General features: G+C 38.2%; 7 protein-coding genes, 1 long non-coding RNA gene and 1 pseudogene across 14 annotated transcripts in view; 2 read left to right on the top strand and 7 right to left on the bottom strand.

Annotated features, from left to right (window-relative positions):
• ACOT9 (acyl-CoA thioesterase 9) overlaps window positions 1–10,858 on the top strand; it is a 26,696-nt gene extending 15,838 nt beyond the window's left edge. For all 6 annotated transcript variants that reach the window (XM_014867878.3, XM_014867879.3, XM_070502215.1 and 3 more), the window contains 9 exons: window positions 106–209; window positions 4,538–4,611; window positions 8,148–8,215; window positions 8,734–8,845; window positions 9,008–9,098; window positions 9,273–9,358; window positions 9,782–9,869; window positions 10,019–10,169; window positions 10,560–10,858. In XM_014867878.3, the coding sequence (XP_014723364.1) occupies window positions 106–209; window positions 4,538–4,611; window positions 8,148–8,215; window positions 8,734–8,845; window positions 9,008–9,098; window positions 9,273–9,358; window positions 9,782–9,869; window positions 10,019–10,169; window positions 10,560–10,648 (863 nt within the window). In that variant the 3' untranslated portion in view covers window positions 10,649–10,858. The remainder of the gene's footprint in view (window positions 1–105; window positions 210–4,537; window positions 4,612–8,147; window positions 8,216–8,733; window positions 8,846–9,007; window positions 9,099–9,272; window positions 9,359–9,781; window positions 9,870–10,018; window positions 10,170–10,559) is intronic.
• Window positions 10,859–18,830: 7,972 nt separating this feature from the next.
• Window positions 18,831–36,659, bottom strand: PRDX4 (peroxiredoxin 4). Of its 2 annotated transcripts, none has more exons than XM_014867885.3 (7): window positions 36,208–36,659; window positions 32,887–33,004; window positions 29,861–29,977; window positions 27,267–27,389; window positions 24,045–24,175; window positions 22,992–23,026; window positions 18,831–18,943 (listed from the first exon to the last, which is right to left on the bottom strand). In XM_014867885.3, the coding sequence occupies exons 1-7, from the start codon at window positions 36,449–36,451 to the stop codon at window positions 18,893–18,895; spliced, it is 819 nt and encodes a 272-aa protein (XP_014723371.1). In that variant the 5' UTR covers window positions 36,452–36,659; the 3' UTR covers window positions 18,831–18,892. The 2 variants fall into 2 exon arrangements, with proteins under 2 accessions (XP_014723371.1, XP_070358281.1); XM_070502180.1 differs by lacking the exon at window positions 18,831–18,943 and adding an exon at window positions 21,586–21,741 and having other exon boundaries at window positions 36,208–36,594.
• Window positions 36,660–119,759: 83,100 nt separating this feature from the next.
• LOC123282388 (putative monooxygenase p33MONOX pseudogene) lies at window positions 119,760–123,674 on the bottom strand (annotated as a pseudogene).
• Window positions 123,675–289,211: 165,537 nt separating this feature from the next.
• PTCHD1 (patched domain containing 1) lies at window positions 289,212–344,441 on the bottom strand. The gene is made up of 3 exons (XM_014867866.3): window positions 343,954–344,441; window positions 305,984–306,644; window positions 289,212–294,515 (listed from the first exon to the last, which is right to left on the bottom strand). The coding sequence occupies exons 1-3, from the start codon at window positions 344,302–344,304 to the stop codon at window positions 292,861–292,863; spliced, it is 2,667 nt and encodes an 888-aa protein (XP_014723352.3). The 5' UTR covers window positions 344,305–344,441; the 3' UTR covers window positions 289,212–292,860.
• An 8,543-nt stretch (window positions 344,442–352,984) lies between these two features.
• On the top strand, window positions 352,985–1,132,029 carry LOC123282457 (uncharacterized). Its single transcript, XR_011499914.1, has 10 exons — window positions 352,985–353,071; window positions 375,486–375,615; window positions 536,677–536,824; window positions 646,212–646,313; window positions 848,271–848,399; window positions 969,133–969,205; window positions 991,497–991,679; window positions 1,122,072–1,122,175; window positions 1,124,770–1,124,900; window positions 1,131,921–1,132,029. It is a non-coding gene; the product is annotated as an uncharacterized lncRNA (long non-coding RNA).
• LOC123282527 (probable ATP-dependent RNA helicase DDX53) lies at window positions 582,600–584,555 on the bottom strand. The gene has a single exon (XM_070503176.1). The coding sequence runs from the start codon at window positions 584,553–584,555 to the stop codon at window positions 582,681–582,683; it is 1,875 nt and encodes a 624-aa protein (XP_070359277.1). The 3' UTR covers window positions 582,600–582,680.
• LOC106844913 (probable ATP-dependent RNA helicase DDX53) lies at window positions 612,956–614,911 on the bottom strand. Its single transcript, XM_014862642.3, has one exon. The coding sequence runs from the start codon at window positions 614,909–614,911 to the stop codon at window positions 613,037–613,039; it is 1,875 nt and encodes a 624-aa protein (XP_014718128.3). The 3' UTR covers window positions 612,956–613,036.
• LOC123282455 (probable ATP-dependent RNA helicase DDX53) lies at window positions 712,968–714,923 on the bottom strand. Its single transcript, XM_070503177.1, has one exon. It carries the CDS (start codon window positions 714,921–714,923, stop codon window positions 713,049–713,051), a length of 1,875 nt encoding a protein of 624 aa, XP_070359278.1. The 3' UTR covers window positions 712,968–713,048.
• On the bottom strand, window positions 743,319–745,274 carry LOC123282509 (probable ATP-dependent RNA helicase DDX53). Its single transcript, XM_070503182.1, has one exon. The coding sequence runs from the start codon at window positions 745,272–745,274 to the stop codon at window positions 743,400–743,402; it is 1,875 nt and encodes a 624-aa protein (XP_070359283.1). The 3' UTR covers window positions 743,319–743,399.
• Window positions 1,132,030–1,153,433: the final 21,404 nt, after the last annotated feature.

Below are 1,153,433 nucleotides of genomic sequence, written 5' to 3'. Positions count from 1 at the left end.
AAAAAACTGTAGTGGAATTTGCCAAAATTTCAAATGAAATTGTCCATTTACAGTACAGAAAATTTTGGCTATAGTTTGGACTCAGATTGATTTTCTGTTTTGCAGATTTGTGTAAGAAGAACTTAAGCCCAGAACAGGACATCAAGTTCAGTGGCCATGTGAGCTGGGTTGGGAAGACTTCCATGGAAGTGAAGATGCGAATGTTCCAGGTGCGTATGCCCCCAAAGATTGCCACTTGTTCCAATACAACCAGCTAGACTCAGTGAAAGAAAAGCTTATTTACCTGTCTTTCCATAGACAGGTATATAGCTCACCACTTCTAGAAAAACAATTGAAAGTTCATGTCATATAGATGATAGGTTGCTAATATCCTCCTCCTGGACAAAGACTGACATGTTATTTGGTGTTTATTACTTTCAAATCAACATACAGCTCCATGTTAAGGTGTTTATTTGTGGTTTGGCCCCCGAGAATTTCACGAAAGTCTGAGTTATGTTAAGCATGAATGGGATTGATCACTGTGTTAGTTTCCTGGGGCTGCTGTAACAAAGTCCCACAAATGAGGTGGCTTAAAACAACAGAAATTAATCGTCTCACAGTTTGGAGGCTAGAAGTCCAAAATCAGGGTCTGGGCAGGCCACGCTCCCTCTGCAAGCTGTGGGGGAGAATCCTTTCTGGCTTCTTTCTAGCTCCTGGTGGCTTGCTGGTGATCCTTGGTGCTCCTGGGCTTGCAGCTGCAGCACTTTGGTCTCTGGCCTCCAGGATCGAATGACATTGTCCCTTGTGTGTCTTTGTGTCTCTTCTCTTCTTCTAAGGACACCGATATATTGGATTAAGGGCCCACCCTGCTCTAGTATGACCTCATCTTAACTGATTATATCTGCACCAACTCTATTTCCAAATACATAAAGTCACGTTCAAAGATACTGAGGGTTAGGACCTCAGCATGCCTTTTTGAGCAACACAGTTCAAACCATAATAGTCACTTAGACTATTGCAGCAGTTAGGAACAGTCCCTCTAGTGAGCACAGCTCAGAATAGCTATTATAAAGAAATTGAAGAAATTGAAAAGAAAAGGTACCTCAAAGAAGATATTAGCACAGAAATCAAATAATTCAGGGTATGTCCAAGATTTCATTGTGAAAACTTATTTAAGAATAACTTATTCAGCTACGCCAGTGTATTTAGCAGGCCCGTTATTCAGATACATTTTTTCTGTTATGGAATTAGGAAGTTTCACCTTTTGGGAAAAGTCTGAAGCTTGTTCTGCAGTAAAAGTTATTTGTCAAAATAGTTAACTCCCATGTTGCTGTAACTGGCAGTAGTACTGGTTTTAAAACAAAACAGAAGAAAGTTGTTGGAGATGCTGCTATGGTTTGTCCACATTCTTTCTTAAGATTCGTGGTTGATTCCTAGCCTGTTGAGTGCCATGCACAGCAGATTTCTGGCATAGGACCTACTTTCTAGGGAATCTTGACAATTTGAATCTTGGACAAATAGGTTGAAAAAGAGATACAGAAATTTTTGGGAGGGGAAAGCCAATGAAAACCACTGTTAGACAAGTACACACTTTTGTTTTAAATTTGCATTTCTCATTGGCCATTTGGACTCATAACTCATGACTTGAGTGACCCTTCCTAGTCCAGAGAGGGAACTTGGCGATAAGTGCCCTGCCTCTGGTGTGGGCGCACACAAGTTCAAATCCCAGCTCTGCTGCTTATTAGCTGTGTGACTGTGGGTGAATTACTTACCTTCTCTGAGCCTCTGTTTTCTCAAGTGTAGCATGGAAACAGTAAGAATACCACGTTAAATGGGGTGGTAAGGGTGAAATGAAAAAAACAGCTCTGTCATATGAAGTACTGTGCCTGTCACACAGTAACCACTAGTCAAATGTTGGCACTATGTTAATTTATTCTCATTACTATTGAGATGGTCCCAAATCTCTCTTCTAGGCTTGACCTTCAGACTCACCTTTCTGAGTGCCTGTTGTAGCTCTCTGCCTGCATATGCGCTTGCTACCTCAAGTCCAGTGTGTTCCAAACTGAGGGCGTCAGCTTCCTTTCCAATCCTGAGCCTCCTCTGGTTTCGCCCAGCTCCAAACCTTTGTGATAGCTTTAATTTTTCCCTTTCCTGTGCAGCCTTTTGCCAAGTCCTGCAAATTCATCACCCACAGTAACTCACAAGGGTCCTTTCTTCCCCATCCCCTTGGCCTCTGTATTTCATTCACGTCCTCACTGCCTCTTGTATGAGTACCTTAGCTGCCTTTTATTTAGGCTGCCTACCTCTAGTCTGTTCTCTTTCGGTTAATTTTACACATTTTTACCAAATAGATCTTCCCAAAGCCGATCTTAAATCACATCACTCCCCTTCTCAAAACCCTTCAGTGACCATTATCTGTGGATCAAAGTCTAAACTCCTTTGACTAGTTAAGATCCAAAGTGCTCTGTAAACTAGCTCCAATCTACCTTTCCAACTATATTTCCTCCCATTACCATTTATATACCTTCCTAGAGCTCACCGCTGGGCACTTTGAGCATCCCAAGAGTAGGGAGTTGTTCATCTTTGCATTCCCGATGCTTGGCACTAGTTGATGTTCATTATAATAAACCATAATTTAAGCATTAAGTCAGTGGATGAGTATCATTGCTTATCCTTTTTCCTTTGCCTGAAATCCTTGTGCCCTGCCTCTGCATGTCCACATTCCACCTGTGCTTCTGGGTCAGTTCATGCTCGAATCCTTCCCTGACCCTCCCATCTCATAGTACCTGTTCCCTCCCCATGACTCCTTCCTCAGTACCTGTTCTCTGACCCTCTCTACTGGCACCTGATTTCTGTCCCACAGAGCTGCATATAAGCATGTCTTTTCTCCTCCACTAGACTATGTGCTTCTCAATAATAGGATCTGGGTGTGAGTCACCTAGCTTGCCCCCTGCCATCAACTCATTTAACTTAGCAGTTATTTATCGAGTACCTGTTCTGTGCTAGGTATACAGCAGTGAGCAACACAGAGAAAGCTCCATTCTCTGGAGTTTGCATTCTAGTAGTGCTCAATAATTACCTGCCTCAGTTCATTCATTGGCAGTCATTGATCGGGTATCTGCCAGCTTCCAGTCTTTGTGCTAAGTGCTAGGGATACAAATGTGAATAAAAATGGTATTTGTCCTTAGGGAGCTCACAGTGCAATAATAGGGAGGCAGCCATGTAAATAAATGATTATCCGATATTAAGTATTATGCAGTATTTCTCAACAGGGACACTATTGGCGCTGTATGTGGGAAGATTCTTTTTTCTGCAAGACTGTCCCATGCCCTTCAAGGCATTTAGCTCCCTAGTTACCCCTGCTCGTGTTAGGAGTGTCACCCAAGTCATAGGACAACCAAAACCATCCCTACACATTTCCAGATGCCCCCTACTGGGGTGGTAGCCACCACTCCTAGATTGAGAACCACTGTCGGGGGAGGACTTTGTTTCCATTTAGGTGGCCAACAAAGGAGGGAATGATGAGCTCCGCCTGGGGTGTAGCGGTGGGGCAGGGTGGGGAAGAGTGTCTTGAGGAATGGGCTGTGAGGAAGGTATCAGACAAAGGCATGGAGGGAGGTGTGCGACAGCATAGTATGTTCCAGGACCTCCAAGTCGTTAGCTGTGGCTAGGGAAAAAGGTGCAGGTCTGAGGGGAGTGTTTGGTGAACAACTAGAGAGGAATCTGGGCTCTGTTGTGGAGCACTTTATATACAGTGCCAACAGGCTTAGACCAGAAAATAGGAGAAAGTCGAGGGGGAAGGCGATATGGGGCCTGAGCAGGCAGTAGTGGTGGAGACTAGTGATGAGGTTTGTTGAGAAGGGGACTGAATATACCTTCGAGTTATGATAAGACTTTGATATGACTTTCCTGGAAGTACAGGCTTCGGGAGGATAAACACCTTAAAACCTCAAAGGCTTGTGCCTTGTAAATATATAGCTTAATCCACAGAATTATCACTGATTTTATCACTTCTTGGGAGCCCCTGTGGTTGACTAAGGAGACATAAACATGTGCTGGCAGTTGGCACAATAAAGTTCCCTGAAAATACTAATGTCAGTGAGAGCTACTGGAGGTCCACCTGGCTACATGGGCCATCATGAGGACAGGTAGGCCTGAAGAAAGCCAGAATTCTGCATATGCCGACAGTTAAATGATGATGCTGCAGAAGATCCCTTTGTGACCCTTGCCTTTGGGTCCCAGTCATGCACAGCTCTAAAGCCTATAGTTTGTGTCTGTCCTAGCATTTCTTGCACAGTGCACCATTTGGGTATTTGAGTATCTTTCTCCTCTGCTAGATCACAGGCTCCTTGGTCATGCTACCATTTCCACCCAGAGCCTAGTTCTGTGCCTGGCAACTCAGGGTGGGCAACTCAGCAGATGGTGGTTAATGAATGCCCTTCTCCTCTTTTTCTAATTTCAGCCTTTCTCAAAGCATGCAGGATATCTGTTAGCATTGAAGTCGGCCTTCCCATAAATGCATTTCTTACATTTGTGTTTTCTTTCCTTTGTTCTTTAGTTACATGGCAATGAATTTTGTCCTGTTTTGGATGCAACATTTGTAATGGTGGCTCGTGATTCTGAAAATAAAGGGTAATTGCTGTATTTTCCTAATTCCTTATTTTGAAAAATTTCAAAGATACGTAACACTGGAGAGAAGACTATAATGAATTTTCATATACCCATCCCCTAGACTTGAAATTTAACATTTTTGCCATATTTGCTTCATCGTTTTAAGTATATCATTTTCTTTATAATGTTTTAAAGCAAATCCCAGACATAATGACATTTCGTCTCTAAATACTTTATATAGGCATCTCTTTAAAAATGAGGATATTTTCTTAAATAACTACATTACCATTAGCATGCCTAACAAAAATAATAAGTTTTTAATAGATTCTAATAGTTCATTCAGTTTTCCCCAAATATCGTTTTAATGATTTGTTCAAATCAGGATCCAAACAAGGTCCACATATTACATTTGATTTTTATGTCTCTTAAGCCTGTTTTTTTTTTTTTTTAAGATTTTATTTTTCCTTTTTCTCCTCAAAGCCCCTGGGTACATAGTTGTATATTTTTAGTTGTGGGTCTTTCTAGTTGTGGCATGTGGGATGCTGTCTCAGCGTGGCTTGATGAGCGGTGCCATGTCCATGCCCAAGGATCCGAACTGGCAAAACCCTGGGCCATCGAAGCGGAGCACGTGAACTTAACCACTTGGCCCTGGGACGGCCCCACTTAAGCCTGTTTTTTTTTTGTTAATAGCTTTATTGATATATAATTCCCATACCATACAATTCACCCATTGAAAGTATACAATGTAATGGCTTTTAGTGTTTTCACAGAGTTGTGTGATCTCTTAAGGCTGTTTTAATCCAGAATAGCTGTGTGTCTCCACTGTCCCCTTATTGTTTCGTATCATTAACTCATTGAAAGACCAGGTAGGTTCTTCTATATATAATGTCCAACTTTCTGGATTTGTCTCATTGCATCCTCATGGTATTTTTTTTTTACTTAATTTCTCTATCCCTAGTATTTTCTGTCAGCTGAAGTTAGATCTAAAGCCTTGATTAGATTCAGGTTCAATATAATTGGCCGAGAGCACTTTGTAGATGATGCTGTCTATGTATCTCGTGTCTCATATTGCATCATATCGGGAGGTATAGATCGTCTCACTCATAGTGATGCTAAGATTGATGCTTGGCTTCAAGTAGTGACAGACTGACCTTCCCATTGTAAAGTTCAGTTTATCCTCTTATGATCAGCAATAATCTACAGGGTGTAGTACAGTGCAGGGTGTATCCAAAGTACACTTTGTCATCGTGCAAATAGCTGGTTCCCCATCAGTCTTTCTCTAGTGCTTTAATGTCCATTGCTGAACATTGCTCTCATCATTAGGAGGTGTAAAATGATTCTCAAATTCTGTCATTCCTTCTATATTTGTTAGCTAGAGTTCTGTAAAGAAGAGCTTTCCCTTACCAATTAGGGCAGTTTGGTTTATAGAGGAAAGGCAGGATTAATGTTTCATTCTTGCTCTTTATGTACACATTTTCAGAATAACAAGTTGGGTTACTATCTAGTGATGACATGGTTTTTCTACTTTTTTGGCTTTTTAAAAAAGTATCATTGTGAATTCATGGATTTTAATATAGTGCACGTATTTCAGTAAATTGCAGCTATGGTTATTCTTGATGCTCAGAGTTTCCCGTCTTTGGTCAGTGGGAGCTCTTTTAAGCTGGCTTCCGTAATAAGCTCTTCTGACATATTTCCCCTTTAGTCTTTAATACCTTCCTGCTCTCTGGAGCAACAAAATGTCTTGGGCACATCTTAGACATTTCTGCCCCAGGCCTTGAGTCAGCCATTTCTGCAAGGAGTCCTGGGGTTCCTTTTAGAGGGAACTTGTCTTCAGAGACCCAAATCTGGGCACTAGAGCTGTACATTGTTACTAGTTTGTCCTTGTTTCTAGGTGTTTTCAGTGGACAGAGCTAGCATGTATGTTATAAAGCAAACAGACAACCTTATGAATTTTACTGTCATTTTCAAGTCAGATTTAACTATACAGACTTTAACTTATTTGGCTTTATACTTTATCTTTTTTCTCTTAAATTAAATTCTTGGTTCCTAACAAGAGTTAGACCCAAGGCATTCAAACTGAGAAAAACTGTCTAACTGTGGAAGTGGGGTGGGAGGGAATGTTACAGGATTGCTGTTCGTACAGGACAGAGTCTAGAGGCCTATGGGAGGTCTAATTTGTATTAGAAATTTTAGTTATGGGGGCCAGCCTGTGGCCGAGTGGTTAAAGTTCCACATGCTCTGCTTTGGTGGCCCGGGTTTGCAGGTTCAGATCCTGGGCGTGGACCTACACCACTCATCAGCCATGCTGTGGAGGCATCCCACATACAAAATAGAGGAAGATTGGCACAGATGTTAGCTCAGGGCTAGTCTTCCTCAAGCAAAAAAAGAGGAAGATTGGCAATGGATGTTAGCTCAGTGTGAATCTTCCTCACCAAAAAAAAAAAAGAAATGAGTTAGAAGTCTACAATGAAAAATCTTTTCTGCTACATGGAAAGCTGACTTGGAAAACGAAGTTAAGATAAAAAAATACCTAGCTAACTCTGATCTGAGCAAAGAATATACCCATCTCCTCGAGCTCTTCCCACCAGCCCCAACTGACCTGCTGCTCCTAGTGGCTGGCCTAGGGCTCCTTTTCCAGCCCCGGGGGTGGGGGTGGGGAGCATTACTTGAAGTTTCTCTCCCAGCTGATGCATTTCAATTTTCTAAGCTGCCATTTCAGTTCTTTTGTTTCTATTGTTGTTTCATCAAACCTTTGGATTTTACCACAGTGAAGTACTATCCCTTTTATCTCAGTTTTTTATTTTGAAAAATTTGACACCTATAGAAAAGTAGAGTAACACAATGAACACCCATATACCTTTCATCTGAATTCACCAATTAACATTTTACCACCAGCCTTATTCTCTTACTACCTCTCTATAAATACACACATATACGTATTTTTTCCCTGAATCATTTGAAAGTGAGTTTGAGATTTCACTCCTAAACAGGTCAGCATGTATATCCTAAGAATAAGGTAATCCCCTACATAACCTCAATGCTTTTATTACAGCCAAGAAATTTAACAGTGATACAATTATATTATCTAATATACAATCCATATTCAAACTTTGCCAGTTCTTCCTAAAATATCCTTTATAGCCTTTTCCCCGAGTCAGGATCCAATTAAGGATCACGTATTGCATGCGGTGATCATGTTCCTTTAAAATAGTCCCCCTGCCATTTTCTGTCTTTTAAGACATGACATTTTTGAAGAGTCCAGGCCAATTGTCTTGTAGAATGTTCTACAACCTATTTTTGACTGTTTCCTCATTATTAGAATTAGATGAAACATTTTGGCAAGCAGCAGCATCCTTTTTATAATGTGAACTTTCTAGTGTACAGGTAAGTCTGTCACCAGAAGGCTCCCCTTATTCTTCCAGAGTTTGTGTGTGAAGCAGTCAGTAAGCATTACCCAAAACTAACAGCAAAGACTTTAAAACTAGTGGGTAATTGTTCATCTTCCATTTTTATAAGGTAAGGGCACATTGTAAACTGTATTCTTTTCTTCTCTTTAGGCCTGCATTTGTAAATCCGCTCATCCCTGAAAGCCCAGAGGAAGAAGAGCTCTTTAGACAAGGAGAATGTATATTAATTTGTTTATAATAAGATATGATTTAAAAAGCACATTAACTGTACTGCAGAGGAGATTTTTTAAGAGTATGTACGGACTCCTCATACCAGTCAAGTGTCTTGCTCATGCCAAGAATTTATTGAAATTAAAAATACCTTATTTTTTGTTGCAGAGTCCATACTCTGAACAATTTTATTGATCAGACAATAGTTATTAAGTGAAGTAATTGTTTTCTCATTTTTAATGAAATGGGAAGTGTTTCCTAATGAAATACCTGCTGGTCAGGGCTCTAGGTGGGGATGATTAGAAGTGGTCTCACACTGAGCCGATACAATTTCCAGCTGGAAGCAAAGAATCCCTGGACGTTTGCTGTGACCTTGGCAGCCTTCTCTGGGATATATGTACAATTTCCAGGGGGCTTTTAAAATCTGGAAATACTGCCTTTGTAGGGTCCAGGGCGGCCCAGGTCAGGAACCCAGTGCTATAGTGTGACCCTCCTGATCGTAGCTGCTTGTTGTCCTGTGTTCCAGTGAACAAGGGGAGAAGGGTTGCCTTCAGCTCCACGTCGTTACTGAAAATGGCTCCCAGTGCTGAGGAGAGGACGACCATACATGAGATGTTTCTTAGCACGCTGGATCCAAAGTAAGTTAGGATGGTAAGATTCCAGGTCCGGAAAGCATTTGAACCTTGGCCTTTTCCAGAGCCACACCTGCCTGAACATAGTGGAAGTTGTTTGTGAATGTTTTACTTGTCAGCAGCGACACCGCGACATTAACAGGGTTTACTGAATCTCCATTTGTGCAGGACTATAAGTTTTCGAAGTCGAATTTTGCCCCCTAATGCAATGTGGATGGAGAATTCAAAACTGAAGAGCTTGGAAATTTGCCACCCTCAGGTATCATAATTGAGTGAAAAATCTTCTCAATAGGATAACTTGCATTCATGGTCCTCACCTAAGGTTTGACGCACCTAAAACTCACCTGTGTTGTATGGCATTGTTAGTTCCTTTGTTCTGTATATGAGGGTGGCCATGAGCTGATATTTGTTAATATCTGTTTTATGTCCAAAGGAGAGGAACATTTTTAATCGGATCTTTGGCGGTTTCCTCATGAGGAAAGCATATGAACTTGGATGGGCGACTGCTTGTAACTTTGGGTGAGTTAGATTTAAGGTCGTCTTACCTTTTGAGAAGCAGTTTATACTGCCCCATCGGAATGAGACATTTTGGACCAGTCTGGCTGTGTCGTGGAATATGCTGTGGTTTTAAATAAATAGCACACTGATCCCAGCTGGGTTTGATCTTCATTGTGAAGGCTCTTGCTCTGACTTTCTAAGTTAGTACATTAAAGACCTCCTGAGAAAAGGAGGTGATGATATGCAGACCGGAAAAGATACAGTGATTTTGGCACTGGTGTGGTCACCGTGGCATCTCTTACTATTCCTCACTGGTATGATTATTCCTCCCTTCTCTAGGTTTATTATTTGATCATTTAAACTCTGCTTCAGCTGATTGTTAGGGAAAAAATAGACGTCATCTGAATTGTGCAGGTGACCCCACGTTCTGCCTCTCCCCAACAGTGGCTCCCGACCGTTTGTGGTAGCAGTGGATGATATCATGTTTCAGAAGCCTGTTGAGGTTGGATCACTGCTGTTTCTTTCTTCGCAGGTAGGTGTGCAGTGAGAGACGAAATACAATTTTTTATCATTTGGGCCTAGAAGAGAAGTTTTTATTTCTAAAGTCACTGTTTCTCTTATGACTACCTTTTTCCCCCTTCCTAATGCAGTCGACTGACTACTGTGTCTGTGATCTCTTAGGTGTGCTTTACTCAGGGCAATTACATTCAAGTCAGAGTACACAGTGAAGTGGCCTCTCTCCAGAATAAAGAGCATATGACCACCAATGTCTTTCATTTCACGTTCATGTCGGAAAAAGAAGTGCCCTTGGTTTGCCCCAGAACATATGGAGGTAAGCAGCAGCATCTGCTTGTCCCTAATGAAGGGAAGAACTTTTAAAGAACTTTTTCTCCTTTTAAATTGTTGTAGGAAGTACACCGATGTGGTTAGCTCGAGAGCATGTCTTTAGGAGATTGTGCTTTTGAGCTTCTGCAGCCCTGAGGGCCAGGATGCCTCATGGGCTGCAGGCAGCTGTTGCTGCTCTGCCCACCTGGCTGTTGTCTCAAGGTCTGGTGCCAGCGGCATGCAGCCACTGGTGGTCACAGAAAGCTCCAGCCGAAGGAAAGGGGCGGGACTTGAGGCCCACTCACGTGAGAACTTTGCGCACACCTTGGTCATGTGTTTGGATGACAGTCTCTAAGCTGCTGCGAGTTTCTCCATGGTTCTCTCTCTTGTGTTTCAGAGTCCATGTTGTATTTAGATGGGCAGCGGCATTTCAACTCCATGAGTTTACCGGTGAACTTGAGAAAGGACTTCCTTGTGGAGCCCTAGGAAAACCGCGCTTGTTGAAGACCAGCACTCCACAGTGACCTAGTCCTGATGAAGGCCTGACCAAGTGTTTCGGTTTTCGTGTTTATTCTCATCCTCCATAGAGAAGAATATATTCAGCTTTTAGGATGATCAGAAACGCAACACAAGAGAGTGGCCAGGTGGGTGGGGCAGAAGGAGAAAGTTATTAAATAATAAATACTTTTAAAATCATTTAAATTGTGAACCTACCTTGTTGCCTCCTGTCTGCCAAAGAATTTAGTGCAGAATGCTTTTTATCCGTTTGGAAAACTCAACATACGCAGTTTCCTGCCAAGGCATTTGGAGGGCGTTCTTTAAGCCTGACCTTCGCTGCACTTCCCCTGTGTTGTCTGAATCTCATCAGCCCTACGTGATTCCTTTGTATTTTGCCTCCCTCTACTTCCCGGCTTTTGTTGTCAGGGAGGGTAGATGAAAGGTTGGGGTGAAGGGATTCGACAAAAGATAGGGCATTTGGAGAGATCTGTGGGAAGCCTTAGATCGAAAGCCATACCAAGAGGGTGTTCGGAGATGATGTAGATGAGGACACACAGGACCACGGGTTCATTCTTTCATTCGCCGGAGAGCTCGTCAGCACACTTGCTAGGGGCTGGGCAGGGTATATCTGGTTAAAAACAACAACAGTGATAATAACAGCTGCTTACATCTGTGGAGCACTGGCCATGGGCTAGGAAGGCACTGTCCTAAGCACGTGACATCTATTAGCTTATTTATGTTTTCTACCAACATTGTGAGGTAAGTTCTGTAACCCCTTCATAGGTCACTCAGGAAACTGAAGCACAGAGAAGTTAAGTAACTTGCTCAAGATTCCACAGCAAGTACATGGTGGTGCTGGGATTTGGAACCAGGCAGTGTGGGGCCTAGGTACTCTTGACCAGTACACAGTACTGCTTTCTGGGAATATAGCAAGGGAGCCTATCCCCCATATCACGGTGTCGCCTCGGAACACAAAGGGAATTATTCCCAGGAGTCTGCAGCCAAGACACAGTTTCTTCCTTTATGCGACGGGAAGCTGATCAAGTTCAGAAGAGACCGAAACCAGGCTGCATAGAAGAGAAAAGTCATCTCTGCAAAGGTGCTCCAGGAAGGGAGCAGTCTTTAGTGTGGATTCTCCTTCAGCAGTCACAAACTAGGCTCTGCCTCAGAATTAGCTGAGTGCTTTTTAAAAAAAACCATATCAGTTTAATATTTATTGAAATCACAGTTAATATGGACAAGCACTTCTGGCATAAAGAGTTATGGGAACAAACACAGCTACTCTCGAGGCGTGCCATTTGCCTCGCAGAGTCCGGCCTGTGCTGCACTGTAGTAGCTCGCTCGCCTCAGTCTTTGTCCCCCCACGCTGTGCTTCCTTCCATCCCGAGCTTCTGGCCCTTCACGACAGCATTTTGCATATCTACCTATAACCCGGTGGGGTCCCTGAGGTGGTGAACGGCAAGGGATGGGCCCTGGGGAGTTGTCTGAATGTGTTAAGTAGAGTTCAGTTAACACCAGACCTACTGCATCCTGTTGTATAGATTATACATTGTCCACTTATTGCTGCACACTGAACCTTTTTCTAGAACTTTTCTTGCTATTACAAGCAGTGTTGCCGTAAATATCCTAAATAGCTAAAACATTTAACCCTTAAATTATTTTCTTAGGAAATTGTAGAGAAGTGTTATCTAGATCAAAATAGTATGCACATGTTGAAGGCTTTGAGTATGTATATCACATAACTCTCCAGAACAGTTGCACACATTCACTTACTCATCAGCAGTTTCTCTGAACTTTGCTAGATTTTATCCTTTTCTTTTTAAAACATCTTTGCCATTTTGATAGGTGAAAAACGACATTCATTAATTGCCATTCTTTGAATTCTACTGAGATTGAACTTAAAAAATTGGTTGTTGTCTTTTTGAATTACCTGGTCAAGTAATTTTGGATATTAGAATCTTAACTCAAAACCTGCTAACTACTGAGAAAGGTTTTTACATAATAGGAACTGGAGGTTTTAATTTTTAATACAGGACTTTAAGAAGATGAGATGGAGCAAACTATGGAGGATAGTAAGTTCTAGATAATTAGTGTTCTGTCCCTCTTTAAGGAATAGTGAACTTTTATCCAGTACCAGCACTGCTACGTGTCTAGCATGGAACTTCCTAAGGTGGGTTGGACGTGGTTTTGTATTGAATGGTCCATGCTTAGATATGCCAGTTTTACTTGAGGCATTAATTACCAAGTTTTTAGCTTTTGCTTAGGTATTTCTTCAATGGGCTGTCTTCAAGGAGAGTGTGTTCATTCATTGGTTTCTTTAGAAGAGTTCACGCTAGTATGCTTTGCACTGTGTCGTGTGCCCATGTGACGCTGTGGATTGTTTCTTGTGGTAAGCCAAATACTCTGTCTACATGTTCCTTTTGCTACCTGCATTCTCTATGATATGATCTGCTTTATCTCATCTCTTTGAAGAGAGCCAGGATCTTGATTCCCGAAGAACTGAAGTCCTCCCCTCCACCCCAGGGAGTTCATTTTATTTTTTTTTCAATAAGTTTGCGCAGAGAGAAAGATATTTTCTCTTTCTAAAGGCATATTTGGTTTTGTGGGATGGCGGGGCTCACCTGGGAAGTTCTGCTCCATGTGGCATTGGCTGGAGTCACTCAGGCAGCTGTGTTCAGCTGGGAGCTCAGCTGGGGTGGCTGGAGTGGGTGGGGGTTGGCCAGGCCTCTCTGATGGCTGGTTGGATTTCTTAAATGTTGGCTCGAGGGCTCCAAGAGCAGCTGGCTAGATTCCCAGGTCCCAATTATGTCATCCTCCTGCCTCTCAAAGCCATTTTTTTGGAGGGAATGGTCGGTGGTGTCATGGAAGTTGTCAAAGATGAGCAGGATGATTGAGAGGTCGCTGGTAAGAAAAAAGTTTCCAAAAGCGATGGTGCCTAGGGCTGGATGGCAAGGGGCTGAGTTATTCCAAGGGTCCAGCTCTCTTTCCTGGGTGAATTCCTCAGACACTAGTGCTAGTGAGATGCTCTTTCACAAACATTTTATCGACAAATAACATTGGTAAACACTGCATAGGACATCCCTCCTCTGGTATTTTATAATGCGTATCAGCATACAAAAGACTCTGAAAAATAGGGCCCATAAGAACACCTGTTTAACTTTATTGTATTAGCTTTTGTAAAACTTATTTGACCAGAGACCTTTTTTTGGGGTTCATAATACCTATGAACAATCGAACACACCAGGAGTTTTAGAACTTTTACAACACTAGGATCATACTCTATATTGTATTCTGTAACATGAACAGGCAGTATAGTATACTGTCCAAGGAGTAAATCGTTTTGCTATGAAGAATCAAATATTAGTATTATGTTTCTTAAAACCAAATTTAGGATGACATTTTAGATCAGACTGACCCTTCCAGCTTGCAAGGGCTGGCAGTCTTGCTTTGGAGTATAATTGCTTGCTGTCACGCTGATGTTTTATAAATTGTTAGCTTGTAACAAGGTGTTTAACTTTACAACAAATTCTGACTAATAATATTTTAGCATTGTGCCCCTTTACAGATGAGAAGAGAGAGGCGAAAGGAAGTGCAGCAGGAGGATGGTGAACGTTAGTTTATAAGATATTTGCCTCCATTTCCATACGGAGAATACAAGTTTGTGTTACCGATTTCTGTTTCTGGGCAAGAGCCTCAAGCTCACAATCGATGCTTTCACATGAAAACAACTGGGAGTAACTAGGGATTCTCCATTTGGTTATAGGACCCCACGCAACTTGTGTGTCAGTGAAGTGTGGCACAAACTCGGCAGAAAGTCAGTTACAAGATGTCATCATCACAAAATAGAACAATTTTTATATACAGCTAACACATATCAGATTCTTACTAGGTGTCAGGCACTGGGCTAATGACATCAAAATGTATTTTCTCATTTAACCTTACAATCACCCTTTGAGGTCAGTACCATTATTACCCACATTTTGCAAATGAGGAAAGTGAGGCTTAGAGAGGGAAAGTAACCTCCCAAAGCGCACCCTGTAACTGTAGATAGATGGAGTAGACCCGGACTAGGTCTAGAATCTTGGCCCTTTGCCACAATCCATACGTATTTTCTCAGCTGTTATGATAAAGTATTAACTAATGATTATATATATATATGTATCAGAATACAGTTGGGTCTCAACCATAAGACATGAAAATGGCTGAAATATGTTTGGCATTTGTTTTAATTCTCTCTTAGAATAAAACTTTTGCCACATTTGTGATTGACCCTCTAAATTGACTTGTGAATGTTTTCTACCCCTTGGCAATACAAAATTACTATAAAATAGGTAACAGGAAAGAGGAATTAAAAATAGAGATTTGGCAAGTTCAAAAAGGATTTAAGGGTTGGTTAATCACATTGCTTCTAGATGAAACTGTTGTGTCATGAGATTATTTTGATCTAAGGAGATCAATCTGAGGTGGATTTGGGGGGTCCTTTGGTCCAGCAGGTGGGTTTCTGGCAGGCAGTGTGATGTGGGAGAAGCAGTCCTGACCTGAATGTCCACACCTGTGAGGTCTTGCCTACGCCTGCAGCCAGCTGGTTCAGAGGGTAGGGTGGGGGGTTCATCTCTTAAGGTTCTGTTTCTTTCTCCATGAAAGCAGGGGCACTTTTCTCATTCCACAGTCCCCTGATTTAGGCCTATATTCCTTCACTTGATTCAGCTGTTCAGTTAGTGAAATGTTTTAATGAATATATGACATATCAATTTAAAAATCAAGTCTTATTTAAGATGTGAATGCTAAAAAAAAAAATGGAGCCTCAGAATAAAACAGGCCCTTCTGAAAACCATTCAGTAAGCCAAAGGCATTGAGAAATTAATACCACAGAGAAAAGATTATAGTAACCAAAGAAAGGGTAAGGGTATTTTGGTTTTTGTGTCACAGAAATTGTGCACCTTTAATAGAAGGAATAGTATGGCTAAAGCAAATGAACAAAACCATATGGAAGTAAAATGAGAATTACACATGACAAAGTTTTGATATACCAGGCATTTATTGTACCTGATTTTATCTATGTATTTATATCATATATATTTGTAAGAAAAGATTATATGTATATAAATATGTATTTACAACTATGACATGACCCATTAGTGGATCATGAAATTAAGTGGGGTTGTGGCCAACATTACAAAAATTAAAGGTCAGAATGCATCATGCATAGTAATGGTCAGTTGTGTTCAACTTGTTATGCATGTGCATGGCACACACACACATTTACATACGTCCTAGGTCACGATGTAAAACGTACTTCTAACTGGGTCATGGTCACTAATGGAAGGGGTACTCAGCAGAAGTTAAGATGCCTATTTGAGTTATACTTAGTTTTGAATTGGTCTGAATTTTTAAGTTGTTTTTCATCTTTTTTTCTCTAAATTGGATTTGTAAAAAAGAAAAAATGAAAACCCAAACCATTTGAGAGTTAGTTGTTGCTCTTTTAGTTTAGCCTGAAAGTGGGGTGGGCCTCAGGACATGGCAGGTCGCTGTGGAATTTCGGTGTGCCTGGCGCCATCTCGTGGTCTTTGTGTTACAGTGTTACAGTGCAGCCTACTCCCTTTAATAGACGTGATGGGAGCAGGGGATGATTCCTTGCATGAGATTCTGAGGACTAAAAAGTCCCTGAAAGAGCAGTCCACCTCAATCACTGAAAAGCTCAGAACACTGGCAAGGCTTAACTGGGAAATACTCAACAGACGATCGGAAACTTGAAGAGAAGCAGGGAGTTATAGATGTTATGTATATATTAGTGCATGGAAAAGACGTTGTGTGGTGGATTTCATAGAAATTTCGAGTCACCTCTTGACCTGTTATTTTGGATAAGCTCCTACTGCCATGTGACAGTCTGTCCTGCTGCACAGGCAGCTACTGAACTATACTGGTCCCCTCTTTTCCTTAATCTGTTGGCAGCCAGCTGTAGAGAAGGGTTTCTCAACCTCACCACTACTGACATCTTGGGCCAGATCATTCATTGTTGTGGGGGCTGTCCTGTGCACTGTAGGATGTTGATCTGCCCACTAGATGCCAGTAGCAGTCCCACAGCTGTGACAACCAAAACATCTCCAGACATTACAACGTCCCTTGAGGGCAAATGGTCCCCGATTGGGAAGCACTGCTGTAGATTATGGCAGGTCAGCGTGTTCCGGGAATAGGTCTCCCGTAGCTGCAGTCAGTCAGGCCCGGGGCCCGCCCTCTCCAGCGGGGCAGAGGGCTCTCCTTTATGAACACTCTTTTCCCAGTCTTCTGTAAATGGCCACATGAGATCACCCTTATAATTTTGGACCTGTGGACTTTCAGAAGTCAGCTATTTGGAAGGGAGAGTTTATAAAAGGCACTGAGAATGAGTACATTTAATGCTATTTTTTATTCATAGGCTATTTACATTACCCAGTTAATATGACAGTCATAAGTCAGGATGTATTTTCACTTATTCTTAGGTACCTAGAAATTACTATACTATCAGCACCTGCTTCAGTAATCAAATACTAAGCTCCTTGAGGGCAGAAATTTGTCTTTGGTTACTGATTTTGCTAAGTGTTTAGAGTATGTGATCAATAGTTGCGGAATGTTGAATGAAACATTGACTGGGTTTTTTGAATGGATCTAAAAATAGCTGTCCTCCTTGTAAACATACTTAAAATGAACGTCAGGCTAGAAAAGCTTCAAAGAATGGAAACTATATCAAAAAGATACAGGCTTATTCATGAGTGAAAAATCTGTACTTCTCAGATTGGAAAGAGAAAATCTGAGAATAGGATTCCAATTGTATTGGAAGTATTGACAAGATTATCAAAACCTATTTGAACATCAAAGTACTAGCAGTCTTCAACTTTACTAATAGGTTGGCCTCTAAAATTTCAACTGTAAGCTAGCACTTGGAGCCTATTTTGCTGTAGCAAAGGGATCTAAGTTGCAGTTGGATTCCTATGTCCATGTCCAAATGCCTGTTGCTAATCATGTGCCATTTATGACAGAACTCAGAGTTCCAGCCAAGAGGCCAGTAATAATGCCCCCAGTTCAAGTGACGGCTTCCCCCAGGGTTAGGGGCTTTTTGCAAGTGATGAGAGAGGATTAGCATGGAAGACAGAATGAGGCAAATTCTCGAGTACCACATCCCTTAACCACATGGCTCGTCTATAGATAATTACAATAAAGTCACTGCCATATTGGGGCGGTGAATGGGGTGAAGTAGCACTGGAGTTGAGCTTTATATATGGTCATTTGTGAAGAGCTAGCTACATACGTTTAGGGATTCAACTTCTGTTAAAATACATGTAAACATATAAGTTGTTACTTATAAATTTGGTACAAGTTGAAAACGTGAATTTAGAGAAAAAGGGAGGCAGTCCAAAGGGATTTTTCTTTTTAAAGATTGGCACCTGAGCTAACAACTGTTGCCAATCTTCCTTTATTTTCTGCTTTTTTTCCCTAAGTCCCCCCAGTACATAGTTGTATATTTTTTCAGTTGTGGGTCCTTCTAGTTGTGGCATGTGGGACGCCACCTCAGCGTGGCCTGACAAGGGGTGCCATGTCCGCGCCCAGGATCCAAACCAGCGAAACCTCGGGCTGCCCAAGCGGAGCACGCGAACTTAACCACTCGGCCACGGGGTCGGCCCCTCCAAAGGGCTTTATGTTGTACACAGCAGTGAGCTCTGGGGTCAGCTGTCCGTACCAGATACCATGGAAGGTGACTATGCTCACAGCTTATTCTCTCCTGCCACCCTCAAAGGCACAGAGAGGGGAGCCACAGTGGAGTGTTAGGAGCCCAGAAACTAGAATTAGCCTGTCTGGGTTCAGAGTCTGATTCTACCTTTGCTCGCCAGCTCTGTGACTTTGGGTAAGTAATTTATCTGAGCTTCAGTTAAATAAAGAACTCAAAGAGTTGCTGTGAGGATTAAATGGAACAATGCAGCTATGCTGCCTAACACAACGCGTGGCAGATGGCATGTGCTCCATAAATGTTAGTCACTGTTATCATTAGTTTGATTCAATCTGACATTTCTTATTTCAGAAAGACAGAGAATAATTGCCTATCTTTTGGCATCAGTGTCTAACTTGAACACTAAATATCTTTGGACCTTGACATGGATTTTTACATTCTCCAAGAAATTACTACTGTAACACAATATGGTAATAAAACGGTGAACTTTATTGAGAACTTTCAAGCATCATAACTTGAGGAAGTATTTCTCAGTTCAGTTTATCAAAATACTTCAGTTTTCCAGCTGGATCTGGGATTATCTGTTAAAAAAACCAAATTATTCATTTTAAAAGCTGATATACATCATTAGTAGTCTGACATTAGTTGCCTATCTCTTGAGTAAAGAAGATAAAGATCATTTTTGTGTACCAAATTATATCACATATATATATTTGAAAAACTGGATTTGTCCTACCTGCTAATCTCAGCTATCCCAAAAGGAAAATAATTTAATAAATTAACATCTGTACTCAAGCACCCCAAAATTTACTTACAGCTCTTCTCTTGGCCACCAGGCTTCTTCAGGTTTGATCTAATTAAATCGAACACGTTATGAGAGCATGGCTACAGATGTTAATCTATTTTTAAAATCATCTGCTGATGAAATGTTGGCATGCCACAAAAACCTGATAGAGGGGCAGTGTGTTCAAGCGGATTTTTTGGAGGTCCAGAATGCAACCCTTCTAATCTCAAACTGCAAAGTAAAAAACCCTCAGATACACCCTAAAGTATTACCTTCTGTAACTATTTAGTGAATGAACAAATACTCTGAAAGAAAAAATGCTCTCTCCTAGGGCATCACAGCCTTAAAAACCTACGAGATGTTTTTTGAAATTTCCAATATAATTTGACCTCCCATTAACTATGTTACTTCACAGTTATAGGTAAAGTACATCTATCCCTATATATATATTAAAAAACCTACTGTAATCAGCTTATGATAGTTCTGTATGTTTTCTTCAGAATTTTTCTTCAGCATAAAATAAATGTTACCTAATTTTTCAGGCATCACTTCAAGGAGTATTCTGTCTTTGCCAATTTATAATCTCTCTGCATTTAAATTCAATTTGCAAATACTATGGAATAAGTACTATGTGCCAATAGTGTGCTGGGCAGTGGGGATACAAGGATAACTGCCAAAGTCCCTGCCTGTGAGGCCGTACAAACACGTGGGGAGGATGTCCGTGTACATAACTGTTTTTGACGCAAATGAACAGTACGATCATGTATGACACAGACTGTGTGACTCAATGGAGGCCAAGATGGCATCAGGGAAGGCCTCAGAGTGGAGGTGGCATCTCAGTTGGTCTTGAAAGATGAGCAGAATTAGAGAAGGGGACAGGTATTCTAGGCTATAGAAAGAATAGGCACCTGAGCAAAGGCACAAAGGTATGAAAAAGCAGGGCTTATTTTGGGGAAAAATAAGTCGTGATTTGGTGGGAGCACAGCGGCGTGCATTAATCATGGGGAAGATGGCCCAGGAGAGGCTGGTGGGAACAAAGAATGCAAAGGCTTGAAGGCTGTGCCCAAGTATCTGGCCTTTGTCCTGTGAGTACTGGAGAGCTTCCAAAAGGTTCTGGTTTGGAGAATGGCATGCGGTGGAGAGGAGAGAAGCCGAGGGCAGGGAGGCCTGTGCAATACACAGGAGAGAACGGACGGAGACGGAGATGAAAACTTCATCTGTCTTCAAAGAAGCACGACTACAAAGCCTTTTCTGACCCGACATCTCCCCTCTCTAACTCCTCTTTCCTTCTCCCCTTCACAGCTGTATTTCTGGAACCAGTTGTTCATACTCCATCTCCTCCTCATCCTGCCCCGCCCTCCTCCTCAGAGCACTCCAGGCAAGCCCCTGCCCTCACTATGGTCACTAATGACTCCACATGGCTCAGTCAGTGCACTGCAGTCCACTTCTCCACGCCATGCGACACTGGCCTCCCTATCCCATCCCTCGTCGCTCCCTTTGTTCCCGCCGCACTGAAGCCCTTTCTGGTCCTCGAACATGCTAAGCTGGTTCTGGCCTCGGGGCCTCTGTCCTGCTCTTTCTTCACTGCTCTATGCATGACGGGCTCCCTCTCTTCACTCACGTTTCAACTCAAATGCCATCTTAGAAGTCTTTTCTGACCGCTTTATGCCCACCCCAGGCACTATCCCATCAACCTGTTTCTAAAAGCATTTGCCACAATCTAAAATTAGAATGAGAATGTGACTTTAAGGCCGGGACCTTGGCTATAGTGTTCACTAATAAATACCGCCTGGCTATCCTAATAGTTGCCATATATCAGGTGCTCAAGAAATGTCTGTTGAAAGAACACCCATAGAAACAGAGAGTAGAATGGTGGCTGCCAGGGGCTGAGGGTGGGGGAAATGGAGAGACGCTGGTCAAAGGGTACAAGCCTTCAGTTTTCAGATGAGTAAGTTCTGGGAATCTAATGTACAGCATGGTGACTGTGGTTAATAATGCTCTTTTGTATACTTGAAATTTGCTAGAAGAGTAGATGTTAAGCCTTCTCACCACACACACAAAAAGGTAACTATGTGAGGTGATGGATTCGTTAATCTGACTGTGGTAATCATTTCACAGTGTATACATATGTCAAATCATCACAGTGCACTCCTTAAATATATGCAATTCTGTTTGTCAATTATACCTCAATAAAGCTGGGAATAAAAAAAAGAATGCCCAAACACAGCATGTGATAGCGCATGTGCATTTTTATGGAGGGAGAATCCAAGGTTTTCATCAGACTCTCAAAGGGGTTTGTGGCCCCCCAAAAGTTAATCAAGTGGATATTCAACATGTTTTCTGAAATGTAAGCTACTCATCCTATAATACCCTTCGTAGTTAGCCTGTATTTCTTGGGAGCTCTTGCTGATCTCTTAGCACAGGCCTGTGACTGAGGGCGATGCTATTCATTAGTCACTGCTGGTCCTGCTCTGGCTCCAGGGGGAAGTGCCACCTACCTTGAAGACCTCTCCAGAAATGCTTTCTAAGGCTTCTCTCAGGTGATGCCTGCAGCTTCTGATTCATATTTCTATCTGTAAGCCTCACAATCAGTAACTGTAAACCAACATAATGACTAATTTATAATTTAAAGTACCTAGTGCTCAAAGTACCTTGAATGTCTAACTTCAAATCCCTTCTGAGGTCCATCAGATCCACGTAGAGGTGAGTAAGGTGGTATTTTAACATTAACTTTGACCCGCAAAGGCAAAGCTGTTTTGAAAATCCATCAAAAACTGGTTCAAAACCAGTGAAACGTTACTTTATCTGACCTGAGTGAGTGTAGAGAGTGAATTTCTACCTCTCATTGTCTATGGCTAATGGCACTTTTTTTTTGGTTTGCTAAGGAAGAAAGTCTTAGGAATCTATATTTTTCTTTTATTCTAAGATAATGATTTCTTCTTCTGACGCTTTAGTATTTTTCATTTCCTAACTACAGTTTGTGTAAAACTCTTGATTTTTAGAAGATAAACATGTTATTTAAAAAAGGTTCAAGCAAGTTTCCAAATTGTATTTTGGCCAGAGACTACTTTAAGGATTGTCTATAAGTTATACAGCCTCCATAAATGAAAGAATGTACCTGTTTCAATCTTTTCTTTCTTCAAATGACAGAGAGAATCATTAGCTTCAATGTTAATTAAGCCAGATTTTCTCAAAAGCTTTTTTTTTGTTGTTGAGGAAGACTGGCCTTGAGCTAACATCTGTCGCCAATCTTCCTCTTTTTGTTTTCTCCCCAAGGCCCCAGTACACAGTTGTATATCCTAGTTGTAGGTCGTTCTAGTGCTTTTATGTGGGAAGCTGCCACAGCATGGCTTGATGAGTGGTGTGTAGCTCCGTGCCCAGGATCTGAACTGGTGATCCCTGGGCCACCGAAGCAGAGTGTGCAAACTTAACCACTTGGCCACGGGGCCAGCGCCTCAAAAGCTTTTTACTATACACAGAAAGATTCTGCTTCTGACTGTTTTCTTTGCCTACAATATAGGAAGAAATTCCATAGATGATCGCTGAGACCTCTGAATTTATTCTACCAAGTCTCCACTGTTCCCACTCCCTTTTTTTATTGGTATATTTCTCTGGATACTTGGCTTTAAAATTCACAGCATTAAGCCCCATATTCTGCTTTCTCCAGTTTCAGCTACTCTCCCTACAGTCCAAAAAATGCCTGTATGCTTATGATTTCTGCCTATCAACAGTTACTTCATTTACAAAACGAAGACAGTTCTATTACAAGGAAAGATTATCCTAAGGTTAGTATTTTTTTTTTTGGCCCCAGCTATCCCCTTAACAGAAAAATCAATTTGACTTACTGTTTCACTACCAGGTTTCCAGCCAGCAGGGCAGACTGAAAGGAACAAAAATTAGCAAAAGACAGTTTAAAAACAGAGTTCAGTTCTCTTCAGCAACTCTTGGCTTTTCTTTTTCTAAATGAAACTGAAAATCGAGCCTATATTAATGAGAACACTTCTGGGCCACTGAACACTTGACTTCTGTTAGCATGTCTGCTCTCCCCAAGGAATTTTAGTCATGGAGCTGATCAGCAGGCAGCTAATCTATGTCCATTTTTGCCAGTTATATTTAGTTACATTTGCAATATAAGAAACCAAATCGAGCGTTCCTCTAATATAGTTGGAATGTTTGGGAATCTGGTGAACTGAAAGGTCTGGGGACAGCAAAAATTTGTCTGAATTTACGTAAACTTTCACTAAGCTAATCAGCTGTTTCCTATAGTATCTTGCACTGATACTATGGTTTGCTGTTTGTCAAAAGAGACTTTCAAATTATTTGGAAAATAGGACTCCCCCTTGATTTAGAATGCACCCTGACCCAGGCACTGAGTTACACTTTTGAAAGGAATATATAACATATGTTGTACTTTAGCAAAATCTGACCTTTTCCATTTAGCTACTGCAAAAACTTGGAATGAAAGGATGAACTGATACATTACTAGTGTGATACTGAATAACCTTGAGGAAAAAAGCTAAATCAAATAATGTAAACATGCAAATAAAACCTACATTATTAAATATTGCCAGATTGGCACATTTTAAGTTTACAGAAACATAATTTGAAAAATTGCAGTAGCAGAAACTTTTCACTTTGAGCTTATCCAAAAAGACTATGCAAATAATGAATATTTTTGCATCTTATTCAGTAAGTAGAATATATTAGTGATATTTTGTTAAAAGCACTTTAAATAATAATTTGACCTGCTAAATAGATCTGCTAATAATTTGAAAACAATCAATCAGAAGACTCTGGCACCATCCAAATTACTTTTAGGATAAGAAACCAAACTAATTATGCTGCTCTCTCTCAAACTAAAAAATCAAAAGGCTCTGCAGTTTGGAAAGAAAGGCTACCTTCTCCATGTTTGTCGGTGTACTGGAATGCTTGAACCAAACGTAGTGTCTCATCCACCGATCTCCCCACAGGAAGGTCATTCAGAGTAATCTGTCTTAGGATTCCTTTGTCATCAATAATGAAGAGACCTCTGTAAAACACAAGAGTAGTAGAGGTGAGGCTATTTCATCTCCGTTAAGACAAATATTAATGTGAATCCTTGTACCATTCACACCACACTACCTACCTACTTGACTGATACACACACATGCGTGCACACACCCCCATACCTACACATCTACTGTATAATTTGGGATTATCACTGTTAAATAATAGCTTTAAAAATTTGTTTTTGGCTATGAAATGTACTGTAGTATATACAGTTGAATCTTCACGTGTAGTTAAGTTTGGGATTTTATGGTACTGTAAATGAAATGATGAAACTACATAGCAAAGCTTTTTTCTGGGTGAAGGAGTGATCCATTTTTCTTATCACTGGCTGTTGAGAATTGTTTGTATTTCCTTTGTCAGTGGTAGAAAAAAGATGAAGTCACCAATGTAAGTGAAGCTACCTTTCCCTCTAAATCTCTGTATGTCTGATTCACTTCTATGGACTGAGGAATAATGAAGTAGTTTGACCTAAAAGATCTGCTATTGAGATAGAGGTGGCATTGCAAAGTTAAAGTAGACTACAGATGAACATTTCCAAAGGACTTTATTGTCTATTTATTTAAGTCAATATGGATTTCAACCCAATCCTTACTTTGGATTAGAAAAAGACCTCAGGTACTGGGGCTAATTGCTTTGTATACAAGTATTATAAATAATAATGAGATATATTTTTAGTAGAAATACATGGAATTTCACACCTGTTACATGAAATCTTGTTTCATAATTGTATTAAACATTACTAAAATGTTTCTGCTTATCTTAGAATACATTTTTTGAATGAGCAACTTGAGTCTGAATCAACTAGGGCTCACTCTCCTTGGACAAGGTCACCTTAGCCAAACTTGGGCAAAACTGTTAATTACTTCATCTGGGTGTTCTTTCATGCAGCTACTTTTACAGTTTGTCAGTGGCGATCAGATCTGCTTTGAAGTAAGCGAGCATGATCTGGAATTATGAGCTTGCCTCTATCACATATATCATAGCAACACACAGCCACAAAAAGAAATCTGCCTTTTCTTTGGTAGCAAGTTCTAGCTTCTGTTTTCTGTTTTGGTTTTGTGAACTGCTTCTTTGGTAGACTTTGAGACTAATACATTTGCCATAGTTGGTGTAATATAAGAAGAGACAGGTCATTCTTACAAAAAAATCAGAAATTAAAATGGCAACAGAAATCTCAGTATCAACCCCAGCAGCTAAAGGTAGGAGGGCAATGCTTTCAAATGTCTGCAGGAAAATGCCTTTCAATCTAGAATTCGATACTCAGCCAGATTATTAATCAAGCACGAGAGCAAGATAAAACATTTTCAGACAGGGAGGGCCTCAAGCATTTTACCTTCCAGTGACCTTTTATTAGAAAGCTGTGAGGATGTGCATCACCAAAACAAGGGATTAAACAGAGAAGGCAGGCATGGGAGCCAGAGAATTAGGCATCTAACAGAGGAGAAGTGAAGGCAAGTCCCAGGATTCTGGTGCGTAAAGTGCTAGGATAACAGCTACATAGTCAACTTAGAGAGTGGCTGGTCTGATCTGAAATAGGAAGATGGAAGATTCCAGAAAAGATAATTGACAGAGGAAAAATGCAGTACTTAGAAGGTTATAGTTCAGCTGGGGGGTTTAGAAAGAATTACTGATGGATATATAGAAAACTAAGGGAATGAAAAAAGTGTAGTTTGTTAGCTACAAGAAAATCAAAAAGTTTACCAGATAGGGAATGTAATTCTTAGCACACTACACTTAAGAGCTTAAAAGCAAACAATATTTATATAATATAAACATGAACTATTAACTTAATCCAAAATTGTGACATATTATACTGGGAGAATAAATTTGGGGATGGCATAAGAAAGATAAAGTCTTATTTACCATTATGAATAACGTCAAAATTGATAAATCCAGGCAAAGCATAAGACCTTCTTTAGAAATATGGAGATAAATAGTGAAAGCCGTAGCTAAAGAGTTGAAAGTAGCTTCCTCCAAGGAGGAGGGCTGGGGGCCGGGAGGGGACTGTTGCTTAAGACAATCTGACTTTTAAAACCTATGTGCATGTACTACTTTGATGAAAATAAAAAATAATTAAAAAAAAAAACTATTGGTTCAGATCACATAAAATAGCTAATATTAGATAATTTTACTTGGTTAATGTTCAAACAATTCCAAATTTTAAGATTGCCTTGATCTTTTTAGTGGCATATTTGTTCTTTGCGAATTAACTTAGTAGTAAACTCTATGGAAGTAGAAAACATTAAAGACTTGACAAGTACAAAAAAAAAGAGAAACTATTGGTAGTGTACATGATACAATATGGATGAACCTTGAAAATATCATGCTAAGTGAAAGAGGCTAGTCAGAAAAGAGCACATATTGTAGGATTCCATTTATATGAAATGTCCAGAATAGGCAACTATAAAAACAGAAAGTAGATGAGTGGTTACTTAGGGCCAGGGGAGGGGAATAGGGGGAAATGGGGAGTGACTGCTAATGGGTATGGTGTTTCTTTTTTTGAGTAATGAAACTTTTCTAAAATTGATTGTGGTGATGGTTGCATAACTCTGTGAATATACTAAAAATCACTGAATTGTATACTTTAAATGGGTGAGTCGTATGGTATGTGAATTATATCTCAATAAAGCTGATTATTCCCTTAATTTTTCCAACTCCAAAGACACAGGTTTGCTAAATACGATGACACTTGTATTTAGAAAAACCATTTCTGGAGTCAGTTTGGAAAAGAGAAGAAAGAAATGGACAAGGAGTTTGGGGACCTGGGTTCAAGTCTGGCTCTGCAATTAACTAATTATATAACTTTGCCTAAGTTCATGAACTCTATGAATCTGTTTAGGTGTAAAATGACAGAGTTGGTCAAAGACCTCTAAATAATCTTCCAGCTCTAACAGTCTGTGACACGCCCATAGTTTAAGTAAAGCACTCCCCAATTATTTCAAATAGTATCTATAACATTTTTGCAAATAGAGCAAATATTTCTTGATCAAACTTTCTATCTTCTAACTCCATTTCAAGGAGGATTACACATATATTTGGATTTGTCATAATGTAAAACTACTGAAAGGTACCTAAGAGTGTGGCCTGAGTCTTCCAGATATACGCCATAGTCCTTTGAGATCTGATGGGTCAAATCTGAAAGAAGTGGAATCCTTATTGGCCCAAGTCCTCCCTGTCTTCGAGGGGTATTAATCCTGTAACAAACAGAACATTTACCTTCAGAGTTAAGTGGCAGATATCAAAACAGCTTTTTCTCTGCACATGCACACAAAATGAATGAACACACAATGTGTGTAATGTGTAAATATAGAGATACACATCGTATTTTTAATGTATGGACATACTATATTTTACTAATCTCTAGTGATAGACATTTAAACTGTTTCCATTTTTTTTTGCTTTTATAAACACTGCTGGAAACATCTTTGCATTCTCAACTTTATGCACTTGTCTGATTAATTCCTAGAAGGGGAATTGATGGATCAAAGGATATGCCCTGTTATAAGCATAACCTTAGAATGGTGATCACAAGAAAAAGGCTTGAGAGATAGGCAGAATACAACTGGATGACATTTTAATGTTCTGAGAGACAAAGAAACGCAAAGTCCATTTGAAGCAGTGAAGGAAGTAAGTTATAATCTCAGACTCATCAGTCTTCATATTTAAGTATTCTGTAACTTGAAACCTGGGGATGTGGGCTGGGGCCCTAATGGGAGGGGACTGACAGCAGCTAAAAAACAGGGAAATACTGCTCCAGATGTCTGCAGATGTCTTTTGACATTCAAGTAGAAATCTCTGGTTAATATGAGACCTATCCAGCTGAGAATGTATCCCCAAAAATTCCTTGGGAAAGCAATCCCAAATTATTTGGGATGACATAACTTTTTCCTTAGTGGATTTGTATTTTAATCCTACAAAGATTTAGAATTACTTTAGAAATGATGAAGCAAATTAAACCCATAGTTTTAATATTTTTATATTAAGAAATAATCAGTATATGTATATTATTTATAATGTTTAAGAGAATTTGGCATATTAGAATAACAGATTCACTTTGTGATTCCATTCAAAATGTATAATTTGAAATTTTACTCAGTTTATAAATAGTAAAGAAACATTTTAAAAGGACTTAAGACACCCTATTTGTTTATTGTATTTGCAAGAATTACTTAAGTTTTTGGGAAGGTTTGTCTGAAAATTGAGATACTTAAAGGAAATCAAATATATTAAATATATAACTGCACTTTCAAATACTTAAAAGAACTAGTTACTTAAGTGAATGTAAATTAAGTTTAAATTGTAGCTCCTGAACCAATTAATTAATAATTGTAAATGGAGAAAAACTTGTTTTGAATTTGCTACTTTAGTGAATTGAATATTACGTTTGATGAAAATAGTAAGAATAAGAAGAAGTTTTCACATATTGAAGTCTATGGGGAAGCCATTCTGGATTAAAACTGATTCGGCCTAAAACTTGTTTTTCCCAGAGCAGCCTGACTTACGGCCCACCGAACATGCAGTAGACATCTGCTTTTCCCAAAGCAAGGAATGCACTTGTTAAAGATAGGGATGAGTGTCTCCCTTCCTCTGATGCCAATACCAGTACTTCTTGGAAGATAAGCTTTTCTTCCCAGAAAACCCAGGTCAAGTTGACCAGCTGTGTACATGCTAAACTGCAGCAAAACATCTCCTTGTGACTTTGAAAAAAAAATTGTATTCCTGTCATGCTTGATGTGTGTTCTTTGTTCTGCAGTGGTATATATCCACGTTATAAACCACGCTTCTCCAGAGTGCTTTCTTCCCTGATGGAGACTGCTCTTCTGGGCTTGTCCTCAACTTGGCTCAGATAAACATCACTTTATTGTTCTAATCTATAGATTGGCTATTGATTATTTGCCTTGACAAGTTTTAAAACCAAAATAATTCTGAACAATCTTTATTGTGCATAAAATTTTGTGCACAAAAACTCATAGCAACATGTACATTTCAAATTTAGAAACATGTTGCCTAACTGCTCTCCAGAAATGCTGAACCAACTGTGTGTGTGAGAGTGCCATTTCTTCTCACCTTTGTCAAGACTGGATGAAATTTTTCAATATTTGAAATCTTGGCCAATCAGACAGGGAAAAAATGGCATCTCATCATTTTAATTTGCAATTCTTTGCAATTAATTACATGGAACATCTTTTCATGTTTAATACTTTTTTTAAATTTTTAAATAAATTTTTATATAATTATATAAATTCTATATGATTTCAAAAATTAATTTAAAACATCATTGCTTCTTGAAAAGTAATTACAAAAGCTATTTTGAATTTGACTTAACACTAGACAATTGTGTAACACAGAAATGGTATTTTAAAGATTTTTTTCTCCAGATTATGGTTTCCCAATTTATCATAATAAAGTAACCATACAATTCAGTAGTTTTTTGCTATGGATATTACATCTTTTGCATTTAACTTTTTATTTTCAAATTTTGAAATGTTTAATGAAATCCTTAAGCATTTTTACCATAATTTCATTGAACCAGCAGCTCTCAGAAAAATCTATTCACGAATTATCTGATAAATAACTATATTCCTATCATGTTAAAGACTTGTCTGCCCATAATTTAACAGTAAATCCATTCTTTTCCCTACAAATGTAGGTGTAAGATACTGACCAGGCCAAATGGGTAAACTGTGAATCAACAGAGCATGCTACCACTTCAGTATTTATAGATCTGAATTCTTCAATTCTATCACCAAAGGCGATAATTTCAGTTGGACACACAAAAGTGCTGAAAGTTAAAAAACAAAAAATCAGTATTTTCAAAATACACATAGACCTGAAGTTCAAATGACTTAGTTTTTACGAACACCTTTAGTATATAAAAATGCACATTAAGAACAATTTTATATATGAAACTTCTCGAGATGGTGTAGTCTAAAAGACTGTCATTTGGTCAAATATCATTTAATTAAAAAAAACATACAGAGTTCCAAATTATATCTCAATAAACTTTATTTTTATAACTTAATGGATCAGTGGTCAACCAATGTTCCCTTCTTTCTTATGGCAGCACCTCCCCCTACTTTATTAGCTTTTATTCAGTAATACTTTATGTAATGCTTTACAGCTTCCAAAGGATCTATACAAACTTTACATCATTTCACTATTTTTTCTCACATTCCTATACCAACTCTACGAGCTAGATGCATCTTATCCCTATTTTGGAGATGAGAAAATGCTCTCCCACCCCCTCCCTTTCTTGATAAGTTCCTCTTCTACCTTGTCTCCCGGTCTTGTTGTCGGAAGGGCATGTTCAGAGAGTATTACCTTAGAGTGGTGTTTTTCAAACCATGGTAGGAACTCCTTAAGCCAATTCCTGAGTTCCAACCAACATTTTAAAGAAGTGAAATAGAAAATATGAGAATACATCATACATAATCAGGCTAAGTTATGAAACATATATATGTATATACAAGTGCATATATATATGTGTGTGTGTGGAGTGAAATTAAAACTATTTAACAGCCTTAACTCAAAGTTCTCTCAAGCTCTGGACGTTTCTGAAAGGTCCTAGATGGGAGAAGCAGCTTGGGGAGGGGGTTGGGAAAGTGGCTATTTCCCATACCATGGAAGTTTTTCAGTATTTTAACTAGTATGGCTGTACTGGTGCATACAGACTCAATGTTACCCTGTACGCATGTGTAAGTGCATTGGGTGGCAATGACAAATGTATTGCCTACTGTGTGTCATAGTCAAGAAAGTTAGAAAAATGTAGGCTTAGGGGACCAGTTCCTACCACAGCCCAACATAGGCTTCTCAAATATTTCAGTTGTTCAAGTGGATGACTGCCAAACAGAGGCATACAGTTCTAATCTAGATTACGTCCCTGGAAACCTGGGCTATGATATGTATTTTTAATATTTTCCAAAAAGGTATGAATGGTCAGCCCTTGCTTTCCTTCCTATTGTCCCGAGAAATGCTACCAAGGGACACATTTGCTCAATTTGTTACTAAGACAGAGAAAAAGTTCTGGCAGAAAAGTGAAGGGTTATGGCTGTGACTTTCTCCCTTGCAGACTGTGGCAAATGCCACAGAATCCTTTCCCTCTAACCAGGCCCAGTCTGGAATTACATGGAAACAATAGAAAGAAGCTATCTTAGCTCCCTGCCCCAGAAGACCATTGCTAACATCATGTTCTAATTAGATATGTCTTATTCATTATGGAGTTTTAAATAACACTGGCGAAACAGAGGATACTTGTCTGCCATGTTAGACTAATTTCAAAATTCAGGTTTATTGTTATACGTATTTAACATGTGTTAACTTTTTGGTTTTATAGCAATATGAATTTAGAAGGTCTATCATTTTTTATCTATTAAAATTTCTACTTCAGGTTTCTATTAGAAATTATTATATTACACATTTTAGGTGGTCAAGTCACAGTACAAGTTGATTAGAAAGAAGGAAGTTCTTACCAATTTAAAAGACTGTGTATTATGCAGATTCATGACTTGTTTTAGTCTCAATGTTCTAATTTTTATAAGAATTCTTCCTATTTGGATTAGAGTAGGGGTCAGCAAATTTCAGTCCACAGGCCAACTCTAGCCTATCTTATTTTTTGTAAATAAACTTTCAATAGAACACAACAATACCCATTTGTTTATGTATTGCCTATGGCTGTTTTGTGTTACAGTGGCAAAGTTAAGTAGCTGCAATAGAAATCACCATAAGCCTAAAAATATTTACCATCTGGCCCTGTACAGAAAAAGTTTGCTGACCCCTGGTCTAGAGACAACCTATAGAGATGAGCTTAAGTATATCCTCTCTGCAAGTTTAAGTTTTATTTACATAGTTCTAGATAAGACCTAATGGAAAAAGGATCTTAATATCCAGTGGCAAAGATAGAAAAATCTTCTACTTACTTTTTGTAACAAAAAAATATATTCAAATAGAAAAAGATAAAAGTTAGAATAACTCTCTTTTTGGTATCTTTTCACTTTCATGGAATTTGAAAAACACTCAAAATAAAATTAAATCCTCGACGTGACTAAAGCTGCAAGAGTATTTACTTTTGAGTCAACTTTTTGACTATCTACAAAAGCGTTGACTGTCACAGAGTTAAAGGAAGAGAAACCGCCCCCTAACTATAATTTATATTAATAAGCATTATTCCTTAAGCATATGCAATATTTTCAGGAAAACGTTGAAATTGCAGGAAAGCAACAGATGCAGCAAAGAATAGTAAAACCACAGTTAAATGGTATCACCAGAGCAAAGGTGATTAATTTTAATTATTTTTTAATAAACAATAATTATTAATTAAATTATTAATTTTCTAGTTAATAGAGATACAGTAAACAGATTTGTGGCATAAGTCTTGCTTTTAAATGGTTTCTAAAATATCATCAGTCCATTTTCTTGCCTTAGTAGATACAGCTTAATGAAAATAATTATAGCTTTTCTCTAATGATTACATTATGATAACAGTCATATAGATAGAAGTATAAAGTATTGGGGTCAATGGGTTATGATTCTGAAATATATGGTAGATGTTACCTTCTTGAAAAAAATTCTTCATCTCAGCTTGCCTTTTAAGAACCAAGAGCTAAATAAAATAATTTCTAACTATTGATGTTCTTGAATAATGATTGATAATGACTGAGGTTTTACTAGCTGCTATGTACATGTATTACTTACAAATCAAGTGGGTAGAAGAAAAAAACCAGGTATTTCCCACGATAATCAGTTAACTTGAGCTCCTTAAATTCTCCATTTATCACAGCTGTTCCTTCCCAATAAGGTGCTGGCTTGGAAACTAAGAAAGAAAAATATATGATGTTTTGTAACGCTGAGAAAGTTGGTGGGATGACGGAAGGGCATCTTTAGGAAATCACTAAAAATCTAGGCTTCTAATCCTCTGGACCTCTTTGGCAGTCTGGTGAAGCTTACAGACTTCTCAGAATAGCATTATTGAATGCATAAAATAAAATATATAGAGTTACAAAGAAAACCAGTTATATTGAAATACAATTATCAAAATACTAAAAAACAAACTGGTGCTATAATAATACATGTGTCCTTTTATTAACACTTTAAAATTGCAAGATCTAGCAGTGATCTAATAACTACCCAAGATAGTGATGAGTGTAAATTACATTTTAGGATATCTGCAACAATCATAATGTGGCATGAAAATTTCGGTGACAGGTACAAGGACTGCTGAAGCTACTGTGGTTTGTTGCTGGTGTTCATAATGGAAGGAAATGCTAAATTTCAGTTGGAGGTCAGTGAAAATAAAGCCTTTTTTTCCTATACATGCTCACAGACCCCCTATATCCCACCCCTGCACTAAACCCTACTGGATACTTCACTATAGCCCCTCCAAGTTAATCAACTTCCTACATTTCAAATCATTAGATTTTCTCTCTCACATGACAGTCTTCCAGGTGTACTAATTTAAACGCTTGTCCAGTTTCTCACATACACACGGAGGACCTGCTGCAGAGGAGGCTACACTCCCGAAGGAGGAAATTTGCAAATACATGAGGCCAGGAGTGTCAAATCCTAGACTATGGGATTATTTTCCTAGAGGGCTTTGAAATAGGAGACCCCCTTGCACAGGTTTCCAGTGACCTGATGGAAACTGAATAGTTCCTGCCACTCTCCTGTGAGGGCATGGTGTAATTCTAGCCAACACGCTTTGAAAATAATGTACCTTGAACTTCCTTAACACATTCAGATAGCACTTAAACTTACAGAACCATTACATACATTGAAGTCAATACTTGCTTTCAAGTTTGACTAGGGTTCCTAGAAAGTACGGCTTATAATAGCCAGCGCTTATTGTATTTTGAATAATAGCCAACAATTTTGGTCACTCTGCAAATAGAGACAAACTTAAGATGAATTTCTCTGTGAAGTTAATATTTAACATATTATCACTTATCTTGGGCCAACAGCCTACCTCATATAAATATCCTGATCTGATTAGGTAAAGGCCAGGAGGGAGAATTAAAGAGCAGAAGAGTACTGAGCTATATATGCTTTACATATATTATTTAAAACGCTACTCAAGTGTGGGATTATAATTGTAATGATCTGTTACAAGGATACTCCTTAATGATTTTAGCATATTGAGAAAAACAAATCTGAAAAAGAAATTGATTTTGGAAATTTTGGGTTCTTGATTTAAGAATTGCAATGTTAGTTCAAAGAAAAAGAAAGTCATCAATTTAGGGAGCAAAAAGAATGTAGTTACTTTGCTAAGATCTATAAATGGAATTCCCAAAGCAACCCCTTGTATCCATTAAAAAACAAAACTTGTCCTGAATATAAATCAGATAATTAACAAAGATTCTGGCAAATGCAGAGCAGTAGAAAGAATATTTAAATCCCTTCTCCCTATAACCCCCACCAATTTAACTACCGTTAACGTTTTTATGGCTTTCCTTCCAGTCTTTGTCAAACAGACGAATTTTGACCACGTTGCACCCCTTTTAAAAAGGAAACAGTAAATCATGAGCAGTTTTTCATGTTACTAAAATTATTTGTAAGTATGGACTTCACGGCTCCATAATATTCCATCTTATGAATAAAAGTCCTGGTATCTTTAATTCTAGATAAGCCTCCATGTGACACAGAAATGTAGCAAATAACTAAAATTTGAAAAAGTTGGCTGGTAAATGGAGATCTATTATTACCATGTTTTGCTTCCATGAGCGGACTTGGATGGGATTTGTTTCTTATGAGAAATATATGTAAAGCCAGTAAACAGTTAACTGGCTGACATATTTCAAAATATCTTCCCAGGCAAGTAAAACCAATGGGACTTGGAAATACTAGGTTTTTAAAAGTGCAAGACTGGCTTTTCAAAAACAAAAGTCCAAAAGTAGTTAACTTTCAGTAGGAAAGAACTGCAAATGTTAAAGGAGGCAAAATAGTTTTTCTCACTTATCACTCCCACTCCAACCTAAGTTATAACAACATCCCATTGAACGCTGGGGATTCATAATTGTGAAGCATTACTTTTTTCACTGAATATGGGCACATAACATGCTGTAACTGAACCACAAAAGCCAAATACACATCTACAGAATGCCAAATGATCCGTAGGAAAAGCAGTTACTCAAAAGCAAGCAAAGGACCGTCTTCACTTTAGCCCCTCCCTGGCCACTTCTTTTTGGCTAATCTTAACATCCAGATGGAGCAGGCCACAACTTTCTCAGTATCTACTTAGTCTGACGTGTCCTTCCTGAAAGTGGCCATTAGCTGTGTACACTGGAAGGAATGCAAATAATCAAAAACCAACTGCCAGGACACAAATTTGCCACCAGGTTTATCATCAAACCAAATGCATTACTTCCAACCTCCTTTTCCCCCGTTTCCTTACAAAGAGCCTCCAAAATACACCCTGTAACAAATTCTTCATTTCTGAGAAACACAAAGAATACCCATTAACTACCTATACAGATTTTGGGGAAGAGCTTTTAATAGTCGTCTTTACAAGATGAAAAAGAAAAAAAAGAACAATGAAACATTTGCCCTCCTGGGCTTTTTGTTTAACCACTTTTCTGTTTAGTCAAACTTTCTGTGAATCATTGTTCAACTTATCAATGCATTCTTCCCTGAACTAGGACTTGAAAACGGACGTGATGTGCTGCAGGCACTTTGTGATGTCTGAGGAAGTGTGTGAGTTTGCACAACATCCTGCGATGCCTGCACGCCGGGGAACAGGGCCACCCTCTTTCCCTCATCTGCGGCTTTTGGGGTAACCACCACTTCTTCCAAAATCTGATTAGTGGAAACCATCCCTTTCTTCACAGCTGGCACCCCCCTCGATCCCCCCAACCCCCAGGAGAGAGCCAGGACGGCTCAGGGACCAAAGGCAGCCCAAGGTGCCGCCCAAGCGAGGCTCCGGGCACCCACCGCAACCAGGGTACACGTGTCACCAGACCCTCCCTACCACCCACCTCCCTCTGCCACTGGTCACCCCCCCAGCCTTGGCGGGGCACCACCTACTCTTGGCTTTGCTGAGGTGCAAGGAGTGGTCAGCGACCGAAACCCGGGACGCCTCCCCTGGGTATACTTGTCCACCCGCGTAGAAGTGGCACTCCTCTTCGCGGGTTCGGGGCCTCTCCTCTGCCTCCCAGCCCCGCAGAGGCCCGGCCGGCAGCAGGAGCAGCAGGAGCGGCAGCAGCAGCAGCCTTCGACTCGAGCCAGGGGCCGGAATAAACGCGGCGGGCAGCGGCCGCGGCGCCTCCATGACCACGCGAGCGCAGCCGCACGTCCCTTGGCGCGAGTGCGACTTCTCCCGCCGGCAGGCAGCTAGCACCCCGCGCTCGACGCCCGCGTGAGCCGGGGCGCGGCCTCGCGAGACCTGCTCCGCCTCCCACTCCCCCCCTCCCGCCCCCAACCTTGTCCCCAGCTCCCCCGCTCAGCGCACCCCCGCCCCTCCCCGGCCTCGCCACGCGGGCGCCTGACCCGCCTGCACGCCCTCAGCCAGCGTTTGCGCCTGCGCCCTGGGGCGGGCCAGGGCCGGGAGTTTAGCCCAAGTCTGCCAAGGCCGCTTGGTGGCATCATCCGTGACTGGCGTCGCGTGCTCCGCCCTGTGCACTCTTTCAGACATCCTTCCACGCCCATCGCTTCCACAAAGCCTCACCACCTCACGCCACCCGACACCGCCGCCCACCCCCCGCCCCCTGTAAGTGAAACTATCCTATCTGCCCTTGACGAGCTTGCATTTTATACTTCTAACAGTTACTCCTTTTTTCCTTTAAGAGATCTGTATGAACAGTGCCGTGAGTCCCCCATCTAGTTGCAGCCCTTTTAAGTCCTGGGAAAACTTGGAGAAGAAGGGTCTAACCATTTACTCTCCTCCAGCAGGCAAGGACAAACAGGCAGTCTGGTGACTTAAGTCCGTCTCAGTGTCTTTTTTTTTTTTTAAATCAAGACTTGAAAAGTTCCCAGGAAACCAGACTTTATCCCAGCACGGTGTTGTTCTATCTTCTGACAATTACTCCATCACATTGCAGGAGCCATTGGCACCCTTTATGCCCTGCAGAGTCCCCTTCTATCTTCCTGTGAGCTCTTGTCATCTTTCTGAATCCCACAGATGCCATCCTAACAGTTTGTCTTTCCTCTGTTAAACTGTCGGCTCCCTGGGGTAGAAATCTATGTCACATTCATCTTTGTTTCCCAAGGCATCTGGCACATGGCATTTACTCTTGTAAGCACTTGATTTTGTAAATAACACCCAATATCCCCGACAGCCTGTCTTAGTTTCAAGTTGCTTTCACATGTTATATCCTTGCTCCCTGGGACAACCCTTTGAGGCAGATGGGAAACCTACCCTTTCCAAACTCATCCCTCACCCCAGTCCTGCCCGTTATAAGTTTTATTTTCTGTTTCCTAATCCCAGTTTCCTGTGGGAAAAGGAGGAAAAATAGGAAACCACTTCCCTTTTGTCAGGGCATGGGGGAGCATCTCCTTACCCATAACGTCTGGGAACTCTTCACTTTCCGAAGGCCCGCAGACAGGAGTCCTCTGACGAGGCTGCTCTCGCTGCTCCCATTCTTCTCCTTCCCTGGCCTCTTGTTCCACATGGAGGGGGAGTGGGGCCCGGGGAGTTCGGGACTGAGTCCCAGGCATTCGGCTTAGGCCTATGCCTCGAGGTCGGCTTCGGTGATCCATAGTGACCGTTGGACAAATAACCACCAAGCCTCAATGAATTCTAGGTCCTAAGGTGGGCCTCTAAGTTTGGGAACTGGGAGAAGAAGCTTGGGGAGAGCGTTATTTCCTGACACCTCTGCTCTGGGCTAAGCTGAGGTGCCCTACTTGGCATCAGGGGCTGCCCACCAAGTGGGCCCCAGTGAACTTCCTGCCCACTGGAGAGAGTGGCCAGGTAGGCCAACTCCCAGGCACAAACTCTGTGCCCCTCAGTTCCAGTAGAACCCCTTGGCAGCTGACATTCTGGGTGGCAGTTGCTCTGAATCCTCCTAGCCAATGATATTTCCTGAGTGCCTGCCTCCTGCAGGCACACATTGTGCTGTCATAGTGGCAGTCACAAAAAGCTTGAGGTGGGGGCCCTGCCCCCAAGGCACTGACCATCCAGCTGGAGTCAGCTGCCCATATAAATAATATAAAACCGTCAGGCACAGAGGGATGGTTCTACGTATAGGATGCACCTCAGAAACACCTGAGGCGCTTAAAAACATTCAAGTGTATGGACCAAGCCCTGGAAATAATGATTTAAGAGGTCCTCGGTGGGGTGGGGGGTCCCAAGCATCTGTGGTTTCACAAACAAGTGTGTCTCGTTAAGAACCACCACTGATGGAGGTTAAGAGTGCAGATTATGGAGTCAGCCGTTTCCATGTTCCAGTCTGAGCTCTGCCACCTATTGGACTTGTAGCCTTAGGAAATTAATTTAACCTCTCTGAGCCTGAGTTTCACATTAGTACCTTCCCCATGTTGTGAAACTGAAATGATACCAGTTTCATGATGCAAGTGTAAAACCTAACTTGGAGTGTGGGCCAGACTCAGGGGCTCACTTCTAATGCGCTTGACAGGAAGAATGCTTTGTGACCTCTGACGCTAGGTCACAGAAAGGATAGTTTCTGTCTTGCATTTTGATTACTCATTCTGGGGGAAGACTTTTTGTCCAAATTTTTTTCAAGATAAAATTCACAAAACGTATAACTTATCATTTTAAAATGTGTAATTCAGTGGTTGTTAGTATAGTGACAGTGTTGTGCTTTGTGCTCACCACTGTCTAATTCCAGAACATTTCCATCACCCCAAAAAGCTTCTGCCTATTAGCAGTTAATTCTTCCCTTCTCCCAGCTCCTGGCAATGACGAATCTACTTTCTCTCTCTATAGATTGGCCTATTCTGGATGTTTCACATAAATAAAATCATATAATCTGTGTCCTTTTATGTCTGGCTTCTTTCACCTAAGTATAATGTTTTTAAAGTTTTATCTGTGTTGTGGCATGTATGGGTACTTCATTCCTTTCTTATTTTTTTTTTTTTAAAGATTTTATTTTTTCCTTTTTCTCCCCAAAGCCCCCCGGTACATAGTTGTGTATTCTTCGTTGTGGGTTCCTCTAGTTGTAGCATGTGGGACGCTGCCTCAGCGTGGTCTGAGGAGCAGTGGCATGTCCGCGCCCAGGATTCGAACCGTCGAGACACTGGGCCGCCTGCAGCGGAGCGCACGGACTTAACCACTCGGCCACGGGGCCAGCCCCCATTCCTTTCTTATTGTGGTAAAATATACATAACAATACTTACCGTTTGAACCATTTTTAAGTGTATAGTTCAGTGGCATTAAGTACGTTGACATTGTTGTGCACTCATCACCACTATCCTTCTCCAGAATTTTTCATCTTCCCAAACTGAAACTGTACCCATTAAACAATAATTCCTCAACCTCCCCTCTGCCAGCCCTGTCTCTGAATTTAACTACTCTGGGTACCTCATTTGGAGAAATGTGTGGTCAAATTTCTTGCCCATTTTATAATGGGGTTGTTTTTCTTTCTGTTGTTGAGTTGTAAGTGTTCTTTGTATCTTCTGAATGCTAAACCCTTATCAGATATATGATTTGCAAGTAGTTTCTCCCATTCTGTGGGTTGTCTTTTCACTTTCTTGGTAGGGTCCTTTGATGGTTTTAGTTTTGGTGAAGTGCAATTTAGCTGTATTTTTTGTTTTCTTGTGCTTTTGGTGTCATATTTAAGAAGCCATTGCCTAATCCGAGGTCATAAAGATATATGCCTATGTTTCCTTCTAAGAGTTTTATAGTTATAGCTTTTGTGTTTAGGTATTTGATCTTTTTTGAGTTAATTTTTGTAGATAGAGGGAAGTAGGGGTCAGGAATACTTTTTGAGCACAGACTGTGTGCCACACATTGTCATTGGGAGGCAATAGTAACAAAGCAGATGTGTCCCTGCTGTTATCGAGCTAAAATTCCAATGGCACTCACAGACATTAGTCAATGGTCACATAAATGTCTAAATGTAAATTTGACCACGCACTGTTTCTGATCTGTAATGGGGGCCCAGAGAACGCAAGGGTTGTGGGGGAGAGGCATACCCTCGCGTCATTGGGAAAGTTGCAATATGCAGTATGGCTCTGTGGTATGGAGGAAATCCCTGTCTGACCCTGTGATGGGGACATTTGTAGGTTCCTTGAGGGACCTCAGAGTGCAGGCCCTGCCACACCCAGAGTCTTTCCTCTGAATAGCCACTTAGATTCCTTCAGTCTTTAGGCCTTTTGTGACCCACCCCTGTGTTGGGGTCCTTCTGTTCCCCTGTTCTCACTTGGGCTGATTTCCTTTTGTGACACTCTCATGCCACTGTCTTTTGTGGAGTCCACATTTGTGCCTGGAAGCACAGGGTTTTCCGCATTTGCTGGCAGTTCAATTTACATCTAAGGCTATCATTTTATTGTCTCTTCTGCCAGGGACAGTTCCAGCCCCAGCCTCTAGACTTTACTTGTGTGAGTCAGACACTAGTTTCTGTGATCTTCAACCTACAGGAGACACAAACTTTCTGAAACTTTTTGTGATTTGCTTGAGGTAGCAACACTTGTCTCTCCCTCATTCTAGGAGAAGTCATCCACCAATTCATAAGGGCACTCCAGCAGCCTCTAGAGAAGACTATGTGGGAAGAAACTGAGGCTTCCCATGAACCGCCAGTCACCTTGTGACTGCACCTCTTTGGAATCAGATCTTGGAGCTCCAATTGATTTGATGACTGCAGCCTCATCACGGCCTCATGCGATGCCCTGGACCAGAAACCCCTAGCTCAACAGTTCCCGAATTTCTGACCCACACAAACAGTGAGTTTGATAAGTGGTCATTATCGTTTGATTTTGCAGTACTTTTGAAATACAATTTGCGTACATAAGCTTCACCATTTTAGAGTGTACAGCCCAGTGGTTTTTTTTTTTTTTTTTTGTTAAAGATTTTATTTTTTTCCTCTTTCTCCCCAAAGCCCCCGGTACATAGTTGTATATTCTTCGTTGTGGGTCCTTCTAGTTGTGGTATGTGGGACGCTGCCTCAGCGTGGTTTGATGAGCAGTGCCATGTCCGCGCCCAGGATTCGAACCAACGAAACACTGGGCCGCCTGCAGCGGAGCGCGCGAACTTAACTACTCGGCCACGGGGCCAGCCCCAGCCCAGTGGTTTTTAGTATATTCATTGTTACACAACTGTTGCCACTATCATTCCAGAACATTTCTATCACCTCACGATGACACCCCACACCTCTTAGCAGTCCCTCTCAGTTCCCTCTACTCCCCATCACCTGATAACCACTCATCTACTATCTGACTCTGAGGATTTGCCTATTGTGGATATTTGCTGTAAATGGAATCATACACTATGTGGTCTTTTGTGACTGACTTCTTTCATGTATCATGATGTTTTCAAGGTTCATCCATGTTGCAGCGTGAGTCAATCATTCATTCCTTTTCATGTAAAGGCTTTACTTTTTTTAGAGCAGTTCTAGGTTTATAACAAAATTGAGAGGAAGGTACAGAGATTTCCCATATACCCCTTGCCCCAACGCATGCATTGCCTCTCCCATTATCAACGTCACTCACCAGAATGCTATATTTTTTACCAAGGATAAACCTACGTTGACATATCATAATCATCCAAAGTCGAATTTACCTCAGGTTCACTCTTTGTGTTATACATTCTATGGGTTTGGAAAAATGCATAATAACATATATCTATTGTTATAATATCATACAGAATATTTTTAATGCTCTAAAAATCCTCCATCCTCCTCCTTCATTCTTTTTTATGGGTGAATAATATTCCATTGTAAAGATATACTTCATTTTGTTTATGCATTCATCGGCTGATGGACATTTGGGTTGTTTCCACTTTTTGGCTATTATGAATAATAATGAATAATAACCTCTCCAGAGAGTCCCATAGCCAGTATTAACTCTTTTTTTAAAAAAAATTTTTTTTGAGGAAGATTAGCCCTGAGCTAACATCTGCTGCCAATCTTCCTCTTTTTTTTTTTAACTTTTTATTAAGATGATAGTAGTTTACAACCTTGTGAAATTTCAGTTGTACATTATTGTTAGTCATGTTGTAGGTGCACCACTTCACCCTTTGTGCCCTCCCCCCACACCCCCCCTTTCCCCTGGTAACCACCAATCAGTTCTCTTTGTCTCTATGTTTAACTTCCACCTATGAGTGGAGTCATACAGAGTTCGTCTTTCTCTATCTGGCTTATTTCACTTAACATAATACTCTCAAGGTCCATCCATGTTGTTGTGAATGGGACGATTTTATCCTTTTTTATGGCTGAGTAGTATTCCATTGTATGTATATGTATATATATATATATACCATATCTTCTTTACCCAATCATCAGTTGATGGGCATTTAGGTTGCTTCCATGTCTTGGCTATTGTAAATAATGCTGCAATGAACATAGGGGTGCATGGGACTTTTGGAATTGCTGATTTCAAGTTCTTTGGATAGATACCTGGTAGTGGGATGGCTGGGTCATAGGGTATTTCTATTTTTAATTTTTTGAGAAATCTCCATACTGTTTTCCACAGTGGCTGCACCAGTTTGCATTCCCACCAACAGTGTATGAGGGTTCCTTTTTCTCCACAACCTCTCCAACATTTGTCACTTTTTGTTTTGGATATTTTTGCCATTCTAACAGGTGTAAGGTAATATCTTAGTGTAGTTTTGATTTGCATTTCCCTGATGATTAGTGATGATGAGCATCTTTTCATGTGTCTGTTGGCCATCCATATATCTTCTCTGGAGAAATGTCTGTTCGTGTCCCCTGCCCATCTTTTGATCGGGTTGTTTGATTTTTTGTTGTTGAGCTGTGTGAGTTCTTTATATATTATGGAGATTAACCCTTTGTCAGATAAATAACTTTTAAATATTTTTTCCCAACTAATGGGTTGTTTTTTTGTTTCAATCCTGTTTTCCCTTGCCTTGAAGAAGTTCTTTAGTCTGATGAAGTCCCATTTGTTTATTCTTTCTATTGTTTCCCTTGTCTGAGGAGTTATGGTGTCCGAGAAGATTCTTTTGAAACTGATGTCAAAGAGTGTACTGCCTATATTCTCTTCTAGAAGACTTATTGTTTCAGGTCTCAGCTCTAGGTCTTTGATCCATTTTGAGTTTATTTTTGTGAATGGTGAAAAAGAATGGTCAATTTTCATTCCTTTACATGTGGCTGTCCAGTTTTCCCAGCAGCATTTGTTGAAAAGACTTTCTTTTCTCCATTGTAGGCCCTCAGCTCCTTTGTCGAAGATTAGCTGTCCATAGATGTATGGTTTTATTTCTGGGCTTTCAATTCTGTTCCATTGATCTATGCACCTGTTTTTGTACCAGTAGCATGCTGTTTTGATTACTGTAGCTTTGTAGTATGTTTTGAAGTCAGGGATTGTGATGCCTCCAGCTTTGTTCTTCTTTCTCAGGATTGCTTTAGCAATTCGGGGTCTTTTGTTGCCCCATATGAATTTTAGGATTCTTTGTTGAATTTCTGTAAAGAATGTTGTTGGGATTCTTATTGGGATAGCGTTGAATCTGTAGATTGCTTTAGGTAGAATGGAAATTTTAACTATGTTTATTTTTCCAATCCATGTGCATGGAATGTCTTTCCATCTCCTTATGTCGACATCAATTTCTTTCAGGAAAGTCTTGTAGTTTTCGTTGTATAGATCTTTCACTTCCTTGGTTAAATTTATCCCAAGGTATTTTATTCTTTTTGTTGCGATTATCTGCTGCCAGTCCTCCTCTTTTTTTTTGCTGAGGAAGGCTAGCCCTGAGCTAACATCCATGCCTGTCTTCCTCTACTTTATATGTGGGACGCCTACCACAGCATGGCTTGACAAGTGGTGCCATGTCCCCACCTGGCATCCAAACTGGCGAACCCCGGGCTGCCGAAGCGGAACATGCACACTTAACTGCTGTGCCACTAGGCCGGCCCCAAGTATTTTTTTTTTTTAATTTTTTTTGGATGTACATCATATTTCAAAATCTGGATACATTACATCATGTTCACCACTCAAACACTAATTATAGTGCATCCCCTCACATGTGACCCTAATCACCCCTTTTGCCCTCCCCCCTCCCCCTTCCCCAATGGTAACCACCAGTCCAATCTCCAATGCTATGTGTTTTTTTTTGTCATTTTTATCTTCTGCTTATGAGTGAGATCATATGGTATTTGACTTTCTCCCTCCAAGTATTAACTCTTAAATAACCAACCATCCTGTGGTCACTTCTAAGCAGTTGGAAGCTCAGTGTACTATAATAATCAAAACCCTATGCTCCCGAATACTGGGAAATTTCTGTCTACACCAAACTGGTGCCTTCATGGATTTTCTCATCTTGCCAGTGATGTATGTATATGTGTATATAGGATGGATATAGTACTTCTTTTTGCTTTTCCTTTCTTCATTTCCTCCCTCCACTTTTTTCTCTTCTTTTTTTTTTTTTTGAGGAAGATTAGCCCTGAGATAATATCCGCCACCAATCCTCCTCTTTTTACTGAGGAACATTGGCCCCGAGCTAACATCCGTGCCCATCTTCCTCTGTTTTTTATATGTGGAATGCCTGCCACAGCATGGATTGATGAGCAGTGCATATGTCCGTACCCAGGATCCGAACCAGCAAACCCTGGGCCACCAAAGCAGAGCGTGTGAACTTAACCACTATGCCACTGGGCCGACCTCCCTCCCTCCACTTTTTGACCACCACTCCTGATGTGGTCCCCAGGGAGAGAGGTGCGTGTGGAGAAGAGTACACCCTGGCATGGTCAGTAAAGTTGTAATGTGGTTTTGGGGCTGTGAACAGAGGAAATCTTGAGCTGACGCTCTCATGGGCACATTTTGAGCTTCCTGAAGGGACCTCAGACTGCTGGCCCCTGCCTCTTTGGGTGCCCTTCCTCTGACTGGCTACTAAACTTCCCCTCGGCCCCTAATCTCTTGTGACCCTCACTTCTGTTGGGTCATTGCTTCTCTGGATGTTCTACCTTGGTGCTTTCCTTTTAAGACAGCCCGAGTACTCTCGCTTTTACAGGGTTTGCGTGTCGTCTTGTGGAAATCACAGTTCTTTTCTTCACGTGAACTGCATGTGGTGGAAGTGCAGTTCGTGTTCAGTCCAGCCGTCTTATTGTATCTTCTGGTCAGGTGATCCCAGCCCTCGATTCCTGACTTCATTTGCTTGAGTCAGGCGTTAGTTCTGGTGAAGAAGACATGAGTCAAGCTCTTTTGCATTTGATTAAGGTCAGGAGGAAGTAATCTTCCTCCTGTCCTCATGAGGGTGGAGAAAAAGCTCACCATTGTTGCTTTCTCAAGGTCCACATATGACCTTGGAAAAGACAGACTCTTCCTCTGCAGGGCGTCTCCATGCCTAGCTTCTCTTCCTCCGTGAGTCAGATACTAGTGCCTGTCTCCATTTGTCTGAAGGGTCCAGGGGTGCACTCCCATCTGGACATTAAACTCCCCTAAATACCCAGGCTTTTGTGGCCCTCTCTTCTGTTGGGGTTTTCCATCTCTCCAGGTGCTCCTCGAGTGCTTTCTTTGTAAGACTATCGTAGTCCTTTCACTTTTGCCGAGTTCATATGTCAACCATGAAAACACAGTTGTTCTTCGGCAGGTGTTAGAAGTGCTGTCCGCCCTAAACCAGTCCTTTCTTGTACCTTGAGACCCAGTCAGTTCCTGCCCTAGGTTCTCAGCTTTATTTCTGTGAATCACACACCAGTCCCACTGTCTCTCTAACTCCAGGGGACATAGGTTAAGCTGTCTGAAGCTGTTTGTCATTTGCTTGAGGCAAGGGGGAAGTAATCTTTGTCCCTTCTCCATGAGGGTAAAGGAAATACCCATTATTGGCTTTTTTTCAGGGTCTACATGTAAACTTTGGAAAACACATTTCTTTCTTCTGCATCTGGAGGAAGTAAAGTGCTCTCGCATGTCAGCCCCCATCTGTCTTTACTGGCAGGGGCAGCTTGAGCTCCAGCTGTTCTTCCTACATGAGTCCAGGGAACATGAGTGAAGCTTTCTGAAATGTTGCACTTGGATCAGCCATGCCAACCCTGTCTCATGAGGCAGTTTTCTTATTCCCTCCAGGGTCTGTTGACACATGGAGGTTTCTGCCTTGCCCTCATGCGAGTCTAGAGCTGCAGAATAGAAGACAACCTAGCTACAGTCTAGAACTGGCTCCTCCACAAGGGAGTACCCTGCAACTTGCATAGAGGTCATTTGTCCCTTTTTGTTACCCTGTCGTCATTTTGGTACGTGGGACAAGGCTCACGGGGAGCTGGCACTTTTGCCTCCTTCTTCATTTTACTCTCTTTTTAAGTATTAAAGTGTCAAAATGTAAAAGTTTTTGTGTTTTTAGTGGAATAATAATTTGGGCTTTGGCCTTGCATGTCTCTGTGCATGAGATGACAAATTTGGACTGGAACGTGGAGCCAAAAAAGTTATGAAGCCCTTTTGTTAGACAAGAGGCCACTCTGGCCAGGTTTGTGTCTAAGCTAGATTCCCCAGCATCTGATAGTGCATCCTCTAATCTAAGTGGGCAAGAGGTTCAATAGGGTCCCCCCACTAGGAGATTGTGCATTCCATGTTAAAATGGATAAGGCATCAGGGATCTGTGGCACCTGGGTTGACCCTGTTTGAATCAGTGGATGACACAAGACTCTCCTTCTCTGGCAGCACAGCAAGGTTAGGTTAGGAGAGATTGAGGCTCCCCTGGATCAGTTGAGCAGTGAAGGCCAGGTTATGAGAGGTGTGACTTGCTGGGATCTGGTAGCACACCCTTGTCTACGTGGTGGGTGAGGGGGAACTTAAGGATCCTCTCACTGTCCAACCTCTTCCAGGCTGTGTGGGCCAGTTTAGGAGTAAGGTAGATTCTCTAGGATGCTATTGGGTATGCTGTGTGTTGAAACAGTTTGGATAGGCAGCTACAGGTAGGATTAAAATCACCTGTCCAGTTGGTGCCTAATTATTGTTAAGAACTTTTTTTTTGCTGAGGAAGATTGGCCCTGAGCTAACATCCTTTGCCAGTCTTCCTCTATTCTTTTGGCTTGAGGAAGATCAGCCCTGAGCTAACATCCGTGCTAATCTTCCTCTATTTTGTATGTGGGTTGCCACCACAGCATGGCTGATGGGTGGTGCAGGTCCCCTCCAAGGATCTGAACCTGTGATCCCAGGCTGCCGAAGTGGAGCATGCTGAACTTTAACCCCTGTACCACGGGGCCAGCCCCAAGAGTACCTTTATTGTGGCCCAGAGATTGGCTGAAAGTGTATGCATATTGGTGCTTACTACTGCCAATTTCTCCCTCTGCAGGTCTCCCTCCCCCTTATTTCCTGGGCTCTCAACTGAGGAGAGTAGATGAGCTCCAGGAAGCTGATGTTGTAGTGTCTGTGTAAAAATACCTGTGGTCTGTGTTTCTGCAAAAAGTGTCTGAATGCAGCTGATAGAACTTGCAGTGAAAAGATAAAAAGTTAAAAGTTATTTTGAGACTGCTGGGAAGATGGTGACATAGGAGGACTCTGAACTCTCCTCCTCCCATGGACACAACAAATTTACAACTACCCTTGGAACAATTTACCCTAGAGAGAGAACCGGAAACTGGATAAAAAGAACTCCCACAACAAGGGACAGTGCTGATTGAGGTGAAAGAGGCAGAAATTCCTTTCTGGAGAGAAAAAAGCCACCTTCTAGTTGCGGCACTTCATGGCCAGGAGCAATCTTAGGGTATGAAGCTTTCCCTGGAGGAGTGGGGGATCTGAGTGGGAGGGCTTTGCCGTAATAAGCAGCTTTTGAACTCAGCACAACTGAGATGAGTGTCATAATATCTGGCTTTGCTGGCTATTAACAACAACAGGGAATACCCCCAGAAAAGCTGTCTAACATAAGAGAAAGAAAACCCTGCTCTTAAAGGGCCCATGCACAAATTCACCCATGTCGCAAAGCAACACAAAATCACCAGAAAGTAAGGTGCACAGTCTTTTGGTGGAAAGAGACTCACTTGATAGGCTCTGGGCGCATCTTGGTGGAAGGAGGCAGCTGGGACCACCTCCCCAGGGACTGAGACATTAGTGGCAGCCATTATTGTGACCTAGTACAGATGTGCTGACACAGACACTCGTAGACACAGTTGGAGTTCTTCCCTGCCTTGTTAGCCCAGGGGTCTGCTCCACCCACTAGAGCACTGATTTAATCCAGCTCAGCCAGGGCAGACAGCCCACCCTAGGGACTGGCCCTACTTAACAGTGAGCCTTTGGGCAACTTATGGGCCCGCATAGGCAGATTGTGTGGGACCTTTGCAGCAGGGCGAGTGGGTCTGCCTCTGTGGGGCAGGGCATGTGTGAGAGGCAAGTCTTTGTTGGCAGAGTATGTGGGACCTCTGTAGTGGGGCAAGTGGGTCTGCTTCAGTAGGTGTGTAGTGCACGTGGGGCAGGACTGTATTGTTGGGGAACATGGGCCTGTGGGCAGTGGGGCTTTTCAGCTGCAGCAGACTTGTGCTTCTCAAACAGCCACATAGGGGATTGGCTCCACCTTCCAACGCCTGAAACAATTGTGTGCTGCTTCGCCTGAGACCAGCTCTACTTAGCTGCACTACTGAGAGAGCTGACAACAGCCTTGCAAGCTGGAGGCCTACAGCAATTGCAAGCCCTTGAGCCTGCCAACCAGCCACACTGGGGGCCTACACACTTAACAAAAAAGCTACAATAGGAATGTGCTATTAGACCTTGCAGCCAGCTGTGCTGGGGTTCCCCACACCCAACAACGTGACTGAAGGGACTGTAGTAGCCACATGCAGCTGAGCATTATGACCAGCCAGCCAGGGGGACAGCCTAGCCTCTCTAGGCACCTGTAGCAAGAGCAACCCTGCCACAACAGAAAGACACACATAGCCCACACAGGGGTCACTCCTGGAACATTTGGAACTGGTGACAAGAGGGAAGCACACTGCTGCACCTCATAAAGCATCTCTTATATAAGGCCACCTCTCCAAGATCAGGAGATGTAGCTGACCCACCTAACGCACAGATATAAGCTCAGACAAAGAGGCAAAATGAGGAGAAAAAGGAATATGTTCCAAATAAGGGGACAGGACAAATCCTTGGAAAAACAGCTAAATGAAACAGAGATAAACAATATACCTGGTAAAGAGTATAAACTAATAGTCATAAGGATGCTCAATGATCTTGGGAGAAGACTGGATGAACACAGTGGGAACTTCAACAAAGAAGTGGGAAATATAAAAAAGAACCAATCAGAAATGAAGAATACAATACTGGAAATGAAAAATTCACTACAGAAAATCAATATCAGAGTAGATGACACAGAAGAATGGATCAGCAATCTGGATGAAAGAGTAGAGGAAATCACCCAAGCTGATCAGAAAAAAGGAAAAAGAATTAAAAAGAATGAGGACAGTCTAAGGGACCTCTGGGACAATATCAGGCATACTAACATCCATATCATAGGTGTCTCAGAAGTAGAAGAGAGAGACAAAGGGACAGCAGAGAATCTATTCAAAGAAATCATAGCTGAAAACTTTCCTAACCTGAGGAAGGAAACAGACATCCAGGTACAGGAAGCACAGAGAGCACCAACCAAGATAAACCAAAAGAGGCCCACACCAAGACACATTATAATTAAAATGTCAAGAATTAAAGATAGAGCATCCTAACAGCTTCAAGAGAAAGGCAACAAGTGACATACAAAGGAAGCTCCGTAAGGCTATCAGTTGACTTCTCAGCAGAAACCTTACAAGCTAGAAGGGAGTGGCAAGATATATTTAAAGTGCTGAAAGGAAAAATCCTGTAGCCAAGAATAGTCTGCCTGGCAATGTTATCATTCAGAATGGAAGGAGAGATAAAGAGTTTCCCAGACAAGCAAACACTATAGGAGTTGATCACCAAGAAACTAGCCTTAGAAGAAATGCTAAAGGGACTTATTTAAGTGGAAAAGAAAAGACCACAAATAGGAATAAGAAAATTATCCAAAAAAAACCCCAAACAATAAAATCACTGGTAAAGGCAAATATACAGTAAAGGTAGCAGATCAGCCACCTATAAAGCTAATATGAAGGTCAAAAGATGAAAGTACTAAAATTATCTATTTCCATGGTAAGAGGGTAATGGATACACACACACACACAAAAGAGGTTAAATATGATATAAAAAATATAAAATGTGAGAGGAGGGAAGTAAAAGAGTAGAGCTTTTAGCAAAAGGTCAAACTTCAGAGACCATCTACTTAATATAGATTGTTGTATATGTAGGTTATTATATATGTACCTCATGGTAATTGTAAACCAGAAACCTATAATAAATTGGCTGATTGGATAAAAAACAAGACTTGATATGTGCTGCATACAAGAGACATTCTTCAGACCTAAAGACACCCACAAACTGAAAGTGAAGGGATGGAAAAAGATGCTCCATGAAAACAGCAATGAAAAGAAAGCTGGGGTCGCAATGCTTATATCAGACAAAATAGACTTTAAAATAAAAACTGCAACAAGAGACAAAGAAGAGCCCTACATAATGATAAAGGGAACAATCCAACAGGAGGATATAACACTTGTAAATATCTATGCACCCAACATAGGAGCGCCTAAATGTGTAAAGCAATTATTAACAGACATAAAAGGAGAAATAGACAGTAACACAATAATAGTAGGGGACTTTAACACTCCACTTACGCCAATGGATAGATCATCCAAACAGAAGATCAATAAGGAAACACTGGCCTTAAACAACACATTGGACCAGATGGACTTAGATATATAGAGAACATTCCATCCCTAAACTGCAGAATACACATTCTTTTCAAATGCACGTGGAACATTTTCCAGGATAGATCACATATTAGGCCACAAAACAAGTCTCAATAAATTTTAGAAGACTGAAATAATACCAAGTATCTTTTCTGACCACAATGGTATGAAACTAGAAATCAACTACAGGAAGAAAATTGGAAAAGCCACAAGTCTGTGGAGATTAAACAAAACACTACTGAACAATGATTGGGTCAATAAAGAAATCAAAGAAATAAAAAAATACCTGGAGATAAATGAAAATGAAAATACGACATGCCAAAATTTATGGGATACAGCAAAAGTGGTTCTAAGAAGGAAGTTTATAGCAATTCAGGCCTACCTCAACAAAGAAGAAAAATCTCAAATAAACAATCTAACAGTGCATCTAAAGGAACTGGGAAAAGAAGAACAAACAAAGCCCTAAATCAGTAGAAGGAAGGAAAAAATAAAAATTAGTGCAGAAATAAATGAAATAGAGAATAAAAAGACAATAGAAAAAATTAGTGAAACTAAGAGCTGGTACTTTGAAAAGATAAACAAAATCAACAAACCTTTAGCCAGACTCACCAAGAAAAAAAGAAAGAAGGCTCAAATAAAATCAGAAATGAAAGAGGAGAAATTACAACAGACATCTCAGAAATACAACAGGTTATAAGAGAATACTACGAAAAGCTATATACCAACAATTGGATAATCTAGAAGAAATGGACAAATTCTTAGAATCTTACAACTTTCCAAAAGTGAATCAAGAAGAAATAAAGCATATGAATAGACCAGTTACTAGCAAGGAGATCAAAACAGTAATAACAAACCTTCCAAAAAATCGAAGTCCAGGGAATTCTACTAAACATTCAAGGAAGACTTAATACCTGTCCTTCTCAAGCTCTTCCAAAAAATTGAAGTGGAGGGGAAGCTTCCTAACTCATTCTACGAGGCCAACCTTACCCTGATACCAAAACCAGACAAGGACAACACAAAAAAAGAAAATTACAGGCCAATATCACTGATGAACATCGATGCAAAAATCCTCAACAAAATGCTAGCAAATTGAGTACAACAATCCATTAAAAAGATCATACACCGTGATCAAGTGGGACTTAGTCCAGTTTTGCAAGGATGGTTCAACATCTGCAAATCAATCAACATGATACACCACAGTAACAAAACGCAGAATAAAAATCACATGATCATCTCAATAGATGCAGAGAAAGCATTTGGCAAGATACAGCATCCATTTATGATAAAAACTGAATGAAATGGGTATAGAAGGAAAATACCTCAACATAATAAAGGCCATATATGACAAACTCACAGCTAATATCATTCTCAATGGAGAAAAACTGAGAGCTATCTCTCTAAGAACAGGAACCAGACAAGGATGCCCACTGTCACTACTCTTATTTAACATAGTATTGGAAATCCTAGCCAGAGCAATCAGGCAAGAAAAAGAAATAAAATGGATCCAAAGTGGAAAGGAAGAAGGGAAACAGTCACTATTTGCAGATGACATGATTTTATATATAGAAAACCCTAAAGAATCCACCCAAAACCTTTTAGAAATAATAAATTAATATGGTGCAGGTGCAGGATATAAAATAAACACACCCAAATCAGTTGCATTTCTATACACTAACAACGAAGTAGCAGAAAGAGAAATTAAGAATATAATTCCATTTACAATTACAGCAAAAAGAGTAAAATACCTAGGAAGAGTTTAACAAAAGAGGTAAGAGAACTGTACACCGAAAACTAAAATATATATAATTATTTTTGAGGAAGATTAGCCCTGAGCTAACATCTGTCACCAATCCTGCTCTTTTGTTCTGAGGAAGATTGGCCCTGAGCTAACATCCATGCCCATCTTCCTCTATCTTATATGTGGGATGCCTGCCACAGCATGGCTTGATAAGTGATGCTTATGTCCACACCCAGGATCCGAACCCGTGAACCCCGGGCCGCCGAAGCAGAATGTGCAAACTTAACCGCTCTGGCACCGGGCTGGCCCTATAATACATTGTTGAAAGAAATTGAAGAAGACACAAAGAAATGGAAAGATAGTTTGTGCTCTTGGATTGGAAGAATTAACGTCTTTGAAATGTCCGTACTTCCTAAAGCAATCTCCAGATTCAATGCAATCCCTATAGAAGTTCCAATGACATTTTTCACAGAAGTAGAACAAAAAATCCTAGAATTTGTATAGAATGACAGAAGACCCCAAATAGCCAAAAGAATCCTGAGGGAAAAGAACAAAGCTGGAGGCATCACACTTCCTGATTTCAAAATATACTGAAAAGCTATAGTAATCAAAACAGCATGGTGCTGGCACAAAAATAGACACACAGATCGGTGGAACAGAATCAGAGCCCAGAAATAAACCCACACATCTATGGACAGCTACTTTTCGACAAGGGAGCCAAGAACATACAATGGAGAAAGGAAAGTCTCTTCAATAAATGGTGTTGGGAAAACTGGACAGCCACATGCCAAAGAATGAAAGTAGACCATTATCTTACACCATTCACAAAAATTAACTCAAAATAGATTAAAGACTTGAATGTAAGACCCAAAACCATGAAACCTGTAGAAGAAAACATAGGCAGTACGCTCTTCGACATCGATCTTAGCAGCATTTTTTCAAATATCATGTCTGACCAGCCAAGGGAAACAATAGAAAAGATAAACAAATGGGACTACATCAAACTAAAAAACTTCTGCACAGCAAAGGAAACCATCAACAAAACGAAAAAACAATGTAACAATTGGAAGAAGATATTTGCAAACCATATATCTGATAAAGGGTTAATATCCAAAATATGTAAAGAACTCATACATCTCAACAACGTAAGAACAAACAACCCAATTAAAAAAATGGGCAAAAGATCTGAACAGCCATTTTGCCAATAGAAGATACAGAGATGGCCAACAGGCACATGAAAAGATGTTCAGGGACAGCCCTGATGGTCTAGTGGTTAAAGATCTGTGCACTCCACTTCACTGGCCTGGGTTCAGTTCCCAGGCACAGAACCACACCGCTCATCTATTAGTGGCTGTGCCATGGCGGCGGCTCACATAAAAAAAAAAAAACAAGATTGACAACAGATGTTAGCTCAGGGTGAATCTTCCTCAGCAAAAAAAAGAAAAGATATTCAACATCACTAATTATTAGAGAAATGCAAATCAAAACTATAATGAGCTATCACCTCATGCCTGTCAGAATGGCTATAATTAACAAGACAAGAAATAACAGGTGTTGGAGAGGCTGTGGAGAAAAGGGAACTCTCATATACTGCTGGTGGGAATGCAAACTGGTGCAGTATTGTGAATGTTCATGCAGTATCAGACAAAAATTTCTCTCATGTTCTACACTTTCACTGTATTATGGTGTCTTGTGGGTTGGCAAGTTGAAGGTATTATTCCCTGTGGCCTTCCATGCCCACCAGAAGGGAGACTTACGATCCCCAACAACATTCAGGGGCTACCCGCCAATTACAATACTTGAAATGATGTGGGTGGTTTCACACACTGTATCCCATATGTGGCCAAAGAACTACCGCTGTCTTTCCCGAACTAGAGTATTCCATGTTCCTGAGAGAAGGGGTTGTTGCTGCTACAAAATGGCTACGAAAGGCGACCAATTTATCTTACAGTAAAAGAGGGAAAATTACATCGGGCTTTGCCCCACCTGCTTTTGGCGGATTGACTCCATGGGATTTTAAACTCGCTTTTCCTGGAGGCCGATAAGGTCACATTGCCCTTTTGGAAAAATACAGGCATGATCCTGCAGGTCGACTAGCCAAGTATGGAACAGGACCTAGGGGTAGTAGCAGACCTCATCAATAAAGAGTTTGGTGACAAATGGCAGTAGGTGATGCAGAAATGTACTGAGCTCCGTAAGTACAGTGAGTGGGAAAGAGTGACATTAAGGATGTGTTTGGGAAAATGCCCAATGGGAGTATATGCATTCAGGCTCCTGGTCCTGCCAGCTGTGCTGCAGGACAAGGAGTGAAGATCACCTGGTCATCTATGACCGAACCCATGTTCCAAGCCAGTCTGGCCACAGCTGCGTTGCTGATGACAGGAGGAGCATCAAGAGACCTAGACGCCCTTGCTGAGATCTGTGCTCTTCAGACTGATGTTGTCTAGCACATTCAGCACCAACTTTCCACCCAGCCCTTTCTCTTTTCAGTCAGTTTGGGCTTTAACTGTGGCATTTCCCCAGCAGGTAGCTCCCATTTCAACCAGATGTTTGATTATGAGTTTGGGGAAAGTGGGAGGAAGCCCAGATTCAGGACAGCAAAGAAAGTGCCTATGACACTGATAACTGCTTCCAAAATTTCTTTCCTCCTCCTTCCACCTCCACTTAGTGGGCTAATGTTAACAGACCTACTTTGATAAGGTTTTTGTCCAGTTAGCACAGTACCTCACCTTAGAATATAGAGTTCTAGGCATTTATCATTTTGGACTTTGGAGCGTCTGCCAAAATGCTTATATCAGAGGACCAGTTGCTTTCAAAATCCAGTTCGAGACAGACTTTCAGAGATGTGTCTGACCCATAGCTCCTTCCCTCACTGCACCCTTAATTGTAGACACTGGGGGTACATTTCCTTTTCTACTTTACATATTTCAAAAGTGGGAGGAAGCCAGTGTCCCTTCATTGCCATCATTCTATGAGATACCTGAGTGCGTGAAGACCCTGCCGCATATTGACTCCCTTCTGCTTTCTCTGCACTCAAAGCCTTCTGGTTGTTCTCAGAGAGAATTTTTGTATTGGATTATCTCCTTTTCAAATCGTTCCCTCAATGTTCAAGTGGAGTATTTGGACTAGTTAGTATTCTCTGAGAGCCTCTTTTTTTTTTTTTTTTTTTGAGGAAGATTAGCCCTGAGCTAACATCTGCCACCAATCCTCCTCTTTTTGCTAAGGAAGATTGGCCCTGAGCTAACATCTGTGCTCATCTTCCTCTACTTTATATGTGGGACACATGCCGCAGCATGGCCTGACAAGCGGTGCATAGGTCCACACCCAGGATCCGAACCGGCGAACCCAGGGCCGCTGAAGTGGAAGGTGCAAACTTAACCGCTGTGCCACTGGGCCGGCCCCTGAGAGCCTCTTTTATATTTTTTAAGGTCCCCTGAAAAGATTGATATTTGTTGGCTTTCGAATTCACTGTAGCTTCTGGTGTCTAGTCAATCCATGTGTGGTCCTGGAATTTTGCAAAAACCATTTCCCCCAATTTATGCTCCTCCTACCTTGTGCATCATGACATGTTAGGTGTCCAGTTGCCAGGTAAGAAGTGTGATCCCAAATTTGCAATGAAGTGGTGGTGGCATCTCGGACGGCCCTATCTCCATGTTGGGCCCTGGTGTCAGCTCCTGCATGGAGAGGGCATTCAAGGCCTCAGCTGCTTTTGACAAATTTACTTGATGGAATTTTTAACCTCTTAATTCCAGAGACTGCTAAAGCCAGAATGCATTTTTGGAAAAATATAGTTGATCCTGCTGGCTAAAATGGGACAAGTTGACAGTGCAAAGGGCGGGAGGAGAACCTGGATGTGCTCCATGGTCATTCAAGGGTGGATCTCATTTAGGAAACCACAACCACATGTATGGAAGATGAGTATGTGGAAATGGATTCCATTAGGATTTTTCTAGCCACTGCTGGAAAAGTATCTTTAAGTGATTTGGATCCAGTCATCATTGTGAGAACCGCTGCATTTTTTGTGGTTATCACTCAGCATAATGAATGAGAACATGGGGGACATGGGGAAGAAAAAGACAATGAATGAAAAGGGGAAAGACAGGAGAAAAGAGGGCTGAACTGGGAGAAATCCAGGAAGACAACGTGGGTGTAATGTGGGTGTAACCCAGTGTCCCTTCATCCCATCCTTCTCTGGATTGTCAGGTTGCATGCAGACCCTGCCACATATGTGAAGGCATTCAGCTCTTTTCTGGGCTAGTAGCCCCCTTTTTATTCCCAGAGGATCATCTCCAGTGTGAAATTCTCCTACCCATGTCAAGCAGAGGGAATTTATGCTAGGGGATTTTCTCAGGAGGCCTCTTTATTTTTCGTATTTTCAGTGTCTAATTAAAAAATACTAGAACAGTATGCTTGTTCATAGCTGAGAAGTCACCATGTATCATAATCTCCTGCCTTGGGTGATCAAACAGTCCAGAGCGGAGTGCCCTTCTGCAGTCCTCACTGTGATGGCCAGGCTCCAAAAGAGTGTATTCAGTTGGGAATTTGTTTACTCTGTCTGCAATTGTGTTATTGTTGAGCTTGCCCTCATGGCCTCAAAGAGAAAGTAACTTTCTTCTCTTTACGTATGAAAACTGGTTTGGGGAGCTGTTCTTCCTATGCATGGGAAGAAATCTCGGGAAGTTCTTATAGTTATATGATTACTCTTAAATAATCTATCCTGCTGTTACTTCCAAGGATAGAAACCCAGTCTAGAATAATAATCATAACCCCTAACTCCTGAACATTGAAAAATTTCTTTCTACTCCCATTTAGTGCCTGCTATTTATTGGCCCTGTGTCAATGGGAGAGGTGTGTAATCTCTCGGAGCCTCGGTTTCTTCTAGTGTAGGTGGGAGATACTTCATGACCCTCACTATGTGAAATGAGATGATAAATGTGAAGCCTTGGTACAGCTCCTGATACTAAATATCACAGTCTCCTTATAGGATTGGGGTCCTGGCCCAGGTCAGAGAACCACTGCATACTTTATAAACATAACTAGACAGAATGAGTGAAAATGGGAGAGAAGTAGTGAAAAATAGAGAAAAGGGGAGTTTGCGGGTGAAGTGGAGAAAAGAGGAGACGGAAGAGTACCCGGAAGTTGTGGTTGGGTAAAGTGGGGAAAAGCCCGTATCCCTCTTCTTATCCTTGTAGGAGTTGTCAGGGAGAGTGCAGAGCTTCCACATAAGTGACTACTTTCATTTGTCTCTTGGCCTGAGTCCTGCTGGTTGTTCTTAGAATTTGTGTATTGGAATATCTCCAGTGTGACGTTATCCCTACACTTTTAAGCTTGTGTGTTTAGACTTGTGGATTTTCTGAGGCAGCCTGTTTCATCTGTTTATATATTTAGGCTTCTTGAAAAGACTTGGTATTTGTTGACTATTGATTCCACTGCAGCTTCAGGCGCCTGGTCACACCAGGCCCTCCACTGTGGGGAGCCTTTCATTTTGTTGTTTACCAGTTTCTGCATTTGTACTATTTTCCTGTTGTAAAGAGACATGTTGGGGGTTTCAAGTGGTTTCTTTTGTCATTTCAAAGGCCCCTTGGAAAGTACTAGAAAAATATATTTGTGGAGAGCTCACAAGTCCCACTGTATCATCTTCCTCATTGTGGTATCAAGTACTGTAGCGTGGATGGCTTTATGGCTCTCTTGCCGTCCTCGCTAGGACTTCTGGGATGTCGTACAGCTTTGGAGCATCGTCACGTTGGAATTTGATCAATGTTTCTTCATTCTGGTTTCTGTTGATCTGATGTAAATAGGGTCTAAAAGAAAGCAATTTGATTCTTTTTCTTTTTCCTGTGGAAACTGTGTTGGGGACCTCTTCTTCTCATGTCTGGGAGGAAAACCTAGGATTGTCCCATAGCTTTTCTGGCTGCTCTTAAATAGCCAAACGTCCTGATGCCACTTCCATTTTATAAGAAATGTGTTCCAGTGTAGTAATCAAAACTCCAATTCCTGAATCTTGGGAAATATCTTCCAGTCCCAGCTGAGGCCTGCTTGAATATTGGAATCCTGCAAGTGATGTGTATGTATGACCTGTGAGGAGAAATAGACAATCAGTTTTTGCCTATCTTTTTTCCATCTGCTTCCCTGTTGAGCTCGTTCTCACCCTACTGCTGTAGTCCCCAGAGAAAGAAGGGCTTTGGGAGGAGAGCACACCCTGGCATGGTTGGCTAAGTAGAAATGTGGGTCTGGGGCTCTGCATTATGGAGGAAATCCTGAGCAGATGCTCTAATGGGGACATTTTCATTTTCCCTGGGGACTTCAGACTTCGTACTGCTGCCACATGCAGGGCCTTTCTTCTAACTGGTTACTTAGATTCCCCCCCAGTCCCTAGGCCTTTTGTGGCCTCCATCTCTGTTGGGCTTCTTCTGTACCTCCAGGCGGTTCTCTTGGTTGGCATTCCTTTTAAGTAATTCTCAGACGACTCTTTTTCTCAGGTCCACATGTTGACCCTGAAAATCAAAGATCTTTCTTATGTAAATGATGGCAAGGCTGTTCACTCACTGGGTGTACTCTTACTGTCCCTTCTCCAGGAGCACCTGTAATTTTGGCTTCTTAATTTTCATTATGTGGGTCAGATACTAGTTCCTGTGTTCCTCAACCTTCATGGTCATCAGTCAACCTTTCTGAAGCTCTTTGTCAATGTGAAGCTCTTTGTGCCAAGGGGGAAACAATCTTTGTCCCTCCCTTATGAGTGTGGAGAAAATGCCCGCTACACTGATAACTCTCTCTACGAATTCTCTTCTCCTTCCTCCACCTCAGCTCTTTTATATCTCTGTGGTAGGTGATGGGCTAATGCTAGCAGATCCTGTTTGTTTCCACTTCTTTTCAAGATGTCCTAGCCCCTCACTTTAGGTTTCGGCAGTTGACATTTATTGTTTGGCCTTTGGAGCCTCTATCAGTTTGATAAGGCTGCCATAACAAAGTACCACGAACTGGGGGGGTTAAACAACAGAAATTTGTTGTCTCACAGTTCTGGAGGCTAGAACTTCTCTCCTTGGCTTGTAGATGGTCATCTTCATGTTTACATGGCATTCTCCCTGTATATATATCTGTGTCCAGGTTCACTCTCCTTTATAAAGACACCAGTCATTCTGGAATAGGGCAACCCTAATGTCCTCATTTTAACTTGGTTACCTCTGTAAAGTCCCTATCTTTAAATAAGGTCACATTCTGAGATACTGGGTATTAGGACTTCACAGATGAATTTTTGGGAGGACACAATCCAACCCATAACAGAACTTCTGCCAGATGTGTTACCCGAGAAGGCATGTGTTCAGCCTTCATTGAATGAAAGTTTTCAGGAATGTGCCTTTCCTCTGACTTGGCGCTAGATGCACCCTAGCCCCTAGAATTTTGTGACCCAGCCCTCTGTGATGCCTCCTTGTTTCTTTCCAAGGGCTCCTCTTGCATCCTTTTATTTTAATACAGTCTCAGGCCACTCACCCCGTACCCTCCGCAGGTGGACATTGGAAAGCACAGTCCTTTCTCTTGCGTGTGGTGCAAGTGCAGCTCCCTCCCTAGTCAGTCTCCTGTTGTAGCTTCTGGCGGGGGCAGCTCTAGCCCAGCCCCAGGTTGTGGACTTCGCTTCTGTGGATCTAATACTAATGCCAGTGTTTTGCTAATTCCAGGGTACTTGAGACAAACTTTTTGAAACTCTTTGTCATTTGCTTGAAGCAAGAGGGAAATGCTCTCTGTCCTCTTTCTTATGGCTGGAGAAAAATCCTACCACTCTCTTTCTCAGCATTGACATGTCCACATGGAGAATACAAAACTTTCTTCTGCAGGAGGTGGAGGTGCAGGTCCAGCCCCCTTTCATACCTCCTGGCTGGCATGGCTCCAGCCATAGATTCTCTTAATATATGAGTCAGACACTAGTCTCTGTGTCTTTTAAAATCAGGGCCATGAGTGAAGCTTGCTAAAGCTATTGCACTTACATCATCCATCACATCCCTCGTCCCATAATCCATCAGGGATCTCCAGTCATGCAAAGCAGAGTTATACAGAGAAATACATGGTAAGTGATGGATGGCACCAGCTTTGTCCAGCAAAGAGAGTTATGACTTATGGGTATCCCAGGAGGAGAAAGTCCTGGTATTATCTATGTGTAGGGCATTGCATGGACATTTTGCACTGGTGACTTTGCACATATCAATCTAGGCCATGCAGGGAAAAGCTTGAACACTGCTCATTTGAGTGTTGGAGAATGCCGTGTGATCCCCCTAGAATATGAGAGGATGGGAGGCCTGTGAGGACTTCCTCTGAGAACATCTTCCACTTGCCTGTCTATCTCCTATGAAAGGTTGTCCTGAGGCAGTTTCACAGTCTGTGGTCCTTTGGGTTGAGGGGCTTTCTTCCACCTGTGCACCCCCAGATTAAAGCTGCAGAATAGAAAACACTACAGTGTTCACAAAACTGGCGTATATGAGCAGACTGCGTTGCTAAATTCTTTGGTGACAGGGGCCATGAGATCCTTCGCTTTTGTCCCTGAGACGCTACTGACTTGCTAAGGTCTGTGCTGTTTGGAATGTTGCTGACCTATGCCTTCAGAACCACATTTCTAACCAGATCTTCCCCTTTCAAAAACAAACAAGTCTGGGCTAAAGGTCAAGGGCCATCCTTCTCCAATAGCAACTGGAGACTTTATCCACTGGTCAAGGTGTGTTGGAGGCTTGACAACAATCATATTTTCCAAGTCTTTTCAGCTTGTATGGCCACTGGGGCACAAGACATTGTGTTGCCTTGAAGTGGGCAGCATTTCATGGACATAGTAAAAATTTTGTTTTGGATGTGGAAATAAGTCTCAGATTGGACTATGTGAGTTTATGGGTGGGCCCTTGAGACCCAATACATGCAATATGTTGTAAATGGTCCTGCTGAGTGTATTATGGGAAGAGTTATCTTAAGTATGTGTACTTCTCTTGATTGTAAGGGATGTTCCCAAAGGGGAAATGCCACAATTAAAACAGTGGTAGTGGGACGAGTGGACAGCTGGGAGCCCACCAGTCTTCCTCATCACAGCAATGAGGTATCAGTAAAGCACGGTAGGATGCTGGGTTGGAGGGGGAGTTAGTAAAAGAAGGTCCCTACAGTGATCATGGAACTGCTGGAGGAAGATATGCTTAAAGAAACTCCGCCACCCTACAATAGCCCTAGGTGGCCTATGAGAAAAGCGTGGCTCTTGATGCCTCAGCGTGCTGTTCTACAAGCTCACCCTGGCAGCGGTCCTCCTGACCCCTGAACTTCCAGATATCATGACAATCTAGGAGTCTCTTGTGCAGACTGAAGGGCTTTGTGTGCAGTTATAGATATGCTAATGCTTTCTTCAGATTCCACTCAATTCATGTGATCAGAGTCTATTTGCCTTCATAGGTTAGATTCCATGACATGTTAATGTGGTAACTTAATGAGATCTAAACTGTCCTATAATTTCTCACCAGCGCACAGGCCAAGACCTGGAGAAAACTGAAACCTCACCAGAGACTTCTCGGTAGTATTATGTGGATGATATTGTTCTGATTTGAAGGGCTGAGGACAATGTACCATTTGCCTTAGAGAGATGATGCAATTTCTGAGTAGTTGGCATTGGAAGATTACATCTGTCAAGCATCAGGGAACAGCCACCCAAGTAAAGAAATGGCACCCTTTGATGTGTTGTTTTCCCTTCATGGTACTTAATTGTTTACATTCATACACACACTGCCTTGCTGTTCTGCTGGAACATGAGAAGATAGAAAGCTTGTCATGAATTGCTCCAAGGCCATATCCTACTCTTCTCCCTATGCCTCATGAATAGATATCATGAGGCAAGTTCTCATCCTTTTGGGGTCTGTCGAGACAGGGAATTTCATTCCCTAATCACCCCCTTTCCCCAGTATAGAGCTGTAGTATAGACAACACTTAGCGTAGTCTAAAATTGGCTCCTCCACAAAGGAATATCCTGCAACTCGCATTGAGGACATCCAACCTCTTGTTTCCCTGATATCCTTTTTGGTGTGTGGCACAAGGTTCACAGGGATGTAGCACATCTGACTTATTCTTTTAAAAGTTGTCTTTGTGTGTATTAACGTGTCTCAGTGTAAAAGTAGTGGGTTTTTGTATCGTTACAGGAACAATCAAGTTTAGTCTTGTCCTTGGCTTTGCCTCATCTGTGTGCATTTTCTTGACAAATAGGTCACCCACTGAGGGGCTCAGCAAGTACGATGCCCTTTCCTTAGACAAGGGGCCCCTGTGGTCAGGTTAGTGACTCCTCAACAATGGCAATACAATAGTAGCACTCGCTTAGATAGTGTGTATGAGAGGCAACAGGGTCCTCCCAGTAGGGGATTGAACTTTCCAGCTTCAGATGTATAAGATGCCTGGGATCCAGTAGCCAACTGGATTGTGCATGCCTGGTTAGTGGATGAGATAACTCTTTCTCAGGCATGGTAACACAGCAAGGAGCAGCTTACGAGAAATAAGAAACCCTGAGATTTGTTAGTAGATCAGTCGTATATGTAGCTGGCCAGGCCTGAGGGGTCAGTTTCCTTCAGTGTTTGACCTGTTCCAGAGTATGTGGACCTGATTAGTGGTAAGGTGCATTTTCCAGATCTGATAGTATATGATGTTACCTGTTGAAAAACATCTTTTGGGTGGGCAGCGGGAGGTATGATTGAAACCACCTGAGATCCGTGATGTTCAGACATGTGTCGATCTAGAGCTTTCAACACCACCCTTTTAGCTAGATTTCACTTCTTTTGAGAATAAAGAGGCCTATGGTAGAGGTCAAGGTCCCTCCACTTCTAGTTGGAAATGGAGGCTTTGTGCACTGGTTGAAGTATGTTGGAGTCTTGATGGCACTCAGGTTGCCAAAAATAATACCTAGTGATTCCAGCACATGAGGCCAAGGAAGCCTGGAAAACGTGCCCAGAGCATCAGCTGCACAGTCAAGTAGAGAGGGCAATCTCTAGGTTCCATAGCTAGAAGTATCAGACCTGCCACCTGTAGATGAGGATACCAAAATGGAGTAATATACGTCAAGACTTCTAAAGTGGAGCTGGGAGGCCATTAAGGAAGTGAGCCTTATGCATATCCACAGTCAGGTGTGGACCGAACTTTTTTTTTCTTTCAAGAGAGGCACCTGAGCTAACAACTGTTGCCAATCTTCTTCTTCTCCTTTTAGTTTTTATTGCTTTTTCTCCCCAAATCCCCCCAGTACATAGTTGTATATTTTAGTTGTGGGTCCTTCCAATTGTGGCATGTGGGATGCCGCCTCAGTGTGGCCTCATGAGCGGTGCGATGTCCGCGCCCAGGATCCGAACTGGCGAAACCCTGGGCTGCTGAAGCGGAGTGTGCGAACTTAACCACTCAGCCACAGGCCGGTCCCTGGACCAAACTTTTGAACTTTTCCTGAGCACAGAAACCACATTATGGAACAATTTCTCTTCCAGAAATGGGCAAAGTGCTTAGGAAGAACTTAAGAATCAATCACCTACTGGCATGTCAGCTGGCTCCTTGCCAGAACTAATCATTAATTGTTCAAGACAACTTATGTAAGTTTCTGGTTTTGTGTTTATAAATCCCTGCCTCTTTTGTCCACTTTGGAGCATACTTGAGTTCCTACTTGAATCTATGCCTCATGAATTTCAATTCCCAGGACCCCAAACAAACTTCTTGCTTCTCTTGCAGTTCACTTCTTTTATTAATTGACACACCTTAACTTCCTCTCAGAGGTACCGCTGGGCATGGACTATATAGTAGATCTTTTTTCTGAGCGTGGCACTACCAACCCTGTTTGCACAGAAAATGGTGGAATTCTATGCAAGGACTGTTAGTTGGACTGTGTTTTATATGTGGATTCACTAACCACGTTGAATCAGATAATGGGGCTCCTTTATAGCAAAACTACTCAGTGGTAGACAGCTATCTGGGACATTCACTGGAGTATACATGCCCCATATCACCCCAGATAGAAAGTTACACTGAAAGATGGCACAGATTCTTAAAGAGGAAACTGAAAAGGATGCTTAGGTCAGAGTGGAGTAAACACTTAAGAAAGTCAGTGTTGAGCTCTAAATATTACATTTCCCCAGAAGGGTATCTCTCATTTAAATCCAATGTTTCACTCAGGTTGGAGTTGTGGAGGAGGTTCGGGCTGGGTGTAACAGATCCATATCATGTAGTTGTTTTCACTCTACTCTTTTCTTCCCGTGCCTACCTTTGGGCAACCAAGGTCATGGAATTTTCACGTTACAACAAGAAGCTGGGGTGTGGGAGACTCTGATCTGATGCTTATTATTTCACCTGGCCATGCTTGTTGGCTGTGGGCAGTTATGGATCATGAATATGATCCTGAATATGAGGTGACAATAATGTGTTCCTGGTAAGGCCAAAATGTCTGAGGGTGTGAGATGTTCTAGGGTGGTACAAGGTATAAGGAAGGAATTAGTGAGCCGTGTAAGGACGATCTGGGCACCTGTGTGGGTAAGACATCAGGAGGATTATAAAAAGGCAAAGGGATTACAGCGGGAGTGGTCGTACCAACATCCCACAGTTAGACATCTGTGAGTCCATTCTTAGGCCTTCTCCAATATGACTGATAATCCCTGCTTGTGGTTCCTTTTGTTCTCAACTATTACCTTTCAACAGCCCAATTATTTTAATGGATATGTAAACTTTATGCTGCTTGGGATATTTTAAGTTCAGTTCAAAGCCATTTGGGGGCGATGTCCATTGTAGAGTGCCAAAGTGGGTAGGATTCTGGTCCGGATGGCACCGGGGACATCTCTTGCTGTTTTTGTTAGAGATATTCCTTAGTGATAGGTGAAGGTAATGAAGTAGTAGAAAGACAAAGTGAAAAAATTTTCTATGTGAAGCTTGGTTCCGGTAGATGGTAGCAAAAGGTTACATTTTGTACCTTCATAGTGATTGTATTATTTATAAAATGCTTGCTTTTCTAAAGTTAGAAAAATAATTTTGAAAAAGTGAAAATTATGACTGAAATACTGCCGTCTTTGGAGAGGGTAAAACACAAATGAGTTTGAATCTTTAAAAGAAAGTGCAGATAAAACGTGTTTTCTCAATAAAGTAGTCTCTGTTCAAATGGCAAGAAAATGCCAGTCTCGGGCCTGGAAGGCTATTTTATTTGAGCAGTCAACAGTTTACACCTGTTGGGAGTGTGAGGCGCCCTTCCCTCTCAGTCATTCCAGTGCCTTCTTCCAGGGGGCTCCAATGCTCTGGCACTACTCCCAGAAAAGGGGGCCAACATGAATTTAGGCAGAAACATTGGTGATAAACTCTTTCACCCTAGGTCTTAAGTCCCGAGTGCGTTACTCTGCACACATCTTTGTGAAAAGGCTGCAGCAGGAAGCTCACATTGCTACCATGGGATGCGCAGCCACCAGAAGGGGTTAGCTGCCAGTGTAAATCAGCAGACTTTTTGACATACTTTGGATAGGATGGGGATTTGGTTGTGCAAGGGGCATGAGATCACCCCCAGATAAGGGCTCCCATGGAGCCAAGAGAGGCAGCTTGCAATGAACCTATTTCCTGATCTCTCCTTCCTCTAAGCTATACTGAGGTGCCCCTGTCAGCAGCAGGGACTGACCCAAAGTGGGTCCCAGTGAGCTTCCTGCCCATTGTCCAGGTTGGCCATCTCCCAGGCGCATTCATGCATCCCTCAGTCCCCTTGGAACCTCCAGAAAACTGACACTCTGAGTGGCAGTTGCTCAGAATCCTTCTAACCGCTAATCCTTCCAGAGTGCCTGCCTTCTGCAGGCAGATGTGCTGTCACAGTGGCAGTCACAAGGGAGCTGGAGGGGAGCTGGTTGGGGTCTTGCCCTCAAGGCACTCACCATCCAGCTGGAGTTAGCTGCCCGTGTAAATAATACAAAACCGTCAGGCAGAGAGGGATGGTTCTGAATCCAGGATGCATCTCAGAAACACCTGGGGAGCTTAAAACTATTCAAGTGCATGGACCGCAGTCTCCCTGGGGAGGAGCAGTGATTTAACAAATCCGTGGGGAGCACCCCAAGTGTCTGTGACTCCACAATGGATGTATCTGGTTAACAAGTACCACTAATGGAGTTTGAGCACAGGTTGTGGAGTCCTCTGTTTCTAGGTTCAAGTCTGAGTTCTGCCACCTATTGGTCTCATGGCCGTGGGAAATGTATTTAATCTTTCTGAGCCTCAGTTTTCTCATCTGTAGATAGGTGACAATACCTTCCCCTTGTTGTGAAGCTGAAAGCACAGGGTAAATGTGATGCCTTTCCTTGAATGTGGCCCAGTCTTAGGGACTCATTTCTTTTTTTTTTTTTTTTAAAGATTTTATTTTTTCCTTTTTCTCCCCAAAGCCCCCCGGTACATAGTTGTGTATTCTTCGTTGTGGGTTCTTGTAGTTGTGGCATGTGGGACGCCGCCTCAGCGTGGTCTGATGAGCAGTGCCATGTCCGCGCCCAGGATTCGAACTAACGAAACACTGGGCCGCCTGCAGCGGAGCGCGCGAACTTAACCACTCGGCCACGGGGCCAGCCCCGCCCAGTCTTAGGGACTCATTTCTAACAAAGATATGTGTATTGAAAGTAATGTTTGTGACTTCTGAGGCTAGGGCATAAAAAGAGGATAGCTTCTCTCTGTCGCTTTCTGGGATTACTCATTCTGGGAGATGTCATCCTCCAAGTTGTGAGGACACTCCAGTGACCTCTGGAGAGGCCCATGTGGGAAGAAACTGAGGCCTCCCGTGAGCTACCAGCACCACCTTGCCAGCCTCGTGATTGCACCACCTTGGAAGCAGATCTTCCAGCTCTTAGCGATTCTGGTGACTGCAGCCCCACTGACCTCTCAGCTGCAGCCTCATGCGATGCCCTGGAGCAGAACCACTCTGCTTAGCCGTTTCCGAATTTGAGACCCACACAAACTGTGAGTTTGATAATGTCTCTTATTATTTTATCTTACAGTTTTTATTGAGATATAGTTCAGTACATAAAATTCAACATTTTAGAGTGTACAATTCAGTATACAATACAGTATTATTAACTATAGTTCAGTGGTTTTTAGTATATTCACAATGTTGTGCAAACATTGCCACTATCTCATTCCAGAACATTTCTGTCACTCCAGAAATGATACCCAGTACCTTTTATCAGTCACTCTCAGTTCTCCGTTCTCTCTTCCCTTGAAAAGCACTAATCTACTTTATGACTTTATGGAGTTGCCTATTGTGGACATTTCCTATACATGGAATCTCACAATATGTGTTACATTGTGAATGGCTTCTTTCATACAGAGTAATGTTTTCAAGGTTCTTGCATGTTGCAGCATGTGTCAATTCTTCATTCCTTTTCATGGGTGAATAACATTCCATTGTGTAACCATTTTGTTTATGGATTGATCAGCTTATGGACATTTGGGTTGTTTCTACTTTTTGGCTATTATCAATAATGCTACTATGAACACTTGAGGATAAATTTTCGTGGGAACATGTTTTCAATTCTCTTGGGTATATACCAAGGACTGGAATTGTTGGGTCATATGGGAACTCTATGTGTGAATTTTTGAGGACCTGCCAAAATGTTTCCCACCACAACTGAACATTGCAGGCCAGTAATATAAGAGGATTCCAATTTTTCAAAATCCTTGCTAGCGCTTGTTATTGTCTGTTTTTGATTGTAGCCATCCTAGTGGATGTAGAGTAGTATCTCGTTGTGGTTTTGACTTGCATCTCCCTAATGAGCCAACGATATTGAACATCTTTTCATGTGAATTTTGGCCATTTGGGAGAAATGTCTATTCATATGTTTGCCTATTTTTTAATTGGATTGTTTCTCTTTTGATTGTAGAGTGTTGAGTTCTTTTTATATTCTGAATACTAATCTTTTTCAAATATATGATATGCAAGTATTTTTTCCCATTTTTGTAGATTTTTTTTCACTTTCTTGATACTGTCCTTTTACACAAAAAGCTTTTAATTTTGGTGATTTCCAATCAAACTACTTTTCCTCTGATTGCTTGTGCTGCTGGTGTCATACTTAAGAAACTGTTGAGTAACACAAGGTTGCAAAGATTTACAACTACTTTTCCTTCTAAGAGATTTATAGTTTGTAAATAGAAGAAGTTGATTATGTAAAAGGAGGGAAGCAAACCTGGTTGAGGTCCAGGGTTCTTCATAGGTAGATATACTTTAGGAAAATATACATATGGAAGATGAGAATGGGGAAACTGAGTCCATTAGGACTCTCCATGCCCAGGTACCCTTATGAAAGTCTCCTTGTAGGACTGAGGCTCTGACCTGAGTCAGAGAACTGCTGCATCTTTATAGATATCTCTCTGCATAATGAATTAGTAAAGGAGAGAAGTAGGGAAAGGTAAAGATAAAGGGGAACATGGCAGAGAAGGGGAGAAAGAGTGGATGGGAGAGAATAACAGGAAGCCATGGTGGAGTAAAGTGAGGTGAGTCAGTGTCCCTTTATCCCAGCCTTGTAGGAGTTATCAGGGTGCATGGAGAGCCCCCGCTTCCCCATATACAATTCTAAACTGGTGGCTTCATGAGTTTTGTCATCCTGCCAGTGATTTGTGTATATGCTTATATAGGATGGATATAGTACCTCATTTTGCCTTTCCTCTCTTAATGTCCCAGCCCACCACTCCAGATGTGGTCCCCAGGGAGAGAGGTGACTGTGGGAGAAGAGCATAGCTGCACGGTTGGAAAAGTTGTAATGAGGCTTTGGAACTCTGTGATACTGAGGAAATTCTGAGCTGACACTCTCATGGGCACATTTTGAGCTCCCTGAAGGGACTCAGACTTCAGGCTCCTGTCATATCCAGTGCCTTTCCTCTGACTGGCCAATAAACTCCTGCTCAGACCCTGGTCTCTTGTGACCCACACTTTTGTTGGGGTCATCTGCCTCTTTGGGGCACTCCATCTCCGTGCTTTACTTTTTAAACAGCCTGAGTACACTCACTCTCCCGGGGTTCTCTTGTTGACTATACAGACTTTTCTTCTGCATGTGGTGTAAGTGCAGTCCACTTTCATGCCATGCCTGTCATTGCATCTTCTGGCCGGACATTTTCAGCCCTAGATATTTGGCTTCATTTGCTTGAGTCAGACATTAGTTCCTGTGTCCTGCTAACTGCAGAAGATAAGAATCAAACTTTTTAAAGCTCTTTTTCACTTAATTAAGGTCAAAAGGAAGTAATCTTTGTCCTGTCTTCCCGAAGGTGGAGAAAATGCCCACCACTTTCCCTTTCTCAGGGTCCACATGTTGACTTTAGAAAACAGTCCTTTCTTCTATAGGGCAACTCTATCTCTAGCTTCTCCTCCTACGTGATACCCATACTAGTGTCTGTCTCCTTTTACCTGAAGGGTCCCTGGGTCCAGCTTCTGTCTGGGAATTAGACTTCCCCTAAACACCCAGGCTATTGTGGCCCTCTCTTCTGCTTAAGTTTTCTTTCTCTTAGGCACTCTTCTTGGGTGCTTTCCTTTTAAAACAAATTGTCCACTCACTTTGGCAGGGTCCATGTGTTGACCATGGAAAACACAGTTCTTTATTATTCAGGTAGTAGAAATACACTGTGTTCTGTGCTAGCCTTCATATTATACCTTCTCATCCAAGCAGTTCCTGCCCCCATGTTCTTGACTTTATTTGCATGAGCCACACACTAGTCCCACTGTCCCTCTAACTCCAGGGGACATGCGTCAAGCTGTCTGAAGCTGTTTGTCATTTGCTTGAGGCAAGGGGGACGTAATCTTTGTCCCTCCTTCATGAGGGTGGAGAAAATGCCCACCAGTCTCCCTTTCTCAGGGTCCACCTTGGAAAACACATTCCTTTCTTCTGTGCTGGTGAAGTGCAGTTCTCTCCCAAGCCAGTCTCCTTTTGTCCCTACTGGCAGGGGAAGCTTTGGCCCCAGATTTTCTTTCTACATGAGTCAGACATGAGGCCCTATGTTGCTCTAACTCCAGGGAACATGAATGAAGCTTTCTGAAACGTTGTACTTGGGTCACCCATTCCAACCCTCATCCTCATGATACAATTTTCTCATCTCCTCCTGGTCTACTGAGATGTGGGAATTTCTGCACTTCCAACCTTTGAGAATAGATCTGTAGAATAGAAAACCACCTAGCTATAGTCTAGAATTGTCTCCTCCACAAGGTGGTGTCCTACAACTTGCATTGAGGCGAATTGTCCCCTTTTGTTACCCTGTCATAATTTTGGTATGTGGGACAAGGATCATGGGGAGACAACACTTTTGCCTCATTCATTTTTTTCCCTGTCTGCATTAGTATTAAAATGTCAAAATGTAAAAGTGACTTTTTGTATTTTTAGTGGAATAATAATTTGGGCCTTTGTCTTGCATGTTTTTGTGCACAAGATGCCAGACTTGGCACCAAAGTATGGCTGAAAAAAGTTATGATGTCCTTTTATTGGACAAGAGGCCACACTGGACAGGTTACTGCCTAAGGCAGAGTCTACAGCATCTGGTAGCACATATTCTCACCTAACAGTGGGTGAGAGGAGGATAGGGTCTTCCCACTAAGGGACTGCCTGTTCCATGTTAAGATGGATGATGCACCTACGATCTGTGGCACCTGCGATCCTGCAGCTGGGTTAGTGGATAAGATAAAACTCTCTGATCTGGTCATACAGCAAGAGCAGTTAGGCGAGGTCAAGGTTCTCCAGATCTGGTAGAGTAGTGTGGGCCTTGTTATGAGAGGTATGATTCCCTGGGATCTGGTACTGCACTCTTGTCTATGTGGTGGGTGAGGAAGGCGCATAAGAGTCCTTCCACTGTCCAGCCTCTTTCAAGGTGTGTGGGCCAGTTTAGGAGTAAGGTAGACTCTCTGGGATCAAATAGTGTATGCTACATGTTGCGAAAAGTTTGGAGGGTTAGGTAGGAAGCAATAGGATTGGCATCACCTGTCCATTTGGAGCCTAGTTATTGATAAAAGTGCATTTGTTGAGGCCCACAGAATGGCCAAATGTATGTGCAGACCTGTGCTCACTAGTGCCAGTTGCCCCTCACCCTTTATTTCCTGGGCTCCCAGCCAAGGAGAGTAGATGGTCTCCTGGAAGCTGGTATTGTAGTGTCTATGTAAAATATCCGTGGTTTGTGTTTCTGAAAAATGGGTTGAATGCAGCTGAGAGAACTTCCAGTAAAAAGATAAAAACGTAAAAATGACTTTGTTATTTAGAGGCACGTGAGCTGACTCATTGTCTGCACTGTGTAATAATACATCATTGGTATTGAAATGTATTATATGTTTGAATTGTGAATGTTCATATGGTATCAGAAAAAAGTTTGTCTGATGACTAAAGTTTTCACTGTATTATGATGTCTTGTTGATTGGCAAGATGAAGGTATTATTCCCTATGGCCTTGCATGCCCACCAGCAAAGGAGTCTTATGATTCCCAATGAAATTTAGGGTCTGTCAGCCAATTACGACATTTGAAATAATGTAATTGGGCTCACGCTGAATCCTGTGTGCAAACAACCGCTGCTGTCTTTCACAAACTAAAGAATTCTACGTTCCTGAGGGAACAACTTGTTGCTCCTACAAAACTGCTGCAAACATGGCCGCTTTGTCTTAGAGCCTTGAAGAGGCAAGTACACGAGGCTTCCCCACCTGGTTTGCACAGATTGACTCCATGGGATTTTACAATACCTTTTCCCGGAGGCTGATAAGGTCACAATGCCCTCTTGGAAAAATATAGATGAGATCGGGCAGGTTGACCAGCCAAGTGTGGAACAGGGGAGCAGTAGCAGATCTCATTGATAAAGGGTTTTGTGACAAGGGGCAGTCAGTCATGCAGAAATGTACTAAGGTATATAAATAAAAAGTGGAAAAGAAGTAACATTAGGGATAGGTTTGTGTAAATGTCCAATGAGACTGACTGTATGTACTTGGCTCCTTGGCCAGCAGATGATGGAACCCTGCCAATTGTGCTGGAGGGCAAAGAGTGGAGATCACTTGGTCGTCTAATGACTGACCCCATGTTCAGGTCAATCTGGCCATGACATCCTTGCTAATGACAAGTGGAGGATCAACTAGAAAGCCTTGCTGAGATTGGTGCTATTCGGAAGGATGTTGATCTAATGCTTTCAACATCACTTTTCTACCCAGACCTTACTTCTTTCAACCAAAAAACGGTTCAGGGTAGAGGTCAAGGGCCCTCCATCTATTATAGCAAATGACAGCTCTATGCACTGGTTAAAGTATGTTGGAGAATTGACTGTACTTTGGTTGCCAAATCTTTCTGGCAGTTTTGGGCATTGGGGAACAAGTCACTGTGCTGTGTAGAAGCCCCTGAGGTCGTGGTCAAGGTTTGCACTTATGGGATTTGGAAATACTTCTCAGACTGAAGAATGGACTTATCTACATTTATAGGTGGGTCCTTTCTGGCCAATACACATGCAATGTGTTGTAACTGGTATGAGTGAGTGTATTGTGGGAAGAATTGGGTTAAAATATGTGTAATTCTTCTCTTGATTGCAAAGGATGTTCCCAATGGGGAAATGCCATGATTAGAATAGTGGCAGTGGGACAAGTGGACAACCAGGAGCCCACCAGGCTTCCTCAGACCAGCCATGAGGTATCAACAAAGCAGGGTAGGATACTGAGTTGTGAAGCTGGAGTCAGGTGAAGGGAGATCCTCCCTACACTGATCATGGAACTGTGGAGGCAGAGGTGCTTGAAGATGCTATACCACCCTAAAATAGCCCTGCATTGTCCATGAAAAAAAACAAAAAAAGTACTAGACACCTCACTGTGCCACACAGCAACCTCAGTGAGTCCTTACACCTGCACTTCCAGGTATAATAGTGGCCACAGAGTCCTGTGTGCAGACTGGGGAGCCTCGTTGGTGATGGTGGACATACTAATGCTTTCTTCAAATCCCAGGGCATCTGTGGGGTTAGAGCTTGTTTGCCTTTACTGGGCTCAGATTACAACATATGTTTAACGTGCTGCCCCAAGACAACCTAAAGCCTCCCTTGAGTTTTCACTGGGCTTGGATATAGAAAAGACTGAAACCTCAGCCAAGCTGTCTTGGTAATATTACGTAGGTGACATTATTCTGATCAGAAAGGCTAAGGAGAACATGCCATCTGTCTTAGGTAGGCAGTCCAATATCTGAGTAACCAGATCTGCAGGATTAACCTTATAAGAATCAGCGGCCAGCCTCCCAAGTATAGTTCTTGGAAACCATGTGGGCTGATGTCCAGAAACAATCTATGAGTCTGTTCAGTAAAAGCAAATGTCCTAAAAATCTCCAGAAAGCCACATTTTGTGTAGCTCACGATAAGCTTGTTCAGTACTGGATGTGCTTCATACCTCACATAGGGATCCTGCTCGGCCCATTACATAACACATCTTAAAGTGCATCTAATTTGACTAACAACCTGTCTTACAAACTCTCCAAAAGCTATGCAAACATGATCCCATTCGGGTGAGTACCCGTGTAGCACTTTTGAGGGAAGATGTCTTTGACTGACATTTATGCCAAGTAGAACCTGTGGCAAAAATATGTTGACACTAGGCTGGAACACCCTTTGGGATTTGCTTGTGGCCCTTGCCTGAAATTGCCACCCTATATACCCCATTTGAAAAACTGTTGCTAACCTGTTGTGGGTGCTCCTGACATTGAGAGAGTAAAAAAGAAAGAGAAAGTGTTGAGAAGTCAAAAAGTCAGTCAGGTACTCCCTCACTCTTGCCATAGCATGGCAACTGTTATGGGCAGTTGGACACCTATTGTGGGCAGTTATGGACAATTGTTATAACTGGGCCCCCCAAAAAGATCTAGTGATTCCAGCACAGGAGAGTAAGGAATCCTGGAAACGAGTGCAGGGTGCCAGCCGCATAGTTGAGTAGAGAGGGGATATCTGGGTCCCATACCAGAAGTACCAGTTTTGGTGCCCTAACCTTCTCTCAAGTGTACTCCTGGCCATCAATGGAGCAGATACCTTTTCAAAGAACAGCACTGACATGCTCAGCTCTATGAGCATTACTCAAGGACTCTTATTTGGACTTTTATATTTGTATTCACCAACCTCATCCAATCAGACAGTGATGCCACCTTCAGAGGGAAATGTATCCGGTGGTGGGCAGCTTCATGGGACTTTCAGTGGACCATTCATGCCCTATATTATTCACCAGCAGCAGGTGCCATTGAAAGGTTACATGGATTCTTAGAGAAGAGACAGTATAAGATAAGTGGACAACTGATGCTCAGGTCCCAGTGCAGTATATGCTTAAGAAAGCAAGTTTGGTCTCTAAATGTGGCATTTCCCAATCCAGTATATCTTATTTAAATAAAATGTTTAATTAGGACGTTGAGAAGGTGGTGGAGGAGGCCCACAGTCAGAACGGGGAAGAAAATGCTTATCACACTGGTGACTCCCTACAAAATTCCTTTCCTCCTTCTTCCACTCCAACTTTTTATATCACAGAGATGGACAATGGGCTAATATCTCCGTAAAAAGCTTGTTCAATAATTTGGCAAGATAGCTGAGCTCACACTTTGGAATATGGGTTATTTGACATTTATTGTTTCAGCTTTTGGAGCTTCTGGCTACTCTTATATTTTAGGTGCATTAACTTATCCACTTTGCTCAAAAATAGTGGAAAGTCAGTATTCTCTCATCCCATCAATTTATGAGTAGTCAGGGTGCATGTAGACCCTGCCACATATGTGACTGCCTTTTGCTCTCTCTGGAGGTAAGCCTCCTTTTTGTTTTCAGAGAGAATTTTATTTTGTATCTTCCTGAAAAATTATCCTTCAGCTTTCAGGAGGGGTATTTATAATATTCTCTGGAAACCTCTTTTGTATTTTCAATGGCCTCTTAAAAAGACTTGGCATTTGTTGGCTGTTGACTTTACTGCAGCTTCATGTATTGACTCAATCACAGCCACCAGTGTGTGTAGCCCTTTTTAGCAAAACTAGCTCCCCGTGTATGTACTCCTTCTGCCATTTGGTTTGTGACATATTTGGCCTCCAGGACACCAAGGTAGGAAGTTTGATCCCAACTTTGCATGTGGGGTGGTAGCAGTACCTTGGAGGGCCCCATCTTCATGTTGATCCCAGCCTGAGCTCCCATATGGACTGAGTGCTTAAGAGCTCAGCTGCTTTTGACAGTTTACTGTTTGGGATTTTTAACTCCCGTTTCTGGAGCCTGGTAATGTCACAGTGCCCTATTGGAAAAATACAGGTGAGATCCTGAAAGTCGAAATAGGACGAGTTAATTCTGAAAAGGAAGGGAAAAGATTCTGGATGTGTGCTCTGTTCATTGGTGGACAGATCTAATTTAGGAACCTGCTCGTATGGAATGAGTATGTGGAAGTGGATTCCATTAGGATTTTCCTTGCCTAGCTACCCCTGGGGAAATCTCCTTGAATTATTGGAGGCCTCTCCTCAGTTAGAGAATCACCACATTCTTTGTAGATATCACTCAGCATAATGAATGAGAACGTAGGAAACTTGGGGAGAAGTAGAGAAAGTGGGAAAAGGGGGAAGGGGAGTGAACTGGGAGAAATTAAGTAGTGCAATGTGGGGTATAATATGCATGTAACTCAGTATCCTTTCATCTTTCTTTGGGTTGTCAGGTTGCATGCAGACTCTGCCACTTAAATGACAGCTTTCAGCTATGTCTTCTTTAGTAGCCTTCTAGTTATTCTTGAAGAATTATCTCCTATCTAAACTTTTCCACCACCCTTCAAGCAGGGTTCTTTGTATTAGTAAGTTTTCTCAGGGGGCCTCTTTTTTTCTCATATTTTCAAACCACTTTTGCATTTCTTATCTCCCATCTGCTCCTCAGTTGCCCAATTTCTCATTCTCACTCCCTTGATACAATCTCCAGATAGAGAAGGGCTTGGGAAGAAGAGCAAATTAAAGATCTTTCTTCTGTAAATAGTGAAATTGCTTCTCACTCCAAGATGCACATTTACTGATCTTTCTTCAGGGGACATCCAGACCCAGCCTCTTGATTTTCCTTATGTGAGTCAGACACTAGTTCCTGTGTCCCTCAATCTCCATGGGCAACAGTTAACTTTTCTGCAGCTTTTGTCAATGGTTTGCAGCAAGGGAAAAAACAATATTTGTCCCTCCCTCGTGAGTGTGGATAAAATGATATATTAACAGCTCTCTGTAACAATTCTTTTCTCCTTCTTCCTCAACTCTTTTATATCTCTGTGTTGGGTAATGGGCTAGTGCTGGCAGAACCCATTTGAGTCCATTACGTTGCAAGCTAGCCAGCACCTCACTTTAGAATATGGGAGTATTTGACATTTATTGTCTTGGCCTTTGGAGCCTGTAATAGTGTGTAGGGCTGCCATAATAAAAAGTGCTACAAACTGGGTGACTTAAACAACAGAAATTTATTGTATCATTTGGAGGCTGGAAGTCAAAACCAAAGTGTTGGCAGAGTTCATTCCTTCTGAGGAATGTGAGGAAGGGGGTTTTCCAGAATTCAGAACTTTGTAGATGGCTGTCTTCATGTTCACATGGTATTTTCCCTGTATATGTGCCTATGTCCAAATTTCCTCTTCTTATAAGGACAACGGTCATTGGATTTGGGCCACCCTAATGGTCTCATTTTAACTTGATTATCTCTCTAATAACCCTACCACCAAATAAGATCATTTATTGAGGTACTGGGGCTTAGAACTTCAACATATGAATTTTGAGGGGAACACAATTTAACCCATGAGGGAGCCTCTGTCAAATGTCTTACCTGAAAGATCATGTGTTCAACATCCCATTCAATGAAGGCTATCAGGAATGTACTTTTCTTCTGACTGGGCACTAGATTCATGCTAGACCCATAAATTTTGTGATGCACCACTTTGTTGTGCTCTCTTTTTTCTTCCCAAGGGCTCCTCTTAAGTGCTTTCATATTTTTTTTGTGTGTGTGAGGAAGATTGGCCCTGAGCTGATGTCTATTGCCAATCTTCCTCTTTTTGCTTGAGGACAAGTGTTGCTGAGCCAACATCCATGTCACTCCTCCTCTATTTTATGTGGGATGCTGCCACAGCAGGGCTTGACGAGCAGTCCTGAGTCCACACCTGGGATCCAAACCTGTGAACCCTGGGCTGCCAAAGCAGAGCATGTGAACTTAACCACTACGCCACTGGGCCAGCCCCTTCAGTGCTTTCATTTTAATGCGATCTCAGGCCATTCACCATTGTAGAGTCCACATGTGGACATCATAATCATAAGCACAGCCCTTCCTTCTGCATGTGGTAGAAGTGCAGTTCACTGCCAAGCCAGCGTTCTTATCATTTCTGGTAGGTGCAGCTCTAGCCCCAGGTTCTTTACTTCATTGCATGAGCCAGATATTAATCCTTGTGTTTTTCACAAACTCCATAGGACATAAGACAAATTTTCTGAGGCTCTTTGTCATTTGCTTGAAGCAAGGGAGAAATAACTTTTTTTCTTCCCTCTTCAGGGTGGATAAGTTTATTGCATTCCCTTTCTCAGGGTCTATGTGCCCACAAAATTTACTTCTGCAGGAGGTGGAGGTGCAGGTCGCTCCCCAGCCAGATCCCAATACACAGCTGATTAATACACACACATGTTGTTGTAACTAATACTGCTGAGTGTATTGTGGGAAGAGCTGTGTTAAGTATGTGTAATTCTTCTCTTGATTGTAGGGGATGTTCCCAATGGGGAAATACCACAATAGAATAGTGGTAGTGGGACAGGTGGACAACGTGGAACCCATCAGCCTCCCCTAGCCAAGCCATGAGGTATCAGTGAAGCAGTGTAGGATTCTGATTTTAAGGATGTGTAAAAGGAGGTCTCTATATTGGTCAAGGAACTAAAGGAGATAGATAGGCTTAAAGAGACTATACCACTTACAGTAGCCCTAGGCAGCCAGTGAAAAAACTACGGGTTCTTGATGCCTCCTTGTGGATTACCACAAGCTCAGTGTGGCAGCAGTCTTCCTTGCCCCTGTAGTTCCAGATATCATAACATTCTAGGACTCCATTGGGCATAGCTAAGGGTCTTGTGTGCAGTGGTGGCATGCTAATGTTTTTTCCAAATCCCACTGAATCCGTGTGATTGGAGTCTATTTGCCTTCATGAGTTAGATTACATTATATGTTAACGTGGCAATGCATTGAGACTCACAATTTCTCACCAGTGGGTAAGTCAAGACCTAGAGAAGACTGAAATCTCACCTGCGGTGTCTGGTATCATTACATGGATGACATTATCTTGATTGGAAGGAACAAGAGCAGCAGATGGTCTTCTGTAGAGAGTTGGTGCAGTTTCTTGGTAATTGGCACTAGAAGATTAACCTGTCATATATTAAGAAACAGCCACCCAAGTAAGGAAATGATGCACTTTGTGGGTTTTTTTCCCTTCCTAGTACTTAATTGTTCATGTTCATACATTTGTGAAATAATGGTTTGTAGTCTATTAATGCCAGTCGAGGCACTCAAAAGTGTTCCTGAAATTAAGCCATTAATATAACATCCATTAGCAGCAGCTCAATCTCTTTGAGTATGTCAAGGTAATCTTACCATTTGTGCTTTTGTGTTTGGTGCTTGCCTGACACTGCCACTGGGTATACTCCATTTGAGAGACTATTGCTGGCTTGTTAGTAATGATGGACATAAAGAGAGCGACAAAGCAAGAGACAAGGGTTTTTACAACCTCACATCTCTATCAAGGGATTGGTAAGATGAGAATCTCGTGAAATGGTTATTGCCTAATGAGCCTCCATGTTTATGTGGAAGTGTTGTATCAGGGAAAGAAGTTAACTGGGCATTAATGCTGTCTCATAGCTACAGGAAAATGTGTCTAGTCACTTTCCAGGTATGGCTATCTTAGATACAGGGACTGGGGCATCAACTCGGGCTTCTTGGTGGCTTCGGTATGCCAAGTTTCTTGTGGATTCCTGGGTCTAGTTTATGGACTTAACAACTAGGTTAAAGTCTAGTGGGGGATGTGGACCAGTGTAGCTGCACAACACCAAAGAAGACCATTTACAATTGTGTCTGCAATGGAAATTCTGCTCCATTAGTGGAGGTTGGAGTAGGGTGCTTGTCCTGGAGAATAAGCCCCAAAATGAATCTTGCTACTTTTTTACTGACTCATGTGCAGCTGCTAATGTCCTGGAAGTGTGGGCTGGTGGCTGGCGGCTGAAAGACTAGGTGATCAATTTTTAACCTTCGTTAGAATGAACATTATCAGCAGAACGCTAAAGATGTATACCATCTGTTTGTGTGTTATATGAATGCCTGTGTATAAAGACCCTTTGAGGGAAATCCAGTGGAATCAACAAGCTCATCAGACATGTCCTTCCCAGGCTAGGACCACTGCCAACTGGAGAGTCTATGCAACAAGGCATGATAGTCCATCTACAATTTGGGACCTGTCCCAAAACAAGACCTAGAGATTCTATCACATGAGACCGTGGAATCCTGGAATTGTGCATAGTAATAGTGCCAGCTACACAGTCGAGTAGAGAGGATCTCTGAGTCCTGTAGCCAGAAATACTAAAGCTGGTATTCTACCCTCCTTTTAAGTGTACCATTGGTCATGGATGGCAGTAGATACCTTTTCTGAGTATGGTATTTCCACACCCGTTCTCAGAGCAGATTGGGGAATTTCTGTGATAGGTTTAGGCTTTACTTCATGTTTGAGTTCATTGACTATATCCAATCAGACAATGGTGCCTGGTTTATAGGAAGAAGTACCCAGCATTTTGAGATACATGGGATGTTTGCCGGGCCATTCATGCTCTGTAGAATAGCCAGGTAGCAGGTACCATTGAAGGGTGGCTTGAATTCTCATAGAAGAAACTGAAAAAGAGAAAGGGATGACTGCTGCTCAGTTCCCAGTGGAACCCATGCTTAAGAAAGTCAGTCTGAGTTTTCAATGTGGCAGTTCCCCAGAAGGGAACCTCTCATTATTGTGGAATGTTTAATTATGTCTTTCAGGAGTCGGGTAAGGAGGCCCAGAGTCATGATGGTATGAAATATGCCTACCATATTGACAACACTCATTGAAAATTGTTTCTTTCTTCCAACTAGGCTACTTTATATCTTGGTCATGGGAAAATGCCAGCACAACAAGTTTTGATCATTTCTTTGCAAGATGGCCTAGCACCTCACTTTAGAATGTGGTTATACTGGGCATTTAATCTTTTGTCCTTTGGATTCACTGCCACATCTCTTACAATAGAGGACGTGTTGCTTTCAACATCCTGTTCAATACAGACTTTTGGGGACGTACCTGACTCACATCTCCTTCACTTGATACACCATTAGTTATAGGCACTATGAGTGTATTTCCTTTTACATTTTACTTGTTTTAAGTAAAATGATAGTGCCTCTGTACTGCTATAACTCAGAGTAACCATGAAAGGGGAGGTTTATCTGCTCAGGACATGAGATGGCACTGCCATCTGATGTGATACCTCCTCTTTCTCTTGCTTAAGAGCAAGATATTTTAGATTCTGCTTGTTGTCCCAGTGGCCTTGGGAAAGACGTTAAATTTCTCTGTGCCTCAGTTGCTTCACCTTTATATGGGAGATATTTCAATACTTTCTCTATGTACGGAAGCTGAAATAAATGGTAAATATAAAATCTTAATAGAGTTTCTGAGGCTGCTCAGAATTTTAGATCTTATTAATCATGGAAATCAAATGTTAGATTCAGTAAAAAATTTAAGAGTTCAAAGCAAGGAATGTGAGGTAAGGCTCATCGATCTGGGATTCACAAATGTTTGTCCTCGATCTGTGTGTTGTTGGACCATTTGAACTCTGAAAGTGGCCTCTAGTTGAATATGACAAGTTTTGATAGTCTGTCATTTGTACATATAGTCAAGATTTGTTAGGAGAAAGATGGCAGAAGGGCAGATTCCAAACACGATTTTCATTTACATTTAGGGGAAAGAACAAGAGTGAGAGAGATGGGAATCTTCTTTCTAGTGTTCCTCATTGACCAGGCACGTGTGTTTTTCTATGATATTCTTAAAAAAATTAAGGTTGTGGGAGTTGGTATATGGCTTGTGGAGCAGGCCTTATCCATATGTAGATAGACTCTTAGGGGATGTGATTCTATGAACCCCTGGAGGTCCAACCATCTCAAATGTCTTTCTCCATTACCTGTTCCACAGTGGGAAATTCTGCCATTGACCCATTTATTCTTTGTATTGCATCTTCACCTTTTAATGTTCTATCCTGTTCACACTCATACAAATTAATCTACCAACACTTGATGTTATATTAACTATGTCATTTCCAGTGAGGTCAGAGTGGATGAGTGAGTCATCAGGGAACAGTTTCCTAAGAGGGTAATTTTGAGGCCCTGATGACCATGTGGTTGTCACTAGGTGAAGAAATCCCCTGGGTAGAGGGTGGAGTTAAGGATCAGTAATGAGCATCCCAGAGGTCCAGAAAACAACAATATGGAAGGTCTTGACACTGAAAGGGGTAAATGTGAACCCTAGGACCTGAGAGAGACCCAGAAAATATGTAATATGACTTATCCACCTTAATTTAGAGACCAGGAAATTCAGCTTAAGGAAGGGCACTGTGCTAGAAAGTGTCAGAGCCAGCCTCTAAGTATGGATCTTTTGTGTTCAGATCCTTTGTTCCTACCAGCTCATCCTATGTCTCTCAGCCTTCAAGGATATTAGACTATCTTCCCGAAGTACTTTGTCAATGGTTTTGTGGCAAGTGGAAAACAATCCTTGTCTCTCCCTCATGACAGTGGAGAAAATTCCCAGTGAGCTGACAATTCCCTCTAAAAATTCTTTTCTCCTTCCAACTAAACAATTTTATATACCTGGGTTGGATGATGGGCTAATTCATTTGGATCCATTTCTTTGCAAGGTGGCCTAACATTCAATTTAGGTAATGGGACTATTTGACTTTGATTTTTGTCTTGGCCTTTGGAGCATCTGCCAATGTTTTACCCAAGAGGGTGTGTGTTCAACATCTTGTTACATTGGGGAACACGATTCAGTCTGTAACAGTGTCCTAGCACTTCATTTTACATTATGAGAGTATTTGGCATGTATTATCTTGGCCTTTGGAGGCTTGGCCAATGTTTTTTACCTGAGAGAGTGTGTATTCAAGATCCTGTTCAATGCAAGCTTGCAGGAATGTGCCTTTCCTTGACTGGCCTCCTGACTCAACCTCAGTTCCTAGGCCTTTAGCAACTGACCCTTCTGTTTGTCTCCTTCTGTTCTTTCCACATACTCCTCTGGGTGCTTTCCTTTTAATACAATCTTACGCCACTCACAATCATAACATCCACTTGTGGACATTAGAAAACACAGTCCTTTCTTCTGCATGTAGCAGCTCACTCCCAAGCCACCCTTCTATGATACCTTTGGTAGTGGCTGCTCCAGCCCCAGGTTCTTGATTTTACTGTGTATCTCAGACACTATACCTTGTGTTTCAAAAACTCCACAAGATATTAGAAAAGCTTTCCAAAGCTCTTTGTTATATGCTGTCCCTCCCTCATGAGGGTGGAGAAAGACCCTATCACATTTCCTTTTTCAGGATCCACGTGGAGATCCTGACCATGGAGATCCACATGACCATGGAGAACAAACACCTCTCTTCTGCAGGACGTGGAAGTGCAGGTGCTCCCAAGCCAGCACTCTTATTGTTCCTTCTGGTAGAGGGAGCTCCAGCTCCAGCTTATTTCCTATGTGACTCAAACACTAGTCCCTTTGTACCTGTAACTCCAGGATTATGAATGAAGCTTACTGAAGCTGCTGCACTTATGTCATCCATCCCATCTGTCTTAGCCAGTGTGGGCTGCTATAACAAAATACCACAGAATGGGTGGCTTAGACAACAAACGTTTATTTCTCACAGTTCTGGAGGCTGAGAAGTCAAAAATCAAGGTTCTGGCAGATTTGGTTCCTGGTGAAGAACCTCTTCCTGGCTTGCAGATGGCTGCCTTCTTGCTGTGTCCATGCGTGATTGAGAGTGAGGTCTGCTGTCTCCTCCTCTTTTAGTAAGGGCGCAAATCCCATCATGAGGGCCCTGCCCTCATGACCTCATCTAAACCTAATTACCTTCCAAAGGCTCCATTTCCAAATACCATCACTTGGGGGTTAGGGCTTCAACATATGAATTTTGGTGGGAGTCGGAGGACTCAGTCAATCCATAACATTATTCCTCAACTTATAATCCATCCTGGGTCTCCAGTCATGCAAGTCTGAGTATTACAGAGAAACGTGTGATGGGTGAAGGACAGTCCAAGCTTCCTCCAAGAATGTAGAGATCTTATGACTTATGGGTGTTCCAGGTGGAGAAATTCTCTGGTGTTATCCATGTATAGGGCATTGGCTCTGCATTTTTGCCCTGGTGACTTTGTACATATCCCTCTAGGTCACGAAGCATGGCTCATCTGAATGTGGCAGATCACCTTGCCATGTCCCACTCACCTTCCTATCTCTTTTGAAGGTTGTCATGAGGCAAATTCTCATTCAGTCTACAGTCTTTTGAGATGCAGGACTTTTGGCCCACCCTTCACCCCTTAAAATAAATCTGCAGAATAGACAACAGTGCAGTGTCTGTGACATTGGTGTACTGTTGCAGATCATATTGCTAAGTTCTGTGGTGACTTGGAGACATGTAATTTTTCACCTTTGTCCTCGAGACCCCTGCTGAATTATGTAGGTGGTTGAGCTGGACATAAAGGGTGGAGAACCACGTAAATCTAAGAAAAACTTTCCCTTGTTATTGCCCACTCATCTGTGTCACCAGGAAATTGAAGCTGCTTCTGTATGACTGATGTCTATGACTACAGATGAAATACTCCCTTTTCTTCAAGGGTAGTCAATTATGCAGAGATATACTGAGCTCTGCTCCTATAGTGAGCAGGAAGGAAAGGACCTTAAGGATAGGTTTGGGCAAAAACCCAATGACACTATAGAGGTTTCTTCCAGGTAGTAGATGGGGGAGCTCTGCCACTTGTGCTGGAGGGAAAGGAGGGGCGATCCCCTGGTCACCTAACAACCAACCTACTGTTCCAAGCCAGTCTAACCACAAGCACCTGGGTGTTGACAGGAAGAGGACCAAGAAGACATAGAAAAGGTTGCTAGATTTGTCTTGTTTAGGCTGATGTTTATTTAACAAATTCAGCACCAACTTTCTACTAGATCTTTCTTCTTTCAAGAACAAACAGGTCTAGGTAGTGATTAAGACCCTAGACCTTCCCTAACTGGAACCAGAGGCTTTATCCACTGGTCAGAGTGTGTTTTGGACTCAGCTGAACTCATGTTTTGCGAACCTTTTCAGTCCTTATGTACACAGGGGCACAAGTCACTGTGGTGCCTTGAAGCTCCCATGGGCATTGTCAAAATATATTTTGAGGAAATAACTCCCAGATTGGACTATGGACTGATGTGAGTTTATGGATGAACCCATACAGACCAATGCAGATGCAAGATGTTGTAACTTTTACTGCTGAATGTATTGTGGGAAGATTTATGTTAAATATATGTGATTCTTCTCTTGATTGTAATGTATGTTCCCAACGGAGGAAATGCCACGATTAGAATGATGGTAGCGGGATGAGTGGACAACTGGGAGCCTACCAGGTTTCTGCAGATTAGCCGTGAGGTAACAGTAAAGCCTTGGGGGGAGGGTGGTGAAAGGAGGTCCCTACACTGATCAAGAAACTAATAGAGACAGAGGTACTTAAAGAGACTACACCACTCTACAATCATCCTGTGACCAATGAGAAAAATCAATGGTACGTCACTTCACAATGTGGATTACCACAAACTCAATTCAGCAGCAGTCCTCCTTGCCCCTGTAGTTCCAGTTATTATGATGGTCATGGAGCCCATTGTGCCAACTGAAGGGGCTAGTATGCAGTACTGGCCATTTTAATGCTTTTTTCAGATCACATTACAATCGGATGATCAGAGGCTATTTGCCTTTATGGAGCTCAGAATGTAGCATATATTCTCCAGTTTTCTGCAAGGTGCCCTGAGGTATTCCATGATTTTTCTCTGGCTGATTGGTTGAGACCTACGAAAGACTGAATTGTTACCAGAGGAGTCCTGGTACCATTAAATGATGACATTATTCTGATGGAAGGGCTAAGGGCAGTGTATTGTCTTTGTTATATAGACAGTCTAGTACCTGTGTAACTAGTGTTGGAAGTTTAACCCTGAGAAGAATCAGTGGCCAGCCCCTAGATATTGTTCTGGTGAACCATGTAGGCTGATGTCCAGGTAACACTCCCTATATTTGTTCAAGAAAAACTGATGGCCTAAAAACCTCCAGAAAACCAAATTTGGCAGAGCATATGATAAGCTGATCAGTAGTGGATGAATTTCATACCCCATATAGGAAGCCTGTTCAGCCCATTATAAAAGATTACTCGAAAGGTAGCCATTTTGAACTAGTGTGCTGTGAAAAGTCTCAAACAAGCTATGCAGACTACCTTTCTACTAGGGTGAATCACTCATGCAGTGTGTTATGAGCGAAAATGTCAGAGACTGACATTTATGTAGACTGGAATCTGTGGCAAAAAGATGTGGCCACTAGGCAATGGCATCTTTGAGGATTTGTTTGTGGTTCTTGCCTGACACTGTCACCTGATATACCACATTTGAAAAACTATTGTTGGCTTGTTAGTGGGTGCTGCTGGACATTGAGAGAGTAACAAAGCATGAGCAGGAGTTGTCGTGGTCTAACTTTCCTGTAGTGAAATGAGTTCCAAATAAGAACCTCAACAAAGTGAGTATTGCCCAAGAAATGTCCATTTTTAAGTGAGAATGGTATATCCAAAGAAGAAGTAAACCAGGCGTTAATGGTGCCTCAGAGGTTCAGGAAACAGTGTCCAGTCACTCTCCAAATGTGAATGACTGAGATGCAGAGATGGTGCCAGCCCCCCATTTTCTGGTGGCTTCTGTACACGCAGGTTCCTGAGGATCTCTGGATCTGGTACATGGACACATCCACTAAATTAAAGGCAGACAGATTGTAGTGGGCTGTGGAAGCTATACAACCCCAAAGAAAACTACTTGCCCTTGAGCATGGAAAAGGGCAATCTGCTCAGATGGCAGAGCTTGCCTGCACAGCCTGAAGGCTGTGGTGCTTGTCCTGGAAAACAGCCCCCAAAATGCACCTTGTCGTATTTGACTGACTCTTGGGCAGAAGTCCATGGGTTGACAGTGTGGACAGGTGCTTGGCAGCAGGATGACCGGATGATCAAGTCTCAGTCTCTGTGGTAGCAAACATTATCAGACAATTGTGCAAGATGCACACTTCCTGTTTGTGCCCTATGTGATGTGCATGAATCACTTTCAGAATGAAATTCATTGGGATTTGTTGATCAGATATGTCCTACCCAGATTAGCACCCTGGTCACCTGGATAGGGTATGCACTAGGGGACATATGCAAAAATGTAAAAGGGCCTTTAAAAATATTTTTAGTGTAATAATAAGTTTGACCTTTTCCTTGGCCTTGTGTGTCTCTGTGAGTGAGATGCCAAATTTGGCACTGATTGTTGGGCCAATAAAGTTATCATGCTCTTTTATTAGGCAAGAGGCCATGATGGTCAGGTTAATGGCTAAGATAGATTCCCCAGCATCTGGAATCACATCCTCTCACTTAAGTGGTGGCGAGAGGGACAATAGGGTCCTTGCACTAATAGATTGCTTGTTCCATGTTAGAATGGATAAGGCATCTGTGATGATCCTGTGGATGAGATGGGACTCTCCTGGCCTAATGGCACAGCAAGGGAAGGTTAGGAGAGACAAGGTTCCCCCAGATCTGGTAGAGCAGTGAAGGCCAGGTTATGAGAGATGTGGCTCCCAGGATCTGGTAGCACATTCCTTGTCTACATGGTGGGCGAGGTGTTATCATAAGGGTCCTCCCACTGTCCAACCTTTGCCAGGGTGTGTGGGCCAGGATAGGGCTAAGGGATTTCTCTGGGATCTCATTGTGGATGCTGCCTGTTTAAAGAGTTTGGAGGGTTAGGCAAGAAGGTGTAGGATTGGAATCACCTCTTCGATTGGTGCATAGTTGTTACAAGTACATTCGTTGCGGTGCAAGAATGGTTGAAAGTATGTGCAAACCCATGTTTACTCATGACAGTTGCCCCCCCCCCCCCCCGATTCCCCTACCCTACTTCCTGGGCTTCCATCCAAGGAGAGTAGATGGTCTCCTGTAAGCTGGTATGTTATATCTGTGTAAAAATGTCCATAGTCTGTGTTTCTGTAAAAAGTGCCTGAATGCAACTATAGAATTTCTAGTGAAAAGATAAAAAGATAAAAGTGATTTTGTCCTTGAGAAGCCTGCAAGCCAATTCATTGTATGCACCGTGTACTAATGTGTAATTGGAATGTTACATGTTGAACTGTGAATGTTCCTATGATATCATAGGACAGCTCTTCTGATGTTCAAAGTTTTCAATGTATAATGATGTCTTGTTAATTGGCAAATTACAAGTGCCATTTGCAATGGCCTTGGGTGCCCACCAGAAGGGAGACTTGCAATTCCCAACACATTTGAGGGCCTACCTGCCAGACACAGTGCTTGAAATTATTTAAATGTGTTCACACACAGAATTTCATGTATGGTCAAAAAACAACTGCTGTCCTTCACACACTCTAGTATTCTATATTCCTGAGAGAACAGTTGCTGCTCCTTCAAAACTGCTGCAAAAGTTGCCTATTTGTCTCTCAGTAAAAGAAGCCACACTACACAGGGAGTTTGCACCACCTTCTTTTGGCAGTTGACTCCACAGATTTAAAACTCCCTCCTTCTGGAGGATGGTGAGGTTACAATGCCTTTTTGGAAAAACCTAGACAAGACTCGGCATACCCAAGTATGACAGGACCCAGGGGTCAGTAGTAGACTTCATTGATAAAACATTTTACAACTAGGGGCAGTTGGTTATGTTGAAATGTACTAAGGTCCACTCCTACGATGAGGGAGAAAGAGGTGATGTTGGGGATGGGTTTGGACAAAGCCGAATGGGACTATAAAGACTTTCTTTTTGACCAGAAAATGAAGGAGCCCTGCCAGTTTTGCTGGAGGACAAGGAGCAGAGATCACTCCATTTTCTATGATTAACCTCATGCTGCAAGCCAGTCTGGCCATGACCACATTGCTCATTACAGTAGGAGGACCAGAAGGACCTAGACTTTCTTGCTGAGATCAGTGGTGTTTGGACTGATGTTCATCTAACTCATTTAGTGCCACCATTCTAACCAGACTTTTCTCCTTCAGTAACAAACAGGTCTAGGGCAAGGGTTGAGACCCTCCTTCTCTAACTGAAACTGGAGGCTTTATGCACTGGTCAAGGTGTGTTGGGAAGTTGATGGCACTTAAGGTTGTCAAACCTTTCAGCCCTTATGGACACTGGGCCACAAGTAACTGTGGTTCCTAGAATTCCCCAAGGAGCACAGTCAGAAATTTATTTTGGATGTAGAAATAAATCTCGGATTGGACTATGGACTGATGTGAGTTTATGAGTGTGCTCTTTTGGGCCAATTACACAAGATGTTGTAACTGTTATGGCTGAATGTGTTGTAGTAAGAGTTCTATTAAATATGTGTAACTCTTCTCTTGAATTGTAAGGGGTGTTCTAATGGGGAAATGCCATGATTCGAACAGTGGTAGTGGGACGAGTGGGCAACCATGAGACTATCAGTCTTCCCCAGCCTGGCCAAGAGGTATCAGTAAAACAGGGTAGAATACTGGGATACGGGGTGTGTGTGAAAGGAGATCCCTACACTGATCTAATGGAGGAAGACATGATTAAAGGGACCAGACCACCCTACAATAATCCTGTGTACAGTGATAAAAGCCAATGGTTTTTGACCCCTCACTGTGGATTACCATAAGCTTCGTGTAACAACAGTCCTGATGGTCATGGAGTCTGTTGTGCAGACTGAAGGGCCTGGTATACAGTGGTGGACATGCTCATGCTTTCTTCAGATCCCACTGTAATGAGATGATCAGAGCCTGTTGCCCTTCACGAGATTCAGAGGACAACCCACTCGTGCTGCTGCCCCATGAGGACCTGAAGCTTCTAATTTTTCCTCAGAGGACAGGCTGAGACCTAGGGAAGACTGAAACTTCTTCAGAGGTTCTGGTACCCATACACAGTGACAGTGCTCTTTAGTCTGATGAAGTCCCACTTGTTTAGTTTTTCTTTTGTTTCCTTTGCCTGAGTAGATATGGTATTTGAAAAGATCCTTCTAAAACCAGTGTCAAAGAGTGTACTGCTTATATTTTCTTCTAGGAGTTTTATGGTTTTAGGTGTTAACTTCAAGTCTTTGATCCATTATGAGTTTATTTTTGTGTGTGGTGAAGGATAATGGTCTACTTTCATTCTTTTGCATGTGGCTGTTCAGTTTTCCCAACACCATTTATTGAAGAGACTTTCTTTTCTCCATTGTACGTTGTTAGCTCCTTTGTCAAAGATTAGCTGTCTGTAGATGTGTGGTTTTATTTCTGGGCTTTCACTTCTGTTCCATTGATCTGTGTGTCTGTTTTTGTACCAGTACCATGCAGTTTTGATTACTATAGCTTTGTAGTATATTTTAAAGTCAGGGATTGTGATGCATCCAGCTTTGTTCTTTTTTCTCAGGATTGCTTTAGAAATTCGGGGTCTTTTGTTGCCCCATATGAATTTTAGGATTCTTTGTTCTATTTCTGTGAAGAATGTCATTGGGATTCTGATTGGGATAGCATTGAATCTGTAGATTGCTTTAGGTAGTATGGACATTTTAACTATATTTAGTCTTCCAATCCATGTGCATGGAATATCTTTCCATTTCTTTATTTTATTATTGATTTCTTTCAATAATGTCTTTTAATTTTCATTGTATAGCTCTTTCACCCCCTTGGCTAAATTTATTCCTAGATACTTTATTCTTTTTGTTGGGATTGTAATCTTTTTGAGGAAGATTAGCCCTGAGCTAACATCCACTGCCAATCCTCCTCTTTTTGCTGAGGATGACTGGCCATGAGCTAACATCCATTCCCGTCTTCCTCCACTTTATATGTGGGACGCCTACCACAGCATGGCTTCCAAAGCAGTGTCATGTCCACACCCGGGATCCAAACCGGCAAACCCCAGGATGCCGAAGCGGAAGTGTGAACTTAACTGCTGCGCCACGAGGTAGGCCCCACGGGAAGGTATTCTTGAGTTCTTTTTCTGTTAGTTCATTATTAGAGTGTAGAAATGCAACTGATTTTTGTAAGTTGATTTTGTACCCTGCAACTTTGCTGTAGTTGTTGATTATTTCTAATAGTTTTCCAATGGATTCTTTAGGGTTTTCTATATATAAAATTATGTTGTTTGCAAACAGTGAGAGTTTCACTTCTTCCTTGCCAATTTGGATACGTTTTATTTCTTTTTCTTGCCTAATTGCTCTGGCCAAAACCTTCAGTACTACGTTGAATAAGAGTGGCAAGAGTGGGCACCCTTGTGTGGTTCCTATTCTCGGAGGGATGGCTTTCAGTTTTTCCCTGTTGAGTATGATGTTGGCTGTGGGTTTCTCATATATGGCCTTTATCGTGTTGAGGTACTTTCCTTCTATATCCATTTGATTGAGAGTTTTTATCATAAATGGATGTTGGATCTTGTCAAATGCTTTCTCTGCATCAAGTGGTTTTTATTTCTCATTTTGTTAATGTGGGGTATCACATTGATTGGTTTGCGGATGTTGAACCATCCCTGCATCCATGGTATAAATCCCACTTGATCATGGTGTATGGTCCTTCTAACGTATTGCTGTATTCATTCAGTTTGCCAACATTTTGTTGAGGATTTTTGCATCTATGTTCATCAGCGATATTGACCTGTAATTTTCCCTCTTTGTGTTGTTCTTGTCTGGGTTTGGTATCAGGGTGATGTTGGCCTCGTAAGAGATGTTAGGAAGTGTTCCATCTTCTTCAATTTTTTGGAGTAGTTTGAGAAGGCTAGGTATTAAATCTTCTTTGAATGTTTGGTAGAATTCTCCAGAGAAGCCATCTGGTCCTAGACTTTTATTTTTGGGGAGGTTTTTTTTTTTTAAAGATTGATCCTGAGCTAACATCTGTTGCTGATCTTTTTTTTTCTTCTTCTTCTTCCCAAAGTTCCCCAGTACATAGTTGTATATTCTAGTTGTATGTCCTTCTAGTTCTGCTACGTGAGATGCTGCCTCAGCATGGCTTAATGAGTGGTGCTAGGTCTGCACCCAGGATCCGAATTGATGAAACCATGGACTGCTGAAGCAGAGCGTGCAAACTTAATCACTTGGCCATGGGGCTGGCCCCTGGGAGGTTTTTGATTACTGTTTCAGTCTACTTACTTGTGATTGGTCTATTCAGATTTTTTTTCTTCTTGATTCAATTTTGAGAGGTTGTATGATTCTAAGAATTTATCCATTTCTTCTAGATTGCCCAATTTGTTGGCATGGTTTTTCATAGTATTCTCTTATAATCCTTTGTATTTCTGTGGTATCCATTGTAAAATCTCCTCTTTTGTTTCTAATTTTACTTATTTGAGCCTTCTTTCTTAGTGAGTCTGGCTAAGGGTTTGTCAATTTTGTTTATCTTTTCAAAGAACCAGCTCTTAGTTTCATTGATCCTTTCTACTGTTATTTTGGTTTCAATTTCATATATTTCTGCTCTAATTTTTATTATTTCCCTCCTTCTGCTGACTTTGGGCTTTGTTTGTTCTTCTTTTTCAAGTCCTCTTAAGTGTAGTTTAAGATTGTTTATTTGAGATTTTTCTTGTTTGTTAAAGTGAGCTGTATTGCTATGAATTTCCTTCTTAAGACGGCTTTTACTGCATCCCATATGCATTGTTATGGTGCATTTTCATTTTCATTTGTCTCCAGATATTTTTTGATAACTCCTTTAATTTATTCAATGATCCATTGGTTGTCCAGTAGCATGTTGTTTAATCTCCACATATTTGTCACTTTCTCAGCTTTTTTCTTGTAGTTGATTTCTAGTTTCACAGCATTATGGTTGGAAAAGATGCTTGATTTTATTTCAATCTTCTTAAATTTATTAAGGCTTGCCTTGTTTCCCAACATATGGTCTACCTTTGAGAATGTTCCATCTGCACTTGAGAAGAATGTGTATTCTGTTGTTTTGGGGTGGAATGTTTGTTCTATATATATCTATTAAGTCCATCAGGTCTAGTTATTCATTTAATTCCACTATTTCCTTGATGACTTTCTGTCTGGATGATCTATCCATTGACGTAAGTGGGGTGTTAAGGTCCCCTACCATTATTGTGTTGCTGTTAATATTTCCTTTATGTCTGTTAATAGTTACTTTATGTACTTTCGTGCTCCTGTATTAGGTGCATATATATTTATAAGTGTTATGTCCTCTTAGTGGAGTGTCCCTTTTATCATTATATACTTCCCCTCTTTGTCTCTCATTGCCTTTTTTATCTTGAAGTCTACTTTGATATAAGTATGGCAACACCTGCTTTCTTTTGTCTTCCATTAGCTTGGAATATCATCTTCCATTTCTTCACTCTGAGCCTGTGTTTGTCTTTAGAGCTGAGATGTATTTCCTGGAGGCAGCATATTGTCAGGTCTTGTTTTTTAATCCATCCAGTCACTCTGTGTCTTTTGACTGGAGAATTAAATCTGTTTACATTTAGAGTCATTATTGATATATGAGGGCTTAATGCTGCCATTTTATCACTTGTTTTCCAGTTGTTCTGTATTTCCCTTGTTTCTGGTCCTGTGTATTTTGGACTGCCAATTCTGTTTTGTAGTTCTTTATGATGGTTTTCCCAGTTTTTTCTTTATTTATCATTTGTATCTCTGTTCTGATTTTTTGTTTAGTGGTTACCATGAGATTTGTATAAAAGATCTCATAGATGAGAGAGTCCATTTTCTGATAGCCTCTTATTTCCTTTGTCTGAGCAGGTTCCATCCCTTTCCTCTTCCCCATCAAGTTCTTGTTGTCACAATGTATTCTGTTTTGTGTTGTGAGTTTGTGGTTAAAATGAAGTGATTATAGTTCTTTTTGATGTTTTCCTTCCCCTTATCTTTAATGTTATAATTAAGCGTTTGCTAACCTGTTCTGATAGAGAGCTACAATTTTCTGGTTGTTGTCTGCCTATTTATCTCCTTGCTCAAGGCTTTGTAAACCCTTTCTTTTCTTTTCAGGTGTGAGGGCCTTCTTGATCATTTCTTGTAGGGGGGCCTTGTGGTGATGAACTCCCTCAGGTTTTGTTTATCTGGGAAAGTGTTTATTTCTCCATCATATCTGTAGGATATTTTCACTGTTTAGAGTATTCTTGGCTGAAAGTTTTTGTCTTTCAGAATTTTGAATATATCATTCCTCTCTCTCCTAGGCTGTAAGGTTTCTGCCGAGAAATCCACTGAAAGCCTGATAGGAGCTCCTTTGTAGGTTATTTTCTTCTGCCTTGCTGTCCTTAATAAAGCCAGTTTTACTAATTTATGCTTTGGAGAAGGTCTTTTTACATTGATGTAATTAGGAGTTCTGTTAGCTTCTTTTTTTTATAATTTTTATTTTTCTTTTTTCTCCCCAAAGCCCCCTGGTACATAGTTGTATATTTTTAGTTGTGGGTCCTTCTAGTTGTGGCATGTGGGATGCCACCTCAGCGTGGCTTGTCTGTTAGCTTCTTATACTTGTAGTTCCAGTTCCTTCCCCAGATTTGGGAGGTTCTCAGCTATTGTTTCTTTGAACAAGCTGATGAAGATGCCAACCTTCAGGCAGAGGTCTTTGGATGAGAGGATTTTCTCAGAGAGTGTCTTTTATTTTGCAATTTCAAAGGCTCCTTAAAAAATAATAGAAGTATATGTTTTTAGAAGCTGAGAAGTCACAATGTGTTTTACTCTCTTGTCTTGTACTATCAAATATTGCAAGTATGGATCTTTCTCTTGAAGTTCTCACCATGACTTCTGTGTTATCATAAAACTTTGGAGCATAGTCAAAGTCAAATTTGGTCACTGTTTCTTTGTTTGTGTTTCTGTTGAGTTGTTATCAGTTGGGTCAAAAAGAAAGTAACTTTATTCTTTTTCTCTGTGAAAATTGACCTGGGGACTTCTTCTCATGTCTGAGCAGAAAGCCCAGGGGATCCCATGGGTTTTCTGGTTACTCTTTTATAGCCAAATGTCCTGTTGCCACTTCCCTTTGGTAAGAAAACTATTCCAGTGTTTTAATCCAAACCCCAATTCTGAATGTTGGGAAATGTCTTCCAGTCTCGGCTGGGTCCTGCTTGAAAATTGGAATCCTACAAGTGGTGCATATGTGAATGTGAGAGTGAGAATAGGCAACCACTTTTTGCCTTTCTTTTCTCAATCTACTCCCTCTTTGACCAATTGATCATTCTTCTATATTCCTTCAAGTCAGCTATTTTGTAATTTGGGCATGAGCCATAGGATAATGCTAGCTGGACCAGTTATGGCCCATTTCTTTGCAAGACAGCCTAGCTTGAGGATCAGTTTAGAATGTGGTTGTACTGGGAATTTAATGATTTGCCTTTTAGAATCTCTGCCGTATCTCTTACATGAGGAGCATGTTGCTTCCAGCATCTTGTTCAATACCAACTGTTAGGAACATGTCTGATTCACTGTATCTTCAGTCAGTATACCCTTACTTATAGGCATTGTGGGTACAGTTCATAAACACTTTACATATTTCAAACATTCCTAATCTCAGGACACAGCCTTAAGGTTCCACCAAGCAGTAGTGCCTGTGTACTACTGTGGCCTCAGGGTTACTCTGAAAGATGAGGTTTACCTGCCCAAAAGGACATGAGGTGGCACCTCCATTGAGGTGAAACTTTCTTTTCCTCTTGCCCGAACAAACATATTTTGAGTTAATCATTTTTGGTTCCCATATGGGTTCTGTCACTTTTTGGCCCCCTGGCCTTGGGAGAGGCATTTAATCTCTCTGAGCTTCAATTTCTTCACCTTTACAATGGATATATTTCCTGACTCTCCTTGTGGGTTGAAGCTGAAATGAAATGATAACCATAAAATCCTAATACAGTTCCTGATATTCAGTATTATAGATTTTATTAGTCATAGAAATCAAATGTTAGATTCAGTGTAAAATGTAGGAGTTTAAAGCAAGGGTGGTGAGCTAAATTTCCTTAAGCTGAGAATCACAAATGATTGTCCTAGGCCTGTGTGTTAGGCCATTTGAACTTTGAAAGTAGCCTCTAGTCAAACGTGGACAAGTTTTGATTATTCAACATTTGTATTTGTATTTGTACCCAACATTATGGTAGGAGGGAAGGATATGAGAATTCAATAGAGAGCTGCAATAACAGACTCAACCAAGTAGAAGAAAGAATTAGTGAACTAGAAGACAGGTCATTTGAAATCATTAAGTCAGAAGAGGAAAAAAAAGAATGAAAAGGAGTGAAGAAAGCCCTCAGGAATTATGAGATACCATTAAAAGAAACAATCTATGCATTATTTGGAGTCCTGGGAGGAAAAGGGACAGAAAACTTATTTATATTTGAAGAAAGAGAAAGAGAGAGAGGACTCACTCCTGGAAATCATCTCTCTAGTGTTCCTCACTGGCCAGGTGCATATGTCTTCCTATGATTTTTTTTTTTTTTAAGATTGGCACCTGAGCTAACATCTGTTGCCAATCTTTTTTCTTTTCCCCTTCTTCTTCTCCCCAAAGCCCCAGTACATAGTTGTATATTCTAGTTGTAGGTCCTTCTGGTTGTGCTCTGTGATATTTTTAAATTATCCAGGTTGTGGGAGTTGCTATTTGGCTTGTGGAGCAGGCCTTATCTATATGTAGATAGTTACTTGGGGGATGTGATTCCATGAGCCCTTGAAAATCCATCCCTCTCCAAATGTCTCTCCATTGCCTGTTCCACTGTGGGCTGTTCTGCCATTGACCTATTTGTTCTAAAAGGTGTAGAGTCTTCACCTTTTAATGCTCCATCCTGGTCATACTCGTACAAATTAATCTATTAAAACAATTAACTACTAATTTCTGCAATACTTTCTAATGTATATTATGTACTGGGCACTGTTACTTGGGAGACAGCACGAACCAAAGAAACATGTAGTGGAAGTGCACTTCACTTTCAGGTTAGCCCTCTCATTGTGTATTCTTTCTGGGCATTTTCAGCTCTAGATTGTTGACTTCACTTGCATCAGTCAGACATTATTTCCTGTTTTCTGCCAACTGCAGAAGACTCAAGTAAAGTTCATGTCAACCTCGGAAAACACACTCATTACTTCCACAGGGCGGCTCCATCCCCAGCTTCTCTTCTCATGTGAACCAGATACTAGTGTCTGTCCCCTTTAACTGACGGGTCTGTGGGTCCAGCTGCTGACTAGACTCTAGACTCCTCCCTTCTGTTGGGGTTTTCTGTCTCTCTAGGTTTACTTTTTCAAGCTTTCCTTTTAACACAATCTTAGTTTATTGACTTTTGCAGGGTCCTATGTCAAGCATTGAAAAAACAGTCCTTTCTTCTGCAGGTGGTAGAAGTGTCATTTGCTCTAATCCTCTTGTTGTAACTTCTGATCTGAGTAGATTATGACTCAAGTTCTTGACTTCGCTTGCGTGAATTAGGTAGTAGTCCTAGTGCCCCTATAACTCAAAGAGACAGAATACAAGCATTCCAAAGCTATATGTTATTTGCTTGAGGCATGGGGGGAGAAATCACTGTCCCTCCCTCGTGATGGTGGAGAAAATGCCAACCAAACTCTCTTTCGCACAGTCCACATGTCCACCTTGGAAAACACATTCTATTCTGCAGCTGCTGAAAGTACCATTCTCTCCCCAGTCAGCTTCCTTTTGTACCTTCTGACAGAGGCAATATCCCTACTTTTCTAAATACATGAATGAGACACTAGGCCTGTGTCACTGTAATTCTGGGGAACATGAGTGAAGCTTTCTGAAGTGTTGAACTTGGGTCAGCCATTCCAACTCTCAGTTTTCATGAGGCGGTTTCCTCATCCCCTCCAGGGTCTGTTGAGACGTGGTAATTTCTTCCCTGCCCTCATTTGAGTATAGAGTTGCAGAATAGAAGGCCACTTACCTGCAGTCTGGAAGTAGCTTCTCCAGAACAGGATAGCCTACAACTTGCATTGACATCATTCATTCTCTTTTGTTATCCTGTTATTATTTTTTGGTTTATGTGACAAGGTTCACTCAGAGCTGGCACTTTTATGTCATTTACTTTTTGCTGTTTTTGTAAATATTAAAGTGCTAAATGTAAAAGAGTTTTGTTTTGTATTTTTACTGGAACAGTATTTTGGGCCCTGTCCTTGGCCATACATGTCTTTGTGCATGAGATGACAAATTTTGCCCCAAGTCTTTTAGTAGACAAGAGGCCACGCTGGCCAGGTTAGTGCCTAGGATAGATCACCATATCTGGTAATGTTCTTTCACTTAAGGTGCAAGTGAGAGGTGGATATAGGGACCCCCACCAAAGAATTTGTGTTGCATGTTAGGTTTGACAGAGCTTTGGATCTCTCATTCAGTGGATGAGATGAGACTCTCCCAATATTCTTGCCCACTATGGGCAGTTTAGGAGAGATCAAGTCCCACACAAGAACAGTGTGGGTTAGGTTGTGAAAAATATGGCTCCCTAGGATGTGGTAATTTACCGTTGTCTGCATGGTTGATGAAGGGGGAATATAAGAGTCCTATCACTGTTCAACCTCTTCCAGGGTATGTGGGCCAGGTTAGAGGTGAGATAGATTCTCTGGGATCTCATAGTATATGCTACCTATTGAAAAATTTTGGAGGGTTAGGTAACGAGGTAGTCACTTGTGCAACTGGTGCCTAATTGTTTTAAAAAGTATATTTTTGTGGCCAAAAATGGCTGAAAGTATGTGCATATCTGTGCTTACCGGTGCCAGTATCTTCACCTGCATGTTCCCCCTCATTATTTTCTGAGCTTCCACCCGGTGAGAATAGGTAGTCTCCTGGAAGCTCATCTTGTGGTGTTTGTGTAAAAATATCCATGGTCTGTGTTTCTGAAAAAGGCATCTGAATGCAACTGTAGAACTAACAGTGAAAAGATAAAGAGTTAAAAGTGATTTTGTCATTGAGAGGCCTGCAAATTAATTCATCTTATACACTGTGTAATAATGTGTACTTGGTATTTCAGTTTGACTAGCGAAGTACGAATCAGGACCTAGGGACAGTAGCAGACTTCGTAGATAAAGTGGTGACCAGCGGCATTTGGTTACATCGAAATGTACCTAGGTTTGCTCATACAGTGAGTGACATATAAGTGATATTAAGGATGTGTTTGGGCAAATACTGAATGAGACAATAGAGGCTTCCTCCTTGACTAGCAGTTGAGGGAGCCCTGCCAGTTTTGCTTGAGGGCAAGGAGTGGAGATCACCCAGTTGCCTAATTACCGTCTCCATGTCTAAGGCAGTCAGACCACAAGCACCCAGTAAAGACAGGAGGAGGACCTAGAAGACCTAGAAAATTTTGCTGAGATCTGTCTTCTTCTGACTGATGTTTATTTAACGCATTCAACACTACCTTTCTGCGCAGATCTTTTCTTCTTTCAAGAACAAACGGGTCTAAGGGAGAAGTCAAGACACACTAGACCTTCTCCAACTGGAACAGGAAGCTTTACCTGCTCGTCAAGGTGTATTGGGGACTTGATCACAGACAGGTTCCAAACTTTTTCAGTTGTTATGGACATGGGGGCAGATGTCGCTCTGCTGCCTTGATGCCCTCATGGGCATAGTAAAAAATTTACTTTGGATGTAGAAATAACACTCAAGTTAGGCTATAGACTGATGTGAGTTTATGGTAGAGCCCATATGGACTAATACACATAGAAATTGTTGTAACTGATTTTTTATTGGTAGATTGACTGAGACCTAAGAAAGACTGAACCTTCGCCAGAGGAGTCCTGTTATCATTTAATGATGGCATTATTCTGGTTGGAAGGACTAAGGACGGTGTATTTCCTGTATTAGGTAAGTGGTGGTCCAATATCTAAGTAATCAGTACAGGAATCAACATCCAGCCACTCATGTTTAGTTCTGGTGAAGCATGTCGGCTGATGACCAGATGACAATCTCCCAGCCTGTTCAGGAAAATCTGATGGCCTTAAAACCTCCAGAAAACCCAATTTGGCATAGCATATGATAGGCTTGATCAGTATTGGATGAACCTTACATGGGATTCCTGCTCAGCTCATTGCATAAGATTACTCAAAAGGCATCCACTTTGACCAACAACATGCTTAGAAACTATGCAACAGACTGTACAGAACACCTATCCACTGGGCCAGTCTGTACAGTGCATTTTGAGAGAATTTGTCACTGACACTTATACAGACCGTAACCTCTGACAAAAAGATATGACTCCTAGGCATTGGCACCTTTTGGGATTTGTTCATGGTGATTACTTGATATCGTTACCCAATCTATTCCATTTGAGAGAGTATTGCTGCCTGTTAGTGGATGCTGTTGGACATCGAGACTACAAAGGAAGAGCAGTGGTTATTGCACCCTGACTTCCCTATCATGGGATGGGTCCTAAATGAGAAGAATAAAGTGGATATTGCCCAAGTAACATCTATTTTAAAATGAAAATGGCATATCCAGAGAAGAAGTAAACTAGGAATTAATGGTATCCCAGAGGTACAAAAAAAGTGTCCAGCCACACTCTAGATGCAGTTGATTGAGATGCAGGGCTGTGCTAGCAACCTGTGTTCTGGCCGCTTAGTACACCTAGGTTCCTGAAGATGCCTTGGTCTAGTACATGGATGCATTTGCTTAGTTAGGTGCAGAACAGTTGTAGTTGTAGCAGAATCTGTAGAATACCAAAGAAAACTGCTTACATCTGTACATGTCCTACGTGATGGATGGACATACGGGCTGTGTGCTTGCCCTTGAAAATACCCGTCAAATGCATCTTTTTACGTTTTGATTGACTCCTGGCAAATTCCCATAGGCTGACAGTGTGGAAAGGTCCTGTCATCGTGATAACTGGTTTATCAAGTCTCAGTCTCTAAGGTGGCATATATAATTAGCTAATTGCACAAAACCCACACATCCTGTTTGTGGCTCATGTAGATGCGCATAGATAAAGATCCTTTGAGAATGAAATTCAAGGAATCAATAAGCTGATCAGACCTATCCTGCTCTGGTTAGGACCATGGTCACCTGGATAGACTATACAACATGTCATGGAAATCCATCTACAATTCAGGACCTGGCCCAAACACAGTACCTAGCGATTCTAGCACATGAGGCCAAGGAAGCCTGGAAATGTGCCCAGAGGGCCAGTTACACAGTTGAGTAGAGAGGAAATCTCCAGATTCCAAACAGAGAATTGCTAGATCTGGCTCATTCCCTCTATTCAAGGTTACTGCTGGGCATTGACTGCAGTTGATGCCCATTCTGAGTATGGCACTGCCAACTGCTGTGTGCACAGCAAATGGGGGAATCTATGCAAAGAGTTTTATTTGGAGTGTGTTTATATTTGGCTTCACCAACCTCATGCAATCAGACAACGGTGCCACCTTTGTAGTAAAATGTACCCAGCAATAGCCTGCATTGTGGGGTATTTGATGGGCCATTGACTCCCTGTGTTATGCCCAAGCAGCAGATGCTATTGAAAGATGACTAGGATTCTTAAAGAAAAAAAACTTAGAGGCCGGCCCAGTGGCACAGCGGTTAAGTGGGCACCTTCCGCTTCGGTGGCCCAGGGTTCGCCAGTTTGGATCCTGGGTGCGGACATGGCACCACTTGGCAAGCCATGCTGTGGTAGGCATCCCACATATAAAGTAGAGGAAGATGGGCATGGATGTTAGCTCAGGGCCAGTCTTCCTCAGCAAAAAGAGGAGGATTGGCGGCAGTTAGCTCAGGGCTAATTTTCCTCAAAAAAAAAAAATACCAAGCTAAAATACATAATTGTTATTAATAATAAAGATTATTAAAAAGAAACTTAAAGAGGAATGAATAACTGGTGCTAAACTCCCAGTGAAGCACACACTTAAGAAAGTCAGTTTGGGGTCTAAATATGGCATTTCCCCAGCAGGTACCTCCCATTTAAATTGAATGTTTAATAGTGAAGTTGGGGAGGGGAGAGAAGGCCCAGATTTAGTCTGGGAAGAAAATACATACCACACTAATAACTTCCTCTAAAGATTCTTTCCTCATTTTCCACCTCAATTTTCATATCTCTAAGTTTGAGATGGACTAGTGCCTGCTGACCCAGTTTTGCTCAGGTTTTTGGCAAGTATTACAGTACTATGCTACACGTTTATTATTTTCATCTTTGGAGCATCTGCTGATTTTCTTATATCCAGAAATGTATTGCTTCCAGCATCTAGTTTAAAGTATTGCTAATGCATTTCCTTATTGACTTTACATATTTCTGAAGTGGATGGAAATGAGTATCCCTTCATCTCATTATTCCATGAGATGTCAAAGTGCCTTCAGACCCTGTCACATATTGACTCTCTTCTGCTGCCTCTGGGCTTGAAGCCTTCTGGTTACTCTTAGACAGGATTTTATATTGGATTATTTGCAGTCTGAACTTACTCCCAACTGTCAAGTCGGGGTATATGGACTAGTGAGCATTCTCTGGGAGCCTCATTTGTGTTTTCAAAGGCCCCCTGAAAAGACTTTGTTGGGAGATATTTGTTGGCTGTTGATTTACAGCAGCTTCTGCTGTCTACTCAATCCAGGGTGATGGTATGTCTTTTCTTTCATTTTGGCAGATAGCAGATCCCTGCAGTTATCATCTGTCTGTCATTTGGGTCACAACATTTTGGGTCTCAAGGCACCATGCTAGGAAGCATGATCCAAAGTTTGCATGTAAAGTGGTAGCACCTCAGGGATCCTGTCTCCATGTTGACCTGGGTTGAGCTTCTCATGACCTGGGCAACCTGTATACTTGCTTCTTAGAAACATGTACTCTATTGTGTTTTTAGCCACCTCTCCTGGAGGCTGCTAAATTCACAATGCCCTTTTGGAAAAATACTGGTGAGACCCTGTAGGTCAATATAGGAAAAGTTGATTGTGAAGAGGGAGGGAAGAGATTCTGGAAGCTCTCCATAGCCATTCACAGGCAGATCTAATTTTGGGAATCAGATACATAGAAAATGAATATGTGGAAATGGGATTAGGATTCTCCCTGCCCAGCTCTCCTTAGAGAGTCTCCTTGAATGACTGGAGTCTTCCCTTCAGTCCAAGGGCCACTGCATTATTTATAGATATCACTCAGCATAATGAGTGAGAACAGGGGACACCTGGAGAAAACTAGACAAAAATGGAAAAAGGGGAAGGAAGGGAGAAAAGAGGATGAATTTCGAGATATCCAAGAAGACAAGGCACATGCAACGTGGGTATAACGTAGTATTCCTTCATCCCAACATCCTCTGAAGATAAACTTTATGAATCTGCTAGTATTTGCTGCTTGTTGAAAAATGTTTATAGGATTAGACAACAAGTGTTATGATTAAAATCTCCTAGGGGGCCAGCCGGGTGATATAGTGGTTAAGTTCACGTGCTCTGCTTTGGCAGCCTGGGGTTTGCGGGTTCAGATCCCAGGTGCAGACCTATACACCGCTCATTAAGCCATGATATGGCAGCGTCCCACATGCAGAATAGAGGAAGACTGGCACAGATGTTAGCTCAGGGCCAATTTTCCTCACCAAAGAAGGAAAAAACCTCCTGAGATCCCATCTATTTGGACTTTAGTTGATCTGAAGCTTTCAACACCACCTTCTAGCCAGACCTTTATTCTCTCAAGAAGAAAGTGGTCTATAATAAAGTCAATGCCCCTTTCTTTCTAATTGAAGCCAGAGGCTTCAGGCAGTGGTTAAAATGTGTAAAGGACTTGAGGGCACCCAGGTTGCCAAACCTTTTCAGCCCTTTTGGACACTTGGGCACAAGTCACTGTGCTTTGTCTCCAAGCACAGTCAAAATTTTACTTTGACGGGATTTAGAAATACTACTCACACTGGATAGTGAACTGATTTGTGTATGGTTGCATCCTTTTGGGTCAATACACACGCAAGATGTTGTAACTTATACTGCTGATTGTATTGTGGGAAGATTTGTGTTAAGTATGTGTAATTCTTCTGTTGATTGTAAGGGATTTTCCCAATAGGGAAATGCCACGATAGAACAGTGGTAGCGGGATGAATAGATAACTGGGAGCTCCTCAGGCTTCCTCAGCAAAGCCAAGAGGTATAAGTAAAGCAGAGTAGGATAGCAGGATGTGAGGTGTATGGTGAAAGGAAGCCCCTACACTGATCAAGGAACCAATGTAGGCAGAGGTGCTTCAAAGACTGTACCACCCTGCAACAGCCTTGAATGACCAGTGAAACAAGCCAGTGGTACAGGGCATCTCACTATGTTGTACCACAAGCACAGTGAGGCAACAGTCCTCCTTGTACCTGCCCTGCTCTTCCAGACATCATAACAATCAGAGAGTCCATTTTACAGACTGAAGGACCTGGTATGCGGTGGTGGGCCTGTTAGTGCTTTCTTCAGATTGTACTATAATCAGAGGATCAAGGCATATTTGCCCTCATGAAGCTCATATACATCTGCTGTGCTGCCCTGCATTGGCCTATACCTTCAAGTGATTTCTCACCAGTGTAGTCTGAGACCTTGCGAAGACTGAACCCTCACTAGAGGGGTCCTAGTACCCTTATATCATGACTGAAAGGACTAAGAGCAGTGTACTATCTGCCTTAGAGAGTTGGTCCATTATCTAGTAACCAGGGCCAGAGGTTTAAACCTGACATGTATCAGCAGCTGGCCACCAAGGTATGAATCTTGAAAACCATGTGGTTGATGCCCAGAGGACAGTCCCAGAGCTTTTTTCAAGAAAAGCTGATAGGCTTAAAATCTTTAGAATACCAAACGAAGCAGAGCATATGATAACCTCATTCAGTACTGAATTTACTTCCTACTTCACATGGGGCTCCTGCTCAACATATTACATAAGATTACTTGAAAGATATCAGTTTGACCAAAAATATGACTTAGAAATTCTCCAACAAGCTGTACTGACCACATTTCTTCAGACAAGTACCCGTGCAGCACCTTTTGAAAGAAAGTGTCAGTGACTGGTATTTATGCAGACTGGAACCAGTGGCAAAATGTTTCCACCAGGCAGTGGCACCCTTTGGAATTTGTTCATTGTATTTGCCTGACATGGCCACCCGATATTCTCCATTTGAGAGATTATTCCTGGCTAGGTTATAGGTGCTAGTGGATATCGAGAGAGTAACAGTACAAGAACAGGTGGTGTTATGTCCTAACTTCCCTATCATGGGATTAATCCTAAATGAAAACACTAATAAAGTGGGTGTTGCCCAAGTGACATTGACTTTTAAGTGCAAGTGGTATATCAAGGAAAGAAATAACCCCGGCATCAATGCTACCTCAGAGCTATAGGAAAATATGTCCTACAATCACTCTCCTGCTGTGGCTATCTGATGCAGTGACTGTTACATCACCTTAGGCTTCTTGGTGGCTTTGGTATGCCAAGTTACTTGTGGATGTCTGTATCTTGTTCAGGGACTTATCAACTAAGTTGAATGTCAGTGGGGTATGTGGGCCAGTGCAGTTGTGCAACTTACAAGAAAACTATTCACAACTGCATGGAAACAGAAATTTTTTTCAGAGTTGAATTTCAGCTGTGTTGCTTGCACTGGAGATCAAGTTCCAAATGTACCTTGTTACATTTTCACTGACTCAGTGGCAGACCGTCAGTGTCCTCCTGATAGTGTAGTCTGGAGACTTCTGGCCAAAGGACCAGATGATCTATGGTCTCTGTGAGGATGAACATTATCATCAAAATGCCCAAGATGCACACCTTCTTATCATATCCTATGTTGATGCCCATGAATAAGGATTCTTTTAGTATCAAAATCAGTGGAATAAAGCAGCTCATCAGATACACCCTATCTAGGTTAGGACCATGGCCACCTGGAGAGAATATGTAGCAGACATGGTAATCCATCTACAATTTGGGATCTAACCTCATGATTCCAGCACATGAAGCCAAGGAATCCTAGAAAAGATGTAGAGAATGCCTGCTGCATAGTTGAGTAGAGAGAGTATCTCCAGGGGATCTCATAGTAAGAAGTACTCAACCCCTTACCTCCTCTCAAGGGTACCACTGGGCATGGACTGCATTAGATCCCTTTTTTGAATATGGCCCTGCCAACTTGTGTGCACAGCAGGTGGGGATTTCTATATGAGGACTCTTAGACTTTGCTTCATGTTTGGATTCGCCTACTGCATTGAGTCAGGCAATGGTGATAGATTTATAGGAAGAAGTATCCAGTAGTATGCAGCTACCTGAGATGTTTGCTAGAACCTACATGCTCTGAATAATAGCCTGGTAGCATATACCATTGAAGGATGGCTTGGATTCTTACAGAAGAAACTGAAAGAGAGAACTAGATGACTGATGCTCATTGCCTAGTTGAGCATGTGTTTAAGAAAGTCAGTTTGGGTTCTAAGTATGGCAATCCACCAGAAGGGTTCCTTCCATTTAAATAAAGCATTTCATTATGTCTTTTTGGAGTCAGAATAGGAGGCCAAGACGAATAATGGAGGAGAACATGCCTACCACATTGGCAGCTCTCACTAAAATCCCTATATTCCTTCCAACTAAACTATTTAGTATGTTTGGGCTGGACCATGGGATAATGCCAGCAGAACTGGTTTTTGTCCATTTCTTTGCAAGATGGCCCAGTACCTCACTTGAGAATATGGTTATACTGGTTATTTAATATTTTGTCCTTTGGAGTCTCTGCCAAGTCTCTTAGATGAGGGAAATTGTTGCTTTCAACATCTTGTTTAATGCAGACTTTTAGGGTCATGTTTGATTCACAGCGTCTTCAGTCGGTACATCCTTAATTGAAGGCACTACAGGGGCCAGCCCTATGGCTGGGTGGTTAATTTCATGCGCTCTGCTTCGGTGGCTCGGAGTTTTGCTGGTTTGGGTCCTGGGTGCGGACATGGCTCTGCTCATTGGGTCACGCTGAGGCAGTGTCCCACATGCCACAACTAGAAGGACCCACAACTAAAAATATACAACTATGTACCGGGGGCCTTTGGGGAGAAAAAGGAAAAATAAAATCTTTAAAAAAAAAAAAAGCACTGCAGGTGCATCTCCTTACGCACTTTATATATTTCAAACACTCCTCTGTCCTAGGATACAACCGAATGGTTCCATCAAGTGGTAGTGCCTGTGTACTGCTGTGTCCTCAGGGTAACCGTGAAAGAGGAGGTTTACTTACCCAGAAGGAAATGGGGTGGTACCTCTATGTGGTGTGAAACCTCCTCTTCCTCTTGCTTAAGAGCATATGTTTTGGTGTAAACCATTTTAGGTTCCAATCTGAGCTCTGCCAGTTATTGGCCATATGGCCTTGGGAGAGGCATTTAATCTCTCTGAGCTGTAGATTCTTCACCTTTGCATGGGAGACGTTTCAATACCATCTCTATGTATTGGTGCTGAAATGTGATGATAATTGTAAAGCCTTAGTGTTGCTCCCGATGCTCAGCATTGTAGATCTTCTCATTAATCATAGAAATCAAATGTCAGATTCAGTAAAACATGTAGGCATTAAAAGCACAGACTGTGAGTTAAGGCTCTGTAAGCTGGGAATCACAGATGAGTTTCCTAGACCTCTGTGTTAGGTCATTTGAACTCTGAAAGTAGCATCTAGTCGAATATGAACATATTTTGATGGTCTATCATTTGTACATACAGTCAAGGTTGGATAGGGTGGAAGGGTGGGAGAAACATGGATTCCAAACATGATTTTCATTTACATTTGGGAGAAGGACCCAGACAGTGTTCATTTATTGGAAGCCTCTCTCCAGTATTCCTCACTGGCCAGACGTTTTTTTTTTTTTCTGTGATTCTTAATAAATCAAAATTTTGGGAGTTGGTATTTGGCTTGTGGAGCAGGCCTTATGCATATTTAGACAGTCACTTAGGATATATAATTCTGTGAGCCCTTGGAAATCCATCCATCTCCAAATGTCTTCTCCATTATCTGTTCTTTGTAGGGTATTGTGTCTTGACCCAATTATTGTCTGTATTGAATCCTCACCTTTGAATGCTCTGTCCTGGTAATACCCATACAGATTAACCTACCAAATCTTGACCTTATATTAACTTCTTAATTTCCAGAATACTTTTGAGTGCCTGTTAGGTACCAGGCAAGTTATTTTAGAGGCTGCACTAACCCAAGGGATATATTATGCCTTAAAGAACAAATTTTATCAATAATTTATGAGATGGTTGATTAATTATATGACTGTAAAGTGATAGGTGATATGTTTATATGAAGGAATAATACAGGCTGCTGCGAGGGCCCACAGCATCCAACACAAAATGCATTCTGGAGGGGGCTTTGGAGTGGCTAAATGAGATTCGGGAACACTTTCCTCAGGATGTTATGTTTGAGCACCTAATGATAAGGCAGAGCAAGGTGGAAGTTCTTGACATTGGTAAAGTAATGCGAACCCCAGGACCTTGAAAAAAATCCAGAAAGTTTGTAATATGATTGCCCATCTTAATTTAGAAATGTGGACTTTCAGTTTATGGAAGGACACCAAACTATGAAGTATCCTAGGCAGCCCATGAGTATGAGTCTTCTGGGTCCAGATCCTTTGGTACTACCAGCTGATACTGTGTCCTTCAACTTTGATGGCCGCCAGGCAACCTTTTCTGAAGCTCTTTGTGAATGGTTGTGGAAAGGAGGAGACAGTTCTTGTCTCTCCCCCATGAGTGTGGAGAAAAAACTCACCACACTGAAATCTCTCTCCAAGAATTCTTTTATTCTTTATCCAACTCATCTCTTTTACATCTCTGTGGTGGGTGATGGGTCAAAATTATTAGATGCTGTTTGGGTCCATTTTGTGTGAGGTAGTCTAGCACCTCACTTTAGAATGTGGCAATATTTGACATTTATTGCCATGGCCTTTGAAACTTGTATTAGTTTAATGGAGCTGCCCTAACAAAGTACCACTAACTGGGTGGTTTATACAGCAGAAGGTTTTTTGCTGACATTTTTGGAGATTAGATGTCTGAAATCAAGGTGTTGGCAGGGTTTATTCCTTCTAATGGCTGGGGGGGGATAGGATGTGTTCCAGGCTTCTCTCCTTGGCTTGTAGATTGCTGACTTCATGTTCTTATGACATTCCCCTTATAGACTATAGAGGAGTCATCTAGACCCCCTTCAGTCCCTAGGCTTTCTGTGGCCTCTGTATCTTTTGGTGTAACTCTTAGTGTCGTTCTGTACCTCCAGGCAATTCTCTTGGTTGGCATTCCCTCAAAGTAATTTACAGATTACTCTTTTACCTAGGTCCACATGTCAATTCTGGAAATCAAAGATCTTTCTTCTGTAAATGCTAGAATTGCTGTTTACTCCCAAGGTGAACTCTTCCTGGCCCTTGTCTGGTGGCACCTCCAGCTCCAGACTCTTGATTTTACTTGTGTGAGTCAGACGTTAGTTCCTGTGTCCCTTAACCTTCAGGGACATCATTCAACTCTTCTGAAGCTCTATGTCAATGGTTTGTGCCAAGGTGAAAGCAATCCTTGTCCCTCCTTCATGAGTGTGGAGTAAATGCTCACCATACTGACAACTCTCTCTAACAATTCTTTTCTTCTTCCAACTCAACTCTTTTATATTTCCATGTTGAATGAAGGGCTAATGCTGGCAAATCCTATTTGGGTCCAATTTCTTTGCAAGTTTACCTCACTTTAGAATATGGCAGTATTTGACATTTAGGGCCTTTTTTGGGAGCCAATGATAGTTTGATTGGGCTGCCATATCAAAGTACCACAAACTGAGTGGCTTAAAAAACAGAAATTATTCTCTCAGTTCTGGAGGTTAGAAGTCTGAAATCAAGGTGTTGGCAGGGTTTGTTTCTTCTGAGGGATGTGAGAGAAAGATCTGTTCCAGGCTTCTCTCCTTGGCTTGTAGACGGCTGTCTTCATGTTCACATAGTGTTCTCCCTGTATATGTGTCTTGTCCAACTTTTCCTCCTCTTCTAAGAACACCAGTCATATTGGAATATGGCCACCATAATGACCTCCTTTAACTTGGCTACCTGTTTAAATTCTCTGTTTCCAAATAAGTTCGTGTTTTAAGTACTGCATATTAGGACTTTAACATATGCAGTTTTAGGAAGACACAATTGAGTCCATAAAGAGCCTCTGTCAGATCTCTTAAATGAGAGGGCATGTGTTCAACCTCATAGTCAATGCAGGCTTGTGGGAATGTGCCTTTCCTCTGACTGGGCACTAGATGGACCATAGCCCATAGGAGTTTGTGACCCTGCCCTTTGTTGTGCTCTCTCTTTTCTTTCCAAGGGCTCCTCTTGGGTGCTTTAATTTTAATACAATATCAAGCCACTCAATATATTAGCCTTCACTCATAGGCATTGAAAAACACAGTCCTTTCTTTTGCATTTCGTGTAAGTGAGGTTCACTGCCAAGGCAGCACTTTTTTTGTAGCTTCTGGCAGGATAGCTCAAGACCCAGGTTCTTGCCTACACTTATATGAGTCTGATCCTAGTTCCTGTGTTTTGCAAACTCCAGGAGATATTAGACAAGCTTTCTGAAGCTCTTTGTCATTTGTCTGCAGCAAAGAAGTTCTCTTTGGCCATCCCTCTTCAGGATGGAGAAAATCATATCACACTCCCTTTATCAGAGTCCACATGTCCATATGGAGAACACAAACATTTCATCTTCAAAAGATGGAAGTGCAGGTTTCTTCTCACATAGCCGCCTTTTGTACATTCTAGCATGGGAAGCACCAGCCTCAGATTCTTTTCCTAGTCACGCTAGTGTCACTAGGAAAATCAGACACTAATGTCTATGTCCCTCTAATTCAGGGACATCAATGAAGCTCACTGAAGCTGTTAGACTTCCATTATCCGTCCCATAATTTATGGTCTGTTCCTGGTCATGCAATGAAGAGTTCTACAGAAAAACATATGGTGGGCGATGTACGGCAGCAACTTCCTCCATGATTGGGAGGATGTTTTGACATATGAGTTTCTCTAGAAGAGGAAGCCCTATGTTATCCAAGTGTAGGGCATTGGTTCTGCATTTTGCCCTGGTGACTTGCACATATCCATAGGGAGCATGCAGGGAAAAGCTTGAGCACAGTTCATCTGAGTGTGGCAAATTGCCTTCCTATCCTCCCAAAATGTCAACTAAACTATTTCATATCTTGGGTTAGGCTGTGGGATAATGCCAGCAGAACCAGTTTTGGTCCATTGTTTACAACATTGTCTACATATTACTTTAGAATATGGTTGTACTGGGCATTTATTATTTTACCCTTTGGAGTTTCTCCCATATCTCTTACATGAGGGATGTGTTGCTTTCAACATCCTATTCAATACAAACTTGTAGAGGCGTGTCTGACTCACAGCACATTCACTGGCTACACCCTTAATTGTAGACATGGTGGGTGTGTTATTGTACTCATCTTCATGAGTCAAAAAAAGGTAAGTTACTTCAACCTATCTGTGAAAATTTGTTTGGAGATTTGTTCTTCCCATGTCTGGGATGAAATCTCAGGGGTCCCATACTATCTGGTTAGTCTTAAATAACCAAAGATCATGTGGTCACTTCTAAGCAGTTATAAGCCTATCTAGTATAATAACCCAAAAACCAAACTCCTGAATATTGCTAGTTTTCTGCCTACTTCACAGTGGTGCCTGAATGAGGTTTATACTCCTGCAAATTTTCTGTGTACCTGTGCTTGTGGGGTGGACCCAGTCTACCTCTTTTTACCTCTCTTCTTTCTGTCTTCTCATTTGATTACTTAATCTTTCTCATTTCTCTAGATGTGGACCCTGAGAGAGGAGATAATGAGAGATCACATCCTCTTATGGTTGGGAAACTAGTAATTTGAGTTTGGGGCTCTGTCATGTGGAAGAAATCCTGAGCTATTGCTCTCATGGGGGCACATTCAGTTTCCTTCAAGGACCTCAGATTTCCAGCCCCTGCCACATGCAGTCTTTGTTCTACAGCCCACTAGTTTCCCTTTCAGCACCGTACTTTTTTGGCCCACCCTTACGTTGGTGTGTCCCTGTCCCACAAGGGACTCCTCTTGGGTGCCTTCCCTTTAATACTATCTCAGGCCACTCACCATTGTAACATTCACTAGTGGATATTGGAAAACACAGCCCTTTATTCTACGTGTGGTGGAAGTGCAGTTCATGCCATAGCCACTCTCTTATTGTACCTTCTGGCAGGGGTAGCTCCAGCCCCATGTTCTTGGTCTCACTTTTGTGTTAGACACTAACCCCTGTGTTTCACAAACACTCTGGATATAAGACAAACTTTCTGTGGCTCTTTGTCATTTGCTTGAGATAAAGGGGAAGTAGTTTTGTCCCTGTCTCATGGGAGTGGAGAAAAAACACACCATTCTTTCTTTTTGTGATTCCTCTTGTCCTCTAATGAGAGCACAGACTTTTCTTCTGAGAAAGTGGAAATGTGAGTCATTCCTTCTTCTGTCCCTTATTGTACCTTCTGGCAGAGGCAGCGCCTGTTACAGCTTTTTCCAACAGCAGTCAGGCAGTATTCTCTGTGTCTCTCTAACTCCAGGGTCATGAGTTAAGCTTACTGAAGCTGTTGCATGTGAGTCAGCTATCTATTCTTCATCCCATAATCCATCGTGGGTCTCCAGTTATGCAAGTCACAAAGTCGCAGTTATACAAGTCACAAAGTCACAGTTATACAGAGAAACATGTAGTTGGTGATGCACTGCACCAGCCTCCTCTAAGAATGGGGTCATCTTATTACTTATGGTTGTTTAGGAGGAGGAACTCCTTGGTGTTATACATGTGAAGGGTATTGGTTCTGCATTATTGCCGTGGTGTCCTTCCACGTCCATATAAGGTGCACAGGAAAAAGCTTGAGCACATCTCATCTGAGTGTGGCCTAATGTCTTTCAGTCCTCTCAGAACAGAAGATGCTGGCAGACTTGTGATGTGTTCCTTTGAGGCCATGTCCCACTCTCCTCTTTACATCTCTTGAAAGGTTGTCATGAGACCATTTCTCTTGCGCTCGATACGGTCTTTGAGATGTGGAACTTTCTGCAGTACCTCCTCTGGAAAGAGCTGTGGAGTAGAAAATATAGTAGTGTCCACAACATTGACCCCATTGCTAAATCCTTTGTTTATCAGGAGGCATGTGATCTTTCACCTTTTTCTCTGACATTTCTAGTGATTCACATAAAGGAGGTGAGCTCATAAATTTAGGTAAAGCATCCCATGTTTGCTTTCCATCCATTCGTGTTACCAGGAAGTTGAAGCTACTTCCCTCTGTTTGGTGGCTGTGGCCAGAGATAAAATACTGCCTGCATGAGGCCGGCCTGGTGGCATAGTGGTTAAATTCGTGTGCTCCACTTCAGTGGCAGGTTCGGATCCTGGGTGCAGACCCAACACCGCTCATCAAGCCACACTGTGGCAGCATTCTACATAAAATAGAGGAAGATTGGCACAGATGTTAACTCAGCAACAATTTTCCTCAAGCAAAAAGAGGACGATTGGCAAGAGATGTTAGCTCAGGGCCAATCTTCCTCACACACACACACACACACACAAAATGCTGCCTCCTGATTAAGGAGGTCCATTTGGTGACAGTGGACTTTGTGATCCTTTACCTTTGTCCTCGAGGCTTCTGCTAACTTGTTTTGGTGGATCACATTAGACATAAAGGGGGGAATCTCCATGATTCTCACAAAAGACTTTTGTTTTTGTTGAGCACCCATCTGTGTCACCAGGTAATTGAAACTGGTTTCCTCTGACCAGTATCCATAACCACAGTGAAAACTCTAGAGCTGATAAAGTAGAGTCAGTTACAAAGGGATATCCTGAGGTCTGCTCCTAAAGTGAGCAGGAAGAAAGGGCCATTAAAGATAGGTTTGGGCAAATGCCCAGTGAGTCTCTAGAGGCTTGACTTTTGAGCTAGCAGTTGAGGGATCCTTGCTGGCTGTGCTGGAGGGGATGTGTGGAGATCAACTGGTTGCCTGCTACCTACCCCATGTTCCAAGCCAGTCTGGCTGTGACCACCTTGCTGATGGCAAGAGGAGGACCAAGAAGACCTAGAACACCTTGCTGAGAAGTGGTGTTGGTACTGCCATTTATATTGCATTTCACACCATCTTTCTCTCAGACCTTTCTCCTTTTAAGAACAAGCAGTTCTATAGTAGCGAGCAAGTCTTTTCCTTCTCTAACTAGAACCATAAACCTCTATAAACTGGCTAACATGTGTTTGAGAATTGACAGCATCCAAAATTGTCAAACTTTGTTTAGCCCTCATGGACAAGGGAGCATAGGTTACCATGGTTCCCAGAAGCCTTAAGGGGCATGGTCAAAAATTTACTTTGGCTGTGAAAATAATCTCATATTGGACTATGGACTAATGTGAGTTTATGGGTGGGCCATTTCAAGCCAATATACATGCATGTTGTTGTAAGTCACGCCACTTAGTATATTGAGGAAGAAGTTGTGCTAGTGTGTGTAATTCTTCTCTTGATTGTAAGGGATGTTCCCAATGGGGAAATGCCACAATAGAATAGTGGTGATGGGATGAATGGACACTGGGAGCTCACCAGCCTTCTCCAGCCTAGTCATGAGGTAAAGGAGTGTAGGATACTAGATTCAGTTGGGGGAGGGAAGGGATGAAAGGAGCTTCCTACAGTGAATAAGGAACTAGTGGCAGTAGACAGGTTTAAAGAGACTATACTGATTAATGCTTTCTGGTTCTGCATTTAAGAAGCCTGAAAGTTGCCACTCTGTCCTAAAAACAAGTTAAAAGGTGAATGGACTGAAAAATCAACAACTCTTCTTTGATTCATAAGAGGGGAGAGGGCACCACTACCCCCTAAATTGGAGAGATAGACAGGCGATTATAGGGAGTCATGTCTTCCTGGAATGGAGAGATACAAATGGAAAATGCCATGAGAACCAGTGCTGTGGTAGGAAAACCTGAACTGTAGTTGGTGAATTGCTGGGGGCTCAGTGTGGGCAACTCTGAGAGTTAAAAACTCCGGGTGATTCAGTCATAGGAGAGCCACCAAAACAGTATGAGATTTACTTCTAGGAGCTTGACCAGCTTCCCACAGTAAAAAGTGGAGAAATATGACCTGCTGAGGGAGGGGAAAGGAATCATTCTGAAATACGCTTAAGCATTCTGTTCTTCTTAACAGGGCCTGCCCTCAGGAGAAACAGTTACCAGAGCCTAACTTGCTGGGTAATTATCAGAACCTAACTGACCGGTGTGAATGAAATACTCAACTCTGGTCAGCTCTAGCATTCTACATGGGAAAAAGGAAATGCCCAACTTCAGCCTACTCCAGCCATCCTGTCCCACCTAAGGGGAGGCAGAGGATCACTAAGAGTGAGACCTAATCATAGGACTCTAGAATACTTCCCCTTCCCCTGCACCTTGCCATCACGCTACTAAAGCCCTATTTACAGCAGTTCCTTTTACCTGGTACATCATGTCTGGCTATAGAAAAAATTATAAGGCATACTAAAAGAGAAAAATCACAATTTGAAGAGACAGAGCAAGAATCAGAGCTAGACATGGCAGGGATGTTGAAATATTCAGACCGGGAATTTAAAACAAATATGATTAACATGCTAAGAGCTTTAATGGATGAAGCAGACAGGATGCAAGAACAGATGGGAAATGTAAGCAGAGAGATGGAAATTTTAAGAAAGAACCACAAAGAAATATTAGCAATCAAAAAGACTGTAATAGAAATGAAAAATGCCTTTCATGAGCTTGCTAGTAGACTTTACACAACTGAGAGAAGAGTCTCTGAGCATGAATATATCAATAGAGCCTTTGAAAATGAAAAAACAGAGACCAAAGACTGATAAAACAGAACACAATATCCAAGGAGTGGAACAACTACAAAAGGTGTAACATATGCATAATGGGAATACCAGAAGGAGAAGAAAGGGAGAACAGAAGAAATACTTGAGACTATGTCACCCCAGTGCAGTCTTAGGTGGTCAGAAAAAAGCCAAAGGTATCTGACGCCTCACTCTAGATTGTCTGAAGCTCAATGTGGCAACAGTCCTCCTTGCCCCTGCAATTCCAGATATCATAGTGATCACAGAGTCCATTGCCCAGGTCTGGGTGATGGGCATGCTAATACTTTCTTCAGTTCTCACTGCATCCTTATGATCAGAGCCTGTTTTGAGTTCACGGGGCTCAGATTACAACACATGTTCAACCTGCTGCCTCTGGATGACCTTAAATTTCCCTTGATTTTTCACCATTGAATAGACTGGGACGTAGAAAAGAATGAAGCCTTACCTGTGTTACTACCATTACATGGATGACATTATTCTGATTGGAAAGGCTGAGGACAGCCTACCTTCTGCTTAGATAGTCAAATATCTGAATAGCCAGAGATTGAAGATTAACTGGATAAGAATCAATGGCCTGCCACCCAAGTATAGTTCTTAGGCATGTAGACTGATGCCTGGAAACCATTGGCGAGCCCATTCAAGGAAAACTGGTAGCCTAAAAACCAAAAAACCAAAGTCTTGCATAGCATATAATGATCTTGTTTACTATTGGATGCACTTCACTCCTCACTTATGGATCCTGCTCAGCCCAAAACATTAGATTATTTGAACACATCCACTTTGACTGGCAGTATACTTTAGGAACTCCTCAACAATCTGGACAGACCTCCACACCCATTCACATATCAGAGACTGAAATTTTTGCAGACTGGAACCTGTGGCAAAAGATGTGGCCACTGGGCAATGGCAGTCTTTGGGGGTTTGTTCTTGGCATTTGTATGGCACCACCACCTGATTTGAGGGAGTATTGCTCGCTTGTTAGTGGGTGTTGGTCAACATCTAAAGAGTAACATTGGTAGAGCATGTGTGGTTAAATCCCGACTTCCCTGTCATTGGATGGGTCCCAAATGAAAACACTAAGAATATGTGTTGTCCAAGAAATATCCATTTATAAGTGAAAGTGGTATATTCAGGAAACGAGTAATCTTGAAAATAAAAGTGTCTCAGAAGTATAGGAAAAAGCGTCCAGCCACACTTTCTGTGGGGCTCTTTAGAAAGCAGGGCCTAGGCCAGTTCCTCAGCTTTCCTGGTGCCATTGGTACCCACAGGTTCTTGAGGATGCTTGGGTTTCATTGTAGGATGCATCAGCTAAGTTAAAAGCAGTTTGGGTACAATGGGCTGCAGAGGCTGTGTGACATCATAGATAAATCCTTGCAGCTGTGTTTGGAAAAGGGCAATCTGCTTAATTGGTGTGATACAGGTGTGTTGCCTTTCCCGGAAAACAACCCCCAAAATGCACCTGCTACATTTTGACAGCTTCCCGGCCAGGTGTCCGTGGGCTGACAGTGTGAGCCAATTCCTGGCAGTGGGACAACTGTATGATCAAGTTGCTGTTTGTGGAGGCAAATATTATCATCTGGTTGCATAAGGTGCATGACTGCTGTTCTTGCTCCATGTAGATGCCCATGGATAAAGACCCTTTGAATATGAATTGAATACAATCAACAAGCTGATCAGATGTATCCTGCCAAGGTTAGCACCATGGTCACCCGGATAGAGTATGCAACAAGAACTGATAATCAATCTTTAATTTGGGCCCATACAGGTCTTAGTGATTCTAGCACATGAGGTCAAGGAAACCTGGAAATGTGCACAGAGTGCCAGCTACTCTGTCGAGTAGAGAGAGCATCATCAGGTTCCATATACAGACATGCCAGATCTGACACTGTACCTCCTCTCAAGATTGCAATGGACATGGATTGCAGTAGATCCCTTTTTTGAGTATGGTACTGCCAACCCCTGCCACACATCAAATGAATGAATCTACCCAAGAACTGTAGTGGGACTGTGTTTTATATTTGGATTTGCCAACCACATTCAATTGACAATAGTGCCACTTTATAGCAAAAAATACTCAGTAATTGGGAGCTTCATGGGACCTGTGATGGACAGTTCAATCCCCATGTTATCCCCAGAGAGAGGGGCCAATGACAAATGTCCTATATGCTTAAGGAAAAGACTTCAAGGGAACTGGACACTGATTCTCAGCTCCCAGAAGAGTACATGCTTAAGAAAGTCAGTTTGGGCTCTAAATGTGGCATTTCCCCAGCGGGTATATTCCATTTAAATTGAATGCTTAGTTTTGAGGTTGATGAAAGGGGGAGGAGGCCCAAATGTAGGATGGGGAAAGAATGTCCACAACATTGACAACTTTCTCCAAAATTTCTTGTCTCCTTCTTCCACCTCAACTCTTTTATACCACTGTGGTGGGTTGTGAGCAAATGTCAACAGATCCAGTTTGGGTCAGAGTTTTAGGAAGATAGTGCTGTACCTTACCTTAGACTATGGGGTTTTAGGCATTATTGTTTTGCCTTTGGAGATTCTGCCAAAACTTTTATATTCCAGGACATGTTGCTCCAGAGCATGTTGACGTCCAGTTCAAAACAGACTTTCAGAGACGTGTTTGACTCACAGCATCTTCTCTTACCATTGGTATGTGCTTAATTGTAGGTAGTGATGATGCATTTGCTTATTTACTTTACCTATTTCAAAGTTGAGGGGAAGCCAGTGTCCCTTCATACCATCATTCTATGAGATGTCAGACTGCATGAAGACTCCAAATGGAGTGCTAGAAATCAGGAGCTCATTTGCCTGTGAGTTGGATGTGGTAGCTCAGAAGACCATCTCGATATTTGACCCAGACTTGAACTCCCACATGGACTAGGCTGTCAGGGTCCCAGGTTTTTCTTTACAGATTTACTCGTTGGGTTTTTTCCTTGTAAGTGATAAGGATTTTTATTGTCAAAACATGTAAGAGATACAAGCGTAACACAAAGCACATATAAATTAATTATTTTTAGACTCTAGGGTCTTTCTATGGGAGGTCAGCTTCTTATGTAGACAATGTACTCTCCAAAACAAAAACAGTGGTATTTTAGAGAGTGTTTAAGACAATGACTGAACATGTACACAGTGAGGAGAAGTAAAAAGGCAGTTTCCCTATTTCTTCAATAAGGTATGTGTTGTATAATGGCGTGTGACTCATTGGGGGAAAATGTTTTCATACAGAAAAATATTAAATTAATTCCTTTACTCCTCACAAAAGGTTTCAGGCTTTGCACTGAATAAGGAAATCAAAATAGGGTGGCGCTAGTTTCTCATGAACCTCAAGACTATACTCTAACTATAATTACTATCTTCTTTACTTTAAAAAAGTTTAACATCCATTTATTTCTACCAAAGCAATAACTGAACTTTCTCTCTTATGCAGTTTGCAAACAAATTGGAGTAAAATAAGCTAAACCTAAAGTCCATGAAAGGATATTCAAGAATAGTGCCTGCTCTGTGTGACACATAAAAGAGAAGCATCCCCCTAGCAGCCATGGTACAAGAGGTACTACAGTGAGAAATGGCTGCAGTCCAAAGTGATCAATTAGGTCTACCCAAAGCAAGGAGACTCCAGTTTCAGCATACAAAGAGGGGTCCCTGCCAAGTCTGGATTTTAATCGCACCCAGATCCCAGACAAATCTTAAGTCTCCCTAAATGACAAAGGTGGACCACAGTACACTGTAGTATCAAGAAGGCCAAAAGTGTTTAAAGTAGTCAGTGAACACCTCTACTCCGTGATTTGTCAATGCTCACGTGGATGGTGGTAAAGGAATCAAGAAGCCTGGGTTTTGTAACTGCACAAATGTTATTAACCTAGTAAGCAAAGATCAAATTTATCTAAGATAAATGATACAAAAATAGGTGATGAGGTCCCCCATACATCGCTGCTGAGATAGTTTAATCTAAATTTAAGCAGTACGACATGGCTTCATCCACACATTAAAGATAAACTTTGCACTAATGTTTCTCAAAAACCTATTATGTCTCTAGCCCTAGCCTCAGTTTATGAGGTTTTTAAAGAGTATATCTTTCTAACGTCAGAGCCAAGGTTAAAGGAGGATGGGGAGTAAGAAACCCTCTATCCAGATTCCCTGGAATAGAAGATCTCTAGAACTCAGTGAGTATGAGCACATTCAAGTCACAGGATTTGAGGGTATGTGTTCATGGTGATTGTTTCTTTCCATCTATCCCTGGGATGACCATTTTGGGAAATGATTGCTAGGTCCTCAGCCATTCGAGTTTCCTAGATGTGAACCAGTTCCATTGGAGAGAGCTTTTGAGCTCCTCTATAGACCTGGGTAGCCAGACCTCTGGAATAACAATTCTGGAGTGATCTTGGTCCAAAGAACCTCCTTTTATTGGATGGATTTCTATCCTTTTCCCACTCTAGTATCCATGCTGAGATTGGGAAAGCAAGGCTGTGAAAGAACCAGAGGTTAACAAGCCTCTGGGTTTCTGCTTAGGGAAAGGGTGGGGGCTGCTCCGTGGTGTGGATAGGCTAGTGTGGGCTGCTTCTCTTCTTTTGTTATCTCTCCAATGTGTAGATTTAGTGTAGGGGGTGCTTTTGCCTCTTGAAGATACTTGGTCCCTTCAGTGATAAAGGTCTTGTGGGGTATGACGCCAGCACTTTTCAGCCTTGCCTGTTGCTCAAAATGCTGAATGCACTCCTGGATATGCTTTGTGATAAGAGAATTCATAATGATATGGATAGCTTTAGCCTTCACCACCAGGACCTTGCCCGTACTGTCAATGTCCGATGACAAGGTCAAGACAGGGGATGATATACTGGCCTCTCCTTCATGTACCAGGCACTTCTGGTTGGCTCAAGGCCACTGAAAGCCTGGGATCCAGCTGCTTTTTCTATATAGAATTCCAAAACTGAGTCCCTGCCACCACAATGAAATTATGTGACGATTATGTTGATAGACAGATGTTAATGAAGAACATCATCTAGCAGCTGCAAATTTGCAGAGCTTCCCAGGGATGGTCCATGCAGAAGTTCTGTTCCTCCAGCAGCAACTGCCTTTGGCTTGCATGCCATCACTTAAGAGGCTCCCAGGACCTACATTTCCTGAGATTCTGAGATGCAGTATTGGCTTCAGACCATGGAAAGTGGCGCTGTGCCGGATGTGATAATGAAGGCCTCGGGTACTGACCAGTGAGCACTGGTTGCTTGGCCCCATTGGTCCCATTGAAGACCTTCTTGATAAAGCCAGCCCCTCCATGGATTTTTTTTCATTTCCTCCTGGAGACTGCTAAGGTCACGATGCCCTTTTGGAAAAATGTAGGGGAAACTCTGCAGATTGAAGTATATGAAGGTGATAGTGAAAAGAGAGGGAGTAGAACTTGAATGTGCTCAGTGGTCATTTGAGGATAGATCTATTTTAGGAAAATATTCATGTGGAAAGTGAGTATGTAGAAGTAGCTTCCAATTGGACTCACCCTGCCCAGCCAACCCTAGAAAAATGTCCTTGCTGAATTGGGGTCTTGACCCAGTCAGTGAAACACTTTATTCTCTAGAGATGTCACTCAGCATTATGAGTGAAAACAGGGGAGATCTGGGGGAAAGTAGAGAAAATGAGAAAAGGGAAGAGAAGAGAGAAAAGGGGATTGAATTGGGAAAAATCAAAGAATGCAAGCAGGGAGAAATGTGGATAATTCTTTATCCCTCCATCCCATCTTACTCTAGTAGTCAGGGCAACTGACTCCACCAAGTATGTGACTGCTTCGGCTCTCTCTGGGTTAGTAGTGCCCTTGTTGTTCTCAGAGGTATTATTAATATAGACCATATCTACTGTGAACTTCTCCCCCACCCTTGAACATGGCTCTTTGGAATAGTTGATTTTCTCAGGGAGCTCTTTTCGTTCATATTTTCAAAGACCAATTAAAAATACTGATTGGTGCCAAGGTATTATTAAGAGTTCATTTCTTGAGGCTCATGAAATGATCAAGGTTGTGAAAACGCATGCCTACTGATTCAGTTGCTCCCACTGTGCCCCCTCTCTTGTATTCCCTGGGCTCCCAGTTGAAGAGAGTAGATGGTCTCCTGGAAGCTGGTGATGTACTGTCTATATAAAACTATCTGTGGTCTGTTTCTGTAAAAATTGTCTGAATGCATCTATAGAACTTGCAGTGTAAAGAAAAAATTCAAATTGATTTTGTCATTAGAAATGCCTTTGAGCGGATTCATTGTGTGCACTGTGTAATAATGTGTAATTGGTATTGAATATGTGAATGTTTATATGGTCATAGGCAAATTTCTCTAATGTCGAACATTTTCACTGATAATATTATCTTTTTGATTGGCAGTTGAGGGTGTCTTTCTCAATGGCTTTGTCAGCTCCCTGCAAGAGATACATATAATCCTTCCAGAAAACTCAGGCCCTACTTGCCAGTTATACTCTGTGAAATATTGTGAGTGGGTTCACACACTAGGTCTCTTCTGCTGTCACAGAATAATGACTGTCTGTCACTAACTAAAGACTTCTATTATCCCACAGCAATACTTGTTGCTCCTACCAAACAGCTCCAAAAGTTGTTACATTAGACTTACTGTGAAAGAAGCTAAACTGTGCAGGGCTTTGCCCTCTCGCTTGGACAGATTGACTACGTGGGATTTTTTTACCCCCTCCTCTGGAGGTACATGAGGTCATAAATATCATTTTTGCAAAATAGACACAAGACCACACAGGCTAAGTAGCCAAGTGTGGAACAGGACTCAGGAAGAGTTAACAGACCTGTAACTAAAGTGTTTGGTAACAAGAGGCCTTGTGATCTTTGAGCATTGTCCTAGAGTCTCCTGCTGAGTTGCATCAGTGGTCCAGTTAGAAATAAAAATATGATAACTTCTTATCTAAGAAAAATACTTTGTGATTGTTTCTCACCATGCTGTGTCATTGAGAAAGTGAAACTGCTTCCTTTCTACCAGTACGCCTGTGCACATATGAAATACTCTCTGCTGATCAAGAGCAGTCAGTTACACAGCAGTGTATGAGGTGGGCTCCTCCAAGAGCAGGCATGGAGGGACATTAAGGATGGGTTTTGGGAAAAAGCTTAAAGTGACTACAAGAGTATTCTCCTCGGCTGGCTAATGAGGTTGCCCTGACAGTTGTACTGGAGGGACATGGTGGAATTCCCTAGTCACCGTTTGACAGAATCCATGTTCCAAGTCAGTCTGGCCAGGACCACCTGGGTATTGACAGGAGGAAGACAAAGGGTACCTAGAAACCCTTGCTGAGATCTGTACTGTTTGGACTCTTGTCGATCTAAAGCCTCAATACCACCTTTCTACTCAGACCTTATATATTTCAAGTACATGAAGGTCTAGTTAGAGATGGACACCCTTCCTTCTCTAATCAGAGGTTTTATGCACTGCACAAAGTGTTTTGGGGACTTGGCACTGAAACTTGCCGAAGCTTTTCAGCTGTCTAGACATTGGACCATATGCCAATCTGCTGTTTTAGTTTCCATCGGCAGGATCAAATTTTTCCTTTAACTGGATGTGGAAGTTACTGTTACTTTGGAATAAGTACTGATGTGATTTTACAGGTGGATCTGTTCAACCAGTGCGATACAAAATGTTGTAACCATATTGCTGTGTATATTCTGGGAAGAGTTGTGTTAAGTGTGTCAAATTCTTCTCTTGATTGTACAGGATGCTTCCAATGAGGGAATGCCTTGATCAGAACAGTGGTAGTGGGACAAGTGGGCAACGTGGGTCCCACCAGGCTCCCCCAGTCCAACCAAGACATTTCAGTAAAGCAGTGTAGGATACTGGGATATTGGGGCAGGGAGTGAGGAATGGGGGCGAAAAGATGTTCCTACACTGATCAAGGAAGTAATGGTAACACAGGTGCTTAAAGAGACTATAGCACCCTACACTGGCCGCGTGTGATCCGTGCACAGCCGATAGTTTTGTCACCTCACTGTTTTGTACTGCAAGCTTAATGTGGCAGTAGTCTTCTTTGAACCTGAACTGCCAGATGTTATAACAATCATGGAGCCCTTGCACAGGCCGTAGGCTTCATTTGTGGTGGTGAACATGCTAATGCTTTCTTCAAATCCCACTGTATCCATGGGATCAGGAAACAGAAAAGATTGAAACCTTATCAGAGCTCTCTTGGTACCATTACATGGATTACTTTATTCTAATTGGAAAGTCCAAGGACCACGTACCCTCTGTCTTAGAGGCTCCAATATTTGCATGTCCAGAGCTTGAAGATTAACACTGACAAAAATCACTGGCAAGTCACCAAGGTAAAACTCTTAGAAACCATCTGGCCTGGTACCCGGACAACAATCCCTGGGCTTTTTAAAGAGAAAGTGATGTTTAAAAAATATCCAGAAACAAAATGTGGTAACATTATTATAACTTTGTCTAGTACTGGATGTACTTCATGCTTCACATGGGGATCCTGCTCAGCACATTACATAAGATTACTCGAAAAGCATCTACGTTGACCAAAAACATGCCTGAGAAATTCTCCAATAAGCTTGACAGACCACATTTCCACTCACCCAAATAACCTGTGCAGAGCATTTTGAGGGAAAGAGTCAGTGACTGATTTTTACGTAAAGTGGTGTCTGTGGCAAAAGGATCTGGCCAGGAGGCAATGGCATCCTGTGGAATTTTTTCCTGGTGGTTGTCTGAAATTGACACCTGTTGTATCCCATTTGAGAGACGAGTGCTGCCTTGTTAGTGCATGCGGGTGGACATGGATAAAGTAACTAAGCAAGAGAAGTTGTTATGACTTCTGTCTCTTATGAGAGTGGTTACAAATGAGAACACCATCAATATGGATATTGCTCAAGAAACACGCATTTTTAAGTGAAAATAGTATATCCATGAAAGAAGTAAATTAGGCATTAGTGGTTCCTAAGAGGTACTGGAATAGGTGTCCAGTCACCCTCTAGATGGGGCTGTATCAGATGCAGTGTCTGTGTCAGCTCATCCACTTTCTGGCAGGTTCAGTACACCCAGATTCCTGAGGATGCCTGCATGTGGTTCTTGGTCATTCCACTAAGTTAGAGGCAGATGTGGTGTAGTGGGCTGCAGAAGTCATATGGCTCCAAAGAATATTGCTTACAACGCTTCTTGGAAAAGCAGGAATGCTGCTCAATGAGTGGGGTCTGGGCTGTGGTGCTTGCCCTGGAAAACCCCCTCCTCTGCAAAATGCACGTTGCTAATTTTTGACTGAGTCCTGGGTGTGAGCCCATGTGCTGATGATGAGGACTGGTACCTGGCAGGGGGATGCCCAGATGGTCAAGTCTCAGACTCTGGTGGCAAACATGATCAGCCAATTGCACAAGATTCACACCTCCTTTTATTCCCCTTATGGTACACATAGATAAGGAATTTTTGAGGATGAAAATCAATTGAATCAACAAGCTCATCATACCTGTACACTCAGGTTAAGACCATGCCCACCTGGATAAACTATGCACAAGACATGGCAATCCGTTACAATTTAGGTCCTGTCCCCAAAACAATTCCTAGTGATTTTAGCACATGAGGCCAAGGAAGCCAGCTGCACAGTCGAATAGAGAGGGGCTCTCCAATTTCCATACACAGATGTGCTGGACCTGGCTCCCTACCTTCCTCTCAAGGTTACCACTGGGCATGGAGTGTGGCAGATCCTGAGTATTGCCCTGACAACCCCATGCACATCATATGGGGGAATCTATTCAAGGACTGTTAATTGGACTGTGTTTTTTAAAGTGAGATATAATTGACATATAACATTATATTAACTTCAGGTGTACAATGTAATGATTTGATACTTGTATATATTGTGAAGTGATCACCACAATAAATCTAGTTAACATCCATCACTATACATAGTTACACATTTTTTTCTTGTGATGACGACTTTTAAGATCTACTCTCTTAGCAACTTTCAAATATGCAATATAGTATCATTAACTGTAGTCACCATGTTTTTGATGTCACTTATATGTGAAATTAAAAAAACCCAAAAACAACAACAACAAAAAATCAAGCTCATACATAAAGAGAACGGATTGATGGTTGCCAGAGGTGGGAGATTGGGAGTGGGAGAACTGGGTGAAGGGGGTCAAAAGATACAAACTTACAGTCATAAAATAATTAAGTCATGGGAATGTAATGTACAGCACGGACTGTGTTTTTTATTCACATTTATCAGTGACACCCAAACAATGGTGCTGCCTTTATGGCAAAAACTACCCAGGAGTGGGGAACTCCATTGAACATTTGACGGACCATTCACACCCCATGTCATTTCCAGGTAGCAAGTGCCATTGAAAGATGGCTTGAATTCTTAAAGAGAAAACGTTAAGAGAAGTGGACAAGCCATGCTCATCTCCCAGTGGAACACACATTAAGAAAGTCAGTTTGGGCTCTGAATGTGGCATTTGTCTGGTAGTTACCTCCCATTTAAATACAAAGTGTAATTAGAAGGTTGAGTAGAAAAGGAGAAAGCACAGGTTACAGGCAGGTAGAAAATGCCTATCATTCTTTCAACTCTGTCGAAAATATCTTTCTTCTTCCACCTCAGTTTTCATATCCTTAGATAGTCACTGGGCTAATGCTAGCTGGACCAGTTTGCTCAAGATTTGGTAAGATGTTAAAGTCCTTAGTTTAGAATATAGGGCCCTTGGTATTTATCATTTTGGTCTTTGGAGCTTCTGCAAACACTTATGCTGAGGTTGTTTCTTTCAAAGTCTTTTGCAAGTCAGGCTTTCAGGGATGTGTCTGACCCAGAGCATCTTCTCTCACTGCATCCTTTATTGTAGGTGCTGTGACTGCATTTCCTTATCCATTTTAAATATTTCATATTGGAGGGAAGCAAGTATCCCTTTCTCCCATCATTCTACGAGTTGTCAGGGTTCATGCAAACCCTGCCATATATTGCCTCCCTTCTGCTCTCTCTTGGCTTAAAGCTCTCTGGTAGTTCTCAGAAGGAATTTTATATTGCATTATCATTTTTAGTGTGAATTTGTCCCTTAACATTCACACCTGGGTGCTTAGGCTTGTGAGTTTTCTGGTATATTTTCATATATTCATTGGCCCCTTAGAAAGATTTGGCATTTGTTGATTTTTGAATGGCCAGTTGCTCAGGCAGCTAGTCAATGCTAGCTTGCCAGTGTGGGCAGTCCTTCCTTTTGGCAAACAAAAGTTTCCAAATTTTTACTTAGTTTTCTTGTTTTGACATGACATTTTGCGGTTGCAGCTGCCCTGGGCTCAGCCCCAGGCCTGGCAGGAGCTCAAGTTTCTGTGTTCTGATGAGGCTGTGTCTGTCTACTCTGGCTCTTGCGCAGTAGTGCAGTTCGCTTTGCCAGCCATACTCCTCATTGTGCCTTTCTCAGGGCAGTTCCAGCCCCAGGTGTGGAATTTGTTTGTCTGAGTCAGACACTACCTCATGTGTTTCCCAGCTCCAGGGGAGATAAGACAAGCTTTCTGAAGTTGTTTGTCATTTCTTGGAGCAAAACTCAAGTAGTCTTCATGCCTCCCATATGGTAGTGGAGAGAATGCCCACTGCATTCCCTTTCTATGGATACACATGTGGATACACATGGAGAATGCGGCCTTTTTTTTTCCTTAGATGCTGGTGGTGGGGGGCAGTTTGCAACGAAGTGAGCAATACTGATCCTGAGCCAATGTCCTCATGGGCACATTTTAAGCTTCCTAAATGGGCCTCAGACTGTGGGCTGCTGCCCCATCCTGTGCCTTTCTTCTGACCTGCCACTAGAGTCTCCTTTAGCTCCTAAATTCTTTAGTCTCATCCTTCTGTGGTGATCATCTACCCCCCATGCTTCTCCTCTGTGCTTTCCTTTTTTTTTTTTTTTTTGAAGGTATGCTTTTGGTTTTTCTGCTGAGGAAAATGGGCCCTGAGCTAACATCTGTTGCCAATCTACCTCTTTTTTTTTCCTCCCCAAAGCCCCAGTACATAGTTGTATATCCTAGTTGTAGGTCATTCTAGTTCTTCTATGTGGGACGCTGCCACAGCATGGCTTGATGAACAGTACGTAGGTCCATGTTCAGGATCCGAAGTGGCAAACCTCAGGCCACTGAAGTGGAGTGCACAAACTTAACCACTTGACCATGGGGCTGGCCCCTGTGCTTTCTATTTAAGAAAATCTGAGTGCACTCACTTTCATTGGGTTCTCATGTCAGCCATGGAAAACATAGAACTTTCTTTGTATGCAATGAAAGTGCAGTTCACTTACCAGCCAGTCTGTTGATTGTGTCTTCTGTTGAGATATTTGTAGCTGGAGATTCTTAACTTCATTTGCATGAGTCAGACACTAGTTCCAGTGTCCCCCTAGTTCTACCAGACTTAGTTTAGTTTTGTGAAGTTCTTTGTTATTCGCCCTGGTCAAAGATACAGGAAGAAATAACCTTTGTCCCTCTCCCATGAAGTTCAAGAAAATGCCCACTTGGTCTCTTTAAGAGTCTTCACGTCAATCTTGGAAAAGACATCCTGTCTTCTGTAGCTGGTGGAAGTGCAGTTCTCTCCCAAGACAGCCTCCTTTTATTCCCACTGGCAGGGGCAGCTCCAACCTTAGCTTTTCTTTTACATGAATCAGACACTAGTCTCTGTGTCATTCTAAGTCCAGGGAATATGGATAAAGCTTTCTGAACTGTTAAACTTAAATAGCTGTTCCGGTCCTCACCCCTCATGAGACAGTTTTCTCATCTCTTCCAGAGTTTGTTAAGATGTGGGGATTTGTGCCCTGCCCTCACTTAAGTATAGATCTGCAGAATAAAAACCCACTTAGCTGCAGTCTAGAAGTGGCTCCTCTACAAAGGGATATCCTACAACTGGCATTGAGGTCATTTGCCCCCTTTGGTTACTCTGTCATCCTTTTTGGTGAGTGGGACAAAGATCATGGGGAGCTGGCCCTTTTGCCTCATTTTTCTTTTTGCTGTCCTTTAAGTATCAAAGTACCAAAATATAAAAGGATTTTTTTTTTAAGATTGGCACCTGAGCTGACAACTGTTTCCAATCATTTTTTTTCTTTTTCTCCCTGAATCCCCCCAGTACATAATTGTATATTTTAGTTGTGGGTCCTTCTAGTTGTGGGGTTTTTTTGTATTTTTATGTGTTAAATAAATTAGGCCTTTTCCTTGGCCTTGCAAGTATTCATGCTTGCAATGACAAATTTGGCACCGAACATGTGGCCAATAAAATTGTAATGCCCTCTTTTTTTAGACAAGAGACCACACTGGCCAGGTTAGTGCCTAATTAGATTCCCCAGCTTCTCTTAGCACATGCTGTCACTTAAGTGGTGGATGAGAGGGGTGACAGAGTCTTCTTGCTAAGGGACTGTGTATTCCATGTTAGAATGGATAAGGCATCTGGAAATCTGTGGCACCTGAGAGTACCCTGGCCAAGTTGTCAGATGAGATGATCCTGATCTGATCTCACAGCAAGGGTGGATTAGGAGGGATAAAGACTTCCTTGGATCAGTAGAGCAGTGTGGGCCAGGTTATGAGAGATACAGCTCTCCTAGATCTGGTAGCACACCCTTGTCTACAAGAGGGGTGGATGGGGGAGCATAAGGGTCCTCCCACTGTCCAACCTCTTCCAAGGTGTCTGGGCCGGGTTAGTAGTAAGATAGATTCTCTGGCATCCAGTAACGCATGCTGCTTGTTGAAAGAAGCTTGGAGGGTTAGGTAGCAAGAGGTAGGATTGAAATCACCTCTCTAATTGGTTTCTAGTTATTGATAAAAATTCTTCATACCATGGAATGGACAAAAGTATGAACAACCTGTGCTTACTGGACTCAGTTGCTCCCCCTGTGTTCCCTCCTCCTTTTTTTCTGAGTTTCCAATTGAAGTATATGTATTGTTGGAAGTTCGTGTTGTATGTCTGTGTGAAAATATCAATGGTCTGTGTTTCCAAAAAAATGTATCTGAATGTAGCTGAGAGAAGTTACAGTGAAAAGATAGAAAATTAAAAGTTATTTTGTCATTAAGATGCCTACAAACTATTTACTGTATGCATTCTGTAATAACGTGTAATTGGTATTAATATGTCTTTTTTTGAATTTTGAATGTTTATATGGTGTCAGAAAAAAATTCGTCTGGTGTCCGAAGTTTTCACTGTTAATGATGTCTTGTTAGTTGGCAAGTGGAAAGTGTCATTCTGTATGGCCTTGGATGCCCACTATAAGGGAGACTTACAATTCCTAACAAAACTGAGGGAAAGTGATTTCACATACAGAATCCTATGGGTAGTCAAAGAACAACTTCTGTCTTTTATGCACTCTAGTGTTCTATGTTCCTGAGAGAACAGTTGTATCTGCTACAAAACTACTGCAACAGTTGGCTCTCCATAAGAGGCAACACTACATGGGAATTTCCCCCTTCCAATTTTGTCAGATTGACTCCATGAATTTTAAACTCCTTCCTCCTGGAGGCTGATAAGGTCACAAAGGCCTTTTGCAAAAATACAGGTGAGACCCTGCAGGTTGGCTAAGTATGGAACAGGATCTGGGAGACAGTAGCCTACCTCATTGATAAAGTGTTTGGTGACAAGGGGTAGTTGGTTATGTCAAAATGTACTAAGGTCTGCTCCTAAAGTGAGTTGGAAAGAAGTGATATTAAGGATGGATTTGGACATAAGCCCAATGAGATTTTAGAGGTTTCCTCCTTGACTAGCAGATGAGGGAGCCCTGCCAGTTATCTGGAGGACGGGAAGTGATCACCTCATTCTCTATTACCAACCCCATGTTACAAGGCAGTTTGGCCATGACTGTATTACTCGTAATGGGAGGAGGATCAAAAGAACTTAGACCCTGTTCTGACACCTGTGTCGTTCTGACTGATATTTAACACATTCAGAACCACCTTTCTACCCAAATTTTTCTGTTTTCAAGAACAAACAGGTCTAAGTCAGGGTCATGGCCCCTACTTCTCTAACTTGAACTGGAGGTTTTATTCATCATCGAGGTGTTTTTGGGACTTGATGGCACTCGAAGTTGTCATACCTTTTAACCCTTATGGACAGTGGCACACCGGTCACTGTGCTGCCTAGAATCTTCCATGAGCTCAGTCAAAAATTTACTTTGGATGTGTAAATAAGTCTCAGGTTGGACTGTGGACTGATGTGAGTTTATGAGTGGGCTCTTTTGGGCCAATATATGCAAGATGTTGTAACTGATACTGCTGAATGTATTCTAGGAAGACTTGTGTTAAGTATGTGTAATTCTTCTTTTGAATTGTAAGGGATGTCCCCAGTGGGGAAATTCCACAATTAGAACAGTGGTCATGGGAGGAGTAGACAAACGGGAGCCACCAGGTTTTCTTAGTCCAGCCACGGGGTATAAGTAAAGCAGAGTAGGATACTGGGATGTGGGGAGTGGTGAAAGGAGGTCGCTATACTTATGAAAGAACTATTTGGAGACAAAGGTGATTAAAGAATCTAGACCGTTCTGCAGTCATCTTGTGTCTAGTGATGAAAGACAATAGTTCTTGACACCTCATTGTGGATTACTGTAAGCTCAGTGTGGCAGCAATCTTTCTTACCCTTGCATTTGTTGATATTGTGGTGGTCACAGAGTTCATTGCATAGACTGAAGGGCCTGATATGCAGTGGTAGACATGCTAGTGCTTTCTTCAGATGCCACTGCAAGCAGAAGATTATAGCTTATTTGCCTACATGAGGTTCAGAGGACAATACATGTTCACTCTGCAGCCCCATGACAACCTGAACCTTCTAATGATTTCTCATCAGTGGATAGGCTGAGACCTAGGGAAGAATGAAACCTCACCAGGGGTCTCAGTACGCTTACATGATAACATTGTTTTGATTGAAAGGACTAAGGGTAGAATACCATCTGCCTTAGGGAGATGGGCCAATAGCTGAGTAACTAGGGCTGGACTGTTAATCCTGACAAGTATCTTTGGCCAGCCACCAAGGTTAACTTCATGGACACCATGTAACTTGTGCCTGAAAACAATCCCCGCGTCTATTCATGAAAAACTAATGGCCTTAAAATCTCCAGGAAATCAAAAGGGGGCAGAACATATGATAACCTTATTCAGTATTAAAGACACTTCATATTTCACATGAGGATTTAGCCCAGCCCATTACAAAAATTTACCTGGCAAGCACTGGAGTTGACTAACAGCCTGCATTAGAAACTATCCATCAGGCTGTACAGACCACCTTTCCACTCAGGCCAGTCATCCATGCAGTGTATTTTTAAGGAAATTGTCGGTCACTGACATTTATGCAGAATGGAACCTGTGGCAAAAATATATGCCTACTAGGCAATGACACTCTTAGAGATTTTTTTCATGGTCCTTGCCTGAATCTGCCACATGATATACCCCATTTGAAAGACTGTTGCTGGTTTGTTAGTGGATGCCAGTGGACACTGGGAAAGTAACAAAACAAGAGCAAGGACTGTAACACTCTGGCTTCCATATCATAGCATTGGTTCCAAATGAGAACACCAACAAAGTGAGTATTGTACAAGAAACATACATTTTATGTGAAAGTGGTACATTTAGAGAAGAAACAAACTTGGCTTTAATGGTGTCTCAGAGGTTCAGAGAAAAGTCTCCAGTCACACTCCACATGTAGCTGTCTCAGATGCAGAGATTGTGGCAGCACCTCAGCCTCTGGAGGCTTCAATACACCCGGGTTCCTGAGGATGTTTGGGTTGGTTCATGGACTCATCAGCTAAGGTTAAGGCAGGTGGGTTGTAGTGGTGCAGAAGTTGTCTAACCCCAAAGAAACTGCTTGCACCTGTGGCATGGAAAGGGGAATTCCGCTCAATGGGTGGCTGTAGTGCTTGCCCTGAAAAAATATCCCCGCAAATGCACCTTTTTACATTTTGAATCACTCATGGGAAGTCACACATGAGTTTACAGTCTGGTCTGGTGCCTGTCAGTGTGCCGACTGGATCATCATGTCTCAGCCCATGTGGAGACAAAAATCATCAGCAGATTACCCAAGGTGCACATCTGTTTTTGTGCCCCATGTGGCGGTAAATGGGTAAGGACCCTTCTAAGATGGAAATCAATAGAATTATCAAGCTCATCAGACCCGAACTGCCAAAAGTTAGGACCTTGGTCATCCAGGTAGACCATTGCACAGGGCATGGTGATCCATCTTCAATCCAGAATCTGGCCCAAAAACAAGACATAGTAATTCCAGCACATGAGTCAAAAATAGCCTGTAAGTGTCCTAAGACTGCCAGCCACACACAGGTACAAGAGATCTCCATGTCTCATAGCCAGAAAAAACTAGACCTGATACTCTAACCTCTGATAAAGGATACCTCTGGCCATGGATGCAGTAGATATCTTTACAAAGAATGGCACTGACATCCTCATCTGCATTGCAAATGGAGACAATATGCAGAGACTCTTATTTAGACTGTGTTTTATACTTTTATTCCCCTACCACACCCAAGCAGACAATGTGTTACCTTCAGAGGAAAACAAACCCAGTAGTCAGCAGCCACATGGGACTTTCACTGGATCATTCATGCCCCATATCATACCCCAGCAGCAGATGCCATTGGAAGATTGCATGGATTCTCAGAGACGAGACTGAGTAAGATAAGTAGACAACCCATACTTGGCACCCGGTGGTGCACACAATTTAGAAAATAAATTTGGGCTCTAAATGTGACATTTCCCCAGCGAGTACCTCCTATTTAAATAGAATGTTTTTCTTTTTAACAGTGTATAAAGTATGGTCACTTTTTTTTTTTTGCCCTGAGGTAACATCTGTTGCCAATCTTCCTCCGTTTTTTCTTCCTTTCTCCCCATCAAAGCCCCAGTACATAGTTGTGTATAGTTGTAAGTCCTTCTAGTTCTTTTATGTGAGCCGCCACCACAGCATGGCTACCGACAGGTGAGTGATGTGGTTCCGCACCTGGGAACCAAACCCGGGCCGCTGAAGTGGAGCATGCTGAACCTTAACTGCTAGGCCATCAGGACTAGCTCTAAATAGAATGTTTAATTGCAAGGTTAGCAAAAGGAGAGGAGGCCCAGAGTCAGGATTGGGAAGAAAATGTCTACTACACTGACACCTTTCTCCAAAATGCCTCATCTTTCCAACTCAACTTTTTATATCCTAGCAGTGTACAATGGGCTAATGCCAGCTGAACCAGTTTTGGTTAGGTTTTTCGTAAGGTACCTTAGAACCTAAGTGTAGAATATGGGGTACTTTACATTTGTTGCTTTGGCCTTTGGAGTGTCTAGCAAAACTCTTATATTCGAGGACATGTTACTTGGATCATCCTATTCAAGGCAGGCAGGCTTTCAGAGATGTGTCAGACCCACAGCACCTTCACTCACTACACCCTTAATTGTAGATACTTGAGTGCATTTCCTCATCTAGTCTACTTACCTCAAAAGTGGGGGGAAGCCAGTGTCCCTTCATCCCCTCATTCTTTTATGGTCAAGGTGCATGCAGACCCTGCTGCATATGTGACCATTTCAGCTCTCTCTGGAGTAAAGACCTCCTTGTTGTTCTTGAAGAGAATTTCCTATTGGATCATCTCCAGTTCAGACCTATCCCCCAGTTGTCATGTGGGGGTATGTAGATTCCCTTGGTATTCTCTGAGAGACTCTTTTGCATTTTCAAAGACCCTTGAAAAGACTTAGTTATTTGTTAACTATTGACTTTATTCCAGCTTCAGGTATTAATTCAATCCTGGTACCAATGTATGTAACCCTTCAATTGAGGAAATACCAGTTCTCTGACTTTGTACTCCTGCCATTTGTATTGTGATATATCGGGTCTCCAAACACCAAAGTGGGAATTGTGAACCCAACTTTTGTGTAAGCTGGTGGGTGGCACCTCAGGGAGCTCCATCTCCTTGTTTTACCCAGCCCTCTCTCCCATGTGATATGGGCTATTAGCATCTCAGTTCCTTTTGGCAGATTTACTACATGTTATTTTTAACCCTCTTTTTCTGGAAACTGATAAGGTCACAGTGCCCATTTAGAAAAATATAGACAAGACCCTGCAGGTTGAAATAGGACAAGTTGATAGCAAAAGGGAGGAAGAAGTTCCTGCGTGTGCTCCGTGGTCATTCTTGGGCCCATCTAACTTAGGAAATAATGTATACGGGAGAAGAGTATGTGGAAATGGATTCCTTTAGGCTTCTTCTTTCTCAGCTACCCCTAGGAGAGTCTCTTCTAATGATTGGAGTCCCATTCTCAGTCAGAGAATCACTGATTTTTTTAATATACATCACTCTGCAAAATAAATGAGAACACAAGAGATGGGAAAAAAGTAGAGAAAAATAGAAACAGAGAAAGAAATGAGAAAAGGGGAGAGGTGAACTGGGAGTAATCCATGAATGCAAGGCTGGGTGCAATGTGGGTGTAACCCAGTGTCCCTTCATCTCATACTTCTCTGAGTTGCATGCAGGGTGCATGCAGACCCCAGCATGTGTGTGATTGCCTTCAGGTCTCTAGGTTAGTAGCCTTCTTGTTTTTGTGAGAGGATCATTTCCCATCCAAACTTAACCTCATCCTTCAAGCAGGGGACTTTGTACAAGTGGCTTTTCCCAAGGGGCTACTGTTTCATTTTTAAAGACAAATAAAAGAATACAAAACCTCGACCTTCTTTTTGTCTGGCAGATAAGGGAGCCCTGAAAATTTTGCTGGATTTCCAGGACAGATGTGTTTAGAGTAGAGCTCAGTGTCCTACTTCTAATAGGAATCAGAAGCTTTATGCACTGGTCAAGACTTGAAGGCACCCAAGATTGCCAAGACTTTCAGCTGTATAGAAAATGGGGCACAAGCCACTGTGCTGCATAGAAATCCCCATGTGCATGGTTGAGATTTTCCTTGGACTACATGTGGAAATAACTCTCACATTAGAATGAGGACTGATGTGAGTTTATGGGTGAGCCCTTTCAGGAAATGAGTTTCCTAGCTGTTCTTGGGTATAATTTTAAAAGTGAATCATCTCACTGCTGACCTGGATCCCAGCCTTCATGCAAGGGTCTTTGAACTAGGGAGTTTTCTCAGAGACTATCTTTTCTTTTGTAATTTTGAAGGTCCATTAAAAATAATATATGTTTTTGGGTAGCTGAGAAGTCACAGTGTGTCTTAATCTCCTGCCTTCTGTTATCAGATAGTGCAAGTATGCATGGCTCTTCTGCAGTCCTCAATATGACTTCTGTGTTGTCTTATAACTTTAGAACATGATAAGAATTTAATTTGATCACTGTTTCTTCATTTGAGGTCCTGCTGAGCTGATGTCAATGGGGTCAAAAAGAAATTAACTTTAGTTGTGTTCTTTTCCCCTATGAAAAATGACTTAGGGACATCTCCCTATGTCATGGAGGAAAGCCCAGGAGGGTCCCATAGTTTTTCTGGTTACTCTTATATAGCCAAGCGTTGTTGCCACTTCCATTTGATAAGAAGTCTATTCCAGTGTATTAATCCAAACCTCAATTCCTGAATCTTGGAAAATATCTTCCACTCCTAACTGGGTCCTGTTTGAAGACCGGAATCCTGCAAGTGATGTGTATATGTGAGTGTGGGGAGGTAATAGGCAAACACTTTTTGCCTTTCTGTTCTCAATCTACTCCCTAGTTGACCAATTGCTCATTCTTCTCACCCTGATATGTTCCCCAGAGAGAGAAGGGTATAGAGAGAAGAGCACACAATGACATGGTTGGCTAAATTGTAATGTGGATATGGGCTGTGAGATATGGAGGAAACCATGATGTGGTGCTCTCAGGAAACATTTTCATTATACTTCAGGGACCCCAGACTTCATGCGCCTGTCACATGCAATCCCTTTCCTCTGACTTGTCTCTTAGACTCCTCCTCAATCCCTAGGCCTGCTGTGACCTTCACTTCTGTTGTTGTCTTTCTTGTTTAGCAGGCAGTCCTCTTGGGTGGTCTCCCTATAAAGTAATTCTCAGGCTTCTCTTTTTCCCAGGACAACATGTTGACCCAAGGAATCAGTATCTTTCTTTGGAATTGCTGTTCACTCAGAAGGTACACACTTACTGTCCTTTCTCTGGGGGCAGCTCAAGCCCCAACCTCTTGATTTTACATGTGTGAGTCACACAGTAGTTCTTGTGTCCCTCAACCTTCACAAGTATCAGTCATCTTTTCTGAAGTTCTTTGTCAATGGTTTACAGCAGGGGAAAAACAATACTTGTCCCACCCTTATGAGTGTTTAGAAAATGCCCAGCATGCTGACAAAATTCTCTAAAAATTCTTTTTCTCTTTCTTCTATATCTCTGAGGTAGTTTAATGGAGTAATGCTGACAGACCTGTTTGGTGCCATTTGTTTGCCAGGTGACCGGCACCTCTCTTTAGAACATGGGTGCATTTCACATTAATTGTCCTAGCCTTTGGAGACTGTTAATTTGGTAGGCCTGCCATGAGAAAGTAACCAAAAATGGGTGGCTTAAACAATAAAAAATTATTGTCTCACACATTTGGGCCTAGAAGTAAATAATGAAATTGTTGGCAATGTTGGTTGCAAGGAAAGTGAAGGAAGATTGTGAGGGAAGGATCTGTTCCAGGTCTCTGTCCTTGGCTTGTAGACAGCCATCTACATGTTCTCATAGTGTTCTCCATGTATATATGTATCTGTGTGCACATTTCCTCTTCTTATAAGGACACCAGTCATATTAGTTTAGAGCCACGCTAATAATGCCATTTTAACTTGATTACCTCTGTAAGACCCTTTTTCAAAATAAGTACACATTCTGAGGAATTGAGTGCTAGGACTTCAACATATGCGTTTTTGGAGGGGAGCATGATTAAACCTATAACAGAGCTTCTGCCAAGTCTCTTACCTAACACAGCTTGTATTCAACATCCTATTCAATGCAGGCTTTCAGGAATGTACCTTTTCTGTGACTGGTCGATAGATGGACCCTGGCCCCTAGGATTTTGTGACCCACCCCACTGTCGTGCATCCCCCTTTCTTTCTCAGGGCTTCTCTTGAGTGATTTAATTTGGATACCACCTCAGACCACTTACCATCATAGTTTCCACATGTGGACTTTGTTGATCATAGCCTTTTCTTCTGCAAGTGGTGGAAGTGCAGTTCATTCCCAAGTCAGAATTTTATATGGGGACTCTAAGACCTTGCTTCGTGTTTGGATACTCCCACAATGGTGCTTGGTTTACAGGATGAAGTACACAGCTTGGGAAGCTACCTAGGGATGTTTGCTGGATCATTTATTCTCTGTGTAATAGCCAGATAGCAGCTACCATTGAAAGTTGGCTTGAAATCTTAAGGAATATCCTGGAAAAGTGGAATACGTTAGCCATGTTCAGCTCCCATAGAACACATGATTAAGAAAGTCAGTTCAGGTTTTAAATGTAGCAGTTCCCCAGAAGGTTACTTCTTTAAATAGAACATTTAATTATGTGCTTTGGGATTGGGGAGTGGCAGACTCTTGATGGTGGAGAGTATGCCTACCATATTGAACACTCTTACTAAAAAATTCTATATTCCTTCCAACTAAACTGTTTTATATCTTTGGGCTGGAACATGGGATAATACCAGCAGAACAAGTTATGGTCCATTTCTTTACAAGATGGTCTAGCTCCTCAATTTAGAATATGGTTGTACTGAGCATCTAATGATTTGCCCTTTGGATCTTTGCCATATCTCTCACATGAGGGGACATGACTTTCAATATCTTGTTCAATGCAGACTTTTTAGGGACGTGTCTGGATCACTGCATTTTCAGTCATTACATCCTTAATTGTAGGCACTGCTGGCAATTTTCTAATGCACTTTACAAATTTCAAACATTCCTCCATCCTTGTACGCAGCCTTATGGTTCCAGCAAGTATATTACTATGGTCTAAGAGTTACTCTGAAAGAAGAAGATTCCTTGGCCAGAAGGACATGGGGTGACATCTTCATCTGGTGTGATACCTCTTCCTCTTATTTAAGCACACAGGTTTCAATTCATTATTTTTGGTTCCAATCTGAGCTCTACCAATTATTGATTCTGTGGCCTTTGAGAGACATTTAATCTCTCTGAGCCTCAGATTCTTCCACCTTTATATGGGAGATATTTTATGACACTCCCTATGTATTGAAGCTGAAATGAGAAGCTAAGTATTAAACTTTATATCCTGAATCTCAGGATCGTAGGTCTTCTTATTAATCTTAGAAATCAAATGTTAGATTCAGTCAAAAATGTAGGAATTTAAAGCAAGGACAGTGAGTTAAGGCTCATCAAAGTGAGAATCACGAATGATTGTCTTAGACCTGTATGTTAGTCTATTTGAATTAACTATTTGAAAGTAGCCTCTAGTTGAATATGAAGGAATTTTGATTGTCCAAAATTTGTATGTGTATTCAAAGTTAGGTAGGAGGGAAGAATATGAGAAGGGCAGATTTTGAAAGGATTTTATTTATATTTTGGAGAAAGAAAAGAGAGAGAACATCACACATGGAAATTCTCTCTCTCTTATCCCTCATTGGCTAGGTGCATGCATCTGTCTACCATGTTTTTAAAATGTCTGGTTGTAGAATTAGTATTTGGCTCGTGGAGCAAACCTTATCTGATGTAGACAGTTGCTTAGGGGGTGTGATTCCATGAGCCCGTGTCAGTCCTTTCATCTCCAAATGTCTTTCTCTATTACCTGTTGTATTGTGCCATTGACCTATTTATTCTTTGTGTTGAATCTTCATCTGTTAATGCTCTGTCCTCGTCATCCTCATACAGATTTCTCTTTAAAAACATGATCTTATGTGAACTGCTAATTTCCAGAATACTTTTGAATACCTATTAGGTATCAGGCACTGTTATTTTAGAGGCAGGGCTAACCAAAGGGACATGTTTCTACCTTAAGGTGCTAAAACACTTGAAACATTATCAGTTGTTTAGGGTTTGATCAAATAACTTAAAATTGTACTGTGATACATTCTCTGTTTATTCTGATGGGAAAAAAGCACACAGAATGTTATGAGGGCTCATAGCATAGAACACAAGATTTATTCTGAAGTAAGATCAGAGTGAGTGAGTGAATGGTCAGGGTATACTTTCCTCAGGATGTTATGTTTGAGCACCTAAAGATAAAGTGGCACGTTGTAACTAGATTTAGAAATTTCCTGGGTAGAGTGGCAGGATTAAGAACCAGGACTGAGCATCTCATAGGTCCAGGAAACAACAATATGGGAGTTTGACACTGGAAGGGGTAATGTGAACCCCAGGACCTGGGAGACATTGAGAAAAATATGTGACTTTCTTGTCCATCTTAATTTAGAGATGAAGAAATTGAGTTTAGAGAATGGGTCTGAGCTGGAAAGCATCAGAGACAGGCTCCAAGTATGGGTCTTCTGAGGCCAGACTTGGGACTGTGTCCACCACACTGACAATTCCCTCTAAAAATTCTTTCTTCCTTCTTCCACCTCCACTTTTTTATATCTCTGTGGTGAGTGATGGTCTAATACTAGCACAACCCATTTGAGTTCATTTCTTTGCAAGTTGGCCTCGCACCTCACTTTAGAATATGAGAGTATTTGGCATTGATTGTCTTGGCCTTAGGAGCATTTGCCAAATCTCTTACCTGAGAGAGTGTGTGTTCCACATTCCATTCAATGCAGGCTTTCAGGGATGTGCCTTTCCTCTGACCGGCCACAAGATACACTCTAGCTGCTAGGATTGTGTGACCCGCACTTGTGTTGAGATCCTTTTTTCTTTTCCGTGTGCTCGTATTGGATGCTTTCCTTTTAACACAATCTCAGGCCACTCTTCCTCATAACATCCACATGAGGACATTGGAAAATGCTGTTCTTTCCTTGGCATGTGGCGGAAATGCAGTTCACTCCCAAACTTGCCTCTTATTGTACCTTCTAGCAGTGGCATCTTCAGCCCTAGGTTCTTGACTTCCCTTGTATGAGTCAGACACTAAACGCTGTGTTTTGCAAACTTCAGGAAATGTAAGACAGGCTTTCTGAAGCTTTTCATCATTTACTTGAAGAAAGAAAGAAGTAATCTCTGTCTTTCCCTAATCAGCTTGTAGAAAATCCCATTACATTCCCTTTCCCAGGGTCCACATGTTCACATGGAGAATACAAACCTTTCTTCTTCAGGAGGTGGTAGTGCAGGTTGCTCCCCAGTCAGCTTCCTTTTGTGCCTCCTGGAAGGAGTATTTCTGGACCCAGATTCTCTTCCTATATGAGTGAGATATTAGACTCTTTGTCCCTCTAACTGCAAAGTCATGAGTGAAGCTTATGAAGCTGTTGTACTTGCATCAGCCATCCCATCAATCATCTCTCGTCCTGGGTCTGCAGTCACGCAAGTCTGAGGTCTACAGAGAAACGTGTGTTGAGGGATGGACAGCAGCATCTCCTTCAAGAAGGGGGTGGTGTTATGACTTATGGGTGTCCCAAGAGGAATAATCTCTTGATATTTTTATGCATGTGTAGGGCATTGGCACTGTATTTATTCCATGGTCACCTTGCACATATCCATGTAGGCCATGCAGGGAAAAGCTTGAAGCACAGCTCATCTGAGTGTGGCTGAATGTCCTGTGGTCCTCCCAGAATGCAAGAGGGTGAGAGGCCTATGATAACTTCGTCTTGGGCCTTGTCCCATTCTTCTCTTTTCTCCTTTGAAAGGCTGTCGTAAGGCATTTCTTCAGGAGGTAGAAGTGCTGCACCTTGGACCTTCTAGAGGGACACGTAGAGTCTCAGGTTCTCTTGCTACATGAGTCAGAGACTAGACCTTGTGTCTCTGGAACTCCAGTGAATATTACTGTAGTCTTCTGAAGGTCTTTGTCAGTTGGTTGAAGCGAGAGTCAAGTAATCTTTGTCCCTCTCTCACGAAGGTGGAAAAACTCCTCACCACACTCCCATATTATGAATCCACATGTTCACCATGGAAAACAAACCCTTTTTTCTGCAGATGGTAGAATTGCAGTTCACTCCCAAGTGAGCACCTTTGAACATTCTACAGAGGCAGACTCAGACCCAACTTCTCTTTCTAAATAAGCCAGACAGTGGCACCCTTATCCTTCTTATTCTGGGGAACTTGAAATTCCAGGGGCTGAAATTCATGAAAAATTTTCCTGCCCCTTTCATTCGTAAGCATTCCCTTGGATGCTGCAAGTGTTCAAGTACGCTCCAGAGCTTTAAAATAGTTGCATCAGACAGTTCTTGTCAAGTCAGTGGTTATTTTGGTGGATGGACCTATTCTTAGTGCCTCGTAGTCCACCATCTTCCACGACCTCTCATAACATCTGTTTTATAAATATTATCTGATATTTCTGCTTGTTTGTGACAGATAATGGCTTTCTTTTTATTGTTATTCTTAGTTCTCATTTGAGCATCATAGCTCTGAATTGGGCCTTATCATCTCCTGTATCACAGATAAGGCAACCTCAGAAGTTATTTGTCCATGTTTATGAAGGCCATTCCAAGAAAGGTATCTTTTTTTGTGATTGTTTTTGATATTATCATCCCACAATATTTAGAGGTAAATGAAAGCTGGATGCTTTCTAGAAGATCTAAAGAGAGGACTTCTTTCCAGAACAGGTCTTAACTAACACTTTGTGGAGCTTCCTTTGGTAAGAGTAAAGAGAAAGTTCCTTTCTTCTCCTTCTCCTTACATTGAAAACTGGCTTGGAGATCTGTCCTTACCATGTTCGACAGGATATCTCTAGAAAGTGGCTATAGCTGTGTGGTTACTCTTCAATAACCAAACATACTATAGTCACTTGGCTTCATAGAAGCCAAGTGCAGTATAATAATTAAAATCCTACACTCCTGAATACTGGGAAATTTCTGCTTACTCCAAGCTGGTATCTGCTTGAGTTTTTCAATCTGGCAGATGATGTGTGTATATGAGATTGACAGTTTGCCTCTTTTTGCATTTTCTGCCTTCATCTACACATCGTCTTGATCAATATCCTTGATGTGGTCTCCAAGGAGAGAAGTAAGTGTGGAGAACAGCATACCCTCACATGATATGCAAAGTTGTAATGAGGCTTTGGGGCTCTGTGATATGGAGGAAATCCTGAGCTAATGCACTTATGGGCACATTATGAGCTTCTTAAAGGGACTTCAGATTGCTGGCTCCTGTTATATCCAGTGCCTTTCATCTGACTGACAACTGGACTCCCCCTCAGTCCCTAGTCTATTGTGACTGACACTGCTGTTGGGGTCATCTGCCTCTCTGGGTGCTCCCACTCCTACTCAGTGCTTTCCTTTTAAGAGGATCTGAATGCACTTTCATAGGGTTCTCATGTCAACCATGGAAAACACAGACCTTGCTTCTGCATGTGGTAGAAGTGCAGTTCACTTTCAAGTCAATCTTCTCATTGTTTATTCTGGCCAGGCATTTTCAATCTTAGATTCTTGACTTCATTTGCATGAGTCAGACATTACTTCCTGTGTCCCCTTAACTGCAGAAGATGTAAATCAAGCTCATGCCAACCTTGGAAAACACAGTTGTTGCTTCTGTAGGACAGCTCAATCCCCAGCTTCTCTTCCCACTTGAGGTGGACTTTTTTCTACGAAGAAAATCCAAAAGAATTGACCAAAAAAAATCTCCTGGAACTAATAAGAGATTATAGCAACATCAGAGGTCTGATACAACCTGATTTCAACACTTACTATAAAGCTACAGTAATCAAGACAGTTTGGTATTGCCAAAAGAATATGCAAATAGATTAGTGGAACCAACAGAGGACTCAGAAATAGACTCACAAAAATATAGTTAACTGATCTTTGAGAAAGGAGCAAAGGCAATATAATAGAGCAAAGATAGTCTTTTCAATAAATGGTGCTGGAACAACTGAACATCCACATGAAGAAAAGTGAATCTAGATATAGACGTTATACTCTTCGGAAAAGTCAACTCAAAATGGATCACAAACCTAAATGTAAAACTCCTAGAAGATAGCATAGAAGAAAACCTAAATGACCTTGGACAGGGTGATGACTTTTTAGATATAACACCAAAGGCATGCTCCATGAAAGAAATAATTGATAAACTGTATTTCAATAAAATTAAAAACTCCTGCTCTGTGAAAGACAATGTCAAGAGAATGAGAAGATAAGCCACAATGGGAAAAAATATTTGTAAAAGACGTATTGAATAAAGGACTATTATCCAAAATATACAAAAAAACTCTTAAAACAATGATAAGAAAATGAACAATCCTATAAAAAATGGGCAAAAGATCTGAACAGATACTTCACCAAGGAAGATATACAGATAGCAAGTAAGCATCGGAAAAGATGTTCAACGTCGTATGTCATCAGGGGACTGCAAATTAAAACAATGATGAGATAACACTGCACACTTATCAGAATGGCCAAAATCTGAAACACTGATAACACCAAATGCTGACAAGGATGTGGAGCAACAGTAATGGTCATTCATTGTTAGTGGGAATGCAAAAATGGTGCAGCCACTTTGGAAGACAGGTTGGTAATTTCTTACAAAACTAAACATACTCTTACCATACAATCTAGCAGTTGCACTTTTGGTGAAAACTTATGTCCAAAGAGAAACATGAACATGGTATTTGTAACAGCTTTATTCATAATTGCCAAAATTTGGAAGAAACCAACATGTCCTTCAGTATGTGAATGGATAAATAAATCTAGATAATGGAATATTCAGCACTAAAATGAAATGAGCTATCAAGCCATGTAAAGACCATGGGGGAAACTTAAATTCATATTACTAAGTAAAAGAAGTCAATCTGAAAAGGCTACATACTGTGTGATTCCAACTATATGACATTCTGGAAAAGGCAAAACTATGGAGATAGTAAAAAGATCAGTGGTTGCCAAGGTTTAGTGAGAAAGAAGGTATGAAAAGGCAGAGTACAGAGGATTTTTAGGGCAGTGAAACTATTCTTTCTGATACTAAAGTGTTTGACAAGTGTCGTTATACGTTTGCCAAAACTCATAGTATGTAAGGCATCAAGAATGAACCCTAATGTAAAATATTGACTTCGGGCTAAAACGATATGTCAGTGTAGGTTCATTGATTGTAACAAATGTACCACTCTGGTGGGAGATGTTGACAGTGGGGGAGGTTGTGCATGCGGGCACGGGAGGAGTATGGAAACTCTGTACTTTCCTCTCAGTTTTTCTGTTAACCTAAAACTTCTAAAAATAAAATTTAATAATTAAAAAAAAGAAAGAAAAACGATTGGCCTAAGAATCTTTAGAGAACCACGTTTTGCAAAGCATATGATAGGCTTGTTAAGTTTGGATGAACTTATACATATGTAGATCTTGCTCATCCCATTGCGTAAGATTACTCGAAAGGCATCCACATTGACCAAGAAGATGACTTTGAAACATCCCAACAAGCTCTGCAGACCACATTTCCACTCGGGCAAATCACCCTTGAAGCATGTTTGGAGTGAAATTGTCATTGACTGACATTTTTGCAAACTGGAACCAGTGTCAAAACAATGTATCCACTAGGCAGTGGCACCCTTTGAGATTTGTTTTGATGCTTGCCTGAAACCACCACCTGATCTACCTCATTTGAGAGATGATTTCTGGCTTGTTAGTGGCGTTAGTGGACATCAAGATAGTAACAAAACAAGAGCAGGTGTTGTAATTCACTGACTTCTTTATCATGGGATGGATCCAAAAAGAAAATATTAACAAAGTGGGCATTTTCCAAGAAAGACCAGGGAACAAATAAACCAGGCATTAATGGTGTTTCAGGGGTACAGGAAATTGTGTCCTGTTACCCCCCACATTGGCTGTCTGATACACAGGGACTGTGCCAGCATCTCTGGCAGCTTTATGACACCCAGGTTCATGAGGATGCCTGGGTCTGGTTCAGCTAAGTTAAAGGCAGATGTCTTGCAGTGGGCTGCAGAAGCTGTACAACTCCAGTAAGAACTGCATCTGTCGGGGCCGGCCTGGTGGCACAGTGGTTAAGAGCGCATGTTCCGCTTTGGCGTCCCAGGGTTCGCTGGTTTGGAACCCGGGTGCGGACATGGCACCGCTTGGCAGGCCATGCTGTGGCAGGCATCCCACGTGTAAAGTAGAGGAAGATGGGCACAGATGTTAGCTCAGGGCCAGTCTTCCTCAGCAAAAAGAGGAGGATTGGCAGCAGTTAGTTCGGGGCTAATCTTCCTAAAAAAAAAAAAACTGCATCTGTGCATGGAAAAGTGCATTCTGCTCAATAGGTGGAGATATGGGCTGTGCGTCTTGTCCTGGAAGAACGCCCCCTGCAATGCACCTTGTTACATTTGATTGACCCCTGGGCAGGGACCCTTTGGCTGACAGTATGGACTGGCTCCTGGTAAGGGGATGACTGGATGATCAAGTCTCAGCCTCCATGGAGACAAACATTATCAGCAGATTGCAAAAGACACACACCTCCTTTATGTGTCCCGTGCATATCAATGTACATACCCATGGATAAGGGTCATTTTTGGATGAAAATCAGTGAAATCAACAAACTCATCATACCCGCATTGCCCAGGTTAGGACCATGGTCACCTGGGTAGACTATGCATCAAGGCATGGTTGGCCATCTATAATTCGGTCCAAAAACAAGACCTATTGACTCCAGCATATCAGGCCAAGGAGCCTGGAAATGTGTGCAGAGTGCCAACTGCACAGTTAAGTAGAGAGGGGATCTCTGGTTCCTAAAGTCAAAAGCGCCAGACCTGGTGCTTTGCCCTCTTCTCAAGGTTACCGCTGGACATGCATTATAGGGGATCCCTTTTCTGAGTACGGCCTTGCCAAGCGTGTCTACATGGCAAATAGCAATATTTAAAGACTGCTGTTTGGACTGTGTTTTATATTTGAATTCACTGACCACATCAGTAGCATAATGGTGCTACCTTCACAGCCTAAAGCACCCTGCAGTGGGCAGATATCTGGGACATTTGCTGGACCATTCATTCTCCATATCATTGCCCAGCAATGGGTGCCATTAAATGATGGCATGAATTCATAAAGAAGAAACTGAAAAGGACAACTGGACAACTGGTGCTTAGCTCCCAATAGAGCACATGCTTAAGAAAGTCGTGTGGGCTTAAGAAAGTCAGTACTTGTGGCAATTCCCCAGAAGGTTATCTCCCATTTGAATAGAATGTTTGTGACTTTTGGGAATGTGTGCAAAGGCCCAGTCTCGTGAGGGTGGAGAAAATAACCTACCCTGTTGACAACTCGCACTAAAAATTCTGTCCTTCATTTAACTAACTTATTTTATATCACTGCAATAAGACGTGGTTGTACTGGACGCTTACTGTTTTGCCCTTTGGAGTGTCTGCCAGTTTTCTTATCTGATAGGACATGTTCCTTTCAATGTCCTGTTCAATGCAGCCTTTTAGGGATGTGCCTGACCCACAGCACCCTCATGCACTACATCTTTAATTGTAGGCACTGCGAATGCATTTCTTTCTTTATTTACATATTTCAAACACTCCCCCTGGTGTTTGGACACAGCTCTGTAGTCCCATCAAGTGGTAGTGACTGGTCACTGCTGTGGCCTCAGAGTTACCCTCAGAGAGGAGGTTTACTAACTCACGAGGATATGGGGGTAGCAATTATAGCTGATGTAAGACATCCTCCTCCTACATAAGAGCATAGGTTTTGGAGTGAGGCACCGTAGGTTCTAGTCTGAACTCTGTCACTTCTTGGACCTGTAGCCTTGGGAGAGGCATTTGGTCTCTCTGAGGCTAGATTTCTTAATTTTTACGCTGTAGATATTTCACGAGCCTCCCTGTATGGTGAAGCAGAAATGAGGTGATAAATAAAAAGCCTTAGTACAGCTCCTGATACTTAATATTGTAAACTTTTCATTCATTCTATCAATCAAATGTCAGATTGAGTGTAAAAGGTATGAGTCCAAAGGAAGGAGTATGAGTGCAGGTTCACCAAGCTGAAGGTCACAATGGATTGTCCTAGACTGGGTATTTGGACATTTGAACTTTGAATATAGCCCTTGGGGAAATAGGGACAAGCTTAATAGTTCCTCATTTGTACATGTAGTAAATGTTGTGTAGGGGAAGTGGAGATTTCAAACAGGGTTTTCATTTTAATTTATATTTTGGAGAAAGAGCAAGAGAACATCCTTTCTGAGAAGCCTTTAACCGAGTGTTCCTCACTAGCCATGTGCATGTTTTTCTTTGATAATATCGAAAAAAATCAAGGTGCAGGCTGGTATTTGGCTCACATATTTAGTATTTGGTATTTAGTCTTATGTAGATAGTTATTTACAGAATGTGATTTTCTGAGGTTCTGAAAGGCACATCTATCCATAGATGAGAAGTCACCATGTGTTATTATATCCTGCCTTGGGCTATTAAGTAGGCCAGAGTGGAGTGTTCTACAGTCTTCATTATGCCTGCCTGGCTGTCCAATTCCTTTGGGGCATATTCAGATGAGGATTTGTTCACCATGTCCACAATTCGATTATTGTTTAGCTTGCCTTCATCGGGGTAAAGATAAAGTAATTTTCTTCTTCTCTTTATGTGTGAAAACTGGCTGGGGGATCTATTTTTTCCATGTCCGGAAGAATCACGATAATGATGATCACAACTATGACGTGTTAACTTCCAATGTGTTCCTGGTGTGGCCAACATGTCTAGGGGTAGGAGATATTCTAGGTTGGTACAGGGTATAAGGAAGGAATTGGTGTGCCACATAAGCAAGACCTGGGAAAACTGCGTGGGTAAGATTGTAAATAGGCAAAGTGATTGCTGCAGGGAGTGGTTATACTGATATCTCCCAATTGGACAAATTTGTGAGTCCTTTCTCAGGCCTTCTCCTCTTCAATATAACTGATGGCCCTTCTACCCTATGAGTGCTTTTTCCAAAATTTTTTTTATTTTGGTAAAATACACAACCTAAAATTTATCATCTTAATCATTTTTAAGTGTACTATTCGGTGATGTTATGTACATTCACATTATTGTGCTACTGACACCACCATCCATCTGCAGGACACTTTCATCTTGTAAAACTGAAATTCTATATCCATTAAACAAGAACACTTCATTGCCCCTCCCCCTTGGCCCCGGGAAACCACCATTCTACTTTCTGTTTTTATGATTTTGATTACTCTAAGTACCTTATATAAATGGAATGAGTCTTTTTGTGACTGGCTTATTTCACTTAGCATAATGTCCTCAAGGTTCATCCATGTTGTAACATAAGTCAGAATTTCCTTACTTTTTAAGGCTGAATAGTATTCCATTTTATGTATCTACCACATTTTGCTTATCCATTCATTTGTCCATGGACACTTGGGTTGCTCCCACCTGTTGGCTATTGTGAATGATGCTGTTCTGAACATGGGTGGACAAATATCTCTTTAAGACCCTGCTTTCAATTCTTTTGGGTATATATAACCAGAAGTGGAATTACTGGATCTTATGGCAATTCTATTTTTAATTTTTTTGGGAAATGTCATGCTGTTTTCCACCGTACCATATTACATTCCCACCAACAGTGTACAAGGGTTCCAGTGCTCCACATCCTGGCCAACACTTCTTATTTTATGTTTTTTTTTTTTATAGTAACCATCTTAATGGTTGTGCGGTGGTATCTCACTGTATTTTTGATTTGCATTTCCCTAATTATTAGTGATGTTGAGTATCTTTCATGTGTTTTTTTTTGTCATTTGTATACCTTCTTTGGAGAAATGCCTATTGAAGTCATTTGTCCATTTTTTAATTGGATTTTTAAATTTTTTTGTTGTTGCATTTACCCTATTTTTTTATGCTCCCTTTTCTTTTTTCTTTTCTTTTCTTTTTTTTTGAGGAAGATTTGGCCTGATCTAACATCCATGCCCATCTTCCTCTACTTTATATGTGGGATGCCTGCCACAGCGTGGCTTGATAAGCAGTGCATAGGTCCGTGCCTGGGATCAGAACTGGTGAACCCCAGGTCACCAAAGTGGAGCACGTGAACTTAACTGCTACACCACTGGGCTGGCTCCTGACTGTTCCTTCTCTGACTTTTCTTTCTTTTCCAACCCTCTAAGTTTTGGTGTTCTCTAAGGATCTGTCTTTAAATTCCTCCTTGTCTCTGGTCCCTCCTTTGCCAAATCTCACCACGGTGAAGATGATGTCTCCATCCATCTTTCCTCTCTTGACCTCTCACTTTTGCTTCCAGCTCCCTGCTCTAAAATGTTGACTTGTTCATTTCTCTTTTATGTCAAATTTTGGGTAGGAACTCTAGGACTGGTTGTTGGGCTGCTATCTTTGTTACCGAAAGGTCAATCTCTGAACCCAATGCCAATCCAAATAATGAGAACAGAGTCTTGAGTGACAAGGAAAGGCTTTACTTTCTTTGCCAGGCAGAGGGAGCAAAGCAATGGGTAGTGCCTCGAGAATTGCTAGCTCTCCATTAAGAAATGGGTAGGGGATTTTATTTGGGGTTTTAGGTAGGGGAGGGGAGCCGTGGCCTTCTTGGTCAGTGTTTTCACATTGGCCTGTGTTTGGAGCTGCTCACAGCAGAGGAGACAAAGCTTTCTCAGATGAGTGTCCTTGGCTGTATCTCCATGGTGGAAAGTAGACTCTGGCATCAGGAAGCTGAGGAGTTGGGCCTGGGAAGCTTCGGTTTCTTGATATTCTGTAGACATTAGTTTCTCTGTAAAAGAACTTCAAGGCCCTGTGTTTAGCCACAACTTTAGTGGGTGCCCAGCTTGAGGCCATCTGACCTTTAACAATTTGTAATTTCTATTTGGTTGTAAAGCTCAGGAGTCAGAGATTAAAGAAACAAACATTTACATATGAGTGTAACTAAAGAAGCAGGGAACTGGGAACGTGTGCTTTTGATTTCAACCCCATATATGCTGGTTCACTCTAGGGGAACGGATATCATGACTGGCATTAATTAAGAGCCAGTAACATCTTGTTACTCTGCCATCTTAGAATGTTCCCTTCCTTCACATGGGCCAGGATTGCCCACCACCATGTCTAGCCCCTTGGAGGAGGGGCAAGGGGAAGGGGCCAAGATCTGTAGCAGGGGCCCTGGCTATTTGCTCAGGTAGTACTTCCAATTCTATCAAAGAAAGGAAGTATGAATGTTGACAAACAACTAGGCTTCTCTTGCTCAGGTAGCTTTATCATTCCTCATATAGAGGCTTAGTATTTGTTGAGTAGGAAGATCTAGCTACCAATCTTAACTAAGGATTGCCATTGTGTGGAGGAAGGCAGAAATCATAATGATGCCAGCCCCAGAAGAAGGAGCCCACAGACCTTGCCCCTTTGCATCTTCTGTGGGTTCTGAGTCACAAGAAGGACTCAACACTCAAGGCACTGATTGGAACAATGCTTTACTCACAGAAAGGAAAAGAGATACAGCAAGATCAGCATCTGTAGTGTGTGCCAATCTCCCATGGCCAGAGGGTCCCTCCTGGTAACTGGCACAGGATGATGGACTGCGTGCACCTATCTTGTGTTGCAGGCAAAGACCCTGTTCCCCTCCCGCTGGAGGAGGGGGAGGAGCACATATACTGGTGGGTCAGGCCAGGTGCCATATTATGCAAATACTTAAGCAATACAAAGAAGTTCATGATTTACCCAGAACAGGGGAGAATCCTTCAGGGGAAAGGTTTCTTCCTGGAAGAATCTGGGTCCAAGTGACAGCTCAGCATCCAGCTTTCATTTAGGGGAATGTTCCAGGGCCAGGGCACTTATTGAGCCATCCCTGGGTCCGTGGGAGGGAGCAATAGATCACACAATGATTACTTCCCCAATAGTATTCTAGCCAAATTTGAAATGGATTAGAGTAGACAATTATTGGAGTTGCTCCCTCTTGTATTTGCTGATATCATGTCCTCAGGACAGACAAGTCTGAAGGGGATAGGGCTCTGGTCAAGATGGCACTAAGAATGTCTCTTACCTAAAAATCGTGCCTTGAGAAACAATGATGGCAGCTGGAGGAGAAAATACTTTGAGGGAGGTAGATAGAATAGTTGCCCTCTGATGCAAGGGAAAAATTAGCCTTAATCTATGTTGTCCCAGCATACAGAGCTAAGACCAATAGATGAAAATCACAGGATAGAATATTTGAGCTCAATTTGAAGAAACACTTTGGAATCCCCTGGGCTGCCCAGCGGTGGAATGAGTTGCCTTGCAAAGTAGTTTGGCTGGGTTTACAGGCAGCCAGTTTCTTTTCACACTGATAGGTGCAAAGATGTCACTTCTGTGGTGGGGAGCTTTGAGCTAAATTTGTGGCCAGTACATAGGCATGATCAGCTGCTGAGTCACACTTAAAGAGTTAAGGTGAGTGCTCATTCCTCCTTTCACTTCACAGTCTTCTGAGCGTGGAAAGGTCTGGCAATAAAATGGTGTATCATGTAGGAAAGAAGCAAGCTGGGAATGAAGATACAATGTCAATTTGCATGAGAACCAAGTCTTCTGAGCATAAATTTAGGTGGAGTACAATTTGCCATCCTTGTCTCTGATCAGTTTATGGATGACTATCAAAAGAGTTTTTATTTTAAATGGGAAACAGTGCAATGATGTTTCTTCAGAAGACTTTCCCTCTCTTTCTATCTTGTCCCTTACACTTGATCTTTGTGTGTTAAGAATTTTGGATCATATATCAAGAAGTTTTACTTTTACCACCACGACTTCATGTAATCAAGAAGAATCAGATGAAGGTGATGACGTAGAATGACTATGTTAAAGCGAAAAATGTTTCTGTGCAAAACTTAGTAGTTCCACTAGATGGTAGCAAATGGTTACATTTTATACCTTTACAGTGACTTATTTGAAAAACGCTCACTTTCAAAAGTTAGAAAAACAATTCTGGAAAAGTAAAAATTATATCTGAAATACTGCTTTCTTTGGAGAGGGTGAAACATAGTTGTGTTCAAATCTATAAAAGAAGGTGCCAATAAAACTTCTTTTCCTAATAAAGTAGTCTCTGTTCAATTGGCAAGAAATGCCAGTTCCAGGCCTGGTTCCTGGTGATTTCTAACTTGTATTTGATAAAATCTTTCAGAAAGATGTGTCTTTCATTGACTACTTCTCCTGATGATATGCCATGGGTACACTTTAAAATGACTTTTTCCTGGATTTCCATGGTGGGCCATGAAATTGTGTTGAAACAAAATTTGAAATTACAAAGAACACTTAGAGGAGGTAAATTTGACAAGGGAATAACAGTATAAACATTTTAAGACAAGATTTTATCTGCTTTTGACCCATTTTTACAAACTCTTCATTAGTTTTTCCAAGAAGAATCTCATACAGGTGATATGCTATGGTGGTTCATAGTTATTAAAGATAACCTAATTAAAAATGAACACTTTAAAAGAAGGATAGGATTGAAGGAATTAACTGAGTGGTATTCCATAACATGTATGTACCACAATTTGTTTAACCATTCACCCTTTGAGAGGCATTTGGGCTGTTTCCAGTGTTCAGCTGTTACAAAGAAAGCTGCTATGAACGTTCTTGTGCAGGTTTTTACATGAACATAATTTTCATTCCTCTGGGATAAACACTCAGTTTTGCAATTACTGTCGTGTAGTAGTTACATGTTTAGTTTTAAAATAATCCATCAAAATTTTCCAGAGTAGCTGTATCATTTTACACTTCCACCAGCAACATATGAGTGATCCAGTTTTTCCACATGCTTCTCAGCGTTTGGTGCTGCCATTATTTTTTCACACTGAGTTTTTAGTGCTCTTTGTATATTACAGATACTAGTCCTTTGTCAGATATGTGGCTTTCAAATACTTTATCACAGTCTGCAGCTTGTCTTTTTGTCCTCTTAACAGGTTTTTCACAGAGGAAAAACTTTTGATTTTGATGCAGCCCATCTTACTAAATAAACTCTTTTCCTAGATTTCTTATCTGAGATTTAGCTTGTGGAGGAACTCATAATAAGACAATTATTATAGATCCATTGTAATATATTATAATTTGTAATGAGCATGTCCCATTCTGGACTAAAACAAAACTTTAATAAAAAGCACAATTTACCTACATTCTTGTCAGTAATAAAACTACTTGTTCACATCTTTCATTCCTGTCCTCTATCTCAATTAGATTAAAGCCTTTTTGAGGGTAAGGATTGTGTTCATTCATCCTGAATCCTCTTTGGAGCTGAGTACAGTGTCTTACACAGAACAGGTGTTCAACAAATATACTTTAACATTCCATCAAGACATCGTGGCAGGGTGTAAAGAGGTAGAGTTTGGAATCTTGAGTTCAAATTCTGACTCTGCCCCCTTGCCTGCAGTGAACAATGGGGCAAGTCATTCAATCTTGAGCTTCAATTCCCTTATCTCATATTTAGAACAATTATACCAACTTCATAGGCTTGTAGTGGGGTTCAAATGAGATCACGTATATAAGGCACCCAGTAGAGTGCTTGACATTTAGTAGACTGTGAATAAATGGTAACTATTGTAGTTATCAGGATTTCAGCTCCATAAATCCTTGAACAGGGGTTATAAGGACTCAGATTATAGCAGTTGAGTCTATGGATAGATACCACGTGATATGAACTGAACTGCATGAAGAGTTCTGATTATTTTAGACCATACATTCAAAAGAAAACATAATTTTATTGATGCATACCATCATCAAGTACAAAATTCTTCAGTCTGGTGATGACATCAAGACCATTTTTAAAATATGGTTTATGCAGTTAATAGGTGTTACAAGTTGAGAAATCTTTGAACCCGAACAAAACTGCAAATATTTATGCAAATATATTAATGCATAGAGGAAAAAATCAAATAATTAAAGTTTATTCTAAAATTTATATACTTTTATTACATGTTGCATTTATTCATATGCATAATATAATGTAGGAGCTAAATTAAATGTCTATGCTTAAATGAAAGGTAAATTTAATCAAGTACTGAGTATCAAATTAACATAGAAAATTACAAAGCAAAACAAATATTTTAAGTCAGTTAATGACTTAGCATTAGCTAAGAGATTTCATTTTACCTATGTTTCAATTAACAATATAACTATACTTGCAGTTCAGAAATTGATTCTCTTATGTTGTTATAGTTAGCAGTTTGTATCAAAGCAAGTTTCAGTTGTACATTCTTGTAAAATTTTAATTTTCAAAAGTTGCAAAATTTGATTTCATGGGTCTTTAGCAAATGCTTCTTGAATTTTATGATTGAGTGTAATTGATTTCATCAATTGGATATTGAATATAGTGATAATATAGCTATTAATGGGCATATATAAATGTTTACAAAATTTATAAATATATTTCATTGGTTTTGAGAAACCTTGTGGAGAAATATTCTGTTCAATGTAACTGTCCTAAATTTTACAAAGTTGACCTTGTGAAAGAGAGCAGAAACTAAAAACCTGAGTCAGATTTATGAAGAATTTTTTTAGAAACAGATTAATTTTATATACAGCTTGACTGTTTTTCTTCTGTAAGGCACCCGGAATATAGATTAGAATTTTTTTATTCAGAATTCACAGTACACTCTGATGAAGGTACAAGATGTGTAATTCAAATGTTAAAAAACATTTATGCGAAGTGGTTACAAATTTGAGATTTTTCTAGGAAAAATGAGAAAAAACAAGTAATTAAATAAAAAGACCCATATGAGCAGATGTTTTCTTTTCTTTTTTTTTTTTTTTGAGGAAGATTAGCCCTGAGCTAACTACTGCCAATTCTCCTCTTTTTGCTGAGGAAGACTGGCCCTGAGCTAACATCCATGCCCATCTTCCTCTACTCTTCGTCTACTTTATATGTGGGACGCCTACCACAGCATGGCTTGCCAAGCGATGCCATATCCACACACGGGATCCGAACCAGCGAACCGCGGGCCACCGAGAAGTGAAACGTGCACGCTTAACTGCTGCGCCACTGGGCCGGCCCCCAGATGTTTGCTTAAGGTGATGCTTCTCAAACTTTAGTATGCATATACATCATCTGTTAATCTTGATAAAAAATGAAGATTCTGATTCACTAGGTCTGAGGTGGGGCCCAAGATTTCTAACAAGCTCTTCCATATAATGCTGATCCTTCTGGTTCAGGAACCACATTTTGAGTAGTGAGAGACTGTTAAATTGGTGGATTTCCTCCAGAGTTCTTTGCCATGCAAGAACTCACAATGGACACTAGTTACTGTGGTTGTATTTCAGTACTTCATTTCAGCAAGATTATCTGTCAAAGCCCTTATGAGACTGCTGGCTTTGTATTTCAAACTCAGAATCAGGAAGGGAGCATAGAATGTCCCTGTTGTACATTTGGATAATTTCTCAGAGTGAAGGCTAGGTGTGGCTGTGAGCTGTTGACAAATTGGAAGCCACCACCACTCTCAGGCCATGACAATTAGGAATCAAGCCCAGCGTGAAATACTGTTGGGACAAAAGTACAGTGGCCTGGTAGCCTCTGCTGCTTCACAGTATATCACCCCTTTGCCGTGATGCAGCCAGTAAACCTTGGTCTAAACTGCATTCAGAGAGAAAAAGTGCTAAGGACTAGAGACATGAATTCTCAAGCTTTAGTGTGCATATGACTCACCTAAGGAGCTCGTTAAAGATGTAGATTCCTGGGCTGCATTTCAGGAAATTCTGATTCAGCTGATCTGGACTTTGGCCTGGAATCTGTAACAAGTTGCCTGGGTAGTTTGGGCCCAAGTGGTCAAAGGGGCACACTTTGAGAAACACTGAATTAGAGCTTTATAGTTAAAAAAAAAAAAAGAGATCTAATATCCAAGTAGCCATTCAGCCTTCTCTAGCTGGGCAGCAGAAAGTTATCTCCAGCTAAACTCCGTAATACCTGTAGGTTGTCTACTCCTATAGCTACAGCAGAGTTTCTCAAACCGTAATAAACATACAAATAATCTGAGTCTTGTTAAAATGCAGGTTCTGGTTCAATAGGTCTGGGGTGGAACCTGACTTTTCCAGTGATGCTGATGCTGCTGGTACAAGGAGCCCTTATGAGTAGCAACGAGCCACAGCTCTTGCCAGCCTCTGGTAATCACTCCCTTTCCTTTAGGCCTAGAAATAGAAATCACTCCATCTGTTGCCAGCCACAGGGTTATTCACCATTCCTATTGCTTCCTTCAACCTTACAACGCTATTTATAAATTATATTTTCATTTAACTCTATCCACTTGCCTTTTGAGTGTGCCATACAATGGGCCAAGATCATTTGGTTATCTGCAGAATCAACATACATGAAAGGCCAAGTGGCAGATATAAACTTGTGTTTTTCCAACTTTGGGTTAGAGGTTGGGTGGTATTAGTGATGATAATATTTATCAAAAAATAAATATTGACTATGAGACTGAGCATAAATGAAAAGTATTCCACTACTGTTTTGATCTTTACCAGCCCTAAATCATTTTTGCATCCAAGCAGAGTAATTCCCCCACTCCCTCAGGAAACAGACAAGTGTTACATCCTTGGACATTTGGGAAATCTCTCCCAGTGTCTTGGAGGCAACATTTTTTTAACCAGAAAAAAACATCCTGAAAACCAAGAGATTTTATACTCTTGGAAGGAACCCATTTGTTGGTATGCTGCTAAATGTTTACCAAACTGCTTAGAAGGTGGAAGGAAGAGGGGATCCCAAATTGTAGCAGTAACATAAATAGCCCCACCATGGCCAATTCAAACTACCAACAGATTAACCGGCTCACAAAATTTAACAAGCAGCCCTTGCAAGCCAGTGCAAGATGGCTCCAGTGCACCACTAAATGCAGTACTAAGCCACACCTCAAGCCACATGCCATTCCTAAAGAATACCTATCAGATCAGTGCACTTAGTTTTGAGTGAGGCAAAAGGCTCATATTTTGTCATAAAGTATATATTACCTTCCACAGTTGAGAAGTCAGAGAAAGTATGGAGTTTAGCTGGAGATAACTTCCTGCTGCCCAGCTAGAGAAGGCAGAATGGCCGCTTGGATATTAGATCTCTTTTTTTTAACTGTAAAGCTCTAATTCAGTGTTTCTCAAAGTGTGCCCCTTTGACCACTTGGGCCCAAACTACCCAGGCAACTTGTTACAGATTCCAGGCCAAAGTCCAGATCAGCTGAATCAGAATTTCCTGAAATGCAGCCCAGGAATCTACATCTTTAACGAGCTCCTTAGGTGAGTCATATGCACACTAAAGCTTGAGAATTCATGTCTCTAGTCCTTAGCACTTTTTCTCTCTGAATGCAGTTTAGACCAAGGTTTACTGGCTGCATCACGGCAAAGGGGTGATATACTGTGAAGCAGCAGAGGCTACCAGGCCACTGTACTTTTGTCCCAACAGTATTTCACGCTGGGCTTGATTCCTAATTGTCATGGCCTGAGAGTGGTGGTGGCTTCCAATTTGTCAACAGCTCACAGCCACACCTAGCCTTCACTCTGAGAAATTATCCAAATGTACAACAGGGACATTCTATGCTCCCTTCTTGGCCTTCAGTTGAGAAAAAGAGCCACTGCCAACTGTGGCCAGGCAGGGAAGAAGCTGGGGGAATAAATATCCAAACTTGTCCTTTGTCCCACCCTCCAGTCCCCTGCCCAAGCTTCTGATTGGCCAAACCCAACCAGAGGCTAGAGCATGAGGGAGTTAATTGATGCACTGCATGGGGATTAGTAAAGGGCACAGAGAAGGAAGGAATAAAATGGGGGGAGGGGAAACAGAGAATATTCAGCGTACTCAATTAAAATACCTGAAATGTAACTCTGTTATGGTACAGCACATACCATGAATTGTTAAAGCAACATTTTGTAAGGAGTGTATGAATCAGAGTAGGGAGAGGAGTTTTGGCTTGGCTCTAGGTACAAAGAAGCTCCTTACTTGGTTTTGCTCATTCTCAGCCCCCAAATATTTACTGACATTGCGCAGTAGAGTCCAATCAGGAAACTCATTTATGACACATCTAGAGGGTCTCTGTAACTTTGACTTTTAGGAAGAATACAAAAGAATGATGAGTACATTTGATTTAATAGGAACCATAAACATTTTAATACGTATTATTTAATTATATGCAACCACTATAAATTAAATGAAGTGAGTTCTGTCGTTACTTTCCAGTTCCCATCTCAAGGACAGATGAAAACCCTTTCTTAGGAGTGAGAGAATGGTCTCTTGTCTGCCAAGGTCTAGATTTCTCTTGCATGACCTGCTCTATTAGTTAGGATGTACCTTCTGCTGCCTATAACAGAAATCCAAATTAACAATGGCTTAAACAAGATAGGAATTTATTTTTCTTTTAGGTAGTAGTCCCTGGCTGGTATGACAACACTGCTCTGCATGGTTGTACAGGGATCCAGTCCCCTTCTATCTTGTTGCTCCTCTGTCCCTCTTCTGTACTTGTCTGTGCAGTTCAAGATGGCTGGCCATATTATTCATATTCCAGATAGCAGGATGGAAAAAGCCATAGGAGGGAAGGAATGAAAATGCGCTCCTCCTTTTAAGGGTCAGAACCCAAGTTTGCATACATAACATCTCTTTATACTCTGTTGGCCAGAACTTTATCACATGGCCCTGCATAGCAGCAAAAGAGGATTAGAAATTCAGCCTTTACAAGAAAAAGAAATAAAAGGGATCCACATTGGAAACGAAGAAGTGAAACTGTCACTCTTTGCAGACGACATGATTTTATATCTAGAAAACCCTAAAGAATCCACTAAAAAACTTTTAGAAATAATAAAGGAATACAGTCAAGTTGCGGGATACAAAATCAATGTACAAAAATCGGTTGCGTTTCTATACACTAACAATGAAGTAGCAGAAAGAGAAATTAAGAATACAATCCCATTTAAAATTGCAACAAAAAGAATAAAATACCTAGGAATAAACTTAACGAAAGAGGTGAAAGATCTGTATGCCGAAAACTATAAAACATTGTTGAAAGAAATTGAAGAAGACACAAAGAAATGGAAAGATATTCCGTGCTCTTGGCTTGGAAGAATTAACATTGTTAAAATGTCCATACTTCCTAAAGCAATCTGTAGATTCAACGCACTCCCTATCAAAGTTCCAACAACATTTTTTACAGAAATAGAACAAAGAATCCTAAAATTTATATGGAACAACAAAAGACCCCGAATAGCCAAAGGATTCCTGAGAAAAAAGAACAAAGCTGGAGGTATCACACTCCCCAATTTCAAATTATACTACAAAGCCATAGTAACCAAAACAGCATGGTACTGGCACAAAAACAGACACACAGATCAATGGAACAAAATTGAGAGCCCAGAAGTAAACCCACACGTTTATGGACAGCTAATATTCGACAAGGGAGCCAAGAGCATACGATGGAGAAAGGAGAGTCTCTTCAATAAATGGTGTTGGGAAAACTGGACAGCCACATGCAAAAGAATGAAAGTAGACCATTCCCTTACACCATGCACAAAAATCAACTTGAACGTAAGACCCAAAACCATGAGACTTCTAGAACAAAACATAGGCAGTACGCTCTATGACATTGGTCTGAGCAACATATTTTCAAGTCCCATGTCTGACCAGACAAGGGAAACAAAAGAAAAAATGAACAAATGGGACTACATCAAACTAAAAAGCTTCTGCACAGCAAAGGAAACCATCAACAAAATGAAAAGACAACCTAACAATTGGGAGAAGATATTTGCAAACCACATATCAGATAAGGGGTTGATATCCAAAATATACGAAGAACTCATACAGCTCAATAACAAAAAAACCAACAATCCAATTAGAAAATGGGCAAAAGATCTGAACAGAGATTTCTCCAAAGAAGATATACAGATGGCCAACAGGCATATGAAAAGATGCTCAACCTGATTAGCTATCAGGGAAATGCAAATCAAAACTACAATGAGGTATCACCTCACTCCAGTCAGAGTGGCTATAATTAACAAGACAGGAAACAACAAATGTTGGAGAGGGTGTGGAGACAAGGGAACCCTTGTTCACTGCTGGTGGCAGTGCAAACTGGTGCAGCCACTATGGAAAGCAGTATGGAGTATCCTCAGAAAATTAAGGATAGATCTACCATATGATCCAGCTATCCCACTGCTGGGTATTTATCCAAAGAACTTGAAAACACAAAGGCATAAAGATACTTGCACCCCTATGTTCATTGCGGCATTATACACAATAGCCAAGACTTGGAAGCAACCTAGGTGCCCATCAAGGGACGAATGGATAAAGAAGATGTGGTATTTATACACGATGGACTACTACTCAGCCATAAGAAATGACGAAATCTGGCCATTTGTGACAACGTGGATGGACCTTGAGGGTATTATACTGAGTGAAATAAGTCAGAGGGAGAAAGTCAAATACCATATGATCTCACTCATTAGTAGAAGATAAAAACGACAAAAAAACACAACACATAGCATTGGAGATTGGACTGGTGGTTACCATTGGGGAAGGGGGGAGGAGGGAGGGCAAAAGGGGTGATTAGGGTCAGTGAGGGGATGCACTATAATTAGTGTTTGGGTGGTGAACATGATGTAATGTATACAGAATTCAAAATATGATGTACATCCAAAAAAATAAAAATTAAAAAAAAATTCAGCCTTTAGTTAGGCGGCCATAATCAGCATAAAAATTTGATTACATCAAAGTGGATCCCAGACCTAAATGTAAAATGCAAAGCTGTAAAACTCTTAGAAGATAACATAGGAGAAAATCTGGATGACCTATGGTTTGATGATGACTTTTTAGAAACAACACCAAAGACACAGTCCAGGAAAGAAAGAATTGATAAGCTAGACTTAATTAAAATTACAAATTTCTGCTCTGTGGAAGACACTGTCCAGAGAAAAAAGGAGAATCCACAGACTGGGAAAAAATATTTCTAAAAGATGTTTATGAAGAAGGACTGCTATCCAAAATATACAAAGAACTCTTAAAACTCAACAATAGGAAAACAGCCTGATTTAAAAATTGGCCAAAGACCTGAACAGACACCCTCACCAGAGAAGATAGACAGATGGCAAGTAAGCATCTGAAAGGATGCTCCACATCATACGTCATTAGGGAACTGCAGATTAAAACAACAATGAGATAACATTGCACACCTATTAGAACGGCCAAAATTGGAAACACTGACAACACCAAATGCAGGCAAGGATGTGGAGCAATAGGAACTGTCATTCATTGCTAGCGGGAATGCAAAATGGTACAGCCACTTTGGACAACACTTTGGCAATTTCTTACAAAACTAAACATACTCTTACCATACAATCCAGCAGTTGTACTCCTTGGTATTTACCCAAAGCTGTTGAAAATTTATGTCCACACAAAAACATGCACATGGTATTTATAGCAGCTTTATTCATAATTGTCAAAATTTGGAAGGAACCAACATGCCCTTCAGTAGGTGAATGGATAAATAAACTGTGGTACATCCAGACAATAGAATATTATTCAGTGCTAAAATGAACTGAGCTATCAAGCCATGTAAAGACATGGGGGAAACGTAAATTCATATTACTAAGTGAAAGAAGCCAATCTGAAAAGGCTACATACTGTATGGTTCCAACTATATGAAATTCTGGGAAAGGCAAAACTATGGAGACAGTAAAAAGATCAGTGGTTGCCAGGGGTTAGTGGGGAGGGAGGGATGAATAGACAGCACAGAGGATTTTTAGGGCAGTGGCAATACTCTGTATGATGCTGTAATGTGTATACGTCATTATACGTTTATCCAAACCCATAGAATGTACAACACCAAGAGTGAACCATAATGCAAACCATGGACTTTGTGTGATAATGAGATATCAGTGTAGGTTCATCAGTTGTAACAAATGTACCACTCTGTGGAGATACTGATAATGGGGATAATGCATGTGTGGGGTCAGGGGGCATATAGGAACTCTCTGTACCTTCCCCTCAATTTTGTTGTGAACCTAAAACTGCTCTAAAAAATAAAATTTATTAAAAAAAGAAGATCTTGGGGGGAACAAGTCCACAGGTTAAGACAGGGTGATCTAAGAGGTCATCTAATTCGATTCCTTCATTTTGCAGTTGGGAAAAGTGAGACCCAGAGAGAGTGAATTACTTGCCTAATATCACACAACCAACTAACAGCAGATCCAGAATGACTTCTGACTCTGACTCAGGGATCCATTTTTGGGGGCATGAAAGATAAATGTGACTCCACAGTTGAGTAGAATCTCTATCTGGCAAGATCATACCCAACTTTCAAGGTCTGACACAACTCATTATCTTTCTGGGAGTCCTGAGCAGATTTCTGTGTGTTTCCATGGAGTCCTCATAGCCAACATTTTTGCATGGAGAATATGTGAATGAGCCAGCACAACGAGCCTGCTGCCATGCTCAGGTTCTGCAGATAGTAAGAAGCTAGCCAGAGCCTGGATGCTGGGTCTCTTGATTTCATTCCTTACTGTACCCCATTGCCCTCTTTCCAGAAAAGAGACCTTCCTCCTTCGCTTAAATTTGTAATGTGGAGCAAACACTCAAGGCCCAAGATTCTAGAATATGCATTGGCAACACTGCAGACATGTCATCTCACTGCAACCTTTTCTCATGCCATGACACACAGCTTTCTTCTCTATGCTTCTGAAACTTTGCCTATATCAGTCATGGCCACTACCAAAAAAAAATTGGATTACATAGAAGAAAGGGAGAGTGGTTGTTGGGGGGACAGCCAGCAGCCTCTCCCATTCCTGGGCTCCTGTGGCCTTCCTCTGGATCTTTTGCCATTGTTGCCACATAACCGTCAGCCTTGGGAAGTTACTTACTTGTATCAGGACCCTTGGTATTTGTGGAAAATACTCAGTCTTTGCCCCGAATTTAGATTTTAAACGTTGTAATCTTAGTATTGCTGAGGAAATTTAAAGTTTTGCTTCTTGCCAATATATTGTGCCTGTTGCTTTAACTTTTTAACTGTAAATTGTTTCTTGTTCTGTTTGTAGAATCTGCGGCTTTTGTCCGTTATTCACCTGAGCACCCTATTTTCTAGTTGCTCTGATCGTAAGCAACTGTGTTTATTTGGGACCAACTATTTTGTTCATTTGTATGAGGATGTTTTGGTTATTTCTTTGTTTATTCCTTCAGGAATATTTATTAAGTGTTTACTGTGCTCTGGGCAGGATGTGAACCATTGGATAGTGAACAAGACAGTCAGGCACAGTTTTTGCCCTCATGAAATTCATGGTCCAGTTGGGGATACAAAAATAAACTATATGCATGCATACATACATATATACACAAATACACATATATACATGTGTGAACACATGAATATATACACACATATATATATATTAGAAATGTTGATAATTGCTTTAAATGAAAAGAACAGATGGAGTCAGGTAAGATAATGGACGTAAATATAATCCGTTTGGGTAGAAAGATCACGGAAGTGTTCTTTGAAGAGGTGACACTTCAGCTGAGACCTAAAAGATAAGTATGGGTGAACGGGGGGAAGAGAGTGGAGAAGTAGGCCAGGCAGAGAGAATAGCATGCATTAAGGTTCTGAGGAGGGAAAGAGCTTAATAAAAATTAGGAAAACTGAAAATATGTCAGTTTTAATGGAACAAAGTGGAGAGCGGTGCAAGATCAGGTTAAAAATGTTGGCAGAGGCTTGAAATTCATGGAAGGCTGTGGGCGTCATTTTGGATTTTATCCTAAGTGCAATGGGAATTTGCAGAATTTTAAGTAGGAGAATAATATGATGTACCTTACATTAAAAAAATCCTTTGGCTGCCTTTTGGAAAGTGGAGAGCAGGAAGGCCAGAGTGAAAGCAAGAGGACCAGCTCAGAGGCTATCAAAATAGTCCAGGTTGTTGATGATGGTTGCTTGACCTAGGCTGGTAGAGATGTGTTTGAGTCATATTTTGGAGGTAGATTTAGTGGTATATGGCAATGGACTGAATATTTCAGATGAGGAAGAAGGAATCAAGAATATCTGTGAGGTTTCTAAGTTTATCAACGGGCTGAATAGTGGTGGCTTTTTCTGAGATGGGTGAGCGTGGAACAGGTTTTGCAGAAAGATCAAGAGAAACTTCTTGACTGAGTCTAGACTGAAAATAACCTTACCTAATGGGTTAAAATCTACTCCTAGACACAGCAGGTCAAGGGTTTACAGTTAATCATAGTTACTTTATTTTAAGATGCTATAAATTTTAAGATGTTGCATTGATTTAACATCAGCTTTTCATAAAGAAAGGAATGTGATCTTGTTAAATGTACACATGGATGTAACACACATCTTAAATGAACTGTTAAAATGTGGAAAATACATCTTAGATTTGAGGAAATTTAATATTTTAAGCCCATTGCTATGTAGGATACAATTGTAAATAAAGGATAATCATAAAGGACAGATCCAAATAAGAAGTTTATTTTTAATTTCTAAAATAGCTCCAGGAAATCCTTTCACAAGTCTCCAGAAATGTATATCCAATTGTCTATGGGATGTCTTTACTTGAATGTCTTATGAGTATCTCAAGATTCTATGTATTTGAAATGGAATTCACTCTTTTCTATTAATGCCAAGCCTGCTTCTTTTCCTAAGCTCCTATTTTGGTTAATGGCACCACCATCTTCTCAGTTTTTTTCTTTCATTCATTTATTCTTGCGTTCAACATATATTTATCAAGATCTGACTAGCAGCTGGGACTGTGTTCTTAAATCCCTTTTTATATCTCTTATCTTTCTGAGGGATTCAAGAGTTGTGGTAGTTTGGCCATGAGACTTGCTTTGGCCAATGGGACAGTAGTAATTGTGGTGCAAGGAGACTTAAACACTGCTTGCACAGTGGGGCTTGACCTTTCTTGTCTCTCTTGGGCACTGTGTGCTTACCACTGTGTGAAAAAGCTTAGACTAGCCTGCTGGATGATGAGAGTCGTGTGGCCAGGCTCTTCCTATTACCCCATCTGACATCAAGTCAACAGCCAGATGTGTGAATGAAGCCATTCTAGATCATCTAGCCCAGCCAAGCTGGCCCAGACCAGAACTACCAAGACAATTCACAGAAGTGTGAGAAATAATATATGTTTGTAGTTTTAAGCACTGAGTTGTGAGATGGTTTGTTATGCAGCAAAATATAACTGAGAAAAGAGTCATGGACTATTTCCTTAGTAACTCTGTAGGAGTGGGGTTGGTGAAGGAGTCTAGTTTCACATCTGTGTTCTGATGTTTATTATTTTGATATCTCAAGCAAGAAGAGCCCCATTCCAATATCCTATTATGTTAGATATTAGCTTCTCCAGTTTTACGGAAAAAAACCTGAGGCTCATAGAAGTTAAGTGGCTTGTCTAAGGACATACAACTATTAAGTTGGAGAGCTATGATATGAGCTCAGTTCTTTTTGAATTCATAGCCCTAGCTTTTTTCTGTAACTTCAAACTATATTCCTCAAATATTCTGGATTAATATTATTAAGGATGTAGCATGATTCCACATATTCTAAGATTTTTCCAAATAACTTATTTTTCTGCAAAACAAAACTCCCAAAAGCTGTATGTCATATTGTGCGTTTTATGTGGTTAAGAGACTCTTAGCTAGAATAGTACTTACATTTCAATTCCAAAGCACTGGATTTATAATGTGCGTTTAATTAAACAGATGTATATATTTACATGTTCTTATATAAATAAACATCCGTGCAGTGCATCATAAGTACTTGAGATGATTACATTTTCACTTAAGGAAGAGTCCCTTCATTCTGTCTCTACAACCTATTTATTCTCTTACACTTCCATTTCGTATTCATGCTCAGCCCTAAATGGGCTACTGCATTTCTCTTCATGGTTTCGTTTTTTCCTTTGTGCAGTAGCAATTACTACAAAGAATGACGTAGCTCCTGTGAGGTGCGCAAGCTCCTGCCTGGATATAAGTTGAGAACTTAAAACCATTAAAAAGTAGATTATATTTATTTACACTATATTTGTCATCGTTATAAAAACTTTAATTTTTAAAGCAATTCCTGAAGAACTTTACTTACAACAGGCAAAGCATATGCTTGAATATATAGATATGCTGATTTTTTCCATTTTGATTAAATATTATGTAAGTAAAAATGCTCTCAATTATGCACATAGAGAGTGTAAATTTTCAGCAGCCACAAACTTGGAGGTGGGGTGGGGACTGAAATTAGTCTCCATCTTGAACTCTCTTTATAGCAGAAAATGTAATCTACTTAGTTCCGGGTAAACTCAGTCTCTTCCAATTTCTTTTTTTTTTATTTTTTTATTTTTTTAAAGATTTTATTTTTTTTCCTTTTTCTCCCCAAAGCCCCCCCGGTACATAGTTGTGTATTCTTCGTTGTGGGTTCTTCTAGTTGTGGCATGTGGGACGCTGCCTCAGCGTGGTCTGATGAGCAGTGCCATGTCCGCGCCCAGGATTCGAACCAACGAAACACTGGGCCGCCTGCAGCGGAGCGCGCGAACTTAACCACTCGGCCACGGGGCCAGCCCCTCTTCCAATTTCTTTTTTATATATCATTTCAAATTAAAACTCTAACTAGGAGTTTTACATCATTCACTTTTCTCCATGAACTCCTAATTCTATTCTACTTCTATTATATTTTATTGTAATATAATTTATTTTATGTTTAGAAGTCTATCACTTTTCCGCAGAAATGTACATAAATGAATGTTTTTTTTTTAAAATCTATGTCCTTTATGGGGCTGAAAGTGTGAAAACACTTTCTTGTGAGTTAAATTTCTCTCACAGATATTTCCCTTAATAAATCCTTGCACATTTAATCCCATCTTGGCATCTGCTTCTGAGAACACCCGGACTAACACATCTGTCTTTCACTTATTGATTCATAGGAATCCTTTCTGTAGTCTAGATATGAGCCCTTTGTTTGTTATATGTATTACAAATGTCTTTTCCCAGTCTGAGGTTTTCCTTTTCACTCTTTTTTTTTTGAGGAAGATTGATCCTGAGCTAACATCTGTTACCAATCTTCCTTCCTCTTTTTTTTTTTTGCTTGAGGAAGATTGTCCCTGAGCTAACATCCATGCTAATCTTTCTCCTCTTTGCATGTGGGATGCCACCACAGCATGGCTTAACAAGTGGTGTGTAGGTCTGTCCCTGGGATCTGAACCTGCTAAACCCCAGGCTGCTGAAGCAGAATGTGCAAACCCAATCACTATGCCACCAGGCCAGCCCCACCTTTTTCTAGTGTCTTTTGATGAAAAGTTGTTGTTAGTTTTAATGCAATATAACATTAATGGTTATTGTTCTTTATGTCTGGTTTAAAAATATTATTACCTTATTCCTAGATCATGAAGATAATCTCCTAAGTTATCTTCTAGAACCTTTTAAAAAGTTTTTTTTATTTCATATTTAGATCCACTAGATTCCTGAATTTATTTTTATATATTATGTGAGATAGGAGTCAAGTTTCTTTTTTTTTTAAAGATTTTATTTTTTTCTTTTTCTCCCCAACGCCCCCTGGTACATAGTTGTGTATTTTTAGTTATGAGTCCTTCTAGTTGTGGCGTGTGGGATGCCACCTCAGCATGGGTCAATGAGTGGTGCCATGTCCACGCTCAACACTCGAACTGGTGAAACCCTGGGCCGCTGCAGCAGAGTGAGCAAACTTAACCACTCGGCCACGGGGCCAGCCCCAGGAGTCAAGTTTCTTATATTTTCCATGTATATATTAATTTGACTCAGCACCATTTATTGAAAATGCCACTCTTTCTCCTCTGCTCTGCAGTACCACATTTGTCATAAACCAAGTGTCTGTATACGTGTGGGAGTTTGTTTCTGGACTCTGAATTCTGCTCCATTGTTCTATTTGTCTGTCTTTGTGCCAGTACCATAATGTCTTAATTTCTATAGCTGTGGAGTAAGTTAATGTACGATGGAGTGAGTTCTCCATCTTGTTTTTCAAGAGTGTGTTGGTTGCTTGATTTCTATGTTACTAATTTCTGCCCTTAATTTTCCCTTAGCTCTACGTTTTTGTTTTAATTTGCTATTATTTTTCTAACTTCTTGAGACAGATGCTTAAATCATTGTTTTTCAGGTTTTCTTTCTGATACATGCATTTAACTCTATGAATTTCCCCTTAAGCATAGCTTTAGCTGGATCCATAAGTTTTGATACTTTCTTTGTTTGTTGAAATTATCATTTGGTTGAAAATACTTTCTGATTTTTGTCATGATTGTTTCTTTGAACCATAGGTCATTTAAGTACTGCTCAATTTCCAAATATATGAAAGATTTTCTAGCTATCTTTTTGTTATTTACTTCTAGTTTAATTCTATTGTGATCAGAGAGAATACATTGATATATGGGCAGCTTTTTAAATGCTCCAAGTGCTCTTGAGAAGGATGTGTACCCTGCAGTTTTGGGATTCAATGCTCCACATGTGTAAATAAGGGCAAGTTTGTTAGCCATGCTTTTCAAAGCTTCTCCTTACTGATTTTTTCGTCTGGTTTTTCTATGAGTTACTGAGAAAGGTGTGTGAAAATATTGCACTAGGATTGTGAATTTGTTTGTTTATCCTTTAGTGATGTCAAGTTTTGCTTTAAATATTTTTAGGGCTATGTTATGAGATGTATGACAATTTAGAATTGTTATATCTTCTTAGTAAACTGACTCATTTATGATGATGAAATATCTCTCTAACTCTATTAATGCTTCATCATTAGTCTATTTTTTCTAATATTAATATAGATATAGAGGCCTCTTCTGGTTAATATATGTATATCTTTTTATCCTTTTACTTTCAACCTTTCTGTATCCTTATATTTAAGGTGTGTCACTTGCAAGCAGCATATAGTTACTGTTTTTGCCTTTTAATTGTCTATTTACATTTGATGTAATGTATGATATATTTAGGCCTAAATCTGCTATCTTTCTCCTTTTTTTTTCTCCCCAAAGCCCCAGGAGATAGTTGTATATCTTACTTGTAAGTGCTTCCTGCTCTTCTATGTGTGATGCCACCCCAGCATGGCTTGATGAGTGGTGTGTAGGTCCACGCCCAGGATCTGAATTGGTGAACCCCAGGCCGCTGAAGTGGAGCTCACGAACTTAACCACTTGGCCATGGGGCCGCCCCTGCTACCTTTCTCTTTGCTTTTTAGTTTTCTCATACTTTTTTCCTCTTTCTTGCCTTCTTTTGAATCGACTTACTACGTTTTAGTCATTCAGTGTTCATTACTTGCTTTATACAATTTTAAAAACTATTATTTTAGTAGTTATTCTAGAAACAATAATATGCATTGTTGGCTTACTATTGTCTAATATAAATTAGTGCTTTTTTCTCTGTCTGAATAATACAATGACCATAGGATTCTTTAACTCAATTTATTCTTCTCCAAACTTACTATTTTAGTCACATATTTTTAATTCTATATATATTTTAAACCACACAATATATTTTAATAGTTGTTTTATATAATTATATTCTTTTAATATGTACCTACCTTTTTACCCATTTGTTTGATTTTCATTCCTTCTTATATCTTCTTCTACTTAAGAGCACTTTCTTTGTGCCTGAAGAACATGCTAGTGCACATCTGCTAGTGATTAATTGATTCTTCTAGTGTATGTCTGAAAATGTTTTTATTTTACCTTAATTTTTAGAAGTGGGATAAAATTCTATGTTAGGCTCAGCACTTTAAAATTTTAATTACATTGACATGGCTTCCATTGTTTTGTTCAGAAGTCAACTGTCAGTCTTATTGCTACTTCTGTGGAATGAATCTGTTTGTTACATCTAGCTATATTAGGATTTTCCTTTTTATCTATGGCTTTACCAAGTTTTCTGTGATGTGCCTAGGTGTTGTATTAGGATTCTTAAGAGAAACAGAACCAATAAGGTCTATCTATTTACATAGATACTGATATATAGATAGACACATATCTATAAATATCTATCTTATGTCTGTATCTATATCTATAGGTAGATATACATCTATATCTATATCTATCCATATATCTATAGATATATAACTTATACATCTATAACTTATATATCTGTAGATATATATCTTATCTCTATTTCTAGCTATCTTTCTATCTATCTAGATACATAGAGAGATATTCTCTTTCTCTCTCTCTCTCTCTCTCTCCAAGAGAGAGATTTTAAGGATTTGGCTTATGTATTGTAGGTACTGGCAAGTCCAAAATCTTCAGGACGGGCCAGCAGGCTGAGACCCAGGGAAAAGTTGATGTTGCAGCTTGAGTCTGAAGGCAGTCTGAAGGCAAAATGTCTTCTTCCTTGGAGTACCTCAGTCTTCTCTTAAGACTTTGAGCTGATTGGATGGATCCCACCCACATTATGGAGGGTAATCTGCTTCACTCAAAATCTACTGATTTAAATGTTAACTACATCTGAAAAATATCTTCACAGCAACATCCAGACTAATGTTTGACCAAAAACTGGGTACCATGGCCTAGCTAAGGTCAAAATTAACCATCACAGCTGATTTTCTTTGTATTTGTCTGCTAAGGATTATTAATGCTTCTGGAATCTGTGGCTTGATATCTTTCCTCAGTTTAGAGATTTCTCAGCTGTCATCTCTTCGAATAGTGCTACTCCTCCATTCTCTCTTTTATCTCCTTTGCTCACTATCCTAGTTTCCTTCTTTTTTTTCTTTAAGCTTTAGTGCATGGTTGTATATCCTAGTTGTTAGTTTCTAGTTCTCTCTGTGAGCCACTGCCACAGTATGGCAACTGACAGAAGGGTGGTGTGTTTACACGACCAGAAAATGATCCTGGGCTGTGGTGGTGAAAGCACTGAATCTTAACCACTAGACCACCAGGGCTGGCTCCTTAGTTTCCTTCTTTCCTTGGCTCTTCTCTTTCCACTCTCTCCCTCCCCTAAATTCTTCACCGAGTAGTATATCTTTACTTCCTTTAAAAAACAAAAAATATTTTTCCCAGCTTTTCTAATTGTTCTTGGCTAGAGGGTTAGGTTCAATTACCTAGTTCATCATTACTAATTCTCCTCTTCACCTGTGTCTAATATGCTGCTGTTTATCCTGTCCACTTATTCTATCCAATTATTACAATATTTTTAATTGTAGAAGTAATTTTTCAATACATTTTCTGGTTATTTTTGATAGTCTGTTATTCCTTAGACATTTCAGTAACATCTATTATTTTTTAAAATGTATTTCATATCTTTATGCTGTATTCTGTATCTGGTAACTCCAGTATTTATAGTCTTTATAAGCCTATTTTTTGCTGTTTCTTGTTTCTACTGATTCTTACCTGTAGTGGCTTATTTTCTTTTGTGTTTTGTAGTTTATTATTTTAAGCTCAGGTTCCATGAAATTTTATTTTTGGGAATAATTTGAGATTTACCTTTGGGGTTTATTTCTTTAAATAGATTCAGTGGTTGTTTCTGGGGGCAGGATGGGGAAACCAACCTGCTATTTAAAAGTAAATTATGGCTTGGGTTTTTTATGCTCAAATACTGGCTTATCAGAGAGGTTCTCTCTGATTTCCCAATCTCTATGTTTTTGCTTCTTACTTTTTTTTATAGCCCTTATTATTATCTGAGACTATGTTATTTATTTATTCTTTTATGTGCTTATTTATTTTCTCCTCTTAGATGAACTTACCTAAGTTTATTTGGTCATACACATTTTTAAGGTTCTCTTTGGTAGATAACAACAGTAGCTGCTGAGGAAGTTTTTAGTGGAAAATGGTTAGCTATTCATCTGCAGCCTTACTACCATGTCATAATGAAAGCAAGTCTCAAAACAAATCCTGCTACATGTACAGACCTTAGTTAAATAAGTATTCATTAGCAAGCAGGCACAAAGTAGTTAATTCAACCCATTCTTTAAGCTTTTTAAAGCTTCAGCCCTCTGTACTTTCAGATGTTTTGACCATTACCTTGCATGAAAGATTCTATTAGGGCAGACATAACGGTATCCTAGAGTTGGGATTTTATTACCTGTGGTTGCATCAGGCAATGAGAAATTCTCTGAATGAATAGCTGGACCTAGAAATGTTTAGAAATCAAGCCTTGGGTGCCATCTCTAACTGCAAATGCAATGGGCCTAATGGTTTCTAATACTCTGTTCATGTAAATGTTGGCAGTGACTCTAAAATATTTTTATGCAGTCCATATTTCTTGAATAGCTTTATCTTTATCACAGAAAGCTCACTTCAAACCCTTCATCATGTTAATTAAAAGGTCACTAATTTCACTAAAATCACTCCTTTTGACTTACAGTGTGCTAATTAACAAAGCATGGGGTGTTGGTCTTGATAGGATAAGAGAAGAACTTGTAGTAGCATCCTTTGGAGTATAGTCTGTGATATTATACTAACTGACCACTCCAGGAATATAGGATCTTAATTTAAGGCAACTGATTGTTTTTAGAATTGAAGTTTAACAAAACAATACACGTTTACAATCACACTGTTCCAAAATATTTTAAAGTACAGTACAGTCATTGTAGTATCTCCCTTGCTAGAATGAAAACTCCAGAAGGACAGAGTATTTGTCTTTCTTCTCACTGTATCCTCCTTACTTATAAAAGTGACTACAGAATAGATGTTCAATAAGTATTTATTAACGGAATGAATCTATAATAAGATATAATGAAAGTAAAACAAAGTGAAAAAGTAATTATCCTAAAAATAGCAATGAAATTACCTGTATTTGTGATGAAAATAAAACAAATCATTTAAATGCAGTGTGTCTTAAGTAAGTAGAGTATAATGATAGATGAAGAATGTAGTTTCACTTTGGGAGACTTTTAAGGTGCTTAAGTATAGAACCAACTTAACAAAGTAATAGAAGAAATAGTACATAATTAACGAGTAGTTTTACTACCACTACAATACAACTCACAGGAAGAAAGCTGCTGAAACTGCAAACATGCAGCCATAATAACAGTCTCTGCTAGTCTGGAGGTTCATTTTCACTATTGTTATTAAACTGTCATTGTATTTCATCGTTTAGTAGAAATTCTCCAAATTTACCAGAAACATTCTTTGGTTAAAAGAATCACTTAACAAAATTATCATCTACAGATCTAAAGTTGTACTGTCCAGTTCGGTAGCCACATATGGCTATTGAGTACTTGAAAGGTGTATACTCTGAATTTAGAAGTGCTATATACACTGATTTCAAAGACTTAGTATAAAAAAGAATGTAAAATATCTTAATAATTTTAAATATTTGATTTCATGTTTAAATGATAATATTTTGGATATATTTGATTTGAGAAATATATTATTAAAATTAATTTCACCTTTTTTTTTTTTTTTTTTACCTTTCAAAATGTGGCCACTGGAAAATTTAAAATTAGCTTTGTGGCTCACATTATATTTCTGCTGGACATCACTGGTCTAGATATTATTAGAGACATATACAGATTGGTGTTTATTTTAAAGACACAAAGTATGAGCCTGGTTCCTGGTTATCAGTAGGGGAGGAGATTCTGTACTTGATTCTGATACTCATTCTCACTTCTCGACTATGTCAGTCTAGAAATAGGTGTTAGCTACCAGAGTGTCAAAAATGGCAGTTCCTTATTTTGCTTTGGACACTAATGAGAATTTGGTCTCCCACTTATCAAGCTTGACATAGGATGAGGCAAAGCTCTGAGCAGATATGCTTTCAGTGTTTCTCCCATGGAGAGGGAATTTATTTACTCTTTGAGCTCCTTAAAAATTGGTATATTCCTATTCCTTAAAAATCTCAAACCTTTCCAGTTACTCTTTGCTTCTTTATACTCTTTTAATAAATAAAAACTGTAAAGTAAGTTTTATAAAAATGAAATAATTCACACTTCTACCATCCTGACTCGTTTGATTTTGAAATATTACTTTACACATGGATGACCTATCATTAAATAGTTATAGTTTTTAATGTACAAACATACTCATATTTTGTATTCTGCTATTGGAACTTAATATTCTATAATAAATGTTGCACCATTTTCCAACTGGTCATTATAATTATTATTTTTAAGATTGCATGATATTCCATTGTGTTGCCGAATCTTAATCAAAATTCCAACTTCAGGGTGTTTTCTCACCCAGGAAGTCTGGTTTAGCTTCTTTCTCTATTTATTAAGTAGGGAAAGGTGTAGGTACATAATCAATCGGGAATCATAAGTCTCTGGCTAAATGTGAATTAGCAACTATGGGTCATTAGCATCCCTCATGATTTATGTAATCAGTAGCTTACTGGTGCTTACTTATTGCAACAAAAGTTATTATTTGGGAAATCTTAATACAGTCTACAATTCAGAATAATGAAAACTTATTAAGCACTTTAATTAAACATATTAACCTAGTTAAAAGTGATCTTGCAACCCACAATATGTGAACGTGTTCAAAGGAGAGTTTTTTTGTATTTCAATCTTTCCCAAAATCTGAGTGGCTGTAACTGCATTTGTCTCTTATTTTCTTTTAATTGCTCTCTTCTGCTTTGTCAAATCTCTTTTGCCCACTTCGCTTGCTTTCTTATGATGAAACTGGCTCTGATCTCTCAGAGCATCACTTTTTGCATTCTTCTTTTCTTTGTCCTCTGCTCTTTTCTCTCTACTCATGAGCCATCAGTTTCTTTTGTCCTGCTCATGTCTGTGCCTTTGGCTGAGCACTTCATTCAGTGCGATGGCTCTTGCATTTCTTCTTTTATTCTCAGTGGGATAGGAAAATAGTTTTCTTTCAGGAAATCCATTTATTTGGAGTGAAAAGATGGATTTCCTGGTAACATTAACTGGAAGATCTTTCTTCCTCCTCTCTAACTCCTACCTCCAAACAAATCCTATAGTTTAAACTTTCTTCTGACTTCAGCTGTGAGGCTGAAATCATGGACTGCACCAAAAGCTATGGCTATTTCAACTGATCAGTGATCACTGAAGCTGAAATTTCAAGCACATCTTTTAAGCCTTTACTATCCTCTACACATGGGTTATGCTAACTCTGAGGGAGGAAAAGGAAAAAGGGAAGGCATTTCATGGTATTATTAATGATCCTGATGGAAAAGAGAACTCTATTCTTTATAAACAATTGATCCATTTCTTTTAAAGAAAAATATATAATATGGTATTAATGGTTTATAAACTCTTTGAAGCTAGAGGGAACTTATACATTTTGATTCCTTCTTGTACACTGGGCTTTCAAATATTTGTTGAATGGATGAATGAATGATAATGCTATTATCTTTTCCTATAGCATATATTTTCTTAAGTGTGAAATTAAAGAAGAATTGGTAAACCCTGTAATTCCTTCATTTTGCTTTTCTTAGTTTTATAATAGGAAACTTCAAACATACACAAAATAGAGAAATAGTATGATGAACTCCCATGTACCTACCTCCCAGCTTCAACAATTATCAGCTCATGTCCAAGTTTGTTCTATCTATATCCCTACCACCGCACTAGATTATTTTGAAGCAAATCCCAGCCATCATATTTCATCTTTTAATATTTCAGAGTGTAAATTTAAAGGTGAATATGCTTACCTTTTAAGACATAGTACCATTTATCACATCTAAAAAGTTAACAATGATTTCTTATTATGATATTTAGTCAGAGACCAAATTTTCCTGATTGTCATGTGGAGAGAGATATATATCCACATGTATATATGTATATATCGCCACATATATACATATCAGGAACCAAATAAGATCTACACATTAGAATTGGTTTATATATCTCTTTAGTAGTTTTAAATCTAGAGGTTTCTCCTCCCTCTTTTCTTTTCCTTGTAATTTATTTGTTGAAGAGACAACATCATTTATCCTGTAGAGTTTCTTACCATCTGGATTTTGCAGATGATATTCTCATGGTCTTTTTTCTTTTAACATGCTTTCTTGAATTTCCTGTAAATTGGCATTATATCTGATGGCTTGATCACATTCCATTCAAATTTTTTTTCAAGAATACTTCACAGGTGATGGTTTAAACCTCCATCAAGAGACACATCAAATCAGATTGTCTCTCTTTTTGTGATTTTTAGCTGATGTTGATGATTATTGCCTAGATCCATTAAGTCAGTAGGGGCTGCAGAATGATTATAGTCTAATTTTATTATTCCCTTTTCGTATAGATATAGATAGATCTAGCCACTAGGATGGTCATTGTGTCTAGGCATTTTTCTCTGGAAATACACACACACACACACACACACATATACAGTGTATATAATCTTTTTAAGGTAAATTAATACTACAAAATCAAGTTTAGGAATACATGAATTTTACTTATTCTTCTCTCTCCCCCATGCAAAATGCCCTGGTTCCCAATGACTCCAACATAATTAATCACTTACTTTTTCCTGCAAGATGGCCTCCAGATAATACCACCACCAGCTACTATCACCAGCAGAAATATGATTACTGAAAATATTATTTTTGTCTCTTTTTCAGGATAGGATATATACCACTAGGGATGTATAACTAAATTAACATGGTTTAAATTCACTTGAAATAATTCTTCTTCTCTTTGTGATTATGCTGCAAAATCAATACACCTGTTAATTTATCTCATTTTGCTCCTTATTTTCAGGGATTACATTATTATTGCAATTTTATTATTTTAATTTAATTATTTTTCTATTCCAATTATGTTGTATTCTTACATGGTTCCAAAATCAAACTTATAATACTAGGTATGGACATAGAAGTCCAACTTCTAACCCTTGTCTCCTCCACTTTATTCCCTCCCTTTCTATAGAGGTAGCTATTTAAAAAAAATGCTTGGTTGTATTTTTTTTAATTGAAGTATAGCTGACATACAATATTTTATTAGTTTCAGGTGTACAACGTAGTGATTTGACACTTATGAAATGATCACCACAACAAGTCTAGGAACCATGTACTTAGGAACCTACAAAGTTATTATATTATTGATTATATTCCCTATATTGTACATCACATCCCTGTGATTTATGTATTTTATAACTGGAAGTGTGTACCTCTTAATCCCTTTCACCTATTTTGCCCATCCCCATACCCCCCTCCCCTCTGGCGACTGCCAGTTTGTTCTTTGTATCTGTAAGTTTGTTTTGTTTGTTCATTTATTTTGTTTTTTTAGATTCCACATATGAGTGAAATCATAGGATATTTGTCTTTCTCTGTCTGACTTATCTCACTTAGCATAATACCCATCATTCCATCCACATTGTCACAAACGGCAAGATTTCATTCCTTTTTGTGGCTAAATAATATTCCATTGAATATATAGACCACATCTTCTTTATCCATTTATCTATCAATGGAGACTTAGGTTGCTTCCATATCTTGGCTATTGTAAATAATGCTGCAATGAACATGGTACATATAGCTTTTCAAATTAGTATTTTCGTTTTCTTCAGATAAATACCAAGAAGTGGAATTTCTGGATTGTATGGTAGTTCTGTTTTTTATTTTTTGAGGAAACTCCATACTGTTTTCCATAGTGGCTGTACCAGTTGACATTCCTACCAACAGCGTATGAGGGTTCGCTTTTCTTCACATCCTCGCCAACACTTGTTATTTGTTATCTTTTCGATAATAACCATTCTGACAGGTGTAAGGTGATATCTCATTGTGGTTTTGATTTGCATTTCCATGATGATAGTGATGTTGAGCATCTTTCCATGTGTCTGCTTGCCATCTGTATGTCTTCTTTGTAAAAATGTCTATTCAGGTCCTCTGCCAGTTTTTAATCGAATTGTTTGTTTTTTGCTATTGAGTTGTATGAGTTCTTTATATATTTTGGATATTAACCCCTGAACAGATATATCATTTGCAACTATCGTCTCCCGTTCTGTAGGTTGCCTTTTCATTTTGTTGATGGTTTCCTTTGTTGTGCAAAAGCTTTTTAGTTTCACATAGTCCCACTTACTTATTTTTGCTTTTGTTGCCTTTGCCTGAGGAGACAGGCCCCCAAAATATTGCTAAGACTAATGTCAAAGAGTTGCTGACTATGTCTTCTAGGAGTTTTATGGTTTCAAGTCTTACATTTAAGTCTTTAATCCATTTTGAGTTTATTTTTGTATATGGTGTAAGAAAGTGGTCTAGTTTCATTTTTTTGCATGTAGTTTTGCAGTTTTTCCAACACCATTTATTGAAGAGATTGTCTTTGCCCCATTGTATATTCTTACCTCTTTTGTTGTACATTAATTGACCATATTAGCATGGGTTTATTTCTGGGCTCTCTATTCTGTTCCATTGATCTATGTGTCTGTTTTTGTGCCAGTGCTGTACTGTTTTGATTATAGTAGCTTTGTGATATAGTTTGAAATCAGGGAACGTGATACTTCTGGCTTTGTTCTTCCTTCTCAAGATTGCTTTGGCTATTTGGGGTCTTTTGTGGCTCCATACACATTTTAGGACTATTTGGTCTAGTTCTGTGAAAAATGTCATTGGTGTTTTGATAGGGATTGCGCTGAATCTGTAGATGGCTTTGCGTAGTATGGACATTTTAGCAATATTAGTTAACAAATTCAACACAATTATACCTATTCTCTTTGATTTTTTACATTTCTGTGTGTTTCTGTAGGAAAGATGATTAAGATTAGACTCCCTTTTGTATAATCAAACAAACCCTTCAAATCAACACTTGATCCTTCCAAACTAAATTGTACTCAGAGCCTCAGTCTTCAAGGTATGTCTTATTTCATAATTGTTATTAAAGCTTGTGTTTTTAAATGTTTCCTCATTTTCTGCCCATAGCATCTGCTAGCTGGATGATGATCTGCACTACACCTTGGCATGAGTTGAGAAGAAAAGTTAAAGAATTGTAATAACGTTTCTGAAGTTTTGTGCTTTATTTCCAGTTGGTCTCAATCAAGGATAAAGATGGCAATATGATGGCTCCATGTGATGTGGTTGAATCTTGATGTTTTCCCAGGATTTCTTAGCTCTGTAATTGCTTTCAACAGTGGTTTTGGAGGAAGGGATTAGCTACAGCTCTCAGAAATAAAGGACTGTATAATTGAAAACTTATGAATTCCTTGTCCTTTACTTCTACCCAGAAATACAAAGGCCTAACATAAATAGGTTTATTTTTCTAAGAGAACATCTTTTATCATGACATTAATTTGAAGAGATAAATATAGGGTCAGAGGAATAGATTTTTTTTTAGTAACAATAGTACATTGAAAATGATTGCTCTAGCTGTTAAAATGTAATGGGAAGGGGGCAAAGTAACAATCAGCAAGTATTTTTTCCATTAAAAATTTTTACATTTGTAAAAATAGCACAGTATCCATATCATAAGTGTTAAATATGTTCATACTCTTTGGCCCAATAATTCCACTTCTAAAGAAACAAAGTATTTGTGTGCAAGGGTGTTCATCATAACTTTATTTAAAATAGTTAAAATTGGAAACAACCTGATTTTTCAACTAGGGATTACAGTTAAATGGAATTTATAGTTCATCCATACAACGTATTCAATAAATTTATTTTTTCAAGTAGCATTGAATGCTCATTTCAATGCCTGAGAAAATGCTTATGATAAAATGCTCAGTAAAGAAAGTAATACTAAACCACACATGTTATATATCTATGTGCATATATATGTGTATATGGATATATATATTCTGATCCCAATTTTGTTAAAAATATATTTGTGCTTTGAAATTAGACTTAAAAGAAGTGTTCCAAATATAAAGATAAACATTATAGAACTAAAAAATATAAATTTAATTAGATGATATAAAATTAAATATAAAAAGTACTAATAGTTTCTGTTGACTCTAAATGGATTGATACGTTGTCATAGGCACACCCTAGGGTACAGAAACCCTAATTTGAAGACTGAACCCTACTTTGATCAGTAGAATTGGAGGCCCAAGCTTAACTAGCATATATATATCAAGCATGAAGCAGATATTTTCTAATTGTTTTTCTTTCGTTTTTGCCATTTGCATGGAGTATCTTTTTCCGTCCTTTCACTTTCAGTTTGTGAGTATCTTTAGATCTGAAGTGTGTCTCTTGTATGCAGCATATATATATGGTTCTTGTTTTTTTATCCAATCAGCCACCCTATGCCTTGTTTTTTAATCAATTGGCCACCCTATGCCCTTTGATTGGAACATTTTGTCCATTGACATTTAAAGTAGCTATTGATAAATATGTATCATTATTTTGTTACTTTTTTTTCTGGGTGTTTTAGTAGTTCTTCTCTGTTCCTTTCTTCTTCTCTTGCTCTCTTCCCTTGTGGTTTGATGGCTTTCTTTATTAATATACTTGAGTTTTTTCCTCTTACTTATTTGTTTACTCATTATAGGCTTCTGGTTTGTGGTTACCATGAGGTTCCTATATAATATTCTATGTATATAGCAATCTATATTGAGTTGGTCTCTTTAGCTTGACCTCTTTCTAAAAGCTCTAGTCTTTTACTCCCTTCCTCCCACATTTTATGTTTTAGATATCATATATAATCTCTTATTTTGTGTGTGTCTATCAATTACCCTCTTATCGTTGAAATAGGTAATTTTAGAACTTTTGTCTTTTAATCCTCATATTATCTTCATAGGTGGTTGATCTGCTACCTTCACTATATTTTTGCCTTTACCAGTGATTTTATTGCCTTTTTTTTTTTTGATAATTTTCTTATCCCTATTTGTGGTCTTCTCTTTCCCACTTAAATAAGTCCCTTCAGCATTTCTTGTAGAACTGGTTTTTTGGTGATAAACTCCTTTAATTTTTGCTTGTCTTGGAAGCTCTTTATCTCTTCTTCCATTATGAATGATAAACTTGCTGGGTAGAGTATTCTTGGCTGTAGGTTTTTTCCTTTCAGCACTTTAAATATGTCATGCCACTCTCTTCTAGCCTGTAGCGTTTCCGCTGATAAGTCCGCTGATAGCCTTATGGGCTTTCCTTTGTATGTCACTTGTTGCCTTTCTCTCACAGCTTTTAGGATTCTCTCTTTGTCTTTAATTTTGGACATTTTAATTATAATGTGTCTTGGTGTGGGGTTCTTTGGGCTTATCTTGTTTGGTGCTCTCTGTGCTTCCTGTACTTGGATGTCTGTTTCCTTCCTTAGGTTAGGAAAGTTTTCAGCTATTATTTCTTCAAATAGATTCTCTGCCCCTTTGTCTCTCTCTTCTCCTTCTGGGACTCCTATAATACGAATATTAGTGTGCTTGATTTTGTCCCAGAGGTCCCTTAGACTGTTCTCATTTTGTCTAATTCTTTTTTTTTTAATCTGTTCAGCTTGGATGATTTCCTCTAGTCTTTCTTCCAGCTCGCTGATCCATTCTTCTGTATCCTCTACTCTGCTATCGAGTCCCTCTAGTGAATCTTTCATTTCCAGTATTGTCTTCTTCATTTCTGATTGGTTCCTTTTTATATTTTCCACTTCTTTGTTGACATTCTCACTGTGTTCATCCAGTCTTCTCCCAAGGTCAGTGAGCATCCTTATGAGTTTTTGCTTAACTCCTTGTCAGGTAGATTGCTTATTTCTGTTTCATTTAGATCTTTTTCTGGGGTTTTGTCCTGTTCCCTTGCTTGGAAAGTATTCCTTTGCCTCCTCATTATGCCTCTTTTCTCTGTGCTTATATCTATGTATTAGGTGAGTTACCTATGTCTCCTGATCTTGGAGAAGTGGCCTCATGTAAGAGACACCTTTTTGAGGTTCAGCAGTGTGCTTCCCTCTAGTCACCAGTCCAAATGATTCAGGAGTGACTCCTATGTAGGCTACTTGTGTCCTTCTGCTGTGGCAGGCTTGCTCTTACTGCAGGTATGCAGGAAGTCTAGTCTTTCCTTCCCTGGCCAGCTGTTTATAAATCGGGTTTGGGGAGCCCCAGGGCTGTTGGCTTCAAGGTCTAATAGCACCCTTCTGTTGCAGTTTTCCTGTTAATTGGGTAGGTACCCAGTGTAGCTGGTCGTTAGGCTCAGGGGCTTACAGTTGCTGTAGGCCTCAGGCCTGCAAGGCTGTTGTCAGCTCTCTTAGGATTGCAGCTGAGTGGGGCTGGCCCTAGACACAGGAGCACCAAATTGTTTCAGGCTTTGGTAGGTGGGGCTGATCCTCTTTGTGGCTGTTTGTGAAGCACAGGTCTTCTGCCACTGATAAGCCCCACCCCCTACCTGTCCACACACACCATCAACTCAGTCCTGGTCCGTGCACTTTCCAATCCCCTGGAGCATACCCAGTTGCCCCACTGCAGAGGCCCCCACCTCTCCACCAATGCCCCCCCCCCGACAGTTCACCTGGTCCTCACACGGGCCCTGCCCGTGTGACACATGAGGTGGACACACTCATCTGCCTGTAGAGGATCAAGGCAGCCAGTCTATACAGGCCGACAAGTAGCCTGAGGGCTTGCTGTTGGGTGGGGCGGGTTCCTAGGACAGGCTGCCTGCCCTGTATGAACTGGATTAAATCTGTGCTCTAGTGGGTGTGGCAAACCCCTGGGCTAACAGGCCAGGAGGAGAACTTCAATGGTGTCTGCTAGTGTCTGTGTCAGCACACCTGTACTAGGTCACAACAATGGACGCCACCAGTGTCTCAGTCTCTGGAGAGGTCTCACCTCTTACTGAGATGCACCCAGAGCCTACCAGGTGAGTCTCTTTTCACCAAAGGACTGTGCAGCCTTCTTTCTGTTGATTTTAGGTTGTTACCTGAGATGAGTGAATTTGTGCATGGGCCCTTTAAGAGCCGGGTTTTTTAGGTTTTCATTGGCTAGCTTTTCTGGGGGTATTCTCCGCTGCAGTTAACAGCCAGCGAAAACAGATAGTAGGAGACTTGTCAAAGTTGTTCTGAGTCTGAAGGATGCTTATAGCGGTAATGGGCCCCTGCTCAGGAGCCCACTCCTCCAGGGGGGCTGCATACCTTAGGGTGGCTCCTGGCCGGCTGACTGTGAAGCTCCACTACTCATGAAGGTGACTTTTTTTCTCTCCAGCAGGAATTTCTCCCTCTTCTTCCTCAGTCAGGACTGTCCCTTGTTGTGGGGGTTCTTTTTATCCAGTTTTCAGTTTTCTCTCCAGGGTAATTTTTTGAAAAATAGTTGTAACCTGGTTGTGTTCATGGGAGGAAGTGAGTTCAGGGTCTTCCTGTGCCGCCATCTTGATGAGATCCCTGTTTTTCTTTCTCGAATTGAATCTTTTTCAGGGAGAATTGAATACTTTGCTCCCCTTTTCTCATGGTATAGAAATTTTATATGGTCACAGTGACAGGGGAAAAACAATAAAGTATAATTATTCATAGTCTGTTCCCCTTCCTTGCCTTCTAGGTATAAAGGATACTTCTCTGGCCACATCTCACCATCATTCCTTTATTTTCCTTTTTTCCTTGAGTTCTTATATATTTTTTTCACTTTGTAGAGTCTATATATTATTATAAGTTGTCTGAAATCATTTTTGAAATGAGATAAGGTTTAAATAAAGAAAATTAAAATGTTCATTTCCCTTTCCATTTCCTCAGAAGTGTCCTTTATTCATAATTTTAAAAGAGCACACTAAAAATTTTTAAAAAGGAAAATATAAATATCAGTTGGGTCAAACTTAATAAATTACTTTTTATATTTGTGAAATGTGTTTTTAAGACCAGATTATTGCAGGTTGCAGAAGAGTACAACATAACATTTGAAAAATATTAGCAAATTTTCTGGATAGATTGTATTCTACAAGTCATGTGTAGGTAAACATGAATTTCTAGTCCCAGAGATATATTGGCTTAATTTGTTTCATATGGAATATTGAAGGTATTTGAAACAGAACCACTATAATTCAGTAGCCTAGAATGACAGAATAAGAAAGTATTTTGTAAGAAATAGTAATAATTGTACAAAAACTCAATGATTTAGAAAGGGAACTTGAAAAATGCAAAAATTGTGAAATGATTTGTTAAGTAGGGTGCAGTCATTGAAGTATGGCCCTAGTACTGTTCAGTCTTAAGCTGGGCAATTAATGCCCTGATTTTGCTAATCCCTGTGTCTGATGAAAAATAGGAAAGAGCAGTGGAGTAACTTCCTTAAAAGAACAAACAGCAAACACAGTTGAGAAGCTAAATTAAGATTATAGAGGCTTAATATTAAAACAGATTAGGGATTTGACAGTTACTTTTCTTTAACAAATATCTATTGAGTACCTATTATGTGCCACCCATTTTTCTAAGCTCACTGAGGACACAGCAGTGAACAAAACACACAAATTCTGTGCTCTCATGGAAGTTACATTCTAGTGGAGGAGACATTCAACAAACAAATTAGCAACTAGGTATTTAATATGCCATCAGGCTGTTGTAAGTGCCCTAAGCTAAATAAAACAAGTTTGAAAGGGTAGAGGTCAACAGGAGCTGCTATTTTAGATATGGCAGTTAGCAAAGAGGCGTCTGTGGAGGTTCCATTTTTTTTCATTGTTAGTATGTTCTTTCATTTCAATGCATAGAAAAACATTCAGCAAGTTGCATTTTCAAACATTAAAATCATGGTCATATTCAATGGATTTAATTTAAAATTTTGAATTGAACAGGAATATCGATATGTTAGAAATCTTTTTCTTTCCATACCTGTGTCTTGCTCTTTTCATCATCTCCTCTCTGGAATCTTCCAGCAGGCTGCTGAGTGCTCTCTCTGCTTCTCATCTTCCTCCTGCAAGCCATCCTGTATATCAGGAGATTATACCTGAGAGGAACCTTGATTGAAGGAAGGAAGGGAACCGTATGGGCACTCAGAGCCAGAGCATTATCTTGATGGCAGTGTGGTTTGACTGCCCAGAAAACTGCACATAGACTTTTGATTTTGTTACTTTCTTCAGTAAAACTCAAAAGTTCTCAAATTTTAAGAGGCTAAGAATTAATTTATGGGTAGTACACAATATACCATTTGTTATGGGCAATAAACTATAGTCATGTGCCGCATAATGACATTTGGGTCAATGACAGACTGCCTATACTACAGTGGTCCCACAAGATTAGTACCATATAGCCTAGATGTGTAGAGGGCTATACCATCTAGGTTTGTGTAAGTACACTCTATGATGTTTGCACAACAATGAAATCATCTAACACTGCATGTCTCAGAGCATATCCCCATTGTTAAGTGATGCATAACTGTACTTGTTATGAGTAATTTAAGTGATTTTCGAAAGTGATACTGTATGCAATATTTGCTTTACATAATGAGTTTAGTGACTAAATCCCAAGTAACCCTCCTCTGTAGGCCGTAAAAACATCATTGTGGCATGAAGAGTTGAAGATAGTAAGGTGGGGAAAAAGGAATGCTGAGACTTGAATATTTGATAATTGGGTGTAGGAAATTTAGCAAATACAGAGAAGAACAAGGCAGGAAAGCAATCAGCATTAACTTCACCACCCCAGAGATTATTATTATTAATATTTTGGTACGTATTCTCCTAGTCATTTATTTAATAAAAATAGAATAATTATGTGCGTATTTTTCTACAGCCTACTCGTTAATCTGTGTTGGGTTACAAATCTAGTGTGCTATCTCAGGTTTCTTTGGCCATTTCCTTCTTTTTACCCAATTGGTTAGTCTCTGTCACCCCTTCACGTTCAGGCTGAGAAGAAACACCACACTGTGGGGTGTGGGATCGGGCTTCTTGAGCAACTGCCCAGTGGCCATTTGGTTTGACTGGGGAATGTGGGAAATGGGAGTGGGAAACAGGAAATAGGAAGGACCTGGCTCGACAGATTTTTCCTCCTTCGTCTCTCCTTTGGAGTGCTCTGAAGAGCAAGTCCTCCTAGCAAAGGACTTCTAGAGAAGTCCTGTGTGCTGAGTGAACACATCTGTTGAGTGGCCTGCTGTGTCTCTTCATGGCACCTTGGCAGTAATCATGCTAAGTAATGCATCATATTGCCTGCTTTGCATCTTTCCTTACCTTGTTTCCCCTTTTTCCTCACCTTCACTGCCCTAGGTTTGCGTGTCTCAAATAAAGTTTAATATCTTAATCCTTGCCTCAGGTTCTAGTGACATAAGCTTAACTATATATTGTGCAGATTTTCTTATATCATTAAATAATTTTTGGCGTTTCATAAATTATTAAGTATTGCTATTTTAATAACAAAATAATTTATGATATATGGTGAAATGAACAGCTCTTAAGTTCAATGATTGTACAGTCAAATGTATAATACATGTGTGATCAACATCTCAATCAAATATAGAATATTTCTATTACTCAAGAAAGCTCCTTTTTGCCCTATCATTAAATATTATTCACTAATATCCTGGTTATAATTGTCCAGTGCTCCCTTGTTGAGAATTCAGTGCTGAAACTAGGGTTTTAGAATTTTAGTGGAAAGAACAATGAACTATGAATAGTGAGACATAGGTTCAACTCCAGTTGTCATCAAACATTAGCTAAGTGACCTTGGGAGAGTCATTAAATTGCTTTGGATCTGCTTCATTACATATCAAATGAAAGGGTCATATTAAATAACTCTTATCGTTCCTTCACTTTTAGCATTCCAAGCCTCAACTGTCCTTTGGAAAGCCTTTTTTCTTCCTTACCTCATGAGTATAGTAGTTGGATGCTTCTTAAAACGATCCCTTTGCTGCAGAGGTCAGCATCAAGAGCCTTATGTGGAGTCACGTTATGTGGAGACATTGACCTTGTGTTTTGTGTTCTGCCCAGAATTTAGGTGTCTGTTGGTGTGGCCTCCCTCAGGATGTTTGGGGGATTTCCTCACAGCTCACCTCGCTTGATATCTCAATGAAATGAGAGCAACACGTCATATAATCAATGAAAGTCTTCCTTGGGCCACAGCAAGGTTCAGTGCCACTTTGTCCCTTCTCGGTCTTCCCTTTCAGGTTGTGACCACTGAGGTGAGAGTTCACTTGGGGATGAAGTAGGTATTGAACGACTGTGTTTCCTTTTGATGAATAAGATAGAATAGAATCACCCAAGAATGGAAGAATGGTTTTTGTGCAGGGCTATTCTTACATAAAGATGTGTGCTTGTGTATTGCATAGAGGTGTTCAGAGCCAGAGCCAGAGGAGGTACCATGTGGTCTAGAGGTGACTCTGGTTTGTTGAAACTCTGTTTCTCAAGCACATTCATACATTCCTTGATGAGATTTTACACACACACACACAAACACACACACACTTACACTTCATTTTATTTATAGCTAAGTTATAAAAACAACTGTCTTGTTTTTCGCTCAGTATTTTTTAAATAAAATTACTAGGATGGAACAACTGGAACTTGGCAGCAGTTTCATATTTGCTTGGACCGTTTCATGTAAATTGATTGGAGTCTTGTTCATGTTCTCTCAAAGAATAAATTATTGGCTGGTTAAGTACATAGTTTAGGATTTAATCTGGAGAGGGCATTTCTCCTATAATTTGGTTTGGAATGATTCATACTAGTTGAAAATGTTTTAATAATGTTCATTTATGAATACCTAATTTGTCACTTTTTTGAGGGTTCCCAGAGAGTCGTAGGCACTCATGAGATTTATTATTAGCTGTTTCTTCTCTTCATGACTGGGATTCTAAACTATTTTTGAATTAAGGAAGAAACACCAGAATGAATAATCTCCAATAGTTTGATCTTTAGAAAATTATAATAACATTTACTTATGTAAACTTTCACAGGAGAACAGAACACAAAATGAGAACTTTCTAACATATACCATAAAAAATTCAGTTTCTCGATCGGTGGTTACCAGGGGAAAGAGGGGGTGGGGGCAGGGTACAAAGGGTGAAGTGGTGCACCTACAACATGACTAACAATAATGTACAACTGTAATTTCACAAGGTTGTTAACTATCATAATCTTAATTAAAAAAATTCAGTTTCTCATTAAGTTATATTAGTGTTATTTACACTTGGTTCATAAAAATTAATTGATGCCCTTAGGAAGAACACCTATGTTAACCCCTTTTGGGGTATCTATTTTTAGTTTATGAAATTTTCTTGATTTCTAGGTACTAATTGTTGTTTTCCTTATATGTTTTCTAGGTAGTTTTTTTAGTACATGGGTGAATTTTCCCTGTTTAGTTATACTTTAAAGTCCTAGTCCATTTGCAAGATAATGACCCAAATTAAATGGGAAGTATTTGACCACAACCCAGAGGAAACTAACCAGGCCACAACTCATAAGCCATGACCTTGACCTCTTTCCTACCTAGAGGATAAGAAATATTCTCTTTTTCCTTTATCACACAAAGGGATTAGAAAGGGAAAAGAGAGAAGTGCGTTGCTCTGATTGATTGTATTATTGTTCCCAAGTACTAACTCCCTTATTGACGAGACATTTATATGTCCTTGCTTGTTGCCCTTTGAGTTGTGCTACCTTGAAGGCAGAGTTTACAATACTACTACATTGACTTTGGGCTTTGACATGTGATGTAATTTAGCCAATGCAATGTGAGCGGACATGATGTGTGCCACATCTGAGCATCACAAACTTCCATCATCTCTCTGCCATTAAAATGGGTACGTCCCAAATAGGGGCTTCTCTTTCAGTCTGGACCCTGAATGAAAACACATATGGAATTGAAACAGCACATCTGCAGGTGCCAACACATGATATGAGCAAGAAATAAATGTTTCTTGTTTGGATCTTGAGATTTTTGAGATTGCCTGTTTTACAGCAAAGCTGACTATTATAGTTGTTTTCTCAAGGTGTGAGGAGGGACCCTGTGATATTCTAGGACAGGAAATAGAAGTCTTATATGCATATTTTGCTATGTGGCTTCAAAACTGCAAGGAACCTGAGAGATTATTTACATCATTGGCTTTCAAACTTTTTGACCACAACCCACAATAAAAAAATAAATTTTACGTTATAACCCAGTACACTCAAACATATATGTTCATATATGTGTGTCTAGACGTAGTATATATGGAAACACATATACATAAGACAAGTGTAAATAGCCATATTCATGGCAACAAGTTTCAAGAAATGATTCTTATTCTTATGTGTACTCTAATATTTTTCTATTTTTCTATTCTGGTTTATTTCTTTAAAATGATGCTTTTGACACACTGAATCAATTTCACAGTTCACTAATGGGTCTTAATCTGAAGCTCAAAAAAAATCCCACTGATTTGGAGAAGACCCTTCATTATAAAATGATGAAGAGCTGAAAGAGAGTACTAACTCAGAATCACACTGCCATTATTTGGAACTTGGCAAATATTTTTCTATTTCTAAAGTAAGAATGGAGGTCACTCATCTATCATCTATGAAATAAAGAGAATTAAAGCTTGTCACTGCTTTGCACATGGCAACGGATACATGGGCATTAAAATTAGCAGCTGACAAAATCAAGGTCAAAAGATATATCTGTAAAAAACCCCTGCAGAATTGCAGAGACTGGTAAGAACAAACCAAGGATGAAATCTTTTAAAATGTTAATATTAGGGTTAAATAAGTCTACATTCTATAGTCTTTTTATTGTTGTGTTTTATATATGTCCATGGGAACTTGTGTCTTAGTCGTGTTGTTCAAACCTTCCATATCCACTCTTATTTTTTAATCTACATGTTCTAATAATTACTGAGGCCCGTGTTAAAATCTCCCACTATATATGGTTTTGTGTATTTCTCCTTGTTGTTCTGTCAATTTTTGCTCTAAGTATTTTTATGCTATATTATTAGGTACAGGTTTAAAATGACTTTAGGGCTGGCCTGGTGGCGCAGCAGTTAAGTGTGCACATTCCACTTCGGTGGCCCGGGATTCGCCTGTTCGGATCCCGGGTGTGGACATGGCACCACTTGGCAAGCCATGCTGTGGTAGGTGTCCCATGTATAAAGTAGAGGAAGATGGGCATGGATGTTAGCCCAGGGCCAGTCTTCCTCAGCGAAAAGAGGAAGATTGGCAGCAGATGTTAGCACAGGGCTAATCTTCCTCAAAAAAAGAAAAAATGACTTTATCTTCCTGGTAAACTATACCTTTGATCTACATAAAGTGATTATTTTTATCTCTGGTCATACTTCTTGACTTACATTTTGAATTACATATTTTCTGATAGTACTATAGCTACTCCAGCTTTCTTTTGATTAGTATTTGCATAGTATAATTTTTCTATCCTTATACTTTAACATATCTCTATCTTTAGTTTTTAGATATTGTCTCTTTTGATTAAAATGTAGTTTTTTCATTAAAATATAGTTCTTTTTATTAAAATGTGATTTTTCTAAGAACCTTTGCATTTTAACTGGGGCATTGAATTGATTTAAAGGAATTAATAATAGGTTTGGTCTTAGTTAATCATCCTATTTTGTGCTTTGTATTTCTCTCTTTTATTGCCTTGTTTCAGATTGAGTACTTTTAAAATCATTCTAATTCTTTTCTTTCTACTAGTTTCAAAAGTTTTACACTTTTTTCTTTTAGTGGTGTCCCTAGAATTACAATATGCTTACTTAATTTATTAAGTCTAGAATTAATAGGTACCTTTATTTTTCTCCTGGACAGTATAGGCGTCTTAGAACACTTTTAATTTCATTATTTCCCTCCCCAGTTATAAATTATTCTTGGTTTATATCTTAATCAAATTTTAATCTCAAAGAATATTATTATTGTTTTTTAAAAGTAATACTTTTTTAGATTTACCCACATATCTACTTCTTTCTTGGCTCTCTATTCTTTGTTCCATCTTAATTGCTCCTTCTGGAATATTTATTTATTTTTTTCTGCCTGAAATACATCCTTTAGAATTTCTTTTATTGAGATTCTGTTGGAGGAAAATTCTCTCTATTTTTGTTTGTCTTAAAATATCTTCAATTTACAATCATTCTTAAGAATTATCAAAATAGAATTGGTGATTATTTCCTTTCAGCACACTGAAGATATCATTCTACCTCCCTCTGGTTTCCGTTGCTCTTGTTAAGAAGTCAGCTATCATTCATTTGAATGCAATCTGTTCTTTTTTTTTTTCCACTGGTTACTTTTGAGATCTTCTCCTTGTCTCAGGTGCTCTGCAGTTTCACTATGATGTGTCTATGGTAAAAGTCCTTTGATATATCCTGCTTGGGACTCATTGGGTTTCTTGATTCTGTGGATCTGTGTTTTTCATTAATTCTTGGTCATTAACTTTTCAAATTCCTATCCTTTCTTTTCTCTTCTGGAACTCTAATTAAAGACATGTTCAACCTTTTCACTCTGTACTCTGTATAGAGTCTCTTAAATGCTTTTATTAATTATATATATTTATATATTTTTAGAAGATTGGCACCTGAGCTAACATTTGTTTCCAATCTTTTTTCTTCTTCTTCTCCCCAAAGCCCCCCAGTACATAGTTGTATATTCTAGTTGTGAGTGCCTCTGGTTGTGCTATGTGGGACACCACCTCAGCACAGCCTGATGAGCGGTGCTAGGTCTATGCCCAGGATCTGAACCAGTGAGACCCTGGGCTGCCGAAGTGGAGCATGCGAATTTAACCACTTGGCCATGGGGCTGGCCCAAAATTTTATATATTTTTATATTTCTGTGCTGCATTCTGGATACTTTCTTCTGACCTATATTTTGGTTTACCAATTCTCTCTTTTTCTGTGTGTTAATTTGCTGTTAAACTTATCCATTGAGTTTTAAATTTTGAGTTATATTTGTTATTTCCATAAGTTCTTTGGTTATATTTTCAAATCTCCTTGGACATTTTTTATGGTTTGGTTTCCAGTAAAGATATTTTCAAGCTTGTCTTTTATTTCTTCATGCATAGTAAGAATAGTTATTTTAGGTCTGTGTCTTATATTCATTCCTACATTTGAAGTCTTTGAGGGTCTGTTTCTATTTTTTTCTGTGTAATGGTCATTGTTTCTGAAAAAGGTGTAGGGTTTCTTTGAAACCTAGGAATGATGTGCCTTCCTCCAAATAGAATTTGCATTTACATATGCTATATGCCTACCATCACTAATAGTGGTTCTCAAACTTGGCTTTATATAGAATCATCTGAGGAGCTTTTAAAAATTCTGATGCCCAAGCTGAACTATGGAGTATTTAAATCAGAATTTGTGGAAGTGGAACCCAGGCATCAGTAGTTTCAAAATCTAATTTGGTGATTTTAATGACCATCCAAGGCTGAGAACCGTAGATATAAAATAACATTCCTGCTTGAAATGTTTTTGGCCCACTCTAGAAGCACACCTCAAGGTAAGGATCCAAGTACAAGTAGTTTATCTGGAGGTGAGGGAAGCATTGGTTGGGGAGTGGGGAAGTGAGAGAGGAAAGAGAAGACAACCAAAAAAGCCACCACTGTGAGTGATTGACACTTAGTCTCATGAGAAAACTCTAGGAATCAGAGCCTCCTTCCTGAGGGGTGAGGGAGCTGGGAGATTTATACACCAACTCCCATTAGTCATTGGTTGGGGACTTCTAGGAGCAGGGTGAATCTGGCCTGCTGTGAGAGCAGCAAGGTGGGCTTTGGTGGCCTGAGAAAGCCCTCAGGCATAGGCACACAGATTCTGGAAGTTGGAAAATGGAGTGGCATGCAGCGAGTTGCTAAGGATTGAGGTAAGAGGATGTGCACTGGGCTGCACAGATGTTGAGGGAAAGCTCTTTCAGTAGTAAATGAAGGTACTCCTGCTATTTCAAAGATGGAACTGATGCACGGGAAAAGTAAACTGAAATAATCCTGACAACTTTGTTAAAGGTGTAGTAAGATAGAAAGACGTGGCAGAATGGTTAACTTTGGCCGTACAATTTTCTCATACTGGTCGGTAAACATATAGTGGATAGGAGATGGTACCTTCCTGTGGGAACACTAGATGGTGCTGTTCTCTTAAGTAGAAATCTACAGCTAGTTTTTTTTTTTTTTATGCTGGTCTATTATTACAGTTTAGCACACAATTTTAAAACAGTTGGGCTTCAATCAATCAAAAAATATTTACTGTACACCCATTAAGTGCCAGAGTTCGGCCTGAAATAGAAAGGAAAATAGTATTAGGAAGAGAAAGACAGCAAAGCACAAAACTGAGGCGGCAGCTTTCCAATTGAAATCAGCCTGGCCTTTTCCTTCATTTAGATCTTTAGAGAATTTATGTAGCATAAGAATTTTATTTTATTGTGAAGTAACTTTGTATTAATGGAACAATGTTTAGTATCAGTTTTTGACTATATTGTTTCTTGAATATTATATATTCAGTTACTGATTAACTTTATTTGCTTTATGACTTTATGATGAAATTAAAAACCGTGTTTTCTATAAAATACTATTTTAATATCTTTCTCAAATGAACCTTTCCCTATTAAATCCCACTAGCTTTAATTACTCTAAACTTCTCTTATTACCCCGAATAACTCTAGGGAATCCTTATAGCAGTGTTTCCTAAACTTTCATGTGCATAACAGGTACCTGGGGATCTGGTTAAAAATCAGTTTCTGATGGGGCTGGCCCCGTGGCTGAGTGGTTAAGTCCGTGTGCTCTGCTGCAGGTGGCCCAGTGTTTTGTCAGTTCAAATCCTGGGCGCGGACATGGCACTGCTCATCGAGCCACGCTGAGGCGGCGTCCCACATGCCGCAACTAGAAGGCCCACAACGAAGAATATACAACTATGTACCGGGGGGCTTTGGGGAGAAAAAGGAAAAAAATAAAAGCTTTAAAAAAAATCAGCTTCTGAGTCAGTGGTTGGGGGTATGGCCTGAGATTTTGTGTTTCTAATAATCTCCAAGATGATGCTGAGGCTGCTGCTTCACAGACCACATTCTGGAGTCAATTTTTTACTTGTAAATATTATAATTGAATGAATTTTGCCACAGTTAGAAACATGTTTTCATTTTAATTTCTTGTGGGAAGAGTTTTTTCTTCCTTTGTGACTCTCCTCCCTCTATCTTCAACCTCTTTTACCCCATCCCGACCATGTTCTTATAATTAACTGTACATTGCATACCGTAGTCACTCAATAGAGGTAGATGATGATTGGGAAAAAAACTGTTTCCTCCTAAAACATGGAGTCTTGGATAGTTTTCATTTGTCCTTCCAGAGCCATGCTCCTTTCATCTTTGCTTTCTGCCATGGGGTGCTGGCCTGGAGGGATCTCATCAAGGTGTTCCCTGTCCTCTGGCTTCCAGGTAGGTTCAGCCCATGGTGGCCCCAGCAGAAGGTCAGAGAGTGAGTGAGATCAGGTATTTATCTCCTGGCTCCCTCACTGCAAGGTTACCTTGGGCAGGCTGAGAACTTCTACTCGAGATCAGTGCCCTTCACACAACTCTCTCCTTTTGGATTCTGGAAACTGCTCCCTTCGCTCTTCCCTTTTGGCCTAGGGGTAGTAACTGCCTTTATATTATTATCCATGGGCTACTTGTGGTTCCTCTGCATCTTGCCCACACCTTTTAAAAGAGTTCCTTTTTAAATAAATCCTCCTCAAATTAACCTAATTTGAGTGTGCCAATCCATTGGGACCCTGACTGAAACACTTGGTTACCATTGATTTTGGAAATAGAAGTAGATAAAATTAGATTGAGCTGTAGGAAGAGATAAAATAACAGAACTTGAGCCAAACAGAAAAAGCTCAATTTTTCACAAATATCTAATTGCTTTACAATTTCAGGGACGTGTCAGTATTGCATGACATTGTCACTCTTTTGGGGCAATGACTGAAATTTGGCTTCGGTTTCCATTATCTCTGTGGTATTTTAAATGTTCGGACAAATTCTTCTGTTTCTCTGGTCAGTGTGGGTCAGGTCTAAGTTAGATGTAGCTGAGCAGGGGCTCCAAGCTTGTTAGAGATTTCCCTGGTCTCTATCCTCATTGCCCCAAAATGATGACAGACAACAGAAATGACAAAACTAACTTACTCTGAAAAACAACAGTGGTAATTGTCTCTCTTTGACTCATCCTTTTATCTGAACAGATTAGCTTTGCAGTTCTCTCATCTGAGTCCATTCAATATCTGTGCATATATATGTGAGTATAAAGGTACTCAATCCAAGTTTTTATTTAAAAAAAGAGCTTTCTTGTGGTCTGATTGCAGAAGATCTCACTTTGTGTGAAATGTACCCATCACCATACTTAATTTGCACCTATTAAAATGTCAAAGAATGATCCATCTCGAATTTGACCTGGAATATTCCAGGGTGATAAAGTTTTTAGTCCCTTTAAATGGAGCAGGGATTTTCTTGGCTGTATTGACTCCTTCTCCATTAGACTCTAACACTTGAGGCTGCAAATTCATTCTTCTTCTAAATAAATGGTCACGGTGTTTACCAGAATTTTATTACTATGGCAGAGACCTTATCATTGGGATTTTTTTTTTTTAATGGGGAAATTTCATGGCCTGTTTTCAAGGTTATTACTCAGAGCACCAGATATGTAACAAGGTTTTATTTTTGTTTTATAGTTATTGTCACAATAGATGCCAACATAGCAGTTTCAATTGCTCAAACAAGCATGGCTAACAGGAACTTTTTCATTTGAGACAATTAGGAAATCTAGTTGGAATGTTTAGAAAAACAAACAACCATTGATGGCTCACTAATTTATTTCTTCTCCATTTTAATCATTCATCCATTCACCATCTGGTAATTGAGAACAAGTGCTAAGTATATAGATAGGAACAATAAATAATCTGTTTCCTTACAGAGTTCATTTCTTAGATGAGTAACACCTATACACAAGTTAATTATAATTTATTTTAGCAATGATAAGGATATTAGGTACATGACATCAAGAAAGGAGGGCACAACTTGACTGTAGGAGGAGGGGTTGATTGGGAGAGCTTCATAGAGGAGTTGACATCTGAGTTGGGTTTTGAAGGTTGAATAGGAGATAAAGAGATGGCAAGTAGGTAGAAGCCAATTTGTAAAAGGTCCAATATCTCCTGCTAAGGAAATTGGTTTTTATCCCATAGACAATGAAAGCTGCTAGAGAATGTTACCTAGGGAAGAGATATGATCAAGTCTGCATTTTGCCAAGACCTTTTTGGCAGGAATGTAAGGGATGCATTGGAAGGGAGGAGTGGAGTTGTGTGTCTGTGAGGTTGGAGGTAGGGAAAGTAACTAGTTGCTACGGAAATTGCCCACACAAGAGCTAAAAACAGCCTGAACTAAGGCTATAGTAGTGAGAATGAAGAGAAAGAGGCAGATTCAAGAGATAATTAGGAGTTAGAATTGGCAAGACTTAATGTCTGAGAAATTACTGCTAAGATATGGAGTATACAAAAGAGAAGATGTTGGGAAAATGGAGGAGGAGAAAGGATGAGTTTACTTTTGGATTCTTTGAAGTTGTGGCACCCCTGACAGATAGCTAGACTACTAGATAACCCTGGAGCTCAAAAAATGAGTCTGGAGTAGAGACATATGTTTAAAAATCAGGGAATAGTTAAAACCAGAGGGGTAGATGGGATGTTTGAGGGGTTGAGTGCAGAGCAGAGCTCTCCAAACTTTTTCTGTCTCCATGTTTTTCTTATGCGCAACACTCTGTCTGATGTTGCTAACTACAGGATGATTTCCACCCGGATAGGGAGTGGGAGGGACGTGCCCCAAGCTCAGTTAAGAATCACTAGAAGATGGACTGAGAAGTTGCTTATAAATATAAGAAAAGAATGAGGAGAAGTGGAGTCCCAGAAAACCAAAGAAAGAGTTTTCAGGAAGCAAAACTCAATCACTTAATGGGATAGGTTGGTTTACATCGAAAAAAGAGAACATTTTTAATTTTTAAAACATGTGCAGTGATAAGCATACTTAAGCAGAGGTCTAATTTTAGCATGGAATGTGGACGACTCTGAAGTCAGAAATAATTGAGAAAGACCCCCAAGCATTTGAAACCGTTGTCAAAGACTGCTTTGCTAAAACCATATGTCTTTGAGAGGCTTATCTTCACTTCATTTTGAGCCATCTTTGCTATTTTTAACACCAGCAAGAAGTACTTTGAACATGTATTTAAAATTATTTTCTTTAGAATCTGTCTTATCATTGTTTCTTCTGTTCTGAAAAGTTTTTCTTTGGTAAAATCAGGGATGCAAAGCTTGCTTTTCTAGAAACGGAATGATGTACTCAAACTGCTGAGAGTGATATTAGAATTTAGGGTCCAAACATGGATATGATAGTAAAGTTCCTTCTATCTACGCTGTGACAAACATTTGGTGGATCCAATTTTACAAAAACTGCTGCATGAGCCTGTGAGTGCTACATCCAGGCTCCCCGCTGCTCCTAGTTTTGCTGCTGTTAATCAGACTTACTGCGTTCTCTAGCAATAGGGATGTCACGCTATGCTATACTTGAATCAGCAGCAAGAATAAAAGGACTTAGGTCATCTGTAAAGAGCTTCAGAAAAATGTTATAGGAGGGGCCGGCCTGGTGGCACAGTGGTTAAGTATGCACATTCCGCTTCTCGGTGGTCCGGGATTCACCTGTTCGGATCCCGGGTGTGGACATGGCACTGCTTGGCAAAGGCCATGCTGTGGCAGGCGTCCCACATATAAAGTAGAGGAAGATGGGCATGGATGTTAGCTCAGGGCCAGTCTTCCTCAGCGAAAAGAGGAGGATTGGCAGTAGTTAGCTCAGGGCTAATCTTCCTCAAAAAAACCAAATGTTACAGGAAACATGTGCTAGTGCATATATACCTATGTTTATGTCTGGTTCAGTCCCCTGAGGCCAGGCTGGGAAGGCGAGGTCCCTTCTCTTGGCTGCTTGTGCATGGGGACCCTGCCAAGTGGTCTGTTGCTGAGCTGTATGTCAAGGCTGAGTAAGAAGACTTGGTAGGGTCTAGGTATTGAAGCAGGAAAATTATGACTTCAGAAGTCAGTGGAATTGGATGGGAAGTGCCAAAAACAAGCTAAAAAAATATGGAAATACCTAAATTTTGGTAGTCATTGTTGAGATGAGACCCAAATGGAACTAATGCCTACCTCCTAGAAGTAGGCTGTGGCCTGATGGTTAAAAGCCATGTACATCCCATTAAGGAAGTTAGATTTTTATCCTGAAGGCAATGGGAAGCCATCTGCTATCTGAGATCTTTGGTTTAAATATGGCAAAGGATGTCCTAAGATTTCCATGCATTCCTTCTATGTGAATGGTTTTTATTCAGGTTTATTGAGGTGTAATTTACATAGACAAAACTTACTCTTTTCAGCGTGTAGTTTTATAAGTGTTGACAAACACATACAGTCGTGTAACGACCACCACAGTCAAGCTATAGAGTAGTTACATCACCCACGTAATTACCTTGTGGCCATTTGTAGCCAACCCTTCCCTCCTCCCCAGCCTCTGGCAACCACTAGTCTGTTTTCTGTCCCTATAGCTTTGCCGTTTTGGCACAGCCTCTATAAAAACAGTTGGGCAGTTTCTTCTAAAGTTAAATATACACTTACCATATGACTCAGCAATCCCACTCCTAAGTATTTACTCTCAAGAAATCAAAACTTAAGTTAACATAAAAACTTGTACCTGAATGTTTATAGTAGCATTATTCATAATTGCCCCAAATTGAAAACAACTCAAATGTCCTTCAAAAGGAGAATGGATAATGAAACTGGTACATCCATAAAATGGAATACTACTCAGCAACAAAAAGCAACTAACTACAGATGCAGGCAACAACATAAATGAATCTCATATGCATTATGCTAACTGAAAGAAGGCAGCCTTGAAAGGCTACATACTGTGTGATCCACTATGACTGTACCATTTTGCATTCCCACTAGCAATGTATGAGAGTTCCAGTTACTCTACATCCTCACTAGTGCTTGGTAGAGTTAATTTTCTTAATTTTAACCATTGTAATAGATTTGTAATGTTATCTCATTGTGCTTTAGATTTGCATTTTCAACTAATGATGTTGAACATCTTTGCATGTATTTTTTCACTATCCACATATCTTTTTTGGTAGAGTGTTGTCAAATCATTGACCTATTTCTTATTCAGTTGTATGTTTTTTATTGATGGGTTTTGAGAGTTCTTTATATATTCTGGAGACAAGTCCTTTATCAGATATGTTTTGCAAATATTTTCTTCTGTGGCTTGTTGGTTCTTACCTTAATGTCTTCAGCATAGTAGAAGTTTTTAATTTTGATAAAGTACAATTTATTAATTTTTTCTTTTACATGTCTTAATTTTGGTATTGTATATAAGAACTGTTTGCCTAACTCAAGGCCACAAAGATATTCTCCTATATTTTCTTCTAGAATATTTATAGCTTTAGGCTTTACATTTAGGTTTATGACCCATTATGAGCTAATTTTTGTATATGATGTGAAGTATGGACTAAAGGAGGTTTCTTTCTCTCTCTTTCTTTCATTCTTCCTTCCTTCCTTTCTTCCCTCCCTCCCTTCCTTCTCTTTCTTTCTCTTTCCTTCCCTCTCTCTCTCGATCTCTCTCTCTCTTTCTTTCTCTCTCTCTCTTTCTTTTTTTTTTTTTTTTGGAACATACAGATGTCCAAGTGTTCCAGCATAATTTGTCAAATACACTATTCTTTCTCTGTTGAGTTTCATTTGCACTTTTGTTGAAAATCAATTGACTATATATAGGTGAGTAAGTTTCTGGTCTCTGTTCTGTTCCATTTATCTGTGTGCCTGTTCTTTCACCAATAGCACACTGTGTTGATTACTTTATTTATAGTAAGTCAGTTAATCAAGTAGTGTGAGTCCTCCAATTTGGTTCTTTTTCAAAACTATTTTGGCTACTCTGATTCCTTTCCCTTTCCATAAATGTTTTAGAATCAACTCGCTGATTTCTATAAAAATCCTGCTGGGATTTTTTTGAGATTACATTTGTCTATAGATGAATTTAGGGAGAGTGGCTATCTTAACAATATTCAGTCTTCTAATCTATTAAAACTATATCTGATTTATATAACTCATTTTTACATCTGCCTTGATTTCTTCCATCAGTGTTTTGTAGATTTTACCATACATATCTTCACTTATTTTGTGAGATTTATACTGAAGTATTTTATGGTTTATTTGATGTTGTTGTAAATAGTATTTTTAAAACTTTATTTCAATTGTTCATTGCTGGAATATAGAAATACAATTGAGGGGCTGGCCCCATGGCCGAGTGGTTGGGTTCGTACACTCCACTTCAGTGGCCAGGGTTTCCCCAGTTCGAATCCTGGGCGCAGACACGGCACCACTCATCGGGCTATGCTGAGGCAGCATCCCACATGCCACAACTAGAAGGACCCACAAGTAAAAGTACACAACTATGTACCAGGGGGCTTTGGGGAGAAAAAGGAAAAGAATAAAATCTTTAAAAAAAGAAGAAATACAATTGAATTTTGTATGTTGACATCTTATACTGCAAGGTCACTTGCTAAGGTCACTTGTTAGTTCTAGCAACTTATTTGTAGATTCTTTGTGATTTTCTATATAGATAATAACGTCTTCTGTGAACCTATATGCCTTTCATTTCCTTTTTCTCTCCTGATTGCACTGGCTAGGAATTCCAGTATGGTGTTTATTAGAAGTAGTAAGACTTGCCTTATTCTTAATCTTAGGGGGAAGGCATTCAGTCTTTCACTGAGGAGTCTGGCTCCTGGCCAAAGAATCTGCATACAATTTATCAAGTCTGATCATAGGAAATTACAAAGGCTTTACCTGGCACACTTCACAGGGGAAATGCCCTCCCAACACCAGATTGCACTGTAGTCTCTGAAGGGAGTTGTGGTCAAGGACTCAGATCCCTCTGGTTGGCCATGTCCTTACACATATCTTCATTTTTAGCTCAGGCACCCTTTGGACAAGGCTTTCCTCAGGAGCCTCTGTGAAGGCCTCTTTTGGGGTTGGGTAAGGGGAAAACTTGAAGACGCCTTTCCCCACTCTGACTCAGTACTCAGTACTTTTTCACACATAGCCCTCCCCTTTCTTTCTCCCCCTGGCTCAAGTCCATAACGCTGCCAGAAGCTTTTCTTTGAGATCCCTCAACAGTGAGACTACCCTCTCTCACATCTGTGCTGATCTACCTGACCCTCAACTGGTGGGAAAAATAGAAGTGAGGGTGTGGGGGTGGGGGAAGTCAGTACTTTTTCCAGTTTTAGCCTTTTGCTTATACTATTGCACTAACTAGTTAAAAGCTTTATTGTTACTTTCACTTTGGGCTTTTTAAAAAATTGTCTTAGACACCTGGCAGCTCAGATCTCTCTAGCTTAGCTGAGCTCCTGCCATTTACCATTCAGTATGATAGTTGCAGGTTTTTTGTGGATGCCTTTTATCAGATTGAGGATGTTTCTATTCCTGCTTTGCTGAGTCTATCCCCCTACACCATGAATAGATGTTGAATTTTGTCAAATAATTTTTCTGCATCTGTTGAAGTGACCTTTATACATTTACTCATTCTCTGCATTAACATTGTTTTACACTTCTTGCTCTGTATCTAGTTTATTCTTTATAATGTGTAATTCCTGACACCAAATATTTTTAGTCATTTAAGAATCATATGAGACATAAAGAGGTAGGTTCTTTGGTTTATTCTAATGAACACTCTCCCAAGTCCAAAGGTTCCTTTATGGGAATGAGGAGGTGAATATTGTGAAAGCAGTTAAGAATTTTGAGTATTTGGATGTGGCTTCATTCTTTTCTTGAAATAACATTAATTTTTCTAAATATATAGTGAATACAGAGGTGCACATTCCTGTCCTCTTTTCTGTGTTTGCCCCTCTGGTGCTGGACTTGGGTGGAGAGACAGGAAAAAAAACCCAAATGTTTTCTTGTATGATTGCCCATGACAATTTGACTGTCTTCTTTATTGTGGTCACAACTGCTTTTCCTGCACATGTGCTGCAAAGCTTTTGGTAGTAGGAAGAGTGATAGTGCTTTCTGTGTGTCACCCCAGTAATCTGTCTCATTTGGAAGCCTAGCATGAACTGATGGTGTCCCTAACAGGCCTGCTCGAGGGGAGCTCAATTCTAAGAACTTTTCTTAGTCTTTGGTGGTGCCTTTGGAATTTCAACTAGATCGTCTGGCTGGCGACCTTATGCCTTTTTTCTCAGATACTCTTCTTTGGCTCATGTTGCTCCACTTCACAGAAAGCAAATAGACCCCATCTCTCTTCTCTCATTCATGTCCTCAGTTCTGGTGACATTGGTATGTTCCAATTTCTATACATCTTTTGAGACCTGAGAACTTCAAGCGAGCAGCCCTGGCCTACTTTCTACCTGGTCATACCATGACACCATCTTTCAGCACTTCAGATCCCCCTTATTTCAGAATCCACTAACTTGAAAAACAATTATTTTTCTCCCCCTCCCCACTTTAGTTTCAAGGACAGGAATATGTCAAGTCTCCCCTTCTATAAGGTGGAGGGAAGGCTAGCTTCTCTTTATAAATACCATATTCTCCTTAAAAGGCACATTTCCTTTTCCCTCACAGTCGTGCTTTTTATATCAGTTTAACTTCTCTGGTACCTAGAGGAAGACTAGAAATTTTACACCAAGGATAGGGCCTTTATTAAATTTGAACTTGGAGAAATAAGTAACTTTGCCTTTAACAGGGTTTTATCTTTGCTACAATCCTTGCAATATTTGTTAAACTTTGGGGTAAATAAAATATTTTAGTGATTACCTCATGCAATTTTATTGCACTTTCAATATTGTTTTCTATGAGTGTTAGGATACTTTTTGGTGCAAGGGACAGAATTTTAGAACTTCTAAAGCAACTCCAACTTGCTTCAGAAATTGGAACTTACTCAGAGAATACCTGTTAATTGATGGAATTCAAGGAAAGAATGATGGAATGATATGACAGAGATGGTCTTCCAGAAAAACTTGAATACTCTAAAGACTTTTCCCCCATCTCTCATCTCTCTTCTTTCTGCAGACCATCTTCATCTAAATGTGAAGAACCTGGGTGCAGATCATTCTACATTTGTAGATTTTCTTACAATTTCAGCTACTAGAAATGCATGATTCTCCATTACTAATCCAAAAATCCTGAGGAAGGGGCTCATTGGCCCAGTTTAGGTCAGGTGCCCTCTTCTGGATCAATCAAGTATGATAACATGGCTGCTTCTGCCACAGTGTAGATGGGATTGGAAAGAGCAGAACATGGAGAGGTGAGGAGAGCTAGACATTTAACCTTGTTGATGTCTACTCCATGATAGATATACATCCGTATTTTAACAACATTATGATCATCTATACATGCGTTTTTGTAATGTACTTTTAAAACTTTATATTGTAATGGTATATATACATAGTATTTGTTTCCTAGGACAACAATAACAAATTACAAACTGGTTGGCTCAAAGCAAAAGAAATTCATTCTCTCACAATTCTAGGGGCTAGAAATAAGAAATCAAGGTGTGAGCAGTGCTGCTTCCTTCTGGAAACTCTGAGTGAAAAACTGTCCCATGCTTCTTTCCTAGCTTCTAGTAGACACATCACGCCAGTCTCTACCTCTGTCTTCACATGGCATCCTCCTTATGTGTCTGTGTCCAAATTCCCCTAATCCAATATGACCTCATAATAACTTTATTATATCTGCAAAGATTATACTTCCAAATAAGGTCACATTCACAGGTTCTTGGTAGACATGAAGTTTTTGGGAAAACTATGCCTCTCTCTCTCTCTCTATATATATGCAGCCATTAAGAAGCATGCTATATATATCCAGTATATGTGTACAGCCATTTAAAAGGATATATATATATACACCCTTCTGAGGCATGCTTTTTAATGGCTGCATTTTTTTATCATATGGTTAATCTAAGTTATTCTAATTTTAGCCATCTAGGCTAGTATTAATGAGTTTCTATTTTAACTAAAACTGCAGTAGATATTCTTGTATGTAAATCTTTTTTGCATCTCCAAAATGTTCCTTGCAGCAAATTCCTAGGTGTGGAATTTGGGATTGGTTCCATCACTTTTAACCTAATCTTTTATAAGATACTTCTTGTAAAAGCACTTTGCCAAAGAAATTCCAGACAATTTCCTGTTCAAAGGCTAGAATTATAGGTAGTCATTTTTTGTCTTTGAATTTAAAAATTTTCAGAACCTAAAAGGGAAATAGCTATGCTGCAGTAAACAAACACACATACAAATATGTAAATACTCTTTTGCTTCTTTGACAAACACCTTCTAGCTGGCTCCCTGTAGGCCTCTTACATGGTTATGCTTAAAACTTATGCAAGGAAAAGTAGTCGAAATCACATTTCATCACACTACCCAAAACACCAGTCAGACACAAACAGTTCAACGAGGTATGTACTGTTTGCTCCTCCAGTATGAATCTCTTGTCAATGCAAAGAGAGAAGGCCTTTGTGAAATCTCTTTTTGATATATTGTCAAAATACAATTAGAGTGTCATAGTACAGTGAGTGTCCACCTTTGAGGTGTTTTGATGCTTATGGAGTAGCTACTCTTGGTTGCAGTGGAGTCATTGCTAAGGGCCAAGCTTTGTCATTTATTTGGAAGGGAAGTTCGTTGCTGTCGGAATTTCTCCTGTACAGCTTAGGAGAATTACATAGGAAATGCCTGTAACTTATTTCTGATGCAAAGCTGACTTTCGGCTTGGTTTGCATGTAACAGTCATCTTGGGTAAGCTAGTTTAGTTGCTTAAGTGTAATTTCTGTAAAAGGTGTAAGAAAAACTCACTAACTTTTACACTAATTTCTGGGCCTCTGGTGTGGATAAGGCTTTTTGGTGGTTCTGTTGTTTGGAACAAATGATTTCTTTAAAATCTAATGACTGAATTATGGGAAAGTCATAAAGTGGTATTACTGTTGCTCCCAGTGGCACTGTTTTCTGGTCAAGTCAAATGTCATGACCAACAGCTTTATAATTGCTTTTAAAGCGTTGCTTGCCGGGGCTGGAAAAAAATTACATTGGCTTCATGGAGTTTGCGTTGGGTTTATCCATATTGGTTTGAAATTTATAGACAAGCAGTGGCCTGAAGCAAATATAGTCAAGTATACCCTACAGACTGGTTTTGGTATCAAGGTCATTCTGGCCTTGTAAATCAAATTGGAAAGTTTCTTCCTTCTAGGTTTTCTGAAAGATTTTGTGTAAGATTGCTATAATTCTTTCTTAAATGTTTGATAGGACTCAGAGATGAAGCCAATCTTGCCTTTAGTTTTCATTCTAGGAAAGTTTATAATTTCTTTAAAAGATATAGGGCTATTCAGATTTTCAGTTTCTTTTGTTGGTTTTTATAAACTATAAATTTTGTTATTTTGTTTTTCAAAGAGTTTTGTTGATTTCATCTTTTTTGTCAAATTTATTGGCATAAAGTTGTTCAATTATTCCCTTATTGTCCTTTTAATACTTTTAGTATCTGTAGTGATGTCCTCACTTTCATTCCTGATGTTGGTAATTTATGTTTTCTCTGTTTTTTTCTCTATCAGCCCAGCTAGAGGTTTATCAATTTTGTTAATTGTTTAGAGAGGCACTGTTTAGCTTTTGTTTTTTTGTTTTCTATTTTATTGATTTCCTCTTTTATTTTAATTAGTTTTTGTCTTCAACTTACTTTGGATTTTGTTTGCTCATTTTAAATTCTACCTTCCTAATGTGGAGGCTTTCTTTTTTCCTAATATAAGCATTTTAAAGCTATAAGTTTCCTTCTAAATACTGCTTTTGATAAATCCTACAAATTTTGACTGTTGTGTTTTTATTATCATATAGTTAAAAATATTTTCTAATTTTTTAGTGGTTTCTTCTTTAACTCATGGCTTCTTTAGAAGATAAGTCTTAATTTCCAAATATTGGAGATTCTCTAATGTCTCTTTGTTATTGATTTTTAAATTAATTCTACTGTGGTCAGAAAATAAGTTCTGTTTGATTTCTATCTTTTGAAATATATTGAGACTTGCTTTATAGCACAGCATATCTTGGTGAACGTTTCCTGTACACTTGAAAAGAATTGTTTTTCTGCATTTGTTGGGTGCAGTGTTCTATAAATGTTCATTAGATCAAGTTGGTTGATAGTATTCAAATCTTCTATGCCTTTAGTTTGGTCAATTTTTGCTTCATACATTTTGAAGCTCTATTGTTAGGTGCATAGCAATTTAGAATTGTATCTTTTTAAAGAATGTTTTTATCATTGTGAAATGAACTTTTTTGTCTTTAGCAAAACTTGTCTTAAAATCTACTTTGTTTGACTTTAATAGAGCTTATTGTTTGTGTGGTATGTCTTTTCTTATCCCTTTAGTTTTATAGAGTTTGTGTCTTTATGTTTAAAGTTGTCTCTTATAGATACCATATAGTTGGATCTTGCTTTTAAAAAAAAGTCTAGTCTGACAACCTCTGTCCTTTAATTGAAGTGCTTAGTTCATTTTTATTTAATGCAATTTTTAGTATGGTTGGATTTAAGTTTAGCATCTTGATGTTTGTCTATTTGTCTCCACCATTCTTCCTTCCTTTGTTTCTCTTTTCCTATCTCCTCTAAGTTAATTGAAGCTTTTTAATTTTAATTTTTTATTTATTTATTTTTTTGGTGAGGAAGATTGGCTCCGAGTTAACATCTGTTGCCAATCTTCCTCTTTTTGCTGAGGAAGATTGTCCCTGAGCTAACATCTGTGCCAATCTTCCTCTATTTTGTATGTGGACACCACCACAGCATGGCTTGATGAGCGGTGTGTAGGTCCGTGCCTGGGATGCAAACCCACAAACCCAGGCCCACCAAAGTGAAGCGTGAGAACTTGACCACTACACCACTGGGCCAGCCCCACTGACTTTTATTTTTTAACATTCTATTCTACTCTATTAGCTTTTAAAACCTTACTTCTTTTTATTATTTTTTTAAGTGTGTCCTTTATGGATTTCAATATGCAACCTTAACTTATTGCAGTCTACCTTGGGTTAATATTATACCACTTCAGATATAGTAAGAAACTTACAATATAATTCCATTTATATCCATCCCATCCTTTGTGCTATTGTTGTCATATATTGTACTTCTACATATGCTAGAAACTCCACAATACACTTTAATATTTTTGCTATTAAAAACTAGTATAATTTTATCATACTAATATTAATATTAGTATAGTGGCTATACTAATATAAGATAAAATATACTTCATGACAAAAATTGTTACTACAGACAAAGAAAGACATTTTATAATGATAAAAGGCTTAATCCATGAGGAATATGTAACAATTATAAACAATTAATAATAAGACAGGATCTGTGTACCCTTTACCATTTCTCCCATCATTTACCTCTTCAAAACTATAGTAAAATATGAAAACCAGGAAACTGATATTGGTACCATGTATGTGTATAGTTCTATCACATGTGTAGATTTGTGTAAATACCACCACAATCAAGATACAGAACTATTGCATCAACACAAAGATCTTTCTCATCCTACCCCATTATAGTCATACCCACACCTCCTTGCCCTCCATGGTTTCTGATGTGAGATCTGCTGTCATTTAAGTTGCTTTTCTCTTAAGGATATTGTTTCCCTGTTGCTGCTTTCAATTTCTTTTCCTTGTCTTTAGTTTTCAGGAGTTAGATTATGATGTGTCTATGCGTGGATTTGATTGGGCTTTTCCTCTTTAGGATTAACTCAGATTCTTGAATCTGTAGGCTTATGTATTTTCCTAAACTTGGGAAATTTTCTTCCATTCTTTCTTTGAATAACTTTTCTGCCCCACCTTCTTTTTCTACTCCTTCTAAGACTCCAATGACCAAGATATTAGATCTTTTTAATAGTCCCGCTGCTCCCTGAGGCTCTGTTCATTTTTTTCTTTCAGTCTATTTTCTCTCTATTGTTCAGAAGCAGTAATTTCTATTGTTCATCTTCAAGTTTGCTAATTCTTTATTCTGTCATTTCTGTTCTGCTTTTGAACCCATCCAGTGAGTTTTTATCTTATAGATTGTTGTATTTTTTGGTTGTAAAATTTCTATTTGGCTCTTCCTCATGTAACTTCCATTTCTTTGCTGAGACTTTCTCTTTTGTCATTTGTTTCAAATGTGTTCGTAATTGCATTTTTATGATGGCTACTTTAAAATTCTTGTTATATAAGTCTAATGTCCCTGCCATTCAATGTTGGTGTCTGTCAATTGTCATATCATTCAAGTTGAGATTTTTCTTGTTCTTGATATGACAAGTAATTTTCCATTGTATCATGGGCATTTTAGATATTATTTGTGAGACTTTAGGTCTCACTTAAATCTGTGTTTTTGCAGGCCTCCTTTGACCCTGTGCAGGCGAGTGAACAGGCATGCCACCTCATTATTGCCAGGTGAAGGTAGAAATCCTGGTTCCCTACTTAGTCTCTTTTGACACCATGTGGGAGAGGGACACCTCATTACTTGTGGGCAGGCGTGAAAGTTCAAGCTTCCCATTAGGCACCCCCACCAACACTCCCCTTTCTGAGAGGGAGCAAGGTGTTTTGTTAATGCTCCCCACATGGGCAACCACTGACACCACATGGAGTGGGGTGAGGTTCATTATTATCCAGTGGGGATGAAAGTCCTAGCTCCCCACCCAGGCTTCTCTAACACTGCTCCAGTTGGGAAAAAGGGGCACCTTGTTACTGCCAGGCAAGCATCAAAGTCTAGGCTACCTATGAAGCCTTTGCTGATGGGGGTGGTGATGGGATGAGAGTTGTTTGTGATGTTTGGCTAGATTTGGGTGATTATTGTCTAAGAGCTTTCTGTCTTGCCAGGCTGCCTTTTTCCTTGTCCTTTGGCTAGAGAGTGTAGGCTTTTCTTGCAGCTTTTTTTGTCTGTGCCCATTGGCATTTCTGGGTTACTGGCTTCTCTAGCACCCAGTACAGGATATATTAAGTGAAAAGAAAACCCAGGGAACTTACTTCCAGGTTGTTTCTTGGGTCCTAAGGTCTCTGGCTAGTCTGTTTGCTTTTCACCACATTTCAGAGTCTTATGTTTGCTTTATACGTAATGTTCAGAGTGTTTAGCTATACTTAGTGGGAAGAATTGGGAAAAGTACATCTACTCTATCTTACCCTAGAACCAGAAAAGCAGCATTGGATTTTATATAGCTTTTAATTTGTCAAATCTGGTATGGATTAAATGTAATTGCACTGATGTTTTATTTATATTTATAAATGTATTTATACTGAGATAAAGCATCTTTCACTATGGAATTGATTGTATTCCCTTGTTTAAATTTCTATTCATATTCTTTACCTATTTTTCTATAAGATCATTCAACAAAAAACAAACAAAAAAAGCAATTTTTAAAAAGGTGGAATTAAGTGAAATGCTTTTTAAATAGCATTTTTCTAAATGGAAATTCTAAAAAACAAATTTCATTGTGCCAACAAAAAGATGAGTACAATTTCCAGTTCCAGCCAAGATGAAAAAAATGGGTGTAGAACTTATCCTCCCACTATAAACAATTATGAAACTGGACACAATATATGAAGCAACTGTTTTCACACACTGGACTACAAATCATCAAACATGGTTATGATACTTGAGAGAAGGAAGACACATGAGTTGAGCTCCCCATTCACTCTAGTTCCTATCTAGAGACACTTTCCAAACTATAGTATGGAAAAGTAGGAGCCTAAACAGAGAGCAAGTAGATAGAATAAACAGTGATTGGAGCTGAGGGCTGCTGAGGGGCCAGGAATTTGCGCAGCAAATTTTGGAGGGTGTTCCAGAAAATATATAGGTATCTCTTTGCATCTTTGGCAAAATACTAAGCTATGCATAACTCTATCAGTCTGACAAAAATAGCCACTGGAGGGCTGTGAGCTTAATGGAAATTCTGTAGCTGAGTAATGTTGGAGTTCAAGAAAGTAAGGAAAGAAGGAAGGGAGGTAAAAAGGAAGGAAGGAAGGAAACATACAAGGGGAAATGAAAAAAACAACCACTGACTTTTCATCAGAAACAATGCATACTAGCAGATAACTTTAAAGAGCTGAAAGAACGAAAGCTGTCAGCCTAAAATTCTATATACAAAAAAAATACCCTTCAAAAATGAAAGTGAAATAAAAACATTTTCAAGTAAACAAAATAATCACTACAAAATTCACCTGTGGGCAGTAAGCACCCACCTCATTCTGCTTTTACATATGACACTGTATGGTAATCACCTGGTATTATCTCCCCTATTAACCTGAAACCCTAAAGCAGGAACTTTGGCTTGTTCACAACTGCATCCTTTGCACCTAGAGCTATAACTAATGTTTATAGAAGTTATATAAAGACATTCTGGATAAATCATTGCTATCATAAATCTATAATTTATCTTAGAGTATGATTTAGTAGTGTATTTCCAGTATTCCAAACAGTGTAGCAACATATAATTTTGTGTGTAATGGCTTATAAAATATCCCTTGTCACATCAATGAGAAAAAAATCCATAAACTGATAAAACTAAAAAAAATCTTCACCTTTTTTATTGTGTAAATTAATGAAAAGAAGCCGTTTCCTATTATTTTAACAAATATTTTCCCCTGCTTGTTGATTATCATTTGATTTTCTTTGATCGTAATATTTTGTTGCCATGAAGATATTTTATAATTTCTTTGTCAGTTTTATCAGTGTTTTACTTTATGGATTCTGGATTTTGCATCTCTCTTAGGAAGCCCTTCCCCACCCAAAGATTAAAAGTAAATTCACTCAAGTTAAATAGAAATTTCTTCTAGATCTTTCATTATTTTATTTTCTGCATTTATACTTTAGTTTCATGAATAATTTATTTTGGTGTAAGGTGTGAGGTAGGAATTCAGCTTTATTTTTTTCCATATGTTTAGTTAGTTGTCCTAATGCAATTTATTAAAAGGAAACTTTCTACCACTGATTTGAAATCTCACTTTTATGGCAAACTAAATTACTGTAGTGAACTAATATTTAAACTGCTTAACCAAGCAAACCATTTTAAAGAATAAGCTTTCTAAATATTTTCTGGCACTTCTGGAGTCAACAAATCATATGCTGATTAAATATAATTCTCAACTATTTATTAAAAGCAAGTTTCCTGGTGCCTTTGTCAAGCAACAATTTATTGGTCTAATTCTATCTATTGTATTTTGAGAAAGATCTACAACTGGATATCTTTTAAAATATTCTAAAATTCAGGCCAGCTTTTATCTCATTACTTGGAATTAGTGGAATCTACCCATTACCTTTTAATTTATATTTCTTTATTGTTAGTTACAGTATTTTATCTGGCTACTGAAATAGTACAGTCTTGGATAAATTGAATCTCAGTCATTTTTGAGATACCAAACAATTCTGTCAGTCTTAATTTATTTTTATGTTTAAAGACTGACTACAGATATAATTAATTTAACTCTTTATAGTTTGAATTTTTATGTTTTTTCCTCTCTATTTAATGGTAGTTTTATTGGTACATTTAGTCAAACACATTTGGATCATTCCCTCATGTATATATCAAGGAATTCTTGTTACCTTATCCAGCATCTTCAGCCACAGACCTTTTATATTAAAGCAGTGGTTTTCAACCCTGACTGCACATCAGTTTATAATCCTGATGCCCAGACCACAGCGAAGACCAATTAAATCAGAATCTCTGGGGATGGGACTTCAGTCATTTTAAAAGTTCCCCAGGTGATTGCAATATGCAGCCAAGCTAGGGAACTACTGAGTGAAAGGCACTTGAAATCCTGAAACATCATGCAGAATTTCTCTATACAGAGGTTTTGAAATTCTGAAATTCTAAAATAGAGTATTTAAGGTTGATTATGGTTCAGTTTATAGTTACATTTTTCACTACACAATGCCTTTATTGATTTTTTTATTTTGTAAAATTGGTGTGGGTATTCCTCCTGTTTCCTTAACTCTGTCGTAAGCACCTTGAAGGTAAGTACATTTTTCAGTTTATTTGGGACTCCTCCTATACAATTAATAGTGGAAGTTACCAAAAGCTGTGAATATCACTGATTATCTTCAGCCAAAATCTTCATAGGGTTATATATACACAAATCCTGTAAGTACAGTCGTTCATTCAAAAAGTATTTATTTAGTACCTTTACTATACTTTGTTGGTTTCCAAATATATGTCTCTAGGTGTGACCTACCCTCTGAAATCCAGACAAATATATTCAATTGCCTATTCAAGCACGTTGGTGCTTGATTATATAATAGAATTCTCCAACTTAACATGTCCAAAAGAGAACTCAATTCCGCCCCCTCCAAACCCAGTCTTCACCGAATCATTCCCATTTCAGTAAAGGGCATTAATATTCATCCATTTGCCTTGGACAATTCTTTGACTCTTTTCCTAGTAACACAACCCCATCCAACCCATTTACAAGTTCGGTCTATTCTACCTTCCAAAGCAGACTACTTCTTAACCATCTCCACATATACCACCCTTGTCTACTAGGGGTTGCTAGCCTTTAGGCTTTTGTGGCATTTAGAAAAAGGACTCCTTTCAAGTGACTTTTTTATATCGAGATATAATTGACGTGTAACATTATATTGGCTTCAGGTGTACAACATAATAATTCGTTATTTGTATATATTGTGAAATGATTACCACAATAAGTCTAGTTAACATCCATCACCACACATAGTTACAAATTTTCTTTTTCTTGTCGTGAGAACTTTTAAGATCTTCTCTCTTAGCAACTTTCAAATGAAAATTTTTATATTAGCATATTATTGCTCAGTCTGAAGTGGCTGGTCCAGGGATTGTGGGTTGATCCCTCTGGTTGGCTTAGTCGACCCAGGACATGGCTCAGGAGTGAAGGAGGGAAAGGAGACAAGACTCTACTTGTTGTGTGCCTGTGAGAATGTGCATATGTTCTTTGCCAAGTGTGTGCAAGCCTTCATGCCTGGGTGGGTTTATGTAAGAGGACGCTCTGTCCCCTGTTGCTCCAGGACTCAGCCGGGAGACCTGGAATCTCCACACTTCCACACCTGCCTGCAGTTCTCATAAGAGTTTCTCTAGGTCCATTCTGTTAACAGTGTCTCCTTATAAATGACCTGATTGTGTCGTGTTCAAACTAACAAGTGAATCTGGTTGTCCTATTTGTCCAGACCTCACCTAGATTAGTTCAGTAGTCTCCTAACTAGTCTCCTTGCTGCTTCCTTTAATCCCGTACAGTCTAGCATCCAGAATGATCCCTTTAAAATACAATATATCACGTCACTTTCCCAGTCCAAAGTCTTCATTGGCTTTCCATCACACTTAGAATGAAATCTAAAGCGTCTATCAAGGCTTACATGATCTGGTCTAGCTATCTCTATGACCCATTGTCTACTACTTTTCCTCTTTATCACTCTGTTCTAGGTACTTTGGCTTCCTTGCAGCTCCTCAAACACATCAGCAATACTTTCAGCTCCAGGTCCTTGCACTTGCTGTTCCCTCTTCTTCAACTACTTTTCCTGCAGATACTCACATGGCCCACTCTCTCACTTCTTTCAAGTCTGTTCAAATGCCACAGTCTTTGAGAAGCCTAGCTTGACTATCCTGTATAAAATAGCAGTCTCCCTTCACCTAACCCAAATCTCTCTCTGTTCTCTCACCCTGCTTTTATTCTTTTTCGGCACTTGACATAGTATATATTTATTTGCTTATTTGTTGTTGCCCATTTCCCACCTTAGAATGTAAGCTCTAAAGGAAGGAGACTTTGCCTATCTTATTCACTGTTGCACTCCCAAGAGCTGGGACCATTTGCCTGGCACATAGTTGGCTCTTAATAAATATTTGTTGAATTAATAAATAAATGGCACTGTGTCATGTAATCTGAAGACCATAAAGTGAATAAGACATGGAATCATTGTGTGCTGGTATATGTTTAACAATTGGCTCTCCAGGGGGGAAAAGCCCTGATTCGTGGCACTTACTGATTTTCATGGTGTAAATACACTCACTATGGCCCATTTCAAGCTACCGACGTGACATCATTGAAAGCAGAGTTAGAAGGAGATGCACATTTGGTTCCTAAGAGCTGTACAAACTGGCTTCAGCACACTACTACATGGAATTTGGTGGGAGAGATAAGATATGTCCACAAATACTCATAAGACCTGATAAAATAAGTGTTAAAAGAAATGGGTAAAAGTTATGAAAATTTAAAGAAGGATATTATTTTTTTCTTGGATGTTTTAAGGTGTTTGCACATTGGTGGGTCAACATGGATCCTAGGGCTAGTCTTCAACTTGCTGAAGAGTTTCAGTTTTTCAGTTTACCCTGAACAAAGGGAGATTGCTATTTTATACAGAGTGGTCAAACTAGGGTTCTCTGAGAAAGTGGCATTTGAGCAGAGACCTGAAGGAAGTAAAGGAGCAAGCAAGGCAACTGCCTTCAAGAAGAGCATTCAAAGAAGTGAGAACAGGGCACTTGATTTTCAGGAATTATTAGTTGGGGTATTTTTGGCTATTAACACCTGAATACAATTCAAAATGGCATAAATAATAAGAAAAATGTGCTATTTCACTTTTTAAGAAGCCCAGTAGGTGCTCAGGGTTAGATAATTCAGTGGCTCAGCAATGTCATCAGGGACCCAGGTTTTCTATCTTCCTGCTCTTCCATCCTCAGCGTGCCAGCTTTTCCCTTCAAGCTTGCTCTCCTGATGGTATCAAGATGGCTGCCTCAATTCCTGGAATCATATGCAGACACAATAATATCTAATAGAAGAGAGACTCTTCACTTTTTCTTGCACTGTTTAAAGTCCAATTGCCCATAAAAGTAGAGAGAATGATATAAAGATTATCCATATCCATCACATAGATGTAATCATTGTTAACGTTTTGGCATATTTGCTTCATCTATTTTATGATGAATAACTTAAAATTACTGACATCATGAAATTTCTTTAGAATGCATCCCTGAAAAACAAGGATATTTCCCTAACTAATCACCACATTATTATCATATCTAAAATTTAATAATTATTCCTTTTTTTGTTGTTAGTACCTTTGAGTCAGTTTCGACTCCTGATGACCCAGTGTACAGCAGAGCAGAACCCTGCCTGGTCTTTTTGTGCCATCCTCTCGCCTTTTGGCACTGTATCAGAAAATGCTCTGCTGCTATTCATAGGGTTTTCATGGCCAATTTTTTCAGAAGTGGGTGGCAAACTCCTTCTTCCTAGTCTGTCTTAGTCTGGGAGTTCCACTGAAACCTGTCCACCACGGGTGGCCCTATTGGTATTTGAAATAGTGGTGGCACAGCTTTCAGAGTCACAGCAACACCAGCCACCACAGATGACAACTGACAGATGGGTGGTGTGGTTCCCTGACGTGGAAACGAACCTGGGCCTTGGTGGTGAGAGTGCTGAATCTTAACCACTAGACCAACAGGGCTGGCTAATTATTCCTTGATAGCATCTAATATTCCAGTCCATATTCAAATTTCACTATTTTCCGAAAATGTCTTTTATGGCAAGTTTGTTCAAACCAAAATCCAGTCAAGGATCATTCATTACATATTATTGTTATATCTCCTAAAATCTCTTTTAATCTTGATTGTAGAATATTAGCCCCTTCCTTTTTTCCCATCAAATTGAAATGTTGAAGGGCCCAGTCCTGTTGTCTGGTAGAATGACTCAGATTCAGACTTGATTGCTTCTTTGAAGTGTTTCTTTGTCCTCTATATTTCCTATAAACTGGATGTTAGATCTAAAGAGTTATATAGATTCAGGTTAAACATTTTTAGGGGAACTGCTTCATAGGTGATGTTGTTGCATTGTACTTATTGCATTGTATTAGGAGTCACGTAATGTCTGATTGCCTCATTCTTAGTGATGCTAAAATAAGGGGGATTTCAGCTTGATCTTTCCATTATAAAATAACATTTTATAATAACATTTTCCTTGCAACTAGTAAATAATTTGGGGTTTGGTACTTTGGCACTGGATGTAACTATCCAGTTCCCCAATGACATTTTTACCTAATGGCTTTAGCTTCCACTGAAGATAGTTGTCCGAATTAATTATTTCATTAGCGTTTATAAAATGGTATTTCTTAGCTGAAATTCTTAGGGGAAAAGGAGAATCAACTAGGAATATTTATAAGGTTACTCTGAAGTACTAGAAAGGCAAGATAAATGGTTGACTCTTAACTTTTAATTACCAATTTTCAAAGTAAGGTTTTGGTGTAATGGTGACAATTTTGTTTTGACTTTCTTTTTTAAAAGTATTATTTTGAACTCATGAATTTTTATATATTCAAAAGATTTCAATCAATTATAGTCTTTATTCTTTTGATGCTCAAGTTGTCCCAATTTTGGTCAGGGGGAGACCCTTCCTAGGGGCTAGTGCGTCCTTTTGATATGACTCCATTCATCTTTGAAAGATCCTTTGCCTTCTGACCAAACAAGACGTCCCAGGCTTACTTTGTACATTCTCTGCTGGAAACCTGAAATTAGTAGTTTCTTTGAGGAGCCCTAATCAGTGTGCTTCTCATTAAGAATGAGGAAACTTTTCCCGTCAGCTCCGTAGTATACTTCCCCTCTCATTTTATTGGTCAGAACTGCCTTACATGCCCGTTCCTAAAACACTCCCTGGTTAGAGGAATGGGTTTCCTATGTTTGATTTAGTGAAGCACATGACCATGTAGAGGAGAGTTTTAGAAGTTCTGTTAGAAGGGTAAAGGCAGGGCAGACAAAGTGGAATAAGTAGTTGCTAGCAAATCCAGTGTCTTCTATACTAATCAAAGTCATGAGTTGCCAGTTTATCAATTTACATTGAGAACTATCTCTGGTAAGATACTGGCTCACAGTAATTTATACCAGGGATGCTCATTCAGGAGGCAACATCACATGTTTTCTTGATAAGAAATAGAAATTGAATGGACTTAGGGAATATTTCCATCAAGTTTTGTAGCTGGTTGTTAAAGTATTTCTGTCTATACAACCATGACAGGTTAACAGAATCAGGGCATTCTCTTGCCAGAAATGTTTCTGATAAACACTGACATTTTACTGTCCAACACTTTGGAATAAGGCTGTCATGGATTGGAATGCCAACTCTTCTACCTACTAGCTGTTTATTACCTAATCTCTCAGAGCCCTCAGTTTCTGCATTTATAAAGTGGAAAGAGTAAAATGCATTTCATGGAGTAGTTTGAAGCTTAGTTGATATAAAGCACCTAGCCCAAATGCATGCATAGTATTCAATAAGTGTTAGTTTTCACCACAGCCCTCTTCCTTCCTCCCTTTTTGATTATCACAATTTCCTGTCTTTATATGCTTCCTCGGATCAGAGAAGTTGGTTTCCCAGACTATAGTTTATCTGTCAATAGTTATATTTTAGATTTGATTTTAGGGAAGAACCCAAGCCTCTTTATGAGATTTAGCAAATCATTCTCTCTTATCAGCAACCAATGTCTTTAGAAGTTATCTTTTAGATAAGTTATCTACTTGGAAGGCATCTACTCTTATTTCAGAAGGGCTATTTTCCAACCTTTCACCAAATTCAGGGCCACACCTGTTGGAGGCCTTCTTCCTTCTCTGTACTGATTACAAATGAGTCCCAGAAAGAGGTCTCTAACAGCTCAATGGATGATCAGGGATGACGAAAGAAGCAACATAGAACTCCCTCCACTTAATGCACTTGGTAATTGCCCTTCACAGCGTTAGACATTCATGGGAAAGTGAATGCACAATCATCCTTGATTATCTGAAGCTAGTTATCGTCTCCATCAACTTGGCCCCTATCACTTTTCTCTGCTCTCACCTGCTGATTGACCAGTTCACTGTTCATTAACAGTTTTTAGAAAGATGGGCAGAGATGGAAAAGGTTGTTGCATTTTAATCAGTCTACTTAGGTTAAAAAAAATCAGTTCACGTAAAATGGTTTCATCAGAGTAGAGGAGAGAGATGAGATTAAAAAGGAAAACTAAAATGGTGTTTTTTGGTGTATTATTTGTCTATTTGATATTATTTATGAGTCTCCAGCTCTAATGATAATGGCAAATCGAGAGCTGTCACTGCATCTGTTTAAAAATATTATCATATAGAATGATCCAAATTTTGCAAAATAATATGTATATATGTAAAAATACATACACATATATAAGAGTAGAAGAAAATACATCAAAATTTAATGGTGGATTTCTTTGGTGATGGAACTTTTATTTTCTCTTTTCATTGTTCAGTATTTTTCAAATTATCTACAATGAGCCTCTATTACTTTTATAACAAGAATAAAAGATACTATGATAATTTTATTAAAGTACACTTTGAAAGGTGAAGAACAAATGAGTGCAATGATTTCATATTTTCTAAGTGTATGTTAACTGCTACTTGAAGCTTTTATAAGATCAACCAGGCAGTGTTCCTTTAGGAAGCCCACCAAGTTCTGTGGAACAGACACAAGAAAAAATGCTGAAGGACCAGGGTAGATAACAATCTTTGATAATCTAGTATTGGGCTCACAAATGTTCCTTTAGATTTAACTTTTTGGTCAAGAAGCCTGAGGCCTTTGAACCCCAAGGGCTTCATTTTGTCTTCATACCAAATGTTTTAGGAAACAGACTTTGGGGACTTAAGTGTTCATGTCCTTCCCTGGCTCCTTGTTTGTCATTTAGAGTCCCAGACATTTGGAATTGTCTCTCTTCTCTGTCTTAGCCTATCTCCCCCTAGAAGCAGACTCTGAGGCAAGGATTCCAGTACAAGTAGTTAATTTGGAAGGTGATCCCAGGAAGCACTGTCAGGAGAGTGGGAGAAGTGAGTAAGAGAAGGGAAGGGTGTGTTGTCAAGTTAAGTTAGCACCATGGGTAATTGGAGCATAATTCCACTTGAAACACTGGGAACCAGTATAGAATATGTGCTTCAGAGCTATCTCATCCAGTCATTGGGTGAGGGCTACTCCTGCAGGCATCAATTCCCTGCCGTTTCCAGCCTGTTGAAGGTGGCAAAGCAGGCTCTGGTAGCCAGAGAAATCCCTCACGTGGAGAGCTGCAGATGTTGGCAGTCAGCAGGGGGCCAGGCATTCAGGACAATGGTAAGGCCTGAGGTGATACAGGCAGGCTCCGACACATCTGCCACACTTCCCCTTTCATAGGACATTGTAATGTCACAGTACTTGTCTACATGGGAATAAAAGCAATTGAGTGTTTCCTTGCTTGGAAATGAAGTCTGTGTTACAAAATGCAAAAGCATATTTGGTAACAAATACTAATAAAGGGTACACCATTGAGCAGGTCATTGCTGTGGCTAACTGAAGCTCAATCTTACTGGGGCTTTTGCGAGGTAATATAAAACATGCCTCAGAGTTATCCCACCCAAGGAACAAGGAAGGTGGAGGTTTTATCTTCCAATTCAATCATTACTGGCTGAGAAATGTTCCTGGGGTAACTCCTGGGCACTTCCTGCCTGCCCCTCACATAGGCTGAGAGAACGCCCTCAGGTGGAGAGCTGTAGGTGCTGCTGGTGGGAGGAATGGTGAGAGCAAGAGGCTATAGTGTCAGGGCACTGACTGCTATCTGCTACATCTACTATAGCCTTGTCAGCAGTTATGACTGTCGTCCCTGTGGCAGGGGGAGGAGGTGACCTCTTTGTCTGATTTGCAGTGGGCAGAAGGGCCTAAGACATGAGCTCTGGTGGTGCCCATGGCTGAGCTTCCCCCGGGAGAGTAGCAGAGAAGTCAAATGCAGAGCCCATGTGGGGTGCCCCTTAGAAACATCCAGACTTTGGGAAGGCATTAGAGAGGGACTGGAGAGCCATGACACTTTATTATGGTCTACTTTTGTGTCTAAAGGCTGTCGTGGCCTGGCAATCCAGGTTCCAATAGAATTTTAGTGCTGGAAGAGCATTAGGTATTCACTCTCCTGTACAGGGCCCTGCTTCTCCTTCTCTGTCCGCTGTGTGCGCTGTGAATTGCTTAGGTCCTTCTATTCTGTTGTTGGATGCTGGGCTGGGGCAGGGAGTCGGGATGGTGTAAGAGCTATTAAAGTCTCTTACATAGTAAAGCATCTGCAAGACAATCAGACATTTACATTGCCAAAATTTACTCCCTCTTAAACTTCTACTGTATGTGGTTATGTTAAAAACGTGCCTTTTTCCCAGACTCTCATATATTCTAGTCAGTATCTTTTTCATATGTTTGTTAATTGCTGCTGCACATTGGTTCATAAACCTGTTTGGTTCAGCCATCCAGGGAAATTTACTCATCACCACCGTCAGCTTCCATAGTGCGCTTGAATCTGAGGAACCAGGAAAAGCTGAACGTTATTGTGGAATACAGAGGCAGATGCTGGGCGGGGACTTTGATGCAAGCTCAGTAACTCCGGCCTAGCTTTTCTGTTCAGCTACACTATTGATGCAGGACACATTATTGCAACAAACTCAAAAACAATCCTGACTGAATTTCCTGCATATGTTTCAACTTATATTGTGTATAATATTTTATTAGGAAAACACAATCATTTCCTTTAATGAGATTTCAATGAGATTTTCTTATAGTTCAATATATGATTTTATTTTGTCTAGGGAAACAAATCTTTCCCCACACCTCCCTAGAAGAACACAGGTATCATTTTATAATGATAATTCTCCAAATATAGTATTTGATAAACTTTGCTGGGAACCTGTTTGTCTCATTAATTAATCACTTATTTGATTGATTTATTCATTCTATCAACAAAAATACATTGAACTCCTACTATGTGTCTTTCAATGTGCTCAATGCTGAAGTGACCAAAATAGACACAGGCCCCCGTGCTCCTGGAGAGGTTGGGTGGGAGGGCGGCTGCTACACCTGTGTCAAAAATGTAGCTATTTGCCTCCTCGAGAAATTTAAATGATAGAGAGGCAGCTGCTTGAGCTCTAAGCTCAGCTCTATTTTGTCAGTCCCTGCTCCACTCCCAGCTCCTTTCTCGTTTCCTGTTATCCCTCCGTCTGTCTCAAAGGGATTTTCTGGGCTGCCTCTTCCTTCAGATGGCTAGGTTCCCCTGGCGCTGGCTCTTGTCAAGCAGCCAGTTCTTGAAGGTTGTGGAGAGAATGTCACCTTGTTTTTTCCATAAACTCTCCTTATATATTTAGAACTCGAAGGTGATTTACGGCCATGATTCATACCTTGCAGCTTGGGCTTGAATGGCTGGATCCCAGGAGTACAGGAAAACAAGGAATGGGCTGAACCCCCCACATTCACACATCTAGTTGCCTTAAGCATTTGGGAATTATGCATTCAAGCAGCTCTCTTTTTCTCACATTTTACTTGGTGTGTGAGCAGGTGGGTGAAAGCCTGGTAGGTGTCATGGGCTAGAAAATGCTGTGAAGAATTCCTAACAGCTCCTGCCTGAACCTTCTATAGTGAAGCCGATTTGCATCTGAGCCTGTAGTTCTGCGGCTGCGAGCTAGGTTGAGTATGTGCTTATTTAATCGCCCTCTTTACACATGGTTCCTTTCTGCACTTTTGAATTTGGTCTGTTCCCTACAGAACAGACTTGACTATTTTTAAACTGGTTGGCATATTAAACACACTATGGTTTCCCCTTGAAATCTGTTGATTGGGTAAATTAATTTAGAAAAACTGTGGAGATAAACATTTAAGGGAGGATTATTAGGGAGAGGATAGGGCTTGATTCACTGTCTTTCCAGGCTGCTGTTAATGCAGATGAATTTCTTGTAGTCACATTCCTGAGTTTGTCTCTTTCAAGTCAAGTCAAGTTAAGTACAGATGTTGCAAAAGGGAGGATTTTTCCATTATTTGTTCAGAGGAGTGAGAGAAAAATGCATGTTCACAGCAAAGAAGAAATTGGCTTTAAGAATATATTAAGAATAAAATGGCCTGGAATGGTGGTAGGGAAAAGGAAAACATTCACAAGATAGGGAGAACATATACTCATAGTCGTCTAATTATTTTACTAGTCATTCATATTATTATCCCAGGTTGATTAACCATGACAAGAGATTTACCAGAGAATCCTTCAAAGTGCCCTACTTATGGGAGAACAAGGGTGACACATTTGTCAGTTAAAATGTTGCTCTAAGTATTAGTTTTTTCATGAGGATTTCTTTTCCAAGGAGGAGGTGTTTGAGACCAAGAACACAAATAAAATATATATGAAATGGTGCATTCTGCTATCACACTCCTGTATGGTTGGTATATCTGCTTCAAATTAAGGGTTTGATGTCATGGAAACAGCTTGTTCATTTAGAAAGCTGCTGACACTCTGTGGGAAGGCAAAGGACCAGTATGTGCGTGTGTGTATGTGTTTAACATTCCCTATCAACCCTCAGCAAAACAAATACCCATTCCTGCCAGAAAGCATGGAATTACATGGGAGGGTTAGACTTCTCTTTTAGTTTTGGCATCAGAGTTTTAGAACAGAGCATATGAATCATCTGGAGAATAATGTTAGAATGAAGATTCTGATTCAGTGGGTCTGGGGTAGGGACTGAAATCCTGCATTTCTAAGGAGCTCCCAGCTGATGCTGATGCTGGTTGTCTGGGGATCACACTTGGAAAACTGCTGGTCTAGAGTTGTTCTCAATTTCACTGAACGTTAGAATTGCCTTCCTCTTTGGCTAGTGTGAATTACTTAATTACTTAATGTTGGGTCAAAATTTTCAACAAGAATCATAGTTTTAAATTGCTGCTTTCCCTGATTTCTATGTCAATTTAAACTTTTATCTAGAGTTAAGATGTCTTAGCAAATAAAATAAGGTACTACATGCATGTTTAATACATTATTTTGAGTTGGACATTGTGGACTATCAAATTATACTGGAGTGTGGAGACCTGGAAGGAAAATAACTTGCAGTCTCTTACCTTTAACTAGAACCAAGAAGCCTTGTAGAAGATCAATCTGGTCAGAGCTGTGACTCTTTGGCAAATTGAGAATGCCCACTGTAGTGGGTTGAATAGTGTCCTCCAAAAATTCGAGTCCACTGAGAACTTCAGAATGTGACCTTTGTGGATATAACTAGTTAAGATGAGGTCATATTGGATTATGCTAGACCCTAAATCCAATGGCTGGTGTCCTTATAAGATGAAGAGTGAACGCACACAGACACAGAGGGAAAAAGGACATGTGACAATGGAGGTAGAGTTTGGAGTGGTGTAGCTACAATCCAAGGAACACCAAGGATTGCCAGGAGCCACTAGAAGGTAGGAATAGGCAAGAAAGAATTCTTCTCTAGAGCCTTTGTAGGGAGCATGGACCTGCTGACACCTTGATTTCAGCATCCTAGCCTTCAGAACTATGAAAGAATAAATTTCTGTTGTTTTAATCCATGAAGTTTGTGGTAATTTGTTACAGCAGCCCTAAGAAACTAATATACCAACCGTTTCATAGTGAGCTGTACTGAAACCTGGTTTTACCAGAGTTGGATAGAATGTGTTCTGCTTTACTTGAGCTGGACAAGCACTTTATTTCCTAAGGGAAGTATATGATTTCCATTCTATTGAGCCATAAATTTAAGCCGCTCAGTAAATTCAGGGATCATCTATTGTCTTGTGATTTTTGAATAGTCTGTGGTTAAGTACCTGGTTCCAATCACAGCTATGAAATAATAATGACATAGTGGTACATCTTTCACTCAGCTTTATTTAGCATCCTTAAGATATATTAGAGGAGCTCTATAGTAGTTGTGCTGCTGATTTCTGCATGATTCATCATAAGTGGTTACATGCTTATGGGGTCAGGGTCATGGGTTTGATTCTATGGTGAAACGGTTGACTTTGTTCTAGTTCTTAGCCATAGACTGCTCATTTAGCCCTGGCTAGTGTCCTTGCAAATGTTGATTGGAATTGGAATTGAGTGAAGATGTTTGGATCAAGTCCAACACTGTAACGAACAAAACATTTCAAGAGCACAGCCTACTAAAAGTGGATCAGTAAGTGTCAACTTCTCATGCAAAGGACAATATGAAGATGATGATGATATGAATGATATTTAATCTAATAGGTATATGTGGGTCAGCAGTTTCACTCTCCCTCAGCATTTGGTTCATAGTTTGGAAAATTGAATTGTGTCCCAGGTTTGATCCCAATCTGTGCTAGATTTGTAGGCACAATTGAGAAGTCTTCGAAATTTAAGTTAATTATTAATGCAGCTGCTTTGATTTTGAAGATGAAATTAATTACATGGATTTTTAAAGTTGCCTCAGATATAGCTTTGGGAGTTCCAAGGAGGCATTGAAAATATTATCCGTTAATTTCTCTTAAGTCTTATAATTTTATCTGACAGATTTGATCTAGGTTTTATAACAATTCTTAGTAAGGTATAAGCAACTTAACCTATAGGATGTTTATGTCAGTGCAAATTTGGTCTTATGATTTACATTCTAATAGAGGTTATGAAAAAAGATCTTGGGAATTATTTCCTTTATGGCAAGATGCTGTGCTCTCAAGAAAATAGTTTAGTAAAAAGCTTTTCTGGATGCAGTGCTACAACAGGCCCACTCTTTACAGTAAATATTAATTGGTAAAATGTCTTGGTAGAGGCAGGGGGCAAGGAGAGGAAACTCATGCTTTTCTAGGGTTTTAATAATGATTTTATTACCCTAAGATGAAATAAGGAAGTGGATTTGTCTTAAAACATTTGGGAATTGAGATAAAATTTTTAAAAATGCTCTATCATAATGCAGCATTTCGTAGTTTTTCAGAGGTTAAATAAACTGTGCAGTAGGTTTAGCGAGAGAGAGGGAAAGTTGGCAGAATACCAGCTGATTATATTAACAAGATCTCCATCACCCTGGCTGCCCAGTCTGTCTTATTTGGTGTCACTTCTTACATTTAGGGATGGGGCCTCCCTAAACATCTTTCCTATTTCTTATTTTCATTCCATCAGGAAAAATCCCAGGAAATTTTCAGAGAGAACCTGAAATACTATGCCTGATGACTTTTATTTGTCCTGTTTGTTTGCCCCTTTGGGTTATTAGAGAGAAGAAAGTTAGGACACTCATAGAGGAGCAATTTCAAGGCTCTACATATGCCTGATTAGGGAGAGGATTAAAACTAACATTTATCTGAGCACCTATCAAGTCCCAGGTGTGATGCAGGTAAATTCACATATCCCAGCAGCCCTCTGACATATGGATTATGATTCCAATTTTACTTTTAGGAAACTAAGCCTCAAAAAGATGATGTATTTGCCCAAGATGACACAGCAATTAAATGGGATTCAGGATAATCTGCCTCCAAAGCCCAAGTTCTCTTCACTGAGACATGTTACCTTTCAAAATGTAAAATGTAAATGTAAAGTATTGAGTTCCATCTCTGTGTTTGCCAGGTACTTTCACCTCCTAGGAGGTGATAGAGCATGGTGGTTAAAAGGGTAGGCTCTGGAGCCAAGTTGCCTGGATTCAAGCCTCATATCTGCTACTCGGTAGCTGCATGACCCTGGGCACGTTGCATGCCTTCTCTGTGCCTCCTTTCTTCATCTGTATATAGTGATATTGGCACCTACCCAACAGCAGGAATGAGCAACTAGAGCAATGCCTGACACACAGTGGGGACCAGGTTAGTATTTATCATTAAGCTTCATAACACTGTTTTACAGGTGAAGAACTGACTAACTTGCCCGGAATGGTACAGCTGGAATGGAGTAGCATAGCTGAAACCGGGTTTGAACCCAGTCTGATGATATGTCCAGGACTCTTTCTACTACATTTCAAGTGAAAATTATCAGGAGTCACCAAGAATTAGGAGAATTAGGGAGGACACAACATACTCTTCTGAGTCCCTGAAATGTTTGTGCTGGTCTCTGAGCACACACACACTCAAAATCAGAAAAAAATGCACAGGACAGCTGATCTCAGGGATATGTGAAATCCAGCATCCATAACCAGAGGGCTGTGATTTCCAGTTCCAGCTCAGGAAGCTGGTTATTAAGAAGGCCCTCACAGCTTACTCACTCAGTATTTTTCCCTAGAATCCTGACTCACTGCAGCCTGCATCGCCTCTCTCCCTGCCCAACACAAACCCCAGGATTGCTGTGGTGGCAGCAAGGATCTGATCACTGTGAACTGACCATGATTTGGGTCTGCTTACTGAGCTAAGGGTTGTCAAAGCTTTGGAGAAGACGGCCCTAGTACTGGCCACCAAGCCTCTTCTGACAGTTGGTTCAAATGTGAGTGCATGACTGGGGTGGGGGCAGGAGGCACTTTCCAAGCTTCTCAGCAGGAAAAACTAAGGATTAGGTTGTCACCTCCTACCACTACTACCCCTGTCTCCCCTGTGTTGTCTATCCTTGCTGGGCAAGGGTCATTTTTCCTTCACATGTAAAGGGATTACAATTCACCAAGCTCGTTTAACTCAAATCTCTCCAAATGTTTCTGATGGAATTTGATTTGAGGTCCCAGTCAGCCCCCAAATCTCTATTCCTCCTGCTTGCCATAGTGTCTTCCTCTCTTCTGTTTCACTAGAATTGATAATAATGGTGCCACAGAGAGATTTGCTCCAGCTAACCTTGTTTTCTTCTCATCCGTTGAGCACTCCTTGTACACAACCAGCCCCAGGACGTGACTCATGCTCTGCCTTCTCCATTCTGCCACTTAAAGTGTTAGGACACTCATAGAATAGCAATTTCAAGGATCTCCATATTCTTGCCTGGGGAGAGGATTGAAACTAACATTTTCTGAGCACCCATCAAGGGCTAGGTGAGGTGCTGGTAAATTCACATATCCCAGGAGCCTTCTGACATAGGCATTATGATTTGCATTCACATCCTCTTCCTCCTTTAAGGATTAGTTCAAACTCTACTTCCTCTGTAACTGGGCTGATCTCTTTGTCTGAGCTCCCTATTTGGCATCTATCATATAGCCCCTGTGGCAGACACTGTCAGCATGTCTATCATATAGCCCCTCAACACACGCTGCTGATTCCTGTAATCACAAATATTGGCTTCTCACTAGGAACACTTGCTGCTTCCTGCCTGCCTATGGGTTTTTTTTTTTTTTCTGGTGGGATTATTTGCAGTCATGTGTAGGGCAAGTGAATGCCCCAGAAACAGCCCTCAGCAAATGATAGACGAGAAGTTGGTGGAAAAATTCTGCAGCTTCCTCACCCTTTGGTAGGATAACTCTGAGACATGTTTTACAGTATGTCCCAGAGGTTCCCAGCAGGATTGAGCATCAGTTGCCCACAGCAGTAAACTGCTCAATAATGCACCATTTATTGGCTTCTTCCTTCCCTGGCTTGCTTTCTATCACCCTTACCAGAGCTTCCTGGGATCATCTCCAAAGTAAACTACTTGTACCTGAATCCTTGTCTCAGGGTCTGCTTCTGGAAGAATCCGCCCCTAACAGACCCTTTAGATTAATTTTTTAATGTGATTGTTTTGCACAATTTTGTTGCAAATTCTTTTGTGGAGTGGGGTGGGGAAGTGTTTCTTCTCTTGATTCAACAATATTTATGGAGCACTTAATGTGTATGAGACACTGTACTGGATTATACAGAGGATTAAAAGTTGACATAGTTCTTGACCTCCAGGAATTGCGATATGAAAATGGATTTCAAGATAGCAATCCCCAAATTTCTTTACAGTTTCTTTCTTTTGTTTTTTAATTGGTGCACTAACTGAAACAAAAGAAATGATGTTATGGTAACACTGAGATTCAGATATGTCACATATTGAATATTCAGTCTTAGCAGTATTAGGTGATCTTCTGAATTAAAAAAATACTTATAATTCTACACTACTAAAGCATTAAATGTCATTATCTCATGTTCTTTTCCAATCTTTGCCTATATTCATAACCCTATAAAAGATGGCAATCAAAGCATAAATACATTTTTGAATTCTGCTTTTAAATTATCACTGTGCTATGTATGTTTCCATTTTTTGACAATCTTTATAATTATTATGAATAACTTAGAGTACTGTACTAGGCTAATGTATCATAAATTAAAGAATAGTTTTCATACTGTATAACATTTAGATTATTTACAAAATTTTACTATTATATATAATACTTCAATGAAAATCTGCTGGCAGCTTTTTCCCATTGAAATATTTCCTTTTTTTTAAGTTCTCAGAAGCAGGATTACAAGCCCAAAAAAGAGGCTGAATATTTTTGTGCCTCTTCTTGTCTCTGATACTTCTGTTCTTTGCAGTACCTAGAGCAGAGAGAGATGTTTAAATCTTGGGGAAAGTGGAGAGATGAAAAGAAGATACTAGGTGTCCCTTAAAAAACTTTTTCCTATGACCCCAATAGCATCGATTAATGTAAGAGGCCAGTTAATGATTACATTGGCAATCACCAAGAGTCTGACCCTGAGGAACCAAGATACAGGACATCTGAGCAGGACCATGCTTTGGGCCTGGGAGCAAGGGTCCCAGTGCACCTCCTGGGGAGATGTGTGGAGTGCTCCAAGTAGCATGAAATAGACAGATGGGAATACCATCTGGCACGTTTTAACTAGGGCTATCCTTGGCTTCCTGGGCCTGGAGGACTTGCTCAAGCCATCCAGGAACTCTTAGCAACTGCTGTTTGACTAGAGCTGGGCTGTGATTTGAACATGTCATCATCTGCTCCAGTGGTCCCTGACTCACCTGGCATTGTCCTCACTGATGGTCAGAAGGAGAAATTCTGGGTGTTCCTTGCTGACTGGGCCACAGCTGGGGGCTGTTGTCTGCTTTAGAAAATCCCTGATAATTCCCAACTCTATGGTTTTAATTTAAACAATTCACAGGACAAATAAACAGTTAAAAAGAGTTTCTAGATACCTGTTTGATTAAGTAACTGATTAATTACTTCATTCATTATTAGTTAACAGACACTTATAAACATTTTTGAGGGGTCACCATGTGCTAGTTGTTGTTTCAGGTGCTAAGAATATAAAGATCAATAAGACTTGGTACCAGCCATTGGGAGAGTGGTCTGTGACACAGTACTATGCTGTAACTGTATTATTTTTTAGAATAAGAACAAGAAGTCAAAACACCAAATTCATGTTATAGTTTATAATTCTGTTATTTCCAAAAAAGATTTAAGGATCATAACCCAGGCCATGTCATGACTAGCCCTTCTATACATACTGTTTCTCCCATTTGAAAGCATCTTTTTAATAGCCCTAAACTCACAACCCCAACCTCACTCCAATTTGTAACCTCTTCCTTCAAAACCTGACTCAAAACTTACTTACTCTGAGATATTTTCTTAGTTACCTCCCATCTGATTCTGATTCCTACATATAGGATTCCTAGGTATTTATGGTGAGCTGTTAGATTATGCTGATCGTATTTAGATTTGGGGGTATATAATGTATGTATTTTGATGTAAGTTTTATTGAAATATAACATATATACACAAGAGGGAACATATTATAAGTGTATGGCTCAATTAATTGCACAAAGTAGACATACCCATGTAACGAGTACCCAGACCAAGAAATAGTGCCCCTCTTGACCCACCACATGCCCCTACACTTGGTTCCCTGTACCGCTAGACCTAGGGTCACAGCACACTCCAGCATGACTCCACTCATGGGTGAAGGTCTTTCCTTACCAAAATTACTCCATAAAGTCTGGAAGAGGTAACTTTTTCCTCAAATGAGCAGACACCTACACAGGCTGCAGAGATCATGAAGAATCAGGGAAATGTGACACCACCAAAGGAACATAGTAAGCTTCCAGTAACTGACCTCAAAGAAATGGAGATACACAAATTACCTGACAAAGAATTCAAAATAATTGTTCTACAGATGCTCAGAGATCTACAAGAGAATACAAATAAACAATTTAGTGAAATCAGGAAGACAATACAAGCACAAAATGAGAAGTTCAAAAGGAGATAGAAAACATAAAAAAGAACCACACAGAAATTTTGGAACTGAATAATACAATGACTGAACTAAATTCAACAGAGAGCTTAAACTGCAGACTCGACTGTGCAGAAGAATCAGTGACCTTGAAGATAGATCATTTGAAATAATCCAATCAGAGGAGCAAAAAGAAAAATAATGAAAAGGTATGAAGAAAGCCTATGGGACTTAAGCACACCATTAAGAAAAATAATTTATGCATCACTGGAATCTCAAAAGAAGAGAGGGAAGAAGGGGCAGGGGCAGAAAGTTTATTTAAAGAAATAATGACTGAGAACTTCCTAAATCTGGGGGGATATTTGGACATCCAAGTTCATGAAATTAATATATCACCCAAAAATTTCAGTCCAAAACAATTTTCTGCAAGACATGTTATAATACAACTGTCTAAAATCAAAGAAAAGAGAAAAATTTAAAGACAGTAAGAAAAAAAATTCTGTCATACAAAGGAACCCTTATAAAGAAATCAGTGGATTTCTCAGCAGAAACCTTCCAGGCCAGGAGAGAATGAGGTTATATATTCAAAGTGCTGAAAGAAAAAAACTGCCAACCAAGAATACTTGACCCAGTAAAGTTGTCCTTCAGAAATGAAGGTGAGATAAAGACTTGCCCAAACAAACAAAACTTGAGGGAGTCCATCACCACTAGACTTGCCTTACAAGAAGTGCTGAAAGGAGTTCTTCAAGCTGAAATGAAAGGATGCTAATTAATAACATGAAAACACAAAAATATACAACACACTGGTAAAGGTAAGTATATAGTCAAGTTCAGAATACTCCAATACTGTAATATGGTAGTGTGTTAACCACTTAACTCTAGAATAAAGGTTAAAGGACAAGAGTACCAAAAATAGCTGTAGCTGCAATAATTTCATAATGGGTGCACAATATAAAAACATGTAATTGTAACATCAAAAACATAAAATATAGGAAAGGGAGTAAAATGTAGAGTTTTTATATGCAATCAGAATTAAGTTGAAATAAGCTTAAAATAGACTTCTTTATCTATAAAATGTTTCAAGTAAGCCTCAGAGTAACCACAAAACAAAAACCTATAGTAGATACATGCAAGATAAAGAGAAGGGAATCAAAGTATACCATTACAAAAAATTATCATTTCACAAAGGAATACAGCAAGAGAGGAAGAAAGGAGCTACAAAACAGCCAGAACATAATTAACAATATGGCAATAGTAAGTTCTTACCTATCAATAGTTACTTTAAATGCAAATGGGTTAAATTTTACAATCAAAAGACATACAGTGGCTGAATGGATAAAAAAACAGAACTCAACTATATGCTACCTACAAGAGACTCACTTCAACTTCAAGAACACACATAGATTCAAAGTAAATTGATGGAAAAGGATATTCCATGCAAATGGAAACCAAAGGATAGCAGGAGTAGCTATACTTATATGACTCAAAAAAATAAACTTTAGGTAAAAAACTATAACAAGAGACAAAGAAGGTCATTATATAATTATAAAGGGCTGAGTTCATCAAGAGGATATAACAATTGTAGATATATATGCACCCAACATTGGGGCACCTAAATATATTAAGCAAATACTAACAGATCTGAAGGGAATAATGGATGACAAATACAATAATAGCAGGAGACATCAATACCCTACCTTCAACAATGAATATATCATCAGATGGAAAATCAATAAGATAATGTTGGACTTGAACTACACTATAGATCAAATAGACTTAACAGATATATACAGAGCATTCCACTCAACAGCAGCAGAATGAAGATTCTTCTCAAGTACACATACAGCATTCTCCAGGACAGATCATATGTTAGGTCATGAAATAACTCTTAACAACTTAAAAAAGGTTTAAATCATACCAAATATCTTTTCTGACCACAATGATATGAAACTAGAAATCAGCAACAGGAGGAAAAGTGGAAAATTCATAAATATGTGGAAATTAAATAACACGCTCTTTAACAACCCATGGATCAAGGAAGAAATCAAAAGGGAAATCAGAAAATACCTTGAAACAAAAGAAAATGGAAATACAACTTAAAACTTATGGGATGCAGCAAAAGCAGTGCTAGGAGGAATGATTATAGCATTGAGGGCCTACATTCAAAAAAGAGAAAGGTCTCTAATAAACAGCCTAACTTTACATCTTAAGGAATTAGAAAAAGAAGAACAAACTAAGACCAAAGTTAGCAGGATAAAGGAGATACCAAAGATCAGAGCAGAAATAAATGAAATAGAGAATTAAAAAAATAGAAAAGATCAATGAAACTAAGAGTTTTTGAAAAAGTAAAAAAATTGACAAACCTTTAGCTAGACTTAAAAAGGAAAAAAGAGACAGGACTCAAAATGAAAGAGGAGACATTACAACTGATACCACAGAAACACAAAAGATCCTAAGAGACTAAAATTATGCACCATATAATATATAATTGTATAGCAATTATACATCAACAAATTTGACAATCTATAAGATATGGATAAATTCCTAGAAACATACAACATACGAAGACTAAATCATGAAGAAATAGAAAATCTGAACAAACATATAACAAGTTAGAAGATTAAATCAGTAATAAAACCTTCCAACAAAGGAAAGCCCAGGACCTGATGGCTTCATGGGTGAATTCAACCAAATATTTAAAGAAGAATCAGTGCCATCTTTCTCAGACTCTTCCAAAAAATTGAAGAGGAGGAAACACTCCCAAACTCATTTTACCAGACCAACATTACCCTAATCCGAAGGCCAGATAAGGATACTACAAGAAAAGAAAACTATGGGCCAATATCCCTGATGAATATAGATGCAAAAAAAATTCTTAACAAGATACTAGCAAACCAAATTCAATAGCACAGTGAAAGGATCATATGCCACAATCAAGTGGGATTTATTCCTGTGATACAAGGGTGGCTCGACATACAAAAATCAATAAATGTGATACACCACACTAATAGAATGAAAGATAAAAATTGTATGATCATTTCAATAGATGCAGAAAAAGCATTTTAAAAATACCATATCTTTTCATGATAAAAATATTCAAACACTTGGGTATAAAAAGAACATACCTCAGCATAATAAAAGCCACATATAACAAACTCACAGTTAACATCATAGTCAGTGGTAAAAGGTTGAAAGCTTTCCCTTTAAGATGAGGAAAAAGACAAGGGTGCCCACTCTTATCAATCCTGTTCAATATAGTACTGGAAGTCCTAGCCAGAGAAATTAGGCAAGAAAAAGAAATAAAAGGCATCCAAATCAGAAAGGAAGAAGTAAATTTATCTCTTTTTTCTGATGACATGATCCTGTATGTAGAAAATCCTAAAGACTCCACCAAAAACAATTAGAACTAATAAATTCAGTAAAATTTAAGGATGTGAAATCAACATATAAAAATCAGTTTCTTTTCTATACACTAACAATGAACTATCTGAAAAAGAAATAAAACAATCCCATTTATAATATAATAAAAACAATAAAATACTTAGGAATAAATTTAACCACAGTAGTGAAAGATCGGTACACTGAAACTATAAGACCTTGAAAGAAATTGAAGAACATACAGATAAATGGAAAGATATCCCATGTTCGTGGATCAGAAGAGTTAATATTGTTAAAAATGTGTCCATACTACCCAAAGCCGTCTATAGATTCAATGCAATCTCTATCAAAATTCCAATGGCATTTTTCACAGAAATAGAAAAACTAATCCTAAACTTCATACAGAACTACAAGACTTCACATAAAGAAATCTTGAGAAAGAACAAAGCTGGAGGCATCACACTTTCTGGTTTCAAAGTATATTACAAAGCTATCATAACCAAAACAGTATGGTTCTGACATTAAGACCAGACACACAGACAAATGAAGCAGAGTTAAGAGCCCAGAAATAAACCCTTACATATAAAGTCAACTAATACTTAACAAGAGAGCTAAGAATACTCATTGGGGGAAAAGATAGTCTCTTCAATAAATGGTGCTGGGAAAACTGGATATTCACATGCAAAAGAATGAAATTGGACTCTTATACCATGCACAAAATTTAATCTGAAATTAAGGATTTAAAAGTAAGACCTGAATCCATAAAACTCCTAGAAGGAAACACAAGGAAAAACCCTCTTGACATTGGTCTTGGCAGTGATCTTTTGGATATTACACCAAAAGCACAAGCAACAAAAGCAAAAATCAACAAGTGGGACCACATCAAAGGAAAAGCTTCTGCATAGCAAACTGAATAATAAACAAAATGAAAAGGGAACCTATGGAATGGGAGAAAACATTTGCAAACCAAGTATCTGATAGGCGGTTAATATTCAAAATATACAAAGAACATTACAACTTAATAGCAAAAAAACAACCTGATTAAAAAATAGGCAGAGGGTCTGAATAGACTTTTTTTCCAAAGAAAACATACAGATGGCCAACAGGTACCTGAAAAGGTGTTCAGTATCCCTAGTCATCAGGAAATGCAAATCAAAACCAAAAGGAGATATCACCTCACATCTGTTACAATGGCTATTATCAAAAAGACAAGCAATAACAAGTGTTGGTGAGGATGTGGAGAAAAGGGAACCCTTTGTGCACTGTTGGTGGGAATGTAAATTGGTGCAGCCACTCTGGAAAACAGTATGGAGATTCTTCAAAAAATCAAAAACACAACTACCGTATGATCCAGCAATTCCACTTCTGGGTACTTATCCAAAGAAAATGAAAACACTAACTAGAAAAGATACACACACTCCCATGTTCACTGCAGCATTATTCACAATACCTAAGACATGGAAACAACCTAAATGTCCATTGAGGGATGAATGGATTAATAAAATGTGGTATATATGTATACAATGGAATATTTTTCAGCCATAGAAAAGAAGGCAATCCTGCCATTTGTGACAACATGGATGAACCTGGAGGGCTTTATGCTAAGTGAGATAAGCCAGATAGAAAAAGACAAATACTGTATAATCTCACTTATATGTGGAATCTAAAAACGTCAAACTCGTAGAAATAGTAGATTGATGGCTATGAGGGGGTAGGGGTGGGAGAAACAGGAAACATTGGTCAAAAGAGTTCAAACTTTTAGTTAGAAGGTGAATAAGTTCTGGGAATCTTATGTACAGCATGGTGACTATAGTTAACTATATGGTATCGTATACTTGAAGGTTGCTATGAGAGTAAATGTTAAATGTTTTCACCATAACAATAACAACAAAATGGTAATCATGTGAGGCGAAGGATATATTAACTAACCTTATTGTGGTAAACATTTCTCAATATATCCATGTATCAAATCATTACATTGTATACCTTAAACTTAGACAATGTTATATGTCAATTTTATCTCAGTAAAGCTGGGGAAAAAGTTTAAAAATACAGAGTACTTTTAATTTTTAAATTTAATTTTAAGGTTGATTTAATTTATGCCATTGTCTGTGTTTCAAGGTTGAAGTGATTGCTTATTTATGTCTGTGATTTTATATTCTTTAAAGAGGTAACAAAAAAGGTTTGTTTTGTGAGGACGGTTTCCAACCTGGGAAAATCTTACATGCTCATTTTATTGATTATGGAAAGAAGAGATTAGGATATTTCTTGATATTTTGACCCAAGGGAGCATCTTTTCATAGCACTAGGCGGTAAATGAAAACTATTAGGCACATTGAACTTGGTTAGAATGTTATGGGAGGATTTTTAGGTAGAACAAGTTAATCAGGGGCTAGAAAGGAGGGAGGAATTGAGAACATCACCATTTTCTTTGCTGAGCTTTGAGACCAAGTGCATTGGCTTCTTTTTTCCTTCTTTATCCTCCCACCATTCTGCTGGTCCTCTTAGGGCATTTTTGCCTTAACTTCAATGTGAGCATCTGTATCCACTATAGAGGAGGAAAAAAAACTTTCATCTACCCTCTTAGGATTGGTAAATGGGGTCTGTGAATTAAACTGACAAAAGACAGATTAACAGGACAAAAAACAGAATTTATTTATGCATGCAACATGTATACATGTGGGAGAACCCAGTGATGAGTAACTCAAAGGGGTGGTTATAATTTGGGGTTTATATACTGTCTTAACAGAGGGCAATAAATTGTGGAGAAGTAACCACTCAAAGGAAAGGGGATTTGGGCTCCTAAAGGTGGTAAATTGTGGCATGGCAACTAGGAAATGTATCATAGATAAGGGTTGTTTAGTAAGGTTTGTTATGTGGATAAGTCATTCTCCTCTTCCTGGTACAGGAGAGGGGAACACCTTTCCAAATGGAAATTTTTGTCACTTTTACAAAGGGAAATTTATGCCCTGCTTTTATGCAGAAAAGGAGAGGGCAGATAATTCCTCCTGTGTCTACTGTTTCTTAATTGTCTTCAGCTCAAAATAATCCTCATGCTAAAGTGTCATCTTTTGGGGTGGCATATTCTGTTCCCCTTCACCAGTATTTCTCTAATGTTTTCCTTCTTCACCTAAAGTTTTAATATGCACATGGAAGGGACTAGATGACATTGACATTGAAGGGGAAACAAATGTGGGAAAGTGTCCGGAGAATCACTATTATAGACCTATTCTGAAGTAACAGTTCTCTCAAGTCTCCTCTGATGTGAGTAGTCAATAAAAACATGTCTAGTTATGCGTGGTTTTATGTACCTTTCAGATAATTTTCAATTTTAAATAAAAAAATGTAGCTGTGGTCTCGTTTTTTAGCATCTTAGGAGCATTGTAGTTCTGAAGCTAAATATAGCATCTGGTGTAGTTTCTATCCCCTTTTCTCAAGTGTTTACCGGTATGGTCAGAGAAGAGAGAAACTCAGTCACAACACTGCTCAATAAGTTGTTTGGACTTGGATGGTAAATAAGTAGCAAATAGATGAAGCCTTTTAGACAATTGAAAACAACTGATTTAAGCCACTTAAACATGAACTTTCCCTACTTGTTAAATTAAAGGACTATCCAAATGGCAACATGGATTTTTTTAAACAATAATTTGAAATGTAATATGTTAAATTCAGGAGAATAGCTAAAATTTTTTGCATCACCAGTGACAATTCTGAAAGGGTTATCCTCCCTCCCCCATCTATTAATCCCAAGACAAACAAATAGTGTGCCCTGCTATTTATTCTGGGATGATATGGGTTTGTAGTTAAGAGTTGTAGACTCTCGATCCAGATTTTCTGGGTTCAAAAACCCACTCTGTAAATATCCTTTAACGGAAGAAAGTTTAGGGGTTTAGTGGAGTCTGCCATTTATAGAATCTTAGGGATTTGATCACTGAATATATCTCTTGCTGAATTCAAACAAAAACAAACAAAAAGTCGTGGTTTCAGGATGATTTATTTGGGTTCTACAGCCTGTGGGTCCTTAAGACTTTTGGGTATTTATTGGGCACAGCTATAACCACTGCTTGATTCTTCTTAATGACATGTATTGTATTTTATATAACAATAATGAGAAAATGCTCAGTTATTAGATGAGCAAGGCATTAGCTCTGCAGAACCACTTGGAACATGTTCTCCAACAGAAAGTTGTTACTACTGCAAGAAAGTGTGGGGTAAGCATGGTAGAAAGGTAAAAACTATAGCTATCATCATTTCTTATAGATATATCCAGGTAGAATGATAAGCTGGAGGAGACATTAGAGATCTAAGCCAGTGGGTTACAATCCTGACTGCACATTAGAATCATCTGAGGAGTGTTAAGACAGGTCCTTACTAAGATCTATCCCAGAGATATTTGACTCAGGTGGGGCCTGGGCATTGGAATTTTTAAAAAGCTCCTCAGGAATTCTAACGTGCAGCCAGAGTTGAAGACTACTAATACAAAACAACTATGACTTTTCTGAAATGTAGATGTTAAAATGGCTATGCAAGCTAATATGTGGAGGGGCTGGCTCTGGGGCTGGTGCTTTTTCTATTACACCATCCTTCCTGCTTCATTACCTTGGCAAATTCTATCCCTTCCTCTCCATCCTCATTCACAGTCCTACCTTTTGACTTGACAAAGCAAAGTCTTCTTCTGGCAGTGAAATGGTGTTTTTTGGCTCCAAGAGGTAAATTGCTTCTGAAGGACAAGCACTTTTCCTCCAAGGGGAGCATATTTTACTTACCCTACTTCACAGCACCATGGGGGTTCCATAGAGATGTTAAGCAGCAGGAATTCTTTGGAGGATAAAAAAGGCATTGTATTAAAAGGGCATGACAGCTCTTTGGAAATACAAAGAGAAAACAAGTTTAGGAGCCTCCTGAATCTTGTACATTTTGGTTTGGAAACGAGTTTTGAGTTCTTGTTTTTTTCTGGAACATATGACTTATTTCTACGATAAAAGTCTTTTGTAAAAGTCTACTTTGCAAGACTTGTAGGCCTCTGATGAGCTTTTAAAGAGTGGTATTACAGAGATATTTGTGAGACTGGTAAGGGTTATATGGGGAAGATGTAGAATTTTCTTTCTAACAAACTTTTTTTTTTCCTTTTTAAAAATAAACAATATTTCAAAAATATAGAAAAGAGTAGAGGAAAATGTAATGACTAACTGTGTACCTGCCTCTAGCTTTTTCAAATCTCAACAATATGACATAATAAATTATAATACAATATAACACAATATAATTCAGCATATAAAACCTTTTTACTATGAAAAATTTCAAAAATACTCTAAAGTAAAATATATAGTACGATGAATACTTACGTAGTCTTTATTCAGCTTTACCAATGATCAACATTTTTCCAATCTATTTTCCGTCTGTCCTCCATCACTTCCTTTTCTTATATTGCTAGAATGTTTTAAAGAAAATCATAGACATCAAGTAGTTTCAGTTGTAAATATTCTGGTATGCATCACTGAGAAGGTAGGTGTTTTTACATGACCACCATGCAATTATTATACCTGATAAAATTAGTGGAAATTTCTTGATATTGCCTAATACTCAGCCCATAATCAAAATTCCCCAATTGTCTCAAAAGTTTTTTTTTAACAGTTGTTTGGTATAGTAACTTTTTGTCATCAAAATTTTCAAACATAATCCAAAGTGGAGAGAACAGTATAATGTACCCAATATCCCATCACCCAACTTCAACAATCAGACAGATATAGGTTTTAACGAGCCAAAACATTATTGCACACGTCTTCTGCTCTATTTGGTGTGTTTCATTTCTGAGAATGTTTTAAATAATTTTGTTACATGTAGGTAATATATAGGGTAAACAGTATATGGTCGTGTTTGCATGCTTTGAGTCTTACTTGAGTATTATACCTGTTCTTTGATATGTCCTTTTCACTTGACATCATATGTTTTTAGACTTATTTTTTAATGCTCCTTCTATGGGTCAGCAGTTTTGGCTGGGCTCAGCTTTTTCTGCATCAACTGAGATGATCATGTATTTTTTTCCTCATTGTGTTAATGTGGTAGTTACATTGATCAATTTTTGTGTGTTGAATTATCCTTCTCTTCCAGGAATAAATCTCACTCAGTCATGGTTTATAATCCTTTAAAATACTGCCAAATTCAGCTTGCTAGTATTTTCTTGAGGAGTTTTGCATAAATGTTGATAAGTGATATTTGTCTGTAGTTTTATTTTCTTGTAGTGTCTTTGTCTGGCTTTAGTATCAGGGCAATGCTGGCCTCATAGAAGGAGTTGGGAAGTGTTCTCTTGTCTTCAATTTTTTTGACGAGTTTGAGAAGGATTGGTGTTAGTTCTTTAAAAATTTGGTGTAATTCTCCAGTGAAGTCATTGGGTCCAGGTCTTTGTTGACAGATTTTGGATTACTGATTCAAACTCCTTACTAGTTATAGGTTTATTCAGATTTTCTATTTGTTTGTGATTTGCTTTTGATAGATTTTGTACCTCTAGAAATTTGCCTATTTCATCTCGGTTATCTAGTTTGTTGGCATGAATTGTTCATAATAGTCTCTTATAATCCGTTTAATTCTGTAAGGTCAGTAGTAATGGCCCAAATTTCATTTTTTATTTTTATTTGTGTCTTCTCTCTTTTTCTCTATCAGTCTAACTAATGGTTTGTCATTTCTGTTGATCTCTTAAAAGAGCAAACTTTTGATTTCATTGAACTGCTATTTTAAAAATTTTCTATTTTGTTTGTCTCTGCTCTAATATTTATTATTTTCTTCCTTCTACTAGCTTTGGGTTTATTTTGCTCTTCTTTTTCTAGTTTCTCAAGATGTAAAGATAGGTTTTGATTTGAATTCTTTCTCCTTTTTTAATGTATGCATTTATAATTACACATTTCCCTGTATCCCATAAGTTTTGGTATATTGTGTTTTCATCTCAACTCATCTTTAAGTATTTTCTAAGTTCTATTGTAATTTCTTCTTTGACCCATTGGTTGTTTAAGAGTCTTGGGATGTGTGAATTTTCCATTTTCCTTCTGTTATTGATTTCTATATTCATTCCATTGTGGTCCGAGAAAAGACTTTGTATGATTTCAATCTTAAAATTTATTGAGACTTGTTTTGTGGCCTAACATATGATCTATGCCGGAGTACGTTCCATATCCACTTGAGAAAAGGTTTTTTCTGTTGATATTGGGTGAAATGTTATTTGTATGTCTGTTAGGTCTCATTAGTTTATAATGTTGTTCCACTATTTCCTTATTGATCTTCTATCTAGTTAGTCTATCCATTATTAAAAGCAGGATATTGAATTCTGCAACTATTATTGTAGAACTGTCTATTTCTCCCTTCAAATCTATCAGTGTTGCTTTATATATTTCAGGGCTCTGTGGTTTGGTGCATGTATGTTTATAATTTTTATATATTTTTGATGAATTGACCCTCTTATCAATATACAACATCTTTTGTCTCTTGTAACAGTTTTTTACTTAAAGACTTTTTGGTCTGATATTAGTATAGCCACCCCAGCTCTCTTTTGGTTACTATTTGCATGGAATATCTTTTTCCATCTTTTTACTTTCAATCTATTTGAGTCTTTGGATTGGAAGTGAGTCTCTTGGGTGCAGCATATAGTTTGACCATACTTTATAAATCCATCTGCCAGTCTATGCCTTTAAATTATAGAATTTAATCCAATTATATTTGAATAATTAATGGTAAAGAAGGAATTACTTCTGCCATTTTGTTATTTTTCTTCCTGTATTTCTTATACCTTTTTTATCCTTTATTTTCTCCATTACTGCCTTTGTTTGTGTTTAGTTGATTTTTGTAGTGAACCTTTTTGATTCCCTTCTCATTTCCTTTTGTGTATAGTTTTTAGATATTTTCTTAGTGGTTACCATGGATATTACATTTAATATCTTAAATTATAACAAACTAGTTTGAATTGATACTAACTTAACTTCAATAGCATACAGAAACTGCTCCTATACAGCTTCTTCTTCATCCCTTTATGTTGTTGTTATTGCAAACTATATCTTTATACATTGTGTGCTCAATAACATAAATTATAATTACTTTTTATGCATGTGTATTTTAAATCCTGTGCTAAATACCATGTGGAGTTACAAACAATAAAATACAATAATACTAGCTTTTATATTTGCCCGTATATTTACTTCTACTGGAAATCTTTATATCTATATACAACTTGCTGTTATATATCTTTATATCTATATACAAGTATATACAACTGAGTTACTGTCTAGTGTCCTTTCATTTCAGACTGAAGGATTCCCTTTGACATTTTTATAGGGCAGATCTAGTTGTGATGAACTCCTTCAGCTTTTGTCTATCTGGAAATGTCAAGGACAGTTTTGCCAGATATAGAATTGATGGTCAACAATTTTTTTCTTTCAGCACTTTAAATATGTCATCTTACTGCCTTCTGGCCTTCATAGTTCTGATGAGAAATTGGCTGTTAATCTTATTTAGGATCGCTTGTATGTGACTAGTTGCTTCTCTCTTGCTTCTTTCAAGATTCTTTGTCTTTGGTTTACCACAGTTTAATTACAGCGTGTCTCAGTGTTGGTCTTTTTGAGTTTATCCTACTTGAAGTTTGTTGAGTTTGTTACATGTACAGATTCATGCTTTCATCAAATTTGTCAAGTATTTAGCTATTATTTCTTCACATATGCTTTCTGTCCCCTTCTTTGTCTCTTCTCCTTCTGGAACTCCCATAATGCATTGGTGGGTCTGCTTAATGGTGTCCCACAGGTCACTTATGCTTTGTTCACTTTTCTTCATTCTTTTTTCTGTCTTTTCACCGGAACCAATAATTTCAATTGCCCTATCTTCAAGTTTGCTGGCTCTTTCTTCTACCTCTTCAGATTTGCTATGAATTTAGCGACTTTTTCATTTCATTTATTGTACTTTTCAGCACTAGAATTTCAGTTTGGCTTCTTTTTATAATCTCTCTTTGCTGATATTCTCACTTTGTTTATATATAATTTTCCTGATTTCCTTAATTCTTTTTCCATGTTTTTCTTTAGCTCTTTGAGCATATTTAAGACAGTTGTTTTAAAGTCTTTCTCTAGTGAGTCTGATGCCTGTGTTTCTTCAGGGGTGATTTCTGGAGATTTATTTTGTTCCTTTTGATGGGCCATACTTTGCTGTTTCTTTGTATGCCTTATGATTTTTTTTCCTGCAAAACCAGACATTTGAATATCATAATGTTGCAACTCTGGAAAATAGATTCTCCTCTTTCCTCACAGTTTGCTGGGGTTTTTTGTTGTTCTTGAAGGTTGTAGTAGTCCATTTGTTTAGTTACTTTCCAAAATTATTCTTGCAAGGACTGTTTTCCTTGGTGTGTATGTTCTCTGAAATCTCTGTTCCTCACCTTGAGTTCAGCTAGTGTGTTGACAGATATTTCTTGAATGCCAGAAGCTAAAAACAAATAAACAGGCAAACAAGCAAAACTAAAACAAAAAAACACAAATGAGAAACATCTCTCACAGCCTTTGCATATTGCCTTTGTTCTGGAGTTCTTCCACATTTAACCTGGCTTGTGCTGAGCCTAGGGATCAGCCCAAGGTGAAAGCTTAGAGTCTTCTCAGTTCTTTTCTGAGCATGCATCTTGCCCTGGGCATGTGCACAGCTTTCTAAACTCTACCATATACATGAGTGCTATTGAATGTCCTAATTTCCCAAAGAAATTCTCCCCAACTCTTTCTCCTGGGCCTTAGGCCCTCTATTGTGTGTTTCAACATCAGTCTTTTGCCCTAGGTGTCAATGGATTGTTAGCCAGACTTGTGATGTTTTTGAGCAATGCCCCTTGCTTTTCTGGCCTGAGTCTGAGTTAGGTGAAAGTGAGGTAAATACCTTGTATCAGTCCTTTAGATAGCCTCCAGACAGGTTAAGTACAGATATACAGAATAATTTGCAAATGACGTCAGCTTTGTTTTCTCTGGGACCAGGGACCAGAGTCCTACACTGAACATGGGCAAAGATTCCTGCCATGCCAAAGAGGGGTTGGGGCAAGGACAAGTAAAAACTCCACAAAGCTTTTCTGCTGTTTTGAAGTCACCTTTTTCTTGATTCAATTTCTGCTTGATTGCTATAAACTTTTGACTGTTCTCCAAAGTTCTGAGACAGTTGGTCTTTGTAGTTTCTGCTATATTTTTGGTTGTTTCTGTGAGGGGAATGAGAGCTTGGCCTTGCCTACTCTGCCATTTTTCTCCAAATTGTATCATGAAGTGTCTTTTAAGAGAAAATGACCACTCGCTACCCCTACAAGAGGGATATTCTTACACAGTTCAGGTGACTTCACCTCCTTGACCATAGTTGTCAAGGCCATGGAATGTGTACCTGATCCATAGGTTGGCTTGAAAATCTTTTGTTATGAATCAGATTACCTCTCTTGGGAATCTGAATGGAGAAAATGAGGCAAATAGCATCAGGAACTGAGGCTGAAAGTATGTATCTAGAAAGGTCTTATTATTTAGAATCAGCAGCCAGGGGGCCTCATGGCAGGCCAGATTTTGAGGAAGCAGATATTCAGAGAGCTAGAGAGAAAGCCATAAACAAGAGATCATGTGACCTTTGAGAGAGGGGATAAGAGCCAATCCCCAGATTTCCCTTGGGTCCTACTGTCTTTCCAGTTCCAGTGCCTATGTATCCTTACAACAAACATCAGTTCTCAAAGTTCCCTGTATGGTTTCCTCTTTTTCACAACCTGTGGAGCTGTTACAACCTGACACCATCCTCAGAGGCCTCCATAACTACTCAGGAAATGTGTGTGACCCACCTCCCTAACATGGCTTATATTTCTCTTACAAGGCCAACATTAATAATAAATAGGAAAACATCAGATCAAATGTCTCCAATGAAATCAACTCATGTGAAAAATAGTTCAAAACATTAGATTCATTCATCCTTAAAAAATAAGCAGTTGCCCTCTGTGGGATTTTTTGGGCCAGATTCAAAGCCAAGTTTGGATCATGTAAATTTCTATTTTCCTTACATTAGAATACCATAATGGAAAGGCTCTGTATGAAAAGAGGGTAGATACATCTCAGGCAAGCTTTCTCCACGAAGAGTTACAACTGTATTTACTCAAAGGAAGCATGTAGAAGCACATATGAAGGGAGACAAATGCCTTCTAATAGGGTAGCAGAGACAGAAGGCAAAATAGGCACTGTCAGACAATCATTCTGTGTTTGTTTTTTGAGTAGAAGAGAGAAATGTGCTTAGAGCAGCTGTATAATACTGAGGGTGAGTAATTATACTGTCTACAAAGCCTCTGCTATTGCTGTTATAAGAAGCTTCTAAAATGGATGAGACACCAGAACCAGTCTGCCTGCTTACATGCTGAGTCAAAAAAATGGGAAGTCCCTTGGGGAGATTTGAGCACTCAATTGGTTCTAGTGGAAGTGCTGCTGATTGAAAAGTGGCAGGTGGCAGGTGGCATGTTCTCACTGGGACAAATGCCTTTGAGTCCATTGGCAGGCACCTCGGGGGCCCATATTTGAATCAAGCTGAAGGGACACAAGGGGCGCTTTTCCTCTCGTCTTATTACCAGAAATACAAATTTAGGTAAATGACACGGAGTAGTATTTCTCAATCATTTTTTTTCCCAACCCATTTCCCTTTTTAAGAAGCATAAAAAGTTCATGCCTTTCATTAATATTATTTGAAATTTCTAAGTAAATTAAAATGTGATTTAAACTAAATTAACATAGTGAGACAAAGGACTACTTTATTTTCAAACTAAGGACTGATCCTTTTAAAGTCACTAAACAGGATAACAAAGTTACCAACTTTTAAGTTGAACTTGAAAATCAATTTATTAAATTATCAAGTTACTTAAGTTTCTCGAATGCTTTAAATATATGTATGTGTATCACATATATTTCACTTTATTTTATGCTCTTTTATCTCTCTCAATATATCTATATCTATATCTATTTCTATCAAGACAGAGTGATAAAAAAGCACAAAATAGTTGCTGTTAATGCATTTGTGAGACAAGACTTTCACATCTAAGTTATCAATCATTACAGGATTATGATTCTATATTGAATCATAGAGAAGATGATGGAAGTATCAGAAAAAAGGTATAAACAAGTACTATTGGGAGGAAACAATCACCATAAGTTGTTTATGCCAGAAAAGGCTTCTCAGAGGTGGGTTGGAGTTGTCCTGGACCTTGAAAAATGAGTAGAAATTAGATAGGGAGAGGAGAATGGGGTAGAGTTTTTCAGTCTTGTAGGATCTTTCAGAGAGTGCCTTGACTCTGATGACCCTATGTTGCATAGCTCCTCATCCCAGTGTTAAGCGTCCAAGACTTTATTGAGATTCTTGTAAAACTTTCTCTTCAATGTCAATTGGCAGTGTTGGGAACTCACAGGAGGATACATAGTTGTTTTGGGTAGGTCAAGACACAGCCAGTGACATATTTTTTAAAAAATGTGAAGAGGTAGACTGCAAAGTTGATGCATAGTGAGCATTGCTCCAAAGGGGAAACACTTCTCTGGGAAAAATGGTAATTATCCTGTGGTTGAACTTCGTTATAGTCTGGGTTAGACTCTGGGCAGCCATGTTGAATTCCTGTCTTGCTGTTACATCGGAAACCAATGTAATGTTCCTTCTAAGATGGCTTGTAGTGTGTTTGTCTCACTGAGCTATTGAGTCCTAAATGGGATGAATAGACATTTTTAAAAATCTCAGCTTTTTGTATATAATCACTGTCTAATATGCCAAGAAAAATCAACAAGCTGTCTCAATTCAGTAGCCAAAACTTGGTGAGAAGCAGACAGTTTTAAGGACTCTTTTAGATTGAGTTTTTATTGAGAAATAAAATAGAACAAGAAAAGAAAGAACTGTTACCAAGGCTAAGGCCCAGAATGCAGGACAAACTTCTTTTTATTGTGCCTGTCAGCCACTTTGCTCTCCACCCACCCTGCCCTGTTTTTATTTTCTTCCCCTGCCCTGCATTCAGAGCCATGTCTGGAGTGTTTTGAAAGCTCACCATGTGCCTGAAGCTCATTTTTCTGGAAATGGCACAGCACTGGCCACTTAATATTCTTTCTCTCCACTATTGTTCTCTTTTGAGCTGAGTCAAGTGTCCTACAAGTCTGTTTGGGATCCATTTCCACCTCCATTACTCTATAGATATATCAGTTAGCCTCTTTTCAGTTTAAGGGGTTCTAACCTTGAGGGAATAAAAAACCCTTCAGATCTTTCCTTTGTACTTTCATTTGACTTCAGCCTGATTTTGGCCACAAACTAAATCATTCAAACATCGTCAATGTTGGCCTAGTCTTTGCTCTCCTGCCTGTCCCACCTCTAGTCCCGGGACCCCACATTTTTCTCTGTCTATGCTAGTCCTTGCCTAGAACATTACAGATAAAAGCATCAAAAGATAACCAAGCCTTTCTACTTAGAATCCTTAAAACCTTTTCATGGCTCCTAAACAGCAGCAGGGTAAAATTTATACTTTTTGGCATGGCCAATTGGTCTTTAATATGTGACTCTAGCATATTTTTTACAATCCAGTGTGGTGGGTGATTGCTTACACAGGATATGTACTTCCATACCACCAGATCTTTGCTCACATCAAAAGCTCTGCCCTGAAAACCCTTTTCCTTACCTATTCCTACAGCCTTCAAGGTCCAACTCAATGTGTCACTTCCTCTATACATTCAGCTTATACTCCACCCCCAAATTAATTTCTTCTTAACAGTTGTTTCAGTCAAGATAGGCCAGGTTATACTGCAGTAACAAATGGCTTCCAAATCTCAGTGACTTAAGTTTATTTCTCATTTACATTACATGTCCCTCTCAAGTCAGCTGTGCTTCTCCTCTGAATCATCTTCGTTGTGGGGCCCAGACCTACAAAGCAGTCTTTATCTGGGATGTTGCTGGTCAATTGACATAGAGAAAAGAAAATATAGTGAAACCAAGCAATGGCTCTTAGCTCAGAAATGAAGCATGTCAATTCTACTCTTATTTCATTGGCCACAAGAAATCCTATGTCATTAGTCAATGGGATGAGGAAGTATAATACATGCCCAGAGAGGAGCAGCTGGTATTTGGAATATTAATTCAATAAACTCAACAATTCCCCACAACACTATGACCATGTCACTATTATGTTTGTTATGTAGTTTTATTGGTTATTTTTATTTAATTTTTAAATTTTTTATTGCAGTAACATTAGTTTTGCAGTAACACTAGTAACATTTATATAAATTATAAACACTAGTAACATTATATAAATTTCAGGTGTACGTCATTATATTTCTATTCCTGTGGAGATTACATTATGTTCACCATCCAAAGACTAATTACAATCCACCACCACACACATGTGCCTAATCACACCTTTCACCCTCCTTCCTTCCCTCCTCCCCTCTGGTAGCCACCAATCCAATCTCTGTCTCTACGTGATTGTTTCTTGTTGTTTTTGTCTTCTACTTATGAGTAAGATCCTACGGTATTTGACTTTTTCCCTCTGACTTATTTCACTTAGCATAATACCCACAAGATCCATCCGTGTTGACACAAATGGCCGGATTTCATAATTTCTTATGGCTGAGTAGTATTCCGTTGTGTATATACCACATCTTCTTTATCCATTCATCCCTTGATGGGCACCTAGGTTGCTTCCAAGTCTCGGCTATTGTGAATAAGTCTGTGATGAATAGGGGTGCATGTATCTTTGTACATTCGTGTTTTCATGTTCTTTGGATAAATACCCAGCGGTGGTATAGCTGGATCATATGGTAATTCTATTCTTAATTTTTTGAGGCATCTCCATACTGTTTTCCATAGATGTCGAACCAATTTGCACTCCTACCAGCGGTGTATGAGAGTTCCCTTCTCTCCACATCCTCTCCAACACTTGTTGTTTTCTGCCTTGTTAATTATAGCCATTCTGATGGGAGTGAGGTGATATCTCATTGTAGTTTTGATTTGCATTTCCCTGATAGTTAATGATGTTGAATATCTTTTCATGTGCTTGTTGGCGATCCATATATCTTCTTTGGAGAAATGTCTGTTTAGATCTTTAGCCCATTTTTTAATTGGGTTGTTAGTTTTTTGGTTGTTGAGATGTGAGTTCTTTGTATATTTTGGTATTAACTCCTTATCAGATATATGGTTTGCAAATATCTTATCCCAGTTGTTACATTGTCTTTGCATTTTGTTGATGGTTTCCTACGCTGTGCAGAAGCTTTTTAGTTTGATTTAGTCCCATTTATTTATTTTTTCTATTGTTTCCCTTGCCTGGTAAGACATGGTACTTGAAAATATGCTGCTAAGACGGAAGTTGAATTGCATACTGACTATGCTTTCTCCTAGAAGTTCAATAGTTTCAGATCTTACATTCTAATCTTTAATCCATTTTGAATTGATTTTTGTGTATGGTGTAAGATAATGGTCTGCTTTCATTCTTTTGCATGTGGCTGTCCAGTTTTCCCATCACCATTTATTGAAGAACCTTTCGTTTCTCCAGTGAATGTTCTTAGCTCTCTTCTCCAAAATTAGCTGTTCATAGATTTCTGGGCTCTTGATTCTATTCCATTGATTGATCTGTGTGTCTGTTTTTTTGCCAGTACCATGCTGTTTTGGTTACTATAGCTTTGTAGTATATTTTGAAATCAGGGAGTGTGATACCTCTAGCTTTGTTCTTTTTTCTTAAGATTCCTTTGGCTATTTGGGGTCTTTTGTTGTTCCATATAAATTTTAGGATTCTTTGCTCTATTTCTGTGAAAAATGTTGTTGGAACTTTGATAGAGATTGCACTGCATCTGCTGATTGCTTCAGGAAGTATGGACATTTTAACTATGTTAATTCTTCCAGTCCAACAGCATGGAATATCTTTACATTTCTTTGTGTCTTTTTCAGTTCCTTTCAACAATGTTTTATAGTTTTCAGTGTACAGATGTTTCACCTCTTTGGTTAAGTTCATTGCTAGATATTTTATTCTGTTTCTTGCAATTGTAAATAAGATTGTGTACTTAATTTCTGTTTCTGCTACTTCATTGTTAGTGTATAGAAATCCAACGGAATTTTGTATGTTGATGTAGTATCGGGCAACTTTATGTATTTATTATTTCTAAAAGTTTTTTGGTAGATTCTTTAGGATTTTCTCTATATAAATCATGTCATCTGCAAATAAGGACAGTTTCAAATATTCCTTTCCAATCTGGATTCCTTTTATTCCTTTTTCTTGCATGATTTCTCTGGCTAGGACTTGCAATACTATGTAAATATGAGTGGTGAAAGTGGGCATCCTTCTCTGGTTCGTATTCTTATAGGGATAGCTTTCAGTTTTTCGCCATTGAGAATGATATTAGCTTTGGATTAGTCATATATAGCCTTTATTATGTTGAGGTACTTTCCTTCTTTACCCATTTGATTCAGAGTTTTTATTGTAAATGGATGCTGTATCTAGTCAATTGCTTTCTCTGCATCTATTGAGATGATCAAGTGGTTTTTATTCTTCATTTTGTTAATGTTTTGTATCATGTTGATCAATTTGTGGATGCTGAATCATCCCTGCATCCCTGGAATAAAGCCCATTTGATCATGGCATATGATCTTTTTAATGTCTTGTTGTATTCAATTTGCTAGTGTTTTGTTGAGGATTTTTGCATTAATGTTCATCAGTGATATTGGCCTGTAATTTTCTTTTTTTGTGCTGTCCTTGTCTGGTTTTGGTATCAGGGTAATGATGGCTTTGTAGAATGAATTAGGAAGCTTCCTCTCCACTTTGATTTTTTGGAAGAGTTTGAGAAGGATAGGTATTAAGTCTTCTTTGAATGTTTGGTAGAATTCACCAGGGAAGTCATCTGGTCCTCGATTTTCATTTGGGAGGTTATTGATTACTGTTTCGATCTCCTTACTGATGACTGGTCTATTCAAATTTTCTATTTTTTCTTGATTCAGTTTTGGAAGGTTGTATGATTCTAGGAATTTATCTTTTTCTTCTAGATTATCCAATTTGTTGACATATAGTTTTTCTCAGTATTGTCTTATAATCTTTTGTATCTCTGAGGTGTCCATTGTAATGTCTCCTCTTTCATTTCTAATTTTAATTATTTGAGTCTTCTCTCTTTTTTCTTGGTGAGTCTAGCTAAAGGTTTGTTAATTTTGTTTGTCTTTTCAAAGAACCAGCTCTTGGTTTCAATGATTTTTTGAATTGTTTTTTTAGTGTCTATTTCATTTATTTCTGCTCTGATTTTTATGTTTTCCTTCCTTCTACTGATTTTGGGCTTTGTTTGTTCTTCTTTTTCCAGGTCCTTTCGATGCACTGTTAGATTGTTTATTTGAGATTTTTCTTGTTTGTTGAGGTAGGCCTGTCTTGCTATTTATGTCCCTCTTAGAATCTCTTTTGCTGTATCCCATAAATTTTGCCATGTTGTATTTTCATTTTCATTTCTCTCCAGGTGTTTTTTGATTTCCCCTTTCATTTCTGCATTGACCCAATCATTGTTCAGTAGCATTTTGTTTAATCTCCACAGATTTGTGGCTTTTCTAATTTTCTTCCTGTAGTTGATTTCTAGTTTCATACCATTGTGGTCAGAAAAATACTTGGTATTATTTCGATCTTCTTAAATTTATTGAGACTTGTTTTGTGGCCTAATATGTCATCTATCCTGGAGAATGTTCCATGGGCATTTGAAAAGAATGTGTATTCTGTGGTTTTGGGATGAAATGTTCTTTGTATCTACTAAGTCCATCTAGTTAAATGTGTTGTTAAAGGCCAACGTTTCCTTACTGAGCTTCTGTTTGTACGATCTATTCACGGGTGTAAGTGGAGTGTTAAGATCTCCTACTATTATTGTGGTACTGTCTATTTCTCCTTTTATATCTGTTAATAATTGCTTTATACATTTAGGTGCTTCTATGTTAGGTGCATAGATATTTACAAGTGTTATATCCTCTTGTTGGAGTGTTCCCTTTGTCATTATGTAGTGCCCTTCTTTGTCTCTTGTTACAGTTTTTGTTTTAACGTCTATTTTGTCTGATATAGGTATTGTTACTCCAGCTTTCTTTTCGTTGCTATTTGCATAGAGTATCTTTTTCCATCCCTTCACTTTCAATTTGTGAATGTCTAGGTCTGAAGTGTGTCTCCTGTGTGCAGCATATATATGTGGGTCTTTTTTTTTTTATCCAATCAGGCACTCTAACCTTTTGATGGGAGTTTAGTTCATTGACATTTAAAGTAGGTATTGATAAGTATGTACTTATTTCCATTTTGTTACTTTTTTTCTCAGTGTTTTATTAGTTCTTCTCTGTTCCTTTCTTCTTCTCTTGCTCTCTTCCCTTGTGGTTTGACGGCTTTCTTTACTATTATGTTTGGGTTCCTTTCTCTTAATTATTTGTGTATTAATTATATGTTTCTGGTTTGTGATTATCATGAGGTTCATATATAATAACGTATGCATACAGCAATCTATATGAAATTGATGGTCTCTTTATTTTGACCTCTTGTTAAAAGCTCTACTCTTTTTACTCCCCTCCTCCCACATTTTACATTTCTGATATCATATCTAACCTCTTTTCTGTGTGTGTGTATCCATTACCCTCTTATCATGGAAATAGGTAATTTTAGTACTTTTATCTTTTGACCTTCCTATTATCTTCATAGGTGGTCGATCTTCTACCTTTACTGTATTTTTGCCTTTACCAGTGATTTTATTGCTTTTTTTTTGATAATTTTCTTATTCTTATTTGTGGTCTTCTCTTTCCCACTTAAATAAGTCCCTTTAGCATTTCTTGTAAGTCTGGTTTCTTGGTGATAAACTCCTTTAATTTTTACTTGTCTGGGAAACTCTTTCTCTCTCCTTCAATTCTGAATAACCTTGCCCTGTACAGTATTCTTTGCTGTAGGTTTTTTCCTTTCAGCACTTTAAATATATCATGCCACTCCCTTCTAGCCTGTAAGGTTTCTGCTGAGAAGTCAACTGATAGCCTTATTGGGTTTCCTTTGTGTGTTACTTGTTGCTTTTCTCTTGTGGCTTTTAGGATTCTCTTTTTATCTTTAATTCTTGACATTGTATAATAATGTGTCTTGGGGTGGCCCTCTTTGGTTTCATCTTGTTTGGTACTCTCTGTACTTCCTGTACCTGGATGCCTGTTTCCTTCCTTAGGTTAGGAAAGTTTTCAGGTTTTATTTCTTCAGATAGGTTCTCTGCCCCTTTGTCTCTCTCTTCTCCTGAGACAGACACCTATAATACGAATGTTGGTGTGCTTGATGTTGTTCTCAAGGTCCCTAAGACTGTCCTTGTTCTTTTTAATTCTTTTTTCTTTTATCTTTTCAGCTTGGGTGATTTCCTATAGTCTTTCATCTAGCTCACTGATCTGTTCTTCTGTACCATCTACTCTGCTATTGAGTCCCTCGAGTGAATTTTTCATTTCTAGTATTGTATTCTTCATTTCTGATTGGTTCTTTTTTATATTTTCCAGTTCTTTGTTGACGTTTCACTGAGTTCATCCATTCTTCTCCCAAGACCAGTGAGCATCCTTATGACTTTTTGTTTGAACTCTTTGTCAGGTAGGTCGTTTATTTCTGTTTCATTTAGTTCTTTTTCTGGGATTTTGTCCTGTTACCTTACTTGGAATGTATTCTGTTGCCTCCTCACTTTGCCTCTTTGCCATTGCTTATATCTGTGTATCAGGTAGGTCGGCTATGTCTCCTGATCTTGGAGAAGTGGCATTATGTAAGAGTTGCCTTATGAGATCCAGGATTCTTCTTCCCTCTCGTCACCAGTTCCAAACATTCCAGGGGTGTCCCCTGTGTGAGCTACATTTTTCCTTCTGTTGTGGCAGGGTTGCTCTTGTTGCAAGTATCCAGGGAGCATAGGCTTTCTCTCTGGCTGGCTGGTTGTAATGCCCATCTGGTTACTGTGGACCCTTCAGTCCCTTTCTCGGGCATGAGAGCCCTAGCACAGTTGGCTGCAAGGTCTAGTAGCACATTCCTGTTACAGTTTTCCTGTTGAGTGAGTAGACCCACAGCATAGCTGGTTGCTAGGCTCAGGGGCTTATGATTGCTGTAGGCCTCTGGCCTGCAAGCCTCTTGTGAGCTCTCTCAGGATTGCAGCTGAGTGGAGCTGGTCCCAGGCATGGGAGCACCCAGTTGTTTCATGCTTTTGAAGGAGGGGCTGACCCCCTATGTGGCTGTTTGAGAAGCACAAGTCTTCTACAACTGACAAGCCTCACTGCTCACATGGCCGCACACACTGACAACACAGTCCTGTCCCGTCCACATGCCCCACACCCTGAAGTGGACCTAGTTACCCCACTGCCGAGACCCCACACACTCCACCCTCTTCTCACACATGCCCTGCCCTGAAGAGGCAGACCCACTCACCCAGCTGCAGAGGATCTAGTCACCCAGCTGATGTTGGCCCACAAGTTGCCCAGGGCCTTGCTGATGGGTGGGGACAGTCCCTAGGGTGGGCTGCCTGCCCTGGCTGAGCTGGATTAAATCAGTGCTCTCGTGAGTGGGGCAGACCCTTGGGCTAACGGGCCAGTGGGAGAACTCCAATGGCCTCTGCCAGTGTCTGCGTCAGCATGCCTATGCCTGTACTAGGTCACAATAATGGCTGCCTTCAATGTCTCAGTGTTTGGAGAGGTCTCACCTCGCTGAGATGCACCCACCCAGAGCCTGTCAGGTGAGTTCCTTTTCAAGAAAGGACTTTCCACCTTTCTTTCTGGTGATTTTAGGTTGCTTTCTAAAGTGGATGAATTTGTGCATGGGCATTTAAGAGCTGGCCTTTTTCTTCTTACATCCAATAGCTTTTCTGGGGCTATTAACTATTGTAATCAATAGCCAGTAAGGCCAGATATTATGACAGTTATCTCAGTTGTGCTCAGTCTAAAGGATACTTATAGCATTAACTTGCCCCCACTTAAATCCCCCACTCCTCCAGGAAAGGGTGCGTACCTTAGGATTGCTCCTGGTTGGCCGTGAATTGCTGCGGCTCATGAAGGTGGTATTTTTTCCTCTCCAGAAAGGAATTTCTGCATCTTCCACCTGAGTCAGGACTATCCCTTGTTGTGGGGGTTCTTTTTATCCAGTTTTCAGTTCTTTCTCAGGAGTAATTGGTCCAAGATTAGCTGTAAATTGGTCTTGTCTGTGGGAGGAGGTGAGTTCAGAGTTCGCCTATGCCACTATCTTGACTCAAGTCCAGTGTTATTGTTTATATATCTTGTCTCTCTGAAGTATGAATTTGTTAAGAGCAGGGAATGCATTTTATTCATGTATTTATTTCTACAGTTAATACTGTACCATCAAGGCACATAAGAACTGCTTAATAATTATTTGTTGACTAGCTGGAAAGATAAATGAATAAATAATTTTTGACTTGAATCCAGTTGGGACATTTGCAAAAAAAAAAAGCCCACAAAAAACTCCCAAACCTACTCTATTTAAAATTGCTCAGTGTCTTGGGGAAATATATTTTTGATGAGATATCCTATGTTTTCTTTTGGACCTTATGCCTCTGAATTATTTTCACAAAATATGAAATCTTTGGGAGCCAGTTGGCATCATCATTAGTCACTGGAAATCATCCATTTGACACCAGCAAAAACACAAGCATGCCACATTTCTTGCAAGGGCTCTAAGTTAGTAAAACACCCAGCAGTGAGAATACATCATTGTCCTTTCTGTTCAGAGATAACACAGATGATGCTCGACCCTTCTCCTGTTTGGATGTGGAGGAGCAGTCTCATACAAATGAACCTTGGAGTACTAAATCAAATTTGTTGATAGGACTGGGCTAGCCTCACATAAATGACTGTGTAAATGATGTTGCTACAAGTGACTCTGAAAAGCTTTTCCTGCTTCCAAATGATCTATCCTATAGTGTGTCAGGACCTCAAATTTCCCCATAAGAATGACTACCATGTTGGATTCAGTGTTTGGTGGTTCCACCTTGCTTTTTATCCTTTCTCTGTGTCCCTCCTTAGAGGCAGCTTGGTTCTTTTTTCCCATTCTCTAATGCAGGCATCTTACATTTTTATAATTTAATTTGGGTTGAGAAATGTAATTTATGCAACAAAAATCTGTAAAGTGTATACTGGGTTTAAGGCACTGGGCCTTCTCTTAATAAGTTCACAATCTAGAGGGAATGACAGACAAGTAAACCAAAAATATCATCCTAGGCTCCAGCCAGCTCACAAAAGGCTAAAATGATCTTCCTCACCTTCATGCTACATATCATACAGAGATACCTGGTGGTGTCTTAGTCTCAGATATTTATTGCCGAGCTACACAATATCCATTTATCCTTCAAAACTTAAATGTCATCTTCTCCTGACCACCCCCACCTTATAGATGGCCCATGTCTATGCATCCTAGGAATGCCTCTATAATAGCATTTAGATTTTTTTAGAATGTTAATTTCAAGTGGAAGAGTAAAGCAATGAGTATAGGTGGACAGAGGGCATTTCTGGTGGCGAGAAATGATAAAGACTATAACCTGAACATTTTGCAGTTAGAATTCAGTGTGACAGGAGGAAGTAGAAATAGTAGGATCTGTCTGCTTGCATGTGGTGGCGAGTCTGAAGGGAAGGAGGAAATAAAGGAGTCTAGGAAAACTAGCAGGTTTCTCACTTGGGTAAATAATTACATAGTAGTATCATCTACGCAGATGAAGCGAAGTACCAGGTTAAGGGGCTGAAGAGGAAGAGAGGTTTGGGTGGGAGATGAAAAGAGAAGTTTTAAAACATTGGATTTAAGGAGTTTATATGACACTTAAATGGTGATATGGTGATGTCTAGTAGGTAACTGAGTTAACAGGTTTGGAGTTCAGGAAACTTGTAGTCAATAAAAGGATTTGGTAACTACCAGTGCATACATACAGATTTCAATTAAATTCAGTGGAGGGAGAGAGAGAAATTGAAGGAAAGAGAAAGAGAGAGAGAGAGGTTATTAAAATTGTGATCTGAGAAGAGAAAACAAGAGGTCTGTGTCAGTCAAGGTTTTAGTTCCAAGTAATAGAAATTGAGACTGAACCCTGAGAGATTTAACTAGAATCTCCAGGACAGCAGGACGACAAAGTATGGAGTTTACACAGCTGGGATAAGTGCTCCAAATTATGCCAGATAACTGGCTTGTTGCAGATCCCATTGCTACTAGTAGTTTACCAACTTTACCAACCCTGAGCCACTTTTCACCAAGATGGATTTAGCAAGTTTCCTGCTTCATTCTGTTGTTAGTTTCTGTATCAGTCAGGGTTATGATAGGAAATAGATGGCACACTCAAAAGGGTCACCAAAGAGAATTTAAAGGAGAGACTATTCAAAGGAATAAGAAAGGATGGTGAAGCACACAGGAGCTGGCAACAGGGGGAAGACTTTACCACCCCTGCTAGGTCTGAAGGGTGCAGTTACAACAACCCAGCAAGACCTAGTACCATAGGAGAGAGGCTATGGCCTTACCTAGAGGAATACAGCCATTGCCAAATTGCAACTCAGCAAGGAAGAAGCGGGAGGAATAGATACGTCAACCTCACTCTCTTCTGACCCTCTGATCTGCCAGTGTCTCTCATTGGACAAACAAATGGGAAGGCAGCTAGATAAGGAAGCCCAGGGGATGTGGTGTCTAGAAGTCAGATTCTGGGGCACAGAGCAGGGTGGAGATGGGTGGAAAATGAATCCAGAGGGATAAATGAGAATATCCAGCACAGCTTCCAATTCAAATCGTGATTGGCAGAGTCTGTATTATGCGACCATGGCTTGGTTTCCAGGGAACCTGGGGAGGCAAACCATTGGCATTTTCAGAATGCATACAGGCTATGTTCAAATGATAGGGGAGGAAGTTCAGCCATAAATAATGACAACTGTCCCCTCAATGGTTAAGGATAGGGCCCTGGGAAAAACCAACATTCAAGATAGAGGCATGTAAAGAGTACACTTTGAAAGGCAACTAAAATGGTGTGACCAAGGAGGAAGAAAGGAAGACCAGAGTCAGATAAGCAGAATCACCAATGTGAGAGGCTCAGAGGGGTTGACTGAGACAAGAGCTGTTTCTGTGGGGTGATAGGTACGGAAACTATATCACTAAAAAGTGAATGAGAGGTGATGAGGTGCCGAAAATGAATGTATATTACTCTTTTTAGAAGCTTGGCACTTTTTGAAAAGGAGAGAGACAGAATGATCACTTGTTTGGGGATAATCATGAATTTGGATGAGGTTTTTTGTTTGTTTTGCTGAGGAAGATTCTCCCTGAGCTAACATCTGTTGCTAATCTTCCTCATTTTTCTTTTATGTGAGCTGCCACCACAGCATGGCCACTAACAGACGAGTGGTATAGGTCCATGCCTGGGATCCAAACCTGGGCCGCCGAAGCAGAGCACAGGGAACTTAACCTCTAGGCCACTGGGGCTGGCCCTTGAAAGGGGATTTAAAAAAAAATTATTTATTTATTTTAAAATTTTTTTATTGTGCTCTAAATAGTTTATAACATTGTGAAATTTCGGTTTTGTATTAATATTTGTCAAACACCATGTAAATGTGCCCCTGCACCCCTTGTGCCCACCATCCCCCCTTTTCCCCCTGGTAACCACTAAGTTGTTCTCTTTGTCTATAAGTTTGTTTATATTCCACATATGAGTGAAATCATATGGTGTTTGTCTTTCTCTGTCTGGCTTATTTCGCTTAACGTGATGCGCTCAAGGTCCATCCACGTGGTTGTGAATAGGATGGTTCTGTCTTTTTTTATTGGCTTAGTATTCCATTGTATATATATATACCACATCTTCTTTATCCAATCATCAGTCATTTGGCACTTGGGTTGCTTCCACTTCTTGGCTATTGTGAATAATGCTACAATGAACATAGGGGTGCATACGCCTCTTTGTATTGTTGATTTCAAGTTCTTTGGGTAAATACCCAGTAGTGGGATAGCTGGGTCATATGGTAATTCTACTTTTAGTTTTTTGAGAAATCTCTATACTGTTTTCCAAAGTGGCTGCACCAGTTTGCATTCCCACCAGCAGTGGATGTGGGTTCCTTTTTCTCCACAACCTCTCCAACATTTATTATTTTTTGTCTTGGTGATTATAGCCATTCTAATGGGCATAAGATGATATCTAAGTGTCATTTTGATTTACATCTCTCTGATGATTAGTGATGTGGAGCATCTTTTCATGTGCGTATTGGCTATCTGTATACCTTTGGAAAAATGTCTGTTCATATCCTCTGCCCACTTTTTGATTGGGTTGTTTATTTTTTTGTAGTTCAGTTGTGTGAGCTCTTTATTATTATTATAATATTATTTATTATGGAGATTAACCCCTTATCGGATATATGATTTGCAAATATTTTCTCCAGTTGGTGGGTTGTTTTTTCATTTTGATCTTGGTTTCCTTTGCCTTCCAGAAGCTCTTTAGTCTGATGAAGTCCCACTTGTTTGTTTTTTCTTTTGTTTCCCTCGTCTGAGTGGACATCGTATTTGTAAAGATCCTTTTAAGGCAGATGTCTTAAAAGTGTACTGCCTATATTTTCTTCCAGAAGTTTTATGGTTTCCAGTCTTACCTTCAAGTCTTTGATCCATTTTGAGCCTATTTTTTGTGTATGGAGAAAGATAATGATCTACTTTCATTTGCATGTGGCTGTCCAGTTTTCCCAGCACTATTTATTGAAGATGCTTTCCTTTCTCCATTGTATGTTCTTGGCTCTTTTGTTGAAGATTAGTTGTCCGTATATGTGTGGTTTTATTTCTGGGCTTTCAATTCTGTTCCATTGATCTGTGTGCCTGTTTTTGTACCAGTACCATGCTGTTTTGATTACTATAGCTTTGTAATATGTTTTGAAGTAGCGGATTGCAATGCCACCAGCTTTGTTCTTGTTTCTCAGGATTGCTTTGGCTATTTGTGGTCTTTTGTTGCTCCATATGAATTTTAAGATTCTTTGTTCTATTTCTGTGAAGAATGTCATGGGGATTCTGATTGGGATTGCATTGAATCTGTGGGTTGTTTTAGGTAGTATGGCCATTTTAACTATATTTATTCCTCCAATTCATGTCCATGGAATATCTTTCCATTTCTTTATGTCATTATCACTTTCTTTCAGTGATCTCTTATAGTTTTCCTTGTAGAGGTCTTTCACCTCCTTGGTTAAATTTATTCCTAGATATTTTATTCTTTTTGTTGCAATTGTAAACAAGGTTGTATTCTTGAGTTCTTGTTCTGTTAGTTCATTATTAGAGTATAGAAGTGCCACTGATTTTTGTACATTGACTTTGTATCCTGAAACTTTGCTGTAGTTGTCAATTATTACTAATAGTTTTCCAATGGATTCCTTAAGGTTTTGTCTACATAAAATCATGTCATCTACAAAGAGCAAGAGTTTCACTTCTTCAGTGTGTATTTGGATTCCTTTTATTTATTTTTCCTGCCTAATTGCTCTGGCCAAAACATCTAGTACTATGTTGAATAACAGTGGTAAGAGTGGGTACCCTTGTCTTGTTCCTGTTCTCTGTGGGATGGCTGTCAGTTTTTCCCCATTGGGTATGATGTTGCAAGTGGGTTTGTCGTATATGGCCTTTATTATGTTGAGGTATTTTCCTTCTATACCTATTTTATTGAGAGTTTTTATCATGAACAGATGTTGGATCTTGTCAAATGCTTACTCTGCATGTATGGAGATGATCATGTGGTTTTTGTTCTACCTTTTGTTAATATGGTGTATCACATTGACTGATTTGTAGATGTTGAACCATCCCTATGTGCCTGGTATGAATCCCACTGGATCATGGTGTATGATCTTTTTAATATATTGTTGTATTCAGTTTGCCAATGTTCTGTTGAGGATTTTTGCATCTATGTTCATCAGAGATATTGGACTGTAATTTTCCTTCTTTGTGTTGTCCTGGTCTGGTTTTGGGATCAGGGTGATGTTGGCCTCATAGAATGTGTTAGGAATATTTCTGTCTTCCTCAATTTTTTGGAATAGTTTGAGAAAAATAGGTAATAAATTGTCTTTGAATGTTTGGTAGAATTCTCATGAGAAGCTGTCTGGTCCTGGGCTTTTATTTTTGGGGAGGTTTTTGATTACTGTTTCAATTTCTTTACTTGTGATTGGTCTATTCAGAGTCTCCATTGAAAGAGGATTTTTTTTAAAGAAGAGGAAACTTGAGTCTTGCTTCTGTGTATGGAAAGAGCTTGTGAATAAAGAGATAGGGAAGATATATTATCCACCACCAAGAGAGAGCTCCTTTTACTCTTTCTCACCTGTCTATGCTTTATCTTTCTGTCTACCTACCTCTCTTTTTAATTTTATTAAATGGGATTATCCCAACTACACTATTCATGGTTCACATTTTTTCACTTTTTTTCATATAAATAAGTATATATTACTATCATAATTTTTTTCCCACTTATTGAGAAAAAGTTTTCAATTATAATTGTATGTATTTAAAGTGTACAATGTGATGATTCGACATACATATACATTGTGGAATGATTACCAAGATCAAAATAATTAACACATCCATCACCTCACACAGTTACTCTTTTTTTTCTTTTTTTGTCCTGAAAATGCTTAAGATCTACTCTCAGCAGCTTTCAAGTATACAATACTTTATTATTAACTATAGTCACAATGCTGTACATCAGATCTTCAGAATTTATTATTTTTATAACTGAACGTTTGTACCCTTTGACCTACATCTCCTCATTTTTCCCTCCCCTCAGTCCCTGGAAACCATCATTCTATTCTTTGTTACTATGAAGTCAACTTTTTAGAAAATGATTCTACATATGAGTGATACTATATAATATTTGCTTTTCTCTGTCTAGCCTATTGCACTTAGCATAATGCCTTCCAGGTGCATCCATGTTGTTGCAAATGGCAGAATTTCCTTCTTTTGTATGGCTGAATAAGATTCCATTGTATCATCATATAGCACATTTTCTTTATTCATTCATCTATCGAAGGACATTTAGATTGTTTCCATATCTTGGCTATTGTGAATAATGCTGCAATGAACATGGGAGTGCAGATATCTCTTTGAGGTCCTAACTTCATTTCCTTCAGATATGTACTCCAGAGTGGGATTACTGGATCCTATGGTAATTCTATTTTTAATTTTTTGAGGAACCTCCATACTTTTTTCCATAATGGCTGCACCAGTTTGCATTCTCACCAACAGTGAATAAGGGTTCCCTTTCCTCCACATCCTTGCCGATATTGGCCATTTGTATGTCTTCTTTAGAAAAATGTCTATTCAGATCCTTTGACCATTTAAAAATTGGATTATTTGCTTTTTTGTTGCTGAGTTGTATGAGTTCTTCATATATTTTGGATATTAAGCCATTATCAGATATATGGTTTGCAAATATTTTCTCTCATTCGATAGGCTGCCTTTTTAATTTATCATTGTTTCCTTTGCTGTGCAGAAGTTATTTAGTTTGATGTAGTCTTACTTGTTTATTTTGGCTTTTGTTGCCTGTGGTTTTGCTATTTTGTCCAAGAAATCATTGCCAAGACCAATGTCAAGGAGCTTTCCCCCTGTGTTTTCTTCTAGGAGTTTTACAGTTTTAGGTCTTACATTAAGTCTTTAATCCATTTTGGATTAATTTTTTGTGAATGGTGTAAGATAGAGGTCCAATGTAATCTTTTGCATGTAAATACCAAGTTTGCCCAACACCATTTATCGAAGGGACTATCCTTTTCCCATTATGTGTTCTTGGTATGCTTGTCAAAAATTAGTTGTCAAAAATTAGTCATATATGTGTGGGTTTATTTCTGGGCTCTCTATTCTGTTCCGCTGGTCTATATGCCTGTTTTTATGTTAGTACCATACTGTTTTGATTTCTATAGCTTTGTAATATAGTTTTAAATCAGGAAGCATGCTCTTCTACAAATAAGTATGACCATCAGCTCTGGGTAGATCTATAGCTTTTCTGATTGAGACTTTCATTGCTTCATTATGGCTGACCTAAACTTGGGGATGAGGTGGATGAGGCAGGAATAGGGTGGGTAAGGTAAGATTATTTAATAACAGTTTAACATCGTGTTGAAATCAAGAGATATGATAGTTCCTATCCAAAAGTAGGTGTATTTGGTAGATTAAAGATGCCTCCAAATTCTTAGAACCTTTTCCAATCGAGAGTTTGGTTCTGTGACCCTTGAATCGGGCAGTTTCTATGACTGATTGACCAATAAAATATGGTGGCAGTGACACTGTGTCAGTTTCCGTCCCAGGCTTTAAGCTCCTGGCGATTTCCACTTCCTGACTCTTGGAACACTCTCTCTGGTAACTCTGAACCACCATGTATGAAACCAACTACCCTGAGACCACCAGGCTGGACAGGCTGAATATGGGCTCTCTGGTTGAGAGTTGCAGCTGAACCCAGCCTTCCAGCCATCCCTGCCAAGGTGCCAGATATGTGAGTGAAGGTATTTTGGGCTCTCCAGATCAGCCCAATTGCCAATTGAATATCACTACGTGACCTGCGTTGACACCACATGGAGCAGAAGACTCATCCAGCTGAGCCCTGCTTGAATTTCTGCCTCACAAAATTCTGAGGCATTTACAAAAAAGTTACCATTTTACACAGCTGAATTTACAGGTAATTTGTTATACAGCAATAGATAACTAAAACTGTGGACTGAAAGAGTATATCTCAAACTTTTAAAGAGTGAAACTAATTTTTAAGTAAAATTTATTAACAATTTCAATATTGAAAAAACCTTCTTAATCTGTTAATTAAAAAATGCTTAATCCCCAAAGCTACTACAATTTCACAATTGCTTTAAAATGAATATGTAATTTATTAACCAAACAGCCTCTACATATATCTGAAAAAATAGTAGTACCTATATGTATGAGACATATGAAAGTGTTTAGATTTGTGAAGCCTCATACTTATTGCACAGAAACCCAAAGACCTATGGCCCATTGCTCTTAGAGACCAAACGAATTCTACTTGTCTTGGTAGATGTAAAAAATTGGATATGATTCAGAAGCTAGTAGAACCAGCCCATTGAAGCCCAATGATAAATTGATGATTTATCATTGAAAGATTTTTCTCTGTAGGCCTGAGTTCATAAACTGACTGCAAAAAGATTAGTATCTAGGCAATGGGTATAAAATATATATATTTATCTCACATACACATATATTGCATGTTGTTCAAAAATTAGTACTGTGATTATTTTCATCCTTTCATATTTCCAGGAGTTATTTTCAGAATACCCTAGTTGACCACTGAATATATTATAGGTACTTATAAATTCTCATAATATCATTTTACCTTTGACACTTGCTTTGATCAAATATTGCTTTAAAATATCTCATACTGGAGAATGAGAAGCCTTCTCTAGAAAAGTAAGTAAAGAAGAATACTAGTTTTTTTCCCTTTAAAGGTAGAATGTCTGATTTTAAGCTAGTTCAACATTGTAGTTGCATCCAATATCAGTGTAATTTCTTTTACATTACTTGGTATTATGTGTCTGGTATATTTTCAGAGCAGTTTGAAAAGCAATTGAGTAGACTGTGTAAGTGTTCTTTCCACTGAGCATTACCTGCTACAAATGGATTATATAATAAGACCATTTACCTCTGTGGAATTCAGTGTGTGATAGATAGATCTACTAAATTTGCTCCTGGCCTCCTATAACCCAAAGAATGTAAGCTTAAAACTAGGAAAAAAGCAATATCTGAGACTAAATCTGCTGATGTTGAACACTTACCTACAAGATGAATGTAGCTAAACACATGAACCTATCTGAAAATAAAAGGAAGATAGCTCATAAAATAGTATTGGGACTTTTGACTATTCACTTGGAAAGAAAAAGTTGGTTTCTTCCTCATACCATTAGCAAAAGTAAGTTCCAAAAGGATTAAATATTTAAATGTGAAAAATAACACCATATAATTATTATAGGAAAAATAGAAAAATCATTTTAAATTTTTGGAGGAGGTGAAGGATTTTCTTAGTTTGTCCCCAAAGTTTTACTACATTAAAGAAAAATTGGACCAGTCCAATCATATAGAAATTATGATAATAATAATAAAATCATTGGCATGACAAAACTAAAACAAATTTAAAAAAACACATAACAAGCAAAGATGCCACAGGCTTAGGAACATATTCTTATTATGAGAAGATATTTTACAAATTATCTCTCCTATTATCTAAGATAAACACTTAGAAAAATGTGCACAAGGTTTAATTAGACAATTTTCAAAAGGGAAAATTCATATAGAGGACAATAAACAAGAGAATATGCTTAATTTCACAATAATTAGAGAAGTACAAATTAAAATGATAATATGGTGGTATTTTTTTCAGTTATCATACTGTCAAAGATGAAAGAGATTGCTAACAGAATGGATGAAGATGTGAGGAAAGAGACAATCTCTTGCATTGTGGAGGTAGTCTAAATCAACTAGCCTTTCTAAAAGGCAAGATTGTATTAAAATATGTTTACCATTTTTGATCCAAGAATTCACTTCTAGGTAATTAGTTTGAAGAAATAATCATATAAGTATCCAAAGGGTGTTTTATTTCAGTGTTGTATATAATAACAAAACTGGTATGAACCCAAATGTCTACCCACACAATAGAAAAATAGGTGTTCATTGTAAAGAACAAGCTAAATGTCCATTGATAGATGAATGGATAAAGAAATCATTGAGCCAGCACTGATGGCCTAGAAGTTAAAGTTCATGGTGCTGTGTTTCAGTGGCCTGGGTTCGGTTCCTGGGTGTGGAACCACACCACACTTGTCTGTCAGGAGCCATGCCGTGGTGGTGGCTCACATAGAAGAACCAGAAGAACTTGCAACCATACACAACTATGTACTGGGGCTTTGGTAGGGGGAGGAAGGAAAAAGGAGGAAGATTGGTAACAGATGTTAGCTTAGGGCAAATCTTCCCCTATGAAAAAAAAGAAAGAAATCATGATATATTTACACAGTGGAATATTATTCTGCCTTAAAAAAGGAGATCTTGTCATTTGTGACAACATGGATGAACCTGTAGGACATTATGTTAATTAGATAAGCCAGATACAGATAAAAAAATACTGCATGATCTCACTATGTGGGATCTAAAAAAGGTCAAATACATAGAAGTAGACAGTAAGGTGGTTACCAGGGGTGAGGAGGTGTGAGAAATGGGGAGATGTTGGTCAACGGGTACGAAGTTGCAGTTATGTAAGATGAATAAGTCTAGACATCTAATGTATAGCATCATGACTATAATTAATAATACTGTGTTGAAGACTGGAGATTTGCTAAGAGAGAAGATTTCAGGTGCTGTCACCATATGTACAGAAAGGTAGCCATGTGAGGAGATGATATGTTAATTAGCTTCATTGAGGTAATCTTTTCACTATGTGTGTGTATGTGTATATATATATATATAGGAAATCATCTTGTTATATACCTTAAATATATACAATTTTTATTAAAAATAAAAGATTAAAAATTAAAGGACAAGCTATATTCATAGGCACTGACATGAGAATAATACCACCATCTACTAAGTACTTTTTAAAACGGCTGCAGTGTATTATGCATGGAATAAGCACATTTAGTTTACATGCATATAAAAGTTAGCATGACTAACACCAGATAGATAGCAGAGAGGTTTCTCTTGGAGGTGGATGAGACTTTGCTTTTATTTTTTAAATTTTTGTGTTTAATTTTCTTTACAGTGAATTTGTATTACTTTGAACTGTGAAAAGATACTGAGGGTTTGCATTTTGAACAAAACTGAAAATTAAGGGTAACTGTTTTCCATGAAGTACCAGAATTTTACACAGTCATCTTGGATCCCCTGGGCTTTGTTTTAATTACTGTAAATAACTAAGGTAGACAAGAAATCCTTGGCCTGAAGAGTCTTCACAGAGAAGAAAAATGGAGAGGATAAAAACCTGCCTGATTTTAGCCCTTTTGAAAGACACTCACAACTTTGTCCAGATCAGATTGGACTGTTGTACACACACCTTGACAGTGGCTTTTTTGGGGAGGGGGCATGATTAAATTCTTCCCTCCTCGCTCCCTCCTCACCCCCATTTTTTACTTCTTTTTTTGCTCTCTGTTAAACAGTAGCATTATAACAAACATAGGTACTTGAGACCTTCCTCTCAAGGACCTCTGGACAACACCTTGTTTTGCATATTCAAAGGATCAAAATAAACAAATAACCCACACCAAATTCAATTTAAGGCAGCTGTAATGATAGCAAGCCTCACCCAAAATATTGGTGGGCAAAGGCCTTTTTCAGGTTAGCATCGGCTGCAGAGAAGATCTGTGAATAGCTGCCATTAGAGAAAGGAGGTCACCAAAAGGTTGGCTTTGCCAAGTCCCTCTGTCTCCCTTCCCTTCTCCTTTCAATAAATAATCACAGTGCTGCTTTTTGCTTGGAGGTGTAAGGTCTATGCAGTGGTTCTGAATCAGGGATGCATATCAGAACTTTGGGAAGATTTTTAGAAATAAAGATGACTGGGAAGTACCTCTAAGAGGTCTGGCTGGGTTGCCAGAATCTATTTCATTTTATACGTTCCTTAGGTGATTCTCATGGTCAGCCAGCAGTGGCAACCATTGGAAGCCATAGCTCATTGTGTAAATCTGCAAAGCTTTGAAGACCTGGAGACTCAGTAGGGCCCTAGAGATGCCTTTCAGAACTCGTTTCTTTATAAATCATCTTATGAAAGTATGTTTTTGGTCTTCTCTCCAATAAGCAGTAAGCTCTTCCTTCTCTGAATGCTTATGATAATTATGATAATGTATATACTACATTACTCAAATGGTACCCTGATCTGGCATTATGCCACTAATTCATGTATTTAACGAATACTTAATTTAGCATCTACCACATTCTAGGCTCTATTACAGGGTTTGGTTAGTATTTACTGTTTCTGATTATGTTTTATATCTATCCCTGTAGGTACTGTGTTCATCTCAAACCATTATAACAAGGATTTTACATGTCTGTCTGCCCATCCCACTATTGCTGAGTTCAGGGATTGTGTCTTATTTATATTTGTGCTTCTAATGCTTAGCGCCATCCTTGGCATTTAGTTAGTGCTCAATGAATATTAGTTTATGTTATTATCCTTAAGAGAGTGGGGAGAACAGATGGTGTGTTCTAGGACTAACAGGTCAGTGATGACTATTCAGCATGGCTAGTACATAACAGGCATGGGAGAAGGTGGTAGGAGTTTGAATAGGCAAGCAAGGCCAGACCAGGAAGAGTCTTATATGCTGTGCTAAGAAGTTTTGATTTTATATACAGTGGTGAGTCTATGGTCTGAATGTTTGTGTTCCCCCAAAATGCATATGTTGAAACCCTAATGCTCAAGGTGGTGGTTTTAGGAGGTGGAGCCTGTGAGAGGAGATTTGGTCATGAGGGCAGAGCCCTCATGAAAGAGATTAGTTCTTTTATACAAGAGGCCCCAGAGAGATCCCTGGCCCCTTTCCACAACTTGAGGACACAGTGAGAAGTCAACAGTCTACAGACTGGAACAGGGCGTTCATCAGAAGCTAGCCACGCTGGCACTCTGATCTCGGACTTCCAACCTCCAGGACTGTGACAAATAAATTTCTGTTGTTTATAAGCCATCCATTCTATGGTATTTTGTTATAGCAAGCCGAACAGACTGACAGTGAGACCCTCAAAGTTTTATACACAGAAGAGGCACGATGGGAATGCAGCTGGGTGGAGGTTCAGAGAAGAGCCAGGAGTCAGCTATGGCTGATCAGTTAGGGTTTATTGTAATAATCTAGATGAGGTATGATACAGGCCCAAACATGGGCTGTGGTGGAGGAATAAGGAAGAGAGCATAAAACAATTCGTGAGGCATTTCCAGTGGTTTGCTGGAACTGGCTTGTACCAGTTTGTGAGAGCTGATTGTACACTTCTCTTCTCAACTCCACGATCAGTGACTTCACATTAGTAGCCTAGCATTGGCCGTTGTGGGAATATTTACACTATGGAAATTGGCAAACACTACAAATCAGGGCTTTTGTTTTTTTTCCTAGAAAGCCATTTTACCAACACATCACTGAATTTACCTCAGTTTAAAGGTCCTCTCACTGAGAAAGACTTATCTTATTGCCATGCCTGGATAGGGTGTATCCTCTGTGTGCTCTCATTGCATCCTGCTCCATCCGCATTATAATACTATAACATTCTGTATTTTAATAACCTGTTTCCTTATTTGCATATTATACTAGATTGTAAGCTTTGAGATGTCAGCAACATGTCTGTCAAGTTCACAACTGCACCCCATGCTTATCATATAAATAAGTGTTTGAAGATATTTAATGATTGTGTGAATGAATAATGTTTTATCCCAGTGGTTCATGTGGCAGATATGTTTCTACAGCAATTCCAGAAGTGGTGTATGTACATGGTTCACACTTTTTCTTCTTTAGGATAAATCGAATGAGTCAAAATTACAATGTAATTATCAAAAAAGCCATATACGTCCTCAGCTCTTGAAAGAGAACAGAAAGAATAGATCATTTCTCTGATCATAACATAAAATAAATATTTTAAGAAAATTTTCATTTTGTTTTAATTTTTCCTCCTTGCAGATATGAAGGCTGCAATTTTCTTTGCATTTTAAGTGTAGCCTGGGAAGAAAGAGACGTTTGAAGATCTAAGCCAGCATTTTATAATAGATAGGAAAGTACTCTTTCAGTATTTTGATTTGAAGAAGAAACAAAAGGTTTTAGGAAAAAACTGAGACTTTCTTTAACTTTTTTATGTTGTTGACATTACAGCTGTCAAAAGTAGATAACTTCCTGTCAAAATAGATATGTATACTTAGATGCACATATAAAACATATATAAAGCACAGTTATTAAAATAACATTTATGAAAAATTTATAACAGAGCAGTGTTCATTGTCTACTGCTGCATGACAAATGGCCCCAAAGCTTAGTGGCTTGAGTCACTGCGCTGTATTATTGGACCGAGTTGCTGTGGGTCAGAAATCTGGCAGCCTCTTAGCTGGGTGGTTCTGACTTAGGGTCTCTCTTGAGGTTGAAGTCAAGATGTTGGCCTGGGTTACAGTCATCTGAAGACTTTAAAGGTGCTGGAGGATGCGCTTCCAAGGTAGCTCTTCTGCATGCCTGGCAAGTGAGTGCTGGTTGTTGTTAGGAGACTTCTCCATTGGGCTGCTTGAGTGTCCTCATGACATGGCAGCCGACTTCCTCCAGACCGAGTGATATGAAAGAATGAGCAAAGAGGAAGCCACAATGCCTTTTATGACTTAGTCTCAGAAGTCATACACCTTTTGTTGCCATATTCTATTCTTTGGAAGCAAGTCACTAAATACAGCCTACACTCTAGAGAGAGAGGTGGTTATGCTCTGCTGTTTGACTGGAAAGGTGTCAAAGAATTTGTGGACATATTTTAAAATCACCATGATGGCAAAATGCTTATGTTGTAATTCTGAGTGAAAAAAGTCAAATTCAAAATTACTTAAGGAATATGATCAAAATTGGGTTAGAAAAATAGCATAAAAAGGTTAAAGAGAAGAAAATATGAATAGACCAATAACCACATGAATCAAAAATTTACGACTAAGAAGGAAAAATAATTGGAACACAGGACTTTAAAATATAAAGGGTTCTTACAAAAAAGTAAGGAAAAATTTTATAATGACTTAGAATGGCAGTCAGGGAAGGGGGAATGGACAGAATCCAGAGACAGAAGCAAGATGTCAAGACAGCAGATTAGACTATGGTAAGGAGATCCTGGAATGAAGACTGATTTTGCCCCAGCCAAAAGTCTATATGTACTTTCTTAAAGGCAAAGGCTAGTTTCAGGGCAAATCAAATTAGGTTCTACAGGAAAAAACAAGGTGAATTAATTAGTGTGGAGGAAGGACTGTGAGTGAGGCTGGAGGTGGGGCCAAATTGTGGTGTTAATGGTTTGTCATTAAACAAGATATATCCCTTAGGTGTTTGACCTGCCCTAACTATCCTATTTTTATTTCACATGTGTTCGTTGCATAATGTTTTCATGCTTTCTTCTGCCATATTGAATGTTGATTTTCTACTCCAACCACTTGGGACTATGGTAGTCAAGTCTCCAGCTTCCCGAAGCTAGACATTAGAGATGAGGGGATGCAAATATTGTAGGTGAAGGGAAAAGATAATTGCTCCGTGAGGACTCAAATGAAATTAGAGACCATGTTACTGAGGTGTAAATTGGGAACTGATGGCAAACAATGGAGTAAAATGACTTAGGGAAATTAGAAATCAGTGCTCCTTGACAGTCAAAGCACAGGTCCCAAACATAGACGGTGACACCTGATGTTCTTTCTGACAAATTGCTTTGCAGCTTTGAATATTGTGTGAGTCTGCTTCTGTCAAATCACACATAGAGTATAGCACATTCTTAAAGTATGCAGACTCATAGAAGTGGCCCCTTAGGAAAAGGGAAAAAGAGTCTCTAGAAAGACAAATTGAGTGATGTCTTTCCCAATAAGCTATTGTTTGCATTGAAAGGTAACTTTGCAGTGTAGAAACTGGCTACACCTCAATGGAATGGATGCAAATGTTTTTTTCTCAAGAGAGTTGGTAGTCTTAAAATATTTCCTCTTCAACTTGAAATCAGCAATTCCCAAAGTCCCATGCACCCCTATGTTCATTGCAGCATTATTTACAATAGCCAAGACATGGAAGCAACTTAAGTGCCCATCAACTGATAATTGGATAAAGAAGATATGGTATATATGTAAAATGGAATACTACTCAGCCATAAAAAAGGATAAAATCGTCCCATTCACAACAACATGGATGGACCTTGAGGGTATTATGTAAGTGAAATAAGCCAGATAGAGAAAGACAATCTCTGTATGGCTCCACTCATATGTGGAAGTTAAACATGTAGACAAAGAGAACAGATTAGTGGCTACCAGGGGAAAGCGGGGTGTGGGAGGTGGGCACAAAGGGCGAAAAGGTGCACCTACAACATGACTGACAAACAATAATGTACAACTGAAATTTCACAAGGTTGTAAACTGTCATAATCTTAATAAAAAGTAAAAAAAATGTTTGCTCTTCAGATGCTGCAGTAATGTATTCTAGTTCACTTTGTACCCTTCTGATGAAGCCAAGATGTCTCCCAAAATTGTCTTCCTTCTATAACCATGGTTCCTTACCTTCTCAGTATTCCTCCAAATGTGTTCTAATCCCTCCTCTGCCTTTGGGCTGTGCCTCATCCCACCATGTCCTTCAATTCTCTTACAATCTGGCCAAAAACTTACCTCTTCAAAAAGTCTTCCAAGATTAACCCCCTCTCTCTTCCATTACTGCCAAACTCTGAGTCCTCCTAAGTCCCAAGTCTTTAGTTGATGGTGTATTACTGATAACTGGTTGTTTTTTAACAATTCCAAAGCCATGCCCTTTCTACTGTCCAAAATGGCAATATAGTAGTAGTTGAGACCACGGGCCTAGATTCTAGCTGCTGAGGATCAAATCCCAGCTGTGCCATTCATTAACTGTGTGACTTTGGGCAAATTAAACTTCTCAGCATCTCAGTTTTCTCATCTGAAAAATGAGATCAACATTAGTGCCTATCTGATAGGGTTGTTGTGAGTAGTGGAAGATGATATATATCAAATGCTCAGAAAGCACTCAGTAAATGTCAATATTAGTAGTAAGAGAAGCTGCATCAGTAGGACTAGTACGTGTAGAGGAAAAGGCATGATTTTGTTGAAAGCTAGATCTGCTATTTAGTGGCATAGGCATGTTACCTAAGCTTTATAAGCATTAATTTCCTTATACTAAATGAGGAAAATAAGAAATATTCCAACTTATGGGCTGACCTGCTTATGGAATGAATGCAGGGCTGGTGCTTGGAGGTGCTGACAAACGTTTCTTTCCTTCCTCCTCAACTCGTCAACAAAAAAACCAAACTACTGCTTATTTTAATCAAGCTAATATCTTCTTTACTCATCACCTCCCCATCCCTGATAATCAGTTAATTTAGTGGAACTTTGGTAATGAAATAAATTAATCAACCTGTGTATTCAGCATCTTGGAGAGTGAACACAGCTGGTGGAATTTTTCACTCTGCAACCAACTGGATTCACATTACTTCTATTATTGTCTAGGTTTGTTTACTTCTTCCTAGGGACCATTCACATTCCCAGGTAATATTCTTGTATCCACAGAATTTCATGCCTTAAATTAAAGAATAGGTGCTTTTGAATTGGAGGCAGGAAAGTAGGTAGTCAAAATCACCAGACCCAAATGGTCAAATGTTCCCTGGGGCTATGGGATTAACCTAAATGGCTGATTCTTAAGCCTGATTTTAGTTTTGCCATTGTTTCCACATCCTCATTGGATATGGTCATTGTCTCTAGATGCATCCCTATAGCTCTGATGACAATGAAACCAAATATCGTGGTTGCTTTTTTTGTCCTTATTATACCCCATGGAAAAAAGGTAAGGAGTTTGGGACTTTGTCTTGCCACATAAGGTAGACCTCAGGTATGTGAAGAATTAGAGTCTGTGATCCATGGGCTAGCAGCATCAGCATCAACTGGCAGCTTATTAGAGATGCAGATTCTTGCACTGCACCCAGACCTACTGAAGAATCTCTGGAGTTGAGGCCCACCCATCTGTGTTTTAACAAATCCTCCAGGTGATTCTTGTGCCAAAGTTTGAGAAGCCCAACAATCCAGAATCTTGCCAAATCTGAGTAATGTAACAAAATGCTTTAAAAAAGAGGCAATCTCTATTTTTAGCCATGGAAACCTAAAATATGTCAGCTTAGTTTAAATTTGTATTGTTTAATTCTTGAAACTGTGAATGACTGATTCTTCACTTCAGATTTTATTACAATCCTGGAACTGTCTTTCAGTGACCTTGAAGGTTGTCATGGAATTCTAAAAACATTAAAACCCTCAAAAATAAATTTTAATATAGTTAAAAAAAATTAAGCCACTCTGGGGCAGAATATGGAGCCATTGGAAACTAAACAAACAAAGGGATGGCATAACTTTGTAAGTCTGAGAATCACTGTCCTCAATATTAGCCAGACATATTTTACAATTGTACCACTAACTGTACACATAAACGTGACTTGTGCTGTTGTTTTCTCTTTAAACCCATGCTCAATTGTAATCTGTATAATTATAATTCTTAATGTAAAAATGTTTCCTTATATACCAGAAATGATAAATAAGTCTGAATGGGACCAAATAAATCCACAGCATGCTGGACTTCCATGGTGCAGATCCTTTTTGAATTAGCTTTCAGTCCTTTGATGGAATATGTGATGTCAGGGCAGCCTGCCGTAATGCAGCCAAAACAAAAACAACCCACCAGCTGCCAAGCACACCTCTGTTGCAGAGGTGAGTAATTCAGGCAGACTTCAGCATTTAGTGAAGCCTGTTGTTTCCTATAAATTATGTAGTGCTATTAAATTTTGCTGATAGGAAATAACTATTCTGACAATGAGCCCCTCCATTTATCAAGCTTGAAAGGCAAGCAGCGATCTGGAGTGACACAGATAAGAGAACATAGGAAAAATCCCCTAAAAAGGTAATCTTTTATGGCCTTGTAACATGTTGGCCTCCTTATAGAGAGATACTATTGGTGATCCACTCACTGCTCTAGGCTAGGCCACTTCAGTAGGTTTTCCAGTGCTAGGTCATAGAGTTACAGGCATAAATTATGGCTTGGACATTCACTACCAGCTGGCTTAACTCCTTTCGGAGGAAAGTATTTGAGAAGCAGGGCCTGGTACATATTGTGGGCACTGGAGCAATGACAGTCAGGGGCAGAAACCACAAGAGGGTTAGCTTAATCTTCTTGCCACTGAAATACTCCTATGACTGGTTTTATAGCTTCTTGCTCCTCAGTCACATCATCTGTTGATGAAATAGGATACCTGTAGGTCCTCCAGTTTTTGCTTGAAAAATAAGTACAGGGATTACAATATCTAAAGTGAGGCCATGCCGGATGACAGAGCAGAGAAGCAGTAGGATGATGCCTACTCTATTGATTTGAGTGCCCTTGTTCTCCTCGCTGCTGAGAGGTGAAGCTTAAGGAGAAGGAAGAGGTAAGGATGGCAGGGAAGAGGAGAATAGATTATGGCCACAGATGAAAGTGATGGGTTCCCAGACAGTAGTGCATTTTGGGAGTTACTTCTCAAGGGTTCTCTCCTCTATCTTTGGTTATGGTATAGAACTGTCCTGTGTTCTTGAGTCTTCTGACAGCCATTGCACTGGGCAGCTCCTTTCTGTGTACTCATGTTCCCCAAATCACGGGCGTGTAGAATTGTCTGGTGTTCTGGATGTGTCAATCATAGTCCTGTGGTAGCCACAGCCCCTGCTGACACTGTCTAGCCTGGGGCCCACTATTGGCTAAAATCATTCAGCTCAAAAGAGTAGCTCATTTTGTTAAACAGGAAAGGAATATTTCTGAACTCAGGTCTGTATGTGCCATGACCTCACCTATTTCTTATCTTTCAAAACACCACACCAAGTCTGTGCTTCCTTGATGCTTATGGTATGAGGAGAGCAATGAGGAATGATGGAGTGTGGATAGTGGCTTCTCCTTATAGGGAAAGAGTGCTCCTTTGCGGTTTTCCTTATCTAGCCTAGTAACCATGGTATATTTCTGTGTAGCTTTTCCTCAACCTTGAGAGTTTTGGTTCCGTTACTCCAATTGCTTTTAAGGAAACTGACTCTACCCTTGGCACTAGGGGGAGATCTGTCACTTAGGCCTGAACTCCTCAGAGTAATCCCATCCCTTGGCCATGGATATTGGTTCAGTGATGGATTTGTGACACAGTACTAGGTATTCCTGGGCAAGAAGCTTCCAGGCTCTTTAGAGCTAGATTGACTCTTTCCCTATCTTGAAAACGATATAGCTCTGAGAGTCACTAGAGCTATCTTGAGACCAGAATGGGGAAACAGCCTGAGGATAAAGTTGATACGTGGAGGAAAGAACCTATGACTTCAATTTCATTGTTGAACTGCTGAATCAAACCTGCCCTGAAGCCTGCATGCCCTAACACTGGACTTTCAAATTACATAAACCTTTTATTGTTTAAGCTATTTTGAGTTGGCTTTTTGGTTACTTGCAACCTAATTCGTCCTAATAACACAGTGAATAGCAATGGGATTTGAGGAGTGTGGTTACATTAAGACAAATTTCCACCATGCTTCCAAATTAGCAGAGGAGACAACTTGGGAGTGGTGGAATTAAGAGGTGAGTGAAAGGCATTGCAGACATGAGTGAGTCTCTTGGATGCTAGTATTGATGTGCCTATCTTCTTTTTCTGTCTAGGTATGGGTTCCCCTGTAGGCTGAGTTTCTCCCATAGCTGCCTATTATTGAGCAGATACTCAATGTCTACCATATACAATTAAACGAAACCAATGCTATGCTACTGAGAGAGCATGTACACCTCCTCCATTCACTTCTTGGTTAATTTAGTAGTGTCACAAAGAGGTCATATTTCTACAGTCCATCAGATCCTGTCATTTGGGCTTTTTGGTGAAGAGTGGATCTTTGGGATTATGGGTGATGACCCTTTGCAGGACACTAAAAGCAGATAGTGCCATAGAGCAGAGGAAGGGCAGGCAGCACAAATTAAGCCTTCATTCTGGCTGCAGTTGCCTCCAAAATGCTTTGTCACTCCCTTGCTCTCTTTAATTCTTTTCTAAGCTGTATTGACCCCTGCATCTTTCAGTGTCACTTGTACTATATACTCATCATTCCTGAATGAGTGTGTGTCAGGGAACTTCCACTTTCTGTAAAACTAGTGAAGAACAAGTAACACACTGTTCACTCCTATAAGATGCTGACAGTACATACTTGCTTCCAGTAAGATGACTGAGATGTGTTTCTCTTGGAGAAGGGGGTCCTATGTTACCCTTCAGACCCTCTTGCCCTCACCATGGGTCCCATCACAATTCATGCCCACAACAATGTAGGGCTAACAGTTGGTCTGAGCAGACTTGTCGTGAAAAATAATCTGCTTAGTATCTGTTTCCAAAACAGATACTACAGTATGCCTCTAAGTTAATGCTGCAATGAATGTACTCTATTATGGAATCACCAGGTTAGAGGTAAGCAACAATTTTAAGACTTTTAATATATAGGGTATCCCAAAAATCCCTGTGTGGTTTGAAGTTTTAATAAATTTACTTCTATATAAGATAAGCCATTTACAAAATACAACAAAACATTTATACAAGATTAAATAAAATTGTTAATGATTCATTTGTTTAAACGTTTACTTTGATTTCTTATGTTATATTCACAGCTATATACAAATGTACCAAAATGATGGCAGACATGAAAGCTAACATTACTACAATTAAATCAGCTAGATCTGGAGTTTTCCAGCAGTGGCAAAAATTTAAAAATATCCTTTTCCATAAGATATCAAAATTTCTTTGATTTCAGAGAATTATTTCTCACTTTTCATCATCTGAAGCAACTTATTATCTTAGTCATGAATTAGAAGCTAATATGGACAGAAGAAATATTTAAATCCCATCCAATTTTCCACTGCATTTTTCCACCTGTCTCATAGATTCTGAATATCCTCTGTATTTTCTTCAGTGGGTGATTCTTGGGAAATTTAAGTGACTTTTGTGTAGGAGGTTGGAATGTATGATGGGTGAATGGATGCAAGGAGTTAAGAGGAATTGTTAATAGTGGAAGAAAATTATGATTTGTGTACAACAGCTGTTAATCAAGTTCATTCCTTACAGAGGACCACTTTGCCAGAGATGCTGTTTTTCACATGGACTAATTAAAATATAAAGTTTGTGATCAGATTAAGAAAGCATTTTTTTAACCTCCCTGTCAGTTGGGGGAAATAACGTTGCTCCATAGAACCTCTCTTTTGTAATGATATATGTTGTGATTCCTTTTAACCAAGGGGTTCTTTGAAATAGCAGTTTCCCTAGTTCATTAAGGAATTTGGCAGTCGTTAGCTGAAAGACTGATGGGCAGAACAATTTGAACCCAAGAGTAACTTAATTAATTTGAAATTAAGAAAAAACCTCCTGGAGTGATAATATAAATCAGTAGGCTTTCAAAAGAAAAAAATCAATTTAGGTATCTTTTAATAATATTATGTATTTTTAAAAAAGGTATACTTCCACCGTTGACAAGTTCTAGGATAGCTAGAAGTGACAGCTCCAAACAGCCAAACACCTGATGAGAAAAAATGCTGTAAAAAATACTGTGTTAAGGAAATGAAGTTTATTTAAATTACAGTTTAGGCACTCCACTTACCCCTTCCCCCTGCCATCTCACTTCCTTCTTGCCTATTCAGGTACTCTAATCCCGTGGTGATTCCTAAGTGACAGCCTGCCATCTTGAATCCTATCACTGTCCCTGGAGCTCAGTTCAGTTTTGAGATGAAGCTGAGGGTTTAGAAATGTTGCCTTGGGACTTAAGATGCTGGGAAATGTTAAAGCTGACACATTCTTGCTACCTGGAACCCAGAGTGAGTACTTGGGAAAAATATATCAGGCAGTATTTCTAATTGTTCAGCAGCCAGTTGTTTGTGTCTGATTATTTCTTCCACTAATAAGAAGTACCATCTGGCTGCTGTGGACAGAAGGATGGGAGAGACGTAGTAGAAAATGAAATATTTTGTAGATCACAATTTCTCCAAAGGAAAATCTGCCAGGGAATAGTAAAGAAATGCTTCTATTTGAATACCACTTAAGGAAATGTTGGAACTATATTGAAAAGTTCTTGTTATTCACATTGCTATTTTCTGCTACTAGGCTTCAGATGAGAGCAGAAAATTATACAAGGGAGTTTAAAATCATAGCCTTGATCAGAGCTAAGAGGCAGCTACTGTGAAGAGATGCGCTAGAAAGATAGAGAATTGTGAGCTTCTGGATGGTTCTTTTCTTTACAGGCCTTCCTTGAGATGCCTTGTGAATACTAGAACTTCCAGAGCAGCCATATACAAATAATTGGAACTTTGTACTCTTTTATCTTCTAATATTCCAATAGACATAATTAAGAACTTCTCTGTCATAAAACATAAAACTCCAATTTGCCACCACAATTCCACCACTCCAATTCACCACGGTGAAGAAGTGTGGGCAAAATTTACTGAGGTACAAACAAACCTGAAGAGTACATGAGAGGTGTCTTAGTAACTTTAAACTTATGTACGATCAGAGAAAGACAGGGAAAAGGGAATATTTGACTTTGAAAACAGACCTTTCTTTTCGAACACAGAAAAAACCAAGAACTTGGAACACAATTCAGCACAAACCCAGAGTAGAAGTTGTATAGTTATCAGGGAGTTTATAAAAATGTAGAATGTAATAGTTAAAGAAATACAGGTTTTAGGTGATATATATCACTTGGAAGGCAATGATTATTTTAAAATATGAAGGTTATTGTTAATGCCAATTAGTGGTATGCACCTGTTTATGAGCCATTGCTTGCAGAAAAGTGGTGGCTTCCTATAGCTCTGGTTGACAATGACCTCAGTTAGGATGTGATGGGGAGACACAGGGATCCCTAAACTCTGGGTGAGGAGGAAGCTAGATGTTGTGTGAACTGAACATGCCTCTCTGTTGAATTGCTTGTGCAACATTTCATTCATGGTTTGGGACAGACAAAATCTGCATTAACTACAGTATCCAGAAGAGGGTTGAGCACAGGGCTGTGGTTCACTAATCATTCATTAACTTAAGTACTCATGACTGTTCCAGGTTCTTCTGCTTTTGGATGTAAGTATAGTTTGATTTTACTTATAAATACATGGTGCAAATGTTAGTGAATAAGCGCTATTGGAATAGACACACAATGGAATAGACACATTATAGGTGCCACTGTGCAGGTGGGAGTAAAGGACTGCTAAAGTCTGACCCAGAGGCACTTCTGCCAGAGTCTTAATTCCAGACACAAAGGGTTTCAAAGGCTCTAAGGAAGACAATGAAGGGGAATCAGAGGATGCCAAGAGGTCAGCTTCCACTGAGTATCCCCATGATCCAAATCACTAGTGTCATCCACCCACACAGGTACTGAGGTAGTTACAGGCGTAACCTCTGACCTCAGGAACTGGATATGTTTTACTGGTTAGCCATTAGCCCTTCAAACCTCAAAAAGTGGCTGGGTTAGGTGGATAGCTACAGGCAATGGTGTGCTGGTGCTGGCTTATGCCAGCTTGTGAGAGACAACTGTTAAATTTTTAGGAATTTTGTGATCCAGTCATTAAACTGTGAGTAGCTTGAAATTGGTTGTGTCCCCGCTTCCCCAGAAAGCCAGTTGTTAAAGTTTATCAGCACGCCACTGGATATGAAGCCTCTTGTGTATACAAAATAAAGCTAGAATTGGAGCTCTTCTTGGTCCTAACACTAAAGACCTGGTTTTTCTGGAGTCATCTGGTTTCTTGATTCTGTTCATACCTCAGAATGTGCTAGCTTCCAGAGCACCTGATGAGTCATGATCTTTATCTGTGTTGACCATGCCTATAGCCTTAGTTCTTCTGTATCCTTAACTAGTTTTTAGTTTTCCCTTGGTGGTGTTACTCTGCTGGAGACCTTAACCAGACCTCAGTTTACCTGCCTTCAGTCCTGGCTTATGGCCCTGAGGCCCTAACATCCATGGTGTCTCAGAGAATTGAGATTCTGTTCATTATCTGTATATATCTTGAGGAATATTCCCCATTGTAGAAGACCCTGCCGGTACTCTGTCCGTATCCTTTGGCACTCACCTTTTAGTATATGCCAACAGCTTCTATAGAACACCTGCAGTTCTTTCCCTGAAGGCTCTTCTTCAGGTCACAGATGGGGCAGGCTGGAGGTGCTGGCAAGTTAATGCCCCATAGGGAGCCCTTATCCAATGTCTGATGGCAGTTGCAAGTTAAATACTCCAGCTTCCTCATTCCTCAGATGGAACAGCTCTGACGCATTTTCCACAACCACCTCCCAGAGGACTCCACTGGGATTGGGCCCAAGTTGCCCATAGAGGTAACCTGTTAATTAACACATCTCCTATTGTCTTCCTTCCCTTTTTGCCTCACTTTCACTCTCCCCTGCAGGTGCTCCTGGGATCACTTCCTGAATAAACCATTTGCACACACATCCTTGTCTCCAGATCTGATTCTGGGGAAGACCCAGCCTAAGACACTCATTACCCTCATTTTTATGCCAGTAACAGACTGGAAGGCACTTATGGACCACATTCTGAAAAATGCATGAGTTATAATACCTAAATAAGACAATTCTTGGTTGGGAGATCACATATTAATAAATGTTCAACTTAGCATCTGCTTTATTTTTAATGCTGTATGATGGACAAACATTTTGCAGTGGTGTTTGTTATTTTCCCTCTGCCATCAGCAAAGTAATGCAAAAGGGACACAAATATATTTTAGTCCTGTGCTTTATTTTTAATTCTGTATAAATAAATACAAAATGACAAAAAGGTGTATGTTTACTAAACATTGCATTTGATTGTATGACATTACACAGTGTGTCACAATATTTCAGCTTGTATTCATGTCCTTTAGCTGTTGGTGCATAATTCCATAACTCTTAGGATATGATTTGTCTGGAAGCTGTATCAGCCACCCTTTAGTGGAACCCCTGAGTGCTTACACTTGCAAAAGTTTGTTTGGGAAGCATTTCAGCCACGCTGGCTAAAATCTAGGGATATTTTTGGGAAACATCTAAAACAGTAAAAGAATAAAGGATGGAGAGGGTTTTCTTTTCACAGACATAAAAGGCATGCAGGGGTACAAATCTCAGAATACGGCAACTACAGTTATTTCAAGTTTAAGCATTGGACTCAGTATGTACAACTGTAAAAGTTATTCAGTAGTACTGATTCTTTCTAAAATTCACTTTTTGAACTCTGGAAGGTCAATGGCCAAGGCCTGTTAACAGCATTCAGTGCTAATTTCAGGGTTTTTTGGGTTATTTTTCTACAATACAAGGTCAATTGAAGTGAAAAATTAACTGGGCCCCTTTGCTAACAGCCTTACATTTCGTAATTCATATAAATGTAGACAAATATAACAGCCTGGGATCTTTTATTTGATGGCCCCCAGTTCATGGGTCTCAACATTCTTACAGATTCAACATCTGTATTCCTGTTCAAACTGTTGTGATGGGTATTTATTAAGCATTCTTTCAGGGCTCCCTCTCAGTGGATGTTTTTGAATTTGGTGACTTAAGTGCTATGACTCAAGGGAATGTTTGTTTTTTTAATATTATCGTGAATCAGTGATGCTTTCTGCAGAAATGAAGATTTTCATGTAGATGATGAAATGTCATCTCAATGTAATATCGTGGGGAAGATAACGTTTGCTCCCAAGAAGAAGGGCCTGGGTATCTTGAGCCATGCCTTGGTGATGAGAAATATTAGTTTTTCCACTCCCAACTCTTCGTTCTTGATTTTTTTTTAATCCCAAGAAATGACTTTTACATTTTATAAAGTAAAATCATTGCCAACCCCACCTCCCAGGTTTTGAATACAGACTGTCAGTACCCTCATCCCTATGTAGACTTACCCATTCAAGTATGAAGCACAAAAAGAATATGCTGCAGTGAGGTTTAAAACAGAAATCTCATGTGTAAGATCAAACATGAATTTTGTCCTGTTGTCCTATTGCTCTTTGCCAGCTGAAACATCATTCATCCCGTTTTGGATTCCAGCAAAAGCTAAATACTTCATGAGTTGCAAAACTCACCGACTTTGCTGAGGAGTGTGGTAAGAGAATCTAATTTAAGATCCAAAATCATCATCTACAATCCATTTTAAAGTGGAATTCTTTTAAAAGAAATCCCGTTTTTATCTTTTCTTATGGAAAAAAGGAACAGAAATGGAAAGTAAAATATTTCTCCCTATCAAAAATTGTCCATGTATGGAAGGTATCCAGGTTGCCTGATGACATCATTGGAGGAATATGGAGAGGGATTGTATTCATTCTTCTTCCATCCTTACAGTAGGTTTTAGCAGTGCCCTTTTATAGGCAGCAACTTGAGTGTTGGCCTATCTTCAACAGAGATTTGGACTCAGATGGAATCATTTACTAAATATCTCCATAAATCTGGAATGTGAACATATTATTTTGCCATTACGATGGAAACTTAACTAAGTATATGTTGAAATATTAAAATGAACTCATTCATTTTCTCTTTTCCCTTGGCCTTTATTTTCTGGGCTATTTAGGGAAATGTCGATGCTTGTGAGTAAAGCAAAGTGGGCAAAAATCCAAGGGATTAAATTTAGTTCCTGTGGATCTCTTCCTACCATAAAATATTTCCAAGTTAGTTAACTAAATTAATTGAACATGCAGTTATGAAATGCAATTCTCCAAGGAATTGGTAGTGAGGGCCTGGTGTGATAGGCTTACTTTTCTGACCTGGGGTTTTCATCTGCAATACAGGTTGGCTTCTGAAAAAGGAAGTCAGCCTAGCTTTTCTTCCGTTGCTTGACCTTTATTCCATTTGTTGGAAAGTTATCACTGATGAGAGACTGTCCACACAGAAATTATCCTGTGGATGCTTACACACACACTTACACATCCCCCCAAAACTCTAGACAGCTTTTTTCCTGTATGTGTGTGTGCGTGTGCATGCGGGTGTGTGTGTGAGAGAGAGAGAGAGAGAGAGAGAAAGAGATCTGATTTCAGTTTCCATGGAAATGGGCTAAATAAGGACTTTAACAGACAGGAGTATGAGTGTAACTTCTTTGCTATTCCCAGCTTCAGAACTATTGAGACAAAATCTGAAATCATCCCAATCTTTTATATTCCAAGATCAATATTGTAATTTGGTACCTGTGGCACAATTTTAGATTCAAACTTTCTTCATGACAGTGACAATCATGCATCTATTCAGATAGCCCTGTGAAATAAACTAAAACTGAAAACCCACTCACCACCTCCCAACAATTGATTTGATACCAAAATGCATAGACACTGCTTTGCTACTCCCCTCTCAGGCTTTTCTCCTCCCTCTCCATACAAGTGTTGATCTATAACTAATACACTCAGCATTTCCTCTCTCCTCAACCCTAAATGCTTGTGGAAGACCAGAATTCTACAGAAGAGAGAGGCCGAACATATTTTTCTTAGGCCTCTGTTGAATTCCTTTAAGCCTAGGCATATAGGTACGTAGGATGCTTCCCGCGACTGTTTTATTCCCCAGTTTGTGATCATATATTAAACTAAGGCCAGGACATGGATTTTTCTTTTCTTTCTCTAGAGACAGAGGTGTAACATTGTGACCATTAAGCCAAAGAAGGCACAACATGCAAGGTTTTATAAAAAGATATCTGTTGCTAAACAAACAAAAAACCCAAACTTCAATCTGTAAGACATCATCATATGAACTTTTTGGTTGCTCATCTGGAAAAGACAAAACAACAAAAAAGAACACATACTAATTGCTTTTAAAGAGCAGTGAAATGTAAGATGTAAAAAGAACAGAACAAAAAGTAAAACTGAAGATATTTTCCTGGCCCACTGCCATTTCACTCTTTGGTGTGTGTCTATCAGAGGATTAGAAACCTGTATGATAAAGTGACAGCAATAAATCTGAAATCTTCTTTACACTTGGAATTTGATATCAAGATTGAAAACAGGATGCTCTATTGGAAGATGGGATTTTAATATGAAAGGATAGTCAAATAAGGACTTGGTGTGTTTGGCATAAGCCATTTCACTGAGTGGCTTGGGGGCTTCTACAGTCTATAAATTCCATGTGCAAGCCTGAAATATTGCCCTCTGGTGAAAGGTGGTCAGATGGAGAGGAACTGTGTGATTGCCAATCATCAGTGGGATGGTTTTCCCTGCTGATTTTGTTTTTGTGTAGGTGTGGGATGACGTAAATACATATTTTAGGTGTCAGAGAAACTCAAGTGACACAAAATATGGGGAATCATTTTTTTCTGAAAGAGTTGTTTTTTTTTCATAACATTGATTTTTCTTAAACATCTTTAAAATGTCTTGACTTTAGGTAAAAAGTATAGTGTATTAATTCTCCTTGATAGACAAGTGTTTTAACTGTTTGTGGGAAATTTTTCTTGGCGAGTTTTCGATTAATTCTACCAAACAGGTGCTACTTGTCCTTGTCACGGATCAAAGTGGTGTGACCCACAGTTTGTCAAGCTCAGGGTGCAACTGTGGTATTTTCCCAGTAGGGTTTGATGCTCATCTGTCTCAAAACTGACCAAGCTGTACTAATTATGTGCTCTATGATTTGGATATTCTTTCTTAGTTTAAAAATAATTTATGACTCTCAGAATCACCTACTTGCCCAGTGTGAAGAAACCCAACTAAAATACTAGGAAACAACATAATGCTGGGGTCTCTTTTGGAGAAATAGATAAGATTTCTGAATGCTGCATTAGTGATTAATCTGATTGACAAGATGTGATGTTGTGATCAATTGCCAATCAACCTGTTAGATGCAACTTAAAAATTCATTGCGATTTAGCCCAAAACTTTACAAAATAATATGCAATTTCAGGAACTTCTTTCATTAGTGATGACAGTGAGAGAGGGACTACATTTTGCTATTTAAACTATTTTATGTCTTGGGTGAGGACCTTTCTCAACATCACTAAATATTTGGTATAGACTCTCTTTCCTCTTGTCACCCACTAAAATTGGACTGCTAAAGGAATATTTAGCTGTTATGACTATTTTGTCATTAATAATTATTGGTTGGAGTTATTTTCGATGTTGGAAAAAACTAAGTACATTGGCTATCTACACTTTTTACAGCTTTGAAACATTTGCACATTTAGATGAATGAGAGAAATTTGACCAAGGAATTATTAAACCCAAGCTGAAATTTTCCTTGTTTGGGCCTAGCATTCAATAACTCTGCTCACAGCTTCTAATCTGGAGTGTGAATACACAACCAGGGGTGGGTAGTTGAATTATGGAATCATAGACAATAGGAATAGAACCTGAATGTGTTCTCATCAAGTTACTAAGGAGCAATTATGAGTTGAGAATTCAAAAGAAAATGTGAATCCCTTTTACTTTATTCAAAAAAGTAGATTCAGGCTCCATATCTTTATCTTATAGAGATTCCTGGAAACTCCATTATTCTCAGCTCATATTTTCAGTCATTCTATACAAATTTGATTCATTTCACCTTCCCCAAAATTACTTTTTTCCTGCCACGGTATGTCTAAATTTTAGAAACTGTGGTAGGGCTCCTCTCCCCAATTCCTCATGTCTACTCCCCGTGCGCGTGCGTGTGTGTGTGTTAGCTGTAAGTTTCTGGCCTTGGATAGTTCTTTCTGTTACTTGTGTGTCTTCTCCCAAACTGATGTTTCCTATCACTAGGCTTCCCTGGATGGCAACTTCTTTCCTTGAGTTGGATGAAAGGCACTGGCCTTCCCATCAAACTAATGCTAGGGATAAGTGGAAAATGCCCACTTCTTAAGACTGGGAGTTGGCAAGATGGAATGACCTCTTGATATATCCTCCCTCCCTCCTCTTCACTCCTTTCCCCCTTGTCTGGATCACAAAGCAAAAATTCTAGATAAATTTCCACAAATCCAGACCTTGGGAGAGATCGCTGTGGTTTTGGGCCTCTGCTATTCTTACCTATGACTTAGAAAATTCCATCAAATGCAGTTTCCCACTATAAAACAGTTCGCAATTTGTAAATTCCAAGAAACATTCGTTTCCACAGGTTTCTTTCTTTTTTTTTAAGTATACTGTTTGGCTGGTCTCAGGTGTGCTCATGCACAGGAAACATATAGAAGGGGAAGATAATATTTTTTGGGGTTCTCTGCAGGTAGCTGAAGCCCTTGGCCTGCCAAATTGCACAGAACCACAGGGCTAGGCCTGCTAAGACATTTTAACGTGCCTCAAATGTGTCAGGTATATTGTAAACGGCAGTGTGCATGTGTATGTGCGCATGTGTTACATGTATGCGTGTATGTATGTGTACATGTTACAGGTATGTTGAGTATACGTGTGTGTGTGTGTATGTGTGTGAAGCAGAGCCAGTAGGTCATTACCAGTTTTGACCAGTCATCCATGTTCCAAGGAGGTATCATGGGATCTGCCTTGGTGATTCTGGTCAGGGGGCAAAGGCAGTTTTGGCAGAATGTTAATTTAAAGGATAAAGATCTGAAAGCCTGAGCCAAACGTGTTGAAGTTTCACCCTGGAAATTAAGTGCATTGTTTTGCCAAAGAGAATCAAATAGGTTTTCCCAAGGATGAGCCTGGAATGGGTAATGGAAATGGGCCGAGTCTTTGCCATTAATTAGGAATTAAACAAAGAACTTTGTAGATCTCAGTGAACAAAGTCTTCAGACTTCACATCAGATGCTACAAAGTGGGACTAATATTCCTCCATCTCAATAGAAGACTTCCCTTGTCATGGCTTGGCAGAGGGTTATGTAAATGACACTGTTTAGCTACCAGTGCCTCCTTTGTGCTTTAAGGAAGGCCAAGCAGTGATTCCCCCAGCTTTGTCCTTAGGACAACCCAGGTGCATTCCATTGTGCCTAAAGTTTATACCAGAAGAAGCACAACCAACAGGTACAAATAGAGTCATTTATTCTCCAACTTCCTCCATCAGTGTACACTATATCTAGCTTATGGCTAGGAGTCAAGAGAACTGGGTTTCTATTTGCATATCTGTGTCCAAGACACACCTGTCCTTAAATGTATCCATATGTCCATGGCCATGATTTCCTATTTTCCCCACTACAAATATTATCAAGATGAATGAGACACATTCTCTTCCTGTTGGTTGGAGAGTCAGCTACTGTAAGTATGTGCATGCATGCCTAGTGTAGACATCTCAGAATAGGAATCACCTGTGAGCACCTTGTCCAAGGATGTGGTATGCTGCTGCCATACAGCATATACCTACTTAATTTGGAAATAGGCTGCTCTGCGCCTGGTTCTTTAACAGGGCCCACTTCCATATGTTGGCTTTGCTGTCTGCCCCCTCTGTATGTGTATGTGTGTGGGGTGTGGTTACTGTATATATACTTTGCTACAACAGTGAGAATGTGGTAGCAACCTGATATACTTGATATTCTTTCTGCCAACAAGAGCACAGTGCAGAGGGGTCCTTTCCCCAGTCCTGCCCTGGAGAATGTGTTTAGCTGGTAAATTGGAACAATGAAGATATGTTTGCAGAATAAATAAACAAATGAATGAATGAAGAATAAATGAACAGAAGTAGTCACTTGGCTGGGCATGAAGAGACCGATATTTGTTTTTTTTTTTTTTTCTGAGGAAGATTCACCCTGAATTAACATCCATGCCAGTCTTCCTCTATTTTTTAGTATGTGGGCCACCAGCACAGCAGGGCTGCTAACAGAGCCATGCAGGTCTGTGCCCGGGAACTGAACCCGGGCCACCAAAGCAGAGCACGCTGAACTTAACCACTAGGGCACTGGGGCTGGCCCATGAAGAGACCAATATTTGGAAGCAGTTTTGGCTCCTTGGAGAAAAGATGGTTGAAAAATTCTTGATTGCCTATTAGCCAAAATGAGGACGCCAGGATCACACTCCAATGAGGTCTTTATTAATTTAGGACAGTGGTTCTTCACCCTTTTTGGGTCACAGACCTCTTTTGGAATCTGATGACAACTGTGAGCTCTCTCTTTAGGAAAATGCACATATTGAACACAGACACACATTTTTGCATATAATTTAATTTTAGGGAGTTCAGAGTCCCACCCTCCCACCAACTTATTCATGGCCCCTAGGTTAAGACCCCATAATTTAGATACATAGAATTTGGCAGTAAAGTGGCAGAATGGGGACAGGACTGAGGCTAGGAACTAGGAGACTTCAATCATAGTCCTGTATCTGCTTCTAACTAGCTGTGTGCATGTAATTTCACTTCTCCACGTTTCAGTTTTCTTATGTGAAAAATGAGGGAGTAAGCTTAATTCTATCCAAAGATTCATCTGGTGTCGACATTCTGGAAGGAGAAGAGGCTGGCACATTCCACAGGAACAGCATTCCTTCCCCCAAGGTTCCTTGGTGGGTTGCCTCCTTGGTACACATTGCTTTCCTTATACTTTGAAAAGAAGCCTTCTTTACCCACCAGGTGGGCTCCTCCAAACCCTTGCGGTGCTAATTTTAATCTAACTTAAAAATCTGCACAGAGGCCATAGCTCTCTGGTCACCTCACTTCCTCTTCCTTGCATGGCGCCCTCCTAGATATCAAAGAGGACTTCAAACAGATCACCTGGGCAGAAGGGGGCAGCTGAGAGGTGGGCTGGGGAGGACATCCTGACACTGCCTATTCAGGTGAATGGATTTTAGCTCATTCACTTTCCTCTTTGCTTTCTCTTGGACTGGCATGAAACAGAAATAAACAGTTGTAACCACCACAGGGAGGAACACTGCAATGTGCTGGCTGAAGCCATTCTCAGTTCTTTGCCAGAGAATCCAGTAGTACTAATTTAATATTTTCCTTCGTGTTGCAGCTTTACCATGCTTTTAAAAAATAGAAACTTTGTCTTCAAATACCTGGTACTTTTTATGTAGCACAAACTTAAAAGCAAATTACCCAAAAGGAATGTTCAAATGTCTTCAGACAAGCCAGGCACAGTAATTAAATATAAGTGCCCTCCCCACTCCCTGCCCCCATCCCCAAGTGCCTGTATCCCATTCTTTCAAGGGTTACAACCCAACTCCAACATCCTGGGCTTGTGCCCCCTTTACAATTGCCCCACTAAGTGGTGATACAGCCAAATTTTGAATGTCCTAAAATGACCAGGACAACTCATTGCATTTTTATATAGCCCTAATCCTGGGTCCAAATCTGCAAAAATCTACTTCTATGTGGCTTACATCCTGAGCCCTAGTGCTACTGTGTGGGATCAACACATTACAAATAATGCCTTGAGTTCCTTCTCTACACCACACCTTGCCATGAATGCTTTCCGAACATCACCTCACTTAATCCTTATGGTAAATCTGCAACGTCACTCAAATGTAGGCTCTCTGAGGGCATTTATTTTTTATCTGATTTGTTCACTGCTGTCCCCAGTCTCTAGAACAGTATCGGGGTGATATTAGGCACTCAGTAAGTATTTGCTGAATTTAAAGATAGTTGCTGTTATTATCCCCATTTTACAGATGAGAAAACAGAGATTCACAGAGGTCAAACACTACTACAAGCTGCAGGACTACTTTAATAGGATCTGAAGGAATAAAGCCATTATGAGGAGGATACCATTTGTGTTCAAGAGGCTTTGCCTCACGCCACACCCCCAAGGCGGCTGCCCAGCCCATCTGTTCTTGAGAGAGACACAGCCAAGCTCCACTGCTGGGGCTGGAGAAAAGTGGTACCATGGCCCCAGAATGCTGCTTAGAACAATTGGGTAGTGGTTAGTTAAAATAAAAGGGTTAACAAGGGCCTTGTTTAGAGCAGTATATTGCATAAATAACTATATCCATGGAAGATGGCATCTGATTATCTCACTTCTGACTAAAAATTGAGAGGGTAAAAATGGTAGGAAAGGCGGGAGCAAAACAAGCAAACACGAACAAACACACACCACAAACCAAAGCAAAGCAAAACAAAACCCAGAAACCCAAAACCCAACCAAAGCAAAACTATGAACTGGAACAATGGAGAGGGAGTTTCATGAGGGTTTGTCTTCTTTTTTCTGTGGAACAAATGTACTCCTTTTAGCCTGAGGAGCCTTCATGCTACTTGTTGGACCATTAGTTAAGGACTAAACAATAATGCCCTATTTCAAGTATCATTTCTTTCTTGCAAACCCTAAGTTTGTTGTGAATTTATGTATTCTGCTCAATGAGAGAATATCACCCTTACCCTGACTTTTCTTTTCTTTTTCTTATGAATGGCCAAGAAAGCCTAAGTAACACAGGATTTTTAGTTGATTAGGAGAAATATTTTTGATGAATGGAATATTTTCTTTGGTAAACAAATAACAAACACCAACTCAAAACCAACCAAATAAGTTTCTTTGGTAAAGTGAACATTAATGTCTTGGTTGGAATAATTGAATAATAAAACTTTTGCAAGTGTTTGCTCGGATCATTCCTTCCCTCTTTATAGCAATTGAAAAAGTAAAACTTCATGAAGTAAAGACTTAAATTTTATGGCGATGTAACTCTGAGTTACTTCTAAAGTGTCTGCTCCATGGTGGGGCTAAAACAATGCTGTCAGAGCAATAATCAACAATCAGTATTAACAAATAAATAATAATGATCTAACAATAAATAATAAGTAATCAATCTTGGCATGCAGAGTCCCCCAGTGAAAAAATTCATTCCACAGTCAGAATTCCGTAAGCTTTGATTTCAAGTGCTGAAAAGAAGTTGACAAGGTTGAAAATGCCCTTCATTTAAAAATACAATATCTCAAGGTATACAGAGACTCAATCAAGTTGGAAAACTACTATCTGTCATAAAACAAAGTTCCACAGTAAGTCATTCTGGTTGACCAAATTGAATGATTAAATTCTCAACAAAACCCACTTAATTGGTGTGTGTGTTGTATCAGTTTTGTGGAGTCACTTTAACCCAAGGTGCTCCACGTGGCCGACACGAAATCAATGGCTGATTTAGAACACACTGTTCAGAAAATGATTTAGCAACATATGATTTAAGAATAAAACCAATCCCCTCTTCAGCTGTATTTTATAAATAATAGCCTAGTTGCAGGCCCCTTGGAGAGAGAATTGATCGCAAATCTATTATGCGAACTTGCCCTTTTGCGAGGACTGTACTTGTCCTCAGATTAAAGCTCATTGTCTTCTAGTTGAGTGCATAACACGGTATGATCGCTTAGTGTGTCTGCAGGAGAGATTCAACAAGTGTGTAATGCACTAGCTACGATCCCCTGCACATGTATTTAGAACTGTGTGAACAACAGTACATGAAAGAGAAAGCACAGGTTTGCACTTGGTGTGGTTACATCTGAATCATTTGGGCATTTTTGCTGTTTAGAAAGACAAGGGCAAACCTAAATCCCAAACATTATCCAGACATTAAAAAAAAAAAGTCTGCCTTGTGGCCAATAAAATCCTACATTCCTTCCTTGGAAATGTACTTTGAAGGGAGTAATAGCCCTCTTATGAGAAAATCTAAAATTGGCCAGCCCTGTCTTAGGCATGCTAAAATGATGGAAACCCTCTAGTGGTGTGACCCTGGGTGAGTCTCTTTATTCTCCTAGGTCTCAGTTTCTTCCTCTGCGGAGGATGGGGAAGTTGCACAGTACATCCGCTAAGGTCCAGCAAGGTAAGGTGCTTTTGGGAGCTTACCACTATATATGTCTAAATAAGCTACATCTCTAAAAGGGAAACATATTGTAGACATTTGCCTCAAATGTGACCAGGTTTTAGCTTCATTTTTATAGACTTAAAGAAATGCAGGGGTCTGGGGTAACATACACAGCCTCTTCAGATCAAACCATTTCTGTTTAGATCTTGTAGATACTGCAGGTCAACAATAGGAACATCTAGGCTCGTTAATGTACAGAAGGGCCGTGCAGTGAAGTAGAGGGGCACCAACAAAGGGGTGGGGGGTGGACCAGGAAGATGAAAGTGCAGCCAGTTTAGCAGGAAAGTGACTGTCATCATTGGTAGATCTGCATTGGTGTTTACATCTTCCAGTCATTTCCATCTGTTTCCCTTGCAGCCCTTTATCTCCCTGCCTGCACTTTTATGAAGCTTCTCAGTTTCAGGACTTACACTCGCTAAAGAACTTTCTTTTCTCCCCTGTGTCTCTGAGCAGGCATGTCTCATAGCGAAGGCAGACTGGCACTACAAGTTGGAAGCTATGGCAAATAACCATTTCAGTGTTCATTTCTCCTTCCTTAGCTATGTGTGGGCAGATGTTTCTGGGCATCCATGCAAAAAACGCATGTAGGGCCAAACCATAAACAGCTGTACCAGCTGGCCATCTTTTTGTTAAAATGGAAACACTGTCTCTGGGTACAAGTAGACACCTGCTTTTCCTCCATCATGCCAGGTATTTGGGTTTGGCTCTGTGGTTTTTAGTACTCAGAGCCTCCTGCCAAAAAAGCTGTAACTAATAAAGCAGATCCATTTGATGACAAGCAACAAGATATTCCAAAATAGAATCGCCCCAACTCTGCAATGTTGGAGCTGTCATTGGTTTAAAGGTCTATTAACCAAACCACACAAATGTCATAAGTATATTGATGGGGGGATATGATAAATTCATTCTAGACAACAAGACTGCCTTACCTGGGTAAATTTAGGGGTGACTCAATTTCAGTCTGTGGGTGATGGCCACTCCACCATGTGTCTGCTTCAGAGGTTCTGGTTTGCTTTTGCTGGCCAGAACTTTCACAAGCATCTCCTTGGGGTGTTGGGGAGCTAGATGAGACGGCTAAGACCTCAAACCACATTCCCTGCCTGGAGCTACTGCTCTGCAGAAGTTCTGGAAGCCTTATTGTTTGAACAATGCTTAAAGCTATTTCTGCCTTGGCAGCTGACCTTTCAATCAGTAGGTTTTTGTCACAATACCAGCAACATCTGCAGTGTGAATAAAATAGGATTCTGCTTGCTAATAAGCTTTCTTCTTTTTGATCTTAGTTTAAGAGACTATAAGTCTCCTAGGGTGTGTGTGTGTGTGTGTAAATTCTCTCTGATAACAACCTTTTGTTTTAACGATTGAAAATATGCAATGCCCATATCCCCCCCTTGTCTTTACTTTTTTGGCAATGCCTGTTTCTTATCCTTAAGAAAGAACACCTTCAATTTGTTTCATTAACATAATCTCTTTGCTCTTGATAAGACCTAGGGTGAAAATATAACAAGCAGAAACTATCACACTGTTGTAATTTGGTCAACCACTCGGGTACTATCAATATCCACCATTTCTACACACTCAATTTCCTCCCGGTTTTCAGGATTTTTCTTCTCTTTCCGTTTTTTCTTAGAGGGTGGCAGGAAAGTCAGTATCACAGGTAAAATGGCAAAGCAGTGAAAGAAGGTGACAAATGCTATTAAAAACAAGCACCTGAACAGTGTACAGGTCAGATTTGAAGGCACAGCTGCGAGAGGAATCAGACCAACAATATAGCAGAGGTAACTCTGTAAAATAGCTACCCCGTGCACTTCCAGGGCATTTTTTACCCATTTAGTTCTTGTGAAATCCTTGCCCAGAACAAATGTGGATAACAGTGGAGCACAATTGTCAATTGTGTAGTTAATTCCATAAATTAAGCATAGCACAGAAATGCAGTCCAGTTCTACTTTCCATAATGTCATGAAACCTATAACTCCAAACTCCACGGACACAACCGTTAGAGTAAGCCAGACATTAATCAGAGAATCTGCCACCAGGAATGCCGAGAAGAAGAGCAGGAACAAAGCACTGATGCAGGAGTTGTGCAGGGGGGCTCCCAGAGAGGCGGCATATCGATCCATGTACACAAAGGATGGGTTGAAAACAATGAACTTCACCTTGGAGGTGACAGAAAGTCTCCTCAGGGTCTCCAGGAGATCATAGAGTTCTTCTCTGTTCGTTTCCATGGTCTTGGCCACCAAAAACATTCGGGAGGCCACTACATCGACCTCATCATTGTACTTTTTAGAGAAGATGATGTCCTCTTGAAAATGTGAAAATTGGGGGGCTTTCAGGAAGGAATTCCTCAACATGTCTGTGAAATTTTTCTTAGGCAAGCCAGTGGACACATTGAGTTTCCGAAGGTAATTTAAATAGCTCTCAAACCAGGATATCCGCACAAACCCCTTGGTGTATTCTAGCACATCCTCTTGGACACTAGTGTTCCAGTATTCTATGGACTCATATATGTAAAACCCAATCACTGGACTGTAGTTGCTAAAGTACTTTTGCTGGGCAGTAGTGTACTCAATGGTTTGCGTTGCAGTTGCTACAATGTTACTAAGGTCTGACCCTTCACTGACCTGCAGATAGCCCATTAAGGCAAAGGAAATATAAATAAGGTAAAAGAGAATTACAAAAGGCTTGACATAGGTGTTGGTTATCCAGTCACAGTAATAGCGTTTGAGGAAACATACCAATAGGTGACTCTCGTAAGTGTTCGCTTCCTCGCCCTCAGTTGTGTCCTCGCTGAATCTGGCTGTCAGGAGAAACCTGTACCATGCCGGCTTCTCCTGCAATGCCTCAGGCTTTGGGACTTTTCTACAGAAGATACTATGCTGGTAATTGTTTTCTATGTAGCCAGTGAATACCAGGCTGGAACCATAAAACGAGAGTACATAGAGGTAGTTGAAGAAGATTGCAATACAGGAATTGCAGCAGAAAATCCTGGCTGCCTCAATGTTCGTGAAAGGGCTGGCCCCTATGCCAAAGGTGACCAGGTACATGGCAGTGGTGAGAGAAAAGGAGAGCATGGAGTCTGCATAGACTGCTGCAGTTCTCTCTTTAACATGTTGGTCTTCTCTAGTTTTCCTCCAGGAGGATAACATTTCAAAAGTCCCATATAGTCCATGACCTGAGGGGGCAGAAAAAGACCAGATCAAAAGTTTAAAAGACTAGTCTCTTTAAAGAGAGAAACCAACTTGGTCATGGGGAACTACTGGGTTGAAGGAAATATAACCAGCCCTGGTGGTGACAGATGACAGGCCAGTGAGTTCTCCTGAGGGGAGAGAGACCTATGTTTCTGTGAACCATAAACGTTAGTGGACAGTGAAAGGGCAGAGAGAAGAGCTGAGATCTTCATGCTTCCCTCTGGCTTAAGAAAGCTGGGTGGACTTTTGCCTATAGAAAGCTGGGTAGACTTGTGCCTCTGTCTCTTGGGGATTTTATACATCGATAGTTTAGGGTCGTAGTATTGTTTGCAGCCTATTTGTTTCCCTTGGTTGTTGGAACAGTCCAGAGAAGATGCCTGGCAAGTCATCATTTTGCTTGTCATCCCCACAAGTCTGGCTAGAGGTCAGCACAGAGGAAGGCAGTGGGCAGAGGGTTCTGAGTTACTAACATCTCATCACCTCATTTAAGTTTGGCCAAGTGGAGGGCTTTAGGGAGAAAGAAGCACTGTATTTAATTTGAGCCTTGACAGGAACCTAAATCACAGCGTCCTTTTTTTTTCTTCCCCAAGTATCAGTGCAGGAAGCAATAAATCTGAGAAACAGAGGGAAGCAAAATAAGTAGGAACAAGTTTGAGTGAACAGGAAAGATGAAAGAAGGAACAAGATTCATATGAACTCTCCCTGCAATTGACAAAAATTAAAATTCAGGTTGAAGGTTTATGGCTTGCATTTTCTCTTCAGGGATCTGTCTGACCAATTTTGGTTGCTCACAGATGACGTATCAAGCAGGCGGTGACTCTTCTGGCTTCTCTGCACTGTTTGGCAATGGCCTCTGAGGGAGAGAGCCAGATCAGTAACCTCTTTCTTTAACTACTTAGTGCCTGCCTCCTTGGTTAGTATTCCAGTAACACTGGAATAGCAGAGGTACAATAAGTACCCATGTTTTGACTCTATTCTACCGCCTGAGACCAGATCTAGCTTGACTTCTCTCACCTCTCCTGGTTGGAGCCAGACACTTCCTCAATGGGCCTCTCTAGGTTTCCAGGCCACTGCAACATTGAAAAGCCCACCAGAATGACCCATTGTGGCTTTTGATAACCCCGTCTTGGCACGGGCATCAGCAGATCTAATTTTCTGCTTCTATGCCTTGGCATATTCAATCCCATTATTGAAGATAATAAAATCTTTACCCTGTGGTACAATAGTCTTGTTTTTAAAAAGGAATTTAAAATCTCCAGCCAAGCGTAATGCTGAGTGAAGTGAGTCACTGTTATCTTGTGTATACAATAACTGAGAGCACGTCTTCCCTCGTGCCCAGGCTGGTATTTATATCCTTACTGTGAAGTCTTGGCCTCAAACCCAAATGCCCATTTCATAGTTATGATATAGGCCTGTTTCCTCAGAGGGATTTGGCATCTATCTTAATTTACTAGGCACCGTTTTATAGCCACTTGTAGAGGTCAGGTCAAGACTGTCAATTTGATAACTAGCACTGTGGCCCCTATTAAACTGGAGGCACCTAAACTCCCCGGACATGAAGTAAAAAGTGCACTCGTTGATTGGCATACTGTTGTTAATCATGTTTTAGATAGTTAACATTTTAATGTCTAGTCTCAGAAAGGAAAACTACTTATGAAGTATGTTTCCACTGTGTTCTCAGGAAGGACCACCCAACCTTTGATTAAAAGCAACCAATTCCTTGACAATGAGGGTAAAAAGAGAATTAATACCTCCGAGGTATCAAACAATATCGACCATTTTATGCGGAGCCATGTCGACTAAGTTCTGGTGGGCGAAATACACTTTAGAGTTTCACTGAAAATGGCAAATGGAAGTTTTCACAGTATTTACTTGTCGGAAACAAACAAAAAAAGTTTTAAAACAAGGCTTTAGTACTGAGTCATTAAATATGGTAAGACAATAAGGGTGCATATAGCAGGATTAGAATTAGTCATATAGTAGAATTTAAATCTGTTTTGCAGTCCTTTTTTTTTTTAAATGGGTGTGATATTTTGTAATGACATTATCTGACCTTGACTCTTGTTGGAAAATACAATAGGAATCCATTTCTTACCTTGCTGTTGAATAATCTGAGAAGCTAACTGAGAAAAGTAATTTGAATTAACAGAGTTATTAGGTGAAGAGTGAGGCTTGAGGGTCCAGAAAGAAAATAATCAAACTCAAGGAAGGGTAGAAGTGGGCTGTTAACTTGTATTTTGGGTTCTGTTGCTGCATTTTAAATGCCTTGTCCTTCTATAGTTTGATCATTTTTATTGAGCCCTGACTTTTGCATGTGTTTTTGATTCTGGGGGAGCTCCAGAAAGAATTCTAATTTTATTCTTAGGGGATTTTGGAAATGATGCCTTTCCTTCATTCCTCTTGGTACACAAGTGTGCATGCAGACACTCAGGCCTGAAGCAGAGGCCCTCAGAAAGAATATGTTCTACCTGATCACTTGGCATTTGTTGCTAGTCATCATTGGCCTTGCCTCCCAAGGCCCCCACAACCATTCCTGATAGGCCAGATTCTTATTTCTCAAGCCACACCTCTCTAACAGATGCCTATATCTTAAACCCGAAACTGGAGATGTGCTGTGGCTTTGAAGAGCTCTTTGGATTTCAAGGACAACTACCTACGCCATTACTGGGCCTCTTTCCTGAAGCCCAGTCAATCAAAAGAGGGATGAATGCCAACATAGCTGTGGGTGCCTCCCAGGGATTAACAGCCTGGAGTGCCTAGCTGGCACTAGATCTGATTCACAGCTGGGTATTTATGTTGAAGAGGTTGGTCTGTTACCCTAAAAGAAAGCTGAACTGTGGGGCCCCTGTTTCCTGGCCTGGACTCAAGGGGAGACCTATTCCAAGAGCCTTAGGACATGAGGAATGCCCTTCCCCTGGGATGCCTGCTCTGCCCATAATTACAGCCTGGTTCCCTTTGGTTTTGGCTTTCAAGTGTATCCTTTTAAAGGCACCGCCCTCTGGGACAGTGGTCTCCTGAAGTAGCTTCCCTTAGGTCTGGGGAATGGGACAGAGAATAGAGATGGGGAGGCAGTAAAAAGGAAAAGATAGGTAGGTGGATTTCACAGAGGGAAACTGCTTCACACTTTTTCCTCCAGCCCTGGCCTTATCTTTTATAGCCACTTCAGAAACTGGGCCAATGGAAATCAAGGAAAGACAGGGAAAAAGGACTTAGGTAGGTTCTGTTCCTCTCCACTTTCCTCTTTCAGCAGGTGCCTCCCTTCTTTAACATCACCATCATCCATTGTTCTCTTAACTTTGGGGCTGGGGTCCAGCAAGCAGGACTCTGAGACCAAATCTTAGAGATGTAGGCAAACACATAGCGCATGTGGATTGAAGATACTTTTCAGAGGTATGGCTGTTGTTTCCCCCATGTTTAAAAGGTGCTTTGAAAGCAAGAGTATTGCTGTTTGCTTTGCACTCTAGTTTTTAAATTTTCTCTAGGATGTCAGAGCTCTATAAGCTTCTCTATTAAATCTGACCAAGGGGTCTATGTCATTGGCACAAAGCATCACTTCAGCAAGGGACCATTTTCCAGCTCCAATGTTCCGAGCCTGTTCTTGAGGACTCCCTGGTAACAGCACTCATGTGGGGAGCTACCTAAACATGAAGTTCCATACAGATTTAGCCCTTGGTGACCAGAGGCCCTGTGGTGGTAATGGGAGCTGGGGCTCATCATTGGAGGGGCAGGTCCACAGCCCAAGACCTGGAAATAAAAGACTGCATCATAGTGAGCATGTCAGGAACTGACCAATAGCCCAGGCCGTTCCCCCTCTTACAGTCACAGTATTTAAGGCTGAAGAATTGCCAAAGGGAACTGTTAAACACCACATACTGATGCTATCAAATTCTGAGGATAAAGAAGCTTTTAAAGTATTCACTTGTCTTTTAAAAGCACATTCAAGATGTTTGTTTCTATTTTGGTTCATTGCATGTCTGTATAGTTACATGCCTATCAGTATGTGTCAAGACACACACAGAGGTCCAAGTTCTAATTATTCATGAGTGAATGCTTTGAGGCAACGCGGGCTTTTAGCCAGGCCCTGGGATAGGGACGGTAGAGCTCTTCACCAATGTTCAGACATAATTTGTACCAGGAGTGCAATTTAAATTTTATTAACAGTAGACTTTGGGATTGTCATCTAGTAAAATCAAATACTAAAGGATTTAGGCTAATAATTTTTCATCTTTTCCAAAGAATTTTATATCTTTATGTGCAGTTAACTTTCAGGCTTTGGAGCCAATGAAGAGAAAAAGCAGTACAAATGATAAATAACACTAATAGTGGGAAAATCTCAACTGGCTAATCCTCCAGTCACTTAGGGTGAGTCTCAGGAACTCTTACAGATTAAATCTCACTCTCACGCAGACCCTTTTCTGGGGCCTGACCAAAGCCTCCAGGGTTGTTTATAATCCACTAACGCAGGAATCCACTAACGAATAGTTGAGAGTTAACCTAACTTTACCCAGTAGATATACTTCTGGAAAGTTGTTCACAAAGTGAATCATATTTTAAATGTATTTAATGGTTTTGCTCCCAGAGGCAGACTAGGTGATTTGTTTAATTTTTTTGTCAATGAATAATCACAAGCAAATTGATCTACTTTGTATAGTTTGATTTTGTAAGGCAAATTTTTCTTTAGGCCCAGATTCTTCCACCTTCCCCAGCACACACAGCCACAGCACAAAGGCTGATGCCTTTGGACGCTCCTCACATTTTAATCCTTTTCATACTAGCAGGATTTCCTCATCCTGAGTTCCTAAAAGTAAGGAAGAGCTGAGAAGACGGGGAGGTGAAATGGGATGGCTTGTTGATGGATGATCGTTCAGTTTCAATGCAAAAACATTTAACATCAGGAGACAATGAAGCCATTTATAGCATGCCTGGGCAGTGCCAAATTTCATATATGGAAATATAATCACTACATTCTTCTAGAAAATCCATAGAGCATAATGAATGCATAAGCAAAATCTGCTTAAAACATATTTTATTCTTAGACGAGCTTCACTAAGTAGCTCATGTTTATAAAATGCTTTCCTTACAATGACATTCACATAAATTCATGATTTTTGTTTTTTTTTGAGAAGAAATTTAAAGTGTATATATGTCTGGGTTGAGTAACATCTATTTTCAGGGAGAAGTTCATTAATTGGGTTACATTTACACTTTGGCAGTTATAAACATTTACTTTCTATGCTGAATTGTTTGGTTTATCACAGCCTGTTTTGTCTCACAGTTAAGAGTGAGAGGAAAGGTGTACTCTGCTTAAGTTAGATGGATGCTCACATCAGGGGAATACACACATCTTATTCTTTCTACCAGAGACCTGTCACATTCTGGTAATTCTAATCACAGCATTGGATTTTAATCTGAGAAATGATTTTTCCTTCACTAGAGAGCTGCAAATAAGAGTCCAAGAAATGAATTTGCTAATAGCTCTTCCTTGCTTAAAGATAAGGTCTTGAGATAATGAGTGTGTGTGCACTATATAAAATCAGTGTGTGCAAATGTGGCCCATAATATATGCTATGGACATTGTGTAAGATCTTTTCATATAGAAGACATATGTAATATATAAATATATGTATATATGACATATCCTATTCAACATATTTTTATATATTTACATATAAAATGTGTGTATACTATATAATATATAAATAAATACATAGTATTTATCAAACATTCAAACAATATACACTACATATGTTATAAACACATAAAACACATATATATGCACATGAACTTACTATATATCATATTAGATATGATAGATAATATAGCTAATGTGATATATATTATGCACCCAGATCACACACACACACACACACATAATGAATAGTAGGCTGATGTGAAATTAACTTTACTGGTGAGAAAGAGAAATGCTTGTGCTGCTACATCAGTCAATGCAGAGAAGGGGCTAGAATCCCTCTCTTAGGTTCCTACATTTTGGTTCTTGGCTGAAGTAGCCTAGGTGAAATGCAGGATTTCCTTGATAATGACTATGAATCTGCTTGCATTGTGAGCTCCTGTAGAACCATCTGGTCCAGACTGCCCGGCCCCAGCAGTGACTTTCTGAGGTGCTAGTCCAAATGCAACACCAAACTAGGTGTTTCTCCTCATGGTTTATTTTTACCAGCTCAGTGTCCTGATGTTGCCTCCTGCTGCCTGACCTTCATGAAATCTGCCATTCCCCCATTCCCTAGACTAGGTGGCTTGACCACCCAGAGGATACCCAGGAGACTTGCTTCAAAGAGGAAGCACCCTTGCATCCCTCTGCCTAACTGAGCTTTGCCTTCCTGGACCTGAGCCCCTAGTCCTATTCTTGTCTTCCTTTATGGTTAAGAATAGAATAATAAAACATGTCATGTTCCGTCTCCCCAAACCTACTTCTCCCCACCAACCCCTTACTGTAATATGATTGGTAGAGCATAAAAATAAAAGTATAAGAACTATCCATAAAACTAGATTATACAATCTCCTTGTAAATTAGTCCCACAATGACCATAGGCCATTACAAAAATGATATTCAGGAAAAAAAAAACCTTTGAAAATATCATATGGAATTAGTCTCTTACTTTAAATCAGATATAAACAAAAATGGGAACAAGACCCCTATAAACCAGTTTTTTCCCTAGAAACTACTAAATCTATTAGTGATTTATATCTAAGTAGAGTATTTCCACGGCACTCTAATATACTTCTACTCCATCATGTAGATTGTCATATTGTTGCAAATAATGGACTTCTACAATAATGTATTAGCTTGAACCATGAGAAATTACTGCTTTTATAGTTCAAAAATGGTGTGATATTGGTACCAATTTTGTAGGTCAAAAATGGTTGAATACTGGCAATTTCATATGGTTTGAACTTCATTATTGTCTGGCTGATTTTTCCTGCCATGTTTCTCATGAATTTAGAAATATACCAGAATACTCATCAGGAAAGCAAAAACTTTCATATTTGCTTAAGTTTAGAGCAAAAATAAATGAGTTCCAACTTCTCAGAACTAAATTTCTTGTACAAGGACTTTTACCCCTTTATAAGCCTAAACTCCATATACTGCATCATATTCCAGGTGGCATCAAATGAGAACAAATTCTTGGAGAACTGAACCGGATCTTTTAATTTCTATTAAATATAGATAATCTTAGAATATATATCTGAAAGAAGCCAAACATCCTTGCTATTATTCTCCTCCTAGCACTTAATCACATCCTTTCTCCCTTTCCTACTCTTGAATTTGAATGGCCTGGCTGGATAATTCAGAAGGAAGAGGGCACCCTGGATTGACATTTGACTTTCTCAAAATCCCAAACATTTCAAATGGCTTGAAGAATATTTTTTCATCTCATCCGATCTCTGAGGCTCTTGTATCTTGATAAGTGCAAAGCAACCCTTATAAATTAGATTACCACAGAAAAACTAATATCCAACCTATCTTTCGCCACACTTCAATTCTCCCTTTTTAGCTGGTCAGAATGTACATGAAGCAACAAATCTTCCAGATGAAGAAGGAAGAAAACTTTCCTTCTGTTCCCTTCTATATTCTCCAGCATTCCATTCCTTTCCTGATTTGTGTCTGATCAGCAAAGCTGTGGAAATATTAAGCCTGTAAAGAGAGCTTGCACGTACAAAACCTATGCCAATTTTTAAAATCATACCCAAATGTAGGAGAATGGTATAAATCCTCATTCTTGTAAAGGAAATTCCATAATGGATTAAAATGATGAGTGAGTATCATATATTTACAAGTGGCAGTTCAAGTACCTCAATATGTGATATCAATATAGTTTGAAAGGAAAGCGTATTACTTTATGCATAAGGGGTATGGATGAAATAAACTCTTTTCCAAATTATAGTAACTAAAAAATGTCAATGAGCATTTATAATACTGTAGACCTTTAAGGATTTCAGCTCTAAATAAACTGATCTGACTCATATGGACAGGGGTTTTGGCAGAAGTGGGTTTGTCTAATATGCATGACACTGATTAAAAACATTCTAAATCATGATGTATCTATGCTTACATCATTGCCAAAATGATTCATCTGTGTAGGATATATTCTTATTGCCAGAGATGTCACGTATCATCTTGGCTAGAAATACACAGTCACATCCCATTATGGTGAACTCTCAGAGTTTATCCAAATTCTTTCCTATTCTGGAATTTTGTCAGGTTAATACTGCTTGACACACGTGGTCTTAAAATTTTCCATTCTAAATCTACTGCCATTTTGGCATTTGGCTGGATCTGGCCTTATGTGACCGGCATCACACTGAGAATGTTTAGTTTGTTGAATTTTAAATCTATAATGTTTACCACATTATAGACCTATTGTCAGCCAAGGAAATGTCTGCATTAGAGACTTTTTCTAAGATACTTTTCCTTCTAAATGAGGTCATATATTTTAAAATTTTTATTTCATATTGTACTTATATAACATAGAAAATCAAGAAGTTTTGCTTAAATCTGCTTAGTTTAAGCATAGCCATTTTATATTATAGACAGGCAAATTTAAAAACTGGACAGTATATTGCCTCATAGTACAAAACCCTTAGCACTGCATTTCTTCTTGGTCATTTGAAATATTTATTGGCATTTTAGGATTGGTCATCAAAAAACCAGAATTAAACATTGGCCCTGAATGCAGCCTTTAGGAACGTGCTCTTGCTTATATTTCGTTTTATAATCGAACTCTGAGAATGAAGAGTTTATCTGAGAAATACAGAAGGGCAACCATCCTAAATCCAGGCACTGTTGGCTTTATGAGCATATTAAGCACCCATTACATGGTGCAAAGTATTTATTGCAAATGGGCCTTAGCTACTAAAATGCGTAGCTTCCTTTCATGTTGCGACTAAGTAATTTGAGATCTCTTTGGGCTGAAAATGTACAGAAAGGTTGCATACTGACTGTCAGCAGGGAAAACTGCCATCAAGTCAATGCATGTAACATTCCTCGCAAATTGCAAGCAAGGGAGTACTGGGCACCTGCAGCGCCTGGTCTCTTTCACCACAAACGCCAAGTTTTTCTGAATTGAACTCTGACGTCAAGATCAGTGGTACCTGGTCCCTGTGGAGTTGTGGCACTACTATTTCTGGATTTGTTTTTTAAAGACACTCCCCTGCTAACAGCATCTTTCCATCTCTAACGTCCTTCTCTGCACCAATACTATCTGGTATATTCCTTTCTGTATTGACTTTTACTTACAATATTTAAAACTTCTTTAAAAAGTACAAAAATCAGCTCTAAGAAATTTTAAATCTTGCAATTTATTTTACTTATTAAAATTAAATTAAAGAAGTTTTGAATATTTAATTTCATTTTACTTAGTGAATTGAGTTTTCAGTGAAATTAATTTTAAGAAGTTTTGAATATTACTATTTTATTTTACTTAACAATATATTTTAAGAAGCTCTAAATATAATAATTTTATTTTACTTAATACAATTAGTTTTTAGGGAGTTTTAAATGTTTTATCATACTTTGAGCTCACTGGTAACTACCCAGAGTGTCATAAAACCAGGAACGATAGTCCTTTTTCTAGCTCTGACATCTTTTTTTCCTCACCTTAAGAACCTTACGATCTCCCTTCAGTCCCCCACCCTTTTCTTATTCCTGTTTATCTTCCTCACACAAAAACAATCACAACAAAAAAAACCCACTGTATTTTTAAAATGAAAAGCTGAAAAAAAACCCCAAGCATGTGACTAATCATGAGCAAAACATCTTAATTTAAATCTTGACTCAAGCCTCTGTGGAAGCGTCTAATACCCAGTCCTTACTCACTCTTCAAGGAACCGCCCTGTATTCCACAACCGACCCACATCGTCTTGGGGTTATTTTAAAGAGGCAAGGCATGCTGCCTTATTAACAGAGTGAATTCAGGAAGAAGTGCAGCAGCCTCCTTCTCTGTTGTGTTCGGCAGTGATGAGTAAACTGATCTGGTAAATTTGCAGCTTGCTCACTCTCCGCACAGTGCCCCACTTTTTCACAAAAGCTACTAGTATATGTTTATTGCCTTGGTCTAAATTCCCACAGGCCGCAGAGCATCAGGGCGGCATGGAGTTCTGTGGCCTTGCAGCCCTGCCAGGCCTGCTTATCATTTAACCACAATGCAGCTGAGACTTCCCGAGTACATTCTTTTCTTTTCTACTCCCCCTAAACAGGGAATAAGGCATACTAATGAACTCAACCATAGTTATTTCTCAGTCAACGAAAAATGCCACTTCATTTGTCATGTCAGTATCTGATTCCAAATGACATTTTAATTTTGCTAAAGGAATTGATGAGAAGCTGCCACAGGAAAGGGGGAAAGCTAACTGTTTGAATCCTTGGCCAGCAAGAACCCTGCCATCAGGCTTGCTGGGCATGCCATCTTCAATAGCAGATGGACAGAGCAACTGAGGTTATATTGTGACTGCTATGGCTTTGTTTTGACCATTATTTCTATCAGGAAATTCCTGCAGCCCCCAAGAGAGAATATACTGGGATTCTCACACCACCATTTTTAAACATTCTCCTGAGTTCACAGCAAGGACAGGAAAAAAGTTACCTTCTTATTTATGTCACACTTTTTGCTTTCAAAGTTCTTGTACTAAATTTATCATGTCCTTTTGTGTGATGTTCACATCCACTCTATCCATAGGGTGAGGAAACTGAGGATAGCAGATATTATCAGTGCCCTACTCATGTGCCCTCCCATTCACCATTCTTGAGCTCACTGAAGGCTTCTTACTACAAATACTGGTAACCTGAGGGATTTCTCCAGCTACAGAAATGTGCTCGGTCTTCCCTGGGAAGTGCTTGGGAGTTAATGACTCTGAGGAGAGCCCTCAATGAAGCATACACAGGGTTTCTGGGTACACAGCCAAGCTTCCAGCTTCCTGGCCCTTCAAGGAGGACCTCTTTGAGGAGTGTTCTACAAGGTCTCTCAAAGATCCCTCGTGGGATTGAGCCTCAGGTGCCCACAGCAGTACCCTGCTCATTAACATCCCTGGAATTGTCTTCCTTCCCTGTCTCATGTCCTCACTCCCATACTGGGGCTTCCTGGGCTCACCTCCCACATAAACTACTTGTATCTAAATCCTTGTCTCAAAGTCTGCTTCTGGGAAAGCCCAACCTAAGACACTGGGCCACAGAGAAGATTAATATCTGCTGAATACCACACAGCTACTTAATGGAGAACCAGAGCTGGAACCCAGGACGTTGGACTTCTGGCATATTTACCAGATAAAGTTGCTTCTTGCTGACCACCAGCACTTTATAGAATTGGTCCCAGGACTTCTGGGCAAGAGGAAGACACTATAAACAAAACAAAGTTGTTAGATGACTACTCCTTGCTTTTTAGGAACCCGGTCACTACCGCCAGCAGGAGAAAACAGAAAAATGAAGGGTAGTAATTACCTAGCATGACGAAAGGGACTCCCAGGAAGGTGGAATTGTATTTTCCACCGGTAAGATTGATGATCCCGGCCGCAGTGAGAGTGGCCAGGCTTATGGTCACCAACCCGAGCAGGCCTAGCCAGGGTTTGCTGCGGACGCAGTCCTGCATAGAGCAGCAGAGGATAGCCATGGTGACCACCAGGATCAGGCTGGTGACCAGGTAACGTTCCGATACGCGGCTGGTCTTCTGGAAATCTTCCCTCAGCGAGGAGGACGTGTAAGGGTACATTTTGACTTTGCTGTTGGATTTCTGGAACAGTCGGACGGTGTCACAGAAGCTGGACTCCCACCTCTCGGCCACCATGTCATTGAGACTGTTGATTGACTGTAGGTAGTAGGTGAGCTGGACAGCCTCTGCAGACTTCACCCGGTCCTTGCTGTGCACAGTGACGCCTCCAAGCTGGTGCCCGTTGTACACTGCTCTCCCATCCTTTAAGTGAGTGATAGGGTATGTGATAGCAAAATTGGTCCGGTTGGTGGCCCGAGCATTCTTTAGCTCCTCCAGAACATGCACTATGTCATCCACGATGCAAGTCTTATCGTTATTCAGGATACATATGTGGGCGAACGTGTAATTAAAACCAGGCCTTGGAACCTGGATCCTGGTCACAGCGGCATGCAACTATGGGGAAAAAAAGGAAAGTCAGTGTTTATTACCAAAAATAAGACATTAATAAGTGACATTAGCTCTGTGGATTCAAATATCTCTATTTTTTTGGGGGGGGTCACTGATGCCATCTCTAAGCTAAAGCGTTCAAATGCAATGTTATAACCTTACATCAGAAATGGGTAGTAAGGATGCAAAACACACATTTAACTAGTGGTCCTCACAGTGTGGTCCCTGGAGCAGCAGCATCAGCACAATCTGGGAACTTGTCAGAAATGAAAATTCTCAGGCCCCACCTCAGACCTGGTAAATCCGAATCTCTGGGGTGGAGTCCAGGAATCTGAGTTTTCACAAGCCCGCCGGGGGATTCTAATACAGCTTAAGTTTGAGAAGCTCTGGGTTAAAGTATCAACATTATTTCCACATGTTGGGTTATTTGTAACTCATTTGGTCTATAAATGTCTGAAAATCTTATATACATCGACCATTCACTCTCCCTCCTGAAAGTGTAATGTAAAAAGTGAACTAAGGGGGCCGGCCCTGTGGCTGCGTGGTTAAGTTCACGCGCTCTGCCTCGGCAGCCCAGGGTTTCACAGGTTCGGATCCTGGGCGCAGGCATGGCACCGCTCATCAGGCCATGCTGAGGCGGCATCCCATATAGCACAACCAGAGGCACTCACAACTAGAATATACAACTACGTACTGGGGGGCTTTGGGAGAAGAAGAAGGAAAAAGAAAAAGATTGGCAACAGTCGTTAGCTCAGGTGCCAATCTTTAAAAAAAAAAAAAAGTGAACTAAGGTGCAATTCCAAGTGCAGAGGCCCTCCGCAGCCCTGTCCCTTGCTGCCGATTTGTAGGGCAGCTAAATGATTTCCATCCAATTCAATCATTCCGTGCTGTAAAAGACAAGAGGTTCACCTTGAGGGCCCTTGTATTCTCTGACTTTCCTCGTCTGCTTATATGGGATGTGAGCTGTAACTGCAAGAGCCTGGCTGGGAATCATGCTAAAGTAGCACAGTGCGATTTATTCCACACACCTCGCCTAAGTCAAAGTTGCCATGCCCAGGTTCTGTATGCCTGCAATCAAAGTGCACATGGGAACACAAGCACTCATTTAACAGCCCCGACTACATGCCAGGCACAGTTCTAGGCTCTTTATACAGATTCATCCATTTAATCCTTACAAGAAACTATGAAGTAAGTACAAGCACTAGCCTCATTTTACAGACAAGGAAACTGACACACAGAGAAGCCAAGTCACTTGCCCAAGGTCACACACATACGAGGAGAGAGAGCTGGACTATACCAGGCAGTCTGGCTCCAGAACCCATGCCTCTAGCCCCTCACCATAGGTTGGCAATGCCAGCAACTGAATGAAGGTTCTTGCTAGCAACTAATTCCTGAACTTGTGCTTTTACCGCCCCACCCCTAAAAAATCACAAGTGCTCAAGTTCAGATATATAGGAGTGTGTGTAATCTATAGTCTAAGGTGAGAAAAATAAGGCCTTCTCTCTGTGAAATATTGCTAGTCTGCAAAATGAGACCAATGGTAGACATGTAGTTGAGTGTTAAGTGAATGAGTGCATCTAGGACCGTGCCTAGCACTGAGTGGGCTTTCCCAAGAGCAGAGATAGCCATCATTGCATATCTGATGAATGAAGAAGAACACTTCATGCCTAAAGGGAATAAAGCTTAACATCCAGAGTTGCCATAGTGTGGCTGTGCCGTTATAACTCATAAACATCTGAGCGTCTCCATGACCCTGATATATTTTCTCTTAAATCTGCTCTAGATGGATTATTTGCTAAGACATTTTGCTGTGCATGTGCCAGGGTGAGTGGGATATTTATTATGCTTTTTGAAAATGTCTGAGGTGCACCAGCTGTCAGAGTCCTTTAGTTAGCTCAGAGCATGAGCTGTTAATCCTAATTCTCAGTACTCCCTCCCCTAAATCTCCTTATGGGCACCAACTCCAGGTTCAGGAAACACTTCATTGTATTACGTCCCGTTTAAATATTTTGAGTTCTTTCCTTCATACGCGCACGTGTGCACACACACACACACACACACACACACACACACACACACACTCTTGATTTCCCAGAGATACCTAGGAGACAATTTTCACAAAACTCTAACCATATGCTAAATTTTTGTTTTGATGCTTTGAGATTAATGATGAGCAAAATGCCTTCAGTGGTTTTAAACTGTGAGAATGTGTATTCATCCATTCTTTTCTAAGCATAGCCCAATGAATTTTGATTAAAAGAACTCTTAACTACAAAAAAAAAAAATCAAAAATATAAAAGGTTATTTTGGAGGAGAGAAGAACCAAGAGGAATTTAAAGACAAGACAGAGTTTTGATAAGAGTTAAAAGATACTTTGGGGAAAGATTCAGAATAGGCTAGAAAAGGAGTGGTATTGAAAGCATGCATATGTGTAATATTTAGTGCATTGTTTGTTCCCATGAACAGTCTAATAAATCTCCCTTAGAGTGATTACTAAATATGTCAAGAGAAAAAGATTGCCAAATAAGATGGTGTTAAGCCACAGGGCTGAACCCAATTATAGCAAGGGGATATTTTCCATCCATTCTCTAAGGCGACCCATGCCCTGCTGGGTGCGGAGTTGTAAACTACTTAATGATCTGCCAACTCTGCAGATCTACTGCAATGACCCCTGGGACCACAGACTAAAGAAAAGGACACTATGTTAACTCCTGTATCACCACATCATAGGAAGGAGGCTTGGAAAATGAGAATGTTACTGAAGTTTGAGAGGGAAGGTTTCTTAACTCTCAGTACCAGAGCTGCTGTGAGATGCAGCTGCTTTGAATTTCTGATGGAGAGGTGGGTAGATAGAACATGTGTTACTCTTGCCTCTGAGTGGCAGGGAAATGCTGAGTGACAAAGCAGCCAGAGAGGAGGTGGCTGAGGCCACCCACCTGGCAGGGAGAGTCTGTGGGATTCTACTGTGGGATAAGAGGTGAGAATACAATAAGAGACATGGGAAAGGAGAATCTGTGACTTCTGAAACTACTCAGTTCTGATCTTTGGTTCTTACAACTACACATCAAGTACACACACAATCTACTCTTGGCTGTCCACATAGCCATGGGCAGACACACTGCACATGTTACCTGGACATCTACCTGTATCAGGTTTTAGAAGGCACTAGTGTGCTTTCCTAAAGGAGCCCCAACCAGCACAGTAGAGACATGAGTAGGTCTCCTTAGATATATTCACAGCGAAAAAAGGAACCCAGAGTTCGAAGCTATGCTTTTTTGGGCTTTATACTTACTTTTAATTTCTGCAGTGAAAAAGAAAAGGTAAAAATGTTGACAACTTAATTTACAGTGATTTCATCTTTGCCTTTTTATTTTTAAAGGTATGCTTTTTGGTGAGGAAGATTGGCCCTGAGGTAACATGTGTTGCTAATCTTCCTCTTTTGTTTTCTCCCCAAAGCCCCAATACACAGCTGTATATCCTAGTTGTGAGTCATGCTAGTTCTTCTATGTGGGCTGCTGCCACAGCGTGGCTTGATGAGGGGTGTGTAGGTCCGCACCCAGGATCTGAACTGGCGAACCCTGGGCTGCCAAGAAGAGGATGTGAACTTAACCAATGGGCCATGGGGCCAGCCCCCTCACCTTTGCCTTTAAATTAATCCTTGCTCTTGGGGGCAGAATAGGGAAAGACAGACAGGAAGACATCAAAACATGGTCGTGAAATGGTGACCATGACACCTCAGTCCACAAAATGGACAGCCTCAATTCACACAAGCTTGTTACTGAGCTAAGCAAGTGACCCTCTTCTCAGAAAAGGAGGGGAAAATGACAAAGTAACAGTTCGGACCCTTCATGTAGTCTGAATCTGTCTTGTGAATCAACATATGATCCATGTTTCTATAAAAATGTATAGCTTTTGGATTATTCCCTCAACACACATTCAGTGAGTACTCATTAAATCTACTGTGTTGTCAATAATAGGATAATTTCCCCGAATTTAGGGTGCTCACACTCACACATGGAAAATCACACACATAAGAGATACAACATCGAAAAGAAAGGAAAGATCCTAACAGTAGACACCACCAAGAGCTCTGTACCAGTAAAGCCTAATCCAGTGGCAATCCCGATCACAACATTTTTTATTATTGTATTTGCTGCCAAAGAGGCCAGAACTGAATGTTAAATTGAGATTCATTCTAAGGCTCTGAACATATTGTTTAAATTGTTAGCTTCTTTGCTCTCCTCACCCCTCAGGTTAAGGATGATGATAGTAACAAGTCTGCTAAGTAATTTCTATGCAGTTTTAAAACTTTATTCAATATAAGACTCTATGGAAATGATTAAATCATTATTCCCATTTTATAGCTGGAGCAATTGAGGCCTAGAGAATGTCAGTAACTTACCTAAGATGACTCAGTAAGTAAAGGGCAGATGCAGGATTCTAAATCAGGCCTCACTCCAGAGTGGGACACTTAGCCCTAGACCAGCACGACTTTAGAACTTGAGTGAGGATGAAGAAGTGTCAGCCCACCTGGTTCAAACGACCGGCCATGGATATGACTGAGCTGTAGGGCGGCCACACTTGGGGATCTGGGTCCGTCAAGAGAGATCAGAAATAATCCAAACAGGCAAACCTCATCTTTAGACGGCAACATTACATGCCAATATTAACAGGTAATGAAGGGGATGGGTTTTGAGCTTACTGACTTTTCTTGTTCTCCATCCAGCCTCTGTAGTTGCCAAATAAAACTGTTCAAAGACAGGCTTACCAAGAAAAAAGGCCGTGGAGCACAATAGAATCCAGTGATACGAAGTTTTGGCTTCAAGTCTGGCTGCTTAGGTAGGAGTGTCAGAGACCCTAGGAATGTCACTCTACTTCTTGAGGTCTCAGATTTTTCAGTAAAAAAGGAGGTTTGTTTAGCTAATCTTTACAGACAGATCTTTTTGGTTCTAACACGACGTAATTCTAAGATGAGTGACATCCATAAACTATACAATCAGATCCTGGGTGAGAGAAAGTTAACTTAATAAATATCAATTTGAGATTTATTATGTCTGCTTGAAGTATGCTTTTCCAACACATTGAAGTTCTTTTTAGGTCAATGACATCTGATAGTAGATGAAATCCAGAAAGAAAACCAGAGAGTAGGGAAAATAGGTTTACAGAAAAAAAAAGGTTCCCTTCTCCGAGTGATTTCCCGTTCTCGGGAGGCACTGGCTCTTATAATCCCCTTCTGCCAGAGCCTGGGACAAAGCCAGTGTGTGCTGCCGGTCACGACAGGCCAGAGTCTAATTTCCTCTCTGCCTCTCCTTGGCACACTCAGATCTTCCTCAGAAGACAGCAGGGGCACCTTGTAGAGGAGAGTACAGAAGGGATCTGTGGGGAAGGAGGTGTCTGCTCCTGAGCAGTGATTAACATAGGAAAAATACCTGTGGGTTCAGAGGATCTTTTACAATACCTTTCAGTTCCTTTTGTATTTGTTTCTTGTTGAAAAGGGGGGGGAAGTAAGGCAGGAAGCCCACTCAGCCAGGCAGGGCAGTTAACACCTCAAGCTGTCCCCCAGCAATCTCACCTGTGAGGGGAGACTCAGAGGAAGTGGGGGCTCCCCAGATCCCCAGGGGGAGTCAGTGTGATGATATCACCTTTATGGGCTGTCTTCCCTTCCTTGTCTCACCTTCCCGCCCCCTCCTTCCACCACTCCCAAATAAGCTGCATACATTAAAACAATTTAAAAAGGGAGGTTGTGGGTTTGCCTTTCTGACCTACATCATTTGCCCCCAAATATTACCTTCAAGATGACACTAAATCAAAATCGCTTAAAAAATGCTTTCAAGGAATATCTGCTTTTCACCCCCAAATAAAATGTTTTCTTCACTGAATCCCTCCAAATTCCAGGTCTTGATCTGGGTCTATATTCTGCCACTGTAAATGGGTAGGAACTGACTGGCAAGGTATCCTCACCCAGGACACAAGCAAACACCTTGAAGTGGATGGATCTGGTCTCCGCAGTTCATCAATTACGCTAGCTCCCTCAGTGTTATGTTCTGTCTTTGCATGATCTCACTCTCACCCACTCTCTTTCCTCTTCTTTTAATAGAAATGCATTACATCAGAACACCAGAAGTCGCAAGTTGGGGATTGTTACCGTGATTCATTTGTAGTGCAGCCAAAAGCAAGTTAGTCATCCCTTAATAAGTGAACAGAAATATCATTCTGCCTTTGAAACATTACATGTTTGGAGGACACCAAATTTAAGCTGTGGAGATAGTCAAACAAGTGACTATCTATCCACACGCTTCATCTGTACATGTGTGCCTGGTGTCATGCTGACCTGCTCCAGTGACAAAAGACAAATGATTACCTGTGTCAGTACTGTAGTGCCAGTGCAGGTCTGGGAGAGTGGAATGTTTCTGTTTTTCTCCTTGCTTTACCAGGGGGTAAACACTCTCATTGCGGGTGTTGACACTAAAAAGCAGCCAAGACAGCCTCACATTGTAATTCCCTGAACAGGCTGTTTGTCTTTGCAGCCTTGGCTGAAAAAACAATGCAGCTTTGGATTTGAAGCAAATAAATATGAGATTTCTGAAACAAAAAATAGTAATGATGAAGGAAAAAGCAGCTACAACATCTCGTGGCAACTTTTGCCTGATTCCATGTTGGTCTGGAGAAGAAAGAATGTGGTGAGCCACAGGTCTAATACTTTCTTTTCCCCCATAATCTGGGAGAAAATTTCACTTGGTCTCGATTGCAAAAAAAAAAAAAAAAATTCCTTGATATCATGAAGACCCCTGGAAATCTGTAAAGTTAAACTTTCTGATTAGAATGGTTATTTTTTAATCCTGCTGTCCTCACTTGACTATCAAGGTTAAGCTTAAACTCTGGTTGAGCAAGTTTGTGGGTCATGAGATTTGCTGGGTAACTTTAAAAGGACAGGATGCTCTCAGAAATGGGAAAATGTTAGAACTGACTGGCTAAGAGGCAAAGAGAGGTCCCAAGAAGCCAAACGCCTGGGGAACAGGCAGCAGCCATTTTAAGACTTGGTCAGGAGACCACAAATAACTATGCAAGGGACAGAAAAGACAGGATGTCAAGGACATCCACGTCTGGAGAAGAACTGTGGACCTGAGTGGGAAGAGCACTGGATCAGGAGTCAGAAGACTTCAGTTTGAGTCCTGGTTCTGTGTCTTGCTGGTCACATGAGTTAGAGATTTAAAAATGCACTTTTGAAAACATATATCATGCCGCTTCCCTGCTCTAAATCCTCCAATGGTTCCCCATTGTGCCGAGAGCAAAACCCAAGTCCCAACTGTAGCCAACAAGGTGGTATATTACCCTTGCTGATCTCTCCAAACGCCTGTCTCAACAGGCCCCAGTCACGCTGCCCATCTTTTGATTTTGCCTAGGATGTATTTCTTCCAGATAGCCTCACTTGCTTCACTCTCCCGCTCAAGTGTAATCATTTTCCCTGATCCTACCCCAATTTAAAAGATGGCATCCCTTGCCATCACCATCATCTTTGCTTGTTTTAAATTTTCCATGGCACCAATTATGGCATGACATTAAGTTATCTGTTTCTTTTGTTTCTTTGTTCAGCTGCCCCCGCTAGAATATGAGTTGTGCCATGCTGCAGTGTTGGTCTGTTTGGTCTGCTTCTACATCTCCATTGTCTAGAACAGTTCCTGGAACACATACTCAACGGTTATGGATTAAACATATGAATATAATAATCTTGTGAGTGGATGGATTTTAGTCTGTCTCATGGACATGATGAGGGCCAAATGAAGTGATGGATGTGCATGCGTTTTGTAAACTCTAGGGCTACACAAATGTAGTTATTACACGGCAGGGCAGCATGGAATGGTATCTCGTCTGGTTAGTGTCTTACAGCTGTCTGGACATAACCCTAGAATTGATTCCTGATGCTCCTGGAGGCCCTGAGCTTTCCGGGGATTGGACAACATGTACTTTAGTGGGAAGGACATGGGTTAGGAGGTCAGAATTCCACAAGTTCAAATCCTGCCTCTGTTAAGTTCTAGCAATGGGAGTATAGCAGACACAGCTGGGCCATGCCCCTATCTCTTCACCACTTCAGTGCATGCCTGCCCTACTTCCAGCCTGATGTGGAAATACTGGGGCATTAACATACTATCTCAATCCCAAGCGGCCTGGACCAATGGCTAAAAATAGTTTGTGTATAAATAGCCCAGCTCCCATGTCCCCAAGGTGGGATGACTCTCCGGCATGTGTTCCTCACTGTTTCCCAGAGTTCCCTAGCAGGATTAGGCTCCATTTGCCCACAGAGTAACTGGCTTGACAATGTCCCTATAACTTACTGCCTCGCTTCCCTATCTCACATTGCCATCCCCTTACCAGTGCTTCCTGGGGTTGTCTTGCAAATATACTACTTGTATTGAGTCCTGGACTCTGGGTCAGCTTTTGGGGGAACCAAACTAAGAGAATGACTTAAGGCATTTAATTCCATTTCATTATCTGTAAAATGGGGTAAACCTGACCTCACAGGGTCATTATGAGGATAAAGTGTGATAACATATAAAGGGTGTCTGGCCTGGCATTTAGTATTGGGTTAAACCATATGAAATTGCCATTTCTACAGGTGAAAAAGTGTTTCACTATCGGCAATTTTATGTGGTTCACCTAACTGACCTTCAGTGAGGGTCTGTTCTTCCTTCCTCCTAGCCCCTCCTCCTGTCAGAACTGGAGCTCCCCTAGAGGGGTTTCAGACAATTTTATTCGGTTTCCAAGAGACAGTCTGGTGTTACCAGGACAGGCTTTTAAGAAAAAGACAACAGTTTTGTGCCAGGAAAAATCTCACATATCCACTCATTCCCTTTTCCACAAGCAAAAACAAAGCTGCAGATAATGTGGGTATGAGCCCTTGCATGCAACTGGAATTCACACTTAAGCATTTTCAGCTTAAGAAAAAAAATAAAATGCCATATAACTCACATCCCTGAAATATTTGAAACTGTAAATAATTAATAACAATGTTAAATCTACAAAATTATGAACAAGTGTCTCCATCAGATAAGCTCCTTGGCAATTTTTTTCCTTCAAAAGATTCACTAAGTTTCTAATGAGCACTGAGCTTGAGAACCATGAAAATTATGGCTGATGAAAGAAGAAACAAGAAAAAAGTTCCACCTAATGACATGGTAATGGCACTCCTGAATGATGGACCGTGAGCTTTACAAGAGCGAGTCCTTGATGTAATTCATAAAAGTGTGTCACCTGATAGTGCATTCTTTTTCCTGGAAATAATTTTTTCCGTTCTCAAGGTTCTCATACAAAGTTACTGACCTTAAAAATTACAGGAGTGTCTCAGCTGCTGCCTTCTTCTCCAGATCTGAAAAGAGGTCTTATAGAGCAAATGGTCAAGGCTATGATAGTTTCTGTGATTCAGCTTGCCAGGGCCTTGACCTTTCTGGGAGGTGTTAATATTGGTGGCATAGTGTGACGTGGAGAAGAAAGACTGCCTGGGCTCAGTTGTCAGATTTAGCACTTAGTAGCTGTATGATCCTGGACATTGAGATGTTACTTAACAGCTCTCTCTGTGCCTTGGTTTCCTCATCTGTAAAATGGGGACAATAATGGTACCTATCTCATTAGGATTGTTGGAGGATCAATGAAAATTTATTGTAAACTACTCAATATAGTCTCTGACACACAAGTGGTACCCAGTAAAGGTTTGTTAGCAAAAACAAAATGAACAAGCAAAAAAACCCATTTTTCTCTTGCCTTGTCCCCCTTAGCTTGTTTTTCTTTAACTGATAGAACCTCCTCAGTTCTTGAAAAATATATTTAATGAAATGTAAAGGTGACAGATTTTTGCTCACATCTTTACTGAGAGATGAATGAGTAAATGAGGTTAATAGCATGCGTCAATACACATATTTGAAGAAAGTAGCTGGATAGTACGTGTTTAAAAGTTGGTACTCCTAAATCAAGATTAAGCTCCCAGCCTGAAATCATCCCATCTTTTTCAGGTTAGCTGCCCCAGCAGATTACTGGGCACATCAGTAGGGAAGGGACCAGGCAGGGACCAGGCAGGGAACATGGTGGGGGTGAAACAAGGAAACTAAAAGATATTGAGTGCTTACATAGTGGTGGGCTTTGTACAAAGAATGCTGCTTCTGTTCTCTCATTCAATCCTCACAGCAACTCAGGGAGGTAGATGTTATATCACATTTACAGTTGAGGAAGCTGAGCCTCAAGGAGCTTAAACAACTTGCCCACGGTCACAAATTTAGTAAGTGGATCAGCCAAGATTTAAATTCTAGGCTCAGAAGACTGCCCCCTAATGGAAGTTCCTTTGGCAAAGTAGACTTTACCCCCTAATTTCTCTGCTTTGGCCATTTGGATATTGATAAACTTGTTATGGGGTGTTCTGCTTAAGCACAGTCAAGCCTCAGCATGAGATGGTTAGCAGCAGTTATGAGTTAAAATTGGTGATGATGTAGCAAAGTCAAGGGGTCAAACATAACAAAGCAGCCTAGAAGGAGCAGCAAGACTGACTGTACTGAACAGTGAGGCCCTATGACAGAGAACTCAGAGAGAAGCCATAACTCCGTTACCAATGATGAGCACATGCAACCAGTTGGAGACGAGGAAAACAGATGTGCGAAGAGACAAGACTGTCATCAGTCCAAATAACATCCTTTGCATCTTATATGTTTCTTATATGACTCTCCCCTCAATACACACAGAAGGAAAAAGAAAAAAAATACTTTATAGAACATATTAGTGAAAAGGGCTGGCAATTTGTGGATTTATTGCAAAACATCAGATTGAAGTTGTGGGTGCTAACGGATTTTGGGTATCACCCCTCCTCAAAGGCAGTTTAACACTAGAATATATCTGCTCCATGAGGACAAGGACTGTTTCACTCCATCCTGTATCCCTGGCACACAGAGGAAGCCCAACAAAGATGTGCTGACTGAACCTTCAGTGTTTGCTCCTTCTTGCCAATTTATATTTTCTCTGGTGACATTAAATGATACTTCATTTGTACCCAAAGGCTACTGTGCTACATGCATATCATTTCCATCTTAAATAAACAGATGACATTGGATTTAGTCCTGTTGCTTACACACTGCAGACAAATGGCTGATCTCATTAGACAAATGGATATGGTTAGACTATAATCCAAAAAATATAAGAGTAGAGAAACAATTTAGGTAGGAGATTGGGTACTGAAATAATTATGTGTTATGCTTAATTATAGAGTAGTTTGAATTTTTCTTGTGTATTTGTTTGTTGGATTTCTTTTTTTGGAGGGGAAAAGTTTTTTAAAATACAGAAAAGTTTAGAGACTAATATAAAAACTCCCATGTATCTATATCCAATGTCATGTCTATCTGAAGATTCTGCCCCTGCTGCTAATGCCCTCGGTGGGTAGGGTGACCATATAATTTATCATCCAAACTGGGACACTTTTGAGAGTGCAAGAGGGCACTATTAATTTCACAGGAACACCAGGCTTAAGTGGGACCATCACAAGCAACGCAGGATGTTCTCCATATCTATGCGTGTCTCAGAGGATGTGAGCACTGATGTGACTTCATCCATTTATGCCTCACAGTGGGCATGGGATGGCAATCCCTTGATTTGCAGACCCATCACTGCTGATGGAACCTGGACTATTGCAGGTGATGCTATCCTGTCATCACACAGGACTCGGGAAAGGAATCTGGAAAAACTCCCTCGATCTCTATTTCCAATCACACCTACCCTCCCACCATTACAACTTCCTTCCATGTTAAGGCTCTAATGTTTTGCAGGATTCAGCTCTCATGTAGCCCAGTTCTGTTCACTACTGCAGAGGTGGAGTGCATCCATAGTGCACTTAGAACATTCCATATACCTTCCCTGAGCACACTGGCCCTGCTGGAATTGACAGATGGCTTCCACTTGGTTGTCTCACTGACATGTGGCTTCTCCAAGCCAGGAGCAATGATTGCTTTCATGTCCAAAGATGTCTCTCTGGGTGATTCTGTCTTCCTTTAATGCTGACAGTGGCCCACAGACTTGGCTGATGAAATTTTTCAAGGCTCACAGATGTGAAGTCTGTGATGGGTGGCAGGTGGGAGGCCAGAGCATGTTTGCTTTGTTGGGAGTTAGAGGTCATGGAGAGAAAGTTTTCTGCATTTCATCACCAGTTATAGCAATGAACCATTTACTCATCATGTATTAAGTGTCTACACTATGTTGGACATTAATATAAACTCTGGGGAAATAAAGGACATTATGACATAGTTTTACCCTCAAGAAACTTAGAGTCTAGTGGAGGGACTTGAGGCAGATTCTCAGAATTGGTTAGCCCAGGCAAACCACAAAGTGAAGTAAAGTGTTACAGTTCTATGATAGGAGTAGCTAAAAGGTGTAATGGGGGTATAGGGAGTCTAGAGTGTTAGTGTGTGTGTATGCATGCACAACGTGTATGTGTAGCACTGGGGAGTGCAATGAAATACAAAGTTGGAGAGAAGACGAGGGCCAGATGAGGGAGTATCTTTCCATTCACCCATTCAATGAATATTTATTAGTAACTATTAGTAAACCTTATGTCAAGCCATGTGAACAAGACAAATACGGCTTTTCCCTCACAGGGCATTCAAACTATGGGAGATACAGACAAGCAACGAGGCAATTACAAAATCTGTGTGGAGTTCAAAATGGGAGAAGTACTGGATATTAATGGAGGGGCACCTACGTCAACTTTGCAGGCACCAGGGAAGACTTCTTGGAGGAAGTGACTTCTAAATTAGCACCTGAAGAATGAGGAGAAATAAACCATGGATAGAGGCTTGGCATAGGGGTATGGAACTGGTGTAGAGAGTATATCAGACAGAGGCTACAGCATGGGCAAAGTCTCAGTGGCACAAAATGGATGTTAGGGGAGATGGAAGTGATTCAAGCTGGTGGGAAAACTGAGAAGAAAGCTAAACAGGCAAGCAAGGTCCAAATCACAGGAGGCCTTGCCTGCTGAACTTGGAAGTCACACTTCATCCTGCGGGAACTGGGAGCCAATGAAGGGTTTTAAACAGGGGATGAGATGATCACAACTGTGCCTTAAGGAGATCACTCTGTCTGCAGTGCGCTAGCTGGATTGGGAAGGCTAGAGAGCGGAGGTAGTGAGATGGAATAAAGCACTAATGCAGTAAGTATTTCATTGGTGAAATGAAGGTCTGAAGCACGGTGGCCATACTGGCTTGAAGGAGGCAGAAGTTTGACATCTCTACCTTTTTACAGGTCTGGACAGCTTAGCCCAGGGAGTAAGCCAGGTAGCAGAATTTGATGACAACTTTTAAATCCCCAGTACTGATTAAGCATTTGAACTGCGTTCTCCAGGTGTAGGTCTTAATGTGTTGTCTATTAATTATAGATTTGCAGACGTGCAGATCTAGCCAAGTGTGGCCTTTCACTTTTCTGTATGTACACTTCTAAAGTGCAGTCATAGACCATAGAAGTACAGAAGTTCTTGTCCAATTGCTTTAAGTTCCTCTGCAGCAGATGTGGTTGGCATCCTGCTCATATCCTCTAGTCCTTCTCTTGAGAGCACACCTGCCTGACTTTGAATGCCAGCACCCACGCTTCTTTGTCAAAGAGCCCACTTTACCATCTGCTTGGCAGGCCAGAAGTACTGGGGAATTGACATCCCCTGGGAGCAGACCTTAACCACTGACAGATGGAAGTTGGCATATAAATACCCAGCTCCCTCCCCGTGAGTGGTTTTCCTCATGGGTGAGTGTGTTTTAAACTGGTTCCCAGAGCTTCTCCAGTGACTTGTGCTCCAGTTGCCCACAGCCATGGCTTGCTTGATCACATACCCTTTTAGGCTCCTTCTCCTTTCTGTATCACTGCCCTGCTCCCATTCTGGTTGCCCTTTACCTCCTAAATAAACTACCTTTACTTGATTTCTTGTTTCAAGGTCAGCTTCTGGGGGGACCTAAACGAAGATGTCTAATGATGCTCAAAGCCTCTGGAATTAGAGTTTTCTAGTGTCCTCAAAACACTAAACTATTCTAAAATCAATTCCCCAATTTCTTGCATATTCAAATATGGTTATGTCAAAATAAAACAAAACTCAACCCTTAGGGAGTAAAGTTGGGATCTTTTGAGCTTCTCTTCATACTCAATCTTTTGATGGTGGACACATTTTTTGATGATGCCAACTTGCATAGAGTAGGTATGCAACAAATATTTCTCAAGTGGCTCTGATAAGTTCATGAATGTAAATGGCTGGATGCTATAAACTGGACTTCTCCTTCATTTGGGGCATAGTCTAGTCTTTTCATTGAAGTTTAAAGCTAATCGCATGTTGGGTCCAGGGTATATTGATGACAAGAATGCACCATAACTCCTCAAGGAGGGCTTAGGTCTGCATCCTGCCAGGAGTGGAGATTGTGAGAAGACATGATCTCTCATCTTTCTTCTTGCTGATGATTAGGGAGCAGGCATTTCTTTGGCTTTTACTTTATTTGAAAAAACACTCAGACACAGTCAGCAGCTTCTTTGCATCCTTCTGGAACATCTCAGCAGGTAAGGTCTCAGGCTTCAGTGTTCTCTGTTGAGAACATTGCTGGAATATTGCCCAAGTTGGATGAGAGTCCCTATCTTTACATTTCTGGATTTCTGCTGTTATGGTGGTAGGTGTGTGGGAGAGACAGCTGATGTGTTCACTGGATTACTTCCCAGGCAGTGATGTGCCTGGGGAGTATGTGCTGGTGGAGGCAAATTCTTCATGCATCGGCACTGCTGCCAGTACAGGTGTTGAAAGTCTCCATGATGGCAGTGTGTCGGATGTCAGTAAAACTGAGCTGATTTGTCTGCCAAGATTCAGGCTGCCTTTCTCCTTACCAGTAATCACCATTGTTGATGCTCTGCACTGCTGGGGTGGTAGTCTAATTCTTCTGCCTTATAAACAAGGTCACTGAATAGAATGTGTATGTGTACACTCTTCATTATTGAAGTATAACATATATACAGTAAAGTGCACATATCTTAAGTGTACACCTCAATGGATTTTATATGTACATACCTATAAACATTGCTGGGATCACGATACAGAACATCAACAGTGCCCAAAAGGCCCCCTCATATCCATACCCAGTCAATACCCCCACAAGCCCCAGAGGAAAATTATTCTGACTTCTATCAACATTGATTAGCTTTGCTTCTTCTTGAGCTTCCAATAAATGGACACTTGCAGTATGTACTCTTTTATGGCTACCTTCTTTCACTCAACCCATAGCCTATGGGATTCATCCATGTTGTATTTATCAGTAGCTTGTTATTTTTATTTATTTTTGCTGTGTAGTATTTCACTGCATGAAGATGACACAATTTACTTTTTCATTCTCCTGCTGGTAGACCTTTTGAGTTGTTTCCAGTTTGGGGTTTTTATAAATAAAACTGCTATGGATGTTCTTGTACAAATCTTCAGGTGGACACGTACTCATTTCTCTCAGGTGTATACAGTGGCATGTTGGTAAAGTTTAACTACAAGTTTTATAACAAAAATATCTCTGATTTGTAACTGTTTGTAAATACCCTCACCGTGGCCATTTTCAAGCTACCAAGTGGATGTGTGTTACGAAGAGATGTGTCCAGTCAGCTTTCAGGAGCCAGTGGGAGCCAGCCTCAGCGTACCACTGGGTATATAGACCCAGGAGTGGAATTTTGGGATGAGAGAGTAGGCGTATATTTAGTGTAAGTTTTCCAAAGTGATTGTATGCTTTTACATTCCCACCAGCACTATATGAGAGTTCCAGTTGCTCCATATCCCCAGCAACACTTGGTATTATGTCTTTTAAATTTTTGCCATTCTAATGGGTGTGTACTTGCATCTCATTTTGATTTTAATGCGCATTTCCATGATAACTGAAGCTAAGCACCTTTGCACATGCTCGTTAGCCGTGTGGCTATTCTCTTTTCCAAAGTGCCTATTCAAGCCTTTTGCCCCTTTTGTTATTGTGTTGTTTTGTCTTTTCTTTACTGATTCATAGGAGAATATCTAAGTTCAAGACAAGTGAGACTGGCTGTAAAGACTGCAAGGAAGAAGAGCTCCAGAGGCAACCTGGCATGCTAGAAAGAGCCTGACATTGGAGTCATACAGACTTGTGTTCATATCCAACTAAGTTAGTGACTACTTGATAACCTTGAGCAAATCCCCCTTCTTGAGTCTCAGTTTCCTCATCATCAAAATGGGATTACTGTCTGGAAGTGATGTTGATTTCTGAATGAGACAATGTAGATAGAGTGCCTGGCAGGAGAGCACATCACAAGTTGTTAGTAAATGTTGGAACTTCTCCCCGTCTCAATCAGAAAGTGTAGCTGGTACCTTTGCCCATGAGTTTCTATTCCTGAGGCACGTGATGGTTTAATTTAATGCCTAGAAATCCCATGTTCTTCCTGGCTGTCTAGTGGTGTTCTCCTCATGGAACAATTGTCTGTCTCATGACGTGAGAATTTTATTCTTTGTGGGAAGCAGCATTTCTCTTTTTGTGGGAGGCATGATGGCAAGGTTTACTAAACATGATGTTTTGCAGTACCTTATTTGATGTGAGGCAGGAAGGATCTGGAGGGCACTGTTCTTGATTTGGGTGGAGAAGCTGCTGCAGATGAGCAGTAGTAAGAAACTAGGGCTGCTTCGTGAGCAGCCAAGTTGCAGTCCCCAGCCCTTGCTTCTAGGAGTTTGGACTTGTGAGGAGTGATGGGCTCAGGTCAGGCATCACCTCCTCCAGGAAGCCTGCTCTGGAAATGCAGGTGACATCCTCTCTGGTCCCCTGTCTGTGAACACATCTGTCTCATCACTTGCCATATTGTAAGGACATCTTCTTTCAGCTCTTTGAGTCTTATTCTTTGTTACAGCCGCACTCCTGGCACAGTGCAGGCACACAATACTCAAGACAGAAAAGTTCTCAGACAAGCCAACACACTCTTGTCCAATGGCCTTGCCATCACCAGCATGCATTAAACAGCTTCCACTTGCATGTCCTGAAACCTAGTTAAATACTGAGACGTGATCAAGCAAAAGTACTAGCTAGTTCTCAAAGACTCGGGTGGGGGGGGGGGGAGAAACAAACAAACAAAAAAGTAAACAAACAAACAAAAGGAACCAGAGCATGTAGGAAAAAATGATTGTTCCAATAAGTATATGTACTTTTATGTCTAAAAGTAAAGATGCTCTGGCAATTGAAACACAAAACAAAACAGCACGGCAACGCTTTTCCAGCCCAGCTCTCAAAGGAATACACAGGCAGATATTAACATATACAGTTCTAGAAAGAATAGGACATTGGAATTAGGAATGAAGAAATTTTAAAATTCTCAGTCTATCATTTCCTGTCTCCTCTTCCAAGCTGAAGTAGCTTTATCAGAATCAACATAAACCAGCCTGCAGATCTCAAACTGAGTTTGGGTTCATTTAAGACATGGACGAGCTTCGGTGTTACTCTGTTACCTTGTAAATAACATAGCTAGTAGAATGCTGAGACATAAAATAGAAGAACCTGGAACACGGAAATATCCCTGTAAATGCCACCTTAATGTTTTCTATCTCACATTTACCATTTGAATAATTGTTGAACTCTGTAATGTGCTTATTATATGCTATGAGGTGCTTATGCATTATTATAATGGATACTAGTGGGCTTGTAACTTCTCTGTTTTAAGTTAAAAAAGGGACAAAAATGTTCTTAAAGGGGAAAATTGAAATGCTTAAGAACAGCCCATTTTGAAATGGAAACATTTTTATGGTGCTTTCCATACAACTTTATAAAGCGAGATCCCATAGGCAGCAAGCAACTCTCAGTGAGGAAACCCCAGATTATTTTTATGAGGCAGACTAGTGGCTTTGGCAGGTCACTCTGTAAAAGATAATCTATTAGCCATTGGCCACTTCCCACTTGAGGCTCTGAGGGCATGGTTCACACTCCCAGAACACCTTCCGTGGAATCTGGGGGTTTATTAGCAGTGAGTGCTGACTTTGGAGGCTTTGCTGCGTCTGCTGCCCTGCTGACCCAGGAGAGCGGGACAGGGGCAACCACACTCCACACCCGTTGCAGCATTTGGATGGATTTCAAAAAACAGCCTCACAGGAGCAAAACCCAATCAACCCAAAATGAAAGATGGGAACAGTGTCTAGGCGGGTTAGGAGAAAGGTTGGAAGAGGCTTTCCAGAATATGCAGAGGGGCTAACATCAGTAAAAACAAGGAATTTCATCTTGTTGCCAAAGCATTTAGCCCAGCCTCCTGGAGATTCCTTTGTTTGTATAAATACTTCAAATTTTGGGGTTAACTGAAAGTTGTTGTTTTAAAAAGCTGAGGTTGTTTAGATGGCACAAACAATTGAACTCCGGTTTATTTTCATTTAAACATATATTTGTTTAGATAAGCCCTGGGAAGATAGCTAGGTTGCCAGGATTATGGATTTACACATTTTAACTCAAAGTTTTACAATTTTACTCGACATAAAACAAGTGGAAGAAGGGCTACCTCCTTAATTTATCCTGGCTGTCTCTTTGCTGCCTCCTCCTCATCCTCTGCTGGTTCCAGGCACTACTGGATTGAAAACCTGTGAGGTTTACCCTGCACTTGCCGCCTCCTCAGCCTGAGCCAGCTGCTCTCAAGCCTGCCCACTTGAACCACCTGTGGAACCCTACAAACTCAGATGCCTGGGCCCACTCTCATACTTTTACATCAGAATCTCTTACTGAAGGCTCAGGGATTTGTGTTTTACAAAAGCTTCCCGGGGACCTATATACACAGCCAAAGTTGACAATCCCTGAATCATTCATCAAATCCTTTTGATTTTGCCTCCCAAATCTCTCAAATCCATCCTCTCGTGCTCCGTTTCCATTGCTCCTGATTTGGTTCTAGCCCTTATAATCTATCTGGACAACAGAAACAGCCTCTTAACTCATACTTTTTGCTTTTAGTCAGTCCTCCAATGTGCCGCCAGATTTATTTTTCTAAAATACAAATCCAAACCTGTCATCTCTCTGCTTTCAATCCTCCAATGGCTCCCTTCCGAATGAATGATGGAGCCTGTTGATTTCTTAGATTATGATGGAGAACAGCTGCTCCTCATCCTAGGCAGGCTCTTAGCTTAAAATGTTTTCTTTTTAACTTTTTATTTTAAAATAATGGAAGACTACAAGAAGTTGTAAATATAGTTCAGAGTTCTCGTGTATCTGTCACCCAGCTTCCCTAATAATAACATCTTACATAACCATAATACATTATCAAAACCATGAAACTGACTTTGGTACAATGCTATTAACTGTAGGCCTTATTTGGATGTCACTAGTTTTTACACGCACTCTGTGTGTGTGTGTCTATGAATTTTATCACATGAGCTTAATACAGTTTTAAAAGTATCTCTTTTTCTATGTAGCAATGGTTCTCAACTCTGGTTGCACATTAGAATTTCCTGGGGGACTTTTAAAAAAGTACCCATGTCTGGCCCCACTCTAGACCATGCTTTAGTCCAGCATTTCTCAGACTTTAATGTGTACACAAATCAATTGGGGACCTTCTAAAAATACAGACTCTGATCTAGTAGGTCTGGGTAAAGCCTGGGATTCTCCAGTTCTAACAAGGTCCCAAGGGATGCTGCTGCTGCTGCTGCTGCTGCTGCCAGTCTGTGGACCACAACTGAAGTAGAGCACCCTGTTTTCAGACCAATGGAATGATATGGGCATGAGACCTAGGCATGGTAAGTTTGAATTCCTCCAGTGATTCTACCATGTAGCCAGGGTTGAGAACCACTGAGATATGTGACAGAATTCAAAGGCTGTGTCACCCTTGGAGGTCACACTGCACCGACTTCTATTTGAACCATTCTGGGTCATTTCAGTCTCCCCTGATGAGCCATTCATATGCCAAACAACTCCTGGAGTTAAGAAATCCTTCCTTCTATATAATCCACATTCTTGTTCTGAAATTTAAATATATCCATTGTGAACTCTCAACTTGCCTCTCACTCCCACTTCAATTTTTTCTCTATACTTTTGCCCATCTTGAGACAAAAGGGAAGGAGAGACTGTCTCTTAGCTTTCATACCCAAATTCTCGGAAAGAGATTGCTTCTAATTTACTAGTCTCTTTTCATTCCCTTGTCACTCGGCTTCCAAGCCCATAGGTATTAGACAAATGCTCCCTTTCTTTAGCACTTGACAAGACTCACTTTCAGCTACTGACCTTGTTTTCTATCTTGTAGAGAAAACCCCAAGCCATCAGATGAAAATTACCCTCAACTTGCTGCTACCATATCCACAAAAATACCCACATCTATCTGTTTCCATCCTCCCCTCCTGTGAAAATCAAGGCCATGACTCTCCCTCTCTCTAAGATCAACTCCTTCCAGTTCTGGCTTTCCTTTCCTTCTTCCTAGTATTGTTTATCCCCTCTCCTCCCATGTCCTTTAACTTTTTATACTAGTTCTTTCCCATAAGCTTTGAAATATGCTTATGTCTCTCCCGTATTAAAAAAAGGCCTGATTGACCCCATTTCCCTTCCAACTTCTGCCACATTTCCTCTTAAGGAGCTCTTTACATTTGCTGTCTCCAACTACACTTCAAAGAGTGATTCATGCTTGCTAACTTCATTTCTCACCTCCTACTCACTTCTCAAACCACTCCAGTCTAGACTCTATCCCAGCATTTAAGCCAAACTCAACAGTGACTTCTAAGCAGGTAAATCTGATGGCTACTTTTTGGTTCTCATTTTCGTAAACTCGCAGCAGATACACAGGTTAAGTCAATAATGTGGGGTCAAAGCAGTACTTTAAAAATATCTAAGATGATTAAGCATGTTGAGATTTTCATGGGAATCGAGTAGGCTCCATTAAGGCATGGGAATGGTTTCTTCACTGCTGCATCCTCTACTATGTGCCTGGCAAACAAAGGCATTCAATAAATATGTGTGGTTTGACTGAAACCCTCTTTCTCTCCCCTGAAGAATTCCATGACACAACTGTATCCTATCCTCCTACCCCTCAACCTGGCTTTCCAGTGTCCATCTAACTGACTCCTCTACCTTTGCTTACCTTGTAAATTTGATATTACTATTTGAAATTTGAGATTCTGTCCCTGGCACTTCTGATCTTGTCACATTCAAGTAAACTCTTCTTGGGCAATGAATTCTACCTCCATGGTTTGGCTTATCATCTTTATGTTGACCAATATCCAGTTCACATCAATACCTCACATCTCTTCCAAATTCCAGATCTGAATTTCCATCTGCCTCCTGAAGATTTGCAAATATATATTATGGCAATATCTCAACTGGTATATATCCAACAGCTGAATCTTTTCCTCCAAATTTGCTCTTCCACCTGTTTCCTCTTATGGTTAACAGCATCAGCCTCTTTCTACTTACCCAGGTGGGAAACTTCTAAGCCAGTATCACCATTTCCCCTTTGTTTACTCACAGATACAATCAACCTCCAGTCCTATTGATTCCATCTTCCTATTTGGGGGATAGTATTTTCAGTGTGTATTCAGAAGTACATTAGTTCCTTGGGATATTAATAGGGGTCACCAAAAAGGTAAGAAGTATTAGTGATCAAATAACTTGAGAAATGCTGAACTGGACAGAGTTAAATAGATTTCTTTACAGAGGAACTTTTTAAAGACTTTGATATGCTAACGTGCATTCAATACAAGGATCTGAAATGGGGATACCACATGCATTGTTTCCCAAAGTTATTTGGTCACAGAACCCAATTTTTTTTGCAGCATTAAAGTAAACTTTCCTAAAACACATTTTGGAAAATGGTGGTCTAATCTCTCCTTTTTTCTCCTTCTGCAGCTATCCTATTCAAAGCCTCTTGCTTACAGACTTACAGCAGTTCCCTGGGTGGAGGAGGGGATCTCCAGATTGCCAATGTCTTGCCTCTCCAACTTAACTTCTCTATACTTCTATAAGAGCTATCCTTATAAAAGTTGGATTATGACTCTCCTCAGAGTATTAGACATCCTGCCTCTTGCTTCTGTCGAAGTCATCTATATCCTTACTGATTTTCTACCTGTTTGTTCTTTCAATTACTGACAGAGGAATGGTGAAGTCTCCAACCATAGTAGTGGGTTTGTCTATTTAGTAGTATTAATAGTATTAGTAGTGGGTTTAATGCTCTGTTAAGGCATAACATGTTTAGGATTGTTATGTCTTCCTGGAGAGTTGACCCCTTTATCATTATGTAATGCCCGTCTTTATTCCTGATAATTTTCCTCGTTCTGAAGTCAGCCATATCTGAAATTACTATAGCTACTCCAGCTTTCTTTTGATTAGTATTAGCATGGTATATCTTTCTCTATCCCTTTGTTTTTAACCTGAGTCTTTATATTTAAGGTGAGTTTCTTGTAAACAACATAGAGTTGGGTTTTGTTTTTCCTTTATTTTATTTTTGTGAGGAAGATTCACCCTGAGCTAACATCCATTGCCAATCTTCCTCTTTTTTTTTTGCTTGAGGAAGATTAGCCCCAAGCCAACATCTGTGCCAGTCTTCCTCTATTTTGTATGTGGGATGCCTCCACAGCATGACTGATGAGTGGAGTAGGTCTGCACATGGGGTCTGAACCTGTGAACCTGAGTTGCCAAAGCAGAGCATGCAGAACCCTAACCACTTGGCAATGGGGCCAGACCCCAGTTTTTTTTTTTTTTCTTAATCTACTCCGACAGTCACTATCTTTTAACTGGTATATTTATACCATTCACATTCAAAGTAATTATTGATATAGTTGGATTAGTATCTACCCAGCTTGTAACTGTTCTCTATTTGTTGCATTTGTTCTTTGTTTCTTTTTCCTCCTCTTTTTCTGCCTTATCTGGTTTTAACTGAAAATTTTATGTTATTCCATCTTATCTCTTCCCTTGGTATATTAATTATACTTCTTTCAAAAAATTTTTTAGTTGTTTCCCTAGCACTTACAATATATATTTATACCTAATCTAAGTTCACCTACAAATAATACTGTAATGCTTCATGGGTAGTACAGTTATAATAGAGTACTCTCATTTCCTCCCTCCTGTCCCTGGTGACATGGCTGACATTCATTCCACATATCCATATGTTATTATCACTCAATACATTGTTACTATTATTGCTTTAAACAAACAGTTATCTTTTAGATCAATTTTAGTTTAAACAAACAGTTACCTTTTAGATCTTAATTGATTTTTAGATCAATTAAGAATAAGAAAACTAAAAAGATTTTATTTTACCTTAATTTATTCCTTTTCTAACACCCTTCTTTTCTTTATATATATCTGAGTTTTTGACCTATATAATTTTCTTTTGGCATGAAGAACATTTCTTGCAGGACAAGTCTGCAGGCAATGAATTCTCTCAGTTTTTGTTTGAGAAAGCTTTCATATCTCCTTCACTTCGAAGCATAATTTTGCTCGATACAGAATTTTAGGTTGGTGAGATTTTTCCCTTTTAACTCTTTAAACATTTTACTCTGTTCTCGTTCTGCTTGTGTGGTTTCTGATGAGAAGTCTGATGTAGTTCTTATCCCCAACCCCCTGGCTTCTTTCAAGATTTCCTCTTTGTCTCTGGTTTTCTGTAGTTTGAATATGATATGCTTAAGTTTTGTTTTATTGGTACTTATCCTCCTTGGTGTTCTCTGAGCTAGCTGAATCTGTAGTTTGGTGTCTATCATTAATTTTGGAAAGTTCTTGGCCATTATTACTACAAATATTTCTTCTGCTACATTCCCTCTTCTCCTTCTGGGATTCTAATTATGTGTATGTTACACCTTCTGATATTGTCTCACCATTCTCGAATGTTCTGGGGTGTTTTCACTTTTTTATCTTTTTGCATTTCAGTTTGTGAAGTTTCTGTTACCCTGTACTCAAGCTCACTGATTCTTTCCTGGGCTGTGTTGAGTCTACTGACCAGTCTATCAAAGCAATTCTTCATTTCTGCTACAGTTTTGATTTCTAGCATTTCCTTTTGGTTCATCCTGAGAGTTTCTATCTCTCTACTTACATTGTCTATCTGTTCCTGATGTTGTCTACTTTTTCCATTAAAGCCCGTAACATATTAATCATAATAATTTTAAATTTCCCATCTGATAATTCTAACAGCTGTGTCGTATCTGAGTATGGTTCTGATGCTTCCTTTGTCTCTTCAGACTATGTTTTTTTCTTTTGGCGTGTCTTGTAACTTTTTTCCCAAAGCTGGACATGTATCAGTTAATAGGAACTGAGGTAAACAGGCCTTTACAGTGAGGACTTATGTTACTCTAGGAGTTGGGATGTATTTAATGTTCGTTGTGGCTATAGTTACCAGAAGCTTCAGATTTCTCTATTGTCATTGTTTTTGTCTCTCCTCTTGACTTTGGGCTTCCCTAAGTACTCCTCCTCAGAGAGAGTCTGTGTCTTGCAGCTCTCTAAGCTGTAATCCACCATTATTATACTGAAGCCCTTGTTGATGTGGTAGTAGAGTATAGGGAAGGAAAATGCTATAAACTTTTCCAGTGAAATCTCAGTCTTTAAGTGGGCCTGTGCCTTTGGGTATTACCCTCAAATATTTCTCCAGTGGTATAGTTTTTCACTCCAGCCCCTTGCTGCTTTCCCTGGCTGCAACACTCCTAATCTATTTTCTTGAAGCCCTGACACCTGAGGACTCTTTCCCTCCCCTTAGGTGAGACAGAAAGTCTGATGGGGGCTTTGGTGGGGAGGAACCTAGGATAAAGTTTCAGAATTGTGTTCTGGCAAAGTCCTCTTTCCTGGAGAGTAGGGCCATGTTATGGAGAAGACTGAGTAGACTTCACAATGATTACTCTTCCACATTTCCCTGCCAGATCTTCACCTTGGGAATATGGTGAGGTTTCTGGAGGGGAAGCCCAAGAATTCTGAGCCCCCTGATCCCTCCCCCTACAAAGACAGTGACTGCAGCCCCCAGGAGTCTCTCGCTGTCATGCTACTCCACACTCAGCCTCCAGCAATTTGTCAAAATTACCATTTAAGTGTTTCTACCAGAGGCTTATGTTCCAGGTAAGCAGACTGGCTGTGTCTCTATGGATGTGCCTGCCTCTACAGATTTTGGGATGGCAGTTTGCCCTGTGACCTCAGTTCTCTGATGTATCCAAGTCACTGATTTTCAGTTTGTGTAGGTTTTTCTTGTTATAAGGATGAGAGTGACAATTTTCAAGCTCTTTACAGGTCGAAGCTGAAACTGAAAGTTCCCCCTTACTCTGTTACTGATTGAAATACTACTTCAAGGCCATCAGACACCAGGGGCCATGCCTTACTCATCTATTTCTGTATTTCATGGAGACAATCTGGTGCAGTTATTTTTTAAATGATGCTTTAGAAGCTAGACCTGTGGTGGAATCTTGATTCCACTGCTTATTAGTTAAGCTATCTGATGTATCAGTTATTTCATCTGTGAAAAGCAGCACTGTCGAATAGAGCTTTCTCTGAGGATGAAAATGTTCTCTATCTGTTCTGTTCATTTCAGGCATATGTGGCTATTGAGTACTTGAAAAGTGGCTAGTGCAACTGAGGAAATGAATTGCTAATTTTAATTAATTTAAATTTAAATCAAATAGCCACATGTGGCTAGTGGCTTCTGAATTGGACAATGCAGGTCTAGGGCTTTAGAGGCATAGACAAAGGATGGTCAGATATGCTATTTTGTATTCTCTTTGGGTCATTCAAAGTAAAGATATAGATGGATGCAATATTATTTAATCATCTGAAAGTATAAGGCCATGTCAGCAGAGCTTTTGGTTAGTACAAGGTAGTCATTGACTCTACAGGCACTTTTTACAAAAAGAGATGGATGCAAAATGTGTCAACTTGGTGACTAAGGTGTTTATTCTTCTCCCCTGGGAATCCTCAGGAGTTTGTCCTCTTGCCCCAGACAAACATGTGTGCACTCAGTGCAGATATTATGAGATTTCTGTGGCTTCAGGCATGTTACACTTTATGAAGTTTGCTCACACACATTATCTCCTTTTATCTTCCAACCCCATGATGATGATATTGCTGATCCCATTTTATGGGTGAGGAAATTGAGACCCCAGAGATCAAGTCACTTAACTTGATCAAGGACCCATTAATGATTCACAGCCTCAAATACAAAAATTTGGGGCTCTGAAACAACACTTATTCCACTATGACAAAACCAGTACTTACTGAACTTCACTACAGTTTCACTTCACCTCGCTCTAACAGCACTGACATCAGACAGTAGTTGAAACAGAACATTAGCTGCCAGGGCCCTCCCCATGAACACTTCACCTCTGGTAACCACAAAGCTAGGTCCTTGTCTCAGAAACGCAACATGTAGCTCCTATTTGTAGCCACTGTGCCTTCTGATTTGATGTAAAGTCTTTGGAAGTCTTTTGAAGAAAGGAAACTTTGGCAATCACGTAGTGATGGTAGCAATATCATCCACAGTGTATTTGTGTGTGAGTAGGGGGCTTATTTCTCTCCCCCCATCTCAGAGTGTCCTTTCTTCTATTCAGCCCCTTTTTCCTAAACTCTAGCACCTGGAGAAAGGCAGTGGAGCAGGCCCCTTTGTCCGATATGTTTGTCTTAAACTGCAAACTTGTAAGGTTCAGACTTATGTAGTACCCTTTGCACACTAGTTCTTACAGCGTCATTCAGAATTCACCACTGAACAAATAACTCTTGCACCCTGCTTGTATCTGTTGGCTAGGTTCTACAGAGAGAGAGACTGCATTTTTGGAATAAGTCCTGGCAACTAATTACTAAGATGCTTTACAGCAGTGGCTCTCAAATTGTGGTCCCTGAACCAGCAAGAAAAACATCACCTTGGGAACTTGTTAGAGATGCAAATTCTCAGGCCCAACCCCAGACATACAGAATTAGAAACTCTGGAGGTGAGACCCAAAAATCTGTGTTTGGACAAGCCCTCCAGGGGATATCCACTCAAGTTTGAGAACCACTGCCTTAGAGTATGGAGGCAATTAAATGGCATTGAGTAATTAGGACACATAAAAGTTCCTCAGGTCCACCGATCCACTGCTCTAGTCAGTGTGGACCTCAGACCAGCAGCAGCAGCAGCCCTGGGAGCTTGTTAGGAGTACGGAATTTCAGGCCTGCTGTCCCAGACCTACCAAACCAGAATACGCGTGTTAATAAAATTCCCGAGGAATCTGAAAGCACATTCAAATTTGAGAACTGCTAATTCTCACTTACACTGAGGTTAGTTTTGTTTAAAGAGTTTAGGCAAAGAGAACCATACAGGTAGAGGAATTTCCTTAGGTGCGTTTGATTTTGATCGTAAATCATTATAGATTTCTTTTATAACCCTATAAAAAGAAATTTTAGAAAGGGGAATGTGGGGCAATGCACTGACCTAAATGATTAAAACCCCCAGTCAGCAAAATTTTACATTTCACAGTTTCAAAGGGCTTTACAATTATCACTTTGCCTGGTTCTCCTGATCTCTGGCAATTCTGACGACACTCTTCCCTTTGAAGTGCTTGCAGATCTACTTATGTCTGCAAGATTTCCCAGGGAAACACTGTAGTCATGTAAATTAAGTGAGAGAGGAGAGTTGTCAACTCTTTTACCTAAATTGCCGGAGAATCCCTTTCTGACATGCCTGTGCTGTGAGGAGTAGTGAAGAAAACCTTGAAACTGGAGCCCACAGCCTTCTAAAGCTTTTAATGCTGAAGTCACTTTCCTGGGCAGGAAGTGAAGGCTTCCTTTGTGTGCAAAGCCCTGTCAAGCATGAGGATGAAGTTCTGAGCCCTGAGAAACCACCTTGATGAGCTGGAGTGCAATCTGCCCATCCCCACTGACAGCTCTCCCCGCCTAAGAACTTAGGAGCTGCATGCTCAGCAGTAGGATGAATCCAGTCGTCTGTAATGACTCAGAGTCATTAAAGACCAACAAATTGCCAATCTGAGTATTGAGAATGCAGATTGAGCACCCGTTATTGCCTGTTGGATCAAAGGAAAAAAAAAGTTACATGCATATTTACTCAAGAGGCAATAATGGCTCTGAAAGAACTGGCACACATGAAGAAATCACAGTCATTTTCAAAGCAAATAGCAATAATGATAACACACCTTACAGAAGGATGCATAGTGCCTTCACATACTTTATCTCATTGCATCTTTACCGTAAGTGGGTACAGGGGATGCTATGACACTCAGAGCACATGAAGAAACTGCTTCTCAGGGAGGTTAGGTGACTTATGCAAAGTCACATACTTAGGAGAACTGGGACTTGAGCTTGGCTTTCCTGACTCCAAATCCAGTGTTCTGTTCACAACAGCTAAGTTTGAGCCTTGCTACTGAAAGTGTGCTCCACTGACCAGCAGCATCAGCATCACCTGAGAGCTTGTTAGAACTTCAGAATTGTGGGTTCCAACCCAGGCTGAATCAGAATCTGTATTTTCACAAGATGCCCAGGTGATGTGTGGGCACATAAAAGAGTCTAAGAGCAGTCTTTACTCAGTATGACCACTTGCCTAGATACTATGTCAAAACAAGAACAAAAGCAAAAGGGAGCAATGCAGAGCTCAGAAAATTAAGGTACTGAGTATCACAAAGATTCTTTTGAGCACTTGTAATGATAGTTCTATAGCAGAGATGAATTTTTTCTTGAGACAATTAGAAGGAATTGACAAAGCCTTGGTAGCCACAAATTTGTGGAACCCATGGAAGAATGGGCAGAGGAATCTCACTTTCAATGCTGAGAAATTAGCAGTTCTAGTGTTTCTGTTAAACTCACCAGAGATACACTGATTTTGTACCGTATCATTTTTTTAAGTTCACCTCTTAGAACATGTCTTTCTGTTATCCTGGGCTCCCTCTGAAGAAGGGTGAGGCTAAGTAACATCAGAATGGTTATCTGTTGAACACTGATGCTACAGCTGGGAAAACCACTTGTCCTTGATGTAAAAAAAAAATGTGCTTCATGTTTACATTTGAGTATGGGTATTTTGAGACTACTTCATGCAAATAAAGATGTGTAGTAGAGAGCTGACTTCAAGGGTGCTCGTTGGGAACAACATGGGAATGGACCCCTGGAGACTGAGGTCAAACTTATGCCTTTCCAACTGTACTTGGACCAGAAGAGGTGGTCAGGTGTTTGGTTTTCTAAGAATTTCTCCTGATATAAAATAAATGTCAGCAGATCCTGAAGCAGAATGGATGCTTATTGCCTATCATCAAGTTTGGAACCAAGATTTGTCATGGATGAAGAATGAAGACAGATCTAAAAAAATCCCATGATCATGCTACCAGGCAAAATTATATTTGACTAAAACAAATCAATAGGGAAGGAAGAGCACATTTTCAATCCTACAAGCCATCAACTAGCAACACTTTATTAATCACCTGGTGCACACTCCACATTATGCTAGGTTCTAGGAGAGATTTGGGAGCATGAGACATTGTTCCTGCCCTTGAAGAGCTTATGATCTTGCTCATGAGAAACTATCATGTGACAATATAGCAAATTATAGAATAGTGTATAATTAAGCATCAAAGAATGTGGATATGACTGAAAGTCAGATAGATTTAATGGAGAGGGGGAGGCATGAATCTGGGAAGACCTCATAAAGTAGAAGTCATGTGATTATGACCTCAAAGTAAGGAGTTAGTGCATTTCTAGGGAGGAGAACAGCAAAAGTAGGATGTGTGAAGAAGCGGGCTATAAGATGGGGGCCTGCAGACTTCACTTGTATTCATAAAGGGAAGAGGGCTGGATACGGGCCACTCAAATGTGGGAATTTGACATATAAAACCACAAGTCCTGGTGGTGTCCAGGCCCTGAGTGAAATCATCTTTACCACTGTCCTGTGACAAAACTGAAAATGTCAGTTGCTTATCAAAATTGAGAATAACTAAACAGCTCTGCTGGATCATTCTTGCCTGTAAGCTTCATGGAGATGGGGTCATGGCCATCTTGTTGAGTGAAGGGATGGACATCCCCTAAGAACGTGGGCCCTAAACTCCCAGATGCTCTCAGGGTCCCACCCATATTCTCTCAGCTCATACTCATCTCTACATGCCGAGACCACTTACTGCAAACACCTGTAGCTCTCTGCCTGAGGCTTTTATAAAACAACAACAACAACAAAACCAATTCTGTGGGGCCGGCTCCGTGGCCGAGTGGTTAAGTTCGCGCGCTCCACTGCGGCGGCCCAGGGTTCGGATCCTGGATGCAGACATGGCACCGCTTGTCAGGCCACGTTGAGGCGGCGTCCCACGTGCCACAACTAGAAGGACGTGCAACTAAGATATACAACTGTGTACAGGGTGGGTTTGGGGAGATAAAAAAAGCAGAAAAAAAAAAGATTGGCAACAGTTGTTAGCCCAGGTGCCAATCTTTGAAAAAAAAATGAAGATTGGCAACAGTTGTTAGCCCAGGTGCCAATCTTTAAAAAAAAAAACCAATTCTGATTATAGGGCACATACCACATCTGGAATTGCCAGAGATTTATTTAATGCCCCCAGACGCAGCTGGATCAATTAACGATGGCTGGAGAGTTGGGGAATAAACATCTGGTTTCTTCTTCCACAGTTGGAATAACTTGGACACATGTTCTATAGTGTCTCCCAGAGTTCCCCAGTGAGACTGAGCCCCAGCTGCCCACAGTGGACACTTGCTTGAAAATACTCCCTCAACTGGCTTCTGCTACTCCCTATTTCATGTCCCCACTTCCTTACTTTCATAGGTGTTTTTGGATATCACCTCCCAAGGTAACTGCTTGCACTCAAATCCTCATCTCAACTGTACCTGGAGCCCACAAGTTAAACCTAAAGTGGAACACCTAACAATGGGGATCTTTCAAAATACCAGAAGCAGTATTCTCAAGGGGATTTCTTAGAGAGCAAGAAGATAAAAATAGCTTCCCTATTGCCTCATTGCCTCCTTTTGTTCAAAATATGAATTCTGAAGTTGAAGGCATGACATATTATTCAGGGCTTCCCATATGAAATAACAACTGGTGTTGATTTCCTTTTTTTTGGGTCTTTTAAAGGTTAGAGATTACTCACCTCCCCTGCTGGTCATTAAATCAGTCTGGCAGGATTCCTCAGAAGTTCTGTGGCCTTCCGGGCATGTGGCGGCAGCACAGGCAGTGCTGCAGACAGGCCTGCTTGCTGTGATGTGCTACTAAGCAGGTGACTTCAAAGGTCTGCTTCAAGCCTATCTCAAGTATCAGTTGGGGCTCACACTGAGCCCCAAAGTCAGATACCAGATGGTGCACCCCACAGTCAAAGTTGATCAGATCCCCAGCACCTTGCATCTCCCTAGCTCCTGTGCCAAGGGATGCTGCAGCCTCTCAGGCAGGAACAAATAACTTCTGTTAGCTTACTGCCCCTTCTCTTAATTATCATAAGGAGTTACCAGTTAAATGCTCAGTTGTTCTGTGAGGTTTATAAGTCTGGTGAATCCTGAGAGGTTCACTTTGTGTTAATTTAAAAAAATCACCCTTCTCTAACTTCAATATAGCATCTAGCAAGATACTTTGAGTCATTAAAAAGGTGAGCTTCCTCTCACACCACAGCTTTATATCTAAATTTCAGTTTAAATTAGTAGTTTACCCAAAGTTTGTCCTAAATGCTTATCTATACAAGGAGGTAAAAGATTGCTCCCAAAATCTAAATGAGACAAGTAGGGTGGGCATTTGAGGATACTATTCACACAAATGAAATGTGCTTAGAAGTGAGACAGCCCTAGAATGTTACTGTACTTGGATTATGTGGATGAACCTCGTATGAAATGAAAGGAGAATGTAAAGTGACCTCAATGTCTCCTTAATTTTCCCCTCGTGCAAAAATAAAGTGCAAAAGGCAATTGGCTGGCCCAGCACATGCATGAATGTTGCCCTTTCAGGCCTGGGCTAAATCTTTTCTAAGAGTATCTGCCACTTGGATAACTCACCAAAGGCACCGGACTGCCCAAGGCATCATAGCACCTGTCACCAGACAAAGCACCCTGAGATGCTAAGAGCATATTCCAGCATCAGTGTCTGCAGAGATGACCTTTAAGGTGCCTTCCAAACCCAAGGGTCTTTGATCCCCTGTTCCTTGCATGCAAGCTCTTTTGTCATTTTATGTTCAGAAAAGCAAAGCAGCTGGACTAGGCAACAAAACACTGCCTCCTGCCTCCTCGGCAGGTCACCACTCACAGTGGGGTCTTACACACTGTCAGGAGAAGCCAGGCCTGGTGGGTAACTGCTACAGATTGAGGGTCAGGCCTGCCGATCATGGGCACTCTGACAAGTCTCAAGGCCAGCGTCAATTCAGTAGCTTTGCCATTCAGGCAGTTAGACTGTATTCAGTTTCTTGGGTTCCTCTACAGCGCAATTTAGACCATCAAGGACAGAGCTATAGGAGGGGGTAAGGGTAACTGCATCTTGAGGAAGGTTACACTGGAAAATCTGCTCTCTGCGCATCTGCCCAAAAGAGCATCTCCTCAGAGGTCACCGTATTTGTCTCCAGTCAAAGTTCTATAAGATTTTGAGATGTGAAATTCTCTTTGACATTTTTTCACTTTACATTATCGATGCAGCTGAAAAAAAAATCCTAACAAAACAAAAGAAAGACACAAACGAACCCCTTCAAGCAGGATTTGGAGTCAGATAATTCTTTGCTGTGAGGGGCTGTCCTGTGCACGTCAGATAGCTAACAGCATCCATGACCTCCACCCACTAGATGCCAGTAGCAACTCATTCCCAGGTGTGACAATCAAAAATGTCTCTAATCATTGCCAAGTGTCCCCTGGGGGGCATAATCATCCTGGTTGAGAACCGCTGTCTTAGAGGTTATTTAACAGTATTAACTTCCTGAAATTACTCCAATAAAGGAGTTTTGGAATACAATATAGGAACTTCTTTATGTAAAGAATCAAAGAATAAATATTTTAGGCTTTGAGAGCCACATGCCATCTCTGCCTCGTATTCTTCTTTGTTTTTGTTTTTTTAATAATCTTTAAAAAATGTAAAAACTCCTTCTAAGCTTAAAAATAGGCCAGAATCTGCTGATCCTTAGACTGTAGAGAAAGAAATGATGGGATTCCTGTGCTCATTGAAAGTGCTGAGAAAAACCGGAATCTTGATCCAGCTACCAGGTCTTTGTGACCCTGAGCTAGCAGTTATGCTGCCCTTTGTGGAAGCTGAAATTAAATAATTCCAAGTTAGATTCGATTAATCTCATTTTGCAACTTAATTCTACTTAATGTATTATTTCAATATAAAAATTTAAATAAAAAGAAACTCAATATTTGAACAAAATGAGATTCCCCAGTAAGTGGAAGAATGTCTGCGTAGTGAGGATGTGTCCTTCGCTTGGTTTAGAATAAAATATCCTACGAGGTTCCTCTGAAGATGAGGATGCTGTGCGAAGGAAATGCCCCTACCCAGTTTCAAAACTGAAATATGTTTTGATATGACTACAAAGGTTATCGTGGAAGGAAGAATGATATCTTGGAAAAAGAGAAGCCTAAAAACTGCCTGTAAAGTTGTAAAAATAAAAATGTCATTTTGAAAATACATTTCAAAGTAGTTTCTATGGAATTTTCTTTACCTATCACACAAATGTCTGAGTAAACTAGGGCAGGTCTGTTGGACAAGTATTTACTGAGGGTTTACTATGTGCCAGAAATTTTCCCAGTAAAATATTCTATCTTTGTATATTGCTAGTAACAAATATCTTATGCTTTATTTTGGGCATGTAGAGTTTCTGTATGTGAATTTTCATTGACACTAGGCAGAATCATTGTCCTTAGAACAATGAGATGGGATGGGTATGAGATTTTGGTCAAATATATTTCATTTGAATAACAAAAATGTACATTTTAAATCATTCAAGTAGTTTATCATATGGGAGGTGGTAAATTATAGTGAAAAGAGCACTCGGCTGGGAGTCAAAAACTCTGGGTTACAGTCTTGGGTCTGTCTGTGTCTTTTTCCCGTGGACAAGTCAGTTAATTTCTAAGGAGCAGCCTTCCCATTTGTCAAATGGGATAACACCACTTTTCCTGCCTACCCTGAGGTGTCTACTGCATTTAAACATACTCTGTGTTTATAACTTATAAAGTGCTGTAAAGGTGATATCATTATTTTAAGGATTGGGCTAAACTGGTTCTTCATTCTACACAGATGATTCTGGAATAAATCAAGTATTGTTTGGGTCACAGCCCAGATCAATTATCAACAAGACCTTCTTATACTTCATTGTAGGTGGTCAAAAGGGAACATATCTATAAAAGCTCGTGAGACACTACTCTGAAATTTGCTCTGAGACAAACATCATGAATTTTCTGTTAAAATATAATACTGAGCTAAATTTAATCATCTAGTGAAATGAGGACTTTTGAAGATTAAAGAGGTTCAGAAATTAATGGTTGATCCCTTGCCAGCATCATCAGGCCCCACCCACTTTCGCCCAAAATTACATCTTTGCCCTGCAGCCTTCAGAGGAAACCATTGCCAGGCAGAGTCACCCCTCTCATAGTTTGGGGTCAAATTCTATGCTGCAGAGTCAGAGTATGGCAATCATGTCACTTGCACAAATTTGAGAAAGCTCCTCCAAAGCAGATCAGCTGGATTTTCAAACATGGATTATTTTTTCCATGATACTCTTGATTATATGTAAAAAAATCAACCTGGGTTTTCATTTTTTGTCATCATCCCTTTGCAGTCTATTTTTGATCAGAAAATAGCTGGACTAATATCCCAAGAAGAATCTCCTTCACTGAATAGGAACAACCCCAGAACACTGTGAGGAATAAACAACATAATCCTGCAAGTTCCTGCCTCCAGTTTTGTAGTGGGGCCTGAGAACACCTCCAACCCTGCTTATGCTTCCTCCACTTCACTTCCAATGCCATGCCATAAAACAGGCAGGGCTGGTTGGTGTTGTGTACAATGTTAACTGTCAGCGCTATCCTTGATGCCAGCAACAAAGGGGAAGAATTACACTAGTAAGGGCAGATCCAGTGACTCTTTCACTCCTAGCACCTTTTGTAAAGGACAAGTCTTCATTATGTCTTTAATGGAAAAAAAGAACAAAAAAGATAAATGCTCGTTCCCACACTTTACATTACTATGACTACTGAAGGTCCATTTTTCTGTCCCCCCAGCTCCATACCTACCAAATATAGGCGTTGGATGTAGAAAGAAAAAATGGATATTAAAATCAAAGGCAATTCTCTCAGTTTCATAAGTCTGGGTTTTTACAAGCTGTACGAATTCCTTTGACCAGAGAGCCATAAGCTAGAAATGAGTTCTGACTACTATTCCACTTGGTTTTGATTTTTCCCGGGCACCTAGAAATGAAAAAACATCCTATTTCTTAAAACAATTCACTGACCAGACTGCTGTCCTTTAAAGTTGTCCTTTAGACGTGGAGGCAAAGCCAGCCTCCCTCTCTCTTCAGTCCCAACTTTCTCTTATAATATGGTTTTCTGTCCTGAACAGATCAAAATCAAACAGGGGAGAAAAAAATCCAGTTGCAAAGAGATCTGATATGCCTGTTGATGTCTCATTAACCTTGAGAGTGAATGTAACTGGTGACTGCCCGTCACAGTGGCGTGACGGTTTGTTAGGGAAAAAAATTAAAAAGCCAGTGGAAACATCACCTCAAAAAAAAATACAAAGAGAAACATTATTTAGTGGATCACCTATCAAACGATGGGGCAGCTTTCCAACTGTCAGGACTGTCTAAATGATAGTTTCCTTAAGACTGTGATGAAACTACTACATGTTTTCTTGGCAAAGCATTTTGAGCGGTATTTATCTGTGTGTCAAAATATGTTCACTGAAGTATTGGGGAAAAAAACCACTTTGATGCTGGAAGTATAATCATGAGAAAAGCACACATATCGGGATTAATGTTACTAAGGTTCTGTGGTGGGTGAGTATGTGTGATGATGTGTGTGCCATTAAAAATATTATGAGCCACCCAATGTGGGAAGGTTCTAATTCCACTGAGTCCCTAGTCAGATTCCCTCATTACTAACTGCTGATTGATAACATGTCAACAAATACAGGGAGGGAAATAATACAGGAAAATTAGCTTGTCTCTAGGGATAAAGGGTCACCTGTAGAGGAAAAAAGAAGGAAAGAGTGCCTCAGGTTCACTGGCTGCCTCCCTTTGGGAGGAGTAGACTAGAACTCTAACTGGCCTCTAATCCCAGATCTGGACCAGAGACCCACACAAAACCAGCACCTTCCATCCCTCTGCCCCAGGGCTCCAGTTGGGACTGGTTCCTGTCTGCCCTCCCCAGAGGAGAACCTTAAGTAAACAAGCCCCATATTCCCCACCAGGGACTTGGATGGAACAATCTCACCTAGTTTTGCTTTTCTCTCCCAAGGTCTCCACTTTTCCATGTCTAGTCCTCACTCCTTTGCTTTCCTTAGGAACTTCTTGAAAGTTATCACCATTAACCTCACTTTTCACATCAAATTCCCACCTTGGGCTGACAGCACAACCTGTTTCTGCTTCTAAGAGTGTCACTCTCTAACCAGCTGCTTGGTTTCCTGTGCTCTTCTCAGGGCCACACAGCCTGGCTTCTGTCCTCACCCTTCTGGCTCTGCCCCTCACCCTCACGCCCAAATGCACCCAAATAAAGTGGATCAATCAAATCCCTCTTTCCCCAAAGAAGTTTTTGAATTTCGGAAGACAGGAGCTACTGTGAAAGATGAAGTAACTGCGAATCACAAACATTATTTCCTATCCTAGAAGACAGAGATGGCTACCTCGCTCCGGGGAAGAGGGCAGCAGGGCAGCCCCTGTCCTCGCCGCCTGACCACACTTCTTTCTGGGTGGGTGGGAGGCATTTTCTTCACCATCCCACCTCACATTCTTCTGCCCCCTTACAGCCCCTCTCAGCAGCCTTTCTCAAAACACTCCGGGGCCAGAGGAAGCGAGAAAAAAATGGGGACGGGGAAGGGGGGGGGTCTCTGAATCCGCCCCCAAGCATAGTATTTTGTTTCCAAGTATCAGGACTTTCTATAATGTCTTCTCTTGTTCTGCTCCTTCCTGTCCCAGTTACCCCAAAGCCTCCCCGCCCCCAGGACCACTGTAACCAAAACAAGCGCACAGACCACAGCACTGTGGCCGCCGCCGCCCCAACTGTTGCAGCAGCTACCGGGGTAGCGGCGACGGCGGGGAGGGTAGGGCCGGGCCCGGACCCGGACGCTCCCCGCCAAGAAGGCTAGGAGGCTCCTGGCGGCCTCCAAGGGGCGCGCAGTGCAGGGGAGCCCCTGCGGCAGCCGCCTGGGATGGGAGAGGTGGCGCTCTCAGCCCGGACCCCCGCGCAGAGGCAGCCCGCGCCCGCCCCCATCTCACCTTTAAGATCAGGTCGGTGTGATGCTGGTCCAGCATGTTGGCTTTCTGGAAAGAGGTGACGATGACCCGGCCGTAACGCCCAGGGGTCTGCAGGTCCGAGTAGAGCCGGTGCTTGGAGCGGTTGACCGGGAAGAGGCTGTTGACGAGGTTGCGCTCGATCTTGGCGAGGCTGTGCTGGGGCGCCAGCAGGTGCTCCACGCTCTCCTCGACCTGGTAGCGGCTGAAGCTGGCGCCGAGCAGGATGGAGATGAGCACCGGCGCCGAGGCAAAGAAGACAGGGTGACTGGCAATGAAGTGGCCGAGCCGGGAGAAACACGTCCTCAAGCCCCTGTGCAGAACCTGCCGCAGCATCCTAGAGCAGAGCGGGCGCGGGAGGAGGGCGAGGCGCACGCTCGGCGCGGGCTTGGGCTCGGGCGGCGGCGGCGGCGGCGGCGGCGGTGGTGGCGCCCGCGGCGGCGACGGCGGCGGCGGCGGCGGCGGCGGAGGCGAGACCCGGAGCTCTCCCGAAGCCGCGGCACCACCATCGGGGAGTTCCGCGCCGCGCCTCGGGAGGGTCCCCTCGGGCGGGAGACACGCCCTCCTGCCCGCAGCCGCGCCGGCCTGGAGAGCCCCCCAGCTTGGCGGCCTCCGCGCCGCCCCCACCCCGCCCTACCCCGTGCGCCCTCCCCACCCCCCGCCGCCTCCCCGCCCGAGGGGCTCCGCGCGGCGGGGCCGTGTCCCGGCTCAGCGCAGGAGGGGCCCGGGGCAGCCCCCGCGGCGCGTCATGACCCCACTCACCCGACCCCCAAGGCCAACGACGGGGTGGCGCGGGGAGCGGCGGCGGCGCTATCGCGGGGAGACTCTGCGCGCCAGCCTAAGAACACGAGGACGGAGAATTCCAGGCTACACCCAGTCCCCTCCCCTCCTCGCGCTCCCCTCCCCCGGCCCGGCCCGCCGCGCACGCCCTCCCCTCCCCTGTCCTCCTCTGGGGAGACCCAGAGATGAATAAAGAAATGGTCCCGATTTTCCAAACAAAAAGTAAAGAGTTCTCCCTGGGGGCGTCGGGCAGACCCGTTCAGAGCCGAGTCCCCCCAGAGGCGGAAAGGAGGACGCTGAAGACTGCGTGCGCCCTGGCTCTCGCCAGGCTCAGGTGGTGGCGCGCACTGGCTGGTGCGGAGAGGGGGTGGGGAGCGAAGACGCTCGAACGTGGAAATCACGCCTCCTCTCAAGTAAGAGCCATTTAAAACATCCCCAACACTGCAGCTTCCGCGGGACCACGGGGTCTGGGTGTGCGTCTGGGGCACATCCACCCAAAAGGCGTCTGTGAAGAATCTTTCTTCTCGCCCTCATTTACGGTCGCTCCAGAGTGGAGTGAGGTTCAGCAGTTCTGCTGCGTGCCCCTCAACCTCCCCACCCCGTCCTCCAGTAATAAAAGTGCTGATACTGATGGTTAGTAGGTGAAGCCGCGAGTCACCAGGGCTCTGGTGCTCCCAGACTTTCGGCTCTCCGCCCTGCCTCCTCCTCCTCCCTCTATCGTCACAGGCGGGTCTGGGGGACCTGGTGCAGCGAGGCTGAAGCGGGCGCCCCTGCGGGTGTAGAGTGTTTGTCAACAGCTGGTCAGGCAGTCAGTAGCTGTTACTTCCCTTCTCTCCTCCACTCCATCCTCTCCTCAAATGCGCAAGTGAGGGAGTGGGGGACACCTTATCTCACACCCGGAGAGATACTGGTCTCCCAGCGTGCCGAGCCGCAGGGGGCGCGGGGGAGCCCAGGGGGCGCCGACGGCTCGGTAAAGTTGGGCGTGTGCGTGTGCGCGCCAGCCGTAAGCTAGCAGGCAGCCACTGTGGTTCCCCTAGCACTCCCCCTCCAGAGAATTCCCCGAGAAGGCGGGCGCCGGCTTCGGGCCCGGGATAGATCTGCGGCGGCGGCGGGAACAGCCACGCACAGGTACAATTTAGCGCGTTTCATTGCGCGCTCCAAGCTTCGGGGTCGATCCATTGCAACGCCGACGGAGCCGAATCTCATAGTCTGGGCCACTGAGGTGCTCTGTCCGGCCAGGGGGCTGAGAACCGGGGCGCGGCGAGGGGTCCCCAGGCTTCGTGCTCCGAGAGCTCGGCCTTCCCACCACGCCTCCAGTCGGTCCTGCTTGGCCTCCTAGCGCCAAGGGTCAAGAGAGAGGCGGCGGTGACTGGAGGCGCGGTCCCAGGAGTGTGGCCCGCACTACTGAGCATGGACATGCATATTAATCAAAGCTAAAGGAAGACGGAATAGGCAAGGGAGGAAGAGGAAGAGGAAGAGGAGGGGGAGGAGGAAGAAAGAGGAAGAGAAGAGAGAGGAAGAGGAAGAGGAAGATGGGCGGGAGACCGCGACTCAGGGAGGTGTTTCCCTAACGTTCCCATCCCAGACTCCCCACTGCCAAGAGGCCCTCCACTTCTCAAAGTGAACTTGGGAACTTGCATGTTAGAAACAGGAAGTCGTGGGCTGGGAAATCCTCCTCTTTTGGTTTCTCTCCTCCCTTCCCCCACACCAGACCCTCCTTCTTATATTCTCTGAGCAAAGCCTGCAACTGCTGCGCTGCCCCCCCCCCCCCCCCCCCCGTCCCCCGCCCCAGGGGCGCATCCGCTCTGCTCTGCCTAGGTCTTTCTACCCATCCGTACTCTCGTCCACTTTCTGTGCTCACCCTCGATATTCTCCATACCGCTCTCTGTTTCCAAAGGCTCTCCCTGTTTCACCGGCAGCTTCTAGTCGACACCTCCTAGCCCCCCTAGTATTGCCATTCCCAGGGGGACATATTGGGAGGGGCTAGAAATTCCCTTGCAACACTCCACTTGTGCCCTTCCCCCAGTATCTTAATTTCTGCTCTCGGAGACGCTGCTGCTCTGCAGCGGTTTGCTGATTCACGATGATCGCGGAGGGAAAAGCCTCATTGACTTGTGCCCCTGCAAGCGGTGAGGCGAGCGCGAGTGGCTGCGAGGGCACACGCTTTGGGAAACCACCCACCACTGCGCAGCGGAGGTGCTAAATGGCAGGGTGGATGCCCTGCGTGGCTCTCAGCCGGAGCAGACAGAAAGACGGAAAGGGCCGAGGCGGGTGTGTGTGAGTGTGTGTGTGTGTGTGTGAGCGTGTGCGCGCGCGGTGGCAGTGGGAAATACTGCGAGCTCAGTTCTTTGCTGCTGAGCCGGCGGCAGCTGGTGGGTGGGCACCTCTCAGGAGGCCCAAAGTCAGTCCCTGAGCGAGGAGCCAACAGAGATGTTTCATGTGCCCTGATGACAGCGCAGCGAAAGAAGTAAGAGAAGGGTAACCAGCCGACAGGTCTCCTTGGGAACCTTTAACATTTTGGCGAAGCTCTTTTTATTATGAAGTCTTTGTCCCTCTGAATGGTTCCCTCCTCACCTTGGTTTGCTCTCATCCCTAGAATTTCCAGCCTTTTAATGTAATCCCTCAAGCAGGCTGAAGAGCAGGCTCCCCTCTCTCAGTGCCTGGGCTGAATCTTAGAGTGAGAGAAACCGAGCACTGCTCAGCTTGCCAGGGTGAGACTGTTGTCTTCCCACACGGAAAGGGCCTTTCCTTTGAGACCAAGGCATTTGCTTCTATTCCTCCCAACTCTATTCCTAATTGTCCTTATGTATATTTGTGGGAACTTCCACCCCAAAGCAGATAGCTTTGATTCAGAGGCACAACGGATCTGAGAGTGGATCTTCCTGCCACTTTTTATTGTGGGAAATCCAGTTAGTATTGTCTAAATTGAGTTGGAGCAAGAGGGAGAAAGAGAGAGACAGACAGACAGACAGAACGCAAAGCAGAGAGGGCATGGCTTCCTCCTGATTTGATTTTTCTTCTCTTTTGCTTCAGACGTTCAGGGGATCGTTGCCACCACCAAAAGGTTGGGTTTGCATGTTGGACAGTGACCTTGGGTACAGAGCTTCCATCAGTACATTCATAAATTATTCCTTTTTCTGATTAAAAATGAACACATATTAATTGTGGAAAATTTAGAAAATAAGAACAAGAAAAAGAAGGAAAGAAAAAGACACCTATATCCCTATACTCCCACGACCTTTCAAAGGTAACCTCTGTTGATAATTTATTGTACACATAGACAATATAATATACAGGTTAAGGCTGTTATTTCCATAGCCACTAAGTTAAATCCTTGCTCCACTACTTACTAACTATGAAACATTGGGTGAGTAACTCATTATGCCACACTTTTCTCTTTTGGAAAATGAGGATATTAATAGTGCTTGCCCCCATAGAGTTGCTGTGAGGGTTAAATAGGTTAAAAGATGTAGGGCACTTAAAACAGTGCCTGGAATATCCCCGACACCTAGTAAATGATATTTGTTACAATTCTAGTCTTTTCTGAATATGTGTGAAAAAGAAAATCAGTCCCTGCCATCCAGAAGCTGACTTGGTATTATCAGCTGGGATTTGGTGTTGCTACGAGCTTCCCTGGTACTCACAACTAAGTTTTTGTGTTCTCCTGTTGAACAAAAACCATTCTCCAAACACTAATATGGCAGATAAGGTCATTCTGTAACTGTGATGGATCCAGACAAGCTTAGGACCACTCCATAATCATGTTTGAACATAGGTAAACCAGATCCTTGTCCAAACCACCAAAATGACCAAACATGTCCCTGTCTTAGCTAATATGACGGACTATTGTAGTTTTTTTAAAAAAACAAATTACAGCTTCAGCTTTGGTCTAGTCTTCTCTCCCTCTAGGTGAAGATTTATTGACACCCAATCAGAACACTACCCCCGCTTTCTAAGAGCGTCCAATCCAGAGCAAGCCTCACTGCCTTAACCTTTCCCCCAAATCATTAACTCAAGCTTAAATCCTATGATAAGTCCTTTCTGACACCTTCTTACTGAGATGACCCTCAGTTCTCCATGGTGTATGTGCTCCTTCACTGCAGCAAAAAATAAACCCAGCTTGTTTAACTACTGGCATGTTAGTTTGGTAGTCTTTGGCAGGAGGGCTTTGGCAGTATATATAGCATGTTAATACACTTTCCTTGTCTAAAATTGAGGGTTGTAATAAACATTCTGTTTGGCGACCATTTTTTTCCATTAGATAGATCATGAGCATTTTCTCTTGTCAATTAATATTGTTATAAAACATTTTGATGGCTGCAAAGAATTCCATAATATGGCTGAAAGTGTATCTAACTTATACCATATTGTTGGACATTTAAGGTTTTAAAATTTTTACTATTATAAATAATACTGAGACAACCATCCTGTACATAAATCTCTTACTGCATCTCTGTTTTCTTAGGGTCTAATATCTACCACTACATTTTAAGTAGACTGTTCCTAACAGATGCCTTTCTAATTATTGTTAAATTGGAAGGGACAGGGGCATTCCTTCACAGGGATTAAATTTGTTGAAAAAAATAAATGACGTGGTCCCCTTTGGGGGGATTTCTATCATCTGTTACATTTGAAATCAGTCTCTTGTCTCAGTCTTGCTCAGAGATGCTGGAGAGATTGATCATGGTGTGGAGGGGGTGGGGACTTAAAAGAAAAGCTTATTTGGTTTGATAAGGTTAGAAACAAGGGTCTATTCTTGTCTAGCAAGTATGTCAAGCATTAGCTTTCAATAATCACACCATCATTTTCTGCCTGAGAAACAACAAAATATTTTCATGCATATATCTTAAATCTAAGCAGTTCCATGTCAACCATGAAATCACTATGCAGAGTAGGATCATGCAAAGGATATTTGGGCAGCTGAAATTTAGGGTGGCACTTAGTATAGTGTGTTTATTGTTACTTTATACTATCCTTATCTCAATAATGCTGATATATTTCTAAGTGGTGGGTGTTTCTGCCGCCATATAAGATCTAGGTAAGATTACTCACAGAGTTGAAACACATGCACGGAAGGGCCAAAGTATAACAAGGATTTTCCTTCCAGAGTAGGGAAGCTCCCCTGGCAAACATCAGTGTTACCTTGAGTTGGGGTGTATCTACAAAATATCTACTGGGACTCAGTCCTGTTTTGATCAAGAAGCTGTTTTATGCAGAGCAACACTGTACTCCCTGAAATTTTACCCAAAGGGAGACTTCTGAAGATAGTGTAAACTTGTGGGGGCTCAAAAAAGGCATAAATGATATCTGGTTGGTGTCTAGTCTTAGAATACCTTTAGCCTAGAGTTAGCATCTTGATGTTTTGAGCTTCTTTGCTATATAATGTTATAGATATCTACATGGTAACGATATGTAAATATTATGTATCAGTTTTTTGATAGCCTTTTGATCACTGGGCTGGACTGGTAGAAGTCCCCTTCTCTCTTCCTTGAAATGGTCTTAAACTTTTGAGCTTGGTCAAAGAACATGATCACTCCTTATTCTTGGAATTCCTGAGTAATGCCACTTTCTTGATATCAAACTAAGTGCAACTCAGGTTTTTCATTAAGTTAAACTAGTTTTCTTTCCAACGCATCTAAATAAGGAGAGTTTAGGTATATTATTCACTTTCAGCACCAGGGACAGATCCACTCAAACCTTGTTACTCTTCCCTCTTCTAGCCCCCATTGCTTCCAAGTTGGTTTTAGAGAAATTTTTAAGCTAAGAAGGTTCTTTAAACTAATATAATCCAGGGGGTTGATCATCTTTTTCTAAGCCAGACCAATTCAAATGGAAATAAGTTTAAATTGGTGGACCACTAAATCCAGTATGATCATATTTAAAATTCTGCCTTTGTGATGTGTTTGCATGGGGAGGAGAACATCTAAAGGGAAACATCATAACTGAGTCTAAAATATAATCTCTTGAATTTTAGGAGTAATTGTGCTGAAAACTTACAGGAATGATAGAAAATGGGGAAGAGAACATTTTTATGTTTTTTATATGCTAAGTTCAGCCCTAGGCACTTTCATGTATCTTAGCCTACGTAATTTGCAAAATCACTCTGTGGGCTATTAAGTATTGTCAAACCCATTTTAAAGAGAGGAAACTGAGGATTAAGGGGATTAACTATCTTGTTCAGGGTTACACTGTGATGAAAGTATAAATAGATTCCAGGCCTATCTGATATCAAAATCCATGTTTTTCTGTTCATTCTTCTTTTAAGCAGAAAATTACTTGATTCTTTTTCTAAAATGCCTTGGCCAGATATTATAATGTGTCAAAAACATCTTAATCAGATAACAGAATATGCCATGAATATTATAAACAATTTAATGCTGTTTCTGTATTTGCTATTCATTTAATAGTGTTGTGAAGTGGCAATATTGTGGCATATCCATTAATCAGTTATTCAGTGTTTGGATTCATTTCTGATGTTGGTATTCCTTAGAGGAGTTCTGTGGACCAACAAAAATATTGTTATGGAACCCAAAGTGTTTGCTGATCTAATCCAACCCACTCTTTTTGCAGATGGCAAAACTTCTGCAGTCCTTGTCTGTATTCTACCAAGAAAAATCCCTCAAAATGTTAAAATGGAAAACTGTCAAGTGGTTCCAAAATACATAACAGGAAAAGCAACCAAATAGACTTTGACCTTATGCCTGTTAAAATTCTTCCATTTTTTAGTGGTTCCCCAGTAGTCATTATTCTGCAAAGGGAAAGATTCTTTAATTCTCTTCCTTTACTTTACTGTGTAAAGTGAACAGAGACCATTATAATAACCAGATCCATTGTCTTATGTATGAACATAGGGGACATAAGAAAGCAGGGGGTTTCCTGATAGAACTCTTAGCTTCAGGGCAGTCTTTCTTTGATGTTTATATGTTTAATCCCTTTAAAAATTGTACTCCAGAGCGTAACCTAAGAACAAAGCACTTCATCCCTTCTGTTATTAGAACTGTGTACTTCTTGCTTTGACTTTTAAAAATGACAGAGCTACAAGGCATTCTGTTCCCCATGGCTGATCACTTCCTTCTAGTGAATGACATTATGTTGGTGAATTAATTAATAGTAAAATAAGATTTGCATATTCACAAATATTAGAATTGTAGGAAAGTTACATCAGGAGGCAGCTCTTAGGAGAGGTTAAGTGAGAGAAGAAAAAGAATTCAAAGATTCCTTTTTCAGACAAAGCACAGGACTTGGTGTTTCTAGGACTGCTTTGCTTCTACCTTCAGGCATCTTTTGAATGTTGTAAAGGGGATTATTCTAGATACGGAAAAGTCTACTCTACTGTGGGTTGAAAGGTTCAGCCTCAGGTGAATGCCATTACCTTCTGTAATGTGCCAAGCCACAGAAACTAAAGTAGTTTGGCTACTGGCCTAGCCATCAGCAAATATGGTCCCCTGTCTAGCTGTGTCTCATCGCTGTATTTCGGATTTCTGTCCCTAAAACCACAATAATAAAGATGCTGATGATATCTTCCTGGTAAGGATATTTTCAGATGTAAAACATAATAATGAATGTAAAGTGCTTTGAAACAACCACACACATTATTGGGCTTGATAGGTCCAAGGCACTTTACTAAATGTGGAACACGAAGACATGTAAAGATTTTGCCTTTGAGGTGTCCACAGTGCATTGGACTGAGGCCAACAAAGGAAACAACAAAATTGTGTAGCGTGACAAGAACATTGGTGCTATGGGGTCAGTGAGAAGGTTCTCCTAATCCAACCTGATAAGCAGAGGTGGGGTTTGGGAAAACTTTGAAGAGGATGTGTAGAGATACTGTCCGGTGCTCCATCCTTATCCTCTTGGCCAACTGTAGAAGTTCACTCTAGGTAATTCTTATATATGCTGATGGCTTCCTGCCTCTATTCTCTGACCATAGGGCAGGCTGGATGTGCCAGGGAGCTAACTCCTCTAGGAGTGACCCTCAATTAATGAGGGACAAGAAAAATAAATAATTACCCAAATTTCTTTGCCTCTCTGTGGGACAACTCTGTTTTACATAGCCTCTCAAAGAGTTCCCAGCAGAGCTGACCCCCAAGTCCCCTACAGCAGTAACCCATTCATGAACACACCCTTTATGGATTTTCTCTCTTCTCTATCTCCCTTCTCCACTCCCTCACTCTGCTTTCTGGGAATCCCATCCCAAATAAACCACTCGCACCCACTTCTGTGTTTCAGGATCTATCTTTGGAGGAACCCAACCGAAGATAGGCGATGACATCCAAGTGGAGTCCCAAAGGTTAGCAGTTAGTCAAGCGTGGTGAATTTAATGGTATGTAAATTATACCTCAGTAAAGCTGTTTGGAAAAAAAAAGAATTAACCAACCCACCATGGAAGGGAAGAATATTCCAGGCAGAGGGAATAACATTTGAAATTATAAGGATGGGATAGAGAGTTTAGCTTGTTTGGGGAACTACAAATAGTCGAGGATGGATAGGCAGTAGTTTGGAGAAGTAGACAGGAGCTGGATTAAAAAGGGATTTATAAACCTAAATAAAGAGCTGGGTATTTATTCTGAAGGTGACGGGGAGCCATTTCAGGGCTTTAAACAGGGGAGTTTATGGCGAGGTTTATGTTTTATAAGGTTACTCTGATGGCCACGTGGAAGATGGATAAAGGGAGGGCAAGAGCAGAGGCAGAGACCAGTTAGGAGGTCACGAAAATAATTAGGACAAGAAGAGATTAGGGCCTGAAGCAAGGTAGAGGCCAGTGGGATAGAGAGAAAGAGAATGATTGATATATTTTTAGGGAGATAAAATTGTCAGGACCTAGATAATTACAGAATGGAGCTAAGATACTGCATCATGGTTTCTAAAGACACAGTATCATTCCAAAGAGGTATGCTAAACCATATCTAACCCTAGAGATACTAGTTTATTTTTACCAAATTCCACTGGAGAGCAGAGCTTATTGTCAGGGCAAGGAAGAAGGAAAGGTGGACTGTGTTAAGCTCTAAGCTACAACAAATGGAAGTTGAATGTAATGGTTTGAACACGAGAGCTGGACAAGAGAAGTCAGTGGCCTAGAGGAGTCCACAAAGTGGAGGATAAAATCCATTAGGTCAATTCCATAATAGGGTGATTCATGTGGATTAATAAATGTCCTTGCTCCCCAGGGAATTGAGTTATATCTTAAGGCCAGTTGCTTAAATGAGACTTCATTTGGGGGAGAAGGAAAGGAGATAAATGAGGAGGAAGGGTGGGGGAGGAAAATGAGATGTATGGCTTTCGTGGGTGAGATTTCCCAGAAACCTTCCTCTTTGGTTCACCTCAGGTCTCTTCATCTTTATAATGCCCACCTGGGGATTTCCCTTCTGATGACCCTCTAGAACCCATCCTTGAAGGTGACCAAAGACCATCCCCTCTAAGCATAAGGCTCCCATTCCCTGGTGGCAGCTTATAGTACACACACACACACACACACACACACGCACCCTGCATGTGCATGCTTTCATTTACACAATTAGCAATCACAAGTAAAGAAAATAGGCACCAACATTTTACAGTATTAAACACTCATTCTTTCATTGACACCTGTGTGGGAGCACTGTAAATATGAGACCATTTTAGTGAAATATTTTTGGTCCTATTATGAATTATGCTACTATTAACATTCGTGTACAAGTTTTTGTATGGATATGTTTTCATTTATCTTGGGTACATACCTAGCAGTAGAATAGTCGGGTCATATGGTAAGTCTATCCTTAACATTTTGAGGAACTACTGAACCATTTTCCAAAGGGCCAAACCATTTTACATCCCCACTAACAATGATTTATTTTGCTTGCTTGTTTGTTTTAATAATTGTATATGCTGGTTTTTTCTTTACTTGTTTTTTTAAAAATTTTTTATTGAGTTAATGATAGGTTACAATCTTGTGAAATTTCAGTTGTACATTATTGACTGTCAGTCGTGTTGTAGGTGCACCCCTTTACCCTTTGTGCCCACCCCCACCCCTCCTTTCCCCTGGTAGCTACTAATCTCTTCTCTTTGTCTACATGTTTAAATTCCTTATATGAGTAGAGTCATACAGAGATTGTCCTTCTCTATCTGGCTTATTTCACTTAACATAATTCCCTCAAGGTCCATCCATGTTGCAAATGGGACGATTTTTATGGCTGAGTAGTTGTTTTTTTCTTTACTTATTATTAGATGTTTTACAAAACCTTTGCAATCTCTTTCTTGATTTGTCTCTCTTTTTGTGACTTTTTTTTTTTTTACATCTTAACATGTTACTTGAAAATCTCCATAATATCCTAATAAGAATTAGGATAGTGAGAGTGTCTAGAAAATATACTGGGTTTGACCAATGTATTGCTTAGATAGATTTGGGAAACTCATTGTTTGGAGATTCTGAATTTCAGATTGCAGTGTCCACATGTTGCCTTGAAGGTCCAAACCTTCCACAGGATCTCCAATTTGAGGGGATTCTTTTAAGCCATGGAACAGCAAAGATGGAATACGGAGACCACTGTGATGCTCTCTCATTTTACATTCAGAAGAGGAAAGAAAGGAGAGGAAGGACAAAAGGAGGTGAAAGACAGAGAGAGTTGTGAGAAGGCCATAAGGACATAATGTGCTGACTATTGTTTATAACTTTGATGGTAGCTGGAGAGCCAGTGCCTCAGGTACAATAGTGGGTCTGGTTTGGACTCACATGAAGCTTGTCCAGTGCACATATTCCCCATTTTCCAGTTCAATCTACTCTTCCCACTTTACTCCTTCCAGTTCCACCCTACATTTATTCATCCTGTCCCCATTATTCTGGCCACGGGGTGGTGAAGAAAATTAAGGAATGGGAAAAAGAGAAAAATAAGAATATATGTGTTCACAATCCTTCACCCACTTCTTCACCTCCCTATTTTTATTTCTTTCTTTTAATTTTTGTTATTTTTTTGGTGAGGAAGATTGACCCTGAGCTAACATCTGTTGCCAATCTTCCTCTTTTCGCTTGAGGAAGAGTGGCCCTGAGCTAACATCTGTGCCAATCTTCCTCTATTTTGTATGTAGGATGCTGCCACAGCATGGCTTGATGAGTGATGTGTAGGTCTGCACCTGGGATCTGAACCTGCGAACCCAGGCCGCCTAAGTGGAGAATGCTGAACTTAACCACTACTCCACCTGGCTGGCCCCTCATCTCCCTATTTATCATCAGTCCAGTAGGAATTTTGTTTAATTTGCCTCACTTGAAACAGTAACACTTTAGTTTCTATAAAACAGTTGCATCACCTAAGTAATGAATTCCCTTATAGAACAATAAAGGTGAAATAAGGTGGTGAAAAAAAATCCCACAGGAAAGACTAGTAACTAATGTTAAGTGATACTTTCTTAGTGAAAATTCCCTCCACTGTAATATTTCATTATTAATAGTCCTTGGGAATTTAAAGAAAAGAAATACCTTTTTATTTCTCTGGCTTGGTCTCTTGGTACTCATAAAGGAACCTAGGCTGTGCTTTATGATGCCAAAAACCACCGATCAATCCAGTCAATTTGATAATAGAACAACAATCAACCACATTATTTGGCATTTTGTAGACAAAACAGCTAATTGTTTGACTGAAATATTCACATGCAAATCAGTTATTTTGACATCATATGGGCACAGTCCAAGTCAATATTTAAATAGTAATTTAAAAATCATTAATTGGAACCATATTTGTTGATTATTTCATACATACAGGATTTTTTCTCATTTAACAGATGGCTTTGCATCAATTTCATCTTAAAAATTAGTAAACACAGATTTTTCTAACTGTGTAAAGGAAGTAAATACATAAGAAGGGGCCAGAGGCAGAAGGCAACTTAAAGATAACTCTGAAAATCAAGGCACCGGTAATTCTTTAGTAATGGTAAGATAATCTGTGGAGGAGATGGCACTTGGAAATTCAAACATTGGAGGCTGCAATTATTATTCTGGCAAATTGCTTTGCTAGGGCTGCCATAAAAAAATACAAAAAACTGGGTGGCTTGAATAATACAAATTTATTATCTCACAGTTCTGAAGGCTGAAAGTCTGAGATGAAGGTGTTGGCAGGGCTGGTTCCTTCTGAGAGCTGTGAGGAGAATCTGTTCCAGGCCTTTCTCCTAGCTTCTAGAGGTTTGTTGGCAACCTTTGGCATTCCTTAGTGTAGACTCATCATGTTCACTTGGTGTTCTCTCTGTGTGTGTATCTGTCTCCAAATTTCCCTTTTTTATAAGGACATCAGTTATATTGAATTAGGGGTCCACTCTACTCCAGTATCACCTCATCTTAACTAATTACATCTGCAATGACCCTATTTCCAAATAAGGTTCGGATGTTAAGGACTTCAATGTGTGAATTTGGAGGGAATACGATTCAGCCTATAACATCTGGTGAAAGATAATACCACCTCCACAGAGGTCCTGAAGTGTCTGTGAGCTCTGGCAAGAGTCATCTTTGATTGGATGTTTTTAGGTGAAGATAAAAGCAAAGTAGAAATCTGTTGTCAACTGGATGCTGTTTTCTCACTTAATGCTCTCTGATGCCTCCTTTCCACATTGGAGAGGACTGGGACTAAAAGTTACTTCAAGATTTGGGGTCCAAGAGAAACTTGAACTTGGGTGAATTGCTCACATTTTTTTGAGGGTGCTTTTGATCTCATCTAGGCTTAAAGATTATAATTCGAGAATATTCCTACTTTGAGCGTTTCATATATTTTCCAGTCTAGCTTGAAGTTTTGTGTCAGAAGACTCATGGATATTTTCTTTTTTTAACTTTTTATAAAATTACTCTCTCTCACAAGAGGTATTCTCCCCAAGAATTTTCATATTCTTAACCTAACAAATGCTCTTTCAGAATCTTCCCTTCTACTTTATTTGAAAATGTGCATCCTAGTTGGCCAGCTTACTAACTGCCAACACCGTGGCCATCTCCACTCCATCCTTACCCTCATGTGGCTTTCTATTTGGATTTGGGAAAATCAACTTGGCTACCATTTCCCATCTGGAAGAAATGAGACAGATGGAGGTCATCCCTTTAAATATCCTAAACACCTAAGTTAGAACTGTCATGTCTGAGTGGTCAGCCCTTGCTGTGAGTGATGGATTGTGCTTTGCAAGGCTGTCTCTTTCCTGAGAACATCACTAGCAATGCCCTGGTAGACTTTTTGTGAGTAATGTCACAGGATGTTTGTATCAGTGTCAAACTGGTCTTAGAAGGCATCTTGCTCTTGCCTGTGACAAACCCTCTTGTCTTGCTCTGCTTCATTTGAGAACTTCTTCAGAAGTGGCTCCTTTTAATTGTTGATGATTTTTGTTGCAAAGCTTTTAGAAAGAAAATAATAGAGGCTATGTATGCATGATGCAGGAAAAATTGGAGGGTGGAGTCAAACCTTCAGGAAATTTGGTGGAAAAAATCATCAGGACAAGTTTTTATTTGGCACCTCTTGGCTAAGTGTTGTATATGTTTATACATACATATTTCATTATTAGATATTTATATATGTGTATATAGAAAGTAATGTTCCTTAGTTGTCAGTTGGAAGTTATTGAAGTAAAACTTGGTTGTCTCTATACAAATCAATGACCAAAGATCTATTATCAGCCCACTGTGCATCACTAGGGGAGTGCAAGGAGGCAAAAACCCAGATTCCTGTTCTCAATGAGCTTGATGTCTTGGTGAGGAGAAAAATTCTTCATTTATTCAACAAAAATTTATTAAGCATATAATATGTGCCAGGTCCAATTTGCGAACTGATATGTGTTTTAACTAAACTATGACCCCATCTCAAGAAGGTTATAGTTTACAGGAGGATGTAGAGAAGTTGGCAGAAGTTGGCAAAATTGTAGTGAGGACTTTAATAGAGGAAAGCATAAAGCATTGCAAGAGTTGGTATTAGGGGTGTCTAATTCAGACTGAGAGGGTCAGGGAGGCTTCCTGGAGGTGGAAGGTAACTAAGATCAACTCATAACAGTGCTGTAAGTGTTCAGCACTAAATGAGCGGTGCAGGTGTAAGTAGCATTCAAAGATGGGGAAGGACACTTCATGCTGGGGTGATGAGGGGGGCCTTCATGGAGAAGGGGTTTTGAGAGAAACTGTGAAAATTGATGTCAAAAACTGCACATACCTGTCTACCCTGCTACTGTGCATTGTAAAAACTCTTTGTAAGGAGTTGGGGTGATAAGGCAAGCCCAGGATCTGGTATAGGTTGGACTTAGATATAATAACCAGAAGAGTTTGACATTGGGTCTGAACCCAGCTAGTTCCAAGGGTTGTCACCTGTGTCATCAGTACTTGTATAGGCTTAGGGGTTGCTAGGGAGGCTTGGGCCTCACAGCAGGTGAGTTTTGGGAATGGAGCAATGTGGTTAATTTGAGTTGATGGATAGATATTGGCAGGAGGAGGCTATTCTGGTGTATGAGTTAGGAATACTTTTGAATGCAAGTTACAAAATGCAACTAAGAGTGGCTTTAACAACAACAGAAAAAGACTGACTTTTCCTGCATAGTCCAAAACCCGGAGGTAGCCAGTGGGGCATTGGTTCAGTGGCTCAAGAATGTCAGAGATGGTATCTCTGCAATTCTCTTGGCTTTCTCTTCATGTTTGTTGCCTTATGGTGGAAATATGACTGTCAGAATTCTAGACGTAGGATATGCACTGCAGGAAAGAAAAAGGGGGGAAGTTACGTCTATTCATTTAATAACGAAAGTGGTATTTTCCCCAGAAGCACCCCAGCAGATTTCCCCTTATGTCTTTTTTTTTTTTAAAGATTTTTTTTTTTATTTTTTCCTTTTTCTCCCCAAAGCCCCCCCGGTACATAGTTGTGTATTCTTCGTTGTGGGTTCTTCTAGTTGTGGCATGTGGGACGCTGCCTCAGCGTGGTCTGATGAGCAGTGCCATGTCCGCGCCCAGGATTCGAACTAACGAAACACTGGGCCGCCTACAGCGGAGCGCGCGAACTTAACCACTCGGCCACGGGGCCAGCCCCTCCCCTTATGTCTTAATGGCCAGACCTGTAGCACATAGCCATTCCTAAAATCAAGAGAGGTTGGGAAAGAGACAGCCTTTCAGGAAGGGAGAAGAGAATTGGAAATAAGTATTGGGAGGACCAAGCAGGAACTAGGGGGTGTGTGTATGTGTATGTCTGTGTGTCTGTGTGCGTGTGCCATCTCTTACAAGCCACTCAGGGTTGCTATGGCTACCTGCAGCCTGAGCTGGGGTGAGGGACCACGTGCAGTACCAGTAGCGGCCTCGAGTGGGAACCAAAGAGAAGTCCACTCAACTGGGGCCCACATAGTGCTGATTTCATGAATCTTTGGGGTCATTCCTCTCCACCATCTTTGCTTATATACTTCTCCCCTAGATCTGTATCCTCCAGCTGCGTCTCAGATGGTGGCTTTATCTTTGATTCTGGCCCCCTTCATAGGCCCCCTTCTCTTCTCACTCTGCCCTCACCTGGAAAGAAGTCAGGAAGCCGACATTGGCAGGGCCTGAGGCTCCGGCCAGGCCTAGAAGCTGTGCCAACCATGGGCTCCCTCTGGGTAGGGTTCAGAGTTGCCAAGTCTCACATCCCAGTCAGACAGAGAGGAGAAAAATCACAAGGACTTGAGTGCCCAATGATTGGTGCCAGGCCAGTCAGTGTGAAGTCAGATTGGAGTCACCCTGGGATAAGAAATCTGTTCTCTGAAAACAAGTTTGATTCTGGACTTCTGCATTTTCTACATGGCTTCTGCCTTTCCCTTTAGTGTCTTGGTAAACTTTTCCAAAAACCCCACCCTTGTTATATCAGAACTAAAAGGAAAAAGAAATTGTCCACATCACACCAATGAGACCCTCTCCCTTACCTCTCAGACCGGGAATGGGAGAAGCCAACCTGTCCTAGCCTGAGATTCTGGTAAGAATAGGGTGGTTAGGGGCCGGTCCCGTGGCTAAGTGGTTAGGTTCACGCACTCCACTTCAGCAACCCAGGGTTTTGCCGGTTTGGATCCTGACCACAGAACTAACACCACTCATCAGGCCATGCTGAGGTGACGTCCACATAGCAAAACCAGAAGGATCTACAACTAGAATATACAACTGTGTACTGGGGGGCTATGGGGAGGAGAAGAAGGAGGAGGAGGAGGAGGAGGAGAGGGAGGAGGAGGAAGAAGAGGAAGGAGGAGGAGGAGGAGGGGGAGGAGGAGGAGAAAAGATTGGCAACAGATGTTAGCTCAGGTGCCAATCTTGAAAAAAGAATAAGGCGGTTAGTGAGGTAAATACCTTGGAGAGGGTAGCCAAGGACAAGGGTGATTTCTACTGTCCTCTCACAAGGGCATTCATTTAGAAGTGATTCTCAACCAAGCAAGGTTGCTTGTGAGATTGGGGAATCAGAATTTCTGGTGAAGTTGACATGTGATGGTTTAAAACAAAGAGACACTTTGCCCCATTGAGTGGTTTTTAATCACAGTGTTTAATTTATTTTGCATTTCAGAGAGTATTAAGGGGGGTGTGAATGTTTATTAAAAGGTAGCATGGCCCACAAAAGCTGAAAAGCACTGCTAGGGACAGTGACACAGGACAGAGTGGGGCGTCATGTGGAGACAAGTAAGATAAACCTTATTTAAATTGCAAAGTTGCCTAAGACAAAAACTTCGCTGAAGTATCATTGAGAAGATTTGGCCACTTTAATGCGGGACCTAAGGCGGGAGCTGGGCTTTGGAAGTCTGGTGAAGACTGTGAACTCACTCTCAGAAAATGTTCTCAAATGCATAAAATAAAATACATAGGATAACAAAGGAAATCAATTGTATTAAAATACAACTATCAAAATATTACAAAAAACATATTTGCGATAGAGTAATACATATGTTTCTTCATGAGTGTGTTAAATTACAGAATCTAGCAACAGGTCTAATAACTGCTGTAATTCTGAAGTAGTGAAGAGTATTAATAGTATTTTGAGATATCTGCAACAACTGAAATGTGACATGAAAACAACTGTGAATTTTATTGGTGGCAAAGTCACAGGCACTTCTGGTACTGCTCAGGATTCCTGCCTGTGTTGAGTTGGAGGAAATGCCAAATTTTGGTTAGAGATTGGAAACAAAAAGGTAAAATTTTCCCATCCAAGTTATGGACCCCCTGAATTCTACCCATAGACCTCATGAGGGACCACTGGTTTAGAACTTCCAGCTATAGAGAAGAGAAAAGAGGAGACTGCACAGGAGAGGTTAATGTTGCAATTAAGGAGGACAGGCAGCAGACCAAACACTAACCACAAGGGCAGCCCTGTCATTTGTCCCAGGCACTATCCATCCTTTCATGAATGGTCTAGGGTAGAGGCTGCACTCCATTGTTGGGTCTGTTTGGACTCTTAGATAACGCCAAGTCAGGAAATGGTGCTGTTGGATTTTACTGGCAGTGGACTTGGTTTTCTTGCAGGAGATGAATAGACTTGGAGTCTGGTCCAAGCCTGTGAGAGTTTCTGGTGATGGTTTGCTCCCAGCCTTCCTGTCCTGACTGGATCTGATGAGTGTTCACACGGTGTCAGCCAGTGTAATGTTTATTTGCCTCCTCCATGAATGTGCTAAATGCAAATGAAAAGCCATCATCAAATGCAAAGGGAAAGGTGCAAGAAAAAGATTTGGCTTTGGGTCGTCCCTCTTTCTGAATATGGCACCGGGAGTTTAATGGCTAGCACATATTGAGTCCTCAGTCAGAAGGTCGCTTCAAGACTCATGTTAATCATTATTCTCATTTTGCAAACAGAGAACGGGGACTGATGATGAGGTCAAGGCTGGTGAGCATGTCAAACAGAGTGCGATGAGTAGAATTTCTGACCAAAGAATCACAGTCCTTCTGGCCGTGGATGCAGTTAGTTATACTTTTAAAAGCATGCCCAACAGTAAGCAAGGAATTGTTGAATGTCTGGCACATGACCAGCAAGGTGGGGATGGGAGCCTCTTCAGCTCTGATGGTCAGGCAAGGCCTCTCTGAGGAGGTGGCTTTGGAGTCGAGAGCTAAATTAGGAGAAGCAGGCAGCCATGCAAGGATCTAAGTAAAAGCACTCCAGATAGAAGGAATGGCATGTTGGAATGCCCCCAGAGAGCAGCAAATGTTGAGGGACAGGGACAGGTGGAAGGCCAGTGTGAGTGAGAGGGAGCATTGTAGGAGATGGAGCTGGAGAGATAGGTGCTCCGAGACCTTGGAGGCCCTGGAGGTCACAGTGAGGAGGTGGGATTGTGGTCTGGTTAGAGTGGGAAACCTCTGGAGGGGTTTAAGCAGGGCAGCCTGCTTGATCAGCACTTTCTGACTTCCGTTTCCCACCATAGCTCTGGCTGCTGTGTGAGGATGGACTTTGCAAGAGTGTGAAGGAGGCGGACTCAGCCTCCTGGTAGGGGGCCGTGGTGGCTTGGACTAGGGTTGTAGCTGTGAAGATAGTGAGAAGTGGCCAGATTCTGGAGGTATTTTAGAGGCACAGAGAATAGGACTTCCCATGAATTAGAGAAGGGGCATGAGAGGAAGAGTGGCACCAGGGATGACTCCTCAGTAACATGGGGAGAAATTTCTGAGTGATAGAAGGCTACCTAGAGGTCTGCCAAAACTAGCAGCACTGACTCTGGGAAAAATGGTGAGTTATGTAAAGTTTGTCTTGTGTCCTCTGATAGTTCCCCCCTGTGACCCTTCTCAATGCCACCACCTTCTCAGTCTGTCATTTCTTTTTTGGCTTCTCAAGGGTTGCAACCATATACCTCTTTCTTAGAAAGCAGTATGAGGGTGGTAGGTAGAGGGTAGGGTTTAGAACCCAACAGGACTAGAGCTTGAATCCTGGTCCCACAATTTACCTGGTATGTGACCTGGGCAACTTGCTTCTCTGAATATCAGTTGTTTTTCGTCTATGAAATGGGATGAAAAGAGTCATCTCATAGAGTTTTTTGGATACTGAATAACACAATGAATGAAAAGTGCCCAGCCCAGAGCAGGCTCTCAGCAAACTCGTCCCTACTTCAATTTTAACTTACCTCTCTTGTATTCCATTTGGGCTACAAGATCTTGGTGACAGGCTGGCTAGCTGTTCACTGATAAACTAAATCGTGTTGAGCTGTTGCCCTGGTTCTCAAAGCTGGCCACACATAAAAGCAACTGGGAGCTTTAAAAAATACTCAGACCCACACTCCACTTCCTAGCGTTTCTGATTTGATTGGTCAGGGGTGTCAAAGGATCATTATTTTTAAAAGGACCCTAGGTATTTCTATGAGCCGCTAGGTTTGAGAACCCCTGTTAAATTAGTGGACAGTTTTAATTTAATTAAAGGCCATCAAGTAGGCACTAGCATTTCTAGAAAAATGATAGAGGTTGTAAAAATTTACCCCAAGCTGGAGTTTTCACTTGAGGAAGTGAGGGCTTTTCTATTAAAAGAAAAGAGTGCCTCAATAGCTAATATTTATTGCATACTTATGATGTGTCAATGTGTTAGACAATGTTCTAAATTCTCTCTCTCTCTCTCTTTCTCTCTCTATCTGACCTTAGCCACATTGCTCTTCTTCCTATTCCCTGAAAATCCCACCTTCCCTTCCCCCTCAGGGCCTTCATACATGCGATTTCCTCTAGTCTGCCCCCTTTACATCCCTTTGCCCTGAACTTCTGACTCTGATGTTGTTTAGATAAGCCTTCTGTAGGTATCTGCCTGTTTGCCTGCTTGTTGAATGTCTTCCACACTCTACTGTAAGTTCCACAAAGGCAGAGGCAGGTCTGTTTTGTTCACCATTGAATCCGTAGTGCCTAGCCCAGCATGATAACATTTGTTGAATGAGAGCAAATGGTGAACACTTCTTCCCTCAGTGTTAGACTCAAGCAGGAGTGGACTATGGGTGGAGACAGATTCCAGTGCCAGCCTTCCAGAGGACTCCAAATGACTGTCCTCTTCCAACCCGAGTCCTTGGTACTGAATCCAGTCAAGTGGTCACTCATGGCCTCAGTACACTTTTCTGTTATCTTGGTCAGTACCACGAAGGTTTTAAATAATTTTTAACCCCACCCAGAAAGGGTTGGAACCTTGGGCTCCTCTTTCTAAGAGGCTCCTCTGCTTCTATGTAAATTCCTGGCTGTGAATGTTTCTACGGGCTGAGGAACTGGGAGCATTTGTCCGGGCAGTATTACCAATGTCTGTCAGGGGGCTTGACTCAACTCCACTGACCCAGGCCCCAATTTAGTCTAGGGGTTCCATTATCAAAATGTGCCAAACGTGAGATTATATTAATAGTAATATATAGAAGTATGATTTTGGTGCCTGCCTGTACTTCTTATGGGGAATGAGTGGTGTATCTAGAAAACAAAACTCCAAGGTCATTTTTATTGCCACATTCCCAAATATGAGACCTTTCATTTTTCCAGTTTTTAGGGGCCATTCTTATCACTGAAAACATTTGCTGAGTGATCTTAGCATGAGATCTCTCATAAGCAGACCTTGAGATGAGATATGGATGCAAGTAGTTTATTTGGGAGTGATCCCAGGAAGCACTGGTTGGGGAGGGCAAAGTGAAACAGGGAAGGGAAGGAAGCCGATACAGACACAAGTTAATGGTAGTGTTACTGTTGTGGGTAACTGACACTACTGTGGGCCTCTGGGAAGTTGTGTGCAACATGCCTCAGTTTTTCCACCTAAGGGTTGAGGAAGCTGGGGTATGTATTCACCCACTACCGTCCTTCATTGGTTGACAACCACTGGGAGAGGTGTCAACTCTTGACCCATGCAGCCTGCCCCATGTGTGTGGACAGAGCATGCTTCTGTGGCTAGAGAGGGCTTTCAGGCAGGGAGACACAGGTGCTTGCTTTGAAAGCCCATAGGCATATAAAAGAATAATGAATAGCAAGAGGATATGGACAGGATGCCAACAGGTTCTGGTCTATCTGCTATACCAATGATCTCTGTGTGTGTGCCACATTGCTAGGAGTGGCAAAAAAAAGTTTGATATTTTTCTGGAGGCTTAAAGTTCAAATTGATGATAATTCAGGCAGATACATAGGACATATATAGTAAATGTTCAGGATGTATGCATATCTTCAGCAAATACAAACAAGTAAACAAATTAAGAAGAAATGTACCTTGAATGCAAATTGGTATGTTACACCACTATTCTCCTTCCTACTCTATAAACTTGCAGGATTTTGGGGGGCAGATTTAAGAAATATCAAAGACATTATGACACAGTTGTCAGAAAAATGTGCGTTATTACATTTATATACTTTACATACAACTTTCCGACAGTTAACATGGAAAATATGAATGGATTTAAACTGATAAGTTTATCAAAAGATATTTTCTCTGCCTGTTTGGTGCAAGTTTAAGAGCTGTTACACTGAATGAAGTTGCCCTATAAATTAGGGTTTATGATACCAGCCGTACTTGAAAGACTTATGATGAAGAAGAGCGAGAAGAATAGTGGTAAATAATGGAGAAAATATTGCTGTGCAGTGCTCTAGATGTGTGAAGGGGATGTGTGTTCTGTGTGTGGGAGGCTAAGTGGGGGTAAAGACTAGAATTTAAGATGAGCCAGCAGCTAGCATAAGAAATTGGTAAACCAAATAGAACCATTGAGAAACATTTATCTTATACTCCATTCTCTTTATATGATTTCATGTGTTTTCCCCCCACTAAAAGGTAAACTGAAGCAGGGGCTATTAACTCAAAAAATTATTTATCAGGGTAAGGCCTTATCCTGCCACAAAATGTCAACTGGAAGCATAAGAAAAAAACTATTTACTTTGGCTGGCTTGCATTCTGCTTTGGGTTTGACTGAAAACTGTTAGCATTTATTCCCAACTCCCCCCACTGCCTCTAAATCACTAAGCCAAAGACTGGCTTCATTTTCTTGAGGTCATATTAACTCTGGGCATGAGGGGCTCAGTGATGCTCAGAAAGGCAAGCTAAACGCTGCAGTCAACATCTGCTTGAGCTCAGTTTTAAATTGCTTACCTCAATTCATTGCATTAATAATTTTTCAAAGTGATCTTTTTTAAAAAGAAAGCTATTTATTTAGGGAATCATCTTCCTAAATTTCTTGAAGCATTTCTTGGTTAATATTTAATCAAAATATGACACAACCAAAACACTAGAGAAATAAAGATACCTTACAGAAATAACAATGTAATTATGGCATTCATGTGTAAAAGCCAATACTAAATAATTTCCAGTTTTCTAAATGATTCTTTTAGCTTGAATTCATTTCTGGGCTATGATCTATGTGGGGTTGGGAGGTGTTCGGTCTGGTTTAGAAAGTGCGGTTATTGATGGGGTTGTTAAATATCAAGGGTTGGGAACCTTTTCCTAACACTTGGGCTAAGGTTCTGTTTATTTTTCTCCTCTGTGGGGTTGACTGTGTCCTCATGCCAGAGTATTGGCACAATTATGCGTGTGGCTTCTAATTTCTGTGAGGGTTAGTACCTCGTATACCCCTCCCATGACTGGCAGGTGAGGGCAGCCTTTGAAAGGAATAGTGAGGGAGGTATGGCTGTAAGTGATCTAGTGTCATTACAAATCACCACTATTGACACATATGCAATAGGTGGATTTACCTATGGGGTTAATGGATAAAAGGACTCCTTGAAGACTCCCATAGATCTCTTCCATTGGGAGTACACAGCTTTAGACGTACAAAGCACGCGCTTGTAAGATGGTTCAGAAATCATATTACAGTTCAAGGAGGAAGAAAGGCATAAAGAATAATGATAGGAAATGGTGATATTATCAGAATCACCTCTACAGCTTCCAAAAATAATGTATTGATCCTTTCCCCAGTCCCTCACCAGCAATGGAAAAATCTATTTTCTTCCTTCATTGACAGTCGCTGCCTTGGTGAGAATATCAGTTAGGATTTAGTTTGAAAAAGAGAAACTACACTAGGGATTTAAATGGAAGAGATTTAATACAGGAATTGGTTACATAGGTGTTGGAAGGCTAGAGAGAAAAGGGGGAAGCCTAGAGAAGACAGAAGTGAATAGTTGTAGGAAGCAGTTACCACCTGGGCTGGCAAGACAAGAGGGAGAACTGGTGTTTTAGAACCCAGGAACTTGGAAAAGGAACTTATAGAGGCTGGTGCCTGGACCTCTGTGGGGCAGGTGCCGTGGGGCCAACAATGAGGTAATCCAGTGGGTACTCTGATGGCCTAGATGGCATGGTCCAGTGAGTGAGGGAGCACAGATCCTCCAGCCTTTGCTGGCACCTCCGAGGGCATGAGGTGAGGCTGCTGTTGGTGTGACACTGACAGAAACTGGGAAAGAAGTAGGAAGTCCCTTTTCCCCTCCTCCCATGTTCCAATTTCCTCTAGGAGATTCTCCATGTTCAGTCTTCCACTGGCAGAACTGGACAGCAAGCCAACTAGCAAGGGAGCTGGGGAAATGTGGCTTGCAGAGTCCCGGCTCCAGGTTTGCAAAGGTGGGCTTAGAGCCGAAAGGCAATAGGTAAAGGACAGTCACAGTGATCCTCTATCACCAACAGGAGTGGATCTGTACTTTCCATTACTTCCCTCTATCCTGACTGTGAACAACTCCCCAGCCTGGCCTGTCCTTTGCTTGGCCCCTCGGAAGGATGTTGCACAAAATGAAGATGAGAGGCCTTTGGTTTCTACTTCATGTCAGCAATATTTTCTCCACTCCTGTACTTATGGAGGACCTACTGAAGCCTTGCATGTTAAGTTGAGTGGATAAAATTATTTTGATTTGACTTTAAAATATATCATTAATTTGAACAAGATTCAAGAATATCGAGGCTTGAGAGAGACAAAGAATGAAAACGAACAAATCAGAAAAGTTCAACTCAAACAATAGATGAATGCATCTCCCTTATAATTCCTTGTAAAATACTTTGCTGGTTACAATCAAAACATTCTTATTCAGATTAGTTTGAGGGATTTAATAAGGTTTTAAAATTGTCTTGGTTTACTTTTAAATGAACCAGCAAGCTGTAAGTTTCCCTTTGATCCATGTATACAAATTGATCTTTGAGGCCGATGCAGGTGACAATGGAATTTTCCAACTGCTCGGCAATATATGCTTAATTATACATGGTATTGTTAGAGACACCCATTTTTCATGGAATTATGAAGGTTGCCTAACTTTGGCAAAGTCATTTAATGAGAGCAGCACTGAGATTGTGTCACTGATATTCTAAGTAACATCTCTCATCGTCAGTGATTGGGCTTTTAAATTTGTGATAAATAACTCCTTTTATGTCTAAGGGTATGTTCTTTATTAAAAACATTTTCTATTTGTCAATGAAAGTTTTTGATAAGATAAGCTGACTCAGTGGCTGATGTCATCATGTGCTTTCCACCAATTAGCATGCTTTACTTTAGGAAATATTTGGAGAAGGAAGGAAAGAAGTAGAGAAAAAGTTTATAAGGAGAAAGATAAATATTTGGGTTGGTTATTTGTTTAATCAATTATTTGTGAAGTGCTGGAGCTGATAACAAACTCTTTTCTTTGTCTCTGGAACTCACAGACATTGGTTTCATATCAAGGAAATTAAAACCAATGCCTAGAGAAAGGCACTCCATGCTCTACTTTCATATTTTTAGATTTATGTGCTGAGGTCCCTCAACCTATGATATTTTTGAAAATTTTACCCCTCTTTTCTTATCCCCTGTCCTGGGCACATATATTTCTTCAGTCTTCTCTTGCATCCCTAAAGATTGTCACTTATTTCCTGGGCTGGCAAGCATCATGCTTTCTTTTTTTTTCCTGTTAATCAAATTTTCTCAGAAAGATGGAAATAGTGGTGGCATATGGTTTTGGGTCAGGATATTCCTCCACCCGCTTTGAATTGTCTCAGTACCATAGATTTCCTTGTAGATTAATTAGGTGCTTCTGAAAACAGGATGAGGTCTTTGAGATCTACAGCTATGCTTATTTATAATACCTTATATTTGCATAATGTTTGAAAGTGCATTGTCTCCTATAAAGGCTCTTACCTTGTTATATTTTAATTGTATTGTTTACAGGTCTGTCTCTCTTAATAGAAAGTGAGCTTCTGGAGGGCCAGAAATATATGTTTCTCATCTGGTAGGCCCAGTGTCTGGCATTTAATTAGTGCTTTAGTAACCATTTGTTGAATATGGGGTAAATCTTGCACTAATTTTACTCACAGTATTATCATGAGGATTAGGTGAATTATTAGATGGAAAACACTTGCTCACTGAGCCTTGTACATAGATGGCCCTCAGTAAATGTTTTTGAATTAGTAACAACTTTGTCATGCAAACAGAATGCTTGTAAGGGGTGGAGCCCTGGAATACAGATCTTCAGCTTCTTAAAGTGAGAGTTTTTCCATCCTGCTTATGGACCTTCTCACAGGGACCCATAGCCAAAAGAGAGGAGAAGGGCTATTCCATTGGTTCTCTAAGTAAATTCAATTGCAGTAGTCCCCCCTTATCCTTGGAGGATACATTCCAAGACCCCCAGTGGATGCTTGAAACTGTGGATACTGAACCCTATATATACTATGTTTTTTCCTATACATACATATCTATGATAAAATGTAATTTATAAACTAGGCACAGTAAAAGATTAACAACAATAACCAGTCATAAAATAGATTATAACAATACACTGTAGTAAAAGTTACCATAGATCTTAACAACCTCAGTGTACGATCTTTTTCCTTTCCTTATTAAGTAGAGAACGTTCACCTTTTCACTTAAAGGAAGCACTTTATGGCTTCTCTTTGGCTTGTCTGAATTGCCAGCATGACTACTCTTGCACTTTGGGGCCATTGTTAAGTAAAATAAGGGTGACTTGAACACAAGCACTGAGATACCTTGACAGTCATTCTGATAATAAGATGGCTACTAAGTGACTAATGGGCTAGTGGTGTCTACAGTGTGGATCTGCGGGACAAAGGGGTGATTTGCATCCTGGGTGGAATGGAGAGGGATGGTGTGAGATTTCATTATGCTGCTCAGAATGGCAGGCAATTTAAAACTTATGAATTGTTTATTTCTGGAATTTTCCATTTATTATTTTCATACTGCAGTTGACCATGGGGTAACTGAAACTGCAGAAAGCAAAACTGTGGATAACGGGGGACTACAGTATTCACTTGAACAAATACATCACATGAGACCATCTTGATAATGCATGACAATGTGGGGGAGCAGTGGTGAAGAGTTCAAAATAATGGATAATTCCTCAAAGCACTTACTCCTCCTAGAAATGCAAAATATGATGGGGGTAGCAGATTTACTTTCACTATTATTATTTTTTTGCTGAGGAAGATTCACCATGAGCTAACATCTGTTGCTAATCTTCCTCTTTTTTTTTTTTTTTGTTGCCTGTGGAAGATTAGGTCTGAGCTAACATCCATGCCAGTCTTACTCCATTTTTTTGTATGTGGGTCACCACCACAGCATGGCTGACGGGTGGTATAGGTCCACACCCAGGATCTGAGCCCACAAACCCGGGCCACCAAAGCGGAGTGCACAAAACTTAACTACTACACCATGGGGCTGGCCCATCATTAAATTTTGGTTACAATTGTAGCAGGCTGCAGTGGAGTTCATGTGGCTGGATGTTTAATCATCAGTTTTTGTCTGTAAGCTCTGGAAAGCCAGCTTCTGTCGTGATCAGCACTGTTTCCTCAGTACCTTGCACAGTGCCAGGAATATGATAGGTGCTGTTGTAGACTGTGTTAGTGGGCCCAATTCTTCTCCTTCTGTATCCATGTGCTTTGCCAGCTGCCTCTGCAGCTCGTCCTATTAAACAGGCAGAATATATTTTCCTGCCTCTTGGCTTTGAGTTTGGCTATGTGACTTGCTTTGGCTGATGGAATATTAGCAGGCCAAAGGCTTGGAGGGCAGACAAAAAACTTGGAAAGCACTTGCAAATAAAGCTTATATTCTTGTACTTCTGCTGTAGCCATGAGAAGTACATGCCTGGGCTCGCTCTCCAGCTCCAGGAGGAGGATGAGAGACATATGAAGCAGAGCTGTACCACTACAGCCAAGACTGGCCCTGATCAGCCAATCCACAGCTGAGATCAGCAGAGTTGCCCAGTGGAGCCCGTCCTAAATCATCTGGCCCTCAACTAACACATAAATTTATCAGAATATAATGACTATTGTTTAAAGCCACTTAGTTTGGGGTAGTTTTTGTAGTATTTTTCGGGCAATGGCTAACTGATTCAGATGCTTAATGAAGATTTGTTGAAAGAATGAGTGCCTAAATGGTATTGCATGGCCAACTTTTCTAAGGTACCTATTTTTTTTTTTCTAGCGTCAGTCTTCAGAAGAAGCTATCAGGCAGTGAAACATGGGAGAAAGTACCCAGAGCTGTGAGATAGGAGACCCAGGTTTTAACAGTGGCTCTGCCATCCTTAAGTGGCTTCACTGAGGCAAATCTATAAAGTGAGGGTAATTGTGCTAAATACATCTCCTGGTAATTTCATAGGATGGGTGTGAAGATGAAAAGAGATGGTAGACTTTGAAAAAGCTGGACTTCCTCTACTAATATTATTACCAGGTTTTACCATAATGGCCAATATATCTGACTTTATCAGAGAATGAGATAGTTCACAAAAGAACATTTTTCAAAAAAATCTAAGTTTATTATTTAAATGCCGTTACATTTATTTTTACCTTTTTGTATTCTTCTGGAACATAGTATTTTGACAGAATCATTACTTCTTAATGACTCAGGATTGTAATTATGAGCAGCAATAGTTTTGTCACTTCCTCAACTCAATTGTAAAATAAGGAGGGGTCTAGGTGACCTCCAATGACCTCCAGTGACCTTTCTTGTTGTTTCCTTATTGTGCTGCCATGCAGCGATGTCTTTAGGGGCTATTGAAACATGGAGGACTCAGATGACCCATTCACTGAATGTCCATCCCTCACTCAACTGCTTTGCTTGAACACTTCTTCTGCCTGCTCTGTTGATCGCTGTTCCTTACCCCTGGTAGACTTTCTTTAGCTATCAGTGTGTTCTGTATCTAATCCACTGCTGTTTTTCACACACATGGTCATCTGGAGGGGACCAGTGGTATTGCTACATGTTTCTGATATTATTAATTTCATAGCTTTTAGGGGCTTCTGTGCTACACAGAAGTCCTTTAAACTAATTTTGTGGTTCCCTGGGTTACAACTGACTGAGGCTGCTGCAAGTTGGACTTCTGGGCAGGTGAGATTTTCCTGAATTGTTGGCCTCCTGTCCACAGCTGTGCTTCAGTATAGTCTTAAGCGTGTACCAAAATCACACATCTCCCTTCACATCATGTTGCTTTATATGCCTTGTAGGGGAAACACAGTCAACTTTTCAGACACCTAGTTTGTATCCCCTCTGCTTATTTCCTATTCTGCCTTCAGACGGAGAGCACCATTTTACATCCCACCTCATGAGAATAAACCTGGACATGTTGATCATGGTTGAGCCACTTCTGATGTATGGTCCAACAAAAGTTCCCTCGCATCGGTTATATCACATGGTGCAGCGGAAAGAATACAAATGTAGATTCAGATAGACATGGACTCATATGTTGACTTTGCCACTTGTTAACTATTCCATCCTTCCAGCTGTGCAATGAAAAATCTCTAAGTTGTAGTTTTCCCATCTATGAAATGAGGTTAGTCATAGTTCCTACTTTATTGTCCTGTTTTAAGGTTTAAACGAGGTATGTGTAAGGAAGTATATCACAGTGACTGGAAGATGTAAGAATTTAATAAATATCACCCATCTTATTTCCCAGACCTGATTGTGGAGCAAAGTATTAACACACAATTTTCTTTTAGCAAGTATCTTCCCAAGAGACTACAGAGGAGGGTTCATAGTCAAATTATATAGAACAATTAAAAGCCTCATTTCTTCCAAATAATTTGACTCAACTCAATGATATTTTCTAAGCACGTGCTACATGGATTACACATAGCCATTTATATGTTTATACTAGATAAAACATCAAGAGTGAAAACATTTAGATTTTGCTTTTTACAGGGCTGTATGTCCAAAGGTCAGCAATTCTCCTGGATGGGATGGTAGGAATTATCTGTACAAAATAGTTACATTTTTTTGATAAGGGACTGATATCTTTCCCTTGAAGATATCCCACAGATTAGGCAGCCAGAAATCAAGTTCAATGCTCCAAAATGTCAAATTGTCAGTTGACAAAGAAATCATTTCAGAATCATGGTGTGAAGTGCAAAGTAGGCTTTTTCCTGGAATTTTGACTAGAACTTACATTTGAGAGCAAAAGGTGCCAAGTCCTCTGCATTTTAAGTTTATAGAATTGCCAATCCATTGGAACAGTCACCTCCCTTCAGTGTCTGCCTGCTGAGAGGCACCATTTTAGCAGAACAGGCACGAATGCCCCTCCCTTATTTGCTTGCTTCCTCCTCCATTAAGTAAAATGTGGTTATAGGATATAAGGCCATCTTTGAGGGTGATTAGAGATTCATGGAGTGGCAACTACCCCTCCTCCCCTCCCCTCCCTATGGAGTATTCAACTTATCTACTCCTTCTACAAGATATAGGTGGCAGAACTGCCACAATGTCCTCACACCAAATCTGACAGTAAGATTATCTCCTGTACCAAGATTGCTGAGCCACCAATCCAGAAGACTGCCTGATAATCTGGGCTGATGATTCTGGGACACAGGGTAATGGCAGGGGTGAGAAGTCAGAACTGAGAGGCAGAGTGCCAGGTGCAGCCAGCATTCCCACTTTTTGGCATGACAAGAGTGTGGGAATTTCTTGTGCCTGAGTGGACACCATAGAAGGTGGCTAGAACGTAAACTTTCTTGTTTGTATCCCCCAAGAGGGCTTCCAGCTCAGTGAGGGAGTCCCATCAGCAAGTCACTATGGGGAGGATGCTGAGGAGGAGGGAGAAGGAGGTCAGCTTCACCTGGATCTTGCACTAGAGGGCAGTGTTCTGGGGAGGCCTCCCATGGGGTCCTCTGAAAAACCAATGTGCTCTCTCCCTTCAGAGAGCCAGAATTTTAAATTCCTGCCTCATAGAGGGAACCCAGGGCAGTCATGGTTATACAGGACAATAATAACAGCAATAGAAAAGGGATGGTTACCTCACCACCACCACATAAGGGAACTGCAATTATACTCAACAAAGCAGAGGGAAAGCATGAAAAATTCCTTCTCTTCTCCCTTCTTCTCACTGTCTCAACTCTGAGAGTCTGGATAGAGGAGAGGGCAGGGTGTGAGAGAGCAGCCCCCCTCACTTTGGTCTGATGCACATTCCAAGTCTCTGGAGCCACGAATCAGCCAGAGTGGGAGGAAGACTTTGAAGCAAATGTGAGATTGGAATTTTAAAATAAGTTTTAGACTGTCTCAGTATTAAATTAATATTGTGTAAATATTAAATTAAATATATAAATTATATGAAAATATAATATATTGTATATAAAATATAAATAATAAAATGAAATATCACAGTGATTCACTTTCTGACTTGCAACATTTATCCAGCATTTTATCAAATGTCTACCATCTTAGGTATTGAGCAAAAGTGTGAGAGATTCAAGAATGAATAAAACAGGTAAATGCAGACTACTTATAGCAGACTACTTATGCTGGCTATTTACAAAATTCTTTTTCCCTTTTCTTCTAGAGCACACAGCTTGATTACATTTCCCAGCCTCCCTTGCAGTTCAGTGTGGTCATGTGACTAGTTCTCACCAATGGAATGTGAGTGAAAGATACTTGTTACTTCCTCCTTTAGGCAACTCCATCGTGCTCTCTTTCTTTGTCAGCTGAATGCAGATAATTACAAGGCCCTGGGGATGTCAGAGCACAAGATAGAAGGAGGCTGAATCTCTGAATTGCCACATAGGGGAAGCCCTCAGCCACTCACTGACCAGGAAACACACTTTGGAATATTATGTGAGTAGAAAATAAACTTCTATTGTGTTTGAACTGTTATATATTTTGGGGACTATTTATTATGGTGGTTTATCCTACCCTAGTTCAAATGCCATTGCAATAAGAATTTTCTCTTTACTAATCAGAATTTGGGTTCTTTTCTGATTTGTGGATAACACTTGTTTTGATTCCCTTTTCTCTTTTCTGCCTTTCTTTTTGTCACTGGGAATAAAGTTACTGTGGGAGTAACTGTGGTGACATTATAACAGAAAATAATTGTATTTAAGTGAAATTATTAGAATCAGGTTCAGAACAGATCATTAATTCTTTTTTGCTATAGCCAAACTCTTTCTCAAAGCAAGAGAACAGTTATTCATAGCCAAAAATCTCCGTGATTAGGAACAGAGACCACTGTAGAACCTGGATCAACCTTGACATGGCTACCTAACCATGGGTCCTGGGCTTGAGGGCCAGCACCTCCCCCTGTTTTTTCCTTTGTGCTAAGAAAGCCCCAGCTGTGTAGTGTTCCTCTGGCCTCAGGAGAGGAAAACCTTGTGGAATAAGGTGGAAGAAAAGGGAGAAAAATTTACTTTGCCCAGGAAGGAAGTCTCTAGCAATTGAGAGATAACCCTAAGGAGCTTGAAGGAAGTTCATCTATGTTTAAAGAATTTCTCCCCGGCCTCCCTGACAATAGAATGAATGTATGCAAAGTAGATGAGAATTTTTGGGTTGGAGAATTGATAATTTTTTAAGATAGGAACTTTAAAATTGAATCAATAAATACTGATGTGCTCGTCTATATACAAATATATGTAAAGTTCATACATTTTGTTTATCATTGCTTTACCTATTATTTTAAAATTCACTGGATGATATTAGCATGACTCTACATAGAACTTTTCAAGAACTGAAGAATACGTGCTGGGAAAATTTGTACTATGCTAAAATATATTTCATGAGAGAAGTTCTCAAGAGGAAATTGCAAAAAGAAATTAGAATAACCAACGTCTTCAAGAGAAAGGAAATGCCGTAAATAGAGATACTATAAAGTCTTTTCCTCTTGACTCCCTAGTTACCAATGGCATTTCCCTCTTCTTTACTGTTCTGTCAGTGAATTATTTGAGGCTGAGGGCAGATGCCTGGATGATTTGTGAGGCCTACCTAATGCCACGGTGACAGGGATCAATGGTTTGCTCTAAGAAGTAGTAAAATGCATCATATCTATTGAACAAACGATATTTCTAAAGATATTTTGCTAAGCATAGGAGTAAAACTTGAGATTTACTGTCAGGAAAGAAACATTAGAAAGTTAATCCATCTGCCTCATGACACGATTGGCATTTCTCTCAATCAAACTTTATCTGTCAGCCCCATGGAAAGGAAACAGGTGCCTCAAAAAGATGTTCATTTCTAAACAGTCTTCTTTGGAGGAGGAAGAATTCTGCTCCATACAACACATTTTGCTGTATCACTCTTTTTCGATATGAAGTTGAGGACAAGAGACTACCAAGACCAGAATGAACCCAAACCAATCCTTATATGTAGTTATGTACCAAAAGCTAAGTGCTTTATGTTTAATTATTTATTTTTTACCTTTGCTCTACTTAAAAAATGAATTATATGCTCAGTGAAGAAAACTTGGAAAACCCAAATGAACACAAATCTGAAATCAATCACACCACCCAAAGATGACCGTCTCGTCTGTCTTCATTTAATATTTTTTCTATAATTCTGCTTTATTTAAAACATTCGCAGGCCATAGATTTCAAACCAGAGGCCAGACACCTGGAAACTTGATACTACTGGACTAGAGAGTGGGATGTATTAAAAATGATAAGAGAAACAAAGCATTTTTAAAAGGATACTATAGAAATGTGGTGAGTGTACATTAAAAAAATACTGTGAGTTAAATTTTTGTTGGAGATAATTGATACTTTTGCTCTTCTGGTGAAATACATCTATATTTTATAAGTAGAACATGTTACAATACATACTAGCTATTGTATATAATTAGTGAGTAGGACTGTGGTAATCCATGAAATATTAGGAAGTTGGGAAACTACAATTTTAGAAATGCCACACATGGAATACAGAAAGAAATGGATTATTTAGAGTTTTATCAACTACTACAACTTGATAATGGATGTGAAAGCTTTTTGTCAATTATAATGTGCATTGCAGATGCTATTATTATTACCATTAATTACTATTATTCTTAATAAATGGAGAGGAAGTCTATGTAGGAAAAACTGAAGTTACATAGAAAAATGTCTCGATTCTTAGGAAGATCTAATGGACTGAATATGCAGTGTTAACAAGAAATATTTGAAGTGTGATCATATAGAAGAGTGATTCAGTTTGATGCTATGAATCCTAAGGAGGTCAAGATAAAGAGTTGGACAGTTTCCTTAATTAAAAAAAATCACTTTAGAAAAATAAACATTAAATTAAATGATAACTAAAAAGCATCCTACCCTCATGAGAAAATTTCCCTTATATTTCAGAATAAGGTCAGCAAATTTACCTCACTTTGGATGTCCCTCTGGTAAAGCCTGGGCAGGGCTTTGGGACCATATCGAGTTGTTTCCCTTTTTGAAAAACATTTTGGTGTCTTCATGTTGAGCATTTCCCCCAAGTCAGCCTGTTAAAATATTTCTTTCGTGTTTTAGTTAGAAATATTTCCAGCACTTGAAAAGCAAATACGGTATGTTTATGTCATCTAAGAAGCCATTAGCTTTTGCTCGTCACCCATTTATGTTAAAACTACATAATTTGTAACAGCTCAAAATGGCTGAGATTGAAGAAAGTTGAATTGTTTTCTCTTTGAAAATTTACCATTATTATTGTTACTGGGTCTTTATTTTATTCCTCTGTGTAAATAAGGGTAGGATAAGTGTCATAACAAACCATTCAAAAAATCTCAGTGGCATACTACGAGAGTTTATTTCTCACTCAATGTCACATTCCAACTCAGGTAGGGGGTGTAGGTGACTCTGCTCCACTAAATCTTTCATGGATCCTGTCCCCTTCCATCGTGTGGTATAGATCACTTCTGCCCGTATTTCACTGGCCAGAACTCAATGACATGGCTATTCCTAATTGTAATCCAGCTGTGTGCCCAGGAGGAAAAGAAATGATGTTTTGTGATTGCATAGAAGTCTCTGTGTCACCTCAAGAAATTGGAATAATATGCAACAAAAAGTTTAAAATCTTCTAGATTGTTTCTTAAAATAGAAAGTTATCATTAAAATCAGAAGAAAGGTTATGAGCTACACATTTTGGCTTTGAGGCATCCCCAATATACGTCTGTGCATCTCAAGTTGGTTTTAGGGAGATTCTTGGAGTCTTCCACCCCTGAAAATTCTCAAAATGGATCTATGAATCTATATGCAAAAACTCATTTTCAAAATCAACCAATGAACCAGGGCAGGGGATGTTGTATAATGCCCAAGAGTGCCATTCTGTTCTTTGCTAATGATACAATTCTAAGAATTGAGTTTTATTTCTTGAAGCCTATTTAAGAGGGCTTATAGCAAACTGAGGGGTATTCAGGGAACAGTGACGAGGAGAGTGAGGGCATTTCAAACCACATCATTCATTCAATAGTATTGAAGTCTTACCGTGTCCCATTCACTGTGGTGCTGGAGATTTGGGGAGAACAAAAGAAGCAGTGTTTCTGCCTTCACGGAACTTAATAATGGTGATAATGAACAAGAAAACAAATGTATAAGCATATTAAATATAACTAGTTATAAATGCCTGAAAAAAATAGAGCCATGTGCTGAGGAGTGTCTGTTAGGGATTGGACTTCATTAGAGGGTAAGTCAGGTAAGGTCTTTCTGAGGAGGTAGGATATTTTAGTGGGGATCTGAAGGACGAAAAGGATCCAGCTATGTGGGGAAGAGCATTCCAGATAAAAACCCTAAGGTGGGAAGGACTTTCGTGTGTTCAAGTAACAAAAAGGCTAGTGTAGCTGGAGTGCCTGAGCAAGGGGGAGGAGTGGCAAAGAAGCAGTCCAAGAGATGGAGAGTGGTCAAATCATGGTGTTTGGATTTCACTTTCAGTGCGATGAGAAGCTACCAGAAGTTTTAAGTAGGAAAGTGACATGGCTAAGTTTACGTTATTAAGATGACATTCTGGCTGCTGTGTGGTGAGTGGAATGTAGAGATGCAAGGGGGGAACCAGAGAGACCAGTTATGGGCTGCTAACCACCAGGTGAAAGATGATGGAGCTTGTAGAAACTGGTAGCAGTAAGAAGGCAAAAGAAGTTGATGGATCATTTTTGAAGGTTGAATGCTCTAGGAGGGTGTTGTTAGAGAAAGAGGAATCCAGATTACTCCTAGGTTTTGGCTTGAACTACTAGGTGGAAATCTTTTTGGAATGTTGAGGGAGGATTCAAGTGTTGGATAGAGTTGATCCAGATGAACTTTAGGGTTCCTTAAAACTGAAGGGCCAGTGATTTGATGAAAGACAAAACAGGAGCTGGGTGGGGCATTGACCCAAGTGATGGGGGTGTGGTGATCTTGCTGCTGGAGGCTCTGTCCCATGAAGTTTTAACCACAGGCTCCCATAGGTATCATGGGTTCTGTAGCTACACAACTAATCTGTGGGAGGCTGCACTATCTGCTGTGTTAAAATAGAAAGCTGCCATTTTGCATACTGGAATGCTCCTTCCACCTTACCCTCCTTTCCTGAGTCATGTGGCTAATTGCCATTATTTTGCCTTGGTTAAAAAAGCTTAATCTCATTATGAGAAGTCACATTCTGGCTAAAATACATTTCCAGCTTTTCTTTTAGCTAGGGGTGGCCAATGAGATGTAGGCAAAACATGTTGGGTGGGACCTATGAGAAGACTCTCTAAGAGGGAGAGTTCTGCTTGGAACACAGGTGTGATGGTTGGAGATAAAGCAACTGTCTTGGCCTGAAGCAAGCTTGAGGATGGAAGCCATGAACCAGGAACTCAGGAGGGTGGAACAGAAAGGTGCAAGGAGCTCAAGTCCTTGATGTCAACATGGAGTCGTCCTATATCTCTGAACTGCCTATCCTCACACTTCTTTTATGCAAATGGAAAAGAAACTTCTATCTTGTTTAAACCACTTATATTTTAATCACTAGAATCCAAATACAATTCCTACTTAATACCCTTCTCCTCCCCGGTTGAAACTACTTTTTAAAACAGCATCTCCTAACTTTTGTGAGCTGCTCCATGACAAACAGATTCCTTGAGGAAATAAGCTTGGTAAATGCTGCGTGTTACATCCCCACTTAGGCCTTCTTTAACCACTCTATTTAAAAATACAACTTTCCAACCTATACTCCTCATCCTCATTTCTTGCTTCATTTTTCCTGCAAGCCACTTATCTAACATACCATTTTATTTGTTGCTTGTCTCCTGCACCTCTCCCCACAATTCAAAAATAATCTCTATGAGGATTTTTGTCTGTTTCCTTCACTGCGGTATCCACTGCTCTTCTGATTCCTCCCAAACTATTCGTTTGTGGAGAAATGAACAGAGAGACTGACAGTGACAGTCTCTTCTATTCCTCTTTTAGCCTATATTCTCTCTCTGTCTCTCATTTTCATACACACACACAAACATACACGCATTACACATTACAATGTACATTATTATAGGTTGGCTTCTATTCTCTTTGGCCCATGTCTTACTGGATTAAAACACACCTTAGAAATAAAGGCCAGAAACTAATTGGCAAGGAGGAGAAAAGACAAAGTTCCTGATATTCTCCTGTCTCTTGTTATGCTGGAGCTTTTTGTGTGATGTGAACTTGTTGGGAAATGGTCCCCATCTTCCTGCGCTAGGCACTAATGATGACCTTTGTGGATTGTCTCGGTAGAGGTCAAATGATAAGGGGAGAAAGGCTCTGTCTGGTGTTCGCTCTCTGAAGGGAGCTGGCCGCAAGTGGTGCTGAGATCTTGGGCTATCATGAATGGAGAAAGTTGCAAGGATCTTGCTGTTCATGCCACCTCCCCCCAACCCCATGTTAGCTGGCCTTGATATGTTTTCAGTACCCAGTTTCACTCTCTGTTGCTCTCTTGTCTCTGCATGGCACGCGTTAAACATCAAGAATTAAGGTTTGCTCAATAAAACAGGGGCATTACAGAGATCACAAATGACCCCAGCCAGGGCGCTACATCTTTGGCTCCAGGGAAAGGAAGACCTGCTTTCCTGGTCAGGGCATGGTGTGTTTGAGGGGTTGCAGAGCCCTGGGCAGTCAGGTCACTTCAGATCTGCCCCTGTTTGTTAGTGAGGCGAGATGGTTGGAAGGCAGGGCATGAATCTAGTCTGGAATGCCGAGGCTTTTCATTCTGATTCTGCAGTCTTTGCACCTCCTCAGGGGAAATCCATTGGCCTGCTCTTGCCAGTCTCCCTCCCATTCCTTCCTAGGACTCAATTTCTGCAGCTGTGAAAGGGAAATGAAAAGGTCTGAGATCTGCCTACTCCACAGTAGTTCATAGGAATGAATAAAACAAAAAACTCAAATTAACCTCTTTCAATGATGTATTGCTGCTCAACTCTGTTCTGAGATGTAGTGTCTCAAAACAAAGCAACTTATTTCTCTTGGTTTAACGTGAGTATAAAATGAGTTAATGTATGCATAGCCCTGAGCACAGTGCCAGGCATAGAGTTGGTACTCAATAATTGTTATGCCTGATAATGTGGAGGATGACCTTGCCCATGAGAATGCCCGGAGGTTATGTGCCATTTTGAAATTGCAGATTGCAGCAGCACAGGAGAACTTTGGAACTGGTTGGCACTAAGGTCATCCCTAAAGTGTGTGGAGTCCCTGACAAATATTTTGTTTGGGACCTCTATCTATGTAAGCAATTTAATGAAAAATGTATTACAAAAATTCATGGACCCATGTGAGGTATAGCATATTGTTGATGAAGATTTAGGATAGTGGGTTTAGATGCAATATTTACACATTTGTTTATTATCAAATCAATACACATGAAGATTCTTTGCCGTGTTCAGCTATCATCTCTTCTTGTTTAGGTCTAGGTACCATCTATTAGTGTTCTTTATTGTCAAATGCACCATTCCTGGATAATATCATCTTTCCACTCCCCGCCCCTTTACGAGAAAGAGATAGACTCACGGTACTATTATTCTTTGGAACCTGTTCTTATAGGAACAACACAGACTTCTTGCCATACACTTCTCTAGAACCCTTTTATTTAACGCTGGCTATTTCATTACCCCTGATACTGTGTCAGTCATCATGTGGCCATGAATACTGGCTTCCAAGAACTCTCTCAGAGGTTGTTTACCATGCTTAGTTGATGCTGGAAAGTCTTATTCAAAGTATGCAGGAATGATAAGTCCTGCATGTGTGAATGCAGTGTGACTGATAAGTCAATTTTCAGTCATGTTAAATTTACCTTTCATTTACACTGTAAATGCACAAAGACACATAGTCCAACCATGTGTTTGCTTTCTTGAACTCTTTAGGCCATAATCACTGCATTCCTAGAATGTAATATCTTTCAATGTTGATTAGCATCCTGAGCGTCAGTGGTAGGGGTGGAAAGGGTAAAGTATGCTGCTGCTACCTCTGTAAACCAGAGGTAGAAGAGGGATGGGTGAGTCAACATACGTACCCACATGTGTGGCTCAAGCCTCTTTCTGCTTTACCTGTAATTTTCCCTCTCCTTTTGAACAGACTTACTGGCTAGAAAAATGGAAATTCTGTACCAATCAGTCATAGCAATAACTCAGGATGTTACTAAAGTGTATTGAGGGGATTGGAGAGGGAGTAGTTTAAGGAACCTAAGTGAAAAGGAGTGTTTTTCTTAATAGCATTTGGCTGTATTAGCTATTTGAGAAGGTTTGTCCAGGGACTCTGGTGGTAGCTTCTTAGAAGTGGTCTCCATTGCTGAGGATGCAGGAAAAAATACTAGACCTCCTATTTGTATTTACTTTTGGTTAAAAAAGAAAAAGCAAGAAGAAACAAATTAAGCTTTTCTAGTATTTAGGGTTGCCACATAAAATGCAGGATGCCCCGTAAAATTCAAATTTCAGATAAACAACAATTCTTTAGCATAAGTATATCCCAATAGGGTATGCTTATACTAAAATAGTTTTGTTGTTTATCTGACATTCAGATTTAACTAGGCATCTGGTAATTTTATTTTCAAAATATGGCAACTCTACTAGTATTTAATATCCAGATGGACACAGATGCCCACACTCAGCTTGTGTTACTTGGTCACATCATGTATCTTAAGGGAAAAGAGTTGACAGTGGTCCCATGACTGATGTATGTGTTTTCAGGGAGTTGCCACTTACTAAAGTTTACATGTAGCTGGTTAAGGGTCTTAGAGATATTATGTGTTTTTTAAACATATTATTATTACAGATATTTAGTTATAAAGGTATTAAATTTTTTATGGCAGGTCTTGCCAAGGTTTAAAATTACCCTTACTTCTTCCATTTGGATCTATGTATCTTTGTGGGATTTCTTTCTCTCTCTCTCTCTCTTTTTTTAAGCTGTCATAGCTTTAAAATCAAAGTATCAAAATAAACTGAACTTAGCCCAAGACTTTTGAACTAAGCTAAATTAAAAAATAAATAAAAGAGCATGCTTGATCATATTGCTCTCAAAAATGTAATATTTTTCCAGCGAGAGCAAAAGTGACTTTTGTACCTTTAATAAATGAAACAAAATTAAGCATAATTTAAAAAAAGTTGCATTTTCATTTTTAATGCTTTTAAGATATCAATTTTGGGAGCGTGTTTTATAACATGATAATAGTGTAATAGAACATGTATGTACATCATAAATAAAAGTACACATATTTGGAGGTATGCAAAAAATTTTTGTGTGGGTAGGATCCTTGATCCTAATAGTTTGGAAACCCCTGGGTTAAATTAACATTTTAGAAAGGAGAGATGGTCTGGGTTTGTTTGAATGGAAGCAACCACTAGCCTTATGAATAATTGCTTGTTCTTAAGTCTCAACCAGTAACACTCTTGTGGTTGAACAAATTGCAAAATTTCACCAGATTTATACCTAGATGCCCAAATGAGAGAAATTTGGAAGCCTTTTAACATTTATGTAAAATCTCTGAAAGAGTAGCCACGCTGCTTGACAGAGTAGCTCAGATCCCTTTACTGCAGAGACCTGGAGGTTTACAAGACCTCATTCCTTAGTTCCTGGATGCCTTGGATTCATAGGGAGTTTGCCAAGTGCATTGTGTCTCTGTACACATAAAATGTTGCTCAAAGGATACAAACTTCCTTATAAGATGAGTAAGTTCTGGGGATCTAATGTATAGTGTGGTGACTATAGTTAACAATGCTGTATTGTATACTTGAAAGATACTGAGACACTAAATCTTAAATGTTCTCACCACACACAAAAAAGGGGACTACATGAGGTGATAGAGGTGTTAACTAACCTTTTTGTGGTAATTATTTCACAATATATATGTGTGTCACATCATCACGTTGCATATCTTACACTTACACAAAGTTGCATGTCAATTATATCTCAATAAAGCTGGAAAAAAAAGTGGGTGGGGAAGGGCAAATGTCAATAAGGGGTGAAAACCAAGTTATTTTCCAGAAAATCTCTCGTGGGGGTGTTAGCGTCCTGGTCTCCTGGGTTCTGCTTTGGTGTGGGAGGCTCTGAAGGACACAGCTCAACCTGGCAGCCGTGGAAACGTGGTCCCAGCTGCTGTATTCGTTGCTCTAGAGATCAGCAGTGGGCATCCATGGGAGGGTGACATGACTGACTCTGGCACCTGGGATGACAGGCGAGCACTCATCACAGCCAGATCCCCCACCATGCTGCAGGGCTGGAGCAGCAATGCCTTCACAACTGTGGCAAGAGAGGAGCCTCACAGCATGAGTGTCAGGAGGCTTGGCAGCCTCATGGGATGTCTGCAAACACCTTTCACTTTTGCAGTTTGGCAGTGCAGTGGTGCATGGAGACAGCATCCTAGGTTTGCTTGGGAAATATTGGCCTTGGAAGCAGACTTCTCGGGTTGGAATCTTGAGACCAAGGCTTAAAACAGTGTGAGAAGGGCCTAGGCATTTCCAGAAACCCTTCTCATTTGCTGGCCTACAGATGGTGGCTCTAAATCTGCTGTGCAGACAGGTTCGAAAAGAAGAAAGTATTTAGAGCACTAGTAGAGCCATTATTTGAATAGTATGAAACATAATGGTTTCTTTGGTAACCAAGCCGGGGAGACACCCACACAAAGTTAGAATGCATTGGGCTCATTTCTGTTCCCCACCCCACCCCCCAATCCAGCAAGATTAAAATAGTATAAAGAGAAAAATGAGATGCAGCAGCATTTCATGCAAGAAGGGATTTGTTCCCTATGAGAATATATTAATGACCTATGTTTTATCTTATGGACAACCAGATACAGCAGTTTTTAGCTATGAAACTCTATTTTCATGGTCACTCAGATTGTTTACTCTACTCTCTACCCGTACTTCAGTGCTTATATGTAGATAGGACACTGAGAAATATGAGACAGGGAAAAATGAGAAACATTTAACCCATTCTACACTGCACATATTCTTAGTGCTAACCAGGCAAAGGCAGCACATAAAAGGTAATGCAGATGAGTTTCAAAGGAAACCATTTGTCTTTTAAGAACAATTTCTCTTCAGCTGTATGAGTAATTTCTCTTCTAGCTGATAAAGTTCCAAATCCCTACTCTGGGTGAGGGTTTAAAAGTTCAAATAACAGGATTCACGTGCAAAGATTTGAAAGGGAGAGACTTTCTAGGTTCATAGCCCTGTCCAATAGAATTTTCTTTGATGAAGGAAATGTTCTATATCTGTACTATCCAGTGAGAAAGCCACTGGCCACGAAAGTCTATTTAAATTTTAATAAATTAAAATTAAATTAAATTTAAAATTCAGTTCCTCAGTTTAAATTAAATGGCAATATGTGGCTAGTGGCTACTGGATTAGAGAATGCTGTTAGAAGTTCAGAAAGAAAGGTTGGTTTTCATTACTGAAAAATCACCAAATGAAATTTTGTCCTTAATGTTTCACTTTACTATTTTTTTTCGGTATCAGCCTTGCTGGTCTGGAAGTCACCCCCATGAGCTACCAGAAGCAACGGTTTTCTTAACAGTTCTAATAATAATGTATCCAAAGGGCACCAAGCACTCCACAAACATCATCTCATTAATTCCTCCAAACTCCCAATGGGACAGGTAGGGAGTACAGATAATTATGTTTAATTTTATAAAAGAGGAAAACAAACACAAGTCTAAAATGTAAATTATTGGCAGGGAAGAGTCTTCTGGAATCCCACTGTTGCCTTCTTTTGCTTTGTTGTCCTTTATAGCAAGAACTTAGTGTGTTCTCACGTGAGGGGAAAACATTTCTCAAACATGTTAAGATTAAATGAAATAACCACCACATCCAGTTATGGATAGAATATTGTTTGATTAATATTAGGTTAAAACAGCTAAATATTTATTTCCTTCTCATTCCCATGGTAAGACTTTGGACTGCACTTTACTTCTGAGTAACCAAGATAATTAGAATATGCTGTTTGACTAGAGTAGCAAAGCATCCTCAACTTTTGTTTGCCTTCCTTCATGTCTCTTGCAGGGGTACAATATACTGTTATTTAGGGGGCCGGCCTGGTGGTGCAGCAGTTAAGTTTGCACGTTCCGCTTCTCGGCGGCCCGGGATTCGCTGGTTCGGATCCCGGGTGCGGACGTGGCACAGCTTGGCAAGCCATGCTGTGGCAGGCGTCCCACATATAAAGTAGAGGAAGATGGGCACGGATGTTAGCTCAGGGCCAGGCTTCCTCAGCAAAAAGAGGAGAACTGGCAGTAGTTAGCTCAGGGCTAATCTTCCTCAAAAAAAAAAAAAAATATATATATATGTATTTCTTTACACATGGTTCTTATGAGAGTGACCTGGAAGCATAGTGATGGGCTAACCAAAGGTTCATAGTAATTGAGGAGCTCCATGAAGCCCCTTTATTCATACCATGGATATTTGTGAAGCCCCTACTATAAGTCAATTAGTATGCTTGGGACTGTGTATACAAAGTTGGCAAAACCAGGCAAGATTTCAGCCATCATGTTTAAGGAGCTGACCGACATTAATAAAATAATCAAGATAATATATGTACTGTTGCACCTATAGCAGGTGTCATGGAAGAGGGCTACCTGAGCTTGTAATAGGGAGACTTGACGTAGTCAGGGAGACCAGGAATGGCTTGTCTCAAATGGTGGCCAAGAGCTGGAGGATGAGTAGGAATCAACTAGGTGAAGGGCGGGATGAAGAGAGCATTCTAGTTAGAAGGAGGAGCATGTGCAAAGGCTCTTGAGGTAACGTGGAGCATGGGAAGTATGAGGGACTCAGAGAAGTCTGTTGTTGGGGAAACACACAGAGAGAAAGTGAGTGGGGTGCAAGATAGGGTTGGAGAGGTTGGCAGAAGACCAGGCAGCACCTGCAGGCTACTTTAAAAAGCTATATTTTTACCTTACAAGCAATGGATGCCATTGAAGGGGTCTTGAGGTAGGGAAGGGCACAAGATAGAATTACATTTTCAAAATATCACATTGTTTGATCGTGGCAAGTGGAAAACAGTTTGGAAGGTGGTCATATCAGGAGGTGGTATGGAGCTGGTTTAGATTTGCAAAAACTATTCATTTTTTGCACCTGGACTTATTCTGAGTCTATTGGGTGATCTCAGAACTTGCACTTAACCATATTCTTCATATATTGCATGAAGTGTTTTGGCCTAATGGGATGCGCTTACTCTTCTGATAAAGCTAACAGCAGCGATGGTGGGTGGGGGAGTGGGGAGGTTCTGGCCTACAGTGTTGCAGGAATACCTTTACTGACTGATGATTTTAGCATCTTAGGGTCTTTTCTTTTTCCTTCTTTGTTGCTGGTTTTCTCCAGGAAAAGTAAACACCGTATTTCCTTTTTTACTTTGTTGTCTTGAATCCTTCAACATACACTGACTTGAAAGTACTACTTCAAATTCCTGTCCTAGCCTGTTTTTGTCTTACTGTGTTCCAGGCTTTTGAGAACACCTACAAATCTAATACAAGGGTTTCTGAGTTCATGCTTGAAAAATGATAATTTCAGATGATTTATATAATGAAAAAGGAAAAAGATCCTGAAGTTCTATTGTGCTTTTTTGTATGTCTATTATAGTACTTGTTTATTCTTATTTGCATTACAGTTGTTTACACACACACATTAAGCTCTTCCTACAGCCAGATCCACCTTGCCTTTCATCTCCTACTCATCCTGCAGATTTCATATCATCATCACTTCTTCAGGGAATCCTTCCCTGACCTCCCTAACTAGGACACTTTCCTATGTTATACACTTTTGTGGTGCTGTGACCACTTACACTAACTTCTCTGCTATTTGACCAGTGTCTGTCTGCTGGATAGGGAGGTTGCTGGAGGCTTGGACCTTGCCCTTGACTGTGGTCACCATTGGCTCCACTGCATCAGCACAGTGCCTGCCACAAAGGAAGTACTCACTCAGTGTACCTCAGAGTGAGTGGTGGCATCAAGTGCCACCACTTGGTGCCATTACTCAGAGGTACTCACTCATTTGCTAATGAATGAATAGCTACACTTACATGAATGTCCTTGAGATCAGGGAATTTATTTTTCATGGTTGACCTGCCTGTTTCTCCCAACACTTGAAGAATTGATGTAAGCTTCCAGCAGGCTCTTGGGTAACCAGGCCCTCATCTTACCTTGGCACATGATGATTCCAGTGGTGTCTGGCAGCTACTAAGGCCTCAGGTAGCTCCTGTGGCTCCAAGTGGTGTCCTTGGCACCAGGCTCCTGGTGGGCTCATGTGAACCCAGGCCCCTAACTCAGCCTGACACCTGCAGACTCCAGTGGCCCCAGGCAGCTCTTGTGGCCCCAGGCTTCCAGTGGATTTCTACAAACCAACGTTCCTAGCTAACCCTGGCACTGGCCAGCCACCATGGCCCTGATCAGCTCTCATGCCACCAGGCTTCTAGCATGTCCAAGAACCAGCTGGCTCCCATGGCCCTGGGCAGTTCCTGTGGCCCCAGGTTCCCAGTCAGCCCCCATAAACCCAGGATCAAGGTGAGCACCTGTGAACCCAGGCTCCCAGGCAAGCCTAGCACCAGGCCTACCCCACAGACCCACTCATTTGGCTGGCCCTGTGTACCCACGCACCAGGCCTGCCCACCTGCTGATCCAGGTATCAGACTTGCCCGCCCAAGGATTTCAACAGCAAGCCCACCCACTGATACTACCAGATGTCCCACCCAGAATCTCTGGACAGGCTGACTGGTAAAGAGCTTTGCCTACCAAGGCAGTCTGTAAAGATTAAAAGAGTTGTTTACTCCCTCAAATGTGCATACACCAATGCAAGGCCACAAGGATCATGAATAGTCAGGAAACTTGATGCCACCAAAGGAAACTAATAAAACTCCAAAACTCCTAAAGAAATGGAGATCTATGAACTGTCTGACAAAGAATTCAGAATTATCCTCTTAAAGAAATTCAGTAAACTACAGGAAAACACACATAGATAACCAAGTGAAATTAGGAAAACAATGCATAAGCAAAGTGAGAAGTTCAACAAAGAAATGGAAACCGTTAAAAATAATCAAACAGAAATTTGAGAATTGAAGAATACAGTGAATGAACTGAAGAATTCAACAGGGAGATTCACCATAAGACTTGACCAAGCAGAAGAAAGAATTAGTGAACTTGAAGACAGGTCATGTGAAATCATCCAGCAGACAAGCAAAAAGAAAAAAAAGAAAGAAAAAGAGTGAAGAAAGCCTATGTGAATTAAGGGACACTATTAAAAGAAACAATCTACATATTATTGGATTCCCAGAAGGAGACTAGAGGAAGAAAGGGCCAAAAAGCTTATTTAAAGAAGAATGACTGAGAACTTCTCAAATCTTGGGAGAGATTTGGACATCCAAGTTCGTGAAGCTAATATGTCACCCCAAAATTTCAACCCAAAATTATCTTCTCCAAGACACATTATAATCAAACTGTCTAAGTTCAGGCAAATCAAGAATTTTAAATGTAGCAAGAGAAAAAAAATAACTTCTCACATATAAGGGAACACCCGTAAGGCTATTAGTGGACTTTTTAGCAGAACCTTGCAGGCCAGGAGAGAATGGGATGATATATTCAAAGTGCTGAAAGAAAGAAACCACCTACCAAGAATAGTTCACCCTGCAAACTTGTCTTTCAGGAATGAAGAAGAGATAAAGACTTTCCCAAACAAACAAAAGCCTAAGGAGTTTATCACCATACAACTGCCTTACAACAAGTGCTCAAAGGACTTCTTCAAGCTGAAATGAAAGGACCCTAATTAGTAACATGAAAAAATATGAAAATATAAAACATGCTGGTAAAGGTAATTATATAGTCAAATTTAGAATACTCTAATAATTTAATATGGTGGTATGTTAACCACTTAGCTCTAGCATAAAGTTTTAAAGGACAAAAGTATTAAAATTAACTATAGCAATAATAATTTAATAGATATGTAATATAAAAATAGGTAAATTATGATATCAAAAACATAAAATATGGGATGTAGTAAAAGGGTGGAGTTTTTGTATGTGATCAAAGTTAAGTTTTTATCAGTTTAAAATAGACTATTATATCTATAAGAGTTTTTTGTTAAGACTTATAGTAACCACAAAGCAAAAAACCTACAGTAGATACATAAAAGATAAAGAGAAGCGAATTAAAGCATACCACTACAGAAAATCATCAATTCACAAAGAAAGGCACCAAGAGAGGAAGAAAGGAACAAGGGAACTACAAAAGAGACAGAAAACAATTAATAAGATGGCATTAGTAAATCTTTACCTATTAATAATTACTTTAAATGCAAATAGATAAAATTCTACAATCAAAAGAGACAGAGTGGCTGAATAGATTAAAAACAAATTCCAACTATATGCTGCCTTCAAGAGTCTCACTTCAGCTTTAAGGAAACACACAGGCTCAAAATGAAGGGATGGAAAAAGATATTCCATGCTAATGGAAAACAAAAGAAAGCAGGGGTAATTATACACCACATTAATAGAATAAAATATAAAAATTATATGATCATCTCAATAGATGAAGAAAAAGCATTTGAAAAAAGTCAACATCCTTTCGTGATATAATCTCTGAACAAATTGGGTATAGAAGGAACATACCTCAACATAATAAGAACCATATATGACAAGCCCACAACTAACATCATACACAGCAGCGAAAGGTTGGAAGCTTTTCCTCTAAGACATGAGTACTCACTCTCACTATTCCTATTCAATGTAGTACTAGAAATCCAAGCCAGAGCAATCAGGCAAGGAAAAGAAATAAAAAGCATCCAAACCAGAAAGAAAGAAGTAAAACTGTTGCTGATTGCAGATGATATGATCTTATATAGAAAACCCTAAAGGCTCCACAAAAAGAACTGTTAGAATTAATAAAAGAATTCAGTAAAGTTGCAGGATACAAAATCAACATAAAAAAGTCAGTTGCATTTCTATAGACTAACAATCAATGATCTGAAAAAGAAATAAAACAATCCCATTTACAATAGCAACACTGAAAATTACAAGATTTTGATGAAGTAAATTGAAGAAGACATAAATAAACAGAAAGACACTCTGTGTTCATGGATCAGAAGAATTAATATTGCTAATATGTCCATACTACCCAAAGCCATCTATAGAATTCCACTGACATTTTTTACAGAAATAAAAAAAAAATACTAAAATTTGTGTGGAACCACAAAAGACCCCAAATAGCCAAAGAAATCCTGAGAAAGAAGAACAAAGCTGGAGGCATCACACTTCCTAATTTCAAACTTTATTACACATCTATAGTACTGTGTGGTACTGGCATCAAAACATGCACATAGACCAGTGGAACAGAATAGAGAGGAAGAAATAAACCCACATGTATACGGTCAACAACTTTTTGACAGGGCGCCAAGAACACACAATGGGGAAAGGATATTCTCTTTAATAAATGGTGCTGGGAAAACTGGATGGTAACATGCTAAAGAATGAAGTTGGACCCCTATCTTATACCATACACCAAAATTAACGTAAAATGGATTAGAGACTTAGTGTAAACCCAAATCTGTAAAACTACTAGAAGAAAACATAGGAGAAAAACTCCTTGACATTGGTCTTGGCAACAATGTTTTGAATACAACACCAGAAGCACAAGAAATAAAAACAAAAATAAACTAGTGGGACTACATAAAACTAAAAAGTTTCTGCACAGCAAAAGAAACAATGAGCAAAATGAAAAGGTAGCCTACAGAATGGGAGGAAATATTTTCAAACTATCTATCTGATAAGAGGTTAACATCCAAATTGTATAAGGAACTCATACAACTCAATAACAAAACCCCAAACAATCTGATTAAAAAATTGGCAAAATATTTAAATAGACGTTTTTCCAAAGAAGACATACAGATTACCAATAGGTGCATGAAAACATGCTCAACATCACTAATCATCAGGGAAATGCCAATCAAAACCACAATGACATATCACCTCATACCTGTTAGAATGATTATCAAAGAGACAAGAGACAAGTGTTGGCAAAGCTGCAGAGAAAAGCAAACCCTTGTGCACTGTTGGTGGGAATGTAAATTGGTGCAGCCATGGAAAACAGTATGGCGTTTCCCCAAAAAGTCAAAAATAGAACTACCATATGATCCAGCAATCCCGCTTCTGGGTATATTTATCCAAAGGAAGTGAAATCACTATCTTGAAGATTTATCTGTACTCCCATGTTTATTTCAACATTGTTCACAACATTCAGGACATGGAAATAATCGAAGTGTTCATCAGTGGATGAATGGATAAAGAAAATGTGGTATATATTTACAGTGGAATATTAGCCATAAAAATGGAAATCCTGCCTTTTGGGACAATATGGCTGGACCTTGAGGACATTATGCTAAGTGAAATAAGTCAGATGGAAAGACAAATACTATATGTTCTCACTTATATGTGGAATCTAAAAAAGCTGAATTTATAAAAACAGAGAGTAGAGTGGTGGTTACTAGGGGCTCAGGGGTTGAGGAAATGGGGAGATATTGGTCAAAGGGTACAAACTTACAACTGTAAGATGAATAAGTTCTGAGGGTCTAATGTACAGGCTATGGTGGTTATTATTAACAATATTGTATTACTTATATACTTGAGAGTTGTTAAGAGAGGAGATCTTAAATGTTATAACCACAATAAAATAGTAATTATGTGAGGGCATGGAGGTGCTAACTCACTTTATTGTGGTAAACATTTCACAATATGTGTGTGTATCAAATCATCATGTTGTATACTTTAAACTACGTATGTTACATGTAAATAATATCTCAATAAATCTGGGAAAAACAGAATTGATGTAAACATGTATTATTGATTTCAGCCTTCCCACATGTAATTTTCAGCAGATGCCAATATTCAAGCGGATACAGCTTGACACTTACTATGAATATATTAAAAATAGTCTATTCAAAATGGGAACAAGGTACTAAACAACATAAAATATACAGGAGTATAGTGAAGTGGTTGAGAGTACAGACTCTAAAGCCAAACTATTAGGATTCAAATCACAGTTCTGGGGCTTACCAGCTACATGGCCCCGTGCAAGTTATTTATTTTTTTTTTTTATAAAGATTTTATTTTTTCCTTTTTCTCCCCAAAGCCCCCCGGTACATAGTTGTGTATTCTTCGTTGTGGGTCCTTCTAGTTGTGGCATGTGGGACGCTGCCTCAGCGTGGTCTGATGAGCAGTGCCATGTCCGCGCCCAGGATTCGAACCAACGAAACACTGGGCCGCCTGCTGCGGAGTGCGCGAACTTAACCACTCGGCCACGGGGCCAGCCCCCCCCCGTGCAAGTTATTTAACCTCTCTGTGCCTCACTTTCCTCATTTGTAAAATGGAGATAATGCTTCCTACCTCAAATAATGTTATGAGATGTAAATAGGTAAACTTATGTAAATCATTTACAGTGATGCCTTACATAAATGTTAGCTGTTATTATTTTGTGACTGTTATAAGGAAAAAGGACAGGCTATGCCATGTTCATTAGGCCCGTATAGCAAAAATCTCAAGTTTCTCCATGGCTTCTTTTTTGTAAGTTGAAAATGAGGAGCTTTACAATATTCTCAGTTTATACTTTTACTCAATAAATTGATTTTACTTTTTTCACTTCCCAATTTTAATATCTTGCAGATGGTAGTAGAATTATACTGTTTTCCCACTAAAGTTTACTGCAAATGCTGGAAGGCTAGTGAAAACTAAGGATATTGAGATGACCCTGAGAGTATCAAATTATTTGAGAAGCTTTAAAAAAAGGGTGTGGGAAGGCCCCAAGGCTGCTGAATTAGGATCCCCAGCGATAGTGAGTGGGTGTGTATGTGTGTGCGGGGGTGTGGAGTCTACTGGGTTGGGAGAAATAGGTTTAGGTGTATATATTTTAAACTTTGTACTGGAGGATAATATCTACACCAAAAGGCACATACACATCATAAGTGTACAGATTGAAGTTTCACCAGTGAATGCACCCAAGTAACCAACAGCCAGATCAAGAAACAGAAAACCAGCAGCCCAGATGCCCTTTCCAGTCACTAATCCCCCAACTCTAATCACTGGCCTCACTTCCAACACTGTCAGTTAGTTTTGCCTGTTTTTGTTGTTCATTTAGGTAAAATCATATGATATATGCTCCTTTGTATCTGGTTTCTATCTTTAATATTATTTATGTGAAATTCCTCCGTGTTGTTGTGTGTAGTTGTATGTCATTCATTCACATGCTGTATATTGTTCCATTGTGTGAAAATGTATTTCCCGTTCTATTTTTGATGGGCATTTGGGGGGCTTCCAGTTTGGGGCTACTATGTGCTGCTATGAGCATACTAATACATCACTTAGTGCACATATGTGTGTATTTCTGTTGGGCATATGCCTAAGAGTGGAATTGCTAGGTCATAAAGTATGTGGATGTTCAGCTTTAATTAATTTTATGTGTATTTTTTACGCTCTAGAGGTGATTCTAATTCTTGGCCAAGGCTGAGAACCGCTGATCTATAATATCTACCCAAAAGGAAGGTTTAAAGCCACACCATCAAAGCATGGATGAGCTCATTAAAGATGTAATATTAGGACGATGAACTACAAGGATCATCCAAACTGCCTCACAGATAATGCCAATATCTGTTGCTTCAAGAGTTAGCTTGCCTTTTCCGTCGGGGGTTGGGGTGGGTGGGTTAATGCTAGATCCTGGCTCTCTCATTTTCTTTTTTCCCTTGGTTCAACTCTGATTTCTCTCAGGTTCAGCAGAGTGGAATGCCAACCAAGAACTGGGACTGAGGGAAAGCATTGCCAAGTACTGTTAATTATTAATGAAATGAATTTGCATCAAACCAGAGGGGATTAAAGTGGCTTAAAATGAATAGCAAGTTCTTGATAAGGCTTTTCCTATTCTCAGGTGACAGGAATGATGCACTCGTGTTGGAGCACATTAATTTAATAGAAGCACTGCTTCCCCCAGTGCAGCTTGGAGCTGGATGTAAGCCCAGCCTAGGGACAGCGGGTTCCGAAGCAATTTCTGCTTATGTGGCTACGGTGAAATGAAGTGACGTGAGCACAACATGGCTGGCTTAAAAAAATGCTTTAAACATACCTTGAAGCAAAATGTTTTTTCACTACCCCACTGCAAGCTCTGGGGAGAGAAGAGGACCTTGCTACGGCATCAAACAGATCTTAGTTCAAATCTCAGCTCAGCTCTACTGGCTGTGTGACCTTGGGCAAGTTACCTAACTCCTCAGAGCCTTTGATTTCTTCATCTGTATAATTATACATACCATTTGGATAATTATATGTACCTCACAGGACTGTATGTAAAGTGCCTGGCTCACAATAGACACCCAGCAAATAGCACTTATCATTGCTTATGGTGCTATGAGAGCCACTGTTGAGACTATACCTGTGTGGTGGGAAAGAGCAATGAAGGAAAGGTGGTGCTCTAGAAGCTAGCCTTTGGACAGATGACAGGCCCATATTGAAAATGGAAATGTTTCCTTCTGCTACAGATTCGAAGAAGATCTTTGAGCCTGTGTAAAATATAAAGGGATGGGCTACTAGAATTTTCTGTTAGTTCATTATACACATAGGCACACAAATGTGCCAAGGAAGTATGGAAAGTTAAGTAAGCTTGAAGACTGGTAAGAATGTCAGAGTGGCTCAGCAGGGCATTCTGGACAGGTCAGTGTTATAACTAAGATATCCTTTGAGGGATACTGTCTCCACTCAAATGAAACTCACCTAGGTGGCTATGTTCTACTCCGTGTGTCTTCAGTCCTCCTTGGCCACAGCTGACTAGACTAGAGATGAGTGTGAAAACTGGGGCCCTTTAGTCTATCTTGCTCATCTTAAGATCTCGTTCAAGTGTTATCTGTTATAGAAAGCTTTCCCTAACAGTTTAGGCCATTAGAATAGAACTGACTTAGATGGGGTTGTGATATGATGGGAAGGAGTTAACAGGCAGAGGGATAGGCTGGTTATTCTATCCAAGCCCTAGACACCAATTGACATGGAAAGAACGACAGTAACAACAATGCAACATTTGTTGAATGCTTATTTTGTGCAAGGCATTAAACTTAACACTTCTCATGCATGATCTCTTTTGATAACCCATTAAGGAAGATACAATTATTTTCCCTATTTTAGAAACGAAGAAACTGAAGCTTCATTTAGTTCAGTGACTTTCCAAGCTGGAAGCAAGCTCAGATCTTGTTGTTTCTAATTCCATGCCTTTAAACCATCCCCTACACAGCTTCACCATTGGTGGACAAAAATGTCGGTGTTGTGGGGCTGGCCCCGTGGCCGAGTGGTTAAGTTCGCGCGCTCCGCTGCAGGCAGCCCAGTGTTTCGTCGGGTCGAATCCTGGGCGCGGACATGGCACTGCTCGTCAGACCACGCTGAGGTGGCGTCCCACATGCCACAACTAGAGGAACCCACAACGAAGAATACACAACTATGTACCGGGGGGCTTTGGGGAGAAAAAGGAAAAAATAAAATCTTTAAAAAAAAAAAAATGTCGGTGTCGCACAAAAGCTGAGAACTGCTCCGTTGCTCAGTAGAAACCATGTTCAGAGTGAGAGTGGTACAATTTTTGTATTCATTCCTTGTATTTGGTTATTTAGACTGAATTATTTCAAGTTGTGAAAAAGTCACTCTTGTTCAATTGATAGCAGGTCATTTGTTTCATGATTAAAAGGTCATTCTTTTACATTTAAACAAGATATAATTCAATGAAAGAAATTCCTGAAGCAGCATGGTTAGGCCCGGGACCATATAATAAACATTTGAAAAGCACTTGGTATTTTTTTAAGTGGACAGGTCATTAATTGATTAGTTCAATTACTCCTTTTGTGGTGGGTGAGTAATAGAATAATCTATGTTTTAGGGACAAGTTAAGGAGACCCTAGGAGGTTAATATGTACCCAGGTTGCCCACTGAAAGAGATAATGTAGCCTCGGGATTCAACATCACTAACTAGGCATTCAATCGGTTCCTTGGTACTGAAAGGAAGTAACCCCTGGAGTGGCTGCCTACATTACAAAACTGTTTCAATACTTGAACTATATGCTCTTTGGAGTTAGATTTACAGACAATCCTCTGCACTCCCATTCTATAATTTTAATGCTGGTAGAAGTCCATCAATTCATTCACTCAGTTAATATTTATTTTATAATTATGTGTAGACTTTGGGTTCTGTTCTGGAGACACAACCCTGGGCAAGACAGAGCTTACATTGGGAGGTATAGACAAGTTAACTGCAATTATGTGGGGCTGATGAGAGCTGTGATAAATGCACACACTGAAGAAGTAGAATACAGCGTGATGCATGAAGCTTATGTCTACTAAAAGAGAAGTTTTGCTGTCCCAGACTCCTTTCTACCAGTTACCAGAACCCTGTAGACTGATGGTTCTTAAACTTTGGCCAATATAAGAATCACCCGAATACAAAGGCCCAGGCCCTGCCTCGCTTCAACAAAACTCGGCCTCTGTGTTCTTCCTCAGCTCCCTAGGTGATTCTGACATGAGTCTAAGTTTGAGAACCACTGCTGTGGACCAACGCCACACTATTCCACTGGATGTAAGATGACATGTATGGCAGTTAAATTATTTTCTATGTTATCTTTCTGGAATGTTGAAAAGGACTTGCTACAGGATGTCTGATTTCAAGAGACTTTGGCTTGTTTGAAGCTGAATTACTCAAAGTGGGAAAACACAATTTTATATCTCTTTTCATGTTGGTTACCTTGCCCCTGACCTATATCTTTGGTTTTTTGTACTCATTTTCTTTGAAGTTGTTTTCCGAGCAGGAAACATTTTATTGAAAAGTGCTCTTATGAATTCAAGATGTGGGATTAAGTAGGAAAAACTAGCACCAGAACAGAGACAAATACATGATTGAAGATAATATCCCCTTGGAGGAGACTCCCCATTTCCTATTTCTTTGTTGCTTTTCCATTTCCATTGAATTGAGACAGGGTTCAAATCCAAGCTTTCTGTTCACGATTGTGTGACTTAGGGGAAGTTGCTTAACCTTTCTGTGCTTCAGTTTCTTCATCTGTAAAACGAAGGTGGTGATAATAATAGTACCTACCTCACAGGGTTGTCCTGATGATTAACTAAGTTAACACATGAAAGCACTTAGAACCTGACACCTAGTACGTGCTAAATAAATATTCCTACTGTTATTTTTTCCATCATACATTTTAAACGTCTCATTCCTCCTTGTGCACCTGTTGTTTCCTTTCTGGATTTTGTTGAGGCTAAAGACCAGTGGATTCTGTCAAGATTAATTTAAAGAGAATTGGAGCCTTATAAAGGACTAAAATCAAATTAAACTAGCCTCATGGTTACTGCCAATACTTCATATAACCATATAATCTTTAGAAACTGGGGATTAAAGTTAAGAAGCAGAACCTATTGTCAACCAAGGACAATGTGAACCTGTGCTTCTGAATGGGGAGCCAAAGACCACCTGTACTGATTCCCCAGCGCTTCCCCAGAGGAGAACAGCAATCTCTTAGGAGATGTGCTTTTCTATCATGGCCCATTTCCACCTCTCTTCCCCTTCCCAGAACATGGCAGAAGGACAAAGGTGAGAACCATGTGTAGACTGTGTGTTCAGCTGGGGTAAGGGACTGCTTCTGAAGTGGAACTTGAATTTCAATAAGATGTCTGTGTTCCCATTTTGCTTCACTGCAGGCAATATGCAAATTCTTCATCCAAATACTTGCTGCCAGTCTGACTCCTTCAGGGTCTCATTGTGGTCCCACAGACACAACCATGAGCACCTGCTTTCGGGCAGACCTCTAAACAGCCTCTGCTCCCTCCTTCCTAGATGCAGCCAGAGGGCCCAGGTCTCCTTCTCCTCAGCTTTCCTTATCTCTTCCCAGCTTCACTATGAAGCCCTCCCCTCCTGCTCTGCCATCCACTTTAATTCTTTGTTCTTGTTACAACCTCAAGTTTCCTCTTTAAAAAAATGTATATTCATTGCTACTCACTCTCTCCTAGGAAGGGTGATATATATACTTTGTTTCTGTACACAGAAATAAAACCACAACTATAAGGATTTTATGCATGGACAATTTGGGAAATAGGAAAGATTGGTGCACTATATAATTTTTTAGAAAATGTAGTTAACTTAGTTTTTTCATGTTCAGCCATTTCTACAGCAGGTGCATTTTGTGTCAGGTTCCTGTATTTTCATCTTTGTTCTCACACACCAATTCTTAAAGGAGCATTTCTTATGCTATAGTACTAAATTTAGTATGGTGGTCGCCCTTGTAGTGTACTAGTTTAATAGTAAATATTTTGAGAAATTTCCCATTTGCTGAATAAGAAAGATAAAATATGTCCATGGAATTCATGTTCCAATTTAGACATAGTTTTTAAAAATTTATTTTGAAATATAGATTCACAGAAAGTGGCAAATATAGTACATAGAGTCCTGTGTATCCTTCCACCAGCTTCCCCCAATGGTGACGCAACAGCTGTAGTATAATATCTAACCAGGAAATTGAAACTGGTACAGCACTGTTAACTGGACTACAGATCTTTGGTTTTCATCAGTTTTATATGCACTCATTTGTGCGTGTGTGTGTGTGTGTGTGTGTAGTTCTATTCAATTTTATTCCATATGTAGATTCATGGAACCATTATCACATCAAGATACAGAACTGTTCCATCACCACAAAGTAACTACCTTGTGCTACCCCTTTATATTTGCATGCCCTGGCGACTACTAATCTGCTCTCTATCACTATAGTTTTATCATGTTGAGAATATTATGTAAATGAAAGCATACAGTATGTAACCTTTTGAGAGCGATTTTTTCATTAAGTATAATGCTCTTTAGCTCCATCTAGGGTATTGCATGTGTCAATAGTTTGTACCTTTTTATTGCTGAGTAATATTCCATTGTATGCATGGACCAGAGTTTATTTAACCGTTATTTCATTCTCTCCTCTTTTTGAACTCACCTTTGTTAGGCTTTGAGGTGCTGATTTTCTGACATAGCTCCTACATCTAGGGAAGCCAATATATAATTCAGTGCATTGAGATGGGATTCTAGCATATGAGAGCTTACATATGAGAATATACATTCTAGTATATTTTCAGCTGTGGATAGAAATCATTTTAGTAGCATTTGGGTAGGTTTTATATATCTCTGAGCCATAGAGTGAACAGTATTTTCAATTATAACCAGTTATTCTAAAAACTTTACTTCCTATCATAGGTTCATCACTTTATATCTGCTTTTTTTTCCTCATGTACTCATATGCATATCCTATAGACATAGGATGATATCAATTTTTTAACATTGGATTCTTTGTCCAACATGATCATAATATTGTGAATAATTTAAATTTCTGTTATTACCAATGGAAATCATGTTCGTTATAGCAGTTTCCAATGATCAAAGAGAAGAAAATTTAAAAATCACCTGAAGATCTTGCCAATTAGGAAAATCTGCTATGTAATATTTTATTCTAAATCCCTCCAGGGATTTTGGAACAGTTAAACTTTCTATTCCTCAATATTAAACTGTCTACCCTCCACACCTTACTTGGTGTTAGTTGTATTTCTGGGAGCAGAGTTGGAGTGTCTGTACCCTGTGCTTGAGGGACTGAGATATGACCAAAGGAACCTGAGCCATATGCTCTCTCTGTTTTTATGGTCCAGACCTCTGTGTTGAGCAAATGCCCATCTTCTTTCTTAACTGGGGAGCTGATCGAGACTTTGCAGAAACCTCAATAATTCACTTTATATCCTTCCCCCACCCCTACTCTTCCCTGAGACTTGGGGCAGCACCAGCCCCAAGCCATCATCCTTTCCTAAGAACCCTCCCTGGCCTTGCTTGGCCTTGCAATGTAAGGGTGCCTCCCAAGCTGAAGGTGCCCATAGTTTTCATCCCACCATACTAATCCTACCAGTGGAAGGGATCCAGCAGCAGGAGAAAGAAAAAGGTACCTATGTCTTTCCTTTCATGGAAGCCTCTACTGCCAGAGCACTGGTCTGTTGGATCCTCAAGATCCAAGATCTGAGATCCTCAAGATCTTCCTCAATGCCTGCCCTTGAGGTTAGAAGGAAGGGAAGAAGACTGTGGCCTGCCTGCATTTCCTTCCCCTCAGCGATGTGCTAAAACACAGGTGAGTTGGCCTTGAGGTGATGCAGGCTCGATTCCTGGCCTGTGAGGTATATACCTGTCCCCTCTCTCCAGCATCTGGTGAGCTCCAGGAAGGAGAGTGTGCATTCACATCCTGTCACTGCTGTGTACTCAAATACCTTGCTCAGAGATGTGCGGCAATTATTGTGGGCTCACTGAGCCCTTCTTCTCCCACTCCAGAAAGCAGACTGAAATATAAGACTGACATTATTACAGAGATAGTCTTAAGTCGCCTCAAGTTTATAAAAACAGTGAAATTGATTGCCAACTTGTTGCTAATATTGGTTACAAATTGCTAGGGCCCATCCTCCAATTGATCCTCATGCCTCAGTGTGTCTCAGTTTTGTCATATCGTTGGGCTTGCCACCCCTTAAAACTGCACAATTTCTGCATTCCTGAGCTCTAATGTCCTAGTCTGTCACTTGAATTGTGGCCATCTTTTCCTTACTAATCTTGCCAGCCTCCTTTCTGGCCCTCTCTTTAATCCATTTACTGTATAACTGAGACAGGGTGGTCTTTCTGAAGGGCACAGGTGTTTCTGGTCCTCCCTGGCTCACCAGTATTACCAGGCTGACACCCTGGGCCACCGTGAGCTAGTCTCTGCCTACCACTTCACTAGCCTCATGTCCTCTCTCCCTAGCCATTCCGATCCTCCAGTATTTCCCAGGAGGCCTTTCCCACCTCCACATCTTCCCACACATCATTCCCTGTGTTAGGATGTTCTTTCAGTTTATTGTTCTTCAGAGTCAAACTATGCATTACTCCCTTTTAAAGAGAGTTCTTTGATGCTTTCTGGAGAAACTCTGTGCTTCCACAGTTGCTTGGGTGAACTGTAATGCTGGCTTGTTGGTTTTTTTTTTTTCCTGTATGAATGATTACTTTTCTGGTAAGATCATGTAACTTGGCTGTAAGGTTCTAGTGCCATCTACATACACAACTTAGATCAAAGTAAAGAAATTATATTCTCTCCATTTTAAATCTGTGTCTATGGGCTTGCTACTCAAAGTATCTGAGGATCAGCAGCATCAGCATATTAGGGGAACTTGTTAGAAATGCAGAGCCTCAGGCCCCACCTCAGACTTACTGAATTAGAATCCACATTTTTAACAATAGCCCCAGCTGATTTGTATGCACATTGGAAAGAACTGAGCTATGGTATAGCTCCTATAGGATGAACTGCTACCACCTGACTAAACGTGACTCACAATCTTAGCATGTTACTACTTTTTCCAACTTGCTTATCACCACTGATGCAATTACTGAAAACCTATGTTGGGTGAGGTTCCCACTGACAATATGAACAGTGATGAACAACCCACGAATCTGCGGGAACCCAGAAGCTCTCTGTGTATGTTTGAGATTCGTTGTTTCTTGGGATATTTCTTTGACGGAGTCTTTCCAACCATGTCAACATACCAAGGGAATATTTCTTTGGCATGCTTTTTGCTATGATCTTATGTGGGCTTGGGTGAGAGGCAGCCTGGGGGTCCAGGGTGGATAAGTACCACACCACACTCAACATTATATTCCGGGTGTTTAATGTAATGCTGGCCCATAGTAGATGACCATTCAAAAATCTCTCACCAGCATTTAACATGGGAAAAGTGTTGAAAGTAGATCAAGCTGGGTGAACTAACTCTACCCCAGGGTCTGTGTGGTAGGTGGGGCCAGCAGTAGTGGTCTGGATAGTGACAAGTGAATAGCGCTGTTGCAAGATGCTCATCTTTCTGGGAGCAGGACTCTAGCCAGTGACTCAGAGTCCAGAAGTCAGGTCCAGCCATTGTGGGAAGTGAGCTATTAAGACAGATAATGGAGTCAGGGCCTCAGTCAAGACTGCCTAGGTTCAGAATAGAGCTACAGCCCCAAAGGGAGGAAACTGGAATATCAACCTGGAGACCCAGGTGGAAAGGCTCTTATACATAAGCAGTGCAATAGAAAGAACATGGATTCTAGAATCCAACCTGGGTCTGGATCACAGGCCTGCCTTTTCCTAGCTGTGTGACTTTGAGTAACAACCTCAGATGGTCTTCCTAGTCAAATGAAACTGCACATAAAGGGTCTTATAGAGGGCTTTAAATAGTAGATGCTTGATTAAATGGTCGTTGTTATTTTGCTTGTCATAAGTAGAAGCAATCATATTCTTATGTGAGCACATGGACCTCAGGGCTGTTCCCGGTTCTTTGAATTCCCAAGGTTAGAGCAACAAAGCTAATTCTGACTCAATTGGTTGGAGGGTTGGGTAGCTAGTGTACTTCCTTGTTGGCCAGGATGTGGGTATAATGGAGTGTATGCACTCAAAGCACAGGTGCTTACAGTTAGGTATATTGGAGAAGGTGATGATAGTTCTTAATGCCAATTGGAAAGCACTGAAAAGTCACTGCCCCTGGTAGTCAGGAAGGTTGGGTTCTACACTTAGGCTGTTGTTGAGGTCTGTGGCTTTTGACAGGGTTTATTACTATAGGCCTCAATCTCTTCTTCTGTAAATAGAGGAGTTGAATTATATGTCCCTGCAGATAATTCAGATTCTTCAGTTGTTCTTCCTGTATAATAAGGAATTTAGTGGGAGTTCTGTGTGTTGCCAGATTAACTCAGGCTAATTTTCATGATTGTATGTGGCCTTTGTAAGTGTGGCTATTTAGAGACTTACATAAAAATTCAAGTGCAGCCCAATCTGTAACTTTAGATCTTTAGGCAATCAGTGAGGTGGTGCCATGGTGATGAGAGAAATGGACTGAGGCTAAAAGTCAGAGTTTAGTCTCATAAACTGCTCTTAAACTTCCTGAAATTCTGGAACAGTTCCTTCAGATTTCAGTAGCAACCAGACTGAAAGGGACTACTAGTCCCTTTTAGAACAGAAATCCTACAGGCGAAAGTTTAAATCTGAAAGCAGATCGAAGTGTTCAGTTTTTTTACAATCAATTCTTAGACGTATAACATTCTTTTTCATGAGCAAGGTCTTCGTGTATGGTATCTATTTTGCTAGTGAACTTGTCTTGCTTATGTGAGTAGCAGAACCCTATGCCAATGAAAGAGGACCAAATGTCACCCAAGGACCAGGTGGGGGCCTTTCAGTTCTCCTGGAGTCCTATGTGTTTTACTGTGGATGCTATAGACATGTGTTCGGTTGGTGCTGCTCATTCCTGAGGTTGTGCATAAGAATCATCTGGAGAGCCTGTTAAACTTAACTCCTGGGCCCCTCCTCAGATTCTGTGGCTCTGGGGTAGGGCCTGAGAATTTTTATTTCCAGTAAGCTCCCAGGTAATAGTGATTTTGGTCTGTGGCCCAAGCTTGAGTAGCACATTAATAGGCTGTTTCCAATATATCATTTTCTATAGTCTGATTATCCTCCAATTATAGTGGCGTCCTCTGTTTGCCAGTCAAAATTGGTCATCTCTTTTCTGTCACCTGCCTTCCTCCTAAGGAGGAAGTGTCCAAGGTGACTCTCCTGTCAGCCTGGAGTGATTTATCGTTTATTCTGAAGGCCCTGTGACTTGGATGCCTTTCTTGGTAGGCAATTTTGATCATGGAAAATAAAAAGGTTTCTCAGTGCCAAAACTTCTGAGTCTCTCCTTTTAACAATGTAGAGGTTGTGTGGAAGCATCAATAGACAACCCAATGACCAGATATTTGCTTGATTTGTTGCTGTCTTCTTGAATCTCTTTATTGGAACCCAAAGTAGAAAATAAAAACAAAAGTGACAAATGGACACCTTCAGTCTTTCAGACTTTTTTCTTCTAGCTGGCTTCTTCACCTTGCTGGACAGCCTGTCTGCCCCAGTGAGAGTTCACTGGTGGGGGTGGGAGTGAAGGCTATGGAATACTCCATGATGGAGCAAATGTTCTCCCTAAGTCTAAGCCATGAACCCTCAGGGCAGCCACCTTAGAGATTCCTAAAGTTTTATTTTGGGAAGATTCCTCACTGCCTCTTGGGCCTCTGACAAGTAGATTCCCAAAGCAAAACACCTGAATCCTAGACCCAGCACAGCTTTGTATAGCTGTGTGACCTTGGACTGATTTCTTCACCTTTCTGGACCTTTCTTTTTTCTCTGCACATTCTGAGTCTAATCCTGAGCCTGAGAGTTAGACTTCTTGTCCCAACCAGACAGGTGGGAGATGGGGTGCAGTGTGATCTGCTTACTGGCTGTATTGTAAATCTCAGGCTTAAAGTGTTGTCTATCCTCATTGTCATGCTCTGGGGCTGTTAAGGGCTAAGGGCCCCTTGTATGGGAGAAGCAGAAAGCCCGAGGCCCTGTCTGTATAGGACAGTGGGTTGCTAATTCTTATACTTACAGTGCAAGCAAGTTATACAAAGGAAGTGGGCCAGGAGGGGTGATAGGGAAGAGTGAGGACTGTGGTGAATGGAAGAACATGTGCCATATCTAAAGAAGACATCAGCTAAGATGACCCAGCTGACTGGAGCCATGTAAGAACACAGCCTAGATCTGCCAGATCTTCTGACTTTTCAGGAGAAGCCAGAAGTCTGGAGGATTCTTCCCTTTCCTCCTCATCCCCCAGTATGAGATAACAAATACTTTGAAAAGTTGACAAATGTTTTAAACACCTCTTCAGGTTGAATTTGGCTTTCAAGGACTCTATTTCAACTTCTACACTATGGCAAATTGAGCAAGGAATTAAAAATTCAGTTTATTGGCTATTGTTAATCATTTATCAATATGGATCTGTCTTGTTTCAGAAGTTTTTGATCCAATTCCCCAGCTTGGGTTTACTTATGTATTAAACAACAGATAATGATCCAACAACAGATTTTAATGTTCATTAAAATAGAACTCAGGGTTCTGTTCCAAGCTTGGTGCAGAAATGGATCTAGATACATATATTCTATATTGGATTCTACCCTTCTCTCCTCCTTTTTTCCTCCCCAAATTACATTAGAATGAAAGAATTCAACCCAAGGATACTAGTGACATATGGTATTAATACAACTTTATGACATTTCTAATTTAAGTGTAGGAAAATGAAGAATAAACACAACTGGTTGAAAAATAGTGAGTAAATCTAGTGAACTGCTATGATTCTAAACTTTAGAGGCTACTACTTTTCTCCAGAGATAATGTTGAATCATTATTCCAAAACACAGCAAAAGAAAAAGGTAAGGACAGACAAAATACAAACTTAAATAGGATGAAGGACGTATTAAAAAGCAAAGGTTGCCCTCTCTACCCCCATTCCATTGCCTGTGCTGCTCTGGGGCTATGTAGTCTGAAGGAGGAAGAAGACAGCCATGTAGATACACCAAATGTGAAAATACTTAAAAAATATGGAAGTCTCTAGAATACACAGCAGAAACATGTTAAAGTAAAATAACTCTTCATAAATTATTAGCTCAAGATTTGAAGACTTCCTTGCTTATTCTTAGGACTCTAACATCAAAACCCACAAATGTCAGCATAAATGGGTCATATTATAATGTTTTCTTAAATCAAGGGCTAATTAATATTTACTAGTTTTAACAATTCTAAATGTCTAGAGTTCTTAACTATTGGAATCCACTCTTATGGTCTGGATTGTCATTTTCTCTTTTGTGGGTGTGACACACTCAACCTGCAAAGTTTATAAAAGTTACTGAGAAATTAAATACCCATTAAAAAAGTGGGACTGAATACTTCAGACTACGAGAGTCTAGGACTCTAAGTTTAGAAGCACTTAAAGCTCTTCTCAGCCTGGCAGAACCACCACTCAGCTGGGGCCACCTGGATCTGTATGTTCTGATTGTCTTGATGCCATGTAACCTGAGTGTTAGGGGATCTACAGGATTGCCTATCTGATCCTGGAAGACTTCTGATGGCCTTGAGCCCGCGCTTTGTTATAGAATACTATGTAACTGCATCTGATAGCTATACCTTTCTCACAGGCATCTTGGGTCAACCAGAAGGCTTTTTTCAGCATTTACCATCTTCCTTAGACTTCTGAGCTACTGTATCCCTGCATTTTGGTATTGGGTTCCCCTTATTCCCAGATAATTCCAGACATTATCTAAGTAGCTGCTTATAGTTTCTGTAAGAAAGTTTGCTTTATCCTGTGCCAAGGCTTCCTATAATTGTCAGGATGCATGATTCTTGTTTTCAAATTATTTTGGTTCTAAGGACTTTTTAAACAAGTATTTCCTAACTAAAATAACCTGTTCCTTGTCATTCTAGAAGGTTCTATATCCTGTCCTTCAAACAAATCCACTTCCGTCTCCTTGTAGCTAGCTTGTCAGATACAATGAATTAGTTGGAGATTAAAACATGCCTGTTGCTTTGCTTCTCAAAACAAAAACAAAAAAAAACCCCAACAAACTGGCGTTTCTCCTATGACCAAGCAGAATTTTTGACTACTGTCATTCACTACTGCCAGTCTCGATCAACACTCTTAAGATGTTACCTCTCTGAACTCCATGCTGCTCCTGTTTACCTATAGCCCATCCTCCCAATGAACAGAGCCCAATATGAATGGGCCATCTGGTGATGTATTCTTGGAACTCTAGTATCTGAGCACATCGCATGGCTACTCAGTACTTCTCTGTATCCTACCTCTCACTATCTTGCTGGCCGTACTCTTACACTCTTGATTAAATGTCTACTTTCAACCCCATAGAGTGAGTCCAAAAATAAGTGTTACATAAAAGCTATATTTGAAATCCACAGAACTCTGTAGGCCACCAGAGGGTGAAGAACAGACATATGTCTCATGCTTGTGAACTCATGGTGGTCATCCCTCCTCTCAGCTATTCTGTGAGGACCAGGACCATCCTGCAGGCAGGGGTAAAGAGAAGTCAGTTATCTTATGCTCTCAGAATAACCATAAATTATTTTTTCCCTTAAAATTGGAAGAAGTCTTTGACGGGGAGATGTGGGGCTTATAAAAGTAGGCCTCCTGTTTATTCTCAGTACTAATGGGAATATAAATTATTCTAATGTATCTAGAAAGAAATTTGGCAATAGTCCTATGTAGTAATTGCTTTTATAGGAATTTATCATGAGGGAAATTATGTTAATGTGAATAAAGGTATCTGTACAAGCCTATTGATTTTATTAGTATATGTAATACTAAGAAGTGGGCAACAAACAAAATGGTTACTCTATAGTATGTATTATCCTATGGAGTATTAGGTTCTCATTAAGAATCATGTATTCTGAAAACATTTGGGGAAAATAATCATGCTATTGCAAAAAAGACATAAAAGTAAAGTATGATCCTAGCTTTGTAAAAATGTAGCATTTGTCATTTTTTTCTCATAGATCGTCATTGGGTAATAGGATTGCATGTTGCCTGTTTTCTTTGTTTTCTACTCTTCTTTTGTATTGCTTGTAGAATCAGAAAGTTATGAAAGAGTTATTTGAATGATCTGATCAGTTATTTGCCTGACGCTGTTACTGTCAGGGCAAATGAATGAATATAGCCTTGCATTGTTGCTGCTCCAGGGCCTACGAGAGCTGGTTCAGTTATGGTGTCTAAAATCTAGCATACATGGGTTTGACTTAGCCTGGTATTACCATGAAGGGAAGTTATCACAGAACAGTGGGAGTACAAATGGGAGGGGCATAAAAGAGTCCAGGGAGAGGGTATTAGTTCCAGAACTGTACTCAATATCTGAGGACTGCTTCCTTCATTTCTCTATGCTGTCAACCTTGTGCTTACCTGTGTTCTTGAATTCATCTTCCATGTGTCTAAGCACTTTTTTCCCTATACCAGGCTGGATCCTCTGTCTTGACAAGAATTACCTCTTGTGAAATGTCTAGGACTTAGTCCATCGTGAATGACTAGCTGTTGTATGCCAGTGGTTTGTGGTAGGGTCACAAGACTTTATCCATTATCGGATGAAGTTAGCAAGACCTGAATGATTTAATATCTCATCAAAGCCAGCTGTGGTGCATGATGGGGCTCCACACTCAGAGGATGATTGAAAATCTAAAGAGATAGTTAAGGAAGAAGCACCATTATATGACAAGCTAATTTTTAGAGATCACTCGCTAAGGTATTTAAATAGCCTATTTAATCTCACAATCCTGTAATTTGGTTTTATTAATATTCCCATATTACCAAGGGGATATGTAAATTTCATAGGGTTGCTAGGTAAAATACAGGACACTTGGTTATATTTGCATTTCAGATAAACAACAACTTTTCCATAAAAAATGTACCAAGTATGCTTTAGTATAAGTATACCTCAAATATTGCATGGCACATAGATATGTTGGCAAATTATTCGAGTGTTTATCTGAAATTCAAGTTTAACTGGCTATCTTATCTTCACTTTTTAAATCTGCCCTAAACTTTGGGCAACTTATTTTGCTTAAAAAGTGGCATATGCAGGACTTGAAGGTAGTTATGATAGAATCCAAATCTTTTTCTCTTAACCTTGTACACTGTTGCCCTTTTACTCCAGTTGTGTGGATTTGGCCAATGTGAGAGAGGCTAAAGCTTGGCATGTGAGTGTCCAGAGCTCAGAGCAGATACTGAATTTATGCCAGCAAGACTTCCCTGCATTTAATGAACTCCTAACTGACTCATTCAGGATTGTCTGTGGGCCTTGGAGGGGGTGTCCGCTGCTTGGCAGCTTGAACCTTATCATTTAGGTTTCTATACCCTCACCTTGTCATCTGTCTTCTCCAACTTTAACTGTATCGAGATACGATTTACATGCCATGAAATTCACCCATTTTAAGTGTACAGTTCAATGACTTTTAGTAAAATTGAGTTGTGTGATCATAACCACAGCCTCAGAAGCTGGAAAAAAGCCTTAAATAAATGACCCTGTTCAGAGTTGGTTATGAAAAACCAAGGTGGATAAAGTCATATAATGGCCTTATTGTCCTTCAAAGCTGGTTTTGTTGTAACCCATTGGATTAGGAATTGAAGAGGTTTAGACATGGCAGAGGGAGCTGAGACATCAGATCTGATGTTCTGCAGGCACACACAGTCATTTAGGAATTCCAGAGAAGAGGACATAGAACACGGACCCTAAGTTACCAAACTGCAGGAAAAATGGGTTGGAGAAAAAGTGGAAGCAACCCAAGTGGTGAATAAACAAAATGTGGTATATTCATACAATGGATTGTTATTCAGCAATAAAGAGGAAAAAACTACTGACACATACTGTTCATGGATGAACCTCAAAAACATTATTATAAGCAAAAGAAGGCAGGTACAAGAGGCCACATATCCTATGATTCCATTTATATGAAATGTCCAGAAAAGGTAAATCTATAGAGACAGAAAGTAGATTAGTGATTGCCTAGGGTTGGGGGTGGGTAGCGAATAAATCTAAGTGGGCAAGAGGGAATTTATTGAGGAGATGGAAATGTTCTAAAACTGAGTTGTGGTGATGGTCACTGATATCTCAACAAAGTTTTCCCACTGGGATAGAGTATCTCTTAAGAAATCAGGGACCAAAAGCTTGGCTGTTTAAGTGCAGGTTAGATCTGATTACAAGAAAATGCATCTAGTAGCTTTGTGGTAGTGAAATCTTGTAGCAAACTTTAAACTAAGGGGCCATTAAGTGAATCTTGGGAAGATTGTTGGTACAGTGATTTTTTCCCCTTTTTTTTGTTGCAGTAACTTAAAGAGCTGGACTTTGAGCGGCAGCAGATACCCAGGGCTGAGTGGCAGTAAGTGGGAGTCTTGGTTCAGCCACTGACTGGCTGTGTGGCTGCACAGGTCACTTAATCTCAGTAAAAAAAGCAATATAGGCTTTCTGTGAAGAGTAAATAATTTTACATGTGTGAAAGCACACTGCAAACTGTAAAACTTATTCAAGACTGAGTTATCTTAATATGGCCAACAGTGAGTTACCTTAATCTTACTGTTGTTAGAAACTTCTGATTTATTAAGAGAACTAAATCTGAATAAAAATATGAGCTGTTTCAACAACTAGAACTGTCATGTTCTAAAGAAAGTTAATCCTCTAACACTCATTTTTGTTTTGCTCAGGAAAGCAATTCACTTGATTTAAAGGCTTTGGCTAAATTTAAGTGACTGATTGTGTTAAGTCTTGCTGCTCTCTTAAAGGAAGTGTGAGACAAACACATCACACACAATAAAGCACTTAAAACTATTTGTTTTCTGAGATGGGTGTTTTCAGGACATGATTTCCTTGACATTTGGCAAGTCTTAATTCTCATGTTCAAGGAAATTGTTTTAAAGATAAGGATATGCTTGATGCAAATTAGAGGGATATTGGCCACAAAGCAAGGGATGAAGATTTGCAAAATGCAGTTTTCATAGAAATAATTTGTATTCATGTAATGACTAACTTTTATATTTTGAGACATTTATAGATAATATTCTTCTATGATTGACAGAGACAGAGGTGGAAACATTTTGTAATTTACTTTTTGATGAAAAATAGATCTTAGTTAAAACTTAGCATTCTATTCACTGCCTGCACCTAAGACTATTTCTTTTTTTCTTTTTTTTATTGTTCTTTTTTTCTCCCCAAAGCCCCCCAGTACATAGTTGTGGGTCCTTCTAGTTGTGGCATGTAGGATGCCACCTCAGCATGGCTTGATGAACAGTGCCATGTCCATGCCCAGGATTCGAACCGGTGAAGACCCGGGCCGCCAAAGTGGAGAGCGAGAACTTAACCACTCAGCCACAGGGCCAGCCCCAGGACTATTTCTTAGTTTGTGCTAGTTGATCAAATCATGCCTTCTCTTACCATGGAAATACTCAAACTGCTTTTTTTTAATTTATTTTTTTTATTGCAGTAACATCGGTTTATAACATTATATAACTTTCAGGTGTACATCATAATATAATTCGAATTCTGTGTAGACTGCATCATGTTCACCACCCAAAGACTAATTACAATCCATCCCCACACACATGTGCCTAATCACGCCTCTCCCCGTCCTCACTATCCCTTTCCCCTCTGGTAACCACCGATCCAATCTTTGTTGCTACGTATTTGTTTGTCCTTGTTTATGTCTTCTACTTATGAGTGAGATCATGTGGTATTTGACTTTCTCCCACTGACTTGTTTCACTTAGCATAATACCCTCAAGGTCCACCCATGTTGTCACAAATGGCCAGATTTCATCATTTCTTATGGCTGAGTAGTATTCCATTGTGTATATGTACCGTATCTTCTTTATCCATTTGTCTCTCGATGGACACCTAGGTGGCTTCCAAGTCTTGGCTATTGTGAATAATGCTGCAAGGAACATAGGGGTGCATGTATCTTTACACATTCATGTTTTCATGTTCTTTGGATAAATACCCAGCAGTGGAATATCTGGATCATATGGTAGTTCTATTCTTAATTTTTTGAGGAATCTCCATACTGTTTTCCAGAGTGGCTGCACCAGTTTGCACTCCCACCAACAAGGTATGAGAGTTCCCTTTTCTCCACATCCTCTCCAAAACTTGTTGTTTCCTGTCTTGTTAATTATAGCCATTCTGACTGGGGTGAGGTGATATCTCATTGTAGTTTTGATTTTCATTTAACTGATAGTGATGTTGAACATCTTTTCATGTGCATGTTGGCTGTCTGTATATCTTCTTTGGAGAAATGTCTATTCAGATCTTTTGCCCATTTTTTAATTTGCTTGTTAGTTTTTTTTTTGTTATTGAGCTGTATGAGTTCTTTGTATATTTTGGATATTAACCCCTTGTCTGATATATGGTTTACAAATATCTTCTTCCAATTGTTAAGCTGTCTTTTCGTTTTGTTGATGATTTCCTTTGCTGTGCAGAAGCTTTTTAGTTTGATGTAGTCCCATTTGTTTATTTTTTCTCTTTCCCTTGTTAGGTCACACATGGTACTTGAAAATATACTGCTAATACTAATGTCAAAGAGCATACTGCCTATGTTTTATTATGGAATTATCATGGTTTCAGGTCTTACATTCAAGTCTTTAATCCATTTTGAGTTAATTTTTGTGTATGGTGTAAGATAATGGTCCACTTTCATTCTTTTGCACGTGGCTGTCCAGTTTTCCCAACATCATTTATTGAAGAGACTTTCCTTTCTCCATTGTATATTCTTGGCTCCCTTGTCAAAAATTAGTTATCCATAGATGTGTGGGTTTATTTCTGGGCTCTTGATTCTGTTCCATTAATCTGTGTCTGTTTTTCTGGCAGTATCATGCTGTTTTGGTTACCATAACTTTGTTGTATTTTTTGAAATCAGGGATCCTGATGCCTCCAGCTTTGTTCTTTTTCCTCAGGATTGCTTTGGTTATTTGGGGTCTTTTATTGTTCCGTATAAATTTTAGGATTCTTTGTTCTATCTGTGAAAAATGTCGTTGGAACTTTGCTAGGGATTTCCTGGAATCTGTAGATTGCTTTAGGAAGTATGGACTTTGTAACTATGTTAGGTCTTCCAATCCAAGAACATGGAATATCTTTCCATTTCTTTGTGTTTTCTATTTCTTTCAACAATGTTTTATAGTTTTCAGTGTATAGGTCTTTCACCTCCTTGGTTAAGTTTAGTTCTAGGTATTTTGCTCTTTTTGTTGCAATTGTAAATGATATTGTATTCTTAATTTCTCTTTCTGCTAGTTAGTTGTTAGTGTATAGAAATGCAACGGATTTTTATATGTTGATTTTGTATCCTGCAACTTTATGGTATGTATTTATTATTTCTAAAAGTTTTTTGGTAGATTCTTTAGGATTTTCTATATATAAAATCATGTCATCTGCGAATAAGGACAGTTTCAAATCCTTCCTTTCCAGTCTGGATCCCTTTTATTTCTTTTTCTTGCCTGATTGCTCTGGCTAGGACTTCCAGTACTATGTAAATAAGAGTGGTGACAGTGGGCATCCTTGTCTGGTTCATATTCTTATAGGGATAGCTTTCAGTTTTTCTCCATTGAGAATGATATTAGCCGTGGGTTTGTCATATATGGCCTTTATTATGTTGAGGTACTTTCCTTCTTTACCCATTTGATTCAGAGTTTTTATCATAAACGAATGCTGTATCTTGAATGCTTTCTCTGCATTTATTGAGATGATCAAGTGGTTTTTATTCTTCATTATGTTAATGTGTTGTATCATGTTGATTTATTTGTGGATGCTGAATCATCCCTGAATTCCTGGAATAAATCCCATTTGATCATGGTGTATGATCTTTTTAATGTGGTGTTGTATTCAATTTGCTAGTATTTTGTTGAGGATTTTTGCATTGATGTTCATCAGTGATATTGGCCTGTAATTTTCTTTTTTTGTGTTGTCCTTGTCTGGTTTTGGTATCAGGGTAATTTTGGCTTCATAGAATGAGTTAGGAAACTTCCCCTCCTCTTCAATTTTTTGGAAGAGTTTGAGAAGGATAGGTACTAAGTCTTCTTTGAATGTTTGGTAGAATTCACCAGGGAAGCCATCTGGTCGTGGACTCCTATTTTTTGGGAGACTTTTGATTACTGTTTCAGTCTCCTTACTGGTGATTGGTCTACTCAAATTCTCTATTTCTTCTTGATTCAGTTTTAGAAGGGTGTATGCTTCTAAAAATTTATCCATTTCTTCTAGATTATCCAGTTTGTTGGTGTATAGCTTTTCATAGTATTCTTTTATAATCTTTTGTATTTCTGGGGTGTCTGTTGTAATTTCTTCTCTTTCATTTCTGATTTAATTTATTTGAGCCTTCTCTCTTTTTTTTCTTGGTGAGTGTAGCTAAAGGGTTGTCAATTTTGTTTATCTTTTCAAAGAACCAGCTTTTAGTTTCATTGATTTTTCTCTATTGTGTTTTTAATCCTATTTCATTTATTTCCACTCTGATTTCCTTTTACCGATTTTAGGCTTTGTTTTTCTTTTTCCAGTTCCTTTAGTTCCTCTGTTCAATTGTTTATTTGTTATTCTGCTTGATTGTTGAACTAGGCCAGTATTGCTATAAACTTCCTTCTTAGAACTCCTTTTGCTGTATCCCATAAATTTTGGCATGTTGTATTTTCCTTTTTATTTGTCTCCAGGTATTTTTTGATTGCTCCTTTGATTTCTTCATTGATCCAATCATTGTTCAGTAATATTTAGTTTAATCTCCACATATTTGTGGCTTTTCCGATTTTTTTTCTGTAGTTGATTTCTAGTTTCATGCCTTTGTGATCAGAAAAGACGCTTGGTATTAGTTCAGTCTTCCTAAATTTATTGATACTTGTTTTGTGGCCTAATATGTGATCAATCCTGGAGAATGTTCCATGTGCCTTTGAAAAGAATATGTACTCTGCTGTTTTTGAATGGAATTTTCTGTATATATCTACTAAGTCCCTCTGGTCGAATGTGTCATTTAGGGCCAATGTTTCCTTATTGATCTTCTGTTTGGATGATGTATGCATTGGTGTAAGTGGAGTGTTAAAGTCCCCTACTATTTTGTGTTAGTGTCTATTTCTCCTCTTCTGTCTGTTAATAATTGCTTTATATATTTAGGTGCTCCTATGTTGGGTGCATAGATATTTACAAGTGTTATATCCTCTTGTTGGATTGATCCCTTTATCATTATGTAGTGCCCTTCTTTGTCTCTTGTTACAGTTTTTGTTTAAAAGTCTATTTTGTTTGATACAAGGACTGCTACCTCTGCTTTCTTTTTATTGCCATTTGCATGGAGTATAATTTTCCATCTTTTCACTTTCAGTTTGTGAGTATCTTTAGGTCTGAAGTGTGTCTCTTGTATGCAGCATTTATATGGGCCTTGTTTTTTTTTATCCAATCAGCCACCCTATGTCTTTTGATTGGAGCATTTAGTCCATTGATGTTTAAAGTAGCTATTGATAAGTATGTACTTATTGCCATTTTGTTACTTTTTTCCAGGTGTTTAGATAATTCTTCTCTGTCTTTTTCTTCCCTGCTTGCTTCCCTTGTGGTTTGATGGCTTTCTTTAGTATTATGTTTAGGTTCCTTTCTCTTAATTTTTTTGTGTATTAATTATAGGTTTCTGGTTTGTGATTACCATGAGGTTCATATATAATAACCTATGTCTATGGCAATATATATATGTGTTTTTTTTTGAGGAAGATTAGCCCTGAGCTAACTGCTGCCAATCCTCCTCTTTTTGCTGAGGAAGGCTGGCCCTGAGCTAACATCCATGCCCATCTTCCTCTACTTTATATATGGGACGCCTACCACAGCATGGCGTGTCAAGTGGTGCCATGTCTGCACCCAGGATCCAAACTGGCAAACCCCGGGCCGCTGAAGCAGAATGTGTACACTTAACCACTGTGCCACCGGGCCAGCCCCTGTGGCAATATATATTAAATTGATGTTCTCTTTTGTTTGACCTCTTGCTAATTCTCTAATCTTTTACTCCCCTCCTTGCACAGTTTATGTTTTTGTTATCATATATAACCTATTTTTTGTGCATGTGTGTCTATTATCCTCTTATCATTGGAAATAGATAATTTTAGTACTTTTGTCTTTTGACTTTCATATTATCTTCATAGGTTGTTGATCTGATACATTTACTGTGTATATTTACCTCTATCAATAATTTAATCGCTTTTTTTGAAAATTTTCTTATTCCTATTTGTGATCTTCTCTTTCCCACTTAAATAAGTCCCTTTAGCACTTCTTGTAAGGCTGGTTTCTTGCTGAGAAGTCAGCTGATAGCCTTATGGCTTTCCTTTGTATGTAACTTCTTGCCTTTCTCTTGCAGCTTTTAGGATTCTCTCTTTTATCTTTAATTCTTGACATAATTATAATGTGTCTTGGTGTGGCCCTCTTTGGGTTTATCTTGTTTGGTGCTCTCTGTGCTTCCTCTTCTTGGATGTGTATTTTCTTCCTTAGGTTAGGGAAGTTTTCAGCTGTTATTTCTTTAAATATATTATCTGCCTCTTTGTTTCGTTCTTCTCCTTCTGGGACACCTATGATATGGATGTTAGTGCACTTGATATTGTCCCAGAGGTCCCTTAGACTGTCCTCATTCTTTTTTAATTATTTTTTCTTTTATCTGTTCAGTTGGGTGATTCCCTCTAGTCTTTCATCCAGCTCACTGATCCATTCTTCTGTATTATCTGCTCTGCTATTGAGTCCCTCAATTTTTCATTTCCAGTATTGTATTCTTCATTTTTGATTGGTCCTTTTTTATATTTTCCAATTCTTTTTTGAAGTTCTCACTGAGTTTGTCCAGTCTTCTTTCAAGATCGGTGAGCATCCTTTGACTTTTTGTTTGAAGTCTTTGTCAGGTAGAATTGTTTATTTCTGTTTCATTTAGTTCTTTTTCTGGGGTTTTATCCTGTCCCCTTACTTGCAATGTATTCTTTTGTCTCCTCATGTTCTTTCTTTCTGCTTATATGTGTGTATTATCTAGGTCAGCTGTGTCTCCTGATCTTGGAGAGGTGGGCTTTTGTAAGAGATGGCTTATGAGGCCCAGCAGTGTGCTTCCCTCTCATCACCAGTTCCAAATGTTCTAGGAGTGTCCCCTGTGTGGGTTACATGTGTCTTCCTGTTGTGGCAGGGTTGCTCTTGCTGCAGGTGCTGAGGGAGGGTAGGCTGTCCCTGTGGCCAGCTGGTTGTAATACTCAGTTGTGTGTGGCAGCTATGGATCCTTCAGTCAGTTTATCAGGCATGGCAAGCCCCAGCACAATCAGCTGCAAGGTCTAATAGCACATTCCGCTTGCAGTTTTTCTGTTAAGTGATTGGGCCCCCAGCATGGCAGGTTGCTAGACTCAGGGGCTTACAATTGCCGTAGCCCTCTTGCCTGAAAGGCTGTTGTCAGCTCTCCCAGTATTGCAGCTGAGTGGGACCAGCCGCAGGCATGGGAGTACCCAATTGTTTCAGGCTTTGGAAGGTTCAGCAATCCCCTATGTGGCTTTTTGAGAAGCACAAGTCTGCTGCAGCTGACAAGCCCCACTTCCCACAAGGCCACACACCACATAAACACATTCCTGCCCTATGTGTGCATCCTGACCCACTGAAGTGTACCCAGTCACCCCCTGTAGAAGCTCCACATGCTCCTCCAATGCAGGCTCACCCCTTGTCCATGTCCTGCCCCACAGAGGCAGACCCACTAACCTGGCTGCTGAGCTTCCAGGCACCCTGCCTATGTGGGCCCATACTTGCCCAAGGGCTTGCTGTTGGGTGGAGCCAATCCCTAGGGTGGGCTGCTTTCTCTGGGCTAGCTGGATTAAATCAGTGCTCTAATGGATGGGGCAGACCCAGGGCTAACAGTCCAGGGGAAGAATTCCAATGGTGTCGGCCAATGTCCGTGTCAGCACGTCTCTACTAGGTCACAATAATGGCTGCTGCCAATGTCTCAGTCCATGGGAAGGTCTCACCTCTCACTGAGATGCACCCAAAGCCTATCAAGTGAGTCTTTTTTTTTTGCCAAAGAACCATGCATCTTTCTTTCTGGTGATTTTAGGTTGTTTTCTGAAATGAGTGAGTTTGTATTGGGGCCCTTTAAGCTCTGGCTTTTTTCTCCCTTATGTCTGATAGCTTTTCTGGGGGTATTCCCTGTTGTAGTTAATAGCTAGCAAAGCCAGATATTATGATACTTGTCTTGATTGTGCTGAGTCCAAAAGTTACTTATTGTTGTAACACTCCTCTGCTCAGATCCTCCACTCTTCTGGGGAAGGCTTCATACCTAAAGATTGCTCCTGGCTGGCTGTGAAGCACCAGACTCACAAGGATGGCTTTTTTTCTCTCCAGAAAGGAATTTCTGCCTCTTCCACCTCAACCAGCACTGTCCCTTGTTGTAGGGTCTTTTTATCCAGTTTTCAGTTCTCTCTCAGGGGTAATTGTTCCAAGAGTAGTTGTAAATTTGTTGTGTCTGTAGGAGGAGGTGAGTTCAGAGTCCACCTACACTGCCATCTTGCCACCGTCCTCAAAGCTAGATATTTAAAAAAAATGATATAGGCAATTCTCAGGCAAGAATGAGCTAGAAAATTAGAATAAAACAATATTTTGAATGAAAAAATGCATAACCACAGCAACAGAAATGTAAATTACTTAGAGAAATTTCTCAGTGAACTTAAACCTAGACAATATGGATTTCCTAGAAATATACACTTTTGTGTATATATATACACATGTATACACATACACAATTAATAATCTTGACCCAAGAAGTAGCAAGCTTGAGTAAAGTAAGTAGAACACTAAAACTGTGATTTAAAATACATATCTCCTTCCTTAAAATGACTTGAAGACCAGAGTCTACGAGTAAAGTATTAACAAAGGAACAGATAACCTGTTTCTTCTATAAGATTTGCTATAGAATGTATTTATAGGGAAATTCATAAAACTCATGTTATATGGCTATAGCTAAAGCCAAATAGGGTCAACCAAATGCTACAGGTCAATCTCACTTATGAACATAGATATGACAACCCAAATGAAAAACTGGATAAATAGAAAAGCTGTAAAATCATGTGGGAATTTATTCCAGGAGTACAAGAATGTTCAAACACTATAAAAGCTATTGGTGGCTTTCACTACATTAGCAAATTAAAAGAAAACAGGTATATTCATCTATCCCAATCAATGACAGAAAAAGGATAAAAATTTAAAAAAACCCATTCATGATAAAATCTCATGGCAGCTAAAAACAAAGATTTGGCAAACATCATAATTTATGCTAACAATTAAGAAGTATTGCCATTGAGGTTGGGTCTGGGACATGATGAAGATGTCTCAATTTCTTCTACTTGACATTGTCCTGGAGGTCCTCGCAATTTAGTACATCAGGGAAAAGAAATAAGTATAAGGACTTAAAAGGTAAAGAAAAGTAGCCCAAATTACATTATTTGCAGACTGTTTATAGAAAATCCAAGAGAATAAACCCACGCTATAAAACTAATAAGAGTTCAGGCATGTTTCTTGAGATAAGATTGGTATAAAAAATTAATAATGTGTCCATACTCCAGCAGCAACAAATTAAATTAAAAAAAAGATCTTTTTCATTATGGCAACAAAACTACAAACATGGTAAATGTACAAACCTGGTAAAAGTACAAACCTGGTAACAAAACATAGAGAAGATTTTTAAGGAATAAATTAAACTTTATTGAAGGATATAAAAATCTAAATAATGCAGATACAAACTACATTATTCAATTAGAACACAATATTGTTAAAGATGTCAATTCTCCACAAATTAACTATGAATTCATTGTAATAGCAAAAATCCCACTGAGATTTTTAATAGAACTCACCAAAGATTCTGAAATCCTTATAGAATAGTAAATGAACATAAAAGGTTTTTGTAAAAGGAACTTACTAAACATTAGGACATATTATGCAGTTGTAGTAATTAGCATAGCATGCTCTTGGTGCAGGAAGAGACAAATAGATCAGGATCATAATAGAGAACATAGAAAGAAGTGGAAAACTGTTCTATGAGCGAGGTGACATTAAAAATCAATGAGGTGGGGCTGGCCCAGTGCTGCAGTGGTCAATTTCGCATGTTCCGCTTCTCCGCAGCCTGGGGTTCGCCGGTTCGGATCCCGGGTGCAGACATGGCACTGCTTGGCAAGCCATGCTGTGGTAGGCGTCCCAAGTATAAAGTAGAGGAAGATGGGCATGGATGTTAGCTCAGGGCTAATCTTCCTCAAAAAAAAAATCAATGAGGAAATGATGGGTCATTCAATAAATCATGTTGGGAAAATGACTTTCATATGAAAAAAGATAGATTGTTTCCTCAGACTGTTCACAAAATATAATTCCAGATGAATTAAGTGTTTTAGTTAAAGAAACTTTAAAATATTCACAAGAAATTGTAGAATAATCTTTATGACCAAGGAGAATGGAAGACTTTTAAAAGTACAAATCACTAAAAGCACAAAGCATAGAAGGAAAAGAATACATTTGATTACATCAATGTAGAGACTTTTGCAAGTCAAAGGACACCATTACACACAAAATTGAGAGAGGCAACAGGTGGGGAAAAGATATTTTTAACTTATGTAACAAAGGGTTAGTATCCAAAATGCCTAAAGAACCCCTATATTTTAATAAAAAAGGAGAAACATGTAATATAAACATGAGCAAAGAGTGTGCACAGGGAATTCAGAGACGAAATTCAAATATTTAATATAATTTGTGAAAAGTTCATCTTCACTATTAACTAGCAAACTGTCATTTCTTCATTCATCAGAAGGACCACACTTTTAAGTCTGAACATACTGAGAATATGAGGAAAAGGTTCCTCTCATGTATGCTGCTGGTGAGAGTGTGAATTGGTAGAGCCACTTGGGAAAGGCTTTTGCCAACGTGAGTTACAAGTGTAAATTCCTGTACGCTAATGACCTAGAAGTTCCACCTGGAGGTGCATGCTCTATACACTCACACCGTGGGCAAGGAGGGAACAAGGATGTTCATCTCAGGCCTATTCATGCGAATAAAATATAAGGAACTTTGTAAATATCTGTTGAGGGAAATATAAATAAAACCTGATCTCTTTACAAAATGGAATTACAAATTGCAATTAAAGAGTAAAGAAGTAGATCTCTCTATACAATCAATATGGTCAGATGCCCCAAAGACAAGCTTTACAATGAACTTATGGTAATGGTTGCTCAGTGAAAGGGGAGATGATGCATGTGACTGAGGCTGGAGAGCCAAGGGGATTTTGTTGCTATTTGTGTGTATGTGGTTTTGTTTTTAAAGATTGGCCCTGAGCTAACATCTGTTGCCAATCTTTTTTTTTCTTCTCCCAAAGCCCTCAGTACACAGTTGTATATTCTAGTTGTAGCTCTTTCTAATTCTCCTATGTGGGACACCACCTCAGCACGGCTTGATGAGCAGTGCTAGGTCTGTGCCCAGGACCTGAACCGGCAAAACCCTGGGCTGCCGAAGCAATGCGCATGAACTTAACCACTCTGCCATGGGGCCAGCCCCTGTGTGTGTTTTTTAAAGAGGGTATGTATGCATATATTTTGGCATGGTGAAAATACATATGCACATGGAAAAAGAGAATGCAAAATTAAAACTGGATTGAATTTGCAAACTGCTTTTCCTTAGATTGTGTCATCTGAGCTCTACATTGCCTTGAGAAATAGGCGTTAATTATTTCTATGTTCCCAATGAGAACATGGAAGCTTAGGGTGCCACATGATATGGTTGGGAGGCAGCAGTTCAGAGAAGACTCCAGGCTCCCCGCAACCCAGGATCCATTCCGCTGAAGTTGAGTCATTATTGCCAGCTGTGGAGTTGGGTTTCATCTATACTCCCACCTGGTTTCCATGACAATTGGGTACCTGGGTTGGGCTGTGCTTACAGCTGGGAACCAAGTTGAGTGGCTAACATAAAGACTAAACTTCCAACACCCTTTTTTCATCCAACCAGTTTCAGCAGACAAAACAGTTGGCAACAAACAGTGGTCGATAAAAGAAACATGTCTGGTTTCTCTTTATACCTTATTTTGCAGATTTCAAAATGTTGGGGAAAAAGTGTGGTAATAATAACCAACATTGGTGAGAGTTGGCACAACATAATAGTGGTATCATTTTTAAGAAGCAATTACAATAGCTTTGAGGAGAAAGCAGGGAAATCGGAGAAAAGCCGAAGCTTATATTTCTAGGTGGCAAAAGAACCTTAGGAAAAGAGAAGCTGGCTAGCTGGTTACCATGATCAACTCTTACCTTATGTACTTCTTACTCATGTTTGAGCCTGATCACCCTCAGTAGGAAGTGTGTGTAAGTTCTTATCAGTAAAGGAAATACCTCTAGGTAGATTCTGCACTTATTAAAGTGTATGCCATTTCAGGCAAAATTGTATATATGAAAAAACTTTAAAAAATGTTATAATGCATTTAAACTAAGAATAATTTTGACTACTAAGAAGTTTTCTATAATTGTACATTGAACAAAGACCTTTGAACTGAAAGAAGGGAAGAATTAAGTGAATTTAGAGTCTGATAATGTTTCAATGGACTATACACCTGCATATAATATATGCTAACTTCTCTGTGAATAAGGGACATATTTTCACTCAAGGGTTTTCCACATTCTATTAACATATCAGAATTTTTAGACCAAAGAAAATATTTTAAGAGAAAATAAATATTTGTATGTGAGCTTATTATAAGTGTCCTTGCTATAGATTTTTCATTTATAACACTTGGTAGAGACAAGTGGTCAGAAAATAAATTTGAAATGAAAGAATAATTCACCAGCTATGAGTTCACTTGAATGTATTTCAATTTAAATGACCATTTATGATACATGGAACAAGTGATATATAATCTGTAGCATGAGCCAAGACTTGCCAATGAATAATACATGGCATCTTATAAATTTAAAAGAAGTGTATTTAATAAAAATAATATAAAATTTATATTAGAGTAGAGATAAGTACTGTATTAGTATCCTGCACAAAGTGATTAAAAAACATGCCATCTCATGAATAAAGTGATGGAGAGTGAGAGAAAAATTCTAAGACATAACCTGGAATGATAATTTGTTCAAAAACATCAGAAACATTCCAATTTTTCATTTATTTGTTTTAATTATTCACAAACGGGAGATTTTGAGATACATAATACATGTGGATTATCTGAGAGGGGAAGTTAGTTTTTGCTGAGTAACTCATTTGTTATAATGTATTAATTAATTCAACTAACTCTTTTGAGTGGCAACTCTGTTCCTGGAGTGGAATTGGAGGGCAGAGGTGAACAGTCCCAGAAGGAGCTTAAACCTAGCAGGGAAATTTTTATAGATACGATTGGTTGTAATTCAATATGATAAACACAAATCCCATGACTTCTCGACTTAAAAAGCAAAACAAACAAGTGAATGCCAACTTTGAAGCATCCGTTTTACTTCAAGCCCTAATTCCTCAGTCTGGCATTCCAGACCCTTCACATGTATCTACTTCTTCAGAGTTTCTCTTCCAACACCCCACTCTTTCTCCCATGGCCCCTCCCTCTCTTTTTGCCTCCCTCTCAACAAGCAAACTATTCTTTAGCTACAGTAATCCTCTCATCATGCCCTGAACTTTCTCTTTCGTATATGTATGACTTTGCACACATCTCTTCTCTCCACCCAATTCCCACTTTCAATTTCAGTGAATGCGTACAGTTTTTTTAAGACTCAACTCAAACACCACCTCCTCTGAAGCCTTCCCTGACTTATCTTGATTACAGCAATAATCTCCTTGAATTGCAATTTTTTGTTTGCTTGTCTGCCACTTCCACTAGGCTGTGAATCCAGGAGGGCAGAAACCATATTCATTTTCTATTACTGTCTAACACAGTGTTTGGCATGCAGTAAGAGTTTACCAAATGCTTGTTGAATGAATAAATGAGTGCAATAATGGAGTATACAGAGGAGTTAGGATAAATTCTGTGAAGCTTTTTGCCCAAGAGCGTGCAGCAGGTGCCTACACTCCCTAGAAGTTCTTTCTTAGCTGAATATTAAGACAATGGATTTGGCGTCAATCTGTGGCAATATGTGTCAAAAACTGAAGGGTCTGAGATTTTCCCCTGATTGCAAGCTAACAAGTGAGCCTGCCACAGTTTTGTGGATGCTGAAATAAATATCAGGCTCCTTAGCCAGAGACAAAGGACTTCATTACTTATGATACGGTTGTCAGCATGAGCTTTCTGTTTGCATCAGTTCCTCCAAGTCCCATGGAGGTGACACAGAAGTGGCCCTGGGCGGATGTTGTACACACAGTGGGTCTGCAAACCAGGTTAGGAGCTCTGAACATATGAAACACTATCTTTTAAAGGGGACTGTTAGCAAACTTGCCTAACCTTTGCCCCAGAAGGAGATATTACCTTCATTATCCTGGAGATCAAACACATCCGCCCTCTGCTCTGGAGGGAGACACTTTATCTTCCAAGGCTGTTTGCTATATATGTCCAGGGCTAGGGCGAGACAAAGGAGGTGCCTAAGGCATAACATTTAAGGGGGTACTCACTCTCAGGTGCTGACCCTGCGCTTGCACAACCCTGAGAGTGCATGTCTCTTTCAACTTGGAACCCTAGGTGTCACGTTTGCTTCATTCTAGTCCTGGCTCTGTGATAGATAAACATCCTTGAAAAGCTAGTCTGGGAGAAAAGCTGTCAATGCCTTTGCTTAGAGGACATGCTGGAATGTTAGATACTCATGGAGAATTGTTTCCTGGCTGTGAGTAATTCCCTAGTTATAAACACATGATACTTAAATGTCTGTCACCTCTGCACCTGTTAACAGGGACTCTGATGCTAATACCTTGGAAATGACTGAGAAAATCCTAGTTTTCAAAGATATTTTAGGTTCCCAGACGACCCAGCCATTCCACTCCTAGATATTTACCTAAGAGAAGTGAAAGTATATGTCCATATGAAGACTTGTATGTGAATGTTCATAGCAACTTTATTTGCTGCTGGTAAAAACTAGTGAAAACTCAAACGTTCTTCAACAGGTGAATGGATAAGAAAAATATGGTATGTCCATATAATATAATACTATTAAGCAACATAAAGGAATGGGCTATAGATGCATTAAAAAACATAGTGAATCAATATCAAAATGACTGTGCTGATTAAAAGAAGCCAAAAAAAAATCTTCATCCATCCATACTGTATGATTCCATTTATGTAAAAATATAGGAAATGCAAACTAACTTATAGTGGCAGAAAGCAGATCAGTAGATTACAAAGAGACAGGAAACTTTTAGAAGTGATGGAAATGTTCATTGTCTTGGTGATTTCATGAGTATATACACATCAGAATTTATCAAATTGTACACTTTAAATTTTGGCAGGTTATTGTATGTCAACCATACCTCAATAATGCTGTTTTAAAAATGATATTTTAGGTTCAGAAGTGGAGGAAGAATAGATGTTTGACTTGCTCCCGGGCTCAGAGGAGAGCATTTTACCTGCTACCTGATGACTTCTTCCACATTATCTGAACTTTCTCAACTTGTGTCTGGAGTGAAATTCTTCAGAACTGAAAGATCATTTTACATGAACAAAAAAGGCAGGGGCACGGGGGACCCATAAGGGGCTCTGAGTGAGTCATAGCTGGTGTGAATCAGCACAGTCAGATTGCTTTTCTCCTAATTTGTAACTGAGATCCCTGTTTGAAAAAACAGGCCCTATGGGATAGGGGTGGGGGCTGTAGATCACTTTGGCAGTATGGAGCATTCAGGACAGAGAAGTCTGAATTGAAGCTTGGGGTGACAGGAAAACGCTAGCGTTCTAAAATGTCTAGAGAGGGAGATGGAGATGTGTTAAGGCAGCTCATCAAAATAAGTTTCTCCATGACATATTATGGGTATTATGAGTACCTAATAATTATTTAATTGGTGGATGAATGGACAAATGGATGAATATTGCCTAGGGCTGGCCTAGGGTAAAGGAAAGATGAGGAGATGCCCTTATCTTTGCATCTCTAGATAAGTAGGCTGGTTGGATTTTCTTTGGAAAATCTATTCTAACTTCCAGACAACTCACTAAACAAAAATTACTTGGACACTAGCTTATTTGTAAACTAGAGACTATATCCTACTCATAATAATCAATAAATGTGTATTGTGCTGTGTTCTAAGACCTGTACCTTTTTGAACCATGGGGATCCATCCATAAGAAATGCTCCCTCTTAGGTGTTAAACAGTCACCTATGCAATGCCGAGAACACAAAAGCTAAGCTGGGTTCCTGCTAGAAGATCAAGCCTCAACTGGGTTTCAAAAAAGGGAAGAGTTCACTGTGGATTGAACTTCATGGAAGAAGTTGGGGATATGAGCTTGGTGTTGAAGGATGGATTGTAATTGGATTGGCAAATGGAAAGTGAGAGGGCATTCCAAGAACAAAGACATGTGAGGAGAGCAATCTGCTTGAGCTGAGGGAGCATATTTGCAAAGGGTGGGTAGGGGGATGGAGACCAAGTTAGTAAGGATATGGAATGCCAGAGAGAAGAGTTTAGATTTTATCCAATAGACAATTGGGAGCCTCTATAGGATGCATTCGTTCTGAAGTAACGCAAAAGTGACTTTCACAAATAAAGGTTTACTTTACTTATGTAATATGATGCCCAATTTTGCCCTCAGAGCACCAGTTCTGAGCATGTTCTCTTACTTGCCACCTGATAGTCATAAGATGGCTGCTATAGATCCAGGCATCGTTTCTACACTCATGTTGGGAAGAAGGGGATAATGGTGATTGCTGCCAGCTTTCCTCTCATACCTGTCCCTTTCTAAAGGGATCAAAAGCCTTTATAAAAGGCTTTGTCAGACTTTTTGTTTTCTTTCATTGGACAGAACTGGGCCACATGCCTACCCTACGGGCAAAGGAAGCTGGGAAAGGAAGTATTGAGCTTTGCAGCCTCTCTAAGGGAGATGCCAAGGTAGAAGGGGGTTGGTAACGGTTGCTGAGTTAGTTAATATACACGAAATACAGAGCCATTGTGGTTCTTGAGCAGGAGAATGGCGTGTTGAAAGCATATATCCTAGCCAAGATTGTTCTCAGAAAAGTCTTAGAGAAAAGGAGCGTTGAGATGATTTAGATTATTGTTTAGAAAATATTTACCCTCTTCTCCCTGCCACATGGGCATATAATTCTCCACCTCACTGATGTTGGCTTTGGTCACATGATTGTCTTTGACCAGTGGAATGTGGGTGGAAATGACAGTACACTAGTTCTGAGCCTCAGCCTTAAGAAGCTTATCTTTATTATGCTTCTGCCATGGCCCTGAGAACAACATGCCTCGCTGCTAGCCCACTGGTCATAGTACAATAAGAGATACATGGAGCAGAGTCATCCTGGTCAACCCACAGACCCGCAGATTGAAGTAGAGCTACCCCAGCTGACCTATAGACCTATGAGAATAAAGATAAATGGTCATATTCCGTTCTACTGAGACTTTGTGGTCTTTTGGTACACTGATACAGTGATGGATACAATAGTCCTTACATTAAAGTGATCTCCCTAAGGTATTTGGTGGTTGTTCAAAATTCAAAATAATACTGACATAAGGCATTATACTGCACTGGCATATAAGTGACAATTGATACAGTTTTCCCTGGTAAGAAGGTAGACTAAATATCATTATCTCCATTTTACAGGCTAGAAAATAGAATATCAGAGAGGTAAAATGATCTCCTTAAGCTCATTTGGCCAGTATTTGGAAGGCCACCGCTCTTTTTTGCTCAAAGTCCATCTTTTTTCTTCTATACCAATTACTTTGGTCCCATGGATACAAAGGTGTCTGTTTTGGTTCATAATAGTATTTTCAGGTCCTAGCCTGGGACCACCATGCCTGGAATGTTGTAGACATTTAATTAATATGTTGAATAAATAAATTTATGAAGGAATGAATAAGCACTCAAATGTATCTGTAGTTAGAGGGTAAAAGCTTTCCTGATCTTTTTAAGTATAAAATAAGCAGGTACTTCCATTGTCATACCCTTCCCAGTTTTACTCTGCCAATCAAAATCCATTCCATTTCATGAGAGTTAAACTCAGCAAGCTGATTCTCACCCAAGCCCTTACCACAATTTTAGGGAAGCAAAGAAATTATGTTTGTCAGGATATTAGGTGAAGACACAGAGTCTTATTAGCATAGAGAGAATGCCATATATGGTCATTGTACTATCCTTTACAGTTTATATCATGCACGTTATTATAGCATCCAGGCAGATAGGAACAATGGGATGCTCAGTAGTTGGGCCTTGGAGATCTGCTAAATTATGTACATCGCCTGTTTATATACCAGGCAATAGTGAGATGTAAAAGGGAGTGAAAACAGGTAATGTTGGGGCAGACAAAAGGAGGGAAAAAAGACAGAGTAAAAACCCTCTTCTCTGAGGCAAGATCTCAATAATAGAGCAGATACCATTCAAAACATTTTTCTTCAGTTCTGCCACTTTACTTCTAACTAAAGTAAATCACTTTAAATCATTAAAATAAATGCTAATTAAAATAAATATTAATTACTATTAAGTGTTTTCTTCCATTTTGCTTTAATTCTAATTAAAATAAATCAGCAAAATTTGCTGTGTAACTGATATCTTCCTAGTGTGCTGAAAGCCCCACCAGGTATGGGCAAGGAGGATGAAACAAACTTGGTCAGGATGTATCTCTGGGGTAATACTGTAATGAAGTGTAGGGGGCGAGTGGTGTTGGGATCTCTGAATATAGTCAAAGGGGCTTCAGTAGCTTCCCATTATTCTTGGGTAAAGACTAAACTTTTGGCATGGTTCTCAAGGTCTTTCACAATCTGATCTTAATTTTTCTAGCCTAATTTCTTCTCTCACACTATACACTAACATTCTAACAACAAACCTTGAAATACTTTTTTTTGAAACAAAGTTATTTAATGACTTTAGTTAATTCACCTTGACATAAGAAAATCTCCCATATTGTAGATGGAATTAATTTTCCAAACGCTTCACTCCCTCCTTGTAACAGAATTGTAAATCTGTGCACTTAGTTTGTGGTACCTCCCACTAGAGGAAACAGCGTTTATTTTCCACACCATTGATGTAAGGCTTGGCAGTGTGTCTTGCTTTGGACAATGGAATGTCGGTTGATGAACGGGCAAAAGGTTTAAGTGTGCTCAGATTGTTTGGCTTGGTCTCTTGTGTTTCTGCCGTCCACCGTGAGAAGAATATCTTACAAGTGGCTTCTGGCCCCAGAATGTTGAAGATACGTGTTACATACATGAAAATTACATGAAGCCTGGAGTCTAGCCTAGCTCAGCCGAGGCTGGTGAAGAAATGCAGCCTACCCATAAACCCATGGACAAGAAGAATACATTTTGTTATTGTAAGCTACTGAATTTGAGGTTTGTTTATGATATGTAATTCTAAACCATTGGAATTTTGCTTAATAATATAGGTGGCAGGTCCAAGTTTGCCTAAATATAATAATAAAATTATTATGTAGGCCTTTTTATACTAAAAATTCTCAGTGAACACGTTGAGTATCTCCTACATGTCTGGTACTTTATTAAATCTAACATCAAGCAATGTGGACACAGAAAATGGGTTTTAGAGAAAAATATTAAACATTCTGAAATGCAATGAAATATTTTTCCCACTTGATTATTAACCCCCAAATACCTTATTTTTAACTGTGATTTTTATACATGGACCCTGATCAAAGATTTACCTTTTAGAAATCAGCTTGAACACTAATTTGATGCCCAATGAATTTGGGCACGAGCTGATCTCAGCTTATGGATAACTCATCTTGAGTTACATGACTTTCAGTTTCTTCCCAGCTACTTTTGAAGTTGTTTCTCCTTGGCTCAAAGCAAGAGGGAGAAGCAGGGTCTTTTCCAAAGGAAACAGTTGAGATCAGAAGGCTTGCCACCGAGTGCTGTCTTGATCATGGTTTATATGCTTCAACAATTTGCTTATCTGCTCTGAACTTGATGTCCCTTTCTATCAAATGGAGACATTAATAAATTTCATTGGTAGAGTAGTTGTGAAGATCAAATGCAATAATGTATGTGAAAGCACACTATAAAGTTCTTGAAAATTATAAAAGTACTATATTTCTGGCCCAACCATTCTTTCTAGGAGGAAGAAAGAAAAAAAAGATTTAACTGGTGCCTTGTCTTAAAGAGCTTTATGTATCTGGGGCTGTTTCTTCCAACTACACAAAACTGTTTTTTATCTTACCTTTCCATTTTGTTTTGATATTTTATCCTTCCCTGCCCTGATACTTAATTGCAAGAAGATGAGCTTGCTCCATTCTTCTCCCTTTCCATGATGGGAATTGTTATCTCCTGTTACTTATTCAATCTGTCTTTTGTTAGCTTTATCAGTCTCCAGATGGAGCGGGTTTATAGCTAGTTCAACAGCATTGACAGAATCTGGTATTTTAATTATCAAATCAAACCAAAACCAGTTTAATCACAGGTAATGCGTTAGAAAAATACTGGTTTTTGAAGTCTATCAGTCCTACAGTTCCGTCTTGGCTGCTTCACTTACGACATCCTAAGCCTTTCTGAGCCTCAGTTTCCTCACTTGTAAAATAGCGATAATTCCTACTTCGTGGGGTTATTTGAAGGCTTAAATGAGATCCATAAGTTGACTACTCTACATTTTGAACTTCAAGCAGAGAAATCCCATAAACACTACAAATTATAGTCTCCAGTCTGCAAAATATGGCCTCTTAATTTTTCCTTGACTTAAATTTGTTTATGATCCAAAGTATGTTTTGGGAATATTTTTGAAAAGGTCATAATTGGTTTCTTTTCAGTAGTCAGCTTTGAATTTACTCCCTACAAAGTGAAGAAGCAAAAAAGTCAGGTGGTAATGATAAATGCACTTACCTGGCCTTCTAATACAATCAACCCATAAATCTGAGGAACTCATTTAAGAAAATGCACTGTATTTGAGTACAAGTCCCCTCTCCTTAGCCAGTGGAAGTTTCCTTGGCCTTTCTTCTCCAGAACAAAAAATAAAATAAAATTTATTCACCCAAGAAAAAAAAATTGAGTTAAAAGTCTGTCTGATTAGATCTCTCAGTATAACATAACATCCTTGAAGTCATACTTTCAGTGGAAAGAACACACCTCTTTTTGTTTTCTTTACTAACATAAACCTTTTTCCAAATTAAAGCAATATCTTAATTTGAGAGAGCAAAACCTATATCAAAAGTATATTTTGTTGTTCAAGTAGTTACAAAAAGGCTAATAAGTCTATCATTATAAATCTCAGATTTCATATGAATTGAAGGAAACATAAAAAGCACCCCTTCTTCTATTTATTTTTAATTTTTGTAGTATTGCAGTAACATTGGATTATAACATTATATAACTTCCAGATGTACATCATAATGTATTTCGAATTCTGTGTAGATTACATCATGTTCACACCCCAAAGACTAATTATAATCCATCAACACACGTGTGCCTAATCGCCCCTTTCATCTTTCCCCCTCCCCTCTTCTCCTCTAGTAACCACCAATCCAATCTCTCTTGCTATTTGTTTGTTTGTCATTTTTATCTTCTACTTATGAGTGAGATCATATGGCATTTGACTTTCTCCTTCTGACTTATTTCACTTATCATAATGCCCTCAAGGTACATCCATCTTGTCACAGATGGCCGGATTTCATCATTTCTTACAGCTGAGTAGTATTCCATTGTGTATATGTACCACATTTTCTTTATCCATTCATCCCTTGATGGGCACCTAGGTTGCTTCCAAGTCTTGGCTATTGTGAATAAGGCTGCGATGAACATAGGGGTGCCTGTGTCTTTATGTATTAGTGTTTTCATGTTCTTTGGATAAATACCCAGCAGTGGAATAGCTGGATCATATGGTAGTTCTATTCTTAATTTTCTGAGGAATATCCATACTGTTTTCCATGGGGGCCGCACCAGTTTGCACTCCCACCAGCAGTGTACGAGAGTTCCCTTCTCTCCACATCCTCTCCAACACTTGCTGTTTCCTGTCTTGTTAATTATAGCCATTCTGACTGGGGTGAGGTGATATCTCATTGTAGTTTTGATTTGCCTTTCCCTGATAGTTAATGATGTTGAACATATTTTCATGTGCCTGTTTGCCACCCATATATCTTCTTTGGAGAAATCTCTGTTCAGATCTTTTGCCCATTTTTTAATTGGGTTGCTGGTTTTTTTGTTGTTGAGCTGTATGAGTTCTTTGTATATTTTGGATATTAACCCCTTATCCGATATATGGTTTGCAAATATCTTCTCCCAATTATTAGGCAGTCTTTTCATTTTGTTGTTGGTTTCCTTTGCTGTGCAGAAGCTTTTTAGTTTGATGTAGTCCCATTTGTTTATTTTTTTGGTTTCCCTTGTTAGGTCAGACACAATACTTGAAAATATGCTGCTAAGACCGATGTCAAAAAGCTTTCTGCCTATGTTTTCTTCTAGAAGTTTCATGGTTTCAGGTCTTATATTCAAGTCTTTAATCCATTTTGAGTTGATTTCTGTACATGGTGTAAGGGAATGGTCTACTTTCATTCTTTTACATGGGGCTGTCCAGTTTCCCCAACACCATTTATTGAACAGACTCTCCTTTCTCCATTGTATGCTCTTGGCTCTCTTGTTGAAAATTAGCTATCCATGGTTGTGTGGGTTTATTTCTGGGCTCTCGATTCTGTTCCATTGATCTGTGTGTCTGTTTCTGTGCCGGTACCATGCTGTTTTGGTTACTGTGGCTTTGCAGTATATTTTGAAATCAGGGAGTATGATGCCTCCAGCTTTGTTCTTTTTCCTCAGGATTGCTTTGGCTATTCGGGGTCTTTTGTTGTTCCATATAAATTTTAGGATTCTTTGTTCTACTTTGAAAAACGTTGTAACTTTGATGGGGATTGCATTGAATCTGTAGATTACTTTAGGAAGTATGGACATTTTAACTATGTTGATTCTTCCAATCCAAGTGCATGGAACATCTTTCCATTTCTTTGTGTCTTCTTCAATTTCTTTTAAGGATATTTTATAGTTTTTGGTGTACAGATCTTTAGCCTCTTTGGTTAAGTTTTTTCCTAGGTATTTTATTCTTTTAGTTGGAATTTTAAATGGGATTGTATTCTTAATTTCTCTTTCTGCTACTTCGTTGTTAGTGTATAGAAATGCAACTGATTTGGGTGTGTTTATTTTGTATCCTGCGACTTGACTGTATTCATTTATTATATCTAAAAGTTTCTTAGTGGATTCTTTGGGGTTTTCTCTATATAAAATCATGTCATCTGCAAAAGTGACAGTTTCACTTCTTCTTTTCTAATTTGTATCCCTTTTATTTCTTTTTCTTGCCTGGTTGGTCTGGCTAGGACTTCCAACACTATGTTAAATAAGAGTGGTGAAAGTGGGCATCCTTGTCTGGTTCCTGTTCTTAGAGGGATAGCTCTCAGTTTTTCTCCATTGAGAACAATATTAGCTGTGGTTTTGTCAAATATGGCCTTTATTATGTTGAGGTATTTTTCTTCTATACCCATATTATTTTATTTTTTTTCATAAATGAATGCTATATCTTGTCAAATGCTTTCTCTGCATCTATTGAGATGATCATGTGATTTTTATTCTTCATTTTGTTAATGTGGTGTATCATGTTGATTGATTTGCAGATGTTGAACCATCCCTGCATCTCTGGAATAAATCCAACTGGATCATGATGACCTTAATGTATTGTATTTTATTTGTTAGTATTTTGTTGAGGATTTTTGTATCGATGTTCATCAGTGATATTGGCTTGTAATTTTCTCTTTTCTGTGTTGTCCTTGTCTGGTTTTGGTATCAGGATAATGTTGACTTCGTAGAATGAGTTAGGAAGCCTCCCCTCCTCTTCAATTTTTTGGAGCAGTTTGAGAAGTATAGGTATTAAGTCTTCTTTGAATGTTTGGTAGAATTCACCAGGGAAGCCATCTGGTCCTGGACTATTATATTTTGGGAGTTTTTGATTACTGTTTCGATCTCCTTACTGGTGATTGCTCTATTCAAATTCTCTACTTCTTGATCCAGTTTTGGAAGGTTGTATGATTCTAAGAATTTATCCATTTCTTCTAGATTATCCAATTTGTTGGTGTATAGCTTTTCATAGTGTTCTCTTATAATCTTTTGTATTTCTGAAGTGTCTGTTGTATTCCTTCTCTTTCATTTCTGATTTTGTTTATTTGGGCCTTCTCTCTTTTTTTCTTGGTGAGTGTAGATAAAGGTCTGTCAATTTTGTTTATCTTTTCAAAGAACTAGCTCTTGGTTTTATTAATTTTTTTCTATTTTTTTTAGTCTCTATTTCATTTATTTCTGCTCTCATTTTTATTATTTCCTTCCTTCTGCTGATTTGGAGCTTTGTTTGTTCTTCCTTTTTCAGATCCTTAGGTGCACTGTTGTTTATTTGGGATTTTTCTTGTTTGTTGAGGTAGGCCTGAATTGCTATAAACTTCCTTCTTTTCCTCTTAGAACTGCTTTTGCTGTATCCCACAGATTTTGGCATGTCGTATTTTCATTTTCATTTGTCTCCAGGTATTCTTTTATTCCTCCTTTGATTTCTTCATTGACCCAATTGTTGTTCAGTAGCATGTTGTTTAATCTCCACATTTTTGTGGCTTTTCTGATTTTCTTCCTGTGGTTGATTTCTAGTTTCATACCTTTGTGGTCATGAAAGATGCTTGGTATTATTTCAATCTTCTTAAATTTATTGAGACTTGTTTGGTGGCCTAATATGTGATCAGTCCTGGAGAATGTTCCATGTGCATTTGATAAGAATCTGTATTCTTCGGTTTTTGGATGGAATGTTCTATATATAGCTACCAAGTCCATCTGATCTAATGTGTCATTTAAGGCTATGTTTCCTTAGTGATCTTCTGTTTGGATGATCTATCCATTGATGTAAGTGGAGTGTTAAAGTCCTCTACTGTTATTCTGTTACTGTCTATATCTCCTTTTAAGTCTGTTAATTGCTTTATATATTTAGGTGCTCCTATGTTGGGTGCATAGAATTTACAAGTATTATGTCTTCTTGTCAGATTGTTCCCTTTATCATTATGTAGTGCCCTTCTTTGTCTCTTATTACAGTTTTTGTTCTAACGTCTATTTTTTCTGATATAAGTATTGCTACTCCTGCTTTGTTTTCTTTGCCATTTGCTGGAGTGTCTTTTTCCCTCCTTTCACTTTCAGTTTGTGAGTGTCATTAGGTCTGAATTGTGTCTCTTGTATACAGCATATATATGGGTCTTGTCTTTTGTTTCCAATCCGCCACCCTATGCCTTTTGATTGGAGCATTTAGTCCATTGACATTTAAAGTCGGTATTGACAAAAATGTATTTATTGCCATTTTGTTACTTTTTTCTTTCTGAGTGTTTTAGTAATTCTCCTTTGTTCCTTTCTTCTTCTCTTGCTCTCTTCCCTTGTGGTTTGGTGGCTTTCTTTAGTAATATGTTGATTTCTTTCCTCTTATTTGTTTGCTTATTATAAGTTTCTGGTTTGTGATTAAAATGAGGTTCCTATATAATTGTCTCTTTAGCTTGACCTCTTTCTAAAATCTCTACTCTTTTGGGGTTGGCCCTGTGGCCGAGTGGTTAAGTTCACATGCTCCGCTGCAGGTGGTCCAGTGTTTCGTTGGTTCGAATCCTGGGCGCGGACATGGCACTGCTCATCAAACTACGCTGAGGCAGCGTCCCACATGCCACAACTGGAAGGACCCACAACTAAGAATCTACAACTATGTACCGGGGAGCTTTGGGGAGAAAAAGGAAAAAATAAAATCTTTAAAAAAAAAACTCTACTCTTTTACTCCCATCCTCCCACACTTTATGTTTTTAAAATCATATCTAATCTCTTGTCTTTTGTGTGTCTATCCATTACCCTCTTATCATTGAAATAGGTAATTTTAGTACTTTTGTCTTTTAACTTACATAGTATCTTCATAGGTGGGTAATTTGCTACCTTACTATAGTTTTGCCTTTACCAAGTGATTTTATTGCCTGGTTTTTGTTGGGTTTGTTTTGATAACTTTCTTATCCCTATTTGTCATCTTCTCCTTCCCACTTAAATAAGCCCCTTCAGCATTTCTTGTAGAACTGGTTTCTTGGTGATAAACTCCTTTAATTTTTGCTTGTCTGGGAACCTCTTTATTTCTCCTTTCATATTGAATGATAACCTTGCTGGATAGAGTATTCTTGGCTTTAGGTATTTTCCTTTCAGCACTTTAAACATGTCATGCCACTCTCTTCTAGCCTGTAGGGTTTTGGCTGAGAAGTCCGCCGATAGCCCCATGGGCTTTCCTTTGTATGTCACTTGTTGCCTTTCTCTTGCTGTTTTTAGGATTCTCTTTTTATCTTTAATTTTGGACATTTTATTTATAATGTGTCTCAGTGTGGGCCTATTTGTGATCATCTTCTTTGGTGCTCTCTGTGCTTCCTGTACTTGGATGTCTGGTTCCTTCCTTAGGTTAGGAAAGTTTTCAGCTATTATTTCTTCAAGTAGATTCTCTGCTCCTTTGTTTTGCTCTTCTCCTTCTGGGACACCTATAATACGAATGTTAGTGCATTTGATATTGTCCCAGAGTTCCCTTAGACTGTTCTCATTCTAACACTTCTTTCTTTTTTCTGTTCAACTTGGATGATTCCCTCTAGTCTTTCTTCCAGCTTGCTGATCCATTCTTCTGTATCATCTACTCTGCTATTGAGTCCCTCTAGTGAATTTTTCATTTCCAGTATTGTATTCCTCATTTCTGATTGGTTCCTTTTTATATTTTCCAATTCTTTGTTGACATTCTCAGTGTGTTCATTCAGTCGTCTCCCAAGATCAGTGAGCATCCTTATGAGTTTTTGCTTGAACTCTTTGTCAGGTAGATTGCTCTTTTCTGTTTCATTTAGTTCTTTTTATGGGGTTTTGTCTTGTTTCCTTGCTTGGAATGTGTTCCTTTACCTCCTCATTATGCCTCTTTCTCTGTACTTATGTCTATGTATTAGGTGAGTCAGCTATGTCTCCTGATCTTGGAGAAGTGGCCTTATGTAAGAGATGCCTTTTGAGGTGCAGCAGTGTGCTTCCCTCTTGTCACCAGTCCAAATGATCCAGGAGTGACTCCTGTGTGCGCTGTGTTCTTCTGCTGTGGCAGGGTTACTCCTACTGCAGATACCCAAGGTGTCTAGTCTTTTCCTCCCTGGCAGGCTGTTTGCAAATTGGGTTCAGGGAGCCCCAACACAGGTGGCTACAATTTCTAATAGCACACTACTGATGCAGTTTTCCTAATAATTGGGTGGGTACCCGGTGTAGCTGGTAGCTAGGCTCAGGGGCTTATGATTGCTGTAGTGCTCAGCCTGTAAGGCTGTTGTCAACTCTTTTAGGATTGCAGCTGAGTGGGGCTCGCCCCAGGCATGGGAGCACCCAATTGTTTCAGGCTTTGGTAGGGGGGCGATCCTCTTTGTGGCTGTTTGTGAAGCACAGGTCTTCTGCCAGTGATAAGCCCCACCACATGTGGTCCACACACTGTCAACACAGCCCTGGTCCATGCACACTTCCTGACCCCTTGGAGTGTACCTGGTCATACCACTGTAGAGGCCCCCACCTCTACACCAACATCCCCCACAGTTCACCTGGTCCTCACACAGGCCCTGCCCCACAGAGGCAGACACACTCACCTGCCTGTAGAGGATCAAGGCACCTAGTCTATGCACACTGACAAGTAGCCTGAGGGCTTGCTGTTGGGTGGGGCTGGTGCCTAGGGCGGGCTGCCTGCCCCAGCTGAACTGGATTAAATCTGTGCTCTAGTGGGTGTGGCCAACCCCCCTGGTTTTAAGGCCAGGGCAAGAACTTCACTGGCGTCTGCCAGCGTCTGTGTCAGCATGCCTGTACTAGGTCACAACAATAGCCCCCACCAGTGTCTCAGTCTCTGGTGAGGTCTCACCTCTCACCGAGAAGCACCCAGAGCCTACCAGGTGAGTCTCTTTCCACTGACGGACTGTGCAGCTTTCTTTTTGGAGATTTTAGGTTGCTCTTTGAGATGGGTGAATTTGTGCATGGGCCCTTTAAGACCTGGGTTTTTTCAGCTTTCATCTGATAGCTTTTCTGGGGGTATTCCCTGCTGCACTTAAGAGCCAGAGAAGCCAAATAGTGGGACCCTTGTCTCAGTTGTCCTGAGTCTGAAGGGTGCTTATAGTGGTAATAGGCCCCCACTAATGTCCCCACTTCTCCAGGGAGGGCTGCATACCTTAGAGTGGTTCTCCCCTGGCCGGCTGTGAAGGTCCGCTGGTCGCGAAGGTGGCTTTTTTCTCTCCAGAAGGAGTTTTTGCCTGTTCTGCCTCAGTCAGGACTGTCCCTTGTTGTGAGGGTTCTTTTTATCCAGTTGTCAGTTTTATCTCCAGGGTAATTTTTCCAAAAATAGTTGTAACCTGGTTGTGATTGTGGGAGAAGGTGAGTTCAAAGTCTGCCTATGCCACTATCTTGAGATAGTCCCCCTCCCCTTTTAAACAACTAAGGGACCATGCTTAGCACAGTTTGTGGAATCTTACAGATGCTCAACAGATATTTCAGGCCTATGTAATGGTAGCAATTATTCATACTAAGACTTTTGTACTAATTCACTTACATCCATAGTTCTAAATTCTAAAATTTGAGATTTTAGAGCCTATTTATTAATAGAGGCCCAGGGACAACATGGATGGGTTGGTTTGACTTGATTTCTGAGACCAGACCCTCTTAATGTATCATTATAAAGTTAACTTTCCACTAGCCACCTGATTTTGTTGTATACTCTTTAAAAAGGCCCCTGCCCTCCTCTTCACCTTAGAGCCTCCCCAACTCCACTCCTCAGGTGGATTTGGTTGTTCCTTCCCCAATGTCCCCATAGAACTTCTACACTCTGCACTATGGCACCCCAGTGCTATATTGTAAGTACTTAGTTACACCTTTCTCTCTCTCAGTAGTCAAGCACCTCCTCCAGGACAGCTGCAGGCTTTGTTCACCAGTGTTTCCACAGCACTTAACACATGGCAGGCACAGAGTAGGCATTCAATATTTGAATTGAGATTGTTGAATGAATGGATGGAAGAGTGAGTGAATCTCAAGGGGTTTGAAGCTTCATTGCTTTTCATTAGATTCCTCTGATTTCCTCACGTCCTCTGAACTATCTTGCTGGCATCTAGAACCCATTAAAAACTGGGGAAGAAGGAAAAGATTCAAGGAGCAAGAGTCAGCTATCTTCCTACACCTCACAATGTTAGAAAAGGCCTTGTAAACCCAACAGTTATCTTTTTCCTCTACTACCCACTCAAGGAATGTGTGAGACAGTGCAGTTCCAACTGCTGAGGAGAGACACTGGTGATTTCTGCCATGCCATGGGGGCCACGTATGAGTTGGGCAAAGATCAGAATACAAAACTAGAAATCCTTCAGATGTAGGATTAGAAATAGAATAGTGATTCAGAGATTGTTCACACCACTGTTCCCTGCTTGCTGCAGTCAATCAAGAATCCATTTTATGTTATTTCAACATGATGTTACTTGGTTTACTCAGCTGCATACCTAACAGTTTTTGATTAAACACATGATCTTGGATTCAGAGAGTGTTGTCTCATTCACTTCGTACACAGATCTCCCCTTTGCAAATAACCCTCTAAGCACCTCCCTACGGAAGCACTTCTCATTTGAAAGAAAATGTAACCCAGCTTTATAAGAAAAGAAACATTTCCATTCTAATTGCTTGTATTGTCCATTTTTCAGTTATGATTCTCTTTGTAGAGTGCAGTTTCCAGAAGGTGAACGCAGTGCTCTTCTACATACGTTTTCAAAGTGGTTTTTTTTTTGGTTTCAATGACAATTTGTTGGTTATTTTTATAGTAAGCTAGGGAGTGTGGTGTTGACTGTAGCTGTTACCCTCTGTTCTTTCAGTTGGCAACACAGATTCACCAGGGATCACCTACCCTGTTTACCCTCAAGCCCACAGTTGGAGAAAACTGCTTTTATGGTTACAGCTATTCAACTGCAATTAAGAGGGCACCTGAGAATTGCAAACTCTTTAGTCCATTAATTGGTGCAGTGTTAGTGACTACGAATAAAGGTTTCCAATATCGTTTTAATTACTTAAATTCAATTTATCCTCCAACAGGATTGGCTGGATTCTTTCCAAGATTTTGTAGTTCTAGAATCCCAATGACTTTACCTTGGAGAATGTCCTGGGTTATATTTTGGTGGCTAACAGCATCTATTATGTTCAAAAGTTTTCATTTACTGCCTTTATTTTAGGATCGTTCTACGTTACATTTTTTTCTGTGGACCTTTGATACCTATTTACAAGATTATGTGTTAGAAAGCATTAATGGGGATGGAATGAAAGTCTTTGATTAACAGGGTATGTACTAGTGTCAGTTATCTATCACTACAGTAATGCTGCATAACAAGCATCCTCAGTGACATACAACAATATACACTTATTTAGTTGATCCAGTTAGGGCTCACTCCTGTGTCTGTAGTCAGCTGCCAGTTGACCAAGGCAGCTTTCTTGATATTGGTTGGACTTGCTCAGATATCTTTCAGTATGCTAGCTGTCAGCTGATCTAAGATGGCCTTGGCTGGGAAGACAGGAGCACATCAGCTCTGTTCCATGTGTCTGATTCTCCAACAGACTAGTCCAAGAATGTTCTCATAGCAGTGGCAAAGGATAGGAGCAAGCAAGCCTACTCACACAATCACTTCTCAAGCCTCTGCTTCCATCATGTTTGCTAACATCTGACTGGCCAAAGCAAGTCAAAGAGATTAGGAGTGGGTGGGCACTGCAAAATTATAGGCAGAGAACACAGAAATAGATTGAGAACTGGAGCCAATTCCTGCATTCAGTCTACCACAGAATCTTCCATTCTCATCCTGTATGAAGCCTGTTTCTACTTTCCGTAGATCATGCATGCCTTCCACCTTGCTTTCCCCTCACAGATTTAAATAGCTTGCCCCCTTTTGTGAGCATGGGCTCGTTTTCCTTGTTTCCTTCACCCAATTTCCTATCTCTGTTTTCCTTTTCCTAGCTTCCTTTCTCTTCAGTCTTTACCTTGTTTTCCTTACCCCAGCCCCTCTCCCCTTCCTACAGAGAAATTAAAAACAAATCTAAAATTCTTGTGCACATAGATGATTGTTTGAAAGGAGTACTTTTCTTTTGGTCCCTGGAGAACTCGTTGCTGATTATTAACTCCTTAGAGAAAGAAATGCTGAAACCTCTGTTTCTCCAGAAACTTAGCAGTGTGGGTGGTTCTGCTGTGGGCAGGAGGAGATAGTCAGACTTAAGTTGTCCTGAAAGGAAAACAAAAACTAAAACCTCCATGAACTGAACACAAAAGCAAAACCTGAATAGATTTCCCAACATTCTTTTGAAGTTTTCTCCCAAATTTACCAACTGGAAATTTGAACTGGGCTTTTCTTTTTAATTAAGGGTTTAGAATAGACGTAGATGCAGGTGGTATTTTGGTTGGTAGTATGTGGTGATAATCATTGTTGCCATAGCGACCCAGAAAGTGTTCAACAGAATATCACTTCATGTTGCAACTTCAAATAAAGACTATAAAAGTTCTATGCTTCTCATATAGATTTAATTTAAAGGAAAAAGAGTCTGCTATATTCAGGCTGGAATCTGTTTCTTAATCTGTCCCTGAAAATATGGCTCAGTGTTCAAAACAGGTCAATTCAGGGGTAAGTAAATTTCCCTAATAGATTTAAACTGAGTTCAGCTAGCTCCTTCCACAGGCTTGGCTTACATTACACTAATTGGATAACAACTTAGCAAAGTGAGATATATTAAGGTGATTTATTACAGTAAACATTTAATGATGCTTCAGGCTTCTGACTGGTTTCAGAGAAAGGAGCCTTGCCTATATATAAAGCTCGTACAATATGCCAATCTTTGATTCAGAAAAAAAATCTGTAAAAGCTTCACACACGCTAACATGTATTTCAAGAAGGCTCAAAGGCATTTTCTCAAATTCTGCTTCCATTAATCTGCCCTGGAACAGTCTAGTCTGGGTTCTATGTGGTTAATTCAGTGTGAAATGGCAATTCCACTTCTCAAAATGTATTATGTTTAAGACAGTGGAGGGTTTGATGTGATTCCCCAGCCTTCTGACCCAAGCCTACTTTTCTGGATATTACTTTTCTGGATATTAGATTTCTTTTCTACCTTGTTGTCTGTTTCAGTGGATCATTTCCCTATCAATTAGACCCTTTGAGCCTAAATTTCCTCATCTGCAAAAGTGAGGCTGTAATACTCACCTCCCAGTGTTGTGGTGAGAAATGAAGATCAGTGTAGATGAAAGTAATCAATAAGTTCTTAAATGCCATGCAGATCTGAGGTCTTATCATAAACAGGAATGTTCTGATAAGCATTGGGAAAACTCAGATTTCCCCCAACGAACTTTGGTCAATGGTATGAATCATTGGTGAGGGCTGCATTATTGAACAACAAAGATAAAGAGTGAGATCTGATTTGTTTTCCATTTTCATGGCATGGACTTTGAGGCCTCCACAGGTAGATGTAGTCTCTAACAAGATTTAATTTTCACGTTTTCTAAGTTAGCTCAAAACTCCAGGGACAGGAAGAAATGAACTTGCTTAACTAAGAATCTGAGGTTGCGTCAAGGGCTTTTATCTTTTTTTTTTAATTAAAATTTTTTAATTGAAGTATAATTGATATACATTATATTAGTTTCAGGTATATGACATAATGATCTGATATTTGTATATATTGTGAAATGATCACTACAAAAAGTCTAGTTAAATCCACCATCATACATAGTTACAATTTTTTTCTTGCGAGAACTTTTAAAATCTACTCTTAGCATCTTTCAAATATACAATACAATATTAGTAACTATAGTCACTATGCTGTACCTTAGATCCCCAAGATTTATTTTATAATTGGAAGTTTGTACCTTTTGACTACCTTCACTCAGTTCTCCCGCCCCCATCCCCTGCCCTGGCAACCACCAATCTGTTCTCTGTATCTATGAGTTTGTTTTTTGTTATTTTCTTTTTTGTTAGATTCCACATATAAGTGAGATCATACAGTATTTGTCTTTATCTGTTTGACTTCATTTAGCAAAATGCCCTCAAGTTCCATCCAGGTTGTTGCAAATGGCAAGACTTCCTTTTTTACGGCTGAATAACATTCCACTGTATATATATACCACATTTTCTTTATGTGTTCATCCATTCATGGACATTTAGGTTGTTTCTATATCTTGGGTATTGTATATAATGCTGTTTGTTTACATATAATTATTGTATCTAATGTTTGTTTCCTTTGGGTAAATACTCAGAAGTGGAATTGCTGGATCATATGGTTGTTCTATTTTCAATCTTTTGAGGAAACTCCATACTGTTTTCCATAGTGGCTGCACCAATTTACATGCCCACCAACAGTATGCAAGGGTTTATTCTTCACAGCCTCACCAACATTTGTCACTTGTCTTTTTGATGATAGCCATTCTAATAGGTGTGAAGCGATGTCTCATTGTGGTTTTGATTTGCATTTCCCTTATGGTTAGTGATGTTGAGCATCTTTTCATGTACCTGTCGGCCATCTGTATGTCTTCTTTGGAAAAATGTCTTTTCAGATTCTCTGCCCATTTAATTGGATTGTTTGCTTTTTTGCTACTGAGTTGTATGAATTCTTCCTGTTTTTGGATATTAACCCCTTATCAGATATATGATTTGCAAATATTTTCTCCTGCTCAGTAGGTTGCCTTTTCATTTTGTTAATGGTTTCTTTTTCTGTGCAGAAGCTCTTTAGTTTGATGTAGTTCCACTTGTTTGTTTTTGCTTTCAGTGTCCGATCCAAAAAATCATCACCAAGACTAATGTCAAGGAGCTTACTATTTATGTTTTCTTCAAGGAATTTTATGGTTTCGGGTCTTATATGTAAGTGTCTAATCCATTTTGAGTTAATTTTTGTATGGTGTAACATAGTGGTCCAGTTTAATTCTTTTGCATGTGGTTGTCCAGTTTTCCCAACTCTGTTTATTGAAGAGACTGTCCTTTCCCCATTGTATATTCTTGGCTCCTTTGTCATAAATGAATTGAGTATATATCTCTGAGTTTATTACTGGGCTCTCTGTTCTGTTCCATTGATCTACGTGTCTGTTTTTATGCCAATAATGTTTTTGATTAATATACTTTGATTACTGTTTTGATTAATAGCTTTGTAATATAGTTTGAAATCAGGAAGCATGATGCCTCCTACTCTGTTCTTTCTCAAGATTTCTTTATCTATTCGGGGTCATTTGTGGTTCCATACAAACTTTAGGATTGTTTGTTCTATTTCTGTGAAAACTGCCATTGGAATTTTGATAGGGATTGCATTGAATCTGTAAATGGCTTTGGGTAGTTTGATATTTTAACAATGTTAATTCTTCCGATATGTGAGCACAGGATATCTTTCTGTTTTTTTGTATCTTCAATTTTTTTCATCAATGTCTTATAGTTTTCAGTAATAGGTCTTTCACCTCGTTGTTAAATGTATTCCTGGATATTTTATTCCTTTTGATGCAATTGTAAATGGGATTGTTTTCTTAATTTCTTTCTCTGATGCATTTCTATACACTAATAATGATGTAACAGATTTTTGTATATTCATTTGGTAACTTGTGACTTCACTGAATTTGTCTTAGTTCTAACAGTTTTTTGGTGGAGTATTTAGGGTTTTTTATATATAGTATCATGTCATCTGCAAATAGTGACTGTTTTATTTCTTTCTTTCCAATGTGGATGCCTTTTTGAGGGGTTTTAAAATGAGGGACTGGATAGTGTTTCCACTATCCTTTTGAGATTATAACATCTTTTCAGTTTGCTTAATTTCTCACACTAACTTTGAAAAGGGGCTGCATGGCATATAGTTATTTACCTTGAAATTAAAGTGAGCTCAAAGTAATTTTGATTTGAGAGGTTCTTAGAATTTGTCACATCCCTCCAGAGCTCAAAGCATCACCAAAACAGGAATTGAGCTTATTTGTCTGGAGATGGGAATAGGACTCACTGGTTAGTGACCAGCGGGGTTTGGAGTGATTGGCTGTATCTACCAATGGATGACGGGGATGCTTGTGTGCCACTTCCTGGTCTCTGTTCAAGTGGAACAAACAGAGCTGATCCAACTGATGAACAAATGGTTATATTACTTCCTGTTGAAAGGATTTCAGTTCCTAGGTGTCTGGTAGAAAAATATCTTCATCATTTGACCTGGCTTTATTTACAATTACATTATTATTATTATTATTAGTAGTAGTATGTTAAATCAAAAAATAACTCCTTGTGTAATTGCAAATTAGATTAATGAACAGGTTATAGAAAAGGATGCATTTTTGCTTCTATTTTGATGTCAGGGTGATCTAGCATAGCTTGAGAGATTTCAAAAGGCATCTGCACCCTGTATGTGTACTTTATATAATGTTCAAAGTAGGTAATACAGAGCTGTATTCAATATGGTAGCCACTAGCAACATGTGGATATTTAAATTTAAAATCACTTAAAATAAAAAATGCACTTCCTTAGTCACACTAGCCATATTTGAAGTGCTCAGTACTCAGCTGTGGCCAATGGCTACGGGGTTGAATAGGGCAGAATCAAAACATTTCTGCCATCACAGATAGTTCTATTGGATAGTGCTTGTATAGAGAAAGATAGAAATATTTTTCCCCATTAAACAAGATGTGAGTATCCTAGGAAAAATGTCAAGAGCCTTTAATATTTTATGTCCTTAGAGAGAAACATAAAATATTCTATTTACTTGCTTTAAAATTAGGAATATGAGTCATAAAACTTTATTGAATAGCTACAACAAATTGTAAAACCTGAAAATAATTTATTAGTGTGCAGAGGGAGAGAAATCGGGGACAGTAAGAGAGGGACAGAAGCAAACTCAGTCATCTAGGTACCCACACACGGACGCACTGGGACAGATAGGGAAGGAGAAGGATCTATAAACATCGAGGCTCTGAAACAAAAGGGATAAGAAAGGTGAAGGACGGGGAGGGGAGGAGAAGCAGAGGAATCAGAGGAAAAGACCCAGATTTCATCCACTCTGAGGTGAGTGTTCCCTGGAAGTCACAGATCAGAGCTCAGTGTTGCTGACGATTTGCACCATTTTATCTTCTGCCCTATGACTTACTTGTTGATGGTTCCCTGTGCCCAGCATTTGAAATACTCTCAATGGGCTCCTTGAAATGAGTGTTTTCAACCTGGACTGTAGAGTCCTAGAGTGAAGGTTCTTAGCCTGTGGTTCCCAGGGCAGCAGCAGCAGCAGCAGCAGCAGCAGCAGCAGCAGCAATGAGAACTTGTTAGAGATGCAAATTCTCAGGCCCCACTCACCCACTCAGTGAATCAGAAACTCTGGGGGTGTGTCTCTGTCCTCTCTTTCATCTTCATGCTCAAGTGTGAGAACGACTGTTGCAGAGTTACAGATGAGAATGGGAGGGTCTATAAACTCCTTGAATTTTTCCCCCGAGGGAGGTTTCCTAGCTTTCCGCAAGTTCTCAAATCTGTGATCCTGCTACCCCCTAGAAGCTAAAAACATCCCCTTATGTTCTACATTATGATGAGCAGATCCTTGTGGCAGAGTAAAGTTTATTCTTTTGTGCTCTGCACTTTAGCCACAGCAAACAGGTAATGACCTGAGAGGTCAGATGAAATCAAGCTGAGAACCAGCTCAAGTTCAGGTCTGACTGATTTCTCTCCTTTTTAAGGAATTTAACCTGACTTCTACTCTCTAAAAACTGACTTTAGAGACTAGTGATAAAGAGGTTTTAGAGTCTTAGGCTGCCTGTCTTAGGGATTAGAATAGGGCAGACTTCAAAGAAGGAAAGATCTTCCTTTGCCTCCATACCTTACCTCAAGGACGCACAGAGGCATTCGAAGGATCTAAATGAGAAATCCAAACTTCTCCACCTGGCATATTGTATTACTTGCCTTGGGTGGATGGGGGTTTTCTAGGTGTACTTAGTTAACATCTATTAAGCAAGGCCATTTATTAAGTACTGCACCCTATGGGACCTGAATACACGGTAATTGATGACAGCAGAGGCGGTGTCCTTACCAGTTGGTGCAGTTTCAGGGTGGCCTGGTGTTCTATTGACTCCATGGTGGTCTGAAGCCTGTGGAGATTTTGTGCTTGAGGATGTAATGCCTAATAGTGATTTCTCGGTTTTCAATTTAGAGAGTGATTGGATACACTGGTGGTTTAAGCAACTGTTGTAATGGTGACTTATCCAGTTCAACATTAATCCCAGCCCTGTGGGACTTCACATCTTCAAAGGAGTACTTAATCAGTATATATGGGATTAGAACCGGCTAAATGTAAGGACTGGGTTCTGCATATGACCAAGTATAGAGAGTTATTACCAAGCAGAAGAAATGATGTCATTTTCTTATTTTAGCAATTTGTCTAGCATTGTAATAGCTAACACACATCTAGAACTATTCTAATAGATAATATTTATTGATTATTCAGTGTGTCAAGCATTGTGCTCAGTACTATACAAATTTTTTTAAAATAAATCCTCACACCAACCCCCTAAATTAGATACATTGTTGTTCTTAGTTTATTGATGATGACATTGAGTTTAGAGAAGTTCAGTAACTTTACCTCTGTCACATAGTGTATTTGTCAGTATAGGCCAAAAGCTGTAACAAACAACCTCAATATGTCCATGGTCTTAAAGTTTATTTCTTGCTCACATCTAGTCCCATGCAGGTTAGCGGGGTGAGAGGAATGAGAGAAATGGAGTTCTGTTCCTTGCAGCTATTCAGGGTTCCTTCCCTCTTGTGTCCCCACCTTTCTCTGGGTCTTGGAAGGCTTTCATGGGCAGGGCCTGGAATGGCACACATCACTGCTATTCCAGAACTCAGTCACAGGACCACATGGGTCTACAATGGAGGCTGAGAATTGTATTCCAGATCTGGGACTCAGAAAGAAGAGAGCAAGGATACTGTTGAGCACTGGTAGCTTGTAAACAGCAGAGCAGGGGCCCGAACCCACAGTTATCTAACTTGAAAGCCTTCTTCATTATGGAGGCAAAACTAACATTTTGCCCTGCCTCCCTTATTTATATTTACACATGTCCACCATGTTTCACAGTTAGGGGGGAAAAGCACTTTGTACCCTGCAATAAACCAAAAATAATAAGATTACCTGTCTAGTTCTGATACCCTCAGCGAATGACATCTTGCACATTTCCTATAAGGCTGGACTCAAGTGGTCAAAAAAACTTTGGTCCTGATTTTAGGAATGCTGGTTTCTGAAGAAATGGCACAGCCTTTGTGGATTTGATAATCACATGAGAAAGTTGCTGTTTTTCTACCATGAACAGACCAATGACAGTCTTACTTTTTGTTGTGTCAAACACACACACACACACACACACACACACACACTTTCAAAACATTCCTTCTGAAGTCTGACTCCCTTGTATTTTATTGCAAGTAAATTTCTTTTATTTGCTAAATGCTTTTGTCTTTCAGCTTTTGTTGATATCACACTAGTTCACACTTTCAAATTTATTTCTTCTCTTGACAAATTTTCCAAGTATTTCACTTCATGCAATAGTTGTGTTTCTAAAAAGTTCAGCATAAAACAAATTATTTTCAGGTTGAATCAGTTTATAATACAGTGGAGGAGCTTGCTGTTTAAAGAAAAGCTCTTCATATTTTCCTTTGCTGAGTAAATGGCACCAGCACTTTAATCAACTGAATAGTTCCTACATAAATTGTAAATTATTAACAGCAAGGATTTCAAATTCAAATGCCTTCATGGATCTTGTGCTTAGTATGTGAAGTAGCTACATGTAAGGCAATATGGAGTGGTAGGGACTATGGGTAACTGGAAAATACATGCCCCACCTAAAGGTGTACTAAGTCAAAATTATTAAAATCACTGTTCCAGTTAGGAGAAAATGTGCATGTTGGCTGAATGGAGCCAATACACTTACATGTAATGTCGTGGGATGTAATTTTCATCCATTTTCTAAGGCCAAAATAAATATTCCATAAGACATAATAACCTGAACTATCAATAGAATGACCAAATTACTGTTTAAAAAAACTTCTAGATAGGAATTTGCCACCCTTTAATAATCAATATGTACCTTATAGTGACTACCTGTATTTCTTTCTTTAAAATGTGTCCCCTTTACCCAACACTTAACTTTTATGAAACAAATATTTAAAGCATTTGAAACATGGGGTCTGGAACAAGACCCATCATCCTAATCCTTACACTTTCTCAGGAACTAATCCATTCTTGTAATACTTCCTGCAAGTTGGGTGGAGTGGTCAGCCTCCTGTGGTGAGAGCATAGTTGAACCACGTGTAAATGGCAATATTCAAACACTTTTTTTCCCACTCATAAAACCAGCAATTTCATGTGGTTCATGTAATGAAGATTCTAGTATTCACAGAAAGCTTTGAAAATATGTATTCTTCTTTCTGCCCAGAAGTTACTGGCTTAAAATTCATTAGCCTAAATTTAAGAAATACAAACAGATCTACAAGTTAGAAAGAAAGGACGTATTGCTATTCTCATCTTTAACTCTGAAATTTTGTCATTTGCATAAATAACATGATTGTAGTTGAGAACCAGGTCACTGAAGCCTGGGTACACAGCATGAAGTAATTGATATGGCAAATGTTGTTTCCTCTATCCCAATGGTAGAGGCCAGATAGCCTTACTTTGCCTTTAAATGGGAAACTTTACAAACACCTTTATCATTTTGCCACAGGGTTATGAAAACTTGCCTCCTAGTGGCAGAACATTCTTCGAGACTTAGAAGGTACAAACTACTTTCCGTTAGATAAGTCCACCACCACATCAATCAATTTCTAGTTAATGGAGAGGTGGAGATAATGGTGTCACACAACCTAATCAGAGTGGTGGATCATATACGGTGCAGAGAATGGAAAATTAAAAAAAAAAAATTCCAGAGTTGATAAGCTCTGCTAAATTCTTCGGAGTTCAGCAAATGGGAAAAACAAAATATTACTAATTGGAATAAGTCAAATAGCTTTAACAGTACCCACCGTAAAACATGTGTGATTCTGAGTTCTGGAGAACACATAAACCCCACTTGGGGGAACTGGCTGCCGTCACTGAGCTATGTTGAAAAGACATAAATTTGAGTAGGTAGCGACACAGGCTCCTGTTCTAGAAAAAATTAAAGCAGAGTGCACATACGCATACGCCATGACTTCAGAGGTCTAAGTGGATATCAATCAGGTCTACTTGACCTTTTGGTGAAACCAGTAGGGAGATCAGACCAGTGACCCCTGGAGTTCTAAATCTGGTGTATCCTGGAAGCTCAGATTTTGAGAAAGAGCTGTTAGTATGTTGCTGGTCTTGGGTCCCTATGAGAAGGAACATAGGGGTATACCATAACGTTTCAGTTAGATATTTCCATTCTGGGTTAGGCAATGCAGGACTGTCCTCACACAAGGTTAACCAGGCCCAGATGGCTTACATGACCAAGAGGAAATGATATACACAGGAATTGGCTAAGTCTGTCTCCATAGAGGTTTGTGCCTTCCAGAAAAGTGCCAGATAATATGTAAATGGAGAGCATTGGAGCCTCCCATGTCTTACTCCCCCAGCCCCAAATGACATTGGCTCTGATATAGCAAAAGCAAGTATAGTTTACTGATGAGGCAGCGAGTATCTTCAGCATGTTTTTGAAAGGCAGTGGCTGCTTAATAATTTGATGCCCCCAGACAGATGGGAAGACAAGAAAACCAGATCAGTGGACAGTAATCCTGTTCTGTGAAGGAACCGGTTAAGAGGAAATCATAACACTGTGACCTACAGATATCTGGGCTGTCACAATGGGTTTGATAGAATGACTGGAACCTGAAAAACCCAGGGACGAATTATTAGGAGAAACTCTTACTGGGGCAAGGACTATGCTGAACCATGAATAGCTAACTGGCATGCTAAACTTATAATACAGCAGGTTACTGTACTCGAAACTAAGGCCATCACTTTGGCTCACAGGAATGCTTATGTGTTCTTCCTTACCTGACAGGTCATCAACAATCAGGATAAGAGGATGTTTCATGGTTTGGCTCTGGGTTCAGCATCACGTGGTTCTAATACTGAAAAATTAATAGGTGCATGACTGGAAGGTGTCCTGCATGCCAATAGACCTGACCCAATGTAAAGCATCAGTATGACGATATATTGACTTGAGAAGGACAGGATTGGCAGGTAAATCACACAAGTACTGTGTGGCTATCAGTGGAATCTAACCACAGTAGACATCTTTTCCATCTGAGAGGCTCCAGCTCATGCAACTGTGGAAGCTGTAAATCCCAAATCAACTATGCTCCTATTCTCTTTGCATTCCCTTTGTCCAACAATAATCTATGTGCTTCTCTCTGCCTTTCTCTGTGCTCCAGGGAGGCTGAGCTCTTTGAACTGTACCACCCACCCTTCCTTGCTGGCTGGCTCCTGCCAAAGAGAGGCCCCCACAGGAGATTGAGAAGTGGGAGAGGAAAGTGGTCTGGCCTAGCTCACTTGCTTATTTGAAATCTGAAGAGTGTACTTGCATTTACAGGCCTTATGCTTAGGGAAATTGTTCACTGTTAAGAAAGGTTCAAACAGTATTGCTCCAAATGCTTTTTTCCTAATGGCATCCATGGCATACTGTGATATTACCACAGTAACACTCATATGTGAAATGCATTCAGAAACCCTGTGGCTTTTCATATCTACAATGGCACACACATACCATCCCTCAGGGTTTTAATATTTGCCTGGGCATAGTTAACAAGTGTCAAGACTGATGGTGCATGGCTTACAGCTAAGACAATTTTAGCATTCATTCATTAATTCAACAAGGATTTATGGAGGTACTTCTATGAGCAAAACACCGCACTGAGCACTGGTGGTGGGGGAGGAAATGGATACATCCTGCCCTCACAGAAATGATAATCCATTAAGAAAGAGAATAGGGGATTGGGCATGGGAAGAGGACGCAGTCCACAAACACTACAGTACATCCAGCATTCTATGTGTCCTATGATTAGGATAAAAATAAAAAATTCAGAAAGTTTAAAGGACAGTGGGAGTTAAAAAGAGAGAGAGAAATAACCAAATCTGAGGGAGCAGGAAGAAAAGATAGTTAGGAAGTTACATTTTATCTGGGTCTTGAAAGGGAGGTAGGAGTCTAAAAAGGTGTAAACTGGTGTGGAGATAAGTATGGACAGGTGCAGTTAGGAAGGGCAAAGGGAAGCAGTATGTCTGCTATGACCAAAAGTTAAGAACTTTAATTTGCTTTTGAAATTCAAATCAACTACAAAAATGTGTGCAGACACAAAATCATCTCAACGATGTAAGCATATCTAGACAAAGACTAGAAGAAAAGAGGCCAAAATGTTAACAGTAGCTATTTTTTATGCTGGGAGGATTTTGAGTGTGTATATTGTATTCTTTTTGCTTTCTGATCTAGTTTGAACTTCAGTTTGATATGACTATTAAGTGGAATAATGACAATAGACAGGAGCACTTAGGGAAGAGTTTAAATTCAACTTTGATAAATTGTGTCTGACTTTCCAATTTTTTCCTGTTAAAATTGGAGATATATCATTGTTGACATTGTTTTTTTAAAGAGTTACCTAAGATGGCATTGTACTAAGGCTATATTGAGTCTCCTATTGAGGAAGTACTCATATGAGTTTCTAAAACATTGCTTTCTGATGACTCTTGGATGGTATTTTGCACACTTCTTGTGAACCTCCCCCATCCTCTATAGTCCATCTTTTCTCCAGCCATAGCTGTGGCAACCAGCTTTCAGCACATGTAACCCTACAGCAAGTGGTCTTGGCTGCCTGGAGCTTGCTGCTTGGCACTTGTCTGCATTGCACTCAAATCTGTAAAGCTAGGAAGTACAAGGGAGTTAATCCCTGAGGCAGCCCTTGACAAGTAGAGCATGGGAGCCAGTGGGTAAATTCTCCTCTCTTCCCTTTCCCAGGCAGACAATTCTGAAATGTGGTCTACTCGGCTTCAGTGGATCCTAGTGGGATTAAGCTCAGTTGCACACTCCAGTGACCAGCTGGATAACTCACCCTTGCAGTGGCTCTTTTTCCTTCCCTATTTCACTCTTCTCAGTTCCCTTTTCCTGCTGCCTGGGATCAGGTCTGCAAACAAACTACCTTGTCTCAGATTCTGCTTTCTGGGGGGACTTGGGAAGGGACACTCAGGCTAAGACAAATATTGTGCTACCCTTCCCATCGACCATATTTCAAGCTTGGCTGAATTTACTTTGTAACATGGCATTTTGATCGTGAAATCTATTGTTCCACTAACACAAAGGTTTTTTTAGGGATATTAGGAGTGACAAAGGAAGCTGAAGCCAAAGCAAGCGAGTCTATGTGACTAATAACACCCAAAGGGATAATCTAGTTTAGAGATAAGTGAGTTCCAAACTTGTTTGCAACCTGAAATCACCTGAAGAGCTTCAAAAATTACGGATGCTTGTATTCTCTAGAGATTGTGATTTAATTGGTTTGGGGTGTGACCTGAGTGTTGAAATTTTAAAACATTGCCTAGGTGATTCTATGGGCAGATAGATATGGGAACCACTGGTCTAGATCAGGGATTGGCTTGGGGGCCAAACTATGGCTTGGGGGCCAAATCTTACCCATTGCCCACCTGTTTTTGTATAGCCTATGAACCAAGAATGGTTTTTACAATTCTAAATGGTTGAAAAAGAATCCAAAGAATACTTTTTCATGACAGCTCTCCATAATCAGTGGCCCTACAGGACTACAGCTCCTGGGGAAAGGGATAGTATATTGACTGAATTGTATGGTGACTATATTTGACTATGTATGAGCATGTCAGGTCAGACTTTCAGTGTTGAAAAGATTAGTAAGAACAACTCACCCACATGTACTTGCTTCACATCCGTGCTTTCTCTTAGCAAAAACAAAAACATAATTGAATATCATAAGAACAATAGCTTTTGCAAAACTAAAGGAGAAGGAATTTTACAGTGTGTTTCTTTTTAGGTAGTCTTGTGTGGACATGTGTAGCTTAGTTTCAGCAGAGTTGGAAAGCACAATTCTCTATGAAAAAACCTTTAACGTTGATTTTTCTAGCTTCTCTCAGTAGTGGTAGAGGTGGGAGGGAGAGTACATGAGTAGTCTTTAGAAAGTTAAATTTATGGTGGCTTATATTTGTTGTTTCTTCTCATTCGTATGAATGAATTACAGGAAGAGGCACACAATGTGTTTGCCCTTGAATTGTACAGGGAATGAAGTCACCCAAGCTGGATGACAGAGGCTAACGACAATGTTATCAGTAATGAAATAAACTGAAGTCTACTCAATCAGTAGTGTGGACTGAGTGGATTGCATAATTACTTAAAAGCCACTGGAGATCATTGTACACTAGTAGACCGGTTCAGAACGTCTTCTTTATTCCATGGCACCCTTCTGTCTATTTATATCTCTGCTTATAAGAAATCTGGATTTAAAGGTACAATCGAGCCGCAATCAATGATAATTATCTATTTTGTTTTTAATCCATACCTATGGGGCTAATAAGATGTAATATGTGCTTGTGCTGGTGTATGCAAACACTGAAATGAAAATTGGCTTAAGGATTTGGTCACAGAAGCAATGTTAAAGGAAAGAGCCAAAATAGAAGTCTTCCCATTGTATAACTATGCACACAGCACTCCTTCTCTCAGATGTTTTATTATTTTAATTCCTGAGTTCTCAGAGGCCTTACAAATACATATTGAATCTAAGTTGAGTGACCAATTTATGTGCAATTTATGTGCAATAAAATGAGCACATGACATTTGTCTATAAGTGAATGGCAATAGTTGATACAATAAAACTTGTAAGTTCAAATATGGTGTCTAAAGACCTAATTAAATGTGATCGATGAATTTCATGAACAAATTTATTCCCTCAGAGGAGCCATGCTATCTGACTTTGATACAACAGTCTGCTTGGGAAAGCTGCCTTGACTTTAGAGAATAGTTTTTGGCTAAATGTAATCTAGTGTTAAATTTTAAATTTCTTTTTCTTTTTGGAAAAAGATGGGTGTTTCAAAGCGGCAAAAATAAAATGAGTAAGATGTGTTATATATGCAATAGAATACTATTCAACCATAAAAGAGACAAAATTGTGCCGTTTGCAGCTACATGGATGGACCTTGAGGGTATTATGCTAAGCCAAATAAATCAGACAGAGAAAGACAAATACTGTATGATTTCATTCATATGTGGAAGATAAACAAACAAACACACAGAATAAGGAGAACGGATTGGTGATTACCAGAGGGAAAGGGGTTGGGGGAGGGCGAAAAGGGTAAAGGGGCACATATGGTTGGTGATGGATGGAAACTAGACTATTGGTGGTGAACACTGTGCAGTCTATACAGAAGCTGATATATAATAATGTACACCCGAAATTTAAACAATGTTATAAGCCAATATGACCTCAATAAAATAATTTTTAAAATTTTTATTTAACTTTAATGAATTTAAACTTAAAAACTGAGGCAGTGGAAAATTCTTTTATGTTGATTACATCTACTTTAGATGTAGTGGGTTAAATAAAAATATCAAAATTTCATGTTTCTTTTTCCCTTTTTAATGTGGCTATTAGAAAATTTAAAAGTACATATGTCTCTGAATATACTAAAAAACATTGGATTGTATACTTTAAATAAGTGAATTGTATGGTATGCGAATCACATGTAAATGAAGCTGTTTTTTAAAAAGTAAAAAAAAAGAAAAACACTCCATTCCTCCTGAGTTGTGAAATGGTTTCCCCAGTTCACTCATAGCATTCTGAATGACAAGGAGCCGGTACTATAAGGAAATAGCCCCCTCCTTGTTAAAACAATCCAAGACTCTAAGGTTTAGCTCTGGAAAGTGAATCTCCCTGGTATGGGTGCGGTGAGGCAGAAGGGATGGCTAATTCAGTGGCCTGATTTGTTCACCTGAATTTCACCTTCCTCGTGGGTTCCTTGGTTTGGCTTCCTGTTCACACTATCACAGTGATGCTAGGTGTGCCTAGTGCTTCTCTCTTCAACTCTCTGGCCCAAGCAGAGATTGGCTGGAATTTGCCTGCTAATTTTATGCTATAGAACAGCAGGGACATCCCACAGATACAAGAATGTGAATAGTCTGACTTACAGAAGGCTCTGATCCTGTCACAGCCAACCTTCTCTTGCAGGCTTTCAGACACCATGCCATCTCACATAGGGCCCAGGGACCCAACCCCCTGCCCTTTTAGTCCCTTGGCTCTTTGTCCTTCCACCTCTGTACCATGTTCCTTCCATTACTGAGGATGGGTCCCAGTTACCGACAATAGTGGATACTGTGGTACTTAAGACAGATCCTCCCTTCAGGGTTGAGGTCCTCCTCACCCAGCTGGTGGGGGTGTTGGTTGCTGATGGTTCTCATCTTACTTCCTCTGTAGGCATCATCCTTGGCTGAAGGGCTCTGCCTCACTCAAGGTTGTGTTTTTTCCCTAGGGGTAGCCTTCATCCAATGATTTAGAGGCTGATGTAGAGGTACAAGGGTGTTATCCCCTTACCTTGATTCTAGATAATTCTGAAGGGCCATTTCAGCTCCACTGTGCCCCTGTGGGATTGGCTGAAGCCTCTGTTGCAACAGCATCACAGCTCAACTTCTCCCTCTGCCCAGTCTGGCTTCCTTGACACTCTCACTGGTGGTGTTTCTGAGAGCACTTTCCAGTGAAAGTTCTACAGAAATCTCTGTCTCAGAGTCTGTTCCCAGGGGAACAAAACCTAAGACACATACACACATGTCTTTTCTCCAAATAATGGATGGTACTCATCCTTCAGATGGGAACCAGCTCATAATTTCCTTATTTTATAGATTGGGAAACTGGAACTTAGATTGCCAAGGTCTTGGAACTAGTAAACAGCAAAACCAGATGTCTCAAACCAAATTCCATGTTCTCATTTACCATGACATATTGCTTGCATACTTTTATCAAAAACTTGTGTTTTTTTTCACACATACAGAGAGTAATAAAATAGACACATGCATACCCACCAGCCAGATTTGATGGATGCTATTGTTTTGTCATCCTTGTTTCAAATCTTTTTTAGAGAAATAAAACGTTAAGGATACACCTAAATCCTTCTCCCCCAACCTTTTCCCTTCCATCCTTTCCTGATTTTTTACAAAAAGGAATCTGAGTCAAATAACGAGTGCGTATATATAAATAAATTTAAATGATATTCTTACTGATAAAGACTTTATTGCCGAGTTGTCCCACTGGCTAGAAGCAAAAAAATATAGCCATATTCTAAATTTGAATAAATGCATCTCCCTTAATAAATCTTGTATATTCACAACTCAAGAGTATTTTGTCCAATGCTTCTCCTTTACTCTCAAGTTTCATAACTATGTTTATTTTGAGGTAAATTAATCCCATATGTTTCTAATTAATATATACTTTACTACTCATCGGAATGTTGTTTTGTATAGGCAATTGATGTCTAAAAGAGCTTTTTCAGCTTTTATCCTTAAGTTGAAGGAGTTTGTCAGCAGGAAATAAAATTGAACACTAAATACTTTATTTGAATCGTAAGCTTAGGTATTACAGAGTTCCAACTCATTCTCAAACTGGGAAAACATATTCTCGTACTCCTTGCTCATTCAAGTCTTCCTCTTCCCTTGTTCTTCATTTTTTTCCTTCTTCGCCATTATACTAAGAATTTGAATGTAGGGTCTAGCTCAGGGCTGTTAGTGGCTTTAGGCTAAGGTAGCCTGATATTGCCTTTAACTGCAATAATACTATAATCACCATAGTCATGAAGAATTTCAGGATGAAAGCTCATTTATCCTAAGAAGGGGAGGTGGGGTTTGATGGTATCAAGCACAAAATGAATTAGCATTTGTCTGTTATGTCCCACATGACCATGTCAAGAACTGCCAGAGAGTCAAGGGGCTGTACAAACTAGACTGTGTGCTGGGATAGCATCAGCAGGAATGATGTCATGGAATAATGCCTCCTGCCCACCACCCTGAAGTAGTGATGTTATCTGTCTACCCAGGGCTGGGACAATTGAGCCAAAGATAGCAATAGGACATTGATCATGGAGGATCTTATGGAAGGGACTTCCACAAATTAGAGAGTGGAAGAAATGCTTTAGTGATGTATAGAAGTATAGTTTCAAATTATTGCCTGCTGACACATCTCTAGCAAGAGTAACACTAACCAGACTAGCAATTAAGGGTTTGAATGTTATAATGTGTGATTTAATGGTAGCCTGGACATGTGACTCAAGGGACAATATTTGATTGAGATGGTGGGATTGGGATTGGGTGGTGATGGAGGTGCTAGAAATGAATAGCCCTAGATTCGATTATTCATTTAACAAATACTATGATACCTACCATGGGCCAGGCAATTATGAGGCCCTGATCACATGGAGCTTAAAGATGATAAAGCAATTATTATATAGTGAGGTGAATGCAGGCTGCTGTGGGAATCCATGGGAGGGGTACTTAATCTAGCCTTCAGTTTCGGGTCAAGTTTTCCCAGAGGATGTACCTTGTAGGCAGTCTCAAAGGATGAGCAGGAGTGATCTAGGAGAAGGAGATAGGAATAGGAGTGGGGAAGAGTATTCCAAGGAAGTAGTGAAGCAATGGTAAAGCCTGGAGGTGAGAGAGAACATGGCCCATTTGGAAGTACAGTAGTACATTTCAAGTACAGTAGTTTACTGTTGTACTCAGATGAAACTTATTTTAAAAAGAATATAAATAAAATAAAGATAAGCCAAACACCAGGAGTTGGGAGCAAAAAATTAATTTAGATTTATCAGTAATTTATAGAAACCATAAACAAAATCCCTTGCTATAATTATGAACACACAATTAAAGCATCACGTAACAATTACAGGCATACCCAACAGAATGTGTCCTGGTTACTATTTTCCTGGTAGAACACTTCCAGCTTTTTATTACCTAACTTCTCAAGCCAGTATTTTTTCAGCAATGTTTCCTATGGTAATATTTCTATCTTGTCCCCCAAACCCAATACAACATTATTAACAAAAGGATGTGCAGGAAAAATATTGTGCTGCATTCCAAATTCATCTGGCATGGTGGTGCTCAACCTTGGCTGCACACTGAAATTATTTAATATGTATACTTGGGACCCCACCTAGAGATTTGGAATCATTTGGTCTGGGGTGTGGCCTGGAAATCAGGATTCTGACGAGTTCCCCAGGTGATTCTAATGTGCAGCCAAAGTTGGGTACCCAAAAATTGGTAGAATATCAGAATCATGTGTAGAAGTTTGGAAACATGCACTGAAATGTCAAGAAATGAACTGTGCTTGCTTTGTGTTGCTTGTGCTAAGAGGAATATCAGTGTTATTGCAAAGAAGCTCTGTGTTAACTGTATTATTGGTGATCATAAAACAAGGATCTCAGCATTGTGCATCCTAACTATAGTGTGTGTATGCATTTTGGTGTGTTTCAAATGTGCTTTAAGAAATCGGTTGGGGGTTTTAGGTTGAAATGTAACCTGTTACATATTTTCCCATTTAAAATAATGAGAAACCCTTTATGGATAATAGGAAACTCACGAATGGATTGCTGATGTTAAGAGGTAGCTGCTCATATTCCTTTAAGGTCAGAAATGTTCCATTTGATTTCTTGGCCTGTTCTATCTTGTCACTGGAGGTAGTTGAGGTGTGTAGGGTATTCTTTAACTCCAGAGAAGTGATGAGACTTGACAGTGCACCTGCCCAACGGAGAGCATGGTTGCATACCATGCTCGGGCTATGCCGTGAACACGGCAAGTGCTGGTGGCAGTAGGCCTGAGCCACTCATAAAATGAAGAATGTCACCCAGAGCAGCTCTGATTTTCAAAGTGCAGAGGACTTCTAGGAGCCATCCGGGGTAGGGTAGTGAGATAGTATGACTCTGTCTGCTCCCACATTTGTTCGTAAGGTGACTCTCTGAGAGGTGAGATGGGGCAGGGAGGAAGCCAGTAAGAAGTGCACTAATGAGCAAGATACTGCCCAAGTTTCCCATTGCTGTGGGAGGCCTCTGAGAAACTCTGTGGAACACACCTCAGAATTGTCCTACTGAGGGGTGAGGAAGATGGGTATATGCCCATCACCTCCCGTCCCTCACTGGTGGAGGGTGGCTCCTCGGGCATTAGTCGCGCAGCATCTCTGGCCTGCCCCATGCATGGACCAAACATGTCACTAAAGGTGGAAAATCCTGCCCAGCAGAGAAATTCAGGAAGCTGCTACCTGTATGGGAACCATCTGAGGGACCTGCAGGGAGGCTGAGGAGAATGGGTGCTATCAGCGTCTGCTCTGCTCTACTCCCCCACTGTAATCACAGGGGCCTGCTTTACATATTTTATACTTTGGTCTCTTGTGTACATTTTTTTAAACACGTGTTCCAAGCCTTTAAAAAAATTTGGAAAACCACTTTTCCCTCAGGACTTTTGAATCTGGAAAATTGGCAGGAAGTTGGCAAACTATGGCAGAGGCTAAATTTATTTTCTCAGGCCACCATTAGTTGGAAATATACTTATTTTTGAAAGAAATGAATCAGCTTGATTTTAGTTGGTTTGAAAATTTACAATAATCATGATTAATTTCCAAGTGTTAAATGTTTAGTATAATGCCTAGACTTTTTCTATCACAGATGTTGTCAATAAATATAATTAGTGACTAATAGTTCATATTTTGATTCCTCTATTATACTAAATGATCATGACATGACTGATTATGGTAAAATTGTCAGATCAATGACTTATAAAACTGTACATGGAAATGATTAACTGAGATGCCCTTCTAGATTTGGTTTGATTATCACGAAGCATGAGGATCAACAGAAATTTGGTTCAGAAAGTTTTCAAAGGGTTTCTGCTTGGAGATAAAATTGGGAAGATTTGTGGTGTCTAAATTGTCCAAGTGTTTTTTCAATTCCTTTCATCTTCCCCTACCTTTTTCCCCTTACCTCATTAATAATTTTAAGAAAGGTTTTGCAATTGACATTAAATAATGGACTTCAGTTAGATCTCACCATGGCTGAAGAGAGGAGAAAGGCTAAGAAAAATGTGATGAACTCTTAATAGCTGGATTTCTCAACTTTTTCACGTGTTGCCTTCTAACTTACTTTCAAATGTTTGTTTGGAGTTGCCACTTGGAATCTGGAACAGAATAGCAAGGACAGATAATGCCTAAAATCATCAGCTATGGTAAGAAAACTCTGCACAAGTGTCCTCTCACTTTTACATGAATGGTCACCACCACATGGTTCAAAACAAGAGCACATATGTTAAAGGAGCCTATAATGGACAATATATTCATTACATGCTCAAATTGCCAAATTGCCTCCTCTTATCTGCCACTGTTCTCCACCAAAAAGGCCAAGAATAAAAAGATAAAAGAGACAAATTAGAAGATTGACTTCTTTTTCTGTTACAAGGGAAAGATTTCATTACTAATGGTCATTTTTTTCACAAATGTTAAAGAATCTGACACAGAAAGAGATTGAATCAAGTACTTAGAGACAGAGATGCCCTGAATACAATAAATTATGGTTGTTTGGATAATTTATTTTATTTTTAAATTTTTTTGTGTGAGGAAGATTGGCCCTGAGCTAACATCTCTTGCCAATCTTCTTCCTTTTGCTTGAGGAAGATTGTTGCTGAGCTAACATCTATGCCAATCTTCCTCTATTTTATGTGGGATGCTGTCACAGCGTGGCTTGATGAGTGGTGCCAGGTCTGACCCCAGGATCTGAACCTACAAACCCCGGGCCAGCCCCTGGATAATTTTTTTTTTTTTTGCCAATAGTTTGTATGAACAGTTGACTGGATGATTGCAAAGTTTTCCATTTTGGTTAAGAAAATTGAGATAACTAGATCAACTAAGTCATTACCTCATGACCTAGGATGTCTTTGAGGAGAGACTGGCTACAATGTTTGTCCTGTATCTAGAGGTATATGGTCAGTGTATTTATTAATATTTAAGAAATCAACCAAGTTTTATTTAAAGCATCGTTATCGTGATTTACTTTGAAATTTTTGGCTTTCTTTCATAGATTAGTAAGTGAAGGTGATTTATATTGTGATCATGTTGGCCTTTCCTTGCAGCTTAGTCTTAATGTCCACCTATTGATCTAGGAATGAAATCATCATGGTCCTGGAGCATCAACACAAGAGCAATTTGAGGGAAAATATTTTTTTAGCTTACTTTGGTTAAGATCCCTTTCATGGATCCTTTATATAAGTACTTTCTGTTGGGCCAATTTAAATGTGAAAGGCAAAGTCTTTTTTAAAGGAAGGCTAAAGAACACAAGAATAAAAGAATAGCATGATGAAATCAAATACTAAAACTATCTGCAAGTCTACTACTTGTCTAGTAGTAAAAATGTTTTAGTTTATTTTGAGTTGTTGATGCTTTAAATGGCCAGCTGGAGTCTTAAGCAAGTGCATTTGCAGGGCTGGGCTTCCAGGTGAGATATCTTTGAGGTGGGGTGGGAGTGGGTGGGGACACTGAATATTCCTAGTCTGAGAGCCAACAGCTGAAAGTTCTTAGGGGACTAGGCTTGAATCAAGTTCAGGCAGGTCCACCTGAGTTCTCCACCATGCGGCCACTGCAAGCTCAGAGTTAGCCCCTTGTCACTAGGCTTCAACAGAGGGATTTTCCTTCCATTGCCACTTTGTGTTTTTTCCAGCTCTGAGTGGGCTAGTCAGTAGTGATCAGGCCTTTGATCTCCTCATGGCTGTGCTAGTGGGGAACAGAGCACTGGATACAACCAGAATGTTTTCAGAATCACATGGCCCTTCCTGCACCTATTCCCCCCATGGGAAATGGCTGTGGGATGGATGAGGAGGAGGCTAGAAATTAAGCACTCTCACCTTGATGGCTGCTGACAGATAGGGTTGCCCAGTAAAATACAGGATGCCTAGTTTAAATTTAAATTTCAGATAAACAGCAAATAATTGTTCCTAATATTACATGGGGTGTACCTATGCTAAAAAGTATTTATTATTTTAAATTCAAATCTAACCAGGCATCCTTTATTTTTCTTTGCGTAAACTGGCAACCCTTTGCTGAAACGATCTCTGTAGGGGCTTATGGTCAACAAAGAGAATCACTGTGAGCCTGCAGTAGCCAACAGCTGGCCTAGGACTAGAGAGCCCTACTGAAGCAGAAGGAGCAATGGCAATCATAGCTACCACCATAGTGGATGACGTTTCTGGGCCTTGCTCCTTTCCTGGTTCTATATAAGCCTCAGTGGATCCCAAAATTGACCGTGTGGATAGGGATTCAGAACTAGATTTAATTTGATTTAGAAAAGTAAGGGAATGTGGCATGCTTGCACATATGTGTCATGGAGCAAATTCTCACTGACTCTATTTCTTACTAGATAAAATAGGAACAATAAACATTACCTGCTTCTTAGGTTTGTCTCAAGAACTAAATAAGATAATGTAGTTGGAACCATTAGCCCAATGCCTGTCCCTCAATCCTTATTAAGGGCTCAAATATATCTATCATCATCATCACCAGAATGAAGGAAAGCTAAAGAAATTTCAGAAAATCCTTAGAGCTATCCCTAGAATAGCTACTTTAAAACACAATTGCTGTATTGCTCCTGAGCAGTTTCCTTCCATAGCTTAGGTCTTTTCTGAATCTCAATTCTTGGCCCTTTTAATCTTTGCCCTGTGCCTTGATAGATTAGAAATTTGCATACTTTGCTGAAAGAGTAATGTAACTTTGGCTCCATGTTAGACAAATGTAAGCCCCTCTAGTAGTTCCTTTCAAAATATGGTGGTATCTGCCAAGAACTTGAAAGGAAAACAAGTTTCTGTATAACGGTCTTCTAAGTATTATCCTGAAACAAAATTTTCCCTATTGGCTGTGGGAGAAGTCAGGTGAATACAGTTGAGGGTTGAATTATTGTTACGATTAACCATAGGAAGTTTGCTTTATGATCGTGTCTCAAAGATTGATTTGTAATACAATTTAAAGTGTTGAGAGTGATAATCACAAATAAATCTTCATGTTTTAAGACAATGAAAATATACCATCTAAATACTGCTTTGGGAAAAATTTCTTAATTTTTAACCAACTTCTTCAGTTTCTCCATTTTCTCCATGCTGAAAATTTTATCCTTGCTAACATAAACAGGAAAAAACTGAAGTTTTTAAAAACTTTTTATTTTGAGATAGGTTTAGATTTACAGAGAGTTGGAAACTTACTGAAGATAGTACAGTGGGTTCCCATGTACCATTCACTGTGAAGTTGTATTTATCTTTTAGCTATTCCTATTTCTGGAATTTCCCTGGGTGCTGATCACAATAAATTAGGCACATTCGTGTCAAAGAGACTTCTTTAGAAGAAAACTCTCAAGAATGCCAACAAACATATTTCCTACAAAGCAATGGAACTCGAACCTTTTCCTCTTTTCTTTCCAACAAATTAAGGACAGAATTGGAAGAAAATGCAACAGTGTTTACCTTTTTTTTTTTTTTAGGAAGATTAGTCCTGAGCTAACATCTGCTGGCTGCCAATCCTCCTCTTTTTGCTGAGGAAGACTGGCCCTGAGCTAACATGTGTGCCCATCTTCCTCTACTTTATATGTGGGATGCCTACCACAGCATGGCTTGCCAAGTGGTGCCATGTCCACACCCGGGATCTGAACTGGCGAACCCTGGGCCACCCAAGTGGAACATGCACATTTAACAGCTGCACCACCGGGCCAGCCCCAGTGGTGTTTACTTTTGAACCTGACCAAAATCCAAGTGGCGCCCTTTGCCAATAAAGAACAAGAGAAAACCTTCAGTGTATTGGCAATGTAGAATGGACCATTACGCATTAAGAATCTGAATTTTCTGCTTAATACACTTAAATATATTTAATGGGGAGTGACTTTTTAAAAACAAAGCAGATTGGTAATTATCAACTGACAGGTTAGCAAAAGAACTGATAAAATTTGCTGAACTGCCTCTTAATCTTGTACCCCATCCTGTGGGTAAGCCTAGAGTCTGGATCATAATCACCAAGCAGCATTTCTTTAGCTCCAGTCCCCTCCCCATGAAAATGGAATTTACCTCTCAGATTCAGCCCAAATAATCCTGAAAGGGTTCAGGTTGCCTTATGGGTGTGCCAAGTGTGAATCCATTGACTTTTCTGTTCCATCTGCTATTTTCTTCCTCTCTCATTTATGTTGACCGCTGAAAATGTCAAAAGGTATTGCTGACAAGGCTCACTGAAGGCTCTGCATCTTCTGGTGCCCCACAAAGAGGTCACACCCTCCTGGTTCTGGCTGATGTCTGCCTCAGGGTGGCCATGATGGTTGTCAAGGTGCTGTCATCTGTACTAAGGGCATTAGCCCCTGTTGCTGCTTAGATTAATGGCATCAGAACAGTCGGCAGCCTTCCTTGCAGTTCTTTTAGTATTTCCCTCTTTATAAACAATTTTCACTGTAACATGAGATGTGAGTATAGGGGCACAAGGCCAGGGAGGATAATTTGAATTGATAAACAGTACTCAAATCTCTTTTCCTATTGTTTTGGAACCCCTTAGTTCCTCTTAAAACATACTCCTGGTTGTATTTCCCCCAAAGTTCCCTGTGTCCAAACTCAAGTTAAACTGGGCCATAGTTTCCAAGAAGCAATTTTATTGTCTAATTATCTATTATAGTTTCTCTGAATATATATTTTTACCTATAGAGTAAGGGTCTCAAACTCAAATGACTATAGGGACAACTTACCTAATTTAAATGAGTGAAATGGAGACAGTGGCAAATTGGAGACAACATGTCCTATCTAAATGGTCCAGTTACTTTTCAGCTCCAGTTGATGGCTGCCAAGCATGATTGCTGGGGAAATCTTGCAGGATATTCTGATTTTTTTTCAAAAGTTTGTTAAATCTTCTGATTTTCGAATGCCATCACTAATTCAACATTTTAAATGAGCACAGCACAAATCAAACAAAGCTTATTTATTTGCTGCACTGGGCCCACTAAGTCTCTTGTTTGCCTGCTTTAGTGCCTAAGTGTTTCATGTCAGCGAGAGTGAGACGAGGATGATATCATATTTAGACAAATGTTTAGGTCATCAGCATCATTAACTCCTTAAGCTCACCTAATGCAAAGGGCATTACAATGACAAAACAAACAAGCTTATGATCTTTATTAGAGAATAATAACAATTTTAAAGAACTTTGTCAGATACTTTAAATATAGAATTGTTAGTTTTTACAGTAATCCAGCCATATTTATATTTTTATCCCCAGTTTATTATAGAGAAGGAAATTGAAGCTCAGAGAATTGCCCAAGTGCAAACCACACACATCTAGGAAGTTACAGAGCTGGAATTAGAACCAGAGACCACTCTCTTTCCACCATGTTGCACTGCCCATGACACTAGAACTCAATCTAGTGCATGTTAAGTATAGATTAAGAAAGAACTTCTCTTTTCAGTAATGACAAGTTACAAGAATTTAATATTATCTTGAAGGGAGGTATATATGTGTCAGGAAAAGTCTCCCACCACAAACACTATGAGAATATTTTACCTTGAAGACTTCTTCATTCCTACAGAGGCCTTTATCTTCTTGGACTCTTCTTCCACTCCCCCTCCTCCTTTTAGTTTTTGGTACTTAGTATTCAATTCTATTAATTACTTTTAAGGGAATCCTACTCCCGCTTGCTTAAACTAACATGTCACTCTTGCATTCTTTCTGGAAGAATTTAAAAGTGACTTTGATACTTGGTCACAGTATAATCTAATGGGATCGAAGGACTTTTGAGATACTTGAAGAATACTTGAAGAATTTACTGTACATCTTATTTTACCATTAAAAAGGGAGAAAGATTCTAAAGAAGAATGCATTTTTATTTATCTTCAAATTATGATGAAGAAGCAATATAAAAAGGTAGATCTTTGTTAAGAATTCTCACTTTAATTGAAATGTTACAGTTTGAACTCTTGAAAAAAGTTTGAATTTCTTTCAAGTTATTTATGGAAAAAATCTAGGTGTTCGGGATTTTGAAGACACATTTCTCTCTCTCTGCTCCTCTCAAGTGCAAATGACCTTTCATTTCCATTAAACAAAGGGGAAAGGGTGAGTTATGGACTCACCAACAGGACAAAGCAAGTGGGTAGGTTGACTTCCCAGCTGCCTTCCAGCTCTGTATTTCTCTGACACAAATTTTCTCTTTCAGAATCTTTCCTGCATGCTTTTCCCTTTTGAATTTCACAAATGTTGGATTTAGCAAATCTTATTTTCTTAAGCTGTTTCCTAAAATATTCCTTGTAGAACTTTATGTGGGGCTTATTGTTGAACAAATCATAAAATTCTTAGAACCTTCTGTAAAGGTGACCTGAGACAGTATATGGTTATAAAAAAAAAAAAAAAAAAGATTTGAAAACTCTTTGTAAGGAAGGGGTAAAGACGATGAGAACTTCAGGGGACCAGAATTTTAGAGAATTGTAGATTTTGTTCATTTTTAGGCATACCAGAGCACCCTGTGCTTTTTGTAGTATTCGATATTTCACATTGCAATTCTTGATGTTACTCAAAGTGAGGTTCATGGACCAGCAGCATTGGCATATCCCCTGGTAGCTTCCTAGAAATGCCGTCTCAGGCTCTACCCTAGACCTCCTGAATCAGAATCCAGATTTTAACATGATCCCCAGGTGCCTCCTGTACACATTAAATTTTGAGGACCCCTGCTCTTTCCATCTCATCCAAATGTCCTTTTCATTCTTGCATTTCCAGCACTGAACACAGAGCCTAGTGGATAGTTGAAACTTTGTACGTATTTATAGGCTGAATTTGTTCTCAGTGCTTAGAGATCTGGTCTAAAGTCCTCATTTAGAAATGTTAGGAAGCCCAGGAGGGATAGCTAACTAAATGTACAATTTCCTCTGCTCAAGGGATCCTCAACCTTTACCGCACATTGGAAGCATCTGGGAAGATTTTAAAACAATACTGATACCTGGCTACTACCAACCTATAGAAATTTTTATCAGTATAGGGTGTGACCTGGGCATTAGAAGTTAAAAATTTCCCCAGGTGACTCTAATGTGCAGCCAAGGATGAGAACTGTTGTTCTAGAAATAGTCTTCCAAAAAGCTTTTTGAATAATTGAATTACTAGGTTCCAAGATAAGCAAAACATTGAAACTAATTATGAGTATAAGCTTGAGTCTCTATCATTAGTACCTAATGAGCCAAAACATGGTGGTATTGGGACTGAGTTTGTGTACCCAGACAATTTTGAAATATTTGGTATGTGTAGTAAGCAAATATGTCCTATATTTTTTTCCTAACGTAATCATATAGGGTCACAGTAGAGGTTAGGTTTGATCAAGACACAGGTTTGATCAAGAGAGTGAAGAGTGACGCTGATGAGACTTGGGAGAAACTGTAACTTTAAAAAGCTTCCTAGCTGAAAATTATTAAAAGCATTTTTATGTTTCATCCAACTGATTTTGTTATTTTGCTCTGTTGGAAGAGAGATCAGTGCACAGTTTATCAATTTTAAAGCTATTACTCATGAATAGAACAGTTCTAAACAGTACCCTTACTTTAAAGAAGAGTACTGTACCTGCCGGGCATATTTCATATCTCTTACTGCCTTTTGGAGCTCTCCTTTTTTAGACAACCAAGAGTCCTCTGGTCTATGTTAGAAAACAATTCTGTTGATCAATCTCTCTCCTCTTTCCCCCTTGGCCCATCCATCTTGATGAGTATAACCTCTCACTCAGATGCAGGCTTTCAGTGGGGAGAATTACATCATTTCAGATGATGTCAGTGTTAGCATGTGGTTAATTTGGTTGAACTGACCTTATGAGCATATTAGAGATATGCTTGATCAAGTTGAAGTACATTTCCATGTTGTCCTCTTACTCATCCTTAGCTCCTTAGGGGATTTTAAGCAAGCCTGAGATCTGTACTCAGTGGCTAAAATTCCTGCAAAGCACTTCATGCTTCCCTCAGCATGTCAAAGCTCATGAGAGTTAGAGATGATGTTGAGGAGACTATTCAAGAGTGAAGATGTGATGACAGTGAGAGGTCGGGGTCTCAGAGCTGATGGCATCATTGTATAGATGAAGCATTTGCTTAGAGGTTCACCAAATAGTGATGTCATATCCTGACATACTATCTTGTGGATGAAGATTTCTTCTGCTCTTCTTTGAATACTGTATTAAGGCAAAAGAAAGGTGGCTATGACCAACAGACCAAAACACAGTGGCAGGACATTCCTGTTCTACCTCATGATTCAGGGACCTTCCATGGCATTGCTCTTCCATCCCTTAAAATGTAGTCCTCATCTGCATGGTTGAAATTGGGTTCTGGAATATCCATGTTACTGCTTGTAGGAAGGAGAAAAGAACTTATGAGAACTTGTCGTGTAGCTACACTTATCTACAAGAGAGGGAGGCTGGGAAATGTGGACTTTATTGTAGCAGTCGTGTGTGTGTGTGTGTGAGATTAGCAGCGTAGAACATTGCTCCAAGTTATGCCACCCAAGAAACAAGAGAGGAGGGGTATTTATACACCAACTCCTGACAGAAATTGTTTGAAAGCTGTTCCTGGTGGGTTGCTAATTGTTCGGTACTTCTGACTTGCTTTCTGCATGTGGAAAGAGTGGGCTTTGGAGACCAGGAAAAGCCTTCAGGCAAAGAAATGTAGATGTTGGCAGTTGCAAGTTTGCTTTCAGGAACTGGTAAAGGTGGGGGATATGGATGGGACACTGACAACAGCTGGTACAGCACTTTTCTGCCCAAGTTGTTGGCATACCATTGCTTTCACAACTTCACCTTGATCCACTACCAGTCATTCATGCACCAGAACTTAAATATTAAACACTAAAGAAACACATATATATTCTGCCCTTAAACAACCTAGAGACATAAAAACTCTTGGTTTTAAAATGCACATGACCAATTGTATAACCATAATTATAATTTATAAAATTTGGATCTGGATTCACATGGTTTATATAACTTAAATGAGGATGGGTGCAAAATAATTTGGGGTGAGTGGTTGAGTGCTTGACAGATTTAATTATGAGTTATTTAGAAGGAATTTTCAAAGGATTGAGTGGTAGAAACTATCTTAGATTTGTTTTAACATTTGTTGGTTCTTTTTCTTTAACTTCGTTAAAGTAACTAATTGCTGACTCATGTAACTTCGGCTCATAATGTAGTTCGGTAAAGCTAAAACCGTTTTAAGCTTAGAAATACATATAAACAATTTTTGGTATGACTAATTGATCCTTAAATTCTTTATAAGAATCAGAGGTAATAGCAATACGTGCTCAGTTCCATGATATATATGGGCTAGTTTGAAATCTAAAATTTGCCTTTGTAAGTTCACATGAGAATTGCTCTCTTTTTAACTGCTCCTGTGTAAATGCAGCCATAAAAAGTCATTGCATGGAGGCAGAAAAAAGGATTGAAATGCAAGATGTTACTGTTTGAACTTACATTCTGAAAGAAGAGAAACATAAATCAATTATTAAATTCTGAGGTCAACGTGGGGGTGTTTTTTCGTTTTGGAGAATTGGAGGAAATGAACATTCCTAGCATGATTCCTTATCCATAAATAACTAAAAGAAGTTAGAAGGTTTATGCATTTTTTCCACTTGCGTTCAAATTAAGAGTTCTGCCGACAACCTGGTTGGAAAAAAAAAAAGCTCTTTGAAAAGTGAATTTAATTCTAGTTTCAAATAGATTGACGTGCAAACCCAGCTTATTCATAGATTTCTGAAATGTGCTCAACAGAACCTTTAAATAGAGCTCTTATAATATGAAGGAATTTTGCCAGAGTGATACAAAGCACACTTTAGACTGAGATGACCTTAATACTCCCAAGTTACAGTATGATTCTACTGGGTTTTGGAAGAGCCTTGTAGAAGGAGATGCTGGAAGCTGGCTTGGGACCCTCACCCAGTCTCCCGACACAGATTCTGCTAATATTTTTAAGGTTCAAAAATCTCCACTCCACCATTATCCCCCTTTCCTATCAGCCCTTCAGAGAAGAAGCAGTTATTGTGAGAAGGTTTAGGAGTTGGAGATGACTAATTCTGAAACTTTACATTAGCTGATAAAGACCTTCTAATTTTGTGAAGTTAAAATGCTATGATTCTGACTTTGCCCTTAGTCAGCCTAATTCCCAGGCAAAGACTCTGATCTCTCAGGAAATTTGGTGAGTCCCAAATAACTGTTTCTGAGAACCAGAGACAACCAGGATTGTTAGCCAATTGCTTTTTTTTTTTTTTTTTTTAAGATTGGCACCTTAGCTAACATCTGTTGCCAAGCTTCCTTTTTCCTTCTCCCCAAAGCCCCCCAGTACATAGTTGTATATTCTAGTTGTGAGTGCCTCTGGTTGTGAAACGCCACCTCAGCATGGACTGATGAGCGGTGCCATGTCTGCGCCCAGGATCCAAACCGGCGAAACCCTGGGCTGCTGAATCGGAACACGCAAACTCAACCACTTGGCCATGGGGCTGGCCCCTAGCCTATTATTTTTTTAAAACTGTGATAGAATAAACTTAATATAAAAATAAGCATTTTAACTACTCTAAAGTATACAATTCAGTGGCATTTAGTACGTTCATAATGTTGTGCAATCATCACCCCTATCTGGTACCAATACACTTTCGTCACCCCAAAGCGTGACCCTGTACCTATTAATTAGTCACTCCCAATTGCCCCTCCCCCTAGCCCTTAGCAAATACTAATCTGCTGTCTGTATGGATTTATCTATTCTGGACATTTCATACAACTGAAATTGTGCAATATGTAACATTTTGTGTTTGCCTCTGTCACTTAGCATAATGTTTTTGAGGTTCATCCGTGTTGTGGCATATGTCAATACTTCATCCCTTTTTATGGCTGAATAATATCCTACTGTATGTATATATCACGTTTTGTTTATCCATGGATGAACGTTTGAGTTGTTTCCACCTTTTAGCTGTTATGAATAGTGCTGCTATGAACGTTCATGTAGAAGCATTTATGTGAGTACCTGTTTTTAATTTTTTGGGGTATATACCTAGAAGTGGAGTTACTGGGTTGTAATTCTATGTTTAACTTTTTGGGGAATCAAGCCTATGGCTTTTAACTCAGAGAGCAGTGATACAATAACATTATTAATGATGCCTTACCTGGCAGCACCTTAACGTGTTCATAATTATTCTCTCCTGGCATGGAAATATTAAATTTAAATAAGGGAAGCCTAAGTCACACAATGCAAACATTCACTTTAGTTCTTATACATGTGACAACATAACAGTAAGAAAGATGAAACAACCTTGATTTTGAGAATTGTTCCAATGTGTACCAGAAATTACATTTGCCTGCTAACAACATAGGCTTGAAATAACAGGTTTTTATCCTTAAATGCAAGCCTTCTCAACCTTGGAATTATTGACATTGTGGGCTAGATGAGTCTTTGTTGTGGGGGCTGTCCTGTGCACTCTAGAATATTTAGTCTCATCCTTGAACTCTACCTATTAGATGCCAGTAATACCACCCCCCAGTTGTGGCAATCCAAAAATTGCTAAATGTTAGCAGACATTGCTAAATGTCCCCTTGGGGACAATGTAAATGAAGTCTAGGGCTTCTTTGGTGGCTCCACAATGTCACTGATACCAGTTTTTTCACTCTGCCATCCTTAATGTGCAGCTCTCATCCTCAAGGTCACCTCATAGTAGAAAGATGGCTGCTGCAGCTCCATCCATATGTTCCAGGCAAAAAAAAGGAGGAGCTGAGTCAGGCCCCTGTAAAGAGATTACTCAACAGCCCTGCTGAAAGACTTGTGTCTACATCTCTTTGGCCTCTTTTATCTGCAATGGAAGCTTGGACAAATATTTTATTGCTGGGCCTATTTCCACACTCAACAAAATAATTGTTCTGTTACCAAAGAAAAGGGGAAGAAAGTGTATTGCATAGTCAACTCACAGTCTCAATCACAAAATAGCCGATTCACTGCTGATCATTGAGACCATAGGAGAAGATCTCATCTTGATGAAGAGTGGTGGCTTCTCCGAGGACAATTGATGTTCACAGTGTCTATCCCCCTGGAAAGAGGTTTATGCTAGGACAGGAAAGGAGGTGGGTTATTGTTTGGGTATATAAAGGGTCTTAAATTGGCCTAGGCTCTAAGGCATAAAGAAGACAGGTGGAATTTCAGTGCTGTAAATCCAGTTCCCTTGGACATAATGAGATAGATCCACGTTGGTCAACCGTCTGTCTCCATTTGTCACTAAAGGCATAGGTAGCAGTAGCAGTAGCAGCAATATGCCCATAGGGATTTGGCAAGACAGAAATTTTGGAGCCTCCAGTCTCAAGTGGCTGCATCTGAACTTTAGTCCCATCAACAGTATCCCCAAACTTGAGGCTAGAATGGGAACTGGTAGCAGTCACCAACATAGTAGCTAGCTGTATGAGGCAGAGTGGTGTTCTCACAAAGATCATCAGAAGCCAAAGTAGCCAAATGGCAACAGGATAAGGAGACCATAGCAGAAGTAAAGGGAGGGCTCATTCTGAAGTATAATGTGTTCCGGGAATACAAAGGTTGCAGGGATATTTGAGGCAAAGTCACAAGAAATAGGTCTGTGGCAAGTAGGGATTATAAGACTTAGAGTATAAAAAAGATATATTTTTGTTGCCACTGGTAAGGCTTGTGTTGTGGGTTGAATTGTGAATTGAATTGCAAAAGATACGTTGAAGTCCCAAACCATGATACCTATGAATGTGACCTTAAGAAATATGGTCTTTGCAAATTTAATCAAGATGAGGTCATACTCAATTAGAGTGGGCCCTGATTCAATATGATTTGTGTCTTTATAAGAAGAGCAAACAGAGACACGGAGACACAGGGGAGAATGCCATGTGAAGACAGTGGCAGAGATTGGAATGGTTAATTTATAAGCCAAGGAATACTGAGGATTGCTGGCAACCACCAGAAGCTAGGAGAGAGGCGTGGAAAAGACCTCCCCCCCCCCAGAGCCTCCAGCAGCGACCTACATTGCCAACACCTTGTTTTCAGACTTCTAGGTTCCAGGACTGTGAGAGAGTAAATTTCTGTTGTTTTAAGCCACCCAGTTTGTGGTACTTGTTGCAGGAGCCTTAGGAAACTAATATATCTGGGACATATGTCTGACACACATACATAAAAACTTGCATTTACTCAGAATCTGTCTAGTCACATTTGTCTTTTATATATTGTTTAATGCGAATTATTGTGGTGGGTAGTACAGATCCCATCTCATTAGCTTGTCCTTAAAATACCCTAAACTATTTCAGTTGTGGAGGCTCCTAACAAATGCTTTTTTGATGATAACATTTATTGAATAAGCTCCTACCTCTGGAATTTTCCATGAGATGATGCACATGAAAGCACTTTATCAATGATAAAATGCCATACAATTGTTAGGTATGATTGTGTTGTCAGTATAGTTTTATAATTGTGTACCTGAAAAATAACTGGTCGGAGGAATGTCAACAAATGTAATTAGATTTTTAGCCTGTGTGATTCCAGGGGCAAAGCAAATAATTGTGAGAAATGAACATCTAAGTGAGTCCTCTCAAGAAACAGCCCTTACAACTGCATCTTGTTATAAAATAAAATAGTCAGAAAAGCATCTGGAACAGGAAAATGCCAAACAGAGCACACTGGAGCTTTGCTCTTCTATGATGTTGAAAGAGTCAAAGGTTGGCATTCTGCGTGCTTGATAGGTTATTTCAGAGCCACCTTAGGCTACCAGCAATGCATGACCTGCCCTTGTCTGTAATGGAGAAGCACCAAGAAGATGCTGCTCCTACTTCTCCCAGAAAGTCTGGTAACTAAAAACATGTTAAGGCAAAAGACTCATAATCTAAGCCTTGAGTGAATGTTCTCCTTAACTGTGTTGTAAAATAAAATGGAAGAAAGTGAAGGGTAAGCTCTTAGTTCCCAAACTTAGGCTCAGACATATTTATGCCCTGAGCTATAAAGACCATAGCAGCAACAGCTCTAATAATATGGTCTAATGAGTTGGAAAAATGATGGCTTGATGGTTGCATTGCTGAACCCTACGGCTGACAGCCCAGCACAGCCCTAGCCAGTGGAGTATTCCAGAAAGATCTATAAAACGGGCAGAACACAGTCATGATGGAAGAGCTTCTTTAATGACAAAAAAAATTGAGTGATGTTTTATTTTCCATGGTTTAGTTACTTCCTAGGGGCTGCCTAAATCCATCTTAACCTTTCTGGAGCCCTTTCAAAAATTCAAAAGGGCCCCTGCGAATCAATTAGCAAATTGTCTAAGGGGTAGACCATATATGTTGTTCCTATTTTTTTTATATTAATGATACAAACATTGTGTACCTGTTACAAGTTATACTTTTACATACGTTAAAGGGTTTTACATACATTATTTCAATTAACACTCAAACTTTGTATGCTATGGTAAGTTTTTTGTGCAGCTTTGAGATATAATTGACAAAAATATGTATTTAAGGTGTACAATGTGATGATTCGATATATGTATACATTTTGAAATGATTACCACAGCCAAGCTAATTAACACATTCAACACCTCACATAGTTACCATTTAAATTTTTTTGTGTGGTGAGAGCCCTTAAGATCTACTCTCTAGCAAAATCCAAGTGTACAGTATAGTACTATTAACTGTAGTCACCATGCTGTACATTAGAGCCTCAGAACTTGTTCATCTTATAACTGCAAGTTTGTACCCTTTGACCAATATCTCCCCATTTCCCTTACCTCCCATTTATATTTTATTGATGAGAAAAATCAAGGCATAAATATTGAGAGTACAGCCATCTCCTTTACAGCATCTGTCCTCTGCTTGATTACTTTTAGAGAGTTCACCAACTCACTGGGCAGCATTTGTGAACAGCTCTGATTAACCATTAGGAAAGTCTTCCTTATGTCGTTTAGAAATGGGCTATCCTATAACCAATGGCTTCTTATACTCCCTGTCATGTGATAGTCCTTCAAATGTTTGGAGTCTTCTCTCATGCCTATCCTATTCTTTTCTGTATTAAATGTTATTTGGTGCTTCAGCTATTCCTCACGTAAAATGATTTTCTGACCTCTTACCATCCTGACCCACTCACCTCTGAGTGAGCTCTAACTGTGATCAGATCCCTTCTCAAAATGTAGTTCCGGTAATATTCTATAAATCTCCACATTGGAATGATTCTCTCCTTTGTTCTGGATGCTAGATACTTATCAATGCAAGCTAATTTTGAAAGTTAGTTGTTTTAGAAATTGTCACTCTTTTAAGTAATATGGTGCTTGTGTTACAGTCAACTTGAGACCTTTGTGTATTTTGTATATGGGTTTCCATGTTAGGTCTACTGAAATTGTGTGATGTATTTTTTATTCTAAGTTTTATTCTACAATGTCAGTTTCAGCCCTGGTATCCTGCTTAATTGGCATCTTTATATTTCTAATATCAAAAAACTGTTCTCCTCCTCAGCTGTAGATAATCTTAAGCGTTTTCTTTATCTTTATAATAGATACTTATGAGAATTAAACAGAATGAGACTAAGAGTGATGTGGTCCAGATCTAGGAACCTCCCTGCAGGGTGACAACAACTCATTAATCTAGAATCTTACTATAAAACAGAGATTCATTTCTATCTAATATGTTATTACGTAGTATATAATTTTCTATTTTATTTAAAAGAATTTTATTCCAATCCAGAAAATATTTATTGACTAGAACAGGGGTTGGCAAACTACTGCCAATTCTAGCTTTTTGAAAATAAAGTGGGATTGGAACACAGCCATGTTCATTTGTTTACATATTGTCTGTAGCTGCTTTTGCAGGTTACAATGTCAGAGTTGAGTAGTATGGCTCACAAAGCCTAAAATATTTACTATTTGGCCCTTTACAGAAAAAGTTTGACCTCAGGAATAGAAGGACTCCTGCAAGTATCTTTCTTCCTACATAACCAATTTTCCGATCATCCTCAATAGAGTGCTATAGTATCTTCCATCTTAAACAAAACAAAACAAAACAAAGCACCTATCTTGATGCCTTCCCGTCTAGCTATAACCCCTCCCCATTTTTCTCTTCCACTTTGCCAAAAAAAAAAAAAGAGCTGAGTTTTCTCCAATTTCTATCTTTTGTTTCTCTCTTCATTCTCACTTGAACACATTCCAATGTGGCATTCATCCGTAACCGCTCCTCTTAAACAACTTTGTTCAAGTTCCCTGAGTGACTTTCCCATCACCAGCCTGAGAATTAAACATTCTCAGTTCTCATCTTACTTGACCTATCATCTCTGTTCAGATGCAGTTGAGTTTCTCTTTCTTAAATCACTTTCTCCCCTTGGCCTTCAGGACATGGCTCTCTCTCACTTGCCTTTGTGTTCTTTTCATCTTCCTACTTTTAAACATTGAAGTGCCCTAGGGCTCCATTGTTAGATCTCTTCTTTTCTCCATCTTCACTCACTGCTTGGGTGCTCTTATCACATTTCATGGTTTTAAAGACCATCTCTATATATGATGACTTCTAAATTATATCTTTAGATTGCATCTCTAGCCTGAACTTCAGTGCCAACCAGACATCCCCACTTGGATGACTGGTAAGCATGTGAGACTTAGTAGGTTATAAAGAAAAGTCTTGATTTTCCTTATGCAAACCAGCTCCTCTTAGTCATTTTAGTAAATGTCAATCCGACGTGTTCATTCTTCACATCAAGGATATAGGATTGATTCCTGCCTTTCATACTCCATATCAATCCATCAGCAAGTCCAACCAGTTCTACTTTCAAAATATACCCCCAAATTAGACTATTTCTCATCTTCTCTACTGCTGCTGCACTGATCTAAACTACTCATCTCATATTTGAATTATGTCAGTGTCTCAACTAGTTTATCTGTTTCTACCCTTAACCCATAATCTTTTCTAAACATGATAGTCAAGTTGATAATATTAAGATGTAAGTCAGGTCATGTTTGTTCTTTGCTCAGAACCCTCCAATAGCTTTCCCTCTTATTCAGAATAAATTCTCAAATCCTCCTGTAGCCTACAAGTCCCTACCTGAACTGCCCCTTTCCTTTCTGATGACATCTCTAACACTCTTCATCTTGCTCATTCTTCTGCATTCACACTGCCCTCCTTGATGGTTTGCAAACACAGTAAACATGTTCAGCAGTTGCCTATGTTGTTCTCTCTGTCTGAAACCCTTTATTCCCAGATATTCAGATGGCTTCTATCCTTGCCTCGTTCAGATCTGTGCTCAAAACTCACCTTAGTAGGAGGGCTTTCTAGAGCACTCTTCCATAATTCTCTATTCTCTTAGCCTGTTTTATTTCCATAGCATGTATTACTACCTGACATATCATAAGACAAACATAAACAAAAATTATTCTGCAGTATACATATTAATACCAGATGAAGAGTTTGAAACAACAAGCCTTATTAAGTGAAGATCATTACATAAATATAAAATGTTAAAATCACCAGCAATATGTTACATATGTTACAAGGCTTAATATATGCAATTAACAACATGGCATCGATGTGGCAAAAGTGGATAGAAATGCAATGAAAATTTCACAAATTGACAAATATAACTCTCAATAATAGATCAAAGATTGTTAACAATGGAGAATTAATATCACAATAAGCAGTCTTGATCTAGTAGACATAAATAAAATCCTGCACTCAACAACTGCAGAATCTGGGCCTGCAGAGTGCAGTTCAAAGTATAACCATCTACTAATCCACAAAGCAAGCCTGACTACAATGCCGTTGTTAAGGATTAATAAAAAGATAACTTAAAAAAAACCTTTCTTATATTTCAAAGATTTAAATACCGTTCTAAGAAATGAATGGTTTAAAAAAGAAAATACTTAGAAATTAAGTATAATGAAATTGAATACATCAAAATGTGGGATGCAGCTGAAGAGATATTGAGGAGGAAATTTATAGCCTTAAATGCTTATATTAGGGAAAAAAAGGCTGAGAATCAATGAGCTAAGCATCTAAAGACAATAGAAGATTGTTAAAAAAAATCTTACAGAAAGTAGAATGAAGAATGTAATATATGGATAATTGCATAATTTAATGAAACAGAAAACGACAACACATTAGGGATAAACAAAAGCCCAGAGTCAGTTCTTTGAAAAAAATCGTAATAGATATATAAACTTCAACCAAGATTGACAAGAAATAAACAAGAGAAAAATACAAATCCATCATGAATGAAAAAAAAGACATAGTTACTGACAATATTGTGATTAAATAAAAGTATACTTGAACTACTTTGTCAATAAATTTGTATATTAAACAAATGAACAACTTAAAGTTACAAAAACTGCAGGAGAAATAGAAACCTGAGTGGACTTGTCAATATATTAAAGAAACTTATTTATTTTTATTATTTTTGGGGGGTTACATTTTTAAAACAAGAATTTTTTATTGAGGTCGCATTGGTTTATAACATTATGTAAATTTCAGGTGTACATCATTATATTTCAACTTCTGTATAGACTTCATCGTGTTCATCACCAGAAGTCTAGTTTCCGTTTGTCACTGTACACATGTGTGCCCCTTTACCCTTTTTGCCCTGCCCCACCCACTTCCCCTCTGGTAACCACCGATCTGTTCTCTGTATCTGTGTGTGTGTTTATCTTCCACATATGAGTGAAGTCTTCAGGTAATTGTCTTTCTCTGTCTGACTTATTTCACTTAGTGTAATGCCCTCAAGGTCCATCCATGTTGTCACAAATGACAAGATTTCATCTTTTTAAAAAATTTAAACAGTAGATAGAAATAGGCATCCTTAGACTGATTTTGCAAGTGCAAATCCTTTCTTGAAAGGAAATTCTGATGGCTCTTTTTGATTCCATATGCACAGAGATGATAAACACCGAAAGTTGTGTCTCTTAAGATGTAGAAAATGTCCAGTTTTGAATTGAAGATGGAGTGGGAATATAGGCTATTTTTCTCCTGGTATTGGCCTCAATGATTCTGCACAATTTTTGTCATATTTCCTTCTATCATATGATCCTCAAGCTTTTTGGAAGGTGAAACAAAAATATGTAAAGTTTCATTTTTGTATTGTTCGTTAATACACCTTCTAAAAGGACTCTGTATGGGTGTGTGTGCATGCATGCACTTCTGTGTGGAACAAATGTTTTTAACATACTAAAATGAGTCGCTATCCATTATCTAATTTTATATCTTATTCTCTTTCTGGGGAAAAAAATCCAGTTATACTACAAAGTACTGAGTTTTAAAATAGAGCAGAAAACTTGACAATTGGAAAGGAAGACCTGCTGTTGTTTGTTTGAAGTAACTTCTCATCTCTACACATAAAAGGAGCAAAATAAAGTGACTGGAAATTTACATGTAATTCTTACCTAAACATTCTATAGAAAAATTGAATATAAAAGAATTAGGATTGTACCCTAATAATAATAATCCCATAAAACCTGGAATGAAAAATGATGGAATTGTAACCTAGAAAATCCAAGAGCTATATTCCATTTCATTATATATTTAAATTTTTCAGGTCAATATTCACAGCTATTGGATGTTGTTAAGGAGCAAGCACTGAGACCCATCCCTTCTCCTCTTGTGTTCTGTTGGCGAGAATAGACATAATGGCATCCAACTGCTGATGTGTGTTGGCGAATGTAGTTTGAACCTGAAGTGTAATGGTCACTCCTACTTCCACCCTGAATCTGGACTTGCCTATGAAGAGATCTGGATATGTAGGACAGTTTTAGAAGCCACTGGGAGGGGCCACAGGCCTGCTCCACGCACCGTAACCAGCAGGACAGTGAGTGACAATGGTGGACCCCCTTCCTTACACACAAACACAGAAGGGTCTGTTGTAAGGAGTTAGGGAGAAGATGAGGAGGAGGACTTGTTCCATTTGAGAGGAAGTTGGTGGGAATAAGAGCACAGACCAGCCGCCTTTAACCTTCTTATTCCCATTGCCAGAAAATTTTACCAATCAGGTTAGCTATGCTTGTTCTCTTGGAAAGGAATAAATAAGGGATAAAAAGAGGGGTGGAAGTTTCCTTTGTAGGGACTTTCCAAAAATGTAAAATTCTTGGCAGACGTTCTTTTCTGAACAAAATATGGGATTCTTTCTATGCCAGTCTTTCTCCTGTGCATTAATTAGCATTTGCTGTGTAACAAACCACCCCAAAACTTAGGAGCTTAAAACAATAGCCATTTATTTAGTTCATGATTTTGTGGGTCAGCAAGTTGAGCTGGTGTCAACTGAGTTTTCTCATGTGTCTATGGTTAGCTGTTGGGTCAGCTGGGTGCTTGCTGGCTGTCCAGGATGACCTCAGCTGGGACAGCTTGTCTCTGTTCCATGAGGTCTCTCATCCCCCGTCAGGATAGCCTAGGCTTGCTCAAATGGTGGCTGCTTTCAGGAGAGCAAGGCCCAGGCTCAGAACTGGCACACTGTCACTTCTGCCACATTCTGTTTGCCAAATCAAGTCACAGGGGCAGCCCAGATTCAAAGGATAGGGAAATAGACAACACCACTGGATGAGAGGAGCTTCCAAATCGCATTGCAAAGAGTGTGAATAGAGTAAAGGGCAGAGATTTGGAGCCATTTCTATGAGGGATCTACCACACCCAAATAGCAGTGCAGCATGCTACTACCTTGAAACTACTTATATATTTATTCAATTAATAAGTAGTTGATTCAATTATTATTCAACTAAATAAGTATTTATTGAGTGATCACTGTATGTTTAGGACTATGTTAGGAGCTACAAATAATCCCAAAAAGCACATATAAAATGGTCTTTGCCCTTGTAGATGACATTTTTAACACCAGTGTAAAATGGAACCATTTTATTTCTGAATCAACTGTAAACAAATCTGAAAATTGGTGTCAATCTTCTGGAGGTCGCAAAGGTGTATAATTTCTATCAGATTGTCTATCCTTCACTTTGGGTCATATCCTGTCAGGTAAAGCACAAGGGATTCTAAATAAACTTTATCCTATGATATGAGGAAAACATACCATTAAAAACTGTAGAAAATTCAGTAGCCTTTGGAGATTCCCAAATGTTCCATTAAGCCATCGAAAGAGCAATAGTATAATGGCAAAAGACAAAACCATACCCTAGTGGTGAATTACTATTTTTCCAGTGTATGTAGTATTTGTTAGCTATAAACAATAGAAGAAACAAGAAAATTCATTCATTCTCATTGTGTTAGATATTTTGGAACAGAAGAGGAAACCGTAACTCAATTATTTCAAGCATTTTAAATTCAGCCTACCTTGGAAGTAGGGCAACCCTTTCATTGTGTAAGTGAAACCACTTTATCTCACCACTTATTTTTAATGACAGTAAAATATTGTGTGGGATCATAAATCTTTCTTGAGAGTGTTGTAGACTATGCCTCAAGCATTCATAAAAGGCGTAACCTTTTTCTTTTGGGGCAAATAAACACATTTAATAGAAAAATTAAAGGAACCCACTATCAGACTTTTTATGAAAAATATGAATATGTAACATCTTAAAAGGCCAAGATGAAACCAAATATTTCAAGATGGCAGAAAGTCTGTGGTGTTCTGTAAACAGCATGATTTGGAGTTAGAAGACCTCAATTCTTATCTTGATTCAATCAATAACTTACTGTATGGGCTTTAGGTAAACCATATTGTCTCTCTAAGTACCATTTGAATCCATCTGTATAGTGGTGGTTATAACTCCACCCTGACCTTCTCACTGGAAAATTGTGAAGCTCAAACAAACAATTGCAGAAGGACTTTGAATGCACGTATATGGCCTGATTACGGATGAGTTTTCCAGGTAAATTTTTCTTCCAAATAGAAACTTACAATGGAGCTAAAGTTTCAGTTTGATTAAAAGGAAGTCAAGCTAAAATTTTAAGTAATATAAATTATAAAAAATACATAATTTATATTTTTTGTAGTGAAGTTTAAAAAGAATTGACTATCGTTGCCTTGCAAAACTGTATTCTTTAAAACATTATTTATTTGAGAGCAAAAAATAAGCAATTTTTATTCTACCAGTGGATCATTAAGCCATCCCCTTCTCGGAACTTGAGTTTGGGATGATTTGTAAGTAGGTCATGAGTTTTTTGTCCTCCAGCAATATACCTTCTTGAAGAGGAAAGGAAAAAAGAGCTTCCCTTTTTATTTATTCTGCATTTTCAATATCGTACTCCAAACTTCTTGCAAGACATTTTCATGTGGACACCAGCTGAAAAAACAAGAATTTATTATCTTCTCTCTGAGAATGAATTCTTCTCTAAATTATCAATTTTTGAAAATGTTAACAACATTCTAGGACTCAAGGCTCAAAAGCTTAGGCACACTTTTGATTCCTCCTTTCCCTCAAGCCTCACCAAGTCCTATTGTGCCATCTCTCTTCTTTGTCTCGCCAAGATTAGGTCCTGTTTATTTTTCAAAAATACTGTTAGATCTATTTCTCCACATCTCAAAAACCTCCGTGCCTCTGGAAGAGTTAGCACATATCTAGCACAGAACAATGTCTCCCTCATTAGCCCATGTCAGATTATTGCCAATTGGTCATGAAGATAATTGTTATCGATACTGAGTTATTACTTGAGAATCTCTCTCAAACTAGTTGAAAGGTAGCCCTCCCTAGCAATTGGTATTTACATGAAAAATACTTGTTTGTCATACTGGTTCTGCATGACAAATTTCACCAACCTTGGGCTGTGTAATTAAGTTATAACCTACATTTTCAGAATTAACTGCACTGCTTCTTAATAAAAATATTCTACTCCAGTGAGACTCATCTATTTAATATATTTACTTTCCTGATTCTACACTCTACTCACACACTCCCTCGCTCCCCTGTCCCTTCTTCCATGCACCAAAACTTGACCAGCTGCATCTTATCCTTTTTATAAAACTCTTTTGGGGATTTCTTCCTAATCTCATTCCTATGGTCCTTACCAGTGGGAGTGTTGTACACGTGTACTGCTTTGATCTCTTAACTTTTCATATGCCTATCTTATTTTCTTAAGTAGAATGTAAGTAGTCACCATAGGCTAACTCTAATAACAACTCCAAAACCTCTGAGGCTAAACTCAGTAAAGATGAATTTCAAGTCATAGTCCAGCAAAGGAAGAGAGAAGAGGTTCTTACTAAATAAATTTCCTATGCATTTAGTGATTTGGAAGGTATAGTTTGATTATACTATTGAATAACATTAAAGAATTGTTCTGGTTTCAAGATTTACATTAAAATTCAAAAGATGTATATACTTACTACGAATACATTTTTAAAATTATGTAAGTATAAATAATTGGAAAAAGAAGACTTTCCTCCATCCCTAGTCCTGATCCTCAGATGTGGCCATTAACAGTTTGATCTGTATGCCTTTAGAATTTTTTCAATAATTATACAAATGTGTATATAGTTTTATATTTAGAGAGGTTTATTTTTAATGGGGTCACATACACACTTCAGTTTGCTTTTCTCATTGTAGCTGTCCAATCTATACATTGTCGGTATTACATGTAGAACAACTTAATTGTTTTAAAAGCTACATAGTAGTCCATCATACAACTATGTTTTAATTGATTTACTCTATATCCTATTGATGGGAATTTGAAACAAAGGACTGACTTTTTAAATTAATGGTGTTAGGACAATATGCTACCAATTTGGAAAAACATAAAGTTATATACTCAGCTCATGCCATGGCCACAATAAATCCCAGATAGATTGAAGATTTAAATATTAATTAAAAAAATAAAAGTACTAGGAAATGACTCAAGGGAATCTTTCCATTAATTTATGGGAGGTGAAGACTTTTACAGTAGTTATCTAAAACACTGAAGTTTAAAGAAAAAGAATGAACAGGTTAACAGATTTAATTTTGTAAAAGTTAAAATATTCTGAGTTAAGAGAGTCCCGCATAAGTTTTATGAAAAGATATATAATCTGGAAGAGTGGATTTAGGGTTTTGGATGGCAGACAATTTATGGAACATCTAGAGGAAACACACATAAGTGCTCAATGGCATTCTCAGCATATAGTGCTTGTGAATACTTGCAACAACTTGTGTTGGTAGCTCACATACCTTGAGTTGGCCTTTAACCTCATGACCAACTCTAGACATAAGCTAGTTGCTCACATATCATGATTTGTGAGGTCCCCAGAGACCAATATAGCATACCCCAAACTCTCTCCTTATTTTCAAGCCTAAAAGTTTTAAATGTACCTATAATATTGGGGAAGACAAGTTTTCACAAAAGTGTTCTCAGTTGTTAATACTTGGATATGGCTTGGTTACTGAGAGTAGCTAGTGAAGATCTAGATTCTGAGAGAATGGGACGTAGGAGTAAGTTTTGAAGGGAGACTGAGGAAAATAAATGACCAGAGGTGCATTCCAGAGAAAGTAGGCCTGAATGGGGCATTAGAGTTGAGGGCTCTGGGAAGCTTTACAGGGCATGTTTTGGGAAAGTAAGCTAAAATGCTGAAGTAAACACTAGGAAAAGATCCCAAAACAAAACTCACTTCATAATTATTCCTGAGGTGGATATTACTTTTCTTGATAACTGGGCAGTTGCATTTTTGTTAAAAAATAGTTGAAATGGATAAAATTCAAATTCATATTCTCTTGAATATAAAATTAAATGTCTTGTTTGAGCAAAACTTGAGAAATTGAAAAAGTAGTTGTGGACGGGTACTTTATTATATAGAATGTCTGATGGAGCATTATTTCTAGGTATTAAAAAGTGCTTTTCATCTTAAATGCCTGCATGCTTACAAGCCGAGTACCAAATTAGTCCCTTTCAGGCATTTGGTAATATATATGATAAAGAATATTTTCAATGTTTGTTCTAAGGATTTATCCCAAGCATGATTAATGTCTTGGAATTATCTGTAACTAATTATGCTACTTAGCAATTTGAATGTCCCATCGGTGTGAAATCATTGGAACTGTAATAGCATGGCACACATCAGAATGCCCTGATTTATTATCTGTCACTGATAAGTTTAGATTCACACCATCTGGGATGATTAGCGATTATTTACTGTCCCAGGAGGAAGCTGGTGAGAATGTCCTTTGTGTGGAAATAGATTACATTGGAGATTCACAAGGCTGGCTCCCTGGCTACCCCTATGAATATGAGTATATTTTCCTCGCAGCTTGACAGAACTTTATTTATAAAGGTGTAAGCAAACATTCTTTCTTCTGCCTTAGGGAGGAATCGTTTTTAGCCTCAGAGCAATTTACATGCTTGCCTTTCAGCTTGGACTTGACAGAGCAGTGATTTATAACTCCTCCCTTGCTTCTTTCTCCATGGTGCAATTTCAGGTAAGACTTGAGGAAGGTGGAAAGGACTTCCACTTTACAGTTTTAGGAGAATGGGCATATGGTATGGAATCCGATGTTTTGACAGGTTTTGGTACCACTGGATTTCTTTAAAAATAAAACCTCTGACAGTTAGGTATTTGGGAATTCATCTGTATTGTAAAAGTGGCAGGCGTCCAACATTTGCCTTTTTTTTTTTTTTAAAGACTGCCACCTGAGCTAACATCTGTTGCCAATCTTCCTTTTTTCCTTTTTCTCCCCAAAGTCCCCCAGTACATAGTTGTATAGTCTGGTTGTAGGTCCTTCTGGCTCTGCTATGTGGGACGCCACCTCAGCATGATTTGATGAGTGATACTAGGTCCACACCCAGGATCCAAACCAGTACAACCCTGCGCTGCTGAAGTGGAGCGCGTGAACCTAACCACTGGGCCATGAGGCCAGCCCCCAACATTTGCCTTTAAGGCATGTTTTTTGTGGTGGTTGTATTTTAAATGGAAATAAGGTTTCTTTTCACAAATCCTGGCATTTTCCACAAGGCACTTCCTCCTAAACCTTGTTTGTCCAAAGAACATAATTTGATTCGTCTCATGACTCTGAAAATACTTCTTTTGGTTTTCTGCATTAATGCTAAAGGATTGTATCAAGTTAGGGATTTTAATAGAAAGACAAATGTTATATGTTCAGCTAATTATCTAAATCTTTTTGACACCCCCCTCACTTCTTAAAGAACAGGTGCCATTTTCTTTGCAAATTCCCATAACCTTATGGTGCTTACAGTGTTCTGTTTGATACCAAGTAGCATTCTCTGGAGGGGTCATAGAAATGTAAAAAATTGTTTGCTTTTTGTTCATTTGTTTGTTTTGACAAGCAGTGTCTCAGGATCCTTCTTGAGTCCTATTTCATTTATTATTTCTTATATTAATAGTTTACCCAAGACTTAGAGGATGATTAATTTTATATCTTTATCTTTAAAGCTCTCCCTTTGAAATATCTTGAGTGTTTAAAATCCTACTAAGTCAGCACATCCTTCTTTACATCCAACTCCCAAGCCCTCTTGTTCTAAATTAGATTTTCTTACTCCAATATTTTTGTCACAATTATTTTGATGGTGGTAGTTAGGGAATAGAGAAACAACCTGCACTGTAGCAGTCAATGTTTTATGTCTCTACAAGATAAACCTTTAAAGCAAAAAAGGTAAATTTTAAGTAACTGAGATTTTCTTCTTGGATGTTTTCCTCTAACTCTGAAATCATGTGGAGTGAGACCCTTGTCTGTAGACACTTATTTAGGGCTTTCAGATGCAGAAAGCAAATATATTAAACCCAAAGTTTTCTCTTGTGATGTTATCAGTCAACTTTGTTCACAAACTCAATTCCGTGTTTGAGTCAGTGTGTCTTATCTGAGCATGTCTGCAAAGTAATGCAAATAGTGAATGAAAACTGAAAGCAAACATGAGAAATCATAACTAAAGGGTTACTGACTCTGTATTCCTTTTACTGTTAAACATTGCTTAAGACCAATATGGCCTTGTCGTTGGCCTAAAGATGGGATTGATACCTGGCCATATGTATGCATATCCTATTTGTTGTTGAGTCCCTTCATTTAAAAGATAAAGAGGACCTGTTTGGGGGTTCGCACTTTTCTGTTGACCTTTGAGAGTGCAAGCATCTGTTTCTTAAACTGATGGAAGATAATGTTCCTACCTGCAACAGGCAACCAGACAAATACAATCTACTGCAATGGATTGGGAGAAATCATTATTGGGCCAGGTGGCAGATTGGGTGACCAGAACCTTACCATAAACTCACATGGGCAATGTTAGTCAAAGAGTTGACTACCGGAGTGGAAACTATATTATCAGAGGTAATTGCCTCCAGAAGGTTCTAAATGTAGGGACTCCAAATGTAGGCTTCTATCTAGAGGTCTTGGGAGTGAATTGTATTATTTTAATAGCGAGCATTTATATAAAGTTAAAAAAAAACTTAAAGTATGAAATATAGATATATATTGAGACATTGCTTGTCTTTTCCCAACTAGTTCATATTGACTGGAGAGTGTCATCTACTCAGAAATCCTGTCTTACAATCAATTTAAATAGCTTAATAATTAAAGTCCATTGAATGTGGGCCAAGATAGAATCCTATACATTTATTATATTATTAGTAATTTATTATACTATATGTTTTGGCTTCAAAATATTATTTAATACAACCATTGTAAATGTTCTTTTACTATAAAGGTAAGGCTGTACATATATAATGAAGTAAAAAGGTATAGGGTAGAGATTGCAAAATGCAGTTGTGTTAAGGTTGCTCCCACTCAGAATCTAACTTCCTTTAGGAAGGGATTAATGTATAGCTTTGTGAGCAAAAATAATTCTATTTTTCCCTGTTACAGCATTAACAATATTAGGTAAATAAAAATATTTGATATTAGATAGAAATGCTATATTTAATTTTACATTCTTATTTGGAACAACTTTCAAGTTCATTTCTGTTTTATTAAGATCTTGAAGGCATAAGAGCCAAACTGGGCAAGTAGGCTGTCAGATATGATTGGAGAGACACCTTTATAAGAATCATGCTAGAAAGCATTAGTCGTGATCCAGCCAATTCACATTATGGATTCTAAGAATGAAAGCACTTTATATACTCAATAATTAGTTTTTTAAAATGGATTGTTTTTCTTAGATGGATGAATAATTACATATTCAAATTATTGAAAAATGAAGGTGACATTTTTGTAGAACATTTCCCCAGTTTATAGACAATCTTAATGGTGAAAAATAATGCAATCTATGGAAAGAAAAGTGTCAGGATAGGAGAGCCAGGAATATTTCAACCTAGATTTCGTTAGTTGCACAGTAATGCCTTGGACAGTCACGTGTCTTTTCTCTGTCTAGCTTTTACTTATAACAAGTGACAGATGGTGTAGATGCTTGTGATTTTTTTTTAAAAATGCGTGCTCAGAGCGCAGTGACTGTGGAATCCATACAGCACAACATTTTGTCTACGGCTCCACATCATTTGGGCTGCATCAGCAGCAAGTCAAAAAATCCAACTCCACCAGATGTATACAGCGAAGAAACGTACTGGCTTACACTTGGAGAAATGCAGTCATGACGTTTCAGGGGCGCTTCACCCAGTGGCTTTAGCTCCATTTCCCTGTGATTCTCTTCGCTCTGCTTGCTTCTGAGTGTTGGCTTCTTCCTGTGACTGGAAATTGCATTTGTGCACGGCAGCATGTACAAGGAAAAGAAGGAAGAGTTCCTCTGTAAGCCCTCCCAGACAAATGAAGAATGACCGACCTGGTACAACAGGCCCCACAAAACCTCTCATTGGAAACCTCATTGGCCCTCAATAAGTCATGTGCCCATTTCTCAACCAATCACTTGCTAGGAGGAAGAATAGATTACTTTTAGTCCACTTGGGCCTATCTTGAGACCTGGGGATAGAGTTGGCTTTCCCAAAGGCACACAGGCTGTAAAGGGGAAAGGGACCAAATTGAGGTGGTATTTGGAGGGTAGAATAGGGAATAGATGCTGAGTAGGAAAGCAACACTGTACATGACGAGCTTTAATGATATCCTTTCTTTTGCTGCCTTCTTACTAAAACAACTATATGTACCCACTTTTTAAGTGTCCTATATTCTAGGTCCAACTCACTAATCTCCCAAATTTCAAAGGTAGTTCTCTGTGTCCCATCTTCACAGGATATTGCTCTTAGTTAAGAGCTGAAAAAAATCATATGAGTTAAGGACAAGATATGATAAAAATGACAATATCCTCAAGGAATATTTGTATTTTTATGTAGATGGTAGTTAGGCACTTAATGTTTGTTTAATCCAAGCTACAACTCTTATGCTGGCCAGGAGAAGGAAGAAATTATAATTATATGATAAGACAAACCTCCTGGGGCTCCTCAAATCTACGCCGCACAGACAGATGAATACATACCATCAAAGTTGGAGAAAATTAACATTGTAAGACAAATTGCCAGATGTGTGCCCTAAGGACTGTTGAAACGTGATAATCACTGGGGGAAATGGGATGGGGTTAATAAACTCGATGAGTTTACACTTTAGAATTTGGATGTGTGTATGATACATACACATAACAATATCTACATGCATCTATCTAAATCAATAATAGCATATGTTATTCTAAATATTCTAAGTGCCTTCTCTGTGATCAGGAAATGCAGAAAACCTCCCCATGTTTTGAATACTTTGAAGTTATGCTAATTCTCAAGCTTCCTAGATAATTCTCAAAGTTATAAAAATGGATTCTATAACACATTCAGTGAATTAGATGAGTTGCTCTTTCTTTGTAATGCTAACAGTAAATTGTAAAATTTATGAGGCTGCCTCTAGAATAACAACATTGGTAGAGGAAGTAACTTGATTTTAGAGGATAAAAGCCTCTAAAAACAACCAGCTGAAAATACTAAGAAGAATGATCATCCCTTTCCTGAAATGAAGTTTTATCTTCACTCCAACACTGTAAATAAAAACTTCCATTCTTCAGATGAGGAGATGGAGGCCAGAAGTCATTTGATTTTGTTTATTCTTGGTCACAGAGCTTGTATGTGGTAGAGCTAAATCTTATTTTCCTCTTTGCACTTTACCACAGCTGGCATGCCAAATTGATGAGAATGCTGTAGAGGATCAGCTTCATAAGTAGAATAAATGATCCTGCAGTTGTACGATTTGAAGGCCCCCAAAGTATTTCTTTTCCTATGTTTTTGGCAGCTCTAGACATTCCACCATTAGTTCATTTCATTGTTTTTAAGGATGGTCTCTCCTAGCATTCCCAGTGCAAAGGCAAACTCTGGGGCATACTCAGTATCTTTCTAACGCATGAGTTTTGTTCCCTCAGAGAGGGAGGAGTCTAGCCTAGAGTATAGGAATCCTGAGTAGGAAGAGAGTAGAGAGGAAAGTCAGAGCTGTGTCTTAAATATGAATTTTGCTGGAAATTAGCTTTCTTCTCTAATTGCTTTAATGTTATTTGTGGGAGGCAGCAAGACATATGGTGGCCTGGAGTCAGATTCCTTGAATTTAAGTTTGGACTATCCCACTTTCTAGCTGAGTGGCAACTGGTTGGTTAAATTCTTTTTCTCTACTGTGTAAAATGTGAATAACAGTACTTGTCTTATGTCCTCGAAGGGTTCATGAAATGACTATGTGGGATAAAATAAGTGAATATGTTTTGAACGCTACAAAGTGTTGCACAAAATGTAGTTGTCAGTACATTATAAAACATAAGTTTTGTGGGTGCTAATCTAGGATTTTAAATGCTTTTCAAGAATAAAATCTTAAGTGTGGAGAAAACCACAATTAGTTCTATTGATTTACCACAACTATAGATGTGTATATTCTAAGTATATGTAGAAGATAAAAATTGTAATTTTGTGCTCATCTTTCCATTGTTTTTTGTCCTTCACAAGAACCTGGAATCCTCATTTTTATTGCTGTCAGTGTTGCATCCATCAATCCAAAGGGTTTTCCTACTAGTGAGCTTTTAGTATTCCATAGCCACTCTTTTTTAAAAAAAAAATTCTTTTCATTGCAGTAATGTTGGTTTATAAAATTATATAAATTTTAGGTGTACATCATTATATTTGTTTCTGTGTAGATTACATCATGTTCACCACCCAAAGACTAATTACAATCCATCACCATACACATGCGCCTAATCACTGCTTTCGCCCTCCTCTCTACCCCCCTCCCTTCGGGTAACCACCACTCCAATTTCTATCTCTATGTGATTGTTTGTTGTTGTTTTTTTTCTTCTATTTATGAATGAGATCATATAGTATGTGACTTTCTCCGTCTGACTTATTTTGCTTAGCATAATACACTCAAGGTCGGCCCATGTTGTCACAAATGGCCAGATTTCATCGTTTTTGATGGCTGAGTAGTATTCCGTTATGTGTATATTTATCACATCTTCTTTATCCATTGGTCCTCTGATGGGTATCTGGGGTGCTTCCAAGTCTTGGCTATTGTGAGTAATGCTGCAATGAACATAGGGGTGCATGTATCTTTATGCATTCATGTTTTCATCTTCTTTGGGTAAATACCCAGCAGTGGAATAGCTGGATCGTATGGTAGTTCTATTCTTAATTTTTTGAGGAATCTCCATACTGTTTTCCATAGTGGCTGCACCAGTTTGCACTCCCACCAGCAGTGTATGAGGATTCCCTTCTCTCCACATCCTCTTTAACACTTGTTTCCTGTCCTGTTAATTATAGCCAATCTGACAGGAGTGAGGTGATATCTCATTGTAGTTTTGATTTGCATTTAACTGACAGTGATATTGAACATCTTTACATGTGCCTGTTAGCCATCTATATATCTTCTTTGGAGAAATGTCTATTCAGATATTTTGCTCATCTTTTAATTGGATTGTCAGTTTTTTTGTTGTTGAGATGTATGAGTTCTTTGTATATTTTGGATATTAACCCTTCATCAGACCCATGGTTTGCAAATATCTTCTCACAATTGTTAGGTTGTCTTTTCATTTCCTTGATAGTTTCTTTTGCTGTGCAGAAGCTTTTTAGTTTGATGTAGTCCCATTTGTTTATTTTTTCTATTGTTTCCCTTGCTCAGTCAGACATGGTAGTTGAAAATATGCTGCTAGAACTGATGCCGAAGAACATACTGCCTGTGTTTTCTTCTGGAAGTGCCATGGTTTCAGGTCTTATAGTCAAGTCTTTAATCCATTTTGAGTTAATTTTTGTGTATGGTGTAAGATAATTGTCTACTTTCATTCTTTTGGATGTGCCGTCTGGTTTTCCCAATACCGTTTATTGAAGATACTTTCCTTTTTCCATGTATGTTCTTGGCTCCCTTGTTGAAAATTAGCTGTCCATAGATGTGTGGGTTTGTTTCTGGGCTCTCAGTTCTGTTCTGTTCATCTGTGTGTCTGTTTCTGTGCCAGTACCATGCTGTTGTGATTACTACAGCTTTGTAGTATATTTTGAAATCAGGGAGTGTGCTACCTCCAGCTTTATTCTTTTTTCTCAGGATAATTTTGGCTATTTGGGGTCTTTAGTTGCATGTACATTTTAGGATGCTTTGTTCTAGTTCTGTGAAAAATGTTGTTGGAACTTTGATAGGCATCGCGTTGAATCTGTAGATTGCTTTAGGAACTGTGGACATTTTAAGGATGTTAATAATTCCAACCCAAGAGCATGGAATACCCTTCCATTTCTTTGTGTCTTCTTCAATTTCTTTCAACAATGTTTTATAGTTTTCAGTGTACAGCCGTTTCACCTCTTTGGTTAAGTTTATTCCTATGTATTTTATTCTTTTTGTTGCAATTGAAAATGAGATTGTATACTTAATTTCTCTTTCTGCTACTTTGCTGATAGTGTATAGAAATGCAACTGATTGTTGTCTGTTGATTTTGTATCCTGCAACTTTACTGTATTCATTTATTATTTCTAGAAATGTTTTGGTGGATTCTTTAGGGTTTTCTACATGTAAAATCACGTCATCTGCAAATAGTGACAGTTTCATTTCTTCCTTTCCAATTTGGATCCCTTTTATTTCTTTTTCTTGCCTGCTTGGTCTAGCTAGGACTTCCAATACTATGTTAAATAAGAGTGGTGAAAGTGGGCATCCTTGTCTGGTTCCTGTTCCTAGAGGGATAGCAGTCAGTTTTTCTCCATTGACAATGATATTAGTTGTGAATTTGTCATATATGGCCTTTATTATGTTGAGGTACTTTCCTTCTATATCCATTTGATTCAGAGTTTTTATCATAAATGGATGCTATATCTTGTCAAATGCTTTCTCTGTATCTATTGAGATCATGTAATTTTTATTCTTCATTTTGTTAGTGTGGTGTATCGTGTTGATTGATTTGTGGATGTTGAACCATACCTGCATCCCTGGAATACATCCCATTTGATCATGGTGTATGATCTTTTCACTGTATTGTTGTATTCAGTTTGCTAGTATTTTGTTGAGGATTTTTGCATCTATGTTCATCAGTGATATTGGCTTGTAATTTTCTCTTTTTTGTATTGTCCTTGTCTGCTTTTGGTATCAGGATAATGTTGTCTTCATAGAATGGGTTACGAAGCTTCCCCTCCTCTTCAAGTTTTTGGAAGAGTTTGAGAAGGATAGGTGTTAAGTCTTCTCTGAATGTTTGGTAGAATTCACCAGCGAAGCTGTCTGGTCTCAGACTCTTATTTTTGGGGAGGTTTTTGATTACTGTTTTGATCTCCTTACTGGTGATTGGTCTATTCAAATTTTCTGTTTCTTCTTGATTCAGTTTTGGAAGGTTGTATGATTCTAAGAATTTATCCATTTCTTCTATGTTATCCAATTAGTTGGCTTATAGCTTGTCATAGTATTCTCTTATAATCTTTTGTATTTCTGAGGTGTCCATTGTAATTTATTCTCTTTGACTTCTGATTTTATTTATTTGAGACTTCTCTCTTTTTTTCTTGGTGAGTCTAGCTAAAGGTTTGTCAATTTTATTTGTCTTTTCAAGAACTGGCTCTTTGTTTCATTGATTTTTTTTTCTAGTCTCTCTTTCATTTATTTCTGCTCTGATTTTTATGTTTTCCTTACTTCTACTGATTTTGGGCTTTGTTTGTTCTTCTTTCTCCAGTTCCTTTAGGTGCACTGTTAGATTGTTAATTTGAGATTTTTTTGTTTGTTGAAGTAGCCCTGTATTGCTATAAACTTCCTTCTTAGATCAGCTTTTGCTGTATCCCATAAATTTTGGCATGCCATATTTTTGTTTTCATTTGTCTCCAGGTATTTCTTGATTTCTCCTTTGATTTCTTCATTGACTCAGTTGTTGTTCAGTAGCATTTTGTTTTATTTGCACATATTTGTGGCTTTTCCAATTTCCTTCTTGTTTGATTTCTGGTTTCATACCATTGTGGTGAGAAAAGATTCTTCGTATTATTTCAATCTGCTTAAATTTATTGAGACTTGTATTATGGCCTAATATGTGATCTATCCTGGAGAATGCTCCATATGCATTTGAAACGAATGTGTATTCTGTGGTTTTTGGATGGAATATTCTGTATATATCTACTAAATCCATCTGGTTTAATGTGTCATTTAAGGGCATTGTTTCCGGATTGATCTTCTGTTTGGATGATGCATCCACTGGTGTAAGTGGAGTGTTAAAGTCCCCTACTATTACTGTGATACTGTCTGTTTCTCTTCTTATGTCTGTTAATAATTGTTTTATATATTTAGGTGCTACTATGTTGGGTGCATAGATATTTACAAGTGTTATGTCCTCTTGTTGGGTTCTTCTCTTAGTCATTATGTAGTGCCCTTGTTTCTTGTTACAGTTTTTGTTTTAAAGTCTATTTTGTCTGATATAAGTATTCCTCCCCCAGCTTTCTTCTCATTGCTATTTGCATGGAGTATCATTTTCCATCCCTTCATTTTCAGTTTGCAAGTGTCTTTAGGTCTGAAGTATGTCTCTTGTATGCAGCATATATATGGGTCTTTTTTTTATCCAATTGCCCACCCTATGACTTTTGACTGGAGCATTTAGTCCATTGGCCTTTAAAGTAGCTACTGATAAGAATGTACTTATTGCCATTTTGTTATTTTTTTTCCAGGTGTTTTAGTAGTTCTTCTGTGTTGCTTTCTTCTTCTCTTGCTCTCTTCCTTTGTGGTTTGATGGCTTTCTTTAGTATTATATTTTCTTTCTCTTCATTTTTTTGTATGTTTCTTAGAGGGTTTTGGTTTGCGATTACCATGAGGTTCATATATAATAACCTGTGTATATGGCAATGTATATTAAGTTGATGGTCTCTTTAGTTTGACCTCTTGCTAAAAGCTCTATTCTTTTACTCCCCTCCTCCCACATTTTATGTTTTAGATATCATATCTCATCTATTTTTTGTGTGTGTATCTGTTACCCTCTTATCATGGAAATAGATAACTTTAATATTTTTGTCTTTTGTCCTTCATATTATTTTCATAGGTGGTTGATGTTCTACCTTTACTGTATATTTGCCTTTACCAGTGATTTTATTGCTTTTTGTTGATAATTTTCTTATTCCTATTTGTGATCTTCTCTTTCCCACTTAAATAAGTCCCTTTAGCATTTCTTGTAGGACTGGTTTCTTGGTAATAAATTCTTTTAGTTTTTGCTTGTCTGGGAAACTCTTCATCTCTCCTTCCATTCTGAATGATAAACTTGCAAGGTAGAGTATTCTTGGCTGTAGCTTTTTTCCTTTCAGCACTTTAAATATATCATGCCACTCCCTTCTAGCCTGTAGGATTTCTGCTGAGAAGTCAACTGATAGACTTCTGGCATTTACTTTGTGTCACTTGTTGTCTTTCTTTGTTCCCTATGCAGCTTTTAGGATTCTCTCTTTATCTTCTTTCTTGACATTTTCATTATAATGTGTCTTGGTGTGGGCCTCTTTGGATTTGTCTTGTTTGGTGCTCTCTGTGCTTCCCATACCTGGACGTCTGTTTCCTTCCTTAGGTTAGGAAAATTTTCAGCTATTATTTCTTCAAATGGATTGTCTTCCCCTTTGTCTCATTCTTCTCTTTCTGGGACACCTATAATATGGATGTTAGTGCACCTGATATTGTCCCAGAGATCTCTTAGACTGTCCTCATTCTTTTGAATTCTTTTTTCTGTTCAACTTGGGTGATTTCCTCTAGTCTTTCATCCAGCTCACTGATCCATTCTTCTGTATCCTCTGCTGTTGAGTCCCTCTAGTGAATTTTTCATTTCCAGTATTGTATTCTTCATTTCTGATTGGTTCTTTTTTATATTTTCCAGTTCTTTGCTGGTGTCTTACTGAGTTCATCCATTGTTCTCCCAAGTTCAGTGAGGATCCTTATGACTTTTTGTTTGATGTCTTTATCAGGTAGAATTGTTTATTTCTGTTTTGTTTAGTTCTTTTGCTGGGATTTTGTCCTGTTCCCTTATTTGGAACATATTCCTTTTTCTCCTCATTTTGCCTTTTCACTTTGCTTTTATGTATGTGTTATGTAGGTCAGCTATGTCTCCCTATCTTGGAGAGGTGGCCTTATATAAGAGATGGCTTATGAGGCCCAGCAATGTGCTTCCTCCTCATCACCAGTTCCAAATGTTCTAGCAGTGTTCCCTGTGTAGGCTACATGTGTCCTTCTCTTGTGGCAGGGTTGCTATTGCTGCAGGTGCTGAGGGAGTCTAGGCTGTTCCTCTGGCTGACTGATTGTAATGCTCAACTGCATATGGCTGCTATGGACCCTTCAGTCATTTTATTGTGTGTGGTGAGCCCCAGAAGTTGGCTACAAGGTCTAAATGCGCATTCCTGTTGCAGTTTTTCTGTTAAGTGAGTATGCCCCCAGCGTGGCTGGTTGCTAGACTCAGGGACTTACATTTGCTGTAGGCATCTTGACTGAAAGGCTGTTGTCAGCTCTCTCAGGATTGCAGCTGAGTGGGGCCGGACCCAGGCATGGGAGCACCCAATATTTTTAGGCCTGGAGGGTGCATTATCCCCTGTGTGGCTGTTTGAGAAGCACAAGTCTGCTGCAGCTGACAGGTTCCACTGTCCATATGGCCACACACCCTGTCAGCACAGTCCACCTGTGTGCACATACCCTGGCCCACTGAGGTGGACCTAGTCACCAGGCTTCTGAGGTTCCAGGCACCCTGCCTATGAGGGACCACAAGGCTTGCAGTTGAGTGAGGCCAGCCCCTAGGGCAGGCTGCCTGCCTTGGCTGAGCCTAATTATATCAGTGCTCTTGTAGGTGGGCAGACCCTAGCCTGACAGGCCAGGGGAAGAACTCCAATGTCGTCTGCCAGCATCTGTGTCAGCATTCCTCTACTAGGTCACAATAATGGCTGCTGCCAATGTCTTAGTCCATGGAGAGGTCTCACCTTTCACCAAGATGCACCCAGAGCCTATCAGGTGAGTCTCTTTTCACCAAAGGACTGTGCACCTTTCTTTCTGGTAATTTTAGGTTGCTTTCCAAAATGGGTGAATTTGTACATGGGCCCTTTCAGAGCAGGATTTTTTCTCCCTTATGTCTGATAGCTTTTCTGGGTGTATTTCCCCATTCAGCAAAGCCAGATATTATGATACTTGTCTTGGTTGTGCTGAGTCCAAAAGCTGCTTATAGCAGCAATGCTCCCATGCTCAGATCCTCTTCTCCTCCAGGGAAGGCTTCATACCTTAGGATTGCTCCCAGCTGTCAGTGAAGCACCAGGACTCTTGAATGTGGCATTTTTTTCTCTCCAGAAAGGAATTTCTGCCTCTTCCACCTTGGTCAGCACTGTCCCCTGTTTTTCGTTTTTTGTTTTTTTTAAAGATTTTATTTTTTCCTTTTTCTCCCCAAAGCCCCTCTGGTACGTAGTTGTATATTCTTCATTGTGGGTCCTTCTAGTTGTGGTATGTGGGACGCTGCCTCAGCATGGTTTGATGAGCAGTGCTATGTCCATGCCCAGGATTCGAACCAATGAAACACTGGGCAGCCTGCAGTGGAGCGCGCGAACTTAACCACTCTGCCACGGGGCCAGCCCCAGCACTGTCCCCTGTTATGGGGGTTCTTTTTATCTAGTTTTCAGTTCTCTCTCAGGGGTAATTGTTCCGAGAGTAGTTGTAAATTTGTTGTGTCTGTGAGAGGAGGTGAGTTCAGAGTCTGCCTACACAACCATCTTGACACCTTCTCTCCATAGCCACCCTTGATAGCTAAAGCTAATGTAATCTGAGTCTCTGATTATAAACCATCACCAACACCTCAACCATCTTGGTAATGGAGGTAGAAATTTTCCACTGCTCCATCTACATTTGCTCCTCTGAGATACATTACATGGAAGTACCAAGATTACAGTTTGCTCTATAGTGTTATTAGTCTCTGAATTAGGCTAATTCATTATTGTTCTCTAGTCTTAGCATTTTCCATAAATGCTGAGCTGAAATTTATTGGGTCTTGGACTGTTGTAGGATCACTCTCTTTTTTTTAATTAAAATGAAGTTTAGAAGGAAATAGAATGGCTAGCATTGCTTCCCTTGGCTTAATAATAAATATTTTCTATGATATTAGAGTATTCTCCAATACTCTAAAGTATTCTGTATGATATACAAAGATAGTTACCCTGAAGCCCTGTCAGTTTGGCATGCCTTTACTTATTTTCATACAAAGAAAAAGTATTATAAAAATTTTAGAAAATAGAGAATAATTGCCCATAATTCCCCCCTCTAACACTGTAACTTATATTTTTATATTTGTATACATCCTTTCAGTTTTTATCTGAATATATAAATGCCTTTAAAATAATTGTAATCATAGTGTATGTTCAATTTTTGTTGTTGCTGTTGCTTTGCATGATAAGCATTTTTCTGCATTGGATATATACTTTTCTTTTTATTGCTTACATAAAATGACCACCTTATGTGTGAGTAGACCAGTTTTTAATTTGTTTTTCTCTTTTATAAGTAACACTGTGTTGAGAAATGTGTACTTTTGAGCATTTTCCCAGCCCAGCAGGATTTATTTGGATTTATATCATTGAAACAGTCCTATCCAATTTTTTTATGATCAAAGACATGTAATTTCAAGATGGCTGACTCATTTCAGGGTGCAGTTTTGAAACAGAATGAAATTTATCCTCATTTCAAGGGATTAATTCCATGACATTTGCCACGATAGTGTCTGTTCTAACAACTAATCAGCCTTAGATTTTTTAATGAAGGATTATTGGTCATACTGAGAACCAAAGAGACTTACGGAGATCAACTTCGAGTTTCATGAAGAGTCTTGGCTTTGGCTTTAAACAAATCCCTTATCCAGATATGACCCTTATTCTTATCTCTACATCTCACTTATATAGGAAGGGCTATATTTTGTTACTCTCTCCTTCTACAGATTTGTCACTCTCTCCTTCTACAGATTACCTATGTTTACAATTTTCCTGTCATTGCCAATCTTCTCTAGTTGCTCACATAAGAAGCCTGGAAGGAAGAACTCCTGTCTATAAGCAAGTTCTGTAAGTTCAGCTGTGTAGTAGTTTCATTTCTGAACACCTTCAAAGAGACACAATGTCAAGATTGTTGAAAGATAAATGTTATTAAAATTCTCAGAAGCCCATGTGATGATATATAGACTTTGGATTCTTACTGTGCATTAATAACACGGTCTTGGTTACATTTCAAATATCTCATTTATTTGATAGTTCAGGGCTTCTCAGGCAACCAAGAGACAAATATCCTTCCCTAATACATGACAATAACTTTAAAAACAGATTGGAATCAGTTCGTTGCTTTACATTTGCCTTTTGTCCATGGTTGGTGTGCTGAAGCAGGAGCCTTGAATGTGCGGTACAGATTTCAATTGTTAATGGCAGGAAGTAGAGCACACAATATATCTGTGACTAATATAGAGAGTGAGGGGTGGGAAGATGGGAGTTCCAAGGTGTGTTGAATTGGTCAACACTGATAGGGCTGATGTTACTAGAAAGTTGAGAAAGTGGTGGCCCATATGAGGTTATAGTTGACAGACAGGTCATTGAATGGTTACACGGAAAATCCTGGGCTATTGATATTATATGGAAGAGTATGCAGTCCATATGTCTGTCTAATGAGGAGATAACTCAGCATACTTAGGAGAGAGGGAGATAGATGCACACACACACACACACACAGAGAGAAGAGAGAGAAAGAGGGAGAGAGATTGGTTAGTGCAGTCTTGCAAACAGAGGAAAATAGGCCAACCGCAGGTAAGTAGTGGCAGGCATTTTATTTGTTATGTTAGAATGAACAAACCTGCATAGAAATCAGAGTAGACTTAGAACAATTAAAAAAGCAAATAATAAGATTAAATGACCTGGTAAAATAAAATGTTATACCTGGGCAGCATAAGTCGCACACTTATGGAAAAGGATAATGATAATTTAGACAAGGCAAGGAGAAGAGAGATCCAGAATGTATAAGCAAACAAAATAAAATAAATATCTATTACATAATGATTCTAACCATCTCTCAATGGGGAAAAACTGAAGTATATAGCACATCTCTTCTGTGTGTCCTTTCTGGTATGCTGCATACAACATAGGGTGGGTGGCTGTCTTTCTTGTGTGAAGCTCTGTATGCCAAAGATCTAACAGTATGTGTGATACACAGGAAGGGTTCAAAATGTTTGAATGAATGAATAAGTGAAACAAGATCTTGAAGGAAGACTGGGAGTTTTCCAGACAGAACAAGGGGACAAAAGGTATTTGAGGAAGAAATGTCAACATGAGCAAAGTATAGAGGCAGGACCCGGCACAGACTGTTAAATGGACTGCAAGGGGGTTGATGTGATTGTAGAAAAAAGGTGTATGACATGGAACGGATCCATCGTGGAGTGGCATAGAAAGAAATGAAGCGAGATGATAAAACAACCTGAACTCCACGTTTAGAAGCTTAGTTCTTATCCTGTGGATCAAAGGGAAAGTAATGTCATAAACCTATGTTTTAGAAAGATTACCATGGTAATGCTTGGAGGATATGTTGAAGGTACCTGTTGCTTCTGTCATAATTTTCATTAAGACCAGTTTTGATTATTGAACTGGACTGGCTTGTGGTGAAAGGAACTCTGAAAGAGGATATCTTCCTTCTTTGCCCACGCTGCCTTCATTAATTGAACGTTGATGGCAGCCGTGGTTAAATTTGGGACTCCTTTGAGCCAAGTGGCATTTAGGAGAAAAATCTATTTTTCCAGCCCAGATCATTCTGCTAAGTTCTAGAACCTTTTATCCAACTGTTTAGTATATATATCTTCACTTGGTTGTTTAACAAGCATATCAAATGTAACATGTCTAAAATGGAATTGAGCACCTTCCTTTCCCAAACAGGTACTACTTTTAGATTCTCTATCTTAGTAAATGCCACTCACACCACCAAGTTGCCTGATGCCCAAGTGTTGGTGTCCTTGTTGAATTCTTCTTATCACCTCTTCCCCCTACTCCAGGAATAATAAATCCCAAATATTCCTAAACATCCATTGAATATACATCCTCTTTCACTGTAGCCCTTTGGATAGCTTAATTTTTTACTTCAATATTAGTGATTATTTAATATCTGTCTTTCTGTGTATGTGTTAGCCTCCATGAAGAAAGGAACCATATCTGTTTTGTCAACTACAGTATCCCTAGCACCTAGTGTGATGACTGGAATATAGAAACTTTTATGAAAATATTTATCGACTAATGATTGGCCTGCCTTTCTCTAAATCCACTTACACTTTTTGAATCTAACTATTCAAACAAAACTAGCAGTCTGAGAAGCTCCGAAGCTATCCTGGATCTTAGAAGCTCAAACTAAGGATGCCTTGAATTATTTACCTTCAGTGGTAGTAGGCCTTGGGATGCCTTCTGATCTCTAGGTTCCTGGACGGACCCTTAACTGCATCCCTGTCAGGATGGGATATTCTCAACCTAGCTTGTATGGCAAGGCCTATAAGTAGGAGCTCCATAGGAGCATCATACACATTTAGTGGCTGGCTGATAAGCAATTTGACTGCTTACAACATCACAATATCCTGTCATTTTTTTATTCTACATTTGGTTTAATTCAGAATTGTCTAGTTTAAATTATAGGACTGTAATTTCCTTCTTTTCTTTCCATTTCTTCTGTTTTTTCCTTTGTTTTTCTTGATCAAAGGATTTAAAGCTCCACTAATTTTGGATGAAAGATAATGAAAACTTTTTGCCCCATTCCTTTTTCACTTTACCATAGTCAAAGTAAGACAGAAACATCTTTCATCAATGAGATTAAATATTTGTATTTTGGATCAAATATCACTGAGGTTTATAATTAAAACGTTATCCCAAACCACCATATGGACCTTGTTTATTCTTTGACCCTATCAGGGCTTCTGTTTTATTTCCAATCTATCAGTCTCCTCATACAACTTAGATTCCATGGCGCATCATTTCCGTAACTCTGTTCTATTACCATATGGAACTTCCTTGTCTTCCTTTGTTTTTGTTGCTCCTATCTGGAAAAAAATCCATTTCTGGATGAACTTGATTCTTTCACTTGTTTCTCTATAAATTAATAACTTCTCTTAAAAGGTCCTTCACACTGCTTGGCACTTCCACTCAGTTTCTCTGATCAGCTCACTCCCTCATCCTCCCTAAAAACCATTCCAGTAGTTAGCCACTCTCCACAAGCTTTGGCCTGCCACATGTCCCTCCTACCCTATTCTCAACCCATATCTTGCCTTATACTTTAGAGAAAAATTATGTTATCAGACTAGAACTTTCTTATATTTTCAGTTCAAAATGTGGCCACTGGTATTTGTTCTTACACACTTCTCTTCCCTCCTGGATTCATGGAGAAGGTGTTCTCCTTATTTGAGGTTAAGACCTCCACTTGTTTTTAGGATCCCACTAAGATCCCAAATTTTCAGGAGATTTACAATCTCTTATATTTATCCCTTTCTTGCATATTTGATTTGTTTTTCTTTCTGTCAGTTGAATACATTCCATTGACGTTTAAACTAATTCAGGTCCATCATGTGTAATAAAGCAAAGCACCTTACTTGACTACTCAGCCACTTCATGCTCTCTCTCCAACTAAGAGTTGTTTATACCATCTTTCTCCATTGTTCACCACCAACCTATTCCCTAGCCCACTTTAATCTGGCATTGAGTCTTATCAGTAAAGTAAGATACTTCTCCATAAGGTCAACAATATCACTATTTATGATGGACTTTTCTTAGTTATCATCTGAACTTACCTCTCAGCAATCATTTGGCAAAATTGACCATTTTCTCCCTGTTGAAACAGCCATGCTTTGGTTTTCAGGTTTCAATTTAACACATCCTATTTGTTTTGTTTCTTTCATCTCTATCTCTCTGGCTGCTTCCTCTCTGTCTCATTTGCCAGCTCATCTTAACTGGCCAGTAAATGTTGAAGTTTTTCAAGATTCAGTCATCGCCTGTCTTTTCTCATTCCATATGCTTACTATATAGTAGTTCTCAACCCTAGATGATTATTAAAATCATGTAGAGGTGTTTTTTCCAGTTTTATGGAGATATAATTGACATATAACATTGTATAAGTTTAAGGTGTACAACATGATGATTTGATATATGTATATATTGTGAAATAATTGCCATAATTTTAATTAAAATACATCTCTTCACATAGTTACAAAATATTTTTCCTTGTGATGAGAACTTTTTAGGTTTACTCTTAGCAACTTTCAAATATGGAAACAGTACTGTTAAGTATAGTAGTCATGTTGTACCTTACGTCCCTAGTACTTATAACTGGAAGTTTGTACCTTTTGACCACCTTCACCCAGTTCCCCCACCCCCAAATGGCACCTGCTGCCTCTGGCAACCCCAAATCTGCCCTCTGTTTCTATGGGCTCAGTTTCTTTAGATTCCACATATAAGTGAGATCATGCAGTATGTCTTTCTTTGTCTGACTTATTTAATTTAGCATAATGCCCTCAAGGTCCATCCAATTTTCTCAAAAGGCAGGAATTTCTTCTTTTTTATGGCTAAACTGATACATATATATATATATATATCACATTTTTTATTTATCCATTCATTCGTCAAGGGACACTTAGGTTGCTTCTGTGTTGTCTTGGCTATCGTAAATAATGCTGCAATCAACATGGGGGTGAAGATAACTCTTCAGGATAGTGATTTTGCTTCCTTCGGATTTATATACCCTAAAATTTCTGGATCATATGGTAATTCTATTTTTAATTTTTGAGGAACTTCCATACTATTTTCCATACTGGCCGTACCAATTTACGTTCCCACCAAGAATGCCTAAGAGTTCCCTATTCTCCACAGCCTGGCCAGCATTTGTTGTCACTTGTCTTTTTGATAACAGCCATTCTAACAGGTGTGAGGGAGTATCTCATTGTGGTTTTGATTTGCATTTTACTAATAATTAGTGATGTTAGCAACCATTTCATGTACCTGTTGGCCATTTGAATATTATCTTTGGGAAGATGTCTGTTCAGATCCTTTGCCCATTTGGTTTTTTTTTAAAGATGTTTTTTTCCTTTTTCTCCCCAAAGCCCCCCAGTACATAGTTGTATATTCTTCGTTGTGGGTCCTTCTAGTTGTGGCATGTGGGACGCTGCCTCAGCGTGGTTTGATGAGCAGTGCCATGTCTGCGCCCAGGATTCGAACCAACAAAACACTGGGCCGCCTGCAGTGGAGCACGCGAACTTAACCATTCGGCCACGGGGCCAGCCCCTGCCCATTTGTTTTTATTAGAATTGTCTTTTTGCTGTTGAGTTATATGAGTTCTTTATATAATATGGATATTAACCCTTATCAGATATGTGGTTTGCAAATATTTTCTCCTATTCTGTAGGTTGCTTTTTCATTTTATTGACTGTTTCTTTTGCTGTGCAAAAGCTTTTTAGTTTGATGTAGTCTCACTTATTTATTTTTGATCTTGTTGCTTCTGCTTTAGGTGTCATATACAGAAAATTATTGCCAATATCCATGTCAAGGAGCTTTTCCTCTATGTTTTCTTCCAGGAATTTTATGGTTTCAGGTCTTATATTTAAGTCTTTAATCCATTTCCAGTTAATTTTTGTGAGTGGTATGAAATAGAGGTCTAGTTCCATTCTTTTGCATGTGACTATCCAATTTTCCCAGCACCATTTATTAAAGAGACTGTGTTTTCTTCATTGAGTACTCGACAACTTGTCAAATATTAGTTGACAATATATGCATGGGTTTATTTCTGGGCTCTCGATTCTGTTCAGTTGTCTTTGTTTCTGTTTTTATGCCAGTACCATACTGTTTTGATTACTATCGCTTTGCAATATAGTTTGAAATCAGGAAGTGTGATGCCTCCAGCTTTGTTCTTTTTTCTCAATTTTGCTTTGTCTATTTGGAGTCTTTTGAGGTCTCATACAAATTTCAGGATTGTTTTTCCTATTTGTGTAAAAAAATGCCATTGGACTCTTCATAGGGATTGCATTGAATCTATAGATGGCTATGGGTTGTATGGACATTTTAATAATATTAATTCTAATTCATGAACATGGAATACCTTTCTATTTATTTCTGTCTTCTTCAATTTCTTTCATCAATGTCTAATAGTTGTCAGTGTAGAGATATTTCATCCTCTTGGTTAAATTTATTCCTAAGTATTTTATTGTTTTTTTGCGTGTGTGAGAAAGATTGGCCTTGAGCTAACATCTCTTGCCAATTATCCTCTTTTTGGTTGAGGAAGATTGGTCCTGAGCTAACATTTGTTGCCAATCTTCCTCTTCTTGCTTGAGGAAGATTGTCACTGAGCCAACGTCTCTGTCAGTCTTCCTCTTCTTTATGTGGGATGCTGTCACAGCGTGACTTGACGATTGTTGCTAGGTCTGTGCCCAGGATCTGAACCTGTGAACTCTGGGCTGCTGAAGCAGAGGGTGCAAACTTAACCACTATGCCACCTGGCTGGCCCCAGTATTTTATTGTTTTTGATGCTGTTGTAAATGGAATTTTCTTTTTCTTTTCAGATAATTCATTGTTAATATATAGAAATTCTATTGATTTTTGTATGTTGATCTATGTCCTGCAATTTTACTGAGTTTGTTGATGAGATCTAACAGTTTTTTCGTGGAGTCTTTAGGATTTTCTATATATAAAATCATGTCATTTGCAAATAGAGACAATTTTAATTCTTCCTTTCAAATTCTGATGCCTTCTAATTTTTTTCTTGCCTAATTGCTCTGGCTAGGACTTCCAGTACTATTTTGAATAGGAGTGGTGAGAATGGGCACCCTTGTGTTGTTTCTGATCTTAGAGGAAAAGCTTTCAACCTTTCACCATTGCGTATGATGTTAGCTGTGGGCTTGTCATACATGGCCTTTATTATGTTAAGGTACATTCCTTCTATACCTAATTTGTTGACAGTTTTTATCATGAATGGGTGTTGAATTTTGTTAAATTCTGTTTCTGCATCTATTGAGATGATCATATGATTTTTATTTTTTATTCTATTAATGTGATGGATCACGTTGCTTGATTTGCATATGTTGGACTATCCTTGTGTCCCAGGGATGCATCCCACATGATCGTGGAATATCATCCTTGTAATGTGCTTCTGAATTTGGTTTGCTGGTGTCTTGCTGAAAATATTTGCATCTATATTCATCAAGGATATTGGCCTGTAATTTGTTTTTTGTGTGTCATCACTACCTTGCTTTGGTATCAGGGAAATGCAGGCCTCGTAAAATAAGTTTGGGAGTGTTCCCTCCTCTTGAGCTTTTTGGAATAGTTTGAGAGGAATTGGCCTTAATTCTTCTTTAAAAATTTGGTAAGCATCACCAATGAAGTCTTCTGGTCCTGGGCTTTTCTTTGTTGGGAGGTTTTTGATTACAGATTCAATCTCCTTACTTGTTATTGGTCTGTTCATATTTTCTATTTCTTATTCAATCTTGGTAGGTTGTATGTTACTAGGAATCTATACGTTTCTTCTAGGTTGTCCAGTTTGTTGGTATAACTGTTTATAGTAGTCTCTTATGATGCTTTGTATTTCTGTGGTATCAGTTGTAATGTCTCCTTTTTCATTTATAATTTTATTGATTTGGGTCCTCTTTTTTTTCCTTAGTTTGTCTAGCTAAAGCTTTGTCAATTTTGTTTATCTTTTCAAAGAACCAACTCTTACTTTTGTTAATCTTTTCTATTGTTTTTCTGTTCTCCATTTCATTTATTTCTGCTCTAATCTGTATTCATATAGAGGTGTGTAAATGTAATAGTCCTACCACAAACAAATCAGAATCTCTGGGCCCAGGCATTAACTTTTGGAAAAACAACTCCTCAGGTGATTCTAATACTCAGCCAGGGTTAAGCACTGGTCTGTGTGGTCTCACCCCATTCGTGGCTTTTCTTTTTTTTTTTACTGTCTGAAAGGAAGATGACATGTAAATATTTCTCTAGCCCAGATCACTTCTCAATGCTCCCCATTATGTGTGTTCAACTGCCTACTCAATTTCCCTTCTAGAATGTCTCAAAGAAACCTCAAACTCATATATCTGATTCTCTTCCTTTGTCTTCTGTTATAGTTAATAGACTCATCACGCATCCCCTAGATAAGCCAAAAGCGTAGGAATCATCCTTAATATCTGTCTCTTTTCTTTCTATATCTATTCCACCACTAAGTCTTGTCAGTTTCACCTCTTAAATCTCTTGAATCCATTACGTCTCCCTATCTTCATAACCCATATCCTAGTCTACAGTATCATCTGGTTACAAGCAGACTACTGCAATAGCTTTTAACTAGCTTTCTCATTTCTAGTCTCATCTCTTCTAATTCTTTACTGCATTGTAGCAACTAAGCAAGTGTTTTAAAATGCACATATAATTCCCCCCCAACTCAATAGATTTAAAACTTTTCCATAAATGTGTATCACTTATTAGCATAAAACAAAATCGCCATATCATGGTTGTATCAGTTTAGGATTCTGTTTTGTTTTGTTTTGTTTTTAGGAAGATTAGCCCTGAGCTAACATCTGCTGCTAATCTTCCTCTTTTTGCTGAGGAAGACTGGCCCTGAGCTAACATCTGTGCCCATCTTTCTCCACTTTATATGTGGGACGCCTGCCACAGCATGGCTTGACGAGTGGTGCGTAGGTCTGCACCTGGTGTCTGAACTGGTGAGCCCTGGGGTGTGGAAGTGGAACGTGTGAACTTAACTGCTACACCACCAGGCTGGCCCCAGTTTAGGATTCTTTAGTTGCAAACAACAGAACTTGACTTGGGTTAACTTAAGCAAATGGAAATTTATTAAGTAAATATTGTATGCTCTCAGAATTGATGGAAAGATGAGATAACTTGAAAACAGAAAAGAAGGAAAGCTACTCTGTGTGCATTGGGGCGGGGAGGGGTGAGAGGCTAAGAAATGGAAACAGCAGACATTTTTTCATATTAGGAGCAGTCTGCTCTGGATATAGCTTCTTAATTAGTTCAGTAATGAATGTATTGTAAAGTCCAGGACACTTTTGAAAATGAAAGGGAATGTTAATTTTAATTATGCCAGGAAAAGTGACATAACCAGGATTGTCTCAGACAAACCAGAATCTCCAGTCAACCTAACAAATGATTACAACTTTAGCTGACATCTTGACTTGAACCATATGAGAGACCCTGAGTCAAAACCATCTAGCTAAGCCACTCCTGAATGCCTTATCCAGAGAAACTGAGAGATTATAAATGTTTATTTTTGTTACTAGGTTTTGAGGTAATTTGTTACGTAGCAATAAGCACCTAATAATAAAATATTTTTAAATTTATGTGATAAAAAAATTTCTTTCCCGCTAGGATGCTGCCTCCCTGAGGGCACAAACTGTGTTCCTTTTGTTATTTCATATCCAGAATTTTTGTGAATGAATCAATGAATGACTGAATCACTGTAATTTGATTGTGTCTTGAGAGCCACTATGCTGGAATTACTAACTGGTTCTCATAGACTTAAACAGAGCCTTTCAGAAAGTCATGGGGCTATGGGTGTTTGGAAAATAAAATGTGATAATTGTGGAAAGAAAAAACCCGGCTTTTTACCTGCTTAATTATCTAGTTAGATCCAGACTTTATTTTAGGGAAGGACATTATATATTCAATGACTGAATAAATGAATCAATCACACAGAGGCTGTCATTTTTAAACTATAAAGGTTTTGGAAAGGAAAACACTGTCACAAACAGGAAGTGTGTTGTGAATAATGCAATTTAAAATAATCTCAGGCAAAGAGCTGGTCCCAGTTAAACTAGACAGTAAACTTCCACTTGCAAAGTTATTTCCTATGAATGACTTTTGCAGCTTTGGCTCCTTGATCTTCACGCAAAATTAACCTAACTGTCATCAAAATTTCATGGTCTATAAACTAAGCCACTTCAGCTTTGTGTCACCCATATGACACATTGAAGTGTGACAGAGAGGAGAGACAAAACCGTGGCAGAAATGAGAAAATGGTGGTGGGAGAATTATGACATAAATGATAAACAATGTGTGTAAAGATATAAACAAGACATTTGGAAATTGGCATACAGTCTATTGCAAAGACTTTTTATCCCCCCACTGTGGGAGCAGTGGTGAGTAGAAGCAAGGAGAAAAAGACTTTATGAGGTTACTTATTCAAGACAGGTAAGCCTACTAGGGAATAGAACCACTGCGTTGGTTAGATACTGGCTATATTGCTTAGGAAAATGTAGCATCAAAGTAGATTTATCATAACAAAAGAGGTAAAGCTCTGAATTAGACAAGACCACTGAATATATTAAGGAGATTTGTCTGGCTTATTTCCATTTGTTTCTCATAACTCAGCAAACCAAATTTCAAAATGCAATGAACCCTTGGATAGCATGTTGTAATTTAGTCAAACATTATTAAAAGGATTGATTTTATATGCTATCATATCCTATGGATTTGTCATCTTGTATGATGCTAATTTTGAATGACTGTTTCCTAAGGTAAATCTGATTACCTGTGTCATTTTGTACCTTGCAGAAAAATTCAGCATTCAACTCCTCAAAAGGCCTTTTCAAACTTTACAATTTATGCTATTAGTGTTACATGGCATTTGTTTATGAACAGGCATTACTTATGAGCCAATGTCCTACTTAAAAAAAAAGCAAACTAGCTTGTGTCTCTGTTTAAAAATAAAAAGATATTCAGGACCACAATAAACTCACAACTTCAAAACCTGATAGTTTATTCTCTTCATGCTGATCATGCTGAGAGCTGCAAACTGAAACCACCATGCATTAACTGACAAACTTATGGGTTGTAAAATAAATTGCTGCTTTAAAATCATTGCATTTCAGAAAAACACATTTTAAATGTAATATAGTCCACAAATGAAACTGTAACAAACTATATTTTTATATGTTCTTTTAGTTAATAAAGTCAATCATGAGTAATTTATTTTTTTCTGGGAAGAATTAAGACAATATTTCTCCATAAAAAGGCTACCGACTACCTGACTTGCGTGAATATTCAGTGTGGAATTCTTCTGCTGTAACAAATTATGACTATTATAGTCATTCTTTCCATCAGTGCCCAACATTCTAGTGTGAGTTGTAGAAATGTGCCTGCACAAATTTCATTCCCTGGCTTCTTACCTTATTAAATGTTAAAACTAATTAGTGCTAGTCTCAGAGACAGAAGTGATGTTTTCCCTAGGTTCTCTTACCTCCAAGGATACTTTATTAGGTTTCCCCAAGACCTTGTTTTGCCTTACTATATCTTAACAATCTTTGTACTTTGGATAACTTAAACTCTGAATTTGAACATCATTTACTTTTTATCTCTGAGGAGAGCATTGTGGATGATTTCTAACTAAAAAGATGAGGAAAAGAGGAGAGTAGGTAGGTGGAGAAGAGTGTTGACTAAAACACACTCCCACATAGCCTAAGCTAACCTGAAATGCTATTGGAGCACAGAGGAAGAACATTTGGCTCAGCCTGGAAAGAGCAGGTGGCTCCAAAGAAAGCTTTGCAAAGTAAGATTGGATAGGAGGACAAGAAAAGGTGAGGAGACTGTCAAATGAGTTCAGGTTAGATGAATTGGCCAAATGAAAAATAGTTTTGGTTTCTAGAGCATTTTGAATTTTGGAATTGTGAACTAGGGATTGTGGATCTATGATATCTTTACTTTATAGATAAGAAAACTAAAGCCTGAGAATTTTATGTAACTATCTGGAGAGAAGCTCTCCTATCTTCTTACAAAGGGGATACATACATGGTTCAGCCAGTGGTTATGGAGGACTGGGAAAAGTTAAGAATGTTATTGACCCATCAAAGCTTACCATAAAAAATAACCTACTTTGGCCAATTGCTTCAGTCTCCCTTCTGGTGATTTTTTTTTTTTTTTTGAGGAAGATTAGCTCTGAGCTATCATCTGCCGCCAATCCTCCTCCTTTTGCTGAGGAAGACTGGCCCTGAGCTAACATCCGTGCCCATCTTCCTCTACTTTACATGTGGGACACCTTCCACAGCATGGCTTGACAAGGGGTGTGTAGGTCCACATCCAGATCCAAACCCTGGGCTGCTGAGGTGGAACATGCAAACTTAACCACTGCGCCACTGGGCCAGCCCCATGGTGATTTTATTTTAATGAGGTGTACTGAATTGTGATTAAGAGTATAGGTTCTGGAGCTGGACTGCTTAGATTTGAATCTCTGTTCCACCACTTACTAGCTCTGTGACCTTGAGGAAATTACTTCATCTATCAGTTCCTAGGGTTCTGTAAAAAGTAGGTAACATTGGCACCATAGTGTTGTTGGAAGGGTTAAATGGGTGAGTACATTGAAGTACTTGAAAGAGTGTCTGACTCGTAGTTAAGTACTTATCAAAGTTAATACATATTTATTCATTTTATTATCAGTGGAATTCCCCCTCTAATTACAACTACCAACCAGGAGAAAAATACGTGTTTCTGGATTTCACTTTGCCTGCTTCTTGATGCGTGTTTTCTTGAGGAGATCCTAATGTATACATTACATTTTTAAATTCAAGTGAAGGCTAAAGAATGAAGGTAAGATTATTCAAACTGGAAAAACAAATTTTTGGAAACTGGGATTTTTATTTGAGGAGATCTTTAAAAATGTATTTCTCCTTTGTGCATTATACCAACTCAAATTATTTCGCTATTTTGAGGGAAACTATTGAATATTAATCTCTTAAATGGAGACAACCCAAAGTGCAAGGTCACTCACAAAAAGTTAAGTTGTGATTGCGAATAGAAGTTGGATCTCTTGGACCGCTCTCTGCTTGTGTTCAATTGGGATCTTCACAAATGTTCAAATATCAGCATTTAGTAGCATTGGGTTACAGTGGCATTTTTTAAAAGAATTTCATTAATATGGCTAACTTAAATCTATGTTTTTTTCTCCCCTTCCCCTTCAGAATCCTAGGAAGTAAAAACCAATAAACAAATGTTACTGTCAGTAACCTTAAGAAAGATGTTAAATGCAAATTGCTCGATTTTTCCCAGGTTCTGAGTGGGAGAGAATAAGGGATACAGGGGAGTTTTTCTTTTCCAGGCTCAATAGGCTATCTTCTGGGGGTTGGAAATTAAAGTAGCCTTTTGTTAAATCTGTAAAGGATTCTGGTGTGGAAACCTAGGGCCATGGTTGACTTTTTAATATTTCTTTCACCCCAAAGGGCTAATATTGTCATAGCATTTTAGTTCAGCCTTAGCTCTCTGTCTCTTGTGACAGTATCTCAAGTTTTACAGCTGTGAATACGTTATTAAATGAGAATGCCAAGCAAAGAGACAGACACACCAGTCAACCAACACTGAACTCAGACGTCAAAGTTATATCAAGGAAATGAAATAAAGTCTGACTATTGCTCAGCATTCTACCATCGGACCTGTGGTTGTTTTATTATTGTATTAAATCCAGTTCAATCCCTGAGACGTGAGAGATTAAAATATTTTAATAAATAGGAATAATTGAATGGTTAAAATATCTTATTTTTTCTCTTAGAAATGCAATTATTTTGTAAAATATTTATCTGCCCAATTTGAAATCTAAATGTAAATTTGACAACTTAACTAGTTAATGAATTATTTTTTCCCCCATGCTCCTCTCTCATTATCTTGTAGGCAGCCATTTTAATGTCTTTTCATTGTAAAATGTGTATTTCTGCTTTACAAACATCTATTTTAATTTACTTCAAAGATTATTTTAAAAATCTTGTTCATTTCTTTCTTTCCTAAGCATCTATGTTTGACTCTTTCTGTTGTTAAAATATATTTTTTTCAAATACTCATATTTTAGTCCTAATTAAAGTGACATCTATGTGATATGTTAATTGAAGTCTTCTGAGAAACCTCTCTGCTTGAAAATATTTCTCATTGATTCCCAATCATTGACTATATTCCAAAACATTTTGAAAGATTAATAAACTGAGTTACAGAAACATCTATAACTTGGCCAAAGTATAACTCTAAGTTTCTAGAAGGTTTTTGACTGAAATCTTACCTAGTACAACTGGTCTTGCTATGCCTTTGAAGATTATTGTTAAATCAGATGTAAAGGATAGAGTTAATTATACTCCTTAGTTCAAGGCGCACCATTGGTCAATGCAGTGTCCTGTCTTGTTTTCTTGATCTCTTCATTTTCCTTCTTTTTTTCCCCCAGTTCCTACTCCCAATCTTCTCTCCTGCACATAGGCAAACATTTAATTGATTGAGGTCTCCTTGAATGTGGGCAGGCTTTCGTGAATGTTTTGGCCAAAAGAACATGGCAAAAGTAACACCATGTGTCTTTTGAGGCCGGATTATAAAAGGAGATTCAGCATCCACCTTTCTTGCTGGAACACTTGCCCTGGAGCCCTAAGCTACTGTGTATGAGATCTGACTTCCCTGAGGCCACTATGCTGTCAGGAATCTCAATCTAGGCCATGTGATAGACTACAAAGAGAAGGCTACATGAAGAGGGAGGTGTCTGGTCATTCCCTAGTTTCTCCAGCTCCGGACACCTTCTGATCGTGGGCTAGAACCTCCCACCCAAGCCCCTCCTGAATCTCTGTCCCACAGAGACAGTGATATGAAATAATAAAATGATTGTTGCTGTTTTAAGCAACTAAGTTTTGTGGTAATTTGTTATACAGCAATTGTAGCAGGAATACCAGTTTTCTAATTTTTGTTAATCTGATGTAAATAAAGTGTTCGTTTCTCTAATTACTAGTGATCGTAAGCATCTCTTAATATGCTTGATTTAATTGCTTTCTTCTTGAGTTAATTACCTGTTCATTTCCTTCACCCATTTTTCTTTTGGGTCCCTGTTTGGTAGGTGTTCCTTTTATGTCCCAGGTATTAGTCCTTGTCAACTTTAGACATTTCAAATTACTTCTCCTGTTCTGCCGTCTATCTGTTAACTTTATTATTGAACAGAATCCTTCATTTTAATATAATATTCATAAGTATTTTATGTTATAAATTGTGGTTTTTGGATTTTGTTTAAATCCTTGCCAATCCTAAGGTTATGAGGCTATTTTCCTACATTATCATTTATTATTTTATAGTTTACTTTTCATATTTAGATCTTTAGTCCTCTGTGTCCAACTTTTATAAGGAGTTATATAGGAATTCAGTTTAATTTTCTTCAAAAAGGGTTTTCCAACATCGTATACTAACTGGTTCATACTTTGTTCTTTGATTTTTGTATGTTGCCACCTTATTATATATTAGGGACATGGGTCTATTATGACTCTCTCTTAGGCTTTATTGCTCTATTTGTTCGTTCTTGCATTAAGACCATTTTGCCTTTTTTATTATGACTTTCTAGTATGTTTTAATAACTGATAGAGCAATTCCTTAGTTTTTAATCATTTTTTTTCAAAATTGACTTAGCTATTTATAGACTTTTAGACTTCTATGAACATTTTAGAAGAGATTTATCAAGTTCATGAGAATAAATCCAGTTGGAATTTTGATTAGAATTGATCTGAATATAGATCAATTTGGGGAAAATTGACATCTTTATATTCAATCATCCCTTCAAGAGCCTGGAATTCTCTTTGTTTATTCAGATTTTCTTTTATGTTCTTTCACTGAATTTAAAAAATTTTCTCTATAGCAGTTCTGTGTATTTTTGGTGAAGTTAATTCTTAGAAATTTTATAAAATTTCATGCTCTTGTTAATGGTATCTTGTGTTTGATTACAATTTCTAGTTGAGTGTTGCTGATATAGAAAAATTCTATTGATATTATATCCTGTTGCCTTGCTGAACTTTCTTAGGAGTTCTGAGTTTGTCTGTGATTTGGTTAGATTTTTTTTATGAGGTTGATCATTTCGTCAACAAATAATGATGTTTTTAAATAGTCCCTTTATAAGAAGGTGGGCCAAATTAATTTCACATTTTTAAACTCCATGAATTTCAAATACATTTTAAGAACAATGTTCAGTATTACAGGGCTTAATGATATTTGGACAGTAGTTTTCCTGAATAAAAACTATTACATGAAGAAGGAAATATTTCTCACCTATTTTTCAGGAAGATGAGATAAATTTCACTATTCTAAGGTTTTCTTTAATTGTAGACCATGGAAATGTAAAATAGCCTTTGGGACTTCCACAGCATTTTAATTTCAGAAAATGCTAATTGAACACTACTATGTGTAAGAGGACACAAAAATGAAAAAAGACAAAATTCCCTGCTATAAAGTTGTTTCTGGAGTGGAGGGAGGGGTTGGAGAAATAAGCAATCAAACACTTATTTAACATATTGTGAATAATGCCATAGGGTGTTACCTGATGGGGAAGAGAGAGTGCCGAACTGTCAAATACTCTATTTGAGTATAATTTTGAGGGTATATTTATAAAATGTTGAGGTTTTTGTAATCCTTATTCTTTATCATATTTTCCTTTGGTTTGACCATGAAGGTGATAGGGAATCGGGTAATAAATCTCCCTAATTACTTTTTTGTTAATTTTCTAGATGACATTTATTAAAATTCTAAACAGCCCTTTCATGACTACAAACATACTATTGATTAATAACCTCTCATTAGGGACAGAGGAACCTTGGCTAAAGTTCATCTGGAGTTTTGAAGATTCTGCCAAGCAGTTCAGATAGTTAAAGTTTGCTGATTCTTAAATTCCAGATTGGAGCCGACACAGAAGTTAGAAACCAAAAATAGCCAACCAAATGCTTGTGATTGAATTAGGTGTGAACGAAAGATTCATTTAATCCAAATTTTCTCTGCGTTATTATATCAAGTGTGCTGTGATGGGAGGTTGTTACTCTCAAGAATTATGCACATAGAGAAGGTGAAATAAATTGGCAGAATCTAAGTTACATCTGACAATATAGGTTGAAATCCTATACAAATAGACAATAGTGTTGGAAAGGGCATTCTCCGAGTGCAAACTACAGCCAAAATAAATAGGTCTGAAGAGTAGTTGTCTTTAAAGTGCACCCCAAAGAGTGCACCAGATGATCCATTGAGTCTGTTCAACTCTATACCTTTTTAAAATAAAAGAAAGAAAACTTTACTGATATTAAATCTAAGGATTGACCTTGACGCCCTTACCTGTTCTAATTGCTGAATGATCACCTTACATCCCTTATGTGAATTTCCTTTGTGGAAGTGGGAGCATTCCACAGTGTGGAGAGCTTGGCATTGACCTCCTCATTCGTTCCTTCTCTCAATATATTGTTAGGTATTATGCTTATGCACCTTGAATTTTAGTAATGATAGTTTATTGCTTAAAACCTTGTAAGTATTTCACATAAAAACTCTCATCCGCATGTTTTATGTCAACTTGGAAATATCTTCAAAAATCTTTCAATGACTTTTTATTCACTTATTCAGCCAGTCAACAAATGTTTATTTACCTTCCAATATTTACCTTCCAATTAGTTGGCAGTAACAACTCATTTACACTGAAGAAGATATAAATATATAAGCCAAAAATTTAATGAAATTCTTTGCATAATTGGAGGATGAGATTTAAAAATGGTAATTATGGTTTAATAAGCACAGCCAATAATATAATTCTTCCATTTGGAGCTATATATCTTTGTGAGATGAATTTTCTGCTATGACCGTCATTAAAACTAAATATCTGAAACAACTGGCTTAAAATTGAATCAGAAAATATTAACCCAAGATGTTAAATATTGCTCTCACTAAAATAATGGTAGTGATAATTTTAGTGAAAAAGTGAATAATTAGGGCCGTCCCCGTGGCCTAGTGGTTAAGTTCGAGTGCTCCGCTTCTGCAGCCCAGGGTATTGCTAGTTTGGATCCTGGGCACAGACGTGGCACCACTCATCAAGCCATGCTGAGGCGGCGTCCCACATAGCACAACGAGAAGGACCTACAACTAGAATATACAACTATGTACTGGGAAGCTCTGGGGAGAAGAAGAAAGACAAAGAAAAGAAGATTGGCAACAGATGTTAGCTCAGGTGCCAATCTTAAAATAAAAAAAGTGAATAATGCTATCAAAAATTAATACGAAATTTACCTTAAGATGTTTATCACATTTATTATAATTTATTGTATTGCCTAAATTTTATAATGTACATGTGTTTGTATGCTATTATACACATAGAATTTAGAAATAAACACATGGACATATATTTGGAATGCATGCTAATCTTTTACTGATTTTATTAGAATATAAGCTCTATGAGTAAAAGGATTTTTTTCTGTCTTGTTCATTGATGTATCTCAAGGATCAAGACCAAGGAATGGCGAACTACTACCCACAGGCCAAATTTGGCCTGCCTCCTGTTTTCGTAAATGATGTTTTATTGGAACACAGCCATACTCCTTCACTTGCATTTTGTCCGTGGCTTCTTTCACATTATAACGTGGAAGTTGAGTAGGTGTGACAGGGACCATATGGCCTACAAAGCTGGCCACTTACTATTTGGCCCTTTATAGAAAAATTTGGCTGACCCCTGGTCTAGATGCATGCCAAACATATACTAGGTTCTCAATAAATGTCTGTTCGATGAGTGAATGGATAAATCTTATGTATGATTACAAAAAAGTTGGAGATTATAGTTTAAGAGCATAGATCCAGTGGCTTCTACAATTCAGGGTCAGCTTGTGAGATTTTTGAGGCTCATTGATTATGTTTGAATTTGGCATAAATGTGAGAAGGCAGTGTCTAAATCTAATGCCTCTGCCCTTTTTCTGGTTATGTTATAGAGGAATAGTTCTGAATTCCTATTTTGACTTTCTAAGGAGGTAGCAAAGAACTTGCATTCTACTTCTCTGGAATATTACTTTTCTTTGAAGAAGTGGGGAGTGTTAGGAGAGTGATTCATTCAAACTTCTCTAGAGGCAAATGTGATGGTCAAACTATTTAAAAACTGTGAAGTTTGAGCACTGACCAATCTAAATAGAAATCTACAGTAAATGACCCTGTATCTTTACCACATGTACTACTGTATACCATGACTTTCATCACTCTGTAGAAGTATTGTGTGGCATAGTTAGAGGAGCTGGTGTCTTAAAGGGGAGCTCCACTGGGTATTATAGGACCTTGGATTTGAGAGAGCAAGAGCTTTCATTCATTCCTGTCTTTCATTCAGTGGAAACATCCAGACCATATCTATAGAAAATGGCTCTACAGACCTGGTTTGAGTTTCTTTCGTGACAGAGAACTCATTAATTCGCAACAAAGCCCATTCTACCATTGGAAGCTCTGGTTTTCAGGATTTTCTCCCTTGGATTGAACCAAAATCATAATTATAATATAGTTGCATTTTCTTTGTTTAAAATTCCAAACTAGTGGCATATGATAGATAGTGCTTTTTCTTTTTTTCTTGAGATAGTTTTAGTTATTTCTGTTCTGATTTTGACTTTTAAAAAGAAATAGCATAGTTACTCTCATTATATTCCAAATTGTGGTATAAAATACAAATTTGAATATACCAAATTATAGGGTTTTCAACTAAATAGCCAGAAATTGGAGCCATTGTGATAAAAGCAAAATACGTAATCCTTTCCCTTCCATCTTTCAATAGAATTAAAGTTTTCTCATGTACCTTAGGTATCCTAACTTGATACTTTGAAGATTATTTGATATTATAGTTGCAACATTGGGATATACAACATGAGTAGAAGGTAGATTAGAAGATCTATATTAGTTTTGGCCCCACCCTTTAATTTCCTGGAAAGGAAGGTGAAAATCATTAACATAATTAACCTCTGCTGAACTCAAACAGAGAGAAGCCCAGGGATTGGGCAGTGAGAGTGAGTATGAGGATGATTTGACCATAAACCTGCTGGCCAAAGAGTAAAGAGGCCTGAGAGCTACCCACAGGAGGGCAGTTGGAGCAGTTACCCCCTTTGTAAGTTAGCTTTGAAAAATACTGAGTGTGGGTTATTTTTACTTTCTCATGTGTATTACCTGTATTTTTTAACTTGTATTTTCTGAACATTATCCAACAAGCATAAAATATTTACACAATCAGAAAAAATGCTGTTTTCATTTAAGACAACAAGGACTTAAAGAACCCCCACAACCGTACCAACCCTAAAACAAAATGAAAATAATACCTAAAGACATACAGATATAAAAGGATGCCTCAATGTTACCAAATAAAAATAACCGCTTCTGGGACTGGCCCCGTGGCTGAGTGGCTAAGTTTGCATGCTCTACTTCCGTGGCCTGGGGTTAGCTGGTTCAGATCCTTGGTGCAGACCCATACACTGCTTATCAAGCTGTTCTGTGATGGCATCCAACATAGAAGAACTAGAATGACTTACACCTAGGATATAAAACTATGTACTGAGGCTTTGGGGAGAAAAAAGAAAGGAAGATTGGCAACAGATGTTAGCTCAGGGCCAATCTTCTTCACCAAAAAATTTAAAAAAATTTTAAAAACCTCTTCTATTACCCTACTCTTCTTTATAAGAGCATAGTAATGAATAAATAGATGGGAAAATATTGAATTGTCTCAAAGCTACTTTTGTTAGGAGGAAAAAGGATTTTGGATGAAGTGAGGATGGAAGGAACCCATTTAACCTAGAAACACTTTTTTTCTTTGGAAGTGCAGAGAAAAAATGTTTTCATACACTTGGAAGACTATCAGCTATAGCTAATAACTTTGAGTTTTGCATAATTGATTTTTGGTATGGTAATGTTTCCCATTTTGAAATATTGAATCAGGTTTACCTTAGGTGTAGAAATGACCAATGAACCTCTGAAGTTGTCAAACCCTCCTTGCCACTAGATGTACTAAGCTTAAATCTAACCAGACAGACATCCTACATCCTACTAGAGATTTTTTAGGGAATACTGGCTATTTTATTTTTTCTAACAGCTCTCCACGTCATTGGAAGTGCTTATTCAACCAGGCTTTTCTTTGTAGATTTTAAAATTTTTATAACTTATTTAATCTTTCTGCATGCTTGCATGGAGTTTGCATGTCACAATAGCACCTTCAGATTGGGGGAGGTGAGCTGAGATTGAAGTTCAGCAGGATCACCACATAGTAATTGACATGGTAGAACCGATGACTTCTAGATAGTGCTGGAGCATCAGTCACTAGGTCCAAGAGGTGTAGTGAATGCTTGTTTGATCAGAGCTAGCAATGATATTTGGGAGGTTAGATTAAAGAAGACGGGGCATGGCATTAATGTGGGAAACTTTTGTCTTCAGTAGGGCATCTAAGCTGAGCATTGTTTTTCACAAAAGTGTGGATCACGTGGAACTGAATCCAAGGGAGGAAAAAAAGATGACTTTAGGTAGATTCTAAGCAGGATATGACATAGCATTGAATTACATATGAGACAGTCTCTTTACTATTTTCTTTCAGTCTATCTAATTATCTCAAGGAGAAAGTCTTGGTTTGATGCTAGTGAGTCTTTATAGCCTGTCCTGTACTTGCTAGCTTCCATATTTAGCAAAAAGAAAGCAGGCTTCAAACTAAGAGCCTTCCTTCAGCAGGCGAAGAATCCAGCTGGCTTTTAATCTTCTTGTAAGGTTAGTTTCTATACGTCACAAGTGCTAGTGAATTTCCATTTATTTGTTTAATTTTACTTTATATTAAAGTATAACATACATATATATAAATGATAAATATGTATTTTTCTCAAAGGGAACACACTTTTGTAACTAGCAACCAAATCTAGAAATGGAGCATTACCTGGATTCCAGACATCCCCCTTTTAGTCACTACTTCCCTCTACCCCAAGGTTACTACCATCCTAGCTTCTAACAGCATGTTGCATTTTGCCTATTTTTGAAACTTATATAAAATAGAATCATATAGTAGGTGCTCTTTTGTGTCTAGCTTATTTTGTTCAATATGATGTTTATAAAATTCATCCACATTGATTCATGTATGACTTGTGGATGTTCTGAGTATTCACTTCATGGCTTTATTCATTTTATTCTGAAGCACCCCTGTCCCTCCTCTAGCTCCATGCAGGGAAAAACCAGATTGAATGAATCAACTGACAGCCGGAAGCCAGAGCGTTCATAATACTTCAGGAAACCTTTACACAGGGACTTGAGGGTGGGGGGGGGGGGTGAGATTAAAGAAGAGGGACTCCAGGCTACCTTCTTTAGATGGGCTCTCTGTGGACTGATGGCTGAGTCCATGGGAAAAGTGAAAACTGGTTTTTACTATCATCTCCAGTTGTATGTATGATTGTGGAGTACAATTTTATTTCTGATGATAGTCTGTGCCTCCTTCCTACCCTTTGTTCCAAATATTATGGACATGAGTAAAGGGAAATACATATATTTCACATTCATTGATGAGGGAGGGAAGGGAGGAAAGAAACGTGAGTAAAGAGGGAACGAAAATGGAGAGAGGTGGGAAGGGCTTCTTCTTGCCATGGATTACCTCTTGGGGCCTCAGCCAAGAGCTGCTTCTAGCACTTAGACATTGCACTGATCTCTCTGAGTTTCCAGAGATATTGCTTAGTGCTCCCTTGTGAGTTCTATACAGTATCCATGCCTTTGTCTTCTTTAATTCTCCTGGAGATAGGTTCCTAGGAGTTTAGCACTTTATTAGTCTTGAAGGAGGATGGTGTCACTTTCTTGCAAACCATTTCATGTGGTACTGTCATTTTCTCCTTCTTTTAATTCTGTTTGCCTCATTACTCTTTTTTCCACCTTCTCTCAGGACCAGAAAACCTCAACCACATTTCTAAAAGAATCCCATTTCAAATTACTCTGAACTGCATTATAATTAAATAAAAAGAAGTAAAACAGATCTATTCAACTAGATCCTTCTCTGTGCTCCAACCCTTTCCCCATTGTTCAACAGGAAAATGTCTGATACTGGTTATTTACATTGTGACAGAAAAGAATTATCCTAAAAAGTAAACTCTTGGGGTTCCATGTCAATTTTGAACTCTTAGTTCTCATTATCCTGCTTATATTTTAGCCCTTGTCTCCTGTAAAGGGGTTCCAAATCTTAGAATATGAAGGGACATTTGGAGGGGCAAAATGACATTTACTTTACCTATTCAAAATATATTGAGGACCTATTATATACCAGGGCCTGTGCTGAATGATAGAAAATATATTATTCCTGACTTTATATTACAATTAAGACTAACTTTGAGGGTAAACCTGGATAGGGAGAAAATTAGGTCAAGAGTTTTAATATTTGGTTCTTTCCTTTGCCTATTGTTTTCTGCTTCAACCAGATAAAAGCTCTAGGAGGTCTCCTCCTCAGCTGTAGTGGCTGGTTGCCAATGCCCTGGGGACTGCAGGTCCGGAAATTGCAGGCTTCTTACAGCAGGAATTTTATTCTTGTTGAGAACAATGTAGTAGGGAGATGGTGACACTGAGTAGGAGACTGGGTTATAAGACCTGAAGGTCCCTTCAAGTTTAGGATGTAGTGATACAATTGTCCAAGGGGGACAGGTAGCTAATCTATTACATGCTGTGGTAAGGTTGTATAGCACTTTATCACTTATACATAACTCCCACTAACATTTGATTCTCATAGTAAACCTAGGAGAAGCACACAAAATGATCTCCCTTTACAGTTGAGGAGAGACAGGCCTACCATGTGCTCGTTAACTGTAGGTCATAAGATCATAACCACCTTTAATAACTCCCAGATGCTATTTCCTGTTACTCTGCTGCCATGGTCTAGTAAGAAATTTAAATAAACTAAGTCTCATGACAGTCCTATATGTTGAAATTCTAGAGAAAGCCAGAAAAACAATAGTAATAGTTTAAAAAGTTTCTATGGCTTCTGGATATAAAGTAAGCCCCCTCTCCTATAGGAGAATTCTTTGCACCTCAAAGGTCTCAGGAACAGTTGTGGAATCACATGCATCTGAAAGAGATTTTACTACTGATTTCTTCTCATAAAACACTGCAGTATCCAGGAACCAATAGGGAGCAAGTAGAATTCATCAATTCAATAGATTGACAAAGGATTCATTTTGTATATCTCATACTGTCTGGGAGAGTCAGTGCTCAATTAGTAATTCTTGAAATTAACTGTAGAAGTACTGTTTTTATAACTGTTTTAAACAGGTAAGTTGACCAGACTTCACTTAGTGAAGTCACTTCTCTCAAACTCTACCTCTAAGTAGATTTGGGTGAAATCCATCAAAAATTTCAAAAGTTACATCTAATTGATCATTGTTTTGTTTTAAAATGTAAGAGTGAGCCAGAAACCAATTTTAAGGTATATTTTATTAAGCAAATATATTATATTTAAGAAAAATGCCAGCTGGGTCTTAGTCATGGATGATGAAGTAGACAAATGCCAAAGGATGACTGATGGAGTTAAAACAGATCTTATTTCAGTAAATAAACGTCATCAAAAGAAATCCAATTAGGTTAGAGATATCCACTAAAATAGCTGCAGTAGCATATTTTACAAAGAAAGTCACAATGACAGATTTAAGTGTTTGATAGAGTTAGTGTTTTATACCTTTGAAACTGATGTTCTTGCAGTTAACCTCTGGTAAGTAACAATAGGACTGTGTTCATAATGCTACAGAGAACTTGAGAGAAGTAGAGATTTATTCTTTTCATGTGCTAATTCCTTTAGCAGGTCTTTATTTGAATGTGCTGCAGTGGATTTAATGTGATGGGTAACATTTTTAGGGCATAATGATTTTGAAATTGCCTTTTAATTTTATTTTAGTAGTGAGAATTATGATTATTTTTTGGATCAGATTCTGAATTTTATCTTTACAGATTAATTTTTAGTAATCTACTCTACTTAAAAAGATAAATATATATATTGAGTGAAAATTCCTTAAGAAAATACAGTATGTTTCCACGTCCATACCCTTCTGTTAGCAACATTAATTCCAAACTCTACATCGGACAGAAATCTAGATGAATCACTATTTGCTTTTTTTTTTTTATCTGTAATTTGTTGAAAATGTGCCTAGTTTTTACTGCTCAGCTGAGAATACTCTGATGAAAAGCAAAACATTGAAGCCTATAATTAGCTATTTATATTTTTCTCCTCCTTTGCAGTAATGTCATTTAAGTTTTCTCCTAATTTGAAAATGGCAAAAGTACCCAGAATAATGGGTAGGACTTGGAATATAGAGTTAAGAACAGTGAAAATAATTGAGGTACAATCATTCAGGACTGTTATGTATTCGTATTTATTATCTCTTACATAAGAATTGTGAGGAACACAATGCCTTCTTGTCTCCTCTTTTGGAGACACTGTGGCCTCTATATTTAAGAGACCAAATAGTTACTTGACTGAATGAGTAGGTAGTAGAGTATAGTGGATATGCCATGGGTTTTGAGTAGGCAGTTTAAGTTCACATTCACTTACTGCCATTTACTAGTTGAATGACCTTGGATACTGTCTTAGTTTGGGGCTCCTCCCAAATGAGACCCTGAGACAAGAGTTTGAGTATGTTCTAGTTATCTATTGTTGAATAACAAACTGCTCCAAAACTTAGTGTCTTAAAACAATGGCAGCATTTATTTTGCTCACAAGTCTGTAATTTAGGCATGGCTCAATGGGAACATCTCTCTGCTCTACTTGGCCTCTAGCTGGGGGCTAGAATCATTTAAATCCTCACTCATATGTCTTATATTGATGTTGGCTGCTAGTTGGAAACTTAGCTGGGACTATTGACTGGAGCATCTACATATGACCTTTCAATGTTGCTGCTTGACTTCCTCATAGCATGGTGGCTGGGTTCCAAGAGGGAGCCTTTCAAAAAGGCCAGGTAGAAGCTGTACCACCTATTATGACCTAACCGCAGCAGTTGCATTGTTGTCTCTTTTGCCATAATCACAGGCCCTCCTAGATTCAAAGGGAAGGGACATGTGTTTCACCTCTTGATGGAAGATTGTTAATGTCACATTGTAAGAAAAGTATGTAGGATGGGATAGATCAGTGTATCTCTCTTTGGAAAATATGCTCTGCTACAAGGTATAAGTAGTTTATTTGGGGAGATGGTCCCAGGAAGTCCTGCAAGGTATGGGGAAGTGAGACAGGAAGAAGAAAAGCCACTGAAGGGTGCATTAGTGAGCAGGTTGCCACTGTGAGTGACTGGGGATCAACCTAACCCAGAACCTTTTAAAGTCTGTGTAGGACACACACTGGAATTGTTTCACTGAAGAGTAGGAAGGTGCAGTATTTATCCACTGACTCCTGTCCCTCGTTGGTTAAAGGTTGCTGTTGAGGTGTTAACTTCTCGGCTCTTCAAGCCTGCCTTTTAAAGTGTTGAGCCTACGCTTGTAGCCAGAAAAATTCCTTGGACTGAGTGACACAGCTGCTTGCTGTAGGAAGCTATTGACGTATACAGGAGCTATCCACAAAGCTGTAAGTGACGTCTGAGGTGGGCCCAAGGGTGATGGATGAGATATCAACAGTGTTAGCTACTGAAACACTTCCTAGTCCCCTGTAAAAAAGTATCTCATTGCAGGGTTTATTTTGTGACGTGTCATGAAATTGATATACAATCAATTTTTGCCATTCCTACTCATATTTTCCCATATTTAACCTCACAGTTAATATGAATATGATCTGATAACATCATAGTTATCAGAGGGGCTAGTTTTGGTCTATAGTGGGGCTTCTTTATAGTCATAAAATTATAAACTTGTTAAAAACTGTTTTTCCCTTTTCTGTGAATAATATAAATCTTTTGCAGTTATGAGGAATAAATCTCTAGCTAGAACTTGGCTGGAGTTGGGCATATTGAAAGAACAGTAAATGTAAGATAGGGCCATGCTCTTTGGTTACCACTTGAGGATATCCACGTGATTTGGTATAAGTCATTTACCCTGTTGGAGCTTCTGGTTCCTCATCTGGAAAATGGATGAAATGATGCCTAATTCACAGGGATATTGCGAGCAAATCAAATAGAATGACATTGCCCAGATCGGGCAACATGAAAATACACACTCAGTACATGTCAGATGTGTAAATGACGGCATAATTTATCCAGTAAGTAGCATTTATAAAATGTTTGTGGTTTGTTGTATTTGTGTTCAGTTTACTGGTTAGTGTGCTTGATTTTCAGATTTCAATAGGCCAGATTCATCTTTAAGGTATATGACATCTTAGAGGTAAAAGTTTTAAGTAAAGAGATTTGGCCATTAATAACAGATCTAAATGCTTAGTGACTTAACATTTTGATAGAGTGTCTGATGGCTTTAACAGTAGAAGCAGGCCTGAAAGAATGATCCTTACTCTTTTGCTACCATTGTTAATTGCTTTGCATGCCCGTGTGTGGGGGAGGTGTATGTGCGTGTGCGCATGTGTGGGGTATGTGCTATTGTGTATTGGAAAGAGGTAGGGAGGATGAGATAAGATGATCAGGCAGATGAAGGAAAAAATTTTTAGAGATAGAATAGGGGTGATATTTGTGCTTAGAGGATGTAGAAGGTCAGGACTTATATAAAATTCTCCATCCATAATTGAAAAAGGTCATGGTGGTTTAGGCACGAGAGAGGCAAGTAGGCTCATTAGCCCTGAGGCAATACCCACAGCTCCTACCCAGAGAGATATGGACACGTTTTCATTTTGAAAAGTTTAGCACAGTGTAGATGTGGTTAATATTAACATAGCTGCACCAATTTAAATGTGCTTTGGTGTAATTTAAACCACCCACACAGTTTTCCTTTGAAAACACAAACATGTGACGCTCTCAAAATTCTCACCCACGCTTGCTGCTTGTGCTTTGGACTCTTGCAAACTCGTTTTGCAACCTATGAATAAATTGTCCTGAACTCTTGAACCTTTGAATGCCCTTAACTTTTAAGGCAAGAGCATACTATTTATTAAATATAATTTTTCACTTTTACTTTTGTTATTTAAAGAGACCCCAAATTTAAATAAGGTGGTTTTTAAAAGGCAGGTTCCCGTTTTCTTTATTTTCTCATTTTTCCTTGTGACATAGCATTTTATACTATTATAGGGATTCCCTTTCCATGACCCAGGTATGTCGTGGGGAATGGGAGACAGTGTCTCTTTTTTCACAATTTTGTGGGTCAGGAAATCAGGCAGGGCTCACCTGGATTATTCTTCTGCTCCACATGTTGTTGTTTGAGGTCACTCAGTGTTATTCAGCTGGTAGCTAGTCTGGTCTGGAGGGTTCAAGGCAACTTCACACACAACTAGCACCTTAGCAGAGATGTCTGGAAATATGGGCTCAGCTGGGTCATTCTCCCTTTCCATTCTCTGTGCATCTCCACATTGTCTCTCCATCACAGTAGTCAAAGTTCTTCCATGGTGTCTCAGGGCACCAAACGATGGAGGTGGAAGCTGCCAGGCTTCTTAAAGACTAGGCCAAGAACTAGCACAGTGTTACTTCTACCACTTTTGTTATTCATGAAAACAGGTAGAGGCCTGCCCAGATTTAAAGGTTGGGAAAATAGATCCCATCTCTTAATGGGAGAAATGTAAAACAATTTTCATCCATCTTTAATCCACCACAGTTGAAGATACAAAAACTCACTTACAGAATCTTTGTCCTTCTTAATCTTGTGTGTAGTAGAAGTCTCAAAAGAAAAATCCCAAAAAGATTTATAATTATAGAAGTGAATCATATCATGCCTTAGAAAACACAATCTAAGGTCAACATATTAGATCTTAAATCCTGGTTCTGCCACATTGTAGCTGTGGGACTTTCAGCAAGTTGCATAATCTTTTCATGGCCAAATTTCTTTATTTGGAAAATGAACAATGTTGTAGAGTTGAGAGGACTGCATGGAGGAACACACATAAAGAATTTAGGAATCATACTTGGAACAGGATGAATGTTCTGGGAAGGAAGGGGTTCACGACTGGTCTGCAGTTCATTTCTGTCTTGTTACTGGAGGAACATTCACAGGAAAGCAAGAAGGCAAATGACCCAGCTTGATCTCCTTATAAACATGCTGATAAATGATCTCTTGAATAGACTAGTGGTGTTTGCGAGAAGTCACGTCTATGGACTGCTTTTGGCAGGGTGTCTCTGGTTTAGGATTGCTTGTGATGAACACATCTAGGGTCCATGGATTTATGGGGCATGGCTCTCTGGAAAATGTCATGTAAGCTATGTAACCACATGGCTGTAAATGGAGATGTTTCATAACCTAAAATACTCTCTGCTGTATGAGGTGACCGTACACTTGATTTGGAGAGCTCATCTTTGAACACAGGTCAGAGAGTGCATGTCTAATGTGGGAAGAAAGGGGCTGAGAAGTCTGTACTTGATATCCTGAACCTTTCCCTGCTTCACCTATGCCTCTGAGTGCCTGTATCCTTGAAATTATTAGTAAAGTATGTTACTGGGTAATATCTCTGACTCATATGAGTCTGATTTGGTAATCTGATCCTTTGTATTAACTCATGCTCAATAAATGTTAAGTAAAACAATTATTAAGATGACATACAATTTTAATTTTTGGTTGTTCCCTGTGGAAAAATGAGGGAGAGAAGTGGAGCAGTCTTAAATATTTTTCTACCTTTACTAATTTTATTTTAGTTAAGTTACTGGAGGCCTCACAAGACTCTATTTACTTGAGGACAGAATATGTTATTCTTTTGTGGATATCTATAGTGTTACAGACTACATATTTGTTGTATTGCTAATGTGCTTTAGTTTGATCTTGAGCTGGTTGGCATATTTCCAATGATTCGAAAGACTAGTTGTGGTATTAAGGAATTAATTTCTATGAATTTTCTCAATCATATTACTGTCAAAATTCTGAAGTAAAGCCTTTAATTTAGAATATGTATAAGTAAGTATGGTTCCTCTGTTTTCTATGTTGTTGATAATTCCAAATGGTTTCTAATCCAAATAAAAGTTCTTTTTGGTTTTGGAATTTGCATTCACATTTGCATATAGGTATGCCAGAGTTCCAAAGCCCTCCACTTGTCAAGCAGAAACATGCTGATTAAATGCATCCCAGGAGGAAATCTCCACCTGCTCTAGATATGCAGTGTACAGAGTGCTTTTATTCAATTATAAAACAATCATGTGGGAGTCAAGGAACCCACCTAGGTTCCCTGTCCCATCTCTCTCCTTTCTTGCTGATGATCTTGAATTGCTGGTGCTAAGGGCCTCTGCAGCAGATGTATGAGATGTCTCTACTTTGTCTATGACCTTAATTTTTATTTGAAAGAAGAGGTAATTATGTAAGAAGGGAGTCTAAATTCCTTTCTAGAAGGGCACCACTGGACAAGTGACCGCAACTTAGCATGAGTGAAATTGACACAGTGGCAGTGCTATAAGGTAGTACTTTGTTGGAGAATATGATTTCACAAAGCAAAGATTCACTAGGGATAAATAAAGGTAAAAAATAATATTGTCACAAAGAACTTGAAAATAGAAAGTATCTTGGATATACTGCACTGCAGAGACACATGTAAGAAATAATAATAATATCTTAAAAAAGGCATCTGAGAGATTTACCTCATTTGACCCACCAAATGACACCAAGAGATAGGCTGGACAAAAAGTGTTGCTGAGTTTTTAAAATGAGAAACCAAGGCTTAGAGATTGATACACCCCAGGTCACATGGTAGTGAGTGACAGAACTGAGGTTCTCTGTACCCTTAAACCACATCTGTCTCAAATAAAAGTCACCAGATAAATATACTGAACAACTGAGTGAACTCGTTTGAACCAACTTTTACTGAACATGTACAAGGCAGAGTGCTAGATGCTTTTGGGGATAAAAAGATTGAGATATTCTTTCTGTCTTTAAAGATCTTGTAAGTTTAGAGAGAAAAAAGTGGCATTCATTCAAATAACTTCAATCAAAGGCAGAATGGTGAGGTATTATGCAAGTGACTTGATTTATCCAATTTTTAAATAATATAAATTAGAAACCCTATGTATGTAACGATATCCCTTTGGTTATAGGAAAAAAATGGAATAATTTGTACTCTACTCACACAGATGCCAGCTCATCACAATAAGAATGATGCTCTTAGGTCTGAAAATGAGTGGGACTATGGCTTAGTTCGCTAGTGCATTTAAACTAATTCTAGTCCAGTATGATGAATAGCTTCCCATTGAAATCTGGCATAAATATTTAGAGAAGAAATTGGACTAGTTGCTACTAGATATTGTTATCACTGTATGAAGACCGGGTGCTTGAACTAAGTGTGGCTTTGAAATGCAAGTTTCTCCTTATTATGTAAATTGGGACTCAGTTCTCAGCTGTTTTCCCTGAGTACACACAAAGCTCTACTGCAAGGTCCAGCGAGTGTTCATAGTCTTCTCCAGCTGTCTTGGCAACATTAATTCCTATAGAAGCCAATAGAATGTGTTTTGGCTTTGCCCAGAATATTAAAAAAAAGAGAGAGAGAGAAACAAAACTATGCTTGTGGATGTTAATTAAGATAATGGGACAGGGAGTTTGATGTGAAATAGTCTTGGACATAATGATGTTATATCTTATTTGACCCAAGTTTAGCATTATAAAATAGGACCTTATTAATGAATTTTAAACTTTAATATATAATAAAGTCTGGGTAATATATTATCATTACAATGAGAGTGAAAATGGAAGCTTGAGGGGTTGTAGTCCAGGGCAGGTATGCTGGTTTCACCAGTATTTCCTGTCATTCTCCTTGCCACCTTAGTTCTTGGCTTCCATCTGCAAAAGACGGCTGCTGCAACTTCGGTCTTCACAGCCATGTTCCAGACAGCTGGAAGAAAGAAAGATATGTGATACCTTGAATCAGTCCCTTTAAACATTTCCTAGAAGCCTCACCTAGAGAGTTGAGCTTCTATTGCATTGGCTACCACTATAGTAGGCCTATAATTGGCTTCCTCACTCCTTCCTTTTCCCTTCCCTTCATCTCTCCATACTTCCTCTCTTTCTTCCTCCTATGATGCTGCCATCTATAATACAAGGGTTGTTATGAGGAAGAGGAGTGAATGGGCAGTAGGCAACTGACACTCTCTACTACAGATAGACTTTTATTTAATTATAGCTTCTTCTAAGCATTAGTGGATAAAAAGCTTACAAATGATAAGAGATGATTTCTATAAAGTCTTTGTATTGACTCTTATGCCATTGAAGATGTGTCTGTGCTCACCATACATCCAGGGGTGGGAATGATTAGTAACCTTGCTTTTTCTTTTTAAAATTTTTCTTTTTTCCTACCAGTGTGGTCATATTTTATTATTACTATGCTTCAGGGACTTTTTTTTTTCTCCTGTCCTATGACTGGTGTCACCCAGAACATGAATTCCTTGGTTTTATATAGTTCTTTGTTGTTCACAAAATGTATTCCCATTTATTGTCTAAGTTTTCCTCTCAACAACCCTGCTCTCTTGGAGCTAGCAGGGCAAAAGATAGCATCCCAATTTTACAGCTGAGGAAACTGAATCTCAGAGAGTTTTGGTGATCTGTTCATGGGCATCCAGGTAAGAAGTAGCAGACCTGAAATTTGAAACAAATTCTTCCATCTTTAAGACCATCCCTCTTTCTGTGACACCAAGTTATTTCATTGTCAGTCAGAAGTTGACTGTCCCAAGAGGACAGGGACTGAAAGATTATAAAGCACTACTACTAGTCATGGAAAAAAGGAATTAATAGAAAATCATCTTCCCCAAACTCACCTTCAATATATGTATGATACACTTTGCATCTGTTTCCTAGAAGTTTCTGGAGCACACTTGTATGTTTTCCTGGAATATGAAATAGTGTTTATGAAGGGAATCTTCCTCTTCATCATAGTGCAAATTGGGTTGTCACCTTCTTTCCAGGCATGAGATAGAATATGGCTATAAATATGGTTGTCTGTTTTAATGAAACAGTAGTATGATTAGGGACACTGGATCTATTAAAGTTAAGCAAGGCATACCGTTTGAATCACATGGCTCTTTTCAACCTACCTTACATGGTAGGGTAGTTAGAGGATGAGAGAGTAAAGTATTGAGAGGTTTCGAATAGGGGATTACCATTTGAACAGCAGCAAGTTACAGTGCTGGTATTTGATGGAATGAAAATAATGCCATTTGATGATGCCTTTTCAGGCATATGGATGCAAATAATGTAGTGGTCAGGCATTCTGTTAGATCACATAATCACATTTGAGTCCAAACTACCTCTGTGAAGTTAATCAACTTTCAGGAGTGCAGAAACGCATGATCCCAAAGACTTACCATTCACCTCATAGACTATGTGAATGCTATACCCTATATTTGTGTAGTTTAGAGCTTATACAACTGTATGTAGTGACCCTGTATACTCACATTCTACAAGTCCTGTGAAATCCTTGATAACTTTGGAAATTGAAGATTCATACATTGCTGTAATTCCAATGATTAGCTATGCTTTTTCATAAGAAACATTGCAACAAAAATTAGTGTCCAGAATTAGAATGATTTTATTTCTTTTTTTCCTTCAATTCCTATGTACAAAATACTTTGTTGGTGCCATCAAGTTTATTCTCACTCCTAGCGACCCTGTGTGTAGCAGAGAAGAACCTTGCCCTGTCTTTTTCCGCCATCCTCTCACCTTCTGGTGCTACATCAGACAATGCTCAACTGTTATTCATAGGGTTTTCATGGCCAATTTTTTCAAAAGCCAAATCCTTCTTCCTAGTCTGTCTTAATCTGGAAGCTCTGCTGAAACCTGTCCACCATAGGTGACCCTGCTGGTATTTGAAATACCAATGGCATAGCTTTCAGCATCACAGCAACATGCAGCCACCACAGTATGACAACCAACAGATGGGTGGTGTGGTTCCCTAACCAGGAAACGAACCCAGGCCACGGTGGTGAGAACACTGAATCTTAACCACTAGATCACCAGGGCTGGCTATACCAAATACTAGGAATAGAAGAAAAAAATCACAAAGAGATCTATACTAATTTGAAGTCTTCTTGTTTATCCTCATGTTTTTGCAGACAAGAATTAAAAATGTAAACCATTTAAGTATTGGCTGGATGGTCAGGCGAGGTGCACTGAAAAGTAGGTAACAACATATTCACCACATTCACATGACTCTCTTTGAATTCATGAGTATTAAGGAAGTTATGCATAGAGTCAAAAGGAGTTGTGTGATACACAACCAACAACCAAATGCTTTTTATGATTTATCTTCAATATGTTCATATATATTTTTCATCAGCAATAGTCCAGTGATCTCATTCAAGATAAAAATATATTCATTTTTATAACTTCCAAGTACCTAGCATAATGCCTCCTAAGAATAAGCATTCAAATTATTGTTTTTATTTTTATTTAAGCAATAAATAAAGATAAAAATCCACATACCAGAATTCTCTAGGCCATGACACATTGCCAAAAATTCACCAAACTAAATGGTATATTAACACCCCCTCTCATATTATTTTTTTATGTCACTTGAGTATTTTACTGATATTACTTGAATGTTTTAGAATAGCTTGATTGTGTGAATTCTTGAAAAAATATATAATTCCATTTGGAAATTTTATGTGCAATAACATTCTTTTAATTGTCCATCCATCACTTCACTGAATAAATTATAAAACATCTGAATCAAGAAGGATTTTAATCCATAACGTTCATTATACTATTAAGTGATCTAGAAATGAGGACCTTGGTTATCATTTTTCTCTCTTAATGGCTTCATTGAATTATTTTTCTTAAGGCACAAAAGACCCCTTTATTCTTTAGATAGCATGCCCTAAAATCAGAAATTCCTTTTGTTTGTTCTATAAATATAACCAAGAATAAAATATGAATTGAACAAGAAGGCACCTCTGCAGTTCTGGGATCTAAGGCAGGAGGGGAAGGTTGAGTGGAACAAACATGCTGCTCATGGTTTTGATAGGTTACAGGAAGCCTACAAGTTATCCTATAGATTTCCTTTTCTCTTCTCCCAAACTCTTTCCCATTGTTTTGCAGGAGTGAGATGATTGCTCCTTGCTGTTTGCTATGCACTCTGTGGATTCCACGCTGAGATCACTACAGTTGGAGAAGGATGGCCTCTATCAAAGCAAGTCAGAGAAACTCCCAGGAGAGAAGCCAAGGTGTCATTTCCTGGGACCAAATGGTCAGTACTTCCTTTATTTACTCTTCCCCAGCAGGCTGCTCTGCAGGTCACCTGGCAAGTGCACTTTTCCTCCTTTGATTCAGTCTAAATGTACTCACAACTGACACTCTGAAAATGGCATGCCACACATAATTGCCTGTGTCAGTTGCCAATCGATTTTGTGGATGACTAGTCAGCTTCTTTGATTAGGGTGCAGAGTAAATGTGACCAAGGTTACTGGTTGATTTCTCCTTTGTGGTTACATATTGGATCACCATCAGGCCTGAGTTGTCAGACCCAAGTACAAGTGCCAGTAGAAGCTACAATACAGTACATTAGGAAAGCAGCATATCTGAGGTGTTCTGACCAGTGGGCAGAACATTGTCATAAAAAATACAGAAAGAGATAAAGTCAAGCAAGATATGGGTTTTTAGCTGATTTGCTGAATTTTACCCCAAGAATAGCCAAAGTCAGTGGAGTGGGAGCTAGTAGGACAGCCTCCTAGAGGTCCTGGGATATTAATATGATTATCAAAACGGGGATGAAGGCAGATGTCTAGTTATCAGAAATGAGATATTAATATGGGGAGTGAGACAAGAAACAGAATAACACAAAGAAATCTCTAGTTGGTATTTTCAGAGTGATGAGAAGATGTTGACTATGACACAAGAGCAGAAAAATACAGAAAAGAAAAGAAAATTAAAGAACAAGAAAGAGCTTTTGGGGATTAAACACGTGAATGCTAGTGTGTAATTTTAAATAGAAGTTTTAGAACATGAAGTCAAGGAGAACTCTCAGAATAGAAAATATGTAGAAAATATGAGAGAAAAGATAAGCAGCAGAAAGGATTCATCTGGGAGAACTAACATCTGGCTAATAGGAGTTCTAGAAAGATAGTGGAAAATAAAGGGGAGAAATAATCAAAAACATATTAGAAGTATATTTTCCTAAAGCTGAAAAATGTTTATCATATTGAAGGAATCCAATGGATATGGATTAGAAAAAGACAAAGATAGACATGTTATAAAATGTTAGGATACAGCTTATAAAGGAAGATCATAAAAGCTTTGAGGATGGGGACAGGAGTTTACCTGAAAAGAGTACAGAATCAGATTTGTATCAGATTTCTCTTTAGCAGTCTGGAAGACAAGAGACGGTGCAGAGAGAATTAAAAGGGGAAAACATTTTAAACTTAGAATGATATACGCAGCCAAGGTGACTAAAATTAATACTACTCAAATTGGAAGGAGGGTAGAGTGAAATAAATTTTAAGAACCACCAGAAAAAATAAAAATTAAATCTATTACAAATAGTGTGCTTCTGGAGAGTGGGACTGATGTATGTGTGTGGCAGAGTAGGAGGGATTTTTGTTTTTTATAATAAATTCTTCAGATTATTTTACTTTTTACCATGTACTTGTGTTACTTTCCCCAAATTAAAAAGGCATAAACAAAATTCAAAGTCCTTTGCCACGGAAAGGGGACTGCAGCTTTAAGATAACATGCATGATGAACACACAATTTTTATTATGAATCCTTCCATTAAGAAAACATTGGCCGAAATAGCTGCCTGTTTTAGAAAAATATCTTAAGAATTACAGTGCAGAACTAGCTGTTTATATCAGCAAGAACAGTCCTCTCCCCACTTCTTACAAGCCTATCTGCTTAGCAATATAGGAAACCAGGAGTCAAAGAGAGGTACTTTCTTTTCTTCCTATAATAAGTGGGCTCAAGACTTAGTATAATTTTGAGAACTCATAAAATGTGCAAATACAGGTGAAAAATTTTCTAATATAGAGTACCAGTACTTAAAAGGAAGCCACAAAACAATGAATTAGCTTTTTTCATATGCCAAATTAAGGGAAGCCCTCACCATAAGATCGAATTGTACATACCCTGAAATACGGAGTATATTGGTCAGTAACTAGTGTGGCTTCAGAGCAAGTAAGTGACTCTCAAATCTAATTTCCTTCTGTGACAAAGAGATGGGCTTGGTAAATGAAAGAGAGGTGAAAACAGTAATTTCAATTAAGAAGGAAAGCTCATAGATATTAGGGAAACACTGTGAATATTAGATAACTATGAACTGGTACCCATTTTCTTGAAGAGTGTAATTCACATAGGGGCTTATTAATGAACTACTATCCCTTAGAGGAATCTCGAAGTGGGATCCTTTAATTGTAAGTTTGGGGTAAGTTGTTTGATATCCTCATCTCTTATTTGTGATGGCGTAGAGGATGTTTCTTAAAAGGGCAACAGAAAATAAGCTGTGTGGGAGGGTGAGAGTGAGAAGAAACCTTTGACAAAGTCTCTGGTAACTTTGTACATTGGCCAGTTCTGTCCCCAACTAGTTCTGACCAGTTTGACTCTGTTGGGTTATTTACATATTAAATGGATGACTGTAATAATGGTTGAGTTGGCACATGCAGGCACAAATATCAGAATTTAAAGTGAACCTGGTACAATGAAGAAGTATTTGTATGAAAAGATGACCAGGGAAGGAATAAAATAGGCCTAAAGAGACAGCAGGGAACTTCCCTCTAGATATATAAGGAAATCCAGCGATGATATCTGGGTTCTAACAAGTAACAAGCTGATCACAAGTATTAGGAGATATTCTTCAATTAAAGTGTGCCTAGTTGAGTGCTATGCAATTAATTACTTATAAAACATAAAGGATGGGGAGAACATGGATAGGGTTCATATTAAAACAAAGTTAAGACCTATGAGGAGAGGAAGAAAGTGAAATTCTTTGGAATAAAGGAGACAACACCTGAGGAGGATTTAATAATGATCTTCAGGAATATGATGGAATCTTCCATGGAACATGGGCCTTCTTTTCTACTGAAGGAGAAACAGTAGGAAATAGTTAAGATTTAGGAAGAAGCTCTGCTATTATAACTAACATAGAATGGACAGCAGTGGAGCCTCTTCTGACGTTAAACAATATGACAGACATCATTCCCACAATAACCCAATTAATTCAGAATTGCCTGAGAATAAATTGGTAATTTTCAGTTTGTGATTGTATTAGAGTTCTCCAGAGGATGAAATAAGTATATATATATATGTATATGAAGGCTGGCAAGTCCCAAGATGTGCAGTTGGCAAGCTGGAGATGCAGAAGAGTCGATTATGTAGCTCAGTCCTAATGCTGGCAGACTTGAGGCCCAGAAAGACATGTTTCACTTCAAGTCTGAAGGCAGGACAGAATCACTGTTCCAGCTCCAGGCAGTCAGGCAGGAGGAATTCCCTCTTAGCCTTTTTGTTGCATTTAGGTCTTCAATTGATGGGATGAGGCCCACCCCCATTAGTGATATTTCCTGGTTGCTCAGATGCAAAATTAAGACGGGGCAAGTATTGGGAATAGCAATTGATATTTCTATTATGGAATATTGGAAATAATTGAATTAACATACACACAATAATGCTCCATAAAAATATTTTATGAAATGTAAAGCTTCAGACAAATGTTAGTGGATATAATGATGTTAGAAAACTAGATCAAATTATCTTCTGGCTCAGCCCAAGGATTTTGAAGTCATTTACAGAAACAGATTAATATAAAGGGAAAGTCAATAAAAACATTAAAAATGAGCACAGAGTGATAGAGAATGATATAAAAATCAATCATAACATTAAATATGAACAAGAAAGGTCAACAGCTTTATTAAAATACCGAATCAAAACAAGACATATAAAACTAATAGGTATTTACAGACAGAAAAATAATTGGACCATCTAAAGTCTATTCTATTAATGCAGAATGAGACTAGGAGTTGTTATTTTGATATTAGAGGAAGCAAATTTTACAAGCAAATTGATTATTACAAAAAAGATAAACTAAGCAACCCAAACTCAAATAATAAATTCATGTATAATGACAAACATCTAAAAAACAAAACAAAATAAAAAACCTGGCTCTTATATGGACAGAATTCTGATTGTCATCAGAGTTCAATCCTGCTCACATTTCCCTTTCCTGTTTGATTTTTCTATTTTTCAGCCACTGTCCTGTCACTTAACAATATACTCACAAATCCACCTCTGTGTGGTGGTACTCCTTCTATCTAGTCCTGGACCTCAGGAACCCTCGCCAACAATTGGTTTCTATGTTTACTATCAGAACAGGACAAACTAAGAAAATAAAGACCCAAACTAGAAATTACATTATTCAACAATGCAAAAAAGAATAAAACTGTCTTAGTGGATAGAAAAGTATATTTTATTTTTGTCTACTTAACATTTTTAATGGAAAATAGTCACATAGGTGGACACAAAGATGCTGAGATAATCTACCACATTTTAAGATAAGTAAAAGTGTTTTAAGTTGTAAAATAGGTCACCCACATAGAAATAGAGTATTCTGTAAATAATTTCTGGATCAGGAAGGAAATCTAGTATAATAATGGCAATAGAAAATGAAAATGAAACATCAAAATTAATATGTTTCAGCCAAAACAATAAGTAGAGGTAAATTCCTTTCTCTCAATATTCATATTAATAAAAATATAAGAAATACAAAAAACATGAATTTAGACTAAAATGAAAAAAAGAATAAAAAGTAAGAAAAGGGAAAAATTACAGTGAAATAAATAAAAGATGAATAAACTATGAAAAGATTGACAACCAGTAGATAATTTATGACCAAAATTGACAAAATTTATGTGTCACTGGCTCAATTAAAAATATAAATTAATAAAATCACAAAAAACATAAAAATAGTATAATGCCATAGAAAGTAATTGAAGAATTCGTCAAAGATCTACCCCAAAAGTAGCCACTAGATCCATATAGTTTGCATATAAGTTCAACCAAATCATTAAGAAATAATTTCCATATTATTGAAACTATTTCGACATATGTCAATAAGATAAAGACAATGATAATACAGTTCACTGAGGTATGAAGTAAAACAAAAGAGCAGAAAGTCTGGGAGCGGGAGATGATGAGTTCAGTCTTTAATATACTGAGCTTGAAAAGCCTGATGGACCTCCTGTTGAGTGGTGTCTAGTGGGATATTGGCTATTTATTTACTCATTTATATATCAACTTTTTTGAAAGCCTCTTCATGTCAGGCACTGAATACAAAATGGTCTGTATTAATAAAGGAGACAAAGAATTGCCAGATAGAAACAGTCCTAAAAATGATGTTATGTTATACAGGTCTGTAGCTTGTTGTAGTGAGTAGTGGGGAAAACTTGCAGAGTGGTATTGCAGCTGTAAGTATTCATCTGACTTTAGAAATCATCTTGACGTCTATTGATCATTAGTCTGATATATAGCGCCTAAAGAAGCTGTTGCACATGAATCTGATCTAAACACCTAAATTAGCCAATCTGTTGAGGGGAACAGGGGACATTACAGCTGCTCTGTTTGTCCTCACTTTAGTAGATCTCTGGCTGTTGGCTAAGGGACCTAGGATGGGGTCCAACCCTGGTAAGAGATGATCATGATTGCCAAGAAAATTGCAAAAATTCCTGTTGTCTTAGTTGGGAGTCTTCCAAAACAGACCCAGAGACAAGACTACATGTTTATTTGGGAGGTGATCCAGAGAAGTATGGTAAGAGACTGAGGAAATGAGAGAGGGAAAGGAGGAAAGTCAGTAAAATGGAAAGCCTGTGGTCAATTGGGCTCAGACTCTGGCGTGGGGTGCTACCCTTGGAGACCCGGGGTGGGGGGGACTGGAGGAGGGGCTTAGAATTGATGGTTCCACTAAGGAGGGAGGAAGCTCGGGTATTTATCCAGCAACTCTCATCCCTCATTGGTTACGGTTGATCATGTGGTATTGAAACTGGAGACCAACTTGCTTTAACTATACTCAGTTGTCTGTTTGCAAAAGTAGTTAGATAATGCATTACAAAGCCCAACCTATAGATAACATCTCTGAGGCTTGGGTCACCATGGTAACAGGTGGAGTGCTTGAGTTTTTCAGGAACTGAGAGTCCATCCCTTGTCCAGTTCAGGCCAGCTGAGACCACCAACTGATCAACTGAGCCTGTGCAAATGCTTGACAAGTGGCCTTTTTGACCTCAAGGAGCTAAAAACTCCACCCTCAGGTCATGACAACTCTGCCATTTTGTGATCAAGCATCCAATGAAGAGGCATGAAGCTTGACTACACTTGCACAGATCATCAATTACCTCACTTCTCCTCTCCTCCAATCATTTATTCCCGCACTTCAGACCACCCCACCCCCTTATCCCATAAATACCCCTGAGTTCCCACTTTCTGGATGGCAGATCTGAGATAGATTCTCCTACCTCCTTGCTTGGCTGCCTTGTGATTACAACTGTCTCTCTAATGCAATCTCGTCATGTTGGTGATTGGCCTTCTGGGCGATGGGAAAAATGAAACTCATTTGTTTACAGTATTAACTATGCCACACTTTTGTGCTGCTCCAGGTGCAGGCCCAGCGGGCTCCTATAAGCAAAGAATGCCTACAGGCAGAGAGACAGGAAGCAGTTTGTATAGGAACTCACTGTAGAAGATCTCCAGGGAAGGCCCTGGGGCTATAGGTTGGGCACTGACAGCTTTTGCAAGGGCTGTAAAATATCTCCAGTCCTGGGTAAGGCTCCTGTTCCCTTTAGGAGGAGATTCTGGAAAGAAAAGTCATGCCAGAATCTCTGATATGTGAATGGTGAAGACGGTGGTGGTGGTGGGACCGAGTTTCGAAGAAAGCTGCAGTTTGGTGAGTGTGTGGGCCACAAGCATTCATCTTAGGCACACCTCATATCAGACTCATGTCAGCAAGACAGATTTCGTTCTCCGACTTTCAAAGGCTTGAGTCTCCTGACTCAGTGGACTATAATTGAATGAAAACCAGAAACATAATTGCTTTGACTTTGTGTTTTTAGTGCCTAGTCAGTGCCTGACACATTCTTAGACACTTAATATGTGTTTGTTGAACAAAATAGGCTATCATCATCGTGCTTAGGAACAAGATGGGGCCGTATTTGCTGAGAGGGATTAGGAAAAACCCAGGATGACACATTTTACTTATGACTACGTACAAGACTAAATTTTCAATCAATAAGATGCATGTATGACAGAAATCTTACCCAGCACTATATGATTTACCAATGGTTAGCAAAAGATACGTGAAAGGAACTTCAGCAAACAGCATGTTCATACCTGGGATGCCCAAATCCATGAGCTGCAGCTTCCTAATCCTTTTTCCATGTCAGTATACATTTGTGGTGGGAATGAGGACTACCTTTGAGCAGTAAAAGTTAGTCCAGGAAATCAACTTAGTTTTGAGGTGTCTCATTTTTAGATCTTGCTAACCATATAGCCAAAAGGCCTAGGTAACCAACTTCCATTCTCCAGTTAGCTCATGTGTCCATAGACTGCAGAGTTATTTACAATAAACAACTCACAGATCAGGTATACCTTGGGAAAAGGACTCCTTAGATAAGTCCTGGAAGAGTTTAGTTTATCTTCTAGTGTGTAAATTGCATAGGTATATTTATAAAGAGATCTGGTTGAGATCAAAATGGATTCAGGTATCCACCAAAGAGGAAGGAATCAAGTTACAGCCCTTTTGTCAATTCTTCTCTTCCCTACCATGGATCCAGAATTCTTCAATACAGTTTTAGCATACAGAATATGTTATTACCTTAGAATAATTTTCCATTTGGACTAAGTGGTCATCATCCCACTGAAAATTAAGCTTGACGAGAGCAAGGACTTTATCTGCTTTGTTCACCAGTGCATCTCTACTAGTGCTGACAACAGATCTCAACAAAAGTTTGTTGAATGAATACATGAATGAACTCAGGCATTCTTTACACTAAGAGGTAAAATCACATTAGCTCAGTTGATGTCAAGAAGTCATAGAAGAAAATATCTATCATTAATTTAAACTAAAAATCAAATATCCACAGATTATATTTAAAACTAAATGATATAGAAAATAATGGAGTTATCCCTTTAAAAAGAGAACTTTCGGATTGCCAGTTGAAACAGCCCTCATTAGACATAGTATTAGAGATGTTAGCAATAGCTCCTTGTAAAGAAAAGAAAAATTAAAGGTACACCTATAAAAGGGATAACAAACTACTTTTTAAAAGAAGCCAATTGGATTGCCCTAGGGTATTAATCAAATAAATTATGAGGAAGTAAACTGGTGTAGGAAAGTTGCAGGCTAAAAAGTAAATTCACAAATACTCATTTCACAATGATATATTAATGAAAGACAGCCTGAAGATACAATGAATAAATAATTTATTCACAATAACTTTAAAATGATTTGGTATTAATATAATTCAGGACACATGGAATTTATTACAGAATGTGATAAAAGACTATGGGAGAATGAAGAAAGATGTACAAATCAGGTGATATATCTTAACTATAGTAGAGATGGCAGATTTTCTAAGCTGTTTTATAGACTTAATATAATCTAATTAATACCTTTGTAGGATAATTCATAAATTTTGAAAGAAATAGTAATGATTTTCATCTGGAAGAATACATGGCTACTAATAGTAATAAACATTAAAAAAAATAAAAATATAATGATGGCAGATTGTCCCCATCAGATTTAACAAATGTATTCAAACTTCAAAATGTGTTCTAAGTAGACAGATATAGGAACTGACTAGTAGATATAAAATCATTGAATGACAGAGTGGAATAGAGCTTCCTGAAAAATATTCAAATCACTATGTTTATTAGGATGGTGTAGCGGAAAGATTCTGAATCAGGACAGGCATCATGGTTCTTGTCATGGCTCTGTCATGCATTGATGATGTAACTTTGGGCATTTTATCTAATCTTTCTGAATTATTTGGGTTTCTTCATTTGCAAAATGGGGTATTTCTGACCTATGTCTCACAAAGAGCTGTTGATATTGTAGGAGATTGTGACATGCTTAATAAACCATATATAAACCATATTTATATACATCTACAACTTATAAGAGATATATATGTGAGAAGCTAGAAGTAACTGAATTGTGGGAGAAGGAACACACATTTAACATATCTTATTGGGAGAACTGGAAGGCAATATGGATACTCATTAATGTAAATTCAAGCCAAACCTCAAACTATCCACTGCAGTAAATCTGAGTTGGAATAAAGAGTTAATATAAAAGAACATAAAAAGGTAGAAAATGCCATATCATATTTTCATGCTATTCAGGGAGGACATACATTTCTGATTATCGAAGAAATGGAGATTTTGATATGGATCAATGTAAATGTATAAAATCAAATACATTTTGCCATTCAAAATGTAATACAGCAAACACAAAGGGGAGAAGCAGAACAGGGTGGGAGAAGCTCAATGTGTGTCCAACATAACTGCTAAATTCTCTTACTACTCTAATATATATAAACATTCCTAAAATTCTCCCCCCTACCAATAAATGGATATGAAGAGCCAATTTACATATGCGGAAATCATCCTATGAAACAAAATGCTCAGCTTTAGTGGTAGTTAGAATGCAAATTTAAACATTTCAGGAACATCATATACACATTAAACTTAAACTATCAAAAGAAAAATGCTGATATAACCAGTGTTAGCGCAGCGTTGAAAAAAATATTGCATTTAAATGGTAGTAAGATGAACATTTCTTAACATTTTAATTTCTTTGGGATCAGCATGCTTCTTATGATAGATGGCATCATAACATCAACTCACCATTGAATTGGCAGGTTTTTCACTTTCTAAGAATACAGAAAACAATAGTGTGCCTTATAACTGATGGTGTCTCAGATTAAATACAGTGGGCATTGCTACGTGTACTTCACATTGATTTTACCTTGTGGGGAACAGCTTGGCAATCTGTTACAAGAGTCATAACCCTTTGAACTGGTATATGTACTTTTAGGACCATATTCAGATGAAAAACCTCAAATTAAAAAATTAAAAATTGTATACTAGTTGGATAAAAACACCCACTGATTTGGGGATGACAAAATCTATGGTACATTAACACAAGGAATGATGCACAAAGATTAAAATGACAAACATATAGATAATGTTGATCCATGGACATGTATTTCTTAATCATTCAAACTAAAAGAGAATATCAAAAATTATATAAACATCAGTTAAAAATAGTAAAAGTAATTTATATGTATAACATGAGAAGAAACTTTGAAATTGTAAAAATAAAATGTAATGTTCATTTTAAAGTTCATAAAACTTTTTTCTGTTAAGTCAATTGAGTTCATAAAAATACATTTGTACCAGATAGCTCTAGGGAAGCAATGCTGTTTCTTTTAATATATCTATGAAGCTATTTAAATGTGCTTTTTTCAATCTGGAAAAAAGCAGTACTTAAATTTTTCTGTTATTTCTCTGGAGGCCAATTATTCAATTTAGAAACTCTAATATAGAAACAAATCTCAAAACTTAAAACGCGTTGCAAAAATGCTATGTTCTGGTGATAAAACTTAAGCGTATATTTTCCTTTCCTTCAGATTTGGAAGAAATCTGAAAATTGCTTTGATTAAATAGTTAAAGTTGAGTATTTTTTTTCTTCCCAGTATAGCTAGGGCTGAAAACCCTGTTTAAGTATCTCCAAACTCTACTTTTGGATTTGAGGCAAATGGCAGAATACCATTTTTTTTTGACAGTTTTTGTACCATGATAACTTCAGAGCCCTAATGGATTCTCCAGAATCATCCCTGGTAATCATTTCTGTGTCTGAAGTACCATGTGTCAAAGGTAATTTGGCTTGAGCAACTCTCACAAATTCTAGTAACAAACACATTGATTACTAAGATAGTATTATTTCTTTAGAAGCCTATTATTGAACTGGGCCTATGATCTACAGATAGTCCATAATAAGATGAATTATTCACCTACATTAGGTGCATAGTTCTCAGAGGTTATATTTTAAAATAATAGTGTGATTAGAACAAGAGAATTCTAATAGATGAAATTATGTTTTAGCCAACAATGCTGATTTGCTTCTAAGGCATATATATATGGACTCCTCAGAGAGACAACCTGGGACTTAGTATAGGTTAAAATGCATGTAAGTTTGGCTATCTAATGGAATTGGTTCTCTTTGAATTTAACAATGTGCTAACAGGGTAGCTATGTTAGTGCCGGAGTTGGACCACCCTGAAGGATGTTTTTGTGTTTACTTGGTGTCTTGCACTGCTTTGATCAGTGGGGAGGGGAACGCTTATGGCTGGCTTCAAATATTTGTCATTCATCTATCCATTCGTTCATCCATCTGTACCTTCCAATAGCATTTACTGGGCCTCTGCTCTTTCTAGGCACTAAGCTCAATGCTGGGGATAAATATAAATATGAAGAAGAGATGGTCCTTGCCATTGAGGAACTCACAATCTTGAATGTGGACAAACAGATGGGAGAAGCAAACAGAGGATGTCAGTGTAGTACAGCAGGAAGTGTTGATTGAGGCGAGAACCAGGTGTAGAGGATACAGAGAGGAGGGAGCAAATACCAATGGTCTCTAACAGGATCCCCTTGTATAAACGCAAGGACAACATCATTTTCTGTAGAGATCTACTATCCTGATTTTTCTACCACTTTGGTATCATGGGATCTCATTCTCTTCTTGAAATACTGTCTTCATTTTTCTCTGTCTACCTAGACCCCTAGTTCAAAGTCCAGTTTGGATTATATCTCCTCGTGAAGCTTCCTGTGTGTCTGAAGCTCATCCTATTTTGTTGCCCCTGTCAGATAGGGTAGGAACTCTCCCAGATTTGTGTTGGTGTTTCTTACACTGAATACTTACCTGACAAATACTAATATTTATTGATTATTCAAGTCATGTTGGGCACAGATATCCATTTCTACTGGAAATGAAGAACTTTCTTTCCATATTGTATGTATCAGATATTGTATGTGGGTTGTGAATACGGTCACTATATTTTCTCATTCGAAAACATAGTAATACTATTTGACACAGTCTGTCATTGAGTCAGAATATGAAAAATTCAGTCTGCTTTATAAAATTTAGTTTTTGCCTAGAGTTCACTCTCAAGAATTTTGTAGCTCTCATCTTTTCTCAGTAAATTGATTCAACAGCTGGAGGCAATGGTTTGCACGTCACTTCTGATGAAATATTTTCTAGTTCCCAATTGCTTAATGAATATTTTGTGGAATGAGTGAATGAGAGTTTTTATCCCACATGAAAGGAAGTAATGAAAAGATTGTAAGGAATATGTATATGTATATTTGCTTTCCAGTAAATCTGTTATCTTAGTAGTATACATTCATTTCGGGAAGTTAATACAGTATTCATTCTCTCCTGGGAGCATGGACATACTGGAATGTCTGATGTGGAGAGGGACAAATGACCCACACTCTGTCTCCTTCATTGGTGCAGAATTCCATTTACTCCTTGGATGCCAGCACAAGAAAAGCTTTCTCTCACTCTGGCATTGCCTAACAATGTAAGTCTCATGCAATTTTAATCTTGGGAAGACTGTGACTCTGACGACTCTGTAATGAGAGGTGCCTCTGCCTTTGATCCCCTGCAAATAATGATGACAACTGTAGTGTATTAGTTAAGGTGATGCCAGCTGCTAGAAGAGAAACCTCCAACTTTCAGTCCCTTAACACAATAAAAATGTATTTCTAATTCACAGTGCTACTCATTAGCAGGCAGTTTAACTCTTTGTGATGATTTGGATGCTTGGACTCCTTCCATATTGTGGTTCCACCATATTCTGTTCTTAGCTTCCAAGGCCACACAGGGAAGGGGACAGGGCATGGAGGATCATGTTTGGGGTGACTTTTATGGCCAAGCCTGGAAGTGGCATGTGTATCTCCTCGTATTTTATTGGATAAAAATTATTTGGCTGCACCCACCTGTAAGGACAGGTAGGAAATACAGTCTAGCTGGATATCTAGGAAGAAGAAATGGATGGTCAACTAGCAGTTTCTTTTAGACATGGAGGCACATTTTTCCAATTCAAGACCAGGGTAAATTATAAACACTTCAGTTTTGCAAAGAGAAACTAAATTTAGATCTGGAATTCTGACTCAACTGGATTACTCCCTCATACTGAAAAACTGCATGTTTGCACGGCAAGAGTTAAAGTTTGTCACCTGCTGGAAAGTAGCATGAGAGGCAATCAGAACTATTTTGAAAGTCAGGCTTCCTGGAAATAGAGATTGGTTAAAAGATGCTGTAGGATTTCCCTATCTCATAAGAGTGCCTGAGAAGCAGTTCTCCCCAGCTTGGATCAAAAGGGTAGTCTTCTGTGAATCAATATTGGTCAGAGCCTCTTTTATACAGCGGTTGCTTTTAGCTTATTGCCTCACTATCTTTGAATTATCTCATTGCCCTCTGAGACCCTTTTAAATTTTGACATATTGTGGTTAAGTTTTTTTTAATTGACTATTATCAGTTTTGTTTCTGTTTATTGTCTTGTAAACATGGTTGCTTAGTTCTGTGCATTATGTATATGGAAAAAAATGAACACAGCATACCTTAGGGATGAAAAAAGAAACCACTACTAGGTTTTTTAAAGGCCCTAAAGTAAATACAAACACATTTTAAAGTTGGATGATGTTAAATGAGGGGGAAATTGCTTTATAGGCCATTGACCAGGGCTTTCCAATTTGATTAATACTCACATTATTATTGTAGAACAATCATTACATATAGGCCTGATATAATGGAATTTCACTTTCTAGAAGAATGACCATGTAATTCTAGTGTTCAACACAAAGTTTTATGAAACCTAGATCATTGTGTAATGCCAGATGTCAAAGCCTTTTGGTGCATTTTTGCTTTCAGTGTCTGGAACTTGTTTCACCTTCTCAGCACATACATCAAAATGATTCTTCTATGACATAAAACAAAGTCAAAGTAGAAGCTACACAGGAGTTGCAGTATCTTTTTTAACAAAACACAACAAATTAAAGTTTTTAATTAACTGATTGCAACATCCCCACCTAGGTTCCTAAACTGTGAGGAAAATGTAAATAGCAAGAAATGGCATATATAGAAAATCTATCTATCATCTGTCTATCTATCTATCATCTATCTATCCATCTATCGTCTATCATCTATCTATCAAAAGAGAGAGAGCGTGTGAGCGAGCAAACAAACACATCTAAGACTAGTCATGGCTTCATTTTTTCTTCCAATTGCCTGAAAAGAAGTAACCATTTCTTCAGAAACAGACACAGAGAAAGAATGGGACATACTGTGACCCTATTTTCCTTACTGAGAATATTTACTCAGAGTAAGCAAGACGTTTCAGAAAATCTCCTGCTCAAAAATATCCAAAGCTCTTTGATGGGAAGATCTGGGAGGCTTAAGCAAGATAGTTAATCACATCTTCTCCAACTCAAGTAAATCTGTGAATTTAGATTTCCTAAATCATGTTATCTGTAGGAATTCTGATGATATGTTGACTTGGTTCTTTTACATTAGGAAGGCACATAGCTTTATGGAAAGCCCCAGGTAGGAGTGAGGAAAACACAGTAAAGAGTGAGGATAAAAGGAGAAATACAAAGCATAGAATATCTGAAAAATATTTTACTGCCTCTCCTGATAATTTCCTTTCCTGGTAGGTGGGGAAGACATGGAGGAGCTTCTATGTTGGGTTTGTTTTTAACTAGCAGCCAAGAGATAGATGCTGGTATGTAGGGAATGGGAAATTTGAGGGAATGGAATTGAACATAGTGTCTGAAGTTCATCAACATGGTTAGACAAGGAAAGACGATTTCCAAAACGCAAAGAAAAAACACGTATAACTCATACAGAAACTTTAAAGGGGAATATGGATAGAAGGCATTGGGAAACTTTGAAAACTGAATTTCCAATTTCATGATTGTGAATAATTCCTCATGGAGGAAAAAGAGGAGGGGACATTTTCAGAAGCTAATATGGATACCCTTGAATTTTGCCTGAGTGTACTTTAAGAAACTGTGTTCATTAATACATTTTTATTTTAAAACAATCCCAAACTTTCAGAAAAGTTGCAAGTTCAGTACAAAGAACCTTCTTTCTAGAACCCTTTGAGAGTAAATTGCCAACGTGATGTTTCATCCTTCCTGAATACTTTAATGTATGTTTCCTAAAAACAAAGGCATTCTTATACATATGTACTATACAACCATCAAAATGATAACACTATTAGCACTGACAAGTTACTACCATCTAATCCTCAGACCCCATTCAAGTTTCACCAATTGTCCTGATGATATCTTTATAGTAAAAAGATCCAGTTCAGAACTGTGCACTGCATTTAATTGCCATGTGTCTATCTTTAGTCTAATTAGCTCAGATTTAAAAGGGGACATTTTCTAAAAGGTAAAAGAAAGAATACATGACCAAGGACAAATTTATGAGTGATATAATCCCAAAAGGATAGTGTCAGTGAAGATAAAATCCAGAAATGCAAGTACCAATATGATTTTTAAAGATTTTATTTTTTAGAGAAGAAGTAACAGAGATGTTCCCTATACCCTCTATTCCCACACATGCATATACTCTACCATTATCAATTCACCACCCACCAGGGTGATACATTTTTTACCTAAGGATGAAACTACAGTGACACATCATAATCACCCTGAGTCTATAGTTTACCTAACAGTTCACTCTTGGTGGGTTTGGACAAATGTATAATGACATATATCCATCATTACAATATTATGCAGAGTATTTTTACTGCCCTAAAAGTCCTCTGTGCTCTGCCTATTCATCTCTATTACCTCTATCCCTGGCAACCACTGATCTTTTTATTGTCTTCATAGTTTTGCCTTTTCTAGAATGTCATATGATTGGAATCATACACTGTGTAGTCTTCTCAGATTAGCTTCTTTCACTTAGTAATATGCATTTAAACTTTCTCCGTGTCTTTTCATGGCTTGACAGCTCATTTATTTTTAGTGCTGAATAATATTCCATTGTCTGGATATACCACAGTTTATCCATTCACCTACTGAAGAACATCTTGCTTACTTCTAAGTTTTGGCAATTATGAATAAAACTGCTATAAACATCTGGGTGCAGGTTTTTGTGTGGACATAAGTTTTCAACTCTTTTGTGTAAATACCAAAGGGCACTATTGCTGGATTGTATGTTAAGAGTACGTTTAGTTTTATAAGAACTGTCTTCCAAAGTGTCTGTACCATTTTGCATTCCAATCTTCCTGTTGTTGCCGAGGAAGACTGGCCCTGAGCTAACATCCGTGCCGATCTTCCTCTACTTTATATGTGGGAAGCCTGCCACGGCATGGCTTGCCAAGCGGTGCATAGGTCTGCACCAGGGATCCGAACCAGCAAACCCTGGGCTGCCGAAGCAGAACGTGCAAACTTTGCTGTGCCACTGGGCCAGCCCTTATTGTTGAGTTTTAAGTGTTCTTTTTTGTATTGTACAAACAGTCTTTTATTAGATGTCTTTTGCAAATATTTCTTCCAGTCTGTGACTTTTCTTCTTCTCTTACTGTTGTCTTTTGCAGAGTAGAAATTTTTAATTTTAATGAAGTCCATGCTTATCAGTTACTTCTTTCACGTGTTGTGCCTTTGGTATTGTATTTAAAAAGTCATTGCCATACCCAACATCATCTAGGTCTTCTTCTATGTTATCTCTAGATGTTTTACAGTTTTGCATTTTACATTTAGGTATGTGATCCATTTTGAGTTAATTTTTGTCAAATGTGTAAGGCCTAGATTCATTTTTTGGCATGTGGATGTCCAGTTATTCCATACTATTTGTTGAAGAGACTATCTTTGCTCCATTGTATCGTCTCTGTTCCTTTGTCAAAGATAAGTTGAATATATTTATTTGGGTCTATTTCTAGACTCTCTGTTCTGTTCCATTGACCTATTTGTCTGGAAAACATTTTTAATTATCTTCTGTTCAACATGAACAAAGAACGACTTCATGAAGGTGATGTAATGATAACCCATAATAGGGAGAAAAGAGAGCCATATACCTTTGCAAATTGGAAAGGGTAACAAAAGCTCCATTGAGGGCAAATTGAAACCTCAGACAGAAGAGAATTGCAAATATTTCCTGATTTCAAATGAATTCAATTTTGTCCAGATGAATTACCTCTGGGAAACTGTCAGAATCTGCATATGCATGTGTAGCATCACTGTTTATGTATGTTGAATAATTGTGGAAAACAGCAGAAAAGTCAAATGAAAGCATTTCTTGAATAAACATCTACCTGGAGGGAATTTCTAGTGGAATGCTTCAGGGTTCTTTCCACAGTACTGAACAGTTCAACGTGCTTGTCAAGTGTTTGTTGCAGAATATGCTTGTTAAACTATTGTTGATTCTGAGATAAAAGATATACTGACTGATAAAATGAAGACATAAAACTATTTTGACCAGATGGAATGATGAGTCAAAATTAACAAGATAAATATAATAGGAGACAGATTCAACTGATTTTTCACAAAGCTACAAAGATTACAAGCAAGTGGTGAAAGCTAGAATGATCTATGTAGTAATGGATTAGATTTGGAGACATCAGTATGAACTCACATTTAGCTTAATATAGATAGAGATTAATTTGAAATTTCTATAGATATATGTACATATACAGATTACTATACATGCATAGTATTTTCTTTCTCTATTAGCTGAGCAAGCCTAAAAGCTATAACACTCTGATAGAATGAGCACATCCAGTGCCCAGTTCTTGGTTTCAAAGATCATTTTCCAATAAAAGAGGCCATGGCTCCTTGAAGAAGTGGCTGATTCTAAGGCTGGGACAAGGAATATATGAGACGAGCCTGGAGTATCTTATTGTGCCAGAAAGTGAAGAAGTGCTTAAAAATACCAAAAAAATAGCAAACAAATGAAAACAACAGCAGCAACGAAGGGGTATGTTGCATGGACACAGGGGCCAACTGAAAGAGCTACCAATGGCCAAAGCTGAAACAATTAAAGCAACAAAATAAATAACATAATGTTGGATTATAAGCCAATGTATGTATAAAATAAATATTCATGAGTCCAAACTGTATAAATAAATGATTGAATGAATAAATAAATGAAGAAGAGACAAATCTTTTGTGCAGAAGAATTCCAAACTTTTATGTAGATAATCCCCTGTTAAGGAGGTGGAGTTTAAATTGGCACTTCTTTTTTTTTTTTTTAAAGATTTTATTTTTTCCTTTTTCTCCCCAAAGCCCCCTGGTACATAGTTGTGTATTCTTCGTTGTGGGTTCTTCTAGTTGTGGCATGTGGGACGCTGCCTCAGCGTGGTCTGACGAGCAGTGCCATGTCCGCGCCCAGGATTCGAACCAACGAAACACTGGGCCGCCTGCAGCAGAGCGCGCGAACTTAACCACTCGGCCACGGGGCCAGCCCCTAAATTGGCACTTCTTAAGTGTGGGTTGCGCATTGTGACTTCCTTCAAAGAGGACTGTATGGAAAGTGGGGAAAAGAGTAACTTTCCAGTGGAGAAACCTGATAAACGTTACCTCAGTCAGGTAATCAAGTTTAACATCACCAGTCATAAGTCATATTGAAAACATGGACTTCTGATATGCTTGGATGAGAATAACACTTTACCTCTGTGGTCTTCCTCCCCAAAACCCACTATTCAAGTTTAATCATGAATAAAACATCAGATGAGTAAAACATCAGATTCCCAATTGAGGGAATCCTACAAAAGACTTGAATTGTACTCTTCAAAGCTTTCAAAATGATCAAAAACAGGGAAATTCTGAGAAACTAACAATCTAGAGGAGCCTAAGGAGACTGAAGACTAAATGTAATGTGTTCTCTTGGATGGAATCCTGGAACAGAAAAAAAGGATATTAGGGAAAAAGTAAAGAAATTTGAATAAAGTATGGACCATAGTTAATATTCATGTATCAATGTTGTTTCATTAATTGTGACAAAAGTACCATACTAATGTAAGATGCTAATAGGAGAACCTAAATATGGCGTACATGGGATCTCTCTGTATTATCTTTGCAACTTTTCTTTACATCTAAAACCATTCTAAAATAAAGTTTAACTAAAAATTTAATAGAGATTAATACTAAACCTGTGTACTTGGGTTAATACCCTAATTCAAATGTCATCCTTTCTCACTGGTCTATTACAGAGGTCTTCTATTCAGTCTTCCTGTTCCCACTCTTGTCTCCTCTGCACAGAGTTGCCAGAGAGTTTTTTTCTAAATGTAAATCAGATCACATCATTCTTCCCCAAACTCTACGGTGGCTTTCCATAATACCTGGCATAAAAATCCAAAGCCCTTACCATGGTATACAAAGCCCTATGTGGTCTGGTTGCTCATTTCCTGCCTCTCTCTCCCACCACCCTTCCCCTTATTCTCTCTCTGATGGCCACAGTGGCCTCTTGTTCCTCAATATTCCAATTGTGTGGCATAACATATGCAATTCTTTTGCCTAGATGGCTCTCTCTCTGATATTTACATAGCCATTTCTTTATATATGTCAGATGTTTGTTCAAATATCATTTCCTAAGAGAGGTCTTCCCTGACACCTCGATTTATTGTGGCCTCTTACTCATCCCTTTTTAACTATTTACCCTGCTTCATTTTTAATAGTACTTATTACTGATCATTATAATATTTATGCATTTATTTATTGGTTTATTGTGACTTTTTCTCTTTTAGTACAGTTTTATTTAAAAATAATCTAAAACCTTCAACAAATTACATGTTTATAATGGTAGGTCTTTGGCTTGTATTATTCATTCTATACCTCCATTGTCTACAACAGTCTGCGCAATAAGTTAGTGAATGAATAGATTAAAAATCTGGCTGTTTTAATTAAGTGCAAGTTCTACATGAGCCAATAGTGAGGCATCAGACATGCTAACACACATTAGATCCCATTAATGGGAATACAGTTCCTTAAATAAAGGAAAGAGAGAATAGACTCATTTTGCTGTTGTCTTATCAACCTCTTTCTGGAGCTATTTGTTAAATCCTGATTATCACATTTGTACACACATGGTCGTGTACAAATTGAATTTGTGCAAATAAGTGCAATCAATTATAATATGTTTAGAAACCATCAATTGAATATTAAGAGAATTGGGTATGATTATCAGGAAGATAATCTTCCTGGTTGTCTTTCCTGGATCTTAGAGGAAAAATTTTTCATTAGGAAAAGTAAATACTGAACCAGTTGCCTCTTATGTTTCTAAGTCTAAAATTATGTGATTCTAGGGGATTGTAGCTTTTGTGTGGATGATAACATAAACTGCTAAGTAGAATAATCCTAAAACCCTACTTAGAAAATGCCACATTTTCCTACTGCTGGGAGTAGAATGCTTGACCAGTATTTTCTCTGTGTGGCATTCTGACAGCTTCAGGTGCATGAGTATTTCAGCAGAGAAGAGATTAGATTAACTATTGTTAAAATTCTTTACAAGGAAGTGGAGGAGGTCCAAGACTTGATTTACAATCTGGTCTCCTTGGCATAAGAAGAATGAAAGACAGAAAAAAAGAAGGAAGGCCTTAAAAATACTCTATTCATGCTCCAATTAGAGCTACAATCTCCCCTTCAAATGGAAAAGATAACTGAAAAAGACAATGACCACTAGACTCCTGAATAAGTGTCCAGTCCCTTCAACCTCCACTCTTATACAAGATATTCCCTTGGTATAGTAAAGAAATACTAAGCATTTACAGAGTTGTGTTGTTTTGTTTTGTTTTGTTTTGTTTGGTGAGAAAGATTATTGGCCTTGAGCTAACTTATGTTGCCAATCTTCCTCTTCTTTTTTTTTCTCCCCAAAGCCCTGGTACATAGTTGTATTATCCTACTTGTAAGTCCTTCTAATTCTTCTATGTGGGATGCTGCCACAGCATGGCTTGCTGAGCGGTGCGTAGGTCCATGCCCAGGATCCAAGTCGGTGAACCCCGGGCTGCCGAAGTGGAGCACACAAACTTAACCACTACACCACCAGGCCAGCCCCTACAGAGTTATCTTTAAAAGAAGTTTTGGGTAGTGAGGGAGGGAAATAAGACATATGGCTGAAAACCTCTATGGTTAAAGAAATTTAGGAGTGAAAAATGTGTGTTTGGTGCTCTTTTCCTTTATAATGAGCAGTCTCTCGGCAGGAAACAGGTGACATATCCCAAGGTGTAACCAAGAAAGTTTGTGTGTGTGTGTGTGTGTGTGTGTGTGTGTGTGTGTGTTTTTAATGAAATGACTATTTACAGAGGGGTAAGCAGGGTTATGGGAAGCAACAAGGGATGGTCAAGCACTCAATGTTGGTAACAGCAAGAAGCTATTGCCACCCCTAGGCTTGAAAAGGAAAAAGGAGGAAGTTGTTATTAGAACCAAGCGAGAACGGTGACTATGCCTGTGGGCCTCCCTGACAGGGTGTGTGGTCACAGGTAGATGCGTTCAGCCAGTACTGAACTGCAGCCAAGCAGATAGGAAGCAGGGGAATAAACACTCTAAACTCTTCTGTTCTGTGATCTCCTGCTGGTGCTTGCCACTGGCCAATCTTACCTGGCAGCCAGAGGGCAAGGAGGCCTGGTTGATATAATCCATAAAGGTCAGCATCCTGGGACACAAAGCAGTGTGAAGAAGGGCAGAGAATGGTTTTAGAGGGACAAGTGGGAAAGAACCAGCACTCTGTTTATCTCCCTGAAAATGACTTCCGTGGAATTCAAAAGCAAATCAGCACTTTGTAGACAGGTTCGGGTTCTAACCATTATATTGTGTTGCCATCTCCTAGAGTGCTGTTCTTATTTGCATAAATACAATTATCTCACCAATTCTAGGTCTTTGTTTCAGCCTGGGAAAAAGGGAAAGAGAGACAAGGCACATGGTTTTGATTTTAATGGAATGATCAGGATGTTGTACACATCATTTCTGTTCAAAGTCTATTGCCATGAAATTATTCACATTCATTCATTTAACACATATTTATCGAATGCTTATTGCATGTCAGGCACTCTAGGCACTTGAGATATCAGGGAACAAAATAAAAATCCCTGTCTTTGTGGAGTGTACATTCTCACAGGGAGAGATAGAAAATAAATAATAATAAATTAGTAAATTATAAACTATTCAAGGAGGTGATAAGTGCTATAGAAAGAATTAAAATTAGAATAGTGGGAATGTTTGGAGGAAGAAGGATTACAATTTCAAATAAGGTAGTCAGGCCTTGTTGAGATAATGACTTTTGAGCAAAGCCTTGATGGAGGTGACAGTTATACATGCAGATATCTGGGAGATGGGCATTCAGGCAGGGGGAATAGCTATTGTACAGGACACAAGTGCATGCTATCAGCACACTTAAAGAACAGAAAGGAGGTATGCATGACTGGAGTGCAATGAGTGCAAAGAAGATTAGGACAGAGGTAAGATGGGCCCAGATCAAATAGGGTTTTGTAGGGAATTGCAAGCATTTTGTCTCTTACACTGCATGAAATGGAAGCCATTACAAGTTTTGAGCAGGAGGGTGAATGATCTGACATTTTAAAAAGATGGTTTGCTGCTCTGTTGAGAATAGACTGTAGGGCACAAGGGTAGCAGCAGAAGGTCATGTTAGGCTATTGCAGTAATCCAGGGGAGAGATGACGGTAGCTAGAACAATATCTCTTTGGGCCTCATGTCTCTTTTCAAAACTGCAGTGGCTTTCCATTTCACTCAGAGTAAAAGGCGAGGTATGGTAAATATGTGGGTATAGAACAATATGGTATAAAACCATAATACTGTTAATTTATGGGCTTAAAACCAAGTAGAATTATAATATTGGAAAATATTAGCAAGATTTTGGGGGAGTGTGATTGGAGTTGGAGCTTTTTAGAATCTTTGCATTGTTCAGGAGGAAGGTAAAGATATTGTAATAAGCATTTCACAATGTATATGTATATCAAATCACCACATTGTACACCTTAAATATATACAATTTTTGTCAATTATACCTTAAACCTGGAAAAAATTTTTAGCAGGATATTGATTAACTTCAGACTTTGGAAGATTTAGTATCTTTGCTATATTATCTAGAGTGACCACTGAATGAATGACAGACTCTATTTTTCCAAAAAGTAGAAAGGAAAAAAATTAAGAAAAAAGTATCATAATCAATTTCTAAGAAAAAAAGGCAAAGGACACAGGGAAGAATTAGAAAAGCAGAAAAACTATTAATGACAACATAAAATTATGAAATCCAAATGTGTCTATATACATGTATCACAATTTCTGTAAATGAACTAATGTTCCAGTTAAAAGACACAGTGTAAGACTGAATTGTTAGAAAATCATCTAGCTAAATTATAAGAATCATATCTAACTCAAAAAAATACAGAATCTTGAAAGTAACAGGGGAAAAACATATATGAGGCAAATACCAACCACAAGAAAACTGATACAGCTCTATGAATATTGGCCAAAATAGGTTTTACGGTAAAATGTATTACTAAATATGAATCAGTTCACTACATACTAATTAGAACATTGAGCACGGCAGGAAAATATAGCTTATTCTTACTTCTATGCTGCTAATAGCATAGCTTCAAATATATAAAGCAATATGTCAAGAAATAACATTCTTTTAATAGTTTATCAATTAAGCAAAAAAAAAATTATACTCTAAACTGAAGAATGTATTTTGCTTTCTTAAAAAATATATGTAAATTGGCCTCATATTAGACTATTAAAAATATATCACCAAATATAAATGAATTGATATCTTGTAGACCACATTATTTTATCTGTGCAATTGCGCTGCAAAAAATATTTTTATATTTAAAAATACCTCTAAATTGCTCATGCATCAAAGAATAAGGCATAATGGACATAAAATAAAACCACATGATAATTATAATGCTATATATCAAAATTTGTGTTATGCAGCAAAAACAATAGTTAAAGGGATATTTATAACTTGAGTGTGTATATAACTGAGAAAAAATGAAATAAATAATTTAAGCCTGTAGCTTAAGATGTTAGAAGAACAGGCTAAGGTCAAAGAATGAAGGAAGAAAATAAATATAACAGCAGAATTAAGTAGGAAAAAAGATAAAGTAGCCAAAAGCCATGTATTGTGTTTTTGAAAAGAATATCAAAATTTAAAAAGCTTTAGGGGCTGGCCCGGTGGTGTAGTGTTAAGTTTGCATGCTCCTTGGTGGCCCAGGGTTTGCGGGTTCAGATCCTGGGCGCTGACATACGCACTGCTTATCAAGCCATGCTGTGGAAGGCATCCCACATATAAAGTAGAGGAAGATGGGCACGGATGTTGGCTCAGGGCCAATCTTCCTCAGCACAAAAGAGGAGGATTGGTGGTGGATGTTAGCTTAGGGCTAATCTTCCTCCAAAAAGAAAAATTTATAAACGTCTGGCAAGACTGATGAAGAAAGATAAAGAGGGGACAAATGAGCAATAAATCAGAGACATAACTATAAATGCCAGCAAGTTTGAAAACTTATGTGAAATGGACAAATTGCTAGAAAAATATTACCAGAACTAAGTCAGGAAACACAGCAATGGCCCTGTAACCAATAAAAAAAGTTGAATCATTAGATGTAAAAACTCTCTCTGCAAAGATAACACCAGGCCCAGATGATCTACCAAACACTGCAGGAAATGATAAATATAACCTGGCTTACTCGTACCAAATAAGGACTGTATAAGAAAGGAAAATTACATGGCAACCTCATTCATGAATATGGATATGAAAACCATATACAAGTTATTAGTAAATGAAACCAGCAATGCACAATATTCATAATATGTCTTGACTAAGTTGGGTTATTTTAGGAATGCAAGGTTGTTTCAACAGTGGAAACATCTAATAATGTAATTCACCACATTAACACAAAAGATGAGAAAACAATCATCTTGGCAGATGCAGAAAATAGATTTAATAATATTCAACAATTATGATAAAACCTCTTAGCAAAATAGATATCAAAGGGAATTTCCTAACCTGATACAGGTTACTACTAAATAGCAAGGGCTTGCTTAGTTATGATATGTTGTCCAGACATGACAACCCACTCTCACTCAACATTGTAACAGGGGTCCTAGGCAGTCCATTTGACATAGCTAAGGCAAAAGAAAGTATAAGGGATTATAATTGAAGAAGCACAATTGCCATTCTCAGACAATGTGATTTTTCTACATAAAAAGAACATAAAAGAACCTACAGACACACTTTTGAAATAAACAAGGATATTTAGCAGGGTGACAACTGCATTTAAATATACTGCAACAAACAGAAAATAAAATAATACAAAAGAAGTTTTAAGTTTGCAAACTTAGTGAAGGAGCATAGGTGGCTAGCTCCCTCGCCCAAGCTCAGCCCTATAGAAACCACAGAAAAAGAAGCAAGCATGGATTAAAGTGACTAAGATAAAAATCTGTGGGCAATTCTTGGGGAGACCGAAGGCTGTTGGTTTAGTGGTGGTAGGCTGGAGCCAGGGTAAGCAGATGCCGTGGTGGAACAATATTTTGGGGGGAAACCTTTTTTTTTATTATTTTTAAAAATTTTTTTTAATTTTTATTTTTTTCGGATGTACATCGTATTTCAAATTCTGTATACATTACATCATGTTCACCACCCGAACACTAATTATAGTCCATCCCCTCACATGTGACCCTAATCACCCCTTTTGCCCTCCCCCCTCCGGGGGGAAAGCTTTTAAGTTCACTTCTTGCCTCTCTTCAACATTGCCTGGAGAGGACTGTTACTTGTTCCATCTCCCCTGAGACAAAAATCAGCAATGATTGGTCAGGCTTGGCCTTTGTATGGAAGTATTATAGTAGCACCATAGCACTGCTGGGAGATGAGGAACTGATGAAGATATTTGCAACCCTCCCAGCATCTCTTGAGGAACTCCTCCCCTGTTCCCTTGCCAACCCACAGGACTACCGCACTACTTCTTCCAAGTGTTTATAGGAGAATCTTGGAGCCTAGCAGAGAGGTGGCAATGGTGGTAGGCAGAGGAAGGGTGGGGGTGAGTGAAATAACTTGCCTGTCCCTTGGAATCTTTCCTTATGGAATTACTGTTGGATACATGTTGGACCTTCTAATTATAGTCTCCCTGTCTTTTAACCTCTAATATTGCCTATTTTTTTAATCTCTATATTGCTTTGTGCCTTGTTTTTCTATTTTCTCTTTTTAATCCTCTTTTAAAATTCTGTTGACCCCTCCTTTGATTAATTTCAGTCACCATTTTTACTTCTGGAAGTTCTAATTCTTTTTAAAATGTGCCTTTTTATCATATTTTTCCTATGGCTTTTTATATTTTATGACTTATTTTAAATACACCTTTAAATTTTCTTTCTGTTTGCTAGTCTATTATCTCAAGTTATTGGGTTTTAATTTCTCTGTTGTATTTTATTGCTAACTCTCACTGATGGTGATTGTTTCCTATTGTGTTTTGACTTTGGATTATAAACTAATATTTAGTGGGACTTTGTCTTGCCCCCAACCCCACCCTGAGAATCCTGTAATGCCTGGGTAACAGAAGCATTCCTCTAATGTAGTTTTACCTTTGCTTTTGCCAGGAGCCCTGGGATATCGCTATTCTAGGACCAATGTCTATTGTTAATCTCTCAGTTTGAGGGTTTCTAGCCTGTGCGGGTTGTGAAAATTTGAACATAATCTTCATGAGATGCAGAGCTCAGGCAGAGGGAGCTTCCTCCTTAACCTTCTGTACTGGTGGGAAGATCTTTTCTTGCAGATCCTTTTACTGAAGGTGCAGTTCTTCCAAGTTTCTGGATTTCTATGAGTTTCAGTTCCATATTACTCTTCATAAAGGCTAAGATTTTACTTCCTTTTTTCTATACGGACATTAAAATCCAATCCTCTTAACTACTGGGGCTAACAATCACCGCTGCTTGTATTTTAGATACACAATAAATATTTATCAGATGATGAGTGTATTACGGTTGATACAGGAAATGTAGTTTGAGAAAAATATGTCTCTTGGGTCTCTCAACCATATGTTAAATGTTAGTTTCTCACTCATTAGACATAGGATTATGCCTGCAGTGCATTTCTTTCTGGGAGTGAGGTGTCTTGGGACAACATCTTTAATTGTATACCCAGAGTTTGAGCACCACACAGGCATGCTAAATATAATACTCACTGTGAGCTCACTAAGCAGGAGAATAGTTTATTTTCTTGATAAATTCAGATATTCTAAAGCTCTTATCTAAGAGGAAAACTTGTTTGAGTGATTAGAAAATTATGTAGTTGAATTATTCCAAAATAATTTACATAGAATAAAAAATAAAGTGAATTGTATGTGTGTATCTAAGGAATGCAGCCCAAATTTGACATATTACTTTCTCTATATATATCTTAAGATAAATACATATTTTAAGATACTATATAAATATCTTAAGATTTTCAATGTCTAACTGATAAAGAAACATAGTTATAAAATTTCAATAACAGCTGGAATTTTTATTTAAGGTCATTTTTCAGATAAAATCTATGCATTTAATAGTACTACTCCTACTAAAAACTCACATTCTATAGAATTTTATTTTTTATTAAGGTGACATTGATTTATAACATTGTATACATTTCAGGTGTGCATCATTATATTTTGCCTTCTGTATAGACTACATCATGTTCCCCATCGAGAGCCTAATTGCCATCTGTCGCCGTACATACGTGCCCCTTTAGCCCTTTCACTCTACCCTTCCCCCGGCCCCCTCTGGTTACCACCAATCAGTTCTCTGTGTCTATGTAGTTGTTTGTTTATCTTCCATGTATGAGTGAAATCATATGGTATTTTTCTTTCTCCATCTGGCTTATTTCACTTTGCGTAATACTCTCAAGTTCCATCCATGTTGTCGCAAATGGCAAGATTTCATCTTTTTATGGCTGAGTTGTATTCCATTATGTATATATATACCACATCTTCTTTATCCATTCATTGATGGGCACTTAGGTTGTTTCCACGTCTTAGCTATTGTGAATAATGCTGCAATGAACATAGGGATTCACATACCTTTTTGAATTAGTATTTTTGTGTTCTTTGGATAAATACCCAGAAGCGGAATAGCTGGGGCATATGGTAGTTCTATTTTTTTTTTTGGTAGTTCTATTTTTAATTTTTGAGGGAATCTCCATACTGTTTTCCATAGTGACTGCACCAGTTTACATTCCCACCAGCAGTGTATCAGAGTTCACTTTTCTCCACATCCTCTCTAACACTTGTTATTTCTTGTCTTTTTAATAATAGACACTCTGACAGACATAAGGTGATATCTCATTGTGGTTTTGATTTGCATTTCCCTAATAATTAGTGGTGTTGAACATCTTTTCATGTGCTTGTTGGCAATCTGGAGTTCTTGTTTGGAAAAATGTTTGTTTAGATCTTCTGCCCATTTTTTAATCAGATTGTTCCTTTTTTTGTTATTCAGTTGTGTGAGTTCTTTATGTATTTTGGATATTAATGCTTTATCAAATATATTTTTTGCAAATATCTTCTCCCAGTTGGTAGGTTTTCTTCTCATTTTGTTGATGGTTTTCTTTACCATGCAGAAGCTTTCTATTTTTTAATATTTTTTATTGCAGTAACATCGGATTATAACATTATATAGCTTTCAGATATACATCGTAATATATTTCTAATTCTGTGTAGATTACATCATCTTCACCACCCAAAAACTAATTACAGTCCATCACCATACATGTGAACCTAATACCCCCATTTGCCCTCACCCCTCTGCCCTTCCCCTATGGTAACCACCGATCCAATCTCTGTTGCTATGTGTTTGTTTGTCATTGTTTTTATCTTCTACTTATGAGTGAGATCATACGGTATTTGACTTTCTCCCTCTGACTTATTTCACTCAGCATGATCCCCTCAAGGTCCATCCATGTTGTCACAAATGGCCGGATTTCATCATTTCTTATGGCTGAGTAGTATTCCATTATGTATATATACCACATCTTCTTTATCCATTCATCCCTTGATGGGCACCTAGGTTGCTTCCAAGTCTTGGCTATTGTCAATAATGCTGCAATGAACAAAGGGGTGCATGTATCTTTATGCATTTGTGTTTTTCAGTTCTTTGGATAAATATCCAGCAGTGGAATAGCTGGATCATATGGTAGATCTATTCTTAATTTTCTGAGGATACTCCATACTGCTTTCCATAGTGGCTGCACCAGTTTGCATTCCCGCCAGCAGTGTACAAGGGTTCCCTTCTCTCCACATCCTCTCCAACATTTGTTGTTTCCTTTCTTGTTAATTATAGCCATTCAGATTGGAGTGAGGTGATACCTCATTGTAGTTTTGATTTGCATTTCCCTGATAGCTAATGATGTTGAACATCTTTTCATATGCCTCTTGGCCATCTGTATATCTTGTTTGGAGAAATTTCTGTTCAGATCTTTTGCCCATTTTTTAATTGGGTTGTTGGGTTTTTTTGTTGTTGAGATGTATGAGTTGTTTGTATATTTTGGATATTAACCCCTTATCTGATATATGGTTTACAAATATTTTCTCCCAATTGTTAGGTTGTCTTTTTGTTTTGTTGATGGTTTCCTTTGCTGTGCAGAAGGTTTTTAGTTTGATGTATTCCCATTTGTTCATTTTTTCTTTTGTTCCCCTTGCCCGGTCAGACATGGTACTTGAAAATATGCTGCTAAGACTGATGTCAAAGAGTGTACTGCTTATGTTTTCTTCTAGAAGTTTCATGGTTTCGGGTCTTACATTCAAGTCTTTAATCCAGTTTGAGTTGATTTTTGTGCATGGTGTGAGATAATGATCTATTCTTTTGCACGTGGCTGTCCAGTTTTCCCAACACCATTTATTGAAGAGACTCTCCTTTCTCCATTGTATGCTCTTGGCTCTCCTGTCGAATATAAGCTGTCCATAAATGTGTGAGTTTATTTCTGGGCTCTTGATTCTGTTCCATTGATCTGTGTGTCTGTTTCTGTGCCAGTACCATGCTGTTATGGTTACTGTGGCTTTGTAGTATATTTTGAAATCAGGGAGTGTGATGGCTCCAGCTTTGTTCTTTTTTCTCAGGAATCCTTTGGCTATTCGGGGTCTTCTGTTGTTTCATATAAACTTTAGGATTCTTTGTTCTATTTCTGTGGAAAATGTTGTTGGAACTTTGATAGGGATTGCATTGAATCTATAGATTGCTTTAGGAAGTATGGCCATTTTAACTGTGTTAATTCTTCCAATCCAAGAGCACAGAATATCTTTCCATTTCTTTGTGTCTTCTTCGATTTCTTTCAACAGTGTTTTATAGTTTTCAGTGTACAGATCTTTCACCTCTTTGGTCAAGTTTATTCCTAGGTATTTTATTCTTTTTGTTGCAATCATAAATGGGATTGTATTCTTAATTTCTCTTTCTGCTACTTTGGTGTTAGTGTATAGAAATGCAACCGATTTTTGTATGTTGATTTTGTATCCTGGGACTTGACTGTATTCATTTATTATTTCTAAAGTTTCTTAGGGGATTCTTTAGGGTTTTCTAGATATAAAATCATGTTGTCTGTACAGAGTGACAGTTTGAGTTCTTTTCTAATGTGGATCCCTATTATTTCTTTTTCTTGCCTGATTGCTCTGGCCAGGACTTCCAATACTATGATAACTAAGAGTGGTGAAAGTGAGCATCCTTCTCTGGTTCCTGTTCTTGGAGGGATAGCTTTCAGTTTTTCTCCATTGAGAAGGATATTTTCTGTGGGTTTGTCATATATGGTCTTTATTATGTTGAGGTATTTTCCTTCTATACCCATTTTATTTAGAGTTTTTATTATAAATGGATGCTGTGTCTTGTCAAATGCTTTCTCTGCATCTATTGAGATGATCCTGTGATTTTTATTCTTCATTTTGTTAATGTGGTGTATCACGTTGATAGATTTGTGGATTTTGAATCATCCCTGCATCCCTGGAATGAAACCCACTTGGTCGTGATGTGTGATCTTTTTAATGTATTGTTGTGTTCAATTTGCTAGTATTTTGTTGAGGATTTTTGCATCGATGTTCATCAGTGATATTGGCCTGTAATTTTCTTTTTTTGTGTTGTCCTTGTCTGGTTTTGATATCAGGATAATGTTGGCTTTGTAGAATGAGTTAGGAAGCCTCCGCTCTTCTTCAATTTTTTGGAAGAGTTTGAAGAGGGTAGGTAATAAGTCTTCTTTGATGTTTGGTAGAATTCACCAGGGAAGCCATCTGGTCCTAGACTTTTATTTTTCGGGAGGTTTTGATTACTGTTTCGATTTCCTTACTGGTGATTGATCTATTCAAATTCTTGGTGGCTTCTTGGTCCAGTTTTGGAAAGTTGTATGTTTCTAATTATTCATCCATTTCTATTTCTTCTTGATTATCCAATTTGTTGGCATATAGCTTTTCATAGTATTATCTTGTGTATTTCTGAGGTGTCCGTTGTAATTTCTCCTCTTTCATTTCTGATTTTATTTATTTAAGCCTTTTATCTTTTTTTCTTGATGAGTTTAGCTAAGGGTTTGTCAATTTTGTTTATCTTTTCAAAGAACCAGTTCTTGGTTTCATTAATTTTTTCTACTGTTTTTCAGTCTCTGTTTCATTTATTTCTGCTGTCATTTTTACTATTTCCTTCCTTCTGCTGATTTCGGGCTTTGTTCTTCTTTGTCCAGTTCCTTTAGTTGCACTTTTAGATTGTTTATTAGGGATTTTTCTTCTTTGTTGAGGTAGGCCTGAAGTACTATAAACTTCCCTCTTAGAACCGCTTTTGCTGTATCCCATAGATTTTGGCAGGTCGTATTTTTGTTTTCATCTGTCTCCAGGAATTTTTTGATTTCTCCACTGACCCAGTTGTTGTTCAGTAGCATTTTACTTCATCTCCACATTTCTGTGGCTTTTCTGATTTTCTTGCTATAGTCGATCTCTAGTTTCATATCTCTGTGGTCAGAAAAGATACATAGTATTATTTCGATCTTAAATTTATTGAGACTTTTTTGGTGTCCTAATATGTGATCAATACTGGAGAATGTTCCATGTGCATTTGAAAAGAATGTGTATTCTGCGGTTTTTGGATGGAATGTCCTATGTATATCCACCAAGTCCATCTAGTCAAATGTGTTGTTTAAGGCCAATGTTTCCTTTTAGATCTTCTGTTTGGATGATCTATCCATTGATGTAAGTAGAATGTAAAATCCCCTACTATTATCGTGTTACTATTTCTCCTTTCATGCCTGTTAATAATTGCTTTATATATTTAGGTGCTCCTATGTTGGGTTCATAGATATTTACAAATGTTATATCTTCTTGTTGGATTGTTCTCTTGATCATTATGTAGTGCCTTTCTTTGTCTCTTGTTACAGTTTTTGTTTTAAAGTCTATTTTGTGTGATACAAGTATTGCTACCCTCCCTTTCTTTCCTTTGGCATTTGCATGGAATATCTTTTTCCATCCTTTCACTTTCAGTTTGTGAGTGTCTTTAGGTCTGAAGTGTGTCTCTTGTATGCAGCATATATGTGGGTCTTCTTTTTTTATCCAATTGACCACCCTATGCCTTTTGATTGGAGCATTTAATCCATTGACATTTAAAGTAGCTATTGATAAATATGTATTTATTGCCATTTTGTTACCTTTTTTTTTCTGGGTGTTTTAGTAGTTCTTTCTCTGTTCCTTTCTTTTTCTCTTGCTCTCTTCCCTTGTGATTTGATGGCTTTCTTTAGTGATATGTTTGATTTCTTTTGTGTTATTTGCTTACTTATTATAGGTTTCTGATTTGTGATTACCATGAGGATCCTATATAATATTCTCTGTATATGACAGTCTATATTGAGTTGATAGACTCTTTAGCTTGACCTCTTTCTAAAATCTCTACTTTTTTACTCCCCTTCTCCCACATTTTATCTTTTTGAAATCATATCTAATCTCTTGTTGTGTGTGTCTATCCATTGCCCTCTTATCATTGAAATGGGTAATTTTAGTACTTTTGTCTTTTAACCTTCATGTTGTCTCTACGGGTGGTTGATCTTCTACCTTTACTATATTTTTACCTTCACCGGTGATTTTATTGCCTGGCTTTTTGCGGGGGGCCATTGATAATTTTTTTATCCCTTTTTGTGGTCCTTGCTTTCCCATTTAAATAAGTCTCTTTAGCATTTCTTGTAGAACTTGTTTCTTGGTGATAAACTCCTTTAATTTTTTCTTGTCTGGGAAGCTCTTTATCTCTCCTTCCATTCTGAATGACAACCTTGATGGATAGAGTATTCTTGTCTGTAAGTTTTTCCCTTGTAGCACCTTAAATATGTCATGGCACTCTCTTCTTGCCTGTAGGGTTTCAGCTGAGAGGTCCCCTGATAGCCTTATGGGGTTTCCTTTGTATGTCACTTGTGGCCTTTCTCTTGTTGCTTTTAGGATTCTCTCTTTATCTTTAATTTTGGATATTTTAATTATAATGTGTCTTGGTGTGGGCCTCTTTGGGCTTATCTTGTTTGGAGCTCTCTGTGTGTCCTGTATTTGGATGCCTGTTTCCTTCTTTAGTTTAGGAAAATTTTCAGCTATTATTTGTTCAAATATATTTTCTGCCCCTTTGTCTCTCTCTTCTCCTTCTGGGACACCTATAATATGAATATTAGTGTTCTTGATATTGTCCTGGAGTTCTCTTAGATTGTTCTGATTCTGTCTAATTCTTTCTTATTTTTTATGTTCAGCTTGGGTGATTTCCTCTAGTGTTTCATCTAGCTTACTGATCCGTTCTTCATCATCCACTCTGCTATTGAGTCCCTCTAGTGAATTTTTCATTTCCAGTATTGTATTCTTCATTTCTGATTGATTCTTTTTTATATTTTCCAGTTCTTTGTTGATGAACTCACTGTATTCATCCAGTCTTCTCCCAATATTTGTGAGCATCATTATGAGTTTTTGCTTGAACTCTTTGTTGGGTGGGTTGCTTATTTCTGTTTCATTTAGTCCTTTTTCTGGGGTTTTGTCCTGTTCCCTTGTTTGGAATGTATTCCTTCGTCTTCTCACTATGCCTCTTTCTCTGTGCTTATATCTATGTATTTGGTGAGTCAGCTATGTCTCCTGATCTTGGAGAAGTGGCCTTATGTAAGAGATGCCTTTTGAGGTCCAGCAGTGTGCTTTCCTCTCGTCACCAGTGCAAATGATCTAGGAGTCACCCTTTTGTGGGCTACTTGTGTGTTTCTGCTGTGGCAGGGTTGCTCTTAGTGCAGGTCCCCAGGGAGTCTAATCTTTCTTTCCCAGGCTAGCTGATTGTAAATCTGGTTTGGGGAGCCTCAGCACTGTTGGCAACAAGGTCTAACAGCACACTCCTATTGCACTTTTCCTGTTAATTGGGTAGGTATCCAGTGTAGCTTGCTGCTAGGCTCAGGGGCTTACAGTTGCTATAGGTCTTAGGCCTACAAGGCTGTTGTCAGTTCTCTTAGGCTGGCCCTAGGCACAGGAGCACTCAATTTTTTCAGGCTTTGAAGGTGGGGTTGATCCTGTTTATAGCTATTTGTGAAGCACAGGCCTTCTGATGCTGATAAGCCTCACCCCCCATAGGACCACACACACTGTCAACAGAGTCCTGGTCTGTGCATGCTTCCAAACCCCCTGGAACATACCCCTATGCCCCACTGCAGAGGCCATCACCTCTCCACCAATGCCCCCCACAGTTCACCTAGTCCTTACACAGGTCCTGCCCCACAGAGTTGGACACACTTACCTGCCTGTAGAGGATCAAGGCACTCAGTCAATGCTTGCCCACAAGTAGCCTGAGGGCTTGCTCTTGGGTGGGGCCAGTCCCTAGGGCGGGCTGCCTGCCCTGGCTGAACTAGATTAAATCTGTACTCTAGTGGGGTGTGACAGAACCCTGGGCTAACAGGCCAGGGGAAGAACTTCAATTGTCACCTGGACTAGGTGACAACAATGGCCATCACCAATGTCTCAGTCTCCGGAGAGGTCTCCCCTCTCATCGAGATGCACCCAGAGCATACCAGGTGAGTCTCTTTTCACCAAAGGACTGTCCGCCTTCTCTCTGGTGATTTTAGGTTGCTGAGAAGACTGAGTTTGTGCGTGGTCTGTTTAAGACCCAGGTCTTTTTGGCTTTTGTCCAATAGCTTTTCTGTGGATATTCCCCACTGTGGTTAATAGCCAGGAAAGCCAAATAGTAAGACTCTCCTCTCAGCTGTGCTAAGTCTAAAGGATGCTTATAGCAGTATTGGCGCCTTGCTCAGGACCTCACTTCTTCAGAGAGGGCTGCGTACATTAGGGTGCCTCCTGCTTGGCCGGCTGAGAAACTCTGCTGCTCTTGAAGGTGGCTTTTTATCTCTCCAGAAGGAATTTCAGCCTCTTCTGCCTTAGGCAGGACTGTCGGTTGTTGTGGGGGTTCTTTTTATCCAGTTTTAAGTTTTCTATCCAGGGAAATTTTTCCAAAAATACTTGTAACCTGGTTGTCTTCGTGCGAGGAGATGAGTTCAGAGTCTGCCTATGCCACCATCTTGACGAGATCTCAAGGGAAACAATTTAATACATTAGCCTGTAAGGACCCTTTTCTTTGAAATTTACCTTATCTCAAATAGAGGGATGGGGTCCTAGAAGCTGTGTTTTTCTTAGAGGGCCCTATTACCATCAGCCCTCCCACTCATAACACTTGATTGGACCATGAGTGGACACCTGATCGAAATTAGACCTATCAGATCTTCTCTTACAGAGGTATAAACTTAAAGACGAGAGAGGCTAGCTCAACCCAGCCTGATGTCATGAGCATATGTAATGTAAACCAGAGAGCTGTGGAATCAGCCATCTTCCACCATGTGCATGGAGAAACAGCAAATGGCAGTCTGTGGAGGGAGAAGAATGGAGCGGATGTGCACAGAGAAACAGGTGAAGAACATGCGTGTTCCACAGGTAGAGAGACCCAACGAGGGTCTTCTTTACGGAAACACCTCCCAAAACGAAGCCACCATGTTTTTGGAATTCTTTTTGTAATACATTAACATTTATAATTTGTGGGAGTGACAATTAGGTTGAATTGGCCTGAGTGTTAACATCGTCTCCCCATACCATCCTCTCCTGTTTTAAAAAACTGTTGAGGATGATGTTAATGTTTCTTTTATCCTGGGTGCTTTATATGCATATCATTTAATCTTTCAGAAGCAGAAATTAAAATCTCCATCCATCTTTTACAGCTGATAAAACCAAGACTTAGGGCTTTTATATGACTTGCCTAAATTCACGGAACTGATTCATACAGGTCTTTGTCACTCCTAAGACTTCACCGTTAACCATTACGTTATACTTGAAGCTGGGGCAGCAACCAGTATCTTCTAAGAACGGGGAGAGATCTTTGCTCCTTATCTACAGGAACAGTTAAGTTCAGCCTACTCTGCGTATTCTGTACCATATTCTGAGCTCTGAAAGACAGAGTGTGGTCTGGAGGAAGTACTGGTCAGGCAAGCTGTGTGTTCTCAGGAAAACTAAACACACACACACACACACATGTGTACTGTGGAAGGGGAGCATAAGGAGGAGACTGTTTCCCAGAAGTAGAAGATGCTTATTCCCTTTAGTTAACATCATTTTACATTCTCTTATCCGTGAGGTAGTAAAGTTAAAATGGAATGTCATATGGTGCTTCCTGGGACAGCACTATGAAAGAGTGTGTGTGTGTTGTAGGAAAGACCTACAAACAGACCAAACCCAGAAATACCTGGTAAGACATGTGACAGGGCCACATTTATTGATTCCAGAGAAAATTAAAACATTTATGTAAAATAGCACATGGGTCCCCACAGGACACAAGCCTAAAAGCAATTAGTTCAGGCTTCAAAGGGATTTTGCTGACTATGAGAGATGAGATGCAATTGAAATTTTAATTAGGACCCCCAAACACATCAGTGTACTTACTGCCGAAAGTTTACAACAAATCACAAGCTTAGGATGATTAGACGGATGTTAGTAAAGCTTGGGTAAACATCACTGCAGACATTTGACCCTATAGGAAGGTCTAGAAGTAAACAAGTTTGCAGTGGGAGAAAGGACCTGAAGGGCAACATGGCGTGTGTTGGGAAAGCAATAAGAGGCTCTCAATATTGTTTATGTGCTAGGAGAGGTAGTGATATCAAAGATTATAGTAGTTTTCTGAGCTTGAATGGCATTGAACAGCTTTAGCAGGATTTCGGAAGTGAAATGGAGAAGTCATCATAAAGAGAAGGGACCAGCCCTTCCATCTTTCCTCTTATTTATAGGTTTGGATCCAATCAATACATCCAGCAATCCTCAATTACCATGATTTTTATTAAGAAGAGTGCCTGGGCTACAGGAAGGCAGCGGGGCAGAGAAAAATGTTTTGGTGACTTTTTGAGTATTCTTTTTAGAAACTACTTCGTCTTGCTTTTTTAAAAATTGAATTTCGAAGCTCAGGCGGAAAAACAAAGATGGCCCATCAATTCCTCTCTCTTTATTCCCCTTCTGTGTAAAAAGATTTCTTTTAATTCCTCATGTTCAAGAGAAGATTCCCATTGCTCTTGGCTATGTATGTCCATTGGGTAGAATCATTCACTCTAGGCCCCTCTATGTTGTTAGTTGCAAGAAACTCTCTGGTCGGCTACATTGCAAATCTGTCAGAGGCAGTGATGTACTCCAGGTGCAGCCATGTGTGCAAGCTGTTAAAGCTACTCGTTCAGATGACCTTGATATTGGGTCTCTCCATGACTACTGCTCACGTTTTCTACTCTGCCGGTTTCTCACTTCTTCCTCTAATTGCTGCCGATTGCTCAAAAGCTGGGCTTGTTTGATATGCTTCTAAGATTTTATAAAATCACGGCAATCCCCTATAGAATCCTGTGTTTTTAGTGTCCCTATTAAATAAAACTTCGGGGGAGAGTTTAATGTGCTTATTCTAGTCAACTCTCATCCCAGTAAAGTACACCTCATTGGAGCCTCTTCTCAATAATGGAAAATTCAGTGCCTCCACACAAGATACTGGAGGGCTATTTTTACAATTTATCAGCTAGGATGATTAGTGCTGCTGGTAGTACAGTACTGAACTACTAATGACTTAAACAATAAGGACATTTATTATTTCAGATAATGCAAGGTTCAGAGATGGAGGATTCCTGGGTGTATTTGTGAGGTCCAATATTTATTGGACGTAGCACCTATGAATGATAAAGAGGAAAAAGATCAGGAGTAGTCAGGGAAATCCTTCTGACCACAGCTCATGTCTGATTCCTGTGAAAGGAGAAGGGAAAGGAAGGTTTGGGTCGGAAGAGCCTAAGACTCTGGTGAGCCTCTGAGAAACGCACAAGCAACCTAAGAGGGAGCTCCTCTGAAAACACGGCCCAGAGAGGAGTCCCCTGTTGGGCAGATGTGACTGGGCCCCAGTGCCCCACTGCGCTCGGTTATTCGCTAGAACTTCCAGGAAGAGCTTGGCCTCATCTCACTGCTGCCATGGATTGTTTGAGCTGGGGGCTGTCAGCCTAGTGCACTCCTTGCAACTGATCAGCAAGCTCGTTCTTGAACAGAGGTCTGAGTGGCACACCTCCATAGCTGCCACATAGGGTTTAATTCAGCAGCGCGGTTGTGCCGTCCAGGATCCAGGTGCCTTCCAAATCTATATTCAGTGATATGTAACATGTTGGTAGTATTCTTCAGATTCGTTTCCTCACTGCCTGAAAAGGACTGTCACAGCCTCATGTCTTCACACAACTGTGTACAAAAGCAGGACGGAGAGCTTGTCCTCACATGCCTCTGTCCTTAAAGGAGGAAGATCTTTCCTTAAAGTTGCCAATCAGACTTTCCTGTGAGTCCCATAGGCCAGGTTTGAGTCACATGCCTGTGCTTTAGCTCCAAGGGAAGCTAGGAAAGTGAATTTCTGGGTTTTTCAACCTAATAATGGGAAGTGGGTTGTGCCAGCCCATAGGAAGGGGCATAGGAGGGAGGCGGTGCGAGTGGCTGTTCTGTAGGTAAACCAACAATGCCTGCCACCCTAAATATTGCTAAGGTCGCACTTCATAATCTTGTTCCCAGAAAATCCAACGTTAGAGGTGATAAGCTGGTTACCGGATGTATGACTTGTCACAGTGGCAGGTTCTTTTGCTTATCTCGCACTCCTCACATGTTCCCATCCCTTCCCCCAGCCAGGAACATAAGGCATCGTTGCATTCTTACTTCATGTCATTTCATACTTTTCTTTTATTGTTGTTTTGTTTCACAGTTTCCTAAATTCCTGGGTGAACAGATATGCCACCATTCTGTTTAGACTGATGTTTTAGAAGGACTCCTGGAAAGTCTGGTTGCATTAATTGCTGGCTGTAGTTCTGACATTTTAAACTTTCAGTTTATCATGCAGGTTTCTCCGGTGCTAGAAGGCTACAGAGACACTTCAGGCCCGCGGAGAAGAGTAGGGACAACATTGCCTAGTGTGAAAATACCTGTACAGGGTTCTTTGTTGGTGCAAACTGAGCTGCCCATATGCTTTCCCTAATAATGTCTTTCTCTCCTCTTCTTTGTTTCTATACACAAATGCCCCTTCCTGTGGGTGCCATGGCACAAACAGCAAATCATTATCATCATCTCCTCCTCCTCCTCCTCTTGCTCATTTATTTTATGGCATTAGAAAACTATTTCTTCACGTGGAGAGAATTGATAATATAATCTGTGTTATTATTTATGTCTTTCTCTTTTTAGTTTTTCTCACAATTATTTGCTTCATCCTAAAAAGAAGATAATGCCAAAGTTTGCAAGTAAAACCAAAAAGAACCCACAAATTTTATTTTTGCATAAAAGTATAATTATGTGATATTCTCCTGTTTGTTTTCTTGAAAAAGGAGATGAGATGTTCAAGTTTTACTCTTGATCATATATAAGCCATCTCTTGTTCTAGACAGAGTAAGGTGTTATTGGCATCGAGTTGGCTGCAACACCTGTTCACCCTGTGTACAGCAGCACTGAAGTCTGCCTGGTCCTTTCCCACTGCTATTATTAGACAATGCTGCAATGCTATTCGCAGTGCTTTCATGGCCAGTCTTTTCAGAAGTGGGTGGCCAGGACCCTCTTCCTAGTCTGTCTTAGTCCAGAAGCTCCACTGAAACCTGTCCACCATGGTGACCCTGCTGGTATTTGAGATACTGGTGCTATAGCTTTCAGCATCACAGCAACACCCAGCTGCCGCAGTTTGACAACCAGGAGGCCTGAGGATGGGGTTGATGGCCATGGAATGGACAGATCAAGAAGTTCAGTTAGAGTCAAGTTTTTGCTTTTGTCCGAGTGACCTTGCACAAACAAACATGCATGAGTATATTTACACGTAGTTATAGTTAGTGTTTTTAAGTAAAACTGGAATCTCTCTCTTCAACAGTATTTCTTTTAACAATGTCACCTTATCATTTTTGACTTCTTATTTTGATGTGTAAGAGTCACAATACACTGATATGAATCCATGTAATTATAAAAATGGAAAACAGGACTGGTGCTCCCAGTGGTCACATGTAAAAGGACAACAGGTCCCTAAGTTGGAAGCCAAGCCCCATTCTGTCCTTTCTTTTTATTTACAGTTTTATTGATGGACAAAGAATTGCACATATTTAACATGGAAAATTTGATGAATTTGGTCATCAGCAAACATCCTTGATACCATCACCACAATCAGATAATAGACAGATCCAACACCTCCAAGAGTTTTCTGGTTTTCCTTAAGTTTTTTTGTGTGTGTATATGTGGTAAGAACACTTAACGTCATTCTTATTATTAAACAGAAGGTGAGTTATGGACCAACAGATGTTACCAAACCAAGCAAGGAATCGAAATAGAAATGTTTACTTTTGCTGCATGATAGTAGAATAATGTGCTTATTTTTGTTCATTCGCTCATTCATTTGCTGAGATATTTACTGTGTTCCACTTGTGTTGTTTTTAGCACTTAAGATGCAGTCGTGGAAAAGAGACCAGTTTCTTATCAATGAGGTTTACATTTTAATGGGGAAATAGAAGAAATGCTTTTGTTTTGAAAACCTTCAGCTGCAATGACTTTTGAATTAATTTCTTCAGGCATTTAATTATTCATTAAGTTACTTTTGAAGCAATTATTCAAAAATCATGTTCAACATAGTATTTACCATAATAAAAGTGATGTTATTTGGAGAAATTTTTAGAAAACAAAATAAAGTTTAAAACCACCTATAATTACATAATATGGAAGACTATGGCAGTCAGTAATGTGTGTCTATGTCCTCCATTTTTCTCTATATTTAGATTTATGGACCAATGTAATTTTCTGAAAACAAAGGAATTGATTTCATAAATTACTTTCCCTCATTCTGTTAAATATTCTCTAAGAATATGACTTCCCCTATTCATAATCTGGAATAAATATGCTGCAATTTATTTAAGTAGTATTCTATCATTAGACTTTGAGGGTATTTTTCTCAAATTTATTTAAGTAACACTACGATAAATAGCCTGTATACACATCTTGGTATGTGTCTATGACTATCTTCTTAGGGTAAATGTCTAGAAGTGACTTGATTGTGTGAAAGTCTATTAAACATATACAGATTTTATACATCATCTCAACTACCCCTCCAAAGAATGTAATTTTACCACATTATAATTTATCAATGTTTATTTCCCTGCATCCTTACTAGTATTAGATATTTTCAGGTTTTCCCTCTAATCACAGCCCAATTGTCTACAGAAAAAAAAATATGTCATTGGTTTAACTTTCAATCCTTTGATGATAAGCAAGTTAAGCACTTGTTCACATTTATTGTTCACTGTTGTATTGGTTAATTGCCTTTTACATTTCTGCCCATATATCTATTTTGTGATTCAACTCGTATTTTTTCTTTGTGAAAATCTCTGTATATTAAGCATAATTAACTATAATTTTGTTATATATTTTAAATTACTTTTCTGGTGTTTCCTTTACCTTTTATGGTATTTTGGAGATTCCATTTTTACGTTGTTAAACCTATTAATGTTTACCTTTAATTTTCTCTGGCTGCTTGTGTGGTTAAAATCGTTTTCCACTTTGATATCAGAAATTATTTTTGTATCTGAGCTTCAAGTTCTTCTATTTTTTATAAAAAGAAAGAATCGAGTGTGGATTTTTTTAAATAGTAGGAGTTTTGTGGTTGATCAGTTCTCCTGGTGTGTATGTATATGCATGCATGTATTATGTATTTTTTTATTTCTAAAATTTGTTTTGGAATAGACCTTCTTCAATGATTTAAAAATTCTACTTTTATTGCATACTAGATTTTTATGTAAATTTAGCTCTGGACAGTTCTCTCACGGTTTGTGTATTGTACAGGATAAAACTGTTTTAGCTGTTATATTTTCATAATGTATTTACATATTTGATAATGCAGTGACTCAATTAATTTGAATTTTTTCAAATCGTCTCTGCAGGAATGCAGACTATTGTAGTACTAATGTCAACAATATTGGTAGATAGGAGCTAGAGAAGATGTGAAATGGAGGAGAGCGGATAGGATCTTAGGGAAGATGGGGCACTTTGGCTGAACTCGGAATAATGAATGTGGTTTGACCTAGCAGAGAGGAGAAAGGGTGTTCCAAAGCAGGAAAACAGTGTGAGGAACAGCATCCAGAACTGTGAACAAGCATCATATCATGGGCAATGGGAGAGCAGAGTGGAAGGGATCTAATACTTATTGAGTACCTACTGAATGTGAATGACGACGCTAAGCATTTTATAGGACTAGCTCTGAGATCAGCTGAATCCTTAACCTGTAATATTTTGTGTCAATGCATGTTCAGTGCCCTGCTTTCACTCAGTTCCAATTTTGGATGTAGAACTCAATATTTCTTAGAGTTTCTAAAAAACAATTCACTTACAGAAACTTTGTTGGTCAATGTAAATCACAGTTTCTTGACCTCAATACTATAGATATTTGGGGCTGAAAAATCTGTCGTGGTAGGGTGCTGACTTGTGCATTATAGGATCTTTATCCCTGACCTCTATCCACTAGATGCTGGGAGCCATTGTGCTGCCTAGGTGGGACAACCACAGATGTCTCCAGACACTGCCAGATGTCCCCTAGGGGGCAAAATTAACTCTGAGTGAGAGTCATGGATATAGATTATACTAAAGACAGGAAATTCTGTGTGGAGGGTTTTATGCTGAAGGGTGTAGAAGAAATAAGTATCCTCTGTTTTCCTCGCCGAACTCCCTTCCTGGTTTCTCTGCATTAGTGTTTGGGGCTGGGGAAGTTTTTCTTAATGTATTGTAAGGTTGCTCAACTATGGCACTACTGACATTTGTGCCCCAAAATTCTTTGGTAGTTGTCCCGTGCATGGTGAGTTATTTAGCAGAACTACTAGCCTCTCTTCCCAGGAGATGGCAAAACCCCTCCTCCGAGTTGTGACAACCAAATCTGTCTCCAGACACTGGCAAAACTGGCCCTGGTGGAGAACCCCTGATGCAGACTATACCAAGGATAGGAAGGTTGGAGAGTTTTATTCTGCACAACCCACCAGATATAATTTAGAAATCCTCTACTTTTTCCTCTGATGTCCTTTCATGGTAACTGTGTAGTTGGATTAGTTTTGTTTTGTTCTCTCAGATTCTCCATCTCAGCACTATTGATGTTTTGGGTCAAATAATTCTTTGCTCTGGAGGCTGTCCTGTAGATCGTAGGGTATTTAGCACCATCTCTGGCCTCTACCCACTAGGTGCCAGTAGCACCTTGCCCGTCCCCTGTCCCCAGGAGAAGAAACAACCACTACTGTCTCCACATATTGTTAATCGTCTTCTGGAAGGGAGGGGCAAAACAGCCCCTGCTTGAGGAACACTGTTCCATCTCTACTTACCTTTCCCCACAAAGTGACTCTTTCTTTTCAGCCTTTTCTGTAAGAGGAAAGGTACACGTCTCTCATTTTCTTACCCTTAGACATTGAGTGATAATTTTTGTTGTTCTTAGTACTTGACCATGATTGAGGAACCTCACTCTGTATCTCAAGCGGCTTAATCGTTACACTTTTCTCTAACGAATATAGCATTGCCCCTAAGGGGAATTCTGGCAAATAACATATACACCAACTTGCTAAACATTCATCATTTCTCCTCCAAGTGAACAGGAACAGGCCATTTGAGCTTCTGTCACAGGTTCTACTATAGACTGCTTTTGCAGCAGAGTAAATTTGCACATCTCTCTTTTTCACTAAATGTGAACATGTGGGCAACCTCAACACAAGCACATTGTCTTACTCATAGTAACTGTATTGAAATGAAAAGAATGTAAGTATTGGAGTGTGGCACATGTGAGTTACAATATCTGTTAATGCCTCTTCAACCAGAGTTAGTGACCTTTGGCAAGTGAGTTGCCTGACCTCGTTTCATCCTCTGCAAAATATGGGTAAAATTGCTATCTGAGTTGGTTTCTTGTAAAGATTATAAGATAAAGCACCTGGTGTCTATGTGAGACAATAAAAAATGTTAACCATTGTTTTGAATTTATCAAGAGAGATCGAGTCCTATGTAAAGAGCTTTGAAAGCCAAACTTTAAGCCTCTGACACCTAGAGTGTTTACCTCTTTGTTTCACTAAATTTCTGACTCATTTGTTGGGGTCCTGGCTGAAGCATTCTTAGAAAACATGGTTGCAGTAATCTTTTAGTTTTGCCAGAAATTTTAAGGCTTGACTAATTCCAATGTTCTCATAAACACTGAATCTTAAAATTTAACATCATTGTGAGGATTTGTTTTTGCAATGGAAGAAGAGGCGTGTTGCTTCTAAATAAAACATGAGAGAGAGAAGGATAAATTGGGAGTATACTAGAATTGGTTCCTATGGCAAAGGTGTCACTTGATTGAGTTTTTAGTGGTTTTCCCAGTACATATTTTTGTTTCATGTTTTCTTTATTTTTGAGGAAGATTAGCCCTGAGCTAACTGCTGCCAATCCTCCTCTTTTGCTGAGGAAGACTGGCCCTGAGCTAACATACGTGCCCATCTTCTCTCCTTTGCATGTGGCACAGTTACCACAGCATGGTTTGTCAAGCGGTGCCATGTCCGCACCCTGAATCTGAACCAGCGGACCCCGGGCCACTGAAGTGGAACGTGCACACGTAACCGCTGCGCCACCGGGCTGGGTCTTTTGTTCCATGTTAATTTTCCCCCTTATGTACATGCAGTTTTGACATTTTCAAGACAAATTTGAAAATAAAATATGACGAAAAGAGAATAAAGACAACTTGAGAGTGACGTACAAAAATCAATGAGGCTGCAGAATGCGCTATTCTGGTCATTAAAAAGGGTTTCATTGTTCACTTCCTTATAGGAGGAGGTGATTTTTTCCTGGATTAGAAAATAAAGTGTTAACGTAAGGCTGGGGTGCGCAAATTTGGCTATAATATCGCAGAATTTAGAGGTTAAGGGGGCTCCAAAATTACATACTCTAACTATCCCAATTTATTAGTGAAGGAAGTGAGGCCTACAGAAGGCAAGTCACCTCCCCAGAATTTTTAACCAATGGTTGATGACAGAGTTTGCATGAGTATCTGACTCACAGTGAGTCAGACACACTGCTCTGTTACTTCCATCTCTCTCGACAAACAGAATTATGGAAGCTTCTAGCAGATTTCACATTAATCTCCTAGTGAATTAGAAAAACTAGGGAACGATGATTGTTGCGGCACCCACCGCAAGGGGGGAACAGAATATTTGGGCAGGCATCAGCCTGATGAATGCTAAGTTCCCATGGAGTACAACCATTTTAAAGACAGAAAAGCACCATCGCCGTCCTCTACCAAGTCTTGTAGGGAAGACACAGATGGACATGGCAGGCTAGAAAAGAAGCTAGACTTCAACCAACACACAAGACTTAGTTTTTTCCCAAAAAGTCTCTCACTCTCTCATTTTCAAAACACTTTTGATTTTATTAAGGAACACACAATGTTGATGGATTTGAGCATTGGTCACACGCGTTGTCACTGCCAGAATGTTTGCAATGCTTCCTTATGTGTCTTGAATGCTGCTTCTTTAACATAAGTTGACTCTTCCAGGAGCGCGGTCCAACTTTTCAAGGTAGACATCAGTAAAACTGCTTGGCTTTTCCTTGAGGGTTTCTGGCTCCATTGCCTGAGTCCTTTTTTCCTTTCTGCAACTTGCATTGCTCTGCCATTTTCAGAAGATCTTCTGGGACACTTTGATTAGCTCTTTCCAGAATTTTAATCAATTCAGTGGCAATCTTCCAGTCAGCTTGAGTCATAAGGGTGACAGAGACTCCAGTCTTGCCTGCTCTTCCAGTACGCCCTACTCTATGCACGTATTCCTCAAGATTCTTTGGGAAATCGTAGTTGTATACGTGTGTGACATCCCTGACATCGAGGCCTCGGGCTGCTAAATCGGTAGCAATCAATATCTTCACTCTTCCACTTCGGAAGTCGTCTAACGCCTGCTCGCGGTCAAACTGCTCTCTGCTGCCGTGCAGGGATTGTACCGGGACGCCCTGGATGCTCAGATCGCTTGATAAGTCATCTGCAACCAGCTTTCTGCTGACAAATATGATAGCTTTGTCTTCGGGTGACAGGTTCCGTAGGAATTCTTGGATAAGAGTTCGTTTTTCTTCCTCTGTGGTGACAATGATGTCTTGCTTCACTGTATTGACAGCAACGAGATCTAGGGTACCGACATAAACAATCATAGGCTCTTTCAAATAAGATCTTGCAAGTCGGCGAATGGTGTGTGGCCACGTTGCACTTGTCATAACAGTCTGCCGGTCTGGGCGCACATCTAATAGAATCTTCGTGATCTGGCCTTCAAAGCCCAGATCCAACATTTTATCCGCTTCGTCTAACACCAAGTAAGTGATGCTTCGTAGGTTGACACACTTGTTCATCTGCAGATCATTCAGTCGTCCAGGAGTTGCAATAATGATGTCGACGCCTTTGGTAATGTGCTGAATTTGCTCTTTTCTGTTTCCACCGCCGTATACACAAACGCTTTTGAGACCTTTGTAGGAATACTTAGAACATTCTGCCTCGACCTGAAGAGCTAGCTCTCGCGTGGGGGTGAGGACGAGCATGCCAGGCCCATTTCTTTCTTCTCTAGATATGGGCTGAGAATCAAGGTGAATAAAGCCGGGTATCAAATAAGACAAGGTCTTGCCTGTCCCGGTTTGGGCAACTCCTATCAGATCCATTCCTTGTAGCACAATCGGCCATGCCTGTGACTGAATGGGCGTTGGCCTTTGGAAACCTGCTTTCTTAATGCTTTTCAGGACCTCGGGATAGTGCTCAAAGGCATCCTCAAATTTACAGGTCGGGTTGGGGATGGGACGTTTTTCGCCATCTTTCAGGTCCTCACACGTTATGTTGAAATTTTCCTGTCTCCAAGCGTCTACTTGCACTTGAGACAGCGAGCTTGTTGCTGTGGATTCTACGTAGAAGTTTTTCTTGATTGGTGGTAAATCCGCCCATTTTCTTTTTGCCCACGCCGCCCCTTCTGCCTTAACGTGATCCCAGTCTATCAGCGGCCGCACTTGTCTAACAACGGGGCGTGTGCGTAAGTCTCTCCCAGCAGAGGACTGGGAGGCAGCATTATCTACACTGGCTACCGAACTGTACCTTCCTTCTTGTTTTCGCACGAGGGTTTGTATAAGTGCTTTCGCTTTTCCCTTCATGGCTTCGCTGCCAAAAATCTTGACCTCGGCTTCAGAGTCACCTTTTACGATCTGTATTTTGGTGCTCGTCATACTCTGGATGTCTTTTATCTTTGACCCTCCGCGACCAATCACAGCGCCAACCATACTGTTCTTTATTCTGAAGCACAGGGGTGGTTCCCGGGAGCCAAAGGCCCTCGGCTCCCAGTACCTGGAGAGGCCGCTGCCGCCCGTGCCGCCCCTGCCATCCCGGCTGGCCCTGACATCTCGAGGCTCTGCCCTCCTCCACTCGGGGGCCCAGGCCATTGCTCTGCAATGGCGAGGCTGGCGAGGGGCCTCTGCCTACCTAGACTTCGGAGGAGACGTCCCCCGAGGCCTCTTTCTCTTCAGCCTCCAGAGCAGCGACTAAACCACCAGTAGGTACTTCCGTGGCTGTTACCTGGGCAATTGTTGTTTGACGTGGCGTGAGGGAGGGGCTTTGGTGGTCTGGCCAATCACAGCCGCTGGGACTTGGGTGAGGTAGGCAAGCTCTTCTGACGCAAACCTTAAAGGGACAGGACACACACACTCTCAGGGGCAGGCGGACCCTTGAGGCACTTAGAGGCCCTCGAGAGTGAGGGTCTCCTCGCCTTTCGTGTCCTAGTGCCTCAGTCGCTCGCCTCATGCTAGTTCTGGCTCAGCGTGGGAGCTGACTTGAAGCAGGCCTTCAGCTTATCCACATAGTCTTTTTTATAAGCCAGTTATTTCCCTAGGTGGAAGAAAACAGTGGATGTTTAAAGGTCAACCTATTTGTGTGTTTGCTTATTTAGGTAGATTGCATTTGAGTAACAGCAATACTTGGTCTAGATAAAGTCGTCACTTCCCTGTCCTCCACTCCAACTTAAGTTATACCATCAGAAGTCCCTTAGGTGCACGCTTAAGGGCGGCATTTTGCCTGCGATTCTTCCGCTCAGCTCCAGCGTTCGTTCAGAGAGTTTCTAGATATTATTGCAGGGATGCTGTTTAGAAGAGAGGCAGCGTGGAGTCTAAGGTACCTTAGGGGGTGTTTTCAATAGTTTCCTACTTTTCTCAGTGCCTCATAATTTTTTTTCCTTCCCGGTGGTTTCATAGCTTCAGATGTCTTTGCACTGGAGGACTATGTAGAAGTCGTCTATCGGGTGCAATGTAGAAGACACCCTAGCAGCAACCTGGGCGGGTGGACTTCTAGCCTCTAGGTAAAGAGTCCCAGAGGCAAGGAGCTCCCTTCGTTTCAGGCATATCCGTTCCCTTATGAGGCAGTTTAATGGTTACAAAGATGGTGTGCAGCTAAAATGTGCCACCTCTTGCTTCCTTAGATACTTCCTCTGACTTCTGAAATTACACAGAACAGGTTTGATTCTCCTTGTATCTTTCTGTACTTCAGGGCCACTGTCAAGTCTCCTTGGGATTTCTGTTCATCCGGATAAAAAATGCTAGTTTCTGTAACGTTTCTCGATGTGACATGGTCTCCAGGATCCCTACCGATCCCGCTGTTGTTCATTGCAAATGGTCCATTGAAGACTTTTTTTTCTTACTTTTTTTTTTTTTTTTTGCTGAGGAAGTTTAGCCCTGAGCTTACATCTGTGCCAGTCTTCCTCCACTTTATATGTGGGTTATGACCACAGCATGACTGTGGAGTGGTGTACGTCCACACCCGGGCTCCAAACCCGTGAACCTAGACTGCCGAAGTGGAACGCACCGAATTGAACCGCTGTGGCACGGGGCAGCCCCCTTTGAGGACATTTTATGATATGATGCGTCGAGCTAAACAAAGAAATCCCCACCAATGGTCTTACCTTTACTAGTAGGTCCTCTTCACTAAACGAGACAGCTGTACCTATGAACTCTTAAGAAACAATGCTGCTTACAGGAACATGAGGGGCATTTAAGTCCATTTTTCCTCTACCCGTACTTAAAATGGTTGCTTTTTGCTTTTTTTCTTTTTGTCTGCTTAACTAAAAATAGGCTCTATATTTATCGTTTTGTATTCATCCTGTTAGTTTTGGTTTTTTAATGCTGATTCTCTCATTCATGCTATTATTCTCTAGTTTCAAGTCTTCTGGCAACTAAACGTTCATGGCATCTTTCTCTCTCCAGCCAAAGTTGCTGATTTGAACATGGTCAGATATCAGGTAGAAGACTTTGACACATTGGGAAAAACGTTCTCTCTGCCAGTACTTTTCCTGAAAGATGCTTTCTGAAAAAAAAAAACAAAGGTTGCTGGCGAAATATGTGTGGGAAAGATAGAACCCTATAGCCCTTCTGTGAGAGTCACAGTGCACCTTAGGTATCTCAGCAGCTCTTGTAGTCATAGGAATTGAGAAACTCCAGTGGGCATTTTTGAGCCACAACTTGCCATAGTAATTTGCCGATGGAACCTCTTCTCAGTATTTTAACTAAACTTTACATTTGGGATCATTTGAGATTTACAAAAAACTTGCATAGATTGTACAAGGGGTTCTCATAAACTCCTCATCCAGTTTCAGGTTCCTCCAATTAGATCATTTCACCCTACCATGGTACATTTGTCAAATAGGAAAGATCAATATTGGTGTGATAATATCAACCAAACGCCAGACTTTATGCCACCAGTTGTACCTTAATGTACTTTTCTGTTCCAGGATCCAGTTCAGGACACCACAGTGCATTTAGGTGTCATGTATGTTTGGTGACAGTTTCTCAGCCTTTGCTTACTTTTCATAACCTTGCCAGCTTAAGGAGTCATGCTCTGACATTTTGAGGAATGTCCTTCGAATTGGGTATGCCTGGTGTAATTTCTCACAATTAGACTTGGCTTATGAATTTTTGGAAAAACATCAGAGAGGTGAAGTGCCCTTCCTGCCACATCATCTTGGCTGGTAGCTGAGGTAACATGACCTGTCAGTGGTAATGTTAACCTTGGTCACTTGGTTAAGTGGTGTTAGCTGGGTTTTCCCCACTCTGCAATTATTATTTCTCCTTTTCCTTACTCTGTTCTTTGGAAGCAAGTCAATAAGTGCAGCTGACCCTCAAAGACCCACCTCCTTTTTAAAAGCAATTCTTAATAGCGTTTTGTACAACTAGTAAGGTTCTTTGTAACACAATTTGGAGAACACTGCTCTGGGCAAATTTAGATTGTCTGATGCACTTTTCTTTTCACCGCGTTGTTCAGCTGAATGTATTCCTATCAAATCACGTTACAACGCCTCCATGCTTCTCCAGGAATCATACGTGGAGTTTTTTTAAAGCATTTCTCATATCTTCTAAACAACTATTAAAAAGGAAAATTTGTTTTGTCAAGTGTGCCTTTTAATTATTGAAGTGTATGCCATGTTTCTGTGTCTCTGTCTTTATGCCTTCTTTTTCATGTTGAAGAATGCTACATGTTACAGAACCACAGACCCGTAGAGTTGTTGGCTCCATCAGAGGTCATCTTGTTCTTCTCCTTCATTACAGAGAGGATGAACTTGAGGCCCTAAAATCATTCTGGACTTGACCTGGAGTACTCAGCAAGTCCCTGAGAGTATCAAGTGAGAAAAATTTCTTGACTTGCAGACAGGGGCTCTTATTCCTCTGCTGTGAAGTGACTTGTTTCTGCTCCTCATGTTTTATGTGGGTGATATGGGAAAACAGAAGAAGCCGTGAGAAGGAAGTGGAGAGAAGTCATGGAGTAGGGAGAAAGGTGGTTGTAAAGTCTGAGTACAAGAGCAGGGCACTTTAATGTGGAACTCATTGTAGTGAATGACTGGCTTAGAAGACTTTTATGGGTATTGCAGGTTCTAAGAGAGTTTGAGTCTTCAGGGTCATTCGTTACCATCTATGATTGGTCTTTTCACTTGGAGAGATTGACTGTCACCTAAATTAAGGGCCACCAGTGTGACATCCTTTGCTTCAAATATCTTTGCCACAGGCTTATCTCGTATGTCTGAAATGTTCCCATTAGATATTTATCCCCGTGGGTTATGACTTGGTACCTTATTAACTTGCTTTTGAAAAAAAAACACAAAAGCGTGAACTTCTCAATTAGATGCATTCTAGTGGTTGTTAAAGGGGAGGCGGAGGCAAAGGAGGAAGGGTTTGAGTTTCTGGTAAAGCATGTCTGAAGGTAAGAAGAAAGGTAATGAAAGGGAAGACAGTACGTTTAAGACACTCTTCACCCTTTTGCTTAGTGTGGTCCCTTACCTTATACTTAACCTTATAGGCAACAGTAGGAGAGTGAAACATTACAGGCACTGAATTGAGCTAATTTCCAATCACTCTAATTTTCACAAAATTTTCCTGTGGATAAGTTAAGATTGATAGCCTAACGCATTCTTACAGGTGGGAAACAATCTTTAGAAACAATCTTGGTAGTATTTTATTTAGTAAACTTCCTTTGATGATCTAAGCCAAACTAGACTTGTGGAGTTCCAGTTAGCATTGGTGATTATAAGAATCATAGTTGATTTTACATCTGTGGAGCACTTTGCATCTTATAAATTCCTGTAGAAATGGTCTAATTGGTTGATTCTGTCGGGCCATTACTCTGTCTACAGATGCAACATATTATGGCAACCCTGCCGTCGTTCTTGTACATGTTGGAGTGTTTACTTTCTGCACAGAGCCATACTCAATACTGTAATCTACGGAGGCGGCAGCAGTATGGGGTAGTGGGCAAGAACACTGGAACCTTAAGAACTGGGTCCAACTCTCAATTCTACCACTTACTAGCTGTGAGATTTTGAGCAAGTCCCAAGCTTCTTATCCCTTCTCTCTGCTACCTGTAGAATGACATACTAATACCTATCTCATACGCCTGGAGACACACACATGGTTACACTACTTGGTTCATAGTAGGAACTCTCCAAACCTCAATTATCCATGTTATAGAAGCATTAGGTGTATAGAGACAATTATGCCCCTTCCCAAATGCCGGTCCAAGAGTTTCCCTGATAGTTTCCTCTGGTCCATATCAAAATGAAAAGTACTAAGGTAAATAAGGTTTCTTCCATAAATCTAAATGCATTCCATTTAACCTTTTCAATTCTAACGTTGTGCCCATTTTTCGTTGTAAAATATCCTTTTAAAATTAAAAGGAGGATGAGAAATGATTTTCAAAGGTCTTTGCAAGATACAAAAAAGTAAAACTAATGCCAGTAGCCAGGTTTAATTTTGAAAGGTTACTGGTGTGTGAAAACCAATGAATTAGAAGCACTCATCTAGCACATTAGGAAAGAAACAATTCAGAGTGCTATTGGGTATTAATCATGATGGCAGGCAAGAAGGGCTTGAGAGGGTCTCAGAGGCTGGAGAGTTGGGGAAGAGACCTATAAGGGATCTAGGTCTGATCTTTTACCAGGACGTATAAAATCAGAGACAGGAGGATGTTAAAGTTTCAGGGGAAGAAACCAATGTGGCCTTGGGGAGGACATTAGGGCAGCCTGGAGGACTAGGACAGAAGATTCAAGTTACGGAGAAAAGAGAAATCGTTTGGAGAAAAATAGAGTGGTGCGGCGAAGAGGAAAAGAAACTTACAGGAACCGTGAAGACAACCAAAGAAGTTTGAAGTTAATATGGTAAGAAGAGAGAGTGAACCTGGAGTGAAGGTGTCATATGACACTGTAAGTATTAATTAGGGAAGCAAGTCCATATGGGGAAAGTAGGATGCAGTGAAATGAAGTAAAGAATGGGGCTGTGTATGTGGTATTTTAAGTACATTGGAGGGAAAGACTTGAACAGAGTGGTGCAGTGGGAATTCAGAGAAAGGAAGAGCTAGAAAGCTCGCAACTAACGTGTTTTAGTCCTACTATATGCCAAACATTTTAAATGCATTATCTTGTTAAATCATCATTGCAGCCCCATAGCAGGTGTATTGTCCTTTTTGCTGTGAAAACACCGAAACTCAGTGAGGTTACATAATTCATCTAAGTCCATGCAAAGTTATGGTGAACAGTTTAGCTAAATTTAAACACAGGTCTGACTTCTTTAAAGGCCTTTTCCACTCCACTCCTATTTGTACAGGAAAACATGCTTGATTTGGTGGCTGATTCTAGAGATGGGATGAAAGGAGTACTTAATCCAAGATGACTCAAACTTATAGGTTGGAAATTCTTTGGAGCAAAGAATCTTGGAGCCATATGACAGGACAGTTGGAGAGGAAGTAATTTGTAAGCCAAGAAGAGGAGTTTGGTTTGACACATGTCCAGTTTGTGGCGTCGTGCGGACATGCAAGTGGAAATGCTAAGGAGGAGTGGAGATTTGGGACTGTACTTCAGATGAGAAGGCAGGAGGAGAGAGATGAGAATAATCAGCATAGAAGTTATATTTGAAACTGAGAGAATGAATATTCTTCCCGAGATGTAGAGAGTACCAAGAAAACGTTTAAGGATATCGTAAAGAATCAGAGAATTCATATAATTAGATAACGAGAAGAGGACAGGGAGTCAAGTGAGGAAAGAAGAAAAATTCAAGAGGATCAGAAGAGAACAGTATAATAAGAAAGAAGGCAAGAGAACATGTCAGGAAGGCTTGATAAACAATTTAAAATACTTCATAAAGGACAGGAGGTAAATAGACTACTGAATTTGGGAGAAAGAAATTGTCAATGACTTTCGAGAAGACCCTTTTTGTGGAGTGATGGAGAAACACATGTTGCTGGGAAGCAATGGGGATGAGAGACAACTGGACCACTGGGGAACTTTGGAGTGATGGGGAGAGAACTTTACATGTTGCCCCGAAGGCTGAAAGGCACTGTCTTAATTTCTAAAGAAAGCTGCTAGGAAACCAAGATGTCAGGGGCAAGTTACTGGGATTGTTCTGTGAAGGATCCATTGGATTTCAGGAAAAGTGCTTAACATCAGTATTGGAAGGAAACGCACTTTAATAGTCTTTCAAAGTACCTGGGAGGATAGGATGAGGGAGAGACTTACAGGGAAACAAAAACTTCTCGTTAACAGTTTCAGAAAAGGAAATTCTTTCTAAAAGGAGGGAGAGGAAGTACTAGGATTTCTTTCAAGGAGATTACAGTGCTCCTTTTCACCACCCATTAAACCTTTCTCCATCAAATTTAGTGTATTCTCCACAGGGCAGGGGGATGCATTATTTTGGTATATGAAGAAGTGAGGCTATCGACATAAGTAATTCTCCTTTCGGTGTAAGGAGTAAAAGAAATTGTAAGCTGTCACAAATGGCCAGATTTCATCATTTCTTATGGCTGAGTAGTAGTCCATCGTGCATAAATACCACATGTTCTTTATCCATTCGTCTCTTGATGGGCACCTAGGTTGCTTCCAAGTCTTGGCTATTGTGTATAATGCCGCAATGAACGTAGGGGTGCAAGTATCTTTATGCCTTTAAGAAATGATGAAATCCGGCCATTTGTGACAACATGGATGGACCTTGAGGGTATTATGCTGAGTGAAATAAGTCAGAGGGAGAAAGTCAAATACCGTATGATCTCACTCATAAGTAGAAGATAAAACCAACAACAAACAAACCCATAGCATTGGGGATTGGATTGGTGGTTACCATAGGGGAAGTGGGGGAGGAGGGAGGGCAAAAGGGGTGACTAAGCTCGCATGTGAGGTGGTGGACTATATTTAGTTTTCGGGTGGTGAACATGATGTAATCTACACAGAATTCGAAGTATATTATGATGTACATCCGAAAATAAACAAATAAAAAAAAAAGAAATTGTAAGCTGATTGGCACCTGCAATATGCTCATGGGGAGAAATTCTTACCAACAATTTTCTATGGAAATGTTATCCTATTGGCATTCATTTTTAAAGTAATAATAACTTGGAATTATCCTTTGGGTCCCTTTTGAGGCATTTGAAGGGCTTTCCAGGACTACAGCCCTGTGTCGCTTAACCGAGGGGCAATGTTCTGAGAAATGTGTTGTTAGGTGATTTTGCCATTGTAGGAACATCACAGAGTGTACTTAAAACAAGCACAAGAGAAACTCATGCAATTAAGTGATGCAGTAACCACAAGATGTAAGAGGCTGCTGCCACTGTAACACGGCATAGTGCTTTTTTATACATAGAAAGAGTACACTCCAAAATAACGATAAAAAGTATAGTATAGTAAATCCATAAGCCAGTAACATAGTTGTTCCTTATCATTATCAGGTATTCTGTACTGAACATAATTGTAGGTGCTATACTTTTATGTGACTGTCAGTGCAGTAGATTTGTTTACACCAGCATCCCACAAACACGTGAGTAATGTGTTGCCCTACGTCTTTACATTGGCTACGACATCACTAGGCAATAGAAATATTTCAGCTCCCTTGTAATCTTATGGGACCACCATTGTATATGCGGTCCGTCATTGACCAAGACGTTATTATGCAGCCCATGACTGTCCTTCCCTTCTGAGAGCTATGGTGTAGGTAAGGGGAAAGAAGGACGGTGTTATCTACGTTATTTGCGTTATATGCAGAAGCCAAACAACAATCCTTAGAATCGTGGGATTTTAGAGGTGGAAAGGACCGACTCGGGAGTGCATGTCTTCTAACCCTCTCATTTGCAAGTGAGAAAGTTAACATCTACAGCAGCTCTGTCCACTAGAAATATAATGTGAGTCACAGATCCAATTTGAAAGTTTCTAGTGGCCACGTTAAGAAAAAGTAAAAGGGGAGACCTCTGATTCTGGACAAGATGGTGTAGGCACATTTTCCCTATTCTTCTTGCTTATTTTATTTAATATGTAAAATGAACAAGAAGAATCTGACATCTGGAGACAGAAGGCAGACCAGCTGAGGACTTTGGAACTTGGGGACTGAGAAAATGGTGAGTTCCCTGGGTTTTCTTTTTGCCTCCCTTATGTCTTGGATTGGGTGCTGTAGAAGCCTGCAGCCCGGAAACACCCACAGGCACAGCAAAAAGCATGTCCCAAGAAAAACCTGTTCTTTTGAGCCAAAGGAGCAGGAAAGGAGCAGCCGAGCAAGAAGGAAATCTTTTTGATGATAACTGCCTGCTCACAGATCACAGAAAAAAGCCAAAGCCAAGAACATAGTGCACCTCCCCTGGCTGCATCAGCAGAGGCCAAGCGTGGATTTCCTAGATTTCCATCTCCATCCATTGGTAATGAGACACCTCTACTTCTCCCAATGGGGGGTGTCTGAGAAGCCCAGTCTCCAAGACTATATTTTCAGCACTGCCTAGAAGTAATTGGATGCCCTGTCCACATCACTACCGCCATCATGTCAGTGGAAACCACATGGGGAGCCTGGATTTGCACCCTCACCTAGCAGTACTGAGACATACCTTGCTTTCTCCAGTGTATGTGAAGTCTGAATGGGGAGCCTGAGCTTCCACACCTGCCTGGCAGTAATGAGGCTGGGCCCGACTTCCCGCAGCAGCATGCTATCAGTGGAGGCCTGCTAAAACGGAAGATTTAAATAATATCCAAAGTCTCCTAATACGCAAAACATCTGAGATAGAAGTGAGTATCACTCATCTAGAACGAGGAAAATCTCAAGCCAAATGAGAAAAAGACATTAATAGATGCTCCCATTGAGAAGACACAGACAGTGGAATTATCTGAAAAGGGTTTAAAGGCAACCATCAGAAAAAAGCTTTAGTGAGCCGTTATGAACATACTTGAAACAAGCAAGAAAAAAATAGTCTTAGGAAGAAGTAGAAGATAGAAAGAAGAACTAAATAGAAATTTTAGAACTGAAAAATCTAATGACTTCCCTACGTGGACTCAGTCAAGACTGGAGATGAGAGAGGAATGAAGCAGTGAACTTGATGAGAGAACATGAGAAATTACCTGATCTTAACAACAGAGAGAAAACAGACTGAAAAGACAGTTATCAGAGCCTCAGGGATCTGTGGACAATAATAAAAGCTGTAATAGTCATGTCATTGGAGTTCCAGAAGAGGAGAAAGAATATGGGTATATGGGACAACTAGAGCTGCTAACTGGATGTGTAACACGACAAATACATATGAGTTTTGTTTGTAAGGAAAACAATTTAATACTTTGGCCTCTAAGGACCCTCTCCTTTGAAATCTACCTTCTCTCAAATAGAGGGACGGGGTCCTAGCAGCCGTGTTTTTCTTAGAGGGCCCTATTACCATCAGCCCTCCCCCTCATAACACTTGATTGGAGCGTGAGTGGACACCTGGTCGAAATTAGACCTATCAGATCTTCTCTTACAGAGGTATAAACTTAAAGACGAGAGAGGCTAGCTCAACCCAGCCTGATGTCATGAGCATATGTAATGTAAACCAGAGAGCTGTGGAATCAGCCATCTTCCACCACGTGCATGGAGAAACAGCAAATGGCAGTCTGTGGAGGGAGAAGAATGGAGCGGACGTGCACAGAGAAACAGAGGTGAAGAACATGCGTGTTCCACAGGTAGAGAGACCCAACGAGGGTCTTCTTTATGGAAACACCTCCCAAAACGAAGCCACCATGTTTTTGGAATTCTTTTTGTAATACATTAACATTTATAATTTGTGGGAGTGACAATTAGGTTGAATTGGCCTGAGTGTTAACATCGTCTCCCCATACCATCCTCTCCTGTTTTAAAAAACTGTTGAGGATGATGTTAATGTCTCTTTTATCCTGGGTGCTTTATATGCATATCATTTAATCTTTCAGAAGCAGAAATTAAAATCTCCATCCATCTTTTACAGCTGATAAAACCAAGACTTAGGGCTTTTATATGACTTGCCTAAATTCACGGAACTGATTCATACAGGTCTTTGTCACTCCTAAGACTTCACCGTTAACCATTACGTTATACTTGAAGCTGGGGCAGCAACCAGTATCTTCTAAGAACAGGGAGAGATCTTTGCTCCTTATCTACAGGAACAGTTAAGTTCAGCCTACTCTGCGTATTCTGTACCATATTCTGAGCTCTGAAAGACAGAGTGTGGTCTGGAGGAGGTAGTGGTCAGGCAGGCTGTGTGTTCTCAGAAAAATTAGACACACACACGTGTTTGAACTGTGGAAGGGGAGCGTAAGGAGGAGACTATTTCCCAGAAGCAGAAGATGCTTACTCCCTTTAGTTAACATGATTTTACGCTCTTTTATCCATGAGATAGTAAAGTTAAAATGGAATGTCATACGGTTTCCTGAGAAATTACTATAAGAGAGGGTGTGTGTTGTAGGAAAGACCTACAAACAGAATAAAGCCAGAAATGCCTGGGAAGAGATGTGACAGGGCCACATTTATTGATTCCAGAGAAAATTAAAACATTTATGTAAAATAGCACATGGGTCCTCACAGGACACAAGCCTAAAAGCAATTAGTTCAGGCTTCAAAGGGATTTTGCTGACTATGAGAGATGAGTTCCAATTGAGATTGTAGTCAGGACCTGCCCCAAACTCATCAGAATACTTATTGCCGAAAGTTTACAACAAATCGCAAGCTTTGGATGATTAGACGGATGTTAGTAAAGCTTGGGTAAACATCACTGCAGACATTTGACCCTATAGGAAGGTCTAGAAGAAAACAAGTTTGCAGTGGGAGAAGGGACCTGAAGGGCAACGTGTGCGTGTGTTGGGAAAGCAATAAGAGGCTCTCACTATCGTTTATGTGCTAGGAGAGGAAGTGATGTCAAAGATTATGGTAGTTTTGTGAGCTTGAATGGCATTGAACAGCTTCAGCAGGATTTCAGAAGTGAAATGGAGGAGTCAGCATAAAGAGAAAGGACCAGTGCTTCCATCTTTCCTCTTAATTATGGGTTTGGATCCAATCAATACATCCAGCAATCCTCAATTACCATTTTTTTTATTAAGAGAAGAGTGCCTGGGCTACAGGAAGGCAGGGGGAGAGAGAAAAATGTTTTGCTGACTTTTTGGGTATTCTTTTTAGAAAATACTTGCTATTTGCTTCTTTTTAAATGGAATTTTGAAGCTCAGGTGGAAAAACAAAGATGACCCATCACTTCCTCTCTCCTTATTCCCCTTCTGTGTAAAAAGATTTCTTTTAAAATTCCTCATGTTCCAGAGAAGATTCCCATTGCTCTTGGCTATGTATGTCCATTGGGTAGAATCATTCACTCTAGGCCCCTCTATGTTGTTAGTTGCAAGAAACTCTCTGGTCGGCTACATTGCAAATCTGTCAGAGGCAGTGATGTACTCCAGGTGCAGCCATGTGTGCAAGCTGTTAAAGCTACTCGTTCAGATGACCTTGATATTGGGTCTCTCCATGACTACTGCTCACGTTTTCTACTCTGCCGGTTTCTCACTTCTTCCTCTAATTGCTGCCGATTGTTCAAAAGCTGGGCTTGTTTGATATGCTTCTAAGTTTTTATAAAATCACAGCAATCCCCTATAGAATCCTGTGTTTTTAGTGTCCCTATTAAATAAAACTTCGGGGGAGAGTTTAATGTGCTTATTCTAGTCAACTCTCATCCCAGCAAAGTAGACCTCATCGGGGCCTCTTCTCAATAATGGAAAATTCAGTGCCTCCACACAAGATACTGGAGGGCTATTTTTACAATTTATCAGCTAGGATGATTAGTGCTGCTGGTAGTACAGTACTGAACTACTAATGACTTAAACAATAAGGACATTTATTATTTCAGATAATGCAAGGTTCAGAGATGGAGGATTCCTGGGTGTATTTGTGAGGTCCAATATTTATTGGACGTAGCACCTATGAACCATAAAGAGGAAAAAGATCAGGAGTAGTCAGGGAAATCCTTCTGACCACAGCTCATGTCTGATTCCTGTGAAAGGAGAAGGGAAGGAAGGTTTGGGTCGGAAGAGCCTAAGACTCTGGTGAGCCTCTGAGAAACGCACAAGCAACCTAAGAGGGAGCTCCTCTGAAAACACGGCCCAGAGAGGAGTCCCCTGTTGGGCAGATGTGACTGGGCCCCAGTGCCCCACTGCGCTCGGTTATTCGCTAGAACTTCCAGGAAGAGCTTGGCCTCATCTCACTGCTGCCATGGATTGTTTGAGCTGGGGGCTGTCAGCCTAGTGCACTCCTTGCAACTGATCAGCAAGCTCGTTCTTGAACAGAGGTCTGAGTGGCACACCTCCATAGCTGCCACATAGGGTTTAATTCAGCAGCACGGTTGTGCCGTCCAGGATCCAGGTGCTTTCCAAATCTATATTCAGTGATATGTATCATGTTGGTAGTATTCTTCAGATTCGTTTCCTCACTGCCTGAAAAGGACTGTCACAGCCTCATGTCTTCACACAACTGTGTACAAAAGCAGGACGGAGAGCTTGTCCTCACATGCCTCTGTCCTTAAAGGAGGAAGATCTTTCCTTAAAGTTGCCAATCAGACTTTCCTGTGAGTCCCATAGGCCAGGTTTGAGTCACATGCCTGTGCTTTAGCTCCAAGGGAAGCTAGGAAAGTGAATTTCTGGGTTTTTCAACCTAATAATGGGAAGTGGGTTGTGCCAGCCCATAGGAAGGGGCATAGGAGGGAGGCGGTGCGAGTGGCTGTTCTGTAGGTAAACCAACAATGCCTGCCACCCTAAATATTGCTAAGGTCGCACTTCATAATCTTGTTCCCAGAAAATCCAACGTTAGAGGTGATAAGCTGGTTACCGGATGTATGACTTGTCACAGTGGCAGGTTCTTTTGCTTATCTCGCACTCCTCACATGTTCCCATCCCTTCCCCCAGCCAGGAACATAAGGCATCGTTGCATTCTTACTTCATGTCATTTCATACTTTTCTTTTATTGTTGTTTTGTTTCACAGTTTCCTAAATTCCTGGGTGAACAGATATGCCACCATTCTGTTTAGACTGATGTTTTAGAAGGACTCCTGGAAAGTCTGGTTGCATTAATTGCTGGCTGTAGTTCTGACATTTTAAACTTTCAGTTTATCATGCAGGTTTCTCCGGTGCTAGAAGGCTACAGAGACACTTCAGGCCCGCGGAGAAGAGTAGGGACAACATTGCCTAGTGTGAAAATACCTGTACAGGGTTCTTTGTTGGTGCAAACTGAGCTGCCCATATGCTTTCCCTAATAATGTCTTTCTCTCCTCTTCTTTGTTTCTATACACTCTACTCAGCTTCTTTGTTGAATCCTTACTTTTCAGCACAGAGCTTGTCAGCTGTACTACTTACCTGTAGAACCGCTTACTGTTTGAAGTTGGGAAAGCTTCTTGACCTCTGTCATATTTGTTCTCTGATCTGTAAAATGAGATAGAAATGGCCCTTCGTTTGGGTGCCATGGAACAAACAGCAAATCATTGCCAACATCTCATCTTCTTACTCATTTATCTTATGACATTAGAAAACTATTTCTTCACGTGGAGAGAATTGATAATATAATCTGTGTAATTATTTATGTCTTTCTCTTTTTTAGTTTTTCATGCAATTATTTGCTTCATCCTAAAAAGAAAATAATTCCAAAGTTTGCAAGTAAAACCAAAAAGAACCCACAAATTTTATTTTTCTATGAAAGTAGACTTCTGTGAGATTCTGCTGTTTGTTTTCTTGAAAAAGGAGATGAGATGTTCAAGTTTTCCTCTTGATAATATATATGACATCTCTTGTTTCTAGACATAAAGTGTTGTTTGTTACAAAAGTAAGTTGTGATTGCCATCGTGTCTTCTCCAACACCTACTCACCCTGTGTGCAGCAGCACTGAACTCTGCCTGGTCCTTTCCCGCTGCTAATGTTAGACAATGCTGCAGTGCTATTCGCAGTGCTCTCGTGGCCAATCTTTTCAGAAGTGGGTGGCCAAGACCCTCTTCCTAGTCTGTCTTAGTCAAGAGGCTCCACTGAAACCTGTCCACCATGGTGACCCTGCTGGTATTTGAGATAGCGGTGCTATAGCTTTCAGCATCACAGCAACACCCAGCTGCCGCAGTTTGACAACCAGGAGGCCTGAGGATGGGGTTGATGGCCATGGAATGGCCAGATCAAGAAGTGGAGTTAATGAGTCAATTTTTTTGCTTTTGTCTGAGTGACCTTGCACAAAGAAACACGCATGAGTATATTTACACATAGTTATAGTTAGTGTTTTTAAGTAAAACTGGAATCTCACTCTTCAACAGTATTTCTTTTAACAATGTCATCTAATTATTTTTGACTTCTTATTTTGCTATGTTAGAGTCAGAAAACACTGACTGTGAAATCCATGTCATCATAAAAATGAAAAACAGGACTGGTGTTCCCAGTGGTCACTTCTGAAAGGACAACAGGTCCCTAAGTTGGAAACCAAGCCCCATTCTTTTTATTTACAGTTTTATTAATGCACAAAGAATTGCATATATTTAATGTGCAAAATTTGATGAATTTGGACATAGGTAAACACCCGTGATACCATCACCACTATCAGATAATAGGCAGATCCAACACCTCCCAGAGTTTTCTCGTTTTCCTTTGGTTTTTCTTTTTGTCTGTCTGTGTCATAGGAACACTTAACATCATTCTGATTATTAAACAGAAGGTGAGTTATGGGCCAACAGATGTTACCAAAGAAAACAAGGAACCGAAATAGAAAGGTTGAGTTTTGCTGCATGAGAATAAAATAATGCACTTATTTTTGTTCATAAATTCGTTTGCTCAGATATTTACTGTGCTATTACTCTATTCCACTGGTGTTGTTTTTAGCACTTAAGATGCAGTGGTGGAAAAGAGACCAGTTTCTTATCCATGAGGTTTACCTTTTAGTGCAGAAATAGAAGAGAAGCTTTTGTTTTGAAAACCTTCAACTACAATGACTCTTGAATTAATTTCTTCAGTCATTTAATTATTCATTAAGTTACTTTGAAGCAGTTATTCAAAAATCGTGTTCCACGTCATATTTACCATAATAAAGATGATATTACTTGAAGAAATTTTTTGGGCACAAAATAAAGATTAAAGCCACATATAACTTCATAATGTAGAAGACTATGGCGATCAGTAATGTGTGTCTATGTCCTCTGTTTTTTTCTGTATTTAGATTTATGGACCACTGTAATTTTCTGAAAACAAAGGAATTGATTTTATAAATTACTTTCCCTCATTCTCTTAAATATCCTTTAAGAAGATGATTTCTACTATTCCAAGTCAGGAATAAATATGTGGCAATTTATTTAACTAGTGCTCCATCATTCTATCATTTATTTAACTAGTATTTTATCATTGTATCATTAATTAGTAGTATATCTAGCAGGTTTTTTCCTCAAATTTAATTATTTATGTAAAAGTATGAGAAATAGCGTTGTATACACTTCTTGGTATGTGTTTATGACTATCTCCTTAAGGTAAATGTCTACAAGTGATATGACTGGGCTAAAGTCTATTAAACATATACAGATTTCATACATCATCTCAACTAAACCTCCAAGAAATATAATCTTACCAAATTATAATTTATCAATGTTTATTTCCCTGCATCCTTCCTAGTGTTAGGTATTTTCATGTCTCCTTCTAATCACGGCCCAATTGTCTAGAGAAGAAAGTATGTCATTGGTTTATTTCATTCCTTTGATGATAAAGAAGTTAAGCACTTTTTCGCATTTATTGTTCACTTTTGTCTTGGTAATTGCCTTTTACATTTCTGCCCATATGTCTACTTTGATATTCACCTGGTATGTTTTCTTTGTGAAACTCTGTAGTTAAACATAAATAACGGTAATTGTGTTGTATATTTTAAATTATTTTTCTGGTGTTTCCTTTGCCTTTTATGGTATTTTGGACATTCCATTTTTACAGTGTTAAACCTATTAACATTTACCTTTAATTTTCTGCGGCTACTTGTGTGGTCAAAATCTTTTTCCAATTTATGTCAGAAACTATTTTCCTATCTGAGCTTCAATTTGTTTTATTTATTTATTTTTTTATTAAGGTTATGAAAGTTAACATCCTTGTGAAATTATAGTTGTACATCATTATTAGTCATGTTGTAGGTACACCACTTCACCCCTAGTGCCCTCCCCCACCCCTCTTTCCCCTGGTAACCACCGATCAGTTCTCTTTGTCCATATGTTAACTACCCCCTATGAGTGGAGTCATACAGAGTTGATCTTTCTCTGTCTGGCTTATTTCACTCAACATAATACCCTCAAGGTCTATCCATGTTGTTGTGAATGGGACGACTTTGTCCTTTTTTATGGCTGAGTAGTATTCCATTGTATATATACACCACCTCTTCTTTATCCAATCATCAGTTGCTGGGCACTTAGGTTGGTTCCATGACTTGGCTATTGTGAATAATGCTGCGATGAACATAGGGGTGCATGGAACTTTTGGAATTGGTGATTTCAGGTTCTTAGGATAGATACCCAGTAGTGGGATGGCTGGGTCAGAAGGTATTTCTATTCTTAACTTTTTGAGGAATCTCCATACTGTTTTCCATAGTGGCTGCACCAGTTTTCATTCCCACCAAGAGTGTATGAGGGTTCCCTTTTCTCCACAGCCTCTCTAACATTTGTCACCCTTGGTTTTGGATATTTTTGCCATTCTAACAGGTGTAAGGTGATATCTTAGTGTAGTTTTGATTTGCATTTCCCTGATGATTAGTGATGATGAGCATCTTTTCATGTGTCTATTGGCCATCCGTATACCTTCTTTGGAGAAATGTCTGTTCATGTCCCCTGCCCATTTTGTAATTGGGTTGTTTGATTTTTTTATTGTTGAGTTGTGTGAGTTCTTTGTATATTATGGAGATTAACCCTTTGTCGGATAAATAACTTGTGAATATTTTTTCCCATTTAGTGGGCTGTTTTTTTGTTTCAATCCTGTTTTCCCTTGCCTTGAAGAAGTTCTTTAGTCTGATGAAGTCCCATTTGTTTATTCTTTCTATTGTTTCCCTCATGTGAGGGGTTATGGTGTCCGAAAAGATTCTTTTGAAGCTGATGTCAAAGAGTGTACTGCCAATATTCTCTTCTAGAAGACTTATTGTTTCAGGCCTAATCTTTAGGTCTTTGATCCATTTTGAGTTTATTTTAGTAAATGGTGAAAAAGAATGGTTGGTTTTCATTCTTTTACATGTGGCTGTTCAGTTTTCCCAGCACCATTTGTTGAAGAGACTTTCTTTCCTCCATTGTAGGCCCTCAGCTCCTTTGTCAAAGATTAGCTGTCCATAGAGGTGTGGTTTTATTTCTGGGCTTTCAATTCTGTTCCACTGATGTGTGTATCTGTTTTTGTACCAGTACCATGCTGTTTTGATTGCTGTAGCTTTGTAGTATGTTTTGAAGTCAGGGATTGTGATGCCTCCAGCTTTGTTCTTCTTTCTCAGGATTGCTTTAGCAATTTGGGGTCTTTTGTTGCCCCATATGAATTTTAGGATTCTTTGTTCAATTTCTGTAAAGAATGACATTGGAATTCTGATTGGGATAGCGTTGAATCTGTAGATTGCTTTAGGTAGTATGGACATTTTAACTATGTTTATTCTTCCAATCCATGTGCATGGAATGTCTTTCCATCTCTTTATGTCGTCCTCGATTTCTTTCAAGAACGTCTTGTAGTTTTCATTGTATAGATCTTTCACTTCCTTGGTTAAATTTATCCCAAGGTATTTTATTCTTTTTGTTGCAATCGTGAATGGGATTGAGTTCTTGAGATCTTTTTCTGTTAGTTCATTGTTAGCATATAGAAATGCTACTGATTTATGTATGTTGACCTTATACCCTGCAACTTTGCTGTAGTTGTTGATTGTTTCTAATAGTTTTTCTATGGATTTTTTGGGGTCTTCTATATATAAGATCATGTCGTCTGCAAACAGTGAGAGTTTTACTTCTTCGTTGCCTATTTGGACTCCTTTTATTTCTTTTTCCTGCCGAATTGCTCTGGCCAAAACCTCCAGTACTATGTTGAATAGGAGTGGTGAAGGTGGGCACCCTTGTCTTGTTCCTGTTCTGAGAGGAATGGGTTTCAGTTTTTGTCTGTTGAGCATGATGTTGGCTGTGGGTTTGTGATATATGGCCTTTATTATGTTGAGGTACTTTCCTTCCATACCTATTTTATTGAGGGTTTTTATCATAAATGGATGTTGGATCTTGTTGAATGCTTTCTGTGCATCTATTGAGATGATCATGTGGTTTTTCTTTCTCATTTTCTTTTTTTTTTTTTTAAGATTTTATTTTTTTCCTTTTTCTCCCCAAAGCCCCCTAGTACATAGTTGTATATTCTTCGTTGTGGGTCCTTCTAGTTGTGGCATGTGGGACGCTGCCTCAGCGTGGTTTGATGAGCAGTGCCATGTCCGCGCCCAGGATTCGAACCAACGAAACACTGGGCCGCCTGCAGCGGAGCGCGCGAACTTAACCACTCGGCCACGGGGCCAGCCGTCTTTCTCATTTTCTTAATGTAGTGAATCACGTTGATTGACTTGCGGATATTGAACCATCCCTGTGCCCCTGGTATAAATCCCACTTGATCATGGTGTATAGTCTTTTTGATATATTGCTGTATTCAGTTTGCCAAAATTTTGTTGAGGATTTTTGCCTCTATGTTCATCAGTGATATTGGCCTGTAGTTTTCCTTCTTTGTGTTGTCCTTGTCAGGTTTGGGGATCAGGGTGATGTTGGCTTCATAGAATGTATTAGGGAGTGCTCCATCTTCCTCTATTTTCTGGAATCGTTTGAGAAGGATAGGTATTGAATCTTCTTTGAATGTTTGGTAGAATTCTCCAGAGAAGCCGTCTGGTCCTGGACTCTTATTTTTGGGGAGGTTTTTGATTACTGTTTCTATTTCTTTACTTGTGATTGGTCTATTCAGATCCTCTATTTCTTCCTGATTCAGTTTGGGAAGGTTGTATGAGTCTAGGAATTTATCCATTTCTTCTAGGTTGTTCAATTTGTTGGCATATAGTTTTTCATAGTATTCTCTTATGATCCTTTGTATTTCTTCGGTATCTGTTGTGATTTCTCCTCTCTCGTTTCTAATTTTATTTATTTGAGATTTCTCTCTTTTTTTTAGTGAGTCTGGCTAAGGGTTGTTGATTTTGTTAATTTTTTCGAAGAACCAACTCTTTGTTTCATTCTTTCGGCTGTCTTTTTTTCTTTCAATATCATTTATTCCTGCTCTAATTTTTATTATTTCCCTCCTTCTACTGAATTTGGGCTTTGTTTGTTCTTCTTTTTCTAATTCCATTAGGTGTCGTTGGAGGTTGTTTATGTAAGATTTTTCTTGCTTATCGAGGTGAGCCTGTATTGCAATGAATTTCCCTCTTAGGACTGCCTTTGCTGCATCCCAAATCATTTGGTGCGGTGTGTTTTCATTTTCATTTGTCTCCAGATAATATTTGATTTCTTCAATAATCCATTGTTTGTTCAGTAGCATGTTGTTTAGCCTCCACATTTTTGGCCCTTTCCCAGCTTCATTCTTGTAGTTGATTTCTAGTTTCATAGCATTATGGTCAGAAAAGATGCTTGATATTATTTCAACCCTCTTGAACTTATTGATGCTTGCTTTGTTTCCCAAGATATGGTCTATCCTTGAGAATGTTCCATGCGTGCTTGAGAAGAATGTGTAACCTGGTGTTTTTGGATGAAGTGTCCTATATATATCTATTAGGTCCATCTGATCTAATTTTTCATTTAATTCTATAATTTCCTTGTTGATTTTCTGTCTGGATGATCTGTCCATTGGTGTTAATGGGGTGTTGAGGTCCCCTATCATTGTATTGCTGTTGATGTCTCCTTTTAGTTTTGTTAATAGTTTCTTTATGAATTTTGGTGCTCCTGTGTTAGGTGTGTATATATTTATAAGTGTTATGTCATCTTGGTGGAGCGTCCCTTTTATCATTATATACTGCCCCTCTTTGTCTTTCTTTATCTGTTTTGCTTTGAAGTCTACTTTGTCTGATATAAGTATGGCAACACCTGCTTTCTTTTGTTCATTATTAGCTTGGAGTATTGTCTTCCATCCCTTCACTTTGAGTCTGTGTTTGTCTTTGGGGCTGAGGTGTGTTTCCTGGAGGCAGCATATTGTTGGGTCTTGTTCTTTGATCCATCCTGCCACTCTGTGCCTTTTGATTGGAGAGTTCAATCCATTCACATTCAAAGTGATTATTGAAATGTGGGGGCCTACTGTTGCCATTTTATCACTTGTTTTCTGGTTCTTTTACATTTTGTCCTGATGGAGAGCTGTTACTTTGTGTTATTGTCCTTCTGCTTGTCTCCTTGGTTCTGGATTTTGTAACCCGTTTCCTTTTTTTGATTTTTCAGGAATGAGGTTCTTCCTGAGCATTTCTCGAAGAGGAGGTTTTGTGGCGATGAACTCCCTTAACTTTTGTTTATCAGGGAAAGTTTTTATTTCTCCATCGTATTTGAAGGATATTTTCACTGGGTAGAGTATTCTTGGCTGCAGGTTTTTGTCCTTCAGAGTTTTGACTATTTTATTCCAATCTCTTCTAGCCTGTAAGGTCTCTCCTGAGAAATCTGCTGATAGCCTTATGGGGGTTCCTTTGTAAGTTATTTTCTTCTGCCTGGCTGCCCTTAGTATTTTCTCTTTGTCGTTGACTTTTGCTAGTTTCACTACTATATGCCTTGGGGTTGGTCTTCTTGTGTTAATAAAGTTTGGAGATCTATTGGCTTCTGTTGCATGAAGTTCCATCTCTCTTCCCAAGTTTGGAAAGTTCTCAGCTATTATTTCTTTGAACAGGCCTTCTGCCCCCTTCTCCTTCTCTTCTCCCTCTGGTATACCTATGATCCTTATGTTGCATCTCCTAATTGAGTCGGATAATTCTTGGAGAGTTTCTTCATTTCTTTTTAGTCTTAGTTCTCTCTCCTCCTCTGTCTGCAGCATTTCTATATTCCTATCCTCCAAATTGCTAATTCAGTCCTCCATATTATCGACCCTACTGTTCAGAGAGTCCAGATTTATCTTAATCTCCTCCATTGTGTTCTTCGTCTCCAGTATTTCTAATTGGTTCTTCTTTATAGTGTCAAGCTCTTTTGTGACATAGCTCCTGAACTCATTGAGTTGTCTATCTGAATTCTCTTTTAACTCATTGAGTTTTTTAATAATGGCAGTTTTGAAGTGATCATCATTTAGGTGATAGATGTCACTGTCTTTGGGATTGTTTTCTGGGTGCTTAGCATTTTCCTTCTGTTCTGGAGATTTAATATATATTTTTTCTTACTGCTTGATCGCGTGGATTTGTGCCTCTGCATAGAGATAGAGTTTAGTCGCTGCTTCTACTTGTTGCAACTGGTGTGGGGGGTGCAGCTGTTTAGACTGCACCAATCAGGAACCCTGTCAGCTGTTACTGACTGGACCTGGACCCCTCCTCGTAGTCACAGTGGTCCTGTGAGGTCGTCGGTTGTGGGGGCAATCGCAAGGGGGCCTCAGGCTGCTAGGGCCTACTGTAGCAGCCCACTTAGACGCGCTCCCTCCTTGTGGTCTGCAGCGGTGTTGTGGGCTTTCCAAGCAGCCAGGAGCAGGATCAGCTATAATTGCCGCTTTGTCCCTAACAGATCCCACAAGATCACACTTGTCCACTATAGGTCCCAGCAGAGCTATGGGTATCTTCTGCAGTCTGTCGTTAGCTCACCTAGCTGTGCTACTTTTGCCCCAGGGCCTTCCACCTTGCGATTGCCAGTCGGGACCTTTCCACTAGTGCTGTGCAGAGGCTTTCACTGAGGCTGCTGTAGGAACCTGGAGTTCCCCCCTTGGCTATGTAGCTGTTTCACCGGAGCTCCACTCTGCCCCACTCCCCTCTGATGGGTTCTCTGGGAGCCCTTGCCTCATCTGGGACACGGCCAGAGTCCGTGGGCCTGGCAGTGGCCTGTAAGCTGCTGCTTTGTGGGGAATTCTGCTCTAGGGAGCTTCCTGGTGTTCCAAATGCTGGGCGGGGCCTCCCTGCCAATGGCGAGCAGCGGCCCTCCCTGCTGAGGGGTTGCAGGACCCTGGAGCGTCCCCCAGGCCACCGAGCCAGGTGTTGGAGCTCTATCCAGTCCCCAAGCACGTCCACGGGAAGTCCGGACAACCCCTGTGCCAGAGACCGTGGGCCCAGCAGCAGCTGGCAGTGTGGTGCAGTGCCAGGGGATCCACCCGCTGGGAGCTTCCCTTTGTTCTGGATTCTGGGCGGCACTTCCCAGCTAATGGCAAGCAGAGGCTTTCCCTACTGGGGAGGTGCGGGACCCCGGAGCCTCCCCCCAGGCTGCAGAGCCGGGTGCTGGAGCTCCAACCGTGTCCCCAAGCACGTCTACAGGAAGTCTGGGCGCCCCCTGCACCGACCTGTGCACCGGCGACCATGGGCCCAGCAGCAGCTTGCGGTCTGGTGCCGTGCTGGGGAGTCCACCCACGGGGAGCTTCCCTTTGTTCTGGATTCTGGGCGGGGCCTCCCTGCTAATGGTGAACGGAGGCCTTCCCTGCTGGTGGGTGCAGGACCCTGGTGATTTCCCCTGGGCTTAGGTGTAATCGTGGGGGTCTTGAGTAGGGCTGTTGTCACCTGTTTCCACTGTCGCTCAGCTGGTGAGTGCACACTCCTGCCCTTGGTGTGTGGTGATGCTATGGGGGAGTCTGCTGGAAGAGAGCCTCCTGCAGGAACTAGGCTGTCTGGGGGTCGGGGGTCAGGGGTCGGAGAGTTTTCACCTATTTCCACCTCCTCCTGGGGGGAAGTCCGTCTGCCTTCTGATGTATAGTAGCACGAGACTCTTAGGCGTCTTGAGATGCTGTCTGGATATCCTTTGTTAATCGGTGAATGTCTAGTTAGTTGTAGATTCAAGGGGGGAGAGACAAAGAAGACCACTCATTCTGCCATCTTGGTCCCGCCTATTAGCACACTCTTATTGCAATTGTCCTCTTAATTGGGTTGGTACCCAGTGTAGCTGGTTGCTAGGCTCAGGGGCGTACAGTTGTGGTAGGCCTGAGGCCAACAAGGCTGATGTCAGTTCTCTTAGGAGTGCAGCTGAGTAGGGCTAGCCCTTGGCATGGAGGCACTCAGTTGTTTCAGGCTTTGGAAGGTGGGGCTGATCCTTTTTATGGCTATTTGTGAAACACAAGTCTTCTGCCGCTGATAAGCCTCACCCCCCTCTGGACCACATACACTGTCAGCACAGTCCTGGTCCGTGCACACTTCTCAACCCCCTGGAGCGTACCCCACCACCACACTGCAGAGGCCCCCACCTCTGCCCCAATGCCCCCCACAGTTCACCTGGTCCTCACACAAGCCCTGCCCCACAGAGGCAGACACCTTTGCCTGCCTGTAGAGGATCAAGGCACTCAGTCTATGCAGGCTGAAAAGTAGTCTGAGGGCTTGCTGTTAGGTGGGGCCAGTCCCTAGGAGGGGTTGCCTGCCCTGGCTGAACTGGATTAAATCTGTGCTCTAGTGGGTGTGGCAGACCCCTGGGCTAACAGCCCAGGGGACGCACCTCACTGGCCCCCACCTGTGTCCATATCAGCACGCCTGGACCAGCTCAGAACAATGGCCCCCACCAATGTCTCAGTCTCTGGAGAGGACCCTCCTCTCATGAGTCCCGTTTTACCAAAGGACAGTCAGCCTTCTCTCTGGTGATTTTAGGTTGCTGCAATGAGTGAGTTTGTGCGTGGGCCCTTTAAGACCCAGATCTTTTCGGCTTTTGGCTGATAGCTTTTCTGGGGTGATCTCGCTGCAGTTAATAGTCAGCAAAGCCAGACAGTAAGACCCCCCCCCTCAGTTGGGCTGAGTCTGAAGGATGGTTATAGTAGTATTGCCCCTGCTCCGGACCTCACTCCTCCAGGGAGCACTGCGTACCTTAGGTTGGCTCCCGCCTGGCCAGCTGAGAAGCTCCGCTGCTCCCAAAGGTGGCTTTTTTCCTCTCTGGCCGGAGTTACTGCCTCTTCTGCTTTCGTCAGGACTGTCCCTTGTTGTGGGGGTTCTTTTTATCCAGTTTTCAGTTTTCAATCCAGGGTGATTCCTCGTAAAATTGTAACCTGGTTGTGTTTGTGGGAGGAGGCGAGTTCAACGTCTGCTCACAGCGCCATCTTGACGAGAACTCAATTTCTTTTATTTTTTATAAAATGAATCTAGTGTGGACTTTTTTAACAGTAGGAGTTTTATGGTTGATGATTGTCCTGGTGCACATGTATATGCATGTATGTATTATGTATATGTTAATTTTTAAAATTTCTTTTGGAATAGACTTTCCTTTCTTCATGGATTTAAAAATTCCACTTTTATCATGTACTAGGTATTTATGCAGATTTAGCTCTGGACAGTTCTCTCGTGGTTTGTCAATCATACAGGATAAAGCTGTTTTGTTAGATATTTGTAATGTATTTACATATTTGATAGTGCATTGACTCAATTAATTTGAATTTTTCCAAATTGCCTCTGCAGGAATGCAGACTATTGTAGTACAAATGTCAACGTGATTGGTAGATAGGAGCTAGAGAAGATGTGAAATGGAGGAGAGTGGATAGGATCTTAGGGAAGATGTCGCACTTTGGCTGAACTTGGAATGATGAATCTGGTTTGATGTAGCAGAGACGAGAAAGGGTGTTCTAAAGGGGGGAAACAGTGTGAGGAACAGCATCCAGAAATGTGAACAAGCGTTATATCATGGGCGATGGGAGAGCAGAGTGGAAGGGATCTACTATTTACTGAGTACCTACTGAATGTGAATCACCATGCTAAGCAATTTATAGGAATAGCTCTGAGGTCAGCTGAATCCTCAAACTTTGTAATATTTTGTGTCAATGCATGTTCAGTGTCCTTTCAGTCAGTTCCAGTTTGGATGCAGAACTCAGTATTTCTTTGAGTTTCTAAAGAACAATTCATTTACAAAAACTTTGTTGGTCAATGTAAACCATAGTTTTTTTACCTCAACACCATAGATATTTTGGGCTGTAGGGTGCTGACTTGTACATTATAGGATCGTTATCACTGACCTGTATGCACTGGATGCCAGGAGGCATTCTGCTGCCAGGGGGGACAACCACAGATGTCTGCAGACATTACCAAATGTCCCCTAGGTGGCGAAATCAACTCTGAGTGAGAGTCATGGATATAGATTATACTAAAGACAGGAAATTCTGTGTGGAGGGTTTTATGCTGAATGGTGCACAAGAAGTAAGTGTCCTCTGTTTTCTTCACCAGACTCCCTTCATGGTTTCTCTGCAGTAGTGTTCAGAGCGGGGATAGTTTTTCTTAATCTATCGTAAGGTTCCTCAACTATGGCAGTACTAACATTTGCGCCACATAACGGTTTCTTTTGGTAGTTGTCCTGTGCATGGTGGGATATTTAGCAGAACCACTGGCCTCTAACCAGGAGATAGCAAAACCATCCTCCGAGTTGTGACAACCAAATCTGTCTCGAGACACTGGCAAAATTGGCCCTGGTGGAGAACCCCTGATGCAGACTATACCAAGGATAGGAAGGTTGGAGAGTTTTATTCTGCACAACCCACCAGATATAATTTAGAAATCCTCTATTTTTTCCTCTGATGTCCTTTCGGGGTAACTATGCAGTTGGATTTGTTTTGTCTACACTCTCTCAGAGATTCTCCATCTCAGCGCTGTTGATGTTTTGGGTCAAATATTTCTTTGCTGTGGGGTTAACCTGTAGATCGTGGGGTATTTAGCACCATTTCTGGCCTCTACCCACTAGGTGCCAGTAGCACGTTGCCCGTCCCCTGCCCCCAGGAGAAGAAGAAACAACCACTACTGTCTCCACATCTTGTGAATGGTCTCCTGGAGGGGAGGGGCAAAACCGTCCCTGGTTGGGGACCACTGTTCTATCTCTACTTACCTTTCCCCATAAAGTGACTCTTTCTTTTCAGCCTTTTCTGTAAGAGGAAAGGTACACGTCTCTCCTTTTCTTATCCTTAGACATTGAGTGATAATTTTTGTTGTTCTTAGTACTTGACCATGATTGAGGAACCTCACTCTGTATCTCAAGCGGCTTAATCGTTACACTTTTCTCTAACGAATATAGCATTGCCCCTAAGGGGAATTCTGGCAAATAACATATACACCAACTTGCTAAACATTCATCATTTCTCCTCCAAGTGAACAGGAACAGGCCATTTGAGCTTCTGTCACAGGTTCTACTATAGACTGCTTTTGCAGCAGAGTAAATTTGCACATCTCTCTTTTTCACTAAATGTGAACATGTGGGCAACCTCAACACAAGCACATTGTCTTACTCATAGTAACTGTATTGAAATGAAAAGAATGTAAGTATTGGAGTGTGGCACATGTGAGTTACAATATCTGTTAATGCCTCTTCAACCAGAGTTAGTGACCTTTGGCAAGTGAGTTGCCTGACCTCGTTTCATCCTCTGCAAAATATGGGTAAAATTGCTATCTGAGTTGGTTTCTTGTAAAGATTATAAGATAAAGCACCTGGTGTCTATGTGAGACAATAAAAAATGTTAACCATTGTTATGAATTTATCAAGAGAGATCGAGTCCTATGTAAAGAGCTTTGAAAGCCAAACTTTAAGCCTCTGACACCTAGAGTGTTTACCTCTTTGTTTCACTAAATTTCTGACTCATTTGTTGGGGTCCTGGCTGAAGCATTCTTAGAAAACATGGTTGCAGTAATCTTTTAGTTTTGCCAGAAATTTTAAGGCTTGACTAATTCCAATGTTCTCATAAACACTGAATCTTAAAATTTAACATCATTGTGAGGATTTGTTTTTGCAATGGAAGAAGAGGCGTGTTGCTTCTAAATAAAACATGAGAGAGAGAAGGATAAATTGGGAGTATACTAGAATTGGTTCCTATGGCAAAGGTGTCACTTGATTGAGTTTTTAGTGGTTTTCCCAGTACATATTTTTGTTTCATGTTTTCTTTATTTTTGAGGAAGATTAGCCCTGAGCTAACTGCTGCCAATCCTCCTCTTTTGCTGAGGAAGACTGGCCCTGAGCTAACATACGTGCCCATCTTCTCTCCTTTGCATGTGGCACAGTTACCACAGCATGGTTTGTCAAGCGGTGCCATGTCCGCACCCTGAATCTGAACCAGCGGACCCTGGGCCACTGAAGTGGAACGTGCACACGTAACCGCTGCGCCACCGGGCTGGGTCTTTTGTTCCATGTTAATTTTCCCCCTTGTGTACATGCAGTTTTGACATTTTCAAGACAAATTTGAAAATAAAATATGACGAAAAGAGAATAAAGACAACTTGAGAGTGACGTACAAAAATCAATGAGGCTGCAGAATGCGCTATTCTGGTCATTAAAAAGGGTTTCATTGTTCACTTCCTTATAGGAGGAGGTGATTTTTTCCTGGATTAGAAAATAAAGTGTTAACGTAAGGCTGGGGTGCGCAAATTTGGCTATAATATCGCAGAATTTAGAGGTTAAGGGGGCTCCAAAATTACATACTCTAACTATCCCAATTTATTAGTGAAGGAAGTGAGGCCTACAGAAGGCAAGTCACCTCCCCAGAATTTTTAACCAATGGTTGATGACAGAGTTTGCATGAGTATCTGACTCACAGTGAGTCAGACACACTGCTCTGTTACTTCCATCTCTCTCGACAAACAGAATTATGGAAGCTTCTAGCAGATTTCACATTAATCTCCTAGTGAATTAGAAAAACTAGGGAACGATGATTGTTGCGGCACCCACCGCAAGGGGGGAACAGAATATTTGGGCAGGCATCAGCCTGATGAATGCTAAGTTCCCATGGAGTACAACCATTTTAAAGACAGAAAAGCACCATCGCCGTCCTCTACCAAGTCTTGTAGGGAAGACACAGATGGACATGGCAGGCTAGAAAAGAAGCTAGACTTCAACCAACACACAAGACTTAGTTTTTTCCCAAAAAGTCTCTCACTCTCTCATTTTCAAAACACTTTTGATTTTATTAAGGAACACACAATGTTGATGGATTTGAGCATTGGTCACACGCGTTGTCACTGCCAGAATGTTTGCAATGCTTCCTTATGTGTCTTGAATGCTGCTTCTTTAACATAAGTTGACTCTTCCAGGAGCGCGGTCCAACTTTTCAAGGTAGACATCAGTAAAACTGCTTGGCTTTTCCTTGAGGGTTTCTGGCTCCATTGCCTGAGTCCTTTTTTCCTTTCTGCAACTTGCATTGCTCTGCCATTTTCAGAAGATCTTCTGGGACACTTTGATTAGCTCTTTCCAGAATTTTAATCAATTCAGTGGCAATCTTCCAGTCAGCTTGAGTCATAAGGGTGACAGAGACTCCAGTCTTGCCTGCTCTTCCAGTACGCCCTACTCTATGCACGTATTCCTCAAGATTCTTTGGGAAATCGTAGTTGTATACGTGTGTGACATCCCTGACATCGAGGCCTCGGGCTGCTAAATCGGTAGCAATCAATATCTTCACTCTTCCACTTCGGAAGTCGTCTAACGCCTGCTCGCGGTCAAACTGCTCTCTGCTGCCGTGCAGGGATTGTACCGGGACGCCCTGGATGCTCAGATCGCTTGATAAGTCATCTGCAACCAGCTTTCTGCTGACAAATATGATAGCTTTGTCTTCGGGTGACAGGTTCCGTAGGAATTCTTGGATAAGAGTTCGTTTTTCTTCCTCTGTGGTGACAATGATGTCTTGCTTCACTGTATTGACAGCAACGAGATCTAGGGTACCGACATAAACAATCATAGGCTCTTTCAAATAAGATCTTGCAAGTCGGCGAATGGTGTGTGGCCACGTTGCACTTGTCATAACAGTCTGCCGGTCTGGGCGCACATCTAATAGAATCTTCGTGATCTGGCCTTCAAAGCCCAGATCCAACATTTTATCCGCTTCGTCTAACACCAAGTAAGTGATGCTTCGTAGGTTGACACACTTGTTCATCTGCAGATCATTCAGTCGTCCAGGAGTTGCAATAATGATGTCGACGCCTTTGGTAATGTGCTGAATTTGCTCTTTTCTGTTTCCACCGCCGTATACACAAACGCTTTTGAGACCTTTGTAGGAATACTTAGAACATTCTGCCTCGACCTGAAGAGCTAGCTCTCGCGTGGGGGTGAGGACGAGCATGCCAGGCCCATTTCTTTCTTCTCTAGATATGGGCTGAGAATCAAGGTGAATAAAGCCGGGTATCAAATAAGACAAGGTCTTGCCTGTCCCGGTTTGGGCAACTCCTATCAGATCCATTCCTTGTAGCACAATCGGCCATGCCTGTGACTGAATGGGCGTTGGCCTTTGGAAACCTGCTTTCTTAATGCTTTTCAGGACCTCGGGATAGTGCTCAAAGGCATCCTCAAATTTACAGGTCGGGTTGGGGATGGGACGTTTTTCGCCATCTTTCAGGTCCTCACACGTTATGTTGAAATTTTCCTGTCTCCAAGCGTCTACTTGCACTTGAGACAGCGAGCTTGTTGCTGTGGATTCTACGTAGAAGTTTTTCTTGATTGGTGGTAAATCCGCCCATTTTCTTTTTGCCCACGCCGCCCCTTCTGCCTTAACGTGATCCCAGTCTATCAGCGGCCGCACTTGTCTAACAACGGGGCGTGTGCGTAAGTCTCTCCCAGCAGAGGACTGGGAGGCAGCATTATCTACACTGGCTACCGAACTGTACCTTCCTTCTTGTTTTCGCACGAGGGTTTGTATAAGTGCTTTCGCTTTTCCCTTCATGGCTTCGCTGCCAAAAATCTTGACCTCGGCTTCAGAGTCACCTTTTACGATCTGTATTTTGGTGCTCGTCATACTCTGGATGTCTTTTATCTTTGACCCTCCGCGACCAATCACAGCGCCAACCATACTGTTCTTTATTCTGAAGCACAGGGGTGGTTCCCGGGAGCCAAAGGCCCTCGGCTCCCAGTACCTGGAGAGGCCGCTGCCGCCCGTGCCGCCCCTGCCATCCCGGCTGGCCCTGACATCTCGAGGCTCTGCCCTCCTCCACTCGGGGGCCCAGGCCATTGCTCTGCAATGGCGAGGCTGGCGAGGGGCCTCTGCCTACCTAGACTTCGGAGGAGACGTCCCCCGAGGCCTCTTTCTCTTCAGCCTCCAGAGCAGCGACTAAACCACCAGTAGGTACTTCCGTGGCTGTTACCTGGGCAATTGTTGTTTGACGTGGCGTGAGGGAGGGGCTTTGGTGGTCTGGCCAATCACAGCCGCTGGGACTTGGGTGAGGTAGGCAAGCTCTTCTGACGCAAACCTTAAAGGGACAGGACACACACACTCTCAGGGGCAGGCGGACCCTTGAGGCACTTAGAGGCCCTCGAGAGTGAGGGTCTCCTCGCCTTTCGTGTCCTAGTGCCTCAGTCGCTCGCCTCATGCTAGTTCTGGCTCAGCGTGGGAGCTGACTTGAAGCAGGCCTTCAGCTTATCCACATAGTCTTTTTTATAAGCCAGTTATTTCCCTAGGTGGAAGAAAACAGTGGATGTTTAAAGGTCAACCTATTTGTGTGTTTGCTTATTTAGGTAGATTGCATTTGAGTAACAGCAATACTTGGTCTAGATAAAGTCGTCACTTCCCTGTCCTCCACTCCAACTTAAGTTATACCATCAGAAGTCCCTTAGGTGCACGCTTAAGGGCGGCATTTTGCCTGCGATTCTTCCGCTCAGCTCCAGCGTTCGTTCAGAGAGTTTCTAGATATTATTGCAGGGATGCTGTTTAGAAGAGAGGCAGCGTGGAGTCTAAGGTACCTTAGGGGGTGTTTTCAATAGTTTCCTACTTTTCTCAGTGCCTCATAATTTTTTTTCCTTCCCGGTGGTTTCATAGCTTCAGATGTCTTTGCACTGGAGGACTATGTAGAAGTCGTCTATCGGGTGCAATGTAGAAGACACCCTAGCAGCAACCTGGGCGGGTGGACTTCTAGCCTCTAGGTAAAGAGTCCCAGAGGCAAGGAGCTCCCTTCGTTTCAGGCATATCCGTTCCCTTATGAGGCAGTTTAATGGTTACAAAGATGGTGTGCAGCTAAAATGTGCCACCTCTTGCTTCCTTAGATACTTCCTCTGACTTCTGAAATTACACAGAACAGGTTTGATTCTCCTTGTATCTTTCTGTACTTCAGGGCCACTGTCAAGTCTCCTTGGGATTTCTGTTCATCCGGATAAAAAATGCTAGTTTCTGTAACGTTTCTCGATGTGACATGGTCTCCAGGATCCCTACCGATCCCGCTGTTGTTCATTGCAAATGGTCCATTGAAGACTTTTTTTTCTTACTTTTTTTTTTTTTTTTTGCTGAGGAAGTTTAGCCCTGAGCTTACATCTGTGCCAGTCTTCCTCCACTTTATATGTGGGTTATGACCACAGCATGACTGTGGAGTGGTGTACGTCCACACCCGGGCTCCAAACCCGTGAACCTAGACTGCCGAAGTGGAACGCACCGAATTGAACCGCTGTGGCACGGGGCAGCCCCCTTTGAGGACATTTTATGATATGATGCGTCGAGCTAAACAAAGAAATCCCCACCAATGGTCTTACCTTTACTAGTAGGTCCTCTTCACTAAACGAGACAGCTGTACCTATGAACTCTTAAGAAACAATGCTGCTTACAGGAACATGAGGGGCATTTAAGTCCATTTTTCCTCTACCCGTACTTAAAATGGTTGCTTTTTGCTTTTTTTCTTTTTGTCTGCTTAACTAAAAATAGGCTCTATATTTATCGTTTTGTATTCATCCTGTTAGTTTTGGTTTTTTAATGCTGATTCTCTCATTCATGCTATTATTCTCTAGTTTCAAGTCTTCTGGCAACTAAACGTTCATGGCATCTTTCTCTCTCCAGCCAAAGTTGCTGATTTGAACATGGTCAGATATCAGGTAGAAGACTTTGACACATTGGGAAAAACGTTCTCTCTGCCAGTACTTTTCCTGAAAGATGCTTTCTGAAAAAAAAAAACAAAGGTTGCTGGCGAAATATGTGTGGGAAAGATAGAACCCTATAGCCCTTCTGTGAGAGTCACAGTGCACCTTAGGTATCTCAGCAGCTCTTGTAGTCATAGGAATTGAGAAACTCCAGTGGGCATTTTTGAGCCACAACTTGCCATAGTAATTTGCCGATGGAACCTCTTCTCAGTATTTTAACTAAACTTTACATTTGGGATCATTTGAGATTTACAAAAAACTTGCATAGATTGTACAAGGGGTTCTCATAAACTCCTCATCCAGTTTCAGGTTCCTCCAATTAGATCATTTCACCCTACCATGGTACATTTGTCAAATAGGAAAGATCAATATTGGTGTGATAATATCAACCAAACGCCAGACTTTATGCCACCAGTTGTACCTTAATGTACTTTTCTGTTCCAGGATCCAGTTCAGGACACCACAGTGCATTTAGGTGTCATGTATGTTTGGTGACAGTTTCTCAGCCTTTGCTTACTTTTCATAACCTTGCCAGCTTAAGGAGTCATGCTCTGACATTTTGAGGAATGTCCTTCGAATTGGGTATGCCTGGTGTAATTTCTCACAATTAGACTTGGCTTATGAATTTTTGGAAAAACATCAGAGAGGTGAAGTGCCCTTCCTGCCACATCATCTTGGCTGGTAGCTGAGGTAACATGACCTGTCAGTGGTAATGTTAACCTTGGTCACTTGGTTAAGTGGTGTTAGCTGGGTTTTCCCCACTCTGCAATTATTATTTCTCCTTTTCCTTACTCTGTTCTTTGGAAGCAAGTCAATAAGTGCAGCTGACCCTCAAAGACCCACCTCCTTTTTAAAAGCAATTCTTAATAGCGTTTTGTACAACTAGTAAGGTTCTTTGTAACACAATTTGGAGAACACTGCTCTGGGCAAATTTAGATTGTCTGATGCACTTTTCTTTTCACCGCGTTGTTCAGCTGAATGTATTCCTATCAAATCACGTTACAACGCCTCCATGCTTCTCCAGGAATCATACGTGGAGTTTTTTTAAAGCATTTCTCATATCTTCTAAACAACTATTAAAAAGGAAAATTTGTTTTGTCAAGTGTGCCTTTTAATTATTGAAGTGTATGCCATGTTTCTGTGTCTCTGTCTTTATGCCTTCTTTTTCATGTTGAAGAATGCTACATGTTACAGAACCACAGACCCGTAGAGTTGTTGGCTCCATCAGAGGTCATCTTGTTCTTCTCCTTCATTACAGAGAGGATGAACTTGAGGCCCTAAAATCATTCTGGACTTGACCTGGAGTACTCAGCAAGTCCCTGAGAGTATCAAGTGAGAAAAATTTCTTGACTTGCAGACAGGGGCTCTTATTCCTCTGCTGTGAAGTGACTTGTTTCTGCTCCTCATGTTTTATGTGGGTGATATGGGAAAACAGAAGAAGCCGTGAGAAGGAAGTGGAGAGAAGTCATGGAGTAGGGAGAAAGGTGGTTGTAAAGTCTGAGTACAAGAGCAGGGCACTTTAATGTGGAACTCATTGTAGTGAATGACTGGCTTAGAAGACTTTTATGGGTATTGCAGGTTCTAAGAGAGTTTGAGTCTTCAGGGTCATTCGTTACCATCTATGATTGGTCTTTTCACTTGGAGAGATTGACTGTCACCTAAATTAAGGGCCACCAGTGTGACATCCTTTGCTTCAAATATCTTTGCCACAGGCTTATCTCGTATGTCTGAAATGTTCCCATTAGATATTTATCCCCGTGGGTTATGACTTGGTACCTTATTAACTTGCTTTTGAAAAAAAAAACACAAAAGCGTGAACTTCTCAATTAGATGCATTCTAGTGGTTGTTAAAGGGGAGGCGGAGGCAAAGGAGGAAGGGTTTGAGTTTCTGGTAAAGCATGTCTGAAGGTAAGAAGAAAGGTAATGAAAGGGAAGACAGTACGTTTAAGACACTCTTCACCCTTTTGCTTAGTGTGGTCCCTTACCTTATACTTAACCTTATAGGCAACAGTAGGAGAGTGAAACATTACAGGCACTGAATTGAGCTAATTTCCAATCACTCTAATTTTCACAAAATTTTCCTGTGGATAAGTTAAGATTGATAGCCTAACGCATTCTTACAGGTGGGAAACAATCTTTAGAAACAATCTTGGTAGTATTTTATTTAGTAAACTTCCTTTGATGATCTAAGCCAAACTAGACTTGTGGAGTTCCAGTTAGCATTGGTGATTATAAGAATCATAGTTGATTTTACATCTGTGGAGCACTTTGCATCTTATAAATTCCTGTAGAAATGGTCTAATTGGTTGATTCTGTCGGGCCATTACTCTGTCTACAGATGCAACATATTATGGCAACCCTGCCGTCGTTCTTGTACATGTTGGAGTGTTTACTTTCTGCACAGAGCCATACTCAATACTGTAATCTACGGAGGCGGCAGCAGTATGGGGTAGTGGGCAAGAACACTGGAACCTTAAGAACTGGGTCCAACTCTCAATTCTACCACTTACTAGCTGTGAGATTTTGAGCAAGTCCCAAGCTTCTTATCCCTTCTCTCTGCTACCTGTAGAATGACATACTAATACCTATCTCATACGCCTGGAGACACACACATGGTTACACTACTTGGTTCATAGTAGGAACTCTCCAAACCTCAATTATCCACGTTATAGAAGCATTAGGTGTATAGAGACAATTATGCCCCTTCCCAAATGCCGGTCCAAGAGTTTCCCTGATAGTTTCCTCTGGTCCATATCAAAATGAAAAGTACTAAGGTAAATAAGGTTTCTTCCATAAATCTAAATGCATTCCATTTAACCTTTTCAATTCTAACGTTGTGCCCATTTTTCGTTGTAAAATATCCTTTTAAAATTAAAAGGAGGATGAGAAATGATTTTCAAAGGTCTTTGCAAGATACAAAAAAGTAAAACTAATGCCAGTAGCCAGGTTTAATTTTGAAAGGTTAGTGGTGTGTGAAAACCAATGAATTAGAAGCGCTCATCTAGCACATTAGGAAAGAAACAATTCAGAGTGCTATTGGGTATTAATCATGATGGCAGGCAAGAAGGGCTTGAGAGGGTCTCAGAGGCTGGAGAGTTGGGGAAGAGACCTATAAGGGATCTAGGTCTGATCTTTTACCAGGACGTATAAAATCAGAGACAGGAGGATGTTAAAGTTTCAGGGGAAGAAACCAATGTGGCCTTGGGGAGGACATTAGGGCAGCCTGGAGGACTAGGACAGAAGATTCAAGTTACGGAGAAAAGAGAAAATCGTTTGGAGAAAAATAGAGTGGTGCGGCGAAGAGGAAAAGAAACTTACAGGAACCGTGAAGACAACCAAAGAAGTTTGAAGTTAATATGGTAAGAAGAGAGAGTGAACCTGGAGTGAAGGTGTCATATGACACTGTAAGTATTAATTAGGGAAGCAAGTCCATATGGGGAAAGTAGGATGCAGTGAAATGAAGTAAAGAATGGGGCTGTGTATGTGGTATTTTAAGTACATTGGAGGGAAAGACTTGAACAGAGTGGTGCAGTGGGAATTCAGAGAAAGGAAGAGCTAGAAAGCTCGCAACTAACGTGTTTTAGTCCTACTATATGCCAAACATTTTAAATGCATTATCTTGTTAAATCATCATTGCTGCCCCATAGCAGGTGTATTGTCCTTTTTGCTGTGAAAACACTGAAACTCAGTGAGGTTACATAATTCATCTAAGTCCATGCAAAGTTATGGTGAACAGTTTAGCTAAATTTAAACACAGGTCTGACTTCTTTAAAGGCCTTTTCCACTCCACTCCTATTTGTACAGGAAAACATGCTTGATTTGGTGGCTGATTCTAGAGATGGGATGAAAGGAGTACTTAATCCAAGATGACTCAAACTTATAGGTTGGAAATTCTTTGGAGCAAAGAATCTTGGAGCCATATGACAGGACAGTTGGAGAGGAAGTAATTTGTAAGCCAAGAAGAGGAGTTTGGTTTGACACATGTCCAGTTTGTGGCGTCGTGCGGACATGCAAGTGGAAATGCTAAGGAGGAGTGGAGATTTGGGACTGTACTTCAGATGAGAAGGCAGGAGGAGAGAGATGAGAATAATCAGCATAGAAGTTATATTTGAAACTGAGAGAATGAATATTCTTCCCGAGATGTAGAGAGTACCAAGAAAACGTTTAAGGATATCGTAAAGAATCAGAGAATTCATATAATTAGATAACGAGAAGAGGACAGGGAGTCAAGTGAGGAAAGAAGAAAAATTCAAGAGGATCAGAAGAGAACAGTATAATAAGAAAGAAGGCAAGAGAACATGTCAGGAAGGCTTGATAAACAATTTAAAATACTTCATAAAGGACAGGAGGTAAATAGACTACTGAATTTGGGAGAAAGAAATTGTCAATGACTTTCGAGAAGACCCTTTTTGTGGAGTGATGGAGAAACACATGTTGCTGGGAAGCAATGGGGATGAGAGACAACTGGACCACTGGGGAACTTTGGAGTGATGGGGAGAGAACTTTACATGTTGCCCCGAAGGCTGAAAGGCACTGTCTTAATTTCTAAAGAAAGCTGCTAGGAAACCAAGATGTCAGGGGCAAGTTATTGGGATTCTTCTGTGAAGGATCCTTTGGATGTCAGGAAGATTGCTTAACATCAGTTTTTGAAGGAAATGCACTTTATTTGTTTATTTATTTGGTTTTGATTATAACATTATATAGCTTTCGGATGTACATCATAATATATTTCACATTCTGTGTAGATTATGTCATGTTCACCACCCCAAAACTAATTATAGTCCATCCCTTCACATTTGAACCTAATCACCCCTTTTGCCCTCCCCCTCTTCCCCTGTGGTAAACACCAATCCAGTCTCCATTGCTATGTGTTTGTTTGTGGTTGTTTTTATCTTCTACTTATGAGTGAGATCATACAGTATTTGACTTACTCCCTTTGCCTTACATCACTTAGCATAATACCCTCAAGGTACATCCATATTGTCACAAATGGCCAGATTTTATCATTTCTTATGGCTCAGTAGTATTCCATTATGTGTATGTACCACATCTTGTTTATCCTTTCATCCCTTGCTGGGCACCTAGGTTGCTTCCAAGTCTTGGCTTTGGTGAATAAGCTGAACATCTTTTCATATGCCTGTTGCCCATCTGTATATGTTCTTTGGAGAAATCTCTGTTCAGATCTATTGCCCATTTTTTAATTGGGTTTTTGGTTTTCTTGTTGTTGAGATGTATGAGTTCTTCGTATATTTTGGATATTAACCCCTTATCTGATATATGGTTTGCAAATATCTCTCCCAATTGTTAGGTTGTCTTTTCGTTTTGTTGATGGTTTCCTTTGCTGTGCAGAAGGTTTTTAGTTTGATGTAGTCCCGTTTGTTCATTTTTTCTTTTGTTTCCTTTGCCTGGTCAAACATGGGACTTGAAAATATGCTGCTAAGACCGATGTCAAAAAGCGTACTACCTATGTTTTCTTCTAAAAATTTCTTGGTTTCGGGTCTTACATTCATGTCTTTAATCCATTTTGAGTTGATTTTTGTGTATGGTGTGAGATAATGATCTACTTTCATTCTTTTGCCTGAGATGGCCCACTTTTCCCAACACCATTTATTGAAGAGACTCTCCTTTCTCCATTGTATGCTCTTTACTCTCTTGTCGAATATTAGCTGTCCATAAATGTGTGGGTTTATTTCTGGGCTCTCTATTCTGTTCCATTGATCTGTGTATCTGTTTTTGTGCCAGTGCCATGCTGTTTTGGTTACTGTGGCTTTGTAGTATATTTTGAAATCAGGGAGTGTGATGGCTCCAGCTTTGTTCTTTTTTCTCAGGAATCCTTTGGCTATTCGGGGTCTTCTGTTGTTTCATACAAATTTTAGGATTCTTTGTTCTACTTCTGTGAGAAATGTTGTTGGAACTTTGATATAGATTCCATTGAATCTATAGATTGCTTTAGGAAGTATGGTCATTTTAACTGTGTTAATTCTTCCAATCCAAGAGCACGGAATATCTTTCCATTTCTATGTGTCTTCGATTTCTTTCAACAGTGTTTTATAGTTTTCAGTGTACAGATCTTTCACCTCTTTGGTCAAGTTTATTCCTAGGTATTTTATTCTTTTTGTTGCAATCATAAATGGGATTGTATTCTTAATTTCTCTTTCTGCTACTTTGGTGTTAGTGTATAGAAATGCAACCGATTTTTGTATGTTGATTTTGTATCCTGGGACTTGACTGTATTCATTTATTATTTCTAAAAGTTTCTTAGGGAATTCTTTAGGGTTTTCTAGATATAAAATCATGTTGTCTGCACAGAGTGACAGTTTCACTTCTTTTCCAATATGGATCCCTTTTATTTCTTTTTCTTGCCTGATTGCTCTGGCCAGGACTTCCAATACTATGATAGATAAGAGTGGTGAAAGTGAGCATCCTTGTCTTGTTCCTGTTCTTAGAGGGATAGCTTTCAGTTTTTCTCCATTGAGAAGGATATTTTCTGTGGGTTTGTCATATATGGTCTTTATTATGTTGAGATATTTTCCTTCTATACCCATTTTATTTAGAGTTTTTATTATAAATGGATGCTGTGTCTTGTCAAATGCTTTCTCTGCATCTATTGAGATGATCCTGTGATTTTTATTCTTCATTTTGTTAATGTGGTGTATCACGTTGATAGATTTGCGGATATTGAACCATCCCTGCATCCCTTGAATGAAACCCACTTGGTCGTGATGTATGATCTTTTTAATGTATTGTTGTATTCGATTTGCTAGTATTTTGTTGAGGACTTTTGCATTGATGTTCATCAGTGTTTCTTTTTTGTGTGTTGTCCTTGTCTGGTTTTGATATCAGGATAATGTTGGCTTTGTAGAATGAGTTAGGAAGCCTCCGCTCTTCTTCACTTATTTGGAAGAGTTTGAGGAGGACAGCTATTAAGTCTTCTTTGAACGTTTGGTAGAATTCACCAGGGAAGCCATCTGGTCCTGGACCTTTATTTTTTGGGAAGTTTTTGATTACTCTTTCAATCTCCTTACTGGTGTAAGGAGGTTGGTCTATTCAAATTCTAGACTTCTTCTTTGTCCAGTTTTGGAAGGTTATATGTTTCTATGAATTTATCCATTTCTTCTAGATTATCCAATTTGTTGGCGTATAGTTTTTCATAGTATTATTATCTTTTGTTTTTCTGTGGTATCCATTGTGATTTCTCCTCTTTCATTGTTAATTCTATTTATTTGAGCCTTCTCTCTTCTTTTCTTGGTGCGTCTAGCTAAGGGTTTGTCAATTTTGTTTATCTTTTCAAAGAACCAGCTCTTGGTTTAATTAATTTGTTGTATTGTTTTTTAGTCTCTATTTCATTTATTTTTGCTCTCATTTTTACTATTTCCTTCCTTTTGGTGATTTCAGGCTTGCTTTGTTCTTCTTTTTTCAGTACCTTTAGATGCACTGTTAGATTGTTAGATTCTTTGTGACTTTTCTTCTTCGTTGAGGTAGGCCTGAATTGATATAAACTTCCCTCTTATCCTTTTGTTGCGATTGTAAATGGGACTGTGTTCTTGATTTCTCTCTCTGCTAGTTCACTGTTAGTGTATAGAAATGTAACTGATTTTTGTATGTTGATTTTGTACCCTGCAACTTTACTGTATTAGTTAATTATTTCTAATACCTTTTTAGTGGATTCTTTAGGGTTTTCTATATAGAGTATCATGTCATCTGCAAAGAGTGACAATTTTACTTCTTCCCTTCCAATTTGGATCCTTCTTCTTTTCCTTGCCTAATTGCTTTGGCTAGGACTTCCAATACTATGTTGAATAAGAGTGGCAAGAGTGGGCATCCTTGTCTTGTTCCTCTTCTTAGAAGAATAGCTTTCAGTTTTTCACCACTGAGTATGGTGTTAGCTGTGGATTTGTCATATATGGCCTTTATTATGTTGAGGTATTTTTCTTCTATACCCATTTTATTTAGAGTTTTTATCATAAATGGATGGTGAATCTTGTCAAATGCTTTCTCTGCATCTATTGAGGTGATCATGTGATTTTTATTCATTTTGTTAATGTGGTGTATCATATTGATTGATTTGTGGGTGTTGAACCATTGGTATCCCTGGAATAAATTCCACTTAACCATGGTGTACAAGCCTCTTAATGTATCATTTTATTCAATTTGCTAATATTTTGTTCAGATTTTTGCATCTAGGTTCAATGGCAATATTGGCTTGTCATTTTCTTTTTTTTTGTCATCCTTGTTTGCTTTTGGTATCAGGTTAATGTCAGCCTCATAAAATGAATTAGGAAGTATTATCTCCTCTTCAAATTTTTGGAAAGGTTTAAGAAGGATAGGTATTAGATTTTCTTTGAATATTTGGTAGAGTTCCCTGCAGAAGCCATCTGGTCCTGTACTTTTGCTTTTTGGGAGGTTTTTGCTTAGTGTTTCAATCTCCTTTCAGGTGATTGGGTTTATTCAGATTCTCTATTTCTTCATTCAGTTTTGGAAGGTTTATGATTCTAGAAATTTATCCATTTCTTCTAGGTTATCCAATTTGTTGACGTATATTTTTTCTTAGAATTCTCTTATAATCCTTTTTATTTCTGTGATATCTGTTGTAATTTCTATTCTTTCATTTCTGATTTTATTTATTTGATTCTCCTCTACTTTTTTCTTGGTGAGTCTAGCTAAAGTTTTAATTTTGTTTATCTTTTCCAAGAACCAGTTCTTAGTTTCATTGATCTTTTCTATTGTCTTTTTAGTATCTATTTCATTTATTTCTGCTCTGAGTTTTATAATTTCCTTCCTTATACTGATTTTGGTCTTCATTTGTTCTTTTTCTAGTTTCTTTAGGTATACTATTTGATTGATTGTTTGAGATTTTTCTTATTTCCTGAGGTGGGCCTGTATTGTTACAAACGCCCTCTTAGTACCACTTTTGCTACATCTTACAGATTTTGGTATGTTGTGTTTTCATTTTCATTTATCTCCAGGTATTTTTTGATTTCTCCTTTGATTTCTTCATTGGTGCAATACTTGTTAAGTAGCATGTTGTTTAGTCTCCACATATTTGTGACTTTTTTCAGCTTTCTTCTTGTAGTTGATTTCTACTTTCATACAATTATGGTCAGAAAAGATGCTTGATATGATTTCAGTCTTCTTAAATTTGTTGAGACTTGTTTTATTTCCCTGTATCTGGTCTATCTTTGAGAATGTTCCATGTGCACTTGAGAAGAATGTGCATTCTGCTGCTTTTGGATGGAATGTTCTATATATCTATTAAGTTCATCTGCTCTGTTGTTTCATTTAAGGTTGATATTTTCTTATTGACTTTCTTTCTTGATGTTCTATCCATTGATATAGGTGGGATATTAGATTCCCCTACTATTATTGTGTTGCTGTCAATTTCTCCCTTTTGGTCTGTTAATAATTGCTTTATATACTTTGGTGGTCCTATGTTAAGTGCATATGTATTAATAAATGTTATGTATTCTTGGTGAATTGTCTCCTTTATTATTATAAAATGTCCATCTTTGTCTCTTGTTATCTCTTTTGGCTTGAGGTCTGTTTTTTCTAAGTATGGCTATACCTGCTTTGCTTGGAGTATCATCTTCCACTCCTTCACTTTGAGCTTGTATTTGTCTTTAGAGCTGAATTGGGTCTTCTTGACGCACCGTATTGTTGTGTCTTGTTTTTTAATATTTATTCTTATTAAATATTGTATATGTGTTATTTTTAAATGATGTTTCTCTAGTCCAACATTCCATATTATGTTAGAATTAAATTAGCTTTACTACATTTTAATGATCAAAAATATGGAACTATGTTCAATCTAAGCACTTCTTTTCTTTTTGGCTATGTTTTCTTAACGTTTGTTTTTGTGAACTGATATCTTTATACTATTTATAAACACAATTTTAAGTCACCTAAAACCAGAACATGGAGCATGAAACATTGTGTTGCAGTTTTACCAAGTTTAGGACTACACATAAAAAAAGCTTATATCCAAGTAAAATTACATTTATTTGTAAAATTTATGTACTTTTTAAGTTTTTAAAAAAAATTTTAGAATTCGACTTCATTGCAAATAACACTGAGATAAAACACACAGGAATATCACAGTCTTCATTATTTATAAGGTAGTTATGTCTCTAGGAGAGCAAACATGCTAAAATCATGTAGCTTGAGACTGTGGTGTCAAAGATTAAATAATGCCTGGATTGCTGCCAATATGTTGATTTATCACATTTATATCCTCCTTTCTGTTTATCTCTCAGATAAGTATGTATTAGGTCAGTAAGCAGGCTTTGTTATGGTTGTGATTCTGAATCATATCAGGAAAGCTGTCCTGAATTGGTTGGGATTAACCAAACAATGTTGTAGTAAGAATATTACTACGTAACCACCATGGACATAGATACCTGTGTTTCATTAGTGTGTATGGAAGTGACAAGGCTCTGGAAACCAGAAGGAATATGTAAAATTGCTTCTGTGTGTCTCGTTAGGGGTATAGGGAAAGGGAGTATCCTCATTGCCTGGGAATCAGTTATTTAGTGGTTCAGTGATGTAATGACGTCAATACTTTGTGTGTTTGCAATGTCTGATTCAGAATGGCTTGTTGATGTAGTCATTTTAGTACTTCCTATGTCTTCATCGGATTTGCTCATAGATCTCTGAGATAAGTGAGGTGAGAGCTCTAAATTATGCCACCAGCGAGATTTGATTGTATATCTCTGGGATAAGTGAGGCGAGAGCTCTAAATTATGCACCAGTCCTAATGGCAGCAGTTTACTTTGATCCTCAATGGGAAATAATTTTTTGGGGGCGTGGTTCCACTCAGAATTTTCAGTAAATCAATGTAGACTTTACTCTGCTTTCCAGATTAGGCCAACACGTTTTATTTTTCCATTAAAAAAATAGAAAATGACTGCCTTAATGGGCTAAAGTTTGCTCCTCTGTGAACCAAGGATTTTATATTGGATGTTGGTGGGTTCTTAGATAAAAGAACAATGTGTGCATTCTCTACTCTTTCCTGATATTGTGAATGTAAAAATGAGCACAAGTGAGCAATCACTTTCACAGTATGCATATTTGTTCCCTACTAAAGAACAAGTATAAACTAAGACCTAGTGACCAATTAGTAATTCTTTATTAGGATCCTGGGTCCATTTCTTATTTTTTTACTAAATCAAACCATTCATTCTCATAAGTAAAGAATGATGCTTTTGAAGTACTTAAGTCTTGCATTTCAGGGAAGGGGTCCAGAATTATCTAGCTTTTTCAAGCACTAGTGCCTATAAATACGATTTATTTAACTCAATTTAGGTCATTGACTTATGATAGCTTGAAAGTTTCATACATTCCAGTATTTGTAACTTCTGTAGATTATCTATCATCTCATAGTGTCTATCTTTCAATGCAAATTTGAAACTTTTAATAGAAATAAACTAGACAAATTAGAAAGTAGTTGAAGGTAAAAAAATCAGACAAATTTTAGGTAATTGTATAGAATAAGAACTAGAGGTCACTGTGCTTCTTGTTTGCAACAGGCTGCCTTTAGGGTAATGTACTTTTTATAAAATTCCACACAAAGTAGACATTTCCCCTTATTAAAATACACTATACTTTGAAAGAGGCATCCAACAAATTCAATATATTTTTAAAAATCTAACTGCTGACTCATTTTCTTTTAAAACTTTAAGCCTTTTGACTTAGAAAACATTCCACTTAAAGGAAATTTCATCTCTGCTATAGCTGTTTCAGAACAGTTTCATGTAGGTAGGAAACATAAATTTGAACTGCAATAAACATATGGCCTTTAGCAAGCAATTGGCTTTTCAACCTTAACCATAGCAGTCTATTCCATACATGGCATTATATTTATTAACATAATTTAAGGGTGTTCTGGGTTGTCATTTACACAGATTAAAGTTCCCATCTAACGTACATATAACTAAATGCACATTTACCTACATAATAGCTATTGGTCACTGTTTTTGTGGTGGTCTTTCAGCCAAAAAATAGGGCTGCAGCTCTTACAAGAATACATATATACATACTACTTCAGAAATCATTGGGCTGGTGTCAAGACTCCCCCTCACTGAGCAGTGTGGGGCTCTTCAGGCTCAGCTCTCAGTAAGCCTCACTGATTGGTTGGCATTATCCCAAGAACCAGCAGCAGCCCACTCTTCTCCCAATCAGCTTCTTCAGATTTGAAGAAATTGATAGTTTGTTTTCAGAGAGGAAAGTGTTTTAACTTGAAATTTTGCAATCAAAACTGTTCCTAACATTGAGCAAAAACAGCATTTTCAGAGTGAGCATAGTCGTTTGAATCGAGGACTACAGCCTATAACCTTTTTCAGCTGGACTAAATTAAATATGTAACATCCCCAGGAGCAATTTTTGGGAACAGCACTCAGCTTTACCTTGACTACTGAATCATTAAAACACATGTGGAAACATTCCATACTACTTTGATCTGACCCTTGGCAGTAAATGGTAACCTCCTTGCAACTTATATTGAAGTCTATGTCTCAAAAATAATTTACTCCCACCTGGTCTGTCTTTGGGGATTTTCTCATGTGTTCAAAAACATTGACATGTGTCCCTGGCTTTATACAAGATCCATATTTTCTTCTTTTGAGTCTGCTGCTGCCAATTTCTCACTCTTTTATCTGCACAAAATCTAAGTGCTAGTAACTTGAAAACTTGAGTTCTATGGATTTAAAGAGGGGAATATAATCTGTTTTCCCTTTAATTAGTGAACTTTTAAATATCCCCCTTTGTTTCTTAAATGAGCAGAGAATAAAAGTGGTACAGTTTTCATTAGTCCCGGCTTGAAGGAAAACCAATTGCTGATATTCTTTTCTTTCTAGAAATCTTCCTTATTGCTTAGAGACTAGTGTAAAATCCCATATTTGATAAGTATTTGTAAACATAAACTCCTCAAAATGAACAAAACATTCACGTAAAAACTAGACTATCAGATCAATGTAATGCTGTAAATGTTTTACATCTGAATTTTAGCAGAGCCTTTGATAAAGTCTCTGATGATATCTATTTTATTTAGATGGTGAAATATGACCTATCACCAAAGACAGTGAAATGTATTGGACCTCTTGGTATCATTGAACAATCTCTTGTTCTCTGTCTAGGTTACTGAGAGTTTGATCCTCTAAGAATCTCTTGTCTCCTCTCTCAACTCCTCCTTGTTCTTCTTTTTGCTAGACTCTTATTGCCCTAAATTATTACAAATAAACAATAGAAGTATTAAAAATAAAAATAAAAAGCGATATTATTGAACTGTTGGATGGCTCAGGAGAAGAGAAGCAGGCTCATGCACAGAGAAGAAAAACATGGAATGTGAAGATAAAAGTGTAAAAGGCATGTAGGACATGATGGAAACTTCTAACAGATATAATTGGAGTCAGAAAAGTTATGTTTTATGTATTTTTAAAAACATTAATATATAATGTATAATTAAAATATATAATTAAAAATTTATCTTATTTGATATGTCATTTATATTTTTATATTTAAAATTTAATTTGTGTAAGAAATATCATTTATTATATAATTTATTCTTCCCTCAAAGTATCAAATGCCATCTTTATCATATATAAAATATTACATATTTTGGTATTTCTGAGCTTTCTCTTTCCTCGATCCAGGTGTATAATCCAGCAATGGCTAGATTTTTAATTAATGTGGTTTTATGTTATAATGATTGATAGGACAGATCCATCCTTATTCTTCAGCATGAAGAGATTCTTGACTTGTAGTGTGCATTTATTGTTTGAACTGATCTTTAAAGTCATTTAATCAATACAAAAATAATTTGTTGGGGTTTTTATTATAATTGCATTAACTTTAGAGGTTAATTTGAGGAAAATTGTAATTTTGAAACTGTGAATATTCCTGTAGAGGAACATGGTATAACTTTGTGTTTATTTATTAATTTATTAAATTTCTATTTATTCAGTATTCATTTGTATTCCTAAGTATTATCATTCCTTTCATATACATTTTACATTTCTGTTGTCTCTTTGTATTGTATGTATTTTATTGCTAGGTAGAATTTAATGTTATTTTTATAGTATTTTCTAACTGCTTATTTCTGGTATAAGGGAGAGATTTTTTAAAAATAATTTATAACTTATCCTACTGAACCAATTATTTGTTTTAATTGTTTTCACATGACTCTTTTTGGACTATCTAGGAATATAAGCATATCATTTCCAATTAATTACTGTTTTGTCTCTTTGCAATATTTAAATCTCTTGGTGCTTTTACTTATCATGTGGTATTTTCTAGAACTTCTGAGACAATGTTGACTAAAAATGATAATTGTTAATCCTGTATTCTTCATAAATTCTCTCATTCACTTATTCAAAAGATTTATTAATTTCCTACTATATTATTGCCTATAAAGTCAATGCAATTCCAATAAAAATTCCAACAATTTTTTAATATTGACTAAAGGACTTTAAAGGTCATTTCAAATAATAAATGCAAAAGGCCATCAGAGACTTTCACTGATTAAAACACACAAAATCTTTGCATTCATGCACATCTCACTTTAAAAGAAACTTACATTCTAGCAGAGGGAGACAGTCAACAAGTAAATAAACAATAAACACAGTTTTACATATTACTAAGTAATAAGGTTATGAAGAAAATATAATTGAGTAATGCAATAGAGAGTGACTGTGGGCTGGGGTTGCTATTTTATAATTGGAAAGGACCTTTTGGAGAAGGTGGCATTGAGATGAGATTTATAAGAGGAAAATGCAATCTTATGAAAATCTTGTGGAACAGCATTAATGGAATGAGATCAATAAGTGAAAGGATTCTGAGATAGAACAGGCAGGTCATGTTAAAGGGCGAAGAAGGTTAGTTTGGCTGAAATGTGGTTGGTAGGTGTAAAAACAGGTAGACTTTGGGGTCAAAGAGGTAGAGTGCAGGTGCTTAGTGCTCTTATAACTACAAAAGGAAGTGACTGGAGAATTTTAAGCAAGTGAAAGATACAATTTGAGCTTTAAGCATACTCTGGCTGCTGGGTGGAATGGACAATAGGGGATCAAGAGTGGAAACAGGGAGACTAATTTCAAGTTTTTGTAATTATCCCAGTGAGAAGAGTTGGTTGCTTGCACCAGGTTGTAAGCAATGCTTATATGAAAAAATGGTCAAAGAACCAGCTCTTAGTTTCACTGATCCTTTCTACTGTTTTTAAGAATCTATTTCATTTATTTCTGCTCCAATTTTTATTATTTCCCTCCTTCTGCTGACTTTGGGCTCTGTTCTTCTTTTTCTAGTTCTTTTAGGAGTAGTTTAAGATTACTTATTTGAGATTTTTCTTGTTTGTGATGGTGGGGCCTGCATTGCTATGAATTTCCCTCTTAGAACTGCTTTTGTTGCATCCCATAAGAGTTGGTATGCTGTATTTTCATTTTCATTTGTCTCCAGGTATTTTTTGATTTCTCTTTTGATTTCTTCATTGATCCAATGGTTGTTCAGTAGCATGTTGTTTAGTCTCCACATACTTTTGAGTTTCCCACCTTTTTTCTTGTAGTTGATTTCTGGTTTCATAGCATTGTGGTCAGAAAAGATGCTTGATATCTTTTCAATCTTCAATTTATTGAGGTCTGCCTTGTTTCCCAACATATGGTCTACCTTTGAGAATGTTCCAAGTGCACTTGAGAAGAATGTGTATTCTGTTTTTGGATGGAATACTCTCTATATATCTATTAAGTCCATCTGATCAAGTGTGTCATTTAAATCCACCATTTCCTTCTTGACTTTCTGTCTGAATGATCTTCCCATTGATGTAAGTGGGGCAGTGAGGTCCCCTACTATTATTGTATTGCTATGAATTTCTCCCTTTAGGTCTGTTAATAGTTTTTTTATATAATTTGGTGCTCCTGTGTTAGTTGCATATATATTCATAACTGTTAGGTCCTCTTGGCAGAAAGTCCCTTTTCTCATGATAGACTGCCCCTCTTTGCCTCTCATTGTCTTTTTTATCTTGAAGTTGGCTTTATCTGTTATAAGTATAGGAACACCTGCATTCTTTTGTTTGCCATATGCTTGGAGTATCTTCCATTCCTTCACTCTAAGCCTGTGTTTGTCTTTAGAACTGAGATGTGTTTCCTGGAGGCAGCATATTGTTGGGTCTTGTTTTTTAATCCTTCTAGCCACTCTGTATCTTGTGATTAGAGAATTCAATCCATTTACATTTAGAGTGATTATTGATATATGAGAGCTTAACACTGCCATTTCATCTCTTATTTTCCAGATGTTCTGTTTCCAGTTTTCCTCTTCCTTTGTATTTCTGACTGCCATTTCATCTTGGAGGATTCCTTTAGAGGTTTCCTCAGTTTTCTTTTTTTTTTTATGAATCGTGGTTCTGCTTTGATTTTTTGTTTAGCGGTTACCTTGAGGTTTGTGTAAAAGATCTTGTAGATGAGATATTCCATTTTCTGATAGTGTCTCATCTCCATTAGCCTAAAGAAATTCCATCCTTTTCCCCTTCCACTTCTGAGTTATTGTTGTTACAAATTATTCTTTTTTGTGTTGTGAGTTTGTAACTAAGTTAGTGTTTATACTTAATTTTGATACTTCCCTTTATCTTTTAAGTTATAATTAAATATTTGCTTCCCTGTTCTGAAAGAGAGCTGCAGTTATAAACCAATGCAACCACAATAAAATAAATTTGAAAAGAAGAAACTTGCCCTGGGTCCCAAAGCAAGAAAAAAACCCTACTCTCTTAGTAACTTTCAAATATATAATATTGTTAACTATAATCGCCTTGCTTTACATTAGATCCCTAGAAACTTATTAGTCTTATAATTGAAAGTTTGTACCCTTTGATCAACATTTCCCTTAACCATGGTAACCACCATTCTACTCTCTGTTTCTATGAGACTGACTATTTTATATACCACATATAAGTGATATTATATAGTATTTGTCTTTCCCTGTCTGACTTATTACACTTAACATAATAGTCTCAAAGTCCATCCATGTTATTGCAAATGGCAGGATTTCCTACTTTCTCATGGCTAAATAATATCCCACTGTAAATAGATACCACATTTTCTTTATCCATTCATCTGTTGATGGAAACTTAGGTTGTTTCCAGTCTTGGCTATTGTGAATAATGCTGCAATGAATGTGAGAGTGCAGATATATCCCTGAAATCCTGTCTTCATTTCCTTTAGATATATACCAAGAAGTGGAATTGCTGGATCATATGGTAGTTCTGTTTTTAATTTCTTGAGGAATCTGTATATTGTTTTTACATACAGGTTGTACCAATTTACATTCCCACTAACAGTACACAAAATTTCCATTTTCTCCACATCCTTAACCAACAGTTGTTATCTCTTGTCTTTTTTGATGATAGCCATTCTAACAGGTGTGAGGTAATATTTCCTTATGGTTTTGATTTGCATTTTCCTGATTAATGATGTTGAGCATCTTTTCATGTACCTGTTTATCATTTTTATATCAGCTTTGAAAAAATGTCTATTCAGCTCCTCTGCCCATTTTTAAGTTGGAGTTTTTTTTCTATTGATCTGTATGAATTCCTTATATATTTTTGATATTAATTCCTTATCAAATATATGATTTGAAAATATTTTCTCCCATTCCATAAGTTGATTTTTCATTTTGTTGATGGTTTCTTTTGCTGTGCAGAATCTTTTCAGTTTGATGTGGTTCTACTTGTTGATTTTTGCTTTTGTTGCTTGTGCTTTTGCTGTCGTATCCCAAAAAATCATTGCCAAGATTGATGTCAGGGAGCTTTTACCATATGTTTTCTTCTAGGAATTTTGTGGTTCAAGATCTTATGTTTAAGTCTTTAATCCATCTTGAATTACTTCTTGTGATTTCTGTAAGATAGGGGCCCAATTTCATTCTTCTGCATGTGGTTATCCAGTTTTCCCACCACCATTTATTGAAGAGACTTTCATTTCCCCATTGTTATTCTTTGCTCCCTTTTCAAATATTAGTTGACTGTATATGCAAGAGTCTATTTATAGGTTTTTAATTCTGTTCCATTGGTCTATGTGTCTATTTCTATGCCAGTATCATGCTGTTTTGATTACTAATGTCTTTGTAGTATGGTTTGAAATTAGGAAGTGTGATGTCTCCAGCTTTCTTCTTTTTCAAGATTGCTTTGGCTATTTGGGATCTTTTTGTGGTTCCATACGAATGTTAGGATTCTTTTTTCTATTTTTGTGAAAAATGTCGTTGGAATTTTGATACTGATTGAATTGAATTTACAGATGGATTTGGGTGTTATGGACAATTTAACAATACTAATTCTTCCAATCCATGAACACTTGATATCTTTCCATTTGTTTATGTCTTCTTCAATTTCTTTCATTAAAACCTTATAGTTTTTATTGTACAAATTTTTCACATCCTTAGTTAAATTTATTCCTAATTTTTTAATGCTATTGTGAATGAGATTGTTTTCTTTATTTCTCTTCAGATGTTTTGTTGCTGTATATAGAAATGTTTCATTTTTGATGAGCATTGCTAGGTGTTATTGCCATTGCAATAACAAAAAACAAACAAAATTGCAAGGCCAATTTTACATTAGCCATATTACTAGTTCTACAAATTGTAGAATCTTGTGCTTTTTGTCTTTGTTTTACTAAATTGTGAGTTTATCATGGGAATTAGCTTTTACCCCTGAAAATTATGCTAGCTGATGGACTTTTGATGTTTGAAGATTACGAAGGGAACACTAATATTTATTTTGTGCTTATTGTTTGTTGGGCATTGTTCTAGATGCTTTCATATCTGAGGGCTAATTCAATTCTCATATCAACATTGAGACTAAGTGTTATTATCCACATTTATATGTTAGGAAACTGACGTTAATAGACTGACTTGCTTTGGTTCCTGCTGGCAACAAATTGCAGTCTGGAGTGCAAACCAAGCCTTCTGATTCCAAGTCCAGGTGATTTTGTTTGAAGTTGCAAATGTATCACATCATTAACATTTATCTATTGTTCATAAAATTAAAATATGAACATATCTTTGCTCTTGGAAAATATGCTTAAAGATATTGTTCATAATTTTTCTTGGTTCCGTTTATATTATGGCCTTGTTAGTAAAGCCATTCAAACTGGATACCAGTAGTATATTCATCCCTTTAAAAAATCTATCATAAAATGATGCTTGCCTAATTTGTCTTCATGTGTGGAAAGGATTCTCATAACTCTTGCCTAGGATGAAATTCCCCTAGGTGGGGTTAGGTGTGGTAGGTGACAGGACAGATTTATGACCTCAGTGTTCAAGAAAAAGGGCAACTGATGTTTGTGTCCCAGGTAAAGGATGTCTGGAAATTCAGAGGATGTCTTGAATATAACACACTGGCTATTCAACAGAGTTTAATAAATGTGAATAAATGCCTAAAGTAATTTATGGGCTAGAACCTGGAGATAACCCATGAGCATCATACTTGGAAGGAAAGGTCTTGTATGGAGCACCTGCTGTTATATCCAGAGCAGAAAAGGAAATTTTATAAGTATCAAACTTTTAAAGATAAAGATTGTGTAACCCTCATGTCCTTCACTCCTTGCTTGACGGGAAGTTCACTAAATTTAATGCTCAAATTACAGTAACTATATTAGGCCAGTATATTTGCAAAGAGGTAAGTGGGTACCAGATCATGGACAATCTCAAGGTGATAGACTAAGTAATTAGAATTTTGTTCTGAAGTTGATGGACAACCACTGTATTATTTCAGTGAAGAAACTGTATGGTAATTTGTATTTTAAAAATTGTTTTGTGTTATTTTGGAGGATAAATTGAAGCAGGAAGACCCAGAAATCAATAAGACCAATGAAAAAAGTATTGCAGTAATCTTTTGGAAAGGATACAGATTTGACCTATGGCATTAGCAGAAGGTCATAAAGATAGTCAATAGGGGATAATAGAGAGGACTCTAGATCTCTGATTTAGATAGTTTAGTAGCACTAGTGACTATTTAAAAGGATTGAAGAAAGAAGGCAGTGAATATGGATGCCCACCCCAAAATAAGCTAGGAGTGCATTAAAAAAGCTTTCATTATGGTGATCCAAGCTCTAAAGAAGAGAGACAAGTGTTTGTTAAATTTTAATGTGCATATATAATAACTGGAGATCTTGATACTGTGTATTGTAACCCAGTTGGCCTTCATTTGTAACATTTTCTCAAGAGATACTGATGCTACTGGTCCTCAGAACCCACTTTGAGCAGCAAGACTCTAGCCATCTACTGCACTCTAAATAAATGCTTAATATTTTTTTCACTTTCTCTGCTTCTCTTATATTTGTTTGGTATCATATCTCGGCTTTTCTCTTCTTTGTGTCCCTTTGATCAGCATCTGACCTTAAATGACAATTGATGGCTTCACAATGGAATTCAACTTTTCAATATTGTCCTCCTTCTGAAGTTATAGATTTGGGAATCATTGCACATATATTGCAGCAGATTCTGTAGGTGTCCTGCCCATGTGTCTTTGGGCCTTAACATTGTAGTACAGACTTCCAATTGTATTTTTATACCTAAAGATTTCTCCTAGTATCCAGAGCCTGCTCTACTCATGTATCCATGTTCCTAGCAAGCTAGAAAAGCCAAACCAGCAGCTTTCGACCAATGACTGATGGGCATTGGTGTATAAATATATAATCTTCCTCACCCTTTATTGGCTACTTTTCTTTCTCTATATTACTTTTCTATTGCTCTATTGATGTTTCCCAGGATCACCTCCCAAATACAGTGTTTCTGTGGAGAATCAAAAGACATAGTTGGTAGTTAAAACTGAGTGCATACGTGAAATCATTGCGAGAGTGTGTGGAGTAAAAGAGAACATGTCTAAGGATGGAGGCATGGGAAATATGATGTATAGCTATGTGTAAAATAAAATAAATTCAGGAAAGCAGCAGCCAGAATGGTAGAATGGAAACCAGATTAATCCTACTTTGTAACCCAGTTCTTTCTTCCGAGCTCCAGACTTATGTATCCAGCCACTTTTGGGCAACTTGAACGTGAAGGTTTCTGTGAAGAAACCCAAGGATCATCCTTGACTTCTTCCTCTTCATTACTACTCATAACCAATGAACCACTAAAAACTACTGCTTCTAGATCCCAAATAGCTGTTAAATGCAGTTATCCACTTCTCTTTATTCTTTACTGCCACCACCCTAGTTGAAACCACCATCAAAACCCTCCAAACTTTTCCCTCTCCCTCCTATTTTGACCCATTTAATCAGTTCTCCAAAAGGCAGTCACACTGATCATATGTCCCTCTTCTGAAAGCAGTTCAAAGCTCTTCATTCCTCTCCAAATGAATCCCAAACTCCATAGCATGACAAAAGTGCTCAGACCTGCATTCTCTTCTCTCCTTTCTTTGTTCTGAGATTCTAAGCTCTAGCTATTGCAAGCTACTGAAAGTTACCCAAACTCTCTATTCTTTCTTGCTTCTGGGCTTATGTACATACTTCTCCCTTTTTCTGGAATTCCCTTTCCCCAAATCCCTTCCCTAGATGACTTGACTAATTCTCCAAGATTTAGTTTGAATGATGCCTCCTATAGGAATCTTTCTTAACTTCTAAAGTCTGGAACTGGAGCCCCCCGTTAATGCAATATTTTCTTAGTGTTTTATAACATTACCACTCTGCATTATAAATATCTGGTAAGTATTCTTTTTTGCTACTAGATTCTAAACTCTCGAGCTTAGAGATGTAAAAAAATTATTGTATTCCCACTGCCAGGCATAAAGTATTTTGAATAAATAAAAAAAGTGACTCAGTAGTTTTAAATGCTAGAGTGAGTATTCAAGCAAGATAAGACTAAAAATATCTGAACATAGTTTCTGCAACTAGGAAATTATCAATGTCTTCAGCAAGAATAGCTATATTTCAATGTGGTAGAGTATTTGTGATGCTTTGGAGGTCAGTTTTGAACTGTGAATTAAAATAACACAACACGGAATTTTGGAAAAATCGTTAGGCATAGGGGAGATGTTTAAGAACTACTCCATGTATTTATTTTGGCCCAATTAATGTTCAGTTTGAGGTGGATGATAACGTTATGCTTTTTTCACATTAAAAAAGCACAGATCCTGCCAAGATAGTTTACTTTGCAAACTTGTATTGTTATCCTTTAGCAGATGATCAAAACTAGGAATAACTTAAACTAGGCAATTCTTCTCCTTTGAGCACCGCTAGTAATGTGACTGAGGGATATGTGTTCATGTGTACAGAGTGTGAGAGCTCTCAGGCAGTGTCACAGCATCACTGAAAAAATAGCAAGTTTTTGCTTGAGGGGCCATTAGTTGATTTGAACTTTTGAAAATGTTTCATGTGGGGAGGGAGCAGCTCCAGCCCACTTCTTTTGGAAACATGGCACACTGCCTTTGGAAATTTACCCATCTTGTTTGTAGAGGTTTCCTAGCTTCTTGATACATAAGATTGAGAAAAGGCCCCTAGAGTATGAATTATTATTGGTGTAAAGTGTCAAAAATGTGCTCTATTTCAAGTATGCCTGAGGTATACTTCTTACAAATTTTACAGACACTGTTACATTTTATTCATGAAGTGCCTCCTACCAAATGCTTGGAGCATAGCACATGAATGATAAAAATGTTGGGAATGTAATGAAGAGTTGTAAATTATATAAAGGAAGGAAACAATGTCTTTTAAACAGTTCTCAATCTACATGTCTGTCCTTACTTTTAAAGGATAGAACTAAAATGAATCAGAAACAAAAATGCTCATTGAACAATTGTATCTGTCATTTGGATAATCTTGTCAATGAGTTTTGTAGAGAACAACTTCTGCTCTAGAGTCAGTTTAAGTAGAAATTTATTTCTTGGGGCCTGATTACATCAGAGTGAGACAAAATTACAAATATAATCAAAGTAATAATACATTTTAAAGCCAATTATAAAGCCTTTTGAATAGAGATCAAATTACAGATCACTGGGAATTTAACTATATGCCATATATAATGCTTATGTAATATATGCATTATATGTAATATAATGCTAAGATTTGTAGAGTCTCTGTCTCCTTGGTGTCTGCGATATCTCTTTACAAGTGAAAAACAATTTATCAATTCATCTATTTTCATTCATTCAACAAGTATTAATTGTGGCCTGCTGTGGTGCTAGGCACTGCTCTAGCTATAAAGGTTATGGAAAACAAAACAAAGTCACTGCCCTCAAGGAATTTATATTTGAGGCAAAAGATATAAATAAATGAATATAGTATATAATATAATGGTAGGTAGTGATAAGTACTATGAAGAAAAATAAAACCAGGTAAGAAGATAGAGAGTAACATGGGAGAGGTGTGGGTATTGTGTGGATAAAGTGGCCAAGGAATCCCTTTATTCCCAAATAAGTCCAAACATCTGTCAAACGGAGGAAATCTATTTAGAGGAAACCAGAAATTACTATTTTGGTGGGATTTCATGTTTGGCAGCATATTTAAACTTAGTAGGTCTTTTTTCTTTTTTTCCAGCTTTTTAAGGTATGGTTGACAAATAAAAATTCTATATATTTAAGGTGTACAACGTAATGTTTGATATATGTATACATTGTAAAATAATTACCAGCGTCAAGCTGATTAATATATCCATCACCTCGCATAGTTACCGTTTTGTGTGTGTGGTGAGATCACTTGAGATCTACTCTCTTAGCAAATGTCAAGTATACAATACGTTATTACTAACTATAGTCACTGTACTGTACATTAGATGCCCAGAATTTATGCATCGTATAAGTGAAAATTTGTACTCTTTGATCAATATCTCCCTTTCCCTCCCAACTCTCAGCCTCTGGTAACCACCATTCTATTCTCTAATTACTATTAGTTCAGCTTTTTCTTTAGATTCCACATATCAGTGAGATCATGTGATATTTGTCTTTGTCTGTTTGGCTTATTTCACTTAGCATACTGTCCCCCATTTTCATCCTTTTTGTCACAACTGGCAGGACTTACGTCATTTTTCAGGCTGAACAATATTCCATTGAGATATATATATACATATAGATAATAGATATATGGAGAGATTGAGATATATGTTATTTCCTTTGTCAATTCATCTGTCAATGGACACAAGTTATTTTCATATCATTACTGTGAGTAATGATGCAATGAACATGGGAGTGCAGATATCTCTTCAAGACACTGATTTTATTTCCTTTGGATATATACCCAGAAGTGGGGTTGCTGGATCATATGGTAGTTCTATTTTTAATTTTTTGTGAAACCTTCATATTGTTTTCCATACAGGCTGTACCAGTTTATATTCCCACTGATGATGCACAAAGCTTCCGTTTTCTCCACATCCTTGCCAACACAACCCTTTTTGATGATAGCCATTCTAATAGTGTGAGGTGGTATCTCATTGTGGTTTTGATTTGCATTTCCCTGATGATTAATGATGTGGAGCATTTTTTCATGTACCTGTTGGCCATTCGTATGTCATCTTTGGAAAAATGTCTATTCAAGTCCTTTGCCCATTTTTTAAGTTGGGTTATTTTTTTTTTTTTGCTATTGATTTATATGAGTTCTTTTTATATTAATTCCTTATTAGATAGATGTTTTACAAATATTTTCTTCCATTCCATAGTTGGCCTTTTCATTTTGTTGTTGGTTTCTTTTGCTGTAAAGAAGTTTTTTAGTTTGATGTAGTACCACTTGTTGATTTTTGCTTTTGTTGCTTGTGCTTTTCATGTCGCATTCAAAAAGTAATTTCCAATACCAATGTCAAGGAGATTATCCCTATGTTTTCTTCTAGGAGTTTTAGAGTTTTGGGTCTTACATGTAGGTGTTCAATCCATTTTTAGTTTTTTGTGTGTGTATGGTGTAAGATAATGGTCCTGTTTCATTCTTTTGCATGTAAATGTCCAGTTTTCCCAACATCATTTGTTGAAGAGACTATCCTTTCCCTATTGTGTATTCTTGGTACCTTTGCCAAAAATTGGTTTACCATATTTGCATGGGTTTATTTCTGGGCTCTCTATTCTGTACCATTGGTCTATGAATCTGTCTTTATGCCCCTACCATACTGTTTTGATTACTGTACCTTTGTAATATAGTTTGAAAGCAGGAAATGTGATGCCTCCAGCTTTGTTCTTCCACTCAGGATTACTTTGGCTATTTGAGGTCTTTTGTGACTCCACACAAATTTTAAGATTGTTTTTTCTATTTCTGTGAAAAATGCCATTGGAATTTAGATAGGAATTGCATTGAATCTGTAGATCACTTTGGGTAGAATAAATATATTTATTCTTCCAATTCATGAACACAGTATGTCTTTCCATTTATTTGTGTCTTTATAATTTTCTTTTATCACTATTTTATAATTTTTAATATACAGATCTTTCACCTCTTTAGTTAAGTTTATTCCTAAGTATTTTACTGTTTCTGTTGCTATTGTAGATGGACATATTTTCTTAATGTCTTTTTTGAATAGTTCACTGTTAGTGTATAGAAATACAACTGATTTTTGTATGTTAATATTGTATCCTACAACTTAACTAAACTTGTTTATTCTAAGAGTTTTTTGGTGGAATCTTTAGGATTTTCTATATATAAGACCATGTCATCTGCAAACAGAGATAATTTTACTTCTGCCTTTCTGATTTTGGATGCTTTTAACTCTTTTCTTGCCTAATAGCTCTGGCTGGACTTCTAATACTATGTTGAATAAAAGTGGTGAGAGTGGGAACACTTGTGTTGTTCCTGATCTTAGAGAAAAAGCTTTCAGTTTTTCACCATCGATTATGATGTTAGTTGTGGGCTTGTCATATATGATCTTTATTATATTGAACTACATTCTTTTTTGTGTATTTGAGGAAGATTGGCCCTGGGCTAACATCTGTTCCCAATCTTCCTCTGTTTGCTTGAGGAAGATTCTCCCTGAGCTAATATCTGTGCCAATCTTCTTCTATTTTATATGTGGGTCGCCACCACAGCATGACTTGATGAGTGGTGTGTAGGTCCGTACCTAGGGTCTGAACCTGCAAACTCTGGGCCGCTGAAGCAGAGTGCACGAACTTAACCACTACACCACTGGACCAGCCCTGAACTACATTCTTTTTTAACCAAATATGTTGAGAATTTTTATCATGAAAAGATGTTGAATTTTGTCAAATGCTTTTTCTGCATCTACTGAGATAATCATATGATTTTTATCCTTCACTTTGTTTCTGTGGTGTATTACATTGTTTGATTTTGCACACATTGAACAATTCTTGCATCCCAGGGATAAATCCCACTTGATCATGGTGTATGATCCTTTAATGTACTGTTGAATTTGGTTTGCTAGTGTTTTGTTGAGGCTTTTTGCATCTATGTTCATCAGAGATATTGGCCTGTAATTTTCTTTTCTTACAGTGTCCTTGTCTGGCTTTGGTATCAGGGTAATCCTGGCCTCATAAAATGAGTTTGGAAGGGTTCCCTCCTCTTCAATTTTTTGAAAGAGTTTGAGAAGGGTTGATATTAATTCTTCTTTAAATATTTGGTAGAATCCTTTAGTTAAGCCATCTGGGCCTGGACCTTTCTTTGTTGGGAGATTTTTGATTACTGTTTACATCTCCTCACTCATTCTGTTTCTTTTTTAAGAAAACCAGATTGGAAGTGAACCACAAACACTGGAAATAATGCATTGAAATTGAAAATAAATGAGGGACAAGATCAACTGATCTTATATTTCCAACACACAAATAGAATCCATTAGCTAAAAGTTATAAATATTTTATGTTATGAAATATTTTAGAATAGTGACTAAAAGAATGGGCTTTGCTCAAAGATATTTGGAGTCACATACTAGACCTACAACTTCCTAGTGGGGCAAATTTCTTCACTTTGCCATGTCTCAGTTTCATTATCTATAAAATAAGTATTATAGTAATAGTGACTATTTTGCAGGCTGGTTTTCAGCTTTAAATGTGCATCAGAAAGCCTGATATTACTCTTTTTATTGAAAAAGTTAGGAATTTATAATGATGTTTTACCACTTCGGTTCTCCTATTCATTTTCCATAACCTAAGTAGTCACAGGACGTAAATACTTTTCAAGATACTATGCAAATGAATTATATGTAAATCTTCATGTTTTCTTAGTATACGTTTCATTTTGCATCCACTCACTGAACACAATATGCAGCCTTCATCCACTTCTTTTTTCCTAGTTAGGAGAATGTTGAAATAGGTAAGATAAATTTTTTCTGTCATAGATTTTAAAAGCCAATAAAGTGGAGGAGAAAAATTACATTGTTGTTGTGTTGTGTTGTATTGTTGGCATGTTGAAGCAACAGAACTTAATTAAAAGCACTAAAGTACAGTGTTCAAATTGTCCTGGGAAAATGTCATTATTAGAACCTAGTCATCAGAGTCTTGAAAAAGAATGTCAGTCTTAGAAAACAAGATTTATAATTTTCATCTATTATATGGCAAGGAGTTTCACTTATTTCAAAATTCCAATATTTCAATAGGGGTGATACCTATTTTCAAAGAGAGTTTCAATCATGATAATATAAGCACGGTATAGGGATTAATTAATATGACAAATTGGAGAAACTTTCAAAGATGCATCTAGGTTCTTTATTCATGTTTTAGTAAACAAAATAACAGGAAGAATTGTTTACTCTAATGCTAACAGACTTTATTTAATCATGTTTTGTAAAACGATAAGAATAACAAATATTTTTCTTTGTAGGTAAATATATTAAAAACTAATAATGAAAAGAAAGATAAAAATTATATATTGTAATTTGTCAGATGTCATACCTCAAAAATGACAGGAACTCATTCTTCATAGTATTTAACCTTTAAGTTTTGAAAATGATTTTTATATTTTTAATTTATTTAAAAATTTTCATTAAGGTTTTGAATGCAGAAAGAAATATTTCCACATGTTAATTCAGCACAAATTATTACAGAAAAATGTAGTAATCTTTTAGCTGTATTTTTGGATATTTGTCTCCATTTCTCTAAAAAACATGTTATTTTTACTTGGTTTCCCAGACTTGAATATTGATTAACATCCCAGAAAGGAAAGTAAAGATTTAGTTTTCTTTTCTCCCCTTCTATATATATTCAGACTTCTTGTCACTCTATCCTCCCAATGTAGTTATATCATAGTGTAAGTTAGTGAAATCTTCAGTGTTTACTTTAGCATAATTATGTAAACATTATTCGTAACTGAACTACATAATGTGATTCCTTCTTTTTTCTGTTTCTTGCAAAATATTTTTCCCTGAAGCTAATAATTGCCTTGTAGCATGCTTACTTATTTTTTCATGTACTTGTCACTAATTGAGCTTCTTTCCCAAAGTATCTAAATCTGCCCTTAATGTATTCAAACACATCAAGTACTTGTTAAGTTCCAAATTGGACTGCTTACTTTCCATGCTTAGTGCATGTGAGTCATTCTGGGATACCTTTGTCCCTGAGATCCCTGTTTCTCGCATTCTATTTCCTACTCTATTCTGATTTGCACTCTTCATTTTTTTTTTGGTTTTAAAATTTTATTTATTTATTATTTTTTTTGAAGATGATGATTAGCCCTGAGCTAACATCCACTGCCAATCCTCCTTTTTTTGCTGAGGGATTGGCCCTGAGCTAACATCTGTGCCCATTTTCCTCTACTTTATATGTGAGTCGCCCACCACAGCATGGCTTGATAAGTGGTGCACAAGTCCACACCCAGGATCCAAATGGGCGAACCCTGAGCCCCCAAAGTGGAGCTGGCAAACTTAACTGCTACTCCACCAGGCCAGACCCTGCACTCTTCATTTTGAAACAATGCATATTTCAGTAGCTAAGTGAGAAAGGGATGCTAGGAGATAAAATTTCAAGATCTTGCATACCTGAAAAAGTTTTTATTTAATTGATAGCTTGGCTGAGTATAGAATTATAGGTTGGATATCATGTTCCCCAGAAAAGTTTGAAGGCATTGCTTCTTTGCCTTCTAGCTTCTTGTGTTACTGTTAAAAAGCCAGAAATAATCTGATTTCTGATCCTTTGTATGTGACCTGGTTATTTCTCTCCCCTCTAGAAGCTGGTGTATTTTCACTTTGTCCCAGTGTTCTTAAATTCTATGGTAATGTTCCTTTGGTGAGGGCCTGCTTTAATCTATTGTGCTGGGTAGTTGGTGAATCCTTTCAATCTGTAACTCCATCTGGAAAGTTCTCCTGAATTTTATTTTTTGATGATTTTCTCTCCTTTATTTTCTCTCTCCTCTCTTCCTGGAACTCTATTGCTGTTAGTCATGTTGAATGTGGGAACTCTTGGTTTGATCCTCTACTTTTCTTATTGTTTTCTCTCATTTTTCATTTCTGTCTTTTGCTTTACATTTGGGAAATTTTTTCTCAATTTTATCTTCAAAATTTTTAATCTAACTTTTAATTTCATATTCATTCCCCAGAGATGACCCATCCATTCTCCTGCCTGGAGCATCAAATCTCCTGTCTGGTTGCTGACATTCTGGAGCTGATGGTGGGGAGAAGATTAGTGGTCTCAACATTCAGTAAGTGAATGTTCCTTTAATTCCCCTATTTCTTGTGTGCTACCTATACCTCCCACTGTGCCTGGTGTTCTTTTTGCAGCCCCACAAGTTCTATCTCCACCCTTCTCTACCGTGTTCTGTGCTTAGGAGTCTGACCTCTAAGGACGTTATCAATCAGGATTGGGTTTGGCCGGTGGGAGGGAAGTGAATATATTCTTGTATTAAAAAGAACAGGTGGCTCTTCTGTACAACCACTGGTGTTCCTGGTTTCTAGGTAATGGATCTCTCCCCTCCCCTCTCCCTTTCAGCCCTGCTGCTTGTAGCCATCTCCTGCTCTTGCTAGCCCTAGGTACTTCCCCATAACATGGATGTTAGTTTCCCTTTGTTGAATCAAACAACACAGAAATACTTAGAGTCATGCATAAAGTAAAAATGCAGATATATGCTGCATTAAAATAATGATATATATGAATGTAGAACTTGTAAAGTATTTGTTAGCAGACATTGGGGATTATTATTCATAAAGAAGGATTTATTTCTTTATGTAAATTCATCACAAAAAATAACTTAAGTCCATTTAAAATAAGATTTCTCTCATTGAAATTTAGTTTATGCACAACTTTATGCAGTATATCAACTGATTAAGGCAAGGAGGAAACTGAGATCAAAGAGGATTAGGACAATGGGAAAATTAAATGGAAAATCTTCAAATTGAGTATGAGGGTCGACAGATTTTGAATACTGCCGTGGAAGAGTCTGTGCTATCTAATGACTGTAGTTCTATCACTTTGGTTTAAAAATTACACTCTTGAATTCTTAGCCAAAATAAGTGATTTTAGTTGCATGGAGAATGGATTAATGAGAATGTGGTTTTATAACTCTAGGGCATGGCTAAAATCTAATATGGTGAGCACTGGAAAAAGCACAGCTTCTTTTATTTTTAAGGCTCTTGAGTTTGTCATTACTGATTAAGGGCTGTCTGGATTGGCTCTCCTGGTCAGTCAAATTATCCCAAGAGCTATCTCATTACTAGGAAATACTCACAAGAGATGAGAATCTGTTTTATTTTATGCATTATGGGCTTTTCAGCTTTGCTTTTGGGTGGGGCTATTGGACTCTACAGTACATCACTAGCAGACGATGCCTTCAGTAACATATCTCAGAAGCCCCATGTGAATTGAGTCATAGAAAAAGTAATTTTTAAAGGAAAAAGTGTAGCTTAAACATAATTTATCTTGTCTGCCAAGGACATTATCATTTCTTAATCATTTGCGTGAGCCACATGTGTATAGTGATTAAGTTCAGACTAACTAAAAGGTTCAATCTGTTTCAAGCCAGTTAGTTAAAGTAACTATTCTCTTAAGTAAAAGGTCTTAATAGGTAGGAAACTCTCCATAACTACTAGTATAGGAGGAAAGACAGTGGCAGTTTATCTTGGAAACTTCATTGTGGTAAATTTTCTTATTCACAATGTCTACTAGAATCTTGTTACCCAAGATGTGGTCTGCACACTAGCAGCTTGGACATCACATGAGAAATTGTTAGAAATGCAGACTCTCAGGACCCGTCCCAGACCTACTGAATCGGAATCTGTGTGTGAACAAAACCCTCAGAGGATTCCTATGCATGTTAAAATTTGAGAAGCATGAGACTAAAGCATAGTTTGATGATCATTGAAACTGCTGATACACTCTCAACTGGCTCAGGAGGATCATATTTTCCAATGGTAGCAGTGCCTTCAAAAGAGGCATCCCATACATAGCACAGAATATTTATTTTGCATTTAATCCAAGGATTACATGGTGAATTTTCAACTAAAATGTTAAGGAAGATGCACTAAGAAGGGATTATATGATATCATGGTAGGTGTTACAATTTTGAAAATGTATAATTAAGGTTTTTATAGGAACAGCTTTCTAAATGAGAGAAATTCCTCCCTCTCTGATCTTCCCTCACATCAATGTTCTATTTGTAATACTGAATTTCTTCTTTAAGTAAGGCTCAAGCTCTTCCCTTCTCTAGAAGGCACAGGACATCACTTTTAGGGGCTGACAGATTCCAATACACCACTTCTTCTTTCACATATCTCTAACATGAAGTGTTTGGAATAATTAATCTAATTTACATTGCACTTACAAACAACTGATAACACCCCCTAAACATTCTGTAGAAAGGTTAATTGGGGATTTTTGGAAAGAATAGTTTTTTGTTACTTTGTTTCTCCTTTATTTGAAATCCCCGAACACCTAAAATATGCTAGAGTAATGTAGCTCTGTAAGGGGCAAAGTCCCCTCTATAGCCTGGGCCTCCTATACTTCCTTGTTTGCTTCAATAAACATGTACTGGTTATCTACCGTGTACCATGAATGAGAATAGAAAGACTAACTCTCTACCCTAGAGTTACTCACAATATCATGGGGAAGAAGGTCAAGGACACCATAGCAATGTCATATTATAAATGCTATAATAGTGTTGGCAACACATGATGGAAAATAGAGAAAGAAGGGGCTAATTCAGTCTTGGGAATCAGAGACTGATTCATAAAAGAGGTGACTGCTTTTGGCATCTTTTTAGTGTATGATTTATGATACAAATATGCACAAATGTTGGCTTGTGCTTTCAGAGAAGGTGGTTGAATGAGTCTAAGTAGAGCCAAGCCTAATACTGGCAGGTTTGATTAGACTGAACCCTGTCCAAAATATAACTTGATGGACAGAATTAGAATGAAATGACCTCTACTAACATAGTAAAACAAAAGTAAATGGTCTCCTGAATGAATCTGAATGATTAGCATTAAAATATTCACCCTGCGCCATGAAAAGTTGTAGTATTTGCTGCAGTGGAGATAGCGAGGAATTAGTGGGTTAATCATAATGATAACAGCTAACATCTGCAGTTTACAAAGTGCCTTCATAGTCATTATCTCACTTAATTTTCACAACAACCCCATGAGGTAGGTATTGTTTGCATTTCCTAGCTGAAAAAACTTAACCAAAGTGGTGGAACCTCGGTAAGAAACCAGGTCTTTATGACTCCAAGATTAATATCCTTTCTTCTTTAAATGGAACTTTGAAACCTCAATAGAAGTCACTCTTCATTCTAGATATTATAAAGAAACCTCTCCCCTGACCAGGCGGAGATTCATTGGCAAGGTTTTCTGAAAGGCTGGCATTGAAAATTGGGCTTTTCCTCTAAAACAAACTGCTATTTCCCCTGCCAAACCAGCACAATATGGTGATTAAAAGTGGGGGACAAAGGCAGGCTGGAATTGAAAATTACTCCCAAAGTTTTAACTTGAGCATGGGTGAAAGGTGGAGCCTTTAAGGGAGAAGAAGAATACACATAGGATTGGGTTTGGGGTGCAGACAAAGCCGCAATACTGTGAAATTTGGAATTTGGGCCAATTTAGGTAGTGTCTGTCATCAGTAAATTATTGGGCATAGCACCAGCCGTCTTAACTAAGTTGCTCTCCTGGAGCTGAAAGTCTTGGGTTATGGTTGAGCACTGTCCATCCCAGCTGGAGGAAGACCTGACCAGTAGTGCCTGGAACATAAACACAGTTGGAGGGACTGGCAAGGGTTGAGGAAGATGTCAGCTTTTCAGCCAATACTCTAATCAATGCAAGGTGTTTGACAGGCAAATCAGAAAACCAAGGCAGAGACCCAGTCAAATGGCCTGGGCTAACCTGGCAAAGTCAGATACAAATCTTCAGGTCAATGCCATGTAGGAATCCTATTTTTTAGGCAGGATCCAGGGCAAAGTATGTGTTCCAAGTGGAAAGTTCCTTTCAGATATGTCAGACTTATGATAAAATGATTTGCTTTAAATGCTTTTGATGTTAGGCAAGAGTTTTTAAAACACTCTGGTGTTATTTAGGACTGGCTCAATAATCATCAGGTCTAAGTCTACCGGTTTGGGCAAGGCTGGGGAAAGTGTAATCTGTTCCATCTGATGTGAATGGATTATAACACGTGTTAAAACAAATATAATTTATATCATATATTGGCTCACTAGAAATATAGCCCAGACGCAAAAATCAAATTCATCAGATTTAATATAAAATTCTGTGATGGTATTTATGCTAGACAGCATAATGATCCCTTAAAGATGTCCATGGTCATAATCTCCAGAATCTGTGAGTATATTACCTTAGATGGCAAAAGGGACTTTAAAGATGTGATTAAGGTTAAGGACCTTGGGATAAGAAGACTATCCTGGATGATCCAGGTAAGCCTAATATAATCACAGGCGTCCTTAAAATCAGAGAATCTTCCTTGACTATAGTCAGAGAGAAAGATGTCAGCAGGAGAAGGACTCAATGACCCATTGCTAGTTCTGAGATGTAGGGATCTGTGTTTAAGGAACTGAATTCTGTCAAGAACCTTGATGAGCTAGGAGACAAGATCTTCCAGAAAGGAACACAACTTGCCAGTGCCTTCGTTTTAGCCTGATGAGAATTGTGTTGGACTTCTGACCCAGAGAACATTAAGATAATAAATTTGTGTTGTTTTAAGCCATTGTATTTGTGCTAATTTGTAATGGCAGCAATAAAAAACTAATAGTCTTGCTGTATGATTTGGGGATTTGTAGATTTTAAAACCCTCATAAGCCAGAATTTTTATTTGTTTTGTTCACTGATATATATATATATAACAGTGCCTGGTAAATAGTAGGCACTCAGTAAACATTAGTTAAATTCATTTATTTAGTGGTTATTTCAACAAATACTTATTGAGTGGCCTATAGATACATGGCTCTGTACTAGATGTTGCATCAGGATGTAAAGACATAGAAAATATTTTTTCGTAAAATCTGAGTCAAGAAGTTTGGATCAGTCTTGGGTAATAACATGGGTCAGAAAACTATAGGCTGCAGGCCAAATCTGGCCCACTGTCTATTTTTGTAAATAAACTTTTATTGGAACACAGCCCACGCTCATTAGTATACATATTGTCTATGGCTGCTTTTGTGCTACAACTGTAGAGTTGAGTAGTTGCAAGAAGGACCATATGACCCGCAAAACCAAAAATGTTTTCTATCTGGCCTTTTATAGAAAAGGCCATGAGTTAGAACCCTGTCTTTCCAACTTGCTGTGTCCTTTTGGCAAAGTATATAACCTCTTCAAGATTCTCTTTCCTCTTCTGTAAAATTGAGATTGTAGTACTTTTCTCGTAAGGTGGTTGTGAGACTTAAATGTTGAGTGAGAAGTAAGTGATGGCTTCCAGTGCTCAGTATAACAGGAAGAATTCAATAATTGGTGGTGGTTATGATTTTTTGATTGATCCTTACTACTGCTTCTTCTGCTGGTATCACCATCACTACCACAATCAAGTTGAAGAAGAAAGGTGCTCTGGAAAAGGATATATGCCACAGTAACTAATTAAAAGTCAGACCCACGTTACTACTTGGAATTTATTATGGTTCAGTATCTACTAATTAGCTGATAACTTTGCAGCTGGTTTTATCTGTCATTCCATTCTGATGAACAGTAGGGTAGTGCTTTACTTTCTCAGTCTGAGCTAATTTTTAATTTCTCATTAGTCTTTAAGACACTTTATAAATGTTGTTATATCATTTTACATGAGTTTTTCATCAAATTTACTGCTGACCCTTGAAGTTTCTGTGTGTGGGTTTGTGCCTAGACTTGTGTTGTTAAGTGTAGTAGATTGTATTTTCAAAGATGGCCTCGACTATATCTCCCATATCATAAACTCTTTTGCAGTATGATCTTGCCACTCTCCCTTCAAAAGGTAGAGCCTGTTTTCCCTTCCTTTGAGTCTGATCTGTCCCTGTGACCTGTTTGGAATCAAGTGATACTGTGTAACATCCAAGGATGACCCTTAAGAGATCTACAGCTTCCTCATTCACTTTTTGGAGTGGTCCTTCTTAGAACTCTTATGCTATGTTGTGAAGAAGCTTAAGTAGCTATGTGGAGAATCCTATCTGGAGTAGAACTAAATGCTCCAGCTGAAAACTCTGGCTCAGCAACCTTCTGGCAGCCAGCCATGTGAGTGTAAGCATTTTGAACTTTCCAGATATCCTTCTGTCTCAGCCAACATCGTGTGAAGCAGAAGAAATGCCTGGTCAATTCACAGACTCATGGAAGATAATAAATTGTTTTTGTAAGCCGCTAAATGTTGGGATGCTGGCTACATACCAATAGACAACTAAAATACTAAGTTCATGTGACAGTTTTTTCTTCAGGATCTCTAACTGCCCATGGTTTTGTAATTTCAGATGAGGACTAGCAATACAGGTATTATGTCACCATTTGGAATGATCTTTGAAAGTTTCAAGATCTCTTTGAAGAGAAGTAAAGACTGAAGAGAGGTGAGGAGCAATAAGCAGGTTGCCAATACTGGAAGAGACATCATTTAGAAAATAGTCTGAATAAAAGTAAAATTTCATTCTCCTGATGTTAAAGTCTCCATAATTTAACAGTGTACTGCCTTTCAGCTTGGCATCCTCACAACTCACCTTTTGCTTTCTTACTACCATTCCTTCGCCTTGTGGTTTCCTCTGCTTAAAATGCCTTTCTCCTCTTGAATTACTTGATAAATATCCATTATTGTTGGAAGGCCAGCTCAATTGCTACTTTCCCTGGAAAGACATCACTGATTCTCTCAGCCAAAAATTCTGTATATGCCTGAATAGGAGATAATATCAAAATTAGTGGATAGAATAAAAAATGTTGGCTAACTCGAATAAATAAACTGTAGTGATGTAAATTGGTCGAATGTCTAGTGATAATATCAAATGTATTAATGGAGTTACATAGGCATATTTAAAATCACATTACATAAAATATCAATTATTTTAGAAATAGTCCTTTGTTTTAGTCTCGCATTTTTGAAACAATTTCTTTAAATTCGGCACCTACATCTTCAGCATCATTGTCTTCATGATCACTGAAGTCATTCCTATTGGTCCTCTAACATAGTTTTCCAGGAGATACCATCTTCTTTTCCAACTACATTCAAGACATCCCACTTCCTGTGATGTTGCTACTGGAGACATAACCCAAGCTGCAAAAATTCATTTCTATGTAATTAGAACAGTGTTTTATTTCTTTATTTTCTATTCTTTCCTTTAGGCGTATATTAGTGATTTCCACAAATTAATCATGTATCATCATTTGCACATGTAAGGTCACATGCCCCTGGAATAATTACTGAATCTAGGTAAAATGTATTTGCCTCTTTAAGAAACCATTTTAGCTGAAATTCATTGGCATTTATCTAAAATTGGTATTTTCAACCGTGGCTTCACCCTAGAATCACCAGAAAAACATTAAAAACTACAAGCAGGGCACCCTGGTGGACCCTTCCCCAATATTATAATTTATCTGGGATGTGACTCCAGAATTTTAGTTTTTGAAATGTCCCCAAATGATTCTAATATGTAACCATAGTTGAGAACTACTGATGTAAAACAACATTGGTAGATCAGTGATTCTCAAAATGAGGTCCTCAGACCAGCAGCAACAGCATCACTTGGGTATTTGTTAGAAATGAAAATTCTTGGGCTCCATCCCAGACCTACTGAATCAGAAACTCTAGGGGAGAGACTCAGCCATCTGGGCTTTAATAAGCCCTCCAGGTGATTCTGATGTACGCTAAAATTGGAAGCCCATTGATTTAGGCTAATGTCTTTCTCTAATAGTAATTTGTTCAAATTAAATCAATTGATAGAACAATAAGTAGTATGACAAATTTGTAAGGAATCTAATATAAGAGAGAGGTAATTTGGGGAAAACATGGCTTGCCTCATATGCAAGTATATATATGCAAATATAGTAACCTCTTCTATAGTACTTGAACTCCTATTGTGCTTTAACTATACATCTTTTAAGGTTGGCCAAATCATTCTTCTTTGAGTGATGGCCATCTCTGTGTATCTTCAAAGGGCAAGCAAGTGCTCTCTGCCCAGAGGTACTCACTAACTCTAGGGCCGTATGAATAGATGCATATACCATACAGGTATTTTGGCCCTAAAATCCCATATCTTTCATTTTTAAAAATAGAAGTTAGGATGGTGCCATTCATCAAGACATCTTAAGGCCCAAGTAGAGGCAAGTGAGATCCCCTAAGCACAAACCTTCTTTTTAGTGGTAATTTTAGAATTCAACCGCACATGGCTTCTTCAGTTGTACAGGTAAAAATACCATGTTTTAATGTTACCTCAAGGCCTTAATTTAGGAATGGTAAACCTTTGGTTTCCACGCTGGAGAAGGAAGCAGTAATAACTTTAAAATGCCCTTGAGTTTCCCTCTGCTCATTTATCTCCCAGATCTATACTTCATGCTTTCTTTCAGTGATATCCTTTTTCTTCTAATAATTGACATCAGAGATTAATAAATTCTTGAAATTGTAGAAAAAAATGAAAATTTGTCTCTTTGAGAACAGGGGCAAATAATTTTTTTAAGAGAAAGGAATGAAAAGATGCAGTTATTGTTTTAAAGCCAGCAGCAGATTGTGCTGGAAATAAAGGAGAATGTGTGTGATACTTTATGGAATTGAAAGTTTTGTCTTTGCTGTCCTTGCACACGTAGAGAGCCTATTCATTTGTCCTTTCAACACCACTAGCATTTTTATAAACATGAAAAACACAACTGAAAGGCCTCAAACCCTTAATTGCTGTTGAAACAAGCTATAGGAAAAATACAAAACCGATGATGTATACGCTGAACATCCATTGCTCTATAACATTATTGGAAGAGAATAAACACCTTGAGATGGCATGGATTTTGATCAAGTCTTTCTTTGGGGAGTGCATGCAGGAGAAATCCCATGAGTTTGCATGAAATGTGAATTGGATTTCTTGGAAAGGATAACAGGAATCTAGAAGGTAGTTCTCTGCTATGTATCACATAACAGACTTGCTTGCTCAACACCACCCCAATCTGCTTCTAGTTGCCTTCCAGTGCCCCAAAGATTAGAATGTTAAAGACTACATTACCTAGATTCCCTTGAAGCTGGTGTTTGTCACCTTATCTAGCTTCTGCCAAAGGGATATATGCACACTAGAGATCAGGAAGGCAGAAGCAAGCACCATATGGCATGGCCCAACAGTTCTCTTGACAGGCATGGTCATGAAATCATTTAGTTTTTCTCAGGTGTGAGTAGAGAGGTTGCAGTGTCCAGTCCTAGCTTGATTGGCATCAAGTAGAGGGAAGTGGCAAAAACAACATCTGAGGTTTTTCCTGGGACACTCCAGTGATGTGATTGGAATTCCTCTTGGCTGCATGGTGCTAGCTTTTTGTATCATCCCAAGTGATTTGCTTGATTCCTTCCCAAACTACTTAAAACCTCTGGCTTCTACGTAGGTTAGAAGGAAAATTTAGCACTCAGGACAACTTTGAGATTCTAAGAAGGGAAGGGACATTGTGAATATGAATATAAATATTTTGAAAAGAATAGAGTGCGTTTTCCATATGCTTCTCTACATCACCCTAAACTCCCACACACCCTTATCCTTCTGCACTTCTCTATATATCCATTGCCAGTGCTTGTGTCTTGTGTCCACATGATATTTGGAGTCCCATAAGCTGAGCTGGCATCCGGCCTCCACCTCTTATCGCCTATGTGACCTTTGGCATTCCTCTCCGAGCCCACATTGTAAAACATACCTTCCCTATTTGTATCTACATACTATCATGCTGTTTCTATTAAATGAATCTGTTACAATAGATAGAAATCTTAATATATTTGAGTTGCCCTACTTTGCGTCAAAACAAAGCTAACTCAACTATGTCACACATGTGCATGTGTACACACATACACACACCTGACTACGTCAGGTTCTTTGGTTCTCTGGTGTAAATCATGTTTGGAATCTGCACCTCACAAGCACTTGTAAGTAGGGCTGACCCCAGTCCCTTTATGATCTCCTTTGGTCATTTCAGGAGGGGCCAGTGTCACTTAGAGCGTTTATGTTTACCATATAAGCTGTTAAAAAGGGGCCTATGAAGGAATGCTGAGAACACCAGTGGAAAAGAAGACCAAGGAATCTGATGGAGCCAGGAAATTTGTTTGTGTGTGTGTATGAGTGTATGTTTATGTCTGTGTAAGCACGTATATGTGAGAAATGGTTGAGTCTGTTTTGATTTGATAGCATATCCAGGAAACTCAAATAAATTAATATTCTCATTTGTTTTAACCGATTCCTTGTATATTAATTATATATGAGTATGAATGGGAGAAGTGTGGTGTTCTACATCAAAAAAGGAGAAGAAACATCTTTTTAATAAAAGGATAATTGTTTATTCCAAAAATGTTTTCAAAAAGGAAAAGAAAGGTTTTATCTTATAGCCAGTGATTTTTAAAGCAGAGTTGACACGTAACTGAGAAGGGAGAGGGATCCACAATGTACTGCTGGAGAGGCAGCCATCTACAGAAACTATTGTGACTACAAAGAAAGATCTCTCATTAATCTAGATTTTTGAAAAGCATTGCCAAAAGAAAGATGGATTACAAAAGAAACTGTAATCAGAATTACTCAATTCTTATGTTAGATTTTTTTATTTTGTGGAGAATGTTACTAAAAGCATAGCAAATAGAATGAAAATGGTCGAGAGAAGTAAATAAAAAGATATCTAAGAAATAAGGCATGGCTAGCTGCTTTAAATGAATCTGTCCTCAGAACTAGATGAATTACCTACAAGGATACAGGAAAATGTGTTTGCATGTGATAAAAAAAACAAAACATTTTTAAGAATTTTAGGGAAAAAATGTCTAAAACTCTCCAGTCACAGAATACATATGCTACCAATGACTACAGTACTAATTCTTGCTTGTCGAAATTAGAAAATAGATTGTTACTTGATTGCAATTGAGCAGTTAGCAACGAAAACAATGATTACTAGGAGATAGCATAGGTTCGCTAAGAATAAGTCATGCCAAAATGATCTTGTTTCACATTTTAGTTTGAATTGTAGATGGAAAATAAGAGAAAATTCCATAGACATAATGCATTTTAATTCAATTAATATATTTCACAAAAATATTTTATGGAATCTATGTAGAGAAAGAAATGGAAAAATGTAGGCTAGATGATATTCAGTCTAATGGATTTACGGTTTGCCAAACAATTTCAGCTCCTTCCCCCACCTCATGTATAGTCTTTCTTTCAAAACAAATAAAATGTATAATATTTCTGCCCTTGGTCTTGTCCTACTCAACATTTTAATGTTATGTATAATGACATAGAAGGCATACTTATCAAATTTGCAGATGACATAAAGCTTGGAGCAATAGCTAATACACTGAGTAACTGAATCTTAATTCAAAACAATCTTGACAGGCTGGAACTCTGGCCAAAGCTAACAAGATGAAATTTAATAGTTATAAATGTTAAGTCCTGTATTTAGGTTAAAAAAAATGAACTGTACAAATGCTGGATGAGAAGAAATTTGGCTTAGAAGCCATTTCTACAAGAAAAAAGTACCAGTTCTTTTTTCTGCCTATAAACTCACTATGAGCCTCCAACTTCCATTGGTAGAAGCTTGTTCATTGAAAAAATATTTGTTACATCCTCATTATGTGCCAACTACATTCATTATCTTATTTAATTCTTATAGCATCTCTCCAAGGCAGTTATATTTATCCATACATTACAGATAAGAGGACTAATGAATTTGTCCATCTATATGCTGCTATTAAATGCTAGAACTGCAATTCAAATTTAAGTCTCCTATCTCTAGATTCAGTATTCGAGTATAGCTTTGCTATTCAATGTATGGCCCATGATCAGCAGCTTGTTAAAAATGTAGAATCTCAGGTTTCACCCCAGACCTACTGAATCAGAATTTACATTTTAACTAGATCCTGAGGGGACATGTCTGCACAGTAAATTTTGAGAAAGACTGCACTGCATTACACCTGCCTCAGGTTACTGTTTTAGAGACAAGATGGTAACATCATTTTGGGAGACTGGTTGGTTGACCAGTGGCTTAAGCAGGCTGCATGGGATGGCATCATTTTTTTAATCCTGTATGTCAGTAACCGTGTCTGCACTGGTTTAATAACACCTGAAAACTTTTACTTATTTCTGTATGCCAAATTTTAAGTGGAGTATTAATAAACTGGCAGATCCAAAAGACATAATTAAATGATGAGAGATGTTGAAAACAGGTCCTAAGAAGAATGGAAGAAATCATGAATGTATAACTTTGAGAGAAGTCTCAAATAAGGTAGGATAAATTTCTTCAAGTATTTGAGGATGTCACTAGGAAAAAGGACTCTTAAAATTTGATTAATCTTTTCCATCTTTTTTCTCATTTATCAAACACTTATTGAACACCTACTTGTGTATGTCATTGAAATGTACATATCATTAAAATACTAAGTAGGATAAGACCAAGGGCAAATATATTCTACCTTTTACTTGTTTTGAGAGGAAAGACTATGCTTGGGATTGGGTAAGGAATTAAGTATTAAGATTACTGTTATGAATAAGAAAGACAAGGTGGATGTTCTAAAGGAGGTAACAACCCCGTAGTTATACAGTTCATTACGTGTACAGGTAATACATATAAATAAACACATGTAAATACTATTTCTGAAAATGCTAAATGCTTTCCAGGTAATAGAGAGACATGGAGGGAGCTAGTTTATTTTGAAGGGTCAGGTGGTCAGGAAAGGCATCTCTGAGGAAATGATGTTTGAGATAAATCTGAGCAAGGTTGGCATGGTTTAAGTCAGTCCTAAATGGGGCAACACGAAGATGAAAGGGCCAGATGTCCCAGGTAGATTTGGATTCATGGGCTTTGGAGGACCTTCCTACCAATGACAACATCTAGCAATGAAACGGATAGTGAAACCCCTGTCACATAATACGTTCCATTGGAGGTTAGATGACTTATCAGAGAAGATTCGCAGAATTCACAAGTAAGAGATTGGAGGGGGATGTTCTCCAAGTCTTGTCCATCCTAAAAATCGGCCATGATTGACTATTATTTTATAGGTTTCTAGAAAAATAGTTTTGTTCCTTATCATTATAGCTCTTTCTGTAAAGGAAAACAAAATTGCTATTCAAAAATGCCTATATTATTAATGTCTTTCCCTCTCCCCCATATCTTCCTTTCTCCTCTCTTATTCCCCATTTCCCCTTACCCCTTTTCATAATTGCATGCACAAATCAATCTCATGGGAAATTATGGCTATAATTAAAACACTACATTAGCTTAATTACAAATAAATAGCCCCTCTGCAGTTATCTCAAGATTGAATGTATGTGATGATGGCTAGAGTACCTTATTTCTCCTCTGTGCCACTCCTAGCTATGGTGGCAGACTGAAACAGTAACTGATTGGTTACCATGGTTTCCAATGGAGTCAATGTAGCATGTAATTATTGCATACAGCTATCATTACTAAGTTCTGTATGCCATTTTGATATAATTCAATAAATAATTTGAGTCATAACTCTAGAAGGAGGGTACAACTGCTTATAGGGTAACATTTTAAGGAAAATTACATAAAATATTTTTTTTCCATACAGCTTGCCTATCAGGGGCACTGATGAGTAAAATTTGGTAGTTGGTTCTAATCGCTTTTATCTTATCACAAGAAAAATTGATAAAAAGAGGTTCAGGTCTGCCTTGACAGGCAAAGTAATGTTGATTCAGGTACTAAATGAAGCAAAACCGTTCATTTGGTTTTTAGCATGGTATTTAGTGAATCTTATTTCCTTGGGTTTGTACATCTTTAACAATGAAATAATAACGTATGCTTTCTGAAACATAGAGAAGAGAGAGAGACTTTTAAACCAATCTACCATCTCCTCCCTCCCTACAGATTCTGGAGCAAGTTTCCCCAATTTGTCATGGAGTGCTAACTAATTAAGGAGTTGTCACTTTCCTGGCCTTCTCTCAGTGCTGTGCACACTACAGGATATAAATGTGGATGTGAGGGTAATCCTTCATTATATATTCAAGGGAACTGCCAAGTGTTTCCATTTGTATTGTTATCATTTGAAGATAAATCATTTCAATTTATTTTAATAAAAGGCAAGCAGACATATATCTGTGTTAAGCTTCTTCATGCCATTGATAACCCCCACTTTTAATCGATTTTCCTAATCACTTGCTTTCTGTATTACTGTGTGAGAAAGCCAAATTCTTAACTAAGTCACAAATTGGTACCAGTACATGGAAACAGAAAGACTGATGCAAAATTGTTCTTAATCTTTTTATGAACTATATATCCTTCTGTTACTTTTTAAAATTCATCAGGAATAATCTGGAATACTTATAGGAATCTACTCATTGACCTCCCTATCTCATATATTCTTTTCCTTGTTTTTCTCAAACATATGCATGGCTTGCATGATACCAAATGCTCTTTATTACTCAAGATGAGGTGGAGTGGGTACAGACAAGTACAAGAAAAGGGTATTATACACAGTTCCTTCTCTCAAGAAGTGTATGGTCTACCCAAGGGAGATGAGAAGCACACACAATATAGGCAACATAGTAGTAAGAATGCAGACACTGTAGTATATCTGAACTGGGTTTAACACCTTCTCCTAATTTACCTGCTGTGCTAATTCGCCAGTCTGGGCCTTTGTTATCTTATACGTCAAATGGGGATACTCAAAGCTGGCTAAGAGGGTGCATGCAAGGATACAATCTGATAAAATATGTAAAGTTTGTAAATACTGTTCTTGGCGTATAGAATATGGTATTCAATAGAAATCAAACCAAAAATAATGATGAAGATTACATATTTTACATAACTGCATGATACTGAGCATCATGCAGTTGGGTAGGAGAAGAGATTGGAGTGATTGGGGAAGACTTCATGGATGAAGTAGGATTTAAATTTAGACTTGAAGGGATAGGTATGCTTTAAAGGTGTGGAAGCGAGGGGAGTGTTTCAAGGAAATGTTTCACTGTTTCAGCCAGATATGTAGGTAGCTTTATAATTGATTTTTTCCTATCAATTTGACCTTCTTTAAGCTTCAATTATGTTATCTTTGAACTGTATTTAATTTTTTTTTTAAAGATTGGCACCTGACCTAAGAACTGTGGCCAATCTTTTTTTTTTCTTTTTCTCCCCAAATCCCCCCAGTACATAGTTGTATGTTTTAGTTGTGGGTCCTTCTAGTTGTGGCATGTGGGACGCCGCCTCAGCGTGGCCTGATAAGTGGGGCCACGTCCGCACCCAGGATCTGAACCTGCGAAACCCTGGGCCGCCAAAGTGGAGCACGTGAACTTAACCACTCGGCTATAGGGCCAGCCCCTGAACTGTGTTTAATTTTTAAACTGCGTTTGCATTTTCGCAGGATCATGTTAAGATTTTGTTTGTTATGTTGCTTTCTTGTTATTTTAAGAATTAGTGGACATATTCTCTATTTCCCACCAACTATCGAATGAAAATAACCTATGGCACTACTCACAAGACTGCCAAGACAGCAATACACAAAGAGTCAAATGTAAGCAAAATTTGGAAAGTGGAAGTCTTTTCCAGCAGTTTTTTTTTTTGGCCCACTCTGCTCCTATGTTCCCCCTTTCCCCACTCCATATGGTTATTCCTTTTATCTGGTAGCTTCATATTGTTCCTTGCCTGTGCTCTCTCATCCTAAAAAAGCAATTTGGTAAATGAATATCACTGAGCCTAAATGATGATTGGCCATAAATGTAGTACCACTAAGGGATTATTGGCATTTTCAGAGTCAGGTCAGAAAGGGAAAGCAAACCCTTCATGGTAGGCCCCTTTTAGGTGTTAACTCAGTACTCCTTAAAGTGTAGTGCATTGTTGAAAATAAATCCCAGCTTTGAATAAGGCAGCTAAAGTAGACATCTATACTTAAAGTGGGAGCAGTTGTTAGGCCAAATAAGAATGGATATCTAAGGCAGTATGCTCTTAAGGAGATGAGTATGCAGTTTAATGGACTCTTCCTTTGGGAATAGACCATCATGAATTTCATGTTCATTTGAGGCAGCTATGCCTTCAGAGTTATGGAAGTGTCTCTTTCCCTGATCCTCTCCCCATTGTATCTACTGAGACATGCTCTGAACAGGAGTGTGTTGCAAGTGAATGGTGCTGAGGCAGATCAATGTTTAAGAGATCTAGTTTGGGGGTCTACAGTAGACACTGTGATGTACTTCCCAGATCTCTCTTCAATGAAAGATTTGTTCTCTCAGTTGCTAGGAGAGCTGCCAGCAAATAGCCTTCAATTTTCAGCCCCTTCAGGGACTGCCACAGTTGTGGAGGGCATCTAAAATCACACCCCTTCCTGAGGTGGCTTACATCCATTGACTGATGTGGGAGTACAAAGGCATGGTCATCTCGGTCTACCTCAGGACCACTTTGTGGGGCCATTCTAGCTCCAGAGCTCAATGCGAGCTTGGCTGAGGATGCCATTAGGTCTGGATTGTAGCTTGACCTCTTTCTCTGCCCACTCCTGGTTCCTTCCCTTCCTTTCCTTCCACAAGTGTTGGTGTCAATGGCACTCCTTAATAAACATCCTGCATGCTAAACTTCATCTCAAGAGGGTTATTACTAGGAAACCCAACTAAACAAGATCTTTTCCTTTAGGTTGACTCAGTTTCTCAACTAGTGTAATGTGGGACACTGGTATGCAATAAGTGAGGTTAAGTTATATTGAGATATTCATTCTCTCAACATTCAGCATGAATGGGCTTGTCCTAGAGCAAATGGAAGCCCAGCTGGTCATCTAGAGTTGCCAGATGCCTTGACCACTTATCCCAGGCACTATGCAAACAGTTGTATTTTCTATATGAGCCATGCCATTTAAAGGTTGGGTGAAGGCACTGTGTTTTCAGGAATCCTTCAAGGACACTCTGTTATTCTGAGGAGGTACAGTCAGTTTTTGCTATTAGACATTATCCGCTCAAGGTTGATACTTTTATCAGTTAAACAGTTGGAAAATGAAAAGAAGAGCCTAAAATTCTGAGAGACTGAGGCATATGACTATTAATTTTGTTTGGGGAATAAAAGAAAATGGAAGCTTTTATTAAACTCGGAGAACTGTCCAGTTACGGGGATTTTACATATTTTTTTTCTGCTTTTTCTCTGCAAATCCCCCCAGTACATAGTTGTATATTTTAGCTGTGGGTCCTTCTAGTTGTGGCATGTGGGATGCCACCTCAGCATGGCCTTTTGAGCAGTACCATGTCCACGCCCAGGATCCTCACCTGTGAAACCCTGGGCTGCTGAAGTGAAGTGCACGAACCTAACCACTCGGCCATGGGGCTGGTCCCATACAGATTCTTTACAAGTAAATCAAAATAGGTGAAGCTCTCTTTTAGACCATGCTCTGCTATTACTTTCTCTTTTTCTCTACCATCCACTCAGATTTCTTCATCTCTAAGAGCTGCACATAGCGTATTTTTTCATAACATATTATATTAATTTCACAGCTACATTTTAAATAGTGGCACAGCTGCAGTTGTCATTGAACAGTGTACAAGATAACCTTGGAGTAGTAACTGTAGTTTATTCTTACAGTGGTTTGAGTTTAATTGTATGTGGGCTTTGCCTTAATTTATAAAAGGCATTTGTACAATCCTCATTAATAACTGTAATTCCAGAAGTTAAAAGTTGTAATAAGAGTTTACATTTTGATAACATTGTTCATACTAGTACCTGAAGTACTTTGCAAAAAAGGAATTCTAAAGGAAAAACCTGCCATTATTTGGGTTTTAAATATTTGTAGGCTTTGTATAGAAGGAATTATTCCAAAGTCACTTGGGGATAGAAAAGGGTTTCTCTGTTTGCTTTAGCTTCCAACAACATTGCCTCCATAGCAGTGTTGACAGGGGAGGGATAATCTTGCATACATTTGAACTATAGTTGAAGTTGTTGCAATATTATATTTTAAGTTATCTACCAGTGGTGTACTGGAGCTGGTTTCCACCACCTTGAGGGAGCAGATTGTGGCACATCTATTCCCGACGATATGTCCAGTTACATCATGTTGGTAGCTTGAAATTAGCTATGGTAGGAGTATTTACACCACTGCAAAAGTGCGAAAGCAGGGCTTTCCCTCACTCTATCCCAAGGAAGCCAATTTTTGAACATTTACCAGCATACCATTGCCATCTACTCATATCTTTCACAGTATAAATTATAGTCTTATATAGAAAATTTTTAAAAGACAGTGTAGCAAACTCAAAGGAATGGGCAATTACATCCTTCTTAAAGTTCGGATGCATCGAGAATCTGGAACTTGATGAAGGCTGGATGAACTCACGAGTTTTGGGTAACTTTGGAAAAGTAACTCCCCTGCATCTTATCCTATGCCTCAGATCCAACATCTTCCAACATTAGTGCCTCTTCGTAGGTGTCTTCTATGGCCAAGTTTATACTCACTCTGAGAAAGAAAAAAGAGTTCTTTCCTCAGGAGGTCGAGGTGACTTCTCTTTGCTTTTGAGTTTGAAGGCATCGTACCTGAAGTAAACAAGAATGACTTGGGAGATATATGATTAAGCTTACCTGAATTTTGGCACAAATCATTTACTTAGCTTTAAGGATATTGGTTTAGAGTGGAGTTAAAGGATGATGAAGGGGTATCCAGCATTTGAGAGGTGGGGAGAGACCATGATCTAGCCACTCAGAAAGGTGACTAGAAATCTGGAAATTCTGCCTCTAGTCTATGAATCCACTCTCTTTCCCTCCTCATTAATCTGAACACATTAAACACTTCAGGTAACATAGCCACAGTTTTAACATAAAACATGAAACTTTCCATGTATTGATACTTTGACTATTACACTCAGGAGGTTCATAGTCAGTGTATGCCCTCCATATTGCTCCTCACCGAGCCCTCAATAGTTATTTACCTTAATAGATATAATTACCTCCATATATATAGCCCCAAATTATTATTAAAAGATTATAAATTTAGCAGTGCATTTGATTGTAATATCTAAGTATTATACTATACAAAACAAATGAAAGCTTGGAGTGATAGAAACTAAATAAGATAATGATACACATAGAAGACCGTGAAACCATGGCTAAAGGGGGAAAAAATCAAAGAAAATTCATCTCCCGAAGGCTAATTAAATAAATGGAAAAAGTAGTTATTTGTCCAATAAAGGGTCAAAAGTAAACAGAAACCAGACAAGGAAAATGAAATAAGCTTATGCCATCAACTTGAAAAGTGGCAGAAAAACAAAATTTTTGTCTTCTAGGGGAGCAGAAAATAATATTTAGTGAAGCAGGATTCAATAAAATCCTGGGGAATTCCACTTAATACTGCTCAATTTGGAGGAAAACATAGTAAGGGAATAAATAAGCAACACTGGGAAAAATCAAGAAAAAAAATCTTTGTGACTACATGCTCTTGCAGTCTTCTTGCCTTTGACTGTAAGTTTTGTCTGCCAAGAAACAGTGCATAGTTTAGAAAACAATCTGAGTGGACTATATTTACTTACTGAGTGAAATATATTTCGTACTCTTTTTGTTTGAATATTCTTTGGAGTGAATTCCCCTTGACATGATTCACACCTTATTTGAGATTCTTTATATGCACCCTATGTTCATTACAACATTATTTGCAATAGGCAAGACTTGAAAACAGCATAAGTGACCATCAAGGGATGAATGGATAAAGATGTAATATATATACACAATGGACTACTACTCAACTATAAAAAAAAGTATCAGACACTGCCAAATGTCCCCCAGAGGTGGTGGAGATAGGTGAGCACTCTCTAGCCCCCAGGCAGCCCAGTACACATGTGTCACTGCTCTCCTGACTGGAGCCCCCATGGCACTGCTGCAGCCCTGAGGGTGGGAGTGTGCCTTGGTGCAACTGCAGAAACAGGTGATGGCAATCCTGAGCCCTGATGTGATCACTTCCTTGTCCAGTGGGAGAGTCCACAGGGCCACACCGGCCACAGGGAGAGGCTCAGGCTTGGACCTAGTGGAGAGGCCCTGCCCATCAAGCACAAAGGCTGTTATGACCCAGAAACAGATGGCAGCAGAGCTGTGAGCCTGGGTGAATGAGCTCCTGGTGCCTCAAATGCCTATAGTACTACTTCAGCCCCAAAGGGGAGAGCATGACTTGGTGGGACTGGGGGAGCAGGCATCAGCAGCCCTGAGCCCCCATGTGATCACTCACTTATCTGGTAGTAGAGTCCACAGTCCCACCACAGTCTCAGGGAGTAGTTCTGGCTCGGACCCAGTGGGGAAACCCTGCCCACCAAGCACAATGGATGGTGTACAGGGTGGCCTGGGCAAATGAGCTCCCAGCTGCCATGAATTCTCAGACTGCTGCAGCCCCAAAGGAGGGAGTGCCCCATGGTGGGGACTGTGGAAGCAGGTGGCAGCAGCCCTGAGCTCCCACATGATTGCTTTCCCATTTTGTGGGAGATCCCACAGGGCCACTGCAATCCCAAGGAGTGGGCCAAACTTGGAAAGGCACAGCTGAGAGGGATTGTGGTGGGCTCAGATTACACAGCTCTGCCCTCTCTAGTGGTGACAGGTGGAACATGCGACCAGATACTATCATGATGCAATGGCACAAATCCACTCCATCAAATGGCATGAAGAAATATATTAATTCTCCAGGGCAGAAGGAAAAAGACAAACACCCAGAAATCAATCCTGAAGGCACAGAAATCTACAATCTAAATGACAGAGAATTGAAAACAGCCATCATAAAAAACCTCAACAAGTTAAAAGATAATTCAGAAAGACAGTTCAATGAAATCAGGAAGAAAATGAATGAACAGAGGGAATTCTTCACAAAAGAGATCGAAGTTATAAAGAAAAACCAATCAGAAATGTTGGAGATGAAACACACTATGGATGAGATAAAGAAAAATCTGGAGCCCTTAAATAACAGAGCTGACATTATGCAGGATAGAATTAACAAACTGGAGGACAGGAATACAGAAATACTTTAGGTAGAGGAGGAGTGAGAACTAAGACTAAAAAGAAATGAACAAATTCTCCGAGAAACGTCTGACTCAATTAGAAAATGCAACATAAGGGTTATAGGTATTCTAGAGGGAGAAGAGAGGAAGAAAGGAGCAGAGAGCTTGTTCAAAGAAATAATAACTCAGAATTTCCCAAACCCGGAGAAGGAGCTGGAATTACATGTAAATGAAGCCAATAGAACTCTTAATTACATCAATGTAAAAGGACCTTCTCCAAGGCATATATTAGTAATGGTGCTAAAAGTCAATGACAAAGAAAAAATATCAAGGGCATAAAGGCGGCAGAAAATAACCTGCAAAGGAACCCCTATGAGGCTTTTAGCATATTTCTCAGCAGAAATCTCATGGACTAGGAAAGAGTGGAATGATACATTCAAAATTCTGAAAGACAAAAACTTTCAGCCAAGAATGCTATATCCAACAAAAATAACCTTCATATATGGTAGAGAAATAAAAACTTCCCCAGATAAACAAAAGCTGAGGGAGTTCATAACTACAGACGCTCCCTACAAGATTTGATCAAGAAAGCCCTCATACCTGAAAAAAAAGAAAGTGGTTACAAAGCCTTGAGCAAGGAGATAAATAGGCAGGCAAAATCAGAAAATTGCAATTATCTATCAGAACAGATTAGCAAACACTTAATTATAACTTTAAGGATAAAGAAGAGGAAAGCATCAAAAACAAATATAACCACTTCATTTCAACCACAAATTCACAGCACATAACAGAGTAAGTTGTGACAACAACAACTTAGGAGGGGGGAAGGAAAGGGATGAAACCTACTTAGACTAACGGAATAAGAGGCTATCAGAGAATGGACTACCTCATCTACGAGATCTTTTATACAAACTTCATGATAATCACTAAACGAAAAATCAGAACAGGGACCCAACTAATAAATAAAGAGAAAACTGAGAAAACCATCACAGAGAGCTACCAAACTGAACTGGCAGTACAAAATAAATGGGATGAAAAACAAGGGAAATACAAAACAACTGGAAAACAAGCAATAAACTGGCAACATTAAGGGGACAGCCCAGTAGCATAGCAGTTGGGTTCATGTGTTCTGCTTTAGAGGCACAAGGTCCACTGGTTCAGATCCCAGGTGCAGACCTACGCACTGCTTATTGAGCCATGCTGTGGTGGTTGTCCCACATGTAAAGTGGAGGAAGATGGGCACAGATGTTAGCTCAGGGCCAATCGTCTTCAGCAAGAAAAGGATGTTATCTCAGGGCTAATCTTCAGCAAAAAAAAAAGACAAAAAATGCAGCATCAAGCCCTCCTATGTCAATGGTAACTCTAAATGTAAATGGATTGAATTGCCCAATCAAGAGACAAAGAATGGCTGGATGTATTAAAAAATAAGACCCCAAATTATGCTCCCAACAGAAAACATATCTCAGCTCTAAAGAAAAACACAGGATCACAGTGAAGGGTTGGAAGATGATATTCTAGGCTAATGACAAAAAAAAGAAAGCAAGTGTTGCCATAATTACTTCAGACAAAATAGACTTTAAGATAGAAAAGACAATGAGAGACAAAGGGGGCAGTATATAATGATAAAAGGGACACTCCACCAAGGGGACATAACACTTTTATATGCACCTAACACTGGAGCTCCAAAGTACATAAAGCAGCTATTAATTGGAGACGTTAACGGCAGCCCAATAATAATAAGGGACCTTAATACCCCACTTCCATCTATGGATAGATCAACCAGACAGAAAATCAACAAGGAAATAGTGGAAATAAACAAAAACCTAGACTGGATGGACTTAATAGATATATAGAACACTCCATCCAAAAACAGCAGAATACACATTCTTCTCAAGTGCACATGGAACATTCTCAAAGATAGACCATATTTTGGGAAACAAAGCATCGATAAATTTAAGAAGATTGAAATCATATCAAGCATCTTTTCCAGCCACGATGCTATGAAAGTAGAAATCAACCACAAGAAAAAAGCTGGGAAAGTGACAAACATGTGAAGACTAAACAACAAGCTACTGAACAACCAATGGATCATTGAAGAAATTAAAGGAGAAATCAAAAAATATCTGGAGACAAGTGAAAATGAAAATACACCATGCCAACTCATATGGGATGCAGCAAAAGTGGTCCTAAAAGGGAAATTGATAGCAATATACGCCCACGTTAACAAACAAGAAAAATCTCAAATAAGCAATCTTCAACTACACTTAACAGAACTGGAAAAAGAAGAGCAAACAAGGCCCAAAGTCAGCAGAAGGAGGGAAATAATAAAAGAGCAGAAATAAATGAAATTGAAACAAAAAAAAAGCCAATAGAAAGGATCAATGAAACTAAGAGCTGATTCTTTAAGATAAGCGAAATTGATAAACCCTTAGCCAGACTCACAAAGAAAAAAAGAGAGAAGGCTCAAATAAATAAAATTAGAAATGAAAGAGGAAAAAGTACAACAAATACCAGAGAAAGGCAAAGCACTTTAAGAGAATACCATAAAAAACTATATGCCAACAAATTGGACAATCTAGAAGAAATGGATAAATTCTTAGACTCATACAGTCTCCCAAAACTGAACCAAGAGGAAATAGAGAATCTGAATAGATCAATTACAAGTAAACAGAGTGAAACAGTGATCAGAATCCTCCTCCAAAATAAAAGCCCAGGACCTGATGGCTTCTCTGGAGAATTCTATGAAACATACAAAGAAGATATAACATCTATCCTTCTCAAACTATTCCACAAAATTGAAGAAGATGGAACTTCCTAACACATTTTATGAGGCCAACATCACCCTGATCCCAAAGCCAGACAAGGACAACACAAAGAAGGAGAACTACAGGCCAATATTGCTTAGGAATACAGATGCAAATATCCTCAACAAAATATGGGCAAACTGAATACAGCAATACGTGAAAAGGATCATACACCATGATCAAGTGGGATTTATACCAGGGCCACAGGGATCGTTCAACATCCGCAAATCAATCAATGTGGCACAGCACGTTAGCAAAATGAAGAATAAACACCATATGATCATCTCAAGACATGCTGAGAAAGCATTTGACAAGATCCAACATTCATTTATGATAAAAACTCTCAACAAATCGGTGGAAGGAAATTACCTCAACATGATAAAGGCCATATATGACAAACCTGCAGCCAACATCAGACTCAATGGGGAAAAACTGAAAGCCATCCCTTTGAGAACAGGAACAAGACAAGGGTGCCCACTCTCACCACTCTTCTTCAACATTGTGCTGGAAATTTTGGCCAGAGCAAATAGGTAAGGGAAATAAATAAAAGGTATCCAAATTGGCAAGGAGGAACTGAACTCTCACTGTTTGCAGATAGTATGATTTTATTTATAGAAAACTCTAAAGAATCCATCAGAAAAATATTGGAAATAATAAAAAACTACAGCAAAGTTGTAGGGTACAAAATCAACTTACAAAATTGAGTTGCATTTATATACTCTATTAATGAAGTAACAGTAAGAGAACTCAAGAATACAATCCGACCTGCAATTGCAGCAAAAATCATAAAATATCTAGGAATAAATTTAACGAAGGACATGAAAGACCTATACAGTGAAAACCATAAGACATTATTGAAAGAAATCGAAGAAGACATAAAGAAATAGAAAAAATATTCCATGCACATGCATTGGAAGAATAAACATAGTTAAAGCATCCATACTACCTAAAGCAACCTACAGATTCAACGCAATCCCAGTCAGAATCCCAATGACGTTCTTCACAGAAACACAACAAGGAGTCCTAAAATTCATATGGGGCTACAAAACACCATGAATAGCCAAAGCAATCCTGAGAAAAAAGAATAAAGCTGGAGGCATCACAATTCCTGACTTCAAAATATACCACAAATCTAGACTAATCAAAACTGAATTATAGTGGTACAAAAAGAGACACACAGGTCAATGGAACAGAATTGAAGGCCCAGAAATGAAACCACACATCTGTAGACAGCTAATCTTTGACAAAGGAGCTAAGAAAATACAATGGAGAAAGGAAAGTCTCTTTAATAAATGGTGTTGGGAAAACTGGACAGCTACATAGAAAAGGATGAAGGTAGACCATTATCTTTCACCATACACAAAACTTAACTCAAAATGGATTAAAGACTTGAAAGTAAGACCTGAAACCATTAAATTCCTGGAGTACAATTTAGGCAGTACACTCTTTGACATTGGTGTTAGAACATCTTTTCGAATACCGTGTCTACTTGGGCAAGGGAAACAAAAGAAAAAATAAATAAATGGGACTTCATCAAACTAAAGAGCTTCTACAAAGTAAAAGTAACCATGAACAAAATGAAAGGACAACCCACCAACTGGGAGAAAATATTTGCAAATCATATATCTGACAAGGGGTTGGTCTCCAAAATATATAAAGAACTCATACAACTCAACAACAACAAAAAACAAACAACTTGATCAAAAAGTGGGCAGAATATATGAACAGACATTTTTCCAAAGAAGATATACAGATTGTCAACAGGCACGTGAAAAGATGTTTAACATCACTAGTCATCAGGGAAATGCAAATCAAAACTATGATGAGATATCACCTTGCACGTGTCAGAATGGCTATGATTAACAAGACAAAAAAATAAATGTTGGAGAGGATATCGAGAAAAGAGAACCTTCATACACTACTGGTGGACATGCAAATTGGTGAAGCCACTAAGGAAAACAGTATGGAGACTTCTCAAAAAGTTAAAAATTGAAATACCATACGACCTGGCTATTCCACTACTGGATATTTATCCAAAGAACTTGAAATCAACAATTCAAAGGGACTTATGCACTCCTTAGTTCATTGCAGCATTATTCACAATAGCCAAGATATGGAAGCAACCCCAGTGCCCATCGACTGAGGAATGGAGGAAGAAGATGTGGTATATATATACAATGGACTACTACTCAACCATAAAAAAGACAAAATTGTCCCATTTCCAACAACATGGATAGAACTTGATGGCATTATGTTAAGTGAGAAAAACCAGACAGAGAAAGATAAATACCACATGATTTCACTCATATGTAGAAGATAAACAAATACATGGACAAAGAGAACAGTTTAGTGATTACCAGAGTGAAAGGAGGTTGGGGGGTGGGCATAAGGGGTAAAGGGGCACATATATATGGTGACTGACAAATAATAATGTGCAGCTGATATTTCACAATATTATAAACCATTATGACATCAATAAAAATGTAATTATGCTCATCAAAAAAAGTAGCTTGTATATATGTGAATCCATTGTTAAAGTAGTTTTGGCTCTTTTTTATCTATATCTTTCAATCAATATCATCTACTTACTATTTATTTCTCTTTATGTCTGTTTATATGCACAGGGAGATGCTTATAAAATGATAGCACTTGATATCTGGTTGATGACATTTTAGTTTAATTGCTTCTTTTAAGTATTGATTATTGAAATGATAGCAAAGCATATAAGTTTTGGTAAAAAAAATAAAGCCATTACTCTAAAAATAATATATGCTTCATTTATGTAATTCATTTATTTATAACAAAGCATTGTCATAAAGTCTTAAAAATATATACATAGCCTTTACTACGTTCTACTTCATGCAATTCAACTGAATGGAATAATTTAAAAATGTGTTAAAAGATCGTAACACTGAAAACTTCAAAGTAGCTCAAATGTCCTGTAGTAGAAAGTCAGGTTAATAAATTATATCATAGCTATTCAATGGAATTATAGTCGTCTATTGATAATAATATTGTGGATACATATTTATTACATGGAAAGGTATTAATGTTATGTTAAATGAAAAAAGTAAGTTTTTAAATGTTCCTACTATATTATTCCTAGTTTATCTAAAGTATTGTATAGGTATAGAAAAAGACTGGAACTATACACAGCAAGATTTTTATCTTCAGGTGATAGGTAATAGGTAGCTTTTATTTAATTCTTCTCAATATCTCTATTTTCTATATTGGAAACTTTATTATAATAATATTACATATTTATTGTTTGTAATACAAAATATTATGAAAGATACTTTAATCCCAAAGTGAAGATGCTATCATAGTTATCTAGGCCCTCCAGGTACCCTTGACTCCCAGTATTACAACATTACCCTAAAATTTCCTCCTACCCTCCTTTGCTTAACATTGCATGATGGAAATGGACATTAGAAAAGAGAAGAATTTATAGTAATGAATGTTGTTAATTTCAGTTTTGTACCAAAAAACTGTATGGCAACCCAATATAACAGAACAGACCCTGAAAATAGCTCCTCAGGAAGAACAGCAACATGAGAGTCCCAAGGAAGAGAAAGTGGGCAAAAATATTTCAATACCTACATTACAACTATGGAAGAGGGATTAGGACAGGACTAACTAGGAGAAGAAGGATGGGTTTGAGGGCGAGGAACGTGTGTAGGGCAATGATATGTAATGAGTTTTCTGCTTCTCTGCCTTACATATGGGTGTGCCAATGCATGAATAGAACCATTATGCATAACTTTACAAAGAATGCGATAAAGCAGTCAGCTCCAACAGCCATGAAATCCTACACATATCAGCGATGCTTCATAGGCTTTCTGGAGCATCTTTTTCTGAAACCATTTATCTTAAGACACTTATTTTACAAATGAATCTTATTTTTCCTTATTCATATAATGAATACACATACATACACATAAATGTATAATCATATGCATACAATCATATGTACATAATGAATCCATTGACACTTATAAACTATCACTCTTCAACTTAATTTTTATAACTGATTATTACAAAGCATGTTCTTAAATTAGTATTTATGAACCTTATATTTATATAACTAAAAAGAAAACTGAAGACATGGGAACTGACAAACCTGAGTTCTATACTTAAAATTGCCACTATTATTCATGAAGTATTGAATGTACTCATCAAAATAAAAAAAATGGCTTAGTTACTTTCAACTTCAAGATGAAAAAACTTGTCTAGGGAAAGTAAATGACATACTTGGGGTCACATAGACGACAACAGAATTAACTCTAGAACTCAAATATTCTGATTTGTGGTCAAGTGTTTGGATCACCAAATATGTAGCCTCTTTAACACAAGCAAAGTACCAAAACATTTTTCTTTATTCTGTATCTTAATTCATTATTGGTCACCTTTGCCCTCATCTTGCAAGAAAGTCATTACAAACATTACAGTCAGTTATACAATGAAACCTTGTGTTTTTCTGCAAAGGTAGTACCTCCCTGGACACTGTGCCTTTATAACTGTTTCTTGATGAGAATACATCAGAAGGGAGACTAGAAAGGGCACCTGCAATTCAATGTCAAGGGTATGGACAGTAGAGTTTGACCTAGCAGAAAGCCCGTGATCAACCTTCTAAGACACTCTGAATAGTGAAACTATGGAAATAAAAGCCTTTAAATTCAATGGAAAAATTATCATATGACCAAGGAAATACTTATTTTCTATTAATCTCTCTATGATTTACATAATGATCCAATTATATTAGTTACCTTGGACAGAGAACATAAGAACATAACACCAAGGAGCAGCCTGAAATTATAGTTACAGGTGTTTCTGTACTGTTCTCCATATCCCACTTACCCATTGACATTAGATAATTCTGGTTATTTGTAGCTTGCTGTTAATCTTATGTTGTAATGTTTCTGATTTGAAATAAAGGAAAATAATAGAATGGTAACCCTAACCAGCCAACCATGACCTGTGTTTTGGGTATTGACTTTTGGGGTAAAGTGTGCCTTCTTTATTTACTCCCTGTTTTTTCTCTCTGTGCAACCGAGGAAAAAATAGCTTCATAAAAGACAGTATCCTTTAAGAATTAGTCTAACAACCTTCTGTGTGAATTTTTTTTAGCTTTGTAATAGCCTATACATCTATTAAATTTCTTTGGCTGATAGTGGCAGCATTTTAAAAAGTACTTCAGTTGCCCTCCTCCTTCCTTGTTACAGCTGAAGACTGAAGAAACTTGAGCCATAACGCAAAATGGCTGTCATACACAGGTCACATGATAGGGAGCCCAAATCCAGCTACTAACTAATTGGAATGTCTGTCTAAACCCGAAAACAGGCAGATTTCTGCCAAAGTGTGTCTCTAAGTTTGTGATGATGTGAACATGTTTCTGAATACAGAAAAGTATCTGTTACTAAGGGACAAATGAATTTTTATCTCTTCAAATCATTTCTTTTTTTAGAGTTTACTGGGATTGTTTTTCTCGTTAGCTGAAATGTTATGGTTATTACACTTCTAAATACAAATTACTTTGTATTTTAAATTATCACTTTTTTCAGTAGGAGTTAGGGCAGATGGAGTTACAGTTTACTATAGTTGAATATTTCTGTAATAAATATAAAATGTTTTTTCATGTGTAGCTACAACTATACATCTGAATTAAATATGACTCAATAAGATATGACATCTGTTTCCTTAAAGAAAGATGAAAAATTATTAATTGCTACTTAAGAATAAACCAGTAGCTTTAGGATTTGAAAAACTAATAATCCAAATTAATAATTTATTCAGTCAATCATTCATCAAACTGTGTATTAAGCACCTACTGTATGTCAAGCTGGAGATATAGTAGTGAAAAAGACAAAATCCATGATCTCAGTCTTTCTTGTTTAGTTCATGAAGATCAAATCCCAAACAAAGAGCCAAAGACTATAAAATGTCTGGAGAGTTTTTTGAGTAAACAGCTCAACTCTGTGTCTCCCACCAAATACAGCTATAAATCCCAACAGACTGTATGGAGCAGTTATTTGAGGGCTCTGACATGTAATTAGTAGCAGGCTGAAGGGGGAAAGAAGATCAAAATTAAAAGTAGCACTGAGCTGGCAGTTAGTTTACTACTTTTTCTTCCTTGACTATCCACCAGCATGGAGACAATACAGCCCAAAACCCAGAATCAGGCTTGGGGTGAAGAGGGAGAGTTCTAGGAGAAGGACTCTATTTTTAGCTCTAGAAGCAGAAGAGGGGTCTTCCCATGCTCAGAGTCAGGAAACCTCTCACTTCTTTTCTTTTGTCCATTCCCTCATGCCTCAGCCCAAGCAATCTCATGGCAGCAGCTGAGGTAGACGTGACAGTAACAACAACAGGGACACAGTAAACATTGAGAGTGGGGAATCTTTCTCTCTGATGGAAAAAGCTGAGATCCCAACAAAGTGGGGCAAACTACTAATGAAATTTTTCTTTCTCTTTACTCCCGTCACTTGTTCCTAAACACACCACAGGGTGGCAGGAAATGTGTGGGAAAGTAAGATAGATAAAGCCTCAGCTTTCTGGCTAAAGGACCACAAAGAGGAGCCTCAGAGAACCAGAAAATCCTGGGAAGATCATAGAGAGGGAGGGAGGAATTTGAAAAAACAACCTCTTCATACTCTTTATGAACTCCCAAACTCATCCATGGCTCTGCGAGCATGGATCTAACCCATCCAGCATACCATAGACTTTGAGAAGGGAACAACAGGATAGACTACTCCCTATGTCCCAGACTGGCCACTGGGTGGTGCATATGAGGGGCAGATCTAAACCGCACTGAAAAGGCTTTGAAATTGGAACTGACATTGAAACTACAACCCCTAGAAGGCTGGCCAGAACTTGTAGCTTGAACCCAACTGGGTCAAATACCCACTAAATAACATCAAAATTCTCCATATGATTTAAACGTGATCCCAAGTCCCATAACATGATATTCAAAATGTCTAGGATATAATCCAAAATTACTGAGTATCCAAAGAACCAGGAGAATCTTACTTGCATGGGAAAATAGAATCAACAGACACCAACATTGAGATTATACAGTTGTTAGAATTTTGTGACAAAGACTTTAAAGCAACTGTTATAAAACAGCTTCAATAAGTAGGGATGAACACTCTTGAAAAAAATTGAAAGATAAAAAGTGCCAGCAAAGAAATAGAAAATAGAAAGAAGAGCAAATAGAAATTTTAGAATTGAAATATAAAATAACTGGAAGAGTTTAATAGCAGGATGAAGATGAGAGAGGAAAGAATCAGTGAATTTGTAGGTAGATCAGTAAAAGTTATCCAATTTGAGCAGTTGAGTAAACAAAGATGAAAAAAATGAACAGAGCCTTGGGGACCTGTGAGATAATAATAAAGACGTCTTTGTGTCATTGGAAACCCAGAGAGAGGAGTAAGAGTGACATACAGAAAAATATTTGGGGAAACAATGGCCAGAAACTTCCCAGATTTGGTGAAAGACATGAACCTATGAGAGATTCAGATTTAAAGAAATTCGACAAACCCAAAAAAAGTTAAAGCCAAAGAAATCCAAACCCAGATACATCATAATCAAACTGCTGAAAGCTAAAGTCAAAGAAAGAATCTTGAAAGCAACCAGAGAAAACATTACATTATTTATTGGGGAAAATGATTCAATTGAGAACTAATTTCTCATCAGAAACCATGAGTGGCAGAAGGAATTAGCAAATTTTTAGAGTGATAAAAGAACTGTTCAACCCAGAATACCATATCTAGCAAAAATAATTCTTCAGCAATAAAGGTGAAATAAAGACAATCTCAAAGAAAAACTAGGAGAACTTGTTGCCACCAGACCTGCTGTGAAATAATTTCTAAAAGAAGTTGTTCGGAAAGGAGGGACATGACACCAGAAGGAAACTTGGAACATCAGGAATGAAAAGAAACATAAATGGTAAATATAGTAGACTAATCTTCTCCTGTTGAGTTGTTTAAAATGTGTTTGATGGTTGAAAACAAAAATTATAATGTTACCTGATGGGTTTTCAATGTTTCTCAGTGTTATACATAAGACAATTACAGCATAAAGGGAGAGGGCAAAGGGACTTATATGGTGGAAAGACTTTTTCATATCACTTGAAGTGGTAAAATATTGATTCTATGTAGACGATAAAATAGTTCAGTATGTATATTATAATTCCTAGAGCAACCACTCAAAAAAAACTGCACAAGGAGATATAGTTTTAAAAAAGGAAAATAGAAAAATCTAATGCTAAAAAAATGTTCAAATAACCCAAAAGAAGGCAGAAAAGAGAGAACAGAGGAATGAAAAGTGAAGGGAAAAACTGAAAACAAACTGCATTTATAATTGGAAACCTCAATATTCTTCTCTCAGTAATTGATAGAACTCGTAGGCAGGACATCAACAAAGATATAGAATGTGCAATGTCATCAATAAACCGGGTATAATTGACATTTATAGAATACTCCCACCAATCAACAGTAGAATACACATTCTTCTGAAATGCCCATGGAACATTTGTCAAGATAGACTGTATCATGGGGCATAAAACAAAACTTAACAAATTTAAGAAGATTGAAATCATAAAAAGTACATTAGTATGTTCTCAGACAATAAAAGAATTAGAAATAAATAACAGAAAGATAACAGAAAAATCTCTGATCACTGGCAATTTAAAAAACACACCCCTGCATAATCCATGAGTCAAAGAAGTCTCAAGAGAAATTAGAAAATATTTTGGACTGAACATGAATAAAAATACAACCTATCCAGTTTGTGGGAATCAACTAAAGCAATGCTTAGAGGAACTTTACAGCATTAGATGCTTATATTATGAAAGAGGAAAAGTCTAAAATCAGTAACCTAAGCACTTTTATATTATGAAACTAGACAAGGAAAAACAAAGTAAACCCAAAGTAACCAGAAGGAAGGAAATAATAATGTTAAGTGGAAGGATCAATAAAATTAAAAACAATACAGAAGTGATATTGTAAAAAGGTCAATAAAATTGATAAAACTAGTAAGACTTGCTAAGAGAAAAAGAAAGACACATATTACAAGTACCAGGAATGGAAGAGGAGATCTCACTACTACATGGCATACATTAAGGGTAATATACACTATGATCAAGTGGGAGTTATTCTGTGTATGCAAAGATGGTTCAACATCCACAAATCAATAAGTGTGATAGACTGTTACCAAAATGGAGGATAAAAGTCATATGATCATCTCAGCAGATGCATAAAAAGTGTTTGACAAAATTTAACATCCTTTCCTAATAAAAACTCTCAACAAACTGGATACAGAGGGAACATACTTCAACATAACAAAGGCCTTATGTGACAAGCCCACAGCTAACATCATAGTCAATGGAGAAAAGCTGAAAGCATTTCCTTTAAGATCAGGGACGAGAATGCCCACTCTCATCACTTTTATTCAATATAGTACTCGAAGTCCTAGCCATACGCATTAGGCAAGAAAATGAAATAAAAGTTTTCCAAATTGGAAAGGAAGAAGTAAAATTGTCTTTATTTGCTGATGAAAACACTAAAGAAAATGAAAAGAAAATAAAGATGAAAACCCGAAAGACTCCACTAAAAAACCGTTAGGACTAGTAAACAAATTCAGTAAAGTTTCAAAATACACAATGAATATACGAACATCAGTTGCATTTCTACATACCAGCAATGAACTATGAAAAAGAGAAATTAAGAAACAACCCCATTTACAATATCATCAAAAGGAATGAAATACTTAGGAATAAATTTAACCAAGGATGTGATCAAAAGATCTGTACACTAAAAACTGTGAGACATTTATCAAAGAAATTGAAGAAGAGACAAATAAATGGAAAGATAATCCATGTGCATGGATTGGAAGAATTATTATTGTTAAAATGTCCATACTACCCAAAGCCATCCATAGGTTCAGTGCAATCTCTATCAAGATTCCAATAGCATGCTTTAGAGAAATAGAAAAAAAAATCTTAAAATTCATATGGAACCACAAAAGACCTCGAATGGCCAAAGCAATCTTGAGAAAGACAAACTAAGCTGGAGGCATCACACTTCTTGATTTCAAACTATATTAAAAAGTTATAGTGATCAAAACAGTATAGTAGTGGCAGAAAAATAGACATATAGATCAATGGAAAAGAATTGAGAGCCAAGAAAACTATGCATATATAGTCAATTAGTTTACAACAAAGGAGTCAAGAATATACAATGGGGAAAAGATAGCCTCTTCAATAAATGGTGTTGGGAAACCTGATGTCCACGTGAAAATAATGAAACTGGGCCCCTATCTTACACTATACACCAAAATCAAGTCAAAACGGGTTGAAGACTTGAACGTAAGACCTGAAACCATAAAATTAGTAGTAGAAAAATAGGAAGTAAGCTCCTTGACGTTGGTCTTGGTAGTGATGTTTTGGATTTGGGCACCAAAAGTACAAGCAGCAAAAGCAAGAATAAACGGGTGGGCCTATATCAAACCAGAAAGCTTCTGCACAGCAGTGGAAACCATCAACAAAATGAAAAGGTAACCTATGGAATGGGAAAAATATTTGCAAACCACATATCTGATAAGGGATTAATATCCAAAATGTAAATTGAGCTCATATATCTCAATACCAAAAACCCAAGTAACCCAATTTTAAAAATAGGCAAAGGAACTGAATAGACAGTTTTCCAAAGAAGACAACAAATGGACAACAGATTCATGAAAGGTGCTCAGCATCACTAATCTTCAGGGAAATGCAAATCAAAACCACAATGAGATATCACCTTCACCTGTTAGGATGCCTATCATCAAAAAGACAAGAGACAACAAATGCTGGTAAGGACGTGGAGAAAAGGGAACCTTTGTACACTGTTGGTTGGAATGTAAATTGATACAGCCACTATGGAAAAAAGTATGGATGTTCCTCAAGAAATTAAAAATAGAACTGCCATATGATCCAGCAGTCCCACTTCTGGGTATATATCCATAGGAAATGAAATCATTACGCTAAGTGAAATAAGCCAGATAGAAAAAGACAAATACTGCATGATATCAATTATATGTGGAATCTTTAAAAAAAGGAAAAAGTCAAACTCATTGAAACACAGAGTAGAAAGTGGTTGCCAGAGGCTGGGGGAAGTAGAGAGAGATTGGTAAAAGGGTACAAACCTACAGTTAAAAGATGAATAAGGTGTGAGGATCTAATGTATAACATGGTGGCTGTAATTGATAATACTGTTTTGTGTAATTGAATTTTGCTAAGAGAGTAGAACTTAAATCTTCTCACCAAAGGGGAAAAAAGAGGTAAATATGTGAGGTGATGGATGTGTTAACGCAATTATTGGAATCCTTTCCTTTCACAACATATATGTATATAAAATTATCATGCTGTACACTTTAAATATCTTCCAATTTTATTTGCCAATTATACCTCAATAAAGCTGAAAACAAACAAATGAAAAGGTAATGAGAGAATACTATGAACAATTCTCCAAACATAATTTCAACAATTTAAATGAAATGGAGAATTCTTCAAAACTCACAAACTATCAACATTTGCTGAAGGTGAAATAGCAAATGAATAATCCTATAACTATTAAAGAGATTGAAGTCATAGCTGAATTCTTCAAAAAAGGAAATCTACAGGCCAAGATTATTTCAGTGGCAAACTCTACCAAACAGTTAAGAAAAAATAGCACCAATTCTACACAATGTCATCCAGAAAATTGAAGAGGAGGGAACACTTCCAAACTCATTTATAAGACCAGCAATACCCTGATATCAAAACCATCAAAGGAAGCACACACACAAAACTACAGACCAATATCCCTCATGACCAGAGACTTAAAAATCCTCGAAAAAATATTAGCCAAAAAAATCTACCAACATATAAAAATATAATACACTGCAATCAAGTGGGATATGTTTCAAGAATGTAAGGCTGTTTTTTTTTTAAAGATTTTATTTTTCCTTTTTCTCCCCAAAGCCCCCCAGTACATAGTTGTGTATTTTTTTTTTCAGTTGTGAGTCCTTCTAGCTGTGGCATGCGGGATGCCACCTCACCATGGCTTGATGAGCAGTGCCATGTCCGCACCCAGGATCTGAACCAGTGAAACCCTGGGCCGCGGAAGCGGAGCACACAAACTTAACCACTCGGCCACGGGGCTGGCCCCACAAGGCTGTTTTGATATTTGAAAATGAATCAATGAGTTCCATCATATTAACAACCTAAATTTAAAAACTCATGTGATTATATCAATTGACGTAAAAACGCATTTGACAAAATTGAATACCCATAATGAGAAAACTGTCAGCGAATTAGAAGAAAATGTCCTCAATCTGGTAAAGGGGAGCTACAAAACACCCACAACTAACATTACTTCCTGACGAAAGACTGACCACTTTCCCCCCTAAAATTAGGAGCAAGACAAAGATGCCCGTTCTCACCACTACTATACAGTGTTGTGCTGGAAGCCCTGTATAATGGAATAAGGAAAGAAAAAGAAATTTAGAAAAATGTAAGTTGAAAGGGAAGAAATACAACTGTCTCTGTTCCCAAACAACATGATTACTTATGGAGAATATCCCAATATCTACAAAAACTTCCTAGAACTAACAAATGAGTTTAATAAGGTCACAGGGTGCTAGGTAAAAACACAAAAATCAATTACATTTCTATGTACTAGCAGTGAATAAAGGGGAACTGAAGTTTAAAAATAATTTTAATAGCTCTGAAAAATAAAATGCATAAGTACAAATCTAACAAAACATGTAAAGGAAATGTATGCTGAAACCTATGAAATGCTGGTCAACAAAATCAAAGAAGAGCTAAATAACTGGAGAGACATACTGTGTTCATAGATTGGAAGACTCAACATAGTAAAGATTTCATTTTTCCCATGTTGATCTATATATTTAACACAATTCCAATCAAAATATCAGCAGGATTTTTTGGTATATATATTGGTTGTCTATTCATGTGTACCAAATTACCTCAAAAGGTAGTGCCCTAAAGCAATGCACATTTATTATCCCACAATTTGTTTGAGTCAGGAATCTGGACATGGATTATCTGCCACCTCTTTTATAGGCCTCTCAGAGGGTGCAATTGAAGTGAGGTATAGACTGGGCTGTTATGTTAGGTTCTTTTAAAATTATTTTATTGAGATCATATTGGTTTATAACATTGTGTAATTTCAGGTGTACATTATTATATATCAGTTTCTGTATAGACTACATTGTGCTCACCACCAACAGTCTAGTTTTTATCTGTCACCACACATATGTGCCTCTTTACCCCTTTTGCCCACCCCCTGACCCCCTTCCCCTCTGGTAACCATTAATTTGTTCTCTTTGTCCATGTGTTTGTCTTCCACATATGCGTGAAATCAAATGGTGTTTGTCTTTGTCTGACTTATTTCACTTATCATAATACCCTCAAGGTCCATCCATGTTATTGCAAATGGTACGATTTTGTCTTTCTTATGTCTGAGTAGTAGTAAATTGTGTGTGTGTATATATATATGTAGATATATATATACATATAGATATATATATATATACCACATCTTCTTTATCCATTCATTAGCTGATGGGCACTTGGGGTGCTTCCACATTTTGGCTATTGTGAATAATGCTTCAATGAACATAGGAGTGAAAAGTCTCTTTGAATTGTTAATTTCATGTTCTCCAGATAAGTACTCAGTAGTGGGATAGGTGGATTGTACGGTATGTCTATTTTTAATTTTTTGAGAAATCTTTTTACTGTTTTCCATAGTGGCTGTAGCAGTTTGCATTCCCACCAGCAGTGTATGAGGCTTTCCTTTTCTCCACATCCTCTCCAACACTTATTATTTCTTGCCTTGTTAATAATAGCCATTCTGATGGATGAGAGGTGATATCCCATTGTAGTTTTGATTTGCATTTCCCTAATAACTAGTTATGTTGAACATCATTTCATGTGCCTATTGGACATTTGTATATGTATATCTTCTTTGTAAAATGTCTGTTCATATCCTCTGCCCATTTTTTGATCGGGTTGGTTTTTTGTTGTTGAGTTCTATGAATTATTTATATGTTTTGGAGATTATCCCCTTGTTGGATATATGATTTGCAAATATTTTCTCCCAGTTGGTGGGTTGTGTTCCGTTTTGTTCATGGTTTCCTTTGCCTTGCAGAAGCTTCTTAGTCTGATGTAGTCCCATTTTTTTTATTTTTTCTTTTGTTTCCCTTGCCTGAGTAGATGTCTTCAAAAAGATGCCATGGAGCCAGCCTGGTGGCACAGTGGTTAAGTTCACACGTTCCGCTTCTCAGTGGCCCAGGGTTCACTGGTTCAGATCCCGGGTGCAGACATGGGACCACTTGGCATGCCATGCTGTGGTAGGCGTCCCACATATAAAGTAGAGGAGGATGGGCATGGATGTTAGCTCAGGGCCAGGCTTCCTCAGCAAAAAAGAGGAGGACTGGTAGTAGTTAGCTCAGGGCTAATCTTCCTCAAAAAAAAAAAAAAAAGACGCCATGTCTGATGAGAAAGACCAATGTCAAAGAGTGTACTACCTATATTTTCTTCTAGGAGTTTTATGGTTTCAGGTCTTACTTTCAGGACTTTAATCTATTTTGAGTTAATTTTTGTGTATGGTATATGAGAATGGTCTACTTTCATTCTTTTGCATGTGGCTGTCCAGTTTTCCCAACACCATTTATTGAAGAGATTTCCCTTTCTCCATTGTATGTTCTTAGCTCCTTTGTTGAAGATTAGCTGTCTGTAGATGTGTGGTTTATTTCTGGGCTTTCAATTCCATTCCATTGATCTGAGTGTGTTTCTTGACAGTACCATGCTGTTTTGATTACTACAGCTTTGTAGTATATATTTTTTTTTATCTTTTATTATCTCTTTTTTTTTTTATTAATGTTATGATGGATTACAAGCTTGTGAAATTTCAGTTGTACATTTTTGTTAGTCATGTTGTGGGTACACCACTTCCCCCTCCGTACCCTCCCCCCACCCCCCCTTTTCCCTGGTAACCACTGATCAGATCTCCTTCTCAATATACTAATTTCCACCTATGAGTGGAGTCATATAGAGTTCGTCTTTCTCTGACTGACTTATTTCGCTTAACATAATGCCCTCGAGGTCCATCCACGTTGTTGTGAATGGGCCAATTTCGTCTTTTTTTATGGCTGAGTAGTATTCCATTGTGTATATATACCACATCTTCTTTATCCAATCATCAGTTTCTGGGCATGTAGGCTGGTTCCACGTCTTGGCTATTGTAAATAATGCTGCGATGAACATAGGGGTGCAACGGACTCTTGAGATATCTGATATCAGGTTCTTAGGATAGATACCCAGTAATGGGATGGCTGGGTCATAGGGTATTTCTATTTTTAACTTTTTGAGAAATCTCCATACTGTTTTCCATAGTGGCTGTACCAGTTTGCATTCCCACCAACAGTGTATGAGGGTTCCTCTTTCTCCACAACCTCTCCAACATTTGTCGTTCTTGGTTTTGGATGTTTTTGCCAATCTAACGGGGGTAAGGTGATATCTTAGTGTAGTTTTGATTTGCATTTCCCTGATGATTAGCGATGATGAACATCTTTTCATGTGTCTATTGGCCATATTCATATCTTCTTTTGAGAAATGTCTGTTCATGTCCTCTGCCCATTTTTTGATCGGGTTGTTTGTTTTTTTGTTGTTAAGCAGTGTGAGTTCTTTGTATATTATGGAGATTAACCCTTTGTCGGATAAGTGGCTTGTAAATATTTTTTCCCAATTAGTGAGCTGTTTTTTTGTTTCAATTCTGTTTTCCCTTGCCTTGAAGAAGCTCTTTAGTCTGATGAAGTCCCATTTGTTTATTCTTTCTATTGTTTCCCTCAACTGAGGAGTTACAGTGTCCGAAAAGATTCTTTTGAAACTGATGTCAAAGAGTGTACTGCCTATATTCTCTTCCAAAAGACTTATTGTCTCAGGCCTAATCTTTAGGTCTTTGATCCATTTTGAGTTTATTTTGGTGTGTGGTGAAAAAGAATGGTCGATTTTCAATCTTTTGCATGTGGCTGTCCAGTTTTCCCAGCACCATTTGTTGAAGAGACTTTCTTTTCTCCATTGTAGGCCCTCTGCTCCTTTGTCGAAGATTAGCTGTCCATAGATGTGTGGTTTTATCTCTGGGCTTTCAATTCTGTTCCATTGATCTGTGGACCTGTTTTTGTACCAGTACCATGCTGTTTTGATCACTGTAGCTTTGTAGTATGTTTTGAAATCGGGGATTGTGATTCCGCCGGCTTTGTTTTTCTTGCTCAGGATTGCTTTAGCAATTCGCGGTCTTTTGTTCCCCCATATGAATTTTAGGATTGTTTGTTCAATTTCTGTGAAGAATGTTCTTGGGATTCTGATTGGGATAGCATTGAATCTGTATATTGCTTTAGGTAGTATGGACATTTTAACTATGTTTATTCTTCCAATCCATGTGCAAGGAATGTTTTTCCATCTCTTTATGTCATCGCCTATTTCTTTCAAGAAAGTCTTGTAGTTTTCATTGTATAGATCCTTCACTTCCTTGGTTAAGTTTATCCCAAGGTATTTTATTCTTTTCGTTGCGATTGTGAATGGGATAGAGTTCTTGAGTTCTTTTTCTGTTAGTTTATTGTTAGTGTATAGAAATGCTACTGATTTATGCACGTTAATTTTATACCCTGCTACTTTGCTGTAGTTGTTGATTATTTCTAATAGTTTTTCTGTGGATTCTTTGGGGTTTTCTATGTATAAGATCATGTCGTCTGCAAACAACGCGAGTTTTACTTCTTCGTTACCTATTTGGATTCCTTTTATTTTTTTTTCCTGCCGAATTGCTCTGGCCAGCACCTCCAGTACTATGTTGAATAGGAGTGGTGAAAGTGGGCACCCTTGTCTTGTTCCTGTCCTCAGAGGGATGGCTTTCAGCTTTTGTCCATTGAGTATGATGTTGGCTGTGGGTCTATCATATATGGCCTTTATTATGTTGAGGTACTTTCCTTCTATACCCATTTTACTGAGGGTTTTTATCATAAATGGGTGTTGGATCTTGTCGAATGCTTTCTCTGCGTCTATTGAGATGATCATGTGGTTTTTGTTTTTCATTTTGTTGATGTAGTGTATCACGTTGATTGACTTGCGGATGTTGAACCATCCCTGTGTCCCTGGTATAAATCCCACTTGATCATGGTGTATAATCTTTTTGATGTATTGCTGTAACCGGTTTGCCAAAATTTTGTTGAGGATTTTTGCATCTATGTTCATCAGTGATATCGGCCTGTAGTTCTCCTTCTTTGTGTTGTCCTTGTCAGGTTTGGGGATCAGAGTGATGTTGGCTTCATAGAATGTGTTAGGGAGTTCTCCATCTTTCTCAATTTTCTGGAACAGTTTGAGGAGAATAGGTATTAAGTCTTCTTTGAATGTTTGGTAGAATTCTCCAGAGAAGCCGTCTGGTCCTGGACTCTTGTTTTTGGGGAGGTTTTTGATTACCGTTTCTATTTCCTTACTTGTGATTGGTCTATTCAGATTCTCCATTTCTTCCTGATTCAGTTTGGGGAGATTGTAGGAGTCTAGGAATTTGTCCATTTCTTCCAAGTTGTTCAATTTGTTGGCATATAGTTTTTCATAGTATTCTCTTATGATCTCTTGTATTTCATTGGTATCTGTTGTGATTTCTCCTCTGTCATTCCTGATTTTATTAATTTGCGCTTTCTCTCTTCTTTTCTTGGTGAGTCTGGCTAGGGGTTTGTCAATTTTGTTAATTCTTTCGAAGAACCAAGTCTTTGTTTCATTGATCCTTTCTATTGTCTTTTTTGTTTCAATATCATTTATTTCTGCTCTTATTTTTATTATTTCCCTCCTTCTACTGACTCTGGGCTTTGTTTGTTCTTCTTTTTCTAGTTCCGTTAGGTGTCGTTTGAGGTTGCTTACGTGAGCTTTTTCTTGTTTAGTGAGGTGAGCCTGTATTGCGATGAATTTCCCTCTTAGGACTGCTTTTTCTGCATCCCAAATGATTTGGTATGTCGTGTTCTGATTTTCATTTGTCTCCAGATAATATTTGATTTCTTCTTTGATTTCTTCAATGATCCATTGTTTGTTGAGAAGCGTGTTGTTTAGTCTCCACATTTTTGCACCTTTCTCTGCTTTTTTCTTGTAGTTGATTTCTAGTTTAATAGCGTTATGATCAGAAAAGATGCTTGATATTATTTCAACTCTCTTGTATGTATTGATGTTTGCTTTGGTTCCCAAAATATGGTCAATCCTTGAGAATGTTCCATGTGCACTTGAGAAGAATGTGTAACCTGCTGTTTTTGGATGAAGTGTTCTATATATATCTATTAAGTCCATCTGGTCTAATTTTTCATTTAATTCTATTATTTCCTTGTTGATTTTCTGTCTGGATGTTCTGTCCATTGGTGTTAATGGTGTGTTGAGGTCCCCTACTATTATTGTATTGTTGTTGATGTCTTCTTTTAGTTCTATTAAGAGTTGCTTTACAAATTTTGGTGCTCCTGTGTTGGGTGCGTATATATTTATAAGTGTTATGTCTTCTTGGTGGAGAGTCGCTTTTATCATTATATAGTGTCCCTCTTTATCTTTCTTTATCTGTTTTGCTTTGAAATCTACCTTGTCTGATATTAGTATAGCGACACCTGCTTTCTTTTGTTCATTATTAGCTTGGAGTATTGTTCTCCATCCCTTCACTCTGAGTCTGTGTTTGTCTTTGGGGCTGAGGTGTGTTTCCTGGAGGCAGCATATTGTTGGGTCTTGTTCTTTGATCCATCCTGCCACTCTGTGTCTTTTGATTGGGGAGTTCAATCCATTTACATTTAGAGTGATTATTGAGACGTGGGGGCCTACCACTCCCATTTTGTGTCTTGTTTTCCGGTTTTCTTCAGTTTCCTTTGTTTCTCGTCCCATGGTTTAATCTGTTCTGATGTAGAGCTGCTACTCTCTGTTGTTGTCCTTGTACTTATCTCCTCTGCTCTTGGTTTTGTAGCCCCTTTCCTTTTTTGGATTTTTCAGGAATGAGGGTTTTCCTGAGGATTTCCTGAAGAGGAGGTTTTGTGGCAATGAACTCCCTTAATTTTTGTTTATCTGGGAAAGTTTTTATTTCTCCATCGTATTTGAAGGATATTTTCGCTGGGTAGAGAATTCTCGGCTGTAGATTTTTGTCCTTCAGATTTTTGAATATATCATTCCACTCTCTTCTAGCCTGTAAAGTTTCTGCTGAGAAATCTGCTGATAGCCTGATGGGGGTTCCTTTGTAGGTTAGTTTCTTTTGCCTGGCTGTCCTTAATATTTTCTCCTTGTCGTTGACTTTTGCTAGCTTCACTACTATATGCCGTGGAGTTGGTCTTCTTGCATTGATAAAGTTTGGAGATCTATTGGCTTCTGTCACCTGAAGATCCATCTCCCTCACCAGATTTGGGAAGTTCTCAGCCATTATTTCTTTGAATAGGTTTTCTGCCCCTTTCTCCTTCTCTTCTCCCTCTGGCATACCTATAATCCTTACGTTGCATCTCCTAATTGTGTCTGATAATTCTCGGAGAGTTTCTTCATTTCTTTTAAGTCTTGCTTCTCTCTCCTCCTCTGCCTGCAACAATTCTATATTGCCATCTTCCAAATTGCTAATTCTTTCCTCCATATTATCGGCCCTACTGTTCAGAGCATCTAGATTTTTCTTAATCTCCTCTATTGTGTTCTTCATTTCCAATATTTCTGTTTGGTTCTTCTTTATCGTATCAAACTCTTTTGTGACATAGCTCCTGAACTCGTTGAGTTGTCGGTCAGAATTCTCTCTTAACTCATTGAGAATCTTAATGATGGCTGTTTTGAAGTCATCGTCATTTAGGTTATATATCTCATTTTCTTTGGGATTGTTTTCTGTGTATTTGTTGCTTTCTTTCTGTTCTGGAGATTTAATGTATTTTTTCATATTGCTTGATGTTGTTGATTTGTGCCTCCGCATGGAGATAGAGTTTAGTTGCTCCTTTCACTTGTTTCAGCTGCTGCGGTGGGAGGAGCAGCTGTTTATATTTCACCAACCAGGAACCCTGTCCGTAGTTGCTAACTGGGCCTGGGCCCCTCTTCGTAGCCACAGTGGCCCTTTGGGTTCCCTCCTCTGCCGTGGGGGCCGTCACAGGGGGGCTTCAGGCTGCAGGTGCCTACTGTTGCAGCCCACCTAGATGTGCTCTCTCCTTGGGGTCTGCAACGGTGTTATGGGCTTTTCCAGCGGCCAGGGGTGGGATCACTTATATTTGTCGCTCCATTGCTGTCGGCACCCACCAAATCTCACTTGTCCTCTATGGGTCGCAGGAGAGCTATTGGCATCTTCTACAGTCTGTGGTTAGTACACCTAGCTATGCTGCTTTTGCCCTGGGGTCTTCCAGCCTTGTGGCTGGCGGCTGGGTGCCTTCTACTGGTGCTGTGCAGAGGCTTTCCCTAAGGCTGCTGTGAGCCTGTAGGGTTTCCCCCTAGGCTATTAAGCTGGGTCTCTGGAACTCTCTCCAGCCCCAGTCCTCTCTGAGATCTCCGGCAATCCCTAGCCTCACGGGGTGGGCAACGGCAGCTGGGGGTCGCCCCGCCCTCTGGGATTCTCTCCGGGCCTCTCCCGGAGCCGTGAATGCTCAGCGTGGCCCCTCTGCTAACGGCAGACAGAGAGTTTTGTCTGCTGCCCGGGCGGAGCTCCGGCGCTTCCCCTCCGGGTTGCAGAACCGGCCTTTGAAAGTTCCCCCCGCCCCGGTCCTCTCCGAGATCTCTGGCAATCCCTAGCCCCACGGGGCGGGCAATGGCAGCTGGGGGTCGCCCCGCCCTCTGGGATTCTCTCCGGGCCTCTCCCGGAGCCATGAATGCTCAGCGTGGCCCCTCTGCTAACGGCAGACAGAGAGTTTTGTCTGCTGCCCCGGCGGAGGTCCGGCGCTTCCCCTCCGGGTCGCAAAACCGGCCTTTGAAAGTTCCCCCAGCCCCGGTCCTCTCCGAGATCTCTGGCAATCCCTAGCCCCATGGGGCGGGCAACGGCAGCTGGGGGTCGCCCCGCCCTCAGGGCTTCTCTCCAGGCCTCTCCCGGAGCCGTGAATGCTCAGTGTGGCCCCTCTGCTAATGGCAGACAGAGAGTTTTGTCTGCTGCCCGGGCGGAGCTCCGGCACTTCCCCTCCGGGTCGCAGAACCGGCCTTTGAAAATTCCCCCGGCCCCGGTCCTCTCCGAGATCTCCGGCAATCCCTAGTCCCACGGGGCGGGCAATGGCAGCTGGGAGATCTCTGTGCCCTCCGTGTCTCTCTCTGGGACCCTCCGGGCGCCCCGAGCACCAGGCTGGGTCTCCCCGCGGGCTCAGGTGTGCAACTCCAAAGTTTCCCTCTGCGTTTAGGAGTAATTGCAGGGGGTTTAGATAGGGTTCTGGTCACCTGTTTCCACCGTCGCTCCTCTGTTGTGTTCTCGCTCCTGCCCTAGATGTGTGTGGATCCTCTGGGGGCGTCCGTTGGAAGAAAGCCGCTTGCGGGTACTAGGCTGCCCGTCGGGGTCGGAGAGTTTTCACCTATTTCCACATCCTCCCGGAGGAAAGTCCATCCGCCTTCCGATGTATAGTCGCGTGGGTGTCTCAGACGTCCTGAGATGCTGTCTGGATATCCTTTGTCAAGCGATAAGTGTCCAAATAATTGTAGACTCGAAGGGCGAGAGACAAAGAGGACTACTCACGGCGCCATCTTGGCTCTTCTCTTTGTAGTATATTTTGAAGTCAGGAATTGTGATGCCTCCAGCTTTCTTCTTTTTTCTCAAGATTGCTTTGGCTTTTTTGAGGTCTTTTGTTGTTCATATAAATTTCAGGATTCTTTGTTCTATTTCTGTCAAGGATGTCATTGGGATTCTGATTGGGATTGCATTGAATCTGTAGTTTGTTTTAGGTAATATGGACATTTTAACTATGTTTATTCTTCCAATCCATGAGCGTGGACTGTCTTTCCGTTTCTTTGTGTCTTCTTTGATTTCTTTCAATAATGTCTTATAGTTTTCAGTGTATAGGTCTTTCACCTCATTGGTTAAGTTTATTCCTAAATATTTTATTCTTTCTGTTGTGATTGTAAATGTGATTGTAATCTTGACTTCTCTTTCTGTTCATTTGTTATTAGTGCATAGAAATGCAACTGAATTTTGTAAGTTGATTTTGTACCTTACAACTTTACTGTAGTTGTTAACTATCTTTCATAGTTTTCTGGAGGATTCTTTAGGGTTTTCTATATATAGAATCATGTCATCTGCAAACAGTGAGAGTTTCACATCTTCCTTTCCAGTCTGGATACCTTTTATTTCTTTTGCTTGCCTAATTGCTCTAGACAAAACCACCAGTACTATGTTGAATAAGAGTGGTGAGACTGGGCACCCTTGTCTTGTTTCTGTTCTCAGAGGGATGGCTTTCAGTTTTTCCCCATTGAGTATGATGTTGGCTGTGGGTTTGTCATATATGGCCTTTATCATGTTGAGGTAATTTCCTTCATGTTAATTTTGCTTGGTGAAGGATACACTTACCAGCTCACCTGATTGTTAGCAGGATTCCCTTCTTTGTAGGCCATTGAACTAAGGGCTTCAGTTTCTTTGTGGTTGTTGCCTGGAGGCCATCCTCTGTTATTTACCATTTGGGCCTCTCCAACGTAATAATTTGTTTCCTCAAAGATAGTGATGGAGGGAGAGAGAGAGGGCTAAGGAGGATAAACGAATCACAGAAGGGTGATAGAAACTGTTGAATGGCAGGTTGGCAAGGAAAGGCTTCACTGAGAGGGTGGTTTTAGAGTCAAGTCCTGAGGGAGGAGAGGAAATGAATCAAGTGTATGCCTGCAGGAAGAGATTTCCAGGCAGAGGGAATAGCAAGTGCAGAGGTCTTCAGTAGAAACGTGTCTGGAAGTTTAAGGTAGAGCAAGGAAACTAGTATTATGGGAGCAGAGTAAGCAACAGAGAGGGAGGTAGGAGATGAGTAAAGAGGGGTAACAGGTGGCAGGGGAAGATTTGTTGGATGAATGTGTCAAGTATCTATAGAAAAACTTTCATCATCTTCTACAGTACATTTTAATATTTTAAAATATTTTGAACAGCAAATTCTTTTCTGTGTCTAACTTGATCCATTTGTTTGCAATTTATACTGTTATTTCAGCTTGGTCCATGTTTCAAATGGCATCACTATTTCTTAGTTGCTTATCATCATTTTTAGCAATTAAAGTTAGTTATTAAATTGTTCCTTCATTTGTCAATTTTGTTTCTCTGTAAAGATCTTATTTTGCAACTCTGTTTCTATTGTTGTCATTCTTGTTTCTGAACTTTTTGATGATTCCCCACTCCCTCTTCTGTTGTGCAGTTCTGGACAGGACTCGAAATTTTGTTGGGAACCTGACCTGAGGTTGTACATAATGACCAAAGTATTCTATTTCAACTTTGAAGAACACAAAATTAAAGCACGTATATTTTCAGTTATGAACGAAAGCCTGAACTCTTCTAAGAAAAGGGATATTTTACCAGTTTTAGAGACAGTTATTTTTTAACTGATACTCAGCTCTTGAACCTGCTACCTGGGGTGAAAACAGTGCACTGATTCTCTAATATGAACTTTTCAGGGAGAGAATATTAGTTTTTTTTCTCTGCTCTCCTTGCAGATTTAATGCTGAATATTTATGATTTTTTTAATACCTAGAACTCCCTAAACATAGCTGAAGGAAAATAAACATGATAAGAGATGATCCAAATTGCAAATCTTTTTCAGATATTTCAGAAAAAAACCCAGTTTTAGTATATGAATAATGATGTGCAATATAGAAACCATTTATTTCACTAACTACTGAAACAACATGTGGCAAGAAGATAAAGTTCTACTTTCCTATCTTTTGTAGCTGGAGCAAAGTCTTGAATGAACTGATGTCTTTTATTGCCAAGGAAGAGGGAGACCTTATTCTTGGCAGTGGTAGGTACTAAACCAAGAAATTAAGGATCACTATACTGAAGGGGAGGGGAGATCCTTACAGATCCATTTAGTGCCTTTGTCTCCCTCTCTTCAGATTGTCCCATGCTGAGTATATGCCAGACAGATAAAAGCCTATCTTATTCTAAAGGCCTATTTTTTTTCCCTAGGAAGAATTTCTCTATGGAAGGGGCATTGCCCTTGGATCAGTAAATAAGCACACCATGGTGGCTGCTTTAGACAGAACATTTTCTCTTTGGGAATTCTATCAGATAAACTTTTCAGATTGGTTTTCATTAAATACCAAAAGAAAAGACAAGTTTGTACATACAATTTCCTGTTAATATCATATATGTACACACTATAATATATATAGCATATACATTGTATCTAGCATTGATTGATTTTATACACACAAAAATATATGCACACATACACCAAGAGAAAGAAAGAGATTGATTGATTTCAAGGAATTGGCTCACACAGTTCCGGACACTTGTTGAATCTAAAAAAAAAAAAAAAAAAATCAATCCAATGGGGTAGACCAGCAGGCTGGAGACCAAGGGAAGAGTTGCAGTTGAGTCCAAAAGAAGTATGTTGGCAGAATTTCTTCTTGTTTAATGGAGATTCAGTCTTTGTTTTATTAAGGCCTTCAACTCACTGGATGAGGCCCACTCACATTATGGAGAGTAATTTGTTTTTTTGCAAAGCCCGTTGATTTAACTGTCAATCTTACCCAAACACTACTTTCACATAAACATCCAGAATAATGTTTGACCAAATATTTGAGCACTGTGGCCCACCCAAGTTGACAAAATTAACCATCACAAGTTTATTGATAATTTTGCTTAAATTGTTCTTTAATATTACTTATGTTCTTGCAAAAGCTGTTAGATTGACTTATTCCTTTTGTTAGGTTATTAAATAAATCATTTCTCAGGAGATTAAAATTTTTTAAAATGAGTAGTTATATATTGGTTAAAAAATATTGAAAATATAATATAAAAGGTGAACTAAAGTTAGGGCATGAAATATAATTCTTCAGAAAAGTTCAGATTAAAATGCAATGTGGAAATATTTGTGATTTATGCAGTGCATTTGATGTTCAAATGTTATGGATTCTAACCGTAAATGATGACATGAAACTATTTCTAGCTACTGTTACGGCCACTATAGCACTATATGTGATGATGGAAACTCAAGGGAGATCTCTCACTTAGAAATTTATTAGAATTTACCAGTTACTTCTGAGGAGTTTTTTTTTTTTTGTAGAGCCCAGGACTGAAGTGGACCCATGTGTGGCACCTGATGACATTTTTCCATAGAAGACTTAAGAAAACCATCCTGGAGTTATTCCATAGTTAGATTCTCATCTCCTGGTGACATTTCATCATAAAAGTATCTCAGAATTGGGACCAGGCATGGTCAGTGGCCCTCAAGAGGGTGAAGTTCGCTGGTAATAGCTGCATATAAATAGTCAATTATTATAGAAGGGATGGTTCAAATGGATTCTTCCCAGGGGGAATAAGCTTTGAGATGAGAAAAGAACAATGCCTGGATATTCTTTGTGTAAGAAATTGAGAAGTGGCTCTCAAAGCAATATCAAACTGGCCTCTAGAGACCTTACTGCTTGCTGTAAATTGCCTAAAATTTAGAAGGTTAATGTCTGTGTCACATTTTGGGTGCCCTCCTTCATGTAATGAATAGTTAATAGTTGTGTTAGTAAAGAAGGCAGGCATGTTGTAAATTGTGGGGAAAGTTATACTAATCTTCCCCCTTATGTCAGGTTTGTATTTATTAATTCATTTACTATGTGTGCAAAGCATTTATTAAGATAAAAGTTATGGAGGTTGTATATCTTTTACCAGTCCTATGCATTTAAGGGAATCATATGAATGTTAATCATCTAGAAATGGAAATAAAGCAACTGGTCCTATAGAGCAGTAGTTCTTGAAATTCAGAATCACTTGGGGGTTTGTTCAGACACAGATAGCTGGGACCTACAAACAGCATTTCTAATTCATTAGGTTTGTGGTAGGGGCTGAAATTTGAAATTTTAAAAAGTTTCCAGGTGATTCTGATGCTGCAGGTCCTGGGAGTATGCTTTGAGAACCAAGGCTAAGGGTTTTACACTTCAGCATTGTGAGCTATTGACCTTGAAGAAACTGCAACAAAGACAAATAGTAAATTCCCTCATTCCTAACAAGATCTTATTTGATAGGGGAAAAAGCTATTTAGGTTATTAATGCAAGGTGGCAAATTATTATGCAAACCATGCTTAGATAGGTCTTCAAATTTTCAACTTGAAAGTTGGGACTTGAACCCTCCATGTCGGCAATAATGATGCTGTGAAAAACACATGATTGTGCTAAATGCTTTCTACCCAAGTCATTTGACATTTCTTTATCCACAAGTGGTAACTGTTATAAATATATATACATATATATATCATATATATATACACATATGTATAGATTATATATATATAAGAAAATATATACATATACATTTTAATAACATTTAAAGCTTCGGTTGCCTTCAGCCTAGGACCTTGCTACTAAAGTGTGGTCCTCAGATCACCAACATCAGCATCACCTGAGAAACAATCCTGGGCCCTTCCCCAAATCTACTAAACTCAAATCTGCATTTTAACAAGATCTCTAGGTTATTCATTTTCACATCAAAGTTTGGGAAGATCTGTGCTAGGAATAATTTCTTAACAGATCAAACTAGTGATTTCAATACAGAAGCAGAAACTTTTTGAAAAACAAAATGGGAAGCAACTGTAGACTGGCAGACAGGCTGGGGGAATCAGACCTAATAAGGTGTTACAGCTAGGAGGCAGGGAAGCGTGAGCTTCCCACTCTGACTTTGGTCATGCTGAGTTTTTCTATTTGTGTAAAAGAAACCCATTAATTAAATAGCCTTAGATTCTAAACAACAGGGACAAAAATCAATTAGAACACCTTGGAGAGTGAGACAGTGTTGGGAAAATTCATTATCAGATAACCAGCATATCTTAAGAGGGAAAGTTAGGTATGACCTCTCTATGTCACCAAGTAACAACGCTCAAAAAATGATCATGAGAAAACTACTGCTTTTACCTTAGCCATTTGACACTTTTAATCCACAGATAGAAACTGTCCTAAATAGGCCTTGATTTCTTTGAGCCAAAGAAAAATGCACAAACTGGCCAGTGCAAATGAGGTAAACAAGGTCAACACTATTGTTCCATCACTTGTTTTTGCCACTATTTCTTATCTTTTGGCAGGTTCTGGGTTAAACATGGATTGTTCAATAATAGTAAATAGAAATAACACCATTTGCTGCATCTGAAATTTCAGTTCAGAGTATCTTATTTTTAGGAGTCCTGGGAAATTATCAGAATGGCTTTATAAAGTTGCAATGCAACAAAGAAAGCCTCCTATTCTCTCTCTCCTTCTCCTCCTATACTCCTATAGTCCTTTCTTCATCCTGTAGTTGGAGGGATCCTTTTAAACCATGTTATAATGCATCATTCCTCTGCTCAAAACCCTCCAGGGACATTCCATCACACTTAGAATAAAATTCAGAATCCTCATTGTGAACTCCAAGGTTATTATTATGTGTCTCTTTACCTCTTCTATCACTCTTTCTCTTGCTATTTCCTTCCCCCACACTGTCCTTGTTCTCCTTGATTGACAAGCATGCTAGACCCTCAAGGTCTTTGCACATATTTGCTTCACATGGCTCCCTTCCTCAATTCTTTTAGATTTCTGCTCCAATTGCCTCCATGATGGAACTTCTTTGGCCACCCTATCCAAAGCTATTTTGTAATCCTTTTAAACCTTGTTAGTTTTAGTCATCCTGACATTGTAGTAAATAATACACTTTTTCCTTGTTGTCTCTCTCTCTCCCACTAGACAAGCCTTGGTCTGTTTTGCATCTCATTCTAATTCTGTACCTGGTACATAGAAAAGGTTCAATAAATATTTATTGAGTGAGTTATATAATCCAGTCAACTCATCATTCTGTTTAAGTATCTATATGATTTCTTTTTTGACACATCATAGCTCAGTGAAGATATTTGCATAGTAGTGAAGTCTTGTTTTCCCTTCTGCTTGAGGATAGGAGCCACAGGAAGAAAACTATTTATTTATTGAATGTTGCTCTGTACATTTACTATCTCGTTATTTCTATTCACAACAATCTTGTAAAGAAGGCATTATTGTCCTCATTTTATAAATGAGTAAATGGAGACTTCAAGAGTTTAAATGGTTTATCCAAATACATAGAGCAAAAAAAATGATGGTATTCTGTAGAGTAACTGACACTGTAAAGAAATTGAAACATAAGGCACAGATGGCAAGAAGATACTAGCAACCTTTATAATCGAAAAAGAATTAATATGCAGAATCAATAGAGAACACTTAGAAATCAACTAGAAAAAGATAGATAGCTCTATAGAAAATGGAGCAAGGTTATGAACAGGCAATTTACAAAAGAAGAGTTCTAAATGGCTGATAAACAGATGATGTTTCACCTGACTAGTAATCAGGAAAATGCAAATTAAAACAAGATACCAAGTGACATCAGCAACATGGTGGAGTGAGCTGTTCCCTTTCTCTCTCCCCCTTTGAGCTACAACTAAATGAGCATTCATTGATCAATGGAGGATACCCACACAGTACAACAGGACACCTGAGAGACCCACACAGCTATACAACTGATGGTGAATGGAGTAACCCTTGGGAGGTGGTGGAGATAGGTGAGCACTCTCTGGCCCCACAGCAGCCCTGTGCATGCATGCAACTGCTCTCCCGGCTGGAGTGCCCATGGCACCACTGTGATCCTGAGGGTGGGAGTGTGCTTTGGAGGAATAAGTGAGGGAAACCCTGAGCCCCCATGTGATCACTTTCCCTTCTGGTGGGAGGGCCCACAGTGCCTCTGCAGTTCCAAGGAGTGACCCAGGCTTGGACCCAGTGGGGAGGCTCCACCCACCAAGCACAATGGCCAGTGCAACATAGGAAGAGGCAGCAGTGGATCTATGTGCCCAGGAAAGTGAATTCCCAGCTGTGGAGAACACCCACAGTACTGCTGTGGCCCCAAAGGTGGGAGCACACCTTGATGGGACTGTGGGAGCAGCTGGAAGCAGCCCTGAGCCCCTGAATGATCACATTCCCATTTGGTGGGAGAGCTCACAGTGCTGCTGTGGTCCCAAGGAATGCCCCAGGCTTGGGAAAGCACAGTGGCCAGGGATCATGGCATTCTCAGAATACACAGCTCCTGCTCCCCACCCAAGTGTTGGCAGATGGAATCTGCAACCACATACTATCACTATGCGAAGGCAAAAATCCACCCCATCAAGTAGTATGAGGAGGAGCAGACCAGAAGGAAAAAGACAAAGACCCAGAAATCAGTTCTAAAGACACAGAAATTTACAATCAAAATGACAGAGAATTCAAAACAACCATGATTAAAAAACTCAATGAGTTACAAGAAAACTCAGGAAGACAGTTCAATGAAATGAGGAAGAAAATTAATGAAGAGAGAGAATTCTTCACAAAAGAGATTGAAATTATAAAGAAAAACCAATCAGAAATGTTGGAAATGAAAAACACAATGGATGAGATAAAGAAAAATCTGGAGCCCTTAAATAACAGAACTAACATTATACAGGATAGAATTAACAAGCTAGAGGTTAGGAATATAGAAATGCTTTAGGTGGAGGAGGAGCAAGAACTGAGACTAAAAAGAAATGAAGAAATTTTCTGAGAAATATCCAACTCAATTAGGAAATGCAACATAAGGATTATAGGACCAGAGGGAGAAGAGGAGTAGAAAGGTACATAGAACTTGTTCAAAGAAATAATAGCTGAGAACTTCCCAAACCTGGGGAAGGAGCTGGAATTACAAGAAAAGAAGCTAATAGAACTCCTAATTACAACAATGTAAAAAGACCTTCTCCAAGGCATATATTAGTAAAGCTGTCAGGAGACAATAACAAAGAAAAAATATTAAGGGCAGCAAGGCAGAAGAAAATAACCTACAAAGGAATATGTGTCAGGCTTTCAGCAGATTTCTGAGCAAAAGCCTTACAGGCTAGGAGAGAGTGGAATGATATACTCAAAATTCTGAAAGACAAAAATTTTCAGCCAAGAATAGTATACCCAGTGAAACTATCCTTCAGATATGATGGAGAAGTAAAACTTTCCCAGGTAAACAAAAGCTGAGAGAATTCATTGCCACAAGACCCTGCCTACAAGAAATGATCAAGAAGGCCCTCAAACCAGAAAAAAAGAAAGGGTTTACAAAGGCTTGACCAAAGAGAGGAATAGGCACACAAAATCAGAAAATTGAAATTCTCAATCAGAACAGGTTAGCAAATATTTAATTATACCACTAAAGATAAAAGGAAGAAAAACACCAAGAAAAAAATATAATCATGTTAACCACAAACTCAGAACACGTAACAGAGTAAGTTGTGACAACAACAACGTAGAAGGATGAGAAAAAAGGAATGAAACCTGCTTAGATTTAGGAAATAAGAGGCTATCAGAGAGTGGACTATCTCATCTATGAGATCTTTTATACAAACCTCATGGTAAGCACAAAACAAAAAATCAGAACAGAGACACAAATGATGAATAAAGTGAAAACTGAGAAAACCATCATAGAGAGCTATGAAATTGAATTGACAGTCTGAAATACACAGGATGAGAAACAAGGAAAATATAGAAAAACCAGAAAACAAGTGATAAAATGGCATTGCCATTTTATAAGTATGGTGTTGCCATACTTATATCGGGCAAAGTACTCAAGATAAAAAAGACAATGAGAGACAAAGAAGGGCAGTATATAATGATAAAAGGGACACTCCACCAAGAAGACATAACACTTATAAATATATATGCACCTAACACTGGAGCACCAAAGTACATAAAGCAGCTATTAATTGACCTAAAAGGAGACATTAACGGCAGCACAATAATAATAAGGGACCTTAATACCCCACTTCCATCTATGGATAGATCAACCAGACAGAAAATCAACAAGGAAATAGTGGAAATAAACAAAAACCTAGACTGGATGGACTTAATAGATATATAGAACACTCCATCCAAAAACAGCAGAATACACATTCTTCTCAAGTGCACATGGAACATTCTCAAAGATAGACCATATTTTGGGAAACAAGGCAAGCATCAATAAATTTAAGAAGATTGAAATCATATCAAGCATCTTTTCCAACCACGATGCTATGAAACTAGAAATCAACCACAAGAAAAAAGCTGGGAAAGTGACAAACATGTGAAGACTAAACAACAAGCTACTGAACAACCAATGGATCATTGAAGAAATTAAAGGAGAAATCAAAAAATATCTGGAGACAAGTGAAAATGAAAATACACCATGCCAACTCATATGGGATGCAGCAAAAGTGGTCCTAAAAGGGAAATTGATAGCAATATACGCCCACGTTAACAAACAAGAAAAATCTCAAATAAGCAATCTTCAACTACACTTAACAGAACTGGAAAAAGAAGAGCAAACAAAGCCCAAAGTCAGCAGAAGGAGGGAAATAATAAAAGAGCAGAAATAAATGAAATTGAAACAAAAAAAAAGCCAATAGAAAGGATCAATGAAACTAAGAGCTGATTCTTTAAGATAAGCGAAATTGATAAACCCTTAGCCAGACTCACAAAGAAAAAAAGAGAGAAGGCTCAAATAAATAAAATTAGAAATGAAAGAGGAAAAAGTACAACAAATACCAGAGAAAGGCAAAGCACTTTAAGAGAATACCATAAAAAACTATATGCCAACAAATTGGACAATCTAGAAGAAATGGATAAATTCTTAGACTCATACAGTCTCCCAAAACTGAACCAAGAGGAAATAGAGAATCTGAATAGACCAATTACAAGTAAACAGAGTGAAACAGTAATCAGAAACCTCCTCCAAAATAAAAGCCCAGGACCTGATGGCTTCTCTGGAGATTCTATGAAACATACAAAGACGATATAATACCTATGCTTCTCAAACTATTCCACAAAATTGAAGAAGATGGAACACTTCCTAACACATTTTATGAGGCCAACATCACCCTGATCCCAAAGCCAGACAAGGACAACACAAAGAAGGAAAACTACAGGCCAATCCTGCTGAGGAACATATGTGCAAATATCCTCAACAAAATATGGGCAAACCGAATACAGCAGTACGTGAAAAGGATCATACACCATGATCAGGTGGGATTTATACCAGGGCCACAGGGATCGTTCAACATCCGCAAATCAATAAACATGGTACACCAAATCAACAAATTGAGGGATAAAAACCACATGATCATCTCAGTAGGTGCAGAGAATGGGTTTGACAAGATCCAACAGCCATTTATGATAAAACCTCTTAACAAAATGGAGATAGAAGGAAATTACCTCAACATGATAAAGGCAATATATGACAAACCCACAGCGAACATCAGACTCAATGGGGAAAAACTGAAAGCCATCCCTCTGAGATCAGGAACAAGGCAAGGGTCCCAGTCTCACCACTCTTATTCAACATAGTACTGGTGGTTTTGGCCAGAGCAATTAGGCAAGAAAAAGAAATAAAAGGTATCCAAATTGGCAAGGAAGAAGTGAAACTCCCACTGTTTGCAGACAACATGATTTTCTATGTAGAAATCCATGAAGAATTCATTGGAAAACTATTAGAAGTAATCAATAACTACGGCAAAGTTGCAGGGTACAAAATGAACTTACAAAAATTAGCTACATTTCTATACTCTATTAACAAAGTAACAGAAAGAGAACTCAAGAATGCAATCCCATTTACAATCACAACGAAAAGAATAAAAAATCTAGGAATAAATTTACCCAAGGAGGTGAAAGACCTATACACTGAAAACTATAAGATATTATTGAAAGAAATCGATGATGACATAAAGAAATGGAAAGCTATCCCATGTACTTGGTTTGAAGAATAAACATAGTTAAAATGGCCATACTACCTAAAGCAATCTACAGATTCCCAATCAGAATCCCAATGCCATTCTTCACAGAAATAGAACAAAGAATCCTAAAATTCATATGGGGCAACAAAAGACCCTGAAAGCCAAAGCAATCTTGAGAAACAAAGGGGAAAGCTGGAGGGGAGGCATCACAATTCCTGCCTTCAAAATATACTACAAAGCTATAGTAATCAAACCAGCATAGTACTGGTACAAAAACAGACACACACATCAATGGAACAGAATTGAAAGCCCAGAAATAAAACCACACATCTATGGACATCTAATGTTCTACTAAGGAGCCAAGAATATACAATGGAGACAGGAAAGTCTTCAATAAATGGTGATGGGAAAACTGGACAGCCACATGCAAAAGAATGAACGTAGACCATTATTGTACACCATACACAAAAATTAAGTAAAAATGAATTAAAGACTTGAAGGTAAGACCTGAAACCATAAAACTCCTAGAAGAAAATTTAGGCAGTCTAGTCTTGAACATTGCTGTTAGAACGATCTTTTTGAATACCGTGTCTACTCGGGCAAGGGAAACAAAAGAAAAAAGAAACAAATCGGACTTCATCAGACTAAAGAGCTTCTGCAAGGCATAGGAAACCAGGAACAAAACGAAAAGACAACCCACCAACTGGGAGAAAATATTTGCAAATCATATATCTGACAAGGAGTTGATCTCCAAACTCTGTTAAGAACTCATACAACTACAAAACAAAAAAAACAAACAGCCTGATCAAAACATGGGCAGAGGATATGAACATTTTTCCAAAGAAGATATACGGATGGCCAACAGGCACATGAACAGATGTTCAACATCACTAATCATCAGGGAAATACAAATCAAAACTGCAATGAGCTATCACCTTACACCTGTTAGAATGGCTATAATTAACAAGACCAAAAACAACAAATGTTGGAGAGGATGTGGAGAAAAGGGAACCCTGATACACTGCTAGTGGGAATGCAAACTGCAGCAGCCACTATGGAATACAGTATGGAGATTTCTCAAAAAATTAAAAATTTTTAATTTTTTCAAATTGGTTATTTCACTACTGGGTATTTATCTAAAGAACTTGAAATCAACAATCCAAAGAGACTTATGCACCCCTATGTTCATCGCAGCATTATTCACAATAGCCAAGAAGTGGAAGCAACCCAAGTGCCCATCAACTGATGAATGGAGAAAGAACATGTGGTGTATATATATATATACAATGGAATACTACTTAGCCCTAAAAAGACAAAATTGTCCCATTTGCAACAACGTGGATGGACCTTGAGGGTATTATGTTAAGTGAAATAAGCCAGATAGAGAAAGACAAATACCATATGATTTCACTCATATGTGAAAGATAAACAAATACCTGGACAAAGAGAACAGACTAGTAGTTGCTGAGGGGAAGGGGTTTGGGGTGTGAGCATAAGGGGTAAAGGGGCATATAATAATGGTGACCTACAAATAATAATGTACAACTGAAATTTCTCAGTGTTGTAAACTATTATGCGTTCAATAAAATAAAAACAACAACAACAAAAGAAAACAAAAAGCCAGATACCATTTCACACTCATCAGACCAGTGAAAGTTAGAAAGTTGAACACTATCCATCATATGGGACCAGAAATACACATATTAAACTACCAGCAGGAGTGGAAATTGGTTTAACCACTTTGAAGAGCTATTTGGTAATATCTAGTAAACAAGAAGCTGTGCATACTTTATGACCCAGAGATTGCTCTTCTAGGTATGTATCCAGGGATGATATTCAAAATATTTAATAACTACTGTCAGAGGCACCAACCAATCAGAATAAACATGCTGCAAATAACTGGCATGGTCAAGTTGGTGTACTTCATTTGAATATCAGTCCTGTATATGCCTTAGAGAGATTCCTACTCACAGACACAAAGAGACATGTATAGGAATATCCACTATAGCATTTTTTGTAGTAGAAAAAATAAAACCCACAAGCATGCGAATAACCTATCTGTCTATCCCTAGAGTAATGAATAAATTATCACATAGTCATAGAGTGGCATGCTATTCAGCAATTTAAATGAATGAACCAGATCTAAATAAATCAGCTTTGCAAAATTTCACTATATAATGAGAAAAACATTCAAAATAATTCATATGGCATGACACCATTTATGTAACATTTAAAGCATAAAAAATACTATATATAGTTAATGGGCACATGTATAAGTAGTAAACGTAAAGTATACATGGGAAGGATACACACCAACTTCAAGAGAGTAGTTATCTCTGGAGTGCAAGGAAAGTAAATAGAATAAGGTAGGAGAATTTTCATACTCTATAATTTTTAATTTCTTAACAAATATGACAATATATTAACATTTGCTAAATTTAGGTGTGGATGTCTATTATTTTTTAAAATTTTATGCATGTTTCATTATTCTAAGAAAAGAAAGATAAGTAATATGATGGAGCTTGTGCTGGACCTAGATCTGTTTGCCTTCAAAGCCAGAAAGCTTTTCATTACCTAAGTTCCAGAAGAGACCCTAGCACTCCTCATAGATGCAGCTTTCTCTTACCAATACTGTCAGGAACATGATTAAGCACCACTGTCACAATAGTTATTTGTTTAGTGATCATATCCCTCGCCCTTGTATCCAAGGAGTACAGGTGGTCAAATGGTGGGATTGCTGGCAAAATAATGAATGCTTTCTTTGCACACAACAGAGTCAGACAAGTTAGGGCACAGGTGCTAGATTAGGATGTGTATACTTGTCAGAGACTCCATATTTCAGAAGTTTTGTCATCACTCTAAATGTGGGGCTTTGTGTGCACACATTTACTCAGTCTGATGCTGCTAAGTAAGGTAATAGGACGGAGGACTTCTGGCTGTCTTGTGAAGTCCAGCTACTTGTAGTGTCCTTGCTTGTGCTAGATTTTGCATACGAGCACAAGCATTTCATTTAGGTCTGGGATTTCTCCCCCAGCTCATGGCTGAGAGCTCAGGAGTCACCATGGTTTGCCATGAAAGCCTACAGAGTTAGCTTTCTGAAGAAACAATGGGCCTTTACTCTAGTGATGCAGATCATTTGCGCTGGCAATCTAAGCATGTAAAACCAGTGGTCTGGGCCATTTCTTCTTCTCTGTATGCAAAATTATGGTTGAGTTATGAGCCTCTGTGATTTAGAGTTGGATTGGCAGGACATCTACAGACCTTTCAGGGTGGGAGAAATGGGGAGATGTTGGTCAAAGGGTACAAACTTCCAGTTGTAAGATAAATAAGTTCTGAAGATCTAATGTATAGCATGGTGGTTATAGTTAATATCAATGTATTATATAATTGAAAGTTTCTAAAAGAATAAATCTTAAATGTTCTCACCACAAAAAACAAATGGTAATTATGTAGCATGATGGAAGTATTAGATATTGCTATAATGGTAATAGTTTTGCAATGTATAAGTGTATCAAATAAACATATTGTACACCTTAAACTTACACAATGTTATATGTCAATTATATCACAATAAACCTGAGAAATAAACCTTTCAACTCCTAGCCATACCATAATAACTGGCATACTTGAATATCTCAAAAAGCTTATGTAGGTGCTATATGATAGCAAAGAAAATACTTAGCAAGAAAAATTCCATAAAACCTTTCCCCTGAACCAGCCAATTTTTCCTTTGAAATATCAGTCCCTCAATAGTTTAGTCCACATTTAACTACCTTCTTTTCAAGGTTTTCTAATTGAAGTATAATTGACATACAATATTATATTAGTTTCAAGTGTACAACACAATGATTCAACATTTATATACATTACGAAAAGATCACCACATTAAGTCTAGTTATTGTCTGTCACACTACAAACAATACGATATTGACTATATTCCCCATGCTGTACATTACATTCCCATGACTTATTTATTTCATAACTGGAAGTTTGTACCTCCTGAACCCCTTCACCCATTTCACCAGCCCCCCTCCCCTCTGGCAGCCACCAGTCTGTTCTCTGCATCTATGAGTCTAGTTTTGTTTTGTCTGTGTTTATTTTGTCTTTTAGATTCCACATATAAGTGAAATCATAGGGCATTTATCTTTCTCTGTTTAACTTATTTCACTTAGCATAACACCTTCAAGGTTCATCCCTGTTGGCAAGATCTCATTCTTTTTATGGCTGAGTAATATTCCACTGTGGGTGTATCTTCTTTATCCATTCATTTATTCATGGAGTTCGAGTGATACATTGTACAATCTTAAGGTTTACCTTTTCTGGTGCATCCAATGCAGTATTCTAAGATATTTTCTGAAGCAGCTAATGTGATTAATATTTATTTGGTTTTCTACGTGGACTACCTAAACTTCAGCTTAGCAAACTGATCTATAGAGATAACATATCAATAATGAATGAGATATGATAATGAATTAGAACAGTAGTAGATAAGAAAAAAATCAATGTTGCATTTGAGTTACCCTAAATCAATTCCTTTATGGTTTAGAGTGATGTGAATGTAGTGCCAAGAAAGAGCTTTGTCTTAAAAACACAAGTGTAATGCTCAAAATATATTTTTAGTGCTAATATGTAAATATCTAATTATCGTAACAATTAGAACTAAATAAGCTTCATGTAAAAGTGTTTTTACGGCAGATATATTTAAGTAATTATTCAAAGTCCTGTTTAACATTATTTTTACTATAACAAAAGTGATATTATTTGAAGAAATTTTTAGAAAATAAAGATTCAAACGACCTATAATTCTATAATGTAGAAAACCATGGTGATCGGCAATGTGTGTCTATCTCCTCTGTTTTTTTCTGTATTTAGATTTATGGACCAATGTAATTTCCTGAAAACAAAGGAATTGATTTTATAAATTACTTTCCCTCATACTCTTAAATATTCTTTAAGAACATGATTTCTACTATTCCAAATCAGGAATAAATATGCTGCAATTTATTTAACTAGTATTCTATCATTGTATCTAGGCTTTTTTTCTCAAATTTAATTTTTTAAGTAACACTATGATAAATAGCATTATATACACATTTTGGTATGTGTCTATGACTATCTCCTTACAGTAATGTCTAGAGGTGATATCACCGGGACAAAGTCTGTTAAACATATACAAATTTTAGGGCCAGTCCAGTGGCACAGCAGTTAAGTTCCCACTTTCCACTTCTCGGCGGCCTGGGGTTCGCTGGTTTGGATCCTGGGTGTGGACATGGCACTGCTTGGCAAAAAGCCATGCTGTGGTAGGCATCCCACGTATAAAGTAGAGGAAGATGGGCACAGATGTTAGCTCAGGGCCGGTCTTCCTCAGCAAGAAGAGGAGGATTAGCAGTAGTTAGCTCAGGGCTAATCTGCCTCAAGAAAAAATAAATATAAATTGTATATGTCATCTCAACTATCCGTCCAAGAAATATAATTTTACCAAATTATAATTATCAATGTTTATTTCCATGCATCCTTACTACTATTAGGTATTTTCAGGTTTTCCTTCTAATCATAGCCCAAATGTCTAGAGAAAACAATATGTCATTGGATTAATTTTCATTCCTTTGATGATAAAGAAGTTAAGCACTTTTTCACATTTATTGTTCCCTTTTGTATTGGTTAATTGCCTTGTACATTTCTGCCCATATGTCTATTTTTGGATTTACCTGGTATATTTTCTTTGTGAAACTCTCTGTATATTAAACATGAATAACTATAATTGTGTTATGTATTTTAAATTATTTTTCTGGTGTTTCCTTTGCCTTTACCGTATTTTGGACATTCCATTTTTACATTGTTAAACCTATTAACGTTTATCTTTAATTTTCTATGGCTGCTTGTATGGTTAAAATCTTTTTCCACTTTGATATCAGAAACTATTTTCCTATCTGAGCATCAATTTCTTTTATTTTTTATAAAAAGAAAGAATCTATTGTGGATTTTTTTCAATAGTAGGAGTTTTATGGTTGATGATTGTCCTGGTGCATATGTATATATATGTATGTATTATGTATTTTTTTTTTTATTTCTAAGATTTGTTTTGGAATAGACTTTCCTTTCTTCATGGATTTAAAAATTCCACTTTTATTACATTCTCGATTTTTATGCAGATTTAGTTCTGGACAGTTCTCTCATGGTTTGTCAAGCATACAGGATAAACTGTTTTAGCTGTGGCTGGCCCGTGGTGGAGTGGTTAAATTCGGGCTCTCTGCTTTGGCACCTGGGGGTTCTGCCTGTGCGGATCCTGGGCTTGGATATGGCACTGCTCGTGAAGCCATGCTGAGGCGAGTCCCACAGAGCAAAATAAGAAGCCCTCAAAACTAGAACATACAACCATGTACTGGTGGGCTGTGGGAAGAAGAAGAAGGGGGGAAAAAGAAGAATGGCAACAGTTGTTAGCTCAGTTACCAATCTTTGGGAAAAAAAAAACTGTTGTAGCTGTTGTATTTTTATAATATATTTACATATTTGATAGTGCAATGACTCAATTAATTTGAATTTCAGCAAATTATCTCTGCAGGAATGCAAACTAGTGTAGTACAAATGTCAACATTATTAGCAGATAAGAGCTAGAGAAGATGTGAAATGGAGGAGAGCAGATAGGATCTTAGGGAAGATGTCACACTTTGGCTAAACTTGGAATGATGAATCTGGTTTGACGTAGCAGAGAGGAGAAAGGGTGTTCCAAAGCGGGGAAACAGTGTGAGTAAAAGCATCCAGAATTGTGAACAAGCATTATATCATGGGCGATGGGAGAGGAGAGTGGAAGAGATCTAATACTTATTGAGTACCTACTGAATGTGAATGACGACGCTAAGCATTTTATAGGAATAGCTCTGAGATCAGCTGAATCCTTAACCTGTAATATTTTGTGTCAATGCATGTTCAGTGCTCTGCTTTCACTCAGTTCCAATTTGGATGCAGAACTCAATATTTCTTTGAGTTTCTAAAAAACAATTCACTTCCAAAAACTTTGTTGGTCAATGTAAACCATAGTTTCTTGACCTCAATACTATAGATATTTTGGGCTGAAAAATCTGTCGTGGTAGGGTACTACTGATTTGTGAATTATAGAATCTTTATCCCTGACTTCTATTACTAGATGCCGGGAGCCATTGTGCTGCCTTGGTGGGACAACCACAGATGTCTCCTGACACTGCCAAATGTCTCCTAGGCGACAAAATTAACTCTGAGTGAGAGTCATGGATATAGATTATACTAAAGACAGGAAATTCTGTGTGGAGGGTTTTATGCTGAAGGGTGTAGAAGAAATAAGTATCCTCTGTTTTCCTCGCCGAACTCCCTTCCTGGTTTCTCTGCATTAGTGTTTGGGGCTGGGGAAGTTTTTCTTAATGTATTGTAAGGTTGCTCAACTATGGCACTACTGACATTTGTGCCCCAAAATTCTTTGGTAGTTGTCCCGTGCATGGTGAGTTATTTAGCAGAACTACTAGCCTCTCTTCCCAGGAGATGGCAAAACCCCTCCTCCGAGTTGTGACAACCAAATCTGTCTCCAGACACTGGCAAAACTGGCCCTGGTGGAGAACCCCTGATGCAGACTATACCAAGGATAGGAAGGTTGGAGAGTTTTATTCTGCACAACCCACCAGATATAATTTAGAAATCCTCTACTTTTTCCTCTGATGTCCTTTCATGGTAACTGTGTAGTTGGATTAGTTTTGTTTTGTTCTCTCAGATTCTCCATCTCAGCACTATTGATGTTTTGGGTCAAATAATTCTTTGCTCTGGAGGCTGTCCTGTAGATCGTAGGGTATTTAGCACCATCTCTGGCCTCTACCCACTAGGTGCCAGTAGCACCTTGCCCGTCCCCTGTCCCCAGGAGAAGAAACAACCACTACTGTCTCCACATATTGTTAATCGTCTTCTGGAAGGGAGGGGCAAAACAGCCCCTGCTTGAGGAACACTGTTCCATCTCTACTTACCTTTCCCCACAAAGTGACTCTTTCTTTTCAGCCTTTTCTGTAAGAGGAAAGGTACACGTCTCTCATTTTCTTACCCTTAGACATTGAGTGATAATTTTTGTTGTTCTTAGTACTTGACCATGATTGAGGAACCTCACTCTGTATCTCAAGCGGCTTAATCGTTACACTTTTCTCTAACGAATATAGCATTGCCCCTAAGGGGAATTCTGGCAAATAACATATACACCAACTTGCTAAACATTCATCATTTCTCCTCCAAGTGAACAGGAACAGGCCATTTGAGCTTCTGTCACAGGTTCTACTATAGACTGCTTTTGCAGCAGAGTAAATTTGCACATCTCTCTTTTTCACTAAATGTGAACATGTGGGCAACCTCAACACAAGCACATTGTCTTACTCATAGTAACTGTATTGAAATGAAAAGAATGTAAGTATTGGAGTGTGGCACATGTGAGTTACAATATCTGTTAATGCCTCTTCAACCAGAGTTAGTGACCTTTGGCAAGTGAGTTGCCTGACCTCGTTTCATCCTCTGCAAAATATGGGTAAAATTGCTATCTGAGTTGGTTTCTTGTAAAGATTATAAGATAAAGCACCTGGTGTCTATGTGAGACAATAAAAAATGTTAACCATTGTTATGAATTTATCAAGAGAGATCGAGTCCTATGTAAAGAGCTTTGAAAGCCAAACTTTAAGCCTCTGACACCTAGAGTGTTTACCTCTTTGTTTCACTAAATTTCTGACTCATTTGTTGGGGTCCTGGCTGAAGCATTCTTAGAAAACATGGTTGCAGTAATCTTTTAGTTTTGCCAGAAATTTTAAGGCTTGACTAATTCCAATGTTCTCATAAACACTGAATCTTAAAATTTAACATCATTGTGAGGATTTGTTTTTGCAATGGAAGAAGAGGCGTGTTGCTTCTAAATAAAACATGAGAGAGAGAAGGATAAATTGGGAGTATACTAGAATTGGTTCCTATGGCAAAGGTGTCACTTGATTGAGTTTTTAGTGGTTTTCCCAGTACATATTTTTGTTTCATGTTTTCTTTATTTTTGAGGAAGATTAGCCCTGAGCTAACTGCTGCCAATCCTCCTCTTTTGCTGAGGAAGACTGGCCCTGAGCTAACATACGTGCCCATCTTCTCTCCTTTGCATGTGGCACAGTTACCACAGCATGGTTTGTCAAGCGGTGCCATGTCCGCACCCTGAATCTGAACCAGCGGACCCCGGGCCACTGAAGTGGAACGTGCACACGTAACCGCTGCGCCACCGGGCTGGGTCTTTTGTTCCATGTTAATTTTCCCCCTTATGTACATGCAGTTTTGACATTTTCAAGACAAATTTGAAAATAAAATATGACGAAAAGAGAATAAAGACAACTTGAGAGTGACGTACAAAAATCAATGAGGCTGCAGAATGCGCTATTCTGGTCATTAAAAAGGGTTTCATTGTTCACTTCCTTATAGGAGGAGGTGATTTTTTCCTGGATTAGAAAATAAAGTGTTAACGTAAGGCTGGGGTGCGCAAATTTGGCTATAATATCGCAGAATTTAGAGGTTAAGGGGGCTCCAAAATTACATACTCTAACTATCCCAATTTATTAGTGAAGGAAGTGAGGCCTACAGAAGGCAAGTCACCTCCCCAGAATTTTTAACCAATGGTTGATGACAGAGTTTGCATGAGTATCTGACTCACAGTGAGTCAGACACACTGCTCTGTTACTTCCATCTCTCTCGACAAACAGAATTATGGAAGCTTCTAGCAGATTTCACATTAATCTCCTAGTGAATTAGAAAAACTAGGGAACGATGATTGTTGCGGCACCCACCGCAAGGGGGGAACAGAATATTTGGGCAGGCATCAGCCTGATGAATGCTAAGTTCCCATGGAGTACAACCATTTTAAAGACAGAAAAGCACCATCGCCGTCCTCTACCAAGTCTTGTAGGGAAGACACAGATGGACATGGCAGGCTAGAAAAGAAGCTAGACTTCAACCAACACACAAGACTTAGTTTTTTCCCAAAAAGTCTCTCACTCTCTCATTTTCAAAACACTTTTGATTTTATTAAGGAACACACAATGTTGATGGATTTGAGCATTGGTCACACGCGTTGTCACTGCCAGAATGTTTGCAATGCTTCCTTATGTGTCTTGAATGCTGCTTCTTTAACATAAGTTGACTCTTCCAGGAGCGCGGTCCAACTTTTCAAGGTAGACATCAGTAAAACTGCTTGGCTTTTCCTTGAGGGTTTCTGGCTCCATTGCCTGAGTCCTTTTTTCCTTTCTGCAACTTGCATTGCTCTGCCATTTTCAGAAGATCTTCTGGGACACTTTGATTAGCTCTTTCCAGAATTTTAATCAATTCAGTGGCAATCTTCCAGTCAGCTTGAGTCATAAGGGTGACAGAGACTCCAGTCTTGCCTGCTCTTCCAGTACGCCCTACTCTATGCACGTATTCCTCAAGATTCTTTGGGAAATCGTAGTTGTATACGTGTGTGACATCCCTGACATCGAGGCCTCGGGCTGCTAAATCGGTAGCAATCAATATCTTCACTCTTCCACTTCGGAAGTCGTCTAACGCCTGCTCGCGGTCAAACTGCTCTCTGCTGCCGTGCAGGGATTGTACCGGGACGCCCTGGATGCTCAGATCGCTTGATAAGTCATCTGCAACCAGCTTTCTGCTGACAAATATGATAGCTTTGTCTTCGGGTGACAGGTTCCGTAGGAATTCTTGGATAAGAGTTCGTTTTTCTTCCTCTGTGGTGACAATGATGTCTTGCTTCACTGTATTGACAGCAACGAGATCTAGGGTACCGACATAAACAATCATAGGCTCTTTCAAATAAGATCTTGCAAGTCGGCGAATGGTGTGTGGCCACGTTGCACTTGTCATAACAGTCTGCCGGTCTGGGCGCACATCTAATAGAATCTTCGTGATCTGGCCTTCAAAGCCCAGATCCAACATTTTATCCGCTTCGTCTAACACCAAGTAAGTGATGCTTCGTAGGTTGACACACTTGTTCATCTGCAGATCATTCAGTCGTCCAGGAGTTGCAATAATGATGTCGACGCCTTTGGTAATGTGCTGAATTTGCTCTTTTCTGTTTCCACCGCCGTATACACAAACGCTTTTGAGACCTTTGTAGGAATACTTAGAACATTCTGCCTCGACCTGAAGAGCTAGCTCTCGCGTGGGGGTGAGGACGAGCATGCCAGGCCCATTTCTTTCTTCTCTAGATATGGGCTGAGAATCAAGGTGAATAAAGCCGGGTATCAAATAAGACAAGGTCTTGCCTGTCCCGGTTTGGGCAACTCCTATCAGATCCATTCCTTGTAGCACAATCGGCCATGCCTGTGACTGAATGGGCGTTGGCCTTTGGAAACCTGCTTTCTTAATGCTTTTCAGGACCTCGGGATAGTGCTCAAAGGCATCCTCAAATTTACAGGTCGGGTTGGGGATGGGACGTTTTTCGCCATCTTTCAGGTCCTCACACGTTATGTTGAAATTTTCCTGTCTCCAAGCGTCTACTTGCACTTGAGACAGCGAGCTTGTTGCTGTGGATTCTACGTAGAAGTTTTTCTTGATTGGTGGTAAATCCGCCCATTTTCTTTTTGCCCACGCCGCCCCTTCTGCCTTAACGTGATCCCAGTCTATCAGCGGCCGCACTTGTCTAACAACGGGGCGTGTGCGTAAGTCTCTCCCAGCAGAGGACTGGGAGGCAGCATTATCTACACTGGCTACCGAACTGTACCTTCCTTCTTGTTTTCGCACGAGGGTTTGTATAAGTGCTTTCGCTTTTCCCTTCATGGCTTCGCTGCCAAAAATCTTGACCTCGGCTTCAGAGTCACCTTTTACGATCTGTATTTTGGTGCTCGTCATACTCTGGATGTCTTTTATCTTTGACCCTCCGCGACCAATCACAGCGCCAACCATACTGTTCTTTATTCTGAAGCACAGGGGTGGTTCCCGGGAGCCAAAGGCCCTCGGCTCCCAGTACCTGGAGAGGCCGCTGCCGCCCGTGCCGCCCCTGCCATCCCGGCTGGCCCTGACATCTCGAGGCTCTGCCCTCCTCCACTCGGGGGCCCAGGCCATTGCTCTGCAATGGCGAGGCTGGCGAGGGGCCTCTGCCTACCTAGACTTCGGAGGAGACGTCCCCCGAGGCCTCTTTCTCTTCAGCCTCCAGAGCAGCGACTAAACCACCAGTAGGTACTTCCGTGGCTGTTACCTGGGCAATTGTTGTTTGACGTGGCGTGAGGGAGGGGCTTTGGTGGTCTGGCCAATCACAGCCGCTGGGACTTGGGTGAGGTAGGCAAGCTCTTCTGACGCAAACCTTAAAGGGACAGGACACACACACTCTCAGGGGCAGGCGGACCCTTGAGGCACTTAGAGGCCCTCGAGAGTGAGGGTCTCCTCGCCTTTCGTGTCCTAGTGCCTCAGTCGCTCGCCTCATGCTAGTTCTGGCTCAGCGTGGGAGCTGACTTGAAGCAGGCCTTCAGCTTATCCACATAGTCTTTTTTATAAGCCAGTTATTTCCCTAGGTGGAAGAAAACAGTGGATGTTTAAAGGTCAACCTATTTGTGTGTTTGCTTATTTAGGTAGATTGCATTTGAGTAACAGCAATACTTGGTCTAGATAAAGTCGTCACTTCCCTGTCCTCCACTCCAACTTAAGTTATACCATCAGAAGTCCCTTAGGTGCACGCTTAAGGGCGGCATTTTGCCTGCGATTCTTCCGCTCAGCTCCAGCGTTCGTTCAGAGAGTTTCTAGATATTATTGCAGGGATGCTGTTTAGAAGAGAGGCAGCGTGGAGTCTAAGGTACCTTAGGGGGTGTTTTCAATAGTTTCCTACTTTTCTCAGTGCCTCATAATTTTTTTTCCTTCCCGGTGGTTTCATAGCTTCAGATGTCTTTGCACTGGAGGACTATGTAGAAGTCGTCTATCGGGTGCAATGTAGAAGACACCCTAGCAGCAACCTGGGCGGGTGGACTTCTAGCCTCTAGGTAAAGAGTCCCAGAGGCAAGGAGCTCCCTTCGTTTCAGGCATATCCGTTCCCTTATGAGGCAGTTTAATGGTTACAAAGATGGTGTGCAGCTAAAATGTGCCACCTCTTGCTTCCTTAGATACTTCCTCTGACTTCTGAAATTACACAGAACAGGTTTGATTCTCCTTGTATCTTTCTGTACTTCAGGGCCACTGTCAAGTCTCCTTGGGATTTCTGTTCATCCGGATAAAAAATGCTAGTTTCTGTAACGTTTCTCGATGTGACATGGTCTCCAGGATCCCTACCGATCCCGCTGTTGTTCATTGCAAATGGTCCATTGAAGACTTTTTTTTCTTACTTTTTTTTTTTTTTTTTGCTGAGGAAGTTTAGCCCTGAGCTTACATCTGTGCCAGTCTTCCTCCACTTTATATGTGGGTTATGACCACAGCATGACTGTGGAGTGGTGTACGTCCACACCCGGGCTCCAAACCCGTGAACCTAGACTGCCGAAGTGGAACGCACCGAATTGAACCGCTGTGGCACGGGGCAGCCCCCTTTGAGGACATTTTATGATATGATGCGTCGAGCTAAACAAAGAAATCCCCACCAATGGTCTTACCTTTACTAGTAGGTCCTCTTCACTAAACGAGACAGCTGTACCTATGAACTCTTAAGAAACAATGCTGCTTACAGGAACATGAGGGGCATTTAAGTCCATTTTTCCTCTACCCGTACTTAAAATGGTTGCTTTTTGCTTTTTTTCTTTTTGTCTGCTTAACTAAAAATAGGCTCTATATTTATCGTTTTGTATTCATCCTGTTAGTTTTGGTTTTTTAATGCTGATTCTCTCATTCATGCTATTATTCTCTAGTTTCAAGTCTTCTGGCAACTAAACGTTCATGGCATCTTTCTCTCTCCAGCCAAAGTTGCTGATTTGAACATGGTCAGATATCAGGTAGAAGACTTTGACACATTGGGAAAAACGTTCTCTCTGCCAGTACTTTTCCTGAAAGATGCTTTCTGAAAAAAAAAAACAAAGGTTGCTGGCGAAATATGTGTGGGAAAGATAGAACCCTATAGCCCTTCTGTGAGAGTCACAGTGCACCTTAGGTATCTCAGCAGCTCTTGTAGTCATAGGAATTGAGAAACTCCAGTGGGCATTTTTGAGCCACAACTTGCCATAGTAATTTGCCGATGGAACCTCTTCTCAGTATTTTAACTAAACTTTACATTTGGGATCATTTGAGATTTACAAAAAACTTGCATAGATTGTACAAGGGGTTCTCATAAACTCCTCATCCAGTTTCAGGTTCCTCCAATTAGATCATTTCACCCTACCATGGTACATTTGTCAAATAGGAAAGATCAATATTGGTGTGATAATATCAACCAAACGCCAGACTTTATGCCACCAGTTGTACCTTAATGTACTTTTCTGTTCCAGGATCCAGTTCAGGACACCACAGTGCATTTAGGTGTCATGTATGTTTGGTGACAGTTTCTCAGCCTTTGCTTACTTTTCATAACCTTGCCAGCTTAAGGAGTCATGCTCTGACATTTTGAGGAATGTCCTTCGAATTGGGTATGCCTGGTGTAATTTCTCACAATTAGACTTGGCTTATGAATTTTTGGAAAAACATCAGAGAGGTGAAGTGCCCTTCCTGCCACATCATCTTGGCTGGTAGCTGAGGTAACATGACCTGTCAGTGGTAATGTTAACCTTGGTCACTTGGTTAAGTGGTGTTAGCTGGGTTTTCCCCACTCTGCAATTATTATTTCTCCTTTTCCTTACTCTGTTCTTTGGAAGCAAGTCAATAAGTGCAGCTGACCCTCAAAGACCCACCTCCTTTTTAAAAGCAATTCTTAATAGCGTTTTGTACAACTAGTAAGGTTCTTTGTAACACAATTTGGAGAACACTGCTCTGGGCAAATTTAGATTGTCTGATGCACTTTTCTTTTCACCGCGTTGTTCAGCTGAATGTATTCCTATCAAATCACGTTACAACGCCTCCATGCTTCTCCAGGAATCATACGTGGAGTTTTTTTAAAGCATTTCTCATATCTTCTAAACAACTATTAAAAAGGAAAATTTGTTTTGTCAAGTGTGCCTTTTAATTATTGAAGTGTATGCCATGTTTCTGTGTCTCTGTCTTTATGCCTTCTTTTTCATGTTGAAGAATGCTACATGTTACAGAACCACAGACCCGTAGAGTTGTTGGCTCCATCAGAGGTCATCTTGTTCTTCTCCTTCATTACAGAGAGGATGAACTTGAGGCCCTAAAATCATTCTGGACTTGACCTGGAGTACTCAGCAAGTCCCTGAGAGTATCAAGTGAGAAAAATTTCTTGACTTGCAGACAGGGGCTCTTATTCCTCTGCTGTGAAGTGACTTGTTTCTGCTCCTCATGTTTTATGTGGGTGATATGGGAAAACAGAAGAAGCCGTGAGAAGGAAGTGGAGAGAAGTCATGGAGTAGGGAGAAAGGTGGTTGTAAAGTCTGAGTACAAGAGCAGGGCACTTTAATGTGGAACTCATTGTAGTGAATGACTGGCTTAGAAGACTTTTATGGGTATTGCAGGTTCTAAGAGAGTTTGAGTCTTCAGGGTCATTCGTTACCATCTATGATTGGTCTTTTCACTTGGAGAGATTGACTGTCACCTAAATTAAGGGCCACCAGTGTGACATCCTTTGCTTCAAATATCTTTGCCACAGGCTTATCTCGTATGTCTGAAATGTTCCCATTAGATATTTATCCCCGTGGGTTATGACTTGGTACCTTATTAACTTGCTTTTGAAAAAAAAAACACAAAAGCGTGAACTTCTCAATTAGATGCATTCTAGTGGTTGTTAAAGGGGAGGCGGAGGCAAAGGAGGAAGGGTTTGAGTTTCTGGTAAAGCATGTCTGAAGGTAAGAAGAAAGGTAATGAAAGGGAAGACAGTACGTTTAAGACACTCTTCACCCTTTTGCTTAGTGTGGTCCCTTACCTTATACTTAACCTTATAGGCAACAGTAGGAGAGTGAAACATTACAGGCACTGAATTGAGCTAATTTCCAATCACTCTAATTTTCACAAAATTTTCCTGTGGATAAGTTAAGATTGATAGCCTAACGCATTCTTACAGGTGGGAAACAATCTTTAGAAACAATCTTGGTAGTATTTTATTTAGTAAACTTCCTTTGATGATCTAAGCCAAACTAGACTTGTGGAGTTCCAGTTAGCATTGGTGATTATAAGAATCATAGTTGATTTTACATCTGTGGAGCACTTTGCATCTTATAAATTCCTGTAGAAATGGTCTAATTGGTTGATTCTGTCGGGCCATTACTCTGTCTACAGATGCAACATATTATGGCAACCCTGCCGTCGTTCTTGTACATGTTGGAGTGTTTACTTTCTGCACAGAGCCATACTCAATACTGTAATCTACGGAGGCGGCAGCAGTATGGGGTAGTGGGCAAGAACACTGGAACCTTAAGAACTGGGTCCAACTCTCAATTCTACCACTTACTAGCTGTGAGATTTTGAGCAAGTCCCAAGCTTCTTATCCCTTCTCTCTGCTACCTGTAGAATGACATACTAATACCTATCTCATACGCCTGGAGACACACACATGGTTACACTACTTGGTTCATAGTAGGAACTCTCCAAACCTCAATTATCCACGTTATAGAAGCATTAGGTGTATAGAGACAATTATGCCCCTTCCCAAATGCCGGTCCAAGAGTTTCCCTGATAGTTTCCTCTGGTCCATATCAAAATGAAAAGTACTAAGGTAAATAAGGTTTCTTCCATAAATCTAAATGCATTCCATTTAACCTTTTCAATTCTAACGTTGTGCCCATTTTTCGTTGTAAAATATCCTTTTAAAATTAAAAGGAGGATGAGAAATGATTTTCAAAGGTCTTTGCAAGATACAAAAAAGTAAAACTAATGCCAGTAGCCAGGTTTAATTTTGAAAGGTTACTGGTGTGTGAAAACCAATGAATTAGAAGCGCTCATCTAGCACATTAGGAAAGAAACAATTCAGAGTGCTATTGGGTATTAATCATGATGGCAGGCAAGAAGGGCTTGAGAGGGTCTCAGAGGCTGGAGAGTTGGGGAAGAGACCTATAAGGGATCTAGGTCTGATCTTTTACCAGGACGTATAAAATCAGAGACAGGAGGATGTTAAAGTTTCAGGGGAAGAAACCAATGTGGCCTTGGGGAGGACATTAGGGCAGCCTGGAGGACTAGGACAGAAGATTCAAGTTACGGAGAAAAGAGAAATCGTTTGGAGAAAAATAGAGTGGTGCGGCGAAGAGGAAAAGAAACTTACAGGAACCGTGAAGACAACCAAAGAAGTTTGAAGTTAATATGGTAAGAAGAGAGAGTGAACCTGGAGTGAAGGTGTCATATGACACTGTAAGTATTAATTAGGGAAGCAAGTCCATATGGGGAAAGTAGGATGCAGTGAAATGAAGTAAAGAATGGGGCTGTGTATGTGGTATTTTAAGTACATTGGAGGGAAAGACTTGAACAGAGTGGTGCAGTGGGAATTCAGAGAAAGGAAGAGCTAGAAAGCTCGCAACTAACGTGTTTTAGTCCTACTATATGCCAAACATTTTAAATGCATTATCTTGTTAAATCATCATTGCAGCCCCATAGCAGGTGTATTGTCCTTTTTGCTGTGAAAACACTGAAACTCAGTGAGGTTACATAATTCATCTAAGTCCATGCAAAGTTATGGTGAACAGTTTAGCTAAATTTAAACACAGGTCTGACTTCTTTAAAGGCCTTTTCCACTCCACTCCTATTTGTACAGGAAAACATGCTTGATTTGGTGGCTGATTCTAGAGATGGGATGAAAGGAGTACTTAATCCAAGATGACTCAAACTTATAGGTTGGAAATTCTTTGGAGCAAAGAATCTTGGAGCCATATGACAGGACAGTTGGAGAGGAAGTAATTTGTAAGCCAAGAAGAGGAGTTTGGTTTGACACATGTCCAGTTTGTGGCGTCGTGCGGACATGCAAGTGGAAATGCTAAGGAGGAGTGGAGATTTGGGACTGTACTTCAGATGAGAAGGCAGGAGGAGAGAGATGAGAATAATCAGCATAGAAGTTATATTTGAAACTGAGAGAATGAATATTCTTCCCGAGATGTAGAGAGTACCAAGAAAACGTTTAAGGATATCGTAAAGAATCAGAGAATTCATATAATTAGATAACGAGAAGAGGACAGGGAGTCAAGTGAGGAAAGAAGAAAAATTCAAGAGGATCAGAAGAGAACAGTATAATAAGAAAGAAGGCAAGAGAACATGTCAGGAAGGCTTGATAAACAATTTAAAATACTTCATAAAGGACAGGAGGTAAATAGACTACTGAATTTGGGAGAAAGAAATTGTCAATGACTTTCGAGAAGACCCTTTTTGTGGAGTGATGGAGAAACACATGTTGCTGGGAAGCAATGGGGATGAGAGACAACTGGACCACTGGGGAACTTTGGAGTGATGGGGAGAGAACTTTACATGTTGCCCCGAAGGCTGAAAGGCACTGTCTTAATTTCTAAAGAAAGCTGCTAGGAAACCAAGATGTCAGGGGCAAGTTACTGGGATTGTTCTGTGAAGGATCCATTGGATTTCAGGAAAAGTGCTTAACATCAGTATTGGAAGGAAACGCACTTTAATAGTCTTTCAAAGTACCTGGGAGGATAGGATGAGGGAGAGACTTACAGGGAAACAAAAACTTCTCGTTAACAGTTTCAGAAAAGGAAATTCTTTCTAAAAGGAGGGAGAGGAAGTACTAGGATTTCTTTCAAGGAGATTACAGTGCTCCTTTTCACCACCCATTAAACCTTTCTCCATCAAATTTAGTGTATTCTCCACAGGGCAGGGGGATGCATTATTTTGGTATATGAAGAAGTGAGGCTATCGACATAAGTAATTCTCCTTTCGGTGTAAGGAGTAAAAGAAATTGTAAGCTGTCACAAATGGCCGGATTTCATCATTTCTTATGGCTGAGTAGTAGTCCATCGTGCATAAATACCACATGTTCTTTATCCATTCGTCTCTTGATGGGCACCTAGGTTGCTTCCAAGTCTTGGCTATTGTGTATAATGCCGCAATGAACGTAGGGGTGCAAGTATCTTTATGCCTTTAAGAAATGATGAAATCCGGCCATTTGTGACAACATGGATGGACCTTGAGGGTATTATGCTGAGTGAAATAAGTCAGAGGGAGAAAGTCAAATACCGTATGATCTCACTCATAAGTAGAAGATAAAACCAACAACAAACAAACCCATAGCATTGGGGATTGGATTGGTGGTTACCATAGGGGAAGTGGGGGAGGAGGGAGGGCAAAAGGGGTGACTAAGCTCGCATGTGAGGTGATGGACTATATTTAGTTTTCGGGTGGTGAACATGATGTAATCTACACAGAATTCGAAGTATATTATGATGTACATCCGAAAATAAACAAATAAAAAAAAAAGAAATTGTAAGCTGATTGGCACCTGCAATATGCTCATGGGGAGAAATTCTTACCAACAATTTTCTATGGAAATGTTATCCTATTGGCATTCATTTTTAAAGTAATAATAACTTGGAATTATCCTTTGGGTCCCTTTTGAGGCATTTGAAGGGCTTTCCAGGACTACAGCCCTGTGTCGCTTAACCGAGGGGCAATGTTCTGAGAAATGTGTTGTTAGGTGATTTTGCCATTGTAGGAACATCACAGAGTGTACTTAAAACAAGCACAAGAGAAACTCATGCAATTAAGCGATGCAGTAACCACAAGATGTAAGAGGCTGCTGCCACTGTAACACGGCATAGTGCTTTTTTATACATAGAGTACACTCCAAAATAACGATAAAAAGTATAGTATAGTAAATCCATAAGCCAGTAACATAGTTGTTCCTTATCATTATCAGGTATTCTGTACTGAACATAATTGTAGGTGCTATACTTTTATGTGACTGTCAGTGCAGTAGATTTGTTTACACCAGCATCCCACAAACACGTGAGTAATGTGTTGCCCTACGTCTTTACATTGGCTACGACATCACTAGGCAATAGAAATATTTCAGCTCCCTTGTAATCTTATGGGACCACCATTGTATATGCGGTCCGTCATTGACCAAGACGTTATTATGCAGCCCATGACTGTCCTTCCCTTCTGAGAGCTATGGTGTAGGTAAGGGGAAAGAAGGACGGTGTTATCTACGTTATTTGCGTTATATGCAGAAGCCAAACAACAATCCTTAGAATCGTGGGATTTTAGAGGTGGAAAGGACCGACTCGGGAGTGCATGTCTTCTAACCCTCTCATTTGCAAGTGAGAAAGTTAACATCTACAGCAGCTCTGTCCACTAGAAATATAATGTGAGTCACAGATCCAATTTGAAAGTTTCTAGTGGCCACGTTAAGAAAAAGTAAAAGGGGAGACCTCTGATTCTGGACAAGATGGTGTAGGCACATTTTCCCTATTCTTCTTGCTTATTTTATTTAATATGTAAAATGAACAAGAAGAATCTGACATCTGGAGACAGAAGGCAGACCAGCTGAGGACTTTGGAACTTGGGGACTGAGAAAATGGTGAGTTCCCTGGGTTTTCTTTTTGCCTCCCTTATGTCTTGGATTGGGTGCTGTAGAAGCCTGCAGCCCGGAAACACCCACAGGCACAGCAAAAAGCATGTCCCAAGAAAAACCTGTTCTTTTGAGCCAAAGGAGCAGGAAAGGAGCAGCCGAGCAAGAAGGAAATCTTTTTGATGATAACTGCCTGCTCACAGATCACAGAAAAAAGCCAAAGCCAAGAACATAGTGCACCTCCCCTGGCTGCATCAGCAGAGGCCAAGCGTGGATTTCCTAGATTTCCATCTCCATCCATTGGTAATGAGACACCTCTACTTCTCCCAATGGGGGGTGTCTGAGAAGCCCAGTCTCCAAGACTATATTTTCAGCACTGCCTAGAAGTAATTGGATGCCCTGTCCACATCACTACCGCCATCATGTCAGTGGAAACCACATGGGGAGCCTGGATTTGCACCCTCACCTAGCAGTACTGAGACATACCTTGCTTTCTCCAGTGTATGTGAAGTCTGAATGGGGAGCCTGAGCTTCCACACCTGCCTGGCAGTAATGAGGCTGGGCCCGACTTCCCGCAGCAGCATGCTATCAGTGGAGGCCTGCTAAAACGGAAGATTTAAATAATATCCAAAGTCTCCTAATACGCAAAACATCTGAGATAGAAGTGAGTATCACTCATCTAGAACGAGGAAAATCTCAAGCCAAATGAGAAAAAGACATTAATAGATGCTCCCATTGAGAAGACACAGACAGTGGAATTATCTGAAAAGGGTTTAAAGGCAACCATCAGAAAAAAGCTTTAGTGAGCCGTTATGAACATACTTGAAACAAGCAAGAAAAAAATAGTCTTAGGAAGAAGTAGAAGATAGAAAGAAGAACTAAATAGAAATTTTAGAACTGAAAAATCTAATGACTTCCCTACGTGGACTCAGTCAAGACTGGAGATGAGAGAGGAATGAAGCAGTGAACTTGATGAGAGAACATGAGAAATTACCTGATCTTAACAACAGAGAGAAAACAGACTGAAAAGACAGTTATCAGAGCCTCAGGGATCTGTGGACAATAATAAAAGCTGTAATAGTCATGTCATTGGAGTTCCAGAAGAGGAGAAAGAATATGGGTATATGGGACAACTAGAGCTGCTAACTGGATGTGTAACACGACAAATACATATGAGTTTTGTTTGTAAGGAAAACAATTTAATACTTTGGCCTCTAAGGACCCTCTCCTTTGAAATCTACCTTCTCTCAAATAGAGGGACGGGGTCCTAGCAGCCGTGTTTTTCTTAGAGGGCCCTATTACCATCAGCCCTCCCCCTCATAACACTTGATTGGAGCGTGAGTGGACACCTGGTCGAAATTAGACCTATCAGATCTTCTCTTACAGAGGTATAAACTTAAAGACGAGAGAGGCTAGCTCAACCCAGCCTGATGTCATGAGCATATGTAATGTAAACCAGAGAGCTGTGGAATCAGCCATCTTCCACCACGTGCATGGAGAAACAGCAAATGGCAGTCTGTGGAGGGAGAAGAATGGAGCGGACGTGCACAGAGAAACAGAGGTGAAGAACATGCGTGTTCCACAGGTAGAGAGACCCAACGAGGGTCTTCTTTATGGAAACACCTCCCAAAACGAAGCCACCATGTTTTTGGAATTCTTTTTGTAATACATTAACATTTATAATTTGTGGGAGTGACAATTAGGTTGAATTGGCCTGAGTGTTAACATCGTCTCCCCATACCATCCTCTCCTGTTTTAAAAAACTGTTGAGGATGATGTTAATGTCTCTTTTATCCTGGGTGCTTTATATGCATATCATTTAATCTTTCAGAAGCAGAAATTAAAATCTCCATCCATCTTTTACAGCTGATAAAACCAAGACTTAGGGCTTTTATATGACTTGCCTAAATTCACGGAACTGATTCATACAGGTCTTTGTCACTCCTAAGACTTCACCGTTAACCATTACGTTATACTTGAAGCTGGGGCAGCAACCAGTATCTTCTAAGAATGGGGAGAGATCTTTGCTCCTTATCTACAGGAACAGTTAAGTTCAGCCTACTCTGCGTATTCTGTACCATATTCTGAGCTCTGAAAGACAGAGTGTGGTCTGGAGGAGGTAGTGGTCAGGCAGGCTGTGTGTTCTCAGAAAAATTAGACACACACACGTGTTTGAACTGTGGAAGGGGAGCGTAAGGAGGAGACTATTTCCCAGAAGCAGAAGATGCTTACTCCCTTTAGTTAACATGATTTTACGCTCTTTTATCCATGAGATAGTAAAGTTAAAATGGAATGTCATACGGTTTCCTGAGAAATTACTAGAAGAGAGGGTGTGTGTTGTAGGAAAGACCTACAAACAGAATAAAGCCAGAAATGCCTGGGAAGAGATGTGACAGGGCCACATTTATTGATTCCAGAGAAAATTAAAACATTTATGTAAAATAGCACATGGGTCCTCACAGGACACAAGCCTAAAAGCAATTAGTTCAGGCTTCAAAGGGATTTTGCTGACTATGAGAGATGAGTTCCAATTGAGATTGTAGTCAGGACCTGCCCCAAACTCATCAGAATACTTATTGCCGAAAGTTTACAACAAATCGCAAGCTTTGGATGATTAGACGGATGTTAGTAAAGCTTGGGTAAACATCACTGCAGACATTTGACCCTATAGGAAGGTCTAGAAGAAAACAAGTTTGCAGTGGGAGAAGGGACCTGAAGGGCAACGTGTGCGTGTGTTGGGAAAGCAATAAGAGGCTCTCACTATCGTTTATGTGCTAGGAGAGGAAGTGATGTCAAAGATTATGGTAGTTTTGTGAGCTTGAATGGCATTGAACAGCTTCAGCAGGATTTCAGAAGTGAAATGGAGGAGTCAGCATAAAGAGAAAGGACCAGTGCTTCCATCTTTCCTCTTAATTATGGGTTTGGATCCAATCAATACATCCAGCAATCCTCAATTACCATTTTTTTTTATTAAGAGAAGAGTGCCTGGGCTACAGGAAGGCAGGGGGAGAGAGAAAAATGTTTTGCTGACTTTTTGGGTATTCTTTTTAGAAAATACTTGCTATTTGCTTCTTTTTAAATGGAATTTTGAAGCTCAGGTGGAAAAACAAAGATGACCCATCACTTCCTCTCTCCTTATTCCCCTTCTGTGTAAAAAGATTTCTTTTAAAATTCCTCATGTTCCAGAGAAGATTCCCATTGCTCTTGGCTATGTATGTCCATTGGGTAGAATCATTCACTCTAGGCCCCTCTATGTTGTTAGTTGCAAGAAACTCTCTGGTCGGCTACATTGCAAATCTGTCAGAGGCAGTGATGTACTCCAGGTGCAGCCATGTGTGCAAGCTGTTAAAGCTACTCGTTCAGATGACCTTGATATTGGGTCTCTCCATGACTACTGCTCACGTTTTCTACTCTGCCGGTTTCTCACTTCTTCCTCTAATTGCTGCCGATTGTTCAAAAGCTGGGCTTGTTTGATATGCTTCTAAGTTTTTATAAAATCACAGCAATCCCCTATAGAATCCTGTGTTTTTAGTGTCCCTATTAAATAAAACTTCGGGGGAGAGTTTAATGTGCTTATTCTAGTCAACTCTCATCCCAGCAAAGTAGACCTCATTGGGGCCTCTTCTCAATAATGGAAAATTCAGTGCCTCCACACAAGATACTGGAGGGCTATTTTTACAATTTATCAGCTAGGATGATTAGTGCTGCTGGTAGTACAGTACTGAACTACTAATGACTTAAACAATAAGGACATTTATTATTTCAGATAATGCAAGGTTCAGAGATGGAGGATTCCTGGGTGTATTTGTGAGGTCCAATATTTATTGGACGTAGCACCTATGAACCATAAAGAGGAAAAAGATCAGGAGTAGTCAGGGAAATCCTTCTGACCACAGCTCATGTCTGATTCCTGTGAAAGGAGAAGGGAAGGAAGGTTTGGGTCGGAAGAGCCTAAGACTCTGGTGAGCCTCTGAGAAACGCACAAGCAACCTAAGAGGGAGCTCCTCTGAAAACACGGCCCAGAGAGGAGTCCCCTGTTGGGCAGATGTGACTGGGCCCCAGTGCCCCACTGCGCTCGGTTATTCGCTAGAACTTCCAGGAAGAGCTTGGCCTCATCTCACTGCTGCCATGGATTGTTTGAGCTGGGGGCTGTCAGCCTAGTGCACTCCTTGCAACTGATCAGCAAGCTCGTTCTTGAACAGAGGTCTGAGTGGCACACCTCCATAGCTGCCACATAGGGTTTAATTCAGCAGCACGGTTGTGCCGTCCAGGATCCAGGTGCTTTCCAAATCTATATTCAGTGATATGTATCATGTTGGTAGTATTCTTCAGATTCGTTTCCTCACTGCCTGAAAAGGACTGTCACAGCCTCATGTCTTCACACAACTGTGTACAAAAGCAGGACGGAGAGCTTGTCCTCACATGCCTCTGTCCTTAAAGGAGGAAGATCTTTCCTTAAAGTTGCCAATCAGACTTTCCTGTGAGTCCCATAGGCCAGGTTTGAGTCACATGCCTGTGCTTTAGCTCCAAGGGAAGCTAGGAAAGTGAATTTCTGGGTTTTTCAACCTAATAATGGGAAGTGGGTTGTGCCAGCCCATAGGAAGGGGCATAGGAGGGAGGCGGTGCGAGTGGCTGTTCTGTAGGTAAACCAACAATGCCTGCCACCCTAAATATTGCTAAGGTCGCACTTCATAATCTTGTTCCCAGAAAATCCAACGTTAGAGGTGATAAGCTGGTTACCGGATGTATGACTTGTCACAGTGGCAGGTTCTTTTGCTTATCTCGCACTCCTCACATGTTCCCATCCCTTCCCCCAGCCAGGAACATAAGGCATCGTTGCATTCTTACTTCATGTCATTTCATACTTTTCTTTTATTGTTGTTTTGTTTCACAGTTTCCTAAATTCCTGGGTGAACAGATATGCCACCATTCTGTTTAGACTGATGTTTTAGAAGGACTCCTGGAAAGTCTGGTTGCATTAATTGCTGGCTGTAGTTCTGACATTTTAAACTTTCAGTTTATCATGCAGGTTTCTCCGGTGCTAGAAGGCTACAGAGACACTTCAGGCCCGCGGAGAAGAGTAGGGACAACATTGCCTAGTGTGAAAATACCTGTACAGGGTTCTTTGTTGGTGCAAACTGAGCTGCCCATATGCTTTCCCTAATAATGTCTTTCTCTCCTCTTCTTTGTTTCTATACACTCTACTCAGCTTCTTTGTTGAATCCTTACTTTTCAGCACAGAGCTTGTCAGCTGTACTACTTACCTGTAGAACCGCTTACTGTTTGAAGTTGGGAAAGCTTCTTGACCTCTGTCATATTTGTTCTCTGATCTGTAAAATGAGATAGAAATGGCCCTTCGTTTGGGTGCCATGGAACAAACAGCAAATCATTGCCAACATCTCATCTTCTTACTCATTTATCTTATGACATTAGAAAACTATTTCTTCACGTGGAGAGAATTGATAATATAATCTGTGTAATTATTTATGTCTTTCTCTTTTTTAGTTTTTCATGCAATTATTTGCTTCATCCTAAAAAGAAAATAATTCCAAAGTTTGCAAGTAAAACCAAAAAGAACCCACAAATTTTATTTTTCTATGAAAGTAGACTTCTGTGAGATTCTGCTGTTTGTTTTCTTGAAAAAGGAGATGAGATGTTCAAGTTTTCCTCTTGATAATATATATGACATCTCTTGTTTCTAGACATAAAGTGTTGTTTGTTACAAAAGTAAGTTGTGATTGCCATCGTGTCTTCTCCAACACCTACTCACCCTGTGTGCAGCAGCACTGAACTCTGCCTGGTCCTTTCCCGCTGCTAATGTTAGACAATGCTGCAGTGCTATTCGCAGTGCTCTCGTGGCCAATCTTTTCAGAAGTGGGTGGCCAAGACCCTCTTCCTAGTCTGTCTTAGTCAAGAGGCTCCACTGAAACCTGTCCACCATGGTGACCCTGCTGGTATTTGAGATAGCGGTGCTATAGCTTTCAGCATCACAGCAACACCCAGCTGCCGCAGTTTGACAACCAGGAGGCCTGAGGATGGGGTTGATGGCCATGGAATGGCCAGATCAAGAAGTGGAGTTAATGAGTCAATTTTTTTGCTTTTGTCTGAGTGACCTTGCACAAAGAAACACGCATGAGTATATTTACACATAGTTATAGTTAGTGTTTTTAAGTAAAACTGGAATCTCACTCTTCGACAGTATTTCTTTTAACAATGTCATCTAATTATTTTTGACTTCTTATTTTGCTATGTTAGAGTCAGAAAACACTGACTGTGAAATCCATGTCATCATAAAAATGAAAACAGGACTGGTGTTCCCAGTGGTCACTTCTGAAAGGACAACAGGTCCCTAAGTTGGAAACCAAGCCCCATTCTTTTTATTTACAGTTTTATTAATGCACAAAGAATTGCATATATTTAATGTGCAAAATTTGATGAATTTGGACATAGGTAAACACCCGTGATACCATCACCACTATCAGATAATAGGCAGATCCAACACCTCCCAGAGTTTTCTCGTTTTCCTTTGGTTTTTCTTTTTGTCTGTCTGTGTCATAGGAACACTTAACATCATTCTGATTATTAAACAGAAGGTGAGTTATGGGCCAACAGATGTTACCAAAGAAAACAAGGAACCGAAATAGAAAGGTTGAGTTTTGCTGCATGAGAATAAAATAATGCACTTATTTTTGTTCATAAATTCGTTTGCTCAGATATTTACTGTGCTATTACTCTATTCCACTGGTGTTGTTTTTAGCACTTAAGATGCAGTGGTGCAAAAGAGACCAGTTTCTTATCCATGAGGTTTACCTTTTAGTGCAGAAATAGAAGAGAAGCTTTTGTTTTGAAAACCTTCAACTACAATGACTCTTGAATTAATTTCTTCAGTCATTTAATTATTCATTAAGTTACTTTGAAGCAGTTATTCAAAAATCGTGTTCCACGTCATATTTACCATAATAAAGATGATATTACTTGAAGAAATTTTTTGGGCACAAAATAAAGATTAAAGCCACATATAACTTCATAATGTAGAAGACTATGGCGATCAGTAATGTGTGTCTATGTCCTCTGTTTTTTTCTGTATTTAGATTTATGGACCACTGTAATTTTCTGAAAACAAAGGAATTGATTTTATAAATTACTTTCCCTCATTCTCTTAAATATCCTTTAAGAAGATGATTTCTACTATTCCAAGTCAGGAATAAATATGTGGCAATTTATTTAACTAGTGCTCCATCATTCTATCATTTATTTAACTAGTATTTTATCATTGTATCATTAATTAGTAGTATATCTAGCAGGTTTTTTCCTCAAATTTAATTATTTATGTAAAAGTATGAGAAATAGCGTTGTATACACTTCTTGGTATGTGTTTATGACTATCTCCTTAAGGTAAATGTCTACAAGTGATATGACTGGGCTAAAGTCTATTAAACATATACAGATTTCATACATCATCTCAACTAAACCTCCAAGAAATATAATCTTACCAAATTATAATTTATCAATGTTTATTTCCCTGCATCCTTCCTAGTGTTAGGTATTTTCATGTCTCCTTCTAATCACGGCCCAATTGTCTAGAGAAGAAAGTATGTCATTGGTTTATTTCATTCCTTTGATGATAAAGAAGTTAAGCACTTTTTCGCATTTATTGTTCACTTTTGTCTTGGTAATTGCCTTTTACATTTCTGCCCATATGTCTACTTTGATATTCACCTGGTATGTTTTCTTTGTGAAACTCTGTAGTTAAACATAAATAACGGTAATTGTGTTGTATATTTTAAATTATTTTTCTGGTGTTTCCTTTGCCTTTTATGGTATTTTGGACATTCCATTTTTACAGTGTTAAACCTATTAACATTTACCTTTAATTTTCTGCGGCTACTTGTGTGGTCAAAATCTTTTTCCAATTTATGTCAGAAACTATTTTCCTATCTGAGCTTCAATTTGTTTTATTTATTTATTTTTTTATTAAGGTTATGAAAGTTAACATCCTTGTGAAATTATAGTTGTACATCATTATTAGTCATGTTGTAGGTACACCACTTCACCCCTAGTGCCCTCCCCCACCCCTCTTTCCCCTGGTAACCACCGATCAGTTCTCTTTGTCCATATGTTAACTACCCCCTATGAGTGGAGTCATACAGAGTTGATCTTTCTCTGTCTGGCTTATTTCACTCAACATAATACCCTCAAGGTCTATCCATGTTGTTGTGAATGGGACGACTTTGTCCTTTTTTATGGCTGAGTAGTATTCCATTGTATATATACACCACCTCTTCTTTATCCAATCATCAGTTGCTGGGCACTTAGGTTGGTTCCATGACTTGGCTATTGTGAATAATGCTGCGATGAACATAGGGGTGCATGGAACTTTTGGAATTGGTGATTTCAGGTTCTTAGGATAGATACCCAGTAGTGGGATGGCTGGGTCAGAAGGTATTTCTATTCTTAACTTTTTGAGGAATCTCCATACTGTTTTCCATAGTGGCTGCACCAGTTTTCATTCCCACCAAGAGTGTATGAGGGTTCCCTTTTCTCCACAGCCTCTCTAACATTTGTTACCCTTGGTTTTGGATATTTTTGCCATTCTAACAGGTGTAAGGTGATATCTTAGTGTAGTTTTGATTTGCATTTCCCTGATGATTAGTGATGATGAGCATCTTTTCATGTGTCTATTGGCCATCCGTATACCTTCTTTGGAGAAATGTCTGTTCATGTCCCCTGCCCATTTTGTAATTGGGTTGTTTGATTTTTTTATTGTTGAGTTGTGTGAGTTCTTTGTATATTATGGAGATTAACCCTTTGTCGGATAAATAACTTGTGAATATTTTTTCCCATTTAGTGGGCTGTTTTTTTGTTTCAATCCTGTTTTCCCTTGCCTTGAAGAAGTTCTTTAGTCTGATGAAGTCCCATTTGTTTATTCTTTCTATTGTTTCCCTCATGTGAGGGGTTATGGTGTCCGAAAAGATTCTTTTGAAGCTGATGTCAAAGAGTGTACTGCCAATATTCTCTTCTAGAAGACTTATTGTTTCAGGCCTAATCTTTAGGTCTTTGATCCATTTTGAGTTTATTTTAGTAAATGGTGAAAAAGAATGGTTGGTTTTCATTCTTTTACATGTGGCTGTTCAGTTTTCCCAGCACCATTTGTTGAAGAGACTTTCTTTCCTCCATTGTAGGCCCTCAGCTCCTGTGTCAAAGATTAGCTGTCCATAGAGGTGTGGTTTTATTTCTGGGCTTTCAATTCTGTTCCACTGATGTGTGTATCTGTTTTTGTACCAGTACCATGCTGTTTTGATTGCTGTAGCTTTGTAGTATGTTTTGAAGTCAGGGATTGTGATGCCTCCAGCTTTGTTCTTCTTTCTCAGGATTGCTTTAGCAATTTGGGGTCTTTTGTTGCCCCATATGAATTTTAGGATTCTTTGTTCAATTTCTGTAAAGAATGACATTGGAATTCTGATTGGGATAGCGTTGAATCTGTAGATTGCTTTAGGTAGTATGGACATTTTAACTATGTTTATTCTTCCAATCCATGTGCATGGAATGTCTTTCCATCTCTTTATGTCGTCCTCGATTTCTTTCAAGAACGTCTTGTAGTTTTCATTGTATAGATCTTTCACTTCCTTGGTTAAATTTATCCCAAGGTATTTTATTCTTTTTGTTGCAATCGTGAATGGGATTGAGTTCTTGAGATCTTTTTCTGTTAGTTCATTGTTAGCATATAGAAATGCTACTGATTTATGTATGTTGACCTTATACCCTGCAACTTTGCTGTAGTTGTTGATTGTTTCTAATAGTTTTTCTATGGATTTTTTGGGGTCTTCTATATATAAGATCATGTCGTCTGCAAACAGTGAGAGTTTTACTTCTTCGTTGCCTATTTGGACTCCTTTTATTTCTTTTTCCTGCCGAATTGCTCTGGCCAAAACCTCCAGTACTATGTTGAATAGGAGTGGTGAAGGTGGGCACCCTTGTCTTGTTCCTGTTCTGAGAGGAATGGGTTTCAGTTTTTGTCTGTTGAGCATGATGTTGGCTGTGGGTTTGTGATATATGGCCTTTATTATGTTGAGGTACTTTCCTTCCATACCTATTTTATTGAGGGTTTTTATCATAAATGGATGTTGGATCTTGTTGAATGCTTTCTCTGCATCTATTGAGATGATCATGTGGTTTTTCTTTCTCATTTTCTTTTTTTTTTTTTTTAAGATTTTATTTTTTTCCTTTTTCTCCCCAAAGCCCCCTAGTACATAGTTGTATATTCTTCGTTGTGGGTCCTTCTAGTTGTGGCATGTGGGACGCTGCCTCAGCGTGGTTTGATGAGCAGTGCCATGTCCGCGCCCAGGATTCGAACCAACGAAACACTGGGCCGCCTGCAGCGGAGCGCGCAAACTTAACCACTCGGCCACGGGGCCAGCCGTCTTTCTCATTTTCTTAATGTAGTGAATCACGTTGATTGACTTGCGGATATTGAACCATCCCTGTGCCCCTGGTATAAATCCCACTTGATCATGGTGTATAGTCTTTTTGATATATTGCTGTATTCAGTTTGCCAAAATTTTGTTGAGGATTTTTGCCTCTATGTTCATCAGTGATATTGGCCTGTAGTTTTCCTTCTTTGTGTTGTCCTTGTCAGGTTTGGGGATCAGGGTGATGTTGGCTTCATAGAATGTATTAGGGAGTGCTCCATCTTCCTCTATTTTCTGGAATCGTTTGAGAAGGATAGGTATTGAATCTTCTTTGAATGTTTGGTAGAATTCTCCAGAGAAGCCGTCTGGTCCTGGACTCTTATTTTTGGGGAGGTTTTTGATTACTGTTTCTATTTCTTTACTTGTGATTGGTCTATTCAGATCCTCTATTTCTTCCTGATTCAGTTTGGGAAGGTTGTATGAGTCTAGGAATTTATCCATTTCTTCTAGGTTGTTCAATTTGTTGGCATATAGTTTTTCATAGTATTCTCTTATGATCCTTTGTATTTCTTCGGTATCTGTTGTGATTTCTCCTCTCTCGTTTCTAATTTTATTTATTTGAGATTTCTCTCTTTTTTTTAGTGAGTCTGGCTAAGGGTTGTTGATTTTGTTAATTTTTTCGAAGAACCAACTCTTTGTTTCATTCTTTCGGCTGTCTTTTTTTCTTTCAATATCATTTATTCCTGCTCTAATTTTTATTATTTCCCTCCTTCTACTGAATTTGGGCTTTGTTTGTTCTTCTTTTTCTAATTCCATTAGGTGTCGTTGGAGGTTGTTTATGTAAGATTTTTCTTGCTTATCGAGGTGAGCCTGTATTGCAATGAATTTCCCTCTTAGGACTGCCTTTGCTGCATCCCAAATCATTTGGTGCGGTGTGTTTTCATTTTCATTTGTCTCCAGATAATATTTGATTTCTTCAATAATCCATTGTTTGTTCAGTAGCATGTTGTTTAGCCTCCACATTTTTGGCCCTTTCCCAGCTTCATTCTTGTAGTTGATTTCTAGTTTCATAGCATTATGGTCAGAAAAGATGCTTGATATTATTTCAACCCTCTTGAACTTATTGATGCTTGCTTTGTTTCCCAAGATATGGTCTATCCTTGAGAATGTTCCATGCGTGCTTGAGAAGAATGTGTAACCTGGTGTTTTTGGATGAAGTGTCCTATATATATCTATTAGGTCCATCTGATCTAATTTTTCATTTAATTCTATAATTTCCTTGTTGATTTTCTGTCTGGATGATCTGTCCATTGGTGTTAATGGGGTGTTGAGGTCCCCTACTATCATTGTATTGCTGTTGATGTCTCCTTTTAGTTTTGTTAATAGTTTCTTTATGAATTTTGGTGCTCCTGTGTTAGGTGTGTATATATTTATAAGTGTTATGTCATCTTGGTGGAGCGTCCCTTTTATCATTATATACTGCCCCTCTTTGTCTTTCTTTATCTGTTTTGCTTTGAAGTCTACTTTGTCTGATATAAGTATGGCAACACCTGCTTTCTTTTGTTCATTATTAGCTTGGAGTATTGTCTTCCATCCCTTCACTTTGAGTCTGTGTTTGTCTTTGGGGCTGAGGTGTGTTTCCTGGAGGCAGCATATTGTTGGGTCTTGTTCTTTGATCCATCCTGCCACTCTGTGCCTTTTGATTGGAGAGTTCAATCCATTCACATTCAAAGTGATTATTGAAATGTGGGGGCCTACTGTTGCCATTTTATCACTTGTTTTCTGGTTCTTTTACATTTTGTCCTGATGGAGAGCTGTTACTTTGTGTTATTGTCCTTCTGCTTGTCTCCTTGGTTCTGGATTTTGTAACCCGTTTCCTTTTTTTGATTTTTCAGGAATGAGGTTCTTCCTGAGCATTTCTCGAAGAGGAGGTTTTGTGGCGATGAACTCCCTTAACTTTTGTTTATCAGGGAAAGTTTTTATTTCTCCATCGTATTTGAAGGATATTTTCACTGGGTAGAGTATTCTTGGCTGCAGGTTTTTGTCCTTCAGAGTTTTGACTATTTTATTCCAATCTCTTCTAGCCTGTAAGGTCTCTCCTGAGAAATCTGCTGATAGCCTTATGGGGGTTCCTTTGTAAGTTATTTTCTTCTGCCTGGCTGCCCTTAGTATTTTCTCTTTGTCGTTGACTTTTGCTAGTTTCACTACTATATGCCTTGGGGTTGGTCTTCTTGTGTTAATAAAGTTTGGAGATCTATTGGCTTCTGTTGCATGAAGTTCCATCTCTCTTCCCAAGTTTGGAAAGTTCTCAGCTATTATTTCTTTGAACAGGCCTTCTGCCCCCTTCTCCTTCTCTTCTCCCTCTGGTATACCTATGATCCTTATGTTGCATCTCCTAATTGAGTCGGATAATTCTTGGAGAGTTTCTTCATTTCTTTTTAGTCTTAGTTCTCTCTCCTCCTCTGTCTGCAGCATTTCTATATTCCTATCCTCCAAATTGCTAATTCAGTCCTCCATATTATCGACCCTACTGTTCAGAGAGTCCAGATTTATCTTAATCTCCTCCATTGTGTTCTTCGTCTCCAGTATTTCTAATTGGTTCTTCTTTATAGTGTCAAGCTCTTTTGTGACATAGCTCCTGAACTCATTGAGTTGTCTATCTGAATTCTCTTTTAACTCATTGAGTTTTTTAATAATGGCAGTTTTGAAGTGATCATCATTTAGGTGATAGATGTCACTGTCTTTGGGATTGTTTTCTGGGTGCTTAGCATTTTCCTTCTGTTCTGGAGATTTAATATATATTTTTTCTTACTGCTTGATCGCGTGGATTTGTGCCTCTGCATAGAGATAGAGTTTAGTCGCTGCTTCTACTTGTTGCAACTGGTGTGGGGGGTGCAGCTGTTTAGACTGCACCAATCAGGAACCCTGTCAGCTGTTACTGACTGGACCTGGACCCCTCCTCGTAGTCACAGTGGTCCTGTGAGGTCGTCGGTTGTGGGGGCAATCGCAAGGGGGCCTCAGGCTGCTAGGGCCTACTGTAGCAGCCCACTTAGACGCGCTCCCTCCTTGTGGTCTGCAGCGGTGTTGTGGGCTTTCCAAGCAGCCAGGAGCAGGATCAGCTATAATTGCCGCTTTGTCCCTAACAGATCCCACAAGATCACACTTGTCCACTATAGGTCCCAGCAGAGCTATGGGTATCTTCTGCAGTCTGTCGTTAGCTCACCTAGCTGTGCTACTTTTGCCCCAGGGCCTTCCACCTTGCGATTGCCAGTCGGGACCTTTCCACTAGTGCTGTGCAGAGGCTTTCACTGAGGCTGCTGTAGGAACCTGGAGTTCCCCCCTTGGCTATGTAGCTGTTTCACCGGAGCTCCACTCTGCCCCACTCCCCTCTGATGGGTTCTCTGGGAGCCCTTGCCTCATCTGGGACACGGCCAGAGTCCGTGGGCCTGGCAGTGGCCTGTAAGCTGCTGCTTTGTGGGGAATTCTGCTCTAGGGAGCTTCCTGGTGTTCCAAATGCTGGGCGGGGCCTCCCTGCCAATGGCGAGCAGCGGCCCTCCCTGCTGAGGGGTTGCAGGACCCTGGAGCGTCCCCCAGGCCACCGAGCCAGGTGTTGGAGCTCTATCCAGTCCCCAAGCACGTCCACGGGAAGTCCGGACAACCCCTGTGCCAGAGACCGTGGGCCCAGCAGCAGCTGGCAGTGTGGTGCAGTGCCAGGGGATCCACCCGCTGGGAGCTTCCCTTTGTTCTGGATTCTGGGCGGCACTTCCCAGCTAATGGCAAGCAGAGGCTTTCCCTACTGGGGAGGTGCGGGACCCCGGAGCCTCCCCCCAGGCTGCAGAGCCGGGTGCTGGAGCTCCAACCGTGTCCCCAAGCACGTCTACAGGAAGTCTGGGCGCCCCCTGCACCGACCTGTGCACCGGCGACCATGGGCCCAGCAGCAGCTTGCGGTCTGGTGCCGTGCTGGGGAGTCCACCCACGGGGAGCTTCCCTTTGTTCTGGATTCTGGGCGGGGCCTCCCTGCTAATGGTGAACGGAGGCCTTCCCTGCTGGTGGGTGCAGGACCCTGGTGATTTCCCCTGGGCTTAGGTGTAATCGTGGGGGTCTTGAGTAGGGCTGTTGTCACCTGTTTCCACTGTCGCTCAGCTGGTGAGTGCACACTCCTGCCCTTGGTGTGTGGTGATGCTATGGGGGAGTCTGCTGGAAGAGAGCCTCCTGCAGGAACTAGGCTGTCTGGGGGTCGGGGGTCAGGGGTCGGAGAGTTTTCACCTATTTCCACCTCCTCCTGGGGGGAAGTCCGTCTGCCTTCTGATGTATAGTAGCACGAGACTCTTAGGCGTCTTGAGATGCTGTCTGGATATCCTTTGTTAATCGGTGAATGTCTAGTTAGTTGTAGATTCAAGGGGGGAGAGACAAAGAAGACCACTCATTCTGCCATCTTGGTCCCGCCTATTAGCACACTCTTATTGCAATTGTCCTCTTAATTGGGTTGGTACCCAGTGTAGCTGGTTGCTAGGCTCAGGGGCGTACAGTTGTGGTAGGCCTGAGGCCAACAAGGCTGATGTCAGTTCTCTTAGGAGTGCAGCTGAGTAGGGCTAGCCCTTGGCATGGAGGCACTCAGTTGTTTCAGGCTTTGGAAGGTGGGGCTGATCCTTTTTATGGCTATTTGTGAAACACAAGTCTTCTGCCGCTGATAAGCCTCACCCCCCTCTGGACCACATACACTGTCAGCACAGTCCTGGTCCGTGCACACTTCTCAACCCCCTGGAGCGTACCCCACCACCACACTGCAGAGGCCCCCACCTCTGCCCCAATGCCCCCCACAGTTCACCTGGTCCTCACACAAGCCCTGCCCCACAGAGGCAGACACCTTTGCCTGCCTGTAGAGGATCAAGGCACTCAGTCTATGCAGGCTGAAAAGTAGTCTGAGGGCTTGCTGTTAGGTGGGGCCAGTCCCTAGGAGGGGTTGCCTGCCCTGGCTGAACTGGATTAAATCTGTGCTCTAGTGGGTGTGGCAGACCCCTGGGCTAACAGCCCAGGGGACGCACCTCACTGGCCCCCACCTGTGTCCATATCAGCACGCCTGGACCAGCTCAGAACAATGGCCCCCACCAATGTCTCAGTCTCTGGAGAGGACCCTCCTCTCATGAGTCCCGTTTTACCAAAGGACAGTCAGCCTTCTCTCTGGTGATTTTAGGTTGCTGCAATGAGTGAGTTTGTGCGTGGGCCCTTTAAGACCCAGATCTTTTCGGCTTTTGGCTGATAGCTTTTCTGGGGTGATCTCGCTGCAGTTAATAGTCAGCAAAGCCAGACAGTAAGACCCCCCCCTCAGTTGGGCTGAGTCTGAAGGATGGTTATAGTAGTATTGCCCCTGCTCCGGACCTCACTCCTCCAGGGAGCACTGCGTACCTTAGGTTGGCTCCCGCCTGGCCAGCTGAGAAGCTCCGCTGCTCCCAAAGGTGGCTTTTTTCCTCTCTGGCCGGAGTTACTGCCTCTTCTGCTTTCGTCAGGACTGTCCCTTGTTGTGGGGGTTCTTTTTATCCAGTTTTCAGTTTTCAATCCAGGGTGATTCCTCGTAAAATTGTAACCTGGTTGTGTTTGTGGGAGGAGGCGAGTTCAACGTCTGCTCACAGCGCCATCTTGACGAGAACTCAATTTCTTTTATTTTTTATAAAATGAATCTAGTGTGGACTTTTTTAACAGTGGGAGTTTTATGGTTGATGATTGTCCTGGTGCACATGTATATGCATGTATGTATTATGTATATGTTAATTTTTAAAATTTCTTTTGGAATAGACTTTCTTCACGGATTTAAAAATTCCACTTTTATCGTGTACTAGGTATTTATGCAGATTTAGCTCTGGACAGTTCTCTCGTGGTTTGTCAATCATACAGGATAAAGCTGTTTTGTTAGATATTTGTAATGTATTTACATATTTGATAGTGCATTGACTCAATTAATTTGAATTTTTCCAAATTGCCTCTGCAGGAATGCAGACTATTGTAGTACAAATGTCAACGTGATTGGTAGATAGGAGCTAGAGAAGATGTGAAATGGAGGAGAGTGGATAGGATCTTAGGGAAGATGTCGCACTTTGGCTGAACTTGGAATGATGAATCTGGTTTGATGTAGCAGAGACGAGAAAGGGTGTTCTAAAGGGGGGAAACAGTGTGAGGAACAGCATCCAGAAATGTGAACAAGCGTTATATCATGGGCGATGGGAGAGCAGAGTGGAAGGGATCTACTATTTACTGAGTACCTACTGAATGTGAATCACCATGCTAAGCAATTTATAGGAATAGCTCTGAGGTCAGCTGAATCCTCAAACTTTGTAATATTTTGTGTCAATGCATGTTCAGTGTCCTTTCAGTCAGTTCCAGTTTGGATGCAGAACTCAGTATTTCTTTGAGTTTCTAAAGAACAATTCATTTACAAAAACTTTGTTGGTCAATGTAAACCATAGTTTTTTTACCTCAACACCATAGATATTTTGGGCTGTAGGGTGCTGACTTGTACATTATAGGATCGTTATCACTGACCTGTATGCACTGGATGCCAGGAGGCATTCTGCTGCCAGGGGGGACAACCACAGATGTCTGCAGACATTACCAAATGTCCCCTAGGTGGCGAAATCAACTCTGAGTGAGAGTCATGGATATAGATTATACTAAAGACAGGAAATTCTGTGTGGAGGGTTTTATGCTGAATGGTGCACAAGAAGTAAGTGTCCTCTGTTTTCTTCACCAGACTCCCTTCATGGTTTCTCTGCAGTAGTGTTCAGAGCGGGGATAGTTTTTCTTAATCTATCGTAAGGTTCCTCAACTATGGCAGTACTAACATTTGCGCCACATAACGGTTTCTTTTGGTAGTTGTCCTGTGCATGGTGGGATATTTAGCAGAACCACTGGCCTCTAACCAGGAGATAGCAAAACCATCCTCCGAGTTGTGACAACCAAATCTGTCTCGAGACACTGGCAAAATTGGCCCTGGTGGAGAACCCCTGATGCAGACTATACCAAGGATAGGAAGGTTGGAGAGTTTTATTCTGCACAACCCACCAGATATAATTTAGAAATCCTCTATTTTTTCCTCTGATGTCCTTTCGGGGTAACTATGCAGTTGGATTTGTTTTGTCTACACTCTCTCAGAGATTCTCCATCTCAGCGCTGTTGATGTTTTGGGTCAAATATTTCTTTGCTGTGGGGTTAACCTGTAGATCGTGGGGTATTTAGCACCATTTCTGGCCTCTACCCACTAGGTGCCAGTAGCACGTTGCCCGTCCCCTGCCCCCAGGAGAAGAAGAAACAACCACTACTGTCTCCACATCTTGTGAATGGTCTCCTGGAGGGGAGGGGCAAAACCGTCCCTGGTTGGGGACCACTGTTCTATCTCTACTTACCTTTCCCCATAAAGTGACTCTTTCTTTTCAGCCTTTTCTGTAAGAGGAAAGGTACACGTCTCTCCTTTTCTTATCCTTAGACATTGAGTGATAATTTTTGTTGTTCTTAGTACTTGACCATGATTGAGGAACCTCACTCTGTATCTCAAGCGGCTTAATCGTTACACTTTTCTCTAACGAATATAGCATTGCCCCTAAGGGGAATTCTGGCAAATAACATATACACCAACTTGCTAAACATTCATCATTTCTCCTCCAAGTGAACAGGAACAGGCCATTTGAGCTTCTGTCACAGGTTCTACTATAGACTGCTTTTGCAGCAGAGTAAATTTGCACATCTCTCTTTTTCACTAAATGTGAACATGTGGGCAACCTCAACACAAGCACATTGTCTTACTCATAGTAACTGTATTGAAATGAAAAGAATGTAAGTATTGGAGTGTGGCACATGTGAGTTACAATATCTGTTAATGCCTCTTCAACCAGAGTTAGTGACCTTTGGCAAGTGAGTTGCCTGACCTCGTTTCATCCTCTGCAAAATATGGGTAAAATTGCTATCTGAGTTGGTTTCTTGTAAAGATTATAAGATAAAGCACCTGGTGTCTATGTGAGACAATAAAAAATGTTAACCATTGTTATGAATTTATCAAGAGAGATCGAGTCCTATGTAAAGAGCTTTGAAAGCCAAACTTTAAGCCTCTGACACCTAGAGTGTTTACCTCTTTGTTTCACTAAATTTCTGACTCATTTGTTGGGGTCCTGGCTGAAGCATTCTTAGAAAACATGGTTGCAGTAATCTTTTAGTTTTGCCAGAAATTTTAAGGCTTGACTAATTCCAATGTTCTCATAAACACTGAATCTTAAAATTTAACATCATTGTGAGGATTTGTTTTTGCAATGGAAGAAGAGGCGTGTTGCTTCTAAATAAAACATGAGAGAGAGAAGGATAAATTGGGAGTATACTAGAATTGGTTCCTATGGCAAAGGTGTCACTTGATTGAGTTTTTAGTGGTTTTCCCAGTACATATTTTTGTTTCATGTTTTCTTTATTTTTGAGGAAGATTAGCCCTGAGCTAACTGCTGCCAATCCTCCTCTTTTGCTGAGGAAGACTGGCCCTGAGCTAACATACGTGCCCATCTTCTCTCCTTTGCATGTGGCACAGTTACCACAGCATGGTTTGTCAAGCGGTGCCATGTCCGCACCCTGAATCTGAACCAGCGGACCCCGGGCCACTGAAGTGGAACGCGCACACGTAACCGCTGCGCCACCGGGCTGGGTCTTTTGTTCCATGTTAATTTTCCCCCTTGTGTACATGCAGTTTTGACATTTTCAAGACAAATTTGAAAATAAAATATGACGAAAAGAGAATAAAGACAACTTGAGAGTGACGTACAAAAATCAATGAGGCTGCAGAATGCGCTATTCTGGTCATTAAAAAGGGTTTCATTGTTCACTTCCTTATAGGAGGAGGTGATTTTTTCCTGGATTAGAAAATAAAGTGTTAACGTAAGGCTGGGGTGCGCAAATTTGGCTATAATATCGCAGAATTTAGAGGTTAAGGGGGCTCCAAAATTACATACTCTAACTATCCCAATTTATTAGTGAAGGAAGTGAGGCCTACAGAAGGCAAGTCACCTCCCCAGAATTTTTAACCAATGGTTGATGACAGAGTTTGCATGAGTATCTGACTCACAGTGAGTCAGACACACTGCTCTGTTACTTCCATCTCTCTCGACAAACAGAATTATGGAAGCTTCTAGCAGATTTCACATTAATCTCCTAGTGAATTAGAAAAACTAGGGAACGATGATTGTTGCGGCACCCACCGCAAGGGGGGAACAGAATATTTGGGCAGGCATCAGCCTGATGAATGCTAAGTTCCCATGGAGTACAACCATTTTAAAGACAGAAAAGCACCATCGCCGTCCTCTACCAAGTCTTGTAGGGAAGACACAGATGGACATGGCAGGCTAGAAAAGAAGCTAGACTTCAACCAACACACAAGACTTAGTTTTTTCCCAAAAAGTCTCTCACTCTCTCATTTTCAAAACACTTTTGATTTTATTAAGGAACACACAATGTTGATGGATTTGAGCATTGGTCACACGCGTTGTCACTGCCAGAATGTTTGCAATGCTTCCTTATGTGTCTTGAATGCTGCTTCTTTAACATAAGTTGACTCTTCCAGGAGCGCGGTCCAACTTTTCAAGGTAGACATCAGTAAAACTGCTTGGCTTTTCCTTGAGGGTTTCTGGCTCCATTGCCTGAGTCCTTTTTTCCTTTCTGCAACTTGCATTGCTCTGCCATTTTCAGAAGATCTTCTGGGACACTTTGATTAGCTCTTTCCAGAATTTTAATCAATTCAGTGGCAATCTTCCAGTCAGCTTGAGTCATAAGGGTGACAGAGACTCCAGTCTTGCCTGCTCTTCCAGTACGCCCTACTCTATGCACGTATTCCTCAAGATTCTTTGGGAAATCGTAGTTGTATACGTGTGTGACATCCCTGACATCGAGGCCTCGGGCTGCTAAATCGGTAGCAATCAATATCTTCACTCTTCCACTTCGGAAGTCGTCTAACGCCTGCTCGCGGTCAAACTGCTCTCTGCTGCCGTGCAGGGATTGTACCGGGACGCCCTGGATGCTCAGATCGCTTGATAAGTCATCTGCAACCAGCTTTCTGCTGACAAATATGATAGCTTTGTCTTCGGGTGACAGGTTCCGTAGGAATTCTTGGATAAGAGTTCGTTTTTCTTCCTCTGTGGTGACAATGATGTCTTGCTTCACTGTATTGACAGCAACGAGATCTAGGGTACCGACATAAACAATCATAGGCTCTTTCAAATAAGATCTTGCAAGTCGGCGAATGGTGTGTGGCCACGTTGCACTTGTCATAACAGTCTGCCGGTCTGGGCGCACATCTAATAGAATCTTCGTGATCTGGCCTTCAAAGCCCAGATCCAACATTTTATCCGCTTCGTCTAACACCAAGTAAGTGATGCTTCGTAGGTTGACACACTTGTTCATCTGCAGATCATTCAGTCGTCCAGGAGTTGCAATAATGATGTCGACGCCTTTGGTAATGTGCTGAATTTGCTCTTTTCTGTTTCCACCGCCGTATACACAAACGCTTTTGAGACCTTTGTAGGAATACTTAGAACATTCTGCCTCGACCTGAAGAGCTAGCTCTCGCGTGGGGGTGAGGACGAGCATGCCAGGCCCATTTCTTTCTTCTCTAGATATGGGCTGAGAATCAAGGTGAATAAAGCCGGGTATCAAATAAGACAAGGTCTTGCCTGTCCCGGTTTGGGCAACTCCTATCAGATCCATTCCTTGTAGCACAATCGGCCATGCCTGTGACTGAATGGGCGTTGGCCTTTGGAAACCTGCTTTCTTAATGCTTTTCAGGACCTCGGGATAGTGCTCAAAGGCATCCTCAAATTTACAGGTCGGGTTGGGGATGGGACGTTTTTCGCCATCTTTCAGGTCCTCACACGTTATGTTGAAATTTTCCTGTCTCCAAGCGTCTACTTGCACTTGAGACAGCGAGCTTGTTGCTGTGGATTCTACGTAGAAGTTTTTCTTGATTGGTGGTAAATCCGCCCATTTTCTTTTTGCCCACGCCGCCCCTTCTGCCTTAACGTGATCCCAGTCTATCAGCGGCCGCACTTGTCTAACAACGGGGCGTGTGCGTAAGTCTCTCCCAGCAGAGGACTGGGAGGCAGCATTATCTACACTGGCTACCGAACTGTACCTTCCTTCTTGTTTTCGCACGAGGGTTTGTATAAGTGCTTTCGCTTTTCCCTTCATGGCTTCGCTGCCAAAAATCTTGACCTCGGCTTCAGAGTCACCTTTTACGATCTGTATTTTGGTGCTCGTCATACTCTGGATGTCTTTTATCTTTGACCCTCCGCGACCAATCACAGCGCCAACCATACTGTTCTTTATTCTGAAGCACAGGGGTGGTTCCCGGGAGCCAAAGGCCCTCGGCTCCCAGTACCTGGAGAGGCCGCTGCTGCCCGTGCCGCCCCTGCCATCCCGGCTGGCCCTGACATCTCGAGGCTCTGCCCTCCTCCACTCGGGGGCCCAGGCCATTGCTCTGCAATGGCGAGGCTGGCGAGGGGCCTCTGCCTACCTAGACTTCGGAGGAGACGTCCCCCGAGGCCTCTTTCTCTTCAGCCTCCAGAGCAGCGACTAAACCACCAGTAGGTACTTCCGTGGCTGTTACCTGGGCAATTGTTGTTTGACGTGGCGTGAGGGAGGGGCTTTGGTGGTCTGGCCAATCACAGCCGCTGGGACTTGGGTGAGGTAGGCAAGCTCTTCTGACGCAAACCTTAAAGGGACAGGACACACACACTCTCAGGGGCAGGCGGACCCTTTAGGCACTTAGAGGCCCTCGAGAGTGAGGGTCTCCTCGCCTTTCGTGTCCTAGTGCCTCAGTCGCTCGCCTCATGCTAGTTCTGGCTCAGCGTGGGAGCTGACTTGAAGCAGGCCTTCAGCTTATCCACATAGTCTTTTTTATAAGCCAGTTATTTCCCTAGGTGGAAGAAAACAGTGGATGTTTAAAGGTCAACCTATTTGTGTGTTTGCTTATTTAGGTAGATTGCATTTGAGTAACAGCAATACTTGGTCTAGATAAAGTCGTCACTTCCCTGTCCTCCACTCCAACTTAAGTTATACCATCAGAAGTCCCTTAGGTGCACGCTTAAGGGCGGCATTTTGCCTGCGATTCTTCCGCTCAGCTCCAACGTTCGTTCAGAGAGTTTCTAGATATTATTGCAGGGATGCTGTTTAGAAGAGAGGCAGCGTGGAGTCTAAGGTACCTTAGGGGGTGTTTTCAATAGTTTCCTACTTTTCTCAGTGCCTCATAATTTTTTTTCCTTCCCGGTGGTTTCATAGCTTCAGATGTCTTTGCACTGGAGGACTATGTAGAAGTCGTTTATCGGGTGCAATGTAGAAGACACCCTAGCAGCAACCTGGGCGGGTGGACTTCTAGCCTCTAGGTAAAGAGTCCCAGAGGCAAGGAGCTCCCTTCGTTTCAGGCATATCCGTTCCCTTATGAGGCAGTTTAATGGTTACAAAGATGGTGTGCAGCTAAAATGTGCCACCTCTTGCTTCCTTAGATACTTCCTCTGACTTCTGAAATTACACAGAACAGGTTTTAATCTCCTTGTATTCTTCTATACTTATGGGCCACTGTCAAGTCTCCCTAAGGTTTATGTTCATCAGACCTTAATACTCTTGTACAATATGTGGGAGGATAGGATGAGGGAGAGACACAAGGAAACAAGAACCACTCATTAACAGTTTCAGAAAAGGAGAGTCTTTCTAAAAGTAGGGAGAGGGAGTACTGGGATTTCTTTCAAGGAGATTACAGTCCTATTTTTAGCCACCCATTAAACCTTTCTCCATCAAATTTATTGTATTCTCCACAGAGTGGGGGGATGCATTATTTAGGTATATGAAGAAGTGAGACTGTTAAGGTAATTACTTCTGCTTTTGGCACAAAGAGTAAAAAACTTGTAAGCTGCTTAGCACCTGCAATAGGCTCCTGTGGAGAAATTCTTAGCAACAATTTCCTATGGAAATTTTCACATGTTGGCATTTATTGTTAAAATAATAATAACGTTTAATTATTCCTTGGTTGTATTTTGAGGCATTCGAAGGGCTTTGCAGGACTACAGTAATGTGTCACTTAACAGCAGGGCTGTGTTCTCAGAAGTGTAGTGTTAGATGATTTTGTCATTGTGTGAACATCATAGACCGTGCTTAAAACAAGCACAAGAGAAAATCATGCAATTAAGCGATGCAGTAAACACAAGATGTAAAATGCTGCAGCTATTGTAACATGGCATAGTGCTTTTCTATAACTAGAAAGAGTACACTCCAAAATAACGATAAAAAGTATAGTATAATAAATCCATAAGCCAGTAACATAGTTGTTCCTTATCATTGTCAAGTATTCTGTACTGAACATAATTGTATGTGCTATACTTTTATGTGACTGGCAGCGCAGTAGATTTGTTTACACCAGCATCCCACAAACACGTGAGTAATGTGTTGCCCTACGTCTTTACATTGGCTACGACATCACTAGGCAATAGAAATATTTCAGCTCCATTGTAATCTTATGGGACCACCATTGTATATGCGGTCCATCATTGACCAAGACGTTATTATGCAGCCCATGACTGTCCTTCCCTTCTGAGAGCTATGGTGTAGGTAAGGGGAAAGAAGGACGGTGTTATCTACATTATTTGCGTTATATGCAGAAGCCAAACAACAATCCTTAGAATCGTGGGATTTTAGAGGTGGAAAGGACCGACTCGGGAGTGCATGTCTTCTAACCCTCTCATTTGCAAGTGAGAAAGTTAACATCTACAGCAGCTCTGTCCAATGGAAACATAATGTGTGTCACAGATGCTATTTGAAACTTTCTCGTGGCCACATTAAAAAAAAAGTGAAAGGGGAGACTTCTGATTCTGGACAAGATGGTGTAAGGACATTTTTCCCTATTCTTCTTATTTTATTTTATATATAATCATAGAAGAAGAATCTGAAATCTAGAGAGAGAAGGCAGACCTGCTAAGGACTTTAAAATTTGAAGGATGACAAAATGGTGAGTTCCCTGGGTTTTCTTTTTGTCTCTCTTATATCCTGGATTGGGTGCTGTAGAAGCCCACAACCAAGAAACACCCACAGGCACAGCAAAAAAGGAAAAAAAAAAGTAAAAGAAAACCTTGTTCTTTTAAGTCAAAGGAGAAAGACAGGAGCAGCCTAGCAAGAAAGAAATATTTTTGCTTATAACTGCCTGTTCACACATTACGGAAAAAACAAAAACAAAAATGAAAACATAGTGCACCTCCCCTGGCTCCATCAGCAAAGGACAAGCGTGGAGCCTAGATTTCCATCTTCATCCTTTGGTAATGAGATACCCCTACTTCTCCTCAATGGGGAGTGTCTGAGGAGACCAGTCTCCAAGACTATATTTTCAGCACTGCCTAGAAGTAGTGAGATGCCCTGTCCACATCACTACCACCATCATGTCAGTGGAAACCACATGGGGAGCCTGGATTTTCACCCTCACCTAGCAGTAGTGAGACATACCTTGCTTTCTCCAGTGTATATGAAGTCTGAATGGGGAGCCTGAGCTTCCACACCTGCCTGGCAGTGATGAGGCTTGGCCTGACTTCCTGCAGCAACATGTTGTCAGTGGATGCCTGCTAAAACAGAAGATTTAAATAATATCAAAGTCTCCTAATTGTAAAGCATCCAAGGTAGAAGTTAATATCACTCATCATATCAAGTACCCGGCAAATTTCACCTTAAATGAGGAAAAAAAACATTAATAGATGCGCCCGTTGAGAAGAAACAGACATTAGAATTATCTGGAAAATGTTTAAAGGCGACCCTCAGAAAAAAGCTTCAATGAGCAATTATGAACATACTTGTAACAAGTAAGTAAAAAGTCTTAGCTGGAAGTAGAAGATAGAAAAGGGAAACAAATCAAAGTTTTAGAACTGAAAAATTTAAGCTCCCTGCTCAATAAAAACTGGAGATGAGAGAAGAATGGAAACAGTGAACTTGAAGATAGAAGATTAGAAATTATCCAAGCTTAACAGAAAACAGACTGAAAAAAAAATAACAGATCCTCAGAGACCTGTTGATAACAATAAAAGTTCTAATATTCATGTCATTGGAGTTCCAGAAGAGGAGAAAGAATATGGGCATGAACAAATACTCAACAGGATAAAGACTGACAAATTTTCGGTTTCATCCAACATATAAACCTACAGATTCAAGAAAATTAGTAAACCCCAAACACAATAAACACAAGAAAATCTATGCCAAGATGTACCATAATCAAACTTCTGTAATCTACAGTCAATGCAAAACTCTTCAAAACAGATAGGAGAAATGACACATTACCTATAAGGCAGCACCAGTTCAAATGGTAGCAGATTCATCATGACAAACCATGGATGCCACAAGGAAGTATCGTAATATTTTTCAAATGGTGAAAGAAAAGAATGATTAATCCAAAGTTCCATATCCAGAGAAAAGACCTTCAGAAATGAATATAAGATCAAGTTATTCTCAAATGAAGGAAAACTAAGAGAATTTCTTGCCAGTGGACCTATCCTAAGATAATGGCTAAAGCACATTCTCTAAATGGAAAAGGGAATGGTAAAAGAAGGAACTTTGGAATATCAGGAAGGAGGAAAGAAAGCAACAAGCAAGAATATGGGTAAGTATAATAAAGTATCTTTCTTTTCTTGAGTTGTCTAAATTATGTTTGACTATTGAAGCAAAATCATAACAATGGCTGATATGGTTTTAAATGTGTGTAGAGGAAGTAGTTGAAACTATTATAATTGTGGAGGATAAAAGGATATAAAAGGAGGTAAGGTTTCTATGCTTCGTCAAACTGTAAAATAAAGATACCAGTAGACTGTGATAAGTTATGGATATATAATGCAATACATGGAGCAACCACTAAAAAGCCATACAAATACATACAGTTAAAAGGACTACAGGTAAATTAAAATGGAATTCTAAAAAATTTTCAAATAACCCACAGGAAATATACACATGAAAACATGCTCAAAATTATTTATCCTCAGGGTAATGGAAATCAAGTCCACAATGAGATACCACTTCACACCAACTAGGTTGGCTATAATAAAAAAGAGGGACAATAACAAGTGTTGGTGAGAATGGGAAGGAGAAATTTGAACCCTCATATATTGTCAGTAGGAATGTAAAATAGTGCAGTCACTTTGGAAAATATTTTGGCAGCTTTTCAAAATGTTAAACATAAAGTTACCATGAAAATAAATAAGTAAATAAAGTTGCTATATGACCCAGCAATTCTGCTCTTAGTTATCTACCAAGAGAAACAAAAACATGTTCATACAAAACCTTGTACATAGATGTAAATAGCAGCATTATTCATAGTAGTTAAAAAGTGCAGATAACCCAAATATCCATCAACTGATGAATGGACAAACAAAATATGTTATAGTCATACAATGGAATACTATTCATCAATAAAAAGTAATGAGGTATTGGTAAATGCTACAGTGAAATCATTATGTGAAGTGAAAGAATCCAGCCACAAAAGACCACTTATTTTATTATTCCATGTATATAAAATGTCCAGAATAAGCAAATATATAGAAAGAAAATAGATTAGTGGTTTCCTAGGGCTGAGGATGGTGTGGGAGGTGAGGTGGACATGGGAGTGAAGTGGGAGGGGTAATGGGTAGTGACTGCTAGAGAATTTCTTTATGGGTGATGAAATGTTCTAAAATTAAATTGTGGTGATTGTTTCAAAACTCTGTGAATATACTAAAACCCATTGAATTGTTCACTTTAAATGCATGAATTGCCTGATGTGTGAATTATATCTCAATAAATTGTTAAAATAAATAATATATGGAACTATATGAATCTCTGGTTTCTAAGCACTTTGTCCTCTTCTTATATGTTACTTAATTTCATCATCTAATTTTCCCCTGGAAAAGCAAAACAGTTTATAAGTGAGAAAACTGGTGCACAGAGAATTTATTTTTCCAAGGTCACACAGCTAACTCCTGAGCTCCATGAAGAAACTCAAACAGATTTCTTGACTACACACAAGGGCAATTAACAATAGGCTGGGGAAACATGGGGAAGGCAAGAAAAAGAAACCATTTCCAATAAACATATTCAGTTGTGATAATCTGGGATAAAAAAGGCAATCTGGTGTGACAGAAGTTTTTATTGCCTTCCTCAGGGGCTTCAGAACTGCTTGTAGTTGATAAAAGCATTCAAACTAAGGATTTGGGGCAAGGGCTTATGCTCAATTCTTGACAGTGTGCATTACTACTGAGAGAGATAGCATGTGACTTAAGTCTTTAGTAAGAATCACTGTAGGGGAAGAGAAACACAAATGACAATGTTAACAACTGCCAAAGCTTCTCTTTGGGAGTTTATTGATATTCCTAAATGATAGGAGTAGAAAATTGATGGAAGAAAAGGCAACAGCCTTTAAGGGTGAATTAATTTGGCATCTTGTTTTTCTCAGTCTCATTATAGCACTTGACAGGAAAATAGATGCACTTGATGGCGTTTACTCTTTTCAACATAGCCACTACTTCAGAAACATTATCACTTTTGATTTTTCAATTTTTGCAGAAATGATGTTTGATATAGTTTTGTTCTCATTATGGACTCTGTCTCAATTTGCTGAGAAAGATTGCAACCCCAGTGAAGTATGGCAGAAATTAATTAATGTGTCTGGCTATTTAAAGATCATTCAGGGAGAACATCAAGTGGTATTTCCTATACCATCTGACTTTGATCTGAATGTTCTCTTCTTGGAATGACACAGATTTTGCGGATGGAAATCATGAGTTAAAACCTGGAAATTTTTGAGGCTTGCATATCCTAGCTCAGACAGGCTGGGGTCCTCAAGGATGGGCCAACGGGGAGGGGAAGCAACTGAAAGAAAGGGGAATAGAGGTGAGGGAAACTAGCTTGGCTGTTGAGGATGACGCCAAAAGACAGCTAGCCTTTCTAGTATGCAATGTCCAAAAGCCTGTTTATCATAGACCAGGTCCAGTTATATGGTGGATAAAGACCTTCTAATCCTGTAGCTGTAATTCACACAGCTGGCAGTACAAGATGTCTGGTATGAGAGGGTACTGTGGTTCCAGGCAACTTGCCAGGCAGAGAGGCTTTGGGATTATCCAACTCTCAGGAAAAAGTAATTGGTAAGGTGTCAGGACCTCACCCAAGAAGGCTATTGTTCAGGGGGGGATTTTGTTGCTAGTGGAACATTGGAGTTTTGGGCAGAAGGAAGCAGGATGAAAACATGTTGTGTAGACTGTTTCAGCATGGAGTGAGACTCTATGTGAGGCAGAGCCCATGTGGTACACTTGATACTATGTCAATGACAGCAAGGCCGACTCCAGCCCCATGGGAAGGTGGACCAAGGTTACTGATATAATTCATGCCATGATCAGGCCTCGTGGAGGAGCCAGCTTTTGGTGAGTCCAGTTAGGAGTGTCTGGGAAAGAGAGGGGCTGACATTCACTCACAGATGGGGCCAGCAATCATCATTGTTACGTAACCAGATACATGAAATAAGATGCAGTAGAGTGTAGTGAACATGAGCAGAGAGGGTATAATATAGATTGAAATTTGAGTTTTTCAGCTCTTCTACTTACTGTTTGTATGACATTGAGTAAGTTACTTCACTGCTCTGTGCCTCAGTTTCCTCTGTTGCAAAATGGGGTTAAAATTATATTTATCTCCTAGGGTGGCTGTTTGGGTAAAATGAGACAATTCACACCAAGTACAAATAGTAATGTGTCAATAAATGTCAGTTCTTCTTACTGCTGCTGTTATTAAATTAGTCCTTCCAACTCTGGTCAGTGATTTTATCACTCAGGCTTTGATCTAGCTAGAAAGATGGAATGTGTTCAATTAAATTACTTCAGCATGGTGCAGTATGACATAATGGCTTTGCCACTCAATATGGTCTGTAAACCAACAGCATCACCTGGAAACTTGTTAAAAAGGAAGAATCTTGGGCTCCATTCCAGTCTCCTGAATCAGGATCTGCATTTTAATAAGGTCCATCAGATAATTTCTATGCACGTTAAGATTTGAGAAGACCTGTATAATGGATTAACTTAAGATTTTTATCTTGCTTTTGTCAATTATTGGCTGTATAAACTTGTTCAAGTTACTTCTTTGAGTATATTTAGCCATCTGTAAAAATAAAATAACACATGTTATGATTGTGAAGAGTTTATGAAATAACACGTTAGTGTGCTTAACAGTATTTAAGTAATTTTCAGGACTTCAGATGTGGTTGGCTATTGCTAGGCCTTTGGCTTTATTTCTCCCTCACCATGATCCTAAAACAGATAGCAATAGAGTTTTAGTGAACTAAACTAAACAATTCCTACTTTTTCCAGCCTTATTGAGGTATAATTGACAAAATTGTGTATAATTAAGGTATGCAATATGATGCTTGATATACATATATATAGTGAAATGATTACCACAATCAAGTTAGTTAACACATCTATCACCTCACATAGTTAATATATATCCCAAATTAATTATAAATAGGAGTCAGCAAACTTTTTCTGTAAGGGCTAGATAGTGATTACTTTTGGCATTGTGGGCCACCTTGTCTCTGTTGAGACTACTCTGCCCTTTTAGTGAAAAAGGAGCTATAGACCATATATAAATGAGTGGGCAAGGCTGTGTTCCAAAAAAATGGACAAAATAGGTGGCATGGTGTATCAGATTATAAGGAAACAAAAAAATTTGAGGCAAACCTTAAAGTTAATTCTAAGCCCTTTCCTTAAGGTCCCTGGGGACCTAGGATGGAAGCAGAGATGATCATAGCATTGGCTGTCTCTTGGAGCTGAGAAGTGTGGGATGAGGAGGAGGATACATCTTTTGGGTAAGGTAAGTATTGCTTCTCAGTTATCACCAAGGTTGTGCTTGGGAGTGGCTTTATTTCTGGGGCAATGTCTCCTCATTCAATGTTTGCTAGTGCCTAGAGCCTTCTGCTGTCCACTCTGTTAAAAACTTACCAGAGAGTCACATCGTGTTCCCCAGAACAATTTTTAAACAACATGGATCATATGTGGATGATTTTTCCTTGGCAACACACTGCAGATCCCAGTGGCTCCAAGTATGAGTCTTTGGTTTAAAGGTGAGCTTAGCAAGGGAGTGTATTGTCGTAAACTGTGTGTTCCTAGTTGGCAGGCTTGCTGCGCCTCTAGCTTTGAGCAGGGAAGGACGGGGGCATAAGCAGAGACCTGAGGGCCCTAGAAGGATTGATTCAGCTGTAGAATCAGTGTCTTAGGCTTCAGTAAATTTATATTAAGAGTTGGACTTCCATTGTATTCAGAGGATTCAGGCAGTAGGTGGGATCTGGGCATCAGGAATCTCTGGGTTGCCATTTCTTTTTCCAGGAGAGTCGATTGAGATTGAGGTAGAGCCTGAGCAAGTGGAAAAACCAGGCGCCAGATCTCCAGGAAAGCTGGCAAGGGATTTTTGGGTCCCAAGCCAAGGTGGAGCAAAACCAGTACTGGAGATGAAGCCAAGGAATAGGGAATGGGTACGCCGGTGGGAGGTAGGGCACAGCCACAGCTCCAGGAGGCTCCTGGTACCCATCAGTCATGTTTGCATTGCAGACAGGTTGTAAGGCTTCTGTCTACCCTGGGGCACAAAAGTATCCAGTAGAGACTGGCTGGCATAAAGTCCCAGATTTGTATACGTAATTTTGAGTTTTTGTTTGTCACTAGATGCTACAAGTTATTTTACATATTTTAAATCTCAAAATGTTGCCTACTCATTCAAGGATTGCTGAGAATGTTGTGTTGGGTGAGAAAAAGGCAAATTCACATGTGAGGGCTCAGTGGGCTTTTGTAGCTGTCTGACTGTCCAGAGGGTTTCTGAAAACCTTTCATTGTAAAGGCTGGGTACTCTTGGGATTGTTTATCAGTCAGAGTCATGTGAGGAGGCAGAAACTTCATCAGTTATTTTAACAGTAAAAATCTGTGCCTAGGTGTAAAGAATTGTTAACGAGGTGTCACATTGTTAACTAAGACACTAATCAGGGAAAAGGAAAACTCTAAGGAATCAGAGAAGGAGAAACTACAGGAAACAGCATCAAACTCCGGGGCAAAGGAAACAAAAAGAAGAGGCTGGAATTCTTAAAACTTCTTCTTAAAACTTAGCAACTCAGAGGAGAGTCTCCATGGAGTTAAGCCCAGATATCTGAGGATGGCTGGTTCTGGTATTTCTGAGGAGAGAGTAATGAAGCTGGTGCTACAAAGCTTGGAAAAACTGGAAACTACTTTCAGCTGCTGTCCCAGGCTGGCATGGCCACCACAGTGAAGAAGTGTTGATGGAGAAATCCTAACAGGAAGCAGACAGGAGGGAGCAGGTCCCTCCTCCTTCCTCTCCAGCCCTACAGCCCCCTCTAGAGCCTAATAGGGCTCCAGCCAACAAAGCAGAAATGTGGATTGCAGAGGCCCAGCCCTCACACCACAAACCAGCCCAGGGAAGTGTGTGTGGGGGGGGAGGGCAGTTAGGAGCTGAGAGAGAATGAATTAGTAACCCACAATGCTTGTCTGCTCTTCTGGGACAAGCTTTGTGGGTTTGCTGGGCCTGTCTGTCCACTGAGATGAGAAATGACTCCAGAGAACCTTCCCAATTTCTCTATCATACTCCCTGCCAGCACCCATACAGGGATCCACAGAGAATCCAAGGGGTGGGTGCTCAGTAAGCACTGTGGATTAAGTGACTGACAAGATAAAATTAGGGCTCTAGAATACTCTGATCCTGGAGATGGAAGTGAATACCACAAGGCATTTTTTTATCATTATCTTTTTCTAGAAAAATAAAATTCATGCTACTTTAGCCCATACTTCATTGGGCATGAAATGACTAAATGGCAAACTTAGTGTAGACCAAGCAGATATTTGATTTTGTGACAAGAAAATCAGAGGCAATGATTTCTGCTGGGGAGTTCTTTAGAATAACACACATACTAGAACGTGTTCTATTTCTTCCAGAAATTCAGGGCAGTCAGAGTGAGAACTTCATTTCATACACTACTGCTCAGAGAGACAAACCATTCTGAGATAACAGGGAGATTATTAGCAGCTCATATTGGTGTTGTTTCTATCTCTGCATTTAAGGTGTGTTTGTGGTGGGGGCCTGGTGAGGGGTGAGTGTATGTGTGTGTGTATATATATGTGTGTGGTTGATGGTAAGGATGGGTGAGTGTATGTGTGTGTATTAGCACGTGTGTGTGTGTGTTTAGAGGTGGTATAGAGTGGTGATTGTCTATGTCTGTGTGCATGTTGGGCTGGTGGTGAGGAAGGGTCAATGTATGTGTGGGTATGAGTCATGGTTGTAGTTGATAAAGAAAGGATTTGTATGTGAAAGAGTGAGTTTCACAAGGATAGGAGTGTGGAAGGGCGAGTTATGTGTGTAGATGAGGGGGTGGATCTGTGGTGGTGGGGAAAGGGGTGTGTGTGTAAGTATGTATGTATTGGTTGTGTGGCGTGGTTGATTGTGAGGAGGGGTATGTGTGAGAGTATGTCTATGTGTGTAAACGTTTGATGAGGATGTGTTAGTGTATGTGAGCACGTATATGTGTTTGTTCGTAGGGGTTGCTGTGGGGGGTAAGTGTGTATTAGAATGTGTGTGTGTGTCTATGTGTGTTGGAGTTATGGTGGGAAGAGGTGAGTTCTTCTGCATGTGTGTGTGTTAGTGCAGTGAGGGGAGGAATGAGTATATGTGCATGTGAGCATATCTGTGTGTGTGTTTGTGTGTAGGGGTAGTGGTGGATTAAGGTACATTTGGCATTTGTCTATGTGTGTGTTGTGTGTGTGTGTGTAGGAGATTGAGGAGGGTAGATTATATGTGTGGAGATAAGGGGCTGGAGAAGGGTGAGTGTGTGTGTGTGTATAAATCATAAAATACAGGCAAAATGATAGGTAAATCATATTTTTAAAGTATTAGAAAATAATATCTATTTTTTAAAATTACATATGTTTTTAACTAGCCTGGTTCCACTTTTTCTAAGGACTGTGGATGAGGACAGTAAAGTTTCTAGGTAAAAGGTAGAACTTTACATAATTCCCTAAGTATAGTGTCAATAAAATGATTCTGTCACTAATGTCAAGTTGGAATTCCTCAGGGTTGACAAACAAAATCGAGTAATTTGTGTGTGTGTGTTACAGTTAGGGCCTTAGCTCTCTGGAAAGAAAAATCTTCTCCACTACACCCTGAGAATAAAAAAACAATAATTAGAATATTTTCATAGTCCATTGCAGGAGGCACTTGTCTACAGTCCACTGGAGGTGATTAAAGGGCCCTGGAGGTTTGGTCCCTCCCTGGGTCCCACCTTTACTGTTTTATCAGGACTATGCCTTTGGCAGGTAGAACTTGTGTTGGAAACATCCTTGGCAATTCCTCCAAAATCCCTGACTGATTTTGGTTTAATATGGCTGCCTATTTATCTCATATAGTGGCTAATATCGTGCAGCACTTTTTTTTTTTTTTGAGGAAGATTAGCCCTTAGCTAACATCCACGGCCAATCTTCTTTTTGCTGAGGAAAATTGGCCCTGAGCTAAAATCTGTACCCATCTTCCTCCATTTTGTATGTGGGATGCCTGCTGCAGCATAGCTTGATAAGCAGTGCATATCTCCTTGCCCGGGATCGGAACCTGTGAACCTGGGGCTGCTGAAGCAGAGCATGCGAACTTAACCCCTACACCACTGGCTGGCCCCATCATGGAGCATTTTAAATGATGAAGTGCTACCAGTTGGCCATTCTAACAGCATCAAATGTTATCTTTATGTAATGAACATCTTAATTTTTTTCAATGCTTTTTTCTCCTCCAAATCAAGAGCTTTTCTTTGACAGTTAATAACCTCTTTGAATTTGTCCAAGGCTACATTCTGAGTTATTGCAAGAGCATTATGTTAATTTCCCTAGGTATAATTAAGTAGACAGTTGAACTTTCTTTTATTTTGCCTTTAAAAAATTATTTGTTAGACAAACACATTCATAACAGTTCTACCAGTTTTTAGAGAATTTTAGTCAAATCTATTATTTTTATTTTCCTTTTGTTTGTGGATTTTTAAAAATAGATTGAAAAAGGAAATCTTTTTGTTGCCTAATGGATATTTTAGGAAACATGAAGTGAGTTTAGGCATAAAAGACATGGTAATCATTTTATTATTCAGATTTTGAAACATGAATTTGGAAAAGGCAAGTCAAGAATACTTAATAGAGGGGCTGGCCCCGTGGCCGAGTGGTTAAGTTCGCGCACTCCGCAGCAGGCGGCCCAGTGTTTCGTTGGTTCGAATCCTGGGCGCGGACATGGCACTGCTCATCAGACCACGCTGAGGCAGCGTCCCACATGCCACAACTAGAAGGACCCACAACGAAGAATACACAACTATGTACCGGGGGGCTTTGGGGAGAAAAAGGAAAAAATAAAATCTTTAAAAAAAAAAAAAAAAAAAAGAATACTTAATAGAGGAGACATCAAGATATAAGTTATAAGTATCTGAAGCAAGAACTGTTTACAGTTAAAGCTAAATAAACAACAATAACTATTAGGAACTTCAAAACAATGAACCTTTTAAACTATGATTTAAAAGTATGTCCAAAAGCACTGAGAATTAACAGAATGATTAACAGGATAATTTGGTGACATATAGGAACCTCTACAAATCTGAGCATAAAATATATTTGTCATTTTATATAACAAGGCCCAAATTCTGATTTTACTTCTTTTGTACATTACTTATGCAACACTTTGTAGGAGATATTTATTAATACACATATAAATGCATTTATATGTACAAAGTTATATAATTGTATAAATAGTAAATGATTTAAAACTTTTAGATAAACTAGCTTAAGAAAATTAACTTTTAAATAACTAACAAAATAATTAACATATTAGTATATTAAATAAAACTATTATATTTATTTACAGTCTAATGAACTGTAACAATTTAAAGAACCCAAATTATATCCACTATCTTGTGTGCATACTTATATTTCTCTGAAATTATTGTACCTCATGTAATTAACCATTTTATATTACTCATTATCTTTAATCTAAGTACCAGCTTTTCTTTTCTCCAGACATAAGTGAAAACAATAGGATAGAAAATAACCAAAAAACATTTAAGTATTTTTTCCATAAGTACCTATTTTGAGAAGGTAAAAATGAACATATATTGTATTACTTCCAAAGATATTTGTATAGTTTGTTAATCTATTGACATTTTAGGGAATAATGGTTAATTAATATTATATTTAGTAACCCATGTTTTGTATTTTCTTTCTTTTTTGTTTTTTTAAGAAACTGTACAGAAATTCAAAGATTTATTTATTAATTAACTTAGGTCTAAGGTAAACTTAGTTGAGGAACTAAAAATTACAGTTTAACACGTTAAACCTTTTTGTTTTTTATTGCATTATAAGAATTTCGTAGAATTAAATCTTTTATAAACAGCTATTATTATAACTTTATTTAATTGAAAGAAATTCTATATATGTGGCTTTTAATTTTAAACAAGTTAGGGAAAGAGTGGAAACTTATTTAACTCATAAAACCAATGTAGAAAATTTAAGAAATTTAAATGAAGAGAAATGTAACTCTGTTCTGGAACAAACTAAATTATTGTGCTAACTTTATTTTCATATTGTAAACTAATTTTTAAGTATCTGAATTATGTCCAGATTCTTTTATCTTGAAACAAAAAGTTTTCCTTATTATCTTATAGTTACATGAACAAGGGCTATTAAGTAAATTTACTTTTCAGTCCATAAAAAGAAACACTTTTTAAACAATTTTTTCTTTTAGACAATTTTGACTGTTTATTTAGACTAGATATTCCTAGAGTGTATGCATAATAACTGAATGAATTTTATGATCAGTGAATCTTTAAAGTTTCTCGAGAGGGAAACATGGGAAATAAAACAAAAATAATGAAAGCGAGTCATCTTCAGACAAATATGCAGTGATCACTGTAAAAACTAATTAGGTTCTCTCTGCAAGGAAAGGGAAGAAAGTTTAAACATGTAAAAAGAATTTTTGAAATATACACAAAAATAGAGTGACATATAGCTGGTTTTGACATGATATAGGCAAACAAAACAATCTTTTAGACAAATAAGAACAATCTCTTCATGGCGTTCCTTTGATTTTTCCTTTAAAGTAACTCTCAAATGAATAATCTTGTTTATATCAAAGGCTCCCAAAAGTGACCACTGCAGTTCCTAATTGTCCTTGATAAACTTGTGCCAGTTAGAGAGCTAAGTGTACAACTTAGTGTTGTAGTAAGAAAATATGAAGGAAGAAATTATTTAGCCTGGAAGAGCTGTAGGGTTGTATTCAGAATACTCCATGAAAACTGAAATAGTCCCTGGGAACTTGGGTGACTTCTTTATCCCCAGGGCTTGGCCAAAGGCCAATTGTCCCCAATCAGAGCCTGGACAAACCTTTTAATTCCAGACAGGTGAAAGTGAACCAAGCAATTCTTGGCAACATAAAGATAACACTGAAGAAGTCTTTATAAGGTTTTGAAAAGGTGACTCAGGGCAAAACTTTTTCAGAGGACACTGGTCTGAGGACAGCTTCTGAAGTCCTCAGCCACCACCACTGGCTCAAAGGTGGACTTTTGGACCTGTGTCCATTCCCTGTATATACCTTTTATCTTTTAGACAAACAGTGCTTAAGAAATCAGACAAGCAGAAAGATCATAAGAGCAGGTGTTAGAAGACTAGAAAATAATTTCACCAAGGAACAATACAAATCTGACCACACAATAAAAAAAAGAAATCCCAAGGGAACTTAGGCAAGAAAAATTAATCCCATGCTGAAGGGCTTCAATGAAATTTCAGAGCATGATTCCGCTTGAACTTACATCCCAGTCAAGTGCAGATGGCACCTTGAATAAGTAAGACACAAGGAGTCTGACATGTGCACCCAACTACTGAGTAGAATATTCCAAGGTAGTGACTTCTTCAGCTGAATCTTGATGAATCTCCATTTCTGTCAATGTCATACAGCCATACACTACCAGGAACACACCTGTAGTTGAACAAGTTGGGTTTACTTCTCTTTGCAGTGAAGGAGAATGCACACCATGGGAACTGTGGGCCATTTTACCACATTACAAACTAGCCCAGGGAAGTGTGTGTGGGGGGGCAGTTAGGAGCTGAGAGAGAATGAATTAGTAACCCACAATGCTTGTCTGCTCTTCTGGGACAAGCTTTGTGGGTTTGCTGGGCCTGTCTGTCCACTGAGATGAGAAATGACTCCAGAGAACCTTCCCAATTTCTCTATCATACTCCCTGCCAGCACCCATACAGGGATCCACAGAGAATCCAAGGGGTGGGTGCTCAGTAAGCACTGTGGATTAAGTGACAAGATGAAATTAGGGCTCTAGAATACTCTGATCCTGGAGATGAGAATGAATGCAAGGACAGAATTTTCTACCTTTATCTTTTTTTCTAGAAAAATAAAATTCATGTTACTTTAGCCCACACGTGATCTGGTAGGAAATGACTACATGGCGAATCTCAGTGTAGCCAGAGCAAATGTTTGATTTTGTGACGAGAAAATCAGAGACGATTTCTGCTGGGGAGTTCTTTAGAATAACACACGTGTTAGAATGCGTTCTATCTCTCAGAAATTCAGGGCAGTCAGAGTGAGAACTTCATTTCATACACTACTGCTCAGAGAGAGAAACTATTCTGAGATAACTGGGAGATTATTAGCAGCCCATATTGGTGTTGTTTCTATCTCTGCATCTAAAATGTGTTTGTGGTGGGATGAGTGTGTGTGTGTGTGTGTGTGTGTGTGTGTGTGTATGTGTGGGGGTGATGCTGGGGATGGGTGAGTGTATGTGTGTGTGTTAGAGATTATTTGCCCATTTATACAGGTAATACATTGAAAGAGAGAAGACCTGCTTATAGCATAGAACTGAGTTGGAGCTAATTGGGAATGGCAAGAGCTAGTGAATGTTAGACCATTTATGACAGTCTGAGAATTTTGTGGAGTTGTTTAATTACCCCTGCTACAAAGACTAGACCTGTCCAAATTGCTATGTAAATAAGCAGAAGACAGAAGTAGAGTACTGACTCATAGAGCCAAGCACTAAGAGGAATAGGACTAAGATAGTACTGGCTAAGGTTTTCACCTTTCCTTTTTGAGGAATAATTAGAGGTGATGCAAGATTTACTATGTGTATTATTTATTATTAGCATGTATGTGGTTATATCAACTGTTTTATAAATCAGACATTGCTAGTTGCACAGTCCATTATTCTTAACCTCGTCCTTTGCCTTTCAACACATCTAGTTTACCCATTGAGAAGTGAACCTACATGTTTCGATCCCAGACTCTCTGTGTAGAATAAATACAAATCTATTTTTTTGCCTACTCCACTGTAATTGCAGCTCTTCCTAATGTACACTGACTTCCTAGTTTCTAGTTGGCTCTGCGTCATGATTTTTCTGACCACTCTGACTATCACTTCTGGCTTTATTACTTGACTGACCCTTTTCAGACGCAGCCCTCTTTGATTGTTCCCTATGACCTGTGACAAAAGGCAAGAAGTACACGCTCATCCCAGTGGATCCCTGCACCAACTGAGGTCAGCTGAGTGGCATCAGGCATCTCTTAAATCATCCCTCTGTAATCTCAACATAAATGCAAGGAAGAGTAGCTCCATGCCTTGTTCTGGCACCAGTGACAGTGGTAGTTAAGTCCTAATGCCCTGAATGATTAACCAAGTAATAGTTGCCTCCTACAGAACAGTATCTAAATTATGTATATTCAATATTGATCTGCCACATATCACACTACAGTGCATCAGTGATATGTATGGTTACAGGCAAAGTTGGGGGAGAAGCAAAAGCCTCTAATTCTTTAGGTATTAGGGAATTCCTATTCTCCTTGTGTTCCTGTGTTCTGCTAAAGCTTTGGGGCATTTTTTTCAGGACCACATGAAAAGACTCTTGCTGGACTTGTTAAGAGCACAAATGATTTCAGAAATGGAAAATACAATTTCCAAGGGAAGCAGCAATACAAAGGCCAGTGTAATAATTGCAAGTTTGGTCTGCAATGTGAAGTGTCCTTCCCGGAATGAGAAACAAAAGTTACACACCATCAATTGGTTGGCCAGACTGTTAGGATTGCCTGAAAAGGTTAGGAATTACTGGTTTAGATCATGTCGATGGGAAAAAATGGAAAGTATAGAAGGGTGGACAGATTAGAGACAGTAAACATGTTTTATTTGATGACACGGTGTTATGAAGAAAAACTTTTGGACAGAAATAGGAGGAGTAAGCTGTCCAGAAAGTATGATTTTTCTCTGCATATTTGCCTGCTTCTTGACAATGTTAGCTGATAGGTAGCAATGGGAACTAAGGCAGAGTGGATTTCTGAAGTTTTCTGGGTGAGCAGAGAACTCCTTTATGAATCATCATGACAGGCTACTTGAAGTCTTGAGATCAAGACTGCTAAGGTTTATGAGATGATGTGAATCCATGTTGGGAAAAAAGTGCTTATCACTCAAGGATCAGGGGACCAAATTAGATTTTCCTCTCTTTATGGAGGGACATAGGTAAAATTATGAAAATTTTGTAATTTTTAGTTACTCTGTACACCCCAGGTAGGACAAGGTTAAGCCTTACTTATTTGTTTTATGCAGAGGCAGCATGGCTTGCCCCTCAAATTTCAGGGTGAATTGTTTCAATGACTCTTTCCCTAAAAAACATTATATTTACTGTGTGCTTAGGCTTGTGCTAGAGAAAGTCATGATCTTTGTCCAAGAAGAACTTTCTCCCTATAAACTGTGGGGCTATAGCTGTATTTTACATTTTGATGGGACACCCGTGAAGCTGAGTACATTGCTCAAGACCTTTGCAATTCTTAATTCATGTTTTCCTTACTGGATGAAACATTTGAGGATCATATGTACCCATTACTTTGACTTTATGGACTAAACACATTTGGCTTAGAAGTGAGCAGAAGTTGCCTGGAAATACATCTAGATACTGGATCACAGTATCAAAAATAGTCAGGAATCTGCTGATTTCATCTTGGTGCCCACATTGGTCAATTGGTTGTGGCTGTCTACAGGGTCTAATTGAAAAGGATTAATGATTAGGACTCTGACTGATTTGTAGTGTGTGTTGCATGTTGATGAGGGGAGGCAGCACACTGACACCATGTATTTGCCATCTCTGTCCTGGTGGAAAGCATCTAACGGAACAGTTTGATAAAAGCTCAGCTGCTGAAAGGTTGTGTTAGATTAACTTGATAAGCCTCCTTCCAACTACCCTACTGTGTTATTCTCTGGATATTATGGGGCATGAAGGAATCATCAATATTGTGAACATGAAAATTTATGTACTATTTATTGAACAATCCTACTTAGTGCTGTGATGGCCCAATAATTTTTAACCTTGTTGCAAAGGAGATAATTGAAAGTTAATAACCAAAATATTTTAAAGGAACCAAGAAATGTGTTGCTCTAGGAATTAGTTTGCACATGACAGTGAGATGTCAAACTACAAAATACCTCATGGGGATTTGATGTTTTCAAAGCTTTGTTTTCATTGAGACCCATAATTCATTGAAATTTTTTTTTTAACATATTACATGATGAATACTGTCTGATATTGTGACCTGTATAACATAATCTTATACATTTATGAGCATGCAAAGCAGTATCTAGCAAAAGGGATAGCAGAAGTTTTTTTCTCCTAGGCTTACCTCAGTAATGATCCTTCTTCATGGAATTTCTTTCATTAATTGGAATGCATATCCTGATGAAATTAGGCCACTGTCCAGTTTTGTCTTTCCTTGAGAAGGAAGAATTCTTTTCTTGTTGAAGGAAAGACATTGATCCTGTTAATGTTTGTATTTCAAAAGTGTCTTGTGTGTCAGAAAATCTTCTAGTATAGGAAATAGAAGGATGTTAAAAGTCCTTTTTTAAAACCCTCATGAGAACAAAATTTGGCACAGTAAACTTTATTGTTCCTTCCTGCATTTATGTACTGAGAAGTAACTCTGATCTTGGAGTACTGGTAAATATGTGTAAAACCAGAAGTCCTCTGGAAATGAGACAGTAAAGAGTCCCAGCTGAAATCTTCATGGCAGAAGGAAGCAGGGCCTGAAGGCAGTGTCTTTTTTGTTTGTTTGTTTGTTTTGAAGATTTTATTTTTTTCCATTTTCTCCCCAAAGCCCCGCCAGTACATAGTTGTATATTCTTCGTTGTGGGTCCTTCTAGTTGTGGCATATGGGACGCCGCCTCAGCGTGGCTTGATGAGCAGTGCCATGTCCGCACCCAGGACTCGAACCAATGAAACACTGGGCCGCCTGCAGCGGAGCGCTGGAACTCAATCACTCAGCCATGGGGCCAGCCCCTGAAGGCAGTGTTTTCTTGAACTCAGGGACATTTTCGTGATGAAGGGGATTAGATAGTAAGTTATGGCAAATGTGTACTTATTCTGACGTATTGGAAGTATGTAGTAGTCTGCATAATTCTGAACAATAAATTATTTTGGAGAAAAAAGCCTTTTAAAAAAGCAGTTTTGTGGGGCTGGCCCAGTGGCATAGCAGTTAAGTTTGGCCGTTTTCTTCAGCAACACGGGGTTCACTGGTTTGGATGGTGGGTGCGGACCTAGCACCACTCATCAGGCCATGCTGTAGCAGGTGTCCCACATATAAAATCGAGGAAGATGGGCACAGATGTTAGCTCAGGGCTAATCTTCCTCACCAAAAAATAAAAAGTTTTGTTATTTTCAGGTACTATAAATGTCCATAAAGTAGGAGTGTTTTGGGGTCTCCTTAAGGAATAGCTAATTGGAATTTACTTAAGAACATTTGAACATGTGCAACTAACATGGCTCAGATTGAATAACTCAGTGCTTTTTGTATACCCTTATGGACCTTTTTGTCAGAGGCAGGGTTGAAAGTATAATGGTATGTTTATCACGTTAAGGTTGGTGGACGGGTAATCCACTTCCTCACTGCTCGGCTGGCATACCTCTGAGGTGCATTCTGCAGTCTCCCAGAGTTCTCTAAGGGGATTTTGCTTGGGTTGCCCACAGAGGAAATGTGATTGATAATAATGCTTAATTTCCTCATTGCATTACCAAGGTTTCCTGGGATCACCTCCTACAATACCACTCATACTTGCATCTTTGTCACAGACTCTGCTTCTATGGGAACCCAAACAAAAGACACATTTCAACAACAACAAAATACATTGCATGAGACTGAGGGGGAGATCAGTGAATATAGCTTAGGATGAAAAACCTGGGGTTTTATTTTACTATAAACCTAATATGAGTCAACGTGATGTGGGAGAGGAAATTATTCCCATCTCAGATTCCCCAAATGGAAAACTAATGTCCTGATCAAGCAAGGGTTTATACCCATTATCCTTCAAGCTGTATGTGTGAGTAAGACCAGGGCCTTCGCTGTAAGAAAAACATCACTGAATGAGATTAAAAGATATGGACACTATGTCACCTGAGGAAGCATTAAAGGAATTAGAGACACTGAACCTGTAAAAGGAAAGAAAATGTAGGTGAGACATCAGAGCTGTCCTCAAATTGTAAAAGAAGAGGAAGTGGGCTTATTTTGAATTGTTCAGTCAAAGAAGAACTGACTGGGGCATTCAGAGAAGGGAATTTAACACTCATAGTATAGTTGGAATGAGACAAACGTGACTTAGAATCTCACATAGATAATTTGCTATGTAGACTTTCTAAGCCTGTGTTTTCTCATTAGGATAAAAAGGATAATAACACTACCTGCTGGGGCTGAACATAAAGAATACAGAACCTTATCCCCCTTCCCAAATTTTATAACAACTGAAGATTGTAAACAAAGGCCTTGGTAGCCTTGTGAAGGAAAAATTATGACAATCAAGTGTTTAAATAGAGCCTAAATCTCTGAGTGTATGGCATATCAGATTCCTTTAGTTTAGAGAATCCATTTCTGGCTCAAGATTCCTTTATCTTAAGAAGCTAGGTGTACTGAAAGCATTTATATATTCACATTAGGAAATGCAATCATTTCATGCCATCTTTATTCCCTCTGTGGCCAGGTGGATGCTGCTCCATCTTCCCTTCAGAGTTAAGGCTCTCTGTGGGCCTTACCAGATCATTTTGACTTAGACTCTGGAGAAGAGAACAATGGGAACATTTTTAGTACCATTCCTTCCCAGTTTTCCCATCTCAGGTAATAGCACCTCCATTCACTGTTTCCTCCATTCAGAAGGCTCTTCTTGAAGATAGCTCCATGAATGAAGTGGAGGCAATAGTGAGTGCAAAGCCCCTGAGTCAACAGTGTACTGACTGGTTACAAGAGAATGACAGTGTGACTGGAGTGAAGTGAGCTACAAGGGAGAGAGGTGGGACGTGGAGTGGGGAGGTAGTTGGAGATCAGAGAAAAAGTGAGGTCCGCAGTGAAGCCTTCCCAACTCTTCTCTAAAGCACTATCCCCAACCTCTATCACGTATTAACTTCCTCACCCCTTGTACTTTTCTTCTCAGCACTTAGCAATATCCGGTATGTTCTATGTTTATTATTTGCTTGGCTGTTTCTTCACATCTGAATGTAAGCTCCTGAGGGTATATACTTTGACTCTTTATCTTTTATGTGTTCCCTAAACTCAGAAGAGTAGCAGGCTATGGTAAGCAATCAACAAATATTTGTAAAGCCTGAAATGCATGTTGATCCTGAAGGTCTATCAGGGTTTTGAGATACTAAGCTTTTGCTGCGTTACAAACCCATCCCAAATCTGCCAGGCAGTTCATCTGGTCTGGGTGAGGCTCAGCATGTCTCTTGGGCCTTGGTCATGTGTCTGCCATATTTGGCAATCTGCTGGCAGTTTGGAGATGGGGCACTGGGTTCAGCATTGCTCTTTATCCTGCAGTCTTCTGCTTCTGTTAAGTTTCTATCCCATTGGCCAAGACTCCAAGAACCAGCCTAAGTTCTAGTGATTTAGAACTGGATTCTGCCTCTTGATAGGTGAACTTACAAAGACACCTTGATCACAAGAGTGTAGTGACGAGGAAGGGAAGATTTGTGGCCACTTTTGCAATCTACCGCAGGTCTTTGTTTTTCCTTGTCTGATTGCCTTGTCTCTCTTTTATTGAGCAACAAACCTATTTCTACAGCAACCAGTGAACTGTCTTCTCCATCTTAATATTATCTAGTACAAACTTTTTATGCTATTTTCTGGAAGTTCATTTCTTTCCATAAAACTGCTGAGAATCACCAATTGTTCTGATACTGTTTTGCCCAGCCTTTTTCATAGATTAATTTTGAAACATGTAAGATATTTTAAATTTAGATAACTGTCACTTATAGGTGACTCTGGCATGTGTTTTCTTCATAATTTTCATGGTTGGAATGCACTATGCTATTTCTGTCTGCTGCAGAAACATTTGACAATTGTGGCATTTTTAAGCCAACATCTGGTGTACATGCTATACAGTTTAGTCACTCTGTTTTTCTTTTCAATAGGTTTTCCCTTGCCATTTGGAGAGTCTTTTTCATTCCACTATTGGCCTATTCTTTTTTTCTATGGTACAGAGCATCTTGTGCCACATTTATAGAAGCATTTTTCCTAACTACATACTAAAACACACACACTAGAACTACTGAAACACACACAGAAGCAAACTTTTTTTGTAGTAGATGTCCTTTATGTGCCTCATCATTTCATGCAACTTGCCAGCAGCCACGTTTATTGGTCTGAGGGTTCTCTCTGGCCTCCAGAGTCTTATTTGCCTACCTGTAGCAGGTAATAAAAAGTGGCATGAGATTACTCACTCCTACCCCTAGCCCTCAACCAATGACTGAAAAGAGTAGTGTATAAATATCTCACCTCCTTCACCCCTGGGCGATAATTCTGAGTTGCCCATCCTACACTCTCTTCCCGATTTTTCCAGAGGGCTGAAGCTCCAATTTCTTACAGGGTAAACCTACTCATTCATGTGCTCTTTATTAGCTGCCTTTCCTTCTCCACTCATATTTGTTCCCCTCCCGAATAAACTACTTGCCCTCAAATCTTTATCTCAGAATCTGCTTCCAGGGGAGCCCAAACTGAAACATACGCACATATCTTTCTAATTTTTACGGCAATGTTTCCTTAGTCATAAATATTCCTTTACTTTTACATTACAATTTCTTTCTGGTACTCCCGGGAAACCAAATCATAGAAAAGCCAGATTCTGGTAGATAAATTGCTGCTTCTCTGATACTTCCTGTCTTGCCTCCAAGTATGTGAGTAGGAGGGAGGTGGAGGGTAGGTGTGAGTGTGTATATGTTTGTCTGTGTGTGTTTAAGGGGATAAGAATAGATGAATATACAAGTGTGTGTTTACGCATGTCGTGTCAATAGTATAGTGAGGGGAAATGGTGGGAAGCCATATTTTAAAAGGATTTAAAATTTAAATGTTATATATTGTATTTACTGTTACTGTTAACAATTTCAGGAGTAGAAGGGTGATGTGACTGCTTTTAATGCTTTTAACTTGCTTAATGCTAAGGACTATTATTAGTGAAAAGGAAAGCACAGTAACAAGAGATCTTGTTTATATTATTAACTTATAAGTTGAAGCGTCTGTAAACAGGGTTGGGGCTTTCCCCTATAATATCTCTAAGTTTCGTCAGTGCAGCTAGGTAAGGACAGAGAAAATCTCTTTCTTCTCTGTGCGTTCCTGTAGGGAAATAGGATCATGCCCTAAAGTCTGCTCAGACAGGTGTTTTTGGAGTACGTGTATGTGCAGGGGACTGGGATGGGATTGTGGGGGGGGCAACAGAGGACACGTATGCACCACAAAACAAGATCATCTCGCATTCATGTTCAGAAGCTTGTTTCATTCCCCACTACTCTCCTCAGCCCCCAGATCTGGTGGTGGTTTACTTTGTGTATTGCTGTTTTCCCCTAGTGTCTTGGGAAGGATGAGTTGCTTTCATCTTCTTAGAGACACCTACGGAGGACTTGAAGACATATGGAATAGGGAAGTATTAGCAGACTATGATCATACCGATCATTGCAAACACTAGATTATAATCACCTCAAACTGAATAATCAATAATAATTATATAAATTATCTTTTTGACGGTTGTATTTAGAGTTGTCAGTATCAATATCAGGGTTTTAGTCAATGCATGCTACCTATTTTTAAATAGTAAAAATAAAAGGTTATAATTTAAGAATAAGACAAAAGATCAATGGAAGAGAAGCCTAGAGTATATTCTTGTCTGATGATTCGGATCATGGTCCTGGGAGGTACCCAAGCTGTTCACTTAAACTTTAGATGAAGTTTCTGTTTTTACATCATTCTTTTTAATGAACAATGGTGACATCTGATTTTTTGGTGAGCCAGAAATGGGAAACTAAGATGGGGCAATTGGGGTGGAAGAAATTGTATAATGTTAGGAGAATTCTGCGAGCAGTAAATCCTGCCAAGGCCTTACCAGCAGGCCTCAAGGCCGTGCAGCCAGCTGGTCCAGAGAAGCCTGTATTGGATTTATAGTGCTGTGGATCAGCAGTGAAAATTTCAAAATAATAACATGGCATTTGTCTGCCAGCAGCTGCCAAAACTTTATAGATTCCATCTAATCTCTGTCATTTCAACTAGAAGGTGACTGGGGAGGAAGTGGCAGAAATGATCTCAACATGAATTGTGAGCTTTGCACTTGTTCTTGCCAATGAGTTATGCTGTTCATACATATATTGTGGCCTAAATTCAAAACCTGTCCAATGTCAATATTGAATGTTTGGTTGAAATCACTAATATTAGAAGATCTATCAAAAATGGAAAACTCAGCACCTCTGGTTATTATCACTTCAAATACATGAATGACAACCCTGCATTCAAATTCATGAGAAAATGATTTTTGTTTCTTCTAGAGATTTATCTCTTTATAGAGACACATCTGCAGCAGCTACCTGCTTTACCCTTCCTGTAGTCAACTGCATTAATTTCTCATGTACTAGAAGGTCTCCATATTTTAATATCCTGAGGGCACTTTCTGTCTAGTTGGAAAGAAATAACCTGGAAATTAAGCTCAATGTCTACATCAGTGGAGCTTTGCTGTGAGGCTTCTTGGGGCTTTAGTAGTATGTGGGTTTGTGGAAGGAAAGAGAAAACAGAGACCTTGTGGGCCTAGGCCCGGGGAGCTGATAGTTCCTAAGGGGCATGTCCCCAAGGGAGTTAACGTCATCATCCCTATCCATAGCGCCTAAAAAGCACTCAGCATAGTAGGAGTTAGCAGCTTAAAGCACTGATGGGGGGCTTCAGCAGAACTGGATCCCAAACTTGATTACTCCCCTTATAAGCTGTCACCTTATGTTCTTTAAGCCTTATTTCCTCTTCTGTAAAATGGGGATAATAAAAGTACTTTCCTCGTAGGGTGAGGATTAAATGAGATAGTGTATAATCCAGTACCAGGAACAGTTACTATCATTCTTATTCTTGCCTATGCTGATATCCTGATATGTCTAGTCTCTTAGTTGGGGCACAGGAGCAGGGCACACAGGCAGTGTTTGGTATTTAGAGTCATCCAAGTGTGGGACAAGATGAGTAATCAGGATAGGATCCAGGAACCTTGCAAGAGGTTGTGGGGGATGTAGAGGGAGACATGTGGCAAGATAATCTATCTGTCTAGGGAAGAAGAATGTACTTAGATGTAAAGGAATTAGAGTTCTGGTCAAGTGGGCTGAGGGTTAGAGAAGTGCTCAATACCAATAAGGTAGTACAGTGAAAACTCAGTCCTACAAGATGAACAAACATAGCAAGAGTGAGGACAAGATATTGGGTACCCAGGAGTCACCTCATGCATGTCTGCTATGGAGTCTACAACAAGTCTAACTTCAGCTCCAAATGGTGAGAATGATGTTCCTGCCACAGATGGAGTCTGTTTGGGACCTTGTGAGTAGTCTCCAGGAGAAAAACATTAAAGAAGACTGGTGAGGACAAAGGCCTAAGTTCTGCTCACTCCTACACTCTCATCGATGTTGCTGTTATTTAACTTTACTCAAGTTCTTTCCTTGAACACTGAGACTTTCCAGCCTTTTCCTATGCCTGAGCTGGATTTCTGCTTCCCAAACCTTTGGTTTGATTTGGCAACAATGGGTATTCTAATTCCTCATTTTCCATGTTGTATCTCTATTTTATGACCATTACACTGTGAGCTCCTTGAGGGCAGGAAAACATCTTTCTGATCTGTGACTCTTGAGCCTATTCTCTGTGCCAGACATCACAGAGGTTCATCAAATATGTTTGGGGTGAAGGAATGACTAGTCTCCCGGGCCCACCCAACAAATCTTGACCCTCTTCTTCCTTGTGTCTTAATATGGCTATCTGTATAGCTATAAATGGCCATATGAAGAGGCAGTATTGGTGAAGCTATGTTACAAACAAAAATGAATCCAAAGTTAAAGTAAAATATAAATAACAAAGCCTTATGCATCATGTCTTGGCAAGCCTCTGAGAAAATTTTCTGGTAGCCTTTGTAATTTATTCAGTGGTGACTAATTTTAGCTTATTAGGAAGGTGAAATAATTTAACTTTTTTTTTTAACAAACTCTTCTTGACAATCTCTAAATACCCCATGTACTAAATGGTTTTTTTCCATTATCTAACTGCCTGAAGAGGCAAAAGCCAACAGAAGTTAGTCCCCTCACCTTTTGTGCTCTAGAGGACTCCTTCGTTCTTACTCTTGTTTTCTCCTGGATGTGTCAAGCCCTTACTAAAAAAGAGATCACAAAGTGTCTAGAATGCCTTTTGGAAACTCCAGAGAATATAGGAAATGCTCTTGTTTCGGAACCTACAAGTTTTCTTCTACATTTCTTTATTCAATTCTGACGTTAAATATAGAAATGATCTCAATGTGAAGTTAGTTAACCAGTATGCTTGAGAATCCTTAATAAACTGGTGTGGCAGATGCTATCAGTGCCTCGACCATATTTTCCCCAGCCTTCTGCATGCCAAAGGACTCTCACACAAACAGTTGTATCTCCTGCTTGAGGACTTTCTCTGGTTATAGGAGTAGGCTTTACCAGTGATAGGAGCAGACCAATAGTGCCAGGAGTTAATACTCCTGGGAGCAGTCATCCACCAATGATGAATAGGAAGTTGATCAATGCATATCCAAGTTGTCGCCTAGAAGTCCCTAACAGTTCCTTCTTGAACCCAGCTGCCCACAGTGCACATCATAGTTGCTTATTTCCCTTCCCCGCCTTATTTCCCCCTCACCTCCCAGGGCTTCTGGGGCTCACCTCCCTAATAAACTATTTATATTCAAATCATTGACCAAGACTAAGACATGGACAGTCAATATAATTTCCTGCTGGATATTAAGAGGTATCCATAGAGGTAGAACCAGTATTCCCAGGTCTCAGTATTCTGGTAGAACCCATATGCATAGTAATTGGCTGATAAACTGGGGCAGGATACAGAGGGCCAGTAGGTCCCCAACACTAGCCCACATTTCTACAATTTAAATGAATGCATTCTTCTCGGAGGTTATGTCTTTTATAAAATGATAATCATAGTAGATGTGATTTTTCTTTCTTTTTAAAAAATTTACTCAGTGAATGATAGGTTGGCAACTATGTAAAATACTTGGTAACCAGCATTTTTCCTTTTTAGAATCGAATCTGTCTGTAAAAATCCCGAAATCTTGGAACACAGTTGTCATTGAAGATGCAAGGACATAGAAAATGTATAAATATTTCCATGCTTGCTGGCTACATATTTGTGAGGAACTCCATTAAACCTTTTTGGGTGAAGCAAGGGTGTCACTGACCTCAGAGGCTTCTTCTAAGGTCTAACAATCTTTGACTTCTGTGGCTGTAGGGCCTCTCAGACTATAAAACTGCAAATACTCTCTTTAGTGGCCTCTCATTTCTCTTTTTCACATCTTTATGCTTGTCTGAGGCCTGCCCTAAACCCCATTCTGCTGTTTTTCCTGATAAACATATCCATTCTGCGGCCATGAAGTATCTCTTTCATCCTTTAATCTGTCATATTGGGGGGAGGGAGTACTTATTTTATGTGGAATAACTGTGGCATTTTCAAATTATGTATCAGAGTCATTTGGTAGAGACTGGCTAAGTTGGTTAAGAGCTGGGTGGGACATGGGGGCCCAAGGAGAGCCAGTGCTTGCTCAGAAATTGGTTCCAGAAGAGAAGGTGACTTGACGCAGAGAAAATCTGAGCAGAGTCTTACTGCTCTGGGAGACAAGAAGGAGGCAAACTATGTGGATGCAGGAAACTAGAGGTCTGAGGTTTGACCACTTTCCCTCAAATAGTAAATTGAACTTCAGCAATCTAAAGAGAAGAGACAAAAGAAACATATCTATAGGTTTGTAAGTAAAAAGTGCCCTGGTTGTCTACCAGAGCACTAAACCATTGCCTCTGACATGGGAGAAGGAAGATGCTAGCTATGACCTGCTTGCTCTCCTAGAATGGAAGAAAAAGGAATGTCCACATGGAGACCTGATCTCAGGTTATTGGCCCAAAGACGGTAGAAAAAGGAGAGCTTGTGTCAGTGTTAGTAGAGACGGGGCACAGGATGGTGGCTTAAAGGTCAGCTTTGAGTTGGTGCAGGTGTCAGATCCTTGAAGTGTTTCACCTTTTATTCTTTTTTGTTGTTGATGTTTCTATGAGTCCTTCAAAGTTTTGCACTTTCATCTTTTTCTAAACTATTTTTAAAGTAATACATTTTAATTATTAAAAATTTGGTAAATATGGATAAGCAAGAACAAGTAAATCACCAATAATTTCTATGATCTTTTAATTAATTATTTTTCCTTTTTGATATTTGCATATGCTTTTGCGGGTTTTATAACAGTGGCATCATAAAAAATACGTTTATAGATATATATTACATATATATAATATATATACTGATTTGTTTCTCTTAATTTTATGTTGTGAGTACTTTCCTAAATCATTAGTTTTCAAAAACATAATTTTTCTAATGACAAAATATTACTTCACTCAGCCAATTTCTGTTATATGTCTGGCATTTTGCAAGATCCTGAGGTTACAGATGTAAGCAGGACAGAGCCAATTCCAGCTTTCTTGATGATTGTGACATTAGGATGCAATCTCATAAATGTTATTGGAATTAGAGGTTGTTCCCAACGATGTCTAATTGGCCATGCCTTCATGCTTGAAGTAAGCATAGTTTGTATTTTATAATTTTTTATAAACACTAGTGGGTACAGAGAGTTACATCAGAGATGTTCTCAGTTTTCTGCTGGCCTGTACTGTTTAAACTCCTGTGTAAACTGAAATAACCCAGAGAGAGGCCATGCTGACTTCCTGATGACAACAACAGGCAGAAAAGACCCAGCACAGAGAAATAACTGAGGTCCTCTCTAAACTCATCTTAAAATTGTGATGGAAATACCATTCCTCCTTCCAGGATTATTGTTTAAATATAAGGGCCCTTTTGACCCAAGCCTTCCTCAGTTCATAAAGTGGCATATGGGTTTGGAGCGAGGAGTCCTTACATATGCCCTTTATGTCTCTGTGGTTGTGTAGATAAATTTATTAAAATTTATTGGATTGATTACATTTTTTCTAAAGTAGCAAAGGGCTTCTCAGAAAAGTCCCCAAACAGCATTATCAGCACACCAGAAGTCTCCATCCTGCCCACTTTCAGTCACTGATCCCCCTACCCAAATAACTACTATCTTACTTTTAACAGCATAGATAGATTTTATCTTTTTTAATCTTTACAGAGTTTGTTCTCTTTTGTTTCTGGATTGTTTTGCCCAGTATCATGTTTGTGAGATTCATCCACATTTTTAAGTGCAGTTCTGTTTTTTTTTCATCCTCGTTGCTGTGTATATTCCATTGTAATGAATACACCACATTTTTTTCCATTCTACTGTTGAACATTTAGGTTTTTTCTAGTTTTGAGTTTCTTAAGAATAATGCTGCAATAAAAATACATGTAGAATTCCTTTGATATGCAATATGCCTGCTTTTCTGTTGAGTATATACTAGGAACAGAATTATTGAGTCGTAAGGAATGCACATGTTAAGCTTTGTTAAATACTGACTGTTTTTCAAAGTTATTGTACCAACTTACACACCTACCAGCGGTTCTAGTTGCTCTATGTCCTTGCCAATGCTTTATATTGAGCATATAGCTTTTGTTTTTGTTTTTTAGTCGCAATGCTTACAGGAAATAATCAAGATTCAAAATTTTGGGCAGTATGTTCAGAGAGCTTTTAATCATCTTTTAATAATAATGTTTAATCAGAGAACATAAAACTAGATACTTCATTAATATTCCATTCTTATTAAAGATACAAAGACATTATTTCAAAAGTTAATAGTGTTTATATGAGTTTGTCTTTTTTTCTCTCCTTTGAACAGAATTCAGGCACAAATATTAGTTTTCCCCAATACTCACTTCGCAAATAGCTAATAGTAACAAACAGCTGCGATTCCTTTTTACTATTTAGAAAATGGTTCACCTAAGCTCTGCTAAGAAAGTGCAGTGACCAAAGAGAGTTGAGAAATAAACTGTAACATCTCTATCGTTTATCTGCTGCAATGATAAACTTGTGACAGAAAATCACCAATTGTATTATTAGGCTAGGTTCTGAAACTACTTTTATTTTTCTGCTACAATATCTTTTTCTTTCTGACTCGAGTTCTTGAAAAGATTTAAATGACCTGTGTCTAGACCTAGCTAGAAATCCCTACCTAGGAGCTGGTTAGAAATGCGGAATCTGTGCTCTAGCCAGCACTGAATCCAAATCTGCATTTTAACAAGATCCCCAGGGGATTCGTGAGCATAGCAGTCTGAGAAGCAAGGTTAGGACTCCATTTACTACCCTGGGAAAAAAACACCCAAAGACTCAGTTCTCATAGGTCTTCACTTAAAACAGATGCAAGTGTCAGTGAAACCTTTTCTGCAAAGGGCCAGATCCCAAATATTTGAGTCTTTGCGGGCCACATGCTCTGTGCCCAAACCATTCAACTCTGTAGAGTGAAAGCAGCCACGGACAATATGTAAACAAATGGGTGGGCTGTGTTCCAATAAAACTTTATTTACAGACAAAATTTGAATTTCATGTATTTTTCAAGTTTATGAAATATTATTCTTCTTTTGATTCTTTCAGTGATTTAACCATGCAAAAATCATTCTTAGCTCATGAGATGTACAGAAACAGACAGTGTGCTGGATTTGGCATGCCTGCCATAGCTCACTGACTCTTGCTCTAGGGTTTGAATTGCTGATAAGCCCTGTGAGGGCAGAGACCCTGTCTTGGTTTCACTGTTGTTTCTCTAACGCTGGCACTGAGCCTATATTCAAAAATATTTGTGGAATGAAATACTATCGCCATTTTAAAATTATGCAGCATGGCAGAAATCCCAAGTTGAAGTTTTGAGAGCTTTTTCTTTTATTCAGTATGTAGCTATCACATGCCTACTATGTGTTCTGCATTGTGCAAAACAAGATAATGTTTACTGGACCTGATGCCAGCTACTCAGGAGAAAAACTCATTAACTTGTCATTCATCTTATACCACAAATGTCCTACATTCCGGACACTGGGTATTAGTATAGTAAATGCATGTGTCTATGAATAGCCACAGTTATTATCTGTCAGGCATTCTGATGAGAAAATCAGGAGCATAACTGAACAATGAAAAGGGAGATATATTTTTCCCCTTTCCCATGGGCAACCATGGAAGAGCTAACATTTCTTTAGATAACGCACATAAAATATGCATAAATGCAGAATTACAAACAAGTCAAATCTCAGTCTGCAACATGAATTAATATAGTGCATGCTGATAACACTTGAGTTTTCTTTTATAATTCTCATTCTTAAAGTAAATAATCATCAAATAAAAACTTTATATATTCACAAAAGAAGAAAGAAGAAAATAAATAACCAGTAAAGTTATCACCAAGGTGACCAGACTTGACATTTAATTGCATCTTCCCTCTCTTCAGTATCTCTCTCTACACTTAGGACACAGCGAAACTGCAAACTTTGGAGCCCAATCTAATGGCGTTATATCCTCTTTTTGTTATTTAATAAGCGCGTGACTTGGATAATTACCTTAATATCTCTATGCCGCAGTATTCTCATCAGCAAAAGTAATAATATTCCATTGTGTGTGTTTCTATACATATATACACACATTTTCTTTCTCTATTTATCCATCAACAGACATTTAGATTGTTTGCATGTCTTAGCTCTTATAAATAATGCTGCAATGAACATGGGAGGATAAATATTTCTTCGACGTAGTGATTTCACTTCCTTTGGAATTATACACAGAAGTGTATTGCTGGATAATAAGGTAGTTCTATTTTTAATTTTTTGAAGAACCTCAATGGTGTTTTCCATAGTGGCTATACCAATCTACATTTCCACCAACAGTGCACGGGGGTTCCCTTTTCTCCACATCCTTGCAAACACTGTCATCTCTCGTCTTTTTGATAAGTCATTCTAACAGGTGGAGGTGATGTCTTATTGTGGCTTTGATTTGCATTTCCCTCATGATTAGTGATGTTGAGCACCTTATATATTTTGGATATTAACTCATTATCAGATATACGGTTTGTAAATATTTTCTTCCATTCTGTAGGTTGCCTTTTCATTCTGTTGATTGAGTCTTTTGCTGTGCAGAAGCAGCTTTGTAGTTTGATGCAGTCCCACTTGATGATTTTTGCTTTTGATGCTTGTGGTTTTTGTGTCATATCCAAAAAATTCATTACCAAGACCAGTGTCAAGGGGCTTTTTCCTTGTGTTTTTTTCAAGAAGTTTTGTGTTTTTTTTTAATTTTTATTTTTTTCGGATGTGCATCATATTTCGACTTCTGTATACATTACATCATGTTCACCACCTGAACACTAATTATAGTCCATCCCCTCACATGTGAGCCTAATCACTCCTTTTGCCCTCCCCCTCCCCTCTTCCCCAAAGGTAACCACCAGTCCAATCTCCAATGCTACGTGGTTTTTTTTGTCGTTTTTATCTTCTACTTATGAGTGAGATCATATGGTATTTGACTTTCTCCTTCTGACTTATTTCACTAAGCATAATGCCCTCAAGCTCCATCCATGTTGTCACAAATGGTCAGATTTCGTCATTTCTTATGGCTGAGTAGTAGTCCATTGTGTATAAATACCATATCTTCTTTATCCATTCATCCCTTGATGGGCACCTAGGTTGCTTCCATGTCTTGGCTATTGTGTATAATGCCGCAATGAATATGGGGGTGCAAGTATCTTTATGCCTTTGTGTTTTCAAGTTCTTTGGATAAATACCCAGCAGGGGAATAGCTGGATCATATGGTAGACCTATTCTTAATTTTCTGAGGATACTCCATACTGCTTTCCATAGTGGCTGCACCAGTTTGCACTCCCACCAGCAGTGAACAAGGTTTCCCTTCTCTCCACACCCTCTCCAACATTTCTCGTTTCCAGTCTTGTTGATTATAGCCATTCTGACTGGAGTGAGGTGATACCTCATTGTAGTTTTGATTTGCATTTCCCTGATAGCTAATGATGTTGAGCGTCTTTTCATATGCCTGTTGGCCATCTGTATATCTTCTTTGGGGAAATCTCTGTTCAGATCTTTTGCCCATTTTCTAATTGGATTGTTGGTTATTTTGTTGTTGAGCTGTATGAGTTCTTTGTATATTTTGGATATTAACCTCTTATCTGATATATGGTTTGCAAATATCTTCTCCCAGTTGTTAGGTTGTCTTTTTGTTTTGTTGATGGTTTCCTTTGCTGTGCAGAGGCTTTTCAGTTTGATGTAGTCCCATTTGTTCATTTTTTCTTTTGTTTCCCTTGTCTGGTCAGACATGGGACTTGAAAATATGCTGCTCAGACCGATGTCATAGAGCATACTGCCTATGTTTTCTTCTAGAAGTCTCATAGTTTCAGGTCTTACATTCGTCTTTAATCCATTTTGAGTTGATTTTTGTGCATGGTGTAAGGGAATGGTCTACTTTCATTCTTTTGCATGTAGCTGTCCAGTTTTCCCAACACCATTTATTGAAGAGATTCTCCTTTCTCCATCATATGCTCTTGGCTCCCTTGTCGAATATTAGCTGTCCATAAACGTGTGGGTTTACTTCTGGGCTCTCAATTTTGTTCCATTGATCTGTGTGTCTGTTTTTGTGCCAGTACCATGCTGTTTTGGTTACTATGGCTTTGTAGTATAATTTGAAATCGGGGAGTGTGATACCTCCAGCTTTGTTCTTTTTTCTCAGGAATCCTTTGGCTATTCGGGGTCTTTTGTTGTTCCATATAAATTTTAGGATTCTTTCTTCTACTTCTGTGAATAATGTTGTTGGAACTTTGATAGGGATTGCGTTGAATCTACAGATTGCTTTAGGAAGTATGGACATTTTAACCATGTTAATTCTTCCAATCCAAGAGCACGGAATATCTTTCCATTTCTTTGTGTCTTCTTCGATTTCTTTCAACAATGTTTTATAGTTTTCGGTGTACAGATCTTTCACCTCTTTGGAGTTTTGTGGTTTTAAGTCTTAGATGTAAGTCTTTAATCCATTTTGTGTTAATTTTTCACAAACATTGTAACATAAGGGTCCAGTTTCATTCTTTTGCACATGACTATTCCGTTTTCACAACCCCATTTTCTTGAACAGAATATCTTTTCCCTTTAACTATCCTTTTCTCCCTTGTCAAATATTAGTTGACCGTATATGCATGGCTTCATTTCTGGGCTCTCGATTCTGTTCCATTAGTCTTTGTGTTTGCTTTTAAGTCAGCACCGTACTGTTTTGATTACTATAGCTTTATAATACAGCTTAAAATCAGGAAATATTATGCCTCTCACTTTGTTCTTTCTCAGGATTGCTTTTGCTATTTTGGGTCTTTTATAGCTCCGTGAGAATTTTAGGATTTTGTTTCTATTTCTGCAAAAATGATTGGAATCTTGGTGGAGATTGCATTGAATCTATAGATGGGTTTGCATACTATGGACATTTTAACAATATTAATTCTCCTGATGCATGAACATGGGATACCTTTCCATTTATTTCTGTTTTCTTCATTTTCTTTCCTCAGTGTCTTATAGTTTTCAGTGTACAGATATTTCACTTCCTTGGTTAGAGTACTTATAAATATTGTTTTTGATGCTATTGTAAGTGAAATTGTTTTATTTATTTCATTTTCAAATAGTTTGCTGTTAATGTATAGAAATGTAACAGATTTTTGTATATTGATTTCGTATCCTGAAACTTTACTGAATTTGCTTATTGGTTCTCACAGTTTTTTGTCAAGTTACTGGGGTTTTCTATTTGTAAAATATGTCATCTGCAAACAGAGGAAATTTAACTTCTTCCTTTCTGACTTAGGTACTTTTTGTTTGTTTTTCTTGCCTGATTGCTCTGTCTAGGACTTCCAGTACTATGCTGAATAGGAATAGTGAGAGTGGGCACCCTCATTTTGTTCTATTTTTAGAGGAAATTCTTTCAACCTTTCACCAGTGAGTATGACATTAGCTGTGAGCTTCTCATATATTGCCTTTATTATGTTGAGGTATATTTCTTCTAAGCCTGTTTAATTGAGAGTTTTTTTCATGAAGGGATGTTGAATTTTGTCAAATGGTTTTTCTACATCTATCAAGATGATCATATGATTTTTATCTTCCATTCTTTTAATGTGGTGTATTACATTTATTGATTTGCATATGTTGAACCATCTGTGTCGTGGATGAATTCCTCTTCAATTTGGTGTATGATCCTTTTAATGTGCTTTTAAATTCAGTTTACTAATATTCTGTTGAGAATTTTTGCATCTATATTTATCAGGGATATTGGCCTGTAGTTTTCTTTTCTTGTAGTGTCCTTATGTGCCTTTGGTATCAGTGTAGTGTTGGCTTTGTAAAATAAGTTGAGGAGTGTTCGCTCCTCTTCAATTTTTTGCAAGAGTTTAAATATTTGGTGGGATTCACCTGTGAAACCATTTGTTCCTGTGGGTTTTTTTCTTGGGAGGTTTTTGACTACTGATTCAATCTCCTTACTCATTATTTCTCTGTTCAGATTATGTATTTCTTCATGATTCAGTATTGGTAGCTTGTATGTTTTAGGAATTTATACATTTCTTCTAGGGTTTTCAGTTTTTTGGTGTAAAATTTTTCATAGTAGTCTCTTATGATCCTTTGTACTTCTGTAGTATCAGTTGTAATGTCTCCTCTTTTGTCTATAATTTTATTTATTTAAGTCTTCTCTCTTTTTTTCTTGGTTAGTCTAGCTAAAAGTTTGTCAATTTTGTTTATCTTTTCAAAGAACCAACTCTTAGTTTCATTAATTTATTTATTGTTTTCCAATTCTGTATTTTATTTATTTCTCCTCTAATCATTATAATTTCTTTCATTCTGCTAACTTTGGGCTTAGTTTGTTTCTTTTATTCTAGTTCCTTTAGATGTAACATTAGGTTCTTTATGTCAGATCTTTGTTTTTTCTTAATGTATGTATTTATAGCTATAAACTATGTTGCTTTCACTGCATCTCATAAGTTTTGGTATGTTGTATTTACATTTTTGTTTGTCTTAAGATTTTTTTTTATTTTTTTCTTTGTCCCATTGGTTCTTCAGGTTGAGTTAATTTCCACATATTTATGAATTTCCCAGTTTCCCTCTTGTTATTGATTTCTAGTTTGATGCCATCATGGTAAGAAAAGATACTTGATATAATTTCTATCTTTTTGAATTTGTTGTGACTAGATTTGTAACCTAACATATGATCTATCCTAGAAAATGTTCTGTGTGCTTAAGAAGAATGTGTATACTCCACCTGTTGGATAAAGTGTTTTGTGTATGTCTATTAGGCCCATTTTGTATACAGTGTTGTTCAAATCCACCGTTTCCCTTACCGATTCTCTGGATGATCTATCAATTGTTGAGAGTAGGGTATTAAAGTCTTCAACTATTATCATATTGCCATTTATTTCTCCTTTTAGTTCTGTTAGTCTTTCCTTTATATATGTGTAAACATATATATTTATGTATTTTCACTAAGTTTTGAACATGTATCCCTTTTTCACTGCTCATTCTCCTTTTATTAAAAAAATACTACATTCTCATTTATTTTAGGATCTATTGTAAAATGAATTCTTCCATTATATTGATCCTTATATTGATTCATGTTCTTTTTCTCGAAAAGTATTTTCACAATGCCTATTATAAGCTGGACACACTGCTTTGGTTGTTGCAATTTTATGTTAAACACATAAGGCAAGTTCTCTCTCTTTGAAATCATTCTTTTACCAAAAAAATATTTACTTAATAGGATATTCTTCCTTTTGAGTTTCATTTTGTTAATAATAAAATCTATATTGTAATTACTTAAGTTTATAAATTAATTTAAAGTAACTGACTTATTTTCATGATTCACCCTTTACAAGTGGATCATCATATGTATCTCCATTTATGCAAATAGTCTTCTGGCTCTCCAGAGTACATATACCCAAGATTTTCTGAGGTATTTATGTATTTTGTTTCTGTTATCATATAGCTATTCTGTTTTGATAAGTATAACACTTTATATTTTCTATGTCTGTTCTTCATTTTGTAACTTTTCTAAATGTTGACTGATGTCAAGAATTTTCCAGTGGATTATTTTGAATTTTATAAGGAAATTTTTGTCTCTTCTAAATGAGATAATTGTTATTACAGTTTCCTATTTTACTGCACTGTCCAGCACTTCCAGATCAACGACAAAAGTAAGAATATGATTAAAAGAGACACTTTTATTTAGGAATTAATGGAATGGTTTTTGTGTTCATTGATAATTAGTTTAATGTCTTTCTTTTAACCAATGTGAGGCCACATTCTTCTCATTTTTGTTTAACCAGAAATATCTCAGAAATAGACTTTGAATTCTATTATGTACCTCTTTGACATATATAGTTTTTCTCTATTGACTTTTGATGTGATATATATTTAATATGTGTCTTAAGTCATAGTGCAGTCTAGTGAAAACTCTATTTTTCATATTATATAAGATTTGAGGTTATTATTGAAAATTTTGCTAATGCTTGATGTAGAATTTTTGTGACGACTTTTGTAAGTGGGATTGGGCTCTAATTTTCTGTTTTGTGTTTCCCTTTTGGGGGTTAAGTATGAGAGTTATTTAACTTCACAAAATGAACTGGGTAGCTCTCTACTTTTTTCTCTCACTTGGAATAGTTTATATATCCTGGGAATTATCTATTTTTTTAAAATATTTTAAAGAATAGATAAAATTGTAAGATGGTCTATGTTACAATCAAGGGGATGTAAGAATTGAGGAAATAATATATTGTTTTGTTCTCATTTATAGATGAGAAGCCTGAGGCAGAGAGATATTAAATAACTCGTAACTAGTGGTTGGTAGAATAAAGATCTGAAGTCAGGTCGTCTGGCTCTAGAATTTTGGCTCACATACAGTGCCCCAGACTGCTGTAAGCTTTCCACAGACTCCTTACCAATATCCCTTACTATTAGCTTCTCATGCTGACTGGATTCTGGCACATTTGGCTGCTCTAAGCTCTATTATTTAGATTAGTATGCCTTCTTGGACTTTCTATACCTCATATCATTGATACCTGCATGCTGCACTCATTTGCTTTGCTACTTCAGACTCTTGAAGTCCAGGCTCAAGCCTTAGGCCTGTCCTACTCCCGCTCCCTGCAGCTAGCCTTTCTCCATCAGCTTATCACTCAGCCTTATCTTGGTCTTCTATGTATGACTTCTGCTTCCCCTGTGTAATTCACTTGTCCCAATGTTCTAGACACTGATAGTGAAACCAAGAAGGAGATGTAACAATGGAGCTTCCTAGAAAAGTGCCTCCAAAGGGACTCTAACTAACACACAAATCTGTTAGTAACATATGAATATAGAATACAGAGCTAGATTCAAGTGTTCACAAATTTGTCTGCTTACATGCAAGCACAATAGTGCTATGGTTTTATAACTAGCTGTTTGATGTAAACTCTCTCCACAAATCCTTAAATATTATTAAAATATTAAACTAATAATTTCCCTGGGGGTAGGGGCTGGGTGCACAGACCTTGTCTTATATTTTCTAGCTTCCCTTGCACTTACCATAGGTTCATATGTGTAGTGGGTGCTCAGTATGTTTTCAACTGGATTTATTACCTTATAATGCATTTAGGTCCAAGAAATTACATTATATCCCCCTTGCATTTATTTTTTGGCATTGCTGAGGTGTCATTTCCTGCCTAGGTTGAAAGCTTTCCTATAAACAGAACACTTGCTTTATGATCTGAGCCTGTTCTGTGCAATAAGAGGAAGACAGTTTTCTCAGTGTGGCCTCAAGGGCAACTCTGGATAAGGATGATGACTCATCCTCTCAGGGTCTTCCTGCCTAAATGCTGCAAATAAGTATATTCTGCAGAGGATGCAGAGTACTGTGGTGTGGATAAGAGAAAGCCCAGCCCTGTTGGATAAGAGGCTCTGCAGTCACAAAGCTGTCAGCTGCAGCGGAGAAACCCCTTGGAAAGGGAGAATCAGAGGATTAAGTAGTGCCCCTGGATGTTTTGCCACTTTAAAACAGTGCAAGCTTATTTGCTTAAAATCCTGAGAATTTGCTTAATTGCAGAGCCTGGAAGGTAACATTGAAATGCAGAGATAATAAGAAAATGTCAGGGCTAGAAAGCTAAGGATCTAACATATCAACAGTGCTGAAACAAAATTGGTGTTTGGCTATATTTATGCAAATAGCTTAGTTTCTGATAATGCTTGTAATTATACAACAATTATTGGAAAATACAAGAAAACAGTTAGTTTTGTCTCTCAACCTAGAAGGTAAACTCCTTATTGAACGTTTTCTCCAGGGATGAGAACATAAGGGATAATAGGTCATGAAAACTATATCCCTTCAAAACCCTCTATTGGCTTGCTAGTATTTGTCATGCCAGGGATGTGGGTGGGATGGGGGATGGGTTTGATGGCTGGAGAAGAGCCTGAAGGAACCCACAATAAATTGGAGAGCAACTTTGTAAGCACAGGGTGACATAAGAACACATAAGAGACCCTTACTTGGGGGGAGGGGATGACAGGGAAAAGGAAAGAGGTGGATACTGGGCTGTGTTTGTAAGGATGGGCTAGAGTTTTCTGGGTGAGGAAAGATGGAATTAAATTGATTATTCCAGATAAAATGAGTAGCATCTGCAAAGGAACAAAGTGTGAGACACTATGTTACCTTGGGATAATTATACATGAAATTGTTCAGTATAGCTGCTGCTTAAAGGGAAAAGTGAGGAATGGAAGGCTGAAGTGGAGAAAAGGCAGATCATGAATGACCATATGTGTTAGATTGGGTTCATCCAGAAACGGACCCTGAGATAAGGATTTGAGGGCCAGTGGATCATTCGAGAGGTGATTCCAGGAAGCACTAGTAGAGGAGGGAGAATTTAGAACAGGTTAGTGCTGTGGACAACTGGGGCTCATTCCATTGGGGACCTCTAAAGAGACTGTGCATTTCTGAGCTGTCCTATCTGAGGAATGGGAGCTGGGATATATATCCAGCCATCTCTCATCTATTATTGGGTGAGGGCTGTTTCCAGGAGAGTTAACTCCTTGGCTCTTTGGGCTTTCTCCTAAGGATGAAAAAAAAGCCCTCAGGAAGAGATTTGTAGGTGCATGTGGTAACAAGCTGTTGGCATGTACAAGAAAGGGGAGTGTCAAGGGGATAAGAATGAGACACTATGGCATCTCCTTTAGGCTGTGCATGCCATGCTAAGGATTTAGGATTTTAACCTAAGAAAAATGAGGAGTTACTGTATTTTAATCTGGGGAATGGTGACATGAAGAGATTTGCATTTTAGAAAAGTTTTTTTCTGGTATCAATAATAAGAATAGATTAGAGTGGCTCAAGAACAGTAGTAGAAATGGACAATTAGGATGCTTTGCAGAAATTTAGAGGAGAAGTCACAAGGAGTGAATGTTTAACAACTGGCTCCCCCCCCAAAAAGATCCCTGATTCATAGAGTTTGCTGATTCCCATGGTGTAAATACTCCCACCATAGCTAATTTCAAAGTACCAGTGTGATGTCACTGATTGCTGAGTTGGGAGGAGATATGCACAGTTGGCTCTCACTCCAGCACATCACTAGCATGACCTGAAGTAGAGGTGATGATATGAAGAATAAGGAAAGTATCTGAAGAATAATTGAGTAGACTACTAACTGATAGAGAGGATAAAATGTAATGAGGCAAAAAGAATGACACAGAATTTTGCCTTTTGTAACTAATTAGGTGATGGTGCCCTTCACTGAGATAGGGAATTTAGGATAATGATAATATTGATGATACTAGTAGCAGTAGCAAATAGAATGCTTAGTATGTGCCAGAGACTACTTTAAGCCCTCTACACATATTAATTTATTTAATCGTCATAATAATCTTATGGGGAGGTTATCATTATTACTCCTATTTTGTAGATGAGGAAATGGAATTGCAGAGAAGTTAATTCATTCACCCAAGCTCATTAAGTGGCTGATTTGGAATTTCAAACCCAAACAACTTGGCACAGAGTCCACACTCATGTTAACATGCTAGCAGCTTAAGTAAAAGGAAGTGATTTTAAGTTTTGACACAATGAGGTAAATGTCTACAGGAGATGCAGCTGGAGAATTTTACTAGGGAGTTGGCCATGTGGGTCTGAAGCATAGGGATGGATTTGGGATGAAGATAGTGTATTTGTGGATCTTTAGTGTACAAGTAGTTAAAAACCAGGGGAGAGGATGAGATGACTCAAAGTAAATGCATTTAATGAGATGATAAGGAATCTTTGGGGCAGGGCTTATAGAAAAGAACCCTTATGGATTTGATGAGGAAAAGAGTCCTGCAAAAGAGAAGGCAAAGTGCAATCAGAGGCATAAAAGAAAACAAGGAAGAGGAGTTTTTAAAAATATTCACATCTGAATCCCATCTCCGTAAATTGTGATTCATATATCTAAGTGGGCCGTGGGCATCAGGAACTTTAAAAGTCCCCCAAGGTAACTATAATATGCAACTAGGGTTAGGACAACTGGGCTAGCGGGAGACAGAGAGTCAGAGAGAGGTGATCATTGATGGGAGGAGGTCCTTGAGGAACACTGCAAAGGAGTTTTCAAATAGGGATGACGAAATTAAATGTTTGTCCCTAAGGCTGGGGTGCCGAATTCAGGCTGATTGAACTTTTATTAAGTTCATGGTTTACAGAGACCTTGAGAGGGCTCCCTGCTAGGAAGTGGCTAACTGTTCATAATCACATAGCTGGAAAATTGTGGAGGGTTAAAGAGAAGTGCAGGGGGTAGGGAGAGAAACCTGTCATTTCGCCTCCCAAACTTCTTGGGTCCTGGGTCCTGTTTTAGCCCTCTTGTGGGGCCTATTCACTGTTGTTTGTTTTTCTGAATGTTGGGCCTATGGCTTTCCTTGACATTCGCAATCTTCCCAATTGACCATCCTTGCCTGGCTGCTTAGAAACCAGTCCATGTGACTGTTCTGACCATCATCATTTCTTTTTCTCCAAACTCCAAGCACCTAAATGGGTTTGATCCTTGGATGTGCCAAGTTACTTCTATCTCGGTATATTTCTTTTATATTTTAATACACATTTTATTTTAGAATGATTTTAGATTTACCAAAAAGTTGTGACATAGTACAGAGTTACCATATACCTTACATTCAATTTCCTCTATTATTAACATCTTACATTTGTATGACATATTTTATGACATCATTGATTAATGAACCAATATTGGTACATTATTATTAATTAAAGTCCGTACATTTTCCTCAGTTTTTCCTTAATGTCCTTTTTCTATTCCAGGATACTACATTACATTTAGTCATCTTGTTTCCTTAGGTTCCCCTTAGCTGTGACAGTTTCTTAGACTTTCCTTGTTTTTAATGACCTTGACAGTTTTGAGGAGTACTGCTCAGGAATTTTGTAGAATGTCTCTCAACTGGAATTTGTGCAATGTTTTTCTTATGATTAGATTGTGGTGATGGGTTTTTGGGAGAAAAATCACAGAGATAAAATGACATTCTCATCATATCAAGGATGCATGCTATTGACATGACTTACTACTGATGATGTTGACTTTAATCACCTGGCTGAGGTAGTACTTGCCAGGTTTCTCCACTATAGAGTTACTCTTTTTCTAGTTTTAATACAGTCATGTGCTGCATAACAATGTTTTGGTCAACAATGGACCACATACAGATGGTTTTCCCATAAGATTAGTACCATATAGCCTGGGTGTGCAGCAGGCCATACCATTTACCTTTGTATAAGTACACTCTATGATGTTCGCACAATAACAAAATAGCCTAAAAGGCATTTCTCAGAACATATCCCTGTCATTAAGCAATGCATGACTGTACTGTACTATCTGGAGGAAAGTCACTGTAGGTGATTTCTTTCTTTGCTTTTCTTTTATTTCTTCTTCTTTTACTTTTGTATTTGGAAATTTTCAAACATGTAAAAAGTATTCAGAATAATATAGTGAATCCTCACATAGCACAAAACTTCAGCACTTGTCACCTCATGCTCATTCTTGTCTTATATATTTGGGTGGTCTCAAATGTTAGCATGCACGAGAATCATTTGGAGGCCTTGTTAAAACACAGATTTCTGGACTTCACTTTAGAGTTTCAACAGTAAGTCTGGATTGGTGTCCAGAGAATTTGCATCTCTAACAAGTTCCCAGATGATGTGGATGCTGCTGGTTCAGGGACCATACTTTGAGACCACTGACCTATTACCTCCCCCTACATTAGCTCTGTCACCTCCACTTCATTATTTTGAAGTAAATCTCAGGTATCATACTATTTTATCTTTAAATAGTCAATGTGTGTCCTTAAATATAAGGACTTTTGAAAACTTAATTACAATACCATTTTCTCATCAAAAATATTAATAATTCTAATATCAGGTATCCAGTTAGTGGTCGGATTTGCCATCAAATCCAAATAAGCTCTACACATCATATATGTTTGATATGCCTCTAAATTATTTTTTAAATCTACTGTAGGAGTTGACAAACTATGATCCATAGCCTGTTTTTTTAAAATAATGTTTTATTGGCACAAGCCTTACTTATTCATTTACAGTTGTTTATGGCTATTTTCCAACTACAACAGTGGAGTTGGGTGGTTGCATCAGAGGCTATATGGGCCTGCAAAGTAAAAAATAGTTACTATTTGTTTCTTTATAGAAAAAGTTTGCTGACCCCTTTTCCCTATTCTCTTCTTTCTCCTTTTTTTTTTCTTTGAATATATTTGTTGAAGAAACCAGATCATTTTTCATACATACAGAGTTCCTCATATTCTGGGTTTTGCTGATTGCATCTCCCCCAATTGTTATTTATCATGTTCCTCTGTCCCCTGTATTTCTTGTAAACTGATACACACAGACTGAAAGGTTTAAACAGATTTAGGTCAGATATTTTGGCAAGAGTTGCTCAGTGAGTTCAGGTGTTATCAGTCAGATCCATCCATTGTCAAGTTCATAATCAGGTTTTCTTTCACCTAATGATCTTAGTAGCTATTAATCACCATTATCTAGATTCATTATTTCATTAGACGTTACAAAATGGTTATGTGGTGATTTTATCATTCCTTTTATTAGCTGGAATGCTTTTGTAAATGAGAACTTTTCCTCATTAATTATTTGGTTACTTTGATGTATAGTTTTGTGAAAGAAAAGCAGGATAAATGCTTGATTTTTGTCCATTTAGTTGACACTTTCAAAATAATGAATAGGATCACTAACACCTCCAAAGATAACCATTGAGGTTTTTTTTTTTTTTTTAACATCATATGAATGTCTGGATCGTTTTTAACAACTTTGTTGAAATTTAATTTACATATCATATAATTAACTCCTTTTAAATGTACAAGTCAGTGGCTTTTAGTATATTTGAAGATTGTGCCAACATCACCACAATCTAATTTTAGAACATTTCCATCATTTCAAAAAGAAACCTTATGAATATATGGATGTTTTAGAATGTATCTGATGTGTCTCAATCCATTTTAGTATTATTCTTCTGAGGCTCTAATTGTCCCATTTTTGTCAGTGGGAGCCCTTTTGAGATTGATTCATATACCAGGTTATTATGAAAATAAAATGAGAGAATAAGTTTCAAGTTTGTGATACTCAGGGGATGTTACGTTGCTATGTTAGTAGTTATCAACATTGGATGCATATTAGAATCACCTAAAAAACCTTAAGATCTCTTGATGTGCAGTCTATTCCCTATACTAATTACAGCAGAATCTCTGCAGGTGATACCCAAGCATCAGAACTTTCTAAACCACTTAGGTGTATTCCAATGCAGCCAAGTTGGGAACCCAGCACTTTGAAGATGTGGATTAATTTTTTCCTTCCTCTCTCCCCGTTTCCCTACAGTCTGCCCAGCTTTGTCTCTCTCAGGCCTCTGCTCTCATCTCAGACAACTATAGCACTTTTCTGCCCAGTCACTCAAGCTAGCTACCTTAGTCATTTGACTCTTTTTTACCTACTGCTCTTTAAATCCAAAGGAGTTTTTGGAGAGAAATGGCTGGCTCAGATCTGTCTTATATAAAGATACTTCTGTCAACAATATGAAAGAGATATTGTTGAAGCAAGCAAAACTACTCAGTGTTTAAGTGCTTCCTCAGGAACTCCTCATAGCAGCAAACTTCACATTTCTTAGCATGATATTCTAGGTTACCCATGATCCAGTCTCACTCTCTGTTACCAGCCTCATCCCATACTCTAAATCCCTGTAACCTACAGTATTGTCATATTAATATACATTTTTTCTAATACCTTGCCACGGAAAGGGTAGACCACCATGGACTTGTAGCATTGGAATCCCCTGCGAGCTTGTTAGTAAAGCAGGATCTCAGGCCCCACCCACAGGCCCAACTGAATTCCAATATAGGTTTTAACAAGATTCTCCAGTTGATTCACAGGTACATTGATGTGTGACCACTTTGCTCTCTTTCTAGCCTTTTCCACTCCTACATATGCCTTAGTCTCTCTATGCATGTCAATACTTCCCCTTTTTCTTTTGATTCATTCTTCAAGCTTTAGTACAAATGTTTTTGTCCTGAATTCTTTACTGATTTCCCATCTCTGAATATAAAGGCTCTCTCCTTCACAGCTTTGATGCTGTGTTTGTCATGCCACTCTCATAAAACCCTAATTTCATTTTCTTTATGTGGCTCAGGTACATGAGAAACTACTACATTCAAAGCTCTTGAGTGCAATATCCATGCCTCATTCATTTCCGTATCCACCCAGTGCTTTACTTTGTAGATATTAGAATTTCTATTTTAAAAACAAAAAGTAGAGTGCATAACTGAATAAGCCTGGTTAGAGGATGCCAGCCATCTGCCTTCCCCTGTCCCTTTTAGCAGAAGTCACTGATATCTTCAACTGGCAAATTCAGCCTTATTTATTTTCATATCCAGTCTTGAACAAGGCAAGTAACTTACATTAATATCATACCCACCATGTATTGATGTCTGGAATTACTGTTGATGTGAACTCAGTACCACACGTGCCTGGTGTGAGCTCTAAGCACTACATGCCCGCCAATATGCTTCCTTTTCACTATTCCCACCCCTTCCTAATCTCACTGTATGTGCCCAGCGTGTAAAATTAAGTTCATCTCTATGCTTGGTTTGAAATTTCATTCTTCTTCTGTTGTCTGGTTTAACCCACTGCCAGACTTAGTTTGCCCTAACTGGATATAGATGTTAGCTATGATCACCAACATAGATCTTTTGGACAATGCAATTGACACTGCTAGTCAATGCTGTCCACCAACACACACCTAGACACACACATGCACATACAACATGGCTAGATTGTTTCCTCTAAACCCAGTCCTCCAATTGTCCTGCTTTTTTTCCCTGTGGCTTGTGGTTGAGCTTGTTTAGAGAAATGCAATCCCTGAGACTCTAACTTGGAGTTCAGGGACATGGGGACTACAGATTGGCCAATTGTGGCTTGCCCAGGTCCTGGGAGAGTCGATCGATTTTGGCAGAAAGGAGAGAGTAGTATTTTTATTAAGAGCCTTAGGGGTATGCTGAGGTAGTTGTACAGCGTGGCATTGTGCTGGTATTTCTACCTATGCCTACTACAATGCTATGGCTTCTTTTGCCTACTTAGAGTATACATCAATTTATATCTCATTAATTTTTCCAACTATGTTCTATAGACGCACAAGTATTAACACTATCAGTATATCTCCTACTTGAGTGTTCTCCTTTATCTCTGAATTATCCGAAACCAAAGGGGCTTACCTAGCTTATAGGAGTAGTGACTCAGTCCTGTTCTACATGTTAGAGGGAGAGAGAAATTATATCTCCACTACTGCTACTGCTTTTTACTGTCATATGATGTTGTATGAAGCATTCTCTTATGACACCCTGTGAGTGTTTGTTCCCCTGGGGTAATGTGTCTGCTGGTCCAGGCTCCTACATGGTTTACAGTGGTGTTCTAGACGTGTTCTCCAAATCAACAGCTCTCTTGGTTCATACTCACATGCTTATCTCTTATCTCTAAGTATCACCACTACTAGGTGTCTGGGTCTGAAGGAGCTTCCAGCATAAGCCATGTGCTAATGTGGTTTTTGTTAACTACTGATTTATGGGTCTAGCTATGCCTATGTTCTTGGACTAGATTTACTCTATGTTTCTCCATTCATGTATGTAATAAATTCTAGTCCCTGAATTTTTCCTATGACCATCTCCCAATGCCAGTTGATGTCCTTGACTCATCGGTTTTGGTCCCTATTTTACTATAATACTCAATGTTGGGATATCATCACATGTCCATATTTCTGGATTCATGTGAAAAAATGTTTTAGGAATGGGTTGTGGGCTTGCATGTTTATTAGATTACTGTAAACAGCTAAAATACTGATAAACTAAGTATAAGCTGGCCAATCATTTGAGTGTGTCATGAAGGAAGTGTTATAATCAGACGAGATCGGGCGCATTCAGGGTGGTATGGCCGTAGATGGAAGTGTTATAATCAATCCAATTCTGTGCATCTGGGTTCTAAATAAATGAAAGTGCTTTGCAATTTTACTCAGACAACTATTTTTCCCCCTCATAATTCAAGTGATATCCAACAGAAAAGTAGGTCACAGTTTTATCTTAGAAAATTTTATATTCATCTTAGAATACATTAACTTCATTAGTGACAATCTGAATTTCAGCAATCCCTCTCCCCTTTGGGGGATGAGAATCAAACCATAGGCTCTCTGGGGTATGGGGAGAAGAAAATTTTTCCTTGAAAGCCATACTTGCAAAACAAAGGGAATCAAATACCTGCCTAGCCATATGTAACTTTGGGTGGAGATTACTTGAAATTCCATTAGAGAATTAGTCTGTTCAATATTTAGCTAAACATTTATGAAGTATTATAAATGATCTTTAAGGGTAGCATCTTCTGATAGCTGGTCCCAGGAGACTCTTTTGAATATTTGTAGTAGAGAAGAATGTCACCTCTCTATTGAGACATGCAAGTGGCATACGTATTACATGCACATCTCTAAGTGAGGCTCCAGATGAGTTCCTTGTTGTTATAATTTTTAAATTTGATGATTGACTTCAGACTGAAATTCTTCCACATAGAGTAGTTGGTGTTACTGCATCTCATCTAAACCTCATCTAATTTGAGCTACTCTATTTGTTGAAAAATTCAATCTCACACCCATGACCCAATTCTCTGGGGGAACAGCACATTCTTCCCAATGTTGCCCTCCTTACATGTGATTGGCTATGGAAATGAGTAAGCACTGGCTACCACTTGGTCATTCTCTACTTGATTTCTTCATGGTAGAAGAAGGAACAGCAAGAACATACCTATTGTTAGGATATTTATATATTCAAGGAGTGTAGCTACATTTGCCCCCATTTAAGTATTTCCTCTGAAGAGCACAATAATACATACTCACTATAAACATTCAGAAAAGCAGAAGAGTTTAAAGAAGCAGAAAAAAAGGTCTTGCATATAATCCTAACAGCCAGCGGTAATAATTTATCATTTTTGGCATATCTTCTTTTGGTCTTATTCTATGTATTGCTTTATGTAGATATGTAGCAAAAGTTGTAGTTTGAGCCTAAGTCACATCCATTTCTTGGGGTCAGGCAGGTGTGATAAGCTTGTGGGTGGCACACTAGAAATCAATTTGCATGATAGACAGAAGAAACTTCTTTAAGAGAAACTTTAAGGAATCTGGCAAATAAGCAAATGAAAAGATGCTCAAAATAATTAATCACTAGAGAAATGCAAATTAAGAATTACAGTGAGATATCATAACGTACTCATTAGATTGGCCAAAATTACAAAGTCTACCATAGGCAAGGATGTGGAGCAACTGGAACTCTTATATACTGCTGTGTAAATGCAGAATGGTACAACCATTTTGGAAAGCACTTTGGTGGTATCTGAAAAAGTTAAAATATACCTACAAAGTGACCCAGCCATTTCACTCCTGGGTATTTACTGAAGTGAAATGAAGGCATATAACACAAAAACACTAGTACATGAATTTTCACAGCAGCGTTCGATATAATTGCCCCAAATTGGAAACAACCAAAATGTCCATCAACAGGTGAATAGATAAACAAACTGTGTGTCTTAGTCTGTTTGGGCTGCTATAACACGATACCACAGACTGGGTGGCTTATAAACAATAGAAAATTATTTCTCCCTATACTGGAGGCTGGAAGGCCAAGATCAGGGTGCCAGCATGGTCGGGTGAGGGCCCTCTTCTGGGTCTCAGACTTCTTGTTGTTTCTTCACATGGTGGAAGGGGCTAGGGAGCTCTCTCAGGCTTCTTTTACAAGAGTATTAATCCTTATGAGGGCTTAATATGAGGGCTTATGAGGGCTCTGCCTTCATGACCTGATCACTTCCTAAATGCTCTACCTTCTAATACCATCGTCTTGGGCATTAGGTTTTCAACATATGAATTTTGGGGAGACACTAGCATTTACTCTATAGCACTGTGGTATCTCCATACAATGGAATACACACAACTTGAATGAATCTCCTAATACTTATACTGATTGACAAAATCCAGAAGAAAATAAGAGTAAATAGTGTATGATGTCATTTATATAAAAATCTAGAAAATGCAAGCTAATCTTTGATGAAAATACATAGATTAGTGGTGCTTAGAGATAGGGATTGTAGAGGGGCAGGATGGAAAGATTACAAAGGGATGTAAAGAAACTTTTGAAGATGATGGATATGTTCAATATATTCCTTTGTAGCTACAGTTTCATAAGTATATACATACACCAAAATTTGTCCAGTTGTACACTTTAAATATGTGCAGTTTATTGTATGTCAGCTACAGCTCACAGAAGCTGTAAAGACCTATTCTTCCCTGGATGAGACTGAATATATCAGTCATGGCTCATTGGTTGTAAATCACAGAAAGTGACTTGGTCTAAATGAAATTAAAGGGAATTCATTGAAATGATAAGGGGAACTTACAGAACTGTTAGGAAGGCTGAAAGAGCCAGACCTGGAATGGAGCAATACATAAGACAACTTCAGAGGCCCAGGAAGCAGATAGGAGAGGAATACCTCGTGCCTGGCACCATCTGGTTAGGGTGCTTCTTCTGCTCAATGAATAGACTCCACCATTTTCAGGCTCAGGTAATGGGATAATGGACTTCTACCATTATTATTCTGTTCAAGAGTAAGATTCCAGGGAGAGAGTCTTCTCTTTGGCTAGGGGAAAGAGGCTGTGGCTGATTTTTTTAAGGAAATCAAAGCGTTATTAGGAAAGGAGAAGGGATGCTGCATAGCATTAAAAATCAAAAGCCCACCATTCAAAAACATTTGCATTGTGTTCTAGTTACTATTCTTTTTTTGTGGGATTAATATTAATTTATTAATAACTGAACAGAACTATAGAAACAATGTTTGTAAAATGGAAATAAGTTAATATAGTAGTTTTTCGCTGTATTATTAATATATACTCATTATAGACCACTTGGATAATACTAGAAAACTAGAAGGAAAAAACCAAATCATTCATAGCTTCACTACCAAGAAGTAATCACTCTTAAAATTCATTAATTTTTTTACGTAGATCATTAAAATTTTTTGACGTAGATCAATAAAAACATTTTTCTATTTTAAATTAATCTTCACAAACAATTATACAGAAAAATAATTGGATATAAAATTCCAGTTGTGTCCTTTGAATTCAGTGCTTCCCACACTTCAGCTATTGGGAACACCACTGTCACACCATCCATTTTTGCAGTATGGGATATTTAAAGTTGACTGATTCAATGTCAACTCACTTTTTTTAAACTAAGAATTCATTTTTTTAGAGCAATTTTAGGTTCACAGCAAAATTAAGGGAAGGTAGAGAGAGATTTCTTGTACATCTGCTGCCACCACACATGTGTAGTCTATCCCATTATAAACATCCTCCAACAGACTGGTACATTTGTTAAAATTGACAAACTTACATTGACTATCGTAATCACCCAAAGTACATAGTTTACATTAGGTTCACTCTTGGTGTTATACATTCTATGGGTTTGGACAAATGTATATCTGGGTAGTAGTAAATTGACGCACAACAAATCACTCCTAAACCTAATAGCTTAATGCAACAACAAATCATTTTATTATCTGTCACGTTGGTCAGGAATTTAGAAAGAGATTGGTTGGGTGGTCCTGGCTCTGGTCTCCCATGTATTTGCCAGTCGCATGGAGCTGGAACAGTAGTGGCTGGAGCAATTCGTGGCTTCCCAGGAATCTCTCTCTTCATGTAGTCTCAGGTTCCTCTATGTGGTCTCTATTCCAGGGCTAGTCTGGGCTTCCTTTTGCATGTCAGCCTCATGATGATTGAAGTTTTCAAGAGAGAATATTCCAGTTGACAAGTCAGAAGTTTCATTACCTTATGTGACCTACACACCGTCACTGCCACCTTGTTCTAATGGTTAGAAGCAAGTCACAAGCCCACACAGATTCAAGGAGATGAGACAGATAACCCATCTTTCAATGGGAATAGCACCATGATCACAATGCAAAAAGGCAAGTGGGATGGGAGATATTATGGTCATCTTTGGAATATATAGACTGCTACACTTTCTCTCCATAGTTAGGAAATTTCAACTCTTCTGGGCTCAAAAATGTATAAGTCGGCATACTGAATTTAAAACCTCTTGTGGGAGGGTGTTTTTAAAAATGAAATCAGTCTGTCTTCTGCTTTCATGGAGGAAACATATCTTCCTATATAATTCTTTTTTTTCCATAAAGATTGGCACCTGAGCTAACATCTGCTGCCAATCTTCTTTTTTTTATTTCTTCTTCTTTTCCCCAAAGCCCCCCAGTAGATAGTTGTATATTCCAATTGTAGGTCCCCCTGGTTGTGCTATTTGGGACGCCACCTCAGCATGGCTTGATGAGCAGTACGGGGTCTGCTCCCAGGATCTGAACCGGCACAACCCTGCACCTCCAAAATGGAGTGCACGAACTTAACCACTCAGCCATAGGGCTGGCCCCTATAATTCTTAAAAATCTCTGAAAGCTGGGCTCCAGATTTTCTCTGGGAAATGCCTCGAGAGGAGATTTTACTGTGAAGAAAAGAGCACTAGAATGATATTCATAAGCTCTGGGGTTATACTCTATCCTTGCCACTACCTTTGGCTGCTGAATCTCAGTTTAACTCTCTGTAAAATGGAAATACTATTTCTCCTATGCACCCTATAGCTTTATGTTGAGGAGCAAATGAAGTTGTTAGTATGAGAACACGGTAAGTGATAAAATGCCACATAAAAATAAGATATTTTTGTTGTTTTCCTAAAGAATTTTAATGTTTTACTGTCCTTAGGGTTGAGAAAGCTCTTCCTAATATCAGACTTAAATGTATTCATTTGCCACGGCTCTCTGTAACCAACCAACTTGAAATTGGTTGTGCTTATTTCCCTCTGGTGAAATGGTGACAGTCATGTGCAGAGGTTTAGATATGTTACTGCTGTCGTTTTCACAGTATTGCCACCATATAATTTGATTTGTATTCTGTGCATCACATAAGCCTTTTGCTCAACTAGCAAAGTTCTGAGCTTCTAGCTTCTAGCATTATTACTCAAGAATCCCTAAATCATTTTCCTGATCATTGCATTCCTACCACTTAATATGGTTATCTGTTTTGGTTCATTGTCTCCAGACTTACTATTTTACATTTGTCTACATTAAACTGCATTCTCAGTTTATTGGTCCAGTCACCATGAGGTGCCAATCCATCTGAATCATGCCGTTGTATTTTTTCCTATGTGCTGTATATGTACCATATAAAGCTAATAAAAATCTATGTACCTTAGAGGAGGATATGAATATTTGATTGGTTATACTTCAGGGTCAGACTAACAACTCAAAACGGGTCAACCCAATGTTCAAGATAGCAGGCCACTGAACAGAGCTTCCAGGAGGGAAGGAAGCTGATATTTTCCAAGGGAAAGCTTTGATAAAATCTGGTTCACTCAATAAACTTGTACAATATTCACTGGTGGCCTAAGGCCCATGATTTTAGAACTCTCATTTTATCTTTGTTTAAATACCCATGTTATAGTCCTCTTTAGAAATACTTTCCTAAAAGGAATATGATCCAGTCAAAAGTAGACTCCTATGTCAGAAAACCAATTAGCTTGGAAAGAAAGTTGCTTAAAAATTAGATAAACACGTTTAATGAAAATTAAGTTCTAATAACCTCTAGTTTCATTCATGAAAAACATGCTTGGGGCCTACTATGTGTCAGGAAGTTAGCTGGAGTAAAATGTAAACTACAGAGATCCTCTTTCAAGAAGTTATAGATTAGTGAAGAAAAAACTTGATGACAAATCATTACAGTTCCATTCTATGTGAAATGGTGAAACGTCTTTAGATGTTTCTGTAGAGAGCTGCAGCTGCACAACACAGGGAATGACTAATTCTGCCTGGGAAGTTTAGGAAAGGTTGAAAAGAACATGAACTGGGTTTAAGAGACAGTAAAGTATTGAGCCATTTTCTTGTTTGCCTTGAGATGTTGTGGAGTATGGAAGAATCACATATGCACAGAGAAGATACAGTCTGTTACTTCTCTGGTCCTTCCTCGCCTGCCACAGCTTCTGGAAGCAATAAGAACACCTATAGAACTCCTTGGGAATTAGAGAGATGATCAGGGGTGCTATCTAGTGCTTACTAAGGATAGTGAGACATTCGTATTGAAGGATCTGATAGAAGAAATCTGCAGGAGAACTTGAGGTGACAGTTCTAAAGAGCAATGTATTAGTTAAGTAGGCAAAAGCAGCCAGTCACTGTGTTCTTTAAAAGATGCATAGGCTTGCAAGAGGCATTTGTGTGTGCGTGCATGTGTGTAGGGAATCAGAAAAACATCATCTCTGGACAGAGGATTAAGAAAATTTTAATAAAATATTAATGCTATAGTTTATTCATTTATTTTGATAAAATCTTAATATTATTGAATGGAAGAGAATATTGCGACTTCTGGAGGGTTCCTTTAGCAAATCCAAGTGACAGCATTAGTCAGTTTTCTTCAACTGATGATTAATGGCAAAGGAAGTGCTAAATCAACAAAAACGTCCCTTTCACGAAGGAGCTGGTCATGACATGGGAGACAGTCAGTCATAAACAAAAGGAAGAATAAGCGATCAATCTGAGCTCACTGGTAATTTATCTCTCCCTTCACTTTGAATGGCTATAGCATTTATTGTATGTTCTGCCTAATTTAGCACTTAATAACATGGTTTCTCATTGTCCTTTAATTGTTTGATAAATGAAAATCCTGTTTCCCCAACCAGACTGTATTCTCCCTAAGGGCAGGAACTTTGATCTTCTCTTATCTCCTCTCTCATCTACCAGTGCCCAACAGAGGGATTAGTAGGCAGCTATTAGATGTCCCCTGAATACATACTTGTCGATGGTCTAAGAGACTGTGCAATCAGGCTCAGTTATTTTACTTTTTTCAGCCCCAGTTTACTTTTCTGGAAAAATGACAATGTTAAACCTGGTGATTTCCAAGGCCTTTTCCAGCCCTGAGCATCTTTAATTAAGATTTAAATCTGCTTGTATTTTACTACATGGAGTAAACCTACCATTAACGTCCATAATCAGATATTAATATGGCACGCATATCTGACATTTTTCTTAATTGTGAAGCCAGCACATTACCTATTTCATACAGTTATCCATAAAATTATTTCAACGGATATGCAATATGCACATAATGTTTGCCAGGTATTTTAGGAGATGCTGCCAAGTTACGGGTGAGCAGTGTAAACATAGTTTTCACCCTCCCAAAGCCTACATATAATTAACAAGGGATAAAGGAAGACAGATAGCCGTAGATAAAAGCCACAAAGTGAGGTGAAAGCTATGCTGGGCTGGAGGACCCAGTTATGGGGGCACATATCTGAGCACCCAGCTCTTGTCTCTTGGGCTTCTGAAAGTCTTACTTATTAGTGATATTTGGTCTGAGATAACTTGAAGGATTAGGATGAGTCAATCAGTTGAAGCGGGGGAGCAGAAGGACAACATGTGAGAAGTTCCTGAAGTAAGAGAAAGCATGAATACTGAAAGAATTTCAGTTAGGTCTGGAGTGAGATTTTAAAGGAGAGAGGAGGTGAGATGAGATACAGAGATAGGCCATAAGTCAGGCCTTTAAAAAACATTAGAACTTCTATTAAGGAGTGTGGAAGCCATTGGAGGGTAAGAGGGATAACTATCAGATTCGTAATTCAAGGAAAAAACCAAAACAAAACACCTCAACAGTCCTTTCATGTTTTATGTTACAGCCTTTGAAATCCAATACACATTTTCCAACATAATCTAAGATCATTTGTATCTGAGTTAAACATAAAATGATGAGTTTTACTTTGTTATAGTTGGCAGATGCTCTTAACCAATTCCGACACATCTCAGTGTTTTTCAACAGAGATGGACCGTAGCTGTTTTAAGTAGCATCAATGCAAATTGAAGAAAGTTAGTGCCACTAATTATTTTCGTAATTAACTTGATGATATCCTCAATAATGTGTTTTCTTTTAAAACAGTTGCTGATCAGTAAAATTCTTCAGTGTTGTGTTAATATGAAAGACCATCCACGTTCACGGTGGAAAGGGCACAGACTTTGGATTTGGAGGCATACTGGCATATTAACTCCTTAATTGCTGACAGTGAGGGCTTGAGTAATTCATGTGACCTTGCTAAGTTTCAGTCTCCCTTCTGCAAAACAGACAATAAATCAGGGTTTTTGTAAGGATTAAAATGACTTTTTGTAACATATCTAGCAAGTGATCTCACACACAGTATGAGCTCAATAAATATTAGTTCCTTTTCTCCTCCTCAAAGGCTCTTTTCTCTTCAGTGAAAAATGGAAACAATTTGTGATTTCTCTTTATTTTAGATGAAAAACTTAGTAAGAACTTCCACATGACAAACATCATGCTTGCTAGGAATTAGGGAAGGGAGTATGAATTAGCACCTGCCATGAAACTCAGCCTAGTAGGATAGAAAGATGTATCACAAAAATTAAGAGAAGCTTTTTCTTCTCCACTCTCTAACCTTCCCTCCGAGGACTCAATTTGGAGGAAGATTTTGATCATGTCCCGGAATAATCAAACAAGCAGGAGATTTGAAAGGAGCTATAGATATGCCCCATGAGAATGTTTTTATAGTTACATTGTACCTTTTATTCAGGTCAAGTTAATAGAAGACAGTTCAATACACATAAAGTTACCTCTGCCAATTCCACATAAAACACTTTAGGAGAAGTGTGTAATTCTGTATGAAAAAGTAAATAAGTATAAATAACACTAGGTAGAAACTGAAAAACACGGATCAACAAATGTTTATTGAGAATCGACTATTTTAGTAATAATAACATTATGAGTAGTATTTGTATTTTGGAAACAAACACTTAAACAGCCTATTCAAGTTTGATCCACATTGTAAGAGTAATATTTGCATTTTAGGAACAAATATGTAAACAGCCTAATATTTACTGAATGTTTCATATATGCCTGGCTCTGTGCTCAGCTCTTTATTTGCACTAGTTCATTTAATCCATACATCCGTCCTAGGAAGTGACTGTTGTGATCATTTCCATTTTGTATATGAGGAACCCGAGCCACTGAGAGGTAAAGTAACTTGTCCAAAGACGCTCAGCTAATAAATATAGTAGCTGGAAATGTAACCCAGGCAATTTGGTCCCAGAACCCATACTCATTACCTCTATGCTATACTGCCTCTGTGTGTGATACCAGATGCCATGTGCAGCTCAGCATGCCAGATGCTATCTGCCAAGTATTCCATACACTAGGAAAACAGAGAGGATAATATATCAACCATGACCTCCAAGAACACGTAATAGAATTGAGAGACAAACCCACTGAAAGGCAATTATGGTGCTACCTAATAATTACTAATATAGTGTTTATTTCCCCAGGTCCCAGAGGTGAGGGGTTGGAAATAGTCAGGATAGAAGGTATAAACAAAGCAATGCACTCAAGTAATGTGCTCTTTATTATCTAAGGCAGATTGCAAAATGGCAGCCTCAGTTTTGTTTGATCTTCAAAGGTTTTTCAAATTGAATTAGTTGCCAGCATCTAAAAAGCAGATATTTCATAAAATTCCAGATTGTGGTTTCTGATGAAAAACTAGAATATCTGGTAATACTGGGCCCATAGTACACCATGACAAAACTCAACTTGAGTTGAGCAGCTAGAACCTGCTTTAAATAGGGTATATGCTCCTCTACTAGCTATGGGACTCAGCAGACATGCTTCACTCATTCATGTGGCCTCTTGGTCCTTGTAGGTACACAGTTTGCAATCTGCTTTTTCTAAGGGTGCAAGATTCCCCAGAGGTTCACAATTTATTAGAGTATGTGGTACCTCGATTGATACCTAAATAATCAAAGTTTCTTTGTCCCGATCACTCAGAGTCACAGACAGACTTGCAATTGAGCTGATGAAGCTTAAGCTTTAGGGTTCATCTCTTGTGTGACCCCTGAGACTCTGGGAGAGGTTCTAGCAATGTGTTCACCTGATCATGTTTTTGAAAAATTTTGAAAAACTCAGATGTTTTAACTGCCATTAGTTAATGCTGTCTTTTTACATTCTGAGTTCCTTTCTTACACATTGCCTTGTGTCAGGGGTGTTGGAGTGGCTGTGGGCATTCAAAATAAATACTCTCTTCTAAATAAATATTCATTTTGCACCCATTTAAGCATTTTTTTTTTCTTAAAGAGGACCCCTACATTGTATAAGCTTCAATCTCCCTCTGCTCAGGATGTTTCATTCTTGCCTCCAAAGGCAGTGGTGTTCCGGAGTCAGCTTGTAAGAGCCGATATTACATTATCAGGAATTTTGTCAGCAGGTTGTAAACACAGCCAATAAGAATAAAATTATATAAACTTATATTATAAAAATAAATACTAAAAACTCATCAATTCCTAATTATTTTACTACATTTTACTGTCATTTATGCTCTTGAGGTTATTTATGTCTATCTTATCTGTGTGGTAGAAATATTATATAATGGGGTGACTGTACATCCCTTCCCAACTCTGTATTCAGTGACATCATGTTGACAACTTGAAATTGGCCATGTTAAGAATATTTACACCATAAAAATTGGCAAACTACAAATCAAGGCTTTTTTTTCTGAAGAGTCAATTTTTACATGTTTACCAGCACACCACTCTCCAATGGTTGGCTGCATATTGTTATGGAGACTGCAGTGTTGCTGGCACCATCTTCCCTAGGGCAAGCAGCCTGAGTTACAAGGACACAGATCAAGCTATTGACATGGCTTGTGGATGCTTCATTATGCATTTGGGTGCTTTAAAAATTGTTTTTATTTTCCCTTGTCATAGGTAAAGGGAGAAATCCGAAGACCTGCTCTTGTTCAAAGATCTTCTGTTTCTGAATAGAGGTATATTCTAAGTACAGTGGGAGCATAGGAGAAGGTCTGCCTAACTCAGCCTAAGAGGGAGGTCATGTTATTTAGGGAAATACTCTGAAAACCAGGGTAAACTCCTGGAATTTCTGAATAAGATAAAAAAAAAAAAACTTCTGCAATGCAAAACAGAAACTAATAAAATAAATAAGGTTGACAACAAGTGGTGGATGACAGCTTACTTTTATTGAGCTTTAAAGCAGTAGGTATTTTGCTATGCATGTTACACATATTTGATCTCATTTGATCCTAAGAATAAATAACCCTCTGACGTTGATACCATTCTCATTTTACAGAAGGAATCCAACACTTAGAGAGATTAAGCAACTGGCCAAGATCACTAGCTAGTAAAATGTTAAAACTAGGATTGAAACCTTGGTTAGTCTGACTGTGGCACTCTAGCCAGCTCTTAAATATGATACTATGCAGCCTGTGTGGTAAGTATAGTGGAGATGACATGTGAGAATTTTTCAAACAAATAGAATAGTTTGTGGCATAGAATATAAGCTCAGATGCAATTAGTTATCATATGTTTAAACTCTTGTAGAAATTTGCATGATATCAAGTTGAGTTATGCAGACTTGAACACTTAATACTCTTGTGATCCCTCCTTGCCTCAGTTTTGTCTTTACTAATGCCTTTTAACATTATCGTGAGGAATAAGTTATACAATAAAGTGCCTTGCATAGATTCTGTGACGTTGTAAAGGTATAACAGTACAACTAACAAGTATTGAAGGTTTTCTAGATGTCAGGCACTATTCTAATCACTTTCTGTATATTACTTAATTTAATCCTATCAGGCAGGTATTATTACCTCCATTTTATAGGTGAGAAAACTGAGGAATAGAAAGAGTAAATAAGATGACCAGGGATATAACACTTAGTAAGGGATAGAGCTGAGACTCATTCTCTGGCTCTTAACCACTGTGCTTACAGTAAACATTTATTATTTTATTATTATTATAAATAATGATACCTAAATTGGGGGTTAGAAGACTTTTCATCCAACAATCAGTTATTAAGCATTTACTAGGTGTCAGCACACTTGGGTTCATAAATATGAAAAGAATATTTTTACTGCCCTCAGGCTGATAGGCTAGTGAGAAATTAGACTTGCAATTCAGCACTTACAATACTGTGATATGCATTATAAAAGATGAGAAAACAGCTTACACTGTTTGGAGACCTTCAATATCATCTTCACAAGAGATGATATGAGCTAATATTAAGAAAGAACAGGTTCCTGTTTGATAGAAAAGTGAGAGAAAAGGTATTAAAGGAAGAATATATGACAAGAAGAGACAAAGAGGTATTCATTTATCTCTTCAACAAATATTTGTGGAGCTGCTACTATACACCTGGCAAATCCTGAGTGTCAAGGATACAGTGGTAAACAAGATAGAAACTTTCCCTAAGGTCATTTAGCAGGAAATAGAATATTCAAGGAAGGACATGTAATCAAAGATGATTAAGTCATGGGGCATTTGAAGGGGTGATGTTAGGAGGTGATGCTAGAAAGGTAGACAAGATCCAGGTTAGGAAGTGCAGAGGGGTAGAAAGACCCCTTGACTCTGGGTACAATCTGGATCTCCCCTCCCACTCGTTTGCTGCCCAGAAGCTCAAGACTTATATTTATGAGAAATGAGGGTTCCTTTCTGCAGAGTGGCTGCTACTTTTGTAGGCTGGTATGATGCCTTTCATTGCTCCCCGTTTGTGTTCGTACCTTTCTTTCCATATTTCTTTATTGTCCTGAAACTTCAGGAAAATAATTGAGTAGCAAGTGGGTAGGTGTAATTAATACATCCTTGGAAATATAGACTGCATGGGCAAAGCTAAATCTGAAATGGGGGCCCCATCATGACAGTATATGATAAAAATTATAATTTATTGATATTATTAATTCGTTATTAGTATTCATTGCTTCTCCTTAAAGATACAAGGGAGTGAGAACAGTGGGGAAAATAGAGATTGTGTTTCAGTAAGCACAGAAGCACTGGAAGACCACAAGATGAAGGACTATGAGTATCACCCACTTGCTGTTCCAGCTATAGATATAAGGGAGAAGTTTGACCAGCACCCAAGTGGACAGATTATATGGCCAATGAAAAGTCACATATTTTCTAGATGGCAAATACTTAAATAAATTGGAAAAATAAATAAAATAGGTGGGACTTATGGAACAGACTGCCAAAATAATTGAGAGACAATATCCTCCTGAAAACTTAAAGGAAGAGAGGACCTCTGAAAACCATTTATTACAGGAATGAGGATATTATGGAGAAAATATCTGAAGGCTTTTAAACTATTAGTTTTCAAACTCTGTTCTATGGAATTCTATGATTTTTAGGCATTTAGCTTTTCAGCAAAGATAACTTAAACATGAAGATGAAATTACATGTATAGCATGTTTCAAAGAAAGTTATGGCATCAAATATAAGAGAGAAATTCAGATTATTGGTGAAAGCTCATTAACATTTGTGATATTGCTATTGTCGCTGAGAAAAATATGGATAAGATGAGCAATCTGATAGGTAGAAATAGAACCAATGTCTAGTAAGAAGACCCAGAGAAGAACACTCACAAAATGTACTTGAATTAGTTTGAATGCTGAGATTATGTGAAATTTTTGCAATTTAACTAAAAGTATGATTGTTATGGATCACTCTAAGCCTGTTTTTTTTTTGTTAGCTATATAGTCTCTACAAGAAATGTTACTATTTTGTAAAATATTTGCTATATACTCAATATAACAAAAAATTTAAGATGTTTCATGTGTTTTTAACCACCACCAAATAAGGTGGAATATGTTTAGTGATTATCTGTACTGCTAATGGAAAAACAATGGCAAGAAAAATAGTAGGAAGAGTGGCTCTTATAAAAGTAGTTTAAAAAAGGTCAGATATTCAAGGTATGTTGTGAAGACAAATACTAAGATGTCAGCATCTTTCAAAATAGTATTGGTTAGTGTCATAAATATCATCATTTTATTTCAGTTCATGCTCACTCTGTCTCTCCCTCTCTCTCTCTCTCTTTCCCCCTCTGTATTTTTCAAATCAGAAATAGGTTTATTCTCTGAGTGCATAATAATACATGCTTATTGTTAAAAAAAAATCAAGAAAATAGAGAAAAATAAGGAAGAAAACCAGACTATTGCCCAAACCTCTCATAATGTTTTGGTAATTATAATTCCAGACATTTTCTAAGTATGTATACCCAAACACTGAAAAGCACATTACGTTATTATAGGCCTTTTCACATTATGATGCCAATATATAGGATTAAATTATAATTTTCAATGACCTCAAAATATTCCGTTGACTAGCTTTATCATAATTTAATCAATCTTCTATTGATGATTATGTAGTTTTTTCCATTTATATATCATAAAAATCAGTTGCCACAAATATTCTTGTGTGCACAACCTTTAGCAATTATTTTATTATTCTTTAGGATAAATTACTAAGTGAAATTACCAGCTAAAAGGGTATTTACAAGATTTGTTTTTTGCGTGTCTGAGGTAGGTTGGCCCTGAGCTAACATCTGTGCCCATCTTCCTCCACTCTATATATGGGAGGCCTGCCACAGCATGGCTTGATAAGCAGTGCATAGGCCCTCGCCTGGTATCCGAACCTGCAAACCCCGGCCCGCCGAAGCAGAGTGCACAGACTTAAGCACTACGCCACTGGGCCGGCCCCAGGGAATTCTTATTTGAGTAATTATTTCAATATTTAATTGAATATATACATGATCATTTTAAGAGAAGAAAAATAAAAGCAACAAATTAACAAAAATCCAAATACTCAGGGGAAAAATGTTTAACACTTGAGGAGCTTCATTCCCAATCCCTAATATCTTTCTATCTATATAGATTAAATAGGTAGATGGATATATAGAGAGAGGTGGAAATAAGGGAAGGAGAGAAGAAGGATGGATGGATGGATGGATGGATATCTGGGAATATCTGGGAACCAGAAAGCAGATGGGAGTAAGTCAAAAGATGAAATAAGCACAGATGATAACAAGCTATAAGGAACTTGAAAGGATTAGCAGACAAGCCCTGAATTTGGCATCAGCAAAGTAGAGGGCAGAAGTAAAAAGTAGGTATGAAAATTGGGGAGTTAATTGAAGAACAACTGAAGCTTCTTTACCTACCCATCCTCCCCAACACACACATACACCCACACGCACACGCACACACACACACACACACACACACATATGCATGCAATGAAGGACAAGTCACCTCAGTAGCATATATGATTTGTTTAGGGGTTAGTGGGTTGAACACATTCTTTGGGGCAAGGGTTAAGTGTTCGATGTAATGAAAGGTGGTTGCTGGAAAAGGGAGTTAGAATTCAAATGTTGGAAAGCTTGTCTAATGAAATAGAACAAAATGTTTGGGGCTTCCAGTATGCATGTTGCTGAGCCTGAGTTAAGTCCTTCTCAACTCTAGCACATGGAGATTTCTAAGACTGACACTGGCTTCTCTTTCTAATACTTTAAAATAAAGGTAGACAGTTTATATGTCCTATCCAGACACACACAGAGCTCCAAGTCAGTAGTACCAGTAAGGGTTCATAACATTTATAATATTATAAATTGTAAATTTCTTCAACACAAAATGCCTTATTTTATGTGTTTTGCTTTGGATGCTGTTTGTGTAAAAATAAAGTTGAAAACTATTTTTAATTCTTATTTTTTAGTTAATTTTAATTACTTCAAAATTATTCCTTATTTCCTTCTATTTATTAGTCATGGTGAACTTAAATTTTTTACATTTTCCTCTTCTGCCTTTGGACAAGACTTTTAACATGCTTCACTTTCCCTACTTGTTTACGTCTTCTTGTTCTTTGTTAAAAGCATTTTCAGTGATGGATTATTGTTATAATATATGTTTACATTAAAGATATTTTCTTTCTGGAGTTATATTTGACTTTCAAGTTCCCCCAATTTATAACTCTCTTGTAAACAGTTATTTATACATTTCTATATAAACTGATTTTTTCATTTTCAAGTGCTTTATTCCATGTTCTCCTCATTCTTGAACTTTAATTTTTTTAATTAATTTTCAGTAAGCTGGAAAAATATCAAAATATTTTCTTCAGAAATGGCATGAAATACTCCATGTTGCCTGCCCTCAAATACCTGCAAGTGTCTTTCTGACGCCCTTACCCATAAGTCAACATTTAGTTGGCTCTAAAATTTGAAATCATAATTTTTTCCCCATAAAACTTCCTGGAAATTGCTTCTTTGTCTTTTGCTGTTTGGTGTGGCAGATATGTCTGAGGCAAGCCTGATATTTTTCATTATATGTAACCATTTTTAAACATATTTGTAAGATATTTAAAAATATCTCATGTATAATAATAGAAATGTAAATGAATATACTAAAATAATATTATTGATAAGTATATAATAGTTAAGCTGATGGCCCTCTTGGCTTTGAAAACTGACCTTTTCTGCTATTTTACCACCTTTCAGAGGGAGCAGGATTCTTGATAATTGCCTTCCATGATAGCACATATTGGTTTCATCCACTAATAACAATTTTAAAATAGACTTCATCAAGTCTGTTCTTTTCTTTCTTATATAGCATATATAGTGTGGCAATGCTATATATGGAATGGTTCATGAGGTCATTGTAACACCTTGACTTGCTGAAGAGCAAAACATTTTTCTTTGGTTCAGATTCTATTTAAATTCCCTCTGTGTCTGACTGAACAACATTCAGGAAGGGAATCACTCTAAAATGTACTTTACCAGCCTAAACGTTTTTAATGGACAGTTCTCTGGTGTCTATGTAGTACCTTGTATGCCAGAACATCTAAAGAGGGTAATCAAAAATCACTGCTTTAATTACTACTCCCAACTCCTTTAAAATGATGAGCTTGTCTTTGTTGTAAAAAGAGAGAATGTGTGTGAAAGTGCTGAGTAAACAGAGACAGTTGTTGAGGTAGTGGGACGTAGATGGGCTTTGATAGCAGAAGGTTTGGATTTGTAACCAAAGTTTGGAAAATAGGTACTTGTAAGCTGATAACTTGGTCATTTCTTCTTAAAATAGGGACAGTGAGAATACCTACTTGATAAAGTTTTTATGATAATTAGAATATATATGAAGTACCTAGCACAGTGTCTGGCACAAAATAGATTTTTGATAAAAGTTAGTTCCCTCTCATAAAGAGACAGACATCCTATGAACTGCTATTGTGCTATAAAGATGAGTAAATAGATGGAGAAGAAAAGCATTTCCCATTGGAACTGATATCCATCAGGCATTCCTCCTACAAAAGCTATGATTACTAGCGGAGGAAAACAATTTGTGCTACCCTGGAAGACAATTATCAAAAGATCTGCTCTCTAAGAAAGGTAGTGAAATAGCAGAAAAGGCCAGTGGTGTCAGCCAGAAGGGTTGTCAGCTTAGCCAGGAGCTTCCATCTGAGTAGTGACAATGTTCTGAACTCCAGACCCTTATTGATGTGCACTCCATCTGCTTAATAGCCAAACTGGGCTCAGTGAAGCTCTAAACCCTGACAGAAAGTGGCTACAAGATTTCTGGGTGTCAGGTAGTAGCCAGGTAGGAGGGAGAGCACCTTTGACCTATGGGATGTGGGAGCAGAGAGAGTGATTGCTTGATGATACTGCAGTCTAGGTGGATTTCTAAATGCAAAGAAGGATGGACAGATAGATCAAGGTCTTTCTCCTCATCCCTTTCTAGTAGCTTGGACTGGGAAGAAAACTTGTCAACAGTTAGATGACTATATGAATTTATACTCTCAGTCCAAGCTGCAAATTGCTTATTGATGGTCTCATGTCTCGTACCAAGCAGCATTTCCAAAGGGTTTATGAAATTGTCTGAGATATGAAAAAAAGACTTCTTAGCTCTAAAATATGAAAAGAAAAATTCTCATTTTGCTAGAGTTCTCAAGTATGCAGCATGATTGCTGAGATGTCATGGCCTATTATAAATTAAATCAATTATGCAAAGAAATAATTTCACAACTTAAATTTCAAAAAACCTTTATTATATAGAAAAATGTTTATATTAACTGTGAGATACGAGTACGGTCTAATACATTTGGTATGTTGTTGGATGGAAACTCTAAATTAAGATGGTTTAGAGCCTACCTAGATTTTAAAATTACTGTGTTACTGAGTGATTTCTATGTCCTTTGTAATTGAAGACTCTAAAAGCTTAAAATGTTTTACTGTTTCTTCATCAAAAAATTCTACAATCCAGAAGACTGAATATTATGGAGTTGACTTGTCTCTGTAAGTGAGTGTATTAAGGAAAATTTGAGTATATTCCCTAAGCCCTCAGGTCCCATGTTCAGCGACATTTGCAGCACCTAAAAATAGTCCACATTTCCTGAAATATGAAAGGCTACAAATAATTAAGTCCTTGAAATGAAATAATCACAAAGGAGTCATCTGTTAACATGGCCACCGGAGTCTTTCATTATAGGAATAAGCCTAACTTGGCAGTAATTTAGGCTCTTAAGCTTGACATTTGCTTAATTTATCATCCTGTTTGTGATCACATTAATTTGATGGGAGCCTGACATCTTGTCCAGGTTTTTAGAATATTTATGATGATCCATGCTTTATAAGTTGAAAAATTCCACTAATTATATTGCAGAATCCATCTATTTGTGTCTATTTTGTCTTGGCATCAAAGAAAATGTTCAGCAGAGTTTGCTCAGCTGTTCCATTACTGATCTCATGTTTCTGAGTCTCAATATTTAATCCAATTGTCATAATTCAGCTCTCACTATAAATCACTGCTGTCAGGACTCCCTTTGAAAGCTCCTTGTGGATACTGTTACTCATCCTCACTTCCTGTCCTTTTCTATTCCTCTTAGATCACTGGCTAAACCTTGATCAGGAAAACAGAAGCTACTCTAGATATTTCCATCAGGAAGAGGTTTAATATTGGGAATTAGAGGCTCACACAACCATTGAAGCCTGGGGTAACAAAAGTCAGGAGGGTGGATTTCAGGAAATGTGCCGTCTGTTGATGCCCATGATCCTAGATGCAGTTGCCAGAGAAAAATAATGCTCTCTCTGTCTTGTGCCATCCAAATCTCTTGTAAATGCCTTTCGTTGGCAGGTTCTGCTAGCAATGGAGTCTGTGATGTGTAATTTCCAGACTTTATGCCCCCGTCATTCAGGGGAAAATAATAGAGGAGTAGGAATGGTTCCTAAAATCAAAAAACAATATCTGGTTCACACGTGTATCAATAATGTTTTTTCCCAATCATTCAAAATATATTTGGGAAGTAACTAAATAAGCCCATGTTTATCAAACTGGACAGCATCAGAAATATGGTGATTTTCATAATCTGTTCTTCTTTTGTTAATCTTTCAGTCCTACAAATACATTAAGCAAATTTACATTGTATTCTATATCTAATAAAACCCAAATCTCCCATCTTAGTGGGTCTGATTTTGTACTTTGTTGTTTCTCTTAGTTCTTATTTATGGTTTACCTATCTTACTCATGTATTTAGTAATTTCCTTTTATTGTGAGCTCATGTTTCTTGGAACTTTGGTACCAATGTTTATAGTGCATTGTTCCAGTGAGAATTTGTTTTTCCTTCTGCCAGGAACCCAAGGACACTATCATACCAGGATCATATAATCTAATTTGTCATCTTGAATATTTTGGGCCATACAGATAGTGTGAATTTAGACCCCAAACCCACTTGAGTACAGACAAGTAGTTAAGCATTTGGGAGTTTTGTTTATCCCCCATGTTCTATGCAAAGTAATGGCTAAGACAGACTCATATCCCTACCATTTTTTACTAGTTTACCCACTGAAGGTGTGCCCCTTAAGGAATCGTACCTATATGTGGGATCTTTGATCTGAAACCCCCGTCCTTCTTGGATCCCAGACTTTGTTTATTTCCTGTTCCCACACACGTGGCCATTAAAACTCAGGCTTTAAGTCACTATCCAAGAGAGCTTGCTATGTTGGACTTGGGGTCTGTGTTTTCAGTAGTTGATTTTTTTCTTTTATGCTTTTAATATAGATTTTATTCTATTACTGGATACTTTTTTAAAACAATATTTACTTGTTGTTTAGCTCTATTTTCATTTCATTAAGACTCAAGCTTCACATACGTGAACAAATATCCCTTTGTCTGAGAGGCCTTTCCTGACTCCATAATGTAAAATAAGATGTCCTCTCCCAATTCTGTTTCTTTTACATGTTAATTAAGTTTATCATACTTATGTAAACCATTATTATGCTGTTTGCATTTTTATTCCTTTGATTATAGTTAGTTCTATTAGTGTAGGGACCCTTTCTGCCTTGTTTACCCTGGTAGTGATAGTACCCATCCCCGTGGTGACTTCATCATAGATGCTCAGATGCTGTAGAATCCCTTCTACCTTTTCTACGTGCCTATCCCCCAGCTACTCTATGCTTTGCTTCTAATACCTGCACAGTGTGTGAACCCTTTGGCTACTGGAGCTGCTTTATTTATTTACACAGTGAGCTAGAACAGCCTGGGAGTTTACATAACCACTATAGGTGGGCTTTAGCCAAAGACTGTGAGAGTGCTGGAAGTGCAACTTACATTTCAGGCTGAAGCTTGGAGCTTGCTTGAATTCTTTCCTTTCCATCTCTGGCTTTTACCACTCCCTTACTGGTCTTTTCTGGGAGCTCTTCCTTAAAAAATCACTTGCATAGGAATCCTCGTTTCAGGGTCTGGCAACCTAAGACTGCTCAATAAATTGTTATTAAATAAATAAATAAATATCTCTCTACCATCAAACTCTTCTTGTCAGACAGTTGTGCTGGCTCATATTTTATCTCTTGTTTTAAAAACCATTCTTTCTTGGATTTTATTACAGTCACAAAATAATTCATTATATAGTATGCTTAATAGCAAATATTTTTCTGCTTCTCAAGTGTTAAGCTCTAGTATAGGATATTCTTATATCCTATGCTGTGGGGTTTTGTTAGCTTGTTTACCTGTCATTGAATGAGGAACAGTCAAGCCATACCACTAGTTGCCAGTTAAAGGGGTTGACCAATTATTGCTGGTTGCCTTCATGGTCACCTGGTTGCCATTCAAATCCACCTTTCTGGTCTAAATTGGAAGGCATTTGTATTGTTTAAAGCTTCTACCTGAATTTCTCAGTGCTAACAGTTATTGTTTCATGTCGGTAGTAAAGTTAGAAAAGACCTCTGCTGCCTGGGTAGTGTTGTATGAGGCGTATGTAGGTAGGAAGAGATAAATTGATTTCTTGATAATTTCATGAAATCTATGCTTCACCATTTACTTCATATCAGACACTTTTCTCTCCCTGAAGAGAAAACAATTTTGACTCATTATCACAATTTAGTGTTCAAGTTATTGTAAATGCATTGTCCTGCTCTAGGTTTTCCTCTATTCCAATCACGCATCCTCAATGCTTGCAGAATTATCTTCTTTAAGTAAAATTCTATTCCTCCCTTTAAAACTTTTGTTAGATCTGGATTTCTTTATAGGAAAAATTCCATATTTCCTGTCCTAGTTTACAAGGCTCTTTTATTTATTTATTTGTTTGTTTTCTCCCCAAAGCCCCAGTACATAGCTGTATATCCTAGTTGTAAGTCATTCTAGTTCTGTGTGGGATGCCACCACAGCATGGCTTGATGAGTGGTGTGTAGGTCCGTGCCCAGGATCTGAACCAGCAAACCTGGGCTGCCGAAGCAGAGCACATGAACTTAACCACTTGGCTACAGGGCCGGTCCCTACAAGGTTCTTTTAAAATCACTTCCCAAGCCCCTTCTTTAGCCCCATCTTCTCCCTCTCTAACATTAATTCTAAACTCTGCTTCGATTAAACTTTGAACTTTCTCCAATTATGCTTTGCTCTTTTGACTCCATTACCTTATACATACTGTTCCCTCTACCTGGAAAGTGATTCCCTAGCTTTGTTACATGGAATAATTCTCATCATAGTCCAAGTTTAAGGTCAATGCCAATTCGATAACATTATGCCTAACCTGTACTTTCTACCCACATCACACAGTTCACTCCCTTCGACTAAGCCCCATAGCACTCTCTGCCCATACCACTTGTGGAAGCTATGCCTTTTGCTTAGGTTCTCCTTTAGGACTGAATGACTTGTTCCCCCTAGCTGTGGAGAATGCTGCCACTGACAACCTTCAGCTGTCAGCATTCTTTGGAAATTTCCTGAGTCTGCAAAGAGCTCTCTCACCCAAACTCTTGCTCGCTTCTTAGGGCCAGACTGCATCTCATGACTTGTTGATACTGGGGTTATAAAGAACTGACCTCTTATCCCAACTTAGGACAACTCTGAATGGCCATCTCATCTTCAGAGCATCCCATGGAGTCAGCTGAGGACATTGTTGAGACTACATGGTAGACTAGCCTTTCCCTGTGTCAAATCTCTCTCCCTTCCCTTCCTCCACAGGTGCTGATCCACAGAGCACTCCCTAATACTCCTGCATAATTAAGCTTCTAACAGTCTGCATTCCATGGAAACTATTCTGCATACCACTGTTATGGTTTATCGAATTTAATTTTCGTTTTTCCCCATTGCTTTCTCCACTTAACTGTGAACTTCTTTAGGATGGTACCATGATGCCCATTTTTTATTTCCTAAACATTTAGCATGGGCCCTGACACACAGTAGATGATTAATAAATATTTCCTAAATGAATGGATAGAAGGATATTCCTTTATTTTGACTAGTTGGACAAGAAAATAAAGTTTGTCTATTTTTCTCCTTATTTTTATGAGCTTATATGCTATCATTAACTTGCAAAATTTTCTTATGCCCCAAATTCTATAGCAGTGTCTACAATATATCGCAATGATTCTGCTTTCCCCTTAAATATAATTAACTGAATAACATTGAATTTATCCATCCAAGATGAAAATAAATGGTTCGCATAGGAATAAAACTTAAAAATTCATATAAACAAGAAAGTCCATTTTTTTCCCTCCAGGATAAAATCTGCAAGTGATTAAGTGATTTCTTTCTGAAGTTAGGCTTATATTTATACAAAAGCTATTTGTTTGTATAAACTAATGATACAGATGATTTGAATTACTGAGAAAGGCTTACTCTTTCTGTATGTTACACATTTCCATTAAAACTTTTTGAAGGGCTACACTGAGGTTTATTCAACACTTGAAAGGACCTCTACATTTACATATACTCAGTATATATGAGAATACATGCATTCTTCTCTAGCAATGGAGATATATTTTACAAAGGTAATGTTATCAAATGGTATCAAATTAGAACTCAGGTGGCACAATTTGATCATTTCTTTTCTCTTAGTTCCCATTTCCTTTTCTGAAAAATAAGCATGATCACAGAGGCTTAGTCACTTACTCTATGCCAGAGTTCTCACCTCAGCACTATTGACATTTTGGACTGGACAATTCTTTTTTGGTGGGATAGGCAACTGTCCTGTCTATTGTAGGATGTTCGCCAGCATTCCTGGCCTCTATCCACTAGATGCCAGTAGCATTCCCAGAGTTGTGACAACCAAAAATGTCTCCAGACATTGCTAAGTGTCCCCTGGGGGATGAATTGTCCCCAGTTGAGAACCACTACTCTTTGATCAAGGTGATCTGTCTTTCACCCTCAAGTCAATTGGAGCTATTCTCTTTAAAGTCATCAGTAAAATTTCAGTTGTCATATTAATGACACTTTCTTGGGCCTTTCTATCTTAATGCCTCTGATTTATCCCAGAGGATATTTCTAAAAAGTTTCTATTTGTGATGATCACCTAGGGGATTGTGATTCTAAAAGATAAATTTGAGTTAGCCTGTGAATTGGAAACTTTCTCATAGAATAATGCTATGTTTTTCTCCCCTTGGGGGAAGTAGCAAGGGTAACGTTATATTTGGTGTTTAAAATGTATTTTGGATGTAAAATGTACCCTAGATCAGAAATAACTCTGTACACATCAGAACAGTTTGTCTATAGAAATGTTTTCTCTCTCTCTTTGTAAGTAAGTTAAACACTGTCTTCCTGACAAAGACAATATAGGTGATCCAAAAATTATTAGAAGCCTATATTAGTTTTCTAACACTGCTGTAACAAATTACCACAAAATTATTGACTTTAAACAACACAAATTTATTATCTTACAGTCTGGACATCAGAAGTCTAAAATCAGTCTCACTGAGCTGAATACAAGGTGTTAGCAAGGCTCGTTCCTTCTGGAGGAGCTAGGGGAGAATCCAGTTCCTTGCCTTTTGCAGCTTTTAGAGGCTGCATGCATTCCTTGACTCATGGCTCCTTTCTTGCAATGGCATCACTCCAACCTGCACTTCCATCATCATATCTTCTCTATCACTCTAACTCTACTACCTCCCAGTCTTGAAGGACACTTGTGGTTACACTGGACTCACCTAGGAAATCTAGGATACTCTCCTATCTCAAGATGAATAACTTAGCCACATCTGGAAAGTTCCTTTTTCTAGGTAAAGTAACATATTCATAGGTTGCAGGGAGTAAGACATGGACATCTTTGGGGGACCATTATACACCATTCCTCTGACTGGTCCTCATATACCAAGTGGAGAGAGACCCTCTTCTGATGAATCAGCTTTGGGAAGTATGGACTGTTTATAAACAAATCTGCTTTTGATGGATAAGAATGGTCATAAAAAGGATGGAGTGAAGAGCAAGCTGCCCCAGTCAGAGAGTGGGGTTACTGCAGTGAATATCTTGCTTGAAATGATGTTTTGAGTCTTAACTTAAACCCCAATATTTCCCCCCTAAAACAAGCCAAGGAACCAATATACTGGGGTCTTGGCACAGAAAAATCTTGGTTCAAAATGGGTCAATAATATAAAATCTGTCACTATACACATTTGTCAAACTTTGTGATCAGAAGAGGGAGAATAGGACAGGGACCATTGGGACCACTTCTGTGATATTTTTGGTTATCTTTTCAATCAAGCATAAAATCTCTCCATATCCCATGCACTCTCAGAGGACTTGGTAACTACCTTGGTTTACTCTATGAAATCTATTGTATGTCTGTATGTCTCTACATCTCCAAGCATGGATTATATGTATGTATGTGTGAGACTGTGTGTGTGTGTCTGTATATTCCACTAGCTCCTTCGATTCATAGGTCCTTAACATTCATCCCATGACAAACTAACTCTAAACTTACCTGTTTCACCTTTCAACCAGCCTAAAAACTACTACTTTCAGAAAAAAGAAAAGAAGGAAGATTGACAACAGTTGCTAGCTCAGGTGCCAATCTTTAAGAAAAGAAAAAAGCACAACTAGAGACACTCACAACTAGAATATACAACTATGTACTGGGTGGGGCTTTTGGGAGAAGAAGAAGAAAAAAAAACCTACTACTTTTAGCTCATTTTTATAACCGATTAATCTCTATGAACTACATATTTTAAGATTTTATTTTTTTCCTTTTTCTTCCCAAAGACCCCCAGTACATAGTTGTATATTCTTCGTTGTGGGTCCTTCTAGTTGTAGCATGTGGGATGCTGCCTCAGCTTGGTTTGATGAGCAGTGCCATGTCCGCACCCAGGATTCGAACCAACGAAACACTGGGCCGCCTGCAGTGGAGTGCGCGAACTCAACCACTCGGCCACGGGGCCAGCCCCTATGAATACATATTTTAATTATAATTTATCAAGCATCTTTTCAGGTCTTTACAGTCTTCTCATCACTTTTGACTCACTTATCACAGTTATCTACAATATCTTTTACCTAAAATCTCATCTCTCTCTTCTCCTACATACTGTTTTACTGGATTAACACATTTACGTCACTCTATTTCATCCACCACTATCATTCCCTCATGGAATGAAATCCAAATTTCAAAGCCTCAAATTTGAAACTCTCTAAAATTTAATTACAACTCTGTTTTGCAATGGCTACCTTTCATTACATCAAATACAAGTTCTTGCTTCAGTGGGTGTGTTCTATGACTACCTATTATATAAATCATTTACGCTACTGAGGTAATTTAAAGGGTCAGATCATTAAGTCAGACTCTATAGAACTACAGATTTTACCTTGTACCTAACTTTACTAATAATTCGAAGGACATAGGCAATCGCTAGATACAGGTGAAGCATGGGGAAGCCTGAGACTGACAATGCAACTCCCAGGTTCTTCTTTTCTATATTAGTATGTGCCCTGGATCAGATTTTACATATAAATTGCCTAAGTAATACATGTGAAATATCAGTTACACAAAGGAAGTTCTTTCAGTCATAAACATCTCCATTACATGCTGTTATCATTACATAACTAATACTGACATTTTCCAATATGCTATGCCTCATGTATTAAAAAAAATTCAGATTTGTTTTCTATAACCAACTTAGAGAGACTAGGTGTATTCTGATAAAAGCACTCCACAGGGGGCCGGCCCCGTGGCCCAGTGGTTAAGTTCATGCGCTCCGCTTTGGCGGCCCAGGGTTTCACCGATTTGGATCCTGGGTACAGACATGGCACTGCTCATCAGGTCACATTGAGGCTGCATCCCACATGCCACAACTAGAAGGACCCACAACGAAAATATACAATTATGTACTGGGGGATTTGGGGAGAAAAAGCAAAAAAAAAAAAGGGACTCCCTATTATTGCCCCAATGGTAAATACCATCATGAATTCTGACTAGATTACCATGTTGCAAGGAGATTTTATATAGATCCTTCTTTCTTTTTCCTTTCTCTCCCAAAGGTGCCCTGAGACCAGCTCCTCACCAGCTCTTTCTCATCTACCATCTCTAAAACTTACTCCTTCTGTCTACAAAGTCCATCTGCCAATTCTTCTACCTAGAAAACCCCAACTTCAGTCCTAGTTGTTCTATGATGGCTCCAATTTATTATAGCTCCTGGCAATTTTTTTGAACTCTGAATTACTATTGCATTTATCTTCATCCTGTCATTTAGCATTTATACTCGAAACATTATAAAATTGGTTAATTTAATCATCAGAAATTCCTGTAACTATGCTATTTTCATCCTCATCATACAAAATCATTAAGACATTGGAAGTCCAAGCAACTTGCTTAAGGTCACAAATGTAGAGGAGCTGGTATTCGAGCCTGGGTCTAAGTTACACTTACCGTTAAATTTCCTTTAGGGCAAAAATACAAAATGGGTGAAATTTGTCTCTGAAGCCCACTCCTGTACCTTGCCATCAGTCCTACTAATAACTTTAAACGTGTTAACTGATAAGTACTTGAAATATGGCTTCAGCCAGGGATGTTAACATTTAAAACTTGAGTATTAAAAAAGACCATCCTTTAGTTTTCCACAGTTGGACAACAGAATTGAAACACGCAGTATAATATTCAGACTATGTCTTCCTTCTTCACTCTTCTCCTACCCCCTCCCCTCTCTCCTCACATGAAATGGTGCACAAAAGGAGTCTTACTCTAATACTTTGGTTTTTCAAAGCCTCGTTTAAAATGTTTTTCCTATAGTTAAATTATAAAACACTAACACCATGCTGAATGATTGGAATTCTTCATTCATTCCTAATTTTTTTTATGCACTGCTCAATTCTGTAGAGGCTGGAGACTAAAGACTACTTTTCTCAGACTCCCTTGCAGCTAGGATTCTAAATATGAATTATCTACCTTCAACTAGATTCACTCATAGGAGATTTAGAATGCAGACTTGAAGCAGAGGCCAAATTCCTGGTGCTATTTCTGTTGGCCCACAGAAGTTGTGAGGACAAGAGAGTGTTTGGAGAAAGCTGTGGCAATCAGAATCAGGGTTTCAGAATGAAGTAACCAACTTTTTGGGTCTCCAGAGGCAGTTGTCCAGAGGCTGCCTCCGAATCCTTGGATCATATCTATGACAGCATGTTTTAAACCCAAGAGTTGCAGTGATGGCCTCTGATTCCTGCTCCTCCAGGGCTTCCAATGATTTCATAACACCTAAGTCCCTGATTTACGTCTTTTCTTTCTTAACATATCTAGAATGATTTGTGTTTCCTGCTAGGAATCCTGACTTATACAAACACAAAGTTTTTTTCCCTGTTGTCCCTGAAGTTTAGAGGGTATATCTTACACCAGTGAATTATTTACACTGAATAACTGCAACCACCTAGTTATGGATTGTTAGTATTGTCAAAGATAGTATTAGAGTCCTTCTTTAAATTATGAGCTAAAAATGTGCTGTTGCTATGTAGTTTTCAGTGCTAAAGCTTGTTCTAAGAAGAGATTCCTTTGATGTTTTTATCTTCATTCCTTCTTTTGACATCATTTTTTGCCAACATTAAACTGAGTTGAGTGAGGAATCAGGCTTGCGCGTCAAAGAACAGAAGTCAGATGATTGTCTTGGAGTCTACAGTTAAGCTTCTAACCACTGGTGTGCCCTTAGACCAGTCAGTTTCTCATTCTGAGGCTGTTTTCATATCTGAAAAATGAGGACACTGATAATCTCTGAGCATGAGGCCCAGAATCCTACATAAATCCTAATAATGTGGTCACTGGTTAAGCTGGCATGTGAATCCCGAACACCTCTGAGAATTTGCACTGATTGATTTTCAGTCAGTTTCATGTGGCTACAGATACTTGGATAAGATATTGTTTCCATCTGACCTTCTAAGACACTGGAGCTGACTTCCACTCCTCCATGATTTGAATATAAGACAGATCAAAGTTTGCTTCACAGCCTCTACTAATGAAACCCATAAAAGCCACATTTGAATAGAGTTTGCTTGTAATTAGAATACCAATTGTGGTCCCAAATGTCAGCATTATTCTGAAGCTCCACTATGTTTACAAAGAGGAAGTCACCTGGTAATTAAATTTCATTATTGGCAAAACCATTGCTTTTGCCAAGATTGTCTGGATAGATGTATTTTAACTTGCCTTAGAACAAGAATGATCAGTTTGGAGTCAGGTATTAAAGAAACTTGCCTTACAACTGAAATTGTCAGTCTGGAGTCGGCTCTTGAATAGGCTGAATAATACATTGGTTAAGAACATGAACTCTGAAATCAGGCTGCTTGAGTTGGAACCTTAGTACCACAATTTATTAACTGTGTGACCTTGGGCCAGTTACTTAACCTCTCTGTGATTCAGTTTGTTCACCTATAAAATAAGGATAAAGTTGGTACCCATCTCATAGGGTAATTTTGAGGATTTATTAAATGAATGTTGTGAAAAATTTAGAAAATGCTTAGCACACGGTAAATGTGAAGTGTTTTATTAAGACTTCACTGTCATAACACTGTTTTGTTAAAAGACATTCGCCTTCTATTTTTCTGTGCCACAGACTTTCCAGCGGCTAAATTTGAGCCCTCTACAGTCCACTTTTATTCAAACTTTTCATGAGCTTGTGAAAGTGTTTTCAGCTAGTAATCCTTCTCTGGTTAATGAATTCTATGCATTTGTTCCCCATGTGTAAATATTTATTTCCTCTTGGCCAATTGCTAGGTCAGTTGTGTTAATTCTTTGTAAAATATCTGCTAAGTTGAAGGTGATACTTTTTCTAGTATTTTTTAATTCAATACTCAATGGAACATTTAAATAATTTCATAAATGTATACTTTACTTACAAAAGAATCCTATGTGTCAATCTCCTTTTCATTTCAGATTCCAGCTCAGTTGAACAAATTAATCCTCCAGTAATCTGCAGGCTTCCTCTCCCTGAACTTGGAATAGTGCAGTTCAAATTGAGAAGACATTAGGCAGTTCCTCTAAATACCTGGTGGGAGGGCAAAGAGAAGGCTCACAATGGTCCTCAGAAATCCAGAGATGTTCAAGTGACTGGAAAGCAACCGACCCTAGGCATTCTCAATACCTTGGTGACACTTTCGGAATCTAATCCCTTTGATCTCCAATTAAGAGGTTGGAGGTTTATCTACCTATCTACTTGGGTCTCTCAGGTTTCTAGCCCATGGGAAGGACAAAGCCCACTATCCTGGCTTATTGATCAGGGCCTGATTTTCTGCCTTTACAAAACTAGGTTTATTTCTCAGAACTGAGTCCTTGGCTCCACATCTTCCTATCTTATCTCAGATAAATCTCCCTACATGCAGCCCCACTTCCCAAGATATGCTACTAATGTATCTAAATTCATGCCATGGGCCCATGCTCCCAGATTATACCACCTGTTCAATTTTAGCATGTGTCTGAGATTATACTATATTCTGAGTCCAGTGAGTTATGTTGAATGTTGTGTCTTATATTTTGCTTTAGACTTACATTTCGGTTAAGACTTGTTTATATTCTGGTTCAGATCATAATTATGCATTACTTTGGAGCTACATTTTTGTCAAGGATTTCCCTGCATGCCAAATAACTTATTCCCTCCAGTTTGATACTTCATCCATGCCAGCATGCTACGTGCCTCCTGAAGTATCCTGGAGCCCACCTGTAAAAGTTTCACAGACACCATATTCTTAGTGCCTCCATGGAGCCCTTACTTTGTAGACATGTGTCTGACTTGGACAAAACTTAACATTCAGGGGATCTGATTCCATAAAGCTTAGCTCAGTGGCCTCTGAAGAATTGGATCAACTGAATGTTAGTACAATTCCTGTTTGTTTACACCTATATAAGCCAAACTTTTCTATTGGAATGACTGGAATGCAAACAGAAATAAATTCCTCACAGAATTTTATATATAGCATCTTGTCCTGTTTTCAAAGGATCACATTAAAGCTTAGTCATTACAGTAATCTGGACATTTGAATCATTTTGTCTATTAAACTGAATTATTATTAATATTTGATATTGTCTAAGCACTTTATAATGATTTCTTGGAATAGTTATTCTCGCAATGATCCTATGATATAGAGTATTACTGTCATATCATCTTCCCTCTGTTTTCTTTTGGGAGAAGTAAAAAGCAGGCAGTTTATAACTTGTCAAATGTTACCAAGTGAGTCAGTGGCAAAATGGGATTTTAAATCCCAGTGTCTATATCTCTGATCGCTATTATTTCTATTCCACCCAGATAACTGTACTATTTCCCTATTCATTGTTTAGTCTGTCATTTCTTAGTTCAACAAAATCCAATTAAATTGTTCAGTGTTTTATCTCCCTTCTCCATACTAATTATTTCTTTTTTGTTTACATAACTTTATCATGAGCATTAGGTGAAAACTTGCCTAATAGCTGAAGAATGTATTAAATTATTTCTTTATACCTTTCTAACTCTTTCACCCTTCGATTTTACCTAGTAAAACTAGATTTGTGAATATGTAGTATGTGATGGCCATGAGCCAAATGATCAAGTCTTATTCTCCACAATTATATCTATATGTATTTAACTTTGCAAATATTAAGTCAGTTTTATGATAGTGTGGTTTGTCTATAAAGTTGTTGAAGCCAGAGATCATGACTTCTAATCAGGAAGGGAGTATGATACGAGTGGTAAAAGACCTTTGGAATAAATTTCTGTCTCTGTTCCACACCAGCTCTGTGACTTTGGGCAGTAGTTTACCTTATTCATCCTGTATTCCTCTTCTATAAAATAGAGGTTATATTTACCTCATAGACTACTATGATGATAAACTAAAGGAACATATGTTGAAAGTACTCCCCTACCAAATAGGCAGTTAACAAACATCAATCTCCATCAGTCTCATCTTCAAATTGCTTGTATAGACTCAGACTATCAGTATGGGTGGCCAACAAATTTTGTTCATTGGCAAAATATTTGCATAATCAGCAAGAAAAAACTTTTACAAAGTCTTTTTTTAACAAAATAATTTCCCTGCAGCAAATACTTACAGTTATTGAACAAGTATGTCTGTTTTTATTTTTAGGGCTCAAATAATCATTTCAGTGAATTGGTCACTTGCAGAGGTTGAATGTCCCCTTTTTTACAAGAGGCAAATGTGCACAAAAGCTACTAGTTATCAAGAAGAGATATTTCAAAAATGTTTTTAGAGGGAATTGTGAAAAAAAGATGTCATTTTCTAATGTATCAGTTATGACCTAGCTCCTTAAACAGAAACCACACTACCACACTAGGTATTCAGCAGAAGGAATTTAATGTAGGCAAATGGGTATAGAGGTGTTAGGGGGCTAAAAGAGCAAAAAGAAAACAGGTAGCCCAAAGATAATAACTGCAAGAAGTATCTACCACCTCCAAGTCTGAGAATATAAAAGGGAAGAGGTTGGGGTAATCAGAAACCTGGAGCTAGGAGGAGGGCACTGACTGAGCTGGTACTCAGACTTGGGTTAACACTCAGTTGTTTCTTGTAATCTAGGATCCCAGAGGGAGGGACTGTACATAGCTGGAACTCAGATCTCTGAGGGAGTGGGAACACCTGGCTACTTTTGGCAGCTTTGAATAGGCACAGTGAGGCTGGTTCTAGGAGCGCCAAAAAGAAGTTAAACTGAAGGGAACTCTGATGCTGGGACGTGAAACAAAAACAGTCTTTACTACTGCTTTCCAATCCCTCTCTAGTCTCTTCTATTAGTTGAATCTAACAGGAAGTTAACTGGCAAAGGAGTCTGGAAACTATAGTTTTCAGAGTTATGGTCATACTATTGCAGAATACAAAAGGATATATTTGTAGCTGAAAGACAAAAGAGATAAATGACTGGTAGACATAACTAAAAAAAATAACAGTAACCACAAAAATTCCTTTGGGTTTCATATAACATTTCTGAAGTCCATCCAAACCCATCACTATATCATGATTAAGTTGCATTCCTTATATGAATTGAGGCTTTTAATAGTGACAGCAAGTGGTTTGTTATGTAATTCTTAAACTGAACCACATCTATTTCTAGTGGTCACTTTCTCTTTCCCATCCTGAAGTATGCTGCAGTATTACTTTGCACCTGAATGAGCAGATTGGTTTTTCTTTGTGAGGTATGTGTTTCATAAAGCCCAGTAAAAAGTAGAACAGCTGCAAATGGGTGTCTTGAAACTCCCAGAGAGATTGTTGAACAAGCAAGCCTCTGTGTGAGCAGAAAAGTTCTCAGATTACTGGGAGTCTCATTTATTTACTGAATCAGAATGATGTTGAGGCATTTAAACACTTCCTGTGAGAACTGCGTAATAGGATCTTATGCTGTTTACCTGATGTCTATTCCATGGAATAATCTAGTGTTCTGTTGGACAGCTAGACTGCATGGGGTGTAAAATTATTTCCAGTACACGAACCTGACCAGTAATACCTGCAATGATTTGCTTATTCCAGGGATTGTATATTTGGATTTCAATAAAAATTAAACCTGAAAGGTTTTAGTATACTTGAAAAGCTTCTACTTTTCTATGCTGGCAAACACAGATTGAAACTAAATAAAGAAACTTTAGAAAAAGGAACCTGACCTGAGGTAACTTAAAGTGGTTGGCCATTATCAATTAGTTGATAGTTTAGTAACCATGCATATATTTGGGGAAATTCCTGGAGAGTTAATCTTCATGTTATTTCTGTATGAGAAAGCCAAGATTCTTTATCACTTTGTCTTGATGAAAAAGAGGATAATATAAGAGCTGGATAATTGTACACTTAAGTAGATTTGCTGGTGTTTGGAATGGCTATCTTCAAAGCACATTAGATAATGGGCTATGTCAATATTTGTGTGATGGGAGCAGATTTAGGCATCCCACAGTATTCCTACCTTCTCTTCTAGTCTGTTAAATATAAAAATACTCAAAGGGGGTCATAAAAGATACGATGATCAATTATCAGATGTTAAAAATGTGGAATGAATAGCTAACATTGGATGTAAAACCAGTGTCTAAAATAATCTTGATAGTTTTAAATAATGAGAGCTAATCAAGATGAATTTTAGTGGGATAAAAACAAAGGAAAAATATAAAATGTGGATGATATGATTTAACAATGGAACGTCTGCAAAAGAAGTGGCTACAAGAAGAAAATTATTTAATGATGGAACGTGTCTGCCAATAAAGTCTATTCTGCTTAGGCGACATTGTGCTGATGTCCAAATCAAGGGAGAAAAGAGTCCTACAACTATTCACATGTGAGGTAGCAGGTGAGAGGTAGTTCTCTCTTTCTGGTGACCATTCATACTCCAGTCAATCCATGTATAACCGATTTTTACTGTACCTCCCAAAGGTACCATTCTGAGATATCTTGATGTCCATAGCTAAGTATCTAACCATTGGTCAGAACTAATGACTCAGGAACGCATTTGTTGATCTCATTTTACTTTCCTTCCATCAAACTCCTTGTTCATGGGTTTTAGGGGAAACTACAGAATGTTTCAGAAGCCTGCCAGGCAATGAGTTCCACTCTCTTTTATGACATCCCTAAGAGTTTTGTAAAATGTCTCATGTTCCATATTTATGAGAGTGTAAGCACTGGAGTCACATCTGGATTTCTTTCCCCCATCAACAATAACAACAGCAGAATGACTATCATTTTCTGAGTATTGAGTATGTGCCAAGTACACACAATAACTCATTATAAAGATGAGTAAACTAAGGCTTAGAGACATGAGCAATATGCCTAAGCTTACCTAGCTAGTCAATAGTGAAGCCAGAGCTTAAATTCAGGCCTTCTCACTCCATAGGTGCAGCTCTGCTTATAGTTTGGAAAGAGCTATGCACTGGGTATAGGGGGGTTAGGTCCTAGGACAGGTCTGCCTTACCTAATATTGTGATTAAACACTTAGCTTTTCTGGGCCTCCACTTTCTCATCTGTAAATTGGATTGGCTAGATGGAATGGTCAAGAAGGTCTCTTGCGGATCCAATCCTCTAAATCTGCAGTTCTTTGAGAATTTGGATCTCTCTCCTCTAACTTAGTGAAGTGAAGAATCAACTAGAACCTGTTTCTGAAAATAATTATTTCTAGGAGAAAATTTCAGTGTTAATCTCCGCAGTTTTAAAGGCAAGAAGTAATAGGAACAGATGGAATCAATTCCCTGATATGATTTTGAGGAAAGATACCAAACATTAAATGTGTAAATTAGAGTTATTTCTCTTTTGGGTGGATCTCAAAATTATTCTAAGAGATTTGGTCTTTTAATCGTACGGATATGTCAGAGGATGTCAAACGGGATTGTGTATACTTTCTCAGAATTTTGGTTAAAGCTCAAAAATTGAGAAAAAATACCTTATATGTGCCCATGCATTCTATGGAGAGCTGTTCTCTAAAAAAATGTCCGAAAACTAATATTTGGTGTGAAAAGTCAGTGAATGGAAGGGGGCATGAGAGGAGCTTTTGTGGGGCTGCTAGTGTTTGGGGGTACTGGTTATAAGAGTATGTTAATTGCAAAAATTCAATGAACTGTACATTCATGAGTTGAGTTTCTCTGTGTTTATGTTGTATGTCAACAAAATTTTTACCAAAAACTGTATCAGAAAGGTTCAGCTGCTAACAACTTCAATCACCTTCGGGATACATAAGAGAAAATTAACTACTTGAAAATGTTACTAAATAAAATCATTAAGGTAGAGAGTTATCAATCAAATTCATCCTCTATATCCTGTATATATTTTTATTGTACCAATCAGGAGACTAAAAATTACACCAAAATAACTTCAGTCTAGAGTTTTTGTAAGGGAAACCCAATTGAAAAGTGAAATGGCAAAACTAATTTGCACTAGTGTATTCTAGACCCTGAACATCCCCTCCCTAAAGAATCTGCATTCTAAAACAAGACCATTAGGACAAGCAATGCATAAAAACAGAAATAAATCCTTAAATGATGGAATATGAGGCACCAGGAAGGGAATACATCGTAATATATTTCTAATTCTGTGTCGATTACATCGTGTTCACCACTCAAAAACTAATTATAGTCCATCCCCTCACATATGAGCCTAATCACCCCTTTTGCCCTCCCCCTCTGGTAACCACCAATCCAATCTCTGTTGCGGTGTGTTTGTTTGTCATTGTTTTTATCTTCTACTTACGAGTGAGATCAAATGGTATTTGACTTTCTCCCTCTGACTTATTTCACTCAGCATAATACCCTCAAGTTCCATCCATGTTGTCACAAATGGCCAGATTTCATGATTTCTTATGGCTGAATAGTATTCCATCATGTATAAATACCACATCTTCTTTATCCATTCGTCCCTTGTTGGGCACCTAGGTTGCTTGCAAGTCTTGGCTATTGTGTATAATGCTGTAATGAACGTAGGGGTGCAAGTATCTTTATGCCTTTGCGTTTTCGAGTTCTTTGGATAAATATTCAGCAATGGGATAGCTGGATCATATGGTAGACCTATTCTTAATTTTCTGAGGATACTCCATACTGCTTTCCATAGTGGCTGCACCAGTTTGCACTCCCACCAGCAGTGAACAAGGGTTCCCTTCTCTTCACATCCTCTCCAACATTTGTTGTTTCCTTTCTTGTTGATTATAGCCATTCTGGCCGGAGTGAGGTGTAGTTTTGATTTGCATTTCCCTGATAGCTAATGATGTTGAACATCTTTTCATATGCCTGTTGGCCATCCATATATCTTCTTTGGAGAAATCTCTGTTCAGATCCTTTGCCCATTTTTTAATTGGATTGTTGGTTTTTTTTGTGTATAAGGTTTTTTCAAAGGATTCTATTCTCAAGAAAGCTCATAGAGGTTAAATCTCTATATTAAATTATTTTCTCTAATCTTCTCCAACTTCAACTCCCTCCAAATTCATACCCTCATTCCTATCACCCTAGCAAATCCACATTATAGCTGTGCTTGTATCCCTGCTGCCTATTAAGAGAAAAGAAAGAGTGAAACTGTAAATATGACCTTCCTCCACAAAATAGAGGACATACAGATGTCCTCTTCTTCTTCTTCTTCTTTCTTTTTTGCTGAGGAAGATTTGCCCTGAGCTAACATCCATGCCAATATTCCTCTGTTTTTTAGTATTTGGGCCGCCAACACAGCATGGCTGCTAACAGAGCCATGTAGGTCTGAGCCTGGGAACCAAACCGAGGCCACCAAAGTATAGAACACTCAACTTAACCACTAGCTCACTGGGGCTGGCAGTAGATGTCCTCTTAAAAGCATAGTATCAACAGATAAGGTGAACACCCACATTTTGAGGAAATTTGAAGGAGATAAAGAATTCCAGCTAAGTTTTAAAATCTTAATCACAAAAGGAGATAACAAAGTGTTTCAAGATAAAAAGGGATGCAGCCCATTGTTATGATTGCAAGACAGTTTCTGCTTTATACTACTACACTCTAGGAACCAAAAGATTAGACCAAAGTGGATTTGAAACAGCTACTGATAGGAGTTGAATGACCAGTAAAGTAATTTCCTCTATAAACCTCTTCAAAGATAAGAATACTAATGTAGAAACGTAGGAGCAAATAGTAAGAACCATATTGTAGCAACTATTCTCAAGACACAAAGATTTAGAACACTGGTTCTCAAAGTATGGCCCTGGACCCAGCAGCATCAGCATCACCTGGGAATTTCTTAGATATGCAAATTCTGATACTCTTCATCAGACCTAATGAATCAAAAACTCCAGGGATGGAGCTCAGCAATCTATGTTTAATCTGTGTTAGTCACCCTTCCTTGTAATTCTGATAGATGCTTAAATTTGAGAAGCACTAGTTTAGAGACAACTTAGAAATGAATTTACACATATGAACAAACATTGGATAATTGTCTAGATTCAAGAATCCACAGGAATAAAAGAGGCATACAACAAAACCTATGCACTTCAGGGTCATGAAACTTGGTTAAGAAACAACATAATTTACAGATATTTTTAAAATCTAACATGACAATAAAGAAGAGGGCATGGAGTAATCAGGTTTAGCTTAACTGCCAGTTTAATGGAATTGAATATTTCTTATGCAATTCTAGAGGAAGGAAAGATCACTTACTCCTGGTGAGATTAAAGAAGATTGCTAGGAGAAAGTGATGGTTAGGATTTTTAGGGTTTTGAATGGAAGTCTGAAAGTTAGAGAGAAAGTGAGTATACGGGCATTCAAGACTTGGAGAAACTGCAAATAGCATTTCAATGACTGAAGAGATTGATTAACTGGAATAGAGGGTTCATGTTCATTGAAGACATATGGAATGGGCTTTGGTCTTGTCCTTAGAGTTTTTCTTTCGAATTTACTGGTATCTTTCTAGTATTGTGATGCCTTGAATAATTTTATTTAAATATTTCCTCCAATATTTCTACTTGTTTTAAGTGAGAGGGTGGTCTGAGTAACCTGAGCTATCATTACTGGAAATGAATATTGAATAACTTAATAATGCACACACCGTTTTTAGATGCCAGCCATATCTAAGTAACTGTACTAGATTCTGTAGATGCAAAGTTGAACTAAATGCAGTTTATAGTCTGCTAGAAAAGACAGTAGAATGTGATGTGTTATACTTTGGGTATGTAGGGTTTACTGATTCCATACTGTTTGAGATATAACAATTGTGTGTGCCCCATGCTGGATTTCCACTGCAAAACAAAAGATGTGAGGCAACTATTTAGATTACAAAGTCATGAGAATATATCTGGAAAAGAATTGATATGATCTTTAAAATCGTATCATCCGTACCATATGATCCAGCAATTGCACTCCATGATATTTGCCCAAAAAAGTTGAAAACCTATGTCCACACAAAAACTTACATACAGACATTTATAGCAGCTTTATTCATATTTGCCAAAACTTGCAAGCAACTAAGATGTTCTTTAACAGGTGAGTGGGTAAATAAACTGTGGAACATCCAGACAATGGAATATTATTCAGCACTAATAAGAAATGAGCTGTCAAGCCATGAAAAGACATGGAGGAAACTTAAATGCATATTACTAAGTGAAAGAAGCCAATCTGAAAAATCTACATGCTGCATGGTTCCAACTATATGACATTCTGGAACAGGCAAAACTATGGAGACAGTAAAAAGATCAATGGCCTGTCAGGAGTTTGGGGTGGGGGAGCATGAATAGGCAGAACATAGAGGGCTGTGACACTATCCTGTAGGGTACCATAATGATGAATTACACATGTGTCCAAACCCATAGAATGTCCAACACCAGGAGTGAACTGTAATGTAAACTATGGACTGTGGGCGATAATGGTGTGTCAATGTAGATTCCATTGATTGTAACAAATGTGCCACTCTGGTGGGGGATGATGATAATGGGGAAGGCTGTGCATGTGTGGAGGCAGGGGGCATTTGGGAACTTCCTTTACCTTCCTCTGTTTTGCTGTAACCTAAAACTTCTCTAAAAATAAGGTATTTAAATATGAAAAATAAAATCTTGTTCCTGTAACATCTGACATGTTCTGGCTACCTCTTTGGTCTCCTCTCATACTGCTCACCTCTGATGTTCTGCCATCCAGCTCCTAGGCTTCTTTCATCCCTCCAGAAGGTGTTGGTTCCTTTTGCAGGAGAGCCTTCACACTTGCTGCCCCTTCAGATTGGAGTACTCTCCCCATCTCTCCCCGCTTCCTGCTCATTCATCACCTTTCATCTCTAGAATCACTTCTTCAGGGAAACTTCCTTGATGCCCTAATCAGTTAAGGTTCCTTTGTTGGACCCTCTGGTAGAATCTTGCCTCTCCTTTAGCATACCAATCTGGGTTTATAATTATATACAACCTGTAGTTACTTGATTAATGTCAGCTTCCTGCATTAGACTGTAAATTTCTTGAAAGCAAGGATGGTTTATTAACACTTTACATAGTGCCTGGTACATAGGAAGATATCAATGAATGAAATGTTAAGCGAAAAAAAACATATCATTTCTTCACTTAGCATTTTCAATGAGGTTTGGCTGATGAATGTATTACGGTAGGCCAGTGGTCCTCACCCCTGGCTGCACATTAGAATTACCTGGATAACTTTAATAACTACTGACATCTGGATCCCATCCTTAGAGATTCTGATTTGAATGGGGTAGGGCAATTCTAAGGTGCAACCAAGGTTGAGAGCCACTGATCAGGTTCCAGTCTGAAACAGCAAATCATAAGCCTGAGATGTCTGAGGATTTAGGAAACAAGAGTGCAAGAGTCTTTGAATGTCTTTCAAGAAAAGAAAAATAGTTTACTTTCGTCATGAAAATACTGATTACTGTTTGCTACATTTCATTGTGGAGTCACAGCCAAAAGTAAAAACATTTTATTGAATAAATTTGATAATTAAGAACTGAACATGAGTACATTTTTATGTTTTTCCTAATTAGATAAGTCTTGGATTAATCAAAGTGTAACTTGACCCAGAAAGAATTTTTTAAAAAACGTAATTCATTTTGTAGTACAAAGTATCATCATAGGATATGCAGTTTATGAGAGCACTGACAGCTCTCCAAAAGTGTAATTACCTGAATTTCTAAACAAGGAAATAGAAAATTCTTCTTATATTCAATGAAAATTTTTCTGCAGAAATGATTTTCATGTTTTTATTTGATTTTTATTGTTTGTTTCATAGGTCTTCACTGTAAAACACAAATATTTAATCACTAAATTATTGCTTATAATTCTAATTCAGCTTAACTCAATGAATAAAAATATTTAGTTTTCTCTTTTTAAAAAGATAATGTCTTAAAACACTATGGAAGTGGTTCAGTGCTAAGTGAGACCAAAATAGGTCCACATGTGATTGGAAACTTGATGTTTGACAGAGAAATATTGTAAGTCAGTGGGACAAGGATGGCCTGTTCTTTAGATGGTAAGGGGACTCAGTTATCCATATGAGAAAAAAAGTATAAAAGTAGACACTTACTTCATTCATACACAGAAATCAATTCCAGATTGATCAAGATTTTAAATGTGAAAGAAAATACTTTAAATCTTTTTAAGTAATAAAGAAGTCTCTATGACCTTTGGGTCGGGAAAAGACTTCTTAAACAAGACTTAAAAAGCAGAAACCATAAAGGAAAATATTGATAATTAAGTCTATATAAAATTTAAGAACTTCTCTTCATCAAAAGATATAGTAAAGAGAGTGAAAAGAGAAGCCATAGTGGTAAATGATATTTGCGCACCAATTACTAAAAAAACCTGGAGGATTCGGAGTGTATAAACAGTATCAGAACTCAATTAAAAGAAAGAGCCCCCTCAAAAAAAAAGAAAGATAAACAAATGACATAATCTATATTTTCATGGAAGAGGAAATACAAACAGCCATTAAACATATGGAAATGTTAAGATAAATTACACACTAATTTGAATGACTGAGATTAAAAACTGACTGTACTAAGCAAAGATGTGCTATAAAAGGAAATTGTTTTGGTTTGATTACTTTGGAAAATATTTTGGCGTTTCCTAATAAATTTGAACTTGTGCATATCCAATGACCCAGTGACTCTACTCTTAGATATATTCCCTACAAACTCTTGTACGTATACAAGAGACAAGCAAAAGAATGCTCTTAGGATTATTTTTTGTAATGACAAAAGTACTGTAAACAATGCAAATATCTACCCAAAAGAGAATAAATAATTTGTGGTATACTCATACAATGGATGTTATTCAGCAGTGAAAAACAAAATGGAGTAAAGGTGCAGGCACCTGTGTCATATCAGAATGAAAAAGTTCACAGTAGAATAAACTGGTATGATTCCATTAATTTAAATTTTAAAACAAGAAAAAACAAACAAAATATTGCTTAAATTATTTTTAGTTTGGTGTTTTTATGTTTAGTTTATAACTATGTTGTATTTTAAAACTAAATACAAGCCAGGACATGTTTAACATAAAATTCAGAATATTGAATATCTGTGTTGGAGATGAGGGTTGGGGTTGGCGAGGAACTACAAAAGAATTCAAAGTAATGTCTTTTTCTTAATCAGGGTGGTGTGGGTATATGGGTGTTCATTTTGTTGATTTGTTTCTGTTTATTCTTATCTCCTAAACTGTGCATTTATTATTATATTACTTGGTATACATGATGTATTTCCAAATATAAATATGCTATTAAAAAACTAAGGTAAAAACCAGAATTTATGGAAGTGAGACCAGACTAGAGGCAGAAAGACAGATTGAACTATAGGCTGCTGCAAGGGGAGAAATGACAACAGCCTGAGTCTCACAATGGGGAACTGAGGAGGTCAGGGGGAAGAGAAAAAAATAATTTTAGGAAATTGCCTGGGAATTTATAGTAAAAAAAAAGTTTATTTTAAAGAAACTTAATGTATAAGTAGTACTGGTCATGATCTTTCATTCTTTTTCTCTCTTTTTTAAATGAATGTTTTTAAAAACAGCTCTATTGATGTGTAATTGATATACAAAAAAACTGGACATACTTAATATATGCAATTTAATGAGTTTAGAGATATCCATACACCCGTGAAAAGCATCACCACAATCAAGGTAATAAACATATCCATCACCTCCTAAAGATTCCTCCAGATTTGCCCATCCCTTGTTTTGTGGTAAGAACATTAACATAAGATCCACCCACCTAACAAATTTTTAAGTATACAATACTGAATTGGAAACTGCAGGCACTATGTTGTGCAGCATATCTCTATAACTTACTCGTCTTATATGACTGAAACTTTGTACTTGTTAAACAATAACTACCTGTTTCTCCCTCACCTCAGCCCCCAGCAACCACCATTCTACTTTCTCTTTCTGTGAGTTTGACTAGTTTAGATACGTAATGTAAGTGGAATCATGCCCTATTTGTCCCTCTGTGACTGGCTTACATCACTTAGAATAATGTACTCCAGGTTCATCCATGTTGTCAAATACGGCAGAATTTCTTCCTTTTTTAAGGTTGAATAATGGTCCATTGTATGTATATACCACATTTGCTTTATTTTTTAATTTAATTATTTTACTGAGGTCATATTGTCTTATTGTGTAAATTTTAGGTGTGCATTATTATATCTCAGTGTCTGTATAGACTGCATCGTGTTCACCATCAATAGTCTAGTTTTTATCTGTCACCATACATACGTGCCCCTCTACCCCTTTCATGCTGCCCCGACCCCTTCTCCTCCATATACCACATTTTCTTTATCCATTTATCCCTAGATAGACATTTAAGTTGTTACCATATCTTGGCTATTGTGAATAATGTAGCAATGAACATGGGAGTGTACATATCTCTTCCAGATCCTGATTTTAATTCTTTTGGATATATACCCAGAACTGGAATTGCTGGATCAAATGGCAGTTCTATTTTTAATTTTTTAGCGAAACCCCATACTGTTTTTCATAGTGACTACACCATCTACATCAAACTAAAAAGCTTTTGCACGGAAACAATCAACAGAATGAAAAGGCAACCTATCGAATGGGAGACAATATTTGAAAAATAAAAATCTAATAAAGGATATAGGACATAAGGGAGTACTATAACTCAATAGCAAATAAATAATCTGATTATAAAATAGGCAAAGTCTTGAATAGACATTTCTCCAAAGAAGACATACAGATGGCCAACAGGTTTTTGAAAAGGTGCTCAGTATCACTAATCGTTAGGCAAATGCAAGTTGAAATCACAATGAGATATCACTTCACACCTATTAGAATGGCTATTATCAAAAAGGAAAAAAGATAGCGAGTATTGGCAAGGATGTGGAGAAACTGGAACTCTTGTACATTGTTGGTGGGAATTTAATAAACTTTTAGATTGAAGCATAACAGTGAAACACAAGTGTGCAACTCAATGAGTTTTACAAAGTAAATGCATTCATGTAACCACACCACCCAGAAAAAGAAACAGACCATGAACTGTACTCTAGAAGCCTCCTTTGTTACCCCTTCTGATCACCAAGCAACACTTCCTGACCAAAGATAACCACTATCCTGACTTCTAACATCAGGGGATAGTTTGCCTTTTTTGATTTTATGTAAGTGGAATAATGGAGTATGTATTCTTTTAGGTCTGGCTTTCCCCACAAAATTATGTATTCATGTATTTTGCTATGTATAGCAGTATATCATTAATTTTCATTTCTGTATAATATTCCATTGTTTAATCCAATCACAGTTATTTATACATTCGCAGGACATGTAAATTTGCAGTTTTGGGTTGTTTTGAATGAAGCTGCTATTAACACTCTTCTATGTGGAATTTTTGGCGTATTTTCCAGTAGGAAATATTGTTAGATATGCCTGTCGTCCATAGACACTTGCATAGACACTGATAATCAGTTTCACAAAGTAGTTGAGTCCATTTGCATACATAATTACCAAGAGTTTATGGAAGTCCTACTTGCTCCACATCCTCATAATATTTTATACTGTCAGTCTTTTTATAAATTTGTAATCCCATTGGTTATATAGTGCTATTTTATTGTGGTTTTAATTTGCATTTCTTTGATGACTAGTGAGGTAGAATACCTTTCCATATATTTTTTGGATATTTAGATATCCCTTTTTGTGCCTGTTTAAATATTTCCCCATTTTGCTATTTGGGTGATATGTCTTTTTCTTGTTGATTTGTAGATCTACAAAATTAGCAATACCTTTAGTGGAATTTTTTGTTTTTAAAGATTTTATTTTTTTCCTTTTTCTCCCCAAAACCCCCCGGTACACAGTTGTATATTCTTAGTTGTGGGTCCTTCTAGTTGTGGTATGTGGGACGCCGCCTCAGCGTGGCTCAATGAATGGTGCCATGTCCGCGCCCAGGATTCGAACTGATGAAACACTGGGCCGCCTGCAGCGGAGTGCGCGAACTTAACCACTCTGCCACGGGGCCGGCCCCACCTTTAGTGGAATTTTGAGGAGCAATCATTACAAAATTTAGCAAGAGAGAAAAAGAGTCAGAGGAAGTGGAAAAATGATTATTTAAGGAATTTTTGGGGTCATCTTTGGAAGAGTGGTAATCTGCCAGTATAAAATAGAATTATGTCTGGAATCAATACAGAAAATTATTTTCTAGAGTCACCTGCTTCCCTAGCATTACATAGAATTGTGGTACATTTCCTAAATTTTCACTGGCAAATGAGAGAAACTCATCTCTAGTCAATCTGTCATTTGCTGTTGCTCTGTTATGTAGATATTTACTGTCTGTCACCTTCTAAATAGTAGAGAGAGAAATGGATGAGGATAGGGAAGAGAGAAGGATTCACATTTAGCGCTCCCTTCTGCGCATGGTTGCTGATTTGAGAAATAACAGCAGCTACACCATGGCAGATTTTCAGCCTTATTCGAATTGCCTTTCTAAAGTGCAATTCTTCTGTATAGTGGAAATATTCCTGTGTGAAACTGATTACGATAATGTGAGGGAACATCTTTCCTCCTCTCTATAAATATTAGTTTGTTCATGATATAAAAATGAATGTTAATCTTCATTTATTTCTCTTAGAATAACATCTGCTCTTACAACAGGAAGGACTGTTTAATCAATAGACATAATGTCAGTCTCCCCATTTTATAAAGAAAAATATTTTTTCCCTTTACTTAACTAAATATTTTGCATGGTTCTTGAGGAACTTGCTTGACCATGCTACATCTTACAGAGACTTTACAGAATTCCAAAAATGCATTTCATAGTCAAAAGATTTCTCTTTCACCAAGAACTGAAATTTAACACGATATCCATCTTTCACCTCTCTCTCTCATCAACTTGCTTTTCACTGATTTCCTTTTGAAAAGTCCTCCTGCTCATTCTAATCTGAGATAGGGATAACGTTTATACCTGGGGCATGCAGCATGCTGCCTCCCTCCCTGCAATAAATCAGAAAAAAAGACAAGAAAGTGAAGGGAAGGAAGAAAGAAAATGGAAATTGAAATATGTAGGAAAATGACATCCTTTACTTTAAATAGGGCTTACTGAAAATCTTCTTCTATATATATATGATCTTCCAAGGCTAATATTTTCTTCTGAGGAAGAACATTCTGGGTCAAATAGGGAAAAGGAGATCCTATATTAGTATTAAATCTATTGAAACTCTTTGGCATACAAAGCTGCTTTACCAAAATAGTCTGTGGAATGTGGCGGTCTTCCTGAGAAGAGGAAGCATATCAATTTTCAAGTTATTGTCTCTCAGCTCCAAACCCACCCTTCCATGCTCTGCTTCGTTGTCCAGAGCTGGAACTCTGCAAAATATTTCTGCTTTGCCAGCTGATCCTTGATAGGCTCTGCCTATAGGGGTACTAGAAAGAGACACAGACAGACAGACTGCAAGGCTGGAGTGGGGAGAAGGGATTTATGCCCATTTGTTTTTTTTTTTTCTGTCAGCATCAGTGCAACAACTCTTTTTTACCCAAGCAGCAGTAGTTCCTTCCTACAGGGACAGACAAAACCAGTTTGAAGTGTTTCCAATACTCATGTAGAGCCAGCCTCATCCTACTGCTGTTAGAGACACCAATGCCAGTTGAGCTGTACCAATCCTCTCTGCTCTCTGTGAGGCCGCTTCACTAAGCAACTATGTTTTCACAATTCCAGCCTCTTCTCTTTGTTCCTGCAGCCCTACAGGTGCTGACTATTTCCTGAAGTTTCTACCTCTGTGATATCTTAGAATTTTATTTCTGTCCTTACAGTTACCTAGTTAATAATTTTATACCTAGTTAACAGTTCTTTATATTAAATAATGTTTATAATTCTCTCTGTTCAAATAACTGTTGTGCTTTCTGTCTCCTGACTGGACACACACAGACACATTTGTACAATATATATGTATGATACATAATATGTATATAGTGTATATGTAATATATGCAGACATCTAAGTGATATAAATTATTTATTGCTTTATCATTTTTCTTGTTATATAAGCAATCAAAAATTAGGGAAAAATGCCATGAAACATATCAATATACACACATACACCTTCCTGAGTGAGGCATAGTTAGGTCTATTTGGTCACATTCAAGGCTCTTGTAGGACAGATTTTAAAAATACAATGAGTGATTTTGTATTCACATAAAGGAAATTGATCACAGAGGACTTTATTTATTATGTGATGACGATGATACTGCTGGTGATAATTTTAGTAGATATCTGCTAATGACAGATATATTTTCCTTTAAAATGTCTTTGTAGCTATGCAGTTGCTTTGGAAGTATTTTATTTCTTATAGAATTCTCAAAGAAAGATGACAAATTCCTCAGAAATTCCATTGAGTGGACTGGTCATGTTGACTATTAATCATGATGATTTTTGACATAACCTTAGAGGAGAGGAAAGAATGTTTGAAGGGTGGGAAATGGTTCCATCTATTTAGGCAGATAGATAGGTTTGACTTGTGCTGTCATTTATATGAATATGTGCTATAAAGGGCCCGATTTTGATGCTAGTTGAAAGCAGCTGACAAGAGTAATTACCCATCACCAGTCCTCTTGGACATCACACATACTTTAGTTGTGGTGGGTGTATCTAGTAAAGGGAAAACAGTGTCTCTGCATTGAAAGAGGTTATATTATCCACAGGAAAAGAAAAGCCTATAACTTAAAATTGATGCAAGTTGAAACTTTTTAAGTTAATATTCAACAACTAGATTTTCATAAATTTTGAAACTACTAAGTGCTAGGAAATTATGCTAGGTATGGGTTCTACTCTCAAGGAGAAGTAGAAATGTAAATGCAAAAAAGGACAATTATAACCAGCATAATAAATGTAGCAGTAGTACTATATATACATGCTAACCACTGAAAAAGTGATTAACTTTCTGAGATGGAATTTATTTACAGGGAAGTCACCTGCACTAGGTTTGGAAGCATCTTTAACTTTATCGGGTAGACAAGGGGAGGAAAAAATATCCTAGAAAAACAAAGCATTATGTGCAGAGTCACCAAGATGTGAAGTAGCTTGCATGTTAGAAAAACTACACGTAGTTCCTAGTTGTTAGAGGATAAAGTGTGAGAGACAATGAGTGGAAAATTAAGTACAGCATATAGTCTCTTGCTAGGGGCCCGAAAAATCTGTTCAAGGTTGACTTGAAGAACATTAAGAAGGAAGGCTAACAGTCAACCATAGTCATCATTTTCTTCCCTTTCCAGTCCATTTATTTTCCAATGCAACCGTGTTTATGAGTCAATACTAAGTGTTGTCCTCTAATGAAATGTAGTGACAAACAGTTTGAAGATGTTCATAGAACATGAATAGGTATGATGCTCTTGAGACCATAAAGAAACATCAGTAAAGCATATTTGAGCCTATTCTGCTCAAATTGTTTTCCAACATATTCAAAAAGAAAAAAAAGTTAAACTCATTTAAGAAGCAAATTCGAAAAAAAGAAAAAAATCTGCTCTGGATGTTCTACAGCGAGAGTTTCATCTATGCAGACTCGTCTCCCTTGTAGAGATAGAAGAAGAGGAATAAGTCGCAGTAGCAAATTTTCCATAGTGCCAAGCTCTCCGCTTAGCGAAAAAAACTGTCAGAGGATGAGTTACACCACGTGCCTGGCACTATGACCTCCCTCCTTTCATTTTTAACCCGGCTACCAGGTACCAGAGGAAGGGTAGGATGTGAGAGCTCGTGGAATGAAGACACACAAAGAAAGCCAGTTTGCCTCTGGCAGGAACTTTGCTTCACTAAGGCCAACAGGATATAAAGAGACAAGGCCCCAGCTAGAATAATTACAGGGAACATGTGATTAGAGATGTTTGGCACCAGAAGTGGCAGATTTTCAAGACACCATCTGATGCTTCGAATAGGCCAGTAGGCACCAGTGTGTCTCTTCATGTGTAGAAGAATAAGTATAGCTAAAATGTGCACTTCATTGCTAACCTACTTCACTGAGTTTTTATAAGGATTATATGAGATAATATATTTAAAGTCAGCACAATGCCTGGCACAAAGCAAGTGCTTCTTATGGATAATAGATATCACTGTATTCTTCATCCTACTATTATTTTTTGCTGTTTTTATTTTAAAAGTTAAAGCTCAAAGTAAAAAATAATATCAATGTGTACAGAGGTCTTTCTAATTTGATAAATATTTTTATATTCTAATGATTTATAAAATCTAAGTAATAATGCAGTTAAAGAATCTGTACATTAATCTTGAAGTTGTATTTAATTAAAGTATTTGAACATCACATAAGTGCAAAGTAATGATATAGCAGCAGAGGGGAATATCAAGATTAATGACAATACTAGAGATGACTATTCTGTGAGGGAAGCAGATATTAGTAAACTAAAACAAAACCTGTATAAATAAGTGCCCACTATGGTCATGGGGATAGAAAAGAGGAGAATTTGATAGATGTTGGAGAGGCAGAATTGACAAGATTTAATGCCAAAATGAATATAATTTTTGAGAAAGGAAGCAATCAAGATGAATCTTAGCATGCTACTGTTTAATGAACTGAGAGAGAAAAGGATTGCTTGAGTGCTGCTTCTAGCATACACAAATGAATTCACTGGTAGAGGGCTGCGAACTGGGCATAGATCTCAGAAACAAATGTCGGGGCTGGATATGCAGACTTGGGGGTCATTTGCAAGACATGACAGTCTCTGACACTGTTTTCATGTTTTATTTTAAAGAACATAAAAATTTGAATAATATGTTTATACTTTTTATCACACCTAGAATAACTGTTAATTTAATGGTTAACGAATACAACCAAACCCAAGACAGCCCTCTCCATTTAGTGATGGAATATTTATTTTTATTTCTCTTTCTTTCCAGCTTTATTGAGATATAATTCACGTGCAACATTGTGTAAGTTTAAGGGGTACAATATGATGATTTGTTACACATATATATTGTGAAATCTTTACCATGATAAGATTAGTTAACATCTCTATCACCTCACATAATTACCACTTTGGTTTCGTTATGGTGACATTATTAAAGCTCTACTCTCATAACAACTTCAAGTATACAATACAGCATTGTCAGCTATAGTCACCGTGGGAACTTATTCGTCTTATAATTGAAAGTTTGTGCTATTTGACCAACATTCCTCATTTCCCCCACCTCTCAGCCTCTGGCAACTACCACTCTACTCTCTATTTCTATGAGTTCAATGTTTTAGATTCCTCATATAAGTGAGATCATACAGTATTGTCTTTCTCTGTCTTATTTCACTTAGCATAGTTCCCTCAAGGTCTATCCATGGCAGAATTTCCTTCCTTTTTATGGCTGAATAGTATTTCAGTGTGTGTGTATGTGTGTGTGACATTTTCTGTATCCATTCATCCATTGATGGACATTAGGTTGCTTCCATGTCTTGGCTATTGTGAATAATGCTGCAATGAACACGAGAGGGCAGATATCTCTTTGAGAGTGATTCCATCTTCTTTGGCGATATACCCAGAGGTAGGATTGCTGGATCATATGGTAGTTATATTGTAATTTTTTGAGGAACTTTCATACTATTTTCCTTAGTGGCTATATCAATTTACATTCCCATAAACAGTGCACCAGAGTTCCCGTTTCTCCACATCCTCATTAGCATTTATAGCTTGTCTTTTTGATAACAGACATTTTAGCAAGCATAAGGTGATATCTCATTGTGGTTTTGGTTTACATTTCCCTGATGGTTAGTGATGTTGAGCACCTTTTCATGTACTTGTTGTCCACTTGTATGTCTTCCTTGGAAAAATGTCTATTCAAGTCTTCTGACCATTTTTTATTCATATTGTTTGGTTTTTGCTGTTGAGTTGTATTAATTACTTAAATATTTTGTATATTAACCCCTTATCAGATAGACGGTTTGCAAATATTTTCTCCCATTCCATAGGCTGCCTTTTCATGTTGTTGATTGTTTCTTTTGCTGTGCAGAAGCTTTTTACTTCGATGAAGTTCTGCTTGTTTATTTTTGTTTTTGTTTCTTGTGCTTTTGGCATCATTTCCAAACAGTCATTGCCAAAATCAATGTCAAGAAGCTTTTTTCATGTGTTTTCTTCTAAAAATTTTATGGTTTCAGGTCTTACATTTAAGTCATTAATCTATTTTGGGTTAAATTTTTATGAGTGGTTTGAGATGGGGTCTAATTTCATTCTTATGCATGTGAATATCCAGTTTTCCCAACACCGTTTATTGAAGAGACCATACTTTCCCTATTGAGTATTCTTGGCTCCCCATCAAATATTAGTTGACTCTATATGTATAGGTTTATTTCTGGGCTTTCAATTCTCTTCCATTGATCTATGTGTCTGTTTTTATGCCAGTACCATACTGTTTTGATTACTATAGTTTTGTAATAAAGTTTGGAATCAAGAAATGTGATGCCACTAGCTTTCTTCTTTCTTAAGGGTATTTTGGCTATTCAGGTCTTTTGTGGTTCCACAGAAATTTTAGGATTGCTTTTTCTAGTTCTGTTTAAAATGCCATTGGAATTTTAATAGGGATTGCATTGAATCTATAGATGGCTATGGGTAGTATGAACATTTTAACAGCAACTCTTCTGATACATCACATGGAATATCGTTATATTTATTTGTGTCTTCTTCAAATTTCTTTCCTCACTGTCTTACGGCTCTCAGTGTATAGATATTTAACTTCCTTGGTTAAAGGTGATGAAATATTTGGGTGATAACATAGAAGGAAAAATAGCCATCCTTTCTAGAGCTGACCAGGTAAAATGAAATATAGTATATGGTACTTCTTTTAAAATAATTTAAAATGCCATCAGAGCATGATATGATATTTTCTATAAGGTATTCTTCCCATGCAAATTCATTTATTGAAATGGCAATTTTAAAAACATTTTATCTTGAAGAATATTTGATATTAGGGAACAAAAACTCCTTTAAAGAAACTCAGGTTAAAAGTGAGTATGCTACAAGGGTAGAGGAATTCTTCAGGAATCTGATTCCTGGAATTATAGCATATTGTCACAGATTAAAATCAAATACTGTGATTTGTCTTTGCTTTGGTTTCAATAAAGCCGTATACATGGAAGCCTTCTTTCTTAAGGTATGAATTTCAAATTAAATACATGTTAATACATGTGGTAATGCAATGCTGTTGAAGCTATACCATTGGCAAACGTGAAATATAGCATCACTTGACCAAGAGTGCACAATGTTTCAGAGGCCATCCATAGCAGCCATCTTATTTAGTAAGATTTCCTGTTAATGCTTTGCAAAGATTATAGTCATCTTGGCTTCTCACAAAACTTATGACCTTCCAAAGACAGACTGCATTTAGTCACCGGATTGTATTAACTCATATTAACATTGGTACTTATTTGAGGTCTTCATCACATACAGCTGAAATGTCTAAGATATGCCTGTACATAGATGTTGGCCTAATGGCCAGATGATAGGAAAGCCCACCATTTTCTTTTTTATTTAAATATCTTTAATTCTCATCTCTGATGGCTTCCCCTGTCACCTCGTGAGTAAGTAGGTCTAATACTGGCTGCAGCAAAATCACACTCCCCATTTATCATGCTAATTGCAGTTTAATGAGGAGAGGCCTGAGGCTGGAAGACTTGTCTACCTAGAGTCCTATTGGAGTGGAGTTTATTATGGTAATTAATACAGCCTGTGATAATTAAATTGCTCTACTAGATAGGTACTGTATTTATCATAAAGATTCGCTATAGCAAAACTTTTTTGAGGGTATTCAAAGAGCAATTTTGAAAATCAAATTCTCTGGAGTTTTTTTGTTTTTTGTCTTTTGTTTTTAGGAGAAATTGTAGTTTGGATCCCATTTTCACATATTTCTCCTCAGAGCAAGACTAGCTACATAATTTGGAGATCCCAGTTCAAAATGAAAATGCAGGGCCTATTTTGCACAAAGCACAAAGAAAGTGCCATAAAGGTACCAAAATGCAAAACATTTTTCTTTCTTTCACATATCCTGTCTGATCATATGCATACTCCACTGCCCCATTCAACTTTACTTACAAAACACAAGTTCAAAGATAAAATTATTAAGAATTTTCAAGACAGTGACAGCATGAGGCCTGAGTATGGGGTCCTGTGTGACTCCTGTGGACTGCACTCCCATGAAGCTGGCCCTGCCCCAGAGAGCAGAAGTGTAGAAGGCAAACCATTTCTACATAGTTGAGACTGAGTGAATCTCATGCAAGACTTTGTAATGCAATAGAGTATGAAGGAAGTCCAGTCACATTGTGCCAACAGACAGCTGGAGCTCAGGCTGGGGAGAACCAGGATGGTAACCAGGACAATAAAAATGAACCAGCAATGGGGACTCCTGTCTCAGTCAGGAAGCTGCCTATATTTCCCGCTATGACAGGAAGTAATTCCAGGACATGGTCACATCAAAGTCCTTAGGAGGGACCAAAAGGGCTAAAATAAGAGAATGATGAGTAGTTAAATAATTACAGAAAGCTGATGCATTAACACAAACATGTTTACATACTCCAACTGAATAACAGTAATCTTTTCCAAACTTTCCTTTTTTTCCCTCCATACAAATTGTTTTAACTATTGCAAGGATGAATTTGCACAAAAATATTCCAAGACATATTGAAGAAGGTGGAGTGGTCTTTGTTGTGGATGAATTAGTTTTCTCTTTCTTTACGTACTTTGATGACTGATTTGTTTCTTTGTTCTTTCCTAATCATTGGATGAATTCAATAGGACCTAGTACATTATCCTACGCATAAATGGTGGTCAGTAAATGCTTATGGAAATAATTATATAAAATTTACACTCCACAAAGACTGACTAGTAAGCCTTTTAGGAGTATGCTCCCAAGAACTGAACATTCATTGAAATCAGATAATAGTCCTCTACCCCTTCAACGAAGTAGAGGCTGGATATTGTTCAAATGTGGAACACTAGTAATAAGTAAACAAAAGCTCAATTGAGAGATTATTCTGCTCTAATTTCTTGATGTAGGTTATGATTTAGGTGGGAGAGTAATATCTTCTTGTAACAACAACTTCATTTGTAGTAATAATAACTTGATCACACAGAATCCACTGTGAATGTCCTCCTCACAGTTTACTATAGAACATCACTTTAAGTGAGTTCTTTCTTTAGTTCTGTATAGTGAAATTATAAAGACAAACACTATTTGGAATGATTTTTTGATGGCTTGCTGGAGAAAGACATTTATTTATTCACTCAAAAGATATATATCAAGTGCCTGAACTCTACTAGGCCCTGGGAATATAACAGTGAATGAGATAGGGATGGTCTCTCTCTTCATAGAGTTTATAGACTCGTGGACTTCTAGAATAATGCTCCATACTTTTAATTTCAGTAAGGTCCACAGGCCTGTGCCTTAAGAAGAATCGTGCATTTGAAGATAGAATTGAACTGAAACTGGGCTTAGAGCAACTAGACATACTCAAAACCAATTTCCAACAGTTAATTATTTTAAGTGGTTTCCCCGTTAGTTAAAAGGGAGAGGAGATAACAGGAAGGAAAGAAATATTGATAAATTTCTAAGTTGGACTAGGTTTGGTAAGTATAAAAAATGAAGTGTAGTTAATAAAGCACAAAGCAGAAGATTTCCTCTTAACTCATAGTTATTATACATCATCATTAGAGAGGGGACTTGCTGCTCCCTATATTAGATTAATAGCTTGGACATTCATTTCTTTGACCTCAGCTGAAGTAGAAGCACCAGGCAACAGAAGCAGAAAATGGAGTAAAAAGAAGTACTATCTAGTATTTCATCTGGGCAGGGAAATTAAAAAGAGGAAACACTTAAATTGTAGAGGGGAATGTGAAAGGAAAGGATGGTACTCTTTTCTTTCCCTTGACAGTCCTACCCTTTGAGAACCAGCTGGCAGCTCCTGGGTCACTAAGCTTAGTCATTCCTCTTTTCAATTACAGGAACATTCTATTAACAAGAAGATGGAGTGAGGAGAGCAATTTTTGGAAGATAGAAGAAAATGAGAAGGGGAATATTTTTCACATGGAAAAGAAGGCACATCTGTCAGGAAATAGGGAGTGAAATGCAAGGTAACTTTTCCCTGTCCCTATTATTTTCATTTTAAACATTGTGAAATGAACCAATGTTTTAAGAAGTTTAAAAAATAATGGAGAGCAGGCCTTGGGATATGTAAGTGTTATCCAGAGATTTTATATTCTATGGCAGGACATAGAAATAAATGGGAGGTATTTGAGTGTATATGAGTAAATATCCGAGGTATTCATTTAAAAGAACAAACATGCTTAGTACTGCTGTCAGAGATAAAAATTTGGATTGAATGTACCATAGATTTTTTTCATGTAATTCTCCCAGAATCTCACCCACTATTGATGGCTTTAGTGTATGTACAAGAAATGCAAGTGCATCTCAAATTATTGTAACTTTTGCATAGCCTGAGTTACTGAACACCATGAGGCAGGAATTTGTCAGAAGACCCTTCCAAGTCTGTCTCCATTATTTTGTTAAAATACTTAGTGAAAGTGAATGTTGCTTCTGACTCTATTGTTGTCGTGTATTAAACTAAGAAAGGAAACAAAACTTTTAATTGTTTTCGAACTTCATCAAGTGGTTATTTTAGAAGCTCTTTCCCTGTAGTGAAACAGAAATCACTATCAGATGCAACTAATGATCTTGATGTGTAAGCAGAATTGTTTTTAGTAATTTTCCAGATTTCTTAATAAGGGTAAGCCAGGAGTAAAAATTAATTCAGATAGCTTATCCTGGACCACTGGATTCTCTATTCTTTTGTGGGAAAACTTTGAGGACCAAAAGTTTTAATGTCATGATAACACAACATAAAGCAACTTGGATTTTTACTTCATGCTCTTCCAGCATAGTCTCTTGGGAGGTTTTCTTTTTGGATTCCACCTGTTATATCAGAGATTAATTATTTTTATGCACTGATAATATTTTTAAACATTCAGGTTCTGAGAACGTGCTTTGTAATCCTACTTTGGTCATGAGCCTACATGTGTGAATTTTAGTCAGTCAGTTCACCTCTTTGAAATTCCCATCTCTTTACTTAAACTAGCCAGTAATAAATCTGGCTTACATCATGGCTTTACTTTTTGAAGAAAAACTCATGAAGCAATTTGAAAATGTGATCTCAAATACTCAACAGGATTAAAGTTATTAATGAAGTAAACTATAATATCAATATTTGTTTCTTCATGTAACAGAAGTGTTCCCAAAGAGCTGTGTTTATTTTCTAATTGAGTTACATTGTAATTGGACTAGAAAAATTAGAACTGTGATTCTTTTAATCGGATTACTTTTAATCTAAATTCTTAAGAATCAAAAATTGAAGGTATGTTGGGGGCCGGCCCCGTGGCCAAGTGGTTAAAGTTCCATGCGCTCTGCTTCAGCAGCCCAGGTTTATAAGTTCGGATTCCAGGTGTGGACCTACTCTAGTCATCAGCCATGCTGTGGAGGCATCCCACATACAAAGTAGAGGAAGATTGGCACAGGTGTTAAGGGTAATCTTCCTCAAGCAAAAAAAGAGGAGGATTGGCAATGGATGTTAGCTCAGGGCAAATTTTCCTCACCAAAAGAAAAAAAGGTTAAAAAAAATTGAAGGTATGTTTTACTTGACTCAGATGTGTGTGTGTGCACATGTGTATAGGCTGGGTCAAAATAAGACTATTAGAAACCCTATCCCTGAAAATCTTTATGGCCACCACCGCTATATATAATTCAAAATAATAATAAATGATAGAAAATTCTGATTTTTCTTATGATGATGATAACTAATCTAAGGCTTTCTTTCAAATGTAATTCATCATTTTTTTCAATAAATATCTTCACAAAGCCTTGTTTTGTAGATGCCCTAAGCACATAGCATTGTGTGAATGTGGTTACCCACATCAAGATTGCTCAATTTTAATAAAATTAACCAGATATTGACAAATTTCTGCCTCAACACTATGAGTAAAGCTTCAGAGTGCATCTTCCAGGCTACTTGATTTTCACTGTTTGTTTTTAACTTAATTTATCCTCTTAGCCTCTGTGGGAAGGAGAAAGTTTCAGTGAAATATGTGCTCAGTTTCTTGTTTGGTCCCTCATGAAATTTGTACTCAAAAAGGTTTAGTCTCTTGGAAAATTTTAGCATTAAAAAATCTTTAGCTCCAGTTATTTTTTTAAACCAAAATAAAGTACCTGTGGTGAAAAAGTCCAAATCATATAGTTGAAGAACTATTCAATAATTATCCCTAAAGATAAATTAAAGTGCTTTGTTTTCTCTGTAATTATTTTTTTGGATAATCTCATAGAGCCTGGTATGGGGAGAATATTATGAGTTTCTCCATTAAATTTGTTCTTGCTGCACATTAATGCCTAGTGTTTTATAGGCTTTCAGTTGTCTTTTTTGGGAGGTTAATACAGTTTCCAGCTGACATGGTAGTGAGCAGAAGCTAATGAACTAAAGTCAACAGACACCAACATGACTGCATTTGTTTGATTTATTCTTCTGTGTAGTTGTTTTCTCTCTCCCTTGCGTTTTGGCTTCCAAAGCAACTAAGGGTCAATTTTGAGGACTGCCTGTGGTGGTTCTTCAGCCTAAGATTATTTTTAAAAATGTGGCTGCAGACTGGAACTACTGGGGCAAAGAACAGCAGAGAGGATGAAGTTGACAGCCATAGATCAAAGCCAAAGTCCAGAAAAGAAACTATAATCCAGAACATTTGAGGGATCACAGCAAGTCATGACTGAAAGTGGCAGCACAGGCTAGGGAGGACTCTTGGAACAGGATATAGAAACAAAAACCCTCTAAGGGCAGGAAGGAAGTAGAAAAACCACAGAGTTCACATAGAAATGAATGAGGAGAAGCAGGGAGACAGACGAAGGGACTTTAACAACACAGGGGAATACCAATGTTAGAGATGAGCCTGTAAGAATAATACCAGTATTAGAATAATACCAATAATTATAATAGCAATAATAATCAGAAGAATACAAATATTATACGAATAATACCAGTTTTAGAGATGAGCCTATAAGAATGCAGGATGTGAGATAACACACTGTAACTCTGTAACAGAAGGCAGAGGAAAATGGGCAGCAGGGGTGAGAGAGAGGAAGGGAGAGCAAGAAAAAGAGAGAGAGAATGATGACTAGGAGTATGTTACCTAAAGTAAAACTAAGAACAATCGGCAATGTGGCAATTCTGGAATTACATTTGTTTATTTGCATTTCTATTTATACTATTCCTTTTCTAGAGTAAACTGAGTTCAGACACAGGAGACAAAAGTGTTATTCAAGGAACAACTAGTTCTTGGTTTTATAATTATGGTCATATCTGGGTTTGTGCATGTGCATGTGTATGATTGAGAAAGCTGAAAGATTTAAACATGATTTATGCTTTATATATTTCCAAAAATGACTTGAAGATTTCATAGTATTAAAATATATGCAGAATAAGAAAGTTATATGGTATAAAAGCAGAGATATGAGGCCATATAGAAAGAGGTTCATATACCAAAGAAAATGAAAAGCAGTACTTAGCAAATTTACACTAAATTTAGTTCTGAGCTTCGTGGCAGCAGAGAAAAGGGCAAAACAGGATGCATTATAGAGATAGATCAAAAGAGGTGTACAAGTTCAAGTAAAAACACCAAAATTTTTCTTTAATTTCCTTTTACAAACAATTTATCATATAGAGCAGAGGTCAGCAAACTGCAGCCCATGAGCCAAATTCAGTCCTTTGCTTCTTCTTGTAAATAAAGTTTTATTGGAACACAGTCATGCCTATTTGATTACCTACTGTCTATGGCCACTTTCTTGCTACAGTTGGCAGAGTTGAGTAGTTGGTACAGAGACCTACGCCCCACAGAGCCTAAAATATTTGGTATCTGACCCTTGACAGAAATAGTTTGCCACCTCCTGATACAAAACTTTCTAAAAGGAACACTGAATATAATAATGCACGTTCTGCCAAACAGTGGCTAAAGAAATTACTGAAACTTCTCTCAGGAGATTTCTTTTATTAATACCATATAAATATCCAAGGTAACAGTTTAATTTATAATTTGTTGAAAGAATAGGTGTCTATGTATGCATGTGTGTGTTGTTGTGGCAGGGTAGCGAGGCTCTTAAGACCAATATACTCTGGGATCTTTGCTCTCTTTTAAATAAATGTGTGGTAGAGCCCTGTTTAGTTCTGAAAAAATTAATTCTTTTTTTATTTCCACATTTATTAAGATATAATTGACATAACATCGTATAAGTTAGGTGTATGTGTTGATTTGATTCACTTGTATATTGCAAAATGATTACCACCATAGTGTTAGCTAACACTTCATTCATGTTATATGATTGCCATTTCTTCTTTTGTGGTGAGAACATTTAAGATTTACTCTCTTAGCATCTTTCAAATTTATAATGTAGTATTATTAACTATAATCACCATGAAGCATAGTAGATCCACAAATTTATTCATCTTATAACTGGAAGTTTGTACCTTTGACCAACATCTCCCCATTTCCTCCACTCCCCACCCCCCGAGCACCTGGTAACCACCATTGTCTCTATTTCTGTGATTTCAGCTTTTTAAGATTCTACATATAAGTAATATCATACCATATTTATCTTTCTCTATTTGACTTATTTCACTCAGCATAATGCCTTCAAGGTTCACCAAAAAACTGTTAGAACTAATCAGTGAATTCAGGAAAGCTGCAGGATACAAAATCAACATGTTGAAAACAGTTCCCTTTCTATACACTAAAAGTGAAATATCTGAAAAAACAATAAGGAAAACAATCTCATTCACAATAGTATCAAAAATAATAAAATACTTATGAATAAATTTAACCAAGGAGGTGAAAGAGTTTTACATTAAAAACTCTAAGACTTTGATGAAAGAAATTGAAGAAGCTAACAAATGGAAAGATATCCCAAGAGTTAATATTGTTAAAATGTCCATACTACCCTAAGCCACCTATAGATTGAGTGCAATCCCTATCAAAATTCCAATGGTGTTTTCCACAGAAATAGAAAAAATAATCCTAAAATTTGCATGAAATTACAAAAGACCCTGAATAGCCAAAGCAATCCTCAGAAAGAAGAACGAAGCTCAAGGCATCACATTTCCTGATTTCAAACTATATTACAAAGCTATAGTAATCAAAACAGTATGGTACTGGCATAAAAATAGACACATAGACCAATGGAACAGAATTGAGAGCCTAGAAATAGAATTTGCTCTCTGGTTGTAGTGAATATTTGCTATCCTGAGAGGCTGAGTGCCAACTCCTTCATAATGATAAAAGTTTCCTTATTTTATTCAGATATCTATGCACCTCCCATACCCTCAAAGTGTTTCATGCGAACCCCCCCATACTCCGACTTCCCCCGTAACCCCATACTCCAAGGGGTGGACCCTTATTGTCTCAAATCAGTTAGCATATTCCACCCCTCTGGCCAGTGTTTGATTCAGGTTTGGGGCACGGGACTCAGTTCAGAACAATAAATAAGAGTAGAGATTTATTTCTAGATGCTACATAAGATGTATTTGTTTCACGCCAAGACAAAAACAAGGAGAACGTGGAGTTCCTAGAAACCATAGGCTGAAATTGTGTGCCATTAAGGAAATGTGATCTTAGAAAGAAGCAGATGCAGGGGGATGGCAAAGAAGAAAATGGTAAATAAATAAATGTTTTCTAGATCAAGCCTCAACTGAAGTTTACTCCTTCTCTGGTATTACTGACATCATGAAGTTTAAAAAGTTGTCACTGTGTTGGGCCCAGTGGTGTGGTGGTTAAGTTTGGTGCGCTCCACTTCAGCAGTGCGGATTTAGGGGTTCAGATCCTGGGCACAGACCTACACCATTCATCAGCCATGCTGTGGCAGTGACCCACATACAAAATAGAGGAAGATTGGCCACAGATATTAGCTCAGCGTGAATCTTCCGCAGCAAAAAAAAAATAAGTTGTCATTGTTTAAGCCATTTTGAGCAGTTTTATGTTATTTTTGAATGACAAGCTAGTCATCTTTCAATACGTATAGAGAAGTGAGAGAATTTGAAGAAATGATTAGTTGATCAATATCACCTGAACTTTTGGTTAAATCAAAGTCTACTCATGGTAGAAATCTCTGAAAATGCTGAGAAGGTAGAAATATCATGGGATTCAGAGCCTTTATTGAATAATAATAATTGTTCTTGTTTAGTATAAATAAGGTGCAGCAGGGAGCTCTGGGAAAAAAAAGGATTGTCACGGTAACTGATGACACTTTTTTCCTCTGGAAGTCAAGATAGTCAAAGAGGCTACATAAGGCCATGCTTCCTTAGAGACTTTTTCCAAGTAAAGGAGATAAGAAAAGAGAAATAAAAGGAAGATCGGGCATTTTGTTGAGCTCTGTTCTGCCCACAAAGATAAACAAACTTCTAAGGAAATGCTGCTTTGCCCAATTAACTGAGCCAGGTAGTTAAAAGTGACATCTCTCTTTTGTAATATAATTGACCCAATACAGGTGGACAGATGATTATTTTATAATAAAAGTCTGAGAAAACGCTGCCTAGAAAATAATTCAGATTAAGTTTAAAACAAAAATTAAGTTCTCTAAGGACAACATTTAACATTTAGCGTGAGGAGGTATTGTTTTTCTTTTGGAATTGACTATGGACTTGTTAAAAAGGAAACAATAGGCCCCAAATGGAGTCACTTGTACTAGGCCCCATGTCAGCAAACCAAGACTTAATACCTGACCTAATTGCAGTTTTAGCGTCTTCCAGGAATGTGACCTTTAACCAGTCAATCTGGAATTACCTAGTCAGCACTAGTGAGGTAATCTGCCTGATAGACCCCTGCCTTACCTCAAAGGAGGATGATGAACTTGCCTGAAGCAATCCACTCTTTGCTAGAATAACTTCCTTGCCCCTTTTCCTTCTGCCTAGAAAGTCTTCCATTTTGTACAGCTCCTCCGAGCTCCATTCTATTGCTAAGATGGGATGCTACCTGATTCATGAATCATTGAAGTCAATTAGATCTTCAAGTTTACTTGGTTGAATTTTGTTTTTTAACAGATTGAAAACTGAAAAGCAATATTTAAGTACTCTTTGAAAGGCATATGAGCTTTCTGAACTTAAGTTTTCTTATCTGTGAAATCAGTAGTTCAGCCAAGATCTCCAGTTTTCAAACATTTCTCTTAATAAAAACCTCCAAGAAAACTAAACCTGTAAACAGATAAAATTGCATGGTCTCAGGATGGGGCCTTAGCGGGAGGCTCAGAAACAGAGCTGCTGGGCTTCCTTTCTCTTTGTGATAGTCCTTAAGACATTTTACAGAAAATAATTGACAGACATATGTGTTTTAAAGCTTCTGCCTTTTAAATAGTCGCACATGAAATGTCTTAATTGCTCTTAACAGGAACTATTCTCCATCTGGTAGCAGCCTTCCAATGGCTCAGGAAGGAGGAAGGAAGCACCAACTAGATAAGAGTAATCAACTCTAGAGTTGAATGGGTTGACGTTTGACATAGACAATTCTGCCTCCTAATTTCTAGAAGGAAACAATGAAATTCTAGAAATCTTGCTTTACAGATATGTACGTATTATGTGAAAACAAATCTTATAAAGACCTATACATATTCCTGCTCTACAATCGGATACAATTCTTGTGAAATTAACAAAAGTATAATTAAATGCTGAATATGAAAGCTCTTTGAAAAGCTAAAGAGACATTTCAAATATAAGGTAGTGTCTATAATATAACATAGTGATTTAAAATAAGACCTAAGTCTAGCTCATAGGCAACACTATAAGAATATACTGACCATTTAAGATCCTGTTGCAAATTGTATGAAATTACATTTGTAGAAATTTTAACATGTTATTTAAATATGGGTTCTACTTTTTTGTCCAAGCTGGGACATTTTCAAGAACGAAAGGGGGAACTAAATATAAGTAGTAGTCATTGATTGATCTACAACAAGAATGAACAGTCTTAGGAAAATCAGGCATATGATCACCTTGATGATAGTATCTTTAATGATGGTAAATCAACTAGCCTGAGTCCTGTGACAACAGCATGATGTCACTCTAGCTTATTTCTTCTAAATATTCAACTCTGGTCTTCAGCTTTAAAAGATAAGTACTTTTGGAACTTTGAGACAAAACAATTATCCTTCAGTTATTTGAAAACCTCTCCAGATGCTTATGGAATTCTGAGTATTTAAGAGCTATGCAGTGAAGCATTTACCATATGTCCAATTGGTATCTCACTGGATCTTACTTAGCTAAAACAAGCAAAAAACTTACTCACCTATTATATCACGAATACAGTGTCTGTCTTCAAGATATTGATACTCTATTTTCCACTTTCGGTCTTCATGTCTTAGTATGACCCCCTTAAATTTACAGAAGATTTAATTGGTATTGTTTCATGTGTCTCTTAACTTCTAAAAACTTTTCTTAACCTTGCTGCTTGTTATGTGGTACCTGGAAAGGAAACTGCAAGAATATATTTGTGTTCACTTCATTGATTCAATTGTAATCGTTTTCTGGTATGGATCATTGCTATGACAGATTATGTTTGAAAGACTCTTGTTTTAAAATATATTATGAAAACATACTACACTATTCTTGCAAAAAATTTTTGATCTGCTTTCTCTCTGCCTCTCTGTCTCTGTCTCTAGTTTTATCAAATGAATAAATCCCTAGTTAAGAATAGATGATTACAGCAATGACAAAGTGATGAGTGGTGGCAAACAGTCTAAATCAGTGGTTCTCCATCCTATCTGCACATTAGAATCTTTTGGGGGGTCTTTCAAAATCCTGATGTACAGGTCACATCTCAAACCACTTACATCAGAAACTCTTTGAGTGGGACCCAGACATCAGTACTTTTTCAAGTTCCCAAGTGATTCCAACGAGCAGGCAAAGTTTACAACCAACTCTCTAACTACTCCATAGTCTGAACTGACCCTTAGGAAAATATAGCTGCTTTAGGGATACAGTTGTAAAAGAGGAGTGTGTATATATGTGTGCATAGGTGTGTATGGTATGTATGTGTGTTTGGAGTATTTGAGAGTAATAAAATTAGGAGTTTTGAGAAAAAATCTGCGTGATGAAAAAGGAGGTAGAGTAGTAGTACTTTCCACATCAAGAAGGGTAAACCAAAGAAAATAAATATATCGTTTGTAATATATATTTTATCTGTAAAACCCTAAGAAAATATTGAAAGAATTAAAGTTAGTCCCCTCCAAACCACAATAATATATTGTTGAGCTTCCTTTTAGTCTTATTTCTATATATGGTGGATATTTGTTAACATAGCTATAATCAGGTTTAATTGCTTTTGTTTTGCTGATGATAAACTCTGTCTAGGGGAGACTTTACTAGAGTAATGCCTTCTGTCCATTTCCATAGTGTGATAGGATTATTGTGACCCCATTTCACACTTTTCCGTAGTCTCACCTTTTGGTAGTACCTGCCCACACTGACTTTGGACTTTGCATGTGACTTAATTTGTTGAATGGGACAGTAGCAAACTTGATGCAAGCAGTCTGAGAAATTACTTGTATACTTTAGCTTCCCTCATGTTCCCCTGCCTCTACCATGAGAACTTGCCTAGGCCAGCCTGCTGGAAGATTAGGAGAGATAAATGGAGGAAAGCTGTGTCATCACAGCCAAGGCCCTCTTAGACCAGCTAAACCTCATCCAACTCACCAGCTGGCCAAAGACACATAAACAAGGCCCACCAAGATCAACTGAGTCTGGGTCAGATCAAGATAACCACCCAGCCAACCCATGGACTCCAGAGAAATAATAAATGGTTTTTATTTTCAGCCATTGAGTTTTTAGATAGTTTGTTATGCAGCATTATTGTGGCAATAAATCACTGATACAAAAGGTCATGCCTATCAGTGTGTTTAGTTATAAGATGCCATTATGATTGAGTGACCAATGCTTTTAATGTGCTACATGCTTATTTAGGTTTGGATGGCAGAGATAAAGATTTTCCTCAGGCCTCTTGCTAATAGCTTGTAGTTGTGACTTCCACGATAGTATCAGTCCTGGGTATTTTCCTTGCCCCCAAACTAAGTCTTTCTAGGTTTGCTGGAGCAACAAAGTGATCGATATATTTTAATGATGCTACCTTTATTTGCCACTTGTGAACAGTCAGTGAAAGGGCTACACACATTCTTACAGGCTATTTAAGGATTCACAAGTCTCTCAGTTCGTTCTATCCTTAGTGTTCCTAAAAGCTTTCTTGTAATCATCCTCCACTCCAACCCACAATACATACTGGCAGTGTATGCTCAATATCCAATAATATCTCCAAGAGAAAGGGAAAAGTTGCCTAAGACAGTAGGAGTATGGGATATACACACATATTTTAGTGGTTCCCTTCTTCTAAAGTTTTTAAATAATTTATAGTTAGCTTCTGGGTACAGTTATATTTTAATTTGGAATCAATCACATTCCCCACTCCCTCCTAAAGCTGCCTCTTCTCTAGTAGCCATGAATTTAAACTGACAATATTCAAAGTATGTTTCTCTCCTTCATTGTCTTCTATCTACTTGACAATTGTTATTAACTTTTTATAATCTCGTAGTCCCACAGTGGCGTCTACCAGGGTTCTTATAAATGTCCCCATATCTGATAGGTTTATTTGAATAATCGTGGTTTATTTCAATAATCCCTTGGAAAGCTGTGGTTAAGTCATCAGTTTTTGTTTTTTTAATGAAGAATATGGATGTTTCATTTTCTGAGTCCTGTTTTTTTGTTGCCATCACACATTCATTCATTCATCAATTTATTTGTTCACTCCATAAAGATTTATTGAGTTTTGGCTAAGTACCAGGCATTGCTTTAGGTATAGCAGAAAAATCTGAAACCAGTCTTATTCTTTTGTAGTTAATCTGTGCTATACAACATAAATACTTACTTTTTTTCCAGTATCGTTAGAGTTAAGTATTTTTGTCAGTATGTCTAAAACTGGAGTTCTTTAAATCACTTTTGCCTGGTATATGGTGAGCCCTTTCAATTTGCTTTGTGCATCTTTTTCGCTTAATCATTTTTCAAAATTATGAATTTGATTATTGCTTCTATTCCATTTCCTTGTTTTCCTGAAAAAGACTTTAATTCTTAAATTGGCTCTTCATCCTTTGTTCTAGATATCGTCAACTAGTTTGAACTCTTTTTCCTTTTTCTCTGCCTTCTGCAAGAACTTTTCAAACTTGTCCTAGTTTAATTAGCAACCACTCCGGTAATTTAATGTTCTTCAGAATGAAAGCCACTCTTTACTGACTTAATGGGATTTAATTCTGTGCTGTTTTTAATTTCGCTGTAGTTTTTTCTTATCCCATCCATTTTCCTTTATATGTAGTTCTACTGTCTTTTCTTCTCTACTTGTACTTTTGTTTGATTGAGGTAATGTCTTCTTGTCTTTTAAGAATTTGAGCTTTGCCCTTCCTGAGCTTTACAGATAGTATGCTTTTCCCTTATGTTTCCTAGACAGTATGTTGTTTTGTATTTCTGTTTTGCTAACTGTCACATAACTAAAGAAATATCCCGAGATGGTGTTTGTAAAATGACAAGGTATTTGAATGCCTTTGGCTTCACTGTTTGTCAAATCTTCTTCTCATATCAATAGCTAAAAGGCTGATTGATGTCTACAGACAAATTCTCAGCAATTATCATGCTATTTTCTAACATGGGATTATTGGACTGATTTGGAATATTCTCCTATCCTCGTTATCTGGAGACATTTCCAGATAATTTAAAAAATACTATAAATCCCTTTGTGCACTTCCTTTGACCCTTATTTATCTATTTCTGCCTGTGGTGTTTTATATGTAAATAACCTATATTTTAGAATTCATTGTGTTGCTGAAAGCTTCCTATCCACTTTTGGTCTGGTGGCCTGCTGGAAATTTCACTTTCAAACTGGTTGTAGCAAGATATATACTAGTTGGTGGAAGGAGTGGGAGCAGAAAGATGAGTAGTCAGTGGAAAGATGGATGCCCAACTCTCTAGTTGGTATAGGCCTTAAGTTTTTCAGTAAAGAATTCAGAGGAACAAAGGATCTTCCAACTGACTTTTAGAGGAGGTTAGCATGGTGGACCAGCAACAATGTTTTCTATCTCTTTCCATCAGCCTTGTCTTAGTGGAAATTCTCTTCATATCTTAGAAACAGATCGACAGTAAGGCTAATTTTTCATGGTTTTGAGTTGTCTTTTTTCATATCATCAAAGTTGTTCTCATTGCAGGTTAAGAGAAGTTTCAACAGAGGCTACTAGCCAGATTCTGTTTTAAACTAGAAGCCCTACTATGTTGGAGGTAGGGAATAAGGTAAAGAAACAGATAAAAACTAAACTTCTCAGAATATTTCTTGTTTATAGGCTTGACTTTGAAACTATATAAATGTTTTATGTAAGTAAACAAAAATTAAAATTAAAACATCTCTTACTTTTCTGTCAATAGAGTCCTTCTATCTTCTTGCCCACAGTTGTGCATCCTTTACTTATGCCCATCACACAGAGGTGTCCCGTGGCATGCCCAATCCAAGATGTCCTGGGTCATTTCTGCTCATCTCCAGCCCCGTTGTCACTTAATATGTGGTTTCTCTCCTTTCCTGATTATTCCAGGGGCTGCCGTACCTTATCCTTTTCTTCCCCACACCTGCTTGAGATTGGAAGATAAAAGAGACGGTGGAACAGAAGAGAGAAAGAAGAAATACTGTCTTAGTTTTGTTTCTGTTGGTTGAGATGAAATGAGTTTCATGGCTCCAGCTGAAGATGTTGTAAGCTTTTGGGGTTTATATAACTTTTGGAAATTATGAAGTATTAATTCATTGTTTTCCAGGGACATTTTTATGAAGAGGCATTTTTAATGCAAACGGTTTAAGTTTTAAATCAGTAGTAAATTCGTGCTATTCAGGATTCTTAAACTATAATATCTTTGTTGTAAACATGAAAATGAAGCAATATTTTAAAACCTACTTTATATTCCACATGGTACTGAGGTCTATTAGGGACACCAAGGAAAGGGATCCTGTTGTCTGTCCTTAAGGATAGGAAGCATTAGTTGAGAAGACAACATTACACTTCCAACAACAAGACAACATGATCAAGGCCTAAAATATATGGCATAGACTCAGTGTATTATGAGAACAAATGATGAGGTTCATTAGGGCATTAAAATATAAGATGATTTAAGTCTTAAAAGTTCAATGTAATTTAGTAGAGCACAGTGAATAAGTGACTATAGCAGAATGATCCTGAAAATGGGGAGAAGGTTAACCTTCACCTCTGTTCTTTTATTTTATTTTGACAGTCTCTCCAATTTGATTTTTTTAAAGTTCTGGCTACAATTATAAATAGGGAACCATATCTATTGAACTTCCCAAGGGTTACATAAATGATTTGGAGAAATATGTATGTATATATATATATATATATATATATATATATATATATATATATATATAGTATACTTTATTTTTTGAGCAGTTTTAGGTTTACAGAAAACTTGAGCTGAAAGTGCACAGTTCCCATATACCCACTTACCTCCTCCCCAGCACAGTTTCCCCTGTTATTAACATCTTGAATTAGTGTGGTACTTTTGTTACAGTTGATGAGCCAATATTAATACATTATTATCAACAGAAGTTCATAGTTTACATTAGGGTTCACTCTTTTTGTTGTACATTCTATGGGTTTTGACAAACGTTTAATGACATTTGTTCATGGTTACAATAACTTATGGAATAGTTTCACTGTGCTACAATTCGCCCATGCTCCACATAGTTATACCTCCTCTTTCCTTCCCAAACTTCTAGCAACTACTGATCTTTTTACTGTCTCCATAGTTTTGCTTTTATCCAGAAGGTCATATAGCTGGAGTAATATAGTATATAGCCTTTTCAAATTGGCTTCTGTCACTTAGCAATGTGCATTTAAGTTTCCTCCATGTATTTTCATGGCTTGATAGCTTATTTCTTTTTAGTGATGAATAATATTCCATTGTATGGACATACCACAGTTTGTATGTCCATTCACCTATTGAAGGACATCTTGATTGCTTCCAAGTTTGGGCGATTATGAATAAAGCTACTATAGACTTTTGTGTGCAGACTTTGTGAGGACATATGTTTTTAATTCATCTAGGTAAATACCAAGGAGCACATTTGCTGGATCCTATCGTAAGAGTATGTTTGGTTTTGTAAGAAACTGTCCAGCTGCCTTCCAAAATGTCTGTACCTTTTTCCCTTCCCACCAACAACAAATGAGAATTCCTGTTGCTCCACATCCATGCCAGCCTTTGGTGTTTTGCATTTTAGACATTTTAATAGGTGTATGTGGTATCTTATTCCTGTTTTGATTTACAATTCTCTAAAGACATTTGATATTGAGCATCTATCATATTCATATTTTCCATCTGCATTATCTTCCTTGGTGGGGCGTCAGTTCAGATCTTTTGCCTATTTTTAATTAGATTGTTTGTTTTCTTACTGTTGAATGTGAAGAGTTGTTTGTAGGGGCTGGCCCCATGGCATAGTGGTTAAGTTTAACACACTCCACTTCAGTGGCCCGTGGGCCCAGATACGGGGTGCGGACCTATACCACTCATCAGCTATGCTGTGGTGGCAACCCACATACAAAATAGAGGGATTGGCACAGATGTTAGCTCAGGGCTAATCTTCCTCAAGCAAAAAATGAGGAAGACTGGCAACAGATGTTAGCTCAGGGCGAATCTTCCTCGGGAAAAAAGGTTACTTGTATATTTTGGATACCAGTCTTTTATTAGATAAGTGTTTTGCAAAGTTTGTCTTCAAGTCTGTGGCTTGTCTTTTCATTTTCTTATCAGTGTCTTTAAAAGAGTAGAAGTTTTTCATTTTAATGAAGGCCATCTTACGATTTTTTTTCATAGACCATGCTTTTGGGGTTGTATCTGAAAAGTCATCACCAAACCCAAGGTCACCTAGATTTTTGCCTATGCTGTATTCTAGGTGTTTTGTAGCCTTGCAGTTTACATATAGATTTAGGATCCATTTTGAATTAATTTTTATTAAGGGATTTTTTTGTGTCTATGTTAATGAGCGATATTGGTCTGTAGTTTTTTTGTGATGTCTTTGTCTGCCTTTGGTATCAGATTAACACTAGCCTCATATAATGAATTAGAAAGAATGTTCCCTCCTCCTCTATCTACTGAAAGTTTGTGAAAATTTTGTATTTTTTTTCTTTAAATATTTGATAGAATTTACCAATGAAGCAAATTATACCTGGGCTTTTCTTTGCAGGATTAAAAAAAACTTTTAACAGCTTTATTTTTCTATAATTGACATACAATAAACTGCACATATTTAAATCCTACAATTTAATAAGTTTTGACATATGTATAAACCATCACCACAGTCAAAATAATAAACATATGTATTATCTCCAAAATTTTCCTCGTTATTCTGGTTTGCCCCTCTCTGACCCCAGATCCCCTGGAAAACTTTGATCTGCTCTCTGTCACTATAGATTAGTTTTCAATCTCCTTAATTTTGTGTAAACTGAATTATACATTATATGCTCTTTTTGTTCTAATTTATTTCACTCAGCATATTTGCTTTGAGGTTTATCCATGTGGTAGCATGTGTCAATAGTTCATTCCTTTTTACTGCTGAGAAATATTCTATTGTATGGATATACCACAGCTTTGTTTTGTTTTTAATCAATTCGTCTATTGATGTACATTTGGTCTCTGTATTGTTTTGGGCCATTACAAATAAAGCTGTTTTTAACAGTCATATACAAGTCTTTGTATGGACATATGCTTTCCCTTTTCTTGAGTAATACCTGGGAGGGGAATGTTTGAATCACATGGTAGGTGCATATTTAACTATTTAGGAAACTGCTAAACTGTTTTCCAAAGTGGCCACACCATTTTACATTCCAACCATGAGTGGATGGGAGTTATAGTTGTTCCAAATTTTTGCCAATAGTTGTTATGGTCAGTTTTTTTAATTTTAGACTTTCTTGTGGTTGTAGTGCTATCTCATTGTGATTCTGATTCTCATTTTCCTCATGGCTAGTGATGTTGAGTATCATTTCGTGTACTTATTTGCCATCCTTACGTCTTTTTTGATGAAGTGTTTGCTGAAATCCTTTGTCTATTCTTTTGTTGTTACTGTTGTTAATATTGCTGGATTAGATTTGCTAAAATTTTGTTTATAATTATTGCAGTTGTGTCCATGAGGGATATTGATCCTTAGTTTTCTTTTCTGATAACATTTTGGTTGCTTTTGGTAATAGCATAATGTTGGTCTTAGTCAGTGAGTCAGAAAGTATTTCTTCCTCTTCAATTTCTGGAAGAGTTTGTGTAAAATTGGTATTATTCCTTCTTTAACTGATTTGTTATTTAACATTGAAGCCATCTGATTCTGGAGTTATCTTTGTGGAAAGAATTTTAACTACAATTTTAGTATTTTTAATAGATATAGGGTTATTCAAAGTTATGTATTTATTCTTCAGAGTGCTCTGGTAGTTTGTGCTGTCAAGTAATCTGCCATTTTATCAAGGTTTCTAAATTTATGGGCATAAAGTTGCTCACAATATCCCATTATCCTTTTAAGTTTTCTAGAGTCTATAGTGATATCACTTCTTTTATTACTGATATTCATAATTTGTGTATTTTTTTGACCAGTCTGGCTAAAGGCTTATCAATTTTGTTGATCTTCTCAAGGAGTTGGTTTTTGGTTTTCTTGATTTTTCTTTGTTGGTTTCTGTTTTTATTTCATTGATTCCTACTCTGATGTTTATTATTTGATTTATTCTATTTATTTTGGGTTTAATTTGCTCTTCTTTTTCTAGTTTCTTAAGATGTAAATTGAGGTCATTGATTTGAGAACTTTCTTCTTTTCTAATATAGGCATTTTGTCTTTAATATATCTTTAGAGGCATCTTGTGCATTTTAATATATTGTCTTTTCATTTTCATCCAGTTCAAAAAATTTCTAATTTCACTTTTGGTTTACCTCTTAGATCCATAGCCTATTTAGAAATATGATATTTAGTTTTCAAATATTTGGGAACTTTACAGTAATCTTTTTGTTATTGATTTCTGATTTAATTCCATAGTGGTCAGAGAATATATTTAACCTGACTTTAATCATTTTAATGTTATTGAGACTTATTTTATGACCCAGAATATGATTTATTTTGTAAATGTTCCTTCTGCACTTGGAAAGAATGTGTATTTGGCTATTGCACAAAGAGCCTCACTCTATTTTGATCACATCAGTGAAGCTGTCAGTCCTCATGGCCTGCCCTACCCTGGCAGAACCTCCATGCCAATGGAGCTGGAGGGGTATTGGGAGCATCTCAGACAAAAATGCCACAGACTTTTACTATTTCTACTCAATATTCATCAGTTTCTCGAGCACAAATACTTCTTACATTGTTGTATGCCTTTGGACTACTGCCATAGTGCTGAAATGGTTGTTTTTGTCAATTTTGTTCAGCTTTATAGTTGCTTTTTGGGGAGAGGATTTGCCAAGTTCCTCACTCAGCCATATCCAGAAGTCACTTGAGGGCTATGGTATTTTAAGCAATGAGTGGGAAAGTTTTGAGGCAGTGCTACTTTACAAAATTATTGTCTTCCTCCAAAATCCAGGGTAATCTCTTCAAGTTGTGCACCAACAGTTGAGAAAAAAAGGCACCTACCTATGCTTAAAATGTATCTACAGTTAGCCTAATCTGCAAAGTGTGCATTGGAATTGACATATTCCTTGTCAGTTAGCAAAATTTTTACCCATATGCTAAGTAACTATTAGCAATTGAGCTGCAGAAGTATTCAAATTACAATGGGCATAGTATCTGTTATTTAGTCTACATTTTGAGCAGTTGCATACAGTACAACTGAGATGTCAATGGGATTTTCTCTGAGGCAACTAAAGAGATCTGTTCCTTGTAGAATGTCATGGATGTAAACTGGGCTGATACAGATAAGGATCAGTGAATAACAAAGAACTAGAACAAGGGTAGAAGCAAATCAGGACATAACATTTCCCTTTGCTACTCATAGCTAAGGCTTTGTCTAGCTCCCAACAAGTCTGGATTGGAGTTAATACCATTTATACCACAGCAATACTTAGTAATGATTATATCTCATATATTTGTATGAGATAAAATTTGTATATCTTATATACAAATATACTATGAAAACTTGATTAAAGATCCCAGACGTAGTGAGGTTACATGTTAAATTGCAAATTTTTATCCGGTAGAGATGCAAATAATTTCTGTCTTGTGGAAGGGATAACTCTACAGCTTACAGTTTATTGCTCTGGAGACAATTACCAGTTTTGTATTTAACCCAGCATTCTTTATTGAATTGCCTACAATTAGTTAGCTTCTCAAATGTTCTTTGAATAGGTCTTAACATTCTATTGGTTCCTTCATTAATAATTTTTTAAAGAATTTTGACATGAGAGTTATAATTTTAAATTTTTAAAAATTATATTGTAATATGTGTAGAGAGAGAGAAAGAGAGAGAATGCATATTGTTTAGTACACTGTGTATAATTATTTCCATGTGGTAGGTTCTATCATAAGTTTTCATTTTAAGATCTTGGGTTAGAAGAAACCTTTCAGACGCAGTTGACTTGACATGGCATAGGCCAACAGCTCTTCTTTGTAGAGAAGAGGGTTCACATTAGAATTTCCCAGGAACTAATTTCAAAGTATACTTATTCACGTTCCCGCTTCTCCTCCCTCCACTTTTTTCACACTGTTAGAATTGGATTCAACTGCATTTAAGAGAAACCAAGTTGTGTGGCTTGCCTAAATAAGAGTTTACCTGTTTTTTCTCACTGACCAAAAAATTCAGAGATAGGCTACCCAGGGGAAGTGCAGCTACTGAAGGAAGTCATTTCGACTCAGGCTCCTTTTTGCTTCCTGCTGCTCCAATCTTAGAGTGAGGCTTTGTTCCTCATGGTGGAAAGACATTGGCACTGCCTTTAAAAGTTATTGTTCCCCATTCCAGGCTGGAAAAAGGGAGAATGGTAAAGGGGAAAATGCATGTCAGCTAGATTTGTCTCCTTTTTCAGGAAAACTCTAGGTTTCCTAGAAGCACCACCCAGTAGATTTCCACTTTTATCTCATAAGCTACACTGAGTCACAGAGTCAACTTCAGTTACAAGTCTGGAGAAGTGAGCATTAACAGACACAGCACTCTCTCAGCAAAATCTGTTTTCTCATAAGGGGAGAATCCATTTTGGATAGGCAACTAGCTGTTGCAACCACCGAAAGGATATTTGAATCTGGAGGATAAAGTACTTCTATATAGAGGCTGGCCCCGTGGCTGAGTGGTTGAGTTTGCGCGCTCCACTGCAGGTGGCCCAGTGTTTCATTGGTTCGAATCCTGGGTGTGGACATGGCACTGCTCATCAAACCATGCTGAGGCAGCGCCCCGCATGCCACAACTAGAAGGACCCACAACGAAGAATATACAACTATGTACTGGGGGGCTTTGGGGAGAAAAAGGAAAAAAATAAAATCTAAAAAAAAAAAGTACTTCTATATATTTTGAAAAATTTTCCCAAATCGATTCTGGTTTGTCCTCACCTTACCAAATTGATAATGGCTTGAATAATCGTGTCTGAACAAAGTCCATTCTTACCTGCTGAGTTCCTACTTTATAAGACCATTCAGAACTAATCATTACTTTTACTTTTATAATTGTAAATACAAATGTCGTTGCCCTTCTAATATTTAAAATTTCTCCTACTTTTTTTTTTTAAAGACTGGCACCTGAGCTAACAACTGTTGCCAATCTTTTTTTTTTTTCTGCTTTTTCTCCCCAAATCTCCCCAGTATATAGTTGTATATTTTTTCAGTTTTGGGTCCTTCTAGTTGTGGCATGTGGGACGCCGCCTCAGCATGGCCTGATGAGCGGTGCTGTGTCCGCGCCCAGGATCCGAACTTGTGAAACCCTGGACCACCAAAGTGGAGGGTGGGAACTTAACCACTCAACCACGGAGCCGACCCCTCTCCCTTTTTAAGTTCAGATTTTTGTTCTTTGCCTCTCTCAAGTGACCCTTTGTCTGATGTTGTTGTTTTTGACTTTGCTTGCTGAATGCAAAAGTTTAAGCCAACAGACAAAAATCATAATTCCATTGTCAAGCTAAGAATGTCTTTTCATTAAACTGTCAGTATTTCAAAGGATATATTTAAATTTTAAGTTCTAAAATTCTTTTTTAAGGACAATGTTTTAAAGTTTGGTTACTTAACTTCAGTTTACCAGTTTATTTGTTGGTTTTCTCTCTCTCTTCATACATAAGCTCACAAAGGTAGGGATCCAACTTGTTTGTTGTTTGTTTTGGTACCACTGGAGTCCAACACATATGTAGAGCTCAATAAATCTTTAAAAAATGAGTGAATACATAACAATAGCCAGATTGCATTGGAGGGATCATTTTATATAGTTATCATTTGAATATTACTATCTGTACTATTGGCAAGATTTCTTCTTTGCTGAAGTTTTGTAACTAAGATCATTTACCCATTAACTTTTCCTTCAAAATCAAATTTACAGAGTTCTTATATAGTTTCCTTGTGGCTAGGATGTTTTCTTGAGGTATAGACTCATATTTCAGAAATGCAGAATGGCATATCTTGGTCTGCTTTAGAGAGAGATGAACGGGAATACAGCTATTGACCTTATTCTGGTAAAACTTGTGTGCAATTTTTGCCTTGTTATCTGATTGTGAGGTTTGTTATGTTTTCTTTCCTGTGAGCAAATATTTTTCTGCAATTGAAAAAGCCGCAAGGCTAAAAATAATCTTTCCATCCTTCCTTTGTGACTATAGTATGCAATTTTAAATATCAGAATACCTTCTGCATGAAATAGTACTCTTGAAAACAATGACTAATGCTTTCTCAGATTGAATAGAAAAAGTAAGGAAATAATCTATATGCTTGTTGTTTATATCTTAATTCCCAATATTATTTTGTAATAAATAGCATTTTCCAGTTTAAGTTTTTCACTTGTGCTTCACTGGGAGAATTATTCAAATTTGGAAACCCCAAGTTTACCAATTTTGGTAAAAGAGATTACTAGCTGTTCTTTCAGTGCGTTTACAGGCTTGACATTCTATTGTCTGTGCTATCTTACCTCTCTGGAGGTGCAAAGGTTAATTTGTAAATTTTTATCCCAAAGAAATGCACGTAATTTCTATTCAGTGGAACAGATAATTCCATTTTATACTTGCCAGATTTAGCAAATAAAAATGCATGCAGTATTTGGGACATACTTATATTAAAAAAAATTATCTTCATCTGAAATTCACATTTACTTCTGCATCCTACGTTTAATCTGGTGATTCTACCCCCAGAAGTTCCAGTTTATGGCCATGTAGGTCATTACCAATTTTGTATCTAACTCAGCAATGTCGTTGTAACGTTACCTGTTAACACCTAGCTACTCATATGTTCTTTGGACTGATCTTATCATCTTACTGATTCCTTAATCAGTTAATGAGTTACAAGAAATATTTGACACACATTTATTTTATATATGTGTAAGAGTCCTGATTTGATCTTTTGGAAGCTTATACTTTAACAGTTTTGTAAGTCATCCACTGAGATGTCCATGTAGCCTCACCCTGTGGAGCCAAGTAAACTGCTCTGCTGGAGAAGTGTACCTCATCAGCAGTTTCAGCTCACTTAGGTCTTTTCTTGGCTCTCAGAATAAATCCCAAGCAGCAATGGAGCTTTACTTTTATTTATTCTCTATTTTTGTTTATTTCTGGTTTTGCTTTCTTTGTTTTCCCTACTAATTTTTTATTTTGTTTCTGGTTAACGTATGGACAGTAAGTTATTCTCATTAGTGGCAGCAATAATTGTGACTTTGGTTTTATCATCTGACCATTTGGTCATCTCTATGGGATGAATAATGGCTGTCTATTTTCAGTTGGAAATAAGTGCTTATATAAGTTGAAATCCCCCAAATGTACAGGAAAGAAACAAATTGAACTTCTAATATTTTGGAAATTACTAGTTTAGAAACATTTTAAAAATCGAAGTTTGCATAACAAAGATTGATATTTTGACACATTAGACTAAATAATTTTAGTTTAAAAATAAATAGTAGTTATGCATCTTTTCCTTGAGTTTATCAAAATGTGGTATAATACAAGTGTACATTTTATATTTTTAACAAGATTTTGATTTGTTTTCCCTGGTAAAGAGAATAGTTATTCTGAACTTTCTAAACTTCCAATATTGGTTTAATAATCAAATAAGCTTCTATTACTCTTACATAATATTTAAGATTATTAACAATATAAATTTGTGTTCAACTAAATTGTTTCATTATTCTGGCAAACTTTTTATTTTAATGATAATTATGTTTTGTAGTTTGAAAGCTTAAACATGATTTTAAACATCCCTAGTTAATTTAAAATGTTGGACTAATCTTCAATTGAGTTAATTTATGGATAATTATTAAGTACAAAGACAATTTTTAAGAGTGATTGAATACTGAAAAAACTTATTACAAAGCTTGTATACTTTTATTTAGAAGTGTTTCTTCTTTGTTCTAGAGTGGCTATATCTTTCAGTCATATTAATGAATGTGTTCCTTTTTGCCATTTTAACTAGATACAAAAGAGATGTGAGTGGTTATAGAGAGTTGTGTTATTTGTATTTATGAACTTTGATAGTCTGCTACTGTGTTTACATGACAGGAAGTCCTCAAATATCTACCTATTTTTTATTTTATTTTTTTGTAAAAATACAAGTTAGTTACTTTGGTTATTTGTGGTTCAGACTATACAAGGAGCAATACTGACAGAAATGCAAGTGTTTATTTGCAGTTGTAAATTAAATGCGATTTTCTGCAAGGGGAAAAGAAAATAGTTTTATTGTGTCCTGAATGGATATAGAATGTATATAGAAGGTTTAAAAAGTTTGCAAAAAGAGAATTTCTATTTGTCTCTGTTTATAATAGCTACAAATACTAAGTCTGAAGAGAAGTGACAAAATGTATTTAAATTTTGATAAAGTTGGCTCTGTTTTGGTAGGTTTAATCATAATAACAAAAGCATGTTTAAACATTTACTACCAAATATCATCTTAATCAAAAGCTAGAATTTGGCTTTCTCTCTGTTAAAGTGATAAATTTGTCTTAGAACTCCAACGAGAATGTTATTAGATGTTTTTCTTTACCTTCCTTATAATCTTCCCAGATATCAGAGTTTCCAAATCTTACCAGAGTAATGTTCTCTGATTTTTTGTTGACTTGATTATAGTCTATTATTATTTCGCATAATATTGCTTTTATGAAAGAAAGAAAGAGAAGAAAGGAGAAGAAACAGACAGGCAGTATTTCCCCCCATCAATGAAACCTGGCTTTGCCCATGTTAATTGTAGGAACAGTCAAGGTGGAAGCCTCAGCTCAGAGGTATGGTTTGTGAAAGTGGAAACGATTATTATTTTTTAAACAGAAAACAAAGGTTCCTCATTTGTGAAAGAGCTAAGTTTTCTTACAATCATATTATCTTTTTCGGTGTTTATTTTCTTTTCTTTCTTTCTTTATTTATATTTTGCCTCTTTCATTAACAGGCATTGCTTCTCAGGAACTCATGACTCTATCTTAATAAAGTGACCAAATCTCCTCTAAAATCTCAATCAATTATGCCTTCTCAAGATCGAAACCTACATTAAAAAATAAATAAAATTTTTAGAATAGCTTTAACACCTAAAACTATCTGAGATTTCCAAGATAGCGCCTGGAAAAGCACAAAGATTCACTATTTCACCTTATCAAAAACGGATGCCAGAAAAAATTAGGTTTTTTTGATAGTTCTGTATTTCTTAATTAGCTCAACATTATTGTAAAAGTTTCATGGGAAGAATTTCCAAATCAGAAGAGATGCTCACCCTTCCCAAGGTTAAGTTTGCATAAGTAACTTTTTATTAATATAAATATTTCAGATATTATAAGCTTTACGGCAAGGCCTTGGAGGTTTGTCAGTGCCTTCATAGTCCACAATATGATATTACCTTCAGAGGAATCCTTGATTGAACCTTCATGAAATAGTTATTTATTGCACTCCCATAGAGGATTTTATTCTCCTATATTCTTATCCTATTGGTTAAAGTGATAAATTAACCACATCCATTCAGTCATATTGAGCAGTTTTATCCTTCACCCTGATGCTTCCATGAAGGCTTTGCTGTAAGCTTTAGGCTAAAATTTGTTAAAAAAAAAAACAAAAAGACAAAAAAAAAAACCAACAAAAAACGAAACAGTCTCAGGGCCTTGTGGGAAGGACTTTACCATATACCATGAACTACTGATACTTCAGGGAATAGACTCTTGGGGAAGACTTCTTGCTGATAATGCTTAGACAACTTTCAAGCTGTACTAGTATGGACTCTTAAGAATTCCAGAAGTCTTTTTAGTCTGCAGGCAGACGTATTTCATGAATGCAGACTGCTGATCAGAATCAGAAAAACTAATGACACAGGATTGTTTAGAATGATGTTGATATCATTTTGAATTGTTCTATTTTTTTTTTCTGATATATGAAGAAGCTTTTTTTTCTTAAGCTACTCTTAACTCTAAATTTAGTAGATTATGACCTTGTAAAACTGAAAATACCTTTAAAGGTATTTGAGTCTCATTGAAGCCCCCTCCCAATTCAAAGAACATTTTTACTGAGACTTCTTACTTTTCATGAAAATATAATTATTTACATAGGCTCAAATAGAATTTGCCCTCATTTTTACCAAAATGTAATTGGATATGTCAATTGTCCAATCAAGACCGTACCATACCTTGGGTGTGACATTTTAAAATGATACTAATTTGACAAAGGATGGAAAGCCCACTGAATAACAAGAATTGACTTTATATGTGGAGCCACTGTTTACAAAGTCCTCCCAAAAAAACTGGTTTGTACCTGGGTTATTAGGGTCTCAGTCTCATAGGTGCAGAACAAGGTCAATTTCTGTCAGGCAGGAGACTTTAGCAAATTTTGGGGACCTCAACAGAGAGGACATAATCCCATTTCATAGATACTGCAGGTGAAATTTGGGGAAAAAATTCCTAGAAAGAGACAAACAACTGAATCTGATTCAAGAAGAAAAGGAAAATCTGAATAGTCCTATAACAAAGAAATTGACTTAGTAATCAAAAATTTCCCACAAAGAAATGTCCAGGACTAGAGTTCTACAAGAATTAACACCAATCCTTGGCAAACTCTTCCAAAAAATAGAAGAGGAGAGAGCACTTGCCAACTTGTTTTATGAAGCCAGTATTATTCTGATACCAAAACCAAAGATATCACATGAAAAGATTCTCTTAAGAATATAGATTAAAAATTTCACAGCAAAATACTAACAAACTAAATCCAGCAATATATAAAAAAAATTGTACAACAGAAACAAGTGGGATTTATCCCAGGAATGCAAGCTTGGTTCAGCATATGAAAATCAATATAATACACCATATTAATACAATAAAGGACAAAAACCAGATTACCATCTCAGTAGAAGCAGAAAAAGCATTGACATAACCTCTCTGAGATAAAAGTTTTATTGTTGATTCTTTCATATTTTCTGCATAGATGATCATGTCACCTATGAACATCTTTACCCCTTTTTAAATTGCATTATTTGTTTTTTTTATTGATTAGTTGTAAGAACTGCTTATATATTATTTATCTCCTGATAAAAGTATTCAACAAAGCAGAAATAGAAGGGAACTCCCTCAACCTGATAAAGGGCATCTATGAAAAACCCACAGCTAACATACTTAATGGTAAAAGACAAAAAGCTAAGATGAGGAACAAGACAAGGATGTTCACTCTTGCTATTTCTATTTAACATTGTACTGAAGGTTGCTCTAATCAGTGCCATTAGGAAAGAAAATTAAAGACATTGAAATTGTAAAGGAAAGAGTAAAACTATCTCTGTTTGCAGATGATTTGATCTTGTATATAGAAAATCTTAAAGAATAAAAAACCTATTAGAGCTAATAAATAAGTTCAGCATGGTTCTAGGATATAACATCAATATACAAAAATAAATTTTAGTTCCATATGCTTACAATGAACAATCCAAAATGAAATTATGAAAATAATTTTATTTTCAGCAGCATTACATTAATAAAATACTTAGGAATAAATTTATTAAAATAAGTGCAAAATTCATAATCTGAAAACTATAAAACATGGTTGAAATAAATTACATAAAACCTAAATAAATGAAAAGACCTCCAAAGTTCATACATTGGGAGACAATATTTTTACAGTGGCAATACTCTCAAAGTTGACCTACAGATTCAATGCAATCCCTACCAAAATTTCATCTGCATTTTTCAGGAATTGACAAGCTGATCCTACAATTCTTATATAAATGCAAGGGACTCAGTCAAAACAATCTTAAAAAGAATAACACATTTGGAGCACTCTCAGTTCCCAATTTCAAAACTTGCTACAAATCTGTAATAATCAAGGCTATGTGGTACTGGAATAAGGATAGACATTTAGGTCAAGGGAATAGAATTGAGTCAATAAATAAACCCATATAATTATGATCAATTGATTTTTAAAGGCTCCCAGGACAATTCAATGGGGAACAAGTGGTCTTTTCAACAAATGGTGCTTGTAGAACTGGATAATGACACGCAAAAGAATAAAGCTTTATCCCTATCTCACACTACCCACAAAAATCAACTCAAAATGGACCAAAAACCCAAATATAAAAGCTCAAACTACTAAACTCTTAGAAAGAAACATAGTTATAAAACCTGTGACCTCGGATTAGGCAATGATTTCTTAGATATGACACCAAAAATCATAAGCAACAAAAGGGGAAAAAAGATAAACTGAACTTAATTAAATTAAATACTTTTGTGCTTCAAAGGATGCTATCAAGAAAGTGAAAAGACAGCCCACAGAATGGAAGAATATATTTGCAAATCATGTCTAATAAAGGTCTAGTAGACATAATATATAAGTAGTTCTTACAACTAATCAATAAAAAAACAAATGATGCAATTTAAAAATGGGTAAAGGCGTTCACAGGTGACATGATCATCTCTGTAGAAAATATGAAAGAATCAACAATAAAACTTTTGGAACTAAGAAGTGACTGTAGCAAGGTTGCAGGATACAAGGTTAATATACAAAAGCCAATTGCTTTTCTATATACCAGCAATGAACAAGTGAAATTTGAAATTGAAAACATATTACCATTACATTGGCACCCCAAAAATGAAAGGAATAAATATAAGAAAATATGTACAAGATCTATATGAAGAAAACTGCAAAACTCTGATGAAAGATATCAAAGAACTATGTAAATGGAGAGATATCCCATGTTCATGGATAGGAAAACTCAATATTTTCAAGATGTCAGTTTTTCCCAAATTGATCTTTAGATTGAATGCAATTCCAATCAAAATCCTAGCAAGTTATTTTGTGGTTGTAGACAAACCGATTCTAAAGTTTATATGGAAAGGCTAAAGAACCAGAATAGCCAACACAATATTGAAGAACAACAACAAAGTTGGAGGACTAACAGTACTTGATTCAAGATTTATTATAAAGCTACAGTAATCAAGACAGTGTGGTATGGATGAATGAAAGATAAATAGATCAATGAAACAGAATAGAAAGCCTAGAAATAGACCCACGATAATAGTCAACTGATCTTTGACAAAGAAACAAAAACAATACAATGGAGCAAAGATGGTCTTTTCAACAAGTGGTGGTGGAACAACTGGAAATCCACATGGAAAAAAAATGAATCTAGACACAGACCTTACATCCTTCACAAAAATTAATTAAAAATGAATCACAGGCCTACATGTAAAATGTAAAACTATAAAACTCCTAGAAGAAAACAAAGGAGAAAACCTAGATAATCTTGGATGTAGCAATGACTTTCTACATATAATGTCAAAGGCATGATCCATGAAAAAAAGAAATGACAAACTAGACTTCATTAAAATTAAGAACTTTGGCTCTGTAAAAGACAATATCAAGAGAATGAAAAGACAAGTCATAGACTGGGAGAAAATATTTGCAAAAGACACATCTAATAAAGAACTGTTAACCACAATATACAAATAAGTCTTAAAACTCAACAGTAAGAAAATGAACAATCCAGTTAAAAAATTAGCCAAAGACCTGAGCAGACATCTCACCAAAGAAGATATACAGATGGCAAGTAAGCATATGAAAATATATTTAACATCATATGTCATTAGGGAATTTCAAATTAAGACAAAAATGAGATACCACTACAATCTATTAGATGGCCAAAATCCGAAACACTGACAACCCTAAATACTGGGAGGATATGGAGTAGCAAGAACTCTCATTCATTGCTGGTGGGAATTCAAAGTGGTACAGCCACTCTGGAAGACAGTTGCACAGTTTCTTATGAAACTAAACATACCCTTACTGTAGGATCTAGTAATTGCACTCCTTGATATTTACCCAAATAAATTGAAAACTTGCACCCATACAAAAACCCATACACGTATGTTTACAGCAGCTTTATTCTTAATTGCCCAAACTTGCAAGCAATCAAGATGTCCTTCAGTATGACATTCTGGAAAAGGCAAAACTATGGAAACAGTAAAAAGATCAGTGGTTGCCAAGGATGGGGGCTTGGAGAGAGATGAATAGGCAGAGCACAGAGGATTCTTTTTAGGGCGGAGAAAATATTCTATATGATATTATCGTGATGAATATATATCATTATACATTTGTCCAAACCCATAGAATGCACAAAAAAATTTTGCTGTTTTAAAAAGTAAGCTTTAAGTGGTTAAATTCGTGCACTCCGCTGCGGTGGCCCAGGGTTCGGATCCTGTGCGTGGACATGGCACTGCTCGTCAGGCCATGTTGAGGCGGCATCCCATATCCCACAACTAGAAGGATGTGCAACTAAGATATACAGCTGTGTACATGGGGAGTTTGGGGTGATAAAACAGAAAAAAAAAAAAAGATTGGCAACAGTTGTTAGCCCAGGTGCCAATCTTTAAAAAAAAATAAAAAAATAAAAATAAAAAAAAGGTAAACTTTAACTGAATCATATTACAATTGAGTGGGATCTTAGAGCTAATAATAAATTGAAACCTTAATTTTACAAATAAGTAAAATGAATACCCTAAAGGTTTAGAGCCTTTTTAAAAGTCACTAACTAGTTAGTGATAATTTGCAACTTAGTCATTCAGCTCTTAAGTAAGGTGTTCATTTCACTTCACCCTATCATCTCAGTAGACAATTTCAGACCGTGATAGTTCACTATTTAACCCCAAAACACTTCCATAAACAGATTTTTGGTTAAGTTTGGTGAATATGGTAATCAGTTGATTTATTTTTGGAAACAATTTCTGTGACCAGGTCACAAAAATTAAAGTTAGACATTTGAAATGATTGCATAATAAAGTCTCTTGTAATATTTCAACTTTATTTTTACTCTAAAAGTATAAAAAACATAAAAATTCAGAATTTATGCCTAAGTTAGTCATTAATAATGCTATTTTATTTTTCCCTAAGAGGAAAGATATCTCTGTGATATTAATAATTATATGCAAAGAGAGAAAAACTCAATTTATTTTAAGACACAAATAATGTCAACATCAGAGCTAGCTTCCAAAGCAAATGGTTTAATGGTGTGATGTGGTCAAATGCTTTCATATAATTCTATAAAATGGATTGTAAGAATAAATCATTTCATTTACCATTTATAGCTTAATTTACTGATGCTACCAATTCCTTGATAAATTTTGTACAGGGAAAGGAATGAAGCCTAACTATTTGTATATTGAAAGTATGAATATATTTGTGTTGAGCAAATAGGAATGTAGCTGACGTGTACTTGTATTCTGGTGAAATGATCTTTGCTCTCACTGCAAAGAACTTCATTGAAAACTAAGAAGCAAGAGGTGTTTATTAAAATGTCAGATTTGTTCTATGAAGAACAATATATAACCCTCTTGCTTTCATACCTCTTGAGCAGGCAAAAAACATTTCTAGCTTCTATTAAAAATGATATCTATGTTTATTGTTAGTTTAAGACAAAAAAAGTGAAGTGCAATTTCACTCTACATAAAGTGAGATAGATGTCTCCGTTCTTTCTATCGTGTATTCCATTGTTATCTTTGTGAAATATCCCTTAACATCTAAAACTGAGAGTGAGGAATTGTAATAGAAACAGAAAGAAGGTAAAGCAATAAATAATTGAATGTCAGTTCTATCCACGTGCACTTACGTGTACTCTATATTTGCAAAACAGTAGCTCCAACTTGCAGTGTCTACATCACAACTGAAGTACCCACAAACATAGCAATCTACCAAGATAAACAAGGAGCATATCACTCACCTGCTAAATTTTACCCTGTGAACTACTACTTGTTCAAGATTTTGTAGGTCCTTAGGAAAATAACCGAAACAAATGTAAAAACAAAACCTCTCTACTTCATTGTCACCAAATTTAGGAACTCTACCTTAGAAATACTGAGAATCCCTGCAACTAAAACTATCTGTTAAAACTGTGTTTAACTGAAAGTTTTATATTTTTGAACTTAACATTTTATCTTGTTTGGGGCAAAGCACCTCTTTCATGCTTACAGTTTAGGAAATGCTGACTCTGAGGTATATACAGTTAAAAATTTTTGAATGCCTAACTTCTGACTAGTTTCATCTATGAAGTCAGCAAATATTTATTGAGCACCTACTATGACAAGCATCTTTCTAGAAACTGGTCAGTTTATATTCTTTGCCTCTCAAAATCATCATAGCAAAATTCTAAAATCTGCAATTTCTGAAAACCAGTTACATTGTTACACTTCGTTCAATTCTCAACTAAAAATTCATCATAGTAGGTTACTGATGACAATGCATCCTCCTCAGAATTTAGGGAGGAACTGCTTTGTTTTTAATTCATAAGCAAGGGCTTTCATAAATGAAATACGTGCCAACTAGCTTATCTGGAATCCCATCCAGTTTGTCTTAGGGTTAAGATGTGGAAAATTAGTTTACACTAATTACAAACATGTTATCTGGGAGGAATAACATGTTAGGCCTATAATTATTACATTTTAGTAGGAATTAGCTACCTAATCCCTGAAAAAAGTCCTGAGAAAATAGAACAGAGATAGATAATGTTTGATGGAGAGAAGAGATTCCACACATTTTCTGTTGAGTAGTGCTCTTCCCAGAAAGAGCCAGGCTAGGTGGTACACTGTTCTTGAGAATAAAGCAAAAAAAAAAAATGTATAAAAGAACAAAAATACTTTAAAATCACAAAAATTAAGCTATTCAGAAATAACCATCATTAATTTTAGGAAAATATCAATCTAGATATCTTTGTATGCACATAGCAGAAAGAAAACCAGGAAGCTTTCAATTAAAGAACCAGAATTTCTATGGAGTTATGGAGTAAAAGTTTTATTATAGGAATTAGACCTTGCACAGTTGTGGGAGCAGCTGTGGAAGTGAAGGCACAACCAACCAATCTGAAGAGCCAACCATGTCCAGTTAAGTGGGAAGCTGTGTCTGTGTGTAGCTTCTGATCAAGTCGTCTGCCACCAAATCTCTGATGGTGACTTCAGGGTTGCTATTGGTCAACAGGAAAGACTGGATGCGGCACAGAGATCAAGGACAACCCAGAAACAAGCCAGAATCCTTGTCTCTATAACTACATATAATCACAATGACCTTCAGAGAATAATGACTTCTGAATCACTTCTGTCTTGCAAATCATGTGCAAATTCATTGTTTGGACAACCAGAACCCAGACCATACAGGGAAGGGAATTCTGGGAAATATATATCCAGCTTAGCCAAATTGACACAGTGCAAACCACCAAAAAGTATTTTATAAAATGAGATTATGCTACAAATGTGATTTTAGAATAAAGTATTTAAATTTATTTTTCTTGAACAGAAGAAAAACTGAAGAAATTCAGATGAATCCTTCCTCATTACAATACGGCTTATTTTCTAAGTGAACTCTTTGTAGATTTAATAAACTTGAATAGTATTAAGGGGTTAGAAGTATGATTTTTCATTGAAGTATATGGTTAAATTTTAGGCAGAGTTTGTTAAATTTATGGCATAAAAAATAGATAATTTGGTCTCTCATATTTCTTCCTACTGCACCCCCATTTTCTGATTTGTTTTTAGTTTAATTTTTTTATTTCATTACAGCTTTTAACAATTTCATTCTGTTCAGTACCATTAATTTTTGCATCTGCTTAGTATTATTCTATGCTCACATGAATGCAATACTCATCACCAGACTTTTGCCATGACCATTACTGAATTCTTTGTTCTGAGTAATCTCTTAATTGTCTGGATTTTATTGTCAACTAGTTCTTTAAAGAAGGGCTTAGAGTACTATCTTCCATAGATATTTCTTGTTGCATTTATACTTGTAAAGCTTTTTGACTTATTATAATGTTCTTGGGATATAATTTTTTTCCCTAAAAATGTGTGTCCGTGACCCCATTTTCTCCTGCTGGTAAAGATTGTTGTGGCAAAATCTGAGAATAGTATGTTTTCCTCCGTGTAGTTGAGGTGCTTCTGCTGGATACTTGAGAATTCTTTATTTATAGTTGGAGTTCAGTACTTTTACAAGGGTACGATCATTTGTACTTCCCTAGAACATTTCTTGCACCTTTAATCTAGATTCAATTGTTTCCACAATTCAGAGAAATTTTCTTATATTATTAAATACTCATGTTTACTACATTTGTCGTTTTATCTCATTCATTTTTAAGTAGACTTTATTTTTTACAGAAATCTTAGATTCACAACAAAATTGAGCAAAAAGTAGAGATATTTCCCTTGTAGCCTACACCCACATATGCGCATGCACACACACATGTGTATGTTTTACAATCAATGAACCTACATTGACACAGCATTATCACCCAAAATACAGTTTACATTAGGGTTCATTCTTGGTATTGTGCATTCTATGAGTTTGGACAAATGTATATGACATGTATCCACCATTAGAGTATCATACAGGATAGTTTCACTGCCCTAAAAATCATCTGTGCTCTGCCTATCATCTCACTCTTCCCTAACTCCTGGCAACCACTGATCTTTTTACTACTTTCATAGTTTTACCTTTTCCAGGATACTATGTAGTTGAAATCATACAGTATGCAGCATTTTCAGATTGGCTTCTTTCACTTAATAATATGTTTGTTCTTATATGTTTACATATGTGGCGATTTGCCTTTTTATTCATCTTGCCCATGTATAGACATGTGGTGTAGACTTCTATTTTTACTTTTCCTGACTCTTTTCACAATATCTGAGCATCCATTTGAGACTAGATATTGAAGAAGTGCGGTGTCTTGGAAAACAGGAAAATTCAGGTGAGGCTCTGTGCAGTCTTTATTAGAAAGTATGATATTTATTCTCTTCCTCTCTCTTGAGAATTCCTTCACTTTCTTGAGCCAGGGTTAGTTCTCTCCAGTTGGGATTGTGTCCTGTTTCTATGGAGGGTACGGTTAGGCTTCAAATTACTTCCTTAATTGTGTAAATCCTGGAAACTTTACTTCTTTTAGAAAGAGGTTTTAATTCTATTTAACACTTTCTTTATTTCATCGTTCATCCCCAGTCAGAAGAGTAAGAAGATAACAACATCTACAAAGTTCGCTTCTCTCTCAGATCTGGGGTATTTGTGAACATTTCTACGACTTTACCAACTCATCTGTCTAGCTCAGGAGTAGGACTCTGATCAGGAAACTTTCAGTACCGCCCCAACAGAAACTGCCTTTTCCCTTGGTTATCAGTTTTTGAAGCTTAGTGCTTTAAGTCATGTTCATTTCTTTCTTTGATTGGAAGTAATAACTATTTTTTTTGCTGGGGTTTACTATTATTTTAATCAATTTTATTAAATGTTGGAGGGGGAAAGAGTCTGTGAATTATTTTCATTCCACTCTACTAATCCAGTTGACACTCTTCAAAGTGAATTTAAGTCATTGAGTATTATATGGCAGATTCAATTCTTTCTTCTGTTTAATAGTTGTGTTACTGTGGGCATCTTACTTAAGCTTTCTCATTTAAATTTCTTCACTTTTGGATAATACAATGCTAATCTCACAGACCTGTGGACAAGATTCATTGATATAATGTATGTACACACTTAACACAACCTCAACTAAGATACTACTGCAGTAGCATAGGTAAGAGATGATGCTAGTTTTGACAAGATTAGCAGCAGTGGAGAAGGGCATAAGTGGGCAAAGCTAAGATATTTTTGGAGATTGACGTGACAGAACTTCGTTCAAGTTGTGAAATCTGATAAACTTGGATTTAAATACTGACTCTACCATTTATGGCTATGTGCAACTGTATTAATAGCTCTAGGTCTTAAAATCATCATCTGAAAGATGGAAAGTATAATCGTTGTGAAAATTAAGCAAGAGAACACATATAAAGCTCCTAGCATAGTGCCTGATAGAACATAAATACTCAGTAAATGTTAGCAACTATTAGCAATAATTGCACTAGCATTAACATTATAATTGGTATTAGTATTGATATTTAATTCAGAGTTGAAAGAAGGAAGAAGATTGTAATTGATTCTTAGGCTTTTAGCATTTCTATGAATGCTAAAATTCATTTTACTGAAATTTGGAAAACTTAGTTTGGAAACATTTTGTGGGAGGGGGAGCAAATCATGAGTTCCTCTAAGTTTTCCATATGTGACAAAATTTAAAGTCTCCTTGACATCCTGGTCACATTTTCTCCGTGAACTCCAGTTTGTTATTTTTCCATTTAAGGATTATTGACGAAAAGTGGAGACAGTATTAAATACAGAGTAGAATAGGACCATGACGCCCTTATTTTTAACACAATATTTTCTTGATGCAATTTAAAGCATCATTATTCCCTTTGGAAGTTATTTTCCATTCTTGCATTATATTGTCACTATAAGATCCTGAAATCCTGATGAAGAATTCCTGCTGAAGGAGATTTCAAGGGTTTTGACTTTTGTGATGTTTCATGGTAAGCAGAAGGAAATCCATTTTCCATGGCAAAGAGCATTATGGTAAAAGTTCAGATCAGGCATTCAATCGGGTTTATATGATTTGTAGAACTTGAATGCTGGCATGTCTCTTATTTTAAGTAGATAGAAAATAATGAAGTTTTATTTAATTGAAGAATAAAATATTCTCTGGGACTCTCCCGAAGGGCTGGTTGTAATGTGCCATGAATAAATAACTTACATGGCATGATTGGCCAAGAATAAGCTTTATTAAAGTACCATTCATTAACAGATTCATTCAATTATCCAAAAATTATCTTGGGAACTTACCAGGTGGCAGGCACTATTCCAGGCACTGGGGGAAGATCAATCCACTGAAGATTTGCTGCTTACCTTGTATGCCCTCTCTGACCAACAGAATCTTGAAGGCAGTGGCCAGTGAAGTCATTTAGTTCGAATATTTACCTTTGACAGCTCCTAGTCATATTCTTTTAATGTATGACCAGGGAGAATTAGTTAAAAATGATACTGTCCACACTATAGAATTAGAATGAGACAGTCCATGAAACAATTGACTCAAAGTAGTGTGTGTGTAGTGGGGGAGGCGGTTGGAGAGTGTGCGTATGTGTATAATGAACATATCCATAGGATTATATGAAGATACATCACAAACTACAGATAGTACATCTTTTCGTTAGGATATTCCCTTTAAATCATTGCCAGTAAGCTCTTGGTGAACCCCTTAAAGAAGTGGTTAAAGGGAAATATCTCTGATCTAGTGTTATACAGATTTCTTTGCCATTCCAGGGTCTGCACTGGTCTGCATCGGATTGCCACTTCCTTTTATCAGGTTTTTGTACTAACTGAAAAGGTTCTCAATATCCAAATCCAATTTTTCTTAATGCTTACTCTTTAATACATCATCTTCAACTGTTTTGCTATAGCTCCGGCTACTGCTGCTCTAAATTTCCTAATCCACAGATCCTTCATTCACTGCTGGATCTTCCATTGTTCCTTGACAGGACATTTATTGTTTGTTACCCCAGGAAGGGCTCTTCCTTCTCTATATTTCCTGTCTGCTGCTTGTCCTCTGTGTTTCACTGCTTTACCTGTTCTTATCTGGACTGTAGTAGGTGGGAAGGGTTATGGCCTGCCCTCAATTTGACAAAAATAAAACAGCCTGAAAGTTGAATAATATATATTTTTAAAAGTTTCCCCTCCTATTTATTGCTCACTCTTTGCACCAAATCTCCCCATCTAGACCACCTCCTGTGACTAGCCAGAGTCCTTTTTCTCTTGTCCTACTTTCTCACTGACATGGATTGAGATATATTAACTTGGCCCTGAATATTGTGATATTTTTGTAATTTTTTTTTCAGAATCCATTTTGATCAGCCATACACTGTTCCTCGGAGCTTTTCACTATTCTCTTATCTAATACAGAGTTTATTTTCTTTTAACCCTTATAAATCACCTTCTTAATCCTTATTCATGGGGACCGGCAGCTTTGCACAGAAATGCCTTATGTAACCCTAAATGAAGAGGCTGAGGGAAAATTGGTATGTTCCTTTAATATTGGGGCTCTTTTGGTGTCTTATATACCTGGGAAGCATTTTTGCTTTCATGGTAGGTACAGCAAACACAGGTAATCTCAATTTAAATGTTTCTTATATTTGACACTTTTTAGGTTTTTCTAAAGTCAACTGTTACCTAATTTATCAATTAGATCAAAATTCTATATATTGCATCTACTTAGAAGAAGTGATTCTTCCATGTCAAAAACTAGTTTGATAGTAAAGATTATTTAGAAATTGCACTCAAGTGTATCCTCTGGACCCAAACATATTCATTTAAGAAAGTGGTTTTCAATTTTAGTAGTTTAATAGAAGGACTCTATTTAAACAAATCTCATTTACAAAACTTTCTTAATTCATTTCCCTGAATAAGATCTTCAAGCTCTTGAAAATTTTGCTCCACATTTCTGCAAGAATTATATTCTAAACTGCAAATGTAAGTAAATTCTATTCAGTTTCAACTGTGATGTATTTCCTCCATCTTCAAGATAAAGGATAAAACCTTTTATTTATTTATTTTTATTTTTATTTTTTTTGAGGAAGATTAGCCCTGAGCTAACATCTGCTGCCAATCCTCCTCTTTTTGCTGAGGAAGACTGGCCCTGAGCTAACATCCATGCCCATCTTCCTCTACTTTATACGTGGGACGCCTACCACAGCATGGCTTGCCAAGCAGTGCCACGCCCGCACCCGGGATCTGAACCGGTAAACCCCGGGCCGTCGAAGTGGAACATGAGCACTTAACCACTGCACCACTGGGCCGGCCCCCAAAAGGATAAAACCTTTTAATATGGACCACAAAGACTTCCATGACATGATCTCAGCCTGTGTCTCCAGTATCAGCTCTAGGCACACACTCCCACTCAAACTCTAAACTCCAGCCATGTTATTCTACTATTTCTTTTCCTCTTCTTACCCTTTCTTCTTGTCAAGCATCTTTCTTCATCAAAAAACTGGAAATTGGTTTGCTGTATATTTTTTCAGTAATGAAGTTGGTATATGTTGGTAAATAATCTCAAACACTGAGACCCTGAAGAAAATCTATGGTCTCAGTAGTCCCATGAGTTTTCTTTCCATAACCAACAAATGCTCAACCGTGAAAACAAGTCTAACATTATATTCCAAAAGTAGGTACAATCATTATTCTTGGAAAGCTTGGTCTAGAGATTAAAGTCTAGCATGAAGACTATCTTCTGCTGCTAGTGTCAAGCTCAGTGACTGCTTGAAAATCTGTCATATACTAAGCATATTTTCAATGTTTGGAAAATGTGAATTCTAACAAAATTAATATTTTGAAATAGAACCATTATGTGCCTAATAACTGCATAACCCTACTTCAGGCTTGAAAATACAGCTAGTCAGTAGGATTGCCTGAGTATCTATATCCAAGTAGTCTGTTACACTTATGTGAAAGAATTTTCCTCCCTCTTGACCTTGTTTAGCCAAATATTGCCCGAGTCCAAACATTAAAATTCATAATTTGCTCAACAATGAGATGTTCAGATTGAACTAATATATTTCAGTTTTGCTCAGGTGCTATTCCATCTTTGACATTGTTATTGTCTTTTAAATTGAGATATCCTTTACTTACCACCTCACCATCCTCTTACCCCCACCAAGAAACGTAACATTTTCCTCTTTATGAATCTCTTTGTGGATTTCCATTGCTAATTCTGCATTCGTTCAATGAAAGTTCAAACAAAAAAAATGTGTGATAGAGGAACAGAGCAAAGATCAGAGAGAGAACTTCATGTCTAAGTTATCTTTTTTTTCCAGCCAGAGTAATAAAAATAGATATCATTCATCCAGGAACACATCACTTCAGATCAGAAAGAAAGACTTTTTCACATTTGATGCTGGAGAATATTTTTAGGCAGAACTGGTCTATTTAGAATATCAAGGTACCCAGTGTTTCCCAGAATTTTTCACCAGAAAAGACTCATGAATACTTCCTTTTCTTGTGACAAGACATATGACTTAGCATTGCTTTTTTAGTATATGTTGGATGACTGGAAAGAGTCCTCTCTAATAACTCTGCAATCCTAAGTGCCAGGGTAGTATAGTGTTTAAGAACACAGTCTCTGGTTTAATTCCCAGTTCTGCAATTTCTTAGCTATGTGGGCAAATCACTTAACCTCTCTATGCCTCAGTTTCTTTAACCGTAAAATGGAGATAATAATAGTGTATACTTCATAAGGCTGTGATAAGTTTTTGTTTTTTCCAGCTTTATTGACCTATTTGACATATAACATATGTAAGTTTAAGTTGTACAATGTGATGATTTGATACACTTATATAATGCAGAATGATTACCACAAAAAGGTTACTTGACACCTCCATCTCCTCACATAATTAACATTTTTTTGGTGTGGTGATAACACTTGAGATCTACTCTCTTAACAATTTTCAAGTATATAATACTGTATTGTTAATTATAGTCACCATGCTGTGCATTAGATCCCTAGAGCTTACTTTTCTTCTAGCTGGGAGTTTGTTTCTCCTCATTTCACCCAACCCTCAGCCCCTAGCAACCACCATTCTACTCTCTATTTCTATGAGTTTGGCTTTTTTAGATTCTGCATATAAGTGAGAACATCCAATATTTGTCTTTCTCTGTCTGACTTATTTCACTTGGCTTAATGACTTCCAGATCCATCCATGTTGTTGGAAAAGGCAGAATTTCCTTCTTTTTTATTGTGGAAAAATATTCCACTGTGTAAAATATATAATATATTATATGTAATATAATATATACTATAAAGTGTGGTATGTATTTATATATATTATATATATATTATACATACACGCATACCACATTTTCTTTATCCATTCATCTGTTGATGGACACTTAGCTTGTTGACTATTGTGAACAATACTGCAATGAACTTGGGAGTGCAGATATCTCTTCAAGATGCTGTTGTCATTTCCTTCGGATGTATATGCGGAAGTGGAATTGCTGAATAATATAACACTTCTATTTTTAATTATTTGTCAAACCTCCATACTGTTTCTCATAGGGGCTGTACCAATTTACATTTCCACCAACAGTATATCAAGGTTCCCTTTACTCCACAACCTCCCAACACTTACCTTTTATCTTTTTGATGATAGCCATTCTAACAGATGTGAGATGATATCTCATTGTGGTTTTGATTTGAATTTCGCTGAAGATTAGCTATGTGGAACAGCTTTTCATGTATCCATTGGCCATGTGCATGTCATCTTTGGAAAAATTTGTATTCAAGTCCTTTGCTCATTTTTGAATCAGATTGGTTTTTTGCTATGAATTGTATGAGTTCCTTATATATTTTAGACATTAACTCCTGATCAGATAATTTGCAAGTATTTTCTCCCATTCTCTAGGTTGACTTTTTATTTTGCTGATTGTTTCTTTTACTGTGCAGAAGCTTTTTAGTTTGATGCAGTCCTACATGTTTATTTTTGCTTTTGTTGCTTGTGCTTTTGGTGTCATATCCAAAAAACTGTTGCTAAGATGAATGTCAAGGAGCTTTTCCCCCTATGTTTTCTCCTAGTGTTTTACAGTTTGCGGTCTTACATTTAAGTCTTTTTAATCCATTTTGAGGGAATTTTTTGTGTGTTGTATAAGATAGGGGACCAACTTCATTCTTCTGCATGTGGGTATCCAGTTTTGCCAGCACCATTATTGAAGAGACTACCCTTTCCCCATTGAGTCTTCTTGGCTCCCTTGTCAAAGATGAGTTGACCATATGTGTGTGGGTTTATTTCTGGGCTCTCAGTTCTGTTCCCCTGGTCTATGTGTCTATTTTTATGCCAGTACCATACTGTTTTGATTACATAGCTTTGTAATATAGTTTGAAATCAGACATTGTGATGCCTCCAGCTTTGTTCTCTCTCAGGATTGCTTTGGCTTTTGGGGGTCTTTTGTAGTCCTACACAAATTTTAGCATTGTTTTTTCTATTTCCATGAAAAATACCATTGGAATTTTGATAGAGACTGCACTGAGTTTATAGATGGCTTTAGGTAGTATGTGTATTTTAAGAATATTAATTCTTCTGATTCATGAATACAGGATACCTTTCCATTTATTTGTGTCTTCTTCAATTATTTTCATCAATGTCTTTCAATTTTCATTGTACAGCTCTTTCACCTCCTTGGTTACATTTATTCCTAAGTATCCTTTTTTGATACTATTGTGATGAGTTTTAAACTAGTTAAAAGCCATCAAGTGCTTAGAAGAGTAGCTAATAAATAGCATTATGTAAATACTTGATATTATTAATGTCTTTCTTTGATTGACTCCCCATTTTGGCTCCTCCCCCCCAACAATATAAGAATTTAAAGTAGCCCTTTGTAGACTAGGACTTACAAAAGGCACTATTTTTTTTTCCTTCAAGTAGTTGATTATAATTAAGTTCATACCCGAAATTTAACTTTTGGAGAGTTACTATAGTGTGATGCAATCAGTGTAGAGCCTAGATTTGCACTGTCCAAGAGGGTAGCTGCTAGCGAAATGTGGCTATTTAAATTTAAATTAATTAAAATTTTATTTCCTTAGTTGCACTAGCTACATTTCAAATGCTCAGTAGCCACATGTTGTAAGTGGCTACTGCATTGGACTGCGCAGATATAGAACATTTCCATCATTGCAGAGCACTCTTTGGACAGCATTAATGATCAGATTCTGATGTTCTGTTGTGTGTCCTTTCCTCCTGACCAACAAACAGTGCCTCTCATTTCTATCCAGGTTATCATATAAACGTACCTGGTCAAGGTGCATCTTCAGTCCTTCCCACTTTCTTTCCCTGCAACTCTTCCCCCATTCACAGTATATTAGTCATCTAGGAATTACTCATATTATAAAGAAGTAGGTTTGCTGAATATAAGCAAGATACCTCCTCTTTGAATCAGAAACTCTTAATCCCTCTCCAAAACAAGGAAAAAGCACTGAGACTTTTCACCATATTGTCTAGATATTCAAATTGTTACATTTTGCATTTTCTAATCAATCGATATTTATGATATAAACATCTGAATTTAATTTTTGCATTGAAAATAGAAGGCAATTTTTGTTCAAGGTCAGATTAAGTAAGATTATGTTGTTATCCTGTTTATTGTCTTAAGTCCCTCTCCCTTCCCTATCATCACATAGTTCTCTGAAATTTTACAGTTAAGTCTTTACATATATTTTAGAGTTGTTATCAATCTTATCTTAATCTTTCTCCAGTCTCAAAATTATCCTGAAACTAGAAGTAAGAGAAAATGGAAGATTATTCTAGTTTGGGTTTCCTTAAGGGCAGACTCTGGGACAGGGATTTGGATACAAGTAGTTGATTTGGGAGGTGATCCCAGGAAGGACTATGAAGGAGTGAGCAAGTGAGACGGCGAAGGGAATAAAGCCAATATAGGAAAAGCCAATGAGTAGTTTTCTGTTGGTAACTGGGGCTGAATCCTGCTGAGGACCTTCAAGAGACTGTGTGGAACACAACTCAAAGTTGTCCTACAGGGAAGTAAGAAATCTAGGGCACTTATGTACAAACTCCTGCCCCTTTAATGATGGAGAGAAATTCTTGAGATGGTACCCTCTACACGCTTCCTGCCTGCTCCACCAGTGGGCTGAGCAGGATTCTGAGGCAAGAGATAGCCTTGGGCAGAGAGATGCAAGAACCTGGGCATAAAAACTGTCTCTAGGGTAGGCCAGAGATTACAGTGTAGAGTACCAACACCAGTTGAGTACTATACATAGTTTGAGTGTCAACCTAAATATATATTTAAACGGTAATATAGGAATATGCATCAAAATCCTTTAAACAGATTATATCCTTTTAACCTGACAATTATGTTTCTGGAAATTTATTTTAAGAACACAGAGATAGGCAAGATGCTAAATGCAATATTGTTTATAATTGCAGACATTAAAGATAAAGCTAATTCCAAAAATAGAGTATTGGTTAAATAAGTACTATATATTATTATACAATATTATGCTATCAATAGAAAACATTATTATGAATACTTAAGTATATATGTAATGTGTGTAGAATGTTCATGATATATTAATAAACATAAAAGAGGTTATACAAGATTAGATACAGTATAACCGCAATTACACCCACACACGCACACACGCATAGGTAAGAAAAAATGGTTGAAACGTTACACAAAATAATTAACAGTAGTTATCACTTGATTATAAGATTAAAAGTAATTTAAATTCCCTTATTGATACTCTTCTAAATTTTCTGCAGAAAGCATTATTTTCATAACCAGAAAAATCATTAAGTGTAATTTTAAAGCAAAATTAACCTTTTTAATACTGATACTTTCAAACTGAAATTCTATTCGTTATTTATGTATAATTGCAAGTTAGATTCTAAATCTAGAAATTACACACGAGAGCATCCCACATTTCTTTTTCTCAGAGTAGAAATATGTATAATCTTTGGAAAACTTGATTGCAAACAGGTATGTGCTTTGAATGCAATAAGGCAGATTGTAGCTAAAGTTATTTTCTCTGCCTAACTGGAATGATGTTGTGATTTAGCCTGTAGGATTCCCTGAAAATGGATTTTTGAAGGCAGATGAACTGTGTTCCGGGATAAAATAGGCTTCTGACATATATCAAAATGAGCTGGTTATTGACCTGTTTGTATGCAGCATATGCTATTTCTTATGGTAACCTCATCTTCTCAGTACTGCAAACACTGTAGACAGTGATAAATTATTAAGAATGACTCTGGAGAAGGCTAGAGCAGTGAGGTTTGTGGAATCTGGCATGAAGCATATGGAAAGACAGTTTCATAGTCACAGCCTACCTCTCTAATGTCATAGTCCTATAATATGCATATAAGAAGAGTGAATCAATCCAAATCCATCGCCTTACACACACACTCTAATAGCAAAAGAAAGCAAAAAAGAATGGATCAGTCATTTGTTACTATCATTAGTGCATGGCAATTAAAAAGAAAATGAATTTAAAAGTACTGTCCTATGTTGTGGGTACCAAATGAATGTTCAGATTTGCCATGTCAGTTGGAAAAAACCAGTCACATAAGTGTATTTGACTCCTTATCTGTGTATGAAGTGTTTGGACAGGAAGATTCTTTTTCTTTGTAGTTCCACAAACAGCAAATAGAATTAAGTTTCAATGATCTAGTAATTCAACTTCTCAGAATCTGGTCTAAGGAAATGGCCAGAAATTTTAGCAGGAGACTTATACACAAAGATTTTACTCACCAAAGTGTTTGGAACAATAAAAACTTGGTAGCCATCTAAATAACCAACAATAGCAAAATGGTTTAAATGATATCATTCATAAAAGATACTATTCATATTTTAAAATGATGTTCTTGATGGACATTTAGTGACATAGAAAAACATTCACTGTGCAATATTAAATCGAAAATATATAGAAAATTCACATTTTTCACCCTTATTATGTAAAAAGGCATGTGCGTTTATGGGTATAAGGAAGAATAAAAGGAAATAAAATACCAGCCACAGTTATCCTTGGATTGTGGGTTTATTAGTGATTTTTTATTTTTTTCTTTTGGTCTCATATTGCTCACATTATCTATAATAAACATGTTTCATTTTTATTAGTAGAAAATTATAAATTAAAGAAGTAGATAATATACTAAGAATTTTACCTGAATTCCTCTTTAACCCTGTCTCAGTGCATTCAGAATTGGCCATTTGAGTCATCAAATAAGAAGCAAATGCCCAAATGTGGAAGTAATTGGATTTCACACAGCATTTTCCATGGGGCAATTGAATCATGACTGCTTAAAAACATGTCTTTGGAAAATTTGTTCCGAAGAGTTCTTAAATCTGTGTATTAGTACAGACTAGTCTTTCAACGGCTATGTATTCGTTGTCCACCATATACTCTACACTGTGCTATCTCTTGTTTAAAAAAAAATAATAAACATACAAACGTATAAAATGGTCTCTACCTTCAAGGAAGTTCAGATTCTAAAGGAGAAAAAAAAGATGATAAGTAAAACAGTTGGCACATAATACAAAACTTATGATAGTTTTGTGCTAAATAACACAATGGATTCTATTAATACTGAGGTTCAGAAAACAGAATTGTATAATTGTGCAAGTTAGCTAAAGTATGTACTATGCATTCTCAAATACGTTTAATCATTTTCCCCTGCTGCTACTCCTTATAGGAAATCTTCCAGTTTCTATCTGGACTACAAATAGATGGAGAGAGAGATTAGAGTACTTTCAGGCAAAGCACATGTTAACCAAGTGTGAGCTAGATTTAGCAAGAAGAAAAATGGAGCTTCCAACTTTAACACTTTCATTATGTCATGAAATTACAAAAGGACTGGAATACCCACTATAGAAAGAAAAGTGAGAGGTGGCATCTTCAGATCAGATTTCTCCTGCGTTTATCATCTTTTCTTTCCCCTAGCCATCAGTGCCTAAATTCTCCAGAGAGTGGTCTCCAACGCATTTTCCACTTTCTTACCTCCTATTCAGTCCTCTCTACCAGAAATCTTAGCCCTGTCCCAGATGCTCTCTCAAAACCTTCTAATTGCCAAATCCTGTGATGTTGCTTCTTGGTAATACAGCCACACTTAATCACTGGTGACTATTCCAGAGATTTGGAGTCTCACAGAACTAACTTAGTATCCTAATTTTGTCATTTCTTTTCTGTGTGCTCTTGAACAAGTTACATTTCCTCTCTGACCTTCGTTTCTACATCTTAAAAATGGAAATAACACAGCACATGAATCCAATGAGTTATATTAGACGAATGCTAATGTATACGTAAAGTGTAGTAACGTATAGGTAAAGTGTGATGTATAGGCACTTGGTGGATGCTCAAAAAGTGACAATCCTCCCATTCTTCTCTTGGTTTCTGAGCTGCACATGTTTTCTTAGACCTCTACTTGTTTCATCATTATCTCTGTTTGATCAATTTACCTCATCTCTTAGCAAAATATGGATGTTCCATGAGTACTGTTGGTGGTCTTCTACTTGAAAATTTCTCTCTCAGAGATTATATTCATTCTTACAGCCTCCTGTGTAACTCTGTACCTCTCCAGAGCCAGGCCACATATTCCACCAATCCCATATTTCCAAATACCTAGTGGAAGTTCCATTTGAATGTCCAATCCCACTCTGAAATCAGTAAATCTTAAGTTAAATATTCCATCAATCTCCTTGTCACATTTCTCATATCAATTCCTTCTCTGACTTTATTCTTTTTCTTAATGTTACCACTATTAAACTTTCAATCTTATTTGATTCTTCCCTCGGCCTCCAGTCTATATCCAATAAGCAGCCTCAGACTTTTTGATATTTTCATAGGATGGAGTGCATTATAGGAATGGTCACAGATAATTCATTTATCTTCAAGCTCTTATTAGTTATATAATTATATTGTCCTTGGGAAAAATACATGACGTCTTTGAGCACCACTTTTTTCATCTGTGAAAATTAAATAATAATACCCATTTCATGGGCTTCTTGTTGATGATGTGAGTGTTCTTTTTGAACTACCACATTATTGTAGATAAATGAATAGATAGATAGGTAGGTAGATAGATAATTTGCGATGCTTCTTCCTGCCCCCATCATAGTTCAGATCTTATCAATCAATCAATAGGATATATCTATCTAGCCTATTGAAACACATGCAATCTCCTTGTCTCTACTTTTTATCAGTTATCTAAAATATCATGTTAATTTTCCCAATTTAAAACAGCGTTTTAAATAGCTTCTCATTGCCCATGAAATGAAGTCCAAAGTGATTCTCTTAGTTGACTTTAGAGAAAAACAATAAGCGGAGGAAAGTAACGTTTATGAAGCATCTACTCTATATGAGGCATCATGCAGAGTAGGGTTGGAGCCAAGATTCAAACTCCAGCTGTTTAACTCCAAAAACCTGTAGACATCACAACAGCATGCAGTTATATAATATTTACAATATTCGTATCCATTATCAGGAGTTTCATTTGAACAAAGCTTAAGAGTTTGTGGGTATTGGGAATAAAGTAGGTAGCCTGCAAGTGATCTTCCCTAATATGGTTATTTTGTTGCAGACTGAAACAATTCCTTTGAAATTTCATGCTTCACAGAATAATAGTATTTTAACTTGACATGTGAAAGTGTCAATAACCTGAATAAACAGAGAGGATTTAACTGTCAATCAGAGAACTAATTGTAGTGGACAATATTAGGTGGCCTTTGCCTGCCTTTGTAAAATCAGTGACGCTTACCCAAAAATCTGTGTAGAAAGTCTCTAAACTAATTACATTTCAATTTGAAATAGTACACAAACATTATTAAGTAAAAATGAAAGTTAAATTATGGGGTTTTTGAATTGCCTTTGTAGAATCTTTGGCAGTGTTGCGCTGGTCCTGCTGATTACTGGTTCTGGGCAGAGGCCTCTGTGATGTCTGCAAATTGAAACAAACCACCAAATTGTATATGTCTTTGTATTTGGTATTGAGCAGCTGCAAGAACAAAATAATATAAATGAAATGTGTAGCCCAGCTTTTCCCCGGAGGAAGGTCGCAAACAGAGCCACTCCATGATCAATATCCATCAATGTATATTAGTGACACTTTAGGTGTAAAATTTGTCATATGTAAGGAAGGAGCTGAAAATTACTTACGTGCAAGGCATGATCTGGTGGCGAGTGGTCTCAGAAAAGATGAAACTTGAAATGACTGTGCATGACCACTATGAAGAGTGCTGGGAAACTGAGAGGGAAACCTTATTCTGTACCTACAAATATTTAAATTTTATCAAGATTCATTATGAAGCTACTTGACCACTGGTGTTTCAAAACTTAAATAATTGTGAAGTTTTCTATTTATACATTGTTTAAGAGCAACTCTTCTATGAAACATCAGTAGACACAGACTCACATAAACTCTCACACTCATAAGTGATATTGATAGATGGAAGTGGGAGAATTGGAGTTCATTTAATTTCTTGAGAATCCAGTTCTTGTGAAATTATCTTGTTGTATTGCAGTAGACGGACCTGGAAAGATCTAGAATGTCCTTATGAATCAAACCGTTCTTATTCCATTTTATTCTATGTAAAATAAAATGAAAACATTGTTTCGTCATTTTTTTTCTCTACAAAAGTGAAATCATAGATTGTAGAATGAGGGGAAATCTATCATCCAATGCGATAATTTTGCACAGAAGGTTTTACTTATAAAGATAATTGGTGGATAGGTTCATATTACTATTTAACAATAGAACCAGACCCAGGATACATTCTTCAGATTCACAGTCCATGGGGTTTTTACTATAGTGTTACTTTGCCTCTTCAAACAAGGTCCTTGTTTAGAGTTGCAGCATTTTAGGATTAAGAAACAGACCTACATCACAGTTTTGAATGATATCAAAGCAGTATGTACCTGTTGATTCAATCAGTAGTTGTCAAAACGTAACTGAGTTTAAAAACAGGCTTACACAATGCTCATGTCCATCATTTTAGTGTACATATAGTGTACATTTTCTACCTGAGACTTGCAGGATATAAGATCTGTCTTTTCCTTTTAGAGAGCTCTTAGGCAAAAGCAGTTAATCACACTCTACATTTTTAAGGCCTAGTAGGGAATACCTTTGCTACCAACTCCACGCCTCTGCTAAATTCAGCTCCTTCATTTGCTCTCTGGAGTCATTGATTTCAAGCCTGCTCTCTCTGGAGAAGTAGCCTTGACTGAGGGTTAAAATGGATGAGTTCAGGTTCATGGGTTTTAAACCCTGGTCACTGCAGCCACTGGTGTCCTCTACCATAGAGTGGTGCTTGTGGATGCACAGCTTGAAATGGAGGACCCTACTGCTTCAAGAGGAGGGAAGAAGCTTCATGTTCAATTTCTAATCTGGACTGGAGAAAAGAGCCTCTTCTTTCTGTCTCCCAACAGTCTTGTCATTCCTCATGTGTGTGCATGTACACACACACACTCTTTTTTTGTCTCTCCTGCTTTTAGTGTTTCACTGTATCTCCCATTATGTCTCTCTTTTTCTGGATGTCTCTCTTTAGGATAGAAATGGTAATTCTCTACCATTATCACCTGATCACTGCTTGGCCATAAAACACCAAGGAACAGAAGTTCCTGAGAAAGACAAAATTTCCACAGCATCACTTTCTTTTTTTATTTCTTGGTTTAATCCACCTAGAGTTTAGCTAAGCATGTAAGAAGGCTGTCTGTCTGTAGTAATATATGAAGCATCTAGGGCTGTGCTATCTAATATGGTAGCTACTAGTTACTTGTGGCTACTAAGCATGTGAAATGTAGCTAGTGCCACATGTTGAAATAATATTTTGGATATATTGGGTTGAAATATTATTCAATTACTAATAAAGTACATTATTAAAATAATTTCATCTATTTATTTTTACTTTTTTAATTATGTGGCTCATATTATATTTATTTTTATAATTTTTAAAATACATTGTTATCAACTATAGATACCACGTTATACATTAGCTCCTCAGAACTTATTCATCTTGTGGCTGAAAATTTGTACCCTTTTACCAACCTCTCCCTATTTCTCCCGCCCCCCAACCCTGGCAACCACTTTTCTACTCTATGTTTCTATGTTTGAGTATTTTTTTTAGATTTCACATATAAGTGATACCTTGCAATATTTATCTTTCTCATATTATATTTAGAGTGCATAGCGCTGATCTAAGTTTTTTTATAACAGGCTCAGAAATTAAAAAGACTATTTGTGGTCATTTATACAGAATATAGCTATTTTGTAGCTAGAAAATTTTCAAACTATTTGTTATGTTTTATTTTCTTAACTAAGTCTTAGTTTTTTCTTTAACAATGTCAAGTCCTATGTTTAATCCATGCATTGAGCTATTTTTTTTTTAATTTCAGTGACTACAAATTTTTTGCAGATATTCTACAGTATTTGGTTCTTGGTTTACAAGTCCCTGTCCAAATATTACCTTATTTGTGGGACCTTCATTGATCACCTGATATAAAATAATATCCCTACAGTCCCCACATCACACACATGTGTGTACGTGCACAGGTGGGCAGACACACACACACACATATACATATACATATACAGGAGTCCTCCTTACCTGTGTTGCTCTGCTTTATTTTTTTTCGACAGTATTTATCATCATCTAGCATAGTACATATTTTCTTGTTAATTCCTGCTTCTCCATGCCCCCGTGCCTTCCTCCTCCAGACACAGTGGTACTTAAGCCACATGAATACAAGGACTTTGTCTACTTAGTACACTGCAGTTTTCCTAGTGTCTGGTACATAGTAGGTGCTCAGTGAATCATAGTTGAATGAATGAATCATATCACTCATTTTACACATACTTATTTCATGACCTGCAGGCACTGTTCCAATATGATAGCCACTGGCTCTCATGTGGCTATTGAGCACTTCAAATGTGGCTAGTCCAAATTCAGATGTGCTGTAAGTGTAAAATATACCCTGGATTTCAAATACTTAGTAGGAAAAAAGGATATTAAATGAAGTTAAATAAAATAATATTAATCTATTAAAATTAATTTCACCTATTTCTTTTACCTTTTTATTTTGAAAATTTAGTTACATTTAAAACTACATAGGTTACTCACACTTGTCATTTGCATTATGTTTACAATGGACAGTGTGGTTATGGACTAGTAACGAGGCTTTTCCCCAAATTACTGGAGTATTAATGCTCTTGTTTGTAGTATCTCCTGGCCTTGCTATGATTGCTTATTCCATCTATATTTTTAAATTTTTTTTGTTAGTCCATTTTAAGGAGATCTTGTTTTTTTAGGAGGAATGCTTTGTGGCCTGGGTTATTTCTCTAGAGAGTGTATGTTTGCTCCTGTTAGGCTTTTTAGGATGTCTAGGGTGTCAACAGCCCAGTACAAATGTTTCTGTTGATTTACTGGCTTGGAGGAGTCTAGATTCTAAGTTTAGGGTTAGTAGACTCTATCTACCTGGGGCCTCGTCATAGGGATTTAATTTTCACTCTGAAGACTTATTGTCATCTCGCTGAATAGGTATGTGGAGAATTTTTATTTCCCATTCATGAAGATTACAGTCTTTCAAGGGTCTCAGCCTTATTTCCAGTTCAAAGTTCCAATATCTTACCATGAGTATGCAAAGTAGTTATCACCCATGCCTTTGTGTGCATTCAAATTGGGACCCTACCATTATTGGACTACTAACATGTCTAGGGCTACAGCAAAATCAGTAAATACTCCTGGAATTCTGGTTCTCAGGATCCTCTTCAATTATGATTCCTGGAGAGCTCACATTTTTTAAGTCAACCATATATTAAAATGTATTATGTTTATCCAACTTCACTAGGTTTTATAGGGAGATAGTTTCTGCACTAGCTAAGTAAATCATTTTGCTAGAATCTAAAATCTATCATAATTTCTATAACTTTTTTCCTGTTGATAGACATTAGATTGTTTTCAGTTATTCAGTATGTAAAACATGCTGCATTGAACATCCTTACATGTGCATTTTTTCACATATGTCTATCTCTTATGGAGAATTCTTATCTTCATCTCTTATGGATAAATTCCTGGAAATAAAATTGTTGAGTCAAAAGATATGAACACAAGACTGTGTCTCATAGAAAAGTGAACAGTCACATAGATCAGTGGAACAAAACAGAGAGTCCAGAAATTAATTCACACAAGTACATCCACGTGATTTTTGTCATTGATGAAAAAGTAATTCAATGGGGGAAGGATGGTCTTTTCAATAAGTCATGTTGGAATAATTGGATATCCATAGGTCAAAAAATAAACCTCAACTAAAACCTCGCACCTTACACCAAAATTAACTCAAAATAGGTCAAAGATCTAAGTCTAAACTGTAAAACTATTAAATTTTATAGGACATCACAGGAGAAAATCTTTATGATTTGGGTTAGACAGATTACTGTCTGTTTCTAGTTCATGAGGGCAAGGGTATTGTCTCATTCACCTTTCTGTTCTTAGTGACCCACAAAAGTACTTGGCATAAAACTGGTCATAAATAAATTTTGAATAAATGAGGGAATGAAGGTAAAATATCTCAATTTATTTCAACATTAGAGACACTGAAACAATTTTATATGTTTATTGGCCGTTGTAGTTTTTTTGTTGTTGATTGCCCACTAATGTTATTTGCCCTTTTTTCCTATTGGGAGTATTTATCTTATTTATTTAAAGAATTATTTGTATATAAAGCTATTCATCCTTTGTCATTTTTCTAGTATTTCCCTGGCATCCATTTTGTTTTTGTTTCTGCTTTTTTTCCCTGTAACATTTAAAAATGAATATTGTGAAGTTAAATTTATGTTTTTTTAAGAATGGTTTCTTTTTGTTTTTATGCTGAGAAAGATTCTTGTGTATCAGAGATAATATACTATTTTTTCTGGAAATTATAAGGTTCTGTTTAAAAATTCAAATAATTTATTCACCTGTAATTTATTTTGGCGTTAAGTAGAGATTAATTTATTTTCTTCCAGTAGTGCTTCTTCAGCATCATTTATTACAGTATCTTTTATTTCTTTATTGGTTCACTTTATATTAATATCACGAATTCTTAAAAATACATTTCCCCTAGAATTTTTACCCTGTTTCTCTGGTTTGTCTATTCCCATAATAGTACTACAGAGTTTTAACTACTCAAACTTTAGAATACGTTATCATATCTGATTAGGCAAGTTCTACTTTGAAAAATGTTTCTTGCTTATTCTTCCTTCTTTATTGGTCTAAGTGAACATCTAGCAAAGTTTGAAGTAAAGATCCCTGGCTTCTTGGTGTTGCTTTTGATTTAGAGAATACTTTGGAGAGGTTTGGCATCTTTAAAGTATTTAATCTTTCTAACTAACAACATAGTGTGTCTCTCTTCAATTTATTTAAGCATTCTTTATGGTCTTTAGTCAAATTTTATAGTTTTCTGCCTATGGGTTCTGCACATTTTTGTCTAGTTTACTTTTAGGCACTTTACATTTTATTGTTAAATCTGAAAACTATATTTTCCATTATACCCTCTAAGTAGATCTTTTTGCCATATTTGCAGTTTGTGTATTTATTATATAACTCATTCTCTTATCAATATTTTAATAATTCAGTTTTTTTCAGTCAATTTTTGTTGTTGTAGTTGTTACAGGAAGGTAATGTTATCATCTTCCATCGGTGATAACGTTGCCTATTCTTTTTCTGTATTTATAACCTATTTATTTTTCTGGTCTTATAACTTGAGTAATGATAAATAAAGGTAATGAGAATCATCATATTTCTCATATTCCTGACTATAGGGGGAAAACATGTATTGCTTTATCACTTAGCACAAGAAATATATATGATATATATAAACATGATGGTTTATATATTTCTTATATATATAAACCATCATGTTTATAACCTGCCCATCTACTTCTAATGTTGTAAATTTTGACTTTTTTAATTTTTAAAACATGAATGAAACTTTCATCAATTGCCTTTTAAACTTCCTGTTAAATCATCATAATTTTTCTATGACATAATGATGTGATCCATAGCCTTTCTAAGATTGAACCATATTACATTATTACAGGAAAGTGTATGACATGTAATGGTGTTTTTTAACATGTTGCATGATTCAATTTGCAAGTACCTTTTTTTTACGATTTCTTCAGCTATATTAATTAGGGCTATTAATTATTTTGTTCATATTTGCCAGGTTTTCTATTAAGCTAATTTTTGTGCCTAAAAGATTTGGTAATTCTTCCCCCAAACCTCCCTTTAGCCATTGGCCATCTTGTAAATTTAAGAGTTCTTTCACTCCCTTACTTGCTTTCCTCCAAATGCGTTCTAAATTGTCAGATTCTTATACTCCAATGGCAGTGCTTGGAACTAAAAGCAGGGATGATATGATAATCTGACCTAGAATAGGGTCATTGCTTTCTGGCTTCTAGATTATATATCTGTACTCATAAGATCTAAGATGATACTGGCTTTTTCTGGTAGACACATAATGGTGTTGGCTTTTGTTAGTCTTACAATCATCTAAAGCCTTGAGTCTTTCTTACAAACTTCTGCTTAGCCAGTTAAAAACCTGTCCAGGTGATTTATTGAATCAACTGACAATCTCTCACACCATTTCCTCTTAAGTTTCATCTCATGAGATTCAGATCACTATTTTAGCCTATTTTTCACTCTTTTTCAATCCTAGCTCTGTCATACAGTGAAGTTATTATCTTTAGTCTCATGCCACTCACAAATGAAATGTTTACTTCCTACCCCTTCCTCTTTACCACTGATAAAACTATGGCTTTGGATATGCAAGAAGACAAAGCCTCTAGCTAGGCACTGAAATCTCCATCCAGACAGGTATATATAATCATTAATCATTAGTAAGATAATTCAAATAGTTATACATTTGAGCTTATTCTTTCATCAAATAATAATTGAACACTTTCTCTCATCCAGGCACTGTGGTACATATTGGGGATACAACAACTAATAAAACTTGTTTTCCCTGTTCAAGGACTCAGAGAAAACAGACAAGAAAAAAATAAAATTAATTCAATATAGCATTTGTTATGATACAGAATAGAAAAAAGCTTTAAAGTCTGAAAAAAGATTTAAGGAAAAGGGAAGAGATGATAATTATTTTCTAAATCTCGTTGATCCAATATATCTGGTCTGTGGTGGGTGCTGTGATATACTACTGAGATCCTGGTTTAGAAATGGAAGACTAATACCCTCAGCTGCTGGGAGGGCTGCCTGTAGGAAGTCCATAGCTGTCACCCCCCTACAAGGATGATTCTTCTGAAGAGAGCCACCTTGTCTCACATACAATGACTGATTGAGGAGGAGATCTAAGGCCCCAGAACACTTATCCAACTGGTAACAATTCTGAAGAGTCAGTTTAGCTTCAGAATTCTCAGTAAGGTCAGCTGAGGCTACCATTGAGTCTTCCTTGCAGTCTAACTTCTCTCTCTCTTTCTTTCTCTCTGCTCATTGATGCTTTCTTCCCCTCTCTTTCCTTTCACAAATGTTGATCCCAAGGGCATTACCTAATAAACTGCTTGCATGCTAATCTCTATCTCAGAGGCTGCTTCCTAGGGAACCCAACCTGCAATATGGTGATACTGAAGACCAGTTTTGATACACACTTTTTTCCCCAGAGCTAGAAAGTTCTCAGAGTCAGTTATAATAGCTTCATATTTAAGATTTATATCCTTCTAGCTTCATTAGTTTTCTGAGTTCAGAACCTGGGAATAAAATGCTTAAACCATGTCAATAATTTCTCAGTAGTCTTGTTTTAGAAAAAGACATTGAGAAAAATGCCTTTTGAGTTTTGAGTAACTTAGTAATATACTTAAAGGGAGCTTTCAGAGAGCTTACACTACCAGATATCAATATATCAAACTATAATAATAAAAGTGGTGTAGTATTGGTGCAAGGAGAAACAAATCCACTAATGGAACTCACTGGAATCCAAAAACAAGAGACCGACAACCTAAAAGAAAAAAGGTCAAAAGATCTGAGTGGGCCTTTCATAAAAGAGACTATCTACCGTGCAATGAGCATATGAAAAGGTGCATAACTTCATGAGTCATCAAGGAAACGCAAGTTAAAACTGCAAAGAAGTACTACTATACTTTCATCAAAAAGGCGAAAATTTAAAACAGTATAAATTGTGACAATACCAGGAATTTTCAAGGATGTAGGGCAACTGGAACCCACATATATTGCTTTTGAAAATGCAAATTAACTTTAAAAATATGTTTGGTAATAATTACTACAGTTGAACATACACGTGCTCTATGACCCACCCATTCCACTCCTAGGTACTCCAACATAAATGCATACATACATGAACCAAAAGGTGTGTACAAAATGTTCATAGCAGCACTACTCATGATACTCAAAATTGGAAACAATACAAGCGTCCATCAACAGTAGAATGAAAAAGCAAATTGTGATATGGTCATACAACGGTGAACAATACAGCAATAAAAATGAACCATAGCTACTAGTAGTTAACTTCATAGATCTCGCTAAAATAATTTTGAACAAAAAAAGCCAAATACAAAAGAGTACATACTTCATACTGTATGATCCATTCATGTGAAATTCAAAAGCAGACAACACTAATTTTTGGTGAGAGAAGTCAAATAGTAGTTACATTTTGGGGATAGTACCTGGAACGGAGCAATGACAAGGGCTTCTGCGCTTCTATATCTTGATCTGGGTGGTGGTTTTGTAGGTTTGCTTTTCTTTGTGAAAAATTCATCTATCTGTGCACCTGTAGCTAAGTTTATTTTTTAAAAACTTGTTTTACCTCCTCATTAAGCTTACTAAAGGTAGAACTACTCATATTCATCAGTGTCTTGTACATGTTAAATATCTTATTCTCTAAGATTTTGACTAGAAGTTATTTGGAGGAATGTTATATCTCCATTATTCTGATTTTTATCATGAGGATGTTCATTAAAATTGCTGACCTTCTCCTGTACTTATACCTACCCTAAGAGGTGTGGTGAGATCTCTGATTGCAGAGTTTGGGAAAGAAATAGTACAGGAGCAACTCAGTCTCTTCTCTTTAAGCTAACTGATCTACTGTAACTTTTGTGTTCTTCTTATCTATGCCTAATGTTTTATGGGATAGGAACTCATCGTAGGTATTGTAGTGGTCCACACTGCCTTCTTGGATGGGTAAATCATTCTAATATTGGTATTCCATCTAACTGCTGTACATTTAAGCAGGTGTCAGTTCAGTTTCTCTCTCAAAGCAGAGTATCAGGCATGGATTGGGGTGCAGATAGTTTGTTTGGAAGTTAACTCTAGGAGTGAAGGAATGAGTAGTATGGGACAGTAGAGGAAGAAAAATCAATAAAGAATGTGTTATTGAACTGGTAACTGATGTGGGCCACTGAGACTCAATCCCTTTGGGAGCCCTCTGAGAAATCCTGTAGAATGTATTTAGAAAGGTCCCTCTGAGATGCAGGCTTTATCCACCAGCTCCTATCTTAGTTGGCTGAAGGTTTGCCCCAGGATCTCCCACACTTCCTGGATGCTCTACTGGACTGCTGAGTAAGCTCTTGAGACTTTTCAGAAAATGTGAGTGATTAAGATAGGATGCTGTTAAGACACAGAAAGTACCACAGGTGCAGCTAAAATTGGAAGTGGGCTGAAGGAATTTGGCCTGGGGCACCAAAAGCCTGTGCTATAACTACCTTCTCCAAGATCAGATTTATCAGTAACAAAGCTCATATTTAGGTCTCCATATACCTCATTTCTCCTTGTCTATTTTTTAATTGACTTAGTATTGCAAGAGAGTGAGTGGTATTCTTGTTATTTGGTTTTGATTTCTTAAAATTCTAACAGTAGCAACCCAAGATTTATTTCCAATTGTTATAGGCCTTGTAACTAAACCAATTTTAAAAATAGTTTACACCCCAACAGTACTAGGTTAATTATTCTGATATTATTTACAATTGAAAAATATTGGAAATACTAAATTTCAATCCATAAGAGATGGCTGAATAAACTATGCATAGTACATCTACACAATGGAGTAATATGAAGCTATAGAAAAGAATGAGGATTATCTCCATGAATTCATATGGCATGGTTTCCAGGATGTATTGTTAAGTAAAAAACACAAAGTACAAAAGAATATATATTATATGAGCCTTTTGTGTGAGAGAGAGGTGGAGTAAGACTGTATCTTCTTATTTTTGCAAGAAGAATCACAAGAATGGTGAACAGAAACTAATGAAATTAGTTATTTATGAGGATGGGTGATAACAGGGTAGAATGGATAGGAGAAAGAGTGATATCTCTTTGAGTATATTTTTGTACAGTTTTTACTTTTGGAAATTTATTAATGTATTACATCCTGGAAAATAAAATTGAATCAACAACAATGGGTTGAAAAAAACTAAAAGTAACTTCAAACAGAAGTAAACATAACTATTTTTCAAGTGAGTAACAACTTATCGGGAAAGAAAAGAAAAAAATAATCACAATTATTTTAATACAGCACTTTAATTATATGCCTTCAATCTAAATATGAAAAAGAATTGGAAAGAAATCTTGAACTCTTCAATGTGAGTTTGTTTTTCATAGTACCATGGCTATAGCAATACAGAAAGTATTTTATATGTATTTTAGAAATAAATAAATAGATAGATAGATAGAGAGTTAGATGTTTTCACAAGCGAGAGTTCTCTCATTTTAAGATGAAGGAAATATAATATGAATTGGGAGAAGGCAAGACAAAAAAATCCATGGCATTGAATTTGAGTTAGAAATATCAGTGTCATTAGTGCCCAGATTTTGGTTTCCAAATACCATTCCACATTAAAAAGGGAAATGGCTGGTTCCAGCGCTGGGACAAGGAAAATACAAGATGCATCTGGGCCATCTTTTTGTGTCATAAATTAAGGAAGCACTTAAAAAAGGAGAATGATATATCAAAAAGATATAGAAGCCAGCCTGAATGGGCTCATACTAGCCAAATTTGGGAAAACTGAGCAACAAAGTGAATGACAGAAATTAAGTATAACCTATTGAATAAAATGAGAATTCATGAGTCCACAGAGCTACTGACACAAAAAAAACACACAAAAGAATAAATAAATGGGGAGCAGGGAAAGTTCTTTCTTACAGGAGAATGTCAAGTAATAAATATAGAGGAAATGACAGAGTTAGACAATGGCCATTTTTCAACCTTATTGTAATCATTTATTCAGACAAAAATAGTCAATGGATGTTAATGTTATTAGCTGAATGTTTAAAGGATAACAAGGTACTTATACAGTCTAAAAATATCTCCTCACTGATTTCTTATTAATTACAAAAGAAATTTAGAGTCGAAAAACTTGGTGGCTACACCCTTTCCAAGTAAGCAAAGTTAACACCAGCAATGAGACAAACAGACATCATGCAGCTCCTGATGTGAAACATTAGGAACAGAACAATATACATGTTGTATCTCTGCCAAAAATGCATAACTTAAATCTAAACATAAAAAAGCATCAATAAACATAAATTGAGGGTCGTTCTACAGAGTAACTGGTCCATACTTTAGGGAGCACTTGCGCATAAAAAGAGACTAAAGAGACATGACACCTAAATGCAGTGGTGATCCTGGACAACGTCCCAGACCAGGGTGGAAAAACAACGTGAAGAATTTTATTAGGGCCCAACCCCAGTGGCCTAGTGGTTAAGTTCAGCATGCTGCTCTTCAGCGGCCCAGGTTTGGTTCCTGGGTGCAGACCTACACCACTTGTCCATCAGTGGCCACGCTATGATGGTGGCCCACATACAAAATATAGAGGAATTTGGCAACAGATGTTAGCTCAGGGAAAATCTTCCTCAGAAAAAAAAAAAAATGCTAGTAACACAATTGGCAAAGTTTGAACATGGACTTATGCACAATATATTAAATAATAATATTGTGTTAGTCTTAAAGTCCCTAATTTGATGATAGTACTGTTAAGAGAATGTGCTTTTTCTTAAGGCTATATGTGCTAAAGTATTAAGGGTTAAAGTGTCATGTTGCTGACAAATGACTGAATTCAATAACTCAGCAAAACTACTAAGAACAATAATAATAATACTACGCTATAAAAATATATAATATATAAATACATTATTTATAATAAAAATATAACATTTGTTATCTTATATACAGGGAGAGAGGAAGCAGATGTGACAAAGTGTTAACAATTAATGAATCTAGGTAAAGAGTATGTGGGAATTCATTATATTACTCTTGCAACATTTATGTAAGTTTGAAGTCTTTTTTAAAATAAAACCTTAAAAATTCAAAGAAAATACTTTAGTACAACATTTATCTGTAATTTAATATTTAAATTGTTTTTTTTCATAAATTTTCTCAATGCTTTTTGAAACACAGCAGAACACTATGCGTGGGGCTTAATATATTCTGTAATAATTGGCACATACTTGGTATCTCTAAAGAACTAGAAAAATAATTTGTGTCCAATATACTCTAATTGGCTGAATTTTGTGAGTCATGCATCTATTCTTGGACTGTGAGCCCAAATAAGGGTTATTCCTCAAGCCTATATGCATAACTTGTGCCAAACTAAAAAAAAATACATTTATCTCTAAATTGGGACATTTACTTTGATCAGTAATTCTACTTTTATTACATTTTTTCAATTAATGATGAATAATTAGAGGAGCTTTTAGTTGGCATTGGCCATAATTATTTTAAAACTACTTTACCGAAAAAATTCCAGATAAGTTCACAAGATAACATAGATGTCTCAAAAATTAATTCAATCTCCATTAACCAAGATGCTTTAAATTAAAGACCTGGATGAATTAAATATGATTTCCTTATCATCTACAGAAGCCTTTTCAAAATGCTCTGAAGTGTACTTACGACAAGATAAAGTGTTTTTCTAATCCTTATCTATCAAATTTTAATATATACTTAGATACTGATGACTAATGGAATAAACTGGAACTCCTTGTTGGGGGAAAAAATATAGCTACATAGAATTTGATGGCAAAATCAGAATAGACACTCCTGTGTAAGGTGTCTTGAATAGTTTTTACAAATATGCTTTCTGGACTTATGATTCCTATTCCTGCCACTAAATTCAACTAAAAAATCTGGATATTATATATAAACAAATATAATAAGGTTCTAAAAGGATGAGAGAAAAAGGCAGATCTACTAGGGATCTTAGGACCTAAGGAACAGCATGGTGGTGTGTTCATTGGGTTTTCTTTTTGCCTCATATATCCTCGAGTTTGAGCCAAAAAAGCTGGAAACCCAGAAATGCTAAAGGGTGCAGATAAAAAAATATCACAGCATGGATTATACCCGCAGCCTAACTCATAACTAATTTAGATGATGAGAATTTAGACTTTTAAGCTGACACAACTTAGATGAGAATTTGGACTTGAGTTGATGCTGTAATGGGTTGAGACTTTTGGGGACATTGGGAGAGGGTGAACGTATTTTGCATGTGGGGTGGACATGTATCTTTGGTGGTCAGAGGGTGGACTATGATAGACAGAATAATTGCTCCCAAAGAGGCCCAGGTTCTAAACCCTATACTGTTAGTATCTTACTTTACATGGCAAAATGGACTCTGCAGAGGTGGTTTAATTAAGAACTTTTAACTGAGAAGATTATTCTGGTTCTCTGGGTGGGCCTAATGTAGTCACAATGGGTCCTTATAAGGGAAAGAGGGTAACAGGAGAGTCAAAGTGAGAGATGGAGATGTAATAATGGAGCCAATAGTCAGCGTGATGTAATTGTTGACTGAGGACCACAAGCTAAGGAATCTGGGAAGCCTCTAGAAGGTGGAAAAGGCAAGGAAATGGATTGTTCTCTGGGGCCTCCAAAAGGACCTCAATCCTGCTGACATCTTGATTATAGCCCATTAAGACCCATTTTGGAATTCTGACATCCATAACTATAAGAAAATAAATTTTTTAAGCCACTAAGTTTGTGGATATTTATTACAACAACAATAGGATATTAATACATACGTGAGGTAAAATGTGATAGAACTGTAAGGAGAAATAGACAAAACACAATTACATTTGACTTCTTCAACACTTCTCTTTCTTGATAATTGATAGAATGACTAGACAGAAAATCAGCAAGGATATAGAAGAGCTCAATAATACCAGAAACAAACAGAATCTAATTGCCATTTATAAAACACTGAACACAACAACAGCAAAATATATATTCTTTTCAAGTCCCATAAAATATATATCTATATTGATTATATCCTGGGTCATAAAACAAACATTAACAAATTTAAAAGAATTGAAATCATGTGGTTCTTTCACAACAGTGGAATCAAACTAGAAATCAATCACAGAAAGACAACAGGAAAGTCTCCAAATACAGTCATGCGCCTTGACATTGAAATGACATTGACATTTCAATCAATGATGGGCCACATATACGACGGTGGTCCTCTAAGAGTAGTACCATATAGCCTAGATGTGTGGTAGGCTATACTATCTAGGTTTGTGTGAGTACACTCTGTGATGTTCACAAAATGACAAAATCCTCTAATGACACATTTCTCAAAACGTATCCCCATCGTTAAGAGACATGTGACTGTAGTTGGAAACTAAGCAACACACTTCTAAATTATCCACAGGTCCAAGTATCAAGGGCAATAAAAAATGCATTAACTGAATACAAAGGAAAATGCGGCACATTAAAATTTATAGTTCACAGCTAAAGCAATGCTGAGAAGGAATCTTATGGCACTAAACGTATGTATCAGAAAAGAGGAGAAGTCTCAGGTCAGTAATCTAGGCTTCCACTTTAAGAACTTAGGAAAAGAAGAATATACTGCAAAAAAGCAGAAAGAAGGAAATAATGAAATTGAAAGCAGAAACACAATAGAGAAAATTAATGAAACAAAAAGCTAGTTTTTTAAAAAGATCAATAAAATCGACAAACGTCTAGCAAGACTAACAAAGAAAAAAGTAGAGATGACATAAATTAAAAATATCAGGAATGACAGAGCATATCACTATAGACTCTATTGACATAAAAAGGATAACAAGGGAATACTACAAATAAGTGTAGAGACATAAATTTCACAAATTAGGTGGAATAAACCTCTTTCTCAAAACACGTATACTGCCATAACTCACCCAAAATGAAATACATGGTTTGAATAGCCCTATAACCAACAATGAAACTGAATTAGTAATCAAACAATTTACCACAAAGAAAATTCCAGAACTAGATGACTTCAGTGGAAAATTCTACCCAACATTTAAAGAACAATTAACACCAGTTCTATAAGATCTGTTTCAGAACAGAAACGGAAGAGGAAGGAACACTTTCCAATTCATTTTGTGAAGCTAGTATTACTCTAACTTGGAAATAAGAAAGAGACAGTACAAGAAAAGAAAAATACAGATCAATATACTTCATGTATATAGACACAGAAATCCTTAACAAAATATTAGTAAATAGAATGCAAAATGCATAAAGAGAATTTTACCCTATAGCCAAGAGGGGTTTATTCCAGGAATACAAGCTGGTTCAATTTTCAAAAAATAATTAATGTAATTCAGTCTAAAGAAGAAAAATCACATGAGTATATAAATCTGTGAAGAAAAAGCATTTGACAAAAGTCAACACCCATTTACTACAAAATCTCTCAGCAAACTAGGAATAGAGAACTTCGTCAACTTGATAAAGAGTATCTATTAAAAACCTACAGCTAACAGACTTAACAGCAAAATGCTAAATGCTTTCCCCTTAAGATTGGGGGGAAAGGCGAGAATGTCTATTCTCATCACTCTTATTCAAAAGAATGATGGAAGTTCTAACTAGTGGAACAAGGCAAGAAATGGAAATGAAAGGAACAGAGATATGAAATGAAGAAATAAAATTATTTATATTTGCAGATGACACGGTTGTCTACATAGAAAGTCACTAAGAAAAACTTTGTAGAACTAATAAATGAGTTCAGCAAGGTCACAGGATACAAGGTAAACATACAAAAGTCAATTCCATTTCTATGCACTAGCAATGAACACTTGAACCTTGAAATTAAAAATACAATCCCATTGAGCCAGCCCTGATAGCCTAGATGGTTTAACCATCTAACCTGATGGTTAAAGTTCTGCATGCTCTGCTTCGGTGGCTCAGGTTCAGTTTCCAGGCACAGAACTGCACCACTTGTCTGTCAGTAGCCATGTTGTGGTGGTGGCTCACATAGAAGAACTAGAAGGACTTACAACTAGGATATACAACCATGTAATGGGGCTTTGGGGAGGGAAACAAAAAGAGGAAGATTGGCAACAGATGTTAGCTCAGAGGGACTCATTCCCAGCAAAAAAAAAAAAAAATCCATTTACAAGTGTTCAAAAAAAGAAATACATAGGTGAAAATTTAAGAAAACACACAAGACTTATATGCTTACACCTACACATTGCTTATGAAAGAAATCAAATATCTAAATAAAAGAAGAGACATATCATGTCCATAGATTGGAAGACACAGAATACCAAAGATGTCAGTTCTCTCCAAATTGATACATAGGTTTAATGCAATTCCTATCAAAACCCCAGGAAGATTTTTTTTTTGTAGATGCAGATAAGATTATTCCAAAATGTATATGGAAAGTTGAAGGTGCTAGAATAGCTAAGACCATTCTGAAAAAAAAAAAAAGAATTATGAAAGAAATCAGTCTACCCTATTTCAAAACTTATTATATAACTACAATAATCTAGACTGGTATAGATCACATAGATCAATGTAACATACCAGAGAATCCAGAAATAGACACACAAATATGCCCAAGTGATTTTTGACAAGGGTAAGAAGTCAATTCAATGGAAGAAAGACAAACTTTTCAACAAATGGAGCTGGATCAATTGGGCATCTATGGACAAAAAAACAAAACAAAACAAAAAACTCCATCTAAGTCTTATAGCTTATACAAAACTTAAATAAAAGTGGATACTAGACAAATATAAGACATATAACTATGATACTTATAGAAAAAATCATAGAAAACCTTCAGGATCTCAGACTAGGCAAAGCATTTTTAGACTTGATACCAAAAGCATGATCTATAAGAGGAAAATTTGATGGATTGTACTTTATCAAAACTATAAACTTTTGCTTTGTGAAAGACCCTGTTAATACAATTAAATGATAAACTACAGAATGGGAGAAAACATTTACAAATTACATATCTGACGAAGGTGTAGCATCTAGAATATATAAAGAACTTACAAGTTAACAGTAAAAAAGCAAAAAATTCAGTCAGAACATGAGCAAAAGACATGATGAGACATTTCAGTTAAGAAGAAAATACGGATGGCAAATAAGCACATGAAAAGATGTTCAACATCTTTAGCCATTAACACCACAATAATATTTCACTACACAACTGTCAGAATGGCTAAAATTAAAAAAATAAAAATTAGATAAATATTAAATTAATATTTAATTAAATTTCTTTTAATAAATTAAGTAAATAAAATAAGAATTAAATAAAATAAAAATAGTCACAGCACCACATGCTGACAAAGATGTACAGAAATTCATACATTGATGGTGGGAATATGAAATGCTGTAGCCACTCTAGAAAAGTTTAGAATTTTCTAAATTTCCTAATTGAACTCTAAATTTTGGAATAACTGAAGATATACATGGAGTTGTGGGAAATAATATAGGGAGATCCCATATAATCTTTTAGGGATATTTTTAAGTTCAAATTGGTTCCATAAAATATTCATTACTCAAATAAAATATATGGGGCAAAATCTACCATTGTATTGACAGTTCTTCTGTTCTTGGTAGAAAGAAATAAAATGCCTAAATATATAAAGTAAAAACAACTAGGGGCCAGCCCCATGGCCAAGTGGTTAAGTTCATGTGCTCTGCTTCAGTGGCCTGGGGTTTTGTAGGTTTGGATCCTGTGCATGGACATGGCACCACTCATCAGGCCGTGTTGAGGCAGCGTCCCACATGGCACAACCAGAGGCACTCACAACTAGAATATACAACTATGTACTGTGGGGCTTTGGGGAGAACAAGAAGAAAAAAACAAAAGAAGATTGGCAGCAGTTGTTAGCTCAGGTGCCAATCTTTAGAAAAAGAATTAAATAAAATAACACAAATAGAATATATATTCTACTATTATTGGGTGGAGAGTGTTAAAGATATCAATTAATTCAAGTTTGTTGATAATTTTGAAGTTCTGTTGTTAAGTGCATGCAAATTTGGGATTGATAATTCTTGATGGATTGACTCATTTGTTACTAGCTAATCTCCCTCTTATACCTAATAATATTTGTTATTCTGATCTAGGAATGCAAAGTTGGTTTGACATTTGGAAATAAATCAATATAAGCATCATTTTGCCAAATAAAGGAAAAAACCCATATAATCATCATCTAAAAGATGCAGAAAAAATTTGATAAAATTCAACAGACATTCATGATTTTAAAAAAAAGAAACTCTCTGCAAACTAGGAATTAGAGGAAATGTCCTTAACCTGATAAAAGGCATCTATGAAAAGCCCACAGTTAACATAATGGTGAAAGATTAAATACTTTCCCCCTTGGATAGGGGGCAAGGCCTCAATATCTGTTTTCACCATTTCTATTTAACACTGTACTAGAGATTTTAGCCACCATTATAAAGTGATAAAAAGAAATAAAAAGGCATAATGATTAGAACTAAAGAAGGAAAATTGTCACTATTTACAGATGGCGTGATTTTACACATAGAAAACACTATAGAATCTTCAAAGACTATTCCGACAGTCAGTACGTTAATTTAATAAAATAACAGAATATCAGCTCATTATGTCCAGAAGTTATATTTCTATGTACTATCAGCAAACATTTGGAAAATTAAATTTTAAAAAATCCATAAAGTCATAAACAGTAAAATACCTAGAATATATTTAGTGAAAGACATACATTTCTCTCAATTACTTAGAGAAATGAAAGGACATCTAAATAAATGGAGCAAAATGACATGTTCATCGATATAAAGAATCAATATTTTTGAGAGATCCATTCTCTCTAAATTTATCTATAGATGAAACATATTCATAATCAAAATTTGACTTCTAGGTATCTGAGTGCACACACACACACACACAGAAAATTATATACACAGAATGACTTGTATAAGAATGTTCATAGCAAACTACAGCAAAGTTTCATGGTACAAAATCAATTTAAAAAAATCAGTTGCATTCCTATACACTAACAATGAACTAGCAGAAAAAGAAATCAAGAATACAATCCTACTTACAATCACAACAAAAATAATAAAATACCAAAGAGGTGAAAGACCTGTACACTGAAAACTATAAGACATTATTGAAAGAAATTGAAGAAGACAAAAAGAAATGGAAAGATATTCCATGTTCATTGGTTGGAAGAATAAACATAGTTTAAATGTCCATACTACCTAAAGCAATCTACAGATTTAATGCAATTCCAATCAGAACCCCAGTGACATTCTTCACAGAAATAGAACAAAGAATCCAAAAATTTATGTGAAACAAGAAAAGACCCTGAATAGCCAAAGAAATCCTGAGAAAAAAGAACAGAGCTGGAGGCATCACAATCCCTGACTTCAAAACATGCTACAAAGCTATAGTAATCAAAACAGCATGGTACTGGCACAAAAACAGACAAGCAGATCAGTGGATCAGAAATGAAAACCTAGAAATAAAACTACAAATCTATGGAAAGTTAATCTTTGACAGAGGAGCCAAGAACGTACAATGGAGAAAGGAAAGTCTCTTCAATAAATGGTGTTGGGAAAACTGGACAGACACATGCAAAAGAATGAAAGTTGACCGTTACCTTGCACCATACACAAAAATTAACTCTAAGTGGATTAAAGATTTGAATGTAAGACCTGAAACCATAAAACTCCTAGAAGAAAATATAGGCCATACACTCTTTGACATTGATCTTAGCAATGTCTTTTCGAATACCATGTTTACTTAGGCAAGGGAAACAAAAGAAAAAGTTAACAAATGTAACTGCATCAGGCTAAAAAGCTTCTGCAAAGCAAAGGAAACCGTGAACAAGATGGAGAGACAACTCACCAACTGGGAGAAAATATTTGCAAATCATTTATCAGACAAGGGGTTGATCTCCAAAATATATAAAGAACTCATACAACTCAAACAACAACAAACAACCCAATCAAAAAATAGGCAGAAGATATGAACAGACGTTTTTCCAAGGAAGATAGACAGATGACCAACAGACACATGAAACAATACTCAACATCACTAAGTATTAGAGAAATGCAAATCAAAATTACAATGAGATATCACCTCACACCAGTCAGAATGGATATAATTACCAAGACAAAAAACAACAAATATTGGCGAGAACATGGAGAAAAGGGAATGCTCGTACACTGCTAGTGGGAATGCAAATTGATGCAGCCACTATGGAAAACAGTATGAAGATCTATCAAAAAATTAAAAATAGAAATACATACAATCCAGCTATCCCACTACTCGGTATTTATCCAAAGAACTTGAAATCAATGATCCAAAGAGGTTTATGCACCCCTATGTTCATTGCAGCATTATTCACAGTAGCCAAGAAATGGAAGGAACCCAAGTGCCCTTCTACAGATGAATGGATAAAGAAGATGTGGTATATATATATATACAATGGAATACTACACAGCCATAAAAATACAAAATTGTCCCATTTGCAGCACAATGAATGGACCTTGAGGTCATGATGTTAAGCAAAATAAGCCAGACAGAGAAAGACAAATACTGTGTGATTTCACTCATATGTGGAAGACAACAAATAAGTGGATAAAGAGAACAGATTAGTGGTTACCAGAGGGGAAGGGGGTTGGGGGGTGGGCAAAAAGGAAAAAGGGACACGTATGTATGGTGATGGATAAAAATTAGACAACTGGGGGTGAGCACGATGAAGTGTATTCTGGAATTGACAAATGTACACCCAAAATTACACAATGTTATAAACCATTATAATCCCAATAAAATTATTTGAAAAACAAAAAAAGAAGAGATGAAGTAAAAACCTTAATTTTTTTTAAAAAAAGAATGTTCATAGCCTTTTCATGATAACCAAATCTGGAAGAATCCAAGTGTCTATCTACAGGAGGATGGATAAATATATTATAGTATATTCTTATAATGTATTCTAATTCAGCAATATAAAAGGAGAAAATTACTGAAAGACAAAAAATGGATGAATCTAAAAACAAACAAAAATGTCAAGTTTAGCAAAACGAAGCCAGAGAGAAAAGAATACACACTCTATTATTTCACTTATATGAAGTCCAAACAGGCAAAACTAAGCTATGTTGATTGTAATAAAAAATAGTTGCCTCTGTGATGATTGTCTCTAAAGAGACAAAAGAGGCCTTTCTAGGGTATTAGAAATGTCTGTATTTTGTTTTGAGTGATCATTACATGGGTATATACAATTGTCAAAACTCACCAAGCTGAATACTTAACATCTCTGTGTTTTATTTTATGTAAATTATACCTCAGTAAATTAATGTTACCAAGGCTATTATTATTGACCAATTTATTGGCCTCATGAATTTTGAATTTTGAGAAAAAAATATACTGGGAATTTTAAGAACTCACCAACATCTATGTAAGTCATAGAGATAGTGAGCAACTCAAGCTTTTCAAAAAATAGCTAATTTTTTGGACACTGGACAATGGCAGAGAAAAGTTCATAAAAGAAAGTACCCACTGATACACATTTTATGACAATTGCTTTCCTCCCCAGGGTTGTTCCAACTGCCTTAAGGCTGTATGGTTAGAATTCAAGATATCTGGCAGGAATGTCCTTGAGACAGTTATGATCATCTCCATCATTGCTTCAGCAAGAGTAATGTCTTAGTGTCCTTTTTCTTTCTCTTTAAATTATGCTGTTAGCCTTAAGCCTCAGGGCAGAATTACAGTAAAGTAGATAACTAATTGAAATATTTAAAACAACCAGACAGGAATATTCTTGAACCATCACAATGAAATAGCAGAGAAAACTGCCTCCTCAATAGGTATTGGTTAGATTAGGAAAGACGCTTAACTTCAGATTAAAGGTTCATCAAGGACAGGAATTTGTCTTTTATCATATATAGCATGTCATGTGTCACAATGTTAGACACACATGTGCTAAAACCCTCCCTGTTTTAATATAAGCAGAAGTTGTGCTATCTAGACATTCTTCTTGGGGATATATCAGTTAGCTAACTATTGCCACAATGATGTTGCATAGCACCTCTCCCTGAAACTCAGTGGCTTAAAACAGCACTCATTTATTCTCACTGATCTGCTTTGCTGACTCATGCACCTGCGGGGGAGGAACTGCAAAGTCACACGGCAAAGGATTTGGATACTAGGAAGAGTGAAACATTGGAGCCAATGATGAAATCTACTATATGGGGATCTTGAGTTTTGAATAAAATTTCTAGGAAGACTGTTAGCAAAGTATGAATGTGAGAGCATATTTGCCCTACTGAATCACCTTGATGATATATCAAATTAAACCAAGAGCCTTGGAACATTATTGCCTGGAATATAAAGTCTTGGCTAAAGAATAAATTATTTTGACTGTTTCAGTATTTTTCTATAGATCTGTAAATCAATTTCTGGATAACTGACATCTAAACAATATTGAGTCTTTCTACCCATGAACACAGTATATCTCTCAATATATAGTGAGGTTCCTATTGCCTTTTGCTTTTAATTTTAGAGTTTATTTGAAACTCAATTATATAGAGCCGTCTCTGTCTTTAAAGGAAAGAGCATTTTGATTATTTAAAGATGTAAGTAATTCCACTCTTTAATTTATTCCCAAGGTGGTACATAGGGGCCCTTGGGTCAAATGCTGTCTAAATTCAGTAGCTTTGGTTTAAGCTTACTGCAAAATATGGAAACTTCATATTGAAGATCCTGACAACGCAGTCTAAACTTCAGTTCCATTGCTAACACCTACCCCACTTCAAATAATAACTGACAGCATTAAGGATGATAGGTAAATGCCTGAAAAGGCAGAGTGATGAGGCAACTGAAGTGATATGATGAGTTTTGATCTTACATATGATCAGCTTCAGAACTCACTCATCATTAAAAATTCCTTATCAGTACACAGTGCCTTATGCACCAAACTTTATACACACAATCTCAGTTCTTCTGTGTGGTGCTAAATTCTCCTCCACACTTCCCTATTTCCCTGTAAACCCAGATTATCATTCTAAAGTCAGATTAGGTATGGGGTTGCAAAGATCTAGACTTAAATTGAAGAATTTTTTTAAAGCCTCAGGCTTTAGAATTTTCATAATAAGATCTGAAAACTAACATGCAACTGAGCCTATTTCTGAAAGTTGTCAGTATAGATGAGGGTCAATCTAGCTACCTGTCTGTCTTGATGACTATAGGACACTGGTGGCTAAGTCAGAGAACTGATGGGTCTGGGTCCCTTAGGATATTAGAAGTGGCAGCCATGTTCCCCAGCTACACAAGTTTGTATTTTTACCCAGATGAGTGAAGGAATACAATTGTAACCACTGGGGAGTCCAGCCTTTGCAAGTGTGAAGTCCTCATTCTATCCTAAGGTTGAGATAATGGACCTGTGCCACATCACAAAGCACTGAAAGAGGAGGGAGAAGACAACAATAAGAGATACGGTAATTTTGTATGGTGTTACCCAAGATTTTCAACTACAACAATATAGGATTTTGAAGAATTCCTTGTAAGGCTGTCCCGGCATGGTGACCATCACTGGCCATCTCAGTGAGTGTTCTACCAGAGGCTGTTCCTCAGAAGTACTGCCAAGGAAGCAATATCAGACAATTCAGCTACCAAGGAGTGTGGAACTGTTCCAGGAAGCATGGGAGTCTCCACAATTCATAGAGGAGCATAGTAGAGCTACCTTCAAGAGTGGCATATGGGGACTCCCTATGCTAGGAGCTTCCTGTATCTGAAAGATCTTGGAAACTGTGACCCACCAGAGATATTGATGACAAAAGCCACTCAAAAATGAGTGAAGCTGCTAAAAATCACAGATACCTAAACAAATTACTTCTTTGGAGAACAGTTCACCAACAGGAGCTGTCACCAGAATTTGTTTTTGGCGAGAACCATCCCTGGGAGCGTAAGATGGCTTTGGACTCAGGAAACTCAAGGTCTGTGGTCTTCTCAGACATCATAACATGTGTTAGCATCGTCCCTCATGCATAAGGATATATTTGATTTTAAATTGGCCCATCAATAGAGTTCACAATAAGGGAGAATGACAATTTTTCACCAAAACAACAAAAACCAACATAGGATTGAAAGTCTGTAAACCTTCCCTGTGGACTAACCAGTTATGGTAGCCTTGAATTCTAACCCATGTTTTAGATTCCAGTTGAGTCTGAGAATAGAGGGTTATACAAAAATGGGCATGTGATGGACCTACAAAATGGGCTTGTGTTTGTCTATTTCTCCTAGTTTTTAAGGCTTTCATTGAAATGTACATTTGACAGTAGACAGAGTATATTGGATGCATATGTATATTCAGTTTAATGTAATGAGAGGCAGTAGAGTAGAAGATGATAGCTGTAGTAAGAGGAATTCACTTTGATAAATGTGGACACCACTAATGCAAATTTAATTGGGATTGACACAGTTTTTTAAATTGGTATGTTACCTGATCTCTAATAAAATGTGTAGGGAAATAAGAATTTATAACACAAGAATATTTTGTCCTTTTTTAGATTTCAATTAACATCTTCATGTAATGCTTGTATTTAAATAGCAGCCAATGTGTGTTCTGGATCTGTAACATAAGACATTTTCCTGTTGTCTATGTTACATAGCTTACAACAATAGCCAATCTAGTAATTGCAATATTGTTAAGATTATGGGTAAAAATTAAAAACCATCGACACAAAAATGAAATCTAAACATTCAATTTTGTTCAAGCTTCAAATGATTATCTATGATAGAGAAGTCCCCTATACATTTTGGACTGGAGCACATGTTGAACCTCTGGGTACCTTTCAGTCTATCCTGGGAATGTGAATAACCCAGATCTTCATAGAGAGTTATTATTTTTCAGCTTTGATTTTTGTCATTTTTATGGCAAATCAGAAACAATACATCTGAGCGCCAGTGTGTTATTTTTACACCTCTGGATTTCTGACTTAAGGCACAAATAGTCAAATAATATATGGATAATAGTTATTAACCTCTGGTTCTCTATGGGAAAGTAAATTAAGTTCCATTCCAAAAATGCATCAATTTCAACTACAATAGGAGGACACGCTCATCTTCTCCCCATTTCTAAACCTCATAGGGTGGCTTCCATGTCTCAGATATGGACAAAAGAAGGGTGAGATGTAGACAAACAAGGAGCCAAAATAGGAGCAACAGAGATTGGAGAGAGAATAGTGAGATAAGACAGGGCTTATGAAGCTGAAATGAACAGGGGGATTTATAAGCACTGATGAAAAGAAATGAGAACTGGTAATCAAGTGGAATTTTTACTTTATTTTTGCTACCTGATCCTTTCCTTCAGCCATCACTGCTTCTCTTTTTGCTGCTAAGGGTCTTGTTAACACATACCAGACTTAGGTGATTTATGTGGGGGTTTGTGGCCCTGGGGGTACACATACTCTAGTGAGATCAGGTGAGAAATGGGGCAAGAGGAAGGAGGAAAAGGAAACTCTTAGCTGAGATGGAAATAGGGTTTTTCTTGACACATACCTGGTAAGCAAATTAATTATGTATAGGAAACTGGCTCGTAGGCATTTTGCTATCAAACATCCTATTTTCTTTTTAAAATTAAAATCCTTCACAAAAACCTTTTCTATAACTTTTTCCCCCAAATAAATTGAATTTGTAATGCTCTAAGCTGTCAAAAAGTACATTTTGGAAGTTACTTGCATTTTTATAAAATGCAGTTGATACATGTAAATAAAACTAGATTACTGCTTCTTATTCTTTTGTTACATATGAATTCTAAACATCCAGAGTTAGTCATTTTTATTTGGTTGTTGCAAATAATTAACTTACTCTTAAAACCACTATATTTGAGTTTTCTTGAGTGGTCAACTATTACAACAATATATGGCATAACAACCAAGCGCATATTTTAGTGGAATATAATAGTATGCATTTATTTCTCACGTCTGAGGGTAGGCTGTAGGTTGGCTGATCTAGGCTACACCTGACTGTTGTGATTTTGTTGGGGCAGCTCTGCTCCATATGTCTTCCATCTCCCTCCTGAAGTCAACAGGCCAACCTGAGCATGTTTTCTCATGACAATGGCAGAAATGCAAGAGAGCAAGCCCAATTATAAAAGAACTTGTCTAAACTTTGCACACATAAATTCTATGATTCCATTGGCCAAAACAAGTCATATGGTCTAGTGCAAAATCAAGGGGTGGGGAAATAGACTTCAAGTCTTTAACAGGGGGCACTACAAAGTTACATGGAAAATGACCTGGAATCAAAGAAGAAAGAATTGGGGCCATTAATGTAGTCTACCGTATCTTGTAAACTCAAATGTAACATACCTTCTCCATTTCTCTTTTCAGATGTACATGCATACATATGTGCACACAAATATATAAACGTATGTATACAATATGTTCAATTAAACAATAGTACTTTCTTATGTAGAAATGTCATTTTTCTTGACTAAACACACAACTCTGAGAGGAAACCAATTGGTAAGAAGGAAGGTAACAGCAGACAAACCAGCCAGAAAACCTGAATCAATTTTTGCGGTCAGTGGATTCTCCTCTCTCCCCCCTCCCTCTCTCTCTCTTTCTCCCCCCATCTCTCTCTCACACACACATGTTTATTTGAAGTTGTAGAGCATAAGAATGGGACATTTAAAAGTATTCAAGTAACCAAATAACCTTCTTGGATAAGACATTTTTCAGTAGTTTCTTTGAATATATCAATCACATAGATAATCCTCATTTCTTTTTACAAAAAAAAAAATCATAAAATGATTTTCAGTTGTTGTAGAGACAGTATTGTGAAATTGCCTTGAATAAATCAGCAACATAGAGGGAGAAAAGCCCACACACTCAGTAGGCATATCTTTCTGAGAATCCCATGTGTTGCAAAGAGATAGATAAGTAAATGCCTCTAAGGAAATCTCAACCCAGCCTTGCTCAGTTACCTGAGTCACTCCTTAACATTGCCAGTGTGACACTTCGAATTTTTCGGAGCTCGGATAAATCACCAAGCCTCATAGAGCTATGAGTATCATACCATGTTCTGCAGTGCTGCTAGATCTCACCACCCTCCCCAGCTTAATCATAGAAGGCAGAATGTTTTTCTCTTCTTCAGCCTTGACTTTCGGTCATTGCTTATCAGTGAATCCCTCTGCATTCTAGCCCCTTTTTCTTGCTTGGGTCCTCAGTACTATTTCTTGGGCTATTGAAAATTTTTTTCAAAGGAACCTCTCCCCTCTCTCTATTCTTCTAATCGAATCCATTCTGTATACTATTCCCAGAGTCTAATCAACATTCTTCCCTAAAACACATATATACATGAAAGTCCAAGACTTTCTCTGGTTCTGTACATCCTGGCTTTATTCTGGATCTTTCTTTTTTTCCCAGTTGAGTCTCTCAACACCTACTAATATACTCACAGTCTGGAGTGACAAGCACATCCCAGTTTGCCTGGACTTGCTGGGTTTTAGCAATGAAAGTCTCACGTCAGTTCCAGGCAAACCTGGATGGTTGGCCACTCAAACTCACAAACACACACACACACCACACACACACACCCCCACGTAATTTATTTAATGAATACTTATTGAATACCTCATATGTGCCAGACATGGTTCTGGATACTGGAGATTCAGCAGTAAACAAAAAGACAGGATATCTTCTTATAGACCTCAAAATTCTAATAAGAAGAGATAGATGTTACATGAATAAAAGATATATAAATATGTTGATGGTGATAACTCCTGTTAAAAAATAAAGGAAGGGAGAGAGTGAAGAAGTGGTGGGTGTGTAATATTTTTACAGGGAAAGGAGGAAGTTCTCTCTGATAAAACTTCTACATAGATTCTACAATTAATATCTTACATGTCTCCTCATGTGACCTAAAGTATCCAATTCATTCTTTCATGCACTCATTAATGTATTAATTTGCATCACAAGTTTTACTGCAACACTTACTAACCACCAGATATGGTTTTAGAAATTGGTGACAAAAAAGTGAATGAAACTCACATGTTCCCCACTGTCCTGGTTCTTATAGTTAGGTGCAAAAAGGACTAGAACCAAGAATCCCAGAAATACATTTATAATTGCAAATTGTGGTGAGTACTAAGAAGGAACCGAATGGAAAACTATGGGTATTTGACAGTAGGGTTAATTTTGATTAAGAAGTTAAGAGTGCTTTCAGAAGAACTGGCATTTGAGTCCCCCAAAGCTAGTAGAATCAGCCAGTGGAGGAGTTTTGGGGAAGAAAAACATTCTAGGCAGAGGGATAAGCACTTGGGATGCTCTGAGGAAGTGAAATAAAAGCTTATTCTTGAGTAGAAAGAAAGGCCACCTGTGTAGAGCACAGTGAGTGATAGGAGCAGTGGGTGATAAGTGTTGAGGACAGAGTAGAGGCTAGATAGGGGAAGTCCTTATAGCCCGAAGAATCTTGGTCTTGGCTGCACATTGGAATCACTTGGGGTTTTATAAAATCCTGTTGCCTGGTTCCCTTACTAGAGATTCTGGTCTGAGGTGCAGATTGGGCATTAGGTTTCAAAAAGTTTCTGGTTGTTAAATATGTTTCCCAAGTATAAGCTTTCACCTGTTTCCTCAGACAGGAAAAGCTTTCACTCCAGTTTTTACTTACTGGGAGCCTATCTTTTCTTGGAGGTTTTTCCTCCTTTCCTTGCTGAAGATAGCCTCTTGTTTCTCTTTGCCCTTTGATGTCTTGTTTAGATACAGCATTAAAGAGCATCAGAAACTAGCATTCTAATTAACCTTGCAGACAACTTTAAACTGGATTCCTCACCCATCAATTGCCTTGTTTGTGTTTACCTCATTTCCATCCTCCTTCCTGTCCCTCAAAAACTTAGTACATAGACTTGACTGCAGTGGATATTAGGTATGAGTTTATTAAATTGAATAGACTACCACCTTAAGAGGAGACAAATGCCCAAAACAGTACAATATCTCTAAATCTTGGATTTACATTCTTGAGAGTGAATAAGCTTACATCCAGTCACATTACTTGGCTGTCTTTGAGATAAGCACAGGCAAAAGTAATTGTCATTTTTGTTTTAGTGTTCTAAGCCAAGATAAAAAAAAAAAAAGATGGTGTTCTGCAGGCTCTAAATTTGATCTTACTTTAATGGTTTTATTTTCCATTATATCTTTTTAAAAGTTGGGAATAAACAGGCTGAACTCTTCCATATTCGTATTTTTCTGGTGAATCATACATCTAAATAGTGTTCATTTGCTTTGGATGTTCCTGGCATCATTTTTAGTTAGTGCCTCTGATCTTATTAAAGGCAGAATCCATTTTTATTTTTTAATCAAGAATTCTGTCTTTGATAGTCAGTAACCTAGAAAGGACTAGATAGAACCTGAACTATCCAGAGGGAATTTCCCTGGCCTGCTTTGTGGAGATAGCCCAGCGTCAGGCAGGGTTATTAATCATGGCTTTCTTTATGGACTTCAAGTTTTTATTCTTGCTCCTGTTGTTGAAGAAAAACAAAATCACTTAAATGAAAATTTAAATATTTTATATCAAACATTCTTGCATGAAAACTAAACATATATTATTAACTCAGTAATCTGAAAGCACAGATGAGGAAAAGAAGGCAGAATAATATTTTCATTCTAAAACTGCTATATGAGTTTGACTACCTTTGATGGCAGGTAGAACAAAAATAAACTCAAAGAAATTTAAAAAGTGAGGAAACGCTTTATTTCATTTACCAAAAAGACAGCTCAAGCGTTGGTTACTTCAGAGGCTTAATGGCACCTTTAAGAATTAGTTTTTCCAATATGTGTTTTGCCATGCTTCCTGTTTCAAGGAGATCCTCAGGCTAATTCTCTTCATAATAGTAAGATGGCTGCCACAATTCCAAGCATCACATCCAAACAGAATGATGTGCAGACAAACATTTCTTGATCTTCTTTGGTCTCCTTAACAAAAGCAAGGAAACACTTCCCCCAAAGTTGCATTCTACTTTGCCACTCAGAAGATTTCCTCTCAACATTTCACTGACCAGAATTATGTAACAAGTCCATATCCAAAGCAAAGGAAATGGTACCACCACTATGGGTTTATTCCAATCAAGAACCATTTTGGGGGCCTTATTCCCAAAACACATGGCCCGGTGGAGGAGAGGAGATACTTGAACAAAAGTGAGAAAAAGTAAGAGAATGGGAATATGAAGGAGTCAAAAATAGTCTGCTATAACTGGCATGGGATTCAAGAGATGTGAACGGTAAAGCATTATATTTCTTATTTAAACCAGGAGGTTTTAACATTCAAATCAGAAGCTTTAGAAAGACTACTTCAAAATTTTGTTGATTTCAAAAATGTGAGGAAAAGCCTCTTTCAAGAGGGGTCGGCCCAGTGGCACAGCAGTTAAATTCGAGTGCTCTGTGTCACTGGTAGGTTTCGTGGGTTTGGATCCCAGGCACGGACCTGCACACGGTTCATCAAGCCATGCTGTGGCTGCATCCCACATACAAAATGGAAGAAGATTAGCATAGATGTTAGCTTAGGGACAATCTTTCTCAAGCAAAAAAAAAAAAAAAGCCTCTAAAGTAAAAAGCAGCTTTTGTATTAGTTTATTCAATTTTTGAATTAAAAAATTGGAAGCTGAGTCCTGGCCTAGAGGATTTTAAATAACCAAACCTTTAAAAAAAAAAAAAAAACTTCAGGGCTGGCCTGGTGGTGCGGTGATTAAGTTCATGTGCTCCTCTTCGGTGACCTGGGGTTTGCTTGTTCAGATCCCAAGCATGACCATACACACTGCTCATCAAGCCATGCTGTGGCAGCACCCCACATACAAAATGGAGGAAGACTGGCACAGACATTAGCTTGGGGATAATCTGCCTCAAGCAAAAAGAGGAAGACTGGCAACGGATGTTGGCTCAGAGCCAATCTTCCTCACTGCCCCCCCCACCAAAAGAAGAAATTTAACAGTGACCTCTGGGTTCCTTTCTCCTGCTAGCTATTTTTTTGTTTATAAAAGGAAATCTTAGCATTGTGGACATTTTTACATTGTGTACATCTGCAGTGTGAAAATGTGATATTGATTGTAAGTCGGGGGACTGAGGACATGTTGTGAGTCAAGAGCTGGGATCAGGGTTTAGAGTTGGGGTTTGGGTTAAGGAAGATAGCTGTTAGACTTGGAGGAATTGACTCAGGCTGGGAAAATGAGTGAATCTAAAATTCGGGGAGAGGAAGGAATGGAGTTAATTAAATTGTGGAGCTACAGGAGGAGAGCAATTCCCAGATTTGACAGTTTACTTCTAAGGAGCCATTGTCAAATAGGCCGGTGACTTGTTAAACCTCTAGGATAAAAGAAGCCCTGCTTTCATGCCCAGGAGACAGTGTAACACAGAGAGAGGAGAGGGTTATTCTATCTATTTGCATAAGGAATCCGAAACAACTATGATGTTTTGGCACCCCAAGAAGTTAGACACACTAGCCCTTGGGTGGTTGGAGAACCTGGTGTGAGCAGCAGTGCCCAGAGAGAGAGGTGGGTGGGCAGTAGGAGTGGGGATTCTTCCTTCTGTTTGACAGCAGAGGCCCCGGCAGGGGCTGGAAGTGGTAAACATCATGTTTATTCTCTCAGGTAAATAGAAGAGTTGTATTTTTTCATTAAACTTAGACATTTTTTTTCCCCAGTGCTAAATTCCCTATGCTAGAAACATATTTGGAATTTTTATAGTGATTATATAGTTAGTTTTTTCTTATTGTCCTTGTTCAATTTGCGATCAAGATTATGTTAGCCACATCAAATGATGTAATTAGCTTTCTCTCATTTTTTTATTCTTTAAAACATTTGTATAATATAGGACTTGTAAGTTTCCAGAATATTCTGTAAAGATTTGCCTGAAAAACCATCTTGCTCTGTTATCTTTCATGAAATAGGAATTACTATTGTTCTTTTGTCCCTACAATTCAGTTTCTTCAAATGTTACTATTATTTGTATATTTTCTATTTCTTCTTGAGAAACTTTCGGCATTTATAATTTCTAGATTATTTATTTCATTTAGTTTTTCAAAATTATTGGGAATATTCTTTATATCAACGTAAGTTTTAGAATATTTCATTGTAGGTTTGTACATGCCTAATTATTTCTCCAAAGGTAAGATAATGAGCCCCAACATAATTAATGAATAATATAAAATCAATACAAAATAAAATATAAAATACAAAATAAAATATAAATACAATTAAGCTGGAAGATGAATCAACATGAATATATTTTGAGGACCAGGCTTGATATGGAAGGTTTTGTGGGAGGGAATGTCAAGAAAGATATTGAGTGAGTTTGAAGCATGTCATTATTTGGAAAATGCTACAAATGCCAGCTTAACAGGTGGCAGAAGTCTATGGGTGGAGCAGTAATTTGCTCTAGCCAGCCTTTACTTAATTTCTTGCAACCCAAAAGGTGAATTGCAATTTATATTCATTAAATAGGAATTTACATGTATTGAAAGAGAGAATCAGTTAAATAGTAGTGTGGTACATTAATTTATTTTTGTATTTTGAGCCATCCTTGCATCCCAGGGATAAATCCCACTTGGTCATGTTGTATGATTCTTGTAATATGCTGTTGCATTCAGTTTGCTAATATTTTGTTGAGGATTTTTGCATCTGTATCCACCAGAGATATTTTCCTGTAGTTTTATTCTCTTGTGGTGTCTTTGTCTGGCTTTATCTTCAGGATAATGCTGGGTTCATAAAATAAATTTGGGAGTATTCCCTTCTCTCAAATGTTTTGGAAAATTTGAAAGGGATTGGCATTAATTCTTCTTTAAGCATTTGGTAGAATTCACCAGTGAAGTCGTTTGGTCTGTGCCAGTCAAAAAAGATAAATACTGTATCATTTCACTTACATGAGGTACCTAGAGTTATAGAAAGTAGAATTTTGGTTGCCAGGGTCAATGGAGAAGGGGGAATGGGGAGTTGTTGTTTAATGGCTATAGAATTTCAGTTTTACAAGATGAAGAGTTCTGAAGATTTGTTGCACAACAATGCAAATGTACTTAACACTACTGAACAAAATACTTAAACATGATTAATATGGTAAGCTTTGTGTTATGTGTATTTTACCACAGCTATTTTTTTTTTAATGTATATGAATCTGCAAATTAGAGGTAGGTGAGATTTCTTTGCAAAGTTTAGTCTGATGATAAAGAAACAAAGAGTTAAGATACATCACTGTTTCTTCCAGCTTAAGGTAAGTTTTAGATCTGAAAATTAGCTAGAATATGTACTAGAATTATTCTGTCTTTATTTAACTATGAATTCAGCCTTAATAAGCCCGTCCAGTGATAATCCAAGGACAAATTCAATTATATTTTCCTCTGACATCTGTGTCAGAAGAATTCCTTTTTTTGAGTAGAATTCTGTACATATTGATAGGCTAATCCACTTAGTTATACACGTGTCTGCCTCTAGAATTTAATGTCAAGGATTATCCTTTAGATAACTTTGTTTCCTTTGTTCTTAGTATTGTGTCAGGCACAGAGCACGCAGGTAATAACAGTTTACTGAATTCATTGAACAAACATTTATTAAGTACATAATATATACAAGGACCCAGATAGATGCATTTTTTACTATTGACTTTATTTAGTATTAGTCAAAATTTCACACAGAAAATAATCGGAAACTTAACCACAATGTTATTATTGACCAACTAGGTTTAATATGTTTTATTCAAAAGATGTTTAATATTTAGTAGAAGACAAAGTAATGGTTTAGCTTATGGGAAGAGAATGTATACTTTTGGAATCTCAGGGCTCTGAAGGATAGAGGTGCATGCTTTAGACACAAACATTCTTCCTGAGGTCTTTGAATATATATCATACTTGATTGTGCCAATTCTTAAAAGGAGACCTGGAGGGTGCCTTTCTGCCTAGAAAAATAAGACAATTATAAAAACGCTAATGATTATAGCTAAGTGTCACTACTAAGTGTAGGTGTATGGGAATGTGGTGCAGCTTAATGAAGTTGTTGTCTATAAACCAGCGTGGCATTAGAAATTACCATAAACCTTAAGGTATGTTTAAGAAACTGTTAGAAATAGGCACATATCACTATTTTTACACTGACTTTAAGTCTAAGCATCCTTAGTAAATCGTGTGTTATCATATGTCGCCATCTATATTATATTAATTGAATGTGTGTTCTATTGTTTATGGAAGGTTAGGTGGTACCAGCATTTCTTCAGTACACTTCTTTGGTAAAACATCCAATTTATTAAGAAATGTAATTCTTAATTTTAGTTGTTTATCAAAAATGTGTGAGCATAGTGTTTAAAATAGAGATTAGGCCCAAGAGAAGTCCATGTCAGGGTTAAATGAAAAGGAAGCTGATCAGCTGATCAGACTCAGAATTGTGAAATTGTCCTCTTATATTTTACAAGCTAAAATAAAAAAAAAACTAGGAAGTTTATGGTTTGAATGGCAAGGGGAATTTAAAGCTTAGAATGTTAATTGCATCTTCTGTGTTCAATAAATACAGAAATATGAAAATAATGGTGATCAAAAAAATTGAATTTATGATGAGAGTCATATATAGAATGTCATTGGTCCCTACTTGGAGAAGACTTGTAGAACCGCTTTAATGACCCCTAGCTAATTTAAATATACACAGTTAGAGACAGTCATGAGGATCATCTGTCCTTATGAGTAGTAGATTATTTATTCTATACCATGTTTTGACTTAAGCTCTCAGATGAATTCAGAGCCAAGATGGGAAATGGGGATTGTTATGACAATTTATTTTAATATATAAGAGTTTAAAAAAACTGCTTAGAAGAATTTTTAAAACATCATGAAGTTCCCATAACTTTATGAAGTGACTGACTGTATGCTTGATGGTGTTCTAACCACATGAACTCAGAAAATATGGGAAAAAGACATAGAATGGGAGAGTGGCACTGGTTGATTGAGAACATCAGGTAGCTAGAATTAATTCAATGGCAGAAACTGAGTAATTTGGAAGGAAATACAAGAAATATCCATGGATCTATAATCAGGCAGTGTGTTCCCTCCCCTTTACCTACCACCAAGAAAGAATTTGGGACAAGAGTAGTGGCTAGAATTGTAAACTCAGACACTAGTGCCTAGGATTCCTAATTTCTTCCTGCAAGACTAGAATGGAAAGGGAATCTGGGGCTGTGATCATTATGCTACTCCTTCCATACCCTAAGAAAGAACTGAGAGCTACTTGGGCTCTACTTTAGCCATATTGTGAGTGTTACTTCAATGTAAGTTTTAGTTGGGTGAGGCCTTTGTTTTATTCACTGCCGTCTGCAGCACCTACCACACTGCTGGGTGCATTATTGGTGCCCCAAAATATTTGTTGAGTGAGTTAATGAATTAACATGGGCTCACTCCTTGTTAGAAGCTCTTTCAAGGGAGAAATAGAAACTAACTGGTTAACACTGTCAGGTGGGAATTCTTGGTGATAGAATCCAAAGTAATTTAGTACAACCTGCAAAAACATATGAGTAATGGAGCATCCCAGTGGTGCAAAATACATCAGAAACAAGCATTTTAGAAAGACTTATTTATTTGGTTGGGGCTCATGTAAATTGGTGACTAATGAGTAAAAAGGGCTTGAATCCAACTTAAATAATTACTTCCTTTGTTTTTTCTTTCGTACCATTAACATGGATTACGCTGGGTATCATCATCCCAAAACGGGAAATCTGTTGCTTTCTGCCTCTTTTTCCAAAGTCAAAAAAGAAAGTCTGTGTATAAATTACAGTAAATCCATATCACAATATTAATGATGTTGTAAAGCAATCTTACTGTATTTCTGGAAATGGGATGTGTGTGTGTGCGTTTGGTGAGGAAGGAGGAGGTACTCAAGTTTCTATTTTTCTGGCTGATTTTGTCTCTTGCCTCTCTGTATTATTATCTTTGTCAGTTCTCATCAGGTTCTTTTATTGGACTCCTATAACTTAATCCCTAGGCATTATTTGTGATTCCATCCCTGCTGTACTCTTCACTATTTGTGGCCAAAACTTCAATTATTAAATGATGATGCTGGACTTTGACAACATAAAATCCATTGTAAACAAAACCACTATGTCAGAATCTCATGAGCAACATATGAAAAATATAAATGAAAATATTGTTTTCAGTACAGTTTTAGAGAAAACTTTGAAAGAAACTATAATAATTAAGTTAGAGGAAAACTGTAATATATTTATAAATTAGAAGGAACAGTAATATATTTTAGAAATCTATTGGATATTTTGATTTTTCTCTATTCCATTTCTGTTACCTACTGCCAGAAACAATGGACTTTAAAAATATTAGGTTAAGCATTTGAGTATGGAAGTGATAAATACATGAGGAGAATCATAGAATAGGGCTGAATTTTGCTGAAAACAAAAGATTTATAGGCAAAAAGTAAAAATAAGGTCATAATATTGTATTAGAAGTTACAGGAAATGAATTTACATCATGCAATGTGTATATTTTTCTAATGATTACACGTATCTGATAGCTATTACATGTTTGGAAAATAAACTAGAGAAAAGTAAATCAAATCTGAAATATATTTTCAATACCAATGACAAATCAAGTACCTTGATTGGTCCATTCGATGTTTAGTTCTACAATTAAATTTTCATTGTGGTGTAAACAGGCAAAAATGATCCCAGATCTCTTGACTTCCAGTGTAGTGTCCCTTGTAATACCCCTGGTAGATTTACTAAATAAAATCATCACTTATGACTTATGATAACTTTGTGAAAGATAACATTAGAGAAATTCCCTGTCTAGTGGAGGCAGCCAAGAAAAACAACTACTATAACATAGTGTGTCAGGTTCCAGAAGCATCAGCATCCCCTGGGGACTTGTTAGAAATGCAGAAATCTCAGGCTTTACTCCAGACCTACTAAGTCAGACTGCATTTAAAAAAAGTTCTTCAAGTGACTAATATGCACATTAAAACTTGATAAGCAATAGTACAAAAGAATATGGAAGGGCACACTGTAAAATCTGGCTGTGTGTAAGATGTGCAGTAGAGTGAAGGGATGCATATGGAAAGTTCCAGACAGAAAAACAAGCAACATAGGCAATGCCACAGAAGAATTAACGCATATGGCAAATTCAGAGACCTAAAGATAGTTTGAAGTGCCTATAACACAGGATGCATAGATGAAAATGTGTAAAAGTATGTAAATATTTAAATGTGCGTGTACACATGTAATTGTCATTAATTTTCATTATTTACAAAGGAGTGTTTGACATTTTATCATTTGTCAGCACTAGTTGGAAGATAATGTATTCACTTAGTCAACAAATATTTATTGAATGCCTACAATATGTCAGGCATGGTTCTAGACACATGTAATCAACATTTGGGAATCAGTAGCATGCACAATAGATGGCGAAATAACGAAAAAGAAAGCAGAGAGATGAATCATAAGATCTGTAGTAATCCAACTGAAAAACAATGAAAGTTAGAGCCAAGTTATTGACTGAGGAAATGGAGGAATAAAGAATAAATTTAAGAGATATGTGAGATATGGACTCACTATGACTTCTTGACTAACTGACTTAGAGGAGAGTGGTGTTAGAACAAGTTTTGTGTATCTGGATTGAGTAACAAGGATCAATTTATATTTATCTATCTTAATAAAATCAAAGATAGATTAAAACTAGTGATTATTACTTCCTACTGAGTCAAGAACTGTGTTAAATATTCACTTAAACCTCACAACAGCTTTTTGACTTAGTATAAATTTATTTCCTTTTTACAGATGAAAAAACTAAGGCTCAGTGATTTACCTTAAATTACTAAGCTAAGAAATCAATACAAAGCTAAACATAGTCTTACCATGCAATCTAGCAATCACACCTCCAGATATTTACTCAACTTATTTGAAAACATATATCCACACAAAAATCTGCACATAAATATTTATATCGGCTTTATTCATAATCACCAAAAGCCGAAAGCAACCAAGATATCTTTAAATAGGTGAATGGATAAACAAACCATGGTTCATTCATACAATTGAATAATATTCAGTGGTAAAAAAGAATGAGCATCAAGCCAAATAAAGACATGGATAATTCTTAATTCTATATTGCTAAGTGAAAGAAGCCAATCTGAAAAGGCTACATACTGGATGATTCCATTTATACGACATTCTGGAAAAGACAAAACTTTAGAGATAGCAAACAGATCACTGATTGCCAGGGGTTTTGTAACTGCCCCTCAGTGAGGTGCTTTTTTCAGAGTGGCTTCACTTGAATAATTTTAATACTTTACTCTCAGTTTCAAGTCTCTTTAACTCACTTACAAGGTTACACTTATTTCAACACTCTCTAACACTAGGCATTATCGATAAATAGGTAGGGCATTTAATAGACACTAGAGCATGATGGACAAGACAGAAATGATACCAATTCCTATCCCCCATTTCCCCTTTCTTCAATTCTCCCACTCTTGACTCCTATGTGAAAGAATCTCACAGCCAGGTGTGCTTCTGGGAGTAGCCATGGCTTTATGTAGGTAGATTCAGTGCCCAGGGCTCCTCTCCAGTTATGGCTCAGCTGTCTGTACTAGCTGAGTGCTCTTGGAGGAGTTACTTAATCTCTGCAAAATAGAGATAACAATAGTAGTTACTTGATTTTTTTAATGAAGGATAAATAAATTAATCTGTGCGCAACATTTGGAACAGTATTTAGTATAAGTGCTCAATATATACTATTACCAAAAATAATCAATTCTAAGACCCACATTTTATCACATTTTGACTTTGCTAAAATTGGGATGTGTTATAATTACCGGCATCTTAGATTCAAAGCAATATGTTATTATCTGAACACTGTTGTATTTTTTCTACATATGAGAGAAACCATTTGAAGGGGGGAGAGTTCTATAAGAAAGCCTGACTCAGTTTTAATTTCCTCTCCTCCATCCCTACTGTACCCTTACCAAGGTTAGACAGTCATTAGATAGAAATTTATTCACCACAGATCAAAAGTTTTCTCACTGAATGCTCACAACAATCCAATAAGGTCAGATATTGCTACAACCTCATTTCTTAGGTGAATAAACCAAGTTTCAGGGACGTCAACTAATATGACCATGGATGCTCACTGAATGAATGACTGAACCAGCAGCATTCAAACCAAATTAGTTTCTAAGCATTGCTAATTTCACCATACCTCTAGAGCCTGCAGCATTTCATAATATTATAACAAAAGAGCTTCTCTGGGGGAATTATAGGCATAAATGTCAGTTAGAACAAACCTAATAAAAGATTTCCATATTACATTTAAAAAACAGAAAACTACTAATTTCTATTAAATTGAGCTGATTTGTTTTCTTGTTGAAGGTGACTGGGGAGCTAACTAATGCTGTTTTATTCAGTGGGATGCTTTATGCTTTGGCAGCTGTAAATATTAACAGAATTAAAGATTTTAACAGGAGTCTAATGTGAGTGCTCTGAAAAGCTATTCTATCACGTTCTTAGGGTAGACAGGTTTTATTTTATTAGTGCCTTGTTAATGTAAAATTTATTAAAAGTATTGATTCTTCCTGTTATTTTAAGCATTCATATGATGTTAACTTCATTATCTCAGTTTACTACAGTTCATACATATATAAAACAGATAAAGGTGGAGATAAACTATTATAACTTTTAATAGCTATAAATATGCTGATATACTTAATATTTATCTTTTTAACTCCTCAAAGTCCTACTTTGTGATAATTTAAATGAGGGCTTCCCTGGATTTTTTAAGTTTTCTCTAATGATAAAAATGTATTACCAAATAAATACTATAAAAAGATTGCATGGAGCACACATATTTTCACCTGCTCAAGACATCAATTTTTTTCAAGCATCTAATAGTACCATTCACATGTTTTATTTATATATATGTATTAATGCAAGGGACTAAAACCTTCTAATTGTCTTCACTTTGTTAGCCTCATTAAAATCAGCACCATAGGAATATTTGACTATGTTATTTGTTTTTAAAACCTATGTTCCAGTTTTTTCAGAAATCCAGATCTAGTTTTCCAGCAGCTGGTCCAAGATAGTAAAATTTATATTTAATTTGCTTTATTTTCATACATGGTGGATATCAAATATAATGAGATGAAATGTTCCAGGTAGAGCTAAACATTAGGGATAATGGAACACACACGTAAGAAAATGCCCATAGAGGCTGATTCTTATGTAAGAAAAGTACCTGAGTCCTAGGATTTCAGAAAACTCTGAACTGACTAAGCAAACGCCTAATTATCCAAAGACCAAGCCAGTTCTAGTCATAACTGAGAGCATATAGTTCATGGGGAGATCAAATGCGTGTACTGAATTGCAGTTATAATACTATTACTGTGTAAATATCCTTGGTATGTTACTGAAATCTTTATGCAGATTTGTTATGAAACACTTGTACTACATGAACAAGTAAATAACCCACATTTCAAAGGGACAATCATTTTAATGGAAAGTATTTTCCTGATTACAGTTACTCAGCATAAAATTAAGAAAAGAATAAAATTTAATAAATTATATGAGCTTAAAATTTATGAAATAATATTAAAATGTATCCATTTATATAGTTATATGAAGAGAAAGTTTACTGGAAAATCATATCATTTATGCATAGTATAATAAATACATTGACTGACTCCTTGGTTTCTTAAAAGAGCTATACTTAGGAATTAGAAACTGGAAATTGCATGCTCCCTGGTATCAAGGGGCTCAAAGCCCAAGGAAGACATCAGTGTGGGAAAAGCATAACTGTCTTACAATGTAAACAACAACATAATAATAAGATGATAACGATGGTATGCAAAAAATAAAGGGTCATCCAACTACTAGGAAAATTAGAAAGGTCTTCAGAAAAAAGGCAATACTTAGGATTGGCCATAGTACTTAGATTTCACCAGAAAGAAAGGGGTAGGCTGATGATACTGAGAAAACAATAAGTATAGAGGGTATTTAATCAAATAGCAGGCTAGGCTAATTAAGCTACCTTTCTACCCATCAAAAATCCCAAACACTGAAGAAAATATATGCCACTAACTATATATATATATATATATATATATATATATATATATAATATTTGTATATATATGTGCATATCCATATATATGAGTACCCATACATACATACACCCCCCCCCCCATAATTTAAATGATCATCAGTGGAAAATTTGGAGAAAGCTGGAAAATGAAGAGCAGATGGGGTTGGATTGATACATTTTCTAGGAAAGCACAGATTACCCAAATTGACAGGAGAAGATATAGAAACACTAATAGATCAAAGCAATAAAAGAAAGTACAAAGATAGTAAAATTTCTGGCCCTTAAAATAGACACCAACCAAAACTCACTCAAGATGAAATAAATAATTTGAGTAGTCTGATAACCATTAAAGAAAATGAATTCGTGGTTTAAAACCTCCTGAAAAAGAAATCTTCAGGCCCAGATACTTTTATTGGGAAATTCTACCAAACATTTAAAGAAAAATTAATACCATTTCAATACAATCTATTCAAGAAAATAAAAGAGGAAGAAATACATCCATTTCACTTCATGAGGCCAGAATTACACTTATACCAAAACAAGACAGACTCAAAAGCAAAAACAAAAATTAAAGACCGGCGTTCTTCATGACTATAGATCCAAAAATCTTCAGCATAATATTAGCAAATTAAATCCAGTAATATATTTTAAAATATACACAATGACCAAGTGAGGTTTATTCCAGGAATGGCTAGGCTGCTTCAATATTCAAAAATCAATCAATGTCACCTACATATTAACAAACTAAAGAAAAAAATCACTTGATCATATCAGATGATACAGAACAATAATTTGACAATTCAACACCATTCATGATACTAAAAAAACTCAGCAAACTAGAAATAGAAAGGAATTTCCTCAAGTTGATAAAGAGCATCTACGTAAAACTTAAAGCCAATACCATACTTAACGGTGAAAGACTGAACATTTTCCCCCTAAGATGGGGAACAAGAAAAGGATGTCTTGTCTCACCATTTTTATTCAACATAGTACCGGAAATCCTAGAGAGCAAAATGAGGCAAGAAAAGGAAATTTAAAGGCATGCAGTTGGGAAATAAAGAAGTAAAACTGTCCCTATTTGCAGATGACATGGTTGTCTATATATAAAATTCCAGGGAATCTACCAAAAAAAAAACTACTAGAATAACTTGCTTCAGTAAGGTCATGGGATAAAAGATCAATACACAAAAATCAGTTGTATTTCTATAGGTGAACAATGGACATGTAGAAACTGAAATTTAAAACAAAACAATTTACTTTCACTCAAAAATAAAATTTTATGGATAAATTTAACAATAAATATATGGGACTTCTATGATGAAAACTACACAATTCTGCTGAAAGAAATCAAAAGAGAGCTACATAGAGAGATATACTATTTTAATATATTGGAAGATTCAATATAGTAAAGTCAATTTTCTTCAAATTTGTATACAGTTTTAATGCAATTCCTATCAAAATGCCAGCAAGGTTTTTTGTAGATATAAACAAGATAATTCTAAGTTTTATATGGAAAGTAAAAGGAACTAGAATAGCTAAAACAATTTTGAAAAAGAATATAGTGTCAGATATTTCTTGACGTCCCTTCAGCTATTTTTTTCTGCAGTATTCTTTCTATTCTGTCCCTCTAGGCCTACACATCCACATAAATTAGATTTGCTATATTATCCTCTAGATAGCTAATGATACCAGAAAATTCCTGTTCATCTATCTCTGAATTTATTTACTCTTTTTCTGTCATCTCCAATCTTCTATTAAGTGAATTTTTTAGCTCAAATATTTTTCAGTTGTGGGATTTTCACTTGGCTCTGTTTTTATTTGTTGAAATGTCCTTTTTGCCTATTTGTTATGAGCATATTTTCATTTTCTTCATTGAATACAGCTGTGGGGACTGCTATATTTTCATATGTCTTGTAATTTTGAATTGCATCATGGGCATTTTATTGATACATTTTATAGACTATAGATTCTCTCATATTTCTCTGGATAGTATTGACTTTTTTGCTTTAAGCAGGAAGTGAACTTAGGTGAACTCAAATTTCAAACTCTGTCTTCCCTGTGGCAGGCAGAAGCTGAAATTTCTTTCACTTATTTTAGACTTAGCTGTTCTACTTGCAGTATACCTTGTGCATGTGTAGTGTATGTAATTCAAGAATCAACCAGAAATTTGTGCAGGGATTATGGGCATACCTGAGAGACACTGTGGATTTAGTTCCAGGCCACCAAAATAAAGCAAATATCATGATAAAGTGAGTCATAGGAACTTCTGGTTTCTCAGTGTTTATGAAAGTTATGTTTATCCCATACTGCAGTCTGTTAAGTGTGCACTAGGATTATGTCTAAAAGTCCAATGTACATACCTTAATTAAAAACATACTTTATTGCTAAAAGATGCTAACTATCATCTAAGCCTTCAGAGAGTCACTGGTGGAAGGTCTTGAAAAACACGCAGTATCTGTGAAGTGAGATAAAACAAGGTGTACCTGTATATGCAAAATTTGTGCCTTCCCTTCTGTGGTTGTCTCTTTTCCAAGATTTTAACTTTTACTTTCCAGCTGCTGTGGTTTCCCAAAATTCAGTCTTCTGATTTATCAAGCCAATAAATTGCAGCATTTTATCTGAGTTCTGGATGCCCAGCACTGTGCCTGAGAGCTTCCTTAGGTGAAAAGCCATAAAAATAGAATACTCTGTGACATTTCCTTTTCCTAATGAAGCTACCTAGGCCTAAAGTTTCTTTGTAGGAAAGTTTTTAATTAGATATTGTTTAACCATAAAATTTTAAAAAGAAATCCCTTTAATCTCTTCATTCTAACTCTATACAAAGCACTTCTATAATTAGTTAGAATTTTCCTTAGCAGTGCGTTGCAATACATTCAGCTCTCTTTTAATCTTTTGTTAAAACAATCAATAATTGCATGAAATTATAACGTTAAGTGAGTCGATTATTTTTGCTTTCTTATAGAGTTGAGATAATTTTAACTTATTTAAATACTTCATATTCCATTTGTATAATGTTAAATTTGATTTTTATGTGGCCTAAATTTGAAACTAAATAGAACTATATTTTAATTTTTGTTCCTAATAATACCCTTTAACCCTATAACACTGTTCTCTAGTCTTCATCTTCAGGTTTACATAGGATATTTTTTCAAATATTTTAAACACAATCTAATCTTCATGTAATTTAATGGCCATTTATGCTGTTTATAAGTAAATAAGCAGAGAAAATGTTGATCTGGCTTTAAAATTCTATCTTCATATATTTATTATAACTCTTTGCTGCAGATGACAGAAGCTCAATTCCAAAATGCTTAAGCCAAACAGAGAATTTATTAGCTAGCATAATTTGGAAAGTCCTAAGATGACCTAACTTCTGATATGGCTCAATCCAAGGTTTGCTCAGTGTCATCAGATATTTGAACCTTTTCAGCCATTAGCTCTATATTCCTCCTTTATGTTTACCTTATTTTCAGGCATGCTTTTCCCATGCAAAGTTAGTACCAAAGATAATCACATTCAGAAACTCTGGTTTGTATAAGTCTTTCAGCCAGTGATCTCTTCTTTTTCCCAAATTGTCCTAGTCAAAGTAAAAGAGGGTTCTTATTGGTCCAATGTAGGCCAAGTACATATCAATAAAATAATCTCTGTCGTTAGGGTTTAGTGCTCTAATTGGCCATGTTTGGGTCATTGTCTCATCTCTGGTTTTAAAGAGTATAGTCAACCCTGAGAAAACAGAAATTGGATCCTCAAAAAGCCATAAGGGTGAACATGTACTGGGATAAACAAAGTCTATTCCAATATCAGATGCCTTCAGATTGAATAGTTTCACTGTTAATATGCTTTCATTTCACTTACTTATTTAAATGGCTAAATAAATTTGATTATTATTATACGTTCCTTTTTGATTATCTTCTACCAGAAATAGAACATGTGCAATACCCTTGTTCTGTGACAGGGCGTTTCTTAAGCTTCTCATTGTATTTTTTTTATGTTGGGAGTTGGTCTAAATGCAGAAAGTAAATTGTTGTTCTATATACCAAAATATTCCATGAAATATCATTATTATCCTCTCATTTGAAGAAGACACATAAAAGTCAAGATTTGCTCTTGGCATTTAAAAAAACTATTAAGTGTAAATAAATTTATAATGATAAGTATATTCTGGCTAAGAGAATGTTTTGACATTCTAAATACATCTCCATAAATAATATAATTAGAGGCCAAGTTCGCCTGGTCTTATAAATAAGGTAAGTACTTCTTCCAAACATTTGATGAATTAATACCAATTCTTCACAAACTTTTCCAAAAACAGGAGATGAGTACATTCTGTGAAGTCCATATTATCCTGATACCAAAACCAGAGAAAAACATCACAAGGAAAGAAAACTAAAGACTAATAAGTCTTATGGATATAGATGCAAAAAATCCTCAGCAAAATGTTAGCAAACTGAATCAAGTAACATAAAAAGGACTATATATCATGAGTAAATGAGATTTATCCCAGGAATGCAAGGCTGGTGTAGCATCCAAAAATTAATTAGTGTAATATACCATATTAATAGAATAAAGGATAAGAACACATAATCATCTCAAAAAATTCAGAAAAAGCATTGACAAAATTCAAGATTTTCTCGTGATTGAAGCATACAAACTAAAAATAGAAGGGAACTCCTTCAACATGATAAAGAGTATTTATAAAAAACAAAAACAAAACCCACAGCTAACCCCATATTCAATGGTGAAAGGCTGAACTCTTTCTCCCTATGGTAGGAATAAGATAAGGATGTCTGCTCTTACTATTTCTTTTCAACATTGTACTGCAGGGTTTAGCCAGGGCATTAATGCAAAAAAATTTGAAGAGAAAATAAAAGGCACCAGATTGGAAACATAAAATTAAAACTGCCACTATCTGCAGATGCCATGATCTGCTATATAGACTATCTTAATAAATTCACTAAAAAATAGTAGAGCTCATAAATAAGGCTCAGCAAGGTTGCATGATAAATATCAATATATAAAAATCAATTATATTTCTACACGCTTACAACAAACAATTTCAAATTATGAAAATTCCATTTATAACAGGATCAAAAAGAATAAAATACTTAGATATAATATTAATAAAGAAATGTGACACCTGTACCTGAAATCTACAAAATACTGTTAGAATAAATTTAAAAAATGGAAATAAATGGAAAAATGCCAATGTTAATGGATTGGAAGTCTTAATATTGTTAGATAGCAATACTCCCCAAATTGATCTACATATTTAATGCGATTCTTATCAAAATTTCAGGTGGACTTTTTTCAGGAATTGCCAAACTGATCCTACCATTCATATGGGAAAAAGAAGAACAAAGTTGGAGGATTCACACTTCCTGATTTCAAAACTTACTACATGGCTATAGTAACCAAGACAGTATAGTACTGTTATAAGGATAGACATATAATGAATAGAATAAAATTGAGAGTATATGAATGAACACTTACATGTATAGTCAATTAATTATGTTTAACAAGAATACCAAGAAAAATAAAATGAGGAAAGACTAGGCTTTTCAGCAAATGGTGTTTGGCACAACTAGATATCCACATGCAAAAAAATGAATTTGGACCCTTACCTCACACCATACCCAAAAATTAACTCAAAATGGATGATAGAATTAGATATAAGAGATAACTATAAAACTCTAATAAGAAAACATTTTCTTGGTTCAAGCAATGGTTTCTTAGATATGGCACAAAAAGCACAAGTGACAAAAGAAAAAAAATAGATAATTGCACAGCCTCAAAAACTTATTTTTTGCAAATGATACTATCAAACAAGTGGAAAGACAACCCACAGAATGTGAGAATATATTTGCAATTCATATATCTAATGAGAGACTTTTATCCAGAATATAGAAAAAATTCTTACAGCTCAATAAAGACAAATAATCCAATTTAAAAATGAGCAAAAGATTTGGAAAGATATATCTCCAAAGAAGGTATACAAATGACCATTAAGTACATGAAAGGATTCTCAACATCATTAATCATAAGAGAAATATAAGTCAAAACCACAATAGATACCACTTCACACTCATTAGAATGGCTATAATCAAAAAAGACAGATCATAGCAAGTGTTGGTAAGGATTTAGAGAAATTGGAATCATCACACATCACTGGTAGGAATGTAAAATAGTGCAGCCACTTTGAAAAATAGTCTGGCAATGTACCAGAATGTGGTACAGTACTATCACTTTCTGTATGCTATAAAGCATGATGGATTTTGAAAAGCACTTACCTATCCAAGTCCTTATTTTTCCAAGTGTGGATGCAATTTCCTTGGCTCATTGGCTAGTTGGTCTCAGTGAAATCTCAGACATTTAGTAGAAGGCAAAGCTCAATCTAATAATAAATGTCTAGATTAGAATATACTAGCCTACTCTAACTTTGGTGGAATGAACTGGAATTATTTTCTTCTACATAATTCCCCACAGTGGGGCAAACTAAGAATGCAGAGTATGTTGAAGAAAGGCAACGTTTCCAGCATGCATCACTACCAGGGCTTTCCTGTCTCTACTCCATCCTTCAATGTTTTACTTGCAATTGCTGCACACTCCCAGGATGAAAGGCACACTTACCTACATCTCATTTATCCCCTTTTCTCTTCTCTCTTTTTTTTCCTGGAGGCTACTATTTTGGTCAGACAAAGAAAATTGGGAGAGTGAGCAGAGGTAAAGTTGAGATTAAATTACACTGATTAACCGAAAGGAGAATATATTAGTTTCTAGGGCTGCTATAATAAAATACCACAAACTGGGTGGTTTAAAACAACAGAAACGTATTCTCCCACCTTTCTGGAAGCTAGAAGTCTAAAATCAAATTTTCAGCAGGGCCATGATCCCTCTGAAGGCTCTGGGGAAGGATCTGTTATATGTCTTTCTCCCAGCTTCCAGTGATTGCTGGCCATTTTTGATGTTTTTTGGCTTGTAGATACATCATTCCAATCTCTTCCTCCATCCTTATATGACATTCTCCTCTATGTCTCTGTATTCAAAATTTCTTCTTCTCATAAGGACACCAGTTATACTGGATTTAGGGCCCATTCTAATCCAAAGTATGACCTCATCATAACTTAACGAATTACATTTGCCAAACCTCTCTTTCCAAATAGGGTCACATTCACAGGTTCCAGGTGGACATGAACTTGGGGGGCTCACTATTTAACCCATTACAGACAGCAGTAGTTTTCATAAGACTATCCAGGTGTGTGTATGTGTGAGCAGATTGGGAGGGAAGGGGTAGGTATACTCTTAGTATGTATATCACAGAGTTCTTTCTTTGCTCCAGGCTCTGCACTGTTGGGCAAACAGTATTTCATTTAACCCTTGCAACAACCCTGTGTCATGGGCATTGTTATCTCAACTCTACAGGTGAGAAAGTTGATGTTTAGCAAGGTCACACCGTTATTAAGCAGTTCAACTTGGATTCAAATGATGTCCACCTCCAAAACCCATTAAGTTAAATATTAATTTCTACTGCCTTAACACTTTTAAGGAAAAATGTTAGGTTTTAGTGATTAAAAGGATATGAAGGAAAGGGAAAGTCTGAGATGATGCAAGTCCAAGCTTGGATAATTGAGGGACTAGCTGGTACCACTAATAAATATCAAAATGAGGAGATCATCAGGGGGCATGATGCGGATTTTTCTATTATTTTGATTGAGAAAGGGAGAAGGGGTGAAAAATGGCAATCCAGATTAACCTACACATTGATGTAAAGAATCTGAGAATTTTATTGAAGATGATCAATCTGTGATCTACATTGTCCCTCAGTTCTACACAGCATCATTTTTCAGTATTCAGTGACTAGGTGGTTTCCCTTTGATTCAGAGCCTACAGTCAGGAATGAAGCCACCTGCCTTGAGTGCTCCATACCACCACAAAAAAAAAATCTCTTTTTTACTCAATGTTTTATTTGTCCTCTTTTGTTCAATTTCTTTTAAGATGCATTAATTATAGAACAAAAAAAGACAATCCCCATGTTTGTGTTTGCTTTTCCTAATAAAATATGTGTAGCTGGATCAAGCTTCAGCCGTTTGTTCATGTCTAATCAGAAGCCACTGTCCTCAATTTAGCTTTGTTTTGGCCATTACATGCTGTGTTCTCTGCAGTATTTTAGTTGATTGTGTGCCTAGGTGAGTCACTCTTCAGATGACTTCTTTTTATTAAGGCTATTTGTAAAAACCAACAACCACCACAAAAAGAGAGTACAGGATTGGCTTGGTACATTTAAAACAATTATTCTCGAGATTAGATGCAGTAACTCTAGCAAGGAAATGCTAATGGAAACATTGCACAAATTTTTCATGTTGCTTAAAACAAGAATAAAACTGTAAGGTATCCTTAATAACTATGAAAATTATTCGAAGACGGATTTTTTAAAGCTTGTAAATATACTTAATTTTTCTTGGTTGTACTTATATTTTACTGTATAAAATAGGTTTAATGTCTACTATTAGAGTATATTTAAAGTAGTATTTGACAGTGTAAAATTGCTTGCAGTTCAGAATATGAGACTGAGCATCCCTTACCATTTAAAAAAAGCAAGAATATTATTTTTATATAAAGTATGCTTCAGATTATGACAATTTTAAGATTCCTTATTATGTATATATAATACAATTCAAGACTTTTTTGGGGGAGCATAAGTATTATCCAAACATAGAAAATTTATTCATATTCTATTCTTTTGGAGGAGATAGACTTGAAAAAAAAAACTGTTTTTCATAAATATGACCACAAGGTTTATCTTTTTCCCTATAATCTGTGCTCATTTCATAATATTTCTTATTAGCTACTTTCTTTTTCTTTCAATTACTAATTTACATTGAGCTCCTGGAGCAAAGATACTAATAGTTATTTTCCAACCATGATAGTAGAAGCCATTTGCAGTAGCTAAGAACCATATCAAATAAGTATCCTGTTTCTAAAATGAGAGGGTCAAATATGATTTGAATTCCTTATCACAGAAAATAAAGTTTCATTGAACCAGATGTGTATCACTTATAGAATCAGTTAAAAAGGATCTGGCCTATTGGTTTATATATTCTTTAATAATTCTATACAAATTTGTGAATTTATTTTAAAATATATATATGTAATATTTTCTTAGGTTTTACCAGTATGTGAGAAAATACCGAAACTCCTATTGAATATGTAATCTTATGAATGGTGACATTTGGAGATAGGTTTTTAAACTGAATGTTTTCTTTGTAAAGGAATATAATTGATCATGCTACTGTATTTATGCAAATTACTATGAGGTAAAATACGGTTGGGGATAGTTTATAATCCCAATTTAAAGCTGACTAAAATATTCATTATTGTGACAAGTTTATTTTCACCTTCTGGAATTCTATTTGATCAGCAGAACAGTTGTGGACATAAGACTAAATAATATTATGTTGATTAATACAGGCAATAGCTTCCAACTGCATGATTTATGGGCATAAATTTTCTTACCATGGCTAGAATTTTTTTAATTGAAGTATAGTTGACATACAATATTGTATTAGTTTCAGGTGTACAACATAGTGATTTGACATTTATATACATTAGGAAGTGATCATCACAATAAGTCTAGTAACCGTCTATCACCACACAAAGTTATTAAATATTATTGACTATATTCTCTATGCTATACATTACATCTTTGTGATTTATTTCTTGAGAAGGACTCATAATGTATTCCAGGATGTGGAATGTTTTTCCTCTGAACTTTCTTGGGACACTCCCCTCCTTCCTTTACATGGCAATGTGGATAGGGAGGTGAGGCATCCCTCCTTCAGCCGTCTTCAGCCCACATTCCCCCAGAAGATGTTCGTCATTCATTCACCCATAAACCATTTTATGGAGAGACACTGTGCTAGGTTTATTATTTTTATTAGAAAATGACTACTTTAGCACCACAACAACGGATAGTTGTGACATAGACTTCATGGCCCAGAAAGCCTAAAATATTTACTATCTGACTCTTTACAGAAAAGGTTTGTTGAGCCTTTTCTATTTTCGAATAAAAAAACCTATTTTCTAATAAAACTTTATTTATATAAAAGGCCACTTAAGCCATAGTTTGCTGAACATTTTTGGAAAGCATATATAATGGTTGTATATTATGTATATATCATATTAAACTAGGCTGGGAACTTATATGTGTACACATATATATAACAGAGTTATCTTTCCCTGTATAAAACTAAAGCTATATAATAGGTTGAATTAATTTAATATATAAGTGAATTTAATTTTCAAAAATAATGAAGGATGACTGAAAATAAGTGACCCTTTTATTATAATGTTCCTAGAAAGAGATATTGAAATAGTATGTGTGTGGGGCGGGGGGAGATCGATTTATGGTATCAAGACCCTAGGCTGATAGAGATATCATGACAGAGCATTAGCCTGTGTTCTGAATTTGCAGGCAGTTAAAAACAAAAAGCACAACACAGTAGAATATATAATCTGATCAAAAGAAACATAATCTTCTTTCATAAGGAGCAAATCTTTTTCCTGGTACTGAAAGAACTATAATATGAGTCCTTATACAAAGAATATTGAGCAACATAATGGATAATGTTTCCAGTAATGGATCTAGAAAAAGTGCACAATGTTCTTCTTTTCACTGTTTCTTATGCGGATATTTACCTAAAGCAAAAGACACGGCATTAAAACATACTTTGTTAAAAATATGTTTTTTGGAGAAAATATGTTTTTTGGAGTTTTACCTCCTACAGAAGGACAATTCCTCCATGTGAGCTCTTTGTTTCAGCTACTAGAAAATAAGCTCCATGAGGGCAGATATTGTCTATTCTGTTTTTCCCATCAATATGCCTCATACCTTGTACAATGCTTGGCATAATATACACTTGTGTATATTATTAGTGTTTGTACACACGTGTTTGTGAGAGAAAGATAGAAACAAAGGGGTGTGTGCATGTTATATCTCTTGGCTTATGTCAGAAAATTTAACAACCAAAATCCTTTTCCATTGCCCTCTGATATTTTAACTGAATAGCTCTTAAAAGATTATTGCATCTCAAGTTACAATGATACCTCTTCATTTCAGGAAAAGTGCCAGGTCATCAAGTTATCATGCAGAAAAGACAGAGAAATTGTTTCTAGTCTTCTATAGAAATCAAAACTGCTGAATATAGCATCCCATACAGACTAAGAATAATAAGCCTATAATGTACTCACTGAGCTCTGAAATTGCATTCATTTGGGGCATTAATTTTCCAGAATTATTTTAGTTGATTCTAACATTAATAAAAGTGCATTACCTGTTTTAATAACGTGGGAGGAAAAAAGAATTAGGCTGTCTCCTAATCTGCACATAGAGAGTGTGAGCACTGTGGAGCATATAAGTGAATCTCACAATGATTAAGTGCTCCCCTTAAGTTCAAATAGAAATGAAAATCTGAGGAGAGTAGATTTTCTTTAAATGTGAGCACTACGCTTTAAGAGTGTGTTATGATTTTTCAATCTTGAATTAGAGCTATTTAGATGACCTACTCTGTTTCCAGAAACCTGCTTAAAGATCTTGCCAGAGAGCTGAGGTCAAGAAAACCCCAAAAACAAAGGTGGATTGTAAATACATGGAAGATAGCCAGGTTCTATGAAGCCAAGACAATAGACAGGTTCTAGGACGAGGCAAGGGATGGACCTTGGAAGTCCCAAAAAAACAGTGGTTAAAAATGGAGTTGGAATACATAAAGGTCAGCATCCATCTAAATCAAACTAGCCTCACTTATGCTTCTCAGAAGTGGAACAGGTAGAGAAGTATTTGGTTTGCAAAGCACTTCTATCAGACTGCATCCTGAGTTAACAGAGAGGCTGTAACAATGTCAAGAAAGTAATTAAACAGTGTGATTTGATAATTTAAAAAGGAAGGCAAAAATTTACTATGAAAAAACCATCATGGGTGGTTCTTATGGTTCAGAAATCTAATTTTAGCCTAATCAGTCATGAACCATCTCCTTGGTCTTCCTAATGAAACTCCAACTGTAATTACTTTCTTTTCCTCACAAAAAAATCTTTGTGAACATTGTGTTAGATATGCTTAACTGTATTTCTTATTCATTTATGCTTCATTAACATCATTAAATGTGAGGTATATTTTCTCTAAGAGAAAGAATAAAGAAATGCATATTCAGAACAGAAATTTCCTTCTGGCCTAGTATTGTCATTTCCTCTTCATAGTCTGAAACACACTTCCATTTCTCTTTACAGTAGTGGCTCATGGAGGGATTCAATGTTCTATAATTACCCTAGACTGATAGCAAAATTTTGTGTGCATATGCATTTTCTCTTCTGGGAAGAAAGTCCGTAACTTTCATCAAATTCTCAAGTGAGTCCATGACCTGAAAAAGATTAAGGATCATTACTTTATAGCATACTTTAAGACTCCCCAAGACAAAAATGGTGAAATCACCCACATTTGTCTTTACCACACCCATTTTCCCCGTGCTTGGCTTTTCTCAAGTCCACAGTTCTCTTCTGATCTCTGCTAAGTTTCTTTTTGAAAAACATGTTCTTTAGTCTTGCTTCATTATAAGGTGTATGCTACTAATAATGGCTTAAAATGGTATTTGTCCTATTTTTAGCAAGCTACCTGAGTGTTAAAGAATTAAACCCCTAAATCATCTTTCAAATAGCAGTCTGTTTGAGAGTAACATTTTTTAGGTAAAAACCTATTATCTTTAGTGCTGAGGGCAGACTTTTATTTTTTAAACAAAAATATTATCAGCTTTATCTGTGCTCTGCTTTGTGTTAAAGTTCTAGTAAATGATTCTTATCCAGTATTCAGTCAGGTCTAAATGTAATATGAATTCCTGGAACAAGATCACTTGATAGAAGTAAAATAAAATTCAAAAGTACTTTAACTTCAATTTTACTGACGTGTACAAACCATCATTAATGTTAAATCTTCATTCTTCATTAAAGAATACAGAACTCCTTTAGATATTTTTTTCTAAGAAGGCTTAATTGTTGAGTTCCATTTTCTACTTTTTAATTGAGTAAGCATTTTATACAATATACTATCTAAATGAAATAGCAACAAAAATCAATTTACAGCTATATGAGTTTTTCCTTTTTGTAAAACATAATAACCAGTCCTTTTTATGTGTATTTACCAAATACCTGTTATGTGAAACATTGTCAAGGTCCAATGAGTTAAGTGATGTGAATGTTTTGTAACCTAGTAGTGCCATTTAAATATAAAAATTAGATTGAGTGAAGAAGAAATAGAATTTAACAGATGCTATTGGTGCCCCATCCATATTCCCTTTAGCAAGCCAATCCAGCAACCCTCTGGCTGCTGTGGTATTGGCTGCTAGAGCTCACATCCTCCTCTCCAGAGGTTTGCCTCATCCAGAAAAGCCTGGGAAGTTGTATCTCCACTTCCTGAAGTGGTCCTTGGCCAAAGTCTTACTAATATGCAGATATAAAAGCTCAGGCTCCTTGCTTTAGGTGGGAAAAACTCAGTGGTACAGTTTATGCTCCAGAGCTCCCTGTAGGATCAGGCTGAGGCTAGACTTCTCTTGAAACCGTATCTTTGCTTAGCTCTTTCCTCTGCCCCATCTTGCTTCCCTCACTCCTGTACAGGTTTCTCCTGAGAACAGTCCCTCAGGAAATCATTTACTAAAGACTCCTTGTCTTAGGCTCTGCTTCTAGGGAATCTGACTTAGGATAGAGTAGAAGCAGTGTTTGGGATCTGTTCTCTTATAAACTACTATTTTTATTATATAGTAATTATAGAATCACTAAACTATATAGTTGCAAAAGACCTTAGAATTTACCGTCTTTACCTCTTATAAATGGGTAATGAGGCCCACTAACTGACTTATACAAAGGCCAAAAAATAGTTTGGAACAGAACCTAAACACAGGTCTTCTGGTTTCCAGTTCTGTGATTTTCACATTATCATTACAGTTAAGAGTATTGTTCCCTTTATGAACCTATGAATGAAGAGAAAGGCTTTTTATATAAATATAAGTAAATTTGTTAAGTGTTCATTCACCAAAGGATTATGACACAAAATCAAACCATTCACATTTGCAATGTTTAATAATACTCCGGAAAACCCATCTCATTAATTATTGGCACTATCTTACGCCTCCCCCTCCCAAACAAAGATCTCATTCCATCAGGCTCAGAAATTTTAAAATTTTTCAAAGAACATATAGATATTCTTAGATTGAGTCAGGACCAATTTCCTACATAATGGGAAGATACTGAGTCCTGTAGAAATGCAATTATTCTGCAAAGTACGCCGAATTGTGTACTAGTACGCAGCCTTTAGAATTTGTCCTTTTACTGTAATCCTCCTTAAAACCACTTCAGAGAAACCTAAATTGTTACCAATGTTGATACCTATTAACGTCATGTTTGTCTATTAAATAAGTATGTTTATTTACTTAGGCAATTATGAAAATTGTCATAATTTACTTAGATAATTATTTACTTAGACAAAGCATGTTTAAAGGTTTTATTTTTCCTTTTTCTCCCCAAGCCCCCAGTATATAGTTGTATATTTTTAGTTGTGAGTCCTCCTAGTTGTGAGCATGTTTAATCACTTAGACAAAGGAAGCAAAAAACAAGATGTTTGACCTTGTTGGGTACAGATACTGAAGGAAAAGCTTTTTATCTCCTATGAGGTAATGTTTCCATGCCCTCAGCATCCCCTGAAATGGACCTGGGTTGCATATTATCATTTCGAGTACTAGAGATGCTCTTGGTCAAGTAATCTATTATAGCAAGTTAATAGTTAAAGGCTCAATTGCTGCTCCTGTTCTTCTATAAATGTGAGCATGTGACTGGGGCCTTAAGGAAACATTGAAGGTGCTCCTGAGCAGAAAGGCAAAGTGGCTTTAGTAGCCGAAGACCTATAGAGGCCAACAGGCTATTTGAAAAGGCTTGCCAGCAAGGGAAGCTCTTAAAAGTAGACCTGGACAAGAAGAAAAAGTGGTGAAGGGAAGGGGGAACAAGGAGAGGAGCAAATGTGTTTTCCAATTTCAGGCAAAGCATGCATTTATGAAGAGCCAGGAAAGCAAGTCAGATTGGGCTGGTCAGTGCCGAAGATGCAAAAGATCCTCAGCAGTCCTTAGTGACAGAGCAATGGTAGAGTATCAGAGAGCCAACCTGGGAATTCCCAGCATGCCCTGAGCTCAGATTAAAGTAATGCGCCTGGTTAAACCAGGTAGAGGGAGTGGGGAATTGAAACTTTAGAATTGCTAAGATTTTATGGTCTCCCTCCAAGTAAAATGCCAGAATCAACTAACATTCCATTTATGGGAGGAGCTTTCCTTCAGTATCTATACCTAGCCAAGTAAAGCCCTGTTTCTCCTTTGCTTTATCTCATACACTTATGTGGTTTCTCTAACAAACTCTGAAGTTCATAGGTATCAGATGTTAATGATAACATTTTAGGTTTCTGTGAACCGGGTAAAAGCAATCATCACATCAAAAGTACAAATCCCAAAGGTCTTGATTGTAGCACAGAATCATGGCTATCTAGGTTTTAGTAGAAAACATTTCAAAATTCCTGAGGCTGATGGAATGATAATTTTTTTTGAGAGGGGTTAACACAAATTAGCAAGACATGGGGCCGGCCCAGTGACATAGTGGTTAAGTTTGCACTCTTGGCTCTGGCACCCAGGGTTCAACGGTTTGGATCCTGGGTGCGGACCTAGCACAGCTGGTCAAGCCATGCTAAGGTGGCATCCCACATAGAAGAACTAGAAGGACATGCAACTAGGATATACAGCTATGTACTGGGGCTTTGGGGAGAGAGGGAAAAAAAAAGAGGAAGATTGGCAACAGATGTTAGCTCAGGGCCAGAAAAAAAAATTTAACAAGACTGAGTTGGGACGTCAGGACTGATCTCCTACATTCTGGGAAAATACTGAGTTCTGTAGAAATTAAAATATTATTTAAAGCATGCCTACATTATTAAGTTCTATTTTTTCTTTGCTGGCTCATTGCTACATTGTAACTGATATCAAACTTAAAATGCTACAGAGTACATCACTCATAAACCAATAATATAATATGTTCACCTTCTAAAAAAAGATGATAATCTACACTGATTTCATTACCTGTTGCATAGTTGCTGCAAGTATGAAGTACATACTCTTCTGAACTCCTTATTTTCTCCTAACATTGCATAAAAAATATACTACAAAGTTGATTCTGACCTGAAGTCCCATGATTCCTCCATACCAGCTTTTCTAAAAAAAGAGACAGTAGTGAGCTTAGACAAGTATTTATATGGGTCAAATAATTATTGTATCTCTTATATCTTGTAATCTTTCAGCTTTCTCTTCTAACTTCCGGATATAATATGTAAATGGACCAGAAAAGAGCCAGGTAGTTTTCTGGCTTTATGACTTCACACTGAAGGTAAAGGATAAATGTGCACTAGTATTTTTTCCTTATGTCTGTAATGATTTAGATACCAAATCTTCTCCATCTTAGTACATGTAAGCACAGTAAAAGTTATCCAAATGGAAGTAGCTTATGTGTTCGTTCATTCAAGAACATTTTATTGGGGGCCAGCCCGGTGGTGCAGTGGTTAAGTTTGCACGCTTCGCTTCTCAGTGGCCTGGAGTTCACCGGTTCAGATGCCGTGCTGTGGTAGGCATCCCACGTATAAAATAGAGGAAGATGGGCATGGATGTTAGCTCAGGGCCAGTCTTCCTCAGCAATAAGAGGAAGATTGGCAGTAGTTAACTCAGGGCTAATCTTCCTCAAAAAAAAAATTTATTGAACACTTAGTAAGTACAAGGCACTGTGTTAGGAACTAGAGGTGTAGAGGTAAATAAAACAAGTATAGCTCTTTTCCTCACTGAGCTTATGGTCTAGCATCCTTACTAATTCAGTATCTAAAATAGCTAATTACGTGGATTGCATAGTTTAGCATCTGTTGGAAGCACTTCAAGAGTCTTGGCTGGGGGGCATTTGGAGGTCGCTCAAATGAAATGTTAACTCCTTCTAGGTTTTATTTAGTAAGTTAAACTTAATACCGTCAATATAGGCAATGAGGAATCAAAAGGTGGTAAAGGACATTTGACACAAAGTAATCTAAAACATTAAATTACTTAATCTTTTCAACTCATTGCTTTTAAATTAAATGACCCTCAAGAGTTAGTGGGCATTGGTATGGCCTAATGTTCAAACACAGTTTAAAATCAAAATGTTGATGTTCTAAACAGATAATACTTTCCTTCCTATGGAATGTATCCTTGATTTTGGTCTTTTTCCTTTGAGAGGCATTAAAAAATAGCTATTTCCTCTTTCTACAGAGCATAGGGCCATAATTCCTTTTAGACTAGACACCACTGTGTCATTAGAAATGCAAATCATGCTTTATGAACTGGACAATTCCAGGAATCCTATATCTAAATTTGGGTTTCCCAAAAAGTATATCGTGAGACATGAAGCGGGTGCAGGTAGTTAATGTGTGAGATAATTACAAGAAGTTCAGGAAAGAAAGTGGAGAAAGTAATACAGGGAAGGGAGGAATCTACTAAAAGAGTTTTACTGAGCAGGTTATCACAGTGGGAAACTGGGCATCAATCCTACCGGGGACACTCGGAGGAACCATGTGGAACGTGCTTCAGAATTATTTCATCAAAGGACAAATTAAGATGAAATATTTATCTACCAATTCTCAACTGTCAGTGGTTGATGGTAGTTCCTGGGACAGTTAAGCTTCAGACACTTCTTGACTTCCCAACAAGCAGGCTGACCAAGTTCTCATGGTTCCAGAGAAAGCCCTTGTGTGGAGAAGCAGTGAGAACAGGCAATTGAGGTGAGAAGTTGTCAGTGCACTGGGAACTGGTCACCACAGCTGCAGGTACATTTAGAGGTGGGCTGAGGGAATAAGAAGTGGAGCATCCACAACATTGGTGTATGCTGCAAACAAATTTCTGTAAACTGTATTTACTTGAAAAAGAAGCATGGTCAGTCAACATTTCACAAAATGTTGGTCCATAGGCTGGTCACCTTACACAATACTTAATTTTCTGCAGCACATCCAAAGAAAAATTATGTGCACATACATTGATAGCATTTAAATTATCTTATCACAATAATGTTTATTTCATCAGGACAAAAAAAATGCATACTGTCATTTCTTCTTTCCCCCATCCATGACTTTTTCTGAGGACTAAAGGGAGAGAGATGTTCCATGGAGCAGTTTTCCTCTATGAATATAGCCCCCTGACAGAAAAATAAAGGGGTGATGAATTCAGAGTGGCATTCAGGCCACATTCCTTTATTGATAATAGTAATACTCTGTGCTTCTTTACTAACTTATCCCATTTGCCCTTTTGACACCCTTGGAACGTCAGAGTGGTTATTATTGCCTTTATTGTATATCTGAAGAAACTTAGTTTCATTAAAGGTGTGAATTGCACACCTGGGATGTGCCAAATGTTGAGTTAGACACTCTTCCTCAAGATAACCTTACTCAAAAGCCTTGGGATATTATTGTCTTCATTTTACTGATGAAAGCCCTAATCAAGGACTGGCGAAGTTCCCATGAGGCAAGAAAATTTGGGAGTAAGACCCAATTCCTGGAACTTCAACTCCAGTACTTATTCCCCTCTAACACTTGACCTCTCTATATTGTCTCCTGATTTCCCCCAACATTCCTGGACAGACATCTGCTCTTAGGTATTACCTCTGTAGAACCTTGAATGGCACCAAATTTGTTGACTGAGTAAATTCCACACAATCACAAGACACTGAAGACGTTTTTATCTGTGCTAGCTTGATCTCCATTCAAATGAGAGTTGATTTGATTATAAGTTTCATGAGAAAACACCCACTGATGGATTTATGTCTCATATGATCCTGTTCCTTCTTCTGTCTTCTACCAAATTTCACTTGATTAGTATGCCTGAAAATTCTACTTATCATCATAGGGTATAAGACAATATGTGGATTTACCCTTATATACCTCTACAGCCTCATCTCACATGATACTCTATCTCATTTTCTCAGGTCTAGCCACACTAGCCTCATGTCCATCTCTCATACTTGCCATGCTCTGTCTCATCAGTGTAACTTTGCACATGCTGTTCCCTCTACTGAAAATGTTTTTACTTTTCATCATCACTAAGTAAACTCCTACTTATGCTTCAGACCCCAGCTCAAGCTCAAAGTTCCTTGAGGAAACTTCTGTAACTAATCTAAGCAAATCTTCCTGTTAGAGTCTCTAATAACATCCTGTGTCTCTTTGTTGCTATTATCAGAGTTCTAAATTCATAGATTCATCTGTATGTGTGTGTTAAGATTTAATCAATATCTGTCTCTCACACTTTATCCTGTATGCTCCGTTACAGCAAAATCCTTATCTGTTTGAACTCACAAATCTACCTCCCACCTACTAGAACAGGGCTATGCACATGGCAGACATTCAATAAATAAATCTTGAATAGCATATGTGACTCCATAATGTTAATAATTTCTCTGAGTTGGATTTAGAGTGTTGTTCTCAGTCCCAGTGTTCCTCAATTGGGGAAGTACTGCCCCACCCCAGCGGGGATTTTGAAATGCCTAAGGGTGCTTTCCGGTTGTCACAATGACTAATTACAACTACTGGAATTTGATGGCAGAAGGCAGAGGTGTTAAGAATCGTGCAATGTGCAGGATAGTCCATCCAAGGAATAATTTTTTCATTTAAAATGCCAGTAACACCCCGAGAAACAATGCAAGAAAGACTATGTATTTCAATAATAGGCCTTTAATGTGTTTAAATCATTGTTAACATAACTTCACATATACTGTAGAGAGACAAGTGTATGTATGTATGTGTGTGCATGTGTGTGTGTAACTGTCCTTTTTAGTTAATCTTGTGTTATTTAGTAATCAGTTTATAGATTATTTTTCCAACTGGTGCCAGAAAGAAGGGCTATAGGGAGGCAGAAATAAATGGAGATTGGAAAACTGTCTGATGTATCAGAAATGTGAAACCTAAAAATAACCAGGGGGCCCAGTGTTAATCTAATTTATACAGCTGATATTTTCCTTTATATTTCTTATGTTCCCTCTTGCTTTTCTATTTCTGTCTGGCTTTTTTATTTCTTCTCCAGGTTAAATCCTCAGTCTGACACGTTCATGTGTTTGCTTTCTTCCTTTTAGTGCAAATAGAAAATTGAGATTGGTTTTCAGGACTGTTTGTGTCCAGTGTCACAGTTAGCCTGTGGTTGCAATAGAGAAGCCCAGTAAAGCCTCTTTCATTGTTTTTATTATAATATGAGAGCAGTCCAAATAGCAGTGGGAAACTTCCCTTTACTCAGACTGAAAAAATGATTTTCATAATACCTTTCCTGCATCAGATTGCTGAAGAAACATGGGACAGATATGGAAGATACTGTAACATAATAGGACAAAGCACTAGACGGGGATTCCAGACATTGGGGAGCCCTACTAACCAACTATAAATCATTTAACCTCTTTAGGCCGTGATTTTATTTTAAAATGAAGAGAAGACCAGATAAGATAGCCTGTAGGGCCCTTTTCTGATCTAAAAGTGAGTTTTTGAGTTCAAGGAAGAATTGGGGAGGAGAGAAAGAAGAGGTTTAGATGTTATCTTAGAAACTGGGTAAGAAGATGCATCCCATGTATGAAAATATGAATCATGCCTTATTCCTCCAGAATAGTACAGAAGCTTCTGCTCTAGAATAAAACAGCTTGCATGACTGGGACTTTTCAAGGAGCAGGACTGGAAGTCCCTAGAGGATTTATTCAAGAATAGTTGGAGAGGCAGTATCCATGTAAGTAACCAAATAAACGGTTAAGTGTTGGGCTCTGGGGACAAATCTATGGTTTAATCCCAACTCCACTGCTCTCTGACTGGCCTTATAAATTGAGCAAGCACCTAACCAACTCTAAGCCATTGTTTCCTCATCTGTAAAATAGGAATAATAATAGTACCTACTTCACAGGCCTGTTGTGATAATTAAATGAAAAAATGCCATGGGAAAGCATGTTATAGAACATTGTAAGTGCTCCATAAACTTTTGATGTGATTACTGTAAGAAAGCTAAACCAATCAAGAATGGAGCAGTTTAATAAATTATTCTTTGATTACCAGAATTCCTCCCCTCCCATAACCCACCTATTCCAGAACGGCTGATGAATCATTGCATGAATTAGCTGTTCACATGACTACTACCAGTCGAAGACTAATAAAACATGTGTTTGAAAAGGTATTATTTATTAACTTTTATAAATTTTCTTCTCCCCCTCAAAACTGCTATAGATGGTTAAGATTGTTAAATTAATCATACTTATCTAGGAAAGAACTAAATTTACTGTTTAACCTATTGTAGATTAGAGACTCTCATATCAGACTCACTGATAATTTTCTTTTAATATTCCTTCAAGAGACATAGAGACATCAATGTCCTAACTTTTACTCTATTTTGGCCTAGTCTGGTCTATTTTTATGTAAATAGCTGGGAAGTAGTTTCATCACAAGGCTGTAGGATGGCTTTGTATTTGACTTCCCATTAGTTAATACCATTAGCTGAGCAGGCAGCTGCCAAAGGGACTTTCTCCACCCTCCCTTGGGTTGGTCACAGAGATGCCACTGTAATTTTATACTCATCACTATGATTAATTGCTGCACTGAATTCATGATTTCTCCTGGGAGGTAACCCCTAGCTTGGATAAGCACTGTGAGATTTTGTCAAATACCTCCATTCTAAGATTGGAATATTCTTGCATCATCCTATAAAATGAATCAGGATTTTAAATGTTTACAGTGCTCTAATACTTAGATAATTATACGTACATTGTTTCTTATCCTTCCCTCCCTTAATTCATGATCCTTGTTTATCATATTTCTGTTTTCTTTTTCTTTTTTTTGGTGGAAGATTCACCCTGAGCTAACATCCATTGCCAATCTTCCTCTCTTTTTTTAGCTTGTGGAAGATTAGTCCTGAGCTAAGGTCTATGAGATGTCACCGCACATCCGCCAGAAGGCTATTATTAAAAAGACAAGAAATAAGTATTGGAGGATGTGGCAGAAGGAGAACCCTCCTCTATTTTGCATTTAGGATGCCTCCACAGCATGGCTGATGAGTGGAGTGTGTCCACCCCCAGTATCATAACCCACGAACCCAGGCCACTGAAGCAGAGTGCCTGAAACTTTAGCCACTAGACCACTGGGCTGGCCCCCATTGTTTATCATATTTCTTTGCCTCATTCATACTTTCTTAAACATGAAGCTGTTCTAACTGGCTGCAAGGTAGTATTTCAATAGAGCTTGTCATTTCTAGGCAAAACCTTCTAATAATATTTCACATTTGTACTTTAGCCAATTACATTTTGCTATAATATTCGTTTTGCAGGGTTTTTTTTAGAAGTTTAATTTTGCTGTGATATAGAGATAATTATCTTATGTGCCAGGATTATGCATTTGACAAATTTCGATCCAATTATTTCAATTAGAAAATTAAATAAACTCATACTGTAGCCTCAGTATTAGTATTCTTAATAGATACACGTATTTTAAGTAAAGATACATTCCCTGACTTAGGCAGTAAATGAGACACGTAGACTTAAAATCAGTGTTTCTAGTTTCTTTTGAGACTTTGTGGCTTGAAACAATGTAAGAAAATACAAGTGTAATATCATATTGCTAATTTAACCAGTTCTGTCACTTTTTAAATAATAGGTATGCACTTTGTTGGATAGTGACTTCAGAGCCACTTATTCTTTTTTTTTACTTGAGGTCACATTAGTTTGTAACATTTCATAAATTTCAGGTGTACATCATTATATTTCAGCTTCTCTATAGACTGCCTTGTGCTCACTACTAAGTCTGGTTTCCATCTGTCACCATACATATGTGCCCCTTTACTCCTTTTGTCCCCCGACCCCCTTCCCCTTGGTAACCACCAATCTGTTCTCCATATCTATGTGTTTGTTTGTTTGTTTTTATCTTCCATATATGAGTGAAATCAATATTTATCTTTCTCTGTCTTATTTTGCTTAGCATTATACCCTCAAGGTCCATCCATGTTGTCACAAATGGCATGATTTCATCTTTTTTTTTTTTTTTGGAGGCAGATTAGCCCTGAGCTAACTACTACCAATCCTCCTCATTTTGCTGAGGAAGACTGGCCCTGAGCTAACATCCATGCCCATCTTCCTCTACTTTATATGTGGGACACCTACCACAGCATGGCTTATTGCCAAGCAGTACCATGTCCGCACCTGGGATCCCAACCAGCGAACCCCAGGCCACCAAAGCAGAACGTGCAAACTTAACCACTGCGCCACTGGGCCAGCTGCCTGATTTCATCTTTTTTATGGCTGAGTAGTATTCCATTATATATATATCTTCTTTATCCATTCATCCCTTGATGAGCATTTAGGTTGCTCCCAAGTCTTGGCTATTGTGAATCATGCTTCAGTGAACATAGGAGTACATATATCTTTTTGAATTAATGTTTTCATGTTCTTTGGCTAAATACCCAGAAGTGGAATGGCTGGATCGTATGGTATTTCTATTTTTAATTCTTTGAGAAATTTCCACACTGTTTTCTGTAGTGGCTGTACCAGTTTGCATTTCCATCAGCAGTATATGAGGATTCCGTTTTTGCCACATCCTCTCCAACACTTATTTCTTGTCTTTTTAATAATAGCCATTCTGGAGGGTGTGAGGTGATATCTCATTGTAGTTTTGATTTGCATTTCTCTAATAATTAGTGGTGTTGAGCATCTTTTCATGTGCCTGTTGGCCATCTGTGTATCTTCTTTAGAGCCACTTATTCTTCAGCAGTGTAAAACTGTTGTTCAATCTTACAATTCTATGTATGTGTTCATACTCTACCACCTCTGCTGTATCATTAACGTTCAATAAGCTCATCTGCCATTTAATTAAAAATATAAATTAAAATGTAGTATATTTAATAGTTGTCTACATAAGTTGTTTTTAATTAGATGAATTTATGCCCATCTCAGTATAAATAAAGACTTGAAGTGGCTTATATGATAAACAATAAAATAAAATATAAATTGATATACAGATCAAGGGGAAGGGACATAAGAGTGCACTAATAAAATGAAATTAGAAGATACAATTAGTTTACAGAAATGCCGATTATAAAGTCCTATTAAATCACTAAAAGTGGAATGGAGATTTGGCTCCAAGCTTCCTAGTGGCCAAAGCAAAGAGAACCACATTACTTGCCAAATTTATAATTTGATAATATTTTTTAAAGTTTGGGTCCAGAAAAAGCCCATATTTTCCTGGTATGAACATTAAAAGGTATATTTCTTTTGAGGGTTCTAATAAATGTGTTGTTACAGGATATGAAACACATTGTTCTCAACAACATCTTTACAATAATTTCAAGGGCAGCTTACCATATGGTTGCTTTCTTCAAGACTGTGAATTGTGGCACTAATGCCAAAACAATATTCAGTAAAACCAATTTTACATGCAGCCAAAACAATACAAGTTTTTGAAAAATCAAATGATCATGCTTTATACAAGAATAATATTTGGCCAGTCAAGAAAAATGAATGATCTTTATAATTTTTATTCACACAAATATATATTTATATACATATGATACAGTTACAAAATATATTTACTATATTAAATATATTTATGTTCAACCAGATTGTAAATCTCATGTGGGTTCATAGAACATATTACATCCCCAGTGCTTACTATAGTGCTATATAAATGAAGAACTCACAATAAATGCTAACTGTGACTGACAATTATATCAGACATCTCTTATATCTATCTCATATCCTCTCAGCCCATCACATACTCTAGTCACTGCTGTAGTGACCAGTTCAGCAGAGGCTTCAAACAGTCTCATAGATGTAACCTGACTGTGCCTTGCTTCAGGCTCACTTCCTGCCCTGGAGCTTCTCTGACACCACGGCAAGTGACACTCAACCACAGGAAGCTGCTCAGCACTCATGAATGCACAACCCAGAAAGCCTTTACCAACAGAACCACATTAAACAAGGGGAGACAGGAGCCAATGGATAATTTCCTCCTCCTTTCATCCTCAAAAAGAAGATTCTGAGATGGATTTCGTAAGGCCTCTCAAAAGGTCTATTGGGATCAAGTTCCAGTCACCCTACTGATGGCCAACTTAATAGTACACCACTGTATTGGTTTTCCTTCCTTTCCAGGAGAAGGACATTCACTTAACCACTTAACCACTGCTCCATGAGATTGCATTCCCAAATAAACTATTTGCATGTAAGTCTTTCTCTCGGTACTGCTTATTGGAGAACCAGGCTAAAAGAGTGGATGCCAAAGTGGAGTTGTGATAATATCTGGCTTGCTTCTGGAAGCATCACAATTACTAAGACTTTGACCTATAGTGGTTGGGACAAGGTGCAGGTAGAAGGTGAAATATTGGGTCATGTGATAGCAATGACACAGGAAAAGTGTGGGGGAAAATGGTAGTTATAATGTAGCATGAAAGTGAACAGATAATGTAGTTACTTCAGAAATATGTAGAAAACAAAGTGACAGGGTCAGGTCAGCCAACTATCAACTCAAGAAACACTGAAAGCCAGAAGGTCTCTATGAAAGCAAATAAGGATAACTTTATCTCCTGGAGCTCCTGAGAAGACTGTGCTAGAAATCAGACCTAAGATCTAATTTTAAAGATGGCAGAGATGCAGAGAAATTAGAAACCACAGCCTTGACAGGTCTCCTATATAAAAGTTAGTACTCTGAGAGGAAATGAGTGTGACTGTGATACTCGGATGGGCAGATATGAATGGATCAGCCTGAGAATATTGAACCGCAGATTCCACTAAACTTTTCCAACTGGTAGGATTAACTCTCTGCTCTTTGCTGGAAGAGAGAAATTCCTCTTGCCTGGATACACTGGAAAGACCTCATCTGAGTCAGGTAACTTGAATAAGATGTCTGTCTTTATCAAAAACTGCTCCTGCCACCCTCATAACTCAAGACTGGGAATCAGAGTCAGGTCATAGCCCAACCCAAGCACAGAAACACAGTCCCTGTTGTGTGAGCAAATAGCTATACCCTGAAGAATCCAGGACTGGGTAATTGGTATTGGCAGGGACCAGGGGAACTAATGTGGGAGTGAATAATGAAGGTATTAGACCAGGAAATCATTGACCTACAAGCACTCATCTATGATTTTGGGTTCAAAATACTGGCAAGGACATCTGAATTTTGCTCTAATATATTCTTGAATGGCTATTTAAAGGTTTGACACAGTAATGGCCTGCAGTAAATAAGGTAGTGATGCAGGATTACGTGGGCATGATAATGAGAAGGGAACAGAAGACTTAGGGAGGTGGAATGTTAGAATGGATTTCTTTTGTGAGACTAGTGAACCCACCACTTGACCATGTTCCCCAGAAGGGCCATAGGACAGTCCCTTCACTAAGAAAGTCCTGGTGATAAGCAATGACATCTTCAAGAGGCTTAGTGGTGTCTTCTGAAGGCCAGGGTTGACAGAAGCAGATAATACCAGGATATCATGGTTCCCAATGCCAATGGGGAAAAGAGGGGAATCCTGGAATGGCAGAGGCCAATAGCAGCACTTAACTTTCAGAGACAAGGTGGTCTTTGTCTCAGACTCTGATTAGGGGGAAGCTCAAAATAAGACAATGATAAAGGCAAAGACCAACTCATTTTAATGGATTATTAGTGCTTTCCTTTCTGGTCAATGCAATATAAGATTACTTGATGCTTACTTTTCCTATTTCTTTGTGCTTGCAAGTTTGAATTCATTTAAGATTTTATAACCCAGAAAAGCCTACATATTTTCATAATAATATTGCAGCACTTTGTCATTAAGTCTTTTTTTCTGGTTTCTTTTCCTGCCTCTCCATTTTTAGTAATTGAACCAACTTTACTTTTGATTATCCCAAGTACTTAAGTGACATAAGTCTTTCAGCTTTTAGATGAATAATTTATTTACAATATTTATAATTGAGTGTAAAATTAACAGCTTATTTGTTTCTTTTAATGTAGTCATTTTGAAGTCTGTTCATCTCACATTCTTTTGAGAATTTAGAAAGTGAAAGTATGTAGTGAAATTGATTCAGTACAACTCTTACTCAATTCTTCAAACTGGAGGGTAGTTGGATAAATGACTCACCATGGAACTGTTTTTGTCATTAGAAATGCTCTTCAGCTATCCTTAGTAAAGTACTTTTATAAAGCACCTAATATGTGCCCAGCAGAATGCTAAAGAACAAGGAGTTCTTGTCCTTAAGAATATTCATGATTGGTTATAGATTTTGCATAGGTATCTCCCACGATTTAAGCACTGAGATTTGGTTCCTGAAAAATGTTCTTAGTTCCATACATTTGGTTCAACAAACATGCTTGACAATCTTTGCCCTTGCCTTAGGTAGGTCTATAAAAAGACTTTAAAAAGAAACCAAAGGTAGGAATAGATAAGGTAAGGTACATTGGAAAGGCTGGCTGGTACATGGGAAAGTTGAGCAGGGAGTGAAATTTATCTTTAGTTGATCTCCCTGTTCCCCTTTCTGTATCTTCCAGCATCTGAGATCCCTGCTATCTGACAAAAGCCTGTTCAGTATCTCATTACAGACCAGTCACCTCTTCACTAATTCTTTATATTATAATGAGTCTGTGTTAGGGGCTTGGTGCCAGGGGATCTTGAAAACTAAGAAGCCTTTAAACTCCAAAGCCATGTCTCTCTAATGGGGAAATTTCAGGCATTGCAACTAGTCAAGTTTTTAGGGTAGGAAGGCATTTTATTCTCCAAGATTTGCCTAACACGTTTTATAGCTAGAATCAAAAGATTCCTAAAATCAGTTCTCCATGAAGCTTTCTTCGACACAGGAAACTTTGTCAGCTCCTAACAGCTGATAGTGATTCTCTGGTGGTTATCTTGTTTTCATATACAATACAGCTTTTTGAGGATTGTGTGAGTTTTCCAGTGTGTCTTTCTTAAATAGTATCCTCTTGTTTAGAAAATGATCTTGGCAAGAAGCTCCATCCCTATTTGATTTGACTTGCTTGGACAAAATACAAGTGATCAAAAGAAATTTAAAAGATGAAAGTGATGCTTCATTTGAGATATTGTTTTAGATCTTTGCATGTGTTCCAGAAATTAGGGTCTTTGCTATTATTTATTTCATTTTGTGGGTCAAAGAAGAGGAAAACTGCCTCCTCAAGGATCTGTCAAATTTATTATAAAAAGGAATATATGTAAGAATACCAGGGAAGAATTTTTTCTTCTCCTTTTCCCAATAATGTATGCCATATCAAGTTTAAAATAAGGAGTGGTAAACATGTTTGGAGTAATATTTTTATATACATATGTATATAGAAATTAGCACCATTTCATATGGGTTGCTTCAAAAAAATCTTCTCATTTCCTGGAGTAGTTCAAGAATGACACAAAGACTAATAGATGGAGATGTTTTAGAAAGGATTCAAGCACTGGGTGAATGGTTGGATTAGCTGACCTTTAAGGTCATTTCCAAACCAGATAGTCTATGATTTTATGAGATCATATATGCAGCCTATTATAAAATACTTCTTGGTTTCCTATTCAAAATTAATTGCCATAAGTCCACAAATAATTATCCTAACATGCTTCACATTGTCTCATGCCATGATATATAGGGGAAATGTTTAATTGAGTTTAATTAAGGGACCAGATTTTTAAAAATATATTGTACCTAAAACTATCAGAAAAACACTAATGGCTGGAATTCTCACTTATTAATATCTTTAATACAAAGGATAAGTGGTATAAAGAGTTAGAGAAAGATCAGGCATGTGCATGCTCATGGAGGAAAGGGTCCGTGGACCTCTATCTAGTCTGTTGTTTGAGAGACACTAGGAAAGGGTTATGATAGGGAGATCATAGGTTATAAAATCATGCTGCCTGACTCAAAGCTAAATATCAAAATTGGATACTCTGTTATAATGAATAATGCTGGTAAGACCTCATTTATTTAATTAATGTGATATTACGAAACACCGTTCTTGATATAGCTATAAATTTGTGCATACTTCACTTATATGACAGCTAATAAAAGTCCAATAATAGGCATATTTGTTATTAAATATCATCTCAATAACAGATCTTGGTGTTGCTGGGCTACAGCACAGCCAAGTGAATCGTCCTCCCTGACATTGAGAATCAAAAAGTCTTTGTACTTGCCACTCATTTTGCAAGGTCTCAGGGGACAAACGTTTTGCAAACTCCATGAAATCTTAATAACAGCCTAAAGGAAAGACTGCAGATGAAAATGAACAGCACTATCCCTTTAAACATGACTATATCACACAGCTACTATTCATAGCAACTGAAAGCCGAATAATGGTTCTGAACAGAACATGACTGGACGATTAAGGTCACCTTTGGCAACCTTATAAGCAAGTTCATATTCTAATGGTCTTCTAAAATCCTTCTCCTATGACATAATTGTTGCAAGAGGTGACACTTTCATTGGCTCACGGGACATTTTCTTCTTTTTCCCTTTTAGTCTGAACTTTTATTTGGGGTTTCCTCCTTTGAGTGGATCCAGTTATCAGTGAAATGATTCAGTACAGTAACTGCTCTAGAACTTGATTGAAACTATTGCTGTTTTTCCAAGTATTTACTGCTTATTATAAGCTATATATTTTTTCTATTTAATATAGAAAATTTGAAAAATGTAAAAACATAATCACCCATAATCTCATGATGTAATGAAACTAATATTATTATCTTCTAATTCCTTTCAGAACCTTTTCCATATATACATGTGAAAATAAAGCTTCACTTACTGCAAATAATTTTATGTCTTGGTTTTGCATTTTGATGATGAATTATTTCATATACACAGAATATAATGCACATGCAGGATATACAAATAATGGTAATGCAAAAATACCCCTGAACTATCATGCTTGAGAAATGCAACAATATTTGAAGTTCTCCATGGGCCTCCTGTATGGCCCTTTTCACTCCCTAGTATTTGCCACAACAGGTGTTCAGTAAAAGATATTAATATTAATATACAATGCTGGTTAGAAAACAGTGGATAAGATTCTCATTGCTCAGTCATAAGTAAGAGTGAAAAAATAGGGGCATTATCACTCAGGGGCAGCACAGGAAATAGATGGTATGCTCTAATGGGAGAATTGAAGAGAGCTTAATGAAGGGACTACCTGCAAATGTGTAAGCATGGTTAAGGGAAACTAACAAGGTACAAAAAAGTACCCCAAAACTAGCAACAGTAGGAAGCCATTACCACCATTTAGCCTGAAGATACAGAGCCGGGGAACGGGTACTGGCACACAAGAGTGGTAGCCTTCAGGACAGACTTGGAGGCCCTGTTAATTTTGTCAAACAAGGAAGGGGCCAAGGAAATAAATACCTTCACCTCACACTCCTTGCTGATCTCCAGTAGGTTTTTTCCTTTGGCTGTCCCCAACCAAAAGTCAGAGGGCAAGGAAACTCATTTGCTGTAGTCCCTAAGAGTCTTTCCCTAGGACATAAAGCAGGGTGGGAAAAGTTGGATAGTAGAGGTAGAACTCCTAGGGAAGTAAACATATGGTGGTTAATTAATAGATCTAGGTCATTTGGTCTGTCTCACGTCTCAATTTGTATTTAATTTTTTTCGGTACTGGAAGATATTAGAAGCAATGACTTGCAAATATTGCCTTGAAAAAAATTGCTTTGAATTTGTACAGGAGCTAAAATCAGATCTCAATATAACTGTTCAGTCATTTTGTTTCACTTGACACATATTGTCTGAGATTATGCATATGTTATAATGTGACTACCCTAGAATTAAAAGTTAAGCCGAGTTTTATTTCCTTGTTTTTGTTTTGTTGATTTGTTTGTTTTTAAACCAAAAGATAGCATGTTGAATTTCTTCATTGTAACAAGTCCTAACCATTCAGTTTAGATGATATGCATAGGAAAGCCTACTCATATATCACCTACTGTTAGTGATAAAAGATGAGCTTTGTAACATATTTGTGTTTTTCTTTTTGATGTCTATATCTGGTTTTGCACAAAAAGTAGTCTGATTTTCCAAGATACCAGTGGAAGCCTTTAGTGGCTTTTCAAAATAGTTTTTTCTTGGATCGATTTCTTCTTCAGGTATCTCTCCTTGTTAGAAAATGTGTCTACAGAGCTTCGTGGAGGAACTCATACTTTACCTGAAAGGGAGGGACTTAGAAAGCCCTTTCATTTTAGCTTTTTTCTTAAGATTGGATTGCAATTCACACCATTCATAAAATGGTGTGTAATTCTAGAATGAATAATTAGCACAGCACTTGGCACATAGCAAACCTAACTAAATGTTTGTTTCCTTCTTTATATCTTTTATTAATGTAATCTGACGTTTGATAGTTCTCCATGGATGTCTGCACAGGGATTTTGCTTTGATGGATTTCCTTCTCACTGAATTGATTAGACTAGAGGGCATTTTTCATAACTCAGATCTGGCTGCTCTGGTCAGGGATCTGGGATAGTAAGGTGACTGAGAACTGCATGTGCCATGTGCCCAGGACCAAAGCAGAGGCCAAATCCTAATAACAGAGACCAGTACAGCCAAGAAAAGAGAGAAGACCAAACCATGATGCAGATAAAGAGACAGAACTACAGTGTTCAAGTTACAAAGATTCTCATCAGGTGAGGGAAAGATTCAGTTGAGAGACAAGTGTCTGGAAGCATAAATAAGAAGTCTAATGTAGAAAAAACCTTGAAGGATGTGTAGTCTTTTAAGAGCTCTTTTGATTACTGTTCCCTGACTTTTTCATATTTGGATCTTGTTTGCCTTAAAGGGGATCGAATAGTGCACAATTGTCAGTATTTCTTTATGATGTTTCATTGTAAAGCTTCCAAAAAAGTGTCTATAAAATCCCTTCAGGAGATTGCATGTGTGAGTGTGTGTGTGTGTGTACATGTGTGTGAGTGAGTATTGGTGGAAGGACAGGTTCTTGAGGGAGCAGGAGGGATGTTGTATTTCCATCCTCACAGAAACTTTGGTAACAAGTGGCTGTCATGCAATATTTTCTTTGAACAAAGGATTCCAAGGTTTAAAAATGTTTCAAAACTACTGGTCTATCCTAGTTTATTCCTCAAGTATGACATAAGAGTGAGTGTCAGAAAAATACAGCCTACAGGCAAAATCTAGTCTTCCACATGTTCTTGCATGATCTGTGAGGTAAGCACAACTGTTAAATTGTAATTTTTGAATTTTGTAATTTGAAAAAAATCAAAAGAATATTCATAACATGTAAAAATTGTTTGAAATTTAAATTTCAGTGTTCATAAATAAAGTTTTATTAGAGCCTAGCCACACGCATATTTGGTTGTGGATTGTTTGTGGCTGCTTTTGCACTATAACAGCAGAGTTGAGTAGTTGAGACAGAGACTATATGGACCACAAAGCCTAAAATATTGACTCCCTGGCCTTTTACAGAAAGTTTGCTGCCCCTGGATTGAGGTTTCCAAAAGTGTGAAAAAGAGAAGTACTGAGAATCTCCCTCTTACACGTAAGTCTTCTCAGTTCACATTTTCATTTTCTCAAGAATGTGTATTTAGCCCTACCTCATGGAAAAGAGAAGTTTAGGAATATAGAAGAGATGGAAACTAAATGTTTTGATATCTACTATGAGCAAAGCATTAGACTCGACACTTTAAAGTGCATTATCTTGAGTCATTTTCATAGCTACTCTAGGAGACAGGTATCTCCATTGCTATATTATAGCTTAGGAAATAAGTTCGAGAGGTTATGTGACTTGCATGACATCATTCAGTGCCTAAGGGGAGAGAGGATACAAACTCCACTCTTTTTATTTTCACTGTAAAGATGCTCCTAAGAGCCACGTTTCCTCCATATTCTGATTATTCTTATCGATTTCTATGTTCTTGACCCATGTAAGGTTTTGAAGATTGAAGCTGTATCCGGTAGCCTAATTAAACACAGAATAAACAAATTGCTTGTACTTGAGTTCATCATAAGGGTATCCAGTGATATAGAACAACCTGCCAATATCATGTCTATTCATTTCCTTGCAGTTGTGATCAGCCTCATTAATAAAGATGAAACCTATTTGTTAAGCTAAAAGAAAGATATTTCCCCGTTATTTTTCTTTGGAATCTGTCTTTAATCTTGCCACTCTTGGATCTACCATTTAAATCTCCCTTATTTTTAGTTCTTGGCTTCAGCTTTTAGGGTGATATTGGTCCTAGACATAATTTTTAATTAGGTAAAATTTGTCTTCAACTTTCCTGATCTTATATCCACTCAGTATTTTCATTTCCTCTTCCTCCCTACCACCCAGTGATGTGCTGGCAAATATTTAAGAACTGGCTCTCAGGAGGGAAAAAAAAGAGTCCTGATTAGTAGCACTTGCAGGTTTCCATGGTATAAATACTCTCTAATATCCTCTTTCTAGTGACCAACATAATGGCTTGCAGAATTTCTGAAAATTTAACAGCTGGCTCTGGGGAATTACTATGAGCCAGCTCCAACATACCACATACTTTATCCATTATTTAAGGATTTTGTGTGGCTCATATATTCTGCCTACCCCCTCAATCCACCTTACCCATGTCTGGTCTAATTCTGCCCTCCAGATAGTACTCTAAGCTCTTCTTCAGCAATTTACCTGCCATATATCCATTTTTTTCTTCCTGACCCTGTCAAGTGACTGACAAACCAATCTGAGAAATTGACACAAGATGAGATGTTAATGAATGACAGATTCAGTGGGACAGAATATGCCTCAAAAGAACAGTTGTCAGAAACAGAAAAAGAATAATGGTTTAGAAATAGCCATGGTGAATACAGATTAGGGCTAGGAGGTAGGAGGAACATCTGATGAAAGATATAAGACAGTTTATCATAAAATAGGAGTTCCCAGAGGACACAATAGAAGGGTTTAAGAGGAAGAAGAAATGGTGGGAGTACAGTCAAGGTAGGCTTATATGGAGCAGTATGGAAATAATAGTTTGAAAGAATTTGGATGATCCAAGGATTACACAACCTGGGCAGTGGAAAAGGATAACAAAGATGTGAACATGGCAAGTTGAGCTGATTTCAAGGCTTTCAAAAGAATCAGATGTGGCCATTCTCCAGTGTAATAGGAGTAGACTAGAAAGTGTGGGTTGTGCCCTAGTCTACTCCGAATAAATTAGCAGTGACCTGGATAGATTTTGTTTCTGAGGGAGTCCTAACTCAGGGGAATAAGCCTGACATGGGATTTTTTTCATTTCCAAGGATCTCACTGAGGGAGAAGTAGGATCAGCCTTTGTGGAAAAATTCAGCTTTGCTATGCAAAGAGTCTGTAGTCTGGTTTATTACATGCTTCCTTGGAATAAGCTGAGTGTCCCATAATTCTCGCTTAGAAGCCTGGTCTCTGTACATGGAGGCTGAATTACTGGGTTTTCTTTGTCCTTGAATTCATCCCTTCCTGACTCTTGAGATATTTGTTCCAGCATTTACTTGTTCCCCTCCTAGCTTTTGCTTCTGATAGCTTCTTCTTTGACTTCAAGACTTTCCTTATTGGGTAAATAAAGAATCTCCATTTGATTATATTTCTCAAGCTAGCTATAGCCCTCTGTGTTTCTTGTTCCTACCTTTCAAACATCCAGCATCACAAGAAGATTTTCATGTTGTCTTTCTCCATTTCTTTTCTACTCAATCCGTTACTAGTCTTCGAAACTCTGCTTTGCTCCTTCAAATCTTATCTCTCTGAAATTAGAAAAAGATCCTCATTATTGAGAAATCCAATAGCTTTACATCTGTCAACTTTTACCAAGATTTTCTGCTGACTTTGACACTGATGACCATTCCCTCTTGCACACTCTCTTCTCATGCTCATAAAAAAATCCTCCATCATTAGTCCCTTTTGGCCAATTCAGTGAAATATTTTAAATTATTACACTTTCTCCTATAACTTCCTAATATTAATATTTCTAATTCTTGATCCACAACTTTCCTACAAAGATTAAACTTTAACCTCTGAGTCCAAGTTTTTTTCCCTTAATCCCCAGTTCTATCTTCTCTCTCAAATTATGTCTAAATATTTATAGGAGGGAAACTGAGGATGTAGACATGGTAGAAGCTGGCTGGACTTCTTATTTTGTAGATTTGGCTTTGGAACCATGTAAAAACTCTTCAGAATTGTAAAGAATTGTTTTAAAAGGCAATCTATAACCTCAAAACAAAATGAAAGAAATGAATGTAAAAGTGTTGGTGATATTGTTTTTACTGTTATTCTGAAATCATCATGTATGTGTTGTGGGATAGAGCAAATTAATAATTATGTCGATGTCATTGAGAACTTAGATATCTCTCATGAGAAAAAGGAGAAGCACATGTAAATTTGATAAAGTTAAATAAAAATTCTTCAGTGCTAAATCTGAGTTGGAATTATCTGTGTGCATGCACGATCTACTTTATCTTAACAAAAAATATTCCTAGTTCTGCAACAAGAAAAGGTCTAGAAACAATGAAAAACCAGTAAGAAAGACCACTTTAAGTACCCAGATTGCAATCTCAAAATTCCACTTCCTATTAAAGGAACCAGGGCTTCTTGGAGAAGTGCCTAATCCCTGGTTGGGGAAAAGGGATGTAAAAGATACACAAGGAACAACTTTTCAAGGCAGAAAGCAAAAATGCTATCAACACTATTAGGGTCATATCAAAAAAAGCCAACTTGAAGAGTTTCCTAATGGCCACCTGAAATGGGGAAATTTATAAGGGATATAAATCACATATATTTAATGCATGAGTCCATAATGATAATAAGAAAAACTTATTGGTCACCATTGGAGCATGCTAGAAATCCAACACTTAATTTTGAAAGCTGTAATAAAGGGGAAGAATGAAGCATTTATCCTGCCTTTCCTATATGAAATGTATTTCAAGATAATCAAATAAATAATAAAGAAAAATTTCTCTTTATCGAAGAATTCTGGCTAATAAATGAAAGAGTGGTAAAATTAGAATATCATCAATTTGCAAAACTTAATGGATTATTAGATTTAAAACAGACACAGCAGCACATTATGTGCTTCCTCATGGAAATTCACTATAGCACTTAGGAAGTACTCTCGACAAAAAAAAATTAAACCTGAATGTGATGAAGCCTCTTGTTCTAACTACTAATTTACAGTAAATTCAGCAAAGAGAAGAACACAGTAAAAAATAGTACAGGGATGTAGTCAGCAAAACTATGAAAAACTATATAGGATGAATGATTCAATTTCTTCAAGAAATAAAGTGCAAGGGGAAAAAGGAGATGGAGAGGGAACCTGTAGATTAAAAGAGACATATCAATCAATTGCAATTGTGCAATTGTGTGGACACTATTTATATACTAATTGGAATAAAGAAACTTTAAAAAATTGATGAAACAATTAGGGAAATTTACCCATTGACTGGATATTTGATAATAACAAAGAATTGTAGCTTTTTGGTGGGGTGATAGCATTGAAGCTCTGTTTTAAAAAGAGTACTTATCTTTTAGAAGTGTGTACTGAAATATGTATGGCTTAAATGATATGATATCTTGTATTTGCTTCAATATAATCTAGGAGAGGAAGTAGGTTGGGTTTTAGATGAAATAAGATTAGTAACAAAGTTGTAATTGTTGCATCTGGTAATGGGCTCGTGGGGGTTTATCATTCACTTCTCTCAATTTTGTATACGTTAGGGATTTTTATAATATAAAATTTAAAAACTAAAATAGTAGTAAAATAAATTTTAATTATTAATTACTTAGTAAAGCAAGGAACCTAAATGAAAAACAGTTAGAAAATAGTGTAAGGTAGATTCCATTTATAATAGGATGTTAAAAAAATTTTTAAAGAAACAACTAAGGATAGACATGGCAAAAAAAGTTTGCAAAACCCATATAATGGTAGACTAAAAAATATTCCTGAAAGACATAATACTTCCAAACATATAGAAGGATATACCATATTCATGGAAAGGAAAACACAACACAATAAAGATATCAGCTTTTCCTTAAGTTGATTCATGTCTGTTTTTCCTAAGTTTATCTAGACTCTAAAGAAATCCAAATAAAAGTGTAATTTTTTTTCTAGAGTTAGACAAGTTACTTATAAAATTTATTTTTAAAAAAATATCTGGGGAAACCCTAAAAATAAAAAGGAACAATGGATAGTGGAAGGCAGAGCACACCAGATTTTAAAACACATTATAATGAATGACTCTGCCTCAATAATTAAAATGATGTTGCATTAGCTCATGAACTGATAGACTACCAGAACAAAAAAGAAATCCAGAAAAAGACCTAAATATATATATATATGGAAATTTAGACTTTTAGAAAAATGACAACTTTTCAAATCAGTGGGAAAATTGTCTTTTAATATGTGTTATTGGGACAACTGAAAAAATATAAAATAAAAAATATAATGTTGGCTCAATTTCTAACACCATTTCAAATGGGTTACAGATCTGATGAACCAAATAAAACTATTCAAGCAGTATAAGAAGGCATAGGTGAATATCTTATTAACTGTGTCGTTTTATCACTTTGTTTAATTTCTTGGAGTGGAGAGAATTTCCCATGGTAAATGCTTTCATGTGCCACCCAGATCCTCTTCAGGAATGAAGAGCTTATTCCTCTAGCATAGGGAATCCTCCGATCCATAGCTGTTAGTTCCAAGGATTCTGTTATGGACTGAGTGTTTGTGTCTCCCCTATAATTCATATGTTGAAGCCCTAATCTCCAATATGATGGTATTAGGAGTTGGGGCCTCTGGGAAGTAATTAGGTTTAGATGAGGTCATGAGGGTGGAGCCCCCATAATGGAATTTGTGTCCTTATAAGAAGAGGAAGATGGACCAGAGCTTTCTCTCTGCTTGCGCACAAAGAGGTCATGTGAGCACACAGGGAGATGGTGGTCATCTGTAAACTGGGAAGTGGGCTCTCACCAAGAACCATATTTGCTGGTGCCTTGGCCTTGGACTTCCTAGCTTCCAGAACTGTGAGACATGTGTCTGTTATTTAAACCACTCAGTCTATGACATTTTGATATAGCAGCTCGTGCTAAGGCAGACTTCTTAATGAAGTCCAGAGCTATAGTTTCCATCTCGGAGTCAACTTCATGGGGAACATAACCTGTGACGTTTCTAATGATTAAAAGGAAAGGCTGATAAGTTTGATTATGTGTGTGTGTATGTATATCTATATGTAAAATATGTAAATATATACATATTTATAAAGTTGTTGAACAGCAAAAGTAACATAGCACAAGCAAAGTACACACCGGGAAAATTATGTGCAAATAATATCACAAATTATATCTAACATTTAAGGAGTTCCTAAAAAATGAGTGGAAAAACATCAACAGTCTGATATTTTTAAAAACATCAAAAGATGTGAACAATAGTTCACAGAAAAAAAATACAAATGACCCTTACCTTGTGAAAAGTTATCAATTTCTATCATAATAACAGAGATGTAATTAAAACTACACTGAAATAATATTTCTTACTCCTTGCTTGACAAAATCCAACATAGTCTGTTTGCCAGGCTGTGTGGAAACATGGGCTCTCATACATTGCTAATAATGATACTACTCCTATGGAAGAGAAGTTGGCAATATCAAACGTTATTTATTCTTTTAGCTTTGGACCTAGTGTTTCCACCCAGATAGGAATCTATCCCAAAGATACATTGGCAAAAAATATGGACTACTGTATGCCCAAAGTTGATTGTAGCACTGATTAAAATAGCAAAAGATTAGATTTGGTTATATGTTTTAAAAGAAACAATGGAAGACTAAGCAAAAAAAATTTTAAATGGCTGTGCCTGGGGGATGGAGGGAAGATGGCAGAGGAGACAGAATTAGAAGCTAGATCTCTCTGAATGTAACTTGCTCTATAATTTTGTCCTTGGAACCATATAAATGGTTTTTATAATTATAAAACAAAGTTAAGTCAGGAGGGAAAAAAATCAATCTCTGAAAAGAAAAACCAAACCAAAACAAATTAGTTCAAATGTCTATCTAGTTGGTGGCATAACAAAGACAAGAAGAATTATTTCAAGTGACTTTAAAATACAATATTTTGACTCTATATTTCTACATGGAAAAAATAATTACAAATAAATCTTAAACTGTCTTCAGAAGTCTTATTATTAGTAATAACTTTTGAATTGTTACTTTGAAACCGATATATAGATTTAAAAATAGTAGTGGGATAAAGCAAATAAATAATTATACTAATATCATTTAAGAAACAAGATTTTAAACATAAGAAAAAAGATTCAGGGGCCAGCCCGGTGGCGCAGCGGTTAAGTGCGCACATTCTGCTTCTCGGCAGCCTGGGGTTCACTGGTTCGGATCCTGGGTGCTGACATGGCACCACTTGGCAAAAGCCATACTGTGGTAGGCGTCACACATATAAAGTGGAGGAAGATGGGCATGGATGTTAGTTCAGGGCCAGTCTTCCTCAGCACAAAGAGGAGGATTGGCAGTAGTTAGCTCAGGGCTAATCTTCCTCAAAAAAATAAAAAGTTTCAGAAAATCAAAGAAGTTATAAATAATAAGACTGATATCCTAAATTTAAATTTAAAATACTAATATGAATAAATAAAAGACTAAGGGGATATGTCAAAAGAATTCATCCTAAGATGCCAAAATTTGAGTACCAAAAAACAAATCATTGATGTAATAGTTTGTAACATATCATCAAACATAAAAATTCCATGATTTTATAGTGATACTAAAAATAAATAAACTTCATTGGTCACTTTTGGAAGTTGCTACATCAACTGAATATTCCAAAGAATGGTTAACAATAAGAATCAATAATTTGCACTGCTCTTTATGTAAACGTATATTTCAAGATAACAGAATATTTGATGAAAGTTCTTTATTGAAGAATTCTACCTAATAAATCATTTTTAAACAGTGATAAAATTAAAAAGTCACCACTCTGCAATCCTTTTTTGAATAATGGATGAATGTCAAAATTATTGATGGATGTTAAAACAGTTAAATGATGGTAAACTTTATAATGGATGAGTCAGGCTTGTAAAACCTCAACCCACTTAGCAATATTAACATCACTAAAATTGCTTCCCAGGTGATGCAGTAAGGGACACAGCACCACCTATGAATATTCTCACCAAAAAAAAAAAAATGAATCCTGAATCTAATCAGCCTGCAGAACCACCTACCAGTTGGAGGAAATATGGAGATAGATAAATATGTTAAATGACAAATTGATACAATTGATGTTTATAATTTCTATTTCTAGCATTTTATCTTAAATTTCAGATTTTTAAATATCCTTTGAAAGTCACCATTTTATGTTTGAAGTTGTATAGCTTTTATTTGGACTTTTCATTTTTTCCATTTTTGTTTTAATTTTGTCTTATATTCTTTTTATTTTGATATCTTCTTAATATTACATTTCCAAGTTATCTTAGATGTTTGCCTTTCTTTTTTGCATAGTTTTTTATTTTACTTTATCGTTTTTTTATAATGGACAATAAAAGTAGAGACACAAGGAGAATGGAATTGAAGAGAGCCCATGCTACAGAGAGGGATCCTACAGGTATCCTTAGAGTAATTCTTAGTACCCAGTAATAATAACAATAGATCCCTCATTATTTTCAAGGATGTCGCTCCCAAGTTATGCTTTTGTGCAACTCTATAGAGAAGCTATTAAGTCCTACGGGGTAAAAATTCACTCTCTGTGAAGGTGGAATGCTTTTGGTGTTGGAATCTTTCTGATGATAATTGGCAACCAGTTCTTAGATGAGGAATACATGTTTCAAGATCTACAGTTTCTGAGATAAATCCACAGAATGTGGAACAAACGATGCTATGAACTAGGGAAATAGGAGACAGGCAGTTACATCTGTGCAAGGATTCATCATATGTTTCCACTAGTATGACCCTGGTGAGAAATCAGGGAATGTTGAACATCCTGAAAGATCATCAAACTGAATTTAAGGATCAATATAATTCTCATGTTTCCATTTTATCATGTTGAATTAAAATAGGTGGAATAATTTATTATTCATATTATCATTGATTGTAACTGATTTCTTACTACAAATTTGTAATTAGAATTATTGATCTTCTGTTTGGATGATCTATCCATTGGTGTAAGTAGAGTGTTAAAGTCCCCTAAAAACCACAGAATACACATTCTTTTCAGATGCACATGACACATTCTTAAGGACTGGTCACACATTAGGCCACAAAACAAGTCTCAATAAATTTAAGAAGATTGAAATAATACCAAGCATCTTTTCTGACCACAAAGGTATGAAACTAGAAATCAGCTACAGGAAGAAAATCAGACAGGCCACAAATATGTGGAGATTAAGCAAAATGCTACTGAAAAATTATTGAGTCAATGAAGAAATAAAAGGAGAAATCAAAAAATACCTGGAGACAAATGAAAATATGACATGCCAAAATTTATGGGATACAGTAAAAGTGGTTCTAAGAAGTCCATTTATAGCAATACAGGCCTACTTCAACAAACAATAAAAATCTCAAATAAGCAATCTAACAGTGCATCTAAAGGAACTGGAAATGGAAGAACAAAGTCCAAAATCAGTAGTAGGAAGAAAATATTAAAAATCAGAGCAGAAATAAATGTAATAGAGACTGAAAAAAAACAGTAGAAAAAATCAATGAAACCAAGAGCTGGTTCTTTAAAAAGATAAACAAAATTGACAAACCTTTAGCTAGACTCACCAATAAAAGAAGAGAGAAGGCTCAAATAAATAAAATCAGAAATGAAAGAGGAAAAATTACAATGGACTCCTCAGAAATACAAAAGATTATAAGAGAATACTATGAAAAGCTATATGCCAACAAATTGGATAATCTAGAAGAAATGGATAAATTCTTAGAATCATATACCTTTCCAAAACTGAATCAAGAAGAAATAGAGAATTTGAATAGACCAATCACCAAAAGGAGATCAAAACAGTAATCAAAAAACTTCCCCAAAATTAAAGTCCAGAACCAGACGGCCTCCCTGGTGAATAATACCTATCCTGTTCAAACTCCTCCAAAAAATTGAAGAGGAAGGGAAACTTCCTAACTCATTCTATGAAGCTAACATTACCCTGATACCAAAACCAGACAAGGACAATACCACAAAAGAAAATTACAGGCCAATATCACTGATGAACATTGATGCAAAAATCCTCAGCAAAATACTAGCAAATCGAATACAACAATAGATTTAAAAGATCATAGAAGGAAAGTACCTCAACATAATAAAGGCCATATATGACAAAAGCACAGCTAATGTCATTCTCAATGGATAAAAACTGAAAAATGAAAATCATGAAACATTGTTGAAAGAAATTGAAGAAGACACAAAGAAATTTAAAGGTATTCCATGCTCTTGGATTAGAAGAATTAACATAGTTAAATTGTCCATACTCCCTAAAGCAATCTACAGATTCAATACAATCCCTATCAAAGTTGCAACAACACTTTTCATGGAACTAGAACAAAGAATCCTAAAATTTATATGGAATAAACAAAGTCCCTGAATAGTCAAAGGAATCCTGAGGAAAAAAGAACAAAGCTGGAGGTATCACACTCCCTGATTTCAATCTATAGTACAACGTCATAGTAATCAAAACAGCATGATACTGGCACAAAAACAGACACACAAATCAAGGGAACAGAATGGAGAGCCCAGAAAGAGACCCATACATCTATGGACAGCTAATTTTTGACAAGGGGGCCACGAACATACAATGGAGAAAGGAGAGTCTCTTCAATAAATGGTGTTGGGAAAACTGGACAGCCACTTGCAAAAGCATGAAAATAGACCATTATCTTACACCATACACAAAAATTAACTCAAAGTGGATTAAAAACTTGAAGGTAAGACTTGAAAACTTGAAACTTCCAGAAGAAAACATGGACAGTATGCTCTTTGACCTCGGTCTTAGCAACATATTTTCAATTACCATGTCTGACCTAAAAAGGGAAACAGAAAAATAAACAAATGGGACTATGTCAAACTAAAAGGCTTCTGCAGCGCAAAAGAAACCATCAACAAAATGAAAAGACACCTAACAATTGGGAGAAGAAATTTGCACACCGTATATCTGATAATGGATTAATATCGAAAATATATAAAGAACTCATATTCCTCAACAACAAAAAAACTAACAACCTGGTTAAAAGATGGGCAGAAGGTCTGAACAGACGACTTTCCAAAGAAGATGTACAGATGGCCCACAGGCACATGAAAAGATGTTCAACATCACTGATTATCGGGGAAATGTAAATCAAAACTACAATGAGGCATCACCTCACCCTGGTCAGAATGGCTATAATTAACAAGACAGGAAACAATAAGTGTTGGAGAGGATGTGAAGAGAAGGGAACTCATAAACTGCTGGTGGGAGTGCAAACTGATGCAGCCACTATGGAAAACGGTATGGAGATTCCTCAAAAAATTAAGAATAGATCTACCATATGATCCAGCTATTCCACTGCTGAGTATTTATCCAAAGAATATGAAAACACAAATGCGTAAAGATAGATGCACCCCTATTCATCGCAGCCTTATTCACAATAGCCAAGACTTGGAAGCAACCCAGGTGCCCATCAAGGGATGAATGGATAAAGAAGATGTGGTATATATACACAATGGAATACTGCTCGGCCATAAGAAACAGTGAAATCTAGCCATTTGTGACAACATGGATGGACCTTGAGGATATTATCCTAAGAGAAATAAGTCGCAGGGAGAAAATCAAATACCACATGATCTTACTCTTAAGTAGAAGATAGAAACAACAGCAATCACATAGAGACAGAGGTTGGATTGGTGGTTACCAGAGGGGAAGGGGAGAGGGAGGAGGGCGAAAGGGTTGATTAGGCACATGCGTATGGTGATGGATTGTGATTACTCTTTGGGTGGTGAACACGATGTAATCTACACAGAAATCAAAACATAATGATATACATCTGAAATATCTATAATGTTATAAACCAAGGTTACCACAATCAAAATAATAAATTTAAAAACATAAAAGCTGGGATGCTTCTCTGACAAAGGAGAATTCAAGGATATTAATCAGAATGGAAGTTTAATGAAGTTTTGTCTGAAATATACACTAAAATGTTCGAAACATCTCAATTAATTTGTTTTTCGGTTTTTTAAAGTCTGATTATCCTTGTGGAAAAGGATTTCCAAACGACTGGTTTTCATTCCTGATCTGCCGTTTTGATCACTAGCCTGGTATTCTAAGATGCTGATATCATCATGGCAACCTCGGTGGGTAAATACTACTCTAGACGTCTATAGCCTTGTTTCACACCTTGAATCAAGTACATATGCTATACTTTGCTTTCTTTTTTTCTATTTTACGAAAGAATCAATCATAGAGAAATGTCATGCAAGCCTTAATTGTTAATACCCTATGAAACAAAAATTCCACTTCCAGAAATTTATCATGATAAAAGATTGGACAAGTGTTTAAATATATGTATATGATTATAATATATGTGATTATAGTCACGCTTATATAGTATCATAGCACCATTTATAATGCCAAAATATGGAAGCAACTTAAATGTCCAACAAAAGGGATCGTTAAATAGCTTAAGATAACCCATACAATGCTATATAATAAAGTCATTGAAAAAAATGTATTGATGTATATTTAGTGGTAAGAAAAGAAGTTGCTAACCAATACGTATAAAATTTCAATTATGCCAAATGAATAACTTCTAGAGATCTTACAAACAATATAGTGCCTATAGTTAACAATATTGTATTGTACACTTAAAAATCTTTTAAGAGAGTGGATCTCGTGTCCTTACCACAATCAAATTTAAAAAAGATTACAGTGATAATTAATGTTAAAAAGCAGGTTACAAATAATATCTATAGAATAACACCATGCTTTTGTCTGTGTGTATGTATGTATGTGTGTGTACTATATATACATACATCTAAATTCTTGAAGGCTATACAGTAAAATGTTAAAAGTTGCTATAAACTCCATGAGGACAGGAAATCTTGTATATTTTGTTTACTGCTAAATCTGCAGTGCCTAAAACACTGCCTGTCACATAGAACATATGCAGTAGATGTTTGTAGAATTAATGAATAAATAAATGGCTATATCTAAATGTGGAATTATAAACTATTTTTTTGCTTCTTATTTGATTATGGCATAAGTTGATTAAGTACTTCCTCAATAAAAGTGTACTGTTTATTTTTTTATGTTATATTTCATTTTGAGAAAAAAAATCTTGGAGTTACTATTCATCTTTTTCAGTAGCCCAGAAGTGGTAATATATATATATATAAATTACAAGCAAAATCACAACTATTCAAAAAAGTATGTGTCCCAAAATCTTTGGAAACATTTACTTTCTGAAAGATGCATTACATTCGTATTTATGCTGTGGATATAATTGATATTTAAACTTTTAGAATGAGCATATCTATTGGCAAATCACTATGACTTTTATTTTAAAAAGAAAAAAATCTCTGAGGCAAAAATATGTGTACTCTTGCTATTGTTAAGTAATTTAAACCAATACTCCTTACTTAACAACTCAACTTTCCCAAGGGCTTTGATTTTATGTGGCATCTCAGAGATATAACATGCACCATTACTCTTTAAACATCTACTTTAATTGTGCTTTTAATTTTGCAGACTTTACGTAGAGACCCAGATCTGTTGACAGAGCAAATGAACTACAAATCCTGTCCTTTCCACTTTGTCACTCTAACTGCTTGGTAAGTTAGGTTCAGGTTTGCAATAGGGTAATGTCATTGGCAAAGTTCTTTAATCCTGAACTGTAACATGAATCGAATGCAAATATTTTCAATGCACAATGATGAGTTTTGTCTCATTTATTTCTGAAGTAATGTCCTTGCTAACAATGCTCTGTTCTAAAGGAGATGTGACACACTGTAAACCCTTCTGCCTATAAATGTCATTTAGACATCTTCATTGAAGGGAGAGATGCCAGATTTTGGGTTTTCAAGTTTACTTGTAATTTTCCAATGCCCAACAGTATCAGTGAACTTGGATTATGAAATATAAAGTGGAATTTTAGATATTAGCAATGTCTATCTTAAATCCTCTCCAAACCCATGTATTTTAATAACTGAAGTGCCAAAAGCACTTTATTATCTGGGGGCATGGTTAAAGAATGTAATTCTGTAGTAAGGCTTCAGGATGTATGAGAGAGAGTTTTAAGACATGAGCCAGTGAATTTAATGTTCAGGTACAGACTTGGAAAACAGACTTTCAGCAAACTCTGAATTTAGAACTTATAAGGGAAGTAAATATGTAAATTCCTGAGTTCACTCATGGGAAGAAATTTCAAAAAATGATTCAGGATACTATCATGAAAGAAAAATTAATGGAGCAAAATTTTGTCTGACCACTGAAGCATGGATATAGAATGAAACCGTGCATAGATAGGTACTCAAGAAAGAGACTCATGAATGTATAAAAATTTAGAGGAAATTCATAAAGGTTTAGGGATAGTTTTCCTCAGAGCAATATCCTCTTTTTAAAGTTAGGTTTATTGAGGCATAATTTATATACAGTAAAACTCATCCTTTTTAGATACATAGTTCAATTTGAGTTTTGACAAACATATCCAGTTGTGTAACCACCACTATATTCCAGATATGGAATATTTTCATCACTCCAAGAAGTTCTCTTCTTTTGTATTCAGTTCCTTCCTCCCACCTGCAGCCCTAGGCAACCACTGATCTGATTTCTGTCTTTATATCTTTACCTTTACCAAAATGTCATATACATGGAATCATAGGTTATACAGCCTTTAGTATTTTCACTTTGTATAATATTGTTCAGATCCACCAATGTTGTTGAGTGTATCAGTAGTTCATTCCTTTTTATTGCTGAGTATTATTCCATTGCATGAATGTATCTATTCACCAACTGATAAACACTTGAGTTGTTTCCAGTATTTTGAAATTCTGAATAAAACTGATATAAACATTTGCATACATGTCTTTGTGTAGATTCATATTTTCATTTTTCTGGGTAAATACCTAGGAGTGGGATCACTGGGTGGTATAGTGAATGTATGTTTATCTTTATAAGAAACTGCCAAACTGCTTTCTAAAGTACTTTCATCATTTTGATTCCTGTTGGAGTATGAGAATGCTTGTTGCTCCACATCCTTGTCAGCACTTGGCATTGTCAGGTTTTGTTGTTTTTCTTCTTTTGTTTTGTTTTCATTTTAGCCATTCTAATAGGGCTGTAATGGATTCTAATTGTGGTTGTGTTTTGCATTTCCCTAAAGACTAATAATGTTGAGCATCTTTGCATGTTTGTTATCCATATCTCTTCTTCAGTAAAGTGTTTACGCAAGTCTTTGGACATTTTTACTCAAGTTATTTGTTTTCTTATTATTGAGCTGTAAGAGTTCTTTATATGTCCTGGATATAAGTCTTTTATCAGATAGGTGTTTGCAAATATTTTCTCCCAGTCTCCACCTTATCTGTTCATTTTCGTAATTCTTTCAAAGAATTAAGAAATGTCTTTCACAAAGACATCTGGAGGGAAAAAAAAAAAAAAAACAAAGCTCAAGGTATCACACTCCCTGATTTCAAAGTACACCACAAAGCTACAGTAATCTAAACAGCATGGTATTGGGGGGGGGGGGAGGAAGACATACAGATCAATGGAACAGAACTGAGAGCCCAGAAATAACCCGAAACATATATAGACAGATAATTGTCAACAAAAGAACCAAGAACATACAATGGAGAAAGGGAAGTTTCTTCAATAAATGGTGTTGGGAAAACTAGACAGCCATATGCAAAAGAATGAAACCAGACTGTTATCTTACACCTTACATAAAAATTACCTCAAAATAGATTAACGACATGAATTTAAGACCTGAAACCAAAACTCCTAGAAGAAAAGACAGGCGGTACACTCTTTGATGTTGGTCTTAGCAGTATCTTTTTGAATATGTCTCCTCACACAATGGAAACAAAAGCAAAAATAAACAAATGGGACTACATCAAACTAACAAAGCTTCTGCACAACAGAGGAAACCAGCAACAAAATGAAAAGACCACCTACCAATTGGGAGAAAATATTTGCAAATCATATATCTGACAAGGAGTTAATACCCAAAATAAAGAACTCATACAACTCAACAAGGAAAAAGACAGCTTAATTAAAAAATGGGCAGAGGATCTGAACAGAAATTTTCCCAAAGAAGATATGCTGATGGCCAACAGGCACAGGAAAGGAAGTTCAACATCATTAATTATTAGGGAAATGCAAATCAAAACCACAGTGATATATCACCTCACCCCTATCAGAATGGCTGTTACTAAAAAGACAAGAAATAACAAATATTGGAGAGGTTATGGAGAAAAGGGAGCCCTCTTGCACTGCTGGTAGGAATGTAATTTGGTGCAGCCACTATGGAAAACAGTAAGGAGATGTCTCAAAATATTAAGAATAGAACTGTCATATGATCCAGCTATTCCACTTCTTGGTATTTATCCAAAGAATGCAGAAACACTAATTCAAAAAGATATATGCACCCCTCTGTTCATTGCAGCATTGTTTACAATATCCAAGACATGGAAACAAACTAAGTGCCCATCAACAGATGAAGGGATAAAGATGTGGTGTGTGTATATACACACACGCACACACAATGGAATATTACTCAGCCATATAAAAGATGAAATTTTGCCATTTGTGACAGCATGGACGGACCTAGAGGGTAGTATGCCAAGTGAAATAACTCAGATGGAGAAAACCAAATTCTGTATGATTTCCCTCATATGTAGAAGATCAAACAAACAAATGCGTAGATATAAAGAACAGATTGGTGGTTACCAGAGTGGAAGGGGCTGGAGAGAAGGCAAAATTGGCAAAGGGAATCATTTGTATGGTGATGGATAAAAACTAGACTCTTGGCACTGGAAACAATGTATTGTATACAGAAGTCAAATTATAATTATGTACACCTGAAATCCACATAATGTTATAAGCCAATGTTACCTCAATTTAAAAAAAAGAAATGTATTTCAAAGAACATTTTTAATTTTATGAAGTTCAATAATGAAGAACAATTTTTTATTTTATGGTTTGTGATTTTTATATCCCACATAACAAATCTTTGCCTAACTCAAGGGCAGAAAAATGTCTTCTACATTTTCATGTAAATGTTTCATACTCTAAAGTGTTACATTTAGGTTTATGAACAATTTCAAGTTAATTTTTGTATTTCGTATGAGAAAATGGTTGAGGTTCCTCTTTCTTTCTCTTTCCTTCTTCCTTCCCTCCTTCTTTCTTTTCTTCCTTCTTTTCTTTCTTTTATTCTTTCGTCTTAGAGATGTCCAATTTTTCCAACACCATTTGTCCATTGGTTGAAGATGCTATCATTTATCAGTTGAATTACCTTTGTATTTTCATCAAAAATCAATTTGCCATATATGTGTAGGTCTATTTCTGGACTCTCCATTGGTCTATAAGTCTAGCCTTACAACAATACCACAAGTCTTAACTACTGTATCTTTATAGTAAATCTGGAAATCAGGTAGTATAAATCCTCCAACTTTGCTCTTCTTTTACAAAGTTGTTTGTGCTCTTCTGATTCCTTGATTTTTCCACACACTATTTTTAAATTGTAAAATGTGAATAATTAAATAATTGTAGGCTATAGAAATTCATAGCTTATTAAGAACAATGCAAACAATGACAAATGTATTTGTGTATATAAAGTAAAATACTTTTAAACCTAGTAAATCAATTAAGAGGTTATAGGAGAGAAAATTTAGGGAACTGTAAATGAAAGAATGTATGTATAAAAAATAAAGGTAACAGAGAACTTCAGGGACCACAACTACTATTATTGAATTCCAAATGTAATTAAAATAGGTTTACTGGTAAATTATTCTCTTAACTTGTATTATATTTTGTTTAATATTTCTGAGAAATAGTTTCCTAAGCAGTTTGGGGAAAAGGAATTTCCAGATCCATAGTTACTGACAATATTGAATGTACTTTCCTACCTATTTTCTCTTCTTGTTTCTATTTTTAATAAAAGTAAATGTATACATTCCAAAATGTTTGAAAGTTTCAAATTATTAGACATTTTGTAACTACTCATGATGTGCAAGCAATAGAATGCTCCTTTGATGCTTGCTTCATAAAAGAATTGTCACTTTGTACTATCATCTAGGTTGGTGGCCAGGAAACCAGGGCCCACAGGCCTAATCTAGCCTGTGCCAATTTTTGTAATTAAAGTTTTACTGGGACACAGCTATGCCAATTTGTTTATGTGTTATCTTTGGCCGCTTTCGTGCCACAAGAGCAGAGCTGAGTAATTGTGACAGAGACCACATGGTCCACAAAGCCTAAAATATTTACTATCTAGCCCTTTACTAATGAATTTTTAGAGAAGATTCAAGGATAAGTAAGGGGAATGAGATTGAAGAACTGTTCTGGGGGGAAAAAATGAGGATGTCTGAGTATTGTTTAGCAAACACAGACATAAAGGATAGAAAAGTCTGTGGGGTCAAGTACTAGAGAGCTTTGAGCCCAAGATTAAGGGACATGGATTCCATTATAAAGGTGATGAGCACACACTGAAAGTTTCTAAGTGGCAAAGTAACATAAGCAAATGTGTGGTTATAAAAGCAAGAACTTCTGAAATACAGGCAGGGAAGTAAAAATATGCTATTACCATTGTCTTGATGAGTCATTATGGAGTCAGCAGAAATTCTGAAGATATTTTTGAGATGGAATTGACAGAATTTAATAGCTGATTAATTGTGAAAGTAAGAAAAGAGGTGATGCTAATTTTGATGTTTGAGACTGGCAATCCCATTAACTGGGAGTGTGGAAATTTTTGATATGTTTGTTGAGTTGAGATACTTATGAGAATTCTACATGGAAATGTCCATTAGGTAGTTGGAAGTAGGGATGTGGAATTTGGCCAAAATATAATAGCTCTCCTATTAGTACCTTCATACCTCTGTCTTAAACCTGCATTTTGCTGTACAGATTGATGAAAGGCACAGTGATAAGTTTAGTATTAATAAAAAAATGAAGAATGTAATTTAAAAGTGCAGTGCTGACTCAAATATGGCAACAGATTGACCGTTGGCAGGGATATTACCACTGGACTAAACAGGAGGTGAAGGGAAGCATTGACTTACACATAACATTGCAGCTCCTGATAGTAGTTACTGTTTGTTTTATTGTTCTGTTTTAAAGGAGATGAACTCTAAATTCTTCATAGATAGCTGGGTAAAGCATAGTTCTCTTTTTTTTCCAGCTTTATTGAGAAATAATTGACAAATAAAATTATTCAAGTTTAAGGTGTATAACATGATGATTTGATATACTAATACACTATATATTGTGAAATGATTACTGTGATAAGGTTAGTTAACACATCCATCACCTCACAGTTACCATTTTTTGTCTGTGGTGAGAACATTTAAATCTACTCTTTTAGGAAATTACAGGTATACAATATAGTATGGTTGACTATAGTTATCATCCTATACATTCGATCTCTAGAACTTATTCATCTTATTACTGAAAGTTTGTGCCCTTTGACCAACATCTCCCTGTTTCCTCCACCCCCAGCCCCTGGCAACCACCAGTGTACTCTCTGTTTCTACGAATTTGATTTTTTTAGATTCTACATATAAGTAAGATCATACAGTATTTGTCTTCTTCTATCTGATTTATTTAATTTAGCGTAATCCTCTCAAGGTTCATTCATGTTGTTGCAAATGGTAAGATTTCCTTCTTTTTTATGACCGAATAATATTCTATTGTATATGTAGACCACATTTTCTTTATTCATTCATCTGTCAATGTACACTTAGGCTGTTACCGTGTCTTGACTATTGGGAATAATGCTCTTGAATATACAGAGGATAGGAAGGTAATTGGGAAAAATTATTTATAGTTCAAAAGCACTTTAAGTTATGATTATGTGTCCTATTTTCTTCTAAGACATCATCCTTTCTCTTCCATGTACACTTAGACTGTGTGCACCAAGAAAGAGCAGGTTTGTCTTGTGCATTATTTTTTTAAGTGGTAGGTGTTTAGAAAATACCTATTAAATGAATGAATGAAACATGTGTGTAGTTCCATATCCAATAAGTATGCTGTGTAGGCAGCATAATACTAGTTATTTTTAAAAATACACATGCAGAATGATACAGAAACTGAAGAATCATATGATCTTGTTGCAAAGGCAGATGATACCCACATATACTCCTTAGATAATAATATAAAAGCCATGTAAAATTAAATTAAGTAATCCATACAGTAAGTGCTATAGGAAAACAGGTAAGTGCTCTCTAAACTGCTTCTCCAGGAAGGAAAAGAGAAATGAATTTGGGCTGGAAAATTTGGGGGGAATGCTTTATTATGGAGGTAGGATTTCAGTTTTAAGGATATGCAGAGAAAAAGGTGAAGGAGGGGAGAAACATGTAGACTCTACATCATGGAGTAAAGCCTTCAGTGCAGGAATGAACCTGTGAAAGCATCTTGAATACTGAGGAACACTACAAATCTGTAGTTTTGTCATACTAGCTTGGCTAAGAGGCTGCATATAGGAGCAGGTTGCATATGTAGTAGAGGTAGTGATGGTCAGACAGGAGAAAGAGGATAAGATGGTTAGATAGGCTATGAAGTCCTTGAAAATATAGCTGTGTTCTAAAATCTAATCTGTAGCATTGAAGAGGCAATGAAATTGGAATTTGAGAAGAGGTTCAAAGAATACTCTGACTTTGTAGTACCTTAGACTTAGATTAGTGTATTAAAGTAAATAAAAGCCATCAAATATAACCAATACCATATTCTTTATAAAGAAGAAAACAGCACAAATATGATAAAATGAAAATTAGTTAGAGGTTGAAATGGGACACGAATACACCACAAAACAATTCTATTTACATGGCTATGGATTTACATGGATACATATGTATCATGGAATGTTTTGGTGCTAAACCATTTACAGTGTCTGGGGGACAGTAGTTGCTGGATCCTATTCTCCCCATCTTTTATCCCTGTGCTCTATTCCTGATCCACTCAGAATTGTTATCTTCCCTAGTAATGAATTATAATTTTAAAATTTGTCCAGTGATTTGATTAAAGAGGTAAAAAGCTTCTATCCTCAGCTCATCGACTCTGTCTATAACTGATACTAAGAATTTCTGTATTGGTTTTCTTATAAAGACAATGGATTGTCCTTGGCTGGTAGTTCTGTAAGGACCCTTTATTCTAGTGGTTTTTAGCAGCTGGTATAAATTCAGTGTCAAAAGTGCAAAGGATTTTAAGCTCCATATAATGTTATTGTTAAAGTTTTAATTTGCATCAATTTAATTCTCTTGTCAGTTGTCACACTCTATTAAAGTTGTGCCTCATCATATGCTGAAGGAGCAAATTCAGTCTGAGGTACAAGATGATATGGCTTCTTGGGAAAGGCTATCCATGGGTCCAAATTCAAGCCATTTTGAGTTCATTGATCATTAATTTTTATATCTCTTAGGAATCCAGAATAGCATTCTCCAGACATCAAAGATTTGTAAATGGTCTCAGAATTTTATACTATCTTTAATGATGAAATATTTCTTCTTCATCTTCTTTTTCTTGCTATTGTTCTTGTGGTGTGAGTTTCCAGTATATTCATTTGCACTAGCCTTTACACCCTTATAGAATAATCCTTTAAAACCTAAATTAGACCATAGCGCTTCTCAAATCCAATGGCTCTCACTTTTCTTGGAGTAGGCGTGCTTAAAAGGACCTACAAGGTCCTACATGATTGAACTTTTCAACTTCTATCTGACTCCAACATCTGTTTCTCTCACCTTCCCTCATTCTATTGTAGTTACGTTGGCTTGATACCCCTTGAAAATGCCAGGCATGCCTCTTTGAAGTTTTAACAATTCTTTGCACTTGTTGCTCCATCCAACTACCTAGAATGTTTTACTACCAGCTATTCATATAACTTACACACGCTCCCTCACTCCCTTCCATCTTTTGCCCAAATATCATCTTCTCACTGATGATTTTCCTAAATACATATTGAAAATTGCACCTCCTTCTCCTCAACACCTCCTGTCTCTATTTCTTGCTTTATTTTTCTTTTAAGCCTTTATCACAGTCTTACAGACTAAATATTTTACCTTTGTACCTTTATGTAATCTCCCTCTCCCCAACTAGAATGCAAGCTCCATGAAGGCAGAGATTTTTTCTATTTTGTTCACTTCTAAATCCATATGTCTAGAACACTGATTAATACAAAGTGAGGTCTCAATAAATATTTGTCAAGTAAATGAATTAATTTGAATCTGCTGTGTCTGTCAGTTTTAGTGTAAGCAAATCTTTCTTCCCTCTCCCCCTTCTCCCTCCTTTCTCCCTGCCTTTCTTCCTGGGTGGGCCTATAGAACAATAGGTCCTGTCTTTTGCCAAGGTTGTCAGTTTCCCAGAAACTCTCAGAGATAACCCAAATGGAAGGACAACTGTGTTGATTATGCTGGAGAAAATCTGGGAATGCCTATCCTGGCCTTGCAGGTATCTGGTTATAGAAGGATGGATGCTATGAGGTTTTTCAAATTAAGGTATTGACATTTCAGGTGTGTGTAGGCCAAGCCACTACTTTTATACAAAGAGCAAGGTCTCATGACCTATCCATGTCTTCACCATTTTATCCCCCATGCCTTGCACAAAGCCTGAAACTTATTAGGTACTGAAAAAATATTTGGTAAAAGAAAGAAAGCTTAAACCACTCATTCTTTCTATTCCCACAGACCTATCCATCACCTAGGCAAGAGATCTTCCTCACCTGAAGCAAGTGGAATGGGAGTAGTTGGTGGCCATGTTCAAAGTCCATCCTTGGTATTTACTTCAGCTATGCAAGTAGTCAAGAAGTACAACTTCCTGTGAGAATGTAAAATGCCAGCTCTCTGTGGAGGCCTACCAGGGTGCCAAAGGTAAGGAAGTAAAATAAGCCATCTTTGAAGTTTTAACAATTCTTTGAATGCCAAATATGGTAACCTCAGACAGGAAGTAGAATGTAATGAGGTCTATCACCGTGGGAGCTCATTAGATATGCCAGGCCACGTAACTTGTATTTCACAAACCAAAAACTTTAACTGGGCTTTTTTATTTCCTTTGTGTGTTCTCTTCTTCACTTCCACCAAGGGTTGTTGCCCAAGCATCTCTGGCCGCTGCTAATTATCTGTTTGCCTCAGGCAAGACAAGTGCTTACTGTCAGTCCAAGAGCAGCCTTGGGCAAAATAATTCACAACTATATTTACCAAAAATTATTCCATCAGTGCATCTCTGCAACAACGCTTCCCATCATCACAGTTGTCTTGGTGCTTGTAAGATTTTTCATTGCTTGGAGCTCTTTGGTCCCATCTATCCCTCTGGATTTTGAGCTTTTGACCTGTTAGACTCTCTGAGTCCCATGGGTCTGCATCTATTATTAGCTAGCCCAGAGAATCAATACTCCAATATTTTCTAAGATTATGGAATTAAAAATGTATTAGTCTGAATCAGGCGAACATCTCATCTGCCCCTCAACTTTTGGAAACTTACTGAATGACTGCATGAATATGTTATTCTGATTTATTCCAAAAAGAAGTTTAGGCACCTGACACAATGAATACAGTACTACAACATAATATATTAAAAATAAGTGATGGAGATTTGAGATGGTAGACCAGAGAATGCGTATTTGCCTCACATCCCTCTAGATTTCCTTCTAAAATAAGAGAATAAAATTTTTGAAAAGGAGTAAACCTATAAGAGTGAAGAAAATGAGAGAGGAGATTACGAACAAAGAAAAGAATTAAAAAAAGTGTCCTCATGAAGGTAACCCAATGGGAAAGAGTTAAAAGTGTACTTATAAAGGTTACCTAAAAGGTGATACAAATAATTAGAATAGTATTCAGATTCCTGAGCAAGACTACTTGCATACTAGATGATGATGGAGAAGTTCCTTCAAAATTGTAACCTGTGTTCCTACACTGAGAAAAAGCAGAAATAAAATGTGAGAAACAAATAAAAACATATAAGGATTCATAAATTTTATTACCCACACACTTTTTCTAATAAGCTATTTGAGGATGTATTCTGCCGAAAATTCTTTTAAAGGATAAACCAAGAAGGAGGAATATATGGGAACTGGAAAACCGTGACTCTAATGACTTCTCAATGTGACAGCAGTTTGGCAGGCCTGGAGAACAAAAAAATCCAGTTTGAATGTAGTAGATAGAGACTCTAGGAGGAAAGTTTCCAGGAAGTGGGATAAGAGATGGAAGAAATTGATAGAATAGAATATATGATTGAGCACTTGGGGAAAAAAGGAGGCGATGATAAAGCTAAATCTTTCAAGAAATAAAGAAAAGCCATTTGAATCTCCAGGAAAAAAACCCCAAAAAACTATATAGAAAGTCATGATCTAACTGTGAAACAAACTAAATTGTACTATGATGTTCAGTGGTTAAAAATCATAAGAAGACAATACCTATTTGCACTTGATGTTAGAACCATTCCCCTTCATGCGGCTCAAGGATCATGGCATTGAGCTCAAGGTGAAGGAAATACAATCTCAATATAGAACTTGGCCCACACTGAAAGTATCTACATTGTCCTAAAAATGAAAATGTTATTTGTTGATTTTGAGGTTTTACAATCATCCTACTAAAGATACTGGAAATTTCAACATTAGTTGAAAGCAATTTAAATGTGAACAACTTGGTAATATAAAAGTAAGTGTGTAATTCAAATTAGCTAGGACACGAGTAGAGGGTGGTGGGACACATGGAAGAAAGAGTCAGTGTGCTCATATCCTCAAAGTAAGGGGGAGAGATAGTCAAGAGATATTGATGGAAGTTAGTAGAATAAGGGGTCAAATATATTGTTTAACATTAGAAATGTATTTAATAAAAGAATTAAGCTCAATAATATGTATATCAAAAATTCGGAGGAGGAAAGAGAAAGGGCTAAATTACTAAACTAAATCTACATCTTTCATAGATAAGAAAATAGAAGTATATGTATATTATTTAGGTATATGGAGGTTACTTACCATATAAATTCTATGAGCAGAAACACTTAGAATAAGTTGTTTGGGGGAAATGGTATTGTGGTGGAGAGGTAAGGAGTGGGAAACTACTGTCATCATAGCCTTTCTGTTTCTTTGATTTTTTTTTTTTGCCATGTGTGCTTATCATTTTGATTTTAAAAATAAATTCAGTGCTTCTAGCATTATAGCAGACCAAATGCTCTGAGGGATTGCAGAGTATTTAAATGTGGAATAGAACACACATTACTGGGCTTAAAGAAGGTAGGTGAGTACTGCAAGTAGACATGTGATCCAAAAAAAGATCTGAGGTATGAGACGGGAGTATGAAATGGAGGAAAACTGGGAAAGGGAGAGTTCCTGAGTATGGATGACTATAGTAGCACTTTCTGTATGGGTACTATAAGCTTTGGTCCAGAAGCAAGGTAGGGAAACTAAAGGTGGGACTTTGAACTAAGCTGAGACTTTAAACGTGGGTGAAAGTGGATCCAGCTTCGTGGTGGCCATTAGCCATTATCAACAACAGAAGCAAATCCTCCATGGGGAAAATGTACTTAATTTAGGCAGCAGTCTCCCACGTTAGTATCAAGTGATGACCTCACAATCAAATAGCATCAAAGAAAAGCAAAGAAAAACCCACAATGAGTAAAGGTCAGCGGAATCAACCACCGCATATTAAGATTTCCAAAACTACTGATACACAGATTGCAAGACACATAATATAGAACCATTATGTTTGAAATGTTTTTTTTAAAAAGAAAACATTTGCAAACAATAAGAGGCCATTAGAAAGAGAGTGGATATTTTTGTAAATAAAATTAGAATTTGTAGAAATAAAAAATTATAAGTAATAGAGTAAAAATGTGATAATGTATTAATAAAGTAGAATGCTATTCAGCTATGAAAATGCATGAACTACAGCTTCATCACCAATTTGCCTTTCTTGATTCTCTCTATTCATTCCTTCTGGGATTCTGACCAGGATATGAATTTTTCAGGAGTATGGAAAATGTGAATCCATATATACAGAAAACATAATAAATCCCAAGCACAATAAATAAAGTAGACTCATACCAAGGCACATTGTAGAGGACCTTCAGAATATCAGAGACAGAACTATATTAAAAAGTATCCACCCCCAAAATAGGAAAGATTTCCCACAAAAGAAAGACAATTAAATTGATAGCAGACTACTAAAAGCAAAATCAAAACCAGAAAGAGTACTTAGAGAAAATAAATATCAATCTAGAATTGTGTACTCAGAGACTATCTGTAAGATTAAATGAAGATATTTGAAGATCAACGTAAACTATGATACCTTTGCCACCAATGACTTTTGCTAAGGAATTTCTGAAGGATGTTCTTCAGGAAGAAGTAATATCACAGAAAGACAGTCTGAAAAAATAAAAAGGTAATACATATATATAAACCCAAGAATAACTAATATAAAATAATAACATATTTACAATACTGAGAAAAAGCAGCATTTAATTTAATTTTGGAAGGGTATATTCCCAGTTAACATGTTCCAAGGTCTTTATATTGTTTTTTCAGGGTGAAGATATTGTTTAACTTAGTCATTGTTTAACTAAAGATGTGTGATAAAATTTCAAGTGAGAACATAAAAGAAGAAAAACATAATTAGCAAAACAGTGAAGACAAACAAGCTATGGGAAAAAAACCCTCAACCCAAAATTGAAAGAGAAGAAAACAAAGAAATTTTTATAAGCATGATAAATAGAAATTAAAAAGTAAGATAATAGAAATAATAGAAATAAGCCCTAATATATATTAAATGAATATAAGTGGACTAAACTTACCAATTAAAAACAGATTATCAAATTAGCTAAAAACAGAAAAACAACAGTAAATGCTGAGTAAAGGAAGAGAATCCTGGGGTCATTGTATTAGTATCTAACCCCGCAGAGTTTAAGACAAAAAACACTATTAGAGATAAAGAAGGTCACTACATAAAGCTGAAAATTTTTCAATTCATCAGGAAGATAACATAATTCTAAACTTGCATGAACATGACAAATACGTGAAAACTGATAAAGCAAAAAGTTGACACAAATATATTGGGAAATTGATACAATTCACCATTATATACTTAGTTGAAAACTTTAACACACCCTTTTAGATGATGTCAAGAATTTTTAAAAATCAAATATAAAGAAAGAAAAAGAAAACTGGAAACAACCCAAATATCCCTTTAATAGTAAAACAGAGAAAAATATATGATATCATCATAAAAAAAGAATACCATACAGCTATGACAGTTATGAAAATAAATGAGCTATAGCTACATCAACAGTATGTATAAATCTCACAAACATAATGATGAACAAAAGAAAACAAGCACAAAGGATATATATTGTATGATTCCGTTATATGAAATATAGAGACTATAGTACAAGAAGACAGTTTATATATTTAACAATCAGATATCTGTCACCCTGGGGTGAGCTTTCCTTTCTACACGGCAAGACTTATTTAAGCTCTTATACTTAAGACAAGGAGGTAGTGGAATGAGTTAGAACAAATTGACCAATGAATTAGAATAGAGAACCACGAAATGTAAATGCATTTATAGAACTTTGATTATAGGACAGATGTGGTCTTGCTTATCACTGGGGAATAAAAAGACTCTTTAGTAAATGGTACCGGGAACGATTGATTATCCATGTAGAAAATTTAAACCAATTAGATCCTTAAATCGCACAATTCACAAAAATTAATTCCAGAAGCTTTGAAGACTCAAATGTGAAATACAAAACTTTAAAAGTTTTAGAAGAAAACATAGGAGAATTTTTCTGACCTTTGCATAAGACGGGTTTTTTTTTAAGACATGAAAAGATCTCAGCATAAAATTAACTATGCATAAATTTAACTGCTTTATAGTTAAGTACCACTGTTCATCGAAACATACTAGAAGGGGAGGGAAAATGAAGCCACTAACTGGGCAAAGCTATTTGTAAAGCATATAACTAACAAAGGATTAGTGTCCACAATATGGGAAAAATACACGTGGATAAGAAAAATACAAACAATTCAATAGAAAGTTGGGATAAATACATAAAACAGGCATTTCGCACACACAGAAAGAGATATCTATAACCAATAAACATGAAAAATTCACAAATCTTTTACTGATATAAATGCAAATTCAGAGTGAAATAATATAGCGCTACACACCTACCAGAATGGCAAAATATTAAGAATCTTGACAGAGGATGTGTATCAACAGGAGCACTATTATACTCAGCTGGCTGGATGGAAATTAGAACAACTTGGGAAAACAAATGTCCTCTATTTCTCAAAGCAGAACATTCACATACTCTATGACCAAACATTTTCGTATCTACAAATGTGATTTAGAGAAATTGTTGCATATTTTTACCTGTATAGGAATTCTCATAGGCATACTGTTTGTAATATCCCAAACTAGAAACATTCCAAATGCCTAGAGATTGGAGGATAGAGGAATATATATATTTATATATACATACACACACATACATGTTATATACAATCTCAAATATGTATACATTCATTTTTTCACATAATGGGATATCATCCAGTAGTGAAAAAGGAATGATCACAGCTACATACGGAAACATGGATTAATCTGAGAACATAGTGTTGGGTAAACAAAAACATCAAATCCCAATAGATATATACAGTATGACTGCAAAAAAACTTTAAAACAAGAAAAACTAAGAAATTTGTCATTGTTTGGGCATACGTAAATATGTAATAAAACTAGTACAAGAAAAACAAGGGAATGATAAAATTTAGGATAGTAGTTGTAGGGCGGTGGGATTGGGGAAAAGCACGTAGGTAGATGCAGCATCTGGGTAATGATCTATTTCTTAAGTGTTAAATATATTATGCACTATGATTTGCATACGTTACATATATTCTCTTATTAACACTGCAATGAGAATATGCAAAAATAGAATTCCAAGAAAGAACAGCAAAAAACAAAGCAACAAAACAATAGAGTTGGAATATAAAATGGAGGAAGTTAGAATCCCAAATACAAGAAGTCCCATACAGTTGTTAGGAGGCCCTAAATTTGGGTGTAAGCTTCTTGGCAATTGAGGCAAAGAGGGAATATTTGTTTACATGGATCACGAGTTTCATTAAACCAAATTATTCTTGGTATTGTACGTCTATTCTTGACATTAGAACTAAAGATTTACTTCACTCCAAAAACTAAACTATATAAAACTATAAAAACAAATATTTCCCTAAGACTCCGACTTCCAGCACATAGTTCACCGATTTCTCTGCATAGCCACACAGTCAGGCTTTAGGCAGTCTCAGACTAAAGAGCCTCAGAAAGAAGAATGCACTAGAGCTTTTGGGGAAGCAGATCCTGCTTTTCTTGCCTGTGCTCCTAGTTTCCTCCATTCCTCCCAGTTGACAGTCTGGAAATCCACGTGCTCCTCTAAGATAGCTTAGCTAGTTACACGGTAATAGAATTGGTAGGCAACTACTCTGGATTTGTTGACTGTCCCAGATAACAAGAGGAAGATGGTGATGTGGTTTTGTTTTATCCTTCTGTGTTTAGAAAGTGTCACCAAAGAAAAAATGTGACTTAGTATAATCAGAATTTTTTTTATGCACTTGGCCATTGGAACAATTGTTTCAAAAGGAACTCTTTATGGATAGTTTTGAATATCATATTATATAATATATAATGTGTGTATTTAATAATAATCAGTTACTGACCTGTACTTTCGTGAGGAATAAAGTATGAGATTTAAGAAAACTTCCATGTCAACCATCCCCAACACACACCGCACACGCGCGCACATACACATATACTATATATAGTAAAGTGAAAACTCCTCTGCATGGCACACATACCCTCTATATTCTGGCTCTGACTTACTTCTCTAACATCTCCTCGTACAATCCCCCCCTACATGTTCTCTAAAATCCCCTATACCAGAATTACTCTCCCAGTAAAATTTCACTCCTCTATTACTGGTGCAGTCTCTCCACCCCCAACCATGTAATGCCCTATTATCCCCATCTCGTAAACTCCTTGTCTTCTTCAAAATTCAGCTCCAATGTTGGCTTCCTCAACATCTCCACACCTGGAGAAATGATTGTTCTGTTATGGTCCCATAGCATCTTACACATATCTAAATTTTTTCCATGTCTCTCCCTCTATGTCTAAGGCTGATTCCCTACTTCAGTCAGACTCAATGAGACGATGGCCAGACATTTGTGTGTCTACATGAGTCCCCTCTAACAATGAATTGCTGTTTATTAATACTAATCACTTACATCTGTTTATTGCTCTATGTTTTTTTTTCAAGGTGCTTTGATTTCCATTGTCTGTTTGATCTTCACAATATTTTTGGAAGGAGGTATTATTTCTATTTTGCCAATGAAGAACCAGGCACATAGAGATGAGTTGCCTAAGAATGCACATAGTAATTTCACAATATCTAACAAAATTATTTATGCACTTACCCTTAGGCAGTAACTTCACTCCTAGAAATGTATCCTGAGGCAGAAGTGGCAAAAACACCAAATGATCCATGTAAAGAGCTATTAATTACAATGCTATTTATAATAACAGAAGATATGAATTAACTCAATGTTTGTCAAGAGGGAACTGAATGAAGAAATTATTGGGCATCCACTCAAAGGAGTACTATGCAGCTGTGAAGAGGAAAGAGGAAGATCTCCACATTCTGTGGAGTGGTCTCTCTAGGACACAATGCTAAATGCAAGAGGTAGAACAGTCTATATGATAAATTTCATTCATATTTGTGTGTTATTTTTATTTTTAGAAAGAAATAGTGGAAAAAATAAACCAACTAATAAAAATGCTTACCTATAAGAGAGAAGGAAGGGTACAGATTGGAAGGGGAAAAAAAAGACTCTGTTTCTCTGAAACTAACTTGTTCTGTAGTTTTGACTTTAGAAATATGTAAATGGTTTATATTTTAAAACAAAATTAAGCAAAAAATAAATTCTTACAAATTTAAAACATACTGAAAACATATTTTACATTTCAAGTCACAGCATGAATGCATAAGGAGGAATTATTTTAAATGACTTTAAAACACAGTATTTTGACACTACATCCCTAGGAGCATATATTCAAAGGCCAAAAAAAAAAAAAAAAAAAAAAACCACCAGAAATAAATCTTAAACTTCACTCAAAAATTTTGTTGTTGGAAATAATATGGGTATTATTATTTTGAATCTATATTGAGAGAGAGCAAAAACTGTATAAATGTCATTAGGAACCAAGATTTTGATCATAAGACTAAAGAGAGAAAACTATATAATCGAAGGAATTAAATACAATCCCTCTACTCTTATATGTGAATATGAAACATCACTGTGAACTAAGGATTTAGTTTTCTTGTTCTAGAAATTACAAATTCCCTACCTTAATTCTCTGAAGAGAAGCATAAAAGTGATGACTACCCCTAGCAGCTAGATTGTCCTCTTTAAATACCAGGTCCTGTTAAACAAACCAGAGCTCCCTGGAGAAAAATAGGGTGATTTCAAGTCTGAGGCAGGAAATGTTCAAGATGAACTTGGGGCATCTAATGCCAGAATTCTAAGAAGCAATGTCTATTGGGGTCCTGTTAAAGGAACACAGAAGCCAACATCAGGGCAATCTTGCTGTCAAAGTTGGAATAATTTGAGCATCATAGGACCAATGAATGCAATGGACACACGAACATAAGAGAATTAATACTAAAATTAATCCAGCTCCTTTAGAGTTTACTAAAACAATCAACTTGTTATTCTGAAAATTGCTAAACAAGTGAAAGAATGCAACATTTAACCTCCCTTTAATGTTTGAACAGTCTTTTAGAGTAGCTGAATAGCCCCTAAGGGAACATTCTTTTTAGGAAAACTCCAACTAATAAATTCATAGGGAATGATAGTTTTAGAAAGTCATGATTGTGCAATCCCTAATAGAATGCTAGATCCAGGCAGCAATCATCTAAGGCTGCTAAAATTGTTAAGTGAAAGATAGATGAGTGGAAGAACTACTACAAAATAAGACAGACTGAAGAGACATCAAAACCAAATACAATGTGTGGCCCATGTTGAGATCCTCATCTGAACAAATCAACTGTAAAAAGACAGTCTGGAGAAAATTATGGGAATTTCAGTGTCAATCTGGTATTAGATGACATTTAGAAGTTTTTGTTAATTTTAGTTGGGTTATAATCATATTGAGGGTATGTTAAAAAAGCATTGTTACTAAAATAGATGAATTTTCCTGTATGTAAATTATATATTAATAATTTTTAAAACCTAATTTAAAAAAAGATTGTCTGTTAGAGAGGCATACATCTGATATGTTTGACTTGCTTCACAGTATTCAAGCAGAAGGGGAAATAGGGTGTATAGATGAGACCAGATTGGCAAATTGTTTCTAAATATTGAAGCTGGGTCATGAGTACATGGGAGTTGATATGTTTAGTATACTTTTGTGTATGTTTTAAAATTGTCATGATAAAAAATAGTAGAAAAATAAGTAAAAGAAGGCACATTCTATTATTAGAATGCCAACCCAGCACTTCTGAGCCTAACGTTCCTCATAATAACTATCTTTAAGAACTCCAAGTAATAGCAGGCAGGCTTATTAAATGTGTAAGAGAATATCCTTCCTTCTAGGACCTTACAAATGGCTTGGGGAGATGAGAATCATCCTCAAACAGCTCTAATGCGAGGCACCATACCAAGAACCCAGAGATTTAGGTCTGCTTCAGGGGTAAGTCCTTTGGTTATCAGCATATGCCTAGGGACCCTGGGACTACGGGCCATGAATGATGGTAGATGGGAAGGGCATTTTCCTTCCTGCTGAGATGCCAGGCAGTTTGGGTGAGTAGAAAAATAGGCTCATGCATTAGTATCTAAAAAGAATCTACCAAATAGTTACCCTAAGTCTACATTAGGCCCAATGCCATCTGCACATCTCTTGACTGCAAATTTGAGAGGAGAAGCATTTGCTTTGCCTTTCTGTTCTGAGAGCTGAACTGCTTCTGTTAGCCCCCACTCCTCCACAGGAACAGACAACAGAATTTTTACAACACTAGGGATATCTTGTTTTATCAACAACCTGAGAGGCTGAGTATAGATAAGGGTGACAATATTCCAGTGTATGTCTTGGAACTGTTGTTTGGGGTTAGAGTACTGGTGAAACTGGTGGTGGTGAGGTGTTTGTGTGTTTCTACTATTCCGAAAAAAAAATTAAATAAACAAGATGTTTAACCATCTCTTGGAGAGAATAGGAGCAGTACTGGTGCTGATGGTGAGAGTACCAGCAGTGGCATTGGAAAGGGGAAAGGCAAAAAACTTTGAGGAGCTTCAGAATTAGTTTGATATAGGCAGAGCAGGCAAGAGAAGTCTAGGCTACTGCAATTGGTCGTATAGAAACCTGTCGTAAAGTAACCAAACTAGACAGTTGATCTACAGAACCGGAAGCAGAGATATGAAAATAAATTAGCGCAGCAAGAAAAAAAAAAAATGGTAACCAAACCCTGACTAGGGACTGGGGATAGATGGGCATAGAGACACTCAAAATGAGTCACTCTTCTTAGTAGTATATACAAACTGGTGCGAAGAGAGCAGAAGAGTTTAATTCCCTGCTCATGAAGAACTTTAAGATTGGACTATGGGAGCTAAGCTCTGAGAAGAAGCTATCTTCCTGGAGTAGGGATGCATTTAGATATTAAATTTACAAAAGGAAAGGAGAAACACTTTTTCCACTGTGATATTTCCAAGATTTCCTTTTATTGCAATGATATGTTTTATATTTTAAGTATAAAAATGGCTTATGAACTATAGCTTGGGCATGAGATAAGTTTACAGCAACAAGAAGTCACTTCTTTGGGGGAAAGAACAGAAATGATTCATGGATCACAAAAAATTAGAATTGAATCTTGAAGCACAGCATGATGGTGTGATAGCTGGAACCAAGAGACGGGATACATTCTATGAAATAGAGAGTGTCTAAAGAGAAAGATGTAGTTAGAGGCTGTATTTTGATGAATGTCCTTTGAGGACAAGAAGGTGAGCAGGGAAAGAAGAGTGTATTCCAGTAGGCATCATATAGCATCATGGAAGCCAAAAATTAGAGATATCCATGGCTGGTTGGTAAATGATGCTTCGTGCCACAAAAAGGTCAAGACCAGTGGGGAGGGAGGACTTCTCAATGACTGGCCAGCCTTTGACCTTGGAGGTGCGTGCACATGGTTCTGTTATTTGGTCTATTATTGTTATTGTTCTGGAATCTCAGGCAGTGTTGTATAATTGTCACTGGAAGCCCAAAGCTAGACTACTTGCAAGTGGAAAGGGATAAGATGGTGAGTTGGGTTTCCTTCTAGGTCTAGGAATAGAACCTTGAGCCTTAAGTGTGAGGCACCCTCAGAGAGCATGAGGAACCATTGGAGGAAAGGGGCTTTTGCCACAAGAATTAAACAAATAATGTGTATGCATTCTCTTTTGCATCTCCAAAGCAGTCAGAATGGCACTTCAGTTTTAATCCACCAAAATAAGCTTTTAAAAACTACTAGAAATGTTGTGCCATGTATATACCACCAAGGTTTCCTTGTTAAAGAAAATGTTCTCCCTCTGAAGTTATCTTTCTTCTTGCAGAGCCTGCCTACAATGCAAAAACTGCACAGAGCCAGGCTCTATGTAAGGCTCTAAAGAAACACATTGTTAACAACAGAACGCCTCTGTGTGACAGAGTGAGGGAGGGATGCAGACTAAAAGGGTAGCTGGAGAATGTGCCAGATCTCTGGAGTTTTTCCATGATGCAATCATCTCCAGGCTGTAATCACCCTCGCTGACCCCTGCATCCCACTGTGTTTCTCCTCACTCACGCCACTTTTCGTCAGCACCTTCCTATTTAGCAGAGATCCCCATTTCTGATACTTTGCGGGGGCTAATTATCTTCCATTTATCTGTGAAGCCCTGCATTTGCCATCTATTAGTCCAGAAACATAAATGATGTAAATCCTTTTATATCTGGCTGCACCACCTAATTATTCCTCATTTGTTTTTATTCTCTCTCAATTTAGCATCGTCTGCAAAGTTGGAAATCATGTTTTCATATCATAATTAGGGTTCTAAGAACCTCAGAGAAAGTGCCTGGTGAATACGCATGCCTTTGCTTTTCATTTTAATGGTGAATTTAAAAGTGAGGAAATAAATTAGAGCTGAAGGAAATAATAGACTGAAGTGAAAGTTTCTGGAATATAGATGAGGAAACTTGATAGAGCAACATGAGGAGAGAAACTTCCAGCATTAGAATGCAAAAGCCAGCACCCAATGTAAAGCCATCAAGTAGAGGAGCAGTATTGCCTCTTTTCTTTGCTGATGATAATCACCTTTAGATGTTCTACTCTGTGCTTTGGGGTATGCCTAAGGATGCACAATTTTGCTAACTGGATAAACACCTTTCCTTAAGTATGCAAAAGATTTACTATTTTATAGGACAGCAATCTCAACATAATTTAATGATGGTGTGTAATTCGAACAGATATGGCCACTAGTGAGAGAGAACAGAAAGAATCCATGGATCTAAAGGGCTGGGGGAGGGAGGAATGGGAACACAGCAAACTGGTGAAGTTCTTGAAATTCTTACTGTCATTTTTGCAAACTGTCATGTCCTTGGAGCAGCCTCTCCCATGAGTCACTTAGCTTTTCATCTTCAGAATCTTCTTCAAGGTTTATTTCCGGGATTTTCTGAAGTAGCTTCACCTAGCTCTAGGTTATCTAGAAATTTTTTCCCTATGTTTCCTTCTTTATCCTTCCTCCTTTAATAATTTCATCTGCATCCTTGTATTGCAAGATTTGAATTTGTACCTTTAAGCATTTTTGTATGTATTATTTATGCAAAGACGGGTATGTGTATTTGTACTACCTACTACATTAGTTAAAAGTCTCAAGGGGAGAGATGATGTATCAGTCATGACAAACTAGGTTATGGTCTAGTAACAAACAACCCCTAAACAGTGGCAGCTTAAAAGAACAGTGTTTATTTATCACTCAGATTTCATGTCTATTGCAGGTCAGCAGGAGGACTCTGCCCATCTTTTCTCACTGATCCAAATTGATGGAGGCTTCCAGATACTTGCTTCTGTAATTGCAGAGGGAGGGGGAAAAGATACTGGAGAACTATTTTCTGGCTTTTAAAGTTTCTGTCCGTAAGAGATACATGTCACTTCCGCTAACAATTTACTGGCCAAGGAAACTCATAGACAGCCATGCCTGAGTTCAACAGGGTGGGAATGTTTAATTGTCCTATATTTAGGGTTCTGAATATTTATGAATAATAATACAGTGTATTCCAGATGGTACTTTTTGTCATCATTATCTGTTTCCATAGAGCTACTCAGAGTAGTTCTATGCACACAATGACCACCAGGGTGCTGAAAAATACAGCTAATAGGCCAAAAGAATAATTTGGATATTTTTTCTTTATCACATTATTAACTGCTTGACCCAGAAGTCTGCCTGCCAATTGTTTCTGCCACTAACATCACTCTGAGATTGTCCTGAACCATGTTACTGTTCTGTGCAACTGGTAATAGACACAAAGAAGCAAAGTGAAAAGTCTACGTGTCATTTGATCAAAAGTGATGATGATTCAATGAAGTTTGAAATTATTCTTCTCCTCTTTTAAAGAACCAAGCAAAATCATTTTAATAAATTCAGATCTTTGTATTGGTTGACCTTTGAACATTAATGTGGTGATTTGCTCAATTCTGTTTCAAAACCATAAAATGTTTCGATTTTCTTGCTTGTAACTCTATATCCCTAAATCATTTGTGCCTTGCTCTAGAAGGCCTAAAAGTTGAATTCAACGGTCTAGTCAACATCCTACAAGAGCTGCTGCTATCAGGAATTAGTTTCAAAAAGGGAGAGCTTGTTAGGGGAGGGAAAAGGAATAATACTAAGAATTTACTAGAATATGTTAGGAAGTCACAGACCAGGCAGAGTACTGAAGACAGTTTGAGGGAGTAACATGAGCAGGCAAGATCTGTTCTCTTTTGTGTTAATTGGAAATGGCTTTAATCACAAGTGGAAAGGATGCAAGATAGGGAGATTAGAAAGAAAAGAATAGACAATCCTACAATTTTATTTTGGTTTGCTTTAGGATTACTTTCCATTCTTTGACAGTGTTGCATTACTTAATTCTCTGAACATGATGAACCCAATCTCATAATCAAATGCACTTTTGCTTAAAGTATTTAAAAGCTCTGACATGGAAAACATGGGAATCTTATTTTGGAGGTGTTGAAACCATTCAAAATACTAAGCCCTCAAGCGAAAATGTTGGAAAAGGTCTCTTGTTTAGCCCTTTGTTCCCCACAAAGTTTCCATCCCCAGGCTTGTCCCAGCCCCATCACCTCAGGGTCCCTGGAGAGGGCTTGAAAACACAGATTGCTTCTAAGAGTCCAGCTTCTGCCTTCATAACCAAGGGCACCTGCAAGGCTTGCATCAGCCAGTGCAAGTTCTGGGTACAACAGGGACCCATGTGTCAGAACTGACATCTCCTGTGGTTTCTGCAGCCTTGGCTTTCGGCTGCCCATGATCACAAACAACAGTACTGGCCATCAGAGGTTAGCACTGCTGAGCTGGCTGCTGCTTCCTGTCTTTTGGAGAGAAGGCATGAAAAACACAGCTTGGTTTAAAAAGTCCTTGCCATTGGGTAAAAGACAGATGGATGCTTTCTGGAGAGATGCCAGAGCTTTCATGCTGGAAACCAAGAACATACACACACATACACACACACACTTATTTTACTATTCCCAAACCCCTACATCTGCCCCTAATCATGTTTTAGGCTTTTAGGTATTTTACTTACCAAGACATATGTGAGATTATTCAAGAATTGACAATAAGACCTAAACTTTTCAAAATAGTTTTATTTACAAAGAACTAAGTAGTGATGTTCTATAAGGGTAATCTAATTTCCAAAAATAGTCAAATACTTGACCATATATATAGAATCTCAGAACTTTAAAGTTGAAAGCAAGCTGAGCAGCCATGTGGTCTGATCCACCCATTTTACAGATAGAAAAATGCAAGTCCAAGAGGTGAAACGGCTTACCAAGGTTCACACTAACTGGGAGTAGTAGACTTAGAGGAATTCAGAACTCCTGAGTTCTTGTCCTTGTTTTTTCCAACGCAACACTAAATATACCTATAAATATCTATTTACTTTGGAAACATCCTGGGATTCTCTGAGAAGCAATCCTTATCTTAGGCTAATATTAAAAATTTTAGAAACAGAAGAGTTAATAAAGACCATTAAGCCAACATCAGTGAGTATTCTTGAAGTTCTCAACAGCATCAAGAGGTGAATAAGAAGCATGTTGATTATAGGTAACGAAGAAGTAAAACTCTCGTTGTTTGCAGACGACATGATCTTATACATAGAAAACCCCAAAGAATCCACAGAAAAACTATTAGAAATAATCAACAACTACAGCAAAGTAGCAGGGTATAAAATTAATGTGCATAAATCAGTAGCATTTCTATACACTAACAATAAACTAACAGAAAAAGAACTCAAGAACTCTATCCCATTCACAATTGCAACGAAAAGAATAAAATACCTTGGGATAAACTTAACCAAGGAAGTGAAGGATCTATACAATGAAAACTACAAGACTTTCTTGAAAGAAATAGGCGATGACATAAAGAGATGGAAAAACATTCCTTGCACATGGATTGGAAGAATAAACATAGTTAAAATGTCCATACTACCTAAAGCAATATACAGATTCAATGCTATCCCAATCAGAATCCCAAGAACATTCTTCACAGAAATTGAACAAACAATCCTAAAATTCATATGGGGGAACAAAAGACCGCGAATTGCTAAAGCAATCCTGAGCAAGAAAAACAAAGCCGGTGGAATCACAATCCCCGATTTCAAAACATACTACAAAGCTACAGTGATCAAAACAGCATGGTACTGGTACAAAAACAGGTCCACAGATCAATGGAACAGAATTGAAAGCCCAGAGATAAAACCACACATCTATGGACAGCTAATCTTCGACAAAGGAGCAGAGGGCCTACAATGGAGAAAAGAAAGTCTCTTCAGCAAATGGTGCTGGGAAAACTGGACAGCCACATGCAAAAGATTGAAAATTGACCATTCTTTTTCACCACACACCAAAATAAATTCAAAATGGATCAAAGACCTAAAGATTAGGCCTGAGACAATAAGTCTTTTGGAAGAGAATATAGGCAGTACACTCTTTGACATCAGTTTCAAAAGAATCTTTTCAGACACTGTAACTCCTCAGTTGAGGGAAACAATAGAAAGAATAAACAAATGGGACTTCATCAGACTAAAGAGCTTCTTCAAGGCAAGGGAAAACAGGATTGAAACAAAAAAACAGCTCACTAATTGGGAAAAAATATTTACAAGCCACTTATCCGACAAAGGGTTAATCTCCATAATATACAAAGAACTCACACTGCTTAACAACAAAAAAACAAACAACCCGATCAAAAAATGGGCAGAGGACATGAACAGACATTTCTCAAAAGAAGATATGAATATGGCCAATAGACACATGAAAAGATGTTCATCATCGCTAATCATCAGGGAAATGCAAATCAAAACTACACTAAGATATCACCTTACCCCCGTTAGATTGGCAAAAACATCCAAAACCAAGAACGACAAATGTTGGAGAGGTTGTGGAGAAAGAGGAACCCTCATACACTGTTGGTGGGAATGCAAACTGGTACAGCCACTATGGAAAACAGTATGGAGATTTCTCAAAAAGTTAAAAATAGAAATACCCTATGACCCAGCCATCCCATTACTGGGTATCTATCCTAAGAACCTGATATCAGATATCTCAAGAGTCCGTTGCACCCCTATGTTCATCGCAGCATTATTTACAATAGCCAAGACGTGGAACCAGCCTACATGCCCAGAAACTGATGATTGGATAAAGAAGATGTGGTATATATACACAATGGAATACTACTCAGCCATAAAAAAGACGAAATTGGCCCATTCACAACAACGTGGATGGACCTCAAGGGCATTATGTTAAGCGAAATAAGTCAGTCAGAGAAAGATGAACTCTATATGACTCCACTCATAGGTGGAAATTAGTATATTGAGAAGGAAATCTGATCGGTGGTTACCAGGGAAATGGGGGGGTGGGGGGAGGGTACGGAGGGGGAAGTGGTGTACCCACAACATGACTAACAAAAATGTACAACTGAAATCTCACAAGGTTGTAATCTATCATAACATTAATAAAAAAAAAAAAGAAGCATGTTGATTTGAGGGAAAGTTGATCTGTCATAAAACAATAATGCCACAGATATTTTTTACAGCTTTATTAAAATATGTTTCGTATACCACTCATTTAAAATGTACAATGAAGTGGGTTTTAGTATATTCACAGAGTTGTGCATTCATTACAATTTAATTTTAGAACATTTTTATCACCCCAAAAAGAAACACCATACCCATTAGGAGTCATTCCACATTCCCCACGCGTTTAGCTCCTGGCAATCACTAATCTGCTTTCTATCTCTATGCATTGTCTATTCTGCCACAGATAATGTGTGTATGTGTGTGTGTGTGCAAAGACACTTCCCTCTAGGCCTTGAACTGGGTCTGCTGTAGAAGAACAAAAAGAGATGTTGTCGACACCAATGTCATCCTGGAACAGGCACCTCCAGTGCCGACGGGGGAAGCCTGAAGCCCCAAGGACAGTTAAGCTGAGGGGCTAATTGTATGCAGAACCAAAGTTGGAGCTATAAGAGCTGGCTGGGAGACAGGATAGACTGAACTAAGGAGATTTATGAAGAAACATAAATGTTTCCCAATATCTACTATGCCACCTGTAGGGGCAGGGGACCTAAAAGACTGTCAAATAAGCAAAAAGGATAAAGGCTGTGTGCACTGAGATCTAGAAAAACACCATCAGACAAAGAAATATCATTAAGCGATTTTTTATATCCTCCTTCGCTTATAACATACCTTCCCAGAAATATACTTTTTTAATTTAATTATTTTATTGAAATCATATTGGCTTATAACATTGTGTAATTTCAGGTATACATTACTATATATCAGTTTCCGTATAGACTGCATTGTGCTCACCATCAATAGTCTAGATTTTATCTATTACCATACTTATGTGCCCCTTTATCCCTTTCACCCTCCCACCCTTTCACCCACCCAGCCCATTTCCCTCTGGTAACCTCTAATCTATTCTCCTTATCCATGCGTTTGTTTATCTTCCACATATGAGTGAAATCATATGGTGTTTGTCTCTCTCTGTCTGGCTTATTTCACTCAGCATAATAACCTCAAGGTCCATTCATGTTGTTGCAAATGGGACAATTTTGTCTTTTTTATGGCTGAGTAGTATTCCATTGTGCGCATATATATATATATATATATATATATATACACACACACACACACCACATCTTCTTTATCCATTCATCTGTTGATGGGTGAGGGTTGCTTCCATGTCTTGGCTATTGTGAATAATGCTGAGATGAAAACAGGGGTGCATAAATCTCTTTGAATTGTTGATTTCATGTTCTTTGGATAAATACCCAGTAGCGGGATAGCTGGATCATATGGTATTTCTATTTTTAACTTTTTCAGAAATCTCCATACTGTTTTCCATAGTGACTTCACCAATTTACATTCGTTCCCACCAGCAGTGTATGAGGGTTCCCTTTTCTCCAAATCTTCTCCAACATTTGTTATTTTTTGTCTTGTTAATTATAGCCATTCTGAAAGATATGAGGTGATATCTCATTGTAGTTTTGATTTGCATTTCCCTAATAATTAGTGATGTTGAACATCTTTTCATGTGTCGGCCATTTGTATGTATTCTTTGGAAAAGTGTCTGTTCATATCCTCTACCCATTTTTTGTTCGGGTTATTTGCTTTTTTGTTGAATTGTATGAGTTCTTTATACATTTTGGAAATTAACCGTTTGTCAGATATATGGTTTGCAAATATTTTCTCCCAGTTAGTGGGTTGTCTTTTTGTTTTGTTGATGGTTTCCTTTGCCTTGCAGGAGCTTTTTAGTCTGATGTAATCCCATTTGTTTATTTTTTCTTTTGTTTCCCTTGCCTGAGTAGACATGGTAGTTGAAAAGATACTGCTAAGACTGATGTCAAAAAGTATACTGCCTATATTTTCTTCTAGGAGTTTTATGGTTTCTGATCTTGCATTCAAGTCTTTAAACCATTTTGAGTTAATTGTTGTGTATAGTGTAAGATACTGGTGTAGTATATTTTTAAATCAGGAGGTGTGATACCTTCAGCTTCATTCTTTGTTCTTGAGTTTCTTTGGCAATTCAAGGTCTTTTGTTGTTCCATATAAATTTTAGGATTCTTTGTTCTATTTCTGTGAAAAAATGTTGTTGGAACTTTGATAAGCATTGCATGGAATCTGTAGATTGCTTTAGGAAGTATGGACAGTTTAACTACGTTTATTCTTCCAATCCATGAGCATGGAATATCTTTCCATTTCTTTATGTCTTCTTTGACTTCTTTCAATACTATCTTTCATTTTCAATATATAGGTCTTTTACCTCCTTGGTTAAATTTATTCTTAGATATTATATTATTTTTGTTGTGATTGTAAATTGGATTGTATTCTTGACTTCTCTTTCTGCTAATTCATTATTAGTGTATAGAAATGTGACTGATTTTTGTCTGTTGATTTTGTACCCTGCAACTTTACTGTAGTTGTTGATTATTTATAATAGTTTTCTGGTGGATTGTTTAGGATTTTCTTTATATAGAATCATGCCATCTGCAAACAGTGAGAGTTTCACTTTTTCCTTTCCAATTTGTGTACATTTTATTTCTTTTTCTTGCCTAATTGCTCTGGCCAAGACCTCCAGTACCATGTTGAATAAGAGTGGTGAGAGTGGGCACCCTTGTCTTGTTCCTGTTCTCAGAGGGATGGCATTCAGTTTTTCACTGTTAAGCATGATATTGGCTGTGAGTTTGTCATATATAGCCTTTCTTATGTTGAGGTACTTTCCTTCTATACCCATTTTATTGAGAGTTCTTATCATAAATGGATGTTGGATCCTGTCAAATGCTTTCTCTGCATCTATTGAGATGATCATGTGATTTTTATTCCTCATTTTGTTAATGTGGCATATCACATTGATTGATTTGTGAAGTTGAACCATCCCTGCATCCCTGGAATAAATCCCACTTGATCATCGTGTATGATTCTTTTAATGTAGCGCTGTATTCGACTTGCTAATATTTTGTTGAGGATATTTTATCTATGTTCATAAGAGATATTGGTGTATAATTTTCTGTCTTTGTGTTGTCCTTGTCTGGTTTTGGTATCAGGGTAATGTTGGCCTCATAGTATGAGTTAGGGAGTATCCCATATTCTTCAATTTTTTGGAATAGTTCCATAAATATTTTATTTAAAAATAATATTTATCATCACAAAAGTAGTATATGTGTACCATAGAAAATTAGAGATTACAGATAAGCAAAAATAAGAAAACAAAGGTATTTTATTTCTATAACCTAGATTATCAATATTAGCCTTTTATTGCATATCCTTCCAGAATATGTTCTACCTATATCTACTTATATCCATAGCTGCTCTTTACCAAAATTTGATCACACTGGACTTGTTTGATATCTTGCTTTTTTCTTTTAATGATCTCTGCCTTATATTAACCTGTCAATAAGTTGCTCTCCAATTGTCAAATTGAACCTTGAGACCCACACCCCCATGGAAGGAATGTACCCAGCTGAGCACTGTTGAAAAAAAATAGGATTCAGGCATCAAGCTTGGGAGAGAATTGTTGAAACACTTTAAAAATTTTGTCACGTTTGCCACAATAAAATGATTAGCATATTAAGGATAATATACACCTAATCCCATCCTTTGGAGACTATGGCTCTGGCTGGATCTCTCACTTGACATCCGGCCGAGAACAGTGGGGCTCAGTGACGCAATAACTAAGGCAGTTCTGATTGCAAATTCATTATCCCTAAACTGATGTTCTTTCTAAATAAAAGGGTTAGGCCTTTACTGTGTTGTTTCTTAGTGAGATGAAGGAGTCCTCAGTTTCTCTCACTATGTTTCTTTGGAGAAACAAAGAGGTGGACATTAACAGAAAAACTTCAGTTATTCTCTAACAATATGCTGATAGAGGTTACTTACCTTTGAAACAAATTCTAATAAATAATTCCAATTTAAAAATAGCAGAATGATCATTTAGCCTACAAAAGCATTCACCATTTGATTCCAAAAAGTAGTTTGCTTCATATTTTAAGTGGTTAGAATACCAAAAACTTGTCATTTTTCTCATAAATGCACCTGTAAAATAAACTGAGGCATGCTATAGAAGCTGTAGATTTTATAGAAAAAAAATAGGTCATTTTGGGAAACATTTTGAGGAACATAGTAAGATTATATTAGGAGGTGGTATTGACATATGGTTCAGGATATAAATAGAGTTAAAACACTTGTATTCTCTCTTACTAGCTGTGGAAACTTGGTAAAGGATATCGTTTCTCTGAGCCTCATTTTCCTCATCTGTAAAAGGGATATACAGATGTATGCCTCTCAGCCTTGTGTAAGGAGTAAAGGAGAAACTTCAGAAAAGAATATGACTAGAGACTTGACATTGATAAATAATAATAGTAGCTAACACTTCCATAGTGCTTAATTTGTGCCAGACACTCTTCTAAACACTTGACATACATTGACTCATTTAATGCTCACAACAACCCTACAAGGCAGGTGTTATTATCATTGTCCCCATTTTACAGATAAGTAAACTGAGACCAAGAGAAGTTATGTAATTTACCCAAGGTGACACAACTTGTTTGTGGTAGAACCGAGATTCAAACCCAGGAGATACGGCTTCAGAATCAGTGTTCTTAATCATTGCACTCCTTGTAGTAGTAGTTCCATTTTTCCTTTTCCTTTTCTTTATTTCTGTCCTTTTTTTCCATCAAGTTATAGTCATTTCTTTACCTATTCAACAATTATTTATGGAATGTTCGTACTATATCTGTGAGGTTATATGAGGTCCCTGCCCTCATGAAACTTACCCTGTCATTGATCTCAACTGCCTTTCCTTCACTGAGCAGTAAATATTTTCCTTTGATGACCTAAGTTGGGTACTTTGATGTGAAGATATCATCATGGACCTGAGGGCAGGTTGGCTTCATGAGCATGCAACCTGTGTAGTCAAATAGGGCCCCACATTCAGAAGGGTCCCACACTTGGTTTAATGCTCTGCTGTCACTGTCTTGAAATTTTTAATTATTTTATCCTTGAACTTGTGTTTTGTAAGTGAATTCCAAGGACATATGTGCAATACGTGTGTCTACTGTTCCTTGTGCTCCTGTTCATTTACAGCATTCAAGATGCCCCTATGGGCACAGAATTCCAGTGGCCCCATGATGTGTGGAGTTCAGTGAGACTCAAAATAAGTATAAGATAAGTGTTAAATCTATGACTAAGTAAGCAAGGGAATGGGGGCTGCTGACAGCCTAGAGAGATCATGCTTTCTGTTCCAACAGACACTTGCTTCAAACACGCAGAAAAAAGGCAAGGGTGTTCTAAAAAACAAGCAGAATCAAGGAAACCTATCATATTCTTTCTTACTCATTTGCTTTCCTGTATTAGCCAACCACTTAAACTGAAAATGATGACATAGAGGGAAAGGGAGACCCGTAGTTCCTTTGCCTTTCAGGCCCTCCTTACTCATCAGTAAGCCAAAGGCAGAAAATATTGGTAAATGTCCTCGTATTAAGAAGTGAAATAAATACAGCTGAGTTAGTTTTGTGTTATGATAAAAGCTTGTACAAACTATGAAAATGAATTGCGTAATTGCAGTGATTCTGTAAATAAGTTAAGTGCTCCTATATCTGCATTTAAAATTGGCATTGCGCAATATAAAGATGAATAGTAAAATACATGCTAATGATTAAAAATTTTAATTTTGCTTTACTTAGAATAAATTAAATAGCAAATTAAAAACATCGTGACCATTTGCGAGAGAAACCACAGAAGAAAGGAAAAACTATATTTTATTACCCTTAGTGGCACTTTTTTCCTGCTTTTTAAACATGAGCTCCCACATTTTCATTTCTCACTGGGCCCCACAAATTATAGGTGGTGCTGCTTGAGGATGGAAAACAGCAAGGAACATAGAGGTGAGCTTCTTGGCTAAAATAGATCAGGAAACAGCAAGTGATTGGATTGGAGAGAAGATGTGAGCACATGAATAGAGAACTTTGAAGGCCAAGCTTGAAAGATACAATTTATTACAAAAGCCAAGGTGACCAGCACATTGTTGAGCAAAGAATGCATTTTTACTATTTATTATGATACATACAATTGATACAGTTTTAAATACTGATATAATTCTGAATACAAATATGCAAGCAAGGAAGCAAACAAGCCAATAAACAGTCAAGCAAACAAGCAAGCAAAGAGCCAACAAAACAGCACCTTAAGTTCTGGAGCTGTGGTTAGGGGATAATAAATGGAGATGAACTGGAGGCTGGGACAATAGGTGAAAGAAGGTCGCATTTGATAGAGCCTTCAAAACATTAAAGAGTCACTTAAGGTCTGAGGATAAAACCTCAGCAGTGGGTCCTTTAGTCTTAGAAGACTCATCATTTCACATTTAGAGACTTTCTTTTAAATGTGGCTATTACCTGAGGTGACCTCTCCTTCCAATCTTTCCTCAGAAAGGTCTCTTCTTAGGAAAAAAGGCATAGTTATCCTTTTATTATTAGTAGTAGTAGTAGTAGAAGAAGAAGTAGTAGTAGTAGAAGTAGTAGTAGTAGTAGTAGTAGTAGTAGTAGTACTGAGGAAGATTGGCCCTGAGCTAACATCGGTGCCAATATTCCTCTATTTTACGTGGGATGTCGCTACAGCGTGGCTTGACAATTGGTGCTAGGTCCATGCTGGGGATCCAAACCTGTGAACCCCAGGCCACCAAAGAAGACCGCATGAACTTAACCACTATGCCAAGGGGCCAGCCCCCCTTTTATTATTTTTTAAATGAGCCCATGGATCCTTCACTGCAGCAACCCATGGGCTTGAAGCTTTTCTCATAGCTACAGCCCTTGGGCAGTGTGTGGTCAAGCTGCACTGCATGAAGGCCTGAGGACAAAAGATAAACACCCAGATATCAACATGATTACCCCAGAGACCAGACATCATGATGTTTGTTTTTCTGCCTTGTCTGGCCATCTCCTCCCCTTGTTGTCATATTCATGCTTGAAGGAACAGATGTTGTTCATGCTATAAAAACAAGCCTCTTGTGCTCCTTGTTCATCAAGCACAACTCATTTCACGCTGATGCTGGCTCCGTGGGTAATAGGAGCATTTGATCAACTGGCCATTGCTCCAGAATGACAGATGAGCAGTCTCCAGAAGTCAGTGACTCTGGGCCATGCCCTGTGTTAACAGGGAAGAGGCAGTGCCCATGAGGTGTAAGCATTTTGTTATGACTGTAGCCTGACTTCCAACCTCATTCCCTTCCAATTCCCACTGGCTCTGAACATGGAAGACACTTTCCTTCCAAAGGCAGCTTTATAGAGAGTGAAACCTCTCTAATTTATTTAGCTTTTCTTCTGCCAATATCCTAATAGTTAGACAGCAACTCCCAGTAAGTGGTTGATTACATTCAAGCAAATACACAGCTGAGCAATTAAGTGTATTCACTTGCACCTTAGCAGACCTGAGGTGGTAGGATTATCTCATAGAAATAATTATGGCTGCTCTATCCTGCCTTGCTGTGGTTTGGGAAAAATTGGCTCTGGAAATTGGCTTTGGATCAAGTGGGCTGTTGCCTGGCTGTTTCTGACTGAGAACTATTTAGATGTATTGTTTTTATAAATTAGGTTTACCCTAAATGCCATACCAGTCTTTCGCAAAATGGAGTCTTTCCAGCTGAGAACAGGGATCCCCATGCCCAATATAGACTTGGTAAGCTAGGTGATTTTGTATGTATTATGTGTATTTTAACTTTCAAAGGATTGTTTACAAAGATTTCTTTGGGAAACATCACATTTTAGTGGAAAGAACAGTTGAGAAACAGGAAAAGAGCATATCCCAGCTCTTCCACTAGTTGGATGGGTGACCTTAAGCAAGCTGTTAATGTCTTTGTGCCTCAGTTTCTCTCACCATTATTATCTACCTCAGAGGGTTGTTATGAGGTGAAAATGAACAGTGCATAAGAAAATGATGTATGGATTATTGAGCATTGGAAATGATGTAAATACATTGCAAACCTGTTGGTTTTAGGTCTTGCTTTGTTTAATGCATACAACGAGTTCAATAGGAATAATTTGTTCCCCTAAAGAATTTTGTTCTGAAGCAATGAGGTGAAATTAGCCAGGGCCAGAAACTGTAATAATAACTATAACTTATATAACAGGAAAATGAGGGTGTGGGAGGGGAGATTAACATTTGCTAAATGCCTCAGTGCCAGTCACATGCGCTGTACCTCAATGAACCTCCACAATGACTCAACACATTATTTATGTCATGATCAGCTTCCCACAGCTATTTCAGGAAGAGACAGAAAATCAGGGTACCTAGAAAATATTTTTGATATTAGGAGACAGAATTCGCCAAGGGAAAAAAAATGAAGAACTGCTTTAGTATTGAGGAAACAAATAGAAGTGTGTGAAATCTGTGATAATAGCTAATATTTGAAAAAGCAGCACAGTATAAGCAGGAGCAATGGGGCCAAGGCTGAACAGAAACAAACTGGAGGCAAACCATGCATGGAATGCAGATAAAGGATAACTAGAAAAGTAGTATGAAAACAGTTAATAACAAGGTACATTCAATGTACCTAGGAGTATTGTCACCTTTTCTATTAGCTACTATATTACTATGGATATATTGAGTTTATAAGCTGAATGCAAATTAATTTATTATATTTGATCTAAATAAGCTATAAGCATATGTATTGTGTTATATCCTCATATCTCTCAGTTATACATACACAGCTCTGCTGTGTCTAATTTCTTTGTGTAGAATCGACTTATGCCACTTATTCAAGGTGAAATTGTGGTGCTTATAGGAACCGGAGAGTTTCTGTAGGAATTGTATTGCAGCTTCCATGTACAATGTAGCCCCTTTGCCCCACAAGGCAGGCTCATTGTAGACAAACACCAGTCTGGAGGGAGGGCAGCAAGAGAGTATTTCGTTAGTAATCCAGACTCCCTTTCTCTAGGCAAACTCTTTTCTTATAAACCTAGGCCATCTTGTCTATCAAATAACGTTTATATTAATAGATGAACTATTATAACTTTTTCTTGATAATTAATTAATATGTAAATTGTCTAGCACATTGCAGGTGCTCAAAACAGATGGCCACATGGTTGCTGTTGCAATTATCATTCGTATGATTCATCCTTTTTCCCTTTTGAAGATGGATAATCATGAAATTAAATGCATTCTTTATCAATTTATAAAGTGTGCAAGTATTCTTTTAGTGTTCCATTATTGTTAACTAGGCCAATAAATTAATCATGTCAAAAATCTAGAGCTCAAACTCTGACACAGGACTTCAATGTTTCCATGGTTCGTTTCTAATGGACAATGCCACTGTAATGCAGTGATGAGGCATTGCGCTCCAATGCTTAGATCTCACAGCAGAAAGGGTCCCCTCTGCCTGCTACTCCTGAAAGCTGCACCGCAATCAGGCCCAAATTACTGCTGTCGTTGGTTCATTTCTTCAATGATATACACTGATTACATATAGGAAGCAAGATGCTAGGTGAGGGGACCGAGACATACAGAATCAGATATGAATCCTGCCCTTGGAAAACTTATCATTGAGTAAGGGCAAAACAATGTAAGTTTGTAAATATTCTATATGATAGGAACTTGCCTGTCTTAAGAGAAGTACAAATAGAGTGGAGCTCATTTTCAAAGAGAATGGATAATCGCTAGCTGGGGAATCATGGAGAAGGTGTCAATTAAGCTTAGAGCTGAGGGGAAGGGTATTGCAATCAGTCCAACAGTCTGAATTGTTATCATGCATGTCCCCCGCGGCCCTCATCCCCTGATTTTTTTTAACCTTAGTTTTAGGTACAACATTTCTTACACACACACTTACCAACAGAGCAGATAACAAAGTGTGTGTCTGAGTATCACTATATATCTGCTACGTCCCTTAAGGACATTAGTTCCTGGGGGCCAGTCCCCATGGGTGGTGTCCAGACTTCTAGTTGGTTCCCTACAAATATTATCAGTCATTATAAACACGATTTTAGGGGGTAACTCATTGTTGTTTTACTCTACGCATCTCAACATAGGCACCCTGCAAGTTCGGCTAGTCCTGCAACTTTCTTTCTCTTATGCCATTTTATGTCCTCATGTTCTGCAGATAGTCCCATTTATAACAGTATAATTGAGTGGAGTAGAGAATGAGTGGGATTGTGAACAAATCTAATGGAGTCCATGAATCTGGTTGTACGTGTGCCTCAGGGGTCCCAGTGAGGCAGCAAACCACCACAATAGAAGTGACTGTGGCTTGTGTATAGAGATTTGGAGTGTGTTTACTGGTGTGAGGCCATAGCTACAAAGTTTCCAGAATGAGACTTGTGTGTTCAAGAGTGGCATGGAAGTACAAGTGGCTACAGGGTAAGCCTAGGTAGAGAGAACTTGAGACAATCTCAAGATGTTTCCTGAGAGTGGAGTGATCTGTGCCCTCAAAGGTGACATGGACATTGCAGGAACTGGCACCAGGTCAAAAAGAGTCTTGTGAACAGGATCAAAGTGTAGGTGCATAGCATTACATGCACCACAGACCATTTGTTGAAATTCATTCTCTGCTCTTTCTTTTCACAAGAAACTTTTTCATGAAAGTTTTGGGCTACTCCAGCCTGATATTTTTCTCTGTGATGTTAGTTCATGTAATTCCAGTTGTCATCCTTGACATAGCAAGCTCTTCTAACTGCTTATGAAATAACTTTTATGACAACAGGAAGGAGAAAATCGTTCCTTCTTCCCTGCATTTGCAGAAAGGCAGACGGTATTTTGTGTTATAAAAGTTTTCTGTAAGTGTTATTTCTGACTCAGAAGTCTCAAAAGATACTCAGATTTTAGAGAATGTTGCTATGTCCTATGAAGGTTTCGATTAGCCTATAAGACAAATCTGTAATTGTAATTCCAATTGTCTTCTTTACAAATCTGGTGCCCTGCTATTAATATTTAAATTGGATTCTCTGTTTTACAAAAAGTATAAAAGCACGTGACGTTTCTTTTTTAGAACAGAAGGGAATCTATGGCAGCACACGTGGAGATGAAAAAAATTGTTGTTACAGGTTGCATTCCCTAGGAAGCAGACGGAATTTAGAATGCAGGATGCTTATTAAGGAATGTCCTTGAGACCAATCTCTGTGGAGGGGAGGGGTGGTAAGGAAGCAGAATTGGGTAGATGGAAAGGTTGAGCTATGATGCTAGCCTAACAACAGTCTCAGTCAACCTCAGGAAAGTCCCTTCTGAGTTGTCCTGAGTTAGCCAGGCTTCTCTACTCCCACATAATGAGACTTTGGATATTGGGCCACCAGGCAGTGGTGTGCTCGAGCTCCTCATCCCAGTTCACTTGAGCTAATTGTGTGTATTACCAACTCTGCATTCAGTGAAGTCAGTCACATCACTAGCTTGAAATCAGCAATGGAGGGAGCATTTACATCAGGAAAATCAGAAATCAATCAGCAAAGATTACAAATGAGGGTTGTTTGTGTGTGTGTGTGTTTGTTTGTTTTATTGGAGAGCCAGTTCTTAAACATTTACCAGAACACCATTGCTACCACAAGAAGGAGTATGGTCTTGAGTGAGGCATCTCTCTGAAACCAAGGCAATCCCGAAGGGGCTGAGAGTGGAAGGCTGTATTCTGACAGCACCTCCAGCAGCTGGGGCTACACAATGTTCACCCTAACTATGATTCTGTTGGTTATCTATTGAAACGAAAAGCTTAGAGAGTCTTTGATTCATTTAAGTTAACAAATGATGTCACAAGCTGGAGAAGTAAACTGAATGGGAACAGATGACTCAGTATGGTGAGCCCACTCTGAGTTCAATTATGAGCAGACAAAGGAAAAAAAAGTCAACCTCCTTTGGGAACTTTGTGAGAATTCTGGATACCTCTGGGTTGTGCCCCTAGGTTGTTGGGAACTATGTCACTAAAGAACTTTTTACTAGGAAACCACTGAAAAAAAATTATTTAATTACACATTATGGGTTGAGGTTTTTGTTGGTGTTATTGTTTTCTTGTGGATTTTAGCAATTTTGGCATGGAGATGGATTCACAAATTAGTCTGCTAACATTGAACTCAAAGAACTGAGTCGATCAGATTAAAACTGCAATGTAAAGTGAAAAGACTGGGTTACTATTCTTCGTGAAAATGGAGACCCTCAGCACTGAAAATGGACCAGGTTTTGTGCCATTGGTAGGTAGGTTGTCTTTCCTCATGAAAAAATTGCTGCCACTCCTCTGGAGGGTGAATATGGGGTTTAAAGTTTAGAGGATGGAGAGCTCAGAGAAGCAGAGCAAATGTATTTTCTCTTCCAAATGCATTTCCCTCCTTCCTTGCAGTTTTAAAAAGCTATATATTGTTGGTGAGGTACAAGAGTAAGAAAATACCAACACTGAAATGGGTATGATTGACACACAACGCACAACCAACCGCTAAGGTATGCACTCTGCGTTAACGTTTTCAGAAATGGAAGTAGATATGCTCTCATGCCACAGTTGTGAGCATCAGTGCACACTTTCAAGATGGCTGCCTGAGGTTTAGACTACAGTTGGCGATCTTGGGGTGGAACAAATCTAACCCATTCTTTATGGAGGTAAATATATTGTAAACTCAAGCTTAGCCCTATGGGATAGGCAGTTGACATTAATGCACTCTGCTATGACTTAAACCATAGCTTCCAAACCCCTGATTTGATATCTTGTCTTCAATCAGTTGGCATCATAAGTAGTTTGTGATATCATCTGTAGGATCTCTGCTCTTAAATCTTGGGAATTACCCTAAAATCTTAATTTTTAAAACAGCTGCCTATCAGTATTCTAGTTCCTGGGAGCACCTGGCTTCCAGGTAAACATAGAGGTTTCCTAAGAGCGTTTTACAATTTTTTATTTGCACTCTTGGAAATAGAGGTTCCCTAATGCCCAAGAATAGTAATAGTTTTGTTTTTTAATTTAAGTAATTATCATGTGCTAGGCACTGGTTCTATATGTTTTACACATCAACTCCTTTATTCTTATAACAGACTCATAAAGTAAGTACTATTAATATCATCCATGTTATGCATAGAGAGGTTAAGCAATTTGACAAAAGTCACACAGCTAATGAATGAGGGAGGCAGGATTTGAGTCTAGGAGTCTTTCTTCAGAGCTCATGCTCTTAACTACTACACTATACCTCAACATATATTTACTTCATAAACTACATCTCTTCGTTTCATATTTTTTCTCTGTCACAGGAACCCAGCAAAGTGCCCCTGCCCAAAATTTCACAATAAGATAATGGAAGGAGTACAACTGAAACGCAGAATCTAACTGATACATAGCTAAACTAGCTTACCTCCTGTGCCATTGAAGGAATTTCATCCAAAAAGAGATTATTATCATGTGGGATGTTATTCTTCAGTTATTTTACACTTCTCATTGAAAAGTTCTATCTGTTAATGGAGTAGCCAGTCAAATGCTTTTGACTCTTGTCCTCCCTTGAGGGAGAATTGAAAGAGGGAGAGAAAAGGTGGAGTGTAGACAGCAGTGTTTCTCTAACTTTAATATGAAAATGAGTGAACTGGGAATCTTACTAAAATGCAAATCCTGATTCTGTTGACTGGGATGGGACCAGATGTTCTACATTTCTATCAAGTGCCCGGTTCATGCTGACACTTGTGGTTCTTCAGACCACATGTTGAGTAGCAACGGAGTAGGGTAGAAGAGCTCCCCCCTAGAGGATAATAGTGATGCTTGCTAGGAATAAAAGAAAAATCGCACCAGGGACCACACAATCAACTGCACAAAAACAGGATGAGAGAAAATAAGCTTAGGGAAAGTATAACTGAAGAAACATTTATTGCATTTTGGTCTACTTCAAGTACAGTGTGATACAACATGACCACTAAAATATGTGAGATGAGAGATGGGGGTGCATTGCACCTAGACTACTGTATTCAGTTCTGGATAATAAACATTTAGGTATAAATGTTCCACTTCTAACCCTGAGGTTCTACAATTATAATGGTTATGGCAGGCATCATGTTTTTCACATGTTCTAAATAAGGAAAACTTACAACTTACTATCAACTTTCCATTATGTGTACGTAACTAACCTACTTTGTGGATGATCCTCCAGAAACTCATTTATCATTCATTATGCTTTAGGTTGCTTTCCTCCACTATCAGTTTGTATGTGTTTTGAGATCATTAATTAGTTTAACATCATCTTAAAGAAAAACATACAGTAAAGTAAAGAATACTTCAAAGTCAAATTATATAATTATTTAATTAGCAGCTACTTGGAATTTATATATGGGGTGTATGTGTGTGTATATATGTATGTATATATATGTGTATGTATATATATATATACTCTGCAAAGATATAGGTGAGTAATGTTATGCCCTTTAACAATCCCTTAGACATTAACCAAGGCCTTAAGATCTGTCTATGCTGGATTGAATGAGAAAAGATATATGTTTGATTTATTAAAATTCTTGAATAAAATTAACTCAACTCTGTGTAAAAATATTCTGTCCTTAAGAATGAAAATTTTCAAAGCTGCTGTTGTGACAAGTTAGATCATTTGGAAAATGAAGGATTGAATGGGTAAAGAAGCCAAATTTCAGAGACACGCCCAAATTTGACAGCTCACCTGTATCAGGCTGTCATTCAAAATGTTAACTGAGAAAAGCAATGAACGCTTCACCTGTATGGGCTAACATGTTTATTCATTAGTAAGGTTAAAAACCCATTTTGTATTTTATGGAAGATTTATGCAAATAATAGAAAGTGATTAAGATGTTTCTTGCCCAGATGTCACTATCAATTACGAGACAGATTCCTACAGATTGAAGATGAGCATGGGGCTTACTTAGATGGAAGCTGAAAGATATAATCAAGTGTATATATGATAGAAAAGTGCTAGTTTGAGAATGAAAAAAACGAAACTTAAACTCTGATCTGTCTGAAAGGTATGAAGAAAACTGCTTACCACTTTGAGATAAGGTAAAGCATGTCAGAAGGAGCTGGGAGGGAGAAGAGCTAGAGAAATAAGCAGGCAAGCCAGGAGGCTGACAGCATGAACCTCCAAGTGAATTTGAATGAGGCCTGGGTAAAGAGAGACATCGAGAAGCAGTGGAACGGAAGCACTGAAGCACAAAGATAGGAAAGGAAAATGTGTAAAGGAAAGCTTCAGGTACCCATAGGACGAGTGATTTCAAGAACTCTTGAAGCAGGGCACATAAGTCTCTGTTTCTACAACCACAGCTTACAGAAAAGCTGGAGATGGTTATCTGACAACTGCCTGAAGTGTCCAAGGAGATTGAGAGGAGCACTTGAAGAAGGAGAGCTACAACCAGGCTGGGTCCTGTCTGCAATTAGAAACAAACAAAGCAAAAGCCACTCCTCAAAGTTGGGCTTTTTTTTTTTCTTTTTAATGTTCAAAAATATTGGAGGAAATCACACAACCATATCTTCCTCCATTTTCCAGGAAAGTAATTTATTCACAGAAATGCTTTTCTCATTTTAACTTGTAATTGATAATGTCCTAGACACTTTTCCTGGGTATGTATATTTTCATATTAGTATGTCTGAATATCCATCTAGTTTGCCATTTGGAGGACTAGAGAATGATTCTGTGAGTTCCCAGATTTGATGTTGTTTTGCTTTTTCTGGTAAATACCAAAGGTTATATTCCAACTCATGAAAATGCACTTCATGAGCACAGATTAGTTATGCTTAGGTCTTGGGTTCTCAACCCAGGCTATACATAGCATCACCTGGGGAATATTTGACTGATGCCTTTGTCACCAACCTGATAAATTTTCATTTTATTACTGAGGGGTGGTGCTGGAGCTTTGACACTTTTGGAAAACTCTGCAAATGATTTTAATGTGCAGCCAGGGTCAAGAACCACTGGTTTAGGTATGGTGGGCACAATATCAAATAATAGCGTAATATGTTGTTTGTAAGGAAGAAAAAGATTAAAATTTTAGACATAAACTATTCAGACCGTGCCAGTACTAGTGATAGAAATGGGACAGATCAAAGAAAATGGTAATAATCATAAGAAGTGCTGGTACTCAGAGCGAGTTCTCATTAAGAAAAACAAGGATTGAACCATTTTTCATAGGTCTCACTCTGATAATTTTTAAAGATTCATCTTTTCAATATGACCAGCCAAGGAAAAGGAGACTAAGATATTCTCTTATTAATTAGCATATTTCATTAGCAGTTGGGGAGAAAAGAGATGAATGATGTTTCCTAACTAACAAATTGTGTTTCCTATCAATTTGAAGTGTAATTTTATTAGACGGGTCCTGCAGAATCTCTTTCATTCTAAGTACTATGCCTGTAATTCATATACTTTGCCACCAGGTGGATGATGCTGTCTGGATTATGGACTCACCATATAAAGCAGGAACCAACAAACTATTGCTGTAAATGGCCAGGCAGTAAATATTTGAGGCATTGTGGGTCATCCACTCTGTTGCAACTACTCAATTCTGTCGTTGCAGCTATAGACAATATGCAAACAAATTGACATGACCATGTTTCAATAACACTTTATTTACAAAAGCTGGTAGTGGGCCACATTTGTCCCATTACCCATAGTTTGCCATCCCCTAGTATAAATAGGTAAACTTTTTTATTGTTGAGCTAAATTCAAACATGAGTCATTTTTTCTATGGAAAGATATAACTATCAAAATATGGGGCTTAAATATCACAACAAAATATAGAACGACATTAAAGAAATATGAAACTCTGAGAGCAACTTTTCTCATTAACTTTTAACCACTTTCATTGCTGCTTAATTTAGTTTCTATTCTCTTTCCAGGTTAAAGTAGAAGTCAAATTTCTCAGTTATCCTAGAACATTTTAAAAGCCAGAAGAAGCCATTTGCTATACAGATACAGGCAGCAATGGTTTTCAGGTCTTAGAGTTTGGGGCTTTAGAATTCTTGACCTTTCCCTTTTTCTGCTTCCCTGTCTTTAACTGCTTGCTTACAGTTATCTCAGAGAAGATATTACATTTCCTTATTGCTCCCAGTCATTTTTGGAGCACCTCTGTTGACTCCCATTTATTTTTCCTGCCCTATGGCAAAACTATCAGGAAAGAAAAAACATTGCATTGTGGAACCATGAGTTTGCATAAAAATCCTCTAACCGTTTTTCCAATTGATGTTTTCCCTGTAACCTAACTTTATAAGCTATCTCAGTAGAGGCCCAGTGCCCTCACCACACTAAACTCTGTCATGGCAGGGGGATGGATTACAGAAATCTCAGACAAGTATGATTGGAGGAGTCCCTGTATATGTGTATATGATCTGCGTTTAATTCTTTGAGTGGAGATCACGGAGGTGAAGGAGTGGCAGTCTTCATGGGGGAGAACCTCTGCTAAAATGTTCTATCAGGCAGAGAGTATAAATGATACCAGGGTAGGTCGAGGTGGAAAGGGCCTGAGAGGGTGGCCCCCTCTCTGGTTTCCTGGAGCAGCAGGCACAAAAAACATTTAAATGCTTCCTAAGTCCTTCCTTACAAAGGGTCTGGATATGAGAGAGAAAGAGTGTGTGTGTGTGTGAGTGCACCAGCCAGTCATTGGGGCTGATAGTCAGGTATAGAAAACTCAGATTAAGAATCAGAGCCCAGGAGGGCAACAGACATCTCTGTGAATGAAGGAGGGCTAAAAGCCAGTGCCCAAAGTCAGAAGAAATGAATTACGCACCAGCAAAAGACAATTAACGACAGAAGGTGGCTGCAGACTAAATGCCCACTTCACTTAAAGCCTGAAAGCCGTGTGAATATTAACCCTTGCATTTCCAGAACTTATCTGTCATTTCAGAGAGAGAGGACAGAAGGGACAAAACTCTAAATTGGCTTAAAAAATAAAATTACTCAGTTGATCTGAATGTCTAATTTTAAGTTTTTGCCACTAACTATAATAGAGGTCCAAGATAAAAAAATAACTTAAATTTTAGTAAATTTAAGACATCACAATTTGCACACTTAATGTTTGTAACTATAAAATTTGCTCCTGCTACCTATGCCTGAGGAGATTGGAAGAACCGCAGTTGAAAGGATCAGCATTCAAAATGAAGAAAAGTGACTCAAATGTCAGTGTTATATGTGTATAGCCCAGCATGGTGATCCTGGCCTTAGCACAACCATTTTCTACTTTTCTGCCCTCATCCTTTCCAGAAAGATTTCTTAGTATATCTCATGTAGATAAGGTTTTAGAATAGTCTTCATCACCCAATAAATTTAGCAAGGGTTATAGAGACAGGCAAAGGTGGGTGTACACAGCTGAAAAGTGTGTTGGGAAGGAATATGTTTAGGACAGTGACAAATCCTGGTAAGGCTGCCTAGCCTGCTGACAGTGGCATAGGCCTGGCTTGCACTAAAGGGACTCTTGATCACCCTAATCCTACAAGTGTACAAGGAGCCACAAGTGCATAGTGTGAACATCTAGGGCACCACATTCCTAAATCAGTCACAGAGCAAACATCACTCCTTGGAAAACCCACTAAAAACCAGCTCAGCACTTACCCATGGCCTAACAGATGAGCCCAGATGATGCCAGCCAATCAGAGGACCTCAGAGACTTTGCTTTCTCAATATGGGCCACAGAGACTGCAGTTTTCAATTAAAAAAAAGCTATCCAAAATTTCCTCCTCCAAGCCTCATCCCCCAGACCATAAGCCCTGTATGGGATCCGGTGCCCTGCTAGGCAGGAAAATTTTCATGCAGGGCTCACTCTTTGGGCCCAGAGTCTTGACTTTCTTTAGAACAATAGTTGTTGGGTTTTTTTTTCAGGTGTACAACATAATGATTTGATATCTGTATACATTCAAAGTGATCACCACAAGAAGTCCAATTAACATCCATCATCATATGTAGTTATCAATTTTTTTTCCTTGTGATGAGGACCTTCAAGATCCACTCTACTAGCTACTTTCAAATATATGATACAGTATTACTAACAATAGTCAACATCCTGTACATTACATCCCCATGACTTATTCACTTTATAACTGGAAGTTTGTACCTTTTGACACCCTTTACCCATTTCACCCATTCCCCACCCCCCCCGCCTCAGGCAACTACCAATCTGTTCTTTACATCCATGAGCTTGGGTTTTTTATTTGTTTGTTTTGGTTTTTTAAATATGACATGTAAGCGAAATCATACAATATTTGTCTTTCTCTATCTGACTTATTTCACTTAGCATAATGTCCTCCAGGTCCACCCACGTTGTTGCAAATGACAATATTTCATTCTTTTTTATTGCTGAATAATATTCCCTTGTATATATAGACCATATTTTCTTTATCCATTCATCTATAAATGGACACTTAGGTCATTTCCATGTCTTGACTATTATAAGTAGTGTTGCAATAAACATTGTGGTGCAAATATCTTTTTGAATTAGTGTTTTCATTTTTTTCAGATAAATACCCAGAGGTGGAATTGCTGGATCATATGGTAGTTTTATTTTTGACATTTTGAGGAAATTCCGTACAGTTTTCCATAGTGGCTTCACCAATTTACATTCCCACCAACAATGCACAAGAGTTCCCTTTTCTCCACATTCTCACCAATACTTGCTATTTCCTGTCTTTTTGATAATAGCCGTTCTAACATGTGCAAGGTGATAACTCATTGCAGTTTTTATTTGCATTTCCCAGATGACTAGTGATGTTGAGCATATTTTCATGTACCTGTTGTCCATCTGTATGTCTTCTTTGTAAAAATGTCTATTAAGATCCTCTGCCCATTTTTTAATCGCGTTTTTTTTGCTATTGTGTTGTATGAGTTCTTTATATATTTTGGATATTAACCCCTTACCAGACATATGATTTGCAAACATTTTCTCCCATTCAATAGGTTGTCTTTTCATTTTATTGATGGTTTCCCTTTGCTGTGTAGAAGCTTTTTAGTATGATGTAGTCCTGCTTGTTTATTTTTGTTTTTGCCACCTTTGCTTTTGGTGTCAGATTCAAAAATTCGTCACCAAGATCAATGTGAAGGAGCTTATTGCCTATGTTTCCTTCTAGGAGTTTTATGGTTTCAGCTCTTACATTCAAGTCTTTAATCCATTTTGAGTTAATTTTTGTGTATGGTGTAAGACAGTGGTCCAGTTTCATTCTTTTGCATGTACCAGTTTTCCCAGCACCATTTGTTGAAGAGATTGCCCTTTCCTCATTGTATATTCCTGGCTCTTTTGTCATAAATTAATTGGCCATATATGCATGGGTTTATTTCTGGGCTCTTTACTCTGTTCCATTGATCTGTGTGTCTGTTTTTATGCCAACACCATACTGTTTTGATTACCATAGCGTTGTGATATAGTTTGAAATCAGGAAGCATGATGCCTCCAGCTTTGTTCTTCTTTCTCAAGATTGCTTTGGCTATTTGGGGTCTTTTATGGTTTCGTACAAATTTTAGGATTGTTTGTCCTATTTCTGTGAAAAGTGCCATTGGAATTTTGATCAAGATTGCATTGAATCTATTGATTGCTTTGGGAAGTATGGACATTTTAACAATATTAATTCTTCCAATCCATGAGCATGGAATATCTTTCCACTTATTTGTGTCTCCTTCAATTTCTTTCATTAACATATTATAGTTTTCAATATATAGGTCTTTTACCTCCTTGGTTAAATTTATTCCTAGGTATTTTATCCTTTTTGATGCAATTATAAATGGGATTGTTTTCTTAATTTCTCTTTCTTGTAGTTTGTTATTAGTGTGTAGAAATACAACAGATTTTTATATGTTGATTTTGTATCCTGAAAATTTACTGAATTTATTTATTAGTTCTAACAGTTTTTTGGTGGAGTCTTTAGAGTTTTATATATGTAATATCATGTCATCTGCAAATAGTGACAGTTTTACCTCTTCTTTTCCAATTCAGGTGCCTTTTATTTCTTTTTCTTGCCTAATTACTCTGGCTAGGATTTCCAATACAATAAAAGTGGTGAGAAGGGGGCATCCTTGTCTTGTTCCTGATCTTAGAGGAAAAGCTTTCAGCTTTTAACCATTGAGTATGATGTTAGCTGTGGGCTTGTCATATATGGCCTTTATTATTTTGAGGTATATTCACTCTACCTACTCTGTTGGGAGTTTTTATCTTAAATGGATATTGAATTTTGTCAAATGCTTTTCCTGCATCTATTGAGATGGTCATATGATTTTTACCCTTGTTTTGTTAATGTGGTGTATCACATTAATTGATTTGTGGGTGCTGAACCAACCTTCATCCTGGAATAAATCCCACTTTATCATGGCATATGGTCCTTTTAGTGTACTGTTGAATTTGATTTGGTAATATTTTGTTGAGGATTTTTGCATCTATGTTCATCAGGGATGTTGGCCTGTAATTTTCTTTTCTTGTGGTGTCCTTGTCTAGTTTGGGTATGAGGGTAATGCCAGCCTTGTAAAATGAGTTTGGAAGTGTTCGCTCTCCTCTTCTATATTTTAGAAGAATTTGATAAGGATTAGTATTAATTATTCTTCGAATGTTTGTTAGAATGTTTGTATTTTTTGTCACCCCTGTACTATTATCTACATAATATATTTTTAATGGACACTTTTTTATACATAGCCTCATCCTAAGAAATAATATCTATTGTCTAAGTTTTGACATGCTGGTTATATTTTTTCTACTATCCCTTAAAATAAATACCCAACAATTAAAAATGTTTGTCCATGCACTACCTGGAATGATCACACATTGGGAAACTTAAAATTATGGCACAAGTTGTAATTTAGGGTGTTTTGAGATGGAAAACTGATGTCTATCTCTATTCCCTGCCAATTTTTTTGCATCACCTCATCTTTCCCTATTTTCCAATTCACAAGAATATAAAGTTAATAAGGGAAAACTGTGTGGAATATCTAGATATATTGGACCAGGCTAATTTCTCACATAGGAAAAAATGCAAATTGTTGATTGTGATGGTTAATTTTATGTGTCAACTTGGCTGGGCCACAGTGGCTAGATAGGAGATGAAACATTATTCTGGATGTTTCTGTGAGGGTCGTTTGAATGAGATTAACATTTAAATCATTGGACTTTGGGTAAAACAAACTGATCTCCTTAATGTGGATGTGCTTTCAATCAGTTGAAGGCCTGACTAGAACAAAAGACTGACCTTCTCCAAGCAAGAGAGAATTCGGCAGCAGACAGCCTTCAGACTTAAACTGCAACGCTGGCTCTTCCTTGCTCTCCAGCCTGCCAGCATCTGCCATCAGATTTTGGACTTGCCAAAATTCCACAATTACATATATAACTTTAAAAAAGTTATACACACGCACATCCTATTGGTTTTGTTTCTCCAGAGAAGCCTAACTAATACAGTTAACTTATGGGGGGAAAGTTCATTAATTTTACATTATACCAATCAATTCATAAACAAGCATTGCTTGAGGGCCTACTTGTGATTTGGATGATATCAAAAAGTATGTAAGATATAATAGAGCCCCAGTCCTCTTTCTCTCACGATGACAGGCCTGATTATTTTGGTGATGAGAGGGGGCTAAATTGGGAGACATTGTAAAATACTGCTGCTGAAGGTATTTACCCGTAAGTTAAATGAGTTTGATCTGGAAATGAATCCCTTTGAATCAGAAAAGTTAAGGATGAAGCAGGTTGCATGACACGAGTAAAACTTTCTGGGATTCTGTGAACCATGCTTGTCTTTGAATATTCTATATTACTTTAGGACTACAGAATGCATGGCTGTGAAAAAGGAGCTCTAGGTCAAGAAATAGATAAAAGGAAAACTCTGGAACGAATTAAATTCTGCAATAAGAGGTCTGGGCTTTTTCCTCTGACCAGGAAAAATGAAGATCGTTTAGGGTTGGAGCCTCTCTCGCGCGCTCGTTCACTCGCTTGCGCTCTCTCTCATTCGTACACGAGTGGCAGGGGAAAGAGAGAGACAAGAGAAAGGCAGACAAAAATACTGGAGTTCAGCTCAGATCCACAGATGCTAAGATAGTGGCTAAGATACCAGTGCCTTATACAAAAGCCTCAGTTACCTCATTCAACCCAGGCCACAGAGTAGATGAAGGCTGTGCAGTTTCTAATGGAATGAACAGAAAAACCTCTCTTGAAAGGCACAGTGAATCCCGCTTTAAACACTGTAACATAGCTGTGGACTCCTCACAAAAAGGCCGCCAACAAATCTACCCTGCAAAGAGCAATTAGGATTTCTGAGACAAAGCTGAGAGCTGCCTCTGAGGCAAAGAGAGTGAAGCACAAACAGCACCAAATACCATAACAGCCTTGCACAAAAGCAAAGCAAAGGCATTCTTTTCGTGTGACAGGGCGGGGCTTCCAGGCCCGCACTGGCCTTTCACCATCATGATCAGAAACATGAGTTGCTGATGTAAAGGTCAGCAGCATGCAGAGCTTGTTTCTACCCTGGTGAGGAGAGTTTTCCCTAACTGAAGGCATCTAATTGGTTGCTGATGAGTCACAGATGCTGAAGTCCACAGGCAGAAGCATCTGATTGGCTAGCACCCTGTTTCAGCATTCTCAACCACCAGGTCTGTGCTGAATGGTACAAAGGGAGCAAAAGTTATCATTTGGATCAATTAATATGATGAGAAGGGGTGAGAGGAGCTACCTTCTCCCACATACCTAATAGCTATTCCTGCTGCTTCATTTCCTCAGTGCTTGTTAGAGGATGCCTTTAAAAAAGTAGTTCAATAGATAGGAAACTTTTAGATGCTACATAAATGTCAACTGTTTTCATTGTCGTTTTTCTTCTGCTTACATCAGTGAGGTGAGGGTTACAAGCAGCAGGATAAATACAGACAGTGGTGATGAAAAGCTCAAGGAGGACTCTGGCCAACAGAAAGGCTGGGGGATATGAGATAGAGCCTCTGGGACCCAATTCTAATCAGCCTGATTTTGACACTTGTCTCAGAAACCTGCAAGAGTCATCTGCAAGATAGATTTTCGTTCTCTTTCTCTCTAATCTCAGTGCTGTTTATTTCCACAGAGCCTTGAAGCTTGGGCTCTCAGACCATACAGTGGAGTTTCTCATGCATACACTGTGTCCCAAATGTTTAATTGCTGCATCATAAGAAAGATAATTAGCATGTGTATAGGGCTTTGCATGCAATATTCATGGCAACAGTGCAAGTACATGCTATTATCCCTATTTATAAGATGAAGAGACTGAAAATCAAAATAAGTAACTTGCACAAAGGTTTTGAGGAAGTAGGGGAGCCGGAGGGGACCTGCCTACTGTTGGTGGCAATACAAGGAAGTGATAACTCCCAATGGTCAGAAAGTCCAGCACTCTGAATTCTCACTTATGGATCACTGAATATGGACTTAAGTTTATCAAACACTTATTGAACCTTCTGTGTGCCAGGCCTTGTATGTGATAGAGCTATAAAAATAATTGAGATGGGGATTTTGGCCCCAAGATGGTCAAGGTCCAGTGAGGGAAAGGGCCAATATAACGTGGTAAGATAAAGACAGGACTATGCCTAGGGTAACATGGGAGCCCAGAGTGGGAGCAGCTGACCCACTGTGGAGTTCCAGGTTTTTCAGACCTTTAACCCTTGCAGATCTGAGCTTCACCATCTTCATTTGACATGTTTGGCCCAGGCAGAGATCCTTAACATAGTGTCCATGGAGAGCTATCAGGGACACTTTGAAGCCTCTGAAAATGTCTATAAATTTGGTATACATATGTGGATTTTTAGATAAGAAAAGGACCAGCTTCTGAAAGTGTTCCTTGACCCACTAAAAGCTAGAATCTCTGATGAATCCTCTTTAATCACTAAGAGTTCTTCTACCTCTAACAATCTAGATATTTCACTAGGTATCCAGCCAAGAGAGGTAGAAATGAAATAACAAAATATTAATAACACTTTCTAGAAAATATAACATGCAAAAATGGTGCATAGTTGCAATGACAATTTTTAACAATCTAGATATCCTTTTAGAAGCCTTCAAGTCGAATATCTCTTGGCTCCTGAGAGAACACAAAATCCAGAGTTTCTAATACAGAAAGGCTGTGCCATTGAGAAGTTTTGCTATATAATTGCCAAAAAAAGAAAAAAGAAAAAAACCTGAAGGTCACACCTGGGACTTCAGAAGCACTTTCTTTTCTGCAAAAGATATTAAAGGCTTTTTATTTACTTTGGAGAAGATAGTAAACCCTATGAAACCATTAAGGGCCAATAAACCATTGGATCCGGAGGAATTACCTCCATGAAAGTTAAAGAATGCATTGAGGGGGGTTAAAGAGCATCCGGCTGAGCATCCTTTTATAACTCTTAATCCCAGCCAGTCCTATTCTCTTTTCAGCAGTCATCCAGGTCTCACAGCTGGAGCCTCCTAACCCTGACCTACAGGCTTAGCCAAGCCTGGACACTTGGAGGTGGAAAGCAAAGTGTTTTCAAGTCAGGGACAAATTAAGGATCCCAGATCATGAGTTTGGAAGTTTCATGTTTTTCAACCTTGCGTCCCACCCTAACCTTGAATCTAAGTTCAAGAATCTTGACTTCAGACTCTTCTTTAATTAATAGTTGCCGGGTTTGTCATTTGATGTGTAGGGCTCTGCTTTGGTTACTGATGGTTTTCCTAGCAGAATTCTAGTGTCCTTTGTTGATTCACCCCTTTCTTCCTTGCGGTTGAGGTCTGAGAGAGGTGCATTCCACCGCTGTTCTATCTATATTCACTGCTGTAAGATCACAGGCTGATAAACAGCCTCCTTAAACTAGCCCCTATTTCTTCTTCCTCACTTTGACCCCAGGATCCTCTAACCTCACAACTTGACTGTTCTTGGCTGTACCCTGATTGATTTATTTAGTACTTGGGCCTTGGTTATTCCCTGTGCAGCCCCTCCCTATGCTGCCTGATCCTTCTTTCTGCTCCACAGCAGTCAGATGTGGTGTGTTGGCTGTAAAACTGGAACCACAGTACAGCACCAAATAGTGCATGATAGACCAATACATTCTGAGAAAGGACTCGAATATATCACATTAAAGAAATGTCAAAAGCAAATTCAGGAAGTTTAGAGATCAGAAGATCCATCTTAAACCATGAAGAGATGTGGAAGAGTGTTCAGGGAAAGGATTATGCAGCATTAGAAATGCATAATGGTTAACAAATCATTACTGATTTATAAAAAGAAGTCCCGACTTGATAAGCATGTGTTATTTTAATAAGTACAATGCAAAAAGCAAGATAAAAGCAAATTAAGGGACCTCATTTACTTCCCCAAAAAGCTTAATGCCATTCTACCCAAAAGATTAATATGTGATGACAATCATGTACACATATTCACAGCATTAAAGAAATGGGTTGAGAGCAATTACAGGGTTGAAAACCAAGAACGATGGATGGAAATCACTATCAGATGTTGTAAGCTGAGGAATTTGATACTGGAAAGACCATTATTTGTTGGCAGCTGTTCATCTATTGGCTCGATAATAACAGAATATGTAACTTTCCAAGTAGCTAAATATTTGTAGTTGGTAGAGGGAAGATAGTGGCTTGTGCCTAGAGTTTGGTAAGAGCAACATTTGAAAGTTTACATCCTCTATTTAATCTCTTTAGAAAAAAAACTAGAAGGAAGCATGGGCCCTCTGCAAGGGTGTGCTTTACTGGGATTGGCGAGGAGGGAGGGATTTGCCCATGAAGAATTAATAGCAGTCATTAAAGAAAGGGCACAGGAGACAGCATTGAATACTCAGAAGCAGACTGGGAGGATGAAAAACCAGGTTCTTGAACCAAGTCTGCCATTAACCGGCTATGTGGTGTTCAGCTACCTCAAGCCTCAGTTTCCCCGTCTGTAGAAGGAGGTGCTTAGTCACTATGCTCTGTAAGAACCTCCCGCTTCTAACTACATAAGTGGTTAGAAGTAGTTCTGTAATATGCATGTGAAACATATTTAGTGATTGGAGCTCATCCTTGGGTTGCTACTGCTCCCAACATCAAGACAAAACTGAAATATTTATTTTCTTCACTCTTCTCAATTCTGTACCTGTGTCCTCCATTTTAGTAACTACACTCCTACTCTGGCACAACTGCTTTGTGTCTACTGGGAGAATAATTCACACTGAGGAACTATTGGACAAATGAGCTGCCCTTCCCATGTGCATTGATTTTTCCAAAGAAGATCAGAAGGAAAGGCAATGCATAACACCAAGAAGTAGTCGGTGAAAGGAATTCAGGCATCAGAGACAGATGACTGGGAGATGTTTCTGAGGGGGAAGCTTTCAGACCAGTCCACTACCATAAATCCCTTTGCCCCTGTCTTCTACCTTTTATCTCAGAGCCTCAATCAAAGTGTCCTTCATTGGTTCAGCAGTGACCACTATTGACATAGTCATAATAATGTAAACAGCACTTTATATATATATATATATATATATATATATATATAATACTGGGAGAGTGGGAGAAAGCAGAGGGCTGTAAAAGAGATGAAGCTTTACGTACTATGTAAAAAAGTTGATAGATTATGTTTAAATTTCATCTACTGATGATAAATTGCAGCATTCATGAATTAATTTAATCAGCGATTTATTAAATACTTATTATATACCTGGCACTATTCTAGGCACCAGGGCTACCGGTGAATGACACAGACAAAAGTTCCTGCCCCTGTGAAACTTACATATGGGTATAGGGAAAGAGATTAATCAAGAGAAATAAACAAAATACAGAGTTTATCAGGTAGTGATAAGTACAGGAAATAAAGATATGAAGCATTGCCTCAGTAAGTGCTGGTTGCAATTTTATCTAGAAAAGTAAGTCTTCATTGAGATAGTGAATTTTGAGTGAAGACCTCAAGGAAGTAAGGTAGTGAGTCTTACATATAGTACTGGGAAGTGCATTCATTCCAGGCACAGGGCACAGTCAGTGCAAATGTTCTTAGGTGGGAGCATCCTGGTGTGTTCAGGAAAGCGGCCCCTCTGGTGTGTTTGATGAACAGCATGCCTCGTGTATGAGGAACAGAAAGGAAGCCACTACACTGTAGAAGAATGAGAGGGAGAAATAGGTATTGAATTCAGAGAATTAAGGGGCCTTGTGTAATTTAGAAATATTAAAGTAAATGCCAAAAGAAATCGTTAAGAGTTGAAATGCTTGCATCCAAGGAACAGAATAGTTAGATGGGAAAGGGACAGCTGCTTTTTGTTATAAGCCTTTCAGCACTAGAATTATGTGCTAAAAGCTCTCTGATTAAAAAGAGAAATCGTTTTTCTAATGAATAATTTGTGTGCAGACCACAGTGTGGCAGAAAATGTGCTATAGGAGTTTAAGCTACAAATGATCCCTAAACCTAGGGTTTGTGGGAATTCTTCTCGGAGGATAGAACTTTCACTGGGCCTTGGAGGGTGGCTATCATCTAGATAGAAAGGAAATTATGAATGTCTCTGTGGGACTCCAAAGGACCTGGGAGATCATGTAGCCCAGCTCCCTCATTTACCTGGCCATGAGGACAGAGGTTTAGAAGGGAATGAGACAATTTGCAAGGTGTCCCAGCTGGTTACTGGCATAGCTGGGACAGCAATCTCTGTCCTCTCTTCCTTCTCAGTAAATTCTATATCCTATTCTCCACAAAGGCTTTTATCAAATCTCCTTTACTCTCCTCAGATCTTTAACCTCATCACCTGCTCCCCTCACCCTCTGCAGCTGATCTAGTCCCTTACTTCACAGTAAACATGGACATCAGACAGAAATGATCTCATCTTCTGGCCGTCAATTCTATATTCCCTCTATTCCTTTCTTCCTCCCATCCTTTCTCAATGGAAGATGTGTCTGTCCCACGTGCTTAAGGGTTCTGATCCCATCCTTCCCTGTGGCACTTCTAGAAAATTACTTCCATGGATGCCCTTTCACAATTTCCTTTATCAGCCACTCTTTGTGATATTTCTAATTGTTGATCTTTCTAGGGCCAAACCTGGGCCTTTTATTTTGTGTTCTTATTCCCCACGGGCAAGTTCGCCCATAACACAGCTTTATCATTTAATGCTGATCACTCTTAAGTCCATAGTTCAAATTCTTTTTTTATCTTCAGACTTGTGGGACTCTACTACCTACCAGACATCTGCACTTGGATGATCCACAGGCACCTCAAATGAGGCTAATGAAATTATCATCAACTCTCTTCCAAATCTGCTTCTCCTCCTTTGTTCCCTATTACAAAGAATGGCACTACTGTCTAATGGCTAAAGTCAGAAACCTGGAAACCATCTGAGATTTCTTCCTCACTCTTCCAGCCATTCAACCAGCAAACCCAGTCCATTCCACTCCCCAAACATCTGTCACTGCCACCACCACTCTCATTACTATTAAACTAATTCAGACTTCCATCTCATCTCACCTGGATCACAGCTGCAACCTCCTAAAGGATCTGTCAACCTTGTTTTTTGATCTCCTCTGTATCAGTCAGGGTGAGGTTAGAGAAATAGAAGTCACTCTATGCCAGATATAAAGGGTTTAATGTAGGAAATGGTGCTCCCTAACTACTGGAAGAACAAGTGAGAGCAAAGGATAAGGAAGCTGACATTAAAGATCAGGGAAGCTGACACCTAAAGACTCAGCCTGAAGCACGTAAGTTGGTGGTTCACCAGGAAGCTGCTGTGAATGTCACATTCTCCCTTGGGCCTTACAGCGACTGCCTCAAGAGAATAATGGCTTTGCCTTCAAAATCTTGCATGACTGCCCCTCATAACTAACTATAATGTACAAAAATAAGCAAAAGAGTACTCTGGGAAATGTAGTGATGGAGAAGAGAATTTAGAAGAGGTTGTAGTGATACTGAGTTGACAACAGATAATCCGTCTTACCCTTCAATTCTATTCTCTAAAATTCAGACATATATTTCTATAAAAATATGTGATCGTGTCACTCTCCTGCTTAAAACTCTTCAATAGTTTCTCATTCCTTTTAGGATAAGAAAAAGAAATGCCTTAATATTGTTCATAAGACCCTTACATGATCTTCCCCCAGCTTATTTCTCTAACTCATTTCTATATCTTAGCTACCTTTAAAACTTCACAATTTAGTTTTGAATGAATGTTTGAATGGGGAACCCTAAATGAAAAACTTATTATGTTACTTTGTAGAGGAGATCAAGTTTGGGCAGAGTGGGACAGTGTTTTGAACATTTAAAACTAAACAAAGAAATTTTGATTTGATGTGTAGGAAGTAGGTTCTTGGGTAAACGGATGACATTAATGAAAAGAATGTCTTAACAAATTTGGACTTGGGATAATACAAAGTAAGGGTAGGAATTGAAAGAGACATGTAACTAGGACTTTGATACAATAATAGTGATGCAAAGTAAGAGGAGGGACAGACAGTGGTGGTACCAAGGGAATGGAAGGCAAATGAGAAACCTTCTCATAAACCATTCAATGGCAGAATTAACTGGCCGTGGTAGTAGAATATACAGAGAGAAGGGAATAGACAGTTTTTTAATGTTAGCAATGGTGCTAATATGACTGATTTTGAAAAGTCTGAATTGGAGTGGTAAAACAATAGATACATTCGATTTGAGGGGATGCTAGAAACAGATCCACTTATTCAGCTAAATAATGCCCAAAAGTTATCAGCTAATTATGCTGAAATTATCCAGTTGATCTGAATTATCCACGTAATTATGCCACTTCACACCCTCACTTTACCCCCATTAAAACAGCCTCAGAACTGAAAGTGCTTTATGTTACTCTTTGCCAGTTCCAAAGCATCTTGTTAAGGAGAAAACATTCCCCAGGCCAGCAGAGTTTAAGTTTAGCGCTTTGGCTCTTCTTTTATGGAATGTGCACTCTTGACTACTGGTGTTGGCAAAAGATAAAGAGAGAGTTAACTGGATTTGTGGGGCAGGACTTCCGTTTTTAAACTCTCTTTTCCATCTTTCAGAGAGACTCCAATATCATTTTAAATAGAATCAATAGTTCAAAATAAAAGGTGCAAGCTTAGGAAAACGGTTCCTAACAGACAGAGATGTTATCTATTTTTTTAAAGTAAGTAAGTGCTAATGAAACTTACAGCAACATTAAGGAAGGATGTTCTGAAGGGATAAAATTCTCTATAACATTTGTTTATAAGACTGGATTGGCTTTATATTAGAAATAATGGAATCATTCTTTGCACTGTCTACTTCAGGATTTTGCATCATTATCATTCAGTACTTTAAAGGGATATACATTATCTTTTTGGCCAAATAACCGCCAGTGTCCTACATTCTAGGAGGAGGGAGAAAGTACTGATGCCTGCTCTCCTCAGAGAATAAGCATCTGCCTAAACTTCCTGGGGAAGTGAGAGAAGGGGAAGGGGAGAAGGAGTCAATTCTCTCTCACAAATTGTTTCTGTGTGGCTCTTGGACTCAGCAAAAGGGGATAAAGCCAGGATGTGCTTGGGCCACCAACGACTCATGAGCAGGGCTTCTCCAACCCATGAAGCAGTCTTCGCTTTCTCTGCATGACTTGGGGAGGAGCCAGAGGAGATGCCCTTGTACCATGATGGTTATATCTCAGTTTCAGTCAGATGTTTGTTCTAACTTAGAGAGTCAGCTTAGGAGGGGATTCATGCCCATAAAGACATCTTCCTTCTTCCTGGATGACAACGGAGGCCACTAATGATTGAAAATACAAAAAAAAAAAAAATCACATCACTCATTAGGGAGTTATTAATATTATCAAATTATGGTACTTAAAATGATAGCTTCTTATTTGATTATTGTTGTTATTATTTTAGCCCCACTATTAAGTTGCTATATGACCCATTTGCATGATTTTTTAACCATATTGAGCTTTGGTTGTCATGTCAACTACACTCTCTGTAGAAAACTTAGATCTATGTGGTAAATTAAGTAGGAGAAGTCCACAGGTCCGTACTATTTCTTTATGGAATATAGGTTATGAATTTCCCTTTTAAACAGTGGTGGAGTTGGGGTTGTTGATGCAGCCAGGGGCTTGCTAATGCAGTAAGCACATTGATGTTGGCAAAAATATATAGAAATATAAAATCGTGCATGTCCCTGAAATACAGTTGAAGCTTTACCAAATTTCTAAAGCCTATTCTTATATAACCATAGCATTCTTTTAAAGTAACAAAATATACTCTCTTTAGTCAATAGAGCAACCATAGACTTGTTTATTGCAATTCAGTTATAAATTCTCAAACAGTGTAACTGACCTAATGTCACTTTTGAAAATAAACGCTTTAAAAGATTACGCTAATACCAATGTACAACAGTTACTCCATATTTTCAACATACTCTGTTTACAAAATTGTTTACATATTTTCTGCTTTCTTCCAAGAACTGAATACAAAACCTAACATGGTTAGTAGGCAACAAGAATGAGGTATAGTAGAAGGCAGTGTTGGAGGGTGGATTGTGCCTGGATTAGGCATCTAAGACCTAGATTCAGTTCTGGCTCAGCTACGTTACAGTGTGTAGCAGATACTCTTGGGGCTCTGTCCGTGTCTCCTCGCTCTTACTACCTCAGTGCACAGAGCACTGACTTCTGTCTACCAACATCTGTACCTCTGTTTAAGTGCATTTTCGTGCTTCTGGAGTTCACCTCATTGCCAGTGCAGCAGGCTGGAAATGCTGAGGTATTATTGCCTCCTGGGAGCAACTCTCAAACAATGAGGAAATAAAAATTTCAGCTCCCTCACCCTAAGTGGAATAACTCTGAGGCACACGGTCTATACTGGCTCCCAGAGTTTCCCCAAGAGTTTCCCCAACAGAATTAAGCTCCAATCTCCCACAGAGGCAGTTGCCTTGATAATGCACCCTGTATTGGCTTTCCACCCTTTCCTGTCTCATTTCCCTACTTTCTCCTTGACTCACCTTTGCTTCTGGGGAAACCCAAGATAACGCATAGTTGCTGGCCTTAGGAATGTCAGCCAACCACTCATTATCTCATGTAATAAATGGCAGAATTTGCCAAAGCTTCCTCCCAATTATAAAATTCTATGACTTTAATTTTTTCCCCCTGCTTCTTATCTGGAGAGAAGTTTCTGAAATTTATAACTGGCAATAGTGACCGATTTGTGGTTTTCCTAACACTTTTCCAAACTGTAGAAACTTAGACAATGAAAATATTCAAAAGCAATAGTAATGGAAAATGACATATTGCATTCTTTCCCAGCAGCATCTAGTTCCAGTTTTGAGTTTCTGCATTGTTTGATAACAAAGTTACACCTTAACAAAAACAATGCATCATTCCAGATATACCTCGAAAATACCTTAAAAAGCTGTCTTCAGAAAAACAGGGTAAATATATACCTATATGACTGCTCATATGTAGACCATATGTGTACTTTACATTCTCATCCTTTAATTAATGTCATCCTTTCAACAAGCCTCTGAAGTAAAGAGGGCAGACCTGAGTAGCCCCAATTGCCAAAGAGAAACCTGAAGCTTAAAAATGTTAAATGACCACTCGGGAACTCAGGCCTTTCGTATCTGGGATCCGAGCATTTTCTGCCACATTCTGTTTCTTCCAGTTACCCAACAGTTCTATTATATATTAAAAGTGTACTCTCTTTGGTGGATATTCTTTTCAGGTTTCCTGTTTTCTGGACTACAGTAATAAGAAGAACATTGAAAATCTATTTTGTAGAAAAGGTCACTTCCCACTTGGGAGGTGAGCTGGAAATGGATGCCCCTTTACCGATTCTTTGGCACTTCCTGGGTCATTATATTAAATGTCTTCTTATCCGCAGTATCTCATAGCATTACTATTTAAACATAATATGCCTAATATCATGCAACATACTCAGAGAAGAATATAATAAACAGAGAGATTTCAGGCATGCAAAGAAGAATCCTATTTACCTCCCTTACCTCCCCTGCCTGCTAGTGGATTTCTGAAATGTTCCATTCCTTTAGCTTAACAGTTTGATTTCTACTAAAATAAAAATATCCTTAATATGTGTCACAGTGGAAGCTGTTTCCAGTCATTTTCATTATGAATGATTTTAGGTCCTTTTTTAAAAACAAATCTGATAGAAGAAAGGGAAGCATCCACAGAATTATTATCTTAAGTGGAAAAAAAAGTAGAGGAACAATGGGGACAGTGATAGAGACAGAAAAGAACTTGGGACAGTGTCAAGGCATGTCTAACTTTGCTATATGCCTGAGTTCTAGACAAAGAGTCACAGAATAAATTTACTGGCAATGTTGTCATGGGCAAGTCATTGACTTTTCTTAATCAAAATTTTACTATTTATAAATTATAGGTTAGCACTACATGATCTCCAAGTTCTTTTCAGTTCTAGGATCCTATTATTCATTGATTCCATTTAATACATACTCCCACGGATATGGTAACAAAGGTGAATGATAAAATCCAGTTGGTTTCTGTTTTCCTGAATATTAGCTAGGAAACCAAAAAATGATAATAAGATTTTGTGTTTGAGCACGTAGTTCACAAAAGAGTCTTCAAAATAAGAAATGAGGAAAGGCAAACTATAGAGCTAGCAGTTTGCATTATTCACAAGCAGCCTTGTACACATGGTTATAATGGACCTATAGCAATTTGACAAGGAACAGAAAACTGAAAGGGCGTATCCAGAAAACTAAAAGGTGCTATGCCTGATTTTTCATCCAGCTGTAACCTGGAGGCAGCTGAAGGGCTGTAGGAGACACTTAACCTGAAGGGAACAAGGTGTGGCTCTTGCAGCACTCAACAGTCACTCTCTACTTTCTACTTTTCAGTGTGTCACGTGCTGTGATCACTGCTTGGGTTTTCCTATACATGGAGCCTAAAACAAGGATTCGTGTGCTGGTAATTTATTTGGAAGGTTCACAGAATGTTGGTAGGGAAGGAGGGACATGGTACAAGGAAGGAAAGGCAGCCGGTAAAAGGTGTGGTATAAAGCCAGCTACCACTGTGGGCGACTGAAGTTTAATCCTGCAAAGAAACTCTAGGAAACTGTACAAAACATATGCCTCAGATTTATCCCTCCTAAGGATCAAGGGAACTTGAATATTTATTGCAAACTCCCATAAGTCATTGACTGTAGGCACTCCTGTGAGATGTTAATTCCCCAGCACTTCTGGCCTACATCTGGGCAGGCAAAGCAAACCCTGATGGCCAGAGAAAGCAAAGCCCTCCAGCAAAACAAACGCAGGTTAGAAGTTAAGCCAGCCAACACTGAAGAGGTAAAGGTTAGGGAATCTGGATGGGGTAGCAACAACTCACTATGCAAGAATCATCTCAATAAATCCTTACAACAACCTTATGAAGTGGATAGTATTTCTATCCCTATTATTCAGATGAGGAAACTGAAGATCACAGACTGTAAGTGTCTTACAAGGGGCAGAGTTGAGATTAAAATCAAGTGTCTGTGACAAAATAGACTATACTCTTAAATACTGCATTTCTGCATAGTGTAAAAAAGGAGGGGGAGCTGTATCCTCTGTGGCAAGACTTGACCTAGATGCTCCTCCTTCTATGAAGTACTCCCTGATTCTATCATCATTTTTCCGATATGTTACCATAGACCTTTCTTTATAGCTCTACAAGAATAGTTATCACACCTCACTGTAATTGTTTATATTCACACTTCTTACTAAATGAGAGTTTCTTGGATTGTAGAGAACATTGGTCTCTTCATTTTTGTATTCCCCCCAAGTAAAGAATTGACACATAGAAGACCCTCAATTAATGTTGATAGAATGTCAATGCCTGGGTTTTTTGATAGAGGCTTAAATTGAAAATAATTTGTCCTTTTAATAGCAGCCAATATTGATAGAGTTCCTACTATGTGCTCATTAAGAAATAGATACAGAAATGAAAGTAGGAAAATAAATGCCGCTGGAAGGCACAGTTGTATGTGTAAGCTGGTTTATCTCTTTTCCAAGTATTTCTACCCAGTCAACTCAGGTTTGATTAAATTCTTGTAACTTACAAATGTTGAGAAAAAGTGGTCTTTCTTTTTAATCTCATTTTACTCATGTGTGATAAACACCAAGAAACATGTAAATCATGAAATCTGTTTAATTTGTTTTATACAGTCTGGGGCTGTGTGAATACCTGGTTCTAAGATTTTACATTTTGTAACACTATTTATTTCTGGTGTCAAAATAAACCTATTTCAAATATACATCAAAGTCTTATTTCCAGTTTGAGGCCAAGGCTTCTTTCGACTGCTGATATACCTCATCGGATGGAGGCCAGGTGGGCAGTAATTTTCTACGTATTTCCACCGCACAGCAAGAAGCAGTTAATTTCCAGGCACACATTGCTTTAATTTCAGTTAGTCCAATCATTTTTCAGTACAGTGCCAGGGTCCTCCTGCCAGGGGCTATAATTTTGTAAGAGCAGAACTCTTGAAAATGTGTGGGAGAGATTAGTGGGCATGCCTGAAATGCTTTCTTTCTCACTTTGTATTGTGCAAAGCCTCAGGTAGGAGATTTAAAAGGTGCTTTCCTTTGGAGACATTGATCAATTTTGGATGAACTCTAGAGAGAAACTCAGATTTTCCTTGGAGTTTAGTCATTGGATTTTGGAAGGGATCTCATGTGCCTGAGATGATGATGCGGAGAAGAGTATACAGGCCCCATGTGGAAGCACTTCTCTCTTGTGCTTCCTTTTTTTTGAAGGACTCTTGATTTTAAATTTGAGTTGGGGTTAAAAATGAAAACAACAAGTTTATTCCATGCCAGTCATTACCTCTAATACAGACGAGGGGAGACGCAAGGAGTCAATGATGGTCTCAGGAAAACAAAAAAACACAAATGCATGTACAGAGACCAAAGTGCCCAACATGGCCCAGAACCCTAAGTGCTTTATGTAGCTGACTGCATAGGCACAGTGTTGTATGCCAGCAGAAGGCCAGTCGGTAACGACACCCACTGAAATCATAAGTGGGATGTCAGAGTCCATAGCATATTTCTGCTGTGTGGTTTACAGAAAAGGACACATCCCAAACACAGAATGACCCAGAGTTCTAGTCACCAAATGGGAAACACATATCTCATTTGTTTCATCCTTTTTGGCAGGAAGATTGCCAGGGAGACTGGGAGAAGGGACTATGAAGAAAATTTCCATGTCACAAGGACTCTTTCAACAAATATGTGGTGCCTATTATGTGATATTCCAGTGTTTTTCATTGTTTAAAACTCACAGTCAAACTCATTAGCAGGTCATGAAATCAATTTTATGGGTAGCAACTGGATTCTTAATGACATAAAATAAAAAAGAATAGAATAGAGTAGAAGACAATAAAATACAGATTGCTTCTCACACAGTAAGGATGTTATTTCATGAAACATGTTTCAGTTATGTGTGTGTGTTATGTGTGTGGATTCATATATATGTGAATATATGTTTATGTAAATCCATTTATATGTAGGTGTATGTGTATATTTGTTATATGTATGAGGTAGATGAATGGGCTAAGACATAATATAAATGCATTTTTCTTATTATGGATTATCATCAAAATAATTTGAAAACCATTGTGCTAGATCCTAAGATAGAAATAAATATAAACCACATGTAATCCCTGCCCTTCAGAATTTACAATCTAGTTAAAAATAAGATACAAGAAGGAAAAGGAAACAAGAAGTTGTTTTATTCATCACTCACCACAATCAAGATGTAGAGGTTATCCCATCTAGTTCTCACGACAGTCTCAGACATGAAGTTATTGTTATCATCACCTTACAGGAGAAGAAATGAAATAACTTGACCGAGGCAATGCAATCCAGCCCAATAGGTAGGGTCTATATTCATAGCCTGGTCTGATGGTTGACACCACGTTTTCCTCTACATCCTACCACCTTCCTGAAAACATAGCAAATGTGTATGAAATGAGTAATGTGAACAGGGAGGAACTTGGAATTTTAAGAAGGGAGAGGTTACTGTTAGCTGTCGAGGGAGGAAGGGGAGAGTTCCATGGAGGAGGTAGGATTTGATTTTAACGTGAAGTGAGGAGGAAAGGAAAGGAGCAATCCACGCTCATTCCCTACTCTAAGACTTTGCCTATACCCTATCCACTGTTTGAATTCATTCCTACTTCCTAACAGTGGAGAGGGTATAGGCAAAGTCTTAGAGTAGGGAATGAGCATGGATTGCTTAGGCCCAAAGGAAGTAAACTGATCTGGCTGGAGGGGAAGAAATGTGTTTGGAGAATAAAGAGAGAAAAGGCTGGATACAAATTGGCCCTGTGAGAGATTGATCATGTATCGTGTGTCAGGCACTATGCTAAGAGATTTTTACACATTATTTTATTTAACACTCTTGACAACTCTGCGCGGTGGATATTGTGATATTCATTCTAAAGAGGAGTAAATGAGTAATGGGATTCTATATGTTGTTCAAGACATTAGTGTGGTGCTGGGTTCAAAGACACATGTGTCTGAGTCTAAAGCCTATGTTGATAGCCACCCTGCCACACATTGGCAATGATTCACAGATAAAGCAGTGAATTTGCTTTTACTTGCACTCCACAACTGAACCATCAACACATCCTGCCCTGTGTTCCTTCAGTACATATGCAGAATCTGATCACTTCTCACCATCTCCCTGTCCAAGCCACTACATCTCATAACTAAGGCAGTTGCCTCCTCATTAGATGCCCTGAATCTTCCCTTGCCTCCCTTCAGTCTACTCTCAAGCTAGAAGCCAGAGTGATCCTATTAAAACATAAACAGATGAAGTAACCCCTCTGCTCAAAACCCTCCAATAGCTTCCCATCTTAGAGTAAAAGCCAAAGCCTGCACCGCCCTACACAATCTGACCCCCCACCATGTGACCTCATCTCCTACTTCTCCTTTCTCATTCACCTCCAGTTACAGGAACTCTCCACAGTTCCTCAAATATTTCAGACATATTCCTGCCTTAAAGCCTTTGCAGTTGCCGTTCGTCTGTCTGGGAAGCTCTTCCCCAATATGTACACAAGGCTCACTCTTTAATTACCTTCAGATCCTTACTCAAACATCTCCTTCTCAACAAGACCTTCCCGAATTGATTATCTAAAATTACAATTGCCCCCACCTAGAGACCTTTCCTATTTCTTATTGCGGCTTTGTTTTTCTCCTTAGCATACATTGTTTGTCAACACACTATGCATTTTACTTTCTATGTGTTTATTGTCTGTCTCCATCACTGGAATGTACGCTCCATGAGGGCAGAGATTTTCTGGCCTCTTTTGTTCACTACTACGTCCACAATGCCTAGAGCAGCACCTGGCATATTTTAGGCCCACAACAAATATTCGTTGGATAAATGAATAAAACCCAGGCAATCTTATTCCAGAGAAAACATTCTTAACCCTTATGCTGAACTGCCTCTCAGACGTTCAAGAGTGTTTCTTGAACGGACAAGTTTTGAATACATTTACCCAATATTAATTCTTTGTCAAGTCTAACCAGAGTTCAAGTATTTCTGGATAGTGTTAAATATTCAATACAGAACAACCACATCATCTATGATATGGTGCACTTTTTTTTTGGTGGTAAAACTTCCCCTTTGGAGTTGTTAATAAATGTGCCATTATCTTATTTGTTATCACTGCAAATTTCTCAAGACAATTTTATTTCTGTATATGCAGTAAATGCACTGCTATAGAGTGTATGCATAATAGGTGAGATATTTTAATTAGAACATACAATTCACTTTTTATTTTTCATGATATAGAGCATGCAATTCACTTATTTATTTCGCTATGTATTATCTTTTACATTGAGTGTTCTATAGTTTCTTTAATTAATTGTTTTATTGAGGTCACGTTGGTTTATAATATTACCTAAATTTCATGTGTACATTGTTATATTTTGACTTCTGTGTAGACTACATCGTGTTCACCACCAAGAGTCTAATTACCTTCTGTCACGGTACACATGTGCCTTTTTGTCCCTTTCTCCCTCCCCCAGCCATCCCCTCTGGTAACTATCAATCTACTCTCTCTGTCTCTGTGTTTGTTCATTGTTGTTTCTTAATCTTCCACATATGAGTGAAGTCATATGGTATTTGGTAGAGTTTCTTATTACTAGTTCCTTGTTAGCATCCTTCTGCATTTAAAGAAATAGGCTTATAACTTAAATAAAGTTAATTTGGACTTTCTATCATAATTTTGGCATGAGTGTGCTTATGGATGTATAAGAATAGTTTGCTCAATTCCAATCTTGAAAAAAATCTATTTTTTAGGTGTCTAAAATTTTAAAACATCCCATCTCATTAAATTTTCTGGAATCTTCAATGTGTGTTAAAAATTCTACTCCCTTGATACTCTTCTATATAGTGGGGTTTTCTTTAACCTTCCAGTGTTTGCCCAATTTAGACATCTTACACTAATATTGGAAGGCTAACTGTACTTAGTACATCCTAAAATGTGCAGAAAAATGCAGAGTCTACAATTGTCCTTAATCCTGTGCTCCTTTTTCCATATGGCAACATAGAATGTGAATAACATTAATCTGTGTCCTCATTAGTACTTGGTGCTAACAAGTACCATTTTTTAGAACAATAAGTTTTATTTGATGAACATGTTCATTAAAAATTAGCCCAGGGCAAATTTATTAATCTAAGCCCTTATAGTTGGAAGCAATAAACTTTTTTAAACGCTCAATCAATCTGTTAGTAAAAGAGTTCAAATACCTCCTTCTCAGTTCTTCTATATTTAAAAGAGTTTTTAATTGTATTTGATCATTCCAAATTTCTTGATAAATGTTGAAAAGACTCATGTTCTGGCTTGGGTTAAAGCAGTGTTCCCAAAGTGCGTTTCACAGAATACTAATCCTACAAGTGTTAATTGGTGATGTTTAGGGGAAGAAAAACAGTTACCATGGTCAAACGAATTCTGAAAATGCTCGATTAGACCAAGAACAAAGTTTAAGACTCTTACTGTGAGACTTCTTAGAACCTTTAATACTATGAATTGTGAATCCCAGGAGGAGGGATAAATTTTCAGGAATTTCAAATTGCTTTCACAGTGGAAAATATTTTTCTGTCAGCTACCTAGTTGTGGTAGTGCTCTCTGGAACACAATATGGGAAACACTGGGTTAAAGCCTCAGCAAAAGTAGGATTATTAATAACAAGAAGAATATCTGCATAGAGCTTAAAGTGCCTGTTGTTCAGAGACATTGAAATTTCTGTTGTGTGTGTCACTGATAATATTCTCAACTTGCAAGTTTAAATATTTGACTCTCTGTGGGAGGGAAGGGTGACCTAGCCATGATAAAATGAGAGACAGAACACAGAGCAATTACAAAGCATTTTTCCATTCTGATTACTCTTTTAAAAAAATCTTCTGATGTCTGTGCATTTTGTCTCCATGAGATAAAGGCTCTGAATTCTGATAAGGCACATCCCAAAGGTGATATATTTTTAATAATATCTTCAAGTAGGAAATGCCCAATCCACTTCTCAAGCTTAGCTACCAGGGTGACTATATCACGGTATGCCCAGTACAATCCAGATTTGCATCTGTTATTTCTGTGTAATTATTAGTAACACCCCCTTTTAGTCTAAAAAATAGTAGCATTTTCAATGATAAATTATATAGTCAGGCTCCCAACTGCCCGTGTCTGGCAGATTATATTTTTCAAAGGGGTTGCAGCAAGATCTCCTATCCACATGCCACTCTTCCATCGAGAAATGGAGTCTAATTTCTCTCCCGTGGAATCTGGGAGGGCCTGTGATACACTTGTAACCAAAGAATACAATAGAAGTGACACTGCCTGACTTCCCAGCTGAAGACATAAAAAGCAATTCTGCTGCAGCAACATGCAGTGGAAAACCCACCCTGGAGCCTAGTTACCATGTAAGCAGTCTGACTACCCTGAAGCTGCCATGCTGTGAGGAAGCCCAAACTAGGGCATGTGAGGAGATCAATGGAGATGCCCTGAGACTACATGGAGGGAGAGATGCCCAGCTAGCCCCCAGATGCTCCAGCTCTCGTCATCATCGAACTGCAACTATAGAGAGATCTTGAGCCAAATGGGTCCAGCCACACACTTCCTGGAATCTTGATCCACAGAAATCATGAGAAATGACACGATGTTGCTGTTTTAAGTTGCTAAGTTTTGGGGTGATTTGTTACACAACAAAAGATAAATGGAGCACAGTGAAATTTAGAAAAAAACATCATAAACTTGGTGTGCTGGGAGTTCACTTACCTTGTTTTGAACTTGAAATTAGGCAGCTGATAGTGAATTAACTATCTAAAATTCAAGTATAATCTTGAGACTACATATAAGTGGTACATCTAAGTACCTCCTCTTCAAATATAAACTTTCAAAATAACATAATTTGGTAAAAAACAAAGTAGCAAGGGATAAACTTATTGTCTTTCTTTCAGCTCTAATGTTACCTTTTGTTTTTGTTAAATATATGTAGAAAATAGTACATAAAACCTATCTGTCTACCTTAAAGACGATAACTAAGTGAATATTTGTGCACTCATTTGCCACACATCTTCAAAAATTAAACATAACTGGAAACTTTGAAGGTCCCCCTCAAGTTTCTCTTCCTGAATTTCTTCCTTTCCCCTTTCCCAAAGCTAACCACTGTGCCAAAATTTAAATTTTTCATTCCTTTAAATTTCTCTGTATAGTTTTACAACTCACGTGCTTTTCCTGAAACAATGTTATTTATTTTCCCAGGTTTTGAACATGGAAGCACAAAGAATGTGTTTTTGCCCCTGGTTCTTCTACTCAAATGTATGTTTTTGAGATGTATCCATGTTAATGTGTATAGTTGTAGTTCTCTCCCTTCCTCTTTTGCACAGCTCTTATTCCAGTTAATTAAGTTGACGGGAAACAAATGCTGCATGCTCACTTGCCTCAGAAGTTTCCACAGAGTAAAATGAATGAACAAAGGGCAAAAACCAAAAAGATCTGAAACTGATTTAAAAGCATTTTAGGGGCCCACCCAATAGTATAGCGGTTAAGTTCCTGTGCTCTGCTTCAGCAGCTGTGGCTTGCCGTTTGGGATCCAAGACAGGGACCTATGCACTGCTTATGAAGCCATGCAGTGACAGGCGTCCCACATATAAAATAGAGGAAGATGGGCACAGATGTTAGCTCAGGGCCAATCTTCCTCAGCAAACAGAGATGGGTTGGCGGCAGATGTTAGCTCAGGGCTAATCTTCCTCAAAAATTTTTTTAAAAAGCATTTTAAATCCATAGGTGAAGAAAAATTAACAACAAATCTGATCATCTCTCAGTTCTGAAGGACTCAAGTCAAAACACTTCAATCTCTGAGACAAGTTCATATTGTGTCTAGATGAGAAAGCAGCCTATTATTTGCATCATCTTAATCTCGCAGTAACAAAAATTCCTTAGCACATCGTCATTCTCTCCTCACTATGATCATCATAGTGATACAGGCTGCCTACACGTTCACCCATCCTACTTCTTTCCCTTGGGTTCAATGTTGTTTGGGTGCCACGTGACTGATTCTAGCAAGTGGAAAGTGGGCAGAAGTGATGTACTCCTCTCCCAGGCCTCACCATACATACCCCTCCATGAAAATCCTCAGAGATGGCTATATTATAAGACGAAAGGAACCTCGATTCCAGAGTTACACTAAGACAAGCTCTTTCAAGGCGAGTAAATTGTCCAACGGACACTAGGTTGTTAAATAACTGAGAAATAAACCTTTTTCTAGTAAGTCACTTAGATTTTAGAGTTGTTTGCCACAGCAGTATAACCTTACTTATTCTGATCATTACCATCATCAACAATTGCTATAGAATGCACTGTCAGAAACTGGAGGGCATTACTTTGAAGTTTGGGTTTTTGTCTTTCTTTTGAACTGTATTTTCACAGAGCACCGGCGGTTTTTGTGAGATTGGAAGAAAGTACAAGATAAAACTCTATGAAAAGAATAGCAAATACCATTGACCAAGCCCTTACTATTTACCTGGCAATGTGCCAAATAATTTATAAGCAATATTTACTGGATTGCTCATAGCAACCCTATGCCAGAGGTACTATTTAATCATCATCATCTTCCTGTGAGGAACTTGGAGTCTAGATATGAGAAGAAACTTACTCGCTATTCTGGAACAAGTGAGTTCCAGAGCTATGACTTGAGCTCGGGTCTTTCTTTCTCCAAAATTTCATGCTATGAACAATGGTGCTTAACTCAACTTTAAAGCTTCCAGAACAAGTCAGTTCAGCAGAAAGTAGTTCTAACTAGAGGCAGAGGTTGGGAAGATTTCAGTGTTTCCCTGCCGTATTTTCCACATTTTCATTACTCTTACTCTGCCACAAGGGTTGGCTTATGGGGGCAGTACGAGATGGGAAATACCATCACTGTGGCTACTTGCCTGTGGATGCTTCATTATGGTCACTGCCAGAAAAGCTAACTCTAAAGAGACAAGAGGGAGAAAAGTCTGAGAACAGGCTCTGTGATGTACATTAAACAGCCCTTGGAATCATTCAGAGAGGCTGGCAACCCAAAGATATGTTGAGTTGCTTGTGTCTGCCTTGAATTTAAAAGCCTACTACCATTTTACAAGTGAGGATTTGAAATGCCTAAAAATGAATGTTGAGGCATTGTGGCTGTTTAGGTATTCCAAATTGCATGTAGAGCTTGATGTGTGATTGTCACTTAATAGAATTCGCAAATGACATATTTATTAGACATTGATGAATCTCAAAAGATGGAGAGGTTCAGTTAAGCATCTTGAGATTCTCAAACTCGTCATTTGCACTTCTAAACATGTTAAGAGTTTCCTTTTTTAGTTTAGAAGCAAACTACTTTCTTGATGCCTTGAGTGTGTAAATTTTTGTTTACAAAACTACTTTTCATGAATTAGAGGAAGATAGGACTATATAGTCTGTGTAAAATAAAGAGCCTTTTGGGATAATATAATATAGTGAAAAAAAGAAGCATAAAAGAAGAGAAGTGAAATAGAATAGGAAAGAGACAAGAAAAATCAGAAATAGAGGCAGCGGAAGAAAATTACATCTAGAATGGGAGGAAGACATAAATAAACAATATTTTTTAAAAAGGAACATGTTCAACTATTTATAATTTCCATGAAGAAATACTGGCTAATGGCTTAAGAACATTCTACATTAAAGAGAGCTTAAGGAAAGACCGTCAGTCTGTAAATTATTATTCTTCTTATTAGAGGGGAAGATAATGATTAATAATTCAAAACAATGGATAATCCTAAAACATTCATTTTGTACTTATTTTTGAGATGCATTTAGAGGTCACTGCCTCTTATACATACCCACACAAACACATACATTCTGTGTTCCCTCTCAGTTCTTTCCCACTGTAAGCGAATGAGTATGCATGGAGGAATCCACCCCCACTCACATCCCGTATCAATACAGATAAACCATTTAAGAAGAATGGAATTATATGGTTGCCTTATAATCCTCAGTAAGCTATGAAAGTTTTCTTTTTGAAAACCAGATGAGATAACATGCCTATGGTATCTGGATGATGTTCCCTGTCAGCAAAGGGAGAAGGGAGAGAAGAGATAAAAGAGGAAGTCCCTTTAATCTGAATTACTTTGTGACTGGAAACTCACAAGCATAGCCTGGAAGGTCTGGACAGCTACTGCACTGCTGCTCATGTGGCGCTGATAAGCAATGCAGTTTATTTCCATCGTCTCGGGATAACTGTAGGAAGGCCAGCCACCCACAGGCATGGGTGAAAGGAGAAGGAAGCAAAGGCAGGAAGCCTCAGAGAATATCTCCTCTGATAATCTAGCTTTATCACCGTTTATTACCTCTGTCCTTTTTCCCAACACCGTCCCCCCTTCCTTGTTACCCACCTTAGTGCACAGGTACACGAAATAGTAGTATAGCTGACTGAGAAAAAGGGATGAAGCACTTAATAGCAACAATAGAGACAAATTCCAAAATTTGCCTATGGATTTATGTCGTGTCTGGCTCAGCTCCAAGCACATAGCTGGCACACAAGATATTAGTTTTCTTCCTTTCTTATCAGCCCTGCTCTTTCTAATCACCAGTTTCCCAAGTTGGTTTATTTGAGGTTGGCATCTGGGAGTAGGTTGACTAAATATCTATACAGTCTTTTGTCTCAACAAAGCAGGCTACAGAGAAAAAAGTTTGAGAACCACAATTCCATAAAATGTGCAATAACTTATCAAAACAGGATTAGTCAGTTGGTCCTCTGTTCTTCTTCCCATTTGAAAGAATGAGAGAATAACTCTTTCCCCTTTTCTAACTCATTTCTAGTAAAAGGATTTTGTTACTGAGATATTTTGTCTCATAAAGTTGCTGCCTTGTGTTTTTCTAGAAATAAATCGACGTTAATAGTAACAAAAACAAAAACAATGACTTTCATGCATTGAGAAATTGCAGCCATTGGCCAGTAACTGAAGTAATTTTTCATATATAATCTCATTTTATACTTACAACAACTTTCAAAGAGGTTATTATTATCCCTAACTTATGACTTTCAGGTTATAATTAGATAAACTGAATGGGAACATTGGTAAATTATCAGAAAAGATGTTTAATACATTCCCAAACCCTACTAGAACTTCCATTAATCTTTACTGAAAAGCAAGTTCAAGATTGCAGTGTTGCTTTAATAAGCATGAGCAAACCATAATACAGCTGAGCTGGGGAATGTAGATGACTCATTTTACGATCACCCGCCTTTGCCTGCCTGTAGCTAACGCTATCAAGTACTTCCTTATGTTACCATTTAAACTCATCCAAATAAATTAATTGATGGAAAGATTTTGGAGATTATGTAATTACTTCCTCTGGCTCTGGTGGTGTTGCCATCTGACTTCCAGGCAGCAAGACGAGATCTAAATTAAATGCAAATAATTGTTCACAATTATGAAATGAAATGCCTGGAGAACCCCATGGTATTTTAAACAAGCTGATGTACTTGCCATCGATCAACAGTTGAGGCTTTCTAGCATGTACTTGGCTTGAGTCCCAATGATGACATTGTGCATAGCAACAAGTTCCCTTCTACATCAGAGAAAATAATTCCCAAGAATGCATTCTCAGTAAGAAGTGAACTTTTGTGGGAGTATGTACATTGAAAGTATTCTTAATTTGAGTTTGTGAGGAGTACTGGGTGGTTGATTTCAGGTCATGCAGTGACTTGTAATATAAAAGTGTACCTAGATAATCATTTAAGTAATGACATCTTGGGGACTGATCAAGAGTTTTCTCAAGAGAAAACATGTCTAGCCTTCTCTCAGGGCACTTAAGCTGGTGGGTTTTGTGTTGCTTTGTTTTAGTTTGCAGGCAAAGAAGCTATTTGTTTTTAAGATGTTTCTCAGGATCCTTGGTGATGATCTTGATGCCAAGGGATCTATCCATACCTATAATGACCACATCTAAACAATAAAAATACTTCATTGCCTTTGAACATGCTAAAAAAAGATGCTGCATTTTCAAAAGAGACAAGGGCAGAATGATGAGGGGAAAACATAAGCCTGAAAGAAGAAAATGTTTCCAAAGAAAATGACCTTAATAGACTAACAGCTTAGATGGGTACAAAGGTTTTTATAAACACTATTAGTATTCATTTGGTATAGGTAGCAGACAGCAACAAGAATTGGAAAATAACTTGGATGTGATCACTGGAGGTACAGAGGGAGGCAAAAAACATAAGCTTCTTCCTGAGCACAAATCTCAGTGTCACCAGAGAGCACAGTGGGAATGTCCTCCTTTCCTGATTAGCAGCTATCTAATCAAGGACACAGAGTGCCTGCCAGGTCTACATACACGTCATGCTGAAAAACAGAAGGGTTAAGGCCATGGTGTTTTCAACCTATTGTATGCACCAGGTTAAGAACAATTTAAAAAGTAATTAATTGTGATAAATTTAGGGGAAAAGAGGAGAGGGTAGTTCTTTTTAAATAAAGAGAAAGTCTCTTCAGAACTTGTTAAAGAAATCCAAAACCTCAACATTTATCTGCAGGTAGCTAAGGTAGGAGGGCATAGGGATAAAGCAGGGGAAATCTCAAATATGCATATGCAAGTATAATTATAGATTTAAATGGAATAGTTGTTCAAAAAAATGTTCCTGTTTTTGAAGGTTAGGGACGTGTTTTTCTCTTTCCTAATGAATAATTATCTATTGTTGAAGGAATGGTTCCAGAGGAAGAAAAAGAGGCAAATTGGTTGGTTTGGGTCAGTAGGGTCTGAAAACAATAATGGAACACACTTTTGGAAAGGGGCTGGATTTGCATTTTGAGTAGTGATGACATTACAAATAAAGCTGTGCTCTTACCATTTAAATAAGTATGAGAGAGGTCAGAATTAGAATGATCTTTCTGAAATGCAGATCTGATGATATTCCTCTCCGAAGTAAAATTGGCTAATGTTCGAACTCCTTAACAATCTACTCCAAAACTTTATTCTCAGTTCCATCTCTCTTTCCCTGAATTTTGCCACATTTCCCTCCCTGACCCCTACACAAATTCACTCTATGTTTCAGCTTCTTAAAAACTCAGTCTTTTCTCAGCACACTGTGCTCTCCCATGCTTCTAAGCTTTGTACACACTGTTTCAGTGATTTTGAAATCTCCCTTCCCCTCATCTGTTTTCTATCAGAAAGCTTCTACCACTCTTTAAAGCTTTGCCAAAACTTCCAAATACAAAGTTATTCGCTCCCTATGAGAGCAGTTGTATATACCCTGTTACAATATTCATCATATATGTGTTAATTACTTATGTTCATTTCTGCATCTGATAGCAGACTTCTGACTCCTTAAGGAAAAAGACTGTGTCTTATTGATCTTTAAATCTCAAAGGACAAGTAGGTGCCAGGGAAGGCAATATAGTGCAGTAAAGAGCAAAGAGTCTGGAGTCAGAGGATTGGCTTCAAATCCCTTCTCTACTCACTAATTGTGTGATCATCAGCAGGTCCCTTTGAATTTCAATTTTATCATCTACAACAATTATCATAATCCTCACTTAAATGTTATGAATATCATAATATTTACCAGATAGAATTAGATAAAACAATATATGTAAAATATAGCACATTGCCAAGCACATAGTAGTACTTGGTAAATTATAGCTATTTTTATTACTACAATAAATATTTGAGGAGAGACAATTGTGCTATTGTATCTTCCTCAGGATGAAAAGGTAGAAAAATGAAGCAGTGATTTAAAAAAAAGTCAATGTTTTAGGCTCACTTCTATTGAAGTGAGAATATTGGATTTGAATCAAAAAGGAATTATAAAGCAAGATTATGAGACTAAAGCCCAGACATTTAAAATGTGCAGGACAAAAATGCCAAATAATGTTGTTAGTTACTAATTAGATGAATTTAAAAATAACTCTCTTTGCATTACAAAAGTGTATTAAAAGGGAATAGGAAGGAAAACAAAAATATTTGTTTACTGACACATATCTTGTTGCAAACACATTCACACACCTTATCTCTGTTAATCCTCTCTGAAAGGAGATGTCATCTTCATTTTACAGATGGGGAAACAGGTTCAGGAAAGTTAAGTTACTTCCTCAAATAACTTACTTCAGAATGTCTGATAGAATCCCAACCCAAATCTATGAGCCATGTTCATTCACTCATTCATTCGTTCATAGAAACAAATGTTTATTAAGCTCCTACGTTGTTCTAGGTCTTGGGGAGGGCCTAGAGGATAAAACAAACAAGACCCCTGACCCCAGGGAGCTTACATTTTAGAGAGTGGAGACGTAAAATAAGTTCATTAAGAATAAACAAGATTAATACAGTAAAGAGTGATGACAGAGGTACAACCACGTTAGACTGGATTGTCTAAGAAGGCCTCTCTAAGAGGTGGCACTTGGCTGAGACTTGAATGATGAGAAAGCACAAAGAATATTCCAGGAAAAGTAAGAAATGCTAAGACTCTGAGGCAGAAATAAGCTTATTTAGTTAGAATATCAGACAGAAAAAAAAGATGGCAGAAAACCCATGTTCTTCCATTATATTGCACCAAAAAGAAACAGGAATAAAGATGGTCAAGAAACCTAGAAAAGAGCTAGTGCTGTGTGCAGAAATGTAAATGGAAGGCGTGAAGCAAGATGTCGCTAAAACAGGGCCACCTCTAGGTTGTGGTCCTCAGCCTTAAAGATGCAGAAACTACATATATAAAGGCCTTCAAGCAGAACATTTGGTGAGACTTGCCCACAATGATACTACATTTAAGCTGGGGTCTGTAAACTGAAATACCAATCTCTTGTGTTGCAGTGTGAAATATCACTGCCCAGCTCTCTCCTAGTGGATATTTGACTGTGGTCATAGAGCAAATGCATTTTCTCCCTATTGTCATATTACATGGGAAAGCAAATTACTATTATCAGGCTTCTTTGTGAATAAGGAATCAGAGCAAGGAGAAAAGAAGTGACTCAAAGATTTCCCACATCAATCTCAGATGGTCCATTACAGGGATATTCTTGCCAGATGGGCAAAAGTGTAGCATTTGCTTGCCTGGGCCCTCTCTCTGCTGTTCAGCATTTAGAAAAGCTTGAATAGCACTGGCTTCTCAAGTGCTCCTTTTCCTCCTTGTATTCCTAGTGTCTGCCTAGCATATCCCGAGGCTCAAAGACAATCTCAGATAATGATTGAAGAGAAAATGAATTAATGAATGACCTCTTCTGATTCATACTCTCTTTTTTTTAATATTTCTTCTTTCCTTTGAAACAATCTTTTTCTGATCAAGAAACTATATTCTGTGCCTTAAAGTGACTTCACATTTCTCTCTTCTAATCCCGTGTGTGCTTGTATGTATGATGTTCAGGCTGAATTCTGAGCTAAGAAATTCACATTTGAGAGAAAAACAGAATAGACAGTCTGGTAGGCATTATAGCCCAGGAGAATTATCTATGCAAAATAAAGGAAAGACCACTCAATTAAGGAGGATGTCATGCTTCTCAGAAGTTCTTTGGGTTTATTTATATATTTTTAATCTTTACAAGCTGACCCTTTACATAGATCCTGCGTGAGTGCCCATAAGTTTCTTAAAATAACAGCGGTCTTGGCATGATCTTGGACTTTCAAGGATCATAGGATGGTCTCTGTGTAGAGTTACACATTATGTCTTCAAGTGAACTTTAAACTTTCAAATATATTAGGTCTGCAATCAAGTAGAAAGAAATTTAGACTTCTGTCCAACCTAAAAAGACCATATAATATAAGTAGCAATTACTTTGCATAAGACTGTTGTTTTGATTCCCTTACTCAACTTACATCTAGATGTAAGACCCTTCAGGGAGTGTGATGCCTTTTGAGGTCATACTGTGGTCTTGGAAACACAACTGTATTGTGAATGAAACCATGTTGTTCAGGCACTTTTAACTCCTAAGCTTTCTATTTCTTAATGATCACTCCACTTACTGATTTTTCTCAGAAGACTGTGGGTGGTTACTCATATCCGACAGGGAAATTATTTAGGGCTTTTTATTTTCTCCTTTCCTTCAAAATACTTATTTAAAAGATAGCAGACACATATGATAGCTAGAAATGCCCTGAGACAAACTTCTGTTTAATGTTATTTGCTTATCTTTTGTAAGATTCCTTAGAGTACACTTCAGACTCCCTACAAGGGTATAACCAATGTATTGATTATTTTAATCCCTGGAGATGAAATGGTAATTACTCTAGTGAGTTGAAGGTCTTCAACTGGTGATAGCCTATTTCCATGTGTCTCTAGTATCCAATCAAACTAGTACTTCAGGATTTCTTCTATCTTAAGGATTTAGGCACTGTTTCTATCATTCTTTTTGCCAGTTTCTGTTCATTTTAAGGAATTTTAACTTCCTCTTTAATATTCTTTAATCATATTTTCATCTTCTGACTTCACTCTTTATTAAAATAAAATGTAATTGTGCCTTCTTTTCTAGCCACATTCTTAAATATGTGTGTCCAATGTGTTTTGCATGGAGAAGAAGCAACATACAACACACACAAACACAAACACACCCAAAGGTCTTTGGTATCTGGAATTAAATGTTATCCTTACAAGTATCTCCCTTAAAGGCCCTTTGTACATTTTGAAAAGAGAGACAAAACAATTTCAAGCAGCTATGTAAATATGTCAAGTAAAAATGAAACTATTATTTATTTGTAGAGGCATTTACCATATTTAGATGCATAAACATTTGACTATTTCTAGTCTGTCTTCAAACTGAATGACAAATTTCTTCCAAAGACCACAGAATAATTATTATAGGGGATGTTTTCAGTGGATATGTCTCAAAATGAAAAAGGGTATTTGAAGGGCAGTTTAACTCTTGAGCAAATATTGAGAATCTTTCAAATAATCTAAGGAAGGAGAAAAATCATCCCTGACCATAAATCTGTTGGGAAAAAAATCCTTTTCAATTCCATCACTGTGTGATACATTAATGGATCTGAGAGAGAAGCAAAACATAATAATTAAAGAAAAAAAGAAGGGCAAATTAAAGAATTCCAGTAATACTAGTGTTGAAATGGGTATGTTGGCTGAAGCAAGGCAGAATTCTAAATAAATGATTTTGTAATGGACCCATCTGTCTGCTTTGCAAAACCACCCTGTAACTGACCACAAATTTTTGTGTGTTGGACTAAGAAGAACTTAAGGAACTGGAATTTCCCATGAGCAATAGATAAACACTCTTTGTTCTCATTCGTCTTGAATTATAATTGATCATGACGGCTTGAAGAGTCTTGGTGAATAATTTCCAAGTCCAGGCTGCCTAATTCCAAAGGATAATACTAGCAATGCATCCATTCATTTGCTTTGTGTCTTCCCTCTTTTGCAAACCAAAGTCAATCGCCTGTATTTAGTTATCCTAATGAACTGAGTCTCATATCCAATCACAATTACAAGTGATGTACGTAGCTTTGTAGAACATAAGAAACATTTGCATGGTGCAAATAAACCAACACCTTCTTATATGTTTTGGTTTATAGGACTTCCTTCTGTGTTCTCCCAGTGCCTCTCCTTATCATCATTTAGTCAACCATAGTCATACAGCACCTATGTGCTACTGTGTTGTCTTCTGTAAGATTCCTCAGAATATATGTACCTTGTTGTATGCTAGTGCTAGGATCTCAAAGGTAAGAAAACATGTTTGCCACCCCAGAGGAGCTACCTGTGTAGTGAGAAAGGCAGACATGCAAACATATAATTATAACAAAGTATTAACTGGTAGTAAAATGAAGTTAGATATAAGGTCCTATGAGCACATGGAAGAGTTCCAAAGAAAGATCTAAAAGAGAAATGATGTGCTAGATTTGTTTTAGGTCTGCAATATAATAATAACAATAGCTGCAATTTATTGAGTGCTTAATACATTTCAGACACAGTGCTAAGCACCTAATATGATTCGTTTTATTTGATCTTTTTAATGACCCAGGAGATTGATATTATCATTTCCTCTATTTACATATGAAAAAATTTGAGCATAGAGAATTTAGGTAAGATTCTCACGGTCACACAGCTAATCAGTGAAGCCAAGGCTTGGGTCAAGAAATCTATCCATTGTCAAGGCCTTGTTCTTTCTTAATTTTTTTTATTTTGATATAATTTTACTCTTAAACATTGGAAGAATAGTACAAAGAATTCCCATATATCCTTATCTAGGTTCCCCAATTGTTAATATTTTATCATATTTGCTATACCATTCTCTCCCCCTCTCAAAAGATAAATGAATAAACAGATAGATAGATAGATTTATAGTTTTTCCTCTGCATCAGTTGATAGTAAGTTTCAGGCCTGATATACCATTATCTCTGCTATAGACTGAATGTGCCCCCCCAAAGTTCTTATGTTAAATATTAATCCCCAATGTGATGGTATTAGAAGATAGGGCCTCTAGGATGTCATTAGGTCATGAGAGTGGAGCCCTCATGAACAGGATTAGTGCCCTTATGAAAGAGACCCCAGAGAGCTCCATGGTCCCTTCTGCCAAGTGAGGACGCAGCCAGAAGGTGGCCATCTGTGAACCAGGAAGCTCACCCTCACCAGACACCAAATTGGCTGGTGCCTTAATCTTGGATTTCCCAGCCTCCAGAATTGTGAGAAATAAATGGCTGTTGTTAAAGCCGCCCAGTTTACAATATTTTTATTACAGTAGCCTGAAATGACTAAAACAATCTCTAAATACTTCAGGGTTTATTTCCAAAATGACAAGGACACTTTCCTATGTAATCACATTTCAACCACCAAAATCAGGAAATTAACATTGATACAACACTACCATCTAATCAACAGACCTTATTAAAATTCTGCTAATTGTCCCAATAATGTGCTTCATAGTAAAAAAAAATTATTTTCTTCTGTTCTAAGAGCCAATCAATCCAGAATCATGTGTCTCATTTAGTTGTCTTGTCTCTTTGGTCTCCTTTAATCTGATCCGGTTCCTCAGCCTTTCTTCGTCTTTCATGACTGACATTTTTGAAGAGCATAGGCCAGTTATTTTGAGGACTATCTTTCAATTTGTGTTTGTCTAATGTTTCCTCATGATTAGTTTCAGGTTGTTCATTTTTGGCTGAAATACCACAAAAGGGATATTGTGTCCTTCTCAAGTGCATTGTATCAGGAGACCATGATGTCAGTTTGTCTTATTCCTGGTGATATTAACTTTAATCACTTGGTGAAGGTGATGTCCACCTGCAAAGTTACTATTATTCCATTTATAATTAATAAGTATTTCATGGGAATATATAAATATCCTGTTCCTCAACAAATATTCACCCATTAGTTTTAGTGTGATGATTCTTGCCTGAATTAATTATTACTATTAAGGTTACTAAATGGTAATTTTCTAATTCCGTCATTTTGTCTCCATTCATTAGTTGGCATTCTACTGTAATGAAGAGCTTTCCCTTCTCCCCTATTCATTTTTATATTTACCTCATTGTTTATATTTGTATAGAACCATGAATTTATATTTTATCAGTGAGTTATAATTTGTTACTGTCGTAATTTACTTTACTGCTCCAATTGTCCCAGATTTGGCCAAAGATATCCCCTTTAAGCTTGTTCCTGTGTTCTATGAACATGTCTCAATCATTCTTTGAACATCTCTTTACTTTCTGGCACCACAAAATATTCCAGGTCTACCTTATACTTTCCCTGCCCTAGCCGTGGAATCAACCATTTTTCCAAGGTAGGCTTTTATTCTTAATTTCTCTTTCTGGCCACTCACTAGCTCTTATTTTTATGCATATATAAATATGAGTATACAGATATTTTAATATCCAAAAATCTCTTTTAAACAGCCTTTTTCACAACTACTACAATAATAATAAAAACTCACTAAGCTAGCTTGAAGTCACTGTATAAGTCCCTAAAATGCCTTCTAAATCCCCTAAAAAAGGATTATTTGGGTCCTTGGAAGATAAAAGAAAAGATGAAGAAAAGGCGAGCAAGAAAGGAAAAGAAAGAAAAAAACAAGTCATAGAAGCAGATTTTTTTCAGTACCTTTTCTGTGTCAGGCACCAGGATAAATACTTTCACGTGTAACTTCTCATTATATCTCTGAAACAATTTGTCAGAGTAGAGATTATGATCCTCACTTAATAGGTAAGAGAACAGAGGTTCAGGATTTCAATGACTTGCTCTAACCTACACAGTAAGGCAGAGGACTAGGAATTGAACCAATCTAGATCTTATTTTAAACCAATCTTCCTCTACCCAATGCTGCCTCTATACAATTTTAATGCTAATCCATATCTTATGTTCTATTTTTGTAATTGGCCATCCCTCTACAGCTTACATAGTAGCTCTTTACCCATTTCCCAAATACCAGAACACCTTATGCTCAGATGATAAAGACTTTCCTTAGCTCTAAGGACAACCTGTTACAACAAACGTCTTTCGTTGAATTAGATTCACCACCTGCTTTTTGAGTGAGCTTTGTTTTCTGAACTGTGAGGCACAGTACCATAGAACTACTTGACATGTAACAGACAGGCTTTATTCAGCAGGCTATTATTAATGCCTCTTGTAATAAACACTAGGTGTCTCCATTTTTTAAAGACTATAAAATTTGGGGGGGAAGGAAATGCAGTTCACTCATCAGTAGACAATTTGAGAGAATAGGGAATTTTTATTTCTCTAACAGGGCAGAACTAAAACGTCTTATTATATAGCAAAACAAGGTAATGGTTATGGTGTTTATTCTGTGCATGAATTGATTACAGATCAAAACCAAGATGCATCTACAGGTATGTCCTAGCAAGTTAAAACAGTCAGGATTCAGGCAGTGTTATGTGAAACCTTTGGTGAAATATGAAGAAATATTTCGTAATAGAGCAACTAGTAATAGAGCATAGTTAATGTTTGCACATTCTAAACAGTACATCCACATCTCAAAATAACCTTGTGAAGGAGACTGGGTGCATCACCTCATCCTCATTTTACAGGGGAGGAATATTGAGGTTCAGAGAGATGAAGTGACCTGCCTAAGATCTCACAGCTAATAAACTGGCAGTTGATACTCAAATCCTGCCTAGTGCTCTTTATACCACACCATGATTAAACTCCTGCAAATTAGATTTTTGCTAGAATCTCTCTGGGCTTAATCAAGTCAATGTGAGCTGATGGCAAAATAAAGGAAATCCATTCCCACTTTATTCTTTGAAGCCTCTTAGTAAAAGATGGAAGAAGCAATGTGGGGCCCTTTATTCCATTATTTTAGTAAAAATTATGTTTTGTTTTTGAGTAGACCACAATATAATGTATGAAATACATTCTTGGCCAAATTAATAGCATCGTATCAGAATTTGTTTTGCCTCTGATGTTATGTAATAAATTGTTTCACTGTAGCAATCAAGTAACCTCTTCTATCATGTGAATAGGGATAAATATAAACCCAACAATAAGTAGGAGAGAACTGAAGGGGCATCATGGAATTCAAGAGTTTCCCTACACACACACGCGCACACACACACACACACACAAACACATACACCACCACCACCACACTACATTAAGGTTACTAATTGGCACTTATGACACAAGGAGGTTTAGGTGAGAATCATTTTATCATATGATGGAAAATGTTATGCAGATATTATGGCCATTATGTACAGAACTTATGACTAAATTCTTAAACTAAATATAATAATCCCTATCATGTATTGCTTATCTTATATGTGTCAACCAGAACACAAGATGTTTTATTGTCACTTTATCATTTATTATTAAAACTAATCTATTGTGATGTACAAGTTTATTACTACCTTTTGGATAAGAATACTGAAGCTCAGGCCACACTGCTGATAATCAGGGAAGCCAGGATTAGAATCTCATTGTGTTGAAAGCCAAAGCCCACTCCCTCGACAACTTGGCCATATCCCACAATTAAAATGTTGTAGACATTATGGTAGATAGGAGTCTATTTATTGACTCCCAATCCTTCTTCACGTAGGAAGTTAGTGAATTACCTCCACCTAGGAGTGCTTCGGTCTCTCTTTCAGTTATCTTCCATCTTTATGTGTTGCCATTTTCCTTCTCTTTTATCTTCTGCAGCAAAGACTTGATATTCCTTTTTTAGTAACCTTGTCTCCAGTTATTCCTTTTCCAATTATTTGGACTTTGCTGCTGTGTCCCTCTCTTCTGTTCTTGCACACATGCTCTTCCATTCTGTCGTTTCTCTCTCCTGATGATTTATTTTCATCTTCTGGTCATTATTGTTGTGGCTCCCTGGTACACTGCGCTCCATTTCTATCACTTGGCCCTTGATGCATTATCTGTTTTTTGATGTCGTTTCATGTAGTTGTCCTATGACATTCACACCCATGAAAATTTGCTTTCTCTTCTATGGGCAAATTCTTAGAATCTATCCATAATTAATCTTCTGGAAAGTTAAAAACTTACTTAGCTTCATCTACTCCATCTCTTTGATTTGGGGAGCAATACAATGGCCACCAGGCACTGTGCCCACGAGAGGACCATTTCCTTAGAACAGTAGTTCTGAAACTCCCACTCCCAGAGTTTCTTATTTAATAGGTCTTGGGGGGAGGGGTAGAGCAGGTCTTGAGACCTTGCTTTTCTAACACATTCCCAGATGCTGTTTGTACTACAGGTCCAGAGACCACGCTTTGAAAACCACTGCCTTAGACCAAGGGGAAAAAAGAAAGCCAATCTTCCATATTCCCATCTCATAGTATTCTTGTTGAGAACTCAGCTGTTTGATCATTTTTTAAATCATCTACCATTTCTCAGTACAGTCATAGGTAATGAGTATAAAAAGATAAAAAAGCCTTTATTATTTCAAGGAATTCACCACTTTGATAGGAGACACATATGTAAATAAACGCAATAGAGAATGATAAAGACTATGACAGTGGTAAAACAAGACACAGTCATAGGACAGAGAGATGGTGGTGACTTCTTTCCTTAGAGATTACATAAGACTTTATTAAGTGGGGTTAACAGCTAAAAAGAGCTTTCAGAGGATGTACAGGAGGCACAGTCTAGGTAAATAGAAGCGTGTTCAAAGCCACAGAAATATAATATTTGGGGAGTTGGAGGGAATTAGTAGGTTTTTTGATATTTTAGTGTTGAATGAGGTGGAGATACTAAAAGAGATATTAAAGGGATATGATTGAACAAATAGTGAGATTGGGCTTTGTGTGTGATCTAACATGTCTTTTTCCTAGAGTTCAGAGAATGATTTCAGTGTTTCTATCAATTGAGAGCATTATTAGACTTGAGTTTTAGAAGCATCGCTGTGAAAGATGGTTGGGAAGAAGAAAGAACATGTGACAAATAGAAAACGTGGAGACCCTTGAATCAAAAGAGAGAGACTCATAAACTAGGATACCAAATATTTTTATACTAGGGAAATTTCTGTTTAATTTGGAAATACTCTGTAGGCATTGTATTGCAATGATTTCTTTATATGCCTGTCTTACACGGTACACTGAAAGAAATCCCTGGTTATGTTTGTATTATCAGTACCTGTGGTAGTGCCTGGCTTTAGTAAGAGTTCAAAAAATGTTGTCTGAATGAATAAATAAATTAATGAAAACCAGTATATTGTTTATTTTCCTTTGGATTTCAATCCCTTCCTCTATAAAAAGGGGATGTAAGGATTTATTTCATTCTCCCCAGAATGTGACAAATGAATGGATGAATATTAATAAAGTGATATGTGCTTATTAGGAAGCAAGTAGAAATGGGTGGCTTTCTGGTGATGGGATTTATCACACAAATGATAACCAGTTGAACCTTCATTTATTTGAATAAATTTCTGAAATTATCTCCAAATTGCTTTGGTAAAGATAGCTGGACTGAATTAAAAGTGTTATTACAGAAGACTTCAAATCTCCATTAATTCTTTTGTGCAAGTAGGCTAATTTGCAGAAGATTTATCCATTCCTGTATGAAACCAAGGCACTGCTGGTTGTGTCAGATAATTTTCTCAATTACATCTCTAGGCAATTAAATAAATTACAAAAAATAGTCCATTGCTTTTGGAAACTCCCATTCTAAGAGGAGTAAAATTCTTACCCATAAAAGACTAAGTATTACTGGTCTAAAAAGAAATTTAAAAAATAACTACTTTTAATCTTATCTAGTTACTTTCCTGATCACTCCTTTCCCTAACACTCTAGCATTGAAGACCAAGACATTTTCATGCTCCTGTTATTTTTATTTATTCTTTCTAATAGGAGTATAAAAGTTCAAAAAACCAGATTCTAAATACCAAAAAGAAATAACAAAATAAGAACCATATTTGGACACATGCTATGGATATTTCTGAACTCAAAAGATAGCATCCTAGAAAAAAGGTGGTTACATAATAAAGAAGGAGAATTAGACTTTTATTTTTTTCCAACAGGGGATGCTAGTTGGCAATGATGAAATGTCTTCAAAAGTATGAGGGCAAAGGATTTAGAACCTTGAATTCTAGACCCATTTAATCATGGGTTAAAAAAAGTGATTCTTAAACATGAAAAGGATTTGGAAAATACATTAGATGCACTCTTTTCCTGAAAAATAAAATGACTGGAAGATATGGTCTAGCAAAACTAAAAAAGAAACAAAAAGAGAGGGAGACATCAGATTAAGAAACAGTGTGACCAGAAAAACCAGCAAAGTCCATCCTTAAGCTGAAACCATTATTTCTCACTGGAGGTGCTATGGGCATTTTGGGTGAGCAACTGCTTGTTTTGTAGACTATTCTGCCTATTGCAAAATGCCTAGCGTCTATGATCCCCAATATTAAAGAAAGAATTCTGAGAACAATAGGGATATAACATTTTTTAAAAAGTCAATAGAGAACTGGAACAATAATTCCAGGTATAGGAGAAAGGGGGTTACAGATGATGTTTATTGTGGTACTTTATTATGATATCAATATTATCTCAATGAAAAAGATACAAACATGACAAAAGGCAGAAAAATGTAAAGTATATGTCACTCTAACCCTCATTCTCTCTTCCCAGTTTTCAACTTTTTTACATGCTGCCAGAACAAATTTATGAATGGGAGCGTATTATATACATGCATTCATCTACAGCTTCCTTTTTTCACTTATTTTACCTAGAGTATATTTCCAAATCATTATAAAAATGTACATCTAACTTGTTTTTCTTTTTTTTGCTCATGATTTTTTAATGTTATCTTATAAAACACATGCATGGAAAACAGATGAAAAAAGAATTTTCATAGAATATGCGAAAAGCTACTTACTGGCTATGATCGGATCATAAATGAGAGGCACTTGGTGTCACCTAGGAACTGAAGATGGCTTCCTGGAAGAGCCAAGGCCTAAGCAGAGGTGAAAAAGGGTAGAAGAGAGGCATTCTGAGCAGAGGGAGCATGAACCATGTAATTGATCTGTATAAGGGATGACCAACAGAAATTGATGGAAGGAGGTGGGAGACAAGAGGTAGGCAAGACCTGCTCATGGAAGGCTTTGTTGGCTGAAGAGGAGGCTGGACCTTATCTTAGAAACCATTTGCCATTTGGCAGGTTCGAGGTGCTTTTAGATGGGAAGCAATGAGGCCAGATTTGTGTTTTGGAATGACTACTTTGGTGGCTGAGCAGATTTAACCAAGGAAGATCAGAAAAGGAGGCTATTGTAAGGTCTGACAGAAGGAGCATGAGGGCTTGGACTAGGGCATGAAAAGAACGGAAAGGAAGGACTCTAGAGATATTTAGGAAGAGGAACAGACAGGAGTGAGGTTTGTTGTATGTAGGGGACAAGGAAAGAGTTGAGTGCCAGGTTTCTGATGTGAAAATACAGATGTTGGTAGAGATAGAAAGAATGAAAGTAGAAGGAGAATTAAAAATAATTCCATTTTAAGCATGTTTGAGGATTTTAAGTTTCCTATAGGGCATCTGTCATTCCTTTTTCAAGTGGAAGTTGTAAAATCTATGTCAAATGAATTCATGAGTGAAAAATGAATTCACTAGGAAGTCTTGGGAACATTAGCTCAACTGATGTGGAGGACTCTTCGTCTGTCAGTCTCTGTGATGAACAAGATGGCTTTCAGTCTCTGGACTCATTTCCATCCTACCAGCTCAGTAACCCCAGTGGATAGTTTCAGCAGCAAAGATCCAGGAGGGGCTCCAATTGGCTTAGCTTTAATCAGCTCCATCTCTCAACCAATCAGTGATGAAAGAGGTAAAGTACTCCGTGAGGTCAAACCTGGGCTGACTCGTGTATCATGGTTAAGAGTATGGTTAGCTCCACTCATATCACACGTAATGAGAGATCTCATAAAAAAGAAGCTTCTTATACTAGAATGAGGAGAGACGCCAGAGAGACAAAAAGTTCACATGTCCGCTACTATACCTAAAGGGATATATTCAGCAGACAATTCCACACCCTAAGCCAGGAGAGGGTAGGGAGAAGCTTTAACTTAAGTGAAGTTTTGGATTATAACATTAGACGGCCTTAAAATGTAAATGACTGGTAAGAGACTGTGCTTGTGAGGGAGGGACTGGAGAAGTTCTGGCACCTTCCTGAGATTTCATCCAGGGCAAGGAAACTCATGGAGCAGGTTTGAAAGGATAGTAGGAGACAGCACCATGTGGAGTCCAGCTCATTCAGTAAAATGATTATATTTGGGGGAAAAAAAAAGACATGCATGTGTGTGAGGGGAAAATATCCAATAGTGAAAAGAGCACAAAATGAAATGTATCTCCTCCTCTTTCCACTCAGCCCCATCCCTGAAGAAACTGCTGTCAAAAGTCCTGCTTTTATCTTTTCTGGGTTTTCTCACTTTATTGTAATAGCCCCTATGTCATGATTTATCCTCTTTAGACAGTCACAATCTCAATCTCCCTCACCCCTTCCCTCTCTCCCTCCCTCCCTCTTCCTCCCTCTGATAAAATATAAGCAATTTGGCACTTCTCACCAAATCCCCCAACTTCTCTTCCCTCCTATGTTTGTCATAAGTTTTTGGTATATGACCTTTGTCAGATGAAGAAAATTTTCTCCTATTCTGATTTGCTAGGAGTTATTATATTGACATGGAATTCATTTTTATTAACTTTAACTGTATCTATTAGATAACTATACAATTTTTCTTATTTTAACTTAATATAATTATATAAATTGATATTCTATTCATATTTATAAATATAAATTGATATCTATAATTGATATAATTAGATAAATTGCCCCCTGGTAGCCAGTCACCATGAAATTAGTCCTTTGGAGTTCACTGGACTTCTGAAATCTAAGAACTTTTGTCTTTAATTTCTGGGAAATTATAATCAAGTGTATTCAAATGTTCTCTCATACCAATCTCTCTCTTCTCTCCTTCTGGAACTCTAAGTAGAAATATGGTAGATCTTTTCATCTGTGCTCCATATCTTTTTACATATTTTCCATCTTTTTGTCTTTCCATGCCTCTCCTTGAGTCATTTCTTCTGGTTCTTCTCCTTGTTGCCTGGTTCTGTATTTAAATTGACTATTAAACTAACTTTTTAAAGTTAAAATTGTATTTTTATTTTCAATTCTTTTTCATGTCGAGAAATTCTATTTGGTCTTATTTCTAAAGTTCTATGTCATTTTTAATAGTTCCTATATCCTACCTCATACTTTTAATCTCCTGTTTTATTACTCTAAACATATCAAATACACATTTCATAATACATGTCTAAAAATCCCACTATATTAAGTCAGTATCATTCTGATTCTACTATTTGTTGTTTCTTCTAGCTACTGCTCATTGTTTCTTGTTTCTTTGTGGGTATTTTTATTTTTTACTCTGAGTTAATATTCCTTAGAACTTTGAAGCATGCATTGAAGCTTCAGTCCCCCAGAAATGAATTGTATTTGTTTCTGCCAAGGAACCCACCTACAAAACATCACTTTAAAGTAAATATGAGCTTGAGACTTTTTGGACCAACTAGTATGAATTTAGGTTATGTGAGGGACGGCTTGTAATTGTTAATTCTCAAGTGGCAGATTTTGCATTTGCGTCCTCTCCCCTGCCCACGGAGAGACTCTGCATGCTGCCCCAATAACCTGGGTCCATCAAGTGTTCTTAGTACAACAGCGCACAACCTACCTCTTCAAGTTTCACCTTCCATTTATTTCTTAAAAACTAAAGGGTATTTCTTTTCCAGCTCATAAATGCATTTAAAAATTTTTTTCACTTATTTTAGTCAACATTTTATTTGTTTACAGTGTGCGAATTGGTCAGTGTCACTACTCTTCCATATTTCTGGAAATAACAGCCCCTTTTTTTCATATAGGGTGCATGGTTATCAAAATTTCCGAGCTCTTACAAGTTTCTTAGTTTGCTGTTTCATGGATAATTTGTCTACATATAAAATTGTAAGTTTATTTTAAATTTCAGAGTGTTGAAGGCCTTGTTGCATAATGTTCTAACTTGCAATAATGCTTTTGTAAAATCTGATTCCTATCTGATTCCTCTAAATTAAACTCACTCTTTTGATGTCTCTGTCTGTCTCTGTCTTTCTGTCTCTGTCTCTCTCTCTCACACACACACAGTGTGACTCTTGTTCATTCTGTCTCTGAAAAGATTGAGACTCTCTTAATTTTCGTTGGTGTCTAAATATATCACAAGTCCAGGTATAAGTTATTTCATTATTCCTATCTTCTGTCAGAGGGCACTTTCAGTTGAGAACATATATTGATATTAAAGAAAATTTTCTCCTACTATTTATCCATTTATTTCCTCCACTCCGTAGTATTAATTATCAATGTCTGAAACTCTTACTACTAGACTATTGGACTTCCTAGATTTATCTTTTTGTTTTTTCTTTTCTGTCATATTTTCTATTTCTATCCATTTGTTCTTTATTCTGAAATATATCTTTATATATGTTGAAGGACACTTTAATTAGGAGAAAATGGAACATCTATGTAAACATTTTCATCCACCCTACATGCTACAAAGTGCATCTTCACTAGGTCCAACATTTCTTTATTGACAAAATGCATGCATTAAAAAAGGTAGATCCATGGAAACCTAGAGACAGATGCTAGCTCAACCAGCCTTAACTTGTAGCTTAAGCAAGTAAAATTTTAAATTGTAAAGTCCTTGAGAAACAAGTGCATTTTAGAATCATCGTGTTAAAGTCTCCCATTCAGTAAAATAATTAAAAAGTAATAAATCTAACTCTTATATGATGAACACAAGCATAAATGAAGGCAATGTTATTCAGAGCTAGAGGGTGAATCATGAAGTGGAAGTTGAGGGAAGCAGAGAATCATCATCAGTGGGTACAATGAACACAAATGGAACTTTTGTTTAAGATAATAATATGAAAATTTTGAGTTTGAGTATTGTAGAGTCTTGGCAGCAATATGTGACCTGACCATTACTGTGGACCACAACATTAAAAATTTATTGACTATTGAATACCTAATTTGTGTGCAAAACTTGTAAACTCGAAGGGCACACAGACTTCAAATCATACTCATTGGTTTTCTGCTGAGTCCAAAATCCATCTTCTCCAAACTGAGGAAATACAGGGAAAAGCATATGGTTATCTGTAATATGACAAAGAGGTCATTATATTTCCTTTTTTCTTCTATATTTTGGGATATTTGCCTTATTTCTATCTTCCAGCCCAAATAATCATATGCCAGAGTCCAAATTATTACAATGAAATTTAGAATGATTTTTACCGTACTGGAAAAAAATCTATTAGCTGATAGTCTATTGAATTTATGTTAATTTATAGAGAATTAAAATTGGTACAATATCAAAACCAGCTATTTCTAGCATTACTTTTTGAGTCTTAGAATTTCCATCTCTCTTCATACATTACCCATTTCTTCTTGCATGTTGTCTACTACTTCCATTAGAGCCCTTAGCATATGATAAAAATAAAAAACACCATAAGAGAAATGAAGAATGCCTTTGATGGGCTCATCAGTACAATGGGCATGGCTAAAGAAAGAATCAGTGTCCTTGAGGATATGTGACTAGGAACTTCCAAAACTGAAAAACAAAGGAAAAAAAGGTTGAAAAATATGGAACAAAATATCCAAAGAACTGTGAGACAATTACAAAAGATGTAACATACACATAAGAGGACTACCAGAAGGAGAAGGAAGAGAAAAAGGAACAGAAGAAATATTTGAAATAATAATGACTAGGAATTACCCCAAATTAATGTCAGATACCAAACCACAGATCAAGGAAGCTCAGAGAACACTAGGAAAAATAAATGCAAAAAAACAAAAACAAAAAAACTGCACCTAGACGTATTTAAGTCAAACTACAGAAAAACAAAAATAAATAAAAATTCCTAAAAGAAGCCAAATGGAAAAAACACTTTACCTATGGAAGAACAAAGATAATAATTACCTCTGACTTCTCGAAAACCATGTGAGCAAGAACAGAGGGAGTGAAATATTTATTGTGCTGGTTAAAAAAAAAACCCACCAACCTAGAATTCTGTATACTGTGAAATTATCCTTCAAAAGTGAAGGAGAAATAAAGGCTTTCTCATACAAACGAAAATTGAGGCAATTGTTGCCAGTGGACATGCTTTGCAAGAAATTCTTTTAAAAGTTATTCAGAGAAAAGAGAAATGATATAGGTCAGAAACTTGGATCTACATAAAGAAAGGAAGAGTATTAGAGAAGGAAATCAGTGAAGATAAAATAAAAACTTCTATTTTTCTTATTCTTAAGTGACTAATAGATAACAGTTTGTTCAAAATAATAATAGCAACATTTCAATAATTATACTTTGTGGATAAGTAAAATGAATGAGAGCCATGATGCAAGAGACAGGAGGGAGGAATTAGGCACACATTGTTATTGTAAGGTGCTTTCATCATGAAGTGGTGTCATGTCAATTGAAAGTAGATTTAGATTAGTTGTAAATGTATATCGCAAACTCTAGAACAACCACTAAATAAGTTTTAAAAAGTATAGTTGATATGCTAAGAAATGAGAGAAAATGGTATCATATAAAATGTTCAATTTAAGCACAAAAGGGAGAAAAAATAGTGGAAGACAAAAATAACAAAGAACGAGGATGAGAAATAGAAAACAGTATAAGAAATACATGGTAGATATGAATCCAACTACATCAATAATTTCTTTAAACATCAGTGGTCTAAGTACACCAACTAAAAGACAAATTTTCAAAGTAGATTTAAAAAAACAAGACCCAACTATATGTGGTCTGCAAGAAACCAACTTTAAATATAAAGATGCATATAGATTAGAAGTAAAGGGAAGGAGGAAGATATATCATGCTAACACTCAGCAAAAGAAAGCTGGAGTAGCTATATTAATTTCTAAGAGCAAAGTTCAACACAAGGAAAATTATCAGGGATTGAGGGATATTACATAATGATAATGGGGTCAGTTCTCCAGGAAGACATAACAATCCTTAATCTGCATGCACCTAGCAAAAGAGCATCAACATATGTAAGGCAAAAACTAATTGAACTGCAGGGAGAAACTGATGAATCCACTATTATAGCTGGAGACTTCAACACCCCTCGATCAGTAATGAACAGATCCAGCAGGCAGATCTGCAAGAACATAGTCGAACTCAATAGCATTGTCAATCAACTGGATCTAACTGACATCTATACAATATTTCATTCAACAATAGCAGAATACACCTTCTTCTCAAACTCACATGGAACATCCCTCCTTTCACATTGCTGTCCAGGTGAACACAACCATATCTTTTATAAGCTAAATAAATGTGTATTTTAATAAACATCTATGTCTGTATTTTAATAAACATCTATGTCTGTATTTTAATCGTGGAGCACAATTCATAGTGTTCATGGTTTCTTCTATAATTCTACAAGGAAAACTAGCTCTTTAAAATAAGATTTCTTTAATTCCCCAAAATGATAAGGCTAGTTATAGTTTTAATTTCTCTTCATTCAACTATTAATGCCACTTCATTCGTTCCTTCATTAAGCTATTCGAAAACTGCTTTTAGCATCTACCACATGGCTCATATTTTGCATAGCCTCCAATGAACTCTCTGACTGCCATTTTTTTTTTCATTCTGCCACTCAAAGAGAATGATACCTGATGACCTCCTTGGAAAAGGGAGAATTTTGTGCCACATCCATTCCTATCTGTATATCTGATGTGTCTTTCTATTCGTACTCAACATATCTTTACATAGTATGTTCAGATTATGTAAATATGTTTATTTTCTTCAGTGTGGAAGGTTTTGGCGGAGTAAAAATGAATATAGGACAAAATCACTATTGCTGACTCTGAGAGAAAATATTAAAACATATTTTCCTTCACAGGGCTTAAGTAGCACTGTTCCACAAAATAGCAAATTTGGGAAAGAAAAGTATCAAAAAAACATAACTCATGCTCTTTTTAAATCTGTCACATCAGTGAAACTTTGTGAACACATATATTTGGTTCCTTTTTACATTTACAAAATGTGGCTATTGGTAGATAGTTTTCTTGGGAACTCTGAACCCACTTTTCTGACGGTTATCACCTTGTTCCCAGCCCAGGTTACTCTTTTTAATATAGTCCAGATTTCATTATTATCAGATTGCCCTATTGATTCTGAGGGAAAAATTACAGAGGATCCCAGGGAAGTTAAATCAGAATAATGTGAGGTTCTCCTATAGGTTTTCTCAGTCATGTATTTGGAACAAGGAGAATCTGCTTTTCCATACAACTTATCACATCAGATATATGCGTGCCTGACTAGATTATGTGTTAAATTGAATGTTAAACATGGCTGATGTGACCCTGAGTGTTGCCCTTTTCCTTTCTCTCTCACTTTTATTCATTGTGATGTTTTCATATCTCACTCCTCTGGTTTTCATATCTCAGTCATAGGATATGTCTCATGAAGGATGAGCAAAACAACTCCAGAGAAAATAATTAAGGGACAGTCCAGAGTTAAAATTAGTGGAAGCATAAAGGGCATTAGCAACAAATAACTGCTTGCCATATTGAGACACTGTGGGAGATTCCCAGGATGCCCAGAGATGCTATTAAATTCACACTGCCTGACTTTATATCATTCTCTTAGGATTTACGGTAACTGCCAGAAGTCAATTGAAGTTTTTCTGGGCTGTTCTTCACCTCCTCTTCCATAATCTTAATGTTGCCGAAAGCCACTGGAAGGGGTTAAGGGATGTAGAATATTTTTTCCTTTTAAACCTAGAGTGAAATAATCCTGTCTGAGGGACTCTAGCTTCTATGTGAAAGCACAAAGATCTTAGTAATTTCTTAAGGACTTTTTGTTCCAGTGATTATACAAACATATTTTTAATTAAAATGTTCCTTAGAAAGAATGATAAATTTAGTGAGTGAAAGATGGAGCATAAAATTTTTTGAATCATGCAAGCAACACAAACTAACATGCCAACTGGATTGGCAAGAGATGCTTTTGGCTGAAAGAAATGCAAATTTCACCCAAGATGTTCAGAGGTGATAATAGTAGGTAGTGTTGGTTCAGCTGCCCCTCATTGTCATTCAGGACCCAGATTCTTTCTTTTTGTGCTTCACCATCTTGGCCTTTGGTCTTCATATTTTGACAATGGAATTTCTACAGCTCCATCATGAAGTCCATGATCAATATAGGAAGAAGGAAAATGGCTTGTACTGCCACATGTCTCTTTTATCAGAAAAGCAAACTTTTCCTAGAAGAATACTGGCATACAACCTCTTACATATCATTGCTTGAACACAGGTCATATGGCTACCTCTACCTTCATGAAGGTCAGTAAACTGATTTTCTGGTATTTTTATCCTTTACAGTGAGAAAAAAGGCAGGGGTGGAAGGTCGAGATGTCTATTTATTATGCTAGACAATCAAGAGTGTCTGCCACACAAACTAAATTAATTAGGCCGTATGAATCCTTTTCTCATGCACTGTTATGTGACTCTAGAAGATAAATTCATGAAAATAGGCATTGTGGGAGAAAATTTCCTGCAGTGCTTTATCATGATAAACAATTCTTTCTGTACATAAATTCTTAGGTTGGTTAATTGTAAAAAGTTTACCATGAATTAAAAGTGACTTATTACAAATTTCTATTGTATAGAAATTCTATTAAAGATAAAAAAATAATTTCAATGCTGAAAAGAGATTTTGAGAATTTATTGGAATTGGTTCTACTTTAACTTAAAAACCATCTGCATAAGCTCTTGACCAAATTTCCAAGTTAAAAAAAAGACTAATGTCATTGTTTAAAAAACAATGTGGTAAATAGAGACTTGAGAAATTAAATGAATATCATTGGAATCTATAGTCATTAGATTTCTGATGAGAATGCCTCTGACAATTAATCAAGCTTCAACGGTTTGGATGAATCATCCTCATCCTTTGACTTTGTTACTTTCTTTTTTAATTGCAGACAGAATATATTTCAAATGATGTTGCTAATAATTATTGATGAGTGAATTGCACAGAATTGTGAAATTTGGCTTCACTTGAATAATAAAAGTCAAACAATTGAGCAATTAAATTCATTCCAATCAACTGAACTTCTAGAAAATAGACTTGAAATGGCATTGAGGAATCTAATTTAATTTCTACATATTGTGTGCTAGTATAATCATGGGCCAAGGATTCAGCATCATGGACTAATATTTGAAGTTAGAGAAGAGTTTAAATATCATCTCCTGTCACCCCACATGGTAGAGGGGAAGTGAGTGAGGTTTAAATGAACTCCCTTAATTCTTCAGATACAGAATCTTAGTTTAGAAGAGCTTAGGTGACTTGATCAAGATAGTATAACAGTTAGTTAAATCAAGAGCTGGAACCAAATTGGCTTAACTATTGTATCAATATGCAATCCACTAGTTTTATATTTTTCTTTAAAATAATAGTTACATCACTATTTTATTTGCTACCTCAGAAACCGATAAGAATCAAATTCGTGGGCAAGCCAAGATTTATAAATAATGTTAATGTATGAGAGGTATGGGCTTAAGGGGCCTTCAAATACATATTAATGTAGCCCAACAAAGAAGCAGTAATCCGTGTAGCTAGAAACAAACAAAATCTTGGACTTAAAAGAAAAAAGTCAAGCCATCTCTCTTACAAAAATCAGATAACATAATAATGCATCTCCATTGTATTCCTCCTATATTGTGTTCTCTAAGAAACAAATTTCAGGGGAGGACAATGAAAATATCTGTTGCAGCCAGGTGATTGAGTTCTCATCTGGGAAATTATAAAGGTAGCTGGATAAAGAAAGGAGGTTTTCTGTTAAACCCATCTGTATTCTCTCATATTTGCTGGGGTCAAAATTTCCCTGCAAGGCTAAAAATAGTTGCCATTTTTCCCAGTAAGAGTGTTTTCTGTGTAATTCAATACTGGATAATAACAGTAGCTGGAATTTAGTGCACTCATTTTTTGTATCAAGAACTGCACCTCGTGCTTTGAATACTTTTTCTTATCTGATTTTCACAAAAATCATATGAGATAATGTGATATTCATTAGAACTGATCACAAATATTTCTTATTCTGGGCCATGGTAGGATTGTTCTTCTCTCCCCACTTTGAGTTAAAGATCACATGTCTTGCCTTTAGCCAATGAATTGTAAGCAGAAGTGATGAGTGCCATGTCTATGTGGAAGCTTTAAGAGCCAATGTGCAATTCGTCAGGATCTCTCTTCTGCCATTACAATTAGCAATATTCCAAAGAGTGGTACTTTATTAGCCTGTCTCTTAGAGTGAGAACCACTGGAGCACAGTTCTTAGCTGTCTTACAGTGGAAATGCAGAGAGAGTGAGAGATAAACTTTGTACTAAGCCATTGAGATTTTGAGGGTTATTTGTTACTGCCGCATAACCTATTCCATTCTGACTGATATAGGTAATTATTATTACTATATTCTTTAATTACAAAGGAAGAAAATGAGGATAAGTAATTTGTCCCTGATGACACCACAAGTTAAATAGAATTTAACTCGATTCAAACCAAGCCATCTGACTCCCTTGCTCACATGCTTAGCCATCATTTTACATAGCTATGAGTAATATATTTATTGTGAAGATGGAATGTCCACTAATGTGATGTGGAACCCTGTACTTAATTTCTAAGCATAGAGAGGTGATTATTACCTTTAGTTCACTTAACCTTGATGTATTTTTAGTAGTTACAAATTACTTACACACGCATAAAGCCCACTGCTTATTAATCCAATAGGATGTGCCTTAATGTTGTTGCTCTCGGAGAAGAAAAGAATATGAAGATGTCATCAAGGCATATCTCCAGGGATCCTTTGCAAATATCCCTGTATTAGTCAACTTTGGCTGCCATAAAAAAATGCCACAGACAGAAATTTATTTTCTCACAATTCTGGAGGCTGAGAAGTCCAAGATCAAGGTGCCAGCTGATTTGGCTCCTGGTGAGAACTCTTCCTGCCTGTAGACAGCTGCCTTCTCATTGTGTCCTCACATGGCAGAGATAGAGAGTTCCAGTGTCTCTTCCTCTTCTTGTAAAATCACTTGCAAGATCATATTACAGCCTCATCCTTAAGACCTCATTTAATCTTTATCACCTCCTCAAAAGCCCTTTCTTGAAATACAGACACATTGGGAGTTAGGGCTTCAGCATATGAATTTGTGAGAGTCACAAACATTCAGTCTATAACAATCCCCTAGGAGCCCCAAGTAATCTAAGAAAACTTTAATAATAAGGACTCACTCCCATCTATTTCCAAGTGTTTCTTATCTCTATATATGGGACGAGGAAGAAATTCCAATGAGAAGCAATGAAACAAAAGGGATGGCTCAGTGGTTCTGTATTAGAAATGAACAGAAATTAGAGGAAAAGAGAAGGTAGAGAAAGCAAAAGAGAGAAGAGCCAACTGACAGAACAGGTTGTTAGAAGAAGTCATTTTAAGGAAAAGATGTCTAATCAAATTTTAACAGGCTGCATTGCTACAATGCAAACCTTCTGTTGTCTCAAAAATTAAGAAAAGTCTGATGCACAAATCAAAGCCCTTTTATGAATGGGCTTTTGAGGATGTATGGGTGGGAATAGGAGAAATTAAGGAAGCTGAGGGGTTTTTTTGTCTAGACCAATTCTTTTTGTGTGTGTGGGATTTAATTAAATCTCACCCTTCTATAGCTCAACCATCTGTTTTCTCTATTCCTATAGTTCACTACCACCAGGGAAAGTCCCGTTAACAGGGCGGATTGGTCAATTCATAAATGAAAAACTCCAACCTCAAAGGGGCCCGCAACAGTGCCCACAGACTTTGCAACAGCTATTTCAAACCTCCTCCACTCTACTCAAAGCCTCAAGCCTTCTCATCTCTCTACTTATCAGAGATAACTTGGCATTTTAGATGAAAAGAGAAAGCATCAGGTGGTAATTCCCTTACCTCCCCCTAACATCTTACCCCTTTTCTTCTCCACCTAACATGCTAGTCAAGGAACCTCTAACTTTGAACTATACTCCATCCCTTCTGTAAAAAGAAAGGGCTGTTTCTCCACCTATATAAGGTGGATCTTTCTGCCTCATGTACTGTACGCTATTAAAAAAGACCTTCCTCTGCCCCACCTGCCACTACCATCTACTGCCCTCTTTCTTCTCTCCTTCATCACTTAGTTTCTTGGAAGAGTAATTGGCAATATTGTCCTCATTTTGTTATTCTCATACCCTACACTTCTCAACTCACTCTAATCTGGACTCTTCCCATCATTGTCATCTCACTAAATCCAATGGAAAATTTAAATTCTTACCTTATTCAAGATTTCCACAGCATTGACTTTGTTGGCCACTCCCTTCTTGAAAAACTTTAATCCTTTGGCTTAGAAGTCATTACCCTCCCTTGTTGCTGTTGTTGTGGGGTTTTTGTTTTTCCCTCTGCTCTAACTTCTCACTGCCTGCCTTATTTGCAGTTTCATACTCTTCTGCTCCCTGGACACCAAATGTTGAAGTTCCTCAAAACTAAAACTTAAGTTCTCTTTTCTTATTCTCTGTTCTTTTGCTAAGTGATGTTATACTCATTCAGTCTTTCAATTAGCACCCATCATCGGTGACTCAAAATTTTATTTCTGCAGAACAAAACTCTCCTTCGAACTCTAGACTATGATTCCAAATGCCTATTTGACACTTCTTTATAGATACTTCAAATACATGTCAAAAATCAAATTCATGATCTCCCTACTTGGTCCTCTTACACTGGAGACTGAATGGCATCACCATCCAACTACTTATAAAAGGAAGAAACTTAGGGGTAATGCATGATTCTTCCTTAAACTTTGACCCTCATATTCAATTAATCACAAAGTTGTCAATTTTACCTCCTAAATATGTGTCAAATTTCCCATGCCTTTCCACAAATACTGCCACCACTCTAGTCTAAGCTTTTTCCAACCCCAAAGTGGACTATGCAATGGCCTACTTTAATTCTTGTCCTCTCCACTCACTTACACTCCAAATTGGGGTAAGTAAGATGCTGTTTTGAAATGAAAAGCTGATTAGATAATACCTCCATTGCATCAGTAGCTTTTGCTTGTTGTTTGGGCCTACAATTTCTTCTATGACATTGCCATTTTTTCCAGTGTCATTTCACACCACAATCCCTCCTGATTTGTGTACTTCAGCCAAAATGATCCTCCTTTATGATTTCCTTCCAACCACAGAGCTTTCCACATGGAATTCTCCATTTGCATCAGATGATAACTTCCTTATCTCCCCCCTACCTAACATACCAATCAAGGAACCTCTAACTTTGGGGTATCCTCCTTTCCTTTTGTGAAAGAGAGGGTTGCCTCTTTTCCTATATAAAGTGAATCCCTCCACTTCATGAACTGTACCTTTTCTGTTGTCCTTTATCACTCTTATATTCCAAACTCTCTCATGGAATTAAATCCTTTACATTAAGGCTTAAGTCATTACCACTGATGCAATATGGGACTTTCTTATCCTCTCCCTTAGCTTAGTTTACTCCTACAATTCTTTTGGATCACATATTAATGGCCAGTTTTTCAGGGAAGCTGTCTCTAACCTCCTAGACTAAATAAAATCTACTTATTATGTACTTTTGTAAAACTTCTCCTCCCCATCATAGCACTTGTTATTCACAATGTTCTATTTCTTTGTGTGATTATTGAACAAGTGTCTCCTCCACACACTAGCCTATTGTTTCCTCTAAAACCAGTCCAGTGCCTCACATATAATGTGGCCTAAGATACAATAGACCCTCAATAAATACTTGGCAAATGAGTAAGTGAATAAGTGATGCTATGCAAAAACACACTGAATAGTAAAACAGTTTATAGAATGCACTAGTTCAAAATAAACAGGAAAGTAAAGCCAGAGATGATCATAAGATTATGACCTCTCTGAGAGTATGCAGAAATTTAGAAAATGGCATTGAACTTTCTACAAGACATGAAATTGAGAGGCAAACAAACTCCTCCAGGCTATAGCTGACATCTAGATTGTAGTACAATTTATCCAGTATGTAAAGAGTATAATTCAAATGGGGAATTGAGGAGTGCCGAGACCGTGTTTAACTTGGTGATGTTACATGGGACCACTATGGGGGAACAAAATGAGATTTGGACTAATCTCCACAGTTGTAAAACAAGGACTTCACCTGCCAAAGGACTAGACTATTTTGTGAATTTTTAATAGTGCTCACCTCATTCTGATATTGTAGAAGGGTACCTTCAGTAAGATTTTTTAAGGTTATCTCACTAAAAAGTGAATAGTCAATTCGTATGTATCATCAAGTAAGGTCCAAATCCAATTTTTACTGGAGTTATCTCACAGAGGGACATCACACCTTAAGAGCCAGCCATGCTGAGTGTAGCCTACTTAAACAGGTCTTAATACTCTTTTTTTTTTGGCTGGGAGGGATCATTGCAGTCATGGAACATGTCATATTTTATATATTTTATGCCTTGGGTTTTATAAGCATTAGATAAAACTATGATTTCCAGGTATTAATCCAAGTCCTTTATCAATTCTCTGGCAGGCACCCAATGCTCCATGACTTGGTTGCCCCAATTAATCATCTTCCTTTTTGACTCAAATTGCTCACAGCTGTGATCAAACTTTGGCATAGCTCCTAAGAAGGAGGGGCATACAAGAGCTGTTATTGGGCAAATAATAGAAGCTATCACACAACCTATGATTAGTTACAAAAAGTTTACAAACTTAGGAAATGCTGGCTGTTGGACTAATGAAAGAGTCTCATTGTGAAGGGAACCCCATTATTTATATTTGTATAGCATTCTTGCCTAAGCCTGTGGTGTTGGGAATCATACCACTTAGGCTGTGAATCATTTTTAGACAGTATACAAATACTTCATAAATGACTCTTTGAGGGAAAAATCTAAATTGACAAAGTTGAGGAGATTTGACAAATAGAAAAAATTTCTTACATATAGTATACAAATTTATTGATAAAGGCCTTTGAAACAATATAGATATACTTGTCTATCTTGTTTTTTGATAATTAATCTTTAGGAACAAAGGTAAAAATTGTTCTTGCTCCTTCTGCAAACTTTATTTTCTCTGTATGAAGAAAAATATCAAGGTAATCTGTTAATATACTAGATTCAGTAAAATTTAGGACTTATTCCTAAATTGTATTTTATTTTAAAGTTGATGGTATAAGAAATTCATAAGCATTTCAGATCTCTGAGCCTCAGAGAGGTTGAGTTATTTTCCTTTGTTCATACAGCTAGCAGGGGCAAACTGGGGTTCAAACTGAAGTTAATGGACTCTAGCATTCCAGCTTTTAAACAGCCTCTCAGTCACCCTCTTATTTTGTTTCATAAGTTGACAGGAATTAAATTACTTCAACAAAAATAAAACAGAAACCACTGGTAAAGGTACAAATACTGATGACAGTAAGATGTCTCCTCACTCTACGTAGGGCCAGATATTTATGAAATTACTCTGTCATTAAAGAAGAACTTCGTACAACCCCAGAGTCATTCTTCAGAGCTTTGAATTCCACAGGTTGTCATCTTATATCAAAGGCGCATTAGTTTTAGCCAGTAAGATGCTACACATCCTGTGTTGACAAAGGCTGTGGGGAAGCAAGGATTCTCACACAGATCTGGAGAGAGTGTTCCAATATTCTCAATAGGCATTTAAGAATGAAGTTAATTCCATCTTATTATGTATATAATCAGCTTTTTCATTCAAAAATATCTTATAGAAGTCATTATCAAAGTTTTTGAGTCTAGCATAATCTCCAAGATTACATCAGTTTTATAACTGATGTTGTTCAAAGCTGGATAGTTACCATGCCTCAACACTCTTACACTCAAAGAAGCTTCCACACTCACTAAGGCTAAGTGCTGGTACAGAAGTCTCTTGAGGGCAGAGTGTTTATATTTGTGCCACTGGAAAAACTGACTCTGGAAATTTTCAATGGATTTCTGAAGTTATTCTCCCAAGAACTGAAAGCTTAAAAGAAGTGGCTAATATTATTTAATCTGTCTTAAGGTACTGATCCAGATCACATGCTCTCTTTGGAATTCTTTTTCTGAAATATAGGGCAGGGGGCGTAATCAAAACCCAGGAAAATTTGTCTAGCAATAAAATAACAAAGAGAGATAAAATATATATTTTTTAATCTTTGACAATGTGTGAATGAGTCAGAAAAAAAGTAAGGGAAATCCTCAGAGGTCAAAAATAAAATGAAGTGATGACTCCAGAGATGTAAGCACGCTCTTAAACCAGTGTTTGCCCTAGAGCTTCAGCCAGGAGGTAAAGCCGAGGGTCCATGAGATGTGTGAAATCAGATTGGATGTTGTTGTATATATCTAGGGCCCCAAGGGTTATACCCGCAGCAAAAAGGTTTTTAAAATATGCCTCACAAAAGGAGACAGCAAGGGAACTTTCCTATCTCTAAACCTTGGAACTGGATGGGGCGAGAGGGGGAAAGAATTTCCCCTGAGGTATGTTTGAGACCCTAGTTTATATATTCTGGGTTGTCCAGAATTCCTTAAGCCGTGGAATTTTATTTGTGTTGTCATGGGTGGTAATGCTCACAGGTGCCTGGCAGAAAAAAAATAACTAAGAATCCTCCCCGGAAGGACTTCTATCAGTTCTCAAAGTATTCCCATAGAAAAAGTTCATGCAAATATGAACTTAAAAAAAGACATCACAAAACCTAAATGAATATAAGATATCATGAGGGAAATTCAGGAGAAATAACCACCAGCAGGGGCCCAAAAGCAGAAGTGGAAATACACAAACGCTGTCTCAAGTTTTCTACTGTCCCATTGGCCCAAAGCAGGTGACATGGTGCAGCCTAGAGTCATTGTGGATAGGGACTATGAAAAATGCTCAGCTCCATCAGTAATCAAGGAAAGAGACATTACAAACAGGATATATGTTTTTTATACTTTTAAATTTTCATCAAATTGATCATAAAAGCAAAAATTTATCATTAATGTACATACTTTAGAATCGAACAGTTGTATGCTATTTTTTTTTACAAAACTCTGTGCTCTTGTCACTACCCCATTTCCCCCTCCCAGAAACAACATTCAACTCTTTTTAGCTGATTCTTTCAGTATTTGCCTCCATTGTTGTACGTTTTTCACTTATTTCTTCCAGTTTAAGCTATGTCACTCTTTTATTCCCTGTATCTGCTATACACGTGAACACTTCCTGTTGTCTTCCCCACTTTTCAATATAAAATATTTCAAATTTTGTTAGATCACTCTTCACTCTTTGTATTATAGTCATGAGAAGGTTTTTCACTATATAAGTTTGAAAAGATAATGTGACATACTTTTCTTGCACATTTTTTGTTTTCCTTGAAGATAATAATGGTCTAATTTTTTATTTTATTTTTCTATATTACTGTGAATTCAACCTAAAGCTCTCTATCAATTATATAAATCACCTCAGTACAGTCCAATCATACAGACATTCTATGAATTTAATTGTTTTTAAAAAATCACTCCTGGAGCCTTCTGATCTGTTGCAGGCAGGAGTGGTTGCCCTCTACTGTTGGGACATGCTATCATCCTGGGATATACCTTCATTACTATTTTGGGATTCTCTTCACTTCTTTTTAGGTTGGAGCACCCATTTTCTGGAACCATTTCTTTCTCACCTCCACTTTGTTGGACTGTATAACAGCTTTCTGATAAATGGTACACAGTACGTAAATTTTCTTGAGACTGTTCATGTCATAAAAATGCCTTTTTTGCTGTGTTTTAAGACATTTTTAGAGACATTTTAGGTTCACAGCAAAATTGAGAAGAAGGTAGAGAGATTTCTCATATACCTCTTGCCCCTACACATGCATAGTTTTCCCCATTATCAAAATATCCCACAAGGGTGGTGCACGTGTTACAATTGATGAACCTACATTGACACATCATTATTGCCCCAAGTCCATAGTTTACATCAGATTTCATTCTTGGTGGTGTACATTCTGTGAGTTTGGACAAATGTATGATGACATGTATCCATTTTAATATCATACAGTGTAGTTTCTCTGCCCTAAAAATCCTCTGTGCTCTGCCTATGTATCCCTTTCTCCACACTAACCCTTGGCAACCACTGATCATTTCACTGTCTCCATAGTTTTGGCTTTTCCAGAATGTCATGTAGTTAGAATCATACAGTATATAGCCTTTTCAAATTGGCTTCTTTCACTTAGTAATATGTATTCAAGTTTCCTCCATGGCTTTTCATGACGTGCTAGCTCATTTCGTTTTAGTGCTGAATAATATTTCATCACCTGTATGTACCACTGTTTATTTATCCATTCTCCTCCTAAAGAACATGACGTTTTGGCAATTACAAATAAAACAGCTATAAGCATCCATGTGCAGGTTTTTCTATGAACACAAGTTTACAACTTCTTTGGATAAATACCAAGAAGTGTGATTTCCAGATCATATGGTAAGAGTATGTTTAGTTTTATAAGAAACCTCCAAGCTGTCTTCCAAAGTAGCTATACTATTTTGCCTTCCCTCCAACAGTGAATGAGTGTTCCTCTTGCTTCGCATCCTTGACACCGTTTGGTGTTGTCAGTGTTCTGAATGTTGGCCATTCTAATAGGTGTGTAGTGGAATCTCGTTTTAATTTACATTTTCCTGATGACATATGATGGGAAGCATTTTTTCATATGCTTATTTGCCACCTGTATATCTTCTTTGATGAGGTATCTGCTAAGGTCTTTGGCCCATTTTGTAATTGGGTTGTTTTCTTATTGTTGAGTTTTAAGAATTTTTGAATATTTTACATAACAGTTCTTTATCACATATGTCTTTTGCAAATATTTTCTCCCAGTCTGTGGCTTGTCTTTTTATTCTCTTGCAATGTCTTTTGCAGAGCAAATAAACTTAATTTTAATGAAATCTGTTTTATCGATTCTTTCATGGATTGTGCCTTTGGTGTTTTATCTAAAAAGTCATCACCAAACCCAAGGTCATCTAGATTTTCTCCTATGTAATCTTCTACGAATTTTATAGTTCTGCATTTTTATTTAGGTCTGTGATCCATTTTGAGTTAAGTTTTGTGAAAGATATAAGATTTGTGTCTAGATTTATTTTGTTGTTGCTATATGCGAATGTCCAGTAGTTCCAGCACCATTTGTTGAAAAGGTTGTCTTTGCTCCATTGTGTTGCCTTTGCTCATTTGTCCTGGGTCTATTTCTGAGCTCTTTATTCTGCTCCATTGATCTGTCTATTCTTTCACCAGTACCACATAGTCTTGATGACTGTAGCTTTACAGAGTAAGTCATGAAGTTGAGTAGTATCAATCCTCCAACTTTGTTCTCCTTGAATAATATGTTAGTTATTCTGGGATTTTACCTCTCCATATAAAATTTAGAATCATTTTGTCGATATACGCAAAATAACTTGCTGGGATTCTGATTGAGGTAACATTGGAAGTATAGATCAAATTGGTGAAAACTGATGTCTTGACAATATTGAGTCTTCCTATCCATGAACATGGAATATCTCTCTATTTATTTAGTTTTTCTTTGATTTCTTTCATCAAAGTTTTGTGCTTTTTCTTATATAGATCTTTGACATGTTTTATTACATTTAAACCTAAGTATTTCATTTTTTGAGTGTTAATATAAATGGGATTGTGTTTTTAATTTCAAATTCCACTTATTCATTGCTTATATATAGGAAAGGGATTGACTTTCATAAATTAACCTTATATTCTACAACCTTGCTATAATCACTTAATAGTTACAGGGATTTTTAAAAATTGATTCTTTCAGATTTTCTACATAGACAATCATGTCATCTGTGAACAAAAACAGTTTTATTTCTTCCTTCTCAATCAGTTTAGGTTGTTTTATTTCCTTTTCTTGTTTTATTGCATTAGCTAGAATTTCCATTGTGATAGTAGAAAGGAGTGGTGACAGCCAGCCCTGATTGCCTTGTGGTTAAGGTTTGGTGCACTCTACTTCAGCAGCTGGATTTGGTTCCCAGGCGTGGAACCACACCACTGTTAGTAGCCATGCTGTGGTGGCAGCTCACATACAGGAACCAGAAAAAATTACAACTATACACAACTATGTACTGGGGCTTTGGGTGGGGGAAGGAAGAAAAAAAAGGAGGAAGTGCCAGGGTCCAGCCCCAGCCGAACAGGGTCTTCTGAGGGTTGGACGGCGTCGGTGAGGGAGGAGGCAGTGAGACAAGGAGTTTGGTGTCCAAGTCTAACTTTATTTTGTGTATGTATGATTTGTATAGGGCTCAGGGTATGCAAGGATGATTTCATGAAACAGTCCCAGTACATATTTTTGGCTTGCGTAAGCGGGTTTTTGCAAGGTAGACAATAGTCCTAAGAGTAATTGATTGCAAGGTAGACAATAGTCCTAAGAGCAATTGATTGTGTGTGGGCCCGAGGGGAGTCAAGCTTCTGCCTAAGAGCAATTGATTGTGTGTAGGCCCGGGGGGAGTCAAGCTTCTGTAATTCTTTACTTCAAGGAGGCTACCCCCAGCGGCCTCCTGACTCAATGGTCCATGGCAACCACCGTCCTCCCAGAGAGATCTGTGGGGGCTACAGATTTCTTAGTGACCGTGTCACAAGGCAGAGGCTTAACTTGTAGGCTGACGGCTCCCGGCAAGGAAGATTGGCAACAGATGTTAGTTTAGTGTGAATCTTCCCCGGCAAAAAATAAATAAATAACATAACATAACAAAGAGTGTTGAGAGGGAACATCCCTGCCTTGTTCCTAATCTTAGTGGGAAAGCTTCTAATTTCTCATCATTAATTACAATGTTAGCTGTAGGGTTTTTGTTGATATTCTCTATCAAGTTGAAGAATTTCCCTTCTATTACTAGTTTACTGAGAGTGTTTATCAAAAATGAGTGTTGGGGGCCAGCCCAGTGGCATGGCGGTTAAGATCGCACATTCTGCTTCAGTGGCTCAGGGTTTGCCAGTTCAGATCTTGGGTGCAGACCTGCTCACCAGTTGTTAAGCCATGCTGTGGCAGGAGTCCCACATATAAAGTAGAGGAGGATGGGCATGGATGTTAGCTTCCTCAGCAAAAAGAGGAGGATTGGCAGCAGATGTTAGCTCAGGGCTAATCTTCCTCAAAAAAAAATGAATAAATGAGCATTGGATTTTTTTTCAGATGATTTTTCTAACATCTGTTTATATGATCATGTTTTTTCTTTGCCCTATTGATGTGAGGCATTACATTAATTGATTTTCAAATGTTGAACCAACTTTGCATACCTGGGAAAAAATCTCACTTGGTCATGGGGTATAATTCTTTTTATACATTGTTAAATTCAATTTGGTAATATTTTGTTGAGGACTTTTGCATCTATGTTCATGAGAGACATTTGTCTTTAGTTTTATTTTCTTGTAACGTGTTTGTCTGGTTTTGGTATTAGAGTAGTGCTGGCCTCATTGAATGAATTAGAAAGTATTCCCTCTGCTCTACCTTCTGAAAGAGAATTGGTATAATTTTTCCTTTAATTTGGTGGAATTCAGCCATGAACCCATCTGGGCCTGGTGCTTTCTGTTTGGGAAGGTTATTAACTACTGATTCAATTTCTTTAATAGATATATACCTATTCAGATTTCCTTTTTCTTCTTGTGTGAGTTTTGGCAGATTGTGTCTTTCAAGGAATTGGTCTATTTTATCCAGGTTATCAAATTGTGGGCACAGAGTTGTTTATGGTGTTCCTTTATTATCCTTTTACTGTTTATGGGGTCTTTAGTGATGTCCTATTTCATTTCTGGCACTAGTAATTTGTTTTCTCTCTCTTTTTCTTTGTTAGCCTAGGTAAAGGCTTATCAATTTTATTGATCTTTTCAAAGAACCAACTGTTGGTTTTGTTGATTTTCTCTATTGATATCCTGTTTTCAATTTCATTGATTTCTGCTCTAATTCTTGTTATTTCTTTTTTCTGCTTACTTTGGATTTAATTTGCTCATCTTTCGTTTGAATATCCTAAGGGGGAAGCTTAGATGAATGATTTCAGATCTTTCTTCTTTTCTAATATATACATTTAATGCTGAAAATTCCCCTCTAAGCACTGCTTTCACTGTATCTCACAAATATTGTGTCTTCATTTTCATTTAGTTCAAAATATTTTTAAATTTCTCTTTGACCCATGTGTTATTTAGAAGTATGTTGTTTAATCTCCAAGTATTTGGGGATTTTCCAGTTATCTTTCTGTTATTGATTTGTAGTTTAATTATTTTATGGCATGAGAGCAAACATTGTATGGTTTCTATTCTTTTCAACTTGTTAAGATGTGCTTAATGGCCCAGAATGTGGCCTATCCTGGTGAATGTTTCATGTGAGATTAAGAGGAATGTATATTTTGCCATTGTTGGATGAAGTCAACTACAGTTGTCAATTATATCCAGTTGATTGATGGTGCTGTTTAGTTCAACTATGTCCTTACTTATTTTCTGCCTGCTGGGTCTGTCCATCTCTGATAGAAAGGTGTTGAAGTCTTCAACTATAACAGTGAATTCATCTATTTCTCCTTGAAGTTCGCTCAGTTTTTGCTTCACATATTTTGATGCTCTGTTAGATGCATACAAATTAAGGATGGTTATGTCTTCTTGGAGAACTGAACCGTTTATCATTACATAATGCCTCTCTTTATCTATGATATCTTTCCTTGCTTTGAAGTCTGCTCTGTCTGAAATTAATATAGCTAACACAGCTTTCTTTTGATTAGTGTTAGCATGGTATGTTTTTCTCCATCTCTTTACTTTTAATATATATATGTCTTTATACTTAAAGTGGGTTTTTTGTAGACAACATATAATTGGGTCTTGTTTTTTGATCCACTCTGAAAATCTCTGTCTTTTGATTGGTGCATTTAGACCACTGGCATTCAAAGTGATTATCAATATCATTGGAGTAATATCTACAATATTTGTTACCATTTTTCTTTTTAAAAAAATCAATATAGGAACTTGATTTGTTTGATTTCAGGTTTATTGAGGCATAATTGACATATTGTGAAATTATTTCCCCCATCTAGTTAATTATCTATCACCTCACATATCTTTTTTGGTGAGAATATTTAAGTTCTACTCTGTTAGCAAATTTCAATTATACAATACAGCGTTATCAACAATAGTGTGTTTTACATTAGATCTTCAGATCTTATTCATCTTAGAGCAGAAAGTTTGTACCCTTTTACCAATCTCTCCCTATTTCCCCCAACCCCCAGCCCCTGACAACCACTTTTCTATTCTCTGTTTCTTTGAGTTTGACTTCTTTCTTTTTTTTTAGATTCTACACATAAGTAAAACCATGCAGTATTTGTCTTTCCCTGTGTAGCTTATTTTACTTAGCATAATGTCCTCAAGGCTCATCCAAGTTATTGTAAATGGCAGGATTTCCTTCTTTCCTATGGCTGAATAATATTCCATTGTATATATACCATATCTTCTTTATCCACTCATCCATTGATAGACACTTAGACTGTTTCTATATTTTGGCTATTGTGAATAACGCTGCAATGAACATAAGAGTACAGATATCTCTTTGAGATCCTGTTTTCATTTCCTTTGGATATACACCCAGAAGCAGAATTGCTGGATCTTAGGGTAGTTTTATTTTTAAATTTTGAGGACTCTCTATATTGTTTTCTATAGTGCGTGTAGCAATTTACATTCCCACCCACAGTGCACATGGGTTCCATTTTTTCCACATCTTTACCAACACTCTTTATCTGTTGTATTTTTTATAGTAGCCATTATAACAGGTGTGAGGTGATCTCTTAATGTAGTTTTGATTTGCATTTCACTCATGGTTAGTCATATTAAGCACCTTTTCATGTACCTGTTGGCCATCTGTATGTCTTGTTTGGAAAAATATCTATTCAGATCCTCTGCCCATTTTTTGATCAGATGTTTGCTTTTCTGCTATTGAGTTGTATGAGTTCTTTATATACTTTAGATATTAACCCCTTATCAGATACATGATTTGCAAATATTTTCTCCCATTCTATAGGTTACCTTTCCATTTTGCTGATGATTTCCTTTACTGTGCAGAAACTTTTTAGTTTGATATAGTCCCATTTGCTTATTTTTACTTTTGTTGCCTTTGCTTTTGGTGTGAAATCCAAAAAATCATTGCTAAGACCAATGTCAAGTTGCTTACTCCCTGTATTTTCTTCTAGGAGTTTTCTGGTCGGGTCTTACATTCAAGTCTTTAATCTATTTTGAGGTGATTTTTGTGTATGGTGTAAGATAGTGGTCCAGTTTCATTTGCATGTGACTGTCCAGTTTTCCCAGCACTATTTATTGAAGAGGCTATCCTTTTCCCATTGTATATTCTTGGCCCCTTTGTTGTAAATTAATTGACTCTCTATTCATAGGTTTATTTCTGGGCTCTCTATTCTGTTCCATTGATTTATGGATTGGGGCATTTAGACCATTGACATTCAAAGTAATTATAATATAATTGGATAAAATCTAACATATTTGTTGCTATTTTCTAATTGTTGCCCTTGTTGTTTATTCCTATTTTTGTCTTCCACTCTTTTTCTGACTCTGTGGTTTTAATTGGGCATTTGTATGATTCCATTTTCTCTTCTTTCTTAGCATATCAGTTATACTTCTATTTTACTTTTTTTAGTGGTTGCGCTAGAGTTTGCAATATACATTTACAACTAATCCAAGTCCACTTTCAAATAACACTATACCGCTTCATGGGTAGTTTGAGTCCCTTATAATAATCTTAATTCCTTCCATCAGTCCCTTGTATCATTGCTATCATTCATTTCACTTATATATAAGAGTATATAAACGTACACACATGCACACACAAGATATATACATAAGCATACATAATTGGATGGGTTGTTGCTATTATTATTTTGAACAAACTATTATCTCTTAGGTCAATTAAGAATAAGTAAAAGTTTTTATTTTACCTTCGCTTATTCCTTCTTCCATGCTCCTCCTTTGTTTGTGTAGATCTGAGTTTCTGACTATATTATTTTCCTACTCTTTAAAAAACTTCTCTTAACATTTCTTATGAGGCAGGTCTACTGGCAACAAATTTCCTCAATTTTTGTTTGTCTGAGAAAGTATTTCTTCTTCACTTTTGAAAGATAATTTCACAAGTACAGAATTCTACGTTGGTGGTTTTATTCTATCAACACTATAAATATTTCATTCCACTCTCTCCTTGCTTTCATTGTTTCTAAGGAGAAGTTGGATATAATTCTTATCTTTGTTCCTATCTAGGTAAGTTTTTTTCCTTTGACCTTTTTCAAGATTTTTCTCTTTATCTTTAATTTCCTTTAGTTTGAATATGATGTGTCTAGATGTAGTTTATTTTTGTCTTTTGGTGTTTATCCTGCTTGCTGTTCTCTGAGCTTCCTTGATCTGTGGTTTGGTGTATAACATTAATTTGGGGAAATTCTCAGTCATTATTGTTTCATTACATATTATATCAAATATTTGTATATTATATAAAATATTAATATTAAATATTATGTTAAATATTTCTTCTTTTTCTTTTTCTTCTTCTTCTACTTCTGGCATTCCCATTATGCAAATGTTACACTTTTCGTAATTGTCTCATAGTTCTCGGATATTCTGTTCTGTTTGTTTTTTCAGTCTTCTTTTTCTGTCTGCTTTTCAGCTTTGGAGGTGTTTACTGATGTATCCTTAAGCTCAGAGATTTTTACTAGTCTACCAATAAGCCCATCAAAGGCATTCTTCATTTCTGTTACAGTATTTTTTATTTCTAGCATTTTTAAAAGTTATTTCTTAGTATTCTCATCTCTCTGCTTACATTGGCCATCTGGTCTTGCAGATTATCTACTTTATCCATTAGAGTCTTTAGCATATTAATAATAGTCGTTTTAAATTCCTGGTTTGATAATTCCAACATCCCTGCCATGTCTGGTTTTGATGCTTGTTCTCTCTCTTCAAACTGTATTTTGCCTGTTTGTATGTCTTATAATTTTTTCCTGATAGCCAGACATGATGTACTTGGTAAAAGGAACTGCTGTAAGTAGGCCTTTAGTAATGTCGCGGTAAGGTATGGGAGAGGGGAAGTGTTCTGTAGTCCTATGATTAGGTTTCAGTCTTTTAGCAAGCCTATACCTGTGGACTATGAACTTCACAAGTGTATCTCAGTTTTTTCCCCTACTTAGGTGAGACAGGATGGCTAGAGTGGGCTGAACTTGGGTATTTCCCTTCTCCTACATGGAAGGCTAGAGTGGGCTGGAGTTGAGTATTTCCCTTCCCCCAGATCAGTTAGGCTATGTAAAACCCCAGCAGGATAGAATCTGGTTAATTAGCTTGTCCTGAGGATAGACTTGTTAAAGAAAAACAGAGCATATTTCAAACTGGTTCCTTTGGCATCTTTCAAAATGATATATTTTTAAATGGTTCCTCTTCCTCTTCCCCAGGTATATTTCAAAATGGCATATTTCAAAATGATTCCTTTTCCCTTCCCCGTGCCAGAAGCCTGAGGGGATTTTTCTCTGACATTTACTATGAGAACCTGATCAAGTTCCTGGAGGTAAAATTCACTAAAGTGTGGGAGGCCCTCTATGAATTCACTCTTCCTGGAGTTTTTAACTCTCAGACTTGTCCATTCTGAGCTTCCAGCAATTCATCAATTATAGTTCTGGTTTTCCTGCACTGGCACTGGTGCCCACGGAGGTTTCAGCTCATAAGTTTCTACTCTGGTAAGTTGTGATTCACTGTATTTGCCTGTCAGTCTCTCCAATTTGGGGTCAGTAGTTTGCCCTGTGACCTAACTTCTCTTATGGATCTGAGAAGAATAGTTGCTATTTTAGTTTGCTCACCTTCTTCCTCGTTAGAACAGAGTAGCAACTTCCAAGCTCCTTACATGCAGAACCAGAAACCAGAAGTCTAAAAATGTATTTTATTCTAATACGTAACTAGACATAGAATCCTAGGTTGTAAATATTTTCCCTCAAAAATTTTAAGTCAGACATACTATTATCCATGGATTAGAAAACTCAATGTAGTAGAGATGTCAACTCTCCCCAAATTGATCTATAAGTTTACAGCAATTCCTATTAAAATCCCAGCAAGGTTTTTTGTAGACATTGACAAGCTTATTCTAAAATTGTTATCGAGAGACACAAGCAGAAGATTAGCTAAACCAGTCTTGAAAAAGAATAAAGTGGGAAGAATAATTCTATCTTATATTAAGACTTACCATATAGGTGCAGTAAACAAAACAGTGTGGTACTGGCAGACAGATAGAAACATAAATCAATAGAATAAAAAAGTGAACCTAAAACTAAAACTACACAAATATGCCTAAAGTGTTTTTGACAAAGGGCAAAAACAATTCAATAGAGGAAGAATAGCCTTTCAACAAATGGTGCTGAAACAATCGGACGTCCATATGCAAAAAAAAAAAAACAATGAACATCAACCTAAACCTTACATCTTATAAAAATATTAACTCAAAATGGATCACAGACTTAAAACTATAAAACATTTGAAAATAAAAATATAGGAGAAAATCTCCATGATATAGGGCTAAACACAGAGTTCTTAGTCTTGACACAAAAAGCATGATCTATAAAAGGAAAAATTGATAAATATGACTACTTCAAGCTTAAAAGCTATTCCTCCACAAAAGCCCCTGTTCAGAGGATGAAAAGATAAGCTACAGACTGGAGAAAATATTTTTAAACCATACTCTGATAGAAGACTAGTATCCAGAATATGTAAAGAATTCTCAAAACTCAACGTTAAAAAACAAACAATCCAATTAAAAAATGGGCAAAAGACATGAACAAACTTTCATTGACAAGGATATACAGATGGCAAATGGGCACATGAACAGATATTCAACTTCATTAGCCATTAGAGAAATGCAAATTAAAACCACAATGAGATATAACTATGCACTTAGCAGAATGGCTAGAATTTTTAAAGTTCCAACCCCAAATGCTAATAAGTATTTGGAGAAACTGGATGTCTCATACATGGCTAGTGGGAAAATAAAATAGCACAGCCGCTCTAGAAAACAGTTTGGCAGTTTCTTATAAAAACTAAACCTGCAATTACTATATGACCCAACAATTGCACTCTTTGGCATTTACTTCAGAGAAATGGAAATCTATGCTCAAACAAAAACCTATGTAAACAAATATTCACAGAAGTTTTTTGGTAACAGCCAAAACTGTATACAACGCAGATGTCCTTCAACAAGTAAATGGTTAAACAAACTGTGGTGCATCCAAACCATGGAATACTACTCAGCAATTTAAAAACACAAGACTGTTTTTATACACAGCAACTTAGATGGATATTCAGGGAATTATACTGAGTGAAAAAAGTCAATCCAAAAATATTACATGCTTTACGATTTCATTCATATAACATTATTAAAACGATAAAATTAAAGAAGTAGAGAACAGATTAGTGGTTGTCAGGGGTCAGGGACTGAGGGAAGGGTGGGTGGGAGGTGAATTTGGTTATAAATGGGGAACATGATTTCCTTGTAATGATGGAAGTGTTTTGTATTTTGACCATGGTGGTGGATACCAAACCTACACATGATAAATTTGAATAGAAGTAAATATAGGCACACACACACAAACTCACACAAATGAGTACAAGTATAATGGGAAATTTGAACAATGTTGGTAAAACCAATCAATGTCAATGTCTTGGTTATGATATTGCACTATTGCATTACAAGATATTATCCTTGGGGCAAACTGGGTAAATGATGCACGGGATCTCTGTATTATTTTTCACAAGTGCATGTAAATCCCCAATCATCTAAAAATAAAAAGTTTGATTTAAGCAAATTGAAGTTATTGTTTGCCTATCTTCAAGCTTCCAGTCTTACATGTAAAAAGCCAAATGCCATTCTGACCCCCAATTCTTCTCTGCCTTAAAGGTGGTGAAATCTTCCCCATGTTGTGTTGTGAAATTTCATGATTGTGCTTGTCAGTATTCATCCACTCTGCTGGGAAGTTACTTGGTCCTTTCAATCTGGAAACTCATATTCTTCTGTTCAGGAGAAATTTCTTGATCACTTTTGAGTATTTCCTGTCTTCGATTTTCTTGACTTCTTTCTGAGATTCAAATTATTCCAATAACTGGTTCTCTTCACCTAATTTTTCCCTCTTTGTTTTTCTTCTATTTTGCATGTTTTTTGTCTTTTTGCTCAACTTTATGGTAGATATTCTTTACCTGAACTTTCAACTCTTCAATTGTTTTTTTATTTCTTCTATCGTATTTTTAGTTTCCAAAAGTTCATTTTTATTTTCTCAACATTCTTTTATTTTTAAATAGCATCCTGTTTTTGTTTCATATATGCAGAATATAATATCTGGTTAATTTTTCTTCTGCTTGTATATTTTCTATTTCCTACAAGATATTTTCTTGTTTATTCATTTTGTCTCTCTCTTTCATGATAGAGGCTCAATATCAATATTCTCAGATATCTCGTAATTCTTATTTGTGTTTCTCAGTCATCTAAACTAACTAAAAATTCTGATGAGGTAGGGTGGCAATTATTGACTGTGACGTTATTATAGGCAAGTCTAAGTTGGGCCACTTATGTGGAGAACCCTTGATATCATGGTTTTATGTCCTTTCTTCTTTTCCTGATCCAAAACCTCAGAAAATAATCCTTTAATCTACGGTATTGAGGATATAGCCCTTGATGCCAGATTTTGGGGAAATGAGTAGGGAGCTTCATTTTCAGCATGTAGACTTTCACTTAATCCACTTGTGTTGTTGTTTTATATCTTTGCCCCCAGCTGTGTCTAATATCTTCTGGGTTCTGTATTTTTCTTTCTTCAAATCATAGATGATTATCCCTTTAATTATCTCCTGGGATGCCAAAAGTGTTCTTCACCAGCCCTAATGATAGGAGGATATCTAGGAAATGTAAGTGCTTTATATTCTAACATATCCTTCTGTTTTCAGTCTCACCTACACTCCTAGTTCCAGAAATACTAGGATTGCTTATTACTCAGTATACATCTGTTGCTTCTTGCCTTTCCCCACTACCCTAGGATTCAGCTTTCTTGGGTCTGCAGAGAAAAATTCTGCTCATCATTCTGGTTTCACACTTTTAAAATTTCCTTTCTGTTGTCTTCTCTTTCATTCAATTTCTCTTTGTGAATTTATGCTTTTAAAAATCCTTTACTGATGTTTAAGTTGACTTTGGGGAAAAGTACATGTAAAGCGTATCTTCAATCTGCCATTTTACCAGGACATCTAGAGATACAATTTTCTACTCTCCAAACTGGCAAAAAAATTAAAGTTTGATTATGTCAAGTTTTGGTGAAACAACTGGAACATTTATACACTGCTCATGGAAGTATAAATTAATATTACTGCTTTAGGAAACAGTTTGGCATCACCTATTAAACTGAAAGATGTCTATAACCAATAGCACAGAAACTTAATCATAAAAATATTTCAAACAGAAAATTATATACATAGAGTAAAAACATAATAATAAAAAACTCTCATGTACCTATGAGCCAGTCTAATAAAATGAATATTACCACACAAGTGAAGCTCCCTGCGTGTCTTTCTTTTTTTCACTAATATCCTTTTCCTTTAGCTCTAGAAGTAACCACAACTTGAAAAAGATATTATTTGTGAAAGCAGTTGAACTAAACATAAGCAGCTTTAGAATATAGTTCCCGTAAAGCAGTGTTTCTGCACTTGAATAAAGAATATTAAGGCCCAAGGCTTGTAAAAGAGTTTTTAAAATAAATGCAGCATTCTGCATCACCTTTTATTTTATAGTATATCAAATATGGATATTTTTTCAAGATGCAAAAGTAACATCAAAGTGACTCTTTGGCCAGCCTGCAGAATAATCTTTAAGACTGTCTTGATACAGTTAGAATGGTAGGAATGTTGACTTTTTTAATCCCAGGAGACCAACGAAATCTAGTCCACGTTTTCCATCCATTAAAGACATGGAACGTTTCTGCAAGAGACTGCCATGAGGAAAAACATCACTCTGCTTTCAATTACTGAATTGAGTTTCCTATAACTCCCAAACTATCTTCATTTGTTTTATTTTATAATTGCTTTGAATACTCAAAAAAAGTAACAAAGATTCAAAAGAGCAGAAATCGCAACACTGTATTGACCATTCTGGGTCATATTCTCCAAACCAAATGTCAGATCATGCCCTTCTTAGCACTAAGAGGGAATAATTCTGGTGCAAAACTTGATTACATGAATACCTTTAAGTTATGTATGAAGCATTCGCTGAAACATTCTGAAAGCTCCCATTAAATTCACAGTTAATGCTTACCTCATGTGAGTGGAGAAATATAAAATACATTCTCAAGCATAAAAAGTGTCCAGTTTCAGATGAATGACATATTCATGCATTATCTTCTCCTTTAAAACTGAGAAGTAACATTTGTTTGTCTGTCTTTACTTTTATTTCCCTAACTTAAAAAAATAAATACAACATCTTAAAAGAGTTTAAACACTTTATATTAAATACCTGTTTGCTAATTTGAAGGAGATGTTAGAAAATATTTTCTGTCAGTAAAAGCGATATTATAATTTTCCAATTATAATTTCCCAACTGCTTCTCTTTTTTTTGTAGACTCATGAAATGTTTCCATATCTTTGAATTAGTATGCAAAGTCCTAAGCTATATCAGCTTAGAGTTTTGGATAGTGGCGTTTTAATTTCCTTTGAAAGTTACATTTAATTCATGTATATATGTATCCCGTAATCTTCTTCTAGAAAAGAACCTCAATCTGGGCTAAAGGGGAAGGTATAATTCTAAGAGAGAAGGAATCTGAGTTTTTGGCCAAAATTTCTACTTACAAGTAAAGATATCAAGACATGACAGGATCATATCAACCTTCCTCCTCAGGCATGCAAATGCCAATAATATACTAATAATAGCTAACATTTATTCCACTTGCATGTTCTTCCATCGTTTTATGTACATCATTTCACTTAATCACAACAAAGGCTCTATGAAGCAAGAGGGTTGGATTGTCTGTTATCAACTTGTCTCCATTACCACCCCCTTCTAACTTCTCCTAGTGCATTGCAGAGAAGAAAATGGAAACTACATTTTCCAGAATTCTGTCTCTATGTTTTGTTCCAGGGTTGAGTCTGCCAAAAAGAAAGATCGAGGAGATTTTGGGAGAGGTGTGAACAAACACGAAATTCACAGAGCTTCTGGGGGGAGCCCTTGAGAACTACTCACCTTACTGCTGCAAGTTAAGATGGTTGTTGGCATCTCTCAGAGATTCTTTGCCTTGTAGCAGTTTCCAAGTTAGTTCTTAAGAACCACTGCTTGGGTGCTTCATAGTGAGACTTTTGCTGACCGCTTCCCTAAACTTTGCTTCCCTAGAGCTTCCAACGTTCTAAAAGTTTCTCATTTCCTGTATTAAAACTTTTCACCCTTGAAATACATAGAGCAAGTTCTATGTTCCTGGCTGTAAGTGGAAAGAAGAAAATGCCATTGGAACTTGACATCTTTCAAGATGTACATCTGTGTCTGGAGAATGAGCCAAACCCCATGGGAGGAGAGAAGACTGCTGGGCAGGTGGAGAAAGCTCTGAATATTTAACAAAGTATACTTAAGAGAGTATAGAGCACAGGCTTCCCCCAAAGACTAACCACAGCCAGTTCTACCTAAGTTCTCCTTATCTTCCACTGTCAGGATTGGCAGCCACCTAGAGATGAATAGACAGAAACATGTAGCTATCACATTATTGCTCTAAGTGGGTGAAAACGAACTTTCCTCACTCAAGTCAAGAAGAAATTACCCACAGTGTATTCAAGCCAATAGAAGGTCTTGACCAGTGATTCTCAAAGGTGGGGTAGGCTCTACCACCTCCTAGGGTGCATTTGGGAAAACTCTTCTGACTCAGTTGTAGGCCACATTGCTTTCTACGGCCTCACCTCAAGAATCGTGTAACTGCACTTTCATTGAATTTTATTGGTTACAAGCAAGTCACAGAGACCAGCCCAGATTCAAGGGGATGGGACATATAGATCCTTCTCTCCATGGGAAATGTGTCAAAGGATTTGCAGACATGTTTTAAAACTACCAGACTACTCTATCTAAAATTACTCCTACTCTCAACATTCCTGACCTCTCTTCTCTGACTTAACTTTTTCAAAGCACTTAATATTATCTGATATGCAATATTATACACCTTCCTTCATCAAAATGTAAACTCCGTGAGGATAGGGATTATTCTGTTTTGTTTACTAGTGCATCCTCAGCACCTAGAACAGTGCCTGCCACATAGAAAGCACTCAAATATATTTGTAGAATGAATGAATGAATTCTCCACATTAACTTATAATATCTCCAAAAAAATAGTTTTGTAGCTTTCCCAAGTTTTCTATTGATAACTGCTCTAATGACGCTACTGGCAAAATAGAAAACAAGCAAGTCATTATGTGATGAATTTGATCAAAATAACATAGTCACGAACTTGGCTAACTAAAGCCAAATTTTCTTTCCTATTAAATTTGGAAATTATTTGCTTATTGCTCCAATAAGGCCCTCCACCATTATTGATTCATATTTATATCGTCCACTTATTTCTAAAAGTAATTAAGTTGGCCTCTGATAAAAGTGCCTTGTCCATTTCTCTTTGTAATCCAGGGAAATAAATCTAGAGTCGTTCCAAGGAAGTAGAAATAGGAGAAAACAAGTCAGAGTTGTGCTCATTGTTTAGGTGAAGCAATGTAAGCTACATTCTGGGTGAAATCAGTCAGTAAAAGGATAAATGAGGCCATGGTATCACAAAAGTCAATTGGACGACTTTGCCAGAGGTTACTTCCAGTCATTTCAACCAGTATTTCTGGATATTACTCATGTTGCTACCACCATCAAGCCATAGTAACTTAGTTGTCCAGAGCTGCATGTTTTAACTTGACCAAGCCAGAACAAATACATTTTCTGCTATTTCACAGATGTGTATACACTTGAGAAAATGTGAAAAATTTAGGCAACTAGATAGATCTGTAAAATGAAGAACGTTGGATGCAGACACACACACCTAGGACTTAGTAAGATTCTGCCACTTCTAACTATAAAACACGTGAGAAAGAATGTTAACCTTTGTCTCCTCATCTGTAAAATGCCTATCATAATACCTTCCTCTTAGAGTTTTGTAAGGGTTAGATGAATAATGTGCCTAAAGCCCATAGCACACAGCCTGGCACATAGTAGCACTCAATACATGATAACTGTTATTGCTAGTGGTAAGAAGTTTAAAAAGAAGTGATGCTTTTTCTCAAAATATCCAGATGAAGCAAAATTGGTTCTGCGAATTTGAATATTCTGATAATGGCCACTGTCTTCTGCTTTCTTTCACTGCAGAGAAACAGTTGTGATTAAGAAATGTGCGTATAAGCCTTAAACCCAGGCCTCTCCAGTCTGATGTTACTGTTACAACCTCACTAGGCCACTTTGTATCAGGAACAAGCTGTAGATCTGGGAAGATGAAAGGGATTCCTGCTATTATTTCTTGATCAAAGATATCAGCACCATTCTGCAGATATTTTCAAATTCATTTTCTCATCATTCTAGCCACAGAGGTAATGTGGATTGCTTCACTGAAAGAAAACTGTGGGGTTTTGCCCTGCTGTGAGTAGTTATGTTCTTTAAACTTTATGGGAATATGTATAGTCATGGAGTTTAAATCTCCCTTGAGTCGTTTCTTTGTCTGCCTTGGCATGCTCTGTGCTGATACTTTCCAGCTGCATGCTAATGAACTGAGCAATGAGGGAAGAAGGGTGCCCAGGAAAGGCACATGGCTTGACTCCACAGCTATGTGAAACTAATGCCCGTGTCAATTACCTCTGGTTAATAAGCCCTTCCCTCCTTGCCTGACTAGTTTTGACACTGAACATGTACCTACATTTAGTTAAATCCCTCTTTTTTTAAAAGTGAAGATAAAGAGGTTTAATCATTCTTTTGCTATAAGAAAGCATTTCAAATCACTTTACTGCTCGAATATAAATGAAACTGACAAAAGTTTTATTCAGGATTTTAATTTTCAAGTCCCTCCAAAAATGTGTATGTCCTAGAATGATACACTTCTGATTCATTCAGAGCTAGCTGTTTTACATGGAGCATGCTCAGGTTTAGAAGAAAACATGCTTGCAGAATAGCTCTGGGTTCTGGGGAACACAGGTTAAAAGTCACTTGAGATCAGGGCCATCAACTTTATTTCACTCAAGTTACTTTCTCTTTGAACACGTTGATACTAAAAGAGTAAAAATGAGAGATTTTAAGACTATAAAACAGGATTCTATTTTTCCCTTAACGCTAGGAAAACACACCGCAAATAAAGAAGCTTCTTTTATCTCCAAAACCCAAGAACATAGTGAATTTTTTCGAATTAGTATTTATGTGTCCCTCCATATTAATTGGGTTCTCTCTATGGCCTTAAAACAGAGAATATTAAAGCATGGATAACCATCAACTCAAAGGTAAACCACACATATTTATAATTTATTCATCATTTGTATCTGTTTTTCGTAAAAGCCCACTACTCTTTTTACTCTTTCCAGCAGCAATGCTTTCTTATATGCTTTGTAAGAAGGATTCATGGGAATCTGTTTCATTGATAAATACTTTAACCACTCCATCAAAGATAGAAGACCACTGCTTCTCCTATAATTTTCATAGTGTTTAATTGAAGAGTAATCTGGATTCTAATTAATGAATTATCTAACATGCTGTTGCTACTTGCAACTCTTCACAAATCCCTATCTGTGTTTTCTATATGCTTTGGTTGACGTATACGTAACTGGATGGATAATTGATCATTTCTTTGGCTGGTGTGATGGAGATTGATTTTTCAGCTCCAAGGTAACTTTGGAAAAAGAACTTCACTAAAGAAACATGTTTTAGAGTCTAATTACATCTATTTTCTGCTTCTAAATATACTTTATTTTTTCTAAACCCACATTATACACATAAGTCAAGTATAAAGTAAAACCACTTTTAGGTTTTGAAACATTTTATGTGGGCTTGAATTTCACGCAGAAATTGAAGTGTGGGGACATAATCACTGAACCATTTGAAAGGGTGGATTTTTATCCCTCCTCCTTGACAAACATGGGTAATACTTTACCAGGGACAAAAAAAATGCTGGCAAAATTCAGTGGAGGATACATTTACATAATGCATCTTTTAACAAGGGAATGAGTGAGGGCATACGTGACAATGCTAGCATGATGTTCTCTCCCTCCTGTCAATTATCCTTGAGTCACCCTGCAATTTAAGCTTTAGGTCAATAAAATGAATTTCAAAGCAAAAGCCTTCAGCACCATGGAGGAATTAACCCTGTGGGGTTGCTTCTAAAAAGCCATGAATTTTCCATTGCTTTTACCTCATGCAATAATTTTTTTTTTCAATTTTTGCCTTCCATCAAAAGGGTCCCTTATTCACATTTAATTCCATTTCTTGATAAGAATTCATTTCTATAAACAAATACTTCTTTTCTTCAAATAGAATAAAAACCAAGAACTTAAATTTCAATTTTTAAAGTAGAGGATATATGTATCAAATCCCTATCAAATATTTGCAAGTAATGTTTTGGGTTGAACATCATAATATTTTGTATATTTCTTTCCAATTTCCTATGCCATGCAATATGCTGTCTTCCTACGCCAAAAGACAATTAATTTTGCATGGAGAGGAATGGAGGCTTAAATTGACTCTTCAATAGTTGGGAATAATCTGAAACCATCTTGTTATCTTTCTTTAACAAATTCACTTTTTTTTTTACCTTCCCCCGAAAAGAAGTGCAAACCAATCACTTCCATTTTTCTTTCACTTACGTGGGGTCACCAAGTTGGTTGTTTTTTAACTTTTTACTTTAGAGCAATTTTAGAGGTACAGAAAAATTACAAAGAGAGTTCCCATATACCCTATACCCAGTTTCCCCTGTTATTAATACATTACGTTGTATGGTACATTTGCTATAATTAATGAACCAATATTGATATATTATTATTAATTAAAGTCCATACTTTATTCAGATTTCTTTGGTTTGTATCTAATGTCCTTTTCCAGTTCCAGGATCCCATCCAGTATACCACATTACATTTAGTCACCATGTCTCCTTGGGCTCCTCTAAGTTGTGACAGTTCTTCAGATTCACTTGTTTTTGATGACCTTGAGAATCTTGAGAATTACTGATCTGATATTTTGTATAATGTTCCTCAGTTGGGATTTGTCTGATGTTTTCTTATAATTAGACTGGGGTTACAGGTTTTTGAAAGGAAGATCACAGAGGTAAAGTGTTATCACATAATATCATGGCTATAATATACTATCAATATGACTTATCACTGTTGATGTTGTTCTTGACCACCTGACTGAAGTAGTATTTGTCTCCATTCTAAAGTTACTCTTCTTTCCCTCTTTCTATATTTTCTATACTACAATTTTTGAAAGGAAGTCACCATGCACAGCTGATACTTAAGAAGTAGAGAGTAATGCTGCATAAATTGAGGGTGGAATATCTGCATAAATTAGTTGGAATTCTTCTGCATGGGAGATTTGTCTTTTCCATTTAGTTATTTACTCAATCATGTATATTCAGAATAGACTTGTGGATATTTATATTATAGTTTAGGTTATAATCCAATATTTATGTATCTATTTGTTTACTTATTTGCTCAAATTGCTTCATCTTTTGGCCATTTGAAGCTCTTTCAGTTGGCCCCTGTGTCCCTTTGACATATCCAAATCATTGTGGGTGGCTTTTTTCTTTTTTTCTTACTTGTTTACTTTCTTGTACTATAAGATGCTCCAGCCTCATCTATTTCACCTGCCCAAATCCTTTAATCAGCCATTTCTCTAAGGAACCCTGGTTCCGTTTATCAGAGAATGGTATTAGAAACCAAGAGCTGGGTGCCAGGTGTGCTAATTGCTACTGAGGTGTCATTGCTTCTATGCTCTCTCAACTGTCAGAGTAAGGAAACACACATCTGTATCCCAATCTAGGTGTATGTACATATCTGTAATTATTTCTATGTAACCATCTGTATCTATATCAATCTGAACATGAATTAATACTGATGTCCCCAGCTCTAATCAATTACCATGAAAATCATTTTAACTTCTTTTACTTGCTTATCAGTAAACTCCCACTCCAACAGTGTGAAACCTAATTCCCACCATCTGCCATCTATTTACTTCATTGTTCAATTCCAGTATACATATGTGGTAGTATCAGATTTCTTAACCCATACCTCCATAGGAAAAAACTTTATCAACCAGAGTGCAATGAGAATGTACAGTTTCTTTTGCCTTTAATCTCACAGATTCTGCTAATTTCCAAAGTATCTTAAGTCTCCACCTTCCTCCTCCTCCTTCAGTGAAGTTGTTTCATACATTTGTAGCACAGATTATTCTGTCACATTATGCATTGTATCCTGGAATTCCTAGACCTCCAAAATGATTTTGGTTTTAATTTGGACAAATTAAGGTTCACTCTGCGCTGTAAATTTTCATGGATTTTGATAAATTCATGTGTCACATATGCACTATTATGATATCATATAGAGAATAGTTTCACTTTCCGTAAAAAATCACCTGTGCTTCATCTATTCAACCCTGGAAACCACTGGACTGCTTAACATCTCTATAATTTTGCCTTTTTCAGAAAGTCTTATATTTGGGAATCATTTAGGATTGGAATAAGATTGGCTCCTTTTAGTTACCAATATGCATTTAAGATTCATCCATGTCTTTTCATGGTTTGATAGCTCATATCTTTTTATCATTGGATAATATTCTATTATATTGATGTATCAAGTTTTGTTTATTCATTCACCTATTGAAGAACATCCTGTTTGTTTCCAGTTTTTTGGCAAGTATGAATAAAGCTGCTATGAACCTTCACACGCCAATTTTTGTGTAGATATAAGTTTTCAAATTAATTTGGTAAATACTAGGAGCACAATCACTGGAAGGCTATGGTTAGCTTTGGACAACACTGTCTTCAGAAATGGTTGTAACATTACACAGCAATGATCGAGATCTCCTGTTACTTCACATCCTCACCAGCTGTTGGTATTGTCAGTTTTTTTTATTCTAACCATTCTTTATTTTCCCCAGCTTTATTGAGATATATTTGACATATAACATTGTGTAAGTTTAAGGTATACATATGATGATTTGATATACATTTATATTGTGAAATGATTACCACGATAAGGTTAGTAACACATCCATTACCTCACATAGTTACCTTTGTGTATGTGTGTGGGGTGAGAATATTTAAGATCTACTCTCTTAGTAACTTTCAAGTATACAATACAGTATTGTTAACTAATTTAACCATGCTGTCCATTAGGTCCTCAGAATTTATTCATCTAGCCATTCTAATAGGTATATGGTGGATGACATTTTGGTTTTAATTTGCAATTTCCTAATGACAAATGGTATTGAGCATCTTTTCATGTGCTTATTTACCAACTGTATATCTTCTTGTTAAGGTGTCTGTTCAGATCTTTAGCCCAGCAGAAGTATTTAATTTCAATTGAGTTCAACTTATCCACTTTTTTCTTTTATAGATTAGGCTTTTGATGTCGTATCTAAAGCTTTTCACCAAACCCAAGGTCACCTAGATTTTCCACATTTCCTTCCAAAAGTTTTATAGTTTTCTGTTTTCTAGTCAAATCTATGATCCACTTTGATTTATTTTTTGCAAAAGGTGTTGGGTCTGTGGCTAGATTCATTATTATTACTATTATTATTTTTGCATATGGATGCCCAATTATTCCAGCACCATTTGTTAAAAAGATTATCCTTTCGTCATTAATTGCCTTTAATCCTTTGTCAGAGATCAGTTGCTATATTTGTGTGGGTATATTTCTGGGGTCTCTAGTCTCTAGATAAAAACCATTTATCTGTTGGTGTATTACTTTACCAATACCATGCCATCTTGATTACTGTAGCTTTATAGTAAGTCTTGAAATTGGGTAGTGTGAGTCCTCCAAGTTGTTCTTGTTCTTCAGTATTGTATTGGCTATTCTAGGTCTTTTGTCTCTCTATATAAACTTTAGAATCAAATTGTCAATATCTACAAAAAGTCTTTATGGGATTTTGATGGGGATTTTATTGAATCTATAGAACAATTTAAGAAGAATTGACATCTTAATAATATTGTCTTCCAATTCATGAACATACAATATCTCTCCATTTATTTAGATCATTTTTATTTCTTTCTTTGGAGTTTTGTAGTTTTCTGCATGTACAACTTATACAATTTTTTTCAGACATACCTAATTGTTTCATTTTTTCTTAGTGTTATTGGAAATGTTATTTTTTAAAATTTTAATTCCAGTTGTTCATTGCTCACACACTGGAATCAATTGATTTTTGTATATTAAACTTGTATCCTGCACCTTTGATATATACTCACTTTTAGATCCAGGAGTATTTTTTTTTATCCTTTGGAATTTTCTACAGAATTATGTCATCTGCAAACAAAGACAGTTTTATTTTTTCCTTCCAAATATGTATAACACTGATCTAATTTTCTTGTCTTTTTGCAGTGATTAGGACTTCTAGTATAATGTTGAATAGGAGAGGTGAGAGAGGACATCCTTGCTTTCTTCCCAATCTTGGGGAAAGAGTGTCTGGTTTATCACCATTAAGTATGATATTAGCTGTAGGTGTTTTGTAGTTGTTCTTTACCAGATTTAGAAAGTTCCCTTCTATTTCCAGTTTGCTGAGAGTATTTATCATGAATGGGTATTGAATTTTATCCAATTTTTTTCTGTATCAATTGATATAATAATATGATTTTTCTTATTTAGCCTGTTGATGTGGTGTATTACATTAACGACTTTTTAAATATTGAACTACCTTCACACAGCTAAAATAAATCTCACTTGGCCATAGTGTTAAATTCCTTTTATACATTGTGAAATATTATTTTGAGGATTTTTTTGTCTACTTTCATGAGAGATAACAGTCTTTAGTTTTCCTTTCTTATAATGTTTTTATCTGGTTTTGGTATTAGAATAATGCCGGCCTCATAGAGTGAGTTCTGAAGTGTTCCCTCTGCATCTAATTTCTGGAAGAGATTGTGGAGAATTGGTATCATTTCTTCCTTAAATATTGGGTAGAATTCACACGTGAAACCATCTGAGCCTGATGCTTTTTTTTTGGAATGATATTAATCATTGATCCAATTTCTGTAGAAGATGTATACCTATTTAGATCATCTATTTCTCATTGTATGAATTTTAGTAGTTTGTGTATTTCAATGGATTGGTTGATTTCATCTAAGTTATGAAATTTGGGAGCATAGAGTTACTTATAATATTCCTTTATTATCCTTTTAATGTCCATGGTAATAGTAGTGATGAGTCCCCTTTCATTTCTAATATTGGTAATTTATTGCCTTCTCGCTTTTTTCTTGGTTAGACTGGACAGGTTTATCCACATTTTTCATCTTTTTAGAAAACCGGCTTTTGGTTTCAATGATCTTCTCTATTGTTTTCCTTTTTTCAATTTCATTGATTTCTGCTCTCATTTTTATTATTTGTTTTCTTCTTGCTTTAGGCTTAAATTGCTCTTTTTTCTCATGTTCCTAAAGCAGACACTTACCTAGATTATTGATTTTAGATCTTTCTTCTTTTCTAATATATGCTTTTATTGCTATAAATTTCCCTCTAAGTATTGCTTTTACTGCATCCCACAAATTTTGATAAGTTGTATTTTCATTTTCATTTAGTTCAAAATAGTTTTTAATTTCTCTTGAGTCTTCTTTGACTCTTGTGGTTTTGAGAAGTATGTTGTTTAATTTCCTAATATTTGAGGATTTTCCAGCTATCTTTTTGTTGTTGATTTCTAATTCAATTCCATTGTGGTCTGAGTAGTATGACTCAGAGTATGATACCAATTCTTTTAATTTGTTAATGTGTGTTTTGCAGCCCAACATGTGTTCTGTTTTGAAGAATGTTCCATGTGAACTTGACAAGAATATGTTTTCTGCTGTTGTTAGAAGAAGTACTTCATAAATGTGAATTAGATCAAGTTGATCAACCTATTCTTACCTATTTTCTGGCTGCTTGACCTATCAGTTACTGACAGAGGCAAATCTTGAAGTCTCTATTTCTTCTTTCAGTTCTGAAAGTTTCTGCCTCATATATTTGACCCTCTCTTGTTAGGTACGTAGGCATTTACTATTGCTATCTCTTCTTAGAGAATTTACTTCTTTCTTGTTAGGTAGTGCCCTTCATTATCCTTGTTAATTTTCTTATTCTGAAGTCTGTTTTATCTTAAATTAACGTAGCTACTCCACCTTTTTCTATTAGTGTTAGTATAGTATATATTTCTCCATCAATTTATTTTTAACCTATCTGAGTATACTTATAGTGGGTGTCTTATAGACAATATATAGTTGAGTCTTTTTTCTAATCCATTCTGACAATCTCTGTCTTTTAATTGATGCTTTTATACTATTCACATTTAAAGTGATTATTGATGTAGTTGGATTAATATCTACCATATTTATAACTGCTTTCTATTGATTTTATTTTCATTTCCTTTTTGCTCTTCTTTTTTCTGCTTTCTCTGCTTTTAATTGATCATTTTATATGATTCTGTTGCATCTTCACTCTTAACATATCAATTATATTTACTTTTATAAAGTTTTAGCAGTTTTTCTAGAGCTTGCTATATATATTTTTAACTAACATAAATTTACCTTCAAATAACACTATAGTGCTTCAGTTGTATTGCAAGTATGTCATAACTAAGTATTCTCGATTCCTCCCTCACTTCCTTTATGATATTGCTGTCATTCAGTTCACTTATCCGTTGTTACCATCCATTGTTACTAGTAGTACTTTACACAAAGAATTATACTTTAGTTCAATAAGGAATGTAAAAACTAAAATTTTTTGTCTTCCTTTATTCCTTCTTTGACACTCTTCCTTTCTTTATTTTGATCCAAGTTTCTGACTTATATCATCTTCCTTCTCCCTGAAGAACTTCTTTTAATATTTCTTGCAAGGCAGGTCTGCTGGTCATGAATTCTCTCAGTTACTGTTTGTATGAGAAAGTTTTTATTTCTCTTTCACTTTTGAAGGATAATTTTCTGGATATAGAATCTTGTGTTGGTGTTTTTCATTCCATTTTCTTCTTGTTTGCATGGTTTCTGACAAGAAGTATACTGTAATTCTTATCCTTGTTCCTCTATAGGTAGGATGTTTCTTCCCCTCTGGTTTCTTTCAAAATTTTCTTTGCCTTTTCTTTTCTATCAGTTTAAAATATGATATAAATAAGTATGATATTTTTGGTGTTCATCCTGTTTGATGTCTAGCTTCCTGGATCTGTGGTTTGGTTTCTGTCATTAATTTTGGAAAATTCTTAGTCTTCTTACTTCAAAAATTTCTTCTGCTCTAGTCTTTCTTTCTTCACCTTCTTCTTTCTCCTTTTCCAATTACATATATGTTATACATTTTGAAATTGTCCCACAGTTCTTGAATATTCTGTTATGACTTTTCATTCTTTTTTTTCTCTTTGATTTTCCATTAGGGAAGTTTCTATCGACCTATCTTTAAGCTCACTGGTCCTCTACTCAGCCCTGTCAAAGACATTCCTTATTTCCATTACAGTGCTTTTTATAATTTCTAGTGTTTTCTTCTGATTCTTTCTTAGAGTTTCCACTTCTCTGCTTGCATTACCCATGTTTCTGCTTGTTATCTACTTTTTTCATTAGAACCCTTAAGATATTAATCATTCCCTGTCTGATAATTCCAACATCTATTTCATATCTGAGTGTTGTTCTGGTACTTGCCTAGAATATTTTATCTTGTTCATATATTCTTCAGAACATTTTATCTTGTCTTTTAGAATGCCGTTTAAATTTTTGTTGAAAGCTAGGCATGATTCATTGAGTAATAGAAACGGAAAGAAATAGGCTTTTAGCATTATGTTAATCTGGTTAGGGGTTGGGCTGTGTTTAATATTTGTTGCAGCTGTAGGGGCCAGAGGATTCAAATTCTTCTTGTGCCTTTGTCTTTGTCTCTTCTCTAGACTTTGGGCTTCCCTAAATACTCCTTCTCAGAGAAAGTCTGTGTCTTGCAGCTCATTCACCTTAATTCACTGTTATTATACTAGATTCCTGTTTGATGTGGTGGTAAGGGGTGGGAGAGGGAAATCATGCTATTACCTTATGATTAAATATCAGTTTTTTATTGGACCTGTGTCCCCAGGCTGTGACCTTCACAAGTGTTCCTTAGCTTACTCTCTTTGAGTGAGACAGGAAAGCTAAAGGTAGCTGGAATGAGAGAATGTCCTTTTCCCATGTGGGACAAGGCCTTTGTTATAGAGAATGCTCTGGGCATATTTCATAATGGTTACTTTTCTCCTCTCCTTGCCAGAACCTCAAGGACAACTTTCTTACTGTTTCACACTGCTGATGTTTCTAGAGGTAAATTCCATGAAAGTCTGGGAGCCCCCTAAGACCTCAGGATTTTCTTATTCTCATGCTAGTCCATATTCAGCCTCCAGCAATTAGTGAAGATTACCATTTAAGTGTTCCTATCAGTTCATGGTCCCAGTGGCTTCTGCTCCAGGTAAACAAATCTTGACAATGACTCTACATTCACCTGTCTCTCTAAATTTGGGGTTAGCAGTTTGTCCTGTAACCTTAGTTCTCTGAGAGGTCCTCGAAAAGTTGTTGACTTTCAGTGTCCTCAACTGAAAGGACAGGAGTTATAAGGACAGGAGTGACAACTTCCAAGATCTTTATATTTTGGAGCTGAAACTGGAATTCCCTGCAAAGTTTTTCTCTAAAGGGCTATATAGTAAAGATTTTCAGCTTTTCAGGCCATACGGGCTCTGTTGCAACTAATCAACTCTTTTGTAGTGTCAAAGCAGCCAGAGACAATACGTAAATGAATGAGGTTGGTGGTGGTGGTGGTGTTCCAGTGAAACATTATTTACAAAAACAAGAAATTGGCTGGATTTGGCCTGCAGGCCATAGTTTGCTGACCCCTGATTTAAAGCATGGATGGAAAATCCTGAAAGCCTGAAACCAGTTAACAGTCTAATTTGTTGAATGGATCAATAAATGAATGAATCTGTCTACATGTTAAAATAAAATGTCTTCAAGAGATTTGATGATGCCATGAATATGCTTCTCTGTTAAAACTATTACGAGAGTTTTAATATCCTATACATTTCTGCTGTTAGAACTTTAATCATAGGAGTTAGTGTATATATATATATATATATATATATATATATATATATATATACCCAAATTCAAATGAAAAGGGGGAAAATCACTTAGTTTTCTCCTGAAATTACTTTTATTCTCTACTTTGCCAAAAAATAATATTTGAGTCTAAATAATACAAGGCAAACAATGGGCCATTTTCACTCAATTGTGATTCAAAAATGATAATTTTCCAATGTCTGCAGTGAGAAATATAATAAAACTTTGAGCACCTAGGATTCAAGTAACTGTGTCCCTCAATAAATCAGCATCTTTAAAAAATAAGTGGTTTTCACAGGGTTAAAGAGTTAGAGCCTCACAGCATAGAAGAGAAAACACCACTATGTAACCTCAGGAATTTAAACTATTTGAAGAGGAAGTGAGTGAAGAGCATAAATTTTAGCAGACCAAGGTAATATAACAGGTTTAAAGAATGGGATACCTAATTTAGGATTTTTGTTACCTAAGTTAAACTGTCTAATTCCTATAGTAAAAATACAATATTTTTTAGAAATCATCCATAGAATAAATTTTCTAAAAATCCATGAGGTAGGGGCCAGCCTGGTGGCACAGCAGTTAAGTGCACACGTTCCACTTCGGCGGCACGGGGTTCACCGGTTCAGATCCCGGGTGCAGACATGGCACCGCTTGGCAAGCCATGCTGTGGTAGGCATCCCACATATGAAGTAGAGGAGGATTGGCAGCAGATGTTAGCTCAGGACTGATCTTCCTCAGGAAAAAGAAAAAAAATCCATGAGATGAAGATGCTTTCCTATGAAATATGTAAAACATTATTCCCAAATATTTCCCTTTCCGAATCTACAAATTTCCTCTCAAATTGCAAATTAAGAAAAGACAGAACCGCAAGTGAACAGAATTTAACTGAAATATTTTATGTATGTGATTAATTTGCTCTCTGCCAACTTTTCAGACCTGGAATCCACTTTGATTTATTGTTCTCTGGCTTCTGGGAACTAATCTGTCTTTCCTGAAATTGCCTAAATCCTCTCTTGCTTACTCATTACCTCAACAATTAGTTCAAGTTGCTAACATATATAAAGGCAGATGACAGCATAGTTAGCAAATGAATATCTACTCTCTGTCTTATTGGGGCTGGGTGGTTTACTTCAATGACTGTTCTCACTTTTTATCCAAGTTGGTGTAAAAGAGAGAGACATATAGGATGGCAGTAAGTGAGTTCCAGAATTCAACTTCTAGAAAATCCAATTTAGATATTTCAGCCAAGATGAATGGCTTGCCATTTAAATTTTTAAATTTTCAGTCTTGCACATTCTTGTTAAGAATAATCTTTATTTAAATTGTCTTTTTATTATTAATGTAAATGGATTGTACTTTTCCATTACCTGCTGGTAGGTAGGTAAGGCTTCGAATGTTTATCCAGAATTAGCTTATCAATAGTAAACTTTTATATTGATTATTTTTGGTTTCTTCAATAAAAAATCATTGTTGGTATATGTAGAACATGGAATGTATGCAGGAAATGACAAGAGATGAAGTTGGAGAAGATGTTGGGTCCATAGCAGCCATGTTTTGGTATGTGACTCCATCCCACTGGCCACAGTTGACTGAGCCATGTATAGACACTTGATACGTGCTGAGTCAGTCACTTTCTTGCCTTGGAATTTAGAATTGGAACTGAAAAAAAAAATTCTCTGCAAGTGCATGCAACTATAATATGTAAAGTAAAAAGCTTTGTGGCAGTCATAGAAAAAGAATATTGTGCATAGTAGATTTATACAGACCCTCAGAGACAAGAAAGGATAAATAGAGTCCCGGCTGCTTTCCAGGTCTTTCCTAAGCTGACTGCATTCCTGCCCTTGAGTTTCATGAGACACCTCTGCATCCTTATAACACATTCCTTTCTTTTGCCAAAACTAGTTTGATTTACTTTCTGTTACTTGCAACCAAATAACCTAAGATAATATGTCTTACCATTATCACAGCATCTTTACCAAATTCTACTATAATTATTTACCTCTCCATAAAGATTCTTGAAGTGACTATAACTTATTTTTTTCATATTCCCAGCACTGAATAAGCACTCAATAAATATCTTCAAAGTGATGAAAGATAAAAGCTTGTCTGGGTGGGAGACAAAACATGATGAATCCTGCTACAATGGGCATTCCTTCTCATATGGAAATATTTCTTCATGAACTATTGTTTTTTTAAACCCTTAGAAGAGCTTTTCACAAATTGCATTCAGTGGCTTCCCACTGGCTCAAGAGGGGAATAAGTGTTCAGTGCCAAATGGTTCCACAGTAGCTATGTATGTAAAATACTGTGTTACACAGACTTAGCAATTTCTTTACTGTAGTAATTCTTGGAGCCTTTAACATGATATAGGTACAGCAAATCTTCAAGAAGGTGATAAAACAATCAGGGTTTCCCAAACTCTTTGACCATAGGACCCTTTCCCTACACAACTTCCAAAACTCAACTCAACTCAACAACAACAAAATCAACCTGATTTTAAAACAGGCAAAGGACTAGAATAGACATTTCTCCAAAGAAGATATACAAAATCCAACAACCACATGAAAAGATGCTCAATGCTAACTAATCATTAGGGAAATGCAAGTCAAAACCACAATGAGAGGCCACCTCACACCCATTAGAATGGCTACTATCAAAAAAAAAACCAGTAAATAACAAATATCAGTGAGGGCATGGAGAAATTGGAACCCTTATGCACTACTGGTAGAAATGTAAAATGGTACAGCCACTATGGAAAACAGTATTGCAGTTTCTCAAAAAGTTAAAAATGGAATTACCACATGATCCAGCAATTCCACTTCTGAGTATATGCCCCAAAGAATTGAAAGCAGAGTCTTGAAGAGATATTTGTACACCCATGTTCATAACAGTATTATTTACAATAGACAAAAGGTGGAAGTAACCCAGCTGTCCATCTATGGATGAATGGATAAACAAAATGTGGTATAAACATACAGTGGATTATTTTTCAACCTTAAAAAGGAAGGAAATTGACACGTGTTACATCATGAATGAATCTTAAGGACATTATGCTAAGTGAAATGTCAGTCACAAAAAAGCAAATACTGTATGATTCCACTTATATGAAGTACACAGAGTAGTCAAACTCATAGACAAAGAAAATACAATGGTGGTTGTCAGGGGCTGAGGGGAGAGGGAAACAAGGAGTTGTTGTTTAGTGGGTATAGAGTTTCAGTTTTGCAAGATGAAGAGTTCTAGAGATTGGTTTCACAACAATGTGAATTTACTTGACACTACTGAACTGTATACTTAAAAATGGTTAAAATAGTGAATTTTATGTTATGTGTATTTTACCACAATTAAATTTTTTTTAACTTTACAGAACAGTATCTTTAGAAAAAATATTTTTGGAAACAATGCCACGACAATTTCATGGTGTGTTCCTCCCAAGAGCACATACATGGGAGCAAACCCATTCTTACACAAAGAAGTCGTGATGGTTAACTTGTCTTTTTCTGTGAAATTTCCAGCAGAGTAAGTTTTAGGATTATCAGTGTAATATAGTGCCCACTTGTTTCCTCTTACTTAAGAGTAGATGAAAATCACACAGTTACATTTTGTTTACTGATGGATAACTCAACATTATATTATTACGTTGGCCTCTTCTTTCCATCTTTAAGTATATGGTGTCAGAGAATGATGATATGGAGAGAAAGTTTAGGGCTGATAAATAGCAACCATCTCCCTCTACCTGTTCCCCTAATTTAGTAGCCACAACGCATAGCCCCAAGGAGACCTCTAAGGGCAAGTGTAGCCTTCCAAGCGTCTAACAATAGTGGATAAGGTGCTAGCTACCAAGGTTGGGGGAATTTATCCAATCCGAGCAAAATCCTTTGCATCTCCAAAGTTTCTCTTTTACTTCTGATCACATATTCTAAAGAGACAATAAAAGCTCAGTTACGATCCTACCACTGTCATTTGCAGGCTTCCATCCCATCACATCATTTCTCAGTAGCTGTTGTCCTCTCTGAAACCTGGGGCCAGAACCAGAACAGCCTTCTTACAGCCACTCTGAAGAGTAATGAATAGAAATGAGTTATAAATATAAAATGATGCATAAATCTTTTAGCACCGAGACTTGGGATGTTTTAAGTACACAAAGGACAGACTAATAAGACTATCAATTCTGTCTCCAATGTATAGACATTTAGAAAGTGGGATCCCATCCATCCCTGGCAACTAGAGCCTCAGTTTAAAAAAATCTATGATTTCCATCAATGTAGAGAAATGTGCCCTTTTGTCTTTCTTTCTTGGGCTAATTTAATGAATTTTCCTGTAAATGCTAAGTCCATGTGCGATAGGGTTACATTTTATGTGCATTGTAGCTAGACTCATTATGGACAATTTTCTTAATTCAGAGAGTATTCAGTTCTACAGAGATGCTGCTCTGCTAGCATCTGGTTACATCAGAGGCATCGGATTGAGTGAATATTAATGATGAGGTTGTTTGCATATTATATAGCTAATATACTGGAGAAAAATAAATTCAAATTAAAAAGAATCAAAGCTGACAGTTTTAAAAACCTTAATGGGATGCTATTTTCAACTGTGTTGAGTTTTAATATTGAATAATTTGGTCTTCATTAAAGACCCAATATTTAAAATTACATTTCCCTGGGGGTTCTGAAAATATGATAAAAGTTGACTAATAGTCTCTCTGTTGTTGAAGTAGTGAGCAACTCTCAACTGTGCCCAATTCCGTTTATGTAGCTTTTTCAAAACAATCTGTGGGCTTATACCCACCAAAATTTTACTTGTAAGTAAGAAATCCACGTTAAAGGGGCATGTGTGTTTATGTGCAACTAATTTAAGAACCTTTGCATAGAACTTTATGGCATAGAGTTAATAAAAAAGAAAACCATTTAACTAGTAGGCCTGAAACAAAAAGTATCTTCCTAGTCTATTAGAAGAAAGATATGTTGGCCCAATCAGCTGAATTATTACCATGCTAATGCAGTACACTGGTAATTTGGTCTTCAATGTCTAGCCCTCTACTTTTTTTTTTAAAGGTTGGCACCTGAGCTAACAACTGTTGCCAATCTTCTTTTTTTTTTCTGTTTTGCTCCCCAAGTCCCCCCAGTACATAGTTGTATATTTTAGTTGTAGATCCTTCTGGTTGTGGCATGTGGGGCGCCACCTCAGCATAGCCTAACAAGTGGCGCCATGTCCGCACCCAGGATCCGATCCAGTGAAAACCTGGGCCACCGAAGCAGAATGCATGAACTTAACCACTCGGCCACAGGGGCCGGCCCCAGTCCTCTACTTTGTGAGGAAATAAGGGAAAGGAGATGCATGTCCCTGCATGTCTAGTCCCTGCGGCAAAGTTGCTGTTACCCCAATCCAAATACTTCTTAACCTCCCATTCGTACGCTTGTCTGGAATCCTAGAGAAAATATTTCAGCCGTTGAGGGAAATGAGTTAGCAATAGAGACATTTTTCTCTTCATTTTCCTTTGTGAGCCTCAGAAACAATGTTTATACAGCCTTCTTAGGTATAAAAGAAATAATGAAGTAGACTAGTCTCCCCTTCTTTACTGTAAATCAGAATTGAGCTAACAAAACTCTTTCCAGAAGAAGGGAGTAAAATATTCCTCATTTGTATTTTCCTTTCTCTTCCTCTTTCTCAGAGTCTCCCTTTCCCCTCTGACTAGCTTATCCACCAGATAAGTGCAAAGCTGTGTGATATAGGCAGAACACTGGCTGTAACCGAAGAAAGGACCTCAGAGAAGCCATCATTTGCTAGATAAGCAAACTTATTCTCAGTTACCAAGTGACTTCTCCAAGGCCAGGTTGAGCTACCTTCTCAACTGACTCATATCCATGTGTGTATGTCCTCAGAGGCAGACCCCAATAAAGGTCACGGCAAAAATAAAAAACAAAAACATTGTGAAATCCTCAGTTTTCCTACCAGAAAGACAGCTAGATATTTTGCTGAACATTATCAGAGGCCATTTTGGATGAAATAATATCTCATATTCTTTCCTCATTTTGGCATCATCACCCACATAAATGAAGCCTATCTAATCTCCAATAAATCATCAGTCACTGTTGTTCTTCAAAATGGCAAGTCTTCCTATCATTTCAAACCAAAGATCCTATGAAAATACTAGGTACTTCCCTACAGAGATGCATTAGATTAGGGAATAATAGCAGGTAAACTCTGACCTCTAGATCTGAAAGCAGAGTTTCAGTGATCACTATAAAAATATTTCAGTTACTTAGTGAGAAAAAAGCCTCCATTTGCATTTGTGAATCATTACTGCCATTTCTGATTAAGATGTTCTTCTCTCTAGAGATTTTCGACTAGAAAGGGGTCAATAGAAATGTGTAGATACACACATTCGCAAGAAACCTTACTTCTGAGCCCAGAATAGGTTCTAAAAGCTTTTCTGTATAGTCTTGAAGACAAACAAATTTTTTAAAGGCAAAAATCAATTTCAAAACCCAATTTTCAGATTATAAAGGGTTAATTCCTTCTCTTCTGACCTGATTAAAACTTTGGAGGCCCAGCTACAGCAAGAGGCTTATCACAGTCCATTTAGCATGGACTAGCCCCCTATAATTACAGCTTTAAAATGTTTTCTAGGCTTCACGCACTTGCCCAGAAAAGAGCAGTTTGAGGGCTAATAATAAAATATCCTTTAAAGAAAAAAAAACTTTCCCCTTCTGAAATTCAAGTCTTTGTGACTACTCACAGAAATCTGGCTTTCTCACAACATTTTGTGATGAGGGCAAAAATCAATGTCAGTAATAGCAACATAAACTTTATTATCCAATGACCTGGGCACAGGGATGGTTCTCTGTAGCTTCAAGAAGGGAAGAATGCCAGGACCACAAGCGCTCCCAAGTGAAACTCTGTGTTTGATGCACTTATCATAGGAATTGGATGATGTTTCAGGGCACAGATGCCAGGAGTTTTGTTTTGTTTTGTTTTGCTTTTAATTTCATCATGCTTTTAATACCATTTTTCTTTCCACAGGCCCCATTAATGCCTTTGAAAAGATCCATTCTCATGAGTCATCCAAGAGGATGGAGAACAGCGTGAGCTTTGAGCTGAATAGAAGATTCTCCCTTCTCTGACTGGTAAGAGGGGACTCTCTAAGTGCCTTAGATGTACAACCTTCAATTAATTCCACTCACGCTATCCCCCCACTTGTAATGAAGACAAATAGTGCTGCTGTCTGGGTACAGCTTCAATGTTTACCTCTGGTAACAGCCAAGGATATACTTCTCAGACTCTGAGAACTATAAAAATCATTTCGGAGAAGAAATTTTTGACTGCCTACCTCTTCTTTTGCTTTGCCACAGAGGAGGAGGGCTACAGAAATGGTTAAGGAAGCTGGAATAAGGAGAGAGGGCACAAAAAACCTGAATTCCCTCTTAATCTGACTCCAGACGCCCTCATATATAGAGTTAATTGCAACTCTTACTTATCAAGTATGGCAGATTCCCCCTCAAACCAGGCCCCCCAGTAGACTCATATCCCCTCAGCCCTTATATTTCAGTGCCCTGCCAACTGCCAGCATCTGCCTCTCTTTGCTCTGACTTTCTCTGGCCTTAAACTCCTCAGGACTTCTGCTCCCCCATACGTTCATGAGGCCAGAAATGCCAAGAGATAAATGCCTCTCTACAAGAACAGCCTTTGACCAGTGACTGACAGAAATTGGTAAATAAATATCTCAGTGCCGTTGTTCCTCAGGTGGGATAACTCTGAGGCCTCCTGGGTCCCCCAGTGAGATTAAGCTCCAGTTGCCCACAGTAATAATAATATAACTTTGTTGTCTGGATTCCATTCTTTGTTTCACTTCCCCATTCTACTACTGTGTCTCCTGAGATCATACCCTAAATAAACTACTTGCACTTGAATCTGTGTATATAAGTCAGCTTCTAAGACACAGTTTTGGGATGTGGACTCTAAAAGAAGAGGATGAGCTGCTTTGTTAGATGAGGTTCATATATATACAATCTATCCTCTTCTATACATCTCCATCAATGGATGTTAGCCCTTTATGGCAGCCTTTCCCCGTATGATTAAATTTTACTTGATTTAATTTGGATATAAATGGCAAGACTGTCTCCTGCCTCATACCCAAACACCTGCTTCATCTTCCCCTGTTCCATGTTGATGGGTCTTCTGATGACCACCCCCACCCTACCAATAGGTTTAGCTTCACTCAACTTCTGAGTCCTCATAAATATCTTCCAACACACAAATACACACACACACATACACACACACACACATACATACACATCCAGGAGTTCTTAACATTGTTTATGCTATGAAATCTTTTGGCAGCCTGTGGACACGTCTCAGAATGCTTTTAAATTCATAAAAGAAAATATATAGAATTACAAAGGAAAAGAGTTACAATGAAATATGACTGGTAACCTGTACTCCAGATAAGTGTATATTCCTGTATACATGCATACAAGCTCAAGAAACTTCAGCCCTTATCGTTTCTCTTCATTTCCTCCATAAGGCAGTGGGACTTATAATGAAATCACGATTTCATACAATTGTTGACTTCCAGGACTCTTCAGGCTTTCCAGTGCCAAGATCAGAGTGAAGATTTTGTGCCCCAGGAGAGAAGCCCTGCTTCTCCATGTTGCTCCTGATTTAATGTCTCACCCCTGCCTTTTTTTCCCTTTTCTAGGTAGGACCCACTCATACTAGTGGCCCCTCTATGGATTGCTCAGTTACCTGGCTAGCTTTCTGCCCTGACATGAAATTGTTGCCTGTCTTTGATCCCTGCTTGGTTCTTATGGCCTTACATTTTTCAGTATTTCCTCCAGTATGCTTCCTCATTCTACCCCTAGCTCACTGGTTAAGGCCCTCTTGGTTATGAACAGAAATACCATTTATAATGTCTGTAATTTTCTTTAAAATACTTCAGCATAGACTGCATGATGCAAATGTGTCGGTTTTAATCTACCCTTAGGAGCAATCAGTGATCCTAATCAGGAGTCCATATCCCAGGAATGGTGAGGTAACAATTTATAAGAAAGGCGACTCCAAGGATGGCTACTACAAATGTCTCCACTATAACTCCCATCAACACTAGAAGTTTTGCTAATAGTATAATCAATGGTAGAACTGGATTTTCATTGGTGAAATTTATAGCTTTCTAATTAGGCTAAGAGATGTTAGAATTGGGCTCTCATAGATGAAATTGATGGTATTCAAGATGTATTTATTTGTTAAAATACCTTAAAGACACTACTCATCTTTGAGTAAACAAGGTATGAGAATCTAGCAAGCCCTTGAAATTTGCCATTAGTTTTGGTACATGTTTAACCCTAAACCCAGAACCCAGTTGTTGTTCTGGAATATTCTTGATCCTCTCTTTATAGTGGATGGTTAGTCAATCCCACCACTACAATAATATGTATGTCTCAGGTGAACATTTTATGCAGCTTACTTATGGAGCACCAGAAAGAAAAGAATTCTAGGATTTCTTTAGTTTGGCATTATATGGCTCTTCTTGCCTGCTTATTAATAAATGTCTGTGTGTAACAGGATTTGGTCTGAGACTTTCTTTTATTACCAAGTTGTAGGAAAGATACCAACCTTCACCTACCTCTAAGTTTTGGTGGTTCCTGAGAGCTTCCAAAATGAGCCTAATAATTGTGACGATCAAATTGCCTTACCTCTTTACCCTACTCCTTGATCACAGAATAGAAAAGATTTCTCATTATGCATCAGCCCATCTTGTCGAATACCCTGGTGCCAACCACTTTCCACAATGAAGATTGGGAGTTTTTCATCCCATTGGGCTGTCCTCTTCGGTCCCAACTTCAGTCTTGGGTGAGTCTTGCTTAACCTTCATCTTGTCCTGGATGATAGGTTATGGAATCATCCCTATTCAGCCTATTATGGCTGGTTCCTTACCATTACTGGTGTCAGATTCATTCATTCAACAATTATTAATTGAACACCTTCTACGTACCATGCAGGGTTCTAGACTAGGGGATATTCCAGTCAATAAGACAGATAAGATCTTGTGAGTAAAGAAAAAATTAATAAAATAATTTCATATAGTAATAAGTGCTGTGAAGAAATAAAATAAGATTATGGGATGTAGCCTTACACAAGAGGGTTGGCTATTTTGGAAAGGATGGTCAAAGAAAGCCATTCTGAGAGTTAATAAGAAGTACACTAAGCAAAGATCTTCTAGTTCTTTGCATCTGAGCCCTCCAAAATTATAATAGGATTACTAATCAGTGTGATTTGCATTGAAGGGTGGCTCTGAAACTCCAAAGTGTTCGTTTTTAACGTTGTAGGAAGAGCCAGATCCTGGTCAGTGCCTATACCTCACCTCAAGGTTTAACCAAAGTGTGAAAGAATCCCTTAAAGAACCAAGATCCATTTAGCTTTCTTTAAGCAATATAGTGCACAATTAGCACCTTGAATTTTCATTGAATTGATCAGTTGGATCCATTTGTGTAATCTGTTTGGTTTAGCATTTTGTAGTCCGCAAATAGACAAAGAAAATCAGTGGAAACCCAGCTTAACTTAATTAGTATTGATGGAGCACTGAGAATCATAAAATCTGAGATGTACAGGGCCTTTAGAGATCAGTGTACCTAGGAAGAAAACGAGTTCGAGAAAATTAACCCAAAAATGCTCAACTTGCACACCAAAAGCTCTTGTGTTTATATTGCTACTTACCCATAAATGTTTTTCAAAGATTCTTGGTATTTATACTTCACTTACTGTAAAATGGTTTGTCATGAACTGTTTTTAATTTTTAAATATAAAAATAATATGAGAACACTAAAGTTAAAAAAATAGAAAAATTACCCACCAATCTACTGCTATCAGTTTTATATTTACTTTTTGCATTTAGTGCATTAAAATATTTACATTATTGTAACCATGGAGTGCATAAAATTTAATATCATGCTTTTAAAACCTAGCATTATATGCCTTTCCATATTGCTATATAGTGTCTGTGTTTTGTTTAATGCCTTTAAATATTCCATTGAGCAGTTAGACCCTAATTTAATTAGCAAGTCTCCTATTTTAGTTCTTTGGGTTGTTTTTAATTTTCATTGTTATTTGAAAAATATATTAATGCATAAGACTGTTCTAGAATTTGGATTATTTCCTTATTAGTCCCAGAAGGAAAATTACTATTCTGAAGGATTTTAATAGATTTATAGTTCTTAAAAACTAAAGCTGTTACATTCTATAAAGTTTATACTAATACTCAAGGCAGCAGTAAAGGGTATCAGAGTTAACATATACTTACCAGTATTCATTTTTAAGGCTTTACTAATTAAGTAGGGGAAAAATGTTCGCACTTTTTTACAGAACATTTACTTGTTGAATTTTATCTTTTGTGAATTGTTCACGTCTTTTTCCTATTTATTTGTTGATCTTAAAACTGATCCATTTCTGGGGCCAGCCCGATGGCATAGTGATTAAGTTCACATGCTCTGCTTCAGTGGCCCAGGGCTTGCAGGTTGGGATCCCTGGCATGGACCTAGCACTTCTCGTCAGGCCATGCTGTGGCGGCATCCCACATTAGAGGAAGATTGGCACAAATGTTAGCTCAGCAACAATCTTCCTCAAGTAAAAGGAGGAAGACTGGCAACAGATGTTAGCTCAGGGCCAATCTTCCTCACACACACAAAAAAATTGATCTATTTGTTTGGACCCTTTATAGCTTAGAGGTGTTCACCCTCAGGCATTTTTGCTACAAATATTTTTCCTAGATGGCTTTCTATTTTCTTTTGTATAGAATATACAGAATTATTTGTTCATCTTTTTCTTTTGACTATTGCCATCTCTCTCATACTTAGAAAGTCAGCATCCTCTGCAAAATTTTTGATAAATGATCAATTCAATTCAATTTCTTTCCATTCTATGTTTGCTAGATTTTGTTTCTTTATATTAGGAGCTTATTTATATAAAACTTTTCATTCATATTTAGTGTGGTATATATGTTCATTTTATTTTTATCCATTGCTAATGAATTATCTCAATTTTACTTGTCTATCCTTCTTTTCCTATCTTAAAGATATAAAATGATTATTTATATTTATATAGAATATGTTCTAATATTTTAATAGCTTTATTGTGGTATAGTTGACATACAATAAATGCACATACTTAAAAGTGTACCACTACCATAATCAAAATAATGAATATATCTAATGAATAGATCATCCCCCCAAATTTCCCTTGTGCCCTTTTGCATTCCCTCCCTCTTGTTCCTCTTGCCCTTCACAGCCTCTTCCTGCCACCCCCAGGCAACCACTAACTACTATAGATTAGATTGCATTTTTTTGGAATTCTGTATAAATGGAATCATACAGAATGTATCCTTTTTGTCTGGCTTATTTCACTCAACATAAGTGTTTTGAGATTCATCCATGTTGTAGTGTGCATCAATAGTTCATTCATTTTGTTGCTAGGCAGCATTCCATTGGATGGACATACCCCAGATTGTTTATTCATTCTTCTGTCAATGGACATTTGGTTCATTTCATGTTTTCTTATTTTAGTGACTGGTTTATGGTTTATAGTGTAGATCTTTAACTTATCTGTTTACTTTCAACTCTATACCACTCACATATAACTGTACACAATCTCACATATAATAAAAACCTTACCATAGTATACTTATATTTCTCCCCTTCAGGTCTGTGTGTGTTTCCATAATACATTGTTATTATTTTTCAAACAATTGATTATCTTTTTATTGTGGTAAAATATGCATAACATCAAATTTACATCTTAACCATTTTGAAGTGTACAATTCAGTGGCATTAAGTATATTCACATTGTTGTGCAATAATCACTGCTATCCATCTCCAGAACTTTTTTATCATCCCAAACTGAAACTCTGTACCCATTAAAAAATAACTCCCCATTTCCCCACTCCCCAGACCCTGGTAACCACTATTCTACTTTCTGTCTCTATGAACTTGACTACTCTTGATTCCTCATATAAGTGGACTCATACAATATTTGTACTTTTTGTGTCTGGCTTATTTCACTTAGCATAATGTCTTCAAGGTTCATCCATGTTGTAGCATGAATCAGAATTTTCTTCCTTTTTAAGACTGAATAATACTCCATTGTATGGATATACCATACATTGTTTATCCATTCACCTGACAATGGACATTTGGGTTGTTCCCACCTTTTGGCTATTGTGAATAATGCTACTATGAACGTTGGTGTACAAATATCTGTTTGAGTTCCTACTTTAAATTCTTTTGGGTATATACCTAGAAGTGGAGTTGCTGGATTATATGGCAATTCTATGAAAAATAGCTAATTAACTTTTGAAAAGATTTAAATAAAAATTTAAATTGTGATGTAAATTTTAAAATCTTCTATATTTACTCATGTAGTTACCATTTCTGGAGCTCTGCATCCCTTTGTGAAGATTCATATTTCCAAATGTATCTTTACAAATGTTAGCTATTTGTTTTCAAAATTGAACTCCAGGATAAAATTGCCGATTTCCAGGAAAAAAATCTTTCAAGATTAAGAACTGAATTCCAGGTCATCTAAAACATAATTTAGAGAGAAAAATGAGAAAATATTTAGTCTTTCCTTCTGGTAATATGTCACAATTTTCCATTTATTTGGGTCCTCTTTTCAATTACCAATAAAATTTTGCAGTTTTATTTATTCAACTTCCACACGTCTTTTCTTATTTATTTATTTATTTTGAGGAAGCCTAGCCCTGAGCTAACATCTGCCAATCCTCCTCTTTTTGCTGAGGAAGACTAGACCTGAGCTAACATCCGTGCCCATCTTCCTCTAATTTATATGTGGGACGCCTACCACAGCGTGGCTTGCCAAGTGGTGCCGTGTCCGTACCCGAGATTCGAACTGGTGAACCCCGGGCCGCTGAAGCGGAACGTGCGCAGTTAACTGCTACACCACCGGGCTGGCCCCATTTCTTATGTTTACTACTTCTGCTTTTAAGGGCATTATATTTCTATTGAATGGATCTTTTTTAAAATTATGTTTTATTTCTCTTTACTATGAAGGTACATAGTACTATTGACTTCTGAGTATTTATGATACACTATTACCATGATTAAGCTTTCATTAAGACTAGAGATTATTTTTAGCTGAAGGCTTTGTATTTCTAGGAGTATAATCAAGTCATGTCACAATAATAATTTTGTGTATTATTTTCTTTTACTCCTACTTCTTTCACACTACTTAATACATTAATAAAAATTTCCAAAATGCTACTATATAAAAACAATGAACATAGATATTTGTTATTATTGTTCCTGAGTTTACAGGGACTTCCTCTAGAGATCTGCTATTGATTATAGTGATGACAAGTGTGTGATATGGACTATTAATTATATATATATATTAGTAGGAAAACCTTCTATTCCTTTTAAAAATACCTTTAAATGTTCGATTTTAGCAAAAGTCTTTCTGCAGTTATTGTATTATCGACATATTATATTAATGCCTGTCCTTATATTTTATCTTTTCTGCATTCCTAAGATAAGCCCTGCTTTACTGCAGCGGGTTATTCTCGCATTGTATTGTTAATAGTCTCTATGTTAGTATCTTCTTTAAGGTATTAGTTACTGTGCAGTATTGGTTTGGGGTATTCTCTACAAAGAAGCAGAGAACCATGTGTACTCTGCAACTAGTCTTCAAGGGAGAAAATCCATAAGAAAAAAACTGGCAGTGGCCTTATTAAACATCAAAAGAATGAAGTTTTTTGCAGGGATTTTCTCATCATAGGCCTAAGAGGTTACATTCCTTAAAATTCCAGTGATTAGCATAACTATGGCTGGCAAATACAAAGACCAGCTTAAAAGTGGGAAACTTAGGTAAAATCATTGAAAATAGGTTTCTGCCCATCCCCATGCTGCTCCTGCAGCCGGAAAAAAAAAAAAAGAGAGAGAGAGAGAACATTAAATCCATTTTTAGGACAGTGACTCCTCTCTGCAACACCAACATCGACCTGTCCATATAATCCGGGTGGGTGGGGAAGCAGTGGCAAGGAATTGTGTTAAACTTTAGAATATACATTTTAAAACTACTATCTCAAAACTAAGTTTCATGAAAACAACATTATTGAGAAATTTCTCTAAAAGTGAAAAACTAAAGAATGCCGTCTCTTAATTCACCACCGCCTTCCATGCTTCCCTATTACTCTGTGGCAGTTTACTGGAAAGAGAAGTTGGTTTTTTTTTGGTTGTTTTTTTTTTGTTTTTGTCTTCATATCCCCAAAGCTGAGGCACATTAAGCATTCTATAAATACCTGAATACATTAAGAGAAAAATTGGGCCATAATACATGGGTACTAAAGATCAACACAATGGGGCTTGAAACAATATGACAGCAAGTGACGCAGTTGGAGAACAATTATTTTTGTCCTATCAAATGAAATAAAATGAGAGAATAAAAACATAATTTTCTGTGCTGTAACTTGACTTTAACCATGTATGGTAGATTTAGCCAGTACTTTTGTCCATTCTCTTATACCGATAATTCAGGAATGTTTATTTTATAGCCCAAATGCAGTCCCTTTGGCAAGTGAAGTTGCAGGGATAGCATCTCTTTTGTTGACATAAACCATGGGAACTTCAGTTGCATGATCTCATTATCTGATTACAGCTGTGACTTTGAAGTAATCTCTCAGAATGAGCACTTTTGGAAGAGTTGCTCACAGGCCAAGCCCAGGGTTGTAGAAGAGCATTTGCAAAGGTATTCGTTAACCCTGTTCTTTTTCTTTTAGCTTTCTCTTGCTTTATTCCATTAGTCCTTCATTTAGTTTCTCATAGGGAAGAAACTACAGTAGGATTGATTTTAGTTCTGCACACAAACAGCACTCGTCCAATATTGCTTTACTAGGTGGTCACTGGGAGAGCATCAGTGGACTGTCCTCCATACTGTTCCACAGGGATCCCTGACACTGTGTGGAGTTCAATCCTATAAAATCCTCTTAAAAAAGAATTCCAGAGTGATCTTGTGAGAATCATTATGTTTCACTCACATCTTTGAAAAAGTGACTTGTTTGCCCTTGGTAAGTAGCAACTTTTATTTTTAGAAAGTAAGGTGGAAACAATTATCCTAGGATCCATGGTTTTTCACCCTATTCTCAAACACTAGTCCATGGAGCATCTCCATTAATATCACATAGAAAGCTATGTAAAAGAATAGATTTCTGAGCTGAGACTTTGGAATAAATATGCATTTTTATTTTTTATTAAGATAAAAATCCACACAAGATAAAATTCACTATTTTAATAATGTTAAACTATACAATCGAGTGGCGTGTTTTTAGATATTCACAATGTTGGCAACCATCACCACTATCTAATTCCAGAATATTTCCATCACCTCTAAAAGAAACTTTATACCTCCAAATTCTCCCCTCCCCTCATCCCCTAGCAATGACTATTTCACTGTCTGCCTGTATAGATTTGCCTATTCTGGACTTTACCATAAAAGGAATTATATAATACGTGATCTTTCATGGCCTCTTTCACTTACCATAAAGTTTTCAAGGTTTGCCCATGCTGTAGCATGTGTCAGTATTCCATTCCTTTTGATGGCTGAATAATATCCATTGTATGGCTAATACCACATTTTGTTCATCCATTCATCGGTTGTTTTCATTTGGGTCATTTCCACTTTTGGTCTATAGTAAGTACTGTTGCTATGAATATTTGTGTACAAGTTTTTGCATGGACATATTTTCAATTCTCTTGGGTGTGTACATGGGAGCATAATTGATAAATCATATGGTAACTTTATGCTTAACTTTTTGAGGAGCTTCCAAACTGTTTTTGACAGTAGCTGCACCATTTTACATTCCCTCAGGGCATCCTCATGCTACAGGAAAGATGGCTGAGAGTGTTCTTCATTCCCCAGCAAGGGGAAAGCCTGATGGCCAGAAGGAACAGGGGAACAGTACATGGCACAAAGCAGGTAAGAAAATCGAAGGGTCACCAGGGCACCACTGCATCTAAAGGAAAATGGCCCAAAGTACCTTTGGTTCTCCAGCAAGAAGGAAGGCAGGTGGCCTGAGAATGCCAGAACCACAGCACTGGGCAGGTGGATGTTCCGAGGGTCCCCTCAGGGCATCACAGGAGGAAATGATGTAAACAAAAGGAGCCTCAGTTCCCCAGCATGCAGGCAGTCTTGTGTCCCTAAAGATCTCAGGAATGCCAGGGGGCAGGCAGGCTAGTGACCAGATGGGGCCTCTAGGGCATCAGTGCCATGCAGGGAAGGTGACCGAAAGTGTTCTCACTTCCACAGCAAAGGGGAAGGCATGTCCACAGGCTGGTACACAGAAGTTTCCCCCAAAGGCACCAGTGTGCAAATATGACTATGGGCAAAATGAACTACAGTTTCATCTCTCACAAGCACGACTGTGACCCAAAATATCCCAGAAAACCCAGAGGGAAGGCAGGCTAGTGGCCAGATGGGCACTCAGGGCCTCTGTGTACTGTAGGGAAAGTAGCCAAAAGTGATGTCAGTTCGCCAGCAAGGGTGAAGGCTGATGGCTGGAAGGACAACTGGAAACAGCACATGAGAAGGCTGGTGGTCAGAAGGTTCTCCAGGGGGACCAAGGTGAAGATAAGACTCTAGGCAAAAGGAACCACAGTTCTCCAGCACTAGGCAGGTTTGTGGCCCAAAGAATCCCAGGATGAAGGTAGGCGCTAGTAACCCAATGCATCCCCAATCCCCGAAGTATCAGTGCGCTGCAGAGTAGGTGGCCAAAAGTTCACCTGTTTCTTCAGCAAGGGAGAAGGCTGTGAGTATAAGAAGTAAAGGAACCCTAGCGAGCTTGCAGGCACAGGTTCTCTGGAGGCACCAGTAATAGACAGAATGGTCACCAATAGGAGTCAGGTTTTCCCAGCTCGAGGGGAAGCTTGTGGGCATAGGGATCTCCAAACTCTCAGGTGGTGGGTAGGCTGATGATCAGATGTCCCTTCCCCCTCCACCCTCACAAGAAATCAGCACACTGCAGGGAAGGTGACTGAAGTGGTCTTGGCTCCCTAGCAAGGTGGAAGGCTTAAGGCCTGAAGTATATACGTGGGAACCCTAGTGTGATGGGCTAGCACAAGGAAAGTTACACAAGACCGGTTTCAAGGAACTATGGTGGCAGAGAGGGGCCATATTATCCCAGAACACCAGGAGGCATGTGGCCTAAAGTATCCCCACAACCTCGCCATATAGGTAGTCTGGTGGCTAATAGGCCTACAGGGCTTCAGTGTGCTGGAAGAAAGGCAGACAAAAGTTTTCTATTTCCCCATCAAGGGAGAAGCTGATGCTGTCAAGGACCACCAGCATCCTAGCAGGAGTGTGTGCTGCTGCCCAGTAGGTACTACCAGTGCACCACCTCAAGGAAACTATGGTGAGCAAAAGGAGCCATAGTTTCCCAGCACCGAAGCAGGCTTGATCCCAGGAATACCAGGAGGTGGGCAGGCTAGTAACCACAGAGGCCGCTGGGGTATCAGCGCTGTGTAGGGGAGGTGGCCTAAAGTGCTCTCCGTTTTGGAGCTAAGGGGAATGTGATGGCTGGAAAAACAAAGGGAACCATAGCACTTCTTCAAGCTGTTGCCCAGAAGGTTCTCCAAGGGCACCAAGGTGAGGATAGGATGGTGGGCAAAAGGAACCACACTTCTCTAGTACAAGGGCAGGCTTGTGACCCAAAAGATACCCAAAAGCTCAGAGGGGGCAAACTAGTAACCAGATAGGCATACAGGCATCATTGCACTGCAAGAAAGGTAGTCCAAAGTGATGGCGATTCTCCAGCAATGGGGAAGGCTGATGGCCTGAAGGACATTAGGAACCACAGCATGTGGGCAGGCTGGTGCCTGGAGGGTTGCCCCAGGACACCATCATGAGGAAATGATGCAACCAAAGGGAGCCAGAGTTCCCCAGCAAACATTCAGGCTTGTAGCCAAAAGATTTCAGAAATTCCAGAGTGTGGGCAGCCTAGTGACCAGATAGGCCCTCGGAGAACCAGTGTGGTATAAAGAAGATGGCTGAATGTTTACCCCTTTCCCCAGCAGAGGGAAGGAGGGTGAGCTTAAGAAGCACTGGAATTCTAGCATGAGAACAGGATGGTACCTGGGTGGTTATTTGGAAGCGCCAGTGAGAGGATACTTTGGTAGCTGGTAGCCTACAGTAACCATAGTTCCACAGCATGCAGGCAAACTTGTGGCTGAAAGGATCACCACAACCTCAGCGAGTGGGTAGGCTAATGACCATATAGGCCCTCCCAAGAATCACCGCACTGCAGGGAAGGTGATTGAAAGTGCTCTCGGTTCCCCCAGCAAAATGGAAGGCTGACGGCCTGAAGTATACTGGAACCCTAGAGCTAGGGCGAGCTGACGCGAGGAAAGTTATGCGAGGCACCATCATCAAGGTATTACGGTGGGCGAAAAGTGCCGTACTTCCCCAGAACACCAGCAGGCTTATGGCCTAAAGTATCCCCAGAACCTCTTCATGTGGTTAGGCACTCCAGGGAAAGTGGATGAAAAATTTTCCATTCCCCTAGCAAGGGGGGAAGCTGAAGGTCTGAAAGACCACTGGAACTCTAGTACGTGTGCCTGGAAGGTACCACCTGTGCACCACCTTGAGGAAACCATGGTAAGTGAAAAGAGCCATAGTTTCCCAGCACAAAGGCAGACTTGTGGACCAAGAATTCCAGGAAAGTGGACAGGATAGTGGCTAGATAGGCCCCTGGTGCAACAGTGATCTACATGGCAGGCTGCCTAAAGTGCTCACTGTTCCACAGCAAAGGGAAAGCCCATGGCAAGAAGAACAATCAGAACCATAGCACATGTTCAGACTGGTGCTCGGACTGTTTCTCCAGGTGTACCAGGGTGATAATACAGTGAGCAAAAGGAACCACAGTTCTCTAGTATGCAAGTAGGCTTGTGGCCCAAAGGATCCCAGGGGGAGGGCAAGCTAGTGATTGATAGGTTCGTGAGGCCAATGACATGGAGGGAAGATAGCCTAAAGTTCACTCAGTTATTCACAAACCAGAAGGTTAGTGGTCTGAAGGAATTAGGAACCTAAGTGCTACAGCAGGCTGATGCCGGGAAGGCACCTGGAAGGAGCCTCAGGGCACCAGTGCAAGGCATTGACAGTGGCCAAAGGGGACCAAGATTTCCCAAGCTATCATCAGGCTGATGTATGCAAAGACCTCCAAGTTTCCTTTGCAAGCACTCTGGTAGAGTTCCCCATGAGACTTATGGCCAGCGCTGAGGCAGGATGGTAGCCAGAAGACATCCTGGACCTTGAAAGAATGGATGGATATGAGCAAAAGATTCCATGGATCCACATCACAAGGGTCATATTGTGGCCAAAAGGACTCTGGTTTCCCTAGCTTGAAAGCCATCTGATGGTGTGGAGGAGCCCATAACCAAGCCAGCAGACAGACAAGTGGCCCAAGGGGCTTCAGGGCTCAGCCACATTGGAGGGAAGGTGACCAAAACTGCCCTCAGTTCCCCAGCAAGCAGGAAAGCATGTGGCTGAAAGGAACACCAGATAGATTCTTTAAGTATACATGCTATGTTCAATTCAACAAATAGTTATTTAGCTGCCTGAATAGGATGTTTCCTTCCCTCCAAGTGCCTCTGTTATAAAACTTGGTACAAAATATGATTTTTTAAGAAAAAAGCCATAGCAAGTGCTAACAAATGCTCCAGAGCAGTGTTTATCACACTTTAATGTGCAGATGAATCAGCTGGAGAGGGTGTTAGAAATTCTGACTTAGCAGGTCTGAGACAGGGCCTAAGATTCAACAGATCTTATAAGCTCCCAGGTGATGCCAATGCTGATTGACCACTTCTGAATAGAAGAGCTCTAGAGCCACAGATACACTAGCCACATGTGGCTAGTTGATATAATTAAATTTAAATAAATTTTAAAATTCAGTTCCTCAGTCTCACTAGCTATATTGCAAATGCTCAATATCCACATGTGGCTAGTGGCTACCATACTGGACAACAAAGATATAGAATGTTTCCATCTTCACAGATAGTTCTCCAAGGAATAGATGACCATATATTGTTGGGCAATTCAAGGAAGTCTTTGTGAATTTTGTCTGGACCTGGAAATATAAGTGAGATTGTGATAGGAGAAACATTCCATGTGGACATAAATACTAGAAGGCAGCTTTGTGCATTGGAAATAAATGGGGCTGTGGACTGGGAGACACCTGGCATTGAAATCTGCTCCTGACATTTACCAGCTTTGTAATTCTGGGGGAGTTACTTAAAGTTTCCCAGCCTTGGTTTGCTCAGTGTAAAAATGTCTATGTCACAAAGTATACATGAGATATATGTGTGAAAACAGTGGGAGTGTCAGTCCCAGCAGGTTACCAGGCTCTGCAGCCCTCCTTTTCCTTCTCACAGCTCACTTGATACCTGCCTGTGGTCTCATCCCTGCCCTTGATTTCCAAATTCAGAGTTATGAGTCACCGAAGCAATTCTGGCCCCACATATCCTTTATTTGGAACTATTTACTAAACTTTCCGTTGTAGGGTGATGAAATCTTGGAATTGGTATGGAGGACCCTGAATGCCAGGGCTGAGAGGTCAGTCTCCATTTGATAGGCAGTATGGAAAGAAGAATGCTTTTTAGCATGTTAATATAAAGAGTGAGACATGCTTTGGGAAGATTAGCAACAGCATTTAGCATAAACCAGTTGTAAGTAATATAACTCAATAGGAGGAAGGAGATGAGAATAGAGAGGCTGCCAGGCCAGATCAGTGAAGAGTTTTGCCTGTCTTGTTAAGGAGTTTCTACTTTATCCCACTGGCCATGGAAAAGAGGTGAGGAGCTCTAATCAAGGACGTGCTCATAGCCAAGGCAGCTAGTTGAAGTGGGAGGAGATATTTGAAGAAAACTATCTGCGAGGAAGTAAAAAAGAAGTGAAAGTGGTGGAGAAAGAGAAGTCTGTAGGGAGAGGTGATTTTGGGTTCTAAAATCTCTAAGATTTTGAAAATGGGGCCCTTCTGAGTGATGACAAGAGTTGGGTGCCTGTCCAGGAACTAAAGAGGAATAAAAGTAATTTAAATATTAGCCTAGACACCCCGTTATTGAGAAAATGGGTGACATGGGCTCATTTCGTTTCAAAAGTGGTCAAGAAAGGACTGTCTCCAAGGAAATTTCTTACATTAAGCTTAAGGTGCCTAAATTTCAAGCACTCTAACTTAAAGCACTCGATTTTTCGGAGATAAGATGTGACCCAACATTTGTTCTATGTCTGTGCTTCCTAACCTTTCTTATGATGAAAATCTTTCCTAGAATTAGTTTTCTTAGTCACAGAAAGCCACATTCCTTCACATTTGGGTGGAGGGAGGTACTCACTTAATGAATGATACTGGGGAATGTAGCATAAATGAGTTGACCTCTAAATATTTTTGGATGGGTTATCTGCCACGGTGGATAATGACAGTAGATATTTAATTCCTGTTAATTATTTCCCCCTCTGAGCTGTTTGGTTCCCTCCAATGTCACCCTCAAGTTCCACCCCCCTCCCACCCCACCATATAATTGAGTAGTCCCCCATGTTAATAATGGTCTGAAAGAAGTACCACTGAGAAGGAAATATAAAATTTTAAACAGTCTGCAATGTACTTCCAAACCAAATAAAAATGATTTGGGGATCAGTCTCTAGTTGGAATTATCTACCTCACCTCTCTTGCACTGTTGAAAGGTAACAGGGCATTTCTTTCTGGCCATCCTAGTCTTTTTGTGATCTTTGCCTTCTCCCCTATTTCTGGGCAGAATCATGCTGTAAAGCATTATATCACTTAAAACAATGGGAAGAATACAGCAGTCCTCACTGTTAGGTTTGTTTGTTTTTTTGTAATGTAAAAACAAATGACATTTTAGGGATTATTTATTGCCTCAGCTTTAAAATAAACAGCTACATTATTTTTCTGTCTCAATTTATAATGTTTGGGGCCTATTCCACTTTTGTATCCAGGACTATTATTTGGAATTAGGCAGAAAAATGGAAGCATTAGAATTTGGACACCAAAATGTTGATTTGAAACTACTGGTTTATATAAATTTTTAAATGGCCTAGGAAATTTTCAACACTTTACCTTTCAGCTTTTATGCTTTCGAAGTTTATTTCCAGCCTCTCTCAAAGCCTCAACTATTTATCACTTTCTCTGAATTACTAATGCCAGACATACACTTTCACAAATATAGTTGTATTTCCTATGCGGTGCTGAGGCTCCCGGTTCGCTTTTGTTCAGCTGCAAAAGAAAAAAGAATTAAAGCTACTTTTCTTCCCTGAGTTTCCCACACAAAAGCCACTGGTCTTTGGAGATTACCATCTGTAAGCTAATTCTGAAGTTGTTAATGGCAAGAATCAGAGCAATTGGCGTGTGTTTTAAAACACAAGGTTTAAGGTTTAAGACAATCTTTCCCACTCATTTGTGAGAGCTGTATGACAGAGCAGTGTGTTCTCTCTAGGGGGTTCCAGCAAAGTCTTTTACTTCAATTGCTTTAACTGGCTTTTGGAGCATTTTTAGAGTGTAGATTAACTTCCAAACACAAAGCAAATCTGTGCTACTTGATTTGTTATAAAACCATAACACGTTTTCCATTGATTTCCAGCCTAGCCACAAACATTCTTCAGACTTCCCCTCATTCTTGAGCTCGAGAAAACTTGAATGGAAAAGAAGCTGTGACGCCTCTCTTTTCAACAAACTGATTCCAAGTGCCCATGGGAGGAATGACAAGGAAGAGAGTTAATATCTCTAGAATAATAGGATTCTAGAAAAGGGACAAATATTCTCAAACAATCTTGTACAAACTTTGCAACTAAAGGCAAATATTTTCCACAGCCTGCAAAATATCCTGGAACAATCCTATACTTACCAGGGTCTTGAGGCCCACATGACAAATGACTGTGAAAAGCCAAGAACTAAAATATCATCGAATACCAGAGGTTTTAATATCTTTAATTAAAACTTTACCTTTATGTAACCTAAATTCCTTAAAGTTTGTTCTCATTTTTATTCCAAGCCCTGGAGAATCTGTACCAGTTTGTTTAGCTCTTCTGCAGAGGGAAAACATCTTGCTAACATTGGATAAGTTAGGAATAGCACCAAAACCAAAACAGGTTATTTATTTTATTTTCTCAATCTTCCTTCCCTCTTTAAGCAGGTTGCAGATATCTTAACTAGGAGTGCTCCCATGACGACATAATCAAGATTATACATGTCAAGATTTCAAGGAACAGAACTGGCAAACATTTAAGGCTAAAAATGTCACACAGAAAAAATACGGTACGTACCAACAGAACTTCGTCATTGTTGAGCCCTAGGTTTGACAATCATTAATTTGCTATTAATAAGTCTTACTGTTAGGGGGACGCACTTCACCAGCTGCAGGAAGAGTTTGTTCTTTAGACAACCATTGCTTTAAGCGGTCTGTCAAATTGATTCTGACATTCAAGGTAAGAAAGAGATGTAATTAAATCTTTTCAATAGACTGGCTGAGCACTCATCTGCTGCCACTGATAGATACAATTTGGGAGTTGCTGCGATTTCTTTACCTTCTCCCTTAATACATTTTTTAAAATGATCTTTAATGCTTTAAATACCTACCAACCCACAGTAGAATCGGTGGTACTTGGTAATGTTAAGCCATTTCCCAGTTAGATGAATAAATACCAGAGGTTTTAATTTCATAAAGAAAATTCACCTCAATAAACTGCCTGGATAGTTTTTGCTGTCATTAACAGTGTGTGACATATATGACATTATACATTGGTATATATTTTTGCCTTCCATTTTGGGTTGACATCCAATGGAAATGGCAAAGATTAGATTATCTATAAAAGTAAGTAATTATAGACTGTTTCCCCCTGATTTTTTGCCCAGGCATTGAAAATTAAGTAGAAATAGAAACTTCAGTTCGGATTTGGGGGTGGGGCAGTCGTGGGGGCATGGAGAAAGAACACTGTTTCAGGGAGGAAACTGACCCAGCATTAGTTTGACTCAATGCTCTGGCTCTGGCTCTGTGGTTGAATTTCCTACCTGCTGTGACCTACAGAGCTCACCTGTATGCAAATGCCATCTCTCCTCACTTTCTCCCTTGTTTCTCTTTCACCCATCACACCCTTCGTTTCCTTCAGCTCTGTCATAGATCCTTGAACTTCCTACCTCAGGGAGGACAGAATAAATTCCAGGACCGTGTGCCTTACTGCAAATGTGTGGGAAAGGTTGGACTGAGCACAGGTAAAGGTCACCTTGCAGTCTGCTCTGCTTGATCTGTGCCCTTTTGTGAACAGTAATAGTAAATATATCAGCCCTTAGCCTTGGGGTAGCTCTAAATACCAGGTTCTTGGAGAAATCCAATGGGAAAACAGTGCTCTCTGCGTAAAGAGTTTTTCAGGCCTTGTGCTACTAAAATCAGCTATTTTGCCTTGAGAAAAATGGCCTTTTCAGTTATGTACAAAAGTTGTTCTACCATGAATGGAAAAGTATCTTAAAATGCCAGCAATGCCCCCATATGAAGGATTGTTCATTTGCTCAATTCTGCTGATTATCCTGTTGAGTTGCTGAGCCTCTGTGCTTCTAAAACATATTCTGAGATTGCTACTGAAATGCAACATTTCTCGCTGAGAGCTATCAGTGATATGGTGAAGACTTACTCCAATGAGCAGTACAAGGAAAACATTGGCTTCTGAAACTAGAATATATTGAGTAGTTACAGTGGTATGCATTTTAGGGGGTACCGAAGAAGTTAAAAACATATATCAAACTGCAGAAGTGTCTCCCAGTCTGGTTGGGAAACAACATATATAGAAATGGAAAACCAGCAAAGATTTGCAATGCAACAAATAGAATAACATGTAATAACTATTGTCAGCTAGTACTACTAACAACAAATCCCAGTGGTTTACAATAAGAATTAATTTCTCTGTGATTCAGCTGTAGTTTGGCTGATGTAGGCGGAGCTCAGCTGGGCTTGGCTCCAGACCATGGGTTTGATTCAGACCTGGTCCACTTGTCTGTCATGCTTGTACCAGAGAGCTACCTGGACATGTTCTTCCTACAGTGACAGAGATCAAAAGCTCCCAGAGAAGAGGCCAAAACAAGCAATGCCTCTGAAGGCATAGTCTGGAATTAGCACACAGTCAGGTACGCCAACATAACATTGGCTAAAGCAAATCATATGACTAAGTCCAACATGAATGTGGCATGGAAGTATACTCTTCCTGTAAGGCAGGGAGGAGAGGGAGTGAATAATTACTGCAAAAAAGACTCTAATCTACCACAACTATATTGATTTTTCAGTGCAGAAATAACATGGAATACTAGAGGAATCTGCATGGTAGGTGGGTTAGAGCAGGAGTTTTGAGAAATCTAAGAACTGCAAACGCTTTCTTGGCAGTTATGGTTATAATCTATGACTCAGGGCCTATCTATAAACTGTCTATAAAATTTTTCATGGCTTGTTCAGTCAGCAAGAAGATAAGTTACAGTTTTCTCATCTTCAATGAAAAGGAGGAAAATGCAGTAAATTCTCTAAACCAGAACATATTAGAAAAGAAAACCTATTCTTCCATCATAAAATTAGTGTTTAGGTATTTTTTCAATGGTATTTTTATGGAGACGTTTGCTGATACTTTAAGCTGTTTGTGAACGCCTCTTTTAGTAGACCTTGTTAATTGTTGCAACCAGCCTCCAAGTGGCACTCCCACCGGATTAAAATTTCTATTGTGCTCACCGCCACTCTGGCCCTCTAAGTCGGTCTTCCCTGAAATTTATTTTCACTTGATACAGTCTGAATAACATATCCATGGATGGTTACATAGGGAATATTTCTCTGATGTCGTCACATATTTAGTTCTTCTCTATTTACCCCTTTCAGGGATGCATGCTTTATAAGTCTCCAGCATGTAGTTTTGTGTATGTGTCTAAGAAAGATGAAGAAGGATGTGGAGAAAAGTTTTCACTCTTCCCTCTAAATAGCTGTAATAGGATTAATTCATCTGAGTGACAATTAAAATTCATTAACGAGAGGAGAAGGCCAAAATATAGAATTGAGACACCAATATATGAAATTTTATTGTAAGAAATTCCAACTATATCTCTAGCTGTATGACCTTGGGAAAGACACACACATTCTCTGGGGTACAGTTTTTTTCCCTATTTGAAAAGATTGAACTAGATGGACTTTAGAATTTTAATGCTGATTCTTTCAAGCTCAAGCAGTAACTTTGTAAATTATAGGATCAAGTTAAGATACAATAAATATAGGGAACACAGAATCCAAGTTGACATAGGGAGAAAAAATAAACATAATCAGAATTCTACCACTGAGGAGAGAAGAACAATTCACAGAATAAGGGAGTTCAACAAGCAGGGTCAGACATATAGGACTAAAGTTTCAAGGTGAGCCACTTGACTCACCCTGGCAGCTGGCCTGTGCATTGGTGATCTGATGCTGGATCTCTAGGTTGCTTCTAGAAGAATATTAGCTTCAGCATCACAGGCAAGAAGATGTTAAATAATAGGGCTTTGCAGAGGATAAAGTTATTCACCTCACAAATTGGTAGTTTGTAGATGATGCTTTAAGTCCCTGGCTGTACATATCACAGACAATGTTCCTTTTTATCTTTAAAAAAGCTTTTCTTACTCATTGTAATATTTGGCTAGATTCTATCTTTGAGTCTCCCCAGAGTTATGATTTCTTAAAGAAAGAAGACGGTTCCACTGAATCCTTGAAGTGAGTTGGAAAATATTTCCCATTGAGAATTCCTTACTTTGATCTTCAATGTAAACCACCTGCATTTGGGTTCCTTTAATAATTACAATAATTCCATTTCTGAAAAGAAAATATAAGAATATTCTGAAATTCAGTATGCCACTGCTTTTCTGCAGGAAAATCCAGGTCATATAATACATGAAATGGTATGGATTTTGCAAACTGTGTGACATTCATGAGTCACTATTAATTTTGATATTGGAGGGATATGAGGATCATGTTCAAGGTCATTTGTAGGACTTTTATCCAGAGATGTGATGAAACAGTGCTCCAAATTCTAGCACTCTTTATGCAGTGATCTAGAAAAGCAATGACCAAAGACTTATAAAACATAAATAGTTAGCAGACTTCTCTCAATGAAATTATCTTTTTTTTTCTATTTGAAACATGTCTTTAAGACAACCTGCCTGTTAAGGTCAGCGACAATTAATTTAGAAACTGTGAATGTTGATTGAAGGCATGATTTCAGAAGAAACCTTTTAAACATTTGACTCATGCTGGTTAATTAGAAGGGCAGAAATTACTCCATGGGGTAAATATAGGGAGAGTTTCTCCTTCCCAGTAATGTGAATACATATCTGTTTGGGTTATGTGAAAAGAGAGGAAGTCATTAGGCAGGTGAAATAGGTAAGGTGACATTGACTTTGAGGTTTTAAATTATTTTCAATATTAGGCTTTATGGGGCTATACCAATGTACCTGGTCCTCATCCAACAGCAAGACAAGAGTCAAAGTTATAAAGCTATAAAAATGGTGGAACTATATACCATGCTTTTATATTTGTAGGTAAATGCAAACCTAATGGCAAAAATGTTCTAGGATTTCTCCTGCCATAACTTTTGATCTGACGAATCAGTGATATAATTTATAGAAAACCACAATTGGCCAAGTCTTGAAAGTATCAGTTACGCAGATGAAACCAATTTCTTTATCTTTATTGTTGATTTGACCGAATTTATAATTGAAGAGTTTTTTAGAACTGTCCTTGCTTCCCTTTCAAATAGCCTAAAATGGAAGACATTTATGAAGAGCTAAGATTTTGAATTAAGTCTTCAAACCTCCAAATCTTCGTCATGAGGTGGAGGCAACCTAAATAACCAAAGGGAAATTGTATCAGGTTGAGAAATAGGCAACATGTTAAATTATGGCAGTGTGTGCGTGCAAAGTGAGATACACTCACATAAGATTTGTCACACTCACATGGGAGAGTCCTGGTGCCGTTCCTAGGAAAACTGATAACACATCACAGTAATTCATTGTGTTCCCCGCCCACCACTCTATCCCAAAGAGGTAAAATCTTTTCAAATGAGCACTGAGGGCAACAGTGACAGGGAGAAAGCTGAGGTTAATCATGGCTATAGTGCAAGGGTAATGGGGTTCAGGGTGTGGTTATAAATTGATAAGTTGTATTTTACAGAAATGCTTTCTTCTTTTCTCCTCTGTACACCCCCATTCTGAGTCATTGGGACACTCAATGCCTGGTTTCCAAAGGAGGTACTGTCAAAATTATCTGAATGTCCCAATTTGTCATGACTATAGATAATGACTAAAAACTAATTTCCATTCTAGCCTTCGTTTCTTGTTTTAATTCACAACTCTATAGACATAGCCATTGAGTAGAAGTTATAGGGCCTACCCCTTTTGATTCCGAATATCTGCCATTCTGATAAGTTGAACATGAAATCTAAATCTCATGATTTTTGAGTGAGTTATATTAAAATTTATATGCTAATTGTTTAAGTTTTGACAAAATATTTTGTTACAGTTTGTTACAGTATGCATTATTTTACTTATTTAAGAGGATAGATTGCAAAAACATAAATATACGTAAAAACTAAATTTTTAAAAGACATTAAAAAATCAGCATCTATTTATCACATATTTTTCTATTTTAAAAGCTCACTTTATACTAGAAAAAGTTCCATATATTTTATTCCATCAATAATATCATTAAAGCAGAATGTGCTGTAAGGAGGGGAAAAAAGAGTAAAGCATTTTTTTCATTGTGATTCCCATCCTCTATAATTCTAGACATGATGTTCTATAGGAATTAAAATTAATTTAGTATTGGTAATAATTGATTTGCTTATTCAAATAAATTCATATAATGAATCAATATTTTTTCCTATTTCAAGTAGGAAATGATTTTATTGTTACATAAATATAACAAAATGTTTTAAAATTTTTAAGAAAGGACTAAATTTATTAATCATTTACATAAAACAGTAGACTTTTTGTTTGTTTTTTAATATGGAACCAAACTGTTTTTTTCCCGTCGAGTTTTATGTAAGTTTCCAGGCTAAATACATTGTGGTGGGTTGTGTACAAGCCACAAGTAAAAGGAGATTCTAAATCTCTGTACAAGGTCCCTACTCTTCTCGTGAGTTAGAGATGGAGGCATCAAGGTAGTCTTTGGGTAATACAGAGGTTTTAATATACACCTTACACCTCAGGGACTATACTGCCTTCATGCATAGTCATTTACATATCTAAATTATTTTAAATGAATCATCTAGGTAAGCAATGTGAAAGGGGGCTGTAGAAAAGGAGTATTTCAGTAAATAATTATACTAAAAGCATGTGCTTTGTCAAACATTATTAATACACCATAAAAAGTTTCTGAGAACATATGTGAATTCATAAAACCTGTCAGGGGAGATATATGCTCATAAAAAAGCATATGCAATTATTGCTGAGTGTTTGTAGTGTCTCATGAGTAATGAAAAAATAGCTGTCCAAATATTAATGTGACCAAATGCAACCCAATTTGAGCAGAACGAGAAACCATAGCAACTCATCTTTTTCACCCTCAAATAACAGAAAAATTATAACCTGACAATGATCTCAAAGCAACATACTCCTGCCCAAGTATTATTTAATTTTATATCATGTATGCTCAGTAGAATTCTTCAATTACAGGCTGTATTTTCTAAATGTTTTTCTCTTGGAATTTTACAGAAAAAGGGAACGATTTATGGTCTATTTTATTATTTATGATAGGAAACTGTATATTTTAGCACTAATACTTTTTCCCCAGGAATACCTAAGGTTCTGTGTAATAAACAATTGGAAATTGGAAAAAGATATAAGGCTTTATATAAAACACTAGGAAATCAAGATGGCAGGGCATATTTGTTGGGTTCTGAAATCCACTTGAGAAGCCAAGGTAGATTCTCGAGTCATAACAGGAAATGGTATAATCCACAGAGCCTGTTTCAAATGCTTATTTAACTCACATAAACACACAAACTTTGCATTTGCCCTTCTGAAAATCTATGAAAGCATGCTCCTACTGCCTTTGGGCCAGGAAAATGGTCCTGATTCTCAGGGGAAAAAAGGTATTGTCCCCTTGTTTGGCACAGCTGCAAAGAACACTCCCGTTACCCTCTTAGTCTTCCAGAGTCTTCTCCCACCATCTCCTCAAAGCAGCTCCGAGTTTTCATACCGTGTTTCCTAGTAAGCTTTGGTTTAAATAATGGATTCTGATAAAAAAAATATATGCAACTGGACCAAGTAATGGCTAGTAGCTCATTCCCTTGCTTTCTTTCCCCCAGAAATCTTTTCCTTGAAAGGAAGTATTAACAGATATATTTTTGATGAAACATTTTATAAACATACCCTTTCATTTACCTTATTTAATTTTAATGTTGAACTATAAATATTTTTAGAAGTGAACTGTAATACAAATTAAAAATCTAAAAGATTAAAGAGATTTTTACTACTTTAAATATAAGTTAGCTCACACAGACTTACTTATTCCTTTCAACATGAGTTTGTATGGGTGAGGGAGTGATTTATCTTTTCAGCCTTCATATTTTACTTAAGTATTTCAGGATCAAGCATAACATGGCTATGAAAAAAGCAAGTCCTAATTATACATAGAAATTAAGCTTTAATACACCATATGCTCTATAACTTTTAATAAGATTCAGACTTTTAAAATGTTTGCCCTATTCTGTTAAGAAAATGGCATTCAATGTGGAAAGAACGGCAGAAAACACAAATGATGAGAAAGCATAAAACTTGATGAGTGTTTATGAGTGTGCGTGTGTGTCTAGGGCAGAGGATTTACATAAGGAAATAGTAAGATAGAAGATTGGAAAGGGAGTTTAGAGACAAATTGTGAAATCACTGACTTTCGAAATTAGAAAAATCTGAACCAGCATTTATTTATACCTTTTCTCTGTTGCACAAACTCCCTCTCCAGCATCACTAATAAGCAATCATCCAGTCTGTTATACCTCCCATGTCAGCGAATGCATGACTTCAAAGGCAACCCATTTCATTGTTTGACAGCTCTAATGACTAAAACTTCTTCCTTGTGTCAGAACTATAACTTCCACTGCTGGTCTTAGTTTTGCCTCTGGAATGCCAAAGAATCCTTTTTCTATGTCAATTCTTTTGAGCGTTAAAAATCATTAAAAACAATACTCTGATATACTTCTTCTGTGATTTATGGCCATCAAATTCCATAAGCTGTGATGGTTTGCTCTTCACCCAGAAAAGAGCTATATATGCTTAATATTAACATTAATAAACACATATGTATTTCTTATTATGTCAGGCACTCTAAGTAATTTACATATGCTAATTTGTTATTCTTCACAACTTCCCTATGAGGCAAGTACTATATCATCACCATTTTTTTCAAATTAGGAAACTGAGGTAGGAGAAGGTTAAGTAACTTATCTAAGGTTACATAGCTAGTGATTGGCAGAGCCGGACCTCCAAGATAGCAAACCCTGGCGTGAGTGACTTCTTTACTAACCTATTTCCAGTATCTTTGTATTTAAAGAAGGAACCAGGAGAGGTAAGGAAAGCAAAATACTAAAACTAGAAAAATCCATCAATGGATTATCAGAAATTGACCTTAGTGCTCTATTTTTCATTTCCAGGTTACTCAGCAATATATCCAATTCTTCCATTTTATATATGACTCTTCATAACTTTGTTCTCTTTCAACTCATATTTCAGTTTAATTTCTTATATCCAATTTCAGAATCACAGAGAGTTGGGAGTGCTGCTTTACTATATTTTAGGGATCTTGTGCATTGGTCTATTTTTTTTCAAAATCAATAATTAAATACTTACATTATGCAAAAATCACAGACCTTAGTAGTTTCATTTTGGTAAATGGTGACATTTTGGAACATAGAATGTGTTCTTTCTCCAGGTATATCTGAGTCAATTTTAATGGTTACGTTTGAGTTTTCATACCTATCTCTACAGTTTCCGCATTTGCTCAAAAGAATGCACCACCAAAGATCACCATTTACTAATGTTATAAATCATCAATATATATTGGAGACAGCCTTGAAGTTTGAATCTTCTAAATCCTAGCGCACACACACACACTTGGATAGGTGCCAAAAAGGTAGAAAATCTTCCTCATTGAAATAAGTAACTTGTGTAATTTCAAGTAAGATTCTACTCTCTCAAACTCAAAGCACAGGTACAATGGGTGTACTGCCCATGTTAGGATGTGTGTATATGCAGAAGGTTCCGTCAGAACCTTGCTCAGATCCTTTTGGCAGTCACAGTTCCTGCAACCAAAACTCTTTGTTTCAGGGATTTCTCTTCCCACAGAAATATAGACAATGCTGAGGCATGGACTGAGCTCCCAGTTGCCCACGGTGGTAACCACTCGTTAATACATTCTGTATTGGCTGCTTTCACTTTTCTTTCTCACCTCTCCATTCCCTGCTGGTAATCACCTCCTAAATGTGTGCTAAAACCTTAGTCTGAGAGTCTTAGTCCTGGGGAAACCAGGCAGATGTCCTTTTTACACAAGGAAGCTCCATATAAGCAAAGTTATCTGGAGATGGACTGCTGCCTTTGGAGGCAATGCTGTCTCGGTTATTCTTGCTGGCACTTGGCAAGTAACTGTATTTGTGACTATGTATATTATCTTTATAGACGTGCTGTCCTCTCTCTTTCCATCATCTGTCATTATCACCCAACTGTTCCCTTGTTTTCTTTACTTCTGTTCTATTTTTTTATTTTCTCCTACTGTCTGACTCAAATCACAGGAACACTCTGTTTGGCGGGCCTAGATTCTGGGCATGCAGTAGTAAGATAGGAAAATTAAGGAGGAGAACAAAGATTAATGCCTATTATAATCACTCAGTCCCTAAATTGACTCTTTCCTCACCCTTGTCTCTGTTAAAATTAAGTTCTATCAGTGAAGCCACACAAATATCTCCTAAAGAATTCAGTCCCCTACTCTCACAGATACACTTTCAGTGTTAGACCTCATCATTCCTTGAAAATCTCAATTCCTGCACCAGCCTTTCAAATCTCTGCCTACCCTCACTCTCTCTCTCTCCATTTCAGTTCACCATCTACCCTGTTTCCAGAGTATTTTTCAACATTGTAAATTTAGTCATGTTATATTCTTGTCTTAAAACCCTTCAGGGGTTCCATATTACCTTGAGACTGTCCCTAATCCTTAGCATAGAACACAACATCCTTCATTATCTGGCTCCCAGCCATCTCTGCAGGCATGTCACTGTCTACACTCAACATATACTCTGCCATCCAGGCATGGTGAACCATTTGCAGTTCCCTGAACACGTGGTGACCTTTCAAGGGCCTTCCAAGTATACCTGAGTCTAAAGTCTGCTCTCTTTCCCCTATACCATGATGCCTTCCATGCGATATTTCCCAAATGCAGCTTTTTAAGCAAAAAACTTCCTGGGAGCAAGAATGAGAAGGAAGGGAATATTATTTCAAGTCCTTTACAACATAATTGTAGACACTTCACTTGGGAATTTCTAAGTGCAATAGAAATCTGGGTGAGTAGGTTAAACAGCTACATAAATAAAATGCACACCTTTTAGGTCACATTGGGAGATTGCCTTGAGGTTTAAATGGCTGAGATCATTTCCACGTTCCTCACAGCTAGTCATCTATAATTAAACAGCAGCGCCAGTCGGCACAAATTTATCATCTCCAAAGAAAAGGAAAGTCACCTCTATAAATCTCAAAAAATAGGATATTAAAAGTTTGTTTTTATAGTAGTTGATGCACAATAATGTGTGCTAACATCTGATCATAAAGTAACTTCTACTTAAGCTGAATCCGTGTCCCAAGATTCAGGGTTTACTCAAGTAATAAAGAAAACCTGCTACTTTTTCCTTGCCGAAAGCAAAGAAAAATAAATTCTAATAATTTAAAGGATTTTTAAACTGAAGTTTGAATTTTGCTTGGCATTAGTAAATTCACTATGTATTATAATGGGTACCAATCAGCTTGTCACAAACACTTCTAGATATTCCACCCCAGTTCACACCTTTACCTCATGCAATTCTCCCTCTCATTCCATTGATTGATTGTTGAAGAATAACTCTTAAATATAATTCCCCTTCTGAAGTGCTCCATGTAATTTCATCAAATTCTCTTGCAATTCCCTCTCTTTACCTCCTATTCTCTTACCTTAAGTACCAAAAAATACTCTTTCTCCCTGAAATGACAACAGCTCCTGAGGTATCAAAATCCTACTCTGTATTGCTTGTTCCTTAAACAATTTTAAGGGGCTGATTCTCTATATAATTAATTATCTAGGTCTGGAGTTGGCAAACTTTTTCTGTAAAAGGCCAGATAGTTAATATTTTAAGCTTTGTAGACCATACAGTCTCTGTTATAACCACCCAAGTCTGCCATTGTAATACAAAAGCAGACATAGACAATACATAAATGACTGAGTGTGGCTGTGTTCCAATAAAACTTTATTTACAAAAACCAGCAGCAAGCATATTTGGCCCATGGACCATAGCTTGCTGATCTCTGATCAGCCCCTTAAATCCTCTCTGACATCCTCCTAGGCCAGTAACATAAGGATTATTTCATTTGTTTTAATACAATTTTCTTCAGCAAAGCACGTAGAAGTAGCCCTCTTTCTCTGAGGACACTCAATCTCAAAATCAAATAAGGTAAATATACTAATACTAGACATATCTACAGCATTTGCAATGATTAGAAACAAGACAGTAAGGAGATTGAAGTATATACCATCAATTGCAGGTCAAAAGTAGAATATGTTTAGAGAGAGGGCAGAGACTGGGAAAAATAATTCTGGCTATTCTCTGTCAAGACTGAGTGGGGATATGTTAGTGCAGTCAATTCAGAAGAGTGGAATGAATATGACAGATTTCAAGGCTGGGTTCTTCCAGTTACCAGCAGCCGTCAGAATTTGAACAAGTCATAGTATCTCTTAGACCTCCATTTTTTCATCTGTAAACTACAGATAATACTTGCCCTGATGTCTTTCTCAAGGCTGTTGAAAGATTATATATGTAAAAACCCTCTTTAAGAAATAATGTTCAGATACAAATGCTCGCTTTAAAAACTCACTTTAAGTGTGGAGGAATCTATAGACCTGGTGATTCTTTTGAAGACTTTTACTTGACTGCAATATGCTATGGAAGCCCCTTGAATATCTTAATTGCCACTCTCTCGAACTTTTCCTTTTTTTATATATATTCCTCCAGGAACAATGACCAGAACTAAAACACATAATACAAACAGACTTTTCATTCAAAATAGCTAGATTTTTTAGGGATTATGAAATTTTTTAAAGGTGGTGGCCAGAGTCAATTTGTAGTCATTCTTACTAAATAAGAAGAGAGGGATGGAGTCACCTTAAAGCTATAACCCAGACAGCTGTTTCTGCATGAAGGAGATCAAGAGAGAGGCAAGACTATGAAATGAAGCATTCTCTCTCTCTTCCTCAACTCTCATTTTAAACCTGATTGGCCCAAACTTATTAGCCAAAACTAATTTATTTAGCTGTTGAACGGTCAATTCTTGGCACAAAATAGTTGCTAAAAAGAAAGTCACATGAAGGTTTGGAGATACAAATGATACCTGATCATTTAACACCTATGCTGGGATTAGTTGACTAAGAACAAGGATAGTGTATAAAATTGTAACTTGGAGTACTGGGGGGAAGAGGGTAAACTAGACAGTAGTGATACCCAAGTGTTCTGCCACTCAGCTTATTGGTAAGCAGAGTTGGTCACACCAGATCCCACAGAGTTTGGCCGATGCTTTCGTCTAACACAGAAAAGATATATGACTCAGCCAAAATACGCAGATCCTTGGTGGCAAAGCCAGGGCTTGAACAAAGCTAGGTTGAGTGAAATCCTGGTTAATTCAACCATTCATTCATGCCCGACAACATTTACCTTTGTAAAGCCTAAAGCAAATATTTCAACAAATTTCTCTGCTATTTCTTTTTTAATCCTGAGTGCTTCTTGTTCACTACATGATCTCAGCGATTGTCTCCACATATCATTAAAGACATTACATTTGAGGAGGTCTTGAAATTATTTTTTTGGTTCACCTAATTTCTGGTTCACTCACACCTGCAACCAATTCTGAGTTTCCATGTTCCTCTCTTGAAGAAATCTTTTAAAAAGAAAAAAAAGAACATTTGTTTGTTGAGTTTTTCTCTCACCAATAATCTTTTTTAAAGTGGAGAAATTTCATTTAATATTAATTCCTCAGCTCAAAACAAGGTTCTGATGTTACACCCTTACGTCTACAAGTAGACAATCTCTTTAGTGTAAGATGCTGAACTAAAATTTAAACTGAAGGGAGAAGTTCTGATAGAAAACTTCAGTAGGGCTTGAGAATCATCTATATTTAGAAAAGGCAGGTTCATTAAATAGTAATGGAACACTATGAAGGTTCATTTAACAAAAGATTATTGGTTTTAGAATTACACGAATTATTATTTCCCTCTTGTTTAACCATGCACAAGAGTAGTGTATGTGAGAAAATGCTAGATAGTCTTTATTTTGAAATACGATAAATAGATCTAAAATAGAAATACTCTATGTATGCCAGTCCTCTCACCTTATATCAAAAGGCAAATCCATCTCAAATTCTATTCAATGGGTTTAATAACTGAAGTACCAAAATGATATGACTACAAAACAATACCACACATAAAACTGTAGTTTGAGATCTGAGGAAGGAGATAATTGAACTCCAATATCTCATAGTCAGTATGTTTGCATTTTCTCTCATTGACATTTCACTGTTTATCCACTGTTTTATCTTACTAATTAGAAGAGTCTTCTTATTGTTTTTAGTCAAAAATTCAGACCAAACTTCTTTTCTCTCTGTTGGGAGTTCAAGGACCAACAATCTAGAAAAACATCTTTTTTACGTCTGTTCGTTATACTGTCAGAGACGCAGCATAAGCTGGGTAGCATATACTCACATACACCATCTCCATGTTGATTTCAACGTGTTTCAGTAGCTTAAAAGTATGTTAAAACTATGATTTTTGTCAACCCCCATAAATTCTGCTGCTTACCAAAGAATACATTACCAGCACTGAAAGACACTTATTTTGCTCTTCCCCGTATGATATGCTGGGGAGATTTTCTTGTAAGCTGAGTGAAAGAGCTGCCAGGCACCATCTCCTGGAAATGCCTGGAAGAGACATGAGCTAAGAGGAAAACAGCAAACTTTGAAAGAGAGATCTGCCAGCCTGCATCAAATCAACTGCCCCTAACCTGGGCTCCTCACACTGACACAGTAAGTTCAGTCTACTGGCAAATCATACA

Source organism: Equus asinus, chromosome X (genome assembly GCF_041296235.1).
Source record: "Equus asinus isolate D_3611 breed Donkey chromosome X, EquAss-T2T_v2, whole genome shotgun sequence".
Lineage (NCBI taxonomy): Eukaryota > Metazoa > Chordata > Mammalia > Perissodactyla > Equidae > Equus > Equus asinus.
The sequence above is the reverse complement of the archived record's forward strand: the minus strand, read 5'-3'. Positions and strand labels throughout refer to the sequence as shown.

Coding starts and splice junctions, on each gene's coding strand:
- LOC123282455 (XM_070503177.1), bottom strand. CDS start 714,923: ATGGCCTGGGCCCCCGAGTGGAGGAGGGCAGAGCCTCGAGATGTCAGG.
- LOC123282527 (XM_070503176.1), bottom strand. CDS start 584,555: ATGGCCTGGGCCCCCGAGTGGAGGAGGGCAGAGCCTCGAGATGTCAGG.
- PTCHD1 (XM_014867866.3), bottom strand. CDS start 344,304: ATGCTGCGGCAGGTTCTGCACAGGGGCTTGAGGACGTGTTTCTCCCGG. Junction 306,645..343,953: donor ACACCGACCTGATCTTAAAG/GTGAGATGGGGG, acceptor TTTTCCCCATAG/TTGCATGCCGCTGTGACCAG. Junction 294,516..305,983: donor AGTCCCTTTCGTCATGCTAG/GTAATTACTACC, acceptor CTGCCCCCTCAG/GTCATGGACTATATGGGACT.
- LOC123282509 (XM_070503182.1), bottom strand. CDS start 745,274: ATGGCCTGGGCCCCCGAGTGGAGGAGGGCAGAGCCTCGAGATGTCAGG.
- LOC106844913 (XM_014862642.3), bottom strand. CDS start 614,911: ATGGCCTGGGCCCCCGAGTGGAGGAGGGCAGAGCCTCGAGATGTCAGG.
- PRDX4 (XM_070502180.1), bottom strand. CDS start 36,451: ATGGAGGCGCCGCGGCCGCTGCCCGCCGCGTTTATTCCGGCCCCTGGC. Junction 29,978..32,886: donor TTCTTCTACCCACTTGATTT/GTAAGTAATACA, acceptor TTTAACTTTCAG/CACTTTTGTGTGTCCAACTG. Junction 23,027..24,044: donor CACCGACAAACATGGAGAAG/GTAGCCTTTCTT, acceptor TGTTCCTTTCAG/TCTGCCCTGCTGGCTGGAAA.